The sequence below is a fragment of the Geotrypetes seraphini genome, chromosome 10 (assembly GCF_902459505.1).
Source record: "Geotrypetes seraphini chromosome 10, aGeoSer1.1, whole genome shotgun sequence".
NCBI classification, from domain to species: Eukaryota; Metazoa; Chordata; class Amphibia; order Gymnophiona; family Dermophiidae; genus Geotrypetes; species Geotrypetes seraphini.
Genome location: NC_047093.1, coordinates 99,231,753 through 100,385,185, shown reverse-complemented (window position 1 = coordinate 100,385,185; position 1,153,433 = coordinate 99,231,753). Strand labels below are relative to the sequence as shown.

Here is a 1,153,433-nt window from a genome sequence, read left to right as displayed (position 1 = left end):
CTTAAACTTCCCGAGAAAACACAATGATCTTCTGACCACTATCTTAGATTCAGAAACTTTTAAAAGCATTTCTCTACCAAGACAGAGAGCCAACCCTGAAATAACTGAAATGGAAATGGTAAAAGCCATTTCTAAACTGTCTAATGCAACTCCAGGGACTTATCGATGAGCCAATGATGACTTACTTGAACTTGTAACTATGTTTTTGTAACTATGACCTAATTGACCTGATCTATCTGTTCTAGCAACTCCATTGAATGTCTGTGTCAAACTGTCCATTGTAACTTCCTGACTCAACCTCTTGTAATATAATCCAGTCTTGAACTGAATAGGTAAAGGCGGAATAGAAAACCTGGTTAACATAACCCTCAATCATTATGAAAAGATTTTTTTTCTCAGACACAAACCACGTTGCATTTGTTCTGGTCAGCCAGGAACAGCAAGAGGTCTTAGTGGTTTGGTGAGGTTACCCTTAAACCCGGAGGCCGGGACTCCCCTGTCCCTGTGCCTTTAGGCATGCAATGGATAAATCTGTCCCTGACTCTCACTATATGGGTTAACTCTGCCAAATGAAAATAAAATGCACATCTTTCCATATCAGCCACCAATGCGTGAGTGCCACAGGAGCACACAGAGGTGAGAAGGTGAGTGGAGTGAGCCGGGGAGACTGAAGGAGAAAGGGGAAAGAAGGCCTAATGGGGACCTCTAGAGTATCATACATTTTCAGAATACTCACGTGGCCGCACGCATCTCTCGATCTTGTCTCTGACAAAAAAAGAACAATGAAGCAATTAGTATCTGGAGAATTTATTCTTCAAACTTGAAGCAAAAAAGACAATTTGGCAAATGTTTAAAGTTACTTTTCCTACTGCATTTCTCTAATTATATAAAATTGAAAAATGAGCAAACTGATAATTATGTGGTCACATCTCATCCTGCTACAAATATCCACCCACTTATTCAATAGTGCTTAAGTGGTGCAGACTTTGCCAACTAGTCTCCAATCAGATAACCAGGAGCTCACAAACTCACTCCTTCTGACACATTCATATGGAACTCTTTTAACCCAGTAACACAAGAGGGCCTTGACAAAATCCCAAGACCTGCTCCCTCCATCCCTGGCAGAATCCCATATAGGAGGGAAAAATACATATAAGGGCTTTAATAGAAGTAAACATGAGCACTTTTCCACATAGTCCTCAGGCAAGATGACGCATTTGTTGTATCGTTCAATTAGCTTCAGGATTCCTGCAGAGAAGTTTTTTTGGCTGCTCCCGAAGCCATGTGAGCACCGCTTCCTTTACTTCATCGTGCTTTGTCTTTTGATGTCCGGGTCGCCGGTGACAATTCTCTCCAGAATACTCGGATCTTCTTCATACCGTCTCAGGAACTGGGTCGCCAACTCCACACCCTGTTGCTAAGCTGTTTGGGAACCCATCTTGCACAGACTTTCCTATATCCCAAGTCATCACGCATTATGGCACAGGTAGATCCATAGCTGATATCCCAATTTGCAGCCATCTGAGACACCATTATCTGTCGGTCTTCTCTAATCAAGGCATCAGCCCTGTCAATGTGCTCTTGTGTGTTGATGGGCTGCCAGAATGACCTTCATGGGTTACACATGTTCTTCCCGCTTTAAACCTTTTCTCCCACTCATAAATCTTTTCTTGATTCATGGTATTCTCTAGATACTGAGTCAATATCTGAAGGTGGCTTTCCACAGATTTCACTCCCTCTGCCAAAAGAGAGAGCACCACTGCACGTTGTTCTTCGATGGTGCAATCTTCCAATGGAGCGTCCATGTTTCTGACCTTGTGGCTGCTACATGACTAAATGCCGAGCGCTGCACTATGTGTGGACAAACTATCCAACAGGGAATCTATGAGTACATATGTTGCATTTTGCTAGCTCTGTTCTGGTTATTGTGTAATTTAAGAATTGCCTTTAATGTTTGATTTACCCTCGTAGTAAATTACCATTCAGTTCATAGAGGAAAAGTTCATAGTCTGCTACTATCTATTACGGACTTTTCCTCCAGGAAGTTGCCCAAATCTTTTTTGGACCTGATACACTAACCACTGTTATCACATTACCAGAGGATGCGTTCCAGAGCTTAACAATTCATTGAGTGAAAAAAATAGAAAATGGAGAGCAGAGAGGGGAAGACATAAGAACATAAGAATAGCCTTACTGGGTCAGACCAACGGTCCATCAAGCCCACTAGCCTGTTCTCACAGTGGCCAATCCAGATCCCTAGTACCTGGCAAAACATTCCATGCTACCGATCCAGGGCAAGCAGTGGCTTCCCCTTGTCTTTCTCAATAACAGACTATGGACTTTTCCTCCAGGAACTGATCCAAACCTTTCTTAAAACTTGCTACGCTATCCGCACATCACTACCCCCATGTAACCTAATCTATCTCTATTAATTCTAAACATAGTAACTTTCATGTGAACTTAGATATTTCATTATTATTTGATGTATATTACATGAAGCTAAACTGTAAACTTTGAGCAGGATCAAAACAGCCCAACAGTTCTGGAGTCTGAAAAGAAATGGTGGATCTTTCATTCACACTACGAGGGAGTCGTGATGGAAGGATGTCAAGAGATCAGCCAAGAGTGTATTGTATTGTATTGTTCAAAAAACCCACTTTCTTGATGGATATGCTGTCTCTGAGACTTACCTGACAAGCTGAACTGTTTATAATGTACTCAGAGGATGGCCCACCATCAACTTCGTGGCGACGGAAGCATTTATGGCAGATGTTAAGTCCCAAGTTGAGCATAATAAAAGATGCCTCTAAAATAAAACAATGCTTTAATAAGCAAAATATTCCTAACAATATTATTATTTACAACTTAATATACTAGAACTGAAAGTTAAAGGTGGAATAGAAGTCAATAAATGTAATGTAATGTGAATTTACGCCTCCTAGGTATTTATCTCCCCCTTCCGCCTTTCCTCTAAAGTGTACAGATTGAGATCTTAAAGTCTCTCCCCATACGCCTTATGATGAAGACCCAAGTCTATGGGACTCCCACGGGGAACCCCCCCCCCCCCCCAGTCTCCCACAGGGATGGAACCAGGATTCCCGAGGCCTGGGAAGAGAATTAGTAGAAGATAGACATAAGCAGAAACTGGGACCAAGATGACGGAAAAACAAAATGTCCCACCAGCTACAGCAAGGGAGATGTTCATTTTGGGTGGGAGGGGGGCTCCCCTCTCTTGGTTATGCCACCAATTGTGTTTAGTCCAAAATGAAGAACTTGCTGAGTTTATTTTGGGGCTTCCAGTACAGTTTAGGCCCATTTTTCTTAAGCAACCCTTGTCCTGAAAAGTGCTTGAAATGATTTTGATGCTGTATTGTATGATTCTTTACTCGTTGCTGCATTAAAAACTATTTGTGGATCTTGGAAGGACCTCTCACAAGTTACCTGTGTCAGATGGTGGAACCAGATTTCTTTGCTCTACAGATATGAGCTTTATATTGCCCAAAAATCCAACTCTTTGAACAAGAAATGGTCGACCCTACAGTCACATGACCTAATGTCTATTCTAATTATTTATATTGTATTTTATTGTTGGTTTAAATAAACTAAGACTTTAAAACCAAATCAGAACTGTCAGAAGTAATTGCTGCTTTTTATGGGGACAGGTAACTTTTAGGGGGGGATGGGAGTTTGGTTTTCGCTTAATAGTGAAGTTACCTCCAGCGCCACATTCAGCGCATCCTTTAGGGGACTGTTTATAGACCATCCACTGAAATCGATGCTCCACTAGATATCTATTGGTTTTGAGCATGTTCCAGATGAAACGATGGCACTTGTCCATCGCTTTCAGCCATCTAAAAGAAAAAAGAAAGAAAGAGTGTAAAACTTTCTAGTTTATAATATAAGCTAAAAGCCAAAACAATGTGGAACAGTCGCTCCTGGAAGCAGCAGATAAAGGAACGAAGTCTTTTAGAGAACGTGTGCCTTACGCCTCGTTATGCTCCGTGCTGGCATCGATGGTGTAGGATTTTTCAGCTGCAGGAGACAGAAAATAGAAATCAGTCAGCAAAAAGTCCCCGCTATGAATGCTGGCCTTACTAAATATAATCTGGCATCTTTTGGGTATTTTTTTCAACCTCAGCAGAAACTTACGAGTAAAGATTAAGATGATGTGCTCATCATCCGTTTCCTCCAGCCGGCAATTCAAAGCATATTCCTTATTAGGAGGGTCTTCTCCCTAATTACAGCAAAAAAAAGAGACAAGAATCAGTATAAAGAAACCCCAGCTTCTTGACCAATCACAGTCTATTCCCGAACTAGTGGGTTATGCATCCCATTTCGCAAGATCTCTTGTATGAAGCCTCCTTTACATATTTTTGATCCTCCCCTCTTACCTCAGGACTGCCCTCTGACTTCCAGACTTCCACGCTTAACTGCAATCCTGACTGACTGACCCCCCCCACACCCATGGCAGAATGGAAGGAGGGTGCCTACCGTCTCCTGCTATGAAGGACCTCCCACGCCAATGGCCCCCCAACCCTCCCCCTGGGGCAGGCTAGTGATTCTGCATATTAAAAGATAAGTATTAAACAACAGTATATATTGAGAAAGACATCAAGGAGGAGGTGAAAATGAGATTCAAAGACGAATATCATTGCCCACTGAAACATGTATTTGCAATTAAGTGGATTTCACCATATTTGACACTCGGAAGGGGGGTTATCATTTAATAAAAGCCCTAAAAGCAGTGACTGGAGGCTCCTTCCCTGTCACTGCTGTGAAGGCTCTGCGCATGTATCAATCGCTCACTGAGTGAATGATGAGTTGTTCAAATCATTTGCATGCAAACGATCGCTGCTGGAGGATCGGCCAGAGAATCAACCAAATGCGATCGAGTCGCTATCTCTAGTGCATCGAGACCTTTGAGGACAGGAGGCATTTCTATAATTAAGTGCCTCTGTTTAGGTAATGCAAGAGCATTCAGTAGATGTCTATTCTATTCCAGAATCAAGGTCCATATTACCATAACTTGGGATTAACAGGCCAAAAACATTTATCCCCACCCCCACCCGCCTTTACTAAGCCCGATATAAATACTGGCATATTACTTACTAAATATATTGTGAAATATGTCTTGAACAGATCGAGTCTGATTGGCCTCCAGTCACTAAAAGTATAAAAATAAATAACATTAAAAATTTCATAGACTAATAAAGTTCAAATCAATCACATACAGTAATCATTTCATTTATTAAATTTGCATTCCATTCAATGTACAAATCTTTAATTTTATATTTATAATGAAAATCTACTTACTTTCCCGTGGTCCTCATGACTTCAGACCTCTAAAAAATGATAAAGAATGCATTAGAAATTATGCCTATCAGCAAATAAACTGCACCATGTTTATTTCCTAGAAAGCTATTGTAGTTTAGGGAAAGGGATCGGGACTTGTATACTGCCTTTTTGTAGTTCTACGACCACACTCAATGTGGTTGACAGATATACAGGAGGAGAGAGACCGGACTGCAGGGAGAAGATACAGGAACATAGGAAGATTTGCCAAAGAAGAAGAGGGAAAAAGATAATGGATCCCTGGGTTAGGGAGGCTGATATTTGAGAGGAAACAGGGGATGGTGACAGGTGCCAGAAATGTAGGCCAGGGTTTTACAGGTCGACATTTCCACTTCCCAGGGTCCTTCCTGAATCGCGGCCAGTGGCAGAAATCTGGCATCGCCTCTAACCATGCCTACTTCTGGGCTTCGGCGTCACTAGGTACCAGTAGCCACCAGTGACCCAGGTGCTGGTCCTGGAGGCCACATAGCCATGGCTATTTATTTTTTTTAACAAGGGTTTAATTGTTTTTTAATAGTGCCACTAATTATTCCACCGCGAAAGCCCAATTACACCAATTAAGTTAGGTAGAGGTAGGGTGGCTACCACTGCCTAAACCTTCTGCGGCTTTTGTAGAATCTGAATCTATCCTGTAACTATGACAAATTGTAATCGGTTGACTGTGTATTATGTATGTCAAGCTGTAACTGGTTCTGAGCTTTTTGGGGAGAACGAGAGAGGAAACAAATTAATTCAATAAATAAATATCACTAACCAACTAATTGACAATGAGGCAGGCTTCAGAGCATGTGTGGCACCTACCAATAACATGGGGTCCATGAAGTTCCGCTTCTCTGTCCTCTTCGCCATTCTGTGGATGAAAAGATAAATGAGAAATTAAATAAAATAAGCAATTAACCCTCCCCTGTCCCTCCTTTCCTCTAGGGACTACATAGTCATGGCTTCCAGTCTTCCTTCATACGTCTTCTGGCACAAACCTCCTACCGTTTTCATCGCCTTCCTCTTTTTATATCCTATGGTATCATCCGCAAAAAGGCAAACTTTTCCTTCTAACCCTTCAGCAATGTCACAACGAGTGGCACACCGTGTCAGGAATCTCCCGCCTTCCTCTGCCACTGCTGCTTTCCTGAACCAGCAACAGCGACAGTAACCTTTATATTCAGTCATTGCGGGATCTTCCTGAACTTCCATATGGCTGCCGGTCCACTCCCTCCGACACCACTTCCTTGTTCCAGAGCAGAGCCAGCAGCCAGGGAGGTGCAGCAAAGTCCCACAATGACTTCATTTAAAAGTTTTACAGCCGCTGCTGCTGTTTTGAGAAGGATACAGTAGAGGTGGGGAGGTGAGGGGGAAGATACTGGATGGTATTGGGGTGAAGAAGAGAGAAAGGGTTTGAAGGTCTGAAGAGAGGTTTGAAAGGGAGGTGGAGGGAGAGAAAGGGGTCAGATGCTGATGGAACTGGAGTGAAGAATGCAGTAAAAGATCAATGCACTTGTACCCTTTCTACACCACTCAGGATTTTGTAGACTTCAATCATCTACCCTCAGCCATCTCTTTTCCAAGCTGAAGAGCCCTAACCTCATTAGTCTTTCCTCATACCAGAGGAGTTCCATCCCCTTTATCATCTTGGTCGCTCTTCTTTGATCCTTTTATAGTGAGTCTCACATTCTAGTGAGTCTCACATCCTTTTCAAGATGAGTCTCACATTCTCAGTCTTGTTTACCATCCCTTTTCTAATAATTCCACCGCAGGGGTTCCCTGCCCCCCTTCACCCCACACCTTTAAATTCAAGGATGGCAGGAGAGAAACATAGAAACCTGATGGCAGATAAAGGCCAAATGGCCCATCTAGTCTCTCTGAGAGGACTAGACTATGGTTACTGTGGATGGGCAGACTTAATGGGCCATTTGGCCTTTATCTGCCATCAGGTTTCTATGGAGACTAGCTAGATTATAGTATGCTCTTAAGATCTAAACTGCTAATATAATGGAACCTACAAATTAACATTTTCTCCCCAAACTTATCAAAGCTCAGATCAAAATAATGTATACTTACCCAGCGATATAGACTCTCTTCCTCTCCTCTCAGAAAGATGGTTCCTCCTGGAAGGAAAATGTCCTCTTCCTTCTTTACCCTCAAGTTTCAAGTTTATTATGGTAAAATATATAATCGCAGTATCCAAATCCAAAATTTTACAAAATTTTTACAAAATTAAAAGAAGGTAAAATAAAAAAATAAAAAATTTTCAACAAACAGGGAATAAAAGACAATTATGACATAAAAACACTAAAGAAAATGAGGGAAGGAAAAAAAATGGATTAAATATTATATAAAAATAAATGAAAGGGTGGGTAAGGAAACAGAAGGTTAGGAGAAAATACCTCAGAAAATGATGGAAAAATGGTGAGGGCTACAGCCTCAGCACCCTGAGGTTGTGACCAAAGTCACTCAATCCTCTACTGCCCTGGGTCCACTAGATGGATTGTGAGCCCACTGGGACAGACAGAGAAACTGCTTGTCTGGATGGAAAAAGACAAAAGGCAGTAAACAAACTCCTTTCTCAAAATCACGGTGATCACAGCAAAAACACACCCAACTCCCAACACTCTGATCACTAATATGAGCTGCTGGTCAGTGCTTACTCTTTCTGACATTCAGCTATGACATCACGGGTCCCATCTCACAATACTCTCTGACTGACATCATTGCTCAAGGTTTTAGCTAGCCATCCTCAAACATCCACATGTAACCACAAGCCTCTCTCCAGAGCAAGCTGGAGGGCTACAAAATTTAGCTAATCTCCAGCTATACTACAGCTAAAATGCAAAAAATAAAAATGTAAATACCCAAATATAAGCTCCAATTAAATTTAAATATCAAGAAATAAACACCAAACCAGTGCCGTTTATAATTAAAAGCAATGTTCACATGCATCTCCTTCCATCCTACTACTGGGGAGGGACCTCTTTTATAAAACCGCACGAAGCCCATAGGCACTGAATGAGCTTTGGTGCACTTCCACGGCTCTCGGTATAAGGGGTCTTCTATTAAAATGTTCATGCTGCCAAGCTAGCCTTTACGTATTCACAGTGGCTTACAAATTGAGTAATATAAAATAACAATCATACCAGCTATCATCAAAATTCCTAGCTCACCCTCACTATAAGGTCACTTAAGAATGAACCACTAGACCCAGGTAGAAGCTGATTCTGGGAGACCGTAGTGTCTCATAAGTTCAATAGACCCTGCTTAGTTAACTTCCCCCCCAATACACTAATAAAACTGATTATCTCTTCACTTCTTTAATCATTGCAATCGCAAGCCAAAGATCTTTTTGCTCCAATGCAATGATTATTGGTATGAGCTGCAGGTCAAAATTGACTCCCCTCAACCCCCCCGGGCCTCAGCCATGACATGAACCATGAATAGGGTTACCAGATTTTAGTACACTAAAATCCAGACTCATAGCCACGCCCCCAGGCCCACCACCATTATTTATTTATTTAGATTTCTATCCTGTTCTCCCGAGAGCTCAGAACAGGTAACAATTGACATTCGCAGGAAAGTTACAGGACAAAAAAATTATAGGCATTCGAAGAAGAGGCAAGTGAGGGGACGTAGAGAGAGAAGGGTAGGGGGAGCAAGCCCCCAGTACTGGCCCCACCCCCTCAAACTGGGAGGGAGGGCATCTGCGCATGTGTGGTGCCCTCCTGCCACGGTCCCAAAGTTGCAGCACTGGATTTTTAAAATATGTTTTAAATAGTTCTCTTTTTAAGTACTCCTCTCAGATTTTGACATCTGCTGTTCTCTTTCTTATTTTCACTATAACATTATTTTTTTTTTTTTCCTTTTTGTCTCTTTATAGATTTTTATAAGACAGCCAAGGTATGTCCTCAGTGAAAACCCCTTAAGCCTAGGGGAAGAAGAGGGAACCAATAGGCAACCAGTAACAGAGAGACCTATCAGAGCAAAGGTGGTAGAGGAGACCAGGAAGTACAGCAGTGAGACCAAGGACTCAAGCTTAGGTGAGAGGAAAAGGGAGGCGGTCTTAGGAGAAAGACCACTAGAAACAAAGCTGGAGTGGCTGCAGTATGGATTAGACTACATTTCACATAATGCTTTGCTCACACACTATGTCAGGAAATGAGGGCCCAAAAGAGAGCAGAGCAGTCCAAGGAAATTTTATTGATATCCAAATAGGTTAAAACTATCAAGACATGGCACGGGCCATGTTTTAGGAATCCTAAAGTCTTATTTTACTAATATATGGACAAATATAAAGAAAACAAAATTAAAAACACATGAATAAATCAAATTCAATCACAGATAAACAAACGCATACCTTACAATGCTAGAAATCACCTATGAGGCCTAGATAAGCCAGCAGAGGAATATTCATGCCAGAAATATTAGTACATCAAATCCCCCTTCCTCCTCCGTCTAGCCCTTCTGTTTGGATCTGGGAGGAAATCCAGATCGCTGCCCCTCCCTTGTGAGGTTCCTTTTTCTTGGAAGCACAGATGATTCTGTAGTAATCTTTCTGCTGTCAGCCCTTCTCCTGAGATTAGTGTCCTGCACATAGAAGTACAGGGAGATGAGGACTGCAGGCTCCTCTTCCACCCTCTCGATGGGGAACCAGCACCTCTCTGCCCCGCCACACCACGCTCGTACCATCCCTACCCTCCCCCACCTTATACCCCTGTAGATCTTCACCAGCATAAGCAACTTTTCCTGCCTGTTGCTCGCGCCAGCATGGTTCCCCTCTGAATCGCTTACGGGTCGTAGGGCCAGGAAACCCAACACTGGTGTGAGGACATGCTGGAGAAGCCAATTTACTAGCGAAGATTTACAGAGATACGTGGGGGGAAGGAAGAGCGCAAGTGTAGAGTAGGGGGTGTGGAAGGAGTGGTGGGGGAGTGGTGTGTGCTGGGGGGGGAGAGGACCACCGCCCTGGGCACCTCTTACCCTTTCTATGCCACTGATTGAGAGTACAGCCCTTTTACACTGAAACTAACAATTTTAAAATGCAGCCTCCCTAGAAAGTGAACAAAGAATATTATCTCAACTCAGTTAATATAGTTCCAAGAAATCAACAATCAATTATCACCACAATACAATCACAGTAAAGTACCTCCCAACACTCCCTCACCCTTCCACCTCAAACCTACCCAATTCCAAAATATTACTAATAAATAGTGCTTCACTTTCTGATTACAAATGTAATGAGTTCACTACAAAACTGCCTGCTCTGACTGATAATTGCTGTATAAAAGGTTCCCAGGTCATCCAAAATTTACTGTTTTTTATAAGATGGGGAGGTCGCCCTATCTACCATAATCATAAGAGCGTGAAATGCTGCCCTCCAAGGCCAAAATGAGGGTAGACTTTCTTCCAACCAATGTGTTAAAATACATTTTTGACCTATAATAAAGGATTTACGAAATAATTCCCTAACCCCTTTCTTAAAAATCCTGTCCCATTGAAGAAATAATACCATCTGGGGGAAGGAACCACAATTCTAGAAATAATTGATCCAAGAATAACACAAAAACATTCCAAAAATTCCAAATTTTGGGACATAACCAAAAAGCATGACCCAATGTATTATCCTTTTTTAAATTACATTTTAGGCATATTCTTCTCTCAACACAACCAAAATGTAAAGCCTGAACCTGAGAAACATAAAATCTTTCATAACCATTCAATATAGACTCTCTCTATAATAAATGCTGGAAATTGATGAACTGTCTAATTGAAGAGCCTTTTCTATTATTACCTCACTAATTTCTACTCCAAATCCCTCAGTCCACTTATCTGCAATCCGTTTATAGCTCATATGTGGATATACAAAATCAAGGGTCTTTTTAAAGTATGAAATTCAGGTTAGAGCTTCCAGATGTTCAAACAAAGTTCCTAGGCTATATCCCACACGAAATGTCAAATCTTCATTTTTCAGTGTGGTAATATAATGAACTAATTGCGCATAAGCATATGTCTGTGTGCCTCACTCCCAAATTAGTCAATAATACGTCCAATGAAAGTATATTGTTGTCTTCTCCTACAAAAGAAAATATATGTTCCAAGAAAGAATCTGCCCATCTGCGAATAGGACTCTGTTCCATACCAGGAGGAAAGGTGGAATTCCCCACTATTGGAAGAGAGTCAGTATGCGTTCCCTTAATTTTCCAAACCGTCATCAAAGCAGTCCATATCATCCTCATACATTTCAATATTGGATGATCCCTATAATCGATGGGTCAATTACAAAAAGGTGTTTGTAGAAGAAAATGAAGGTTCAAAGGCCGAAAAAAAGAGCGTTCCATCTCACACCATGTATATTCCCAAGTTCCTAGAAACCAATCTCTAAGATGTCGAAGGCCACAAGCCAAATTATACAAATAAAGAGTGGGCACCCCCATCCCCCTTCTTTTCCAACTCCCCATCATATAATCCAATCTCAATTTAGGTTTCTTCCCCTTCCCAATGTTGTAAAAAAGAAGCCAAAGCAACTAGTCACTCCCATGGGCCAATCAGAGCCTTAGTCCCCTCCCTGAATACACCAGGAAGGGGATGGCCCATCATTTTGGTTTGGAGAGCCTGCCAGCTGGAGGGAGAAAGCATCCCTCAGAGGATGTTTCTCAGAGGTAAGGGGAGTGTCAGGGTAGATTGATCTTAGGTGTCTGGCCAGAGTTTTAAGCCACTCCCAGTGAATCCAGAATGTACTAGGAAGGAGATCAAAAACTCATAATGCACCAGGAAGGGGAAGGCTTGTTTTGGAGTGGCTGGCTGCTGGCCTGAGGATGTAAGCCTCCCTCTGACTGGATTTTCTTCTCAGAGGTAAGGAGGGGATAGGTGGTCAGGCTAGATGTAAGGATGCAGGGTGGGGGGTCTCCAGATTTAGGGGGTTATTGTGGGTGTGCAGGTTTGCAGAATGTCAGTGGTTCCGGGAGGTGTTGGAGGATCTGGGGAGGGCTTAGAATGAGGGTGTGGATAGCCCTCTTGCTGGTCTTCAATAGTGGGGTTTGGGGACAGGTGGTAGTGGGCATCCCTCCTGCCCGGCTGCTTCTGGAGGGCAAGGGTTTGTAGATAGGAGGGAGTGGGCACCCCTCCTGCCAATTTTGACGGGACTTGTGATGGGGCCCTGCCACATCAGCTCAGCTGATCACAACAGGGATATTCCTTTGCCACGATCAGCTCAGCAGCCGCATCTGTTTGAAATGTAGTCAGTTTGCTGGCCTATATTTCAGGTGTCCTTTGCGGCCCTAAATGCCATCTAGTGGCATTTCCAGAAACTGCTGTTCTATCAAATTCTTTATCTTGATTTGATACCTTTAGAGACCAGTAGAGCATTCTGGGATCTGCAGTCCTATTTCTACCCCAAAATTCCAAATTTCAGAGGCTCAGATTAAAAATCTCCCTGCTCTTCCCTTTCACATTACTGGCTTAAATTTTTAAAAAGACCAGAGGTCCATCTAAGTCCAACCAACTACTGATATCATGGAAACAGTTCTTTTCTACAAGAACAGACATGTAGGGTACAGAGACATTCTTACTAAGGAGCTTATCACCCCTCCCCCACTGTTGCCCTGCCACCAAGTGGCCGCTTTAAGTTCGCCTACCGCTGCCTACAATCTCGATGCTCATTTGTAGAATAAATCCCTTAGTCCAGCGAGATTCCAGTTTTTTTATATCGTTGGAAAAATAGCTTACAAAAGAAACCTGGAAACTCGTTGGACTCATTCATTCAATTTTCTATACCGTTCCCCCAGAAGAGCTCAGAACGGTTTAAATGTATTTATTCAGGTACTCAACCATTTTTCCCTGTCTATCCCAGCAGGCTCACAATCTATCTAACGTACCTTAGGCAATGAGAGGGATTAAGTGACTTGCCCAGGATCATAAGGAGCAGCGTGGGTTTGAACCCACAACCCCAGGGTGCTGAGGTTGTAGTTTTAACCACTGCGTATCACTCTGTCTCTTTCCCTGTCAACTATGTGTATAACACTCGATGGAGACTATGTTGTTTAACTTGCTTTTTTACCAAACTTTTCAAACCACCCTCATATATTTAACCACATTACAAGCCAATATTGAACTCTTTTGTGCTTGTTTGAAACTCTACATGTACCTTTCAGGTACACATATGTGAAATCCCCTGCCCCCAAGAGTGCCTCAGCTGTAGAGAGGGTGGGAGATTCTTTAGGGAGTCATTGATTACGTATGTAGATAGAAAAACTGTGTGGCACGAGTTAGAAGGCCCTGACCTGTTTAGTTGGAGGGAAGAACAAATAAAAGGCAGGACAGGAGAAGAAGCAGGGTTTCTGGTTATCCTGCCCTCCTGCAAGAGCCCCCAGTACTGAGGGAGACTCTTGGAAGTGCGATCAGCTCATGTGATGAAAGTCCGAGTGAGTTTGCCAGTGAGCAAAAGGTTGTTTCAGCTTGGCGAGGAAAAAAGGGTGGCCTTGTGCTGAGGGCAGAGAATGAGATTGGGTGGTTTACTGAGCATTAATGCAAAGGGACCCTTCACATGAGGGTTGATACCAAGAGGGGACAAAGATTGTTAGTGTGAATACCCACCTCTGTGGGACGGGTATAGGACTTTGCTTATGGTGGAGCCCCAGTGGAGTGTTACAGCTTGGCAGGAAGAGGGTGAGACCCAGAACAGTTCACCGCGAAAATTGAAAGAATTGGTGCGAAAAGGTTGGGAAACACAATGAAGACACGATAGATTTGACTGTATCATGAACGCTTTTACCAATTTACGTATTCTAGAACCAAGATGTAAATAGTTACCAGTTGGACGTACAAGTCACCTATTCAGTAAAGGTGTTTCAGCTGTTTTACCTGTTTCAGCTTGAATTATTCCATTTGAATTATTCCATTTGAGTGACAGTGTTGGCTTACAGGTGATTTTGTGGGGAGTGTGTGGCGCAGTGTTTAAAGCTACAGCCTCAACACCCTGGTGTTGTGGGGTCAAACCCACATGCTCCTTGTGACCCTGGGCAAGCCACTTAATCCCCCCATTGCCCCAGGTACATTATAGAATGTGATCCCACCAGGACAGACAGGGAAAAGTACTTGAGAACCTTTGGGAGAACGGTTTAGAAAATTGAATAATATAAATACATTTTTGATGTTCTAGCCTCTCCTGCTGCTTTGAAGACCACCTCAGGTGTTTTTGGACCTTCCAGTCTATCTTCCTGTTATGATGGCACTGTTCCAATGCTTTTGGCCTTGCAAAGCCAGTCAAGCTTCTGTATTGGCACTCTTCAGATCTGATCGGATGATTTTGGTACTTCAAGTTTGTCTTCCATTTGTGCTGGCTCTTCAAAGTTATTTGTCAAATTTCCACTAGCGTACGTGTTGACAAGCAGTTTCCTACCACTATTACAAACCTTTTCTTTAGGTGTTTGGCTTTACCTATTGGAATTCACATGATCTACTTGGCATAAATTCATACAAGCAGTGTTCTCCCCAGGGCCTTTTAGCCGGGCACACCGCCCAGCTAATTTAGATGACCGCCCGGCGAATCCTTCAGCAGCTGCCGATGCTCCTTCCAGGGCTGACTCTCCGTTGAAAATTTTGTTTGACACGTGTCTTTTTTTTTTTTTGCCAGCATGCTTTTACTTGCTTCGTTGCTGGGTCCTGCCTACTTTGTTTCCGCGAAGGCAGGACCCGGCTGCGAGGAAGGCCGGAAGGAAGTAAACGCAGTAAGTTGTAAGCTTCCCTCCGGGACTCTATCGTGTGCATGCCGGCTTCCCTTCTCTTCCCTACCCCCTCCCCCACGGGACGCAACTTCCGGTTTCAGAGAGAAGAGAAGGGAAGCCGGCACGCACCTGATAGACCCCCAGAGGGAAGCTTACAACTTACTGCTTTTATTTCCTTTGGGCCTTCCTCGCTGCCGGTTCCTGCCTTCGTGGAAACAAAGTAGGCAGGACCCGGCAACGAAGAAGGCCCGAAGCAAGTAAAAGCAGCAAGTTATAAGCTTCCCTCCGTCGCTGACCTATGAAAGATAGGTCAGCGATGGAGGGAAGCTTACAACTTCCCTAGCAACTCTACCGACGGACTCACTAGACTTCACCTCTGACGTCAATTCTGACGTCGGAGAGGTAGTTCTGGGCCAGCCAATCGCTGCCTGGCTGGCCTGGAACTTCCTCTCCGACGTTAGTATTCACATCAGAGGTGAAGTTTTGTGAGTCCCGCGCTTGTACATGCCTGGCCTAGCTCAGGGAAGCAGCAGGGAGAAATCGGCGCGATGGCTTGGAGGGACAGGGGGAGAGAGAAACAGGCAGTCAGGGGGAGAGAGAAAGAAAGAGAGAAAGAAAAGGGAAGTGGCAGAAAAAAGAAATATTGGATTTAGTCAGAAGAAGGAAGTGCAACCAGAGACTCATGAAATAACCAGACAAAAAGGTACGCGACTGGAAAAAATTTCTGGGGAGAACACTGCATATGAGGCAAGTCTTTTTCAATTCGTTATAAGGCATATGGGGACAGACTTAAAGATCTCAATCTGTATACTTTGGAGGAAAGACGGGAGAGGGGAGATATGATAGAGATGTTTAAATACCTATGTGGCATAAATGCGCATGAGTTGAGTCTTTTTCAATTGAAAGGAATTCTAGAAAGAGAGGGCATAGAATGTCTGTCATGTTAATTATGAGTGTTTCTTTGCAACTCGCTCAGAACTGTAGAATGTAAGACATTTTAAAAAATAATGAAATATGAGGTGATAGGCTCAGGAGTAATCTAAGGAAATACTTTTTTACAGAAAGGGCAGTAGATGCAAGGAAAAGTCTCCCAGAAGGGGTGATGGAGACAGAGACTATGTCTGAATTCAAGAAGCTGTGGGGTAGGCACATGGTATCTCTTAGAGGAAGAGATAATGGTTACTGCAGATGGGCAGAGTGGATGGGCCATTTAGTCTTTATCTGTCATCATGTTTCTATAACCATAAAACACTATGACCTCACAATACAGGTGTATAGAGCCTTAGCCCATAGGAAGAGGAGATGAATATGTTAAGAGCCTTAGCCAAGAGGGAGAGGAGGAGAAAGTGGATGCTGTGGATGGGCAGAGTGGATGAGCCATTTGGACTTTATCTATCATCATGTTTCTAAAAGGAAACTCCAGAGGAAGAGGGCATAGCATATAATGTTCTACCGCTCCAAGTACCCCTCCTGTGGTATAATGTATAGCCTCCACGACTATGCATGTTCCCACCATACTATATATAACTATAGCCTGGAGTTGGCAGTAGAGGAGAAGGGTCCAAATAGGAGAGACTTTCCCGATGAATTGAGTTCCCGGCAAGTATAGGAAGAGAGGAGAGGAGTTGCAGATTGAATGCACTTGTAGGTCCATAAAAGGAATTTAAACTGTTTGTGGAACTATATATTGAGCCAATGAAGTTACTTGAGGAGGGTAGTGTGAGCATAGCAACTCTGGTGGAATATAATTGTGCAAATTTTGAACAGATTAAATCGGAGAGAGATGGTTACGCGGAAGAGCTGTGAGAAGCAAGTTGCAGTAGTCCAGGTGAGAGGTGATAAGGGTCTTGTTGGTGTGCTCATAGAGGAAGGGTAAGATGTTGGTGATAGTTTTGAGATAGAAATGGCAGGTTTTGGTGGTCATTGGATTTGTGTAAAGAGAGAGAGAGAGTCAGTCAAAGATGACCCTGAGGTTGTCAGCTGACCAGAGAAGGAGGATGAGTGTTACCCACTGAGATCGAAAGTAGTGGGACAAGAGAGGTAGGTTTAGATATATATACTGTATATATTTTTAAGTTCAATATTTTTATTGATATTTGATAAACAACTAATAAAACAGTCAACATGTAACATTCTGGAAAAGTCAACATAATCAGACCTAACAATCAGGAAAATGATACATCAAGAGGAAAACTTATTTTTATTAGTATCAAATTCAAAGAAGTTCGAAAAGAATGTGCAACATACAGCAAGAAAAAATACAGTATTACTACTCCTATTTATTATTTCTATAGTGCTACCAAATGCATGCAGCACTATACATCAAATACACAAGAGGCAGTCCCTGCTCAAAAGAGCTTACAATCTAACTATGAAAGACACATTGGATAAAAATAGTGCTCCTCATGGTACTCATGTTCTGTTCTTTTTTCCCTGAGGTATTGTTTTTGATTGAAGCGTTTGTCATATTCAAAATATTTATATGTTTTTCTTCAGTTTGGGTTGATTTTTTCTTTTTTTAAAAAATCTTTAGCATTCTCATATGCAATGTATACAAAAACTTTAGATTGCATACCTCACAATTACAGAAGAAAATATATGGATTCATGAATTTTGACGTATTTATTTTTCCTGAGGTACTGTTTTTGATTGAAGCATTTGGCATATTCAGAATATTTTTTAAGCTTTTTCTTCAATGTGGATTCATTTTTTTAATTTTTTTGTAAACAATCTTTATAAGCATTCTCTTGTGCAACATATACAAATATCAGATTCCATACCTCACAATGACATAAGAAAATATATGAATTGTTTTATGAATTTTGAAGAATTCTGTGGTTTTTTCCTTGAGGTATTGTTTTTGATTGAAGCATTTGTCATATTCAAAATATTTATATGTTTTTTTCCAGTTTGGATTCTTTTTTTTTTTTTTTTTTAATAACCTTTATTAGCATTCTCAAGTACCACATATACAAAAATATCAGGTTCCATACCTCACAATGACAGAAGAATTTTGACGAATTGTTTTTTTTCCCTGAAGTATTTTTTTTGATTGAAGCGTTTATCATATTCCAAAATATTTATGTTTTTTTCCAGTTTGGATTCATTTTTTTTTTTAATAATCTTTATTAGCATTCTCATGTGCAGTATATACAAAATCTTCAGATTCCATACCTCACAATGACAGAAGAAAATATATGGATTTTTTTAATGAATTTTGATGTATTGTTGCTTTTTTTTCCTGAGGTATTGTTTTTGATTAAAGTGTTTGTCATATTCAGAATATTTTAAAGCTTTTTCTCCAGGTTGGATTGTTTTTTGTTTTTTTTGGAAACAATCTTTATTAGCATTCTCAAGTACCACATATACAAAAATATCAGATTCCATACCTCACAATGACAGAAGAATTTTGACGAATTGTTGGGTTTTTTTCCTGAAGTATTGTTTTTGATTGTAGCATTTGTCATATTCAGAATATTTCTATGTTTTTCTCCAGTTTGGATTCTTTTTTTTTTTTTAATAACCTTTATTAGCATTCTCAAGTGCAATATATACAAAACTTTCATATTTCATACCTCACAATGTCAGAAGAAAATAAATGGATTCTTTTATGAATTTTGATGATTTTTTTTTTTTTCTGAGGTATTGTTTTTGATTGAAGCGTTTGTAACATTCAGAATATTTTAAAGCTTTTTTCCAAGTTGGATTGTTGTTTTTTTTTTTGGAAACAATCTGTATTAGCATTGTCAAGTACCAAATATACAAAAATATCAGGTTCCATACCTCACAATGACAGAAGAATTTTGACGAATTGTGTTTTTTTTCCTGAAGTATTGTTTTTGTTTGAAGCGTTTATCATATTCCAAAATATTTATATGTTTTTCTCCAGTTTGGATTCCTTTTTTTAAAAATAATCTTTATTAGCATTCTCATGTGCAGTATATATAAAAACTTCAGATTGCATACCTCACAATGACAGAATATATGGATTTTTTTTAATGAATTTTGACGTATTGTTGCTTTTTTTTCCTGAGGTATTGTTTTTGATTGAAGTGTTTGTCATATTCCGAATATTTCTGTTTTTCTCCAGTTTGGATTCTTTTTTTTATTTTTTAATCTTTATTTGCATTCTCATGTGCAATATATACAAAAACTTCAGATTGCATACCTCATGACAGAAGAAAATATATGGATTCTTTTATGGATTTTTTTATGTATTTTTTTTTTCCTGAATGAAGCGTTTCTCACATTTAGAATATTTTTAAGCTTTTTTCCAGTTTGGATTCATTTTTTTTTGTAAACAATCTTTATTTGCATTCTCAAGTGCAATATATACCTTACAATGACAGAAGAAAATATATGGTTTCTTTTATGAATTTTGAAGTATAGTTTATTTTTTTCCTGAGGTATTAATTTTGATTGAAGCACTTGTCATATTCATAATATTTATGTTTTTCTCCAGTTTAGATTCCTTTTAAATAATCTTTATTAGCATTCTCAAGTGCAGCATACAGTATACAAAAACATCAGATTCCATACTTCAGAAGGGCAGAAGAAAATATATGGATTCTTTCATGAATTTTGACATATTGGGGTTTTTTCCTGAGATATTGTTTTTGATTGAAGCGTTTGTCACATTCAGAATATTCCTGATTTTCTCCAGTTTGGATTCTTTTCTTTTTTAAACAATCTTTATTAGCATTGCCAAGTGCAATATATAGAAAAACTGCAGATTGCATAACTCACAATGACGAAAGAAAATATATGGATTCTTTTATGAACTTTGTCGTATTGTTTTTTTTTTCCTGAGGTATTGTTTTTGATTGAAGCTTTTGTCACATTTAAAACATACGATTTCTCTACAGTGTAGATTCTTTCATGGAGTCTAAGGTTTTCCTTTTGGCAAAGCAGTCTCAACTTTAAAGTGTGCTGTTCTGGGGTTTCTTCTTTTTCCACCTGTTGTATATGAAAGAATAACAGCATTGTCATATACAAACAAATATGCTATCCTAGTTGTCTCTTTCACCTTCCTCCACTGTTTTTCATGCCTTTATCAGAGTGAATCTTATGCTACCTAAATCTCACAGCAGAGGAAAGGGAATGGGGTCTTGTATACTGCCTTTTTGTGGCTTTGGCATGCAAAGCTGAAATTCAAAGCAGTGGGCACTGGAGGATTAAGTGACTTGCCCAGGGTCACAAGGAGCAGCACTGGGATTTGATCTCACAACCTCTACCTGCAGAAGCAGCATTTCTACTTGTTAGCCACACCTTCCCCAACTTAGTCATATCAGAGTTCTTCCTCCACCCTAGAAACATCTCCACTAAATTTAGCCCCTTCAGAAGAGTGAGAGATCGCAATCTAAGGTTTCAAATTTTAGCTTCCTAGATTTAAGAATGATCAAACATGATCACCTTATCTCTCTGTACTTCAGTACTAATCCCAACTCTGCCTGCCACTCTCTGATTGACCCTGAGTAGGTTATTTTAGCTCTATGCCTCAGTACTCACCGTGGAGAAGAACATAGTGTAGATGTAGACAGATGCCACCAGAACCCCCTCAAGCTCCCCTGGACCCCAAAGTACCTCATTGTAAGTTGGCTGACCAGACGGATGCTTTCTCTGTCCGTCCGGCAAGCCTACCTTCACTGAATGGTAGTCCTAGTCCTTAGGCCTTTTTGTCCCAAGCACCTAAGGCCCCTCACATAGGAGGGGCATTAGGTGCCTGGGCCAAACGGAATCTTAGGCCTGTCTCACAGTGCATTCTGGGATGCACTGGGAGTGGCCTAATATTTTTTTGGCGGTGGCCTAAGGGATCGGGCCAGTCGGAATCTTAAGCTACTCCCACCGCATCTCTGAATGCACTGTGAGACAGGTCTAAGATTCCGGTTGGCCCAAGGTGCCTAATTTTTGGTGAGGTGTTCCAGTAGGAGGAATTGGGCATTTCTCCTCCCTACAATCTTTCCCCCTTGCACCAACTGGGAGATATCCTAGCTGCGATCAGCTCAACAGCAACACAATCCAGCACTTATACCAATCCAGCACAAAGTCACAAGGTACAAGTTCTGTCCAGGCAACCTTGTAAAACTTTTGGTTATCACTGTAGGACAAATAAGTCCAGTTCAGTCCACATCCTGCTCACCTCCCGCCCTAACCACTCCTCCAAAACCACCCCTTTGAGCTATGGGCGCACAGAAGAATTCAGAGGCCTAAAAAGTCTCTGAATACATCCAAAAACCCGTTTTGATTATCGGTACTTGGACGACCTGTCTTTTAGGTCATCCAAGTACTGACTTAGGCTGGTTTGGGGATGTATTTTTGTTTTGATTATGAGCCTCACAGCCTTTGCCAGGAGGGAGGATTGACCCTGGGAATATTATTTTATCTCGATGCCTCAATACTCATCGTGGAGAAGAACATTGTGTAGATGTAGACAGATGTAGACAGATGCCGCCAGGAGGTAGTGGCAGCGGATGGCTTTGGCGAACAGAGGCATGACCATAAAGTTCATGAGGGTTTGCAGCAGAGTGGAGCACAGATGATATCCATAGGAGCAGGCCTCGGAGTTATAAGTGAAGCCTGGCTGTTCCAGTCTGTGTGAGGAGACAGAGCTGGATAGATAGATAGATTATAGATTGAGTGAAAAATATTTTCTCTAGTTTGTTGTAAAATTGCATATTACTAACTTTGTGGTGTGTCCCCTCATCTTTGTACTTCTTGAAAGACAAGTAAGTCCTTGAACTTTGCCCATTCCATTCCACCACTGCACTAAATTTAGCCCCTTCAGAAGAGTGGCAGATCGAAATCTAAGGGTTCAAAGTTTAGCTTCCTAGATTTAAGCATGATCAAACGTTGTCACCTTATCTGCTTGTGCCTCAACACTAATCCCTCTATTTCCATTATTCGCTGTGTGACCCCGAGTGATCTTCTCCAATCAGTTGGCCTCCAACTCTGCCTGTCACTCTCTGATTGACCCTGGGTAGGTTATTTTGTCTCTATGCCTCAGTACTCACTGTGGAGAAGAAAATGAAGAAGATGTAGACAGATGCCGCCAAGACGTAATGGCAGCGGATAGCTACAGTGACAGGAGGCGTGAACATAAGGTTGCCGAGGGAAACAGCAGATGGAGAGCATCTGCAAGCTATAAAAAGGCCTCAGTGTTGTCAGTGAAGCCTCAACCGTTCCTGCCTGTGTGATGAGATAGAGCCGGGATTAGAACTCAATGAGATATACACAAATAGAGAAACCCATGCACATATTCATAAACACAGCTCAGGCAAGAAAAGAGTTGGATCAGAACCAGAGGAGACAGATACCTATATACCCACCCATATAAACGACCCAGGAAGAGAGAGCCCGGATCAGAACCAGAAACACACTCAGGGCCTCTCACCCACTCCAATACCTGCAACCTGTGTGATGATAGCGTTGGATCGGGGCAAAGGAGCACCAGTCCTTGAAACTTTGTCAGAAATACTTTGAATGACGACAAGGATGATGCTGAGCCAGATTTCCCCCCCTGTCCCAGTGACCTATGTATAAGGTTGATGGATGCCTACATTGTCCAATGAGATTCTGCTGCAGGATTACCGTATTCAGTTCTCATTGCAGATTCTTGATATTCAAAGTCTCTTTATCAGCTGAGTTATGTGTTTCGGTATTTCCATTTGCATTAGAGTTCTTCATAGTTTATCATGATCCACAGTCAAAAGCTTTAGTTATGAATCAACCCTTGTATATATTTTAGTTTTTCCAAAACAGTTTGTGAAGTTTTTCTTTTAGGAGCTTGTCCAACCCATTTTTAAACCATTCCAAGCTAACTGCTTTACCACTTTCTCTGGTAACAAATTCAAGAGCTTAATTACAAGCTGAGTGAATAAATCTTCTCTGAATTGTTTTAAATTTATTGCATAGTAGCTTCATTGCGTGCCCCCTATTCCTTGTATTTTTGGAAAGAGTAAACAAGTGATTCACATCTACTTGTGTATTACTAATTTTGTAGTGTGTTCCCTTATCTTTGTACTTCTTGAAAGACAAGTCCTTGAACTTTGCCCATTCCATTCCACCACTCCACTAAATTTAGCCCCTTCAGAAGAATGGCAGATTGAAATCTAGGGGTTCAAAGTTTAGCTTTCTAGATTTAAGAATGATCAAACGTGATCTCCTTATCCCCCTGTACCTCAGTACTAATTCCAACTCTGCCTGTCACTCTCTCAGTGACCCTCAAGTAGGATTTTTTAAAATCTCTATGCCTGAGTACTCACCGTGAAAAAGAACATGAAGAAGATGTAGACGGATTCCGCCAGGAAGTAGTGGCAGTGGATGGCTATGGTGACAGGAGGCACATAAGGTTACTGAGGGAAAGCCGCAGATTGGAGTGCAGCTGGAAACCATAAATTTGCCTCAGTGTTGTCAGTGAAGCCCCAGCCGTTCCTGCTGTGAAGAGACAGAGCTGGAATTAGAACTCGAGGAGATGCACACAAATACAGAAACCGATGCACATATTCATATACACAGCTCATGCAATAAAAGAGTTGGATCAGAACCCGATAGAAACGACCCAGAAATAGATAGCTCGGATTTGAACCAGAGGAGACACACTCACATGGACACCGAACTGACACCAGCACACATCCATACAATATTCTATAAGCAATGACAGTCAGATCAGAACCACAAATCACTCACAACCTTAGACATACAGCCTGTGCAAGCCTTCCATGCTTGAGGCAGGTAAATTTCCATTGAAAGAGGGGCATATAACATGTGACATGTCTCAAGGTTATTCTTGCACAGTTGTGGCTCAGTGTGAATCTAACATTCCAAGAGACAGGATGTCAAAAGAGTCCTCATGCGCACAGTTCAGTGATAAAATTTCTCACAAAAGGAGGGAAAAAGTCAAAGGAGATCCATGAATGCATGATTGCAGTTTTTGGTGAGTCTGCTCCATTTTCAATAAAGTAATATTTTGAAGCAAGCAATTTAAGTGCGGGTAGAGAACCCATTGAAGATGGCCCTCACACTGGACGGCCTGTTGGAGCAACTTCCACAGAAGTATGCAAGAAAATCGATGATTTAATTTTGTTTGACAGATGAGTTAAGATTTTCCAAATAGCTGAAGAAGTGGGCATCTTGGCATGTATAGTTTAGAAAATAATTCATGAAAAGTTGGGCATGTCCAAGGTTAATGCAAGATGCGTTCCAAGAATGCTGACGCCATGTCATAAGGCCTAGAGGCTCCAGTGCTGTCAAGAGAGCTTGGAGGTGCTCTGTGAAGACCAAGTTAATTTTTTTCATTATTTGGTGATCCTGAGTCCAAAATGAAGTCAATGCAGTGGGAGCACAAGTCTTCCCCCACCCCCAAAATGTTCAAGACAGAAAAATCTGCAGGCAAAGTCATGGCAACTGTCTTCTGGGATGATGGATTTTTGATTCTGGAGTTCATGCCACACAAGATAACCATAACTGGGGAGAGTTACGCCAACACAATGGTCACGTTATAAAAGTCAATCAAGGAGAAAAGATGAGTAAATCTCACAGCAGGTGTGCTGCTTCTTCACGACAATGCGCCAGTGAACATGCTGCCATCTGAGAATGTGGGTTTCAGCAGCTGAGCCATCCACCCTACAGTCCTGACCTGGCTCCCTCGGATTATTTCCTGTTCCGTGTTTTGAAGAAATCTCTCCATGAACAGCGGTTTTCAAGTGATGAAGACTTCAAGGAAGCTGTAATGTCCTGGTTGGAAGGGGTTAAAGTCATTGCAGGAAAAGTGGATGGAGTATATGGAGCTATTTATTGAAAACTCTTTCCTTTCCTACTGAAGAAGATAAATTATTGAACGCCCTTTGTATTTGTTAAAAATCTTACCTTTCACTGACATGTAAAACAGGCGCTCATATTCCACCACATTCTTTTCAGTCTGAATATAATAAAGCAGATAACAAAACAGATTATTTTAAGTATAATAGGCAAAATAAATTATAATCAAATATAGCCCAAGAAAGTTATCAGTCAAAATGAAGTTCCATCTAGTCTGTCCAGTACTTTGCCTGTTCACCCTATTTGCACCGAGACCTCAAATAAATCCTTTCCTTAAGGGTATTTTGTTTTTCAGTTCTCCAGAATCATTATGAGGTCACTATTCAGAGTCTCCTGCCCACTTAGGCCCACTGAGCAGACCAGCTGCTGGAATTCTGCTCTTAACTACAAGCTCAGACTACACAGCCAATATACGGAAAGGCCATATTCTGGGTTGGTGCCCACATAGCTAAGTTGCCAGACAGAACATCACAAAACGTTAGCCTACCTTTCTGTGCTTAACTAGGTGGGTGTCTGCTACCTGAATATTGATCAGCACCTACACAGCTTCAGGGTCACTAATCTGTTTCCCTTCCCTGATCTACCCGTTCCCCCACTTGGTTCCTACAAACCCCTGGTTCCAGAAACAATCCCATCAGTTGACTCCCCAATCCAATCCAATCTGTAATTTAAGTTCTGGAATTCGATTGAAAATGATCCTAAAGAAAAGTCCATAAACCGTCCTTAAAATGGACTTGGGAAAATCCACTGATTATTTCTGGGATCAGCAGCATAAAATAATAGAATCTGTTTTACTCTTTGGGGTCTTTCCAGGTACTTGTGACCTGATTTGTCAACGTTTGGTTGAAACAGGATATAGGGCTTGATAGACCTTCAGTTTGCCCAATATAGTGAATCATTTTATAATTACACCTCTCCTCCTGCTCCCCAATTCCTTGGCCCCCTGGATCTCCATCCACCCCTAGAACTTATCCCAAGATGATCCTAGGTTGCTAGTGGGCCCTGTCTAGCACAGGGTTCCAAAAGGGCAGTGATAACTCATAGTAGTAGTCTCACAGTACTACCACTAGGGGTCAGCCTTTTATACAAGGGCAAAAGTATTTAAAAAAAAACAAAAACCCTCCTTTATCAATATTTAAAAAAAATTGACTATAATTACCCATTCCTTATTCTCCTCATTCTCCCGTGTCTCCTGGAAAGAAAAGAGTGGAAACTAATTTAGGATTTTTCTATACTGTCTTTCTGTGGTCACAATAAAAACAGTTTTTATATTATATACTCTGATTAATTTATTTACATATTTATCAATGAGTTTTAATGGGGTCTTGTTAGATCCTTGTGGAGTTCATCAAGGATCCCCTCTTTCCTCAGTATTTTTCAATATTTATCTTGCCTTCTTGGGTTCAAGATGATCAAATTTTGATATCAATTTTTTTAGTTATGCAGAAGACATAACTTTAGTAATTCCTAGGTTTTCTAATCTTTCATCAGCTTCTCGGTTAATTTCGAAGGTTTTTCAGACTGTAGATTATTGGATGAGGGATTTTAAATGAAAGCTTAACCCAGATAAAACTACATTTTGCTTTGCATCTCCTACCAAACGTACAGAGGAACATTTGACTCTGAATGGAGTGTCGTACCCTATTACCCAAACAATCAGGATTTTAGGTGTATACATTGATTTAAAAAAATCTATCCATGAGTGATCAATCACATTGATGTTCTAGTTCGAAAAAGCTTCTTTACATCATGGAAGCTACGAACAATTAGATCATACTTCAATGTTACTCCACTCAGGTTATTGGTACAATCATCAGTGTTGAGTATTTTGGACTATTGCAATATACTACATCTGGCAGGTTATCGTAAACATTTTCAAAGATTACGTATTATTCAAAATACTGTCATGCATTTAATGTTTAATTTGGGAAAACCCCCCAGATCATATTACACCTTCACTGGTGGCCAGTAGAGGCTAGGGTGTTTTTCAAGTTTGGAACCATGTGTTATTAGGCCTTGCATGGTTACATATACCCAATTATCCAGTTGATCAGTTAACGTTCACTTATTGTGAGCAACTGCAATGCTTGTTTTCCCTTCTGCTCGTGGTTGTGCATAGAAGAGATTTTTGGAAAAGATTGCTGTCTTACCATGCAGCTAGTTGGGATGCAGAGTTTCACGGACTGTTATCTCTTTCTTCCTCTTGTATGGAGAATTGACTTGTTAATCACTGAGATTGTTCAGTCTTCTTAGTTTTTAAACCGCACAGAACTGAAAGGTTTTGCGATATACGTATGATTTTATATTATGCAAACCATATCAAAATGGTTTTTGTTGTATCTTCCACAGAACTCGGTCGATTCTTATGAAATTTAGTGTGTCGTGTTCTGAATGAAGTTGATTTAAAATGTAACTATTTACTACCACAGCACAATACTGCCTTGTGAAAATGAATTGTGAACTGAATAAAAACACATCAAAAAGTTTTATGCTGTATTTTGCAGAAAAATATAACGTCAAAAAGAGGGAGAGTGTGGCTCAGTGGTTAAAGCTACAGCCTCAGCACCCTGAGGTTGTGGGTTCAAACCCACACTGCTCCTTGTGATCCTGGGCAAGTCACTTAATCTCCCCCATTTCCCTAGGTACGTTAGTTTGTAGGCCGCTGGGACAGATTGGGAAAAACTGCTTGAGTACCTGAATAAATGCATGTAAACCGTTCTGAGCTCCCCTGCGAGAACGGTATAGAAAATTGAATGAATAAATAAATAAAAAAGTAATGTTTCAGTTAACTCCCTTTCCTCAAAGGCACACATTCAGCCTTGGCCGCCACTGATTTATGGACTTGTCAATGACGCCCTGCTTCAGCTCAGCCCAAACAGAGATGAGACGTTGTTAGACGTAAGATATCGCTGTCTGGTAGTTGCGTTCCTCTATCAGCCCCCAGATCCGGTAGACAACTAGACTTAGATTTGATGAATTCGCAGGCCAGAGGTCTGGACCAATGAAGTCTGAGGTCTCCCGAAGTAGCAGTTCTAAGGTGTTCTTTGCCCGATTTACTGGGGCATTGTCCTGTTTGAAGCTGTGACATGCGACGGATCGCTGGCAACTGCTTCTGCATTAAGAGGATGTCCCAGTAGTATGCGTCGTTGATCTTAATTCCAGGATCAATGAAGAAGAAATCTGTAAATCTGAGTTTCGAGATTGCGACCGAGATCATGACTGATTGGCTGGAGGTCGGGCAGGTTCGTAGTAGGAAATTGGCATTAACCTCATGCTTCAGTGTTGTTGGGGGCACGCATAGGCAATCATTCTGTGTGTTAACCGGTAAATATCTTTTCATCTGTATACCAGATGAAGTTGACACTCTGCTCTGTGTACTTGGTCAAAAGCTGCTTGCACCAATTTAGTCATGTGTCTTTGTTCTGGACACGACACATTTTAAGACACTTTAATTTCAGATCATCATGAATTATTCCAACCACAGTTGACTGGCTTATTCCAATTTCTCTTGCTATTTGGCGAATTCTTCGGTGTGTTTGCAGCGCATCCTACTGGCTCAGTACAAGATCGCGTACAACTTCAATGTACTCTTGTGTGCGAACCGAGCACAATCGTCCGCTACCTTACGATCCACAGTGCTGGTTGCTCGGATCTTGCATAGCAGCACACCAAGGCCGTTTTTGTTCCAACCCTTTTGTGGGAACGATTTCAACATTCGTTGACTGCTGTAACTTTTGAGCTCTTACAGCTAACCCCACCCCAAGGTAAAAACACCACTAAAATTATTTCTGTGATATCTCAGAATCGTACCTCAGGTCACTCTGGACTCCTTGCTCTCTGAATTGGAAAAAGAGAGAATATATTTCAGATTTAAAAACTTAGAGTACACAAACCAGTATTATCTACACATAATTGGATAAAGTGAAGTTACTCATCTGTAGCAGGAGTTCTCCCAGGACAGCAGGACACAAATTCTCACACATGGGTGATATCATCCGATGGAGACCTAGTGCAAACGCCACTCTGCGTTCTAGAGTTTTCCGAAGCTTTTGGCAGCATCCACTGCACATGTAACCAGTGCCTTCCCACTCAGCATGGGACCAGCAGTACATGGGCTAGATTCACTAAAGTCAGGTTTAGCGACATTCGATCCTACTGATCCTAAAACCTGGTCTGCCTGGGTTTAAAATAAATTTTTTCACACAAAATATCTGTCCCATAAAAATTTTTTTTTTAAACACCACCTCCCCTTTCCCAATGACCCCCAACAAATGCGGCATCCCACCCAAACCTAAAACAAATGGCAAGAGGGATGCCCACTCGCTCCTGCCATGAAGGACCTCCCCCTCTCCTCCCTCCCCAAAAAAGGCAGGAGGGATGCCGAGTCCCTCCTGCCACCGGAGGCCCCTCTTCCCCTCCAGGCCCCAATCAGGGACTTCCTTAGGCTCCTTCCTAAGAAAGTCCCTGATTGGCGCAGATGCTTCAGGCCCCTCGAAAGGAGCCCAAGGTATTAGAGCCAAAAGGGCCTTAGGCCTTTTCCTGTTCATCGTATGATGCACCAGGGAGGGGCCTAAGGCCCAGTGTCGTCAGCGAGAGAGGAGGAGCAGGTGCTTTCAGTACCTCCTGCTCCCAACTTTTAAGGTAGGGGGCTTGGGGGCCTGGAGGTAGAGATCACCTTTCTGGCAGGAGAGAGTGGGCATCCCTCCCTCCGTTTTGCCACGGGGGTGGTGAGTCAGTTGGGATGGCAGGAGGGAGTGAGCATCCTTCCTGCCATCTTTTTGGGGTTTGGAGGGCATGATGGCTTTGGGGTACTAGCGTGTGGGGGCCTTTTTTCTAATGAGAAAAATGGAACATGTTTAACACATATACAACATCTGGGCCATTAAAAAAAACCCAAAAGCCCTTAAAGCAGTGACAGGAGGCTGCTTCCTCTGTCACTACTGTTAGGGCTCTGTATTGTGTCAATCACTCACTGAGCGACTGAGTCGGTGGATTTGCATGCAGACTTGAGAGTGAATCAATCGCTGTTGGAGAATCGGTCAACAGCGATTGAGTCGCCATCTTTACTGAATCTAGCCCAATATGAAAGCAAAAGAACACAATTCCTAGGAAGGCGGGAGGGGATGTGAGAATTTGTATCCTGCTGTCCTCAGAGAACACCTGCTAAGGGTGAGTAACTTTGATTGCTCAGAGGACAAGCAGGGCAATGATTCTGATGCATGGCAATCCCTCCATGTCCAACTGAAATGGAATGGATGCAGCCAAAATAGGAGAAAGAGGATGGGATTTGATATTCCCCTTTCCTGTGGTTACAAGCAAGGCAGTTGACATATTATATACAAGTGCTCAGTTTGTACCTGGGAGTGTTAAGGGACTTGGCCAGAACTACAAGCAGCCGCAGTGGGAATCGAACCCAGTTCCCCAGGAGGTGAGGAATGGCTTTGTGGTAGAACTGTTGCCTCTGCACCCTGATGTTGTGGGATTGAATCCCAGCACTGCTCCTTGTGACACTGGCCAAGTCATTTAATCCTCCATTGCCCCAGGTACAAAATAAGTCTCTGTTAAATGTAAACTGCTTTGAATGTGCAACCGCAAAAGAGCATAGATAAGTCCCTATCCTTTCTCAGATTGCTCTCCTGTGGTGGGAGGAATCTAAGGCTAGGCCTAAAGATAGGGTTACCAGATTTCCTCCTTGAAAAAAAGACACCTGGCCTCACTCCATTCCGCCTCAGCCATGCCCTGTTCTGCCCCCTGCCCCACCCCCAGAAACCTCATCTCTTTTCCGCATCTGGAGGGTCTGTGAGCATGCATGGATGCAATGTGATGATGTCACACACATGCATGTGATGTCATCACATCGCATCCACTCATGCTCGGAGGCCCTTCAGATGCAGCCCTGAGCTCAGGGCTCTCCAAATACCCAGTTTTGGAAGTCCATCCGGACGCTTTTATGTTTAAATCTTTTTTATTAGTTTGAAATAAGAAACAGAAAACAGTAACAAGCGATCCATAAATCAATACACCAGAAATCTTCCTATCCCCAACCCCAACCTACCCCCCATCCGCCCACCCACCCTCCCATGGGAACAGCCCTTTTGATAAGTAACATATCAATTCAACAATCTACTGCGTACAGTTGGTGTTAGTGTAGCACAAAAAGGTAACCAACAGCGTAAATAAAAAAATATCATACTTAGAGTTCATATCTACAATGGCCAAGCGTTCATACCCCGCCAACTGGATCATCTGTGTCCACCAGTCCGGACGCTTTTAATTAGTTTGGCCACTGAACTCATGCCATTTTGTTTTGTTTTGATAAACTTATACTTCCCAAGAAAACACAATGATCTTTCTGACCACTATCTTAGATTCAGAAAACTTTTAAAAGCATTTTTCTACCAAGACAGAGAGCCAACCCTGAAGTAACTGAAATGGAAATTGTAAAAGCCCATTTCTAAACTGTCTAATGCAACTCCTGGGACATATCGATGAGCCAATCATGACTTACTTGAACTTGTAACTATGTTTTTGTAACTATGACCTAATTGACCTGATCTATCAGTTCTAGCAACTCCATTGAATGTCTGTGTCAAACTGTCCATTGTAACTTCCTGACTCAACCTCTTGTAATATAATCCAGTCTTGAACTGAATAGGTAAAGGCGGAATAGAAAACCTGGTTAACATAACCCTCAATCATTATGAAAATATTTTTTTTCTCAGACACAAACCACGTTGCATTTGTTCTGGTCAGCCAGGAACAGCAAGAGGTGGTAGTGGTTTGGTGAGGTTACCCTTAAACCCGCAGGCCGGAACTCCCCTGTCCCTTTAGGCATGCAATGGATAAATCTGTCCCTGACTCTCACTATATGGGTTAACTCTGCCAAATGAAAATAAAATGCACATCTTTCCATATCGGCCACCAATGCGTGAGTGCCACAGGAGCACACAGAGGTGAGAAGGTGAGTGGAGTGAGCCGGGGAGACTGAAGGAGAAAGGGGAAAGAAGGCCTAATGGGGACCTCTAGAGTATCGTACATTTTCAGAATACTCACGTGGCCGCACGCATCTCTCGATCTTGTCTCTGACAAAAAAAGAACAATGAAGCGATCAGTATCTGGAGAATTTATTTTTCAAACTTGAAGCAAAAAAGACAATTTGGCAAATGTTTAAAGTTACTTTTCCTACTGCATTTCTCAGATTATATAAAATTGAAAAATGAGCAAACTGATAATTATGTGGCCACATCTCATTCTGCTACAAATCTAAAACATTTAGCACATATCCACCCACTTATTCAGACTTTGCCAACTAGTCTCCAATCAGATAACCAGGAGCTCACAAACTCACCCCTCCTGACACATTCATATGGAACTCTTTTAACCCAGTAACACAAGAGGGCCTTGACAAAATCCCAAGACCTGCTCCCTCCATTCCTTGCAGAATCCCATATAGGAGGGAAAAATACATATAAGGGCTTTAATAGAAGTAAATATGAGCACTTTTCCACATAGTCCTCATGCAATATGACGCTTTTATTGTATCGTTCAACTAGCTTCAGGATTCTTACAGAGAAGTTTTTTGGCTGCTCCCGAAGCCAGGTGAGCACTGTCAGCCTAGAGGCCTATGGGAAATTATATCAATCTGACTCTGGCATGGGAAGGCAGATAGACCCTTAGTGCAGGGAAACTGTGTTAAGTTTCCCTGATATGGTTTTAAGTTTCCCTGATTGAATCATGACTAGCTAAAAGGTGTTAATGTCTGATTAAGAGGGTGCTTAGGACAATGGCCTGCTTGAATGGGACAAAGAAGCCAGAGGCTAATCCCATCACCATGCTTGCAGATATCACACCCTCCTTAGCAATTAAATTAACCATTGTTTCAAACAGTTTACAAATTCTAAACAGAAAGATACTGGGAGATACAATATTTTCTCTATTCAGAATAAGATTCCAAGGTATAAAAGCCTGCTCTCTGCTCTATCAATCTATCTCTTTTTCTATCAAGCTATCAGGAGAGGGGTCTTGGCCCTCTATCTCTCTTTCTATCTAGCTATCTCTTGGCTCTTTGCTTGGCACTCTGGTTCTGTCTTGACTCTCCCTCTCTCTATCTATCCTTCCCTTTATCTATGGAACACGAAGCTTAGACCATCCCCCTTTTCTCTCTCTCTCTGGCTCTTCCTAGAACTGCAAGCTTCTATGTCCCTCTTTGCCTTTGAACTCTGTAAGGCAGGGAAACTGCTATGCTCTCTATTTAATTGTAATGCTTAATTGTAATGATTATAAATACTGCTTTTCTGTAAGACTATTTCTATAATATATTCTTTATGCAAACACCTCTGGCTATGCCTTCTTTATTCTACTTTCTGGTGAGTCATCTGTGAGGGAACTGAACCTGGGACCTGGCATCTGTCAGTGCGCATTTCACTTAACCCCTACCACCATACATTGGTGGGGGCCACTAACCGAAACTGACAAACACCGCTTCCTTTACTTCATCGTGCTTTGTCTTTTGATCTCCGGGTCGCAGTGAGGCACCCATGTCTTGTCGCCAGTGACAATTCTCTCCAGAATACTCGGATCTTCTTCATACCGTCTCAGGAACTGGGTCGCAAACTCCACACCCTGTTGCTAAGCTGTTTGGGAACCCATCGTGCACAGGCTTTCCTATATCCCAAGTCATCACGCATTATGGCACAGGCAGATCCATAGCTGATATCCCAATTTGCAGCCATCTGAGACACCATTATCTGTCGGTCTTCTCTAATCAAGTCATCAGCCCTGTCAATGTGCTCTTGTGTGTTGATGGGCTGCCAGAATGACCTTCATGGGTTACACATGTTCTTCCCGCTTTAAACCTTTTCTCCCACTCATAAACCTTTTCTTGATTCATGGTATTCTCTAGATACTGAGTCAATATCTGAAGGTGGCTTTCCACAGATTTCACTCCCTCTGCCAAAAGAGAGAGCACCACTGCACGTTGTTCTTCGATGGTGCAATCTTCCAATGGAGCGTCCATGTTTCTGACCTTCTGGCTGCCACACGACTAAATGCCGAGCACTGCACTATGTGTGGACAAACTATCCAACAGGGAATCTATGAGTACTTATGTTGCATTTTGCTAGCTCTGTTCTGGTTATTGTATAATTTAAGAATTGCCTTTAATGTTTGATTTACCCTCGTCGTAAATTACCATTCAGTTCATAGAGGAAAAGTTCATAGTCTGCTACTATCTATTACGGACTTTTCCTCCAGGAAGTTGCCCAAATCTTTTTTGGACCTGATACACTAACCACTGTTACCACATTACCAGAGGATGCATTCCAGAGCTTAACAATTAATTGAGTGAAAAAAATAGAAAATGGGGAGCAGACAGGGGAAGACATAAGAACATAAGAATAGCCTTACTGGGTCAGACCAACGGTCCATCAAGCCCACTAGCCTGTTCTCACAGTGGCCAATCCAGGTCCCTAGTACCTGGTAAAACATTCCATGCTACCGATCCAGGGCAAGCAGTGGCTTCCCCTTGTCTTTCTCAATAACAGACTATGGACTTTTCCTCCAGGAACTTGTCCAAACCTTTCTTAAAACTTGCTACGCTATCCGCACATCACTACCCCCATGTAACCTAATCTATCTCTATTAATTCTAAACATAGTAACTTTCATGTGAACTTAGATATTTCATTATTATTTGACTAGTCTTATAGCCCGTTACATTAACGGGTGCTAGAATATATGTGTGTGTGTGTCTCTCTTTATTTCTTTCTCTCTCTCTCTCTCCTTAGCCGCTTTCTTTCTTTCTGTCTTTCTTTTTCCTTGGCTGTCCATCACCATCCCTTGCCTGCTCCCCCTGTCCATTCCCCATTCCTTTTACCTCCCCTGTGTCCACCACCACCCCTTCACAGCTCTCCTTATGCAGCAGCAGCCCTTCTCCCTTTATTTTACCTCCCCCTGTCCTCCGTTCCTTTTTCTTCACCCCCCCTGTCCATCAGCACCTCTTTCCTTCTCCCCCTGTCCAGCAGTAGGCGTCCCTTCCTTTTTCTCCCCCCCTCCTCCTTCTTATCCCTATGATACACTTACCTTGCTCTGCCCCTGATCAGAGGCTCCCGACAGCCGCCCAGTTCCCTCTGCGGCATCCCGCACCCCTCCTGACGCGACTCCCGCTGTCTTTCTTTCTGTCTGTCTCTGTCTCTAGCCCCCTTTGTCTGTTTGTCTTTCTGTATATCTCCCTGCCCCTGTGTCTTTCTTCTTTTCTTTCTGTCTCCCTTCCTCCCTCTGTCTGTCTGTCCGAAGCAGCATTCCTTCCCCCTCGATTTCCCTCCCCCCACACCAGTTCCCTGTGCATCTGCCCTATGCCTTTTTTCTTGTCTTTCTGTCTCCCTTCCTCCCTCTGTCTGTCCAAAGCAGCATACCCTCCCCCTCCATTTCCCTCCCCCCACACCAGTTCCCTGTGCACATGCCCGTGTCTTTCTTCTTGTCTTTCTGTCTCCCTTCCTCCCTCTGTATGTCTGTGCAAAGCAGCATTCCCTCCCCCTTCCATTTCCCTCTCCCCACACCAGTTCCCTGTGCAGCAGCATTAGCGTTTCCTCTATCCCCTTTCCCTTCCCACAGTTGCGACTACAAACGCGGGCCCGAGTCCTTTGCCGCCCCCCCCTTCCCTTCCTGCGGGCCCGACTACACATGGCGATTCAAGCAGCGTGTGCAGCAGTCTTCACACGCTGCTTCGGGTCCATCTAGTGCCTTGATTTACTCTGGCACGTCCGGAGCAAATCAGGGCAGTAGAAGGGCCCGAAGCAGCGTGTGAAGACTGCTGCACACGCTGCTTAAATCGCCAGTCTGGCCCGCGGTAAGGGAAGAGGGGGGGCGGCAAATGACTCGGGTCCCAGGCAGAGGAAAGTTGCTGGGCTCCTCGGTGGGGGTGCTGAGTGGCCGCGATCCCTCTCCTACCAGACACCCCCCCCCCCGGAGGAACGGAGATCGGCGGCTACAGCCGATGGCTTCTGCGTCTTCTATCCACTGCAACCCTAGCAGAAACAGGAAGTAGTCAGAGAGGGCGGGCCGCAGTGGACAGAAGACGGCAAAGCCAGCGTTAGCGGTGCAGCGCTTTTCTTTTCATTTAAAAGCGGGTGAGCCGGCGAGAAGGAGGAGGTGGTGGTTTTGGCAGTGAGTGAGGGCGGGAGGGGGCAGTGAGTGAGGGCGGGAGGGGGGGAGTCGCCAGCTGTGCTGTGCTTTCCCGATCTGTCCGCCGCATACGCACTCTGGCCACGGACCTACGGATCACAGATCAGGGATTACAGATCACGCAGGTCTGAGTGCGCATGCGCGGCTAGCGTTTTATTATATAGGATGTATATTACATGAAGCTAAACTGTAAACTTTGAGCAGGATCAAAACAGCCCAACAGTTCTGGAGTCTGAAAAGAAATGGTGGATCTTTCATTCACACTACGAGGGAGTCGTGAGGGAAGGATGTCAAGAGATCAGCCAAGAGTGTATTGTTCAAAAAACCCACTTTCTTGATGGATATGCCATCTCTGAGACTTACCTGACAAGCTGAACTGTTTATAATGTACTCAGAGGATGGCCCACCATCAACTTCGTGGCGACGGAAGCATTTATGGCAGATGTTAAGTCCCAAGTTGAGCATAATAAAAGATGCCTCTAAAATAAAACAATGCTTTAATAAGCAAAATATTCCTAACAATATTATTATCAACAACTTAATATATTAGAACTGAAAGTTAAAGGTGGAATAGAAGTCAATAAATGTAATGTAATGTGAATTTACGCCTCCTAGGTATTTAAATGTCTCTATCATATCTCCCCCTTCTGCCTTTCCTCTAAAGTGTAAAGATTGAGATCTTAAAGTCTGTCCCCATACGCCTTATGATGAAGACTCAGGTCTATGGGACTCCCACGGAGAACCCCCCCCCTCCCCAGGCTCACGGGACTCCCACAGGGATGGAACCAGGATTCCCGAGGCCTGGAAAGAGAATTAGTAGAAGATAGACAAAAGCAGAAACTGGGACCAAGATGATGGAAAAACAAAATGTCCCACCAGCTACTACAGCAAGGGAGATGTTCATTTTGAGGGGAGGGAGGGCTCCCCTCTCTTAGTTATGCCACCAATTGTGTTTAGTCCAAAATGAAGAACTTGCTGAGTTTGTTTTGGGGCTTTCAGTACAGTTTAGGCCCATTTTTCTTAGGCAACCCTTGTCCTGAAAAGTGTTGAAATGATTGTGATGCTGTATTGTTTGATTCTTTACTCCTTGCTGCATTAAAAACCATTTGTGGATCTTGGAAGGACCTCTCACAAGTTACCTGTGCCAGATGGTGGAACCAGATTTCTTTGATCTACAGATGAGCTTTATATTGCCCAAAAATCCAACTCTTTGAACAAGAAATGGTCGACCCTACAGTCACATGACCTAATGTCTATTCTAATTCTTTCCGGTGATGTATACATCTCTTATTTCTTTATATTGTATTTTATTGTTGGTTTAAATAAACTAAGACTTTAAACCCAAATCAGAACTGTCAGAAGTATTTGCTGCTTTTTATGGGGACAGGAGTTTGGTTTTCGCTTAATAGTGAAGTTACCTCCAGCGCCACATTCAGCGCATCCTTTGGGGGACTGTTTATAGACCATCCACTAGAATCGATGCTCCACTAAATATTTGTTGGTTTTGAGCATGTGCCAGATGAAACGATGGCACTTGTCCATCGCTTTTAGCCATCTAAAAGAAAGAAAGAGTGTAAAACTTTCTAGTTTATAATATAAGCTAAAAGGCAAAACAAAGTGGAACAGTCGCTCCTGGAAGCAGCAGATAAAGGAACAAAGTCTTTTAGAGAACGTGTGCCTTACGCCTCGTTATGCTCTGTGCTGGCATCGATGGTGTAGGATTTTTCAGCTGCAGGAGACAGAAAATAGAAATCAGTCAGCAAAAAGTCCCCGCTATGAATGCTGGCATCTTTTGGGTACTTTTTTTCAACCTAAGCCAAAATCACCTCTGTGATAGCACCTTAGTGAAAAAATAACTATACGAAGACAAGCCTCAGAGACCTTAAATTCAAGCAGTATGCTGCTAGATATGGCCATCTTGAGAGAAACATTTTGAGCCAAGGGAAAGTTTTGTTCCGCACTGTTTCAGTATATCACCTGATGAAGCTGGTAAAGGTGAAACGGCGGCCCCGTCTTTCAACTGCAGTGCTGTTGAATACAGCTAACAAGATAATTGCTGTTTTGATTTGTTGATATATTTAAAATAATTTATAAAATTTTAAATAATTTAAAAACTACAAATATTCACGAAGTATGAGCCAATGATCGAGATTCTGACCTGTTAACACATCTAGCAGCATACTGCTTGAATTTAAGGTCTCTGAGGCTTGTCTTCGTATAGTTATTTATTCACTAAGGTGCTATCACAGAGGTGATTTTTGGCTTAGACTGATTATTTGTACCTCTTTTGTATTTGTTTTTCTACTTTTTTTCAACCACAGCAGAAACTTACGAGTAAAGATTAAGATGACGTGCTCATCATCCGTCTCCTCCAGCCGGCAATTCAGAGCATATTCCTTATTAGGAGGGTCTTCTCCCTAATCAAAGCAAAAAAAAGAGACAAGAATCAGTATAAAGAAACCCCAGGTTTTTGAACAATCCCAGTCTATTCCCGAACTAGTGGGTTATGCATCCCATTTTGCAAGATCTCTTGTAGGAAGCCTCATTTACATATTTTTGATCCTCCCCTCTTACCTGAGGACTGGCCTCTGACTTCCAGACTTCCACGCTTTCCTGCAATCTCAACTGACCCCCCACCCATCACAGAATGGAAGGAGGGATGCCTACCGTCTCCTGCCATGAAGGATCTCCCATGCCAATGGCCCCCCAACCCTCCCCCTGGGGCAGGCTAGTGATTCTGCATATTAAAAGATAAGTATTAAACAACAGTATGTATTGAGAAAGACATCAAGGAGGAGGTGAAAATAAGATTCAAAGACGAATATCATTGCCCAGTGAAACATGTATTTGCAATTAAGTGGATTTCTCTATATTTGACACTCATTTAATAAAAGCCCTAACAGCAGTGACAGGAGGCTCCTTCCCTGTCACTGCTGTGAAGGCTCTGCGCATGTGTCAATTGCTCACTGAGTGAATGATGAGTTGTGCAAATCATTTGCATGCAAACGATCGCTGCTGGAGAATCGGCCAGAGAATCAACCAACAGCGATCGAGCCCTTTGAGGACAGGAGGCATTTCTATAATTAAGTGCCTCTGTTTAGGTAATGCAAGAGCATTCAGTAGATGTCTATTCTATTCCAGAACCAAGGTCCATATTACCATAACTTGGGATTAACAGGCCAAAAACATTTTCCCCACCCTCATCTGCTTTTTTACTAAGCCCGACATAAATACTGGCATATTACTTACTAAATATATTGTGAAATATATCTTGAACAGATCGAGTCTGATTGGCCTCCAGTCACTAAAAGTATAAAAATAAATAACATTAAAAATTTCATAGACTAATAAAGTTCAAATCAATCACATACAGTAATCATTTCATTTATTAAATTTACATTCTATTCAATGTACAAATCTTTAATTTTATATTTATAATGAAAATCTACTTACTTTCCCGTGGTCCTCATGACTTCAGACCTCTAAAAAATGATAAAGAATGCATTAAAATTATGCCTGATATCAGCAAATAAACTGCACCATGTTTATTTCCTAGAAAGCTATTGTAGTTTAGGGAAAGGGATCGGGACTTGTATACTGCCTTTTTGTAGTTCTACGACCACACTCAAAGTGGTTGACAGATATACAGGAGGAGAGAGACCGGACTGCAGGGAGAAGATACAGGAACATAGGAAGATTTGCCAAAGAAGAAGAGGGAAAAAGATAATGGATCCCTGGGTTAGGGAGGCTGATATTTGAGAGGAAACAGGGGATGGTGCCAGGTGCCAGAAATGTAGGCCAGGGTTTTACAGGTCGACATTTCCACTGCCCAGGGTCCTTCCTGAATTGCGGCCAGTGGCAGAAGTCCGGCATCGCCTCTAACCATGCCTACTTTTGGGATTCGGCATCATTAGGTGCCAGTAGCCACCAGGGAACCAGGTGTTGGTCTTGGAGGCCACATAGTGGCGAGTATTTATTTTTTTAACAAGATTTAATTGGTTTTTAATGGTGCCACTAATTATTCCACCGCTGAAGCCCAATTACACCAATTAAGTTAGGTGGAGGTAGGGTGGCTACCACTGCTTAACCTTCAGCGGCTTTTGTAGAATCTGAATCTATCCTGTAACTATGTAAATTGTAATCGGTTGACTGTGTATTATGTATGTCTAGCTGTAACCCGTTCTGAGCTCTTTTAGGAGAGGAAACAAATTAATTCAATAAATAAATATCACTAACCAAGTTAAACCAACTAATTAACAATGAGGCAAGCTTCAGAGCATGTGTGGCACCTACCAGGAACATGGGGTCCACGAAGTTCCGCTTCTCAGTCCTTTTCGCCATTCTGTGGATGAAAAGATAAATGAGAAATTAAATAAAATAAGGAATTAACCCTCCCCTGTCCCTCCTTTCCTCTAGGGTCTACATATTCAGGGCTTCCAGTCTCTCCTCATACGTCTTGTGGCACAAACCTCCTACCGTTTTTGTCACCTTCCTCTAGACCACTTCAAATCTTTTTATGTCCTATGGTATCATCCGCAAAAAGACAAACTTTTCCTTCTAACCCTTCAGTAATGTCACAACGGGTGGCACACCGTGTCACGAATCTCCCGCCTTCCTCTGCCACTGCTGCTTTCCTGAACCAGCGACAGTAACCTTTATATTCAGTCATTGCGGGATCTTCCTGAACTTCCATGTGGCTGCCGGTCCACTCCCTCTGACACCACTTCCTTGTTCCAGAGCAGAGTCATCAGCCAGGAAGGTGCAGCAAAGTCCCAAAATGACTTCTTTTAAAAGTTTTACAGCCACTGCTGCTGTTTTGAGAAGCATACAGTAGAGGTGGGGAGGTGAGGGGGAAGATACTGGATGGCATTGGGGTGAAAGGAGTAGGATACTGATTTGAAAGGGAGGTGGAAGGAGAAAAAGGGGTCAGATGCTGATGGAATTGGAGTGAAGAATACAGTAAAAAGATCAATGCACTTGTACCCTTTTCTACACCACTCAGGATTTTGTAGACTTCAATCATCTACCCTCAGCCATCTCTTTTCCAAGCTGAAGAGCCCTAACCTCTTTAGTCTTTCCTCATACTAGAGGAGTTCTATCCCCATTATCATCTTGGTTACTCTTCTTTGATCCTTTTCTAGTGCTTCTATATCTCTTTTGAGATAAGGAGACCAGAACTGAACGCAATACTCAAGATGAGTCTCACATTCTCAGTCTTGTTTACCATCCCTTTTCTAGTAATTCCACCGCAGGGGTTCCCTGCCCCCCTTCACTCCACACCTTTAAATTCAAGGATGGCAGGAGAGAAACATAGAAACCTGATGGCAGATAAAGGCAATGGATGCTCCGGATGGGCAGACTGGATGGGCCATTTGGCCTTTATCTGCCATCAGGTTTCTATGGAGACTAGCTTGATTAAAGTTTGCTCTTTTAAGATCTAAACTGCCAATATAATGAAACCTACAAATTAACTTTTCTCCCCAAACTTATCAAAGCTCAGATCAAAATAATGTATACTTACCCAGCGATATAGACTCTCTTCCTCTCCTCTCAGAAAGATGGTTCCTCCTGGAAGGAAAATGTCCTCTTCCTTCTTTGCCCTCAAGTTTCAAGTTTATTATGGTATAATATATAATCGCAGTATCCAAATCCAAAATTTTACAAAATTTTTACAAAATTAAAAGTAGGTAAAATAAATTAAAAAATAAAAATTTTTACAAAATTATATTTACAAAATTATTACAAAAATAAAAGGTAAAATAAAAAATAAAAATTTTTCAACAAACAGGGGATAAAAGACAATTATGACATAAAAACACTAAAGAAAATGAGGGAAGGAAAAAAAATGGATTAAATACAATATAAAAATAAATGAAAGGGTGAGTAAGGAAACAGAAGGTTAGGAGAAAATACCTCAGAAAATGATGGAAAAATGGTGAGGGCTACAGCCTCAGTACCCTGAGGTTGTGACCAAAGTCACTCAATCCTCTACTGCCCTGGGTCCACTAGATGGATTGTGAGCCCACTGGGACAGACAGAGAAACTGCTTGTCTGGATGGAAAAAGACAAAAGGCAGTAAACAAACTCCTTTCTCAAAATCACGGTGATCACAGCAAAAACACACCCAACTCCCAACACTCTGATCACTAATATGAGCTGCTGGTCAGTGCTTACTCTTTCTGACATTCAGCTATGACATCACGGGTCCCATGTCACAATACTCTCTGACTGACATCATTGCTCAAGGTTTTAGCTAGCCATCCTCAAACATCCACATGTAACCACAAGCCTCTCTCCACAACAAGCTGGAGGGCTACAAAAATTTAGAAATCTCTAGCTATACTACAGCTAAAATGCAAAAAAAGTGATCAGTTTCTACTTCTTCATTAAAAAATGTAAATACCCAAATATAAACTCCAATTAAATTTAAATATCAAGAAATAGACACCAAACCAGAACCATTTATAATTAAAACAATGTTTATACAAGAACATAATAACATAAGAATTTGCCTCCGCTGGGTCAGACCAAAAGTCCATCGGAACCACCGGTCCGCTCCCGCGGCGGCCCATCAGGTCTATGACCTGTAGAGTCTAACCCATTGATTCCTACTTCCTTATATTCTGAAAAAACCCTTTTTTTCCCTTTTATCTAAGCCCCTTTTTGCTCCTGTGTCCTCCTTTATCTGTAGCCTTCAATCCCCTTATCCTTCAGGAATTTATCTAGTCCCTTATGAAACCCCTTAATGTAGTCTGTCCTATTACATCATGCGGAAGTGCATTCCAGGTATCCACCACCCTCTGGGTGAAGAAGAACTTTCTAGCATTGGTTCTAAACCTGTCCCCTTTCAATTTCTCCGAGTGCCCTCTTGTTTTTGTTGTTCCTAGTATGCTGAAGAACCTGTCCTTTTCCACCCTCTCTATGCCTTTCATAATCTTGTAAGTCTCTATCATGTCACCTCTGAGTCTCCGCTTTTCCAGGGGGAAGAGCCCCAGTTTCTCTAACCTTTCAGCGTATGAAAGATTCTCCATACCCTTAATCATTCGTGTCGCTCTCCTCTGGACCCTCTCCTTCCATCCTATTTCTGGACCCTTTTTATAAAACCACGATAGTGATGCCACACAAAGCCCATAGGAACTGAACGAGCTTTGGCGCATTTACCATGACAGCATGGCTACCACGGCTCTCGGTAAAAGGGGTCTTCTATTAAAATGTTCATGCTGCCAAGCTAGCCTTTATTTATTCACAGTGGCTTACAAATTCAGTAATATAAAATAACATTCATACCAGCTAACATAAAAATTCCTAGCACACCCTCACTATAAGGTCACTTAATAATGAACCACTAGACCCAGGTAGAATTTGATTCAGGGAGACCGTAATGTCTCATACGTTAACTAGATCCTGCATAGTTAACTTTCCTCCCCCCCCATACACTGATTATCTCTTCACTTGTTTAATCATTGTGATCGCAAGCCTAAGACCTCCTTTCTCCAATGCAATGATTATTGGTATGAGCTGCAGGTCAAAATTGACTCCCCCCGGGGCCTCAGCCATGACAACATGAGTTGACACATGTACGTGACATTATCGTGTTTCATCTGCACATGTGTGGATGCCCTCCTGACGCGGTCCCAAAGAAGAAGTGCTGTGTTTTGAAAAGCCTTCCGGACACCCAGACATGCCCTCTAATAAGGGGACATGTCTGGGTAAATCCGGACGTCTGGGAACCCTGTTTGGATTTTGGGTCTAAATTAGTGAATGCAAATCCTGGCACTTTTGGGCATCCGTTTTCATGACTTTCTTTTGAATATGTTCGATTCCCAGCAACATTCAGATCGCATTGGGTGGTATTTAGTTTTCTGAACATGTTCCTTAAGATTGTTCTTAGGTTAAAACGCAGTGTGCTATGAATTTCCATTTATAAGTACAGTACTCCCCTGAAATTCGCGGTGGTTCCGTTCCAGCGGGTGCTTAAATTGTACTTACAAAACCGGGCACATTATCCGACCCTCTCTTCCTGGTACTAAAGTCATGGTTACACCAATGAGGAGCTGCTTTGATACGCCAGACAGCGTGTCAAAGCAGCTATTGATTGATGTAACCATGACATTAGTTCCAGGAAGAGGCAGTCGGAAAATACTACAAATTACTTAGTCCATGATTTGAGAACCGCAAATTCGCAGAGGTTTACTGTATATTGTACTCGCACTGGTTCAATTTTCTATAGGTTTTAGGTACTTTTTATTCCTTCTTTTGGGATGTTACATTGCCTTCTCTTTTCTCATATTCATATTATAGATTGTCACATAATGTGCACAGTTGCAGCACTGGATTTTGAAAATATGTTTTAAAAAGTTTTCTTTTTAAGTACTCTTCTCACATTTTGACATCTGCTGTTGTCTTTCTTATTTTCAGTATAACATTATTATTTTTTTTCCTTTTTGTCTCTTTATAGATTTTTATAAGACAGCCAAGGTATGTCCTCAGTGAAAACCTCTTAAGCCTAGGGGAAGAAGAGGGAACCAATAGGAACAAAGTTTGGCAACCGGCAACAGAGAGACCTATCAGAGCAAAGGTGGTAGAGGTGACCAGGAAGTACAACAGTGAGACCAAGGACTCAAGCTTAGGTGAGAGGAAAAGGGAGGCGGTCTTAGGAGAAAGACCACTAGAAACAAAGCAGGAGTGGCTGCAGTATGGATTAGATTACATTTCACATAATGCTTTGCTCACACACTATGGCAGGAAATGAGGGCCCAAAAGAGAGCAGAGCAGTCCAAGGGAATTTTATTGATATCCAAATAGGTTAAAACTATCAAGACATGGCATGGGCCATGTTTCAGGAGTCCTAAAGTCTTATTTTACTAATATATGGACAAATATAAAGAAAACAAAATTAAAAACACATGAATAAATCAAATTCAATCACAGATAACCAAACACATACCTTACAATGCTAGAAATCACCTATGAGGCCTAGTTAAGTCAGCAGAGGAATATTCATGCCAGAAATATTAGTACATCAAATTACCCCTCCCCACCTCCCCATATTTTCCTTTTTATCTCTAGCCCTTCTGCTTGGATCTGGGAGGAAATCCAGATCGCTGCCCCTCCCTTGTGAGGTTCCTTTTTCTTGGAAGCACAGATGATTCTGGACTAATGTTTGTGCTGTCACCCCTTCTCCTGAGATTAGTGTCCTGCACATAGAAGTACAGGGAGATGAGGACTACAGGCTCCTCTACCACCCTCTTGATGGGGAAGCCAGCACTTCTCTGCCCCGCCACACCACGCTCGTGCCATCCCTCCCCTCCCCACCTCATACTTCTGTAGATCTTCACCAGCATAAGAAACTTTTCCTGCCTGTTGCTCGCGCCAGCCTGGTTCCCCTCTGAATCGCTTCCGGGTTGCGGGGCCAGGAAGTGACATCAGAGGCTAACCCAACAATGGTGTGAGGATCTGCTGGAGAAGCCAATGTACTAGCGAAGATTTACAGAGATACGTGGGGGGAAGGGAGAGCGCAAGTGTGGAGTAGGGGTGTGGGGAAAGAGTGGTGGGGGAAAGGTGTGTGCAGGGAGGGGGGGGGGGAACCACCGCCTGGGCACCTCCTACCCTTGCTATGCACTGATAGAGAGTACAGCCCTTTTACATTGAAACTAACAATTTTAAAATGCAGCTCCCTAGAAAGTGAACAAAGAACATTATCTCAACTCAGTTAATACAATTCCAAGAAATCAACAATCAATTATCACCACAATACAATCACAGTAAAGTATCTCCCGACACTCCCTCCCCCCTTCCTCCCTCCATCCACCCCATTTCCAAATATTACTATTAAATAGTACTTCACTTTCTGATCATGTAATGAGTTCACTACAAAACTGCGTGCTCTGACTGATAATTGCTGTATAAAAGGTTCCCAGGTCATCCAAAATTTACTGTTTTTTATAAGATGGGGAGGTCGCCCTATCTTCCATAATCATAAGAGCGTGAAATGCTGCCCTCCAATGCCAAAATTAGGCTGGACTTTCTTCCAATCAATTTGTAAAATACATTTTTGACCTATAATAAACGATTTACAAAATAATTCCCTAACCCCTTTCTTAAAAATCCTGTCCCATTGTAGAAATAATACCATCTGGGGTGAAGGAACCACAATTCTAGAAATAATTGATCCAAGAAAAACACAAATAAGATTCCAAAAATTCCAAATTCTGGGACATAATCAAAAAGCATGACCCAATGTATTATCCTTTTTTTAATTACATTTTAGGCATATTCTTGTCTCAACATAACCAAAATGTAAAGCCTGAAATTGAGAAACATAAAAGATTTCATAACCATTCGAAATAGACTCTCTGTATAATAAATGCTAGAAATTGATGAAATGCCTAATTGAAGAGTCTTTTCTATTATTACCTCACTAATTTCTACACCCAATTTCTCAGTCCACTTATCTGCAATCCGTTTATAGCTCATTTTTGGATATACAAAATCAAGGGTCTTTTTAAAGAATGAAATTGAGAGTAGAGCTTCCAGATGTTCAACCAAAGTTCCTAGGCTATATCCCACTCGAAATATCAAACCTTCATTTTTCAGTGTGGTAACATAATGAACTAATTGCGCATAAGCATATATGTCTGTGTGCCTCACTCCCAAATTAGTCAATAATACGTCCAATGAAAGTATATTGTTGTCTTCTCCTGCAAAAGAAATTATATGTTCCAAGAAAGAATCTGCCCATCTGCGAATAGGGCCCTGTTCCATACCAGGAGGAAAGGTGGAATTCCCCACTATTGGAAGAGAGTCAGTATGCGGTCCCTTAATTTTCCAAACCGTCATCAAAGCAGTCCATATCATCCTCATACATTTCAATATCGGATGATCCCTATAATCAATGGGTCAATTACAAAGAGATGTTTGTAGAAGAAAATGAAGGTTCAAAGGCTGAAAAAGAGAGCGTTCCATCTCACACCATGTATATTCCCAAGTTCCTAGAAACCAATCTCTAAGAAGTCGAAGGCCACAAGCCAAAATATACAAATAAAGATTGGGCACCTCCATCCCACCTTTACCAACTCCCCATTATATAATCCAATCTCAATTTAGGTTTCTTCCCTTTCCAAAAAAAATATTGTAAAAAAGAAGCCAAAGCAACAAGTCACTCCCATGGGCCAATCAGAGCCTTAGCCCCTCCCTGAATGCACCAGGAAGGAGATGTCCCATCATTTTGGTATGGAGAGCCTGCCAGCTGGAGGGAGTACGCATCCCTCAGAGGATGTTTCTCAGAGGTAAGGGGAGTGTCAGGGTAAATTGATCTTAGGTATGTGGCCAGAGTCTTAAGCTATTCCCAGTATAAACAGAATGCACCAGGAAGGAGGTCAAAGACTCATAATACACCAGGAAGGGGAAGGCCTGCCGTTTTGGACTGGCTGGCCTGCATGCCTGAGGTTGTAAGCATCCCTCTGACTGGACTTTCTTCTCAGAGGTAAGGAGGGAGAAGGGGGTCAGGCTAGATTTAAAGATGCAGGGTGAGAGGTCTCCAGATTTAGGGGGTGTTGTGGGTGTACAGGTTTGCGGGGTGTCAGTGGTTCCGGGAGGTGTTGGAGATTCTGGGGAGGGGTTAGCATGAGGGTGTGGATATCCCTCTTCCTGGTCTTCAATGGTGGGGTTTGGCGGGCAGGAGGGAGTAGGCATCCCTCCTGCCTGGCTGCTTCAGGGGGGCAAGGGTTTGTAAATAGGAGGGAGTGGGAACCCCTCCTGCCAATTTCGACAGGACTTATGAAGGGGCCCTGCCACAGCAGCTCAGCTGATGACAACAGGGATATTCCCTTGCCACGATCAGCTCAGCAGCCGCATCTGTTTGAAATGTATTAAGTTTGCTTGACTATATTTCAGGTGTCTGTTGCAGCCCTAAATGCCATCTAGTGGCATTTCCAGAAACTGCTGTTCTATCAAATTCTTTATCTTGATTTGGTACCTATAGAGACCAGTAGAGCATTCTGGGATCTGCAGTCCTATTTCTCCCACAGAATCCCAAATTTCAGAGGCTCAGATTAAAAATCTCCATGCTCTTCCCTTTCATAGTATTGGCTTAAATTTTTAAAAAGACCAGAGGTCCTTCTAAGTCCAACCAACTTCTGATATCATGGAAACAGTTCTTTTCTGCAAGAACTGACATGTAGGGTACAGAGACATTCTTACTAAGGAGCTTATCGCCCCTCCCCCACTATTGCCCTTCCAAGTGGCCGCTTAAGCTCGCCTACGGCTGCCTACAAACTGGACGCCCATTTGTAGAATAAGCTGCTTAGTCCAACAAGTTTTCAGTTTGTTTGTATCGTAGGAAAAATAGATTATAAAAGAAAACTGGAAACTCGCTGGACTCATTCATTCATTCAATTTTCTATACCGTTCTCCCTGAAGAGCTCAGACAGGTTTAAATAAATTTATTCAGGTACTCAAGCATTTCTCCCTGTCTGTCCCAGCAGGCTCACAATCTATCTAACGTACCTGAGGCAATGAGGGGTGTAAGAAGATTTATGGTACACTCAGCAGTTACGTAAATAATTACGTCTCTGATAATGTTGTCTAGGGAAAACCATAAACTCTTGATCCAGGTTCAGCTTTATTGCCTGTTTACACGACACACAACCCAGGCTAATGAGAAATATCTTTATTATGAAAATAGAAAAATATAATTCACAAGCCAGCTGCAATATTTAAAAATATCTGATTACACAAATGAAACTCAGTACATAATTATCACAATCTAATTGTTAGACAATTAAGTAATTCTACTTGTTACATACACACTAAACAATTCCTAATAATAATCCCTGATTAGCAAATGATTATCTTATCACCAATGGAGCTTTACAACCCTTGTCCTATCACAATTGGATCCTTATATACCGCGCACACCCGTATACCGCGCATGCTGCCCGACTCTCCAGTCGCCCGCCCCGACTCTCCTCTCCCCCTTGAAGTCCTGTCCCCACCCTGAAAGCCTAATGCCCCCCCCCCGACGTCCGATTCATCCCCCCCCCCGCAGGACCGCTCGCACCCCCACCCCGAAGGACCGCTCGCACGCACCCCCACCCTGAAGGACCGCTCGCACCCCCACAGCCTCCCGACCCCCCCCATCATGTAGAAGCTCCTACCGGTGTCCTGCTGCTTCCCCTCTTGCCCCGCCGACTCCCCAACATGATCGGGGCAAGAGGGAGCTCAAGCCCTCTTGCCCCAGCCAACCGCGGCACCCCCGACACGATCGGGGCAAGAGGGAGCTCAAGCCCTCTTGCCCCAGCCAACCGCAGCACCCCCGACACGATCGGGGCAAGAAGGAGCTCAAGCCCTCTTGCCCCCCCGACTCCCCGACACGATCGGGGCAAAAGGGAGCCCAAGCCCTCTTGCCCCGCCGACTCCCCAACTCCCCGACAATATCGGGCCAGGAGGGAGCCCAAGTCCTCCTGGCCCTGGCGACCCCCCCCCTAGTTGTTCGGGCCAGGAGGGAGCCAAACCCTCCTGGCCACGGCGACCCCCTACCCCCACTACATTACGGGCAGGAGGGATCCCAGGCCCTCCTGCCCTCGACGCAAACCCCCCTCCCCCCAACGACCTCCGACCGCCCCCCCAGCCGACCCGCGACCCCCCTGGCCGACCCCCACGACACCCCCATCCCCCAGCCAGAATTCCTTTCTACCAAACTCTGTAGTATGCAGCACCATCTTTGAGTCACTGACAACTACACGTGTGGAGTGCCAACATCGGAGGTTCAGGGACATTGAAGAAAACTGGCAGCCAGCAATATACAGTGGAGATCAGTACCTAAGGAGCTGATTTAACTGGATTTTCAGATCTTCTGACCGCTTCACCTTCCTGTCACCACAGATCATGACCACCAGGATCCCTCAGGGGAATTACGAAAGACACGCGGTCTAGTTCTGATCCTACCACCACAGAACCGCAGCAGCCAGTGCTCTACCCATTTGCGGATGAACCAGGAGAGAGATGGCTCCCGATCCTGGAGACCCGATCCAATCTGCAGGCTGTCTGGAGGGCTTACTGCAGTTCAAGATACAGATCACCCTCCAGAAGTAGACAATCTTTAAGGAAAAGTCTGCGATCTCCCGCTGAAGGAACACTCTCAGAGTGAATCCGCAGCACTTGGGCAATACCCGCGGCACCAAAAAAAATAAAAGACTAGTAACTGGGAAATAAAATCATGAGCAAAAGAAACTAGAAGTTCTCAGCAAGGCTGCAGATACAAACTGAACTTCAAGGGGAGTGTCCGTACAGGTGACATCACAGAGGGATTCAAGACAAAGTTAGACAAGTTCCTGCTGAACCAGAACGTACACAGGTAAGGCTAGACTCAATTAGGGCACTGGTCTTTGACCTAAGGGCCGCCGCGGGAGTGGACTGCTGGGCACGATGGACCAATGGTCTGACCCAGCAGCGGCAATTCTTATGTTCTTATGTTCTTATCTAACCCAAGCTAATAAGACAGTAAATTCCGTATCCTCACCTTTTGATCAGCCTCTCAGGCGAAATTAGGTGGAAGGGAAACCTTCTTGTTAGCTTTGGAAGACGTCAGAAATCCTGTTGTTAAAGGTGAGGCTATAAATCATCAGCAAACAAGTCCCGTTTAGTGCTTAAAAAGTCTAAATTTATCTCTCTTAGGCAGAGATTCACACGAGGTAACTTTCAGGTCTAATTATTAAAAGAGAAAAATTACGTGCAGACACCTGTGTGAAGATGTGAGCTACCCCGCACCTCAACACAGACTAACTAATTAATTAGCACCTTCTTTCTTGGATCTCATCAGATGACCTCCTCGGACCAATCCAGAAACAGAACTTGGATGAATAGCCTTTCTGTGTAAAGTATCATATAGGCTGGTAGACCCAGGGCCGTTAGACAGATAAGAACAGCAAAATTTCTCCAAGACTTACACAGTCCCATTATGAAGGCACAGATAGATGTCCTTGCATAGTAACATTCTGGTACATACCCATAATGTATCAGGCAGAAACAGCAAAGCTGGGTACTTCTTTCTTCTTGCAATTCATGCTGGAAAAATCTCTTGTTCAGCAGAAAAATTTATTGATAATGGTTCAGGCTTTGATGACATCAGAGAGGCCTAACCTTCAGGTGTGAATACAGAAATACCCCTACAGTCTCTTGAAGGAGAAATAACTTCAATGGAGTCTATTTCACTTTCAACCTAACTAATTAGGAAAGGATCGTCAAGACCCAAAGTGATACAAAAATGCATAAACTTGCTTTTTTACCAAACTTTTCAAACCACTCTCGTATATTTAACCACATTACAAGCCAATATTGAACTCTTTTGTGCTTGTTTGAAACTCTATATATACTTTTCAGGTACACATATGTGAAATCCCCTGTCCCCAAGAGTGCTCAGCTGTAGAGAAGGTGGGAGATTCTTTAGGGAGTCATTGACTACGTATGTAGATAGAAGAGCTGTGTGGCACGAGTTAGAAGGACCTGACCTGTTTAGTTGGAAGGAAGAGCAAATAAAAGGTAGGACAAGAGAAGAAGCAGGGTTTCTGGTTATCCTGCCCTCCCACAAGACCCCCCAGTACTGAGGGAAACTCTTGGAAGTGTGATCAGTCCGAGTGAATTTGCCAGTGAGCAGAAGGCTGTTTCAGCTTGGCGAGGAAAAAAGGGTGGCCTTGTGCTGAGGGCAGAGAATGAGATTGAGTTGCTTACTGAGCATTAATGCAAAGGGACTCTTCACCTGAGGGTTGATACCAGGAGGGGACAAAGACTGGTAGTGTGGATACCCACCTCTGTGGGGCGAATAAAGGACTATGCTTATGGTGGAGCCCCAGTGGAGTGTTACAGCTTGGCAGGAAGAGGGTGAGACCCAGAATAGTTCACCGTGAAAATTGAAAGAATTGGTGTGAAAAGGTTGTGAAACGCAATGAAGACATGATAGATTTGACTGTATCATGAAAGCTTTTACCAATTTCCGTATTCTAGAACCAAGATGTAAATAGTTACCAGTTGGACCTACAAGTCACCTATTCAGTAAAGGTGTTTCAGCTGTTTCACTTGTTTTAGCTTGAATTATTCCATTTGAGTGACAGACTGGTGGGAATGATTGAACCTAAAGGAAAGCATGCTGTAACTGTCACCACCACCTCCCCCATACACACTCAGGCCTTTCTCTTTCCTTGCCTTCCTGCATCACTTCCCTCCTGAATCCTGACCACCATAAATCATACAGGTATTCTGTGAGCCTGTCAGTGCCACCTCAGCCCTCTTCAGCGATGCCACAGTGACAATTTGACTCAATGACATGATGGAGCCTGTAAGTCAGCATTCATGCTCACAGAGCCTGTGGGGGACACATATCTTCCTGCTGCATGAGAGGTAAGGCTGCCACAAGGCCTATGCGCTTGTACACTCACTCACAGGCCTCACACTGATTTTTACTCAAGTTATTGCTGCAGCTGGTGGCAGCAGGCCTAGAAGAGAGTGGAAATGCTCCAGCATCTATCAAAATTTGTCACTAGGGGTGATTGTCTATGTTTCCTGGGCCCGCTATCTATTTACCAAGTTTGGTTTTCTACAGAAAAGAACAAAGTAATGCTTTATATACAGTAGATAGATAGATGGAATAGATCTTTTTCTGTCTAAAACTGCCATCTAGTGGCATTTCTATAAACTGCAGTTCTATCACATTCTTCATCTAGATTTGGTACTTGTAGAGACCACTAGAGCATTCTGGGATCTGCAGTCCTATTTCTCCTGCAGAATGCCACATTTCAGAGGCTCAGATTAAAAATTTCCATGCTCTTCCCTTTTTTAAAATTTGTAAATCAGTTTTGAAGAATAATAACTCCAACAAAAACTGAACCATGAACAATTCTTGAAGTATCTCTTCAAAGTTCTTTACAAAATTACATTACAGGACTTGTTGCCTTTTGCATTTTTTCTAGCCAATTTTTGGGGAAATTGAGGAAGAATCAGGAATAAGATCTGCATGAAAATGTAGGCAATGAGGAAAAATCAGGAATAAGACCTGCATGAATATGTAGGCGAAGACCTCTGAGACCCCAAAAATAAAGTTATACTTCTAAGAGAGACATAGTGCTTATGAATTCAAGCCACTGGACAATCATATTTTTGTCTGTCAGCAGGAGACAATATGCTCTATGAGAGATTCACATGTGCTCTAGTAATGGCAGAGATCTGCTGTGATGTCATGGGATAAACTCAAGCAACTGTAGAAGATAAAATGTCTTATCAAAAAATTGATCAGATCTATTGACAGAACTACAATGAAGGTCAGGACAGAGAAGGCTTGTCATCAGAAATTAGTGCCTTAGGATTAAAAATGCAGTGTCAGGGAAATAGAAAGGTCAGTTTTGACACTAGGTGATGTCATACTTCAATATGATAACTGTATATACCATATAGCCAATAGAAATGATGCATGTAACAAACCAATGGAAGGTGGGTATGTAATCTGTAACTAGGTGATACCCTAGGCTACTGAACTAAAGTATATAAGTGGCATACTAGCTGGCTTAGCCCGCGGGGGGAGAGAGGGAGAACGGATCCATGAACAGAAGCAGGACACTTTCTATGTATGTTTTCTTTTTAGCTCAATGTGCTGTACTTTTGTTGTTTCATGTAAGCTGCCTTTTGTTTATTGCTAATAAACCTGAATTATAACAGCAATTGGGTAGTTGCGAGGTCAGTTTATGAAAAAAAATACAGCCTATCTTTTCAGACTTCCAGTCAGTCTTGCTGCTGTGTTGGCTCTTTCTGGGTCTTTTTTGGCTCTTCAAAGCTCAGTTACTTTACTTCTTGACTATAAATCTCCTGCTTTGAGCCTTAAAACTCATTTTAGGGCCTTCAGCCAGTTTTCCTGCTTAGTTGGCACTCATCAATTGTTTTAGGGTCTTCTAGCCTTTCCTGGCACTGTGCTGGAATTCTTTTGGCATATTTTGGCCTTTCATCCTCTCTTGCTTCTATGTTGACAAGGCGCAGGTAGTTTAGTGTTTATCTAGACCCTGCAACAATGATAAAACAATTACAAACAGTACAAAACACAGCTCTGAGACTAAACTATTCACTAAGAAAACACCACCACATCACCGAGGCATACCTCGACTCAGACTGGCTCCCAATTCTACTGTCTATTAGTTAAATCCATAAATGGTGACAGCCCAGCCTACTTGAACAACCAACTACCACAACCAGACACAGGAGAATCCAAGCATCCCCTCCAATCAGAGACATCAAACTGAAAAAACTGTACGATGGCCTTCTAGCCACACAGGCAGCAAAACTAGACCACCAACTCTCCAATCGCGACCCCAGACTACAAAACTTTCAGAAAAGAAATAAAAACCCTGCTATTCAAGAAATCCATGAAGACTAACCAACACCGTATGAAACATTTCAATCCTCTGAAGCAACCCGTTCTACTCTGTAACACCTCTGGACATGTCCAGAAATCCTCTGCTGTAATCTGCCTTGAACCACAAGGTAATGGCAGAACAAAAGTCACTAATGTAATGTAATGTAATGTATATCGCAAACTGTGTGGCGCGGCAAATTAGGCCATTTTGTAATTGCTTGGTTTTAATTATTTTAAAGTATAGGTTTAAAGTTGTCTACTGTATGCTGTTATTTTATAATGATCTGCCATGTTCTGTTTGTTGATGTCATGTTTTGTTTTTGTTTTAATTATGTACGTATTGTTATCTGCATAGATATATGCGGGCTATAAGTGTAATAAATAAAACCAGTACTCGACATCGCAGAAAAATACCAAATCAAAATCCACTCGGATGCAGACGACATACAGCTTTACCTCCCCCTAGGTCAACGTTGAGATGCACAAAGAAAAAAACTTCTCTGCTGCCTAACAGAAATAAAAAACTAGATGACTGCAAATAAAGTACAGCTCAACGCATCAAAAACAGCTTCTCTGGAAACACAAGGACGCCTGCGCATACCACCCGCCCATCTCTTTCTTGGGGATATGACACCCTCACGGCCAAAGACAACGTCCGCAGCCTAGGAATGAATGTCAACTCAAACCTGTCACTCTCAGATCATGTATCAAAATTAGTGTCTTCATCCTTCTATTACCTTCGCCAACTAAAGTGCAGCCGCGCCTATTTTTCAGAAGGCGGTTTTGCCCAGTTACAATATGTGTTTGTATTATCCCGCCTAGATTACTGTAATGCTGTATTAGTGGGCCTACCAGCTGAGATGGATAGCCTGGACATACAGATGGATCAACTGAACATACTGGCCTCACTTGTGTATGCTGGACACTACAGGCCTATATTTTCCCATAGCCAGGCCCAGCCTGTACCTTTCTGTCTGTGAACACATGTATCCTTTGCAATGCTAACCCAGCTGACCTCTGCTACAAAGTTTTTGTCTCCATTCCCTGCTGGAAAGATATTTCTCTAAGGCTCTGCTGAGCTGTTATCAGTGCTGTATGACTTCACAGATGCAAGGCACCCTGGAAAGCCATAAACCATTTATAATAAGCAACATCCTCTGCAGAAGACGTAGGTGACTGATACCAAGACAGAACTTTTAAAAACAACATGCTGGACATTTGCCTATGGGAACCAGGTGCAGCTGGGCTGCTGGAAGGTCACCCTTGCATCTTTGTTTCAACTTTCTGCATAAGATTGTCTGCAAGGACATCATGAAGAATTTCTCTGTTTCTGCAAGGCCCCCCCCAACTGGGGGGAGGGGGGTGGAAGGGAGAGAGGCGTGGACTGAGAGGAAGAATAGTTAGGTATACATTTTTTTTTATGTACCAATAGGGAGTCACATAACAGAATTTGGTGATGGACTTTTTGGAACAAAGGAAGAATTGCTCTGTATAAAAAAACATGTGCATCACAGATAGGGCCAGAGAGATTCACTTACTTATGCTACGGGGAACTGCTAGCCCCCTGCTAAGCATATGGGTGCAAGTTCTTCTCTCCATTGCATATTCTGAACTGACAATATATTTTTCTGCTATGCCTTTGCTGCTGTACTTTTGTGAGTTTTTATACTAACAATAAAAAAATATTGTCTGTTTTGCAAGATACAATGCCGTCTCGTAGTTATTCCAATGAGGTAAACAAAGCAGCCTTTACTTCAGTGGTGACTGCCCGACGTGATCATGCTTGGTTTTCACGCGCTTGCGTGATTTACGGATTTTATTTTTTAAGGTGTTCCGGTGAACTCCAAAGAGAAACACGTTCAGGGGGCGGGGTATTCCACCTTGGCGCTGGACGGATGGTGCTCTTGTGTGAAGGGGGATTTTTGGGGGGGGCAGTTATGGCAGGGACTGGGGGCCACATCATGGTCCACTTTTTGTGCCGTAATTGGACTCCAAAACTCCACAAAATATATTTCTAGTCATACAGAGACCGCACGGAATTAATACTGTACAAACTGTAAGTACAATCTTTTATTTTAATTTTTATATATTAGACATCAGGCTAGTGATAGGGAAAGACAGTTGACATTGTACATTTGTATATATACTGTATATATTGTGACCGGGCCCGTCCCTGAGTAGGTGGGAAACCAGGCTCAGACCACAGGTAGATTTATTAATGCGCCTTTTATATGGCTGGATGAACAAAAACCCGGTAGACGGATTTCTTAGGAACTGGATCCAAGTTTATTGAAGTTTTCAAAAAACAAAAACAAAAGAAAAACATGTTGGAACATCTAGTACGTTCTTCACACTTTCCTCCACCAAGCATAACATGGGCTTCAGTCCTGGTGCCCTGCCTGGAGCTTCCAGGTCCATAAAATAAAGCAGGTTAACATCCCAAACCTCCCAACAGAAATAAAGCAAAGGTTCAGCTTTCAAATTCTCCCACACAAAATGTGTCCCAGGTTACTGAACTTTGCCAAGCCCAACCTGGGCTAACTTTCAGGAGCTTCTTACCCCTCCAAGTCCTCCTGAGGTAATATAATCAAACAGTTCTTTCAATTACTTTTCAATTGGGCAGAATTGCCCTCCTTGCTTCAAACACTGCTAATGTCCAGGGCTTCAATTAGCCTAGACTGGATTATTGAGAAAAGGGGCAAGACCTCTCATATTTCATACTCCCCTAAGTCCATGTCTTCCCCGGAATGACTATCCACAGGAATACTATTCATCTCCCAGTCATTAGACTCCCAGCCCAGGTTGCTTCTCCACCCCTTTTCCCCCGGTGGTTCCTCCCAACCCCCTCCTTGCCTGCATGTAAGCTCCTTGCTAACCTGTCCTCTCCAAGGCCAGTCTTTTGGTCCACCCTCCCCGGGTTTGTCTGGCAAGGCAAGATCACAACCAGGGCTTTCAATTTCCCACCTGCTGGGCTGTCTCCTGGATAGCAAACATGGCTGGGGAACAGGAACTCCTTGGAAGCTGCACTCCCTGCTGGTGGCTGGCTGATTGTGATTAGCCCCACCTGAGCTCCTCAACTGATCTCTCCTTGTTGGTATTTGAGCTTTCCTGACCTGCACACCTCGAGTGTTAACCCCACCCCCTCCTGGGTTGGGTTTAGGTTTCAGAGAAGGAGGAAAGGAGTAATAGGGGGAAGAATTCTGTTCAAGTGCCCTCCCCCTCTGGCTCTTAGGCTGTGTTATGACCGGGTCTTTCTCTTCCCTTCCTGGCTGTGCCGGCTCCATGACAGGTTTTCTCGGGCTCAGGGCAGGGTGCATGCTGGGTTTCGTAGTTCTTTTGGCTGGGACAGGAGCTTCCCTGTCACAATATATATATTAGGGGAAAGAATAGGGTTGAGTCCAGATCTGGATTGAGATTTTTCTGTGAGCGCCCTGCAAACGAAGCGAGAGAGAGTCCTTATTTGCATTTTCATTGTCCTGTGAAGGGCAAGGCCAGAGACGGACAAAGCAAAAGATTTCTGTTGAATGCGGGTGGCTCAAGGGGACAGACTGGGGGGTAAAGCAGAAGTAAGAGACCTCCCCAGACAGCAATCCTCTGGAAAAGCCCTTAGAGAAGATCCTGCAGTGATAATGACAGTGTGTTCAGTATTAAGAGAAAAGTTTAGTATGGAAAAAGAAAAAAAAAAACACAACAATTGGCTATGTCAAATTTTGAAATTAGTGGGAGAACTGCATGCAGAACTAAGGAAACTAGAAATGTTTTCCTGTTGAAAAACAAAGGGCATTGCAAAGAGGTGAAAATTCTGCCCATGAGACCCCTTAAAGTATTTAGGTTAGGAAAAAATAATTTAAGACGATGCCTTAAACAGAGATGGGAGGTGGCATGGAGGCTAAACTTGTAGCTTAGGAGTGTTCTGTACAGTAAAGATTGTCCCATACAGTGAAGGTACATTTTATGGAAGGTGTGGCCAGCCGACTGCAAATGTACATTCTATAATCTGTTTTTGTTTGCTGCCTGTATATATCTATATTTGCTTAGCAAGAGTTATGACGCTACAGCATTAGGGAACGTGCCGCTGTGTATATGTATAATTAAGCCAAGATACTGAGGAGTACAGGGAGTTACTTCACAGATCATTACAGGCTTCCTATACTGAAAAGCAACCGTAGTTTGTATACTTTGGAAAATTGTGGAGCAATAGGAGTTAGGGAAAATTGTTTTCTTTCCAGTGTATTTTTCATTAAGCTGCCCGTTCGCCTTATATTGTATACTGCTTAGAAACCTGATTAAGCGGTTTAAAAAGTCTTTTAATTAACTTGATTAATGGGTTTTAGAGAGTTTGTATGAGCCCATATTCCAGATGTGTTACTGTGGAAATAGCTGTTTGAACTAAGGGCATGGAGATCTTTGTAATACGGTGCTTTAATGAGTAACACAGGGTTCAACGTAATTAGCAACCATACTTCACTGTTTTTGTATGTGTAATCTATTTGCCTATGTCATAAATCCTTAGGTGTCTTATCTTGCTTCCCGCTTTATGCTAGAGAATGCGGGAAAGAGTGGGGAAAAGAGGAAAAAGTTTACTTATGCCCTAGTATTTAATTTATGCTTGAATTGAGGTGCCAAGCACATTGTAGAGGCAGAGGGATTGCACTGGATAGTTTTAAGTAGGTAACTATAACTATGATAGAATATCCCTCGTCTATAAATGACATAGTATTTTAAATTCTGTTTTTTATGGATTTACAGTTACACTGTAAATCGATGCCTTTATCTTGCTTTCCATAAGAGGGGACAATTGTTGTATTACGTTGGAAAAAAAATTGAAAACAGTGGTATACATTATTTTAAACAGAATGGGTCTAGAGATAATAAGGAAAGTGTTTTTCAAACAAATGACAGATTATGTAGTCTGCATATATATTGTTTTAAATGCCTCTGATTAGACTTGTAGTGCTGCGCTGTAGCCTGGCAGAGCTTTGCGTGTTTGAGTGATCCTTGCTGTGTTGAGAACCATTTGGAAGTCCTTCTCTTAACACTTTAGAGGAACTGTTCTTATGTTCCTTTATTCTAACTGTGGTATGCATACCGTGTTTGTAGGGGATTTTCTGTTTCTCCTCTACCCCTATGGCCAGCATTTATTTATTTTATTTTTTTTGGCTGTCCCTCTTTTTCTTCTTACAAGAGGGGGGAATAAATAGCGTACATAGTCCTGCTTTTAATCATGAGATGTAACATCTCAACCCTGCCAGTTATGGCAGGCTTGCAGAAGATGATACAATACAATGCAATCTTTATTTGGGTAATTATGGAGAATCAATGTTAACTGAGTTTGAATACTAATAAAACCAAACACTTAGCTAGATAGACCTGTGGTTGTGGGAGCCAAGAACTAGTTTTCTGATCTACATAAACAATTTCTGACTTACTAGTTTTAGGATATCTTTTGGCTTTAGGAGACATTATAATTCGTTTATAACAACAAACGCTAATCTTATGGTTTAGCGACATTTAGATATATTCAAAGCAACAAAACAAAAAACAAACATTTTCCCTTTGCCCTATTGTTTTTCTTCCATCTATGTTCTCTTTCCTTTCCTCCTTGAAGTTCTTCTTTCTCTCCTTGTTTCTTATATGTTTAATTCTGGGTTTGTAGGGTTTTTTTTGTAATTTTGTAATTCTTTATTGTTTTCTTCACCCTTATTTTTATTGTTGTCAGAGGCTTAGTATTTGGAATTTAATCAACTTTCTGCCATACTTGCCAAATTGATAAAAGAACAAACTATCTGGGGAAACCAGACAAGATACAGAGAACGAGAAATTGGTGATGTTGAGAAATTACCCGGGGAGATGGACAAAGCATTTAGGTTGGAAACCTGGGAAAGGTTGCAGATTTATGTGGATTTGGTAAAGCAAGACAGCATGATTGTTGCCGAACATTGCAGACAGGATAGCGTAAGTTGATAAACAGGGTAAAATGCATGTGGGTCTAGACAGAATTCAGAATGTGAGTTTCGCCCAGATGACCGAGAATAAGGAATGTGATTTTAGACATATAATTTTGTCAAGCTCGAAGGAATTAGGGTTTGATCCTGAGTGAAGTGGATTTGTTACAGGAAGTGAGTAATTTAAAGAGAGTTGAGCCAGATAGTTTACGTGTTTTCGCAGTTGTAAAAGTGTGTCTGCTCCATCAGTTTGTCAGACATGTGGGGTTTGTGTTTGGCAAATCCCTGCCTTTGTATCCCAGTGTTAGCGAATTTAAAGTACAAGACTATCAATGATAGCAGTTAAGTATTTATATTTTTCTGAAAATTGACATATTTGATACACAAGGGCTTGATAGCATTGATAACGGATGGATTGAGAATAATTATTTTGTGCTAACAGTCTCCCTTGCTTTCCCGTATTGTGTCTTTATACTGGTGTTCTTTATGAATTTTTTGTTCCCATGCACTTTTGTAGGAAGTGTTATTATCAATCAGATTCTAAATACAATTGGAAACAGAAATACATTTAAAATAAACTTGGTAGTTCAAACTCCAGAGGACGGGGATAGTTATTATATAAGGACAGTGCAGACTGAAGAAGCCACATCTAGCCTGCCCCTAACGTCTGCATAGCAGTGCCCACTTCTCAGAGTGCAGCGGGACCCAGGTGGCAGACAAGGGTTCCAGGTCTGCCTGAAGGGAACATGGCTAAGTGACCTCAGGGGTGGTGTCAAGTTAAAATGTCTCTTCTTTGTCTTCGCATTCATATATACAAAGCTGTTCTGGACCTGTTACAAAGAACCTTTTTCTGACCCAGAGGAGGAAAATGTTATGCTTTCAGTAACCTTGCAATGACCTTGCACTTAACATTTAACATGCTTCTTTTTCCCCTTAGAATTGACATTGCAATACTTCAGAATACCTCTATATTTAACATTGTACACTGTATCTTACTTTACCTAATAAGTTTTGCTTATTTTTAAAGATTGAAGCACAATCTGTCTACATTATCTCTCCTATCCTATGAATGACATAGGCAGGGCACCGAGTCAGAGTGATCAAATTCTTACATTTTCTCTTTCAGAAGTTCCAGTAACCATTTAGATGCCTTTCATGATTCTGTGATTATTATGCCATGTGTTATATAGCAATTTACTTTGTCAATGTGTGCACACAATTATGATTTGTGCTATGATGGATGTTTATTTTTGTATAACTGTGCATTTATCTGCAGATCTAAGTTCAGCTCTGAATCCTTGACAGATGGAAGAACAGTTCCAAGCCTGAAACTTTGTGTTTTCTATGTTTGTTTGTGCCCTGTAATCTTTGTGTTGTCTATCTGTTTGGTTTGTGGGGTACCCCGGGGAAACCAACTTTACCATTGGCTTTTTTATGGGGAGATTTTTCTCCCCATTTTTGCATTTTTGGTTTTTCCTATCTCAATTGTGCAATAATTTTTATTTTTTGCTTTCATGGCCTGAGCGCTGCTTAGTTAGGGGGTTCACTTATTTAGAGAAAAGGTTCTATAGACTTAATGGTATTTTTCTGTGCACTCCACTGAGTTTAAACCATGTAGCATGTCCTCTTATGAATATTGTGTACTTGAATCTTGTATCTCTCTTGCTGTACTTATGACCAGTACATGCATTATTTTTGTCACTTGTTGCCGCTCTCAGTACAGGCAAGATGTTCTCTCTCTCTTTCTTTTCTTTAGATCTCTTCTCTGGATTTCGGCTGCTGGATGATGATACCTGGACTTCTTTCAAGATGGTGTGTCCTTCCCTGTATGTGCAAACACCTTTCATTCTGAGTATGCACCTTACCAGTTTAAAGTGACTGCGAGTCTTGAAAGCCGCATCCTGAACTTTTAATTTCTTGGACACTTTCTCTCCCATGTTTTGTTTATGCCCGTTCTGCCATTTTGCTGGACTTTATATTTTCTTCAGTTTTGGCTCGGGACATTATTTTCATGAAGGACTCATTATTTTATCCTGTATTTTATTTTTAAGTTACCCCGTTATTCATTCCTGCCATGTCATTATTTTTTTTTTAATGCTTTCTTTTGATTGCTTGCCTTTTGTATTTCCACCTGAATGTACCACATTTCCAATATGTATTTATTGCTTTCCTAGATTTTCATTTGCAATGACCCATGTGTTGTTTTTTCTACACTTGTGCCATCCCAATTTTCATGCTGTGTACGATGCCTCAAAGTTCTAAGTTCTCTGCCTGTTATGTACTGTGCATCTGCATTTGCCCTCTGTTTTTTGTTTTTTATTGTTCAACTATTTGCCTTTTGTGCCTACATCCTCTAGTTCTTTCATGTACTGTTGTTCAATTTCGATAGATAGTTGGGAGGGCTGCCCCTCCTCCACGCCTTTGATTCTTCCTCTCTCTTTGCCACCCTTTGTTTGGCGGCCCTCAGTTGCAGTTGTTCAACTTGCAGTACTTCAGCCTGCCAAGAGGGGACTGAGATGGATAACCTGGACATACAGATGGATCAACTGAACATACTGGCCTCACTTGTGTATGCTGGGCACTACAGACCTATATTTTCCCATAGCCAGGCCCAGCCTGTACCTTTCTGTCTGTGAACACATGTATCCTTTGCAATGCTAACCCAGCTGACCTCTGCTACAAAGTTTTTGTCTCCATTCCCTGCTGGAAGGATACTTCTCAAAGGCTCTGCTGAGCTGTTATCAGTACTGTATGACTTCACAGATGCAAGGCACCCTGGAAAGCCATAAACCATTTATAATGAGCAACATCCTCTGCAGAAGACGTAGGCGACTGATACCAAGACAGAACTTTTAAAAACAACATGCTGGACATTTGCCTATGGGAACCAGGTGCAGCTGGGCTGCTGGAAGGTCACTAAAGCAGCAATGGAGGAGAAGAAGGGACGTGAGGTAAAAGGATAAGTCCCAGCAGAAACTAGACCTCATTCGTCGGAGATAAATCTTCCAAAATTCCTGTTGATAATTTTCCTCTTATTTAGAAATCCAGACAGACAATTTAAGTGGTTCTTAATCTGTATCTTTATTGGATGAGTATTGCTTGCCCCAACATAAATGCTCGACGGGACCCATTTCGCCTGAAGAAGGCTTTTTCAAGGGTTCCAGGGGGGGTACTCTTTATCAGTCCTCACAGTCCCAGGGCAGGAGCGGCTCCAATAAAGATACAGATTAAGAACCACTTAATTGTCTGTCTGGATTTCTAAATAAGAAGAAAATTATCAACAGGAATTTTGGAAGATTTATCTCTGACGAATAAGGTCTAGTTTCTGCTGGAAGGTCACCCTTGCATCTTTGTTTCAACTTTCTGCATAAGATTGTCTGCAAGGACATCATGAAGAATTTCTCTGTTTCTGCAAGGCCCCCCCCCACACTGGAGGGGGTGGAAGTGAGAGAGGCGTGGACTGAGAGGAGGAATAGTTAGGTATACATTTTTTTTATGTACCAATAGGGAGTCACATGACCAGAATTCGGGGATGGACTTTTTGGAACAAAGGAAGAATCGCTCTGTATAAAAAAACATGTGCATCACAGATAGGGCCAGAGAGATTCACTTACTTATGCTACGGGGAACTGCTAGCCCCCTGCTAAGCATATGGGTGCAAGTTCTTCTCTCCATTGCATATTCTGAACTGACAATACATTTTTCTGCTATGCCTTTGCTGCTGTACTTTTTTAAGTTTTTATACTAACAATAAACAAATATTGTCTGTTTTGGAAGATACAATGCCGTCTCGGAGTTATTCCAATGAGGTAAACAAAGCAGCCTTTACTTCACAACAAAAACACTCTCCCGACTCCAAGGGGTGCAAAACGCCACAATCTGATTCCTAAAAAACCTGGGCTTCCACGACCAATTCACCCCTGTACTAATTTCCATGCCTATCCAAAAATGATGCACTTTTAAAGCCTCGGTGTTAGCCTTCAAGACTTTCCACAAGATGACACCAAACTACATTGCATCAAAACTACAAATAAGAACATAAGCAATGCCTCCGCTGGGTCAGACCTGAAGTCCATCGTACCCAGCAGTCCGCTCACGTGGGATCTCTCATGGAGAAGAGGAGCTAGTCGATGCTGCAGATGGACAGACTGGATGGACCGTTTGGCCTTTATTTGCCATCATGTTTTTCTCTCCCTCTTTTATGAAGCCGTATTAGCGTTTTTTATCACTGGCCACAGCTGTAAGAGCTCCAATGCTCATAGAATTCCTATGAGAATCAGAACTTTCACCATCACAGTTGGCAATTAAAAAAAAATGCTAATGTGGCTTCATAAAAGGGGGGGGGGGGGAAAATTATTTTAAGAACAGGGATCATCCAGTTTTTACAGCATCTTGCAGTAATATCTGTTAATAATAGTAATATATTTTTTAATAAAAGTATATTTAGTATTTCCAGGCTGATGGTACAATTTTCTGTGCAGTAATCCTCTATGTATATTCTTCTATCCCCTTTTCCAGCAGGAAATTATCCAATCCTTTCTTGAACAACAGTATCGTACTCTGCCCTATTACGCCCTCTGAAAGCGCATCACAGGTGTCCACCACACGCTGGGTAAAGAAGAACTTCCTAGCATTCGTTTTGAATCTGTCCCCTTTCAGCTTTTCCGAATGCCCTCTTGTTCTTTTATTCTTTGAAAGTTTGAAGAATCTATCCCTCTCTACTCTCTCTATGCCCTTCATGATCTTGTAAGTCTCTATCATATCCCCTTCTAAGTCTCTTTTCCAGGGAAAAGAGACCCGGTTTCTCCAATCTCTCAGCGTATGAAAGGTTTTCAAACCTTTTATCAGACGTGTCGCTCTCCTCTGAACCCTCTCGAGTATCGCCATATCCTTCTTAACGTACGGCGACCAATAATGGACGCAGTACTCCAGATCACTGAGATCCCAAAAGGAAAAACGGCTGATCCTGCCACCTGAAACAGCCAGAAGACGCTCTTATTCTCATTACTTATCTAAATTATGACACACCATCCCCCCATTCATTAGATCTCTTGTCAAGACAGTCTATTAAAGCCGTGAAAACCTTTCTCTTTACAAACCCAGCTCCTTAACGACACACGTCCACATCTCTGACGGGATTGCAAAGACACCACCAAATACACCAAACAGAATCTCACTAAAACTCGCTTACCACCGCAAATATAACCATAATTAGTACCACATTTTCAAACAATCAAAGATTCACCCACCTGCTAAGAAAAGCTACTTTACCTCCATGTCCACTAAGTCTGTATTTTAAGTCTGTAAATGCTGACATCTAAGACCCTTTGTCTATACTGTAAATGCTGTAAACTCTGTATTTCTCACTAAAGTGTGTCCTACCCATACTATGAATATACTCTTGTAACCCATTCTGGGCTCCTTTGGGAGGAAGAACTAAATAAATAAATAAATATCAGTGTGCCTTCTGAGATTTCAGGTGTGTCACGAGTCACTGGGGAGGAGGAGTGGCATCGGTACTGGCCGACCGCCTATAGGACGTGCTGCTTATGGCAAGAGGCACGTCCTGCAGGCAATCAGCTGGTGCCAGCGCCTCTCCTTCTCTCTGGCCCTCTTCCCTGCTGGCAACCCCCCAGTGGCGGCTCAGGGCCCATCTGGCGGGGTTTTGCGCATGTGCGGATGTTGACATGAAGACTCCAGGTACCGCGAGCTGCGGTCACTACGTTTAGTGTGCTGCGGCTCGAGATAATTTGCGGGACGCTGATCTAGACAATCTTACTACCTTGTTTTGACATGTTCAGGACCTTTCAGTCTTGTGGTGCTGTTGGCTCACGGGTGATTTTGTGGGGAGTGGGTGGCGCAGTGGTTAAAGCTACAGCCTGAACACCCTGGTGTTGTGGGCTCAAACCCACATGCTCCTTGTGACCCTGGGCAAGTCACTTAATCCCCCCATTGCCCCAGATACATTATAGAATGTGATCCCACCAGGACAGACAGGGAAAAAAGTGCTTGAGTACCTGAATAAATTCATGTAAACCGTTCTGGGCTCCTTTGGGAGAACGGTTTAGAAAATTGAATAAAATAAATACATTTTTGATGCTCTAGCCTCTCATGCTGCTTTGAAGACCACCTCAGGTGTTTTTGGACCTTCCAGTCTATTTTCCTGCTATGATGGCACTGTTCCAATGCTTTTGGCCTTGCAAGGCCAGTCAAGCTCCTGTATTGGCACTCTTCAGACCTGACTGGATGATTTTGGTCCTTCAAGTCTGCCTTCCAGTTGTACTGGCTCTCTTCAAAGTTATTTGTCAAATTTCCATTAGCGTACGTGTTGACAAGCAGTCTCCTACCACTATTACAAACCTTTTCTTTAGGTGCTTGGCTTTACCTACTAGAATTCACATGATCTACTTGGCATAAATACACATGAGGCAAGTCTTTTACAATTCGTTATAAGGCGTATGGGGACAGACTTAAAGATCTCAATCTGAATACTTTGGAGGAAAGACGGGAGAGGGGAGATATGATAGAGATGTTTAAATACCTATGTAGCATAAATGCGTATGAGTTGAGTCTTTTTCAATTGAAAGGAACTTTGGAATGAGAGGGAATAGGATGTCTGTTATGTTAATTATGAGTGTTTCTTTGTAACTTGCTCAAAACTGTAGGATGTCAGCGAGTAAGAAATTTTTTAAAAATAAATAAGCTGTGATAGGCTCAGGAGTAATCTAAGGAAATACTTTTTTACAGAAAGGGTGGTAGATGCATGGAACAGTCTCCCAGAAGAGGTGATGGAGACAGGGACTGTGTCTGAATTCAAGAAGCTGTGGGGTTGGCACGTGGTATCTCTTAGAGGAAGAGATAATGGTTACTGCAGATGGGCAGTGGATGGGCCATTTAGTCTTTATCTGTCATCATGTTTCTATAACCATAAAGCTCTATGACCTCACAATAGAGGTGTAAAGAGCCTTAGCCTATAGAAAGAGGAGAAAGTGGGTTTATGGACGGGCAGAGTGGATGGGCCATTTGGCCTTTATCTATCATCATGTTTCTAAAAGGAAATTACAGAGGAAGAGGGTATAGCATATAACATTCTACAGCTCCAAGTACTCCTCCTGTAGTATAATGTATAGCTTCCACGACTATGCATGTTCCCACCATACTATGTCTGACTGTAGCCTGGAGTTGGCAGCAGAGGAGAAGGGTCCAAATAGGAGAGATTTTCCCGATGAATTGAGTTCCCGGCAAGGAGTATAGGAAGAGATGAGAGGAGTTGCAGATTGAATGCACTTGTAGGTCCATAAGAGGAATTTCAACTGTTTGTGGAACTGTATATTGAACCAATATACTTTAGGAGAAGGGTAGTGTGAGCATAGCAACTCTGGTGGAATATAAATTGTGCAAATTTTGAACAGATAAAATGGGAGAGAGATGGTTACGCGGAAGAGCTGTGAGAAGCAAGTTGCAGTAGTCCAGGTGAGAGGTGATAAGGGTCTTGTTGGTGTGCTCATAGAGGAAGGGTAAGATGTTGGTGATAGTTTTCAGATAGAAATGGCAGGTTTTGGTGGTCTTTGGATTTGTACAAAGAAAGTCAATATAATCAGACAGATAAGTTATATTTTATTAGCATCAAATTCAAAGCAGTTCGAAAAGAATGTGCAACATACAGCAAGATAAAATATAGTATTACTAGTATTTATTATTTCTATAGTGCTACCGAATGCATGCAGCACTATACATCAAATACACAAGAGACAGTCCCTGTCCAAAAGAGCTTACAATCTAACTATGAAAGACAGATTGGACAAAAATAGTGAATCAATATATGCTACTCATGTTGTTGTGGTGGTTATTTTTTCCTGAGGTATTGTTTTTCATTGAAGCGTTTGTCACATTCAGAATATTTTTAAGCTTTTTCTCCACTTCTCAAGTGCAACATATACAAAAATATCAGATTCCATACCTCTCAATGACAAAAGAAAATATATGGATTCCTTTCTGAATTTTGATGAATTATTGGGTTTTTTTTTTCCTGAGGTGTTTTTGATTGAATCGTTTGTCATGTTCAGAATTTAAGTTTTTTCTCCAGTTTAGATTCTTTTCTTTTGTAAACATTCTTTATTAGCATTTTCAAGTGCAATACATACAAAAATTTCAGATTCCATACCTCACAATGGCAGAAGAAAATATATGGATTCTTTTATGAATTTTGCTGAATTGTTGGGTTTTTTTTTCTGAGGTGTTGATTTTGATTGAAGCATTTCTCATATTCAGAATATTTATGGTTTTTTCTCCAGTTTGGATTCTTTGTTTTGTTTTTTTTAAATAATCTTTATTAGCATTCTGAAGTGCAATATATACAAAAATAACAGATTTCATACCTCACAATGGCAGAAGAAAATATATAGATTTTTTTTAATGAATTTTGACATATTACTGCTTTTTTCTTTTCTGAGGTGTTTTTGATTGAAGCATTTGTCATATTCAGAATATTTTTAAGCTGTTTCTCCAGTTTGGTTACTTTTTTTTTTTGTAAACAAGGTTTATTAGCATTCTCAAGTGCAATATATACAAAAATAAGATTCCATACCTCACAATGGCAGAAGAAAATATATGGATTCTTTTATGAATTTTGCTGAATTGTTAGTGTTTTTTTCTGAGGTGTTGATTTTGATTGAAGCATTTGTCATATTCAGAATATTTATGTTTTTCTCCAGTTTGGATTCTTTTTTTTTTCTTTTTTTAATAATCTTTATTAGCATTCTCAAGTTCAAAATACAATATATAAACATTAGATTCCATACCTCACAATGAATGACAGAAGAAAATATATGGATTCTTTTATGAATTTTGACTTATTGTTGCTTTTTTTCTTTTCTGAGGTGTTGTTTTTTATTTAATAGCATTCTCAAGTGCAATATATACAAAAATAACAGATTCCATACCTCACAATGGCAGAAGAAAATATATGGATTCTTTTAAGAATTTTGCTGATTTGTTGGTGTGTTTTTTTCTGAGGTGTTGATTTTGATTGAAGTGATTGTCATATTCAGAATATTTATGTTTTTCTCCAGTTTGGATTCTTTTTTTTTTTTGTAATCAAGGTTTATTAGCATTCTCAAGTGCAATATATACAAAAATAAGATTCCATACCTCACAATGGCAGAAGAAAATATATGGATTCTTTTATGAATTTTGCTGATTTGTTGGTGTGTTTTTTTCTGAGGTGTTGATTTTGATTGAAGTGTTTGTCATATTCAGAATATTTATGTTTTTCTCCAGTTTGGATTATTATTTTTTTTTTTATAATCTTTATTAACATTCTGAAGTGCAATATATACAAAAATAACAGATTTCATACCTCACAATGGCAGAAGAAAATATATAGATTTTTTTTAATGAATTTTGACATATTGCTGCTTTTTTCTTTTCTGAGGTGTTTTTGATTGAAGCATTTGTCATATTCAGAATATTTTAAAGCTTTTTCTCCAGTTTGGATTCTTTTTTTTTTTTTTTGTAAACAAGGTTTATTAGCATTCTCAAGTGCAATATATACAAAAATAAGATTCCATACCTCACAATGGCAGAAGAAAATATATGGATTCTTTTATGAATTTTGCTGAATTGTTTTGTTTTTTTCCTGAGGTATTGTTTTTCATTAAAGCTGTTGTCACATTTAAAACTTGATTTTTCTACAGTGTAGATTCTCTCATGGAGTCTTTTGGCACAGCAGTCTCAGCTTTAAAGAGTGCTGTTCTGGGATTTCTTCTTTTTCCATGCTGAACTCGCCACCTGTTGTATATGAAAGAGTAATAGCATTGTCAGATACAAACAAATATGCTACCCTAGTTGTCTCTTTCACCTACTTCAACTGTTTTTCATGCCTTTATCAGAGTGAATCTTCTGCTATCTAAATCCCACAGCTGAAATTCAAAGCAGTGGGCACTGGAAGATTAAGTGACTTGCCCAGGGTCACAAGGAGCAGCACTGGGATTTGATCTCACAAACTATTTGCAGAAGCAGCATCTCTACCAGTCCCCAACTTAGTCATATCAGATTTTTTCCTGCACCCTAGAAATATCTTCCTATTCCATTTCAACATTCCACTCCACTAAATTTAGCCCCTTCAGAAGAACAGCAGATTGAAATCTAGGGTTCAAAGTTTAGCTTTCTAGATTTAAGCATGATCACTTTATCTGCTTGTACCTCAGTACTAATCCCAACTGTTTGTCACTCTCTGATTGACCCTGGGTAGGTTATTTTATCTCTATGCCTCAGTACTCACCGTGGAGAAGAATATCGTGTAGATGTAGACAGATACCGCCAGGAGGTAGTGGCAGCGGATGGCTATGATGGCAGGAGGCATGAAAATAAGGTTACTGAAAGCCGCAGAGTGGAAAATAGCTGGAAACCATAAAAAGGCCTGTGTTGTCAGTGAAGCCCCAGCCATTCCTGCCTGTGTAAAGAGACAGGGCTGGGATTAGAACTCAAGGAGATTACAAAAAATTACAAGAATCTTAATTATACATTCTGGTGGAATTCGTTATGCCATATTTTTAAGATGGAAAGAGCAATAGCGGTACAAAAAGGGTCATATAATAACTTTGCAAAGATATCACTGAGCTCTGGATCAACCTTACCTCCCCTCTTCGGAACTTGAGCTCTCTACAAGTTTTCCGCAAACATCTGAAAATCTGGCTTTTCTCAAAAAATGTAAGTCTCCCTCCAACTTAGGAATTAAGGAAACTCTTATATATTGGCATCCCAAGTCCTTTAAATTTTCTTCACACTTCTACCTCTAACCCTATGTTGTAGTTTCTTCCTATTTCTCCTACTGTAAACCGCGTTGAGCTCTACGAACGTGGAGATGATGCAGTATACAAACCTAAGGATTAGATTAGATGAATAGGCATCAATTCTTTTCTTTTCCTTTTCTTTTCATTCTTAGTTCTATTTAGCACATTCAAGGGGGAGGATGGATTTGGTGTGTAATTCAATAAGATATGTTATAATATGTTGAATAAAATAGTATATTTTATTTTGTTGAGAATGTGATGAAGGGTGGGTGGATGGGGATATTACACTATTAGTTTTTATGTGTTAGAGATTACAGTGCTATATTGGAATTACTTTTTGATATATTTTTGTGCACTTGTTGATTTGATTTAAAAATGAATAAAGATTTATATATATAAAAAAAAGAACTCGAAGAGATGCACACAAATACAGAAACCGATGCACATATTCATATACACAGCTCATGCCACAAAAGAGTTAGATCAGAACCAGATGAGACAGAAACCTATACACCCACCCATACAAACGACCCAGGAAGAGAGAGCCCGGATTAGAACCAGAGGAAACATGCTCACAAAGAAACTGAAATGACACACCAGCACACATCCATACAATATTCTATAAGCAAAGACAGCCAGATGAGAACCACAAATTACTCAAAACCTTAGACACACAGAGGGGCAAAAAAAAGTCTAAGTCCCCTTTTGGCCTAAGGCCCTAAACGTTGAAAGTAGAAGCAGGGAAAATGTCCATTATCAAAAAAACATCCAAAAGGAGGGTTCTTTTAATAATGGCCTCCCTCTACATTCAGCTGTTTAAACGCCCAGACCACCACTATGTGTAAACTTACACCATATAATCAACCTAATAAAAGCCTAAGTCCCAAACGTCCAAAACAAGGGCTTTTAGGTGAAGAAGAAGCCAGTCCTTCGCCAAAAAGCTGGATTCTGTAACTGGTGTCTGTCAAAAAGAACACCGGTTATAGAATCCACCCACCCTACTAAGATCAGGGCAGGAGGGAGCCCAAGCCATCCTGTCTCAGGCAACCTCCACCCCACCGAACCCTCGACCCCCCCCCCCACTCTCCTCTCCTTATCTGGGTTGGGCCAATGTGCCTAAGGCCCTGCCCACAAGAGGGGCCTAAGGCTACTGGGCTGATTCTGGTTGGCCTGAGCGCCTCAAGCCCCACCTGTGGGTGGGGTTTGAGGTGCTTGGGCCAATCAGGCCCTAAGGTCCGCCATTTGGTGATTCCAATTGGCCAGATTCCTTAGGCCACCCCCAAAGAATCTTAGGCTTGTCTCACAGTGCATTCTGGGATGCACTGGGAGTGGCCTAATATTCTTTGGGGGTGGCCTAAGGGATCTAGCCAATCGGAATCTTAGGCTACTCCAGGCATATCCCTGAATGCACTGTGAGACAGGTCTAAGATTCCTTTGCGGGGATGGGTTCTGATAGGAGGTACAGGGCATCCTTCTTGCCGAGGGTCATTGTGGAGGGTTTTGGCAGGAGGGACTGGGTATTCCTCCTGCTTATGATCTTTGCGGGGTTGGGGGAGGTTCCGGCAGGTTCCTGTCGGGGGATGTCTTGGGGGTAACAGCAGAAAGAATTAGCCACTCCAAAGAATTAACCACTCCTCTTGCCACAGACATTTGGGGGTGGGGGGGCAGCTTCATGGGTTCCATATTCTTTACGGGGGTGACAGGTTCCCTGCTGCGGCCATAAAACTGATCGCGCCAGGTAGATTTCCTAGCTGCGATCAGCTCGGCGGCAACCCAATCCAGCACTTAAACCTATTTTAACTTCATATAAGTCACAAGGTATAAGTTCTGTCCAGGCCTCGATGTTACAAGTGAAGCCTGGCTGTTCCAGCCTGTGAGAGGAGACAGAGCTGGATAGATAGAGTAAAAAATATTTTCTCTAGTTTGTTGTAAAATAGTGTATTTCTAACTTTGTGGTGTGTCACCTCATCTTTGTACTTCTTGAAAGACTAGTAAGTCCTTCAGCTTTGCCCATTCCATTCCACCACTCCACTGCAGTAAATTTAGCCCCTTCAGAAGAGGGTTCAAAGATTAGCTCCCTAGATTTAAGCATGATCAAACGTGATCACCTTATCTGCCTGTGCCTCAACAATAATCCCTCTCTTTCCATTTTTCGTTGTGTGACCCCGAGTTTATAACTTTATTTCACGGTACCTCAGTGATATTCTCCAATCAGTTGGCCTTCCAACCATGTCTTTCACTCTCTGATTGACCCTGAGCAGGTTATTTTAGCTCTTCACCTTGGAGAAGAACATGAAGAAGATGTAGACAGATGCTGCCAGGAGGTAGTGGCAGCGGATGGCTATGGTGACAGGAGGCATGAACATAAGGTTACTGAGGGAAAGCCGCAGAGTGGAGAGCAGCTGAAAACTATAAAAAGGCCTCAGTGTTGTCAGTGAAGCAACAGCCGTTCCTGCCTGTGTGAAGAGACAGAGCTGGGATTAGAACTCGAGGAGATGCACACAAATATAGAAACCAATGCACATATTCATATACACAGCTCAGGCAAGGAAAGAGTTGGATCAGAATCAGAGGAGACAGATACCTATACACCCACCGATATAAACGAAGAGAGAGTTCAGATTTGAACCAGAGGAGACACGCTCACATGGACACAGAAATGACACACCAGCACACATCCATGCAATATTCTATAAGCAAAGACAGCCAGATCAGAACCACAAATTACTCACAACCTTAGACACACAGCCTGTGCAAGCCTTGCATGCTTGAGGCAGGTGAATTTCCATTGAAAGAGGGGTATATAACATGTGACGTCTCAAGGTTATTCATGCACAGTTGTGGCTCAGTGCAAGTCTAACATTCCAAGAGATAGGACGTCAGGAGAGTCCTCATGCGCACAGTTCAGTGATAAAATTTCTCACAAAAGAAGGGAAAAAGCCAAAGGAGATCCAGTTTATGGTGAGTCTGCCCCATTATCAAACAAAGTAATATTTTGGAGTCTGTGGGAGCAACATCCACAGAAGTGTGCAAGAAAGTCGAGGATTTAATTTTGTCTGATAGACGAGTTACGGTTTCCCGAATAGCTGAAGAAATGGGCATCTTGGCAGGTACATTTTGGAAAATAATTCATAAAAAGTTGGGCATGTCAAAGGTTAATGCAAGATGGGTTCCAAGAATGCTGACACTATGTCAGAAGGCCACGTGGTTCCAGTGCTGTCAGGAGAACTTGGAGATGTTCCATGAAGACCAAGTTAATTTTTTTTCATTATTTCCTAACTGGAGATGAGACTTGGGTCTATCACAGAGATCCTGAGTCCAAAATGGAGTCAATGCAATAGATGCACAAATCATCCCCCACCCCAAAAAAGTTCAAGACAGAAAAATCAACAGGCAAAGTCATGGCAACTGTCTTCTAGGATGATGAAGGATTTTTGGTTCTGGAGTTCATGCCACATAAGACAACCATAACCAGGGAGAGCTAAGCCAACACAATGATTGCTTTGTGGGAGTCAGTCAAGGAGAAAAGATGAGGAAATCTCACAGCAGGTGTGCTGCTTCTTCACGACAATATGCCAGTGCACATGTCACGATAATCAAATGCTGCCATCTGAGAATGTAGGTTTCAGCAGCTGAACAATCCACTCTACGGTCCTGACCTGGCTCCATAAGATTATTTCCTGTTCCGTGTTTTGAAGAAATCTCTGTGAACAGCGGTTTTCAAATGATGAAGACGTCATGGAAGCACCTTTTCTACTGAGGTAGATAAATTATTCAACACCCCTCGTATTTGTTAGAAATCTTACCTTTCACTGACATGTAAAACAGGCTCGCATATTCCGCCACATTCTTTTCAGTCTGTATATAATAAAGCAGATAATAAAACAGATTATTTTAAGTATAATAGGCAAAATAAATTATAATCAAATATTGCCCAAGAAATATCCCAGTCACCAATGGCTCTAATAAATCCTTTCCTTAAGGGCATTTTGGTTTTCAGTTCTCCAGAATCCACTGTACTGGACACTGGAAGAATCACCATGAGGTCTCTATTCAGTGTCTCCTGCCCTTAGGCCCACTGAGCGGACCAGCTGCTGAAATTCTGCTCTTAACTACAAGCTGAGACTACATAGGCCATATACGGAAAGGAGTTGGCACTTATGCAGGCATAGGCCATATTCTGGGTTGGTGCCCACATAGCTAAGTGGCCAGACAGAATTGCATAAAACGTTAGCCTATCTTTCTGTGCTTAACTAGGTGGATGTCTGCTACCTGAATATTGACCAGCACCTGCACAGCTTCAGGGTCACTAATCTGTTTCCCTCCCCTGAATTCCCCATTCCCCCACTTGGTTCTTACAACCCCCTGGGTTCCAGAAACAATCCCCCCGATGTCCTCGGTTCTTATCTCTTTTGACTCCCCAATCCAATCCAATCTACAATTTAAGTTCTGGAATTTGTTGCCAGAAAATGTGGTAAAAGCTCTTAGTGTATGTAGCGGGGTTTAAAAAAGGTTTGAAAATGATCCTAAAGAAAAGTCCATACCCCATCCTTAAGATGGACTTGGGAAAATCAACTGCTTATTTCTGGGTTCAGCAGCATGAAATAGAATCTGTTTTACTCTTTGGGGTCTTACTAGGTACTTGTGACCTGGATTTGTCACTGTTTGAAACAGGATATAGGGGCTTGATAGACCTTCAGTTTGCCCAATATAGTGAATCATTTTATAATTACACCCCCCCGCTGCTCCCCAATCCCTTAGCTCCCCTGGATCTCCATCCACCTCTAGAACTTTTCCCAAGGTGATCCTAGGTTGCTAGTAGGCCCCGTCTAGTATGGGGTTCTAAAAGAGCAGTGATAACTCATAGTAATAGTCTCACAGTACTACCACTAGGGGTCAACCTTTTATACAAGGGCAAAAGTATTTATAAAAAAAAAACCTCCAACTTTATCAGTATTTTAAAAAATTGACTATAATTACCCATTCCTTATTCTCCTCATTCTCCCATGTCTCCTGGAAACAAAAGAGTGGAAACTAATTAAAGATTTTTCTATACTGTCTTTCTGTGGTTACAATAAAAACAGTTTTCATATTATATACACTCAGATTTATTTATTTACATACTTATCAAGTCTGTTTTAATGGGGTCTTGTCAGATACTTGGAGTAATCCTTGTGGAGTTCATCAAGGATCCCCTCTTTCCCCAGTATTTTTTCAATATTTATCTTGCCTCCTTGAGTTCAAGATGATCAAATTTTGATATAAATTTTTTTAGTTATGCAGAAGACATAACTTTAGTAATTCCTATGTTTTCTAATCTTTCATCAGCTTCTCAGTTAATTTTGAAGCTTTTTCAGACTGTAGATTATTGGATGAGGGATTTTAAATGAAAGCTTAACCAGATAAAACTACATTTTGCTTTGCATCTCCTACCAAACGTACAGAAGAACATTTGACTCTGAATGGAGTGTCCTACCCTATTACCCCAACAATCAGGATTTTAGGTGTATACTTTGATTTTAAAAAATCTATCCATGAGTGATCAATCACATTGATGTTCTAGTTCGAAAAAGCTTCTTTACATCATGGAAACTACGAACAATTAAATCATACTTCAACATTACTCCATTCAGGTTATTGGTACAATCTTTAGTGTTGAGTATTTTGGACTATTGCAATATACTACATCTGGCAGGTTATCGTAAACATTTTCAAAGATTACGTATTGTATAAAATACTGCCATGCATTTAATGTTTAATTTGGGAAAAACCCCCAGATCATATTACACCTTCACTGGTTGCCGGTAGAGGCTAGGGTGTTTTTCAAGTTTGGAACCATGTGTTATTAGACCTTGCATGGTTACATATACCCAATTATCCAGTTGATCAGTTAACGTTCACTCATTGCGGGCCACTGCAATGCTTGTTTTCCCTTCTGCTCGTAGTTGTACATAGAAGAGATTTTTGACAAAGATTGCTGTCTTACCAAGCAGCTAGTTGGGATGCCGAGTTTCACGGACTGTTATCTCTTTCTTCCTCTTCTATGGAGAATTGACTTGTTAATCACTGAGATTGTTCAGTCTTCTAGGTTTTTAAACCGCACAGAATTGAAAGGTTTTGCGATATACATATGTGATTTTATATTATGCTATGAACTGAAAAAACCACACCAAAATGGTTTTTGTTGTATCTTCTACAGATCTCGGCCGATTCTTATGAAATTTAGTGTGTCGTGTTCTGAATGAAGTTGATTTAAAATGTAACTATTTACTACCACACCACAATATTGACTTGTGAAAATGAATTGTGAACTGAATAAAAACACATCAAAAAGTTTTATGCTATATTTTGCAGAAAAATGTAAAGTCAAAAAGAGGGAGAGTGTGGCGCAGTGGTTAAAGCTACAGCCTCAGCACCCTGAGGTTGTGGGTTCAAACCACACTGCTCCTTGTGATCCTGGGCAAGTCACTTAATCCCCCCCATTGCCCCCGGTACGTTAGTTTGTGAGCCCGCTGGCACAGAGAAGGAAAAACTGCTTGAGTACCTCAATAAATGCATGTAAACCGTTCTGGGAGAACGGTATAGAAAATTGAATAATTAAATAAAAAAGTAATGTTTCAGTTAACTCCCTTTCCACAAAGGCATGACATCAGCCTTGGACGCCACTGATCTATAGACTTGTCAATGACGCCCTGCTTCAGCTCAAGCCAAACAGAGATGAGACGTTGTTAGATGTAAGATATCGCTGTCTGGTAGTTGCGTTCCTCTATCAGCCCCCAGATCCGATAGTCAACAGGACTTAGATGAATTTACAGGCCAGAGGTCTGGACCAATGAAGTCTGGGGTCTCCCGAAGTAGCAGTTCTAAGGTGTTCTTTGCCCAATTTACTGGGGCATTGTCCTGTTTGAAGCTATGACATGCGACGGATCGCTGGCAACAGCTTCTGCATCAAGAGGATGTCCCAGTAGTGTGCGCCATTGATCTTAACCCCAGGATCGATGAACAAATCTGTGAATCTGAGTTTCGAGATTGCGACCGAGATCATGACTGATTGGCTGGAGGTCGGGCAGGTTCGTAGTAGGAAATTGGCATTAACCTCACGCTTCAGTGTTGTTGAAGGCACGCATAGGCAATCATTCTGTGTGTTAACCGGTAGAGCTACTGTAAATATCTTTTCATCTGTAAACCAGATGAAGCTGACACTGTGCTCTGTGTACTTGGTCAAAAGCTGCTTGCAGCATTTTAGTCATGTGTTTTTGTTCTGGACACGACACATTTTAAGACGCTTTAATTTCAGATCATCATAAATTATTCCAACCACAGTTGACTGGCTTATTCCAGTTTCTCTTGCTATTTGGCGTGTTGTTCAGTGTGTTTGCAGCGCATCCTACTGACTCAGTACAAGATCGCGTACAACTTCAATGTACTCTTGTGTGCGAACCGAGCACAATCGTCCGCTACCTTACGATCCACAGTGCTGGTTGCTCGGATCTTGCATAACAGCACACCAAGGCCGTTTTTGTTCCAACCCTTCTGTGGGAACGCTTTCAACATTCATTGACTGCTGTAACTTTTGAGCTCTTACAGCTACCCCCACCCCAAGGTAAAAACACCACTAAAATTATTTCTGTGACATTTCAGAATCGTACCTCAGGTCACTCTGGACATCTTGCTCTCTGAATTGGAAAAAGAGAGAATATATTTCAGATTTAAAAACTTAGAGTACGCAAACCAGAATTATGTACACATAATTGGATAAAGTGAAGTTACTCATCTGTAGCAGGAGTTCTCCCAGGACAGCAGGACACAAATTCTCACACATGGGTGATATCATCCGATGGAGACCCAGTGCAGACGCCACTCTGCGTTCTAGAGTTTTCTGAAGCTTTTTGCAGCATCCACTGCACGTGTAACCAGTGCCTTCCCACCCAGCATGGGACCAGCATTACATGGGCTAGATTCACTAATGTCAGGCTTAGCGACAATCCTTCCTGCCATCTTTTTGGGGTTTGGGGGAGATGGTAGCTCACGCGTTGGGGGCTTTTTTTCTAATGGGACAGGGTATATGAAGTTACAGAGACAGGAGGCTGCTTACCTGTCACTACTGCTAGGGATCTGGATTGTGTCAATCACTCAATGAGGGATAGAGTCGGTGGATTTGCATGCAAACTTGAGAGTGAATCAATCGCTGTTGGAGAATTGGCCAACAGCGATTGAGTCGCTATCTTTAGTGAATCTAGCCCAATATGAAAGCAAAAGAACACAACTCCTAGGGAAGGCGGGAAGGGAAGTGAGAATTTGTATCCTGCTGTCCTCAGAAAATACCTGCTAAGGGTGAGTAACTTTGATTGCTCAGAGGACAAGCAGGGCAATGATTCTGATGCATGGCAATCCCTCCATGTCCAACTGAAATGGAATGGAAGCAGCCAAAATAGGAGAAAGAGGATGGGATTTGATATTCCCCTTTCCTGTGGTTACAAGCAAGGCAGTTGACATATTATATACAAGTGCTCAGTTTGTACCTGGGAGTGTTAAGTGACTTGGCCAGAACTACAAGCAGCCGCAGTGGGAATCGAACCCAGTTCCCCAGGAGGTGAAGAATGGCTTAGTGGTAGAACTGTTGCCTCAGCACCCTGAGGTTGTGGGATTGAATTCCAGCACTGCTCCTTATGACCCTGGGCAAGTCATTTAATCCTCCATTGCCCCAGGTACAAAATAAGTCTCTGTATATATGTAAACTGCTTTGAATGTGCAACTGCAAAAGAGCATATACAAGTCCCTTTCCTTTCTCAGATTTCCCTCCTGTGGTGGGAGGAATCTAAGGCTAAGCCTAAAGATAGGGTTACCAGATTTCCTCTTTGAAAAAAAGACACCTGGCCTCACCCCATTCCGCCTCAGCCATGCCCTGTTCAGGCCCCTGCCCCAGCCCCAGAAACCTCATCTCTTTTTCCGCATCTGAAGGGTCTGTGAGCATGCATGGATGCAATGTGATGATGTCACACACATGCATGTGATGTCATCACATTGCATCCACTCATGCTCGGAGGCTCTTCAGATGCTGCCCTGAGCTCAGGGCTCTCCAAATACCCAGTTTTGGAAGTCCATCCGGGCGCTTTTAATTAGTTTGGCCACTGAACTCATGCCATTTTGTTTTGTTTTGATAAACTTAAACTTCCCGAGAAAACACAATGATCTTCTGACCACTATCTTAGATTCAGAAACTTTTAAAAGCATTTCTCTACCAAGACAGAGAGCCAACCCTGAAATAACTGAAATGGAAATGGTAAAAGCCATTTCTAAACTGTCTAATGCAACTCCAGGGACATATCGATGAGCCAATGATGACTTACTTGAACTTGTAACTATGTTTTTGTAACTATGACCTAATTGACCTGATCTATCTGTTCTAGCAACTCCATTGAATGTCTGTGTCAAACTGTCCATTGTAACTTCCTGACTCAACCTCTTGTAATATAATCCAGTCTTGAACTGAATAGGTAAAGGCGGAATAGAAAACCTGGTTAACATAACCCTCAATCATTATGAAAAGATTTTTTTTCTCAGACACAAACCACGTTGCATTTGTTCTGGTCAGCCAGGAACAGCAAGAGGTGGTAGTGGTTTGGTGAGGTTACCCTTAAACCCGGAGGCCGGGACTCCCCTGTCCCTGTGCCTTTAGGCATGCAATGGATAAATCTGTCCCTGACTCTCACTATATGGGTTAACTCTGCCAAATGAAAATAAAATGCACATCTTTCCATATCAGCCACCAATGCGTGAGTGCCACAGGAGCACACAGAGGTGAGAAGGTGAGTGGAGTGAGCCGGGGAGACTGAAGGAGAAAGGGGAAAGAAGGCCTAATGGGGACCTCTAGAGTATCGTACATTTTCAGAATACTCACGTGGCCGCACGCATCTCTCGATCTTGTCTCTGACAAAAAAAGAACAATGAAGCAATTAGTATCTGGAGAATTTATTCTTCAAACTTGAAGCAAAAAAGACAATTTGGCAAATGTTTAAAGTTACTTTTCCTACTGCATTTCTCTAATTATATAAAATTGAAAAATGAGCAAACTGATAATTATGTGGTCACATCTCATCCTGCTACAAATATCCACCCACTTATTCAATAGTGCTTAAGTGGTGCAGACTTTGCCAACTAGTCTCCAATCAGATAACCAGGAGCTCACAAACTCACTCCTTCTGACACATTCATATGGAACTCTTTTAACCCAGTAACACAAGAGGGCCTTGACAAAATCCCAAGACCTGCTCCCTCCATCCCTGGCAGAATCCCATATAGGAGGGAAAAATACATATAAGGGCTTTAATAGAAGTAAACATGAGCACTTTTCCACATAGTCCTCAGGCAAGATGACGCATTTGTTGTATCGTTCAATTAGCTTCAGGATTCCTGCAGAGAAGTTTTTTTGGCTGCTCCCGAAGCCATATGAGCACCGCTTCCTTTACTTCATCGTGCTTTGTCTTTTGATGTCCGGGTCGCCAGTGACAATTCTCTCCAGAATACTCGGATCTTCTTCATACCGTCTCAGGAACTGGGTCGCCAACTCCACACCCTGTTGCTAAGCTGTTTGGGAACCCATCGTGCACAGACTTTCCTATATCCCAAGTCATCACGCATTATGGCACAGGTAGATCCATAGCTGATATCCCAATTTGCAGCCATCTGAGACACCATTATCTGTCGGTCTTCTCTAATCAAGGCATCAGCCCTGTCAATGTGCTCTTGTGTGTTGATGGGCTGCCGGAATGACCTTCATGGGTTACACATGTTCTTCCCGCTTTAAACCTTTTCTCCCACTCATAAATCTTTTCTTGATTCATGGTATTCTTTAGATACTGAGTCAATATCTGAAGGTGGCTTTCCACAGATTTCACTCCCTCTGCCAAAAGAGAGAGCACCACTGCACGTTGTTCTTCGATGGTGCAATCTTCCAATGGAGCGTCCATGTTTCTGACCTTGTGGCTGCTACATGACTAAATGCCGAGTGCTGCACTATGTGTGGACAAACTATCCAACAGGGAATCTTTGAGTACATATGTTGCATTTTGCTAGCTCTGTTCTGGTTATTGTGTAATTTAAGAATTGCCTTTAATGTTTGATTTACCCTCGTAGTAAATTACCATTCAGTTCATAGAGGAAAAGTTCATAGTCTGCTACTATCTATTACGGACTTTTCCTCCAGGAAGTTGCCCAAATCTTTTTTGGACCTGATACACTAACCACTGTTATCACATTACCAGAGGATGCGTTCCAGAGCTTAACAATTCATTGAGTAAAAAAAATAGAAAATGGAGAGCAGAGAGGGGAAGACATAAGAACATAAGAATAGCCTTACTGGGTCAGACCAACGGTCCATCAAGCCCACTAGCCTGTTCTCACAGTGGCCAATCCAGATCCCTAGTACCTGGCAAAACATTCCATGCTACCGATCCAGGGCAAGCAGTGGCTTCCCCTTGTCTTTCTCAATAACAGACTATGGACTTTTCCTCCAGGAACTGATCCAAACCTTTCTTAAAACTTGCTACGCTATCCGCACATCACTACCCCCATGTAACCTAATCTATCTCTATTAATTCTAAACATAGTAACTTTCATGTGAACTTAGATATTTCATTATTATTTGATGTATATTACATGAAGCTAAACTGTAAACTTTGAGCAGGATCAAAACAGCCCCACAGTTCTGGAGTCTGAAAAGAAATGGTGGATCTTTCATTCACACTACGAGGGAGTCGTGAGGGAAGGATGTCAAGAGATCAGCCAAGAGTGTATTGTATTGTATTGTTCAAAAAACCCACTTTCTTGATGGATATGCTGTCTCTGAGACTTACCTGACAAGCTGAACTGTTTATAATGTACTCAGAGGATGGCCCACCATCAACTTCGTGGCGACGGAAGCATTTATGGCAGATGTTAAGTCCCAAGTTGAGCATAATAAAAGATGCCTCTAAAATAAAACAATGCTTTAATAAGCAAAATATTCCTAACAATATTATTATTTACAACTTAATATACTAGAACTGAAAGTTAAAGGTGGAATAGAAGTCAATAAATGTAATGTAATGTGAATTTACGCCTCCTAGGTATTTATCTCCCCCTTCTGCCTTTCCTCTAAAGTGTACAGATTGAGATCTTAAAGTCTGTCCCCATACGCCTTATGATGAAGACCCAAGTCTATGGGACTCCCACGGGGAACCCCCCCCCCCCCCCCCAGTCTCCCACAGGGATGGAACCAGGATTCCCGAGGCCTGGGAAGAGAATTAGTAGAAGATAGACAAAAGCAGAAACTGGGACCAAGATGACGGAAAAACAAAATGTCCCACCAGCTACAGCAAGGGAGATGTTCATTTTGGGTGGGAGGGGGGCTCCCCTCTCTTGGTTATGCCACCAATTGTGTTTAGTCCAAAATGAAGAACTTGCTGAGTTTATTTTGGGGCTTCCAGTACAGTTTAGGCCCATTTTTCTTAAGCAACCCTTGTCCTGAAAAGTGCTTGAAATGATTTTGATGCTGTATTGTATGATTCTTTACTCGTTGCTGCATTAAAAACCATTTGTGGATCTTGGAAGGACCTCTCACAAGTTACCTGTGTCAGATGGTGGAACCAGATTTCTTTGCTCTACAGATATGAGCTTTATATTGCCCAAAAATCCAACTCTTTGAACAAGAAATGGTCGACCCTACAGTCACATGACCTAATGTCTATTCTAATTATTTATATTGTATTTTATTGTTGGTTTAAATAAACTAAGACTTTAAAACCAAATCAGAACTGTCAGAAGTAATTGCTGCTTTTTATGGGGACAGGTAACTTTTAGGGGGGGATGGGAGGGAGGAGTTTGGTTTTCGCTTAATAGTGAAGTTACCTCCAGTGCCACATTCAGCGCATCCTTTAGGGGACTGTTTATAGACCATCCACTGAAATCGATGCTCCACTAGATATCTATTGGTTTTGAGCATGTTCCAGATGAAACGATGGCACTTGTCCATCGCTTTCAGCCATCTAAAAGAAAAAAGAAAGAAAGAGTGTAAAACTTTCTAGTTTATAATATAAGCTAAAAGCCAAAACAATGTGGAACAGTCGCTCCTGGAAGCAGCAGATAAAGGAACAAAGTCTTTTAGAGAACGTGTGCCTTACGCCTCGTTATGCTCCATGCTGGCATCGATGGTGTAGGATTTTTCAGCTGCAGGAGACAGAAAATAGAAATCAGTCAGCAAAAAGTCCCCGCTATGAATGCTGGCCTTACTAAATATAATCTGGCATCTTTTGGGTATTTTTTTCAACCTCAGCAGAAACTTACGAGTAAAGATTAAGATGATGTGCTCATCATCCGTTTCCTCCAGCCGGCAATTCAAAGCATATTCCTTATTAGGAGGGTCTTCTCCCTAATTACAGCAAAAAAAAGAGACAAGAATCAGTATAAAGAAACCCCAGCTTCTTGACCAATCACAGTCTATTCCCGAACTAGTGGGTTATGCATCCCATTTCGCAAGATCTCTTGTATGAAGCCTCCTTTACATATTTTTGATCCTCCCCTCTTACCTCAGGACTGCCCTCTGACTTCCAGACTTCCACGCTTAACTGCAATCCTGACTGACTGACCCCCCCCCCCCACCCATGGCAGAATGGAAGGAGGGTGCCTACCGTCTCCTGCTATGAAGGACCTCCCATGCCAATGGCCCCCCAACCCTCCCCCTGGGGCAGGCTAGTGATTCTGCATATTAAAAGATAAGTATTAAACAACAGTATGTATTGAGAAAGACATCAAGGAGGAGGTGAAAATGAGATTCAAAGATGAATATCATTGCCCACTGAAACATGTATTTGCAATTAAGTGGATTTCACCATATTTGACACTCGGAAGGGGGGTTGTCATTTAATAAAAGCCCTAAAAGCAGTGACTGGAGGCTCCTTCCATGTCACTGCTGTGAAGGCTCTGCGCATGTATCAATCGCTCACTGAGTGAATGATGAGTTGTTCAAATCATTTGCATGCAAACGATCGCTGCTGGAGGATCGGCCAGAGAATCAACCAAATGCGATCGAGTCGCTATCTCTAGTGCATCGAGACCTTTGAGGACAGGAGGCATTTCTATAATTAAGTGCCTCTGTTTAGGTAATGCAAGAGCATTCAGTAGATGTCTATTCTATTCCAGAACCAAGGTCCATATTACCATAACTTGGGATTAACAGGCCAAAAACATTTATCCCCACCCCCACCCGCCTTTACTAAGCCCGATATAAATACTGGCATATTACTTACTAAATATATTGTGAAATATGTCTTGAACAGATCGAGTCTGATTGGCCTCCAGTCACTAAAAGTATAAAAATAAATAACATTAAAAATTTCATAGACTAATAAAGTTCAAATCAATCACATACAGTAATCATTTCATTTATTAAATTTGCATTCCATTCAATGTACAAATCTTTAATTTTATATTTATAATGAAAATCTACTTACTTTCCCGTGGTCCTCATGACTTCAGACCTCTAAAAAATGATAAAGAATGCATTAAAATTATGCCTGAAATCAGCAAATAAACTGTACCATGTTTATTTCCTAGAAAGCTATTGTAGTTTAGGGAAAGGGATCGGGACTTGTATACTGCCTTTTTGTAGTTCTACGACCACACTCAAAGTGGTTGACAGATATACAGGAGGAAAGAGACCGGACTGCAGGGAGAAGATACAGGAACATAGGAAGATTTGCCAAAGAAGAAGAGGGAAAAAGATAATGGATCCCTGGGTTAGGGAGGCTGATATTTGAGAGGAAACAGGGGATGGTGCCAGGTGCCAGAAATGTAGGCCAGGGTTTTACAGGTCGACATTTCCACTGTCCAGGGTCCTTCCTGAATCGCGGCCAGTGGCAGAAGTCTGGCATCGCCTCTAACCATGCCTACTTCTGGGCTTCGGCGTCACTAGGTACCAGTAGCCACCAGTGACCCAGGTGCTGGTCCTGGAGGCCACATAGCCATGGCTATTTATTTTTTTTAACAAGGGTTTAATTGTTTTTTAATAGTGCCACTAATTATTCCACCGCGAAAGCCCAATTACACCAATTAAGTTAGGTAGAGGTAGGGTGGCTACCACTGCCTAAACCTTCTGCGGCTTTTGTAGAATCTGAATCTATCCTGTAACTATGACAAATTGTAATCGGTTGACTGTGTATTATGTATGTCAAGCTGTAACTGGTTCTGAGCTTTTTGGGGAGAACGAGAGAGGAAACAAATTAATTCAATAAATAAATATCACTAACCAACTAATTGACAATGAGGCAGGCTTCAGAGCATGTGTGGCACCTACCAATAACATGGGGTCCACGAAGTTCCGCTTCTCTGTTCTCTTCGCCATTCTGTGGATGAAAAGATAAATGAGAAATTAAATAAAATAAGCAATTAACCCTCCCCTGTCCCTCCTTTCCTCTAGGGTCTACATAGTCATGGCTTCCAGTCTTCCTTCATACATCTTCTGGCACAAACCTCCTACCGTTTTCATCGCCTTCCTCTTTTTATGTCCTATGGTATCATCCGCAAAAAGGCAAACTTTTCCTTCTAACCCTTCAGCAATGTCACAACGAGTGGCACACCGTGTCAGGAATCTCCCGCCTTCCTCTGCCACTGCTGCTTTCCTGAACCAGCAACAGCGACAGTAACCTTTATATTCAGTCATTGCGGGATCTTCCTGAACTTCCATGTGGCTGCCGGTCCACTCCCTCCGACACCACTTCCTTGTTCCAGAGCAGAGCCAGCAGCCAGGGAGGTGCAGCAAAGTCCCACAATGACTTCATTTAAAAGTTTTACAGCCGCTGCTGCTGTTTTGAGAAGGATACAGTAGAGGTGGGGAGGTGAGGGGGAAGATACTGGATGGCATTGGGGTGAAGAAGAGAGAAAGGGTTTGAAGGTCTGAAGAGAGGTTTGAAAGGGAGGTGGAGGGAGAGAAAGGGGTCAGATGCTGATGGAACTGAAGTGAAGAATGCAGTAAAAGATCAATGCACTTGTACCCTTTCTACACCACTCAGGATTTTGTAGACTTCAATCATCTACCCTCAGCCATCTCTTTTCCAAGCTGAAGAGCCCTAACCTCGTTAGTCTTTCCTCATACCAGAGGAGTTCCATCCCCTTTATCATCTTGGTCGCTCTTCTTTGATCCTTTTCTAGTGCTGCTATATCTTTTTTGAGATAAGGAGACCAGAACTGAATGCAATACTCAAGATGAGTCTCACATTCTCAGTCTTGTTTACCATCCCTTTTCTAATAATTCCACCGCAGGGGTTCCCTGCCCCCCTTCACCCCACACCTTTAAATTCAAGGATGGCAGGAGAGAAACATAGAAACCTGATGGCAGATAAAGGCCAAATGGCCCATCTAGTCTCTCTGAGAGGACTAGACTATGGTTACTGCGGATGGGCAGACTGGATGGGCCATTTGGCCTTTATCTGCCATCAGGTTTCTATGGAGACTAGCTAGATTAAAGTTTGCTCTTAAGATCTAAACTGCCAATATAATGGAACCTACAAATTAACTTTTCTCCCCAAACTTATCAAAGCTCAGATCAAAATAATGTATACTTACCCAGCGATATAGACTCTCTTCCTCTCCTCTCAGAAAGATGGTTCCTCCTGGAAGGAAAATGTCTTCTTCCTTCTTTGCCCTCAAGTTTCAAGTTTATTATGGTATAATATATAATCGCAGTATCCAAATCCAAAATTTTACAAAATTTTTACAAAATTAAAAGTAGGTAAAATAAATTAAAAAATAAAAATTTTTACAAAATTAAATTTACAAAATTTTTACAAAAATAAAAGGTAAAATAAAAAATAAAAATTTTTCAACAAACAGGGGATAAAAGACAATTATGACATAAAAACACTAAAGAAAATGAGGGAAGGAAAAAAAATGGATTAAATACAATATAAAAATAAATGAAAGGGTGGGTAAGGAAACAGAAGGTTAGGAGAAAATACCTCAGAAAATGATGGAAAAATGATGAGGGCTACAGCCTCAGCACCCTGAGGTTGTGACCAGTCACTCAATCCTCTACTGCCCTGGGTCCACTAGATGGATTGTGAGCCCACTGGGACAGACAGAGAAACTGCTTGTCTGGATGGAAAAAGACAAAAGGCAGTAAACAAACTCCTTTCTCAAAATCACGGTGATCACAGCAAAAACACACCCAACTCCCAACACTCTGATCACTAATATGAGCTGCTGGTCAGTGCTTACTCTTTCTGACATTCAGCTATGACATCACGGGTCCCGTGTCACAATATTCTGACTGACATCATTGCTCAAGGTTTTAGCTAGCCATCCTCAAACATCCACATGTAACCACAAGCCTCTCTCCACAGCAAGCTGGAGGGCTACAAAATTTAGGTAATCTCCAGCTATACTACAGCTAAAATGCAAAAAATAAAAATGTAAATATCCAATTATAAGCTCCAATTAAATTTAAATATCAAGAAATAAACACCAAACCAGTGCCGTTTATAATTAAAAACAATGTTCACATGCATCTCCTTCCATCCTACTACTGGGGACTAGAGAGCTGCATGGGAACGGGGATGACGGGAATCTCGCAGGTTCCCCCTTTGGGTCACGGGGATCCCGTGGGGATGCCCCCTAGGGTCACGGGGATCCCGTGGGGACGCCCCCTAGGGTCGCGGGGATCCCGTGGGGACGCCTCCGAGGGTCACGGGGTTCCTGCGGGGTTGGATCGCAGTGCACTCGAGCCACGAGGGTAGTCTCCTCCTCCTTACCTGCTCTGTCGCAGCACACAGCCGAATGGAAGTCTTCCCGATGTCAGCGCTGACGTCGGAGGGAGGGCTTAAGCAAAGCCCTCCCTTCCTCCGACGTCAGCGCTGACATCAGGAAGACTTCCGGTCGGCTGTGTGCGGCAGGGCAGGTAGGAAGAAGGCAATGGCGTACGAAAGAGGGGGGAGGGGGCGGTTCACCCCGGAGAATGTGCACAGACGGTCAGGTCCCCCGATCGACCGACAACAGGCCCGGCCGACAAATCTCCCTGCCCTGTAGCCGCGAATCTAAATTACCTCTTACAGCAGCTTCACTACTCCAGCTGCTGTAAGAAGGTAATTTAGATTCACGGCTACAGGACAGGGAGATTTGTCCGACCAGGCCTGTTCTGTTGTCGGTGGGGTGCGGAAGTGCCACAAAGGTAAGGGGCAGGGAGGGAGGAAAGGTGGAGTGGAGAAGAAAAGACGCTTAAGGGGGGAGAAGGCCGCTGAAAGCACTGGGGAAGACAAAGGGGTGGAGAAGGACGCTGAAAGGACATGGGATAAATGGGAGATGGGGGGGGGAAGGATGCTGAAAGCACATGGGGAAGAAAGAGGGGGTAGAAGGACCCTGAAAGCACTGGGGAAGACAAAGGGGTGGAGAATGACACTGAAAGGACATGGGGAAAACAGGGGGGAGAAGGCCGCTGAAAGGACATGGGGAAAACAGGGGGGAGAAGGCCGCTGAAAGGACATGAGGAAGACAGAGGGGGGGAAAGGCCGCTGAAAGGACATGGGGAAGGCAGAGGGGGGTGAAGGATGCTGCCTTACAGGACATGGGGAAGATGGTGGGGGAGAAGGACACTGAAAGGAAATGGGGAAGAGGGAATGGGGAGAAGACGCTGGCAGGGAAGAAGACAGAGGTGCCAGACTATGGGGGGAGCGGACGGAAAAAGATGGGTGCCAGACCAATTTGGGAGGGGGGAGAAAGGGAGAGGCACAGTAACAGAGCAAATGGAAGACACAGAGAGAAGAGAGGCAGTGGATGGAAGGAATTGAATGAGAACATGAAAAAAGAAGAAACCAGGCAACAAAGGTAGGAAAAAAATTCTTTTTTTGCTTAAGGATAAAGTAGTATATTAGTTGTGTTGATAAAAATTTATAAACATTAGAGGCTTTGGTAGAAACCCGTTTACAAAGTATGTATTCTTCCCAATTAATATTTCCCAATTAATAAAGTCTTTTTGCTTATTTTTAAATGGGTTTCTACCAGAGCCTTTAATTCAGTAGCATAATTAAATGAAATAACTATTTCTATAGTTTATAGGGACGGGCGGGGATGTATGGGATTCCTCGCGGGGACGGGTGGGGACGGAGGGGGTTCCTCACGGGGACGGGTGGGAACGGAGAGATTCCTCGCGGGATCGGGTGGGAGTCCTCACGGGGACGGGTGGGACTTTGGCGGGGACGGGTGGGGACAGGTGGGATTTCTGACCCCGCGCAACTCTCTACTGGGGACTTCTTTTATAAAACCGCACAAAGCCCATAGGCACTGAATGAGCTTTGGTGCATTTCCACGGCTCTCGGTATAAGGGGTCTTCTATTAAAATGTTCATGCTGCCAAGCTAGCCTTTACGTATTCACAGTGGCTTACAAATTGAATAATATAAAATAACAATCATACCAGCTAACATCAAAATTCCTAGCTCACCCTCACTATAAGGTCACTTAAGAATAAACCACTAGACCCAGGTAGAAGCTGATTCTGGGAGACCGTAATGTCTCATAAGTTCAATAGACCCTGCATAGTTAACTTCCCCCCCCCCCCCAATACACTAATAAAACTGATTATCTCTTCACTTCTTTAATCATTGCAATCGCAAGCCAAAGATCTTTTTGCTCCAATGCAATGATTATTGGTATGAGATGCAAGTCAAAATTGACTCCCCTCAACCCCACCGGGCCTCAGCCATGACATGAACCATGAATATGGTTACCAGATTTTAGTACACTAAAATCCAGACTCATAGCCACGCCCCCAGGCCCACCCCCATTATTTATTTATTTAGATTTCTATCCTGTTCTCCCGAGAGCTCAGAACAGGTAACAATTGACATTCGCAGGAAAGTTACAGGACAAAAAAATTATAGGCATTCGAAGAAGAGGCAAGTGAGGGGACGTAGAGAGAGAAGGGTAGGGGGAGCAAGCCCCCAGTACTGGCCCCACCCCCTCAAACTGGGAGGGAGGGCATCTGCGCATGTGTGGTGCCCTCCTGCCACGGTCCCAAAGTAAAGATTTTTAAAATATGTTTTAAATAGTTCTCTTTTTAAGTACGCCTCTCAGATTTTGACATCTGCTGTTCTCTTTCTTATTTTCACTATAACATTATTATTTTTTTTTCCTTTTTGTCTCTTTATAGATTTGTATAAGACAGCCAAGGTATGTCCTCAGTGAAAACCCCGTAAGCCTAGGGGAAGAAGAGGGAACCAATAGGCAACCAGTAACAGAGAGACCTATCAGAGCAAAGGTGGTAGAGGTGACCAGGAAGTACAGCAGTGAGACCAAGGACTCAAGCTTAGGTGAGAGGAAAAGGGAGGCGGTCTTAGGAGAAAGACCACTAGAAACAAAGCTGGAGTGGCTGCAGTATGGATTAGACTACATTTCCCATAATGCTTTGCTCACACACTATGTCAGGAAATGAGGGCCCAAAAGAGAGCAGGGCAGTCCAAGGAAATTTTATTGATATCCAAATAGGTTAAAACTATCAAGACATGGCACGGGCCATGTTTCAGGAATCCTAAAGTCTTATTTTACTAATATATGGACAAATATAAAGAAAACAAAATTAAAAACACATGAATAAATCAAATTCAATCACAGATAACCAAACGCATACCTTACAATGCTAGAAATCACCTATGAGGCCTAGTTAAGTCAGCAGAGGAATATTCATGCCAGAAATATTAGTACATCAAATCCCCCTTCCTCCTCCGTCTAGCCCTTCTGTTTGGATCTGGGAGGAAATCCAGATCGCTGCCCCTCCCTTGTGAGGTTCCTTTTTCTTGGAAGCACAGATGATTCTGTAGTAATCTTTCTGCTGTCAGCCCTTCTCCTGAGATTAGTGTCCTGCACATAGAAGTACAGGGAGATGAGGACTACAGGCTCCTCTTCCACCCTCTCGATGGGGAACCAGCACCTCTCTGCCCTGCCACACCACGCTCGTACCATCCCTACCCTCCCCCACCTTATACCTCTGTAGATCTTCACCAGCATGAGCAACTTTTCCTACCTGTTGCTCGCGCCAGCATGGTTCCCCTCTGAATCGCTTACGGGTCGTAGGGCCAGGAAGTGACGTCAGAGGGAAACCCAACACTGGTGTGAGGACATGCTGGAGAAGCCAATTTACTAGCAAAGATTTACAGATATACGTGGGGGGAAGGAAGAGCGCAAGTGTAGAGTAGGGAGTGTGGCAGGAGTGGTGGGGGAGTGGTGTGTGCTGGGGGGGAGAGGACCACCGCCCTGGGCACCTCTTACCCTTTCTATGCCACTGATTGAGAGTACAGCCCTTTTACACTGAAACTAACAATTTTAAAATGCAGCCTCCCTAGAAAGTGAACAAAGAATATTATCTCAACTCAGTTAATACAATTCCAAGAAATCAACAATCAATTATCACCACAATACAATCATAGTAAAGTACCTCCCAACACTCCCTCACCCTTCCACCTCCACCCTACCCAATTCCAAAATATTACTAATAAATAGTGCTTCACTTTCTGATTACAAATGTAATGAGTTCACTACAAAACTGCCTGCTCTGACTGATAATTGCTGTATAAAAGGTTCCCAGGTCATCCAAAATTTACTGTTTTTTATAAGATGGGGAGGTCGCCCTATCTTCCATAATCATACGAGCGTGAAATGCTGCCCTCCAAGGCCAAAATGAGGGTAGACTTTCTTCCAACTAATGTGTTAAAATACATTTTTGACCTATAATAAAGGATTTACGAAATAATTCCCTAACCCCTTTCTTAAAAATCCTGTCCCATTGAAGAAATAATACCATCTGGGGGAAGGAACCACAATTCTAGAAATAATTGATCCAAGAATAACACAAAAACATTCCAAAAATTCCAAATTTTGGGACATAACCAAAAAGCATGACCCAATGTATTATCCTTTTTTAAATTACATTTTAGGCATATTCTTCTCTCAACACAACCAAAATGTAAAGCCTGAACCTGAGAAACATAAAATCTTTCATAACCATTCAATATAGACTCTCTCTATAATAAATGCTGGAAATTGATGAACTGTCTAATTGAAGAGCCTTTTCTATTATTACCTCACTAATTTCTACTCCAAATCCCTCAGTCCACTTATCTGCAATCCGTTTATAGCTCATATGTGGATATACAAAATCAAGGGTCTTTTTAAAGTATGAAATTCAGGTTAGAGCTTCCAGATGTTCAAACAAAGTTCCTAGGCTATATCCCACACGAAATGTCAAATCTTCATTTTTCAGTGTGGTAATATAATGAACTAATTGCGCATAAGCATATGTCTGTGTACCTCACTCCCAAATTAGTCAATAATACGTCCAATGAAAGTATATTGTTGTCTTCTCCTACAAAAGAAAATATATGTTCCAAGAAAGAATCTGCCCATCTGCCCTGTTCCATACCAGGAGGAAAGGTGGAATTCCCCACTATTGGAAGCGAGTCAGTATGCGTTCCCTTAATTTTCCAAACCGTCATCAAAGCAGTCCATATCATCCTCATACATTTCAATATTGGATGATCCCTATAATCGATGGGTCAATTACAAAAAGGTGTTTGTAGAAGAAAATGAAGGTTCAAAGGCTGAAAAAAAGAGCGTTCCATCTCACACCATGTATATTCCCAAGTTCCTAGAAACCAATCTCTAAGATGTTGAAGGCCACAAGCCAAATTATACAAATAAAGAGTGGGCACCCCCATCCCCCTTCTTTTCCAACTCCCCATCATATAATCCAATCTCAATTTAGGTTTCTTCCCCTTCCCAATGTTGTAAAAAAGAAGCCAAAGCAACAAGTCACTCCCATGGGCCAATCAGAGCCTTAGCCCCTCCCTGAATACACCAGGAAGGGGATGGCCCATCATTTTGGTTTGGAGAGCCTGCCAGCTGGAGGGAGAAAGCATCAAGGTAGATTGATCTTAGGTGTCTGGCCAGAGTTTTAAGCCACTCCCAGTGTATCCAGAATGCACTAGGAGATCAAAAACTCATAATGCACCAGGAAGGGGAAGGCTTGTTTTGGAGTGGCTGGCTGCTGGCCTGAGGATGTAAGCATCCCTGTGACTGGATTTTCTTCTCAGAGGTAAGGAGGGGATAGGTGGTCAGGCTAGATGAAAGGATGCAGGGTGGGGGGTCTCCAGATTTAGGGGGTTATTGTGGGTGTGCAGGTTTGCAGAGTGTCAGTGGTTCCGGGAGGTGTTGGAGGATCTGGGGAGGGCTTAGCATGAGGGTGTGGATAGCTCTCTTGCTGGTCTTCAATAGTGGGGTATGGGGACAGGTGGTAGTGGGCATCCCTCCTGCCCGGCTGCTTCTGGAGGGCAAGGGTTTGTAGATAGGAGGGAGTGGGCACCCCTCCTGCCAATTTTGGCGGGACTTGTGGTGGGGCCCTGCCACATCAGCTCAGCTGATCACAACAGGGATATTCCCTTGCCACGATCAGCTCAGCAGCCACATCTGTTTGAAATGTAGTCAGTTTGCTGGCCTATATTTCAGGTGTCCTTTGCGGCCATAAATGCCATCTAGTGGCATTTCCAGAAACTGCTGTTCTATCAAATTCTTTATCTTGATTTGATACCTTTAGAGACCAGTAGAGCATTCTGGGATCTGCAGTCCTATTTCTACCCCAAAATTCCAAATTTCAGAGGCTCAGATTAAAAATCTCCCTGCTCTTCCCTTTCACATTACTGGCTTAAATTTTTAAAAAGACCAGAGGTCCATCTAAGTCCAACCAACTACTGATATCATGGAAACAGTTCTTTTCTACAAGAACAGACATATAGGGTACAGAGACATTCTTACTAAGGAGCTTATCACCCCTCCCCCACTGTTGCCCTTCCACCAAGTGGCCGCTTTAAGTTCGCCTACCGCTGCCTACAATCTCGATGCCCATTTGTAGAATAAATCCCTTAGTCCAGCGAGTTTCTAGTTATTTTGTATCGTAGGAAAAATAGCTTACAAAAGAAACCTGGAAACTCGTTGGACTCATTCATTCATTCAATTTTCTATACCGTTCCCCCAGAAGAGCTCAGAACGGTTTAAATTAATTTATTCAGGTACTCAACCATTTTTCCCTGTCTATCCCAGCAGGCTCACAATCTATCTAACGTACCTGAGGCAATGAGAGGGATTAAGTGACTTGCCCAGGATCATAAGGAGCAGCGTGGGTTTGAACCCACAACCCCAGGGTGCTGAGGTTGTAGCTTTAACCACTGCGTAACACTCTGTCTCTTTCCCTGTCAATTAAGTGTATAACCCTCGATGGAGACTATGTTGTTTAACTTGCTTTTTTACCAAACTTTTCAAACCACCCTCGTATATATAACCACATTACAAGCCAATATTGAACTCTTTTGTGCTTGTTTGAAACTCTACATGTACCTTTCAGGTACACATATGTGAAATCCCCTGCCCCCAAGAGTGCCTCAGCTGTAGAGAGGGTGGGAGATTCTTTAGGGAGTCATTGATTACGTATGTAGATAGAAAAACTGTGTGGCACGAGTTAGAAGGCCCTGACCTGTTTAGTTGGAGGGAAGAGCAAATAAAAGGCAGGACCGGAGAAGAAGCAGGGTTTCTGGTTATCCTGCCCTCCCGCAAGAGCCCCCAGTACTGAGGGAGACTCTTGGAAGTGTGATCAGCTCATGTGATGAAAGTCCGAGTGAGTTGCCAGTGAGCAGAAGGCTGTTTCAGCTTGGCGAGGAAAAAAGGGTGGCCTTGTGCTGAGGGCAGAGAATGAGATTGGGTGGTTTACTGAGCATTAATGCAAAGGGACCCTTCACATGAGGGTTGATACCAAGAGGGGACAAAGATTGTTAGTGTGAATACCCACCTCTGTGGGACAGGTAAAGGACTTTGCTTATGGTGGAGTCCCAGTGGAGTGTTACAGCTTGGCAGGAAGAGGGTGAGACCCAGAACAGTTCACCGCGAAAATTGAAAGAATTGGTGTGAAAAGGTTGGGAAACACAATGAAGACACGATAGATTTGACTGTATCATGAAAGCTTTTACCAATTTACGTATTCTAGAACAAAGATGTAAATAGTTACCAGTTGGACGTACAAGTCACCTATTCAGTAAAGGTGTTTCAGCTGTTTCACCTGTTTCAGCTTGAATTATTCCATTTGAGTGACAGACTGTGTTGGCTTACAGGTGATTTTGTGGGGAGTGGGTGGCGCAGTGGTTAAAGCTACAGCCTCAACACCCTGGTGTTGTGGGCTCAAACCCACATGCTCCTTGTGACCCTGGGTAAGTCACTTAATACCCCCATTGCCCCAGGTACATTATAGAATGTGATCCCACCAGGACAGGGAAAAGTACTTGAGTACCTTTGGGAGAACGGTTTAGAAAATTGAATAAAATAAATACATTTTTGATGTTCTAACCTCTCCTGCTGCTTTGAAGACCACCTCAGGTGTTTTTGGACCTTCCAGTCTATCTTCCTGCTATGATGGCACTGTTCCAATGCTTTTGGCCTTGCAAGGCCAGTCAAGCTCCTGTATTGGCACTCTTCAGATCTGATCGGATGATTTTGGTACTTCAAGTTTGTCTTCCATTTGTGCTGGCTCTTCAAAGTTATTTGTCAAATTTCCACTAGCGTACGTGTTGACAAGCAGTTTCCTACCACTATTACAAACCTTTTCTTTAGGTGTTTGGCTTTACCTACTGGAATTCACATGATCTACTTGGCATAAATTCATACGAGCAGTGTTCTCCCCAGGGCCTTTTAGCCGGGCACACCGCCCAGCTAATTTAGATGACCGCCCGGCGAATCCTTCAGCAGCTGCCGATGCTCCTTCCAGGGCTGACTCTCCGTTGAAAATTTTGTTTGACACGTGTCTTTTTTTTTTTTTGCCAGCATGCTTTTACTTGCTTCGTTGCTGGGTCCTGCCTACTTTGTTTCCACGAAGGCAGGACCCGGCTGCGAGGAAGGCCGGAAGGACGTAAACGCAGTAAGTTGTAAGCTTCCCTCCGGGGCTCTATCGTGTGCATGCTGGCTTCCCTTCTCTTCCCTACCCCCCCCCCCCCACGGGACACAACTTCCGGTTTCGGAGAGAACAGAAGGGAAGCCGGCACGCACCTGATAGAGCCCCGGAGGGAAGCTTACAACTTACTGCTTTTATTTCCTTCGGGCCTTCCTCGCTGCCGGTTCCTGCCTTCGCGGAAACAAAGTAGGCAGGACCCGGCAACGAAGAAGGCCCGAAGCAAGTAAAAGCAGCAAGTTGTAAGCTTCCCTCCGTCGCTGACCTATGAAAGATAGGTCAGCGATGGAGGGAAGCTTACAACTTCCCTAGCAACTCTACCGACGGGTTTGAGCTGGGAGGGATGGGAAGAGAAATGCTGCTGCTGTACTGAATAGGGGAGGAGAGGGCAAAGAGAAATATTCTGCTGCTGCACCCATTTTGAGGGGAAGAGAAGAGAAATGTTGCTGCTGCACCCAATTTTTTGGGGGGAGGGGGAAGCAAAAAGCTGTAGCACCCAATGGGGGAGGGGAAGAGAAAAGCTGCTGCTGCACCCAATTGGGGAGGGGGAAGGGGAAGAGAAATGCTGCAGCAGCACCGAAATGGGAAGGGGGAGGCGAAGAGAAGTGCTGCAGCAGCACCCAATTGGAGAGGGGGAGGGGGGATGAGAAGTGCTGCTGCAGAAGCGCCCAATTGGGGACAGAGAGGGGAGAAGGAAGACCAGGGAAGGGAGAGCAGAGGCAAGAGACACCAAGACTATGGGAGGGAGGGAAAGGAAAGGAACTACCAGACCATGGAGTGGGAGAGAGATATCAGCGCATATGGGGGGAGGAGGGAGATGCCAGGGCATTGGGGAAGAGAAGGGAAGGAGATAGAGATGCCAGACCATGGGGTGAAGTGGGAAGGAAGGAAAGAAAGGAGAAGAGAGAGATGCCAGAGCATAGGGGAGGGGGTGAAGCTGAAATGAATCATGTACAAAGGAGAGAAAGGGCACAGGATATACAGTTTATTGAAGGGACATAGAAAAAGAGAAGATGCCATATGGAACAGAGAAAGGGCGGACACTGGATGGAAAGGGCACAGGGTGGACAGTGGATGCAAGAGGCAGAGAGAGGGTGGACAGTAAATGGAAGGGGTAGAGAGAGAGAGGGCAAAGGCTGGGTGGCAAAGAGAGGACAGATGTTGCATGGAAGGGAGCGAGGACAAACGCTGAATAGAAAGAAGAGAGCGAAGAGAAGATAATTAAAGCAGAAACGACAAAAGGTAGAAAAAAAAATTTGTTGCTTTATATAGAATCAAGTAGTATTGTAACTGTATTAATTGAAGTTTATAAATAGGAAATTGAAATAAGGCACTTTCTTTGTGACTAAACCCCTTTCCTGAGGTCAGGACAGGATACCTTAACAGCAGGGTTGCCCAAATGGTCGATCACGATCAACCAGTAGATCGCAAAGGCAATGTGAGTGGATTGCGTTGCCTTTGCAATCTTTTTCTTCCTGCCTCCCTGAGCCAAGCCAGGCACGTACAAGTGCCAGACTCACTAGACTTCACCTCTGATGTCAATTCTGACGTCGGAGAGGTAGTTCTGGGTCAGCCAATCGCTGCCTGGCTGGCCTGGAACTTCCTCTCCGACGTTAGTATTCACATCAGAGGTGAAGTTTTGTGAGTCCCGTGCTTGTACATGCCTGGCCTAGCTCAGGGAAGCAGCAGGGAGAAATTGGCGCGATGGCTTGGAGGGACAGGGGGAGAGAGAAACAGGCAGTCAGGGGGAGAGAGAAAGAAAGAGAGAAAGAAAAGGGAAGTGGCAGAAAAAATAAATATTGAATTTACAGTCAGAAGAAGGAAGTGCAACCAGAGACTCATGAAATAACCAGACAAAAAGGTACGCAACTGGAAAAAATTTCTGGGGAGAACACTGCATACGAGGCAAGTCTTTTTCAATTCGTTATAAGGCATATGGGGACAGACTTAAAGATCTCAATCTGTATACTTTGGAGGAAAGACGGGAGAGGGGAGATATGATAGAGATGTTTAAATACCTATGTGGCATAAATGCGCATGAGTTGAGTCTTTTTCAATTGAAAGGAATTCTAGAAAGAGAGGGCATAGAATGTCTGTCATGTTAATTATGAGTGTTTCTTTGTAACTCGCTCAGAACTGTAGAATGTCAGTAAGACATTTTAAAAATAATGAAATATGAGGTGATAGGCTCAGGAGTAATCTAAGGAAATACTTTTTTACAGAAAGGGCAGTAGATGCAAGGAAAAGTCTCCCAGAAGGGGTGATGGAGACAGAAACTATGTCTGAATTCAAGAAGCTGTGGGGTAGGCACGTGGTATCTCTTAGAGGAAGAGATAATGGTTACTGCAGATGGGCAGAGTGGATGGGCCATTTAGTCTTTATCTGTCATCATGTTTCTATAACCATAAAACGCTATGACCTCACAATACAGGTGTATAGATCCTTAGCCCATAGGAAGAGGAGATGAATATGTTAAGAGCCTTAGCCAATAGGGAGAGGAGGAGAAAGTGGATGCTGTGGATGGGCAGAGTGGATGAGCCATTTGGACTTTATCTATCATCATGTTTCTAAAAGGAAACTCCAGAGGAAGAGGGCATAGCATATAATGTTCTACCGCTCCAAGTACCCCTCCTGTGGTATAATGTATAGCCTCCACGACTATGCATGTTCCCACCATACTATGTCTGACTATAGCCTGGAGTTGGCAGCAGAGGAGAAGAGTCCAAATAGGAGAGACTTTCCTGATGAATTGAGTTCCTGGCAAGTATAGGAAGAGAGGAGAGGAGTTGCAGATTGAATGCACTTGTAGGTCCATAAAAGGATTTAAACTGTTTGTGGAACTATATATTGAGCCAATGAAGTTACTTGAGGAGGAGGGTAGTGTGAGCATAGCAACTCTGGTGGAATATAAATTGTGCGAGTTTTGAACAGATTAAATGGGGGAGAGATGGTTACGCGGAAGAGCTGTGAGAAGCAAGTTGCAGTAGTCCAGGTGAGAGGTGATAAGGGTCTTGTTGGTGTGCTCATAGAGGAAGGGTAAGATGTTGGTGATAGTTTTGAGATAGAAATGGCAGGTTTTGGTGGTCATTGGATTTGTGTAAAGAGAGAGAGAGAGAGTCAGTCAAAGATGACCCTGAGGTTGTCAGCTGACCAGAGAAGGAGGATGAGTGTTACCCACTGAGATCGAAAGTAGTGGGACAAGAGAGGTAGGTTTAGATATATATACTGTATATATTTTTAAGTTCAATATTTTTATTGCTATTTGATAAACAACTAATAAAACAGTCAACATGTAACATTCAGGAAAAGTCAACATATTCATACCTAACAATCAGGAAAATGATACATCAAGAGGAAAACTTATTTTTATTAGTATTAAATTCAAAGAAGTTTGAAAAGAATGTGCAACATACAGCAAGAAAAAATACAGTATTACTACTCCTATTTATTATTTCTATAGTGCTACCAAATGCATGCAGCACTATACATCAAATACACAAGAGGCAGTCCCTGCTCAAAAGAGCTTACAATCTAACTATGAAGGACACATTGGATAAAAATAGTGCTCCTCATGGTACTCATGTTGTGTTCTTTTTTCCCTGATTGAAGCGTTTGTCATATTCAAAATATTTATATGTTTTTCTTCAGTTTGGATTCTTTTTTTCTTTAAAAAAAAAATCTTTATTAGCATTCTCATATGCAATATATATAAACACTTTAGATTGCATACCTCACAATTACAGAAGAAAATATATGGATTCATGAATTTTAACGTATTTTTTTTTCCTGAGGTACTGTTTTTGATTTAAGCGTTTGGCATATTCAGAATATTTATGTTTTTCTCCAGTTTGGTTTTTTTTTTGCTTTTTTTTGCAATCATTAGCATTCTCAAGTGCAACACAAAAACATCAGATTTCATACATCACAATGACAGAAGAAAATATATAGATTCTTTCATGAATTTTTACATATTGGTTTTGATGATTTTTTTTTTCCTGAGGTATAGTTTTTGATTGAAGCATTTGTCACATTCAGAATATTTTTTAAGCTTTTTCTTCAATGTGGATTCTTTTTTTTAATTTTTTTGTAAACAATCTTTATAAGCATTCTCAAGTGCAACATATACAAAAATATCAGATTCCATACCTCACAATGACATAAGAAAATATATGAATTGTTTTATGAATTTTGAAGAATTCTGTGTTTTTTTCCTTGAGGTATTGTTTTTGATTGAAGCATTTGTCATATTCAAAATATTTACATGTTTTTTTCCAGTTTGGATTCATTTTTTTTTTTTTAATAACCTTTATTAGCATTCTCAAGTACCACATATACAAAAATATCAGGTTCCATACCTCACAATGACAGAAGAATTTTGACGAATTGTTTTTTTTCCTGAAGTATTTTTTTTGATTGAAGCATTTATCATATTCCAAAATATTTATATGTTTTTTTCCAGTTTGGATTCCTTTTTTTTTTTTTTAATAATCTTTATTAGCATTCTCATGTGCAGTATATACAAAAACTTCAGATTCCATACCTCACAATGACAGAAAAAAATATATGGATTTTTTAAATGAATTTTGACGTATTGTTGCTTTTTTCCCCTGAGGTATTGTTTTTGATTGAAGTGTTTGTTATATTCAGAATATTTTAAAGCTTTTTTTCCAGGTTGGATTGTTTTTTTTTGTTTTTTTTTTTGGGAAACAATCTTTATTAGCATTCTCAAGTACCACATATACAAAAATATCAGATTCCATACCTCACTATGACAGAAGAATTTTGACGAATTGTTGTTTTTTTTTTCCTGAAGTATTGTTTTTGATTGTAGCATTTGTCATATTCAGAATATTTCTATGTTTTTCTCCAGTTTGGATTCTTTTTTTTTTTTTTAAATAACCTTTATTAGCATTCTCAAGTGCAATATATACAAAACTTTCAGATTTCATACCTCACAATGTCAGAAGAAAATAAATGGATTCTTTTATGAATTTTGATGATTTTTTTTTTTTTTTCTGAGGTATTGTTTTTGATTGAAACGTTTGTCACATTCAGAATATTTTAAAGCTTTTTTTTCCAGGTTGGATTGTTGGGGTTTTTTTTGGAAACAATCTGTATTAGCATTGTCAAGTACCACATATACAAAAATATCAGGTTCCCTACCTCACAATGACAGAAGAATTTTGACGAATTGTGTTTTTTTTTCCTGAAGTATTGTTTTTGATTGAAGCGTTTATCATTTCCAAAATATTTATATGTTTTTCTCCAGTTTGGATTCCTTTTTTTAAAAAAATAATCTTTATTAGCATTCTCATGTGCAGTATATACAAAAACTTCAGATTGCATACCTCACAATGACAGAATATATGCATTTTTTTAATGAATTTTGACGTATTGTTGCTTTTTTTTCCTGAGGTATTGTTTTTGATTGAAGTGTTTATCATATTCAGAATATTTTAAAGCTTTTTTTCAAGGTTGGATTGTTTTTTGGTTTTTTTTTTAAACAATCTTTATTAGCATTCTCAAGTACCACATATACAAAAATATCAGATTCCATACCTCACAATGACAGAAGAATTTTGACGAATTGTTGGGTTTTTTTTTCCTGAGGTATTGTTTTTGATTGAAGTGTTTGTCATATTCAGAATATTTCTGTTTTTCTCCAGTTTGGATTCTTTTTATTTTTTAATCTTTATTTGCATTCTCATGTGCAATATATACAAAAACTTCAGATTGCATACCTCATGGCAGAAGAAAATATATGGATTCTTTTATGAATTTTGACGTATTTTTTTTTTTCCTGAGGTATTGTTTTTGAATGAAGTGTTTGTCACATTTAAAATATTTTTAAGCTTTTTTCCAGTTTGGATTCATTTTTTTTTTGTAAACAATCTTTATTTGCATTCTCAAGTGCAATATATACCTTACAATGACAGAAGAAAATATATGGTTTCTTTTATGAATTTTGAAGTATAGTTTATTTTTTTCCTGAGGTATTAATTTTGATTGAAGCATTTGTCATATTCATAATATTTATGTTTTTCTCCAGTGTAGATTCCTTTTAAATAATCTTTATTAGCATTCTCAAGTGCAGCATATAGTATACAAAAACATCAGATTCCATACTTCAGAAGGGCAGAAGAAAATATATGGATTCTTTCATGAATTTTGACATATTGGGGTTTTTTCCTGAGATATTGTTTTTGATTGAAGCGTTTGTCACATTCAGATACCCGATTTTCAAAGTTCCTTGAAAACTGGATCATCAGTCCATTCTCTGGGATGTTTCTTCAGGAATATTTTTGCTTTTGTTGATCCTCCTTCAATCAAGAGATCAGGAAATGACTGTGTTCTCTGTTACAAGATTTTCAGAAGTCCCAGGTTCCATTTCATCTGTATGCATGAGACATCATGGAATGTCTGGCAAAGGTGAACGCTGTCAGTTTTGCACTATTTGTAGCTTTGTTTCTGGTGCGATTCTGTCATCAAAAAAGGTAAATGCTGCTAGGTGATCGGACTGAAACCATAGATATCTAGTCTAGTAAAACCACAAAAGAAAAGTGCTGTGCAGGATCTGTCTCTGGCCTACAAAAACAGGGTGCTTCCTTGCACTCTCTCTCCTACCCTTCCCCCAAAATAGGGCTTCCCAGAAGTTTCAAGTTTATTTCAAACCGTCTTGGCGGTGTACAAAAATGCCTTAAGAATATATCAATTAAAATATAATTTAGTCTAAAACAAGGAAAAAAAACGATTTAAGGACAAAACCAGATTAATTTGAGTATTAAAAAAAACAATATCCTGGTTTCCATTTGCCCTGATTAGCTATTTTTCACCTCATATAGGAGTTATGCCTCATGTGGATTTTGACCGACAGTGAGGAGGTCCATCCCATTTGTCCCACGGAATCCTCCCTCCTCTTATCCCACTGTCTTTCAACTCCTCCAGTCCCGACTCCTCCAGAACTGCCCAAAGGCATAAACTAGCCTTCCCCTCTCCACGCGGCATCCACTATGCAGGCAAACTGGGAAAATCCCTTCTCTTCAAAATCACAGGTCTTTGGAATGACCTCACCACTCCGTTGCGGAACCTGAGCTCCCTTCAGTTATTCCGCAAACAACTGAAAACCTGGCTTTTCAGCAAATTGTAACTCTATCCTTCCCCCCTTTCTCTCCCCCCTTCTACACATAAGTTCATGTAATCCTTTTTCTTCTTCTCTACCCACTATTTTAAGTTCTTGTAAACCGTGTCAAGCTCCATACTCATGGAGATGATGCGGTATATAAACTTAAGGTTTAGATTAGATTAGATTAGATTAGAATATTCCTGATTTTCTCCAGTTTGGATTCTTTTCTTTTTTAAACAATCTTTATTAGCATTGCCAAGTGCAATATATAGAAAAACTGCAGATTGCATAACTCACAATGACAAAAGAAAATATATGGATTCTTTTATGAACTTTGTCGTATTGTTTTTGATTGAAGCGTTTGTCACATTTAAAACATACGATTTCTCTACAGTGTAGATTCTTTCATGGAGTCTAAGGTTTTCCTTTTGGCAAAGCAGTCTCAACTTTAAAGAGTGCTGTTCTGGGGTTTCTTCTTTTTCCACCTGTTGTATATGAAAGAATAACAGCATTGTCATATACAAACAAATATGCTATCCTAGTTGTCTCTTTCACCTTCCTCCACTGTTTTTCATGCCTTTATCTAAATCCCACAGCAAAGGAAAGGGAATGGGGTCTTGTATACTGCCTTTTTGTGGCTTTGGCATGCAAAGCTGAAATTCAAAGCAGTGGGCACTGGAGGATTGAGTGACTTGTCCAGGGTCACAAGGAGCAGCACTGGGATTTGATCTCACAACCTCTATCTGCAGAAGCAGCATCTCTACTTGTTAGCCACACCTACCCCAACTTAGTCATATCAGAGTTCTTCCTCCACCCTAGAAACATCTCCACTAAATTTAGCCCCTTCAGAAGAGTGAGAGATCGCAATCTAAGGTTTCAAAGTTTAGCTTCTTAGATTTAAGAATGATCAAACATGATCACCTTATCTCCCTGTACCTCAGTACTAATCCCAACTCTGCCTGCCACTCTCTGATTGACCCTGGATAGGTTATTTTAGCTCTATGCCTCAGTACTCACCATGGAGAAGAACATAGTGTAGATGTAAACAGATGCCACCAGAACCCCCTCAAGCCCACCTGGACCCCAAAGTACCTCATTGTAAGTTGGCTGACCAGACGGATGCTTTCTCTGTCCGTCCGGTAAGCCCACCTTCATTGAATGGTGGTCCTAGTCCTTAGGCCCTTTTGTCCCAAGCACCTAAGGCCCCTCACATAGGAGGGGCATTAGGTGCCTGGGCCAAACAGAATCTTAGGCCTGTCTCACAGTGCATTCTGGGATGCACTGGGAGTGGCCTAAGATTTTTTTGGCGGTGGCCTAAGGGATCGGGCCAGTCGGAACCTTAAGCTACTCCCAGCACATCTCTGAATGCACTGTGAGACAGGTCTAAGATTCCGGTTGGCCCAAGGTGCCTAATTTTTGGTGAGGTGATCCAGTAGGAGGAATTGGGCATATCTCCTCCCTACAATCTTTCCCCCTCGCACCAACTGGGAGATATCCTAGCTGCGATCAGCTCAACAGCAACCCAATCCAGCACTTATACCAATCCAGCACTAAGTCACAAGGTACAAGTTCTGTCCAGGCAACCTTGTAAAACTTTTGGTTATCACTGTAGGACAACTAAGTCCAATTCAGTCCACATCCTGCTCACCTCCCGCCCTAACCACTCCTCCAAAACCACCCCTTTGAGCTATGGGCGCACAGAAGAATTCAGAGGCCTAAAAAGTCTCTGAATACATCCAAAAACCCGTTTTCATTATCGGTACTTGGACGACCTGTCTTTTAGGTCATCCAAGTACTGACTTAGGCTGGTTTGGGGATGTATTTTTGTTTTGATTATGAGCCTCACAGCCTTTGCCAGGAGGGAGGATTGACCCTGGGAATATTATTTTATCTCGATGCCTCAATACTCATTGTGGAGAAGAACATTGTGTAGATGTAGACAGATGCAGCCAGGAGGTAGTGGCAGCGGATGGCTTTGGCGAACAGAGGCATGACCATAAAGTTCATGAGGGTTTGCAGCAGAGTGGAGCACAGATGATATCCATAGGAGCAGGCCTCGGAGTTATAAGTGAAGCCTGGCTGTTCCAGTCTGTGTGAGGAGACAGAGCTGGATAGATAGATAGATTATAGATTGAGTTAAAAATATTTTCTCTAGTTTGTTGTAAAATTGCATATTATTAACTTTGTGATGTGTCCCCTCATCTTTGTACTTCTTGAAAGACAAGTAAGTCCTTGAACTTTGCCCATTCCATTCCACCACTGCACTAAATTTAGCCCCTTCAGAAGAGTGGCAGATCGAAATCTAAGGGTTCAAAGTTTAGCTTCCTAGATTTAAGCATGATCAAACGTTGTCACCTTATCTGCTTGTGCCTCAACACTAATCCCTCTATTTCCATTATTTGCTGTGTGACCCCGAGTGATCTTCTCCAATCAGTTGGCCTCCAACTCTGCCTGTCACTCTCTGATTGACCCTGGGTAGGTTATTTTATCTCTATGCCTCAGTACTCACTGTGGAGAAGAAAATGAAGAAGATGTAGACAGATGCCGCCAAGACGTAATGGCAGCGGATAGCTACAGTGACAGGAGGCGTGAACATAAGGTTGCCGAGGGAAACAGCAGATGGAGAGCATCTGCAAGTTATAAAAAGGCCTCAGTGTTGTCAGTGAAGCCTCAATCGTTCCTGCCTGTTTGAGGAGATAGAGCCGGGATTAGAACTCAATGAGATATACACAAATAGAGAAACACAGCTCAGGCAAGAAAAGAGTTGGATCAGAACCAGAGGAGACAGATACCTATACACCCACCCATATAAACGACCCAGGAAGAGAGAGCCCGGATCAGAACCAGAAACACACTCAGGGCCTCTCACCCACTCCAATACCTGCAACCTGTGTGATGATAGCGTTGGATCGGGGCAAAGGAGCACCAGTCCTTGAAACTTTGTCAGAAATACTTTGAATGACAACAAGGATGATGCTGAGCCAGATTTCCCCCCCCCTGTCCCAGTGACCTATGTATAAGGTTGATGGATGCCTACATTATCCAATGAGATTCTGCTGCAGGATTACCGTATTCAGTTCTCATTGCAGATTCTTGATATTCAGAGTCTCTTTATCAGCTGAGTTATGTGTTTCGGTATTTCTATTTGCATTAGAGTTCTTCATAGTTTATCATGATCCACAGTCAAAAGCTTTAGTTATGAATCAACCCTTGTATATATTTTGGTTTTTCCAAAACAGTTTGTGAAGTTTTTCTTTTAGGAGCTTGTCCAACCCATTTTTAAACCATTCCAAGCTAACTGCTTTACCACTTTCTCTGATAACGAATTCAAGAGCTTAATTACAAGCTGAGTGAATAAATCTTCTCTGAATTGTTTTAAATTTATTGCATAGTAGCTTCATTGCGTGCCCCCCATTCCTTGTATTTTTGGAAAGAGTAAACAAGTGATTCACATCTACTTGTTGTGACACACTTATCCCTTGCTCTAACCAGCAGAGGGATTAGGTGTGTTGAGTTCTGGCCTGTCGGCGTGGCCTCCTCAGGTTGGAGGAAGGCTTTTCAGGTTATAACAGACCTAGGCGCCTGCCTAGTCTGCCAGGCCACACTGAGAGTAGCTTGTAAAGAGAAGACCACACAGGTAAGTCTTGTTACAAAAGAATGTTCTTGTACTTTATTGAACCCGTGTATCTGAATACCATCAGCCACCCGCATGTCATGGCAAAAAATATAAAATACAAAATAGCTTGCAGTTGTCAGAATGGCTTGCTACAAATGCTCACAAAAGTTAAATATAAGCAAAAATCAAAATCAATATCAAAATAACAAAACAATATACTTCCAGTGAATGTGAAAAGTCCCGATGTGGGGTGTCAGATATGACCAATAAAAGCAAGACGCTTCAACGGTCTGTCAATTCTTCATTCATCCCCAATAGTTATGACATCGTGATATATTTATATATTTTTAAAAAAACTTTTCTTTATGCTTTTTATGCTCTTTATATGTTTTTCAGTGCATCTATCTTAGAAATAAGTTAAATATTAAGAACTTATCTTCGTTCCATTGTGGGTGATAATTATAATTATCTTATGTTCCAGCGTTCAAATCAACGCTCCCCTCTGCCAGATAAAAAGATTATAGATTGAGTGGTATATTTGGACTTCAGCAAAGCATTTGATAGCGTCCCTCATCGAAGATTACTGAACAAGCTAAAATCGATAGGATTAGGAGACATTCTAACTACATGAATTGGGGATTGGCTGAGCGGCAGACTTCAGAAGGTGGTGGTGAACGGTACCCCATCTGAAGCGTTGGACGTGATCAGTGGAGTGCCACAGGGATCGGTCCTGGGCCCGATTCTATTCAACTTATTCATAAGAGATATGACGCAAGGACTTAGAGGAAGGGTATCACTGTTCGCCGATGCCGCCAAACTTTGCAACATAGTAGGCAAAAGCTTATTACCTGATAATATGACACACGACCTACTGCTGCTGGAACAATGGTCAAATACTTGGCAGCTAGGCTTCAATGCTAAAAAATGCAAGATAATGCACTTGGGCAAGAGAAACCCGCGTAGAACTTATGTACTAAATGGTGAGACCTTGGTTAGGACCACGGAGGAACGCAATCTAGGAGTGATCATTAGCGAAGACATGAAAGTTGCCAATCAAGTGGAGAAGGCTTCCTCCAGGGCAAGACAAATATTGGGGTGTATCCGCAGAAGTTTCGTCAGCAGGAGACCTGAAGTTATGATGCCGTTGTACAGAGCCATGATGAGGCCACACTTGGAGTACTGTGTTCAATTTTGGAGACCACACTACCGAAAGGACGTGCTGAGGATCGAGTCGGTTCAGCGAACGGCCACCAGGATGGTCATGGGGCTCAAGGATCTCCCGTATGAAGAAAGACTAAAGAAGTTGCGACTGTACTCACTCGAGGAAAGAAGAGAACGGGGAGATATGATTGAAACGTATAAATACATCACGGGATACATCGAGTCAGAAGATGATATCTTCTGGCTCATGGGACCCTCGACCACCAGAGGGCATCCGCTGAAAATCAGGGGAGGGAAGTTTCATGGCGACTCCAGGAAGTACTTCTTCACCGAAAGAGTGGTGGATCATTGGAACAGACTCCCACTCCAAGTGATAAAGGCCAGCAGCGTGACGGATTTTAAGAAAAAATGGGATACTCTTGTGGGATCTTTAAGGGAGTAAATTCAGGGGGGGGATACTTGGAATGGGCAGACTTGGTGGGCTATATCCCTTTTCTGCCGCTTTTTCTATGTTTTCTATGAAAAATATTTTCTCTAGTTTGTTGTATAATTGCGTATTACTAACTTTGTGGTGTGTCCCCTCATCTTTGTACTTCTTAAAAGACAAGTAAATCCCTCAACGTTGCCCATTCTATTCCACCACTACACTGCACTAAATTTAGCCCCTTCAGAAGAGTGGCAGATCGAAATCTAAGGGTTCAAAGTTTAGCTTCCTAGATTTAAGCATGATCAAACGTGATCACTTTATCTGCCTGTGCCTAAGTACTAATCCATCTCTTTCCATTATTCGCTGTGTGACCCCCGAGTGAATAACTTTATCTCCCTGTACCTCAGCGATCTTCTCCAATCAGTTGGCCTTCCAACTCTGCCTGTCATTCTCTCAGTGACCTCTCAAAGTAGGATTTTTAAAAAATCTCTATGCCTTAGTACTCACCATGGAGAAGAACATGAAGAAGATATAGACAGATGCCGCCAGGAGGTAGTGGCAGTGGATGGCTATGGTGACAGGAGGCACTTAAGGTTACTGAGGGAAAGCCGCATATTGGAGTACAGCTGGAAACCATAAAAAGGCCTCAGTGTTGTCAGTGAAGCCCCAGCCGTTCCTGCCTGTGTGAAGAGACAGAGCTGGGATTAGAACTCGAGGAGATGCACACAAATACAGAAACCGATGCACATATTCATATACACATCTCAGGCAAGAACAGAGTTGGATCAGAACCAGAGGAGACAGATACCTATACACCCACCGATACAAACGAACAGGGCCCCCATCAGGGCAGTACTACCAGTCCTGCATTCAGGGGCCCGGGCTCCCCCAGGGTCCTAGGCCACAGTTCTTCAACCGCCGGTCCGCAGACCGGTGGCGGTCCGCAGGAAATTTTTGCCGGTCCGCACAGGGCCGGCAAGATTGACTCCCTTCAATTTCCTGCCGGTCCGCGCAGGGCCAGCAAGATCAACAGCTGAAGTCTGCGCTGGGCCAGAGAGATCTTGGGGAGCCTCCGACAGTGGCTTTCTCCCCTCTCTGCAGCTCTCCTTTACTTCCCAGCGCAGCGATTCACGAAGGCAGCCTCGGGGCTTTTGCTGAGTCGCGGCTGCCTCTGATGATGCAACTTCCTCTTTCCTCAGAGGCGGTGCGACCCAACAAAGGACCCGAGACTGCCTTCCTGAATCGCTGCGCTGGGAAGTAAGGAGAGCTGCTGGGAGGGGAGAAAGCCACTATTGGAGTCTGGGAAGCTGCTGAGCAAGGGGAAACAGGGACAGCTGCTACTGGAGAGGGAGAAGGAAAGATGCTGCTGGGAGGGGAGGAGGGAAAGGAGTCTGGGAAGCTGCTAGGCAAGGGAAAAAAAGGGACAGCTGCTACTGGACCTGGAGGGAAGCTTGTGGGCAAGGAAAAAAAAAGGGACAGCTGCTACTGGAGAGGGAGAAGGAGAGATGCTGCTGGGAGGGGAGGAAGGGAAGAGAGTTACTGCTGGACAGGAGGAGGAGGGAAGGGAGAATGAAAAAAGGAAGGAAACAGCTGGCAGAGAGATTAGAGGAGGGGAAGGGGAGACCACAGGCATGAGAAAGTAGAGAGATTGATGATAGGAAGGGGTCAGCAGAAAAATAAGCAGAGAGGGACAACGATGATAGATTTGGTGTAGGAGAGATAAAAATGAAGAGAGCAGTGAAGCTGGAATGAATCATGTAAAAAGGAGAGAGGGGGCACAAGCTGGATGGAAAGGGGAGAGGGGCATAGAAAGAAGACAGATACTATATGGAAGGGGGAGAGAACAGACAGTGGATGGAAGGGGCAGATGCTGGATTGAAGAGACGGAGAGGGCAGGCACTGGAAGGAAGAGAGTGAAAAGAAGATTGAAAGCAGAAACCAGAGACGACAAAAGGTAGAAAAAAATAATTTTATTTCTATTTTGTGATTAGAATATATCAGATTTGAAATATATATCCTGCTAGAGCTGGTGTTAGACATAACTGGGGACTGCAAAACCCAGGCAGAGCTTCTTTAGCTTCCAGCTGGCTTAGGGCGCTCTCTGACCAGGGGGCAGTTACCCTAGTTGCACTCCCCTAAAACTATTCCTGCAGTATTCTGTTAGCATGATATTTCTGTGTAGCATTCTGTAATAATTTGGCTTGTTCAGTTTTCTTGATAGTAGAGGGGATATATGTGAAGAGGGGAGACAGGGGTTTTGTTGATCCTTGCTCTGAATTATTTGTATTTATAAAATGACAATTGTACAGAATATTGTTTCTTTTTATTTTATACTTTAATAAAATACATTCAATATAAAATCATAACTGAGGCTTGTGTGGAAGGGATCAGATGATTTGTGGGGACTGAGCTCACAGAGATGGGGCGGAAATGGGTTTTTTAAATTTTAGTCCTAGTAATTTGCTGGTCCATAAGAACATAAGAACATAAGTAATGCCTCCACTGGGTCAGACCCGAGGTCCATCGCGCCCAGCAGTCCGCTCACGCGGCGGCCCAACAGGTCCAGGACCTGTGCAGTAGCCCTCTAACTATACCCCTCTATCCCTTTTTCCAGCAGGAAATTGTCCAATCCTTTCTTGAACTCCAGTACCGTACTCTGTCCTATTACGTCCTCTGGAAGCGCATTCCAGGTGTCCACCACACGCTGGGTAAAGAAAAACTTCCTAGCATTCGTTTTGAATCTGTCTCCTTCCAACTTTTCCGAATGCCCTCTTGTTCTTTTATGTTTTGAAAGTTTGAAAAATCTGTCCCTCTCTACTCTCTCTATGCCCTTCATGATCTTGTAGGTCTCTATCATGTCTCCTCTGAGTCTCCGCTTTTCCAGGGAGAAGAGCCCCAATCTCTCCAATCTTTCAGTGTATGAAAGGTTTTCCATGCCCTTAATCATTCGTGTCGCTCTCCTCTGGACCCTCTCAAGTATTGCCATATCCTTCTTAAGGTACGGTGACCAATACTGAACACAGTACTCCAGGTGCGGGCACACCATTGCCCGATACAACAGCAGAATGACTTCTCTCGTTCTGGTCGTAATACCCTTCTTAATAATACCCAACATTCTGTTTGCCTTCTTCGCAGCTGCTGCACATTGTGCTGTTGACTTCATTGTTGTGTCCACCAGTACACCCAAATCTCTTTCAAGGTTACTTCCCTCTAATACTAATCCCCCCATTTGGTAGCTGAACATCGGGTTCTTTCTCCCTATATACATGACCTTGCATTTCCCTACATTGAAGTCCATCTGCCATTTATTCGCCCACTCCTCCAGTTTGTTTAGGTCCCTTTGTAGGTCCTCACACTCTTCCGCATTTCTAACCCTTCTACAGAGTTTAGTGTCATCCGCAAATTTGATAACTTCACACTTCGTCCCCGTTTCCAGGTCATTTATAAATACATTGAACAGCAGCGGTCCGAGTACAGACCCCTGCGGAACTCCGCTCATGACTTTCTTCCAGCCTGAGTAGTGACCCTTCACTCCAACCCTCTGTCTTCTGCCTGCCAACCAGTGTTTGACCCATCTGTGCACGTCCCCTTCCACCCCGTGGTTCCACAGCTTCCTAAGTAGCCGCTCATGGAGTACCTTGTCAAAGGCCTTTTTGAAGTCGAGGTAAATGATGTCTATGGGTTCCCCTTTGTCCAACTGACTGTTTACCCCCTCAAAGAAGTGCAGTAAGTTTGTTTGGCACGATCTTCCCTTGCAGAAGCCATGTTGGCTCGCTTTCATCAGCCCATTTTTTTCGATGTGCTCACAGATGCTGTACTTTATCAGTGCTTCTACCATCTTGCCCGTAACCGATGTCAAACTTACCGGCCTATAGTTTCCCGGGTCTCCTCTTGACCCCTTTTTAAAGATAGGTGTAACATTTGCTATCTTCCAGTCCTCCGGGATCTCTCCAGTTTTCAAGGATAGGTTGCAAACTCGTTGGAGTATTTCCGCTATCTCATTTCTTAGTTCTTTTAGTACCCTAGGGTGGATGCCATCCGGGTCTGGCGATTTGTCGCTTTTCAATCTATCTATCTGTTGGAGGACATCCTCATGGCTCACTTCTATTGTTGACAGTTTTTCTTCTTGGTCTCCATGGAAGATCACGTCAGGTTCTGGTACACCGGATGTGTCCTCGCTTGTGAAGACTGACGAGAAAAATTTGTTTAACCTGTTGGCTACCTCTTTTTCCTCTTTTATCACTCCCTTTCTGTCTCCATCATCCAAAGGTCCTACTTCCTCCCTTGCCGGTTGCTTCCCTTTAACATATCTGAAGAACGATTTGAAGTTTTTTGCCTCCCTGGCCAGCCTCTCTTCGTATTCTCTTTTCGCTCTCCTAACCACTTGATGACACTCTTTTTGGCTCTTCCTGTGTTCTTTCCAGTTCTCCTAGTTTGGTCCTTTTTCCATTTCCAGAATGATTTTTTCTTGTCTCCTATCGCTTTCTTCACCTCATTGTTTATCCATGCGGGATCTTTTGCTCGGTTTTTTTTGCACCCTTTTCTAAATCTGGGGATGTACATATGTTGCGCTTCTTGCACTGTGCACTTAGGCTTGCTCTACGGTTTCTGCTTTTCTTGAGCTTTTTCTGAGTTTTTTTCTTACCATTTCTCTCATAGCATCATAGTTCCCCTTTTTGAAGTTGAACGTTGTCGCAGTGGTTCTTTTCCCTTTTGCTGTACCTACTTCTAATTTGTACTGGATCATGTTGTGATCGCTGTTTCCTAGTGGTCCTACTATTTCCACTTCCTTTGCTGGTCCCCCTAGTCCGTTGAGGATTAGGTCAAGAGTGGCATTCCCTCTTGTTGGTTCCTTGACAAGCTGATCCATAAAGCAGTCCCTCACAGCCTCTAAGAATTCTGTTTCCCTTGCACAGTTGGAGTTTCCAATACTCCAGTTTATCCCGGGGTAGTTAAAATCCCCCATTACTGTCACGTTCCTGTTGTTGCCTTCCCGCCTCAATTCTGCTGCCAGATCTTTGTCGTTTGCTTCCGTTTGTCCAGGTGGACGATAGTATAGACCCAATCTTATGTCAAGGCCATTTTTTCCCGGTAATTTAACCCATGACTCCAATCCTTCCGCCTTTGGTTCTATATCCACTGCGGATAAGGGAATGGTGTCTTTTATGTATAGTGCTATTCCTCCACCCTTCTTGTGAGTCCTGTCTCTTCTATAGAGTTTGTACCCTGGCAGTACTACGTCCCATTGGTTATCCTCGTTCCACCATGTTTCCGTTATTCCAATGATGTCTAGGTCCTCTTTTTTGGCTTTGACTTCTAACTCTCCCATTTTGTACTTTAGGTTCCTTGCATTTGCGTACAAACAATTTAAGTCCGGGTCTTTTCTTTTCTCTGCTTGTTTTTTATGTGTTTTGCTCCTTTTGCCATCCCCTATTTTGGCCGCCAGTCCCTGATTTCTGTTCTTTTCTTCCTCGTTTTTTGATACATCCTTTTCGTCCGCAACCTGATTTTCCGATTTCTCCTGTTCCTCTAATTTTATCTGTTTGCCCCTCTTGTTGGTCAACAGTTTCTGTTGTTCGTCTCTTGTTTGTTCCAAGCATTTTTCCTGCTCAGTATCTCCTTTGGATACTCTTGTCCGAACCGTCGACGTCAGATCGAATGTCGGCTTTCCCCTTCTTCTCAGTTTAAAGCCTGTTCAATTCCTTTCTTGACGTTGTTTGCTAGCAGCCTCGTTCCTGCCGTGCTCAGGTGTAGTCCGTCCCTCCTGAAGAGCTTGTTCTTCCCCAAAAAAGTTGTCCAGTTCCTCACAAAAAGGAATCCTTCTTCTTTGCACCATCTCCTCAACCATGCGTTTATTGCTTGTAGCTCAGTCTGCCTCTTCACGTCTGCCCTCGGTACTGGCAGAATCTCTGAGAATGCTATCTTCTGTGTCCTCAGCTTCAGTTTCCTTCCTAGGTTCTTGAACTGTTCAGTTAGCGTAGTCCTGCTGTAATTTCTCCTGTTGACATCATTTGTTCCCACGTGGATTATCACTGCTGTCTCTTCTGTTTCTGCTCCGTCCAGGATCCTCTCGATTCTGTCAGTGATGTCCTTCGTTCTTGCTCCTGGGAGACAGGTCACTAGCCGATCTTCTTTTTTTTTTTTTTTTTTTTTCAGTTCAATAGTTTTAATTAAGTATTTTAAAGGATACAAGAATCATTTAAAGTACATAGAAACAAAATAAAGCTTTCTGTATATAAAATATATAAATTTATGTTTAACTGTATAGGAGCAAAGGCTCCAATTATTAAAAATGTATGTAAGGGATATATAAGATAAAGATAAGAGAGAGCAGTAAAGAAAAAAGGAAAGAAAAATGAAAGAGAGAAGAGAGGAGAAGAAAAGGATAACAGGAGTGTCTAAGAAGATGAGCGTACATAGGAATCTAAGAATGACCATGGAGATTTGTTGTATTTCAAGTTCATGCAGGTTCGGAATGTAACTCTCTTCTCATATGCGTAGGATTCAAATCTATGATACATACTCAGAGTTCCACCAATAGGTATAATCTAATAGCGAGGGTGATTTCCAATTTTTTAGAATGTGCATGAGGGCAGTCACCAACATGGTATCAATGAGTTTAGGTGGACAATTTGATTGTGTGAAACATGGGTGTTGAGAGCGAAGGATTATAATGTCTATAGAGATTTCTTCTGAGCAGTTAGTAATAGATTGTATGGTGTTCCAGACGTAGGTCCAAAAAGAGCGGACTAGAGTACAATGAAATAACATATGATCAAGAGTTCCTTCCTCTTTCACTAGCCGATCTTCTCTCCCTCCTGCTATGTGACTGTCCACGTCTCTCAGGATTGAGTCTCCAAATATGACTGCAGATTTCCCCTTCTTCAGGTTCCTCCCTGGTCTCAAGTCTGTATCCTCTGTGTGGTTCAGTACTTCTCTTTCAGGGTACCGGCGACTCTTCGTGCCCTCTGCTTGCTCGATTCTTCCATGAGGTCCTTCATCCTTGGTGTCTGTTGGTTCCTGTCTTCCGTCTGTTGGTCCCTGTCCTCCATCTCGTGTGGGCGTAGCTTCCTCGCTCCAGCGCTGCTGCTGATCCTGCTCTTCTACCTGCCTGTAGGCCTCCTCGATGAATCTTTCAAGCTCCCTTACTTGATCCTCGATGTGGCTCTCTCCTGCGGGGTCTTCAGTTGTCTTGAACGGTGCTTCCGAGATGTGGAGGCCCTCCAGCTCTTGAACCCTGCACTGCAGTCGACCAACTTCTTTCTTCAGGCTTTCCAGTTCCTGACACCGACTGCATACGTATGCCTGCCTTCCCGAGGGAAGGTAGTCATACATATGACACTCCGTGCAGTACACTGGGAAGCTCCTCCGGGTTCCTGCTGCTTCCATTTCTCCTTCTTCGCAGTCCACTAGATGCTCTCTCCCCTGTCTTATGTCTTTATGCGGGCGGGCGCTGTACTCTCTCCTGTGCTTGGCTCTTTCCTGTCTACTTCTTCTGTCGCTTTTTGTCTTGGTGGATCTGTTATCCTCCCTTGGGCCTCTTTCTTGTCCCCGGAGCCTGCTGCTTCTTTATCCTTTCCTGTTTTGTGTGAGTCTTATTGTGTGTTTTCTACTTGTGTGTGCTCGCTTCTTCCTTACCTGGTATTCTGGAGTCCTTGGCTGTCCTTTCTCGGCCCTTCTCAAGGCCCTTCGCAAAGGCGCTCTCGCTAAGGCGAGCGCCTTTGCCGCTCGCCTTCGCCGTGTGCCGAATGGCCGCGCGCCTTTGGCCCCCTTTCTCTTAAGGGGGAGCCCGGGTGCTGACTCAGGTGGTGACGCGGCTGGTGACGCGGGTGGGCGGAGCTAACTTTCACCGCTGCCCGCTCCTCACCGCTGCCGCTGACCTCCTCCTCTCCCGGCTACCTCAGCTCTCTCCTCTCCAAGGCCGCTGCCGCTTCCCTCTCCTTGCACGGGGCTGCTTTCTGCTCTCTTCGCGCCGCGGCCCCCCTTCTCTTAAGGGGGAGCCCGGGTGCTGACTCAGGCGGTGACGCGGCCGGTGACACGGGTGGGCGGAGCTAACTCTCGCCGTTGCCCACTCCTCGCCGCTGACCTCCTCCTCTCCCGGCTACCTCAGCTCTCTCCTCTCCAAGGCCACTGCCGCTTCCCTCTCCTTGCACGCGGCTGCTTTCTGCTCTCCAGAAAATAATTCTTTTTTTTCTGCCGGTCCACGAGTGTAAAAAGGTTGAAGAACACTGTCCTAGGCCACCATAGCACAAATTCCTGTATTATGCTTCTGCTGTGCACAACAATAAACAATAAAACTGCTGTCATACTTTTTTTTGTCCCCTGCCGATTTCCTGATAGCACCCCCCCGGACAAAAGTGGATCCGTCTACCTGGCCCACGGCCGCAGTCGGCGATATACTAGGTGCGTGCCTCTCGTCTCCTGACTCCTTCACCAAGGCCCACCCTGTCTCCACTCCGATTGGCTTGGGCTTAGGGTGCCTAGCCATTCAGGAGACACATCACTTGCCTGCCACTGAATCTGCGAGAGCAGGTCGGCCGGATGACGTCACCACGTCTCTAGGAGGACAGGACGAGAGGAGCAGCACGAGGAGCTGCAGAACTAGTAAGGCAGTGATCAATTTAAACATGCACCTTTCTTCCTCCATCCCATGCACCTTTCTTCCTCCATCCCATAACACACACAGCCTGGTGGTGATGATTATCAGATTGATTCATGAATATATAATGATGTTATGAGTGTGCACCTCTTCCTTCCCATCCTCCTTAGCATGTCACATACAGCATGTTACATTACACAAAGTCTATGTAATGTAACATGCTGTATGTGACATGCTGAGGAGGATGGGAAGGAAGAGGTGCACACTCATAACATCATTATATATTCATCCATAGCTGCATGTTAATGATGTGCTCATATGCACTTATTTATCATCATAACATATACATCATCATTAACATGCAGCTGTGGATGTGTAAGGACAGGCTGAGGAGGATGGATGGGAAGAAGGAAGGTGCACATATCAACATATCGTACATTTTTAACATGCATGATGCCGCTATAGGCAAGCTGAGGAGGATGGGATCATACAGATGTGTATGTTCAGATATGCGCTCAGATGTGTAGTTTTTTCAGATATATTTATTAAGCTTACAGTATTTATAAAAACACATTTAATACTTGTTACAAAAAATATTATGCAATTGTGATCTACTTCTGGCCTACAAAGGTCAAAAGAAATCCTTAACTGAGATTTTACATTCAAAAGTGAATTATAGCTACTAGCACTATTATTTATTAGTTATTTATTATACAGATGTTTGTTAGTTTGTTATTAGTTCAGTATTAGACATATGTTAGTTTAGAATAGATAGGTATAGATTAGTTTAGGTTAGGTTAGGGCCCTGCTGAAAGAGTCTACCTTGACGTGGTTGCAGGCTTACAAATCTTTTGGTCAAAGAGTGCGGCGACAGAGAAAAGTATGTGTATATTTGGCCCATGGAAGAAGGGGGGGTCGGGGAAGGGGGAAGGGGTGCGTGGGGGGCCCAATAGGATTGCTCAGTAAGGGGCCCAGAAATTTCTGATGGCGGCCCTGCAAACGAAGAGAGAGTTCAGATTTGAACAAGAGGAGACACACTCACATGGACACCGAAATGACACACCAGCACACATCCATATAATATTCTATAAGCAAAGACAGTCATATCAGAACCACAAATCACTCACAACCTTAGACATACAGCCTGTGCAAGCCTTCCATGCTTGAGGCAGGTAAATTTCCATTGAAAGAGGGGCATATAACATGTGACATGTCTCAAGGTTATTCATGCACAGTTGTGTCTCAGTGTGAGTCTAACATTCCAAGAGACAGGATGTCAAAAGAGTCCTCATGCACACAGTTCAGTGATAAAATTTCTCACAAAAGGAGGGAAAAAGCCAAAGGAGATCCATGAACGCATGACTGCAGTTTTTGGTGAGTCTGATCCATTTTCAATAAAGTAATATTTTGGAGCAAGCAATGTAAGTGCGGGTAGAGAACCCATTGAAGATGGCCCTCACACTGGACGCCTGTTGGAGCAACTTCCACAGAAGTATGCAAGAAAATTGAGGATTTAATTTTGTTTGACAGACGAGTTAAGATTTCCCAAATAGCTGAAGAAGTGGGCATCTTGGCAGGTACAGTTTAGAAAATAATTCATGAAAAGTTGGACATGTCCAAGGTTAATGCAAGATGCGTTCCAAGAATGATGACGCCATGACAGAAGGCTTAGAGGCTCCAATGCTGTCAAGAGAACTTGGATGTGCTCTGTGAAGACCAAGTGAATTTTTTTCCAATGCAGTGGAAGCACAAGTCATCCCCCACCCCCAAAATGTTCAAAACAGAGAAATCTGCAGGCAAAGTCATGGCAACTGTCTTCTGGGATGATGGATTTTTGATTCTGGAGTTCATGCCACACAAGATAACCATAACTGGGGAGAGTTACGCCAACACAATGGTCACTTTATAAAAGTCAATCAAGGAGAAAAGATGAGTAAATCTCACAGCAGGTGTGCTGCTTCTTAACGACAATGCGCCAGTGTACATGCTGCCATCTGAGAATGTGGGTTTCAGCAGCTGAGCCATCCACCCTACAGTCCTGACCTGGCTCCCTCGGATTATTTCCTGTTCCGTGTTTTGAAGAAATCTCTCCATGAACAGCGGTTTTCAAGTGATGAAGACGTCAAGGAAGCTGTAATGTCCTGGTTGGAAGGGGTTAAAGTCATTGCAGGAAAAGTCGATGGAGCTATTTTTGAAAACTCTTTCCTTTCCTACTGAGGTAGATAAATTATTGAACGCCCTTTCACTGACATGTAAAACAGGCACGCATATTCCGCCACATTCTTTTCAGTCTGAATATAATAAAGCAGATAACAAAACAGATTATTTTAAGTATAATAGGCAAAATAAATTATAATCAAATATAGCCCAAGAAAGATATCAGTCAAAATTAAAGGCCCATCTAGTCTGCCCAGTACTTTGCCTGTTTACCTTATTTGCACCGAAGCTTCAAATATCCCAGTCACCAATGATTCTATTAAATCCTTTTCTTAAGGGCATTTTGTTTTTCAGTTCTCCAGAATCCACTGTACTGGACACTGGAAGAATCACTATGAAGTCACTATTCAGAGTCTCCTGCCCACTTAGGCCCACTGAGCGGACCAGCTGCTGAAATTCTGCTCTTAACTACAAGCTCAGACTACACAGGCCATATACGGAAAAGAGCTGGCACTTATGCAGGCAAAGGCCATATTCTGGGTTGGTGCCCACATAGCTAAGTGGCCAGACAAAACTGCACAAACGTTAGCCTATCTTTCTGTGCTTAACTAGGTGGGTGTCTGCTACCTGAATACTGACCAGCACCTGCACAGCTTCAGGGTCACTGAATCTGTTTCCCTCCCCTGATCTCTCCATTCCCCCACTTGGTTCCTACAAACCACTGGGTTCCAGAAACAATCCCATCAGATAGTCTCGATCCCCTGATGCCCTCGATTCTTATCTCTTTTGACTCCCCAATCCAATCCAATCTGTAATTTAAGTTCTGGAATTCGATTGAAAATGATCCTAAAGAAAAGTCCATAAACTGTCCTTAAGATGTACTTGGGAAAATCCACTGATTATTTCTGGGATCAGCAGCATAAAATAATAGAATCTGTTTTACTCTTTGGGTCTTTCCAGGTACTTGTGACCTGATTTGTCAACGTTTATTTGAAACAGGATATAGGGCTTGATAGAGCTTCAGTTTGCCCAATATAGTGAATCATTTTATAATTACACCCCTCCCCCTGCTCCTCAATCCTGTGGCCCCCTGGCTCTCCATCCACCCCTAGAACTTATCCCAAGATGATCCTAGGTTGCTAGTGGGCCCCGTCTAGCACAGGGTTCCAAAAGGGCAGTGATAACTCATAGTAGTAGTCTCACAGTACTACCACTAGGGGTCAGACTTTTATTCAAGGGCAAAAGTATTTATAAAAAAAACCCTCCAACTTTATCAGTATTTAAAAAAATTGACTATAATTACTCATTCCTTATTCTCCTCATTCTCCCGTGTCTCCTGGAAAGAAAAGAGTGGAAACTAATTTAGGATTTTTCTATGCTGTCTTTCTGTGGTTACAATAAAAACAGTTTTCATATTATATACACTCTGATTTATTTATTTACATACTTATCAAGTCAGTTTTAATGGGGTCTTGTCAGATACTTGGAGTAATCCTTGTGGAGTTCATCAAGGATCCCCTCTTTCCCCAGTATTTTTTCAATATTTATCTTGCCTGCTTGAGTTCAAGATGATCAAATTTTGATATCAATTTTTTTAGTTATGCAGAAGACATAACTTTAGTAATTCCTATGTTTTCTAATCTTTCATCAGCTTCTCAGTTAATTTCAAAGGTTTTTCAGACTGTAGATTATTGGATGAGGGATTTTAAATGAAAGCTTAACCAGATAAAACTACATTTTGCTTTGCATCTCCTACCAAACGTACAGAAGAACATTCGACTCTGAATGGAGTGTCGTACCCTATTACCCAAACAATCAGGATTTTAGGTGTATATTTTGATTTAAAAAAATCTATCCATGAGTGATCAATCACATTGATGTTCTAGTTCAAAAAAGCTTCTTTACATCATGGAAACTACAAACAATTAGATCATACTTCAATGTTACTCCATTCAGGTTATTGGTACAATCATCAGTGTTGAGTATTTTGGACTATTGCAATATACTACATTTGGCAGATTATCGTAAACATTTTCAAAGATTACGTATTGTACAAAATACTGCCATGCATTTAATGTTTAATTTGGGAAAACCCCAGATCATATTACACCTTCATTGGTTGCCGGTAGAGGCTAGGGTGTTTTTCAAGTTTGGAACCATGTGTTATTAGGCCTTGCATGGTTACATATACCCAATTATCCAGTTGATCAGTTAACGTTCACTTATTGTGAGCAACTGCAATGCTTGTTTTCCCTTCTGCTCGTAGTTGTACATAGAAGAGATTTTTGACAAAGATTGCAGTCTTACCAAGCAGCTAGTTGGGATGCCGAGTTTCACAAGATTTTCAAGCACAGCTGCAAAATCTCATGAAAAGCAGACCACTCAGTAAATACTTACAGGGCAGTTCTATAAAGGGCACCGACATGCAGTGGCGTACCTAGGGTATGTGGCACCCGGGGCCCATAATTTTTTGACACCCCCCCCCCATGTAAAAAAATATTTTTTGTAATAACCATGAAACTGAATAAATGGTCATAATAGAAACAGGTAGTGAAAATTTTCTTTTATTGAACCTCATATATGTAACCATTATTCCAAACATACCATAACATAACATAAATTATGTCTGAATTGTCATGACATCAGAAGTACATATGGAGTAGTTGCAGGTGATGCTTGGGACAGTTCTGATTGTGTTAGTTCGGTTTTATGTGTTTTTTGAATAGAAGGGTTTTTATTTCTTTTTTGAAAGTTTTGTAGTTTGCGGTCGAGGTCAATAGGTTGTAGAATTGGGGGTCGAGTGTTGCAGCTCGAATGGCTAGGAGATTGTCGAACTGTTTTTTTCTTTTGACGTTTTTGGTTGGAGGGTGTGTGAATGGTGCGTGAGTTCTCCTATGTCTGGTTGAGGTGGATTGAATTATTTAGCTGAAGAAATTAGTTACCCCCCCCCCATTCCACACACATTAATTCTCTTCCATTTTTGTTCCCATTATAAAAAACACTGATAAGTTCTCAGAAAAAAAATACATTAAAATAAGAAGTGAAAACAAAGGCCCCTACAGATGAGAACATAACATAAGAATAGCCTAACTGGGTCAGACCAATGGTCCATCATGCCCAGTAACCCATTCTCATGGAAGCCAATCCAGGTCATTAGTACCTGGTCAAAACCCAAAGAGTAGCAACATTCCATGCTACCGATCCAGGGCAAGCAGATGTTTCCCCCATGTCTTAATAACAGACTATGGACTTTTCCTCCAGGAATTTGTCCAAACCTTTCTTAAAACCAGCTACGCTATCTGCTTTTACCATAACTTCTGGCCACTTCATTTTTAAGCTGAGATCTTTCCTTCCAAACAGAGACTTTGCTAGATGTCAAATACAGCACAAGGTAACTTCACACGGACTTAGCTGTGCAGGAAATGTGAATCTCCTCATACACCCACCATATAGTGCAAAAATGTACAAAGGTCTGGTTTTTTCTTTCAATCACTACATAGACTAATGCCACACAAGCAGCGCTGTTACAAACATATTCTGTAGGTCAGTGCTAAGGTTAATAAAGTTTCCTTCCTTGGACCAGAAGGAGATGCTGACAAACCACTGGAAGAGATCCCAAAACAACACCCAGGAACAACACCCAAAGACCCACTCAGTGTGTGAACCAGTTGAATGGAGTGGACTAACTGGGGGGTGGAAATGGGCCCGGAGTTTACTCAGCAGAATTTCCCATATCACCTCTTCCTCTCAACACATTGACACGCTGCTGCCACCACCACCACTAGGAACACCTCACCGGGTAGGCCAGCAATGCTATAAACTTTATAAAACACATTATTATAAAGCACATATTTTAACTGAACTCTCTGACATTTTCAGCCTTTCCATTCACAAAAATAGAAGGAAGAAAAGTTCCCATTTCCTGCTGTCTCATGTCCCCGGCCTATACAATATTTTTCTTCTGCAGAGTGCAGACCCTTCAAAAATCTGACCAAATCCTCATTTCACTTGCATTATAAAGTACTGAGGATGCCATCTCTCCCCAATCCCAGGTCCTAAAGTCTAAAACAGTAGCACAAACTGGTGCTGCCAGATTCAGGAAAAAAAATTTCGATTCAATTCAGCCTATTGAATTGGTTTATCGATTCGATTTTCCTGCCCAATTGGGTGTTTTTTTCAAACATCCTGGTGAGTTTATTTTATAACTTTTTCACCCCCCTTTGGCTTCTCCTAACCACACTGGCGCTGTGGTGTAAATAAAATAAAGAAACAAAAAGGACTTTTCCTCTCTCTGTTAAATCCTAGCTCAAGTTTGCAGTCTAACACCAGCTCTGGCAGGATACACATTTCAAATCTGACATATTGTAATCACAAAACAGAAAATAAAATTAGTTTTTCTACCTTTTTGTTGTCTGGTTATTTTTCAAATCTTGTTGGTCCAAGGCTCTGGTTGTCTTCTGATAACTTGCTTGCCAGGGTCTCCTTCTTTCTTCTTTCTCCGTGCTAACCATCCATCTGCCATCTCTGTCCTCCCCTTCCGTTTCCCTTCTCTCCCCCGGATGTCTGGCATCTTTTCTTTTTTTGTCTCCCTGCACAGATCCACCTTTTCTTAACTACCCTTTCATCCAGCAGCTCTCCCTCCTTCCCCACCACCCCAGGGTCCACCATCTCTCCTTTTCTTTTCCCAACTACCCTCCTAACCAGCATCTCTATCCCCCCTCCACACCATCCCTTGTGTCCAACTTCTCTCCCTTTCTGTTCCTTCCCTCCCTAAAACCCATGTCCATCATCTCTTTCTCTCTCTCCTCTATTTTCAGACCCATTATTTCTTCCCACCCAAAGTCCGGCATATGCACATCTCTTTGAACTCCTCCCCCTTCCCTCCGTGTACTTCTACACCAGGGCCCCCACTCCCCTGAAGGCCTGTCCCCCCCCTCGAAGGCCTGTCCCCCCCTTGAAGGCCTGCCTGCCTGTTCCACTTGAAGGCTTGCCCCCCCTGAAGGCCTGTCCCCCACCCCTTGAAGACCTGCACCCCCCGAAGGCCTGCATCCCCCGAAGGCCTATACCCCCCTCGAAAGCCTGCCCCCCCTTGAAGACCTGCACCACCCCCGAAGGCCTGCACCCCCCTGAAGGCCTACACCCCCCTCTAGAAGGCCTGTGCCCTCCCTTGAAGTTCTGTCCCCCCCGAAGGCCTGCACCCCCCCCCCCAACGGCCTGTCACTCCCCCCCGAAGGCCTGCCTGTCCCCCTTGAAGGCCTGTTTCCCCCCCTCAACAAGGTCTGTCTGCCCGCCCCACCCTGAAGTCCTGCTGCCCCCCCCACTACCTCGAAGGACCGCTCGGCCCCACCACCACCACTACGAAGCACTGCTCATTCCCCCGGCCTCCACGCTTCATTTTCCTGAAACAGCCTGCAGCAAGATCGCATGATGCCAGCGATCTTTGCTTGCTTCGGCTGTTTCCTCCGCCGCGGTCCGGCCCCTCCTCTGACGTCAGGGGGGGGGGAAACCGGACCGGACCGGAAGCACCCCCTCAGGGCTTGGCACCTGGGGCGGACCGCCCCCACGCCCCCCCTTGGTACGCCACTGCCGACATGTAGGGTCTAAGCAGGTAACTATTTGGAGGACATTCTATAAAGGAAAGTAGGCATTTACTTTCTTTTAGAGAATATTTGCTTAATAGGGCATATATATATGTTTATTTGAAACCGCTGTGACTCCAGACGGTATATTAAGTTTTTAAATAAATAAATGCATATTTTAGATGTGACTACTTACACCAGCTATAGAGCCAATGGCATAAGTATGGGTGGGCCTGAGTGGGTACAAGACGACCTATTCTTGACTCAGACCCACAGAGTGTTATGGCTAATCAGGCCTCCAAAACATTTCAGTAGTGGCTGCCTCTCTCCTTTCTTCCTGGACCTAGAGTTACCAGATGCTTGGAAATCCAACTGTGGGTTGCCTCAGGGCTCTCCGCTGTCATCAGTCTTGTTTAATGTATATATAACTTCTCTGAAAAATTTTTGCCTTTCATTAGCAGAGACTATATATACCTATGCAGATGATATTTTCATTAATTAGAAGTTGATCCTGATCTTAACATCCTGGTCCCTAGTATAGACTGCTGTATTTCTAAACTTCAACTGTGGGCTTTGTCTATTCAAATGAAACTGAACGCTGCCAAAACCAAATTGCTTTGGATTGGGCCAAAATTAGAAAACCTCCCTTCCTCTGTTACATTAAAAACAGGTATCGCATTTCATATAGATTTTTCATCTAAAATCCTGGGTGTCATCTTGGACTCATCACTTACATTTCATGAACAGATAAATTCCTTGACAAAAAAGTGTTTTTTTAGTCTGCACATATTGAGGAAGGTCAGATCACTATTCCATCAAGAACATTTCTCAGTATTGGTACAATCCACTATGCTTTCTCAGCTAAATTATTGTAACTCAGTTTATCTGGGCATTAAGCAGAGCAGTCTAAAACGACTTCAGTTAATACAGAATACTGCAGCTAAGCTCATTTTTGGGAAACAAAAGTATGATCATGTATCCCCATTGTTGATAAAGCTTCACTGGCTCCCAGTTTGCTTTAGGATCCAGTTTAATGCGCATGCATAATCTTCATGCTTCTCTGAAATATTTGATCCTTTTGTCCCCTTATGTTGAAATACCCTTAGACTTTGCCATTTGAGAAACAGACAAAGATATAAGTTAGCCTTCCCTTCCTTTAAGGGAATTAAATCTGCTGGGAAGCTCAGTCGATCTTTTGTTTTCAAGTTTGTAGAGATCTGGAATGAACTTCCCTACTCCATTAGGCTTTTAGGCCAGCTGCAATTATTTAGTAAATTCCTGAAAACTTTGTTGTTCTCGCAATTTTAAAATGGTTTAACTACAGACTCAACGAAATGATAATATTATAGTTATTTTTCTTATGCTTTCCTTATGTAGTTTAGTTTTTAATTAGTACTTCCTTCTCCTATGTTTTCTGCTATGTAGTCTAGTCTTAATTATATGTGAACCGAGTCGAGCTCCACTGGGAGATGACCCGGTATATAAACCAAAGATTAGATTAGACTGATGTTCTTTATAAACTTTCTGTTGATAAACATTTATAAACAAAGCCCTGCCAGCTGAAGATCTCTAGTTCAGCAGCCAGAACTTTGATTTATAAAATACAATTGTACAGAATATTGTTTCTTTTTATACTTTAATAAAATAAGTTCAGTATAAAACTATTTGAGGCTTGTGTGGATAGGATCAGATGGTTTGCGGAGACGGGGACTGAACTCGTGGAGATGGGACGGGGACCAAGCTCGCAGGGACCGAGCTCACGGGGATGGGGATGGGGACAAATTTCTTCCCCCGTGTTATTCTCTGTCAGGAAGCTTGCTGCGAGTGGGTACCAGAGGGGGGGGGGGGGAGGGAGGGAGGCTAACATGACCACTTATTTTTTTCCTCAGAATGGGACAGGACCTCCCCCCCAACCTTTTTTTAATCCCGGCGGCTACCTCCTGTCCTGATGTCTTCCGGCAATGGCAGAGTGGCGTACAAGGCAGGCATGAGCTTTTCGTGTGCCAGCCTGGTTCCACGTCACTCACTGAATGGCTGCCGTCAGTTCTCACAGGACTCACGAGAACTGATGGCAGCCATTCAGTGAGCGGCATGGGACCAGGCAGGCGTGCTGCTCTGCTACTGTCGGAAGACATCAGGATAGGAGGCAGCCACCGGGATTTAAAATAAAAGGTACGGTGGTACGGGGGGAGGGGGGGGCGGGCGCTGTATTTGCTACAGTACAGTACTTGTTTTTTCAGCAGGTCCCTGAAAATGGGACATCTTGGCATCCCAAAGCTGTGCTTGGGGATAAAAGGCTGTTGGGGGGGGGGGGGGCTTTTTTTTTTTTTTTTATAGGCGTACATACTCAGTGCCTACAGCAGGAGGGAGTGGGCATCCCTCTTGCTAATCTTCCACATGGGATGGGGGCATCAGCAGGGGGCAGCAATGGCAGAGGCTTTATTTTTGGGCTACACGTATGAGGAAGCGGGGCTGATGCTGGGTCTGAGAGTTGCTTTATTTTCCTGTAAGTGCCTGAACCAATCTGCTCAGGCACTGACAGGAGTGTAAGGCTATTTCAGCCCCGATTTAAATTGTGGGGGTTTTCCTTTTTGAGAATTACCTGGAGAGGTCATTTTAATATTAATAACTTCATTATACTACAGTTTTATTATTAATTACCTCATTGTACTACATTTCCATAGTACAAGTGGAGGCTGCTAAAAGCACGGAAAAGACCACTGTGAACCGTTTTAATAATTGGGCGGTAATTTGCATTTAACGAATGGTTTAGCGCCTTGGTTAAATGCAGGGTGACTTTAGAGATTCCGGCTTCTAGTCTGACAACAAATTAGCAAGCTGAAGATTCAAAAGTATCTCAAGACCGAAAGACAAAGCGCAGTCTCAAAAGCACACAATTATGCTGCTCTCTGAAGCAGGGTTTTTGGGTGATATGCTCTGGGAAGATTCGTTTTTTGCAGAAAGGTGTGACTTCCGCTGTTTCCTGGCCTCCCGCCGGCTGGAGATACTAGAGAACGACAGTAATCTGCGCCTTTTCCTGAAGTCGGAAGTGACGTTGGTCTTTCGGCGCTCTTCTGACGTAAGAAGGGAACTGAGGCAGAAGAGAGCAGCAAAAGGTAATTAGCGTGGTTTGTCTTAAGTTTGGGAAGAGAAAAAGCGAAGGTGGTGCTAATGTGGAGAAAAGCGGGGGTTATTGTTTTTATGTGAAGGGGATGGGTAAGAAAGAAATATGGTGCTGATTGGGGGCAGGGGGTGAAGACGGGACTAATGTGGAGAAGGGGGAGGGAGAGAAGACGGGGCTGATGTGAGGAAGGAGTAAAGAAGGTGCTGGTGCCAGGAATTGTTGAGGAAGAAAGGGAAGGTATGCATTTTGGGGTGACCTTTGGAGAGGACAGGTGATGGTATGTCAGCAGAAAAGTGATGTAAAAATCACTGGAAATTCCTACAAACAATTTTATGTAACATTGTGTTGAGCCAAGTTATTGATACGATCGGTATAAAGAAGGAAAACTGCTTATCGACTGACAGTGCAAGTCTCCTGCTTAGGGCGATTCTTGTAAAGTTATGCTACGCCTCGCACTTGCTTCTTTTTGCTAGTAACTTGATAGAGTAGGAAAGAAATATAGAAAAGGAAGGCAAATAAAGACTATATGGTCTGTCTAGTCTTATATGGAGATAATAATAACTTTATTCTTTTATACCGCCATAACCAAAAGTTCTAGGCGGTTTACACTAAAAAGAGCTGGACAATCAGCGAAATACACTAATACAGTAAAAAGTACAAATATTTGTAAAATAGAATTTTAATAATAAAACTCACTAACTAATAAACTTATCAAACAAAGTGGTCTTAATTAATTTCCAAAAACTGCAATAGGATGACTTATATTTATTTTTTTATTATTTATTTAGTTATTATTTAGATAATTTACAAGCAATACTACTTATTATATTTAAATAAAAAAATTGGAATCTATTCAATTTTCTATACCTTTCTCCCAGGAGAGCTCATAACTGTTTGCATGAATTTATTCAGGGACTGAAGCATTTTTCCTTGTCTGTCCCGGTGGGCTCACAGTCTATCTAATGTACCTGGGGCAATCTACAGTGCAGACATTTTTATTGCAAAGTATTTAGAGCCTCATCCTCCCTCCCCTTTACAAACTGTAACATGGTTTTTAGTGCCGGCTGTGGCAGTAACAGTTCCGATGCTCATAAGAGGGAGTGGGTAATGGTGAGAAACAAGAAGGCAGTGCGCTTCTTCAGCTGCAGATATGTGCAAGGAAGCACCGGGATTGGTGCATTGGTTCAGCCTTGGCCAGTTGATGAGCTCCTGTATGTGTTCCCTCCCTGGCCCATTGTGGGGAGAATCCTGAGACAGGTGGCCAGGCATCAGGGACGAGTTATCCTGGCCCTGGTGCCTATGGTATGCAGATCTGGTGCGTCTTCAAATCGGTTCCTCTCTGAGGCTTCAGCCACTCCAGGGATGACTCTCTCAAGGTCATTCCTGCAAGATCTGGAGAGTTTGCCAATTTTTCACCCTTTGGAGTCTGAGAAAAAGGATAATGTGTTGTATTTTCTGGACTTCAAGTGAGTGTTTCTCTGGTATCTCAGTTACCAATGAGTTTTGCATATCTAATTACCTTTTTGTCTTGACCTGTCATGCTAAGAAAAGGTGGCCAGTGTCTAAGGTCTCAATTTCCAAATGAATTAAAATGGTCATTACCTCCATGTGTGTGAGCTACAGTAAGCAGCCGCAGATTGCATTGAAAACGCATTCCACTAGAGGAGTTGCTATCTCAAAGGCAGAGACTCTGGCGGTTTCGCTCGAGGACATCTGTAGAGCAGCTACATGGTCTACCCTTCATTCCTTTACCAGTTTCTATATACTTGAATATAAACTAAAATTTCTGTGCCAAAAAAATGGTCCAAAAATGGGGGGGTCTCAGTTTCATATTTGAGCCTCCCCACCCAATGACCAACCATGCTATCTTCTACACCCCCCACTCTTTTCGATGCCTATCACTGCTTTCCTCTACCCTCCCCTGATGTCCGGCACTGCTATACTTCCTCCCCCCCCAGATGACTGGCACTGCTATCCTCCACTACCTAATCCCCCCCCCCCGCCCAAGACCAACATTGCACTTACAGATCTAGGCTCAGGAAGCCGACACTAACGCTCTGTGCTGGGCTGAAAAGGGGCCTTGGGTATCTGTGCATGCTCAAGACCTGCTGGCTCCCGCCCTCTGGGATTCTTGAAGGGAGTCTAGCAAGCCTTGAGCATGCGCAGATGCTCAAAGCCCTGCATCAACTCTACACAGTGCATTGATGTCCACTTCCTGAACACCAGAACTGAGGCAGGGGAAGCAGGTAGTGGAGGATAGAAGTGCCTAAGCCAGTGTTCTTCATTGGAAAACCCATGAGCCAGTGGTGGTCTGCGGGGACTTCTTGTGTGACTCGCAACTCCCCACTGGTTTTCAAAGCCCCCTCACCTCATAAACTACAAGGAGGGCACCGGCACAGAAGCGTTAGTGGGCACCGACACAGAAGGAGGTGGCCTCCTCTGTACTGTTTTGCCACCTCCCTCTGAGCAACTTCCTGTTTCCGCTTGAGCAGACCTCAGCAAAGGAACTATACAGAGGAGGCTGCGGGCAGCGCAAGAGGATCACTGCTGCACTGGCAACCTCCTTGTAGTTTTTGTGGTGAGGGAGGCTTCAGAATTGGGATAACATTTGGTGGAACCGGGGGGAGGGAGGGAGGAAGAAGGGAGATATTCTGAATAGGAGGGGAGGAGAGGAGAGGAACTTTGGGACACATGGATGGAAGGGAGAAGGTGGCACTTGGATGAGGGGGAAGGCAAGAAGAAAGGGAAAGGAGATGGTGCACATGGACTGAGGGAAGTTAGATTTGAGATGGAGGCAGAAAAGCAGAAGAAAACTGAATATGAAAATCAGTACCAAAGATGGATATAGTGCAAAAAGTGAAGGAGAGGAAAGAAACAGCAAATACATAAGGATCAGAAAAATAAAATTGCTGGGCAAAAATGTTTTTATTTTCAATTTAGTGATTGAAATGTGTCAATTTTGAAAATTTACATCTGTTGTTTTTATATTTTGGACTGTTCAGAAAGAAATGTATTTCTTTCTATTTCTCTTGTGTACTGTGTGCAGAGTCAGGCATACTAGGGATTTGTTTATGTACAATAGTGCTTTTAGTTTGTGGGTTTGTATTTGAAGAGAGATTTTTCTGTTTTCTACATGTATGAGTGAGGCCAGGTGTTCTGGTGGGGATAGAAGTCCAGAAACTTTGTTTGGTGTCATGGCTGCAAGTAGATATTTGTCGGCTCTCCTTCAACTTTTTTGGACTTGAAAATACCCCAACTTAAAAATTAATGATTATTTATGGCATGATCCCTGACAAACGACACTCAGCATGTAAAGGTGAGCCGGTTGATATAGTGTATCTAGATTTTCAGAAAGCTTTTGATAAAGTTCTTCACGAGACGCTCCTGAGAAAATTAAAGAGTCATGGTGGAAAAGTTCAGTTGTGGATTAGGAATTGGTTATCAGATAGAAAACAGGGTAGGGTTAAATGGCCATTTTTCTCAATTGAGGGGAGTAAACAGTGGAGTGCCACAGAGGTCTGTACTAGGTCTGGTGCTATTTAATTTATTTATAAATGATCTGGAAATTGGAACGACGAGTGAGGTGATTAAATTTGCAGATGACACTAAACTGTTCAAAGTTGATAAAATGCATGCGGATTGTGAAAAATTGCAGGTGGACCTTAGGAAATTGGAAGACTGGGTGTCCAAGTGGTAGATGAAATTTAATGTGGACAAATTCAAAGCACATTAGGAAGAATAAGCTGAATCACAGTTACCGGATGCTAGGGTTCACTTGGGGGTTACACCCAAGAAAAGAATCTGGCAAATCAAAATTCTTTCTAGCTAGTCCTAATGAAAAAATTACTGAAACAATTTTACTTTTAAACAGTCACTCTTATTCGATATCTCCTATGCTGAAAATTTTAGGGGTTATTTTAGATCGGTCCTTATCTTTTAAGGCCCATACAGATTATCTGGTTAAGAGATGTTTTATTGTCCTCTGGAAACTGCATACTATTAGGAAATATTTTGATTGTATATCATTTAAAATCCTGGTTCAATCTTCAATCCTTTTAATATTGGATTATTGTAATTTATTTATCTGGGATCGTGTAAAATAACTACTAGCCAACTAAAAAACATACAAAATGGGAAGCTGATACTTACGAGGGATCAACTAGAGGTGACTTGTTTGCTGGCCCGTGCCTCTCGCAGCAGCGGCAGCTGTTTCTTCAGCAGCCCATTGGGCAGGCATAGGAAGACATGGACCTCTGACGTCATTGGGTCCGTCTCCACCAACATCCTAAAATTGAAGCCGCTGCTGCGGTTTTTCGAGAGCTGATACTTACTAGGGATCAACTAGAGGTGACTTGTTTGCTGCCCCGTGCCTCTCGCAGCAGCGGCAGCTGTTTCTTCGGCGTCCCATCGGGCAGGCACAGGAAGAGACAGATCCCTGACATCATTGAGTCTGTCTCCACCAATATCCTAAAATTGAAGCGGCTGCCGCGGTTTTTCGGGAGCTGATACTTATGAGGGATCAACTAGAGGTGACTTGTTTGCTGGCCCGTGCCTCGTCACAACTGAAATTAATTTGACAGAATTTCTGGAAGGTAGCCAAGATATGATCCAGTCGGTCTACTCTGGTGATAACATGCATGAGTGAGATAGATAAAATGTTAATAATGAAACTTTATTTTAAAAATAGGTTAACAAAATTTTGTGGGGGATTTGGTTAGAATTTTTCCAGATGTCTCTAGAGCAACACAATTAAGAAAGAAAGAATTTCTGAAATTAAAAGTTAGATTTTTAGCTCTAGAGGCATCTTTCTACCTAAAATTTCCATGTAAATGTCTTGTTAAGTTACAAGACATTGAATATGTTTTTTGGGATCCCATTCAATTGCAACAATTTTTAATTGCTCGAGAACAGAAATGAATTATATTTAAGAGGTTTAAGTTTCACTACTGAGGAATAAGAGGGCTAAATCAAGAATCCCTATTAGAGTAAGGAATGATTTAGGATTCGCGTGAACGAATCGTGAATTATTTCCTTTTTTTTCTTTCCTTATAATTTCTTTATGTGGAATTGTCATATCTTCCCATTATTATGGGCTTAGAAAGGAATTTTGTATAAATAACTAATATTGTTAATATCTAAGGAAGATCCTTTTACCAGAGCACGGGCCTTTGGCAATTTGGAGTTTCGTCTTTTCGATTCTGTTTGCTTTGGGGGATGGGGGTGGGGGGTTTGTGCGGGTGGATCTGGCTGTTTGGGAGGGGGGGGAGTTAGGGGCTGGGGGGGTTGTTTCTTCTGTTTTACCTCTACTAGAGAATGACACGGGGAAAAAATCTGTCCCCATCACTGCACCGTCCCCGGCCCACCATCCTCTGCACCGCCCCGTCACCGCCGTTCCCTTCACCGTCCCGTCACCGCCACTGCCATCCCATTCACTGCCCCGTCACCGTCCCCGTCTAGCACCCATCTTCTTCCCTCCGCTCCCCCATAGTCTGGCATCTGTCTTCTTCCCTTCCAGCGTCTTCTCCCCACTCTGCCTTCCACATTTCCTTTCAGGGTCTGTTCCTCTCTACCCTCTTTCAATGTCTGTTCTATTCCTTTCCACCACCACCCTTCCCTCTCTCCTTTACCATCTGTTCCTTTCTACCACCCTTCTTTCATATCTTCTATCAGTCCCCCCACCATCACTAGCAGTCTCTCTTCTCCCTTACCATGAGCAAATAGAACTTCTGAAAATTGTATTGCTGAGGCATTATTTCTAGTACGCCTTTTTTTCCAGATGGATAATGACATCAATTTTATAATTCTTACTGTCTGCTCTGATTTCATTCACAATTTGGTTTGTGTTTTGTACCTGAGGATTCCATGAGGCATTTAACCTTTTCTGTGATTTCAAGTTGATTCCTTCAATAATGGAGTCTCAAGGCAGTAGCAGTTTTCTATTTTGGGCTCTTTTGACATTGTTTAAGGGATTTCTTGTACATTTGGTGCTGGTCTTCTTTGATGAGGTCACTTCAGAATCTATTTCCAAGGAAGAGAAACGTTTTCCTTTTCACCCCCTCCTTCCTTGTGTGAGCCGGAACACACGGTCCCCGCAAGCAAGTAATTTTATATCATTTTCATTCTATTCATTCATAGAAATTAAAGTCTAGATAATGCCAGTCACATAACAAAACATGATTTTACAAAAATAATTCCCTGCACAGTCAAGCCTGCAAGGATTACTAGATGTCTTTCAGCAGCTCCCCTCCCTCCCTCCCCCTTACCTTTGTGGCCAAGTCAAAATGATCTACCAAGAATAAAATTTTAAAAACACAAAGCACGCTGTACGCAGAGAAAATGTTAATTATCATTTATATTCCGCGGGTTTTCAAAGAGGTCAAGGCAGATGACTTTATGCAATGTCACCTCAGTAACAACTATACAAAAATAGACAAATATTCCCCCTCCCTTTTTACTAAACTGCGATAGCGGTTTTTAGCGCAGGGAGCTGCGCTGAATGCCCCACGCTGCTCTCGACGCTCATAGGCTCCCTGCGCTAAAAACCGCTATTGCGTTTTAGTAAAAGGGGGCCATAGTGCAAAATATAGACAGCAGATATAAATTCTCAAAACGGACACATTTTGATCACTAAGTTGAAAATAAAATCATTTTTCCTACCTTTTTGTCTGGTGATTTCATGAGTCTCTGGTCCTTCTTCTTTCTTCTCCTCCCCCCCTCTTTCTTTCTCTCTCCCCCTGGCTCCCCTCTTTATTTCTGCCTTTCTTTCTCTCTTCCCCTGGCCCCCCTCTTTATTTCTGCCTTTCTTTCTCTCTCCCCCTAGCCCCCACAAAGCCATCGTGCCAATTTCTCCACTTCCACGATTCTTTCCCTACCCTCACCCCCAAGCCAGCAGCCGATTTCTCCCTGCTCCTTCCCCGATGTCCTGAACTTCATCGGGTAGCAGCAGCATTCACAATTCACTGCTGTTGCCCGCTTCAGGCCTTCCTCTCTGTCGGATCCTGTCTTCATGAAAACAGGAAGTAGGCAGGACCCGGCAGAGAACAAGGCCTGAAGCCGGCAACAGCAGCGAATTGTAAACGCTGCTGCTGCCCGAAGAAGGTAATGGAGCACGAGACAGACCGCTTCTCCCCCCCTCCCAGTGATGCGGCAGAGGGAGGAGAAAGCCGACGCTACTGGAGGGAGGTTTGCTGCTTTCACTGGGAGGGTCGGAAAGGTTCACTGGGGGGGGAGAGATAGGAGGGTCAGCGGGGTTTCGGCTGGGAGAGGTGAGAAGCGGTCTGCCTCGATGCTCCAAGGCCTGGCGCCATTACCTTTTTCGCCCCTCCCGCCCCCCCCTTGATACGCTACTGCTCTCCAGCTCTCCTTAGTTTGCCGGTTTTCTTTTTCGGCGACCGGCACGCTTTCAAAGAGCCGCGCACGCTAAGTCTGAGCAAATCTGTTTTCATACTTTAGACTTGTATAAGAAGCTAAGCATAGCTGTTGTAGCTAGCAACATAACAGTTAAGGAGAATGTTTCAAACTGGAGTAAAATCGCTTTGAACACTGCAATGATTGGGTGGTGAGACAGAACATATTGCCTTCATGTCTCTGAGCAGAGTTCTATTAGCTATAAAAAATTGACAACTGCTGAATATTTATGAATATTATTCAATGTGCAGCGGTGGCTAAAAAGCAAACAGGATACTGGGAATTATTAAAAAAGGGATGGTTAACAAGACTAAGGGCTCCTTTTACTAAGCTGTGCTGACGCCTCCATAGAGCTGGCGTTAGTATTTTTGTGTAGCGCGGGGTTAGCCCGCGCTAAAAAATCTAGCGCAGCTTAGTAAAAGGAGCCCTAAGAATGTCATAATGCCCCTGTATCACTCCATGGTGCGACCTCATTTGGAGTATTGCATTCAGTTCTGGTCTCCTTATCTCAAGAAAGACATAGTGGCGCTAGAAAAGGTTCAAAGAAGAGCGACCAAGATATTAAAGGGGATGGAACTCCTCTCGTATGAGGAAAGACAAACGGTTAGGGCTCTTCAGCTTGGAAAAGAGACAGCTGAGGGGAGATATGATTGAAGTCTACAAAATCCTGAATGGAGTAGAACAGGTACAAGTGGATCGATTTTTCGCTCCATCAAAAATTACAAAGACTGGGGGACACTCGATGAAGTCACACGGAAATACTTTTAAAACCAATAGGAGGAATTTTTTTTCCACCCAGAGAATAGTTAAGCTCTGGAATGTGTTGCCAGAGGATGTGGTAAGAGCGGATAGTGTAGCTGATTTTAAGAAAGGTTTAGACAAGTTCCTGGAAGAAAAGTCCATAGTCTGTTATTGAGAATGACATGGGGGAAGCCACTGCTTGCCCTGTATTGTTAGCATGGCATATTGCTACACCTTGGGTTTTGGCCAGGTACTAGTGACCTGGATTGGCCACCGTGAGAACAGGCTACTGGGCTTGATGAACCATTGGTCTGACCCAGTAAGGCTATTCTTATGTTCTTATGTTAACCAAGATTAGAAATTTGGGTGTGTTAAGAACATAAGAATAGCCTTACTAGGTCAGACCAATGGTCCCATCAAGCCCAGTAGCCCATTCTCATGGTGGCCAATCCAGGTCACTAGTACTTGGCCAAAACCCAAAGAGAAGCAACATTCCATGCTACCGATCAGGGCAAGAAGAGGTTTCCCCAATGTCTTAATAGCAGATTATGGAATTTTCCTCCAGGAATTTGTCCAAACCTTTCTTAAAACCAGCTACGTTATTCACTTTTACCACAACCTCTGGCAATGCTTTCAAGAGCTTAACTATTCTCTGAGTGAAAAAATATTTCCTCCTATTGGTTTTAAAAGTATTTCCTGCAGTTTCATTGAGTGTCCCTTAGACTTTGTAATTTTTGAAGGAGTGAAAAATTGATCCACTTGTACCCATTCTACTTGACTCAGGATTTTCTAAACTTCAGTCATATGTCCCCTCAGCCTTCTCTTTCCAAGTTTGCCCTGGATCGATAGCATGAAATATTGCTACTCCTTGGGTTTTGGCCAGGTACTAGTGACCTGGATTAGCCACCGTGAGAACGGGCTACTGGGCTTGATGGACCATTGCTCTGACCCAGTTAGGCTATTCTTATGTTCTTAACCATTTAGTTTTTCCTCATATGAGAGGAGTTCCATCCCCTTTATCATCTTGGTCGCTCTTCTTTGAACCTTTTCTAATGCCGCTATATCTTTCTTGAGATAAGGAGACAAGAATTGAATGCAATACTCCAGGTGAGGTTGCATCATGGAGCAATACAGAGGCATTATGATATATTTAGTCTTGTTAACCATCCCTTTTTTTAATAATGTCTAGCATCTTGTTTGCTTTTTTGGCCGCCGCTACACATTGGGTGGAAGGTTTCATCGTACTGTCTACAATGACACCCAGATCCCTTTCTTGGGGGTTAACCTCCAAGGTAGACCCAAGCATCCGGTAACTGTGATTCAGGTTATTCTTCCCAATATGCATCACTTTTCTTTCTCCTTTTTTTTTTTTTTTTGGGGGGGGGAGGAGGTTACCTTGGTTTACATTTGGATTGGTTTATATTTGAGTACATACGGTAGTATTCGCAGGTTCAGAACTTGCGACTTTGGTTCCACTTGCTTACTTTTTAAAATCTGGTGGTCTAGCAGTGAAGCAGGGCAGAAGCAATCTTCCTACACTCCTACCTGTGCAGAACTGGGAATAAAAATGGCTGCAATGAGTTCCTGTGGTCTCGATACGCAGCCTTTTGGTACCTGGCTTTGCACGGGGCAGGAGCATAGAAAGATTGCTCCTGCCCCGCTTCACCGCAAGATCACCAGGCTTTAAAATGTAAGTACAGTGGAGAGGTCCGGGAGGCGGGGGGTGAGTCAGAGTCGGCCCTAAGGTTATTCACGATTTTTTGGTATTTGCAGGCAGGCTTTGCCCCTAATCCCCACGAATATGGAGGGGAATGTGTAGATGTAGCAGCCAGGAAAGATGCCACTTTCAAGTCCTCCATTTTGAAGGCAGGTTCAGTGAGCCCACCTTAGACTTGGGACTGCTTTGGTACATCTCTAACATTCAGGACTACTAGGCACATTGCACTGAAAAGAAAGATTAGGTTCTTAGTTACCTCAATAATCTTCTTACTTTTAACTGTGTCTAGTTAGTAGATCTGAAACCCCCTTGCAAGTGAGCTTTGCCTGCCTTCTGCTTTGGGATCAGTCTGGATTTGGAGACTTCTCTGTCTCTCAGATAAGCTGAAAGAAAAACAAGCAAGAAAGTAAAGTCTGTTCTAAGTCTTTGCGAGTAGCTATGAGCTCTGTATAATATTAGTGCTGGTTGCACATAGTTTTGGTATCTTTTTGATCAGTTACTTGAATGTTATAATGTTAATTGATTTGTTTGTTACAGAGCAGAATTGTAGTGTTAGGGATTTTTCACTGTTTCCCTTCTATTTATGTCTATAATTACAGTGCTTCTTGATTATTTTTGTACAAATTGAGGTGGCAAGAGTAGCTTCCTGGGAAGGAGGCGGAATTCAAAGATGATTGACAGCATTCTGCAAGCAACTTGCGGGTTCAGATGCATAACCTTAGCATTCAGGACTATTAGACACATTTACAAGAAAGATTATTATTATCTAGGTAAGAACCTAATCTTTTTCAGATTCATCTGAAACAGGAGGGGATAGGATTTAACCAAATATTCTCCCTATTGATTGGAAAATATTCAATTACAGTCGACTCCACCTAAGTGCAGGTTGGTTAAGCGCATGCTTTGGTTAACCGCAGCCTACCACCATGGTCTCATTTTTTTTACATTAAAGTCAATGGACATAAACTCCGGATAATTGCAATTCGGATAAGCACACAATCCGCTTATGCGCACTGATGTCGTAGGTCCCACCTGTATTCTTTCACGTAAAGTTCACTCCGGTTAAAAGCAATCACATAGATGAACTGCGTGTTTTGGAACAGCAGTCTAGGCCTGGCCATGTGTTCGAACTTTTGGAACTGCACCGTGGCATTGCATGGACAGAAATCATTGTCTTTGGCTGAGCGTGTCCACTCTGCTGATGTCAGACGCCGCTTTGGTGTTATTACAGTACTTGTACATAAATTGGAAGGGCCTATCCCCTGAGAGTGTTGCACTCCATGTCCTTCACATATGGTCTTCCAATTAAAGCGATAGATACCTATACACTGCTTTCAAACGTAGCGAAGCTGTTGGCTTCAAGGTGCCTGCCTGTTGAATATGAAAGCAACAAAAAGGGATAATTGCAAACTTCAAACGTGATTACAAGTCATTCGTCCTAAGGTAAGTGATGGCAGTGATCGATGCAAGCACAGAATCATGCCCTTGAGCTGTTGATCTCACGAGAAAAATGATGGTGCTTGACTCTGTTCACATGGTGCTCCGTTTAAGCGCATGTGGCAAACCGGTCTGAAGGGCTTGCACTTAAGCAGAGTCGACTGTAGTTATTTCTGAAATATTTGAAATTGGATTGTATACTAGATTCTTGCCCACCTTTTTGTGACATATGCTCCACCTAAATTCCTGGTTCTTTTATACAATTGGATACAGCACTTCTTTTAGAGTCTTTTTCAAGTTACATGGGAGAAATTATTACACCTATTTTGAAGGACTTAAAATAAAATCTATTCAATATGTTTCAAACTAGAGACCAGTTGCGTCTATTCCTTTATTAGCAAAATTAATAGAAAGTGTGTGATCTTTGTTTAGTTAAATGAATATCTAGATAAACATAATTCAGGTCCTCATACAGCATAGAGCTGGTAATATCTCTTCTAGACAAAGCTCTTATTTTACAGTTTGACTTATATTCTGCTTTTGATCTGGTAGACCATGACATCTTGCTAGTGGAATTAAACAAAAAAGGAATTTTTGACAAAGTTTTAAATTGGTTGTAAGGGCTTCTGTTTACTAGATCGTATAGAGTGACGCATAATGGGCAGGACAAGCAGGCAGGTATTCTCACTAGAGGGTGATGTCATCCGACAGAGCCCCGATACGGACATCTCACAAGCATATTTTGCTTGAAGAAACTCAGAAGTTTCGAGATGCCCGCACCGCGCATGCACCATTGCCTTCCCGCCCGATGCTCCGGGTGTGTCTCCTCAGTTCTTTTCTTTCCGCTGAGCTGAGAAGTTTTACTTCAATTCTGCGCTGACTGAATTCCCGTTTTTTTTGCCTTCTATTGCTGCGGTTTTGAGTTATTTTACTCTTTATCGTGTGTTTTACTTTCTTTGGTTTCTTTTTCAAAAAAAAAAATAAATAAATTTCTTCCGGCGATTCGGCCACGTGGCTCAGGCCCCGCTCCTTCGATCTTGCGGCGGAGCTTTTTCGGCCTATGTCCCGGCCAATTACCGGTTTTAAAAAGTGTAGCAAGTGCCAGTGCGTGATTTCGTTGACGAACCCGCATCGACGCTGCCTGCAGTGTCTTGGTCCAGAACATTTCCCGAAATAGTGCCGGCCTTGTTCCACTCTCACGGCGCGTGCGTTTAAGCGTCGCTGTTTTTTGTGGGAGTCGATGTTCAAGATGGAAGCTGCGAAGGAACCCTCAGCTTCGACTTCGGCTGGCGCTTCGCCTGCATCTGCGAAGCCCTCCACCACTCCTGCTACGCCGGGTCTCCTGAAGCCGGCTTCGTTTGTTCCGGTTTCGGTTCCGCCTTCGGCTCCGGTGCCACCTTCCGTCTCCTCGGATCAGGTGCCGCCTCCTCCCATTCCACCTGTGGTTCTCAAAGTGCCGAAGGCTTTCAAGCAAAAGCACTCGACCACGAAGGAGCGCGAAGACCGTGCAGGAGGTCCCACTTTAGGTGCGGCTCCCTCCGTGTCGGCTTCGTTGCAGTCCCTTTTGGAGGCTCAGTTTGTCGAGCTCATGACCACCATGGGACCCAAATTGATCGCCACGATCCAGGGTGACCTCCCGGTTCAGACTCCGGGGGGCGGACCGCCCCCTCCTCCTCGCCGGTCGCTCTCGCTGCTTGGCGAGGAGGAGCGGCTATTGGCGGCCGGTCCCTCGAGGTGGGCCTCCTTTAGTGACATGCCCCCTTTAGAGCCCATTACGCCTTCGGACGAAGAGGTGTGGAATCCCTCTTCGGGTAATCGAAGCCCTGGGCATCGCAAATCACAGGAAGAGTTCTTCCGCACTCCTTACCAAGCCTGGGCTGCATCTCGAGAGGTGTCGAATCTCCGGCTTCTGCGCTCCACGGCCTCCAGTCCCATCTACTCGTTGGAGGCGTCTGGGGACCATTCTAAACATCGTCGCTCTAGATCCCCCTCCCGGCACCGAGAGGGGCATCGATCCAGGCATTCTTCACGGCACTCCTCACGGCATTCTACAGTATCGCCGCAGAAGAAGCTGCCGCGGATGGGGTATTCCTCGTCGGATGTGTCTCCTCCGCCGGGGCCAGAGTTTGAGGAGCCCTGTGTCTCTTATTCACCCTGTCGATCACAGACCTCTATGGATCCCGAGGCCTCGACTTTGTCCAGTCCTTCTCGTAGGCCTGTGCTGGCGGACCAGTTGTCCTTTTCCTCTTTCCTCAGGCAGATGGTGGATGACCTGGACATTACCTTGGACTCCGGTTCTCGGTACTCCAAGGAATACATTGACACCATGCATTTGCCTCATCCTCCTGCGGAGTCTTTTCGTCTGCCTCTTCACAAACTTCTCGACCAAACGTTCATGAGATGTTTTGAAACGCCATACTCTATTCCTGCGGTTCCTGGCAAGTTGGATGCCCGGTACCGCACGGTTCATCACAAGGGGTTCGAGGGCTCTCAACTCTCTCACCAAACCCTGCTGGTCGAATCCTCCCTCAAACGATCTCATCCGTCCCAGGTGTACGCCTCGGTGCCTCCGGGTCGCGAAGGTAGGACCATGGATAAGTTTGGGAGGAGGGTATACCAGAACTCGATGATAGCTTCCAGAGTTCTCAATTATACTTTTCATTTTGGAATTTATTTGGAGTTCTTCCTGCCTGTGCTTCGGAAGTTTACACCCTACATCGAGTCTCAGGCTTGCTTTGAATTTGAGGAGGTGGTGGCCTCGCTGTCCCAGCTTCACCTACAGTTGATGCAATCCTCCTACGATGCCTTCGAGCTTTCGGCACGAGCTGCCGCCTGTTCTGTGGCTATGCATCGCTTGGCATGGCTTCGGACCATTGACATGGACCCGAACCTACAAGACAGACTTGCCAACGTTCCTTGTACAGGAGCGGATTTGTTTGACGAGTCTATCGAGATCATGACGAAGAAACTGTCTGACCATGAAAAATCTTTTCAATCCATTCTTCGGCCCAAGCCTAAGCCACAACAGTCTCGACCTTCTAGGCCGCCCTTGATCTATCAGCGGCGTTATACTCCGAGGCAGGCTCCGGCTGCGAGACAATCAGCAAAGAGACAGCCTCCTCAGAAGGCTCAACAAAAGCCTCAACCTTCTACTGTCCCCAAGGCTCCTCAGCCTTTTTGACTCTCTCTTAGGGAGCATAACCAACCTCGTTCTGCCTTCCCCTGCTTTTCCCATTGGGGGTCGCCTACATCATTTCTATCATCGATGGGAGGCTATCACCACCGACCTCTGGGTCCTTACCATCGTCCGGGAAGGGTACTCTCTTCAATTTCATCGGGTTCCTCCGGACCACCCTCCAAGAGAGTATCCTTCCAACTTGACACAGACCGCCTTTCTTCTTCAGGAAGCTCAGGCTTTGCTCCGGCTCCGGGCCATCGAGCTGGTCCCTGTGGACCAACACAACCGGGGGTTTTACTCCCGGTACTTCCTTGTTCCGAAGAAGATGGGCGACCTGCGGCCTATTCTGGACCTCAGGGTCCTCAACAAGTTCCTAGTCAAAGAGCGGTTTCGCATGCTGACCCTTGCTTCTCTCTACCCCCTCCTCGATCAGAACGACTGGTTATGCTCTCTGGATCTCAAGGAGGCCTACACTCACATTCCCATTCATCCGGCCTCTCGCAAGTTCCTCAGATTTCGGGTGGGACATCTACATCTGCGGTATTGAGTGCTTCCATTCAGCCTGTCCTCGTCTCCCAGAGTCTTCACGAAGTGTCTGGTGGTGGTGGCTGCGGTGCTCCGGATCCAGGGTCTTCAGGTATTTCCCTACCTCGACGACTGGCTCATCAAGGCCCCCTTGGCCCCGGGGGTCATCTCGGTGACCCTGTCCACGATTCGGTTCCTGCAGAGTTTGGGCTTCGAGATCAACTTCCCCAAATCTCTACAGCCTACCCAGTCTCTCCCCTTCATCAGGACGGTTCTGGATACCATTCAGCTCAGAGCATTCCTTCCTCCTCAGCGTCTGGATGCTCTTCTTCACCTCTGCCAGTCATTGTCTTCTCGCTTGTCCATCTCAGCGAGACACATGATGGTTTTCCTGGGCCACATGGCCTCTACAGTTCATGTGACTCCTTTTGCCAGACTTCACCTCAGAATTCCTCAGTGGACCCTGGCTTCTCAATGGACACAGGTGTCAGATCCTTTGACTTGTCACGTCATTGTCACTCCTGCTCTTCGGCAGTCTCTACTTTGGTGGATGACCTCTTCGAATCTCTCCAGAGGTTTGCTGTTTCACACTCCTCCCCATCAGAAGGTTCTCACAACTGATTCTTCGACCTATGCATGGGGAGCTCATCTGGATGGTCTTTGCACTCAGGGATTCTGGACCAGTGCGGATCGACTCCATCAAATCAATCTTCTGGAGCTCAGAGCCATCTTCAATGCTCTTCAAGCTTTTCAACATCTGCTTCACGACATGGTGGTCCTCATTTGCACAGACAATCAGGTCGCCATGTATTATGTCAACAAGCAGGGGGACACGGGCTCGGCCTCCCTCTGCCAGGAAGCTCTCAGAGTCTGGGATTGGGCGGTTCGCCACAACGCCTTCCTCAAAGCTGTCTACATTCAGGGGAAAGACAATGTCTTGGCAGACAACTTAAGTCGTCTCCTCCAGCCTCACGAATGGACCCTCCATTCCAGGCCACTCCATCAGATCTTTTCTCAGTGGGGAACGCCTCAGGTAGACCTCATTGCTGCTCCCCACAACTTCAAACTGCTTCAATTTTGCTCCAGGATCTACACTCCTCATCGTCTCGAGGCAGATGCCTTTCTGCTGGATTGGGGGAATCGCTTTCTGTATGCGTTTCCTCCATTTCCACTCATTCAAAAGACTCTGGTCAAGCTGAATTCCGACCATGCCACCATGATTCTGATAGCTCCTCAGTGGCCCAGACAACCTTGGTACTCCCTCCTACTTCAACTCAGCAGCAGGGAGCCATTCCTTCTTCCAGTGTTTCCATCACTGCTTACTCAGCAACAGGGATCTCTTCTCCATCCCAACCTGCAGTCTCTCCACCTGACAGCTTGGTTCCTCTCAACGTAACTCCTCACCAGTTTTCCCAGGCGGTGAGGGACGTTTTGGAGGCTTCCCGAAAGCCTGCTACTCGACAATGCTACTCCCAAAAGTGGACTAGATTTTCTTCATGGTGTGTTTCTAATTCTAAGGAGCCTCAGCGAGCCTCCCTCTCTTCTGTATTGGATTATCTTCTACACCTGTCTCAGTCTGGCCTCAAGTCTACATCTATTCGAGTCCACCTGAGTGCTATTGCGGCTTTCCATCAGCCTCTACAAGGGAAACCTCTCTCTGCTCATCCTGTGGTTTCCAAATTTATGAAGGGACTTTTTCATGTCAATCCTCCTCTCAAACCTCCTCCAGTGGTTTGGGATCTTAATGTGGTCCTTTCTCAACTTCTGAAACCTCCTTTTGAGCCTCTCAACAAGGCTCCACTAAAGTTTCTCACTTGGAAAGTGGTTTTTCTGGTGGCCCTTACGTCTGCTCGCAGGGTCAGTGAGCTTCAGGCCTTAGTGGCGGATCCACCTTTCACAGTGTTCCATCATGACAAGGTTGTCCTCCGCACTCAACCGAAATTCCGGCCTAAAGTGGTCTCTGAATTTCATCTAAATCAATCAATTGTACTTCCAGTGTTTTTTCCAAAGCCTCATTCTCATCCTGGAGAATCAGCTCTTCACACTCTGGACTGTAAACGTGCTTTGGCTTTCTACCTGGATCGCACCAAACCACACAGAACTGCTCCTCAACTTTTTATCTCCTTTGATCCGAACAAGTTGGGACGCCCTGTCTCGAAGCGTACCATCTCCAACTGGATGGCGGCTTGTATCTCTTTCTGCTATGCCCAGGCTGGATTACCCCTTCCCTGTAAGGTCACAGCCCATAAGGTCAGAGCAATGGCAGCCTCTGTAGCCTTCCTCAGATCGACACCGATTGAGGAGATTTGTAAGGCTGCCACTTGGTCCTCGGTTCATACTTTTACTTCTCATTATTGTCTGGATACTTTCTCCAGAAGGGATGGACAGTTTGGGCAAACAGTGTTACAAAATTTATTCTCTTAAGTTGCCAACTCTCCCACCATCCCATTGAGGTTAGCTTGGAGGTCACCCACTAGTGAGAATACCTGCCTGCTTGTCCTGGGATAAAGCAATATTACTTACCGTAACAGTTGTTATCCAGGGACAGCAGGCAGCTATTCTCATGTCCCACCCACCTCCCCTGGGTTGGCTTCTCTGCTAGCTACCTGAACTGAGGAGACACGCCCGGAGCATCGGGCGGGAAGGCACTGGCGCATGCGCGGTGTGGGCATCTCGAAACTTCTGAGTTTCTTCAAGCAAAATATGCTTGTGAGACGTCCGTATTAGAGAATGACACGGTGAAAAAATTGGTCCCCGTCACCGCCCCGTCCCCGTCTCACCATCCCCGTCACCGCCCCGTCCCCGTCTCACCATCCCCGTCACCGCCCCGTCCCTGTCTCACCATCCTCTTCACCGCCCCGTCCCCGCCACTGCCATCCCATTCACCGCCCCGTCACCGTCACTGCTGCATACATAAAAGCCTCAAACGGGTACGATTTTATATACTTTTCTAATATCTCCCCTATGTATCTGCCATTGCCCCCCCCTGTGTCCATATTCCATCCACATGGCATGTCCCCTTTTTGTCTCTGTCCCTATGCCCCAATGCACATAATTTCCCCTCTTTCTGTTACCTTCCTGTGTCCAGATTTCCCCTATCTTCCTCTTCCATACTAGTGTGTCTCTTCTTTTCAACCCCATCTAGCTTTTTTCCCTCTTTCTTCCCCCCCCCCCCCCTGCTTCTAGCATCTGGCTCACCTGCCTGTCCTTCCCTTTCTTTCCTGCTGTGGGTTTTTCTTTCCGTTTTCATCACCTTGGCCCAGAATCCTTTTCCCTTTCACTCCCTCCTTACAGTCTGAGCCGGGAACACTAGCGATCGCACGGTCCTCGCAGCCCCCACCCGCCTGCCCAATCGATCCTAGTGTTTAGCCAGCTCTCTCCCTTCTCCTCACCTTAATTTGCAGGCTTTCTTTTTCAGCGACCTGCACGCTTTCCCAAAGAGCCGCACACGCGCGGCTGCTCAGTGTTCAATCTTCTGCTCTGCTGCAACTTCCTGTTTCCGGTTGCGTCAGAGCAGAAGATCGAAACTGAGCAGCAGCGGGTGCGCGGCTCTCTGATAGCGTGCGGGTCGCCGAAAAAGAAAATCTACAAACTAAGGTGAGGAGAAGGGAGAGAGCTGGCTAAACACTAGAATCAATTGGGCAGGCGGGTGTGAGCTGCGGGGACCGCGCGATCCTTCATGCCTCACTGCGGGGACAAGACCCATTCACCGCCCCGCGGGCGGTGAATGGCCTTGTCCCCGTCGCCGCAGCGACTGCTAGTTTTCTTCCCCGTTTTCGGCGGTGACCCGCGGCTAAAATGCGGTGGCCGCGGGTAAACCGCCACCGTGTCATTCTCTAGTCCGTATCGAGGCTCTGTCGGATGACATCACCCACTAGTGAGAATAGCTACCTGCTGTCCCTGGATAACAACTGTTACGGTAAGTAACATTGCTTTATCTGCCACTGTCACCCATTTTGTTCAATGTTTTCTTGCGTACTTTAGGATTGGAATTGGTTAATGAGGGCTTTTTTACGCTCAGCTGTGCAAATGATATTACAGTTATGATTCTTATTTATACTTCCTTGGAACAAGTTAAAAGCATAGTTCAAAATATTATTATACTAGGTCTTTGATGACAAAATACAAATTAACACTAAATATAGCCAAAACAAAATTCCTCTTTTTAGATAATAAACCAGATCCACTAGTTGATCATATATTAATAGATCAATAGATCAAGTTTTTATTAAAATTTGATAAATAGCTTATCAATACCTACACGATATACAAAAATAGGGAAATATCATGTAATGAAAATTCACAAACTGCATTAATACAGATAAAAACAAATTGACATGAACCGAGAAGAAAGGAGAAGGAAATACATTATTATAATAGGGCAGGAAAACATTTAAGAACAAGAGGGCATTCGGAAAAACTGAAAGGGTCAGATTCAAAACAAATGCTAGGAAGTTCTTCTTTACCCAGCGTGTGGTGGACACCTGGAATGCGCTTCCAGAGGACGTAATAGGGCAGAGTACGGTATTGGGGTTTAAGAAAGGATTGGACAATTTCCTGCTGGAAAGGGTGATAGAAGGGTATAAATAGAGGATCACTGCACAGGTCCTGGACCTGTTGGGGCCGCCGCGTGAGCGGGTTGCTGGGCACGATGGACCTCAGGTCTGACCCAGCAGAGGCATTGCTTATGTTCTTAAAAGAGAGAAGAATTTGAAGGAGAAGTGACCAAACTTCTCTTATTAATTAGTGTAAATTGAAAGCATCATTTGCGTGTCAGTCTTTCTTTCTTTCTTTCTGTCTCTCTCTTTCTCTCTCCTTGGCCGCTGTATATCTGTCTGTCTTTTTTTGCTGTCTGTCTCCTTGGCTGCTGTATGTCTGTCTGTCTTTGTTTTGGTGTCTGTCTGTTTTAATCTGTCTCTGTAGCCCCCTGTCCTTCTGTGTGTGTCTTTTTTTTCTGTTTGTCTCTCTCTCCTTGTCCAAAGTTTTTTTCTTTAAATCTGTCTCTTTAGACCCCTGTTCTTCTGTGTGGTTTTCTGACTGTCACCTTCTGTCTATCTTTTTGGCTGCTGTCTGTATTTCTTACTTTTGATCTCTCTGTCTGTGTTTGTTTTGGTGTTTGTCTCTTTGGCTGCTGTATGTGGGGTTTTTTTTTTCTGTCTCCTATTATTAACCAGCATTCCCTCTCCCTCCATTTCCCTCCCCCCACACTACTTCCCTGTGCAGCAGCAGTGTTTCCCCTACCCCCCCCCCTTTCCCTTCCCACGGTCTGGCCGGCTCCCTTAGTCCCTTTCCGCCCCCCTTCCCTTCCCGCGGTCCCAACAAACCTGCGACTCCAGCAGCGTCTGCAGCACTGTACACATGCTGCTTCGGGGAATTTGACTGCCCTGATTTGCTCTGCCGCGTCTCTGATGATGTCATCAGGGATGTGCCAGAGTAAATCAGGGCAGTAGAAGGCCCCAAAGCAGCGTCTGTACAGTGCTGCTGGAGTCGGCAGATTTGGAGCCGGGACTGCGGGAAGGGACTAAGTGAGCCAGTTGGATCGTGGGAAGGGAAGGGGGTAGGGCAGCAAGGGAGTAAGTAAGCCGGTTGGATCGCGGGAAGGGAAGGGGGGGCGGCAAGGGATTAAGTGAGCCTGAAGCCGCGAGTGTAGGGCCGTTTCTGCAGCTGCACAAGGTGGAGAGCAGGGAGGCTTGTCTGGCACGCATGCGCACTCTTACCGCCATAGCCCGACAGATTAGATCTCAGGGAACACAGGGTAAGAGTGCACATGGGCGCTTAGCATTTTATTATATATATAAATACAGTGGTACCTTGGATTACGAGCATAATCCGTTCCAGGAGCTTGCTAGTAATCCAAAATGCTTGTTTATCAAAGCAAGTTTCCCCATAGGAAATAATGGAAACTCGCTTTGATAGGTTCCCACCCTCTACCTCCCCCCTGAGGCCAGCAGCACTGCTCCCCCCACGAGAACCGGCATTGCTCCCCCCCGAAGGCCCTCCCCCGTGAACCGGCACCCTCCCCCCGTGATCCGGCACCCCCCGCTGCCATCGGGCACCCCCCCCGCCGCGACCTGAGGTCCCCCAATCCACCCGAACCCTCTTCTTACTTCAGTGTAGCCTCCGCACCGGCACCAGCACCAGCATGTCCTGCCAGTGCCCAAAGATCTGCTTCCTATGCTGGGCCTTGAGCGTTCTCCCCAGAAAGTTTTTCCAGCCAGGTGGCATGAAAAAGTAGCCCGGCGGGACGGGGAAATTTGGTGGAGGGGAAAATTAAAAGTATACTATTTTTATTAGTTAATTATTATTATTTTCCAATGCTCAATATGACTTCCTTTTTTAAGATTTGACACTTGTGACAGAATATTTTTACTAAATTTAAGAAGTATCCAATTCTAGGAATGAATAATTAGATATTCATCCTCTTTCAAATGGTATAGATGTTTAAAAAAGGGAAATGCGTTAATGAAGTCATTAGGTTCAATCTAGCCATTTATTTCTGCAGGAATTTAAACAACTAAAAAAAAAAAATGATAAATATAGCTCATCCAGTCATACAAGAAATGGCTGTACAACACCTCTAATAATGTTTTGATCACTAGGTTTCTTCCTGAGGTCTCACTGAGTATATGAAATAGATGCAATCCCCACTTCCAGACCTCTTCCACATAATTTATGAAGAGGTGTTACTGAGTCTTGAAGGACACCTTTGTGATTGATCTTTATCTGCTTCTTTTTTATTTTGCTATAGTGCAAAGTAAGAACTAAGGGCAAAACAGTATAGGTAAAGATGCAGGTAATAATTAGCAATGTATTAAAAATATTTTATTTTTATTTGCTTATAATGTCATTTGAAAGCTGCTTGATGATAATACAACTTTAATTTAATGTTTTATAATGTGTGTGTCTGTGTGTTGGGGGGTGGGGACAACACCTACATCAACAGTAAAGTTAGAATAGGGTCATTAAATCCAGTGGTGTACCTAGTATAAATGACAGCCAGTGCTGATAATTTTTTAACAACCCCCTCCTCTATATAAAAAAATATATTTTTAGTAATAATCCATGAGTCACACAATAAGGGTGCATCTAGGAAAAGGCAGCATCTTAAACACTGCAGTGAGCACTAGAACACCAACACACGCATTGTAAAACTAAACAAACCAGATCCTACACAGTCATGCTAACAGAAAGCCATGTCCTTTTCATACACACAGAACACAGATACACCCTCGCCCAATATGGAATAATCACAAACTAAAAATAGAAATATGTAGACAAAAGTTAAACTGAACCAAGAAACCAGACTCTGCATACAATGCAACACCACAGAAACAGTGACACGTCCCCTAATACTGTGCAAAATATAAAGACAGTCGATGTAAATTTGAAAAAAACTTCTACATTACAATCACCACTTTACAAATTAACAAATAGAAATGAAACAAATAATAAGAAATATGAAAATACCATTTTATTGGACTAATCCATTTTTCAATTAGCTTTCAGAGGCCAAATCTTTCTTCAAGACAGTACAGTATACAGCTGTTATGGTATCCTGTCCTGACCTGAGGAAAGGGGTTTAGTCCCCCCAAAATTACCTTATTTCCATTTCCTATTGATAAATTTTAATCATTACAGTTACAATAGTACTTGATTTTACGTAAAGCAACAAAAATATTTTTTCTACCTTTTGTCGTTTCTGCTTTAGTCATCTCTTCACTTCTTTCTATTCAGCATTTGTCCTCGCTCCCTTCCATGCAACATCTGTCCTCTCTCTTTGCCCCTTCCACCCAGCCTCTGCCCTCTCTCTATCCCTTCCATCTACTGTTCACCCTTTCTGCCTTTTCCATCCAGTCTCCGCCCTCTCTCTGTTCCATCTTCCCTCTTTCTGTGTCCCTTCAATAAACTCTATATCCTGTGCCCTTTCTCTCCTTTGTACATGATTTATTTCAGCTTCACCCCCTCTCCATTTTTTGTCTCCCCCCCTCCCCTATAATCTGGCATCTCTCTCTTCTCCTTTCCTACCTTCCTTCCTTCCTACACCACCTCATGGTCTGATATCTCTATCTCCTTCCCTTCTCTCCCCCCTCTCCAGTATCTGCCTCCTGTCTTTCCCCTTTGGTCCAGGCCTCTCTCTTTCTCTCCGTCTTGAACACTGAATAATTATTCCACATTCTCCATATCACTGTACTGTAGTCTGGTCCAGCAGACTGCTTTGGCACTATTACATGGGTAATAATAAATTCATTATGCATCAGCTTTCCACACAGAATGCCACAAGTCTCTAATTCTTGTGCTGTGTTTTCATATTCACATTGTCTTCCCAATCCTTCTATCCTTGGAAGTATTGTCTTCTGGAATTTCCCATTCTTGTCAAGAGCCTGCTGCGAGGCACAGGATCACGTATGTGACAGCAGAATAGCTTTGCCTCGAGCCGTTTCTAGGCAAACTGGGACGTTTCTGCTCCTGGGCCTTCCTGCCTCAGTGAAGAGAAAAAGGAAACGTGTATTTTCACAGCTGGACTTCCCTCAACACCCCTTTCCCCTTTTCAAGTCGAGGTCTATTCTTGAGAAGCACGCGCGAGAATGATGCTTCCAGCTGGTGGTTCCTGTTAGTGGGAGAAGCTGGAACGGTCTGAACCCCAACGAGCAGGAGAGCGGAGTGAGAGCCATATTGGGCGCGGGCCATAGTGAGATCTGTTTTGGGCCGCATGTTGTGCAGGGCTGGACTAGGGCAAGTTGTAAGCTTCCTTCCATCGCTGACCTATCTTCCATAGGTTAGCGACGGAGGGAAGCTTACAACTCATTGCTCTTGCTTGCTTCGGGCCTTCCTCATTGCCGGGTCCTGCCTTCACGGAAACAGAAAGTAGGCAGGACCCAGCAGCGAGGAAAGCCCGAAACAAGCAAGAGCAAGTTGTAAGCTGACCTGTCTCCTGTAGCGAACCCATGCTCCGGGGCTCTAACTTGTGCGTGCCGACTTCCCTTCTCTTTCCCCCCCCCCAGGGGATGTGACTTCCGGTTTCGGAGGGAAGAGAAGGGAAGCCGGCACGCACATGTTAGAGCCCCGGAGTATGGGTTCAAGTTGTTTGCTGGCGTTAAAAAGTAAAAAAAAAAGTCAGGCTCCTGCGATTCAGGCTGTGCCGAGTCAGCCCGGTAAATCTCCAAGCCGGTGAGGTTTTTTTTTAATGTTGAGCAGCGGCGGCAGCAGCAGCAGCAGGATTGCAATCGAGATTACAGCCGGGCGGTCATCTAAATTAGCTGGGCGGAGCGCCTGGCTGAAAGGCCCTAGGGCAGGGGTGTCCAATGTCGGTCCTCGAGGGCCGCAATCCAGTCGGGTTTTCAGGATTTCCCCAATGAATATGCATGAGATCTATTAGCATACAATGAAAGCAGTGCATGCAAATAGACATCATGTATATTCATTGGGGAAATCCTGAAAATCCGACTGGACTGCGGCCCTCGAGGACCAACATTGGACACCCCTGCCCTAGGGAGAACACTGTATATGTGTGTGTGTGTGTGTATATATATATATATATATATATATATATATATATATATATATATATCCAATGGGAAAAATTGGGTGTATTATATTCTGGTTTTCTTTCAAAGTTTATGCTTTGTACTTAATTTGAAAATTATAAAAAACAAACTACTTGCCTTCTAGCACCAAAAATTTTGAAGAGTCTTTCTCCTTGTTTTTCAGATTTAAAAAAGAACATAAGAATAGCCTTACTGGGTCAGACCAATGGTCCATCAAGCCCAGTAGCCCGTTCTCACAGTGGCCAGTCCAAGTCCCTAGTACCTGGTCAAAACCCAAGGAATAGCAACATTCCATGCTACCGATCCAGGGCAAGCAGTGGCTTCCCCCATGTCTTTCTCAATAACAGACTATAGGCTTTTCCTCAAGGAAATTGTCCAAACCTTTCTTAAAACCAGCTGTGCTATCTGCTCTTACCACAACCCCTGGCAACAAGTTCCAAAGCTTAACTATTCTCTGAGTGAAAAAGTATTTCCCTGTAACTTCATCAATCTACTTGTACCCATTCTACTCCACTCAGGAGTTTGTAGATTTCAATCATATCTCCCCTCTGTCATCTCTTTTCCAAGCTGAAGAACCCTAACCTTTTTAGTCTCTTCTCTTTTTAGGAGGAATTTAAAGATTCTTATTTAAGAGATTCATTCAGTGTTGAAATTATTATTGTAATTTAAAGGGCTAATTTTTGTACTTCTCAAGAGATTGCCTTGGTTTCTTCTGATATTGTAAACTGTTTGAACTTAACGATACTAGCCATATAAAAGTAAACTATAACTATTCTGCGATTCCCTTTGAACATTATGGACAGGAATAACAGATTGGATAGGAATGTAGTTTTTTTCCTGCTCTCCTTTACCGTTATTATATTGATATGAGAACCCCTTAAAATATTTCTCTTTCTGAGCCTCCGGACTATTAATGCAGGCCGGCCACACAGGAATCATGTAAAGCATGTACCTGCGGGCTACAGACCTCTGCCCTGAGAGTCTGTATCTTCTCGCAGCCAGAGATGTCTTGGGGATATCGCGAGCCTCTGCAGCACCAAAACCCTCGCTTATAGGAGAAAAATAACAAAAATAAAATAACTGCGAGTAAAACAGTGAAGCTCCTACAACTTTGCTGTAGAGAGTAAGACAGGAAATCTAGCACAGCCCAGAGTGAGAGGAGGAGGAGCTGAAGAATGTATAAATTAGACCAGGGGTGCACACACTTTTTGGGCTTGTGAGCTACTTTTAAAATGACCAAGTCAAAATGATCTACCAACAATAAAATAAAATAAAAAACACAAAGCACACTGTACACAGAGAAAATGTTAATTATCATTTGTATTCAGGGTTTTTTCAGAGAGGTCAAGGCAGATGACTCTATGCAATGTCACCTCAGTAACAACTATACTAAAATAGACAAATATACCCCTTCCCTTTTTACTAAACCAAGATAGCAGTTTTTAGTGTAGGGAGCTGCACTGAATGCCCTGCGCTGCTCTCGATGCTCATAGGCTCCCTGCGCTAAAAACCGCTATTGTGGTTTAGTAAAAGGGAGCCATAGTGCAAAATATAGACAGCAGATATAAATTCTCAAAACGGACACATTTTGATCACTAAATTGAAAATAAAATCGTTTTTCCTACCTTTGTTGTCTGGTGATTTCATGAGTCTGGTTGCACTTTCTTCTTCTGACTGTGCATCCAATATTTCTTCCCTTCTTTCAGCCTCCTGTATACTTCCTCTCCTCCAGACCTCATTCCCTCCCCCAACTTTTTCTTCCACTCTCCCTGCCCTCCCTTCTTTCTTTCTCTCCATCTTTATTTCTGTCTCCCTGCCCCCCTTTATTTCTGTCTGTCTGTCTGTTTTTCTCTCTCCATGACCCCTTTCTTTCTTTCTGTCTCCCTGTCTTTCTCTCTCCATGCCCTTTCTGTCTATCTCCCTGTCTGTCTTGCTGTCTCCCTGCCTCCCCCAAGCCACCTTCATCAGGGAACAGGCCGCCACCGTAAAGAGGACACTGAAGCATCGAGCTGACCAACCTTCCCCACCCAATGTCAATTCTAACGTCGGAGAGGAAGTTCCGAGCCAACCAGGCAGCGTCATTTTTACAGGGTCGGGAAGCAGGTAGAACTGGAATGCAATGCGAATCTATCACCGAGCCCAGGATGGGCTCCACGATCGACTCACGTTGCCTTCGCGATCTACTGGTCGATTGCGATCGACCTTTTGCCATCCCTGAATTAGACTCTTTACAGTAGTGCTGTCCGATTTTCGATTTGAATCGATTCACCAATTCGAATCAGGTGAATCGATTTGATTTTTTAAAAAATCGTCCTCCCGATTCGATGTCTGACCCTCTCCCCATTCTTTCATAAAGCAGGAGCGGCAGCGCTGCCTCTTGCTGGCCATCCGCTGCTGCTCCTTTTTGAGGGGAGAGGGTCAGTCAGAAAGGCCTGCATGTTCCCCCAGCTTCCTCGCTCTTACCTTAAGCTAATACGGCAGCCTGTAGGATTGCTGGTGGTGCAGTGATCCTTTGCAGCTGCCCATCGTCCTCAGTGGCATGTTCTCTCTGCTACGGTCCCGCCCATCCTCTGACGTCAGGGGCAGGATCGTGGCAGAGGGAACATGCTGCTGAGGACGACGGCAGCTGCAGGAATCGCTATATCACCGGCGATCTTACAGGCTGCCATATTAGCTTAAGGTAAAAGCGGGGAAGCTGGGTAAACATGCAGGCTTGCGGGGGGAGCAGGCCTTTGCGGCGAGGGGCAGACTTTCGTGTGGGGAGCAGGCCATCGCGTGGGGGGGGGGGGGCAGTATAACACATTTGCTATACTCATATGTTGAAGATTGAGAGATGCCTGCCATGCCTGTGCAGAGGGAGGAGGCGGAAGGGGTAAGAGAGGAGAAGGGAGATGTCAGACCTGGGGTGAAGTGAAGGGAAGAGAGAGACCAAACCAAAAAGAGGAAAGCAGAGGACAGGTGCTAGACTAATGGAGAGAGAAATGCAAGACCACAGAGGGAAGGGGAAGGATACAAGAGGGGCAGATATTGCTCCAAAGTAGGTGGGCAGGGTGCTGGATGGCAGGAGAGATAGTAGGAGAAAGCCTGTACCTGGTGAAGGGGATACAGGAGGTAAGGAAGAAGCTGGATATGGGGAGAGACATGAAACGGAGAAAATATGCTGGGCATGGAGGGCCAGGGACACAGAAGAAAGAGGCTGGATATGATAGATAAGGGATTCAGAGGGAGGATGGATTGTGGACAGGGGAAGCTGGGGGAACATGCAGGCCTTGGGGGGGGGCAGGCCTTCGGGGGGGGGGGCCCTGATGTACTAATACATGGAGGGAGGGAAGGGGTGTTCAAAGAGACATGCATATACTGGACTGGGGGAGGGAGGGGAAAGAAATAATGGGTCTAAAAACAGGAGAGAGATGGACAATGGGATTTAGGGAGGGAAGGAACAGAAAGGGAGAGAAGTTGGACACAAGGGATGGTGTGGAGGGGGTGGGGATAGAGATACTGGATAGGAGGGTAGTTGGGAAAAGAAAGGGAGAGCTGGTGGACTCTGGGGTGGTGGGGAACGAGGAAGAGATGCTGGATGTAAGTATAGTTGAGAAAAGGAGATATGGTGGATCTGGGGATGGTGGGGTCCATCACTGCAGCTGCAGGGAGATGGAGATGAAAAAAAGGAAAGATACCAGACCTACGGGGGAGGGAAGGGAAACAGAAGGGAAGGACAGAGATGGAAGATGGATGGTTACACCGAGAAAGAAGAAAGAAGGAGACCCTGGCAAGCGAGTTATCAGAAGACAACCAGAGCCTGGGACCAACATGATTTGGAAAATGACCAGACAACAAAAGGTAGAAAACTAAATTTTATTTTCTGTTTTGTGATTACAATATGTCAGATTTGAAATATGTATCCTGTTGGAGCTGGTGTTAGACTGCGAACATGAGCTAGGATTTAACAGAGAGAGGAAAAGTATTTTTTGTTTATTTTGTTTACACCCCAGGACCATTGTGGGTAGGAGAGGGCAAAGGAGGTGAAGAGGCTATAAAATAAACCCACCAGGATGTTTGAAATAAACCACCCAATTGGGCAGGAAAATCGAATGGAAAAATTGATTCAATAAGCTGAATCAAATCAAAATTTTTTTTCCTGAATTGGGCAGCAATACTATACAGACTTTACAGTAAAGGAGGGCATTGGTCAAGACTGATTATTCCTGTTTAAAAGAAAGAATATTAGCAAAGGTAAGAACCTAATCTTCCATTATATGCCAACTATCGATGGAAATTGTCCAAGAGTTTTTACATTCAGGTATTCAAGCATTTTTCCCTATCTGTTCTGGCAGGCTCACAATCTACATAACGTACCTGGGGCAATGGAGGGTTAAGTGACTTGGATCTAATTGTGTATTTTCCACAGTGTTGGTGACAGAATGACACGATGGATGCTGGGGGTTATCCCCTCCTCCCTGACAGCATTCTCTATCAGATTTTCCTGAGCCTCGACCATGAAGACTTGTTTTCTGTGGGGCTGGTGTGTCGGCAGTGGCATGCAGTGGCCCGGGATGAGTTTTTGTGGAAAAAGCTTTTTTACCAATATTACAGAGTTGACCAAAATGTGCCACGACACCCAGGTGAGAATTTTCATATTATAAATTCAACCACTGATAATTTATGAGAACAATAATAAATCTCTAGTATGAAAAGTAGAGAGAAATGGCCTTTCATTTCTCATAAGCATGAGAGGGGTTTGCAATAGATTCTCTTTTTCTGCAGCCCTTGTATTTATCCTAATTCAGGGCTGCTCGCAAGCAGTAAGTAGTATGAGCCCAATACATAATCCCTAGTTTTCCATCTCATTAAACCGTTAAACTGTGCTTTGCTTGAGAAGGAACACTAACAGCTCCCAGAAAGGAAGGATGCAGCATTGAGCTTCACTTTATAATGGGTGCAAGCCAATTCATTTAAATCAATGTTTCAATGTATATAATAAGCTGAAATATTCTTGTTTGGAGAATAATATAGCTCTTGAGTAAATTGTAGTTTGGCTGGGAGTGTGCTGTGGTTTCTATTTTATCCCTAGTTTAGTTTAAATCTTTTTTTTATTAAGTAACACTTCTTTTTGTTATATTTATTAATTTTCAAATTAAGTCACCAAGAATATTAAGCAACGCTACTAACATTGCATCAACATTAACATAATTTGATTGTGGCTCAGAATATCACCTACGCTGTATTCTATCATTTATAATTTAAAGATTCACCTCCCCCAAACACATTTCCCCACCCCTTACAACCACCATTACTCAAATGACTAGAGAATTCACTGACCAACTACACGTTCGCAGTGACAGACTTCAGAAAAGAGTCCTAGTCTTTTTAAAACTTCCTTTGCTTTTCTGCTTGTAGTGCTAACATCTCTCCATTCACAGCAGTTCATGCATCTGATTTCTCCACAACATAAGATCTGGAGGGGACATATCCACCCACTCAGTCAGAATACACTTCTCCCTCCGTATTTGCGGGAGATGTGGGTGGACCACAGACACGAATACTGAAAAACCGCAAATAATTTTTTATATGTTATTCGCGGTTTTGTGTAAACGCCATTGTTTTTACTAACGAAACTGCTAACTTTTCAACTATTATTTGTGGTTTGGAGCAGTGATTCCTAGCGATTTTAGGGCTTGGAGCAGGACATAGACAATTTCAAAAAGAGAAGTTAGAAGACAAGAAGCGGGAGGAGGTAGACAGGCAAGACAAAGATACCAAACAGGAAAGAAGAGGAAGGGGGTTCACATGTGAACTATTGAGCGTCTGCTTCTTCTGGTTTGACTGAGAACATAAAAGTTGCAATACTGGGAGAGACTGAAGGGGCCCTGTATATTGTTTCCAACATTGACTAACCCAGGTCACCGCACCTTTAACACTGCTAGTCCCCGTGTTGGAGTTGTTCGGAAACTGTCTCTTGGCAGTATTTCCTAGCTTGGCAGGCCTTTCCCACCCAGTCCCCACTCTCACCATGCTGCGACAGTCAATAGCTCTCCCCTGGCCAGGGAATTAGTAGAGTTCTTGGTCGGAAAAGCGAACAACACTGCATGGAAGCAGTGATTTTCAGACTGGTAAGCGATAAACTTTTTTTCGGTACAGTAAAAGAAAAAGGAACTTTAATGATGAAGTAGGTTTTTTTGGGGGGGTGGAGTCAGCAGCCGAAAAATCGTGAATAAGTGAATCCACAGATAGGGAAACCGCAGATATGGAAGGAGAAGTGTACTTGGATTGGTGATCAGACATGCCTTCTTACTGAACTGGATAGCCACATTGAGCTCGGTGTATTCTTTTCCATCATGTCCAGCAAACACACCTTGCTTTAAAAAAAAAAAAAAATTCAGTCTGAGCAGCCATCATCCTAGTAAAATGATTTTACATGTCCTTCCAGTTTATCCCAAATTTGTCTCTTAACTGGGGCTTAATGCGGGGGGAGGGGGGCTGTCTAGGATGCAGTTCCACTACATCTTTTCAAACTCCAGAGCATCAAAAGTGTTCTTCTCCAGCCCCTCCCTTCCACATAATCTTTAAGGAAAAAGTGTAGAGGGATAAACTTGGAGCAAAGCAGAGAATAATCACTCTGGTCTATAAATACAGCCCCTCGTCGCCTGTTGCTCCTGGTCTGCCTGCTCCCTCTCCAGCTCCACAGTTCAAATTCACTTTTGTCTATAAATTAAGCCAGTCAGATTTTCATTCTTTCCACATTGAATATGCTTGAAAGAGATATGCATGCCTACTACTTTGGATATCCTTAAACTTGTCTGACTGGTGGCCTCCTAGGACAGGTTTGAGGACCACTGGTATAAGATAGCTGGTTTAGGTTATATGAAGCATAATCATCTGTTTTTAAGAAGAATGTTCTGATACCTAAGTCTCTAGCCTTTTGTTGCCGTGATTTGTTTAGATTCAGAATTTTTACTTCCAGTACAATAGGTGTGTTATTCTAGACAAGTGGGTTATCTCCCCATGGCCACAAGCCATCTGCAGACAGAATGTACTGCGGATTTTTTCTGTGTCTCTCCAACTTCACTGTGAGCTCTGCTGCCACCTGCAGTTTTTTTCTTTCTGCAGACGAGCCAGAAGGTGTGTTTCTGTTCTGCTCTCTTATTATTTTATTCAGTATTTTTTTCAGTTTTCAGTGCTCAAAGCTTTCACCTTCAGCTCTGCCGGCATAGAGAAGAAGCAAACTGTGGTCTACAGCTGACAGGCTAATCCCTTTGGGTACCTGTTAGCCAGCCTGCACTAGTATCTTTGGAGCTTAGGGCCGCCTCCGCATTTAATCCTCACCTACTGTTTTGCAGGGGTTTGAGAGCAGGCTGTTTAAGCTTCCTTAGGAGGCTCAGCAGTATCTAGCTGCGTGTTTGCTTCCCCCCCTCTTCTGTAATTGTGTCCATCAGTCCACAGGGGTGGGGATTCGGTCAGGCTCCATGTCTGACTGGCAGCCAATGATAGGCATAAAAGAAGCATTTCCACCTTGAGGCAGTGATTCTTCTCATTTCCAGCTACAGTAAAGGGACAAAGCAGACTGCAGTACATGTCACAGAGTAAGGCTGTTATAGCCAGTGAGGTGAATTGGGGGAGGTCTGAAATACAGGCTTTTGGGAGTTTCTGAATGCTTCCTTATGCCTCCCCACCTGAAAAATTCTAATTGCACCTTTTTTTATTTTTAGTAAGTGTGTTTTATTAGCGTTTTTAGGTGCAAATTTATTAATGGCGGTCATCTTGGTTTTTAGTGATCTTTTCAAAAGTTCCCTGCACTTCCAAAACTGTAATTTTTGCCTCAAAACTGGTTGGGATGGAGTCTTTGGGCTCGTCTAATCCAAATTCATTCCAGAATTGCACACAAATTACGCCTCAGGAGCATCCTTGCGCCACGTGCCGTGCAGCAAGAAACTGAGAGACCAGCTTAGCCTCTCCTCTGATTAAGCAAGTGGCTAAAAGTGTAGCTAGCCTGTAGGGGTAGCCTTTTCTGTTTTCAGGGCCTGATAATCCTGACCATTCCGCACACAAGCTAAAGTCATCAAAGCGGTGACTCCATGTTTTAGGGTTCAAAGGACTTCTCTGCCTTTATAAAATTTCTATGGAAAGCCTTTCATGAGAGCCATGCTTCTCCTGCGCAGTCCTGCTACCCCTCGGGCCTGTCTCCTCGTGGCATTGTCTAGCAAGGCACCTTTTCTTCACAGTCTGCCGCTGTTCAGGACATGGGAGACCTCTCCAGGAGATACTGATGATGACCATTTTGCAGATCCCTTATTTTTGGTCCACATGGCTGTGGACCCGGGAACATACACCAGCTTGTAGATCCTGCTTTGGCTTTAGAACCAGAGGATGATTCCACAGTTCTATGTTTATTAAGTCTGCTGCCTTGCCAGATCTTATTTTGGAGTCTACATGAGTTGAATTTAGTCACTCGGCCAACTCCTTCTACTTCCTCCTTGCTTCTGTATGGAGTGAGAGTTCAGTCCTTGGCTCTTTCCTGGCATCCAGATATTAATATCCTGATTTTGGAGCAGTGGAATTCTCTGGAAGGAGCTCTCAAAGTAGTGAGAGCCATGTCCCAGCTGCAACTTATGGCACAGGAATGTCGGCAGCTTTTTAGTCAGCCTAACGTGGATTCCTTAGCTGCTCAGGTTATTAAGCGCACCTTCCTTTCGAGTGAAGGGGGCATGGTGCTCAAGGACATGCAGGACTGCCAAGTGGATGTTGTTCTTTTTGAGGCAGTGGCTTTGGGAGTCAAAGCTGCCTCAGCAGCATCCTTTGTCATGTGCTCTTCTCTTTCCAGGCTGCGCACTTTGGATAGTGAAGGTGTCAAGCTACCTCCTCAACATTTTATCTGGTGTTGACTATGTGGATGATGCCTTGTATGCCATTTTTCATGTTCTGGGTAACGCGTTAGCTTATTTCTGCTCATAGAATGGATCAGACAATGGGCTTGCGATTCCACATATAAAGCTATTCTTGCTAGACTCCCTTTCAAAGAGCAATTATTATTTGGCAAAGGCCTGGCTGATCTCATGAATTCTGTGGTAGACTGTCATCCTAAGACCCTGCCTGATCCCAGAACCTCTAGAGCAGGGGTCTTCAAAGTCCCTCCTTGAGGGCCGCAATCCAGTCGGGTTTTAAGGATTTCCCTAATGAATATGCATTGAAAGCAGTGCATGCACATAGATCTCATGCATATTCATTGGGGAAATCCTGAAAACCCAACTGGATTGTGGCCCTCAAGGAGGGACTTTGAAAACCCCTGCTCTAGAGACTCAGGGCATTCTAATTTTCCTGGCTCCAGGCTCTCGCAACTGTATTTCAGTTCCACATTGCAGAGATTCTACTAAAGCTACAGGCAGAGGTTCTCTGGATCCAGACATACCCAGTCCTCCGCTTTCTGGGCTGCTCCCTCTGCCAAGGCACAATGATGCCAGGCCAGGAGGTGCCCCTTTGCATATAGGGGGCAGGCTCTTAGTGTTTCTGCAGGCCTGAGTTCAGATTTTGTCCAACTGGTGGGTTCTGGATATCATTAAGTCCGGATACAAGCCAGACTTTGGCCGGCCTCTGATGGATTGGTTTGTAGACACTCTCGTAGGGCACCCAGAAAAGGCAGCCAAGGTTCAGGCCATAGAGCCAGTGCTGCCCGAACACTCAGACTCAGGCCATATACTTTTATCATGCTGAAGAAAGACTCCGACAGTTGGAGACCCATACTGGACCATGTATAAATGCAGTGCTCAGTTACATACTTTCACATGGCGATAGTTCGATCTGTTATAGTGGCGGTAGCCCCTGGAGAGTTCCTAGCCTCTCTAGATCTGACAGAGGCCTGCTTACAGATTCTTATTTTCCTGGACCACAGGACATTCTCAGATTTCGTGTCCTGGAAAATCATTATCAATTTTCAGCTCTACCCTTTGGCCTGGCGACTGCACCTCATACCTTCACCAAGGTGATGGTTGTAGTAGAAGCTCACCTACTCAAAATAGGTCTGCAGGTGCACCCCTACTTGGATGACTGGCTGATCATAGCCCCCTCATTCTCCGAGGAGCAGCACACAATGGATCAGGTGATCAAGTTCCTGGAAGACCTAGGTTGTCGTTTCAAGCTGCATTATGGGACAATGATCTGAATTCTTTAATAGTGACCTCTATTTCATATCAGCACTTTAGTAGACAATTGAAAACATATCTGTTTACAAGATTTTTAGGAAATTAATGTACTGTATTCAATTGTTTATGTACAGGCTATAGACATTTCCCCTTGTTATCCCAAGTGTATTTTCCTATATATGTTTCTTTTGTATAATTATTATAATTCTACCCCAGTCCCTTTTGTATCAGGTTAGTCCTTGTCTGATTCTGTCCATATTTTAACCTGCAATATAATGGCCTTGTTTTTTTATTATGTACATCGCTTAGAAGTTTTATAAGCAATGTTATCAAATTTTAAATAAACCTGAAACCTAAACCACATAGAACTTAACGGTATTGTGGTATAGAAATAAATTTTTATGTTATGTTTTTTTTTGTTGGATTATGAATTATCGCAAGAGTAATTTGACACTGACTCAATCCCTAGAGTACCTGGGGATATTGTTCGACATGCCGTCTGGATGCGTCTGTCTGTCAGATGCACACAGACAGAAGTTGTGCTCTCAGATTTCTTGTCTCCTGGGCAAGTCAGCTCCATGAGTGTGGGACTATCTTCAGATCCTGGGATCCATGGCAGCCACAACAGACATGGTGCCTTGGGCAGGAGCCCACATGCATCCTCTCCAGCATGCGTTACTCTCATGCTGATCTCCACAGACGGAAGCATTACAGAAATATCTACCATGGACACTAGAGGCTTGAGCCAGTATGGATTGGTGGCTCCATCCTCTGTCCCTCTCAAAGGGCATGCCTCTGCTGATTGCTTACTGGGTGGTTGTAATGACAGTTGCCAGCCTTCAGGGCTGAAGACCCCATTGCAGTCACCATTCAATTCAAGGACTCTTACGCTCTTGCAGAATAAATTTTTGATCAACAACCTAGAACACCGGGCCATTCGTTTGGCTCTGGTGTGGTTGCAGAAGACTCTGGAAGGTCAGGTGGTCAGAGTCTTCTCTGACAGTGCTACAGCAGTGGTATGGCATATGTCATTCACCAGGGAGGCACCAAGAGTGCATCGCTAGGTCTGGAGGCCTGCCTGCTCTTCCATTGGGTGGAGCGTCATCTCCAGGCGCTCTCGATGGCGCATGTATTGGGAATTTTCAAGCAGACTTCCTCAGCAAACAGACCTTAGATCCAGGCGAATGGACACTGTCTCCAGCAGCGTTTCAAGCCATTGTTCAATGCTGAGGTTGTCCCCACTTAAACCTCATGGCAACAGCAAAGAACAAGAAAGCAGACCGATTCTTCAGTCAAAGATTCGAGCCCGGAAGTGACGGCCTCGAAGCTCTATTCCAGCCGTGGCCTTGGGAAGTCTTGTTGTATGTTTTTCCTGCCTGGCTCATGATAGGCCGAATCCTTCAACAGATTGCAGTTCATCAGGGAAGAGTCATTCTGGTGGCTCCAGATTGGCCTCGCGGGCCGTAATCTGATGCGACTTTGATCAAGCCACAGCCTCAAGTTGCAGGTGCATCCAGATCTATTTTCACAGGATCCAGTATGCATGGAAGATCCGGATCGCTTTGCTCTTACGGCATGGTTATTGAACACAAAGCTTTAGAGCGTAAAAGCTATTCAGAAGTGGTCATTGTCACCCTTCTGAAGTCTAAGAAATAGACTACAGTTTCTGCCTACTCTAAGGCATGGAGGGCTTTCCAGGATTGGTCACCCAAGACCGTGTGGAAAGTATTGGTGGTATTGGCTTTCTTACAAGCAGGCCTTGATAAGGGCATTTTGCTCAAGTTAGGGGTGTGAGAAGAGCACTTCTGCACTATATAGGGGGTCACCAATGAGTTTCGGCTCTCTGACCATCTATTTGTGTTAACACATTCATATAAGCAAGGTGCGCCCACTTCCAAGGCTGCAACCTAGATGGATCCGGAAAGCTATTTCACAATATACATTGTCTGTGGGAAACAATCTCCTGTTTATGTTAAGGCGCATTCGACCAGAAGTGTAGCTTTGTTGTGGGCCAAGACAAGAGTAGTCTCTCCAGGGGAGATTTGCAGAGCATTGACTGTCCATGCTACACACTTTTGCAAAGTTTTACAGGGTGGACGAGGACTCTGCCTTTGGTTTCTCCCTGTTACGGGCCAGTGCAGTCAGCCCGCCCTAGATTCATGGGACTGCTTTTATACGTCCCACTTATCTAGAATGACACATCTATTGCACTGGTAAAAGAGATTACCTTGATAATATCTTTTCCAGTAGATAGGTGTGTCATTCTAGACTCCCGTCCTGCCCTTTTTCCGCCTGCCTACTGTCTCATTCTCTTTATGCTTCTCCAAGTTGCTTCTTGGATGCCAATCAGCCCTTTGGTCCCTGAAGAATACTGTAAAATATGTTTTAGCATTTACAGGGGTACTTCCTGAGCTCTTTTGATGCTTCTGTTGGCTGTTGCTAGTTCATTGAGTTTTCGAGTGTTCAAACAGAATAGTTAATTTGTTTCGTAATGTCCCATTTCTTGTCCTTACTCACATAATTGGATGGAGCTCTTACATGTTTGGGTACTAACTGCAAGTGGAAGCAGAGTTCAAAGTGAAGTAGGAGGGGCTCAGAACAATCCGGAGTGGATTCCTTCTGCAGATGGCTTGTGGCTATGGGGAGATAACCTGCTTGACTAGAATGACACACCTATCTACTGGAAAAGATATTTTCAAGGTAAAGACATAATCTCTTTTTTCTGACTCTTAGAAGCAGTATCCTGGTATGAGGAGTTCAAACGTCTTTATGATACTATTCCCTGCATCAAGGTGCAAACACTGACAGAACACACTGACCAGGTCTTGCACCTCAGCTTTTCCCACAATGGATACCTGTTCGCATCCTGCTCAAAGGACTGCACTGTGAAGGTAAAGCTGGGGAGAGGAGAGAGAGAGAATGTGGCATGCTTGTATTAGAACATCTTCAGCATCGAGGGTCCTTAAGCTGTTTTTAGTTTAGAAAACTCAACCGGTAGCAGTTTTCTCCCAGGACAAGCAGGGACAGTATTCTCACTTGTGGGTGACATCATTCATGGAACCCGGTATAGACACTTTAAATTTTAAGGCAGGGCTAATACCGTGCGAATGCAGATGCCTTCCCGTCTGATATCAGCTTGCGGGACTTGCAGTTTTTTGTTTTCTATGGAGCGCTCCTCCTCAGTGCATCAAACATTTTTGATTTTCGGTACCCTCCTTTTGGTTTTATATTATTATTTTATCAAAATTCTTTCCTTTTTATCATGTTTTATTCATTTTTACCAACTTTGCTCCTACTTCATGCGTCCGCTCGCTGTGCTTGCCAAGCTCCGCCCCTGACTATATAATTCTTCCATATGAAAAAAGTTCCTTTTACATAAAGTAATGAAAGATGCTTTATTTAAAAAGTACAATTAGCTCCAAGAAAAATAGACATTATGTATAGGATACAAATATATCCAGGATTTGACCAGCCTCAGCCAACACCATTCTCTGGTTGTGGAGTCTGTTCTAAAGTGTGCACATAATTCCTGTTCTTATGCTTCTGCTCCCCCATGAAGAGAGGCCAGAATGTTGGACTCCTATGGTAACCACACCTTTCAGTCTACAACTCATAAATAGAATCGTGGATTATCAGTTTTACATGCCCATATATCTTTATTCATAAGAACCTAAAAATAGCCTTACTGGATCAGACCAGTATCCCATCTTCACGGAGGCCAATTCAGGTCACAAGTACCTGGTAAAAACTCAAATAGTAGCAACATTCCATGCCACTGATCCAGGGCAAGCAGTGGCTTCTCCCATGTCTGTCTCAACAATTATCTCAAACAATTGTCTAATCATCAATATCTCCCATGAGGTCAACTCAAACAATTCCAACTTGTTTACTACTAGAAAGTCAGTGGCCTGAGCAACTTTTGATGCTTTTGATGTTTCTTCCCAGAGCATCTGTAGCTATTGCCATATGCAGAATGGCCTGGCTTCGAGCCTCTTTATGGGCTGATTATCAGGCAGTCCCACCCAAAGAGATTTGTAGATCAGCAACCTGGTCCTCCTTTCATACCTTAACCAAATTCTACAGGGCGGTCGTGGCAGCACAAGAGGATGTCGCTTTCAGGTCCTCAGTACTACAAGCAGGCTTATCTATCCCACCATAGAGTTTGGGGACTGCTTAGGTACACCCCTATGGTTCAGCATAACATCCCTATTGCACTGGAAAAAGAGATTAGGTTCTTACCTTGATAATATATTTTCAAGTAGATAGGGATGGTATGCTGAAGCCCCCTCCCTCCAGCAAGTTATCTGATGCACCTGCTTTCTGTCTCAAGCTTCATAGTTAGCACCATAGCTAGGATTTCACTATCTGTCAGAATATAGGGCTATGAAGAGCCAGTATATAGAATTACAAGAGTGGAATGGTTGAGCTCCATAAATGTTCAGGCTATTATGTTTCTTGCTTGACTTATATTTTATTGAATTCTTTGTTCCTTTCAGAAGCTTGCTAATATGTTTACTACACTCCTGTTTCCTCACTGATTGTTTTAATTTCATCTGAGCAGGTCAGAGCCCTATTTTCAGGGAGTTCCCCGTATCCCTTCTTCTGTAGGACTTTCTCCAGCTTTGGTGTCAATTGAAAGGGGCAGCAGAACCCAAGGAGGAGGAGTTGAAAAGCTATGATTGACATCTTCTGCAGTAAGCTTGTGAGCACAGATGGATTACCCTATGGTTTAGCATACCATCCCTATCTACAGATATTATCAAGGCAAGGACCTAATCTTTTTGACAATTCTTTTAAAAGTACAGTCTTCCACATTTTCCTGCAGATATTCTACCACTTCCAGACATACCTTGTATACAATCCCAGGTGTTGCTACAATCAGCCTTCCTCTTCATCAGCCACCCAAAGATCTCAATCTAGACAACAAAAGTCATGGAAGGACTTTTTTTATTGTATGTCTAAGTGATTTGGATGATCTGAGAGTGTTGTCCAAAATTCTGATGCCGAAAATGTCCATTTTAGAACCTGCTAGATGTACATAATCACCTATTTAGATGTCTTGGCCAATTCAAAACGTCCAAACCCAGGCTTTTTGATGTAGGAGGTGCCACCATGTTTACTACATAGGCCATGCCAGCAGAGCAGTGGGGCATTTTAAACAGCACTGCTGTGAACTTCACATAAAGGGTATTGGGTACACATTTCATCTTAACTTCTTTTTTCATTGTGATAGAGATGTTATGCTGTACTGTAGATAATCAATCTGATTCTGCCAACATGTTAAGAAGGTGCTATTCAAATTCTTTTAGACCCTCCTCTATGCTCTTGCACTCTGCTGCCGTCTCCAGTTCTTCCTTCTGCATGCCAGCTAGAAGATGTTAGTTTAATCTGCTCTGCCTGACTTATTATTTTGTGGGTTTCTGTGGTTGTTTTATGTTCTTTTTGCAGGGTTTTCTCAGTTCTACAGAATTCCTGTTCTCAATGGACCTCTGCCTGCTCGGAGTAGATGCAGATGTGAGTTCTGCAGCTGGCAGGTTAATACCTTGGGAACCTATTTAAGCTAGCCTGCTGAGGATTTCTGGAGCTTGGGATTCCATGCCCCCAGCACTTTGCTCACATCCTTGACTTGGTCAGGAGCTTGAGTGTAGAATATTAGGCACCAGTGGCGTTCCTTCCAAGTTTCCAAGTTTATTAGTTTTTAATATCCCGACCATCAAACAAATGTCTGGCCGGTTAACAATAAAATATAAAAGGGAAATTAAAAATAGTAGAAAGTGTATAAAAATATCTAAGTTGAACATAAATGACAAAGACTAGACAAACTAGAAAGTGAGGTTTATAGGGGAGGAGGGGGAAAAGTTACATTATTTAGATGAAAAGGAGAAAGTGGGGTGGGGATAGAACGTAGGGTTTAAGGGCACGTTGAACTAGCAAATACTTGCTGAAGAAAGAAGGAAATAATAAAAGATAAAGAAAGGAAGAAAGAGAGAAAAAGAGAGAGAGAAAAAAAAAAATAGAAAAAGGAAGAAAGATGAGGATCTAGGTTAGGTTGAATGCGTCCTGAAATAAGAAAGTCTTTAGATTAGTATTGAATTTGGCTAATTGTTGTTCGTCGTGGAGGAACTGTGGCAGAGAGTTCCATAATGTAGGGGCGGTTACTGCAAAATTTGTTTTACGGGTATAGTAGAAGTCTTTTAGGGAAGGGATGAAGAGAAGTTTTTGAACAGATGATCTTAAAATTCGAGGGGAACATTGTGGTATAAGGAGTTTGTCAAGAAATGAAGGTTGATGAGAAAGTTTGATTTTAAAAGAAAGTAAGATGATTTTATAGGTGATGCGGTGGGTGATAGGGAGCCAATGAGCTTCTTTTAGAAGCGGAGTGACATGGTCGAATCTACCTTTTTTGTAAATAAGTTTTATTGCAGTATTTTGTATTAATTGTAGACGTCGTAGTTCTTTTTGGGGGAGGCCGTTGAGAAGAGAGTTACAATAATCTAAATGGGAAATTACTAAAGAATGGATCAGAATGTTAATTGAGTCGGTGTCAAGGATAGAAATTAGTGATCGAATGATTCGGAGTTTAAAGAAGCAGACTTTTACGACTGAACTAATATGATCATGGAAAGCAAGATCTCTATCAAAGATGTCACCTAGTAGTTTAATTTTAGTTTCCATGTGTAGTGGAATAGATTTAATAGAGATTGTTCCCAATAAAGATTCAGATGTTTTGATTGGAAGTAGGAGCCCACGGGATTTATCAATATTGAGTGAGAGTTTGTTTAAGTAGAGCCAGTCATTTATGTTGTCCAATTTATTGTTTATGTCTTTTATGTCTGAGATGTTGGAAGTATTGATTGGGTGGAGGAGTTGTATATCGTCTGCATAGGCAAAGATTGTAAATCCTATAGATTGTGCTAATGTAAGAAGAGGAGAGAGGAATATATTAAATAGTAGTGGAGATAGAATTGAACCTTGTGGGACTCCGAAGGTTTGTGATATGGTTGAAGAAGTTTCATTTTTTACAGGGCCGAGAGTACTGACTGCATTTCGCCTCCCTCCTTCCATGCGGTCGTGGTTTGTGGGAGTTGAGGATCAATCAGACTAGCAGCCTGAAGATGTCTTGGAGGAGACTGGCCAGCAAATTGAGGCACTAATCTTTTCCTGGTTCAGCTACACTTCAGGGAACTGAAAGCAGGCTGCAGCTTTCCCCTTGGCATATATCTATGAGTAAGGCTGTGACAGCCTTTAGGAAAAATCGGAGGGAGAGGGGGTGATTGAGAATTGTGTATTTTGAGGGTTTGGGCTGTTAGGGCCTTGGCCCTCCTCCTTTAAAATCCTAAATTTGCTGGGTTTGGGTCCCCCTGACTGTTTTCTGGCTGTTTTTTTTAGCGCCAAAATGCTAGTAGCAGCCATCTTGGATTTTTTTCCTAATTCTAGTTCTAAGTCCTCATACTTATCCAAATCACCTCATTTTTTTTGTTGAGGCTGCTTGGGATGGAGTCCTTAGACTCAATTACACATGCCAGATTTGTGCAAGTTGGCGGGTAGAAGAGCGCTCTTGCACCGCATGCCACAGAACATGCAAGGGAGGGGCAGGAGCTTCAAGATTCACCCTTCAGTAGTCTTCTAAAGTGGGTGAATGGCCGGCAGAGTGAAAATCCTGCCCAGAAAGGTGGCTCCTGGCAGGTCCCAAAAGAAGGCTGTTGGATCATCACCAGCTCATGATTTTATCCTGGATTTTGTAAATATACTCTAGGAAGCCTATTCGGAATGCAGAATTTCATCTGGCAGTCCACTAAAGGTACAGGGAGTACACAAGGCAGCTTGTCTTTTTCCAGTTCATCTCTTCCAAGAGAGGAGCATCATTTGAAGTCAGAAGAGTACTTTTGACGAGGACTGAGAGGACTTGGGGGTCAGATGCTGTTGGTGTCTCAGAGCGATGCTTTCATCATGGATGAGACACCAATGTAGGCGGATACCAGGAGGCAGTGTTAACTCTGGACCAAGGGGATGATCCACAGTCTGTAGACTGTCTTCGACTTTGCTGAAAGTCATTATGAATTCCCTACGTAAGCTGAATATTTCTGTTCCTCAGACCTTGGCATCTCGGTGCTCCCTTCTTAGAGGGGTTCAAGCTCAGTCCATGTCCCTTGGCACCTGAACATGAGTCTTTTAGTTACAGAGCACTTGGGACAATCTGGAGGGTTCACTTAAGGTGACCAGAACCATAGGAAACTTGTATCCCATGGCCCAGAGATTTCAGCAAATGTTCTCGCAGCCAAAGGTAGATTCCCTGGTTGCTCAAGTAACCAAGAAGACTTCATTCCTGCATGAGGGAGGCATAGACCAGAGGGATACGCAGGACCACCGAATGGATGTAGTACTAAGGAGGCTGTTTGAGGTCTCAGCCTTAGGAATTAAGAATGCAATAGTGTCCTCCTTTGTGGCCTGTGCCTGTCATCTAAGTTACTCCAGCAGGATCTGGAGGAGCCTCCCCTGAAGCTTATCCTGGCGAGGGGGGTTATATATTGAATGCTCCATATAACATCAGGGTTTTGAGTACGATTTCGGCTTACTCCATTTCCAACTGCAGAATGCTCTGGATTAGGCAGTGGGCAAGCGACTACCTCTAAGGCTCCCCTTCAAAGGTCAGCTGCTCTTTGGAAAAGGACTGGACAATCTTATGGCTTGTGTGGTGGATCTGTGTCAAGTTGCTTCTGGACAGTAAGCCATGAGCTCCTACGGGCTCAAAGTGTGCCCATCAGTACTCAGGTGGAGCCTTCAGCCAGAGGTTCTGTCAAGGCAAAGGCCTTCGAGGAGACGTAGAATCCAAGGCTCTGGTTCCCGCTGCTTCGCACCTCCTAAAAAGCAGCAATGATGCCAGGCCCGAGGCCGCTCCTCAGAGGATCGGAGGGCAGCTTTTGCAGTTCTAGAGGCCTGGTCTCATATCTTCAGACCGTTTGGTCCTAGATGTCATCCGATAGGGCTGCAAGCTGGAGTTCAAACATCTCCACTCGGACTGGTTTGTGGATTCTCCAGTGGGTTGATCAGAGAAGACAGCCAGGGAGTTGGCCACAGTACAAAGGCTACTGGACATCTAAGCTATAGAACCTGTATCTCCTGAAGACTTAGGCTCAGGCAGATACTCCGTATACTTCATCTTGCCCAAAAGAAGGTCAGAAGATTGGAGACCCATTCTGGATTTTAAACATATCGATGCAGTGCTGAAGATACTCTGTTTCTAATGTAGACCAGAGGAGTTCCTAGCCTCCCTAGATCTTACGGAAGCATATCTCCATATTCTAATCTTTCCAGATCACAGAAGGTTCCCGTGGTTCCATATCCTGGAAAACCATTACCAATTCTCGATGCTTCCCTTTGGCCTGGCAACAATGCCATGTACTTTTTACCAAGATCATGGTGGTGATTGCAGCCCATCTGCATAGAGTGGGTTGGCAGGTCCACCCATATCTCGATCACTGGTTGATCAACGCTCCATTTCTTCAGGAATGCCACAGTAGTGGTGGAAGTGGTATGTGTGCCAGATAGTGAATTTTCATAAATGTCATCTGGAGTACCAGGGAGTATTGTTCCACACAGCGGAAGACTGGGTCTGTCTTCCAGAGGTATACAAACAGAAGCTACACTCCCTGCTTGAAAGGGAGCTCCCATGACATGGCATGACCTTCAGGTCCTTGGCTCTATGGTGGTGACCATAGTGGTGGTCCCCTGGGCGAAAGCCCACATGCGGCCTCTCCGGGACTCTTTACTGACCCAGTGATCTCCACTTCGAGACCCCTTCCAGGTTCTGCTCCTCTATACCATGGCCATCAGAAGCAGCATGAAATGGTGGCTTTAGTCACACAGTTCCTTGCAAAGGATAGGCCCCTCAGGATCGACTCCTGGATCATCCTGACAACATATGCCAGGCTTGTATAACTGGGGAGATCATTGCCAAGGTCTCCCTGTCCGGGATAAATGGGACCCCCTCTCAGCAGAAGTGGTCCATCAATAGGCTGGAACTGAGCTATTCGTCTAGCCCTACAATGATAGGAAGCGTTACTGAAGGGCAAAGCAGTATGAGTCTTCTCAGACAACATCACTGCAGTGGCCTAAATCAATTAACAGGGAGACACCAAGAGTGCCCCGCTTCAGTGGGAGGCCCAGTTCTTATTGTGCTGGGCAGAGATCCATATTCAGGCGATCTCAGTGGCACATATAGTGGGCAAAGAAAATGTTCAAGCAGATTATCTCTGCAGGCAAATGCTGGATCCAGGAGAGTGGTCATTTTCCTCGAGCATTCCAGTCAATTGTGAAGTAAGGTTGTCAGTCGACCTCATTGCAATAGCAAGGAATAAGAAGGCAGACACATTCTTCAACCACAGATATGAACCTGGAAGCACAGAATTAGATGCCTTGGTCTAGCCGTAGCCAGAGACCAAGCTGTTATATGTATTTCCTCGTATCCAGTCAAAAGCGTGCAGACAAACCCGCCCAGACAATTGCATGCAGAATGTTGGCGCACTGGATTTCAACACTATTTTAAAGTGCTCCGAGGGGGGCTGTGGTGGGGGAACCCCCTCCCAGTTTACTTAGAAATGGTGCTCCTGTTGGGGGGTGGGGTGGGGGGGGGGTGGAACCCCCATTACAGAGGAAACATTACTTTTTTCTGAAAATATGAAAAAAGGCTGTTTCCTATCCTATCCGCTCTTACCACATCCTCTGGCAACACATTCCAGCTTAACTATTCTCTGAGTGAAAAATAATTTCCTCCTATTGGTTTTAAAAGTATTTCCCTGTAACTTCATCGATTGTCCCCCTAGTCTTTGTAATTTTTGATGGAGTGAAAAATTGATTCACTACTACCCGTTCTACACTATTCAGGATTTTGTAGACTTCAGTCATATCTCCCCTCAGCTGTCTCTTTTCCAAGCTGAAGAGCCCTAACCGTTTTAGTCTTTCCTCATACGAGAGGAGTTCCATCCCCTTTACCATCTTGATCGCTTTTCTTTTAATGTTTTCAAGCGCCACTATACCTTTCTTGAGATAAAGAGCTTCAGGAAGGATCCAGCGATGTTAAACTTTATGCCAGTCCCACTCCACATGCAAGCTGCAGACGTCCCTCTCCAGAATCCAACAGGAAGCTTGTCAAAGCTGTGTCAGGGGTCTTACCAACAGAATAGCGCTGCTGCGAATCTATTATCGTACAAATCACTCCGAATGTGAAAAAATGGCGTCGTGATTCAATGACGCTCAGGCAGGGTTTAAACTGACTCATCACTGCTCCCACTTCAGTGACGCAATGCCGAGGAGGAAGCACAATCCAAATTAGTCCACTCCCCTCTGCTCCTATTACTCTAGCACTGTTCTAGTCTGGACATTTTTCACTCTGATGGTTCTTTATACCAGTTAGATGTGGATAAGTGTCTAGCACAGGGGTGGGCAACTCCGGTCCTCAAGGGCCTGAATCCAATTGGATTTTCAGGATTTCCCCAATGAATATGCATGAGATCTATTTGCATGCACTGCTTTCAAAGCATATTCATTGGGGAAATCCTTAAAACTCGACTAGATTCCGGCCCTTGAGGACCAGTTGTCCACCCCTGGTCTAGCGCATGTTTTTGAGATATGTAATTAAAATCACCCATTATTACAGTGTTGCCCATTTCTCCAGCTTTCCTAATCTCTGAAAACATTTCTTCATCTGTCTTCTCATTTTGTCCCGGGGGACGATAGCATAACCCTACCTTTATATTTCTTCGCTTCACACATGGAATTTCTATCCATAAGGATTCCACATTGCTATCTATGTCATGCAGAATGTTTATTTGATTTGATTCAATTCCCTCTTTAACATATAGCGCAACCCTCCCTCCAATTTGATCTACTCTATCCTTGCGATATAATTTGTACCCAGGTAACACAGTGTCCCATTGATTGTCCTCCTTCTACCAGGTCTCCAAGATGCTTATCCTAAGATCTCATCATAAGAAGGAGAAAGCCAACAGTCGACCAAGAGTCGATGGTTCAGGAAACGGTATAGCCAGAGGATACCATGCAAGAAGATTGAAGGGAAGATTCACCAGATCATAGGCAAGATAGAAATCCCAACGGAATGAAAGGGACGGAAGTGAGGGAGACAGAAGGGAGAAGGAAATGCAAGAAAGTAACAGACTGCAAAATTAAGTGTATGTACACAAACACAAGAAGCCTAAGGAATAAAATGGGGGAATTGGAAGCTGTGGCACAAAAAGATAACCTAGAAATCATTGGTATCATGGAAACATGGTGGAATGAGAACAACATCTGGGAAATTGTGATACCGGGATACATGCTATACTGCAGAGACAGAGTAGGACAAAAAGGTGGGGGTATTGCCCTATTCATAAAAGAGAGAATTGAGTCTACCAGAGAGAACACGCCGGAAACGAACAACAAGGTAGAGTCTCTATGGGTCAAAATCACGGAAACAAATAGAACAGATACGAAGTTCGGCATCTACTACCAACCTCCAGGGCTGTCTGAAGAGACTAATGGAGAAATGACGGATGAGCTTAAACATGAATGCAAGGGAGGCAACACAGTTATCATGGGCGACTTCAATTATCCGGGGATAGATTGGAACATAGGCAAATCCAGCTGCAGTAGGGAGATCAAGTTCCTGGATGCTGTAGGCGATTGCTTCCTGGAACAACTTGTCAAGGAAAATACGAGAGGAAATGCAATTCTGGACTTAATTCTAAATGGACTACAAAGACTGGCGCAAGGTATAGAAGTAGAAGGGACGCTGGGAAACATTGATCACAATATGATCCACTTCAACCTGGACACAAGAACAACACATCGATCCAGAATGACGGCCATGGCACGGAAATTCCGAAAAGGGAACTACGAAGGGATGAGAGTCATGGTGGGGAAGAAGATTAGGAAGAGGATAAGCACTGTAAATTCGCTAGAGCAAGCATGGTCACTTTTCAAGGACACAGTCACCAAGGTGCAAAATCTATATATACCGCTTATCAACAAGGGTTCCAAGAGGAAAAAGAACAAAGAACCGGCGTGGCTCACTGTAGCAGTGAAGGAAGCGATCAGAGACAAAAAGACTTTGTTTAAGGAATGGAAAAGGTCAAAAATGGACGAAAACTGGAAAAAGCACAAACATCAGAGCAAGTGCCATAAAGCGGTAAGAGAGGGCAAAAGAAGACTACGAGGAAAAAATAGCTAAGGAGGCAAAAAACTTCAAGCCGTTCTTTCGATATATTAAGGGGAACGACCCGCGAAAGAAGTGGTGGGGCTGTTGAATGACCATGGAATAAAGGGAGTGCTAAAGGAGGACAAAGCCATCACCAACAAACTGAACACATTTTTTACGTCTGTATTTACCGAAGAGGATATACACATTATACTGGAAGCCGACAGGCTATACGCAAGAAACGAAGATGGGAAACTGACTGGGTTGACACTCAGTCTAGAAGAGGTATGCTTGCAGATTGATAGGCTTAAACACGATAAATCCCCGGGACCAGATGGCATCCATCCGAGGGGTAATCAATGAACTGAAAGGGGCTATAGCTGAACTGCTTCAACTAATAGCCAATCTGTTGATCAAATCAGGAAGGATTCCGGAAGACTGGAAAGTGGCAAATGTTACGTCGATCTTCAAGAAAGATTTGAGGGGAGATCCGGGAAACTACAGACCGTTGAGTCTGACCTCGGTACTGGGAAAGATGTTAGAGGCGCTGATAAAGGACCGCATCAATGATAACCTTGGACACAATCTGATGAGGACCAGCCAGCACGGCTTCAGCAAAGGAAGATCTTGCTTGACGAACTTGCTGCACTTCTTCAAGGGAGTAAACAGGCAGATAGACAAGGGTGACCCGGTCGACATTGTGTATCTGAATTTTCAGAAGGTGTTTGACAAGGTCCCGCATGAACGACTACTTCGAAAAATTGCGAGCCATGGAATCGGTGAAATACTCATGTGGATTAAAAAATGGGTGGTGGATAGGAAACAGAGAGTGGGGGTAAATGGACAATACTTGGACTGGAAAAGCGTCACCAGTGGAGTGCCGCAGGGTTCGGTGCTTGAACCTGTGATCTTCAACATATTTATAAATGATCTGGAAATTGGTACGACAAGCAAGGTGATTAAATTTCCAGACGATACGAAGTTATTCAGAGTAGTGAAGACGCAGAAGGATTGTGATGACCTGCAACGTAACATAAACACGCTCGAGAAATGGGCTGCGACATGGCAAATGAGGTTTAATATGGATAAGTGTAAGGTGATGCATGTCAGTAGCAAAAATCTTATACACAAATACAGAATGTCCGGTGCAGTACTTGGAGAGAGACTTGGGAGTACTGGTCGACAAGGCAATGAAGCCATCTGCATAATGTGTGGCAGCCGCGAAAAGGGCGAACAGAATGCTGGGAATGATAAAGAAGGGGATCACGAATAGATTAGAGAAGGTTATCATGCTGTTGTACCGGGCCATGGTACGCCTTCACCTGGAATACTACATCCTGCATTGGTCGCCGTACATGAAGAAGAACACAGTACTTAAGAACATAAGCAATGCCTCTGCTGGGTCAGACCTGAGGTCCATCGTGCCCAGCAGTCCGCTCAAGCGGCGGCCCAACATGTCCAGAACCTGTGCAGTAATCCTCTATCTATACCCCTCTATCCCCTTTTCCAGCAGGAAATTGTCCAATCCTTTCTTGAACCCCAGTACCGTACTCTGCCCTATTACGCTCTCTGGAAGCGCATTCCAGGTGTCCACCACATGTTGGGTACTACTCGAAAGGGTCCAGAGAAGAGCAACTAAAATGGTTAAGACGATGGAGGAGTTGCCGTACAGTGAGAGATTAGAGAAACTGGGCCTCTTCTCCTTTGAAAAGAGGAGACTGAGAGGGGACATGATTGAAACATTCAAGATAATGACGGGAATAGACTTAGTAGATAAAGACAGTTTGTTCACCCTCTCTGAGGTAGAGAAAACGAGAGGGCACCCTCTAAAGTTAAAAGGGGATAGATTCAGTACAAATGTAAGGACGTTCTTCACCCAGAGAGTATTAGAAAACTGGACTGATCTTCTGTTATAGGGGAAAACACCCTCCAGGGATTCTAGACAAACTTAGACAAGTTCCTGCTGAACCAGAACATACGCCGATAAGGCTAGTCTCAGTTAGGGTACTGGACTTTGACCTAAGGGCTGCTGCGGGAATGGACTGCTGGGCATGATGGACCACTGGTCTGACCCAGCAGTGTCAATTCTTATGTTCTTATACTCATCCTCTTGTGTCCAGGTTCATGAAAGGACTTTTCAATGTCAAACTACTTCTCAAGCCACCTCCAGTTGTTTGGGATTTCAATGTGGTCCTTGCTAAACTGATGAAGCCTCCTTTTGAACCAAAGTGTACAGCTCATCTTAAGTACCTTATGTGGAATGTGGTTTTTCTCATCTCCTTCTCTTCAGATCGACAAGTCAATGAGCTTCAAGTGCTGGTGGTGGATCCCCTTTTCACAGTATTCCACCATGACAAAGTGGTGCTTTGCACCCATCCCAAGTTTTTTCCAAAGGACGTCACTGAATTCTACCTTAATCAATGTATTGTACTTCCAGTATTCTTTCCTAAGCCTCATTCTCACCCTGGGAAAACAGCTCTTCACACTCTGGACTGCAAACAAGCAGAAAAATCAACCTCATAGAACAGTGTTCTTCAACCTTTTTACACCTATGGACCAGTGGAAATAAAATAATTATTTTGTGGACTGGCAAACTGCTAAGACTGAAATTTAAAAAAAAACGTTTCTGCCCCGTCCCAGTGAGCTCAGTCCCCGCAAACCATCTGATCCCATCCACACAAGCCTGAAATAGTTATGATTTTATATTGAATGTATTTTATTAAAGTATAAAAAGAAACAATATTCTGTACAATTGTCATTTTATAAATACAAATAATACAGAGCAAGGATCAACAAAACCCTTGTCTCCCCTCCTCTTCACATATATACCCTCTACTATGAAGAAAACTGAATAAGCTAAATTATTACAGAATGCTATACAGAAATATGCTAACGGAATACCACGGTAACACATGACAGGAATAGTGTTAGGGGAGTGCAACTAGGGCAACTGCCTCCTGGTCAGAGAGAGCCCTAAGCCAGCTGGAAGCACTGCCTGGGCTTTGTAGTTCCCAGATATGTCTTACACCAGCTCTAACAGGATATATATTTCAAATCTGATATATTCTTATCACAAAACAGAAATAAAATTATTTTTTCTACTTTTTGTTGTCTCTGGTTTTTGCTTTCATCTTCTTTTCACTCTCTTCCTTCCAGCGTCTGCCCTCTCTGTCTCTTCAATCCAGCATCTGCCCCTTCCATCCACTGTTTGCCCTCTCCCGCTTCCATATGGTATCTGCCTTCTTTCTATTCCCCTCTCCCCTTTCCATCCAACCTGCGCCCCCTCTCTCCTTTTCACATTATTTATTCCAGCTTCACTGCTCTCTTCATTTTTATCTCTCCTACACTATATCTAGCATCTTTGTCCCTCTCTCCATATTTCTCTGCTGACCCCCTTCCCAGCATCAGTCTCTCTTCTTTCTCATTCCTCTGTCTCCCCCTTCCCTCATCTGATCTCTCCATTCCACCCTGGCTCCTTCCCTCCCTCTAATTTCCCTGATGTTTCATTCCTTTTTTCCTCTTCCCCTTATCCAACAGTAACTTTCTTCCCTTTCCCTCCTCCCCTCCCATCAGCATCTCTCCTTCTCTCTCCCTTCAGGTCCAGTAGCAGCTATCCCTTTATTTTCCTTTGTCCAACAGTTTCCCAGCCTCCAACAGTGGCTTCCTCCGCTCCCCTCCTGGCAGCTGTCAATACTTGCCTACAGCAGCGCAGCAATTCACTTAGGCAGCCTTGGGTCCTTTGATGGGTCGTGCCGGCCTCTGAGGAAAGAGGAAGTTGCATCATCAGAGGCGGGCTGCGACTTGGCAAAAACCCCAAGGCTGCCTAAGTGAATCGTTGCGCTACTGCAGGCAAGTACTGAATTGGGCCCCCTTGATCTCGCCGGCCCTGCATGGACCGGCAGGAAATTTCTGCGGACTGGCAGATGAAGAATGGCATAGAACATCTCCTCAACTTTTTGTCTCCTTTGATCCTAACAAGTTGAGTCGTCCAGTATCCAAAAGAACGGTTTCCATACGGTTGACTTGTATCTCCTTCTGTTATGCTCAACTGGAGAGTTGTCACAAAGTCAGAGCTATGGCAGCTTCAATTGCTTTCCTTCGCTCGACTCCTGCTGATGAAATCTGTAAAGCTGCTACTTGGTCCTCAGTTCATACATTCACATTACACTACTATCTGGAATCTTATTCCAGGCAGGATTGTCACAGCCAAGCAGTATTGCAAAATTTATTTTCTTAATGGCCAACTCTCCCTCCATCCCATCATGGTAAGCTAGGGAATCCCACATGTGAAAATATGCTGCCTGCTTGTCCTGGGATAAAGCACAGTTACTTACCATAACAGGTGTTATCCAGGGGCAGCAGGCAGATATTCTCATAACCCACCCACCTCCCTTGGTTGTCTTCTTAGCTTGCTTACCGAACTGAGGAGCCGTGAGCGGCGTTGGGTGGGAGGGCACTCGCACATGTGTGGTGCGGGCAGTTTGCAAACTTTCTCAAGTTCTTCAAGTGGCGATGTACTTTTAAAGCTGTCGGTGCCAGGGCTCTGTGGTTGACGTCTCCCACATGTGAGAATATCTACCTGCTGTCTCTGGATAACACCTGTTATGGTAAGTAACTGTACATTTTGAGAATGACTCACTTTTTTAAACTGCTGCTATAATGGCTGCGACAGCAGCCCGTTGATTTTTAATGCAAATTTTTTGAAAATCTAGCTCTGAGTTAGGATTAGTCAACTGCATATTCCAAAAGCAGTTCAGCTTTATTCTTCTCTGGACATTATCTATGTATCCTTAGAACTCGTAGTACTGGGCTCAGTTAGGTGTTGTATCTGAACACCAAGCTTGAGGAATTTCAGTAGTAAATGGGGCTCCTGGAGCCTGCTTTGTGTTTTCTCTCTCTTCACATGTCATGTCTTGCTCCCTTGCAGATTTGGAACAATGACCTGGTGATTTCGCTACTTCATAGTTTCAACATGAGGCCTTACAACTGGAGCTATACCCAATTCTCACAGTTTAATGCAGATGACTCCTTGCTGTTGGTGTCAGGGGTGTTTGTGGGACCACACAATTCTTCATCAGGAGAGATTGCTGTTATCAGTTTGGGTAAGGCAGCCATTTCATCCTTCTTTCTTTTTCACTTGCATTCTGTCCATATCCATATCAGAGGCAATTTCAACAAAGTGGGTTAATAAAAAGGAATTTGCATGTGAAAATTATTTATTTTCAGGTATATTGGTTATCTGGAAACTGATTTGTTTGCTAGGATCAGTTCTTGGTGCTTTTGAGATACAAATGACCTGAATTTGGCTCTGTGGGCAAATCTTTCCAAAGCAGCAAATGTGGTGGATTTTTAAAAAAAGTATTATTTATTTGGATTTATTAACCGAGTGCGTTCCCTTAAGATTAGAGTAGCAGACTTGGAGAAGCTGAGGAAGACAGAGAAGTACATAGAGGAGACCTACAGGGATGTTGTAGAGAAATCCCACCTTCAGTCTGGTAGTCCCTGTACTGCCTTGGAGGAGAGAGGTCTTCTAGAAGGAGAGCATCACCCTGGTGAAATAGGAAATAATCCTGTAGCTAGGACCCGCCCACCAGGGGATGCAATATCCTCTCGCACCGAGGATGTGTCTCCAGGGGCTTCTGCCCATGGGGGAAAAGTTAGGACAGAGGTTTTAGTTGGTGATCGATTATTAGGCATGTAGATAGCTGGGAGGCTGGTGGGTATGAGGATCGCCTGGTCACTTGCCTGCCTGGTGCGAAGGTGGTGGACCTCACTCATCACATGGATAGGATTTTAGATAGTGCTGGGGAGGAGCCAGCTGTCCTGGTACATGTAGATACCAATGACATAGGAAAATGTGGGAGGGAGGTTCTGGAAGCCAAATTTAGGTTCTTAGGTAGAAAGTTGAAATCCAGATCCTCCAGGGTTGCATTTTCAGAGTAGCTTCCCAGTTCCACGCGCAGGACCCAAGAGGCAGGTAGAGCTCCAAAGTCTCAATGCAATTCTGACCATGTCTCCCCACTCCTAGCCAAACTTCACTGGCTCCCATTGATTTCCAGAATCCATTTCAAATGCTCTTGCCTGGCTTTTAAGATCATTCACGGCATCCTTCCTCCTTTAATCCCACTATCTTATAATTCCTCGAGTCCTGACTCTACCAGACCCGCCCAAAGGTATAAATTATCCTTCCCCTCTCTACACGGTATTCACTATGCAGGCAAACTTGGAAAATCCCTTCTCTTCAGAATCACAGATCTTTGGAACGACCTTACTACCCCGCTGCGGAACCTGGGCTCCCTCCAATTATTCCGCAAGTAAATGAAAACCTGGCTTTTCACTAAAATGTAATTCTATCCCCCCTTAATCTTCTCTTCTATATATAAGTTCATGTAAACCATTTTTTTCCTTCTCTTCCTATATTTTAAGTTCTTGTAAACCGTGCCGAGCTCCACAACATCCGTGGAGATGATGCGATATATAAACTTAAGGTTTAGTTTAGTTTAGATAGATATAATAGGCATCTCGGAGACCTGGTGGAAGGAGGACAATCAATGGGACACTGTGTTACCTGGGTACAATTTATATCGCAAGGATAGAGTGGATCAAATTGGAGAGGGGGGTGGTTGCGCTATATGTTAGAGAGAATTGAATCAAATCAAATAAACATTCTGCATGACATAGATAGCAGTGTGGAATCCTTATGGATAGAAATACCATGTGTGAAGGGAAGGAATATAAAGGTAGGGTTATACTACCATCCCCAGGACAAAATGAGCAGACAGATGAAGAAATGTTTTCAGAGATTAGGAAAGCTGGAGAAATGGGCAACATCATAATAATGGCTGATTTCAATCCCTCCGAGATGATATTTGGAAAGATCTTAAATGTGGTAAATAAGGATAAGAAACTTGGATTTGTAACAGATGCAGAATTTAAATTCCTGACAAATCAATATTACAAGGTTCCGGTGTTTTACCTTTTACCAAAGATTCATAATAATTTTTTTGTTTGTTTGTTTGAAATAATTTTTATTAAACAGAAAATAGGATGGACATACATGGCAGGCCAACACATAATAATTTGATAAAGCCATCTGGATGCCCTATAGTCTCAGCAAGAGACTCTATGCTTGAGAGAGTTTGTAAATATATAGACTACCACCTCCAGGCTTGACTGGGATCTGTTACTTCCTTATTGAGAGACATTTTCCTTATTGAAAGACACACTTTTTCTTCAAATGTTGCAAGATTGGAATGGATGTTTGCAAGAAATTTCATTTTTGGTTACAGTGGATGTAGCTTCATTGTACACCTCTATTCCCCAAAAAGAAGCCCTAGATATTTTGGCAATGAGTCTGGATCAGAGGCCACATCTCTATATAGTTCCTACTGAATTTTTGGTGGACCTAAGTGAGATAGCAATGACATTGAATTATTTCTTGTTTTGGGGGGCTTTTTTTCAGCAATTCTCCGGGGTGGCGATGGGGGCATCATTTACCCCTTCAGTAGCAAATTTATTTATGGGCAATTATGAACAGCAATGGGTTTGTCTACTTTTCAGCAATATATACCTCTATGGGTCTGGTTCATTGATGATATTTTTTTTCTATGGACAGGCCCATTGAATATTCTGGAGGATTTTGAAAGATACCTGAATGGGTGTCATCCTCAGATTAAATTAGAAATGAAATATGATACTCAGAAGGTGGTGTTTTTGGATGTGGAAGTAATAAAAATGGTGACTTAGTTTGATACCTCAGTACACATTAAAGCTACTGACTATAATTCTATCCTGAGATTTAATAGCATGTACCCATATCCTGTGAAAAATAACATACTGTATGCATAATTTTTAAGGTATGGATGGATTTGTAACACCCAAGAGAAATTTATGGAACAATCCAGTTTTTTGGAGGAGAAACTGATTGCCCGGGGTTACCCTGTAGCTATGGTTAGAAAAGCAAAGAAAAGAGTCCTCTACAACCATAGAGATGCTTGGTTACGATACTGTGAGAAAACACAGGATAAAGATTTGCTTCCTTAAATATTCAGCTTCATCTGTTCAGCTGCAAAGGGCAATTCATCCTCATTGTTCTATGTTTCGACTCCATTCATGCTTTAATTCTTCTACCTTCCTTTTTGCGTTCTAAAGGAACAGTAATCTAGGAGACACCCTGAGTCCAAATAGTCTTCCAGTGATTGTAGATGATGTCTCCAGTAACCCTAGAGAACATTTGAAATGCGGGAACTGCTCTATGTGTATCTACATTAGAGGTGTCATAGTCCCTCCTCGAGGGCCGCAATCCAGTCGGGTTTTCAGGATTTCCCCCAATGAATATGCATGAGATCTATTTGCTTGCACTGCTTTCATTGTATGCTAATAGATCTCATGCATATTCATTGGGGAAATCCTGAAAACCCGACTGGATTGCGGCCCTCGAGGAGGGACTTTGACACCCCTGACCTACATGATGGAAGGGAATATCTTTGAACATCCCGAAACACATATGAAATATGAACTGAAATTTGATTCGACGTGTGCCCTTGTTCATTGCTATACATTGGACAGACATCTAAAGTCCTGAAGACCAAATTGCAAGAACATAAATCATGTATACAAACTGATATGTTTGAGGAACCTTTGGTAATTGCAAACAAGCTAGACATGATTTTAGTACGCTAAAATGCATTGTTTTGGGAAAATGTATATCTTCCATAAGAGGAGGCAATTGGAGGAGATTCCTGCGCCAGCGTGAACAGCGCTGGATCTATAATCTAAATACCATCATCCCATAAGGATTAAACAACAGGGTTGAATGGTCAGCTTTTTTTTAAATTCGAGCCTGATATCTGTTTTATTTTTTTCCAGCTATGTGTTTGACACATTCTATCATGATGTCACCTTCCGACATGAGTTGTGATTGTTCACACTGCTATAAAGGGGAGGTATTTTTTGTTCAGAAAAGAGAGCATTTGTGAGGATCCAATTGTCTCTTTATGCCATTGTTTTCCTGAAAGCTGATTGGAAGTACTCTCAAAGAGGGAGGAATTCATTGCCCTGATTTGAGGCTCTGCCTGAGCATCTGTTTGTACCAGCGCCATTTTTCCTGAAACCCGTGTGGATTAGCCCAAGTTTGTTGCAGTGTATGAGAGCGCTGTAACTGGAGCATGGTCATTTATCCCCTGATGCAGCCTTGACCGGCGAAACGGGGACTCTCTATCGGGATATTGGTGTTTAAAGCAAGCGGAAGCGGTGTGACAGATAAGGTTTTTTTTGCTTAGTTTTGATAGTGCTTGGTGTTTCTACACAATAGTGTTTGCTTTTTGATTTGATGCTGACTGATCCTGTGGACTAAATACATGGACAAAGTGATTGATTTGCAGAATATTTCTCTGTGGAGTTTTTTGAGCCCATAAAGCGTTAACTGAGGCTTTTTTCTCCACAAACATGTGGAGGGGCATAATCAAAAGAAACGTGTAAGTCCATTTTCGCCTAAGTCGCAAGTCGTCCAAAGTCAGTCATAGGTAAAGGCACATTTTTCGAAAAAAACATCCAAAAATTTTTTTTGGGAAAATCGTCTAACTATACGTCCAGCCGTCTGATTGTCCAGGCTGCTAAATCGTCCATCTTTATACCACATTTTCATCAAAAGTTTCATCCAAATCAAAAACGCCTAGGAAAAGACCTTTTGGATGTGGGAGGGGTCAGCAAAGTGATGGACTGGACACCCAGACATGGCACCTGAATAGTGGGGTACATTATAGGGCACTGCTGTGAACTTCACAAAAAGGGTGCCCCATAAACATCTCACTACAGCTCCCTTATAGGTCATGGTGAGCCCCCCCAAAACACCCCCAGAATCTACTACACCCACCTACCTACCACCCCAATAGCCCTTATGACTGCAGGATCCACTTATATGGCAGTACAAAAGGGTTTGGGGGTATTTTAGGGAGTGCATATGTTTCACCATGAATGCAGTGATTAGAGTAGCTTATGGGCCTGGGTCCTCCTCTCCAAGGTTCATTAACCCACTCCCAAGACCACTTAAGCCATCTCTGTGCAGCTCTACTAGGCTTTCCTATGCCAGGCTGCTAGGTGCTGATGTTCTGGAGGCAGATATTTAAAGTTGTGATTATGATTTTTATGGGGGTGGGGGGGTGTCAGTGATCACTGGGGTAGTGTGTGGGGGTCTGTACTTTGTGTCTGCCGTGCTTATCTGTTCACTTTGGATTGCTTTTTGTGACCTAGACCATGTTTTAAATGGCTCTCCAGGTGTCCTGGTCCTTGAGTGCGACAGATCATTTTGCTTATAGACAGCTTTCCCATTATGTAGCCTCTTTACCCATGGAATCCTTGACTCAGTCTTTTGCTGTTACATTGCAGGATTTCTTTTTTGATGCTCAGTGGGACTGGCTTTCAGTTACTCAATACCATCGTAGACTGGTGGCCTTGCAGCCGGGGAGGGATTACCATTGGCTCTTGACCTTATGGGCCCGGGACCTGGGTTGTCGCCCGCGGGTGGCATCCTTGGCTCCCTTGGTGCGGCAGATTCCCAGGGTGGTGCAGAGTGCTGAACTCCAGGAATGTCAATTTCGGGTTCTCCATCGGGGTTATATCTCCCTATGTTCCTCTACCTCTACTTGCCTGAAATGTCACCGGGTTGATAATTCTTTGGCACATGGTCTGTGGTCTTGTGCTACTATCTCCGCCTTTTGGCTGGAAGTCCGGTGTTATTTGGAATCTTTGGTGGGTTATGCACTCCCCTCGACGGTGGAGGGGATTCTTTTTCTGGCCGCAGGTCATCTGGGAGGGCTTTTTGCAGGCGACTGTTTGCTTATTCGTAAGGGTTATATTGTGGGGAAGAAATGCATTCTTAATCACTGGCTTCAGGACTCCCCACCAACCATTTGGTATTGGCGTAATAAATTCCATCTCTTAATGGTATGGGAATCTATGTCCACTCGGTTTTCTCGTTCCCGGAGTAAGCTTTTTTTGTCAGTTTGGGCCTCCTATTTGGATACTTTGCCCCCAATGATAAAAAGTCAGGTGGTCAATAGATTGCAGAAGCCAGTAGTTCCTTCCTTGCCAGTGGGTTGAGGGTAGGGTTTGGGGGGTGGTGGTGGTAGGGGGTTATTTTGGTTGGGGGAGGGTGGGCGGGGTTCCTTTTGGGGTGTGGAATTGCTGGGTCCAGGCTATCAGAACACAGGCCTGGACTCTACTTGTTTTCATGGTTCTTTTGTTGATTGTTTGGTACTTGTTCTGTATTGGAAAATGTGATTTCTGCTTCTTGTGCATATTTTGTCTTTTGAATAAACAGTTTTACCAAAAAAAAAAAAAAATGGCCTAAGTCACAACATCTAAGTTCCGTCTAGGCCAGACATGGGCAACTCCTCGAGGGCCAGAATCCAATCAGGTTTTCAGGATTTCCTCAATGAATATGCATGAGATCTATTTGTATGCACTGCGTTCAATGCATATTCATTGGGGAAATTCTGAAAAACCTGATTGGATTCCGGCCCTCGAGGACCGGAGTTGCCCAAGTCTGGCCTAGGCTGTGTTGTAAAACCTTTGGTTATACATGCAGTACGACTAAGTCTAGGACGGCCCATGTCCCGCCCAAATCCCGCCCCCGACACTCCTCTTGAAATGCCCCGTTTAGCTCTGGTTGTTCAGCAGCACTGGGAAGGCCTAAGTTGTTTTTAGATACGGTCAAAACCCGGTTCGATTATTGGCACTTGGACATCTTTCATTGATAATCGTCCAAGTGCCGATTTAGGCCGGTTTTTGGACTTATTTATCTTTCGATTGAGCCCCATAGGCTTTGTTTAGCCGAGTGACTTATACTTCAATTTCCCTATATTCTATATTGTAGCATACAGGGGTCAGTGGAGTGATCATATCTGTGTCAAGCATAATTTTTTTTGTTTTTTCTTTGATTTTAATTACCCTAACATTGACTGATTAAATGTTACATCGGGGAGTGCTAGGGAGGTAAAATTCCTAGATTTCATAAATGACTGCTTCTTGGAGCACATTAGTAGTATTGTTAAATCAACATTTTTCAGACTTCGTCAAATCCGTCCAGTTTCGATATTTTTATGCCCAAATTCACTTAACATTTTAATTCATTTCTTGGTAATTTCTAAAATTGATTATTGGCATGCTCTATTCAAGGGAATAGCCCAAAATGAAATCAGACGTTCACAGTTTATTCAAAATGCTTCTATTAAACTTATAACGAAAGCTAAGAAATTTGATCATGTGACACCTCTCCTTAAGAAAGCGCATTGGTTCCCAGTAGCTCACCATATAATGTATAAACTAAGTCTGCTTACTTTCAAATCTTTGCTATACAAAACTCCTGCTTTTATTTATAAATTACTGATTCCTTACACCTCAAATAGATTAGTGGGGTCAAACAATCAACATTTATTAATAATTCCCTCACTTAAAATTATTAATACACGGTGGCAATTCATTTTTTTCTGTCACAGCCTCCCAAACATAGAACTCACTCCCTATCTATTTAAGGGAAAAACGCAACTTGGACAGATTCAAGAGCAAATTAAAAAGCTTTCTTTTTAAGTATGCATTTGATAATTAGAAAGCCTGACTAGTAGCCTTATTTCAATTGCATTTCTTTACTTCTCTAAAGTACATGATCTCTCCCTTCCCAGTGTTGTTTCCCATATATGTCTTATTTACTATCAAACAACTTGTATTACTCTTCCCTTTCTTTCCTTTTGTTTTAATATGTTTGTAATATTAGTTTTTAATATGTCTTACAAGATTTAGTTTGTCGTCTGCTTTGTTGTCCCCTAAATTTTGTAATTTTATCGATTTGTACATTACTTAGAATTTTGAATAAGCGATCAAAAAGTACAATAAGTTAGGCACGATCTCCCCCTGCAGAAACCATGTTGGCTTGTTTTCAGAAGTTCGTTTCTTTCCAAATGTTCATCGATGTTTTCTTTTATCAGTGCTTCCGCCATTTTCCCCCGGAACTACAGACTGGTGAGTCTCACCTTGGTTCCGGGGAAAATGGCGGAAGCACTGATAAAAGAAAACATCAATGAACATTTGGAAAGAAACGAACTTCTGAAAACAAGCCAACATGGTTTCTGCAGGGGGAGATCATGCCTAACTAACTTATTGCACTTCTTCGAAGGAATTAACAAACAGATGGACAGAGGAGACCCCATAGACATCATATATGTGGATTTCCAAAAAGCCTTTGACAAGGTGCCACACGAGCGTCTACTCCGGAAACTGAAGAACCATGGGGTGGCGGAGACGTACATAGATGGATCAGAAACTGGTTGGCGGGTAGGAAACAGAGGGTAGGGGTGAACGGAGAAACTTTAACTAGGACTTCAGCAGAACTAGATTTAGGAGTAATCAGTGCAGACATGAAAACTGCCAATCAAGTGGAGAAAGCTTCATCTAAGGCAAGGCAGATATTGGGTTGTATCAATAGAAGTTTCGTTAGCCGAAAGCCTGAAGTCATGATGCCGTTGTATAGGGCCATGGTGAGACCTCATCTGGAGTACTGTGTGCAATTCTGGAGGCCACATTACAGTAAAGATGTGTGCAGAATTGAATCGGTTCAGCGGACGGCCACCAGGATGATCTCGGGGCTCAAGGGTCTCTCGTATGATGAGAGACTGAACAAATTGCAGCTCTACACTCTCGAGGAACGTAGGGAGAGGGGAGACATGATCGAAACATTTAAGTACCTCATGGGACGTGTCGAAGTGGAAGATGATATTTTCTTTCTCAAGGGACCCTTGGCCACAAGAGGGCACCCGCTCAAACTCAGGGGCGGAAAATTTCATGGCGACACCAGAAGGTATTTCTTCACAGAGAGAGTGGTTGATCATTGGAACAAGCTTCCAGTGCAGGTGATCGAGGCAGACAGCGTGCCAGACTTTAAGAATAAATGGGATACCCATGTGGGATTCCTACGAGGGTCAAGATAAGGAAATTGGGTCATTAGGGCATAGATAGGGGATGGGTAAGCAGAGTGGGCAGACTTGATGGGCTGTAGCCCTTTTCTGCCGTCATCTTCTATGTTTCTATGGCCACTACTCGGAATGGAGGAGGGTCACGAGTGGTGTTCCGCAGGGCTCGGTGCTCGGGCCGCTGCTATTTAATATATTCATAAATGATCTAGAAACAGGGACGAAGTGTGAGATAATAAAATTTGCGGACGACACCAAACTATTTAGTGGAGCTCGGACTAAAGAGGACTGCGAAGAATTGCAAAGGGACTTGAGCAAACTAGGGGAATGGGCAACGAGATGGCAGATGAAGTTCAACATTGATAAATGTAAAGTATTGCATCTGGGAAGCAGAAACCCGAGGTACAACTATACAATGGGAGGGATGTTAGTGAACGAGAGTACCCAAGAAAGGGACTTGGGGGTAATGGTGGACATGACAATGAAACCGACAGCACAGTGCGCAGCGGCCACTAAGAGAGCTAGGTATTATCAAGAAGGGTATTACAACCAGGACGAAAGAAGTTATCCTGCCGCTGTGTCGGGCGATGGTGTGCCCGCATCTGGAATACTGCGTCCAATATTGGTCGCCGTACCTTAAGAAGGATATGGCATTACTCGAGAGGATTCAGAGGAGAGCGACACATCTGATAAAAGGGATGGAAAACCTTTCATATGCTGAGAGATTGGAGAAACTGGGTCTCTTTTCCCTGGAGAAGAGGAGACTTAGAGGGGATATGATAGAGACTTATAAGATCATAAAGGGCATAGAGAGAGTAGAGAGGGACAGATTCTTCAAACTTTCAAAAAATAAAAGAACAAGAGGGCATTTGGAAAAGTTGAAAGGGGACAGATTCAAAACAAATGCTAGGAAGTTCTTCTTTACCCAACGTGTGGTGGACACCTGGAATGCGCTTCCAGAGGACGTAATAGGGCAGAGTACGGTATTGGGGTTTAAGAAAGGATTGGACAATTTCCTACTGGAAAAAGGGATAGAGGGGTATAGATAGAGGGCTACTGCACAGGTCCTAGACCTGTTGGGCCACCGCGTGGGCAGACTGCTGGGCACGATGGACCTCTGGTCTGACCCAGTGGAGGCATTTCTTATGTTCTTATGTCCAATCAGTCTACCCAACCCTACATGCTCCATAAAAATCAATCATTTAATTCAAATTGTCCTTTTCTTTAGATATTTCTGTGCCAGAGACCCAGGGCCCCATTTGAAATTAGTGCTATTTGAAATTGAAATGAGAAATTAGTGCTCTTTGAAATTGTTAAAGCTTCTATCAAATATTTTTGCTTATTGTGTACTTTTCATAAATGTTCATATATAAAATAGAGATCTTTCCTCAGAGGCGGGCGTGACACATCAAAGGACCAAAAGCTGCCTAACTGAATCACTGCAGTGACTACTGACGCTGCTGTAGGCAAGTACTGAGAGGAGAGAAGGAAGCCATTGTTGAAGGGTGGGAAGCTGCTGGACAAAGGAAAATAAAGGGAGGGCTGCTACTGGACTGGGAGGGAGGGAGAAGCAGAGATGCTGCTGAAAGGGCAGTAAGATGAGGATACTTGGGGTGAGCGGGAACCATGAGGTCCACAAGAGTTAAAACAATGCTTTTCTGCAGTAATTGACACAGGATGTGGGTAGTGTACTTTTAATAACGCATATATTATTTATTTAGGTCTACGTTTGGGTGGATGCTGCAGTGGGAAAGCAAAATGGAAATAAAGAAAACCAAACAGCAAAACCTTTTAGCCTTTTTTAATAGAGGCCAAGACAATAGTCAAGAGAAAAGTAGTGATACTTCTGAAAATGTGCCAAGTACTAGTACTTCAAATTCAGAACAAATGAAGAAAAATAAATCTGTTGATACTTCAGAATGTGCAATACCAACCAAAAAAAACAAAAGGAAACTTTGTTAGATATTACAATAAGGAGTATTTAAAGCTTGGTTTCATATTAGCACCTGGCAGTGAACTATCGCCACGGCCTTTGTGTGTAGTGTGTTCCAAAATTCTATCAAATGATGCATTGAAACCTTCCAAACTTGCTCGTCATTTTCATTTGAAGCATAGAGATTTTATTGATAAGCCACTGGGGAGGAAGTGACATCATCGTCGCGGATGGGAGCTTGATCTGAGAGCTCCGTTCGGGCCCGGCGTTCTAACTATCTATTGCTGTGTAAAAAGCACAATTTTTCTGCCCCCGGGTGCTGGTGAGGTGTGCGAAGGTTTGGTGAACCCCATGGCAACGCGCAAAAAAGTGCTCGGCGATAAACCCGGCCAGCGCACGATGGAGCAGGTGCTGGGTCGGGCTGCACGTGGTGGGGCAGGCCCGGAGACCAGCAGTGGGGAGGCGGCGAGATTGAGTGGCGCCATCGCAGCGGTGGCCGATATGGTGGCAGAACCCATGCAGGAGGATGCCCCACCGGAACTGCTTACGAAAGCGGATATGCAACGCTGGATCATGGAAGTAAAATCTGAAATCTCGGCTGTGGCTGTGCAAGTCCGGGAAGCGGTGCAAGAGTTGCGCACTGACCTGGTGGAGGTGGGCACGAGGGTGGAAGTGGTGGAGATGCGGCTGGATAGTTGCGAGGACAATGTGATTGGTGTGCAAAGATCCCTGGAATCTGCATCTGCTGATTACCAACTCCTCCTGGATAAAGTCGAGGACCTGGAGAACCGCACCCGGTGCGGGGCCTACCGGATCTACCGGAGTATAAAGATGTTCGGGCTACTACTATTAAGCTGCTCCGTTGGCTTCTACAGGACGACTCTCTGGAGCCGGGTCTGGAGCGGGCACATCGAGCTCTGGGACCCCGGACCTCAGATTTACCTAAAGACATTGTGATCTGCTTTCAGAGCTTTGTGCTTAAAGAACAGATCTTCCGCAGAGCCCGGGAGCTGGGCACAGTCACCTGGGAGGGGCATCGATTGGAGTTCTATCAGGACTTGGCTGCGGGCACGCTTCAGAAACGCAGGGCATTCAGGGAAGTGACTAAAGCTCTGCAGCGCAGCAATTTGCGCTACCGCTGGACTTACCCCTTTGGGGTGGTTATTACTATCAACGGAGTACACACCAAAGTTACCACTGTGCGGGAGGCCCGTGGCTTGCTGCAACAAGCAGGTATTGAAGTACCGGAGGAGGTTGTTCCTCCGGGGGGAGCGGCGCCCAACCGAGCGGGGAATCCCGCCCCCTCCCGATGGCAGCGTGTGGAGAGTGGATCCAGGAGCGGGAGGGGAGGCCGGGGGGGCGGACCCTCTCTTCGAGCTACTGCTTCTACCTCGAATGGCCCCCCCTGAAAATTGACTGGTTGTGTTTGTTTCATTACTATTTTCCTTCTTCCCCTCAGAGTGGGAGAAGTGTTTTTGGTCACTCTCCCTGAGGATGAATGTTTGGGTTTTGGGTCTTGGGGGAGGGTTGTGTGGGGGATGTTCATGGACTGTTCTTGGGATGTGGGGGAATTTATCTGTGATGGGTGGGGGTATAGTGCTGGGTGGGGAAGGGGGGATTGAGTATTATTGTGTGGAGGGCTGCTGGTTGGGAGAGTTGGCTATGGGGATTGTTGTGGGGGATGTTTTGATAGTTAGTACTTGGATGTGGGGACTGAGAAATGGGTCGTGGGGATGGTTCACTTTCTTGCAAGTTGGTGGGAGATCTGTGGACTCTCACTTTGGGAGCGGGAGAGGGAGGGGTGGGAGGGAGGGGGAGAGGGGGGTATGGGGATGAATATGGAGAGGTTGGGTCTGCATCGTCCTTTGCTTTACTTAGACTATGGAGGGGTTTAGGTTGGTTTCTTATAATATTAGGGGTCTTAATTCCCCCAATAAGAGACGGGCTTTCTATAGAGAGCTGCTTCGTTTGAAGGCTGATGTTTGCTTTGTCCAGGAGACTCATCTACTTCAGTCCCATGAATCCCTGGTCAAGGACACTAGGTTTCCTCTGGCCTTTTGGGCTTCCCGAGTAGGTACTTCCAAGAGGGGAGGGGTGGGCATTCTTATTCGTAAGGGGGTTCGCTGTGAGGTACATAGGGTGGTGCGGGATCCCCAGGGTAGATATATAATGCTGGAGGCTCTGATTGAGGGGGTCTTGTACTCCCTGGTTAATATCTATGCCCCTAACGAGGGTCAGGGGGCCTATTTCCTAGAATTGGTGCCTCGAATCCTCCGGTTCAAGGGGGGTGCCCTGGTTTTGGGTGGGGATTTCAATCTTACCATGACCCCTCATTTGGATAACTCTGGGCGGGCGGATCGGTATGGGAGAAAGGATCGTAAATTGTTACGCAAGGCTTTGACTACCCTTAATTTGGTGGATGGTTGGCGGTGGTTACATCCAACGGTTAGGGACTATACTTATTTTTCGGGGATACACTCCTCTTATTCTAGAATTGATTATGTATTCATAGAGCGGGGATTGCTTCGTCGGGTGGAGTCCGCGGGGATTGAATCATTCACGTGGTCGGATCATGCACCGGTTTGGGTGAGGCTCTTGGGGGAGGGGGGTGGGTCGGGACAGAAATTTTGGCGTTTCAATGATAGCCTTCTTGATGACCTGGAGGTGGGAGCGCAGATAGAGGGGTGGCTGCAGGAATATCTGTATGTGAATGAGGAGTGTGGAGCATCGTTGGAAGCGGTTTGGGAGGGATTAAAGGCTACCCTTCGAGGCAGATTGATTGCTTTGGCTTTAGCCAGGCAGCGTAAACGGCGGGCAGACGCGGCGGAACTGCTGATTCTGATAGGTCGGTTAGAGCACTTACACAAGCGCAACCCTTGGGATACTGAGTTACGTGGGAGGTTGTTTCAGGCGCGCCGCGACCTCCAGGCTTTAGACTTGGAGCGCCTGCATCTTAATTTGCAGCTTCTCCAACAGAGATATTTTGAGTTTTCTAATAAAGCTAGTCGGCTGGTTGCCCACCGTCTGAAGGTGCGACAGACGCGTAATCAGATTCTCTCGATCAGGGCGGCCTCTGGGGAGCTATTGCAGAAAGAGGATGCTATTCGGGCTCGTTTCGCGGAGTTTTACTCCCATCTTTATACTCCAGAGGCTTCCGGGTCCTCGCAGGATCTGGACGCCTATCTAAATTCGGCGGCACTGCCCAAGATTGCTGGTGAAGATGTGGTACGATTGGACCATCCTCTCACGCTGATTGAGGCTCGTGGAGCGCTGCACTCGATGAAACTGGGTAAATCGCCCGGGCTGGATGGATTCACTGTTCGGTACTATAAACGATTTCAGGATCTTTTGCTGCCTCCTTTGTTACGCTTTCTTAATTCTCTGCAAGAGGATAGTGTTCTCCCCTACTTCATGCGCTTGGCGGGGGTTATGGTGCTGGCTAAAGAGGGAAAGGACCCCCTTCAATGTGCTTCCTATAGACCGATCTCGCTGCTGGGGGTTGACACTAAGATCTTCACGCGAATTTTGGCGGATAGACTAATGAGTTGGGTTCCCCGGTTGATCCATCCTGATCAGTCGGGGTTTGTAGTGGGAAGACAGGTGGGCGATAACACTCGTCGGGTCTATAACTTGTTTGAACGGGCCAGGAGGGGTGCACGGGACACGGTGTTTCTATCTGTTGATGCTGAGAAGGCTTTCGATAGGGTCTCCTGGCCTTTTTTGTTTCGGGTCTTAGATTCTGTGGGTTTGGGTCCGCGCATGCGAGATTGGATTCGGGTCCTCTATACTTGCCCTCTTAATTGTGTTAAGGTTAATGGGGGGTATTTGGAGACTTTTTCTTTAGCCCGGGGAACTCGACAGGGATGTCCTCTCTCCCCGCTTCTTTTTGCCCTGACGGTAGAACCCTTGGCTCAGCGGGTGCGGATGAACCGGGATATCAAAGGGGTTACGGTGCCGGGAGGGGATTATAAGTTGACCCTGTTCGCGGATGACCTTCTGTTTACGGTGGAGGAGCCTGAGAGTTCTCTGCCTGCAATATTGCGGGAGTTGGAAGATTTTGGTCAGGTGTCGGGGTTTCGTGTTAATGTGGGTAAATCGGAGCTTCTCAATATTAACTTGACTGGAGAGCGAGTGTCTTATCTCAGAGACCGATTTCCGTTTCGGTGGGTTCAGCATTCTCTACGTTATCTGGGGGTTTATTTTGGACCGCCGGGAGTGGCACTTTATGATCTTAATTTCCCTCCGCTCTTTCGGCGCATTCGCCAGGATTTGCTTGGCTGGAAAGATCAGTACTTTTCTTGGTTGGGCAGGGTGGCTGTTGTGAAGATGATGATCTTACCCCGTCTCTTGTTTTTGTTTCAGGTGTTGCCGCTATGGGTGAGCAGGAGGGCGTTGGAGGGGGTTCAAAGGCATCTTTTTGATTTCATATGGGCGGGCAGGAGACCCAGGGTAAGCAGGAAGGTCTTATATTTGGGGCGGAGTGATGGGGGACTGGGGGTACCCAACGTGGTGAAATACTACCAGGCTGCTCAGTTGCGTGCCCTTCTAGAGTGGCAGACGCAAGTACCGAAACCGTGGGTGGAGATAGAGCAAAGTTTAAATGATGGAGTGCCCTTGATGCATCGGCCATGGCTGCCGGGCAGGGTGCGACTAGTGGGTGAGGTGCCTTCAATTGGAACTTCTCTGAGGTTTGGAATCAGACCAGAGGGGGCTTATTGCAGGGCAGGCGCCATTCCTGGTATACCCCGTTGAGACATAATCCAGATTTTATACCGGGCATGGATGGGGGAGTGTTTGCTGCTTGGGAAGCTACTGGTTTGGTATGTGTGGGACTACTATGGGATCCGATTTTGGGCCGTATTCGACCCTTTGCAGAGCTCCGGGGTAGGTTTGGCTGGGGGGTCCGGGATCTGTTTCCTTACCTCCAAGTTATTCACTATATTCGGACTTCGGGTCTCCTGGGGGATTTGAGGGGGGGCAAGACCCCCTTCGAGTTGTTGTTGGGTCCAGTACTCCGGAAGGGAGTTCTGGCTGTTATCTATAGGTGTCTTAATCATAGGGAGGCCCCACATCCCTACATGAGGGCTTGGGAAGGTGATTGGGGGGCTCCTATTTCGTGGGACACTTGGGGGAATATCTGGACAGAAGTTTCCTCGGCAGGTATATCTGCTCTGCTGATTGAGAATGGTTATAAAGTCCTCTTTCGCTGGTACTATACTCCTCAGGCTGTGGCACGTTGGCAGGGGGGTGCGAGTGCACTATGTTGGCGGGGTTGTGGGGAGGTGGGCACCTACCTTCATATGTGGTGGCAGTGTGGGCGGGTGCGCGGGTTCTGGAAGGAGGTTTTTTCTAGGGTGTCCCAGATCCTTGATATCCAGATCCCGGAGAGTTGGCGACATGCCCTATTGTATTGGCATCAATTAGATCTGGCCTGGGGAGATTCTATGTTTTGTAAGCTGGCATTCACTGCTGCCAGGTTGGCTTTGGCCTCCTTGTGGAATCAAGCGCTCTCTCCCACCTGGGATATGGTGGAGCAGCGCTTGCTTTCATGGCAACTTCTTTATCACTTAACTGCTTTGAGGCATGGCAAACAACATGGCTATGCTCGCATTTGGCGTAGATTTCGGGCTTCTGTGGAGGTTGGAGGTAGGGGCGGACCGGGGATTTGAGCTATATTTGGGGCTGAACTGGGTAGGCGGGGATGTGGGGGATTTCATATTCCTATTCCTCTTCTATTTTCTGCTGTGTATGGGCTTTGATGGTTCTCAACCTTTTTTAAATGTTGTGGGTATTGTGTTTTGTCCCTGGGGGGAGGGTGGGGGGGGGGGTGGGGGCTATAGTGGTGTGTTGTTGCTTGATCATAGGGATTGCACATGTTATTTGGTTTGCAGCTCTTTGAGTGTTTTCCAGAATGTTGCACATTGTGCCTTGTTTTATTTCTTGCTGCTGCATCTACTATGTATATTTTATGTTGTGTGTATATCTCAATAAAAGCTTTATTAAAAAAAAAAAAAGATAAGCCACTGGACTTTTTTGAAAGATTACGTGATCAAATGACAAAGCAGAAAAGTGTAATGAAAATGATGACAACTACTGACAAATCACTGCTTCAACATCTTATTTAGTTGCTCTCTGAATAGCTAAAACGAAAAAGTCATTTACAATTAGTGAGGGCTTAGTAAAATCCTGCATCTTAGATGTTGTACAAGAGATTTTGGGACTTCAAGCCACTAAAAAGCTACAGGCCATACCTATGTCGGACACCACAATTCAGAGGAGAATTGATGATATGGCCATGGATATTGAAATGCAAATTGTAGAGGGGATAAAGAAATTGAGATATTTCTCAATTCAACTTGATGAGTCTACTGACGTGAGTAGCCATGCTATCCTACTGTGCTTTGTTAGGTATAGGGGAGAGGAAGACTTTCAGGAAGAACTTCTTTGTTGCCTTGACTTACTGGGACGGACTACTAGTTCAGAGATATTTAATGCTCTTGATAAGTATGTTCAAGCACAAGGCTTAGACTGGAGGAAATGCGTCGGAGTATGTACGGATGGTGCTGCGAGTATGATTGGACTTCGCTCAGGAGTAGTTGCGAAAATAAAGTAAATCGCACACCCAGAAACCTTGTCAACTCACTGCATAATCCACTGGGAACATCTAGCTGCAAAGAAGCTTTCTGCTGAACTGAACACTGTGATGAATGACGTAGTAAAGATCGTTAATGAAATTCGTAGTCGACCTATGAATTCCAGGCTGTTCACAATATTGTGTGAGAGTATGGACTCACAGCACCAACATCTCCTCCTCCATGCAGAAGTGAGGTGGTTATCATGAGGAATGGTTCTTGCACGCCTTTTCGAATTAAGAGAGGAGGTAAAGCAGTTTCTACGAGAGCGAAAATCTAATTTAGCAGAACCTTTGTTTAATGAGGAATGGATGGCTAAGCTTGCATATATGGCGGACATCTTTAACTTTCTTAATGAACTTAATATTTCCCTTCAGGGTTCATGTACAAATATTTTTAATTGAGAAATAAAATGGATGCATTCAAAAAGAAGTTGGCTCTTTGGGACAGTCGAGTAAATGAGAAAGATGTAGAAATGTTTCCACTTTTGACAGAATTTTTGATTGCAGCTGATGTCAACCAGAAAGTCATATTCAAAATAATAAATGAACATTTAAGGGCATTAGTTGAAAACTTTAATAATTATTTCCCTGAAAATGAGGATCCTTGTAAGGGTAACCTTTGGATTAATAATCCCTTCTTAGATTTAGAAGATATAAAGTCATGTGCACTTGATTCTCGTGATAAAGAAAAGATCATCGAATTATCTACTGATATCACTCTGGTATCGAGACATAAAATGATGTCATTGCCTCAATTTTGGATCTCATTAGAAAAAGAATATCCAACATTGAGTGATAAAGCAATTAAATTGTTGATTGATTTTCGACTTCCTATTTGTGCGAGACTTTTTCAGCCATGTCAATAATAAAAACCAAACAGAGAAATCGAATGGATGTTAAAGCAGCACTTCGTCTCTCAGAAACAAAACTGCAGCCATGTATATCTAATTTGCTAACACAGACGCAACAGCAGAAGTCACACTAAATAATGTCAATTACTATAAATTTACATTGTTCTTTGTGGTCACCATTAAAATCTCATATAAATTCATCCTTCTCTAAAAATTGTTGGTCTTGTAATGAACAATTTGGTACTCTTAAATTTATTTTATTTGAATGCAAATGTATGAGGGATGTTCAAAAAGTATCCGACCTTTTTTCATAAAAAATGCTCATATTCAGATTCAACAATTTTATACTAATCTCCTTCAAAATAGTCCCCTTGGGCCACCACACACTTTTTCCAATGGTTCTGCCACTGTCAAAAGTAGTGTTGGCATGCCTCTTTTGAGATTGCTCACATTCTGCATGATGTCTTCTCTTGACTGAAATCGGGTCCCTTTCAGGGGCATTTTCAGCTTGGGGAAAAGCCAGAAGTCACACGTAGCCATGTCGGGAGAGTAGGGAGCCTGAGGAATCACAGGTGTGTTGTGTTTGGTCAGCAAACTCATATCAGATATGAAGAATGGGCATGTTCGTTAGCAGCTTTGGCACAAACTTTGCTGAAATTCTCCTGAAGCCCAAATCTTCAGTCAAAATGGAATGAACGGATCCAACGCTGATGCTCACCTCGCCTACAAGTTTTCTGATCATGATTCGACGATCCTGCATCACCAGGGTCCTCACTTGGTCAATGACGATCTCATTTCTGAATGTTGAGGGCCTACCAGAATGTGCTTCACTCTCCACTGATGTGCGGTCATCTCTGAAGTGGTTGTACCACTCCTTTATCTGTGTGATGCACATTGCTTCGTCCCGAAGGTCTGTTGAATATTGCGGATCGTTTCCACTTGGGAATCGCCAAGTTTTACACAAAATTTAATGCAGTAGCTTTCAACTTTTTTTGTCATTTTATCAAAAATGAAAATCCAACGGCGCTCACAAACATTTCTTCACTCATCAACGGTGTGCCGGTAACTGACAGCTTCTATACATGGGAAAAAATTCAAGCATGCACATTAGGGTCGCCTACATACGTGCACCAAACCACACCTCCATAGCTTTATTTGTTTTTGCAAGAAAAATTAGGGTCTGATACTTTTTGAACAGCCCTAGTATCACTACTTTTGGCAACAGATATGGACGACAATTTGTAATATCTTTTATTTACATACTCCTATAAGTTTTAAATGTTTAATCTTAAAGTCTTTGTGTTTGTAAGATTCACTTTCAAAAAATGATTTTGTTTGATACTTTAATAACTATAGGAGTTAGGGCTGTTTTATGCTCTTGGAAAGAATTATAGTTAATTACTTACTTAAAGTGGTGGAATATTTTATGCTCCACATATAGATCAGAGTTGTATTTAGCAAAGAAAAAAAAGTTATATTTATGGTATGTTTCAAAATGGTCTTCTCTTACAAAATACCTTTATATATGAAAAAATTTATGTCAACTTTTCTTAAAAGTTATTTTATTTATTTTATTTGCTATGTGAGGAAAAGGGGTTGGGGTATTGTTTGTTTCTTAATGTGTTTTTTTTTTCTGTATGTATGTAAAATACTAATAAAATTTTCTTGACTTAAAATTTACATTATTTTAATTAATAAATAAAAATACTATCTACATTGGTTTTTATTTCAGTCTTACCCCCTCTTTTACTAAGGTGCGCTAATGACTAACCGATTAGTGCGCACTAATTGAATTAGCAGATGCTAAATACTAACGTGTCCATAGACTAACATGCATGCATTAGCGTTTAGCTCACACTAATCAGTTAGCACACCTTAGTAAAAGAGGGCCTTAGTAGTATGCCGGTTCACAAAATAATTCTTTTATTTCTGCCGGTCCATAGGTGTAAAAAGGTTGAAGAATACTGTTATAATGTATTTAGATCCGTATCACAGACATTCTTTTAGGAAATAACATAGTACTGCTAAGACAACAATTAATAACGGTGACATTTAATCCAGACACAAATCGTTCAACAAATTCGCTTCTAAAAATGCAACCAGTGCAGATGGTTCAGTAAAATCCTTGGTCTGATTATTTATTGTGATCCTAAACGTTACAGGGTATAACATGCCAAATCTCGCATTTACTCTTTGAGACGTGGTCTGTAAGCTAATAATTGCTTCCGAGCACTTGCAGTACCCTTACTGAGGTCAGGTACATTAAGAATATTGTGTCCTTCATATTTTAATGGTGGTTTTATTTTAGCATGGAGCATTAACTCAGTTAGTTGTTTAAATCTTAGGAAGATCAAACAAAAGCAAAAAAATGATCCAACTAGTCTGCAGTAAAACACAAAACAGCAACGAACAAAAAAGAACTGCAGACGAGAGTACAAGATAAAGGCTAAGTTTATTAAAACAATGATATATTGTGGTTAATATCACCATCTTTTTATAAACCAGGGGACCTAACACAGTCCGTGTGTTGGTTAACACACCTTCATCAGGGATCCCTAATCTGTAAAGGTATCAAGTCAAATCGCAAAAAGAATAAACTTAAGCTTGTGTGGTTTGATAAAAGTCGCCGAACAAGTGTCTCTATATAAGCATTGTGAAAAAGCAATGGGAGGTGCACAATTATCGGTCTGGGGTACTTTCCATTGGTGACACGCTGTGATGGTATACATTGGGCTGACTCATCTCAAAATGCTCTTCAAATTTTATATCCAGAAATGCCGGTAAAAATGATGTAAAGAACTTCATGCCCCTCTGATAAACCAAGTAACCGAAAGGGAAAAGGACCTAAGGATACAACACAGGGGCCCAGGGCCATGGACATAGAGCAAGGACATTGTAAAAAAAGGATTTGGACTGGGAGGGAACTTTTGGAAAAAGAACCTAAGGATGCAATGCAGGGGACCCGGTCCAAAGATATTGAGCAAGGACACTGTAAAAGAGGGCTCAGGTCTGAGTGGGAATTTTTTGAAAATGGACCTAAGGGAGAATTGCAGGGGTCTAGTGCACGAATAAAACTGGCAAGCAGCACTAATAGAGAACAACGGAATCCAGAGGGACAACCAAAAACATGGGAACAGGCTGAAGACGAAACAGACACACCACAGGAGGAGGATGACCGAGACGAGGCTTGGGGTCTAGCAACTCACGAGGGGGCCAGGAGCGCCAAACCACGAGGACATACAGCAAAAAAGGCGAACAAACGGGACTTACTTTGCCTATACACTAATGCTAGGAGCCTAAGGGCTAAAATGGGAGAGCTGGAAATCCTAGCCAGCAAAAAGGGCATAGACATAATTGGAGTCACAGAAACGTGGTGGACTAATGACAATGAATGGGATGTGGCTTTACCAGGATTCAAACTCTACAGGAGAGATAGGTCACACAAAAAGGGTGGAGGAATAGCACTATATATAAAAGATTCCATACCTTCAACCAGGATGGAAACAACAGTAAGTGCGGACGACTTGGAATCACTATGGGTTAAGCTACCAGGAGGAACTGGAGCAGACATAAAATTGGGTCAGTACTATCGCCCACCTGGACAAACGGAAGAAATCGACCAGGATCTGGAGGCTGAACTGAGGCAGGTATGCAAAAGCGGAAGTGTGGTGGTGATGGGAGACTTCAACTACCCGGGAATAAACTGGAGTATTGGGCACTCAAACTGCATGAGGGAGACCAAATTCCTGGAGGTCACGAGGGATTGTTTCATTGAACAGCTGGTCACGGAACCAACACGGGGAGATGCCACCCTCGACCTGATCCTCAACGGACTAGGGGGACCCGTTAAGGAGGTGGCGGTACTATCCCCGCTAGGAAACAGCGATCACAACACGATCCAGTACAGGCTAGAAATTGGATCATCAAAGGTGAAAAGAACTACAACGACTGCACTTAACTTCAAAAAAGGGAATTATGATGCCATGAGGAAAATGGTGGGAAAGAAACTCAACGACAGCGCAAGGAAGATGGAGTCCGTAGAAAATGCCTGGACCATACTCAAGGGCACAGTGCACGAAGCACAGAACCTGTGCATCCCCAAGTACAGGAAAGGGTGCAAAAAAAATAGAACAAAAAACCCAGTCTGGATAACAAATGCAGTGAAAAAGGCGATAAGTGACAAGAAAGCATCATTCAAAAAATGGAAAAAGGACAAAACAGAGGAGAACCAAAAGGAACACAAAAAACACCAAAAGGAGTGTCATCGAGTGGTTAGGAAAGCAAAGAAAGAATATGAAGAGAGACTGGCAGGGGAAGCAACAAACTTCAAATCATTCTTCAGGTACGTTAAGGGGAAGCAACCAGCAAGGGAGGAAGTGGGACCCTTGGATGATGGGGACAGAAAGGGAGTGGTAAAAGAGGAAAAGGAGATAGCTGACAGGCTAAATAAGTTCTTCACGTCAGTTTTCACGAGGGAGGACACAACCAACATTCCGGAGCCCAAGGAGATCGTAAAAGGAGAGCAGGATGAAAATCTGGTCCAGCTAGAGGTGAGCAAGGTGGATGTCCTCAGGCAGATAGACAGGCTAAAGAGCGACAAATCGCCAGGTTCGGATGGCATTCACCCAAGGGTACTCAAGGAACTAAGGAACGAAATAGCTGAGCCACTTCGACAAATATGCAACCTATCCCTAAAGACTGGAGAGATTCCGGAAGACTGGAAAATAGCAAATGTCACACCCATCTTCAAGAAAGGCTCAAGGGGAGACCCAGGAAACTACAGGCCAGTGAGCTTGACCTCGGTCCCGGGAAAGATGATGGAAGCGCTGATTAAAGACAGCATCTGGGAACACATCGACAACTATGGGCAGCTAAAGTCGAGACAGCATGGCTTCTGCAAGGGTAGGTCATGCCTCACGAACTTATTGTACTTCTTTGAGGGGGTAACCAGCCAGGTGGATAAAGGGGATTCCATAGATATCATTTACCTTGACTTCCAAAAAGCCTTCGACAAGGTGCCACATGAAAGACTACTAAGGAAGCTATGGAACCATGGGGTGCAAGGGGAGGTCCACCGATGGATCAAAAACTGGCTGGCGGACAGGAAACAGAGGGTTGGAGTAAAGGGACATTACTCAGACTGGCAATGCGTCACAAGTGGAGTTCCATAGGGGTCGGTGCTGGGACCGCTCCTATTCAATATATTCATTAACGACCTGGAGGCAGGAACAAAGTGTGAGGTTATTAAATTTGCGGATGATACCAAACTATATCGCAAGGTCAATAACATGGAGGACTGCGAAGATCTCCAAAAAGATCTGACAACACTGGAAAAATGGGCCAAAAAGTGGCAAATGAGTTTCAACATAGGGAAATGCAAGGTCATGCATATAGGGGAAAAAAACCCGATGTGCACTTACAAAATGGGGGGATCAGCGCTAGGGGTGAGCGACCTTGAAAGAGACCTGGGAGTGATGGTAGACACAACATTGAAGGCGTCGGCGCAGTGTGCCACGGCCTCAAGGAAAGCAAACAGAATGTTGGGTATCATTAAGAAGGGTATTACGACCAGGACAAAGGAAGTCATCCTGCCACTGTATCGTGCTATAGTGTGCCTGCACCTGGAGTACTGTGTTCAGTTCTGGTCGCCGTACCTCAAGAAGGACATGGAGGTACTTGAGAGAGTCCAAAGAAGAGCAACTAAACTAATAAAGGGCATGGAGGACCTCTCATATACTGACAGACTGAAAAAGCTAGGGCTTTTCTCCCTGGAAAAGCGGAGACTAAGAGGAGACTTGATAGAAACCTTCAAGATCATGAAGGGCATAGAAAAAATAGACAGGGACAGATTTTTCAAATTAAGGGGATCAACAAGTACAAGGGGGCATTCAGAGAAACTGAAAGGGGAGAGGTTTAGAACAAACGCCAGGAAGTTCTTTTTTACACAGAGGGTGGTAGATACATGGAACGCGCTACCAGAGGATGTGATAAACAGGAGCACGCTACAGGGTTTCAAAGAAGCTTTGGATAGGTACTTCGAAGACAAAGGGATTGAGGGGTACAGATAAGAGTAGAGGTAGATTATAGGGATGGGATTAGAGGTAAGTTACAAAATTAATCAGGGACCACTGTTCAGGCACTAGGCCTGATGGGCCGCCGTGGGAGCGGACCGCTGAGCAGGATGGACCTCTGGTCTGACTCAGCGGGAGCAACTTCTTATGTTCTTATGTTCTTAAGTTGTTTCTTCTGGCTGTATTATTTGCTTCCTTTAGTTTTTTTTCTAAAATTGCCACTTGATTTAAATGGCCCCACATATCTTTCAGTGTCTCAGTAGTTGTTGTTTGCCTGCTTTACAGTATAGCCACATGTTGCTGGCAGTGCTGTAACTCCGTTTTCATAGTCTTCATTTCCTGTTTAAAATCCTCTATATCCTCCTTCGTCTCCAGTAGCAGATCCTTAACTGCTCTTATCTCATCTAGGATCAACTGTGATTGATCATCAGTTTTAGCAGCTGACAGTTTGGCAGGAGATGACAGATCAGCTTTGGGATGCTTATTTCCTTTCCCAGACGTCATCCTGATGCCAATTTAAACTGCATATTAAGGCTCAGCAACCTCTTTCCAATATCCAATATCTCTAAATTTCATTCCTTGACACAAATTAATCGCTGTTATAATTGATTCTTGTCTGTGTCTATTGGAGCTAACTGTTCAAGCAGCCATCTTGTCAGGCTGTAGAACTGGAATTTTCATGATCTCCAGTTTTTAACGACGGGGGTAGATTATGTAGCTGATGCTCTGGACGATCTTTTCATAGTAGTAAGATGTCCACTTACTCCGTTTCCGCCCACAGGATGCTCTGGATCAGACAGATTCCTCCTCCAAGGTGACTGAATAAATTGTCATTTCAGGGACAGTTACTTTTTGGCTAGCTTGCAGGACTGTAAACCAAAATCCTCGCTAGGTATCAGGCCTCAGACCCCAAGGGGGTCTGGTTGGAGTAATTTTTGGAACTCCAGGCGTTACCACCAGTACTTTGGATGGCCTTTGGGCAAGAGGACGTTTCCAGCTTCTAGGCAAAGAGTTAGCGGAGCCAGGCACCCTTATTCCTCAGGTTCCTGCTCTGCCCCAGCTCCAAAGAAACAGTTATGATGCCAAGCCTCTTCGCTTAGGAGGGAAGTTATTGGCCTATTTGGGGGCATGGGTGGAGATCACCACAGATTGCTGGGTACTAGAAATAATTCAGGAAGGTACAAGTTTGAATTCTTTCTAATCTAATCTTCCATTTCAAGTTTCAAGTTTATTAGGATTTTATATACCGCCTATCAAGGTTATAAGAACATAAGAACATAAGAAGTTGCCTCCACTGGGTCAGACCGAGGTCCATCTCGCCCAGCGGTCCGCTCCCGCGGCGGCCCATCAGGTCTGCGACCTGTGAAGTGGTTTCTGACCACTTTTATAACCTACCTCAAGTTCTATCTGTACCCCTCTATCCCTTTATCCTCCAGGAACCTATCCAAACCCTTCTTGAACCCCTGTACAGAGTTTTGGCCTATCACTTCCTCCGGAAGCGCGTTCCATGTGTCCACCACCCTCTGCGTAAAAAAGAATTTTCTAGCATTTGTTCTAAACCTGTCCCCTTTCAATTTCTCCGAGTGACCCCTAGTGCTTGTGGCTCCCCTCAGTTTGAAGAATCTGTCCTTATTTACTCTCTCTATGCCCTTAAGGATTTTGAAGGTTTCTATCATGTCCCCTCTAAGTCTCCTCTTCTCCAGGGAGAACAGCCCCAGCATTTTTAACCTGTCAGCGTATGAAAAATTTTCCATACCATTTATTAGTTTAGTCGCCCTCCTCTGCACTCCCTCGAGTACCGCCATGTCCTTCTTGAGGTACGGTGACCAGTATTGAACACAGTACTCCAGGTGCGGGCGCACCATTGCGCGATACAGCGGCATGATGACTTCCTTCGTCCTGGTTGTAATACCTTTTTTGATGATGCCCAGCATTCTGTTTGCTTTCTTTGAGGCTGTCGCACATTGCGCCGATGGTTTCAGTGATGTGTCGACCATCACCCCCAGGTCCCTTTCAAGGTTACTCACCCCTAGCAGTGTTCCCCCCATTTTGTAGCTGAACATCGGGTTCTTTTTCCCTACATGCATGACCTTGCATTTTTCTACGTTAAAACTCATTTGCCACTTTTTTGCCCAGTCTTCCAGTTTCGTTAGGTCCCTTTGCAGGTCTTCACAGTCTTCCGTGTTTCTAACCCTGCTGCAGAGTTTGGTGTCGTCAGCAAATTTGATAACCTCACATTTTGTCCCTGCCTCCAGATCGTTAATAAATATATTGAACAGTAGAGGTCCCAGCACTGACCCCTGAGGAACTCCGCTCGTGACCCATTGCCAGTCTGAGTATTGGCCTTTTACTCCAACCCTCTGCTTCCTGCCCGCCAACCAGTGTTTGATCCATCGGTAGATATCCCCTTGTACCCCGTGGTACCACAGCTTTTTAAGTAGCCGTTCGTGAGGTACCTTGTCGAAGGCTTTTTGGAAGTCAAGGTAAATGATGTCTATGGATTCCCCCTTATCCATCTGGCTGTTTATTCCCTCAAAGAAGTACAGCAAGTTCGTGAGGCATGACCTTCCCTTGCAGAAGCCATGTTGGCTCGCCTTCAGTTGTCCATTGTTTTCTATGTATTCGCATATTGCGTCCTTTACCATTGCTTCCATCATCTTCCCTGGAACCGAGGTCAAGCTCACAGGCCTGTAGTTTCCCGGGTTACCCCTTGATCCCTTCTTAAAGATAGGCGTGACATTCGCTATTTTCCAGTCCTCTGGGATCTCCCCTGTTTTTAGGGAGAGGTTACATATTTGGTGAAGTGTCTCTGCTATTTCATTTCTCAGTTCTTTTAGTACCCTTGGGTGGATGCCGTCCGGGCCTGGTGATTTGTCGCTCTTTAGTCTGTCTATCTGCCTGAGGACTTCCTCTTTGCTCACCTCTAGTTTTACCAGCCTTTCATCTTGTTCTCCGTTTATAATCTCCTCGGGTTCTGGAATATTGGTTGTGTCCTCTCTGGTGAAGACTGACGAGAAGAATTTGTTTAACCTGTCAGCTATCTCTTTTTCCTCCTTTATCGCTCCTTTCCTATCTCCGTCATCCAGTGGTCCCACTTCCTCTCTGGCTGGTTGTTTCCCTTTCACATACCTGAAGAAGGGTTTGAAGTTTCTTGCTTCTCCTGCCAGTCTTTCCTCATATTCTCTCTTTGCTTTCCTGACCTCTCGATGACATTCTTTCTGGTGTCTTTTGTGTTCTTCCTGGTTTTCCTTTGTTGGTTCCTTTTTCCATTTCTTGTAGGATGATTTCTTGTCGCTTATCGTCTTTTTAACTGCAGATGTTATCCATGCTGGGTTTTTAGTTCGATTTTTTTTGCACCCTTTCCTAAACCTTGGGACGTACAGGTCTTGTGCCTCGAGCACTGTGCATTTAAGCAGTGTCCAGGCTTCCTTTACGGTCTTCACCTTTCCTGAGCTGCTGCTGAGCTTTTTTCCTACCATTTTCCTCATGTCCTTGTAGTTTCCTTTTCTGAAGTTGAGTGCTGTCGTTGTGGTTCTTTTCACCTTGGTTGTTCCCATGTTTAATTTGTATTGGATCATGTTGTGATCGCTGTTCCCTAACGGTGCTAGTACCTCCACTTCCTTTGCGGGTCCCTCTAGCCCATTGAGGATTAGGTCTAGAGTGGCATCCCCTCTCGTTGGTTCTGTGACCAGCTGCTCCATGAAACAGTCCCTTATTGCCTCTATGAATTTAGTTTCTCGCGTGCACTTTGAGTGCCCAATGTCCCAGTCTATTCCCGGATAGTTGAAGTCCCCCATAACCACCACCTTTTCTGTTTTGCACACCTGTCTCAGTTCGGCCTCCAGGTCTAGGTCGTTTGTTTCTGGCTGTCCTAAGCGGTTTTACAATCAGGTACTCAAGCATTTTCCCTATCTGTCCTGGTGGGCTCACAATTTATCTAACATACCTGGGGCTATGGAGGATTAAGTGACTTGCCCAGGGTCACAAGGAGCAGCGTGGGATTTGAACCCCAGGGTGTGGAGGCTGTAGCTTCAACCACTGTGCCACACACTCCTATACAAGCTCAAGGCGACAGATCAAAAAGGAAAAAGGAGTAGGGAAGGGGGCTCGGAGAAGCAAGGGGAGGGGCCTAGGAGGAGGGGGTGATATACGGAAGCTAAAACAGTTAATTGTCAAAGAGGTGAGTCTAAAGGTTTTTCCTGAATGCGGACCTTTTTATAGATTCTCCAGTGGAGAAGCCAGAAAAGGTGGCCAAAGACAGCGACAGTGCAAAAATTGCTAGATCTGAAAGCCATGGAGCCTGTCCCAGAGGAAAACTCGGGATCTGGCAGATACTTTAAAGACTGGAGGCTGATCCTAGATCTCAAGGCAGTGAATGTGGCCCTCAAGATATCATGTTTCCGCATGGAGACGGTGAGGTCGGTGATTGCATCAGTGGTACCAGGGGAATTCCTGCCTCCCTGGAATTGACAAGCCTATCTGCCCATTCCCACTTTTCTGGACCACAGGAAGTATTTACAGTTCCATGTGCTGGAGCAACACTTACAGTTTGCAGACTTGCCCTTCAGGCTGGCCAGGTGCTACAAGCCTTCACCAGGGTGATGGTGGTGGTCGTGGCTCACTTACGCAGGATGGGCATACAGGTCCATCAGTACCTGGACGATTAGCTGATCAGACTAATGACTTGCTGCAATTGCTGCAGAATCTTGAGTGGGTGGTCAACTTCTGGAAGAGCCACTTAGAACTGATTCAGAGCCTGAAATATCTGGGAGTCTGGTTTGAATTGGAAGCAAACAAAGTGTTTCTCCCGGAAGCCCGCAAGGAAAAGCTTCTGCATCAGAAATGGGAGTTTCAGAGCATTCCTGTCCCAACACCCTTGCAGGTTCTGGGGGGTCAATGATTGCAACTATGGACCCCTGGCAAGGACGCACTTATACCCACTCCAGGAGGATCTTCTTTCCCAATGGTGCCCTCAAAGGGATCTACTGCACCAACAGCTTCCTTGGACAGAGGAAGCCCATCGCAGTCTAGTCTGGTGGTGAATCCTCTCTCTCACCAGAGGAGTTCCCCTCCACATTTCGTCATGTGTGATTTTAATGATGGGCGTCAGCCTTTACAGTTGGAGGGCACATTGCAACGGTCATCCAGTTCAAGGACGTTGGTCTCTTTTCCAGAGGAAGTGATTGATCAACACTTGGGAATTTCGAGCCATTCATCTTGTTTTCCTGGAGTTGGAGAACAGAACAGGGCAGTTCGCGTTTTCTCAAAAAATACTACAGCAGTAGCCTATGTCAGTCGCCGGGGGGAGGCACAAAGAGTACTCCTCTGTTCCTGGAAGCTCAAATGCTATTTTGATGGGCGGAGACCCATCTGCAGGCGCGCTCTGCAGTGCATGTTGCAGGAGTTGACAATGTGTAAGCAGATTTCCTCAGCTGTGAGACTCTAGATACCAGGGAATAGTCACCATCCCAGGAAGTCTCCTGCATAGTGAATCAGTGGTGGTGTCTGACATTCAACCTGATGACGTCTGCTGCCAACAAGAAGGTGGACCGGTTCTTCAGTCAAAGATTCGAGCCGGAAAGCAAAGGTCTGGATGCCGTGCTTCAATCCTGGCCAAAGGCAGGTCTTATTAATTCCCTCCTTGGCCCACGATAAGACAAATTCTGCATAGGATCATGATGCACTAGGGAAGAGTCATTCTAATAGTGTCGGACTGGCCAAGGCGCCCATAGTTTGCAAGTCTAGTATGACTGCAGCAGGATCAAAGTCTCAAACTTCCCTGTCATTCCCGGCTTATCACACAGGTTCCCTCTTTCCTGCCGAAAGTGATTTCCACCTTTCACATCAACCAGGAAGCATGTTTGTCTGCCTTCGCACCCTCAGGGTTGAGAAAACAGGATTTAGTGTTAAGATCATTGGATGTGCTCAGATTCCTTCAGTATCTAAAAGTTCCCAACAAATTTAGGTTGTGAGATCATCTCTTTGTGCTGTTGGGTGCAGCCCATAAGGTTTCTCAGCATCGAAAGGTGGATTCGTATGGCCATCTGTTTCTTTGAAAGTGCATTCCATGAGATGTGTTGCTTCCTCATGGACAGAATCTTCAGCAGTTTCCCCAGAAGTGATCTGTAGAGCTGCCACTTGGTCTTCTCTGCATTCATTCACAAAGTTTTACAAAGTAGATGTGGCGGTCAAGCAGGATTCTACATTCGGATCCTCGATTCTGATGGTATTTTTATTTAATTGTTTTATATTCTGCATATCCAACAATTCTATGCGGATTACAAATTATTCAGGTAGGCTAATCTGTCCCATCCTAATCTTTAAGGGACTGCTCTTTTAGATCCTGAAGGTTCAGGAATGGAGTGTCTGTCATACTAAAAGGAAAAATTAGGTTCTTACCTGAATTATCTTCTTTGTAGTAGACATATACTCCATTCCAGAAGCCCGCCCTGTCAGTGAAGAATTCACCTGCTCCCTACCTCAGTGAGACATGAAATTTGAATATCTTGGGTCGGGTATAGCCTCGAGAAGAATAGAGATATTAGTAACAGAGTTGAAGTATCCATGCAGTTTCTATGCATTGTTCCCATACTCTTGGTGCCAGATTGTGCTCAAGTTGGTGGCTTGTTTGTTTTTCACCCTGTTATGTATTGCAAATGTTTGAATTTGATTATCTGTTATATATTTGCTGATATGTTTCATGCTATAAGCAGAACAGACATGTTTCTTGGGGGAGTCCCTGTACCCCTCCCTCTTATATTTTCCTATACAGGGCAGACTGACTGAGGAGTTGATGAAAGGCTCAGAGGTAGGAGAGGAGGAGCAGCAAAATAGTATGCAAATGAAGCTCCCTACAAGAGTTCTTGTGAGAAGGGATTGATTACCCTAAGGTTCAGGAATGTCTACTAGAAAGAAAATTATCGAGGTACGAACCTAATCTTTCCTTGATGAGGTTAATGAGGTAGCACAGTACAGGGGCTCCCATATCCGCAGTAATAGATTCCGAGACCTACTGTGGATAATAGTGAACACTATTATCAGCAGTTTACAGTGACCTGGGCACCGAGCACTCCCCACGCACTCTACCCCACCATGCCACAGCCCCCCCCAACGTACCTCTTCAAATCTTTACCGGCAGTGAGCAGCATCTCCTGCTTGAGTTCCCTCCTTTTTGAAGTCATATCAGGAGGAGGAAGCTCAAGCCAATGCAAGCATTGGGCAGGTATTCTGCTTGCTGCCAATGATGATTTGAGGAGGTACTTGAAGGGGGGGGCTGTGGGCATGGTGGGGTAGAGTACAGGAGGAAACCACAGAATCTGAAACCACAGAATCTGAAACCACAGAATCTGCGGATATAGGGGGCCACTCTGTAGTTGTTGATTCACCCAGTCATTGCAGACCCAGCATGATCTTGGGTATCTCTATTGCCTTTAGCAGCGCACTCTGAATCTGTCCCAAGCAAGTTTTGCATTTCACCACCGTTTGATTGGTATCACTTGTGTTGATAGGCAATTTCAGGCACTTCCTGAGTTGTATTTCTTCCTTCCAACTTCATTTTGTGACTCTTTTCCATGATGGAGAATATTGGGCCCCTTTTACAAAGCCACAATAGCAAGTTCTGGCACAACAAATGTGACACAGCCCATAGAAATTGAATGGGCGGGAATCACTACTGTGGCTTTGTAAAAGGGTCCCATTGTATTTTCTTCATTGACTACTGCTGGGATGTTATTGCTACAGCTTTCTGATTTTTAATTTGCCACCTTTGACCAGACTAATAGATGACACTTATTAAGCTGGATTCTGTTTTTGTTTGCTGTCTTTATTTCTTCTTTTTCTTTTGTGCTCTCACTTCATAGTGTGGATGTGGTTGGGGTGTTTAGTTTCCTTTATATTTTCTGTTAATGTACTCTTATTTTCCTTTTAATCTCTGCATGAATGTTAAATTTTAAAATGTCTTAACTAAAAGAAATTAAAGTCAAAAATGTTAAAAACTTAACATTTTGCAAAGTGCTTGTGATTTCTGATGATAGTAAAAGTGATACATAAGACAGACTTTTGGTGATTTTAGTAGGACTTTGGCTGGAATTCTGAACTTTTTCCAGGGCTGGGAAGATGAATAGCTCAGTTCACTAGAAAAATAGTAGATGTCTGTGTGAGCGGACTGCTGGGCATGATGGACCACTGGTCTGAACCAGCAGCGGCAATTCTTATGTTCTTACATATCTCTGGCTTACTTGGCTTTGTGTATAACCATTACTGTCCTGTTTTACCCCATCTTTTAGAGAATTTCACACTCCTGTCACGGGTGAGAAACAAGCCATATGATGTATTTGGGTGCTGGCTGAATGAAACCAACCTTATCTCTGGGAATTTACATCGCATTGGTCGCATCACCTCATGCTCTGTGCTGTGGTTAAACAACGCCTTCCAGGTGAGCTGATTGTAGGCCCTAAGCCAGGCTTCAGGCTGTGAAAAGTGAGGCTCAGGAATTGTCAGCTTGTAATTTTTGATTTGCTTACTTGAGTACTGTTGAATATTCTTACAAACTACTTCAGCACTATCCAGATAGTGTCAAGATGGTCTGTGGATGGAACAGAGGCAGAGCAGAGAATTAACCTGGATAGCGGCAATATTTAGTACTGCCATCCAGATAGCTATCTATATAACCCTTGCCCTGTCTCCCTTCTTCCGTTCCTATCCAAGATACTCAAGCATGCTATTCTCCGTCGCTGCCTGGACTTCCTTTCAACTTGACAGATTCTCGATCCTCTACAATCTGGTTTTCGTCCCCAACACTCCACAGAGACTGCCCTCATTAAGGCCTGCAGTGACCTGTTCATGGCCAGATCTAAGGGCCTTATCCTTCTTGATCTGTCTGCTGCCTTTGATACTGTAAATCACAGCTTACTCCTTGATATGCTGTACTCGTTTGGATTCTGTGATTCTGTCTTCTCCTGGTTTGCCTCCTACCTTTCCCAATGCACCTTTAGTGTATGTATTGGTGGGTCCTCTTCTGCTGCTACCCCGTTAGTGGTTGGTGTACCCCAGGGTTCTGTCTTAGGACTTCTTCTCTTCTCTCTCTACATCTCTTTCCTTAGTGCCCTGATCTCCTCCCATGGCTGATGACTCCCAGCTCTACCTCTCTACACCTGAAATTTCACCTAATGTCCAAGAAAAAGTCTCTGCTTGTTTGGCTGACATTGCTGCCTGGAAGTCCTGGCGCCATCTGAAACTAAATATGTCCAAGACTGAGCTGCTCGTCTTTCTTCCTAAACCCTCTGCTCCTCCTCCTCCTTTCTCCATCTCTGTAAATAATGCTGTCATTGTTTCAGTCTCCTCTGCTCATAACCTTGGAGGCTTAGTGCTCCGGAACTTGGAGGCTTAGTGGATGGCTGCCTAGCAGTTGAGCTCCCTCCTCTGAACATCAATTATTAGACTTAAAGGTTTCACTAATGGCCAGATCGGGAGCCCTTTCCAGCTGGGCACCTAACATCATCTACACCCCTCCCCCGTTCCAGCAGGGGAGAGAACTACATGAGGAGCAGTGCTGACGGTGCTCGGTACCAACTGCCAGTTTCACTAGTGGTCAGATCGGGAGCCCTTTCCAGCAGGGCACCTAGCATCATCTACACCCCTCCCCCATTCCAGCAGGGGAGAGAACTACAAAAGGAGCAGCGCTGACGGTACTCGGTACCAATTGCCAGTTTCACTAGTGGCCAGATCGGGAGCCCTTTCCAGCAGGGCACTTAGCATCATCTACTCCCCTCCCCCGTTCCAGCAGGGGAGAGAACTACAAAAGGAGCAGCGCTGACGGTGCTCGGTACCAATTGCCAGTTTCACTAGTGGCCAGATCGGGAGCCCTTTCCAGCAGGGCACTTAGCATCATCTACTCCCCTCCCCCGTTCCAGCAGGGGAGAGAACTACAAGAGGAGCAGCGCTGACGGTGCTCGGTACCAACTGCTAGTTTCACTAGTGGCCAGATCAGGAGCTTGTTCCAGCAGGGCACCTAGCATCATCTACACCCCTCCCCCGTTCCAGCAGGGGAGAGAATTACAAGAGGAGCAGCGCTGACGGTGCTCGGCACCAACTGCCAGTTTCACTAGTGGTCAGATCGGGAGCCCTTTCCAGCAGGGCATCTAGCATCATCTACACCCCTCCCCCGTTCCAGCAGGGAAGAGCCGACAGTTGAGAGCTGCAGTCTGACGCTCAAACCAACGGGGCTCCTTTCTGACTAACTCACCGCCCTCCACCTCCTTGGCTTATCGAGATCCACTGGGGGCCAAATTTTATTACTGTCTATACTCTTGTTTTAGCTCCATATTTTTTATTATTGTCCATGGTCTTGTTTTAGTTGCTTAAGTTTATTACTGTCTGAGCTTTTGTTCAGTGCCAAATTGTATTACTGCTAAAGGTTTTGCCTTTCTTCCCTACTCTTGATTATGCAGTCAGTCAGCCTAATTAAGTCCCCTGCCCCTTCCTTAGCTAACACTAACCCCCCCTGCTGCACCCCTGCTTCACACACCAATCATCCGGCCCTAACCCCACCATGAATCCTTTCTTCTGGTTCCTTCTCCTCCTATTCTGCTCACCTCTCTACTCTTCCCTCTGTCTGATACCCCCCTCCCCCAACCTACTCGACCCACCAAACACCAATAATATTTGCCCTGGCCTCAGAATCCCCACGCTGATACGCACCAGAATTCCCCCTTTCAAGAAAAATCTCTGAAAAGTCAACCTAAACTCACTAAAGCCCCTGCCCCCAGCCAATCTTCCCAATGCTGTCTCTGACTCTCTCATCCCAGTCCCGACTCTTTATTGCAATGCCAGATCAGCATGCAATAAGACCCAAATCTTGAAGGACCTTCTAGATGAGTTTGACCCTGGATTCCTGTGCATCACGGAATCATGGATCGCCAAAGATGATCTTTTCACACAAAACGAACTCCTCCCCCATGGTTATCAAGGTCTCTTCTCCCCCAGATCTAACTGAAAAAGAGGCGGACTGGCACTGCTCTACAAAGCTCTCTTTGACGTCCAGCTCCTAGAGAAGGGCACTCACGCCTCTCTAGAATATATGCTTGTCTCTGTCAATGATGAACTCCGCACTCACCCATTGGGCATCTTATTACTATACCGCCCACCCACCCACCCCTTGGAACAACTCCTCCAATCTCGTCTTTGAGGCTATAACAAACGCCTTTCTTAAATTTCAAAGACTACTGAATGTTGGTGATATTAATCTCCACCTTGATGACACCAACAGCAAGGACACGATCGAATTTAACAACTTCCTTACCTCTCTAGATTTTCCCTCACCTACCTCTTCTCCAACCCACGAAAAAGGACATACACTAGACTTCACCACTTTCCTTGACCTTACTGCCTTCAAAACTTCAACCGATGATACCCGTTGGGAACAAGTCCCTTGGTCTGACCACTTCTTAGGGGCTACTTGCCTTCCCATTTTCATGTCACACCTTGAATCCCCATCCCATTCCTCCCATTCAATAACCTTCCGCAAGAAAATTTCGAGTAATCTTTTCTGGTCCAAATTTCTCAACCAACTCTCCTCCAATCCTAAGCCTACAGACTCTGAATCCTGCTGGTGCAATTGGATCTCCCTCTCCGAATCCATCTATCACTCCCTCGCTCCAATATCCACAAAAACCATCTCCTACCCCCGAAAGGCCCCTTGGTATCTACCGCTCCATAGAGAGCTGAAACAGAAATGTCGCACTTTGGAGTGCAAATGGAAAAAATCTAAATCCCCCCTCAGATAGACAGACCTGGAGGGTCAATATTAAACTTTACAATTCATTACTAAAAAAAGCCAGGAAGAATTTCTTCGGAGATAAAATCTCCAGATCCAAAAACCAGATCAGTGCGTTGTTTAACATTTGGCGCTCCTTAACTACAAAAAAGGGCCCATCCTTGCTCCCTTCGTCTCTATCAGCAGATGCCCTTGCAAAATTCTTCAATGAATAGGTTATCACCCTAAGATGCTCCTTCCCGCCTACAGTCTCCTACAACTCCCTAATCTCTATTGACCTCAACCCTTCCCTACCTGTCTCCAATCCCATTCCAGCCGACAGATCCTGGACCGTTTTTGAGCTTGTTTCCGAATTGCAAGTCTCCAAACTCTGCCTCAAACTAAAAACTTGCAAATGTACCTTGGATCCTTTCCCCTCCTACCTATTCGAGAATATCTCTACACAGGCCATTGCTTCCCTCACCAAACTTATAAACGATGCTCTAACATCGGGCCTTTTCTCCTCCGAAATGGGACATATTGCACTAACCCCTCTACTGAAAAAGACCGACCTTGACCCCTCTATTCCCTCCAATTACCGTCCAATAGCAAATATCCCTCTCCTAACCAAGATGTTAGAATCCATCATATCCACTCAACTCTCATCCTACCTAGAAAGATTCTCTATTCTCCTACCCCACCAATTCGGCTTCAGACCCAAATTCAGCACCGAATCCCTATTAGCCTCACTAATCTATAAGGTACAACAACTTCATTCTCGCAACAAATTTGCTGTACTTCTACAATTCGAGCTCTCCGCAGCTTTCAACGTCGTCCATCATGATATCCTAATCTTCCAACTCTCTGAAATAGGCATAAGTTCCACAGTCCTAGACTGGTTCTCGAAATTCCTACGCTTACGCTCCTACACCGTTAACATAAACGGTACCTCATCCCCTCCCTGGAAGCCGATATGTGGAGTCCAGCAAGGCTCACCCCTCTCTCCTATCCTTTTCAATATTTACATGTCCTCTTTGAAACTCCTTCATCTATCCCCCCTGGAAACTCGCTACACCTATGCTGACAATATCCTCATCCTCCTTGAGACCGACTCGAACCTTACTAACCTCGCTGAGAACATATCCGCATGTATAATGAACCTTCAATCTTGGGCACATTCTGTACAAATGAAATTGAACGAGTCCAAAACAAAACTACTTTGGCTCGGCCTAATATTAGGTCATTTACCCACCTCCATCCCATTATTTTCCGGTTCCACTCTTCAGCTTGAGTTTTCAAGCAAAGTCCTTGGCATCATCATAGACTCCTCTCTCTCCTTCAATGACCACCTCAACTTCTTGGTAAAAAATGCTTCTTTAGTCTTTATATGCTGAGGAAAGTGAGATCGTACTGTCATCATTCTCACTTCGTCGTCCTTGTTCAGTCCACCATCCTCGCTAGACTGGATTATTGCAACTCCATCTATTTAAGCCTAACTAAAAAAAAACTCCATAGACTTCAGCTAATCCAGAATGCCGCGGCCAAGCTTATTTTCGTTAAAGGCAAGTTCGACCACGTCGCCCCACTCCTGTCCAAACTTCACTGGCTCCCAGTTCACTCCAGAGTCCTCTTTAAATGTGCCTGTTTAGCTTTCAAGATCCTACATGGCATCCTCACTCCTGTTATCCCACTCTTCTGGAACTCCTCTAACCCTAATTCCACTAGATCCTCCCAAAAACTGAAACTATCATTCCCCTCTGCAAAAGGTATATCCTGCATAGGAAAACTAGGAACATCCCTCCCCTTTAGAACCACAGAACTCTGGAACAACCTTACATCCCATCTCAGAATTTGAAGCCCCCTCCAATCCTTCCGCAAACACCTGAAAACTTGGCTCTTTTCAAAAATCTAACACCTCTCACTCTTTGGTACCCTGTCCCTCTTTATCTTCCTAGCTCCTTTCCTATAATCCTTCATTGTAGCTCCTTTTCAACCTAACCCTGTAAACCATGCCGAGCTCTACGCTTGTGGAGATGGTGCGATATACAAACCTAAGGTTTAGTTTAGTGTCCAACGGTACCTCCTTCTGCATCTATTCCTTTCTCTCCTCTCTTCTATCTTCCAAATTACTTAGTTCAATACAGTCTTGTTAGAATATTTATTTGTTTATTTTTCCTCTATCTCTACTTTTCACTTCTTTATTACTCTCTAGGTACTTTAGTTAGATTGTGAGCCTTCGGGACAGTAAGGGAATTTCTAAGTACCTTTCTTTCTTATAATCTTAATGTATATTTTCTGTAAACCGCTTAGAACTTAACGGATGTAGCGATATATAAGAAATAAATTACATTACATTTAGTTTAGTCTTTGATTCTGACCTCTCATTTTCTACGTATATTCAACAATGCTGCTAAGACCTGTCGCTTCTGTCTCTTCAATAACCAAAATTCACCCCTTCCTCTCTGAGCACACTACCTGGCCCTTGTCCAAGCTCTCGTAACCTCACACTTAGATTACTGCAGTCTACTAACTGATATCCCTCAGTGTCGCTTCTCCCTCTTGCAATCTGTGCAAAACTCTTCTGCTCGACTCATCTTCTACCAACCTTGCTACGCTCATGTTACCCCTCTCCTTAAGCCTCTTCACTGGCTCCCTATCTGCAATCGCATACAGTTCAAGATCTTATTGCTGATGTACAAGTGTGTTCATTCTGTTGCCCCTCACCTCTCTCTCCTTATATACCTCCTAGAGAACTCCATTCCTCAGATAAGTCACTCTTAACGTTACCCTTCTCCTCTGCCAATTCCAGACTTCGTTCCTTTCATCTAGCTGACCCCTGTGCCTGGAATAAATTACCTGAGTTTGTCCATCAAGCCCCTTCCCTTGTTTAAAAGCAGACTGAAAACCCACCTTTTTGATATAGCTTTCAATTTTTAACCCTTCTCTTTTGCCCTCCAACCCAGCCAGCTGATTAAACCGTTCCCCTTAACTGTATCCATGACATCTTGTTTGTTTTTCTTGCCTATTTAGATTGTAAACTCTTTCGAGCAGGGACTGTTTTCTTACTCTTTGTGACTCTGTACAGCGCTGCGTGCGTCTGGTAGCATTATAGAAATAATTAATAGTAGTAGTATAACAGGACATCAAAAAGATTGTCCTAAGCTTTCTGAATAGCTATCCAAATAGTGAGAATACTGACTGCAGTATAAGGACTTAAGAGTTGCATATAGGGACAGAGCGATGGTCCATCAAACTCAGTATCCTGTTTCCAACAGTGGCCAACCCAAGTCACAAGTACTTGGCAGGATCCCAAAGAGTAAAAAAAGATTTTATGCTGCTTATCCTAGGAATAAGCGTAGATTTTCCCAAGTCCATCTTAATGGCTTTTGGACTTTTATTTTATCCCTGCCGTGATAAGTTTAGCAGCCAGCTGCTCCCCCACGAACATCACGTAGCAGGAGGGATGTCCAGTGTCTCCTGCCGGAAACCCCCCCCCCCCGAACATCGCAGGCATCCTCCCCGCCGGACCCCCCTCTACCTTAAAATGTTGGCCAGCTGGAGCCATTCCTGTTTCCAGGCAGCTGGCCCGCCTTCTCATGAATGGCGGGGATGCACTGGAGAGGGTACAAAACATTATCTGGCTATTTAAATAAAAAACCAAAAACTGTACTTAGGTATATGTAGAGCATTGAGATTAAGTGTCAAATTAACGCATCTCAATGGTCTTGGAGGATGAGATGTACAAGGTCAGCGTCTATGAGGCAGACATGGTTTTTCCTGTTACATAGAGCTCTCTGGACCCCTGTTCGTTTACAAAAATTGGATTGCTCTAAGTCTAATAGATGCTGGCATTGTCATCTCGAGCCTGGAACTCTAGATCATTTATTATTTTATTGCCCTTTTATTAATTGTTTTTGGAAATTGATCTGGAGTCAAATAAATTGTATGTTGGAAAATCATGTAGCCCTGTCCTATGACACAATTTTATTTGGGGTGTCTATGAGGGCTAAGTGTCAGTTATCCTCTAATAATAACAAGCTTTTAATGATTTTAACAGGAGTTGCCATTCAACAAATAACATACAATTGGAAGGATTATAGAGGGTTAAATTACTGCTTTTTGTGGAGTTTGGTGTGTCATATGTATGAAATGGAAAAAACATTGGCAATTAAAAAAGGATATTTTAATAAATTTAAAGATGTTTGGGGGCCATTAATAGATTATTATAGTAAATAGATTATTATAATAAATAAATTGTATTTAACCCCATTTATTATGTATGGGTGGGGGGTGGTTTTTTTTTTAAAGTGTTGGATATTTATAAAGATATATGTATGGGGTTGAGGGAGATAATTCTTGTGGTGTGAAATTTGTAATAATTTCAAGTGGAAATGTATATTATGAAGTGATTTATTGTACACTTGTTTGAAAATTTATAATGAATAAAGAAATTAAAAAAAAAAGAAAAAAGAAAACCATGTCTTTCGAACACACAGAACACAGAAAACACCTTCACCTAGTATGGAATATGTCATCACAAACTAACCCCTCACCCTTTTACAAAACTGTAGTGTGGATTTTAGCCACAGTGGTAACAGCCCTGACGCTCATAGAATTCTGAGCATCAGAGCTGCTACCACCACGCTAAAAAACGCTCCACAGTTTTGTAAAAGGGGGGATAAAATAGAAATACACAGTTTCAACGCTCTAACTCAGAGATGCCCAAACTTTTTGGGCTTGCGAGCTACTTTAAAATGACCAAGTCAAAATGATCTACCAACAATAAAATTAAAAAACAGAAAGCACACTATACGCTGAGAAAATGATAATTATCATTCCTATTCTGGGTTTTTTTCAAAGAGGTCAAAGCAGATGACTCTATGCATTGTCACCTCAGTAACAACCATACAAAAATAGACAAATATACCCCCCTTCCTTTTTATTAAACCACAATAGCAGTTTTTAGCGCAGGGAACTGCGTTAAATGCCCAGCGCTGCTCCCGACGCTCCTAGGCTCCCTGCGCTAAAAAACACTATTGGGTTATTCCATGTCAAGTGATCAAGGGCTCCCTGCATGACCATCACGGATTTTGATAAAACTTTATGCACAAAGTCCCACATGTATCAAATGAACTTTGGTAAAGTTTTAGTTTCGCCTGTGGAATATTCGTGGAGATATAGCCATTTGTTTGACCCCATACTGCAATGACATACAGTACGACAGTGACATTCTGACAACTTTGAGACACAATATCTCACGAGCTATGTTTCCAAAAAAACTGAAACTTAGCTACCCTGCACAACTTTTGGAGCTCTATTCAGTGCTACCAATAATAATTTTTGTCGAGCACTGAGTGAATGGCTGAATTACAGTAAACTTGGCCGAAAAAATTAGTGCTCCAAAAAAAGTCAAAGTTTGACATTACTTAGCTCCCACAATAATTGAGTAATAAATGCGAAATTTGGCGCATAATGTCTCAGTACAACGTTGTTTTCAAAAGTACAATTTCAACCTCCAAGCTCTTTCCATTAGTTTACAAATTAAGTGTAAAGTTGCTAATTTGTGTAAAAAGGCCAAAAATAGGGTATTTTCAGCCTGCTTTTACAGAAAAATACCTTTCAGAAACTCTTTCAAATCAGTCTCATTAGAAAGAGCATATTTCAAACCCCCTAGAAAAGTGGGCTTCATTTTTCAACGCAGGTTATCAATGCCCGAAAAAGGGGGACAATTATGTCACTTTTCACACTGTTTTTCCCTGTTTATTTTTACTCAAGCTTTGGGTACAATTATAGTGTTCTTAATTAATGATTATTCCTAAGTAGAAATTGAGGTGATAATTTTGTTGCATGCAGATCACAAATTACAACTTGTTTTCTTTTTCAGATCCACATTATTATTAATTCAGTTTAAAATGGATGCCAACGAATCGACTAATAATAATCCTTTTCTGCCAGACTGTGCCATTGGGCAAAAATTGTTGTCAAAGTGTCATGACGGCACATTTTATTCTAAAAAATGTGGGCTCATTTTTTTACATAATTTGTCAACCGATGAAAAATTGCTTATCACTCGGCGCTCTGAAGTTGAACTGATGGATAAAGACCAAATCTGCCTCCACCAGAAAGCAAAGTATCTCGACAAATACGAATTAAAGGAAACATCGTGTTGTAATCCATTTGAAAAGAAAAATCACATTGTTCAAAGTGGATTGTTAAAAGTCGATCTTGCCATGTCTAATGATTTTAGAAAAGTGGCAAAAATAAATATCAAGCCAGGTCAGAAACTTTGCAGTAGTTTCAATGAGTGAAGCTACTGCAGCATCTTCATCTTCAGACGATTTTGATATCAGCATCTCCGATGCAGTTGATCAAAGCTTGGCTGCTTTAGGAACCTCTCCATTGAAAATTCGAAGGTTAGCTAGTAGAGATAAAGCCGGCTATATGATACGAAAAATTGAACGTGTGCAGAATATGATAGCCAAGAAGATTACATCTGCTGCTGGAGTTTCAGCTGAAGAAGTTGGACCGTCTCGTCAGTCTGTAGAATTCAAGTTATGTGAAGATTACACTGACCTCATTGAAGAAATGGAAACGAAAATTGCAATATCCAACAGGTCAATGAAAGTTCAATTATTGACGATGGCCCCAAAAAGTTGGTCAATAAAGGAAACAGCAATGAAGTTTGGCGTTTCAGAGCGCTTGGTCAGAACAGCCCAAAAAGTAAAGAAAGAGAAAGGCATTTGTTCTATACCTGATGCAAAAATTGGCAAGTCCCTTCCAAAAGAAATTGCAAATAGAGTTCAAGATTTTTACGAAGACGATGAATTCAGCAGAATATGTCCTGGCAAAAAAGATTGCATTTCAGTCCGCCTCAATGGTTTAAAAGTACAAAAGCAAAAGCGGCTGCTGTTGTGTAATTTAAAAGAGCTGTACGTGGCGTACTGTAACAAATACAGAACTGAAATTGTTTTTTCCAAATTCTGTGAGCTCAGGCCAAAGTGATGTGTAACCGTTGGTGCATCAGGTGCACACTCCGTGTGTGTCTGCACGATACATCAAAATGTAAAGCTCATGCTACAAGGCGCCAATGTCAAAGAGAACTACAAAGTTCTTATGGAAAAAACTGTGTGCGACCTAAATGTCAAGGACTGTATGCTACAACGATGTCAAAACTGCCCTGGTGAAGAAGCACTAACAGCATACCTGGAAGAAATATTCAAGGATTTAGATCCAGAAGAATCAATAGAATTTAAGCAATGGGTTCACGCTGACCGTGAAACATTAGAAACAAGTGTACTAACCATGGACAACTTTATTGAAAGACTTGCAAGCAAGATTTGGAAGTTGACAAGACACCATTTCATTTCAAAACATCAAAGTGAAAATTTGAAGATGTTGAAGACAGGCTTAAAAGAAACGGAAATGATCGTTTTGATGGATTTCGCTGAAAATTACTCATTTGTTGTACAGGATGCCGCCCAAGGCTTTCACTGGGAAAATTCACAAGCTACGGTACATCCTTTTGTTGCATATTACCTCAATGAAGTGGGCACATTGCAAGTTGTAAACTGTTGTATTATTTCTGATCATATGCAACATGATACGATATCTGTACACGTGTTTATTCAAAAGTTGATCGAATTTTTGGTAACTCAAACAAACATTACCAAAATATACTACTTCAGTGACGGCTCAGCTGCACAATATAAAAACTACAAGAACTTTGTGAATTTGTGCAATCACAGAAATGATTTCAACATTGAGGCTGAATGGAATTTTTTTGGAACTAGCCACGGAAAATCACCCTGCGATGGAGTTGGTGGAACAACTAAACGACTGGCTGCCCGGGCTAGCCTCCAAAGACCATCAACGGATCAAATATTGATGCCAAAGGATCTATTTAACTTTTGTGACCAAAATATACACGGAGTTAAATACATTTATGTTCCAAAAGAAGAAATTGAAGAAAGCAAAAAGTTTCAAGAAGAAAGATGGCATGAAAGCAGCACAGTAGCCGGTACCAGAGAGCACCACCAATTTGTACCAGTCGACTCAAACTCGGTTCGTGTCAGCAAAGTTTCAAATGACACAATAAATTTTGTTGCCAAAATTTCTGATACTGCCATTCCAAATTTGAAAGTGTCCGAAATCTTTCCTGGTTGCTACGTTGCCTGTACTTACGATAATCAATGGTGGATAGGCAACGTTGTTGAAGTCTCAATTGAACAAAATGATGCATTGATAAAATTTATGCATCCTCACGGTCCAGCTCATTCGTTTTATTGGCCAGAAAGGCAAGACGTTTGTTGGGTTCCAGAGCAACACCTCATCTGCATGCTTTGTGCCCCTTCAGTTACATCATCCGGCCACCAATATCAATTTCCAGAAACTGCATTGAAGAAAGTGGCTCAAAAATTTAACAGAATGTTATAAAGATTGCTGGCAGTTAAAATCAAAGTGGACTTCACTTCTGCTTGGGAACCATATAAGATACCCAATTTAGGCTTGGGAACCTAGGATAAGACACCCTAATCATTGGCTTTGGAACCAGAAAGATACCAACAAAAGGCTTTGGAACCTTGACAAAGAAACCAAATGCGAGGCTTGGGAACCTGGACGAAGTGGCCCACCCGTGGCTGGTATTGCACAGCTATCGGGTGTGACCCCTATGGCGATGGGGTTGCCAGTTCAAACTCTTGTCACCATGGACCAACGCAATAGAGTAGTAGTAATACTACGTCAATACAAAACTGTAACTTTAAAAATGACAGAACTATGTTAAAATAGAGGTTGTTGCCGTGGCAACGTCTCCCAACTTTGTCCCCCTTTTTTAGCCATTGTTAACCTGCGTTGAAAAATGAAGTCCACTTTTCTAGGGGGTTTGAAATATGCTCTTTCTAATGAGACTGATTTGAAAGAGTTTCTAAAAGGTATTTTTCTGTAAAAGCAGGCTGAAAATACCCTATTTTGGGCCTTTTTACACAAATTAGAAACTTTACACTTAATTTGTAAACTAATGGAAAGAGCTTGGAGGTTGAAATTGTACTTTTGAAAACAACGTTGTACTGAGACATGCGCCAAATTTCGCATTTATTACTCAATTATTGTGGGAGCTAAGTAATGTCAAACTTTGACTTTTTTTGGAGCACTAATTTTTTCGGCCAAGTTTACTGTAATTCAGGCATTCAATCAGTGCTCGGCAAAAATTGTTATTGGTAGCAATGAACAGAGCTCAAAAAGTTGTGCAGGGTAGCTAAGTTTCAGTTTTTTTGGAAACACAGCTCGGGAGATATTGTGTCTCAAAGTTGTCAGAATGTCATTGTCGTACTGTATTTCATTGTGGTATGGGGGTCAAACAAATGGCTATATCTCCACAAATATTCCACAGGCGAAATTAAAACTTTACCAAAGTTCGTTTGAGACATGGTGGACTCTGCATATGAAGTTTCATCAAAATCCGTGATGGTCATGCAGGGCACTTTCCAAGAATCTGATCACTTGACATGGAATGACCCTATTGCGATTTAGTAAAAGGGGGCCATAGTACAAAATATAGACAGCATATATAAATTCACTAAATTTAAAATAAAATCATTTTTCCTACCTTGTCTGGTGATTTCATGAGTCTCTGGTTGCACTTTCATCTTCTAACTGTGCATCCAATCTTTCTTCCCTTCTTTCAGTCTGTATGCATCCTATCCTCCAGACCTCATTCCCTCCCCTAACTTTTTCTTCCTCTCTCCCTGCCCTTTCTTTCTTTTTTCTCTCTTGATGCCCCCTTTCTTTTTTTCTGTTTCCCTTCTGTCTCCCTGCCTGCCCCCTTTCTTTCTCCCTACCCTCCACAAAGACACCGCCGCAACCATCGGGGGAAACAGGTCCCAAAACCACCGCCGCAACCATCGGGGGAAACAGGCCCCAAAGCCACCACCGCGGCTGCCCCAAGCTCTCTCTGCTTCCCACCGGGCCAACCAGCATTACCCCGACGTCAATTCTGCCGTCAGAGAGGAAGTTCCGCCCAGCCAGGCAGCGATTGGCTGGCCCGAACTTCCTCTCCGACTGCAGCCTTAGGGCGGGTGCACAGCCGGGGCGGACCGCCCCCCCCTTGGTAGGACACTGAAGACCGTGGCAGCGGCTCCTCTCACGAATCCCCACCTGCATCGGAACCGATGCAGTCGGGGATCTTGAGAGGAGCCGCCGCTGCATCTTTTAACTTTTAAAATACAGGCTGCCGCCACCGCCACTTCCTCTCACCTCCTCTCGCCCTCGAGTGAGCGACAGGGGAAAGCGTATGAGCGACGCCACTGAAAATAGTGAGCGATCGCTCATGCGCTCACCTTAGAGGGAACACTGGCCGCACCACCATTATCAACACAAAGTAATACCCTTTGGCCTTGCATACTCTCCCAGAGTATTCCAAGTGCCTGGTTGTAGCAGCATTATGGTTGCGGGGCCGTCAAGTCTTTACTTACCTGTACAACTGGCTGATCAAGGACCCTACCTCACAAGGGTTTAGCAGTAGTTTCAAGTTTATTTAAATCTTGATATACCGCTTTTATACTCAAAGCATCTTCCATGACAATTCTCTTCCTTCAACAGTTGGGTTTCAAACTCAATTTTCCCAAATCAACCATCTCGGACTTTACAATTCATAGGAGCTCTGCTCGACACCATTCATCTCAGGGTGTTTCTGCCACAGAAAAGACAAGACAGTTTGATTCAGCTTTGCTCTCAGACTTATCATCTACCATCAATCTCAGCCAGACGAATGATGGTACTACTGGACCACATAGACTTAATCTCAGGATTCCTCAATGACCTCTCACATCTCAGTAGGCTCAAGCACTCGACCCATTCTCTCAACACGTTACAGTCATTCCTTCGCTTCGACAGTCGCTGCTGTGGTTGATGAACTCTTCCAATTTGTCCAGAGGATTTTTGTTCCACACACCTCCTCATCAGTAAGTGCTGACCATGGATTTGTCCACTTATGCTTGGGGAGCTCATCTGGATGGTCTTCGCACACAAGGTCACTGGGCTGCCCAGGACTGCCTTTGTCATATAAATCTGTTGGAACTCAAAGCGATCTACAATGCTCTTAAAGCTTATCAGCGCATTGTGACCAATACTGTCCTTATCCACACAATCAGGTCGCAATGTATTACATAAATAAGGAGGCACGGGGTCTCTCCATCTTTGTTGGGAGGCCCAGAAGATTTGGTCCTGGGCTATTACTCACAATATATTCCCAAGTTTGTCAAGTTTATTAAAAATTTGATATACTGCCTATCATACTTCTAGGGAGTTTTACATTATAAAATAATTTAAACAGGTAAATCTTTAAAAAGGATGGTAACAAACATGAGACTAACAAGATTAACTGGAACAATAGAAATGAAGGTAAGAAATCCATCTTAGAAAAGTAAAGTAATCCAAAGAAGGGAAAATACAAGGGGGAGGTGTAATCTCACCTAAAAACTGGAGCAAGGAGGAGTCAGAATGCTGAAAAAGAAAAGATTCCTGAAAGCAATATACATTCAAGGGGAACAGAATTCTCTTGCAGACAGACTCAGCAGGTTTCTTCAACCACACGAGTGAATACTTGGTTCTGCAGTTCTGCGTCCCTTAATTTCTCAATGGGAGAATCCTCAGATAGACTTGTTTTGCATCCCCCCACAATCACAAGCTGCCCCAGTTTTACTCCAAGCAGTACTCTCCTCATTATCTGGAAGCAGATGCTTTTTTACTGGATTGGACTCACAAGTTTCTTTATGCCTTTCATCTAATCCCCCTCGTCCTCAAGATGCTTGTCAAGCTCAAGCGGGAATCGGCCACCATTATTCTCATAGCTTCTCAGTAGCCCAGACAACCCTGGATTTCCTTTCTACTTCAACTCAGTATCAAGGAACCAATACCTCTTCAAGTTTTCCCACCTCTTCCTCACACAAAATCACGGATCTCTTCTTCATCCGAATCTTTCAGCGTTGGTCCAGAGGAAGGCTATTGAAATAGTGTGTGGTCTTCGTGATAAGGCATATGGGGACAGACTTAAATATCTCGATCTGTATACTTTGGAGGAAAGGCGGGAGAGACATTTAAATACCTACGTAATATAAATGTGCATGAGTCGAGTCTCTTTTATTTGAAAGGAAACTGCAATGAGAGGGCATAGGATGAAGTTAAGAGGTGATAGGCTCCAGAGTAATCTGAAGAAATACTTTTTTACAGAAAAGGTGATGGATTCGTGGAACAGTCTCCCGGAAGAGGTGGTGTAAACAGAGACTGTGTCTGAATTCAAGAGGGCCTGGGATAGGCACGTGTGATCTCTCAGAGAGAGAAAGAGATAATGGTTACTGCGGATGGGCAGATTAGATGGACCATTTGGCCTTTATCTGCTGTCATGCTTCTGTGCTGCTATACCTGACAGCTTGGTACCTCTCGGCCTAACATCGGCTGATCTTCATCTTTCTCGGCCTGTCAGATTAATCTTGGTAGCATCCAGAAAACCGTCTATGCAACAGTGCTACCACAAAAATGGACACAGTTTTCCACCTGTGTGCTCTTCATCATCATGAGCCTAAATCCACCTCTGTATCTTCAGTATTGAAGTATCTTCTATATTTATCCAATTGTGGTCTCAAGTAGAGAGTTGCGCAGGGACAGAAATCAAGCCCGTCCCTGCCCGTCCCCGCTAGGAGTCAAACCCATCCCCACCCATCTCACTGGAACCAAATCCGTCCCTGCCTGTCCCCATAAACTTCAGAAGTAGTTATTTCATTTAATTATGGTACTGAATTAAAGGTTCTGGTAGAGACCTATTTACAAATAAGCAAAGACACTATTAATTTAGAAATATTAATTGGGAAGAATACATATTTTGTAAATGGGTTTCTACCAAAGCCTCTAATGTAAATATAAAATATAAATACTCAGCTGATGAGAACCCCCAAGCTTTCAGATGAGGACTTCCTCTGCTGTTGGCCGGGGATCCCTTTTGCCAAGTTTGGCAGGCAGCAGTAGCATCCTTGAGTCACAGATGCTGGCACCTCAGTGGCTTATGAATGTTACCAGCTTGGTGGAGGGGAGTTCTGGCTGTCTATAGAGGAGGTCCTCTGCTAGCGATGCTTGGGGATCCCCACCAGCCACAGGGTCAGCAAGTACTTCAGCACTGGAGAAATAAAACCAGAAATGCATTTCCTTTTCTTTTAAACACAATGCAAAGACATCTGCTATATACATTACCCAAAGCTAACATATTTTAGTCAATAAATTCTGTCTTTTACCTTTGTTGTTTGGAGACTTATTTTTTCCATCAGATTGGTCCCAGTTGTGGTTTTTTTTTTCTGCTTTCCCATCTTCTGTAAATTCTTCTGTTGTTGTCCATTGGTTCCTCCTACCAGGGTCCAGCATTTATCCCTCTCTCATGTCTCATCCCCCAGATCATGTGCAGCATCTTTTGCCCCTGCCCACCAGCCCCATGCCCAACATTTCTCTTTCTATCACCCCTCTCCAGCACCAAGCCGCATCTCTCCTTCCATTCCCTTCACCACTATGTTCAACATTCCTCCCTCTTGCATCCCTTTCAATCTGTCCCACTGTTCCCTTTCCAACATTTCTCCTTCTCATCTTTATCCCAGGACAAGCAGGCAGCATATTCTTAACGCATGGGTGACGTCACCGACGGAGCCCTGGTACGGACATTTTAACTAGAAAGTTCTAGTTGGCCGCACCGCGCATGCGCGAGTGCCTTCCCGCCCGACGGAGGAGTGCGTGGTCCCCAGTTTCTTCGTTTCCGCGGAGCGAAGAAGACGCATGTGTTTTCAACGGCCGTTGAAAAACTATTTTTTGCCTTCCCGCTCGCGTATTTTTTTCTTGTTCTTTGATTCTTTTTTTCCTTTCGGATTCCTGCACCTGCTGTGCGACTCTTAAAAAGCGCACATTAAAAAATAAGCAGATCCAGCAAAATCTTTTCTTCGGCACCGGACCTGCCATGGAACCTGCCGCGACGTCGACAGCATCTCAAAAGTCGGCACCGACTACTTCGACACCGCCAGATCCTTCTTCGGAGTCGCTGGCCTCAGGTAAGCCGGCTAAGAAGCCTTCCACTTCCCTTGAGCGCCCTCCTGCCACAGTTGCGACGCCGGTCCTCCCGGCACCGCATCGACCCCGCAAACGCTCCGCTCCGATATCGGTGAGTGCCTCATCATCGGCCTCCTCATCGCCGGAGCATAGAGCGGTACCTATGGTACCGAAAATGAAAAAAGCGGTACCGGTGCCTCCCCTGGACGACCGCATCGCGGCCATACTCCAGACCCAGTTACAGGAGCAGCTGCAGCACCAACTCCAACAACTGTTGCCGGCACTGCTGGCCTCACACCTTCCGGTGCAAGACCGGTCCGAGCCTCACACGATCCCATCGGTGAAGACCCCCTCGGTACCGCTTAACACCTCCATGCCGGTGCTCTCGGCTGAACCGCACCGTTCCCAACCTGCGGTACAGGCCCATTCCGATGCCGACCCTGCCCGGTACCAAGAACAGCACCGGTCTTCCTCTCCCGGTACCACCTCGGTCCGCTCCGGCAAGTCTCTCTCCAAGACCCGCCGTGCCGAACCCTCCACACCGATGACCCGCCGTGCACACCCCGACATCAGGGACCCTGACTTATGGGAAGAATCCCCGCACGGTACCGAGGAAGACGCTTCCTCGACGGACGAGGAACCCTCCACGATTGACACCGGTTCAAAGCCCGAACAGTCCTCTTTTACCAAGTTCCTGAGGGAGATGTCGGCTGCTCTTTCCATTCCTTTAGAGTCCGACTCTAAAAAGTCCCAGGCTTTTCTCGATGCCCTAGACTTTTGAGCAACCTCCCAAGGAATTTCTTAAGTTACCCGTCCATGACATCCTACGGGAAACTTTTAACAAAAATTGGGAGAACCCCCTCACTGTCCCCGGGGCCCCTCGCAAACTGGATAGCTTATACCGGGTCATTCCAATCCCAGGGTTTGACAAGCCTCAATTGCCCCATGAATCTCTCCTGGTAGAGTCCACCTTAAAGAAAACTCAGGGCTCCAGTGTCTATGCCTCCACCCCTCCTGGCAGAGAGGGCAGAACGATGGATAAATTTGGCAAGCGCCTGTTCCAGAATGCAATGCTGGCCAACAGGGCAAATAATTATACCTTTCACTTCTCCTTCTATATGAAGCATCTGGTGCAACATCTCTCCTCCTTGCAAAAATATATTCTTGAACGTAAGGTCCCTCTTTTTCAACAGCAAATTTCCAGTCTGCTCCAACTTCGGAAATTCATGGTACGCTCCATTTATGACTCATTTGAGCTGACCTCTAGAGCATCTGCCATGGCTGTTGCCATGCGGCGTCTGGCCTGGCTGAGAGTTTCTGACCTCGACATTAACCACCAAGACTGCCTGGCTAACGCACCTTGTCTTGGTGACAAACTCTTCGGGGAATCCCTGGACTCAACCACCCAGAAACTCTCAGCACACGAGACTAGGTGGGACACTCTGGTCAAACCCAAAAAGAAGACTCCGTCCGCCTGCTCGCCTCTACAGACAGCAGTCCTCCTACCAACGCAGGTTCTCGGCCAGACCTCTCAACCCGCCTCAGCAACAACCTCGCCGTCCTCGTCACCAGCATCAACCTCAGGCTCGTTCCCAGTCTCATCAGCCTGCCAAACCTCTCCCTCCGTCAAAACCATCTCAACCCTTTTGACTCCTTTCTCCAGGGCATAGCCAGTCTCCCACCATCATTGCCTCTTCCCTCAGCCTATCGGAACTCCAACTCTTCCTCAGCCGTTGGGAGGTCATCACATCCGACCAATGGGTCCTCAACATCATTCGCCACGGCTACTCTCTCAACTTCCAGACTCTTCCACCAGACAATCCTCCCATAGAGTCTGCCTCTCACTCCTCCCAATCCCTCCTCCTCCTGAGGGAGGTTCAATCCCTCCTTCTTCTCAATGCCATTGAAGAGGTACCCTCAGACCAAAGGGGTCAGGGATTCTACTCCCGCTACTTCCTGGTTCCCAAGAAGACAGGAGACCTCCGTCCCATCCTCGATCTCCGGGACCTCAACAAGTGTCTGGTCAAGGAAAAATTCAGAATGCTCTCCCTTGCCACGCTTTACCCTCTTCTCTCTCAACACGACTGGCTATGTTCCCTAGACCTCAAAGAGGCCTACACTCACATTCCAATCAATCCGACTTCACGTCGCTACCTCCGGTTTCAGATACAGCACCATCACTACCAGTACAAAGTGCTACCCTTTGGCCTCGCATCATCGCCCAGGGTGTTCACCAAGTGCCTTATTGTGGTGGCGGCCTTCCTCAGGTCTCACAACCTCCAGGTGTTCCCCTACTTGGACGATTGGTTGGTGAAAGCACCTACGTCTCCGCTTGTGCTACAAGCCACTCAACACACCATCTCTTTCCTCCATATCCTGGGGTTCGAGATCAACTACCCCAAGTCGCACCTGCTTCCCACACATCGACTTCAGTTCTCGACACCACTCTGATGAGGACGTTTCTCCCCTCCGACCGACAACGGACCCTGCTCCACCTCTGTCGTCAGGTGCTCCTTCATCACTCCGTCCCAGCTCGGCAGATGATGGTCCTCCTGGGCCACATGGCCTCGACGGTCCATGTGCTTCCTCTGGCGCGACTCCACCTCAGGACACCTCAATGGACTCTAGCCAACCAATGGTCGCAGACCACGGATCCTTTTTCTCATCCCATCTCTGTGACATCGTCTCTTCAGCAATCTCTTCAATGGTGGTTGAACTCCTCCAATCTTTCCAGGGGTCTACTCTTTCATCTACCCCCTCACTCCATGATCATAACCACAGATGCCTCCCCCTATGCGTGGGGAGCTCACCTGGGAGATCTTCGCACCCAGGGACTCTGGACCCCTCAAGAGCGTCAACATCACATCAATTTCCTGGAACTCAGGGCCATGTTCTATGCCCTCAAGGCCTTCCAGCACCTTCTCTACCCTCAGGTTCTTCTCCTGTGCACAGACAACCAAGTCGCCATGTACTACATAAACAAGCAAGGCGGCACCGGATCTCCCCTCCTCTGTCAGGAGGCCATCCGCATCTGGACCTGGGCCACGGCCCACAGTCTCTTCCTCAAGGCTGTCTACATCCAGGGCGAACAGAACTCCCTGGCCGACAATCTCAGCCGCATCCTTCAACCTCACGAGTGGACTCTGGATCCTCCCACACTCCGCTCCATCTTTGCTCGGTGGGGCACTCCTCAAGTGGACCTCTTTGCAGCTCCTCACAACCATCAGCTGCCCCTTTTCTGTTCCAGACTCTTCTCTCCTCATCGTCTGGCCCCGGATGCATTCCTGCTCAACTGGACGGATCGGTTCCTCTATGCCTTTCCTCCACTACCTCTGATGTTGCGGACGTTATTCAAACTCCGCAGGGACAGAGCCACCATGATTCTCATCGCCCCTCGGTGGCCCCGCCAACACTGGTTCTCCCTCCTGCTCCAGCTAAGCTCCAGAGAACCCATTCCTCTTCCTGTGTTTCCTACTCTACTTACACAGCAGCATCAGTCTCTACTGCATCCCAATCTGTCCTCGCTCCACCTGACAGCTTGGTTTCTCTCGGGCTGACCTCTCCAGAGAATCTGTCTCAGCCTGTCCGTCGTATTTTGGATGCCTCCAGGAAACCAGCCACCCTCCAATGTTACCATCAGAAGTGGATCCGGTTCTCCTCTTGGTTTCTACTACATCACCACGATCCCACCTCATTGGCGGTGGAAACTGTACTGGACTATTTGCTCTCTCTATCTGACGCTGGCCTCAAGTCTACCTCAATCAGAGTCCACCTCAGTGCCATCACTGCGCTTCATGAGCCTATCCTCGGAAAACCTCTCACGGCTCATCCCCTGGTTTCCCGGTTCATGAGGGGCCTCTTCAATGTCAAACCACCTCTGAAGCCTCCTCCAGTCGTCTGGGACCTGAATGTGGTTTTATCTGCCCTCATGAAACCTCCTTTTGAGCCTCTTGCCACAACTTCGCTCATATTTCTTACCTGGAAGGTGCTTTTCCTCATTGCCATCACCTCTGCCAGGAGGGTTAGTGAGCTGCATGCACTGGTTGCCGACCCACCTTTCACTGTTTTTCACCATGACAAGGTGGTTCTGCGTACCCATCCTAAATTCCTTCCCAAGGTGGTCTCGGAATTTCACCTCAACCAGTCCATTGTGTTACCTGTCTTTTTCCCTAAGCCCCATTCTCATCCTGGGGAACAGGCGTTACACACGCTGGACTGTAAGTGTGCCCTTGCATACTACCTTGACCGTACCAGGGCCCACCGCTCGTTCCCTCAGCTTTTTTTGTCCTTCGACCCTAACCGCCTAGGTCGTCCTGTCTCTAAACGGACACTTGCCAACTGGCTTGCTGCCTCCATTGTGTTCTGTTATGCTCGGGCCGGTCTCCCACTGGAAGGTCTGTCACGGCCCACAGGGTCAGAGCTATGGCTGCTTCTGTGGCTTTCCTCCGTTCCACGCCCATCGAGGAAATCTGCAAGGCTGCCACTTGGTCCTCAGTTCACACGTTTACTACTCACTACTGTTTGGATACCTTCTCCAGACGGGATGGACACTTCGGCCAATCTGTGTTACACAATTTATTTTCCTAATGGCCAACCATCCCTCCTCCCTCTCTGTTAGCTTGGAGGTCACCCATGCGTTAAGAATATGCTGCCTGCTTATCCTGGGATAAAGCACAGTTACTTACCGTAACAGGTGTTATCCAGGGACAGCAGGCAGATATTCTTACGTCCCACCCTCCTCCCCGGGTTGGCTTCTTAGCTGGCTTATCTTAACTGGGGACCACGCACTCCTCCGTCGGGCGGGAAGGCACTCGCGCATGCGCGGTGCGGCCAACTAGCACTTTCTAGTTAAAATGTCCGTACCGGGGCTCCGTCGGTGACGTCACCCATGCGTTAAGAATATCTGCCTGCTGTCCCTGGATAACACCTGTTACGGTAAGTAACTGTGCTTTCTCTTCCCTATCATCTGTACCTCACTCCCTCCCTATGACCAAAAATTCTCCTTTCTTCCATTCCCCATGTACATGACCATCTCTCTTTCCCTCTCACTGACACACCCACACCCAATTCTCACATTCTATTACCTCCCCCACCTCAGCATCTCCTTCCCTCCATCCATCCTCTCTCTCAAGTTCATGCCTTCTGTGTCCAAAAACACACAACCTCCCCACCTTCTGTGTCCTGCGTTTGCCTCCCATGTTCGCGTCCCTCCAGATAACAGCATGGGTTGGAGGCAGCAGTAATAAATTAGGAGCTTCTGTACCAAAGAAAATGTGCACATTTATTGGAAGTCATTCAATCTCCTGTGAGCCAAAATGTTTTGTTAGCTAAACATATAAGGTAAAAACTTCATACACACTGCAAATACACTGGCAGTGCAATTAAAGTTTAAAATTTCAAGCTTTTCAGCTAAACATGGGCAAGAAAAAAAAGCACTGAAAAAACAAAGCTTACTGGGTAGGTCAGGATGCTGACAGTGAAAGTTCAGTAAAACAGCCTCTCCTTTGACCCAGTCTTGAAATAACACGGTAGCATTGTAAGGACTGTGAATAATCCAGGGAAAAGGTAGGCACTTACCCTAAGAAGGTAATGTATTTGGGATCTGAAGCTAGACTGGCATCAATTGTTAGAGAGAGGAACTGCAGGTTCAGCTGGGCTCTTGCCTCCTGGAGTTTGACATAGTTTCAAATCCACAGCAGCCCATTGAGAAGCAATGCGAGCCTGCCTGCACTGCAGCACGCACACCGTAGCTGACTGGAAGTGTTCCTTCGACATCAAAGCAGACGTTGGAGGGAAGGCTTTGCGTCAATCACGTGCAGCATGTACATGACTGACGCGAAGCTTCCCCTCCGACGTCGGCTCTGACATCGGGGAACACTTCCGGTCGGCTGTGTGTGTGCTGCAGTGCAGGAAAAGAAGACGAGCCTCTTGGCTCGAGCTGCTTCCAACCCCGCGGGATCCCCAAGACTAAGAGGGGCGTCCCCATGGGATCCCCGTGACCCTAGGTGGCATCCCCACGGGATTCCCGTGACTCTAGAGTCGTTATAGCTTAGTCTATATTTGACCCCCACTGCTGTTGACCCAGAGTCAAGCCCAGTAATGTCTCCCATTTATTTTCTTAGGACCGGGGCAAGGGGTGGCTATACAATAATGCTTTATATAGTCAAGATATCAAGCTCACCTCCATACAAAATACAGTCAAACCTCGGTTTGCAAGTAACAATTTGTGAGTGTTTTGCAAGATGAGCAAAACACTCCAGCAAACTTTGACTCGCAAGACGAGCGCCGTCCCGATAAACAAGCGCATATGCATTTATCACGTGTAAGCAAGCACAATGTCGGAATGGCGCTCGGCTACGTGAGCTCAGGGTTATCAATCTGTGGCCATTTGTTGATTTTTTTTTTTTAAGTGATATAGCATTATTTTCAGAACAACAATACAGGTGTAGGAAAGGGTAAGCAGCCCAAAAATATAGGTATAGGACAAATGTGCATTCTGATGTCATTGAGCACTTATATGCTTTTGTGTTGTTTGTTTTAATGTTTCAGGGTGTGGAGTCGGAGAATGTTAATGTTGTGAAGAGACTGTTCAAGATCCAGAACCTAAATGCTAGCACCATCAGAACAGTGATGGTAGCAGATTGCAGCCGACACGATTCTCCAGACCTACTACTGGATTACAAAGAGCAGGTGCCTGCTGTGACTTCTACCCACCAGACCTGTGATACTGGCAGCAAAGGAGAGCATGAGGAGGGAAAGGCTCCAAGGAGCCTCGAGTCAGAGCAGCTCGTGGAGGAAGAAGGGGAACAGCAAGTGGATGAGGGCTCAAGCCCCAGCAGTGGGCTAAAGCAGCTCCTGGATGATATCATGGGAGGCCGTGTTGGGTCTACTCTGACTGAGAGTGAGCTGGAGACAAAGGTGGCTGCTCTTTTTGCAGCTTACAGGACTAAACCACCTGATGGAAATCTGAAATTCACAGAAGATGGCTACAAAAAGAAGTATTTAATCTTCACTACTGGGTGCCTCACCTACTCTCCCCACCAGATAGGTACTGCTGCATTGCAATAAGATGTAGACCCATTCAGTCCATAGAGTAGAACTCCATCTCTTTCTTGCATTTATTTATCTACTGCAGTATCTTTCATTCGTAAAATGTTAAGTTTGCAATAGGGAACAGATATGTATGCGTGTTTCTGAGGCAGTACCTTCCATCATGGAGCATATAGGCAGTTCACATTTGCTAAGTAAAATCATTGGGGAAACCAAGTTGCCTGTTAACTTGAAAGGAACAATTTTATTATTTTCCATTATTTTTGGTTTGCTTTGATCAATTGTATTTTTTTAGCTTTCTTTTCCACTGTTGTCCTTCAGTAGCTGAAGTACAGTTTTCTTTTTTTCAGGAGAACAATGCTAAATAGAGCAGCCACGGCTAGTTGGAGATTAGTCACCAATTCCCATGGCTGATTATAAAGCCCATTGCGAATATTAGGCCACCATCATTCCATATGTGGCCTAATGAGGTTTACTTGATGTAGATCTTCATAGTAGTGTGTTAGCTGATAACAGTGTTTTACTTTGCAAGTTAGGGTTATAGTGTCACTTTTTAATTTATTTATTTAATTATCTATACCATTCTCCCAAGGGAGCTCAGAACAGTGTACATGAATTTATTTTGGTTGTTCCTAGGCTAACAGAGTTTTGGTTTTACTTTACTGCATTGATATGCTGATAATCCTTTCATTTCTTGCAGTGTTTTCATACTCTGGATTAGTTAACCTGGCTTCATTCCTTTTTCTCTTACTGGACAACTGCATTAGGATTAAGAGCAAGAGTTTTATGATTGCATAAACTGACTCCAAAATTCCACTTGCAAACATTTAATCCAGTACTAATTTCTTTATATATATATATATATATCTAATATAATAAAACGCTAGGCCGCGCATGCGCACTCCCATCTGCGTGCGTCGATTTTCTGTGAGCTGTAGGGCACCGCAGATAGGAGTGTGCATGAGCGCGAAGCTCTCTCTTTCCCTCCCCCCAAGGTGGATGTCGGCTGCGGCGGCTGTTGGCGGCCCGAGGCGGATGTTGGCCGCCGCGGCTGCTGGCCGCCCAAAGCTCGCTCTCTCTCTTCCTCCCCCCCGAGTCGGATGTCGGCTGCGGCGGCTGTTGGCGGCTGCTGGCCGCGGCAGCCAAACCCGGAAAGAATTTTAAACATAAGTAGCGCATGGAGTTTCAGGAGGAAGGTATGGGGGGGAGGAAAATACTGCACAGGGAAGTAGGGTGGGAGGGAAATGCTGCAACACACGGAAATGGAGGGGCAGAAAAGGGGTTGATGGACAGGGGAAAGAGGTGCTGATGAACAGGGAGGGGGGGCAGAAAAATGAAGGGCAGGGCGTACTGCTGGACAGGGGGAGCAGGAAGGAGGTGATGATGGACAGGGGGGAGGTAAAACAAAGGGAGAAGGGCTTCTGCTGGATAAGGTGAGCAGTGATGGGGTGGTGGAGGACACAGGGGAGGTAAAAGGAAGGGAGAATGGACAGGGGGAGCAGGCAAGGGGTGGTAGTGGACAGCCAAGAAAAAAAAAAAAATAGACAGACAGAAATACAGAAAGCGGCTAAGGAGAGAGAAAAAAAAATAGACAGACACACACACATATATTCTAGCACCCGTTAATGTAACGGGCTATAAGATTAGTATATATATATATATATATATCTTTATTCAATTTAAAGCCAAAAATAAGTGCAACATATTCTACAGACATTTTACACTTTAACATCACTTAAATTCTATCAAATATTATTTATGACACATACATATATCATCCCCCCCTTTATACATATCCAACAATTGCACTCTAATTAAAAGTATCTCCCCACCCACCCTGGACGTGTATGATCAAATGGCAAAATCAACAATCACTCCTTACAGAATTCTGTCAATGGCTCCCAAACATCCATAAATTTCTTTTAATGGCCTGTTGTATGGCCATCATACGCTCCATTTTAAAAATGTGGTGTAGAGATTCCCACCAGAAAGTACAATTTAACCGATCCCAGTTTTTCCAATTTCTCAAAATAAGTTGTATGGCAACAATACAGAGAAGTTTATTATTATGGGGAGATATTTGGGTTTTGGCCCTCATTAACATGCCAAATAGCACGGTATTGTGTTTGACAAACTTGCTGCACTTCTTTGAGGGAGTAAACAGACAGATAGACAAGGGTGATCCGGGCGACATTGTATATCTAGATTTTCAGAAGGCATTCAACAAGGTTCCGGATGAACGACTACTTCGGAAAATTGCGAGCCATGAAATTGAGGGTGAAATATTCACGTGGATTAAAAAACTAGCTGGAGCATAGGAAACAGAGAGTGGGGGTAAATGGACAATACTTGGACTGGAAGAGCGTCACCAGTGGGATGCCGCTGGGCTCGGTGCTTGGACCCGTGCTCTTTAACATCTTTATAAATGATATGGACATAGGTACGACGAGCGAGGTGATTAAATTTGCGGATGATACGAAGTTATTCAGAGTAGTAAAGACGCAGGGGGATTGCGAAGATCTGCAACGTGATATAATCAAGCTCGAGGAATGGGCATCGATATGGCAGATGAGGTTCAACGTGGATAAGTGTAAAGTGATGCATGTCGGTAACAAAAATCTCATGCACAAATACAGGATGTCTGGGGCGGTACTTGGAGAGACCTCCTAGGAAAAGGACTTGGGAGTTCTGATCGACAAGTCAATGAAGCCGTCCACACAATGTGCAGCGGCAGCAAAAAGGGCAAACAGAATGCTAGGAATGATAAAGAAGGGGATCACGAACAGATCAGAGAAGGTTATCATGCCGCTGTACCGGCTGGCAACAGCACCCCTGACTTTCTCCAAAGTGATGGTGACGGCCCATCTGCGCTTCATGGGTGTCCTGGTTCACCTGTATCTAGATGACTGGTTGATCAGAATGCCCTCTCTGTCTGAGGGGCATCAGGCTGTCCATCAGATGCTACAATTGCTGCAGGTTGGGTGATCAACTTCAGAAAAAGTCACCTCGAGCCCACCCAGGATTTGGAATACTTGGGCGTTCGGTTTCACATGAGTCAGAGCAAAGTGTTTCTGCCCATGTCCCATCAAGAGAAGCTACAGCGGGTTATCAGGGACCTTCTGGCCATTCTGGTTCCGACGGCTTGGCAATATCTCCAGGTTTGGGGATCATGGTGGCATCGATCAATGTGGTTCTTTGGGCCAGAGCCCACCTGTGTTCGCTGCAGGAAGCCCTGCTTTTGTGCTGGAATCCATAATGGGACCTGTTACATGCACCCCGGCCTTGGACGACTGTGGTGTGCAACATTCTAGCATGGTGGTTTCATCTCTTATTGTCCCAGGATCTTCTGCTCTGGGTCTCAGGATGGGTAATCTTGTCTACAGATGCAAGTCTCAAAGGATGGAGAGCATTGCACATGTCTGTCGGTGGGCGCCCTCAGAGCGCAAGTGGTCAATCAATCGCCTGGAACTGCGTGCGATTCGGCTGGCCCTTCTCCTCTTCGAGATTCGTCTCTTTGATCCAGCCATCCATGTACTCTTGGACAATGTCATGATGGTGGCTTACGTTAATCGTCAGTGGGGCACGTGGAGGCTCTGAGCGTGGAGGCTCAGCTTCTCTTTAGGTGGGTGGAGAGATGCCTCTTGGCACTGTCTGCGGCGCACATGGCAGGAGTGGAGAAACATCCAAGCAGACTTTCTCAATCATCAGACACAGAACCCTGGGGAATGGTCACTCTCGAAGAGCATTCATTTGCATAGTGGATCATTGGGGATGTCTCATGTTCAACCTCATGGTGATGGCAGCCAACAAGAAAGCCGATCGTTTCTTCAGTCGTCGGCGAGAGGACAGAAGTGAAGGCCTGGACACATTGGTTCAGCCCTGGCCTCAGGAGGGTCTTTTTTATGTCTTCTCTCTGTGGTCCATGATAGGGCATCTGTTGAGGTGCATATCAACCCACGAGGGTCTGGTGATTCTTGTAGCACCCGATTAGCCAAGGCAGTTGTAGTATGCCAACTTGGTTTGGCTCCAACAGGTTCGGGGACTCAGGCTCCCTTGTAATTCTTGCTTTCTCACATAGGGTCCGATTGGGATGCAAGATCTAGACCGCTTTGGTCTTACAGCATGGCTCTTGAGTGTGTGGCCTTGACTAGTGAGAGCTATTCTTCAGCGGTGATCGTCACGTTGCTTCACAGCAAGCGGACGTCCACAGTGACAGCCTATGTGAGGGCTTGGAGGTGTTACCATGCCTGGTGTGCCCTGAGGCCAGTGGACCCTTATTTTCGACCGATTCCTCAGATCCTGGAGTTTCTGTAAGTTGGCCTGAAGGAAAGGTCTAGCAGTAGCTTTGCTCTGGGTACAGATTGCTAGGTCTGATTGGCAGTCCATCCAGATGTGGTTCGTTTTCTGTGGGGAGCGTTGCAGCTCAGGCCTCCCTTGCGCTTTCCCTGTCCAACCCGGAACCTTAATCTGGTTCTTTGCTCTCTTGCTCGCTCTCTGTGCCTCTAGAGCTCAAGATGGTCTTCCTGGTGGCTGTTACCTCAGCCCGCAGGTTTCAGAATTGCAGGCCCTTTGGCAGGGTGCCTTTTCTGCGGATTACGGATTCTGCGGTGATGCTGCATACTTCCAAAAGTGGTTTCTGCTTTCCATGTGAATCATGAAGTCTGGCTTCCTGCTTTTGCTTCCTCTAGTTCACAGGAGCAGGACCGGGTGTTGCGGTCCTTGGACGTGCGTAGAAGTTTATTGCGGTACCTGGAGGTTATCAATGAGTTTCACCTCTCTGATCACCTGTTTGTCTTGGCGGGTCTTGCCCACAGAGAAGCCAGCTTCTACAGCTACCATTTCCAGTGGATTCGCATGGTCATTTCATCAGCTTATGTTGCAGTCTGAAAGAGGCTCCCCCTCGGGGTCTGGGCTCCTTCAACCAGAAGGGTTTTCCTCCTCTTGGGCAGAGTCGTCGGCTATTTCTCTGGATGAGATTTTCAGGGCCGCTATCTGGTCCTCCTTGCATACATTCACCAAGTTTTACAGGATCGATGTTACAGCCAAGCAGGATACTGCTTTTGGTGCCTCTGAATTGACAGCGGGCTCATCAGTCCCACCCTGAATTTTTGGGACTGCTCTGTTATGTCCCCCTGGTCCCGGAATAAAGTGGGATTATACAAAAACAAAAGATTAGATTCTTATCTCTGCTAATCTTCTTTCTTGTAAATCCACACTTTATTCTGGGAACCCGCCCTATATTTGCTGATTCACCGATTGTCTGCCTTTACAAATACTGGTAAGCTGCATTTCTCTCCAGTTTTTATTAGAGTGCCATCAGAATGGGGTTAGCACTCAGTTTGGGGAGTCCCCAGTTAGGGCACCCTCTTCTTCAGTGCATTTTGTTTCTACTTCTAGCAATGTTGTTGTCATTCAGGTCACTGATGTTTGTTATCCTGATTTGATTATGTTCCCTTGTTGCTGTTTTGCATTTATAATTGTGAGCAGAATATACTTACTTGTCAGGGAGTGTCCCCGTACCCCTCTCTCTCTTGTTCTTCTCTACAGATATTCCTGGCTGCTTTCAGACTGACTGGTGAGCATGCTTAGAGAGGAGGTATGTAAGAGAGGGGGGGGGGAAAGCCTCTGAAGTTTTGAGGCTTCCTACAGATCCTGGTGGGTGGAGGGAAATAACCCACTGGTCCTGGAATAAAGTGTAGATTGACAAGAAAGAAGATTAGCAGAGGTAAGAACCTAATCTTTCGTTATACCATGCTTTGGACACAGATGGAATAGCACGTAGCTAAAGAAATTATGACCAGATTAGAAACTAGGATAAGATCAGCACTGGAGAATCCAAACTTACAGGATTTGCATGTGGTACAATAAAGCTAAGAATAGACTAGCCTTTATGGGGAAAAAAACATCAGTAGCCCAAAAGTGAATGTTTAGTTGTGGTACCAAGGTCTTGTAATTTACCTTTGTACAGTGGTTTCTTTGAGGATATGCAGAACACAATAATTCCATGTATGGGTGAAATCATCTGATGGAGCCCAGTGCAGACACACTCTGTAGCTTTAGGGAAATGGTACCACACAAGTGCATGCATTCAAATCTGTAAATGTCATGAGGAGATAAGGCAGTATGCGTTTTTCAGGATAAAAGGGTAGTAGGTCCTGCGCAGCACTTACAAAAAAGAAATACACAGGAGAGATGGCAGGAAGGCCAACAAAAATCTGAAAAACTGGGCACACTGAAGAGCAAAGCTGAAGTAAATTCAGTTTAGCTCCACAATGTGCCCAGTTTTTTCAGATTTTGGTTGGCCTTCCTGCCATCTCTCCTGTGTATTTCTTTTTTGTAAGTGCTGCGCAGGACTTACTACCCTTTTGCCCTTTAGTCTCCTAGTTTGGTTTTTTTGACACTTCCCCCCCCTCCACACACCCCCCCCATTGTCCATTCCATCGTCACATTAGGCCTGGACATTCTGGCTGGGATTTCTTTTCCTATTTTTTCAAAATTGAGTTATTTGATTTTGCTGAGACTGTGCTTCTGGACATTGTGTCAGAAAACTCCCAGTAGTTTTAAATGTACCAAGTGCTGCAAGATCATGTCACTTACTGACTCTCATAATTGGTGCTTGGTAAGACTTGACCATGATGATGACAGAACTTTCAAGAGTTGAGAACAGCACAAAATAATTTTTGGCACACAGAAGTTCAGTTCATAGAGTTCAGCAATGGTCCCTATGGCATTGAGAGTTGCACCGGACACTAAGACCCTAATTCTGCAAAGCGTGTCTAAAGTTAGACGCAATTTGGACATCCAAGATAGGCGTCCTTTGTAGAATCATGCTCAATGATGCTCAGCACTGTTTAGATATCAAATTTTGAGACGTCCTTTAGAGAATCGGGTTTTAGGCAAGAATTAGACGTCCAAACAATGTCCTTAATGTTATAATATTTTATTATTATGACGTTATTAGAATGGCGATTTTATTGTGTTTTTCATTATAATTGTGATATTGGGAGTTGGATCTGTTTAATGCTTTTATTTATTTCTATTCCATCAGAGAGAATGACTGGGATTTGAACCAGCAACATTAGGGTAGAAGGCTGTAGGTTTAACCAGTGTGCTACATCAGTGTTTCTCAACCTTTTCAAGCCAAGTACCCCCTAAGCCTAACAAATACCAAATGAATACCGCCCTAGACCCACCCAAACTCCACCCCCATAATAATAGTACTAATTGTAATGCCATTTCTTCTGTTTATTTTTATAAACAACCAATCTCAGCCAAAGTCTTGGTTTCTTATAAACTACTTCCATTTATTTTTAATATACAAACAATACTGTATAACCTTATTAACAGAAGCAGAGGAACTTTCTTTTAGCACAAAATGATCCACTGAAATTCTTTATTTTAAAAAAAAAAAAAGGGGGGGGGGAGGGGGCGGAGCCTGACAGCCGCGGGAAGCAGACGCATGGGGTGATCGCTCCTCCACACTGATAATATACTTCGAATATTGTGGCTAATTCAGGTACTTTTACTTCTTCCTTCGGGCATATCCTGTCTGCTCATCACCTTCGGCATGTCTCCCCCTAAACCCAGCAAAACTGATCCTGCCTCGCCGGCCCCATCGAGTGGAAAGCGGCCTAAAACGGATCTGAGCTCCCCAAGTAAAATGGCGCCGCAGCATGAGGATTCACAACTAGATATCCTCATTGCAGAAATGCGCTCCGTTAAGCATATGCAGGAGCAAGTCGAAGAGACTAAGCTTCTGAGGGTTGAAATAGAGGCGCTTAATTCTCAGTTTGTTGATGCCAGACACCGACTTGATGTTCTTGAAAAGCAAACTACAAACCTGCAAACGAAATTCTCCCTGATTGATAAGCATGATAAGCTCATTATATCTTTACAGCGGGACTTGGAGGACCTTTCGAATCGTTCTCGGCGTAGCAACATTAGAATCATTGGCTTACCTGAGTCATCTGAGGGATCGGATGTGGCTGCGTTTCTATCTGATTTTCTTCCAAAGGCCCTGGGCCTCACCTTCTCTCCCCCGCTGGAAATAGAACGCGCGCACCGCGTGCCTTCCAAACCGTCTCCTCATCTCACCACAGCACGGCCCATTGTGGCCAAACTTCTGCGTTTTCAGCACGCACTACAAATCATCACTGCAGCGAAATCACGATCCCAGCTGTTACATCAGGGAAGGAAATACTTCATCGTTCCGGATTTGGCTATATCCACAGCGATTAAAAGGAAAGCTTTTCTCTCTCACCGGCAAGCTCTGAAAAACATCGGCGCAAAATATGGACTCATGTACCCTGCCCGTATGAAGGTGACTTATAATAACCGTACAACTTCTTATACTGATCCTGAGGAACTCGCCTCCTTCCTTGACTCTTTGCACATGCAATGAACTGTTTTCACTGGACATCTCTATGCTCAGTAATGTTTACTGTTTCATACACCTGAATAGCCTTGTATTTTATTTGCTAATATAGGTGTGGAGCTGTTTGCTTGATCGCTCCTTGTGTCTCCCCCCGTTCCTGTTGGAACACCCATAAACTGTTTAGCTGTTCTGCACATTTGCCTGGCTTTCTCCTTTTTAACCAGGCTTGTGCTGCTGTGTTTGCTATGTTTCTTTCCTCACTAGGTTTCATCTTCACTTATTTCTCCTACAGGAGTGACTTCTTACATGCTGCTCATTTCACTGTACTTATGTGGTTTTCTTTGCTTGATTGCCTTATAATGACACTGACATTTTTGGATCATGGCTGATTTACATATTTTTCTTACAATGTAAATGGGCTAAATCATCCAATTAAGCGCACTAAGATAGCTCATTATATTCACACCAAACATCCGGATGTAGTTTTCCTTCAGGAAACCCATCTACCTCGGGCGGCTGCGTCCAGGCTGGCATTTCATGGCTATACATCCCATCTTTTCTCTCCTGCTACACCTCGTAAGAAAAATGGGGTCTCCATTTTGTTTCGTGACAACTTACAAATTTCAGTTTTATCCCATAAAACTGATACTGAGGGGAGGTGGTGCCTAGCTCATGTTGGGTTGCACTCAGCTGAATTTCTTTTCTTGAATATCTACGCACCGGTTCTTGATCATCCTGAATTCTTTAGAGAACTACAAACTGTCCTTTTAGAGTATAGTTCTTGCCCCTTGATCATTGGAGGTGATTTTAACCAATTATAAGATCTTTATCTTGATAGATCTTCCTCCTGTAAACCTTCTAAATCTCATTCCTTCTTAGAACTTCAGGCTCTCAAAGATAATTTTGCTCTTACTGATCCCTGGCGACTTCTTAACCCGAAAGAAAAGGAATATTCTCATTTTTCTCCTCCTCATAATACTTATTCAAGAATCGATTTCTTCCTTATTTCTCCTTCTTTAACTTCTACCTTGTCTGACTCTATCATTCATCCGATAGCCCTCACGGATCATGCGGCCATCTCCCTACATCTTGTCATCTCACCCACTCTCATTACTACTTCCCCTACATGGAGACTTAATAACCGTCTTCTCCTTGATGAGGAGATCTCAGAAAAAATTATAATCTTCTCCACTTAATTTTTTGCTCTTAACTCCACTGATCCTGAAGTTTGTCCTTCTATTGTCTGGGAGGCTTATAAAGCCTCTCTTAGAGGTGAATTGATCAAACTTTCTTCTTGGAAAAAGAAACTAGTTCTCCAGAGAGAAAAAGAGCTGGAACAATCTATTAAACATTTGGAATTGTCTCACATGTCTGACCATAAATCCAATCCAAATACTTATCATCAATTATTGAAACTTAAATATGAATACAACTCACTTCTTTCTTATAAAGCTAGACAAGATCTTTTCTTGCACTCTTCTGGTCATTATATGGGAGACAATACCATGGGCAAACCACTAGCCAGATATCTTAAAGCAAAATCCAAGAAACTACACGTTTCCTCCATTCAAACCTCTTCTGGACAAACTGTCACTTCCTCAAAACTGATCTCCTCTCAATTTGAACAATTCTACTCTAACCTTTATAAATCTGACTTTTCTTCTTCGCTCACCGACGTTGACTCCTTTTTGGATCAAATTGATCACCCTCAACTCTCTGACTCTTCTAAATCTGAACTGGACGCTCCCCTTACCATTTCCGAAATTGAGACTGCCATTTCCTCGCTGGCCAGCAACAAAGCACCCGGACCTGATGGCTATACCAACGAATTTTACAAAAAATTTCACGCGTTTCTTGCCCCACACCTTCTTAACTATTATAATTTTCTTCATCTATCCCCTGACAAACAATATAATTTTACTGATGCCACTATTGTGGTCTTCCCAAAGCCTGATAAGGACCCTACCATTGTCAAAAACTTTAGACCCATCTCCCTATTGAATCTTGACTACAAAATTTTGGCCAAAATCCTCTCCCTGTGTCTGAATAAAGTGATCTCATCTCTCATTCATAAAGATCAAGTAGGCTTTATCAAGAATCGCTATATTGGTGATAATTTACGTCTCTTTCATCATATCAATGCTCACGTGAAATCCATTCAAGACCCTGTAGTGGGATTGGCCATTGACACTGAAAAGGCATTCGACCGAGTTGAATGGTCTTTCCTGCTGCGGGTCCTTCACTGGTTCAACTTCGGTCCCTACTTTACATCCTGGATCAAAACCCTCTACTGGCAACCCTCTTCCCGTATCTTAATCAATAATTCTCTCTCTAACCGTTTTACTCTACATCGGGGCACACGTCAAGGATGCCCTCTTTCCCCTTTGTTGTTTAACTTGGCCCTCGAACCTCTTCTGGCCTCTATTCGTCAATGTGATTCTATTCAGGGTATCATCTCTTCTCGGCAAATCAAACTCGCAGCTTATGCGGATGATATTCTTTTGTTTATTCGGAATCCTGTTTCATCCATACCATTTCTTATTGATCTGATTAAAGATTACTCCTTGCTTTCGGGTTATTCTGTAAACTGGGACAAATCGGAAATTTTTCCTCTTAATGATCTCATTACTCTCTCTGAGCTGTCCCATCTTCCTTTTCAATGGTCACATGAGCCTGTTAAATACTTAGGTATATTAATCCACAAATGTCCCTCCCTTGTTTTGGACCTCAATATTTCTAAACTAAAACTTTTGATAACTCATTCCACGTCCAAATGGTCTCCTCTATACCTATCATGGTGGGGTAGAATTGCTTCTATCAAGATGACACTGGCTCCCCAAATCACCTATATTCTGTCTATGCTCCCTTCTCTTTGTAAGAAATCTCTTTTTCACTGGATTGATTCCAAACTGTCACAGTTTATTTGGAATAATAAAAAGCCTCGTATAGCCTTTTCAAAATTAAAAGCATCCAAACTTTGTGGAGGCCTAAACCTCCTGGACTTTCATCTTTACCATCTCGCCTCCCTTGCCAAGTATAGTGCTTTCTGGCTCTCAAAGTCTCCCCCACGTGATGTTCCTTCTTGGCTTGAACTGGAACACTTCATCTGTTCTCCTTTCTCTCTCTCTCTGTTAGCTACTATGAATCTTCCTAGGAATCTCCGCACCTACACCTTGCTGAGTGCGACCCAACAAGCATTGCGCAGTCTGGATGCAGCGGCCGATGTCTCTTTCTACGCTAGTCCTGATATGTCTATTTGGAACAATTCGAAATTCAAGTCCAATGGCAAAACCTTTTGCTGGAAAAAATGGCAAAATGCTGGCTTATGGTGTGTAAACCAATTACTCACTTCCAATTCGATTATTTCTTTCCCATCATTGTGTGCTCGGTTCCCGTCCTTACATAACTGTTATCCCCAATGGTTACTCCTGTCTGCAACTTTATCCAGGACTCCCTTACATTTTGATGACCAAGCTTCTTTGAATTCCGTTGCCAAGTGGTGCAGGGTGGCTTTATCAGGGGCTAGAGCTATTTCTTTATTTTACATTACATTACATTAGTGATTTCTATTCCGCTTGTGCCTTGCGGTTCTAAGCGGATTACAAGTTAGAAGATTGGACATTTCCAGTAGCATTGCAGTACATATAATCAAGAATGCGTTAAGTTACAATTGTTATTCTGGACTTTTCCAGGATAGATTGGTAGTAGATAGTAGATAGTGATAGGTTGTTTAGACGAATAGAGATAATATTGTCCGGATTCTGTTGTTTAGACGAATAGAGCTAATACTGTCCGGATTCGAGGTGTTGCTGGTGGTGGTGTTAGGGTAGTCATGAGAGCATTTTCTAATACTTTTGTGAGGTTATGATGATGGGAAGTGTTTTTTGAAGAGATGAGTTTTGATTTCTTTTCGGAATGCTTTAATGTCTATTGATTTGGTCAGTAGATTGGTGATGGTAGTATCGATCTTTGCTGCCTGTGTCGCTAAAAGGCTGTCATATAGTTTCTTTCGTCGTGTTCCTTTGAGAGGGGGGTGAATGAATAGGCTCTGAGTTCTCCTTAATCTGTGTGAGAGGTTACGGTGTAGTCTGTTGTTTAGGTAGCTGGGTGCTGTTCCATGTATTACTTTGTATAGTAGACAATAGAATTTGAACTGGGATCTTGCTTTTATTGGTAGCCAGTGTGAGTCTAGGTATGCTTTGGTGATGTGGTCATATTTGCCTAGTGAGTAGATGATTCTGAGGGCTGTGTTTTGAACTGTCTGTAATTGTTTTATCATGTAATTTGGGCATGATTCTACGTGATCATTGTTTCATCTTTTCTCCCCAGTCTATGAAACAATGAGAAAATATGCTCACTATACCACTTCGAGATGTTGACTGGGAGCTCCTATGATCTAAAACTAATCGCCCGTTGTTTTCATCCAGGGTTTCCCAATCTATGTTTTTTGTAATGTGGCAAGCTGTCTGGACTCCTTCTCGTATGTGGAAGGCCAAACTCAAATTGGACCCTCATTGTTGGCACTGTCTTGAAGCAGAGGGTACCATTGATCACATGTTATTTCATTGCAAAATGATTTATCCTTTCTGGACTCGTATCTGGAAGACTATCAAAGACATCACATCCTGCACTTCCGATTTGTCTTTTGATATCATTATTATTCGCTCTCAACATGCATGTTTTGCCATTTCTGACTGTCCTTCCAAACTGATTGATGCTATGTTTGTAACTGCCATTATGCATATTTTAAAAAATTGGAAATCAGCCTCTCTCCTTGATTACACTTTCTGGTGGAATTCTCTATGTCTATATCACAAATATGAATCCTATGCTTTTGAAAAACGATGTATTTCTGCATTATCAACACGTTCTTCTGTTCCTCTCTCTCCATGGAAATTTCTTGATAAATATATGCAATCTCGCTAGCCAGTCACTCCTGCTACTTTTCTGACTCTTTCCTTGTTGCTCCTTCTTTTCCTTTCCTCCTTTTTTTCCATTTAGATTCTAGTGTTATTTATATGATCCAGGTAGTCTGGTTTATTTTTTCTGATTCCACATTTGGGCAATGTTACCTGCATCAGTTGTACGATTATTTTATTCTTTCTGGATTGTATATTTTCTACTTGTTGTTCTCCCCAATTTTTCAATAAAAATTTTGAACTGAAAAAAAAAAAAAAAAGGGGGGGAGAATGTTTTTGTTTATTAAAAACTTTATATACCGTGTATATAGCCAAAAAGGATCCAAGCGGTTTACAATATATAATTCCAAAGAACTCCATTCAAAAATAGAAAAGGGAAAAAAAAGATTAAAAAAAAAAAATAATTGTATAATATTCTATAACAATCAAATTATCAATAATAAAAATTAACTAATTACAAACTACAAAAAAAATACAGATTTCAGTCCCAGACTAGTTTCTTCAATTTCAAAAAGCCAGTTGAAAGAGATATACTTTTAATCAATTTTAAAAAAAACCCTGAAAATGGATAAATACAGGTTGCAGTTCTAAACTCGTTTATTCAATTTTTAAAAAAGCTAGTTTAAAATTGATATATGGTACCATTTCCCTAAAGCTGCAGAGTGTGTCTGCACTGAGGAGTGTGTGGCGCAGTGGTTGGAGCTACAGCCTCAGCATCCTGGCGTTGTGGGTTCAAACCCCGTGCTGCTCCCTATGAGCCAGGGCTAGTCACTTAATCCTCCATAGCCCCAGGTACGTTAGATAGATTGTGAGCCCACCGGGACAGATAGGGAAAATGCTTGAGTACCTGATTATAAAAAACCGCTTAGATAACCTTGATAGGTGGTATATAAAAACCTAATAAACTAGAAACTTGAAACTTCTCAATTCTATAGGCAAATTGTTCTATAACTGTGAAACTAAATAAAAGAATGCACAATCTCTAGTTGAGGCAAGATGAGCCTTCGAGATATGGGGGAACGGCTACCCTGTTATCATTCAAAGATCGTGATAAACGTCTAATTAACGCTAATTAAACTTTTCATACAACATTAGATACATAAAAAGTACTTGTACTGATTAGTCACTATGGGCTAGATTCACTAAAGATAGCGATTCACTATCTAGTTTGCAGTGAAATGGAAATCAGAAGACTCTGTATCTGGCTATTTTAAAATGGAATTGACACCCCAAATAATATTTCAAGTGAGCAGGTTTAAAATTATTTCATTAGTCTCTACAGGTTTAATGAGAAGATCTAAATACTCATCCTGGCAAGTTCACTGCTAGATACTGCCCAAGCTGTTGCTAGTGCCTCACCTCAGGCCTGGGCAGAGTATCAGAACAGGAAGGCAGTATTGGGACAGGGAGACCCCTTTTTCCCCCACTATGGTACTTAAAGGGAGAGGGAGTTCAGATCACTGACGGACCCCCGCTCCCCAACCACTTCCCCCCTCCCTATATCTCAAAAATTTGGGAGCACGAGGGGTGCTCAATCCCTCCTGCTCCATAGGCCTCCTGCGCTGCAATGAGGGCCTTAGGACCCGCCCCAGTGCACCATGTGATGCATGGGGAGGGTCCTAAGACCCTCATTGACTCAGACGCCTTGGGCTCCTCCCTTGGGAGGGGCCAGAGGCGCCTGAGCCAATCAAGGACTTCCTTAGGGAATAGCGTAAGGAAGTTTCTGATTGGCCAAAGCAACTGAGGACATTACCCTCCAAAACTAAATCAGACAATAGTTGAACAAGAATATCATGGTTCACATCAAAGACTGCTGAAAGATCGAATTGCAATAAAATTGCAAAACGATTCTGTGAAAGTAAACTGAATTTTAGAGATCAAGGATAACAGTAAAGTTTCTGTACTGTAGTTGTAATAAAAGGCATATTGAAATGGAAAACTTGTCTAAATAACTTGATGATTGTTTAGAGATTATGGACTTAATTTGGTTAATAAAGGTATAGTTTGTCAGAACAGATTGATCTATGGACGGACCTTTCAATAAAGGGGTAAGAACTATATGACCCATCGATGTAGAAAAATAGTCAAAATCTAGAAAACAATTTATCAATGAAGTTAACCAAGAAATTGCCTGGCTTGGAATATCTTGAAAAATATAAGATGGAGATGGATCCAGGGAGCAATTACTCTGACTTAGTCTATTGCATAAGGTCCTAACCTGGTCTTCTATTGTATATGCAAATTCTTTCCAATATCTGTCCACCGAGATAGCATTTGTTATTTCCAAACTGGGAAATAAAACCTCATATTCTACTTTAGGGAAAAGGGCTCTGATGTTTTTTAATTTTATCATAAAAAAAACTTTGCAAGTTCCTCTTGCACTATTCTCATGGTTATTCTTAGTGCTAAGAGATCCCAAAGTTTGAATAAGACTTTGCTTTGGTCTTTAGGTCTTCCAATTTTATTTCCATAGTAAGTGTTTTAAGATCTATTTAATTCTAGTTTGTAGATTGAGATATTTCTTCTCCAAGTCAATTTTTCTGTCTCCAACTTATTTTTTTTTTCATTTTTCTACATACACACTTAAGCTCACAGTGATAAATAGTATACCAAGGTGCCTTTCAGACATAATGAACTGATTTAGTGGTTAAAGCAGCCAAATAATCCAACATTTTAGTTGATTCCTCCTTCCACAGGTGTAAAATCTCATCAGTTCTGTAATCTAAAGGAGAATAAGGAAGAACAGATAACAACTTTACCCAAAACTCCTCGACATTAACCCTCCTCCTTGTACTTAGTAGTCTACCCAGTCTTTTTATGTATTTTTTACATAAAAATGGATAAATTAAAATTACATAACAGGTGATCTGACCAAGGTACCATCTGCCATTCACAATTACGGTAGATACTTGGAAAAAATGGTTACCAAGGTCTGAATAACTAATGAGATCTAATATTGTGTACAGTTCTGGAGGCCACACCTTCAAAAAGATATAAAAAGGATGGAGTCGGTCCAGAGGAAGGCTACTACAATGGTATGTGGTCTTCATTTTAAGGCATATGGGGACAGACTTAAAGATCTCAATCTGTATACTTTGGAGGAAAGGTAGGAGAAGGGAGCTATGATAGAGATGTTTAAATACCTATGTAATGTAAATGCACATTAGTTGAGTATCTTTAATTTGAAAAGAAACTGCAATAAGAGGGCATAGGATGAACTTAAGAGGTGATAAGCTCCGGAGTAATCTAAGGAAATTCTTTTTTACAGAAAGGGTGGTAGATGCATGGAACAGTCTCCCAGAAGAGGTGGTGGAGACAGAGACTGTGTCTGAATACAAAAGGGCCTGGGATACATTACATTAGTGATTTTTATTCACCAATTACCTTGCGGTTCAAGGCGGATTAAAGAAGAGGATTTCTGGACATGTCCAGAGGTGTTGCAGAGTAGAGCGAGGTTGCTTCAGAGGATTGAAATGTTTCATACGGTGTTAGTTAATCTTCGTGGATTTTTTGAATAGCAGGTTTTATTTCTTTTCTGAAAGTTTTGTAGTCTGGGGTCGCGATTAGTAGATTGGAGAGTTGGTGGATCTAGTTTTGCTGCCTGTGTGGCTAGTAGGCCATTGTACAGTTTTTTTCCGTTTGATGTCTCTGATTGGAGGGTATATGTAATGGTGTCTGGGTTCTCCTGTGTCTGGTTTTGGTAGTTTGGATTAGGCGGTTGTTCAAGTAGGGTGGGCTGTCACCATTTTATGAATTTAAATAATAGACGGTAGAATTAAATAGTATTCTTGCTTGAATGGGAGCCAGTGTGAGTCGAGGTATGCCTCGGTGATGTGGTTGTGTTTTTCTTAGTGAATAGATTAGTCTCAGGGCTGTGTTTTGTACTGTTTGTAGTTTTATCATTGTTGTGGGGCAGGGGAGATATAGGATGTTGCAGTTGTCAAGGAGACCTAGGACTAGGGACTGGACCATGAGCTGGCACGTGGGATCTCTCGGAGAGAGAAAGAGATAATGGTTACTCTGGATGGGCAAACTAGATGGGCCATTTGGCCTTTATCTGCCAACATGTTTCTATGTTTGTAACGTATGGCCCTTTTCATGTGTCATACTAAGCTGGGGAATGTTCATCGATTATAATGACATAAAATTTGAAAAGAACAACATCTTTGTTTTAATCATACCTCTACATGTAAGTTGAGATCACCAATTAACAGTAATCTGGAAAATTTCGTAGACAGACTAGTTATGAGTTCAGTAAGTAAAGTAGCAGATTTAGACCAAGGAAAAGGACGATAAATACCCAGTGGACTGTTTTCTAATTCATCTCTGTCCGAAACTGCCATGTAAGAACATAAGAATTGCCGCTGCTGGGTCAGACAAGTGGTCCATCGTGCCCAGCAGTCCGCTCATGCAGACCAGCACCTTAACTGAGACTAGCCCTACATGTATATGTTCCGGTTCAGCAGGAGCTTGTCTAACTTTGTCTTGAATCCCTGGAAGGTGTTTTCTCCTATAACAGCCTCTGGAAGAGCATTCCAGTTTTCTACCACTCTGTTGGTGAAGAAGAACTTCCTTACATTCATACGGAATCTATCCCTTTTCATCTTTAGATAGTGCCCTCTCGTTCTCCCCACCTTGGAGAGGATGAGCAACCTGTTCTTATCTACTAAGTCTATACCCTTCAGTACCTTGAATGTTTTGATCATGTCCCCTCTCAATCTCCTCTGCTCAAGGGAGAAGAGGCCCAGTTTCTCTAGTCTTTCGCTGTACGGCAACTCCTCCAGCCCCTTAACCATCTTAGTTGCTCTTCTTTGGACCCTTTCCAATAGTACCGTGTCCTTTTTCATGTACAGTGACCAGTGCTGAACACAGTACTCCAGGTGAGGACGCACCATGGCCCAGTACAGCGGCATGATAACCTTTTCTGATCAGTTCATGATCCCCTTTTTTATCATTCCTAGCATTCTATTCTTCCTTTTCACTGCCACACATTGCGTGGATGGCTTCATCTACTTATTGATCATAACTCCCAAGTCTCTTTCCTGGGAGGTCTGTCCAAGTACCGCCCCGGATATCCTGTATTTGTGCATGAGATTTTTGTTACCGACATGCATCACTTTACACTTATCCACGTTGAACCTCATCTGCCATGTTGATGCTCATTCCTCGAGCCTGATTATATCATGTTGCAGATATTCGCAATCACCATGCGTCTTCACTACTCTGAATAACTTCGGATCGTCTGCAAATTTAATCACCTCGCTCATCGTACCTATGTCCAGATCATTTATAAAGATGTTAAAGAGCACAGGTCCAAGCACCGAGCCCTGCGGCACCCCACTGGTGACGCTCTTCCAGTCTGAGTAATGTCCATTTATCCCCACTCTTTGTTTCCTATGCTCCAGCCAGTTTTTTATCCACGTGAGTATTTCACCCTTGATTCCAATGACTAGCAATTTTCCGAAGTAGTTGTTCATGCGGAACCTTGTCAAATGCCTTCTGGAAATCCAAATATAGAATGTCGACTGGGTCGCCCTTGTTTATCTGCTTGTTTACTCCCTCGAAGAAATGCAGCAAGTTTGTCAAACAAGATCTGCCTTTGCTGAAACCGTGCTGGCTGACCCTCATCAGACCGTGTCCATCAAGGTGATCAATGATGCGGTCCTTTATCAGCGCCTCTACCATTTTTCCCGGTACCGATGCCAGACTCACCGATCTGTAGTTTCACGGGTCTCCCCTTAAACCTTTTCTTGAAGATCTGCGTAGCATTTGCCACCTTCTAGTCCTCTGGAATCTTTCCCAATTTGATCGACAGATTGGCTATTAGTTGAAGCAGTTCAGCTATAGTCCCTTTCAGTTCCTTGATGACCCTCAGATGGTTACCATCTGGTCCCGGGGATTTATCACTCTTAAGCCTATTAATCTTCTTGCATACCTCTTCTAGACTGACTGTTAACCCTGTCAGTTTCCCATTTTCGCTTCCAGCATATAGCCTGATGGGTTCCGGTATGTTGTGTATATTCTCTTCAGTAAATACAGACGCAAAAAATGTGTTCAGTCTGTTGGTGATTGCTTTGTCCTCATTTAGCACTCCCTTTATTCCTTGGTCATCCAACGATCCCACTGCTTCCTTCGCAGGTCATTTCCCTTTAATATATCGAAAGAACGGCTTGAAGTTTTTCGCCTCCTTGGCTATTTTTTCCTCATTTCTTTTGGCCCCTTTTACTGCTTTATGGCACCTGCATTGATGTTTGTGCTTATTCCAGTTTTCGTCAGTTTTTGACCTTTTCCATTCCTTAAACAAAGTTGTTTTTTTTTTTTCTCTAATCGCTTCCATTTACCTCTACAGTGAGCCACGCCGGTTCTTTGTTCTTTTTTGATCTCTTGTTGATACGCGGTATATAAAGATTTTGTGCCTCGGTGATCGTATCCTTAAAAAGGGATCAAGCTTGCTCTAGCGTTTTTATAATGTTCATCCTCTTCTTAATCTTCTTCCCCACCATTCGTGTCATCCCTTTGTAATTCCCTTTAAGGAAGTTTAGTGCCGTTGCCATGGTGCTGGACCGATGTTTCGCCCTTGCGTCCAGGTTGAAGCAGATCATATTGTGATCGCTGTTTCCCAGCGTCCCTTCTTCTTATTTTTTTGTCATAGATCTGAATTTCAAAGAAAGATTGGTAAATAATGGCTAATCCCCCTCCTCTTTTGATTATTCTTGAGGAAAACCAACCTTAAAATTATCTTGATCCGTCAGCCATATTTCTGTAATAAAAACCAGCCCAGCATTGGAATCTTCTATCAAGGTCCAGATTATGTGTAACTCATTACAAAAGAGAGTGAGCATTGAAATATAAAGAGGGATTTGAAATGAGAGATCATTAAGAATCTGATTAGCTTTTCTATTACCAACTATAATTGATATTCTGTGAATAACATTGTTCTTTCTTTATTTAAAATATTTGATTAAACCTTATCCAGTGGTACAAAGCGTTGAACAAAATTTAAAAATTACAGAAAGACAGACGTATCTGCAATATAAAACATATATGTATTAAATTATTGGACAAACCAGGACTAAACAGACAAACACTAATCTTTGAAACAATAGAAGAAGGGGCGGAAATACAATTTTATAGAAAGAATATATAAAAGGAAAATACAATAGGAGAAGGGAATTAAAATCATGAAAATGAATTAGAAAATTAGTGGCGTGAAATAAAAAACATTTGGATTTGTTAAGGTAGGTAGCTAACTCATTAGCAATTATATGCATCCTTGAAGAGAAAACACTTTAAACCACTCTTAAATTTCTGCAAATTACCATATTTTCTCGCAAATAACGCGCGCGTTATATGTGGTTTTTATATACCGCGCATATACGCGTTATACGCGTGAGCGCGTTGTACAAAATTTTTTTTACATAGTCCACACCCCCCCCCCCCCCGGACGCCCGATTCATCACCCGGAAGGAGCGCTCGCACTCCCACCCCGAAGAACCGCTCGCACCCCCACAGCCTCCCCCTCCCCCATGGAGAAGCTGTCTACCTTGTTTCCGGATGCCAGCCCAGCTGCTTCCTCTGCCGGCAGTCCTGCCCCTTCTCAGAGCCCTGTGCTGCTTCCTCTTCAGGCGGTCCCGCCCTTTCTCTGACGTCAGAGAAAGGGCGGGACCGCCATAAGAGGAAGCAGCGCAGCAGGGCTCAGAGAAGGGGCGGGACCGCTGGCAGAGGAAACAGCTGGGCTCGCTGGCATCCGGAAACAAGGTAGACAGCTTCTCCATGGGGGAGGGGGGGGGAGGTTGTGGGAGTGCGAGCGGTCCTTCGGGTGGGGGTGCGAGCAGTCCTTCGGGGTGATGAATCGGGCATCAGGGGGGGGGCATCAGGCTTTCAGGATGGGGACAGGACTTCAAGGGGGACAGGCAGACCTTCAAGGGGGGACAGGACTTCAAGGGGGGCAGGACTTCAAGGAGGACAGACAGACCTTCAAGGGGGGACAGGACTTCAAGGGGGACAGGCAGACCTTCAAGGGGGGACAGGACTTCAAGAGGGGACAGAACTTCAAGGGGGGACAGGACTTCAAGGGGGACAGGCAGACCGAAGGGGGTGAAAAAGCTATAAAATAAACCCACTAGCGTGTCAATGTGTTGAGAGGAAGAGGTGGTCTGGGAAATTCTGCTGAGAAAACTCCGGGTCCATTTCCACCCCCCAGTTACCCTAGTCCACTCCTCTCAACTGGTTCACACACTGAGTGGGTCTTTGGGTGTTGTTCCTGGGATCTCTTTCAGTGGTTTGTCAGTATCTCCTTGTGGTCCAAGGAAGGAAACTTTGTTAACCTTAGCATTGACCTTCAGAATATATTTGTAACAGCGCTGCTTGTGTGGCATTACCGTAGGCTATGTAGTGATGGAAAAAAAAAAAAACAGACCTTTGCACATTTTTGCACTAGGTATATGGTATAGGTATATAGGTATAGGTATTCCTGCACAGCTAAGTCCTTGTGAAGTTACGGTACCTTGTTCTTTCTGTATTTGACATTTAGCAAGGTCTCTGTTTGGAAGGAAAGATTTAAGTTATGGTAAAAGCAGATAGCGTTGCTGGTTTTAAAAAGGTTTGGACAAATTCCTGGAGGAAAGTCCATAGTTGTTATTAAGACATGGGGGAAGCGTCTGCTTGCCCTGGATCGGTAGCATGGAATGTTGTTATTCTTTGGTTTTGACCAGGTATTTAGTGACCTGGATTGGCTACCATGAGAATGGGCCTACTGGGCATGATGGACCATTGGACTGACCCCAGTTTAGGCTATTCTTATGTTCTCATCTGTAGGGGCCTTTGTTTTCACTTCTTATTTTAATGTATCTTTTTCTGGGAACTTATCAGTGTTTTTTTATAATGGGAACAAAAATGGACATAGGAGATACTCATGCACCATTCACACACCCTCCAACCAAAAACGTCAAAAGAAAAAAACTGTTCATTCTTATAAACAACCGTATAACTTTTAATCTAGAGTTAGTGAGTATGAATTCAGCAAAAGAACAGAAATCACATGTTCATTCTTATAAACTATAACATTAACCAGTAGATCAAATGAAGTATCGAGGACAAAATAATCTAAATACAGTTACCGTAGTTTACGGTAATGTTGTACGGTAATAAACAAAGTTTACAGGTTTATTCAGTCATCATCAATCATCACAGTCATCTGAATCCTTGAATCCATCAAAATCTGAATTGTCATCATCATCATTAATAAAGTGAGCACGGCCTGCAGACGATCCTCGTTATTTCTGAAGTGATATCGTCATCGTCGTCGTCATCATCGCTGATATCCGTGTTGTTGCCTCCTTCCACTGCACTGGTTAGTAGCCGTAGTGTCATTGGTTTTATAAACAATGCCCGCTTTTTTTAAATCCGTTTCGAATGGTATCTGGTGTTATTTCTGTCCCATGCTGAAGCCATCCACTTGCCCGCTTCAGCCGCCCCGCGGGTGTGTACTCGTGCGTTGCCGCTCTGCATCCACTGCTCCCACTCCTTTCTAATAAAAGTCTTGAATGGATGATTCACTGCGATGTCAAGTGGCTGCAGCTTACACGTTCAGGCCTCCAGGTATTCACAGCGATGTGGGCACGAGTAGAATTAATGTAGGCCTGAACATTTTTTTCTTTGTGGGCAGCCATGGCATCAAAATTAACAAGGATTTTTTTGCAAAGAATCTACCCTGTCTTGCCCTAAAGCATTTATCTATCCATAATCTCATTATTGTCGCAGTCAATACCATCCTTCTTGTTGCAGTGCACAACCACACTGGTGGGCAGCTTTTCACGGGGCATAGTGACCCTTTTGAAAATGAGCATGGGCTTTAACTTAACCCCGCTAGCTGAGCAACCAAGAACTACTGTAAAACACGTTCTTTCATGCCCAGTTGTGGTGATGGCAACAGATTTAGTACCTGTGGGGGCTACGGTTCTTGTCGGTGGAATGTCGAATGCCATTGGAATTTCATCCATGTTGATGACGTCCTTTGCAGTGATGCCAAGTTCAGATATTTCTTTGGCGACAAAGTCACGGAAATCAATCAATTTTTGCTGCCAGTCATCCGGAAGTCGCTGGCCAACAGTTGTTCTCATTCTAACTGATAACATAGTAGATGACGGCAGATAAAGACCCGAATGGTCCATCCAGTCTGCCCAACCTGATTCAATTTAAATTTTTTTTTTTTTTCTTCTTAGCTATTTCTGGGCGAGAATCCAAAGCTTTACCCGGTACTGTGCTTGGGTTCCAACTGCCGAAATCTCTGTTAAGACTTACTCCAGCCCCATCTACACCCTCCCAGCCATTGAAGCCCTCCCTGCCCATCCTCCTCCAAACGGCCATACATAGACGCAGACCGTACAAGTCTGCCCAGTAACTGGCCTAGTTCAATCTTAATATTATTTTCTGATTCTAAATCTTCTGTGTTCATCCCACGCTTCTTTGAACTCAGTCACAGTTTTACTCTCCACCACCTCTCTCGGGAGCACATTCCAGGCATTCACCACCCTCTCCGTAAAGTAGAATTTCCTAACATTGCCCCTGAATCTACCACCCCTCAACCTCAAATTATGTCCTCTGGTTTTACCATTTTCCTTTCTCTGGAAAAGATTTTGTTCTATGTTAATACCCTTTAAGTATTTGAACGTCTGAATCATATCTCCCCTGTCTCTCCTTTCCTCTAGGGTATACATATTCAGGGCTTCCAGTCTCTCCTCATACGTCTTCTGGCGCAAGCCTCCTATCATTTTCGTCGCCCTCCTCTGGACCGCCTCAAGTCTTCTTACGTCTTTCGCCAGATACGGTCTCCAAAACTGAACACAATACTCCAAGTGGGGCCTCACCAATGACCTGTACAGGGGCATCAACACCTTCTTCCTTCTACTGACTACGCCTCTCTTTATACAGCCCAGAACCCTTCTGGCAGCAGCCACTGCCTTGTCACACTGTTTTTTCGCCTTTAGATCTTCGGACACTATAGCCCCAAGGTCCCTCTCCCTGTCCATGCATATCAGCTTCTCTCCTCCCAGCATATACGGTTCCTTCCTATTATTAATCCCCAAATGCATTACTCTGCATTTCTTTGCATTGAATTTTAGTTGCCAGGCATTAGACCATTCCTCTAACTTTTGCAGATCCTTTTTCATATTTTCCACTCCCTCTTCGGTGTCTACTCTGTTACAAATCTTGGTATCATCTGCAAAAAGGCACACTTTTCCTTCTAACCCTTCAGCAATGTCACTTACATACATATTGAACAGGATTGGCCCCAGCACCGAACCCTGAGGGACTCCACTAGTCACCTTTCCTTCCTTCGAGCGACTTCAATTAACCACCACCCTCTGGCGTCTGTGGTTAATGGAAGTCGCTCGAAGGAAGGAAAGGTAACTAGTGGAGTGATAGTCCGTTCCTTTTCATAAATTTTGAGATCCATGTGAAGCCAGCTTTGAAGTCGGGCAATTCCTCTTCCATTGGCAAGTAGTTTTTGCCCTTCATCTGAATCGCAACAGTAGAGACTGATTCATTTTGCTCCCTTCTCTCCAGAATCCACTGCTTCAAGTCATCCTCCAGCTGAGGCCATTTTGGTTTGGCCCCACGACGTGCCCGTTTGTGCGGATTGCATTTCTCCAGTTCCTTCTTATCTTTTCTCCATTCACGCACCGATGTTTCTCCACACATCGAACTCTCTCGCTGCGGCCCCGGTTGCCTATTTCCTCAGCTTTCGCAACGACTTTAAGCTTAAAGTCCGCTGTATATGACTTTCCTCTCATTCCTTCCATTATTGGCGGTAATTTTAATTTAATTGATAAACTCTACTACCGGGTAGATAAATGCAGAATACCAATCTGAAGAGATCAAATTACTGAAATGTGGGCTCTACATGCAGCATTAATCTTTTATAGGCTTACCCAAAGGCTGAGATGCTGTTGTAAAGGCAAAATGGTATTTACTGGGCAAATTACAAGGCCAGATAGAGTGGGGACAAAGCCACATGGTCAAAAGCACACCGTGACAAAGGCCCGCCTTGGTGACAGATCAAAAGCGCGCCCCGACAACCCGGCGCAGAAAACTGAGCGGCAAGCATGCTCAGACCATCTTCTTTGTCTGTAGATGGTCTGCGCATGCTTACAGAGCGCAAGCAGGACAGGGTGGCGAAACGAGCAGGCGGGACCAGAGGAGAAATTGGGGCAGGGCTGGAAACGAGCAGGCGGGACCAGAGGAGACTTGGGGCAGGGCTGGAAACGAGCAGGCGGGATCAGAGGAGAATCGGGGCAGGGCTGGAAACGAGCAGGCGGGACCAGAGGAGACTCGGGGCAGGGCTGGAAACGAAGCAGGCGGGACCAGAGGAGAATCGGGGCAGGGCTGGAAACGAGCAGGCGGGACCAGAGGAGACTCGGGGCAGGGCTGGAAACGAGCAGTCGGGACCAGAGGAGACTCGGGGCAGGGCTGGAAACGAGCAGGCGGGCCCCAGAGGAGAATCGGGGCAGGGCTGGAAACGAGCAGGCGGGACCAGAGGAGAATCGGGGCAGGGCTTAGAAACGAGCAGGCGGGACCAGAGGAGATTCGGGGCAGGGCTGGAAACGAGCAGGCGGGGACCAGAGGAGAATCGGGGCAGGGCTGGAAACGAGCAGTCGGGTCCAGAGGAGACTCGGGGCAGGGCTGGAAACGAACAGGCGGGACCAGAGGAGACTCGGGACAGGGCTGGAAACGAGCAGGTCGGGACCAGAGGAGACTCGGGGCGGGTGAAAGGAGAGTCGGGCGGCGACGGGAGAGTCGGGGCGGCATGCGCGGTATATGGGTATGCGCGGTATATAAAAATTTCTGTACATAAATTTGTGTTTTTCGCGCGCTATACCTGTGTGCGCGTTTTACACGGGTGCACGTTATCTATGTGAAAATACGGTACATTCTGCTCGTAGATATAAAGGCAGAGAGTTCCAGGTCAAACAGGCAGTTACTGAAAAAATAAGGGTGCGACGAGTGCCAATTATCTTCAGAGATGGGACGTTGAGGGTATGCTGGGATGCTGATCTTAAGGCTTTAGTATTAGAAGAAATAGCTGAAGAAAGATTTGTAGTAGAACATATACGATTAAATAAACCATAAATAAAAAACAGCTTGATGAAATGAGCTTCATGGTGGATTTGACTATAAAGGGCTCATAAGGAGTCACTCAATATTATTATCAATTCAAGCATATGTTAACAAAAACTGTGTGCAAACAATTATAAAATGGTCCCTAGATTAAAAACACTGCAAATCTAAGAAGATGAAGGACTGCACTTAGCCAGAGGCAGGACCCAAACCCCAAGCTTCTGACTAGCTCCATGAGAACATAGCCACAATAAAATTAACTGTCCCAGACAGCTTGCCAGTAGGATGGAGGCTTTGTTTTAGGGGGTTTTCCAGGCAAGGGTGGTATCCTCAGACCAATGGATTCTCCAAATAATCCAGGCAGATTACATTCTATTTGTGGAATCTTCTTCCAGATTGTTCATCGAGAGCATCAAAATTAAGCTCTTAGCTCTGGGAACTACTCATGAAGGAACTCTCTTCCTTTTTACAGACCCAGTGAGGTCAAACCTGTCCCATCACAGGAAAAAAAGGAAGAGATTTTACTTCAAATATTTCCTGGTCTCCAGGAAAACAGGAGGATTTAGTTCCATTCTAGATCTGAGGGCGCTGAACAAATATCTGGCAAAGGAAAAGTTCAGGCTGGTTTCTATGGGTATCTTAATTCCCATGATTCAGGAGTGCTGTCTGGTCTTAGAGGATGCTTTCACCTATTTCCAGATACATCTCAGAAGGTATCTCAGATTTTGAATTGGGGAACAACATTACCAGTACTGCGTTGCCTTTTGACCTCGTATCAGCTCCCAGATTCTTTACAAAATGCCTTGCAGTGGTTGCAACATCGCTATGCAGACTGTGAATGCACATGTTCCCCTACATGGACAATTGGCTGGTAAAGAGCGCATCAAAGGAAGGGACTCAGTAATGAATATGAAGAACTATTTGGTACTGAAGCTACTAGGATTTGTGATCTGCCAGCTAGAGTCCCTTGCAATGTCACCCCAGTGCAAAGATTGGAATTAATAGGAGCCCTGGTAGGCATAGTTCATACCCCAGCCTTTCTCCCAGACCAACACAGACACATTAGTCAGCATTGTACTGCAGGTATAGCATAGCCAGCAGGTCACAGCCTGGAAGATGTTGAGATTACTAGACCACGTGGCCTCCACAATACAGTCACACCCATGGCATGTCTCCATTTGAGAGTAGCTCAATAGACCCTAGTGGTCCCCAGTGGTCCCCAATGGAAAGAAACCTAGTAGATGTGATCAGTGTCATTCTATCTCTCGTGGATTTGTGGTGGCCTATTTGATCTGATTTAACAAAGGAACTCCCATTCCAAATTCTTATGCCACATGAGTCACTAACAGCTGCATCCAGTCTGGGTTGAGGGAATCATGGATGGGCTCCACATGGTGTTTCTCCAGTAGAAATAACTTCACATCAACCTCCTGGAACTTCAGGCAATATGGAAAGCTCTAAAGGCTTTCAGCGATTAGCAAATAACCAAATTATCCTAATTCATATGTTCAGTGAGGTTACTATGTACAATATCAGCAAGCAGGGAGGAGCAGGATTGTTCTTTGTTGAGAAGCAGTTGAGATTGTGGCATTGGGTTGTTCAACTGTAGCATAGTGCCTAGAGCAATGTACCTGACATGGAAGAACAACAGTTTGAGTAGGGTTGTGCAACTGCACAAATGATCTCTACAGATCTCTTTGTCATTCATCTAAACAAGTCCATCAGTAGTGTGACAGACTGGAATCATATAACAAACTAGCCTCGGATGCTTTCCTCGTGCATTTGGGGGGTAGGGGGTAGGATCTTCTATACATATTTTCCTATATATCACTGATAGGGAAGACTTTATTGAAACTCATGCAGGATAGAGGGACCATAATCCTCATTATGCCTTACTAGCTGAAACAGATATAGTTCCCTTAACTTCTGGACGTAGTTGTCAAAGGTCCATGGAGATTGGAGTGCTTTCCATCTCTTAGAACAAAAGATCTCTCCTTTGTCAAGAAAGGAATGGAAAACAAATATGAGAATGTTATAATTCCCTTGTATCGCTCCATGGTGCAGCTGCACCTCAAATACTTTGCATTTCTGGTCATCGCATCTCAAAAAAAGACAGCAGAATTAGAAAAGGGCAACAAAAATGATAAAAGGGATGGGACAACTTTCCAATCAGAAAAGGTTAAAGTGGCTAGTGCTCTTCAACCTGAAGAAGAGACAGCTCAAGGGTGATATGATAAGAGGTCTATAAAATACGGTGGAGTGGAATGGATAGATATGAATTGTTTGTTTATTTTTTCAAAAAATACTAGGACTACCAGGGCATGTGATGAAGCTAGTAAGTAATAGTAGATTTAAAACAAACTGGAGAAAATATTTCTTTACTCAATATGTTATTAAACTCTGGAATTAGTTGCCACAGAATGTGATGAAAGCAGTTAGCAGGATTTTTAAAAAAGTTTGGATAATTTCTTAAAAGACCAGGAAATCCAGTGCTTACTCTAAGATAAGCAACATAAAATCTGTTTTACTTTTTGAGATCTTGCCGGGTATTTGTGACCTGGATTGGCCACTGTTGAAAATAGGATATTTGGCTTGATGGATCTTTGGCCTGTCCCAGTATGGCAACTCTTATGTTCTTATCCCAACCACCAGCCCTAGCCCTCATGGCCTGAATATTGAAAGGTTAGAATTTGACTCCCTTCACCTGATTGAGAGTGTAATCAAGTTCCTGCTTGCCTCCAGGAAAGATTCCACTAAGAGGTCCTATGGTTTCAAGTGAAGGAAGATTTCTGTGTGGTGTGAGGGCAAAGTCCTAGATTTTTTCTCCTGTCCTACACAGAAACTGCTTGAATACCTTCTACATCTTTCTGAGTCTAGTCTTAAACCCAACTCTGTAAAGGCTCCCCTCAGTGCTGCTGGCATTATGTGGAGGGTAAACCCATCTCCATATAGCTGTTAGTCATTTGTTTCATGAGTGGTTTGCTTTTGCTGAAGCCACCAGTCATACCTCCCTTAGTGTTACGGGATCTCATTGTCATTCTCAACCAGCTGATAACTCCTTTTGAGTAGCTTGATATTTGCCATATGAAGTACCTGACTTGGAAGGTCTTCACTTCAGCACACAGGGTCAGCAAGCTTCAGGCTCTAATAGCTGGCCCACCTTACACTAAATTTCATCATAACAGAGTAATTCTTCGAATGCATTTAAAGTTCCTTTCTAAGATAGTGCCAGAATTCCACCTTAACCAGTCGGTCGTTCTGTCATTATTTCCCAAACCTTATTTCCATCTCGGTGAAAGCACACTGTACTCTTTGAACTGCAAAACAGACTTACATTTGGAGTGGATTAAAGCCCTTAGATAGTCCTTCCAGATTTTTGTTCTTTGTCCCAGACAGGAAGGGAGCGGCTCTTGGGCAACACAATTTATCCATTCGTATAACAGATTGCAATTCCTTCATTTAAATGCCCAAGCTGGGCTGACTCTGAAGGGCCATGTTATGGCCCATAACATCAGAACCATAGCCTTGTCTGTAGCCTAACTGAGATCAGCCTTTGTTGAGATCTGCAGACTGTATCATGGTCTTCAGTCCACACATTCACATATCACTACTGCCTTGAGCAAGATTCCTGAAGCAACAGCTGATTTGGCCAGTCTTTCCTAGAGAATTTATTCAGGATCTGAATCTAACTCTACCCCTCTAGGCCCATTTTTGTTTCTGTTCCAGACTGTATAAAAAAAAAAATTATCAGTACCATATTTTTGTTCTTGCTGCAGGCCTTAATACAATTTCTCTTTTTATTTCAGTTAGCCTGGTAGGTAGGAATTCCCATATGTGGAATTATTGTGTCTTGCTTGTCTTCAGAGGAAGCAGTTATTCACCAGTAGTAGGTGTTCTTGGACGACTGCAGGACACATAACTGCCCTCCTCCACTAGGAGTTGCATTCTCTTGGATATTGTACTAGATTATGTTGGTCCCACACAGTACTTTCAGGCAGGAAGATGTATGCATGTGTGGTGTTGCTTCAAAAGGTTTCTGGAATTAGAAACTGGAGAGTGCGTCCTCACCAGGCTCCGTCAAATGGTGTCACCAATATATAGAAACATGTTTCTCTATCTTGAAGAACACCTATTACAGATGAGCATCTTTGTTTTATTAAATCAGGAGAGCTCTTCATGGCTGCAAAAATTGGCCAAAAAATGTCACACTATTTTATTGCCTTCAGATACTTGGACACTATTACCCCAAGGTCCCTCTCCCTGTCCGTGCATATCAGCCTCTCAACTCCTAGCACATATGGCAAATGGCACCCTCATATTTCTACTCTCCAAGTGCATTATTCTGCACTTCGCATTGAATTTTATTTGCTAAACAGATCATTCTCTTAACTTTTGTAGGACATCTAGTCTTTGTAGAGTGGCTCACCATGTTGACCCAAATTTCTAACTTCGGGTATATTTGAGTCAACCTTCCCCACTCTCCCCTTTTTGGGGGGAGGAGGAAAGGTTACACTGGTTTATATTCAGAATATATATGGTACATCTGAAATCATTTAAAAACAAACAAACCCAAAACCTACAACATTCCTTCCACAATTCCAGCATCATTTAGGGCTCCTGTTACAAAGTCACAGGAGAATCACTATTGTGGCTTTGTAAAACTGTTCTTTAGAGCAGCTTGCTCTTTCCCACAACTCCTTTGCTAAGAAGTGGCTAGAAAAATTAGTTTTATAAAAAAAAGTAAGTAAAACAAATGTAATTATTACATTGGCATCCAGTCTCTGGTGCTTTGTTTCCAGTGGCCAAAACAGTTTAACTTGTGTGTGTGCGCGCAAGCCCTTCTCACAGACTCACTTTCTCTGGTGTTTCATGTTCTCTGTCTCTGAGGTTTCTTCTAAAAACAAAAGAGGTTGAGAAGGAGTGAGAAGTTTTAGAATCATACGGTAGTATGTGCAAACCTTATACCCCCTGGAGCCTTGTTTTGTTCTTTGACTGAGTATTCTTCAACATGGTCATGGAGAGCTTGCTGATGTATCTTCTTGTTCTTTCATCTAGGAATCAAAAGGATCCTCCCTCATCAGATGACCACAGTAGGGCCTGTGCTGGGAGAGGAGAGGCGTTCAGATGAGTTCTTTGATTCCTTAGACCACATCATTGATGTTCATGGGCACATCATTGGGATGGCACTGTCTCCTGATCACAGGTGGGTGGGATTTGGATCAGTACTTTTCCCACATGAAGGATAAAAGTGGTTGATTATAAATGGACCTTAGGGAACAAAAAGTTTGGAAAACTTGGACACCAGGACTTTTAGAATGCAGGATAACAAATCTCTTTGTAGGTTTTAAAGAAAAAAATTATTTTATTTATTTTTGTTATTGTTGTATATTTTTTTTTGTCTTGGTGTCTTTATCTATATACCTTACTTTTTTTTTTTTTTTTTTTTGTAGCTTTGTTTTACCCTGAGCATTAATCTCCCTCCCCACCCCTCACACACACCTTCACTGGTGGCTAGTCTGCAGCAACTGCTCCCTTTATTAGGGCAGGATTAAGGCATTTACAAACTAGGGATATGTCTAGGGTACAAAGTATAGAAGAGATTCAAATGGGTTAATTATCCTAGGAAAAGCAGGCAGCATATTCTCATATGAGGGTGACGCCATCTATGGAGCCTGATACAGACAGTGGTAAAAGTGTATTGCCATTTAAAAAATTAAAAAAAAAAGTTTGCAACTGCCCTCACCATGCATGCGTGAGTGCCTTCCCACTGATGCCAGCTCACAGTACCTCAATTCTTCATTTTCCACGGAGCAAAGAAGTGCTTTTTTATTTATTTATTTAATTCAATTTCTATCCCATCCTCCCAGGATCTCAGAAGCTAACATTCACATTTTTCTGGACTCTGTCCATCGCGCATTGCCTTCTGTCAGCATACTTCTTTTGGCTTTTTAGCCACTTATTATTTTCTTAATATATTTTTCCCAGTCTTTTTCAATCTGTAAACATTAAAAAAAATCTCTTTTTATATCTCTTTTTTCTTTGTACTTCAGTCGGGCCTTCAGCCCTTCCTTTTTCTGCCTTAGTGGGATTTTTTTCTCCTCCTGTCCCCATTGAGTTTAACCATGCCACCAAGATTTTTCTGTCTATGTTGAAACCATCTAGTGGTTTTAAGAAGTGCTGTCTGTGTCGGCATCTTATCTCAATCACTAACCCCCATAGTTAGTATTTGCAATGTTTAAGAACATAAGAATTGCTGCTGCTGGGTCAGACCACAGTGGTCCATCGCGCCCAGTAGTCCGCTCAAGCGGCGGCCCCAGGTCAAAGACCAGTGCCCTAACTGAGACCAGTTCATTCTGATTCATCAGGAACTTGTCCAACCTTGTCTTGAATCCCTGGAGGGTGTCTTCCCCTACAACAGCCTCCGGAAGAGCATTCCAGTTCTCTACCACTCTCTGAATGAAGGAGAACTTCCTTACATTTGTACGAAATTTATCCCCTTTTAACTTTAGACAGTGCCCTCTCGTTCTCTCTACCTTGGAGAGGGTGAGCAACCTGTATTTATCTACTAAGTCTATTCTCTTCATTATTCAAGGGATAATAGGCCCAGCTTCTCTAATCTCTAACTGTACGGCAACTCCTCCAACCCCTTAACCATTTTAGTCGCTCTTCTCTGGACCCTTTCGAGTAGTATCGTGTCCTTCTTCATGTACCAGTGCTGGACGCAGTATTCCAGGTGAGGGCGTACCATGGCCCGGTACAGTGGCATGATAACCTTCTCCGATCTGTTCGTGATCCCCTTAATCATTCCTAGGATTCTGTTCGCCCTTTTTGCCGCCGCCGCACATTGTGCAGATGGCTTCATTGACTTGTCGACCAGTACTCCCAAGTCTCTTTTCTGGGGGGTCTCTCCAAGTACCGCCCCAGACATCTTGTATTCGTGTACGGGATTTTTGATACCAACATGCATTATCTTACACTTATCCACGTTTAACCTCATTTGCCATGTCGCGGCCCATTTCTCGAGTGTGGTTATATTGCGTTACAGATCTTCACAATTCCCCTGCGTCTTTACTACTCTAAATAACTTCGTATCATCTGCAAATTTAATCACCTCACTCATTTCCTGATCGTTTATGAATATGTTGAAGAGCATTGGTCCAAGCACCGAGCTCTGTGGCACCCCACTGGTGATGTTCTTCCAGTCCGAATATTGTCCATTTACCCCCATTCACTGTTTCCTATCCGTTAGCCAGTTTTTAATTCACTTGAGTATTTCACCCTCTATTCCATGGCTCTCAATTTTACTAAGAAGTCGTTCATGCGGAACCTTGTTGAATGCCTTCTGAAAATTCAGATAAACAATGTTGACCAGGTCACCCTTGTCTATCTGCCTGTTTACTCCCTCGAAGAAGTGCAGCAAGTTTGTCAAGCAAGATTGTCCTTTGCTGAAGCCGTGCAGACTGGTCCTCATCAGATTGTGTCCGTCAAGGTTATCAATGATGGGGTCTTTTATCAGCGCCTCTACCATCTTTCCCAGTACTGAGGTCAGACTCATCGGTCTGTAGTTTCCTGGATCTCCCTTCGAACCTTTTTTGAAGATCGGCGTAACATTTGCCACCTTCCAGTCTTCCAGAATCTTTCCCGATTTGATCGACAGATTGGCTATTAGTTGAAGCAGTTCAGCTATAGTCCCCTTCAGTTCCTTAATGACCCTCGGATGGATGCCATCCGGTCCCGGGGATTTGCCGCTCTTAACCTTTTCCTATCGTGCGTCTCGGCTGACGGGACATTCCAAAAATGTCGTTGCCATCGTATGTCCCATGGCATGGGACATACAGTACACGACAGGAACACAAAATATTTGAATTTACAGACTTATGACTTATTTACATTATGTTTACAATAGCCGTAAATGATAATGGTAAATGATGCAAAAAATGTGTTCAGATCGGCGATGGCTTTGTCCTCCTTTAGCAATCCCTTCATTCCAGGATCATCCAGCAGTCCACTCATCAGGTAGACACCTGTACTTGTTCCACGCTACAAAAAATTCTCATTAAAGGCTTGCCACATCCAGCAAGAGAAGCTATTTGGCTCGACATTTGACTCTGGGGTTAGATCTGAGCCTTCAGTACCAGCGACATCGACATCGGATCTCATTCCTGCATTGGGGAAGCCTGCTAAGAAGCCATTCTCTTCCCAACAAGCGTCGCAGACCTTTACAGCATTCAGTTCCTCGATACAGGTCAAGCGTTGATGCCAATGCTCTCCTTCAGTACAGGCTATGTCTCCTTCAGGGCGTTAATCCTCTTCGAGGTCACCTACCCCTTAACACCCTACATCACCAATGGTACTGGCTATTGAACAAAGGGTAACAGTGTAAATCTTCAGGGAACAATTAAATTAGTTTTTACGAAGGGAGATCTGTAACATATTCAGATTGTACTCGGCAGTGGTGCTTACATCGATACTCTTAATATTGTCCCAGTCTAAGCATAGCACTTCAAGGTCACAGGGTACCGATTCCAGGTCTACATCAACACACCAGTCTACTTCTTACCGGCGCTCTTCAAGGCATCGCTCCTCTTCCTCCAAGCATTGATAAGGTTCAAGGTTTATTAACATTTGATTTATTGCTAAATCTGTTTACAAAGCAATGTACAATATAGAACATAAAATATAGGTATACAATATTAAAACTCTATAACATTAGTTTAAGACAGGACAAACTTGAGGTGGAGAGAAAGAAAGTTTATATACCACATCCTCTCCATAAAGTTAGAACTCGGCATGGTTTACAGGTACTTTAATAAATGAGGGAAGAACATAATAAAAATTAGTGATTATAAAGTGGGTGGTGAGCTTTACATTTTTGAGAAAAGCCAGGTTTTCAGATGCTTACGAAATAATTGGAAGGAGCCCAGATTCCATAGCAGGGCAGGAAGGTTTTTCCAAACCTCAGTGAATTTGAAGAAAAGAGATTTCACTAATTTTCCTGCATAGATGTTGCCTTTTAGGCAGGTACATTTAAAGTGAACCCAAGAAATCACTGGAAGCCAGTAAAGTTTTGACAGAAGTGGGGAAACATGATAGAATTTACTTTTTGCAAAGATCAACCTAGCCTGCATCCACTGAAGTCTTTGGAGACTTTTCTTGGTTAGACTTAGATAGAGTTACAATAGTCTAGTCTGGAAAGAATGATTGATTGTACAAGGACGGCAAAGTGTTGTTGACGGAAGCAGGATCTCACTTTTCTCAACATGTGAAGACTAAAAAAACATTTTTTTACCAGAGAGTTGAGATGGTCATTAAAGGAAAGTGTAGAGTCAATAATGATGCCTAAAACTTTGCATGACAATTCAATCTGCAGTGTGGGACCAGAAGGTAGTGAAATGAGTGTGGGTAGCTGATCTAATTTTGGGCTTAGCCAAAGTAGTTTTGTTTGGACTCATTCAGCTTCATTTGAACAGTATGGGTCCAGGATTGGAGTTTTGTTATGCAAGCCATTATTTTCTCGGTGAGGTTAGTGAGGTTCGAATCTATCTCAAGAAGGACATGCATATAGTGTTTCGAAGGGAGATAGATGGAAGAGTTTCAAAGAAGACATATAGATGTTGAAAAGAATAGGGAACAGATGTAAACCCTGCAGGATACCACATAATGGTCTCCAAGGAGAATACATGGTGCCATTCATGTTAACAGTGTAAGAGCAGGATCGTAAAAATTTTGAGAACCAGTCTAAGACTGTGGAATCAATGCCTATCTCAGAAAGTTGGTAAATTAGGATATCGTGGTGGACATCATCAAAGGCCGCAGATAAATCGAATTGTAGTAGGATAGCAAACTTATTACAAGATTGAAGTTGTTGAATCTTTGAGATTAATGAGGCTAGTAGGGATTTGGTGCTGAAATTGGGTCTGAAGCCATATTGGCAAGGTAACAGAATGGAGAATCTCTAAGTAAGATGAGAGCTGAGTGGATATAATGGCCTCAGGTATTTTAGTCAGGAGAGGAATATTTGCTATAGGACGATAGCTAGAAGGGGAGGATGGGTCTAGATCAGCTTTTTTCAGTAATGGGGTCAGGGCAATGTGTCCCCTTTCATTCGGAAAATAGGCCTGATAGTAAGGCAGAGTTGATAAGTCTGGTGAGAGATGAAATAGCCTGTGTGGGAATTTTCTCATTTAGGTAAGAAGGAAACGGGTCCAGGGCTCATTTGCAGGATCTTGCCTCACGAACTTACTATACTTCTTTGAGGGGGTAACCAGCCAGGTGGATAAAGGGGAATCCATAGATATCATTTACCTTGACTTCCAAAAAGCCTTCGACAAGGTGCCACATGAAAGACTACTAAGGAAGCTATGGAACCACGGGGTGCAAGGGGAGGTCTACCGATGGATCAAAAACTGGTTGGCAGACAGGAAACAGAGGGTTGGAGTAAAGGGCCATTACTCAGACTGGCAATGGGTCACGAGTGGAGTTCCACAGGGGTCGGTGCTGGGACCGCTACTTTTCAACATATTCATTAACGACCTGGAGGCAGGAACAAAATGTGAGGTTATTAAATTTGCGGATGACACCAAACTATATCGCAAGGTAAATAACATGGAGGACTGCGAAGATCTCCAAAAAGATCTGACAACACTGGAAGAATGGGCCAAAAAATGGCAAATGAGTTTCAACTTAGGGAAGTGCAAAGTCGTACATATATGGAAAAAAACCCCGATGTTCACTTACAAAATGGGGGGATCAGCGTTAGGGGTGAACGACCTTGAAAGAGACCTGGGAGTGATGGTAGACACAACATTGAAGGCGTCAGCGCAGTGTGCAACAGCCTCAAGGAAAGCAAACAAAATGTTGGGTATCATTAAGAAGGGTATCACGACCAGGAAGAAGGAAGTCATCCTGACACTGTATCGTGCTATGGTACGCCTGGAGTACTGTGTTCAATTCTGGTCGCCGTACCTCAAGAAGGACATGGAGGTACTTGAGAGAGTCCAAAGAAGAGCAACTAAGCTAATAAAGGGCATGGAGGACCTCTCATATACTGACAGACTGAAAAGGCTAGGGCTTTTCTCCCTGGAAAAGCGGAGACTTAGAGGAGACATGATAGAAACCTTCAAGATCATGAAGGGCATAGAAAAAAATAGACAGGGACAGATTTTTCAAATTAAGGGGATCAACAAGTACAAGGGGGCACTCAGAGAAATTGAAAGGGGAGAAGTTTAGAACAAACGCTAGGAAGTTCTTTTTCACACAGAGGGTGGTAGATACATGGAAGCGCTACCGGAGGATGTGATAAACAGGAGCACGCTACAGGAGTTCAAAGAAGCTTTGGATAGATACTTGGAAGACAAAGGGATTGAGGGGTACAGATAAGAGTAGAGGTAGATTATAGGGATGGGATTAGAGGTAAAATTATAAAATTAATCAGGGATCACTGTTCAGGCACTAGGCCTGATGGGCCGCCGCGGGAGCGGACCGCTGAGCAAGATGGACCTCTGGTCTGACTCAGCGGGGGCAACTTCTTATGTTCTTATCTTAATTTGTGGCACAGTTTAGAGACCTGGGCTTCGGATACATGCTCAGAGACTATCCAGGATCTGTCTACTGGGTTAGGGTTAGTGTTGCTGGGCACCAGAGAATTGTAAGTGACTGCTGATGGAAAAGAGCTTCTTATATTAGCAACCTTTTCATTGAAGAATTTTGTTAGGTTGTCCACTGCTGGAGAGGAGGGGAGAATAGAGGAGTCATTTTTAGAGGTTAAGGAGCGCCAGATGTTAAACAATGTACTGCTCTGGTTATTGAATTTGGTGATTTTATCACCGTAGAAATTCTTCCTTGCTTTTTTTAGTACTGTATTATAGAACTTAATACTGTTCCTCCAAGACTGTCTATCTGCGGAAGGATTTAGATTTTTTACCATTTGTGCTCCAGTACTTGGCATTTCTGCTTCAGTTCCATGTGGTACGAAAGACACCAGGGGCCTTGCGGGAGTAGGAGACCGTTTTAGTAGATAGAGGAACGAGAGAGCAGGTAGTCTCAGAGAGGTTTATCAGGTTTAGAACAGAAGGAAAACTGGTTGAGAAATTGGGTCCAGAACTGTTCACTCACAATTTTTTTGCGGAAGGTAACAGATTTTGTGGCACAGGGTTGAACCTCAAGGTGAGACATGAAAATGAGGAGACAGAAAGTACCTAAAAAATGGTTGGACCAAGGAACATGTACCCAACGAGCACCTTCGGCTAGAGTTTTGTAGTCCGTAAGGTCAAGGAAACTAATGATGTCTAGAGTGTGCCCTTTTTCATGGGTTGGAGAGGGAAAGCCCAGAGAGGTGAGAAAGTTGTTGAATTCAATCGCATCCTTGCTGGCGTTTATCGTCAAGGTGGAGATTTATATAACCAATAATTAGTAATCTTTGAAATTTTAGGAAAGCGCTTGTTATGGTCTCGAAGACAAGTTCGGAGGATTTATTCCAAGGGATTGGTGGACAATATAGTAGCAAAATGCCCAATGAGTGATAATGGAGCTCATTACTGACAGAAGCTAGCATATATTCTAGTGGTGTGTCGCTACCCTTTTCAAGGAGCTGAAAGTCAAAGAATGATTTGTAGAGAAGTGCCAGGCCTCCTCCTTTCTGGCTATTTCTGGAAGAGAAGAGGCTTTGATAGCCATGGGAACAGAGTTTGTTTTGTGTAAATAAATAATCTTTTGCGATCCATGATTCCGTAATGCACAAGAATCCAGGATCAGAATCTCCTAGTAAATCATTTAATATTTGAGTCTTGATGCATGCTGATCTGGCATTGCAATACAGTGTCAGAACTGGAGTGAGAGAGTCAGAGGCAAGGCTGGACAAGTTTGCAGTAGGTAAAGGCTTTAAAGAAGCATAGTTAACACCTCAAGGTTTTTTTTAAAGGGGTAATTTCTGGTGCATACCTGCACGGGGATTCTGAGGCCAAGGCAGATCTCACTAATATTAGTGAAATCAAATATATTCGGGGAGAGAGGTTTCGTGCAGTGAGTGGTATTGAGAAATGAGCAGAGTAAGACAAGGAACCAAGGAGGTGGCTTCATGATGAAAATTAGTGGAGACCACAGGGGCTGATCTGAGGCTGCTAGGTAGCAGAAATAATAAGGCAAAGTAAATAGACCAGTAAGAAGTGAGATAAGGGTGCCGGCTAAGAAGCCGATTGGGAGTGAGCCTCTTTTTTTTTTTTTTCTTAAATTTGGGGGGCAGTCTGGTCCGCTGAGCCCTTAGGGGGGCTGGAAGGTGAGCTGGGAGAAGAAGGGGGGTGGCTTGGTCCGCTGAGCTCTTAAGAGGGCTGGAAGGCAGACCAGGTGAAGAAACGGCTGCTGGGGGCAGGGCTAACCGCCGAAGACGATCTGCCCTCCAGTTCAGTGAAGGGGGATGACTTGATCTCCCTTCCCCTTTACTATGCTGTATCTGGGGATGGCCTGGTCTGCTGAGCCCTTAAGAGGGCTGGAAGGCAGACCAGGTGAAGAAACGGCTGCTCGGGGCTCTCCATCGAAACACCAACATTCTTCATCGAAGCGTCTACACACTTCATGAAAGTATAGACTGTCTATATCAAAGCATTGTCATTCTCAGTCATATTGATCCTATGCTTCCAGATACAAAAGATCTTCATGTCCTTCCTCATCAGATTAGTACTGACAACATCGAGGAAGTTCTTTCCCGCAGATTCCATCGGTCGCCTGGGGCTTATGACTCTGATCTCTCTCATGGCCACACTGATTCCTGAGTCATATGGTATTCCTTCAGATCCATCTCCTCATTAGATAGTTGGGAAAGGTCTCCCTGTCAAATTAGAGGCTGACACTGAACCCAGAGCAGTCTTTTTGATGTGCTTCTAGAGAGCATGTCAAAATTCCTCCTTCTAGGTCTCTTCCTTAACCCATTGGAGGTCGACTGAAATTGTTTAATCGGCGCTGGACTCTCATCATGTTGGACTGTTGGGTCCTCAAAGTCATCAAGGAGGGTTACTCTCTTCATTTTATTACTATTCCCCCAAACCACCCTCTAACATCTCAGCAGACATCTCTTATTCTTCTAGAAATCCAGCTTTGCTTCAACTAAATGCTGTAAAAATGGTTCCCTCTTCTCAGAAAAATCAGGGATTCTACTTCAGATATGTCAGGGGCGTGGCTTGGACGCGGATGATGACGGTCAGGTGAAGGAGAAGCTCCGTATAAACAAGCATATTTAACAGAAATTACTACAAAAAAAAAATAATTTCCTACAAACTTGAGAGAGAGAACTTAAAATCTAACTCATTAAATGAGACGTAGAAACGTTTTAAATATAAAAAAGTGGAAGTAAAAGTCCCGTTTTTATATCTGAGAAGAAAGATGTAAAAGGCTGGAGATTAACGGAACTTGAAAACTGCCGGTGAGCTATTTAAAGATAAAATCTTCCTCTTTAACTAATATGTAGGATAGCTGCTTCCTGACATACTATAGAGATTGGCTGTTTTATCTGCCAGAGATAAAGCGAAGTATCCTGTGAAAACCTACTTAGCAACGGTTTTATTATTTCCTCAGCAGGCAGCTTTGAACAGGAGCCTTGCTGCCAATTTTACGAGGAAAACGGCGGTTGAAATAATATAATATAAATATAATATAGATACTGATCTCCACTGTTGAAATTGAAAGAAACCTATGATATAGGAGATTGTCGGTTTTTTTTTCAGCGCTTGGGCAGAATAAAGGTTTAACGGTTTTTTTTACCTTAAGAAATGAGAGGTGCAGAAAACTGAAAAATATATACATCAGTAAAAAAGAAAATATACTGAATGAAATAGTGCTCTCCTCAATAGAAGCTGCGATTGGGCTTATAAGAGGAGAGCAAAAAAAAAAAAAAAAAAAAAAAAAAAAAAAATACTTGAAGAAAAGTAACATCGAGATAATTAAGAAACGCTGAAAACTGAAAATTTACATCAAAAATACTAAAAATATACTGGATGGAATATTGTTCTCCTTGATAAGAGCTGCGATTGGGCTAATAAAAGGAGAGGAAAAAAAAATACTGATTTTTAGCGCTGAAGAAAAGTATCAACAAAAAATGACTAATGGATTTATTAAAATAAATCTGTAAAAAGATTGAACAGCTATATCTAAAAATCTAAGGAAAGAAAGACTGCTAATTTGAATATTAAAGCCTTCATAGAGGCTGAGATAAGGCTTGAAGGTAAAGAACAAAGAGAAGGACTACCAAAAATTTTTGTATTCACAGCAATAGAACTTGAGTCAAATAACTCACAGTTGCTCTAAGAATATTATAAAAATTTTTAAATCTGATCTAAATATAAGATTGGGACAAAAAAAAAAATTTTTTTGATATAGCAAATAGTAAAAACATAAATTGAAGATTCAAAAGAAAAGAGATAAGAGACAAAATATTGAAACTGATACAAAGAGACAGTGAAGAAAAGCAAAGATAAAGAGAAGAGAAAAATAACAGAAGATGACATCTAAAAAACAAAACAAATGTGATTCAGAAGCAAGTGGTTCAGGTATTGGTAGCAGCAATAAAAGATCAAAACCAGAGCCAAATAACACACCCTCAAAAGTTCCATTGCCATCAGATGAAAGCCCCGACGTCATGGAAGAATTGAGACAAATTAAAGAAATAGTATTAGACAGCAATAAAAAACTAAAAAAAGCAATTGAAGATGCCGCACTACTCACCAAAAGAGTGGATATAGTTGAAGATAAAATAAATGATCTAGAAAACAATACAGAACAACTGAATACAGACATGAGAAAATCTAAAATAATATGGAAAGAAGATGAAGAAATTAAAAGAGACTTGGAAGATAGCAGAAATAGAGAAAGAAGAAATAATTTAAGGATCATCGGGATTCCAGAAGGGGTAGAAAAAAATGACCCTATAACATTCCTGGAACAATTTCTACCTAAAATACTACCTTTAAAATTCAAAGCTCCATTAGAAATAGAAAGAGCACACAGAATTCCAACACAGAATAAAAATCTTCAATCAAGACCAAGAACATTAATATTTAAACTTTTGAGACACCAACAAGCAGTAGAAATCTGCCAACTTGCAAAAGAAAATAAAAACCTCAAATGTCAGGATGCAAGAATCCACATTGTCCCTGACTTTGCAAAAGAAACTGCATCACGAAGAAAACAATTCCTAGACATGAGACCCCAACTACGAGCTCTAGGGGCAAGATTCGGCCTTCTTTATCCAGCAGTAATGAAAATCACCATAGCCAACAAAACTCAAAACTTTTCAGATCCTACAAAACTTCAAGATTTCCTCGATCAACATGAACAGCCAATGACATCTTAAACAAGAACTTATTATCGAATGCTATATATGTATTAATATTTAAATTTATATTTAATTTAATAAAACATAGAGATTTAATATGAAACACAAATATAGAGTTCGATATAAAGGCGGAACTTTCAACTTTAATTGAAAAGAATTAGAAGAACATATAATTATAATTTAAAATGCAAAAACATTCTAAACGGACTGGGGAAATATATACTAATCCTTTATGAATGTCTTTAAACATATACCTAAGCCTTAAAAATATAAGACATAATATTTCAATTATAATTAATTATCACTTTGAACTTATATCTGATTGAACTTGAGATTGGCATTGATGTCATATGCAATAATTCCTTAAAAAATAAAGAAATAAAATAAAATAAAAATAATTCATACATAATATTTAAAATAAGAAAACAATTTTTAATACCATTTAAACTTAAAATAGAATAAAATTAAAACATCTATAAAAGGGAAAATTTAATAAATAAATAAAAATGGTAGTAAATATAGTTATACATTGAAATAGCTTGTAGGAGTTATATACACCTAACCTCAATATACGTATCCAAGTGGTCATATTAAAATGGGAAGGGAGGGGAGGGAAGGGAGGGAAGGGAAAATGGGGAAACAATAGAAAATGGAGTAAAGAAAAAAAAAGAGTTATTCTAAAAAATATTTTAAATATTGGGGAAAAAAAAAATTTTAAGAAAACAATTCATATAATTTTAAAGAAAATATATCAAAAATACATAAATGGATCTTAAAATAATATCCTTAAACGTTAATGGTCTAAATCATATGATAAAAAAGAAAAAAGCACTATTATTTTTAAAAAGGCAAGAGGCGGATATATGCTTTATACAAGAGACCCACCTCTCAAATATTGAATCTAGTAAACTACAAGGAGGATGGGTCAAACATTGTTTTTTCTCACCAGCTACAAAGAAAAAAGCAGGTGTTGCTATTCTAGTAAATAAAAAATGTAATGCTACATTCAAATTAAAGGCAACAGACATTAATGGAAGATGGATAATTGTGGAAATGAATATGGGAAATACTACCATGACGATGATTAATATATACGCCCCTAATTCGAACCAAAATGAATTTTTCAAAACTCTTCAACAATTGATCTTACCACTGGCTACTTCAAATCTAATAGTAGCGGGGGATTTCAATGCTGTTATGGATCCTATATTGGATAAAAACCCAAGTAGATATATAAAATCAATGGGCCTAGATAATTTAATACAAACTTGTGATTTAATAGATATTTGGCGTATACTTCATTTTAATGGACGGGAATTTTCATTTTGTTCTCATGTTCACAATTCTTTTTCAAGAATAGATTATATTTTTATATCAAAACATCTAGCACATCAAGTAACAAAAGCTGCCATTGATCCAATAATTTTATCTGATCATGGTGGGGTATGGATTGAAATTAAAAACACAGATCATAATACAAATAGACCAATATGGAAGTTTGATAATACATTGCTTGCTGATCCAAAATTCTGTGAAAATTTTCAAATAAAAATGAAAGAATTTTTTCAAATAAATGATAAAGATGAGATTTCTAGAGAAATATTATGGGATGCATTTAAAGCATCAATAAGAGGACAAATTATTTCATATTCGGCTTATCTTAATAAACAAAATAAAAAACAATATATTAACTTAGAAAAAGAAATAAAAAATTTAGAATTAAAACTTGTAGAAAAATGGAATTATTCCACACAACAAGAACTATTAAAACTTAAAGGTAAATACAATGAAATATCATCAAAAATGATAAGAAAAGATTTGTTTTCTCAGCAGGCACTGTATTATGGGAACTCAAATAAGTCGGGAAGAATACTAGCAAATTACCTAAAAGCGAAAAAAAAGAAAACAAAAATAATTGCTATAAAAGATGAAAAAGGTGATACATTAACAAAAATTGAACCAATCTTAAAACAATTCCTAAAATTTTATAAATCTCTTTATTCTTCCGAGACTTATTTAAATAAAGAAAAAGAAGGTTTAGAATTCTTGAAATTATTAAAGGGTCCAAAGGTTCCTGAACATATAAAACGAAGTTTAGAAGAACAAATATCACTAAAAGAATTAGGAACAGCTTTGAAATCCCTTAGAGTTGGATCCGCTCCAGGTGGTGATGGTTATACAGTGGAATTTTATAAACATTTTCAAAATTTTTTATTACCCTATTTATTAAATCTTTTTCAATATCAACTAAATCAAGGTTGTACTAAAGGCACTATGGCAGAATCATTAACAATAGTTTTACCAAAGCCAAATAAAGATCCCACTTTGGTATCAGACTACAGACCTATTTCTTTAATAAATGTAGATGGAAAATTATTAGCAAAAATACTTGCATTAAGATTAGCTAAAGCTCTTCCCCATATTATAAGTATGTCTCAAACAGGATTTGTTGCTCAAAGACATTCATCTCATAATACTAGATTAGCTTTCCATATGTTATACTTAACAAAGAAAATGAACGAACCTACCTTTGCTATTTCTTTAGATGCAGAAAAGGCTTTTGATAGAATAGAATGGACATTTATGTATCAGACATTGAATTGGTTTGGAATAGGTCCTGGATTCACACAAATGATACAAACACTATATAACTCCCCTTCTGCTAGATTATACATCAATAATACGTTTTCAGAAAAATTTAATCTACAAAGAGGAGTTAGACAAGGATGTCCTTTGTCTCCTTTGCTGTTTGATATTGTTTTAGAACCCTTAATATTAGCAATCCAACAAGCAGGGGAGATACAAGGTATACCTCATTCAGATAAAGAATATAAAATATCGGCTTATGCTGACGACTTATTATTATATTTGAGGAACCCAGAATCTACCATTCCACATTTACTTGAACTGATTGAAAAATTTGGTAAATTTTCAGGATATAAGATAAATTGGAACAAATCAGAAGTACTCCCATTAAATATACATTGCACAAAAGGTTTATTTAAATCATTCTCTTTTGTTTGGAAAGAAGATGCTATTAAATATCTAGGAATTTGGATTACAAAAAATTTAGATGACACAATGAAAATTAATGAAAAAAATTTATTACAAAAAGTAACAGAGATGTGTGAGCAATGGAACCCTTTACACTTATCTTGGTGGGGAAGAATACAAACTGTTAAAATGATGATATTACCTGTAGTCTGTTACCAAATGGGAATGATACCAGTTTTCTTCCAAAATTCTTTTTATAAAAAATTAAATAAAATATTGACAAAGTTTATTTGGCTTGGGAAAAATCCCAGAGTTGCTTTAGTGTCACTACAAAGACCAATTGCGGAGGGAGGGGTAAATTTTCCCAACTTCTATAGGTATCATCAAGCCTATATTTTACGTCAAGGTATGTATTGGATCCTCCCAGAGCCCACTGTAAATATCCCAGATTGGTTTTGGCTAGAATGGAGACTTATGTTTCCATTACGTCTTAGTCATGTAGTTAGTATCAAAATGCCAAGGCTATACAAAGAACATAAAATATTCATGGATACATGGAAAACTTTAAGATATATAAGTAATCTAACTCCTATTCCAATTAGTAAATCAACAACTCAAACAATTTGGTTAAACCCCAAGATCAAAATAGGCGGTTTCAAAATAATCTGGAAAAACTGGATGACAGCAGGTATTCGTATTCTAGACGACATAATAAAAAATGGTAAAATGCTGGAGTTTTCACAATTGCAACATAAATTTGATCTTAATAAAACACAATATTTTAGATGGTTGCAATTGAAGCAATCCATTCAGGTAGGGTTCCCTGAATGGAAAAATCTTACTAATTATCACAGCTTGGAATTCTTGTGTTTCCAGATAAACTCAATAGGACATGAAGCCGCACAGTGGTATAAATTAATATCCGGATATATAAATAAAAAACCAAAAAATGGTCTTAGAGACATTTGGAGCATTGAGATAAAGCACCAAATTAGTGCATCTCAATGGCCACGACTTTGGTCTTGGAGGTTAAAATGTACAGTGTCAGCATCTATGAGACAAACTTGGTTTTTTCTTTTACATAGAGCTTTATGGACCCCTACACGTTTACATAGAATTGATAGCTCTAAATCTAATAGATGCTGGCACTGTCATGTTGAAATTGGGACATTAGACCATCTTTTATTCTTTTGTCCACTCATCTTAAAATTCTGGAAATCAATTTGGCCTCAAATTAATAGGATGTTAGAAAACCCAATAGCATTGACATATGATACTATATTATTTGGAACAACAATGAGAAAAAAAAGTCAAATATCATCAAATAATAACAAACTATTGTTTATTTTAACTGGAATAGCAATACAACAAATTACATTTAATTGGAAAAGACATGACAGATTAAATTACACTTTCTGGTGGAATTCTGTTTGTCATATATATAAAATGGAACTTACCATAGCAACACAAAAAGGATATATTAATAAATTTCAAAAGATATGGAGACCATTAACAGATTTTTGTAATGAATAATTAACTTTTCCCAAGATAAAAATTTGATTAGAAGGGAATGGGGTGGGATTTTATTTTTGGTTTTTACACACTATATCAATGTTGAATGAATTTACAATAAAGTTGTTTTTAAATATTATTGATTGAACGGGAGGGAGGGAAGGGGGATTAATACATTTAAAAGAAATGATAAAAATTTAGAATTACTGCATAATATTATAAATTTTGTATAAAATCAATTTTCTAAAAAATGTTAAACTTGATAATAATAAGTGTGTTTATCAAGTGTACATGTTTAAATTTCTAATAAGTATATTTGAAACACTTGTTGTAACAAAAGAAAATGAATAAAGATTATTAAACAAAAACTACTTCAGATATGTTCTAATTCCTAAGAAGATGGGAGGTCTTCATCCAATTCTTGACCTCTGGAAATTAAATAAATATTTAATCAAAGAGAAGTTTTGCATTTTATCTTTAGGGACACTATATCCTGTTCTAGAACGAAACAACTGGCTATGCTCTCTAGACCTCAAAGAGGTCTACACACACATATCCATACATCCAAATTACAGAAAATTTCTGTGCTTTCAGATAGCTCAACAACACGTCCAATACAAAGTACTGCCATTTGGCCTAGCTTCTTCTCCAGGAGTATTCACCAATTGCATAGTAGTCGGTGGCAGCAACCCTATGTACTCACGGATTTTGAGGGTTTTCATATCTAGACAACTTCCCAAAGTTGCAGCTTCACCCCTCTCAACTGCTACCATTCATCTCTGGGTGTTTCTTCCTCAACAAAGACAAGACACTTTGCTTCAAGTCTCCACTCTCCAAACTATTTCAGCAAGACAGATGATGCGATTCATAAGTCAAGTGGCATCCACAGTTCATGATACCCCTTTTGCAAGACTTCATCTCAGATCAGCTCAGTGGACTCTAGCTTCTCAATGCTCTCAAGCTCTTGATTCCCTATGTTGAAGGATCTCAAGTCACCTAACCTCTTCATAAATCCCTTCAGTGGTGGATGGATCAGTCAAATCTCTCCAGAGGTCTGCTGTTCCACGTTCCTCCACAACAGACAGTACTTTGGATAATTTGAAGCCTTCGTATTTCTTTTTGTGAGATGCCCTTATACAACGAGTTACAGTAATCTAGTTTGAAAATTTTTTGCATATATATGGAAACATAAGCCTCCTAGGGTTAACAGAGCATTATTATGTCAACATCGATGAAGGGGTGGTATGTGTGTTCTTCACTTTGCTACATATCACTTAGTGGCCCAGATTCAAATTTTGGTTACCTGGATGGCCAGCTCCTCACCTTGGGTTCGTATTGAACAACATTATATCCCTTCGATACCGTTATGGGTGCTGTTATGGCTGCCCCTAAATAGATTACGTCAACTTCTATCTGAACTTCCTCTTTTGATGTGGAAGCCTTTACAAGCTTGGATTGTTTTGCGCTCTCTCCTCTTCCCAGAGCGAAAATATTTTCATATCTCCCCAATATCATTTTTACCCGACTTCCTCCTGAATCAAACTTACAAGATTTTTCTACATTGGGCCAAGCAGTCCTTGCGCACTTTGGGACAGGTGTGGAAGGATTGGAGCATGATTTAATTTCAAGAATTAGTAGAGGAATATGGCCTTCCATATCGAGACCTCTTTCACTATCACCGGTTGTGAGCTTTCTTAGTATGAGCTGATAAAGGGGAATTATTGCTAGATGAGACTTATTTTGAACAGGCTCTACACAAGGCCTCATATGGGGGGACTGGGTAAATTATACCGATCCCTTTTACTTCGAAAAGATCCTGCAGTCACCTGTTCGAGCCGGTGGGAGAATCAATTAAATCGTTCTTTCTCTTCATCTCACTGGGCCCAGATTTATAAAGCTTGTTTCAGGTATCGGTGGCTGCCTCTCTGGGGAAAACAGATATAAAATATTTTATCAATGGTATCTTACACCTGAGCGTTTACATAAAATATTTCCAAATGTACAGGATACTTGCTGGAGAGATTGTGGTCAGAAGGGCACGTTTTCCCATATTTAGTGACAATGTCCATTACTCACTCCAATCATTCTGGTCTAATATAATGCATTTATTGGGAGAAGTGTTGGGCATCGTCTATCCTAAAACACAGGAATGTTGTTTATTGCATAGTAAAGCCCCTGGGGTTACCACACAAGCTCATAAATTTGCTATGGCGCTGTTTGTAGCTGCTAAATTGACATTGGCTCAATCATGGACGCAAACTGATTCCTGTTATTGAGAAAGTACTACACAAATTAGATTATATATGTCTTATGTCCAAATTGACAGTATACAAATATGGTAGAGTGGTACCTTTTCACAAAGTTTGGATATTTATCTTGAATGGAGAGATGAGGTGCATTGATTTTTGGTTGAGATAAAATACTTGCCTTATATTAAACTTCAGCTAGGCTGGTTGCATGGGGATAATTGGTGAAAAGGTTTTGGAGTTTTGTTGGTTTATAATTTCTCTTTGTTTTTTTCCTGGAACATCACGTGTTTTTTCTCTATCTGATGATTTGTTACATTAGCTTGTTTTCCCCCTCTTTTTTGGGGGGTCGGGGGGACTTGTTCACTCTTTGTGATGTATAGCTTATAGTTTTATATTTGAAAATAATAAAAGAAAACAATTTTAAAAAAAAAGAATCTTGGAGTCCTTGGCTCAGTATGCAGGGATGGTCAAAAAAAGCAAATACAGTTATTACAAATTATTTGGAAAGGAATACAGAATATCATAATGCCTCTATTTAGATCTAAGGTGCACCCATACCTTGAATATATTATATATTTTGGTCACCCTCATCTCTAAAAATGAAGAAAAGTCGAAAAGCTATAGATAATGGCAACAAAAATGATAAAGGTGATGAAAAGACCCTTCAGGTTGAAAGGAATACTGAAAATCTATGATAGAATTTTTTTTTAAATCTTGAAAGGGGTGGAATAGGTAAAGCCAAGTGTAAGCAGATTTAAAATAAACTGGAGATTACTACCTTTAATTTCTAAAAATGAGCAGTAGGGAATGGATCTCCCAAGTGAACAGGATTGATCAATGTCAGAGATGGGATGATGAGCTTAATGGATCTTTGGTTTGACTAAGCATGCTGCTACTTTTGCTCCACAGGTACCTGTATGTGAACAGCCGTGCTTGGCCTAGCAACTGTGTGATATCCAATCCCATGCAGCCACCTCCTATTGCAGAAGAGATAGACCTCCATGTCTTTGACTTGAAGACCATGACAGAAGTGAAGCATGTGCTCCGTGCACACCGTGCCTACACACCCAATGACGAATGCTTCTTCATCTTTCTAGATGTTAGCAAGGATTTTGTAGCCAGGTACCTTGTGGCAGTATACAAAATGGATCAGAAAAACCAGGAACAAACTCCACAATCCAAACAGAATCAAACAAATCACAGTGGAGTGCAACTTTATTCCTTAATGATTGAAATCTACACATGATATATTGACGTTGGAGCGCAGGACAAAAGTGCTCCGACAATTGCGCGCCACCGCCTGAAGCTGGTCTGACTGTTCCTGTTTGCGGTCTGAGAGGTGTGGGGGAGAACCCCTCCAGTACACTGAGAAATCCTTGTGCTCACATTGAAGGGGGATTGGGGGAGGTTCCCACACACACCACCTCTCAGAGCGGAAGAACCGGTGTTCGGGAGGAGAGCAGGACTTTTTGTGAGCATGAGGATTTTTCAGTGTAGTGGGGAGGGGGGTGTTTCACAAACACACATACCCTCAGTGCACAAAGGAATGGTCAGAGTGGTTTCATTCATCCCTGCGGTCAATTGTCGGCATGGCTTTGTCGGTGCGCCAATGTCCAGCATGCTTTTGATGGGTCACCCTGCACACACAGATAAAGTTCAGTATCGTCCTCTCTAATTGCAAGAGTGAGCAAAAAGAGAGGATGATACCAAACTTTGTGTGTGTGTAGTGTGCACTATATGGATTCTTCATAAGCTAACCTAGAGCTCAGATGAGGCTTCCCATTTGTTTTTAGCTACACCACACAAAAGACATTAACATTTATAACAAGACTCCTGAGGCTGGCCATATTGGCCAAAACACGTGCGTGTCAAGCCATCACACAGATTTCAGTCATTAAAGAATAAAGTTGCACAGGAACATCACCTATTATTCCACTGTGGTTTGTTTGATTCAGTATACAAAATGGGTCAACATTGCAGGACAGTTTTCAGCCCAGCCACAAAGCAGAGAGAGGAGGAGCTGGATGCAAGTATGCCTGTCAGCACCATGTAGTTTTTCAAGTTTGATTATAGGTAGCTGAGAGTAGGCCAGTCGATGTGTGCAGTAAGGAGAGTAAGTTACCAGACATTTTGCTTTGTTGGGTCATGTATAATATCAGTACAGTATTGCAATTCTGTAGATGTACTTGAATTTGCCATGGGAACTCTGAATTCTATTTAGTGGTCGGCAAACAACTAGTAAAGGAACAAGCTACTTTAGATACCTTTTTAAACGAGTAAAGGTGCTCAGAATCCAAGATGGAGAAAAAAACCTAAATTTGAGGTACAAACCCCTAAAAGGCGTTTTTTATAGAATCAATCATTGCACCATTTTGAGTAAAAAGGTAATAGAGAGTGCTTGTTGAAAAACACTCTAGAATTAAATGTCCAATAAAGTGAATATTCTCCAACTGCTATATAAATTCAAAGAGTTTAAGTTCAAAAAAATAATAAGAACTTATCTAAGTGGGTTCAGATAGCGTTGACCCGGCGAGGTTCTCCAACATTAAATGTCCTTAAATGTCCAATAAAGTGAATATTCTCCAACTGCTATATAAATTCAAAGAGTTTAAGTTCAAAAAAATAATAAGAACTTATCTAAGTGGGTTCAGATAGCGTTGACTCGCCGGGTCAATGCTATCTGAACCCACTTAGATAAGTTCTTATTATTTTTTTGAACTTAAACTCTTTGAATTTATATAGCAGTTGGAGAATATTCACTTTATTGGACATTTAAGGACATTTAATTCTAGAGTGTTTTTCAACAAGCACTCTCTATTACCTTTTTACTCAAAATGGTGCAATGATTGATTCTATAAAAAACGCCTTTTAGGGGTTTGTACCCCAAATTGAAGTTTTTTTCTCCATCTTGGATTCTGAGCACCTTTACTCGTTTAAAAAGGTATCTAAAGTAGCTTGTTCCTTTACTAGTTGTTTGCCTATCCAGAGTTTTTGGGAACAACCATTTTTCTGAAATTCTCCCCAGTTGTGTATATTGGACATCCAGGACTTCTATTTAGTGGTGCCACAAACCTCAGCCCATTTTCAGAAAATGCCCATCAAAAAACAGATAGCTTATAAATGTCACTTTTTTACCAATAGCAATTTTCATCAACTGATTATCACTTTATTTTATTTGGGTGTAGTGGTGCAGAAGATCGTCATGGCTACATCTGGGACCGGCACTACAACATCTGCCTGGCAAAGGTGCAGCATGAAGATGTAGTGAATTCAGTGGTATTCAGTCCTGTGGAGCAGGAGTTGCTGCTGACTGCTAGTGATGACTGTACCATCAAAGCATGGCGTTCACCACGTACCATTCGCATCCTACAGCCCAAAAAGCCCACTCCCAGAAAGCTGATGTTTTCCTGGCTCATGAATCGGAAAAGCTGAAACCTAGAACCATAATCAGTTTTCTTTGATTTCTTTTGGGAACTCCATCCATTAATGTATTTAATTTATTTTTATTGTTACCTGGGGAGAAGGGCAGTTTGTTGTGGAACAGGACACTTCATGCACATTCAAAAGAATTTATTCTGCTTTGTCCTTTTATGGCTGATAGTAAATATACCCTGGCTCACAGAAGGCTTCTTAGGTTGTTGAGCTGCACTTGTGTTTTTTAGGACCAGTAATTAAATAGCATGCCAAACTGGAAAGCAAGCAGTGTCTGCCTTTTTGTGTAGAGGAAAATTTCTGTATCCCTCAGGGTGGACCAAAATAAATAAGATCTAGGCCTTCAGTTTTTTATGTAGCTGCTCTTTGAACATCCAAGTAAAATTCACATCTGCTTGTGTTAAGAATTCCATCTTTACACAAGCACATGAAAATGTGTGGTGGTCCACATGGGGGTTTTTTTGTTGCTGCTGTGGAAAATGGAGATACTACACTGGTAGTATCTAATGATTTGTAATTACCTAGAGCTGTACCAAGTAGCATATTTTACTACTTGGCCAAACATGAATAATGGGCATTGAACTTTAACATAAGAAGTAATAAAAGAAGCAAAGTGAAATCAGAGCTCAAGTGTTTGTTTCAGTAGGATTTTGCACAGTACAGCCCTGGATTATTTAATTATATATTTGGGTCTGAATCAAATTAACTATAAATATTTGGTACAGCGCTAGAATCAGCTGAGGAGGGATGCACAGTGATCTTTATCTGTTACTTTTGAATGTAGCATCTTTATCAAGCACTGTTTTAAACAGATTGTCACACTAGCTACAGCCTCACACTTGTTTCTTAGGGTGGAGCTCTTCGTGGTTTGGCTAGTTGAAATTTTAATTCTTTTTTATTTCCACTGTTAATTGTCTGTAACAGTTTGAACAATATTTTGCAAAAGCTTTTGTTTGCAGTGATTTTAAATTACAGATATGCTAAAGCCCGTTCTATTGTGTGTCATTCTGGAAGATGTCCCATCAGTGTCACAGCTACAGTGCTTCTACTGTGTCTCAGGCTTCAGTGCTGGTTTAGCAAGGCGAATAAGGTACAGAAATGTGCTGAAAAGTGACACACAAACCTACCTCTTGATCAATATGTGTGTTAGTAGGCAGAGCTCATTGGACAGTCAGGAATACTACCCTTATTCTTTAAGTGCCAGGGTTCAATTCATAGTCCTTGCTCTTGAGTGCTGCATAATGTGTCATTTGGTGGGGGAGGGGAAATAGTGACTTGTATATCGCCTTTCTGTAGTTACACAACCACATTCAAAGTGGTTTACATAGAGGCATTCAAACATTTTCCCTATCTGTCCCGATGGGCTCACAATCTATCTAATGTACTTGTCAGTTCAATAGGGATGGTATGCTGAACCATAGGGTATCCATTCTCATGAGCATACTGCAGAAAGATGTCAATCACAGCTTTTGAACACCACCACTTCCCCAGTCACTGCTGCCCCCTTTAGTTTCTCTTTGTGCAGGCAAGCTTGAAGGTGTCTTCTGATCTGCATGGGTTATTTCTTTATTTTGCAATAGTTTTGCGGTTTTTCACTCTAGGTACTGCCTTTTAGTGAAGTAGAGATCCCTTTTTCTTAAGGGTCTACTCTGCCTGTGAGGCGAGGAGCAGATTTTAAGTCTGAAGCGGGCAGGTGTAGCCTTCGTGCACCTGTTTCAACCAGCCTGCTGAAGATTCGTGGAGCTCAGCGTCTGTTCCCCTTGTTGTTTGCTCACCCCTTTGACTTGTTCAGGGGCTGAAGTGCAGGCTGTTGTAGGCACCAATAGCGTTCCTTTGGGGTGCTAAAGATGCCAGCTTTGTTTCGTCACATAAACACCCCTTCTCATTCAGAGGTCTGATGGGGGTTGAGGTTTGGTCTGTGGAAGTCCAACTGGCAGCCTGAAATTCCCGGTGAAGTGACTGAATGTCTGGAAGCAAAGGGCTTCTCTTAGAACAGCTACACACGAGAAGAGCTGAAGCAGGCAGCAGCATTTTTCCAGCTCATGGTCTGAGTAAGGTTGTGACAGTTTGTGGGAAAAATTGAGGGGGGGTGGGGAAATCTTCAAAAGCTGTTTTTTAATTTGCTACAGCTAGGGCCTTGGTCTTCCTTCCCTAAAATCCTATTTTTTTTAAAGATTTTGGTCAGGCCTAAGCTGTTTTTTTAGCACTAAAATTCACTTGCAGTGGCCATCTTAGATTTTCCCAATATTATTTTTTTTTTCTAAGTTAGATAAGTTCTCAAACTTCTCTGAAACAACTCTTTTTTGCTTCCAAATTGCCAGGGATGGAATCCTCTGACTCTTAATACTCCCATATCATGCTTTGTTTACAAAGGATGGGTGGCTGAAGAGCACCCTTGTGCCTTGTGCCACACTGAGCAAAGCGAGGAGGCGGGAATGTTGAGTTTAGCTCTCACGTGGCCTCTGGGGCATGGCACATGGCTATTGAGCCTGTTTAGGGAACGAAAAGCAGCTTGGTGTGCTGAATTGGCGCAAAGGCCAACATTGAGCTCAACATTGATCCACCTCAGCCCCAGTCATCCCAGTGTTCTCTTCTAAGTGGGGTCTGGTCTCAGACCATGTCTTTTCTGTGGCACCTAGATATGAAACTCCTGGTTACAGAGCCATGTGAGGTCTCTGTTAAAACTCTTGATCCATAGGATACAACCTAGTCATGGCTTTCAGCCCTTTGAGGGAACCTTCAAATGTTTGCTATGCCAAAAGTAGAATCTCTGGTAGCCCAGGTGATTAAATGTACCTCCCTACCCAGTGAGGGAGAAGTAGCACTGAAGGATACACAGGACTGCAGAGTGGATATGGTCCTGAAGAGACAGTTTGAGGCCCTGGCTCTAGGAGTTAAGGCAGTGTCAGCAGCTTCTTTCGTACAACGCACATACCCTTCGCAGCTGTGAACTCTGAATGTGACAACAACTGAATCATTACCTCAGCTGGTGCCGGATGCACTCTGTGATCTAATCAGTGTCATGGCAAGAGTCTCTGCATAGTCCATCTCTGCCCTATGTATGCTGTAGATCAGGCAATAGGTGGACAATATGACCTCCAAGGTGACGCTTAGCAGGCTCCCCTGTAAGGGACATATGCTTTTTGGCAAAGGTCTGGATGATGTTATGCCTGGTAGGCAAGATCATCCTAAGTCCTTACCAGACAGCAGACCTCAAGCAGCTAGGAGCCAGATTCGGAGATCCTTTTGCAGATTACAATATACTCGCCAGTACGCCTCAGGAGGATCGTCACAGAAAACCTATCAAGATTCCTATCATGATAAGAATATAAGAATTGCTGCTGTTGGGTCAGACCAGCACCCTAACTGAGACTAGCCCTACCTGCATACATTCTGGTTTAGCAGGAAATTGTCTAACTTTGTCTTGAATCCCTGGAGGGTGTTTTCCCCTACGACAGACTCCGGCAGAGCGTTCCAGTTTTCTACCCCTCTCTGAGTGAAGAACTTCTTTACATTCGTACGGAATCTATCCCCTTTCAATTTTAGAGTGCCCTCTCATTCTCCCTACCTTAGAGAGGGCAAACAACCAGTCCTTATCTACTAAGTCTATTCCCTTCACTACCTTGAATGTTTCGATCATGTCCCCTCTCAATCTCCTCTGTTTGAGGGAGAAAAGGCCCAGTTTCTCTAATCTTTCACTGTTGCTCTTTGGACCCTTTCGAGTAGTACCGTGTCCTTCATGTACGGCGACCAGTGCTGGACGCAGTACTCCAGGTGAGGGCACACCATGGCCCAGTACAGCGGCATGATAACTTTCTACGATCTATTTGTGATCCCCTTCTTTATCATTCCTAGCATTCTGTTCGCTGCCACTGTTCATTGCATGGACGGCTTCATCGACTTGTCGATCATAACTCCCAAGTCTCTTTTCTGGGTGGTCTCTCCCAAGTACTGCCCCGGACATCCTGTATTTATGCATGAGATTTTTGTTACCTACATGCATTACTTTACACTTATCCACGTTGAACCTCATCTGCCATGTTGATGCCCATTCCTCGAGCTTGATTATGTCACTTAGTAGATCTTCGCAATCCCCCTCTGTCTTCACTACTCTGAATAACTTAGTATCGTCCGCAAATTTAATCACCTCACTCGTCGTACCAATAGCTAGATAATTTATAAAATGTCGAAGAGCACGGGTCCAAGCACCGAGCCCTCCGGCACCCCACTGGTGATGCTCTTCCAGTCCGAGTATTGTCCATTTACCCCCACTCTCTGTTTCCTATGATCCAGCCAGTTTTTAATCCACATGATTATTTCACCCTCGATTCCATGGCTTGCAATTTTCCGAAGTAGTCTTTCATGCGGAACCTTGTCAAACACCTTCTGAAAATCTAGATATATAATGTTGACCGGATCGCCCTTGTCTATCTGTCTGTTTACTCCCTCAAAGAAGTGCAGCAAGTTCATCAAACACGATCTGTCTATGCTAAAACCGTGCTGACTGGTCCTCATCAGCCTGTGTCCGTCAAGATGATCAATGATGCGTCCCTTTATCAGCGTCTCTACCATCTCTCCTGGTACCGAGATCAGACTCACCAGTCTGTAGTTTCCCGGATCTCCCCTTGAACCTTTTTTGAAGATCGGAGTAACATTTTCAGGTTCGCGGACCACAATAGCAACCAAGAAGCCACAGTGAGGCCAGGCCTCCAGCCGCTCCACAGAAAATTGGAGGCGGCTTTTGAACTTTCTGAAGGCCTGTGAACAAATAACGACAGATCTTTGGGTTTTGCATATTATTAGAGAGGGCTACAAGATAGTTTGCATACCCTTTGTCCAACTGGTTTGTGGATTCTCCAACAGGCCGACCAAACTGGGCGTCCATGTACAGGCAATGCTAAACAGGTTGCTGGGCATTCAAGCCATAGAACCAATTTCAGGAAAACACTTGGGCTTCACATACTTTGTCCTGTGCAAGAAGGGAGCTGAAGACTGGAGGCCCATCTTGGATCTCAGGTACATCAATGTGGCCCTGAGGGTGCTGTGTTGCTGGATAGGCTGGGAATGCCTGTAGCTCTGCAACATGGCATTTGCATATGGTCTGGAACACTGTGAGTGACAAGAACCCCTGGTGGGTCTGGGTCTATTATCATGCAGAGTCTTAGGGCAATGGTCCATCACAGAATCCATAAGGTCATCCAGACCTTTGCCAAACAATAACTGCCCCTTTAAAGGCAGCCTAGCCAATGTAACCTTGGAACTGGAATCATCAGTCCATTGTCGAACCCAGAGAATTTGACAGGAAGAGATGGCATATGCTAACACCTTTGCTAAAACTGTCATGAGGTCATACAATGCATCTGCCATATAATCTGTCTAAGCCATCAGAAATTGAGGAGAGGGATCCACTGCCTCATTCTCTAGGATGTGCAGTTAAGAGACAGGTGCATGTCACAAAAGATGTCACCGAAGCAGCCTTGATACCTAAAGTAGCTACATCAGAAAGTGTCCTGAGGACCCAGCGGTCCTGCATGTTTTTTAACACAACAATAATAATAATAACTTTATTCTTTTATACTGCCATAACCAAAAGTTCTAGGCAATTTACACTAAAAAAAAGCTGGACAATCAGCGAAATACAATAATACAGTAAAAAATACAAGTATTTGTAAAATAGAATTTCAATAATAAAACTTACTAAGTAATAAACTTATCGAACAAAGTGGTCTTAATTAATTTCCAAAAACTGCAATAGGATAACATAGCTTGCTGAATATATTTACCTAACCAAGATTGTTGCCTACCAGATTGAAATGCTAGTCCTATCTAAGAAGGTCTTATATCTACACCCATTAATTTTTGGATAAGCAAATAAGTAGACGCTTCTAGTTTCTCCTGATGGTTTGTGCAACACAAAATGAGGAAAAAGGTAAGCTGGAGACAATCTCGATATCAGCTTAAAGCAGATACAGGAAAATTTGAATAATACTCTTGCCTCCAAAGGTAGCCAATTAAGTAAACGTTAATAAGGGCTAATATGGTTGTTCTTTTTTAAACCAAAAATCAATCAAACTGAATTATCCTTAATTTCCTTAGAATTTTTTTAGGTGCTGCTAAAGAGATGATGGTAATAGTCTAAAATAGATAAAACTAATGCCTGACTGAACGATAAAGGATCAAAATATTTTTTTATGGTTTTTAATTTCCACAATGTAAAAAAGCATTTTTGTACCACTAAGTTCATGTGTTCTGCTAGTGTTAAATGTCGGTCTAGTATGACTCCCAGAATTTTGATAGATTTAATATCGGGTAGTCATGACCATTAAGATTGAAGCAATGAGTTTGTTATTTTGTTGTTAGGACTAGCCAAGAAAAGTTTGGTCTTTTCCGTATTGAGTTTCAGTTTGAAATTAATTGTCCACCACTATCACTGGAGAGAGGTGCGATTAGTCACCTGTGCCATCAAAGAATCCACCCTTGGCCCCAAAAGCTGCTGACATTCCTGTGTTACAGGATACGTGGGACATAGCTCTAGCAATTTTCAGAGAACCCTCCAGAAAGTCAAACTGCTCCAAGACCAGAACACTCATATTGGGGTGCCTGGGAAAGGTAGTTGACTGCAAGTGCACACCACATAGCCAGGAGGAAGAAGTGGACAGAGCCGGCTGAGTGACAAAATTCAATTCCTGCAACAACTCAGAAATAAGGTCCAGTAGAACGGCAAACTTAAATAAAGGCAGGACAGTAGGATCATCCACAGGATCCAAGACCCCAGAGGGATCCACAGATCCAGCACACAGTCCCCTGATCTCCTGCTCTGGGAAGCGCTGTATCTGCTAACAAGGGATCAGTAAGAGAAACAGCAGCCTGAGGTGAGAACGTGTCCAAACGCACCACACCACTAAGAGACGCCACAGAGGTATATTGCGATTGTTCATGGGGAGAATACTTGTTCTGAAACTCAAACCACAAAAATTTCATAAATTTAGAAAAAGTGTCTGGCTCCTGGGGCGTAAAGTCATCCTTAGATGACTTGCACTTGTGTTTCTTAGGCTGCAGAGGGGCCCCAACCTAGCTGACTGAAGTACCAGCCATGCCGAGTCCCCAAAGCAACAATGGCCGCCCCGCTGGCTTCAGCAGGGGAGAAGTTAAGTTGGACCCCCCCCCAGCTGCGCCACATGGCATGTACACTCTAAAAGTACTAAATTTGTGCAATCCTGGCAAAAAGCCATATGAGGAGAACTTAAGGACTCCATCCCATCAGGTTTCCAGGCAAAATGTGCAGTTTTGAAGAAGAAGGGAACTTTAGAAAAATAAAATTCTAAAAATACAATATAGCCACTGTCAAAAAATTTACACCAAAATCATGATATTTTTCAGAAGAACATCCAGAAACAATACCCCACTTTTTGAACCTCCCCCAATGTCTCTCAAGTCAGCCTGTGTACTCATTGTGACCTGACAGCATCTGTGCTGCAACCTGCTTTCAGCTCTCTCACAGTATCTGGATGAAAAAATTCACTTCCACAATGGTGGGAATGTTTCTACAAAGCTGATCTTCAGGTTACCAGTCAGACTTCTTTGTCTGACTATACCTCTACCCCTGCGGACTAACGGATGCGCACCAGGACAGGTGGAGGCACGACAACAGAGCTGGCACCCTGTGAGACACCGCTGAGACTCCTAAGCGCACCTAACAGCCTGCACTTGACCCCTGATTAACAGCAGGTGAGACTACCCTAGGGATGGCCCTGAGCTCCAGAGAAACTGCAGGCTGGCTAGCAGGTACCCAGTGGGATCAGCCTATCAGCTACAGACCGAAGTCTGAATTCTAAAGCAGGCAGAGCTTCAAATTTGCTCCAAGCACTAAAATACCTGAAAAGGGGGACAAAATGACATCAAGTTAAAAATAATAAAATAGGGAGAGCAGAACAAACACTTCTGCAGGTGTGCATGCAGAAGGAAAGAACTGAAGGTGGAGCTAGAGAGCCCAGAAAAATACAACAGAGGCAGAATGAAAAATCCAGAGTGGATTCCTTCTGCAGCAGCACGAGGCTATGGGGAAATAACCCTACTGACTAGAATGTCTCAGACTATTGCACAGACTGGATGCCAGGAAAGGATAGCATTTTTATTTTTTTTAGGGGTTGGGAATAGTGCTGCCAGATTTCCAATTCACTGATTCAAATTGGGCGAATCGATTCGAATTGATTTGTATTTAGAAAAAATCAGCCTCACCAATTCGGAACCCAACCCTCCTCCCCGTGTCTTCAGTCTCCTACAGCAAGAGCGGCAGCGCTGCCTATTGCTGGCTGTTCACTGCCGTTGCCACTCCTGCTTGAGGGGTGAGGGTCAGGCAGGAAGTGCTGGTGTCCTCTGGTTTCCCCCCTGGCCTCCCGCTCTTACTTTCACTGAATTACAACACTGGAACAGCCTGTACAGAGGATCGCCGGTGCTTTAGCAATCCTTGTAGGCTGCCGTCATCTTTAGGCCCCTGTTCATTCTGTTGCAATCCTGCCCATGATGTCAGAGGAGAAGTGGGACCACAGCAGAGTAAACGTGCTCCTAAAGATGACAGCAGCCTGCAGGAATCGCTAAAGCACTGGCAATCCTCTGTGCAAGCTGCTCCGGTACTGTAATTCAGTGAAGGTAAAAGCAGAAGGCCGGGGAGAGGAGGGCTCTGGTGTAGAAGAGGGAGATGGTGGACAATGGGTTTTAGGGAAGGAAAGAACAGGAGGATAGATACTGGATAGGAGGGTAGTTGGAAAGAGAATGGGAGAGATGGTGACCCTGGATGGTGGGGATAGAGGGAGAAATGCTGGATGAAAGGGTAGTAAAGAAAAGGAGAGATGTGGATCTGGGGATGGTGGGGTCCATCGCTGCAGCTGCGGGGATGGAGACAAAAAAAAAAAGGAAATATGCCAGACCTCTGGGGGAGAGAAGGGAAATGGAAGGGGAGGACAGAGATGGAAGGTTAGCACTGAGAAAGAATAAAACAACAAATGGGCAGGAAACCCTGGCAAGCAAGTTATCAGAAGACAACCAGAGCGTAGGACCAACGTTATTTAAATTATGACCAGACAACAAAAGGTAGAAAAATAAATTTATTTTCTGTTTTGTGATTACAATATGTCAGATTTGAAAGTGTATTCTGCTAGAGCTGGTGTTAGACCGTGAACATGAACTAAGATTTAACAGAGAGGAAAAGTATTTTTTATTTTCACCACAGCACCAGTGTGGGTAGGAGAGGGCAAAGGGGGTTATATGCAGGATTTCTCCCTATCCCTCCTATGCTCCAGCTTTCCCTATCCCAAGATACCACCCGCCTGCCCCCCCCTCCCCCATGAGATCTGACATAGGCCCCCCCAAAAGCAGCAGCACTTAAAGCAGGCTGCTAGAAGGAAGGGCTCCAGCAGAGAGACAGGTCAGAGCGGGCCTAGGCAGAATAGATCAGCATTGAGGCGGCTTGTGCAACTGCTGATGAATTGGTGAGTTTGGTTTTTCCTGGAAATGAATCGATTTGAATCAGGAATTGGGCAGTTCTAAATGAACACCTCTCCTCCCTACTACCACCTGTCATTCCATTTCTTCAGGAGCATGGTTATACAGTAAAACTTTGGTTTGCGAGCATAATTCTTTCCAAAAACATGATTGTAATCCAAAACACTTATATATCAAATAATGGAAACTCAGATGATTCATTCCACAACCCAAAAACTTTAATATAAAATGCTTATGTACTTGTATTGCAAGACCTCGCTCATTTAGAACAGACACTACACTCCTGCAGAGTCAGAAAGAGAAAAACCATCGGCTCAGTTATAGTGGTGTGTGTATACTCTATGTACTTATATAGCAAGACCTCACTTGTTTATCAAGTTAAAATTTAATAAAATGTTTTGCTTGTCTTGCAAAACAATTACATACTAAGCATTCCCTTTCATGTGCACAAAGTTGACTTTTCATATCAGGTTTTTACTATATCACTAAAGCCTTTTCACATCTTCAGAAATAATACAATTGTGATACATCACAATTATGGAATTTATAATTAACAATCCTAATAATATTATTTTCCACAACTATAGTTCTTGAACTAGAAAACATATTTAAAACTATATCAGGGGTGTCCAATCTGCAGCCATGTGAAGTATTTTGTGCGGCCCTGGTCGAGGGCGATGCAGTGTTTTCCTCTACTGCCCCTGGGTATTTACCGTCTTGCCGGCTCCCTCCTCTGTCTTGCTGTAGCGTTTGTGCGGCCCCAGAAAATTTTTTTTCAGCCAATGCAGCCCAGGGAAGCCAAAAGGTTGGACATCCCTGCTTTATATTAAAAACACATACTGAAGAAGTGGAGGGCTAAAATAACTCAAAATACTCTTCTTCTCCACTAAGGCTCTGATTCTGCAAAGTGCATCCCCATTTTAGGCAGCTGTAGGCGTCCTACAGCTGTCTAATCAGCCAATCGGGATGCACGTTTTTTTAAAAAATGCTCCCCAGGCAAGCCGCCTATATTGAAAGTGCCTCCGGAAGATCGCCTAAGGGTCTTAGGCGAACCAAGGCAACCCTACGCATCTCCCTAGTAGAGGAAGAGACGCTTACAATATAGGCCAGCAAAATGCTGGTCTACATTGTAAGGAGACGCAGCAGCTATATTTATCGCGGCAAGGGATCTCCCTGCCGCAATAAGTATAGCAGCCACCTGTCCAATCGCCGGCAGGAGGGTGCCCAACCCCTCCTGCCAGAAAGTTTCACTCCCGCCAGACCCCCCCTCCCCATTCTAAGCCCCTCCCCGACAACCCTCTAACCTCCCAACTAACCTCTATATTGTTAGCCTGCCGACTGGGCCTTGCTTCTGTCCAGCTGGCAGGCCCACCTCGTCGAAATGAGGCGGGTCCGCCCCTTCCAGGCCCATCCCCGCTAAGCCTAAGGCATGATTGGCCCAGGCCTTAGGCTTAGCGGGGGTGGGCCTGGAAGGTGCAGGCCTGCCTCATTTTGACGAGGCAGGCCTACCGGCTGGACGGCAGCAAGACCCGTCTGTCCGGCCAACAGTTTAGAGGCTGGGGGGCAGTAGTGTGGGGGATCCGGCTTTCCAGCAGGAGGGGTTGGGCACCCTCCTGCCAGCAATCGGGAGTGTTGGGGGGCAGCCTTCTGGCAGGAGGGATTCGGCACCCTCCTGCCGGCGATCGGACAGGCGGCCGCTACACTTATCGCAGCAGGGAGATCCCTTGCCGCGATAAGTGTAGCGGCCGCGTCTACTCTAACCGGCATCTGTAACATGGATGCCGGTTACAGAATCAGGGTTAGTGTAGGCCCGATTCTGTATAGGATGCCCCTCCCGGGCGTCCTATAAATGTATACTGAGTGCAAATATACCAAAAATTCCACAAACTATAACAATGAAGGAGAAAGCCTCAGTAACTTTGTGAGCTCTCTTCATGCTTTAACCTTCTAAACATCGGCAGCATAAAAAGAATCCTTCATTATAGATGACTAAGCAAAATAACATTTCAGCTTTATTTTAACAACTTTCACAGTACCACCAGTGGCCAGCATTTCATGGTTTCCACCATTTCCTCAGGGGATAGGGACAGTCCCTCAGCAGTGTTATTCTTGAAATATACATACCTATAGTGGAGAACATAAGAATTGCCGCTGCTGGGTCAGACCAGTGGTCCATCATGCCCAGCAGTCCGCTCATGCGGCAGCTCTCTGGTCAAAGACCAGCACCTAACCGAGACTAGCCCTACCAGCGTCCGTTCTTGTTTAGCAGGAACTTGTCTAACTTTGTCTTGAATCCCTGGAGGTATTTTCCCCTATGGCAGCCTCTGGGAGAGCATTCCATTTTTCCACCACTCTCTGGGTGAAGAAGAATTTCCTTACGTTTGTACTGAATCTATCCCCTTTCAACTTTAGAGAGTGCCCTCTTGTTCTCCCTACCTTGGAGAGGGTGAACAACCTGTCCTTATCTACTAAGTCTATCCCCTTCAGAACCTTGAATGTTTTGATCATGTCTCCTCTCAATCTCCCCTGTTCGGCAGCTCTTCCAACCCCTTAACCATCTTAGTCGCTCTTCTCGACCCTTTCGAGTAGTACCGTGTCCTTCATGTACGGTGACCAGTGCTGGACGCAGTATTCCATGTGAGGGTGCATCATGGCCCGGTACAGCAGCATGATAATCTTCTCTGATCTATTTGTGATCCCTTTCTTTATCATTCCTAGCATTCTGTTTGCCCTTTTTGCCATCGCCGCACATTGCGTATACGGCTTCTACTTGTCGATCAGAACTTCCAAGTCTCTTTCCTGGGAGGTATCTCCAAGTACCGCCCCGGACATCCTGTATTTGTGCATGAGATTTTTGTTACCGACGTGCAACACATTACACTTATCCACGTTGAACCTCATCTGCCTTGTCGATGCCCATTCCTCGAGCCTGATTATGTCACATTGCAGATCTTCGCAATCCTCTTTGTGTCTTCAGAACTCTGAATAACTTCGTATCGTCCACGAATTTAATCACCTCGCTCATCTTATCTATGTCCAGATCGTTTATAAAGATGTTAAAGAGAATGGGTCCAAGCACCGAGCCCTGCGGCACCCCACTGGTGATGCTCTTCCAGTCTGAGTATTGTCCATTTACCCCCACTCTCTGTTTCCTATGCTCCAGCCAGTTTTTAATCCACGTATTTCACACTTGATTCCATGCAATTTTACAAAGTAGTCGTTCATGCGGAACCTTGTCGAACGCATTCTGAAAATCTGGATATACAATGTTGACTGGGTCGCCCTTGTCTATCCGCCTGTTTACTCCCTCGAAGTGCGGCAAGTTTGTTAGGCAAGATCTGCCTTTGCTGAAACCGTGCTGGCTGGTCCTCATTAAACCGTGTCTATCAAGGTGATCAATGATGCTGTCCTTTATCAGCGCCTCTCCCATCTTTCCCGGTACTGAGGTCAGACTCACCGGTCTGTAGTTTCCCGAAGCTCCCCTCAAACCTTTTTTGAAGATTGGCATAACATTCGCCACCTTCCAGTCATCTGGAATCTTTCCCGATTTGATCGACAGATTGGCTCAGTTGAAGCAGTTTAGCTATAGTCCCTTTCAGTTCCTTGATGACCCTTGGATGGATGCCATCCGGTCCCGGGGATATATCACTCTTAAGCCTATCAATCTGCCTGCATACCTCTTCTAGACTGACCGTCAACCCTGTCAGTTTCTCGTCTTCGTTTCCAGCATACTTTCTGGTGTCGCCATGAAATTTTCCTCACCCGCTCAAACTCAGGGACACCAGAAAGTATTTCTTCACAGAGAGAATGGTTGATCATTGGAACAAGCTTCCAGTGCAGGTGATCGAGGCAGACAGCGTGCCAGACTTTAAGAATAAATGAGATACCCATGTGGGATCCCTACGAGGGTCAAGATAAGGAAATTGGGTCATTAGGGCATAGACAGGGGGTGGGTAAGCAGAGTGGTCAGACTTGATGGGCTGTAGCCCTTTTTTGCCGTCATCTGCTATGTTTCTATATGTTTCTATGATGATACAGGAATTGCTTCTGTCCCTTACTAGCCACCAGAGAGTATTAAGGAAATTAGTTTTAGCTTCAATAGCAGTGGCAAGTTACTTCCTGATAGAATAGATCAGAGCTTCCAGAACTGTGGGTCAGGACCCAAAATGAGGTTATGACCCTGCTTACTATAAGTTCAACATTATTCTGCACCTCCAAAGGGGGGGGGGGGGGGACACACAATTTTATTTGGCTGCAACCATGAAAAAGCTAGAAAAAGATTTGAAAACATTGGTGTATATCCACTTAGTAGTTAAAGCTGCTTTTATTTGTAATGCCAACAATGCATAATATCTTACAATATGGTTAATGCATGGTACTTTCTATGCTCATAAACCCTACCCAATCCCTAATTCCATCTACTAGAAGCACTTAATGCATGAATTACTACATGTTGTGTCATCCATGCAGTGAATGTTCTCATGCATTAAATTTACATGGATATGCCCTTTACACATGAAATACAAGCAACAATTATGCAAATTTCCCTTTAGCCATCAATTTCTAGCCAGCACCAACACATTTTGAGGAATAGTTCAAGATAACACATGAGAACTACAAGCAATTTTGGAAGAGACAACATACCAATGAAAGCGGGAAATTTTAAAAAGTCTGTTTAACACACCCCTGATCTCATCTGCACAGGCAAATCTGAAATTGCAAATTGCTATGCAATAGCAATAGTCCCTGCTGATCCTAGTAGATCAAGGTCAGCATTAAAGAGCTACACTATCTGAAAATACTACAATAGTATATATGATTGTGATAGAATCAATCGTCAAACCTTAGACCTCTCCCTCAAAATGAACAGTTAAGAGACTCTAAAGGTTAATTAGAGCCCAAATTCCCAGCTTATTGCACAGCAAACTATGATGGCTTTTGGGCTAGAATGTAACCTTATAGCCCTACCATGTTAAAAAGAGATTAGATTCTTACCATGTTAATATCTTTTTTTAGTAGATAGATGTCATTCTGGATAGACGGTTAATCTCCCCATTCCAGTTTTTCAACATCTCCTGCTTCACCACATGGCTCTGCTGCCTTCAGTTTGTACCAAAGCAGGCAATAGTCCCATATAGAAACACATATATAGGAGGGGTATGGGGTAGTTCCCTGAACTATAACTCTGTTCTGCTCTGAAAATATAACATGTTAAAACATCGCCATAGAACAATTGAAATAATCATACCAAACAAAAATTTATGAAGCTCAAACATTACCCTGTCTTATATTATTCTTCATAGCCTTAAGGTCTGATATCCAAATTTCAGTTTGGACTTGAACTTTTTAATTGAGACAGCAGACAGGTGCAGGAGATAACTGACAGAATAATACACCTATCTACTAGAAAAGATTATTAGCAAGGTAAGAACCTAATCTTTTTCTACTGCAATAGGTGTCATTCTGGATAAATGGGATGTACAAAAGCAGTCTCAGAAATTTAGAGCAGAATCTCTGTGCTGACTCAGAGCATTGAGGAACCAAAGGCTGATTCTTCCCTTACCACTACATTCACTCTGTAAAACTTGGGAAATGTATGTAGAGTAGACCAGGTCACTGCCCTACAAATCTCCTTGGGGGAGACCACCCCGAGCTTCTGCCCACGAAGAAGCCATGTTTCTAGTGGAATGCACGTTTACAAAGATTGGTGACTGTTTTCCACAGGCAATATATGCTGACAAAATGACCGTGCGGATCCATCTGGAAATTTTGGCTTTGAACGCCGGTGTGCCGCATCGAGTTTGACTGATGAGCACAAAAGATGGTCAGATAGCCTGAAATCAATGGTAACCTAAAGATATTATAGAAGGACTCTGCTTGAGTACCTGATTGTAAAACTGTTTAGATAACCTTGATAGGCGGTATACAAAATCCTAATAAACTTGAAACATTCAACTTTTTCAGAATCTTGTTCTTTTTCTTAGATCCTCTTGATTTGACATGAAAAACAAAAACAACCTTCAGCATAAAAGGATGGAACTGTGTGCAGAAAAACTCCTTCCTCCATGATCTTGAGGAATGGCTCTCTGCAGGAAAGAGCCTGTAGCTCTGAGATTCTTCTTACTGAGGTAATAGCCACAAGAAAAAAAAACATCTTGAACTTAAGATCCATCAAGGATGCTTCTTTCAGAAGTTCATATAGAGTGTGTCTGAAGCCTTGCAAAACCACATTAAGGTTCCATAATGGAAATAGGTGTTTCACTGAAGGCCTGAACTGCAGCACCCCTTTTAGGAACCTGGCTATATTAGGATGAGACATTAAGGAAGCTTTGTGCTATCAAGCCCTGTAACACTTGGCAGAGACATCTTTTAGGTTAGCCCAAGCCCCTTTGCACGCCTTCTGGTGCGCTGCCAGACTTCCCATGGGGATTTCATCCATCCAGATAAGCTCTCCACATCAGATTCACAAATTCCAGACAAAATGCTGTTTTAGGCAGTATGGAGTCTCCTTTAGATAATTCTAGCTTGTCTCTTGAGTTCCTTGGCCCCCAGAATCCTGCGCTTACTAGGGGACCAGACCCCAAGCTTGACGTTTCTAAAAGCTGGCTAATAGGTACCACAGAGGGATTGGCATATCAGCTGCATACCTTTGTCTGCTTTTCCACACAGGAAGAGCTGGACCCTTAAAGTGGGGAGCTCGAGCATCAAAAGCTACAAAAACCACGAAAAAGACGGAAAAAAAAATTAAGAACTACACACAGATTTCCTTCTGGCTTGTGTACAGCAGCAGGAAAAACTGAAGGGCAGCAGAACCCTCTGGTGAAGGAGGTGTTGATAAACTGGAATGAATTCCTTGTGCACAGCTCACGAGCATGGGGAGATTACTTGTCCATCCAGACACTCCTATTGCACTAGAAATAGGTTTATCATATAGACTTAGAAGCACATGCAAACCACACTCATGCATATGCAGCACCCAGCATGAGGGTATTCACTAGCTTCTATCAGCCTCAAAAAACCCCAAATGTATTGAAAAGTATATTACATCTCCTTCACTGGTGTACTCAGGGCCAGCTTTAGGGAAGGGCAAACAGAACAGCTGCCCTGGGACCGTGATCCGGACATCTCTTCTCCTTGTTGGGCCTTCGTGGTCGCTTTTCAAAATCAAAAAACTTTTTCTCTCTCAGAGAGGCCATAACGCAGCAGTCGTTCTCACAAAGTTGCATGTGACTGCCCTCAAAGCTTCTCCCCTGATGTAACTTCCTGTTTCTGCATGGGTGGATCACGTCAAAGGAGATGCTTCGGGGTAGCCATATGCAACCTGTGAGAAAGGCTGCTGCATCATGGTCCTCTGAGAAAACTTTGATTTTGAAGCGCTCGCGAAGGTGAAGGGAGGGAGGTGGCTCAACAAGGGGAAGATGTTTCCAGCATGAATTTGTTACAGGAACCTGTTTACAGTATCTATAATCGGGTCCCCTGAAGCAGGGATCGAAACGGGGCTGCGTTGGGGCCCCCTCAATCCTGCCTACAAGCTAAGTAAATTTTTTTAATTTGCTACAGGTGCAGTGACGTTTGCAATTTTAAAGGCAGTACCTCGTTTGGACATTTTTTTGAAGTTTTTAGAGATGAATCTTTCATATATACCTTTGAAGGAAGTGATCAAAGATTTTTCATAAAAGGACTATGACTGGAAGGTAAACTCTTTCTCCAAGGGAGGTCTCATAACCTTCCCTTCAGAGTTTCGTATCTCTGAGCTTTTTTATAAATTTGTTTGATCACCCTTCATAGGTTAGTTATCTATACAGGCCAGTTCTCTTCGGTGTTTAGCTGGAAAACCTTGGCATATCAACTCCTTCCATCAGAGCCATGACATTTCATTTTAATTTGATATAGGGTGGTGTACTAAAAGCCATATTAGACTTGAAGAAAAACGTCTTCATAGGTTTGACATTGACCTATATTAAGGAACAAGAATGGAGGGAAAGGATATACTGGAATTGTGGAATCATGTTAGAGAGACTGAGAGGAGATGCACTGGGAAGGGTCCTAAGGCTCTGATTGGCCCGGACGCCTAAGGACCCTATGGGGTGTCCAGGCTAATCAGAGCCTCAAGCCCCTCCTTGGTGCATCTCAGGGGAGGTCGTTGGAGGCAGGGGGGTGTTGTACTGCCGCAGGAGAGAATTGGGGTGGAGGGGTAGCTCTCTATCCAAGCGACTGAAATGCAAGGGACCTGGGGAGAGGAAGAAGTGATATGGATCGCTCTGAAAAGAGAAGATGGAACTTCTATCTATGTGGGTGTAGTCTTCAGCCCTCCAACTCAATCGCAACAAATTGATAAAGATCTGATTGTGGATATCCAAAAGTTTGGAAAGAAAGAGGAGGTGCTGTTGTTTGGAGATTTCAACCTGCCCGATGCGGACTGGAAAGTTCCGTCTGCGGAATCGGAAAGAAGCAGGGAGATTGTGGATGCCTTATAAGAGGCTCTGCTCAGACAAATGGTAACGGAACCCATGAGAGAAAAAGCAATATTGGATCTGGTCCTCACAAATGAGGAAAGTATCTCTAATGTTCGAATGGGTGCTTACCTGGGAAGTAGCGATCATCAACGGTTTGGTTTGATATAACGGCTAAAGTGGAGAGCGGCCGCACAATACTTAAAATCCTAGATGTCAAATGTACAGACTTTAATAAAATGGAAGAGAACCTGATGAAATAGATGTTAGAATGGGAGGACATAAGAGAAGTGGAAAAACAGTAGTCTAAGCTGAAAGGAGCAATAAAAATGGCTAAGGAACTTTATGTGAAGAAAATCAATAAAAACAAGAGAAAAATAAACCGATATGGTTCTCCAAACTAGTGGCAAAGAAAATAAAGGCAAAAGAGTTGGTGTTCCTGAAATATTAAAAAAACCCAAGAAGAGGAGTACAGAAAGGACTACCGGATGAAACAGAAAGAAGCCAAGAGAGAGAGATATGTCTGGCGAAAGCACAGGCGGAAGAGCAAATGGCTAAAAATGTTTTTTAAAAAAAGGGAAACAAAATTTTTTTCAGATATATTAGTGAAAGGAAGATGAAAAAGGGAATTGTGAAACTAAAAGATGCTAGGAACCGATAGGTAGATAATGATGAGGAAAAAGCAAACATGCTAAATAAATACTTCTGTTCTGTGTTCATGAATAAAATCCTGGAGAAGGACCGAGATTGTCTGGCAAAATTACACAAGAAAATGGAGTAGATTCTGCGCCGTTCATGGAGGAAAGTGTTTATGAACAACTGAAACGATGGGACTGGATCCATTCCAGGATACTGAGGGAGGTCAGAGAGGTTCTGGCGAGTCCTATTAAAGATTTGTTCAACAAATCTATGGAGATGGGATTGGTTCCTGGGGATTGGAGATGAGCGGATGTGGTCCCTGTTCATAAAAGTGGTCACAGAGATGAAGCGGGAAACTACAGCCGGTAAGCCTCACTTTGGTTGTTGGAAAAATAATGGAAGTGTTGCTGAAAGAAAGGATAGTGAACTTCCTAGAATCTAATGGGTTACAGGATCCGAGACAACATGGCTTTACTAAAGGTAAATAGTGCCAAACCTGATTGAATTTTTTGATTTGGGTGACCAGAGAACTGGATCAAAGACATATGCTAGATGTAATTTACTTAGATTTCTGCAAAGCCTTTGACACAGTTCCTCATAGGAGGCTCTTGAACAAACTTGAAGGGCTGAAGTTAGGACCCAAAGTGGTGAACTGGATTAGAAACTGGTTGTCGGACAGACGCTAGAGAGTGGAGGTTAATGGAAGTTGCTCGGAAGGAAAGGTGAGTAGTGGAGTCCTACAAGGTTTGGTGCTGGGGCTGATCCTGTTCAATATGTTTGTGAGTGACATTGCTGAAGGGTTAGAAGGAAAGGTTTGCCTTTTTGCTGATGATACCAAGATTTGTACAGTAATAGAGTTGACACTGAGGAGGGAGTGGAAAACATGAAAAAGGATCTACAAAAGTTAAAGGATTGGTCTATCTGACAACTAAAATTCAATGTAAAGAAATGTAGAGTAATGCATTTGGGGATTAATAACCGGAAGGAACCATATAGGCTGGGAGGTGAGAGGCTGAAATGCACAGATTGGGAGAGAGACCTTGGGGTGATAGTGTCTGAAGATCTAAAGGTGAAAAAACAGTATGACAAGGTGGTAGCTGCTGCTAGAAGGATGCTGGGCTGTATGTAGGGAAGTTCCAAGTACCTAATTTTATTTTTATTTTATTGTAACCCATTCTAGACTCCTGGGGAGGATGGGCTATAAAAATGAACAAATAAATAAATATAAAGAGAGGTGTACCCAGTAGAAGAAAGAAGGTGTTAATGCCCCTGTACAGGTCGTTGGTGAGGCCCCATTTGGAGTATTGTGTTCAGTTTTGGAGACCATATCTGGCGAGGGACTTAAAGTGGTCCAGAGGAGGGCAATGAAAATAATAGGAGGTTTGCGCCAAAAGACGTATGAGGAGAGACTGGAAGTCCTGAATATGTACACCCTAGAGGAAAGTAGGGACAAGGGAGATATGATTCAAACATTCAAATACTTGAAAGGTATTAACATAGAATATATTTTCCAGAGAAAGGAAAAAGGTAAAACCAGAGGACATAATTTTAGGTTGAGGGGTGGTAGACTCAAGAGCAATGTAAGGAAATTCTTCTTTACGGAGAGGGTGGTAGATGCCTGGAATGTGCTCCCAGAGAGGTGGTGGAGAGGAAAACGGTGACAGAGTTCAAAAAAAGCATGAACACAGAGGATCTAGAATCAGAAAATAATAGCAAATATTGAAGTACTAAGGCCAGTATTGGGCAGACTTGCATGGTCTGTGTCTGTATATGGCCGTTTGACTGAGGATGGGCTGGGAAGGACTTCAATGGTTGGCATGGTGTAGATGGGCTAGAGTGAGCTTTGACGGAGACTTCAGTAATTGGAACCTAATCACAGTACCGGGCAGAGCTTTGGATTCCTGCCCAGAAATAGCTAAGGAGAAGAAACTTTTTTTAATTGAATCAGGCTGGGCAGACTGAATGGACCATTTGGGTCTTTATCTGCCGTCATCTACTATGTTACTGTATCTGTCCTTCATGAGCTAAGAGTGGTATTAAGAATCACTGGATACATTTCTGACATTGATTGGGAGCTTTTCTGGTCATCAACAAATCGCCCGCTTTTATCTTCTAGAGTATCACAATCAATGTACTTTCTTATGTGGCAGGCAATATGGACCCCACTTCGCATGTGGAAAGCTAACTTAAAGCAAGACTCTGTTTGCTGGAACTGTTTGAAAGAGGAAGGAACTCTTGATCATATGTTATTTCATTGTACTCTAGTCCGCTCTTTTTGGACCTATGTCTGGAACACCATACAATCTATTACTAACTGCTCAGAAGAAATCTCTATAGACATTGTAATCCTTCGCTCTCAACACCCATGTTTCACACAATCAAATTGTCCACCTAAACTCATTGATACCATGTTGGTGACTGCTCTCATGCACATTCTAAAAAATTGGAAATCACCCTCGCTATTAGATTATACCTTTTGGTGGAACTCTCTGAGTATGTATCATAGATTTGAATCCTATGCATATGAGAAGAGAGTTACATTCCGAACCTGCATGAACTTGAAATACAACAAATCTCCATGGTCATTCTTAGACTCCTATGTACGCTCATCTTCTTAGACACTCCTGTTATCCTTTTCTTCTCCTCTCTTCTCTCTTTCATTTTTCTTTCCTTTTTCTTTACTGATCTCTCTCATCTTTATCTTATATATCCCTTACATACATTTTTAATAATTGGAGCCTTTGCTCCTATACAGTTAAACATAGATTTATATATTTTATATACAGAAAGCTTTATTTTGTTTCTATGTACTTTAAATGATTCTTGTATCCTTTAAAATACTTAATAAAAATTATTGAACTGAAAAAAAAAAAAAATCACTGGATACAATGTAACTGTCAATGCATGTGCTACATACAACAAAGCACTTCTCATCCAAAACACAACACACTAAGATTTTCACTTAGATATGCAGTAAATCCAAATCAAATATATAAAGCATTGTCATCTTAACTACCATACGATTTCTACAGATGTCAGGGGAAGAGGGCACACCTTTACTTACCCTCACATGTACAATTTTATTTATTGATTTAAAATAGTTATAAACCACCTACCCACAGTACTAAGTGTAATAAAAAGCAACATAAATAGCATTATATATATATATATATCAAACCCCCCCACCCCAAAAAAATTTGTTCCTCTTTTAAAGCGCAGATCTCAACTTCTTGCCGTAGGAGGCCAGGCTATTTGGTTTCTGGAGGGGGGGGGGGAGGAGGGGGGAGAGCAGAGGCTTGGGGTGGGGAGAATAATTCCATACTTGGTTTATGCACACACTCAGCATAGATTCCTATGCTGACTCTGCTAGCCTAACACTCAGGCCCTGGCTCCTTTTCTTTGGGTTCACAGGCACATTCTTTCAAAAACCTCCCAGCATTAAAAAAATATGTATATCAGTATTTACAAATATAAATAATTAGAAGAAAGACTTTCTTCCACCCCTAAAATCCCCCCCTAGTAAATAGCAGTGCTAGTAGTAGTACTGAGGTGCCACAATTAAACATTGCTATAGTGCTATACAATGTATGCTGTGCTGTACAAGTAATCAAAACAAAAATAGAGGAACCGGAGCACGTTAAACACAAAACTATCAAGAACTCCAGTTATAAATATGCTGGATACTATATGCCAAGCATATGCCTTGACTTGAAATACTAGTGAAATAACCTCCAAAGTTTTATTTATTTATTCAATTTTCTATACTGTTCTTCCAGAGGAGCTCAGAACGGTTTACATTAATTTATTCAGGTACTCAAGCATTTTCCCTGTTTGTCCTGACAGGCTCACAATCTATCTAATGTACCTGGGGCAATGGGGGGATTAAGGCCTAGATTCACTAAACTCACCTTTTCGATCCGTGGGCGATCCTGTGGCCAAGTCTTCCTGGGCGACTGATTCACTACGAGTCATCATGCAAATTCATTCAATCGGAGGCACGCCCCAGTGTCCCCACGGATCACTGCAGAGTGATCCTGAGGCATGCACAGACCATCTTTCTCCGCACAAGCAAGATCAAAGGGGGGGGGGGGGGGCGCGGGCTTTAATGCAACAGAACACGCTGCAGCCAGGAGCAGAACATGCTTTTAATCTGTGGGTTAAAACCACGGGCTCGCACTACAGGGAAGGGCAGTAGAGTTGGCAGGGACAGGGTGGCAGAGAGCAGGAGAGTCTCTGAATTGGTTTGGTTAAGAATTCCTTATGCAATCCAGTTTTTAAAAATCCATGTGCATTTTGCTTTCCCCAAGCCTTTTTAAACACATGCACACTTACTCAACACTCGGTGCCTTCTGCAGCTGCCCTACGATCCTCTGAGCAAGTATTTTCCTCTCCTCTTTTCCCAAAGAGCTTGCCTTTGTGTTTTTTGCACAAGGGAGATGGGATTTCAGGACTGCAAGGTTGGGATTTCAGGGTGGCAGAGAGCAGGACAGTTGGCAAAGACGTGAGCGACTAGTCCTCGGCAGTCACTCATGTTTGGATCGGCCAGCCCAATCGGTATGTTTAGTAAATCGCTGCCTTCCTACTTTACATGCCATTTCCCTTCATTTGCATGTGCGGATCGGATCGGGCAGAAGGTTAGTGAATCGGGTCATGGTCACAAACTGGTTGGGACACGATCGGTAAGCTTAGTGAATCTAGCTCTAAGTGACTTGCCCAGGGTCATAGGGAGCAGCGTGGGTTTGAACCCACAACCTCAGAGTGCTGAGGCTGTAGCTTTAATCACTGCACCACACTCTCCCCTGAACTTTAACCTTTTCCTATCGTAATAAATTTTACGTTATGCTGGTTCCAATCGTAATTATTTTAGCACAGTTTTGTATTATTCACCGTCATCATTTACGGCAGGGTGTCCAACCTTTTGTCTTCACTGGGCCGCATTGGCCGAAAAAAATGTTTCTGGGGCCACACAAACACGCAAACGCTGCAGCAAGACAGAGGAGGGAGCCGGCAAGACAGTAAACATCCGGGGGCAGCAGAGAAAAACACTGCATCGCCCTCAACCGGGGCCGCATGTGGCCCTCGGGCCACAGGTTGGACACCCCTGATTTACGGCTATTGTAAACATAATGTAAATAAGTCATAAGTCTGTAAATTCAAATATTTTGTGTTCCTGTCGTGTACTTTATGTCCCATACCATGGGACATACAATGGCAATGACATTTTTGTAATGTCCCGTCAGCCGGGACACACGATAGGAAAAGGTTAAGATTTTCTGCTACTTTAGTGGTTTTTTGGCCAATGATAGAAGCATGGAAGGGCTTTGCTCTCTCTCATAGCCCCGTGACTTCTGAGGCCTTTTCCCTCTTTAAATAAGTTCTCTTAATAACTTTGGAGGTTATTTCACTGGTATTTCAAGTCAAGGCATACCCAGCATATACCCGGTATATAACTGGAGTTCTTGATAGTTTTGTGCTGTACAAGTACCCATAAAGAAACAATTCTTGTTGCTTTTTTATACATAGGATTCCAAGCAATTTGATCAATATCACCTCAGCAGTTCTTCAGGGTCGCAGTCTGCAAACCACATATAGAGTGATAGTTGCAGTGATAATAGGGGAGCGCAAGTCAGCAGTATCACATATTTCTAAAGTTAGCCATATAATCTTAATAACTAGTTATATTTTAACAAGATACATCACTCAGTAAGTTCATGCTGCTGAACTTTGTTTCTTTAGTTACGTTTAGATTTCACATTTTTTCTCTCCTACCTCCCTGGACCATAGTTGCTTCTTGTCTTGCCTCTCTAGTCATTCCTCCAAGCTTGGGCCAATGCCAGCATCACCTCAGCATTACATCTTATCTTGTTGAAGTGAAGCATATATTCATGAACTGATAAATCATGCCTGCTAGTTTTATGGTCTTTCCATCTCAGTCAAAGCTTCTTTAAATACTAGAAGCAAACCCAAAAAACTCTTCAAATTAAATCTGGGAAAAGAATTCAAGACAAAGTAGGATACACTGGATACACTTCACTTTTAGGGACCTCCGATTTTCAGAAATACCAAGCAAACTCAGAACGGAACCCAACTTTTCCTATTTTATACAACATAAGGAATATCAGTTTATAATAAGATACAAACATTTCCTAGGGCATAATTTTCCTTGTCTCTTCACCATCGGAAGTTTTCTTTTGATTCAAATATCAAATGTGTTGTGTGCATGTAAAACATGTTGCGATCTTGTTCAAAAGAAGAGGTGCTATATAATAAAAGCTTATTCTTGGGAGATGCAATGTCACAGGATCACAGGATTTATTTAAAGATAATAAACTATCTGCACTGCCCACTTTCCAGTGATACAAGTTTACATACACAAATCCCTAAGCAGGCTTCTTTATTGACTATATAATTCTTTGGTTCAATGGGCCTTGAGCTGTGAAACCTAACCTTACATTTATGTTCTCCTTTGGTCCTACATTTTTCTTCTCCCTTTTCAACACCACCAAGCTTATCTTAAAGAGCTGTTCATTAGGTATGAAAAACGAAATCAAGAGAGCAACATCTCACATCACATAGCCTGCACCATATTCTAATATTGTTTTAATATGCCTTCTAGGGGGGTGATCCATTATCCTTGAAACATCACTGCATTACTTGTGTAAGAGATTTCACACTTACTTACACTAACTAACCTCTTGCAAACTTTAGACTTCAAGTCCAAGACTCTACCACAGAGCCATGGCAGACAACCTATCAACTTTAGCCTGGCTGCTTATTTCTTTCTCTCGGTAACTTAATCTAAACACTATCTGAGAGAAAAAAAAAAAGACTACATCCGCTGATGTCCTTTTGACTTTTCCCCCAAAGTGGCAGTACAACTGTTGAACAGAAGACCCACATTAACATAAAACTTAGTTTATCTTGGAAGGCACCCCCTTCCTAAGCTTTCTAGAGAAAGCTCAAGGAACCCTTCTATTCCTCTAAATGTTGCTTAAGACTTCTCATACAGGAGGACCTAAAAAAATAAATCTATACAAAAAGATGTGAGAGCAACTAACCAAAGCCCTTTAAAAAATTCTTGACATACAAGAATAGGACTGTGCTTTCTCCTCCGCGGATCATTCCACAGCAAATACGATGAAAAGAGAAAACTATAACTAGTGATCACATGGCTCCTAGGGTAAAGATGATCCACTTACCTCTATTACCTATAAGTCATTGATCACAGAAGCTCAAGCACAGTATGTTCAGAATCCAGCCCAATAAAGAGCAATTAGAAGTAGCCAAGTGCTCACACGTGGCACTATGGCAGCATCATGCCTGTCCTCCAGGCAAAGGAGAATACTGTAAGGGTAATAAAGGTGATGTGTTTAGATAATAGAGGTGCTCTGTGCACTAGGAATCCTGCTGAAATTATTATATAAGATGTTAAAGCTGGCAGAAAAAGCTCTCCAGAGAGATATGAAAAGGGAAGGCAAGTTGCAAAAAGACTATTCTAAAATTTACCAGTGATCACCACATGTACATTTTATAATGACTTTTTAGCCTCTAAGAAAAAAAGTTTGATGTGCCACTTTCTCCATGAAAATGTATACACACATATAGATCTGTATGAATTCTCTATATACCCTAGACTGTATACAGAAAAAGTCAGTGAAAGGTCAAATGGGGTGAAAAAGCAGTAAATATCAGCAATAAAAAAGAAGAAAAAAAGCAATGGCCTGGATATGTACCATGGCAAACCTCTTACTAAGTTTCTGCATGGTGATGCAAATGGTAGTCTAGGACTATCTATATTAATAGCTGGATGGAATTACAATTCGTTGACTGAACGAGGCTTGTAAAAGATGAGGAAAATAGTTATTACATCCAGCGTACCCTAATGGCTGTGGAACTGATTGATATGCCAGATACAAATACCTGAACTTGCCACCATAAGAATTTTACAACAATCCTTTTCCCTAATTTCAACAGTCTCATAATTCTACTCTTGATTTTCTACATTAAAACTCAGAATCTAAATATACTGCTTCTATTGGTATGATATTCAATTGGTGTGCAAAATGGACGGAGAGAATAATCAGTTAAACATATGAAAATGTAGTAATCCATAAAACAAACTCAAAACCACCAAAAATGACAGTTTCTGGTTCAAAATCAAATATTGCAGACTTCTAGGTCTTAGCCTTCTTGCTTTAAATACATTACCTATACTAATTAAGGGACCCTTTTACAAAGCCATGATAGCAATTCACCTGCAAGTAAATGCACCAAAAGCCCATTCAGTTCCTATGAGCTTCAGTGCATTTGCCACGGGATAATCGCTTCTGTGGCTTTGTAAAAGGGGCCCTAAGTGAAGCGTTTAAAGTAACAATGAGTTTCAAGAAACAGAACTCTCTTATGAGCATCTTAAGTGTACTGCTCAGACTTTAGAGCCAGCACATCTTTTTGGTTGGAGGAATCATACAAACCAATTTCTACCCTCAAGTTTTCTAACTGCCAACACCGTATTCAAAACTATTTATTGGTCGGTCCATGGCCTCAGTAGTCTACCCATTCCTCTATCTACGATATACCTAGAAAAATAACAATAGCTTCTTGGCTTTTTCAATAAAAATCTAGGAGAAAACAATTATCCACTAGAACTTATAGTGCTATATATGCAATAATAGGAGGCAAAGTCCTCTCTCAAGAGATCAAGTTAATACTTTAGGAACAAGCTTGCTTGACTGATTTCTGGTCTAAATCAGGGGTCTCCAAAGTACGGCCCGTGGGCCACATTCAGCACACGATATGATTTTATCCGGCTTGTGGAAGAATTGTGCGGAAATGCACCAATTGGACTAATTTTCCAATGAGAATCTTCAAAAAAAACATGGGGTGTTGATAGATTTCAAATGCATTAATTAAAATTGTGTTCAAAATATATTGATATTCCATATTATATTACTATTAATATTATTCACAACTTTATTTAATAATGAATCATAATTGTATACTTCGTGATATTTCTTCGTACTTGTTCAGCCTTGATCAACAGTTTAAATTTGCAGCGTTGTAGATAGCTCTGGCACTGTGACTAATCTTTAAACTGAATCTGGAAGTTCATTACTAGTCGTTATGGTTAATTGTCCATAAGAATACTTGCAGTGGTGCAGTGTAGTACTCAATTTGTAATTGCATAAATTTATATTTAAAAGGTCCGTATTCACTTATTCACATATTTGCTTGTACGGAGTTCTCGCGATTTTAATAATTTCATTAATTATTTATAAATTTATTCTCTTTTACAGTTTTAACATGGATGGGGAAAAGAAAAGAAAAAGTTGATCATGAATGTCATGTGTTTAATGAAGAATGGGGCGTAAAATACATCTTCATACAATCGAAGTCAAAGGATAAAGTTGTAGGTCTCATTTGTAAAGACACTGTTTCTGTGTTGAAAGAATACAATATACGCCACCACTATGAAACAAAACATGCATCAACGTTTTCTCAATTTAAAGAAAAGGAGTGTTCAGATAAATATGAATCATTATGTCATTGTCTGCGTACTCAGCAAGACTTATTGACGAAAGCAAACTCAAAAAATTAAGCCTTAACCTTGGTATGCTAAAAGATTGCTTAAGTGTTGGCTAAAAGAAGAAAATCATTTATCGATGGCAATATCAAAGAATGTATGATGGAAGCAGTGGCTGAGTTATTTTAAAAAGATTAACTTTTTCTGGGCATAAGTCTTGCGCCAAATACTATTGCTCGTCGGGTTGAAAATATGGAAAATAGCATTATCCAGCACGTTGTAGGCAAAGCATAATGTTTTAGTCGGTATTCTCTTGAGCTGGATGAATCAACTAATGTTTGTAATACCTCACAACTCGTATTTTTTCATGGCATCGACATTGAACTTAATGTTACACAGGAATTAGTGTCACTTCACAGTATGCATGGCACTACAACAGGAGAGGATATTGTCAAAGAAATTTAAAAACACACTAAGAATATAATTTGGACTGGAATCATCTGAAGTGTGACAGTTGATGGAGGAAAATACATGTCTGGTATAAAGATGGGTTTGGTTCGACAAATCACAAAAGCTTATGAGGATGCAGGAATATTAAAGCCAATGTTTCTTTACTGTGTTATCCACCAACAATCATTTTGTGGAAAATACATTGATATGAGCTGTGTCTTGAAACCTGTTATTTCTATGGTAAATTTCATTTGCTCTCATGAACTTAATCATTGCCAGTATCGTTCTTTTCTCAAGGAACATTATTCCATGTATGTTGACTTAACATATATACTGCAGTTCGATGGCTTAGCTGTGGAAAGGTTCTTTCACGCTTCTTTCATCTCAGGAATGAAATTGACATATTTCTTACTGAGAAAAACCATTATGAACCACTTTTATCAGATACCGAGTGGCTTTGGAAATTGGCATTTTTTGCAGATCTGGTGAACCACATGAACAATTTGAATTTAAAGTTGCAAGGTGCAAATAACTTAAGTTTGTGATTTATTAACTCATATCAGGCATTCAGAGCAAAGTTGATACTTCTGGAAGGCCAGATGAAAGATTATAACTTTGCTCATATGCGATACTGTGCAGAATTGCAAAAAAAATAAAAAAAAATAAAAAAAAGGGTGAAGCAGAATGTCCTCTTTCATTCGCAAATTTAGGGCCTGTTTTACAAAGTCGCACTAGTGTTCGTCATCATTAATATACAATAATTTAATCTCACATACTCTGTAATTAGTTTATAAAATTTTCTGTTTTCAATATAACTCATATCTAGAGTTATTTATTTATTTTTTTACTATGGCCCACTGAAAAGTGCTGAAGTACCAAATGTGGTCCTCGTGGCGAAAGTTTGGAGACCCCTGGTCTAAATGAACCTCATGTGGTTTTAAAGAAATTGACAGGATTAATTTCTTCATCCCATACTCAACAGCCTAAATATATCACTTTCATCTATTGAAGGCCAATCCAACCACACAACCCTCCCTCCAGGTAGCATGAAGTATACATCTTTCTTTATATCAGGAGGAATGCACACCAGCTGTAGAACAACCACTGATGACTAGAGCTGCCATAAGTATCTCGCTAATTAAAATTTACAGCATAGACACAACACAATGCAGAGAAGCATGAGCCGATGGAATGCAAAAATGATTATTAGATGCAAACCTATTTTAAGTATTAAGTTCTATTTCTATTAAGCCTTTCATTCAGAGAAGGGAACTGTTTCACCAGTTCTAATGTCCTTGCTATGCATTCACTGTGGGTTTTGCTGCTGTTCCTGCTGCTTTTCTGGTTTTCTGTTCTATCCTCAATGTAGGTCATGTCCTTTTTACAGGAAATTGTATTCAGTACTGTCATTAGGAGTAATAAGCTGGTGGTCAATCCATGAGGAAGATGAGGTGGCATGATAATGTCATTGATATGCACTTGAAATACCTTTATTTTTGTTTAATCTTGGAATCCACATCTATCAGTTATCTGACAAATCCAATAAAATTGCGGTCACTCCATTTTTGCTCAAGGAAGTAGAACACACCAGTTCTGTGACTTTTCCCAAGCTGAAAATAATGCCAGGGTGAGTAGCTTTTCTCTTCCTGCTCCCTTAGTCCACCTACCAGGAACACAGGTTCTTTCTGATACTTTTTCAGGTCATATAAAGCAGTTCAAAACATTTTTGAAGCATCAAAATAGAGAATGAGAAAGATGGGTGTGAAGTTTTTAGGCTACAAGCCTGTTAGATCAACAATGGCTTTGATAAAGATGGTATCGTCACGTACATAAGAATTCTTAGACTCCAGCTTAGTAATTGGGCAGAAAAGTGGACAACCACTGGCAATATTCATGTCAGTCATCGGCCGCTGGAAAGAGGAAGACGTGATGTCTGGTCTGAAGGCATCGATTACGTGTTCTCGGTTGTTCTGATCCAGCAACATTAAGGTCACCTGTGAAGGGAGATGGAAAACAAAGGGCAATTGAAGAAGTCCTAGAAAACAAGCATACAAGCCTAGGATCCTGGTTACAAAAATTACATGATGTAAAGCTTCAAGATTATACTGTACTGAAAAAAGGCATGGGCTAAACTCAAAATAATTTGCACACTTTCCAGACCATATGTTTGTTTTAATAGTTACAATTACAAGGCACATTAAGTTGAGTGGCACTAGCTGGTTTCTACATGGAACCCATTTAGCTCTGCCTTAAAATTTTTCATGTGTGTTTCTTGATGCCAAAATTGTTTTGACCAAGTCAAGTGGACCTGCCCAATGATTTTTGAGAAGGGATGGTTTGGGTTTTGTATATAGATCCTAAAGATTGGATCAGGGTGAATGAACAATTTTCTCCTCCTTTTCCTTCATAAAGTATTAGACAGGTGGCTCCTCTTTCTCCATGATTATTTGTTCTATTTATAAATCCATTTGCCAACCAACTAAAATACTTGTAATTCAGTAGGTAAGAATAAAGAGAATAACCTGTTATTTGCAGATCACATTAATGCTTCAAATAGCTTTATACCCTTCTGTTTAGTGTATCTTGCAATCCTGGGGAACTGTGTACAAAAACTAAATGTATTTTGCACAGTATTTTAAAATCCTGCAGACTTTTTCTTGTATTTCGAAAATACCACAATATCAGTTTGTGATAATCAAGTGACACTGTAGTACAGAGAGGTTATGAGTCAACGATACATAATCCTTAATAATTTTGTGCATAATTTCCCAGGCATATATTACAAGGAGGAATCATGTCCCTCTTCCATCCTCTTTCCCTCTTTTTGACTGCCCACTGACCTCAGTCAAAATTCTGCATAAAATACTATAATGCTCCATAGTAACGGTGATGGGACAAAAGCGCACGAGACAATCGAGCGCTGACAATATGGAGCAGACAATTGCACAGGGACATCAGCGCGCCGGACTTAAACTTAATTTTAAAGTGCTCTGAGGGCAAGTGTGTGGGGGGGAACCCCCCCCCCCACTTAAGTTAGTACTGTTGCCGCTGTCGTTGGGTGTGGGTGGGGAACCCTCCCACATTAGAGGAAATTGACGTTTTTTCCCCTAAAAAAAGGGAAAACGCCTCTTCCCTCTATAATGGGGGGGTTCCCTCTCCCAACGGTAGTGCAAACAGTACTAACTTAACTGCGGGGATTCCCTCCCCAAGCCCCCACTGATGTAAGAAAAATTTAAAGAAATGCCAAATATTTCAAATATGCCAAAAAATTTCCTGCGTTCAATATTAGAGGGAGTGATATTGCACACAGCTTGTGGCATAAGGAACAAAGGTGGATCTATACTCTCAACACACTTTTTCCGTATGGCCTCAATAACGAAATTGAATATTTGGCATTTCTTTACATTTTTCTTACATCAGGAAGAGTGTTCGTTTTATGTATTTTGCCTACAGCCCCAGAATTTACAAGCATGCTCTGCTAATAGCTTTTTGCATTTAACAACATTGTGCTCTTGTGATGTCAGCACGTAAGCACCCACGTTAGGGGAGCCTCTTTTTCGGCTCATGTTTAAATCAGCATTGTAATTGCTCGGCGTTCTTTCGTCAGTTACAAGCTTTAGTCAGCTCAGTAGTGGTATGTATTCATGTCTTAGTTTTTTGTTTTGTTTTTCCATTTTCCATGTACAGCCAGTGAGTTTTGTTACATTGTCTCACATTGTGGGTATAACAATTTTCCTGCAGTGCGTGCTAAAACATTTTGAGTTTTATTTAGATTAAAACAGCATAGTCGGCATGGATATCTAACAGCCATACGAAGCACAAGCAATTTTTGAATACAATCTCTTTTGAAGTATCCTGTCGGGTCTCCTGAAGCAGATATCGAAATGGGGCCGCGTTGGGTCCCCCACAATTAAGCTAAGTGCCTTTATTTACATTCATCTACTTTTGGACAATGTATCCTATGTATACTATGATTATTGGAAGCAATTGAAGCCTTTCTAAAGACACTGCCTATTGAAACTGTTGCAACTTATTTATTGAAACATTTGATACAATATTTCCATCTAGTCTCAGAGAGTGATTTTTTGTAAACCTCGCAATGACTGGAAGGTGAACTCTTTTTGCAAGGGTGGCTTTTTAGCCTTCCTTTTTGAGTTTCATATCTCTGAGCGGAGTATATAAGATTTGACCACTCTCTGTAGATAGTTTTCTATTTTTGGAATCAGTCTAATTGCGTATAAAGATGTATGTATGTCAGAAAGTGAAGGAGAGAAAAATAGCAAATGGATAAGGTGGCCCTTGATACACAGTTAAGAGTACAGACAGAAGGAAGTGCAATCAAACTAGGAAAAGAAGGTTTGGAGAACAAAAAATAAAATAAATTTTTTTTTTTAAATCACAAGACAACAAAGGTAGGGGAAATGATTTTACTTTCAATTTAGTGATTGAATTGTGCCAATTTTGAGAATTTACATCTGCTGTCTATATTTTGCATTGTTCAGAAAGAAATGCATTTGTTTCTATTTCTCTGGGGTTGTGCTGTATAGCACAGTTACTTACCGTAAAAGGTGTTATCCAGGGACAGCAGGCATATATTCTCACATGTGGGTGGCGTCATCTACGGAGCCCCGATGCGGACAGCATTTCAAGCAAACTTGATTGAAGACTCAAGCTTGCTGTGCTGCATCACGCATGCGTGCCTCCTGCTCCACTAGAGGGCGCATCCCCTCCTCGTGGTCTCCAGTTCACATATCCAGCAAAGAAGCCAACCCCGGGGAGGTGGGCGGGTTGTGAGAATATATGCCTGCTGTCCCTGGATAACACCTGTTAAGGTAAGTAACTGTGCTTTATCCCAGGACAAGCAGGCATGATATTCTCACATGTGGGTGACCTCCAAGCTAATGAAAAGGGGCGGAGGGAAGTTGGCAATTCAAGAAAAGAGATTACGTAAAACCGATTGGCCAAACCGGCCATCGCTCCTGGACAGTGTATCCAGGCAGTAGTGGGAGGTGAAAGTATGAACCAAAGACCATGTGGCAACCTTGCAGATATCCTCGATAGGCGTGGACCTGAGGAAAGCTACCGAAGCTGCCATCGCTCGAACTTTATGCCCCGTAACTCGACCATGCAGCGCGAGACCAGCCTGAGCGTAGCAGAAAGAAATACAAGCAGCCAACCAGTTGGAGCGCTTGGAAACTGGGCACCCCAACCTGTTAGGGTCAAAGGACAAAAACAATTGGGGAACCGTCCGATGAGACTGAGTGCGTTGAAGGTAAAAGGCCAACGCCCTCTTGCAGTCAAGAGTGTGGAGCGCCACCTCTCCAGGGTGAGAGTGGGGCTTGGGAAAGAACACAGGCAGAACAATAGACTGGTTGAGATGAAAATCAGACACCACCTTAGGTAAAAACTTAGGGTGAGTGCGGAGAACCACCTTGTCATGATGGAATACAGTGAAAGGTGGGTCTGCCACCAAAGCCTGCAGCTCACTAACTCTTCGAGCAGACGTGAGTGCGAGTAGGAAGATCACTTTCCAAGTGAGAAACTTAAGATGACACTTATCCATAAGCTCAAATGGGGGTTTCATTAGTTGAGCCAGAACCACATTAAGATCCCAAACCACCGGAGGAGGTTTGAGGGGAGGATGAACATTCAAAAGACCCTTCATGAAACGAGAAACCAAGGGATGGAGTGAGAGAGCTTTCCCTTCCAGGGGCTGATGAAAGGCAGCAATCACACTAAGATGTACTCGAATAGAATTGGTCTTCAGGCCAGAGTGAGATAAATGAAGCAAATACTCCAGAACCAAAGACACAGGGACCGACACCGGGTCCTGGCGGTGAGAGGAGCACCAGGACGAGAATCTAGTCCACTTCTGGGAATAGTAGAGTCTAGTCGAGACTTTCCGAGAGGCCTCCAACACCTCCCTGACCGACTGAGATACCGGGAGAGAAGTCAGAGGGAAAGAAACCAAGCAGTCAGATGAAGAGACTGAAGATTGGGATGTAACAGTGAGCCCCGACTCTGAGATAGCAGAGAGGGAAAGACAGGCAGAAGTAGAGGCTCCCTGACACTGAGTTGAAGTAGTAGGGAAAACCAAGGTTGGCGGGGCCACCGAGGAGCAATCAAGATCAGAGTGGCCCTCACCGATTTCAAATGAACCAGCGTCCTCAGAATCAGAGGAAAAGGCGGGAACGCATAGAGGAACTTCCCCTCCCAATCGAGGAGGAAGGCATCGGCCTTGAGACGGTCCGGGAGTATATCCTTGAACAGAAGAGAGGCAGTTTTTGATTGTCGGAGGAGGCGAACAGATCTATCTGGGGAATCCCCCACGTGTCGAACACCTGTCGCAGGACCTGAGAATGCAGGGACCACTCGTGTGGCTGGAGGAGGCGGCTGAGCCTGTCCGCCAGACAGTTGTGCTCTCCCTGTATGTAAACCGCTCGAAGGAGGATGTTTTGGGAGACCGCCCATTCCCAGAGACGCAAAACCTCTTGGCAGAGGGACCATGACCCCGTCCCTCCCTGCTTGTTTATGTAGTACATCGCCACCTGGTTGTCTGTGCGGACGAGAACCACCCGGTCGTGAAGCAGGTGTTGAAAAGTCACCGCGGCGAGGTAAATGGCCCGAAGCTCCAGCACATTGATGTGGCAGCGACGATCCTCTGTTGACCACAGACCTTGAGTGCGGAGACCGTCCACATGAGCCCCCCAAGCATACTCCGAGGGGCGAGAAAGAGCAAACCCTTGGAAAGATTCGAAGAGTCGGCCCACCAACGGAGCGATTTTTGCAAAGAAGGAGTCACTGTCACGGGGCGGTTGATCGGGTCCCAATCCTGATGCCATTGTGAGGCCAAAGTCCACTGTGGTAACCGCAGATGAAGACGGGTAAGCGAAGTGACGTGGATGGTAGAGGCCATATGGCCGAGGAGCGTCATCATTTGTCGCGCCGACAGAGGTTGACCTCGAGATCTGTTGGCTCAGATTTACCAGCGCCTCCAGACGCTGAGGAGGGAGGAAGGAACGAAGACGGACCGTGTCCAGCACGGCCCCGATGAATTGTAAGGACTGAGAGGGGCACAGCTGGGATTTTGGAAAGTTTACCTCGAACCCCAGACTCTGAAGAGAAGTAATAGTCTGTCAGGTCGCTGAGATAACCCCCTCCCTGGTCGGGGCTTTGATCAGCCAATCGTCCAGGTAGGGGAATACTTGCAGACCCTGGGAGCGCAAGGCAGCCGCGACCACTACGAGGCACTTCGTGAAGACCCGGGGGGACGAGGACAGGCCATAGGGGAGGACCCGATATTGCAGATGGAGGTCTCCCACCTGAAAGCGCAGGTACCTGCGACAAGCAGGGTGCACCGGAACATGGGTGTAGGTCTCCTTCAGATCGAGGGAGCAGAGCCAATCGTCCTCGTTGATCAAGGGGTAAAGAATCGGAAGGGAAAGCATCCAAAATTTTTCCCGTACTAGAAACTTGTTCAGGCGCCTTAAGTCCAGAATCGGGCGCAGGTCTCCCGTCTTCTTCGATACCAGGAAGTAACGGGAGTAAAACCCCTGGCCCCTCTGTTTTTGGGGGACCGGTTCCACCGTCCGCAGGCGAAGGAGATCCTGTGCCTCGGAGAGGAGGAGGGACAACTGCGCTCGATTGGGGGGACACGCACTTGGTGGGCTGTCGGGAGGAACCTCTCGAAAGTTGAGTGAGTACCCTGATGAGATCACGCCAAGGACCTATGAGTCTGACGTTATGGCTTCCCAGCGGGGGTAATAGGCTCATAGGCGGCCCCCCCGATGGGAAGGAGGCAAGGCAGAGGCGCGGAGGGGGCCAGCCCCCGTACGCTCATCCCGTCAAAAGGACGGAGACGGCTTCGTAGGCGCAGTAGGTTGCGATTTTGGTAAAGCCCTAGAATGAGTCTGTGGGCGCCGAGGCGGCGGAGTGGAAAAGGCCGGAGTGGACTTCTGGGGGTAGCGGCGAGGCAATCCCCGAAAAGGTCGAGAGACCGGTGGTTTAGGCTTTTGCCGGACGAGTGAAGCAAAGGAACGTTCATGTTCCGATAGCCGCTTCGTTGCTGCCTCGATAGTGTCATCAAACAGTTCTCCTTACCGACCCAAGGAAGGTTAGCTAACCGATCCTGGAGGTTAGGGTCCATATCGACCAGCCGCAGCCACGCCAGCCGGCGCATGGCCACAGTGAAGGCTGCGACCCTGGATGAAAGTTCGAAGCCGTCATAAGCGGCGTGGAACAGGTGCAGTCGGAGGTTTGAAAAATCCTCAAGGAGGAGGCCAAACGCTGCCTGGCGGGGGGCAGGTAAATCCACCGAGAAGGCGCTCAGCAGCCCAATGAGGTGTTTCAGATAAGAGGAAAAGGTGAATGTATAGTTCAGGACTCTGGAGGCCATCATAGAGTTCTGATACAAACGGCGGCCAAATTTGTCTAGTGTCCTGCCTTCGCGTCCTGGAGGGACCGCCGAGGATACCCTAGAGGGGTGAGCTTTCTTCAAAGAAGACTCCACCAGTAAAGATTGGTGGGACAACTGTGGTTGCTCGAATCCCGGGCAGGGCACCGTACGGTACTTAGACTCCATTTTAGATGGGACGGCCGTCACCATGTAAGGAGTCTCGAGGTTCCTGATGAGGGTCTGCCAGAGCACCGGGTTCAGTGGCAGCCGGAGGGACTCTCGGGGTGGAGAAGGCATATCCAGCTCCGCCAGGTATTCCTTGGAGTACCTCGAGTCAGATTGTAAGTCTAAGTCAAGGGCACGTCCCATATCCTGGATGAACCTCGTAAAGGAAGGCCGGTGTGATCCCGTGGCCCCTTGCGGGGACAGTGAACGAGACCTCCATTTCGCTGAGAAGGAAGGAGAAGCCTCCCTCGAATAGCGAGGTTCTCGCTCGGACCCTCAATCCGACTCCGGGGACGCGCTATGGAAACTCTCCGGGGTCGAGGACCTTTGTCGCCTTGAGGAGCCCCTCGGGGACGCCGCCGGGGTAAGAAGCACCGACCGATGTCGGGTCGGAGACCTCTCCCCGAACTCCCTCAGCGAAAGCCTAGAGCCTCGGACCGGAGCCCCGGACTGAGGGGGAATCAGCAACAGCTTGGAGTTAGCGAGAGACAGCTCGGTAACCCATAGCGGTCCCCCCGATTGAGTCGAGGGCGAGCGGCCTCGGGTCGGTGGTGAACTCCGGGCCTTTTTGGAAAGTCGGCGGCCTGAGGAGTCGAGAGGCTTCGATCTACGTTTCGCTCCGCGCAGCTCCGCCGGGGACGAACGCCTCGAGTGCCTCGGAGAGAAATCTGAGGAAGAAGAGAGGCGGCGGAAACGGCGCACTTTGCCCCGAGGAGTCTCGACACGGGGCTCAGGCTGGTCCGGCGCACGCGAGGTCGGGGCCAGGTGAAGGTGAGCCAAGGCAGCCGATAGCTCCATCGTGGTCATTGCCCGGAGCATATCCTGGAACACCGGCACAGACAGCATCGATGGCATGTCCGAGGCCGCGGTGTACTCCACCGAGGGTGATCTCGATTTTGAGCATTCCCAAGTGGTGGAGGCACGCCGCCCAGAGGACTTCGAGGGCTTCGCCGGGACCATGGGTAAGGAACTCCCCCTTTGCCCGGCCATTATCCCCGAGGTTGGCTTCTTCGAAGGCATGGAACCTGAGGAAGGAAGAGGGGACTTACCCGGAGCCGAAGACTTTTGAGAACTCAGGGTCTTCGAGGTCGAGTCCCGAGGCCGAGGTCAAGGCCGGGGCTGAAGCCGGGGCCAACCTTGAGGCCGAGGGTTGGTCGGCAGCAAACAGGTCCGCCATGCGGGCCCGTCGGCGGCGGAGCGCCCGGTGTTGGAAGGTTGCGCACCGGGGGCAAGTTTTGGTCGGGTGATCGGCCCCCAGGCAAAGGATGCACCAGCGATGCGGGTCTGTGATCGATAATAGACGCTCGCACCTGGTGCACTTTTTAAAGCCGGTAACAGGCCGGGACATAGAAAAAAATCAGGCGACCGCGGCCTACCAGGCCATGCGGCTGCGACGACCCGGGAGCCCCCGGTTCGTGAACGAAAGCGCATTAAACGCGATGAGCAGGAAAAAGAAGTAACCACAATAACTATACGCACAGCGACTTTTAAACTAGAAAAAACAATAAATCGCGGTGCAAAGAAGGCACTTGGGGCAGAGCTAGGAAAAAACAAGTCTTCTTAGCACTGCGGAAAAAAATGAACTGGAGACCACGAGGAGGGGATGTTCCCTCTAGTGGAGCAGGAGGCACGCATGCGTGATGCAGCACAGCAAGCTTGAGTCTTCAATCAAGTTTGCTTGAAATGCTGTCCGCATCGGGGCTCCGTAGATGACGTCACCCACATGTGAGAATATCATGCCTGCTTGTCCTGGGATAAGCAGAGTCTTGAATTAAAAAAAAAAAAAAAATAAAAATCACAAGACAACAAAGGTAGGTGAAATGATTTTATTTTCAATTTAGTGACTGAATTGTGCCAATTTTGAGAATTTACATCTGCTGTCTATATTTTGCATTGTTCAGAAAGAAATGTATTTGTTTCTATTTCTTTGGGGTTGTGCTGTATGCAGAGTATTGAATTTCATTTCTATATATTAGTACTTTTAGTTTTTGGTCCTGTATTTGCATAGGGGTTATCTGTGTTGTGGTAGGAATAAATATTGAGAAGCATACAGGGTGCTTTGTATAGTTTAATTATGTGTTAAGATTATATTGTGTGTATATATATGAAAAATGAATGGAAAAAATTGTGTTACAATTAATACTATTATGGGGTGTCTGGGGCAGAGATTGGGCGGGGTGTAGCCTGCAACTTAGCCTGTGTTTTAGATTTCAGCCCCTTAATGTGATTGAGTTTGACACCCCTGATTTAGATCCTTGATAAGATTTCTGGGTACTGAAGGGGATAGACTTAGTAGTTAAGGACAGGTTGTTCACCCACTCCAAGGTAGGGAGAACGAGAGGGCACTAAGTTAAAAGGGGATAGATTCCGTATGAACGTAAGGAAGTTCTTCTTCACCCAGAGAGTGGTGGAAAACTGGAACGCTCTTCCGGAGCCCGTCATAGGGGAAAACACCCTCCAGGGATTCAAGACAAGGTTAGACAAGTTCCTGCTGAACAACGACGTACGCTGGTATGGCTGATCTCAGTTAGGGCACTGGTCTTTGACCAGAGGGCCGTCGTGTGAACGGACTGCTGGGCAGGATGGACCACTGGTCTGACCCAGCAGCGGCAATTCTTATGTTCTTAATGACAAAATCGCTGAAAACCTAGAAAATTAGCTCGACTTGACCCTCTAGGGGCTCAAGCTTAAAGACGACGATCTGCCACTCTAATCCCTTGCCCAACAGCATCTGTTCCTTGAAAGGGAGTCTGCTTAGAGTTGCTTTTAAAAGCCATATCTCCTGTCCACTGCCTGATCCTGAGCATTCTGGAAGCGGAGATGGCATAAGCAGAAACCTTGCTCATGACTCCGATATCATACAGAGCATCTGCTACATAGTTAACCCCAGCCATCACTAGCTGGGGGTAAACATCATCCGCTAAAGGAGTCAGACACAATCTGGTATGACAAGCCTGTGGCATGAAAGAGGCCATCACTGCCACATTGATTCCCATGGCTAATACCTTGAGCTGTTTTTTTGAGAACAGCAGCTACCCTGCAATGTAGGGAAGTATGCTTGGTAACTGAAATTCAGGAGCAATGGGATACAGCTTTGACATTGTCCTCACAACCAGCAAGGAGCTCCCTGGGGTCTGCCAATACTCTATGACTAGTAAAGTAATGTCAGGCTGCAAGAGAAAAAATGCAATCTGAGTCTTACAGACGCTCATAACAGAGAACTGTGAAGCCAAGGACTACCGAACTTCCAGATTTAATTCCCGCAGGGAATCCATAACTTCCAGCAATGCTGTCGGTTTGAAGAGGCAGCATACTAATGGGTCTCTCCCCCTTGATAAAGGGTCACCACTGTCTCCTGACAAGCAGCCTCTGCTTGAGACCCTGAATTTCCTAAAACTGAAGATTCACTCTGGGGTAGTAAAGACATCGACTGACTCCTAGCCTCCACAGTCCTTCTCTGACTGGTTATCTGGTTCCAAACTGGAAACCTTTGGGGAGTGGTGCGCTATGGAAGGTCAGACCCTCTTGCGTAGCCACAGGTTTGTCTTCCATGAGTGCAGACAAACTCCAACAACTTATATCTTTCTACACAAGACTCACAAAATCTTGGGCAAAGCCCCGAGTAGAAAGCCAGAGGACCCTTTCAGGTACTCATTTTGTTGACTCTTGGGCTCTCCAGTGCTCACACATTTGCATTTCACCAAATCGCTCTTTAAGGGCTTCAGGAAGGATTTCCTCCCTAACAAATGAGCCCCCTGCGATTCCTTAGCACTAGAGATGATTCCAGAGGGGGCTAAGCCCAAGGTCTCTGCCCTCCCTCACATGTATCATGGCATGTGGGACATGGATTCTCCTCAGCCATCATTCAGCACAAACTGGCATAATACAAGGGTAGAAAGGTCCAAGGAGTCCATAATAAATGATTAAGTAAAATTGGGGTGTTTGGAGGCAGATAGAGGCTTTTTAATCCAAATTAGGAAAGCCAAGATGACTGACATGGAAGTGTTTTGGTGCCAAAAATTGGCCTGGGAAAGCCACAGCAAGTTACAAAACATTCAGGGAAGGAGATTTTGGAACTGGAATTCTATATCTAGCCCACAAAAACACCAAAACTGCCTTTTGGAGACCCTCCCCCAGTTTTCTCATAGGCTATAATGGCTTTACTTACTGCACTGTGCTGTTCTAGTGCTATAGCCTGCCTCAGCTCTCACTGCAGCTGGATAGTGGAGAAGACCTTTGTCTCAAACAAACAAATCCTCGTTGCAGGTTTCTGGGTCTCGCTGCGAAAACCTGCAACAAGCACAATGCCAACTGCAGATGCCTTGAGAGAACAAGTAAATCCTCAGTCCAAACCCTTCAATTTTCAGGTTGTCAGTCAGACTAACACCAGATTGAGACATCAGACCTCCCCCCTCCCAGATCTGTATGCCGCTATGAGGGGAGGAAAAATGCATCTGGCACTCGTCAAAGCCCTCCTGGACCACTCTGGGATCAAACAGCCTGCACTCAAGCATCAGATAAAACAGGAGTGAGCCTTGCTCCCAGGGGAACAATCCCCAAGCTCCTTAACTATTAGTGCAGGCAGGCTAGACAGGTTCCTTTACAGTTGCCCTGTCAGCAGCAGACAGAGCTATCCCAGGGCCACTGGGAACCTCTTGAACTCTAAAAACATCAAAACTGAAAATAATAAAAACTTCTCCGATCAGATTAGAAAGATACCTTCTAGCTTGCTTGCAGAAGGAAAAACTGAAGAGAGGCAGTACAGCCCACTGAGAAAGGAGGCAAAAATAAAGAAATTGATTCCTTCTGCAACAGCTCATGATTGGAGGAAGTAACCCACTTGTCCGGACTCATATGTCTTGTGTGACAGAAAAGGGAGATATGTCTTGTCATACACTGCTGCGCTAGATTCACAAAACAATGGAGGAGGGAAGGAGAGATATGATGTGAGGGGAGCAGCAACAAATCTGTCACAAATACAGATTTCCAGAATAAATAACTCTCTGCAAAAGAAAAAAAAAAATCATCTGGCCCCTTCATTTTATTTCAGAAAGTTCTGAAAACTGTCTTGTTTACTAAACACTTTGGAAACTAAGTCATTCTAGATTACATTCTTCTTCTATATTTATGTACTGTACTTAAAAAAAAAAATTACTGAAAAAAAAATACAATTAAAAATATCTAGACTTATATAGTTGTATACAAAACAATACATTGATTCATTATATATCTTATTTCATGGAAAGTACTAAAAATTTTAAATTATCTACGATGTCTAATATCTCAACCCTAATTTATGTACTATACTTACATTATTGTAAACTGAATCGAGCACCTTTTTGGTTGAAGACCCAGTCTATAAAATTAAGTTTTAGTTTAGAAATAATCTTCCTGTTTCATCCTATCCCACCTTTCTGAGAGGAGTGAAGACATATGTCACGGTACATGAAGGACACGGTACTACTCGAAAGGGTCTAGAGAAGAGCAACTAAGATGGTTAAGGGGCTGGAGGAGTTGCCATACAGCGAAAGATTAGAGAAAATGGGCCTCTTCTCTCAATCTTCTCTGCTCGAGGGAGGAGACATGATCGAAACGTTCAAGATACTAAAGGGAATGTTAGGCATGATAAAGAAGGGAATCACGAGTAGATCAAGGGAGGTCATAATGCCGCTTTATAGAGCAATGGTCAGACCACACTTGGAATACTGTGTCCAACACTGGTCTCCATACCTGAAGAAGGATATAACACTGCTGGAGAAGGTGCCGAGGCGAGCGACGAAGCTAGTAGAAGGTATGGAGAACTTGAGCTACAAGGATCGCCTCAGAAAACTGGGATTATTCACCCTTGAGAAGAGAAGACTGAGAGGGGATCTGATAGAGACTTTTAAATTGCTAAAAGGAATCGACAAAATGAAGCAAGCTCACTCACCAGCAGGGGGAAAGGATGGAGAGCAAGAAATAGCTTTATTCACATTGGCAAATGTAACCCAGACTCGGACCAGAGGTCATGGCCTGAAGCTGAGAGGGGACACGGCCAGGACAAATGTCAGAAAGTTCTGCTTCACACAGCGAGTGGTGAACGCCTGGAACTCTCTCCCAAAAGAGATGGTGGAGGAAACTACCATTCTAGGATTTAAGGGAAAATTGGACGCACATCTTCTTGCAGGACACATTGAGGGATATGAGTGACTAATGTATGCACCAGGGTACGCCTGGCTGAGCCTCCGCGTGTGTGGATCACCGGACTGGATGGACCCCAGGTCTGATCTGGTGCAGGCATTTCTTATGTTCTTATGAATAGACTTAGTAGATAAGAGCAGGTTGTTCACCCTCTCCAAGTTAGGGAGAACGAGAAGGCACTCTCTAAAACTGAAAGGGGATAGATTCCGTACGAACATGAGGAAGTTCTTCTTCACCCAGAAAGTGGTAGAAAACTGGAATGCTCTTCCAGAGTCTGTCATAGGGGAAAACACCTTCCAGGGATTCAAAACAAAGTTAGACAAGTTCCTGCTGAACCAGAACATACGCAGGTATGACTAGTCTCAGTTAGGGTGCTGGTCTTTGACCAGAGGGCCGTCGCGTGAGGGGACTGCTGGGACTGGGACTGGGACTGGGGACTGCTGGGCACGATGGACCACCGCTGACCCAGCAGCGGCAATTCTTATATTCTTAAAACATCTACTTCAGCACTTCAAGTTGTGGATGTTATATTGACTTATCTATACTAGTAAAGTCTACATCAGTAACATTGTGTTCCACAGTCTTTTTACTCAAAGCCTATGGCACTGATTTGGGTGTGTCGCTCCTGGCAGGGCAACTTAAGCATTATATCCATATGATGTCACATCTGAATTTGCCAGTTTCCCTATTGGAAATTAGTTATAAGATGGCCTTGCGACTACATATCTCATCTGCTTGAGTTTGTCAAGATTCCATTTATCTGAAATGTAACCACAAAGCTGCTACTTTTGGTCACATGTTTTATTCCTGCACTATTATAAAGCGTTTTTGGAAGAGGATTTTACAACACGTTTCTGAACTCTGGGAAGTGCGATGTATACTAACTCCATTGATATTATTTTCTAGGTGTACAATTGTAGCTCCAGTACCTAAAGATCTACGAGACTTTTTTTAAATCTCTCTTCTTTTGGGAGTAAATTCTATCTTGCTACATTGGTTAACCTCCAAGTATCTGTCACTGGCTCAGTGGAGGGCCCTACTTATTCAACATCTACAGATGGAAAGACAAAGGATTCCTCATTTGGATACTCCTAAAGGGCACAAATTGCAGTATATGTGGGAGCTATTTTTGAACTCACTGACACAGGAGATGTAGTATGCCTCAAAGGAAAGGGAGGGAGGAGTTGATAAGGCTTGATTATATCTATACTAGAGGTCTGCATGGAAACGGGATTTGCGGGGTCCTGCGGGGATGGAACCGGGATTCCTGAGGCCTGGAAAGAGAATTAGTAGAAGGATGTAACCGGGATTCCTGTGGCCTGGAAAAAGAATTAGTAGAAGATAGACAAAAGCAGAAACTGGGACCAAGATGATGGAAAAACAAAATGTCCCAACAGCTACAGCAAGGGAAATGTTTATATATACCTAAGTGGTTTATATATAGCCTAAGTGGTTTACATTCAGGTACTCAAGCATTTTTCCCTTTCTGTCCCGGTGGGCTCCTACTCTAATGTACCTGGGGTAATGGGGATTAAGTGACTTGCCCGGGGTCACAAGGAGCATTGCAGGATTCAAACCCACAACCTCAGGGTGCACAGGCTGCAGCTCTAACCACTGCATCACACACTCCCGCATGTTCATTTTGAGGGGAGCTAAGCTCAAAGTGGGAGGCCCAGCCCCCTCTCATGGTTATGCCACCAATTGTGTTTAGTACAAAATGAAGTACAGTGGTACCTCGGTTTGCAAGTGTTTTGCAAGACGACCAAAACATTTGTAAAATCGGCGCCTCGGAACTCGCAGGCCTTGAGCATGCGCAGATGCTCAAGGCCCAGCAAGAAGAGGAGGCCGATCTTCGGGCACCAGCACCAACGCACAGGACATGCCGGTGCCAGTGCCCAGATGACAGTAAGCAGCAGCGGGGGGGGGGGGGTGCCCAATCGCGGCAGGGAGGGGTGCCGGATCGCAGGGGGGCCTTCGGGGGGAGCAATGCCGGTTCTCGGGGGGGGGATAGAGCAGCACCGCTGGCCTCGGGGGGTGGGAACTTATCAAAGCGAGTTTCCATTATTTCCTATGGGGAAACTCGCTTTGATAAACGAGCATTTTGGATTACGAGCATGCTCCTGGAACGGATTATGCTCGTAATCCAAGGTACTTGCTGAGTTTCAAGTTAATTCAAGATTTCATATACCGCCCAATCAGCCTTCTAGGCGGTGTACAATGTTTGTTTTGGGGTTTCCAGTTCAGTTTTGGCACATTTTTCTTATGCAACCATTGTCCTGAAAAGTGCCCCTCCCAATTCTGCTTTAAATGATTTTGATGCTGTATCGTTTGATTCTTTACTCACTGCTGCATTAAAAACCATCTGTGGATCTTGGAAGGACCTCTCACAAGTTACCTATGCCAGATCGTGGAACCAGATTTGTTTGCTCTACAGATATGAGCTTTATATTGCCAAAAAATCCAACTCATTTCTTTTAACAAGAAATGATTGACCCTACAGTCACATGACCTAATGTCTATTCTAATTCTTTACGGTGACGTATGCATCTCTTATTTCTGTTCACTATTATTTGTTTATATTGTATTTTATTGTTGGTTTAAATAAACTAAGACTTTAAAAAAAAAAAAATCAAAACTGTCAGAAGTAATTGCTGCTTTTTATGAGGACAGGTAACTTTTAGGGGGGCATAGGTGGGGACAGAGAAGATGCCTCACATGGATGGAGGGGAACCTGCACTTGAGTGCGAGGTGTGAGCAAGCAGCAGAGCCTTGGTGCGCAGTCTTTGAGAGAGCATTAGAGTTGGCAACGACAGTTGCGACTGGTCCTCAGTATTTTGGATCAGCAAGCCCAATCGATGTCCCTTCTTCTGTTTAGTGAATCGCTGTCTTCCTACCTATGCATGGGCGGATCAGGTCGGGTCGGATGGCAGGAGGAAGGGAGACATACAGCACCAGCACTGCATAGACACAACAGTAGAAGGAAGTTGGGAGACATAAAGTGCCAGCATCACATATCCCCCTCCAAGCAGCTCACATACCCCTGGTCTACAACAATAGCTCTCAATTGACAATAAGTACCTGTCTAAGAACAGGCAGCTGGAGCCATTCTTTGTCTGGTATCCTCCTGGCACTCTGTCAAGGTTCATAGTTAATTTCAAGTACTGGTACTTTAGAAGTCATTTAGGGTTAGATTCTCAAAACTTCGTGTTAAAAACTGATGGGCCGCTGTCACAGCCATTATTGTAGCGATTTCAAAAAGGCGAGTCATTCTTCAAAAAACATGCAGGCAAATATGGTTAACAGAGAGTAGGTAGGGATGAAGAAGAGAACCGTGAAAAACTGGTAGAAGTAGTGGCTCCCTGCTGCTGAGTTGAAGTAGAAGGGAGAACCAAGGTTGTCTGGGCCATCGAGGAGCGATCAAGAATCATGGTGGCATGTTCGTGTTTCATTTTGACAAGTGTCCTGAGAATGAGAGGGAATGGAGGGAACGCATAGAGGAATTTGTTCGTTCATTTCAGAAGAAAAGCATCTGCCTCCAGGCGGTGAGGAGAGTACATTTTGGAGCAAAACTTGGACAGCTTGTTGTTGTGGGGAAATGCAAAAAGATCTATCTGTGGAGTCCCCCACTGAGAAAAAAATGTGATGGAGAGAAGGAGAATTGAGTGTCCATTCGTGAGGTTGTAGGAGACGACTCAATTTGTCCGTCAGTGAATTTTTCTCTCCTTGAATGTAGACAGCTCTGAGAAAAATGTGAAGAGTTGCCCAATTACAAACCTTCTGAGCTTCCTTGCAATGGGGAAGAGATCCTGTTCCTCCCTGCTTGTTCACATAGTACATGGCTACTTGATTGTCTGTATGAATGAGCACTACTTGATCATGAAGAAGATGCTGAAAAGCTTTGAGAGCATTGAAGATTGCTCAGAGTTCCAATAGATTTATGTGATTTTGATGGTCTGTGGTAGACCAATACCCTTGAGTACATAGACCATCGAGATGAGCCCCCCAAGTGTAGGTCGAGGAATCTGTTGCGAGAACCTTCTGATGAGGGGGCGTCTGGAATAGCAAACCTCTGGAAAGATTGGACAAGAACATCCATCATTTAAGAGATTGCCGTAAAGAAGTAGTCACTGTAATGTGCTGAGAAAGTGGGTCAAAAGCCTGCAACCATTGAGAAGCCAGGGTCCACTTAGGAATTCTGAGGTGAAGTCTGGCAAAAGGAGTCACGTGAACAGTAGAGGCCATATGACCTAGGAAAACCATCATGTGTCTCGCTGAGAGTGAAGTGAGGGTAGACACTTTTTGGCAAATTTGAATGAGTGCATCCTATCATTGCTGAGGAAGGAATGCTCTGAGTTGCAGTATCCAGTATAGCTCCAATGAACTGCAGAGAATGGGAGGGCTGTAGTTGGGATTTGGGAAAATTGATCTCGAATACTAAATTTTGCAGGAACCAAATAGTCTGTTGTGTTGCTACAGTAACCCCCTGAGATGTAAGGTCTTTTATGAGTCAGTTGTCCAGATATGGGAAAACCTGGAGTCCATAACTTCGTAAGGCTGCTGCTACCACCACCAAGCACTTGGTGAAAACTCTGGGAGATGATGCTAGGCCAAAAGGTAGCACACTGTACGATAATGTTGATTTCCCACCTGAAATCTGAGGAACTAGCGAGGCTGGATGAATGGAATGTGAGTGTAAGCCTCCTTGAGATCCAGAGAGCATAACCAATTGTTGAGATCCAGAAGGGTATACAAGGATGCCAGAGACAGCATCCAAAACTTTTCTTTGATGAGAAATTTGTTGAGAGCTCCGAGATCCAATATTGGTCGAAGACGTCTCTTCTTCTTCGGAACACGGAAGTAACAGGAGTAAAAACCCATGTTCTACTGTTCCAGAGGAACTCTCTAGATCTGGGGTAGGGAACTCCAGTCTTTGAGAATCGTATTCCAGTCAGGTTTTCAGGATTTCCCCAATGAATATGAATGAGATCTATTTGCATGCCCTGCTTTCAATGCATATTCATTGGGGAAATCCTGAAAACCCAACTGGAATACGGTTCTCGAGGACCGGAGTTCCCTACCCCTGCTCTAGATGGCATTGAGAGCTAGAAGAACTTGTACTTCCTGGAGAAGAAGGGAGAGGGGGGTCTGCGATGAATTGGAAGGAAACTCTCCTGGAGGGTGATCTGATGGAATCTGAAGGAAATGAAGAGAATAACCCTCCTTAATGATGGAGAGCACCCAGAGGACGAAATTGATCATTATTGTTATTTCAGCAAAACTTACCTATTGTTTTTATTTTAAGTCCTTAATTTGTCTTGTCAATATGTCCTTGTAAGTCTTCCCCTTGTTTTTAATATTGTAAAACGCTTAGAATTCAAGATAGGCGTTTCAACAAATTTTAATAAAACTTGGAACTTGGAATTCCCAACGTTGTATTTGGAGTTGTGCGAGAGTACGATGCATATGTTTAAACTCAGATATATGAGAAGGCAAATATTCGAAATATGAAAGCATGGTTTTAATCCAAAATTTTAAATACGAGGTGAAAACAAAATTATAATTCAGAATTCTATTTGTCATCATGGAATTCTGATACAATCTATGACCAAATTTGACCATTGTTCTACTTTAACGTCCATGGGGAACTGCAGTATACACCTTAGAAGGGTTGTATTTCTTTAAAGAAGATTCAGCCACCAAAGACTGGTGTGAAAATTGAGGTTTTTCAAACCCTTTACACTGAATTACCCTGTAACGAGAATCCAGCTTGGCTGGCACTGCTGGAACTGAGTAGGGAGTATCCAGATTTTGCTTAAAACTATGTTTGAGTATACCATTCATGGGCATCCTAAGAGAGGATGAAACAGTTCCAACTCGTCCAAGTACTCCATAGTGTATTTAGAATCGGATTCCAGAACAATTTGAAGATCCTTACTAATTTGATGGAGAAATTTGGTGAAAGACACCGGTTCAGATGGTGAAGCTTCTCTGAGGAGGAGATGAACGAGAACCTGCCTGTAGAGAATCTTCTGGCAGAGTAAGATGGGGAAGCCGCAGAAGCATACTGAAAATGAATATCTGAGTCCTCAGGCAAAGAAGAAAAAGAATAGCAAACCCTGGAACGTTGTGGTGTAGAAGGGACAGGAGATGCAGAATTCTTCCTCTTGACAGAGCGTGTTGGTGAAGAATGTTTTGATTTAGAAATATACTTCCCTGACCGAGGAGTCGGGGATGAAAGATTGGATTCATGCCTCAATTGTTGAAGATGCTCTGAAGAACGATGCCTCGATGAGCATCAAGAAGAGGAGGACTGTTGCCTCGAAGATCGATTCTTGGGAGAGGATGACCTCAGCCCCGAAGATCAAATGCGAGACAATCTGTGTCTCAATGTTCGCTGCTTAGGCAAAAGAGATTTTTGCCTCAAGAAACAATGCTTAGAAGAGCGCAAATCTGACCTCAATGATCAATGTCAAGGCAATGTCGATTTCTACTCTGAACCTCGATGTTGCTTCGATGGAGGTGTAGAACATCCCATTGAAGATCGATGCTGAAGCCTTGGTGACTTCGATCAATGTTGTGAAGCATGACTTGAGGAGGAAGAACAACGTCGAGACAGCCTCAAGGATTTGACACCATCCAATAAAGCAGAGCGATACTCAGGCTGGTCTGCAGACAGAGGTGTCAATGCAGGATTAAATTTGGCCATCATGTTACCAAACTCCCTGCAAAAGATATCCTTGAGCATATCTTTCAAATCAGGCACCGATAACGATGGTTTAGACAGTATCCCGGTGCTGCGGTATATTCTGGCGAGGGTGACATCGATGATGATGTACCTCGGGATTTGGAGGCAAGCCGCCTAAGTGGTCTCTGAACAGCCGGCTCAACTACACTCGATGCCTGTATGGCCTGAGACTCCAACTGGGAAGCTGGTGGCTTCTTAGCTAGCTTACCCCGAGTTGGTGACATCGATGTAGACATCGATACATTGGGTGATGACGATGTCTTTGATGTCGAAGCCTTCCCCAAGGACGATGACTTGGTCGAGAAAAGCTTCATCGATATCGAAGCAGAGGCCGATGGTTTATCAAGAGTATGACCCATGCTCCCGAAGATTTTTTCCTGTTGAATTCGACGGTTTCTTCAGGGATCGTTTCTGTAACGTGGCGCAGCACACACAAGATCTGGGACAGTGATCTGGGCCCAGACATGTATATACCAGTTATGCGGGTCTATGATCGAAATTGCGCACTGACACTGGGTACACTTTTTGAATTTGGTTATCGGACAGGAAATGGGGGGGGGAAGACGGCCTAAGCCAAATTGAAGCCCGAAGGCTGAGGCTGCAGAGTAAGCCCTGCTGTTAAAACGCAAACAAAAAGAAAGAAAAAAATATATACACAGTCAAACCTCGGTTTGTGAGTAACGCGGATTGTATTTTGCAAGACGAGCAAAACATTTTCGCAAATTGTGACTCGCAAACCGAGCGTTGACTCAATTTGAGAGCACCGCCCCTCCCCCCCTGCATGAACCGGCATCGCACCCCCCCCCTGCCTGCATCCCTGAGAACTGGCATCGCACCCTTGTGCTGGAAGCAGCATCCCCTTCCTGTCCAAACAAGCCCCTTACCCCATCTGGCACCGGCATGCAGCACCAACCCACAGGATGTGCTGGTGCCAGTGAAGGAAGATCCCGCCTCTTGCCTGGGCTGGGCTTTGAGCCACGCTGAAAGGCACTAATTAAACATACCGAGCTTCAAAGTAGGGACTTCTCAGCACCTTAGAAAAATTAGAACTGAGGAGACGCGCGCCCTACGTTGGGCGGCAAGGCACTCACGCTTGCGCGGTGCGGCAGTCACAAACTTTCTGAAGTTCTTCATGCAAGATTGCTTGTGAGGCTGTCTACATCGGGGCTCCGTGGATGACGTCACCCATACGTGAGAATATGCTGCCTGCTTGTCCTGGGATAAAAACTACTATGCAAGATCATACTGAATTACACGCAATCACATTACACACCGAATAAAAGAATACAGAAAGTAGCTCTCTCCCCCCTCCATCCAAAGACTACCTTACAATCCCTTCTGGTGTAGTCATGGCAGGAGTAATCCCCAATTACTCTTGTCCAGGTCAGCTGTACTGTCAAATTGGCTGCTGTGACCTCTTGTAGCATTTTTGTAAGATTGGCTACCATAATCTCTAGTGGCATTTTGAGAGCCCGAGGGGGGACACTTACAGGTGAGCAAGGGGGTGGGGAGGCAACTCTTGTTCAAGGGGAATGGGAAGGGAGACAAACAGGACAAAGCACAAATTTTTGGCTCACTGAAAACACACTCTGTTTCAGTTGAAATTGAAACCATGGCCATAGCTTTCTGGCCAAAACCGAAACCAAACAGAAAAGGGATTTGGGGCCAATTTTGGCACCATTAACTGAAACCGAAATTTGGTCGACCTCTAGAATACTGTAAGTTATGTGCTAAGGACTACACTTAGGCACACACACTTATGCTTGCTATTGATATGGTGTAAGTAGGTGCATGCTTAATATACTGCATTTTAGCACCTGTTTGATGCCGTTTATATGATTTTCCCCTTAGTGATCATGAAATCAATTTGCACACCAAATAGGCAGTGTATGCAACACTCTCTCAAGCATTTTCACTGAAGATATCTTGAAAACCTTACTGGCTGAGGTTACTCCACAAGAGGTTTGGGAACCCCTGCTGAGCAACACACACACACACACGTTTAATATTTAAAAAGCATGTTAGGGGAGGAGGAGCAAATTAAGGATTTGAAAGTTAATTCAGCAGGGGGAGATGTAAATCACAACGCTGAAGGTTTGGCCTAATGTGCTTTATAGCAGCCCTGCTTTCAGGTAATATAGAGTATGTCTGACTGCTCACAAGATATTAGACAACAAAACCTGTCCTGGATTTCTCCTTGGTATTCCTCTATCTTCAAATGGAGCAAGATCAATTATTTCATTCCTAGATACACTCCAGCCTTCACATGTCTAGTCACAAAGCTTTTGCTTAAAACATGTGATCTCTGAAGTCTCCCATGTAACCTGCCAGATAGATCTAGCTCCCTGAGTGAATCTATCCCATGCCTTGGTGCAGTGGTTCTCGACCATGCCTTATCAATCCCCATGGATGACTCTTATAACAAAGGGGAAATGGCCATGCCCTGCTTACCTTTTGGTTGAAGGGCCATCGCAAAAGGGCATCATTTGGTCCTTTTATCACAACAAAAAAGAGAGAAATGTGTGTTCCACGGCCAGTGCCATCTCCATTCAAGTAGATTCGGAGACGTAGCTTGTAGCCATACTTGCTTGTGTAAAAGGCTAAAATGTAAAATTTGTAGAGTGAATAACTGCAGTACGACATCAAAAAGGGATTTCTGGACAGATTTGTTTCAACTGAACTAAAATAATAATTTAATAATCTAACATACGCCCACTTTTATCCATCAAAGCACAATGAAAGATTAGGTTTTTACCTAAATAATAATCTTTCTGTTAATCTACTATGCATCTGGGACATATGGTGTTCAAACCAAACCCGCGAACTGGGTCTTGCAGAAGTGACACTCACAGCTTTCAGTACCTCCCATATTGGTAGTGTTGTATAGTGCACCCTTCAGTTTTGTCCCAAAGAAATCAATCACCACTGGAATAAAACACAAAGGGGTACATCATGCAACTTATAAGAGAACAAACAATTAGCAATAAACATGAAAACATTCAAGAAACATAGCAGCAATAATAACCAACCTGCTGTGTGCAACAAGCACAAATAGCAAAGGAGTCAGAGACTAAATAATGAACTTCCATATACAGGACAATCTTATACAGGGCCATCTGGCTGGCAGGATAAGAATTTCAGGCCTGGAAATGAGAAATATCCAAGGCAGAAAAGCAGACGATATAGACAGAACGGTGGGCCTTATGGAATCCGTAGTAGATTAACAGAATGAAGATTATCCAGGTAAGAATCTAATTTTTCATTCTGCTACATCTACTCCAGATTCCATACATATAATGATGTACCAGACCAACGGCAATGTGTCGGGTGGCACAGAAGAGTCTGACCGCAAAACTGAGGCCCCAAAGGCAGCATCCTCTTCAGCTGCCACATCCACTCTGTAAAACCTTGTAAAAGTATGAAGAGAAAACAACGAGCTGCCCTACAAATTTCAGGTGGAGGGACTGGCTGCAACTCAGCCATGAAGCTGCAACATTCCTGGTTGAGTGTGCCTTGAGAGAAACTGGTAGTGCTTTCCACAGATGCTGTATGTCAACGAAATGGTCATGCAAATCCATCTGGCTAGAGAGGCCTTGGATGCTGGGCTTACCATGCCTAGACTGACTAGTTAGTACAAACAAATGGTCAGATGAAAATGAAAATCATTGGTTCTTTATAAGCAGCGAATTACAACTCTTCGTACATCTAGTTTCTGTAATATCTTATCCTGCTTATCTGACTTCGTGGGTTGAAAACCAGGCAGATGAACCTTCTGGTTGAAGCGGAAATCAGAAAAAATTTTTTGGAAGGAAATAAGGAACAGCACGGAGAGTTACTTCTGCTTCTGTGATCCTGAGAAAGGGCTTTCTATAAGAGAGCTTGCAGCTCTGAAATGTACCTTGCCGAGACAATCACCACTAGGAATAATGCCTTGACTGTAAGGTCCAAAAGGGATGAGTCTTTGAGGGGCTCAAAGAGGGCTTTAATAAGGCCCTTCAAAACAATGTTAAGATTCCACATGGTAGCCTCAAACGGAAAGTACCTCTGAGAAATGGCCCATTATCAATGTGGGCGTTGCTTTATGTGTCAACTGATGCTGGAAGGAATGACTTGAACATCCAGTCACACACTGAGTAGTGGCTCGTGGCCAGCAGGGGGTGCTGGTTATGGGACGGAAATGGGAATGGATGTTAGGACATGATAAGTGCAGTATTTTTTGTGGAGTTTTTTTCTACAAAAGGCCAGTTTTTCGTATGATTCTGGGTAATTCTAGTTAGATACAAACATCTGTGTTAGTTAAGGACCACGCCCAAATAGAAGCGTATGGAAAAACAGGTGAATAAAAATTTGAATATAATGAAGCTAAGGCCAGAGAAAAACACACTAAGGATTAATATAAGGGAAAGCATAATAATATCTGTGTATGTACTTTGCTGTTGAGCCAAATCATGGTGGAAATCATGATTACATGGAATCCAGTTTGGGTTCTTTGTGTGTACTATATCTGTCCTGTCTTCGGCCACCATCTTGGGCCAGTGAATAATATTCTGTCTTTGTCCTCTCTGAGTTTTCCCACTCCCAGCCTCGTGGTGTTAATTAATACCACATGGGCTTGCTTTAGACTGGTAAAGAAGGATAACGTGTCTCAAACTGAATTGGATGTAGTTTTGAATGAAAATTATGATTTATTGAATGGAAAAGCTTGGCCAAGCAAAGAGTGAATGAAGCAAAGTATAAATGAAGTGTATGACTGTGTTGCTTTGAAAAAACATATTTTATATATTTTAAACCTGAAGAAACACTAAGGAAAATCCTGAGGCAACATCTGGGAGTAATTAGAGTCAGAGACTGTTGCTTCAGTCTCCAGCATAGGAAGGGGGGGGGGCATTGGAAGCCCATGCTTATCACTGTGTGCAACATGAAGCTGTCAGCTTTCCTCTTCCAGACTAAAGTTACTGTCAATTTAGGGAGAGGTTGAGAATTTTTCAGCACCATGTTAATAATTGTAGATTCTCTTGAATAATAATGTTAATTCAGAAATCAAATGTACTGTTCTAAACTTTTAAACATGGAAACATGGAGGGATTTATTTTTTCCTTTGTCTAAACTTTTAAGACCACCCATAAAATTGTTATTGGCTATTATGATGATGATGTCACGAAAAGCCAACAGCATATAATAGGAAATTTGGAGCTAGTAAAACGAGACCGTTGTGAGAAGGCCAGTATTTGGCACCTCTGACGATCTCCCATTAGCGCAACCGTAAGCATTAATTATGCTGGATTATTTTGATCTAATAATGGAAAAATAGAAACAATAATTCAATAAATCTTGGTTATAATTTTTAAAACCTTGCGCTGGTGTCATTTTGCATGTATAATTATTTTCAAACCTGAAGCTTTCACAAATGGCGTCAATGACCCTTGCTCAACACATGTAGTATGAATTGCGAGGGTCAACCACATGCAGGTCAAGTGTGGTAATATACCGTTTGAAAAGCCCCTGTGCTAGGTCAGACATCGAGAAGTTTAAAATTGCAACTTCAGGAGCATAAGTCCTGCTTAAATACGAATAGAATGGAAGAACCGTTAGTGGCCCATTGCAAACAATATCAGCATGAATTCAACTCCTTGAGATGTACCATATTAGAGCAATGTAAACTGGATACACGGAAGAGTAATTGGAGAGTGGATGGAAAGAGACAGGATGAACTACGAGCGATCAACGCCTGGATGAGACGATGGTGCGAAGAGGAGGGTTTCAACTTCGTGCACAACTGGACGGCATTCTGGGGAAGAAGCAGATACTTCAGAAAGGACGGGCTACACCTCACCAAGCAAGGAGCGAGAGTATTGGCAGAAAACATGAAGAAGACCATTGAGAAGGTTTTAAACTAAGGATCAGGGGAGAGCCGACAGTCAACAACCAGTTGATGGCCCGGACGTCAGGAGGCCCTAGAGAAGGAACTACAAGCAACTGCTCAGATAAAAAGGAAAAGCATGTTGAATCTGCAAGAGGCAAGAAAAGAGTGCAAATAAATACAAAAAGAGATGTGAAGACTAAGGAGTCCAGAGAGGGAACTACAAACAACTGCTCAGATAAAAGGGAAGAGCATGTTGAAATTGCAAGAGGCAAGGAAAGAGTACAAATAGATACAAAAAGGAATGTGAAGACTATAAAGTCCAAGAAAGTAGCACAAAGGGAGCTCAAATGTATGTACACAAATGCCAGAAGCTTAAGAAACAAAATGGGGGAACTGGAAGCACTAGCAAGAAGGGAAGAGCTGGATATCATTGGAATAACAGAAACATGGTGGAACGAAGAAAATGAATGGGACACGGTACTGCAGGGATACAAACTATACAGAAGAGATAGAACAGGGCAAAAAGGGGGAGGTATTGCCCTGTATGTCAAAGAAGAAATAGAGACTATCAGGGAAGGGGAGACGGAAGGAAAAGATAAACTGGAGTCCCTCTGGATAAAGATTCCTAGACAAAATGAAGCAGACTCAAGGATTGGCCTCTATTACCGATCCCCAGGACAGACAGAGGAAACAGACACAGAAATGATAGAGGAAATCAACCATGGTTGTAGAACAGGAAATGTAACGATCATGGGGGACTTCAACTTTCCGGGGATAAACTGGAATCTGGGAATCTCAAACTGCGGTAGGGAAACAAAGTTCCTGGAAATGATAGGGGACTGCTTCCTAGAACAAATAGTGGGTGAACCGACAAGAGGGACCGCAACCCTGGACTTGGTCCTAAATGGCATAACTGGAAGGACAACAGATGTAGAAGTCAAGGCCCCGCTGGGGGCGAGCGATCACAACATGATCACTTTCAAAATTAGCATCGGGAAGGGGAAACCAACCAAGATCTCAACCACAACCTTTAACTTCAGAAAAGGGAATTATGACAGCATGAGAGCCATGGTTAAAAAACGGCTCAAGAAAAGGACAGCCGAAATCCAAACGGTCGATCAAGCATGGTCCCTACTAAAAAATACCATCACCAAAGCACAGAATCTCTACATTCCGCAGATATCCAAAGGAAGGAGAAACAAAAACAATGGAGAACCAGCTTGGCTATCTACAGAGGTGAAGGATGCAGTGAGGGAAAAGAGGAACTCGTTCAAAAAATGGAAACGTGAAAAAACAACGGAGGCCTGGAACTGTCACAAGGTCGACCAGAAAAAGTGTCACAAGACGGTAAGAGACACCAAAAAGGTCTACGAGGAAAAAATAGCACGAGAAGCCAAAAACTTCAAGCCCTTTTTTAGATATATAAAAGGGAAAAAACCAGCAAGAGAGGCAGTAGGCCCTCTCGATGACCAAGGAAGAAAAGGGTGCATCAAGGAAGACAAACAGATTTCAGATAGGCTAAATTCATTCTTTGCCTTGGTCTTTACCAATGAGGACACTGCAACAATGCCCGAAACAGGAAGGGTATTCGAGGGAAAAATAGAGGAATGCCTCACCACAGTGAACGTGGATTTGGACCAAATATACTACCAAATTGACAAGCTAAAAAGTGACAAATCTCCTGGGCCAGATGGAATTCACCCGAGAGTGCTAAAGGAGCTTAAGGTCGAACTTGGAGAACTATTGCAAACCCTAGCTAACATGTCAATTAGAACCGGGAAAATACCAGACGATTGGAAGATAGCGAATGTCATCCCAATCTTCAAAAAAGGATCGAGGGGAGAACCGGGCAACTATAGACCTGCGAGTCTTACGTCGGTTCCTGGGAAGATGGTTGAAGCACTAATCAAGGACAGCATAGTACAGCACCTGGAAAATAATGACCTGATGAGAGCCAGTCAACACGGCTTCAGGAAGGGGAAGTCATGTTTGATGAATTTACTTCAATTTTTTGAGAAGGTGAACAAACAAATCGATAGCGGAGACCCGGTGGATATAATATACTTGGACTTCCAGAAAGCGTTCGACAAGGTTCTGCACGCAAGGCTTCTGAGGAAACTACAAAGCCATGGAATAGAAGGGGACATAATAAGATGGATAGGCAAATGGCTGGAGAACAGATTGCAGAGGATCAGCGTAAATGGGAAGTTCTCGGACTGGGAGATGGTGACAAGAGGTGTGCCCCAGGGCTCGGTTCTCGGGCCCATCTTATTCAATATCTTGATAAATGACCTGGAAGAGGGAACAACAAGCAATATTATCAAGTTTGCAGATGACACAAAACTAGGTCGGGCAGTTGGGACACAAAAGGACAGCGAAGAACTGCAGAAAGATTTGACCCAGCTGGAAAAATGGGCGAAAATGTGGCAGATGAAGTTTAATATAGAAAAATGCAAAGTAATGCACCTGGGCAGGAAAAACAAGGAGCATGAATATAAAATGTTAGGTGTAACTTTGGGCAAGAGCGAACAAGAAAGAGACCTGGGGGTACTGATAGACAGGACCCTGAAGCCGTCGGCTCAATGCGCAGCGGCGGCAAAAAAAGCAAACAGGATGTTGGGCATGATAAAGAAGGGGATCACGAGCAGATCGGTGGACGTCATATGCCGCTTTATAGAGCGATGGTCAGACCACACTTGGAATACTGTATCCAACACTGGTCTCCCTATCTAAAAAAGGATATAACCCTACTGGAGAGGGTACAGAGGAGGGCCACGAAACTAGTAAAAGGTATGGAGAATCTGAGCTACAAGGAACGACTCGGAAAACTGGGTTTGTTCACCCTCGAAAAGTGAAGACTGCGAGGGGATATGATAGAGACTTTTAAAATACTAAAAGGATTCGACAAAATAGAGCAAGAAACATCGTTATTCACATTGTCAAATGTGACACGGACAAGAGATCATGGACTGAAACTGAGGGGCATCAGGCCCAGGATAAATGTCAGGAAGTTCTGTTTCACACAGCGAGTGGTGGATGCTTGGAATGCTCTCCCGGAGGAGGTTGTGACGGAGATCACCATTCTGGGATTCAAAGGTAAATTGGATGCACACCTTCTTGCAAATCACATTGAGGGATACGGGTAAACAAGGTCTTCATCAGGGAACACCTAGCTTAGCCTCCGCGTGTGCGGGTTGCCGGTCTAGATGGACCTAAGGTCTGATTTGGTGAAGGCATTTCTTATGTTCTTATGAGGGTGTTTCTCTGCCAGAGAGAGTGGAGATGGATTTTTAATCTAAATACGGTGAACCTGAATGGTCTTAACAACGGAATAGAATGGGCAGCATTTTTTTTAAATCTAACTGTGTCCAAGCCGTTTGAAGTTTCCGGGTCTTTTCTCCTCCCCCAATTATGTGCAAGGAGGTGATTGTGCTGTGAAGTGTCTACAGGAAGGATTCCCCTCCATGGGACAGCGTATCATGAGGGGAGGTGACCAAACCAGCAAAGTTAGTCATATGTTTGAAACTCCCGGGCTATTAGTCCCTACCGTTGATGATGTGGAAGGACATGATTGGCCCGTGGTGCTATCGTATTAAGTCCCCCGGGATTGGGGAGTGGCTGAAGATAGTTTAATTTCCTGCCTGGGCATTCGAGACTCCAAGCACCATCTTTGATCTACTGATGGATATGTGCAGGTCGATTTTTTTTGCAACAGTGCTGGTGAATGTTTTCTTATCTTTACCCCAGACGCAGCTTTGAGGAATTCCTTCGGGTTCAGAGGAAAAATGGCCCCTACGACACCGAAGGAGAATAACAAGCGGCGATATAATCAAAGCTGGAGTGTGACGCTAAGTTATCTCCTCTTTCCTATTTTTTGAAATAAGCAGTGCTGATGTTTTGATCTGTTCTGAATGTACACCTTGCTAATGAATTCAGTCTGCTGGGAGCAGACCCTAATAGAAATGAACTGAGTTAAAATTGATATTGTGGAATTATATTATAGCACTTTATTGGAGTTTTTCTGGGGTACTCATGAAGCCTTATTAACTGAGGCCCCTTTTTTCTCCATTAACTTTTTTTGGTGCTCCTCCTTTTTTCAATATCAGGTCTTTGTAGCCTGGGTAGTCTGCCTTCTGGAATTTGCATTTTTAAAAAAATATGATTGTATGTATATATATACATATATATATATATATATATATATATATATATATATACTCCTTTAATTGAATATAGTAATTGAAATCGCCCATTATTATAGTGTTGCCCATTTCTCCAGCTTTCCTAATCTCTGAAAACATTTCTTCATCTGTCTGCTCATTTTGTTCTGGGGGACGGTAGTATAACCCTACCTTTATATTCCTTCCCTTCACACATGCAATTTCTATCCATAAGGATTCCACACTACCATCTATGTCATACAGAATATTTATTTGATTTGATTCAATTTCTTCTTTAACATAGCGCAATCCCCCTCCAATTTGATCTATTCTAACCTTGCGATATAATTTGTACCCAAGTAACAGTGTCCCACTGATTGTCCTCCTTCTGTAAAAGTTTGTCATTATAAGGGGGTTTTGGAAAAGACGTTTGACTTTCAGTCAGGAAAAATGAAATGATCTGGAAATTGGAATGACAAGTGAGGCGATTAAATTTGCAGATGACATTAAACAGTTCAAAGTTGTTAAAACGCCTGCAGATTGTAAAAAATTGCAGATGGACCTTAGGAAATTGGAAGACTGGGCGTCCAAAAAGCTGATGAAATTTAATGTGGACAAATGCAAATTGGGAAGAATAACCTATATCACAGGTGCTAGGGTCCACCTTGGGGATTAGCACCCAAGAAAAAGATCTGGGTATCATCGTAGACAATACGATGAAACCTTCCACCCAATGTACGACGGCGGCCAAAAAAGCAAACAGGATGCTAAGAATTATTAAAAAAGGGACAGTTAACAAGATTAAGAATGTTATAATGCCCCTGTATCGCTCCAGGTTGCAACCTCATCTGGAGTATTGTGTTCAATTCTGGTCTCCTTCTCTCAAGAAAGATATAGTGGCGCTAGAAAAGGTTCAAAGAAGAGTGACCAAGATGGTAAAGGGAAAGGAATTCCTCTCGTATGAGGAAAGACCAAAACGGTTAGAGCTCTTCAGCTTAGAAGGCTGAGGGAAGATATGATTGAAGTCTACAAAATTCTGAGTGGAGTAGAATGGGTACAAGTGGATTGATTTTTCACTCCGTTAAAAATTACAAAGACTAGGGGACACTCAATGAAGTTACAGGAAAATATTTTTAAAACCAATGAGGAAATTTTTTTTCACTCAGAGAATAGTTAAGCTCTGGAATGCATTGCCAGAGGATGTGGTAAGAGCGGATAGCATAGCTGGTTTTAAGAAAGATTTGGACAGGTTCCTGGAGGAAAAGTCCATAGTCACTTATTGAGAAAGACAAAGGGGAAGCCACTGCTTATCCTGTATCGGTAGGATGGAATATTGCTACTCCTTGGGTTTTGGCCAGGTACTAGTGACCTGGTTTGGCCAACGTGAGAATGAGCTACTGGTGGACTATTGCTCTGACCCAGTAAGGCTAGTCTTATGTTCTTATGATATATGAACATACAATTTTATCGGGTATTTTTGTTAGATTTATGTAGCTTAAATTGGAAGGAAAGGTATCCTGGAGCCAGAATTCTTGCCTCAAATGGCAGCCAATGAAGCCATTGATAAAATGGACTCACATGATCATATTTTTTCAACCCAAAAATCAAACCACAGTATTTTGTATTACTCATTCTATTTTAAAAAAATGTTATGAGATGGCAAGTAATTAATATTACAATAGTCAAGGGAGCTGCACTTGTTTTCTTACTGGGACGCAGGAGGAGATCCCAAACGCTGCCCTGTGCACCCGCAGCAACGGCTGGGCCCAGAGGAAGAATCGGGCAGGCATCGAGGAAGACGGACCCTTGACGTCATTGGGTCCGTCTTTCCTGCTTCTGAATTGCTTTACATTGAGAACCTCTGCCGCAGTCTTTTGGGAGCTGCACTTGTTTTCTTACTGGGACGCAGGAGGAGATCCCAAACGCTGCCCCGTGCACCCGCAGCAGCGGCTGGGCCCAGAGTAGGAATCGGGCAGGCATCGAGGAAGACAGACCCTTGATGTCATTGGGTCCGTCTTTCCTGCTTCTGAATTGCTTTGAGAACCGCTGCTGCGGTCTTTTGGGAGCTGCACTTGTTTTCTTACTGGGCTGCAGGAGGAGATCCCGAACGCTGTCCCCTGCACCTGCAGCAGCGGCTGGGCCCGGAGGAGGAATCGGGCAGGCATTGAGGAAAACGGACCCTTGACGTCATTGGGTCCGTCTTTCCTGCTTCTGAATTGCTTTAAATTGAGAACAGCGGCCGCAGGGCGTGGCCAAAGGGGCGTGCCCTAAGGGGCAGGTTTTGCCCCTTGGAGCAACGAGGAGCCTGGGAGTGGGAGCTCAGGTAATGTAACTTTTTCCTTTTACCCATAGTGACAGATTAATCAAGCCTAAGAGCTCAACCCCTGCTGTTTCTGGCCCAATGGATAGACACTTGACATTTTCTACAGAAATTTCATCACGATCTTTACCGGATATGAATTCCCCCATATCAGGAGCATCGTTGAGTCCCCTTGAAAGGACACCCCCCCTTCATCCAGTACCTTGTGGTAGCAGGAATACTATCCCCGCTATATCTACTGAATTAGTGGTATCATCTACTCAGTCATGTAAACTAGACTTTACTGAAATACCTAAACCACTTGAATTTTCAGGTGTAGTAGAGGATCAACCACTAGCAGTGGAAAAACAAAATATTACCCTCAAAGATTTATGGTTATATCTAGAGTTGAAGGGTTTCTCAGAGAGTCAATGAAACAAACAGTGGATTATTCAAATTCAGTGTCTCAAAAGTTTGAGAATGTGGATTCTAACTTAAGTTCTTTAGACAAAAGACTAATTGTGGTTGAAACTCAAAGTAATACATTGCAAGCTGTCTCAGTATCTGCTGTTAAGGATTCTACAGTGTTACATTTGAAAATAGAAATGTTGGAAAATATGCATAGAGTGAGGAATCTACGCTTGGTTAATTTCCCAGTAACTCACTTATTATCCCCTGAAATTTTGTTAAGGAAGTTTTTAAAAGAAATACTGGGATTACCCAATCCGTAGAATTTCCCAATCAATAATTGTTATTATATTCCGCAAAAGAAAATACAATCCAACCAGGAGGTGGACCATCTGGTAACAAGTGAAATAAACCTGACATAATTTTTTGAAGATACTTAGGATGTTATTCAGAGTAGGTCCACTATGGTAATAACATGCATGAGTGAAACAGATAAAATGCTAATAATGAAACTTTATTTCAAAAATAGATTGGCAAAATTTTGTGGAGACTTGGTTAGAATTTTTCCTGATGTCTCAAGAGCTACGCAACTAAGAAGGAAATAATTTTTGAAATTAAGAACAAGAGTTCTAGCTCTTGAGGCATCTTTTTATCTAAAATTTCCATGTAAATGTCTTGTTAAATTACAAAATGTAGACTTCGGCACTGTATTCAAATCAATTTGAATGAAAAGTAAGGCTAATGTACAAATATACTTCAACAGGGAGAAATTATCTCACTGCATTAATTACCTTCATTCAGTTTTATATTCATTAATAATTCATGGTACCTCAGCGGGCCACCACATACTCAATTACTCTCATAGTACGTGGCTTTATGCTCACCCTCCTCATTGGAACCAATATGTTTTTTAGTTTTATACTTATTTGCAATTTTATAGGTGTGTAATTCACTACTAAGGATACTTAGCTTTAAGCTGTTGGCTTGTTTAGCAAGACGCTGTGCATGGGAGTTTTTACGTAAAAACTCCCATGCACAGCGTCTTGCTAAACAAGCCAACAGCTTAAAGCTAAGTATCCTTAGTAGTGAATTACACACCTATAAAATTGCAAATAAGTATAAAACTAAAAAACATATTGGTTCCAATGAGGAGGGCCACGTACTATGAGAGTAATTGAGTATGTGGTGGCCCGCTGAGGTACCATGAATTATTAATGAATATAAAACTGAATGAAGGTAATTAATGCAGTGAGATAATTTCTCCCTGTTGAAGTATATTTGTTAAATTACAAGACATTGAATATGTATTTTGGGATCCTATTCAATTGCAACAATTTCTAATAGCTCGAGAACAGAAATGATTTTTTCTATTGTTTTAATGATTCATTACTGAGAATTGGTGGATGTAAGATTCCCAATGGTATTGAATGGTTAAGATTCATCATGAATCAAGAACCAATTCTTGTTTTCCTTATTTTTGTTAGTTGGAAAGTTGCATGTCTCCCCATCTTTTGTGGGCTTGAAAAGGAATGTTTGTGTTGTTAAAATACTGTTAAAACTTGCTGTAAGAAACCTTTATCCTTGATATTTTTTGATATTGTTAATCATTAAATTTATAAATAAAAAAAAACAAAAAACAATAGTCAAGGGCAGATAGGATTGAAGACTGAACCAATAACCTAAAGGATGCTAGGTCAAAATATTTTTTAATGGTTTGAAGTTTCCAAAGGATCACAAAGCATTTTTTAATCATTAAATCTGTATGATCTTCTAGAGTTAGATAATGATCTAATGTTACACCCAATATCTTAATAGAAGTTGCTATAGCAAAATTCTGACCATTTATTTGAAGTATTCTATCTGTAATCTTGTCGTTCGGACTGGCAAGAAAAAACTTAGTTTTTTCTGAATTAAGCTTAAGTTTAAATTTGATCATCCAATGTTCTATTTGGGCCAGGAGAGATGCAATCTTATCTTTTAAATCCGCTGTAAATGCTGTCATTGGAATAAGTATGGTAATACTGTCTGCGTAAATGTCGAATTTAGTTTTCAAGTCGTGCAATAGATTTGCCAAAGAAACAAGATAGGGGGGTCACGTGATGCTAGAGAACTGAAAGGATGTGCCTCTCTACAGCTCTGGGCCGCTCCATTTTAGAAACTCTTTTTGAATCCCATAATTGTTCCCGTTGCCACCCTATTTTACCTCCTTGAGTAGAGCATGGTGCGGAGCATCGGTCCGAGCAAATTCGTGGGCCATTTCGCCTGGTATGTCTGCCAAACCTCAGCGCAGAGTCAAAGAAAAGCAGCAGGTGACGGATCCTGAAATGGCGGAACCACACGAGGTGCCCATGTTTACTCTACAGGAGGCGGTGGTGCAGGAACTTATGCATTCACTGACTTTAGTTATGGAGGACAAATTAACTAAAATCCAGTCCTTTATGGAGGACATTAAAGAAAGTCTGGATTCCCAGGTGGGCCATTTGCAGCATGTGGAAGACCGATTAGCCCAGCAGGAGGAACAGACAGACAACTTCGAAGAACAGATAAGGACCCTCGAAACTGCTGCAGGAATGTGTTGTCGATCATGAGAATAGGGGACGAAGGAATAACTTACGTTTCATTGGGATTCCTAATTCTATCAGAGATGTGGATCTTCGTTCGCTGTTGGAAAGTTGGCTTCCCACCGCTTTGGATCTCCAGGCCCCTATGTCCCCGGTGATTATGGAAAGGGCGCATCGGGTGGGCAATGCCCACACCAAGTACTGGTGAGGTTCCTCAATTACACTGTAAAAGAACGGATCCTTTTTCTATATTGTAAATGGAAGGAATTAAGTTTTGAGGGACATAAAATACTGATTTTTCAAGATTTCTCTCCACAAGTAGCATATAAAAGGCGCGCTATGGCTCTGCATTGCAACGAGCTTTTTAAACGCAATATTCTCATAGCACTGCTGTATCCCATACGTGCCCACACGTACATCAATAAGGTTTCCTACTTGGATACTTCACAAGCTATGAAGCAGTTTATTAAGAAGCTTCCTCCCCTACTGGAACCTAACAGAGATGTGGTGTGAGTTATGGGTTGCTGTTTCTCTGACTGTGATGGCAGGGACCTAAACACGTGGAGTAGTTATCTACTGGGGTGTACTGCATATTTGACTTGTGGTTCCCTTAGACCTACTGTTTTGAGCTAGTACCGTCATTCCTTTTCATTTTATCTTTCCTTTTGCTAGCGCAGCATGTGGCCTTTATTCTCTGGACATAGCTGCTATGGCTTTGGCGGGACATTGGGAGTCCATACTACTGCTGTTTTTGCTAGGCATTGGATTTGTGGAATGCACACACTGCCTGCATGTCCCCAATGACGCAAGGATTTTTGTTTTTTGTTTGACCAGTGTGCTTTTGTCTCCATATGTATTTTGGGTGCCATATACATTTGTTTGGAGCTCTCACTCTGCTTTCTTTGTTTGTAATACACAAGACACCCCTAACTGGCACATGTTGCTAAATCTTGTTTATTTCCTTTTAATTTTTGCTCTTCTGTGCCTGGTTCTTTAACCACCCGCTGCTGAATACCTATGAGTCTTTATTGTTTGGTTGTGGCTGCTCCGATCATGGCGGGCATAGTTGGCTCACAAAGCATTTTTGTTCTATCCTTTGCAACTATATATTATCATTATGTGGGGTTCTATGTTACTCTGCGTTTTAATTTTTTGCTCTGCTAGATGATATTTCTCTTCTGATATTGCAGCTTTTGCTGATTTGATGTAGATATACTTGATTGTACTGCTATACTGCTGAGGGGGTTCATTGCATCTCCTTATTCATTTGTTTTACTTAATGATATTGGGGTGGCCTGGAGCTGCTGTATCTGAGCTATCATAACCAGACAGGGTACACTGTATAGTCTGAGGGGAGGGCTAGGAGGGAGGGGGGAAGTAGTGGGAAGGAAGTGGGATGGATGATTATGGGGATATGCATGGGGTGTTTGAATGTATATGCTATGCTATGCTTGGGATGCTGCTGTACTGGTGGGGGGTGACTGTACGGATTCGGTGGTTGACAGGAGAGTCAGAAGGACAGGGGATTTAGCTGGGACATCCCCTCTTTCCTAGTTTCTCTTGTACTTCAACATTTTTTGGGGATTTTATTTTCTTCACATATCCTTATGGCTAATTTGAATGTAAGATCTATCAATGTTAATGGCATCCACTCCTCCATAAAATGAACTAAAATGCTGGCCTACTTGAAGAAGGAGAGAAGTGATATACTGTTTCTTCAAGAAACTCACTTGAACACCACAGAACATCTCAAGCTTAGGAGGGAATGGGTGGGACAGGTGAGTTTTGCAGCTTATTCTCCCAGGAAGAGAGGGGTAGTCATTTTTATCCATAAAAATTTAGAGGACAATTATCAAGTCTGCAGTTTGACTTTGCATACCTCGTGAATAACTTACAAAAAAGTTGCCAATCTGGGGAATTAAATTGTTTACAATTCGTATCTGCCCTTGAACCCTCAGCCATTTGTGATCTAAATACACTTGGATCATTTTTTAGTCAATGGGCAAAAATTTGATCTTAAATGAGTAATTCAAAAACTCGGCAAGAGCATCTGAAGATGGAATGTGTTCCATGTTCGAACACTTTTTAGATTCAATTTCAAATAAGTTATTAACTAATTTAAACAATTCTTTACTATTGGTGTTTACTGCTCCAATCTTTTGGGCATAATATTTGCTTCGTTTTTCCGTAATTAGAGTTTTGTATTCTTACAATTTTTGCCTCCAGTTAGCCCTGTCTTCCTTTTTTCCCCCGATTTTAACCAAATTTTTTCCATCTTCCGTAATCCCCTTTTATGTTCTAGTAGTTCCACATCATACCACATGTTTACAGAGCTTTCTTTCTTTGTATATGTTTTTAATGGTACAATAGTATCTAAAATCTGATTACTAAAATTTTTCCAATCAGTTAAAAAAATTTTCATCTGAATCAAACCCGGTTTTTAATTTATAATGGGACCAAAATTTGACCTGATCAATAATCCCTCTACTAACATTGGTGGTCCTTTTTTCAAGATTTTTCTTAATCCCCAATTTTGCTAACTTTTCCTGCCATCTTATATCCAGATCACACAAACAGTGGTCCGACCAAGTAGAGCATAAAAGAAAGGACCACTGGAATTAGAGCACGTAACGCCTCCACCTGATACCTGTCACACCACTGTTGAAAGCCTTCCAAACTGTGGCAGAGGCTGCCATAGTAGAGGGCTTTTTCGCCTGCAAGAAAGTAGAAGTGACTATGTCGGAGTAGCCTCTTTAAATTAGGGACTTGCGCTCAAGAGCCATGCCATAAGAACAAAGTGCTGGGGATTCTCCATGGAAACTAGTCTCTGATTGAGAAGACTACGATGAAGAGGAGAAGCTTGAGGCTTTCGTCTCGCTGAAGATGAACAACATCTGCATACCACGGACGGTGAGGCCAGTTTGGATCACTAAAATCATGAGACCTGGATAAGTCGCAATCCTGTGGATGATTCGGCTCACCACAGGCCAAGGTGGGAGGATATAAAGGTGATCCTGACTTGGCCAGGGCAGAACTAATGCAACTAGCTCTACGCTTCCTGGCTCTGCTCTTCGACTGAAGTGTGTGACTTTCGAGTTCTTGTTAAAAGCCATCCAGTCCATTGCTGGTCTGCCCTAATGACGTACAATGATCATTCCAGCCTTTTGTGAGAGGAACCATTCTCCTGGATCCAAGACTTGTCAACTGAGAAAGTCTGCTTGAACATTTTCTACTCTGGCCATGAGTGCAGCGGAGTCTGAAGGTGCACTTCCGCCCACCAGAAGAGCATCTGTACTTCCAGATGCAATGGAGCACTTCTGGTGCCCTCCTACTGCTATTGCATTGTCAGAAAAAAAACTTATAAGGCTTTTCCCTCTAGAGTCTTATCCAGAGTTTGTAATGATAGCCTGAGGCTCAAAGCTCCAGATGGATTATGGACCACCCCTTTTTATGGCGAGTCCACTGGCCTTGGATGAAGCAGTCTCCACAATGGGCTCCACAGCCAAAAAGGCTGACATCGGTCATGAAAGTCACCACAGAATTGATCTGAACAGGCATGCCTTCAACAAGGAAGCTCCTTAAAACTATCAGAGTAAGCCGCTCCTTGCTGTCTCCATTCATCGAAACTGCATCTGAAAAAAATGTCGCTGAGGGGACCACCAAGACAGGAGAGACTCCTGTAGGGACCGCATGTGTGCCATGACCCAGGAAACAACCCAGTGAGGCTGCCATGGAACCCAACACCTGAAGGTATTTAAGAGCAGCTGAAATGCTCCTTGGACCCTAGCCTCTTTTTCCAGCTGGAGAATCTAGAAACAAATCTGGAGAGGGATGAAAGAATTCTATCTTGTGTCCCTCTCGTATGATGTCCAGAACCTATTGGTCCGAGGAAATCAGTTCCTATTCCCTCCAAAATGCTGACAACTTTCCCTCCCCCCTCAATGTGTGGAGGTGTGGTTCTAAGCCTGGCATCACTAGGACATTTTGTAGAAAGGGTTGGACATGAGACCCAGAGGTCTGCTGGCATCTGGGATTGCTATAGCATTGTCTGTACCCTTGGAAGGATATCTGGGGGGAGGAGCTCAAGTTATTTTGGTGGGAGGGACAAAAATTACTTTGAGTCCCTCCAAGGGGATGTGAGGTCTGCTGTCTGGCAGTGACTTATGCCAGCAGTCTGCTACACTGGCTATGGGTTCATCAAGGCCCTTGCCAAAAAGCATCTAATCTTTGAAGGGCAGTCTCCTTAAGGTTGCTTTAGAAGCAGAGTCACCAGCCCATTGTCTGATCCAGAGCATCCTGTGAGCAGAAACGGCATATGCTGAGAGTTTGCAAAGAACCTTAATGAAATCATACAAGGCATCCACTTAATCTACCCCTTCCAGCACCAGCTGGGGGCAGGTGTCCTCCTCCACCAATGGCACCCATCACAGTCTCGTATGACAGACCCATGCAACAAATGAGTCCAAAGATAACACCTCAAACTGCTTCTTTAAGACTGTGTCCAACCGGTGATCCTGAAAATTCTTTAGCACCATTCTTCCTTCGCTAGGGAGGGCTGTGTGCTTGGTGATTTGAGCCACTGCAGGGTCCACCTTTGGCTGGTCGAACAGATGTTGAAATTCTGGAGTCATAGGATAAAGTTTGGATGTAGTTTTCACCACCTTTAAAGAGCCTTCAGGGGTCTCTCACTGCTCTGTAACCACTGGAAAAAAAAAAAAAAAGGTCAGAGTATTGTAGCGGTTCATGACTGTACATTGAGAAGGGGGAAGGCTGTACTTCAAGTTTCAGTTCCTCGATTGCATCCGTAATAAAATGGTGGACCGAGAATGAATTAAACAGCCAGCATATAGAGGGATCATTACCCTGATCAGGGGTCACAGGGGCATCCTGCTTGATGAAACTAAAATGGATTTGGAATCATCCATGATGGACTCAGTACCTTGAGATAAAAGAGGCATGGAATCTGATTTCCAACTCAGCCAGTCTAGGTCTGAGTGATCATTGGCACTGGGAACTTAATCACCGATCTCTGGAAGAGAAGATGCTCCCTGGAAACACTGTCATGCCCTCCCCATCTGCGGAGCGCAGCCTGGATTCATTAAAAACAAACATTCTCCACATGATATGGACAAATTCCAGGGAGAATCCTTGCACAGGGACAATGGCCAACCCCTGATGGACCACTGGCGAGGCTTTCATGGGATCCACAGGCCCCATGCACCAGCGCTTCACGCCCTCACCAGATTCGGCTACCGGGCAGGATATTTTCCCCATCTCCCAGACCCAAGCCAGTACCCCAGTCCTGGAAGACAAAGATGGGGCTAAGCTTGAATCTCCCGCCCCCTCCTCGCACATGCCATGGCACGCAGTACATGGGCACTCGGTAATCCGGTGCAACTAATTGAATTCATGTTAGCACATGTTGAGGAGTCCATCCCTATCAATTTTTGTAAAAATCAAAGGGTTTTGAGGCAGAAAAAGGCTTTAGAAAAAAAGATAGTTTAAAATCCAAGATGGCTACTGCTAGAAAAATCACACTAAAAACAGCTTGTGGAGACTTAGTAAAAACTTGAAAACAGGGGTTTTAGAAATGAGAGCCCTGAACCCTACCATTGTAAACCTGCAAAAATGACTTTCCCATAGGAAATAATGGGGTTATACCCGCAGTTCTGTGCAGTGCCTGCCTGTCAGCTTTTTTCTACAACTAAAGTGAAGGGAAAGGACTTTCTGCCTCAGCAACTTGTCCAAATTATTCCAGTCCTTGAAATTTTTGGGCTGCCAGTCAAACCAACCTCGATCAAGACCTCTACCCCCATTGACTTTCAAAGCATGATAGGGACAGGAAATATGCAGTTGACCCCTGATACTCTGAGGTAGAGAATGACACGATGACAAAATTCATCACCGTTCCCGTCCCCGCGGATAACCACGGGAAATAATCCCATGTCATTTTCTAGTGTCTATTTCAACCTCGGTCCTTCTACACCAGCATTCTTCAAAGCAAAGCTTGCGGGTCAGTGGTTGTGCCCAATTATACTCTGATTCTTCCCTTTCTCCTTAAAGAATGACATAAAAATGATTTCCCGCGGTTATCCGCGGGGACGGGAACGGTGATGAATTTTGTCACCATGTCATTCGCTACTCTGAGGGTGCCCTAAGCCTGCGCTTAAGCCTCTGAAAAATTCAGAAGGCAAGCTGGCTTCTAGGGGAATGGACCCCAAGCTCTGAAGTGGCACACAACAGGCTGGCCCCACAGGTCCACCCGAAGGTTTGCCCTGTGAAACTACAGTCTGGCTTTGCAGAACCTGTGTCCTTTCCCAGGCAGAGATACCCTATATAAGGGGTCTTGGGACACCCAAACCACTGAAAAGAGACTAACTTTTGATGAAAAAAAGAAAAATGAAGCACAGCAGATCAGAAACGCCTCTGCACAGTTCGTGTGCAGAAGGAAAAAACTGAAGGGGGAAACTATACTTTACTGCCAATATGGGAGGTGCTGAAAGCTGGAGTGTCACTTCTGCAAGACCTGGTGCGCAGGTTTGGATTGAACACCATACGTATGAAATCTGGAGTAGATGTAGCAGAAAATATTAAAACAATGAAATATTACACATGAATAAAATATCAAAATCCTATGAAATATAAGCTATAAGACAATAGTCATCACCCTATTCTACATGCAGTTCAACATAAATACATCCGCTATAATAATTCCCTTAACGCGCATGCGCACTTCAAACTTGGTGGCTCCGTGTGTCCTTAGCTGGCAGAGAAATTGTATCGTAAGAGGAAGAGAAGTTGGTAAAGCGTGCGGCGTGTGCGTTCGATTTGCTGCGAGTGGTGGTTTACTTTACTCAGAAGCAGTTATTCTGTGCTGGTTGCCGTTTGGCGCTTGATTTAATTTTTAAAAAAAATTTTTTTATAGGTAGGTGGGAGAAGGGGCACAATAATTGACATCCCTCCTAACATCACCAATATTCCCCTGACATCCCGGACCTTCCCTGACATCTCCACACACACAGAAGGACAGGGGGCCAAACAGACGGGACATTGACAGACTGACAGAAAAGGTGGCAGTGAAAGACACACAGCAGGGCAGTAGGCCAGGGAGAGAGATTGAAAGGAAAAAACCAGATAGTGGACAAGGAGAGAGATACACAGAAAAAAAAAAGGACATACAGCGGCCAAGGAGACAGACAGACAAAAAGCGGCCAAGGAGAGAGAGAGAGAGAGAGAGAGTGTGTGAAACAGAAAGAAACAAAAAGTGGCCAAGGAGAGAGAGAGAGAGAGTGAGACAGAAAGAAAGAAAGATAGGCAAAAAGTGGCCAAGGAGAGAGAGAGAGAGAGTGAGACAGAAAGAAAGAAAGATAGACAGACAAAAAGCGGCCAAGGAGGGAGAGAGAGAGAGAGAGAGAGAGAGAGAGAGAGAGACAGAAAGAAAGAAAGATAGACAGACAAAAAGCGGCCAAGGAGAGAGAGAGAGAGAGAGACAGACAGACAGACAGAAAGATAGACAGACAAAAAGCGGCCAAAGAGAGAGAGAGAGAGAGAGAGAGAGAGAGAGTGAGACAGAAAGAAAGAAAGATAGACAGACAAAAAGCGGCCAAGGAGAGAGAGAGAGAGAGAGAGAAAGACAGACACACACATCTATTCTAGCACCCGTTAATGTAACGGGCTTAAAGACTAGTAATATATAATAATGTTGCAAATCAACAAGTACTACAAATCAACATTCCTCCTTCCCCCCGAGATTATTTCAGCAATAAGCAGGCTTATTCTTATACTTATTTCCTCATTTTATAAGGCACCTTTTGCCACCAGTAGAAGTGATCATTCAACATGCAAAGCTCCTTATAAATTGTGTTCTAAAGCTAAAAAGAGCCAGAGCTCTTCTGCGCATGGAAACTAATCTGCCTTTTAGCATTTTTAAAGGAATATGCAAATATTACATTTATAGATAGTTTCAAGGTTTATTAGGATTTGTTATCCCACATATCAAAGCATATCTATGTGGCTTACAGTATGTCTAAACAAAAAGGGAAGAACAGCAGCACGTGGCTTTATTTTTTTGTATTTACACTCCAGGAGTCACTTCAGCTTCATCAACATCCCAAGAACCTCAAATTGCAATTTATGTAGACCTGTTAAATACTATGGTTCTGATGACTGTAGTTGGTGATGAAGCTCTATAATTAGAATCCTAACCTGGGGAGAACATGGCAGGACAACGCCCCGCAATGGCTTCTTGACGTTTTCTAGCAAAGTCTGCAATCTTCCAGATGAAAATTCCATCATAACTGGTAACTTCTGCATCGCTAATTCTCTGTTCCATTTCAGCAATGACCAGATCTTTCAAACCAATAGTCCTCTCCAACTGACGTACCTGGTAAAGGGGAAAAACAATTGTTGGGGGAGGTGTAGTCAAAGAGGGGTAAGGAAAGATTAGGTTCTTACCTCAATAATCTTCTTTCTGGTAGAAAGGTACATCAGTTTTAACCAGTGGGTTATTCTCCTCTAATCATGAGTTGTGTAGAAGACATCTATCTTTTTCAGCTCTGTCTCCTCCTTGGCTATGCTATAGCTCCTCAGTTTGTCTCACTATAAGAGGAGAAATAAGGAGGGGTATGGGGAACCTCCCACCTATCACTTCTGTTTTGCTCTGCAACAACTATTGTTAAACAATGTCAATAAAAGTGGTATGGAAAACAAGGAGGAAAGAACAAGTCACCTACCTGAGTGAAACCAGCACTAACACCTATGGAGCTCTCATACTCTCACTTGCCTCTTAATAGAGGTGTCTTTTTACTCTTCAGATGTCTGACTGGAGAAGATCCCAACCTTTGGAAACATATACCTGTCTAAGACAGTAAGCAGGCAAAATCAGTAAATGACAAGGTGGACCATCAAGACTGACATGCTTTTCTATCAGAAAGAAGATTATCAAGGTAAGAACCTAATCTTTACTTCTGGTGCAAAAGGCACATCAGTCCTGACCAGTGGGATGTACCAAAGCAGTCCCAAGTCTAAGGTAGGGAAGATGACCCTGCTGTGAGCACCAAGGACCCAAATACGGCTTCCCTTTGTGCTGCTACATCACTCTGTAAAACTTAATAAAAGTATGGAAAGTGGACCTATAAATCTCCTCGGGCAGTACTACCTGGGACTCTGCTCATGAAGCAGCCACACTTCTAGTGGGATGCGCCCTCAAAGAAATTGGCGGCTGTTTACCACAGCCAATGTATGCAGACAATAAATTAAGGCTCTGTGCGCAGAGATCCTCCTGCCTCTGTAAATTTGAGGACTGGCTTTCTGCATGAGAGTGCCTACAACTCCAAAACTCTTCTCACTGAGGTGATAGCCACCAGAAAAACTGGTCTTAACAGTAAGATCCATTAGACACGCCTCCTGCATAGCCTTGTATGGAGCCTTACTGAGGCCCTGCAAAACAATGTTAAGGTTCCACGACGGATAGGGCTGGAGGATGCAGCCTGAGTGCACCTTTCAAAAATCTGTCTATATCTGGATTAGAAGCTATTGAACATTTCTCCCCTCAAAACCTAAAGCATGCGAGGGCTGCTACTTGCACATTGAGGGAGCCCACTGCCAGATGTTTCTCGAGTTCAGCTTGGAGAAACACTAGGATCACTGACATCAGAAATCTTAAAGGCTCCACATTCTGATTAGCACGCCAACGCTGAAATATTTTCCAAGCCTTAGCAAAGGCTGTAACAGTCGCTGGTTTCTTAGACCCAAGAAGAATAGTTATGACCACTTCCCAAGTAGCCCTTCTGCACTTACACAGAAACATGATGGCAAATAAAGGCCAAATAGCCCATCCAGCCTACCCATCTGCAGCATCCACTATCTCCTCCTCCTTGCTAAGAGATCCCACATGCCTTTCTTAAATTCAGACACACAGTCTGTCTCCACCACTTCTATTGGGAGACTATTCCATACATCTGCCACCCTTTCTATAAAAAAGTATTTCCTTAGATTACTGCTGAGCCTATAACTTCATCCTATGCCCTCTCATTCTGGAGCTCTCTTTCAATTGAAAGAGACTTTCCTTATGCACATTTATGCCATGTAGGTATTTAAATGTTTCGATCATATCTCCCCTCTCCCACCTTTTCTCCAAAGTATACATATTGAGATCTTTAAGTCTGTACCCAAATGATTTATGATGAAGACCACTGACCATTTGAGTACACTTCCTCTAGACTAACTATATCCTGTTTATATCTTTTTGAAGGTGTAGTTAGAATTGTACACAATATTAAACTAAACTAAAGCTTAACTTTCTATACCGGGTCGTCAACCTAAGGAAGCTCGACTCAGTTTACAACATTTAGATAAAAACTAAAGAAAGTAATAGCAAAAGTTTCAAAGAGATTAGTTTTCAAAATGTTTGGCAAAAAGAAAAGTTTACAGGGGCATCAATACCACCTTTTTCCTACTGGCCATACCTCTCCCTAGGCACCCTAGCACCTTCTAGCTTCACTGATATATTTAAAAAAATGTATTGTCCTCCCCATTTTACCATGTTGGCTATTTTTCTTCCATTTGCATCTTTGCTTTCCTGATTACTCAACCAACCACGCCAATCAAGAGAACCTGCCTTTATTGACAAATTACTCATTCCTCATGCTCCCTCTAGAAATCTTAGATCTTCTGCTCAAAATTTATTTTGTCTCCTCTCTTAAGACATTCTGCTCTCGCCGTACAACCTCTTTTGCAGTAACTGCCCCACTTATCTGGAATTCTCTGCCTTCATATCTTAGAGAAGAACCCCACCCGTATAAATTTAAAGGAACTCTAAAATCCTTCTTATTTAGAGATGCTTTTGAGCACAGGCACAGGTATAGGCAGTTCTAACCTATTTTTCTACCCATCCTTCTGTTTGATCTTTCCCTTCTTCCATGATTTTATTGTAGCCCTCCCTGTTTCCCCTCGTTTCTTGTTTGTCTGTTTTGTTATTACAATATAAGACTGTTATTGGTTTATTATATTTTTAACTCCTCTGGTTTTATTATTGTAATTGCCTAGAACAATGATAGGTGATCAATTAAATTCTCATTAAACTTGAAACTTGAACCTCTCAACTATTCCATATATTTTTGTCTGTGCTCCTCTTTCTGTGATCTTTTGTAGTTAATGAAAGCTACTGTATATACTCGAATATAAGTCGAGACCCCTCTTTTCCCCCCCAAAAGGAGGAAAAATGGTTGACTTGAATATAAGTCGGACGGCTTAATAGTCAAGTTCCCTGCCCGGCTCTGTACCCAGCCCCCTTCCTGCCAAGCTCTGCCCACAGCCCCCTTCCCTCCCTCCCCTGTCAGACTTTGCACCCTTTCCTCCATGCCCTAGCCTCATACCTCTACTGCCAATCCCTGGTAGAGGTGCAACAGACAGGAGCGAACTTTCCGAGTTCCTGCCCCGCTGCTAACTGGCAGCCATGAGTTTCTTCAGCCGCTGTGTGGCAAGAGCAGGCGCATGATTTGATGCTGCTGCTCGGTGCTGAGTGGCTTCCTTACTGGCTCCCAGCGAATTCTCTCAAGTCTGTAAGGAAGCTGCTCAGCACTGAGCAGGAGTGCCAAATCGCACACCTGCTCGTGCTGCTTAGTGGCCGAAGAAACTCGTGGCCGCCGGTTAGCAGCAGGGCAGGAACTCGCAAAGTTTGCTCCTGCCCACTGCACCTCCACTGGGGATCGGCAGTAGAGGTATGAAGTTAGTGCAGGGGGGGGGTATCCGGCAATAATTTTGGAAGGTGGTATTGTTAGCTTGAATATAAACCAGGACCCCCATTTTTGGGCCAAAAATCCCAGTTTATATTCGAGTATATACGGTAACTCTTTTTCCTTATTACTTTCCTTACAAAATGGTTTGCTGTTCTTATAATAACTCCTTTCAGCTTTGCCCATTGCTTTCCTACTTCTTCTAGATGTTCCCATCCAGACATGGACATCCAGGATGTCCAGTGCAGTACTTGGAGAGACCCCCGCGGAAAGAGACTTGGGAGTACTGGTCGACAAGTCAATGAAGCTGTCTGTGCAATGAGCGGAGGTGGCAAAAGGGCGAACAGAAAGGGATCACAAACAGATCGGAGAAGGTTATCATGCTGCTATACTGGGCCATGGTACGCCCCCACCTGGAATACTGCATCCAGCACTGGTTGCCGTACATGAAGGACACGGTACTACTTGAGAGGGTCCAGAGAAGAGTGACTAAAATGGTTAAGGGCCTAGAGGAGTTGCCATACAGTGAGAGATTAGAGAAACTGTGCCTCTTCTCCCTTAAAAAGAGGAGACAGAGGGGACATGATCAAAACATTCAAGATAATGAAGGGAATAGACTTAGTAGATAAAGACAGGTTGTTCACCATCTCCAAGGTAGAGAGAACAAGAGGGCACTCTCTAAAGTTAAAAGGGGACAGATTCCGTACAAACGTAAGGAAGTTCTTCTTCACCTAGAGAGTGGTAAAAACTGAAACGCTCTTCTGGAGGCTGTTATAGGGGAAAACACCCTCCAGGGATTCAAGACAAAGTTAGACAAGTTCCTGCTTAAATAGAACATACGCAGGTAAGGCTAGATTCAGGGTACTGGTCTTTGACCTAAGGGCCGCCATGTGAGCGGACTGCTGGGCACAATGGACCACTGGTCTGACACAGCAGCGGCAATTCTTATGTTCTTATGTACAGTTCCTTGACATAATCCCCATCTGAATAAAGTTAGTTTCTTTAGTCTAGAACAGGGGTGTCCAACCTTTTGGCTTCCTTGGACCGCATTGACCGAAAAATTTTTTTCTGGGGTCGCGCAAACGCTGCAGCAAGACAGAGGAGGGAGCTGGCAAGACGGTAAACACCCGGCGGCAGCAGAGGAAAACACTGTATCGCCCTTGAGCAGGGCTGCACAAAATACTTCACGGGGCCGCAGGTTGGACACCCCTGGTCTAGAACATGGGTAGGCAATTCTTGTCCTTGAGAGCAACAGGCAGGCCAGGTTTTCAGGATATCCACAATGAATATGTATGAGATGAATTTACATGCACTGCCTCCTTGAGATGCAAATCTCTCATGAGTCACATGTATGATTTTCTCCCAGTGGGCAAGAAGTTGTATTTGCTGCAAGGAGCTCCTAGCTCTCAGAGAACAAGTAAGATCCCTTGAAGCTAGAGTGACAGACTTGGAGGAGCTCAGGGAGACAGAGAAGTACACAGATGAGACCTACAGGGATATTGTAGAGAAGTCCCACCTCCAGTCTGATAGCCCCTGTGCTGCCTTGGAGGAGAGAGGTCTCTTAAAAGGAGAGCATCACTCCGGTAAAGTAGGAAATAATCCTGTAGCTAGGACCTGCTCACCAGGAGATGCAATATCCTCTTGCATCAACGATGTGTCTCCAGGGGCTTCTGCCCAGGAGGGAAAAGTTAGGACAGAGGTTGTAGTTGGTGATTTGATTATTAGGCATGTAGATAGCTGGGTGGTTGATGGGTATGAGGATCACCTGGTCACTTGCCTGCCTGGTGCGAAGGTGGAGGACCTCATGCATCACATGGATAGGATTTTAGATAGTGCTGGGGAGGAGCCAGCTGTCCTGGTACATGTAGGTACCAATGACATTGTAAAATGTGGGAGGGAGGTTCTGGAAGCCAAATTTAGGTTGTTAGTTAGAAAGTTGAAATCCAGATCCAATAATGATGAAAGAAAGCCAAGAGGGTTTAAGAGGAAGGCAGAGTAAAAGACTCAAATTTTCCCTGTCTTCTCAGCAGCCTGTAGTTGCAAGGAAAAAACACATTTTGAAGTGTCTGTATGCAAATGCTAGAAGTCTAAAAAATAAAATAGGAGTGTTAGAGTATATAGCTCTGAATTTTGAGATAGATATAATAGGCATCTCGGAGACCTGGTGGAAGGAGGACAATCAATGGGACACTATGTTACCTGGGTACAAATTATATCACAAGGATAGAGTAGATCAAATTGGAGGGGGGGGGGGCGGTGCGCTATATGTTAAAGAGGGAATTGAATCAAATCAAATAAACATTCTGCATGACATAGATAGCAGTGTGGAATCCTTATGGATAGAAATACCATGTGTGAAGGTAAGGAATATAAAGGTAGGGTTATACTACCGTCCCCGGGACAAAATGAGTAGAGAGATGAAGAAATGTTTTCAGAGATTAGGAAAGTTGGAAAATTGGGCAACAGTATTATAATGGGTAATTTCAATTACTAAGCCCTCCTCAGGAAAGGGACATATACAGTTAAAAAACCTACCTCAATTTATGCCCTATATGGAAAAACCAGGTGTCTTTGGGACACTGCAAAGCCTTCCCATCCACCACACACACTATACTCACTCACACAGAGAGAAAGAAGAGAAAAGAAAAAGAAGTGGAGAAAAAGTCTCAGTTCAGCTTCATATGGCAAAAAAACTCCACTTCTGTTCAAGCAAGCAGGCCAACTGAAACTACTTGCACATGTGTGTTAAATCAAATACAGTGGAAAAAACAAGGCACTGTAGACAGCCCCCTAAAAAACCACCTTCACAAAAGGCACACCACAAAATCACAAATTCAAAGTGTGGATCAATCTGCACAGAAGTGAAACAGTCATCAATCTTGCAATAGGAGCAGAAAAAGCAAAAAAGACTTAGCTGCCAGTGAAGTCCCTGCTGTCTCCAAAGTGCACTCAAATCGTGCACCAATGCCCGGACTCCATAGCCAATCAACTCGACAGGGAAATCTCCATTTTGCTCTGCTGCGTCAGAGATATAAACCTTCCTGAATCACAGGCAATGATTCAGGATCCTTCGTACAGAACTCACACAGTCCACACACGATGTATTACTGGGGCAAAGAGACAAGTAGTTATCAGCTCTTCAACCAATCCAAACTCCACCCCTTAAACCAGTAAGCCAATCCTCACTCAGCTTCAACCAAAGAATGCCGCCCATTCAATACGGGCATTCAATCCAATTGGCTGGACTGATTGCAGTAGAACTATTTAGCGTTGTTCTCTCTGTCTCAGCTGACGCCTCCAATCCCCACGTCCAGCTGTATAAGGGAGGTATTCAATCACAGTGCAACGCAAAGAACTGAATTCATGATGAGCCTCAAAGCAATGTGCAACCATAGGCTCTTACATACGTCGGGTATTTAAACACGATCTGTGCTCAAGTGATCTAGTCTTCAACCAGCGAGAAGTATGACCCACATATAGCATAGAACAAGGGCACAAGATGATATATATGATCCCTTCGTTCATATTCTGGAGATTGCAAACCTGACCCGATACAGGATGAGTAAACACATAAGACTCAATCATCAAAGAAAATACTGAGCAAATGCCACAGCTATGATGTCCAAGGGCAATCTACACAGCCTGCTCTGTCTAAGGACACGGGCTCAAAATGTCACATAAATTCTAATTGTGACCATAGGAAAATAGTACCCGTGTATGTTGAAAGCAAGGGTGTACCCGTAAAATATTAATGTGTCTAAGCAAAACTTGCTCTGTTCTAGACATCTGGTTAAATAAAGACACAAACGGGGATCACATCTTGCTGAGGCTCACGATATTCCAACAAACCATCCCTATGTTGTAAAAGGCCCTTTTTGCAGCCCTTGACACAACCAATACCGGATACCCTCTTTGATCAAATTTTTCTTGTAGCAAAGTGGATTGGCTGCAAAATTCAGGGTTGGTACTACAGATATGTCTGTATCAGAGAAACTGAGCAAATGGTATACTTGTTTTCATAGGATAAGGGTGCATGCTGTTAAATTGTAAAAGGGAATTGCAATCTGTATCCTTAACGTGGACAGTAGTGTTAAACTGCCCCTGCACTAGTTCCAAGCTTACAAGGAGAACCTCTGCCTCAACAAGCCTGGAATCCAGACTGCCTCTCGGGCCCAAAGAAACAGCCGGAGACCTTAACCCCCACTAGACCTTATGCACGCACATGGGCTAGGACTCTTCAGCTTAGAGAAGAGATAGCTCAGGGTGATGTAATAGAGGTCCATAAAATACTGAATGGCGTGGAAAGAGTAGATGTGAATCACTTGTTCACTCTTTCCAAAAATACAAGATTAGGGGACGTGTGATTAAGTTACTAAGTAGTAGGTTTTAAACAGACCAGAGAAAACATTTCTTCACATAACATGTAATTAAACTCTGGAATTCGTTAACCAAAGAATGTGGTGAAATCAGTTAGCTTAGCAGGGTTTAAAAAAGGTATGGATAATTTCCTAAAAGAGAAGTCCATAGGCCATTATTAAGATGGCTTGGGGAAATCCACTGCTTATTCCTAGTAAGTAGCATAAAATCTGTTTTACTATTTAGGATCTAGCTAGGTACTTGAGACCTGGGTTGACCACTGTTGGAAACAGGATGCTGGGCTTGATGGATCCTTTGGCCTGTTCCAGCACGACAATTCTTATGTAAGTAGTTGGCCTCGATCCTGGAAAAGCTGTCACGGATCCACTCAGCCTGAACTTAAGCCCATGAGATGCACCTGGGGTGAGCTTTGCTCTCAAAGGAACGGTCCCTGAGCTCCCAAACTGTTAGTTTTTTCCCCTGTTCCAGCACAGTGAAGGGGAAGGGAGATCGAGTCGTCCCCCTTCACTGCACCGGAGGAGCAACGCGTTCGGCGGTTTGCCCCGCCCCCAGCAGCCACTTCGGCACCTGGCCTGCTTTTCCAGCCCTCTTAAGGGCTTTGCAGACCGGGCCTTTTTCCCTGTTCCAGCACAGTGAAGGGGAAGGGAGATCGAGTCGTCCCCCTTCACTGCACCGGAGGAGCAACGCGTTCGGCGGTTTGCCCCGCCCCCAGCAGCCACTTCGGCATCTGGCCTGCCTTTCCAGCCCTCTCAAGGGCTCAGCCGCCAAAGACCGACACCTAACTCAGTGTCACTAACTCCCGAGGGCCACGTACTATATTCCTTGACTCTCACTTGCGGCCTCCCTGATCTGATCATCTTCTCTCAAGTTCACAGATTTATTCTTTGTATCTACCCACGACTCCTACTTCATACCTGTTACAGATTTTTACCTTTAATTCCATCTTATGACCTATTCATAGTCATAGATTTACCTTCTCCACAATCTCTCCAGTTTACATGCCCTGAATTTATATTCATTCATAAGCCTCCCCTCTGCACTCTAGTTTACATACCCCGTGTTTGTATCCGCCCTTAGCCTACCCATCTTACCCTTTATTCTCTTCTCTCTTCCCTTCCCAGGCCTGCTGCTTCCACCTAGCTGCCCCTCACCAAGCCTCTCCCCTAGCCCTCCTCTTCCCCCAACACCCCTCAATCTCCCCCTTGCGAACCCAGCTTTGGCCTCCCCTTCACACTAGCCTCACAGATTGCCCCCCCCTCTGAATCTTCCTCCCCCCTCCCGACCAGACCAACATGACCAGCATCACTCATAATCTCCCCGCCTTTCTCCTCCTCTATCTGCTTAGCACAAGAGGCTGGATTACAAATGTTCTAGCATTTGAACCTATTTCAACCTACACCACTTGGACTAGAATCCCCGGTCCTGACAAATTCCTCCGCCCTCATCGACTTATACACGATTGCACAGAAGCAGGTCCTTTCCCAATTCCTGTGATCAACACCACCCGCCACCCTCCTAGACCAACTCCTAAAAGAAAACGATCTCTAAAATATCTGCAATATACGATACCCTCCTGCCCCACACAACAATCCATTCTTCCTTGTGCCTACTTGAACATCCGCTCAGCTAGAAATAAGGCCCAGCTCATCAAAGACTGGCTGGATGAAACTCGCTTAGACATTGTCCTCCTAACCGAAACATGGCTCATTTCCGACCAGGACCCCATCATAGGGGACATTCTCCCTCCACACTACAAAATTATCACTCTCTCAAGAAACTCAAAAAGAGGAGGTGGCCTCGCTATCATTCTCCATAATCACCTTCACTTCCATGTCCTAGACTCTAAATCAACCAAGGACCTGGAAATCCTCACCTGCAAAATTTCCAAAACAGACTGTATAGATAACCTAATCGTCACGCTATTCTATATACCCCCTAATAAATGGAATCAAGCAAAAGACGATTTCTACGAGCACCTTCTTGCGAACTCGTCAGCAGGCACCTACAATCTCTTAGCAGGAGACATCAACCTACACCTAGAACAGAAATTGAACTCAAATGTCGCAGACCTTCTCTCCTTCCTCACGTCACTAGGCTTCTCCAATCCCCCCCAAACCACAACCCATAACAAAGGTCACCACCTCGACCTCATCACCTTTCTCTCCAATACCAACACCACTCCCAACATAAGTCTCTTAGACCAAACCTGGTCAAATACCCCCTGGTCTGACCACCTCCTGTGCAATTTTGAACTAGCCTGGCACAAAAAACAACCTAACAAAAAGCCTAACCCCATCCATACAAAGCAATTCATCTGGACAAGAGAACATCTTAATCCAGCAGACTTCTGGTCACACTACACTCTCATCTCTGACTCCGACGTAGACCCCAACTTCCACCTAAATTGGGAAAAATTTAGCGACCAGGTTCTTAACACCACTGTCCCTCTTAAACTTCGCTCGAAAACTCTTCGCCCCTCAAACAGCTGGTTTGACGCGGACCTCCTGACCATAAAACGAGAAGTCCGGAAACTTGAAAGAATCTGGCGTAAATCAGGGACTGATTTAGACAGACTTACCTGGCGACTGAAAGTCAAAGAATACAAAAAACAGATCATCGATAAGCGCAGTAAACACTACTCCCAACTAATAAACTCCCCTTCTCTAAACAGCAAAGCACTTTTCAGACTAGTTAACTTCCTATTTGACATAGACTCTCACAAACGCCCCACCTCCGACCTCCCTCCGTCCGCAATCACTCTAGCCGACCACTTCGCGAACAAAATCCACACTCTAAAACTGTCTCTTGCAGCTCACAGCCCTGAACCCCCACTCAACCTATACGCAGCAGATATAGAAGGTTCAATAGCTGACATGTCCTGGACCTCCTTTGAAAATCCTGATTGGAATCTATTCCTCGAACTTTACTCTAAATACGCCAATTCCAACTGCCTATTAGACACTTGTCCTCCCACCATCATGAAATGCGCCCCCCCATCATTCAAAGCAGAACTCTTCAATTGGGTATCCCTATGCCTGTCCACTGGACACTTCCCGTCCGAAATTGGCCACATCCTCATTTCCCCTATCCCTAAACAACCCAAGGAGCCAATCTCTTCCATCACCAACTACAGACCCATCGCCAACATACCACTCTTCCAAAAACTCATGGAAGGTCTTGTCAACAACAACCTTACGAATTACCTCGACAAGTTCAATATTCTTCATGACTCCCAGTCCAGTTTCCGCCCAAACCACAGCACCAAAACCGTCCTAGCTGCTCTGACAAATTACCTCCTCCACCTGTTCTCGCTGGGTAAAAGCGCCTTGATACTTCAATTCGATCTGAGCAGCGCCTTCGACCTGGTCGACCACGACATTATGCTCAACTGCCTTGACTCCATCGGCATCTCCGGACAGGTAATAGATTGGTTCACAGGCTTCCTAACCAACCGTACCTACCAGGTCCACAGTACTGGAGCCTTCTCCCACCACTGGCGTAACCCTTGTGGAGTCCCACAAGGCTCTCCCCTATCCCCCTCCCTATTCAATATTTACTTGACCCCTCTGGCACGAAGCCTAGCAAACTCAAACCTAAAATCGTTCATATATGCAGATGACATCACCATCATTGTTCCCATTACCTCACTCACTCTAGAAACGGAAAAACTCATCGCATCTATCCTCACCAAGTTAGAACTGTGAACCTCAAAACTCAAATTAAAGTTGAACTCTGAAAAAACCAAAATCTTCCTAGCGAGTCCCAACCATAAATTAACAAACACTTCCCTCAGACTGAATGGGCTAGATGACCCTATCCTACCCACCATAAAAATCCTTGGAGTCATCCTGGACCGTACTCTAACCTTCGATGACCATACCAGTGCCCAGGTGAAAAAATGTTTCTGTACCCTCTGGAAACTGCGCACCATCAAACGTTACTTCGACCACCAAGTCTTTCGTCTACTCGTTCAATCTCTGGTATTAAGCATATTAGACTACTGCAACATTATTTACCTGGGATCCTATAAAAATACCATCAAACGTCTTAGAACAGTCCAAAATGCGGCCGTCCGCCTCATCTATGATCTCAAAAAATACGACCATGTTAGCCCCTACTACACCAAACTCCATTGGCTTCCAGTAGAGGCAAGGATCATCTTTAAGTTCGTCTGCCTCTGTTTCAAAACTCTAACAGGATCTTCCCCAATCTACTTGTCTGAGCACCTTGAAATAGCAGGCCCCTCTCGCACACGAAACGCCCACCTATTCACCTTTCCCTCCCTAAAAGGCTGCCTCTACAAGAGATTCATTGGTAGAACCCTAGCATTCCAAGCAGGCAAATGGAACAATTGCCTTACTGCCCTCATTTCCAACTCCCCGCCCTACCACCTGTTCAGGAAGTCACTAAAAACCTACCTCTTCGACAAATTCCGCTAACGCTGCCTTCCCCCCTTCCCTGCACCCTCCTGACCTCGATATGCCTCCATGCCCTCTGACTACGCCCCCCTCCCAAGCCACTATGGCCTCTCTTACTCAATCTCTGTTTTATCTAATTGCCCTGCCTTATCATTGCCTCACATTTAACATCACCGTAAATGTATCACCGCTATAACATGTAACATCGCTGTATACGCACAGCCTCCTCTTTAGTATATGCCTTTTTATTACTGCTATTTATGTAACATCTCTGTAAATGTAACAACACTATAATATGTATCATCGCTGTAAATGTACAGTCTCTTCTATTGTTAACCGCATTGAACTTCCATGGTATTGCGGTATACAAGAATAAAGTTATTATTATTATTAGTGCAGGCTGTCTGAGTGGGTGTCTGAGTGGGTGCATCCATCCGAGGGTCATCAAGGAACTGAAAGGGACTATAGCTGAACTGCTTCAACTAGTAGCCAACCTGTCGATCAAATCGGGAAAGATTCCGGAGAACTGGAAGGTGGCGAATGTTACGTCGATCTTCAAAAAAGGTTTTAGGGGAGACCTGCGAAACTACAGACTGCCGAGTCTGAACTTGGTACCGGGAAAGATGGTAGAGGCGCTGGTGAAGGACCGCATCATTGATCACCTTGACTGACATGGGCTGATGAGGACTAGTCAGCACAGTTTCAAAGGCAGATCTTGTATGATGAACTTGCTGCTCTTCTTCGAGGGAGTAAACAGGCAGATAGACAAGGGCGACCCGGTCAACATTGTATATCTGGATTTTCAGAAGACATTCAACAAGGTTCCACATGAACGACTACTTCAGAAGATTGCGAGCCATGGAATCGAGGGTGAAATACTCACGTGCATTAAAAACTGGCTGGAGCATAAGAAACAGAGAGTGGGGGTAAATGGACAATACTCGGACTGGAAAAGCGTCACCAGTGGTCGGTGCTTGGACCCGTGCTCTTCAACATCTTTATAAACGATTTGGACATTAGTATGACGAGTGAGGTGACTAAATTTGTGGACGATACAAATTTATTCAGAGTAGTGAAGACAGGGGGATTGCGAAGATCTGTAGCGTGACATAATCAGACTCAAGAAATGGGCATCGACATGGCAGATGAGGTTCAACGTTGATAAGTGTAAAGTGATGCATATCGGTAACAAAAATCTCATGCACGGATACAGGATGTCCAGGGTGGTACTTGGAGACACCTCCCAGAAAAGAGACTTTAGAGTTCTGATCGACAAGTCGATGAAGCCGTCTGCGCAATGTGCGGTGGCGGCGAAAAGGGCAAACAGAATGCTAGGAATGATAACGAAGGGGATCACAAACAGATTGGAGAAGGTTATAATGCCACTGTACCGGGGCATGGTGCACTCTCACCTGGAGTACTGCGTCCAGCACTGGTCACCATACATGAAGAAGGACACAGTACTACTTGAAAGGGTCCAGAGAAGAGCAACTAAAATGGTTAAGGGGCTGGAGAAGTTGCCGTACAGTGAGAGATTAGAGAAACTGGGCCTCTTCTCCCTCGAAAGAGGAGATTGAGAAGTGACATGATCGAAACATTCAAGATACTGAAGGGGATAGACTTAGTAGATAAAGACAGGTTGTTCACCCTATCCAAGGAAGGGAGAACGAGAGGGCACTCTCTAAAGTTGAAAGGGGATAGATTCCGTACGAACGTAAGGAAGCTCTTCTTCACCCAGAGAATGGTAGAAAACTGGAACGCTCTTCCGGAATCTGTCATAGGGGAAAACACCCTCCAGGGATTCAAGACAAAGTTGGACAAGTTCCTGATCAACTGGAAAGTACGCAGGTGAGGCTGGGCTCATTAGAGCACTGGTCTTTGACCTGGGGGGCCATTGCGGAAGCGGACTCCTGGGCATGATGGACCACTGGTCTGACCCAGCAGTGGCAATTCTTATGTTCTTATGTCCCTTGGAAGCAGATCCTCAACCTCAGAGTCTACACTTTCCTGCAGCCAGAGCTGTGCCAAGAGCGAGATCCTCTGCAACACTGAAAAGCCTTGCATACGGTTATGAAAACAAGACTAAATTTGCTGGAAAATAGCACAAATAGAGAAGGCAGGTTCCTACCATCTTGCTTGTAGAGAGACAATTGAGAAATTGGAGGACAACCCAGAGGGATGGGATGCAAAGCAAAAGATTGCTAATGAGGTTCCCTTCAAGAACTCTCACGAGAAGGGATGAACTACCCACAAGTTCAGGAACAGAGTGCCTATCGCACTAGAACTCAGCTTGACCTACAAAATTAAAAATTTATTTAATTTCATTTTCTATCCTGTTTTCCCCAGGGAGCTCGGAATGGTTTACAGATTAAACATACATAAAATACAGTTAACAAGTTACAATATGACAGTTACAGAACAATTTTATGATTCAAGGTTGTGTCCTAATTCTATACATACTAGGAGTCTAATACCAATAAACATAAAATAGAGTTCAGAGGTTAAAGTTTGCCATAGTTATCCTCAACAGTGTAAGTTTTTCAATACAAGCTTTTATCCTAACTAGACACACATTAGGGTTCTAATACCAATATACATAATGTATAGTTACAGGTTAAATTTGCCATAGTTACAGTGGAAGATGTTTCAATACCAGTTTTTTTTCTAACGTGATGTAGAACCAATATACATTTCTTTGTAAAACATCGGTCATGGACAGGGGAGTTAGATGAAGAGGTATGTTTTTATTGCTTTCCTAAAGCTGAGGAGTCCTTCAAGGGATCTTGGTATGAAGTGGGAGTAGTAACGTCGTTTGGCAGTTTGCAGTTAAAGGGCATGTCAATGAGGCATTTTGAGGCATATTTCATCCTGGGAGTGGAGGGACCTGTTCGGCACGTACGAAGGAAGCTTTGCCATCATGTAGTCCAGCACCATGTCGTGCAAAGATTTGAACGCTAGCATCAAGCCCTTAAAGACACAACGTTGGGCCACTGGCAGCCAGTGAGCCGATAGAGCCTGGGAGACAGGGTCACAGGCACAGAGGGTTTTTTTTTAGAAGTCTTGATTGCTAAATCCAATTACAATAAAAATACCACCCTTTCTCTCACACAAAAGACGACAAAATGAAATGAAAAATCTTCTTTCTTCACACTTTTCTTTAAAACATACCAAAATAGCTCAGGTGGCAAGTGCTATGCACTGCCATACGAAGGTTTCCAGTCTGGTCCCTGAGTTATCTTCCCACCCCCTAAGTACTTGGGAGCTAGCAACACTAAAGAGTTTGAAAGGAACACTGGCCAGATTCTTGGCCTACAATAACCGGATTCCAGAAGGAACTCTGGTATATGTCCTTCAGCCCACAAAATACATAAACATTTAACACTCTAAAGAAAATATCTGTCTAGTCCAGATGCTCTTTACTAGCAATGTGTGACATTTGTTGGCCAGAATTAGAGAATTGCAATCTGTGGCCCTTGGTCAAGGATTGTATAAAAAGGTGTTTTTTTTTTTATACAAGCATAATGAAGGTTCATGACACCACAGCCCAGCCAATAAAAGAGTATTAAAGTCTATTAAAGGTAGGTATATGCTAATTGTTGCATAATTGATTAGAAGCAAATGCATGTGAGCCCACATAGCACCAGCAAGTTAGGCACACACCCACACCCCTACTTTATTTTATAGAACATGCACCTATATATAATTATTATAGAACTATCCCCATAAGAGTCATTTTCACAGATCTAGTAACCCAAAAAGAGGAGGAAACTAATAGGCTAAGAAAAAAAAATTTACAATTTATAATTGGCACAAGGTAAATACTAGAGGAATAGCCTAATGGTTAGAGAACTGGACTGACAATCTGGGAAGTCTTGGTTCAAATCCCACTGTTTCTCATTCTGATCTTGGGCGAGTCACTTAACACTCCATAGACTCAAGTTAAAAATTAGATTCTCTATGAGCTAGCTCCAATTACCAAATGTCTTTTTAAACTTCATACACTGTATGACTGGAATGTATGCAACATACAGTGAGAAAAAAAAATACACAGATTTACATAGGAATATATTAAAAAATCCCACTACCAACCTTCATACTGAGGGACTCAATTTTTTCCTGGTCCATTCGATGCTGCCGATTGTATGCTTCAATCATTATCGATATTCTTTCCACTTCACGATTCAGTACACAAACAATATTCTCAAAAGTCACCGTTTTCTGGTCAAGGGTCTCAATTTTCTTTAAGAACTCGGAGAGGTCAGGTACATTGAGCACAGAGTTGTTGGCTGGGACGTGCACCAAGGAGTAGCCCAGCTGATGCTCAAGCTCTCTATTCTCCTTCATACAGCAAATAAAGTCCAGCAGCTTGCCAAGGTGTTCACTCACATATTTTGTTTCATGCTCCAGTGATTTCTCATTTTCAACCTGTGTGGAAAAATAATTAGAGTTTCTGCTTTTTTCATTCTTTAGACCTTGTTTGACTTCATTCCCCAACCCAGCATCAGCCTTTGTTCAGTTCATTTAAGAGGGTGCCAGCAATTATCAAACCTTATACCACCGCATCATTGACTCTTTAACAAGGTTTTATTAGTTTCTCTACCGTAACAAGTAAGTGATCAGACAAATTATGCGCCTTTTCTGCTTTTAAATGGGGAGAGTCTAGTGATTACAGGGCTGGAAAGTTCATCAACAGTTCTAAAAGACAATGCAGGTTTTTTTTAGATGTCCAAACCATGACTTCAAGGTCTAACTATAGTGTGATTATGGAAAAAAGAGTCAAGTAGTTCAACAATTCAAAAATGAGAACTTGTGACCTCTTCTATATGATAACGAAAGAAGCAGGATGTTCCTGAGAACACAATCACAACACAAACTGTACAGCTGAGTTCCTCTTTTTCTGCAATAAAGTCACATGCCTGTGATTGTGCACAAGTGTTGAAAACTACCTTGCTTTTCAGCAGACCCAATAATTACAATGAAATGGAGGATCGTGCCTCCAGTATTTCAAATCAGCTTGACTCTTCCTGATTAAATGTAAAGCCATGCAACAACAATTGATGAATTCTGCTGCGAGGTTGACTATTGGTATACCTAGAACAGCTCATATTACTTCAGTGTTGAAACAACTACACTTGCTCCCTTTGCAACAGTGAATCTATTATAAAGCGCTCTCTACTAAAGCAAGATCCTCAGAAACAAGTTTCCATGGATTTAGAAAATATTTCAGCAATTTTAGAGGAAACTGCTTCTATTATAGAAGACAGAGCAACTCTGCTTATTTCATTTATTTTTCAGCAGGACTTAAATGCTGTCATGAAAAATTATTTTCATAATGTTCAAACACTTTTCCTAGGACACCAGCTGTGGATTTTTCCTGATGTTAATAAGGAGACACTGGCAAGAAACCAAAGATTTAGGAGCAACTTTCCTATCCCTGTTGCAGTCTGTGCTTGAGGGGAAGGCATGGTGGGGCTTGCTGTTTTGTGCCTGAAACTTTTCTCTCCTTCCTTTCAGCTATATCGGGGAGTGGTTGGTTGTCTTCCATTCCTGCCCTTGCATTTTTTTATATTGTTAGGCTTACATATTTGTTATATTTCATGGGAGCATTTCTGTTGGTTTTTGGCTGCTGGTTAACATGTGGGTCTTTTTCTAGGCCTGGGAGGGGGGTGGAGGTGGGGGTGGGAGCGGGCATTCTCTTCTCTTTTTTTTATTTATTTATAACTTTCAAATAAATTTTACAAGAATACCTCTTGCTACATGAAACACAGAGAAAGGAAAACAAATTAAGAAATTAAGAGAAAAAACAATCTTACAATATAACCAAATCTTAAACCCCGACCACTATAATGGTGGTGGGGGCAGTCAATGAATATAATAGGAGAAATTAAATGTATATTATTCTAAAGAAAGGCTTAATGTGATTTAAACGACTGCATTGTTTGAAAAATCCCTCTTTACTCAGTCCTTAATGATCTTCTTGACATCAAAAACTGCTTCAAATGATTTGGAGGGAAAAAAAAAAAAGTGTACTTAACTCCCAAATACCTGACCAGGCATTTACAGGGATATGCAAGAAGAAAAAAAGCACATAGGTTAATTGCTCTTCTTTTTTTATTAATAATTATAACAACAGTTTATATACCGCAGGACCGTGAAGTTCTATGCGGTTTACAAAGATTAAAAGATGGTACAAATAGATTGAACTTAACATGGTGGAAGCTAGTGATTAACAGCTCAAGGGATCAGTTATTGAGAGAAAGAGTTGTATGGGTCAGCTGCCTATTAATTTCAGGAACAGATATGTTTTTAGGCGTTTCCTGAATTGCCCATAAGTAGTAGGCGTAAGCAATTGTTCTAGATCTTTATGCCATAATGCTGCCTGATGAGAGAAAAGGTGTTGATGGTGTCTTTTGAGTTTACATCCTCTAACTGGAGGGGAAACGAAGTTCAAATGTGAGCTTTTCTTATGTCTGTTGGCTGAGAAGGAGAAAAGGTCAGTTATGTATTTAGGGGCTAGACCATATAGTACTTTAAAGCAGAAACAGGCGAACTTAAGTTTTACGCGTGCCTCCATCGGCAGCCAATGCAGCTGTCGGTAGTAAGGTGTCACATGATCAAACTTCTTCAGCCCAAAAATCAGTTTAACTGCTGCATTTTGCACCAATTGTAATCGTCGCATATTCTTTTGGGAAATTGCTAAATAGGCGATGTTACAGTAATCAAGTTGACTCAGTACGAGGGATTGTACCAGGATTCTAAATGCTGACATTTCAAAATATGCTCTAATGGATCGAAGTTTCCAGAGAGTGAAAAAACCCTTTCTGATTAAGGAGTCTACCTGGTCCTTCATGGTTAAGCACTGGTCTAATGTTATACCCAATACATTCATAGTAGATTGAATAGGATAACTAAGGTTATTGATGCATAATGGTGTTTTGGTGTCAAGCGGGTGTGGCGAAGCTACAAAAAATTTTGTGTTTTCTGAATTAAGTTTCAGTTTGAATTCAGTCATCCATTGTTCCATCAAATTTAATGCTTCTGATGCCTTGGGAGTAATTTACAAGAGAGAGTTAGTGAATGGAATGATGATCATAAAGTCATCTGCGTAACTGAATAATTTTATCCCCAGCTGGGTCAATTGCACACTTAGTGAGGACATGCAGACATTGAAAAGCAATGGGGATAGTGATGATCCTTGCGGTACGCCAGATGGATTGCTCCAGGTATCGGAGAGATCATAATTGAAACGTACTTGATAGGTACGGGACATAAGGAAGCCTCGAAGCCAATCTAACACCTCTTCCCTAATACCAATTGCATCTAGACATTGTAGCATTTTCCCATGGTCCACTAAGTCAAAGGCAGAGCTCATATCAAATTGCATGATCAGGGCATTAAGGCCCTTACTAAACAAGAGATGCAGATTATCTAAGATAGCCGCAATTACCGTCTCAGTACTGAACAGAGGTCTAAAACCAGATTGAGTTTCATGCAGGAGAGAGAACTGATCAAGATATTCCATCCTTCCATGATTTTTACAATAAATGGAATGGATGCTACTGGTCTATAGTTGGTTACCAGTGCTGATGATTCTTTGCTAGTTTTTGGAATTGGGGTTATTATTATGTGACCATTATTAGTGAGGAACTTTCCATTTTTTAGGTTATGGGCTAAGTAATTCAGCAAAGAGAGTTTAAATTCTAAAGGAGCCGCTTTCATAATTTCTGGGGGACATGAGTCCAGACTACAGTATGATTTAGAGTATTTGTTATATAGTTTGATATAATTATTCCATTCTAAATCTTGAAAGGAACTCCAGATCATGTCTGCTGGTATTTCATTTCCTTGTATGTTAGCTATTTGATGACCATTGGTGTCATTTGTCGAACAGTTGTTTCTTAGGTTTTTAATTTTTGAATCGAAATGCTGTGCTAAATCATTTGCTGAAGGTCGTTTAATATTGTGCACGAGTCGAGTGTGGCGTGTGGTGTCAAATAAATTTGTAACCAAGTTGAACAGCTCTTTTGTATTGATTCCTTTTGAGCTATTGCTAGATAAGTTGATTTTAGAAGAGGAGAATGTTTTACGTTTGTCTTTTATCAGTTGTTTGTAGATTTTTATGTTAGATCTCCAGTTGTTACGGTCTGACAATTCTCCTGTTTTTTTCCAAATTCTTTCCAGTCGTCTTACTAGTTGTTTCATTTTTAGAAGTTCTGTGTCAAACCATTTGTTATATTTATTTGCGCCGCTTTTGCTATTTCGTTTAGGGGCAATTTTATCTAAAATGGATGTGCTAGGTTTCATCCAGTGATCCCAGAAATCGACTCCTTCTCCTATTTCTGCTTGTAGTTCATATTGTGACCAATATTCTTCTGGATTGATATAGCCCCTTGAGTGATGTTCTCTTTTTATCCTTGGATGTGTTTTAGATTTTAAATGAGTCCAGATTAATTTGAAATAATAAGTAAAATGGTCAGACCAGATACCAGGTGCCATTAGGTAGAGAGATGGCAGGGTCTAAAATTTCCATTCTGGACATAGCTACCACATCTAAGTGATGACCTTTTTCATGTGTTTGTGTGGGTAAAGGGAGATTGTAATGAGTAGAAATAGAAAGTTTTTAAAGTCTTTCGTATATGGATTGTCCTCTTCATCTAGGTGTATGTTTATGGCACTTGTGATGATATTGTAAGAAGGAATAATTGAATTATGTAGAACAAATTCATAAAAGTCCTCTTTGGCTTTTGGCCAGCTTTTCAGTGGGACATAGAATAATATGCAAGATAGGGATTCTTCTAGTTCCTTATTGCTAATTTTACAGGCTAAAATTTCTAACTGATTGGTCATTTTGGAATCCAATAGTTCAAACTCAAATCCTTCCTTAAGAATAATTGCTAATCCTCCCCCTTTTCTTCCCTCACGGTTTAGCATAAGGATTTTAAAATTATCTGGTAGAAGATCAATTATTATTGGATCTTCTTCAGACAATAGCCATGTTTCGGTTAGAAAAAGATAGGCTATTTGCTTACTGATGATCCAATCTTTAATTAGGAAAGCTTTATTCCTGACAGATCTAGTGTTTAAGATATGCACAGGGAACAGAGATGGATGTGATAGGCTTGATAGGAGTAATGGTTTTGATAGGTTTTACTTTCCTTATTTTTTTTTAGGGGTTCGTTGATGTCTTCCTTTATTTGAGATTATGTCAATATGATTTACCCTGTCTTCTTGTGGGTTAATTATGCGCTTGATTGATAGATCAGGGTAGTGGACTGAACGTAATTGTGGATAGAGTTAACATATTTGATGCTACCGTTTATTAGATAGATCAGTAAAATCAATAGGAAATTCATGTTTGCAGGGTATCCTGTCGCAATAGCTATATTGGTTTCCCTAACACTCCCAATTTCTAGTTTGTTTAGTTGATAGCAAACAGATTGATTTAGCTCTTAAGATGTAGCCAGTAACTGATAGTAGTGGTTGTGTTGGGTGAGTTAGTTCTCCCAACCTAAGTCATACATGCATCTAATATATACGTGTAACAATCACTCATGCATTTAACATATGTGTCAAATACATGCTTCTAATATATGCATCCCATGCATCTGATAAATGCGATTGGCAATCACATATGCGTCTAACATATGCATCTATCACTTACACATGCATCTTACAATGCAGCAAGTAAAGGGCGGAGAACAAAAAACTTTAGCAAAAAATCTTAACAGAAGAACCTTAGCAAAGAGGGAGGGAAGATGGAGGATCCTTTCCTCTCTGTTCTGTCGGTTTGAAATTGACAGTGGCACCCTCGTTGGCCCTTTTCCAAGGGCTGAAGCAGGCAGGTCAGTCCTTGGGGGCGGCTGATCGGGTCGGCAGGGCAGGAAGGGAAGAGGGAGGATCTCTTCCTCTCTGTTCTAGGAACCTCTTGTAGACACAACCCTCATTTAAAGGTCTGGTTTGCGAGGTCCACTCCCGAAGTGAAGAGCAGATTATTGCAATAGATGTCAGTGCTCTAGGTGTGATTTTTGGGCCTTCTGAATGCTTCACCCAGTCGCTTCACAAAGGCGCGCACTAAGGCGCACGCGCCTTTGCCGTGCGCCTTAGCTGGCGCACTGAACTTCCGCACGCCGTTAGACTGCTGCAGATTTAAGAGGGTTCCCAGCCGCTTCTGGGGGGCGGAGCTCGCTCACACGACCAGCCCAGAATGAGAGGTGGCCTGGGAGCCCTGGAGGTGTTGGTTGCGGCGCGATTCACCGGTATCGGTGGGAGCAGGCAGGAAGGCAGGAGCAGGCGATTGGCTCAACTGCCGCAGTTCAAGAGGGTTCCCGGACGCTTCTGGGGGGCGGAGCTCACTCACACGCCCAGCCCAGAAGGACGAGAGGTGGCCTGGGAGCCCTGGAGGTGTCGGTTGCGGTGCGATTCGCCGGCATCGGTGGGAGCAGGCAGGAAGGCAGGAGCAGGCGATTGGCTCAACTGCCGCAGTTCAAGAGGATTGGGGTTGGGGGTTGTCAGGGGAGCTGGGGGGTGAGTGGGAGTTTGCCTAGTGAACGGGGAAAATGCTTCTGTGATGGATTATGAATGCAGTGGGGGTCCCCTCTCAGTCTCCTCTTTTCAAGGGAGAAGAGGCCCAGTTTCTCTAATCTCTCACTGTACGGCAACTCCTCCAGCTCCTTAACCATTTTAGTCACTCTTCTGTGTACCCTTTCAAGTAGTACTGTGTCCTTCTTCATGTACGGCGACCAGTGCTGGACGCAGTATTCCAGATGGGGGCGTACCATGGCCTAGTACAGCGGCATGATAACCTTCTCCAATCTGTTCGTGATCCCCTTCTTAATCATTCCTAGCATTCTGTTTGCCCTTTTCGCCGCCGCCGCACAAAAGGAAAGGTTTGTCTTTTTACTGATGATTCCAAGATTTGTAACAGAGTAGACACCGAGGAGGGAGTGGAAAACATGAAAAAGATCTACAAAAGTTAGAAGAATGGTCTAATATCTGGCAACTAAAATTAAATGCAAAGAAATGAAGAGTAATGCATTTGGGGATTAATAATTGGAAGGAGCCACATATGCTGGGAGGTGAAAGGCTGATATGCACGGATGTGGAGAGCAGGGCCGCCATCAGAAATTTCTGGGCCCCTTACTGAGCAATCCTATTGGGCCCCCCACGCACCCCTCCCCCCCTTCTTCCATGGGCCGAATACACACATACTTTTCTGCTAATGCTCCACCTAAGCCAGTCCCGTAAAGTCTTCTCACGTCCATTGGGTGATTTGGCATAGAGGAGATATTCATAAAAAGAATGTCCGTCAAGATCTTTACTCATAGACTGCCATTTGCTTTAAATCATCTTCCATCATTAATCCAAATTGCACAATTCTTTCTCTGTCTTTATCCTGAATGGCATCTGGCCACATTGCTGGATCCTTCCAGTCAACAAATTTATGAGCAGGCGCGGAGAACGCATTTTTAAACAAATGTAGTTTATCCTTGTACTCCTTATGTAATTTTAATCATCTATGGATATGTTTGTATGTTTATTGTTCAAACTAGTGTTTAAGCCCGTTAGATTAACGGGTGCTAGAATAGATGTGTGTGTCTGTTTTTCTTTCTTTCTCTCTCTTCCCTTGACCGCTGTCTGTCTGTCTATGTTTATTTGTTTTTCTCTCCTTGGACACTGGCTGTCTCTCCTTGGACGCTGCCTGAATGTCTTCCTTTCTGTTTGTCTCACTGGCCCCCTGTGTGTCATTCTTTGTGTCTGTGTCCTTGTATCATTGCCCCACCCCCCCAGAGCAAAGTTGTCTGCCCCCAGCATACCCCTTCCCCTCTCCCTGACTGTCTCTGCATGGCCCTCTTCTGTCTTCCCCTTCCCCCCTCCGAGCAAAGCTGTCTAGCCCCCAGCAAACCTCTCCAACAAAAGCATCCCCCTGTACCTGCAGCATCGGCACGACACCCTTCAGCCAATCGTGAGTGCTCAGAGCGCGAGAGGGAGCGGGGCCTGCAATTTTTTAAGCGTCGGTGAGGAAGGAGAGGTTGGCCCAACTCAGGGGCTTTGTGGACAGTCTTCTGCAGCTCGAAGCCCTCCTCCCAGCAGCCACTTCCAGCAGCACTCCGTACTCCCTTCCTCCCGCCGCCCAGAGTAGATGTCTGTATGTTTTTTTGTTTTTTTTTTAATTTGTCTCTCTCTCCTTGGACGCTGTCTGTCTGTCATTCTTTGTGTCTGTGTGTCTCCCTGGTCCTCTGTCTGTCCGTCTTTCTTTCTGTCTGTCTCCCTGGCCCCCCTGCTTGTCAAAACAGCCCTCTTTCCCTCTCCCCCTGTTCTGCAATGCCTACCTGCTCCGTGGCCCCCTTCTGTTCCTCCCCCACCTGATTGCTGTCTGCCCCCAGCACACCCTTCCCCCCAAAGCAGCCCCTTTCCCTCTCCCCCTATTCTGCAATGCTTACCTGCTCCATGGTCCCTTTCTGTTCCCCCCCCATGATTGCTGTCTGCACTCATCACAACCCTCCCACCAAAACAGCCCCCTTTCCTGTCTGCTCCATGCCCTTCTTTTTCCTCTTCCCCTCCCTGCAACCATGGTTTCTGCCACCGCTATCACTCCTATTTAAAGCGGCCTGCTGAGGTTCGCAGCCGGCTGTAGCAAACCTCGCAGGCCGCTGTCCACCTAAGCCCGTTACATTAACGGGTGCTAGAATACTGTTCACCCTCTATGTTGCCCCTTCCATTCACTGCCCTCTTCTCTTTCCATCTCTCTCTCTCTCTCTCCATCTCCTCCTTCCTTTTGCCTTGGTCTGGCATACCTTCCTCCTTCCCTCCAAGCCATTCTCTCCCCCTCTGCTCCCTTTCCTCATTTAACTACTTCATTGGGCAGCAGCAGCATTCACAATTCATTGCTGTTGCTGGCTTCAGGTCTTTCTCTCTGGCCGGTCCTGTCTTCATGAAAACAAGAAGTAGGCAGGACCGGCCAGAGAGGAAGGCCTGAAGCCGGCAACAGCAGTGAATTGTAAACGCTGCTGCCTGAAGCACATGAGGCAGACGCTTCTCTCCCCTCCCCGCTGACTCTGCGACCCTCCCAGCAAGATGACTAAGATCAAACCTCCCTCCAGCATTGGCAACCGCAGAACGCTAAACAGGATGCTTTGGCTTTCTTCTGCCGTTGAGTCTATCTGTTGCGTCATTGATGACGTCATCGGTGACGCGGCAGAGGGACTCAACTGCAGAAGAAAGCCTGAAGCAGCCTGTTTAACGTGCAGCGACTGCCAACACTGGAGGGATGTTTGTACCGGTGCAGAAGCAATATGTCTCTCCCCCTCCAGTACCTGAGCAGCACTTTGCTGCGGCGCATCCTCCCATGGGGGGGGGTTTGCACAGTGGGAGCCGGGTGAGAGCGGCGATCTCCAGTTGGGGGGGGGGGGTTTGCACAGTGGGAGCCGGGTGAGAGCGGCGATCTCCAGTTGGGGGGGGGGGTTTGCACAGCGGGAGCCGGGTGAGAGCGGTGATCTCCAGTTGGGGGGGGTTTCACAGTGGGAGCCGGGTGAGAGCGGCGATCTCAAGTTGGGGGGGGGGGTTTGCACAGTGGGAGCCGGGTGAGGGCGGTGATCTCAAGTTGGGGGGGGGTTTCACAGTGGGAGCCGGGTGAGAGCGGCGATCTCAAGTTGGGGGGGGGTTGCACAGTGGGAGCCGGGTGAGAGCGGTGATCTCCAGTTGGGGGGGGGTTTCACAGTGGGAGCCGGGTGAGAGCGGCGATCTCAAGTTGGGGGGGTAGCACAGTGGGAGCCGGGTGAGAGCGGCGATCTCCAGTTGGGGGGGGTTTGCACAGCGGGAGCCGGGTGAGAGCGGCGAGCTCCAGTTGGGGGGGGTTTGCACAGTGGGAGCCGGGTGAGAGCGGTGATCTCCAGTTGGGGGGGTAGCACAGTGGGAGCCGGGTGAGAGCGGCGATCTCCAGTTGGGGGGGGTTTGCACAGCAGGAGCCGGGTGAGAGCGGCGATCTCCAGTTGGGGGGGGTTTCACAGTGGGAGCCGGGTGAGAGCGGCGATCTCAAGTTGGGGGGGGGAGTTTGCACAGTGGGAGCTAAACCTCGCAGGCCGCTGTCCACCTCAGTAGAATGTTCCCTCTGACGCGATCGCGTCAGAGGGAACGTGCTACCATGTGGAGAGCGGCCTGAGAGGTTCGCTACAGCCGGCCGCGAACCTCAGCAGGCCGCTTTGAACATGAGCGGTAGCGGCTGTTGCGGGAGGATGGGGGGAGGGGAGTCGTTGACGTGCAGGCCGCTGTGAACAGGAGCAGCGGCAGGACCATGAGGCGGGAGTGAGCTGTTCGGCTTCCCCTATCTGGGGAAACCGCCGTGCCGAGGAGAGCCGGGAGTGAGTTTGTCGACTTCCCCTATTTGGGGAAACCGCCGTGCCGAACTCAGCTGCGCGTCGGGAGTGAGTTGTTCGACTTCCCCTATCTGGGGAAACCGCCGTGCCGAACTCAGCTGCGCATGGGGCCGTAGTAAGCGCAGGGCATGCTGGACTCTTGGCGGCCACGGACATACGGATCATGGAAGCACGCCGATAAGAATGCGCATGCGCCGCCTACGGTTTTATTATATAGATGGTTTTATTTCCCCAAATTTATTTTTGTTATACGCATTGAAAATATTTGATATTGCGTTTAAATCAAAATCTCAATAAACTTGAAACGAGTGCCCGTGAGATTGTGGGAGGGTTAAATACTCAAAACTTAGAAGAATAACAATTTACTTAAAGTTTTTGCTACGCCACTGTATGTATCTTTACATACAGTGGCATACGTAGCATATGTAACACCCAGGGCCCATCATTTTTTGGCACCCCCCCCCCACCCCCCATCTGTAAGAAAAACATGATTTTTAGTAACAAACCACACGTCACACATGAGTACCTAGGAAAAGGCAGCATCTTACATATTGCAGTGAGCAGTACATCAATACACCCATTGTAAAACTAAACAAGCCAGACCAGCACAGATAAATCCTACACCGTCAATCCTAACAGAAAACCATGTCTTTCGAACACACAGAACACAGAAAACACCTTCGCCTAGTATGGAATATGTCATCACAAACTAACCCCTCACCCTTTTACAAAACTGTAGTGTGGATTTTAGCCACGGTGGTAACAGCTCTGACGCTCATAGAATTCTGAGCATCAGAGCTGCTACCACCACGGCTGGCGCTAAAAAACGCTCCATAGTTTTGTAAAAGGGGGGATAAAATAGAAATACACAGTTTCAACGCTCTAGCTCAGAGGTGCCCAAACTTTTTGAGCTTGTGAGCTACTTTAAAATGACCAAGTCAAAATGATCTACCAACAATAAAATTAAAAAACACAAAGCACACTATACGCTGAGAAAATGTTAATTATCATTCCTATTCTGGTTTTTTTTCAAAGAGGTCAAGGCAGATGATTCTATGCATTGTCACCTCAGTAACAACCATACAAAAATAGACAAATATACCCCCCATCCTTTTTATTAAACCACAATAGCAGTTTTTAGCGCAGGGAGCTGCACTGAATGCCCAGCGCTGCTCCTGACGCTCATAGGCTCCCTGCGCTAAAAACCACTATTGCGGTTTAGTAAAAGGGGACCATATTGTAAAATATAGACAGCAGATATAAATTCAGAACTGTGCATAGTAAGTGAAGGGAAGTTTTCATCTCTGGGAATTTACCCAGTTAACTAATAAGTTATTTGGGCAAATTCCTTTGAAAACTGGTAATACTGCCTCCACTTTGCTAAATTTAAAATAAAATCATTTTTCCTACCTTGTCTGGTGATTTCATGCGTCTCTGGTTGCACTTTCTTCTTCTGACTGTGCATCCAATCTTTCTTCCCTTCTATCAGCCTGTATGCTTCCTCTCCTCCACACCTCATTCCCTCCCCCAACTTTTTCTTCCTCTCTTCATGCCCCCTTTCTTTTTTTCTGTTTCTCTTCTTTCCTTCTGTTTCCCTGCCTGCCCCCTTTCTTTCTTTCTCCCTGCCGTTCCCCAAGCCACAGCCACTGCCACTGCCATCGGGGAACAGGACCCACCAATGGATAACAGGCCCCAAAGCCGACGCATGCTCTCCCTGCTTCGGGCCGATCAGTCTTCCTCTCCCCGACGTCAATTCTGCCGTCGGAGAGGAAGTTCCGCCCAGCCAGGCAGCGATTGGCTGGCCCGAACTTCCTCTGACGGCAGAATTGACATCGGGGAGAGGAAGACTGATCAGCCCGATAGATTAGATCACCAAGACAAAGTGAGTCCTGGGTAATCGACTCACTTTGCCTTGGCGAGCTATTGGCGCCCCTGCCTTAGAACACTGCCTAGGACCCTGGGGGAGCCCGGGCCCCTGAATGCAGGACTGGTAGTACTGCCCTGATGGCGGCCCTGGGGGAGAGGGACCTTGGGATGATAGTATCCGAAGATCTTAAGATGAAAAAAATGCAACAAGGCAGTTGGCTGCTGCCAGAAGGATGCTGGGCTGTATAAAGAGAGGCGTAACCAATAGAAGAATGAAGGTGTTGATGAGGCCACACTTTGAGTATTGTGGTCAGTTTTGAAGACCGTATCTGGCAAATGGCACAAGAAGACATGAAGCGGTCCAGAGGAGGGCGACGAAAATGATAGGTTTGCGCCAAAAGATGTATGAGAGACTGGAAGCCCTGAATATGTATACCTTAGAGGAAAGGAGGGACAGGGGAGATATGATTCAGACATTCAAATACTTGAAAGGCATTAACGTAGAACAAAATCTTTTCCAGAGAAAGGAAAATGGTAAAACCAGAGGACATAATTTGAGGTTGAGGGGTGGTAGACTCAGGAGCAATGTAAGGAAATTCTTCTTTACGGAGAGGGTGGTGGATGCCTGGAATGCGTTCCCGAGAGAGGTAGTGAAGATGAAAACGGTGACGGAGTTCAAAAAAGCGTGGTATGAAGAGAGGATCTAGAATCAGAAAAGAATAGTAAATATTGAAGAACTAAGTCCAGTACTGGGCAGACTTGCACTGTCTCTCTCTGTATATGGCTGTTTGGTTGAGGATGGGCTAGAGAGGGCTTCAATGGCTGGGATAGTGTAGATGGGCTGGAGTGAGCTTTGACGTTGGAACCTAAGAACAGTACCAGGCAGAGCTTTGGATTCTTGCCCAGAAATAGCTAAGAAAAAAAAACAAACAATCCCAACAAATTTTTAGATAGAATCAGGTTGGGCAGACTGGATGGACCATTTGGGTCTTTATCTACCATCATCTACTATGTTACTATGCATGCTTTAGAGTTACTCTACCTTCACTATGCTTCATGACATATTTTGTAATGTGAGCTATCAGTGACTACACCTTAGATGGTATAAATAACTACTGAACCACAGAAACCATCAGAAACAATGTTGTCATGGCTCTGGTAACCCCCAAAAGGCCCTTTTGTGCCTCCTAATGCTCTGTCAGCAGCATGATGATCTCTAGATACGAAGGAAAAAATGTGGACTGGCTCTTAGAATTGCTCATAAGAGAAATTTGAGCAGTGGCAGCCGAGTCAGTTCCTAATTTAACTCCCTCTAGAGATACTGTAATGAGTTCCATTAAGTCCTCCAGTTTAAAAAGTCTGCACACTGTCAGGTCCTCTCCCTGGTCCAGGGCTGCCACACACTCTTGGCTGGTAGCACCTACTTGTGACCTGGAGTCCTCTAAACCTAAAGATTCACTTTGCAGGAGTAAAGGAATCGATCCTGAGCCCCAGTAATCCCAGTCCTTTTCCGACTTGATCTCTGGATCCTGCGGAATACTTTTCCATGATGGATCAATGTTCTGTAGGGGGAAACCCCACTGGACAGCCACTGGCTGTACTTCCAGGGTGTGCAGACGATCCTTATATTTCAATAAGCTTCAAACATTAAACTCGCATAGAGTCAAGTCCCTGAATTGGATCTCCTCAGGACCTCTGCAGGGACATTTATTGTCTCCTCATGAGTTCCTAGGCATCTGCACATTTGCATTTCGCCAACACCACCGAGTCATATTTTGAGCGCATTAGGAGGGATTTTTGCCCCAATGTTTGAGCTTCCTGTGACTCCAAGCCCTGGAGGAACTAAGGGGTGGGGGGGCTAAGCCCAGTGCTCCTGCCTCTCTCTTATATGTCCCACAGCACAAGCTCATTCCTCAGCCAGCTATGCAGCATAAACTGGCCTGTACAGGAGTAGAAAGGCCTGTGGAGTCCACATAAATTGATTATTAGTAAAACAGAGGTGTTTTGAGGCAGATAGAGGCTTTTAAATTAAAATCGGGAAGTACAAGATGGCCACCATGGCAAGGTTTTTGCACCAAAGAACAGCCAGAGAAAGCTGAAAAAAAAGTTGGAAAAAATTCAGGAAAGGGGATTTTGGAAGTGGGAGACCCTAAAGGCAGCCCCAAAACTACTGTTTTGGAATCACCCCGAAGTTCCCCATAGACAGTAAGATGCTACTCATAGAAATGCCTGATGTTGTGCCTGCATCAGCACACACTGTAGCTGGACAAAGGAGAAGATTCCTGCTTCAGATAAGCATATAAAATCCTCCAAAAGCTTGCCTCTTTGGGCTGCCTTGACCCCTACTAGCTCTTCACGTGTCTTCAGAAAGGGGGACCCAGCCAGCACCCATTACAGCCCTTTGGACCAAGACAATGCCACTCAGCCTTTGTATTTCAAGATGCCACACATGAAATGGAAGGGACTAGCCAAGACTGTTCCCTCCTTCAGTGGAGACATCCCTTGGTTCACAGCAGTCAATTTTGAGGTACACCACCACAGCGACTCCCTTCTCGGCATCTGGAGAGGTTCCTATTGTTTCTTTGGCTGGAGGAGAGTCCAAAGCCTTGGGATTGGATGTTACTCTTTCACCTCCAGATTCCAACCCCCCACTGCGTTCCACAGACTATGCATCCCTGCTGGGCTTTCAGGTGACGTTGTTGCTGCTCCAGAAACCGTGTATCGAGAGGCAAGGGCGGTAGTTCCGGCGGAAAGAACAGAAGAACAAGGAGTCTCAGCCATGAGAGTCTTGCAGGTCAAGAAGCCATTGGTGGTGACTCTGGAGAGCATATGGTTAGCTCTCCAGAAGCTGGATTCATCTGTCACAAGACTGTTGATTCCCTTGGTAAAAAGGTTGAAAGTTTTAACCAAGAATACACCTCTGAATTGACCTCAATTAAGCAAGACATTAAGTCATTACAAGATAAAATTCAACTAAATAGGATGGAACAGATAGAGAACTCACTCAGAGGGTGGTGGATACCTGGAATGTGTTCCCGGAAGATGTAATAGGACAGACTACATTAAGGGGTTTCAAAGAGGCACTAGATAAATTCCTGAAAGATAAGGGGATTGAGGGCTACAGATAAAGGAGGACACAGGAGCAAAAAGGGCAAAGATAAGAGGGAAGAAGAGGGTTTTCAGGATATAAGGAAGTAGGAATCCAAGGGTTAGACAAAAGATCACTTACAGGTCATGGACCTGATGAGCCGCTGCGGGAGCGGACCACTGCGCTCGATGGACCCTTGGTCTGACCCAGCGGAGGCAAATTCTTATGTTCTTAACTACAATCAGAGATTGAACTTACATCTATTGAATTTTCCTAAAATTTATCTGGATATATCTCCCATGAATGGCTTTAAGCATTACTTAACAGAGATTTTGAAATTTTCCTCAGAACATTGTCCTCCATTTAATTATTTATATTACATTTCAAAGAAATTAATGGGTGAAAGTTCAGAGATGAAGAATATCAATACACTAGGCAAGATATTTTAAATGTTTCTAATATTATTAGAGACCTCTCTCTTTCTGAGACATCTGAACGAGCTACTTTAATAGTATCACTGGTATTTCAACAAGATGTAAATGTTATAATAAGACTTTCGGCCTCTTTTACAAAGCCTCGCTAGTGGCTGTGCTGCGCTAATGGCCCTGAAGCCCATAGAGATTTAAAGGGCTTCGGGGCCGTTGCCACGTGGCTTTGTAAAAGAGGCAGTTTATTTTCAGAATGCTCAGGCTTTATTTTTTGGAAAAAGGATTTGGATATTTCCAGATGTTACTAGACAAACAAGAAAGAAGAAAACTTTTTCTTGCTATGAGATCTGAAATTTTAACTTTAGGTGCTTCATTTTTTCTTGCATATCTGAGTTTCCAAGTTTTCCAAGTTTTATTTTAAGTTTGATAAATCGCTTATCTATAATTTTCTAAGCGAATTACAATAAAATATAAAATAAACATAATAATCAACATACAATTTAAAATTTAGTTAAAATGGGTTAGACGAACAGACATACCGACAGAACTGAATATGAGGGGAGTGAAGGGGTAAAGTTACAAAATTAATACTTTTGGAGAAAGAAAAGAGCCATAGAGGGAAAAAAACATAAGGAAGGGTAAAAATATTTTTCTTTTGTTTTTTATTTTTTTAGTAGGATGTCTACTGCACTATATATATATTCCATTTAAAGGTTAAAAGCATCTTTAAAAAGAAAGGTTTTAAGTTATTTTTAAAATGGCTAATGTCTTTTTCATCTCATATATTGTGGCAAGGAATTCCAGACTTGGGGGGCCACTATTGAAAACATGTCATGACGTCTAGTGCCAATAACTTTTAAGGAAGGAACTGCCAGAAGCCCTTGAGCTGTAGATCGAAGAGAGTGGGATGTGTTATACGGAATGAGCATTCTATTTATAAATTGCAGTTCACTAGTGGATAGAGTTTTAAATACTAGGAGCAAAATTTTAAAGGTAATGCAATGGTTAATGGGAAGCCAATGCGAATCAACCAAAAAAGGAGTTACATGATCATATTTTTTACCATTGTGAATAAGTTTGACAGCAATGTTTTGAATTATCTGTAGACGTTTCTTTTCTTTTTGAGTAATGTTTATTAGTAACGCATTACAGTAGTCAAGCTTAGCAATGACAAGTGAGTGTATAAGAATATTTAGAGATTTAGGTTCCATAAACTTGGAGATAGAACGAATCATACGTAATCGATAGAAGCAAAATTTAATAGTATTACCTACGTATTCATGGTAAGAGAAATTGTTATCGATAACCCCAAGTATTTTTAATGATGAAACTAAGTCTATATGGATATTGTTAATGATAAAGGGAGTGCTCAGCTTTATCCCTTGTTTCCTTGGGAAGAGTAGGGCTTTTGTCTTTTGAATATTTAGTGCTAATCTGTTTGAGGTAAGCTAATTTTTGATTATCTCTAGTTTTTTGTTAATCTGATATATTTCTTCTGGATTTAAAGGATGAGACAGTTGAATATCGTCTGCATAAGTATAAGTAGTAAAGCCTATAGATTGGCATAGACTTAATAAGGGTGAAAGAAAAATATTGAACAGTAATGGAGACAGTATAGAACCTTGGGGAATACCGTAGTTAAGAGTAAAAGATTTTGAAATTGTGTTGTTGAAGTGTACCGTGAATTGTCGATCAGACAAAAAAAAGAGGTAAACCACTCTAAGATTTGGTCGCAGACACCAATAGATTTTAACCTGTCTAGGAGTAGAGTGTGATCGATAGTGTCCTGGACCTGTTGGGCCGTCGCGTGAGCGGACTGCTGGGCAAGATGGACCTCAGGTCTGACCCAGCAGAGGCATTGCTTAGGTTCTTATGTTCTTAAATGCTGCCGATAGATCCAAAGAAAAAAGAATAACGGAATTGTGATGATCTAAATCAGGGGTGTCCAACCTGTGGCCCGAGGGCCGCATGCGGCCCCGTGAAGTATTTTGTGCAGCCCTGGTCGGGGGCAATGCAGTGTTTTCCTCTGCTGCCCCCGTGTGTTTACCGTCTTGCTGCAGCATTTGTGTGTTTGTGCGGCCACAGGAACATTTTTTTCAGCCAATGAGGCCCAGGGAAGCCAAAAGGTTGGACACCCCTGGTCAAAATGCTAAATTATGTTTGTAGTTAGCCCAATCAATGAGTATTCTGTGTTATGGTTTTTTCTGAACCCTGTCTGGTTGGTTGATTTAACAAAATCAGACAGTTGGTCGAATACTACTCTTTCTGTTAATTTCGCCAAGAAAGGAATGTTTGTGATAGGACGGTAATTCGAGGCTTCCTCAGGACTAGTTTTACGATCTTTTATTATAGGAAAGATTACTGCCGATTTCCAAGATGATGGCACAAAGCCTGTGCTGAGGCTTTTTAATATAAAGGAATGTATGAAAGGGCCAAACCAGGAGAAAAATTTTTTTAGGATTATTGGAGGAATAATCTCTAAACGGGATCCTTTTATGTTGACTCTATGAAAAAGGCGTTCAATGTTCGCTAAAGATGGAAGGTTAAAAGTGGAACATTTAGCGAGAGGGAGATAGCTATTATTTGAGCTATCAGTGGAATCATCTGGCAAGATATGGTCAAAGTTTTTACGTATGTCACTGATTTTTTTACAGAAGTAGTTGGCAAGGTCTTGAGCTGTTAAATTATTTTTATTGTCTTCCTTTTGCAAATTGGGAATAATGGATTTTAAGATGGAATAAAAGAATGGAAAGATTTTTGCTTTTAGGATTTTTTTAGAATAGTAGTTTCTTTTGGCGTGGTTAATTTTAATCTTATAAAGAGATACATGTTCTTTATAAAATTTCAGATTGTCAGCAGATTTATTTTTGCGCCATTTCCTTTCAAGGGACCTCAGTTGAAAGGATGTTAGTAAATGTATAATTAAGTATTTGGGGGTGAAATATGTTTCTTATATACCAGAACAACTTAAACCTTTTTTGAAAATGAAGATTTTGTTATCGGTGACCAGCTAAACTAAGTTGGATAAAAAAGATATTATGAAGGGATATCCTGCTATCCTCCTTTTTTGAATATCCTCATTTTTCGGTATCACTCCTTGCTAAATTGTGGTCCAAGGAAGATAAGTGATTGCTTTATTTGGTTTTTCTGTATTTCTATTGCAAAAGTCTTCTTGTAAAGTATGTAAAGTTAATAAATAAATACATTTTAAAAAAATCCCTGAAAATACATCAACTGCAGAGCACAAGTAAAAAAAAAAAAAGAGACCTTTTCAACTCATTTTCAGAAGAAAAAACTGAGGAGATGGTGATTACCCACTAACACAAGGAGGCAGAGCTGAAAAGCTGTAGATGATTTCTTCTGCAAAAACTCATGGGTAGAGATGAATAACCCACTGGTCAAGACTCATATTCTTTTTACACTGGAATGCATGTTTCAGTTTTCTGGGTCTTGCTGCATCTGGGCAGGCAGAACCTGCCATAATGAAGCCACCATGTTGTGGCTCTCTATATAGCTTGTCTTAATATATAGTGGGTTCTCAAACCTGATTTGCTAGAGCTTGAAACGATTGAGGCAGGAAAGTCCTTTGGCCACAAATATGAATTTATTTCATGAATAAATGTTTATGATACCAGCACTAACACGTTAAAGTGCTAGCAGGGCACTTAAGGGCTATTCTGCAAATACCTGTATATATGTGAGAGAGGCATACACAATGGATGAGCATGGGTGGGGCTTAAGTAGAGCTCCCACTTATGCAATTAACTACAGAATACTCTAAATTATGCTTGTCCCTGCTGCATTTATATGCCCATATTTATGTCAGCTCATATGGGTTTCACTAGAATTCTATAATAGAAGGCATCTAGGTTCCATTTTCTTAAGGTGCCTAAATGGAAGTGTCCACTTATATAATTTCCTCCTAAGTACAAAGAACTGAAGCCGGAAGAAAATGGGCATGAATTGTGCCTTACAGTTAATATACAATACATTCACCTTTACTGCAGCAGACAACACAGATTACTTAACTCCACATCAATAGGTGGTGTTACATGAGTGACAGACATAGAACATAGAAACATGATGGCAGATAAATCCAAATGGCCCATCCGGTATGCCCTCCGCATAAACCATTTTGTCCCCCATGCCAAACTGTCATTTTCCAACTATTTAATTTTCATACCATAAGTATCCTTCTGTTATCTAGGTTATATCAAGCTTCACCTTATGCAATACATTTGGTGTCATATACTTATTCAGTCTGTCTACATTGCATATATATTACTTGTCCTGTGCTACTTGCTTTAACCTGATGGTATAGGTTCTCTCTATTTTTGTTTTAAAGAGTCAACCTGCTGTCTTTATTTTATTCTGATTGACAGTGTGTTGTGCATTACTTCTTGCTCTTCAGTTTTCTTATTAGGAGTGCTTACCTGTGATTTATAAAAAAAATTTAGATTGATAATGTCTAGTGCATATTCTGCCCTCTATTTCTTGTGTTCAATGTGCCAACCTGATGTCCTAAATTTATTCAAGTTAGCAAGGTCTTTCCCATATTTTACTGTTGGCCTCTGTGTTATTGCATGTCCTAATACTGTCTTCCCTGTGTCCACCTGATGTCTCTAGTTTATTCAGATGGGCAGTATTCAGTGTATAGTTTCTTTTCTACTTTCCGTCTGCCCTGTGTCAACCTGCTGTCTCTAGTTTATTCAGATTGACAATGTCCAGTGTATAGTTTGCTTTCTACTTTCCGTCTACTCAAATATAAACCAATCCGAATATAAACAGAGGTAATCTTTTTCTCCCAAAAAAAGGAGGAAAAAAGATTGACTTGAATATAAACCAAAGTTAGAAATTTGAGTGAGTGGCTTTTGTCATCTCCACCAGAACACCTAACCTCATTCACATTTGCAGAAAAACAAAACAAAAAAACCCTTTTAAAATACAAAACCACAAACTAAAAGTACCATTGTACACGAACGAAACCCTAATATGCCAGACTCTGCACACAGTACAAAACAAGAGAAATAGAAAAAAATGCATTTCTTCCTAAACAGTCCAAAATATAAAAACAGCAGATGTAAATTTTCAATCACTAAACAGAAAATAAAATCCAATTTTAACTACCTTTGTTATCTGGTGATTTTATTTTCTGTCATATACGTAATCAATCCCCTCCATATATCATTTTAAACTCAATATGTTATATGTAAACTAACTTCGGAAGTGCTCAGAACCCGCAGGTAGAGAACCCGCAAATGGAGACATGCCCCAAAATCTGGACCCCCACCCCTTGGTCTATCATTGCACTTCCTCCTACACTAATAAAACTGTTTAATTAATATTATATTACTTTATTATGACTTTCTTCTTTTGTGTAAAGTGCTTAGTGCTCGAGTTTCATGCTTGAGATTTCAATCATTTCATATAAATGCTAAAAAAGTCCATAGCCTGGTAAAGTCAATGAAGCTAATGATGGTACTATCGGGTTCTGACATATTTCCCCCCCTTGCGGGAACCCACCACTTCATGTGACAACCAAGAGGACTGCTGCTTCTCCTGTAGACCAACAGGGGTCCGCATTCTGGGGCGTGTCCCCATTTGCGGGTTCTCTACCTGCAGGTTCTGAGCACTTCCGAAGTTAGTTTAAAATGATATATGGAGGGGTTCAGTTATATATATGACTGAATTGTTCACCATTTGGATCCACCAAGTATTAGATTATATTCCCTGTGTTTGATTTTGGATTTTATTTTCTGATCATCTTGTTCCTTGTGCTCTTAACTCTGTTCCTTATGCATTTTGTTTCTTTCCTCTCGTTCACTTTTTGGACTACATCCTTCTTTGGCACCGATTTTCCTATTCCGTTTTCTTCCATTTTTCTGCCTCTATCTCACCCATCTCTTCCCTTTCCCATCGTCCACATGCACCACCCCTCCTTTTCCCTCCATCTATGTGTTCCATCTCTTCCCCTTCCCTCTTTCCATGTGCCACCATCTCCTTTCTCTTGCTGCCCGCAGACTCCTCTGCACCGTTTCTTTGCTGCGGTCCACCCAAGCAAAAACAGGAAGCTGCTTCAGAGGGTGGTGGACCACAGCAAAAGAAAAAAGTAGAGAGGAGGCCACCATCTTAGGAACTCCTATCCTCCGCTACCCGCTCCTCTCTACCCCGACTGACATCGCACTTACAGTCCCGATGCTCTGGAAACCAACGCTGATGCCGACACTCTGTGCCGGGCTGAAGGGCCTTGAGCGTCTGCACATGCTCAAGGCTTGTTGGACTCCCTTTGAGAATCCCGGCACTGTTTCTTGATTGACATATGATCAGCAGCTGCTTTTAAGGTGGCTGCGACAACAGTGCCATTTATAGAATCTGGGCCTTAGTGCTTACACCCAGGACCTGCAACTAAATTCAGGCACAATCATTTATACCAACTGAACTCCACCCAACCCCTTTATTCTATAACTGCACCTGTAAATTTGAGGAATGCTTCTGATCCATCCATGACTCTCCCCAGCCTGCAACCCCCCCCCCCCTTTGGAGCAGTGCTTAAATTTGTGTGTGTAAATTTCAGTTAAATCCAATTAGCCCCAATAACTGCTTGTTAAGGAGCCAATCATCAGTAATTATTGGCTCACACAACTCAAAACGCCATATATAGGATCTGGGGGGATAATGGCTATGTCCACTTATGTAGCTAGTTCTTAAATAATTTTTCAACTTAGGAATATTTGAAGTTTCCATATGTTTTATTGTAGTCTGTCCTTCATAATTTGTTGGAGTTTCACATTTAGAAAAGCAAACGGACATAAAGCCATAAGTAGTTATCTTAAGCAGATACAGCATTTGGAGACTCAGGCCCTTTTAGGTGGTATAACAGGCAGGGAGGTTAGTGGGCTTGGCTAAGCACTTCTACAATGTCATGTTAAGTACAGTAGGAGAGGATACCATTCAAGCATTGGGCATCTTTAGAAACAAACATTCTTACCATTTCAGTGCAACCTATTATATAGAATTTGCAAGGCGCTTTACATTTGCCACAAGACTTTACGTGATCCTGAAACTAAAGAAAAAAAAATTTACATATTATTTATACATAAATGTATAATGTAATTTAAATTCCTACTCAATACCCAAAATACAAGAGCTAGGTGGTTTACAAAAAATGTCTCCCTCTCTATGGTGGCATCTTATAGAGCAGTGTTTTTCAACCACTGGTCCATGGACCAGTGCCGGTCCACAGAAATTTCCTGCCGGTCCACAGGGCCGGCATGTGCATCAGGCCCAAAACAGTGTTCTTCAATTGCCGTTTCGCGGTGCGACTGATGCGGCATTATCTTCAGGCCGGCTCCCTCTTCCTCACTGACTCAGTGCACAAAGCCACGGGCAGCAGCTCCTATGCATGTCCTGCGCCTGAACTGGAAACCTTCTCTCTGATGTCGCAACATCAGAGGGAAGGCTTCCAGATGGCCTACGACTTAGCTCAGTGTTCTTCAATCGCCAGTCTGCAGACCGATGCAAGTCCACAAAATAATTATTTTATTTCTGCCGGTCCATAGGTGTAAAAAGTTTGAAGAAAACTGTTATAGAGCAATTTACCGAAGTAGAAGCTTTTGAGGTGAAGAAGCCACTTTATCAGACACAAGTAGTATAACTCACATTCGAGTATGTTTACCCACCTCCTGGAGCAGATGCGGAAAGGGAAGAATGATAAAGAACATAAAGGTGATACTGGTACACAACAGAAGGTCCCTTTTCAAAGACCATTAAATTCCTATGGGCTTTGATGCATTTACTGTGGCAGGCTTGCTACTGTGGTTTTGTAAAAGGGGCCCAGATTAAGGAAAAGATGATAATGGCAACCTAATTAAACTAAACTAAAACTTGGATTTGTATACCAGGTCATCACCAAAAGAGGATCTCGACTTGGTTAACAATAATTAAAAAGAAAAACATAAGGCAATAAAACAAACAAACAAAAAAAAAACACCCAACAATTAAACTACCAACAGTTTTATATCAAAGTTTTAAGTATGTGTGTGCTAGACAAGATTAATAAAAAAAAAACAAAAACAACAAACCCCACCACCTTAACTTATCTGATGATACAACTTACCAGCAAGCTCAAAGCAAGTTACAGCATAAATGGCTCATTCAGTAAACTGCCTAACACAGCCACATAAATCTATCATATTATAGGTACAGTCAAACCTCGGTTTACGAGTAACCCGGTTTCGAGTGTTTTGCAAGATGAGCAAAACGTTCTCGCTAAACTTGTCTCGCAAACAGAGTGTTGACTCGATTTGCGAGCCCTCCCCCCCCAACTGGCATCGCTCCCCCTCGCTCGCAAAGGCCCCCCCCGCTCGAACCGGCACACCCTTCCTGTGTGAACCGGCACCCCCCGCCCGAATCTCAGCAAGAGGAAGAATTAGGCGGCCTTGAGCATGCGCAGATGCATGCTCAAGGCCCAGCAGAGGCAGGAAGTTCTTCAAGCGGCACTGGCACGTCCTGTGGGCTGCGTGCCGGTGCCAGACTGGGGGGGTGGTAAGTTTCAAGTTGTTCGGGCAGGGGGATGCCGGTTTTTGCGGGGGGGGGGGGCAGCACCGCTGGCCTCGGGGGGAGGGTGGGAACATATCAAGCGAGTTTCCATTATTTCCTATGGGGAAACTCGCTTTGATATACGAGTATTTTGGTTTACGAGCATGCTGCTGGAACGAATTATGCTCGTAAATCAAGGTTCCATTGTATTTGTACTCTAAATTTTGAAAGCCCGATTATTTTTTTTATACTTAATACAAATGTACACCCTCTTCATGTGACACAATCTGTTAGAAACTGATCTTACTTAGCATAAAGCTGAGCATATGTTGTATGTGTGAATACTCATACAGTTATCTTAAAAATTTGAAGCATTTATTCCTGCATTTTCTCCATACTATATTAGGATTTATTTACTACTTTTTTTGAAGAAATTCACCTGGAAGTGTACAGCAATTATAAACAATTCATCTAGTATTTGATTTCTCAAGGTAAGAATGTGCATTCAGCACTTTTTCTTTCTTTCAACTTTTCCTTAACATTTAGCACATTCCAGGTGAGTTGAAAATAAATCTCTTTGTGGTGGTTATCTCCTGACAAAAGAGAGCATCACCTTGTTGCTTTCTCAGACTGTGCAGAATGAAAGATTAGGTTTCTTACCTCTGCTAATCTTGTAAATCTCCGCTGGAGGCTGAACTTGTGGGATTCTGCATCCTTTTAGCCTTGGCTGCAGGGCTAATAAAACTTGTTCCCTCCCCTCTAGGCTATCTGCCTGGTAGCTTTCTGTCATGCTCAGTTTAGTCAAAAAGCCAGTGATATCTAGTGCAAACAGGAAACAGAAAAAGAGAAGAGGATGCGGGAACTCCCGCTACTAGTCAATTCTGCTCATGAGTATATCAAGCACAAGGAACCATAGCCAAAAAAGGGCAACTTAAAAAATATATATATATATATATATATATATATATATATGTTTTGCAATTTGTACATGTTCAAATTTCTATTTCTTATATATATATAACAGATAAATCCACATATATATATATATAAGTGGATTTATCTGTTATATATATAAGAAATAGAAATTTGAACATGTACAAATTGCAAAACAGATAAATCCACTTAATGTAGACACAACCTGAATTCATATGGGGCCCCACTCAGGAACCCCGGCAACCTTTGAACCCAACCTAAGGGAACATGTATGGAATTCTTAATGAGTGTGGTCAAAGACAGTAATCCAGCTTACCAGTAACTGAAGAGGCGATCTGTGAATCATACAAAACAAATGGGCGGGAGTTCAGATTCCAGAGGATATTTGCAAGAAGGAAGATTAGCAAAGGTAAGAAACCTAATCTTTCATTCTTGTACAATCCCTCTGGAGGCTGAACTTGTGGGACTTATCAAAGCAGTCCCAATTCTCAGGGGGGGCCCGATGAAATTGCCACCAGGACGGAAGCACCAAAAGTCGCATCACCCCTAGCTGCCAAATCAAGCCAGTAAAACCCGGTAAAGGCATAAATCGAAGACCACATGGCTGCCATACAAATCTCCTCAGAGACTCCGCCATGGAGGAAGCCAAGCCTTTGGAAGAGCGAGCCTTCAACCCAAGGGGAGGCTTCTTCCCCGCTGAAACGCAGGCAGTGGAAATGGCCACTCGTATCCAACGTGAGATGGTAGCCTTAGCAGAAATAAAAACAGACTGTGGATGTGGATGTTCTAAAAAATGATTTTTATTTGCTCTTCACAATAAAAATATAAATAGAAGTCTAGAACAAAGAGATGATCTGACAGATGGAAAGCATTAGTGGCCTCCAGGTATCTCAAAAGGAGATGCACATTCAGAGACTGCAAAATATGTTCTTTAGACTTGGAAACCGAAGTAACCACGCTGGCAGCTGAACTTCCTGGTTGATATGGAAAGAGGAAATCACTTTCGGAAGAAAGGAAGACACAGCTCTCAAAATCACTACCAACACAGTGATGCAAAGAAAAGGATCTCTGCACTACAGAGCCTGAAGCTCCGACTCTCTCCGTGCCGAAGTGACTGCCACAAGAAAAACAGTTGTAATGGCAAGTTCTTTCAGAGAGATGCCATCCAGGGGTGCATAGGGTGAACGAATCAGGGAGCATAGGACCAAATTCAGGTGCCACATTGGACATGGCAGCCATAGCCTCCCAGCTCCCCTCAAGAACTGGACAACGTCCAGGTGAGATGCCAGAGAACCCCTGAACGAAGAGGAACCTAAACAGGAAAGTCCCATAATCTGGACACGGAGTGAAGAGACCGCCAAATCCTTCCTGAGGCCAGCCTTCAGGAAAGTCCAGAACATGAGCCACTAACAGTACCAAGGGTTCACCTGAACCCCCGCACACCAAGCCTGAAAGTACCTCCAGGCTTTTGTGTAGGCCGATACAGTTGATTTCCACTTGCTCTGAAGGAGTGCAGTAAAAACCGCAGAGGAATAACCCCTGGCCTTCATGGCCACTCGCTCAAGCACCAGGCCATATGACCAAAGCAGGCCGGATCTTGAAGTGCAATCGGGCCCTTCTTGAGTAACCTCCGATGGCAAGAAAGACGCAGACTCCTCTCCGAGCTCAACCTCACAAAGTCTGCGTACCAAGGTCTTCTGGGCCAGACAGGAGCTACAAGGATCACCGGACCCCTGTGAGAAGACACCTGGTGCAGCACACACCTATTATGGGCCATGGGGGAAAGACGTATAGAAGTTCCCCTTCAGGCCCAAGACTGAACCAGAGCATTGATTCCTTCGCTGCCGAACTCCCATCAGCAACTGAAGAACCTGTCCGCCTTCCTGTGCTTTGAAGACGCCATCAGATCGAATGGTAGCTCGGACAGGAACCATTCTCCCTGGTCCAGAGTTTGATGCCTAAGAAAGTCTGCCTGAACATTGCCTACGCCGGCCACAAGAGTTGCGGACAAAGCCAACAGATGACACTCCACCCAAGCAAAGAACATCCGCTCCTCCAAGCCCAGCAGGGGACTCCTCGTGCCTCCTTGACAGGTGACATAGGAAACAGCTGTTGCATTGTCCAAGAACAGACAGCCTTCTGGTGAGACTCCTTTGAAATCTCAGCAGCGCTAACCAGATCGCTCGCAGCTCCAGTCAATTACTTGACCATCTGCTCTCCCTCGCCATCCAGGTGCCCTGGACTGGTACAGACTTGCAAATAGCTCCCCAGTCGGAGAGGCTCATGTTCATAGTCAGGGTCACCCAGTCCAAGACCCGCAGAGGGAGCCCTTTGTTCAGAGTGACTGGGTTTAACCACCACAGCATACTGCTGCACGCTGAAGCCAACCAAGGCAGCTTCACCCCCGGCACATCTCTCTGGGGATTCCACCGCATCAGAAGGGATAACTGAATAGGACATAGGTGAGCTTTCGCTTACAGAATCACATCTATGGTCTCCACCAAGAGACCAAACACTTGCAGATACTGCCAGGCTGTTGGTGCTGGGACTGCAAACATGTCCCAAATTGCACTTCTGAGTTTGAGTTTTCTGGATTCTGGAAGAAATACCCAGTCCATTCCTGTGTGGAACCGGACTCCCAGGTACTCCAAGTCCTACGTCGGCTCGAGACGACTCTTCTTCAGATTGATCACCCATCTGGAGACTTTCCAGCAAAGACACCACTTGGCGAACTGCCAAGTGGCACTGCACCCTCGAGGGAGCTCTGATTAGCCAGTCGTCGAGGTATGGATGTACAAGCACACCCAGTGATCACCGAAGAGCAGCCATCACTACCATGACTTTGGTGAATGATCTGGGCGCCAATGCCAAACTGAAAGGTAGCACCGCGAACTGGAAATGCCTCCTGAGAACATGAAACCTCAGGAACCTCCAATGATCCGGAAATATCGGGATGTGGAGGTATGCTTCCGTGAGATTCAAGGAAGCTAAAAACACCCCGGGTGCTACTGCTGCCATTACAGAACGCACCATTTCCACCTGAAACGCAGAACTTGCAAGAATGCGTTTACTGCTTTCAGGTCCAGAATCGGTCTGCAATCTTCGGAGTATTTCTTTGGCATGATGACGTAAATCGAGTATCTCCCAGAGCCCAAGTCTTCCCTTGGGACTGGCTCTATGGCCAGATCTAAATACCAGCGCACCATAGTGCACAACTTGCCAGCTCTGTCCGGTTTTTCTCAGGAGGACAGGAAGAAGTCCGCTGGCGGCCAGAAGAACTGTAGTCGAAGGCCCTCCCTGAGTACCTCTAGGACCCATTGGTCCGAGATTATCTTTAGCCATTCTGGAATGACTGTGAAAGCTTTCCCCCGATCTGGGGGGGGGGCTTTACCAGAGATCTGGCATCATAATTTTCTCTTGGGAGGGATAGAAGTTCGGGAGTTGAAAGACTGTTGGCATGCTGCACCTGCAAAGCGAGGTCTGGAGGATGCTCCAAAGTACACTGTCCTACCACAGGGGGTCCGGCATACTGTGAGGTTTGCCAGAAGGGATGAAAATTCAGTCGCCCCATCCCTCTGGTCGGGCAAGGTAGAGCCAGGAAGCACCTTAGGCTTATGGTCCTACACTGGCCATAAGGTCATCCAAACCCTAGCCAAACAAAAGCAAACCTTTAAAAGGCAACTTGCTCAGCATAGCCTTAGATGAAGAATCACCCGACCATTGGCGAATCCAGAACATACTCCTTGCAGAAACTGAAGAAGCTCCCAGCTTAGCAAAAACTTTCAAGATATCATAACATGTGTCTTCCAAAAAAATTCATCCAGAAACCAGGAAGTCGAGGTCTCGAAGGACAACCTCCTCAGGATCCTGACGGAGTGTGGTATGACATGCCCGGGACACAAAGGAAGTGTCCACTGCAGCCCATACTCCCGCCGCAGCGGAATCAAAAAGATGCTTCATGACAAAATCCACATGTCTGTTCTGGACATCCTTCAGGACAACCCGTCCATCCGAGGGCAAAGAGGTACATTTAGTGACCTGAGCCACCACTGAATCCACCTTTGGCGGGACTAAGCGCTGGGAAAATTCTGATGCCATGGGATACAACTTAGCCATGGCCCTAGCGCACTTCAAGGGACCCTTCAGGACCTCCCAAACCTTTCCGTCAAGTCCGCGTGGTCAAGTCCGCGTGGTCTGGAAATGCAGCGGAAAGTGGGAGCTTATAAGTGATGATGGTACACTGCCTGAACCGCTGAGCCTGAATCAAGTTTCAATGTTCGCAGGGACTCCTAGATAAGATAGGGAGGCGGCTGGACTTGCTTGCGCACCGTCTGATCTTCTCCCAGATCATGGAAATCAGTGTTCTGGGACTCCCCTGGATCCGCTAAGTTAGCTACATCAGCTGATCCTGTAGAAGAGCCATTCAATAGCAATGGCATAGAAATTGACGCAGGTACTGAGGCAATGGCAGAGAGCTACTGCTTGCTTTCAGGTGGACCAGCAAGGAAGCAAATGGACATGCTGGAATCCAAATGCTGAACAAACTGCTGCACTGGAGTCTGAGAGGGAGAGACAGGCAAAGCCCTTTTTCCTCCCGAAAGCCTGATACATTGATACATCATATCTACAAATTCCAGTGGAAATTAGTCACTGGCAGCAAGAGCTGATCTGTAGGACTCAAATTTGGAATGTCTCAGAAGTCTTCTAAACTTTTCCCTGGAACTGTGCTTGCGTTTTGCCAAAACGCCCTCCTCGCCTAAGTTTGGTGTCCTGGACACTGGACTCGCATCTCCGGTGGAATCAGATGAAAACAGGGCCTCTCCAGAGGAAGATAGTGTGGAATCCACGAATGGTTCACGCCCCTCGCGGATTGTGGCACACAATACACGGCTGCGAATCTGCGAGCCATCCGCCACATTTACAGCATGAATCCATGCCATCTTATCCTGAGGTGGCCATCTGTGTTTAGAGCAAAAACAAAGTTTCTAAGTCCAAAAATATACTTTTGAAAACTTTAAAGAAAATCCAAGATGGCCACCGCAGGTGCCGATTTTGCATTAAAACTGCCCAGGAAAAACGCAGGGAACTGCGAAGAACAACGATTTTGCAGGTAGAAGGGACCAAGGCATTCAGGGAAACCACCCAAATCCCCAATCTCAGCACCCCCCAAAATCACCAAATCTGTGGACTCAGACACCACAGAGACCTGTACTGCAAAGAAAGTCTATGGCAACCTGCAATACACAGCACAAGCAAGGAGATGAGTACCTCAGGAGCTGATTAAACTGGATTTTTCAGGTCTTCTGACCGCCTCACCTTCCCTGTCACCATAGATCATGACCACCAGGATCCCTCAGGGAAATTAGAGAAGACACGCGGTCCGGTTCTGATCCCGGCATACCTCCACGGAACCACAGCAGCCTGCGCTTTACCCCATTGCAGACAAACCAGGGGAGAGATGGCCCCCAATCCCAGAGACCCAATCCAATCTGCAGGCTGTCCAGAGGGCTTACTGCAGTTTAAGCTTATAGAGCACCCTCCAGAGCAAACAAAATTTAAAATGTCTGCGATCTCCTGCTGAAGGATCATTTGCACAGAGTTGATCCACAGCACGTGGACAAACCCGTGACATAAATAAAAAAAGACTAGGAATTGAAAACAAATCACAAGCAGAAGAGACTGAGTTCAACCATGCAGAACTGCAGAACTGAGCATGATAGAAAACTCCCGGGCAGGTAGCCCAAAGGGGAGGGATCAAGTTTTAGTAGCCCTGCAGCAGAAGCTGCCAGACATACAAGAACCCTCGAGTTCAGCCTCCAGAGGGATTGTACAAGAATGAGAGAACTTGCTCACCCAGAACATATTCAACAATACTAGAAGCAGAGTTTGAGCTTCATGATGCTTGGCAATAACATGAAAAGCCCAATGTTTAAATATGGATATTGTGCAAATACCTGCTGAAATCCCTCAAGCAAAAATGCTACAGGCAACAAGACTTCTGCCATCATAACCACGTTACAGCAAAAATCCCAAAATTCTCCATTTACCTTTTCTCTCGGAATTCTTTTCCTTCCACAACCTTCACAAGTGAGTGGAAACTTGGGGCAGATTTCATCATGGGCCTTTACAAAAGAAGACAAGAAATCAGAGGTGTCTGATAAGGTATCTCTAGAAGGTCATTCAGTGCATGAAATCTTAGCAACAAAGGGGAAAAAAAAATTATTTATTTATATACACTGTAATCCATGAGACCAATATTCAGAAAAAGAGCTCCTAAATTTAGGAACAGAGATAATTTGGTACCTAAATTCAGAAGTCTGGGTTTTCAGCTAAAATTCACCTACATTTAAAAGCTTAAAACTTTGCTCCTAAAATTTAGACCTGCTATTCATTTGACCTAGTTTTAAGAACCTAATTTACCCCCCCAACCTCCTTTATAAAGCACTTTTACCCCCTCTTCTACAAAGCCGCGCAAGCAGCTGTCGTGCCGCAAGAGCCCCAAAGCCCTTTAAATCTCTATGGGCTTCGGGGTCGTTACCGTGCAGCAGCCGCTAGTGCAGCTTTAGAAGAGAGTTATACTTTATCACTGGCCATGGCAGTAAAAGCTCCGATGCTCATAGATGCCTTAGGTAGCTAGTGCTGAAAACCTGTGCTAAGCTATTTGCTATTTTTATACTCTAACCTGCCTAATGCCTAAAGTTAGGGGCTTTGCAAAACTAGAACCATAATATTATGAACTTGGCCCAAGTAAATTTTCAGACAGGACAATATAGGAACATCACTCTTTTGAACACTGGTTTTAATGGGGGAGGGATGGTAATTCTATAACTGGGCATGGGAGCTTATTGTATAAAGCAGGGTTTAACGCGCATTACCTTGGGGGTACACGAGCCGTTTGTTGGGGGTATGTGCCATTGCGGATATTGCCTGCTCGTCCGCTTCTGCCTAAACCGCTGCTGCCAGGGATCCCTCCTTCTTGCCTGCCTGCCTCCACCCAACCTTAGCCCCCATTCCTGGGTCTATAAACCAAGCCTCTTCCCTAAAGAAGTCCTTTCTTTGGGAACCTCCAAATCTTACTTGCTCCACTTCATCACCGAAGTTGAAACAATGGATTGAAAATAATGTTTTATTTTTTCCAGTTTATGAATTATTTTTAATCTTATTCATTGTTTTGCCACTTGTTTTTGTTTTGTTCTATTTCTATTATTTAAAATTCACCAGAATTCTGTACTTAGTTCAAAATAGTCTTGTTAGAAAGTTTACTTGATTAATTTTCCTCTATATCTACTTCTCACTTCTCTATTACTCTTTAGGTACTTTAGTTAGATTGTGAGCCTTCGGGACAGTAAGGGAAATTTCTAAGTACCTTTCTTTCTTATAATTTTAATGTATATTTTCTGTAAACCGCTTAGAACTTAACGGATGTAGCGGTATATAAGAAATAAATTACATTACATTACATTCCTCTCAGCTGGATCCAACTTCTTCCCAGTTCCAGATTCCCCCACCTACTAGCTCCCCACAGCTGTATTTTAAAAACTTTGAGCAGTCAGCAGCGCAACAAAGCCAGCCTCCCGCTGTCTGCCTGCCTGCCCCGGAAGTGTTATTTCTGCAGCCTACGCAGAACACTGCAGAAAGAACACATCCAGGGTAAGCAGGCAGACGGCGGGAGGCAGGTTTCATTCCTGATTCCCCACCTATCAGCTCCCTGTCGCTTTATTTTAAAATCTTCAGGCAGCTGGAAGCAAAATGAAGCCAGCCTCCTGCCTCATTAGTGTTCTTTCTGCAAAGTTCTACCTACGTAGAAGGAAGGCAGGAAGGCAGGCAGATGGCGGGAGGCTGCTTTGTTGTGCCTCTGGCTGCCTGAAGATTTTAAAATACAGTGGCAGGGAATTGGTAGGTGGGGGAATCAGGAACTGGGGAGAGGTCAGATCCAGCTGAAAGGAATGGGGGCTGGAGTTGGGAATAAGGGAAGGACAGATGCTACAGGAGGGGTGGGGCTTGGGAAGGACAGATGCTGCATGGGCTGGGGGTTAGGAAGGGAGGGAAAGAGATGCTGCCGGTAGGTGAGGGAACAGGAAAAGAGAATGGTTGGATATAGGTGTGGAATGAGAGGGAAAAATGGTGCACATGGGGAAAGGAAGACAGAGGAAAATTGGGCATAAGAGAGGAGAGAGGTAGAGATGCATGGGGGAGAGAAGAATGAAAGGGAGAAATGTTAGATATGGTGGTGGAAAGGGAACAGAGGAACAGATTGAAGGGGATGCAAGGTGGAGGAATATTGGACATAGTGATAGAGGGGGAGATGTGGCATGGTGCTGGAGAGGGGTGATAGAAGGCGAAATGGGCATAGGGCTGATGGGCAGTGGTGAAAAATGCTGCACATGTTCAAGGGAATGAGAGAGGGAGAAATGTTGGATATGGCAGCAGAGGGGGTGGGAGAGATGTTTGGATCTCTCAAGACAATGCGTTCCAGAGCTTAAATATTCTGAGTGAAAAAAATTCCTCCCATTGGTTTTAAAAGTATTTCCCTGTAACTTCATCGAGTGTCCTCTAGTCTTTGTAATTTTTGACAATGTGGATAGATTTTTCACTCCGTCAACAATTACAAAGACACTCGATGAAGTTACAAGGAAATACTTTTAAAATCAATAGGAGGAAATTTTTTTCAGAGAACAGTTAAGCTCTGGAACGCATTGCCAGAGGTTTTGGTAGAAGCGGATAGCTTAGCTGGTTTTAAGAAAGGGTGGACAAATTCCTGGAGGAAAAGTCCATAGTCTGTTATTGAGAGAGACATGGGGAAAGCCACTGCTTGGAATAATGCTACTCCTTGGGTTTTGGCCAGGTATTAGTGACCTGGATTGGCCACCGTGAGAATGGGCTACTGGGCTTAATGGACCATTGGTCCGACCCAGTAAGGCTATTCTTATGCTCCTATGAGAGAGAGGGAGACATGTTGCCAATAGGGGTGGAGGAGAGAGGAAGAAAAGTTGGACTCATGGAGGAACAGACAGAAATGTTGGTTGGGAAAGGAATGAGGTCCGGAGGAGACAAAGCATGTAGGAGGCAGAAAGAAAGAAATATTGGATGCACAGTCAGAAGGAAGTGTAGCCAGAGGCTCATGAAATCATCAGACAACAAAGGTAGGAAAAGTTATTTTACTTTTCAATTTAGTGATCGAAGTGTTTTCGTTTTGAGAATTTATATCTGCTGTCTATATTTTGCACTATATTTGTATATTTTTTTATAGTTGTTACTGAGGTGACATTGAATATTTTAAAGTCATATGCCTTGACCTCTTTGGGAAAAACCTCCCAAATATAAATATTTAAAATTTTCTCTGCATACCGTGTGCTTTGTGTTTTTTAAATTTTGTGGTTCCCATTATGTATTAATAAGATTATATTGTGTGTATATGAAAAACAGATGGAAGAAGTTGCACTACAATTAGTACTATTATTATGGGGGTGGGGTCATGGGTGAAGCATGGGCGGGTCTGGGGAGGAACTTGGCTGGGGAGTACTCAATTGATATTTGTTAGACTTAGGGGATACTTGGCTTAAAGAAGTTGAAAAACACTGCTGTAAAGGAATGTAGGCACCCACTTTCCTTTATAGAATACTAGCATAACAGCAAAAATATGTGTCTACAACAGCCATAGAACTAGCATATGCACACTTAAGTGCCTCAGATACATGTGAAACATACAATATTAAATGAGTTGCACATGAGAATACTACAGAAAAAATAAAGTTATTATTATTATTATTACCTAGACTCTGCCTATGAGTATGCCTAATAGAGATGCAGTTTAAAACGTGCATATTTGCAGAATAGCATTTAGGTGGAATTTTAGTATTTTTCGCTCCTTAAGACACACCTGACCATAAGACACACCCTAGATTTAGAGGTGAAAAAAACCATTCTTACAGAAATTCTCCCTGCCAGGCTCTGGACCAAGCTCTGTACTCTGTCCCCCCTCCCTGCTAGGCTCTGTTCCTTGTTTCCCCCTCTGGTGGTCTAGTGGTAGGCTGGGACAGGGCAGACAGGCAGGCAGGCAGGGGCACGCCCCTGCCCCCCCCCCCCAATACCTTTTTTTTAATCCCAGAAGATGTGTCAAGATTGAATACTGCGAGGCATTCACAGTGCCTGTAGGCCTCCCTTACAGTTACCTTGCAGAAGAAGGAGTCTCAGGCTATTGTTGTCCATACACTGGTTTCAGACAAACCGGTAAGGGAGGTGTCTTGTTAGCTAGTGCTGCCCAATTCACGAATCGGTTCATCGATTCACTTCAGGTGAATCAATTCGAATAAATTTAAAACAACAACAAAAAAATTAGCCTCACGATTCGGTAACTGGCCCCCCCACCTCAAGTAGGAGACCAGCACTGCCTCTTGCTAGCCGGCCGCAGTCACACCTGCTTTAGAGGGTGAGGGGGGAGGGTCAGTCGGAAGTGCTGGTGTCCGGTTTCCCCTCTGGCCACCTGCTGGTGTCCAGGTTCCCCCACCCTGGCATCCCACTGGTGTCCAGCTTCCCCCCTGGCCTCCCACGCACCATTTACCTAATATCAGCAGCCTGCAGAGAAATTGGCCGGTGCTAGTGATCTTTGCAAGCCGCCATAGATCTTCAGAGCCATTTCCTCTGCCGCACTCCCGCCCCTCCTCTGACGTCAGAGGCAGGATCGCGGCAGAGGAAACAGCTCCAAAGACCTATGGCAGCTTGCAAAGATCGCTAGCACTGGCGATCTTCTCTGCAGACTACTGATATTAGGTAAATGGTGCATGGGAGGCCAGGGGGAACATGCAGGCCTTTCGGGGGGGGGGGGGCTTCGCAGTCCTTTGGGGGGGGTGGTACAGGCCTTCAGGGGGGACAGGCAGGCCTTCAGGGGTGGGATGCAGGGATTTGGGGGTGTGCAGACCTTCAGGGGAGGGGGGCCCTGGTTTAGAAGTACACAGAGGGAGAGAAGGGGGTTCAAAAAGATGTGCATATGCCGGACTTTGGGGATGGAAGAAATAATGGGTCTAAAAACAGAGGAGAGGGAGAGAGATGGTGGACAATGGGATTTAGGGAGGGAAGGAACAGAAAGGGAGAGAAGTTTGACACAAGGGATGGTGTGGAGGGGGGATAGAGATACTGGGTAGGAGGGTAGTTGGGAAAAGAATGGGAGATATGGTGGACCCTGGGGTAGTGGGGAAGGAGGGAGAGATGCTAGATGAAAGGGTAGTTGAGAAAAGGTGGAACTGTGGATGGAGATGAGAAAAAAGGAAAGATGCCAGACCTCCGCGGGAGGGAAGGGAAACGGAAGGGGAGGACAGAGATAGAAGATGGATGGTTAGCAAGAAAAAAGAAGGAGACCCTGGCAAGAAAGTTATCAGAAGACAACCAGAGCCGGGGACCAACAAGATTTGAATAATGACCAGACAACAAAAGGCAGAAAAAATAATTTTATTTTCTGTTTTGTGATTACAATATGTCAGATTTGAAATGTGTATCCTGCCAGAGCTGGTGTTATACCGCAAACGTGAGCTAGGATTTAACAGAGAGAGGAAAAGTCTTATGTTTGTTTATTTTGTTTACACCACAGCGCCAGTGTGGGTAGGAGAGAGCAAAGGGGGTGAAGAGCTATAAAATAAACCCGCCAGGATGTTTGAGAAAAACAAACAAACAAACCCCAAAAACACAAAAAAAAAACACCCCCCAATTGGGCAGGAAAATCGAATCGAAAAATTGATTCGATAGACTGAATCTAATCAGAATTTTTTTTTCCAGAATCAGGCTCCTAGAGCCGTTTAACATTGGTCGCAGTTGTCAACATCCTTCTCTCAGTCAGTTGCGGCATCGAAGGGCTGCCCTACCCCAATGGTACTTAGTATGGGACCTGAGGGGAAGGGGCCGTTGGAGAAGAGTGCAGCGTCAGGGATTTGTTAGCCTCCAGAGCCGCTTGTTTTCACAGTACTTTGGCTGTGTTTGCTGGCTTCTTTTCCTGTCAGTCAGCTGCGGAGGCGAAGGGTTACCCTCTCCCGGTGGTACCTAGTGTGGGCCCTGAGGAGGAGGGCCTGTTGGTTTAAGAGTTGAAGCGAAGGTCTTCCCTCCCCTGGCAGTACCTAGAATGGGCCCTGAGGGGGATGAGGTATAGAGGACGTGAGCGGTCTTGGCGCGCTCATAACACTTATAGTGCAAAGCGAAGTGCAGCCGGAATCAAGCTGCCGTCCATGGAGACTCGCAAGAACTGGGCAGCCATTCAGAAAGCAGCGTGCCCACGCAGGAGTGCAGAGAGCTCGCTCCTGATGGCCGAAACACCACTGGACCACCAGGCTATTAGCTGAATTTTAAAAGGTATGGCGGGTGGGAGGGCAGACGGGGGATTCATTTTAAAAAATGGTTTAGAACGGTACGGTGAATCCATGGATCTGTTTTAAAAAGCTAAGACGGGTGGAAGTTTAAAAAAAGGTACAGGGGGTGTCAAAATTTGTATCTTCGTTCCAAAAGACGCACCGACACTTCCACCCACTTTTGGGGGGAAAAAAGTGCATCTTATGGAGCGAAAAATATGGTATATTTTATTTTTGTAATCACTTACGAGGTCTGACAATTAAGTTCGCAAAACTTGCTTTGGTGCGCTTATGTTGGCAGCACTACACAAACTCCTCGATAAGGTTTCCTCACAACTGTGTTCATGTCGACGTGTGGCGATGTCTTGCCGAGTTGCTTCATTATTGATGTTGCTTGTCTTTGTGTGCCATTGCAACAATGTTGGAGCTTGAATTAAAGCAACAAAACATTAAATTTCTTGTTAAACTTGGCAAGAGTAGAAGTGAAATCAGGGATATGTTAGTCCAAGTTTATGGGGATAATGCCATGAAGAAAATGTCAGTATACAAATAAATTAAATGTTTTTCTGAGGGGAGAGAAAACTTCACTGATGAAGAACGATCAGGGTGACCAGTATCAAATAGAACTGATGAACATATTACAAAAATTTCTCAATTGTGCATCAAAATTGTCAGCTAACTATGAGAAGCATAACAGACCAAGAAAACATCAATTGAGAAACACTTAGGAAAATCTTAACTGAAAATCTTGGCATGAGAAAGGTGTGTGCAAAAATGGTCCTGAAGTAGCTCACTGATGAACAAAAGCAAAGGAGTGTCGAAATTTGCCAAGACCTTTTGGAGAAGCAAGATGATTTTTTGGGCCATTTTATCACTGGTGATAAAACATGTATCAATATGATCCTAAAACAAAGTGTCAGAGTGCACAATGGAAGCCAGACAATTCTCATAGAAACATAAACATGATGGCAGATAAAGGCCAAATGGCCCATCCGCAGTAACCATAAATTATCTCTTCCTCTCTCTAAGAGATCTCAACTGCCTATTCCATGCCTTCTTGTATTCAGACAAAATCTCTGTCTCCTGAACTTCATCCTGGAGACTGTTCCACACATCTACAATCCTTTCTGTAAAAAGGTTTTCCTTAGATTACTCCTGAGCCATCACCTCTTAACTTCATCCTATGGCCTCTCATTCCAGAGCTCCCTTTCGAATAAGAGACCCGATTCATGCGCATTTACACCATGTATGTATTTAAACGTGTCTATGATATCTCCCCTCTCCCGCTTTTCCTCCAAAGTATACATATTGAGCTCTTTAAATCTGTGCCCATATGCCTTATGACGAAGACCAAGCACCATTTTAGTAGCCTTCCTCTGGACCGACTCCATCCTTTCTATATCTTTTTGAAGGTGCAGTCTCCAGAATTGTACATAATATTCTAAATGAGATGTCACCTAAGTCTTATACAGGAGCATCAATACCTCCTTTTTCCTACTAGACATACCTCTTCCTATGCACCCTAGCATCTTCAACCAGATCACGCTTATACAAATGGGGGGAGAAAAGCAGTCAAACCAATCCTAGAAAAACCACCACAGAGCTATTCAGCCTGTGCTCAATCCCACTGCGGACAAACTTCAAAGGGAACAGTCCCTGAGCCCCTGAACCCTGTTAGTGCAGGCTGTCCAGGTGGGTGCACTGAAAAGTAACCTGCCCCTTGGAAGCAGACCCTTAGAGAGATTGTGCTCTCCCCCAGCTGCAGCTGTTTCAAGAGTGGGATCCTCTGCAACACCGAAATGCCTCGTAATGGTTAGCAAAACAGACAATTTAATTGAAAAGAAACACAATCAGAAAAGATAGAGTCCTACCATCTCCAAGTTTATTAGTATCTTGATATACCGTCTATCACTAAAGAATATCTAGGCGGTTTACAATTTAAAAATATAAAATTTAAAACTAAATGTTAAAAACAAGGGGGAAAAGAAAAACCCATCACCGAATTTAGTGAAGGGGGGATTACATAATTTAAGACTAACATCACGGGGAAGGTAAGTACATGAGGTTGCAAAAAAAATACATCGAGAAAAATAAATAAATAAATGCAAGGTAGAACAAGAAGGGTTGGTTCGCCTCTAAGGAGGTGTTTGGATTTAAAAATCTGCAGAGAGAATCATTCCAGGGAAAGCAAACGGGATTATAGATTAGGTATCATAGGCTTCATTGAAGAGAAACATTTTGAGTTTGGTCTTAAATATAGGGAGACAGGACTCTTGTTTTATATGTAGAGGCAGGGTGTTCCAAAGAGAGGGCGCCATGAGTGAGAAGATGGAATTACGGGTTGTATCATAGATTTCTCGGATGGATGGAATAACAAGAAGATCTTGATAGCTTGAACGGAGTGTACGACTAGAGGCGTAAGGGATTAAATATTTTAACAGTAACTGTGGAGATATGATATTGTTCGATTTTGTAGGCGAGTAATAGAATTTTGTATGTGATGCAATGGGGGATAGGGAGCCAGTGTGCATCATGTAGAAGCGGGGTGACATGATCAAATTTTTTAGCATGGTAGATAAGTTTAACGGCAATATTTTGAAGAATTTGTATTCTGCGAATCTCTTTTTGGTTTATACCTTGATAAAGTGTATTACAATAATCAATGTTTTAGATAAGGGAATGGATAAGAATATTTAGGGAAGAAGGATCCATGAAGAAAGATTTTTTTAGGAAATTGGGACATGAAAGGGTAGAAAAAAAAAAAAGGCAGCTAAAATTTATGGAGTTAAAAAATAAAAAGGGACAAATTTATATTAACATAGACTTGGAAAAGACAGGTCAATATTCTTATAACATTAGAAAGTATGCTCATTAGAAAACTCAACAACATGGAAATGTGAAAATATCAATTTTATTAAATTTGACAGCGACAGTTAAACAGTCAGTTACTAGTATTATATTAGCCAGGTGAGAGAATGACTTTTGAGAATGTTGACCTAGGCTGGAGATGGGGATACTGTAGAGCAGTGGTCTCAAACTCACGGCCCAGGGGCCACATGCGGCCTGCCAGGTACTATTTTGAGGCTCTCGGTATGTTTATCATAATCACAAAAGTAAAATAAAACAGTGTCTTCATTATGTCTCTAGCTATAAATTACAATATTATTAAGACTTAGCCAAAAGAAAAGATTTATAAACTATAAAGAGTTTTGCCTCATGCAAATCTGTCATTTCTTTAATAAGACATTAACTATTTTTTTCTGAGGTCCTCCAAGTACCTACAAATCCAAATGTGGCCCTGCAAACATAGAAACAGAGTATGACGGCAGAAAAGGGTCGACGGCCCAACAAGTCTGCCACTGGAATAACCCACCCCCCTAAGAACTTCCTCAAAGTGAACCCACATGTTTATCCCATTTATTCTTAAAATCGAGCATGTTGCTGGCCTCTACAACCTGAAGTAGAAGATTATTCCAATGATCAACCACCCTTTCGGTGAAGAAATACTTCCTAATGTCCCCATGAAATATCCCACCCTGAGTTTTAGCGGATGCCCTCTTGTCACCGTAGGTCCTGTAAGGAAAAAGATGTCTTCTTCCATCTCCATACAGCCAGTAACATATTTGAACGTCTCTGTTTGAATTTGAGACCATTGCTGTAGAGCATCCAAAAGGGGAAGGAGCAGTTAATATTACTGCTCCGTGAATGATGGCAAGGAGGGATGGCTGCTTGGGAAAATAATGAATGTATGTAATTTGCTTGATGCACCGTACCTTTATTTCAGGGAAGTAAAAGGCCCCTTTGCAATATTTGCAGTTCAACTTTCTCTCTGGACACTCTCGTTCGTTATGGCGTTCCATATCATTCAATTTGATCATACTTTTACAGGATGGGCACTGTATCAGCATGAATGGGCATCTCCCCTCATGGGTGCCCTGTAACAAATACAAGAGCATCAAATCACTACATGAAAAATTGTAACCAAAAATTTTGTGTGGGGAACGAGAAAGAGGAGAGGAGGTACAGTGCTAAGCATATGGATAATGTGCTTACATGTCACATATATTTAGATACAGTAGTTAGTTGACTGGTCCATCTGTATTCCCCTGTCAGGAGATACCTTTGCTCTAGCTCCAATACCGACTTCTTCTATATCATGGATGCTTCAGTTCCAGGAGCATGTAGCTCAGGTGTTGCTAACCAGTACTCAGGACACATATCCACAATCAATATACATGAGAAGTTTGCACTGCTTCCTTGGGTTCCTTAAATAACTAGTTTTAGCAGTTATATAATATGGCCAGAAAGAGTATGGTATGTGTAGGACTAGAAGTAATCCTAATGCATCTACACCGGGGTTCTCAACCCAGTCTGGTTGACACACACCAGGTCAGTCAGATTTTGAGAATGTCCACAATGAATATGCATTCAACAACAACAACAACAAAAAAAAACTACATAACCCACACAAGTCCACTCCTGATTCAAAATAATATCTTGAAAAAAAATTTTTTTTAAGATATTATTTTGAATGAAGAATGGACTTATGTGGATTTTTGTGGAAAGTTTCTACACATAAGCAGTGATTTTCTAATGTACTCCTAGTATGAATGACAATGAATATGCATGAGATAAATTTGAACAGAATGAAAAGTACTGCATGCAAATTTCTCTTGTGTTTATGTTTATTAAAACTTGATAACCCGCTGAATGTAAAAAGTCACAGCAGCTTCCACAACCATCATGTATATTCATTGTGGGCATCCACAAAATATGACTGACCAGGTATGTCCTGATGACTGGGTTGAGAACCCCTAATGTAGATAAATTAGGACTGCTTCTATTCATACATATTACACTCTATCTGACCATATTACATAACTGCTACAACTAGCTATTTAAGGGACCCAAGGGAGCAGTATCAGGCATACATAAGCTTAACTAGGAGTTCTACACACAGTAACATTACAGCAGAAACTTGCATGGTCCATCCAGTCTGCCTAAAAATGTGGACAGAGCCATGTCTTCCACTCTGTGTGGGCCCCAGTCACCCATGCATAAATGCTGGTGGTCAAGTCTCCATCATTTCAACCACAGAGGAAGCCAAACATGATGTAGTCTTGGCTATAAATACACATCATCCCCAAGTACTGCCGACAGTATTCAACTTTCCCGTCAAGATCCACCCCCCCAATCCAAAGTTGCATAGCACCTCCACTCGCAGCACGTGACAAAGCAATCTACAACTCTGTAGAGTTGCCGAGTCTTTTTTCAGCCTTTTGCTAGCACAGACCACTATTACTATTTATTATTTCTATAGCACTAAAAGGCATACACAGCTCTGTATATTTTAACATACAATAGACAGCCTCTGCCTCTGTCAGGTCCAAAGCTGCCAGAACTCCCTGGCTGTAAACAGAGGGGTCCTCACCCTTGTCCACAGCAGCACTTACTCCCTGATCTACCTTGCACAGAACTGCAGCGTCCTTGACTGAGGCTTCACTCTGGGAAAGAAGAAAAGTGTCCAAATCATCCTCCTTAGTGATCCCATCCAACCGTCGGAGTCTGAGGGTGATGCAAGTCTTCTTAGAGGAACAGATGCGGGACCATGTGAAGGCTGCACAGCCGGTCGCTCTCCAACTAACCTAGAAGATGTGCTAGCGCCGGCGACATAGGCTTGTCAGAGCAAGTTCACAAAGTCAGGCGTACAGAACACAGAAGACCAATAACCCCCTTCAAGAGGAGGGTTAGAGCACTTTCTTTTTGATTTGGGGCATCAACACTCTTACCAGGTACTGGCGCTGCACTGTGGGACTCTGGAATGACTAAGATCATTTCCACCGTCCCAAAATTCTCTTGGCAGTCAGACAGTCAGAGGCTAAACCAAAGGTTCCCGCCTCCCCATCTTGCACGGCAGAACATGCGGCAAAAGGGCATTCTTCCAGTGCCCAACCGGAGTAAACTTCACATGAATTCATGATATTGGAGCCTGAGGACTCCATCCCTGGAGGTTAGAATCAAAAATGAGGCTTTAAGGAAGTTTGAGAATTTAAAATTCAAATTGGGAAAAATCCAAGATGGCCACTACCAGGATTTCCTGCTGAAAAAATGGCTGTAACTCCAATGATTTTAGGATTTTTGGGGTGGGGCCGGTTTAGTATTTTGGAACTTGAAGGAGAGAATAGCTATTTAATATATAATTTGGTGTGGGATTGGAAGCCAGTGCGCACTTTAACAGGGGAGTGACACGGTCAAATTTCTTTGTTTGTGGTAATTTTTATGGCAGTATTTTGTATCAATTGTAGGTGACTAATATCTTTTTGGCAAATACCCTTATATAATGCATTACAGTAGTCAAGCTTGGATATGAGGGAGTGAATTAAAATGTTGAGAGAATGTTTGCGAGAGATCTAATCATCCTAAGTCTAACGAAACAATTCTTTACTACAGTAAAACCTTGGTTTGCGAGCATAATTTGTTCCAGAAGCATTATTGTAATCCAAAGCACTCGTATATCAAAGCGAATTTCCCCATAGGAAATAATGGAAACTCGCATGATTCGTTCCACATCCCAAAATCTTTCATTCAAATACAGCGGAACCTTGGTTTGCGAGCATAATTCGTTCCAGAAGCATGCTCGTAAACCAAAGTTCTCGAATATAAAAGCGAGTTTCTCCATAGTAAGTAAGGGAAACTCGCACGATTCGTTCCACATCCCAAAAAGACACTCCCCCAACACCTGAGGCCACTGGCACGCTTCACCCCACCCCACCACATCCCAAAAAGACCCCCACCCCCACACCACTAGCATGCTTGCACCCCACTCCCAAGAAACGGCATCATCCCCCTGCGAACCTGCATCGCTTCCCTGCCCGCCCAAACCCAAACCTTTACCACGATCGAGCACCGGCACCAACCCATAGGACGTGCCAGTGCCCAAAGAGCCTGCCACTTGCCACCGATTCTGCTGGGCCTTGAGGATCTGCGCAAGCTCAAGGCCTTCTGGCTCCCATTCTCTCCAAGATTCTAATGAGATTCTCGGAGAGAGCAGGAGCCAGAAGGCCTTGAGCATGCACAGATGCTCAAGGCCCAGCAGAATCAATGGCAAGTGGTAAGCTTTTTGGGCACCGGCACGTTCTATGGGTTGGTGCCGGTGCCTAATCACAGTAAGGGTTTGGGCGGGTGGGCGATGCCGGTTAATTGGGGGGGGGGGTCGGTTCTCAGGGGAGATGCCTCGCATATCGAGTCAACGCTCGGTTTGCGAGAATGTTTTGCTCGTCTTGCAAAAGACTCGCAAACCACGTTACTCGCAAACCGAGGTTTGATTGTACTTGTATTACAAGACTTCATTCATTTAGAGCAGTCACTACACTCTTCAAGTGTCAGAGAGAGAAGAATCATCGGCTCAGTTGTGATGTGTGTACACTGTATGTACTTGTATTGCAAGACATTGCTTGTATATCAAGTTAAAATTTTATAAAATGTTACGCTTGTCTTGCAAAACACTTGCAAACCAAGTTACTTACAATCCAAGGTTTTACTGTATTTCCTACAATAGACATGCAGGAGTGGATTAAGACCCTTGGTTCAGCATACCATCCTATTGCACTGGTAAAATATTTACTTTGTCTGAAAGCATTTATTTTTTATTTTATTTAAAAAATTTCTACACCAACTAAAACCTAAGCGGTTTACAAAGAAAACATACATGTACTTTTTTTTTTAACTACTACTGAAAAAAACATAAGAGCTAAATTAAAAATTCACACAACCCAACATGCCCCCCCCTCGCCCCCCCCCCAAGATCCATCCTAGACCCATATCTAAAGAACATGGTACCCCAAGGTTCTAGCATGTTTCTTTTGTGTTTGTTGTACCATAGTTGGAACAGTATTATTGAAAATAAATTTATATAAATAGAATCAGAAAATAATATTAAATATTGAACTAAGGCCAGTACTGGGCAGACTTGCACGGTCTGTGTCTATATATGGCCGTTTGGTGGAGGAAGGGCAGGGGAGGGCTTCAATGGCTGGGAGGGTGTAGATGGGCTGGAGTAAGTCTTAACAGAGATTTCGGCAGTTGGAACCCAAGCACAGTACAGGGTAAAGCTTTGGAATCTTGCCCAGAAATAGCTAAGAAGAAAAAATTAAAAATTTAAATTGAATCAGGTTGGGCAGACTGGATGGACCATTCGGGTCTTTATCTGCCGTCATCTACTATGTTACTATGTGCTATAATGAAGATTCCTTTATGTGGGAACAGAAGAAAACCAAACACAGAGAAAAAGCATGAGCTATTAAACCCCCCCCCCCCCCCCCCAACGAAGTAAAAAAAGAAAAAAAAACTGCTGGAAAATAATGGGCTTGCCTGTAGCAAAGAAGTCTCAGATTTTACAACTGCTACCCTACTGCTCCCTCCCCATAAAAATTGCTCCCCTTATAAACTGATAAGGTCTTGGACCTCACATTCTCCCGTGACTTACAGTATTTTCCTTCTTTCTTTTTTTTTTTGGTAAAGCTTTTCATTACGTGTACACAAAATTGCAGGCAAACAAATCAGGAAAGTACCTAAAAGGACAGAGTTGCTGTTGTAAACCAAAGTTTAGGGACTTTCCAAACAAGCATGTGATATGCATGGTGTTTGTTACACTATAATAGTTAATACTGGCAACTGTGCAGATTAACTCTCATCTGGCATCCCAAAAGGACATTTTTATGAACTTCACAAGCATGATGGCTATTCTAAAACAGATATCAAAAGTTCTGTCTCTTATTTGCATTACCACTATATAGGTAGATGAGCTGGCTTATTGGTTTAGTGATACCTTTCCACAACCATACAGAACCAATGCGTTCAGTCCTGGGCTGGCAGGGATTTATCATGCTGTTAATCACTGATCCCCGGAAAGGAAAAAGGAAACTCAAACATTATGTAACAGTAGGAATGTCTAGAAAAAATAGTTGGTCGAGACTGTGAATTAAAGTTTTTCCCATGAATTAGATTGTGCTTGATTAGAAAATTAAAAAATAATAATTTAAAAGCCCATCCTGGGGTCGCTCATAGCCACTTATTATATAAACTGTTTTTCTTAAAATTTGCTATTATTTTTGTTAATAGAGCAAATTTCTTGGTATTATAGCTATAACCTTTATGTTTTCACACTCGGCAATGATACCTTGATAAAGACATTTTATGCAAAAATATCTAGCAGAATTTTATTAAATGAACCTTCAATATCTGCACTTTATTGTGGAACAAAAATTTAACACACTTCGCTAATAGCTAAACATGTGTAGTCATCTACCAATGGCATTCCAAACACTTAAGCATTTAGGCCCTGATTCTCTAAAGTGCATCCCAATTTTGGGCGTCCTACAGCTGTCTAATCAGCCAATCGGGATGCACGTTTTTTTAAAAAAAATGCTCCCCAGGCAAGTCTGAAGGCACCTCCGGGAGCCTAGGGAGACCCGCAAGATGCCTAAGCTCGTCTAAGGGCCTTAGGCGGGCCTTAGGCTGAACCTAGGCGGCCCTACGCGTCTCCCTAGTAGAGGAGAAGCTTAAAATGTAGGCCAGCAAAATGCTGGCCTACATTGTAAGTAGACGCAGCCGCTATACTTATCGCGGCAAGGGATCTCTCTGCCGCTATAAGTATAGCGGGCCGCGGCCCCCTGACCATGAGGGTGCCCAAATCCGATGCCCAAAGACGCACCCCCCCCCCCGACATTACCGATCCCCCCCCCCCCGACAATATCGATAGCTGGCAGGAGGGTGCCCAATCCCTCCTGCCCGAAGACGCACCCCCCCCGGCGCTAACCCCCCCCAAACCTCCACTCCACCAAACCTGTTCTTAGAAGGGTCTTGCACGTCTTGAGCCGGCAGGCACGCCTCGTCGAAATGAAGCGGGCCCGCCCCTTCCCGCCGAAGCCTAAGGCCTGATTGGCCCAGGCTCTAGAAGCCTGGACCAATCAGGCCTTAGGCATAGCGGGTCCGCCCATCCCCACTTAATCTAAGGCCTGATTGGCCAATCAGACCTTAGACTTAGTGGGGATGGGGCGGACCCGCTATGCCTAAGGCCTAATTGGTCCAGGCTTCTAGAGCCTGGGCCAATCAGGCCTTAGGCGTCGGCGGGATGGGCCGGGAAGGGGCGGGCCCGCTTCATTTCGACGAGGCGTGCCTGCCGGCTCAAGACGTGCAAGACCCTTCTAAGAACAGGTTTGGTGGAGTGGAGGTTTGGGGGGGGTTAGCGCCGGGGGGGGTGCGTCTTCGGGCAGGAGGGATTGGGCACCATCCTGCCAGCTATCGATATTGTCGGGGGGGGAGGGTGGGATCGGTAATGTCAGGGGGGGGCGGTCGGTAGTGTCGGGGGAGGGTGCATCTCCGGGCAGAGGGTTTGGGCACCCTCCTGGTCAGGGGGCCGCGGCCCGCTATACTTATAGCGGCAGAGAGATCCCTTGCCGCGATAAGTGTAGCGGGTTGTTTCTAATCTAACCCGTTTCTCTAACCCGCGTCTGTAACATGGACGCCGGTTACAGAATCGGGGTTTAGTTTAGGCCGATTCTGAATAGGACGCCTCTCCCGGGCGTCCTATTCAGAATCAGGGCCTAGGTGTCTTGCGGGCCTCGCCTTCAATATAGGCGGCCTGCCTGGGGAGCATTTTTTTTTAAAACGTGCATCCCGATTGGCCGATTAGACAGCTGTAGGACGCCTACAGCTGCCTAAAATCGGGACGCACTTTTAGAGAATCAGGCCCCTAATGTCTTTGAGATATAATAGTAATAATAAAATTTTATTCTTATATACCACCACACTTTTTAGTTCTAGGCAGTTCACATCAAGAAAAACTGTACAATCAGCGAATCATATACATACACATCTTGGAAAATACAACAATGGCATTCAATTCACAAATTTATCATACACATAAGTTTTCAATAATTTTCTAAAAGAATAATAAGACTGGGCTTGGGGAATAAGAGTACTCCACCAGATATTCATTATACTAGCCTGAAATGCAAAAGTGTTTCCTAAGAATCTCTTATAGTGACATGATTTTGGCGTTGGAAATGTGAACCAATAAGCTTTGCGTGTATTCTTGTTAGACTAGCAAAATTCAAAATTAAAAGCAAGATAAGCTGGGGTCAAACCAAATATTGCTTTAAAACAAATACAGCCAAATTTAAACAAAAAACTCTTGCCTCAACTGGCAACCAATGGAGCTGTAAATAGTAGGATCCGACATGGTCATATTTTTTTAAGACCAAAGATCAAGCGGACTGCTGTATTTTGTATTAGTCTCAATCTGTAAATATTTTTTAATGGTGCATATAGTTTCCAGAGAACGGAAAAGCATTTTTTAATCATTAGGTCCTCTAAAGTCAGTTAGCGATATAAAGTAACGCCCAATATTTTTATAGTAGTAGCTATTGAAAAATTCTGTCCATTAAGATGAAGTTCTCTATCATTGATTTTGTCATTAGGACTAGCAAGAAAAAAAACAAACAAACTTTGTTTTATCACCGAGTTTAAATTTAATAGTACATTGCTCTATTTGTGCCAGAGTAAATTAAATCTGATTTTTAACATCTGCCGTAAATGATGTCATTGGAATAAGTATAGTTATATCATCTGCATAGATGTAAAATTTAACTTAGACAATAAGTTACCCAATGCCACAATGTAAATACAATAAAACTTTGTTTGCGAACATAATTAGTTCCAGAAGCATGCTTGTAATCCAAAGCACTTGTATATCAAAGCAAACTTCCCCATAGGAAATAATGGAAACTCAAGACGATTTGTTCCACAACCCAAAAACTTTACAAAATACTATATGCACTTGTATTGCAAGACCTTGCACGTTTAGAACAGTCACTACACTCCCTCAGCGTTAGAGAGAGAAGAACCATTGGCTCAGTTATGATGATGTGACGCGTGTATACTGTATGTACTCATTAAAGAAACATGATCACATTACAGAAGCATATCTCCAATCGCACTGGCTTCCGATCCCAGCAAGAATACAATTTAAATTCTACTGCCTACTATTTAAGACTTTATATGGAGACAGTCCAAACTACCTGAATAACCGCCTCATCCACAACACCGCAACCAGACATAGGAAAACTCACACCCCATTCTCATACCCCCCAATTAAGGAGGTCAAACGGAAAAAATTATATAATGGCCTCCTGGCCACTCAAGCAGCCAAACTAGACAACCAAATCGCCAATCTACTGACGGCATCCCTCGACTACAAGACTTTTAGAAAAGAAATAGACCATAATCTTCAAGAAAACTCTGAAAAAAGAAATAATACCGCAAGTCTCAAACTCCACCTCTCACTAAAGCCAACTACCCCAAACAAATAACCTTACCCATTTCTTACTCTTTTTGAAAATTACCAATTTTTTTTTTTTTTTGGTAAGTTCTTGTTGTAATACATCTTGGATAATTCTTTTGTAATCCGCCTTGAACTGCAAGGTAATGGCGGAATAGAAAGCCCTAATGTAATGTAATGTACTCATATTGCAAGACTTTGCTTGTTTAGAACAGTCACTACACTCTTGCAGTGTCAGAGAGAGAAGAACCATCGGCTCAGTTGTGATGTGTATGTACTTGTATTGCAAGACATTGCTTGTATATCAAGTTAAAATTTAATCAAATGTTTCGCTTCTCTTGCAAAACACTTACAAACCAAGTTACTTGCAAACCAAGATTTTACTGTATTAAACAATGTTGGCGACAATGGCGAGCCCTGTGGGACTCTACATGGATTGCTACACGAGAAAGAATATTTGTCAGCGCTATATACTTGATAAGATCTATTTTTCAGAAAACCCTGGAACCATTTCCAAATGTTTCAGGAAATTCCAATTGAATCTAGGCAGTTCATCAAGATCTCATGATCTACCAAGTCAAAAGTGCTACTTAGATCCATCTGAAGTATCAGTGTACTAGTTCCCACACTAAACAGACCATGAAGGTGGTCAATCAGTGAAGCCAGTACAGTTTTTGTGCTAAATCCTGAATGAAATCTTGTTTGAAAGTCAGGATAAAGCTTGTAACGCTGTTCAATTCTTTTCAACAATGCCTCATACTGCACTGGGTCTGTGGTGATGCCTGTGGCAATTAGTGCTACTCGATTTCCAATTTGAATCGATTCATCAATTCACTTTGGGAGAATCAATTTGTTTTTTAAAAAAAATGAACTTATCGATTCAAGTCGGCCACCTTGCTAGAGACCCATTTGGGCTTTCCCTCTGCCACCAGAGTCTTTTCATCTAATGTAACTTCCGGTTTTGCGAAACCGGAAGTTATATCAGAAGAAAGGACTTCAGAAAAGGGAGTGCCGAGCGGACCTCTGTGTGCAGATCGGCGGCAGCAAGGTAACTTATATTGGTTGGCTGGCTCTCTCCTTCCCAGCCGCATCTACCTTTCTATTCCAGGCATGGAATTCAAGGTATTTTCATTCATAATTTTGCGTTTCCTTTTTCATCTTTGCTTCTCCCTTCCTCTCTCTTTAACTCTGTCCTTGATAAGACAGTGGGACGAGGACTGACGGGACCGGGGCTCCGGAGTCAAGCAGCCTTCCCTCAGAGGTGCTAACTTCAGCTCTCCATTCTCCTCGGTGCTCTCTATGGTTACCCTGTGTCGTCTCTTCTCCTTAGGTTTCTTGAGTTTAGATGGGTAGAAAGGCTGTTGTGGAAGCTCTCGCTGCTGAAGGACCACTTAAAGAGATGCGGCGGGGGCGATGATGCAGCCACCAGCCCAGAGGGCAAAGCTCCATGTAGCAGCGGTGCCAGAACTCTGCTGCTGCCACCTGCTGTTCCCGCTGCCGTTTCCCTTTCAGTCCCTTTTCGTCAGTTTTCAGATCATGGAGAGGGGAGATTTGGGGGGGCAGGATGGAAGAAATAATGGATCTAATAACAGAGGAGAGGGAGAGAGATGGGGGAAGAGGGAGAGATGAACTTGGGGGAGATCATGGAAAGGGGAGACGGGGTAAGGGGAGATGGAAGAAATAATGAATCTAATAACAGAGGAGAGGAAGAGAGATGGTGCGCAATGGGATTTAGGGAGGGAAGGAACAAAAAGGGATAGAAGTTGGACACAAGGGATGGTGTGGGGGGATAAAGATACTACATAGGAGAGTAGTTGTGAAGAGAAAGGGAGAGCTGGTGGACCCTGAGGTGCTGGGGAGGGAGAGATGCTGAATGAAAGGGTAGTTAAGAAAAGGAGAGATGTGGATCTTGGGGGTGGTGGGGGTCTATCGCTGCAGCTGCGGGGATGGAGACAAAAAAAAGGAAAGATGCCAGACCTCTGGGGGAGGGAAGGGAAACGGAAGGGGAGGACCGAGATGAAAGATGGATGGTTAGCACGGAGAAAGAAGAAAACGACAAATGGGCAAGAGACTCTGGCAAGCAAGTTATAAGAAGACAACAGAGCATGGGACCAACATTATTTGAATAATGACCAGACAACAAAAGGTAGAAAAATAAATTTTATTGTACGTTTTGTGACTACTATGTGTCAAATCTGAAATGTGTATCCTGCCAGAGATGTATTAGACCACGAACGTGAGCTAAGATTTAATAGAGAGAAGAAAGTCTTCTTTGTTTATTTTGTTTACACCATAGCGCCAGTGTGGGTAGGAGAAGGCAAAGGTGAAGTGGCTATAAAATAAACCCACCAGGATATTTGAAAAAATAAAAAAATAAAAAAATAAAAACACACCAAAAAAACAAAACAAACCAACCAAAACAAAATACCCAACTGGGCAGGAAAATCAAATTGAAAAATCGATTCAGTACATAAGAACATAAGAACTGCCATCTCTGGATCAGACCCATGGTCCATCGAGTCCGGCGATCCGCACACGCGGAGGCCCAGTCAGGTATACACCTGATGTAGTTTTAATCACCCATATCCCTCTATGCCTCTCGTAAGGAGATGTGCATCTAATTTGCCTTTGAATCCTAGCACAGTGGATTCCTTAATAACCTCCTTTGGGAGAGCATTCCAGGCGTCTACCACTTGCTGCGTAAAGCAGAACTTCCTGACATTTGTCCTGGACTTGTCCCCCCCTTAGCTTCAAACCATGTCCTCTTGTCCGTGTCGCGTTGGACAGTGTAAATAATTTATTTTCCTGCTCTATTTTATCGATGCCTTTCAGCATTTTGAACGTCTCGATCATGTCCCCTCGCAGCCTCCTCTTCTCAAGGGAGAACAGTCCCAGTTTCTTGAGTCGTTCCTCATATTCCAAGTTCTCCATACCTCTTATTAGCTTCGTTGCTCGTCTCTGCAGTAGGCTGAATTGAATTAAAAAATTTTTTCCTGAATTAGGCAGCACTAGTGGCAATGTTAGTTATCAGTTTAATACATCACTCGGCTGTGTTAACCACTTTCACTGTGTTGACAAATTGTTCAGCAGTATGTAAGTTTGTATCTTGTCCACTGGCTTTGTCAATTATTCATCGGTAACACCAGGAGAATGGAACAGGAAATGTGATCCAGATCCAACCAAGTCTCTCAATGACATGCTTCAGTTTACGTGCTTGAAAACCAGGCAGTGGTTGGGCACTGATGTATTCAACAGCTTTGAAGCAATGTCCTGTTTGATACTGTCAGTGATTAAAGCATATTTGCTGAAAAGTGTGAACGGTACAACTTCTGTCAGGTACCATCGATGGTTAGATAAGCAACATGATGTCAGCGACTACATGATCGATTGATATGTAGTCATGCATGTCACAGAAAAAATTGTAGATCAAAAATGGGTGCTTCTTGTGATCTGCACATTCTCATATGTGTGTTTTCGTTGCTCTACCATCGATCTCAAATTAACTAAAATTCATGATTGGCTAAATGTGAATATGCTTTCAATAAGCATTTCTAAAACAAGTACCGTGCTTTTTATATGGAAAGAAAGTTTAGAGTTAATTACTCCAGTTTCCATCGACAATGTCCCTTTAAAATCAACTCCAACAACCAAAATATTAGGTGTTCTTATTGATAATAAACTTTCATTCTGTCCTCAAATCAGTGCGCTGGTCAAAAACTGTTTCTACAAACTTAGGATGATTAGATCTTTGGTCCCCCTCCTTGATGCAAAGTCTCTTAATATTTTAATTCATTCTCTCGTAATATCTAAAATTGATTATTGTAACTCATTATATAAAGGGTTGTGTCAAAGATATAAAACGTCTTCAATTTATACAAAACACAGCTATTAAAATTAATTTTGGGTTCTAAAAAAAATTTGATCACGTCACCCCTCCTCCTTGTTACAAAAAGCTCACTGATTTCAAATAATTTTTGCAACACCAATTTGGGAATTTTTTTCAGGATAATCATTCCAATGAGATCTCTCAGACCACGTATTGGGTGGTGGGGGTAGGCTGTTAAGAGGGTTCAAATCCTGGCATTCAGTGCTAAGATGTGGAAAGAGCAGATCGAGAGCTTGTAACACTTGGCACTCGGCATGCAGTGATCAGAGGACATCTAGTGTCCAATCACACTGACCAGACTACAACTGAGTATTCGGACATGGAAAAGCAGATTAATTAGCTGCTAAGCATAGAAACATAGAATACGACAGCACAAAAGGGCCGACAAGTCTGCCCAATCATGATCCCTTCCACCCTAGAGAAACTATCCTCTATCATACCTCTGTAGCGACCCCACATGTTTGTCCCATCGTCTCTTGAAGTCGAGCGTGCTACTAGCCTCGACTACCTGACGTAGAAGACCATTCCATCCATCACCCTCTCGGTAAAGAAGTATTTCCTGGTGTCCCCATGAAATCTTCCTCCCCTAAGTTTTAGCGGATGTCCTCTTGTCACCGTGGGACCCGTAAGAATAAAGATATCTTCCTCCTCCTCGATGCGGCCCGTTATGTACTTGAAAGTTTATCATGTCCCCCCTTTCTCTGCGCTCCTCGAATGAGTATAAGCACAGACTGCTCAGATGATCTTCATATGAAAGATCTTTAAGTCCTGAGACCATCCTTGTGGCCATTCTCTGAACTGACTCAATTCTCTTCACAACCTTTTGGTAATGTGGCCTCCAAAACTGGACGCAGTACTCCAGGTGCGGTCTCACCATGGATCTGTATAATGGCATTATAACTTCGGGCTTTCGGCAGATAAAGCTTCTTCTGATGCAGCCAAGCATTTGTCTAGCCTTTGCTGAGGCTTTCTCCACCTGATTTGCAGCCTTCATGTCTTCACGGATGATTACTCCCAAGTCCCTTTCTACTTCAGTTTTTGTTAAGTTTTCTCCATTTAGGGTGTATGTAGTCAAGGATTCCCGCTGCCAAGATGCATCACCTTACATTTTTTGGCATTAAAGTTTAGTTGCCAAGTACTGGACCATTGTTCTAGCAAAAGTAAGTCTTGTTCCATAGTGTTTTGCGCAGTTGCGCTGTTAGGTTCTGTTGCCCTTCCCACAATGTTGCACAGTTTAGCATAGTTGGCAAATAACGCAATTTTGCCTCAAAGTCCTTGAGTCAGATCCCTTACAAAAATATTAAATAGCATTGGGCCCAAGACCGAGCCCTGTGGCACTCCACTGGTCACTTTTGATGTTGTTGAGAGAGTACCATTTACCATCACCCTTTGAAATCTGCAGCTAAGCCAGTCTTCTACCCATGCAGTCAGCGTTCCTCCTAGTCCCATCGTGTTCATCTTGTTCAATAACTTGAGGTGTGGAACACTATCAAAAGCTTTACTAAAGTCCAAGTACACGATGTCAAGGGCCTCCCCCTCCATCCAGCTTTTTTGTTACCCAATCAAAGAAGCTTATCAGGTTGGATTGACAAGACCTTCCCTTCGTAAAACCATATATCTGCTAAAACTTTATACCCACCACATGAAAGTTATCTATTTATACCTCTGCAATACAGGCTCAGACTCAAGTTTTATTAAAAATTTGATATTCTGCCTATCTAATTTCTAAGCGGAGTACAAGTAAATTTGCCTTTTACAGTATACCTTCCCTCTGGAATGCGCTCCCTAGGGGCTACTGTATGGAACAGTGTTCCCAAATTTAAAGCAGTCTTGAAAACAACTTTTCTACTTAGCTTATGCTAGCCAATTTAACTGTTGATAGCCCACGGAAGTATGATCTTCAGGTCTCCCCTTCCCCCACCTTTTCTATTGCCTACCAAGCCAAGTCCTAAAGTTTCTTATATTTCCCTTATTCTATCTCTTTCCTATTTTTTCATTCCTTTCTTTTCCTCAAAGTGGTATATCAAGCCTCAAATGAAAACTGATGGCAGCAGTTCTATATTATACCCAGAGCAATCCTCTATCTAGTGAGTAGTGGCTCGTGGCCAGCAGGGGGTGCTGGTTATGGGACGGAAATGGGAATGGATGTTAGGATAAGTGCAGTATTTTTTGTGGAGTTTTTTTTCTACAAAAGGCCAGTTTTCGTATGATTCTGGGTAATTCTAGTTAGACAAACATCTGTGTCAGTTAAGGACCACGCCCAAATAGAAGCGTACGGAAAAACAGGTGAATAAAAATTTTAATATAATGTAGCTAAGGCCAGAGAAAAACACACTAAGGATTAATATAAGGAAAAGCATAATAATATCTGTGTATGTACTTTGCTGTTGAGCCAAATCATGGTGGAAATCAGGATTACATGGAATCCATTTTGGGTTCTTTGTGTTTACCAGTGACTAGTTTCTGTCTTCTTTGTCCTCTCTGAGTTTTTCCCGCTCCCAGCAGCGTGGGGTTAAGTAATACCACATGTACTGTAGACTGGCTAGGAAGATCACGTGTCCTAAACTAAGAGATAAAATGCATTAAGTATGAATGTGTGCAAGGGGCCCCGAATGAACGAAGGAATGATTGATATATGAGAGATATATGAAAGAATGGTGTGTACTTAATTTCTAATATTTTATATATTTTAAACCTGAATGTGATATGTGGTGATATAAATGGTTTATAAAAAGAACACTAAGGAAGAAATCCTACAGCAGCATCTGGAAGTAATTAGAGTCAGTCTCCAGCATAGGAAGGGGGGGCATTGGAAGCCCATGCTTATCACTGTGTGTAACATGAAGCTGTCAGCTTTCCTCTTCCAGACTAAAGTTACTGTCAATTTAGGGAGAGGTTGAGAATTTCTCAGCACCCTGTTAATAATTGTAGAATTCTTTTGAATATGTTAAGGTTAATTCAGAAATCAAAAGTAATTTTCTGAAACTTTGTCTAACTTTTAAATGTGGAGGAATGTTTCTTTGTCCAACTTTAAGACCACCCATAGGATTGTTATTGGTTGATTATGATGATGATGTCACGAAAAGCCAACAGCATATAATAGGAAATTTGGAGCTAGTAAAACGAGACCGTTGTGAGAAGGCCAGTATTTGGCACCTCTGACGATCTCCCATTAGCGCAACGTAAGCATTAATTATGCTGATGCTTTTGATCTAATAATGGAAAAATAGAAACAATAATTCAATAAATCTTGGTTATAATTTTTAAAACCTTGCACTGGTGTCATTTTGCATGTATAATTATTTTCAAACCTGAAGCTTTCACAAATGGCGTCAATGACCCTTGCTCAATAGCCACCTGGTAGACTTGCTAACTTTAGATCAAATCATTGCTAATTCTAATAATTGGAGTGCATTTCCTCAAAAGGAGGCTCCATAATTGGTGACTCTTATCACTGGCAGAGATCAAGAGAATCATCACTGGCTGGCTCCATAACATTTTTATGACAAGTTCCAAAAGGAACTATGGTCCCAAGGCCATCAGTTAGAAAATCACTGCTCTCATCAATTCAAAGCTAGAGATGACAATCTCCTTGGTTGTCTTGAACAAAGACCTATGCTAGCTTAGTTAGGGCCCTCTTCCCATCATGAATGTCAGATCCTTACTGATAAAGGCTCTGCAGAATCAGAATTAGAGGCAGCAATCTCAACCCAACCCTAGTTCTACTCAGGTCATGCAATGCGACATTTCTTTACCTCAAAGTCTTTAATTGTGCCTTTCCATACACAACCATTATTTGGACAGACAGCTGGGAGACTTTCGACTTCTCGACGGGCAGCATTATCTGGAAAAGCCTTAAAGGGAAAAACAGCAAATTTTTCCATTAATATGCTTGTAGCACCACCTTAACACAATAATGCAACTCCTTTTCTACTAAATAGAAAAGTATTCCCCTGTTGCAATACCAATGGTTCTAAAATTGGGTTCATCCTGACAAATAAGAAGCAACCTCTTCTTTTATTTATAATATTTAATACCAGTCCTGATTTCTTGTGTTCTCTAGTATAAAACTAAAGAACACAATATCAATTTTAAAGATCAAATTAATATCACATGTGTTTAAATATAACACCACATGGGATCCTTTTGTCTTTCCTTTTAATGGGGTCATCACTTTATAAGATTTATTTTTAAAATAGTTACCCACTTTGGCTCCTCTTACCTCCGGCTTTATGGGATAACTGGCACAGGAATTAGCCCTGGCTTTATGGAAGTATTAACACAGGAGATTAAGAGAACTCTTTACAAGGCTAAGTTTGATGGTTCAGCGCTGCTCTATAGGATATTCAGATTCAATTCCAAGGATGGGCTTTTGTTCTTTTGGCCAGTTAGGGCTAGAGTTAGTGAGCAAGGAGCATTCCTAGCCCTCTAAGGGAGAGAGCATCCCAGCCTTCATGTAAACATGACAATTACTGATTTGCCCACGAGTCTACTTCTGTCAGGTTCCAAAGGAGACTATTATCCATCTCGCAGGCAGAAGGACTGCCAACACAATGTACTGTCAAATGTATCTTTATTGTAAACCGCTTCGAACTTCACGGTATAGCGGTATATAAGAAATAAATTATTATTATGAAGTGTAACAGAAACTGTATAAGCTTTTATAGTATCATGAGTCTTTACCCCAGTTCCAATTAAGAATGAAAGTCCAAATAATGAGGAGAGAAGCCAGTAAGCAAAACATCCATTCTTCAAGAAATTCCTGAAACAGCCCTAACTTCAAACTTACCGTCCTTCCCCCCCCTCCCTCTTCCCGCCACACAGAAACTACATAACCTACTCTTTACCTCTCTAGAAAGGACAAATGTTCTTCCATTGTAACCCTCCGTTTTTTATCTCTTTTGTAATCCGCCTTGAACCGCAAGGTAATGGCGGAATAGAAATCTCTAATGTAATGTAATGTTTATCCTCATGCAAAACTAGAAATTGAATTAAGATAAAGATTTACCTCTGCTTTAAGATCAGGAAAACAAAGGATTTATCTTTACTTACGGAGCTGATTTCTAAAATAGAAATTCCTTCTTCATATATCTCTTCCTGGAGACATGCAGCACACTTCTGGGGACCAGAGCTTGAGAGGGAGAAAAAAAAAAGGGACATATCAGGAGGGTAAGCTATGTTCTCTTAATACCATTCCAACACCTTCTAAACTGTCCTCCAGAGCCAAAGCATCAAAATTAGAAATGTAGGTAGAACTACCAAAGTTATGTGTTATACCAAGACAAGTCTGTCACATTTTATTCATACAATACAACCTTTAAATGCATTTGGTTAAACCAAACAAGATGTGCTTCTCTATTTAAAAAAGTCGGCATGCCAAGAAACCATTTTACAGAATTGATTTCCTATGATTATATCAATGCAAGTGTCATACATTCCATGACACAGGTTCTGCAAAGTAAAAATGTGCAATGATTTTTAAGTATATATGCCAAATCCTAAAGCTCAGTTTGTATCAAATATACCAGCCTGGTAGCTTAACACTACTAGTTTACAAGCTAGACAAGACAATGAGTGTTTGGGTTAAAATTAATGGAAGAAAACTAGATCTTAAAACATAAACATGGAACTTATTGTGGGAGAAAATAGTAAAAGCAGTTAACATGGCTGGATGTAAAATTAAAAAATTAAAAAAAAAAAATTTGGACAAATTCCTGGAGGAAAAGTCTATAAGTCATTATTAAAATAACCCCAGTAATAAAAACATAAAGAGTTGCCATACTGGATCAGACTAAAGATCCATCAAGCCCAGTATCCTGTTTCCAACAGTAGCCAACCCAGGTCATAAGCACCTAGCAAGACTCCAAGGAGAAAACCAGACTGTATGCAACTTATTCTATAAATAAGCAATGGATTTCTCTAAGCCATCTTAATAATGACTTACAGTCTTCTCTTTTAGGAAACTGTTTTTAAACCCTGCTAAGCTAACCACTTTTACTACATTTTCCAGCAATTCCAGAGTTTAAATTACCCGTTGAGTGAAGAAATATTTTCTCTGGTTCATTTTAAATCTACAACTTATTGTTTTATCGCATGCCACCTAGTCCTAGTATTTTGGAAAGCGTAAACAAGCAATTCAGAACTACTCATTCTACTCAATGACTTTTTCTGGGTCTAAGTACTATGAATCACAAGAATTCACAGGAGCCAGTCAAAAAGTCACTCTGCGCCAAGCAGGAGTGCCGCCAAGGCACGCTTGTGCTCGTTGCCGCTGAACAGCAAAAGGAAACGCATTCCGTGGCTGCAGCCACCCACTAGGCTAGCAGCAAAGTAGGAGGGCAGGGAAGGAGGCTGGGTGCAGAGTCTGACAGGGGGGAGGGAAGAGGACTGGATGCAGAGCCTGACAGGGGGGAGGGAAGAGGACTGGATGCAGAGCCTGACAGGGGAGGGGAGGGGAGGGGAGGGGAGGAGGGGGCTGGGTGCACAGCCTGACATGGGGGAGGGAAGGAAAGGGGCTGGGTGCACAGCCTGGCAGGGAGAGGCTGGGTGCAGGGGGTAAGGAGTTGGGAAGGCAGGGAGGACAAATGCTCAGGGGGTTGGGAAGACACATACGGCACATACTGGGAGAGGGTTGGGAAGAACAAATGCACGGACGGGGTGGGGGGGGGTTAGGAAAGGAGGAAAAAAAAAAAAGAAGAGATGCTGCACAGGTGGAGTAGTGGGAAGGGAGAGAAAAAAATCCTGCCATGGGGAAGGGAAAAGGAACGGAGAATTGATGGACATAGGTGTGTGACATGAGAGGGAAAGAGAGATGATGTATATGGGGAAATGAAGAAAGAGGAAGAATTGTTTTCAGAGATTAGGAAAGCTGGAGAAATGGGCAACACTATAATAATAGTTGATTTTAAGTACCCCAACATTGACTGGTTAAATGTTACATCGGGGAGTGCTAGGGAGGTAAAATTCCTAGATGTCACAAATGACTGCTTCTTGGAGCAACTGGTCTAGGAACCGACATGAGGGTATTGCTAGTTTAGATTTGGTCCTTAGTGGAATGCAAGACATAGTACAGGAGTTAACTGTGTTGGGTCTGCTGGGAAACAGTGATCATAACATGATCAAATTTGAGCTGATACCAGGAGTGACATCACAAAAGAAATATACTGTAGGGGCATTTAATTTTCAAAATGATAAAATGAAGAAAATGATTAAAAAGAAGCTAAAAGGATCAGTTGCAAAGATTAGGACTGTAAACCAGCATAGATGTTATTTAAAAATACCATTGTGGAAGCCCAGACCAGATGCATTCCATGTATCAGCAAAGGTGGAAAGAAGAGGAAACGAGAACCAGCGTGGTTAAAAGGTGAAGTGAAAGAGGCTATTAGAGCCAAAAAAATCATCCTTTAAAGAATGGAAAAAAGAAGATCTGAATGAAGAAAATAGGAAGAAACAAGAGCACTGGCAAGTTAGATGCAAAGCATTGATAAAGACAGCTAAGAAATATGAAGAGCTGTGAGAATATGCTGCCTGCTTGTCCTGAGATAACTTAATGATCCTCGGGCACAAGAAATACTGTGAACATGGCAAAATGTCAAATATCTTTTCAATTGTATTCAATCCACATTTTAGTGGATGTTCCCGTGCCAAAATGATCTCTTTACTTAGAGGAGAACCCACTAACTTCTCTCAGTCCAGTGCTGACTCATACCAGGGCTATGCCATCAAGCTAGACTATATAGTAATAGACATCTGGGAAATCCCCACTCTTCTTTCTGTGGGATTTTTAGATCCACAAATTCCTTCTTTGTTATTCAGAAAGCTCATGCTCCCTTTTCTTTTGTTGATGAGGGACAATGAGTTTCTGATTCCTAAGCAGTGATGATAACACCCTGGAAAATTTTCACATTCTCACTGTGCTTACTCCAGCATGCATTAACATGATAGCCTAGTTAAATGTTCAAAGAAACCAAAACAGACAGCTGGTGATAGGTTTAGACTCAAAGCCTGTTTAAAAGTGTAGGTTATGTTAAGAAGCTCTCTCAAATCAAATTCCTTTTAAACATATATCTCTAAAATATTTACTAAACAAGTTTCCTTGATAAATGGCATCTCAAACCTGCTTACTAAATACAATTGATATTCAGGGAAATGTATGCAGAATGGAATACAGGAGTACCAGCCATTTACCCAACAGAACCAGATTACAGTCCAAAACATACAATTATCTTACAAAGAAAGAGAGCAAGCAGCAATATCAGGAGGCAGAACATAATCAATCACTCGGACCACAGTGTTGCTGTGCTTTAGGTCCTCTGGTAATAGTAGGTGCAGGAGGTCTAAACATTCTGCAGAAGGGATAGACTCGGAGATAATTACCTTATGATTGTCTTTAAGCAATATGAGCAATACCGATGGCCACACTGAGCTTGAAATGGTCGCCTTAGTATATTCTTGCAGTGGGAGCAAAGATATTTCCCTTCGAGTTTTGCTCCCAGGATATCTTTTGGAAAGCCAGGCTGATTTGTCTCCAAAGACCCAGGCAGAGGACAGACCGTTGCGGCCATGTGAACCAAGACCCTTGCAAAAAAAAAAAAAAAAAAAGGAGCTTAAGTTAAATCATATCAGGCTAGGGCTGCTTTACCACAGTCCAGAAACAGATGTAACCACACTAATCTAGTGTATCACGCCTAGGTCATGCTGCCTTAAGTCCTATAATGCACTGTACATCATGTTTTAGCAGCAATTCTATTAATTCACTCACCAAAGTCAGAGGTCAGACTAACCAGTCTCCAAATCCAGTCTCCTCACTGTCTTCCATGAAGAGGAAAACTAGAGGCTTGATGATCAAACAGTCAACAAATGCCTCTTCTGAAAAACTTGTTATTATTATGAATCAGTCTTAAAGAACAAAAAAAAGTCCAATTGATATATTTTGTACAGAACACTGGATACCAACTATGTGTGTGATCCTCTCTTAAGCCCTGATGCTCAAAAGCTTTCCGTGTCAGTTAAAGACTCGTTAAAGCACTATTACTGGTATGGAAACAAAGTTTGATGCACAAAAGTGTTCTCTGTGGCTGCTACTGATCCTCATAGCAGCTACCAAGAACCCTATCCAAATGCATTAGAAGGAGCTCATTAGTATTCTAAAGAGCTTTCCTTATGATGCACTAAGGGAACACCCCCGCCTTTTAAGGGGAAATTTTCCAACAGATCTGGAGCTGAAGGTAGCTGTTGCCCATGTATTGTGCGTTCACACAACAAACGCATATGTTCCTCTAAAAAAGGAAATAAAACTGCCTGCAGCCAGCCACCCTTCTCCTTCTCTCTTCCCAGCTGCTGGCTCAGCTGATTCGCAGGTTCTCCTGCCAGCGCCAGGGCCCTGATCAGCCAATTGCAGCCCTCAGAGCCGGTAAGGAAAGCCACAAATCAGCTGAGCAAGCAGCCACCGCTTTCCCCTCTGCTGGCTCTCAGCTGATGGCAGCTCTGGAGCCACCATCAGCTGGGCAGAGGGAAGGAGAATGGTAGCTGCAGGCAGGCAGGCAGGAGGAACTGTGCATAGCGATTGCCCTGCCAGGCACAGTTCCTCCCCTCTTTAACCGGCTACTCTGCACAAATAGCATGCATATGATTTGCATGCTATTTGTGCAAGCATAGCCCAGTAAAAATAAATTGCTCCAAACTGGTATTTTTTACTAGGTTGGTGGAGCTTTGTGCATCCTGCCCTTAGTGTCTAACAGACTAGGACAGTTTCTCAACACGCAATACACATACCCTTAGGGATACGTGCCACCAAGGATATTGCCTGCCTGCCCGCCTCACATGCCTCTGGGGATCCCTCCTTCCTACCCACCCCCCTCCATCAAAGCCAACCCAACTCCAGCCCCCACTCCTCTCAGCTGGAGCCAACCTCTCCCCAGTTCCCGATTCCCCCACCTACCAGCTTCTCGCCACTGTATTTTTATAACTTCGGGCAGCCACCAGTGCAACAAAACTAGCCTCCCGCCGTCTGTCTGCCTGCCCTGGAAGTGTTCTTTCTGCAGCCTACGCAGAATACTGCAGAAAGAACACTTCTGGGGAACTGGAAGACGGCGGGAGGCATGCTTCGTTCCGTTCCAGATTCCCCCACCTACCAGCTCCCCACCGCTGTATTTTAAAATCTTTCGGCAGCCGGGAGTTGCAACGAAGCCAGCCACCCACCGTATGCCTGCCTCGAAGTATTCTTTCTGCAGCAGGTAGGTAGGCAGGCAGACGGCAGGAGGCTGGCTTTGTTGCGCCTCCGGCTGCCCTAAGATTTTAAAATACAGCAGTCGGGAGACGATAGGTGGGGGAATCTTGAACTGGGGAGAGGTAAGATTCAGTTGAGAGGAGTGGGGGCTGGAGTTGGAGGGAAGGACAGATACTGCACGGGCTGTGGATTAGGAAGGGAGGGAAAGAGATGCTGCTGGTGGGTGAGGGAATAGGAAAAGAGAATTGTTGGATATAGGTGTGGAGTGATAGGGAAAGACATGGTGCACATGGGGAAAGGAAGAAAGAGGAAAATTGGGCACAGAGAGGAGAAAGGTAGAGATGCATGGGGGAGAGAAGGATGAAAGGGAGAAATGTTGGATATATTGTGGAGAGGGAACAGAAGGACAGATTGAAGGGGATTTAAGGTGGAGAAATATTGGACATAGTGATAGAGGGAGAGATGTGGCATGGTGCTGGAGAGGGGTGATAGAAGGAGAAATGGGCACGGGGCTGAGGCTGTTGGGCATGGTGAAAAATGCTGCACATTCTCCAGGGAATGAGAGAGGGAGAAAGGTTGGATGTGGCAGTAGAGGAGTGGGAGAGATGCTTGGATCTCTCAAGACAGATACAGTGAGAAAGAGGAAGACATGTTGCCAATAGGGGTGGAGAATAGAGGAAGAAAAGTTGGATTCATGGAGGGACAGAGAGAGATGTTGATTGGGGAACAGAATTAGGTCCAGAGGAGATGAAGCATGCAGGAGGCAGAAAGAAAGAAAGAAATATTGGATGCACAGTCAGAAGGAAGTATAATCGGAGGCTCATGAAATCATCAGACAACAAAGGTAGGAAAACCAATAGGAGGAAATTTTTTTTCACTCAGAGAATAGTTAAGCTCTTTAACACGTTGCCAGAAGATGTGGTAAGAGCAGATAGAATAGCTGGTTTTAAGAAAGGTTTGGACAAGTTCCCGGAGGAAAAGTCCATAGTTTGTTATTAAAAAGACATGGGAGAAGCCATTGCTTGCCTTATATTGGTAGCATGGAATATTGCTACACCTTGGGTTTTGGCCAGGTACTAATGACCTGGATTGGCCACCGTGAGACCGGGCTACTGGGCTTGATGGACCATTGGTCTGACCCAGTAAGGTTATTCTTATGTGTCTGTTTTGAGACTTTATATCTGCTGTCTATATTTTGCACTACATTTGTCTATTTTTCTATAGTTGTTACTGAGGTGACATTGCATATTTTAAAATCATCTGCCTTGACCTCTTTGACCCCCCCCAAATATAAATGATAATTAACATTTTCTCTGCGTACCGTGTGCTTTGTGGGTTTTTTTAAATTTTGTGGTTACCATTATATATTAAGATTATGGATGGAAGAAATTGCATTACAATTAGTACTATTATTATGGGGGTGGGGTCTTGGCAGAGCCTGGGCGACGGTACTCGTTTGATATTTGTTAGACTTAATGGGTACTTGGCTTGAACAAGTAGAGAAACACTGTGCTAGGAGAGAGGATCTCACACACAGTTGGTATCCAATGTTCTTTAGTGTCAAAACAATTTTTATTTGCATTGAAGAAGTGCCATACACAATGACAAAGCTGAAACAAAAACAATCCTCCCAAACCCCAACCCCCCCCCCCCAACAGCCCCCCCTCTCAACAACAATCTACAAAGAAAGAAAGAAGGGCCCGCAGGCCAATCACAACCAACAACTAGAAAAGTGCCCGGGAATCTGGACTCTGATAATCCCCGGGCCTCATAAACTGCACCCCCCCCATAGGCTCCTAGAGCCGAAAATAACCCCTCCCAACCCCCCGGTTCCTCCCCCCACCAACATCCACTTCCAGAAGAGGAGAAATAAAATTTAAAAAAAAAAAAAAGAAGAATAAATATACCACCCAACATCAACAACAAACCCGAAGAGCTACGAACAGCGTAACTCATTCAAGAGCAGACTGCGCCCCCTGGGATGGAGGAGCTGAAGATAGGGATCCCAGAGCCGCAAATATCTCTGCCCCCCTTCCTAGAACCCTTTGCATCTCTGGCTTCCCAACAGGCCAATTGATGCACATCACCCCTCCAAAGCCAAAACCCTGGAGGCTCAGGAGAAATCCAAAATTTCAAAATACCCTTCCGAGCCACCAAGGCTAGCTTCCAGCATAACAATTTACGCATTCCACCCATCGACCCATAAGCCCCAGCTAAATCCAACACCAGCTGATCCGGCGTGCCCTCCAATGCTAAACCCAGCCCAGTACGCATAAACTGTAAAATCTCCCACCAATAGGATTGTATGACCGGGCACCACCAGAACATATGGCCAAAGGTCCCGTCTCCCAACCCACATTTAGTACACAGCTTAGACCCAGCACCCCCACAATAATAATACTGCTGAGGCGTAAGATAAGCCCTAAAAACCACCCGATAGTAGCATTCCTGCAGGGGCCCAATGTTCTTTATAAAACAGGGGATGACAATTTAAAAGGTATTGCTCCCATGTAAATGTATTGGGGGTCCATCTCTCTTCCTTCACCCCCCCCCCCAAGGAATTTCACTTCTATAGCGCAGCAACAAATTACAGACCAAAACACAATTATCTTACTACAATAGAAAATTAACAAATGGCAACATTTCCTATTTGGAGGATCAGATCAGATCATCTCCTCCCTTCCTGACAGCTCCCAGTTTGTGCTTCGCCCCACCCTCCACTGCCAGCCCACTAGCTGGATCCTACCTATGAGCTAGTTAGGTGGAAGAGAGCAGGACAGACTCACTCATAGAAGGAAAGAGGCTGCAGATAGAGATTTTAAACTAAAAAAAAGCAAAGTGTCCAGATGTATTATCCATCTTTCTACCTTCTGGACATAAATATACAATTCTGTTGACTTCTGAAAAAACGGACAGTTAGCAATCCTAATAGAGTCCTGAGCACATCTTACTGGGGGCCCAGAGTATGTGCAAAGTCTGACAATAGCTTAATCTGGCCCTGCAGTGTCTATGACAAAACACAATTACTTACCGTAACAGGTGTTATCCAGGGACAGCAGGCATATATTCTCACATGTGGGTGGCGTCATCCACAGAGTCCTGGTAAAGACAGCTTTAAAAATGCATCACCACGTTAACTTGAGAAAGTTCGCAAACTGCCCACACAGCTCAAGTGCAAGTGACTTCCCGCCCTACGTAGGCGCATGGCTCCTCAGTTCAGTAAGCCAGCTAAAAAGCCAACCAGGGTAGATGGGTGGGTTGTGAGAATATCCTCCTGCTGTCCCTGGATAACACCTGTTATGGTAAGTAACTGTGCTTTATCCCAGGAGAAGCAGGTAGCATATTCTCACATGTGGGTGACTGCCAAGCTAACCAGAATAGTATGGTGGGAGTATTGGCTTTGCTTTAGGAAAATAAAATTTTGTAATACTGTTTGGCCAAAGTGCCCATCCCATCTGGAAAACGTTTCCAGACAATAATGAGAGGTGAATGTATGAACCGAGGACCAAGTAGCAGCTCTGCATATTTAATCAATAGGAGTACAGCAGAGAAAAGCTACTGAAGCTGCCATAGCTTGAACCTCATAGGCTGTGACCCGACTCTCCAGTTGTAGCCTAGCCTGAGCATAACAGAACGAGATGCAATTGAAAAGAGACAAAAAGCTGGGAGGAGATGATCTATGTGATTTAGTCCTTTGCAAATAGAAAGCCAATGTTCGTTTGCAGTCCAGAGTATGAAGAGCTGTTTCTCCAGGATGAGAATGAAGCTTGAGAAAAAATACTGGAAGCACAATTGATTGAGATGAAATTCAGTTAAGACCTTTGGATGAGTGAAGAGAATCCTTGTCATGGTGGAACACTGTAAATGGTGGATCTGCCACTAATGCTTGAAGTTCACTCACTCTTCTGGCAGAATTAAGAGAGATGAGAAAAACAACTTTCCAGTTAAGATACTTGAGATGAATCTAGACATTGGTTCAAATGGAGGCTTCATTAACCTGGCAAGAACCACATTGAGATCCCAGATCACTGGAGGTGGCTTGAGAGGTGAGTTGACATTGAAGAAAAAATGCTTGAGTACCTGAATAAATTCATGTAAAACCGTTCTGAGTTCACCTAGGAGAACGGTATAGAAAATTGAATAAATAAATAAAATAAAAGTCCTTTCATGAACTGAGAGATCAGAGGATGAGCAGTGAGAGGTTTACCATACACTGGCTGATGAAAGGCAGTGATAGCACTGGGATGGACTCTAACAGATGTGGATTTGAGTTCAGAGTCATACAAATGAAGAGATAATCCAAAATTAAGGAAACAGAGACAGATCTCGGATCCTGGTAATGAAGCAAATACCAAGTAGAAAAACATGTCCACTTTTGCTGATAACACTGCTGAGTGGCTAGTTTTCTGGAAGCTTCTAGGATAAGTCTGACAGGTTGAGAGAGGTGAAGATCAGCCCAGGAGATACCAAGATGTCAGGTGTAAAGACTGAAGGTTGGGATGTAGAAGAGAACCGTGGCTCTGTGTAAGAAAAGATCGGCAGAGGTATTGGCTCCTCGATACTGAGTTGAAGTAGAAGGGAGAACCATGTTTGTCTGGGCCACCGAGGAGCTATCAGAATCATGGTGGCAGACTCCTGCTTGAGCTTGACAAGCATCTTGAAAACAAGAGGAATGGGTGAAAATGCATTTTAAAAAACTTGTTTGTCCAATCTAGGAAAAAAGCGTCCGCCTCCAGGCGTTGAGACTATAGCCTGGAACAAAAGTGGGGTAACTTGCAATTGTGAGGAGATGCAAACAGATCTACTTGAGGAGTCCCCCATTGAGAAAAAATGGGATGGAGAGCTGCTGAGCTCAGTGTCCATTCGTGAGGTTGAAGAATGCAGCACAGATTGTCTGCCAGAGGATGTTTAATGTCCATAGTCTCCAAGTATTCAGGAGTATATTTTGAGTCTACCTCTAGCTTAAGAGACATATCTTTACCCAATTGCCTATTAAAGTAGGTAAAGTAAAGTGTCTCTGTAGATGACAACTCTCTAGGAGGAGACCATGGAGATTGTGGTTCAGGAGAGTCATAGGCCTCTGTAGTTGATGGAGAAGCCTCAATATGGTGTCTTGACAAACTGGACCGATGACTGGAGGCACGATGCTTCAATGCATGTCTGGACAATAACCGATGCCAGGAACCATGCATTGATGATACAGTGCTGGTACCAGCATCTCTGGTGGTGTTACGCTCAGGCTGGGCCAGTACTGGCGGAGTCAATGTTGGGTTAAATATTTTAAATATATCCCCATACTCCGCATGAAAGAAAGCATCAAACTGCTCTCTTAAAGATGGCACTGGTACCTGCCATCTTTTATTCTGAAAAGGATGACTTAGACGACAATGCACCTCTGGATTTGGAAATGAGTCATATAAGGGGTTTTCACTTGGCCGGCATGACTGGACTCAATTCCTTAGTGGCCTGCGACCCTGGGAAGCTGGTGACTTCTTCGCTGGCTTACCAGAAGAAGCAAGAGGCTGCAACGCCGGGGTCGATTGGGTGCATTGGAGGATGTCAGTGCCTTCGATGCCAATGACTTGGATGTTGAGGGATGCAAAGATTCCTCTTCCATGCCAGCACAGAACAATTGCTGTTGTTGAAGGCGGCAGCCTTTTATGGTGTATTTCTTAAGAGTAGAACAATGCGCACAAGTGTCAATACAATATTCTGGCCCGAGGCACTGGATGCAGCAGCTGTGAGAGTCGGTGGCGGAAATTGTCCTCTGGCACCTGCCTCACTTTTTAAACCCTCTTAACAAATGGGACATCAACGAAAAAACTGCCTCAGGCAAATCAAAAGTGAAAGACAGAAGCGAGAATGGAGGCCCCAACGTCTAAGCACCCGAAGGCAAAAAAGAGAAAAAAAATTTAAAACACAATATTTTTTTTTTTATTGGACGAAGCAGGTATATATAAAAAAAAAAAAGAAGTATTAAATGAAAGTGCGAGCGAGAAGGCAAGGCAAAAAAAAAAAAAAACTTTCAAAAATGTGATTTCTTAGCTCCACGGAAAACTAAGAACCGAGGAGCCGCACACCTACGTCAGGCAGGAAGGCACTCGCACATGCGCAGTGAGGGCAGTTTGCGAACTTTCTCAAGTTCTTAAAGTGGTGATGCACTTTTAAAGCTGTCCATACCGGGGCTACGTGGATGACGTCACCCACATGTGAGAATATGCTGCCTGCTGGTCCTGGGATAATAGATATTACTTGGCAACGCACATAGCAACCAATAAAACTTCATTGTAAAACGCTTGGATCCTTTTTGGCTATATACGCGGTATATAAAATTTTTTTGTTGTTTTTTTTTAATTCTTTATTCATTTTCAATAAGTGCAATACAAATTAAATACATTTTATATTTAAGACATCACTTAATACTCTTTCAATAAACAAATCAATCTATATCCCTCCCCCCACCCTATCCCATAACTATTATAAATTCTTTATTTAATAATCAAATCTTCAAAAAGCTCATCATGATATACATTTCATATCCATAAGAGATAATAAGCACTAATAAATAAACCAATACATTAATTTTACAAGAATTCAGAGAATCATTTAAAAATAAATCCACCTTCCCCCTGGATGTGCACATAATATATCAATAAAAATCAAATCTACAATAGCTCAACAAAAGATGTCAATGGACCCCATATTAGCTTGAAAATTTTTATATTCCCTAACGATTCTGCAATCATTTTTTTATATCTGTATATCAAGCATAAATTTGCCCACCAGAATGTAAAGTTAAGACAGTCCCAATTTTTTCAGTTACGCATGATCAACTGTACAGCAGTACCTGTCATAATTAGGAACAGTCGACCTTTATATTTATCTAACGGATCCCTGATATGCAACACAGTTCCACAAATAACTACTTCATAAGATAAAGGGATTTTAGATTCTAAGATATTAATATGTCAACAAATCGACTTCCAAAAAATCAGTATCCTAGGACAATAAAATAGTAAATGATCCAAACAAACAATAAAATTAACAATAAAAAATGAAGTAAAGTGTCCTATGCTGTCTGTGAGAACATAGGAACCAACTTTTGAAAATGATTGGGATCCTTAAGAAAACCATAAAACAACTGAGAATTATTCAGAATGCTGCAGTCTCAAGAAATCGGATCATGTAAGCCTGTATTACAAAAAACTACACTGGCTGCCCCTGGAAGCAAGGGTTATTTTTAAGTTCGCTTGCCTTTGCTTCAAAACCATAACAGGTCCATCCCCAATCTATCCCATCATTTTGAATTTCCAGGCACAACTTGTACACATATGTCCAGATTCTGTAAACTGCGTCCCGATTGTAGGCAGCTGTAGGCCTCCTACAGTTGTCTAATCAGCCAATCGGGATGCACGTTTTTTGCTTTTTTTTTTATGCTCCCCAGGCAGGCTGCCTATATTTAAGGCGTCTCTGGGAGCCTAGGAGACCCACAAGCCTACCTAACGCTAGGAGGTAGCTTTGGGCAAACCTAGGCGGCCCTACACATCTCCCTAGTAGAGCGGGAGATGCTTACAATGTAGGCCAAAAAAATGCTGGCCTCCATTTTAAGTAGACGCAGCCGCTATTCTTATTGCAGCAAGGGATCTCCCTGATGCGATTAGTATAGCGGCCGCAGCCGACAGTTTCTGCCCGTCCTGAACGATTGCTGGCAGAAGGTTTCTCAACCCCTCCTACAGGACACACATCCCCATGATGATTGCTGGCAAGAGGGTGTTCAACCCCTCCTGCCGGACACATACACCCCCAATGATTTCCGGCAAGAGGGTGCTCAATCCCTCCTGTCGGACACATACACCCCCGATGATTGCCGGCAAGATGGTGCTCAACCCCTCCTGCCGGACACATACACCCCCGATGATTGCCGGCAAGAGGGTGCTCAACCTCTCCTGCCGGACCCACCCCCCATGATTGCCGGCAGGAGAGTGCTCAACCCCTCCTGCCAGACCCACCCCCCGATGATTGACGGCAGGAGGGTGCTCAACCCCTCCTGCCAGACCCACCCCCCTGATGACTGCTGGCAGGAGAGTGCTCAACCCCTCTGCTGGACCCCCCACCACCCAATGATTGCTGGTTGAGCACCCTCCTGCCGGACCCCCACTCCCCGATGATTGGTGGCAGAAGGGTGCTCAATCCCTCCCTCCACTCCCCGATCACTGGAAGGAGGGTGCTTAACACCTCATGCCGGACCTCTCATGATCCGCCAGAAAAAGAGAGCCCAACTCCTCCTGCCTGACCCCCCAACTCCCCTCCCCCCGGGTTTATCTTGAAAGGTGGTTGGACGTACGAGTACTCCCACCGTCTGTCCGGCAAGCCCGCCTCAGTCCAAATGAGGCAGGCCCGCCCTTCTCCAGCCCATCACACACTATCCTAAGGCCTGATTGGCGAAGGCACCTAAGGTCCCATAGGCAGGGCCTTAGGCACCTGGGCCAATCAAGCCTTAGGATGGTGTGAGATGGGCCGGAGAGAAGCAGGCCCGCCTTATTTGGACAGAGGTGGGCCTGCCTGCCGGTGGGAAAACCCGTCCGTCCAGCCACCTTTCAAGGTAAACCTGGGGGGAGGTGGGTTGGGGGTTTCTGGGGAGGGGTCCAGCAGGAGAGGTTGGGCACCCACCTGCCAGCGATCATCAGTGGGGGGTCCTGCAGAAGGGGTTGAGCACCCTCCTTCCAGCGATCATCAGGGGGGTCCAGCAGGAGAGGTTGAGCACCCTCCTGCCGGCGATCATCGGGGGGCGGGTGGGGGGCCTACTGCCAGGAAGGGTTGGGCACCCTCCTGCCGGCGATCGGAAGGGGGGGGCCTACCGGTAGAAGGGATTGGGCATCTCTCCTGCCTCGTCTCTTCAGGGGGAGGGAGGGGAAGACTGGCAGCTGCAGCCGCTATAATAATTGCGGCAGGGAGATCCCTGCTGACATTGCAATAAAAGAGAGCGTTGTGCATATTTTGCTCTTAAATATGCTTGATAGACCACAGATTTAGGATAACCTCTCCGATAGAATCTTTGTTTCATCATACGGGCCTGGTTTTTATATTCATCAAAAGAATAGCAAATTCTACGTAGCCTTAAAAATTGGCTTTTGGTAAACTGGCTTTTAACTTATGAGGATGGAACTATGATACCTAAGCAGGCTATTTCTATCTGTTGGCTTTTGATAGATAGTAGTAAACAATTGGCACAGCACTCTCTTTATTGCAATATCAGCAAAAGATAGCAACAGAACAAACTACCGCATTTGTACAACAATACTCCCTCTTAGCCACTAACATCAGCCAGGCCATTCGAAAACACTGGCATGTAGTGAAATTGATAAATGAATCAATAGTGGAGGCCCCTATTTTTTTCCTATAAATGATCTAGGAATTTAGGGGAATTTTTGAATTCCAGCTATAATAAATGTCAAGGAAGACTAGATCATGGCTCACACAATATTTGTGGGGCTTTCCAATGGCGTCCCTAAGCCATGGTAGGTGACAGTTGGATTCATCCTGGTACGGGCAAGGTATATCAAGCAAAAGGATATAACCGATTGTAGATCTAATGTAATTTATGTCATACAGTGTCCTCGCCCTAAGCTATATGTAAGTTGCACCGATAGATCTATTAAAATTAGACTTACAGAACATAAATCCAGGGTTCATACCCAAAATGAGACGGCCCCCCCCTAGTCCTTCACTGAAAACTATTAAAGCAAACGATCCAGACTTAAAATGGAGAGTGATAGACTGTTAAAATTGGGTGGGAGGGAGGAAATTACCAACGGACGTTAAATTTAAAAGTGTTGCGTTGGATGTTTGAATTAAATAGTATGCAACCTAATGGTTTGAATGAGACGAGTGATTGGATGGTATTGGCTGAATAAATTAATACTTTCTCTTTTGAAAAATTTTCCTTTAATATTAAGTTTTGGTCCTGGCTTATGTGATTGGTTCTGCTGTGGCTGATGCCAGTGGGTGTATATCAGGGTTGCAAGCAATGCCGTGGCCTTTTTCGACTTTGAGATGATTGCTGGATAAGCAGAACTACAGAGCTCATGTTGTTGGTAAGATTTTATCTATTTATTGTGGTGGTAAAAGCATTAGGTTATTCATTTCCTAAGAGAGTTTTTTGTGCTTGTCGTTTGTTGTAGTTGTGACACTACTCCCGTCCTGATGAAGAGTCGAAACGCGTTGGTGGGGAGCAGTGCAACAACATATTAAGCTAAATTCTAAAGTATAAGTACTTTGGTGGCTCCTTTTACTAAGGTGCGCTAGGGCTTTAACGCATGGAATAGCACGCGTTATATTGCCGCGTGCGCTAGACCTTAATGCCAGCATTGAGCTGGCGTTAGTTATAGAAGCGTAGCGCACGGTAATATCCTGCGTGCGCTAAAAATGCTAGCGCACCTTAGTAAAAGGAGTCCTAGGCGTAAAGGACATGATAAATTAAAACAAAAGTGATTCTAAATAATAAGTGAAGATATATGCGACGATGAATTTAAAGCACAGTTACTTACCGTAACAGGTGTTATCCAGGGACAGCAGGCATATATTATCACATGTGGGTGACGTCATCTACGGAGCCCCAGCGCGGACAGCTTTTCAAGCAAACTTGATTGAAGTTTCAAGTTTGCTATGCTGCAACACGCATGTACATGCCTTCTTGCCCACTAGAGGGCGCATCCCCACCTCGTGGTCCTCAGTTCTGTTTCTTCCGCGGAGCCAGAAGCCCTGTGTGTTTTTTCGTTCTGTGCTAGTGCCTTCTGTCACCGCGGCTGGGGTTGTTTTTCCTTAGTCGCTGTGTTTTCTTTATTTTCCCTTCTTTACGATCGTGATATTCTAAAGACTTAAAGTGGCGATTCATTTTTACAAGTCCATACCGAGGCTCCGTCGGTGATGTTACCCATGTATGAAAATATGTTGCCTGCTTGTCCTGGGATAACAGCTTTACTCACTGTGACCTGTGCTCAAAATATGCTGCAGTCTGCTTCAGATCTCTTACAGTAGCTGAAATCAGAATCACTGCCTCATGCTGGGAACGCTTCTTCAAATACTGATCTTCAGGCTGCCAGCCAGACATGGGGGTCTGACTGCACCCCCACCCCCGCAGACCGATGGACACGCTAAGGAAAGGATGGAGGCAAAAACTACAACCAGCACCCTGCGAGATACCGCTGAACCTCCTAAGGGCGTCTAACAGCCTGTGCTCGAACCCCTGCTAAAGAGTGGGTGAGGAAAATGTGGAGACAGCCTTAAGCTCCAAGAAACAAATGCAGGCTGGCTAACAGGTATCAACAGGGATCAGCCTGTCAGCTGCAGACTCTAATGGAGTCTGCTTCTTCTCTTTGCAGGCAGAGATGTAGAAAAAACTCCAAGCACAAAGGAAACCCAGAACGGTGTTTGACCCCTAAGAAAATAAATAAAAGGGGAAAGCAGAACAGAAACACTCCTTCAGGCTTGCATGCTTAAGGGGAAAAACTACAGGTGGCAGTAGAGCTCCCAGTGAAGTAGAGGAGGGACAGAGAAAAAAAAATCCAGAATGTAATCCTTCTGCAGATGGCTCGTGGCCATTGGAAGATACCCCACTTGTCTTGAATGACTCACCTATTGCACTGGAAAGGCATTTGCAAATCATAACAAATTAACATAAGAATAATGAAAACAAACAATTTCAAACTAAGACCTAATTCAAAGCTCCAAGGTGGTTTATAAAGAACAAGAAAACCAGATTTAGAAACACATGCTTAGTAATTGACAACACTGACTCTTGTCCTATGTAGATCAGGCAATGAAATGTCATTGTGGAGAAAAAAAAAAAGATTATCTCTAGTATTAAGATCAGTTCCAGCAGACAGAACCTGGTCCGACTTCAACACAATACAATGGTCCGACCTAAAGACTCTACAAAGAATACAGGCACGTAGCCTGCGACCTCAATCATTGCCCTCCATACCTGTTAAAAGCCTCCAGCCCAAAATTCCGCACTCTCCTCTTACAATGGATTCAATCCTTGCACACAGAAGGCCTTTTCCCACAAGACCTCAGTGAAATCATCATCATCACCCCGATCATAAAAGACCCATAAGTAGCAATAGATCTACCTTCCAACTACAGACCCATTGCCTCAATACCATTATATGTCAAGCTAATGAAAGGCCTCGTAGCCAAACACCTCACAAACAACATAGAAAACCACAACTTACTCCACCCTACACAGTCTGGTTTCAGAACCAACTATAGCACAGACACACTACTTGGATCCCTCCTGGACACAGCTAGACAACACCTCAGCACAGGCAAAAAACCAACAACAAAAAACTGCTGGTTATACACAAGGTGAACATACATCCCATTTTCAACGGAACCGTCCCATTATCCCGACCCACCGGTTCGGGACACCGATATGTCCCGTTTTCAGGGACAGCATCCCAAAGCTGTGCGCGGGGACAATGGGACAGGCGATCGCTTCCCCTCCCTCCAGCACCGATTCAAACCCCCATCCACCTGCCGCCACATCTTCTTCTTGCCGCCCAGAAGCCTTCTTCCCGACGTCAGAGAGGAAGTTCCGGGCCAGCCAGGCAGTGATTGGCTGGCCTGGAACTTCCTCTCCAAAATCAGAATTGATGTCAGGAAAAAGGCTTCTGGACGGCAAGAAGGTGCAGAGACGGCGGGCAGACGGGGGTTTGAATCGGCGCTGGAGGGAGGGAATGAGGGAGGCTGGCTGGCAGCAGCGGCGGTGGACTGGGAGGGCTTTGAAACGGGCACGGGAGGGAAGGAGGTAGTCAGGCAGGCTTTGACGTGACAGGGAGGGAGGAAGGTAGGCATGCAGGCAGGCTTCGGGGAGGGGGGTGGAACAAAGGCTGGAAGAAAATAAGGGGGACATAGGAAGGAAGCACTGAGGACACTAAGGATATAGGAAAGAGTACCAAGGACATAGTAAGGAGGCACTGAGGGCACTAATGACACAGGAGGGGGCACTAAGGACATAGGAAGGAGGCACTGAGGGCACTAAGGACACAGGAGGGGGCACTAAGGACATAGGAAGGAAGCACTGAGGGCACTAAGGACACAGGAGGGGGCACTAAGGACATAGGAAGGAGGTACTGAGGGCACTAAGGACACAAGAAGGGGCACTAAGGACACAGGAAGGGGCACTAAGATCATAGGAAGCGGCACTATGGTCATAGGAAGGAGGCACTGAGGGCACAGGAAGGGGCACTAAGGACACAGAAGGAGGTACTGAGGGCACTAAGGATATAGGAAGGAGGCACTGGGGGCACTAACCATATAGGAAGGGGCACCAAGGACATGGGAAGGAGGCACTGGGGGCACCAAGGACATGAGAAGGAGGCACTGGGGGCACTAAGAACATGGGAAGGAAGGAGGGTGGGCATAGAAAAGGACAATTGTTGGGCCTGAGTGCAGAAAGAAAGAAAGGATGCACAATCAGAAGGAAACGCAACCAGAGACTCATGAAATCACCAGACAGCAAAGGTAGGAAAAATGATTTTATTTTCAATTTAGTGATCAAAATGTGTCAGTTTTAAGAATTTATATCTTCTGTCTATATTTTTCACTATATTTGTCTATTTTTCTATAGTTACTGAGGTGACATTGCATATTTTAAAGTCAGCTGCCTTGACATCTTTGAAACCCCCCCAAATATAAATGATAATTAACATTGTTTCTGCGTATAGTGTTTTGTGGGGATTTTAATTTTATGGTTACCATTATGAATTAATAAGATATTATGTGTGCATGAAAAATGAATGGAATAAATTGGGGGGTGGGACTGGGGGCGGGACTGACAAATAGATGTCCTGTTTTGATGAAAAAAATAAATGGTCACATTAGTTATACAACTAGATCTCACCGCAGCATTTGACCTGGTATAGACCATGGCATTCTACTACAAATATGATTCAGACGTTCAAATACTTGAAGGGTATTAACGCAGAACAAAATCTTTTCCAGAGAAAGGAAAATGGTAAAATCAGAGGACATGATTTGAGGTTGAGGGGTGGTAGATTCAAAGGCAATTTTAGGAAATTCTACTTTATGGAGAGGGTGGTGGATGCCTGGAATGCGCTCCCGAGAGAGGTGTTGGAGAGTAAACTGTGACTGAGTTCAAAGAAGCGTGGGATGAACACAGAGGATCTAGAATCAGAAAATAATATTAAAAATTGAACTAAGGCCAGTACTGGGCAGATTTGCACAGTCTATGTCTGTATATGGCCATTTGGTGGAGGATGGGCTGGGGAGGGCTATTAACGTAGAACATAATCTTTTCCAGAGAAAGGAAAATGGTAAAACCAGAGGACATAATTTGAGGTTGAGGGGTGGTAGATTCAGGGGCAATGATGGGAGGTTCTGCTTTGCGGGGAGGGTGATGGATGCCTGGAATGCGCTCCCGAGAGAGGTAGTGTAAAACTGTGACTGATTTCAAAGAAGCGTGGGATGAACACAGAGGATCTAGAATCAGAAAATAATATTAAAAATTGAATTAAGGCCAGTACTGGGCAGACGTGCACGGTCTGTGTCTGTATATGGCCATTTGGTGGAGGATGGGCTGGGGAGGGTTTCAGTGGCTGGGAGGGTGTAGATGGGCTGGAGTAGGTTTTAACAGAAATTTCAGCAGTAGGAACCCAAGCACAGTACCGGGTAGAGCTTTGGATTCTTGCCCAGAAATAGCTAAGAAGAAAAAATTAAAAAATTTAAATTGAATCAGGTTGGGCAGACTGGATGGACCATTCGGGTCTTTATCTGCCATCATCTACTATGTTACTATATTAAATACTAGAAATAGGAATCATAGGAAAGGTACACACTTGGTTTCAAGGATTCCTACAAACTAGGACCTACAGAGTAAAGACAAACAAAGTAAAATCAGAGCCATGGTCCAAACCCTGCGGCATACCCCAAGGGTCGCCTTTATCCCCCAACTCTTCAATCTCTACATTGCACCCTTCGGCACCTGCCTAGACAAATTAGGCTTAACTTCTTATAGCTATGCAGACAGACAACATCACCATCCTCCTCCCTTTTGATCAACCAACACACTCCATGACAGACAAACTACATAGGACACTAGAAACAGTGGCTACATGGATGAAAGAACATAGACTAAAACTGAACCCAGACAAAACAAAATTTATACTTCTTAAAATTAAACCCCAACCACAACAAACTTAATAATAAACTCAATCACATACCCCATTCAACCCACGCTAAGACTTCTGGGAGTCATGATAGATAGAAGCTGTACCATGCAACCACAAATCAACAAAACAACACAGAAATCATTCACCGTCATGCGAAACTTAAGGCAAATCCAAAAATTCGACAGAAAACAATTCCAGCTCGTGGTCCAATCCTAGGACTTCTAGACTACTGCAACATCTTCTATCTCCCCTGCCCCACAGTCATGCTAAAACAACTACAAACAGTACAAAACACAGCCCTGAGACTTATCTATTCGATGAAGAAATACAACTACATCACCGCCGCATACATCGACTCACACTGGCTCCCAATACAAGCAAGAATACAATTCAAATTCTACTGTCTACTATTTAAAGCAATGAATGGAGACAGCCCAACCGCCTTATCCAACCTGCCACAACCAGGCTAAGGAGAACCCAGACACCATTCACTTTTCCCCCAGAGGCGTCAAATATATATTAAAAAAATGTACAATGTCCTACTGGCCACGCAGGCAGTGAAACTTGACCACCAACTATCCAATCTACTGATCACAACATCAGACTACAAAACTTTCAGAAAAGAAATAAAAACCCTGCTATTCAAGAAATCAATCAAGATAAACTAACTCCGCAGGAAGCAGTTCAATCCCCCAAATTAACCCGCTCAACTATTTAACTCTTCTGGAATTGTCCAGATAACCTATTATGTAATCCACCTTGAACCACAAGGTAATGGCGGAATAAAAGTCCTTGAACCACAAGGTAATGGCGGAATAAAAGTCATTAATGTAATGTAACCCAGTTGCATGGAGGAAAACAACACCCCATAGCATACTACAGCACCCCTTTGGACATTTTGTGAGCCCCTTGCATAACAGTATAGAGGTGTAATTTACAGGTAACATAGAAACATAGAAATAGACGGCAGATAAGGGCCACGGCCCATCTAGTCTGCCCACCCTAATGACCCTTAATGGTACTTAATCCTGCAACTCTACTTCCCCTACCTGGAGAAGGGGAGCCACACGAGTAAGATTAGTAGAAACTTTAACTAAGCCCTGAGAAGATTTGACATAGTAACATAGTAACATAGTAACATAGTAGATGACGGCAGATAAAGACCCGAATGGTCCATCCAGTCTGCCCAACCTGATTCAATTAACAAAATTTTTTTTTTTTTTTTTTTTCTTCTTAGCTATTTCTGGGCGAGAATCCAAAGCTTTACCCGGTACTGTGCTTGGGTTCCAACTGCCGAAATTTCTGTTAAGACTTACTCCAGCCCATCTACACCCTCCCAGCCATTGAAGCCCTCCCCTGCCCATCCTCCTCCAAACGGCCATACACAGACACAGACCGTACAAGTCTGCCCAGTAACTGGCCTAGTTCAATCTTTAATATTATTTTCTGATTCTAAATCTTCTGTGTTCATCCCACGCTTCTTTGAACTCAGTCACAGTTTTACTCTCCACCACCTCTCCCGGGAGCGCATTCCAGGCATCCACCACCCTCTCCGTAAAGTAGAATTTCCTAACATTGCCCCTGAATCTACCACCCCTCAACCTCAAATTATGTCCTCTGGTTTTACCATTTTCCTTTCTCTGGAAAAGATTTTGTTCTACGTTAATACCCTTTAAGTATTTGAACGTCTGAATCATATCTCCCCTGTCTCTCCTTTCCTCTAGGGTATACATATTCAGGGCTTCCAGTCTCTCCTCATATGTCTTCTGGTGCAAGCTTCCCATCATTTTCGTCGCCCTCCTCTGGACCGCCTCAAGTCTTCTTACGTCTTTCGCCAGATACGGTCTCCAAAACTGAACACAATACTCCAAGTGGGGCCTCACCAATGACCTGTACAGGGGCATCAACACCTTCTTTCTTCTACTGACTACGCCTCTCTTTATACAGCCCAGAATCCTTCTGGCAGCAGCCACTGCCTTGTCACACTGTTTTTTCGCCTTTAGATCTTCGGACACTATCACCCCGAGGTCCCTCTCCCCGTCCGTGCATATCAGCTTCTCTCCTCCCAGCATATACGGTTCCTTCCTATTATTAATCCCCAAATGCATTACTCTGCATTTCTTTGCATTGAATTTTAGTTGCCAGGCATTAGACCATTCCTCTAACTTTTGCAGATCCTTTTTCATATTTTCCACTCCCTCTTCGGTGTCTACTCTGTTACAAATCTTGGTATCATCTGCAAAAAGGCACACTTTTCCTTCTAACCCTTCAGCAATGTCACTTACATACATATTGACACCAGCAGTCTTTTTCTTTAAACAAAAAAGTAATTCTATAAATTTAGCAGGAAAGCTTAAGAGTGTGCAAGGTACTGAGATCAATGGGGATGTCACAGCTCCCGGGTAAACAACGTTCTTAGGGAGAGAATCAGTAGGAAAATTCGAACTACAACACCCTACATGCACTAGGGCAACAGAGTTCAAATGCGTATAAAATTGAAGGAAGTAGAAACCAGGAGACCCCCCCTTGCAGGAAGCAAATGTCCTTTTCTAGAACCAAAGTGTTATATTTCTGTCATTCCAACACCATCCAGCAGCGTATATACCAAGTGGCATAAGTTTGTGTTTGGTTGGGGGTTTTTCCCCCCAGTTAGACACAGAGATAAAGAGAGACGGAACGAGGGTCACCTACTACAGCACCGCCAACGAGGCTCTGGAAATCCCCGGCCAACCGCCAGCCTGTCCGTCAATAGCAGGCTACACAAGCAGAGCGCGGATAATCCAACCCTGGAAAACAAAAGGCCCAAGGGCCCAGTTCAGTCCGACCCGACCCAGGTCCGCATAGCACCGGAGTGATCAGCATATTACCCCCCTCCCCTTACTTACCCCCTACAACCACGAGTCTCTCGGCTCAATCGCTGCCTAGACGGGAACGTCACTCAGGTTAAAAAACACACTAACCCCGCCCAGACACTATTAGAAACGCGATCTAGATGGGGCAGGCCTTCTAGACTTCCTCCTCTCTTAACAATCGAAGGGGAGGATCTTTTTCAACAAACTACCCTTTAAAGATCTAAAGGCGGGCTTCGTGGGTGTGCAGCTGTTTGGATTGAGAGTGGGATTTTGTGCTTGAGCTTCATGTTCTTTCAGCTAGGTACTGGAAATTATTATTATTATTAATGACTTGTGATTGGGGGGGGGGGGGGGGAGAGTTCTCTAGCACTTAGATCTGTTTTCCCTGCTGGGCTGACCTTCGCAAGCAACCCAGCTAAGCTGAAATCAACACTGTCCAATCAGCAGGGGTATTTTATGCACGAGGCAAATTTCTTTCTTTGGAAAGGAAGCTGTAGAATGAGAGTGCATAGGATTGTCCAGTTTGTCTGTCATGACCTGTATGGGTAGCATTGAATATTGCTACACCTTGGGTTTTGGCCAGGTACTAGTGATCTGGATTGGCCACCATGAGAACTGGCTACTGGGCTTGATGGACCATTGGTATGACCCAGTAAGGCGGGTCTGGGTAAAACCAGGATTTCCACAATTCTCAGGATCTAGGGCAGACCACCTTAAGAATGAAATGCTCTTCTTTTATGATAGCAGCAGGCTGTCTTTCAGTGGGGAATCCCCAAAGTGCTCTTTCACCCTTCTCTGTAAAGTCCCGCCCCCTGTGATGCAGTACTTTTCTTCTGTGGGTGGGATTGGCAGAGAAGGACAAATGATTTTAGCAAAAGTGGAGGAGACTTCCTGCAGAATGACAGAAAATCCTTCAAAACAGTTGGTGAAACTAGCAGAGCTAAATGGTAGACAAGATAATGGAAGCTGCTCCAGGGAATGATTGTGTGGGGACTGAAAGAGGCATAAAATACAATCAATATGTTCCAGAAAGGAGCAAACTAGTAGACAAAGTGAAGTGAAGGGGGGGGGGGGGGACAGTGAAAGGAAACATCCATATTCTGTACTCCTTCCCCCATCAAAAGCACTGGATCTGCCAGTATCCAACAGGATCTCCCAGGATCCAACAATTCTGACTCCAAAAAGGGCTGTATACACCTGTATTCTTTCACAAGCTATAAGTGAGGAAACATCCATTCCCTGCACTCCTTCCCCATCAGAAGCACAGGATCCTGCAATTCTGACCCCAGGAAGGGCTGTATCCTCCTGGATTCAGCACCTTTCACCTCCTATATGGCAGGAAACATCCATTCCCTGCACTCCTTCCCCATCAAAAGCACAGGACCTGCTAGGATCTGCAGAATATGCAAGGATATGCCAGGATCCTGCAATTCTGACCCCAAGAAGGGCTATATCTATCTGGATTCTGTATCTTTCACAACCTATAAGTGAGGAAACATCCATTCCTTGAACTCCTTAAGAATATAAGATTTGCCGCTGCTAAGTCAGACCAGTGGTCCATTGTGCCCAGCAGTCCATTCACGCGGCGGCCTTAGATCAAAAAGCAGTGCCCTATTAGAGTCTAGCCTTACTTGTATATGGTCTGTTCCAGTAGGAACTTATCCAACCTTGTCTTAAATCCCTGAAGGGTGTTTTCCCCTATAACAGCCTCCAGAAGAGCATTCCAGATTTCTACAACTCTCTGGGTGAAGAAGAACTTCATTACATTTGTACAGAATCTTTTCCTTTTAACTTTAGCGAGTGCCCTCTTGTTCTCTTCACCTTGGAGAGGGTGAACAATTTCTCTTTCTCTACTAAGTCAATTCCCTTCAATATCTTGAATGCTTCGATCATGTCCCCTCTCAGTCTTCTCTTTTCAAGGGAGAAGAGGCCCACTTTCTCTAGCCTCTCATTGTACGGCAACTCCCCCAGTCCCTTAACCATTTTTGTCGTTCTTCTCTGGACCCTTTTGAGTAGTACTATGCCCTTTTTCATATACAGCGACCAATGTTGGGCGCAGTATTCCAGGTAGGGGCAAATCATGGCCCAGTATAATGGCATGATAACCTTTTCAGATCTGTTTGTGATCCCCTTCTTAATCATTCCTAACATTCTGTTTGCCCTTTTCGATGACGCCACGCATTGCCGGTCAGTTTCATTGACTTGTCTATAAGTACTTTCAAGTCTCTTTCCTGGGGGCTCTCTCTGAGTATAGCACTGGACATCCTGTATTCATGCATATGATTTTTGTTACCGACATGCATCACTTTAAACTTATCCACGTTGAACCTTATTTGCCATTTCGTAGCCCATTCCTCGAGCATATTTATGTCTCTTTGTAGGCCTTCACAATCCTTCTGTGTCCTCACTACTCTGAATAACTTTGTATCGTCTGCAAATTTAATCACCTCACTCGTCATGCCAATTTCTTGGTTGTTTATAAATATGTTGAAGAGCACAGGCCCGAGCACCGAACCCTGCGACACTCCACTTGTGACGCTTTTCTAGTCTGAGTACTGTCCATTCACTCCCACTCTATGTTTCTTATCCGCCAACCAGTTTTTAATCCACATGAGTATATCATTCTCGAGTTCATGGCTCGCAATTTTTCAAAGTAGACATTCATGTGGAACCTTGTCGAACGCCTTCTGAAAATCTAGATATACGATGTCGACTGGGTCACCCTTGTCTATCTGCCTGTTTACTCTCTCAAAGAAGTGCAGCACGTTTGTTAAGCAAGATCTTCCTTTGCTGAAGCCGTGCTGGCTGGTCCTCATCAGTTTGTGTCCATCAAGGTCATCAGTGGTCCTTTATCAGCACCTCTACCATCTTTCCAGGTACCGAAGTCAGACTCACTGGTCTGTAGTTTCTCAGATCTCCCTTCGAACCTTTCTTGAAGATCGGCGTAACATTCGCCACTTTCCAGTCTTCCGGAATCTTTCCTGATTTGATCAACAGATTGGCTATTAGTTGGAGCAGTTCAGCTATAACCCCTTTCAGTTCCTTGATTACCCTCAGGTGCATTCCGTCCGGCCCCGGGGATTTATCGTTTTTAAGCCTATCAATCTGTCTGCATACCTCTTCTAGACTGACTGTCGTCCCTGTCAGTTTCCCATCTTCTTTTCCTGTGTATAACCTGTTGGCTTCTGGTATATTGGATATATCCTCTTCGGTAAATACAGACACAAAAAATGTGTTGTTTGTCGGCGATGGCTTTGTCCTCCTTTAGTACTTCCTTTATTCCCTGGTCATCTAACGGCCCCACCGCTTCCTTCGCAGGTCGTTTCCCCTTAATATATCGAAAGAATGGCTTGAAGTTTTTCGCCTTCTTGGCTATTTTTTCTTCATAGTCTCTTTTGGCCCCTCTTACCGCCTTATGGCACTTGCTTTGATGTTTGTGCTTTTTCCAATTTTCTTCCGTTTTTGTCCTTTTCCATTCCTTAAATGAAGTCGTCTTGTCTCACTTCCTTCACTGCTACAGTGAGCCACGCTGGTTCCTTGTTCTTCTTCCTCTTGGAACCCTTGTTGATACGCGGTATATATAAATTTTGCGCCTCTGTGACTGTGTCCTTAAAAAGAGACCATGCTTGCTCTAGCATATTTACAGTGCTTATTCTTTTCCTAATCTTCTTCCTCACCATCACTCTCATCCCTTAGTAGATTCCTTTTCGGAAGTTCAGTGCCCTGTATCTAGTTGAAGTGGATCATGTGATCACTGTTTCCAAGCGTCCCTTCTACTTCTCTACCTTGTGCCAGACTTCGTAGTCCATTTAGAATTAAGCCTAGAGAAGCAGAGGGGAGAAGGCAGGAGACAGTGAGAGGCAGCGGCGAGAGATAGCTCCGCCCACCCTTCCGTCATCACCACAGAGCAGACCCGGAGCTCCTCCTTAAAAGGGGAGGGGCCAATGTGCCCAGCCATTTGGCACGCGTCAAAGGTGAGCGTTAAAGGTGCTCGCTTTAGCAAGAGCGCCTTTGCAAAGGACCTTGAGAAGGGACAAGCCACCGCTGAAGGAGACCACAGCAGGCACAGAGGACATACAGCAGATACAGAGGACACACAACCAGGCAGACACAGAGGATACAGCAGGCGCAGAGGACACACAACCAGGCAGACACAGAAGATACAGCAGGCGCAGCGGACTCGCAACAGATACAGAAGACACACAACCAGGCAGACACAGAGGACACCCACAACAGACGTAGAGGACAGCAATGGAAGAAGCAGACAGAAGTAGGAAGTTGAGCTACCCAGTGTTTTGCACCATCTGCCATATGTATGACTACCTCCCCTCTGAGAGGTGGTCTTACGTTTGCGCTCGATGCAGAGAACTAGAGATCCTGAAGAAACAAGTCATACTCCTGGAGGGCAGAATACTGGAACTGGAGGCACTTCAAGCAGTGGAGGATTAGGAGGACAAGGATGCAGAGAAAATCATGCCAGAGAAAACCATTGAAGAAGAGGTCCGAGACCTGGAGAAATTAATAGAGGAGGCATACAGGGAGACCGTGGAAAATCACCAGCAATAGTGGAACTGCCGGGACACATCTACAGAGGGTGAAGACCGCCAGCAGGACAACACATCAGCGGGATCTGGAGGCAGTGGAGGGGACCCACAAGAAAACAAGTCCGGTGTGAGCCAACACCAGGATGAGGGAAGATGGGTGTACATGGAGGACACAGACCTACAGATGGAGAGATGGACATACACCGAGGACACAGACCTGCGACTGGAGAAGCAAGAGAAGATAGAGGGGACAGCAATCGTCGTGGGGGACTCCATTATCAGACAAGTTGACAGCCACATAGCGGAAGAAAAACAGGATCAGCTGGTGACCTGCCTACCGGGAGCCAAGGTAGAAGGCATAGTGAGCCGCATTGATAGGATTATCGACAGCGTGGAACAAGAAGATATGGTGATCCATGTGGGGATGAACAACATGAGCAACAGGAACTACAACAGAGAAGTACTGAAGGACCAGTTCTGGGCGCTAGGAAGGAAGCTGAAGACCAGAACGCAGAGGATAGCATTCTCAGAGATCTTGCCAGTATCCAGGGCAGATGAGAAGAGACAGATAGAGCTGCAAGCAGTCAACGCGTGGATGCGGTGCTGGTGTTAGGAAGAAGGATTCCACTTTGTGCGCAACTGGACAACATTCTGGGGGAAGAGCAAGCTATACAGGAAGGATGGACTCCACCTCAGCAGAGACGGAACGAGGCTACTTGCAAGCAATATCAAGAGAGAAGTTGAGAAGCTTTTAAACTAGGAAGAAGGGGAAAGCCGACAGTCGACCGAGAGAGAGAGTCGATGATTCAGGAACCGGTATACCTGGAGGATACCGTGCAGGAAGAAGGAGGGGAAGACTTGCCAGATCACAGACAAGACAGACCGAAAGGGACACAAGAGGGAAGGACACGCAAGAAGGGAACAGGCTGCAAACTCAAGTGTATGTACATAAATGCAAGGAGCCTTAAAAATAAGATGGGTGAATTAGAAGCTGTGGCACAAAAGGATAACGTTGACATCATCGGCATCATGGAAACATGGTGGACTGATGAAAATGTCTGGGACATGGTGCTACAGGGATACAAACTATACTGCAGAGACAGAGTGACTCAAAAAGGAGGAGGCATTGCCATATAGGTCAAACAGGGAATTGAATCTACTGGAGAGAACCAGTACTGGAGAGAAACCAGTACTGGAGAGAACCAGTACTGGAGAGAAACAGACAGATAAGTTAGAGTCTTTATGGGTCAAAATTCCAGGAACAAATGGACCGGAAACGAGGATAGGCATCTACTACTGACCCCCAGGGCAGTTGGAAGAAATTGCTGAAGAAATGACAGATGAGATTAAACGCAACTGCAAAGGAGGCAACGCAGTTATCATGGGCGACTTCAACTATCCAGGGATAGAATGGAACCTCGGCACCTCTGGTTGTGTTAGAGAGACCAAGTTCCTGGAAACTGTAGGCGATTGCTTCCTGGAACAACTTGTCAAGGAGAGGAAATGCAATTCTGGACTTCATTCTAAATGGGCTGCAAGGACTGGCACAGGATGTAGAAGTAGAAGGGACGCTGGGAAACAGCGATCACAATATGATCCACTTCAACCTGGAAACAGGGACAAAAATCGGTCCAGAACAATGGCCACAGTGCTAAACTTCCAAAAAGGGAATTATGAAGGGATGAGACGCATGGTGGGGAAGAAGATAAACACTGCAAAGTCACTAGAATAAGCTTGGTCTCTTTTTAAGGATACAATAACCGAGGCACAAAATCTATATATACCACATATCAACAAGGGATCAAAGAGAAAAAAGAAAAAAGAACCGGCGTGGCTCACGGAAGAGGTTAAGGAAGCGATCAGAGACAAAAAAACCTCGTTTAAGGAATGGAAAAGATAAAAAATGGACGAAAACTGGAATAAGCACAAACAACATCAACGCAGGTGCCATAAGGCAGTGAAAGGGGCCAAAAGAGACTATGAGGAAATAATAGGCAAGGAGGTGAAAAACTTCAAGGCGTTTTTTCGATATATTAAAGGGAAACGACCTGCGAAGGAAGCGATGGGACCGTTGGATGACAAAGGAATAAAGGGAGCGATAAAGGAGGACAAGGTAATCTCCAATAGATTGAACACGTTTTTTGTCTGTATTTACCGAAGAGGATATACACAGCATATCAGAACCCATCAGGCTATATGCTGGAAGTGAAAACGGGAAACTGACAGGGTTGACGGTCAGTTTAGAAGAGGTGTGCAGGCAGATTGATAGGCTCCAGAGCGATAAATCCCCGGGACCAGATGGCATCCATCCGAGGGTCATCAAGGAACTGAAAGGGACCATAGCTGAACTGCTTCAACTAATAGCCAACCTGTCAATCAAAACGGGAAAGATTCCTGAGGACTGGAAGGTGGCAAATATTACACCGATCTTCAAAAAAGGTTTGAGGGGAGACCCGGGAAACTATAGACCGGTGAGTCTGACCTCGGTACCGGGAAAGATGATAGAGGCGCTGATAAAGGACCACATCATTGACCACCTTGACGGACACAATCTGATGAGGACCAGGCAGATCTTGTTTGACAAACTTGCTGCACTTCTTCAAGGGAGTAAACAGACAGATAGACAAGGTGACATTTGTGACAAACCCAAGTCCGTTTCAGATTTTGTCTAAGACAAACCCAAGTCCGATCCAGGTTTTGTTCCAGAGATAGGGAAGAAATACACTATACCCCTATGCAAGAGAACTGACCAAGTAGAATTACAGACTACAGAACTAGCTGACTACTGCTGGGACAGATAATTGGCATCAGATGAGGGATGGCAGGAAAAGGAGAGGCAGAAAGCTGCACACAGTTTAAACCTGTCCTTAAGCCTGCTAGGAGATTGCTACCTTTCTAGCAGCCTATCCATGTAAGAGTCAAGGCTGGAAAGGAACCTGCACTTAGCCAGATGGAACATCCCCCATCTAGGGTAAGGGGGAGAGTCTCTCCACAGCTTAAAACGAGGCAATGCAGAACACTAGGTGGGCAAGCAGAGTGGCAACAAGCAGGAGAGAACCTGGCTGAGCTGTGGAAAACTGAAGCTGGCAGGAGCCTGAGAGAAAGTGAGATTTTCTCTCCCCAGCCTAAGGAGGCTAGGGAAACTTACTACCAGATGGTAGATGCAGAGGAGCTTGCTTCTGCCTCTGAGAGTTGGGAAGAAAACCCAGAGGAAGCCATGGACACGCAGAAGAGTCTGGTAGGACCTGAGGCTTTTCCCATGGATATAGAAATGCAGTGAGAGATATGTACTGTGTCTTTGCCTACAATCTCTGAGCCTCCAGAGAAAACAGTGTTTGCTTTTGAAGGGGATTGGTATTTCTCTCCTTTTATATTGAACATTAAGTTTGTGCCTGAGAGCTTTAATTTTGAGCCTAACAAATGTTGGGAGGTATTTTCCTGTTAGCTGCTAGGCTGAGCCAGGTACGTTCACAGTAACGTCTTAGCAGGGAAACGTTCTGAGAGCCCTGCACGTTCCCAGAACCAAGGCTATCCGAAAGAAAACTTCTCCACAGACTTGGTTGTGCTAAGTTTTCCTTATAAAATCTGTGCATGTGAGTGTTATGCCTACTAAAGAAAGAAACGGGAATAAAAACACCACCACAGACACAAATATGCAGAAACCAGAGTGGAATTGTCCAGATAAGACTGATGTGCACAAAAACAGTATCCTCCAATACGTCTGGTAATATGAAGATCTTTATTGTTCCAACATCAAAATGACATTTTCACCAACTCAATGAGTCATTTTGATGTTGGAACAATAAAGATCTTCATATTACCAGACGTATTGGAGGATACTGTTTTTGTGCACATCAGTTTTATCTGGACAATTCCACTCTGGTTTCTGCAGTGTTATGCCTACTTACAGAACAACAGTTTGGGGAAACGTTGAGCTGAAGGTAAACCATGTGACATGCTTGCCTGTTTTGTTGCTCAGTTTTGTTTGGAATTTGGTTTTTTTTCTTTTCTGGGCTTTACATGCCCATGAACTGGCACAGCTGCTGGAGCATAGGCAGCTTAGTAAATGTGCTAAACTTATATTCTTAAAACTAACTGCCCTGATGAAGGGGGCTGTGTATCAGGGAGTCAGGTCAAAAGCACGCCGGGACAAAGGCGCCCAGACAATTGAGCGCAGTGCGGAGGTGTGCGCCGCTCAAAATTACTTAATAGACATCGCGCCGCGTTGTGGGGGCGTTGAGGGGGGGTTTGGGGGGTTGTAGCCCCCCACATTTTACTGAAAACTTCACTTTTTCCCTGTTTTTAGGGAAACAGTTAAGTTTACAGTAAAATGTGGAGGGTTACAACCCCCCAAATCCCCCATAACGCCGGCGCGATGTCTATTAAGTAAAGTGGGGGGGTTCCCCAACAAAACCCCCCATCGGAGCCCCTAAAAACAGTAATTTTGAGCGGTGTGCGCCTCCGCGCTGCGCTCAATTGTCCAAGCGCGCCTTTGTCTTTCGCGCCGTTGTCTATGAACCGTGTATCAGAATACTGAGAAAGTCCAGAAGCAGGGGAATGAATTATGCTGTACTTATAAAACCTGGACACTGGATTTGAGGGTTTTGTCTCTGGATGAGAAGCTTATGTTTGCTAAAGGGGAATTGTTGTTTTTTTTTTTTTGAAACTGCTAAGGTGAAGTCTGCATTTTGGCTTTGTGAAACCAGCTAAGAGTTGATGCATTCTGACTTGGACTCTTCCCTTGCATATCCTTATTAGGCTGATAATAAGCCAGGCAAAGTCCTGAAGGGTCCCTTGGTGGTAAGGGACACACCAGGCCAGAGAACTTTGTCATGATCCCGGGGGCTCGCAACACAGCTCATGAGCGTGGGTGTGACACATTGTATATCTGGACTTTCAGAAGGCGTTCGACAAGGTTCCGCATGAATGACTTCTTCGGAAAATTGAGAGCCATGGAATCGAGGATGAAATACTCATGTGGATTAAAAACTGGCTGGAGCATAGGAAACAGAGAGTGGGGGACTGGAAGAGCGTCACCAGTGGGGTCCCGCAGGGCTCGGTGCTTGGACCCGTGCTCTTCAACATCTTTATAAACGATTTGGACATAGGTACGACGAACAAAGTGATTAAATTTGCAGACGATACGAAGTTATTCAGAGTAGTGAAGATGCAGGGTGATTGTGAAGATCTGCAACATGACATAATCAGGCTCGAGAAATGGGCATCGACATGGCAGATGAGGTTTAATGTGGACAAGTGTAAAGTGATGCATGTCGATAACAAAAATCTCATGTAGGAATACAGGATGTCCGGGGCGGTACTTGAGAGACCTCCCAGGAAAGGGACTTAGGAGTTCTGATCGACAAGTCGATGAAGCCATCCACACAATATGCGGTGGCAGCGAAAAGGGCAAACAGAATGCTAGGAATGATAAAGAAGGGGATCACGAACAGATCGGAGAAGGTTATCATGCCGCTGTAGAAGGATAAAATTCTGTTGGAGAGGGTACAGAGGCGAGCCACGAAACTAGTCAAAGGCATGGAGAATTTAAGCTACATGGAACGCCTCGGAAAACTGGGACTGTTCACCCTCGAAAAGAGAAGACTGCGTGGGGATCTAATAGAGACTTTTAAAATATTAAAGGGATTTGATCAAATTGACCAGGAAGCAGCATTACTGACATTTTCAGATGTGACACGGACAAGAGGTCATAGCCTAAAACTGAATGGCAGCAGGTTCAGGACAAATGTCAGGAAGTTCTGTTTCACACAAAGAGTGGTGGGCGCTTGGAATGCTCTCCCAGAGGAGGTGGTGGCAGAAAATACTGTGCTGGGTTTCAAACGCAAGTTGGATGCACATCTTCTTGCAGATCATATTGAGGGATACGGGAAATCCGGGTCTCCAAAAAGGAGCACCTAAATAGGCCTCCGCATGTGCGGATCGCTGGACTAGATGGACCTTGGTCTGATCCTGTGAAGGCGTTTCTTATGTTCTTATGTACCAGGCCATGGTGCGCCCTCACCTGGAGTACTGCATCCAGCACTGGTTGCCGTACATGAAGAAGGACACGCTACTACTTGAAAGGGTCCAGAGAAGAGCGACTAAGATGGTTAAGGGGTTGGAGGAGCTGCCGTACCGCAAAAGATTAGAGAAACTGGGCCTATTCTCCCTCGAACAGAGGAGATTGAGAAGGGACATGATCGAAACATTCAAAGTACTCAAGGGGATAGACTTAGTAGGTAAGGACAGGTTGTTCACCCTCTCCAAGGTGGAGAAAACGAGAGGGCACTCTCTAAAGTTGAAAGGGGATAGATTGCATACAAACATAAGGAAGTTCTTCTTCACCCAGAGAGTGGTAGAAAACTGGAATGCTCTTCCAGAGTCTGTCATAGGGGAAAACACCTTCCAGGGATTCAAGACAAAGTTAGACAAGTTCCTGCTGAACAAGGATGTACACTGATAGAGATAGTTTCAGTCAGGGCGCTGGTCTTTGACTAGACCGCCGCGTGAGTGGACTGCTGAGCATGATGACCACTGGTCTTACCCAGCAGCGGCAATTCTTATGTTCCAGGAAGCAATCGCCTACAGCAGGGGTGTCCAGCCTACGGGCTATATGCGGCCCAGCTTCTCCCTCCCTCCTTTCTGTGCCTCCCTCTGGCGGATAGTTTTTTGGCTGGCTCCCTTGCTGCAGTTGTCTGCGGACATCGTTGGCTCCTCCTGTGTGATCTGTGGCTGTGTCAGAAGTGTTCTATCTGATGTCAAAGAGAAAGCTTCCAAATCAGCCGTGAATCACACGCGAGGAGCGAATACTGCCCGCGGATGACTGCAGCAAGGGAGTCGGCCAGAAAATAAACACTCGCCGGGAGGCACAGAAGAAAGGGAACGCTTTCAGCACAGGTGCGGAACGCCGACAGCCATAAAATAATTGCTTCCAGCAGAGCCATGGACCACGCCCACAGCTTTCACCAAAAAATCAATTGCAGTATAGGAGCCAGCCAGAAGGAAGGGAGAAGGTCGAGACTTGAGAGGGAGGGAGCACAAACTTTGGACAAATGATGAAGGAAGGAGGGAGGGCGCATGAGCCATAGGATTGAAGAAGGGAGGGAGGGAGGGAACAGTAAGGGAGAACTGTGTGTCTGAGAGAAGGAAAGAGATGGTGCACATGGAAAGATGGAGAAAGAGGAGAACTGTTGGGCAGAGAGAGGAGGAATGGAGAGAGTGAGAATTATTGGACATGGTGGTGGGAGAGGAGTTAGGTAGAGATGCATGGGCGCGGAGAGGAGGGGGAGAACATGCTGGGAAAAGGGGGAGGGTATTAAAAGAAGTGCCAGATTGGGCTTGGGAGGACAGCTTATGAGGCCAGAAACAGAAGACAGAGAGAGAGATGGTGGGCAATGGTCTGAAGGGAGTGAAGTTGGACCTGGGGTGGTGTGGAGGAAGAGGGAAAGAGATACTTGAAGGGAGAACTGATGGGAAGAGAGAGGGAGAAATGGTGGACCTGGGGAAGGGAGGCAGGCATGCATGGGGAGAGATGGGATGGGGGCAGTTGGGAAGAGAAAGGGAGAGAAGTTGGATCTAGGGATGGAAGGGAGGTAGGAAGAAATTTTAGGCCTGTCATTGGAAGGCAGAGAGATGCAGCATCTCTCTTTTTTTCCCCCTCCATTTCATTGTTCAGCATCAAGGGGGGAGGGAAGAAGAAAAACAGAAAAGATAGGGAGCAAAATGTTGAACCATGGGGATAGAGGAGGAGAGATGTATCCATGGGAGGGCAGGAGGGATGAGATCTGGGATAAGAAAGGGAATGGAGAGAAAGGGACAGGGAGTTAAACCCTGACCACTGGAGATTCTGAAAGTGGTGAGCCATGTGGATGAGGTCAAAAGGGAGATGACAAGATGAGTGAGAGAGCAGCGAGTACAGTGGTAGAAATGTGGTATTGGGGAGTAGATAGAAATAGGAGGCTGGGAAAGGAGAGAGATGGGAAATGGGAGAGCTAGGAACAGAGAAGATGGAGAATTGAGAGGTAGCTGAACATTTAAAAAGAAGAAGGGTGAGAAAGAAGGCAAGATTTGAGTGGACAGAGGCAAAAAAGAAAAGAAAAAGTTAAGAAAGCTGAAAGGGAAAAATCAATATGTTGGAGACAGGCATAAGGAAGGAATGAAACAGTATTGAAAAGAGGAGAAAAACTGGACTGCAGACACTGGAAAGAGAATTGGTAGAACATAGACAAAAAGCAGAAAGAGAAACTGGGACCAAGATGATGGAAAAACAAAATATCCAGACAACTAGGTAGAAAAAATTGTTTATTTTGAATTTATTAACTGGAATATGTTAGCTTTGGGATATGTGCATCACAATTATTTTTGTATTTAGTGGCATAGTCATATACATCTGATTTGGGGGAGGGACTGGAGCCCATAATTAGTAGATGGGCACCAAAGTTTCTCCCCGCCTGAGTGCAATTTACAAATTCTTGAGCTATTGGGGATTCCCAAGCCCTGCCAACTGAAGACATCTTCTTCCAGTGTGGCAACCCAAAATCTCCAAGTTTTGCAGCCAATGGCAATATCCTCAAGTTGCAGTGAAGGAGAAGATGGGACGTGAGGTAAATGATGAAATCACAACACAAACAAGTCCTCATTCGTCAGTGATAAATCTTTCAAAACTTCTAATGAAAAGTTTCTTCTTATACAAACATCCAGACAACTTGAGTAATTCTTAATTTGTATCTTTATTGGATGAATAATAATTGCCCCAATATACGGTAAATGCCCGACGGGACCCGTTTCGCCTGGAGAAGGCTTTTTCAAGGGTTCCAAGGGGGGTACTGTATAATACAAATATAAAAACATCTTTTAATACACTTATATCATGTTTATCTTACAAAACCGTATTCTAACTTCTAATATTCAATCCTCAATCACCTATTCATTCTTAAACTACAAAAACTCATTCATTTTAATAAATACTCAATATTTATAAGGAAACATGTAATCTGTATAAAAAAAATATATATATAAGAATTATTGGCATATTTTATACATTAAAAATTAACCTAGTTAATTATAATAATCACTATATCTATAGCTCTATACAAATATATTTAATGTCCATAATTAATACAAAATATTTCAATCAAAATCTAGTGTATCTTTTAAAAAAGAGAGAAAATGAATTGATGGCATAAATTTAGGTATATTCTAATACAAAATATCTTTTAAAAAAGAATCAAAATAAATTGATATATTCTATATTTCTCAAAAGACTTATGATTAATAATTCATCTCATTCAATCTCAAAATTCACATATAAATTAATGTCATGCAAAGAAAAAGTGCCTATGTGGTAAAATGTGTGATTGATTCATTTACAATTTCACCTCAAATCTTTCAAAACAATTAATTATATATAAAAAACATATTACAAAAGTATATCAATAAAAAATTTTTACAAAAGTGTTTAAAATACCTGATATTAAACATTAAAGACAAATTAATAAAAAGAAGAGTGTCCAAATGTTCAAATATGTGATTAATTATTTTTCAAGTTTAATTATCAAGTGGTCAATAAGTATCTAAATAAATAATAAATCTTATACATGGCTGGCATTAAATAATAACTTGAAAACCATTGAAAAATAGACCCGCTTTAAAAACCATTGAAAAACAACATTGAAAAATGATAAACATGTCAGAGAAATTAACTAAAATACCTCAAATACCCATCAAACAATCATTCATACACAAGTGAAAAATCGTTCCCAACGGTTATCAATTAACAGCTTCCTGACGTAATACTATGGTTCACATAGGAACCTAAATAGAACACCTATATTAAATTAAAACAATAAATCATCTCGTATGTGTAGAACAACCTATATTAGTGTTACAAATACATACAAAAAGCTGGCCAATCAGTTAAAATCGCATGGAATCTTAAATACATAAAAAACAATTTAAAAACCGCTTGGTTTTATCAAAAAATCAATATAAATACTTTAAACAAAATAATCTTGTGAATATCAGAAATTCTAAACCAACATACACACAAAACTTTCTTAAAATGCTCACGATCTCAGGACCAAACAAACTACTACAACAAAGGCCCAGGCCGCGCCCTTTATATCTTACCGCGCATGTACCGAGCCCAACGTGAAAATGTGATGACGCTAATCTATCAATCATTGTGAGCACAAATGTATTATCTTTCATAAACGACCTGTCCTTAGGCTCACCAAAGAAACATTCAAAATAACCCTCCGGTTTAAGTTTAAGAACTTACAACGGATGAATTGTGTTTGCAAAAACAGATTGAAACCGCCTACCAAATTTTAAAACCATAGCCCCGAACAATAAAGAGCGCAATGCGCTTAACTAACATACAATCATACTCTTAAATCAAAATATACCGACCTTTTTGTAAGTTCTCATGATCCCAGGGCAAGAGCGGCTACTGAAATGAAGTGCTGAACCTGCATCATTTATATCTACCCACGCATGCGCAGTGTTCAGAATACTGACATTCCAGCGCTAACATGATGAAAAACTTTATTTTGCTCATGAACACAATTCTATCAATGCAAACTACTTGCAAATGGTCCCGAATCACTGAAAAACTTTATTGCTCATCAACAGAATTCTGTGAGTCCAAACTGCTTACAAATAGTCCCGATTCATTTAAACATAAAAATATTTTAGAATTTTTAGCATATATCTGCCATCAATATCCTATTCACTACAAAAATAAATAAACTATAGATATAGAGCGTATCAAATCAGCATACTTGAATACATAATATCCAATACCAACCACAAATAAGATCTATATTATATGAAGGGTTTCCAATTGATATATCCATTGAGACCATTAGGCTCCACTGTGTTCAGTAAAAATGTCCACTTTGTCTCCCTTTGTAACAAATTTTTCTTCCTATCACCCCCTCTTTTGTCAACCTCAACCTGATCAATTGCCCAACAACGCAGATCTTCAAAGTTATGCTGATGTGCAATACAGTGTTCTACTAAGGGTTCTGAAATTTTGGAACATTTGATATTGGACTTATGTTCCAACATTCTGATCCTGAACACTCTAGTTGTCATTCCTACATACAATTTATTACAGGGGCAGCAAATGACGTACACTACAAAGGTGGATTTACAATTCAAAAAACGAGTAATTTTGTATTCATTATTATTACTAGGATTTTTCCACAACTTAGTTTGTACGCATATGTTACAAATATTGCAAGAAAGGCATTTAAAGAAACCTACAGTGGCACATTTTTGTTTGAGCATACATCTATTTTCACCTGTTTTTCATATCTCTTTTAAATTTTTACCTCTAGAATATGCTATTCTGAGCTTCAGATTTTTCAGTGCTGGGTGAATGGTGATGATATCCCAATATTTGTGTAAAGAATTGGATATTAAACCACTAAATCTATTCTGTCTAATGACACATGTTACTGTGTCTTCTTCGATGGACTCTTTGTTGGTTTTCAATAATAACCAATCTCTATTGCAGTATCTAGCCCTCTTAAATGCCTTTCTTACTATTTTCTTTGGATAGCCCCTGACTAATAATTTATTTTCTAGAATCTTACCCTGTGCTTTGAATTTATGAATATCTGAACAATTTCTTCTCAGTCTGATGAACTGAGAATATGGGAGACTATTCTTTAACTTGACTGAATGATTGCTATCATAAGATAGCAACGTATTCTTTCAATCTCCTTGATGTAAACATTAGTATTAAACGTTGACTGATCTTGTTGAATTTCTAGATCTAAAAAGTTCAGTTTAGTTTCAGAATATGTCATAGTAAACACTAAATTCTCATCACATGAATTCAACCACAATGCAAAGTTCTGTAAAGCATCCACTGAACCCTTCCACAGCATAATCACATTGTCAATAAATCTACGCCACAAATAGATATATTGAGAAAAGGTTATCCAATCCTGCTCAAATTTAGTCATATAAAGATTGGCTATGGAGGGGGCAAAACTTGCTCCCATCGCTACTCCCTTTTTCTGAATATAATATTTATCATCAAACAAAAAATAATTTTCTTTCATGGCTATTGTAGCTAGTTTCATCAGAAACTCTGTGGGTATAAGATGAGGTCTTGCTCTATTGTCTAAAAATTCTTTTATGACCCCTAGTGCTTCGAGCTGTGGTATTGATGTGTAGAGTGAAGCTACATCAAAGGACACTAAAACAAAAGGAAAATCACTTTCTGGTATATCAGCTAACATATTGAGTACATGAGTGGTGTCCCTGATGTGTGAAGGACTCGTTTCAACCATGGGATTCAAAAAATAGTTCACAAAGTAGGACAGGGGTTCTAGAACAGAACGTTTAGAAGACATAATCGGACGTCCAGGAGGGTGCATTTTATTTTTATGTATTTTTGGCAGTGCGTAGAAAACAGGGGTGACCGGATTTTTATTTATTAGAAATTTCTTGTCTCTTTCTGTCAGAAAACCCTCATTAAATCCTTCTTCTACAATGATGTTTATCTTGTTCATCAGACGCTTGGTGGGGTCTAAGCTGGTGACGTGGTAGACATGTTTGTCTAATAACTGATTTTCAATTTTTTTTTTTTTTTTTTTTCTTTATTATAATCTACCCTATTCTGAACTACAATGGCTCCCCCTTTGTCCGCTTTGCGGATAATGATATTCTTATCCTGACACAAGTCTGACAACGCTGTCTTTTTTCTTTTTTTAAATTATGATGTTGAAACATATTTTTATTTTGGGGAGGAAGTGACGTCATCGTGGCTGATGGCAGCCTAGAGCGATAGCTCCGCGGACCCCCGTGCTGATTTCTGCTATCTTCGCGCGATTTTGCATGCCTGCACTTTTCACTTCCTTCAGCTTGTTTGTAAAGCTGATTTGCTGCATCTCGATGGCGACGCGAAAGAAGCAAACGGACATCAAGGCATTCTCCTCACCGCTCCCGAATGGGCCACCTAAAGCTGGTTCCAAAATGGCGCCCGATCCGACCGCGGCTGCGGAGGGTTCACTTGCTGATGCAGCGTTGCCGACTTTTCAGCTGGAGATGCGTGGCTGGTTCCAGGAACTGAAGTCTGAACTCTCTGCAGTTCGGGCTGATATCCATGCTGTTGTTGCTGAGTTAAAACGTGAGGTGGGTGAGATCGGGAGTCGAGTGGGGGAGACAGAGGTTGCAGTGGAGGCACATGGCTCTGAATTAACACAGTTGAGAGGCAGGATTGCAGCACTGGAGGAGAAAGCTGATGTGAGCACCCTAAAGCTGGAGGATCTGGAGAATCGTTCCAGACGATGCAACCTTCGCTTTCGGGGTGTGCCTGACACTGTTTCTGACTCTCGCTGTATGGAGGTGATTGATCATATATGTATTCAGGCACTAGAGACTGCTGGCTTACCTTTGGAAGTGGGGAAACCATTGCTTGATAGGGCCCATCGCATCCCTGGCCCTCGTGATGTTAATCGCCCCCATGATGTAGTGGCTTGTTTTCATTGCTATATGGATAAGGAACATGTGCTTAGAGCGGTGCGGCGATCTGGAGGAACGGTTAAATGGGAAGAAGTGGATATTGATGTTTATCCTGATGTGGCTCCAGCAACCTTGGCCCGCCGTCGTACATATCGAGACTGTACCCGTATACTGCAGGAGCGCAGTGTTCGGTATAGATGGATTTATCCTATTGGGCTGGCCTTTACTCATGCGGGCAAGAACTATTCTGCAATATCTGTGGCTGATGTTCAATCCCGAATGGTGGAAGCGGGGTTGATGACGGCCTCAGAAATGGCTCCACTACCTCAGAGGTCTCCTGTACCCAAACCAGGGAGGGGGCTCGGCTGGCAGAGAGTGGCTAGGTCGACTGATGCTCGTCGTCCCTTGGAAGTGGCTGCTTCTTCATCTCTTTGAACTTTTGCTTTTGGGGGACTTGTTCCTGAGTTATTGTACTGTATATGTTTATTTTTGCAGTGAGATCTATACTGCGAAGGTTGTTTTGTGGGTTTGTTCTGAGGGTCCCTGCGGGAGCTGTTTTTCTACACTTCCTGTACCGTGGTATCCAGGTGCTTTGGTAGCTGGACCATGTGGGGTGATGATGGGGGGTTGGGGGGAGGGGGGTGGGGTGTTGGGATGGGTGGTGACCGAGTGCAATTTAATGTGGTTGTATGGGAGTGTGTTTGTTTATTATTTCCATTTAGGGTGCGATTAATGGGGTTGGTCGATTTGGGTGCTTTGGACCATGGTAAGGGTTTGGCGTTCCAGTGCATTTATTTTTATTATTTGAATGGATAAATTTACTTTGCTGTCTTATAATGTTCATGGTTTGAATACTCCACAAAAGAGACGCTTGTTATTTAAGGAATTGAGTCGCCTGAATATTGCTGTTGGATTCATTCAGGAGACCCACTTTCAATCTCATTATGAGAAATTGCTTGTTCACAAGAGTTACCCTCATGTTTTTCTCTCCTCTAATAAGATTCGAAAAAAAACTCAGGGGGTGGGTATTTTAATCCATAAACGTGTCCAGGTGGTATTGAGAGAGGTTGTGCGGGATGTTGAGGGTCGCTATGTCCTGGTCAAGGCTGAGTTGGATGGCAATTTATATAGCCTACTGAATGTCTACGCTCCTAATGTTGGCCAAGGGGCTTTCTTTACTTTGTTAGAACGTGTGCTGTTGGATCATGTTGAGGGTACTCTCCTGGTGGGAGGGGACTTTAATCTTACCTGCTATCCTCAGGAGGATAATTCTAATTCTTCCATCCGTTATGCTAGAGGTGACAGAAGGGCTTTTTTGCGCTTTCTCCGTCGGCAGGATTTGATAGATGTGTGGCGCTATTTGCACCCTGGTGCTCGGGATTATACATTTTATTCATCGAAACATGATTCGTATACCAGGATTGATATGTGGATGCTGCCTCGTGTTGTTCTACCGCGTGTCTTAGCCTCAAGTATTGAACCCCGTGTGTGGTCTGATCATGCTCCCTTAACTCTGGAGTTACAGGTTGGACTGGTTAGAGGAGGTCGTCGATTGTGGCGTTTGAATGATTTTTTGTTGAAGGATCCCATTACCTTATCTTTGTTGGAGACGGATGTTAGGGAGTTTTTTGTTTTTAATGATGTGGCCGGTATTAATGTAGCGGTACTGTGGGAAAGTTTTAAAGCCACTCTTCGTGGTTGTTGTATTTCAAGAGGGGCGTATCGCAATCATTGTCGGGTTGCTCGCAGGTTGGAGTTGTTGACCCGCCTCCGACGCTTGGAGAATGCTCATAAGAGAGCCCCGTCGGTGGCTGGTGGTGTAGCTCTGGCGAAGTGTCGGAGGGATTTACAGGAGCTTGATTTAGAGGGAATGGCGTGGGCCCTACAACGGCGGAAGCAACGGTTTTTTGAATGGGGTGGTAGGGCGGGTCGTTTGTTAGCTACGCAGATTAGGCAAACGCAGGCACAGCATTCTATCACACGGATTCGTAATGAGTCGGGACAGCTTTGTGCTGATGATGCGGCTATTCATCAGGTTTTTTTGTCTTTCTATCAGACTTTGTATTCTCCGGAGATTGAAGCCACGGAGGGGGAGATTGATACTTTTCTTTCTGGAGTGACCTTGCCTTGTTTGGCGGAGGTTGATGCGGACTGGCTCTCTTCCCCTATTCAACCTGCTGAGGTGGTGGCTGCTATACGTCATTTAGCCGCTTCCAAGGCACCGGGTGTTGATGGCTTCTCGCCTTTATTTTATAAGAAAATGGAGACCTATATAGTTGATCCTCTTACTCGATTGTTTAATTCTTTTTTGGAGGGTGAATGTTTACCGTACTCATTTCGGCAGGCGGCGGTCTCTCTTCTTCTTAAACCCGGCAGAGATCCCCTCCTTTGTGGGTCCTACCGTCCTATCTCGTTGTTAGGAGTTGATTATAAGCTGTTTACCCGTATTTTGGCAGTCCGTTTGCAACGTTTTATGCCTTCCCTAGTTCATGGTGATCAATGTGGCTTTATTTCAGGGAGGCAACCTGGCGATAACATACGGAGAGTGTTAGATCTTATTGGAGTGGCCCATCAATATTCTGTTCCAGCTGTTTTATTATCAGTAGATGCTGAAAAAGCCTTTGATAGGGTCTACTGGCCATTTATGCTAGCAGTTTTGAAGCGGATGGGCATTTCGGGGGCTTTTTTGCATTGGGTGACTTTATTATATTCTGCTCCGGAGGCTTGCTTAAGGGTCAATGGGAGGTACACCGCCAACTTTTCGATCCGTCGAGGTACCAGGCAGGGGTGCCCTTTATCACCACTGATTTTTGCGTTGGTTTTGGAGCCTTTAGCAGCTGCTATACGTGAGCATGCGGATATCCAGGGGATTGTGGTGGGTGGCGAAGAGCATAAGATTCTACTATATGCTGATGATATCTTGTTTACACTGACTCGCCCACTTCAGTCTCTGACAGTGGTGCTTCGAGTTTTGGCTCGGTTTGGTGTAGTTGCCGGCTTTAAAATTAACATCGATAAATCTGAATTGCTTAATGTCTCGCTTCCAGAATCATTGGTAGCGGACTTGCGTGCTACATTCTCGTTTCGATGGGCGGCTAAGTCTCTTAAGTACCTTGGTGTGCGTATATCTCGAAGGCTCTCTCATCTTTTTGATTTGAATTACCCTCCGTTGTTACGGACTGTGTTTGCGGATCTGGACCGCTGGGAAGGTTTAAGGTTATCTTGGATGGGTAGGATTAGTGCTTTGCGTATGAATGTGTTACCTCGTTTTTTATATCTGTTTTCCTGCCTGCCTCTCTCAATTCCTAAACAGTTTTTACTTAGGCTGCAACGACGGGCCTTTGCCTATATTTGGACACATAAACCGCCCAGGGTACGGAGGGAACGTATGTATTGGGACAGGTTACATGGGGGAATGGGTGTCCCTGACTTTTTCACATATTATTATGCGTCCCAACTGCAAGTGTTATTCCATTGGGCTTATCCTTCCCAACGTTGGGTATCTTTAGAACAGGCTCTACAGCCGACTTACCCGTTGGCTGCACTGCCTTGGCTATCTTTTGAGATCCTTCGGGATTTACAGAAGGGGACCTCTCATGGGATGGCATGTACATTGCAGGCGTGGTGCCAGGTCCGACGGACTTGGTTTCCCCGTCAACGTTATTTTTATGCTACTCCCATTAGATTTGCCCCTGGTTTTTTGCCTGCCAGAGATACTGGGATTTTTCGACGTTGGGAAATGGAGGGTCTTCGGGTGCTAGGCCAATTGGTATCGGGTGGAAATTTGGTCCCATTTGATGCCTTGCAATCTTTATATGATCTACCAACAACGGATTTTTTTGCTTATGTTCAACTTCGGGACTTTTTGATGAAGAGGGTGATTCCTGAGTGGGAAGGGGCGGATTCTGCCTTTCTTCAAGTTTTTAGGATGGGATCTGGAGTGGGCCTTATTTCACGTTTATATAAGGCTCTTTTATACACCAGACCTCAGGCTCGCACATACGAGCATCGGTGGGAAACCATGTTGGGTAAGACCTTTGATTTACAACAATGGGACCGCCTTTATGGTACATTACTAAGAGTTTCTTTAGCGTCCCCCTTAGTTGAACAGGGTTATAAAATGCTGTTTCAGTGGTACCTAACGCCGGAAAAGGTGCACCGTTTCTATCATTGTGGTGATGGACACTGCTGGCGTTCCTGTGGGGGTCTTGGCACTTTTGGGCATATATGGTGGGAATGTGCTAAAATTGTACCTTTTTGGAAGATGGTTCAACAACTGGTGATAGATGTGTTACACTTACCAATTTTATTGCGCATGGAAGTATTTTTACTTAATTTTCCTTTGGGAAGTTTGGATGTTGACCAGAATCATTTTGTGGCCCTAGTTGCTACGGCGGCTAGACTTACGGTGGCCACGTTTTGGAAACGTACCTATTTGCCTTCTCGTTCTGATCTTTTGAATAAGGTTGACCAAATTTATTTGATGTCTAAATTGACTGCTTTGAACAATGATTCCTGTGGTACGTTTCATCGTCAGTGGTCAAGATATGGCTCCTGGAGGGGTCTTTTCTGAGTTAATTTTCTTCTTCCTTTGTTTGGGACTTCTGCTTTATCACTCGGTAGGGGGTGGGGGGGTTGTGTTTTCTGTGGGGGACTGTACATTTGCTGTTGGCATTCAGCCTGTGTACTGTTTTTCATTTTGTTGAATAAAAATAAAAATTAAAAAAAAAAAAAAAAAAAAACATATTTTTATTTTTAAGTTTATATTGTTCAAGCTCTTTGAATACACAGTCTTTAAAGATCTTAATATTGTCATTCGAGTGTACTGGGAGATACCATTGGGAGCTCGGAGTAAGAATAGTATGGTCTAAATGTTCCTCTTTACCAAAGAAAAAGGATTTGAGGTAAAGTTTTCTGATAAACTTTTCCATATCTATGTTAAATTGAAAATCATTAAACATTTCAGTTGGAACAAAGGAGAGACCTTTCGAGAAGAGGGAGATTTCTGCTGATGTTAAGATCTTATTAGAAATATTTATCACCATCCCCCCTGTTTGGTTTGAGATCTCGTTGTGGGGCGGAATTGGTTCTGGCCTCTCCCCCTTCTCCCCCTGTTTCTGTTTTGCCATAAAAAAATTCCTATTTTTATTTGAAGAAAAACTGTCGGAGGATATTGAACTCAAACTACCCGAGTTGGACATGTTGGAAACTGAAACATTAATGTTCACAATCTGGTCTGAACTTTGTAGTTTCACTCTTTTATTGGACCAATTATATACGCTGTTATTAGTATAGTTCCATTCATCTCTTTTGAACTTCCTCACTTTATTTCTTTTAATAGAATCTCGGTGAGTATCAACCTTTAAATTGATTTCTCTCATCTGTAATTCAAATTGTTCTAAAGGCAGTGGCGTACCTAGGGTATGTGGTACCCGGGGCCCATCATTTTTTGACACCCCCCCCCCCACCCACCCTCCATGTAAAAAATATTTTTTGTAATAACCATGAAACGGTATAAATGGTCAGAATAGAAACAGGGAGTGAAAATATTCTTTTATTGAACCTCATATATGTAACCATTATTCCAAACATACCATAACAAATTATGTCTGAATTGTCATGTCATCAGAAGTACGTATGGAGTAGTTGCAGGTGATACTTGGGACAGTTCTGATTGTGTTAGTTCGGTTTTATGTGTTTTTTGAATAGAAGGGTTTTTATTTCTTTTTTGAAGGTTTTGTAGTCTGTGGTCGAGGTCAATAGGTTGTAGAGTTGGGGGTCGAGTGTTAGGAGGTTGTCGAACAGTTTTTTTCTTTTGATGTTTTTGGTTGGAGGGTGTGTGAATGGTGTGCGAGTTCTCCTATGTCTGGTTGAGGTGGATTTAATTATTTAGCTGAAGAAATTAGTTTACCCCCCCCCCCCCCGCCCCCATTCCACACACATTAATTCTCTTCCATTTTTGTTCCCATTATAAAAAACACTGATAAGTTCCCAGAAAAAAAATACATTAAAATAAGAAGTGAAAACAAAGGCCCCTACAGATGAGAACATAACATAAGAATAGCCTAACTGGGTCAGACCAATGGTCCATCATGCCCAGTAGCCCATTCTCATGGTAGCCAATCCAGGTCACTAGTACCTGGTCAAAACCCAAAGAGTAGCAACATTCCATGCTACCGATCCAGGGCAAGCAGACACTTCCCCATGTCTTAATAACAGACTATGGACTTTTCCTCCAGGAATTTGTCCAAATCTTTCTTAAAACCAGCTAAGCTATCTGCTTTTACCATAACTTCTGGCCACTTCATTTTGAAGCTTAGATCTTTCCTTCCAAACAGAGGCCTTGCTAGATGTCAAATACAACACAAGGGAACTTCACACGGACTTAGCTGTGCAGGAAATGTGAATCTCCTCATACACCCACCTATAGTGCAAAAATGTGTAAAAGTCTGTTTTTTTTCTTTCGATCACTAGATAGCCTAATGCCACACAAGCAGCACTGTTACAAAAGGTCAATGCTAAGGTTAACAAAGTTTCCTTCCTTGGACCACAAGGAGATACTGACAAACCACTGGAAGAGATCCCAAAACAACTACATAGGCACAATACCCAAAGACCCACTCAGTGTGTGAACCAGTTGAATGGAGTGGACTAACTGGGGGGTGGAAATGGGCCCAGAGTTTGCTCAAGAGAATTTCCCAGACCACCTCTTCCTCTCAACACATTGACATACTGCCACCACCACCACCACCACCACTAGGAACACCTCACCGGGTAGGCCAGCAATGTTATAAACTTTATAAAACACATTATTATATTTTTTTTATAAAGCACATATTTTAACTGAACTCTCTGACATCCTCAGCCTTTCCATTCACAAAAATAGAAGGAAGAAAAGTTCCCATTTCCTGCTGTCTCATGTCCCCGGCCTATACAATATTTTTCTTCTGCAGACCCTTCAAAAGTCTGACCAAATCCTCATTTCACTTGCATTATAAAGTACTGAGGATGCCTCTCTCCCCAATCCCAGGTCCTAAAGTCTGAGACAGTAGCGCAAACTGCCCGATTCAGGAAGAAAAATTTCGATTCAGCCTATTTAATTGGTTTTTCAATTTGATTTTCCTGCCCAGTTGGGTGATTTTTTTCAAAAATCCTGGTGGGTTTTATAGCTTTTTCACCCCTTTTGGCTTCTCCTAACCACACTGGCGCTGTGGTGTAAATAAAATAAAGAAACAAAAAGGACTTTTCCTCTCTCTGTTAAATCCTAGCTCACGTTTGCGGTCTAACACCAGCTCTGGCAGGATACACATTTCAAATCTGACATATTGTAATCACAAAACAGAAAATAAAATTAATTTTTCTACCTTTTGTTGTCTGGTTATTTTTCAAATCTTGTTGGTCCCAGGCTCTGGTTGTCTTCTGATAACTTGCTTGCCAGGGTCTCCTTCTTTCTTCATGCTAACCATCCATCTGCCATCTCTGTCCTCCCTTTCCATTTCCCTTCCCCTTCCCTCCCCAGGAAGTCTGGTATCTTTCCTTTTTTTCATCTCCCTCCACAGATCCACCTTTTCTTAACTACCCTTTCATCTAGCATCTCTCCCTCCTTCCCCACCACCCCAGGGCCCATCATCTCTCCCTTTCTTTTCCCAATTACCCTCCTATCCAGTATCTCTATCCCTCCTCCAAACCGTCCCTTGTGTCCAATTTCTCTCCCTTTCCGTTCCTGCCCTCCCTAAATCCCATGGTCCATCATCTCTCTCCCTCTCCTCTATTTTCAGACCCATTATTTCTTACCCCAAAGTCTGGCATATGCACATCTCTTTGAACATCCCCTTCCCTCTGTGTACTTCTACACCAGGGTCCCCCCCAAAGGCCTGCCCCCCCTTGAAGGCCTGCACCCCCCTTGAAGGCCTGTCCCACCCCCTTGTAGGCCTGTCCCACCCCCTTGTAGGCCTGTCCCACCCCTTGTAGGCCTGTCCCCCCCCTTGAAGGCCTGTCCCACCCCCTGTCCCCCCCCTTAAAGGCCTGCCTGCCTGTCCCCCCCTTGAAGGCCGGCCTGCCTGCCTGTCCCCCCCAAAAGCCTGTCTCCCCCCATGAAGGCTTGTCCCCCCCCCTTTAAGGCCTGCATCTCCCCCTGAAGGCCTGCCTGCCCGCCCTACCCCGAAGGACCGCTCGCCCCCCTCCCACCCCCCATCCAGACATCCGGTTCTTCCCCTCTGGCCTCCCCGCACCATTTAGAGTAGAAGCAGCCTGCAGCAAGATCGCAATGTCAGCGATCTTGAGCTGCTTGTGCTGTCCTCCGCCGTGGACCTCCCCCCCCCTTGGTACGCCACTGTCTAAAGGTAAAGAGTCTTTAAAGGCCTTAATCAGGAGATCTAGTTTTATTTTCTGATCATTTATAACTGAACAACTTTTCTCAATGATCAGAACCATCAAGTCCAAAGAACACTTGAGAATCTTTTTCCATTTTTCAACAAAGTCATCATCATCTTTGAAGATCTGGGGTTCTTTCAAAATTCTCAGTCCTTGAGGTATTCTTTCTACTTTACAGTACTCAGCCAGAATTGAACTATTTAGTTCCAAATTGGTCACATTCTTCATCAATCTGAAGATATTATTGCTTACGTCCATGTTGAAGTTGACAGTGGATAAAGAATCAAATTGTGTTGGAATAGTTAGAATGTTTCCAAGTAAATCACTGGAGAAGCTAAAACCGGTTTTCCACCCATTGGCAACATCCTCAAGTTGCCACTGCTTTCATGCATGCAAGCATGAAAGCCAAGGTGGGGGGGGTAGGGAGGAAGGAAGGCAGCAGCTCTGCAATATTGCTGCCAGCTGCAGAACTTGGAAAGTTGGAGGGGAGAAGGTGGCCATCAGTTGGTGAGCCTTGGGAATTCCTACTAGCTACAGCATGGGAAATGTTCATTGTGAGGGAGCCTAAACTCAAAGTGGGAGGCCCAAAAGAGCAATGGGAGGCCTAAAAAAGCAGTGAATGAACGATCCTCCACGTGCACCGCTGACAACTGATTCAGCATCCCCACTCTGATGAGGCTCACCTCTGAAGAGGCTCACCGTAGCTGTAATAGAAGTAAATGGGAAAACCAGAAGCATACATTTCTGCTCATCAGAGTGGTGATGCGGAAGCCTGTGGCTGCTCCCACTGTCAGTGGTGCACGTGGAGGATCACTCAGTCAGGGCTTTACTGCTTTTTTGGGTTCCTCTCCACAGTGTCCCTTTAATGAAGGTTTATTATTAGATACGTACATCTTCTATATTAGTGATTGTAAATTTGGGACCTGCTCAGCCTTTTTTTGCTCATCAGCTAGTGTTAGTGTTTGTGAGGCCTCAGAAAAAAAAAAAAAATTTGTCCAATGCGGCCCAGGGAAGCCAAAAGATTGAACACCCCTTCTCTAGCCCTTTATAACTCCATGGAATCACAGCCCTCTTCATTCATGCCTTCAGCTTCTGAGTCCAGTTCCACTTCATTCATTTCAAAACAAGAGGATAAGCAATGTAAAAATGCTAGAGCACGCATGGTCCTTTTTTAAGGACATAGTCACCGAGGTGCAAAATCTATATATGCTGCGTATCAACAAGGGATCCAAGAGGAAAAAGAACAAAAAAATGGTGTGGCTCACTGTAGCGGTGAAGGAAGCGATCAGCGACAAGAAGACTTCGTTTAAGGAATGGAAAAGGTCAAAAACAGACGAAAACTGGAAAGAGCACAAACAGCATCAACGCAGGTGCCATAAGGTGATAAAAGGGGGCCAAAAGAGACTGCGAGGAAAAAATAGCAAAGAGGCGGAAAACTTCAAGCTGTTCTTTCGATATATTAAGGGGAAACGACCCGCGAAGGAAGCCATGGAATAAAGGGAGTGCTAAAGGAGGACAAAGCCATCGGCAACAAACTGAACACATTTTTTGCATCTGTATTTACTGAAGATGATATACACAGCATACAGGCTGTACGCTGGAAACGAAGATGGGAAACTGACAGGTTTGACGGTCAGTCTAGAAGAGGTATGCAGGCAGATTGATAAGCTTAAGAGCGATAAATCCCCAGGACTGGATGGCATCCATCCAAGGGTCTTCAAGGAACTGAAAGGGACTATAGCTGAACTGCTTCAACTAATAGCCAATCTGTCAATCAAATCAGGAAAGATTCGAAGACTGAAAGGTGGCGAATGTTACACCAAGGAGATCTGGGAAACTATAGACCGGCGAGTCGGACCTCGGTACTGGGAAAGATGGTAGAGGTGTTGATAAATGACCGCATCATTGATCATCTTGACGGACACAATCTAATGAGGACCAGCCAGCACGGCTTCAGCAAAGGAAGATCTTGCTTGACAAACTTGCTGTACTTTTTCGAGGGAGTAAACAGGCGGATAGACAAGGGTGACCCAGTCGACATTGTATATCTGGATTTTCAGAAGGCGTTCAACAAGGTTCCACATGAACGACTACTTTGGAAAATTGCGAGCCATGGAATCGAGGGTGAAATACTCACGTGGATTAAAAACTGGCTGTGATAGGAAACAGAGAGTGGGGGTAAATGGACAATACTCGGACTGGAAGAGCGTCACAGGTGGGGTACCGCAGGGCTTGGTGCTTAGACCCGTCGATGAAACCGTCCGCGCAATGTGCGGCAGTGGCGAAAAGGGCAAACAAAATGCTAGGAATGATTAAGAAGGTGATTACGAACAGATCAGAGAAGGTTATGCCGCTGTACCGGGCCATGGTATGCCCTCACCTGGAGTACTGCGTCCAGCACTGGTTGCCGTACATGAAGAAGGACACGATACTACTCAAAAGGGTCCATAGAAGAGTGACTGAAATGGTTAAGGGTCTGGAGGAGTTGCCGTACAGTGAGAGATTAGAGAAACTGGGCCTCTTCTCCCTTGAAAAGAAATGACTGAGAAGGGACATGATCGAAACATTCAAGATAATGAAGGGAATAGACTTAGTAGATAGAGACAGGTTGTTCACCCTCTCCAAGGTAGAAAGAATAAGAGGGCACTTTCTAAAGTTAAAAGGAGATAGATTCCGTACAAACGTAAGGAAGTTCTTCTTCACCCAGAGTGGTAGAAAACTGGAATGCTCTCCCAGAGTCTGTTGTAGGGAAAACACCCTCCAGGGATTCAAGACAAAGTTAGACAAGTTCCTGCTGAACTGGAACGTATGCAGGTGAGGCTGGACTCATTTAGAGCACTGGTCTTTGACCTAGGGGGCCGCCGCGTGAGCAGACTGCTGGACACGATGGACCACTGGTCTTACCCAGCAGCAGCAATTCTTATGTTCATTTACTGACTCTGAACAAGGAATTTCAAGATCTGTTTATTACCTGTGCTGTGGCAGATACTAGTCATCTTTCCTGCTTTGAATCCAGCAGGGCTTACACTGTGGCTGTTTTCCTTGCTTGCTTCTGCTGGGAACTGGTGGCCTGCTTGGAATCCTTCCTCCTTCTTCCTCCTAGTCCTCCCTTTTGTCTAGTGGAGCTGGGATATTTATGCTCAGCTCCAGGTGCCTGCCTGTCTCTGATTGGAGCAGTACTAGGAGGTGTGTTCATCTGACCTTTCAGAGTTTCTTGCCTAGGATTTGGATTCCCTTTGTGCACTAAATAATCTGATTGCATTTCTCCCTTCTGTTTTACACTTGGGGACTTAATTTTCCTGCCTGTTTTGCCTCTGGAGAAAGATATAAATAGGGAGTGTTAACTTCTGGTTTCCTTTTTATCACATGTCTAGGCTTTACAACATGAGTTGTGCCTCTGGCATGTGGTACTTATGAACACTGCTCAAGATTCACAAGGGCTTCCTTGTGACAATATAAAAAAGCTGAGCATATTTGTTATGCGATTGAGAAAAATAATGAAGTAAAGGGATGAAAAGGAATCTAGAAATTGAGAAACGAAATGTGCATATCCTTTTAGAAAATAACATTTGTATATCACTTATAAAACATAAGAAATGCATCTCTTTTAAAAATTTGGTATTTGAGATTTGTTAATCCATACTTCCATAAAACAAAATTATACACCTGTGAAATCAAATAAATGAAGTTAATTGAACTTATGTTTATTGAAAGGATAATATAATATATCAACCATTGGAAAACTGCTTGTCTGCTCAACCCCCATTGAATAATTGGTCATCTAAATAAACTATATAGGTTTATAAAAAAACAGTATAATCTATTTCTGTATATAAATCATTTCTAATTAAAAAATGGCTTTTTATTCTTCCTGTAATAAAATCACAGTATCTCCCCCTCTGAATCTGGGATAAATTACTTTAAATACGAAAAGTTGTAGGTCTGATGTTTTAGGTCCTAGAGTATTCCAATGTTCAACCAACGGGGCTGATACTATATTTCTATTAATACAGCTCCTATGTTCTATGATTTGCATATGAATCATACGTTTGATCTTGCCCACAGGGACATATAATGATTTATATAATTGATTGTGTTACAGTCAGAATGGTGTTGAAGAGTGTATTCCTTCTTGGTTTTAGGGTGAATGAATTTAGAGATTTGCATTGCATTTGCCACACTGAAAACGACCTTTTTCAATGGCTGTATTAGATGTAGATGATGAAGGAATTGGAGGTAATGCAGAAGGATCCAATTTCTCCTTCAAGTTCTTGTGTCTGGAGTAGGCAATGGTTAATTACAAGTATTTATCTTTGAAACAGGCATGATTTTCCAAAATATGCCAATGGCATTTCATAATCTTCTTTAGAAAAGGGCGAACAGAATGCTAGGAATGATTAAGAAGGGGATCATGAGCAGATCGGAGAAGGTTATCATGCTGCTGTTACGGGCCATGATACGCCCTCACCTGGAATACTGCGTCCAGCACTGGTCGCCGTACATGAAGAAGGATACAGTACTACTTGAAAGGATTCAGAGAAGAGCGACTAAAATGGTTAAGGGGCTGGAGGAGTTGCTGTACAGTGAGAGATTAGAGAAACGGCCTCTTCTCCCTTGAAAAGAGGAGACTGAGAGGGGACATGATAAAAACATTCAAGATAATGAAGGGAATAGACTTAGTAGATAAAGATAGGTTGTTCACCCTCTCCAAGGTAGAAAGATCGAGAGGGCACTCTCTAAAATTAAAAGGGGATAGATTCCTTACAAACATAAGGAAGTTCTTCTTCACCCAGAGAGTGGTAGAAAACTGGAATGCTCTTCCGGAGACTGTTATATGAGAAAACACCCTCCAGGGATTCAAGACGGTTAGACAAGTTCCTGCTGAACCAGAACATACACAGGTAAGGCTAGTCTCAGTTAGGGCACTGGTCTTTGACCTAAGGGCCACCGCATGAGGGACTGCTGGGCACAGTGGACCACTGGTCTGACCCAGCAGCGGCAACTGGTTCTTATGTACCAGACAGATGAGAGAATTGTAGAGTACAGACAAGATCTGGTGACAGTTTGCAATTTCTTTTCTGTAAAAGTTGTTCTTTGTTTTTGCATAATGCCATATGGTAGCTTTCATTAATGCAAGTTTCCAAGTTTATTTTGTACATGATATACTATCTATCAAAGTGTACGGTTTACAATACTACAATTTAAAAGAAAATATGGATAAAATAAAGAAAAAGGGGAACATTTCATAATAGAAATATGTATAACAGATGAGACGTACATATTGATACAAGGGGATCTGGGGTTAGGAAGGTGCAAAGTACATCTAGATAAAAAATAAAGTAAAAAGGGAAGTAAGAGGGCATGGAGAGAACAGAGGGGGGATGACACTTCTTAAAAGTGGTTCTTATTTATTACTGTGCTTGAGCGTGTAGACTAAGTATATGGTCCTTTCTCAAGTGAGGTATGCTCTTGAATTTATCCTGGGATTCTACAAGTCTGATGCCCAATGGGAGAGTGTTCTATAGGGTAAGAGTTCTGACGGAGAATGTAGTGTTGTAGAATAGCTCCCTTATGGATGGAATAGTTAGTAAATTCTGGTTATTATATTATAATGCTCGCGGTGAAACATAAGGGATAAGACACTTGTCTAGAAAGGCTGGGGAGTGGGTATGTTTGATCTTGAAGGCAAGTGGAAGTATTTTATATGTTGTTTGATGTGATATGGATAGCTAATGGACTTCGTGGAGTAAAGGGGTGATGTGATTGTATTTCCATGCCTTGTGCATGAGTTTAATGGCCATATTTTGAATGAGTTGAAGTCTGCAAGTTTCTTTTTGTGTTATGACATGATATAAAGAATTGCAGTAGTCAGTATGGGAGATGATGAGTGAGTGAATCAGAATCTGAACAGAGGAGGGGTTAAGGAGAGATGTTATTGAACATATTAATCTGAGTTTGTAGAAACATCGTTGGGTTACTGCACTTTTTGATCATGGTAGTTGAGGTCTTTGTCAAGGATGACCCCCAGGAGTTTGATTTTGGTTTCGATCTGTATGGGGCAAGAATCTATGCATATTGCTCCGCTTAGGTTTTCTTTATTGGAGGCCGGAAATAGAATACCTCTTGATTTCGCTATGTTCAGTGATAGTTTATTGTGGTTTAGCCAAGTACTGATTTTGTCCAATTTGGTGTTTATTTCCTGGATTTCATCTGCGATTGTATGGTTAATGGGGTGGAGTAGTTGGACATTATATGCATATGCGTAAACGGTGAAGCCAGTAGAGTGCGCCAGGGTTAGTAGAGGGGCTAGGAAAATGTTGAAGAGCAGGGGGGACAGTATAGAACCCTGTGGGACTCTGTATTTTTGTGAGATTGGAACCAAAGTTGAATTGTTAAAATTTACTTTAAAGTTTCAATCAGTGAGATAGGAAGAGAACCAATGTAGTACACTGCCAGAGACGGTTAAGGAGAATGGCATGGTCAATCGTGTCAAAGGCTGCTGTGAGGTAAGGGACATCAAGAGGACTGATTTGCAATGGTCACGATAATAATGGATAGTTGTAGTGAGGTCATTTAGAGGTAGTTCGGTAGAATGGTTTGCGCAAAAGCCCATTTGGTTTGGATGGAAAGTATTGGTTTCATCTAGAAAATTAGAAAGTTGTTTAAATACAATTTTTCCCGTTAGTGTGGTAATGAAAGGGAGGTTTGCAATTAGTCGGTAGCTGGTGCATTGATCTTCTGGTAGGTTTGTGGTTTTTAGTTTAGGAGAAACTAATGCAGATTTCCATGTTTTGGGGATGTTACTTATAGAGAGACTTTTATTTGTCATTTCAAGAAGGAATGGTCCAAGTGTAGGGAAATGTTACTTGAGGGTGGAGGGTGGGATTGTCTGTTATATTCATGGTCTGTATGATTTTATGAATGTCGTCTATGAATGAGTGCAGAGAGTCAGAATTCAGAGAGGGAGCTGAAGGAGAGGTGGTTTTCTGGGCTGGGAGAATCTGGAGGTCTAGGGAGTGGTGTGATTCCAAAATTTGCTTGAACAGTTTTAATTTTATTATTACTACTACTACTGCTGCTATTAATTATTTCTATAGTGCTATCAGACACACATAGCGCTGCACAGAGTCACAAAGAAGAAGAAAACAGCCCCTGATTGAAAGAGCTTACAATCTAAACAGCCAAAACAGACAAACAGGATGTCATGGATACAGTTAAGGGGAATAGTTAATCAACTGGCTGGGTTGGAGGGCAGAGGAATAGGGTTAAGGATTGAAGGCTATATCAAAAAGGTAGGTTTTCAGTCTGCTTTTAAACAAGGGAAGGGGCTTGTTGGACAAACTTGGTTAATTTATTCCAGGCATAGGGGGCAGCTAGATCAGTGGTTCTCAACCCTGTTCTGGAGGACCACCAGCCAGTCAGGTTTTCAGGATAACCCTAATGAATATGCATGGCACAGATTTGCATGCCTGCCTCTTCCATGATATGCAAATCTCTCTTATGCATATTTATTAGGGCTATTCTGAAAACCTGACTGGCTGGTGGTCCTTCAGGACAGGGTTGGGAACTGATAGGGAGCCATTGAAGTGACATAAGGAGAGGGCTGACATGAGTGTAGTGAGGTTGCTAGAAGATGAGTTGTAAAGCAGAGTTTTGCACAGATTGCAAGGAGGATAGGCGACACTGCAGGATACCAGTTAGAAGTAGATTGTAGTAATCTAAGTGTCAAAGTAATTTAGATCTGACGCCGATAGTTTGATTGAGGAAGTTGTGGTTTTTATCGAATATGGTGAGAGGGAGCGGACGATAGTGTAAAGGGCAGAGGAATTGCGGGCATTAGTTAATTGCTTTGAGTAATAATTTTTCTTAGTTGTTTGAATCACAAGTTTATAGTGAGTGGCTTGTTCTTTGTACTGAAGAAGAGTATAGGAAGAATGGTGATGTCACCATTTACGTTCAGAGGATTGGAGTTGGCATCGTAGGAGAGCTAGGTTTGGTGAATACCATGGTTTCTTTTTTGGTTATAATGATGAGATCTTTTGTTGGAGAGGAGCTAAGATGTCTGAGTGTTTGTGTGATGACGTCCCATAATTTTGACTGCTCTTCCACTTCAAGGTTCGTGAAATATTCAAGATCCATGGTTAGGGAATTTCTTGATTGTAGATGATGTGATTTTGCTGTAGTCCCTGAAGTTATAGGTAAGCGTGGGAGGTTGGATAGAATTGTCAAGCAGTAGAAGATGGAGGGTAAGTAATAAGCGGTCGGTCCAGGGAAGAGGTAACTTCTAGATGTGAAACATTGTGACATCTCAGATGCTTGATATTGAAAATCTCTTTTAAGCCATAAAAATTGACTATAGGGAAGGATATTTTTCAAGGATGCATTATGGAAGCTTGTATAATGTAGGAAGGTATTTTTTATCAGTAGGATTGCAGTATATAGCAGTGATTAGATGTTATTTGTCTTTTTTAATCATGAGAACTAAAAAATTAATTTGATTTTCATGAAATGAAATCTTGAATTTGAGATTTGTATCTCGTGTATTAATCCATTCAAAAAAATATTTATGGTTGTAATATCTCTTGCCACACCAAAGAATTAAAATATCATCAATATATCTTTTAGACAAGCAAATATGATATTTAAAGGGGTGTTCTATGAGATATATCTTTTCAAAGTTGGCGACACATACTACCAGTAAGTCACCCCATCAGTGACGTGATGGCTAGTATCACTGTTCCAATAGGAGAGCAGCATATGTTATACTCAAATTTTATGGAGACTCTCCTCTAACAGAAGTAGAGGCATAAATAGGGTTGTTATGTCCCACTGCTATATGAAGAATGTCATACACTTAGCACTCATCCTGCCCATCCCTCTCTCATCTTTTTCTCCATCAGATGGAAGATCTGAGGAAACGAGGCTAACTCTTGCACCAGTAGGAACAAGAATTCCTCCAGGGGGTATGGGAGAAACTGTGCCGAGGCCAGCGAGTAATGAGTCTATCTCATAGAACCTCCTCTATGCCAGCTACTAGGTGTAAATGTCAATAATGTACCTTGTAGGAAGTTTGTTTTCTATTTTCTCCCATTAATGTAGTCTATAGTGGAGTCCTGGATAAGTGCCTTTCTATGTACCTGGTTGTATTAACATTTTAATAAAAAAGAGCAGCAAAGAGTATGTCATGGTCAAAAGTGTAGTTGATATTACCTGATTGTAACCTACTTTCATGTTTCTCTCTGGTCTAGCTCAGGTAGCATTGGAAGCACCCCCTGGAGCGGGCACAAGGGCTGGTCCCATACAGCAAGAGGAAGAGGAGGATGAGGAAGAAGAGATCCAGGAGGTGATCGAGGAGAAGGAGGAGGAAACCACTGCCCCTACCAAAAACCCTTTCACCTTCCGTCCCTCCTGTCACTGCCCTTGCCCCCACCCAACCCCTTTCCCTCTCTGCCCCCCTCAGAAGCAGCCTGACCAGCTTCGGGAGGGGCCTTTGTCATCTGGGCTCTGATGGTTCCAGAGACAGGTGCAACTGCTGCTATAGATACATCCTGGATTCCAGGGCCAGTGTACATTGGAGAGAAAGGGTGCCATGCAGGAGGTCATGGCCAGGCAAATGAGAGAATTGTAGAGTACGGACAAGATCTGGTGACAGTTTGCAATTTCTTTTCTGTAAAAGTTATTCTCTGTTTTTGCATAATGCCTTACGGTAGCTTTCATTAATGTACTTCTCTGGGTAACCTCTAGATGTGAAGCTTTGGGCCATCTCAGATGCTTGATATTGAAAATCAGAAAAATCTGAACAGAGAAGCAGGATGGCCCCGGTGGAGTCAGGACGCTTACAACTCGTCCTCTTGCCGAAAATTTTTCTTTCTTCTGCTTGTATTGGGTTTCTTTTTGGAAAATTGCTCATCCCAATTTCAAATTGGACTGCCTCCAACAATCATCGGGTGACAAAAGCTTTCCTCAGTATGTATTCAACAATACTTCGCTCATAGACAAATGTAAAGTGATGCGCATTGTAGAGAATAACCCAAATTACAGTTACCAGATGCTAGGGTCCACCTTGGGGCTTAGCACCCAAAAAAAGGATCTGGTGTCATTGTAGACAATACAATGAAACCTTCCACCAATGTGTGATGGTGGCCAAAATAACAAACAAGATGGTAGGAATTATTAAAAAGAAAGGGATGGTTAACAAGACTAAGAATGTTATAATGCCTCTGTATCACTCCATAGTGCGACCTCATCTGCAGTATTGTGTTCAGTTCTGGTTTTCTTATCTCATAAAACAGGGGTGTCCAATGTCGGTTCTCGAGGGCCGCAATCCAGTCGGGTTTTCAGGATTTCCCCAATGAATATGCATGAGATCTATGTGCATGCACTGCTTTCAATGCATATTCATTGGGGAAATCCTGAAAACCCGACTGGACTGCGGCCCTCGAGGACCGACATTGGACACCCCTGTCATAAAAGATATAGTGGCACTAGAAAAGGCTCAAAGAAGAGCAACCAAGATGATAAAGGGGATGGAACTCCTCTCGTTTGTGGAAGTGGCTCCCCATCCACTTCCACAAACAGTTCAAACTCTTCTTATTGACTTACAATTGTATTAACTCTTTAACTCCTCAATCACGCTCCTCTCTTATCTCTCCCTACACTCCTTCCCAGGAGTTCTGTTTATCAGACAAATCTATCATCTGTACTCTTCTCTTCTACTGCCAACTCCAGACTGTGCTCTCTCTCTCTTGCTACACTTTACACCTGGAACAAACTGCCTGAGTCAGTATGTCAAGCTCCGTCCCTGAAAAAGAAAGACAAATGAGATGTCTAGATCAACCAATGGGTCTTTTATTGACATAATCAATAAAGGGGAATTTCCATATCTTGGCATTTCAATAAATGACCCATTGGTTGATTTAGACTCTCTTTTGTTGTTTTGTCTCTTGAAGCTCTGTCCCTGGAAATATTCAAACCAAGAGTAAAAGCTCCCCTCTTAGAGAATGCATTTAACTCATAATCCCCTCACCCTAAGCACCCTGAGAAACTCCCTAAGCCCCTACTTGTCCTCTTGTCTGTTGATTTAGATTGTAAGCTCTTCCGAGCAGCACGTTTATTGCATTGGTTAGCGTTAGAAGCAAGAGTACTATTCAAATTTTTTTGTATCTGCTTTAAATTGATATCAGGATTGTCTTCAGTTTTTCTTTCCCTTCATTTTGATTTATATAGACCATCAAGGAATACAAGAAGTTTTCACTTATTTACCTTTCCTAAGCAAAATGATGTCCATTATAAGACCTTTTTTGACAGGTAAACGGCAATCGGCTTGGGGAATGTATTCATCAAGCCACGTCCTATTGTTCTTTTCGAAAATTAGTCGTCTTCTCTGTTTGACAAATTTATTACTTAATTGGGCATTCTTAAGATTGTAACCATATTTTTAACTTTTATTGTATGATTTTATTCTTATGGTATGAATGTAATTTTCTGACTATCCAGTTTCTTTTGGTGTAAACCTCTCTCTCTCTCTCTTTCCCTCCCTCCTTACCCACCCATCCCCAGTTCCAATTCTCTCTCTCTCTCTCCCCTACCTACTTGCCCATCCATCCCCAGGTCTAATTCCCTCTGTTCCTCCCTCCTAGATCCAACTCTCTTCCTCCCCTCTAGCCCTCAGGTCTACCTATCTCCTTCACCTTCAAACCCCATGTCTCTCCCTATTTCCTCCTCTCTAGCCCCCAGGTCCAGGCCTGTTTTACAAAGCCACACTAGCGGCTGCCACGCAGCAATGGTCCCGAAGCCCTTTAAATCTCTATGGGCTTTGGGGCCGTTACCGCGTTGCAGCTGCTAGCGCGGCTTTCTAAAACAGGCCCTATATCTCTCTACCCCAGCCCCAAGTTCATCTCTTCCCTATCTCTCTCCCTTCCAGATCCAGTTGGAATTGCAGTTGGAATTGCACCGAGCTGGTGTGCTTAAGATTTCTATAACTGTACTGTATTACTATTTATACTAATGGAAAGTTCTAGAAAGTTCTTAAAGTTACTCTGGTCAGAAAAGCAAACGTTTGAGATCGCCATTTTCTATACTTTGTGGCATAGGCAATTAATAAAGAACACTTATTATCTAGCAACAAAATAAAATAACATTTTGTTACAAAGTATTATCAGTATTGTAGTAGTATTAGGAGCTATAATTGGGGGAAGATGCAGGATCTCTGTGCGTCAGTGTCTGTTCAAAAGCATGACACCACTGGAAATGAAACGCAGCTCTCTTTTAAAATTCGCTTGAACACAACTCTATTTAAAACCAGAGCTTATTAATATCACTTTAGATATAGTTAAAGTGCCTTTTCATATTCATATGGAGATCACCAAATAACTGTCCTTTACTTAATCTCTCTTCCAAATTCTCACAGTAGTTACACAGCTTTTTACCCCAACGATTCTTTAAAATACTAGAGTTGTAATTTAAAATCAGCAATGTGTTTAAATTTCTTAGCAAGAATCAAAGAATTCTTCACTTTCACGAGCACTCAGTAAGCCCTCTCAAAACAGGCACATACATTCAATTTAAAAGGCTTCTAACCATTATCCCCCTTTTGTTCATTCTTATTTGTCAAATTTTTCTCACCAAATTCTCTATAAATTTCTCTATCATTTAATCACATGCTTCTTATTAGTCTGTCCTTCACCAGCATAAAGGAAGTGTTATTAACCAGGTACTCCATCATAGTGATTACAAAAAATATAGCAATCATGTTCTTAAGAAAGAGAAAACCAATATACAGTATACAGCCTAAATTTCAGAAGCTTTGATGAACTATAAACAGTGGCAAAGCCTGAGGAATATGAGAATCTTGGCAAGCTGTATGTCCTGGACAAGAATTACTGCTGTTCTCAGAATCTGCTAGTCATAAAGACCATGATGAAGTAATAAGAACCTTGGGATAGATATAAGCTATTGCACAAAAGAAAGCCTTCATCTATTTACGGAGGCTATCTCTAGAGAATCCAAGAGTTATTTCCTACATAAAGGTGACATACAGAAAGCAATTCAAATTGCCAAGATGAAGGTCCAGGATACTTGGAACATCAATGACCACATCAAGGAATTGCATTCTATCTTCCTTATACAGGGTAAAAATAATATTCTTATTGATTTTTTTGACTTAAAGAAAATTATTGAAGGGGACTTTTGGGGTTAGTGAAGGAGAAGTTATAGGAACCTAGCTAGGGTCAAAGCCTGGGGCTTCCAATTTATATCCTATATAACTCTTGAACACAGTTATATAACTATTACTCCTTATTATTGGTATATGGATGAAACTAACATTTTCTCAGATTGGGAAGGTCAAATATAACGAACAGTTAAAAACCACACAAAGCTGGCAAGGACAGTTTGCTAGCACAAGTTTGAAACTTTGATTTCACAAGTTTTATAATTTCATGTTCTTCACTCCCAGTCTTCAAGAGCTACCAACATATCAGATTTTCAGAGTACCACTAATGAATATGCATGAAAGAGATCTACATACAGAAGAGATAATATTTTCACAGGAAGAAAATGTGCCAGACAAAACTAGCTCGAGAAGCATTGTGGGAGTTAGTCTCCATTCTTTTATATTTAGCCCTTATTGGTATATGTCAACCTGCATCAGGCAGTGAAAGTGGCCTAGTTTCAGTCCAAAGAGTGATTACCAATGATTTAAAAATATATATATTTTTGCATTGAATTTCATATATTGAATCTAACTGCCTGGCTGTATTCACAAGCTGTAACAGCAGAAGGGACAGCAGTAGTCACTGGCACTGTGGATCAATTTGGAAAGAGGGAATGTGAATATATTTACATTGGTGTGATATACAGGCCTCCTTCACAGATGCAAGAAGTAGATAAAGATTTAATAATAGGCATTCAGAATATCTCTAAAAAAGGGGAAGTCTTACTAATAGGTGATTTTAACATGCCGGATATTGATTGGGGTATCCCTATTACGGGGTCTTCTAGAAGTAGGGAGATCCTGGATTCTTTACAAGGAGAACTGTTCCAGCAGTTGGTAATGAAACCCATACAGGTTGGGGTCATACTGGGCTTAGTGCTTACAAACGGGGAAAGTGTTTATGATGTTACAGTGGGTGATCTTCTGGCATCCAGTGATCACTACATGGTACAGTTTAATATTAAGATGGGTATAGAGGGCTCATTCAGACTTTTAAAAAAACTAACCTTGTTAGAATGGGGGTTTACGTCAAGGAATTGTTGTTGTCTGGATGGGAATGTCTGGAAGGAGTGGAAATGCGGAGGGCAAAGCTGAAAGGAGCGATTGTAAGGGCAACAAACCTTTTTGTGAGGCAAGTAAGTAAAAGTAATTGGAAAAGAAGGCCACTTTGGTTCTCAAAAGTAATAGCTGAGAAGGTAAGGAATAAGAGGTTAGCTTTCATAAACTACAAAAGATCGCAGAAAGAGGCAAAAATGTCAGGTAGTCAGGAAAGCAAAGATGCAAATGGAAGAAAAAATAGCTGACACGGTAAAATGGGGAGATAAGATATTTTTTTTTAGATATATTAGTGATATGAAGTGCAAAAGTGGCATTGTGAGACTCAAAGGTGAAGGGGAGGAATATGGAGAAGCTGATAAAGAAAAAGCCGAATTGCTTAATAAATATTTCTGTTCTGTGTTCATGGCTGAAGCGCCGGGAGCAGGACCACAGAAGACAAATGTGAATAGGGATGGAGGAGTAATAGACCCTGATCGATTTTCAGAGGGTTGTGTTTGTGAGGAGCTAGCTAAAATAAAGGTAGACAAAGCGATGGAGCCGGATGGTGTACATTCAAGAATGCTGAAGGAACTCAGGGAAGTTCTGGTAGTTCCACTGATTGACCTTTTCAACGAGTTTCTAGAATCGGGAGTGGTACTGGAGGACTAGAGAAGGGCGGATGTGGTCCCTCTCCACAAAAGTGGAAGTAAGGAAGAGGTAGGGAATTACAGGCCGGTAAGTCTGACTTCTGTGGTAAGCAAATTAATGGAAATGCTTTTAAAACAGAGAATGGTCAAGTTTCTAGAATGGAGGCAACATTGATTCACTACTGATCAATTCTTTGACTGGGTGACAAGAGAATTGGATGGAGGATGTGTGGTAGATGTGGTGTATTTAGATTTTAGCAAAGCCTTTGACAGTGTTCCACACAGACGTCTAATAAATAAACTGAGTGCTCTCGGGATGGGTCCCAAAGTGACAGGCTGGGTCAAGAACTGGTTGAGTGGAAGGTGACAGATGGTAATGATCAATGGAGATCGCTCTGAGGAAAGGAATGTTACCAGTGGTGTGCCTCAAGGTTCTGTTCATGGGCCTGTTCTTTTTAACATTTTTATAAGCGATATTGCTGAAGGGTTGTTGGGTAAGATTTGCCTCTTTGTGGATGATACAAAAATCTGCAATAGAATAGACATGCCAGATGGTGTGAATATCATGAAGAAAGATCTGACGAAGCTTGAAGAATGGTATGAAATTTGGCAGCTAAAATTTAATGTTAAGAAATGCAAGGTCATGCATTTGGGCTGCATAAACCTGAGGGAACGGTACAAATTAGGGGATGAAGAGCTTATGTGTATGACAGAAAAGCTGGACTTGGATGTGATTGCATGTGATGATCTTAAAGTGACCAAATGGTTGAAAGGTGACAGCGAAAGCTAGAAGGATGCTAGGTTGCATAGGGAGAGGTATGGCTAATAGGAAAAAGGAGGTATTGATGCTTCAATATAAGACTGGTGAGACCTCATTTAGAATATTGTGTACAATTCTTGAGGCCGCACCTTCAAAAAGATATAAAAAGGATGGAGTTGGTCCAGTGGAAGGCTACTAAAATGGTGTGTGGTCTTCATGATAAGGCGTATGGGGACAGACTTAAAGATCTCAATCTGTATATTTTGGAGGAAAGGCGGGAGAGGGGAGATAATAGTCGTTTAAATACCTATGTAATATAAATGTGCATGAGTCGAGTCTCTTTCATTTGAAAAGAATCTCTGCAATGAGAGGGCATAGGATAAAGTTAAGAGGTGATAGGCTCCGGAGTAATCTGAGGAAATACTTTCTTACAGAAAGGGTGGTAGATGCATGGGACAGTCTCCCGGAAGAAGCGGTGGAAACAGAGACTGTGTCTGAATTCAAGAGGGCCTGGGATAGGCACGTGGAATCTCTCAAAGAGAGAAAGAGATAATGGTTACTGTGGATGGGCAGACTAGATGGGCCATTTGGCTTTTATCTACTCTATGTTTCCATGTTCTACGAGGGTCATTTCATAAATAATGCACACTATTTTTTTAAATTTTCATGTTTTATTTATTTTTTTTCAAGTATTTCTTTACAATCCTTCAATATACTGTAGTCTCCCTGTTTTGGAATGACCGAGTCCCAATGTCTGGGAAGCTTCATTATTCCATCCAAGACACCATTTTGTACAGTTGCCAAATGGCTCGGGTACCGGCGGAAGAAAGCTCTTCCAGAGATGGAAAATGATGTCCATAGCACTTGTGAGAGCTATTGGATGCTGGAATCAAAGAGTCCCAAAGTCCATATGCCTCACCATAGTGATGGCTAGGAAGAGGAATGGCTCCATACACATGTATATAGACTACTGAACATTGAACAAAAGAACCAGAACAGACCAGTACACATTACCAAGAATAAATTATATGTTGGATTGTCTAATGGGTAGCAAGTGGTTCTCAGTTTTGGACGAGGAGTGGGTATTACCAGATGCCTATGAAGGAGAGTGATAAAGAGAAGCCAGCTTTCATCTGCTCACTGGGGTTTTACCAATTTGAACAGTTGCCCCATGGGATTACAAAATCTCTGCGTGCCTTCCAAAGACTCATAAAGACATGAATCTCTTGGAAGTATTGGTTTACTTTGATGACCTCATTGTGTTTGGAAGAATACTAGAAGAACAAGGTGAGACTATGAAAACCCTTGACAGTCTGGAGGCACAGGGGTTCAAGCTGTCATTAGATAAATGCCAGTCCTGCCTACCTCAAGTGAAGTACCATATATATTCGAATACAAGTCAATCCGAATATAAGTTGAGACCCCCATTTTCCCCCCAAAAGGAGGAAAAATGGTTGACTAGAATATAAGTCGGGCAGCTTAATATTCAACTGCCCTGCCCTGTCAGGCTCTGCACCTATCCCCCCTTCCCTCCTTCCTCTGTGAGGCTCTGCACCCAGCCCCCTTATTTCCTTCCTTCCTTCCCTCCACTATCAGGCTTTGCACCCAACCCCCCTCCCTCCCCTGTCCATCATATCTTTTCTGCCGATAGCTGGTGGTGAAGAGGTGCAGCGGGCAGGAGTGAGCTTTCTGCACTCCTGCCCCACTGCTAACCCGGTCGGTTGGTGGCTGCTGCGAATTCTGGTTTCTTCAGCCACTGAGCGGTACTGAAGAGGAGCGCGCTATGTCACTGAGTGGCTTCCTGACTGGCTCCCATGAATTCTGCCTCTACTATAACAAAAGGATTGATTGGATCCACACTGGTAATCTCTGTGAAAGTAGAAGGTCACTATTAGACCAGTGAAAGCACTATTAGACAATGGGTCACAGATCACAGATCTGCAAGTACCAGAAGATGGTGTCAGAATCTTATGCCAGCCCCCTAGTGAGGGAGAAGCTAGGCTACCTGTGGATGTATGTTTTGGGGTCACACCAGATGGCCGCTCATCAGGAAACCATCTCAAATACATTCAGAATCTCAGCAGAGGAGGTACGACAGACAGGGCAGGGAGGGGGGCAGGCTACAGAGCTGGCGGTGGCCTGCAATAAGTCTGGGAGAGTGCACTGGCTCAAATATAAACTGGGACCCCATTTTTGGGCCTCAAAATCCCGGTTTATATTCGAGTATATACAGTATGTGGGACACATTATGTCTGCAAGAGGTATTGCTACAGATCCAGAAAAGATTGCAGCAATTGCCACATGGGTCAGACCTACTGATTTGAAAACATTAAGATCATTTCTAGGATTTTGTGGCTACTATAGAAGGTTCATACAAAATTATTCAGCGATATTACGTCTGCTGACTGAGCTCACGAAAGGTTACCCACCTAAAAAGAAAGGAGGAGGCAATACCCAAAAGTCATACTTCAAACCATCAGAGCCTTTTGGATCCAGATGGACACAGGAGTGTAAAGAGGTGCTCAATAATATTATCCACTGTTGATGAATGCTAGCTAGGAAGGGTTAGGTGCAATATTGTATCAGGAGTATCCAGAGGGTATGAGGCCTATTGCTTTTGCCAGTCGAAAATTATCTGAACCTGAAAAGTATCCAACTCACCAGCTGGAATTCCTGACATATTTGTTGTTGGCTATAGTAGAGAAAATCCATGACTATCTATATGGAGCCAAATTCACAGTATGCACTGACAACAATCCACTTGCATGTGCTGACTACGGCTAAGCTCAATGCTACTGGTCATAGGTGGCTTGCTACACTAACTACACATGACTTCAGTTTGAAATACCGCCCAGTGTGACAAACCTGTGGTCAGCTTTGTCCCTGTAAGGGATAAAAGCAGAACACGGTCCCTGGTCAGAAGGGCTGACCAGGTTAAAAGTAAAGGTTTGGAATTGGCTGACTACCCCTCAGACAGTGAGGTAGAGCAGGAGAGGCATGAGCATAGGAATATCCAGCAGAGAGCGCCATCTCAGTACAGATACTCCAGAAAGCCTGATAGGACTCTTATTGAGAAGTGGAGTCCCAATGCTGGAAGGTATGCTCATTACCAGCCTAGGAGAAACCTGAATTATTTCCCTAGGGATTTCCTGCCCACCACAGCTGTTCCTAGGAGAGAGGGGTGGGGCTTTAACTCACATAAAAACAGAGCATGGGATCACAGTAAGGAGAGCAGGGCGGAGCTAGAGCTAACAAGATCAGGCAGCAGCAGGAGAAGCAGCAATGCTTTGATGCAGATGAGGGAAGAAGTCTCTCTCCTCCAACCCACAGCGATGAGGACGTAGAGATGACCGAGGACTGCCTCAGCTTAACCCCAGTTGCTGCTGAGTAGGGAGAGGCGATGGATGTCTCTGAACCATTGCTGGAAGCTGGCTACTTTCCTACTGACATGGAGGTTAGTTCCCAAGGAGAGTAAAGCAAGGCTGTCATTACGTGCTGGCTCTCTGTAACCTGAGACCAGCTAGTCTTGATTAGAGAGGCAGGGGAATCTCTCCATTTCATTGTGGGACTGCCCGGAGGGCAGTGTTTGTTCAATGAACTTTATCTATGCTTGTGTGTGTGAAAGCCTAAGTAAAGTTTACAGCTTATCTAATGCCCTGCTGTGTTCCATCGGCTAGGAAGCCCAGCTGATATTAATGAGTTTTGAAGCCTGCTCTGCAAAGCATACCCTGACTCAGCTAGGTGAGCTGAAACGTTTGTGGAATCCAATTGCCAAGTTGTAACTACAATTGCTCTGCCTGTTTCCACAATATATTTGCAAAGTTTTGAAAGTTTATTTTCATGGTATTTCATTTACTTTAAACCCTGGTGAAGAGGACTGTATTTGGACTAGCAAAGTCCAGGGGATTGAGACTGTATGTCACATTTGTAGCTCAAGCCATTCTGACAACTACAAGCCATTTTTGTGTTTATGTTTTTTTCACTCCATGCAGGTGGCTGATGGTATTCAGACCCCCGGGTTTAATAAAGTCCAAGAACATTCTTTTGAACAGACTTACCTGTGTTGTCTCCTCTTTTACAAACTACTCTCAGTGTGGCCTGGCAGATTAGGCCGGAGCCTAGGTCTGTTTTAACCTGAAAAGCCTTCCTCCTACCTGAGGAGGCCACGCCGACAAGCCAGAACTCAACACAACTAATCCATCTGCTGGTTAGAGCAAGGGATAAGTATGTCACACCAGGAAAAGTAAACATTGATGCTGATGCATTATCAAGGAGAACATACAACTGTAATTCTTCTGACCCATGGGGTGCAAGTACCAGAAGTTGGGGGTCAGAGTCTTATGCCAGCTCCCTAGTGAGGGTGAAGCAGTTTCCTCAGTGGGAGTGTCTGCCACCATCCTTCCTGTGGCTTATACCAATGTCACCAGCCTAAGTGATGATGGTTTACCTTCTTTAAGTAAATTTGACCTGCAGAAAGCCCAGAGAAATGATCCATGTTTAGAGCCAGTATGGAATGCAAAGAAGTACCGCAAACCTATTGAGTTTATAATGTCAAATCTCCCAGAAGTACCTCTTCTACTTCGTGAATGGGACCATCTGGTTAGGTCAGATGATTTGTTATATCGAACCACCCAAGATGCCAACAGCTGCCCCCAAAAACAGTTGGTGCTGCCACAGAAATTTCATGGGTCTGTATCGAGAAGTTTATATGATAAGACTGGCCATATGGGTGTGGATCGTACCACTGAGCTGATCAAGGCTAGGTTCTTCTGGCCCAGATTGTGTGTTGACATTGAACAGTATGTTAAGACATGTATGATAAAGACATTACCTACTTGAGCTGCACCTCTAATGCACATTACTAGCAATGAACCACTAGACCTAGTGTGTATTGATTTTCTGTGTCTGGAAAATGACAGCCGAAACATTGATAATATTTTGGTGGTCACTGATCATTTTACCCGGTATGCACAAGCCTATCCTACTAAAAATCAAAGAGCAGACACAGTTGCAAAAATCTTATGGGAGAAATATTTTATGCATTATATTACATTACAGGTAGAGATTGTGAAAGCCAGTTAATGAAAGAAATGTGCAAAGTTTGAGGCATCAAAAAGTCACATACTACACCTTATCACCCGCAGGGAGATCCACAACCAGAGAGATTCAATAGAACTTTGTTAAACATGTTGGGTACTTTAGACTCAAAACAACAATGGAGTCAACATGTCAGCAGATTGGTACATGTATACAACTGACCAAAGAATGAAGCCACAGGCTATTCCCCTTGTCTTATGTTTAGCCGAGAAGCTAAACTACCTGTGGATGTATGTTTTGGGGTCACACCAGATGGCCGTTCATCAGGAAACCATCTCAAATACATTCAGAATCTCAAGCAACAACTCAATGCTGCTTATCAAGCAGCTCAGGAGACAGCTGACAAACAAAATACAGGCAATAAACTCCGCTGTGATGCCCAAGTCAAAAACCAAAAGCTACAAGCTGGGAACAGAGTACTGATCAGTGCTCTAGTGATCCCAGGTACACACAGCTATCAAACCACTGGTGCAAAGAGCCCTATGTGATAGTGATTCAGTTGCCAAACCTGCCAGTGTACAAGCTGACACCAGAAAGTGGTAAAGGTCCCGAGAACTCTGCACAGAAATTACCTACTCCCCATAGGTCAATCAATCCAATTGCCACAAACTGAAAATTCTACAACATCCAGGCCAATAGCAAAATACAAATGAAAGTTAAGACATTAAACTTCCTCACAGAATGAGCAAGAAAGCTATGATTCTGACCACTCTGCAGCATTTTCAGTCTTGAGGATTCCACATTTCAGATGGAATGCTGTGTGGACCCACTTGCATCATAAGGCCTAGATCCAATTGCGTTAGTGAGACGATTCACAAATGGATCACTAACTAAAACAGTAACTGAAAGAAATTCTAGAAGTGCATAGGATCTTAGTGAACCCCTCTCTCATACAACATACACATGACACACCTCATGTATTTCCTATACATAGGCCAGAATTAATGCCAAATTTATTTGAATCAACCAGTGAATCTGAACCTCTACCTGGACTTAGTAGTTCCACAGTTGATAACAGTCCTTACAAGGGAATATTGGCAGACATTAATGTTCCTGTACCTTTAACTGGTGTGACTGAGGAAAATGTAGCTGATGGTGAAAGTATGCCTGCTGTTTCAGACGACTCATCCGGTCAGCATGCAGATGATACTGTAGTGGTACACAGGTCAAACAGGACCTATAAGCCTGTCACAAAACTTGTTTATGATAAATTGGGTACCCCTTCTTTTTTTTTTTTGAACATCCTTTTTATTAATGAGTCAACAAGAGAAACAAGCAGGTTACAATAATGCAATAGGAAATATGCAAACAATGGCATCCAGTACATGGGCGCAATAGCCATCAACAAAAGTACAGAATATACCAAGAAAACACAGGACTGTCCAAGAGCAAGTCAGCCTGTCACTCTTATCGGCCTCATAAAAATTTTGTTAATAGGTTCACCCTTCCCCAAGAATCCCCTACGCAAGGGACAGCACACATACCAGGCAACACAAAGCGGTCAAACAATCAGACATACCCCATTCATACTACCCAGTCAATCCCCCCCTTCCTACCCCCCCCAAGCTGGGAGACCAGAGGTAACCGCAGAAACACCCTCCAAAGGGCCAAGTAGGCCAACACCTCAGGGTTGGTGGTGCGTTAGTGATAGCAGAGTTCAAACCTCGCCAGCTCAATCATCTGAGCAAGTCAACTGTCCAGGGGAATAGACACCGCCTGGATCCAGTATTGTAAGATTGTTCGTTTAACCGTCAACAAAGTCAGGTAGATGAAGCGCCGCTGAGGTACCGTGAGGCCCCCCCAAATTTTACTGAAAACTTCACTTTTTCCCTGTTTTTAGGGAAAAAGTTAAGTTTACAGTAAAATATGGGGGGTTACAACCCCCCAAGCCCCCCCCAACACCGGCGCAATTTGTAGTAAGTAAACTGGGGGTGCTCCCCAACAAAACCCCCCGGAGCCCCTAAAAACAGTAATTTTCTTCGGCGCGCACCTCTATCTTGCGCTCAGTTGTCGGCACGCGCCTTTGTCTTCCGCGTTGTCTATGAACCAAAGAGCTCCAGAAAAGTAGCTGGGGTGTGTAGCAAGATCCTGGTTCCACCTCTCCCGCAGAGTGGCCAGGTGTCCCTGGGAGGAGGAGGATCGAACTACGCGATACTAGACCGATAAGGAGCTCTGGGAGGCCGGTACACAAAGTAAATACTCATCAAGAGGGCTGTATGTCCATTCTACACCATACTGTTGATGAAGACTCTGAAAATAATGCTGAGCTTGTAAATAGGGTGATATGAGCTAAATTACTCCTGAGGCTCGCAGCCGAGATGGAGAGAAAGTTGAAAAAGTTCCCCAAAGGCTGGGCAAGAAGATCTGGCAAAAGTTTATAGTATTCAGGGCCAAAACCATCAGGTCCTGGGGCCTTGGTAAGCTTCAGTTTCTTAATCCCCAAACGAATTTCCTCTAGAGATATGGGAACACTCAGCTTCTTTACCTGTGCCACGGAGAGTCGCGGAAGGCAAATATCCCGGAAAAAGTGATCTCAATCCACCTCAGTAAAGTCCTGCCACACATAGAGAGTGCTATAGAACTCCACGAATTGCTCCCGAATATGGGCCTCCTAAGTAAAGCTATCTCCTCGAGTATTCTTCACCTGCCGAATGATTTGTTTTTTCCTATAAGGCCGAACTAAGTTTGCAAGAAGTTTGCCCGCCTTACCTTCCCACTGATAGAGATGAAATTTCTGATAGTAAATATCCTGGTGAGCGCGGTGATCCAAGATCTTGTTAATCTGAAGACAAAGAGATTTAATGTGCTGTCCGTCCGACCCCGTCAAACTCATCCGGTGATGCTTGCGCACCGACGCCAACTGTTTCAAAAGAGTGAGAAGTTTCTCCCCCTGTTGTTTCCATATAGTGGTAACATATTGTATAATATGGCCCCGCAATACCGCTTTAGAAGCGTCCCAGAACACCTCAGGATCTACATCAGGAGTGTTTTATGCTCATCATATTCCATCCAACGGGCCCGCAAGTACACCTGAAAATCCCTATCATAATATAAAGCAGCGGGAAACCGCCAGGTTCAGTCCCCCTGCTGATCCATGACCCCCAAAGTAGGCACTATTGCTGAATGATCTGAGAGTGAGGTATCTTCAATGGTAACTTTATCCACCCGGGGAAAAAGAGTAATCGACACCAGAACATAGTCCAGGCCTGAGTACATAGAATGAGGATTAGAATAGAACGTGTACTCCCTGTCAAACGGATGAAGAGTTCTCCATGTGTCCACCACTGCCAGATGGTCATATAAAAAATTCACCCCCATGCAAGCGGAACTCCAGGGTTGCGGCTTGGCAGGAGAGCAATCCAAAGTGGGATCAGCTGTTATGTTAAAATCCACCCCCATAATCAATTGATAAGTAGGGTATTGCGCTATGATACCTAACAGCTCAGAGTAAAAGCTATGACTATATACTTTCGGGGCATAGAGGTTACAAAAGAGGAGCTGTGATTTCCAGAGCTCCCCCAAGACAAGAATGTAATGGCCGTCTTTGTCCTTAATGGTCTTATGAATGTGGAGTGGTAGGTGTTTGTGCACCAGAATAGCCACCCCTCGTTGTTTACCATTATATGCAGAGTAGCTCACATCTCCTACCCAGTCTCTACATAGCTTCTCATGCTTAGTACCAGTCAGATGGGTTTCCATTCAAACAGCAGACTATATATCCCCTCAGAACATATAGTCAAATCATAGAGTCACCCTTAAGTAAACTGCGCTAACCATATGCAGTGGGTAATCCCAATGCTGGTTGGATCATACAGACACCAAAAACCACACCACAATCACATCACTAAACCAAACCCAAATAACCTAATAAAAATTTCAACCACTTACACTTGCCTCAAACCCATGTGGATATATTAATACGAGATCATTGGTGAAAGTATGAAAGATCTGCTTGATGAATTACAACCTGGCTTTCTATTCCTAACTGAAACATGAAAGTAGTATAATGGGTTCACCTCATGTCAAAATGATTGACAGCTGTCAAGATAAGGATTGACCAATCAGCGTTCACTTCTGGGTTAAGCCCAGTCCACTCTCCGTCCACACCATGCCCACTTTCAACCAAACCCCACCCATGCCCTGCCCACACACCCACTTTTACCCAAGCCCCGCCCATGCCCCACCCACACCACACCCCTCCCATAGGAATGAATGATGGTAACTCTGCCCATGCCCTACCCCCTGCCTATGTCACCAGAAATACACTTTCTGATGATGGCACCGGAAATGGTGTGTCTGACCCTGGAAATGCGCTGTCTGATGACGTCAGTAGAAATAGGTGTGACTGACATATCGGAAATGAACATTCTGATGATGTCGGTGGAAACAGGGTAAATGAAGCGCCGGAAATGCACTTTTCTGATGAGATGGAATTGCATTTTCTGATGTGGTCAGAAGAAAAAATGTGTCTTATTTTAGTTAAGACAGAAGTTTTAAAGCCTAATTGTTAGAGCAGTGCACTCACAGCACACAAAAGAGAAAAGACAAGCAGTTACAGATGCTTTTTTCTTTCCATTTTTTTAAAGAGGCACTTCAGAAGGGGCCATGGCTAAACCTTGGTTAATGTTTGTGTGATGGTAACACCCCTATTGTCTTAGTGACTTCTGATAAACTGATTAATCATAAAGGTTCTTGCAGCCCCTGATGATGCCAAGGGGGAGGTGTGTTTAAACATGAAAAAACCCTAAACAAACCTGCCTGAACATGTCCTTGCCTACTGATGTATGCATTAGCTCTTTATCAAACAGAAATAAAAGTTCTCACACTGAACCCCCCCCCCCACACACACACACACCCCTGTCCCTAACTATTCATGTTGAAAGGCAGAGTTTTAAGACATATTTTTTTTTTATTTAGAGCAAGGTTAACAGCTGACTGGAACAGGGTACAGATGAAGGAATCTTTACTGAAGCATATTTATTATGATCAAAAAGCAGCAGGCCGGTATACAAGCATTAACCCTCTACTTCAAGCTGCTAAAAAGCACGATAAAACAATCGGCAGAAAAGAAGTGGTCAATTGGGTTGCTAGTCAAAACACATACAATTTACCTGCTAGAATCCAACCTGCCAAACACCAGCACGTTGCCATGTTTTCCAGTCAATTGTGAAATTCTGTATCCTTATGGAGTCGTTCCTCCAAAGAGGAGTATGTAATGTAGATAGCCATGGAGTATCCAGTAAACTCTCCAGTTCTTCAAATGCTTTTTTCATTGATGCAAGTATGTGATCTTTTCCCACAGCACTTTTAGGCAATGACATGAAAGGAAGGTACTGCAAGGGAATTAATCCGTATTGCTCTGCCTTAAACTCAAGTCAAATACAGTCTGGTCTCAACATTACATCATGTAGTAACCAACGAGCACCTTGGCATAAGAGAAACACACAATGATAATCAAAGAAGTCTGGAAAGTTTACCCCACCTTCTTTCTTGGCAGCTTTCAATTTCTTCAGGGCAATCCAAGGGACACTTTTGTTCCAAAGATATTGAGATAAACCAGTATCTATTTTTTTCTAGCAAGAGAGATGCAATAGAAATGGGAGCATACTCAACGTATAATTGACCTTGAGGGTAATGATCATCTTGATGGATTCCATCCTACCCCACCATGAAAGTTTAAGTGGGGACCAGCACAGAACTAGATTTTGGATATACTGTAGAATGTGATTTGTTCTGTATTCCATAGTCAGGTCAATGGTGTTACCAAAATTTAAACCCAAATATTTTAACTTATTAGCAGACCATTGAAAATTGCGATCATCAACATCAGATTTTGGGGGGAGGGGCACTAGAGGGCGCAGTGAGAGATGGCAGCATAGTTGCAGCACTCTGGTAAAATCAAGAAATAATCGTATTTTCATCAGTGTTTACTAATTCTTTTTGCTTTCTTCAACTATTACTGAAGAAGAGTGAAGAATGGCCAGCACCAAGTGTCAAGATGACATAAACCAGAACCTGTCTCTCCTAAAAAAAACAGCAGAGAATACTGAAGAGGCTGAATCCATTCAAACGATCCTCACAGAGATTTACGCCATGAAGGAAATTTTAGCTGAGACCAAATATATTTCTGAAATGAAGACGATCGGATTTCTCACAAATTAAATTGAGAATAGATGTCTTAGAAGTAAAACAAACGGGTGCTCAAGCCACCATTTCTACTCTGCAACATCAAATTAAGCACTTGGCTTACCTTGAAAGGGAACTGGAAGATGCCAATCTACGATCCAGGCAAAACAACCTACGATTCCTGGGGATCCCCGAAGGACATGAGGGGGCAGATACAGTCAAATTCATGGAATCCTTTCTGCCAAATCTCTTGGAGATAAAGTTCACTAGAAATTTTGAGCTTGACAGAGCCCATCATGTCGCCTTTTTCAGGCCTGCCAACACACGATTTCCTAGGCCCATTATTGTACGCTTCCTGCGGAAGTGTCAACTAACAGAGGTCATGCAAAAAGCAAAAGTTAAGTCACCGCTAAAGTTTGACACTCATATCTTAATAGTACCCGACCTTGGGGGCGCTAGTGAGCACCACTGTAAATGGCAGCGTAGTGGATTTGCTCCGCAGCTCGGATCACTATAAAGAATTGATATCCTTTCCCCTCGGTGGTGATAATCACACGAACCGCTGGATTACCTGTCTAAAGATGTCAGCTACCAAGACAGGCAAGAGAAAGAAAGTAGAACCCATCTCGCCGCAAAAAAATCTGTCTACAAAAGACGAGGCAGACTCTCTACAAACTGTCATGGCGGAACTCCGCTCCATGCGTGAACTGCTGACCACCATGAATCAAAATACAGAAGACATTAAAACGGAGCTAGCCTCACTGACGATCAAAATGGCAGTTTGCTGTTTAAGAATCGACACACCCGAACAAAAAATCAAGATAAATGAAAATAATATCAAAACGCTGCAACGTCAGTTTAAAAAAATCGCCATCTTGGAACAAGAGCTCGAGGACGCTCAGAACTGCTCACGTAGAAACAATCTGCGTGTTCTGGGGATCCCGGAGGCGAGGGAGGGAAGGCAGAGACACCATTGCCTTTCTGCAAACAACTTTACCGAAGCTACTGAATATTGAATTTAAATTCGACTTGGAAATCGACAGAGCTCACCGCTCACCGACGCACGTGCTAGATGTGCAGGCGAAATACCCGAGGCCCATCATCGCCCGGCTACTACGATACTCCCAGGTCATGGAGATTATGCGACAAGCAAAACTGCATCATCCTCTTAAATTTGAGGGCCACACCGTTCTTATTGTTCCTGATCTTTCTAAACAAACTGCTAAACACAGAAAACAACTCTTGGAATATAGACCGAAACTGAAAAGTATGGGCGCTAAATACGGCATGCTCTATCCAGCCACTCTCTGTGTTATGATCAACAATACTACAAAGAATTTTCAACATCCCCATGAATTGGCGGATTTCCTGGAGCTGCAAGCGCCGAGCAATATAGATGCCACATGAACCTCCTGGCCAAATGAGGTCTCCTTGCTGTGCTATATGAGACTATTACTAACTAGTCTCTCATATTTCTGAATGCCTTTTTGACATGAATGTTATGTTGACCGCATGTATTTTTGATTCGGCGTGCCTGCTGCTTAATTGTTAGGTTGCTGTGTTATATGCAGAAATTTTTCATGTTTTCCCGAGGGAACACTTATGTGTTTTTTGAGCTGCGTTGAGCTCTCTGCTATCTGCCTATGTGGCCTTACTATACCTAAGTTTTCTCAGGTACCTATGTCCGTTCTTTTTATTTTTTTCTTCTTCAGTGTGCATTTAAAGACAGCCTTTTCAGAGTTTTTTTCTTACATTGGTATAACAACTAAATTTCTTTTGCTTTATTCTCCTCTGCTCTCTACTGATTGCATTAACCTCTTTAATTCAATGTATGGTCTTCAACTCAGTTACCTGTTAATTATATGCCTCAGATGGATAACTATTTATAGTGGGTGCTCCATTTTCTCTGTAACAAAAGTACTATCTCAGGAGTCCTGTCATAGTTTCCACAGTATTATTTATGTGGTGCTATGAGTATATCCAAATTGGGTTATCTACCTTTATTGCCAGTCACTTTAATCAGACACTGGAGTACTATACCTGTTCTTTACCTCTGGTATGCTCGGATCATATTTGCTTTACTCTATTTTCTCCTTCTTAAACTTGTGTCATATATTCATGACTCGGTTTCATTGTGCTTTTTGGGCATTATTACACTTGATTTGCTATGTCACTTAAATTTTGTGCCTTGAATGTGAAAGGGCTAAACAATCCTGTTAAACAACAAAAAATCAGGGAGTATGTGTCAAGGCTTCAGCCTGATGTAGTATTCCTTCAAGAAACTCACTTAAATACTAATGACTCTGCTAAATTTCAATTTCCTTGGGCTTTACCACCCTTGTTTTCCTCAGCTGTAGATAAAAAAAATGGTGTTCTGATGTTTATTAAGCGTAGACAGGATTTACAATTGATTTCCCATTCCTCTGATATTGCAGGAAGATGGATAGTTGCACACTTAGATATATGCGGTCTTCTCATAATGTACCTCAATATCTACGCTCCTAATGGTGATTCACCCACATTTTTTGATGACAATGCTGAACAACTTACACTTTCTTCTGAAGAATTTTTTATTTTAGGTGGGGATTTCAACCTTATATTAGATCCCGTTAGAGACCGTCAGTCCACTGCCCAACACAAACCATCTCGTTCTTGGCATAAATTACAGGGTCTAATTTCACAATTCAACTTAACTGACCCCTGGCGGGTAACACACCCTGAAGATAGGAAGTTCACTTTTTACTCCTCACCACACTCAACATATTCACGCATTGATTTTTTCTTAATTAGTACAGCCCTATCCACTTATCTCTCTTCTGCAGACATTAGAGAAATTGCTGTTTCAGATCATGCTGCTATTCTACTACACTTTCACAATATCTCTTGGCCCATTCTGTGTAAACAATGGAGATTCAATAATTCACTACTTCAGGAACCAGATTTTTTGGAAACAAGTTTCCCTAGCAATAAATGACTTCTTCTCTATTAATAGTCCTTCATCCACTAATTGGATTAATCTATGGGATTCCTTTAAGGCTTTTATTAGAGGGGTCATAATATCAAAGGCGGCATTCCTGAAGCGTGAGAGATTGAAACTAGTTGCAGATCTACAATGCCAAATCAAAACAACTGAAGAATTGCATGTGCATCACCCGCATGATTTTGGAACCTTATCTCACCTCAGGGCCTTAAAGGTGGAATACAATCTTCTCCTTAGCAAAACGGCCTCGCATACATTATTACTTAAAAATGCTTCGTACTACTCTGAAAATAATCGTAGTGGGCACCAACTAGCTCTGTACCTCAATGGTAGAAGCTCCAAAACTTATGTTGCTGCTATTACTGATGAGAACAATCGCTCTCTGACTAATTCTGCAGATATTCTCTCCTGCTTTCATAAATTCTACTCTTCTCTATACACATCCGAAGCCTGCGATTTACCTACTATAAATAAATTTTTAGACACTTTGCAACACACACCGATCCCTTCTTCATGTCAACAAGATCTTTCCTCTCCCATATCCAAAATTGATATTGAATTGGCTATTACCCAACTTGCTAAAGGTAAAGCCCCTGGTCCGGACGGACTCACAGCAGAATTCTACAGGACGTTTCTTTCTCAATTGATAGATCCCATTCTCTCTTTCTTTACATTCATTATTCAATCAGGCAAAATATCTGGTACCTTTGCAGAAGCAACCATAATAATACTTCCCAAACCGGGCAAATCCCCTCTGTCAGTAGCCAATTATAGACCACTTTCATTGATCAATACTGATGCTAAGATCTTCGCCAAAATTATTGCTAATAAACTTCTCCCTAGTATGTCGAATATAATTTCACCGAACCAAACAGGATTCTTACCAGGTCGCCTTTCTAGTGATAATACTAGGATATTAACTGATGTTATATGTTCAGCTGAAGCTGTTCCAGACCCCTTGCTTCTTATGGGATTAGACGCTGAAAAAGCGTTCAGTCGCATTGAATGGAACTATATGTTTCAGGTATTGCAATGGTATGGCTTCCCTTCCTATTTCCTCTCCTTGGTCAAACTTTTGTACTCAGCACCTACTACTAAATTATATATCAATGATTTGTATTCGGCCCCATTCCACCCTTCCAGGGGAACTAGACAAGGTTGTCCACTATCCCCTTTACTGTTTAACATTGCCCTTGAACCCCTTCTGACAGCGATTCGCACGAATTCAAATATTAGAGGTCTAATAACTCCAAATGCCCACGTCAAATTGTCAGCTTATGCTGATGACGTACTATTGTATGCAAATCCATCTTCTATACCTCATATTCTTGCATTGATCGCTTCATATTAGACTGTCTCTGGTTATAAACTTAACCAAACCAAAACTGAAATCATGCCGATCAACTGTCCTGATGTCAAAGAAGACATTGTTAAGTATGGTTTCTTGTGATCCCCTAATAAACTTAAGTATTTGGGCGTCTTTTTTGGTCCAACTATAGATGACACTCTGCCATATAATATGGAATACTTAACTTCTAAACTTAAAATGCTCATTTCCCGATGGTCTCCCTTGAAGCTCACATGGTGGGGAAGATTAGACACTATTAAAATGATGCTTATCCCAATCGTCAACTATACCATGTCTATGCTCCCTTGCCTAATGCCGACTCAAAACTATAAAAAATTAGAGCGTATGTTAGTATCCTTTTTATTGAACGATAAAACACCTAGAATTAGTATTCGAAAACTCAAATGTACTAAACAACAAGGTGGAGTTAATTTCCCTAGTATATATGATTACCAATTAGCGTTCCTTCTGAGACAAAGTAAGAGATGGATGGAATTTCCTCCTCCTACTCCTGTACCCCTGTGGGTATCCTTGGAATCACCTAGCAACCCTTTATTTCTAACATATGCTCCTGCTATGCGTGGAGTCACTTCACTAGAAAATCATCCTGTGGTTCACTCCACACTCACTTCAATTAGAAATTACGATGCTCACACTGACAATAAATGGGCCACATCTCTAACGGCGCCACTATGGAATAACCCTAATATTAAAATTCAGAACAAAATGGTATCGTGGAGACTGTGGCAGGATCATGGGCTATGGTGCATTTCACACATATATGATGGAAAAACTTGGTTCTCCTTTGAAACCATCTGCAGAACACATGATTTACCACCTTTTCAATTCTTTAGATGGTTGCAACTGACACACTGCATCAAAAAACTACTTTCTACCACAGTATATACTGCCGCTTTGCCTTACTATATGGTGACTTGTGCTTCCATTGCAGCTTCGGGTAAAGAGGCCTCTAGATGATACAAGTCAATCCGTCTTCTCATAGATTCTCCTCTCCTATCTACTAGAAATATTTGGCATGCAGAGCTTTCCACTACCTTAATGGATGATGACTGGTCGAATATATGGCTGTCGACTAGCAAAGCACTACACTCCGCTTCTATGCTCCAATCGGCCTACTTTCTGTTACATAGAGCATACTGGACCCCTTGTAGATTGGCTAAAATTGACACCTCTAAGTCTAAACTATGTTGGTCTTGTAACCTACAAGAAGGCACACTACGGCACATGATTTTTGACTGCCCTATGTTACAATCTTTCTGGAAGCTAGTTTGGGGGGGATATAGTCAGGATGCTTAATGTAAAAGAAAACTTATCCTACACTCTGCTCATTCTTGGCACTACATCCTCTCGATATTCCCCTACTGTTCCTGGGAGTTTATCGTTACGAGCACTACTTTTAATAGCACTTAGGATCATATTCTCTAACTGGAAGAATTTAACTGACGTATCTCATGCAGAATGGTGGTCTCACTTAAATATCATTGTCAAATATGAATCTATTTTTGCTCAGAGAATGGGTTCCCTACAACAATTTCATGCTATATGGGACCCTATTATACAATATTGCTCACAAGAATCTGCTAGAGGCTGATTTGGTTATTTACTTATAATTGCTTTATTATTGACTGTATGTTTTATCTGTATGTTTGTTTTGCTTGAGGTTTCTTCTAGACTGATTATTCATTATATTTGCAATTTTAACTGATTTACTTTTCATTTTACTATATGCGGTTGTTCACCTTATGTATAATACAATCTGTATCTTTGTTTTGTCTCTTACTCTTCTTTCTTATATACGGACATTGGACTATGGTTTCACATTTATCCTGTTGATATTCCTTATTTTTCTGTTTGTATTGCTTTATACCTAAAATCAATAAAAATTTATTGAACTTAAAAAAAAAAAATAGTGCCCGACCCGAGTAAGAATACGGCACTTCAATGTAAGCAGCTACTTGCGTTCCGTCCTTGTGTGCGAGTTCTTAAAGCGCAATTTGGCATGATGTATTCTGCCACTATGAGAGTTACCTTCAATAATCCCACCAAGAACTTCACTGATCCTAAACAACTGGCCTACTTCTGGAAGAACATCAGCTGACTAGTATTGACCTGGCTTGAACAATTAAATATCTGTTCTTTTTGATCTTTTTCAGTCACTGTATCCCATTAACAATTCCTTTTCTCTTGAGGTGAGCTTTCCTCATGAGCTTCACCAGCTCAGTCATTCACTTGTTCTCCCTTCCACATGGGAGAACATGGCTTTGTAAGAAGAGTCCATTTAGTCTCATTATCAAGCATTACCTTCTATAAGCAAACTGTAGTTTCCCGGGTCACTACAGGCCAGTGAGCTTGACCTCAGTCCCGGGAAAGATGATGGAACATAGTAACATAGTAACATAGTAGATGACAGCAGATAAAAACCCGAATGGTCCATCCAGCCTGCCCAACCTGATTCTATTTAAATTTTTAAATTTTTTCTTCTTAGCTTTACCCAGTACTGTGCTTGGGTTCCAACAGCCGAAATCTCTGTTAAGACTTACTCCTTCCCATCTACACCCTCCCAGCCATTGAAGCCCTCCCAAGCCCATCCTCCACCAAACGGCCATATACAGACACAGACCGTGCAAGTCTGCCCAGTACTGCCTTAGTTCAATATTTAATCTTATTTTCTGATTCTAGATCCTTTGTGTTCATCCCACGCTTCTTTGAACTCAGTCACAGTTTACTCTCCAACACCTCTCTCGGGAGCGCATTACAGGCATCCACCACCCTCTCCGTAAAGTAGAATTTCCTAACATTGCCTTTGAATCTACCACCCCTCAACCTCAAATTATGTCCTCTGGATTTACCATTTTCCTTTCTCTGAAAAAGATTTTGTTCTACGTTAATACCCTTCAAGTATTTGAACGTCTGAATCATATCTCCCATGTCTCTCCTTTCTTCTAGGGTATACATATTCAGGGCTTCCAGTCTCTCCTCATACGTCTTCTGGTGCAAGCCTCCTATCATTTTCGTCACTCTCCTCTGGACCGCCTCAAGTCTTCTTACGTCCTTCGCCAGATACGGTCTCCAAAATTGAACACAATACTCCAAGTGGGGCCTTACCAATGACATCAACACCTTCTTCCTTCTACTGACTACGCCTCTCTTTATACAGCCCAGCATCCTTCTGGCAGCAGCCACTGCCTTGTCACACTGTTTATTCACCTTTAGATCTTCGGACACTATCACCCCAAGGTCCCTCTCCCCGTCCGTGCATATCAGCTTCTCTCCTCCCAGCATATACGGTTCCTTCCTATTATTAATCCCCAAATGCATTACTCTGCATTTCTTTGCATTGAATTTTAATTGCCAGGCATTAGACCATTCGTCTAACTTTTGCAGATCCTTTTTCATATTTTCCACTCCCTCTTCGGTATCTACTCTGTTACAAATCTTAGTATCATCTGCAAAAAGGCACACTTTTCCTTCTAACCCTTCAGCAATGTCACTCAAACATATTGAACAGGATTGGCCCCAGCACTGATCCCTGAGGGACTCCACTACTCACCTTTCCTTCCTTCAAGCGACTTCCATTAACCACCACCCTCTGGCATCTGTCCGACAGCCAGTTTCTGACCCAGTTCACCACTTTGGGTCCTAACTTCAGCCCTTCAAGTTTGTTCAACAGCCTCCTATGAGGAACTGTATCAAAGGCTTTGCTGAAATCCAAGTAAATTACATCTAGCATATGTCCTCGATCCAGCTCTCTGGTCACCCAATCAAAAAATTCAATCAGGTTCGTTTGGCACGATTTACCTTTTGTAAAGCCATGTTGCCTCGGATCCTGTAACCCATTAGATTCAAGGAAGTACACTATCCTTTCTTTCAGCAAAACTTCCATTATTTTTACAACAACTGAAGTGAGGCTCACCGGCCTGTAGTTTCCTGCTTCATCCCTGTGACCTCTTTTATGAATAGGGACCACATCCACTCTCTGCCAATCCCCAGAAATCACTCCCGTCTCCAGAGATTTGTTGAACAAGTCTTTAATAGGACTCACCAGAACCTCTCTGAGCTCTCTTAGTATCCTGGGATGGATCCCGTCTGGTCCCATCGCTTTGTCCACCTTCAGTTTTTCAAGTTGCTCATAAATACCCTCCTCCGTGATTGGCGCAGAATCTAAGTTGGGGGAGGGTACGGGCACAAATTACCTAATTGTCAATACTTTTTTGAGGCTGAGATAAGTAGTTTACATACTTTCGAGTCTAGGGAATGTTCACATTATAATTCTGGGTCACATTGTAATTCTGAATCTAGGAGGAGTACACATTCCAATTCTGGGTCGGGGGAGTGTACACATTGTAATTCCGGGACTAAGGGCAGTACACATTGTAATCCTGGGTCCAGCGGGGGTACACACATTGCAAATTGTGTGAAAGGAGCTCAAGTAGCCCATGCGGGAACTCCCCCACAGGATACACACATTTCGGTATTTGGGATAGGTACACACTGTAGCTCTGGGTCTGGGGAGTCCGGGTCAGGCACAAGATATAGCTCTGGGTCTAGGGAGAATACAAAATATGCAAATAATGCTAAGTGTCCAAGTAACTCAAACAGGAATATCCCCACTAAGACGTAATAAAAACACAACATGGAAGGCTATGTATGTTAACGCACACAGCTTGGGAAACAAGATACTGGATCTGGAAACAGAAATAAGGAATGCCGACCTGGATGTGGCGGCAATATCTGAGACCTGGCTCATAGACTCCCACAGGTGGGACATGGTCATACCAGGTTACAACCTGCTTCGCCGGGACAGGGAGGGCAGATTGGGAGGAGGTGTAGCATTATATACAAAGGATGACATTAAGGTCACAAGAATCACAGATGTCCAATACACTGGGGAATCTCTTTGGGTTAATTTGGCCAGAGGGAAGGACAAATGCCTGTATCTTGGCGTTATTTACAGACCCCCAAGACAACAGGATGACCTGGATATGGAATTGATTGGAGATAGAGAATATCACCTTGCGTGGGGACACAGTATTGTTAGGTGACTTCAACATGCCTGATGTGGATTGGGGCACACTTACCGCTGCTTCCGGCAGCATCAGGAGGCTATTAAACTCTTTGAAGGGAGCACGTCTCAAGCAACTGGTGTTGGACCCAGCAAGAGATCAGGCAATACTGGACCTGTTGCTTACCAATGGTGAAAGTGTCACAGAGGTCTCGGTGGGAGACACATTGGCCTCCAGCGACCACAACATGATATGGTTCAATCTTGGGAAAGGCTTCACTAAATCTGCCACACTGACCAAGGTCCTCAAATTCAAGGACACAAACTTCCAAGAGATGGGTGACTTTGTTCACCAGATGCTACAAAGCCAAGCAGAAACCGATAGTGTGGAAGAAATGTGGTCGACTTTGAAAGCCACCATACAGGAAGCGACAAACCGTTATGTTAAGCTAGTAAGTAAACACCGTAGAAACAATAAACCACAGTGGTTCACTGCGGAGATCTCAGACCTCATCAAAGAAAAGAAAAAAGCATTCATCTCTTACAAACAATCAAGGGAACAGGACTCCAGAGCAGAATACCTGACCAAGTCAAAAGCCGTCAAAACAGCAGTCAGGGAGGCTAAATTCAACATGGAGGAATCTCTAGCAAAGAACATCCAGAAAGGAGATAAATCATTCTTCAGATATATCAGTGACAGAAGAAAAAACTCAGGGGGAATAGTACGTCTTAGGAAACCAGACTATGTGGAAAAGGACTCAGAAAAAGCCCAACTGTTAAATGAATACTTCTGCTCTGTCTTCACCCGAGAAGCACCGGGGCATGGCCCTCAGCTACAGATAAGGGCTGACTCAGTTGACCCATTTAGCAATTTCAAATTTATGCCCAGCAGTGTCTACATTGAGCTGTCAAAGCTCAAGGTTTACAAGGCAATGGGACCGGACAACCTGCATCCCAGGGTGCTCAGGGAGTTGAGTGATGTCTTGGGGGAGCCGCTGTCAGCGCTCTTCAACCTCTCCCTTAGTTAAGGAAGCATCCCATTGGACTGGAAGAAGGCTAACGTCATTCCACTCCACAAGAAAGGCTCCAAGACAGAAGTGGCAAACTACAGACCAGTGAGTCTCACATCAATAGTGAGCAAACTAATGGAAACTCTTATCAAACACCAATTAGATACGATCCTGAATGAAGAGAACCTAAGGGATCCCCATCAACATGGATTTACTAAGGGGAGTTCCTGCCAATCCAACCTGATCAGCTTCTTTGACTGGGTGACGGGGAAGCTAGATGTTGGAGAGTCCCTGGACATCGTATACCTGGACTTTAGCAAAGCATTCGATAGCGTACCTCATCGCAGGTTGCTAAGCAAGATGAGTTCCATAGGATTGGGCGACACATTGACGAAGTGGGTTGGGAACTGGCTTAGAGGTAGTGTTCAAAGGGTAATGGTGAACGGCACCCCCTCTGAAATGACGGAGGTGATCAGTGGAGTGCCCCAGGGCTCTGTTTTGGGCCTGATACTATTCAATATCTTTATAAGGGACTTGGCAGAAGGGCTCCGAGGTAAGATAACATTATTTGCCGATGACGCCAAACTAAGCAATGTAGTGGGCAAAAGCACAATGGATAAAAATTCAATGCTCGACAATATGATGCACGATCTATTCTTACTAGAGAACTGGTCTAAGACATAGCAGCTCAGCTTCAATGCCAAAAAATGCAAAGTTATGCACCTGGGTACCCAAAATCCATGCAGGACTTATACCCTTAATGGCGAGATCCTAACAAGAACGGTAGCTGAACGAGACTTAGGGGTGATCGTCAGTGAGGACATGAAGGCTGCCAATCAAGTGGAGCAAGCTTCTTCCAAGGCAAGACAAATCATAGGTTGCATACGCAGGGGTTTCGTCAGCCGTAAGCCTGAAGTCATTATGCCTTTGTATAGATCCATGGTGAGACCCCACCTGGAATACTGTGTGCAATTCTGGAGGCCGCAAGGATGTGCTGAGGCTGGAATCGGTCCAGAGAATGGCCACCCGGATGGTCTCGGGACTGAAGGATCTCCCGTACGAAGAACGGTTAGATAAATTATAGCTATACTCGCTCGAGGAGCGCAGAGAGAGGGGAGACATGATCGAAACGTTCAAGTATCTCACGGGCCGCATCGATGCAAAGAGGATATCTTCTTTTTCAAGGGTCCCACGGCAACAAGAGGACATCCGTGGAAAATCAGAGGCGGGAAACTGCGCAGTGACACCAGGAAATTCTTTTTCACCGAAAGGGTGGTTGATTGCTGGAATGGTCTTCCACTTCAGATGATTGAGGCCAGCAGCGTGCCTGATTTTAAGGCCAAATGGGATCGACACGTGGGATCTATTTGCAGGGTAAAAGCAGGGGAGGGTCATTAGGGTGGGCAGACTGGATGGGCCGTGGCCCTTATCTGCCGTCAATTTCTATGTTTCTATTTTCTCGTGTAACTTTGCTAGACAATCTCGGTCCTTCTCCAGGATTTTCTTCTGTGAACACAGAATAGAAGTATTTGTTTAGCACATTCGCTTTCTCCTCATCACTTTCCACATATTGGTTCCCAGCATCTTTTAGCCTAGCAATTCCATTTTTCATCTTCCTCCTTTCACTAATATATCTGAAAAAATTTTTGTCTCCCTTTTTTACATTTTTAGCCATTTGTTCTTCTGCCTGTGCTTTCGCCAGACATATCTCTCTCTTGGCTTCTTTCAGTTTCACCCTGTAGTCCTTTCTGCTCTCCTCTTCTTGGGGTTTTTTATATTTCACGAATGGAAGCACTGGTTAAGGACACAATCTGCGAACACATAGAAAACAATGGACAACTGAAGGCGAGCCAGCACGGCTTTTGCAAGGGAAGGTCGTGCCTCATTAACCTACTGTTCTTCTTTGAGGGAATAAACAGCCAGATGGATAAAGGGGAATCCATAGACATCATTTACCTTGACTTCCAAAAAGCCTTTGACAAAGTACCTGACGAACGACTGCTCAAGAAGCTTTGGAACCACGGGGTGCAAGGGGATGTCCACCGTTGGATCAAACACTGGCTGGCAGGCAGGAAACATAGGGTCGGAGTAAAGGGCCATTACTCAGACTGGCAATGGGTCACGAGTGGAGTTCCACAGGGATTGGTGCTGGGACCACTCCTATTCAATATATTTATTAACAACCTGGAGACGAGGATGAAATGAGGTTATTACATTTGCTGATGACACCAAACTCTGTGGCACGGTTAGAACCACAGAAGACTGCAAAGACCTACAAAGGGACCTAACGAGACTGGAAGAGTGGGCAAAAAAGTGGCAAATGAGTTTTAACATAGAGAAATGCAAGGTCATGCATGTAGGGAAAAAGAACCCAATGTTCAGCTACAAAATGGGGGGATCATTGCTAGGGGTGAGCAACCTTGAAAGAGACCTGGGGGTGATAGTGGACACAACATTGAAAGCATCGGCACAGTGTGCGATAGCCTCAAAGAAAGCAAACAGAACGTTGGGTATCATTAAAAAGGGTATCACAACCAGGACGAAGGAAGTCATCATGCCGCTGTATCGTGCAATGGTGCGCCCGCACCTGGAATACTGTGTCCAGTACTGGTCGCCATACCTCAAGAAGGACATGGCAGTACTTGAGGGGGTCCAGAGAAGAGCGACTAAACTGATAAATGTATGGAAAACTTTTCATACACTGACAGGTTGAAAATGCTGGGGCTGTTCTCCCTACTAACTTCTCAGACATAAAAGATATAAACAATAAATTGGATAATATAAATGACTGGCTCTACTCAAACAAACTCACTCAATATTGATAAATCCCGTGGACTCCTATTCCCAATCAAAACATCCGAATCTCTATTAAATCTATTCCACTACTCATGGAAACTAAAATTAAACTACTAGGTGTCATCTTTGATCGAGATCTTACTTTTCATGATCATATTAGTTCAGTCGTAAAGGTCTGCTTCTATAAACTCCGCATCATTCGATCATTAATTTCTATTCTGGATACTGACTCAATTACCATTCTGATCCATTCTTTAGTAATCTCTCACTTAGACTATTGCAACTCTCTTCAACGGCCTCCCCCAAAAAGAACTACGATGTCTACAATTAATACAAAATACCGCAATAAAACTTATTCATAAAAAAAGTAGATTCGACCATGTTACTCCACTCCTAAAAGAAGCTCATTGGCTTCCTATCTCCCACCGCATCACCTATAAAATCATTTTACTTTCTTTCAAAATCAAACTCTCTCACCAACCTTTATTTCTTGGTAAACTCCTTATACCACAAAGTTCTCCTCGCACATTAAGATCATCTGACCAAAAACTTCTATTCATACCGTCCCTAAAAGATTTCTATTATACACGCAAAACAAACTTTGCAGTAACAGCCCCTACATTATGGAACTCTGCCACAATTCCTCCGCGACGAACTACAATTAGCCAAATTCAAGAATAACCTAAAGACTTTTTTATTTCGGGACGCATTCAACCAAACCTAGATTCTTTTCTTTCATCCTCTCCATGTTTCATTTCTTTTTTTTTTTTTTTCTCTTTCTCATATTTCTTTCTTGTTTCTTCAAGCAAGTATATATAACCACAACATGCCCTCACCCTTACGTTTTATCCCCTCCCCACTTTCTCCATTTCATCTAAACAATGTAACTTTTTCCCATTCCTCCCCCACTACCCTCACTTTCTAGTTTGTCTAGTCTTTGTCATTTATGTTCAATTCAGATATTCCTACGCACTTTCTACAATCTTTAATCTCTCATTACTATTTTTAATCTCTTGTTTAATTTTATTGTTAACCGGCCAGATATTTGTTTGATGGTCGGGATATTAAAAACTAATAAACTTGAAACTAGAGAAGAGGAGACATGATAGAAACCTTCAAAATCCTGAAGGGCATAGAGAAGGTAGACAGTGACAGATTCTTCAGACTGTGGGGAACCACAAGTACTAGGGGTCACTCGGAGAAATTGAAAGGGGACAGGTTTAGAACAAATGCTAGGAAGTTATTTTTTGCCCAGAGGGTGGTGGACACATGGAACACACTTCCAGAGGTTGTGATAGGCCAGAGCACAGTACAGGGGTTCAAGGAAGGTTTAGATAGGTTCCTAAAGGATAAGGGGTACAGATAGAAGCAGAGGTAGGTTATAGAAATGGTCAGAAACCACTTCACAGGTCATGGACCTGATGGGCCGCCGCAGGAGCAGACCGCTGGGCACGATGGACCTCTGGTCTGACCCAGTGGAGGCAACTTCTTATGTTCTTAATTATATGCCTCCTCACCCTGGATGACACCACTACTTTTCATTCCACTGCTTTTCAATGTCATCCTCCATTCCTGGCTTATAATTAAAAGGAAAAACTGTTGGGCTCTTAAAACTTCTCAGCATTCCTGCATTAACCATTGTGGCAGACACACTGCACATGCTGATGAAACCTTGCCAGTGCTCAAGCCAGCTCTTATGTTAGGAGCTAAACCAGCTTAAATTCCTTGGTTTGAGAAGCCTGCCAGTGTCCTGAGCCCCAATAGGAACAAGGTTGGGGGAAGGGATAGAAAAGAAAGAAACTATGCTGAACCAAAGCCCCAGAGTAAGACTTTTCCTGACTCAGGAGAATTTAGGTGGGGGAGGGAAAGGGGGAATTCCTGAAATACCTGACATCTGGTGGCCAAAGAAGGTTGGGTGAGTCAGGGCACACCCTTAGAAGCCAGGAATTACATTACATTAGGGATTTCTATTCCGCCATTACCTTGCGGTTCAAGGCGGCTTACAAAAGATTAATAAAACAGGGGTTACAATGGGAGAACTATTGATTGGCTGGAGAGGTAAGTAGTGAATCTTTTTACATTTCACGGGTTGTTAAGGGTAAGGCGGCTTGCAAAAGAATTGAAAGGGGGTAACAGTGGAAGCACTGTTGTTACTAGTGAAGTAAAAGTATATCACTTGTCAGTTTTAAAGTTATTAATAGTACTTGATGTTATGGCTGCTTCAGGAATTTCTTGAAAAGTATAGTTTTTATTTCTTTTCTGAATGTCTTGTAGTCTGGGGTGGTCGTCAGAAGGATGGAGATCTGGTTGTCCAGTCTTGCGGCTTGAGTGGCTAGGAGGCCGTCGTGTAGTTTTGATCGTTTTACTTCCCTGATTGGGGGAGGTATGAATGGGGAGTGCGTTTTTCTGTGTCTAGTAGTGGATGCTAGGATGAGGCAGTTGTTCAGGTAGGATGGGCTATCTCCATTTAGGGTTTTAAATAACATGCAGTAGAATTTAAATTGTATTCTTTCTTGGATTGGTAGCCAATGTGAGTTGATGTAGGCTTCTGTGATATGGTCATGTTTTCTCAATGAGTAGATGAGTCTCAAGGCTGTGTTTTGGATATAAATTCAACTCAGAGTATTCAGAGGGGGAGGAGTTAGCCAGCCCACCTGCCTCCAATAGCTATCCTGATGTAGCAATGGAAGAGCTACCAGAGGAAACTGCCAGTTTCTGACCTGAACTTCCAAGTGGATCCAATGCAGCAGGAACCCAGGGAGTGGAAGGCTGAAATGGGCCAGAACTCATGGAATGGGTCTGAGCAATGCAGGCTGCAGCTCAAAGGCAAAAATGAAACTTAAATTGTGTTTTCTTCTGGTATTTTTTTTCCTTCTCCACCATGCTGGCTGGACTACAGAGAGTATTAGACTACTGGAAGCCTCACCCTGTTTGAAGAAAAATTTTTCTTTTGGAACTGTGATGTTTGTTATTGAGAAAAGTGTGCATAACAAAATTAAATTGAATTTACTAATGAACTGTACAAGTGCCTAAACCAAGGAAGGTAAATGAAGGGCATTGTGGTTTGGACTAATTACTGGAATGTTTTTTTTTCCTTTTTGAATTTAAATGAAGCATGTTTTTGGAGTTGAAAAAATCTAGTGTAAAAATGGGAGAAATCTTGATGTGCAATGTTGATTGACTGACGGTGCATTCTGACAATAATAAGAACAATAAAACTTTGATGAACTCTTGACCTATCTCTACTCAAGTTTTTGGAAAAAACAACTGCCTGCTGGTGAGCTCATGAGGACACACTGGCAGTAGCCACACCATGCAATCCATCTAACAAAACAGTGCTGGGTTAGTACCTTGTCCAGTACTACTCTACTTATAATACAAATAGATAGAACATAAGAACATAAGATTTGCCGCTGCTGGATCAGACTAGAGGTCCATTGTGCCAAGCAGTCCGCTCATGCAGTGGCCCTTAGGTCATAGACCAGTGCCCTATTTTAGTCTAGCCTTACCAGCAGGAACTTATCTAACCTTTTCTTGAATCCCTGAAGGATGCTTTCCCCTATAACAGCCTCTGGAAGAGTATTCCAAATTTCTACCACTCTCTGGGTGAAATAGAACTTCCTTACGTTTGTACGGAATCTATTCCCTTTTAACTTTAGTGAGTGCCCTCTGGTTCTTTTCACCTCAGAGAGAGTGAACAATCTCTCTTTCTCTACAAAGTCAATTCCTTTCAATATCTTGAAAGTTTCGATCATGTCCCCTCTCAGTCTCCTCTTTTCAAGGGAGAAGAGGCCCAGTTTCTCTAACCTCTCATTGTACGGCAACTCTTCCTGTCCCTTAACCATTTTTGTCGCTCTCCTCTGGACCCTTTTGAGTAGTGCTATGTCCTTTTTCATGTACGGCGACCAGTGTTGGAATCAGTATTCCAAGTGCGGGCGTACCATGGCCCGGTATAACGGCATGATAACCTTTTCATATCTGTTTGTGATCCCCTTCTTAATCATTCCTAGCATTCTGTTTGCCCTTTTTGCCGCCACTGCACATTGCGCAGATGGTTTCATTGACTTGTCTACAAGTACTCCCAAGCCTCTTTCATGGGGGCTCTCTCTGTGTATAGCACCAAACATCCTGTATTTGTGTATAAGATTTTAGTTACTGACATGCATCACCTTACACTTATCCATGTTAAACCTCATTTGCCATGTCGCGGCCCATTTCTTGAATGTGTTTATGTCACATTGCAGGTCTTTGCAATCCTTCTGTGTCTTCACAACTCTGAATAACTTTGTATCGTCTGCAAATTTAATTACCTCACTTGTCATACCAATTTCTAGGTCATTTATAAATATGTTGAAGAGCACAGGCCTGAACACCGAACCCTGAGGCACTCCCAACATGACGCTTTTCCAGTCCGAGAATTCCCATTTATCCCCACTCTCTGTTTCCTATCCTCCAACCAGTTTTTAATCCACGTGAGTATATCACCCTCGATTCCTTGGCTCACAATTTTTCGATGTTCATGTTGTACCTTGTCGAACGCCTTCTGAAAATCTAGATATACACTGTCGACTGGGTCGCCTTTGTCTATCTGTCCATTTACTCCCTCAAAGAAGTGCAGTAAGTTTGTCAAGCAAGATCTTCCTTTGCTGAAGCCATGCTGGCTGGTCCTCATCAGTACCTTTACTTTCTGTCTTCATTGACCTTTCCCTCTGTGAGCAGCCCTCTGGTAACTCTGTCCATTCTCATTATCCAGTCTCACTCAGGGATTGTAGAACCATCTTTCTCCCATAACCTCCTTCCAATGTCAGGCCAGGCACCTCCCCTTTCATCAAGTCCATTTGCTTTTATTCAGGGCTTGGATGGTTCTGGAGTAGCTGCATTCAGGAACTCACCCCTGGCTGACTCAGGGTGCTTCTGGAGACTGCTGGAAGGCTCTATCTCCTTTCCCCTTTCTTCTCCAGAAGATTCCAGTCCAGGTTTTCACCCTACTCCCTCAAAGAACCAACTCTTGGCCCCTATGCCTCACTATGTCTAGTTTTCCTCCTGGAAACATTACAGACAGAGCTCTCCCCAGTGGCCTCTGGACATAGACCACCCTTGTATCAGCCATCTCTGGTCAATGAGCTTCCTCCTGTGGCCACTGCCTTACATGACAGGCCCCTTGCCTGTCACAATACATAAAGTTAGGATACCAAAAAGACTGTCCTAACTTTGTGCCGAGTTACCAGGCACCAGTCTAAATATTGTCCAGTGCCCGGTTAACTTCCAGGTCAGTGTTCATGGCTAGATATTTAATGTTGGGAGCTGCACATGTCCAGACATTGAATATCCAGGATGAGATCAGCCCATGGATATGAGCAGCTTACATGCCACTTACTGCCGCAAGCTGAATATTATCTCCTATGCTTATAAATTTAGGCATACTATTCATTTGCCTAGATTTACTAGCCTAGTACTAAAAGATTTAGGCTAAACTTATAGGGCCTAATATTCAGCTCCATTTAGCTGGCTGGGAATTGCTCCTGGTTGGCTAATAGCACATAGCCGACATTCAGCAGGAGATCGCCAACTATCTATCCCTGAATATCCTGTTCGGCATATAGCCCGGTAACTAGTTATGTTGTGGAACATAGACAGTTATTGCCAATATTCAGTGGCTTGCCAGCTAAGTTCATGGCCAGATAAACCCACAAAAAAAGCAAGTCTATCTTTGGCTGCTTGGACTTAGCTGGCCAGCCAATGAATGTTGGTTTAGCTGGCAATGTCTCAGCCAGCCAAATCTAAGCTGGGAGAGTGTGGCGCAATGGTTAAAGCTATAGTCTCAGCACAATGAGGTTGTAGGTTCAAACCAACGCTGCTCCTTGTGACTCTGGGCAAGTCATTTAATCCCTCCATTGCCCCAAGTACATTAGATAGATTGTGAGCCCGCTAGGACAGACAGGGAAAAATGCTTGAGTACCTGAATAAATTCATGTAAACCGTTCTGAGCTTCCTTAGGAGAACAGTATAGAAAATTGAATAAATAAATTTAATATCAGTTGTCGGATATGGCACCAGCATTGAATTTCTACTTTTGCCGCAGGCTGCAGGAGACAGTGAGCTATCTCCTGTGGTCTGAATATCAGCGAATAATTTTTTTTCCCCTAAATTTTATGGTCCTAAATTTAGGAGTTTACAAGTCAATATCCAAAGCGATCTAACCAGCAAGAAATATTTCCTAGCCAGTTAAATCGCCTGTTTAGGGCTAACCAGTCATTTTCAGTGGCACTTAACTGGTTAGCACTGCTCAAAATATCTAGTTAGTACCTATGTCAAAATTAGCTATTTTAGGGGTGCTCTGGGGCAGTGTCAGTACTTAACTAGTAATTACAGGGGTAACTGCAGAAATAGGACCACATAAAAATCAGTCCTATATGTATGCAGTGCCCAATAGACAGTTGTGCTGAATATCACACTTAACTGGCTGTGCCTTACCTGGCTCTGCAAACCTGGAAATTCAATGCTGAAGCCCATATATGGCCCAGCATTGAATTTCCAGGCATAATGCTGGTGGTGGTCAGCAAAACAATGAGTGCTGCTGGCTGAATATTGACTGGAATGTTTCCGTATAAACTTATGCACTCAGCTCTAGTAAATTTTGAAAGAAGATATTAGGAACACAAATCCTTTGAATATCAGGTGCTAGGGGCTGCTTAGTGCCAGAGGGTACTTGGAGATCTTTTGCAAGCACCCTCGTGGCCGGCTGCAATCACTGTTGCTAAGAGGTGAGGACTTTTCTGGCTTCATAAAAAAGCTGTAAGTTGCGGAACATGGCCTGTGGACGTGAGTCTGAAGGGGCATGGCCAAAGGGGCAGGACATGCCCCTTCAGAGCTGGGAACAGGGAATTATTGGTGTTTAACAACATGGGGAAAAGAAAAGTGAAGATTGTGCCATCATCTTCTTCTATTACGGGACATATGCACCGTCATCTTCAACCAATGTTATCACCGCTGCTGGATGATAAGGTAATCTTATCCTCTCAATATACTTCCTTGTCCTCAGAACATAAGAAGTGCCATCTCTGGAACAGACCTTAGGTCCATCAAGTCCAGCGATCCGCACATGCGGAGGCCCCGCCAGGTGTACCCTGGCATAGTATTAGTCACCACACCACTCTAAGCTTCTCATAAGAGATGCGCATCTAGCTTACCCTTACCTATGTCACCTTAAGCCACTCATAAGGAGGTGTACATTGTCACACCCCCGATACCGGCTGGTCAGAATAGCTGCCGGGTGGTGTGCACAAACCTCAATCCGGGCGTGCCTTTCCACAAGATCAGGAAACAACAAAAGCAGGTCAATTGAGTTAAAAAAAAAAGTATTGCTTTATTTAACAACAGTCTTGTAGTCCACAATGTATCCACAGTTCTAAAGTCCCAAATCAAAAGAAAAAGGATCAAACAAAACACAGCTCAGACGGTGCAGCTACTAGGTTAGCCTAGGTCTGAGCAGCCCTTTCTCAGCAGTCCTGAACAGTTTCCACAGGTTCTTAATCACCAAGAGGCAAAATGATAATTGGTAATCCAAATCCATTTACTTTAGCTAGCACACTGTAATAGCCTGAGATTAAACAGGCTTTCTCCTGCCAGAACAGGTAAGCTGGCAGGGGTGGGGAGTTGTTGAATTCACTTAAAAAAAACAAAACCTGCCAAAGAATGGCCCCACAATCCCAGCCCAGGATCTTTTGTGAATTCAGACCCCACAACTCCCACTGAAAACACTCATCAGCTAAACTTTCTTCATTATAAAAGAAAAATCCCCAAATTCAAAACATAGTTTACAGTCTTTCAAAATACAGGAGGATTCTTCTAGAGTGAGCTTTAGGAAAGCTCATACCCACACAGCCATCAGAAGTCCCACACCAAACACAATGCAGTTTGAAATAGAAAAAAAAACATAAGGAAAAACTTAACTTTCCTACATGGAGACCTCCTCAGGCTCCCAGGTAATGTCCATTGGTTCCTCAGTCTGTAGTTCATCAAGCAGGCTTGGCAGAGAGGAATCATCCAGGTCTCTCATCTCTATTTCATTTCCGGGTTTGAACATGGGAGCACCTAGCCACAAGTCTCCTTCCAGAGCTGGATCCAGACTGCCTTTGCTCAGTTTGCTCTGCTCTATTTGACCAGCCCTCAGAGAGCCACGCCCTACTCTGAAGGGGAGAAGGGCAGCCTTGTGCTGAGCTTTCTACTGCTTTTCAATTAATTTGAGCAAGTGAATGCTGGATTGGTTAGGGGTTTGTCTCCTAGTGTGCACTTTGTCAGGAGCTACACTAGGCTTAGAGAACTTCATTAACTCCTCCTGTTTCCCCTCCTCCCAGGGCTCCTGCTCTTGGGTACTCTTGCTAGGGCCTGAGGTTTGTGATCTGCTTGCAGGAGAGTTGCTGCATTGATCTGCTCTCCTAACAGGAAGGGGCTTTTGTCCTTTCCCTGGAACAAACCTACTTATAGTGCCGGATTTGTGACAACATCTAACTTACCCTTAAACCCTAGAACGGTGGATTCCGCAATTACCTCTTCTGGGAGAGCATTCCAGGTTTCCACCACTCGTAGCGTGAAGCAGAACTTCCTGATATTTGTCCTGAACCTGTCCCCCCTTAGTTTTAGTCCATGTCCTCTTGTTCTTGTCACATTGGACATTGTAAATAGTTTTTTATCCTGCTCTATTTGGTCGATTCCTTTCAGTATTTTGAAAGTCTCGATCATATCCCCTCGCAGTCTCCTCTTCTCAAGGGAGAACAATCCCAGTCTCTTAAGTTGTTCCTCATATTCCAAGTTCTCCATGCCCTTTATTAGCTTCATTGCTCCTCTCTGCACCCTCTCAAGTACTTTTAAATCTTTCTTTAGGTATGGAGACCAGTGGCGTACCTAGCATATGTGACACCCGGGGCCCATCATTTTTTGACATTCCCCCCCATCTGTACAAAAAAACATGATTTTTAGTAACAAGCCACATGTCACACATGAGTACCTAGGAAAATGCGGCATCTTACATACTGCAGTGAGCAGTACAACATCAATACACCCATTGTAAAACTAAACAAGCCAGATTAGTACAGATCAATCCTAACAAAAAACCATGTCTTTCGAACACACAGAACACAGAAAACACCTTCGCCTAGTATGGAATATGTAATCACAAACTAACCCCTCCCTCTTTTACAAAACTGTAGTGTGGATTTTAGTCATGGTGATAACAGCTCTGACGCTCATAGAATTCTGAACATCAGAGCTGCTACCACCATGGCTGGTGCTAAAAAACGCTCCACAGTTTTGTAAAAGGGGGGGGGGATAAAATAGAAATACATAGACAAAGGTTAAATTGAACCAGTAAGAAGCTGGACTCTGCATACAGTGCACCACAGAAACAGTGACACATGTCTCCTAAAGCAATAAATAGAAAATTTTTTTCTACCTTTGTCTTCTGTGGTTTCTGCTTTCCTCATCTTCTTGTAACTCTCTTCCTTCCATCCACTGTCTGCCTTCTCTCTTCCCTTATATGGCATCTTATCTCCTTCTATGCCCCTTCCAGAAACTGTATGCCTCCCCCTTCCATCTCTCCTTTCACCCCCATTGGTCTGGCATCTCTCTCCTCTCCTTCCCTCTCCCACACCTCTCCTCTCCAAAATACAGCCATCAAGATAATTTTGAGCGCAAAGAAATTTGACCATGTTACCCAACTGCTACAAAAAGCCCACTGGTTGCCTGTAACACATAGGATAACTTATAAAATTGCTCTCCTGACTTTTAAAACATTACAGAACAACACCGCAGCATTTATAGACAGACTCTTGATCCCATACATAGAAACATAGAAAATGACGGTAGAAAAGGGCTATAGCCCACCAAGTCTGCCCATTCCAAATACCTGCCCCCCTGACTTTACTCCCTTAGAGATCCCATGTGAATATCCCATTTTCTCTTAAAATCCGACACACTGCTGGCCTCAATCACCTGCAGTGGGAGTTTGTTCCAATGATCAACCACTCTTTCAGTGAAGAAGTACTTTCTGGAGTCGCCATGAAACTTCCCTCCCCTGATTTTCAGCGGATGTCCTCTGGTGGTCGAGGGTCCTATGAGACAGAAGATACCTTCTTCCGACTCGATACGGCCTGTGACGTACTTAAACGTTTCAATCATGTCTCCCCTCTCTCTTCATTCCTCAAGTGAGTACAGCTGTAATTTATTCAGCCTTTCTTCATACGTGAGATCCTTGAGCCCCAAGCCCATCCTGGTGGCCATTCGCTGAACTGACTCTATTCTCAGCACATCCTTCCGGTAGTGTGGTCTCCAGAATTGAACACAATACTCCAAATGAGGTCTCACCATGGATCTGTATAGCGGCATTATGACTTCAGCTCTCCTGCTGACAAAATCTCTACGGATACAACCCAACATTTGCCTTGCCCTAGTGGAAGCCTTCTCCACTTAATTGGCAACCTTCATGTCATCACTAATGATTACCCCTAGATCATGTTCCGTCGTGGTCCTGGCCAAGATCTCACCATTTAATATGTAAGTTCTGTGCGGGTTTCTCTTACCCAGGTGCATTACCTTATACTTTTTAGCATTGAAGTTTAGCTGCCAAGTTGATGACCACCGTTCCAGCAGTAGTAGGTCCTGCGTCATATTATCTAATCTAATCTAATCCTTAGGTTTGTATACCGCATCATCTCCACATTCGTAGAGCTCGACGCGGTTTACAGTAGGAGAAATAGGAAGGAACTACAACAGAGGGTTAGAGGTAGAAGCTTTTACCTACTATGTTGCAAAGTTTGGCATCGTCGGCGAACAGTGATACCTTTCCTCTAAGCCTTTGGGTCATATCTCTTATGAATAAGTTGAATAGAATCGGGCCCAAGACCGAGCCCTGCGGCACTCCACTGGTCACATCTGACGTTTTGGATGGGGTACCGTTTACCACTACCCTCTGGAGTCTACTGCTCAGCCAATCCCCAACCCATGTAGTTAGAGTGTCCCCTAATCCCATTGATTTCAGCTTGTTCAATAACCTGCGGTGTGGGACGCTATCAAAAGCTTTGCTGAAGTCCAAATATACTACGTCCAGTGACTCACCAGCATCCAGTTGTCTAGTAACCCAGTCAAAAAAGTTAATTAGATTAGATTGGCAGGATCTGCCCTTGGTGAAACCGTGTTGGTGGTGATCACGTAGGTTTTCCTCGTCTAGGATTGTGTCAAGTTTCTGTTTGATCAGTGTTTCCATGATCTTGCTCACTATAGACGTGAGGCTCACTGGTCTGTAGTTTGCTGTCTCTGTCCTGCAGCCCTTTTTGTGGATTGGGATAACGTTAGTAGTTTTCCAGTCCAAGGGGACTCTTCCTGTGCATAGGGAAAGATTGAAAAGCACAGATAATGGCTCCGCCAGGACTTCACTCAACTCTCTGAGCACCCTGGGGTGTAGGTTGTCCGGTCCCATGGCTTTGTTTACTTTGAGTCTTGTTAGTTCATAGTAAACGCTACTGGGCGTAAACTCAAAATCTTGAAACGGGTCTTTTTGGCTAGCTCCCGTCCGAAGCTGTGGACCGGCTCCCGGCGCTTCGCAGGTGAAGACTGAGCAGAAGTATTCGTTTAGTAGTTCTGCCTTAGCAGAATCTGATTCTTCAAAGTTTCCGTCCGATTTCTTCAGGCATTCTATCCCATCTTTGTTTCTTTTCCTGTCCCTAATGTAACTAAAGAAAGATTTATCCCCTTTCTTGATGTTCCGTGCTAGATCCTCTTCTATTCGGAGTTTGGCCTCTCTGACTGCCTTTTTGACAGCTTTAGATCTGTCCAGATAGTCTTCTTTCGTCTCCCGTTTTCCTAAATGTTTGTAGGTGATAAATGCTTCTTTTTCCTTTTTAATGAGGTCGGAAATTTCTGTACTGAACCACTGGGGTCTATTGTTTCTCCTGCGTTTGCTTACTGTTTTTATGTAGTGGTTTGTTGTTTCATGTAGGGTGGATTTCAGAGTTGATCACATATCCTCCACATTGTCAGTTTTTGCTTGGTTATGTAGCTCTTGATGGACAAAATCTCCCATGCGGTCGAAGTCTGTGCCTCTAAAGTTGAGGACCCTCGTCACTGTGTTTGATCTAGAGAAACCTTTCTTGAGGTTAAGCCATACCATGTTATGGTCGCTGGAGGCCAGTGTATCTCCTACTGAGACTTCCGAGACGCTGTCTCCGTTGGTGAGTACCAGGTCTAGTATCGCCTGGTCCCTAGTGGGCTCTGATACCAGTTGCTTGAGTCGTGCACCTTTTATGGAGGTTAAAATTCTTTTGCTGCCACATGTAGTCGCGGAGAGTGAGTTCCAATCTGCATCGGGCATGTTGAAGTCCCCTAATATTACTGTGTCCCCGCACAGAGTGATGTTCTCTATGTCCTCAATTAATTCCATGTCTTTGTCTTCCTGTTGTCTGGGAGGTCTGTATATCACACCACGGTATAGGCATTTTTCATTCCCTCTGGCCAGGTTCACCCAGAGGGATTCCCCGGTGTATCTAACATCTGTGATTCTAGTAGTTTTGATGTTTTCCTTAGTGTATACTGTTACCCCTCCTCCTAACTTATCCTCTCTGTCACGACGAAGTAGGTTGTAGCCTGGTATAACCATATCACACCCATGCGAGTCCGTGAACCAGGTTTCGGATATTGCTACCACGTCTAGGTCGGCGTTTATTATCTCAGTCTCCAATTCCAGAATTTTGTTGCCCAAGCTGTGTGCATTAACATACATAGCCCTCCATACCTGTGAGGAGACTCCCTTTTGAGTTGGTGTGGCTCCTAAATTATCGTTGATAATTCTCCCTAAATTATCGTGGATAGTATGGGTACTTACCTTGAAGGGAAAATGCTTGAGTACCTGATTGTAAAACCGCTTAGATAACCTTGATAGGCGGTATATAAAAAAAATCCTAATAATAATAATAATAACTCAGAAGTGTGGGTGCGACTCGCCTCCTCAGGGTGGTTTCTTATTGCTCTGGAACGTAAGTATGTACCCTCCCCCAACTTACCTAGTTTAAAGCCCTGCGGAGTAGACGGGCCAGTCGATGTCCGAATATGTTCTTTCCTCTCCTGGTTAGGTGGAGTCCGTCTGGTCCCTGTAGTCCCTGGAGCGTCTCACCATGGTCTAGGAATCCAAAGTTCATCTCTATGTGCCATTTGTTAGTCCGTTGGATACGCTCTTCTCTAGCTCTGCCTTTGCTTCTTACTGGGAGAATTGATGAGAAAACCACCTGTGCTTCTATCTGCTTCAGCTTCTTTCCCAGGGCTCCAAAGTCTTTGGGAATGTTCTCCGTAGTACTCCTGGCAGTGTCGTTTATACTACATGGATGAGAAACATGGGAAAATGATCATCGGGCTTTAGAAGTTTGTCTAGACAGGTGGTGACATTCTGGATCCTGGCTCCAGGGAGACAGCAGACCTCTCTTGACTGCAAATTTGGCCTACAAATTGGTCCCTCGGTGCCCCTTAGCATGGAGACCCCAATGACCACCACTCTACGTTCCTTCCGGGGGGGCCGATCAGCGAGCCCTGGATTCGAAGTTATGTGCTGGGTATCCTCCTGAGCCCCATTCGCTATTTCCTCGGCGGTTCCTTCTTGTAAGATCTGAAATCTATTCCTCAGAGTGAGTTGTGGGGTTGTTGCAGAACTACCCTGTTGGAGAGAAAAAGAAGAAGAAGAAAGTGAGAATGAGGTGGGTTTTCTTTGCTTGCCCGTAGAGGAGGTTACCAGTTGCCAGGGACCGGCATCTCTAATCATTTCCTGTACTCCAATCGTTGAATTTAGGGCTGTAGGTTTGGGCGTGTCGAGGATGGACTTGTCATGGGTTCGCTCTGTGATATGTGACAGTTCCAGGATGGCATCGTCGATGAAGGCCTTGTCATCCCTGATGCTCCTCAGGCGCTTCACCTCCTCCCTAAGGCTCTGCAGTTCCTGCAAGATATCCTCATCTACGTTTACCTGTCCCAGCTCCTCTGTCTGCGTAGAAACAGTAGCGTACCTTAGGAGGGGGATGGTCTCGGTCTGCACAGAGACCTCTGCCCTCCCCTGGGTCCCTCCAGACGCTGGAGTGTTGATCTCGATAGTAGCCTTGGTACTCCGTGTCCTCCCTGCCATTTCCAAGTTTGAGAGATTTAGGGCCTGATTCTCCAAAGTGCGTCCCGATTTTAGGCAGCTGTAGGCGTCCTACAGCTGTCTAATCAGCCAATCGGGATGCACGTTTTTTAAAAAAATGCTCCCCAGGCAGGCCGCCTATATTGAAGGCGAGGCCCTTATTCTGTATAGGACGCCCGGGAGAGGTGTCCTATTCAGAATCGGCCTACACTAAACCCCGATTCTGTAACCGGCGTCCATGTTACAGACGCTGGTTAGAGAATTGGGTTAGATTAGACACGCTCAATAGCTAAATTAGGCAAAGTCTTCTTTACCAAAAACAAGCACAACAGTCAAAACTGAAGACTAACATAAAGAGGAGTTCTTGCTCTTGTCACAATACCGCTCTCAGAGACCTGTGATGGTTAAACACAGCTGTGTTTTAAAACCACTTTGACAGGTGATTGGTATCATTCATTGAGCCGGTATGTATATATTGTATATTTTTTTGTGCACACTACTGCAAACAACTATAAAGCTCTTATAAAGTGCAAAATGTAATAAATATTTAAAACGTATATCAAAAATGTGTATCAAAAAATTACTTGGAAATTGCACTTATCTTATAAAAGCTGGTTCGTAGTTAACAAATGGCTAAACGCCCCACGGGACCCGTTTCACCATATGTATTGGCTTCTTCAGGGGTCATATCATTGAAAAAGTGCGACGTAGATTTCGTCTGCACATGAAAAAATGGCGCCATTTTTTCATGTGCAGACGAAATCTACGTCGCACTTTTTCAATGATATGACCCCTGAAGAAGCCAATACATATGGTGAAACGGGTCCCGTGGGGCGTTTAGCCATTTGTTAACTACGAACCAGCTTTTATAAGATAAGTGCAATTTCCAAGTAATTTTTTGATACACATTTTTGATATACGTTTTAAATATTTATTACATTTTGCACTTTATAAGAGCTTTATAGTTGTTTGCAGTAGTGTGCACAAAAAAATATACAATATATACATACCGGCTCAATGAATGATACCAATCACCTGTCAAAGTGGTTTTAAAACACAGCTGTGTTTAACCATCACAGGTCTCTGAGAGCGGTATTGTGACAAGAGCAAGAACTCCTCTTTATGTTAGTCTTCAGTTTTGACTGTTGTGCTTAGATTAGACACGGCCCGCTACACTTATCGCGGCAAGGGATCTCTCTGCCGCTATAAGTATAGCGGGCCGCGGCCCCCTATCCGATCGCTGGCAGGAGGGTGCCCAAACCCTCCTGCCAGAAGATGCCCCCCCCCCAACACTACCGACCGCCCCCCCCCCAACACTACCAACCGCCCCCCCTCCGACATTACTGATCTCCCTCCCACCCTGACACTACCGATCGCTGGCAGGAGGGTGCCCAATCCCTCCTGCCCGAAGACGCACTCTCCCCCCCCGACAATATCGATCGCTGGCAGGAGGGTGCCTAATCCCTCCTGCCCGAAGACGCACCCTCCCCCCCCCTGCGCTAACAACCCCCAAACCTTGCTGGCCAACATTTTAAGTGTTTCTTCCTCTACTAGGGAGACGCGTAGGGCCACCTAGGTTCGCCTAAGGCCCTTAGGCTGCTTAGGCGTCTTGCGGGTCTCCTTAGGCTCCTGGAGGCGCCTTCAGGCCTGCCTGGGGAGCATTTAAAAAAAAACAAAAAACGTGCATCCCGATTGGCTGATTAGACAGCTGTAGGACGCCTACAGCTGCCTAAAATCAGGACGCACTTTGGAGAATCAGGCCCTTAGTGCTGTAAAGAGAAAGATTGAGATATTAGAGTCTGTAAAGAGAAAGATTGAGATTGAGATATTAGAGAGTTTGAGAGATTAGAGAGTTTGTGAGTCTGTAAAGAGAAAGATTGAGATTGAGATATTAGAGAGTTTGAGAGATTAGAGAGTTTAAGAGGCTCAAGGGAAGAGGTTCAAGGGAAGACTCTAACTGTCTGATTGAGAGTGAGTAAGAAAAGTGTATGGATGCAAGAAGAAAAGGGAAGAGTGTGCCTGATTGAGTGTGAGAGTTTAGAGTTTAGGTTTGGCCTTGTTTAAGGCCCTTCTCAAGGCCCTTCGCAAAGGCGCTCTCGCTAAGGCGAGCACCTTTGCCGCTTGCCTTCGTCGTGCGCCGAACGGCTGCGCGCCATTGGCCCGCCTCCTTTTATGGAGGAGCCCGGGCACCTACCGCTGATGCGGTGGGGGTGGGTGGAATTACTCTCGCCGCTACCCCAATGTGAAGAAGAGCTTTGCCGCCCGCCTCGCGCTCTCCCTGCTCACACGCTGAGACTCCTCCCAGAGCTCTAAGATTTATTTCCCAGTATTCTCTTAATGTTCCATCTTTAAAAACAATTGATACACGCCGTACCTTAATTTTTTTCTGTGACCGCTCCTATGACTTGGAATTCTCTTCCTTTATATTTAAGAATCGAAAAAAACTTACAAAAATTTAAAAGCAACCTAAAGTGCTTTCTTTTTAAAGATGCCTTTAGCTGACCACATGATTCTTAATAATGTTGAATGGCTACATTCACCTCCGGGGAAAGTGTCCATAATTTGTTTCTTTTTGTTTCTCATTTTTATCTTCCCATCTCCCTTTTGTATTTACCTTATTTCTTTTCTTTTCTTTCTATAATGATTGTATTTCTCCCCCCCCCCCCCCTCCCTATTTGTTTCTAGGGACTCTACAGTTCCACCTATCCAGTATGTACTTGTTATTGGTCACGTACGTTTTACTTGTCTAATCACTAGCAGATTTGTTATCATGGCCAAGTATGTTCAGTTTGTCAAATATTTATTTGTTTATATGTTATTTTTTTAAATATTTTGTAAATTGCTTTGCATTTTGAACAAGCGTTTAATCAAAAACTGGAATAAACTTGAAACTCTGCAATCCCTTTCCCTTTTTTCCCTCATTTTCTTTTTCAATTTATTTTCTGCATCTGTCTAGATTACGTTCTTACTACCCTCTCATCAATGTCTTTTTTTACTGTCTATCTAAAGCTTGCCACCTCTTTCCCTCACCCCTCCAGTGTTTCCCTAACTCAATCCTTTTCTCCCCATCATGTGCCCTCCTTTTATTTATCCCCTCCTTCCATCATGTACCCTCTTTCTCCAACCCTTCCATCTAGTACCTTCTCTCTCTGTCCACTTCCATCCAGCGTCTGCTCCCCTCTTTCTCTCCTCCCATTTCCTTCCTGCATTTGCTCCCTTATCTCTCCCATCTGCACTTCCATCCAGCAAAGGCTCCCCACTACCATCCAATGTCTGCCCTTTCTCTCGCCATCCACCCCTCTTCAATCAGCATCTGCCCCCTTTCTTTCCCTCCAATATCCTTCCCCCTTATGTCTCTCCCCTTTCTCTGTACATCAATTCTATCAGCACCACCCTTCCATACCACCCTGCCCCCATTCTTTCCCTCCACCACTCTTCCATTCCAGCAATCTTGCTTCTTTCTCTCCCTTCATTCAGCAAGGTCCCAGAATGACTGTAGCTGCCGGCTGTCAGTCCACCCCACTCCGATGTACTTGCTCTGGAGTGGACTCAGCAGCCACATGCTGAAAGGTCCCACGATGACTCGTCTGCTGACTCTGCTCTGGAAGAAGTAAGTTACGTAGGAAGGGGTGGACCCGACAGACGCAGGGAGTTGTGGCAAAGTCCCACAATGACTGCGTCTGCCGGGTCCACCCCTTCCGATGTAACTTACTTCTTCCAGAGCAGAGCCGGCAGATGAGTCATCACGGGACCTTCCTGCACTTCAGCGTAGCTGCCGACTCTGCTGCAGAAAAAGTAAGTCAGAGGTAACGTGATAATTTATTTTTTTCATCAAAAGGGGACATCTATTAATTGACTGTGTATCCTTTCTTTCATTTCTTTCTTTCTGCACTCAGGCCCAACAATTGTCCCTTTCTATTCCCTCCCTCCTTCCTTCCCATGTCCTTAGTGCCCCCAGTGCCTCCTTCCTGTGTCCATAGTGCCCCCAGTGCCTCCTTCCTGTGTCCATGGTGCCCCCAGTGTCTCCTTCCCGTGTCCTTAGTGCCCTCAGTGCCTCCTTCCTGTGTCCATAGTGCCCCCAGTTCCTCCTTCCTGTGTCCATGGTGCCCCCAGTGTCTCCTACCCGTGTCCTTAGTGCCCCCAGTGCTCCTTCCTGTGTCCACAGTGCCCCATCATGTTTCCTTAGTGCCCCCAGTGCCTCTTTCCCTTGTCCATAGTGCCCCCAGTGCCTCCTTCCTGTGTCCATGGTGTCCCTAGTGCCTCCTTCCTGTATCCATGGTGCCCCCAGTGCCTCCTTCCCGTGTTCTTAGTGCCCCAATGCCTCCTTATGTCGCCCCCCCCCCCACTGCCTTCCAGATTTTTCTCCACCCCCAAAGCCAGCCTGCCTGTCTGCCTACCTATCTCCCTCCCTTCCTGCTGCGCTAAAGCCAGCCAGCTTGCCTGCCTACATCCTGCACTACCTACCGTGGAAAAAAAAAAAGCGCCTCTCCCCTTACTTTCTCCCAGTCCGTGCCTGCAATCTTACCTCCACTAGCCAACAAGAAGTCTTTCCGACGTCATTTCTGACGTCGGAGAGGACGTTCCGGGCCAGCCAATCACTGCCTGGCTGGCCCGGAACGTCCTCTCCGACGTCTGAATTGACGTCGGAAAGACTTCTTGTCGGCGGTGGAGGTAGGATTGTAGCAGTGCAGCCGGGGGAAAGGAAGGGCTGGAGGATCTGGCCGGCTGTGCACCCCCCCAAGCTGTGCACCCAGGGCGGACCTCCCCCCCCTTGGTACGCCACTGATGGAGACCAATGTTGGACGCAGTATTCCAAGTGTGGTCTGACTATCGCTCTATAAAGCGGTAGTATTACTTTCTCCAATCTACTTGTGATTCCCTTCTTTATCATGCCTAGCATTCTATTTGCTTTTTTCGCTGCCCTTGCGCATTGCGACAACGGCTTCAGGGTCCTATCGATTATTAATACGCCCAGGTCCCTTTCCTGTTCGGTTTTTCCCAGAGTTGCACCTGACATGCTGTACTTGTGTTCCTTATTTTTTCTGCCTAAATGCCATTTATCTGCCCAATTTTCCAATCGGCTCAAGTCGCTCTGGAATTCCTCGCTGTCCTTCTGCGATTTGATTGCCCGAACTTGATGATCTCACTAGATATTCCATCCTCCAGGTCATTTATGAAGATATTAAATAAGATGGGCCCAAGTACCGAGTCCTGGGGCACACTGCTAGTCATAGTCTCCCAGTCTGTGAATTTCCCATTTATGCCCACTCTCTGCCTTCTGTTCTCCAGCCATTTGCCTATCCATCTTAGTATGTTTCCTTCTATTCCATGGCCTTGCAGTTTCCTGAGGAGTCTTACATGTTGAACGCTTTTTGAAAATCTAAGTATACAATATCCACCGGTTCTCTGCTATCAATTTGTCTGTTCACTGTCTCAAAAAATTAAAGTAGGTTCGTCAAACATGACTTCCTCTTCCTGAATCCATGCTGGTTGGCTCTCATCAGGTCGTGTGTGCCTAAGTGCTGGCTTATGCTATCCTTGATCAGCGCCTCAACCATCTTCCCAGGGACCGACGTGAGACTCACAGGTCTATAGTTGCCCGGTACTCCTCTTGATCCTTTTTTAAATATCGGCATGACGTTCGCTATCTTCCAGTCGTCCGGTATCTGTCCTGTTTGATTGACAGGTTGGCAAGTTTTTGCAATAGTTCATCGATTTCCACTTTTAGCTCTTTCAAGACTCTTGGATGAATTCCATCCGGTCCAGGAGATTTGTCACTTTTGAGTTTGTTGATCTGGCGGTAAATCTGGTCCAAGTCCACTTCTACTGTGGTAAGGCTATCTTCTGTTGCTCCTTTGAACACTTTCACTGCTTCTGTAATTGTTGCCTCTTCAACCAGTTTTAAATCCTACAGGAAGGAATGATTTGCTCTCTGATGATAGGAGAGAATCTTCTCCCTCACAACTATTTGGTTTGGACCCAAATATAGAACTTCCTAAGCAGTGCAGACAAACATCAAGTGCACAATGTTTGACTCCAGTTCAAATGCTAACGGAGTTAAATATGAACTCTTTTCCTAAGTATAAAACCATTACCTTAGCTTGTGATGAATCAAACTGAAACCTCATTACAGGGCACTGTTTCTAAACTTTGTCAATTCTCATTGGAGATTACTTTAAAAGTAACTGATCATGAAACTCGATTGGTTGTACTTGGAAGTAAAGTGGATAAATTAGATTCCTCAGTAGCAACATTGCAAAAGTCAGCTGTATCAAATATTAAAAATAGTATCTTATTAGAGAAAATGGAAAATTTTATGAGGGTTAAAAATCTTAGATTCTTGAATTTTCCTATCTCCCATTATCTTGCACAGTTGGAGCTCCTGAGGCTGTATATGAAAGATATTCTTCAATATCCATATCCTCAGGCCCTTTTACCCCTATATCTTGCCATGTTTGTGCTGGATGGCTAGAAGGATCAATATTTTTACGACAACATTAAATAAAATTATTTTGGGTCCTGGAGAATGGCTTTGTTTAAATGCAGATTATGTTTTCCTTTTGATTCCTATTGATTTGAATCTGGATAATCTTTCTGACAAGTTGTCAAATGCGATAGCAAGAGTTAGAAACATAGAAGATGACGGCAGAAAAGGGCCATAGCCCAACAAGTCTGCCTACTCTAATGACCTACCCCCCTTGATTTTACCTCCCTAGAGAACCCACGTGTGTATCCCATTTCCTTTTAAAATCTGGCACGCTGCTGGCCTCAATCACCTGTTTACATTTGATAATATTTATTACATCCCCAGGAACTTCAGGGATATTGCTGAAGGAGAAATGGATCAGTTAGTATCTCCTGATAGTTTGAATATCTCAGTTTTTAGAATCATCTATAGATATTATTGCTATGCGAGCCATTTAAGACAGAATTAGAAAAGCAAGCTATTCTTAAATTGCATTTTGCTAAGAAAACAGGCCCTATTCTGTGGGCAGCAATTGAGTTTTTTTCTGATGTTGCCAGACAGACGCAATTTTGGAGAAGGCAGTTCCTACAGCTTAAACCTAAGGTTTTGGCAGTGGGAGCTACTTTCTCATAGGAAAAATTGTGTTTTTGTGTATTTCCTTTATGTAATAGTGTGATTTGCCTATATTTGGTTATGTATGTAACAAATGGAAAAAAAAAGAATATCAAGTGCTATGTGTTATTTATTTATTTAGACCTGACAGATTTCCTTCTGCTCCTAAGGTTTCTAAACTAATTGGTATTGGTCTCTCCTGGGCTACAATACCATGAGCAATCATTGTCAGTCACCTGGTATTTTTAACCCCTTTATGACACTTATCCAATTATGCCACCATCAGTCCTGGCTTAGGGGCAACAGACTAACAATCCCTTCCAGAACTTGCTGTGTATGTGCAATGAAATTTTATTCTTTGATGGCTGAGATTCCATCTTTACCTGCTCCAACAGTGCTGTGAACAAAATATCTTTGCCTTTTCCAGAGAAAGGAAGTCAGTCATTTGGGGATGCATCACGGGCCACCATGACCAATAACAAAGAAGCTATTGCAAATCTGAAAACAAAGCTAGAGGATGATCTCCAGGAGTTAAGGAAAGCAAGAAAGGTATTTCAGGCTGGAGGCCTATTTTTATTTACAAGTAAAATGGGTTCACTACCTCCGTGTCATGAGGAACATTCAGTGAGTCCTATCCAGCTTCTCCATGTTCCAGACTGTTTGGAGAAAAGAGAATTTGAAAATACCAAGGCTGACTCAGTGTTCTTTGTAGCTTGGAGTTAATAGTTAGTTGTGTTCTTAGTGTTGTTTACTACCTTTCTGCTTCTGCATTCTTTATTCTCAATTTCTTATCAAAGCCTGACACTTCCACATATGCTGATGCGCTACCTCAGCATGCTTTGAGTGGACAACTTAGGTGAACTTTTCCCTAAGGCAGCTTTGTGAAACACAGATTCCCTGTTGGGTAATTTGATTTGAAGCTAATTTCATTAGGTTTTTGAGTCCTTACCTTTTAAAATAAGAGCAATTTGGCAATTTCATTCAATATGTATACTGGTTATGGTGTTTAAAATGATAATTCAGTGAAGTACAATGTAATTAAAATGTGCCAAATTATACCGTAATTAGAGAAGACTTTCCTCTTTTCCTATCTTTGAGTGGAGTTTTTCCTGACCTATGATTAAACAATTCTAATCTTAATGTATTGTTGCTTTGGTTAAAAAATGTCTAGTGAGGTCTTTTTATCCACTTTATTAAATTTTTGTTATGCTTTTTGAAAAATAATTATTGGGAAAAGAAATATCCTTCCTTAATTTGAGTGGCATTTTTTATGAGTTTCTGAATTTCTACACATTCTCCCTGTTTATCTAGTCTTGTGGTATAACAAATCACAATAAACTTGGACACTTATAGGCCCATTTACAAAACTATGGCAAAAAGTGATCTTAGCACACACTCGCACACTAAGAACATTTCTACTGCAGCTAGAAAATGGCCAACTTTTCCATTTGCTGATTTAATGGCCATACACTAATGTTGCCATTAGCAAGTGAGCTAAGTTCTGCTATGAGTAGAAAGAACAGAATAACAAGATAAGTGCTGTTGCAGTACCGATGCATTATAATTGAGGCATTAAAATGGCTTGAATATTTTGGTACAGTTACAATAGAATATATAATGGTAAGACCAAATTCCTGGAAACTACAAGGGACTGTTTCATGGAACAGCTGGTCACAGAACCAACACGGGGGGATGCCACTCTTGACCTAATCCTCAACGGGCTAGGGGGACCTGCAAAGAAGGTGGCGGTGCTAGGACCCCTAGGAAACAGCGATCACAACATGATCCAGTGCAAGCTGGAAATTGGATCATCAAAGGTGAAAAGAACCACAGCGACAGCACTCAACTTCAAAAAAAGGGAATTATGATGGCATGAGGAAAATGGTGGGAAAGAAACTCAACGGCAGCGCAAGGAAGATGGAGTCTGTAGAAAAAGCCTGGTCCCTACTCAAGGGCATGGTGCAAGAGGCACAGAACCTGTACATCCCCAGATTCAGGAAGGGGTACAAAAAAAACCGAACCAAAAAACCAGCGTGGATAACAACTGCAGTGAAAAAGGCGATAAGTGACAAGAAAGCATTGTTAAAAAAATGGAAAAAGGACCAAACAAAGGACAACCAAAAGGAGCACAAAGAACACCAAAGGGAGTATCACCGTGTGGTTAGGAAAGCTAAAAGAGAATATGAGGAGAGACTGGCGGGGGAAGCAAGAAACTTCAAATCGTTCTTCAGATATGTGAAGGGGAAGCAATCGGCAAGGGAAGAAGTGGGGCCATTGGATGATGGAGACAAAAAAGGAGTGGTAAAGGAGGAAAAAGAGATAGCTGACAGGTTAAATAAGTTCTTCACGTCAGTCTTCACGAGGGAGGACACATCCAATATTCCGGAACCTGAGGACATCGTAAATGGGGATCGGGATGAAAAGCTGGTCCAACTAGAGGTAAGCCAAGAGGATGTCCTCAGGCAGATAGACAGACTAAAGAGCGACAAATCGCCAGGTCCGGACGGCATTCACCCAAGGGTACTCAAGGAACTAAGGAACGAAATAGCAGAGCCACTTCGCCAAATATGTAACCTATCCTTAAAAACTGGAGAGATCCCGGAGGATTGGAAAATTGCAAATGTCACGCCCATCTTCAAGAAGGGTTCAAGGGGGGACCCTGGAAACTACAGGCCGGTGAACTTGACCTCGGTCCTGGGAAAGATGATGGAAGCACTGATTAAGGACAGTATCTGTGAACACATAGAAAACAATGGACAGCTAAAGTCGAGCCAGCACGGCTTCTGCAAGGGTAGGTCATGCCTCACAAACTTATTGTACTTCTTTGAGGGGGTAAACAGCCAGGTGGATAAAGGGGAATCCATTGACATCATTTACCTTAACTTTCAAAAAGCCTTCGACAAGGTACCGCACAAAAGACTGCTTAAAAAGCTGTGGAAACACAGGGTGCAAAGGAAGGTCCACCGATGGATCAAAAACTGGCTGGCAGACAGGAAACAGAGGGTTGGAGTAAAGGGCCATTACTCAGACTGGCATTGGGTCACGAGCAGAGTTCCGCAGGGGTCGGTGCTGGGACCGCTCCTGTTCAATATATTTATTAATGACCTGGAGGCGGGAACAAATTGCGAAGTTATTAAATTTGCGGATGACACCAAACTCTACCGCAGGGTTGAAACCATGGAAGACTGCGAAGATCTGCAAAGGGACCTAACGACGCCAAAAGAATGGGCCAAGAAATGGCAAATGAACTTTAACGTAGGGAAATGCAAGGTCATGCATGTAGGGAAAAAGAACCCGATGTTCAGGTACAAAATGGGGGGATCACTGCTAGTGGTAAGTAACCTTGAAAGAGACCTGGGAGTGATGGTAGACACATCTTTGAAGGCGTAGGCATAGTGCGCCACAGCCTCAAGAAAAGCAAACAAAATGTTGGGTATCATTAAGAAGGGTATCACGACCAGTACAAAGGAGGTCATCCTGCCACTGTATCGTGCAATGGTGCGACCGCATCTGGAGTACTGTGTCCAGTACTGGTCGCCGTACCTCAAGAAGGACATGGCAGTACTTGAGGGAGTCCAGAGAAGAGCAACTAAACTGATAAGGGGTATGGAAAACCTCTCATATACTGACAGACTGAAAAAGCTGGGGCTGTTCTCCCTGGAAAAGCGGAGACTTAGAGGAGACATGATAGAAACCTTCAAGATCCTGAAGGGTATAGAAAAGGTAGACAGGGACAGATTTTTCAGATTATGGGGAACCACAAGTACAAGGGGACACTCGGAGAAATTAAAAGGGGACAGATTTAGAACAAATGCCAGAAAGTTCTTTTTCACCCAGAGGGTGGTGGATACATGGAACGCGCTTCCGGAGGCTGTGATAGGCCAGAGCACGTTACAAGGCTTCAAAGAAGGTTTGGATAGGTTCCTAGAGGATAAAGGAATTGAGGGGTACAGATAGGAGTAGCGGTAGGTTATAGGGATAGTCTGGGACCATTGCTCAGGCAATGGGCCTGATGGGCCACCGTAGGAGCGGACCGCTGGGCGAGATGGACCTCTGGTCTGCCTCAGTGGAGGCAACTTTTTATGTTCTTAAGAGACAAAGGATGTAATATATTTGGTGGTGAGGTGGCTTATGTTAGGTTCACCATTGGAGCCTAACCAGCCAAAGAAATTTGGGCTAAAACATTACTTAAGTCTTGACCTTATATACCTTTTGATATTGATGAATGTGACTTACCCGTTGAACATTGTGACTAATAACAGAGGAGGAAGTGACGTCACCTCGCTGAATGGCAGCGTGAAGCAGAAGCTCCGTTGGGCTTTTGTGAAAATTTGCGAGTGGCGCTTCCACAGCGTTGTTTCTTTGCCACTATTTTCGGCTGCCGGGGTCCCCTTGCTAATGGCGACTCGTAAACGACTGGACAAATTTAAATTTTTCGGCGACCCGCCGGAAAAATCGGGCCCGGAGGTGGTGAGTGGCATGGGCGAGAAAAAAAAGATGGCAGCCGGGCCGGCGATTCAGTCTGAGTCGGAAGACGAAGGCATCTCCGATCAGCGGGGGGAGGCTGGAGAGGCACCGAAAAAATCAATGGCTGCCTGGTTTACGGAGCTGAAAGCTGAAATAATTGGAGTGAGGGGAGATGTGCGGGCGGCGATTGTAGAGCTCCGTACAGAGGTCAGCAAGCTGGGAGCTCGTGTTTCAGCTTCTGAGGACCACGTGGCTGCTCTTAATACCACAGTATCCACTACCTCCGATGTTACGGGTCGCCTATCGACTGAGCTCCGGGAACTACAGGCACAAGTTGAAGACTTGGAGAACCGCTCTCGGAGATGCAACCTGCGGTTTAAAGGCATCCCTGAAACGGAAGCTTTCCGGGACAGTAAAGAGGTGGTAAGAGCCTTTTGTGCACATCTACTGAGGGCTGATGGAGCTGAAGTCCCTGAGTCTATCGTTTTGGTGCGGGCCCACCGCAGTCTGGGAGCTCCCAGGGCACACGAGATATAATAGCCTGCTTTGGGGAGTTTACACTGAAGAAACGTATTTTATTAGCTGGCCGCAGACAAGCAGCTCTCCGATGGAAAGATCTGGCCGTGGGAGTTTTCCAGGATTTGGCGTGGTCTACTTTGCAGAAGCGCAGAGCGTTTAAAGATGTCACGCAAGTGCTGCGCTCTGGAGGCCATAAATATCGGTGGCTATTCCCCTTTGGCATATGGATGACCATTAATGGAACATCTCGGCGAGTGACCACAGTGTCGGAAGCTTGGGCGGAGATGAGAGCTCTGGGCTGCGGGACTCCGATGGAAGGGGACAGACCTCCGGCAGTAGCATCCACTTCTGCGCAAAGTGAGTCTTGGAGTACAGCGTTGCGCTCTGGCAAGAAATCTGCGAAATCCCAGACCTGAACGTGTTTGGACACTGGTAAAACTATTTTGATCTGCCTCGCTGCTGGGCTTTGACTGGGCCTGTTGAGCGCAGGCCCTTGGAACTGCCTGGGAGACTTGGAGACATTGGTTTGAAACTGCTCCCTTTGAATGGGGCTTTTTGGTTTATTATGTACTGTTCTCATGGTGTAAGTTTGAGGTTGTATGGTTCTCTGGTTGTTGGGGTTTGGGATCTGGTGGGTTCAGTGTTTGCAAGTATGGGGTGTGAGGGGTTGGGGGAGTGCTTGGAAGATGAGTGCAGGATAGAGAGGGGTGGAATGGCATATTGTGACTGTGGGGGAATTCATTTGTTGGAAGTTTCATTGACTTTATGGATGAGTGATGATTGCCTTTGGGGGAGGATTGCACTTTCTACACGCTGGCGAATCCTGAGGCTCGGGATTCGAAACAGTGCAGGAGAAGGGGGAGGGGGGTGGGATCTGGGGGGGTTAGGGTGGGGGGCAGGACAGGGAAGGAGGGGGATAAGCTCTTCATTATAGGTTCGTGGAATGTTAATGGACTTAATAGTCCGGGTAAGCGCAGTATTGTAATTAAAGAGTTGGTACGCTTGCAATGGGATGTTTGTTTACTCCAGGAACTTGGAGGCGAGGAGGATGGCAGTTTGAATGCAGAGCTCCTCTCCCTGGAAAATCTGCCTGCTTTTAAATATCAGCAGCAGTGGGAGATCAATTGCTTTTACACCTAAGTAGCAACGGGACCAACCCACCAAAAACCCACAGTCCCGGTCCTGCAAAAATATGAGCTCCACCCTCCCTGCAGTTCGCTAGGAAAATCAACTGCTTTTACACCTAAGCAGCAGCAGGACCAGCCACCACTACCAAGAGCCCTTTGCCCCGATCCAGCCAGGCATGTGAGCTCCTCCCTCTGCAGTCCATTGGAGAGATCAATCTACCTGCTTTTAAATATCAGCAACAGTGGGAAATCAACTGCTTTTACACCTCAGCAGCAGCGGAACTATCCACAACTACCAAGAGCACACAGACCCGATCCAGCCAAGAGTGTGAGCTCCACCTCCCCCTGCAGTCCACTAGGAAGATCAACTGTTTTTTACACCTAAGCAGCAACAGGACCAGCCACCACTACCGAGAGCCCTTTGCCCTGATCCAGCCAAACAAGTAAGCTCTTCCCCCAGCATTCCGTTGGAAAAATCAATATGCTTGCTTTTAAATATTATCAGAAGTAGGAGATCAACTGCTTTTACACCTAAGCAGCCTATAATAGGAGCCCTTGCCCCGATCCAACCAGGCATGTGAGCTCCTCCCCCTGTATCCCGTTTAAGAGATCAATCTACCTGCTTTAAATATCAGCAGCAGTAGAAAAACAACTGCTTTTACATACAAGCAGCAGCGAGACCTACCGCAACCACCAAGAGCCCACAGACCTGATCCTGCCGGGAGTGTGAACTCCTCCCCCTGCAGTCCATTGGAGAGATCAATCTGCCTGCTTTTAAATATCAGCAGCAGTGGAGATCAACTGCTTTTACACCTAAGCAGCAACGAGACCAGCCACAACCACCGAGAGCACACAGACCCGATCCTACCAAGAGTGTGAACTCTTCCCCCCATGCAATCCGCTAAGAAGATCGACTGTCGGCTCCGGGCGGCTTTCCCGCAGAGGAGAGAATCCTGCATTCACCGTGGGCCTCATCTGGGGCAGCCTCCTTGGAGCGGCTGGGGCACGGGCAGTGTGTCTGGGAGGGAATGCATGGATGGGAGAACATCGCAGGAGAAGAGACATAGGCATCCTGGGACTGTCTGCCAAGTCTCTTCCCTGAAGAAGCCCTTTCTGGAAACGTAAATCGCTCCTCCTAAACTTACTTGCTCCACTTCATCACTGACGCTGAAACCGTGGATTGAAGACAAAGTTTTATTTTATTTTTCTTTCCAGCTTATGATTTATCTTTAATCTTATCTATTGTTTTACCTTTTGTCTTTGTTTTGTTCTATTTCTATCATTTAAATTTCTCCAGAATTCTACTGTTCAACGGCTCCCCCTTCTGCTTCTATTCCTTTCTCTCCTCTCTTCTACCTTCCAAAGTATTTAGATCAATGCTGTCTTGTTAAAATGTTTATTTTATTTTTATTTTTCCTCTAACTCTACTTTTCACTTCTCTATTACCCTCCAGGTACTTTAGTTAGATTGTGAGCCTTCGGGACAGTAAGGGAATTTTTCAAGTACCTTTCTTATTTCTAATTTTAATGTATATTTTCTGTAAACCGCTTAGAACCTAACGGATGTAGCGGTATATAAGAAATAAATTACATTACATTACATTACATTTAAGGCCTCGAGATGTAGCAGTCCTACAATCTCCCTATTTTGATCAAATCTGGACCCACCAGGGGTCGGTGCCGGGGAAGAGGGTGGGAGGGGTGGCCATATTGGTTAGAAAAGGACTGGGTCTAGTGGTTCAACAAGTCTTTCGGGATGGGGCAGGGAGATGTTTGGCTATAGTGGCTACCTTACAGGGCCGTCCCATCACTATTATAAATCTGTATGGTCCCAACACTGGTCAAGCAAAATATTTTGGGTCCCTTAGAACTGAATTGGTGGGTTTTGTGAAAGGCTCTGTTTATCTGGGTGGAGATTTTAATGTTACCCCGGATGTTCATCTGGATCACTCTGTGGGAGGGACTCGTTCTCCGACTAGGGCCGCTAGAAAGGCTCTTCTTTCTTTGTTTTCTTCTCTGGGCTTGGTAGACAGTTGGAGGTTGTCTCATCCAGTGCAGCGCTCTTACACTCACTACTCTCATGCACATAGATCGTATGCGCGAATTGATGGGGTATGGGTTCATCGTAATTCCTGGGGCGGGATTCGACAGGCCGAAATTGGTGCTATCCAAATTTCTGACCACACGCCAGTGTGGGTAGCCTGTGCAGGTTATTGGGAGGGGGTGGGACGTCGTTTTTGGAGACTTAATGAGTCTTTATTAAAAGATCCAGCTGTAATTTGAGAGGTGGGTACGACCGTGGCTCAGTTCCTTCAACATAATGATAACAATACGGTCACTGATGCGACTCTGTGGGATGCACTGAAGGTGGTGGTACGGGGCGTTTTTATTAAATGGGGTGCTCGCCGAAAACATTTGCGGGCGCAGCGTTCTTTAGCACTTCATGAACAACTGGAGCAATTGACGAAGTTGCATCAGAGACATCAGGGCCCCTTAGTATATGAACATCTTGTTAAGGTTCGTGCGGAACTCTCCTTACTACAGATGGAGGAGTATGAGTTCTTGCGGTTGCGCCTACGCCAAACTGTTTATGAGTATAATAACACACCTGGATCTCGCTTAGCTCGACTTATAAAGCTGAAGCAGGTGAGAGCGACTATTACAAAGATTCGGGATACTGCGGGCACTGTGCATTGTACCGATTCGACTATTAGCTCCGTTTTCTTCGATTTTTATTCAGACTTGTATCGGCCATCGGTGGGGCAAGATTCCACTGCCATTGAGGGGTACCTTTCTGCGTTGCGGCTGCCGCAGCTTTCGGACACTGATAGAGATTTGCTTAATGAGCCTATTGAATTAGGGGAAGTGCTGGGAGTCATTGCTAATTTGAAGTTGGGTAAATCGCCTGGGCTAGATGGGTATACTAATCAATTTTATAAACTTTTTCGTGAGATTCTGGCTCCATTATTGGTCCGCGTAGCGAATGGAGTACGGGGAGGTTCCCCGTTGCCCAATTCAATGGGGGAGGCAGGGATTTCGGTCTTGCTTAAGCCGGGCAGAGATCCTATTGGGTGTGGGTCGTATAGACCGATTTCGTTGTTGAATACTGATGCAAAAATTCTAGCGAAAGTTTTGGCTCTTCGTTTGGGAAAGGTACTGCCCTCTCTGGTACATTTGGATCAATCTGGTTTTATTCAAAAGCGGCAGGTTTGTGATAATATTAGACGAACGTTGCATCTTTTGTGGGCTGCACAGCGGACTTCTGCAAAAGTTGCCTTTTTGGCGATTGATGCAGAGAAGGCTTTCGATCAAGTGGCATGGGAATTTTTATGGCAGGTGATGCATCGGATGGGGCTGGGCTCTTTCTTTTTGGCTTGGGTGCAAGCCTTTTATAGGGCTCCTAAGGCTACTGTGCGTATTAATGGGATTTATAGCGAATTTTTTTCCATAGGGAGAGGCACTCGACAGGGCTGTCCTTTATCTCCCTTGTTGTTTGCTCTCTCTATGGAACCCTTAGCCATTCGTATTCGGGAACATGAGGATTTATTGGGGGTGAAGGTGGGAGATTTTGAACATCATTTAGCACTGTTCGCCGATGATGTGTTGTTGTATGTTCGGGACCCGGAGGTTTCATTGCCGATTCTTGTTGACCTTTTTTTGGAGTATGGGAGGGTTTCGGGATTTACGGTGAATATGGATAAATCTGAACTGTTGAGTGTTACCTTGGGAGACGAAGACCAACGTCGTTTGGCTGTCCGGTTTCCTTTCCGTTGGGCGCCTGGGGTTATCCGTTACTTGGGGATTCGTTTACCTGCAGACTTATCCCAATTGTTTACTGTTAACTATGCACGGCTTATTCAACAGATCAGGAATGATATTCAACGCTGGAATGGGTTTTGTGACTAAATAACATACCGAGTGAATGTTCAGTGATTGCTATTAGCATAAGAACATAAGAATTGCTGCTGCTGGGTCAGACCAGTGGTCCATCGTGCCCAGCAATCCGCTCCCACGGCAGCCATTAGGTCATAGACCAGTGCCCTAACTGAGACTAGCCTTACCTGCATACGTTCTGGTTTAGCAGGAACTTGTCTAACTTAGTCTTGAATCCTTGGAGGGTGTTTTTCCCTATAACAGCCTCCAGAAGAGCGTTCCAGTTTTTCACCACTCTCTGGGTGAAGAAGAACTTTCTTACGTTTGTACGGAATCTATCTCCTAACATTTGTGCACTTTGTAGGCAGTAAGGCCCGGATTCTGTATAGGATGCCTGGGAGGGACGTCCTATACAGAATCGGGCCTACACTAACTCTGATTCTGTAACCGACGTCCATGTTACAGACGCTGGTTACAGAATCGGGTTAGAGTAGATGCGGCCACTACACTTATCACGGCAAGGGATCTCCCTGCCGCGATAAGTATAATGGCAATAGGTATAGTGGCCACAGCCTCCTGTCCTGCCTCTGATGATTGCGAGCAGGTAGGTGCCCAACTCCTCCTACTGGAGGATGCCCCAATGGCCCCCGATCGCCAGCAGGAGGGTGCCCAACCCCTCCTGCCGGAAGGCCGCCCCCCCACGGACCCCCACCCAACCTCCGCCCCCACTAACCTTTAATTGTTGGCCGGACAGGTCTTGCTACCGTCCAGCCGGTAGGCCCACCTCGTTGAAATGAGGCGGGCCCGCCCCTTTCCGGCCCATCCCCGCTAAGCCTAAGGCCTGATTGGCCCAGACTCTAGGATTATCGGGTCCTCCCATCCCCACCCAGATGAGGACAGAGCTTGCAGGAATGGGGCAGGGACAGGAAAATAACTCACGGGGACAGGACAGGAAAAAGAGTTCCCACAGGGACAGGGAAAAATTTGTCCCCATGTCATTCTCTAGTTGTACCTGCCATGCAGTGCAGGTTTCTTTCCAAATGCTTTTGATTTTTTTTTTTTTGGGGGGGGGGGGGAGGAGGATATCCACAATGAACATGCATGAGAGAGATTTGCATACCAAGAAGGCAGTGCAGGCAAATCTCTCTCGTGCATATTCATTTTGGATATCCTGAAAACCTGGCCTGCCACTAGATCTCGAGGACTGTACTTGGGCAGCCCTGCTTTAAAGGAAATGCTGCAGCACTCAGAAAGTGTGGATAAAGATATGGGCAAGACTCTGAGGAGTGAAACAACTGTCCCTAAAAATAGGCCCAGAGCACTGCAGTTTAAACATCATCCTTTAAATACTAGTTCTATAACTGTCAAACTCCTAAGACCTGTTCAGATTTTCAAAGGAAATTGACATTAGGGAAAGGCAAGGAGCTACAAGTCCCAGTATGCCCCGGGGTGGGAAGTATACAAACCAGGGATGGGATTGTTAAGACAACCAGCCCAAGTGGGAAAGGCTGTAATCAGCTGAGAACAACCCAGTATGTTGCTAACATGAGGCAGTGTAGCTCAGCTGGTGTGAGTTCTAATCATAACCGAGTGGGAGAAAAGGGAATGGCTGCTAGGGAACAGGGGAAGCCCACACCATCTCCCAAAACAAGGCTGTCTGATGCAGAGAGGAGTTTACTCTAGCTCAGGGCTGGAAAGCAACAAGCCGCCCACTCTCTAAATTCCCAGGTAAAAGCCTCTAAGCTGAATTTGCTAATGATGTTGGGGACATTGAAATGAAGCAAGATTCTATGGAGGAAGAAATAAATGCCTGGGAAATGGAGTCTGTGGAGTGTGGGGTTGGATAAGGTGACCATACGTCCCATTTTGAACAGGACCGTACCGTTTTTGGATCCCCTGTCTCGTTGTCCCCACACACAGCTTTGGGATGCTGAAATGTCCCGCTTTCACAAAGAGCGTCCTGATGTTGTGTGTTGGGACAATGGGACAGGGGATCTGAAGCAGTGTTCAACCGCCGGTCCACAAAAATGTCCTGCTGGTCCGTGGAGATCAGGGAGCCCTATAAACTTGCCTGCAGCAGTGGCAGTAGCTTCAGCGCAGCGATTCAATTAGGCAGCCTTGGGGCTTTTGCTGAGTCGTGGCCTGCTTCTGATGATGCAACTTCCTCTTTCCTCAGAGGTGGGCATAACCCATCAAAGGACCCAAGGTTGCCTATTTGAATCGATGTAATGATGATACTGAGAGCTGCTGGTAGGGGAAGGGAAGGGAGGCGAGGAGGGTGGAGGGGAGGAGAGGAGGGACAGACGGTCAGATGCATCCCCGCTTCCCAGTACCAGCTCTGCTCTTGCAAACCCACTTGTTCCCCTTTTCTGGCAGCGGTGGGCAACTTGGCCTGGGACCCGAGTCTTGTACATTGCACGCTGGAGCATGAAGTCAGCCTGCACTTTTCCCTGGGAGGGCTGCAATTGCCCACAAATGACAGCAAATAGGGTCAGCCTCCAGTAAGATATTTGAACAGGAGTACAACCTGCAGACGCACACTAAATCTCACCCTTTACTCCCCACCTCCCGCCTCATCCCCACCCCCCCCTGGTTAGAGCTTCTTTCAGATCGCTGGTCTTTAGCTGAGCTCACATCCAATAAGATCAGTGAGAAAGTGGTGAGCAGAACGCGAGGTGCTAAAAATGTAATTTGTTTGAACTGGAACTTCTCTCTTTTGCACTAGGGTCATTGCAGTGATTGACCCAGACCACAAGTCACATAACTTGGCTCCTTTTGGAACACTACAACAACCAAGACCCCTGATTGTGGTCATCTAGCCAGAACTTCCATAGAATGACCACAAGTACACATACCTAGATCTGTACTCCATTAATTTGAGGACCAGGCATTCTGACCCAGAAATTGTAACTGAAGACTTGCAGTTGTCATTTGATCAAGTGGCTAAACAGCCTTCATCTGCCAGTGTCAATGTATCATGTCCCCAGTGGGAATGTGTACTGGGGAGTTAACTCTGCCCTCTAAAGCAGTGTTCTTCAACCACCAATCCCCGGACCAGTGCCGGTCCACAAAATAATTCTTTTATTTCCACCAGTCCATAGGTGTAAAAAGATTGAAGAACACTGATCTAAAAGTAACGCTTCTCCCTGCTTCGCCAACGCAGCAATAGATCAGATGAGTGCAGCAGCGACTGCACAAGCCTCCCCCTGATGTCAATTCTGACGTTGGAGAGGAAGGACTGGCTGGCCTGGAACTTCCTCTCCAATGAAAGTATTGACATTGGGAGGGGGGAGGCTTGTGGAATCGCTGCACGCACCTGGCCTGTTGCTGCAGCGACGGCTTGGGAAGTGAACATCATACAAGCTCCGTTTTGCACTTCTGTCCTCTGCCAGATGCAATTGTCTAGGACGGTCCATAATGCCAGTTCCTGGAGCGCTTCTGCTTTCTTCTGAGCACTTGTATTGCCAGTGCCAAAGAGGGCCAGGGCCAGTCCTTGTCCATAGCAGATCTTTAAGCCACTATTTCCCGCCACAGCTTGATAGCTCCACCTCCTCTCTGTCCATCCTACAATCTGTAGGGGAATTTTCTGTGATGCTTTGGTGATGTCACACAACTAGAAGAGCCAGAGAAAAAGGGCAAAGAGCAAGTCAGGCATTCCTGTGTGGCAGCTGCCATGTTATGTGTATTATACTTGGGGAGGGGAGGGGAGAGAGAAAAAAAGAAAGGATGCCCAGTCAGAAGGAAGTGCAACCAGAGACTCATGAAATCACCAGACAAGAAAGGTAGGAAAAATGATTTTATTTTCAATTTAATTATCAAAATGTGTGTCTATATTTTGCACTATTTTTTTCTGTATTTCTGTAGTTGTTACTGAGGTACATTGCATATTTTAAAGTCATCTGCCTTGACATCTTTGAAAAAACCTAAAATATAAATGATAATTAACATTTTCTCTGCGTATAGTATGTTTTATAATTTTCTAATTTTGTGGTTACCATTATGTATTAATAAGATTATATTGTGTGTATATGAAAAATAGATGGAAGAAATTGCATTACAATCAGTAATATTATTATGGGGTGGAGTCAGGGGGTGGAGTTTGGGCAGGTCAGGGGCAGAGTTTGGGTGGGATTAGGGTGGGGCTAGGGCAGGAATGGGGGCGGGACTGAAAATTAGTAGATGTCCCGTTTTGAGGGAAAAAAATAAATGGTCACGTTAGGGATGGGCTAATGAAGAGGGCATGGAGCTGAGTTACACAGTAGGAGCTTTTATGCAGTAAATGTGCTTGCTGATAACCAAGAGGAAAAGATTGTAGTTTAAAGCCAGTGTGGACTGCACCTTGAATTACCAAGGGTGAGCTGCAGGAAGAAGGGTTTGAGGAGCAAGGCAGCTGGACTGTTCAAGACCTTGCCAGAACCCAGAGACCAATAAGATATTTTGTCATGATTTGGTTGTTCCACCTTCTGCTGAAGTAGTATGTTAAGGCCCGGTTATATCGAATTGGGTTCCTTGTTTCCTTTGCCTTGTCTAAGAAACCTTTGATTTGATTTGATTTCTTATATACTGCTATACCGTGAGGTTCAAAGCAGTTTACAATGAAGCTATAGATTAAAGATACATTAAAATAAAATAAATAAAAATGGTACTTTGGATTTCCCTAGCTGTCCCGAAGGCTCACAATCTAGCTAAAGTACCTGAGAAAACAATAAATAAAAATAAAATAAATGAAATGAAATAAATTCCAATCAGACAATAGGATCTGATGTTAGAAGTTCATAAAGACGATATGCCAAGGAGCGAAAGCTGGTATGCTCCTTAAGCCCTGACGTATGCAGCCTAGCCAACACACAATATTTCAGCCATGAGGTTTCCCAGGAAGTAGTAATGAGTGCCAAAATACAGGTTAGTCATTTAGATCAGAGTCAATGCAATGCTAAAATGCAGGCATGTCATTTGGATCAGATGACCTCTGCAACAGCCAGACAACCGCCACTATCATCTCGGTGCATCAGCTGCATTAAACGGTCAACTACCACCATTCTCAGCTCCGATATCTAGTATTTTATAGAACCCTGCTGGATCGGGGGAGGGGCGGAGCTGTGCTTTGGAGGCTGACAGTTTTATTTATTTATCAATCAATCACTCATTTATTCATTTTCCAACAAAAAAATTATTGAACAAGTCAAGAGCCCAATCTCATTATAAAATGAAACATATCTAAACAATTCAGCAATCATTACAATAAAATAATAATTTTTAAGACTCTTCCATAGCCCACATTCGAGAGAGACAATCACACATATCAGAAGGGGTGATATTTAAACAAAACTATAATAAACATTTCCAAATTTGTTAATAGTGGCTCCTCCCCATTCATTTAAATGGACTAGCGCAATATGATTCACATGGTCCCCCTACATTATTACCCCCTTTCCTTCTAAGAAAAATTGTAATTGGGAGGGTTCATAAAAACCATAAGAATTTTGATCCAAATAAATCATACATTTACAAGGGAAATGTAATTGAAATTTTGCCCCCAATGCTTTCACATTTTCTTTCATCTCCAGGAATCTTTTCCTTCTTGTTTGCGTAGATCTTGAAACATCTGGAAAAAATTAGATTTTTCCATTCAGAAAGGAGGCTTCTTTATGCCTAAAAAAAGGTGAAGTGCTTCCTTATCCTGTTGGAATACAATTGTTACCAAAAGTGTAGCGCAATACAACTTCCTCCTGAGAATTTTCCAGTATATTAGAAAGGTCTAATGGACTTGAAGAAATTACAGAAGGCAAATCTGGTTCAGAGGAGGAGGGTTTTTTTTAGGAGAAAATAGCAAAAAATGTATCTTATGCAAAGGAGGAAGACCTTTCTCAGGGTATTTGAGAACTTCCTTCAGAAATATTTCTTTAGGTGACACAGTAATAATTTTAGGAAAGTTCAGTAGTCTTAAATTCAGTTGTTTAATATAATTTTCTATCTTCCTCAATAAGACTAATTTGTCCTGAACAACTGTTCCACAAGTTGCTTGAACAACTTGTACTAATTTCTCTAAACTGCTGATTTTCTCCCCTTGGGTCTTCAATTCCTCTTCACATTTTTGTACCTTTAAAGTTTGCTCTTGAACAAGAGGAAAGATTCCCAGGCATACCTTATAGAGCAGTGGTCTAAAACTTGCGGCCCGGGGGCCACATGTGGCCCTCCAGGTATTATCTTGAGGCCCTCGGTATGTTTATCATAATGACAAAAGTAAAATAAAACTGTTTCTTGATCATATGTCTCTTTAGCTATAAATTACAATATTATTATTAAGACTTAGCCAAAAGGAAAGATTTATAAACTATAAAGAGCTTTACCTCATACAAAATTGTCATTTCTTTAATAAGACATTAACTATTTTTTTTGAGACTCTCCAAGTACCTACAAATCCAAAATGTGGCCCTGCAAAGGATTTGAGTTTGAGACCACTGTTATAGAGGGAATCTAGTGCAGTCCAAATCGAATCGAGGGTAATCTTGGTGGGTCTAACGAGGGGCTGAATAGATGGCATTTCCCCTCTCTGCACTGAGATTCCAATATCCTCCGCCACTGAAGATCCTCTGGCTGCAGTTTACTGAGGGGCCAGCCAGCATGAAAGCACCATAGACAGTGTTGATTCTGCTGCCACCATCGCTGCAGGCACTCCCCTCTCTCTCTGCTGCAAGGGAGGCGCTGGTTTTGCGGGGCTAAGTGAAATCTCGCTTCCCATTGCTGACACCTCCTTCACATCTGGCTCAGCAGGAGTGCCCCGAGAGGAGAGGAAGCCCGTGAGAACTCCTTGCTGCATTAGGGCAGGTTCCAGTTGTCAGGCTGAAACTACCACCCTGCCCCTTCTCTTTGGCATAGCAAACAATGCTTTCAAACACAGCAACAAAAGGTAATCTTTCCCTAACTGGCAGGAGCTCTACAAAGGACGTCCCTCCACTATGACACCATCTGGTCTCTCTGCTGCCAGTTTATTTTGTGGATTTTTGTGGGAAGGGAACCTGAAGATTTAGTTCCTTTTCTGGGAGGTGAAATCCCAAAGCTTGGGGAAGTAATATTCCTTGTTTTCCCCCAAGCACCGGCTTTCAAACTAAACTAAACTAAACCTTAGGTTTGTATACCGCATCATCTCAACATTCACAGAGCTCGACACGGTTAACAAGAATTAGGGTGGAAAGGAACTCCAGTGGAGGGAAAGATGAAGAGGAAATTTAGAGGACTAGAGTAAACAGAGAAGGAGGAAGAGTTACATTTTTGAGAATAACCAGGTTTTCAGATTTTACGGAAGAGTTGGAGGGAGCTCAGATTCCTAAGTGGGGAGGAAAGGTTGTTCCAGAGCTCAGTGATTCTAAAAGGAAGGGAGGAACCTAGTTTTCCTACAAGGGAGACGCCTTTTAGAGAGGGAAAGGAAAGTTTCAGTTTTTGGGTGGATCTGGTGGAATTGGGGTGAGAGGAGTTCCAAGAAGGAGGAATAAAGAGGGGGACGATACCATGTAGGACCTTGAAAGTAAGGCAGGTACATTTGAAGTGGACTCTGGAGATTATCGGAAGCCAGTAGAGTTTGGACAAAAGCGGTGAGACGTGGTCAAATTTGCTATCAAGTACTGGGTGAAGATCTTGTGTTGCAAACAACTTGTGGTTTTTTTGTTGTTGTTTGTTTGACTTACCTGGTTGATATGTTTGACCAAACTGGAAGCAGTGGAAGAGAAGGTGAAGCTTGAACTGAGTATGATGTGTTTTCTTTGTTTTGCACCATGGATGGAACTACTGTGAAGCTATACAGTGTTGAACTGACTTTGTGCAATAAAGTACATTTCTTTTCCAATTTAAAACCTGTTTGTGTTTTACTGCTTTCTCTACTCTACTCTCCAATCCTCATCTAACTGCTCAGTTGAGGTCTGTGTGCTCCGGGCAAGGCCCCTAGCTAGCTCGGCCATGCCCGGTCACAATATTCATTAGGGCTATCCTGAAAACCCGATTAGTCTGGGAACCACTGATTTAAATTAAGATTATAAATAAAGGAAATGAGCTAGGGATGGGAGGGAATGCAGACTAAACCAGACCCCTACCTGCCAGAGATTATCTCTAGCAGAAAATTCAAGTTTAAAAACTATAGCAGAGTTTTACTCTATGGAAACTAGCTAAGTAAAGCTTGCTCTTTTAAAATCTAAAACTATCTTTATAAAGGAACCTACAGTTTAGATTTTATCCCCAAATTAGCAAAACTCAGAGCAAAATAATATATACTTACCCAGAGAAATATCCTGTCATCCCCACATGTGCAACCGCTCTACCCTTATACCTATTCCTCTCCTTCAGTCTTCCTCTCTCCCTTTCTCATGTGCCCTGTGGAATGCTCATTCTGCCTCCAACAAAATGTCCTACATTCATGACCTCTTTATCTCCCAGTCCCTCTACCTGCTTGCTCTAACTGAAATATGGATTTGCCCTGAGGACTCCACTGCAGCTGCTGCCCTCTCCCATGGTGGCTACCACTCATTCCCATACTTCTCGAAGGCAGAGGTGTTGGGCTTCTTCTCTCTCCTTCTTGCAGATTCCAACCTCTTGTCCCTCCTCTATACCATAGCCTTTCCTCATTTGAAGTACTCTGTCCACCTATTCACTCCTCTCTACCTCTGTGAATAGCAGTAATTTATCATCCCCCCCAAGTCCCCTTCCTGCTTTCTCACTGAATTTGACTCCTGGCTTTCGGGCTTTCTTGATTCATCTTCTCCCTCCCTCACTTTGGGGGATTTTATTTTTTTTTTTAATAATATTTTTTTATTTAGAAATGGTTGAACACAAAACAAAACCACAACATTCAGAAACAGAGCCCAAATAGAAAACAAGTGATAAGAAAGTCTATCGCATTGTTCTTTGCGCAGACCGTAAAGACTTCAAAACAGACCTCAACTATCCCCCCCACCCTCTCCCAACCCACCCCCAGCACTACAGTGTCAAAAGTTCAGGAGAGCATTTTGGGCTCTATGGGATAAATTGTCCCAAACTGGCGCCCAAATAATTTTGGGGATTTTAACTTTCACCCTGATGATCCCACTGACATGTATGCTTCTATGTTTCTTGCCTTAACCTCCTCATTTGACCTCCAGCTTTCCTCTACTACCCCCAGGATTGCCACTGCCTTGATCTTACCTTTTTCTCCAAATGCTCTCTAACTTCTCTATCTCACTGCTGTCCAACTCTGATTATCATCTGATAACTTTTGCAATTACTCACCCTCACAGTACCCAGTCATCTCCAACAGGTTTCAAAATCTTCAAGCCCTCGATCCTTCCTTGTTCTCAACCACAGTTTCACCTCTCCTTGTCTCCACTATGTTATCCAAATCTGCCTACAAGGCTGTCTCATCATACAACTCTATTCTCTCCTCTGATCTGAACACCCCTTCTCCCCCTGTTCCTCGTTCTATCAGGCGTCAAACCTCAACCTTGGCTCACTCCCAGTATCTGTTACTTAGTTCCTATACCTGCTGTGCTTGCGCCTTTGGCTCAAATCACGACTTTCTTCACTGTAAATTTATGCTGACCCCCTTTAATTCTGAACTTACATGGGTCAAGCAAGACTACTATATCCCACTAACCAACTCCCTTTCTTCCAACCCTTGTCATCTCTTTGCCATGTTGAACTCCCTCCTCAAAGTGCCCCCACCTCTGACTCCTCCTTCTCTCTCTCCCCAGACTATGGCTGATTACTTCCATAACAAGGTATGTAAGATCACACTTGAATTCACTACAAAGTCACATCCTTCTCCCCTACCCACCATCCACTCTCCTAAACTTCAACCTCTTCATCCTTCACCCAAACAACTCAGGAAGCTCCCCTTGCCTGGTCCCACCCTCTCGTCCTTCCATCAACTACCAATGACTTTGCTTCCTTCTCTGAAATCACAGAGGAAGAAACTACACAACTTCTGTCTTCAGCCATGCCTACTACATGCTCCTCAGACCCTATTCCCACCCCTTTACTTGACCCCATCTCACATACCATTATCCCTCCCATCTGCCATATTCTCAATCTATCCATTTCTACTGCAACTGTCCCTGCTACCTTCAAACATGGTTGTTAAGCTGCTTCTCAAATTAACCTGGCTGGATACCACCTGCCTGTCCAACTATCACCCTGTCTCCCTTCTTCCATTCCTATCCAAGCTACTTGAGCATTGTTGCCTGGACTTCTTTTCAACTTGACAGATTTTCTACAATCTGTATTCACCCCCCAACACTCCATAGAGACTGCCCTCACCAAAGTCTGCAGTGACTTGTTCATGGCAAGATCTAAAGGCCTTTACTTGATCCTCATCCTTCTTGACCTGTCTGTTGCCTTTGATACTGTTTAATCACAGCTTACTCCGTGTCCTTGCTTGGATTCCATGAATCTGTCCTCTCCTGGTTTGCCTCCTACCTCTTCCAACCTGTAGTGTATGTGTTGGTGGGTCCTCTTCTGCTGCTATCCCACTAGCAGTTGGCGTACCCCAGGGTTCTGTCTAAGGACCTCTTCTTTTCTCTCTCTACATCTCTTCCCTTGGTGCCCTGATCTCCTTCCATGACTTTTCAGAATCACCTACATGCTGATGACTACCAGATCTATCTCTCTACACCCCAAATTTCAACTAGAGTCCAAGAAAAAATCTCTGCCTGTTTGGCTGACATTGCTGTCTGGATGTCCTGCCATCATCTGAAACTAAACATGTCCAAGACTGAGCTGCTCCTCTCTCCTCCTCAACTCTCTGCTCCTCTTCCTCCTTTCTCCATCTTGGTAAATAATACTGTCATCAATACAGTCTCCTCTGCTTGCAACCTTGGAGTCATCTTTGATTCTGACCTCTCATTTTCTATGCACATCCAACAAACTGCTAAGGCCTGTCACTTCTATCTCTACAATATCACCAGAATTCATCCCTTCCTCTCTGAGCACACTACCCGGACCCTTTTCCACACTCTCATAATCCAACACTTAGATTACTGCAATCTACTTTTAACTGATCTCCCGCAGTGCCGCCTCTCCCCCTTGCAATCTGTGTAAAACTCTGCTGCATGATTCTCTTCTACCAACCTTGCTACACTCATGCCACCCCAAATCACTTCACTGGCTCCCTATCCGCCTTCATATACAGTTCAAGCTCCTATTGCTGACCTACAAGTGTGTTCATTCTGCTGTGCCTCAATATCTCTCCTCCCTCCTCTCTCCTTATACACCTCCCAGAGAACTCCGTTCCTCAGATAAGCTGCTGTTAGCTGTACCCTTCTTATCCACTGCCAATTCCAGACTTTGTTCCTTTCATCTTGCTGCCCCTATGCCTGGAATAAATTACCCAAGTTTGTCTGCCAAGCCCCTTGTTGAAGATGTATATGGCGCCCCAGCATGCGTTTTGGGCAGGGATTGCACAGTCTGCATGCTGTCCAAAGTGTCAACATGATCCAGCCACCTTATACCATATGTTTTGGATTTGTGATCCAGTCCCGTGGTTTTGGAGGGCAGTGGTGGCTTATCTTTCTGGACTGGTACACAAACGTTTGCATTGTCATGCTGATTTGTACTGTTTTCTAATTGTATTTCTTTGGGTACACGTAATGTCAATAATTGTTTATTTGAGCATTTGTTCCTTTTGGCATGCAAATATATTTTAAGAAATTGGACGTTGCCTGGGGCCCCCTCAGTGACGGAATGGAAAAATGCAGTATATTATTTGCTCTGTATGGAGCGATTAGATGCTATAAGAGCATCGCCTGTGGCATGACGGCAATTTATTCAAACCTGGTCACATATCTGGGATAATCTGCCTCATACAGCCCGCAGTTATTTGTTGAACATTGTGACAAACCTGCTGTATCCTCGAGGTTAGTCACAGAGAAATATAGAAGGACATACAAACCCCGGTGCAGAAGGGCAGACCAAGTCAGGGCCCAGGGGAATGGATCAGCTGACTATCCTGTAGACAGCGAGGAAGAAAGGGAAGTAGAACAAAAAAGTTGTAACTTTCCTGAAGCAATCCTCAGGCCAGACAAGAAAGTTCTGCCTTGTTATTGTCCTGTGCCTATTAAGCAGAAGGCAGATCAGCAGGGTGCCCGGAAAGAAACGATACAAGCAGAGGGAAGGAAACTCTCCCCCCTGCAGCTACAGGGGAGTGGTTTCTCCCCTCTGCTTATCCCGAGACTCTGTAGAGAGCTAAGGAGGACGGGGACGGAGACAGGCTGGAGAGTGTTGGAGAGAGAAGCAGTGCAGAGACAGAGAGCCCAACGTGGGAATGACCTTCCTGAGGAACAGCCAGGACGGGGGTTGGAGTCTGATTGGGACATGACAGAAGAGCTAGTAGTGAACTCTGCTCTGGAACCCAGTGGTATTGAGCCCATGATGATGGAGGAAAGTAATGCTTCAGTGGAATACCAACATAAACCCATGGAGACAGCATAATTCCTGTAAGTGCAAAGGGAATGTTTTTTGCTTACCTTATTGCTCCTCTGTGACTTTCACTGAGGGTGTGAGTGCATGTTTATGACAGAGACTGTAATATAAAGAAGGGCAAAGTTTACTCTTAGATACCTGTCTGAGTAATGCACCAGGGCCGATATCAGTGCTTGAGTGTATCTCAGCTTAGCTGAACCAACGCTGGGCAGGAAGAACAGCTGAAGAACTGTGGTATCAGGTTACTAAACCTCCGTGCCTGTTCACAGCTGCAGTTTTGTGAAATGTAATTAAGTCTATCTGCCTTAGCAGTCCTGGGAAGAACACTGAGCTGAAGACTGCTCCGTTGTGCTGTGTGAACTCAGATCAGCCTTACTGAATAAGTTCAGTTAGCCAGTTGCACTGAACAGTAATAAAACAGAAGGACCGTGCCTCTGATAGCAAATGATTTGAGCCAGCATACAACTCTGGTGAAGAGGACTATTGAGACTGTGGTTTATAGTTTGACAAAGTCCAGAGCAAAGGGATTTATATTTGTGTTTTGGAGGAAGTTCTTTTATATTGTTTTGAATGTAAATTCATGCCACCAGGAGTACCTGATGGGCATGGGAGTACTGTGAGCAAGGCTTTAATAAAGCACATTAGTACACACTGGAACTTTCCTGACTGGTGGTTTTTTCAGAGGCTATGTTAAGGAACAGATTCCGGTATCCTGGTTGAAAGGTTTCCCTTTCTTCAAAGGGGGCTCACGCCAGTAGTTGAGCGTATGTTACTGCCTGGCTACCTAAACCGCTCGGCCAAAGCAGAGGTGTGTGTTTCAACTGTGGAGGGACACCGTGAAGAACAAACACGGGTGGCCCACTTAACCTTGTATTTTGTTGGATAATTAAAAATTCAATAAAGAAATTTAAAAATAAGATTAAGATTAGTAAGATCAGTTCATGATCTGCTTTTTCCAGAAGCTTTAACTATATTGGTACATTTACTTATTATTCAACAAAGACTAATGTAATGCCCTTTATGCAGACATACATCAAAAGAACATTTGAAGACTACAGAATATACAAAATACAGCCATTTAGCTAATATATAATATTTGCAAGTTTGAATACTTTTTTTAAGCTCATCCCTTAGATAATTTATTATCAAGACTGTCTGCCAGGGTTCATGTAATTTCATTAATGGCAGCATCCTGGAGTTGAACCACAGGCAGATGCAAATACACTATGTCAGAGGTTCTGGGCAGATGCCATTTTGTTGACAGACACACTCGTATGAGGCTTGTTGGGCCACGGAGTTTTCGCTGGCATGTCACTCCACCAGGACTGCAAGCCTGCCTGCAATCACACTCCAAGAAAGCAGGAAAAATCCTGTTGTCCGTCAGAGAACTCTGGACTGCAGAAACTAGCAGGTATGGGATAAAAAAATGCTGATTTAATAATAATAATAATAATAATAATTTTATTCTTATATACCGCCATACCCGGAGAGTTCTAGGCGGTTTACATCAGTTACAGTAGTATCTGTGTTGACACGCAGATTTACAAACAGTTTGAACAATTTTAAACAAGTTATCAGCAGTATACAATTTATCAGGTAGAAACAAATGTAAGAGCGGGGTTTACAGCATTTTATCATGTAAAGACAATTTATCCGATGTAAATAGTTTATCGGATATAAGCAGTGTTAATCGAACTTAACAGAGGATGACTGGCGGAGGGGAGAAGGGGGAGAGGGGAGCAATTAAGGGGGGAAGAGCGGGGGTGGGTGGGGGGGTGTAGTAATGTAAGCGGGGGGGGGGGGTTGTTAGGGGTCTTGTTTGCCGAATAGGTAGGTTTTGAGTGATTTTCTGAAGCCGAGGTAAGTGGGGGCCTCGAGTATCATTTGTGCAAGCCATGGGTTGAGCTTAGCTGCTTGGAAGGCGAAGGTTTTGTCTAGGAATCTTTTAAGGTGGCAGAGTTTTAGAGACGGGAAGGCGAACAGCTGAATTCTACGGGATTTCTTGTTTGTGTTGTAGAGGTTAAAGTGAGAATTGATGTAACTTGGTGCTGAACCATTTATCGATTTGTAGCAGAAGCATGCGAATTTAAAGAGGACTCTAGATTCAAATGGCAGCCAGTGAAGTTGGTGGTAGAAGGGGGGAAGCCAATGCAGGGGTAGAAGCCGATGCAGGGGAGAAGTGGTTACAGGCATCCGTTCAGGTCGCTGCCATCACGTGACCCTTATTAGAGCAATTTTAAAGCATTTTTTGACTAGCTTTAAGAGACCAAAACCCCCTTCCTCAGGTCAGGTACTGATACTGTAACAGCAATATACGGCACTGACCTGAGAGAGAAGATTTTGGCCTCTGTAAGCTAATTGCAAAATGGATGTGTCCAATAACATGGCATCTTATTTTCCATTTTTGTTTTATTTCTGTGTGGTGATTGGTATTTCAGTCTTTTCAGATTTACATCTGCTGTCTTTATATTTTGCACATTACTAGGAAACATGCATCATTGTTTATCTACTAATTTACTCGTTCAATTTTCTATATCGTTCTCCCAAAGGAACTCAGAATGGTTTACATGAATTTATTCAGGTATGCATGCATTTTTTCCCTGTCTTTCCCAGTGGGCTCACAATCTAATGTACCTGGGGCAATGGGGGAGGGATTAAGTGACTTGCCCAGGGTCACAAAGAATAGCTGTAGTGCTGCATTCTATGCGGAATCTGGCTTCTTAGGGTGCAGCCCCTGATGCTTTGGTTCTGTTACAGCTGGAGGCTTGTTTAATGTTGTTTCCACATGGTTATCAACCCAAGGGTTGGTCTACTCCACTCAGTATTTTATAGACTCACAACTGAAAGTCTGATATAAGTAGTATAACGGGAACACCTCATGTCAAGATAAGGATCAACCAATCAGCGTTCACTTCCGGGTTAAGCCATGCCCATACTCCGCCCACACCATGTCCACGCCCACTCCAGCCCATGCCCCACCTCCTGCCTGCGTCACTAGAAATGCACTTTCTGATGATGTCACTAGAAATGGGTGTGTCTGACTCCAGAAATGTGCTTTCTGATAAAGTCAGTGGAAATGGTTGTGACTGACATACCGGAAACAAAGAAAATGACGGCAGAAAAGAGCCACGGCCCATCTAGTCTGCCCATTCTGATGACCCACCTCCTAACTTCCTCCATGAAGAGAACCCACATGCCTATCCCATTTTTTCTTAAAATCTGGCACGCTGTTGGCCTCAATTACCTGTAGTGGAAGATTATTCCAGCGATCAACCACCCTTTCGGTGAAGAAATATTTCTGGTGTCACCATGAAATTTCCCCCCCCTGATTTTCAACGGATGCCCTCTTGTTGCTGTGGGCCCTTTAAGAAAAAAGATATCTTCTTCCACCTCGATACGGCCCGTGACATATTTGAACGTCTCGATCATGTCTCCCCTCTCTCTGCGTTCCTCGAGTGAGTATAGCTGCAACTTACCCAGCCGTTCCTCATATGAGAGATCCTTGAGTCCCGAGACCATCCTGGTGGCCTTTCGCTGAACTGACTCAACTCTCAGCACATCTTTTTGGTAATGCAGCCTCCAGAATTGTACACTTTATTTCAGATGGGGTCTTACCATGGATCAGTACAACGGCATTATGACCTCGGGCTTACGGCTGACGAAGCTTCTATGGATACAACCCATGATTTGTCTAGCCTTGGATGAAGCTTTCTCCACTTGGTTGGCAGTCTTCATGTCTTCACTAATGATCACTCCCAAGTCTCGTTCTGCTACAGTCCTTGCTAGGGTCTCACCATTTAGGGTGTAAATACTGCATGGATTTTTGCTGCCAAGGTGCATGACCTTACATTTCTTGGCATTGAAACTTAGTTGCCAAGTCTTTGACCAATTCTCCAGTAGAAGTACGTCCTGCGTTATACTGTCGGGCACTGTGCTTTTGTCTACTATGTTGCATAGTATGGCGTCATCGGTGAATAATGTAATTTTACCACGAAGCCCCTCTGCCAAGTCTCTTACGAAGATGTTAAACAGGATTGGGCCCAAGACTGAGCCCTGCTGCACTCCGCTGATCACCTCTGTCATTTCGGAGATGGTATCGTTTACCACTACCCTCTGAAGTCTACCTCTAAGCCAGTCCTTAACCCATGCAGTTAATGTTTCACCTAATCCCATCGAACTCACCTTACTCAATAACCTGCAGTGTGGGACATAAGAACATAAGAAATGCCTCTGCTGGGTCAGACCCGAGGTCCATCGTGCCCAGCAGTCCGCTCACGCGGCGGCCCAACAGGTCCAGGACCTGTGCAGTAATCTTCTATCTATACCCCTCTATCCCCATTTCCAGTAGGAATTTGTCCAATCCTTTCTTGAACCCCAGTACCGTACTCTGCCTTATAACGTCCTCTGGAAGCGCATTCCAGGTGTCCACCACACGTTGGGTAAAGAAGAACTTCCTAGCATTTGTTTTGAATCTGTCCCCTTTCAACTTTTTCCGAATGCCCTCTTGTTCTCTTATTTTTCGAAAGTTCGAAGAATCTGTCCCTCTCTACTCTCTCTATGCCCTTCATGATCTTGTAAGTCTCTATCATATCCCCTCTAAGTCTCCTCTTCTCCAGGGAAAAGAGACCCAGCTTCTCCAATCTCTCAGAATATGACAGGTTTTCCATACCTATTATCAGACGTGTTGCTCTCCTTTGAACCCTCTCGACTAACGCCATATCCTTCTTAAGATACGGCGACCAATATTGGACGCAGTACTCCAAATGCGGGCGCACCATCGCCCGATACAACGGCAGGATAACTTCTTTCGTGCTGGCTGTAATACCCTTTTTGATTATACCAAGCATTCTATTCGCTCTCTTAGCGGCCGCTGCACACTGTGCCGACGGCTTCATTGTCATGTCCACCATTACCCCCAAGTCCCTTTCCTGGGTACTCTTATTCAATAACATCCCTCCCATTGTATAGTTGTACCTCGAGTTTCTGCTCCCCACATGTAATACTTTACATTTTTCAATGTTGAACTTCATCTGCCATTTCACCGCCCATTCTTCTAATTTGTTCAAGTCCCTTTGCAACTTTTCGCAGTCCTCTGTAGTCCGAGCTCCATTAAATAGTTTGGTGTCGTCCGCAAATTTTATTATCTCGCACTTCGTTCCTGTTTCTAGATCATTTATGAAGATATTAAATAGCAGCGGCCCGAGCACCGAGCCCTGCGGGACACCACTCATGATCCTCCTCCAGTCGGAGTAGTGACCCTTCACTCCTACCCTTTGTTTTCTACCCTCCAACCAGTTTCTGATCCATCTATGTACGTCTCCTTCCACCCCATGGTTCTTCAGTTTCTGGAGTAGACGTTCATGGGGCACCTTGTCAAAGGCTTTTTGGAAATCTAGATATATGATGTCTATGGGGTCTCCTTTGTCCATCCGTTTGTTGATCCCTTCGAAGAAGTGCAATAAGTTCGTTAGGCACGATCTTCACTTGCAGAAACCATGCTGGCTGGTTATCAGAAGTTCATGTTTTTCAAAATGTTGATCGATGTTTTCTTTTATCAGTGCTTCTGCCATTTTCCCCGGAACCGAAGTCAGGCTCACCGGCCTGTAGTTTCCCGGGTCACCTCTTGATCCCTTTTTAAAGATGGGCGTAACGTTGGCTATCTTCCAATCTTCCGGGATCTCGCCTGTTTTCAGGGATAAGTTGCAAATTTGCTGCAGTAGTTCCGCTATCTTCTCCTTTAATTCCTTCAGTCGCCTAACAATACTGTGTCTCCACGCAAAGTGATATTCTCTATGTCTTCGATTAATTCTATATCCATGTCATCCTGTTGTCTTGGATGTTTATATACTACGCCAAGATACAGGCATTTGTCCCTCCCCCTAGCCAAATTTACCCAGAGGGATTCCCCGGTGTATTTGACATTTGCGATTTTGGTAACTTTAATGTCCTCTTTAGTGTATAGTGCTACCCCTCCTCCTATTTTGTCCTCTCTGTCTCAAAGTGCACATTCTGATGATGTCAGTGGAAATAGGTGTGACTGACATACCGGAAGTGCACATTCTGATGACATCAGTAGAAACAGGGTAAATGAAGCACCGGAAATGCACTTTTCTGTTGAGACAGACATGCATTTTCTGATGTTAGCGGAAACAGATTTAGTCGAACCCCTGGAAATGATGTGGCCAGAAAAAAAAGTGTCTTTATTGTAACAGCCTTTTAGTTAAAAGACAGGTTTTAAGATCTAATTTTTAGAGCAGTAGATGCATTGCTAAGATTTTAGGGGGATTTTCAGCACACAGAAATGTCAACCGGTTACAGATGCCTTTTTTTTTCTTTTCTGGGTTGGGTTTTGGTTTTTTTTTTTTTTTTTTTAAAGAAGCACTTCAGAAGGAAACCTTGGTTAATGTTTATGGAAGGGTAATACCCCGATTGTCATGGTGACAACTGATAAGCTGGTTAATCATAAAGGTTCATGCAGCCCTTGATAAAGCCAAGGGGGGAGGTGTGTTTAAACCTGTCTGAGCATATCCCTGCCTACTGGTGTCATAGTGACGTATGCCTTAGCTCTTTAACAAGCAGAAATAAAAGTTCTCATGCTGAAACCACCCCTCTCCCCCATTGTCCCTAACTATCCATGTTAAAAGACAGAGTTTTAAGACATATTTTTTTATTTAGAGCGAGATTAACAGAGCTGACTGGAACAGGGTACAAATGAGGGAATCTTTATTGAAGCATATTTATTATGATCCAAAAGCAGCAGGCAGCTATGGCGGCATTAAGAACATAAGAATAGCCTTACTGGGTCAGACCAATGGTCCATTAAGCCTAGTAGCCCATTCTCATTGTGGCCAATCCAGGTCACTAGTACCTGGCCAAAACCCATGGTGTAGCAATATTCCATGCTACCAATACAGGGCAAGCAGTGGCTTCCCCCATATCTTTTTCAATAACAGATTATGGACTTTTCCTCCAGGAACTTGTCCAAACTTTTCTTAAAACCACTTACGCTATCTGCTCTTACCACATCCTCTAACAACACGTTCCAAAGCTTCATAAGAACATAAGAATTGCCGCTGCTGGGTCAGACCAGTAGTCCATCGTGCCCAGCAGTCCGCTCACACGGCGGCCCTTAGGTCAAAGACCAGTGCTCTAAATGAGCCCAGCCTCACCTGCATACTTTCCAGTTGAGCAGGAACTTGTCCAACTTTGTCTTGAATCCCTGGAGGGTGTTTTCCCCTACGAAGAGCGTTCCAGTTTTCTACCACTCTCTGGGTGAAGAAGAACTTCCTTACGTTTGTACGGAATCTATCCCCCTTTCAACTTTAGAGAGTGCCCTCTTGTTCTCCCTTCCTTGGAGAGGGTGAGCAACTTGTTTTTATCTACTAATCCCTTCAGTATCTTGAATGTTTTGATCATGTCCCCTGTCGATCTCCTCTTTTTGAGGGAGAAGAGGACCAGTTTCTCTAATCTCTTGCTGTATGGCAACTCCTCCAGCCCCTTATCCATTTTAGTTGTTCTTCTCTGGACCCTTTTAAGCAGTACCGTGCCCTTCTTCATGTACGGTGACCAGTGCTGGATGCAGTACTCCAGGTGAGGGCGCACCATGGCCCGGTACAGCAGCATGATAACCTTTTCCGATCTGTTCGTGATCCCCTTCTTTATCATTCCTAGCATTCTGTTTGCCCTTTTCACTGCCACTGCGCATTGCGTGGACGGCTTCATCGACTTGTCGATCAGAACTCCTAAGTCTCTTTCCTGGGAGGTCTCTCCAAGTACCGCCCCGGACACCCTGTATCCGTGCATGAGATTTTTGTTACCGACATGCATCACTTTACACTGATGCATGTTGAACCTCATTTGCCATGTCGATGCCTATTTCTCGAGCCTGATTATGTCACGTTGCAGATCTTCGCAATCCCCCTGTGTCTTCACTACTCTGAATAACTTCATATCGTCCGCAAATTTAATCACCTCACTCATCTTACCAATGTCCAGATCATTTATAAAGATGTTGAAGAGCATGGGTCCAAGCACCGAGCCCTGCGGCACCCAACTGGTGTTACTCTTCCAGTCTGAGTATTGTCCATTTACCCCCACTCTCTGTTTCCTATGCTCCAGCCAGTTTTTAAACCACATGAGTATTTCACCTTTGATTCCATGGCTTGCAATTTTCGGAAGTAGTCGTTCATGTGGAACCTTGTCGAACGCCTTCTGAAAATCCAGATATACAATGTCGACCGAGTCACCCTTGTCTATCTGCCTGTTTACTCCCTCGAAGAAGTGCAGCAAGTTCATCAAACAAGATTTGCCTTTGCTGTAACTGTGCTGGCTGGTCCTCATCAGCCCATTTGTCAAGCTGCTAAAATGCATGATAAAACAGTCCGCAGAAAAGAAGTAGTCGACTGGGTTGCCAGTCAAAATGCATACAATTTACACAGACCTGCTAGAATCCATTTTAAAAGAAATAAAACAATTGTGGCAGAAGTTGACAGCCAGTGGCAAAGCGACTTAGTGGACATGTTGGCCTTGGCCCATTATAACAATGGTTACAAATACATCTTAACGGTAATAGATATCTTGTCAAAAAATGCATGGGCCGTGAGTTTAAAAACAAAAACCGGTTATGAAGTTACCAAAGTCTTTGAAACAATATTTAATTTAGGGCGTACACCTGAAAAACTACAAATAGACAAAGGTAAAGAATTTTTAAATAAGTCTCTGAAGAATTTATTAAAAGAAAAAGGTGTTCTCCATTTTGTGACCCATAACGCTTTAAATCAGCTGTAGTAGAAAGGTTTAACAGGACTTTAAAATCCAAAATATGGCGCTATTTAACGACCCATAACACCTTTACTTATCAAGACGTGCTACAGGCTATCGTGCACAGCTATAATTATAGTTTTCACAGAACGATACAGGCAAGGCCTGTAGATGTGACACCCTCAAACTCTTTGCAGATTTGGAAAACAGTCTACGGCAGTAACATCAAAAGCAGCCCCATCAAGGGTCTTTTAAAGAAAGGAGACCATGTGAGGCTGTAAAAAACTAAAGGAAAATTTGAGAAAGGTTATGAGCAAACGTGGAGGGATGAGATATTTATAATAAAAGATGTTTTAAACAGGGGTCAGAGAAACAACATACAAGATACAGGATTATGATCACGAAGCTATACAAGGTTATTTTTATCCTGCCTGCCTGCACAACAGTTGGATTCTGGAGAAGGTTTTCTGCCTCAGATATACATGCAGATGTTCCAGATGCTTGACTCTTCAGGCTGCCTTTCAGTCAGGCTGCAAGAGCCTGAAACCCACTTGCTCTAGATGCATTTTCGGGGTGGGGTGAGGGGATGCAGAATGCATCTGAAAATTCCACAGGATCAGTACAGGTGCCAGTCTGCCTGTGCTCAAGCATCTGACTAAGCAGGGATGAGCCACACTCCCAGTGGACTGAGCCCCGAGCTGTCCAGAATATTAGTGCAGGCTGGCCTGCCCAGTGTTTTAAAAGAAGAGTTGCCTTCCCAGCTACAGATATTTGATTACAGAATCTGTATCTTCTCCCAGGCAGAGATGCCCTCCCGGAATACTGGGGATGTTTTGGGCACCAGAAAGCCTCCCAAAATCAGATTTTAAAAATCCGAAAATAAAAATCTGATACATAGCAGAAGAAAAGACACCTTCACAACCCACTTGCAAAAGTAAGAACTGAGGGAGAAAGGCACTGCTCAATGGCACAAGGAGGCAGAGCTGAAGAATCTGTTTGATGCCTTCTCCAAGTTTTCCACAATTAGGGGGATAACACCTATAGTCCAACCTACTGTACCCATTGCACTGGAACAGATATTTTAAAAACAATAGTAATTTCTCAGCTTTTTTAAGCCATGATGCTCTATGCTTGGATTTCATCATTTTGCTCTTTAGGGATCCACTATACATATCCCACACCTTTTTTTTTTTTTAATCCCACGACCGTTATTGTCTCCATCTAGAGGTGTAAAAGGGGGGAGGGGGGGGCAGACTCAACTGGGTGCTATCTTGGTGGGAGTGCTGGCACTTCTTCTCCACCCCCTCCCCCGCTGCGTGCATGCCTTCCCTTCCCCCATGCCTCTAACTCTTCGCTAGTACTAACAGCAGCTTCAACCTGCTGCTCCTGCCAGCCTCGTAACTCACTCTGAAGTCACTTCTTGGTCGTGGGACCAGAAAGTGACATCAGAGGGAGAGCTGAGGTTGGCGGAGGAAGCAGGTTGGAGATGCTGCTTGTGCCGGTAAAGTTAGAAGAATGGGGGAAGGAAGGCGCATGCACGTGGAGCAGGGAGCAGGGAAGGGGGTGCCATCATCCCATCTGTCCGCTCTCTCTATGCTACTGTCTCCTTTGGAAGGGCATACCATGCATCTACCACTCTTTAAAGAAATATATTCCTTATAACACACGTAATTTAGTCAGTTCCATAGAGTTTCAAGTTTTCAAGTTTATTTGGGCCTTGATATACCGCTTTTGTAAGCAAAACGGTTTCTAATTTATACAAAGTATTAAAAAGTTTTAAAAATATAAAATAAAGGGAACAAATTCATAGTTATGATACAGACATAACATGATACATAAGGGCAAATGGGGAGGATACATTTGGTTTTTCTTTTGATGTTGTTTGGACAACATTAAGGTCAGATAAGCAGACTTGAGGAGACATATTACGTAGTATGTTGAGTTTCAATTACACCCTGGTCATAGGCATAACATAGGTGGAAACGGGGGTTATGTAAAATCCCTCTAATGACCATAGAACTTGTGTATTATAAGAACTCATTCAACGAATTTCTGGTCCTTCAAGAACTTGAATTTGAATTCGAACAGGTGTTTTCTCAGGACTGAACTGATTGGTTTCAAGTTCTTTTCAACTTTATTCTATGAACTCCTAGTCCTTTAAGGCATTTGACTTTGAATACTTGGACTCATTTTAAAATCATTTTCTCTTTTTTCTTTTGGGCGTTTTTATTTCTTTTTTCGTTTGTATCACTCATGTGCAATTATTGTTTGATAAATTTTTAAAAGTAGCACAGGCACTTTTTTATGCTATGGACACTTTATTCTAGCACAGGCACTTTTTGCCATTGACACTTTATTTAATAAGGCTTGGGAGTTTATGCGCTGCATCACAGGGGCAAATGGTTGAAAGGAATTGTTTATTGACTCACTTTTACACATTTGAGGTTTTCTCTTATACCATGGACAACATGATGTATGAGGCAGCAACTTTTATCTAGACTTTGTCTAGGTGATGCTAGTCATCGTAAAGTCACTGCCTGAGTCTTTAAATAACTATTGGGTGCCTTTCAAATGGCTCATACTGATGTCCACTGGAGTAATAACATTTAGGTTAGAGGTTTGTTTTACAAACCCATTAAAATTGAGTTTCATTATTATTGAAACTGTTCCTTTCAATCTTTTTCTCTTGGAAAATTTTGATTGTGGGCCAATTCCTTCCCCCTTTTTTAGAATAATAGTTTACATGTATCACTACAACCCTAGGCAGTGTAATAGAAGGGATAATACTCATCACTAAGCATTATCTAAACAGATATATATATCATTAGTATAAAAGAAACCCTAAGACAATGTAGTTTGGTTTAGGTCTGAATAAGGAGAGTTAGCAAATACCAATAGAGGTGCCCACATCTTCTCAAATTTTTTCAAAGTATGCAATCTTTCAGCCGCAATTTGCTCATATTTGGCAGTCAGGCATACCAAATTCCACCACGTATTATGTTCCACAGCATCTAGTGATTTCCAGTTTGATAGTATCACTGTTATCGCTATTAATATGAGTATATGCATGAGATTATCCGTGGATTTATCTACCAAGTATGAAGACCTGTAGGTACCAACAATGATAGAAGAATACGACCATGGAAAGTTCATATTGAGTATAGAGCAAATGTCAGCCCAGACCTTTGACCAAAATAGTTGAAGCAGTGGGCAGTCAAAAATCATGTGACGAAGTGTGCCTCGAAAGAACCACAGGACCAACAATTGTCATTCTTATTGGAGTTGAGTTTAGATAATTTACTAGGGGTCCAATATGCTCTATGGAGAAGGAAAAATGAAGTTTGAAGAAAGGAGGCTGCTTTGCACACTGAGGATGTACGAACCCACAATGCTTGCCAATCTTCTTCTGTACGATCAGTTTGTAATTTAACATTCCAGCATGTCTTCACTTCCTGAGGCCTCATAGATTTTTGGTAAGTCCATTGCTTTTGCAAGGAAAGAAGCATCCCAATGGTATAAGATGTTGAGAAAGAAAAAATCTATGAGGCCTGCATGCTGTGTTAAGCTTGCTTGACATTTATTATCTTCCAGTAGTGCTACCCGATTCAGGAAAAAAAATTTTGATTCGATTCAGCCTATTGAATCGATTTGATTCGATTTTCCTGTCCAATTGGGTGTTTTTTTCAAACATCCTGGTGGGTTTATGTTATAGCCTCTTCACTCCCTTTGCCTTGTCCTAACCACACTGGTGTTGTGGTGCAAACAAAATAAACAAACAAAAAAGACTTTTCCTCGCTCTGTTAAATCCTAGCTCACATTTGCAGTTTAACACCAGCTCTGGCAGGATACACATTTCAAATCTGACATATTGAAATCACAAAACAGAAAATAGAATTATTTTTTCTACCTTTTTTTGTCTGGTCATTATTCAAATCTTGTTGGTCCCTGACTCTGGTTGCCTTCTGATAACTTGCTTGCCAGGGTTTCCTTCTTTCTCCGTGCTAACCATCCATCTTCTATCTCTGTTTTCCCCTTCCGTTTCCCTTCCCTCCCCCGGAGCTCTGGCGTCTTTCCTTTTTTTCATCTCCATCCACTGATCCACCTTTTCTCAACTACCCTTTCATCCAGCATCTCTCCCTCCTTCCCCAACACCCCAGGGTCCACCATATCTCCCTTTCTTTTCCCAACTACCCTCCTATTCAGTATCTCTATCCCCCCTCTACGCCATCCCTTATGCCCAACTGCTTTCCCTTTCTGTTCCTTCCCTCCCTAAATCCCATTTTCCACCATCTCTCTCCCCCCCAAAGTCCGGCATATGGACGTCTCTTTGAACCCCACCTTCCCTCCCTCCCTCCGTGTACCTCTATAGCTGCCCACCCCCGAAGGTCTGTCCCCCCGAAGGCCTGCACTTCCCCCTGAAGGCCTGTACTCCCCGGTAGGCCTGCGTGTTTCCCCTGGCCTCACATGCACAATTTACCTAATATCAGCAGCCTGCAGAGAAGATTGTGATGCTAGCGATCTTTGCAAGCTGCCATAGGTCTTTGGAGCTGTTTCCTCTGCTGCAATCCTGCCTCTGATGTCAGAGTTTCTGGGTGGTTTCCCTGCATGCCATAACCCCCCCCCCAAAAAAAAAGTAAAATTGCAATTTTCCAGCATTTCCTGTTTCCCCAGGCTGTTGTAGGGCAAAATCAGCACCCGCAGTGGCCATCTTGGATTTTCTTCAAACTTTTTAAAAGTGTACTTGTTACACTTAGAGCTTCATTTTCACTTCAAACTTCACATAGCCTCCTCAGGAATTGATGGCATGGATTCATGCCTCATTTGCGATGGTTGGCTGTCAGATTCGCAGCCATGTTTCATGGCAGCCACGGCCTGCGAGGGGGGAGAGGTAAGTGCGGATTTCGTGCCCTCCACCACCTCTGGAGAGGTCCCTCTTGGGCCTACTGCTACAGTGACATGAAATTCACGACTGGTGACCCTAAAAATGGCGCAGACGCTGTTTCAGCAAAATGCACTCACAGTTCCGAGAAGAAGTCTCTTAAACCTTTCAAGTGCTCTACCTGGATGCGTATAGAGCGGCCCTTGCCACAGGAAAATTTTATTCCCCTGGAATGGGGAATATGATGTATCAGGCATATTTGGTAAAAATTAAAAAAAATTTCCATGCCTGTGGCTTCCCCTAAGAATCCAGTCTAGCAGGTAGGCTCTATTCCTCCACTGGATTCCAGCTTGTCTCTTTGCTAGTTGACGGGGACACCAAAAAAGAGGCGGGCAATGCCTGTCTTCGCGTCCGCATCTCTTTCCATACCTCTGTTGCCTTAGGGCTCCTCAGCAGTGTCAGCTGATGTGACTGTCTAGCTGATTTTCATGCTCAAGACACATGTGGTACCCGGGACCTGGCGGAGGACCCGTCGGTATGCATACTGTCAAGTCAAACTGGTCTTTAGGATATCATTTCGGAATCCCTCTGGGGATTATTTCTGCAGTTGGAGCAACCTGCCTGTGCGGAATGTCCACTGATGAGTGACCAAAGACTATTCTCCACCTCCTTTCTGGATAATCCGGATCTGGTCTGGATCCTATCAGAAGTCTGGAATAGTCCGGAGGGTCTCATGAAATATGCCAGTGCCTTGGCAAGACTGTACCCCATGGCACCAGAGTTTTCTAAACATTTTTCTTTACTGAGGGAAGTTGCGGCTGTGGCTCAGGTCACTCAGCGCATTTCTCTACTCTCTGCTACAGGGGTGGCTTTGGATTATATCGTAAAATGAAAAAAGTCCCTTGATTCAGCGGCGGCCGGAGCCAGGACGACAGCGTCTAAGTCCATTGTGTCACCCGAGTGTGGTATTCCAGGTTCTGCCATGATCCTGATGGCTATCTGGTAGACATACGCCTTATATGGCATTTGAAGACCTTTGCCAAACTGGAGCTTATTTTGTGTCTGCCAGCAGACTGCTGTGGATATGACAGTGGTCTGAGGACTTTGCCTCTAGACAACTCTGTTCAGATTTCCATGTAATGGGCTCTCCTGGTTTGGCCAGGGGCTGGATGGCATTATGGCCAGTGTGCAGGACCATCAGCCTAAGGTCCTTCGGGCGACCAGCCTCGCCCGCAAGGGGTTCAGAGTGTACTAATGTTCATTTCTTCGGATGGCCCTACCAATACGCTGGTTCCCAGGCATCGGGAAACAAATTCACTTATTCGTCCAGACCCAGGTCTAGGGGCCCTTCCTGTCAGCAGTTCTCACATGGACGTCCTTCTACTCCCACGAAAAAGCAGAACTATCACCAGGCCTCTGGCTCCTCTCAGCTGTATTGGAGGGTGTCCCTTGGCTTCCTGGCGGAGTGGGAGACAGCGATCTTGGACTGTTGGGTCCCAGAGGTCCTACATGACAGTTTCAATCTGGAGTTTCTCCATTCTCGGTCGAATTTCATTCTGGGTTTGCCTGCAGGGGGACCTGCGTTAGCACTGCAGGAGCAGCCCATGGTTCGCAGCCTGCTGCATATTGCAGCTGTTGAACCCGTGTTAAGGTTGACTTATGTCACAGGGAGATACTCAATATTCATCTTTTCAAAGAAAGTTTCTGGAGCTTGGAGGCCAATTCTGGTTCTGACTGTGGTCAATGCACTCCAGACAGTCCTGTGCTTCTGATGGGAGACTGTAAGTTAGGTCACAGCGGCAGTGGTGCCAGGGGAGCTTTTTACCTCCCTGGATCTCATGGAGGCATATTTTCATATCCCCATCTTGCCGGGGTACAGGACGTTTCTGAGACGCCATGTATTGGGCCAGCACACTCTTCCGTTTGGCCTAGCATACTGGGTTTTTTGTGATGGTTGCTGCCCACCTCCACTCCCAGGGTATCCTGGGCCTTCCGTACTGGAAAGCTGGCTTATCAGAGGTCCCTCGCTAGAGGAGGGGCAACGGGCAATGCAGCAGGTACCCCTTTTGCTGCAGCACCTGGGTTAGGTAATTATCCTAAGCAAGAGCCACCTCGATCAGACGCAGGTCTTGGAGTATCTGGGGGGTTTGGTTTTTCTGACCAGGAACCAGGTGGTCAGTCTGGAGTCTTGGCAAATGTAGTTCCTATAAGCTATTCTGATCTAGTCCGGTTCTGACATGGTCAGAGGTATCGGCTCTGCCATTCCCTAATCTTCTCTCTTGGGGTCCTATTCATGGCATGCGGAAATCCACTGTTGCTGGCCATGCAAAAGGCCAGAGGTGTTTCCAGGCTTAGTTTCCAATTCCTGGGTGGATCCCTTGAGTTCCTAAGTTGCTCAAGTTCTGGTTTCCCTACAGACTGGCTCTCTGGTTGCAGTCACGTCTGCCCGTACGGTCTCAGAGCATCAGGTGCTCTTGTGCCAGGTTCCTTTTCTGCAGTTTACGAATTCTATGGTCCTCTTGCAAAAGGTGCCATCTTTCCTTCGATGGTGCTCTCTGTTTTTCCAGTAAATTAGGATTTCCGTCTTCTGGTGTTTGTTTCACCGGGGGTCATGTTCAAGAACTGAAGCTTGTGGTTCCTGGACGTTCGTTGTCTTCTAAGTTGTTCAGATGTCTCCAATGATTTTGTCTTCTGGACCCTCTTTCAGTGTTTCGGGTCCTGCCTATGAAGCTTCCATTTCCAGATGGATTCGTGCTACCATTTCTGCTGCCTATGTAGCGGCGGGGGGGAAAGAGTCCTCCCTTGGGGTGAGGGCTAAGTCATCTAGAGGAATTTCTTCCTGGGCTGCAACCAATGCAGTTTTACCTGAGCATATTGGCAGGACAGCTACCTGGTTCTCTCTGTGCTCAATTACCAAGTTTGACCGGATTGTGGTGGCGGCCAAGCTCCTGGGGCTTCGATTCTGGCGGTGGGCTCATCAGGCCCCCCTGATGTTTTAGGACTGCTCTGGTTCATCCCATCAGCCCAGAATAAAGAGGGATTGTACAAGAACGAAAGATTAGGTTCTTACCTCTGCTAATCTTCTTTCTTGTAAATCTCCTCTTTATTCTGGACACCCACCCGGTTCTTATCCGATTCGCAGATCGCCTGACCAGTTACAGGTAAGTTGGATTTCAGTCTCTGGCAAAGCCTCGCTGAGAATGTCATCTTTTCCTTGTGATGTAAGGCTAGAGGGATTCCTGAGTGGTTTCTTCCTTATGTCTGTATAGACTGTGTCTCGTTTTATGGTCTTAGAACATTTTATAAAGTTTTATAGCTCAGATTTCAATGTCTATACTGTTTTACATTTTCAATGATGAACGTTTTGAATTTTGTTAACATAAACAGAAGTGATTGTTTGACGGGGAATTCCCCATTTCCCCTCTCTCTCTCTTTTGTTTCTTATTTCTTCTGTAGGCCTTCCTCGCTTGGTGACTGACTGGATTCCAGGAGGTGTACTCAGTAGGAGGGGCAGTTCTTTGTTTAGTAAATATCCTACATTCAATAGCTTCCCAGGGTAAATAACCCATCAGTCCATCTAGGAAAAAAAAAAAAACAAAGAACACAAGTATAAGATGTTGGGGGTGACATTAGCAAAATGTGAACAAGAAAGGGATTTGGGGGTACTGATTGACAGAACCCTAAAGCCTTCAGCACAATGCGCGGCAGCGGCGAAGAAAGCAAACAGGATGTTGGGCATGATTAAGAAGGGGATCATGAGTAGATCGGAAGATGTAATAATGCCACTTTATAGAGCAATGGTCAGACCGCAATTGGAATACTGTGTCCAACACTGGTCTCCAAACCTCAAGAAAGATATAATTCTGCTGGAAAGGGTACAGAGGAGAGCCACGAAACTTGTCAAGGGATTGGAGAATTTGAGCTACAGAGAGCGCCTTAGGAAATTGGGACTGTTTACCCTCGAGCAGAGAAGACTGAGAGGGGATTTAATAGAGACTTTTAAATTAATAAAGGGATTTGATAAAATAGACCAAGAAGAAGCATTACTAACTTTTTCGGAGGTGACACGGACAAGAGGTCATAGACTGAAACTGAGTGGCAGCAGGTTCAGGACGGATATCAGGAAGTACTTTTTCACACAGCGCGTGGTGGGAATTTGGAATGCTCTCCCGGAGGATGTTGTGACAGAGATTACTGTTCTGGGATTCAAGCGCAAGTTGGATGCACACCTTCTTGCAAATTGTATTGAGGGCTATGATATATCTGGGTCTCCAATCAGGAGTACTTAAATGGGCCGCCGCGTGTGCGGATCACCGGACTGGATGGACCTCGGTCTGATCCGGTGAGGGCTTTTCTTATGTTCTTATGTCCATAATAAAGAGGAGATTTTCAAGAAAGAAGATTAACAGAGGTAAGAATCTAATCTTTCGTTGAAGGCATTATCAAGTGCTAACATAGTACCATACTTTTGTGAATCTAGCCTTATCTGTACTAAAAGGGGCTTTAGTATCATGAGGGCTATTGGGAAAGTGCCCGCAAAAAATATAATTTTGGTTATGCTTCTAGCAGACATATATTGGAGACAGTAGCTTGTAGGGTTGTGCATTCATGAGTATTGTTTGGGTGTTTATAAATTTACAATGTGTGAAAGTTACTTTTATGACAATCTATATATGAATTATTACATGCACAAAAATATTCTTGATCATACAGATGTGCAGAAAAATGAATATGTGAAAAAGCACCTTAAAGCCTACACAGAAATCATAAAACTTCATTTAAAATGAATACTAGCAGCTTTTGGTGCTTTACACCCCTAGTAGCTTGTACAGTGGTTTGTGAATTTCAATGCTCCCAAGCGAAGGTTTTCATGTACCTTTTATACATAAGATGATTGAACATCCTTGTCTGCTGTGTTAATTCAAATCTGAGAAGTCTTGAAAATAGGTCACATATACCTTCCTATGTGTATCTCCATACAGTACAATGAGACTGCCATATCAGAGGCATGCACAGGCAAAACCCGAAGAAAGTTGGAGTTAATGAGAGGCACTGTAGAGGTAAGAAAAAAAAACATTAAACATACAGTTAATATACTATATATAGCCTAACACTATGGAGACGGTATTGTGAATAGCTTCAGTGCTCAACGACAACCAGAATATTCAGAAAGAATATATATTAAATGAAAACTCGTATACACTACCTTCATATTTAATGCATATTCACTAGGGATGTCCTGAAAGCTTGATTGATTGGTGGCCCTCCAAGATCAGTGCTCTCCATCTCTTGTATACCAAATCATTACAGCTTGACAGTATAGAAACTGTATATACAAACTGAATTCTATAGAAACAGTTTATAAAACCATTATATATACCATGACCCAAGAGAGATGGTATACAAAATCATTACATATAGCCTGTTACTCTATAGATAGTATACAAAACTATGGGTGCAGTTTGATAATATAGAGATAGTATATACAGCATTAGCTAAAGTTTGATATCACACAGATTGTGACAGCAAGTGAGTCCTCACAAAAAATGGGAAGTATATTGATACTTTATAGTAATAGGGCAGCAAGAGATGTTTTACAAGGAACGTCATCTTACATCACTAGGCTCATCTCTCTGCACTGATCATGTAAAGCCTGCAAAGCTCCTTGACTCTATCAATTTTCTTTACCTACTGTACTGACATAGACCCTATTGATCTTGTCCTTTACCCTTGCTTCTCTCATGCTTAGGACACTCTGTGTTTGTTCTGTGCTTTCTTGAATTTTATATTATCTTGGCCTCCACCACTAGAGCTGCAAGGCTGTTCCATTTATTCACCATAGTTTCTATCAAATACTGCTTCCCTGTCTTACATTTGTTTGTCCTTTTCAGATGCATATTTTAAGATGTCCTTCCATAAGGAAATATGGCTTGCCTCTGGTGCATGATTTAAAACTTTTAAGATATTTAAATATCTATATATCCATCTTCATGTCCCTCTTTTCCTGCAGGATAAACATATTTGATCCTTAAATCTCACACCTCTTAGCTTTTATGGTACACACGTCTGTGGCCCTTCCCTCTATTGTCTCTACAAATGCCTGATCTTGGTGGCAATAGTGGTGATGATGTTGGGGGCTGTGATAGGGGAGGGCTTAAAATTTTTGCCCCAACAGTTTCGTCTTCATTCTTGTAGGATACCAACTCAATCAAAGCAGCTCCCTACCGAGGCTATGGTGCCATGATTATCTGGAGTAACCTCCATTTTCTGTCTAAACCAGAGCTCTTTCTGGAACACAGTACTCGTGCACATTGAATGTGCCAGTAGGTATCACCTTTGGGCAATGGATGGGACTCCCTCTTGCTCAGCTTGAAAACTGAACTTGAATCTTCTTCTGACCATGCAGAATGCTGCAACTGAGCCAAGGGATGACTTTTTGAGGGTTTTTTGCTTTACAGTGAGCCCTTCTCAAACCCTTACTTGTACTATCCCCTTTCTAGGAAGCAAAGGAGAAATTGGAAAAAGAAATATTTGATCATATGAATATACATAACCAGCTACAGTATGAAGTGATAAAAAAGGAGAAGCTTCTGGAGGACATGAAGATTGAACTAGAAAAATTGAAACACAATATTCATCTAGATAAGAGTGAAAATGAATTAGCACAGGTAAACTAAATGTTTTTCTCCAAGAAAAATTCCCAACTCTTAACATGGAGGATCTTATTAACACGGAGGGTAGATGGAGAGGCTAGGACAGTGGCTAATTCTCCAATGACTGTTGGGATTTTTTTTTCTCTTTTTTGTCTCCATCCTGCTGCATGTTTTATGGGCAAAGAGGAAAGTGTGACTATTTTATGCACATTAATCAATTCCATTTATAAGTACAGGAGGTGAGGTCTGCACTCAATTACATTTTGCATTTCTCATACTTAGAGACACTTGCATTTGCACCAGAATTAAGGGGCACTGGTACTAAAATGCATTAAGCACTTAAATGCAGTTAATGCCACATTAGCTGCTAGCGCAGAGCTGTGTAAAGGAGCTTTGTGGTATTTTTGTGGTTAATGCGTAGTAAACCAAATATTAAGTGCTTTTAGTATCAGGGGGTGTGGCTTGGTTAGAAAGTAGCTCAAATGATGAATCAATTGTTAATTGATCCACCCATGGCTCGTCTTCATTAGTTCGTTGTGAAACATGTTGGCTAAGCTATCCCAGTTTTGAAGACCATGTTCAAGATAAGTCATATTATTAACTTCATTAAAACTATTTATAGCTATTAAATTAAATTATCATTAAAATACTGAGGAGTTTACACATAATGCTTGGGACCATGAATTAACAGGAGTCCAAGGTGTTTCTCAGGATCATGTTACTGACTGATAAACTAATGAAGACGAGCCACGGGTGGATCAATTAACAATTGCTTCATCATTTGAGCTATTTAGATTAAGGCTCTTACAAGTGCAATCACTGAAGATAAGTGCTAAAGATAAATTGGTTAGAAAGTAGGCATGGCTGGTATTTGGCAATTAAATAGGAGGTGGTAAGTTACTCCTGTGTTAACTCTCAGCAGATGGGTAATTCCATGTCAACTGGTCCAATTTCAAGGAGGATCCCCAGTCAACATTTTCCACGGATACAAAATAGTTGAGATCATGCCTCAAAACTTTGGATATCCCTTCAAAAAATTTCATCAATTTCTGAGATGGTTGAGTGGGGAGCTCTGGACATGGAATGACCCAGATACATAAACATAAGAATAGCCTTACAGTCAGATCAATGGTCCATCTAGCCCAGTATCCCATCTTCACAGAGGACAATCCAGGTCATAAGTATTTGGCAAAAACCCAAATAGTAGCGACATGCATGGATGGCAACAAGAAAATAATGGGAACACCTAGAAAAGGTGTTGTATAATGTTTATCGTTACCATTTATTAAAATCCAGCATTAAGCAGAAGTATTTTTTGTAGATTGAAGCAACACCCCCCCCTTCAGCTTCCTAAACAATGGTGATTTGGAAAATTGTGCAAAAAAATATTCACAAATACACCAGAAATCATTTAGTTTATGCAGTTTTGAAATGATACCTGAAATAAGCATTTTGCCATTCTCTACCTCTAACGTATTCATAAGAAAATCACGTTGGACATCATTACTATGGGACTTCACAGATGACCATTTAGCAGATGGCAGGACAGCTTCTATACTGGGCTCAACAAGAAACAAGCTAGAATCCTGGGTTTCTAAAATTACAAATGAATTCCTGCTGTTATTCATTTTTTGATTTAAAGCATGAACTGTTGAAATGGTAGGGATGGGAAGAGGGGTAATGGTACACTGGACCACTGCAACTGCCATTTTATCATATGTGCAGATTTAGAAACTTGTTTTGAGACTCCAGATCATTTTAACAATCAGCAGTGTACTTACCTTTGAACTTTGTCCACTTATATTCAGTATAAGAAAGGGTCATGTTGATTCTTCTGTGCTTGCTATGTTACTGGTGCCTTATGGAATTGTCTAAAATCCTCTAAAACAGAGGTGTCCAACCTGCGGCCCAAGGGCCGCAAGTGGCCCAGTGAAATATTTTGTGCGGCCCCGGTTGAGGGCGATGCAGTGTTTTCCCCTGCTGCCCCCGGGTGGTTTACCGTCTTGCTGGCTCCTTCTTTTGTCTTGCTGCAGTGTTTGCACGGCCCCAGAAACATTTTTTTCGGCTAATGCGGCCCAGCGAAGCCAAAAGGTTGAATACCCTGCTCTAAAAGCTCTTTCTTAAAATGATTGTGTGACACAGAACAGGAAAAAAAAAAGTACTTTAGTCCTGACTCACATCTCTTACAGGACTGTGAGCGAGCCAAACAGAAGGGCAGCAAGCCATGTTTGACTTTTTGATACATGATTTTCCTTAGTTGCATGAACTACTTATACCCATATGTGATCAGCTAGCCACAAACTATGGCCTACCATGGTACAGTGCTGGAGCTGCTGGTCTGGAATACTACAGGCTTTTCATATAATCACATCTTTTTCTCACAGAGGATCCGTCAGCTGGAGAACAACATCTCAAAGATGGAAACCAAGTGGATGGCTGCCAAGTCTCTCCATCGGACATATTTGAGCATACTGGACTGCCTTAAGTTTGTGAGCTCCTCTTGTAACTGCTATGAATGGGATGGCAACTCTTTCCACACTGACTTGCCATGCAGCCCTTAACTCAAAAGGAAGCCCCTCATTTTAGGGCAATCTCAGCCCTCTTTTCTGGGGTTCATATGAAATTCTGTTGGTATGTAAGTAGGATGGGATGATACCCAGGACAGTGAATAGACCTCAAAGAGTTTTTAATTTCATTCCCTTCACCTCAGAATGATGTATGCTAATGTCACTTAGAGCAGTGGTCCTTAACCCTATCCTGGGGGGGTCGGATTTTCAGGATATCCCTAATGAGTATCCATGAGAGATTTGCATATAATGGAGGAGACATGCATGCAAATATGTCTCATACATATTCATTACCCTACTTTAATGAAGCTATATTGTTGTCAACAACTGTCATATAAATAATTTTACATGTAATAATACAGTAATAATAATTCAGTATAACAGTTCAAAAATTATTAAATTCAAAATTTACTATAAATCTAATTGTCAAATTTAATAAGAATTACAATATTTTACTTTTTTATATTGCAATTGTTGCACTATAATTCATATCACATTCCTCAGACATACTCATTAAAACTTATTACAATTTGTTTTAGTCCAACTCGACAGACACAAAAAGCTAATCCTCACAAATAATTACCATAGTATAGTGAATCCAAATACAGGGAAAAGTTTTACTTGAGAACTTGCACAGATTGCTCTAACAAACAGGTAGTTTATGTAATAAAATGCCCAAGTTAATTATTCTGTATTGGTCATACCATTAGACCAGTTAAGTTTAGTCCAACATTTGTGTAATATTAGACTTGGAAGGGAAGAATTGGGCAGGCATGGGACGGTTTTGCACCATACAGTGGATGTTTTACAGTTTACAGTTTTGTAGCGAATGGATTTGTTGAGAGGGAGGTTATATTTCTGCAATATTATTATGATTTATTTATTTAAATCATTTTTATTAACTTTGCAAAAATAAAGTTACATTCCAACAAAATAAGAATGCAAAGAATAAAAAACCAGTCAAGGAAACAAATCTCAGAATCAACACAATTGGATAAAACAATTATACAATAAAGAATCCCACCCAACCAAAACCCCCCTCCCATCCCACTCATCTCAGGACTGTAATACAAAAGAATAATCAAGAAATATATTAGGAATGACAAAAGAATACATGACTACGGGTATGGGGAGTTAAAGTGTCCAAAAAGGGCTGCCAAATTGTAAGCAGCAACCTGCCTTGTTTAGTTCCCACTCAGACAATTGCATGCTTTCCACAGTAAATAAATGAATCATACTCAAGCGCCAGTGATCATACTCGGTACTCAAGGGTCCTATCCAAAGAAATAGTATAACCTTCAGGCCCACCAAAATTGCTCAGCAAAGGAAGCCTTTAAGGCCTCGAGGTATAGGATGAGGAAGATCAAAGAGCCAAAATAGGCTCTAACTATTGCAGTACCAGGTGGTGTTCCACATTCTACTGACCCTAGGAAAAAACTGACCAAAAATAGCACACCCTAGGACAAATCCATAACATATGGACCAGGGTAGCCTTAGGATGACCACACTTTAGGCAAGAGCCAACAGGGACGAGTGTTGTCCTATAGGCACGCCAAGGTGCTATATACAGGCGGCAAATACATTATAACCCATTTCAAAATAAGTAATATCAGGTAGCAAACCATGGATAACTCGGAGAAAAGTGTTTAATATGGAGTCCTTGTAGATTAACATGTAATTCAGTATTCCAGGCCCCTAAAACAGGGGAAAAAGCCAACATGGAATGATGAAAATATTTAAGAGGCACCATGAGTTGAGCTTCCAACCAATAAACATTCAATAGATATTCAGAAACTGTAGGGAGTAGAGAAGTTACATAATGTTTAAGTTGAAGATAAGAGAATATATCTAAATTAGTCCAGCCTTTATCTGTCCTTAACTTAGAATAAGACAGCAAAGTATCATCAACAGTGAGTAGTTGATACAAATAAGATTTCTCTTCTCTTCCAGTCTAAAATTAGCAGAGGTCATTCCTGGTACAAAAAAAGAGCAATTCCCATTAATAAGTAAAAGAGGTGTGGCCAAAAGTCAAGATGTATCTGGGCACAAACTTGATGGCAAGTCGAGCGCAGAGGAGCAAGGAAAAAATAATAAGGGTTCCCCAGGACAGCAGCCATAACTCGAGGGGTGTGCAAAAGATAACTAAAGTGATGAGGCTTTCAGAATTGTAACTCTACAGAAAGTCCAAAAGAAATGAGACGAGGAAAGAAGCCAATCATGGATATAACACATACGACATGCCTCAACAAAGCACCGCAGAGGCAATAAACCCAAGCCTCCCCTGTCAACCGTCAAGGCTACCTGATGTAAAGGAAGACGAGGATGACTCTCCACCCAGAGTAATTCGCGCAGCAGGCAGTCAAGCTGACGTTCCACCGTTTGGGAGAGTGGAAGGTGAGATATGATTGGAGTCTACAAAATCCTGAATGGAGTAGAACGGGTACAAGTGGATCGATTTTTCACTCCGTCCAAAATTACAAAGACTAGGGGACACTCGATGAAATTACAGGAAAATACTTTTATAACCAATAGGAAGAAAAAAATTTCACCCAGAGAATAGTTAAGCTCTGGAACGCATTGCCAGAGGATGTGGTAAGAGCGGATAGCGTAGCTGGTTTTAAGAAAGGTTTGGACAAGTTCCTGGAGGAAAAGTCCATAGTCTGTTACCCAACCAAGTTTTAATTTCAGATGGTCTGCATCAGTCAGTTTGGTTTCTTGGAGACATGCAATGTCCACCTCTTGGTGGTGCAAATAGGAGAGTAATTTGGCCCTGGTTTTGCAATCGTTGGAAGGTTTAGTGAAGCTAGCCCTTAGAGCCTGATTCTGTATAGCAGTGTTTCTCGACTTCTTCAAGCCAAGTACCCCCTACGTCTAACAAATATCAATCAAGCACCCCCGCCCAAGCTCCTTCCCTGATTCCACCCCAATAATAAATAGTACTAATTGTAATGCAATTTCTTCCATTCATTTTTCATATACACACAATATAATTTTATTAGTACATAATGGTAACCACAAAATTAGAAAAACACAAAGCACACTACACAGAGAAAATGTTAATTATCATTTATATTCGGTTTCTTCAAAGAGGTTTAAAGTACAGTAAAATATGCAATGTCACCTCAGTAACTATTAAAAAAATAGACAAATATAGTAAAAAATATAGACAGCAGATATGAATTCTCAAAAATGGCACATTTCAATCACTAAATTGAAAATAAAATCATTTTCCTACTTTTGTTGTCTGGTGATTTTATGAGTCTCTGGTTGAACTTCCTTCTGACTATGCATCCAATATTTCTTTCTTTCTGCCTCCTGCTTTCTCTGTCTCCTGCCTTTCTGCCTCTGCTTTCTCTCCTCCGAACCTCATTCCCTTTCCCAACCAACATCTCTTTCTGTTCCTCCGTGAATCCAACTTTTCTTCCTCTTTCCTCCACCCCCCATTGGCAACATGTCTCCCTCTCTCTCTCACTGTCCATCTTATTCCTGCCCTTACTGCAAAGAGAGTGGGTAAAGAAAGAGAGAGATCTCTGGTGCACATCTCCCACCCCCTCTACTGCCACATTCAACATTTCTCCCTTTCTCATCCCCCAGATCTTGTGCAGCATTTTTCATCACTGCCCACCAGTCGCATGCCCATTTTTGCCTTCTCTCACCCCTCTCCAGTGCCATGCCACAACTCTCCCTCCATCAATACGTCCAGCATTCCTCCCCCTTGCATCCCCTTCAATTTGTCCCTCTGTTCCATCTCCACCACCATAGCCAACATTTCTCCCTCGTCCTTCTCTTCCCCATGCATCTCTACCTCAATCCTCTCTCTCTATACCCAACAATTTTCCTTTTTCTTCCTTTTTCCATGTGCACCATCGCTTTCCCTCTCACTCAACAATTCTCCCAAGTTAGTGCTACATTCTGTGTCCTGAGTTTGTGCCCCCTCCCTTCCTTCTGTATCCCAAATTTGTGCCACCCTCCCTTCCTTTGTCCCACGATCATGTCCTCTCTCTCCCTTACTTGCTACAATGTACTTGCTCCCTTCAGGGCTGTCCAGTTGGGCTGCTCCTTCCTGCCTTCAGCAGCACAGGGATGCGTCACAGGCTGTGGCTCTTACATACTACACGTAGCTGAACCACAAGCCTCCTATCAATTTTCCTAATGTTTTATGTTGGTCAAGTATTGTTCCAAGGATATTTATTTCTTTATTGTCTCCCCCTTTTTAATACAAATTGTAAAACACTTAGAAGCCTTGATTTGCGTTTTATCAAAATTTTAATAAACTTGAAACTTGAGAAGGTTTCCGGGTTAGCCCTGAATAGGAGGTAACTGGGATCTCCTGCTGACCCAGAAGGCTTCCCTCTGATATTCGCTCTGATATCGGAGGGAAACCTTTTCGAGTCAGCTTCAACGGAGAGAGAAATGCAGGAAGGAGAGCATGGGATCCATGGCAGCGGTGCTTCAGTGGGGGAAGACGGGCAAGGAGGGCATGGGATTCCTGGCAGCGATGATTAAGGAGAAGGGGGCAGGAGACCCGCATAGTGCTATGTACCCGCAACAAGTGGCTTGCGTACCCCTAAGGGTACACGTACCGCATGTTGAGAAACTCTTCTGTATAGGATGCCTGGTCTCAGCAGCCACCTTAGTGGCTTTTGAGAATCGCATATGGGCATCCTATATCGAATCACATTTGTCCTGATGAACACCTAACCACCCCAATTCTCTAACCAGCATTCATGTCACAGGTGCCGGTTCCAAGTTTCCAAGTTTCCAAGTTTATTAGGTATTTTTGATTTATCGCCTATTCAAAATTCAAGGCGATGTACAAATAAAATAGTTGGTAACACACTTGCAATTATTAAATTAAACAAACGATTATCTAAAATACAAATACACATATAACATTACATTTAAAGGGTATTTAAATAGATTATAATGAAACATAAGGAAAAATTATTTAATGGTTACATTCAATAATACAATCATTAATTCAAATTTAAAATATTTAATTAAATTCAGGGGAAAAACAATAGGAAGGGGGACAAAGACAATTGACCTTTTAAGTTATGGATGCGGAAAGAAAAAAAGAAGAATTAGTTATTAAAGGCGTCAATATATAGAAAACTTTTAAGTTCTGACTTAAATTTTGTTAAGTTTTTTTCCTGTCTTAGGTACAATGGAAGATTGTTCCAAGATTGAGGGGCTGTTATGGAAAAGATAGTGTTACGCCTTGTGTTGATAACTTTTAGTGAGGGAATTGCTAAAAATTGCTGGTCTTGAGATCTAAGAGATCTAGAGGTAGTATAGGGTATTAAAAGTCTAAATATAAAGGCTGGAGTTTTGTGTTCTAAAGCTTTAAAAATGAGTAAACATTGTTTAAATACTATTCTATGTGCTACTGGGAGCCAGTGGGCTTTCTTAAGTAGGGGTGTGACATGATCGAATTTTTTAGCCTTATAGATTAATTTAACAGCGGCATTCTGGATTATTTGTAATCGTTTAATTTCTTTCTGTGACAAGCCTGTAAATAGTGCATTACAGTAGTCTAATTTAGAGACTACAAGTGAATGAATTAAGATATTCAATGATTTTGAACATAAAAATTTAGATATCGATCGAATCTGATGAAGAGAATCATGTTGCTGCTGAGCTGATCGTGGCAATGGATCAGTTGAGTGGCCATGGCAGGAAACCCCTCAGCCATGAAGTCAGTCAGAAGGAGAGATGCCCAGTCCCTCCTGTTGGCATGCCCCCTGAAGATCACCAGCAGGAGGGATGCTCACTCTCTCCTGCCAGGGGATGCCTTGGGGGGGGCTATCAGCAGGAGGAATTGGGCACTCCTCCTACTGCAGAATATGTCGGGAGAGTTCACCGTTACGTCAGGAGGAATTGGGCACTTCTCCTGCTGTGGACATTTGGGTGGGGGCTTTGTGGGTTCTGGCAGGAGGAAGTGAGCATCCCTCCTGCTGGGAATGCCTCGAAGTGTAGCGGCAAGTAATTTGGCACTTCTTCTGCCAGACTTTGTTAGGAGGGTTTGCCGTTGCGGCAGGAGAAATTGGGCACACCTCCAGCCATGGACATTCATGTGGGGGGGGGGGACTTCAGGGGTTCTGGCAGGAGGGAATGGGCAACCCTCCTGCTGGCTGTGTTTGTGTGTGGGGGGGAGGGGGACATTCCCTGCTGTGGCCACTAAACTGATTGGTTGCATCTATTTGAAATGTAGATCAGAATTTTGCTGGCCTACATGTCAGGTGCTTATTGTGGCCCTAGGAAATCTCCTAGGGCCGCCTAAGCTTGCCTACGACCACTTCTGGGTAAAAACACGCCTAGCCTTGGGCGAGTTTGGCAGCCCTTTGAATCTCTCTAGGCTCATGAAAACGCCTATAGTGTAGGTGACCTGCTTTGGGGTGGTGTGGTTTTTTTTTTTAAACGTACATCCTGATTGGCTGGTTAGACAGTGGTAGGACACCTACTGTGCCTACAATCGGGATGCCATGTATAGAATTTGTCTCTTTTTGTCCATTTAGTCAGCACAATAGGTGATTTTGACATGCCAGATGTTGATTGGGGTATCCCTATTGTGAGGTCTTCTTGAAGTAGGGAGATTCTGGATTCTCTACAAGAACTGTTCCAGCAGTTGGTAATGGAATCCACACAGAATGGGGTCATAGTGGACTTAGTGTACCATGCAGTGATCATCTGACATCCAGTGATCACTGCATGGTACGGTTTAATATTAAGATGGGTATAAAGAGGGCTTATTCAAAAACAAAGGTTCTAGACTTTTAAAAAAACTAGTTTGGATGGGAGTTTACGTCAAGGAATTAATGTCTGAATGAGTGGAAGGAGTGGAAATGCAGTGTACAAAACTGAAAGGAGCGATTATAAAGGCAACAAACCTTTTTGTGAGGCAAGTAAATAAGAGGAAAAGAAGACCGCTTTGGTTCTCAAAAGTAGCAGTTGAGAAGGAAAGGAATAAGAGGTTAGCTTTCATAAAGTACAAAAGATCGCAGAAAGAACAAGACAGGCAAAAATATCTGGATAAGTTATGAGAGGTTGGTTGTGTAGTCAAGATAGCAAAAATGCAAATGGAAGAAAAAATAGCTGATATGCTAAAATGGGAAGGGAAAACAAGAAGGAGTACAGAAATGACTACGGGGCGAAGCTGAAAGAAGCCAAGAGAGAGATACGTCTGGCAAAAGAGCAAATGGCTAGAAATGTAAAAAAGAGACAAAAATTTTTTCAGATATTAGTGAAAGGAAGAAGATGAAAAATAGAATTGCAAGACTAAAAGATGATATGTATCGATATGTGGAGAGTGATGAGGAAAAAGCAAACATGTTAAACAAATATTTCTCTTCTGTGTTCACAGAAGATCCTGGAGAAAGACCAAAATTGTCTGGCAAAGTTACACATGAGAATGGAGTAGATACCATGCCGTTCACTGAACAACTTGAAAAATTGAAGGTGGACGAAGCAATGGGACCGGACGGGATCCATCCCAGGATATTGAGGGAGCTCAGAGAGGTTCTGGTGGTTCATAGTAAAGATTTGTTCAACAAATCTTTGGAGATGGGAATGGTTCCTGGGGAATGGAGAAGAGCAGATGTAGTGTCGATTCACAAAAGTGGGCGCAGAGATGAAGCAGGAAACTACACTTCAGTTATTGGAAAAATAATGGAAGCTCTGCTGAAAGAAAGGATAGTGAAATTCCTAGAATCAAATGGGTTAAAGGATCCAAGGCAACATGGTTTTACTAAAGGTAAGTTGTGCCAAACAAATCTGATTTAATTTTTTGATTGGGTGACAGGAGAATTGGATCAAGGGCATATGCTAGATGTTATTTACTTAGATTTCAGCAAAGCCTTTGACACAGTTCCTCATAGAAAGCTCTTGAACAAACTTGATGGGCTGGTTAGGACCCAAAGTGATGAACTGGATTAGAAACTGGTTGACGGACAGACACCAGAGGGTGGTGGTTAATGGAATTCGCTCAGAGGAGGGAAAGGTGAGTAGTGGAGTCCCTCGGGATCGGTGCTGGGGCCGATTGTGTTCAATATGTTTGTGAGTGATATTGCCAAAGAGTTAGAAGGAAAGGTTTGCCTTTTGCAGATGATACCAAGATTTGTAGACACTGAGGAGGGAGCTGCAAAAGTTAGAGCAATGGTCCAATATCAGGCAACTAAAATTCAGCACAAAGAAGTGCAAAGTAATGCATTTGGGGTTTAGAATCAGAAGGAGCTGTATATGCTGGGAGGTGATGATGGAGACAGAAAGGGAGTGGTAAAAGAGGAGAAGGAGATAGCTGACAGGCTAAATGAGTTCTTCACTTCAGTCTTCACGAGGGAGGACACAACCAACATTCCGGAACCTGAGGAGATCGTAAAAGGAGATCAGGATGAAAATCTGGTCCAACTAGAGGTAAGCAAAGTGGATGTCCTCAGGCAGATAGACAGGCTAAAGAACGACAAATCGCCAGGTCCGGACGGCATTCACCCAAGGGTACTCAAGGAACTAAGGAATGAAATAGCTGAGCCACTTAGACAAATATGCAACCTATCCTTAAAAACTGGAGAGATTCCGGAAGACTGGAAAATAGCAAATGTCACGCCCATCTTCAAGAAAGGCTCAAGGGGAGACCCAGGAAACTACAGGCCGGTGAGTTTGACCTCGGTCCCAGGAAAGATGATGGAAGCTGATTAAAGACTGCATCTGGGAGCACATCGAAAACACTGGGCAGCTAAAGCCGAGCCAGCATGGCTTCTGCAAGGGCAGGTCATGCCTCACTAACTTATTATACTTCTTTGAGGAGGTAAACAGCCAGGTGGATAAAGGGGAATCTATAGACATCATTTACCTTGACTTCCTAAAAGCCTTCGACAAGGTACCACATGAAAGACTACTAAGGAAGCTATGGAACCACGGGGTGCAAGGGGAGGTCCACCGATGGATCAAAAACTGGCTGGCGGACAGGAAACAGAGGGTTGGAATAAAGGGCCATTACTCAGACTGGCAATGGGTCACGAGCGGAGTTCCGCAGGGGTCGGTGCTGGGACCACTCCTGTTCAATATATTCATTAACGACCTGAAAGCAGGAACAAAATGTGAGGTTATTAAATTTGCGGATGACCCCAAATTATACAGCAGGGTTGAAAGCAAGGAGGACTGCAAAAATCTCCAAAAAGATCTGACAGTGCTGGAAGTGTGGGCCAAAAAGTGGCAAATGAGCTTCAACATAGGGAAATGCAAGGTCATGCATGTAGGGAAAAAGAACCCGATGTTCACTTACAAAATGGGGGGGATCACCGCTAGGGGTGAGTAACCTTGAAAGAGACCTGGGAGTGATGGTAGACACATCATTGAAGGCGGCGTCGCAGTGCGCCACAGCCTCAAGGAAGGCAAACAGAATGTTGGGCATCATTAAGAAGGGTATCACAACCAGGACGAAGGAAGTCATCCTGCCACTGTATCGTGCAATGGTGCGCCCGCACCTGGAGTACTGTGTCCAGTACTGGTCGCCGTACCTCAAGAAGGACATGGCGGTACTTGAGAGAGTCCAGAGAAGAGCAACTAAGCTAATAAAGGGTATTGAAGACCTCTCATATAATGACAGACTGAAGAAGCTGGGGCTTTTCTCCCTGGAAAAGCGGAGACTTAGAGGAGACATGATAGAAACCTTCAAGATCATGAAGGGCATAGAAAGAGTAGACAGGGACAGATTTTTCAAATTACGGGGAACCACAAGTACAAGGGGGCACTCACAGAAATTGAAAGGGGAAAGGTTTAGAACAAACGCCAGGAGGTTCTTCTTCACTCAGAGGGTGGTGGATACATGGAATGCGCTACCGGAGGATGTGATAAGCAGGAGCACGCTACAGGGCTTCAAAGAGGGTCTGGACAGGTACCTGGAGGACAAAGGGATTGAGGAGTACAGATAGAAGTAGAGGTAGGTATTAGGGATAGGATTAGAGGCAGTTACAAAATTAGTCAGGGACACTGTTCAGGCAATTAGGCCTGATGGGCCGCCGCGAGAGCGGACCGCTGGGCAGGATGGACCTCTGGTCTGCCCCAGCGGAGGCAACTTCTTGTGTTCTTGTGTAAGAGGCTGATGTGCACGGATGGGAAGAGGGACCTTGGGGTGATAATGTCCGAAGATCTAAAGGCAAAAAAACAGTGTGACAAGGCAATGGCTATTGCCAGAAGTATGCTAGGCTGTATAGAGAGTGGCGTGACCAGTAGAAGAAAGAAGGTGTTGATGCCCCTTGTGACCGAACTAGTACCTGTATTTCAATGAGGACCGGTCCATGTCCACCTTAGAGCAATCCCTGCGTGCTTCCCTTAAAGGAAGGAAGTCCTGCTGTCTGACATTCACTCATAAGGCATGAAATGAAAAGGCAAAAAGAAAAGAAAAGAGTCAATTCACCTATTCATGCGTTGACCACTTTATTCTGTGGTATGATGCTGGGAGTAACCATACAGTCAGTCCAAACTCCAAGCAGCGAAAAATAATCATACAAACAAAAGTAGAGCTGACCAAAAGGGTTCTGTTTTCAGCTCTCATCTACATGCAGCTGATTCAGGTAAGAAAAATAAAACACAAAAAGTGTTGCTGTCTTAATATTCAGACCAAGGCTCAACACTACTGTTAACACTTCTAATAGTTCTGTGCACAAGCCTTTAGGTTATAACGGCTTGACCCCAACCAGCTCAAGTGGAGTTGGTGGGGAAAGGGGAGTAAGCGAATCCACCAATTACTTTTCTGAATCACAGAATGCCACTAATGGCCCCACTAACCCAACCTGAATAGACAGTGGATTCTCCCCAACAATTACTCCCCTGATTCACAAAAGCACAGTAGAAAACAAAGCCAGCTTAACAATGCTGGATCCTGAGAGTTCCAACAAAAAAAAAAAACGTTGTTTTTTTTTTTCCTTTGCTGCACATAAGCAGGGCAGCACAAATCACTTTAAACTTTTGTTACCTAAAGAAGCATTCCTTAGCAATAGACAGTCAGGTAGAGTATGTTATAACTCCCAAACTACCCAGCCCTGCCACTTAACTTTCCTCCATCAGGATGTCTTCAGGCAGACCGGGAGTTTCCAGATATTCCATAGGTTCTGGTTGTGCTGGCTGGCTGGCAACAGGGTCAGTGTCAGGGTCAGACCTGCATTTCAACGTCTTGAGCTCCAGGAGAACAGCCGGGAGAGCCCTCTCCCTGGGCTGTTCCAGGGTGAACTGCCTTTCCCCTCCTCAGAGCAGCCTCTAAAGTATTCAGGCGAACACACCCTGCTCTCTGAGGGGGAGGAGCTGCCTGCAAAGTTTGCTTAGTTTTTCTCGGCTTCCTCATTATCTCCTTCAGCTGGGAGTTTGTAGAGGGAGGGAGATCCCTTCGAGGCTGTTCAAGGCTATTCTCCTCCCACTCCTCTACTCCCTGGAGATCAGCTACCTGCGATCTAAAGGGGAATATATCTTCTTCCCTATTCTTTACCTCAGGCTTGTCGCATTGATTAGCCCTTCTTATGGCTGGGCAGGTTTTAGTCAAACCCCAGCCTGGCACAAACCGAGCTCTAAGGCTAGGGATGTGACATACCCCCACCCTTGGATTTTGCCCGTCCCCAAGCTGAGGAGGGCTTACCTCATCTTCCTGAATTCTGGATAAACTATCTACGTTACTATTAAGTTTACCTGGGCGATGCACTACCCGGAATCGGAATGTCTGCAGGGCCAAGTACCACCGCGTCAACCTGGCTTTATTATTTCTCATTGTGTTCAGCCATTTAAGTGCCGCGTGGTCGGTGACCAGGGTGAATTCTTGCTCCTGCAAATAATGTTCTAAGGTCTGCATCGCCCATTTGGCAGCCAAGCACTCTAGTTCCACTGTCGCATAATTCTTTTCATTGGAATGCAGTTTGCGACTGAGGAACAGAATAGGGTGCTTCACCCCCCTTAACTTCTTGGCTCAGTATTGCCCCCAACCCCGTCCCCGAGGCGTCTGTTTGTAGCACCAAAGGTTTCGTGAAATCAATTGCTGCTAGGACAGGGTTGGTACACAATGCCTCTTTAAGGTCCACTATAGCCTGTCTTCCCTCATCCTCCCACCGAAGTTTATCGGGTTGGTTCTTCCTCAGCATATCGGTCAGGATCGCGGCTCTTGTAGAAAAGCTCGGTATGAACCGCCGGTAATAACCCAGCAGTCCCAAAAATCCTCTTAATTGTTTTTTTGAGGTCGGCAAGGGGTATTCTTTCACACACCGCACTTTATCTACTATGGGCCGGATCTGCCCTTTCCCTTTCCCTACTACATATCCCAGGTACTTGACCTCGTGCTGTCCTAGATAACACTTCTTGGGATTGATAGTGAACCCTGCCTTCCTAAGGGATTCTAGTACAGTCCTTACGTGCTCCAGGTGCTGCGCCCAGTCAGTGGAGAAAATCACAATGTCATCTAAGTAAGCTTCAGCGTACTTATGATGCCCCCTTAACACCTCGTTGATTCCTGTTTGACAATTGGCGGCAGCACCATGAAGTCCGAAGGGCATACGTCTGAACTGGTACAACCCGTGGGGTGTGCTAAAGGCAGTTTTAGGTCTGGCACTTGGAGCAAGAGGAATTTGCCAGTACCCTTTTGTTAAATCTAGGGTGGAAAGGAATTGTGCTTGGCCTAATTGGTCGAGGAGCTCATCTACCCGAGGCATGGGGAAGGCGTCAAACTGGGAGACTTCGTTAAGTTGGCGAAAATCGATACAGAACCTGGGAGTACCATCGGCCTTAGGTACTATGACAATAGGGCTGCACCAGGGGCTTTGTGATGGTTCAATCACCCCTAGTGCTAGCATTTCGTCAACCAGGCTCTGTACCAATTCTTTCTTGCCCTCAGTAAGTCTATAGGGTTTGACCCGGACTACCTTCCCCGGAGTGGTCACAATTTTGTGGGTAATCACCTCCGTCCGACCCGGTATCGTTGAAAACACGTCCGTGAAGGCCTGTACTAGTGTATCCACCTGGCCTGCCTGTTCATCGGTCAATTCAACCCCTATGTTGACCCCTTCAACCTGACCCATCTCCGCTATCTGCGGACCTAAATCATCATCATCGTTTTGTTCCGCCATTAAGGCTAGAGTTTCCCTATCACGCCATGGCTTTAGTAAGTTGACATGATAGGTTTGGACCCGATTTTTCTCATCCCTAATCCTATAGTCCACTTGGTTCAATTTTTCTACAATTGTAGCAGGGCCCTTCCATTCCGCCAAGAATTTATGAGGGTCAGTGGGTACCAATATAAGAACTCTATCTCCCACTTTTAACTGGCGTGCCTGGGTTCCTCTATCATAATACCTCTTCTGTCTTTTCCGACCCCACTCTAGGTTATGCTTGCCTATTTGCGCCACCTGTTCCAGCCTCCTTCGCAACTGAGACAAGTATGATAGTACGTTTGTCTCCTCTCTTTCCTGGGTGCCCCATTGGTCTTTGACTACATCCAAAATTCCTCTAGGGACCCTTCCAAACAACATTTCAAAGGGGCTTACCCCTAAGGAATCTTGGACTTTTTCACGAGCTGCAAATAGTACCAAAGGGATGAAAAGGTCCCAGTCACGCTTCTCCTCAATTCCCACCTTCTTTATCATCTGCTTTAACGTTTGATTGAAACATTCTACCAACCCATTGGCTTGGGGATGGTAGGCCGATGTTTTAAGGTGGCGGATCCCAAATCCCTGCCAGAAACTTTCCATGTCTCTGGAGAGGAAATTGCTACCTTGGTCGGTCAAGACCTCCCGAGGGAAACCTACTAAACAAAAAAGGCCCATTATTTCCTTCATCAAGGCCGCCGAGGTTGTTTTGCGTAGCGGGAAGGCCCACGGATATCGAGTTGCTACATCCAAGATTACTAATATGAAGCTATACCCCCTGGGTGTTTTCTCTAAAGGACCCACTATATCCATAGCCAACCGGGCCAACAGTTCTCCCACCCTTGGAACTGAAATAAGAGGGACCCTCGCAGGTTTGTTTAGGGAAAGCTTCTGACATGTAGGACAGGACTTGCAAAAATCCGTCACGTCCTGCGTTACCCCCGGCCAAAAAAACCTACGAGATATTTGAACAGTCGTAGCTTCAGCCCCTTTATGTGCCGAAAGAGGATGGTCATGGGCCACTTGTAGAATAATCATAGAAACATAGAAATAGACGGCAGATAAGGGCCCACGGCCCATCCAGTCTGCCCACCTTAATGTCCCTCCCCTACCTTTGCCCTGTGAATAGATCCCATGTGCCGATCCCATTTTGCCTTAAAATCAGGCACACTGCTGGCCTCAATCACCTGTAGTGGAAGACTATTCCAGCGATCAACCACTCTTTCAGTGAAAAAGAATTTCCTGGTGTCACCTCGTAGTTTCCCGCCCCTGATTTTCAACGGATGCCCTCTTGTTGTCGTGGGACCCTTGAAAAAGAAGATATCTTCCTCCGCCTCGATGCGGCCTGTAAGATACTTGAACGTCTCGATCATGTCCCCCCTCTCTCTGCGCTCCTCGAGCAAGTATAGCTGCAATTTGTCAAGCTGTTTTTCGTATGGTAGATCCTTGAGTCCCGAGACCATCCGGGTGGCCATTCTTTGCACCGACTCCAGTCTCAGCACATCCTTGCGATAATGCGGCCTCCAGAATTGCACACAGTATTCCAGGTGGGGCCTCACCATGGATCTATACAATGGCATAATGACTTCCGCTTTACGACTGACGAAACCCCTTCGTATGCAGCCCATGATTTGTCTTGCCTTGGACGAAGCCTGCTCCACTTGATTGGCAGACTTCATGTCCTCACTGACGATTACCCCCAAGTCTCGTTCTGCTACCGTTTTTGCTAGGATCTCGCCATTAAGGGTATAAGACTTGCATGGATTCTGGCTGCCCAGGTGCATAACTTTGCATTTTTTGGCATTGAAGTTGAGTTGCCATGTCCTAGACCATCGCTCCAGTAGGAGTAGGTCGTGCATCATGTTGTCGGGCACTGAATCTTCGTCTGTTGTGCATTTGCCCACTACATTACTCAGTTTGGCGTCATCGGCGAATAATGTTATTTTACCTCGAAGCCCTTCTGCCAAGTCTCTTATAAAGATGTTGAATAGGATTGGGCCCAAGACTGAGCCCTGTGGTACTCCACTAATCACCTCCGTCATTTCGGAGGGGGTGCCATTCACCACCACCCTTTGGAGCCTACCTCCAAGCCAGCTCCCAACCCATTTCGTCAATGTGTTACCTAATCCTATAGAACTCATCTTGCTCAGTAACCTGCGGTGCGGTACGCTATCGAATGCTTTGCTAAAGTCCAGGTACACGATGTCCAGGGACTCCCCAATATCCAGCTTCCCCGTCACCCAGTCAAAGAAGCTGATCAGGTTGGATTGGCAGGATCTCTCCTTAGTAAATCCATGTTGTCGGGGATCCCGTAGATTCTCCTCATCCAGGATCTTATCTAATTGGTGTTTGATTAGAGTTTCCATTAGTTTGCTCACTATCGATGTTAGACTCACTGGTCTGTAGTTTGCTGTCTCCATCTTGGAGCCTTTCTTGTGGAGTGGAATGACGTTAGCCGTCCTCCAGTCCAACGGGACGCTGCCTGTACTAAGGGAGAGGTTGAAGAGCGCGGACAGTGGCTCCGGCAAGACATCACTCAGCTCCCTAAGCACCCTGGGGTGCAAGTTGTCCGGCCCCATTGCTTTGTTAACCTTGAGCTTTGACAGCTCACCGTAGACACTTGGGGAATGACCAGTTGTTCCCTGCTATCCTGGGGCCTTTTCCCTGCAGTGCATCTATACAACAAACCCTGTCTTACTTTAAAAGTGACAGGCTTGCCCGAGGGAAGAGCTGCTTGTTTCCAGGCTTCCTGTAAGGACGCATCAGCCTTCTGTTCGGCTGGGAAGGTAGGGAATGCCTGTATCAACTCCCTAGGTAGCCAGGGTATCTTGTTAGTCGAGCTAACTTGTCTAAGCGCCCGACTCCTCTGTTGTTTCTGCTTTTTGTTCTGGGAATGGGGCTGGCGATTGGGCCTCAGAGAACCCTTTTGTACTACGTCTCCCGAAAAGGGAAATATAGTCTCCAGTTCTCCCTCTTTAATGGGGTCGGCTGATCCCTGCGAGCGTGTCCCAATCAGAGCCTGCCTGGGGTAGAGGCAGCCTTCTAAGCCTTTCTAGTCCCATCCCAATATGAGCTCATAGGGAGCACCGGGTACTACCGCTATTTTTATTAAATAGACTCTATCTTTATATAGGACGGTCGTGGGTCTAAGAGGGTACCTTATTCTGTCTCCATGTACACACTTGATGGAAACTGATTCTCCCTTCTCCCTTATCACTTCCGTAGGGAACAGGCGTCTAAAGCACTGTATGGACATCATGGACTGGTCGGCCCCAGTATCCACCAGGGCTGCGACCTCCTTCCCAGCAACCGAGACTAACACCCGGTACTCTTCAGGGATCTTAGTACTTATTCCCTGGGTGACCATAAGGTCCTTACGAACTTTACAAAACCTTTGGGTATGCCCAGCCTTCCCACACCGAAAACAGGTGATGGCCTTTTCTGCAGCAGGTTCCTTATGCCTGGCATACCCCCAGGTTTTCCCTGTCTGCCCCTGGCCTATGGTTACCCTGGGTTTTCCCAGACTCTGGGTAGAGGTTACTTGCTCGCCTTCGGCCGCCACCTGGGCATCTAAATATGCCTCCGCAACCTCCAGAGTGTGGGCCAAGGTTTTACAGCCTTGCCTTCTGACCCAACCCCTCAAATTTTTAGGGCTTGATTCTAGGAACTGTTCCCTAATAATCTCCAGGACCAAAGCCCTGGGGTTTCCAAGCCAAGGGTATAACCATCGCTCGGCCAGCTTGGACAGTTTTTGCACCAGAGCCTTAGGTCTTTCTTTCTCCTGCATTATAGTCGTTCTAAAACGCTGCCTATAATGTTCAGAAGTGTATCCTAAGTACTCTAATATATGATTCTTAACAGCCTGATAATCGTTGGCTAGCTCAGGAGATAAAGTTTGAAAAGCTGCCAGTGTTTCTCCTGCTAGGCAGGGCAGCAGCCTTACAGCCCACTGACCCTGAGGCCAACCAGCAGCAGTAGCCACCCTCTCAAACGCGGACAAGAACTCGTCCGGCGCATCTGCCGGTGTGATTTTACACAGGTTAAGCATGGTGAGAGGGTTAGCTGCTCCTGAGGTTTGCGGTATGCCACTGAGTCCTTGCTCGCTGCCTGCGACTGGCAGGGGTCTCTGCAAAATTTGTGACAGTACCTTAGTCTGCTCCCCCATGGCTAGTACCATTTCATCATGCTGCCTTCGGGACAGCTCCTGGGACCTGTACCACAGTTCTTGATTGGTTTTCAATACAGCTTGTAAGTCCTCACTCTGTTTTTGCCTTTCGGCTGTCAGAAACGCCACCAGCTGCTGTTGATCCATCGTAACCCGCAGTCTGAAAGGAAACAAACAGAGAGACCAACCCAAGTGTGGCACAGAAACAATCGGTTAGCCTATCTCCCTCACCAACCCCTTAGCTCAGGTACCTTACCGGAGCGATTGGTGAGTCTGCGCCTTTGGTTTTTGGGCCTCCTTGACCCCCAGTCGCTTGTCTGCGTTTTTGTCCTCTTATATCAGCTTTGGTGCGCTCCTTCGAATCAGGTCCACCACTGGTAAAGCTGGATCCTTCTGGTCGCGTGTTCCCTCTGTACACACTGGAGGAGTACTCTGTGAACTGGACACGCCCGGACAGGAACCAACAAAATAAACTAAAACAACAAGCTAAAGAAAAAAATCCAAACAGTCAACAACAAAAAAAAAAATAAATTTTTTTTCCCACAGTTTCTAGAATGTCCACCAGGAGGCGCTCTATCCCACTCCTGATACCATTTGTGACCGAACCGGTACCTGTGTTTCAATGAGGACCGGTCCACGTCCACCTTAGAGCAATCCCTGCGTGCTTCCCTTAAAGGAAGGAAGTCCTGCTGTCTGACATTCACTCATAAGGCATGAAATGAAAAGGCAAAAAGAAAAGAGTCAATTCACCTATTCATGCGTTGACCACTTTATTCTGTGGTATGATGCTGGGAGTAACCATACAGTCAGTCCAAACTCCAAGCAGCGAAAAATAATCATACAAACAAAAGTAGAGCTGACCAAAAGGGTTCTGTTTTCAGCTCTCATCTACATGCAGCTGATTCAGGTAAGAAAAATAAAACACAAAAAGTGTTGCTGTCTTAATATTCAGACCAAGGCTCAACACTACTGTTAACACTTCTAATAGTTCTGTGCACAAGCCTTTAGGTTATAACGGCTTGACCCCAACCAGCTCAAGTGGAGTTGGTGGGGAAAGGGGAGTAAGCGAATCCACCAATTACTTTTCTGAATCACAGAATGCCACTAATGGCCCCACTAACCCAACCTGAATAGACAGTGGATTCTCCCCAACAATTACTCCCCTGATTCACAAAAGCACAGTAGAAAACAAAGCCAGTTTTACAATGCTGGATCCTGAGAGTTCCAACAAAAAAAAAAAACGTTGTTTTTTTTTTTTTTCCTTTGCTGCACATAAGCAGGGCAGCACAAGTCACTTTAAACTTTTGTTACCTAAAGAAGCATTCCTTAGCAATAGACAGTCAGGTAGAGTATGTTATAACTCCCAAACTACCCAGCCCTGCCACTTAACTTTCCTCCATCAGGATGTCTTCAGGCAGACCGGGAGTTTCCAGATATTCCATAGGTTCTGGTTGTGCTGGCTGGCTGGCAACAGGGTCAGTGTCTGTCTCCTGCATTTCAATATCTTGAGCTCCAGGAGAACAGCCGGGAGAGCCCTCTCCCTGGGCTGTTCCAGGGTGAACTGCATTTCCCCTCCTCAGAGCAGCCTCTAAAGTATTCAGGCGAACACACCCTGCTCTCTGAGGGGGAGGAGCTGCCTGCAAAGTTTGCTTAGTTTTTCTCGGCTTCCTCATTATCTCCTTCAGCTGGGAGTTTGTAGAGGGAGGGAGATCCCTTCGAGGCTGTTCAAGGCTATTCTCCTCCCACTCCTCTACTCCCTGGAGATCAGCTACCTGCGATCTAAAGGGGAATATATCTTCTTCCCTATTCTTTATCTCAGGCTTGTCGCATTGGTTAGCCCTTCTTATGGCTGGGCAGGTTTTAGTCAAACCCCAGCCTGGCACAAACCGAGCTCTAAGGCTAGGGATGTGACACCCTGTACAAGTTGATGGTGAGGCCCCACTTGGATTATTGTGTTCAATTTTAGAGACTGTATCTGCAAAGGACATAAAAAGACTTGAAGAGATCAAGAAGAAGGCAACGAAAATGGTAGGTTTGTGCTAGAAAACATATGAGGAGAGACTGGAAGCCCTGAATATGTATAACCTAGAGGAAAGGAGGGATAAGGGAGATATGATTCAGATGTTCAAATACTTGGAAGGTATTAACGTAGAACAAAATCTATTCCGGAGGAAGGAAAATGGTAAAACCAGAGGGTATAATTTGAGGTTGAAGGGTGGTAGATTCAAAAGTAATGTTAGGAAATTCTTCTTTATGGAGAGGGTGGTTGATCTGTGGAATGCGCTCCTGAGGGAGGTGGTGGTGAAGAAAACGGTGACAGAGTTCAAACGAGTGTGGGATGAATACAGAAGATCTCAAATAAGAAAATAATGGGTATACTGTATATTGAAGGAACTAGGGTTGGTACTAGGCAGTCTAGTATGGTATGTATCCCATATGTGGACATTCAGTTGAGAACGGGCTGGGGAGGGCTTTGATGGCTGAAATGGTTAAGATGGGATGGGGTGAACTTTGATGGAAACTACAGTAGATAGAACCTAAGCACACTACCAGGCAGGGCTCTGGCCCAGAAATATATAAGAAAAAGGACAATTTTAATTAAATGATTGATTTTTATGGAGCATCTTCATGAAAGGTTCGAGGGGAGATCCAGGAAACTAAAGACCAGTAAGTCTGACTTCAGTACTGGGAAATATGGTAGAGGCGCTGATCAAGGACTGCATCATTGATCACCTTGATGGACACAATCTAATGAGGACCAGCCAACACAGCTTCAGCAAGGGAAGATTTTGCTTGACAAACTTACTGCACTTCTTTAAGGGAGTAAACAGATAGATAGACAAGGGTGACACGGTCGACATTGTATATCTGGATTTTCAGAAGGTGTCGACAAGGTCCCCTAATGAACGACTACTTCAAAAAATTGAGAGCCTTGGAATTGAGGGTGATATACTCATGTGGATTAAAAACTGGTTGGCGGATAGGAAACAGAGTGGGGATAAATGGACAATACTCGGACTGGAAAAGCATCACGAGTGGAGTGCCACTGGGTTCAGTGCTCGGACCCGTGCTCTTCAACATATTTATAAACGACTTGGAAACTGGTACGACAAGCGAGGTGATTAAATCTGCGGATGATTCAAAGTTATTCAGAGTAGTGAGGACACAGAAGGATTCCGAAGACCTACAATGAGACATAAACACACCCGAGGAATGGGCCGCGAAATGACAAATGAGGTTCAACGTGGATAAGTGCAAGGTGATGCATGTCGGTAACAAAAATCTTATACACGAATACAGGATGTCCGGTGCAGTACTTGGAGAGACCCCCCCAGGAAAGAGACTTGGGAGTACTTGTAGACAAGTCAATGAAGCAGTCCGCGCAATGTGCAGCGGTAGCGAAAAGGGTGAACAGAATGCTAGGAATGATTAAGAAGGGGATCACAAGCACATCGGAGAAGGTTATCATTCTGCAGTACCGGGCCATGGTATGCCCCCACCTGGAACACTGCGTTCAACACTGGTTGCTGTACATGAAAAAAGACATAGTACTACTCGAAAGGGTCCAGAGAAGAGCAACAAAAATGATTAAGGGACTGGAGAAGTTGCTGTACAATGAAAGGCTAGAGAAACTAGGCCTCTTCTCCCTTGAAAAGTGGAGACTGAGAGGGGCCATGATCGAAATATTCAAGATAATGAAGGGAATTGACTTAGTAGAGAAAGAGAGATTGTTCACCATCTCCAAGGGGATAGATTCCGCACAAACTTAAGGAAGTTCTTCTTCACCTAGAGAGTGGTAGAAATCTGGAACACTTTTCCAGAGGCTATTATAGGGGAAGCACCCTCCAGGGATTCAAGACAAGGTTAGACAAGTTCCTCATGGACCAGAACATACGCAGGTAAGGCTAGATACAAATAGGGCACTGGTCTTTGCCCTAAGGGCCGCCGCGCGAACAGACTGCTGGGCACGATAGACCACTGGTCTGACCCAGCAGCGGCAATTCTTATGTTCTTATGTAGGGTTGGGCAGACTGGATGGACCATTCGGGTCTTTATCTGCTATCATTTACTATGTTTTTATGTTACTAAGATATTTTTTAGATATATTAGTGATAGGAAGAAGTGCAAAAGTGGCATTGTGAGACTCAAAGATGAAGGGGAGGTCTATGTAGAAGCTAGTAAAGAAAAGGCCAAATTGCTTAACAAATATTTCTGTTTTGTGTTCACAGCTGAAGCGCTGGGAGTTGGACCGCAGAAAAGAAATGGGGATGGAGGAGTAATAGACCTAATCAATTTTCAGAGAGTTGTGTTCATGAGGAGCTAGCTAAAATAAAGGTAGACAAAGTGATGAGGCCAGATGGTGTACATCCGAGGGTGCTAAAGGAACTTGGGGAAGTTCTGGTAGCTCCACTGATTGATCTTTTCAATGAGTTTCTAGAGTCAGGGGTTGTACCGGAGGACTGGAGAAAGGCGAATGTGGTCGTTCTCCACAAAAGTGGAAGTAAGGAAGAAGTAGGCAATTACAGAGCCGGTAAGTCTGACTTCTGTGGTAAGAAAATTAATGGAAACACTTTTAAAACAGAAAATGGTGAAGTTTTTGGACTCCTATGGATTACAGGACCGGAGGCATCATGGATTCACTAGAGTTTTGTCAGACAAATCTGATCAATTTCTTTGACTGGGTGACCAGAGAATTGGATAGAGGATGTGCGCTAGATGTGGTGTATTTAGATTTTAGCAAAGCCTTTGACAGTATTCCACACAGATGTCTAATAAATAAACGGAATGCCCTCGGGATGGGTCAAGAACTGGTTTAGTGGAAGGTGACAGAGGGTAGTGATCAATGGAGATTGGTCTGAGGAAAGGGATGTTATCAGTTGTGTAGAAACATAGAAAATGATGGCAGAAAAGGGCCACGACCCATCAAATCTGCCCACTCTAATGACCCACCCCCCTAACTTCTTCCCCTAAGAGATCCCACATGGCTATCCCATTTTCTCTTAAAATCTGGCACGCTGCTGTCCTCAATTACCTGCAGTGGAAGATCATTCCAATGATCAACCACCCTTTCGGTGAAGAAATACTTCCTGGTGTCGCCATGAAATTTCCCGCCCCTGATTTTCAGCGGATGCCCTCTTGTGGCCGTGGGTCCTTTAAGAAAAAAGATATCATCTTCCACCTCGATACGGCCCGTGATGTATTTGAACGTCTCAATCATGTCTCCCCTCTCTAAGTTCCTCGAGTGAGTATAGCTGCAATTTACTCAGCCTTTCCTCATACGGGAGATCCTTGAGTCCTGAGACCATCCTGGTGGTCATTCGCTGAATCGATTCAGCTCTCAGCACATCTTTTTGGTAATGTGGCCTCCAGAATTGTACACAATATTCCAGATGAGGTCTCACCATGGATCTGTACAACGACATTATGACTTTGGGCTTCCGGCTGACGAAACTTCTACAGATACAACCCATCATTTGTCTAGCCTTGGATGAAGCTTTCTCCACTTGATTGGCAGTTTTCATGTCTTCACTGATGATCACTCCTAAGCCTCATTCTGCTGCAGTCCTAGCTAAAGTCTCACCATTTAGGGTGTAAGTTCTGCACGGATTTCTGCTGCCTAGGTGCATGACCTTACACTTTTTGGCATTGAAGCTTAGTTGCCAAGTCGAGGACCAATATTCCAGTAAGAGTAGGTCCTGCGTCATACTGTCAGGCAATGTGCTTTTGCCTACTATGTTGCATAATTTGGTGTCATCGGCGAATAATGTTATTTTACCTTGAAGCCCCTGAGCCCTCGCTGTCTCGACGAAGTAAGTTGTAACCCGGTATAGTCATATTCCACCCATGTGAATCCGTGAACCAAGTCTTGGATATCGCCACCATGTCTAGGTCAGCGTTCCTTATTTCCGTCTCCAATTCCAGAAGTTTATTGCCTAAACTGTTTGCATTAACGTACATAGCCCTCCATACCTTATGTTTGCTAAGCCTCTGTGGAGAATTTCTCGCCTGAGTTAGTGTGACTCCTATAGTTTTGTTTTCAATGTGTATACTTACCTCGGACTCAGAAATGGAGTTGCAACTTATCTCACCAGGATGGTTCCTTACCGTGCCTGTACGTGAGTGGGTACCCTCCCCCAACTTACCTAGTTTAAAGCCCTATGAAGCAGGTGGGCTAGTCGGTGTCCAAAGACGTTCTTACCCCTTCTGGTCAGGTGGAGTCCGTCTGGTCCCTGAAGTCCCTGCAATGCCTCTCCATGATTTAGGAATCCGAAGTTCATCTCCTTGCACCATCCATGTAGCCACTCGTTTGTCCTCTGGATACGTTCTTCCCTGGCTCTTCCCTTACCTCTTACTGGGAGGATCGAGGAGAAGACCACCTGCGCTCCCATCCACCTCAGCTTCTCACCCAGGGCTCCAAAGTCTTTAGGTATATTCTCCGGGATGTTCCTGGCAGTGTCGTTCATTCCTACATGGATGAGAAGCATGGGGAAGTGGTCTTAGGGCTTGATAAGTCTATCTAGGCAGGCAGTGACATCTCGGATCCTGGCTCCTGGTAGACAGCAAACTTCTCTTGATTGCATATCCGATCTGCAAATTGGTCTCTCGGTGCCCCTCAGCATGGAGTCCCCAATGACTCAATGTTCTGTTCTTGGGCCTGTTCTTTTTAACATTTTTATAAACGATATTGCTGAAGGGTTGTCGGGTAAGATTTGCCTCTTTGCGGATGATACCAAAATTTGCAATAAAGTGGACACACTAGATGGTGTGAATAACATGAAGAAAGACCTGACGAAGCTTGAAGAATGGTCTGAAATTTGGCAGCTAAAATTTGCTAAGAAATGCAAGGTCATGCATTTGGGCTGCAAAAATCAGAGGGAACAGTACAGTTTAGTGGGTGAAGAACTCAACAGAAGAGTGGGACTTGGGTGTGACTGTATATGATAACCTGGACAAGCTGGAAGACTGGGCAAACAAATGGCAAATGCGCTTTAACGTGGAAAAATGCAAGGTCATGCATATAGGGAAAAAGAACCCGTTGTTCAACTACAAATTGGGGGGGGATTGCTGGGAGACAGCAGTCTAGAGAGAGACTTGGGTGTGCTGGTGGATGCATCACTGAAGCCATCTGCGCAGTGCGCAGCAGCCTCGAAAAAAGCCAACAGGATGCTGGGCATCATAAAGAGGGGCATAACAAACAGGACGCGGGAAGTCATCATGCCATTGTATCGAGCGATGGTGCGTCCACATCTGGAATACTGCGTTCAATATTGGTCGCCGTACCTCAAGAAGGACATGGCGGTACTTGAGAGAGTACAAAGGAGAGCAACGAAACTGGTAAGAGGGCTGGAACACTGCCCATACGCTGAGAGGTTGGATAGGCTGGGGCTCTTCTCTCTGGAAAAGAGGAGGCTCAGGGGAGATATGATAGAGACCTTCAGGATCATGAGGGGCATAGAGAGGGTGGATAGGGAAAGATTCTTCAGGCTGAAAGGGACAACAGGTACGAGGGGGCATTCGGAGAAACTGAAGGGAGATAGGTTCAAAACAAATGCAAGGAAGTTTTTTTTCACCCAGAGGGTCGTAGACACCTGGAATGCGCTACCGGAGGAAGTGATCAGGCAGAGTACGGTACAGGGATTCAAACAGGGATTGGACGGATTCCTGAAGGATAAAGGGATCGTGGGATACTGAGAGAGGTGCTGGGATGTAACATAGGTATAGAAAGCTAACCAGGTAATAAGTATAGAAACCCAACCAGCTCGTGCATGTGCAAGACCGAAGGGTTAGGACTTCGATGGGAAGATAGGACTCAATGGGAAACCAAGGTGGCAAGGGGGCCCCTTCTAGTGATTCAGACAGGTCGTGACCTGTTTGGGCCGCCGCGGGAGCGGACTGCTGGGCAGGATGGACCTATGGTCTGACCCGGCGGAGGCACTGCTTATGTTCTTATGTTCTTAATGTGGCCAACCATGTTGAAAAGGTGCCGACGAAAGCTAGAAGCATGCTAGGTTGCATAGGGAGAGGTATGGCCAGTAGGGAAAAGGAGGTATGATGCCCCTGTATAAGACTTTGGTGAAACTTCATTTAGAATATTATGTACAATTCTGGAAGCCACACCTTCAAAAAGATATAAAAAAGATGGAGTCGGTCCAAAGGAAGGCTACTAAAATGGTATATGGTCTTAATCATAAGAAGTATGGGGACAGACTTAAAGATCTCAATCTGTGTACTTTGGAGGAAAGGCGGGAGAGGGGAGATATGATAGAGATGTTTAAGTACGTATGTAATGTAAATGTACATGAGTCGAGTCTTTCATTTGAAAGGAAACTCTGCAATGAGAGGGCTTAGGAAGAAGTCAAGAGGTGATAGGCTCCGGATTAATCTAAGGAAATGCTTTTTTACAGAAAGGGTGGTAGATGCATGAAACAGTCTCCCAGAAGAGGTGGTGGAGACAGAGACTGTGTCTGAATTCAAAAGGCACGTGGGATCTCTCAGAGAGAGAAAGAGATATTGGTTACTGCAGATGGGCCGACTAGATGGGCCATTTGGCCTTTATCTGCTATCATGTTTCTATGGCAGTTATGTGTGAGGATTAGGCTTTTGAGTTGAGCTAGGCTAAAACAAATTGTAATAAGTTTTAATGAGCATATCTGGGGAATGTGATGTGAATGTGATATGTAATTATAGTGCTGCAATTGCAATATAAAAAAGTAAAATAATGTGATGGCTATGCTGCCATCCTATGTTTTGTCATACAATGGTTGTCATAATATGTCACACCATACCATGTTTGTCATGTTATATTTTAACCATGCTTTGTTATGTATACCAACTTGTAACCCATTCTGAGCTCTCCTGGGAGGATGGGATATGAAACCAAATAAATAATAACTTTTGAACTGTTACTATGAATTATTATTATTATTACATGTTTAAAGTACAGTAAAATTATTTATATGACAGCTGTTGCCAACAATTTAGCTTCATTAAAGTAGGGTAAGAATACGAACTGAAGTTATTTAGGAGGTTTCTTACCATATTGTATTAAATGCATATTCATTATGGGTATCCTGAAAACCCAACTGGCTGGAGGTCTCCCAGGCAGGATTGAGAATTGGCCTAGTGCAGGGGTTCTCAACACAATTCTTGGTTTTCAAGATATTCGCAATGAATATATACGAGATAAATTTGCATGTAGTACTTCAACTGTATGCACATATATCTCATGCAAATACATTGTGGGTATCCTGAAAACCTGACTGGCTTGACATGTTCAAGGCTGGGTTGTGAACCTCTGGCCTAGTGGTAAATTCTAAGCCCAGCCCAGATAAGGTCTTCTAACACTTGCACTTTTACTTTAGTGAAGTTGGCAAGAATATTGAAGAAAGAAAACCAAGAAACAGAATTTGTGCTGTAGGCATATGCATTGGGCTAGGGCAGACATGGGTAACTCTGATCCTCGAGGGCCAGAATCCAATCGGGTTTTCAGGATTTCCCCAATGAATATATATGAAATCTATTTGCATGCACTGCTTTCAATGCATATTCACTGGGGATATCCTGAAAACCCAATTGGATTCCGGCCCTTAAGGACTGGAGTTGCCCATGTCTGGGTTAGGGTTACCAGACGTCCAGATTTCCCCAGACATGTCCTCCTTCTGAGGACATGTCCAGGGGTCCAGACGGCTTTTGAAAACCCAGCACTTTGTCCGAGTTTTGAAAAGCTTTCAACAAATTGCCATTGGGCAGGAGCACATGTGTGGATGCCATCCTCCTACCTGATGAGAGCAGGGAATGGGGCTGGGATTAGGGGTGGGGGCAGGCCTGGGGGCATGTCCAGGGGGGGGGTCCGGATTTTCTATTTAGAAAATCTGGTAACCCTACATTAGGCAGGTTGATAGAAGAGCTGGAAGAAAAACAGGCTTGAGCAACAGAAATGTAGAAGAAGGAGATCAACTACAGTTGGGGGGAAGGGGGGACTCTGGCATGTAGTCTTCCAAAAAGAATACTGGCCCTCTGCTTTTCTGTCTATGAGTATATATTCCCAGTAAACTAAGAGCTAGAAGTCAACAGATGCCATAAGTCAAAAGCCAGACTGGATTAATCTTATCAGAGTTGACTGAGCATGTGGTAATCTTAACCACAGGTGATATACAAGAGGGCATTAATATGCACTTCTTTATTGAATGTTTGAGGAAATGTTGAGAATTTTTACTGTTTTGATGTTGTACCTAAATGACATCCGCTCATATTATGGTACTCTGCAGAGTAGCCAATTTATATTCTGTGATTATCACATGTGGCCTAGAGAGAAATACAGATGAGACATCTAGAGAAGACAGGTGTAGTCCAGACGAGCTACCAATATTACCTAATGGTAAAATCGTTTTTTTTAACTTACCTAGTATTCAGCTGCAAAACTCCATCAGATATTGCTTTCTTTTTTTTCAGCATACTATGGATATAACTTTTTGGTTGAGCAAATAGATTTTCTTTAGCCCACTAACTGAATGCAAAGAACCTACTACCCAAGACAATCCTTCAAAACCTAAACCTAATTATAGATCCTTCCTTTATCTCTTGGTTTGAGTTTCTGTCCTTCTAGTGATAACTTTTGTGTTGTGTGGATACATTTTAGGAAAGGCTACATTTTCCAAGGAAAGTGACTGTGGTTGAAGATGCAATGCATTCCTATCAGAATGAACTGGTTACCATGACCCAGATGGCTAATAAGGCCATAAACACCAAAAAGGCTGTGCAGGTAAGATGTGCATCTCCTGACATTCTTGACACCTGTAGGTTAGAACTCAAGAAATAGAAGTAATGATGAAGATCACAATGAGTTCCAAGAGTTCCCAGTCATATTTATGGGAATGGTAGAAAAATGAATACAATTACATTACATTAGTGATTTCTATTCCGCTTGTACCTTGCGGTTCAAAGCGGATTACATTGGAAGAGAGCTGGACATTTCCAGGAAGTTGCATTACATTGGAAAATTGCTGGTACAGGTTACAAATTGAGGATTCGTATTGGAAAAATTTCAGGTTACATTACAAAGATAGTTCAGATTAGCATTACATTGGAAACAATTTCAGGTTGCGTTACATTGATGAATATCCGGCTTCCTTATATTGGTAGATATCTGGAGATATTAGGATACTGGTTGATTACTTGGGTATCCGGTACTTTTTGGGACGTTGAAGAAAAAAAATAAAATAAAATAAAATAAAGATGGGATGAGAATGAGGGGGAGATTAAGTTGATTGAATATACTTTTTGAATAGAAGTGTTTTGATTTCTTTTCGGAATGCTTTTAGGTCAGATGTAGTGGTTAATAGTTTGGAGATGGAGGGATCAAGTTTTGCTGCTTTCGTTGCTAGGAGAGAGATACCATCAAACATAAGGATGTGTCAGTCAATCAATGCTCATTTCAGGGTTAAGCCTCACTCAATGTTTATTCTTCTCATAGAAATCAATGACCCTTCTTACCCCAACATTACCTTTACCCACTCCAAATTAAGCCCTTCTGACCATGCCAAACTACGCCCCCTATAATATAATCAAGAAATGAACTTGTGTCAATTTAAATAACCTCACAATAAATGGTGCACAGTCACTTTTGATGATATCACTTGATATGAACTTCCTGACCACAGATATCCGAGTTATTGCTACCTGGTGACATTTGACATAGGGAGAGCATTTTTCTTCCCATTCTCTGCTTGTCAAGAATCAAGTGACAAGGAGAAATCCCTTCCATCTCCATTCTCTGTTCCATGAAAATGTGCATCCATATCTAGCCTGCCTGTTAAGTATCAGAGTAGAGTCTGAGCATCTAATATAATAAAACGCTAGGCCGCGCATGCGCATTTCCTATGTGTGTGCCGGTTTTCCGTGAGCTGTAGCGACACATAGGAAGTGCGCATGTGCGTGAAACTATCTCTCCCTCCCCCGAGGCGGATGACACCGAACCAGTTCTGACACCGCGCTGGAGGGGGGGAGGCTAAATATTTATTCCGCTGGCCCTCTCAGCTTTTACCGCGTCTGCCAGACAGTTGGGATAGAGGACTTCAGCACGGGACCGCAGCCACCCACTGATCACCTCCAGAAGCCCGCTCCGCTCCTGCAACAGCGGAAGGCCCCGAACCCGAGTCAGCTTGCGCCGCCTTCAAAATTAAAAATAAATGGCCCCACACCGCCTCCCTGCTCGCGCAGACCTCCATCAAGCAAAAACAGCACTACTGGCCAAAGTTTATTTTAAAGTTTAAAGCCACTGCGGTGGCTCCTCTCATGAGGCTTCCGACGCAGGCAGTGATAGTGCGAGGAGCTGCCGCAGTGGCTTTAAACTTTAAAATAAACTTTGGCCAGTAGTGCTGTTTTTGCTTGATGGAGGTCTGCGCGCTCCTACGGCAGTACGCCTAGCGTGAGGGCGCCTACAGAGTAGGGGCGGCCTCATCTTAAGATCACATTCTTGGGAGTGAAAACCTGGAATGACCTCACCGAGCTAGGTAAGAAGGAAGGCTCAGGGCTGGTGTGTGCAATGGATACCAGTCAGATCCCACCCAAATGCTGCAACACACGGAAATGGAGGGCAGAAAAGGGGTTGATGGACTGGGGAAGAGGTGCTGATGAACAGGGAGGGGGGGCAGAAAAATAAAGACAGGCCTACTGCTGGACAGGGGGAGCAGGAAGGAGGTGATGATGGACAGGGGGAGGTAAAACAAAGGGAGAAGGGCTTCTGCTGGATAAAGTGAGCAGTGATGGGGTGGTGGAGGACACAGGGGAGGTAAAAGGAAGGGAGAATTGACAGGGGGAGCAGGCAAGGGGTGGTAGTGGACAGCCAAGGAAAAAAAAAAAAAAAGACAGACATAAATACAGAAAGCGACTAAGGAGAGAGAAAAAAAATAAAAACAGACATACACATATATATTCTAGCACCCGTTAATGTAACGGACTACAAGACTAGTAGCTAATATACCCCCCCCCCCTTTTTATAAAACCATAGCGTGGCTTTTAGCACCGGCCATGGCGGTAATAGCGCTGATGCTAATAGAATTCCTATGAGCATCTGAGCTGTAACTGCTGCGGCTAGCACTAAAAACTGTGCTACTGTTTTATAAAAGGGGGGGGTGGGGGGATAACAAACAAAAGAAATGAAAATGCGAAGAAATGCAGAGTAATGCATTTGGGGATTAATAATCGGAAGGAACCGTATATACTGGGAGGTGAGAGGCTGATATGCACGGACAGGGAGAGGGACCTTGGGGTGAATAGGGTCTGAAGATCTAAAGGTAAAAAAACAGTGTGACACGAAAGGATGCTGGGCTGTATAAAGAGAGGCGTAGCCAGTAGAAGGAAGAAGATGTTGATGCCCCTGTACAAGTCGTTGGTGAGGCCCCACTTGGAGTTTTGGAGACCGTATCTGGCGAAGGATGAAAGAAGACTTGAAACGATCCAGAGGAGGGCGATGAAAATGATAGGAGGCATGCGCCAGAAGACGTATGAGGAGAGACTGGAAGCCCTGAATATGTATACCCTAGAAGAAAGGAGGGACAGGGGAGATATGATTCAGACGTTCAAATACTTGAAGGGTATTAACTTAGAACAAAATATTTTCCAGAGAAAGGAAAATGGTAAAACCAGAGGACATAATTTGAGGTTGATGGATGGTGATTCAAGAGCAATGTTAGGAAATTCTACTTTACGGAGAGGGTAGTGGATGCCTGACATGCGCTCCCAAGAGAAGTGGTGGAGAGGAAAACAGTGACGGAGTTCAAAGAAATGTAGGATCAACACAGATGATCTAGAATCAGAAAATAATAGTAAATATTGAACTAAGGCCAGTACTGGGCAGACTTGCACGGTCTGTGTCTGTATAGCTTTTTGGTTGAGAATGGGCTGGGGAGGGCTTCAATGGCTAGGAGGGTGTAGATGGGCTGGAGTGAGATTTGACGGAGACTTCGGCAGTTGGAATCCAAGCACAGTACCGTGTAGAGCTTTGGATTCTTGCCCATAAATAGCTAAGAAGAAAAAAAATTAAATTTAAAAATTTTTTAAATTGAATCAGGTTGGGTAGACTGGATGGACCATTCGGGTCTTTATCTGCCATCATCTACTATATTACTATGTCCTTGAAAATGTAAAATGATTAGTAACAGAAGATAGAAATAGCCAAGAAACTTAAAAATTACATAGCAATCATGTTTGAAGAGTTTTAAAATAAAAGTTATGATGAACTGTGGCACTATGGAGTTTTGGTAGGATCCAGTGGTGATCCTCTTGGTCCTGCCTCCTCAAGCTGACATGTATAATGTATAATAAAGGTCTTGTATTAAAATTGTTAGCATGTTTTTAAAAAAAATAATCCTGGAAGATTAATTGACTGACAAGATTTCAACCGAACTAGGCTCCTCACTACCCCATGACAACTCATTCCCTGCCAAAGTCCCTCCTCCTGCTACAATGAAGCAGTAGTTAAAAGGTATAGCTCCATTCATTCATTCTGTTTTGGTGGGGATTATATTGAACTAATATACACATCTTGTCTCTCTTTGATAATACTGCTCTTTGAACTCTTTCTGGTAGTAATGGTGTACTTTGAAATATATATGAAAATCTCTTACATGCTTGTCTATAACTTCTAATTCACAATCTCTTGCTGGTAGTAATGCTGTACTTTGAAATCTCTTACATGTTTTTCTGTAACTCCTATTTTACAATCATGGCTTCTCTGCTAATTGTATAATCCAAGACCTGCCCTGTTTCCCCAGATTAATTAACTGACAAGATTTCTACCAAACCAGGCTCCTCACTACCTCATGACAACTTATTCCATGCCAAAGTCCCTCTTCCGGCCACAATGAAGCAGTAATTAAAAGGTCAATTTTAGCTCCATTCACTCATTCTGTTTTGGTGGGGATTGTTTGCGCCATAGGCAACAAACATAATTTTTTTTCCATTTTTAACCCTACCATCCTGTGGCACTTGTAAGGCCCTGCCCTTTATGCTGACGTGAAATTTATCTGAGTTTACTTTACCAATTTACTCTACTTTCCATCTTATGAGACTTGCCACCACTATTTTACAGACCTCACTGATCTGCCGTTGTACCATCATATCTACGACAATACTCACTGTTCAATTAAAAGGCACTTCTCATTCCTTCCCCTCCCCAATGACCACCGTATACCAATTCCTCTTGCTTCTACTGACCTTCCCCATCACCTCTCTTCATCTCAAACCACTTAACCCCATACCACCACACCACTCACTTTATCACCACCACACCCTCCCTCTTGTCCCCCACTCTTTTCATAGACCCTTAACTACTACACTTTCTTCCTGTCATTCAGATATCCTCACTCTACCTCTATACACCTCGACCACTGCATAACCCCCATGCCTCTCCCACACTCACTCTTGTTCTCCTACTCCTTCTCATGCTCTCTGCCAGGGACATCAGTCCTAATCCCAGTCTTTCCAATCAGCCCTCAGAATACTCATGGGGATCACACTGCAATGTAACCAATCTTATTTATGTTCCTCTTCTCCACCCCTTCTTCAATGCCCTTCTCATGAGCCCTGTGGAATGCCCTCGCTATCTCCAACAAATTTACCTTCATCCATGATCTCTTTATCTCTAGAAAAGCTACACCTGCTAGCTCTAACTGAAACCTGGATCTTCCCTGAAGACGCTACTTCAGCTGCCGCCCTGTGTCATGGAGGGTAAATTTTCTCACACACACAAATCACCCAGATAGTCATGAAAGCGGTGCTGGATTCTTATTCTCACCATCTTGTAAATATCAACCCCTTCTGCCTCAATCTCACTGTTTTCCTTCCTTTGAAGTTCACTCAATCCGTTTATTCGCACCTTTACCTCTCAGAGTAGCAGTCATTTACCGACCCCCTAATAAGTCCTTCTGCTCCTTCCTCACTGACTTCGACTCCTGGCTCTCCTTCTTTCTTGAACCTTCATCTCCCTACCTTATCCTCATTGACTTCAACTTCCATTCCACTTACCCCTCTGACTCCTATATATCCAGGTTTCTTGTTCTAACATCCTCATACAATCTTCAGTGGATGTAGTATACAGACCTCTGACTCAATCGCAACAAATTGATAAGGATCTGATTGTGGATATCCAAAAGTTTGGATGGAAAGAGGAGGTTCTGCTGTTGGGAGATTTCAACCTGCCGGATGCGGACTGGAATGTTCCGTCTGCAGAATCGGAAAGAAGTAGAGAGATTGTGGATGCCTTTCAAGAGGCTCTGCTCAGACAAATGGTGATGGAACCCACGAAGGAAAAAGCAATATTGGATCTGGTCCTCACAAATGGAGAGAGTATCTCTAATGTTCGAGTGGGTGCTCACCTGGGAAGTAGTGATCATCAAACGGTTTGGTTTGATATAACGGCTAAAGTGGAGAGCGGCCGCACGATACTTAAAGTCCTAAATTTCAAACGTATGGACTTTAATGCAATGGGAGAGTACCTGAAGAAAGAGCTGTTAGGATGGGAGGACATAAGAGAAGTGGAAAGACAGTGGTCTAAGATGAAAGGAGCGATAAAAATGGCTACGGACCTTTATGTGAAGAAAATAAATAAAAACAAGAGAAAAAGGAAGCCGATATGGTTCTCCAAACTAGTGGCGGAGAAAATAAAGGCCAAAGAGTTGGCGTTCATGAAATATAAAAAAAACCAAGAGGCGTGCTGAAAGGATTACATGGTGAAACTGAAAGAAGCCAAGAGACAGATACGTCTGGCGAAAGCACAAGCGGAAGAACAAATGGCTAAAAATGTAAAAAAAGGGAGAAAATTTTTTTTTCAGATATATTAGTGAAAGGAGGAAGATGAAAAATGGAATTGCTAAACTAAAAGATGTTGGGAACTGATATATGGAGAGTGATGAGGAAAAAGTAAATGTGCTAAACAAATACTTCTGTTCCGTGTTCACAGAAGAAAATCCATGGAGAAGGACCGAGATTGTCTGGCAAAGTTACACGAGAAAATGGAGTAGATTTTGCGCTGTTCATGGAGGAAAGTGTTTATGAGCAACTTGATAAACTGAAGGTGGACAAAGCGATGGGACCAGACGGGATCCATCCCAGGATACTAAGGGAGCTAAGAGAGGTTCTGGCGAGTCCTATTAAAGACTTGTTCAACAAATCTCTGGAGACGGGAGTAGTTCCTGGGGATTGGAGGAGAGTGGATATGGTCCCTATTCATAAAAGTGGTCACAGGGATGAAGCAGGAAACTACAGGCCGGTGAGCCTTACTTCAGTTGTTGGAAAAATAATGGAAGTGTTGCTGAAAGAAAGGATGGTGTACTTCCTTGAATCTAATGGGTTACAGGATCCGAGGCAACATGGCTTTACAAAAGGTAAATCGTGCCAAACAAACCTGATTGAATTTTATGATTGGGTGACCAGAGAGCTGGATCGAGGACATATACTAAATGTAATTTACTTAGATTTCAGCAAAGCCTTTGATACAGTTCCTCATAGGAGGCTGTTAAACAAACTTGAAGGGCTGAAGTTAGGACCCAAAGTGGTGAACTGGGTTAGAAACTGGCTGTCGGATAGACGCCAGAGGGTGTTGGTTAATGGAAGTCACTCAGAGGAAGGAAAGGTGAGTAGTGGAGTCCCTCAGGGTTCGGTGCTGGGGCCGATCCTGTTCAATATGTTTGTGAGTGACATTGCTGAAGGGTTAGAAGGAAAAGTGTGCCTTTTTGCAGATGATACCAAGATTTGTAACAGAGTAGACACCGAAGAGGGAGTAGAAAATATGAAAAAGGATCTGCAAAAGCTAGAGGAATGGTCTGATGCCTGGCATCTAAAATTCAATGCAAAGAAATGCAGAGTAATGCATTTGGGGATTAATAATCGGAAGGAACTGTATATACTGGGAGGTGAGAAGTTGATATGCATGGACGGGGAGAGGGGCCTTGGGGTGATAGTGTCCAAAGATATAAAGGCGAAAAAACAGTGTGACAAGGCAGTGGCTGCTGCCAGAAGGATGCTGGGCTATATAAAGAGAGACTTAGCCAGTAGAAGGAAGAAGGTGTTGATGCCTCTGTACAGGTCATTGGTAAGGCCCCACTTGGAGTATTGTGTTCAGTTTTGGAGACCGTATCTGGCAAAGGACGTAAGAAGACTTGAAGCGGTATAGAGGAGGGTGACGAAAATGATAGGAGGCTTGCGACAGAAGATGTATGAGGAGAGACTGGAAGCCCTGAGTATGTATACCCTAGTCAGCATGTGTGTGAGATTTGAGTCAAAGACATTCAGCAGCTGGGGCACAAGAGCGTAGGTAACGGATGTTGGGGGTCAACCAGTGTGGGGTTTGGCACGTCTTACAGGATGGGAAATGGGAGGGGTGAGAGTATCAATAGAATAAGGGAGAATAGAGCTATAGGAGAAGACAGTTTCATTGACAGACTTGTGTGACATAGTTGTTGAAAGTAAGGATGAGACTGAGGTGGAGAGCATGTCAGGATCAATAGCCTGAAGGTTCCTAAATGTATGGGTAGTGATTGGCTGGGTTTGAGAGGGGGGATGGTGATGAGTTGTGAAGGTTAGCAGCTGATGGTCAGAGATGGGAAGAGTTGAGGATTTGGTGATAGAGAATTTGGAGGAGAGGATGAGGTTGAGGCAGTGGCCTTTCAGGTGCTTAGGGGTGGTAGAGCACCTGAAATATGATATGATTCAGACGTTCAAATACTTGAAGGGTATTAACATAGAACAAAATCTTTTCCAGAGAAAGGAAAATGGTAAAACCAGAGGACATAATTTGAGGTTGAGGGGTGGTAGATTCAAAGCCAATGTTAGGAAATTCTACTTTAAGGAGAGTGTGGTGGATGCCTGGAATGTGCTCCCAAGAGAGGTGGTGGAGAGTAAAACTGTGACTGAGTTCAAAGAAGTGTGGGATGACACAGAGGATCTAGAATCAGAAAATAATATTAAAAATTGAACTAAGGCTAGTACTGGGCAGATTTGCACGGTCTGTGTCTGTATATGGCCGTTTGGTGGAGGATGGGCTGGGGAGGGCTTCAGTGGCTGAGAGGGTGCAGATGGGCTGGAGTAGGTTTTAACGGAGATTTTGGCAGTTGGAACCCAAGCACAGTACCGGGTAGAGCTTTGGATTCTTGCCCAGAAATAGCTAAGAAAAAATTTTTTAAAAATTTAAATTGAATCATGTTGGGTAGACTGGATGCACCATTCGGGTCTTTATCTGCCGTCATCTACTATGTTACTATGTTACTATGTAGCTGTGCTCTACCACCCCTAAGCACCTGAAAGGCCACTGCCTCAACCTCATCCTCTCCTCCAAATTCTCTATCACCGAATCCTCAACTCTTCCCATCTCTGACCATCAGCTGCTAACCTTCACAACTCATCACCATCCCCCCTCTCAAACCCAGCCAATCACTATCCATACATTTAGGAACCTTCAGGCTATTGATCCTGACATGCTCTCCACCTCGGTCTCATCCTTACTTTCAACAACTATGTCACACAAGTCTGTCAATGAAACTGTCTTCTCCTATAGCTCTATTCTCTCTTATTCTATTGATACTCTCACCCCTCCCATTTCCCATCCTGTAAGACGTGCCAAACCCCACACTGGTTGACCCCCAACATCCGTTACCTAAGCTCTTGTGCCCCAGCTGCTGAATGTTTTTGACTCAAATCTCACACACATGCTGACTTCATACACTTCAAATTCAATCTGCCCTCTCATTTGCCAAAGAAGAATATTACAATCACTAGTCTTTAAGCCCGTTACATTAACGGGTGCTAGAATAGATGTGTCTGTCTGTTTCTGTTTCTTTATCTCTCTCTCCTTGGCCGCTGTCTGTATTCTTCTGTCTCCCCCTCCCCCCCGAGCAAAGCTGTCTGCCCCCAGCACACCTCCCCCAAAGTAGCCCTCTTTCCCTATCTCTCCATGGCCCCTTCTGTCTCCCCCCAGCACACCCCTCCCCCCAAAGCAGCCCCCTTTCCCTCTCCCAGTCTCTCCATGGCCCCTTCTGTCTTCCCCCCCAGAGCAAAGCTGTTTGCCCCAAGCACACCCCTCCCCCCAAAGCAGCCCCCTTTCCCTCTCCCGCTGACTCTCTCTCTGGCCCCTTTCTCTGTCTGTCTTTCTGTCCCTCTCCCTGCCCCTGTGTCTTTCTTTCTTTCTGTCTCCCTCCCTCCCGCTGTCTGTCTGTCATTTTTCCCCATTTCCCTGTGCAGCAGCATTTCTATCCCACTTCCCTATGCAGCAGCAACAGCATTTCCCTCCTATCCCCCCCTTTCCTGTGTAGAAGCAGTAGCAGCATTTTCCCCCACTCCCCCTTTCCCTTCTCTTCTCTTCTCTTCCCTGCTCCATTCGGCCCCTCCCCCTTCTTTTACTGCCGTTGTCGATCCGGCCTGCTCTTGACCCTCCCACCGCCGACAAACCTCGGGGCTCCAGCCGCGTAGGCAGCATTTTAAACACACTGCTTCGCAGCCTTCTACTGGCGATTTCCTCTGTTGCGTCTGTCTCCGATGATGTCATCAGAGACGTGGCAGAGTAAATCGACAGAGAAGGGTGCGAAGCAGCGTGTTTATAGTGATGCCTACGTCGCTGGAGCCGGGAGATGACGGAGAGGGCAGGGGGTGCTAGCGGCTGGCAGGCGCCGCTCCGCAGGTGGAGAGCAGGGAAGGGCGCACATGCGCACTTCTCTTGCCTCGCGTGAGGCCAGACCGTAAGCCATGCATGCGCACTTCCTATGGGTCGCTACAGCTCACGGAAAACGGACGCACGCATATGAAGTGCGCATGCGCGGCTTACCATTTTATTATATTAGATTTAACTAAATCTCTTAGTACTAGCCCTCGCCATCTATTTGCTACACTCAGCTCTCTACTCCTATCCCCTCTTCACTTTCATTAATTGACCTAGAGTTCGTAAACCTTGTCTCCCCCATGAATAAAAGACCTTATCTATTTTACCAGGAGTAAAGAAGAGAGCTTATATTATTGCTGTCTCATGGAAATAATTCTGAGATTCCATCAGCTGAGATCGGAATTTGATCCACATTATCAATCTATGTTGTATAATAGGATTACCACAAAAAACATGGAGGAATGGAAGGAAGTATAATACAAAAATTCAAAAATATCAGTATAAAACAAAAGCACCATACAAGCCAAGAAAGCTAGCTTATTACTTAAGGGAAAGAAAAGCCTCAGACAAACAGAGAGGTGTACCCACACTCTTCTACCAAAGCATCATAGGCAAAAAAAACTTTCACACAAGTTTAAAGTTAGCAGGTGGGAGCAAAAAAACAGCCAAGAATGATTAATGGTAAAACCCACTGAATACAAACAGACCAGGTCAACGAATGTTTCATGGCCGGTAACCACTGCTTCAGGGCCTTAGCGCCAAATCCAGGCTATCCTATAACACAAAACATAAACCCAAAAGGGAAATGGAAATGCTCACCTGCTGAAAGTTGAAAAAGAGCAAAAGCTCATTCAACTACTTACAGTACGCAGATCCTAACTGCTGCTGGTTCGCGTTCAGCTGACCAGTCACGTGATTTTTCTCCTGTCAGGGCTGGACGTGGTTATAAGCCCCACAACAATGCTTTGAAAGATGTGGTTTTAAGGGGTAGCTCCGGTGGATGACGTTGGGGATAGGGGGTGGGCAGAATTACCTCTTGCCGCTGCCTTCTGCTCCTTGCTCCCCTCTTCTCTCCTCTCCTGTTCGCCTTCTTTCCTCTCCTTTTGTCTCCTCTCCTGCCTCATAGAAACATAGAAATAGACGGCAGATAAGGGCCAAGGCCCATCTAGTCTGCCCACCTTAATGTCCCTCCCCTACCTTCGCCCTATGAATAGATCCCTCCCCTACCTTCGCCCTATGAATAGATCCCATGTGACGATCCCATTTGGCCTTAAAATCAGGCACGCTGCTGGCCTCGATCACATGCATTGGAAGACTATTCCAGCGATCAACTACCCTTTCTATGAAAAAGAATTTCCTGGTGTCAGCTCGTAGTTTCCCTCCCCTAATTTTCCACGGATGCCCTCTTGTTGTCGTGGGACCCTTGAAAAGGAAGATATCTTCCTCCGTCTCTATGCGGCCTGAGAGATACTTGAACGTCTCGATCATGTCCCCCCTCTCTCTGCGCTCCTCGAGTGAGTATAGCTGCAATTTGTTTAGCCGTTCCTCATATGGGAGATCCTTGAGTCCCGAGACCATCCGGGTGGCCATTCTCTGAACCGACTCCAGTCTCAGCACATCCTTGCGATAATGCGGCCTCCAGAATTGCACACAGTATTCCAGATGGGGCCTCACCATGGATCTATACAGCGGCATAATGACTTCCGGCTTTCGGCTGACGAAACCCCTGCGTATGCAACCTATGACTTGTCTTGCTTTGGATGAAGCTTGCTCCACTTAATTGGCAGCCTTCATGTCCTCACTGACGATCACCCCTAGGTCACGTTCTGCTTCAGTTCTTGTTAGGATCTCTCCATTTAGGGTGTAAGTCTTGCATGGATTTTGGTTGCCCAGGTGCATAACTTTGCATTTTTTGGCATTGAAGTTGAGTTGCCAGGACCTAGACCAGCGCTCCAGTAGGAGTAGGTCGTGCATCATGTTGTCGGGTATTGAAACATCATCTATTGTGCATTTGCCCACTACATTACTTAGTTTGGTGTCATCGGCGAATAATGTTATTTTACCCCGAAGCCCTTCTGCCAAGTCCCTTATAAAGATGTTGAATAGGATTGGGCCCAAGACCGAGCCCTGCGGCACTCCACTGATCACCTCCATCATTTCAGAGGGTGTGCCGTTCACCACCATCCTTTGAAGTCTACCTCCAAGCCAGTTCCCAACCCATTTCGTCAATGTGTCACCTAATCCTATAGAACTCATCTTGCTCAGCAACCTGCGGTGTGGTACGCTATCGAATGCTTTGCTAAAGTCCAGGTACACGATGTCCAGGGACTCCCCAATATCTAGCTTCCCCGTCACCCAGTCAAAGAAGCTGATCAGGTTGGATTGGCACGATCTCCCTTTTGTAAATCCATGTTGACGGGGATCCCGTAGATTCTCCTCATCCAGGATCTTATCCAATTGGTGTTTTATTAGAGTTTCCATTAGTTTGCTCACTATCGATGTTAGACTCACCGGTCTGTAATTTGCTGTTTCCATCTTGGAGCCTTTCTTGTGGAGTGGAATGACGTTAGCCGTACTCCAGTCCGACGGGACGCTGCCTTTCCTAAGGGAGAGGTTGAAGAGCTTGGACAGTGGCTCTGCCAGGACATCACACAGCTCCCTTAGCACCCTGGGGTGTAGGTTGTCAGGCCCCATTGCCTTGTTAACCTTGAGCCTTGATAACTCACTGTAGACACTGCTGGGCGTAAACTCGAAGTTACTAAACGGGTCAACTGAGTCAACCCTTGTCTGTAGCTGAGGGCCAAGTCCCGGCGCTTCTCGGGTGAAGACTGAGCTGAAGTATTCATTTAATAGTTGGGCTTTTTCTGAATCCTTTTCCACATAGTCTCCATCTGGTTTCCTAAGACGTACAATCCCGCCTGAGTTTTTACTTCTGTCACTGATATACCTAAAGAAGGATTTATCTCCCTTCTTGATGTTTTTTGCCAGAGACTCCTCCATGTGAAACTTAGCCTCCCTGACTGCCGTTTTGACGGCTTTTGATTTGGTCAAGTAGTCTGCTCTAGAGACCTGTTTCCCTGATTGTTTGTAAGAAATGAATGCTTTTTTCTTCTCCTTGATAAGGGCTGAGATCTCCGCAGTGAACCACTTCGGCTTATTGTTCCTTCGCCGTTTACTTACTAATTTAACATAGCGGTTTGTCGTTTCCTGTATGGTGGTTTTCAAAGTCGACCACATTTCTTCCACACTATCGGTTTCTGCTTGTCCTTGTAGCGCCTGGTGAACGAAGTCTCCCATTTCTTTGAAGTTTGTATCCTTGAATTGGAGGACCTTGGTCAGTGTGGTAGATTTAGTGAAACCTTTCCTAAGATTGAACCATACCATGTTGTGGTCACTGGAGGCCAATGTGTCGCCCACCGAGACCTCTGTGACACTTTCTCCATTGGTAAGTAGTAGGTCCAGTATTGACTGATCCCTTGTTGGGTCCAACACCAGTTGCTTGAGACCAGCTCCTTTCATAGAGTTTAATAGCCTCCTGCTGCTGCCGGAAGCAGAGGTAAGTGTATCCCAATCCACATCAGGCATGTTGAAGTCACCTAACACTACTGTGTCCCCACGCAAGGTGATATTTTCTATATCACTAATTATTTCCATATCCAGGTCATCATGTTGTCTTGGGGGTCTGTAAATTACGCCAAGATACAAGCATTTGTCCTTCCCTCTGGCCAAATTAACCCAAAGGGATTCCCCAGTGTACTGGACATCTGAGATTCTTGTGACCATAATGTCATCTTTAGTATATAATGCTACACCTCCCCCTATTCTGCCCTCCCTGTCCCGGCGAAGCAAGTTGTAACCCGGTAAGACCATGTCCCACCCGTGGGAGTCTGTGAGCCAGGTCTCAGATATTGCCATCACATCCAGGTCGGCATTCCTTATTTCCATTTCTAATTCCAGGATCTTGTTTCCCAAACTGTGTGCATTGACGTACATAGCCCTCCATGTTGTATTTTTGTTACGTCTCAGTGGGGATGTTCCTGCTTGAGCTACTTGAACATCTTTAGCATTGTTTGTATTCTCCCTAGACTCATAACTACAATGTGTACTTGTATTCTCCCTAGACTCATAACTACAATGTGTACTCCCCTTGGACCCAGAATTACAATGTGTGCTCCCTCTAGACTCAAAATTACAATGTGACCCATAATTGTCATATGAACATACCCCCGATTCGAAAGTTTTCGTACTCGCCCCTGACCCAGAATTACGGTGACTACTTTCCTCAGTCCTAAAAAAATATTGGCAGTTTAGTTCGCCAGGTATGTTGTATGTGCCTGTACCCTCCCCCGACTTACCTAGTTTAAAGCCCTGTGAAGAAGGCAGGCTAGACGGTGAGCTCCCTTGGAAGTATAAAAAATTGAATAAATATTAAACCAGAATTCCTCTGTATCTCTCAAGAGATGGGGGGAGAGTCAGGCAAGATGCAAGACTCGGGCACTTAAACCTTGGGCCCCTGGCAACATCACCAAAAGGGGTGTGGTTAGAGATAGTCTAGCCCAAATTCACGCTGCGATGCAGGGCAAGTTACTGAAATGCTGGCATTTAACCAGATCTCAGGTGGTAACAATCTGTCTGGTCTCCCAGCATTTATCCATGGAATAAAAAGAAAGACAAAGAACTGCATTACAATTCATCTCAAGGGCAAAAATTCACCACAAGCATTGTTCTCTGGGTAAAAGTAGGATTTAAAAAATTCTGTTATGTTCATCTCAGAAGTAGGGTCTGGTTGCTGATTCCTATCTCAAGATTTGCCTTTCAGGGACAAATTCTGGGATCTCACAACTGGGAGTGATTCTTCTGGCATTTTCAATATCTCACACAAAAATTTGTGCAACATGTCAACTGGAGTTATTAAAGGTGATCTTGGAAAATTGAAAAACCTTAATGGATTTCTTCTCACTTAGTTTCCAGAAATTCCATCCTCCTATACAGATAAACATTGTCTTTTACTATCGTCTCAGCTACCTTCTGTAGCTCTGATATCTTAGTTTTAATCATCTGAAGCTCAGTGCTGCTCCAATACCTGAGCATGAGTATTTACATTCTGAACTCCATGGGAAAACTTCAAGAAGTAGTTCTTAAGTACCTGCATGGCTTTCCAGAGGGTAGCCATAGTCACCTTGATCGGCTTTTGCAGCATAGTTGTTCTATCTTCAGAAGCAGGTACTTCACCATTAGGTATTGTGATATCTTCAATATACTGCTTCAAAAGATTTTCACCAACACCAATGTTAGTCTCTTGTGGTGAACAAGCAGCCTTTAAATTCTCCTCAAATAGCATAGCAGAAAGGGAATTCTTCTCTTGTACACCCTTGCGTGTTACTATGATGCTCACACTTCATAGTTGGGATAGTGCTGACCTCGCCACAGGGTTCAGAGAAACCATCAAAGAGAAAATCCTACAATTGGGCCAAAGAAGAGCTCAAGCTGGACCCAGAGAAAAAACGGTAAAGCCTCCAAGGTTGCCTGCTGTAGAATTGGGGCCTTCACTAGCCTTGAGGGTAGCCAGTATGGGCCTCTTCTTCTTCCCCACAATGAGGCCCAGATCTGAGGCTCTGAAAGTAGAAACTGCAGAGATAAAGCAAAGCGCCTAACAGAATGTCAATTCAAGTCACCATATTGGCTCTGGTAATTTTATTCTTTACAAAAGTTTCTATCATTTTGTTTGGCACTGACATCAGGCTTACTAGTCTATAATTTCCCAGATCACTCTGGAACCCTTTAAAAAAATTGGCATTGCATTGGCCACCTTCCAATCTTCAGGTACCACAGACAATTTTAATGGCAGGTTACAGATCACTAACAATAAATCAGCAATTAATTTTTAAGTTCTTTCAGTAACTTGTGGTGTATATGATCTGGTTCAGATGATTTATTGCTCTTTAATTTGTTAATTTTGCTCATTGCATCTTCTAGGTTCACTGAGATTTCTTTCAGTTCCTCCGTATCATCACCCATGAATACAGTTTCTGGTATAGACAGATCTTGTACATCATCCTCAGTAAAGGCTGAAGCAAATAATTTGTTTCGTCTTTCTAACTTGGGCTTGCCTCCTTGAGTTTCCTTTTTACTTCTAGATGATCTAACAGTCCCACTGACTCCCTCATAGGCTTTCTGCTAACTCACTTCCCTGCTTTGATTGTATCCTTCAAAAATACTTCACTCAGAATCATGCATTTCTGAGTGATTGACAACTTTCCCTTTCCCCCAGTCTAGTTCAAAAGCTGCTCTATCTTCCTTTTTAAATGTTAGCACCAGCAACATGATTACATCCCAGTTAATGTAATAATAATAACAGTTTATATACTGCAGGACCGTGAAGTTCTATGCGGTTTACAATGACTAAAAATAGTACAAATTGAGTGGAATTGACAAGTTAATACTAGTGATTCGTGGCTCTAGGGATCAGTTAAGTGGGAAAGATTGTACAAATCAGTTGCCGAAGTAGTTCAGGAACAGATATGTTTTTAGGTGTTTCCTAAATTCCTCATAAGTATTACCTAGCATAAATAATTGTTCCAGGTCTTTACCCCATAATGCTGCTTGATATGAGAGAAGATGTTGGTGGTGACTTTTGATTTTACATCCTTTAGCCGGTAGCGATACAAAATTCAAGTGTGAGCTTCTCTTATGTTTGTTGGTTGGGAAGGAGAAAAGGTCAGTTATGTATCTTTTCTGAATAGGCTCCTCTTTCCCAGAATATTGCCCAGTTCCTATCAAATCTAAATTATTCATCCCAGCACCATAGTCTGAACCACACATCAAATGCCTGTCTTGTCGATCCTGCTTGTGAATGTTGAGCTATTATTAGTAATATGTAATTTATCTTAAAAATCAAGTGTAGTACTGGAAGATTGGAAGGTGGCCAATGTAATGGCAGTTGACCTGGGAAATTATAAATTGGTTAACATGAATTGATACTGGGCAAAATGGTAGAGACTATTATGAAGAACAAAATTATTGAACATACTGTATTTATAGGCATGAAATAATGAGACAAAGCCAATATGGCTTTAGACAAGGGACATCTTTGCCTCACCAATCTACATTTCTTTGAAGACATAAATAAACATTTGGACTAAGGTGAGCCAGTTGATATTTAAGGGCATTTTCAAAACTCTAAGATGTCCAAAAAACAGCATAAGTGAGCACTTGGATGTCTTTATAAATGAGCACTTGAAAGTACCTTATAAATGACATCTGGGAAAATTAGAAGTCATGGAAGCAATGTCCTATTGTGGATTAAGAGCTGATTAAAAGATAGGCAACAGAGAATGTTAAATGGTCAATATTCTTAATGATAAAGGGTAAATAACTTATTTATAAATGTTCTGGAAATGGGAATAATGAGGGAGGTGATAAAATTTGTTGATGAAATAGCGTTATTCAAAGTATTAAATCACAAGAGGATTGTGAAAAATTGCAAGAGGTCCTTATGAGACTGGAGAGTGGGCATCCAAATGGCAGAAGAAACTTAATGTGAGAAAGTGCAAAGTGATGCATGTGAGAAACAGGAACCCAAATTATAGCTACATAATAATAATAATAATAATAATAATAATTTTATTCTTGTATACCGCCATACCAAAAAAGTTCTAGGCGGTTCACATTCATTAAATAAGGTCCGAGGTGACACACGGATTTACAAAATTTTAACAAAATTACAGTCAATGAAGAGGGGGGCGTGGGGAACTCTATAATGCAAGGTTCCAGGAATGCACCGTCCAGGAAAAGGATTTAGGTATCGTCATTGGTGATACTTTGAAACCCTATGCTCAGTGTACAACAGCAGCTAAGAGAGTAAATAGTCTCCCTCTTTTATTAAGCCATGGTAGAGGTTTCTACTGCAGTCAGAATGCTAAATGCTCCAACGCTACTCCAACACTCATAGGAATTCTATGAGCGTCGGAGCATTTAGCACTCCGAGCTGCAGTAGTAACCTCTACCGTGGCCTAGTAAAAGAAGGCCAGTATATTAGGAATTATTAGGAAAGGAATGGAGGACAAACCAAAGAATATTATAATACCTTTGTATTGCTCCATGGTTTGAGCACACCTTGAATATTGTGTGCAATTTTGGTCACTGTATCTCAAGAAAATAGCAGAATTAGAAAAGAAAAAGAGGAGGACAACAAAAATGATAACTTCCCTATGAGTAAATAATTGACTTCCCTATGAGTAAAGAGACTAGAACTTTTCATTATGGACAAGAGATGGCTGATAGAAGATGTGATAGAGGTTTATGAAATACCCAGTGGAATGGAACAGGTAGCTGTGAATACAAGGACTAGGGGGCATACAATGAAGCTACTAAGGAGTGAATTTCAAACATATCAGAGAAAATATTTCTTCATTCAACGTGTAATTATTAATCTTTAGAATTCATTGCCAGAGAATCTGGAAAAAGCAGCTAGTTAGCAGTGTTTAAAAAGGTTTGGACAAATTCCTGCATGAAAAGTCCATAAGCCAATATTAAGATTGGCGTGGGAAAATCTATTGCTTATTCATGGAATAATCTGTTTTTACTGTCTTGGGATCTTACCAGGTACTTGTGTCCTGGATTGGCCAATGTTGGAAACAGAATACTGGACTTGATGGACCTTCAGTCTGAACCAGTATGGCAATGCTTATGTTCTGAAAATATTATTCTGGAAGGTCTGCATTTCAAATTTCTACTTAAGAACTTGAATTTGGCTTCCAGAGCCTCCCTCCCATATTTTCTTATGTCATTGGTACCTTCATGTACCAAGACAGCCAGCTTATTCCCAGCACTGTCTAAAATCTTAGCTAGGTGATGCATGAGATCTACCCATTTGCATCAGGCAGGCAAATGGCCATGTGATCCTCATGTCCACCAGCCACCCAGCTATCTACATGCCTAATGATCAAATCACCAACTAAAATGGTCATCCTAATCTTTGCCTCCTGGGCAGAAACCCCTGAAAACATTTCTTCTATACAAGCAGATATTGCATTCCCTGTAGGGTAGATCTTGGCTATAGGATTGCTTCCTATTTCATCTGAGGGATATTGACTTTTTAAGTGACATCCCTCCTCCAAGACCATGCAAGGGCTGCTAGACTAGAGGAGGGACTTCTCTACTTTGTCCCTGTAGGTCTTCTCTATATACCTCTGTCTGCTTAGATCCTCCAAACACTTTTCCGATTAAGCTGAGTGGGATTCTTCCATCTACAGTCCTTCCAGTGTGTGTATGTGTGGGGGGGGAGGGGGGGGGAAATGCTGTTTCACTACCACATTTTCAATAGTGAGGAACAGGTAAGCTCTGCAGGATTTCAGAGAATCAGCCTGTCCCTAGTGATTGAAAACACACTATTAAAGCACCATCCCTCACTGGCAGCAATATAGTTGGAGGACTCCCGCTCAGCTTATTGGGAACAGTGTCTCCAAATCTGCTACTCTAGCTTCAAGAGATTGGACTTGTTCTCTGAGAACTAGGAGCTCTTTGCACCAAGCGCATGCATATAACTTCATACTAAATGGGAGATAATCATGTGGCATTGAAAAAGACTGGATTGCATTTCTCTTGCTGCTGGACTGGGTGAATTGTTTATTTAAAACTTGTTCTGCACAGAGAGGCAGGTATGGCTCTAGCCACCTTGCCTTGCAGGCCAAATATCCCAAGCTAGTCTTTATTTGCCATATGTTACTATGTTAAGAGGGATAATGTTTCCCACTGGGTATAGCAACTTCGATTTCCAGGGTCAGGAAGCACATTTTTACTGATGTTAGCAAAATATGATCAAGTCCCATTTCTTATAGTGTCATCAAAAGCAACAGGGTCCATTTCTGATTATGCTACAGCAGGTGTGCTTTCAGGAAATCAGGGACACATGATTTTGTAATAAGTGGAAACATGGTTGGGCTAGGGAGAGGAAGGTGTGTGAGTAGAGATGTACCCCATTCATATCTGTGAGATGGATGGAACTTGGGCAGGGGTTTGGTAGGGCTTGAGCATGGTTTAAACCAGATGTGAATGCTGATAGGCTGATATGATCTATCAACTATACCCATCATGTTATTGGGAGCATGTTTCTGTTGTGAGCTGCTAAAAGTTTTAAGTTCTTATACCCAAAGCATGTTTTAAAATGGAATAGAGTAAACACATCACAGACCTGTTAACTTCACCTCTTTTCAGCAAAATTATGAGCAGGAGTACCAAGTAACAGAATGAAAGAAAGCTTGTGATTGCTGACAAGTAAGATTATCTTGAATTCTTAGGACTGTAACACAATTCACATTTAGCAGGCTGAATGGGCCTTATGGTCCTTCTCTGTCATAGGGATGCCAACTGGATCCAGATTTGCCAGACAAGATTAATCCAGGCCTCATGCAGGGTCATGTATTCTTGCTGTCCATAGGGAATACAAAGGGGTAAACCCATAACTGGATCAACCCTTTTGGACCTGCCATCAATGCTTCCATTATCTTCAATGTCATTTCTGTGGCACATAGCTAAATAGCTACCTCTTCTGACTTGATATCTTCTTTGCGATATGAAAAAAGTACCGGTAATTGCCACAGACTCGTTATCTCCAGTCTCTGTGACACAAGAGTACATTTAATAAGTCAGACAGAAGCATGGTTTGCAATCTGGAGGCTTGCAAAGCTTACACAGACAAACCACAGTGGAGAAATTTAGTAATGGCGGTGTGCAACTTTATTCTGCAATCATGGAAATCTGTGCGATGGCTCGACACGCACGTGTTATGGCCAATATGGCTTGCCTCATACAAGCGTACGACACACAAAAAAAGTTAAAAACATAATATTACACAATCATAAAATGGATGTTAGTCAATACACATAAATAAAAATCAAAATAAGATAATGCATGACTAATTGTCACAACATTGCTAACAAATGGCATCCTCTACCATAGCATAATTGATAAGTGTTAAGCAATTGCTTTGATTCATAAAAAAGCCATTACAAGTGGATAAATAAAGACACATAACAATACATTCGTCACACTAGGATGCGCTGACGTGAATACAAAAGTTAATCTCCTTTATATGAGCAAACTGGACACATACAAACTGCATGGAGCCAGTTTTCATTGATGAGCTCCATGCAGTTTGCATGTTTTTTAGTACGTTTTTTTAATATGTCTAAAATGTCCTTTCATAAGTATTTGATCATATCTTTTATATGGATGAAGGTTTTCATTGTCATGTGTTATCTCATTTATTATTATTTTTAATCTCTCTTTTTATGCATTCAATTAGTCTTTTATTTAACTAGCATCATTATATTTTGAATGGGTAATTAGATATTTATGTATTTTATATGTGTTTTTTATGTCTAATACTAATTGATAAGTTTTTAAGAAGCCTTGTCGCACTGTATACACGAACGTTTAAATTATCCTTGTTATATATTATTTTTACATGTGTTTGTATGTGTCCAGTTTGCACATATAATGGAGTTTAACTTTTGTATTCACGTCAGCGTATCCTAGTAACGAATGTATTGTTATGTGTCTTTATTTATCCACTTGTAATGGCTTTTTTATGAATCAAAGCAATTGCTTAACACTTTTCAATTATGCTATGGTAGAGGATGCCGTTAATTGTATGTGGTAAAGTGGAATAGAAAAGCAAGATGTCATCAGCATAAATGTGAAAACTAATCTCACATTATTGAATCAAAAGTGCTAAGGGACTTAAAAAATATTAAAAAGAGATGGGGATAATATCAAACCTTCTGGAATCCAATGCTTCAGATGATGGTTTACTCATTCTATCTACTTGGAAAGATCTTGAAGAAAAGAACTTAAACCAATTCAAGACTTGTCCAGTTATACCAATATCTTGTAAACCAGACAATAGAAAAATACCCTATGTTTGGTTTTTTCCCCTTCCTTCTTAATAGTGTGCACTATTAACAACATCAACCCCATATGAAAATGTTAAAAACCTACAAAATAAAAAAATCTCACAAACTAAGCAAAATGCCCACCCTAAAATGTGCACAAAGCTATTCCTGCTTCAGAGCAAGATAAGTGTAACTTTGTGCAGGAACTTTCTGGGCAGCAATATGATAAAGGTACGCTGTTCATATTTTGCCTTTTATCAGACAGGTACAATATACCTCTATGTTTTGACTGTCTTCCTTATGATAACTTCTTAGTCTGCACTCATGTCAGGTAGGCATTCCCTCAGTATATACAAGACAAAGGAAGGGATCGTGTGAAAAAGACAGAAATGAGCCTCGGCTGATGAATCGGCAACACTACTCTGCTCTGCTCTGCAAAAGACATGATCCAACTAGGGATGTCAGGAAGGTCCTAGATACTGCACAAGAGTGATACCACTTGCCATTTCCAGTTCATGACCCTTTAACAAGCGACTCTCACTGCGATGATTGGGAGAAATGGAAAAAGTTTAAAACTCCGGGAAGTTGTGAATGAAGGCTCAGAGCACATAGCCCCAAATAAGCCCAAATCTATTTGATCTGGAACCCAAAGAAATAGAGCAGTATTGCCAGCCCCCTTTCCCCCTCCCCAAAAAAGTGAAAATACAGGGGCGTGTGACAAAGATTCCTCACATGGTTGTTTTGACCATTATGTACAAAAAATAGCATAGGCAGACCATTAATATTGAACCTTCATTAGAGGGTCTGGTACCACACTCATCCCCGGGTTGAATTCTACTTTTCTGTGTAATTGTTCCCAACAGAGGGAATTGAACAGCCTGGAGAACCTCTATGTCATAGAGAAGAAAGAAAGAGATTCCGTGCTCAGCTCTGAAAGAAAACGCATCAAGGATCTCATTGAGAAGCAGCCCTACAAACGGGTGAGTACAGAACACAAGGGGAAGGAGGGCATGAGGGCAGTCCATGATGGATCAATGCAAAGGACAGAAAAGTATAACTATTGTGGGAAGAAATGATCTCAGAAGGTGAGGGGTGGTGCTCGGGAAGCAGCGTAATGACAAATAAGTGCAAATCTTAAAAAAGAAGGGGAAGCTGAGAACAGATCCTGAGGAAGGAGGGCAGAGAGGCAGGTAAGTTCTAACATTAAGAAAAAAGAATGTGAGGGCAGGTTCTATTGGAGTAAAATATGATATGGATAAGTGCAAGTCTTAAGGGATAAAAGGAGCAGATTCTGTGGGAACAGGGTGGGGAAAATGGAGCACAAAATTAGGACTAATAATTGATTCCATGTCATAGACAGAAGTCCCCAAATTATGAAATCTAGCTAGTCTCCTAGAAAAGTTCCAAAGGTAAGTTTCTTACGGGAAGATTCTCAAATCTTTGCAAAAGAGGAATTATTCTAAAAAAACCCGCACATGCAAATGAGGTTTGCAGAGAGTTGTGGAAGGACGCTATATTTGCATGTGACGAGTCGCTGGTGAGAGCGATCGGCACACGCGCAGAATATATCTGCACATTAAAAAAAAATTCCTGAATTAAAGGATGGCAGGAGGGATGCCCATTCCCTCCTGCTGCTGGGGTCTCCTTCCTCCTGACACCCCCCAACAGGAGGGATGCCCATTGCTTCCTGCTGACAGTGATTGCCACCCCCCTGATACCCCTATATCTCTCAGTTCAAGTCCAGCCGGAGGGATGCCTACTTCCTCTGGCCACACTATAACTCCAAAAAAATATATACTGCAAAAGGTACTACATAGATGCCACAAAAAGCAGTGAGTAGTCTAATAGACTTTCAGAGCGACCCACTCTGTCTCAAGCACCAAATCTTCAATACAAAATATAATATGTGAAAGGAGGGATCCTCAGTGTGGAAGGTAAGCGAAGGGAGAGAATTCTCCAGCGCTTTACACACACTGGTGAAGATCCAATGACCTCCACCTGCACACCATCACTGGAACCCTCCGGTGTGTTCAAATCAAATCACAATAATAAATAAGCAGTGTAATCCAAGTGATATAAATTAATCACAAATGCTAAAATGCTAAAGTGAAGACAGGGCAGGACGCTCTGAAAGTCCCTCAGCCAGCTCCTAGGTAAACAACATCAGACTTAGCTTGAAGGCATGGACCGTAGGACTGGAATCAACAGCGGGGCAGGAAACCACCTCCAGGATCAGGATCTACCATGCCCGGTCTCGGAGACTCTGGGTCCCTTCCTCAGGAATCTGTTACCAATGGATGAACAGCAACAATTTAGCCATAAGCGGCACAGAGAAGCCAGCCGGCCGGAGGGAAGAGAATTCTAGTCCTACGGACCATGCCTTCAAGCTAAGTCTGATGTTGTTTACCTAGGAGCTGGCTGGGGAACTTTCAGAGCGCCTGCCCTGTCTTCACTTTAGCACTTTAGCATTTGTGATTAATTTATATCACTTGGATTACACTGCTTATTTATTATTGTCATTTGATTTGAGCACACCGGAGGGTTCCAGTGATGGTGTGCAGGTGGAGGTCATTGGATCTTCACCAGTGTATGTAAAGCGCTGGAGAATTCTCTCCCTTCGCTTACCTTCCACACCGAGGATCCCTCCTTTCACATATTATATTTTGTATTGAAGATTTGGTGCTTGAGACAGAGTGGGTCGCTCTGAAAGTTTATTAGACTACTCAGTGCTTTTTGTGGCATCTATTTACTTCCTCTGGCCGGCAAACCCGCCTCTTCAAAATGGCAGGTTTTCCCCTCCCCAGTGCATCCTGAGATGCGCCAAGGAGGGGGCCTAAGGCTCTGATTGGCCCAGGCACTTAAGGTCCCTCCTGTGGGGACTGGGCATCCCTCCTGCCGAGGTGGTTGTGAGGGGAGGGGGGTAGGATCACCAGCAGCAGGAGGAAGTGGGCTTCCCTCTTGCTGGGGGAGGTTGTCGGAGGGTGTCAGGGAGTGGGAATCACCGACGGCAGGAGGGAGTGGGCATCCATCCTGATGGGGGTGTTGGGGATTGTTGGGGGGATGGGGCAAAATTTTCCATCAGATCTGAGCTTTCAAAAGCCTTACTTTCCTGTCAATGCCTGAGCCAATCAGCACTCAGGCACTGACCAGAAATTAAGGCTTAGACCTGCTGGAAAATGTTGCCTGCAAATGTAGGAAAGTGAGGTTAGGGAATCACCTGGCGATAATATTGAATGCCCAGAGTGCTCGTTTAAATATTTATGACCTCATTGTGATACAGTTGCATGGCAGAGTCAGAGTCGAGCCCTTTTGAGAATTGGCTGGTAGAATACTTCCACACTAAACTGGCTGGAACCTGTTTAGCTACCATCATTAAAGACATAGTGGGTTTTGAGAATCTTCCTCTTAGTTGCTTAGAGATTGCAGCTTTAGAATACCTCCCAGCTGCTGATAGTACTGAGGGGCATTATTAGGACTGGAAGGTGGACACCAAGGACCAATGTTCTCTTAATTTTTTTCTTGGCATTTGTGGATACACTACTGTTGTGCTCATGAGTTTTGTAAATAAGCAAGGGAGTGGGATTTTTATTCATATTCCCCATTCTATGATGCTTGTGCCATCAACTTCTCAACCTCTCCTCCAACTGAGTTATTTCTCTCTTAATGTCACCACTTACTTCTACTGCCAGCAGGGACATCCATCTTTCTCCCTGGTCTAGTGGCCACAATCGTAGACTGAGAACTAAGGGCACTAAACCCAAATCCAACTTCCCTCGTGAAACTCCTCATGACTCTGGCAAGTCAAGCAACTCTGTAGTCTGCATTGCCTCAGCTATAAAACTACAAAGTATCTAAATTCACTCCTTCTTAGCTTTCTCACATCTTTCAGTTCCCTCACCTGTCTCTATTTATATTTTACTTACCTTTCCAATTTTTTCTTTGTCTTCCATCCCCTTCTCCTCTTTTTCCTATTCTTCAGTCTATATATCATCAATTTACTTCCTTTCCCATCCCTTCTCATTTCTTACCCCTTGCTTCCACTAGTCCTCCATTTGTTTCTTCCCCAGAATTTCTGGCCTGCGTTTTCTTTCTTCCTCCCCACTCCCTCATTTCTCTATTGCATAGTCTTCTCTCTTCCCTATTGCAACATTTCTTCCTTGTCTTATCTATCTCTTTATCTCACCAGCTTTTCTCCTGGTCTTCCTCCACATACCTCCAGTATTTCTCCCCTCTCTTCTTCCACTTTTGCTCACCAGTATTTCTCCCTGCTTTCCTTCAAGCACCACCCAGCTTTTCACTCCATCTCCCTCTTTCTTTCCCAGTATATTTCCTGTTTTTCCCTCTTTTTATTCCAGCACTTCCCCATTTCTCTTCTCTTCCTTTCCCTTACTAGTGTATCTTATTGCTTTCCTCCACTCCCAAACCAGAATTTCTTTATCCTTGTTCGCTTTCTTCCCAATATCTCCCTGCTCCATTCAGTATTTCTTCATCTTGCTTTCTTTTTCTCTCACCATTGTTCTTCCCTGCCTTCTCCGCATCCCACCCAGCATTTGTCCTTTCTCTTTTTTCTCTTCCTTCCAGAATTTTTCCATGACTTCCTCCATGCTGAAGCTAGAGTTTCTTCTTGTGGCTTCTCCCCTTTCCTCTGCGTTTCTGCCCTTCCCATTGTTTCTCCTTGTCTCTTCTGTTCCTTTCACTCACCAGTGTTCTCTCTGCCTTCCTCCATACCCCTTCTATCATATCTCCTTGAACCTTCTTCCCCTTTCCTTCCAAGCATCTTTCCCTCTACCCACTATCCCACCCAACGCTTCTCTTTGTCTCTTCCCCTCCCTCCCAGCAGTTCACCCTGACTCCCTCCATGCTGAACCTAGAGTTTCTCCTTGTCACATATCTCCTTTTTTCCCAGCATTTCCCAGCCTTCTCTATCCTCCCTATTGTTTCTCTGCATCTTTTCCCCCTTTATCAGCATTTCTTCTTGCCTTTCTTTACCCCACCCAGCATTTTTCCATACTTATTCTCCCCCGTTCCCTTTCACTATTTCTCCTCATCTGTTCTCTCCCTTTCTCTCAACAGTATTTTTCCCTACATTCTCTGAACCCACTCAACATTTCTCCCTATCCAAGTAGAAAAGAATGTTCCATTTGCACTGCAAATTTAAATCTCTTCCTTGAATACTTTGCCTATGCCTGTGATGTTTAGGTCACACTAAGGGCTGGTTGTGTATATAATTGTCCTCTTCCCACACATTTTCTTCTAGCAGCCCAGATGACTCCAAACAAAACAGTCATTGGATCTGAAGACTGCCATTTTGCTCCAGACATGTTTAGTAGAGTTGATCCAGTTTTGGATTTACCCCACTGCATGAAGGGACTTGTGACTTCCCAGTTGTGGTCCTTCAGAAAAAGACTACAAATCCCTGGATCAACCCTTTTGGATAACACTGTCACTGGAGAAAATAGTACCCTGGACAAGGGTGGCTTTTGATATACCTTTGCCCTTTCACGATTCACATACCTTTTTTTTGGGGGTGGGGGGTGGGGGGCTGGTGTGATGCCAAGGATGACTGTTCCTCTTGGTCAGCCTTGCGTGGTTCCAGCCTGGTCTTGAAGACTTCTCTGGACAAGGGTACTATCTTTTCCTCCTATCATAAAATAAAAGAAAATGCATCATTATTATTATTATTATTTTTTTTTAATATCACTGCTGCACTGAATGAATCATTGGTAAATAAATGCCTTTGAAAATGTAAGCGTGGTGCATCGATACTGGCGGTTGTGGGAGGACCCTTGAAACAGCAATGTGCGAAACATGTCGGGTCTTATCCCCCTGAACCGAGTTACTGACCAAACTAAAGAATAATGAATGCTTAGAGATGAATTGAATTCAAAATTTGCTTGAAAACTAAGTTAAAAAAAACAACTTTATCTATTATTAATTTATTTCTAATTTATCTATGAATTGTGGTAAATATGAAATGAAAAAGCACTATATACTTTAATAGAACAATTAAGCTAAATGTAGCATGAAGCACAGAGCACTTTATAAATTAATTGAAGTGAAAAGATTTAGATTGAAAGAAAAGAGCCAATGAGGATATTACCACATAAAGCTCCTGCTATGAAAGATATTTGATGCGGTGGAGTGGTGAGGCTGAGGCGCATAAGTTTCTTTAAATGAAAAATATTTGGGGGTTGCTTGGAGTGTATAATAATAATTAAACTGATTTGTGGTAATTGAAAGCCACTTTCAAAGTCACTAGTATACTGCATGCCCCTTTAGCACAACCTTTGATACAATGCTACTGTATTGTTATTTCAGTGGTAATACTGTATATTGCAATTTTAGATTGTTTGATACTACGTAAGATACTATGTAAGAAGCAACATATATTACAGAGCCCTTAAATGATTCATTATATTTGGTAATAAACACTACAGTTACACTGAAAGCAGAATTCCTCTGTGGTTTCTACTGCAGTAACACTGGGAGGATTCCATTTGCTGGGCCCAATACAGTAGCATCATGTGAGGGATCCCCCTGTAGGGCACACACTACAATAACTGAACAAAGACTTCCACTGTGGCTTCTACTTCAATAACACTGAGTGATGACTCCCCCTACAGTATACATTGTATACTGCATTCACTGTATACATTGAGTGAGGATTCTCATTCTCTGTACTGTAATAACATTTCATGCAGTATCACTGAGTGATGACTCTCTCTGAAGTATATCTCACAGTAACACTGATTAGTGATTTCTCTGTTCTGTCTACTTCAAAAGATCATCAGATCAACAACTATAACTTCATTTATGATGTGCCGGAGTGATGCTTAAATGCAGCCCCTGCAGTGGAAAAGTGAAGCGGATGCCAGATGGGCTTCTACGATCTTTGTCCCTTATATTTATAAATAATAATAACTTTATTCTTTTATACCGCCATAACCAAAAGTTCTAAGCGGTTTACACTAAAAAGAGCTGGACAATCAGCGAAATACAATAATACAGTAAAAAAATACAAATATTTGTAAAATAGAATTTTAACAATAAAACTCACTAAGTAATAAACTTATCAAACAAAGTGGTCTTAATTAATTTCCGAAAACTGCAATAGGATAACATAGCTTGCTGAATATATTTACCTAACCAAGATTGTTGCCTACCAGCTTGAACTGCTAGGGTCCTATCTAAGAAGGTCTTATATCTACACCCATTAATTTTTGGATAAGCAAATAAGTAGAAGTTTCTAGTTTCTCTTGATGGTCTGTGCAACACAAAATGAGGAAAAAGGTAAGCTGGAGACAATCTCGATATCAGCTTAAAGCAGATTCAGGAAAATCTGAATAATACTCTTGCCTCCAAAGGCAGCCAATGAAGTAAACGATAATATGGACTAATACGGTCGTTCTTTTTTTAAACCAAAAATCAATCAAACAGCTGGAGTTAACTTTGACAGCAACACTGGGGCAATGTGGTCAATGCCAGATGGACTTCTGTGGTCTGTGCCCTGTATATGGCATGACAGATCAGGAGCAAGGATGCTTATTTTATACCACATTCATATCATCTGAGTACAGGTCTTGCTTATCATGGGGAGGGAGGAGGGGTGGATATCTTATTAAAGAAAGTAACAAGTAAAATGAATAATTACTAGATGATGAGTATGAGAGTGTTGGGCAGATTAGATGGACCACACAGGTCTTTATCTACTGTCAGTTACTATGGGATTATTCATCCTTGAAATACATCTCCTCTTGTGGAACTCTCTCTCTTCATATCTTAGAACAGAGTCTTCCTTTTGTGAATTTAAAATTGTACATAAGAGTTATTTCTTTGGTTTGGCTTTTGGAGGTCTTGCCAATAGACCCCCTTTTACCAGTTGCTACTTTTTTAAAGCCTCAATTGGGATTGTTACTGTGCTTGAATCATGCAATATGTTATCTTTTTTTATTGTAATTTGATTGTGCTTTATCTTGTCTGAATGGTAATCTTCCTATATGCAATGGTGTTCTTTACTTTGTTTTGTTGTTTTGTTTTATCGTACCCTGCTTTGGCTTGCTATAGTGATGAAAGCATTTTTAGCAAGTTTTAATAAATGATAAATGAATACCTGAAAAGCTACTTACATCCTTTTTCTCTAGTGAAAACTCTGCTCTGATGTCTATCTTCTTCCTTAAGGACATGACCAAGAAGGAGTTAAGCAAGGAGATTCGAACACTGATGCAGCGTGAAATGCTGACAGCAGGTAAAGATGCACTTATCACCTTGGAAACCTCCAGGTATCTTCTCCAGTCTGCCTGCTGTGCTAGTCTTTTTGTTCAGGAACTGGTTCCTTCACCGGAAAACTGGTGTTTATATACGAGGAGGCATAGCCCCTGACGAAACCAAGAGCATAAAGATAAGTGCCTTCCTTTTACAGCACTTCAAGCACTTTATAATCTTATAGAGCCTGTTAAAAATAAATTTAAAAAAATTAATTTGCACACGTCACTTTACCAAGACCAATGATGAACACATCACCCCAGCAAGGGCATGAAAAAATTAAAAAGTAGTACCTTGGGTGTTTGAGGTCTGGTAATGAAATTCACTTGATATGAGTTTGTTCTCTATTACTTTTGGACCTAGCCATCAAACATGTCGAAAGAGGTGGTCCCAAAGAGGTGGGTTAAGGTCTGGGGAATTCGGAGGCCAGGGAAGTAGTTGTAAATCTTGGTCGTGCTCTGCAAACAACTCATAAACAATTCTTGTGGTATGACATGTCACATTGTCCTGTTGAAAGATCCCATCAAACAAATATCTTGGGGATAATGTTACTAAATAGGCACTCTCAAAATCTTAACAATAACAAAAACAGAATGCCTCTGTATATTTAAAATATATTATCAATCACTGTAAATCTATCAGGTAAGCTAATGTATTAGTGCTTAAAGAATGTGCTCAGTACCTCCCCACACACCAGTCATTTGAACTAAGACCAATGGAATGGAGAACCATCATGGCAACATTCTGTTCTCCATCACCATGAATATATATTCTGGGTCACTATTTGATAAGCTGATGTGTGATCATACCTCAACCTATATTGCTCCCTCATGCATAAGGGTGCAAGTTAACACAAGCAAATTAGCAGGTGATCATAATTCAAAAAGGAGGAACAAATCAAAAGAAAAATCACTTATCTGTATGGTGATGAAACTTATGCTGTTATTGATTTCTTATGGTGTAATAGTCCCATATATTGCATTTACTTCTGCCCAGATGTCCAGTCAGTGTGTCCCAAACACCAATCGTGTCAGCTACCAACAGTTATGAAACAAATAAAAAAAAAATTATAACCATCCGTCATGGATTCCCAATCCAACCAGAGTCCTTGTGCTCCAAACAAATATATAGGAACCCAACTGTGCTCAAACAATACTGTATATGAAGAATCTGGGTTCGTTGGGTTGGGTCACACCAACTGGACATTTGGACAGAAGTAACCGCAATATATGGAACTATTACAACATAAGAAGTCAACAACAGCATAAGTTTCCTGAAGTAGAAACACCACTGTCTCCAATGCACTTTTGCACTCTTGACAAGATAGAGCCCAGACCAACCAGTTGTCCAAGAAAGGATGAACCTAGACCACCTGTCAGTGGAGAAAGTCTGCCACAACTACAATTACTTTGGTGAAAGTGCAGGACACTGTCGCAAAACCAAAGGGCAGAGCTGCGAACTGGAAATGCTGCTGCAGAACATGGAAAACACAGAAATCTGTGATGCTCTAGGTCGGGGGTCGGCAACCCGCGGCTCCAGAGCCGCATGCGGCTCTTTTCCACCTTTGCTGCGGCTCCGGTAGTGTGTCACGCAGGCATGCAGCTTACAAGTCCGGCGTCGCGGCGGGAAATAGCCATGCTAAGCAGTGAGCTCAGCACATACACAGATGAAAGCCTTGCTTGCTGATTGGTCCGGCGGCCCCGCCCCACCATGCCGCCGGACCAATCAGCAAGCAAGGCTTTCATCTGTGTAGTGCTGAGCTCACTGCTCAGCATGGCTATTTCCCGCCGCGACGCTGGACTTGTAAGGTGCACGCCTGAAAAAGAAATCATCCTGGCCGGGATCGGTGTCATGCTCCGGAGATCTACAGCCTTCCTATCTCCCTCTCCCTTCTACCTGCTTCCGGCCACATCCCCTGCTCCGCGGCTCTCTTCGGCAACTCAGCAGCAGCGATCGACACAAGCTTCTGACGTCGGGGCCTACCCTCTGCGAGTCCCGCTTGTTTCAACTTCCTTTTTCCACAAAGGCGGGACTCGTAGAGGGAAGGCCTCGATGTCGGCAGCTTGTCTTGATCACTGCTGCTGACGAGTTGCTGAAGAGAGCCGCGGAGCAGGGGGGTGTTGCCAGGTGCAGGTAGAAGGGAGAGGGCCAGATGCAGGACTCGTGGGTGAGGGAGGAGAAGAGAGAGAGAAAGAGAGAGGGGAGGGAAACAAAAGGAAATATTTCATACTGGGCTGGGCCGGAGTGGAGGGAGGGTGGAAAGATTCTAGCTACAGGGTGCAGTAACAAAGGAAAAGGGGGGAAAGCTGAAAATGGAGATAGTGACACAAAGAAGAGAAAGAGTAAGCAGGACCTACTGAATAAGGATAGAGATACAGAGGGAACATGAAGAGGAGGTGAAATAGAGACATAGAAGTAATACTGAAAAAGTGTGTGTGGGGGGGGGGAGATAAAGACATTGAAAGGGCAAATGGTGAACATGGGGTAAAGACAAGGACAGAGACAAATGAAGATTCTGAAAAAATGGTGAGATAGGGATATAGGTGAGATGGACACAAAGAAGGGTGATGCTGGAAAATAGGTGGAATGGTAATTCTGACAGACACAGAAGGGAAATGCTGGATCAAGGAGAGATGGGGCTCAGGCTGGATGGAATGAGGAGAAATGCCTTGTTGGCCCGGAACTTCCTCTCCTACGTCAGAATTGACGTCAGGGAGCGGAATGCTGGTCAGCGCAACACTTCTGCAGGGAAAGCTTGGGACGGCGGTGGCTTGGGGGCTGTTCCCCGATTGCGGTGGCAGCAAACCGAGTGGCTTGGGGGAGGGCACGGAGACAGAAAGAAGGGGGAACAGGGAGACAGAAAGAAAAAGTTGGGGGAGAGAATGAGGTCTGGAGGAGAGGAAACATACAGGAGGCTGAAAGAAAGGAAGAAAGATTGGATGCACAGTCAGAAGAAGAAAGTGCAACCAGAGACTCATGAAATCACCAAATAGCAAAGGTAGGAAAAATGATTTTATTTTCAATTTAGTGATCCTGTATATAGCATTAAGATAAGAAACAATATATGCAGTGTTAGATTTGTTTTATAATGGTTTTGCGGCTCCAAGTTTTTTTTTCTTTTCGAAAACGGGTCCAAGTGGCTCTTTATGTCTTAAAGGTTGCAGACCCCTGCTCTAGGTAGATTAAAATATGGAGGTAAGATTTTGTGAAATCCAAGGACATTCGAAACTTTCCTAGAGAAACATCATTGAAAATCCAAGATAGCCACCGCCAGCATATTCCTGCCAAAAACGGCAAAAATAAACTAAACCCAAAAATAAAAAATAGTGATTTGGGGTCTGGGGAGGTGGGGGACCTAAACCATACCCTCAGAAACTGAAAATGACTTTAAAAGCATTCAGCAACCTACCCCCGAAGTTTCTATAGGAAATAATGTAGGTTTACTCACAGTTCTGCAGTGCTATGCTTGTCAGCAGTTTAAACATCAGCTGAATGCAGGAAAAGGATTTTCTGCCTCAGAAACTTCTCCAAACGACCAGAGTTGAAGATCTTCAGATTGCCAGTCAGTTGGACACCGACTATGACCTCCACCCCCACAATCCTCACCACACAGTCGAGGGCGGGAAAAGCAGCCTACACCTTGAAGCCCAGGTGAATTTCACTCCAGACACATACAGCCTGTGCTTGACACCCATGACAAGGTCAGCAGGCAAGCAAACTCCCAGGGAAAGGGACCCTGAGTTTACTAAGGATGGCACACAGCAGAGTTTCTCTGTGAAGCAGCAGTCTGGCACTGCAGGACTGGGTCCTTTCTCCTGACAGGGGACCACCTGGAAGGGGGTCTCAAGGCACTGAAGCCACCAAGAAAGTGAACTTTAAGTGAAAAACAAGAAAAAGAAGCAGAGCAACTACAAAAGACTTCTGCTTGGATTGCTTGCAGAAATTGTAACTGGATATGTTTCTAGCTTTTCTAGCTCTCAGTCTAAGGGGGAGGAGCATGTGCTCAGAAAAGTGTTGGAATTCTGCAACTCCCGGATTGCGGATTGGGATTGAATACCTAGTGTATAGAATCTGGATGGGATGTTACAGAAGAGCCATTGTTTCAGACAGAGGCTAGGTATCACAGAGAGATGCTGGAAAATAACAGAAACTCAAATCTATGAGAGATAGTTTCTCTCTTTTCTCCTTCAGTCTTTCACACCTCACACACCTTGCCTTACCAATGTAACAATAGATGCTATTTTTAGAACAAGTCTCAAACTTATATATGTGGGTATTTTTAGAATTAGTCTCAAACTTATAAATGTAGTAGGTTAAAATCCTTAACTCTCTCTCTCTGGAGCCTTGTTCTCCCCCCCCCCCCCTCTCTCTCTCTGGGCTTTTCTCTCTTTCTTTCTTTAGAGAGTTGCGCAGGGACAGAAATCCCACCCGTCCCCGCCAAAATCTCACCCGTCCCCACCCATCCCCATGAGTAATCCCTCCATCTCCACCCGTCCCCATGAGGAATCCCCTCCGTCCCCGCCCGTCCCTGCCCATCACCCCCTAAAAGTTATCTGTCCCCATAAAAAGCAGAAATTACTTCAGAAAGTTTTGATTTTTTTAAGCCTTAGTTTATTTAAACCAACAATAAAATACAATCATTTTTGAATACCCCCTCCTTTTTTTAATACCCCCTCCTCTCTATAAAAAAAATATTTTTAGTAATAATCTATGAGTTTCAAGTTCAAGTTTTTATTCGTATTTAATGAATCGCTTATTTAATTTACTAAGCGATATACAATATAATAATTAAAAAAAAAAAAAATACAAATAAATATCGGGTGCTTACGTACAAAGTGACATTGACAGTATAGGGTAAAACTAACGTGAGTCATGAGGGAAAAAGGGGGGAAAAGTTACAATGCTGATCAAGTAAGAAAGAAAAACATTAATGGAATGAACAAAAGGGAGGGTAATTTTGGAGCCAAATTGGCTTCATATATTATTAGATGAAAAAAAAGATTATTGAATGGAAAATAAAAGATCGAATGCATCATTGAAAAGGTAAGTTTTTAAGGTTTTTTTAAACGATGATAAGTCTTTTAGTTCTCTAATATGTTGAGGTAAAAGGTTCCATAGTTGAGGGGCCATAACCGAAAACATGTCGTGCCTTCTGATGCCTATGATTTTCAGAGAGGGAATGGAAAGAAGATTATGGGAAGTCGAACAGAGAGATCGTGGGGAATTATATGGTATTAACATCCTGGTCACGAATTGAGGCTCATTATAACTCAAAGTTTTAAAAACTGAGAATAGTATTTTAAAAGTGATGCGATGGCTGACTGGGAGCCAATGGGATTTAATCAACAGGGGAGTAACATGATCATATTTCTTCGCATCGTGGATCAGTTTAACGGCCGTATTTTGAATTAGTTGGAGCCTAGGGTGTACCTAGGAAAAGGGAGCATCATAAACACTGCAGTGAGAATTAGAACATTAATATACCCATTGTTAAACTGAAGCCAGATTAATACAGATCAATCCTGCACAGTCAACGCTAAAAGAAAAGTCATTTTCATACATACAAAACACAACCTCCCTACTCCTCATACTGGCCCACTTGCTTCCTTGTCACCATCACCACACTCTTCCTACCCCTGATCCTGTCACCATCATATCTGTACCCGCTTATGCCAGATTCTCTCCCTTCCCCTTCACCCCATCAAGCCTGCCACTTCACTCTCCCTATATCTCTGCCCAAGGTGAAGGCTATCACCTTGGATGGCCTGTTTGCCACCTTATTTTCTAGCTACCTGTCATCCCATGCTCTATGTCTCCATTCCCTCATTCTCCCTACCCCTCATGATGTTCGTCACCTTTTCCTTTTTGCTAGTTCTCATATTAGCCATACTGCCTGCTAACTTGTCTTTGCTAGCTTGTGCCCCCCCCCCTCTCCCTGTCACCTCATTCTCTCCCATCATGCTAGCTCTCACTCTTTCTTTTCCTTACCCTGGCCTGCCTGTAACTTCCCTCTCCCTTCCCCCTTGCTGTCCCCCACAATCTCAAGACCACCCCTGCAGCTGAACCAATGTGTACCTGTGCTGAGCTTTCTGCCTAAGTGATGAGCTCCATGCCTACGTGACATGCAGCTGAGGACTTCCTCTGCAGTTGCCATGATCAGCAGACAGCAGTAGCATCCAAGTAACAGATGCTGACACCTCAGCGGCTCATGGATGCTGCCAGCAACTGCTGCACTTGGTGGAGAGGAGTTCTGGCCATCTCTAGAGGAGGTCCTCTGCTGGCGGTGCTTGGGGATAACCACCAGCCACAGCAAGGGTCAGCAAGTACTTCAACACTGTAGAAATAAAACCAGAAATGCTTTTCCTTTTCTTATGAACACAATACAAAGGCATCTGCTATATACATTTCCCAAACCTAACATATTTTAGTCAATAAATTCCGTTTTTTTACCTTTGTTGTCTGGAGACTTATTTTTCCATCAAGTTAGTCCCAGTTTCTTTTCTCCGGTTTTCCGTCTTCTGCAAATTCTTCTGTTTCTGTCCATTGGTTCCTCCTACAATGGTCCAGCATTTATCCCTCTCTCATCCCCCGAACCATGTGCAGCATCTTTCGCCCCTGCCCACCAGCCCCATGCCCAACATTTCTCCTATCACTCCTCTCCAGCACCATGCCACATCTTTCCCTCCATTCCCTTCACCACTATGTCCAATATTTCTCCCTCTTGCATCCCTTTCATTCTGTCCCACTGTTCCCTTTCCACCACATTTCTCCCTCTCATCTTTCTCTTCCCTCTCATTTGTACTTCACTCCCTCCCTATGATCAAAAATTCTCCGCTTTCTTCCATTCCCCGTGTACATCATCTCTTTCCCTCTCACTAACACACCCACACCCAATTCTCCCTTTCTATTCCCTTCCCTCTGCCACCTCAACATCTCTTTCCCTCCCTTCCTCCATCCTCTCTCAGTCTCAAGTTTATGCCTTCTGTGTTCAAAAATGCACTCCCTCCTCCCTTCTATATCCTGCATTTGGGCCCCTCCCATGTCCCAATGCACTTCCTCTTTGCTGTAACGCATGCATGCTCTCGCTCCCTCCCTCTTTTCTGCCCCTCACCTCCACCCCAAGGTCCACCAGCTCTCCCTTTCTCTTCCCAACTACCCTCCTATCCAGTATCTCTATTCCCCTCATCCCTTGTGTCCAACTTCTCTCCCTTTCTGTTCCTTCCCTCCCTCCCTGTCCACCATCTCTCTCCCTCTCGTGTTTTCAGTCATTATTTCTCCCCCCCAAACATATGCACATGGACTCCCTCCCCCCCTCCCCGTCCTCTTTGCAGCATCCTCTGGTTTCCCCCCTGGCCTCCTAGTCTCACCTTCAGCTAATTAGAGCAGCCTAGATCCTTTTCCTGGGCGGTGTCTCCTCTGAAGGGAACTTTTTCTCTTATGCCCGATTTATGTGGATTTTTGGATCAGATGAGATCTCTGCCCTCTCTATTTCTCTCAGAAGTCCTGGACATAGCTCTCAAGGTGAAGTCCGACCCTTATTCCCCCTTTGCCAGACTTCTAAGCACTGGCCACTCCCCTATCATGCTGGTCCTTCATTTCTGTGTACCTCAAAGGCAACACTCAGCTCTTTTGCACCTGAACTCCGATCTTTATTAGCTTAGAATCAGCACAATGACTGGCAGTGAGAGTTTAGGTGCACCAGCGATCTTTTTGCAGGCTACCTTAATTACCGTAGCTGCTGAAGGGCAGCACTATTTCCAGCTGCACTTCTTTGCAGGGCAGTGGGCCCTGCATGCTGAACGTAGCTGACGCGAAGACTTCCCTCCGACGTCAGCTCTGTTGTCGGGGAAGACTTCTGGGTCAGCTACTGGAGGCATGCTGAGAGCACTGCACGCTGCAAAGAAGACTACAATGTGGAGAGCAGTTAAAGGTGCATATCAACCAAGCTCTCCAACCCCGTGGGATCCCTGCAACCATGTGGGGTGTCCCCACAGGATCCCCGTGACCCAAGGTGGCGACCCCACAGGATCCCCATGACCTGGAGGAAGAACCCATGGGATCCCCGTGGGTCCTGCGGGATTCCCGCTATCCCCGTTCCCGTGCAGCTCTCTACTCTGGATTCTTTCTTTCTTGATTCTTGGCCCTTGGCTCTCTCTGCCTCTCTTCCTCCTCTCAGCCCCTCAAACCTCCACCTCTCACCTATTCAGAGACACACATTCATGCAGGTAAACTGTCCTTTCTCTCTCATTTACACACAGAAGCAGCCTCTACATCTAACTGTATACTCTGTACTTGTAAAAGTCTATTTCTATCTCTATAGTAGAATATTTTTCTGTACTTTAGTACCAAGCTTATATATAATAAATCTTTCTTCTAAGCATTGCATCACTGTTATATTAAGCCTATTTCTATACAATGTATTTTGTGCAAGTGCTCTTGGCTGTCATTGTCATTAATTTCACTTCCCTCTGAACCTCTCTGAGGGTATTGAACCCAGGACCTATGATGCATTGTGGGAGCACATTCTTACATACACATTTCTGAAACCAAACTGATTTAAATATTAAGGTACTCGTAATGCAATGTCATTATACATTTCAGACATAGGACAGAATCTGCCATTCCCATCCTTCTGCTTCAGTCAGGGGAAAAAGATGTCAGGGATGATTAACAATATTTATATTAAACTAATTCTGCAGCATTTAATCATAGTTATAATCACCTACCCTCAATATATAAATGCAACCTCACAGACAAATTAGAAATAGTAACAGCAGCCAGGAGTCATTATCACCCCAATCACCTCTGAGAGAAAGCTGCATGGAAAAGCCCTATGCTAAAACCTGCAGGGTACAGGCTCTTCCCAACAGGCCAAGTGAAGCAAATTCATTTGTATGTTGAGTCAAGATCTCACCCCGAGAGAAATAGGAGCTTGCAGACAAGGTCTGGAGCCTAGAAATACGAGAGGGAGCGTTCCTGGCAACAGGAACTCCTAAGAGTGACCCTTGGGGGGGATGCATGTTGACTCCCGTCTAAACCAGGTAAGTTCAAACTTGAATTGACCAGTAACCAGTGGATCCGCATGGACCAAGGTACCAGGCGACCCAAGTGACTGGAAGTGACAAAGAGACCTGAGTGAACAGAAGTGACCGGTGGTGACCTGAACAGACCCAAGTAACAGTAGTGACTGGAAGAGACTAGAGAAAAAGAGAGAGTAAGTTATATCTAAAGGAGGGCCTCAGCAGCAAGAAGATTCCCAGAGCAGTACTGCATGCAGGAAACTTCCAACTGACTGGTAGGCCTGTCCCGGGAGGCGGGAAGAGGCTGACCCAGGAAAGTCATGGGTTTCTATACTTTTTTATCTTTTTGTTGCTGCCGGCAATCGGGCAAAGCGAGGGAGGGTGTGAGGGCTGTTGGAAACGTGAGAAGGAGGGAGAGGGCTTCTGGATTTGTGAAAGGGGCTGCTTCTGTACCCATGGAGGAGAAAAGGGTTTGGGAGGGGTTTGCTTGGACTGCTGAAGGGAAGGGTGACAGTTACTGGATCTGGTTTTGGGCTGGGAGAAATTTAATGGATCTGGTCTGGAGCTGATGTGACAGTTACTGGATCTAGTCTGGGGATTGGGGAGAGAAAGGAAAAAGATGCTGGGCCCATGTGGTGGCTGGACTGGAGCTGGAGGGAAGGGATAGTTGCCAGACCTACACCTGGGTACTGATGGGAGGGGATAGATATTTTAGGTCCATGGGAAGGGGGCTAGAGGGAAGGGAGAGAGGTGCAGGACCTGCAGGGAGGAAGAGAGAGAGAAGAAAAGGGAAAGAGAAATGAAGGAAGAATGAGTGAAATATTGAACACTGTGGAGGAAGGGAGGAAAGAGAGTTTGAGAGACATATCAGTGTAAGGGAGTAATGAAGGGGAGAAGCTGGACACAGGGAGAAATATAAAAAGAGGGGAGATGATGGGCATGGATGGGAGCATAGGAACAGTGACAAAAAGGGGAATGCTGCATGGGGGTGGTATATGGACATAGAGGGGTAATGCTAGACATGGGAGGGTATATAGACACAGACTATGGCTAGACATGGGGGAGAATAAGAACGCAGAAGGAAGATGCTGGACAGGGGGATATAGAGGAATGATACTGTACACAGGGGAGGGGGGGTCATAGAATAGACATGATGAAGGCAGGGAGATGGGCACTGAGGAAATACTAGAAAGGGACATATAGGAGACATAGAGAAGGGAAACGCTGAAAATGGAGAACAATACATACACAGATAAAAGATGGGATGGTGAACATGGAGAAAAAAAGTGTCAAATGGTCAGGAGACCCTGGCAAGTGAGTTAAGAGAAGACAAAACCCCCCCAGAATCCAGTGCCTGAGGCCAACAAGAATAAAATGACGAGACAATAAAAGGTAGAAAAATAATTTTATTTTCTGTTTTGTGATTAGAATAAATCAGATTTGAAATATGTATTTTGCTAGAGCTGGTGTTAAACATAACTGGGGGCTTCAAAGCCCAAACCTAGCTTCCAGCTAGCTTAGGGCTCTCTCTGACCAGGGGGTAGTTGCCCTAGTTGCACTCCCCTAACACTATTCCTGCCATGTGTGACTGAAGTATTCTGTTAGCCTGATTTTTCTATGTAGCATTCTGTAGTAATTTGATTTCAGTTTTTTCGATAGTGGAGGGGATATTTGTGAGGGGAGACAGAGGTTTTGTTGATCCTTGCTCTGTGATTTATAAAATGACAATTGTACAGAATATTGATTCTTTTTATATTTTAATAACATAAGTTCAGAATAAAATCATAACTATTCGAGGCTTGTGCAAATGGGATCAGATGGTTTATGAGGATGGAACAGGAACCGAGCTGGCGGGAAAAGGGCAGGGACGGGGCCGAGCTTGTGGGGACGGGGACAAATTTTTTCCCTGCGTCATTCTCTACTACTACAGAAAGCTATCATTATCTCTTTTGAAAGAGTCAGAGTATTTTTTTTTAGCTTGATAAACAGTGTACAGAGGGCTCCAAAAAGCAGTTGGAGTTACAAGGGGAAGGGAGTAGGGAGAAACAGTTTGTCGCTCTCTGATTAATAGCTTTGTGGAAGCTGGCAGAGAATTTCTATAAGCAGCAGGTTACCTGTATGCATATAACGCAGGGGATCAGCGTCTCAGAACCCTGAATATTCTGGTAAATGGGGGAATTTCTAGTGATACTATTTACTCTCCTTTTACCTGATCTTGTACTTCTAGCCTGCTTCCTATGCGCATAAGTCATCTTGTAATTAATGTAATGTAATGTAATTTATTTCTTATATACCGCTACATCCGTTAGGTTCTAAGCGGTTTACAGAAAATATACATTAAGATTAGAAATAAGAAAGGTACTTGAAAAATTCCCTTACTGTCCCGAAGGCTCACAATCTAACTAAAGTACCTGGAGGGTAATAGAGAAGTGAAAAGTAGAGTTAGAGGAAAAATAAAAATAAAATAAACATTTTAACAAGACAGCATTGATCTAAATACTTTGGAAGGTAGAAGAGAGGAGAGAAAGGAATAGAAGCAGAAGGGGGAGCCGTTGAACAGTAGAATTCTGGAGAAATTTAAATGATAGAAATAGAACAAAACAAAGACAAAAGGCAAAACAATAGATAAGATTAAAGATAAATCATAAGCTGTAATTACTACTTTTTATTTGTAAAATCACACAAGACCACAAGCACTTCAATCACTAGGTCAGCAATTCATTACTTAGAGGTCCAAAGGGTTATCAGATTGCTCCCCAAGCAGCATAGCTTAAGAGGGTTACTTCCTCATATCACCCGAAGGCACCTCTGCAAATATTCTAGTTGAGTTTTGGTGTCTATTTTTATATTATTATTATTATTCGTTCACTATTTCATTCACTTTCAGTAGTGTACTTAAATGTACTTAGCTTTCAGCCATTATGAAAGATCCCCTCAGCCGCCAACGCGTTTCGGTCTCTTTTTCAAGGCGAGTGGGGAAGCTGAAAACCAAAGCAAAGCCATTATAATATTGAAATAGCGAATAAAATCAATTACTGTAGAAGGGAAGCATTTCTTACCCCTTACCTATTCATAAACCAGCTCTTACCTATTTAATCAGTTTACACATTATCCTGCCATCGGCTTTCACGAAAAATGGCTGCGGCGTGCTGACAAAGGACAGAAATACTCCTACCCCCATGATGTCACTTCCGGCCACCTGGGAGATTCAAAAAAAGCTCATAAAGAGCAATTTAAAGGGAAAGCCCGCTAGAGGACCACCTCGCTAGAAGGTCAATAACAAAACTAAACATAAAAATAAAGGATATAAAACCTACAAGTCTACCTGCGCTAACCAATCAGAGGATTCATTCAGACCTCTCGGGGACATTGAATCTAATTTGAACATCCATCTGAGTTCACATAGGTTTAACCTACGTTCAGTATTACCTCCCTCCCACCCTACATTAATTTGATCTAGAACCTGCCATTTTAGATCTTGAAGGGTATGCCCACACCTCTTCCAGTGGCGGACTAGAGATGATTCATTCTGGGTATACACCCTTGATTTATGCTCAGTTAAACGAATGCATATCGGGTGGGTAGTGCGGCCCATATAAAGCTTTGGGCACAGGCACTGGACCACATAAATCACATGGTCAGAATTACAGGTAGTATTATATCTGGTTGAAAATACCTCTCCTGTGCCCGGGTGGGTCCACATTTCCCTCGATAAGGTGTAAGCACGCCTTTGGCATTGACCACATGATGAATGATACCCCCGACTCATGGGGGCATATTCTTGCAATTTATTGTGATTAATATATTCACCTATATTTTTCTTCCGTCTATAGGAGAATATTGGACAATCTTTTAAAGTTGGATTAGCTAATCTCACAATATGCCAATGCTTTAGGATGATTTGAGTAATATTGTAGGCATGGGTGGAGTAATCCATGCATGGGTGGAGCTTGGGGGGCTGACCTAGTGATTGAAGTGCTTGTGGTCTTGTCCTATGCACATAACCAGCCACAGGGTACTACACATACATGGCTAGTTAGTGCAAACATGTGATACTGATTAGTAATATAGCACTTGCTAATCTTGTTAACTGCCCATCACTATTGAGTAATATCCTCTGGCATCATCTATTCAGGGAGAGAGAAAATATTCCTAGGTGCCCTTAGCACCAGCATTATCTGGCACAGTAAATCACTGGGTTCAGCATAAACATATGCTCAGTACTGTCTGTTTCTGTTACAGACCTCCCCCCCCCCTTCTGTATGTTTGCAATAGCCTTCAATGAGAAACACTGAATGCTGGCCTCTGTACTCCCCCCACATTCCTTGTTTGTAACACTGACTATCTGCGACTGTACATTTCATAACAGCAGAAAACATAGGTTTATACAGTAATTTCCTTCAATACCCAGCTGCAAAGGTTTCAGCTGGTCAATCACTTGGGTCAGTTTGGCTTTTTTAGTGCATTATGCCATGAAGAGGGTATGGGGAAGCTGCTTATCAATACAAATAATTTTGGAAGTAATGATCCTCTGCTCAGCAGATTACACTGAATGTCCCTGAGTAAAGGAGTTAATGTCAGATCTAACTGATACATGTTGCTGTACTGTACCTTCCCCCCTTCCCAGTACAGATCGCTCTGTGCACATTGCTGTCCTGGGCTATGTGTTGTCTTACAGGACTGAAGAAAATTAGTTGAATGAGGTTCTCAGGTGATTAAGCACTTGTCCCACTATGATTGGCTCTAGGAATTTTCATTTATAAGACCATCACTCCCTTTCTCTTTTCCTTTTGCTCCTGATTCTTTTCCTTTTCTTCTCCCTCTCCACCAAATGTGCAGATAGAAGCCCTGAGATGATTACTATGCAAGAGCAACAGGAGCAGAAGCTGACCTCCGACATAGATCGTCTAAAGAATGCAGTGCAGTGCACGCATATCTGGGTAAGGTGACACATTCTGAAGACAAATTGCTGTGGGCTCTATGGTTGAGTACTGTGTGGTTTCACAATGCAGTTATGTTTACCCATTATAAATATAGATATTTCTAGGGGCATAGTTTGATCAGTGTTGAAGGTAGGGCCCGCATGTTAATCAGGCAAACTAGGTAGTGATTTAAAGGTTGGACATTGTAGGGATGGCAAGAAGGCAGCAAGCAGGCTTTTAAAATTTACCAGTGGTTATGAGGCCAGCAGTAGGAAGAGCACTTAAGAGCGCATCAGTTTCCTCTGACTCCATGCTTCAAAAGAAACAGACATAATCTTATGTCTTTCCTCATGCCAGCATCAGGAGCTCAGCTGGTAAAGTATACTGTGTTACCAACAGATGGAGTTGTTTTGGCGACACCAGGTGGTTAGAAGGCACGGGATAAGATTAATATTAGAGGGAAGGGATTGATGCAAAAGATTGTGGATTTGCCTAAAGCACAAGATATCCTCGCACTGGCCCTAGTGAAGGAAAAATAATATTTTACTTTATTTTAATTACAAAATGTTTACACAACATTTCACTGCTTAACATAGAGCATTCAAGATGGCTAACATTAAAAAATATTATCACAAAACAACAAACAACAAATTTTATCACCTCGCTCATCGTACCAATTTCCAGGTGGTTTATAAATATGTTGAAGAGCACGGGTCCAAGCACCGAACCCTGCGGTACTCCACTTGTGATGCTTTTCCAGTCCAAGTATAGTCCATTTACCCCCATTCTCTGTTTCCTATTCGCCAACCAGTTTTTAATCCACGTGAGTATTTCACCCTCAATTCCATGGCTCGCAATTTTTCGAAGTAGTCATTCATGTAGGACCTTGTCGAACGCCTTCTGTAGATCATTGAAATGGCATTGCAGAAGTCTAGGCTGGTGGGCCAGATACGAAATTGTTGTGAAAAGGGCAGGTTTAGAAAACTACTTAAGACGCAGTTATTTGTAGATGCCTTTTATTAGCTATTCTGGTAAAGTTGATTTATCCATGATTTTTATTTTCTAAACTAAGGTATCTTTCTGAGGATTGTTTGCATATTTATTTTATCATACGTCTATTTTACTATGTACTTGTTTTATCATGTCTATTTTAAATACTATGGGCAGGGATTGAGCTGCCTGGGCTGATCAGGCCCTAAGACCAGCCATTTGAGGGATGGCTGGCCTGCCGGATGGACGGGCTTGGGACCCGTTTGTCTGGCCAATGTTTCTCAGGTACAGGGGGATGTCGAGGGTGGGGCCACGGGGTCGGCGGGGGGGTCTCACGGGTCGGTGGGTGGGGGGAGGTTTTCAGCGGGCCAATCAGGGGTTTGGGGGAGCGGTCATTGGGGGGTTGCATCAGGGCAGGAGGGTCTGGGATCTCTCCTGCCCAGATCTTAGTGGGGGTAGGGGGTCACCTGGCCAGGAGGGCTTGGGGTCCCTCCTGGCCTGATGTTGGCGGGGAAGGTCGCGGCTGGCAGGGCAAGAGATCTTAGGCTCCCTCTTGCCCCAATGTTATTAGGAAGGGGTGCGGCTGGCAGGGCAAGAGGGCTTGGGCTACCTCTTGCCCTGATGTTGTCGGGGGAGGGGTGGATTCAGTAACCGGTGTTGTTTTTTATTTTTAGGCGAAAGAATGGCTCCTCCTTCGCCTAAAAGCTCTTGTTTTGGGCGTTTGGGAGTTAGGCTTTTTTTAGGATGATTATATGTTGTTAGTGTAGATCACAGGTGTCGAAGTCGGTCCTCGAGGGCCAGAATCCAGTCGGGTTTTCAGAATTTCCCCAATGAATATGCATTGAAAGCAGTGCATGCAAATAGATCTCATGCATATTCATTGGGGAAATCTTGAAAACCCGACTGGATTGCGGCCCTCGAGGATCGACTTTGACACCCCTGGTGTAGATGTAGTGGTGGTCTGGGCGTTTAAACAGCTGAATGTGGAGGCAGGCCATTATTTTTAAAAAAAACCTCCTTTTGGACGTTTTTTTTTTATAATGGACATTTTCCCTGCTTCTACTTTCAACATTTAAGGCCTTGGGCGAAAAGGAGACTTAGACGGGTTTTTTTAAAATTATGCCCCTCCACGTATGTAAATTATGTAAACCGTTTAGTTTTAAACGGTATATAAATTTTTTAAATAAATAAATAATCATTAAGGAATAAAACAGGATTTGAAGGGCATACTTAGTAAGGAGGTAGCGGATGGAATATATCATTTTTAGCTTATAGAAAAGAATGTTATCGACGTTAGAGATGTATGGCTTAAAGCTCAAGGAATGATCTAATGTTATTCCTAGGATCTTTACAGATGGTTGGAAAGGAATTTGGGTTTTTGAAATCAAAACAGGCGCAAGGAGGGAGGTCATATGATTTACTAGAGTTGAGTTGGATTTTGTGGTCTTCAAGCCATTCTATTATTTCTCAAGTTTGTTAATTAAAGTATGAATTTCTTGTGTATTTCCACTATTTAGATTGGCAAGGATTTGAATATCATCTACTTAGATATAGGAGATTAGATCAAGTGATTGGATGAGTATTAACAGAGGGGACAGAAAATTACTGGAGTGTTGAGGCTAGAAAAGAGCTTTGAGGTACTCCGCAATTGAATGTGTATGGATCTGACTGAAGATTTTGCCATGTGACTATGTTTGCTCTATCAGTAAGGTATGAGTGAAACTAGTACACAGCAGTATTGGAAAGACCAATCTACAACAGTGTCTCTCAAACTTTTTTTTAGCTCCGGCACACTAAATGGAGCAAATGTTTTTTGCAGAACATTATAATGGAAATTACAAAATTGCAAAACCAACAAAAAATTAAATTTGAGAATTATTTATTTAAAGTTCTTTAAGCTATGTATGGGTAAATGTAACAACGGTGAAACTAAAGCAGATAGAATAGAATTGCTAATCAATGCGATGGATGTGCTTGTTTTTGAGTGCAAATTAACTCAAAATGTGGCTCAACAGTCGACAAGCAAACACGCATTTCATCATCCACCATCTGCAGTCGTTCTCTTTTTTTTCGATTTAATTTCTGTCACAGCTGAAAATCCAAGTTTGCAAAGGTAAGAAGATCCAAATGGTAACAAAACCTTGATTGCTTTGTTGCTCAAGTTAGAATAACTACTACATGAAAAATAAAAATAAAATCAATTTCCATTAGTTTTCAAGGACCAATAGCGTCAAAGAATGATGCTTGTCTGAGCAATTGTATTCTTACACACTGATGCTCATAACATTGACAAAATCTTGCATACCATTAGTTAATGTCTTTTTGTGTTTGTCTTGTTGAAACATGTTTAGAATTTCTTAAATATGTATGCATGTAATTTTGTAAACCGTATAGTTTTTATGCAGTATATAAATTTTTAAATAAATATTCTGGTGCAGTGTTCTTCAACTACTAGTCCGCAGACCGGTGCCGGTCCACAGGAATTTCCTGCCGGTCTACAGGGCTGGCATGTGCATAGAGCCCAAGACAGAGTTCTTCAGTCCATGGTGTGATCAATGCGGCGTAATCTTCAGGCCGGCTCCCTCTTGCTCACTGCTGCAGTGCATAAAGCCACGGGCAGCGTGTCCTGTGCCTGAACCCTTCTCTCTGACGGCGCAACGTCAGAGGGAAGGTTTCCGGATGAGATGTGGGAAGCGGCTTTGTGCACTACAGCAGTGAGGACGAGGGAGCTGGCCTGAAGATAACGCCGGGGGTAGCATAAAACGGCCAGGCGGGAGCAGGCCAGAAGGTAAGGCACAACATGGAGGGAGGGAGACAACAAAGGTAGGAGGAATGATTTTATTTTTAAATTTAGTGATTGAATTGTGTCAATTTTGAGAATTTATATCTGCTGTCTGTAGTTTGCACTGTTCTGGAAGAAATGCATTTGTTTCTTTTTCTCTGGGGTTGTACTGCATGCAGTCTTGCATCTTAGGGTTTGTTTGTATATATTAGATTTTGGTCCCGTATACATTAGTTTTTGGTCCCGTATTTGCATGGGATTATCTGTTTTCGGGTAGGAATGAATGTTGAGAAGCATAGAGTGTGCTTTGTGTAGTTTAATTTTGTGGTTAACCATTATGTGTTGTTAATTAGATTGTGTGTGTGCATGTATATATGAAAAATGAATAGAAAAAATGGTGTTACAATTAGTACTATTATGGAATGGGGTCTGGAGTGGAGATTGGGCAGAGATGGGCGGGGTATGGCCCATGACGTAGCCCAGTGTTCTTCAACCGCCGTTCCATGGATCGGTGCCTGTCCACAAAATCATTTTATTTCCGCCAGTCCATAGGTGTCAGAAGGTTGAAGAACATTGTTCTAGTGTATACTTATGGCGGGAATTTTAAAAAATAAAGAAAAAATCTGGAATCTCTTATGGCACATCTGGAATCTCTTTGGGGCACACCATTGTGCCAGGGCACATAGTTTGAGAGACACTGGTCTACAAAAAAACAAGAATGTTATAATTGAGACTGAAAGCTGTGAGAGAACTAATATTAGTAGAATAGTTGTTTTGTCCTGACCTAGATTATGGAGTATGGATGTTGTAATACCAATAAGAACAGTCTGTACTATGGAAGTTTTGAAAACATGTCTGGTTTAGGTGTAGGACACTGTTTTTATCCAAGTAGTTTTCCAGTTCATAAAGAACTATTTGTTCTATAAATTTGGAGACAAAAGGAATTTGGGTGATTGGGCAACATTTTGTATTGAGAAAATAACTAAAGTAAGGTAAACACATGCAGATTTTGAAAAGAATTGCACAAAGCCTTGAGCCTAAGCTGGTTGTGACCATAGAATGAAGATAGAGTATGAGAATATAATTAAGCTGCTTAAGCAAACCAGTGGGTTGGAAAGAGTAACAAGAACTGTTTTGCCAATTAGTGCTAATGAATTATATTAGCAATATATTAATATTATTTTTATACTTTTATGTATTTTGAATGCATTGATTTGTATTTTATTTGAATGTTTTTTTATTGGCATTATGCATTTTCCCTACTGTAAACAATATTGGATAGTCATTTGCTAAACCAGAAAACAAGTATATACTGTATGAGTAAAACACAGATTAGATTAGTTTAGAGGGCCTTCAGAAACTGACCAAATATGTTATATTTAGTAAAATAAACAACAAAAGTCCAACAGGACAAAGAACCCACGGGTTCAAAATCACCCAAAAAAAGTGGGAACGGACAATGAACATTCCACGGAAGGTCATTGATGTAAGAAGGTCTTGTTTATTTCAAATAAAGGGCACACACAAACTGTTTTTGAAATAAACAAGACCTTCTCACATCAGTGACCCTCCGTGGAGTGTTCATTGTCCGATCCCACTGTTTTTTGTGTGATATTTAGTAAAATGCCTGGCTGTATGTATGTACAATCCTTAATACATCACACCAGGAGGGGCATTTGTGTTCATAAGTAGTGCAATTCCAGTTCTCAGGAGCCACAGATAGATCTCATTTTTAGGATCTCCAACACGAATATTCATTAATATACTTTTTTAGATAAACTTAGAAATCAGAATTGGTATATCCAGGTCAGAATGTGTACAGTTCTGGTAATATTTTAGAAAAGGTTTTGCCAACATAGAGCTTTTTCTAAAGTACATGCAGGAATGCATATGTATATTGAGGCGGCATGCCGCAGGAGTAGCCACTTTACAATTGCCAATGTGGAAAAACAACCGGAGAACTTGGCAACTTATAAATGGAAGGACCATAACACATATAAAAGGGTGTTTCAGAGCTTATATGTGTAAGTACCAACACATATGTATGTCTGCCTTTTGAGAATCCTACATGTGTAAATGCTCCTAATTAGGCACAGAAGCTGCAGTGTTTCTGGACTTTCAGTTTTGAAGGAGGAAAAATAATGGGCAATTAAGGAGACCTCCCTTAGCCATTCTATAAAAGGCTGCCCAAGATGAGCCCTATATGTACCCATTAACATCTGTAAAACCTGGCAGTGATAAATTAAAACATCCACATGCATTTCCTAACTGAAATGGGGAATACACATGTAGATGTTAGTACCACCTTCTTGCCATCTGCATGTAATAGAACTTTACCTACAGTCTGTAAATACTAGCTTTCTAAAATCAGTTTTTCTCTGTATACAGTAGTTGTGATACACATATAAACACATGTGTAAATCATGAATAGGGCTTCTACAGTAACTACCTAAGTGTATTTGTATACAGTTGATCTAATTTGCATAGATGGGTTACTCTGAAAATTAGAACTGTTTGCATCCCTTGAGGACCAGAATTAGAGACCTGACTGTCTGCCCTCTGTTAGTCTTTATTCACATTTATGGCAACTGTACAGGATAAGAACAAAGGCAATTAGAGAGGTTTGTTTGTTATTGACAGTCCCTTCCATTCTGCTTCCTTCTTCCCCAGCCTGTGCGCAGGATCCAGATTGTAGTGAAATAAAGGGGTTATATGTTCAATTAAAGATGAGTCTCTGGGAGGATTCGACTAATCTTGAAAGTCACAAAGAAGTCCATTAAAGAGCCTAATATCTCCATGCACAGTCTACACTGGGCTTTTATAGAAGAAGCATTTACATAAACAAATGAGATAAGAAATGCTGAGGATCTTCCAGGATTTGACTTGGATGCTTTGTATCTCCTTTCCTTGGATAGGAGATAGTGGGGAGGTTCATGGCACAGCAGAAGACTGGGGAGCGGTTGCAGATGCAGATAGAACAGCGCACGAAGGAGCGAGATGACTTCAAGATCCACTTGAATGACCTGGAACTGGAGCATGCCCAGCTGAAATTCCACCGCACCAAAGGGGAAAACAGGTGGGCACAGTTCAAGATTCTTAGAATTAGTCTGAAACAGCTTTGTGATACCACTGAATTCACAAGAAGAGACCCTGCAGTATCACTACACTTAGGATAACGAATAGAGTGCATATTTATAGTGGGCACCACAGGCCTGATTGAAAAGAATCTCTAAGTGCACCTTAATATGTTGCCTGCTTAGGAGCCAACTTTTCAAAATAATTGGGAGTGTTCAATAGCCCCGCCCCCAAATAATAGTTCTAATTGTAATGCCATTTTATCCATTCATTTTTCATATATATATTCGTACACACAATATAATCTTATTAACAATACATAATGGTTAACCTCAAAATTAAATTACACTGTATGCTTCTCAACATTTATTCATACCAGAATACCTAGTCTTGGTCACAAATGCAGAACACAGATAATCCTGTACAAATACAGGGTCACAAACTAAGGCCCCCTTTTATGAAGCTGCATTAAGCTTTTTTATTGCCGGCTGCGGTAGTATTAGCTCCATTGCTCATAGGAACTTTTATCGCCATGATCGGTGATAAAAAAGCCTAACTTGGCTTCATAAAAAGGGGGGAGGGGGTAAAAGTATTAATATACACAAATGAAACTCTAAGATGGCAGATTCTACATGCAGTACAATACCATAGAAATAGAAAGATATTCATTTCTTCCTGAACAGTGCAAAATATATACAGCAGATATAAAAATTCTCAAAACTGACACATTTCAAACACCAAATTGAAAATAAAATCATATTCCCTACCTTTGTTGTCTGGTGATTTTATTTTTCTAATCATCTTTTCCCAGTCTTTGGTCGAACTTCCTTCTGTCTTTGCTCTTAACTATGTTTCCAGGGCCTTCTTATCCATCTGCTGTTTTTCTCTCCTTCTTCACTTTCTGCCCTATATCCATCTTTGGCATTAACTTTTAACATTCAACTTTCAGCCATTTTTCTGCTTTCTCAAAAACAATCTACTTTTTCATATCTCCCTAACCCCTCCATCCCTGTGCACCATCTCCTCCCTTTCTGCCCCTTCCCCTCCATCCCTGTGCACCCTCTCCCATGGTCTGACATCTTTCTCTCCTTCCCTCCCCCCTGTGTTTCCCCCTGCTCTCATCCCTCACCGCCCCCACCCCTGGGCTAACTTAAAACAGCTCCAGGGAGCCCTGCAGTCTGGGCATCTGTTCCCTTTCTGTCCCTCTCCCTCTCTTCCCTTCCCCTCACCTCCCTGGTCTCCTTTCAATCTTTTTTTTTCAGAGGGGTCCCAGCACAGCAGCCATTCTCACAAGCTGCCAGCACTGTCCCAAAGCTTTCCCTCTGCCATGATCTACCTCCTGCCCTCTGATTCAACTTCCTATTTCTACCTGGGTAGATCGTGGCAGAGGGAAAGCTTCAGGGCAGCACCGGCAGCTTTTGAGAATGTCTGCTGTGCCAAGGCACCTCAGAAAAACAAGATTGAAAGGAGACCGGGAAGGTGAGGGGAAGTGAAGGGAGGGGAACAGATACCCAGACCGCAAGCCAGCCCTGGTCATATGAGGACCCCAAAATATTGTGGGTGCTCAAGCACCCACAGAGCTGGCCTCTGTGGTTGCCTGTACATATTACACCTTATGAACTCTACAAAGACGCTTTCTTTGACATACTGCAAGTGTTGAGATTAGCATTAGCAGTGACAGAAAGACTGAGATCATCTCCAATATACCCTGGCTTAGGAGTGAGATCCATTCTTGTGCTGGTGTATGCAAAACTAGCCCATTTGTAGACATTACGCTGTAAAAGTTATTGATTAACACACTGTAGTGATACTACTAAAAATATGTCACACTTCATTGATAACATTATGGTATAATTTCGATCCATTCTTCCACTACATTTCAGGTTTATTTATTTTTATTGGGGGATTTATTTACTGCCTTTTCATGAAGAGAATCACCTAAAGTGGTTTACAATACATAGTAATCATATACTCTTAAGTATTTTTCTATATGTCCAGCAGGCTCTCACAATCTAACTGTGGTATGTAGTTGTGATCTGAAGATCTATGCTGGGATATATCTTTGAGGGATAGATGCACCTTTTTTTTGTTTTTTCCTATGGTATGCTCACTCTTACTGACCTGTAAAACAGCATGTGGTACTGTAGTCAGAAGAATATTCATACAACCAATGAAGCTTGAAGCATGTTCCAACAATTAGAAACTAAGATTCAGTGCTAAAACATGCAAGGTCATTCACTTGAGCTATAAAAATCCAAGGGAGTATAGTATATGGGGTGAAGTACTTCTGTGTTTGAAAGAAAAGTGGGACTTAGGGGTGATCATATCTGATAATCTTAAAGGTAGTTGAAAAAGTGACAGCCGAAGCCAGAAGGATGCTCAGGGGCATAGGAAAAGGAATGGCCAGCAGAACAAAAGAAGTGATAGTGCTTTTGTATAAGTCTCTAGTGAAGCCCTGTTTAGAATACTGTGCGGGAGAGAAGGGGATATGATAAACATTTAAATATCTCCATGGCATTAATGTACAGGAGACGAGTCTATTTCAATTGAAATAAAACTCCAGAATGAGAGTTAAAAGGTTGTAGGCCCAGGAGTAAATACTTTTATAAAGAAAGGGTGGTGGATACATTGATGGTGTAGGTGATGGAGGCAAAGACTATTTGAATTTAACAAAATGTAGTATAAGCACATGGGATCTCTTAGGGAGAGGAGGAGATAGTGGATGGGCAGACTGGATGGACCTTTATTTGCCATCATGTTTGTAAGCTATCATGTTTGATAAAGGATTGTGTATGTTTTTTGGAAACTGCCTAGGTTTTAAGTGGGGTATAATTTTTTAAATAAATAAATATGTTTCTTTTTAACTCTAATCTTTTTTTGAAATATGTTTGAGTGCTTTGTGAATGCCTCTGTTTTAAATTTGGGAAGATCTGAAAAGCTGGCAGATGGGATGGACAGAACTGTCGAGGAAGAAGAAGGTAAACTGGAAATAATTAGAAGCAAACTAGCCGACAAAAAGAAGATTCATCTAGCTGTTCAAAACGGAATTGATAACCTCTTCATGAAACTGTATGGGGTCTCAGTTCCTACTGAGGTACAGAACTTCTTTATCTTTCATTTAGTTACATTATTCGGGGAGGAAGTTATCAAGCTGTGTTAAGGCTTTTAATTTTATTTGCCCCTTAATGTCATTTAAAGAGCCCAAACACATCACTCTTCTTATCATGACAATATTTAATTTGCTGTGAGTTATATAGTAATGAGATGCAAAACATGCAAATGCATGTATAGCAGTTTATTACTATATAAATACCAGAATGTGACATGGGATTCACCAGGTGCACCCCACAAGTTGCATTATGGGCAGAAGATCATAGTAGATAGCATGACCTCTAATGGTAGTAGTGCAAGACCACTGCTAGGGATATCATTTTGGAGATGATGCCAGCCAGAACAGAAGTGACTGGAAATCTCTCCAGCCTGATGATCAATGTACCATCCATTAAAATAATGTAGACCTTTTTGGAATGGGAGGACCTTTGGGGTGGGAAGTTTTGATCAGGGATGGGGGGCCATGACTGGAGGGAATAAAGAGCTTTGGTCGGGTGTGGAAGGCTTTGATCGGGGAGGGGTTGGTAATGTGATTGGGAAAGTGGGCATTTGGATCGGGAAGGTGGGGGTTTGAATTGGGAGTAGATGCTTGATTAGGGGAAACTCTGATGACCCGCTGTAAAATGTGACCTGGGGACATTGGGCCACAACTTGGAAACCCAAAGCTCCTGGGCTACTGGAATAAAGCCACTTGCAAGGTGGCTCACAAGTAGCATTTATTCATTTACCAATGGTTAGCAACCTATGGGACTGTTATACTACTGGTTGCTGACTCCCTTGAATAGTCAAGGTTCAGTAAAAGCTCACCTTTACTGCATCTTGATAACTCCCCCCCCCTTTGTGTTGTAAATCTAACATCATATCATTGAGATTGAAAGCCTAGATTTGTTTTTTTTAACTCATATAAGTGAGTGACAAGACCACAGTCTCATGCTGAAACAGAGTTTATCCCAGGACAAGCAGGCAGCATATTCTTGACTGATGGGTGACGGCACCGACGGAGCCCCGGTACGGACAATTTTAGAGTGATTGCATTCTAAGAACTTGGAAAGTTCTAGTAGGCCGCACTGCGCATGCGTGAGTGCCTTCCCGCCCGACGGAGGCGCGCGGTCCCCAGTTTCTTAGTTTCCGCGGAGCTAAGAAGACGCTGTTGAAAAGATTTTTTTCTATCGCCTTCCCGCTCGCGAAAGCCCTTCAGGAAATATTATTTCCTTTTTTTCTTTTATTCTTTCTTGTTTAAAAAAAAAAAAAAAAAAAAACTTAACTTTTTTCGGTTCGCCCCGGTGGGGCCTGTTGCCACCATCGAGGCCTCGGCCTTCGATTTGGCAGAAGCCGTTTTTACGTTCATGCCCCCCCAACCCGGGTTTAAGAAGTGCCAGCGGTGTGCATGGCCCATTTCTCTCACTGACCCGCACAACTGGTGCTTACAGTGTCTGGGTCCAGACCATCGGGCTTCCACCTGCACCCGCTGTGCCACATTAAAAAAACGGACTTTGAAAAACCGTCAGATTCAGCAATGGTTGCTGTTTGGTGCCGATATGTCTGACCCTACGGCACTGACACTGACATCGGCCCCATCTCAGTCGGCACCCACCTCGTCGACACCGCAACCATCAGGTAAGCTGGCTAAGAAGCCTTCCCCGCTGGAGCGTCCTCCGATCTCCGTAGCAGCGAGCCCAGTCCTGCCGACCTCGAGGCGCCCGCGGAAGCGCTCCGCCCCTATTGAGGTGAGCCCCTCAACCTCGGGTTCCTCATCCTCGGGGCGTCGAGCGGCACCACAGGTACCGCAGAAGAAAAAAGTGGTACCGGTGCCTTCGCTGGATGAGCAAATTGCTGCCGTCCTACAGGTGCAACTTAAAGAGCAGTTGCAACAGCTCCTTCCTGCTCTATTGGCACCGAACCTTCCAGTCCCGGTCCGGTCTGAGCCGCCGGTACCGACAGTGGAGCAGCCTCTATTGTCCGCATCCACTTTGTCGGTACCGGTACATTCTGCTTCCTCGGTCTCCATGCCAGTTCTGGCACCGGAACCGAGAGCTCTACATCAGGCTGTCCAAACTTCGGCTTCGATACAGCCTTTAACATCTCCCGGTACCGCTTCTTTGAGGTCGGGCAAGTCGGTGCACAAAACCCGGCACCTTGAACCCTCCACACCGGAGTCTCGGGATCGCAGTTCCCAAATTAGGGATCCCGATCTGTGGGGTGACTCCAAAGAACCTCTTCTCTCTGAGGGTGAGTGTTCGTCTGGTGAAGAGGATCTGTCTGTCGCAGATCCCTCCTCTAAACCGGATTCTACTTCTTTTACCTCTTTCTTAAAAGAGATGTGTGAATCTCTTTCTATTCCCTTGGAGGCTGAGTCCAAAAAATCCAAAGCATTCCTTGATGCACTGGACTTTGACCAGCCTCCAAGGGAATTTCTCAAACTGCCCCTCCATGATATCTTGAGGGAGACTTTTTATAAAAATCTGGAGACGCCTCTGACTATCCCAGGAGCTCCTCGCAAATTGGACTCCTTGTACAAAGTCATCCCCATTCCTGGCTTCGACAAACCTCAACTTCCACACGAGCCTCTTTTGGTGGAATCCACACTTAAGAAGTCTGCAGGAGCTAGTGTATACACTTCAGTCCCTCCTGGCAGAGAAGGAAAGGCCATGGATAAATTTGGCAAAAGATTATACCAAAATGCCATGTTGGCTAACAGATCAGGGAATTATGCTTTTCATTTTTCCTTTTACTTAAAGCATCTCATTCAAGATCTCTCTGCTTTTGAGAAGTACCTCCCTGACCGCAAGAGATCTGCTTTTCGCCAATGTTCTTCCTCTCTTCTCCAGCTTAGGAAGTTCCTGGTCCGTTCGATCTACGATACATTCGAATTGACCTCCAGAGCCACAGCCATGTCTGTTGCCATGCGTCGTCTGGCATGGCTCAGAGTATCAGAGCTTGATGTTAACCATCAGGATCGCCTGGCTAATGCTCCATGCCTAGGCGATGAGGTTTTTGGAGATACACTTCTAAAAACCAAAAAGAAGACTCCACCTACCCAGCCTTTTCGGCAGCAATCGGCCTACCAATGCCGCTTCGTGGCTCGTCCTTTGCCACCGGCTCCCCAACAGCAACGGCAGCGCCAACAGCAATGGCAAACTCCTAGGCCAGCACAGCAGCAACAGGTGAAGCCTCCTCCACCGCAGAAGTCTACCCAACCCTTTTGACTTCATTCTCCAGGGCATAGCCAGTGTTCTACCATCTGCCCACCTTCCCCAACCCATAGGAGGCCATCTTACTTTCTTCATCAGCCATTGGGAAATTATCACCTCGGATCAGTGGGTCCTCAACATCATCTGCCACGGCTACTCTCTCAACTTTCAGACGCTTCCCGCCCAAAGTCTGCTAAGAGAGTCTGCTTTGAACACTCCTCAGTCTTCCCGCCTTCTTCAGGAGGTTCAATCCCTCCTCCTTCTGAACGCCATAGAGGAAGTTCCTGTAGATCAAAAGGGGCAGGGATTCTACTCCCGTTACTTTCTGGTCCCCAAAAAAACAGGAGATCTCAGACCCATTTTAGATCTTCGCGATCTCAACAAATGCTTGGTCAAAGAAAAATTCAGAATGCTTTCTCTGGCCACTCTTTTTCTCTTCTCAATCAAGGCGACTGGCTATGCTCCCTCAATATCAAAGAGGCATACACCCACATTCCGGTCAATCTGACCTCCAGAAAATACCTCCGCTTCATGATCAATCACTGTACCAATACAAGGTGCTACCCTTCGGTCTTGCCTCCTCTCCAAGAGTGTTCACCAAATGTCTGATTGTGGTGGCTGCTTTTCTCCGCTCTCACCACCTGCAGGTTTTTCCTTACCTGGACGATTGGTTGATCAAGGCCGCTGCCTCTCAAACAGTGCTACGAGCCACCAACCACACCATCCTTTTTCTACAACTCCTGGGGTTCGAGATCAATCTACCCAAATCCCATCTCATCCCCACTCAGAGACTTCAATTCATAGGAGCGGTCCTGGACACAGTCCTCATGAGAGCGTTCCTGCCGTCCAACCGCCTTCAGACTCTTCAATCTCTATGTCAGCAGGTGCTTCCACAACGTTCCATCTCTGCCAAGCAAATGATGATACTCTTGGGTCACATGGCCTCGACAGTTCATGTCACCCCCTTCGCACGTCTTCACCTGCGCACTCTTCAATGGACCTTAGCTACCCAGTGGTCCCAAGCGACGGATCCTTGCTCACGGCACATATTTGTGACATCATCTCTTCGTCAGTCTCTTCAATGGTGGTTGCTATCCTCCAATCTCTCCAGAGGTCCTCTGTTCCATCTACCTCCTCATCAACTAGTCATCACCACCGACTCCTCCCCTTATGCATGGGGAGCTCATTTGAACGAGTTCCAAACTCAAGGCCTTTGGATAGCCCAGGAAAAGAAGCATCACATCAATTTCCTGGAACTCAGAGCGATGTTTTATGCCCTCAAGGTTTTCCAACATCTTCTCTTTCCTCAAGTTCTACTACTGTGCACAGACAATCAAGTTGCGATGTACTACATCAACAAACAGGGTGGGACAGGCTCTCGCCTTTTATGTCAGGAAGCCCAGAGGATTTGGTCTTGGGCCACAGATCACCAATTATTCCTGAAAGCTATCTACATTCAGGGAGAGCAGAATTCCGTAGCGGACAATCTCAGCAGAATTCTCCAACCTCATGAGTGGACTCTCGATCCTTTGACTCTACAGTCCATTTTTACTCAATGGGGCACTCCTCAGATAGACCTCTTTGCAGCTCCTCACAATCATCAGCTGCCCCTCTTCTGCTCCAGACTATACTCCCCTCACTGTCTGGCAGCGGATGCATTTCTTCTAGATTGGTCCAATCTCTTCCTGTATGCTTTCCCTCCTCTGCCTCTCATGTTACGAACCTTGTTCAAGCTCAAGAGGGAACAAGCCACCATGATTCTCATCGCTCCACGGTGGCCCAGGCAACATTGGTTCTCCCTTAGAAACATAGAAACATAGAAATTGACGGCAGAAAAGGGCTATAGCCCATCGAGTCTGCCCATACCAATGACCCACTCCCTGATTCTTACTCTCCTAGAGATCCCACATGAATATCCCATTTTCTCTTGAAATCTAACACGCTGCTGGCCTCAGTTACCCTCTGAGGCAGCTCGTTCCAATGATCTACCACCCTTTCAGTGAAGAAGTACTTCCTCGCATCACCCTGAAATTTCCCTCCCCTGATTTTCAGCAAGTGTCCTCTGGTTACTGAGGGCCCTGTAAGACTGAAGATATCATCTTTCACCTCTATACGCCCAGTAATATACTTAAAGGTCTCAATCATGTCCCCTCTCTCTCTTTGCTCCTCCAGTGAGTACATCCTCAGTTTTTTTAACCTTTCTTCATACGTGAGTTCCCTGAGCCCCAAAACCATCCTGGTAGCCATTCGCTGAACCGACTCAATTCTCAACACATCTTTTCAGTAGTGTGGTCTCCAGTATTGAACACAATACTCGAGATGAGGTCTCACCATGGATCTGTACAGCGGCATTATGACTTCAGGTTTTCTGCTGACAAAACCCCTACGGATACAGCCCATCATTTGTCTTGCCTTGGACGATGCCTTCTCTACTTGATTGGCAGCCTTCATATCGTCGCTAATGATCACTCCTAAATCACGTTCCACCGTGGTCCTGGACAAGGTTTCACCATTTAGTGTGTAAGTTCTGTGTGGATTTTTTTTGCCTAGGTGCATTACTTTACATTTTTTAGCATTGAAGCCCAGCTGCCAAGTTGATGACCACTGTTCAAGCTGTCTTAGGTCCTGCGTCATCTCAGTTCCAGGGAGCCTATTCTTCTTCCACTGTTTCCTTCTCTGCTTACACAGCATCAGGAGACACTTCTGCATCCCAACCTCCAGTCTCTGCACCTGACAGCTTGGTATCTCTCGGGTTGAATTCAGCTGATCCTCTTCTGTCTCAGCCCGTTCGTTCTATTCTGGATGCTTCCAGGAAACCGGCCACTCTGCAATGTTACCATCAGAAGTGGACACGGTTCTTCCTGGTGTCTTCTTCATCATCATGATCCCACTTCCCTTGCAGTGGAGACCTTGTTAGATTATCTTCTTTCTTTGTCTGACTCTGGTCTCAAGTCTACTTCCATCAGAGTCCACCTCAGTGCTATTGCTGCTTTTCATGAGCCAGTTCATGGGAAACTTCTCTCAGCTCATCCCTTGGTTTCCAGATTCATGAGGGGTCTTTTCAATGTGAAACCACCTCTTAAGGCTCCTCCTGTAGTCTGGGATCTCAATGTGGTTCTCTCCGCCTTAATGAAGCCTCCGTTTGAACCTTTGGCTACAGCTCCTTTCAAGTTCCTTACTTGGAAGGTGCTCTTCCTTATTGCTCTTACCTCTGCCAGGAGGGTCAGTGAGCTACATGCACTAGTTGTGGATCCACCTTTTACAGTCTTTCATCATGACAAGGTGGTTCTGCGTACACATCCAAAGTTTCTCCCTAAGGTTGTCTCTGAATTCCATCTCAACCAATCCATTGTTCTGCCTGTCTTTTTTCCGAAACCTCACTCTCATTCTGGAGAACAGGCTCTGCATACTTTGGACTGTAAGCGGGCTTTAGCTTACTATTTAGACCGTACTAAGCCCCACAGATCATCTCCCCAACTCTTTCTGTCCTTTGATCCGAATAAATTGGGACGTCCTGTTTCTAAACGTACGTTGTCAAATTGGCTTGCAGCGTACATTTCATTCTGTTATGCTCAGTCCGGACTGACACTGGAAGGTTCTGTCACGGCCCATAGAGTTCGAGCTATGGCAGCATCTGTGGCTTTCCTCCGTTCCACTCCTATTGAGGAAATCTGCAAGGCTGCTACTTGGTCCTCAGTTCATACTTTTACATCTCATTATTGTCTGGATGCATTCTTCAGACGGGATGGACACTTCGGCCAATCTGTTTTGCAAAATTTGTTTTCCTAATGGCCAACCTTCCCTCCATCCCTCTTTTTGTTAGCTTGGAGGTCACCCATCAATCAAGAATATGCTGCCTGCTTGTCCTGGGATAAAGCACAGTTACTTACCGTAACAGGTGTTATCCAGGGACAGCAGGCAGATATTCTTGTGTCCCACCCACCTCCCCGGGTTGGCTTCTTAGCTGGCTTATCTTAACTGGGGACCGCGCGCCTCCGTCAGGCGGGAAGGCACTCGCGCGTGCGCGGTGCGGCCTACTAGAACTTTCCAAGTTCTTAGAGTGCAATCACTCTAAAATTGTCCGTACCGGGGCTCCGTCGGTGCCGTCACCCATCAGTCAAGAATATCTGCCTGCTGTCCCTGGATAACACCTGTTACTGTAAGTAACTGTGCTTTATGGACAGCAATGATATCATCCAGAAATGATGCATTCTACTTTGGTTTCCTATGATGGCACAGAGGTACGACTTAACTCACCCTTAAGGGTAACAAGGGTGAAGAGGGTAGTCAGAGGATGTCCATCTGCCTTCTTGGTCTGTCAGAAGTGAAAGGTTAGTTCTGTGTAACATTCCCAAAAATCATTTGGAAATTCCAGTTACCTTCCCTCTTTCCCATAGAGAAAATGGAACACTTCGCCAGTGGTATAACCCTGGGGGGCTTGGAGGACATAAGTCCCCTCCCCCTCCCACACTGGGTGATCAGGGTTCCCCATAATTTCAGCACCCTTGGCTGCTATAGCTGGCTGAAATCTCCAAGCCCCCTAGCAGAATAGATTCTCCAGCAGTGAGTGGCCTGTTAGCTGGTGGTCCATTCCATGAGACACTGCTGCACTGGTCTAGCCCCCTGTGCTATTCATGCTCAGGGAAGACCTGTTCTGCTAGCAGGTCTTAGGGTTTCCCTCCAGTTTATGTATTTTTAGGTCATGGAGAGGGGTGGAGACTGGAGAGCAGGGGATGGGGCAACATTTTGTACTCCCCTCTCACTTTGGGCTCAGACCCCACCAAAAAAAAAAAGTTTTTGATGATCAGGCTATGCGTATATTTTGAACACCCTATTTTCTGCAAGGCTGAAATAACAAGGCTGACAAAAGACCCTTACAACCTCTTTCCTTCACATACAATATGAGGTTATAGACTAAGACTACCTACCTCTTTCCTCTTTTAAGCATGATAAGTTACAGACTGCCTCTTTTCTTATCTAGGAAATTACAGAATATCCTTTCTGTTACAGACACCATGAAATTACACTTTTCCTCCTTTTACAGTCAGTGAGAAGTTGAATTCTCCTGTTTACTACCATAGACAATAAGAAATTTAACTTTCCTTCTTCACACTGACAATGGTGAATTTAAGACAAAATCTCTTTTCCCTCAGTGAGTTGGGGAAAACTACAGAAAGTCCCATCATCCCCTACAGAAAGAAACAAAATCTGGAACTTGTCAATTGTCTTTTCTGAGAAGATACAAAAAAAAAAGTGCTTGTTGCACCTTGCTCTTGCACCTTGATTTTCAGATCATGTAGAGTTTCAAACTAATGCTAGCATAATGCAGTGAGATTCTGTCAGGTACTTGTGACATGGATTGGTCACTGTTGGAAGCAGGATACTGGTCTCGATGGACCCAGTATGGCTATTCTTATGTTTTTATGTAAGACTGTAGAGCACAGGTTATCCCTTCTTTAACAACAGTGGTGGGAGTTTCTTGTAAGAAAACAGGAAGCTCAGATTGAAATTAGATGGTCTCTTCTCTTCCAGACTACTGATCTTACAGCTTCCAAAGACACATATGACAAGCTGAAGGCCTGTGAAATAAAGCTGGCATATCTAATGAATGTACATGCCAACCTGTTAAAATCTCCCTGGATCAAAGATGAACTTATTGAGGTACTGTCTGTAAATAAGGCTGCCAACTGGCTCTATGTTCTCAGAAAATTTAAGCGACTCCTGGTTTTACCTCACTCTATGCATGCACTTGTCATCTTGCATTTCTTGGTAAATAGTAGCAAATGACCAGTGACATAGATAGGGGGAGATGAGGGGTGTGGTGCACCCCGGGCATCATGTTGGTAGGGGCGCCAACACCACTCTTCCTCTCTGCCACACCTCTTCCTGTTCCTCCCCTCCACAAGCATACCACCTTCCCTTCCCCCATACCTCTAGTTGAAGTTGTTCATGGCGGTCAACAACATGCTGTTCTCAACCCCGTCAGCTCTCCCACTGACATCACTTCTGGGTGCTATACACAGGAAGTGACGTCAAAGGGAGAGCCAATGGTGTAGCAAGGAGCACGTTGTTGACCACCACAAACAACTTCAACTAGAAGTATGGGGGAAGGGACGGGGGCAGGGCATGCACAGCAGGCAGGAGCGGCAGGTGCAGCACTCCAGCAGCCCCCCTTCCACAGATGCAGCACCTCTCCCCCTTCCCTTCAGTTCCAGCCCTCCTCTCCATAGGTCAAACACCTCTCTCTCCCTTACCTTCAGCTCCAGCCTCCTTCTGCACCCTTATTTCCTGCCCATCTGCTTTGCCTTGCATTCCCTCCTTCTCTTCCTCAGCCCCGACTGCTCCAGCTCCCCCTTCTTCACGGGTCTGTTGGGTTTGGCCCCTCTCACTCGGGGAAGGGGCACCTCTCACCCTTGCTATGCCACTAAGAATGACACTGGGAAAATTTGTCCCTGTCCCTACAAACTCGGTCTCCGTCTCTGTCCCGTCCCCCTCCGACCCCGCAAACTCAGTCTGATCCTGTCCGCACAAGCCTTGAATAGTTATGATTTTATATTGAAATCATTTTATTCAAGTATAAAAAGAAACAATATTCTGTACAAATGTCATTTTATAAATCACAAATACAGAAAGAGGATCAACAAAACCCATCCTCCCTCACAATATCCCCTCCACTATCAGGAAAACTGAATGCTACATAGAAAATTCATCCTAACAGAATACCTCAGTCACACACACAGAGCACAAATGTCAAATACATAATAGCTGACCATAAACATAAATTAAACCAAAATCCCCAAAAGTCACACCTTTCATGAAGTACAACACCAAAGAAATAAAAAGATCCATTTCCTCCTATACTGTGCAAAATATAAAGATTACACTTGCCAGGGATGGTGTTAGGCCAAGGAGTGCAATTAGGGCAACTGCCCCCGGGCTAGAGAAAGCACAGGCTATTAGTGGGCTTTGGGATCCCCTTCCAAATTTTTGCCCTGGGCCCAACCCATATCTAACACCAGCACTGGCAGGATAATCATTTCAGTTCTCATATATTCTAATCACAAAATAGAAAATAAAATTAGTTTTCTACCTTTTGTTGTCTGGTCATTTTATTTTTCATGTCATGTTGGCCCCAGACTCTGGTTTCTATTTCCCTCTGCCATCTCTTAACTCACTCGCCAGGGTCTCCTGCACATTTTACATTTCTTCTCTGTGCTCACCGTCCATCTTCCATCTTTGTGTACTTACCTTTCCCTTCTCTATGTCCCCTATACTTCCCTATTCAGCATCTCCCCTGTGTCCATCTCCATGTATTTATCATCACTACTCTACATCCTGGATTACTCATCTCACTTGTGTTCCTATTCTCTTCCACATCTAGCACTTTCCCTCTGTGTTCATATACCCCCTCCCACATCTGGCATTGCCCCTCTCTGTCCATGTACCATTTCCATGCAGCATCTCCCTTTATATCCCTGTCCCTATTCTCCTCTCCATGCCCATTATTTCTCTCCCTGTGTCTTTCCCTCTCTCTGCTGTGTTCAGTATTTCATTCCCTCTTTCTTCATCCGCTTAGTATGACATCTCTTTTCTCTTCTCTTCCCTTCAGCCTCTCTCCCAACAGGTCAAGCATCTCTCCTCCTTCCCTCCAGCAGCCCCCCTTCCAAATGTGCAGCACCTCTACTTACCTTCCCTTCCTCCTGCAGGTCCTGTAGCTCTCTCCCACCCCTTCAGTTCCAGCCCTCCACTCCATAGGTCAAACACCTCTCTCTCCCTTTCCTTCAGCCCCAGCCCCCTTCTATGCCCTTACTTCCTGCCCATATGTTTTGCCTTGCATTCCCTCCCTCTCTTCCTTGGGGCTGACAAATCCAGTTCCCCCCTCCCTCATGGGTCTGTTGGGTCTGATCCCCTTTCACTCAAAGATCTGGCAGGTGCAGCCTGCCTCACTCCCTCCTGCTTACATGAGCTGATCTCTGCACACACGCCTGGTCTTTCCTCTGCTGGGTTCCTCCTTATTAACGCAACTTCCTCTCTTTGTAAAAGAGGAAGCGTCATATGGAGAGGCCCAGCAGAGGGAAGGCTGTGAGCACCGTCGAGCAGATGTGTGTAGAGATCAGTTCGCTCTTCAAGGTGTGTGCCAGCAGCAGGGAGGGAGGGAAGCCGGCTAGAGCCGCTGGACCCACAAGCGAGGGGAATGGGCTGGAGCAGCTGAACCCACGAGAACAGAAGGCCTGGAGCCGGCGGACTTGTGAGGGGGTAGAGATGACTAGAACCACGAGGGGGGCTGTGATTTTGGGTCAAAAATTTTTACTGCTCCTATGGAGCGGTTAAAAGCTTTGTTCCCACACTTGTGGTAAACAGTACAAAAGTTTATCTGTTCCTGTGGTTTGCCATGGTTTACCACGGGAATGGGTCACCATGTCATTCTCTAGTAAATAGGAAAAGGAGAAATACAAATCCATGAGTAAAACCCCCTAGTGATGATGTGATACAATAACATTACAATTAAATGTATGAGATGTTTCTTTTTTTTATATCTTTATTCATTTTTAAATTAAAATCAGTGCATACAAATATTCATACAATTTACATGAAAAACAACACTTATCATCTTTCAATAATATTCATGAAAAACATTTTCACCCCCTTCCCCCCACCAATCTCAATGTAATAAGAAAATCATACAGTATTATGTCTATATATATATATATATATATATATAATTTAAAAAAAACAATCCCAATATACAACCCCCCCCTCTCCCTGGATGTGCAACTGATAACCAGAAATAAGGGAATAATGAACTATTCAAGTAGAATCAATGAAATTAGTCAATGGGCCCCATGTCAGATTGAACCACTTATTATTGCCTTTTTGATCAGACAATGTCTTCTCATATTGGTAACATAAGCATAACAAATTCCACCAGAAGGTGAAATTCAGTCAGCCTTAATTTTTCCAATTTTTTCTAATCATTTTGATGGCTACCCGGCATTATGCCCAATAATTGAGGACATAGAGAACATCACGCTGCGCGGAGACTCAGTAATGCTAGGAGACTTCAACATGCCAGATGCAGATTGGAACACACTCTCCGCGACTACGGGTAGCAGCAAAAGAATATTAAACTCCATAAAGGGTGCACGTCTCAAGCAATTAGTGTTGGAGCCCACCAGGGATCAGGCATTACTAGACCTGGTCCTCACAAACGGAGATAGCGTCACGGAAGTCTCAGTAGGGGACACACTGGCCTCCAGCGACCATAATATGGTATGGCTCAACCTTAAGAAAGGTTTCCCTAAGACAAACACATCAACAAGGGTTCTCAACTTTAGAGGTACAGACTTCAACCGCATGGGAGATTTTGTCCATCGGGAGCTACATAAACAAGCAAAATCTGACAATGTGGAGGATATGTGGACGTCTCTGAAATCCATACTACACGAAGCAACAGACCGATACATAAAGACAGTAAGTAAACGCAGGAGAAACAAAAGACCCCAATGGTTCAGTAAAGAAATTTCAGACCTAGTTAAAAAGAAAAAAGACGCATTTATCACCTACAAACATCTAGGCAGAGAGGGGGCAAAAGAGTACTATCTAGACAGATCTAAAGCTGTCAAAACAGCAGTCAGGGAGTCCAAACTCCAAATGGAGGAAGAGTTAGCACGGAAAATTAAGAAAGGGGATAAATCTTTCTTCAGCTATATTAGTGACAGGAAAAGAAACAAAGATGGGATAGTACGCCTGAAGCAATCGGACGGTAACTTTGCGGAATCAGATTCTGAGAAGGCAAAACTACTAAACCAATACTTCTGTTCAGTATTCACCCGAGAAGCGCCGGGAGTTGGTCCACAGCTGCAGACAGGAGATAACCAGAAAGACCCGTTTCAAGATTTTGAATTTACGCCCAGTAGCGTCTACGACGAACTATCAAGACTCAAAGTAAACAAAGCCATGGGACCAGATAACCTACATCCCAGAATGCTCATGGAATTAAGGGAAGTCCTGGCAGAACCATTATCTGTTCTTTTCAATCTTTCCCTAAGCACAGGAAGGGTCCCCTTGGACTGGAAAACCGCCAACGTAATCCCACTCCACAAAAAGGGCTGCAGGACAGAGACAGCAAACTACAGACCAGTGAGTCTCACGTCTATAGTGTGTAAACTCATGGAAACACTGATCAAACAGAATATTGACACAATCCTAGACGAAAAAAAACTGCGTGATCCACACCAACACGGGTTCACCCAGGGTAGATCCTGCCAATCTAATCTGATTAGCTTTTTTAACTGGGTTACTAGACAACTGGATGCTGGAGAGTCACTGGACGTAGTGTATGTGGACTTCAGTAAAGCATTTGATAGCGTCCCTCATCGAAGATTACTGAACAAGCTAAAATCAATAGGATTAGGAGACACTCTAACTACATGGGTTGGGGATTGGCTGAGCGGCAGACATCAGAGGGTGGTGGTGAACGGTACCCCATCTGAAGCATCGGACGTGATAAGTGAAGTGCCGCAGGGCTCGGTCCTGGGTCCGATTCTATTCAACTTATTCATAAGAGATATGACGCAAGGACTTAGGGGAAAGGTATCGCTGTTCGCTGACGACGCCAAACTTTGCAACATAGTAGGCAGAAACTTATTACCTGATAATATGACACAAGATCTACTGCTGCTGGAACAATGGTCAACTACTTGGCAGCTTGGCTTCAATGCTAAAAAATGCAAGGTAATGCACCTGGGAAAGAGAAACCCGCATAGAACTTATGTACTAAATGGTGAGACCTTGGTTAGGACCACAGCAGAACGCGATCTAGGAGTGATCATTAGCGAGGACATGAAGGTTGCCAATCAAGTGGAGAAGGCTGCAGAGGCGCTTCGTGGAGTGTTGTTTTTTTTGTTCTCTTTTCTTTAGTTTCAGGCAGGGAGGAGAGGTGAGCCGGGGACGCTGAAGGAAGGACTAAGGAGGCAGGCAGATCGGGGTCGCGGCGAGAGTTAGCTCCGCCCACCCCCGCGCGTCACAGGTCGCATCGGCCCGGGCTCCCCTTTAAGAGGAAGGGAGCCAACGGCACCCAGCCGTTCGGCGCACGGCGAAGGCGAGCGGCAAAGGCGCTCGCCTTAGCGAGAGCGCCTTTGCGAGGGAGCCTTGAGAAGGAGCCCAGGCAGCCCAGCAGCAACCTAACTTTAAACTAATTAAAAAAAAAAAAAAAATTTTTTTTCTTCTCTCCACTTTCTTCTTCTCTACCCTTTCAGCTTCTCACTCTTCTCTCTCTCTCTCTACTCTTTCAACTAGCTGCACGCCGAAAGCCACTCTCAACCACCGAGGGACCGCAGGAGCAAAGAGAAGGATATGGAGGCTACAGGAACCCAGCAGAGCTACCCAGTTTACTGCGTCGAGTGTCATATGTATGACTACCTCCCCTCCGGGAGGCGGGCATACATATGCGGTCGGTGTCAGGAACTGGAAAGCCTGAGGATGGAGGTCGGCAGATTGAGGGTCAAGGTCCAGGAACTGGAGGGACTGGAGGGACTGCGCGACACAGAGGAGACGAGCTGGTCAACCAAGGACACAGACGGAGCTGGCCTCATTGTGGACCAGGTGAGGGACCTCGAGAGATTCATCGAGGAGGCCTATAGGAAGGCGGGAGGACAGGACCAGCAGCTGCACAGACGGATGTCGGCAGACGAGACCCAGGATCCACAAGGCGACACCGAGGAAGGACCTAGCGGAGGAACCACGCAAGAGGAGGAGACCGTGACTCACCGAGACCCCGAGGGTGAGACACCACACTACACCGAGGACACGGACCTGAGACAGAGGAGGTTGCTGAGGAAAGGGAAGTCTGCTATTGTGGTGGGAGACTCGATCTTGAGAGAGGTAGATAGTCACGTAGCTGGAGGAAGGGAGGACCGGCTAGTGACTTGTCTCCCAGGGGCCAAGACACGAGACGTCACTGATAGGATCGAGAGGATCCTGGACGGAGCAGAGGCAGAGGAGACTGTGGTGATAATCCACGTCGGAACAAATGATGTGAGCCGGAGGAACTTCAGCATGGCCACGCTGACTGACCAGTTCAGGGTCCTGGGACGAAAACTGAAGCGGAGTACCCGGAGGATAGCGTTCTCAGAGATCCTGCCTGTACCGAGAGCAGATGCAAAGAGGCAGGCAGACATCCAGGCTGTGAATGCATGGTTGAGGAGATGGTGCCAGGAGGAGGGCTTCCACTTTGTGAGGAACTGGACGTCCTTCTGGGGAAAGAGTAAGCTCTACCGGCGGGACGGCCTGCACCTGAGCACAGAGGGAACTAGACTACTGGCTGCCAATGTGAAGAAGGAGATCGAGAGGGCTTTAAACTGAGGAGAGGGGGAAAGCCGACAGCTGATCTGATGTTGACGCTTCGGACAACAGTATCCAGAACAGATGCTGAACGGGCTGACTGCACGGAGGAAGTAGAGAGACCAGTGGATCTTATGATCAGACAGCGAGGGAAACAACAGGTAAAGGGAGCTTGCTGGGAAGAGACTAAAGGGCAGGGAGACACAGGGGGACTGGGTGGCGCGAGGGCGAAAGCTGAGGGTATCATAGGGGCTACACAAGGCGAGGGGGATCGAACAGAGGCAGGGGCCCAGGAGGGGGCAAGAAAACCCAGAGGAAAAGCGGGGAAGTGGGGTGGCGGAAATGTGGGGAAGCTGAAAGCTACGAGGGTAAAGGCTGAGGGCAAAGCAGAAGTACAGGGAACAGGAGAGGAGGCCCAGGTGAATGCAGAGGTGGAGAAAAAACAACGGGACCTGCGGTGCTTATACGCAAATGCAAGAAGCCTCATGGCCAAGATGGGTGAACTAGAGGTCGTGGCCAAGGGGGAAGACCTAGATATAATTGGAATTACAGAAACATGGTGGACAGAGCAGAATCAATGGGATGTGGCGCTACCGGGGTACAAGCTCTACAGGAGAGACAGGACCCACAAGAAGGGGGGAGGCATAGCACTATATATAAAAGACTCTATCTACTCGGTCGGGATGGATATGGCAACAAAGGCAGAAGGGCTGGAATCGCTATGGGTCAAATTGCCGGGAAACAAGGGTGCAGACATAAAACTGGGGCTGTATTATCGCCCACCTGGTGCGCCGGAAGGAGTCGGACACGACTTGGAAGCTGAACTGAGACAGGAGTGCAGGACTGGAAGTGTAACAGTGATGGGGGACTTCAACTACCCGGGGATAGACTGGAGTACGGGTCACTCCAACTGCACTAGGGAAACAGGATTTGTAGAAGCTGTGAGGGACTGCTTTATGGAGCAACTGATCAGGGAACCGACGCGGGGGAGTGCTACTCTTGACCTCATCCTGAACGGATTAGGAGGGCCTGCAAGAGGGGTAGAAGTGGGAGGACCACTAGGCAACAGTGACCACAATGCGATCAGATTCACTTTAGAAAGGGGGACACCCATAGTAAGGAGGACCGCAACAACTGCGCTCAACTTCAAGAAGGGGAACTATGTTGCTATGAGGGAAATGGTGGGGAGGAAGCTCAGAAACATCTTTAGGATGGAGACTGTGGAAAGCGCCTGGACCCTATTCAGGGACACCCTGCAGGAAGCACAAAAAAAGTACGTCCCCAGTTTCAGGAAAGGCTGCAAGAACAAGCGGTCAAAGGACCCGATTTGGATCTCAGCAGAAGTAAAGAGGGCAATAAACGACAAAAAAGTATCCTTCCGGAGATGGAAAAAGGATCCAACGGAGGAAAATCACCAGGCGCACAGGAAATGCCAAAAAGAATGCCACCGAGAGGTTAGAAAAGCAAAAGGGAAATACGAAGAGGGGCTGGCCAGGGAGGCGAAAAACTTCAAGGCATTCTTCAGTTACGTAAAGGGGAAACGACCAGCGAGAGAGGAGGTGGGGCCGTTGGACGATGGGGATAGGAGGGGAGTGATTAAAGAGGATAAAGAGGTAGCTGAGAGGCTGAACACGTTCTTCTCGTCGGTTTTCACGAGAGAAGACACATCTAATATACCGGACTCAGAGGAGCTCATGAGTGGGGAACAGGCTGAGAAATTGGAGCATATAGAGGTAAGTAAGGAGGATGTCCTCAAACAGATAGACAGGTTAAAATGCGGCAAATCACCGGGTCCGGACGGGATCCACCCGAGGGTTCTGAAGGAGCTAAGACAAGAAATAGCGGGCAAAATCCAGCATGTTTGTAACCTATCCTTGAAAACTGGAGAGGTACTGGAGGACTGGAAATTGGCGAATGTCACACCTATCTTCAAAAAGGGATCGAGGGGTGACCCCGGGAACTACAGGCCGGTGAGCCTGACTTCAATTATAGGGAAGATGGTGGAAGCTATGAAAAAGGACGGCATTTGCGAGCACATTGAGAGAAATGGCCTACTGAGAACAAGCCAGCACGGATTCTGTAAGGGAAGGTCATGCTTAACGAACCTTCTGTACTTCTTTGAGGGAATAAGCAGTCGGGTGGACAATGGGGAACCCATCGACATCATTTACCTCGATTTTAAAAAGGCTTTCGACAAGGTGCCACATGAAAGGCTGCTTAGGAAGCTGTGGAACCACGGGGTGGGAGGGGATGTGCTCCGATGGATAGAGCACTGGTTGTCGGGTAGACTGCAGAGGGTCGGAGTGAAGGGCCAATATTCTGACTGGCGGGGAGTCACGAGCGGTGTGCCGCAGGGATCGGTGCTGGGGCCGTTACTCTTCAACATATTTATCAATGATCTGGAAAAGGAGGCAAAGTGCGAGGTCATAAAATTTGCAGACGATACCAAACTGTGCGGCAGGGTTAGCTCCAGGGAGGAGTGTGAGGACCTGCAAAGGGACCTAAACAAGCTGGAAGACTGGGCGAACAAATGGCAAATGCGCTTTAACGTGGAAAAATGCAAGGTCATGCATATAGGGAAAAAAAACCCGTTGTTCAACTACAAATTGGGGGGGGCATTGTTGGGAGAAAGCAGTCTTGAGAGAGACTTGGGAGTGCTGGTGGATGCATCACTGAAGCCATCTGCACAGTGCGCAGCGGCCTCAAAAAAAGCCAACAGGATGCTGGGCATCATAAAAAGGGGCATAACAACCAGGACGAGGGAAGTCATCTTGCCACTGTATCGAGCGATGGTGCGTCCGCATCTGGAATATTGCGTTCAATATTGGTCGCCGTACCTCAAGAAGGACATGGCGGTACTCGAGAGAGTCCAAAGGAGAGCAACGAAACTGGTAAGAGGGCTGGAACACTGCCCATATGCCGAGAGGTTGGATAGGCTGGGGCTCTTCTCTCTGGAAAAAAGGAGTGATATGATAGAGACCTTCAAGATCATGAGGGGCATAGAGAGGGTGGATAGGGACAGATTCTTCAGGCTGAAGGGGACAACAGGTACGAGGGGGCATTCGGAGAAACTGAAGGGAGATAGGTTCAAAACGAATGCAAGGAAGTTTTTTTTCACCCAAAGGGTCGTGGACACTTGGAATGCGCTACCGGAGGACGTGATTGGGCAGAGTACGGTACAAGGATTCAAACAGAGACTGGACGGATTCCTGAGGGATAAAGGGATCGTGGGATACTGAGAAAGCTAACCAGAAAATAAGTATAGAAACCCGACCAGGTCGTGCATGTGCAAGACCGGAGGGCTAGGACTTTGATGGGAAGATAGGACGCAATAGGAAACCAAGGTGGCATGGGGGCCCCTTCTGGTGATTTGGACAGGTCGTGACCTGTTTGGGCCGCCGCGGGAGCGGACTGCTGGGCAGGATGGACCTATGGTCTGACCCGGCGGAGGCACTGCTTATGTTCTTATGTTCTTATGTTCCTCCAGGGCAAGACAAATGATGGGCTGTATCCGCAGAGGTTTCGTCAGCAGGAGACCTGAAGTTATGATGCCGTTGTACAGAGCCATGGTGAGGCCTCACTTAGAGTACTGCGTTCAGTTTTGGAGACCTCACTACCGAAAGGACGTGCTGAGAATCAAGTCGGTACAGCGAACGGACACCAGGATGGTCTTGGGGCTCAAGGATCTCACGTATGAAGAAAGACTAAAGAAATTGCGGATGTACTCACTTGAGGAAAGAAGAGAACGGGGAGATATGATTGAAACGTATAAGTATATCACGGGGCACATCGAGTCAGAAGATGATATCTTCCGGCTCATGGGACCCTCGACCACCAGAGGGCATCCGCTGAAAATCAGGGGAGGGAAGTTTCATGGCGACTTCAGGAAGTATTTCTTCACCGAGAGAGTTGTGGATCATTGGAACAGACTCCCACTCCAGGTGATAAAGGCCAGCAGCGTGACGGATTTTAAGAGAAAATGGGATACTCACGTGGGATCTTTAAGGGAGTAAACTCAGGGGGGGGGGATACTTGGAATGGGCAGACTTGGTGGGCTATAGCCCTTTTCTGCCGCTTTTTTCTATGTTTCTATGTTTCTATAATCTGTTTTTATGCCTGTCCACTAGAGATTTAGGAAATAACAGAGTCCCACATAACGCCACTTCATATGATAACGGAACCATAGTCTCTAGAATCAGATTAATATGTCCCCAAATAGATCTCCAGAAGTTAAGTATCAAAGGATAATAGAATAATAAATGATCCATTGGTCTTATATCCAGATGAAAGTGCCAGCATCTATTAGATTTTGAACTATCTAATTTCGGTAAACGAACAGGGATCCAAAAACTTCTATGCAACAAAAAAAAAAACCAAGTTTGTCTCATAGATGCTGACACTGTACACCTCATCCTCCAAGACCAAATCCATGGCCATTGAGATGCAGAAATCTGCTGCTTAATCTCAATGCTCCAAATATCTCTCAAACTTGTTTTTGGTTTCTTATTCATATAACCAGATATTAGTTTATACCACTGGGCAGCCTGATGCCCTAGGAAATCTGTCTGGAAGCATAGGACCGGCAAGCTATACTGATTTTTTTAGATTTTGCCAACCAGGGAACCCCTTCTGAATGGCTTGCTTCAACTGCAACCATTTATAAATTTGAGATTTTGAAATACCGAATGATTGTTGCAGTCATGAAAAATCAAGCATGTTCCCATTAGATATCACATCATCTAACGTATGTATACCTGCCTGCAACCAATGCTTCCAGAGGATCTTAGACTCGCCAATTTGAATCTTGGAGTTCAACCATAATGATTGATACGTGGACTTTTTTACTGGAATAACTATTAAGTTGTTAATAAATTTTAAAGTGCTGCATGTGGCAAATAATATACTATCCTCTATAATAATCCTCTAAGCACGCATGCGCACTTAGGAGGCTATGCTACCTGATTTGTGCTGTGTCTCTCCGTGGTGTATTCAATGGCTTGATGAGACACGCTCGATGGCTTGAGGCGCACTCGATGGCTTGAGGCACACAGTAGCTTGAGGCGTGCGGGGCAGCTTACAATGGCTGGTGGCGCGCGGCGGCTTGAGGCACATGTGCCAGCTTGGATGGCTGTCGGCGCGTGGAGGAATTTCAGTGGCGGTTTAGGAATGGCTGGAGGGTGTCGTGCCGGTGCTGCAGGTGAATGAGGGCTGCTTTGGGGGGAGGGGTGTGCTGGGAGGCAGATAGCTTTGCTCTGGTGGGGGGGAAAGACAGAAGGGGGCCACAGAGAGACAGTCAGGGAGAGGGAAGGGGGGCTGCTTTGAGGGGAGGGGTGTGCTGAGGGGCATACAGCTTTGGTTTGGGGGGAAAGACCGAAGGGGGCCACGGAAAGACAGTCAGGGATGGCACAACAGAAAAATATAAACAGGCAGGGGGCCAGAGAGAGAGACAGAGAGATATACAGAAAGAAAGACAGGGGGGCAAGGAGAAAGACAGATAGAAAGAAAGATAGACAGCGTCCAAGGAGAGAGAGAAAAAGAAAAAAATACCAGACAGACAGCAGCCAAGGAGAGAGAGAGAGAGAGAGAAAGAAAGAATGACCGACAGACCGGGGGCCAGGCAGACAGACAGATAGACAGCAAGTATCCAAGGAGAAAGAAAAAAACCAAAACAGACGAACAGCGGCCAAGGAGAGAGAGAGAGAGAGAGAGAGAGAAAGAAAGAAAGAATGACAGACAGAAAGAACAGACAGGTGGCCAGGGAGAGACACAGACAGAAAGAATGACAGACAGACAAACAGCGTCCAAGGAGAGAGAAAGACAAAGAAAAAAACCCCAGACAGACAGACATCTACTCTGGCACCCGTTAATGTAACAGGCTTAAACACTAGTTGTCCTTATAAATTCTGGGTAATTTGATACTCACCATATGACATAATCTTAATGGGATCTTTGCAATAGCACAACACACACTTTTCACAAGGGACTCAAATCAATGGCTTATTCTTCCAGAGATAGCAAACCTTCTACTACCTTGGTATACCCTCATGCATACATATTCATATAGGTAGAGTGGTCGGGTTGCTGGCGATTGAATATCTGGGGAAGTTCCTTGATAAAGCTAATATATAGCGAAACATGTCGGGGAAGTTCCTTGATAAAGCTAATATATAGCGAAACATGTCGGTATGACAATCCCTGGGCCAGAGACCACAAGTTAAAGAGCTAAGTATTGCTTTTTGAAAAATAGAATTAATTAAATTAATACAAAAACTTTAACAAAAGTAAAAAATGACATACAAAAATGATACAATTAAGCTAAGATAGGACCCGATGAAGATTTGACACGTAAAGCTTAGGGCAATGAGATTGAATTGAGCCCTAAGTGGTGCCGCTGAGGATCCTTAAGAACGTTATATGAATATGTATGCATGAGGGTATACCAAGGTAGTAGAAGGTTTGCTATCTCTGGAAGAATAAGGCATAATCTTAATGGGGACACAAGTTGCCATTCTAGAAATAACCAATCGGGGAGATGTTCCATAAGCTTAGGAAGGATCCAATACATACCCTGACACACTATATAGGCCTGATGGTACCTATAAAAATTTGGGAAATTTACCCCACCCACCGCAATTGGTTTTTGTAGAGATACTAAAGCTATTCTAGCAGTTTTACCCAGCCAAATAAATTTAGTGAGAATTCTATTTAATTTTTTATAAAGGGACCCCTGAAAATACCCATTTGGTAGCAAACTACAGGCAAAATCATCATCTTAACTGTTTGGACTCTCCCCCACCAAGAAAGATGTAAGGGGCTCCATTGCTCACACATTTCTGTGATCTTCAGCAATAAAGATTTTTCATTTACTTTCATTGTACCTTCCAGTGTTGTTTGAATCCAAATACCCAAATATTTTATACCATTTTCCTTCCAAAGGAAAGGGAATGAATCAAATAATCCTTTTGTACAATGTACATTTAGTGGAAGAACCTCAGATTTACTCCAATTTATTTTATATCCAGAAAATTTTCCAAATCGGTCAATCAGATTTAGTAAATGCGGAATGGTGGATTCAGAATTCTTCAAATGAAGCAAGATATCATCTGCATAAGCAGATACCTTATATTCCTGATCTGCATAAGGAATACCCTGAGTCTCCTTTGCCTGTTGAATAGAGCAATATCGACAAGCAAAGGAGATAATGGACACCCTTATCTAACTCCCCTCTCCAGATGAAACCGTTCTGAATAAGTATTATTAATGTATAATCTGGCAGAAGGGGAACTATACAAGGTTTGGATCATTTGAATAAAACTGGATCCTATACCAAACCCATCCATTGCTTGATACATGAAGGTCCATTACACAGGACCAAAGGCCTTCTCTGCATCCAAGGATACAGAGAAAGCCGGCTCTTCCATGGCTTTTGTTAAATTTAACATATGGAAAGCCAGTCTGGTGCTATTGGAAGTCTTTGAGCAACGAATCCCGTTTGGTGCATACCAATTATATAAGGGACAGCCTTGGCCAAGCGTAAAGCCAGTAACTTAGCCAGAAGTTTTCCATCTTCATTAATCAAAGAAATAGGCCTGTAATTTGAAACCAATATGGTGGGATCTTTATTTGGCTTCGGCAAAACAATGGTTAAAGATTCTGCCATAGTACCTGAAATACAATCTTTAATTAGTTGTGATTGATATAAATTTAAAAGATGAGGTAATAATGTAGTTTGGAATGATTTGTATAATTCCACAGTAAATCTATCACCACCTGGAGCGGATCCAACTCTAATAATAACAATAATAATAATTTTATTTCTTATATACCGCCAAAGCCATAGTAGTTCGAGGCGGTTTACAACAAAGAAGGGCTGGACAATCAGCGAAAATGGTACAATGTTACAGTCAGAGAAAATTAGGTGGCAGAGAAAAAAATGGTACAACAGAGAGAAAAAATGGTACAAACAGAAAGAAAGATGGGTACAATTATGGCAATGAAATGGTACAGGGAAGAAGGTCAAGACAATCTGCGTAAAGGACATAGAGAGATAGAAGGGGCCAGGGTGAGCATAGGGTCTTAGGGTATGAATAGGGTGAAAAGATTAATTTTTAGTAGCTTCCTGAAGTTTAAGTAGGATGAAGTGCGTGCGATGATGTGGGCCAGCCAGTTATTGTGATGACCTGCTTGGAAGGCAAGAGTTCTATTTAGATATCTTTTGTAACGGCAGGTCCTTAGGGTAGGGTAGCTAAATAGGTGGGTTCTACGTGTGAGTTTGTATGGGCGGTCTAGGATAAAATGGGGTACTAAGTAAAGGGGGGCCGAGCCAAGGATGGATTTGTAGCAGAAACAGGCGAACTTGAATAGCACTCTTGCTTTTAGGGGTAGCCAGTGAAGTTTGTGGTAGTAGGGAGTTATGTGTTCCCATTTTTTTAGTCCGAAGATCAGTCGGATTGCCATGTTTTGAATAATTCGCAATCTTTGTGTGGTTTTTTTGAAAGATCTCAGGTAGATGATGTTGTAGTAGTCGACTAGACTTAAGATGAAGGATTGCACAAGTAGGCGGAATGAGGGGGCGTCAAAGTATTTTCTGATGGATCTTTGCTTCCATAAGGTGGCGAAGCCTTTTTTGACCAGAAGGTCGGTGTGAGCTTCGAAGGTAAGGTTGTGGTCGAGAGTCACTCCGAGTATTTTTAAGGAGTTTGTTAAGGGAAAGACTTGGCCATTCAGAGATTGAGGTATCTTTGATTTTGTCGTTTGGGCTTGCCAGGAAGAACTTGGTTTTATCTGAGTTGAGTCTCAGTTTGAAGACGGTCATCCATAGTTCGATTTGCGTTAGGATTGAAGCTAGGAGGTTGTTTATCTCGGGGGTTATGTTGGAGATGGGGAAGACTAAGATGATGTCGTCAGCATAGATGTAGAATTTGATCTTCAAGTTTAGCAGTAGATTCCCTAGGGCGACCAGGTAGATATTGAACAGCGTGGGGGACAGGGGGGAGCCCTGTGGAACTCCGCAGGTGTTGGCCCAGCTGGCGGAATGGGAGTTGTCGCTGTAGACTTGGTAGGAGCGTTGACCTAGGAAACCATGGAATCAATGCTGTTTGAAGCTCTTTAAGTGATTTAGGTGCTTCAAGACTTCCTTTCAAATGATCGGGAACCTTTGGCCCCGTAATTAACTTTAAAAACTCTATTCCCTCAAGTTCTTTATTTGAATAAAGTTCAGAAGAATATAAAGCTTTATAATATTTCAAAAATTGTTTTAAAATATTTCCAATTTGAGTGAGCCTCACCCCTCATCTTGAATAGCCACAATCTTTACTTTTCTTTTTTTTAGCTTTAAGATATTTAGCCAATAATCTTCCCACTTTATTCGAGTTTCCATAATACAGAGCCTGTTGAGAAAACAAATCTTTCCTAGCCAATGTGAGGAAATCACATTGTATTTATATTTAGCTTTCAAGAGAGACTGTAAAGTAATTTGTTCCCTTTTCGAGGCCAATTGTGACTTAATATTTTGTTCCAAATTTGAAAATTACATTTTTAATAATTTCTTAATATGTGCCAAATACGAAATGATTTGCCCTCTCCTGGTAGCTTTGAAAACATCCCACAATGTTTCTAAAGAGATTTCCTCTGAGGTATTGAGTTGAAAATATTCATTCATTTTTAGTTGAAATTCCTCAAGAAAGTTTGAATCTGCAAACAATGTATTATCAAACCTCCAAACAGGTCTAATACAAACTTGCTCAGCAAATTGAAATTCAATCCAAACTCCAGCATGATCTAATAAAACAATTGGGTCTATGCTGGCTTTTGTAACCTACTGAATAATTGATCTGAAACAAAAATGTAATCTATTCTTGAAAATGATTTATGTACATGGGAGCAGTGGCGTACCAAGGGGGGGGAGATCTGACCCAGGTGCACGCCCCAAGGGGGTGCACAACTGGTCATCCACTGGGGAATAGGCTGCCACTGCCACCATCGGAAACAAGCTGGCGACGAGTGCTCCCTCCCTGCTTTTCTTCCCCGCGGGGCCGACCAACTCTCACCACCGGACGAGAGGACATTCTGGGCCAGCCAATCGCTGTCTGGCTGGCCCAGACCGTCCTCTCTGACGTTAGAATTGACGTCAGGCAGCGAGAGTTGGTCGGCCCAGCGGATAAGAAAAGCAGGGAGGGAGAACACGGCACCGGCTTGTTCCTGACGGCGGCAGTGGCAATCTTTCCCCGGCGGCGGTGGCAGCAGTATGTTTCCCAACGGCGGTGGCATGGGGAGGGCAGGGAGAAAGAAAGAAAGAAAGGGGGCAGGGTGAAACAAAGAAAGAAAGAAAAAATGGGGCACGGAGAGAAAGACAGACAGAGAAAGAAAGGGGGCATGGAGAGAGAAAGAAAGAAGGGGCAGGGTGAAAGAAAGAAATGGAGCACGGAGAGAAAAAGACAGACATACAGAAAGAAAGGGGGCATGGAGAGAGAAAGAAAGAAGGGGGCAGCATGAAAGAAAGAAATGGGGCACAGAGAGAGAGAGAGAAAGACAGACATACAGAAAGAAAGGGGGCATGGAGAGAGAAAGAAAGAAGGGGGCAAGGTGAAAGACAGAAAGAAAAAAATGGGGCATGGAGAGAGAGAACGACAGAGAAAGGGGGCATGGAGAGAGAAAGAAAGAAGGGGGCAGGGTGAAAGAAAGAAATGGGGCACAGAGAGAGAGAGAGAAAAAGACAGACAGACAGAAAGAAAGGGGGCATGGAGAGAGAAAAAAAGAAGGGGGCAGGTTGAAACAAAGAAAAAGTTGGGGGAGGGAATGAGGTCTGGAGGAGAGGAAGCATACAGGAAGCTGAAAGAAGGGAAGAAATATTGGATGCACATTCAGAAGAATAAAGTGCAACCAGAGACTGATGAAATTGCCAAACAAAGGTAGGAAAAATGATTTTATTTTCAATTTAGTGATCAAAATGTGTCCGTTTTGAGAATTTATATATGCTGTCTATATTTTGCACTATGGCCCCCTTTTACTAAACCGCAATAGCGGTTTTTAGCGCAGGGAGCCTATGAGCATCGAGAGCAGCGTGGGGCATTCAGCGCAGCTCCCTGCGCTAAAAAACACTATCGTGGTTTAGTAAAAAGGGAGGGGATATATTTGTCTATTTTTCTATAGTTGTTACTGAGATGACATTGCATAAAGTCATCTGCCTTGACCTCTTTGAAAACCCGCGGAATATAAATGATAATTAACATTTTCTCTGCGTACAGTGTGCTTTGTGTTTTTTAAATTTTATTGTTGGTAGATCATTTTAACTTGGCCACAGAGGTAAGGGGGAGGGAGGCTTGACTGCGCAGGGAATTATTTTTGTAAAATCATGTTTTGTTATTTGACTGGCATTATTTAGACTTTAATTTCTATGAATGAATATGATATAAAATTACTTGCTTGTTTTTATGTGCATGCACTGAAGGAAAGTGGAGAGAGAGTGGGCTGAGGACGCTGAAGGGAAATGGGGAAGAGAGAGTGGGGAGAAGACGCTGATTTATAAATTGACAATTGTACAGAATATTGTTTCTTTTTATACTTTAATATAGTAAGTTCAATATAAAACAATTCAAGGTTTGCGGGGATGGGGACCGAGCTTAAGGGGATTAGTCCAATAAAATGATATTTTCTTATTTCTCATTATTTGTTGTTTTTTTTATTTGTTAATCTGTAAAGTGGTGATTGTTATGTATCAGTTTTTTCAAATTTACATCTACTGTCTTTATATTTGCACAGTATTGCACAGGACATGTGTTACTGTTTTTGTGGTGTTGTGGTGTTGCATTGTATGCAGAGTCTGGTTTCTTGGCGGTTTAGTTTAACTTTTGTCTACATATTTCTATTTTTAGTTTGTGATTATTCTATATTGGGCAAGGGTGTATCTCTGTTTATGAAAAGAATATAGTTTTCAGTTGGCATTGACTGCAGGATCAATTGACTGTGCAGGATCAATTGACTGTGCGGGATCTGGCTTGTTTAGTTTTACAATGTATGTGTTGGTGTTCTAGTGCTCACTGCAGTGTTTAAGATGCTGCATTTTCCTAGGTACACTCTTGTTGTGTGATATGTGGATTGTTACTAAAAATCATATTTTTCATATAGATGGGGGGGGGTCAAAAAATGATGGGCCCTGGGGGTCACATATGCTAGGTACGCCACTTCATGGGAGCAGAAAGAAAATTCCCGAGCATTAAAAATGAAGAATCCGCCATATATCTTTCAAGCCACAGAACTGTACTAAATTATCTAAACCCATTGATTTTAGTATCTTACTGGGTTGTTTATCCAACAATGGATCCATAACAGCATTAAAGTCCCTTGCTACTATTAAATTATAAGTAGCCAGTGGCATGATAATCTGCTGAAGAGTTTTGAAAAATTCTGCCTGATTTACATTAGGAGCATACATTTTAAGCGTCAGAATATCTTTTCCTGAGCTCATGTCCACTTGAATTCATCTTCCCATAGGGTCTGCTGTAACTGCCCCAAATGCAGCTGAGCATTTTCTATGTATTAGGATAGCCATCCCAGCCTCTTACCCCATAGCAGGAGCGAAAAAACTATGCTTAACCCCCCCCCCTTCTAACTTGGCCGCTTCAATAGCAGATAAGTGAGTTTCCTGAATGAAATATATGTCTGCCTCCTGCTGTTTTGAAAAGTTGAGTGTTTTTTTTCCTCTTAATAGGATGGTTAAGTCCATTGACATTCAACGAGAATATTTTTTAAGCCATTTTAAGTGATTGTACCATTCAACCAAATATTTTCTTGATTTCCCTTTGAACACATAAGTAGATATAATTTCCCTCCAGATCCAGGACCCAACCCCCAATATCCCCCCCCAACCCATCCCAACTTATAACACAACAGCTTGTAAGCACACCTCTAGGTCAGGAGACCACCCACCTCCCCATGCACCTTACTTCTACCCAAAATTAATCCTCTAAATATCAATTAATAAATATACAATTTGCATATTAATATTTAGGATATCAGGAAACAATCAATTCCCTATAACAGTCATTTTGAACTATATAATTAATTCCTATCTAAGATTACCCAAGAAATCATAATATGAACCAATCCACACATACATATATAAAGATATATACTAGTTAATAAAACCTATAAAATCTTATAATTAATAAAATTCATTACTTATCAATACATATTATTCAAAATGGTTAACTAAAACCAGAGCAAAAGCTGCACATACACATTCAATCTGATCCACAAAATTAATTCCTATCTAATACTTTAAAATTTAATAAATCAGGACACACTCATTCATTCATAAATTTGTTCATTCATTCATTCCTACTGAATCACAGCAAAATAACAAAATAACAACCACAACACATCACAACTGGATCCCGACAGCTATTCACCACATTTCCTGTAAATTTTCATTATGCTAAGTACAGTTCATTAAAACTGATTAAAAGAAGTTATAATCCATTGTCTAAAAACCCAAATAATACTAAATCACAGCATTGATTCCCAACAAAAATTTCACAACATTCAAAATATAACATTCCAAAGTTGTATATAAAACAAAATAACCACAACAAATCATAACTGGATACAGACAGCTACCTACCACATTTCATTAAAAATTTCATCACTCTAAGTACAGTTCATTAAAACTGATAAAAAAAGAAAAAAAAACCCTATAATTCATTTTCTAAAAACTCAAATAATAACAATAGTAAATCCCTTCCTTTCCATCAGTATATATAATTAGAAAGTGCCTCGACCAAGGTTGCAACCTAATTATGTAAGCCCATGGAGAATTATTAGAATTTACTATAACTTTAAAGACCCTTTGCTAAGTTTTTTTTAAACTACAGTACTCATTTCCAAATTCATTCGTTCAATCATACAGTCAAACCTACCTTCATTCATACTAAACCATATTCGTAAGTAAAACAAAATACTAATCATAACAAATCATAGCTTGATTCCAACATTCATTCCTTCGAGTACTTGGAATCATCCCATGACCTGTCTCCAGGGCCTGTACGGGTGTTGGGATTGGAAGTCTTCATTCGCACACAGGTATCGCTCTCCAATCTGTTATAGCTCTAGCACCATCATACTACTTTTAGTTGCTTGAGATAGTCTATCGGTAGTCATAGAAGACCAGAAGATTTACAAACTTAACTCCAATGACAAGTGCACAATATACCTGCTCGTATCCCATTTAACTAGTAAATCTGACCCATCTGGGCTGAAAGTCACATATGAGGCTCCTAGGGCACACAGACCATTGTTATAGTCAGGTAATTATATAGGAAGGAGTCCTACTACATAGTACAGTGCCGCTCCATCTGGGATAGGTTTCTGTCTGTCACAAAAAGTGGACTCCAGGCAAAAGACTCTGCATTAGGTTTTTCCTGCGGTTATGAATTATGCAGGTGTCATAGATCCAAATGAAGGGCCCACTGGCTCCCACTGCTAGGTAGTTATTGCCTTGGGGATTTACCAGCTGCCCACTGTACTCTGATCAGTTAGCACTTCAGAGCGCTTGTTTACTGCTTTATCGGAGGTCATACTGCCTGATCATTGCGTCTTCTGCTGCACTCCAGAAAGTGTTAAGCCACATCGGTGCTGTGGATTGATTCTTTAGCAGTCAGATCTTGTACATGTACTTTGGAGTCGGCCGCTCCTGTGATTCAGATTCTATCACCAGCATGTGGCAGAAATTTGACTGAGAAGATGATTGCTGCATGGTCAGTATGATGATAGCGGAGCAGCAACTTGAGGGCTAAGGACTGCTGAAAAAGAGCAAAGACACCTTCCTTGATGGCAGGGGGTGTGAGCACAGTGCTAATGGTCTTCCCCTCAAAGTGTTTATAGTGTTTCCACTTCATAGACTCTGTCGGCAATCAATATAGTCCGACGAGGCTGAGCAGCAAAACAAAACAAAACAAAAAAAATCCTCTTGTTTCCTGTCATGTGGTAATTATATTATCCATGTTCTGCCCCAAATGAGACAAGCTCTTTTCCCGCTGGTTGAAAAACGGACCTCATTCAAAGCAGTTCCTTTACTTATAAAAATAAAATAAAATCATTAAACCAGAAAATTAGTTTGTAAATCTCTTTAACTCGTTTAATCCATTGAATCCAAGTGATCGGTGAGAAATCCTTCCAACTCTGCAGGCTCTTTATAATGTATACAAATATTAAAGACCATTTGTAAAGGATCAAAAATAAGTACTGATTTTAAATTCCCTGTAAAAAATTTTTACATTTTCATTAAATTTTCATATATTTATTAGTTGAACTATTAATCTTTTTTCATTAAATTGAATTAGACTTAATCTAATACTAATAGGGGCAAGCCTCAGACTTAGGAGTATATGTTTCCCAAATTTGGGATTACTCCAAGAGAGAAATAAATTACTCTCCTGCCTCCTTATAACATCACCGGCTATTGCCCCACCTCCCTACCAGTATAGATTAGTTAAATCAATATTTAATTATCTTCTTATAAGACCTAAACTCCATTATATTTTTACTTACAAATAAATATTTAAAAACCCTATTCCTACTCTTTTATTAATTTAAATCCTTAAAACCTTATTACATTAAACTACAAAATTCTATTTTGGTATTGAGTACACAGACACAAACTCTAAACAAATCAGCATGCCATTTTTGAAATTCAGAACCAACTCATGCCAGATCTTGTGCATTTATCTAATCCCACTCAATCAAAATTATCTCCTCCAAAATCCTTTTCCATTTCATTTCCTCATGTTCCAATTGCATTCCGTTTCATTTACTCAGTTTATATACTTTTCCATATTTCTTATTTTATCAACAAATAAAATAAGAAATATGGAAAAGTATATAAACTGAGTAAATGAAATGGAATGAAATTGGAACATGAGGTGCAGCCTCCAGAATTGTGCACAATATTCTAAATGAGATCTCACCAAAGTCTTATACAGAAGCATCAATACCTTCTTTTTCCTACTGGCCATACCTCTCCCTATGCACTCTAACATCCTTCTAGCTTTCGCCATCACCTTTTCAACCTGTTTGGCCACCTTAAATCATCACATACAATCATACTCAAGTCCCATTCTTCTGTCGAGCACATAAGTTTTTCATCCCCTAAACTATACTGTTCTCTTGGGTTTTTGCAGCCTAAATGCATGACATTGCATTTCTTAACATTAAATTTTAGCTGCCAAATTTCAGACCATTCTTCAAGCTTCGCCAGGTCTTTTTTCATGTTATTCACACCATCCAGGGTGTCTACTCTACTGCAGATTTTGGTATCATTCTCAAAGAGGCAAATCTTACCTGACAGCCCTTCAGCAATATCGCTTACAAAAATGTTAAAAAGAAGAAGCCCAAGAACAGAACTTTGAGGCACACCACTGGTAACATCCCATTCCAAAGAGCGATCTCGAATGACCACTACCCTCTGTCGCCTTCCACTCAACCAGTTCTTGACCCAGCCCATCACTTTGGGATCCAGCCCGAGGGCACTCAGTTTATTTATTATGTGTGGAACACTGTCAAAGGCTTTGCTAAAATCTAAATACACCACATCTAGCGCACACCCTCTATCCAATTCTCTGGTCACCCAGTCAAAGAAATTGATTATATTTGTCTGACAAGACCTACCTCTAGTGAATCCATGTTGCTTCTGGTCCTGTAATCCACAGGATTCCAGAAACTTCATCATTCTCTGTTTTAAAAGCGTTTCCATTAATTTGCTTACCACAGAAGTCAGACTTACCGGCCGGTAATTCCCTACTTCTTCCTTACTTCCACTTTGGTGGAGAGGGACCACATCTGACCTTCTCCAGTCCTCCGGTACCACTCCTGACTCTGGAGATTCATTAAAAAGGTCAGTTAGCAGAGTCACCAGAACTTCACTAATTTTCATCAGCACTCTTGGATGTACACCACCCGGCTCCATCACTTTGTCTATCTTTATTTTAGCTAGCTCCTCACAAACACAACCCTCTGATTATCGATCACTGTCTAGTACTCCTCCATTCCTATCCACATTTGTCTTTTGCAGTCCTGCTCCCAGCACTTCAGCAGTGAACACAGAACAGAAATATTTGTTAAGCAATTCAGCCTTTTTTTATCAGCTTCTACATATTTTCCCCCTTCATCTTTGAGTCTCACAATGCGACTTGTGCACTTCTTCCTATCGCTAATACACTGTATTTTTCACATTATAAGATGCACCTAGGTTTAGAGGAGGAAACAAGAAAAAAATAATCTGAGCCAAATGGTGTACTAATATATTTCATAAAATATACCAGGCTTTGCACCCAGCCCCCCTCATTCCTTGCCAGGCTCTGTACCCAACCCCACACTCCTTGCCAGGCTCTGTACCCTGTTCCACCACCCTGCCCTGTACCCTATCCGCCTCTGGTGGTGTAGTGGTAGGCTTAGACAGGAGTTATCTGTCCCAGCCGACTAACAATTTTTTACACCCCCCACTGTACCTTTTGAAATCCCCTTAAATCCTAGTAGTCCAGCGGTATATCAGCAGGAGCGAGCTTTCCGCGCTCCTGCCCCTCCCTCACTAGATGGCTGCCTCATTATGTCAGAGCCAGCGGCGCACAAGGCACAAGCCTGAATGTGAGAAAAAACCCTATTGCTATCCCTGACAGCAGCCATTCAGGGAGCGGCGCAGGCCCAGGCTAGAGCGCGAAAAGCTTGCTCTTGCCTTGTGTGCAGTTGGCCCCAATATAATGAGGCAGCCGTCCAGTGAGGGAGGAGCTGTAGCGTAGAAAGCTCGCTCCTGCTGATACACCGCTGGACTACCTGGATTTAAGGGGGATTTCAAAAGATATGATGGGGAGGGGTAAAAAATTGTTACATTCGCTACATAAGAGGCACAGATATTTCCACCCCCTTTTTTGGGGGAAAAAGTGCGTCTTATGGAGCAAAAAATACAGTATCTAAAAAATGTCTTGTCTCCCTGTTTTACCATGTCAGCTATTTTTTCTACCATTTGCATCTTTGCTTTCCTACATGACCAGCCTCTCTTAACTTTTCCAGATATTTTTGCCTGTCTTCCTCTTTCTGCGGTCTTTTGTAGAGTATGAAAGCTATTCCTCATATTCCTTACCTTCTCAGCTACTAATTTAGAGAACCAAAGCGGCCTTCTTTTCCTCTTACTTCCAGACAGATGAAGATCACATGCGAGAGAGGCGTATCGAGGAACAGGTCAGGGAGCTCGAGAAGTTCATTGAAGATGCCTACAGGAGAGTGGAAGAGCAGGACTACGAGAAACGCAGTAGCGAGGAGGACATACGGAGCAGAAGACAAGAAACAACTGACACCAAGTTAGAAGATACCCACGGGGGAATTTTGCTGCAGGAAGAGGAGAAACACGCTCAGTGCCTAGAGCGAGAAGAAACGAAGAACACCAGGGACACAGACCTGCGACCGCAACGGAGGCTAAAAAAGGGGAAATCTGCAATCTTGGTGGGAGACTCAATCCTAAGGCAAGTAGACAGGAGGGGGAGAGGATCGGCTAGTGACCTGTTTCCCAGGAGCAAGAACGAAGGATTTCGTTGACAGAATTGAAAGAATCCTGGACGGAGCAGAGACGGAAGAGACAGCAGTGATAGTCCATGTCGGGACGAACGACGTCACCAGGAGAGACTACAGCAAGAATGCACTGACCGAACAGTTCAAGATCCTAGGAAGGAAACTGAAGATGAGGACCCAGAGGATAGCCTTCTCAGAGATCCTGCCAGTACCGAGGGCAGAAACGAAGAGGCAGACGGAACTACAATCAATAAATGCGTGGATGAGGAGATGGTGTGAGGAAGAGGGATTTCTCTTCGTGAGGAACTGGACAGCGTTCTGGGGAAAGAACAAGCTCTACAAGAATGATGGTCTACACCTGAGCACAGTGGGAACTAGACAACTAGCAAATAACATCGGAAGAGCGATAGAGCAAACTTTAAACTAAGCAGAAGGGGAAAGCCGACAGTCGATCTGATATCGACGGTTCGGGAGACAGTACCCAGTGAAGGTACTGAGGGGGAAAAATGCTGGGCAGACACATGTGGACAGCATCAGGTTATGAAAAAACAAGGGGGAGAGAAGAAGAGAGAGGAGGACATGATAAACATACTACAAGGGAAAGTCAAAAAGGAACGGGAAGATGGGAAGGCACAGGAAAAAGAAAATACGAACACACCACATGGGCAAGGCAATAGAAACATACCACAAAGGTTGGACAAAGGAGAAAATATTCAGGAGTTGGCTGGCCAGGAAGAGGACAGAAAGAAGACTGAAGCACATGGGAAAACAGCAAGGAAGACTAAATGCCAGGACTTGAACTGCATGTACACTAATGCAAGGAGTCTAAGGAATAAAATGGGGGTATTGGAAGTCATGGCCAAAAATGAGAACCTAGACATCATAGGGATCACGGAAACATGGTGGAACGAGGAAAACAAATGGGACATAGTACTGCCAGGGTATAAACTCTACTGAAAAGATAGGACTTATCAGAAAGGAGGAGGAATAGCACTATACATAAGGGAAACCATTCACTCAACTAGTGTGGATACAGCAGCTGCAAAGGGTCGACTGGAGTCATTGTGGGTTAAAATACCAGGAAAAAACGGATCCGAGATAAAGATGGGACTGATCTACCGTCCACCTGGGCAATCGGAAGCAGAGGATACAGAAATGGTAGCTGAGCTGAAGAGGGAATGCGAGAACGCTAACACTATAGTTATGGGAGATTTCAACTATCCCGGGATAGACTGGCGTCTTGGAAATTCAAAATGCACGAAGGAAACGGAGTTCCTGGAAGCAGTCCAAGATTGTTTCATGGAACAACTTGTCCAGACTCCAACGAGAGGGGCAGCGATCCTGGATCTGATCCTCAACGGGCTAAAAGGACCTGCAAAGGGAGTGGAAGTAATGGGACCGCTAGGAAACAGTGACCACAACTTGATACTGTTCCAAGTGGAAGTAGGATTACCAAAGGGGAAGAGAACAAAGGGAACAGCGTTTAACTTCAAGAAAGGGAACTATGATGCCATGAGACAAATGGTGAAGAAGAAGCTCAGAAACAGCTCCAAGAAAGCTCGGTCTGTGGAGCAAGCCTGGTCCCTACTCAAGGACACGGTAAGCGAGGCACAAAACCTATATGTACCCAGATTTAGGAAAGGATGCAATAAGAATCAGACTAAAGACCCAGCATGGATAAACAATGAAGTAAAGACAGTGATAGGAGACAAGAAAACATCATTTCGGAAGTGGAAAAAGGACAAAACTGAAGGAAATTGGAAAGAGCACAGGAAGCATCAGAAAGAATGTCACCGAGTGGTCAGAAAAGCCAAGAAAGAATACGAGGAGAGACTAGCCAAGGAAGCAAGAAATTTTAAACCATTTTTCAGATATGTAAAAGGGAAACAGCCAGCGAGGGAGGAGGTGGGACCTCTGGATGAGGGAGACAGGAAAGGAGTGGTGAAGGAGGAAAAAGAGGTGGCTGATAGACTAAACAAGTTCTTCGCATCGGTCTTTACAAAAGAAGACACATCCAAAGTGCCGGAACCGGAAAAAATCTTCAATGGGAATCAAGAGGGAATATTATCATGCATGGAGGTAAGCCTCGAAGACGTTCTCAGGCAGATAGATAGATTAAAAATTGACAAATCTCCTGGCCCAGATTGGATCCACCCGAGAATACTGAAAGAGCTCAGAGACGAAATAGCGGAGTTACTCAGGCATATTTGCAACCTATCCTTGAGAACAGGGATAATCCCGGAAGACTGGAGGATAGCAAATGTTACACCAATCTTCAAAAAAGGATCTAGAGGCGACCCGGGGAACTATAGACCGGTGAGCTTGACTTCAGTTCCGGGGAAGATGGTCGAATCAATGATCAGGGAAGGTATCAATGAGCATATAGAAAAAAACAAACTGATGAGAACAAGCCAGCACGGTTTCTGTAAAGGACGATCGTGCCAAACGAATCTACTGCATTTCTTTGAGGGGATAAGCAAACATTTGGACCAAGGTAACCCCATTGACATAGTATATCTGGATTTCCAAAAAGCCTTTGACAAGGTACCCCATGAGCGCCTGCTGAAGAAACTGTGGAACCACAGGGTGGAAGGGGACGTCCACAGATGGATCCAAAATTGGCTGGCGGATAGGAAGCAGAGGGTAGTAGTAAAAGGACACTACTCTGACTGGAAAGGGGTCACGAGTGGTGTCCCACAGGGGTCTGTGCTGGGACCGCTGCTGTTCAATATATTCATTAACGATCTGGAAACGGGCACGAAGTGTGAAGTTATCAAGTTCGCGGACGATACAAAACTCTCCAACAGAGTAGAAACTGTTGAGGAATGCAAAGAATTACAGAGCGACCTGAACAAACTGTGTGAATGGGCAAAAAGATGGCAGATGAGCTTCAACATGGAGAAATGTAAGGTCTTGCACATGGGGAAAGGGAACCCCACGTACAGCTATACGATGGGAGGAAGGGTGCTGGGGAAAGGCACCCTAGAAAAAGACCTGGGGGTATTGGTGGATACAACAATGAAACCAGTGGCGCAATGTGCAGCGGCCTCAAAGAAAGCAAACAGAATGCTGGGCATTATCAAAAAAGGTATCACTACCAGAACGAAGGAAGTTATCCTGCCATTGTATCGAGCAATGGTGCAACCACATCTGGAATACTGTGTCCAATACTGGTCACCATACCTTAAGAAAGACATGGCGATGCTTGAGAGGGTCCAGAGGAGAGCAACTAGGATGATAAAAGGAATGGAGAACCTTTCATATTCCGAAAGGTTAGACAAACTGGGGTTCTTTACCCTGGAAAAGCGGAGACTGAGAGGAGACATGATACAGATGTATAAAATCATGAAAGGCATAGAGAAGGTGGATAGGGGCAGATTCTTCAGACTAGCGGGGACATCAAAAACAAGAGGTCATTCAGAAAAACTGAGAGGGGACAGATTCAAAACGAATGCAAGGAAGTTTTTCTTCACTCAGAGGGTGGTGGACACCTGGAACACGCTTCCAAATGAGGTAATAGGACAGAGTACAATACTGGGTTTCAAAATGGGGCTGGATGACTTCCTGGAAGCGAAGGGGATTACAGGGTATAGATAGAAGCAGTGCTCCCTCTAAGCGGGCGGGTGTTGTGGGCAAAATTTTTTTCGCTGTGCGCTACAAATATCGGGCGCCAGCGCCAACTCGCCCGATTCTCCTCTCGCCGCCCTGCCATCTCCGTACGCCGTGCGCTGTGACGTAAACTTGTGCACTGCGATGCAATATTTTGTGCGCCAGCGCACACCAGCGCAGCTTAGAGGGAACACTGGATAGAAGGTTACTCTACAGGTCATAAGCGAAAAGCGTATGACAGTTTTAGGGTATGAGCACTATCAGGTCTTGGACCTGAGGGGCCGACGCGTGAGCGGACTGCCGGGCACGATGGACCTCCGGTCTGACCCGACAGGGGCAATTCTTATGTTCTTATGTACTTTTACTTGCTTCACAAAAGGTTTGTCACCCTTAGAATTGCTTTCAGTTTTGCCCTCCGCATTTGCACTCCTTCCAGACGTTCCCATCCAGACAATGATTTCTTGACGTAATCTTACATCTGAACAAAGTTCGTTTTTTTTAAAGTCTAGAACCTTTAATTTTGAATGAGTCCTCTCTATTCCCATCTTAATATTAAACCGTACCATGCAGTGATCACTGGATGCCAGATGATCACCCACTGTAACATCAGAAAAACTTTCGCCGTTTGTAAGCACTAAGTCCAGTATGACCCCATCCCACATGGGTTGCATTACCAACTGCTGGAATAGTTCTCCTTGTAAAGAATCCAGGATCTCCCTACTTCTAGAAGACCCCACAATAGGGATACACCAATCAACATCTGGCATGTTAAAATTACCTATTAGTAAGACTTCCCCTTTTTTAGATATATTCTGAATGTCTGCTATTAAATCTCTATCTATCTACTTCTTCCATCTGTGAAGGAGGTCTGTATATAAGAACATAAGAATTGCCGCTGCTGGTCCATCATGTTCAGCAGTCCACTCCCGTGGCAGACCCTAGGTCAAAGACCAGTGCCCTAACTGAGACCAGCCCTACTTGCATACGTTCCGGTTCAGCAGGAACTTGTCTAACTTTGTCTTGAATCCTTGGAGGGTGTTTTCCCCTATAACAACCTCCGGAAGAGCGTTCCAGTTTTCCACCACTCTCTGGGTGAAGAAGAACTTCCTTACGTTTGTACGGAATCTATCCCCTTTTAACTTTAGAGAGTGCCTTCTCGTTCTCCCTATCTTGGAGAGGGTGAACAACCTGTCTTTATCTACTAAGTCTATTCCCTTCAGTATCTTGAATGTTTCTGTCATGTCTCCTCTCAGTCTCCTCCTTTCAAGGGAGAAGAGGCCCAGCTTCTCTAATCTCTCGCTGTATGGCAACTCCTCCAGCCCCTTAACTATTTTAGTCGCTCTTCTTTGGACCCTTTCGAGTAGTACTGTGTCCTTCTTCATGTACAGTGACCAGTGCTGAATGCAGTATTCCAGATGAGGGCGTACCATGGCTCGGTACAGCGGCATGATGACCTTCTCTGATCTGTTCGTAATCCCCTTCTTAATCATTCCTAGCATTCGGTTCGCCCTTTTCGCTGCCGCCGTGCATTGCGCCGACGGCTTCATTGACTTGTCGACCAGTACTCCCAAGTCTCTTTCCTGGGGGGGGGGTGTCTCTCCAAGTACCGTCCCGTCCATCTTGTATTCGTGTATAAGATTTTTGTTACCGACATGCATCATTTTACACTTATCCACGTTGAACCTCATTTGCCATGTCACGGCCCATTTCTCGAGCGTGTTTATGTCACGTTGCAGGTCTTCGCAATCCTCCTGCATCTTCACTACTCTGAGTAACTTCGTATTGTCTACAAATTTAATCACCTCATTTGTCGGACCAATTTCCAGATCGTTTATAAATATGTTGAAGAGCACGGGTCCAAGCACCGAACCCTACAGCACTCCACTGATGACGCTTTTCCAGTCCGAGTATATTCCATTTACCCCCACTCTCTGTTTTCTATCCGCCAGCCAGTTTTTAATCCACGTGAGTATTTCACCCTCGATTCAATGGCTCGCAATTTTTCAAAGTAGTCGTTCATGCAGAACCTTTTCGAACGCTTTCTGCAAATCCAGATATACAATGTCGACTGGGTCACCCTTGTCTATCCACCTGTATACTCCCTCGAAGAAGTGCAGCAAGATCGTCAAGCAAGATCTTCCTTTGCTGAAGCCATGCTGGCTGGTCCTCATCAGATCGTGTCCGTCAAGGTACTCAATGATGCGGTCCTTTATCAACGCCTCTACCATCTTTCCTGGTACCGAGGTCAGACTCACCGGTCTCTAGTTTCCTGGCTCACCCTTTGAACCTTTCTTGAAGATCGACATAACATTCGCCACCTTCCAGTCTTCTGAAATCCTTCCCGATTGGCTATCAGTTGAAGCAGTTCTGCTATAGTCCCTTTGAGTTCCTTGATTACCTTCAGATGGATGCCATCCGATCCCAGGTATTTATCATTTTTAAGCCTATCAAATCTGCCTGCATACCCCACAGGGATCACCTCTATCTCCCATTCTCTTCAACATCTATATATCTTCCCTTAAACTCTTCCACATATCCCCCCATGAAGCTCTCTATACATATGCTGATGACATCCTTGTCCTTCTCGAGACAGACTCAAACCTTACCAACCTGTCTGAGAACATGACATCATGCATAATGAAACTCCAATCCTGGCCCCTCACAGTACAAATGAAACTGAACGAGTCTAAAACGAAACTACTCTGGATCGGCCCAAAATTAGAACAGCTACCCACCCTCATTTCACTGCCTTCTGGTGCCACACTGCAGCTTGAGCTCTCAAGCAAAGTTCTAGGCATCATTAAAGACTCTTCTCTTTCCTTCAATGACCATCTTAACTCCTTGCTAAAGTCATGCTTTTTTAGCCTCCACAAGCTCAGGAAAGTGAGATCCTGCTTCCATCAACAACATTTTGCCATCCTAGTACAATCTATCATCCTCTCCAGACTAGACTACTGTAACTCCATCTATTCAAGTCTAACCAAAAAAAGTCTTCAAAGACTTCAGCTAATTCAGAACACTGCGGCCAAACTGATCTTCGTAAAAAGCAAATTTGATCATGTTTCCCCACTTCTGTCCAAGCTTCACTGGCTTCCAGTAATTTCCAGGGTTCATTTTAAATGCGCCTGCCTAGCTTTTAAGATCCTATATGGCATCCTCTCTCCCCTAATACCACTATGCACAGAAATTAGAGTATTTAAAAAAAATGTTTTCACTGGTATCGTTGCTTTCTTGTGTTGGGTAATACTGAGTTGTTGTCCTGTCACCTGTCTGCAACCAGCAGCTCCTCTGAAGATCCAGATGTTTGCTACTATCCTATCTGTAAAATGTTCAAGTAGGCTGGAGACTTGAACATTGAGGCCAAAAGAATTGCCAGAATGGATTCTCTTTCCCACACGATTGGGCTAGAGACTCCGTTCTGTGAATTCAAATAACGGACGAGGAAAAGCCATGTAAAAACGAATATGTTTATTGACAAAGCTCCCATAGCCTGGGAAGAGCAGGCCCTCAGAATTTCAGTGCTCTTCAAAGAGAGAAAACAAGGCAAACAGATTTATACCCTATGTGACATCATTTGTAATAATTATCATGCTTTAGAATACAATGGCACAGTGATCACATGACTTCCTTTCTAAAAATGCCTTACGTCAATGTTAACATTAAAAGTCCATTCTGTTAAGTTTTTTTAAACCCAGCAGGTGGCAGTGTTTCACTTTTCTTCCTAAATCACCCTTGATCTTTGACCTCTCCATATTATCAATCATGTCAGTAAAAGCCCTACTTCCTGCAGACACATCTTAACTTCTGTATGACCTTCAAATTAGTATTATAGTTTCTAATCTATAAGATACAGATTGTCTGTAAAACACTCAAATTTCTTGTTCCTCTGAGAACCTTATCCCCATGGATCCATGTAAAGAATAGTACATAAATCTATGTCTCTTAAGAGTCACAAAATCAACTTTCTGAACTTCCTAGCATTAGCTGCAATGTAGAATCCGCAATTTAGACAGGGAATGCCAATCTGTGAGCTTAATCTCTTTATTATAAGGCCTCAAGGCTGAATTTCCAATGCAATGGCAGAAAATGTATTTTAATTTATTCACGTAATTTTGATTCATTCACAATCTCAGTTTTCATATCATCGGTGACAACTGTCAGACCTGTAAATTCCAGAAATCGTCAACAAAACAAATGAAAGGAAGCAAAACTCTATCCTCCCTGCAGTGTCTCCTCAGGCTAAGGTCATGTATTTGCAACTAAATGTGCAAAAGAACAGACAATTCTTTTATCCCTGGAATACTGTGTCTAGCACTGGTCACCGTACATGAAGAAGGACATGGTACTACTCGAAAGGGTCCAGAGAAGAGCAACTAAAATGGCTAAGGGGCTGGAGGAGTTGCCGTACAGTGAGAGATTAGAGAAACTGGGCCTCTTCTCCCTTGATAAGAGGAGACTGAGAGGGGACATGATCGAAACATTCAAGATAATGAAGGGAATAAACTTAGAAGATAAAGACAGGTTGTTCACTCTCTCCAAGATAGAGAGAACGAGAGGACACTCTCTAAAGTTAAAAGGGGATAGATTCCATACAAACGTAAGGAAGTTCTTCTTCACCCCGAGAGTAGTGGAAAGCTGGAATGCTCTTCCTGAGGCTGTTATAGGGGAAAATACCCTCCAGGGATTCAAGGCAAAGTTAGACAAGTTCCTGCTAAACCGGAACATACGCAGGCAGGGCTGGTTTCAGTTAGAGCACTGGTCTTTGACCTAAGGGCCGCTGCATGAGCGGACTGCTGGGCACAATGGACCGCTGGTCTGACCCAGCAGCGGCAATTCTTATGTTCTTATGTTCCTAAGCTGACCCCCCTCAGGACCCTCCCCCCCAAAAAACCTCTTCTGATATGAAATCAGCTCACAGAGTTTCAACACACATATTCACACAATATCTGAGCAACCTAAGCTTTATCTCTATATCCAAGTATCTTTGGTTTAGAAATAATGAAACTCCTCAGTAATTATCTCACAGTCTGGTCACATAGAACCTGCTAGTATATATCAGGAAAACTGACTGGAAACATCTCTGCACTACAGAATTTCTTAGAATTCTAAAAGAAGAGATTACTCATATGGCTTTAAACCTTCAGTTCTCAAAAGAATATATGATTTCAAAAATAGTTTCAGATTCTCCAAGTTTGACACAACTGTGAATACTGGTTAGGGGACACAGCAGATTAGTAATCAGAAAAAACATAGTAATGAACTGCAGCAGAAAAACTGCAGAATACTAAATTAAATACAAAACATTTGCTTTAAACACCAATAATATTAGGCAATCTGTGTTGAATCACAGTGAAGGGATTAAAATTCTCTATTTCCTAGTACTTAATACTTCTTTTTAGCAACAGGAGTCACAAAAATCCAATTTAAATTCTGAAACTCACTTTAAAAGTTCTTATCAATTTTCCTTTGAAATAAAATTCCAAACTTAATTTAGAAATCTCAATAAATCATGAGAACCAGCAGGTATCAAATAAGTTCTTTACCTATAACTAACGTGACCATTTATTTTTTTCATTAAAAGGGGACATCTATTAATTGTCAGTCCTGCCCCAATCCCACCCTAGCCCCGCCCCCAGTCCCGCCCCCAGTTTCTTCCATTCATTTTTCATGTACACATAATATCTTATTAATTCATAATGGTAACCATAAAATTTTTAAAAAACTACTAAGCACACTATACGCAAAGAAAATATTAATTATCATTTATATTTGGGGGGGTTTCAAAGATGTCAAGGCAGATGACTTTAAAATATGCAATGTCACCTCAGTAACTATAGAAAAATAGACAAATAGTGCAAAATATAGACAGCAGATATAAATCCTCAAAACTGACACATTTTGATCACTAAATTGAAAATAAAATAATTTTTCCTACCTTTGCTGTCTGGTGATTTCATGAGTCTCTGGTTGCGTTTCCTTCTGACTGTGTATCCTTTCATATATTTCTTTCTTTCTGCACTCAGGCCCAACAATTGTCCCTTTCTATTCCCTCCTTCCTTCCTATGTCCTTAGTGCCCCTTCCTATGTCCTTAGTGCCCTCAGTGCCTCCATCCTATGTCCTTAGTGCCCTCAGTGCCTCCTTCCTATTTCCTTAGTGCCCCTTCCTATATCCTTAGTGTCCCCAGTGCCTCCTTCCTATGTCCTCCTCACTGCCTTCCAGACTTTGTCTCCCCCCCCCAAAGCAGTATCTGTCTATCCTTCCCATGGCTCCCTGAAGCAGAACTCGAGCAGCATATTTCTTCCCCCCCTTGAAGCAGAACCTTTGCACGGCATTTTTCTATCCCTCCCATCCCCCCGTACAGTAGAACCCGACATTTTTCTAACCCTCTCTCCCTCCCATCCCCCTGTGCAGTAGAATCCTTGAGCAGCATCTTTCCATTCCCCCCCCGCCACCACCACTGCCACCACTACCGCCGCCGTGCAGGCGAACCCCACTGACCGTCCCATCCGACCTTCCTACTGCGAGACGATTGACAAACATCCCGGCTCCAGCAACATCACGGCCTTTTACTGCCCGTGATTCCCTCTGCCACATCACTGATGATGTCATCAGTGATGCAGCAGAGGAAATCAGGAAGGTAGAAGGCTGCGAAGCAGCGTATATAGAGTGCTGTGTCTGCCGATGCTGCTGGAGCTGGGAGGTTTGTGGTCGTCTCGCGATGGGAGGGATAGATGGGAGGGTCAATGGGGGTTCGGCTGCACCGGGGGTGGGGAGAGACAAACATGACGCTGCTGCCAGCAAATCTAGCGAGGGTGGGGAGAAATGCGAAGACCCAAACAGCCCTAAAGCACCACACTGGCGTTTTTTTGCACGGCAGGGAGGGAAAGGAAGAGATCGCCTGTCCCATTGTCCCTGCGCACAGCTTCAGGACGCTGTCCCTGAAAACGGGACATTTCGGCGTCCCAAAGCTGTGTGTGTGGACAACAGGACAGGGGATCTAAAAACGGGACAGTTCCGTTCAAAACGGGACGTATGGTCACCTTACCTATAACTCACACAAACTCAGCTGTATCCTCCTTCACAGCCTTCTCATTACACATCTCAGCACAACCCATAAGTAGGTTTAATTTGCAGCATTTCTCATGAAACCAAACATTTGCAGGAAATATTATATCAAAAATATTCACTCTTTCCACACACACACACAAATCCCAGAGCTGACATAAAAAGTTTTACTCAGCAGCTACACATCATTTTCTCAGCAACTACTTGTGCTGCCTTAATCCTTCTGCTCTCCTGTACCTCACAAGTGCAGTTTCCCCCAAGCTTCCTGTTTAGACTCTCTGTCTCTTTTTGATCTTTCTGTAGCTCTCAGGTTCTGTGCATGGGCCTAGCCTCTGAGCAGCTCTCAGGATTTCACTCCTGCCTCTCCCCTGTAAGTGCTTTAAATTTATAATTTGTTTTCTTCTTGTTGCACTGCATTCAGTGAGTGAAAACAGGGCTGTCTCAACCTATCCTGAAAACACACGGAATCAATAGGCAGCCATCTTAGCAAAGTCTCTTGGCTCTGGTATTCTGTGCTCCTCTGTCTGATTTTCTTATCTAACCTCTATCCTGCATGTAGCCCTTTCTGCAGGTTCGAGAGCTTCTCGAGGAATCCACGGCGATGAATGCCCAAAACCAGAAAGTGATGGTTGAAAACCAGATTTCTAGAGGTAAGTAAAGAAAACCAGAGAGGGAGATAGAGAAGAAATACCAAAACTCAGAGCCTCTATTTGTGTTCTGCCTCCAGGTAACAGCTGATTTTCATGTAATTTTTCAGTGGTTATAGTGGGAAATCTCCAATAATTCAGAACTTTTAAGTAATTCTATAAGAAGCTGCTTAAACTTATGCAGTATGTGCATAAATGCTAGTATTCTTGTTATTTATGCCTAAAAATAACAGTAATCTGACTCCACCCTATTCTGTAAGTATGTGCATAGTGCATGCTTTGCCAATGGGTGTTCACACGGGCAAAGCATGAGTAGTTCACACACTTATCACACATTACATATAGAATACTACAGATTTATGCATGTACCTTCTGAAATTAGATGCAAACATTTACACCAGGTCTATGGCTGACATAAGTGCTCATGCTTAAAAATACATGTGTGTATTGTCACAACCCGGGGTCTTTGATGAGCGCAGCAGACCACCTGGGCTGCGACATAATACTGGCCCGGCGTGTCCCCTTTAGCTTGGGGTACCCTTCAGGCTTGGCAATGGCTATGCTGTGATTAAACCCCAGTGTTTTGAGTAAGGATTTCCCTTTCCAGCAAAAAGAAGGAAACTTCCACCAAAGGTTCAAGTTCTCAAAAGATTTATTATTCTTGGCCACTGGTCAGACTTTGTGTTTGGGTTCAAAGCACTGTTTCTCTCAGAACAATTCAACAGTTTCAAAAATAACAAAAGCAAAGAATTTCAGCAGTAAACAAAAATACAGCTTTTTTCTCTGGCAACTGGCCAAAAGCCACCTCAGCTGTTGCAGTTAGGCAAACTTCCAACAATCTTAATCTCTTTGCCAGTGCTATGCCAGGTAAAGACACTGGCTACAGAAAGGTACAGTCTAGCAATACTTTCAGGCAGGTTCTTAAAGTAGTTAATAGCAATTCTTAATTTTATCAAGGTATCTTGCCCCTTTATACAGGCTGAGCAGGTTCTTTGCATTCAGGCAGGTTTTGCCCAAAGAGTTCTTAAATAACTCTCTCTGGTTATAAGTGAAGCAAAAGAGTCAAATATAAGCTTCACCTCCTTTACAGTCCACAAACTAGCAGTTGTAAAAAAAAGGGCAGTTCTTACACAGGCTGGCTTAACATTCAGAACGACTTCTAGGCACAGCTGCTGCACTGAACTGCTGCTAATTAGCTGCCTCTGTTCACGCGTGCCTCAGTGTCAAAACCCAGCAAAACAAAAATAGAAAAAACCCCATACATTTTCTCCGAGCTATTTTTGGAAAAAGACACAAACCCAATAGCTCAGAAATTTCATAGTTCATAAGCAGGAAAAACTTCTGCTAGCACAAGCCACTTTCTTCTAGGCAAAACGTTCAAAACAAAAAAAAAACGCAGTTCATGGGAATGTCCTCCTCAGAGAGAGTTAATGGCACAACTTGGCACACTCCCTTTTTCAGCAGTTGATTTCCATCAGTTCATTCCCTGCTGTTTGCAAATCCATAGCTTCCACGTTACTCAGCTGTTCCAGGACTGGAGCAGAATCAACTTCCTGCATCTCCCAGTCTTCCAGCCTCACACGGTTGGGCACTCCTCCCTGACTCTCTCACCGCTTCCATTTAGGGGGCTCAAAACTACGCCCCTCTCTCCCAAGCTGGGGGGAGGCGAATCAGTTTAGCAAACTACTTACATCTGCCAGAGGTCAGATTCCCTGCTCCTTTCTTAAAGGAACAGCAAGCATTTCAGGTGAAAATCTCCTGCCAGAATTTAAAGGCTCTATGCAAGAGTGCAAGCTTTCCTGCAAGACTTTTCCTGTCTCAGACTGGCTATTCCAGGCATAGTCATCGCCTACATGTTCCAGTGCACTGACCCGGTCAGCTCTTCTGCACTGGGGCTGTCTAACCTTAACACTTTTCCTAGGAACAAAACCACTGCCAGCAGTGGGTTTCTTACAGTTACACTAGTATTTTATAATAAATTCCTATATTCCGAATAGGGTCCAAATAGGCCCCTAAATAAAGGCTTCCATTTATAGAATTACTGTCCATGTGCTACCATTCTTTTGAAAGTAAAAATCTGCCTCCCCATTGGTGTTTTAAAACAGGAATAGAATTCAAGCTGCCCTTTCCTTCTTTGTACATATTACTCACATCATCTTCTCTCCTTCTCAGTTTTATATCATTTCTAAAAATAAATAAATAAATAAAAGGGTAAAGTTTTAGAGCAAGTTCAGACCTCAAGGGCCATGAACGGGCCAGATTATTGAGATATCCCTAATAAACATGCATCCCAAATTTGCAATAAAGCTGTTTTATACCTAATACTTTCAAACATTAATTCAAGTATTTTTCTTCCTTCACATAAATCTATAACATGATAAAATACAAAATACAGTGGAACCTTGGTTTACGAGCATAATTCGTTCCAGAAGCATGCTCGTAAACCGAATTACTCGTATAACAAAGCGAGTTTCCCCATAGGAAGTAAGGGAAACTCGCTTGATTGGTTCCACATCCTCTCCCCTCCTGCCCCGCCACCGGCGCTGCTCCACCCTACCCCACCACATCCACAAAATACCCCCCACCCCCAAGGCCACTGGTGCGCTTCCACATCCCCCCCCATGAACCAGCATCGACCCCCCCCCCTCTTGCAAACACCACCACCTGCGAACTGGCATCGCACCCCTCACGAACGCCCACCCAAACTGAATCCTTACCCCCATCTGGCACCAGCATACAGCACCAACCCACAGAAGGTGCCGGTGCCCGAAGATCGTGCTGCTTGCCGGACTAGGCCTCTGAGATTCTCAGAGAGAACGAGAGCCAGAAGGCCTTGAGCATGCGCAGATGCTCAAGGCCCAGTCTGGTAAGAAGCATGATCTTCGGGCACCGGCACCTCCTGGGGGTAAAGCTTCAGTTTGGGTAGGCGGGCATTCGCGAGGGGGGGGGCGATGTTCGCAGACAGGGGGAGATGCCAGTTCCTGGGTGGGGGGACTCGCAAATCGAGTCAACGCTCGGTGTGTGAATCATGATTTGCGAAAATGTTTAGCTCGTCTTACAAAACACTCGCAAACCACGTTACTTGCAAACTGAGGTTTGACTTTATTAATAATCACCTTACAATAAATTTATTACAATTGCCTTCATAGCATGTACTGTACTAGCACCTAAATTTAAAAATTAAGTGTTTGTAACAGATTAAAGGGTTTTCCTTCCCCCATACAAATATTATACTCCCAGGCAAAACTACAATCCCAGCATGCACTGGACTATGGACCTCAGTGTTGAGTCACAGGAGTGGGACTCACAGGAGAGAGGCATTTTTACCCAGGCTGAGTTTATTCTAGAGAGGTCCCTGAGAATGAGAAGAGGAACTCTCAAGTTTTCCCTAGACATGGGCAGAGGCAGGCCTTGGTAAAACAGACTGATGCCTGTAGGAGTTTGGCTGAGGTAAGCCAAATTCATTTTATTTTGTGTGAGACAAATGATAACAAATAAAATTCTCTATATGCAATTGTGTCTTAGGTGTATATGTGCTGATTTCTCTGGGCAAGCTCAGCTAGCCAGCCAAACCAGGCTAGTCTCCCACAGTGTTGCATTGCTAATTTTAAATCATACAGACAACCTTTACCACAACCATGTTTCTTAAGATTTGCAATAGAAAAACTAAGGGGGTCTTTTACTAAGTATTAGCACGCACTAAATGCTAATGCATCCATGGAATATAATGGATGCGTTAGCATTTAGCATGCGCCAAATTGGCTAGCACGCCTTAGTAAAAGACCCCCTATATTTTTTAATTCACCATGTGGTAGCTGTCCACTCAGGCTGAAATGTTTTTTCAATTCATCCAAGCTAAGGTTCTCTTTCTTAATCTGTCAACTTTGTATTGTGGCAGGATCGTGGGTGCCCGAGGGTCAACCATGGTGTCACACGCTTAGGATCCACACCTCTTTAGAGTGCCAGTGATAGTGAGGCTCTGGCCCCAAGGAAAAAGGTCCCAGGCAATATTATTTCTCAGAAAACATTTATATTCTTTCTTGAAAACAAAATTATTCCCTCACTCAGAGGCAGTTCCTCTTAGGTAGCCCTTGGCTTTATTCTGTACAAGGTCCATATCAGGAACTTCCGAATAATCAAAATAAACTTTTCAGTTACACTGTTCTTTGAATTCAACAGCTGCCTCTCCCTTTTCCCAAGGGTGGGTTAAGGGAAACCCTAACCTCCGGGCTGGGATACAGCTTTCTCTCCCTTGCTCTCCACTACATAGAAAGAAGGGGTTTTTACTTTCTTCTCTTTTAATTTCCCTTCATGCTACAGCCTAGCTTACTGTAATGCTTCTCTCAACACTTTTGCTCTGCTTGGGCAATGGCACTGCTGACCCATTTACTTATGGCCAGAGTGCTGGGGACACTCCTCCCTGTATAACAGTTGAAATCATGCCCTCCCGGCCCTCTTATAAGTGGAACAAGATAAAACCAAGATTTCCAGGACCTCCAGGATCCTCATTACTTCTATTGAGATCCTGGTAAAAAAAAAAAAGCAGGATTTGTAGGATTTTCCAGGATCCTCAGGATGGGGCGGGATGGGTGGAACTGCGCGGGTCTAGGGGTCTGGATTTTCCAAATGGAAAATCTGGTAACTCTACCTGAGTGCCCCCCACCCCCTCATTCTGGCTCTAGCAGTGCCACCTGGCCTCCTTTATATAGGATCAAGAATTGGTTGACAGAACTCCCTGGGAGTAAGAGCAGACTGGCCTCCTAAACATAGAGGGCTAGGGCAGGGTGCATAATGCTCCAACAGCATGGTAATAAATACCGTGTTGTGAGTGATTTCAATTGATAGGGTGATGCTCAGCACAATAGCATGCAAATTATGTTCAAATCTATTTTATTAAGCAATAGTAAATACAACAGCAATATAAACCATGGTATACAGTTTCATCAAACAACCGCGGAGGACTGGACTCTGATGTCCTCCCCGGTCCCACCGCACCCCCACCCCACAGAAAGAAATCCCCAACCCCCCACCCTCCCCTCCCCATCCCCCCAAAGATACATACAACTCTTGTGCAGGGATCAGCAAGGGCAAATAGAAGCACAGATTCAGAGGCGGAGTCTATTCAAAACACGGCTACGACTCTTAGGAGTCAAAATGTTCAAGTACGGAGTCCAAATGTGAACAAAGTCTCTGCTCTGGCGACGAGAAGAACAAGCCAAACGGGCCTCCCAACCCATAACTTCATGAAGGCGATTCCTCCAATGCCAAAAGGAAGGGGGCTCAGGAGACAGCCAGCAACATAAAATACATTTCTTCCCCAAAATAAAACATTTACTAAGAAATAATTTTTCAGAAGAAGTGTACATATACAAGAAAGAGAAGTGGGCAAACAACATGGAAAGCACTGAGACTGGCACAGGTGTCTGCAACAAGCCCTGTAAAAAGAAGGCCAGCGCCTTCCAAAAGACCTGAATCCCCTTACAGCTCCAAATACCATGAAAATAAGAATTTACCTCCACCGAACAGCGGATGCATAACTGAGTGTCAATACAACCCATATAGTAAGCCTGACTCTGGGAAGCATATGCCCGCAGGACAGTGCGAAAATGACATTCACGTAATTCAGCACTATGCACCAAGCCCGCAGTACGTTTCAGGTTGTTAACAAAAAATTGTCCCCCAAGTCCCTACCCAAGTCCCGCTGCCAAGCCTCCAAAATACCAGGGAAAACCCTAGGCTGGCGAAGAGCCATGACCCAGCCATGTAGAACAGAGATAGAGACCCTAGTATCAGGATCTGCAGTCAAAAAAGTACAGAGCCGGGTCCCAAAATCCCCTCGCAAGGAACTCCTCCGAAGGGAAGCCACATAGTGGCTAAGTTGACAATAAGCAAAAGGAAGGCCAATCTCAGGGACCCCCCTTCCCACTAACTCAGCACAAGGTAGGAGAGACCCATCATCCAGCAGAACATGCCGCAATTGTCCCACCCCTCGAGCCCTCCAACGACCAAACACGGAGGGTCCAATCCCCGGAGGGAAAGCTAAGTTCCCCACCAACGGTAGAAGAGCACTAGTATGGGAATCCTGATCCCACAACCGAAGGGTCTGATGCCATACTATCCACAAGGACCGAAACAAGAGGCTACGCTTACAGAGTCTCAGCAGTTTAGATAACGGGGCATGAAGGAGATACAAAAGATGAAGAGGATAGAAATGATCCCGCTCCAGAGAAAGATCCGTATAGAAAGAGGTACCCAACACCCAATCACTAACATGGCGAAGCAAACAGGCCTGATTATAAACCCTGATGTCGGGCACCCCCAAACCACCCCCGCAGGCAGGCCCCACCAACAAGGACCATTTCAATTTAGGTCTCCGTCCACCCCAACAAAACCGGGTCAGTTGGGAGGTGAGGGAACGAACATCCCTCTGCAACAAAGAAAGGGGAAGAGTCTGGAGAACGTAAAGCCACCTCGGGAAAACAACCATACGAAACAAATGAATTCTACCCAACAAAGATAGCGGCAACGCCTGCCATTTGTCTAGCAACAGTTTAGTGTCCGCAAGGAGTTTATCGATGTTAAGACGATACAGTCGGGCTACATCCATAGTCAGCCTGATCCCCAGATATCTAAAAGAGGAGTCAGCCCAGCGCAACGGGAAACGATCCCCCCAAGACTGCTGAAGATCAGCCGAGGAAGCCAGAGCCTCAGATTTCGCGAAGTTCAAGGCAAAGCCAGAGAAATCTCCATATTCCCGAAGGCTCTCCAACAACACGGGCAAGGAACGCTGCGGGTCCGTTAAAAAAACCAATAGATCATCCGCAAATGCCGCCAGTTTAAAATGTGAATCTCCCAATACCATTCCCCGAATATCCGCATTTGTCTGAAGCTCCCGAAGTAGAGGGTCTAAAGAAAGCACAAACAGGAGCGGCGACAGGGGGCAGCCCTGGCGAGTCCCTCGGCAAATAGAAAAATAACCAGAGCAGGTCCCATTAACCAAAATCCGCGCCTCCGGATCACTATACAGTGCCTGGATTGCTCCAAAAAAGAAGGGGCCCAAACTGTACGTCCTCAGCACCGCAAAAAGGTAACCCCACCGCACCTTATCAAACGCCTTCTCGGCATCAAAACTAATAAGCAGGGAGGGGCTACCTTCCTGTCCCACCCGTTCCAAAGCTAACAAGATTCGCCGGATATTCTTAGCTACAGGCCGATCCCGCACAAACCCCACCTGAGAGTCCGAGATCACCGAAGGCAAGATGCGCGCCAGGCGGTTAGCCAAAAGTTTTGCCAAAAGCTTCGCCTCATAATTCAACAGTGAAATAGGACGGTACGATTCAGGCAAAAGAGGGTCCTTACCGGGCTTCGGAAGAACTATAATAGACGCTAAATTTACGTAACGAGGAAGAAAGCCCTTAGCAACACTCAGATTATAAACTTCAGCCAGCACCGGCGCTATGTCCGTCACCAACAATTTATAGAACTCACTCCGAAACCCATCCGGGCCCGGCGCCTTTCCTAACGGACTGACCCCTATCGCCCCCTCCACCTCCTCCGCGGTAAAGGGAAGATCCAAAACGGCAGCATCCCGTTGAGATAAACAAGGTATATCTAGGCTGTCAAGATAAAGTTGCCCATCCAAAATCTTGGGGCCTGGATCTGTATACACCTCAGCAAAAAACTCCCGCAACAGCTCACAGATCTCCTCCGGTCGATGATGCAGCACCCCAGAAGCGCCCCGAAGAGCAGAAATGCTCTCAGGTCCACCCCGCGGATGCGCCATACGGGCCAACAATCTACTGCTCTTATTCGCAAACCGAAACAGATGAAACTTAAAGTACTCCCTCGTCCGCAGAGCCCGGAGATGCAATAATTCATTCAGTTCCTGCTGGACCTCCAAAAGCTGCGTACGAAGCAGGAATGAGGGTGCCCTGCTGTATTGACGTCGCAACACAGTTGCCTTCCGCTCCAAAGCCAGAACCTTCCTATACTTCAGCTTCGACTCCCGGGCCACATAAGCAATGACATCCCCCCGTAAAACAGCCTTAGCCGTCTCCCAATAGAGAATGGGATCATCGCGATGCTGCTGATTATTATGTTGAAAATCACGCCAGCGCTGTATCAAAAACTCTTGAAAATGAGGATCCCTATACAGATAACACGGAAACCACCATGACCCTCTAGGGAGCGGAGAATCTCCCCAAGTCCACCGAAATCCCACCCAAGCGTGGTCAGATATTTCAATGGGGCCCATATCAACCCCCAATACCCGGGGAAGCAGTTCACGAAAGAGGAGGATAAAATCAATTTGGGAAAGCGTCCCGTGCGCCCTGGATAAGTGGGAGTAATCCCTCTCCAAAGGGTGTAGCACCCGCCACACATCCAGCAACCCCAAGGATAGCATGCAAATTATATGCATACCATTTATGCGGAGCAGCTCTGATAAAAGGGGGAAGAACTGAGCCTGCCACTTGCACTTGCTCAGAAGAACAAAAATAGGCACAGCTCTATCCCCTTCTCTGCCCACTAAAAAAAAACCCCTTCTCTTCTCCACTCCCTGTGATCAGCTGGCAATCACCTGTGCCACGATCAGCTAAGCCGGCAGGGAGAAAAGAAGAATCTCTAACAGCTGAGCTGAGCTGAGCAGACACTGTAGACACAATCAGCTGATTTTGGCATTGTGCCAGCACAGCTGAGAGTGGCTTTTCTCTTTTGCCCTATCAGCTCAGATGGTTGCGGCTCCAGTGCCACTCACGTTAAAACAGGCAGTGGAAAAACAGTTTAGGAGAGTTTTTTGGTTGTTTTTTTTTAAAGTTTAAAAATGGACAATAGAAGCTTCGTAAGCCGTAAACCTGAAGTCATAATGCCACTGTACAGAACCATGGTGAGACCTCATCTGGAGTACTGTGTGCAATTCTGGAGGCCACATTACCGTAAAGATGTACTTCGAGCTGAGTCAGTCCAGCGAATGGCCACTAGGATGGTCTCCGGACTCAAGAGTCTCTCATACGAGGAAAGACTGGGCAAGTTGCAGCTCTACTCTCTAGAGGAGCGCAGGGAGAGGGGTGACATGATTGAGACATTTAAGTACGTCACAGGTCGTGTCGAGGTGGAAAACAACATATTCTTTCCTAAGGGACCTTCAGTCACAAGGGGGCACCCGCTCAAACTCAGAGGAGGGAGATTTGGTGGTGACACCAGGAAGTATTTCTTTACAGAAAGGGTGGTGGATCACTGGAACAAACTACCGGTGCAAGTGATCAAGGCCACTAGCGTGCTCAACTTTAAGAATAAATGGGACATCCACGTGGGATCTCTACGTGGTTCGAGCAGCACTCTGACTTAATGGAGTGGGACAGTAGAGTGGGTAGACTTGATGGGCTTTAGCCTTTTTCTGCCGTCATCTTTCTATGTTTCTATGATATGCCAGGATCTACTAGTAGCTGCCAGAATCCTTGCAATTCTGACCCCAGGAAGGGCTGTATACACCTGGATTCTGCATCTTTCACATCCATTCCATGCACTCCATTCCCTGCATCTTTCATATCCATTCCCTGCACTCCTTCCCCATCAAAAGCACAGGACCTGCCAGGATGTGTCAGGATCCTGCAATTCTGACCCAGGAAGGGCTGTATCCCCTTGGATTCAGCACCCTTCACCACCTATAAGGCAGGAAATATCTATTTCCTGCACTTCTTCCCCATCAAAAGCACAGGACCTGCCAGGATGCTGCAGGATATGTTAGGATCCTGCAAATCTGACCTAGGAAGGGCTGTATCCCCCTGGATTCAGCACACTTCACCACCTCTACGGCAGGAAACATCCAATCTTTCACAACCTATAAGTGAGGAAACATCCATTCCCTGCACTCCTTCCCCATCAGAAACACAAGACCTGCAGAATGCAAGGATATACCAGGATTCTGCAATTCTGACCCCAGGAAGTGCTGGATCTATCTGGATTCTATACCCTTCACTACCTATAAGGCAGGATTCATCCATTCCCTGCACTCCTAAATGCCACCTTAGGTTTTTTTTCTTTTTTCAACAAAATCTAGATAAGAGCGAATACAATCTATGAACATCCCAATTCAACAACCAAAGCGGTAATAGTTGCAGAGTGTAAAGCCATTTTGGAAACAACACCATGGCAAAGAGATGAATACTCTGTGGGAAGCCAGCACCTCCTAAAATAAAGATTTTTCCACCAGCAGGAATCCATATAGGGAGGGCTCCTAAAACACAATCTAGCCTCTATTCCTCCTTTCTCTGCTCTAGGGAGAAACAGAGAATCAACACAGAGTAGGGTGGGATTTGCCTCAGGTCTCTGCAGTCACATAAGAAATTTCCTATACAATGGAAATTTCCTCACCAACAATGGTCATATTATAATAACCCCAATCCCAAAAAATTGTAGAGAACCAGCAACATCAATAACCAACTCTGTAGCATCTATTCCATTTATGGTAAAAATCATGGAAGGATTGGTACACACCCAACTAATGGAATACTTTGACCAATTCTCCCTCCTGCACGAAAATCAATTGGTTTTAGGCCTCTATTTAGCACTGAAACAGTAATTGCGGCCATTCTGGACAATTTGCGCTACTTGTTCAGTAAGGGCCTCAACGCCCTAATCATGCAATTTGACATGAGTTCCGCCTTTGACTTGGTGGACCATGGAAAACTGTTACAATGCCTAGACGCAATCGGAATCAGAGGAAAAGTACTGAACTGGTTTCGAGGTTTCCTTATATCACGCACATACCAAGTCTGTTTCAATCACGATCTCTCAGACACATGGAGCAATCCATCTGGCGTGCCACAAGGATCACTGCTATCCCCTTTGCTCTTCAATGTTTACATGTCCTCATTGGGTGCACAACTATCCCAGCTGGGGATAAAACTATTTAGCTACGCTGACGACTTCACGATAATTATCCCAATACTAGACCAAGGCCTAACCATGAAAGACCACATAGACTCCTTAATTAAAAGAGGGTTCTTCACTCTCTGGAAACTTAAGTCCATCAAGGCGTACTTCCACACTACAGCTTTCAAAATGCTAGTACAATCCCTAATACTAAACCACCTGGATTACTGCAACATCACCCATCTGACAATCCCTCAGAAGCAAATGCAAAGACTACAACTGATACAAAATGCAGCAGTCAGGATGATTTTCGGGCTGAAGAAGTCCGATCACATAACCCCTTCCTACCGACTCCTACACTGGTTGCCGATGGAGGCACGCACAAAGTTCAAGCTAGGATGTCTCTGCTTCAAAGTATTAAATGGTCTAGCCCCAAAATACATTACAGATCTCTTCTCATTCCCAACCAACAGACACGAAAGAAAAACACACATGAAATTTGTCTCCCCACCGGCTAGAGGGTGAAAATATAAGAGACACCATCAACAACTGCTATCATATCAAGCAGGCATATGGGGTAAAGACCTAGAAAAACTAATTGCACAAACAAACAACTATGAAGAATTCAGGAAACACCTAAAAACCCACCTATTCTTGAAATACCTAGGCAACGAACCGGAACATCAACCCCCCCCGTAACACCATCACATACCTGATCATACCTGATCATGCGAACTGTCAGACCCAACCCCTAACCACTAACTATGAACACTGTATTCAATTTACGGAACATTTCTACTTCTGTGCAAATAGCTGGGCACTTCCTAGCCTTGCAACACACAAACTGTTGCCAACATTATTAATATTATCAAATGTATAATACCATACTCTTTAATCCATTGCATGAGATGTATACCGCTATACTCTTTAATCCAATGTACGTAAAGTTTCCCTTTATTGTATTGAGATATACACTGCTATACTCTTTAATTCATTGTACGTAAAGTTTCTCTTTATTGTATTTACATTTTCTTTCATTGTATTCACAGATTCTTTATTGTAAACCGCCTAGAAGTCGCAAGATAGCTGGCGGTATATAAAAATAAAGTTATTATTATTATTATTATTCACCAACTCTGTCTCAGAAGTCACCCCCAAAGCAACAGAAGTATTAAATCGGATGGAGCAATGGATGACCGAATTCAGACTAAAACTAAACTCAGAGAAAACAAAATTTTTCATAGCAGCGCCATACCCACTCGACACTAAAGCACCAATGTGCATCAACAACCTTAGTTATCCAATTCAACCCACTATGAAGATATTGGGTGTAACACTGGACCAGAACCTGACCATGAAAGACCAGGTAGACTCCTTGATCAGAAAAATCTTTCACACCACACCCTCTGGAAACTTCGTTCCATCAGAGCTTACTTCGATGCCTCATCATTTCGAATTCTAGTACAATCCCTTATTCTGAGTCAACTCGATTATTGTAACATCGCCTACTTGGCACTCCCCCAGAAGTACATGCGGCGATTGCAACTAGTTCAAAATACAGTGGTTAGACTACTTTGAGGACTGAAGAAGTTTGATCATGTGACACCTTCTTATCAACTTTTACACTGGCTACCGAAGGAGGCACGCGTGAAATTCAAGTTTGGTTGGTTTTGCTTCAAGGTACTCTATGGCTTAGCCCCTAAATACATAACACACCTTTTCTCTTTCTCAACCAACAGACACAAGCGAAGCTCACACCTGAACTTCGTTTCTCCACCGGTTAGAGGTTGTAAATTTAAAAGTCATCATCAACATCTTCTCACACATCAAGCAGCATTATGGGGTAAAGACCTTGAACAACTGCTTGTGCCTACTACATATGGAGAATTCAGGAAACGCCTGAAAACACATCTATTCCTGAAATACTTAGGAAACCAACTTATTCAATCTTAGTCCTTAATAACCGAGGGCAAGAACCACTTGTCGCTAAATCTGTACTTAGTTTATTCATTCAATCTGTAACTTTGTTTATTCACTCAATCTGTAACATTTCTAATCATTGTAAACCGCATAGAACTTCACGGTCCTGCGGTATATAAACTGTTATTATTATTATTATTATAAGCCTCAAGCAGGAGAATAAATTAGCCCCAGCTGACTCTAACAAGGGGAAGAAGAGCAAGGAACAAGGACACAAACTCCACAACTTCCCCAAGTACGAGGGCATGTGAATTTTCACTAGGCAGGCAAGAAAAGCGAGAGATCCAGCAGCCAGCTAAGTACTGTGCCTTCCCGTTTGAGACTTTGAAGGGCTAGAATATCTCTCAGAGGGACAAGGAGAAACCTGCCAGGAAAGAACCTCAAATACCCAGAGAGGGGGATGGGAAGTAGAGAGTGAAGTGGAGGAATCTATGGAAATGGATGAATGTAAACGACAGCCAGCAGACCTAGACATTCAGGAACCAGTGTTCCTAAAAAGAGAACATAAACTGAGAAGTAATATTTTGATTTTGATTATTGAATAGTAGCAAGGACTGCCCAGTCCATGAACTTTGTGCCATATGATAGAAGCCTGGATTATATGAACTGAACTATGTGAAAATGGATGTGGAATGCAGGTTTCTTTTGTGTTTTTCTTTGAAAATAAACTCAGTGTCTTTTTGCTGAACTGGATCCAGAGTCCGGGTTTTTTTTTCTACTAATCATATAAAAATTGTATCTACGCAAAAATCTTATCTGCAGTCCGAGCTGGGTTTTTCCATTTGCTTGGGGCCAGGCCTGGCCACAGGAAGTGTCAGGAGTGGGATGTAGCGCCGCCCACAGGTTGGTGTGTTTGTTTTGGATTTTGGGTAAGAATTGTGGTTTGGAAATTGTGGGAAACATGGCTTAAATACAGTGGTGCCTCACACAACGAACTTAATCCGTTCCAGGAGCAAGTTTGTTATGTGAAACGTTCGTTGTGTGAAACGCGTTTTCCCATAAGAATACATTTAAAACACAATAATTCGTTCTGCAGCCCTGTTTTCCCATAAGAATACATTTAAAACACAATAATTCGTTCTGCAGCCCTACATTTCCCTCCCTCCACCTCACCTTGTATGCGGAGTCTGCCGGCCCTCTCCCTCACCCAGCCGCACGCTTCCAGAAAGCTGTGCACGCGCAGCTGCTGGAGTTGGTCAATGTTCTACTCTCCTGCAACTTCCGGTTTCCGGTTGCGTCAGAGGAGAAGATTGAGCAACAGAGCATGCGCGCGTGCGCTGCTCCCTGAAAGCGTGCGGCTGGCCGAGAAAGAGGGCCGGAGAACTCGGCATCCAGGGTAAGGTGGAGGGAGATGATGGAACAGTATTTCATGGTACAGTATTACTATTTGTTAAAAAGGAAATAATCTTTTGATGTTTTCTGGATTTTTTTTCGTTAGCTTAAACATGGCTTAACTTGCTGTAAATGGGTCAGGTCTCGTAAGATAGGACCAGAGAATCGGGTCTGGGTAAAACCAGGATTTGCAGGATCTCCAGGATCCTCATGGACTTGTATTGAGATCCTGGTAATATTGCAGGATTTCACGAATTTTCCAGGACCCTGGTCCACCTTAACAGCAGACCTCCTCTTTTTTTGATTGCCACAGCTGCTGCTCTGCATTTAGTGGAGTCCCCTACACGCCGTCTTCTCCTTCTCTGCATGGGTGCTGCTGTTCCCGGCTTCGGCGAGAGTAGTTCCACCCCCCCCCCCCGGGCCCCTCGGGCGACTTCGTTGTGTGAAACGAAGTTCGTTGTGGGGAGCACGACAAAAAGTTCGTTGTGCGCAGCGTTCGCTGTGCGAGGCGTCCGTTATGCGAGGCACCACTGTACTGTGTTAAGACTGACAATACCCAGAGTTTTGGACCCCAAGTGAATTTTGGGAGCAATTTATGAGGGGTGGGGGGGTTTCCATCTGGTGACAAATACTGATGTGGAATGTGGGGATTTATCATCTTGGAGAACAGTAGCTTGGAGTTGCTAATTGAAGCCCAAATCACTTTGTGGATTACAAATTGCCAAGCAGGAAAAGGAAGTCCAGCACCAGGAGGATGTGGTCCATGACTGGGAGATAACATAACATAACTATTTTTCTATACCGCCTTAATCAGAAGAATTCTAGGCGGTGTCCACAAAAGAGAAAAACTGGACAATCAGTGAAATACAAAATAATAAGACGGAATACAACCTGTTATATTAAAAAAGACATTAAAAATTTAAAATTAATGAAGTAAAATTAATTATGTTAAAGATAAAAGCACAAATTAAAAGATAAATTTGTCAAATAATACTGTCTTAATTTCTTTTCTAAAAGTTCCATAGGACAGCATGGCTCCGCTGATATAATTACCCAACCAGGACTGTTTGCTTGCTTGAAAAGCAAGTATCCTGTCTAAATAAGACCTAAGTTTGCAGCCTAAAATCTTTGGGTAAGCAAATAGGTTACAATTCCTGGTTATGGACATAAACCCAAGGATACAGTACAGGGACCCGAGAGGCAAGTAGAGCTAAAGAGCAAGACATGGAGGACACAGCCAGAACCAGAGGACTATCAAAGATCAAAGAAGCGGGCGGAGGACGGGATAGACACACCACAGGAGGTAGCCCGTGAGGAGACCAGCAGGAGCATCAAATCAAGAGTAGACCCAAAAGAAAAGGTAACTAACTGGGACTTAAATTGCCTATATACAAACGCTAGGAGCCTAGGGACTAAAATGGGGGAGCTAGAAGTTATAGCCAGAAATAAGGACCTAGACATAATAGGAATCACAGAGACATGGTGGTCAGAGGACAACAAATGGGATGTGGCCCTGCCAGGGTATAAACTCTACAGGAGGGACAGGGCACACAAGAAGGGGGGAGGAATAGCGCTGTATATAAAGGACTACATTCCTTCATCCAGATCAGAAACAACAATAAGGGCAGACAGGCTGGAGTCACTATGGGTTAAGCTAACAGGAGGGGAAGGAGCTGACATCAAATTGGGACTTTACTATCGCCCACCAGGACAGCCAGAAGCAAACGACCTGGACCTGGAGGCCGAACTGAGGCAGATGTGCAAAAGTGGAAGGGTGGTGGTTATGGGGGATTTCAACTATCCGGGAATAGATTGGGACACTGGGCACTCAAATTGCACGAGAGAAACTAAATTCATAGAGGTGATAAGAGACTGTTTCATGGAGCAGCTGGTCACAGAACCAACACGAGGGGATGCCACTCTAGACCTAATCCTCAACGGGCTAGAAGGACCCGCAAAGGAAGTGGTGGTACTAGCACCGTTAGGGAACAGCGATCACAACATGATCCAGTACAAATTAAACATGGGAACATCAAAGGTGAAAAGAACCACAACGACAGCACTCAACTTCAGAAAAGGAAACTACAATGACATGAGGAAAATGGTAGGAAAAAAGCTCAGCTACAGCTCAGGGAAGATGAAAACCGTAAAGGAAACCTGGACACTGCTTAAAGGCACAGTGCTCGAGGCGCAGGACCTGTGCGTCCCAAGGTTCAGGAAAGGGTGCAAAAAAAATCGAACTAGAAACCCAGCATGGATAACAACTGCAGTTAATAAGGCGATAAGCAACAAGAAATCATCCTTCAAGAAATGGAAAAAAGAACCAACAAAGGAGAACCAGGAAGAGCACAAAAGGCACCAGAAAGAATGTCATCGAGAGGTCAGGAAAGCAAAGAGAGAATATGAGGAAAGACTTGCAGGAGAAGCAAGAAACTTCAAACCCTTCTTCAAGTATGTCAAAGGGAAACAACCAGCCAGAGAGGAAGTGGGACCACTGGACGACGGAGACAGGAAAGGAGCGATAAAGGAGGAAAAAGAGATAGCTGACAGGTTAAACAAATTCTTCTCGTCAGTCTTCACCAGAGAGGACACATCCAATATCCCAGAACCCGAGATGATTATAAACGGGGAACACGACGAAAAACTGGTACAACTAGAGGTAAGCAAAGAGGATGTCCTCAGACAGATAGATAGACTGAAGAGCGACAAATCACCAGGCCCGGACGGCATCCACCCAAGGGTACTAAAAGAACTGAAAAACGAAATAGCAGAGACACTCCGCCAAATATGTAACCTCTCCCTAAAAACTGGAGAGATCCCAGAAGACTGGAAAATAGCAAATGTCACGCCCATCTTTAAGAAGGGATCAAGGGGTGACCCGGGAAACTAAAGGCCTGTGAGCTTGACCTCGGTTCCGGGAAAGATGATGGAAGCAATGATAAAGGACACAATCTGCGAACACATAGAAAAAAATGGACAACTGAAGGCGAGCCAGCATGGCTTCTGCAAGGGAAGGTCGTGCCTCACAAACTTGCTTTACTTCTTCGAGGGAATAAACAACCAGATAGATAAGGGGGAATCCATAGACATCATTTACCTTGACTTCCAAAAAGCCTTCGACAAGGTACCTCACGAACGGCTATTAAAAAAGCTGTGGAACCACGGGGTGCAAGGAGATATCTACCGATGGATCAAACACTGGTTGGCAGGCAGGAAACAGAGGGTTGGAATAAAGGGCCAATATTCAGACTGGCAATGGGTCACGAGCGGAGTTCCACAGGGGTCGGTGCTGGGACCTCTATTGTTTAATATATTTATTGACGATCTGGAGACCGGGACAAAATGTGAGGTTATCAAATTTGCTGATGACACCAAACTCTGCAGCAGGGTTAGGAACACAGAAGACTGTGAAAACCTGCAAAGGGACCTAACGAGACTGGTAGACTGGGCAAATAAGTGGCAAATGAGTTTTAACGTAGAGAAATGCAAAGTCATGCATGTAGGGAAAAAGAACCCGATGTTCAGCTACAAAATGGGGGGAACACGGCTAGGGGTGAGTAACCTTGAAAGGGATCTGGGAGTTATGGTTGACACATCACTGAAACCATCGGCACAGTGTGCGACAGCCTCAAAGAAAGCAAATAGAATGCTGGGCATCATCAAAAAAGGTATCACAACCAGGACAAAGGAAGTCATCATGCCGCTGTATCGCGCAATGGTGCGCCCGCACCTGGAGTACTGTGTTCAATACTGGTCGCCGTACCTCAAAAAGGATATGGCGGTACTCGAGGGAGTGCAGAGGAGGGCGACTAAACTGATAAAAGGTATGGAAAATTTCTCATACGCTGACAGGTTAAAAAAGCTGGGGCTGTTCTCCCTGGAGAAGAGGAGACTTAGAGGGGACATGATAGAAACTTTCAAAATCCTAAAGGGCATAGAGAAAGTGAATAAGAACAGATTCTTCAAACTGTGGGGAGCCACAAGCACTAGGGGTCACTCGGAGAAATTGAAAGGGGACAGGTTTAGAACAAATGCTAGGAAGTTCTTTTTTACCCAGAGGGTGGTGGACACATGGAACAAGCTTCCAGAGGAGGTGATAAGCCAGAACTCTGTACAGGGGTTCAAGAAAGGTTTGGATAGGTTCCTGGAGGATAAGGGGATAGAGGGGTACAGATAGAACTTGAGGTAGGTTATTGAATTGGTCAGTAACCACTTCACAGGTCGCGGACCTGATGGGCCGCCGCGGGAGCGGACCGCTGGGCAGGATGGACCTCGGTCTGACCCAGTGGAGGCAACTTCTTATGTTCTTATGTTCTTATGTTCTGGTTATCCTCATGGGGTTATATAAGGAGCGACATTGAGGTGCCAAAGAGAAGAAGTCTGCTGTGCAGAGGAGAGGAACCAGGGCATGTGAGAAGTAGTTCCAGAGATCCTGATCATTGGAGTGGCTGGGGAGGCCCTGAAATCCAAAGGCGGAGACACATCAGTCCCCAAGGTAATAGTACTTAGGGGGTGGCTGGTGTGGATTGGAGAGTAAGGGGACCAGAGAACTCTGGAAAAGAGGGGGCAAGCCCTGAGTAAAAAAGCCGCACTTGAGTTTCCTTTCTCTCTTGTTTGATTTACAGATTGAGGCGTCCAAGTTCCTAGCCAGATTTGAGTCTGAGATGCATAAGCTTCAGGAGCAGTTCCAGGATACCCTGAAGGCACAATCAGACTTGTGGCAGGTAGACCCTCAAGCACAGCAAATGCACCATACTGAACTGCTACAGCAGCTGGGAGCCTAAATCCAGACAATCAACAATTTGGCACAGCAGCCTACACTTCCAGTAGCTGGCAATGCAGGAGCTGCAGGCGATCTGGTAGGCGCTCCTTTTGGGGAGCCAATAAGACTTAAAAAGTTGACTGCTGAGTATGATATCCAAGATTATCTTCTAGGATTTGAATGGGTTGCTGTTGCCTCTCCCTGGCTAGTTGACCAGTAGTCTGTAAGACTTATTCCTTGTCTGGGTGGGAGAGCTTTAGAGGCATACCAGACATTGAGTGGGGATCATGCTGCAGACTATCAGACTTTGAAACAAACATTACTGGATTACTTGGGCCACTCAACAGAACATTACAGAGGGCAGTTTTGGGTGGCATGTATGGCACCAAGAGAATGCCCTAAGGCTCTGATACAGAGGCTTAATCAGTTGTGTGAGAGATGGTTGCAACCCCAGATAAAGGGAGTGCAGGAGATCATGGAAAAAATAGTCTGGGAGCAGTTGCTAGAGGCTATTCCTCCAGGGGCTAAATTGTGGCTAATAAGGAAGGGATCCCAATCTCTGACCGGGTGAGTCAGGTTCTGGAGTGCTATATGGGGGCAGAGGAAGTCAGGACCTCCCTGGGGTTCCAAGGCACCAAACAGGCCCCATTTGAAAGGAAAAGTGTGATGATAATTACTAAGGTAGGGTCGTCCCCTGAGCCAACCATCTCGGTGGAGGGTGTGCAGATACCTGCCTTAGTGGATTTGGGTGCTGACCAATCACTGATTGCCAGATCCACCTGGGCCAACATTGTAAAAGAGACAGGCCCTAGATGTGTGCGTCCGGCAGGAGAAGTGAAATTGAACTGCATGCATGGGGTCTCCATGCCATATCCCTTAAGAAAGATTAGCATCTAGTATGAAGGCCAGGAGAGCTGGGTGAAGCTAGTCCTGGTACCCAAACCCCCAGTACCCCTGATTTTAGGAAGTGATTGGTCTGGGTTTGAGCAATATTGGAGGGAGGGAATAGTTATGGCAAACAAAAAGGGGGTGATGGGCCCTCATAGGTAGGTCACAGGAAGGAATAGGGATGGTATACCTTTTCGACCCTGGATCCCTAAGGAAGTGCTGGAGAAATTTCCTGCCTTTCCCCAGGAACAGAGGAATGATGAGGTCTTGAAACATGCATGGGAACATGCGCAGAACCCCTCAACCCTGTACCTGAGATTTAGGGAGGAGGGTAACCTTCCATATAGAGGAACCCTGAGGAAAGGGGGGGAAGGCCATGGAATCAGTTTGTGGTACCCCGGTTTCAGACAAATAATTCTGAAGTTAGCACATGAGCACCCCTTGGGTGGCCATTGGAGCAGGGACAATACTTTGGATCAGATCATGGCCAGGTTTTATTTGCCAGGAATCCACCAGGAGGTGAGAGAATTTTGTGATACCTGTCCCTCATGTCAAAAGTTGATGGGATGTCATCCCCCAAAAGCCCCTTTAGTGCCTTTGCCCAGGGTTGAAGAGTCCCTAGCTCGTATAGGGGTGGATATAGTGGGACCTCTTGATAAAAGTCGGATGGGTCATGAATGTATCTTGGTGATAGTAGATTACGTGACACATTTCCCCTGGGGAATCCCCCTTAGGTCCACCTCCGCCCCAATTCTAGTACAGGAATTAATTAAGATCTTCTGCCAAGTTGGGTTTCCTCGAGAGGTATTGACGGATAGGGGTTCCAATTTCCAATCAGGGGTGTTTGAATCCTTCCTAGCAGCTTTTGGCATTCACCATCTGAACGTCCTAGCCTACCACCCCCGTGCTAACAGATTAGTTGAACGTTTTAACCAGACCATGAAGAGGATAATAAGGAAGAGGGCAGCCTCAGATATTAGAGATTGGGATTTGTATGCTTTGCCTGTATGCTGCAAGGGAAAACATACAGGGGTCACTAAGAGTGTCTCTGTTTGAGCTTCTCTATGGGAGATTCCCACACAACCTCCTGAATGTAATCAAGGAGAATTGGGAACCCCAGAAAGAACAAGACCTGAACATTTTGTCATATTTGCAGGGTATGAGGGTAGAATTGAGGGAGATAACTAAATTAAGTCAGCAAGCCCTCCAGAGAAGTCAGGCTAAACAAAAGACCTATTATGAACCTCCATTGTACTTTGTACTTTTAATTATGTGTACTTTTAATATTGGTTATACACTGCCTTGAATTTTGATTTGATGGTATAACAAGATTTTAATAAACTTGAAACCCACATGAGGGACCTGTCAGTGGGAGACAGGGTCTTGGTCTTGATTCCTGATGGTTCACACAAGTTTGCTGCCCGATGGAGTGGTCTTGGAGAAATTGTGGAGAGATTGAATGATGTGGATTACTGAGTGAAGGATGATAAGGGGCAAGAGCAGACCTTCCATATCAATTTGCTGAAGCCATGGAAGGAGAGGGCGGTGTTGTGTACCCAGAGCTTAGACGAACAAGGGGAGGATTTGGGACCTTAGGTGGCAGAGATAGGGCAGGCTGCACAGCCCAGGGTGGGAGATACCCTGACAGAGGCCCAGAAGCACCAGATGGAAGCAGTGTTGTGGCAATTCTCCAGTTTTATCCCCCTAAGTCCGGGTTGGGGGACCATGAAATCGTTACAACCTCAAGGAGGATAGTGCGCTGTCGACCCTACAGGCTGCCCTAAAGTAGGCGTGAGTAGAGGTGAGGCAGCTGGTTCAAGAAATGTTGGAGCTGGGGGTGATTGAGGAGTCCCATAGCCCGTGGAACAGCCCTATTGTGCTAATGCCCAAAGCAGATGGGACGACAAAATTCTGTATAGACTTTCGGGCAGTGAATTCCATATCTGAATTTGATGCATACCCCATGCCCCGGATTGAACATTTGTTGGACAAGGTGGGGGAAAGCCTATTATTTATCTACAGTGGACCTGTGCAAAGGTTACTGGTAGATCCCCTTAGCCAAAAGGTCTAGACCAAAAACGGCATTTCAGACCCCTCAAAGCCTCTTCCAGTTCCACCAAATGCCTTTTGGTCTTCATGGGGCATCTACATTTTGCCGACACATCATGAACAAGGGGAGGGGCATGAAGATTACTCAGCCGCCTATATGGACAATATTATCATTTTCACCCAGGAGCACCTGGAGGCCGTGAAAGCAGTCCTGGCAGCCTTAGGAAAGGCTAGTCTCACAGTTAATCCCAAGAAGTGCTGGTTCTGACAAACCCAAGTTAAATATTTGGGGTATCAGGTAGTGCAGGGGCAGATCAGGCCTTTGCTGGATAAGATTGGCTGAATCAAGGAGTATCCCCATCCCACTAACAAGAGACAATTAAGAGACTTTCTAGGGCTAGTGGGGTACTATCGGAGGTTTATGCATCATTTTTCTGATAATGGCAGCACCTCTCACGGATGTGCTAAGGAAAAATTTGCCCAACCAGTTGGCCTGGTCAGACCAGGAAAATAAACGATTTGAACAGTTCAGGAACTGCCTATACCAGGATCTGGTATTGAAGGGGGTGGACTTTGATAAACTATTCCTGTTAGAAACATAGAAACAAACAAATGGCCTATCTAGTCTGCCCATCCGCAGTAACCATTATCTATTTCTCTCTCTGAGAGATCCCACGTGCCTATCCCAGGTCTTTTTGATAGAAATATGATGGCAGATAAAGGCCAAATGGCCCATCTAGTCTGTTGCAAAATGATGCTTCCCAGGAGGAGCTTGGGGCAATCTTATCCCAGCTACATCAGGATAGGGAGCACCCCACCATGTACCTGAGAAGGAAGTTGCTGCCCCAGGAAAGAGCTTATTCCACAGTAGAAAAAGAATGCCTGGCCATTAAATGGACCATTGCCACCTTCACTCTAGTTACTGACCATGTGACTTCAGCTTGGTTGGAGAAGATGAAAGACAGTAATACTAGATTAACTAGATGGTATTTAGCTCTCCAACCATACATCTTTAAGGTAGTACACAGGCCTGGGGCCCTCCATAAAAATGCAGACGTCCTGTCAAGGTTAGGGGAAACACAACCAGAAGAACACCCTAAGAATAAGACAAATAGCGTCTTGAGTAAGGGGGTATGTGACAGGCAGGCTCTTTTCACATCTAGAAACCAGGCTGGGATGCCAGCACCTCATAAAATAAAGATTTTTCCACCAGAAGGAATCCATGTGGGAAGGGCTCCTAAAACACAATCTAGCCTCTATTCCTCTTTTCCCTGCTCTAGGGAGAAACAGAGAATCAACACAGGGGGTTTGCCTCAGGTCTCTGCAGTCACGTAAGCCTCAAGCAGCCAGGCTTCAGGTGAATAAATTAGCCCCAGCTGACTCTAACAAGGGGAAGCAGAGCATGGAACAAGGATACAAGCTCTACAACTTTCTCAAGCCTGAGGGAATATGGATTTTTACCAGGCATGCAAGAAAAGCTAGGGACCCAGCAGCCAGCTAAGTACTGTGCCTTCCCATTTGAGACTTTGTCTGAAGGGCTAGAATATTTCTCAGAGGGAGAAGGAGAAACCTGCCAAGAAAGTACCTCAAATACCCAGAGAGGTGGATGGGAAGTAGAGAGTGAAGTAGGGGAATCCATGGAGATGGATGAATGTGAATAGGCAGCCAGCAGACCTAGAGATTCAGGAACCAGTGTTCCTAAAAAGAGAACATAAACTGAGAAGTAATATTTTGATTACTGAATAGTGGCAAGGACTAGTCCAGTCCATGAACTTTGTGCCATATGATAGAAGGCTGGATTATATGAACTGAACTATGTGAAAATGGCTATGGAATGCAGGTTTCTTTTCTTGTGTTTTTCTTTGAAAATAAACCCTGTGTCTTTTTGCTGAACTGGATCCAGAGTCCGGGTTTTCCTTCCTACCAACCATATAAAGGTTGCAAAAATCTTATTTGCGGTCCGTGCCAGGTTTTTCCACTTGCTTGGGGCCAGGCCCAGCCACAACACCCATGAAGCGATAAGGGCAATACTACAACTATTTATTATTTCTTTAGCACTGAAAGGTGTATGCAGCACTGTAAATTCTAATACACAATAGACAATCCCTGCTCAGAGGAGCTTACAATCTAATTTAGACAGGATATTTCAAGGTTGAGGAGATTATAGTGGGTATAGGTATCTGACAGCAGTGAGTGGGAGTTAAGAGTTGGAAGCAGTTTCATAAAAGTGGGCCTTTAGCTTGGATTTGAACACTGCCAGGGATGGAGCACAACGTATTGATTCAGGAAGCCTGTTCCAGGCATACGTTGCTGCAAGAAAAAAGGAATGGAGTCTGGAGTTGGCAGTGGAATAGAAAGGTTCAGATAAGAGGGGCTTGCCCGACAAGCGGAGATCATGGGGGGGGGAGCATAGGGGGAGATAAGCGAGGAGAGATATCAGGGAGCTTCAGAGCGAATGCACTTGTAAGTCAGCAAGAGGAGTTTAAACTGTATTCCATGAAGTGGAAAGGGACCCACCCAAATGAACTTTACCTGCGGTGTAGTAGCTAATGCCAAAAATTTATTGAAATTCAAGTGAAATCCAGAATAATTTCCATATTCCCGAAAGGTCTCCATGAGACAAGCCAAAGAAGCAACCAGATCACGAATATGTACTAATAAATTATCTGGGTCCATTGACCCAAACCACAGCTTGAGGATTCTGATATAGCACCCAGATCGCTGATTGATAAAACCCAGTAATGCCATACTGATCCAAAACAGAAAATCCCAAAAGACTGTTGAAAGCTTTCTCCACGTCAAAGATTATAAGTAAAGAGGTGATCTCATATCTTTCTATGAATTCCAAGGATGCCAATATCAAATGAAGATTCTTGCTGGCATGACGCTGTCAGCCCTGCCTTAACTTGCTGGCCTTACCAATATCAGCAAAGGCCTATGGTAGATCATATCATTCATGTCTGACCTTAGGGAATGTCATTGAAAACAGCCTTAGCCAGCCTAAATTAAATCAGTGCTTAGAGGACCTGGCAGTAAAGAGGTGCGAAGAGGTGTTAAGATGTGCTAAGATGTGTTAATGTCTGATGCTTAGGATTGACAGCTTAGGATGTACAATGAGTCCAAGTGCACAGATAGTTAAGGTAATCAGAAATCAGTGTCAGAGGCATACTGGAAATTACATTTAACTCCAGTCTGATCTTCTCCAGTCTCGCACACCTCATTCACCTTCCTTATCAATGAAACTAACCATTGTTTCAAACAGTTTACAAAAGATAGGGATACTTTACTTCAATAGATTCTATTGAAGTTCAATAGATTCTATTTTTTAGAACAAGCCTCAAACGTAGAAATATAGATTAGAACTCCCCCTGACTCACTCTCTCTGCAACATCTCTTGCTCTCCCTGGAACATCACGCTACTCTGTCTCTTTTTTCCTCTGGACTCTGTAAGGCAGGGAAACTGCCTTACTCTCTCTCCTTAATTGTAATGCTTAATTGTAATCTTTATGAATCTTGCATTCTGTAATGTTAAGCCTATTTCTATATTATATTCTTTATGCAAGCACTCTTAGCTGTCTTTGTCAGTAATTGTACTTCCCAATGAATCTTCTGTGAGGGTATTGAACCTGGGACCTGGCAGATTGTAAGGCTGCCTCCCATTACCCCGCCAAACCTTATATTTGGGGGGGTCAAAGCTTACATTTGGGGGGCTAGTCTCGGTTTTTCCTAAATAATTTCATCTGGGTAAGTCGAATTCAATTTTTTTTCTTGTGTGCAATAGGTAGGATTATTGGCTGCATAAAACAAGGTGAGAGATGGTATTTTACACTCAAAAGTCCTTGTGCAGTTTCGATTGATTTTGGGTTTTATAGACAGAGTGAGATGAGATAGAAATCGAAAGACCTTCTGGAACCCTTAAATTGTTTTAGACTGGATGACACATTTGTGAAAAGTTCCAGTAATATTTTGGGTTCTATATTTGGTGAGATTTTACTATCAAAAGTCTTTGTAGTTTTACCTGTGCCAGTTTGCATTTTATGATTTGCTATTATAGGCTTGCTAGAGTGTGTTGCATGTAAGAATATTTGAGCTGCTCTGAAGAAAAGCATGGTCCGAAGTTAAAATAGTCACTCAATTAAGGCACGCCACATCTGTACTAACAACTTTTATTTTATTTTTTTTTTACTTTGTGCTTCTAATTCTATTTCTTGTCAGTCTCTGCCCTGGTGAAAGGCCCAGTGCAGACTGGACTGGAACTGGCAGCTGGCATCTCTGCTCTTCTAACAAACTTCTTATATTATTTCCTGCTAAACTTCTGCCTGTAAATTTCAGGTAGTAATCTTTGCATTTAAAGTGTGGGCAAGTGTGGACATAAGTGTATTCTTTATGCCTGTGACTCTTGCTTAACATGCTTTACCTCATTTTTTCTACCTATTACTAAAGTCTCCCTCCTTCATAAGTGGGAGCATTTCAATCTCAAAGGCTACCACAGGCAGGGACATTTAGAAGGCCATATAAATAAATGAGCAAGGCCCACAAACCAAGGCAGACTTCTGCAGTCTCAAATATGGATGTTTTTTATTTTCAAGAACTCACAGATAATGTACAGAAATATTTTGACAGGAAGGGTGGCCCATATGAAGGTGATTTTCCAAAACACACATGGTACGATATTCAGAAACAAATGGTTAATCATTCTCAGGAGTTTAGAAAGAAAACAAATAAACGAAAGTGCCTTTTCATTCAAGGCCTATGTAAGGGAATTATTAGTATCAGAGAAGAAAATACTGACTTGAACACTCAGTGCCATCAGTTGTCCAAAGACTTAGATGAGGCGCAAATTCATATATCCATGCTGCGAACCCAAATTGTTCAAGCTACAAATTCCTTTTTAGCTGTAAATGAACAATTAGTAGAGGCTAAGGCAGTATTAAAGTATTTAAAGTCAAAAGGTGCCTCAGAGGGACAGATTAATACTGTCTCCTCACAGATTTTGCCTTCGGCACCGATGCCACCTTCACCATATAATCCATGTAGTCAATTTATAGAGAAACAGAACACAGTTTTTGTAGCAGGCCAGCGAAAAGGTAAACTAGCTATAGATGCAGAACAGGAGGAAGAACCAACAAACAAAGATGAGGACAATTAATTACCATGTCAGAGCAATACCAATAGTGCCCCTATAAGTGACCCAGCACCAGTAACAGTAGTGCTGCAGGACCATATGAAAGACAGTGACATTGAAAGAATAGTGGAGAAAGTGGGCCCTATTCCTTTTAACATAAATGAATGGTGCAAATGGGCTACTGACATACGGATCACTGGGGTCTAGGGATATACAAAAGGAACAATGCAGATTTTGATAAGCTTATGTACCTAGCCCTGGGTCCACATTATTATAAATTTGGATCTCTTGTTTATCCATACCAGTTTGTATAGATGGGCATCGAACAACTATTTTGATGCACATCCTTACAAGTACTTAGAACTCTTAGATACACTAGAGCAGTTTGCTTATAGGGTGTGGGTAATAAACGCTGTACTTAAAGAGCATGAACACTGGCCCAGTGCTGCAGATTATGGTCAGAGAGAGCATAAAGAATTTCTATTAGAATTATTATCCCCCAAGATTACTAAACACCTTCTGTTATTTTCGGAGGACCCTAAAGCTACCCTATTTGACACTTTACTGCTCAGGATTGGGTCTGTATGGAAGACCCAACCAGCTCACATTATTTCAGTATCAGAAGCTAGGAGGTGGCATGCTGAAGGATCGCCCCAATAGAAAGAAACCACACACACAGGAAATAGAGGGCATAGCAGAGGTACTTACAGAAATTCCTCCACTTACATTCCTTTCCATGAACTCGGAGACCAAAAGGAAAGATTAGAAAAAGAGAAAATTAAATGGGAACAGGATAAACATACAATGCAGTTAGAATTGGACAAAGTAAAGAGTGATTTGACTGCCAGGAAAAAAAATGTTAGTGCATAGGGCTGTCCTGAATCTCTGTGTCCAAATACCAAGGTGACTCAAGCCTTCACAGCCTTGCCGGACTCTTCACTTACCTGTGGACTCACTTCTTGAGACGCAGGAGAAGGGAAAGAAGTCAGACTCAAAATTTAGCTTGAGGTATGTGGCACCTTTGATATTGGACACTTGCGGCCGCCCCAATGTTTAATACTACCATAGAGGGTCAGGATAAATTAGCTTTGATTGATACAGGGGCTGGAATCAGTTTTACAAATAGAGTGCCTCCTACTGGAAATCAGAAAAATGTGGGAATTTGTGAAATTCAGGGTATAAATGACACAGCTTCAAAGTGTGTGTCTATCCCTGTAGAAAAAGAACAAATGAAAGACAGTGTAGAAACCACTGCCAGGATGAGTGAGAATATGCCAGGGTATCAGAATTTCAAATGCTTCTAAAACTTTGGTTCATGAGGTTATTCCTGTGCAGTTTGCCACACAGTGTAGCAGCCAGAGCAGCAGCATGGCTTTAGTGTTACTTACTCAAGAGGCTGCAGATATTCCTGTTTGGGCACAGAAGTTAGATTGTGTGAAAATGTACACTGAAATTTTGTTAGAGGGCAAAGGTCCACAAACACAGCACCCAGTACTTCCTCCAGCAATAGAACTGGTGCCTAAGATGGAGGAGAGTGGTTTGAGTGGACCTACCTCTTCAGCATGTGGCTCTCCAGCTTGGTCCTTTGCTAAATCAGGGGGCTCCAGTAGGCTCACTATAGACTCTCGGGCCCTAAATAAAGTTTCAAAGTCTGTGATACCAGTGGCAGCCTCTTACTCTGAAATTACTGTGAAATTTAACCCTAAATGTGTATTTTTCTCTGTCCTAGACATGTCTAATGATTTTTGGAATCTGCCCCTTTCCTCTGAATTCCAGGACATGACAGTGCACACAAAAGAAGACACATCTAGCCTGCACCTGACTTTTGCACAGCAGTGCCCACTCCTCAGAGTATAGTGGGACCCAGGTGGCAGACATGTGGTCCAGGTCGGCCTGAATGGAACATGGACGAAGTTTGCTCTAAGTGACCTTGAGGATGCTGCTAATTTAAAATGTTTTTTTTCTTTTTCTTAGCAGTATTTCATCTATATACATAGCCATCCCAGACCAGTTTTGGCAAAGAGATATTTTAATGTATTCCAAGGATCCTCTTTATCACTGCAGAGATAAAGATGCTCCAAAGAGACATTAGCTTTATGCCTTTTCTGAATATGAGATGGTTATACTATGCATTATTTGGATATATACTTTACTCATGTGTTCATCGTTGTTTTGTTTTTCTATAACAATGTGTTTATTTGCAGAGTTAAGTTCAGCCCTAAACACTTGACAAATGGAAGAATAGTATCAAGCCTAAAACTTTGTGTTTTCTGTTTTGTCTGTGCCATGTGTTCTGTGTTTTGTCTTTTTGTTTTAGTTTAGGGGGTACCTCAGGAAAATATAACACTAGCCATTTCTAGAGCTCATTTCCTACTTTTTACTAGCCCATTGCACAATGTTCTTTTTTTTTTATCAATAAATGTTTATTGAAAGTTTTGTAGTGTAATAATATACAAACCAGAATATAAATATCAGAGACTACAAATGTGAAGCAAGCTTCTAATAAACACCCCAATACACAGAATGCTCCCCCATCAGTACAAATATCAAAAATGACTCCCAACATTAATAACAAGCCCCCAATATTTATCAGTAACCAGGACTCCACAGTACCCCCCCCCCTCCAGCATCAGCACCCTGCAGGAGGGACCCCCTGTTTGCACAATGTTCTTTTAAGTTATAGCTTTCATTTCCTAAATGTAGCTTAGTTAGGGGTTATATTTTTAAGAAAAGGTTTTATACAGTGTTTATTCTAGGGTGCTCACTAGATTCAGTACACATTTCTGACATCATTTTGTTAAAAATACAATCAGTACAGAATTATGGTCTCTCTGAAGTACCATAATAGTTGTATGCAGTACACAAAAACATATATTTTTGGAATGTCTGATTAAGAACCTTAAGTGCCTGAATATTGTCTCTCTCATGCCATACCGATATCAAGTAAATGCATTAATATTGTCACATGTTGCCACATTCAATACTGGCAACTTGGTCTCTCTCTCTTTTTCTATCTCTTATTGAGATCACACTGGGGTCAACCACTGAATATCTGGACTCATTTCAAGCTGGTGTATCCCTCCCTGTATACACAGTCATCATTTCATCCCAAAGGTGAACTTTACCAGTTTAAAGAGACTGACAGATCCTGTGCCCAAGTATGCATCTCATCAGTTTTAAAGAGACTGTCAGCTCCTACTGCACTAATTAATCTTCCTGCTCCCTGACAGCAACGCTTTCTTACTTCTCTACTTCTTCACACATGTTGTACTACCTAACTTATGTTTCTAACATAAGACTTGCTGCTGCTGGGTCAGACCAGTGGTCCATCGTGTCAGGCAGTCCGCTCACGCGGCGGACCTCTGGTCAAAGACCAGTGCCGTAACTGAGACTAGCCTTACCTATGTACATTCTGGTTCAGCAGGAACTTGTCTAACTTCATCTTGAATCCCTGGAGGGTGTTTTCCTTTATGACTGTCTCCGGAAGAGCGTTCCAGTTTTCTACCACTCTCTGGGTGAAGAAGAACTTCCTTACGTTCGTACAGAATCTATCCCCTCTCAACTTAGAGAGTGCCCTCTCGTTCTCCCTATCTTGGAGAGGGTGAACAACCTGTCCTTATCTACTAAGTCCCACTGCAGGTTGTTGAAGCCAGCAGCGTGAAGGATTTTAAGAGTAAATGGGATGCTCACGTGGGATCTTTAAGGGAGTAAATTTGGGAGCGAATACTTTGGAATGGGCAGACTTGGTGGGCTATAGCCCTTTTCTGCCACCATGTTTCTATGTTTCTACCTCAGAGCTGGCCATTTTTTTTCACCTCTTCTTTCCACAAAATGTTTCCTGATTGTTGGATCCCTGGATTCATGACAGCCACCTTCCTAAGAACGCTTTGCTGTACAGTTCAACCTATTTACTGAACAATACCTTGTGTAGTCATTCACCTCTGACCTCCATCAGCATTAATGGGACAACCTATTCCACACCTCTGGTAACTAATGATTCTATGGACATTCCTGATTTTATTTCATATGCTGTGCATCCACTACCTCTTGGTACGGGGAACGAGACATTTCACAAGCTGCCTACATTGAACAACTTAAGAAAACCTCCAAAGAATTGAATCATACCGTCACTTTTGAAAATGGACAGATTGCACAAACTGTTGAAAATTTGCTACAAGACGCTCATGTCTCAGTTTGGGAACTTTTCTTTGGGTATTCACCCACTGCAAATCATTTCTTTGATGTTTTAATTCACCCTATCGCTATCTTATGTATTGTTATGATTTTCCTTTGCTGTAAAATAAAACACATGTACATTTCTTTACAACGCAAATCCCACAAATTTCCTCCTAGCTTTTAAGACAGTTATACATGAATTTCCAGTATCTTCTCTGTTACTTGCTAATTTGGCTGATTTGGTTCTAATTTGGTTGATTTGGCATGGCCTATTGTATTGCATCAGTAACAAAGACTTGCAATAGGATAGGTTATAAGTATTGATTTGAACCCTCAGATACCTGTGCTGTTAAATCAACCAGTGATTTTATAACAGTTTGTTACAGGTGTATGGATATCATTCATCGGGTACAATTTTTCATCGTGTTCATACTACGTGCACTATAAATAGAATAAATATAAAGTGCTAGAGTAAGAAATACAAATAAAAGACAGCACTTATCTTTAAACGGCTGTCTTTGCCCAACGGGACCTGTTTCGCCGAAAATTCGGCTTCTTCAGGGGTCGTGTATAAACTGCAAACATTAAAAGTCAAAATTATAAACGTGAAAGTGATAACTAATTGTAACTTAACCACAAAAATCCATAAAATATGTTTTAAAACAGATGTGACTTACTGGGCAGCTCTGCTCTTACTTCTTAGGCAGAAAATGGCGCTAGCACAGCAAGTACGCCGCGCATGCGTTTTAAAGATGTAGCTCATTAATTATTCATATTGTGCCGAGACTACTCTTTCAGATAACTTGCTACTTTATATCTATATTTATTAGTATGCAATTGTTTTGATGTATTGGGGCCTAGAATGTTGCAATGATGTTAAAGCTTTAATCTTTTACAATTAGGAGTTTTGTTAAAAAAACACACTCCATTCTACTGTAGTGTTTAAATCATCCGGTTTCATAGAGCCTAGTCTATGGATCCAGCGTGCTTCTTTTTGTAAAAGTAATCTTCTCCGATCACCACCTCTACTATTCATCGCGATCTTGTCAAAACAGAAACACTTTAAGTCTATAAATTTGTGTTGAAACTGGTTGCAGTGCTCAACAAGAGGGGCTGTCAGTCTCCCGCATTTTAAGTTGGATTTGTGCTCGCTCATGCGTGTTTTAAATGGCCTGGTTGACATTCCTACGTACCATTTCTGGCAGGGACAGATTATAGCATATATAATGTAATCTGTGGAGCATGTTAAAAAATGTTTAATTTTGAATACTTTTCCGTCTTTAGGATTTATGAAGTCTTTCTGTTGTATGGTATTCTGGCAGATGTTACATTTACCACACTTGAAAAATCCCTTCGGTAAAAGTGTTTTAGCTGGGCTTGGAGCACATACGGCTGGGGAAAGTATTTCTTTTAAGTTTTTATCTCTGGAAAAGGCAATCTGTATTTCTGTATTCTCAAAAATCGGACTTGTATGGTGACCAGTGCTGGACGCAGTATTCCAGGTGGGGACATACTATGGCCCGGTAAAGCGGCATAATAGCCTTCTCCGATCTGTTTGTGATCCCCTTCTTAATCATTCCCAGCATTCTGTTCACCCTTTTCACAGGCGCCACACATTGTGCCGACGGCTTCATCAACTTCTCGACCAGTACTCCCAAGTTTTTCCTGGGGGGGGTCTCTCCAAGTACCGCACCAGACATCCTGTATTCGTGTGTAAGATTTTTGTTACCGACATGCATCACCTTACACTTATCCACCTTAAACCTCATTTGCCATGTCGTGGACAATTTCTCGAGCGAGTCCTGAAAACAAAGAGTAGGCTTGTTTTCATATGTAAGAGGCCCTCTCGTACGGATGGCTCTGAGAATGTCCGGTTTATGAGCATAATTACGCAATTTCAAAATAACCACTCAGAGTTTACTCGCCTGTTGGCATTTTGGGCCCAACTGATGTGCTCTCTCAATACAGAATGGCCCTGCTGTTGATTGTAGAACCAAAGATTCAGTCAGCCATGTCTCTAGGAGCTCTTGCAGCTCAGACTCGGAGTGTTTCCGGAAGCCCCACTAGTCACAAGTTTCCTCTCTGGGAATGATTTTTTATGACATTCACTTTCTCTTCCAGACTTTTTATCTGTGCGTTGAGCTCCTGGTTTTGAGTGGTAAGTCACTGTACATTATCCTCGACATCAGAAACACATTGACAGCACGTCGTAAACTCTCCCTTAAGAGACTCCAGCCTGCCATTCATAATTTCAAGCTTGTCTAAAATATCCTGTAGGCTATTATCAAGGGATGAAAGAATAGCACTCTTCACTTCCAAAATGATCTCAGACGCCCAGGTAGAACATATGCTAGCCTCTGCATTGTCAGTGGCCGCCATCTTTATTTCTGCCTGCTTTGGTCGCTCTTTCTCTTTGCATGGGGCTCGAGCCGACATATTAAATAGCGCAAACTTCCTCAGCAGATTCGGCAGGCGATATAGAAGAAATAAGATGGGTTTAAAAGGTGGTGGATGCTAATTTTCTGGCTAAATTATACTATATCAGTGCATGGGGTTCAGAGCAGAAAGCATGCACATCTTACCGTTAGCACCACATCATGTGACCCCCCCTGGGTTGGGATATAAAAAAAAAGAATGTTTAGGGGCAATAGGCATCCTACCGCTGTCTAACCAGCCAATCGGGAGGCGTGTTTTCTATTTTTTAAAAACCCCTAGGCAGGCTGACTACACTATAGACATCTGTTGTGTGTGCAGGGAGGCACCTAGGGATGCGTAAGCTCGCCCAAGGCTGAGTGTTGCAAGGTTTCGCCCGGAAGTGGTCTTGGATGAACTTAAGTGAACCTTGGCATCTCCCTAAGGTCACAATAGGTGCCTGACCTTAACTAGAACTGTTGCAGAACGGGACCTGGGAGTAATCATTAGTGAATATATGAAGATAGCCAATCAAGTGGAGAAAGCCTCATCCAAGGCTAGACAGATGCTGGGTTGCATCCGGAGAAGTTTTATCAGCCGAAAGCCTGAAGTGGTAATGCCGCTATACAGGTCCATGGTGAGATCACATCTGGAATACTGTGTACAATTTTGGAGGCCACATTATCAGAAAGACGTGCTGAGAATAGAATCGGTCCAAAGGTTGGCCACCCAGGATGGTCTCAGGACTCAAGGATATCCCATATGAAGAACGTCTAGGTAAGTTGCAGCTATACTCTCTCGAGGAACACAGAGAGAGGGGTGACATGATAGAGACGTTCAAATACGTTACTGGCCGCATTGAGGTGGAAGAAGACATCTTTTTCCTTACAGGACCTACAGCGACAAGAGGGTACCCGCTAAAAATCAGGGGCGGGAGATTTCATGGTGACATTAGGAAGTACTTCTTCACCGAAAGGGTGGTTGACCGTTGGAATGATCTTCCACTTCAGATAGTTGAGGCCAATAACGTAACTGACTTTAAGAACAAATGGGATCAATATGTGGGTTCACTTCAAAGAAGTACCTGGGGGGAGGGTTCTTTGAGTGGACAGACTTGTTGGGCCGAAGGCCCTTTTTCTGCTGTCATATTCTATGTTTCTATGAAATGTAGGTCAACAAAAAGCTGGTCTACATTTAAAATACAACCAAACAGAAATTGACCCTGGTACTCCACAAAATCAAAGAGCAACCAAAAACAAAAACACTATGGAGCATTACTCTATCGCGCTCTCGAGTAGGACTGTTCTCAGCCTTTGATCCACATTCTTTGACTTAAGACTCTTAGGGACCCTTGAAGAAGACAGGATCATCGAAACACAGACCGAGTTGGGTCCACAGTTCCTATCTTATGGGTCCTAGACATTTTATTATATGGATTTTATGACTGTATCTTCAATAAAGCCTGCATCTTGGACATCTCCATAGTGTTTTTGGCTACATTTCAAATAGACACAGTTGCTGAGCTGATCGCCACAATACAATCTCCCTGCTGCAATCAGCTGAGTGGCCGCAGCAGGGAACCCGCCCCCCCCCCAAAGTCAGCCGGCAGGAAGGATGCTCACTCCCTATTGCTACCACCCCTGAACCCCACCCGACACTGTCCATGGCAGGAGGGATCCACACTCCCTTCTGCCACCATCTCCGAACCCCCAACACTGTCCACGGCCGACCCCATCAATCCCCTGAAACCCTGACACTCCCAACACCCCCCTCCCACATCCATTTGGCAGTAGGGATGCCCACTTCCTCCTGCCGCCAGCAATTCTCCAAACACCAGACACTCCCCAACCCTCACCCAACATTCCCCAACATACCCCAAGAAACTCACCTGACATTCCCCAACACCCACCTGACTCTCCCCAAAACTCACCCAACACTCAACATTCCTCAACACTCCCCAACACATCCCTAAATTCCCCAACACCCATCAACACTCACCAACACAACACTCCCCAACACACCGTGACACCCCCGACATTCCCCAATGCCCACCTGACACTTCCCAATATCCACCCGACACTCCCCCAACACCTCCCGAACACTCACCTGACATTCCCCAACATCTCCCTCATACCTCCCAAACCCCTTCCCGTACCTTTAGGAGATGGCTGGCAAGAGGGATGCTCATTTCCTCCTGCCTGCAGGTCTGCCTCTTCTAGAATAGTGGGCCTTCACCTTCCTAGTGCATTCTGGGATGCACCGTGGAGGGTCCTAAGGCTCAGACTGGCCCAGGCGCCTAAGGCCCCTCCCATAGGATGTACTGGGAGTGGCCTAAGACACCGATTGGCCAGATACCAAAGGCTACTCTCATTGGAAGGGCCTTTGGTATCTGGCCAATCAGAGTCTTTGGTCACTCCCAGTGCATCCCAGAATGCACTGGGAAGAGGCCTAAGACTCTGGTTAGCCCAGGTGCCTAAGACTGTTCCCCGGTGCAACCCAGAATGCACCGGGAAGGGAAAGGTCCACCATTATGCAGTGGCGGTCCTGTCGGCCGGAGGGTATATGCCTCCCTCTGGCCAGACCTTCATTTTAAAAGGTGGGGAGTCTTCCTGTTAGGGGATGCCTGATGGGGTCTCTGGGTGTGGTCTCCAGGTGGGTGGGAGTCCTTGGAAGGGCGGGTCACTGGGTGGCCAGGGAAAGTTTTGGGGGCAGGAGGAATTGGGCACTCCTCCTGCCGAGGGAGTGATGCTTTGGGAGAGGGTGGTGGCAGGAGGAATTGGACACTCCTCCTGCCACGAACAGTCAGTGGGGGAGGTTCTGGGTTTCAGCAGGAGAAAGTGGGCATTGCTCCTGCCAGCCAACTTGCAATGGGTTTGGGGGTTCTCTGCCCCTGCAGCTCAACTGATTGCAGCAGGGAGATTCCCTTGTAGTGATCAGCTCAGCAGCAATGCGATTTTCTATTTGCCACCTTTGACATGGACGCCAGTTAAGAATTGAAGTGGTTATGCGAGGTTAGGCGCAATTCTGCATAGGACGCCTGTGTGCGATTCTTAAAAGTCGCTTAGGCAGCTGGTGAGGCCGGGCATTCTATACAGAAGTGTTTCTCGACATGCGGTACGCTTACCCTCAGGGGTATGCAAGCCGCTTGTTGGGGGTACTTGGCACTGACCACTTCTGAGGATATTGATTGCCCGTCCATGCACTGAAGCTGCCACCGGAGATCCCTCCTTCCTGCCTGCCCATCAGCTGAAGCCACCCCCAGGGATCCCTCCTTCCTGCCCACCCATTTGCTGAAGCCTCCGCCGTGAATCCCTTTTCCCTGCCTGCCCATCCACCGAAGCTGCCGCCGGGGATCCCTCCTTCCTGCCCATCAAAGGAAAGTCTTCTGGGTCAGTGGGGGAGGTTCCCAGTTACCTCCTTCTGGGGGGGACATGCAGGCAGTAGATGACATGGAAACCTTCTCTCTGATGTCAGAGCTGACATCAGAGGGAAAGCTTGTGGATCAGCCATATGCAGTATGTGACCACTGCTTCCGTGTTCCCCCCAACAAGTTTCACTGAAGGTAGAAGGAGTGAGTGTGGCTTGAACAAGTAAGGGGACATCTGGGACAAAGGGAGAAAAGGGGGGGAAGGCAGGGCCGGTTTAACAGATAGGCCCAGAACTGTCAGAGGGGCCCATTAAAGGAGGGAAAACAGATGAGGCAACGGCGATGCCCCTCCCTGACATTGATGGCAGCTTGGGTCCAGGCTCCCTCCCTCCCCTGGCATTGATGCTCCCCTACAGATTCCCTCCCCCCCCCTGGGTGCTCAGCCCATAGCTTGCCTTTGAAGGCGGAAGTAACAAGTTGCTTCCAACTGGAAGGGAGCTAGCTACCCAACCCCCTGCTGCTGCAACTGCTGCAGAGTGGAGGAGAAGGAAGCGGATTGGGTTTCTGAGAGGCTGAACCGGCAGGTTTCGTGCCTGATAGCTGTCTTTCGCCAGGGCTTGCATCTCATTCGTGTCTCTGTGTTTGGGGCTCCCTGGCGAATCTTTTCTTGTCCAGTTGACCTGGTGCGAGTCTGAGAAAGGGCATAAACCTACAAAGCGTCTCGCGGAGCCTTGCGTGACACTGTATGCGCCTGTAAATGGGCCACTGTCTGTGTGCCTTGAAACTTTAGTTTACTGTTGTGATTTGGAGGGATAAGGCTTTCCTTTTTTTGTTTCCATTTAATTTTATTGATTTTTAATAAGAGACAGGGTCAGCCTGGAGCAAGCAGCCTTGGTTCTGTGCGGCAGAGGAGGTGGGGGGCATAGAAAGCAGCCATGGCAGAGGACAGAGAAAGCGGCCACAGCAGAGGAAACAGAACCGGCCAGAGGCAACAGCCAGCAGGCAGAGAGCTGCAATCCTGCGCAGCTTTGCTTATAATTAATACTGGCAAGCAGAGATAGCAATGGGATGAGGAAAGGACAAAGAACAGCTGCATGCTGGTTGGGGGTTTGGGGAAGGGAAACTAGATAGACAGGAGCAGGGCCACCATCAGAAATTTCTGGGCCCCTTACTGAGCAATCCTATTGGGCCCCCCCATGCACCCCTTCCCCCCCATTTTTGTCCGGGGGGGTGCTATCAGGAAATCGGCAGGGGACAAAAAAAAGTATGACAGCAGTGTTTATTGTTTATTGTTGTACAACAGAAGCATAATACAGGAATTTGTGCTATGGTGGCCTAGGACCAATGTTCCCTCTAAGGATTGATGAGGTGTGTGCAAAAAAAAATATGCATGAGCGACTAGTTACATACTTCACAAATTTATGAGCAGGCGCGGAGGACGTATTTTTAAACAAATGTAGTTTATCCTTGTACTCCTTATGTAATTTTAATCATCTATGGATATGTTTGTATGTTTATTGTTCAAATGGTTTTATTTATTTCCCCAAATTTACTTTTGTTATACGCATTGAAAATATTTGATATTGCGTTTAAATCAAAATCTCAATAAACTTGAAACGAGTGCCCGTGAGATTGTGGGAGGGTTAAATACTCAAAGCTTAGAAGAATAACAATTTACTTAAAGTTTTTGCTACGCCAGCTTTCTGATATCTTTACATACAGTGGCGTACCTAGCATATGTAACACCCGGGGCCCATCATTTTTTGGCCTCCCCCCCATCTGTAAGAAAAACATGATTTTTAGTAACAAACCACACGTCACACTTGAGTACCTAGGAAAAGGCAGCATCTTACATATTGCAGTGAGCAGTACATCAATACACCCATTGTAAAACTAAACAAGCCAGACCAGCACAGATCAATCCTACACCGTCAATCCTAACAGAAAACCATGTCTTTCGAACACACAGAACACAGAAAACACCTTCGCCTAGTATGGAATATGTCATCACAAACTAACCCCTCACCCTTTTACAAAACTGTAGTGTGGATTTTAGCCACAGTGGTAACAGCCCTGACGCTCATAGAATTCTGAGCATCAGAGCTGCTACCACCATGGCTGGCGCTAAAACACGCTCCACAGTTTTGTAAAAGGGGGGATAAAATAGAAATACACAGCTTCAACGCTCTAGCTCAGAGGTGCCCAAACTTCTTGGGCTTGCGAGCTACTTTAAAATGACCAAGTCAAAATGATCTACCAACGATAAAATTAAAAAACACAAAGCACACTATACGCTGAGAAAATGTTAATTATCATTCCTATTCTGGGTTTTTTTTCAAAGAGGTCAAGGCAGATGACTCTATGCATTGTCACCTCAATAACAACCATACAAAAATAGACAAATATACCCCACTTCCGTTTTATTAAACCACAATAGCAGTTTTTAGCGCAGGGAACTGTGCTAAATGCCCAGAGCTGCTCTCGACGCTCATAGGTTCCCTGCGCTAAAAAACACTATTGCAGTTTAGTAAAAGGGGGCCATAGTGCAAAATATAGACAGCATATATAAATTCAGACACATTTTGATCACTAAATTTAAAATAAAATCATTTTTCCTACCTTGTCTGGTGATTTCATGAGTCTCTGGTTGCACTTTCATCTTCTGACTGTGTATCCAATCTTTCTTCCCTTCTTTCAGCCTGTATGGTTCCTCTCCTCCAGACCTCATTCCCTCTCCTAACTTTTTCTTCCTCTCTCCCTGCCCTTTCTTTCTTTTTTCTCTCTTGATGCCCCCTTTCTTTTTTTCTGTTTCCCTTCTGTCTCCCTGCCTGCCCCCTTTCTTTCTCCCTACCCTCCACAAAGCCACTGCTGCTACCATCGGGGGAAACAGGCCCCAAAGCCACCGCCGCGGCTGCCCCAAGCTCTCTCTGCTTCCCACCCGGCCAACCAGCATTCCCCCGATGTCAATTCTGCCGTCGGAAAGGAAGTTCCGCCCAGCCAGGCAGCGATTGGCTGGCCCGAACTTCCTCTCCGACTGCAGCCTTAGGGCGGGTGCACAGCCGGGGCGGACCCCCCCCCCCCTTGGTAGGACACTGAAGACGTGGCAGCGGCTCCTTTTCACGAATCCCCACCTGTGTCGGAAGTCCGATGCAGTCGGGGATCTTGAGAGGAGCCGCCGCTGCATTTTTTAACTTTAAAATACAGTCCACTACCGCCGCCGCTTCCTCTCACCTCCTCTCGCCCTCGAGTGAGCGACAGAGGAAAGCGTATGAGTGACGCCACTGAAAATAGTGAGCGATCGATCATGCGCTCACCTTAGAAAGAACACTGCCTAGGACCCTGGGGGAGCCCGGGCCCCCTGTCAGCTCTGGGCCCCTGAATGCAGGACTGGTAGTACTGCCCTGATGGCGGCCCTGGACAGGAGTAAGGGAGGGCAGAAAGAGAAACAGAAGCAAGAGGGTCAGGGAGAGAGACACGAGCAAAGGAGGGCAGGGAAACAGGAGCAGTTCCCTCAGGGCAGGAAAAGACATAGACCTAGTGGCATAGCCATAGACCCATCCAGCAGCCGAACATCTCTGATCTAGCTGGATAGGATCCCCAGGCCCTGCTAGCTAAAAACTCCAAAAACCTCTCCTTCCTGCATATTTTTTAAAGTTCAGATCTTCACCAGCAGCAAGCAGCATGACTGATACACTGTTCGAACCAGCCCCACAGCTTTCCATCAGACACAACTTCCTGTCTGCATAGATTGTCAGAAACACTATATTGGTCACGCTGGTTGCTGACAATGATGATATGAATCCTAAAAGGTACACGGTCATGGTGGTAAAAGAGGAGTTGAGAGACCAGATCACCCAGGTGGGAGAGGAAGAGACTAGATTGCCTGTGGGTGGAGTTCTTATGCCCACCCACTTGGATTTCTGGCTACCCAAAATTGGATGTTGGGGAGAGGGTGGAAGAGAGATGGGGAAGATACTATGTGGGGTAAAGAGAGAGAAATGGGGAGAAGGGGGAAATTATGCATTTGGATAGGAGGACAGGGAGAGGGGAAATGCACAGGAAGGAAGGGAGAAAATCTGCATATAGAAGGGGGAGGAGAGAGAGGGAGCAAGGAAGAGGGGATATGTACTGCACATGAAGGAAAGGGAAGAAGGAAAGGTAAACAGATTTGAGAAGGAGGCAGAAAAATTGAAGAAAGCTGAAGGTGAAAGATCCATTCCCATCTTTTTATCTGTCTGTTTGGCACTGAACAAGAAATGAGGTGAGAAAAGAAATAGCAGATGGGAAGGTGGCCTGGGGGAAGAGAGATGCCAAGATCATGGGAGGGAGGGAAAGAAAGGAGATACCAGGCCATGGAGAGGGAGGCAGAGATAGAAGAGAAGGAGAGGAGAGAGCATGGGGGAGGGAAGGAAAGGAGATAAAGATGCCAGACCAGAACAATGGAGATGGAGTGAAGCTGAGATAAATCATGTACAAAGGAGAAAAGGGGCACAGGATAGACAATTTATTGAAGGGAAATAGAAAGAGGGGAGAGAGCAGACACTGGATGGAGAGGGCAGACAATGGATGGAAGGAAGAGAATGATGAGAAGATGAGGAAAGCAGAAACCAGACGACAAAGGTAGAAAAAATTTCTATTTGTTTTATTTATTTATTTTTGCTTTAGGATAAAGTATTATTGTAGCTGTGTTGATAATTGTTTATTAATAGAAAATAGAAATAAGATGATACTGTTTATTGTACTAATTTTAATACATTTTTTACTAATTCAGAGACCATAACTCCTTTCCTCAGGTCAGGACAGGGATACTGTAACAGCAGTATAGTTTACTGACCTGAAGAAAGCGGTTTTAACCTCTGAAAGCTAATTGAGAAATGTATTAGTCCAATAAAATGGTAGGCACTAAATTTTATTCCCGCCTGCCCCTTGCCTCCTACCCAAATGCAAAATATAAATTGACAGGCTTCCCAAAGCCTTCCAGCTGAAGATCTCTTCCTCTACGAAGGAAGGGGGAATTTGGTCAGAGATGTTTGAGGTTGCATAGAAGAAAAACTGTACCAGTAAATAAGAAATTGGGTAAATAAATGGGGACGGGGCAGGGGTGTGGAAGGGGGTGGGGCATAGTGAGGTGGGGCGGGGCAGGGGTGTGGAAGGGGGTGGGGCATAGTGAGGTGGGGCGGGGCAGGGGGGCCCAGTGGACTTGTGTGCCTAGAGGCCCTCGACAAATTAATCCTGTCCTGGGGGGAGGAGTGCGTTGGGACATGGGAGGGGCTCGATTTTGGGACAAAGGCTGAAAGGCAGGGAGGGAAGGGGGCATGAACTCAACACAGAAGAAAGGAACATGGGACACAGAAGGGAGAGAGGAAGGGGGCACTAACTTGGGGCATAGGAGAGAGGGAATAGAAAGGGAGAATTATTGGGCATGAGTGTGAGGGAAAGAGATGATGCACATGGGAAAAGGAAGAAAGAAGAAAATTGGGCATATAGAGAGAGAGGTGTGAGGAAGAGATGAATGGGGAATAGAAGGATGAGAGGGAGAAATGTTGGATATGGTAGTGGAGAGGGAACAGAGGGACAGTGTTGTGAATAAGTCTGCCCTGTGAACTTCTAAAAGCTAAGTTACTCAGCATTTCATATTCTGCTCTTTTCACTGATTTTCAGCATTATATCTGCTTAATTTCTCTTCTCCTCCTCCTTGTTTCTTACTTTAAATAAGCACAAAAAATAAACCGTTCTCTTTCCTCTGTTAAATCTTATTTCCTCTTCATAAGAATAAGAATAAGGGTAGGACTTATATTGACTCTAATTAATGGCACAGGTAACTAAAGTAGGGAAAATCCTGTTATAAATCCTGTGTTTAGGGTAGCCACTGATTTGGTATAGAACCTGTTTAAAATCCTATGTTTTAGAGTGGTATAGAGCCTGCATTTATGTTTAAAATCCTGTGTTTTGGGGTAGCCACAGTTCTGGTATAGAGCCTGCATTTTTGTTTAAAATCCTGTTTTAGGGTGGTATAGAGCCTGTATTTCTGACTTACTAGTTTTCAACCATTGTGTCTGCTGATTAGGTGGAGAAGGGAGGGGCTCTGATTTGCTACTAAGGTTAACTGCATTATCTTTGGGACAGTGCTGTGAACAAGTCTGCCCTGTGAACTTCTAAAAGCTAAGTTACTCAGCATTATATCTGCTTAATTTCTCTTCTCCTCCTCCCTGTTTCTTACTTAAAAACCAAAAAATAAACCCTTCTCTTTCCTTTGTTAAATCTTATTTCCTCTTTCTCTTCATAGGAATAAGGGTAAAACTTAAAGTCCCACCCACGGCAGGGATCACTGCTCATATATAGAGACCCAAATAATCAGGACTACTCAAATCAGGTCACTTCACAACCAATGAAGATGACCTTTATTCTATGCAATCACTGTGGTGCTTTAATTCCAAGACACACTATTTGGAGGCTTAAGGCTTGCCCCATCTGTCTTCAACTTGCTAGTATTAAGGAGGAGCTCTGCAAACTTAAACAGGAATTGAATACAATTAAAGCAGCTTCCATCACTCCACAAAATCATACCAACTTACCACCTCTACCTCAAAGAATAAAACAGCCCAGGAATAAATGGGTCACAGTAGGCTCAGGAAGACTGCGACATGTAACACAGAAACATCCACCTTCACTAATATTACCTCTACATAGTGGCGTACCAAGGGGGAGGAGGGGGGGCGGTCCCCCCGGGTGCAGCCTTAGGGGGGGTGCACAGCTGGACAGGTCCGGAAAATTCCTGGGCTGCGACAGCACTCAGCAGCATCGGCGCCCCCCCCTGCCCCACGACAGCACTCAAGTTCAGCCTCCTTCTCCCGGCATCAGCAGAACTTCAGATCGGCAACAGGTGCTCAGTCAAAAGCTTCCCCTGACTTAGCTTCCTGTTTCCGCCCAGGCAGTTCAGTCAGGGGAAGCTTTTGACTGAGCACCTGTTGCCGATCTGAAGTTCTGCTGATGCCAGGAGAAGGAGGCCGAACTTGAGTGCTGTCGCGGGGCAGGGGGTGCGCCGATGCCGCTGAGTGCCGTCGCAGAGGGGGGGGGCGCCGATGCCACTGAGTGCCGTTGCAGAGGGGGGGCGCTGATGCTGCTCAGTGCCATCGCGGGGGGGGGGGGGCTTGCCGATCTTGTTGCCAAAATCGGAAAGGTGAAGGAGAAAGATGGGCCTATGGTAGATGGAGAGATTGAGAGAAGGGGACAGATGATGAAAGTGGGGGAAAAAGTGAGAAGGGGCAGATGATAGAAGTGAAGAGAAGGAGAGAGAAGAGGGCAGATGATGTAAGTGGGGGGAAGGAGAGAGAAGAGGCAGATGATGGAATTGGGGAGAAGGGGCAGATGATGGAACTGGGGAGAGAGAAGAGGGCAGATGATGGAAGGAGGGGGAAAGAGAGAGAAGGGGCAGATGATGGAAATGGAGAGAAGGGGGAGAGAGAAGAGTGCAGATGATGGAAGTGGGGGGGAAAGAGAGAGAAGGGGCAGATGATGGAAGTGGGGAGAAGGGGTAGAGAGAAGAGGGCAGATGATGGAAGGAGGGAATAAATAAAAGGAGGGCACATGATGGGGAAAAGGATTGAGTTAGGGAAATACTGGAGGGGGTGTAGGAAAGAGGTGGCGAGCTGTAGGTAGACAGTAAAAAAGGAAATTGATGAGAGGGTAGTAAGAACGTAATCTAGATGGATGCAGAAAATAAATTGAAAAGGAAAATGAGGGAAGAAAGGGATTGCAGAAGAGAGGTGTGGGAGAGGGAAGGAGAGGAGAGAGATGCCAGACCAATGGGGGTGAAAGAAGAGATGGAAGGGGGAGGCATACAGTTTCTGGAAGGGGCATAGAAGGAGAGAAGATGCCATATAGGGGCAGAGAGATGGCAGACAGTGGATGGAAGGAAGACAGTAACAAGAAGATGAGGAAAGCAGAAACCAGAGAAGACAAAGGTAGAACAAAATTTTTTTATTTATTTATTGCTTTAGGAGACATGTGTCACTGTTTCTGTGGTGTTACATTGTATGCAGAGTCCAGCTTCTTGTTGGTTCAATTTAACCTTTGTCTATGTATTTCTATTTTATCCCCCCTTTTACAAAACTGTGGAGCGTTTTTTAGCGCCAGCCGTGGTGGTAGCAGCTCTGATGCTCAGAATTTTATGAGCGTCAGAGCTGTTACCACCGTAGCTAAAATCCACACTACAGTTTTGTAAAAGAGGGAGGGGTTAGTTTGTGATGACATATTCCATACTAGGCGATGGTATTTTCCGTGTTCTGTGTGTTCGAAAGACATGGTTTTCTGTTAGGATTGAAGGTGTAGGATTGATCTGTACTAGTCTGGCTTGTTTAGTTTTACAATGGGTGTATTGATGTTCTGCTCACTGCATATGTAAGATGCTGCCTTTTCCTAGGTACTCATGTGTGAAGTGTGGCTTGTTACTGAATATCATGTTTTTTGTACAGATGGAGGGGGGGGAAATGATGGGCCCCTGGTGTCACATATGCTAGGTACGCCACTGCCTCTACAGAATTCCTTCGCTCCACTAGTGCACTGCGATACTCAAGAAAACAGAAGGGAGTTGGGACTGGAACTAATGAAGGTAACTCAAGAGAACAAGTACACCCTAAGAACAAATAAAAAAGCCAAAAACAGAAAACTATTACTGTTGGGGGATTCCATCATCAGAGGCATTAACCTTGGAACACAAGGCGAGGAGACCAGAATAGTGAAATGTCTTCCAGGATCCTCAGCTACCAGGAGTTCCAGGCAAATACAGACTATAATTAAGGAAGAAACTAAGGATTTTAACACTGATGTTGTTATCCATCTGGGAACAAATGACCTGGCCAACAACTCCACACTTGCAGCACAGAAAGCTTTTCGGGAGCTTGGTGAGGGTTTGAAACCTTTTGTAAAGACTTTAGCTTTTTCTGAAATACTGCCTGCATATGGAAAGGGAGAGCAAAGAGTGAAAAACTCAGAGGACTTTAATAGATGGCTCAAAGCCTGGTGTCATCAAGAAGGCTTCAGGTACATAGGAGGATGGGGAAATACATGGAAGGACAAGAAGCTATATTGCACTGATGGGCTACATATTACTACAGCAGAAAAAGAAACCTTGCAGAGAAATTTAGACAATATGTTTCTAGACATTTAAACTAGAAGGTGGGGGTGGTGTATGTATGAAGGACAGTTATAGAGACCACCTCAGGCAAAAGAAAAGATGTGATAGTAGTAAAGATTGCAACATAAACAATATCAGCAATTCATTTCTTAGTATGGCAATGGAAAGTGAAAGGAAATAAAAATCCATACAAAAAAGGAGATTACCGCTGAATATTAGCTGGAAAGCGATGACCACAAATGCTCGCAGTCTAAGCAACAAAGTTCATGATCTGCAAGCCCTAATGTTAGAGGCAGATCTAGATATTGTCGCTATCACAGAGACATGGTTCAGTGAATCACATGGATGGGATGCAAACATACCGGGATATAATCTTTTTAGGAAGGACAGAGATGGTCAAAAAGGTGGAGGAGTAGCTCTCTATGTAAAGATCAATATCCAAGCGACCAAAATGCCTGGGGAGAGGAAGAAGCGAAATGGATCGCTCTGAAAAGAGAAGATGGAACTTCGACTCAATCGCAGCAAATTGATAAGGATCTGATTGTGGATATCCAAAAGTTTGGAAGGAAATAGAAGGTTCTGCTGTTGGGAGATTTCAACCTGCCGGATGCGGACTAGAATGTTCCATCTGCAGAATCGGAAAGAAGTAGGGAGATTGTGGATGCCTTTCAAGAGGCTCTGCTCAGAGATATGGTGATGGAACCCAAAAGGGAAAAAGCGATATTGGATCTGGTCCTCACAAATGGAGAGAGTATCTCTAATGTTCGAGTGGGTACTCACCTGGGAAGTAACAATCATCAAATGGTTTGGTTTGATATAACAGCTAAAGTGGAGAGCGGCCGCACGTTACTTAAAGTCTTAGATTTCAAACATAAGGACTTTAATGCAATGGGAGAGTACCTGAAGAAAGAGCTGTTAGGATGGGAGGACATAAGAGAAGTGGAAAGACAATGGTCTAAGCTGAAAGGAGCGATAAAAATGGCTACGGACCTTTATATGAAGAAAATCAATTATAAAAGAGAAAAAGGAAGCCGATATGGTTCTCCAAACTAGTGGCGGAGAAAATAAAGGCAAAAGAGTTGGCGTTCGTGAAATATAAAAAACCCCAAGAAGAGGAGTGCAGAAAGGTCTACAGGGTGAAGCTGAAAGAAGCCAAGAGAGAGATACGTCTGGCAAAAGCACAGGCGGAAGGGTATTAACGTAGAACAAAATCTTTTCCAGAGAAAAGAAAATGGTAAAACCAGAGGACATAATTTGAGGTTGAGGGGTGGTAGATTCAAAGGCAATGTTAGAAAATTCTACTTTACGGAGTGGTGGATGCCTGGAATGCGCTCCCGAGAGAGGTGGTGGAGAGTAAAACTGTGACTGAGTTCAAAGAAACGTGGGATGAACACAGAGGATCTAGAATCAGAAAATAATATTAAAAATTGAACTAAGGCCAGTACTGGGCAGACTTGCACGGTCTGTGTCTGTATATGGCCATTTGGTGGAGGATGGGCTGGGGAGGGCTTCAATGGCTGGGAGGGTGTAGATGGGCTGGAGTAGGTTTTAACGGATATTTCAGCAGTAGGAACCCAAAGACAGTACCGGATAGAGCTTTGGATTCTTGCCCAGAAATAGCTAAGAAGAAAAATTTAAAAAAAAAAAATTTAATTGAATCAGGTTGGGCAGACTGGATGGACCACTCGGGTCTTTATCTGCCATCATCTACTATGTATGTTACTATGTATGTAGATTGAAGGGGATGGAGAAAGAGATGTGGCATTGTGCTGGGTCCTGGGGGACAGTGGTAAAAAAAATGCATATGATCTAGGGGATGAGAGAGGAAGAAATGTTGGATGTGGGAGAGATGCCTGGATCTCTCAAGACAAATGAACAGTGAGAGAGAGAGAGAGGAGACATGCTGCCAATAGGGGTGGAGGAGAGAGGAAGAAAAGTTGGACTCATAGAGGGATAGAGAGAGATGTTGGTTGGGGAAGGGAATGAGGTCCAGAGGAGAGGAAGCATGCAGGAGGCAGAAAGAAAGAAATATTGGATGCACAATCGAAAGAAAATGCAACCAGAGACTCATGAAATCACTAGGCAACAAAGGTAGGAAAATGATTTTATTTTCAATTTAGTGATCGAAATGTGTCAGTTTTGAGAATTTATATCTGCTGTCTATATTTTGCACTATATTTGTCTATTTTTGTTACTGAGTGATATTGCATATTTTAAAGTGATCTGCCTTGATCTCTTTGAAAAAAACCCCAAATATAAATGATAATTAACATTTTATGTGCGAGCAGTGTGCTTTGTTTTCTTTTAATTTTGTTGTTACCATTATGTATTAATAAGATTATATTGTGTGTATATGAAAAATGAATGGAAGAAATTGAATTACAATTAGTACTATTATTATGGGAGTGGGGTCGGGAGCGGAGCCTGTGCAGGTCAGGGGCAGAGCCTGGGTGGGTCTGGGCTAGAGCTTGAGTGGGGGCACTCAGTCAATATTTTTGTTAGACTTAGGGGGTACTTGACTTGAAGATGTTGAGAAACACTGCTATACAGAATCAGGCCCTTAATGTTTAAAAGCATAGGAATCAGTTTTGTTTGTATTATAACGGTTTCTGTGGAGCAGATAGTGCCACCCGATTCAGGAAAAAAAAATTCAATTTGATTCAGCCCATTGAATCAATTATTCGGTTTGATTTTTCTTCCCAATTGGGTGTTTGATGTTTTTTTCAAACATCCTGGTGGGTTTATTTTATAGCCTCTTCACCTACCACCCTTTGCCCTCTCCTACCCATAATGGTGCTGTGATGTAAACAAATTAAACTAACAAAAAATACTTTTCCTCTCTCTGTTAAATGCTAGCTCTCGTTCACGGTCTAATACCAGCTCTGGCAGGATACACATTTCAAATCTGATACATTGTAATCACAAAACAGAAAATAAAATTATTTTTTCTACCTTTTGTTGTCTGGTCATTATTCAAATCAGATATCTCGCTTGCAAGGGTCTCCTGCCCATTTGTCGTTTTCTTCTTTCTCCGTGCTAACCATCCATCTTCCATTTCTGTCCTCCCCTTCCATTTCCCTTCCCTCCCCCGGAGGTCTGGCATCTTTCCTTTTTTTCATCTCTATCCCTGCAGCTGCAGCGATGGACCCCACCATCCCCAGATCCACCATCTTTCCTTTTCTCAACTACCCTTTCATCCAGCATCTCTCCCTCCTTCCCCATCACCCCAGGGTCCACCAGCTCTCCTTTTCTCTTCCCAACTACCTCCTATCCAGTATGTCTATCCCACACACATACACACACACACACACACACACCATCCCTTGTGCCCAACTTCTCTTCTTTTCTGTTCCTTCCCTCCCTAAATCCCATTGTCCATCTCTCTCCCTCTCCTCTGTTTTTAGATCCATTATTTCTTCCCTCCCCCCATCTGGCATATGCATGTCTCTTTGAAAATCCCCCCCCCCTTCTCTCTCTTCCTCCATGTATTTCTACACCAGGTCCCCCTACCCTCAAAGGCCTGCATGTTCCCCTCTTCTTTGTGGCATCCTCTGGCTTCCCCCCTGGCCTACAGTCTCATGCACTACAAATTTCTTGCATGTATTTGGAAAGCTGCTGTATTCTGCACACTGAAAAACTCCAGAGGAGCTGGTTTGAAACCACGAGCATAAGGTGTGGACTGGAAAACTCATTGTATGGTCACTCTATCATTGTCTAGAAGTGAGGCGATCCCAAATACAATGAATACCTTGGTCAAAACTTGAAGGGGAACAAGAAGTAGCCTTCCTTACGTTTCGCAAAACCAGAAAAGGAAGCCAGGAAAGATCAACCTCATGCAATCCACAAGAGCAACTAAAGAAAGCACGGCTTGCTTTTTGCACGATCCTACAACTTTGATTAAATCAGCGCATCAATGTAATTCCACTCTGGCTCTTGCAACCCACCTTTGTTTCCCAGCTGCTAGGGAATGAGGTTTGAACGGACTCTCCAGCACACACACACATTCTCCCTCTCGAGAAAAATTTTACCCCCTCTCCATTACGTGTCTTCTACCCCCTTTCTCCATAAAGCAACACTGTCAGAGTGTTCTGATTCCTTCTGAGGACGAACTGTTGGTTCAGCAAAGGGAGGGAAGGGAAGTTTACACATTGCTTTGTAGCCTTTTCTCTACCCCACCCCTTCGAACCTAAAGTTTGGCTCGATCTGATCTGAAACTACTCGCACAGAATCTGTGTGAGTAGTTTCAGATCAGATTGAGCCAAACTGTAGGTTCGAAAAGGGGTGTGTGTGGAGAAAAGGGCTATAAAGCAATGTGTAAACTTCCCCTCCCTTCGCTGAACCATCAACTCATCCTCAGAAGGAATCTCAGTTTTTTTGTTTTGGAGAAGCAGCTGTCACAAGGTGAATGGCTTCATTTCAACAGCGAAACTGGCGAGGGAGTAAGCAGGGAGGTAGGGCTTGGGAAGAGTGCACCAGGTGCCAGGACAAAGCGGTAAAGGTGCGGCATTCCCATTAGCATGAGTGTGTGTGGCCCTTGGCTGATGGAGGGGGAGGGTACTACATTACTTTCTCCTCACTTGCGCTCCATGAGAGGCCTCTGCTGACTTTCGTGCTGGCTCATGTTCATCCCTAGAGTTCACCAAAAGTGCTGCCCTTTATTGAAGTTTAGAAGCTGTGTATTAAAACTAAACCTGAAGGCATGGGGAGGAAGGTTGGGCCCCAAATTATCGAGGCCTATTTTTAAAAAACACGAATCGATTCAATTCACCCAAAGTGAATCGGTGAGTCAATTTGAATTGGGAATCAGGCAGCACTAGAGCAGAGTGTTTGAAGCCCTTAATAGCCATGTACTTTGTTTCAAGGTTTATATCCAACTCTTGAGAAAGTTTCAATGAAACACTGATATGTTTGGAGTTGGTGGACAGTACTATATGTGTGAATTGATTTTTGACAGTGCAAGGACTGTTTGAACAAAATACAAAGTGGACAGATTAAGAAAAAGAACTAGATAAATTTAAAAAAACATTTCAGCCTCAATGGACAGCCACCACTTGATGGATTAAAAACCTCAAATTTTCTATTGCAAATCTTAAGAGATATGTGCTTGTGGTAAAGGTTTAACACCCCCTCCCCTCCCTTTTATGAAGCCGCATTAGGCTTTTTTTTGCTAGCCATGGAGATATTATCTCTGAAGCTCATGGAACTCCTTTGAGTATTGGAGCTAATACTGCCGTGACTGGCAATAAAAAAAATCTAACATGGCTTCATAAAAGGGGAGAAAGTTTGCAATATAACACTTAATTTTTAAATTTAGCTGCTATGAAAGCAACTGTAATAAGCTTATTGTAAGGCAATTATTAATATTTTGCATTTTATCATGTTATAGATTTATGTGAAAGATGAGAAATACTTAAATTGATGTTTGAAAATATTAGGTATAATTCAGGCAGTAATTGTGGAAGCTGCATCATAAACTCTCATGCTTTGCATGTATTATGCTAATAAACATGCATAAGAGAAATTTGTATGCCCATTACTTCCATTATATGCAAATATCTCTCATGGATGTTCATTAGGGATATTTTGAAAATCTGGCCTGTTTGCGGCTATTGAAGATTGAACTTGAAGAAGCCTGTGTTAGAAAGTGGCTCAGTGGTTCAGTAAATTGGGGCAGAGGAGAGAGGGTGCTGCTGTGCTGAACCTCATCAGGAACTGAGAAGAGAGGGGTACTGCTGTGCTGAACCTCATCAGAATTCCCATATGGGTATCAACTACAATAATAACCAAAGATCAGGTCCGCAGCCTTGGTGTGATACCGGACTGCCACCTTTCTCTATCCACATCTCCCAAGCCGTCTCCACTTCATTGTTTTCTCTGTGATTCTATTTGTATTTGTATTTAAAAACAAAAAAAAATTCAATAAATAAGCTTTGACTAAAAAAAAGACTTTTCCTCTCTTTTAGGTCCTAGTTCACACTTGCTATCTAACACCAGCTCTGACAGGGTACACATTTCAAATATAACATATTGTAATCACAAAATTAAAAATAAAATTATTTTTTCTACCTTTTGTTGTCTGGTCATTATTCAAATTATATTGGTCCCAGGCTCTGGTTGCACTTTGTCTTCTGATAACTCGCTTGCCAGGGTCTTCTGCCCATTTGTCATTTTCTTCTTTCTTTGTGCTAACCATCCATCTTCCATCTCTGTCCTCCCCTCCCATTTCCCTTCCCTCCCCCAGAGGTCTGGCATCTTTCCTTTTTTCATCTCCATCCCCACAGCTGCAGCGATGGACCCCCCACCATCCCCAGATCCACCATCTCTCCTTTTCTCAACTACCCTTTCATCCAGCATCTCTCCCTCCTTCCCCAGCACCTCAGTGTCCACTATCTCTCCCTTTCTCTTCCCAACTACCCTCATATCCAGTATCTCTATCTCCCCCTTCTACACCATCCCTTGTGTCCAACTTTTCTCCCTTTCTGTTCCTTCCCTCCCTCCATCCCATTGTCCACCATCTCTCTCCCTCTCTTCTGTTTTTAGACCCATTATTTCTTCTCCTCCCCTCTACCCTCAGTCTGGTATATGCACGTCTCTTTGGACTCCCCCCCTTCCCTCCCTCCATATACTTCTACACCCCCATGTACATACACACACCCCCCGAAGGCCTGCATGTTTCCCCCCTTCTTTCTAGCATCCTCCGGCTTCCAAGTGTCACCTTCAAAGCAGCCTGCAGAGGATCACTGGTCGGCTGTAGCGATCCTAGCAGGCTGCTGTCAGCCTCCACAGCATGTTCCCTCCCGCGGTCCCGCCCCTCTTCTGACATACAGGACTGCGGCAGAGGTAACGAGCTGCAGAGACCTAGTAGCCTACTAGGATCACTACAGCCGACCGGCGATCCTCTGCAGGCTGCTTTGAAGGTGAGACTGGGAAGCCGGGAGAGAGATGGTGGACAATGGGAGGGAGGGAGGGAGGGAAGGAACAGAAAGGGTATTTTCTCACGGGCCAAATCTAATTACACTGCTGGCCAGATTTGGCCCATAGGCCTCAGTTTGACACCCTTGATCTACAGCGATTACAGAATGTGGCAATTCGTCTCTTAAAAAGTCTTGGCTTCCATGACCCTGCCTTACGTACACTACGCAGAGGGCACTGGCTACCTATCAACATATTAGCCCACAAAAACCTCCATCACAAAGCACTCTACTACATAGTTCCCAAATTACATCCCTACAGGCAGTAGTTAGCATTGGATTCAGATAGAGAATAGTTATTGAAAATGTTCTTTAAACATCAGGATAAGGGGAGGAAAATCCAAGTTGGCATCTTAACTGATCAGACGCTGTAGGGCTCCGAGTTTGGAAACTTTTACTAAAGCGGAATCTCTATTGAAATTGCGGTCACGATGGGTAAGAGGAAAGTTAGGACTTACCCTTCTGATTCCTCTCCAAATCCCCTTTCCTCCATCGAATGATTTCTAATCCCCACGGTGTCGTTCCACGGAACGGGTGCTGAAGAGGAGGTGGCCCTACCCATGCTGGATATCACGCTAAACCCTGGAGAATGACTTCTGCCCATGGATCCAGGCATGGAGATGAACGCTGAGCAGTTGATGAGCCCGCAGGGAGAGAGAAGTGTTATGGAAAACTTGTCACCAGGAGGGAGGCTCCAGAGCGTAAGTGGAGACGCTGGTATGCAGGAGACAAGTATGGGAGCTGAGTCTGAAGGAGGTATGAGAGGTTCATGGCCCCGAGGAAGTGTGTAGAAGAAACAAGCAGCAGCGTTGTACCTGAATGAAAATACAGATAAGTTTTTCCTGCTGCTGACTGATCCTGTGAATGAAACACTATATGGACATTGTGATAGAACTGCAGTAAACACTGCTGTGGAGTTTTTTTGAGCCCATGAACCATTAACTGAGGCTTTTTTCCTCCACATATTTATATGCTGTGTTTAGCTTAGTACAAAATACTGCATTTCTCTCTCACCCTATATTGTTACATAGTGGTCAGTGGAGTGATCATTACTGTGTCAAGCATAATTTTTGCTTTTTCTTTGATTTCAATTACCCCAACATTGACTGGTTAAATGTTACATTGGGGAGTGCTAGGGAGGTAAAATTCCTAGATGTCATAAATGACTGCTTCATGGAGCCACTGGTCTGGGAACCGACAAGAGGGGATGCTATTTTAGATTTGGTCCTCAGTGGAATGCAAGACATGGTACAGGAGTTAACTGTGTTTGGGCAGCTGGGAAGCAGTGATCATAACATGATCAAATTTGAGCTGATACTGGGAGTAACATCGCAAAAGAAATCTACTGTAGAGGCATTTAATTTTCGAAAGGGTGACTATGATAATATGAGGAAAATGGTTAAAAAGAATCTAAAAGGATCAGTTGCAAAGGTTAGGACTGTAAACCAGGCGTGGATGTTATTTAAAAATACCATCATGGAAGCCCAGACCAGATGTATTCCATGTATCAGCAAAGGTGGAAAGAAGAGGAAATGAGAGCTGGCGTGGTTAAAACGAGAAGTGAAAGAGGCTATCAAAGCCAAAAATACATCCTTTAAAGAATGGAAAAAAGATCCAAATGAAGAAAATAAGAAGAAACACAAGCACTGGCAAGTTAGATGCAAAGCATTGATAAAGACAGCTAAGAAAGAATATGAAGATTAACTTGCAAAAGAGGCAAAAACTCATAGCAATTTTGTTAGGTACATCAGAAGCAGAAAACCTGTGAGGGAATCTGTGGGACTGTTGGATGTACAAGGAGCGAAAGAGGTGCTCAGGGAGGATAAGGCCATAGTGGAAAGACTGAATGAATTATTTGCTTCGGTCTGTACGGAAGAAGATATAAGAGATCTCTGTGAACCGGAAATGGTTTTCAAGGGTGATGATGCAGAGGAACAGAAAGAAATCTCGGTGAATCTGGAAGATGTACTGAGCCAAATCGACAAGTTAAAAAGTGATAAATTGCTAGGACCAGATGGTATATATCCCAGGGTATTAAAAGAACTCAAAAATAAAATTGCTGACCTGCTGTTAGTGATCTATAACCTGTCGCTAAAATCGTCTGTAGTTCCTGAAGATTGGAAGGCAGCCAATGTTACACCGATTTTTAAAAAGGGCTCCAGGGGAGATCCGGGAAATTACAGCCTGGTAAGCCTTACTTCAGTGCCGGGTAAAATGGTAGTAACAATTATAAAAAATAAAATTGTGGAACAGGTAGACAAGCATGATTTATTGCGATGGAATCAGCATGGGTTCAGCCGAAGGAGATCTTGCTTCACAAATTTGCTTGATTTCTTTGAAGGTGTTAATAAACATGTGGATAAAGGTGAGCCAGTTGATATAGTGTATCTAGATTTTCAGAAAGCTTTTGATAAAGTATCTCATGAGAGGCTACTGAGAAAATGAAAGTGTCATTGGGATAGGTGGCAAAGTTCAGTTGTGGATTAGGAATTGATTATCGGATAGAAAACAGAGGGTAGAGTTAAATGGTCATTTTTCTCAATGGAGGAGAAATGGTCATTTTTCTCAATTGCCTTGTTGACCTTGATTTTTGACAGCTCGCAATAGACGCTGCTGGGTGTAAACTTGAAATTACTAAACGGGTCAACTGATTTAACCCTTGTCTGTGGCCGGGAATCGGCCCTCAGCCACAGACAAGGGTTAAATCAGTTGACCCGTTTAGTAATTTCAAGTTTACACCCAGCAGCGTCTATTGCGAGCTGTCAAAAATCAAGGTCAACAAGGCAATGGGGCCTGACAACCTACACCCTAGGGTGCTCAGGGAGTTGGGTGATGTCCTAGCGGAACCGCTATCCGCGCTCTTCAATCTCTCCCTTAGTACAGGTAACGTCCCGATGGACTGGAAGACAGCTAACGTCATCCCACTCCACAAGAAAGGCTCCAAGATGGAGATGGCAAATTACAGACCAGTGAGTCTCACATCGATAGTGAGCAAACTAATGGAAACCCTAATCAAACACCAATTGGATAGAATCATGGACGAGGAGAAACTAAGGGATCCCCGCCAACATGGATTTACTAAGGGGAGATCCTGCCAATCCAACCTGATCAGCTTCTCTGACTGGGTGACGAGGAAGCTGGATGCTGGTGAGTCCCTGGACATTGTCTACCTAGATTTCAGCAAAGCATTTGATAGCGTACCACACCGCAGGTTGCTAAGCAAGATGAGTTCTTTAGGTTTGGGCGACACATTGACAAATTGGGTTGGGAACTGGCTTGGAGGCAGGCTTCAGAGGGTAGTGGTGAATGGCACCCCCTCCGAAATGTCAGAGGTGATAAGTGGAGTGCCACAGGGCTCCGTCCTGGGCCCGATCTTGTTCAACATCTACATAAGAGACTTGACAGAAGGGCTCCGAGGAAGAATAACTTTATTCGCCGATGATGCCAAGCTAAGCAATGTAGTGAACAAGAGCACAACAGACAATAATTCAATGGCAGATGATATGATGCATGACCTACTTCTACTGGAGCACTGGTCTAGGTCCTAGCAACTCAGTTTCAATGCCAAAAAATGCAAAGTCATGCACCTGGGAAGCCGAAATCCATGCAAACTTTACACCCTAAATGGCGAGATCTTGACAAAAAGTGAAGCAGAAAGAGACTTAGGGGTGATTGTCAGGGAAGACATGAAGTCTGCAAATCAAGCTGAGCAAGCTTCATCCAAAGCAAGGCAAATCATAGGTTGCATACGCAGGAGTTTCGTCAGCCGTAAACCTGAAGTCATTATGCCACTGTATAGATCCATGGTGAGACCGCACCTGGAGTACTGTGTGCAATTTTGGAAGCCACATTACCGCAAGGATGTACTGAGACTGGAATCGGTCCAGAGAATGGCCACCAGGATGGTCTCAGGACTCAAGGAGCTCCCGTACGAGGAGCGGTTAGGGAAGTTGCAGCTCTACTCACTCGAGGAACGTAGAGAGAGGGGAGATATGATCGAGACATTCAAGTACCTCACGGGTCGCATCGAAGTGGAAGAGGATATCTTCTTTTTCAAGGGTCCCGCGGCAACAAGGGGACATCAGTGGAAAATCAAGGGCGGGAAACTGCACGGTGACACTAGGAAGTTCTTCTTCACTGAAAGGGTGGTTGATCGCTGGAATAGTCTTCCACTTCAGGTTATTGAGGCCAGAAGCGTGCCAGATTTTAAGGCCAAATGGGACAAACATGTGGGATCTATCCGCAAAGATAGATAGGGAGGGTCATTGGAGTGGGCAGACTTGATGGGCCGTGGCCCTTATCTGCCGTCTATTTCTATGTTTCTATGTTTCTATGAGGAGAGTAAACAGTGGAGTGCTGCAGGGGTATGTACTGGGACCAGTGCTATATAACTTATTTATAAATGATCTGGAAATTGGAATGACGAGTGAGGTGATTAAATTTGCAGATGACACTAAACTGTTCAAAGTTGTTAAAATGCACGCAGATTGTGAAAAATTGCAGGCGGACCTTAGAAAATTGGAAGACTGGGTGTCCAAATGGCAGATGAAACTTAATGTGGACAAATGCAAAGTGATACACATTCAGAAGAATAACCTGAATCACAGTTACCGGTTGCTAGGGTCCACCTTGGGGATTAGTGCCCAAGGAAAGGATCTGGGTGTCATCATAGACAGTACGATGAAATCTTCCACCCAATGTGCGGCGGCGGCCAAAAAGCAAATAGGATGCTAGGAATTATTTAAAAAGGGATGGTTAACAAGACTAAGAATGTTATAATGCCCCTGTATCGCTCCATGGTGCGACCTCATCTGGAGTATTGCGTTCAATTCTGGTTTCCTTATCTCAAGAAAGATATAGTATCGCTAGAAAAGGTTCAAAGAAAAGCAATCAAGATGGTAAAGGGGATAGAACTCCTCTCGTTGAGGAAAGACTAAAACGGTTAGGGCTCTTCAGCTTGGAAAAGAGACGGCTGAGGGAAGATATGATTGAAGTCTACAAAATCCTGAGTGGAGTAGAACGGGTACAAGTGGATCGATTTTTCACTCTGTCAAAAATTACAAAGACTAGGGGACACTCAATGAAGTTACAGGGAAATTGTTTTAAAAGCAATAAAAGAAATTTTTTTTTCACTTAGAGAATAAATAAGCTCTGGAACGCGTGGCCAGAAGATATGGTAAGAGTGGATAGCGTAGCTGGTTTTAAGAAAGCTTTGGACAAGTTCCTGGAGGAAAAGTCCTTAGTCTGTTATTGAGAAATACACAGGGGAAGTTAGGTATAAAATAAAAATATCAAATAGAATTTATTAAAATAATTTTTGTATTAATTATCCTTTATACCCCCTTTCTTTTTTGATTGAGCGCAACTATGTCCGACATTATGAAACAAGACCTGCTTTTACTGGAACAATGGTCCAGAACTTGGCAAATGAATTTTAATGCCAAAAAATATAAGGTGATGCACCTTGGTAGCGGAAATCCATGCAGAACATACACCCTGAATGGTGAAAACTTAACAAGAACTGTAGCAGAATGGGACTTGGGAGTAATCATCCGGGAAGACATGAAAGCTGCCAATCAGGTGGAGAAAGCTTCAGCAAAGGCTAGACAAATGCTGGGTTGCATCAGAAGGAGCTTTATCAGCCGAAAGCCTGAAGTTATAATACCGTTATACAGATCCATGGTGAGATCTCACCTGGAGTACTGTGTTCAGTTTTGGAGGCCACATTATCTAAAGGACGTGAAGAGAATGGCCACTAGGATGGTCTCAGGACTTAAAGATCTCCCATATGAAGAACGTCTGAGCAGGCTGTGCTTATATTCTCTCGAAGAGCACAGAGAAAGGGGGGACATGATAGAAACATTCAAATACATCATGGGCCGCATTGAGGTGGAGGAAGAAATCTTTTTTCTTACCGGTCCCATGGCGACAAGAGGACATCCGCTAAAGCTCAGAGGGGGAAGATTTCATGGGGACATCAGGAAATACTTCTTCACCAAAAGTGTAATTGATCGATGGAATGGTCTTCCACGGCAGATATTCGAGGTCAGCAACACGCTCGACTTCAAGGGATGATGGGACAGACAGGTGGGGTCGCTCCAGAGGAATGCTTAATAGATGAGAGGGAGGGAGGGTTCTTGGGTGGGCAGACTTGTTGAGCCGTCAGCCCTTTTCTGCCGTCATACTCTATGTTTCTATGTTTCACCTTGGATTTTGGCCAGGTACTGATAACCTGGATTGCCACCGTGAGAACGGGCTACTGGGCTTGATGGGCAACCCATGCAAGAGAAGAGAGATGCAGTGAGTCACCCGGTATCTACAGCAGGAGGGCCACAAATATGGATGACATCATCTGTTTGCATTGGCATTGTCTGTAGGAGGAATAACAAAGCGTGTCACTAAATCTAAAGATTCAGATATAAATGATGTATTTTTAAACAATCCTCTACTTGGGAAAAATAATCTAACACATTGTTCTTCAACCTTTTTATTTACACCTATGGACTGGCGGAAATAAAATAATTATTTAATGGACCGGCAAACTACTAAGACTGAAATTTTTTTTAAACCCCATCGCCACCCCTTCCTCGCGAGCTCGGTCCCGCAAACCATCTGATCTCATCTGCATAAGCCTCAAATAGTTATGATTTTATATTGAACATATTTTATTAAAGTATAAAAAGAAACAATATTCTGTACAATTGTCAATTTATAAATATAAATAATACAGGGCAAGGATCAACAAAACTCCCAGCTCTCCTCCCCTTCACATATATCACCTCTACTATCAAGAAAACCGAATAAGCCAAATTATTACAGAATGCTATACAAATATCATGCCAACAGAATACCGCAGTCACACATGGCAGGAATGGTGTTAGGGGAAATGCAACTAGGGCAACTGCCCCCTGGTCAGAGAGAGCCCTAAGCCAGCTAGAAGCTAAAGATGCACTGCCTGGGCTTTGCATTCCCCAGTTATGTCTAACATCAGCTCTAGCTTGATACATATTTCAAAGTATTTTTATTGAGAATGGCAAAAGGTCCGGACAAGCGACCACAATCTGAGCATGAACATACACAATGTCACAATATCACAGAAGATAAGAGGAACAGCAACAACAAGCATGAACCAGCCTCTCGCGACTGAACACTGCCAACAAACACAAGGCAAAGCGCAGGAAGAGGCCAAAACTAAGAACACACAAACCCCTTCCCAGAACCCACAACGATGAGAAGCCCGTCTAGACCCTCAGCCATAAAATTTTTGTGAATATTCCCCACAGGCATCAACACCCAAACCGGTCAGCAAGCACACCAGTCCCCACAACAGACACTCACAAGACACCCATTCACCACACAAACTGTACTTTCAGACACACCTACCCCCCCACACCCAAACCCAACCCCCCCCCCCCCGCCCCGGAGAGAGTGCAAACACGAAGTGAACCGTGAAGAAGACAACAGCAGAAATAGAAGAATTCCAGACAAGTAGGATGGCCAATGAAAGCCCTCAGTTAGAAGAGATCAAGATGAAAGAAGCTCCAGCAAGTGCTCCCACAGAGCGACATAGTGTTTCAGCTCTAACTTACTTGATTTACTGTAGGCGCGGATCTCAAATTGCGCCATCTCTCTCAGCTTGGTCCGCCAGTGGGCCTGGGGGGGTGCGTCCTCGGATACCCAGTAGGTCAGAATCATCTTCTTCCCCACTAGAATGGCATTGTAAAGGAATCGTCGTTGCGGAAGTGAGAAACCCTGGTCACGTAGTGGCCCCTGTAAGCCCAGAAGGAGAGTGCCATAGTCCCACTCAATAGTGCTGTGAGTAACCACGTCAAGAAGGCCCAGCAGCCCCGTCCAGAGAGTGAGTTTTGTGCATTCAAGAAAAGAGTGAAGGTACGTGCCAGGCTGGGATTTACATTTACTGCAGGAGTCGCTTTCCCAAAGTCCTATCTGAGCCCCCCGTTGTTTGGTAATGTAGACTCTGTGCAAGATTTTATACTGTAGTTCCTGGTAGTCTGCCGATTTAGAGAAGAGATAAAGAGACTGGAAGCAGTCCAAAAATTGGGGCTCGGAAATACTCAAACCCAGATCCCCCTCCCACCTCTCCCGTAGGGCACTCATCCCAGGAACCTGGGCCGAGAGACGGAGAACACTATACCAGTGAGACAGCCGGTTGAACACCGGCGGGGTCGCTTCGAAGAAACGATCTAGTGGCCCCGCGTCCCAACCCCGCGCATGAGTCTGCCGGGTGGCCTCCCAATAGTGACGGAGTTGAAGAAATGAAAACAAGTACCAGGAGGGGAAATCCCATTTTGTCTGGATCTGTTGAAACGAGGGGAAAGTGCCCCCCGAAACAGCCATAACATCGGAGATGGTGCGACATCCACTGCGTGCCCAAGCCCTGAATATCGTCCGTCCCCAACCGGGGAGAAAACTCGCATTACCCTCAAGGAATAGAAAGGGCGAAACCGCAACCGGCAGATCCTGCCTACGCCACCACCACTGCCAGGCCCTCCTAAATGGAGTCAACAGGGCTGAGCGACCCCCTGAGCGAGACATATGGTCCGGTTGAGAATGAAGCAGATTGAAGAACTGAAAAGGTAGACTCCAAGATTCAACCCAGCCCCGCGGAAAGTAACGCGCTACTCCGGTGTGTCCCTCGTGAATCCACCGCAGCAGGGCCGCTACATTGTACAGGCGTAAGTCAGGGACATTCAGCCCTCCCCTTCCTCTAGCCAACATTAACTTTGTCAGAGCAACACGAGGAGCCTTAGAGCGCCAAAGAAACCGAGAAATCAAAGAGTGAAAGCGGAGGACATCCGGGCGGCGAAGCCAGATCGGCATTGTCTGGAGCGGGTAAAGCAGTTTGGGAAGCATGACCATCTTTACCAATGCCACTCGACCCAGCAAACCTAAAGGGAGATCCTGCCACTGAAGGCACAGTTTCCCAATGGCGTCTAGATGACGAATAACATTCATAGAGTAAAACGTGGCCGGGTTGGTGCTGAGGTAAATACCCAGATAACGGACCGGATGAAGCGACGGCGGGATGGGTAGTAAGGCATGCCACGGTTCCACGGGGCCGCCGGCCAGCAGCAAGAGTTCGGATTTACTACAATTAACCAGCAAGCCAGATAGGGCCCCAAATTCCCGAACAATAGTCAAAGCCGCCTCCAGGTGTATGGGAGCCCGATCCAGATATAGTAAAATGTCATCCGCAAACATGCTTATTCTGCACTCCTGTCCCCCCACTAGGATGCCACGAACCGCCGGAGCCTGACGTATTTTGATAGCTAGGGGTTCTATGGCTAACAAAAACAACAGAGGAGATAACGGGCACCCTTGCCTTGTTCCCCGCTGCAATTCAAACGCCTCCGTCAAACTCCCATTGATAAGTATACGGGCCCGAGGTTTAGTATATAAAGCTTTAATCCAATCCAAAAAACTCCCCGTAAAGCCGAAGCCCTCCAATATCTGAAATAAGTATTCCCAGGAGACACTATCAAACGCTTTCTCCATGTCTAATCCCGCCACTGCCGATTGCCCTCCCCTACCCCTATGCTCGTGAATGGCCCCTAACACTTTCAACAGATTCATGGAGGCATACCGACCCGGTACGAAACCCACTTGATCCGGGTGTATCAAGTGCGGTAGATAACAATTAAGCCGCCATGCCAGCGTCATAGCCAACACCTTGATATCCTGGTCCAGGAGAGAGATCGGACGAAAAGAACTCACCAGGTCAGGGTCCTTCCCCGGCTTGGGCAACAATACTATATGGGCCATGTTGTCGGAAAAGGGGTCGAACCCTCTCGCCACCGCATTACACATCCTACTGAGCGGAGGAGCCACCAGGTCCCCCAAAATCCGGTAGAATTCCGGGCCCAGGCCATCCGGTCCCGGAGCCTTAGCCAAAGTGAGCGAGCCGATCGTAGTAGAGATCTCCTCCGCCGTAATAGGCTCATTGAGAGATGCGGCTTGGCTCGCCGACAACTGGGGTAACTTCAAGTCGGCGAAGAACTGTGACATAGCGTCGGCATCCAATAATCGGCGGCCGTAAAGGGCCTGATAGTATTGAACAAATTGGGAGGCAATGTGACTCTCCCCCTCGTGACGAACCCCCCTAGAGTCCTTAATAGAAGTGATGACCTGTCTCTTTTTGTGCGGGCGGATCAAATTGGACAGGAGTTTCCCCGTTTTACTTCCCCACCTATACAGCTGGTATCTTTGATAGTACAAGGAGTTCTCCGTTCGCTTATTGAGGAGTTCCTCCAGCTGACCCCGAACCATCCGCATCTCCTCCCGATCCGAATCCGATAATGTGGTGATATGGGATTGGCGGAGGGCGTGCAACCGAGTAGATAGTCTCAAGAGCTCCCCCTCCTTCTGTTTGCGTTTGCCAGCGATATAAGCGATAATGTGCCCACGGAGCACTGCTTTTGAAGCATACCAGAATGTAACGGGGCCTACATCCGACGTGTCGTTTGTAAGTTGGTAATCTAACCAACGCGCCCTCAAGAAAATGCGGAATTCTGGATCCTGGTACAAAGAAGAGGGCAACCGCCAAGAGGAAGTCCTTCCCGCCGGCGCCACACATAAACGGAGTCCCACCGGTGCATGGTCAGATAGTGTGCTCTCATAAATTTCAGAGTGAGTGGCCCTAGAGAAAAGGCGTTTATCAAGGAGGAGGTAATCCAGCCTGGCATACACCTTGTGGGCATGTGAGTAAAAAGTGAAGTCAGTGTCATAAGGGTGTAAAGTACGCCAAACATCAACCAGCTCTAAGTGTTGAGTGAGAAAGCCTACCCCACGTGTGTCGTGGTCCCGGGTCCGTGCCCGAGGCGGCTTACAATCCACACCAGGATTTGCAGTGATATTGAGATCCCCGCCCACAACTAAATTGTAATCAGAGTGCTGTGAAATATGTGCCAATACAGTGGAGAAGAACTTATGACAGTAGACATTGGGTGCATACAGGTTGCACAACAGTAACTTAAGACCCCAGAGCTCTCCCAGTACCAGAACGAAACGGCCCTCCGGGTCCTGAATTTGTTTGTGAAGGTGAAAAGGAAGGTGTTTATGAAGGAGAATGGCCACTCCCCTCTGACGGCCCGTAAAGGCCGAGGAGAACACATCCCCCACCCATCCCTGCGTAATTTGGTGTGTTCCAGCCGAGAGAGATGCGTTTCCTGTAGGAATGCTATATCCGCGCCCAACTTGCGGAGGCATGACAGCACTCGCGATCGCTTAATAGGAGACTTGATACCATCCACATTAAATGTGAGTATCTTAAGGTCAGCCAGGATCAATTCTAGGTGGACTGGAGCCGAGCAGAGAAACGATAGAAAAAGCCGCTCCTGGGTCTCCCAGCTGGACCCAGCAGCCAGACATCAGATACCACATAAGTCTGCACCCCCCCGAGACCTCCCTCCCATTCCATCCAAACCACAATCCTAACACAAGCACACCAACATACAAAACCCCATGCGTACACCCCAACAACCTTCCCTAACCCCCCACACACCCCTCCCACCCTCCCCCACCCCTCCCCATTCGTGTAACCCATACACCTTCCCCAACAAACCCACTGCCTACCCAAAGCAGAACCCTCCCCCCTCCCGCAAACTAACCACCCCAACGTGACCCTCACAATGAACAAAAAAGAAACATGTAGGATATAATAAGTCCAAATCAAGCCGAAATAGTCTCAAGAGCAGTGCCATGCCCCAACAACTGAGGGCTAGTGTCCAGGGGTGGTCTAAAATGGCATGATAGAAAGCAGCCAACCTCGGACCCTCGGGCCACACGAGAATCCGGCCGATGCACCAGCAGGAACCAGCAGAACACAAACAGCAACAGTCAGCGCGGCAATTGTCCGCCCCAAGTCAGCATCCGGGGCACCCAGAGCACATTATATGCCCGGCGGTCGAGAATCAAGGAGGAGGGTGAGCTGCCAGATTGCCCACATAGGTGCGGGCCTCCTCCACAGTGGTTAGGGTCTCAGTGGCACCATTCCTCCAGACCCGCAGCTTGGCAGGGAAAACCAGGGCAAACTGGATCCCCCTCTTATGAAGCTCAGTGCAGAAAGGTGACATTATCATGCGTTGGGCAGCAATGCGCACCGAATAGTCATTAAAGACCAGTACCTTCACCCCCTCGTACTCCAGGGCTCCAGCCTTGCGGTATGCCCTAAGCAGAGCTTCCTTGCCTCTCCAATTGCAGAAACGTGCAATAGCTGTGCGTGCTCTTTTGCCATCCCCCGATTTGGGGCCAATACGGTGGGCTCTCTCACAGTCAAATTGCAGGCCGGAGCCCGACAGGCCCAGGGTCTCCGGCAGCCACTTGGTGAAGATCCGGTACAGGTCAGCATCTCCGACAGATTCTGGTAGACCAACCAGCCGCAGATTATTACGGCGGCTGCGATTTTCCAATTCCTCAATGTGCTCCTGCATATCAGTGTTGGATTTGCGGAGCGCCGACATTTGAGCCTCCAAGGACGCACACGTGTCTTCCTGGCCTGAGACCCGTTGCTCCACTTCAGTGAGGCGCCGCTGCTGGGAGTCGAATTTTTCATGCACCTCATCAACTGCCGATTGCAGTTTGTTGAGGCGGTCCGCCAGGGCAGCCGAAACCGATCGGGTAATTTCCTGAATCCAGTCTCCCGCAGGGATGGTGAAAGACGCTGGCTCCGCTGCCATTTTTACAGCGGGAGACTGAGGCCGATCCCGAGAGGTCTTGGCAGCGCGAATTGGCATGCCCGACGACAGCGCACCCCCGAACTTCGGAGTTAACAGCACAAGGCTCCCAGCACTGCTCCCGAGGATCTCGCGGTTCAGAACGGGTGGAAAAGCGCTGAAAAATAGCCGATTTTGGCGGGATCAGGACGGAGCTCTCCGCTCCCACAACCGGTCAGGTAGGCTGCATCACGTGACCCCCCTTGATACATATTTCAAATCTGATGTATTCGAATTTCAAGATAGAAATAAAATTATTTTTTTCTATCTTGTCGTCTCTGGTTTCTGCTTTTCATGTCTTTTCACTCTCTTCCATCCAGTGTCTGCCCTCTGTCTCTTCAATCCAACATCTTCCCCTTCCATATGGTATCTGCCTTCTTTCTATGCCCCTTCCCCTTTCCATCCAGCCTGTGTCCCCTCTCTCCTTTTTACATGATTCATTCTGCTCTCATTTTTATCTCTCCTACACCAGATTTAGCATCTTTGTCCCTCTCTCCTTATTTATCATCTGACCCCCTTCCCAGCATCAATCTATCTCTACTTTCTCATTCCTCATCTGATCTCTTCATTCCATTCTGACTCCTTCCCCTCCTCTAATCTTCCTGCCAGCTGTTTCCTTCCTATTTTCCTCCTCCCCTGTCCAACAGTACCCCTTCTCCCTTTCCTCCTCCCCTTATCCAACAGTAACTCTCTTCCCTTTCCTTCTCGCCTGTCCAGCAGTACCCCTTCCCCTCCCTTGTCCAGGAGTACCCCTTCTCCCTTCCCTCCTTCCCTCTCCAGCAAATGTTTCCTCTCATTAGGATAGCGGCAGCTCTGTGTGCTTTTAATTTCGGCACACAGCTGCCCCTAAGCAGTAATTTAGCCACAGTTTCTTGAGGCAGCCTCGGGGCCTTTGGTAGGCCGGCCCATATCACATCATCGAAGGCCCCAAGGAATCCCGGCATAAGCAGTGGAAGGCAGAAGTCCCGGCATAGCGACAGCAACAGGAAGTTGCAAGTCAGCTGACGCCGGCACTTTTATTGTGGCGGGGACCCGAATCCTTCACGGACTGGCAAGATTTTTTTGCGGGCCAGCACTGGTCCATGGACCAGCGGTTGAAGAACACTGATCTAACACATCCTCACCACTTCCCATGTATAACCCGTTCTTCAAACACAACTTTGTCAGAGCTTTTTTTCAGGCCTCAGTACCACCACTCCATCGCTGTCAAAATTTCTTTAGAAGGAAGAATTACGTGAGAGATCCTCACTAGCCCATATTATTCATTTAAATATTTTCACTATTTGTAATACTTTAACTTTCTTTCATAAATATAAGTAACCTTCAAAACTTCATGCATCATTCACCATATACTTTACGGAAACTCCGCAGCTCCTCTCATCCAGCTCTTCTCCAAGGCATGGTCTACTTCCCGCAGAACCCTCAACAGAATACTTCTAAATCTCCCACAAAAAAGTCTACAATACAAGCGTGTTTTCCACTCCATGTTCACCTTTCTAGGCGTAAAAACTTGGAATAACCTTACTGAAATGACCAGTACGGAACCTAACCACATCAAATTCTGGAAGAAACTGAAAACTCATCTATTTGACATCTAATCATTTGTATCCTCTTCTCCTCCTGTATCTTCCTGCCCTCCATTGTCTTCCCTACCCTCTTCTAACCCCTTCCTCTATCTATATCTATACAAGCCAAGAGCTTGTATAGATATGTGTGACGCACAAATGGAAGAAATAAATAAATAAAGTACAAAGTGCTTTATTATTTCATAACTTATCTTTTTAGTTGCTTTTTATATTCAGACCTGGGAGAGACAGACCTGACATGTTTCGCATCAGAATGCTGTTTCAAGGGTATCCCTACAATACAAAATAAGAGCATTAAGAATAACATTTTACATTCAAAATGCTCCTCCCTTATACCAACTCATAACCTACACTTACCGCAGCCGATTTTGTCATCTGACTCCCACTGATTTCAAAGAGCAAGATGGTAGTGGCCTCTTTCTCCTCCATTAAATCCTTTCCTCCGGTCATTACAGCTGATTTCCCCTGCCCTTCATTGGTCAGGAGCTAGCCAATCAGAGACGCCCATTCCACCTCACTGTTCAACCCCCCTTGGCTCTACAGTATGAAGCTGATATATCCAGTGCTGTTCTTTTTCATTTAAAGCCTTCTCTAGATTCCCACCCTTGTTCAAAACAATCAAAGACACGCCACCTCAAATCCCCTACCATATGTCCTTTAGCCACCCAGTGCTGTACCATGGGGGCTTGAAGGTTTTCATTCGTTAAGCGTGATTTGTGCTCATTAAGCCTCAATTTTACTGGTCTGCTTGTGTGACCTATATATACTAAGTCACATGGGCACAAGATCGTATACACCACATAACTGCTATTGCAGTCAGTGATCCCTCTAAACCTTAGTGTGACATTTTTCAGCTGTGATGATTGGAGGGGAGGATTTAAGGGAGGAAAAAGAGGCCGCCGCCATCTTGCTCTTTCAAATCAGTAGGAGTCGGATGACAAAATTGGCCACTGTAAGTGTAGGTTATGAGTTGGTATAAGGGAGGATCATTTTTAATGTAATATGTTATTGTTAATGCTCTCATTTTGTATTGCAGGGAGACCCTTGAAACAGCATTCTGATGCGACACATGTCGGGTCTGTCTCTCCCGGGTCTGAATATAAAAAGCAACTAAAAAGATAAGTTATGAAATAATAAAGCACTTTGCACTTTATATTTATGAAAGAAAGTTAAAGTATTACAAATAGTGAAAATATTTAAATGAATAATATGGGTCAGTGAGTATCTCTCACGTAATTCTTCCCGCTAAAGAAATTTTGACAGCGGTGGAGCAGTGGTACTGAGGCCCCAAAAAAAGCTCTGACAAAGTTGTGTTTGAAGAACAGGTTATAATACATCTAAAGAAGCATGTGCAACACTGCAGGCTCTGAATGCCGGTAACCTTCCAGCTGAAACCAATGAAGAGCCAGGATCTGGAGAAACGAAGAAGAACTTGATGCAGTGGAAGCGGCAGCAGAAAAAATGCAGGGAGCAGCGGCCATGTATTGTGAAGGAGCAACCACACCCTACCTGAGTCTTGCTTCCGGCTAGAGTTTAGGACAGTTTCACAGCCAGTGTTTCATTGGACATTCAGTTCCGTCTGATTTCCAGGCCTAGTGTGGATGAGAGTGTGTTATGGTGATGTGAGTATGGAGTGCTTATTGCATAAAGCTATGATTAAGTATGTGATTGAAGGAGGAGAAATAATTTTGGGGGTTGTACCTGTAGTGGAGATGAGGAGGAGAAGGGCCCCGAGGATCTGGGCCAGGTGGTGGACCTTTCTCTGTTTGGGACCTCTGATCATCTATTGTTGGAAGGAGTGTTGCACAGGGGGGAGGGGTTTGAAGGATGGGAGGTTTGGGGGAGGTGGAGGTGGATGGTGGGGAGGGAGAAGAGTGGGAGGGTTTTCAACTAGGATTGAGAAGGACCCTTATGGAAGATGACAGCAAGAGGCTATTAGCCTCCATACGAGGAGCATGCCTCAAACAAATGGTACTAGAACCCACCAGGGATCAGGCGATACTGCACCTGCTGCTCACCAACGGGGACAGTGTCACAGAGGTGTCATTAGGAGAAGCTTTGGCCTCCAGCGACCACAACATGGTGTGGTTCCACCTGAAGAAGGGAATCACTAGGTCAAATACATCAATTAAGGTCCTAAATTTTAAAGGTAATAACTTTCAGCGCATGGAGGACTATGTCTACAAAGCGCTGCAAAATCAGAGCACGACGGACAGTGTGGAGATACTACGGTTAGCTCTGAAATCAACCCTGCAAGAAGCAACCAACATATACATAAAAACTGTGAGCAAACGGTGCAGAAAAAACAGACCGCAGTGGTTCTCAACGGTGATCTCAGAACTAGTAAAGCAAAAGAAAAAAGCATTCGTAACCTACAAACAATTGCAACAACCAGAAGCTAAAGATATCTATCTGGCGAAACCTAGAAATGTTAAAACGGCAGTCAGGGAAGCCAAACTCCAGATGGAAGAAAATTTAGCAAGACAGGTTAAAAAGGGGGATAAATCCTTTTTAAAGTACGTTAGCAACAGGAAGAAGAACTCAAGCGGTATTGTGCACCTAAAGAAGCCTGATGGCAACTTCATAGACTCAGACACGAACAAAGCAGAACTACTCAATAGCTACTTCTGCTCAGTCTTCACCTGCAAAGCGTCAGGATCCAGACCTCAGCCACAGACAAAGTGGTGCTCTGAGGACCCATTCCGGGACTTTGCAATTACCGCGGGCAATGTCTACCACAAACTATCAAAGCTAAAGGTGAACAAAGCCATGGGCCCGGATAATCTACCAGTGTTCCCTCTAAGGTGAGCGCATGAGCGATCGCTCACTATTTTCAGTGGTGTCGCTCATACGCTTTCCCCTGTTGCTCACTCGAGGGGAGGTGAGAGGAAGCGGCCTGTATTTTCCAAAGTTGAAAGATGCAGCGGCGGCTCCTCGAGATCCCCGACTGCATCGGACTTCGTGAGAGGAGCCGCTGCCACGTCTTCAGTGGCTACCAAGGGGGGGGGGGGGGGCTGTCCGCTCCGGCTGTGCACATCCCCTAAGGCTGCAGTCGGAGAGGAAATTCGGGCCAGCCAATCGCTGCCTTGCTGGGCGGAACTTCCTCTCCGACGGCAGAATTGAAGTCGGGGGAAGCAGAGAGAGCTTGGGGCAGCCGTGGCGGTGGCTTTGGGACCTGTTTCCCCCCGATGGTTGCGGCGGAGGCTTTGGGGCCTGTTTCCCCCGATGGTTGCGGCGGTGGTTTTGGAGCCTGTTTCCCCCCGATGGTTGCGGCGGTGGTTTTGGGGCCTGTTTCCCCCGATGGTTGCGGCGGAGGCTTTGGGGCCTGTTTTCCCCGATGGTGGCAGCAGTGGCTTTGTAGAGGGTAGGGAGCAAGAAAGGGGGCAGGCAAGGAGACAGAAGGGAAACAGAAAAAAAGAAAGGGGGCATCAAGAGGAAAAAAAAGAAAGAAAGGGCAAGGAGAGAGGAAGAAAAAGTTGGGGGAGGGAATGAGGTCTGGAGGAAAGGAAGCATACAGGCTGAAAGAAGGGAAGAAAGATTGGATGCACAGTCAGAAGATGAAAGTGCAACCAGAAACTCATGAAATCACCAGACAAGGTAGGAAAAATTATTTTATTTTAAATTTAGTGATCAAAATGTGGCTGAATTTATATATGCTGTCTATATTTTGCACTATGGCTCCCTTTTACTAAACTGCAATAGTGTTTTTTAGCGCAGGGAGCCTCTGAGCGTCGAGAGCAGCGCTGGGCATTTAGCGCAGTTCCCTGCGCTAAAAACTGCTATTGTGGTTTAATAAAAAGGAAGGGGGGTATATTTGTCTATTTTTGTATGGTTGTTACTGAGGTGACAATGCATAGAGTCATCTGCTTTGACCTCTTTGAAAAAAACCCAGAATAGGAATGATAATTAACATTTTCTCAGCGTATAGTGTGCTTTGTGTTTTTTAATTTTATCGTTGGTAGATCATTTTGACTTGGTCATTTTAAAGTAGCTCGCAAGCCCAAAAAGTTTGGGCACCCCTGAGCTAGAGCGTTGAAGCTGTGTATTTCTATTTTATCCCCCCTTTTACAAAACTGTGGAGCGTTTTTTAGCGCCAGCCATGGTGGTAGCAGCTCTGATGCTCAGAATTCTATGAGCGTCAGAGCTGTTACCACCGTGGCTAAAATCCACACTACAGTTTTGTAAAAGGGGGAGGGGTTAGTTTGTGATGACATATTCCATACTAGGCGAAGGTGTTTTCTGTGTTCTGTGTGTTCGAAAGATATGGTTTTCTGTTAGGATTGATGGTGTAGGATTGATCTGTACTGGTCTGGCTTGTTTAGTTTTACAATGGGTGTATTGATGTACTGCTCACTGCAATATGTAAAATGCTGCCTTTTCCTAGGTACTCATGTGTGACGTGGCTTGTTACTAAAAATCATGTTTTTCGTACAGATGGGGGGGGGGTGCCAAAAAATGATGGGCCCCGGGTATTACATATGCTAGGTATGCCACTGTATGTAAAGATACCAGAAAGCTGGCGAAGCAAAAACTTTAAGTAAATTGTTATTCTTCTAAGTTTTGAGTATTTAACCCTCCCACAATCTCACGGGCACTCGTTTCAAGTTTCAAGTTTATTGAGATTTTGATTTAAACGCAATATCAAATATTTTCAATGCGTATAACAAAAATAAATTTGGGGAAATAAATAAAACCATTTGAACAATAAACATACAAACATATCCATAGATGATTAAAAATACATAAGGAGTACAAGGATAAACTATATTTGTTTAAAAATGCGTCCTCCGCACCTGCTCATAAATTTGTGGAGTATGTAATTTGTCGCTCATACATATATTTTTTTGCACACACCTCATCAATCCTTAGAGGGAACATTGATCTACACCCCAGAGTACTTCGGTAATTGAGAGATGTTCTGGCAGAACCGTTAGCTGAGCTTTTTATAGTCAAATATATTTATTGAGCTCAAGATAAACAACAATCATGAAGACAATGTTAACAGCAGATATGCTCACATTTTGGCATAAACATTTCAATAACCCCCCCCCCCCAACTGAAGCACCCCACCCAACTTCCCCCCCCCAACCACCCAAACCCCCCCCTCCTTTGGTGGGTCCTCCTTCAAATGGTACAATAATAAACAGATAAGAAACCAAGAGAACAGGCATATCAGGTACATGAAGCAGTGCAAAGACAAAAGTCAGCAATTAAGCAGACGGCTGCGAGCCACTGAAGTCATAGTAGTCCAAAATGGTTCCCAGACATATTGGAAAGTACGGCCTGAGAGGGAGGAAAAGTCCTGCACATCACGCCTCTCCCACATCAAGAGAGTAATCATCCTGCAGCGCCAAATAGAATAATTAGGTGCGTCCCCCTCAAGCCATTTCAGTAGAACACACTTTAGGGCAACAAGGACAGTCCATTTAATAAAGGTAGCAGCCCCCCTCGGGTGAGGGCAATAATGAGGAATAGCTCCAAACAACTGTAAAGGCAAGCATTGAATCGAAATGTTCCAAATACGCTCCACAAATGTAAAAACAGCATGCCAAAAGGTCTGTATGTGGGAACAAGTCCAGAACATGTGACCCAGGCCTGCATCAGGAGTGTGGCAGCGGGGGCAGGCAGCAGTGTCACGAAAGCCTGAGAGATATGCCCTCCTAGGAGAAACGTACAAGCGAAAAATCAGCTTATAATGTTGCTCCCAAAAGGTAGTATATTTTCAAAAGGCAGGTAATCTACGGACTGCCTGGTGAATCACATCATCAGGCAAAGCAATTGCAAGGTCACTTGCCCAAGCTTCCTGTGGGCCGGTGAAATCAAACATGGGGGACTCATCTTTCAAGTGGCGATGATGGAATTTAAGGGGAACAGAAAGTTGGGAACTAATGGTAAATGCCGTGGATAATAACTCATGGCAAGAGGCCTGTAAAAATAAGAACATAAGAACATAAGAACATAAGCAGTGCCTCCGCCGGGTCAGACCATAGGTCCATCCTGCCCAGCAGTCCGCTCCCCGCGGCGGCCCAAACAGGTCACGACCCATCTGAATCACCAGAAGGGGCTCCCTTGCCACCTTGGTTTCTCATTGAAGTCCTATCTTCCCATCGAAGTCCTAACCCTCCGGTCTTGCACATGCACGACCTGGTTGGGTTTCTATACTTATTACCTGGTTAGCTTTCTATACTTGTGTTACATCCCAGCTCCTCCCTCAGTATCCCACGATCCCTTTATCCCTCAGGAATCCGTCCAATCCCTGTTTGAATCCCTGTACCATACTCTGCCTGATCACTTCTTCCGGTAGCGCATTCCAAGTGTCCACGACCCTTTGGGTGAAAAAAAACTTCCTTGCATTTGTTTTGAACCTATCTCCCTTCAATTTCTCCGAATGTCCCCTCATACTTGTTGTCCCCTTCAGTCTGAAGAATCTGTCCCTATCCACCCTCTCTATGCCCCTCATGATCTTGAAGGTCTCTATCAAATCTCCCCTGAGCCTCCTTTTTTCCAGAGAGAAGAGCCCCAGCCTATCCAACATCTCGGCGTATGGGCAGTGTTCCAGCCCTTTTACCAGTTTCGTTGCTCTCCTTTGGACTCTCTCAAGTACCGCCATGTCCTTCTTGAGGTGTGGCGACCAATACTGAATGCAGTATTCCAGATGTGGACGCACCATCGCTCGATACAATGGCATGATGACTTCCCGCTTCCTGGTTGTTATGCCCCTCTTTATGATGCCCAGCATCCTGTTGGCTTTTTTCGAGGCTGCTGCGCACTGTGCAGATTGCTTCAGTGATGCATCCACCAGCACACCCAAGTCTCTCTCAAGTCTGCTGTCTCCCAACAATACCCCCCCCAATTTGTAGTTGAACAACGGGTTCTTTTTCCCTATATGCATGACCTTGCATTTTTCCACGTTAAAGCGCATTTGCCATTTGTTTGCCCAGTCTTCCAGCTTATCCAGGTCCCTTTGTAGGTCCTCACACTCCTTCCTGGTCCTAACTCTGCCGCACAGTTTGGTATCGTCTGCAAATTTTATAACCTCGCACTTTGCCTCCTTTTCCAGGTCATTGATAAATATGTTAAAGAGTAACGGCCCCAGCACCGATCCCTATGGCACACCACTTGTGACTCCCCGCCAGTCAGAATATTGACCCTTTACTCCGACCCTCTGCAGTCTACCCGACAACCAGTGCTTGATCCATCTGTGCACATCCCCTCCCACGCCGTGGTTCCACAGCTTCCTAAGCAGCCTTTCATGTGGCACCTTATCGAAAGCCTTTTGAAAATTGAGGTAAATGATGTCTATGGGTTCCCCATTGTCCACCCGACTGCTTATTCCCTCAAAGAAGTACAGAAGGTTCGTTAGGCACGACCCTTCCCTTACAGAATCCGTGCTGGCTTGTTCTCAGTAGGCCATTCCTCTCGATGTGCTCACAAATGCCGTCCTTGATCATAGCTTCCACCATCTTCCCTATAATTGAAGTCAGGCTCACCGGCCTGTAGTTCCCGGGATCACCCCTCGATCCCTTCATGAAGATAGGTGTGACATTTGCCAATTTCCAGTCCTCTGGTACCTCACCAGTTTTCAAGGATAGGTTGCAAACGTGCTGGATTGTGCCCACTATTTCCTGTCTTAGTTCCTTCAGAACCCTTGGGTGGATCCCGTCCGGCCCCGGTGATTTGCCGCATTTTAACCTGTCTATCTGTTTGAGGACATCCTCCTTACTTACCTCTATGTGCTCCAATTTTTCAGCCTGTTCCCCACTCATGAGATCCTCCGAGTCCGGTATATTAGATGTGTCTTCGCTCGTGAAAACCGACGAGAAGAATGTGTTCAACCTCTCAGCTACCTCTTTATCCTCCTTGATCACTCCCTTCCTATCCCCATCGTCCAACGGCCCCACCTCCTCTCTTGCTGGTCGCTTCCCCTTTACGTAACTGAAGAATGCCTTGAAGTTTTTTGCCTCCCTGGCCAGCCCCTCTTCGTATTCCCCCTTTGCTGTTCTAACCTCCCGGTGGCATTCCTTTTGGCATTTCCTGTGCGCCTGGTGATTTTCCTCCGTTGGGTCCTTTTTCCATCTCCGGAAGGATATTTTTTTGTCATTTATTGCCCTCTTTACTTCTGTTGATATCCAAACCGGGTCCTTTGATCGCTTGTTCTTGCAGCCTTTTCTGAAACTGGGGACGTACATTCTCTGTGCTTCCTGCAGGGTGTCCCTGAATAGGGTCCAGGCGCTTCCCACAGTCTCCATCCTAAAGATGTTTCTGAGCTTCATCCCCACCATTTCCCTCATAGCAACATAATTCCCTTTCTTGAAGTTGAGCGCAGTTGTTGCGGTCCTCCTTACTATGGGTGTCCCCCTTTCTAATGTGAATCTGATCGCATTGTGATCACTGTTGCCTAGTGGTCCTCCCACTTCTACTCCTCTTGCAGGCCCCCCTAATCAGTTTAGGATGAGGTCAAGAGTAGCACCCCCTCGCGTCGGTTCTTTGACTAGTTGCTCCATGAAGCAGTCCTTCACAGCTTCTACAAATTCTGTTTCCCTAGTGCAGTTGGAGTGACCCGTACTCCAGTCTATTCCCGGGTAGTTGAAGTCCCCCATCACTGTTACACTTCCAGTCCTGCATTCCTGTCTCAGTTCCGCTTCCAAGTCGTATCCGACTCCTTCTGGTGTACCAGGTGGTCGATAGTACAGCCCCAGTTTTATGCCCGCACCCTTATTTCCCGGTAGTTTGACCCCTAGCGATTCCAGTCCCTCTGCCTTCATTGCCATATCCATCCCAACCGAGTGGATAGAGTCTTTTATATATAGTGCTATGCCTCCCCCCTTCTTGTGGGTCCTGTCCCTCCTGTAGAGCTTGTACCCCGGCAGCGCCACATCCCATTGATTTTCCTCTGTCCACCAGGTTTCTGCAATTCCAATTATATCCAGGGCAAATCTAAAAGGCAAAGAAGAAAGGTAATGATGAACCTGCATATAAGCAAAGTAATCAGTGGGCGGGAGACCAAATTCCTCGCTCAAATTAGCGAAGGATTTAATTTTACCATCATCATCAACCAGGTGAAATACATAATGAATGCCCTTTGTTTCCCACCGAGCAAAGCTCATCTCATCAATCCCTGGTAAAAAGGAAGGGTTAAAACGTATAGGTAGAAAGGAAGTGACAGAGGCAGAAAGAGAGTGAAACTTACAGACCCAGCGCCAAACCTTCCGCAAGGGACGATGCAGCACCTTTGTTGAAAGAGATTCAGGCTCAGTTGAGGGAAGCGAGTGGAAATAAGCACTAAAATGAGTAGAGCGAAAACAATAAAGTTCCAAGTGGGTAGCAGTGAAAATAGAAGTCCCTCTGAAAAAATCATTGATGTGGCGCATTCCACAACCAATGGTGAGATAGCGAAGATTCAGTAAACCCAATCCGCCCTTGTACCATGGTATTGCTGCCCATTTATAAGGGAGACGGGGCCTCTTCCCTCGCCAAAGAAAGCGTTGGACTAGGCGTTCTAAGCGGCGTTCATCCCGAGATGTCAAGAACAAAGGAAGAACCTGGAAAACATAGAGCCAACATGGAACAATAAGCATATTGTACAAATACACACGGCCCAAAAGAGAAAAGGGTATATTTCCCCAAAGCTGCAACTTATTTTGAAGAGCCAGAAATAAAGGCTCTACGTTCAATCGATATAAAGTGGACAAATCCAAAGGAAGGAGCACTCCCAAACACTTCAAAGAAGAATCAGCCCATCGAAGGGGGAACACCCCCCTCCAAGAGCTACGAAGGTCGGGAGAAGAGGGCAAAGCGAAGGACTTATCCAAATTAAGTGTAAGACCAGAATAAAAACCAAACTCAGAAAGAAGATCTAACGCAGTAGGCAGAGAAACCTCAGGTCGAGTGAGGATTAAGAATAAATCATCGGCAAAAGCAAGAGTCTTCAACTCGATCCCCCCAACTTGGAGGCCCTGAACCGCAGCAAATCCCCTAAGTTTCCAAGTTTATTAAAAAGTTTGTTATACCGCTTATATAAATTTCTAGGCGTTGTACAATAATAGTAAAAAATGGGGAAAGACCACTGAAGTCAAAAAGTGAACTCCATACAAAAGGGAAAAAGGGAAGAACTACAATATTTAAAATAAGATAAAGTACATTTAGAAGGGAAAAAAACAATAGGAAGGGAAAGACTGACAATTGTTTAGTCTTAAAAAGGACAGTTTTATTCAAAAGCATCCTCAAACAAAAAAGTTTTGAGGTTAGCTTTAAATTGTTTAATAGAAGGTTCCATCCGCAAATAGGAAGGCAATGAGTTCCAAAGGGTAGGAGCAATAACAGCGAAATTATTGGATCTCAAGGTGTTGATCGATTTGAGTGATGGGACAACTAAAAGATTCTGCGATGTGGAACGAAGAGATCTAGTTGGGAGATAAGGAGTAAGAAGTTGGTCGATAAATGCTGGTTGATTGAATGATTTGGTAGTAAAAGTTAATAGTAAGATTTTATAATTAATTCGATGTTCAACCGGTAACCAGTGAGCATCAATCAGAAGAGGTGAAACATGGTCATATTTTCTAGCAATGAATGTGAATCAAAAAATGTTTAACATATATCTTGAATTATTATAAAATAATTTATAGAGTGCTCAGTGTGAAATCTTATTCAAAACCAACAGGTTAATAGAATGAAGATGTAATGACATTCCATCATTGCACTCACCTACCTACCAGCCCTGTCTGATTGATTGTTTGTAAATTATTCAAGCTGAATAATAATGATGAAGAAATAAAAATAAATACTTAGCTGAATATTGTTGATATATATGTATCTCCACCATAAGGTATGTTCTTAGATTCAGCTCATTAATGCTGGAGGTGGTGTAATGTAGTCTTTTTTATATATATAACTCGCTGGTTTAGTAGAAAATGTGAAAAAAGTGAGTCTCCAATCCACCGTTAAAAATAGTACATTTCAGCATAAAGCTAAAACTCCTTGTAGTGAAAGCAATCCAACATTTCCTCATAACTGAAAAAATAAAAATATATAACAGTTCTCAAAAACTTAAACTATTCAATAAATTTAACTTCAAAACTTAAAAAATGAAATACCTTCGGACCACACAATGGAGAGAATACGCCGACAGGAGATTCCAACTGAAAGGTTATATCAGCGTGTGACGTCTGACGTCAAAACGTAACAACGTTTTTATAAACCATTTAAGGATCACATGATAACTAAATACGTAGTGATGTGATATCATAATTGAATGGTGTAATAAAAAACATATTACATTTATTCATTCTTCCAGCGAATCTTCAGATGATGGGAAAAAATCAACTGTTTCAAGATCAGATTCTATACCACTCATTCCGGATTCTTTTTTGCGGTTAACAACTACAACAGAGAAACAAACAGATTCAGGAATCCAGAACAAACTCAAATCACGCAAACCCAACAAGATTCGTTAAGATTGGTATTCAATATTTCATCTAGAATATTAACATCTACAGAAATCACTGTATTACAACTAGGCCTGTCATTTGTTCCATTTTCCTATTATGACTCATATGATACTCATGCCTGGTTGCACAGATTTTTTAGATCATTAAAATTAAAATTATTTTTTGGTCAAACCACAATTCAATCTCAAGATGTACCTTCTTTCACCGATTCTCATCATGTTCCTTCTTCTTGGGTCCCTCCGGGCCCCACTGACAATATGATTGCAGCCTTTGAAAAACTAGTACTGAGAGATGTGGCATTAATGGAGACTGTTAATCAGAAACAATATCATAATTTAACTCGAACTCAAAGGACAGCTTTGAACACTTTATCACATGACAGATCCATAAAGATTCTACGGGCTGATAAAGGAGGAGGAGTTGTAATTATGGACACGGAAACTTATGAAATAGAAGCTAGACGTCAACTTTCTGACGTTACAGTTTATCAACTTTTGGAACATGACCCTACCAATGACCTTCAACAGATCATATATTCTAAATTAAGTCAAGCTAATACTGAGGGATTGATATCTTCTAAAGAATTCAAATATTTGTATTGTAAACATCCTTCCATTCCAATGATTAAATTTCTTCCTAAGATACATAAATCACACATTAATCCACCAGGAAGACCTATAGTATCATGCTGTGGATCGGTCTTAGAACCTTTATCACAATATATTGATTTTTATTTACAACCATTTATGTTAACCATCCGTTCTTATATAAGAGATTCTATGGACCTCTTATTACAAATTCAAGATTTAGATCTTTCATCTTTCAATGCAGAAGATTTAATGTTAGTCACTCTGGACATAACATCGTTATATACTAGTATACCCCAGCATGTTGCATTACAAGTTATAGAACTATATTTGACAAAGTCTTCTCAAACAGGTAATAAATTGAATCTTTTGATGTTCATGGCTCAATTAGTGGTTAACAATAACTACTTCCTATATAATGATCAATATTACTTACAACGCAAAGGTGTTGCCATGGGAGCAACGGTTGCTCCAGCTGTGGCATGTTTATTTATGGCCCAATTTGAAGACAAATTTATATACAATTCTTTGTCTTTCAATAAAATATTATTTTATAAAAGATTTATTGATGATATTATTTTCATCTGGAAAGGGACAATAGAAGAAGTGAACCAATTTGTAACGCAGCTAAACGAATGTGATCATAATATCAAGTTTAGTGCCAATATAGATAAATCTAGCATCAACTTCTTGGATATTCAAATCTCTCTATCAGCGTGTCAATTTCAATCAACTATATACAGGAAAAATACTGATAGGAACTCTATTCTTCATTATAAAAGTTTTCACCCGAAACAACTTAAAAACAGTATTCCTAACAGTCAGTTTCTCAGATTGAAACGATTATGTTCTTCTCCAATTGAATATCATCATCAAGCTGGGATTATGAAACAACGATTTCGTGATAGGGGCTATCCTGAACAATGTATCAAAGTTGCTTACAAGAGAGCCAAGAATGCCAATCGGGATTGGTTATTATTACCTAAAAATAACTGTGATCAAGGTAATTTAAGAATGACTTGTGTTTTACCATTTTCTTGTAAGACTTCATCTATACAAAAAATTATATACAAACATTGGAACATATTAAAATTTCATTCTATATTTTCTGAAACTCCCATGTTTGCTCATAAAAGGAGTAAAAATTTAGGTGAATATTTTAACAACAATCTAATTGATGAAACTGCTGTTGAATCAACAGGACATACCAGCTGTGGAAGATGCAAATACTGTTGCTATTCTTTGATTACTAATCAAATCAAAATACCTAACACAAACAAGATTCATCATCTACGGGGACATTCGGATTGTAACACCTCTCAAGTAATATATGGGATTTTTTGTCCTTGCAATAAGATGTATATAGGTCAAACTAAAAGAGTTATTAAGTTAAGAATAGCAGAACATCTGAGCAGTATTCGTACTAACAAATTAGAGGCTCCTTTGACTGATCACTGGCATTCAGCTGGTCATTCTCTTAATGACCTTAAATTCTGTGTAATCAGGCAATTTAAATTCAATAGACAGGGTGATATCTCTCATATACTCCTCTATCATGAACAACGTCTAATTTATATTTGGAACACAGTGATTCCAAATGGTCTCAACAAAGAAATAGAGTGGACCACTAGATGATAGGTGTACACCATTCAATTATGATATCACATCACTACGTATTTAGTTATCATGTGATCCTTAAATGGTTTATAAAAACGTTGTTACGTTTTGACGTCAGACGTCACACGCTGATATAACCTTTCAGTTGGAATCTCCTGTCGGCGTATTCTCTCCATTGTGTGGTCCGAAGGTATTTCATTTTTTAAGTTTTGAAGTTAAATTTATTGAATAGTTTAAGTTTTTGAGAACTGTTATATATTTTTATTTTTTCAGTTATGAGGAAATGTTGGATTGCTTTCACTACAAGGAGTTTTAGCTTTATGCTGAAATGTACTATTTTTAACGGTGGATTGGAGACTCACTTTTTTCACATTTTCTACTAAACCAGCGAGTTATATATATAAAAAAGACTACATTACACCACCTCCAGCATTAATGAGCTGAATCTAAGAACATACCTTATGGTGGAGATACATATATATCAACAATATTCAGCTAAGTATTTATCTTTATTTCTTCATCATTATTATTCAGCTTGAATAATTTACAAACAATCAATCAGACAGGGCTGGTAGGTAGGTGAGTGCAATGATGGAATGTCATTACATCTTCATTCTATTAACCTGTTGGTTTTGAATAAGATTTCACACTGAGCACTCTATAAATTATTTTATAATAATTCAAGATATATGTTAAACATTTTTTGATTCACATTCATTGTTATATTATTTACTAGGTGAATTATAAAAGATTTTTTCTCCAATTGATTTAATTTTTCATATTTTCTAGCACCATAAATAATTTTAACAGCAGTGTTTTGTATTATCTGTAAGCGTCGTATTTCCTTTCTGGTGATACCCTTATAGAGGGAGTTACAGTAATCTATACAGGTGATAACTAAAGAATGGATTAGTGTATTTAATGAGGAAAGGTCTAAGAGTTTGGAAAGAGAGCGAATCATTCTGAGACGGTGGAAACATTTCTGAACCACCGTACTGATGTGATCGTGGAAAGAAAATTTAGAGTCAAAGGTTACTCCTAAGAGTTTCAGAGTGGGAACCATGTTAATTGGAAAAGATTCGAATTTCAAAGGGGCCTGGAGAGTTAGCTCTTCTTTAAGAGGGAAAATCATTAATTTGGATTTATCAATGTTAAGTGATAACATATTTGCGTCGAGCCATGATTTGATTTTGTCGAGTTTTTGATTGATTGAGGCGACTTCCTCAAGCGAAAGTGGTGAAGCCAATGGATTGGCCCACCGTCAGAAGAGGAGACAAAAAGATATTGAAAAGAAGAGGGGACAGGATAGATCCTTGAGGTATCCCATATCCAGTGGAAGAGGGTACCGAGGAAGAGTTGTTAAAGATGACCTTAGATGATCTGTGCGAAAAGTAAGAAGTAAACCATTCCAGAGCAAGTCCTGTTATACCTATTTCGTGGAGCCTGGAAAGTAATAAACTGTGATCGATAGTGTCGAAGGCAGAAGAGAGATCTAGAGAGATAAGCAAGAATGATTGACGGTGATCTAAGTAATAAAGTATTTTAGTAGTTAACCCCAACAAGGAGAGTTCTGTGGAATGTTGAGGGTGAAAACCAGTTTGGTTGGGATGTAGTACTTTAGTTTTTTCAATAAAATCTGAAAGCTGATGAAACACAATTTTTTCAGTAAGCTTGGCCATAAATGGAACATTAGCTATTGGGCGATAGTTGGACAATTCCTGAGTACTGGATTTGTGATCCTTAACAGTTGGAAAGATGATTGTTTGTTTCCAAGCTTTAGGTATACAGCCTGAAGATAAGCTAGAATTGACCAAGTCTTTAATATATGGACCAAAAAAGGAGTAGAAACGTTTCAGAAGAAACGGAGGAATAACTTCAAAGGTAGTTCCTTTTATATTAAGAGAGTTGAGGTATGTTTGAATTTTCTGTAAGTTTGGAAGAACAAAGCTAGAAAATTTTGAGAAGGGTAAATTAGGATTTGCTGAGACAGAAAGGTCAGGAGCATAGATAGAGTTTGATGATTGAGAAAAATTTTCCCGTATTCTTTTAACTTTGTCGGTAAAGTATGAAGCAAGAGTACAAAGTCGGTAAAATATGAAGCAAGAGTACAAAGCAACGATTCCAGAGCATTCAGAAAAAGAAGGGGGGAAAGGGGGCAGCCCTGCCGAGTACCCCGAAAAATAGGAAAGGAATCAGTCCTGGTTCCATTAATCAAAAGGGAAGCCCTCGGGTTACAATAAAGTGATCTAATCGCATCAAGATAAAAGCCACCCAAACCTATATGTTCTAGAGAACGAAACAGAAATGACCAGACGACACTATCAAAAGCTTTGGACGCATCAAGACTGACAAACAAGGCCGGAATACTATGGGAACTACAATGGGCGATAGCAAAGAGAACCTTGCGGACATTACAGACCGATTGACGGCCCCGGACAAACCCAACCTGGTCTTCGTGGATAAGATTGGGAGATGAGGAGCCAAGCGATCAGCCAACATGCGGGAAAGAAGCTTAAGGTCCACGTTGATCAATGAGATCGGACGATAGGAACCGGGGTCATCAGCCGCTTTACCAGGTTTCAGTAATAATGTAATGAGAGCTTCATTTGCGTAACGTGGAAACGAACCCTGAGCAATAGCGGCATTGAAATAGGCCAGTAAGGGACCACAAACTTGGGAAGAAAGAAGGCGATAAAATTCGCCTGAGAAGCCATCCAGACCTGGGGCTTTACCCGAGCGAAGAGTCTTAATCGCGGTGTCCCGTTCCGCCGCACGAAACGGTCTATTGAGTGATGACACGACCGCCTCCGGCAAAACTGGAAGGCCTGAGGATTGAAGGTTGTCAGTCAACAAATCTGGAGAAACAGTAGCTGGCACATCATACAATTGACGGAAAAAGTCTAAAAGAACAGTAGAGACATCTGCCTGACTAGTCACCATACCCCCTCCCGGAGCCCGAAGTGACAAAATCGGCTTCTTGCAGGTGGTAGCCTTCACCAATCGCGCCATAAGGCGCCCAGGCTTATTCCCAAAGTGCTGAAAATGATGTATATAATAAGCCGCCCATTTTTGAGATCTAGAATGAAGCAGTGAATTGAGAGCTGCCTGAGTGGACAGATAACGTTCTCTAGTCTGCATGGATGGGCGAGATTGAAAGGACCGCTTAGCAACACGTAATGCCCGTTCCAGATTAATGATACCACCATTGATACGTTTAATGCGAGCGCTCAAAAAGGAGATAATATGTCCTCGAATTACAGTCTTGGCAGCTTCCCAAAATAAAACCGGATCATCCAGATGGGGAGCATTATTAGTAACATAGTCTTCCCATTGTGCCGACAAAAAGGTTTGAAATTCTTTATCGTGAGCAAGGTAGGACGGGAAACGCCAGTGAGGCGCCCTCAAATACGTAACGTCTAGATGAACATCCACCCAAATCGGCGCGTGATCAGAGATATTCAAGGGACCAATCTCAGCGGACAGAACTGAAGAAAATAAAGTAGTAGAGAGAAAAATATAATCTATCCGGGACCAGGTATTATGGGCCCGAGAAAGGTGAGTATAATCCCTAACTTCGGGATGAAAAAGGCGCCAAGGATCAAGCATCGAAAAAGTATCACAAAAATCGGAGAGAAGATGCCCCTTAGCTCCCAAAGATGCAGAGGGGAGCCAGATTTATCCAAAGTAGGATCCAGAACCAAATTAAAGTCTCCCACTATAAGAAAGGGATCTCCAGAAAAACGAGAACAGAGACAGGTCAACCGTTGGAGAAAGTCTGATTCCGATGAATTAGGGCCATAAACCACGAGTAAGAGATAGGAACGATCTCCCAAGGTCAAACGCAAAAGCAAGTATCTACCATCAACATCTTTGTCAAGAAGCTGCACCCCAAGTGGAGAGGATTTACGAATCAGTACCGCTACACCACAATGACGTCCTGAAGATGAGGCAAAATAAACCTCCCCCACCCAGGAACGGGCTAACTTAAGATGTTCCGCATCCGTCAACCTAGTTTCCTGCAAACAAGCAATATCCGAATGATAGCATTGTAAGGCGGCCAAATTTTAGATCGCTTAACTAGGCGAGGTAATGCCCCCAACATTCAAGAGACAAGCCTAAAAGGTGTACTCAGGTCAGGAAGTCAGGAAAAATACAGAAAAAGGAAAGAAAAAGTGTGAAACCGCCCCAGGAGCCCAGCCCCACCCAGAGCAGCATGATCCAATATACTGAGTAGCCTGTAAGTATTAACATAGGTCAAACAAGTATCCAGAAAACCAAACCCCCATACCAAAGGAGGACTCCCCACCCCCAAGCAGACAACCCACCCCCCTATCCCAACAAACCCCATCCCCAACCCTCCCCCCAACCCGCCAATCCCAATCTCTCCCCAACCCCCCCACAGTCCCACACTCCATCCCACTAAAGCAGGAAGAAGAAGGAGTCACGCAAGGATGTGAACAGGGCCCCAAGGCCCCCCAGCCCCAATCCCACCCTCCTCATAGCTCACTCACCAAGTATTCAAACTGCTCTTAAAAGCCCATATGCATTTCACACCAGACCAGCCCGCTCCACTCTCATCCATCCAGCCACTAGAACTAAGACCTAGCACGCACAAAACCACAAGTGTGGGAGAGTCTCAGGCAAAGCAGCGCCACCAGGCACCCAGAAACTTGAGAGATCTCCCCTTAACACAAAGGAAATTTGGTTGTAGAGGCCCATATAGCCAGCCACTGAAGCACTCATACCCACGCCACAACCGCTCACACAAAATCAGCTCCCTAGGAGAATAGCCCTCAGAAACCTGACAAGAAACTCCCCCCCCCTGAAATCATACCTACCAATAACAATCACACAAGAACTACTAACCGATACAAACCCCAAACACACAAACACACTACCCCATCCATACCCCAAACACACAAAACAAAACACACCCATACAAAGCAGAACTGGAGGTGTGCAAGTAGTCCAAAATGAGTCCAATCGTGCAAAAGGTGTAAGAGTGCAGAAGGCTGCAAGATGGTCACTAGCCAGGCACTGCAGCACCACATGGAGACCCTCGCAAGACATAGGCAGCAACAGTCATATCCAAAGCGACACAGTCCTGGCCTCTAGCTAAATGACAAATGTTCAGATGCAAACAGAGAGGATCAGGCCATCGATGAACACTGCTGATATCCAACGAGCTGCTGAGGCCAACAGGGCAGGAACCCCGGCTCTGGAACCATAACTCTGAACTCCGTCAAAGCCAACAGGTAGGGCTCCAAAAGAAACAAAAAGGCCCACTAGTTGTAACAGGCAACAAGCCAACAAACAAGCTGTAACAAGGATACTGAGACCAAGGGTGAGAGGTAATACAGCATCGAGCAGTGGCCCTCAGGTCTACCAGAATAAGGTTAGAAACAACAACATCAACATCTGTGTAGCCCAAGCTCCGCACTCATGCAGCGCCAGGTCCAATCACCACTGAAACAGCATTCACCAGCAGAGAGAGGAATGCCTCAGGTGGCTGAGGAGGGCCCTGCCTCCCCCGGCAGAGAATCTAAATATGTCTGAGCATCCTCCGCTGAGGTGTAACTTTTCCACCCCGCAGCGGTCCAGATCCGCAATTGTGCTGGATAAAGTAGCTGAAAACGGTGCTGGCGGTCAAAGAGCGCGGAGCATACCCTGGAAAAAACGCCGTCTGCGCTCCTGCAGCGCCGGAGAGTAGTCCTGGAATAGACGAACTTGGGCGCCCTCAAACATAAGGAGATTACGCTTTTGGCGGTATTGTTTCATGAGTTCCACTTTGTAAGCGGAGTTGTGCACCTTGAAGATGGTGACCCGGGCTCTTGTGTGATCATCAGTACGCCTCCCAAGACGGTGGGCTCTGTCCAGCCGCAAAGGCCCCATTCCATCGGGCAGGGGCAAGGCAGTACGCAGCCAAGACTCCAGGGTGGCATGCAGCCGAGACTCAGATACTGTCTCTGGTAGGCCAATTAGGCGGAGGTTATCCCGTCTCGAGCGATTCTCGAGATCTTCGATCTTGTCCGCCTGCCGCGCCAGTTGTTCTTTAAGGGAGGTCAGATCCACCGCCGATGCCGAGTGGGCCTTCTCCACGTGCGCCACTCGGGACTCCAATTCCCCGGTCCGTCTCATTGTCTCAGAGACGAGGGACTCAAGGGACATCAGTTGGCCCGATAGTTGGTTGAAGCGAGTGTCCAAGGCTCGCATGACCGAGGCAGAAAGCGCCACAATGGTGCCACAGACAACGGGAGTTCAGACCTTGAGTCCAACACCCCCGCCGCCATCTTAGCGTCTGGACGCGACATGCGCGTCTCCTGGTCTCTCGTCCCTCGGTTCACTTTGCCGCTCTTTACCGGGCTGGCTGTTGGAGCAATGCGGTCCATAAACAGATCGAGCGAAGAGGGAATCGATCAACGCTGAAAGGTACTTGCAGCTAGGCACAGGACTCGGGGCCCCGGAGCTCGAGCAGAGCACGTCCTGCTCGGCTCAGCACATCATGTGACTCATCTAGCTGAGCTTTTTAATCTTTCCCTAACCAAAGGAAAAGTTCCCTTGGACTGGAAAACTGCCAACGTTATTCCGCTCCACAAAAAGGGATGCAGGTCAGAGGCCGAAAATTTACAGGCCAGTGAGTCTCACATCAATAGTATGTAAACTTATGGAAATGTTGATCAAAAACAGATTGGACATGATTCTGGATGACGAAGGACTAAGGCAGGGGTGTCCAATGTCGGTCCTCGAGGGCTGCAGTCCAGTCAGGTTTTCAGGATTTCCCCAATGAATATGCATGAGATCTATTTGCATGCACTGCTTTCAATGCATATTCATTGGGGAAATCCTGAAAACCCGACTGGATTGCGGCCCTCGAGGACTGACATTGGACACCCCTGGACTAAGGGATCCCCACCAGCATGGCTTTACAAAGAGTAGGTCTTGTCAATCCAATCAGATAAACTTCTTTGACTGGGTAACAAAGAAACTGGATAAGGGAGAGTCCCTGGACTTTAGTAAGGCTTTTGATAGTGTCCCACACCGTAGGTTATTGAACAAGATGAACGCGATGGGCCTAGGAGAAACACTGACTGCATGGGTAGAAGACTGGCTTAGCGGTAGACTTCAAAGGGTAATGGTAAACGGTACTCTTTCAAAAACGTCGGAAGTAACCAGTGGAGTACCGCAGGGCTTGGTCTTGGGCCCAATACTATTCAATATCTTTGTAAGGGACCTGCCTCAGGGACTTTGAGGTAAAATTACATCATTCGTTAATGACGCTAAACTATGCAATGTTGTGGGCAGCGCAGCAGAACCTGATAGCGCAACCATGCTTGGCACTATGGAACAGGACCTACTTTTACTAGAACAATTGTCCAGTACTTGGCAACTAAATTTTAATGCCAAAAAATGTAAGGTAATGCACCTTGGTAGCAGAAATCCATGCAGGACATACACCCTGAATGGTGAAAACCTAATCAGAACTGTAGCAGAATGGGACTTGGGAGTAATCATCCGGGAAGATATGAAAGCTGCCAATTAGGTGAAGAAAGCTTCAGCAAAAGCTAGACAAATGCTGGGCTGCATCAGAAGGAGCTTTATCAGCCGAAAGCCTGAAGTTATACTGCCGTTGTACAAATCCATGGTGAGACCTCACCTGGAGTACTGTGTTCAGTTTTGGAGGCCACATTATCAAAAGGATGTGAAAAGAATGGAGTCAATTCAGTGAATGGCCACTAGGATGGTCTCAGGACTTAAAAATCTCCCATATGAAGAATGTTTGAGCAAGCTGCACTTATATTCTCTCAAAGAGTGCAGAGAAAGGGGGGACACGATAGAAACATTCAAATACATCATGGGCCGCATTGAGGTGGAGGAAGAAATCTTTTGTCTTACGGGTTCCACGGCGACAAGAGGGCATCCACTAAAACTCAGGGGGGTGGGAGAGATTTCATGGGGACACCAGGAAATATTTCTTCACCAAAAGGGTAATTGATCGATGGAATGGTCTTCCACGTCAGGTAGTCAAGGCCAGTACCACGCTCGACTTCAAGGGACGATGGGACAGACAGGTGGGATCACTCCAGAGGAATGCTTAAAAGATGGATTCTCGAAGGAGGGAGGGTTCTTGAATGGGCAGACTTGTTGGGCCATCGGCTCTTTTCTGCCGTCATACTCTATGTTTCTATGTTTATGACAGGGCAGAGTGAACAGTTCAGGGTGAGTGGAGGGCGGATTGGTGGCTGGGACAGACTTCCCTCTTGTTGGATACCTGGGTGCTAAGGGGAGGTTTATCTTCAAGCATACTCATAAAGTAGTTACTTGGAATGTGGGAGGTATCCATTCCCCTATTAAGAGGGCTAAGATCTTACAGCACCTTCAGCACCATAGAGTTGATATTACACTTCTACAGGAAACGTACTTGGATGTTAAGGAGCATGCTAAACTGAAAAGATGGTGGATAGGAGAATGCATGGAGGCAGCAGCGACTGCATGTAGGAAATGTGGAGTGGTTATTTTGTTTTGTAACGGGGTGGTAGAGGGGCTATGAACATTAGCAGCTGATAAGGAGGGCAGATATATGCTTTGTAGGGGGTATATAAAGGGGCAGGAAACTTATTTTTTTTAAATCTGTATGCCCCTAATGTACAGTATATGATAAATATTTTTGTAAATAGGTGATGAATATCTTGTTAGCTTATGGTTCCTCCCCAATTATTGTGGGTGGGGATTTTAATGTCATCTGGGACCCTGACCTGGCTAGTACTGGAACAGCTGGTAAGGGGAGACTAGTAGGAGTGCAGAGGTTGTATAACTTTTGTGACACATATGCTTGCAAGAAACAACAACGAAGGAGACCAGTTGGTGCTCAGTCCTTTTTATTTGTAACAGACTCAACATGATCATGTTTTGGCCCTAAAGGCCTGCTTCAGGAGTCTAGAATGAAACATGTATTAAAAACACATGATTATACAAACAACCTCCAAAATAAAAAAACAAAAAACATACATAAAATTAAATGTACAAAGGATTAATGTGCAGAGGATATCTAATGTGTTCATCCCACGCTTGTTTGAACTCTGTCACCATTTTCTTTTCCACCACCTCCCTCAGGAGCATATTCCATGCATCAACTACCCTCTCCATAAAGAAGCATTTCCTAACATTACTCTTGAGTCTACCACCCTCAACCTCAATTATTGCCCTCTGGTTTTACCATTTTCTGGAATAGATTTTGTTCCATGTTAATACCTTTCAAGTATTTGAATGTCTGAATCATATCTCCCCTGTCCTTCCTTTCCTCTAGGCCAGGGTATACATATTCAGGGCTTCCAGTCTCTCCTCATACGCCTTCTGGTGCAAACCTCCTACCATTTTTGCTGCCTTCCTCTGGACCACTTCAAGTCTTTTTATGTCCTTTGCCAGATACAGTCTCCAAAATTGAACACAATACTCCAAGTGGGGCCTTACCATCAACCTGTACAGGGGCATCAACACCTTCTTTCTTCTATTGGTTACACCTCTCTCTATTTAGCCTAGCATCCTTCTGGCAGCAACCACTAGATCTTCAGACACTATCACCCCAAGGTCCCTCTCCCCTCTGTGCTTATCAGCCTCTCACCTCCCAGCACATACAGCTCCTTCCAATTTCTAATCCCCAAATGCGTTACTCTGCACTTCTTTGCATTGAATTTTAGTTGCCAGATATTAGACCATTCCTCTAATTTTTACAGATCCTTTTTCATGTTTTCCACTCCCTCCTCTGTGTCTACTCTGTTAGAAATCTTGGTATCATCCGCAAAAAGGCAAACTTTCCCTTCTAACCCTTCGGCAATGTTGCTCACAAGCATTGAACAGGATCAAACCCAGCACCAATCCCTGAGGGATTCCACTACTCACCTTTCCTCCTCTGAGCAAATTCCATTAATCACCACCCTCTGGCGTCTGTCCATCAACCAGTTTCTAATCCAGTTCACCACTTTGGGTCCTAAATTCAGCCCTTCAAGTTTGTTCAAGAGCTTTCTATGAGGAACCGTGTCAAAGGCTTTGCTGAAATCTAAGTAAATGTACATCTAGCATATGCCCTTGATCAATTCTCCGGTCACCCAATCAAAAAATTGTACCGGTAGTTTGAAAATTTAATAAAGATTAAAAAAAAAAAAAAATTCAATCAGATTTGTTTGGCACGATTTATCTTTAGTAAAACCATGTTGCCTTGGATCCTGTAATCCTTTTGAGTCTAGGAATTTCACTATCCTTTCTTTCAGCAACGCTTCCATTATTTTTCCAATAACCGACATGAGGCTTACCCGCTTCATCTCTGCAACCATTTTTGTAAATAGGGACCACATCCGCTCTTCTCCAATCCCCTTGAACCACTCCCATCTCCAAAGATTTGTTGAACAAATCTTTAATAGAACCTGCCAGAACCTCTCTGAGCTTCCTCAATATCCTAGGATGGATCCCATCCGGTCCCATCACTTTGTCCACCTTCAATTTTTCAAGTTGTTCATAAACACTTTCTTCCGTGAACAGCACGGTATCTACTCCATTTTCATGTGTAACTTTGCCAGACCATCTCGATCCTTCTCCAGGATCTTCTTCCGTGAACACAGAACAGAAGTATTTGTTTAACATGTTTGCTTTTTCCTCAACACTCTCCACATATCGATACATATCATCTTTTAGGTTTGCAATTCCATTTTTCATCTTCTTCCTTTCACTAATATATCAGAAAAAAATTTAGTCTCCCTTTTTTACATTCCTAGCCATTTGCGCTTCTGCTTGCGCTTTCGCCAGATGCATCTCTCTCTTGGCTTCTTTGAGTTTCACCTGGTAGCCCTTTCTATACTCCTCTTCTTGGGTATTTTTATATTTCACGAATGCCATCTCTTTTGCCTTTATTTTCTCCGCCACAAGTTTAGAGAACCATTTTGGTTTCCTTTTTCTCTTGTTTTTATTTATTTTCTTCACATAAAGGCCAGTAGCCATTTTTATTGCTCCTTTCATCTTAGACCACTATTTTTCCACTTCCCTTATGTCCTCCCATCCTAACAGATCTTTCTTCAGATACGCTCCCATTTTACTAAAGTCTATACGTTTGAAATCTAGGACCTTGAGTTTTGTGTGGCCGCCCTCCACTTTAGCTATTATATCAAACCAAACCATTTGATGATTGCTATTTCTCAGCTGGGCACCCACTCGAACATTAGAGATACTCTCCCCATTTGTGTGGAACAGATCTAGTAACGCTTTTACCCTCGTGAGTTCCATCACCATTTGTCTGAGCAGAGCCTCTTGAAAGGCATCCACAAATCTCCCTACTTTTTTCCGATTCCGCAGATGGAACATTCCAGTCTGCATCTGGCAGATTGAAGTCACCCAACAGCAGCATCTCCTCTTTCTTTCAAAACTTTTGGATATCCGCAATCAGATCTCTATCAATTTACTGCAATTGAGTCGTAGACTACACCTATGTAGACAGAAGTTTCATCTTTTTCTTTTCAAAGCGATCCATATTGCTTCTTCCTCTTTCCAAGTCCCCTGCATTTCAGTCGCTTGGATATTGATCTTTGTCCGTTCTAAAAAGATTATATCTCTACTTTTCTTTCTTTTTCTGCAAACTTCTGGTGATCATCTTTCTTCTCTCCACTCCATCCAGCATCTCCCCTTCTTGTCACTCTCTTCTCTGGGTATGCCCCTTCCTCTCTTAGCTTTTTCATGGCTTCCTTTTTCATCAGTGACAGCATTAAAAAGAAAAGTAGCGCTGCAGAATCTCTGCTCAAGTGTGCTTCCAGTCTCTGCAGGGTCCTGCCCTTATTGAAGCACACTTCTTGATGGCATGTGGGCAGGACTAAGCAGAGTGGCAGTAGGCATGTGGGGGCTCTGTGGTGCAGTTCCTCTTAATGTTGACGTGGATTAAACCAGGAAACCATGAAATAAGTTATTTGAGGAGGAAGCAGACCCAGGGGATGGAGGAAATACTGGATCATGGGAGAACTTGCAGGAAAGTGGGAGGGAGGCACATTTCTGCAGCATTTGAGGGGGCAGGGAGGCAATATTACACTGATGCTGAACTTTTACATGGCATCTCTGTTCTCGTTATTAGAATTGGGGACAAAGTTGTCAAAGAGGCAGTCAGAGTCTGAAAGCGGGGACAATCCTTGAAAATTGAGAATGTCTGGTAATCTTAGCTTCATAAACCATTGGTCTGTCCCAGTATGGCATCTCTTGAATTCTTATGCTGTGGTAAGGAAAAGGTGGGTCCATCCATCCCTTTCTTCTTTGTGCTGATTTACCAAAATACATCGGGGTCACAACTGAGAAACCACTGCTTAACTCCTCTGTGATTTTCCCTCTAAGGGTAATGACCAGAACGCTCAGTGATTAGCCAAACGAATCACTCGGTTTATTAGCAAAAAATCAGAAATGAATCAGTTAGCATATATGTATAAAAAGGTAAATTAGCAAATCAGAGCAATAAGTATGGCTAAACAATAGAGAGAGAGATACAGATTGTCAGCAGTTCTGTATGTATGCTAAAGTGTCTCTGACCACACCTATACACATGTTTTTTGGTTCTGCTAGACCCTCCCCTGGCTCTGTTTATATATAATCCCTAAAAGAGCAAAAATGCTGTCTATATAACCCACCCTAATCCACACTTCCGTTCTTCCCTGGGGGGCCTGGACAGTAATGGCTTCTTGAACTTTCTTCTTCTCGAATCTTCCGTTCTTCTCACGGGTACACTCAGTACATCAATTAGCCCTCAGCCTGGCAAGAGGGCTAGTTCTTAGGTTCCCGGATGGAGTGTCCTACTGACTTGCATTTCCTTTCAGTACTGATAGCTCATTGTCTTTTCAGCACTGTTTTGTGTCCTTGAGAACAGTCTGTTTTACACACTCACATAGCCACACAGTAGCATCTGTACTAAAAGTCTGTTCATGCCCGTTATTTTAGCAATTTGAGCAAAATGCAGAAACTAGGTCTTCCAACTCCAATAGTTTCCCATCAGCAAAATTCAGGAAATTAGGTCTTCCATCTTCAAATGTATCCTATCTGCTCAATGCTCAATACCAGAACTCAGGACAGACTTGGTGGAGCAGAAAAATTATTTTTTTAAATTTGCTCTTGCAAGAGGGTGTCCCCCCCACACAAGCAGAGTAGGCACATAGAGCTTAGTGCAATCATCCATTTTACAGTTAGTTCATACATTTTCTTAATCCCTCCTGCCTGCCTGCTCATTGGTTAGAGCAGGGGTAGGGAACTCCGGTCCTCGAGAGCCGTATTCCAGTCGGGTTTTCAGGATTTCCCCAATGAATATGCATGAGATCTATTTGCATGCACTGCTTTCAATGCATATTCATTGGGGAAATCCTGAAAACCCAACTGGAATACGGCTCTCGAGGACCGGAGTTCCCTACCCCTCGGTTAGAGCAACAGCAGTTCACAACATATCAAATGTCTCCCTCAATACTTCTGTTTTCCATGCTTATGTTTACTTCTCCAATCACCCTTATTTCTTGAAACACCAGCTCTATTTTCTATTTCCTATATATGGTTATCCGATCCTCCTATCACATGCTCTTTCTTCATGCTACGTGCTGCCCAGCCAAGTTAATACTTTAACATCCTCCCTTTAGCGGTTTTCCTGGAGGAATGTTCCCAGGATTCTTACAATTCCTATTTTCACTTCTGCTAGCTTTTACTTCCCATTCTGTCCTCTGAGACATCTCAAGCATGCAGTATGCTCCCTATTCACTCCATTTGTCTCTGGCCATGCTTCTCTCAGAATAAGCGGAAACGCAGATTAGAACGCCATACTTGCTCCATACCTGGGGCACATCTCACTCACACACTTGCAAGGTGCTCACTACCAGAACTCGGGACAGACTCATTGGAACTGGTTGGTGCATTCCTTGGTTCTCCATGTCCCAACCCAAGGGGAAAGGTACTATCTGAGCCACTGGCCGCTCAGAAACAAATGCATATTCTTGTGCAAACTTGTCATGATGAATTAAACCCATTTAACCCAGGCATTTGTATCTTCATAACCTGTCTCTATTTCTATGGTCTGTTTTAAATCTTTTATTTCCAGAACCTTAACTACTTTTGGATCATTTAAAGGTTTGAAAGGTGTGTATATTGAGACAAAAGAGGATAATTGTCTGTGTGGCCTGCTGTCTTATCTTTCTCCACTTTAATGTTAAAGCAACAGGCTACTGGATCCCTCCCTGAGACTAGAACCCCCATCCCAAATAAAGTGTGATCTATACTATTTTCCTGATTCTGTCCCTCAATGTGTTTTATCTGTTTAATTGTCATATAAATAATGTTGCATTGCTTATTTTACATCTAGGATTAGGGGGTGCCTTTACAATGGAAATGAACTCCTTGATCCTAGAGTGAAATCTGGGCTGTCCACTCTGATACTTGAGTGGTCCACCATACATGAGCCCAGGCAGGAGAATAAGAGCCAAATTCTATAAACGGTGTCCCGATTGAAGGCGGCCAACTGCTGCCTAACCAGCCAATTGGGACACATGTTTTAAAAAACAAAAAAACAAACCGAGGCAGGCTACCTACATTGGAGGCACCTCCAGAATCATAGGGAGGTGCATAAACCTGCTTAAGCTCACCCAAGTCTAGGCGTGGGCATGAATTGGCCTGGAAGTAGCCTTAGGCCAGGGCTGCCCAAGTCCGGTCCTTGAGATCTAATGGCAGGCCAGGTTTTCAGGATATCCACAATGAATATGCATGATAAAGATGTGCCTGCATGCCTTCTTGGTATGCAAATCTCTCTCATGCATATTCATTGTGGATATCCTGAAAACCTGGCCTGCCAGTAGATCTCGAGGACCGGACTTGGGCAGACCTATGCTGCTGTATGTGCCTCCCTAGGCCTGTGGTAGATGATTATAATATAAGCCAGCAAAATGCTGGCCTACATTGTACTATAATCTTTATGTATATAGAGAGGAAAGCCCCACACTTCTTTACAAAAACTCAAACCAAAACGGACAAAACAATACAATAGTGCTGAATGTGTCATCAATATTGAACTACAGGCGGCTGGGCATAATAGGAGAAACTAAGCTGTAGTGTTCAGTTCCCCCGACCTTGAGAAAGCTAGACGAAACGCGTCGGGAAGGGGAATGGACTATTAACAAAAGCTAAGTTATACTATTTATATATTTATCAACTAGTATTTTAGCCCGTTACATTAACGGGTGCTAGAATATATGTCTGTGTGTCTTTATTTCTGTCTCTCCCTCCCGCTGTCTGTCTCTCTCCCTGGCCCCTTTTGTCTGTCTGTCTTTCTGTGTCTCTCCCTGCCCCTGTGTCTTTCTATCTATCTGTCTCTCTCCCTGCCTCCTATGCAGCAGCATTTCTCTCCCACCACTTCCCTGTGCAGCAGCCACAGCAGCATTCCCTCCCTCTCTATTTCCCTCCCCCCACACGTGAAGCACCTAACATAGTCATTGTTCTACATTTATTTATTATTTTCTGTATATTACATTTGCATTTGGCAAACACATTCACTCTTCGTTTGGAGTTAAAGATTATGCACTGCATAGACATATTCCTCATAAAGCTCCTCAGCCACAGAATCCATAACCAGCATCCATTAATCTTCTACTCCCTTATAACTGTGCATAAATTGCAAATAACCCTTTTCTTTTTTTTTAAATAATTCATTCCATTCACAATTATTATTTTATAAAGCCCTTTATCTGAATCCATTAGTCATCTTTAATAATCAGTGCAATGCTTATTATTTCCCCTCCCCATCCAACTTCTTTTTTTTTTAATTGTGCAGACCGCCGCCATGGGCCATCCTCCTCGTGGCCACCCATGCCCGCACAGCGTCTCAAGCGCCTTCGCCTCCCTCCCTCCCTTCATTATGCTTTACCTGACTGGTGCTTCTACTTGCTGGCTGATACTCAAGCTGCTCTCCAAGCCAAAGCGCCACTCTCTCCCACAATCACTGCCCAGGAGGGCGCTCCCCCACCCAATCACTGCTTGCTTCCTGCTCCTCAGCAACACCACACGATACCTCTGCACACCCGCACGTCTGAGACACACCAACCAAATACCGCACCCTCCGGCCACGGCCGCACACTGCCGACTGTCTCGCCTCACTCCGCCGCTGCTACTTTCACCGCCGCTGCCTTGGGGCGTGAGTAGTCTATCTAGACAGGCGGTAACATCTCGGATCCTGGCTCCAGGCAGACAGCATACCTCCCTTGACTGTATATCTGGTCTACAGATTGGTCCCTCGGTGCCCCTCAGCATGGAGTCCCCAATGACCACAATTCTGCATACAACTGACCACAACTCTACATACAATAAGTACATGCAGTAAGTGCATGTCATAGGTACATGCAACAATAAGTATATGCAACATTAAATGCATGCAACAAATACAAATACATGCAATACTTACAATAAGTACACACACCGTAAGGAGGGCGCAACAATCTTAGAAGAGTGAGAGGGGATGGTGGTGGAAAGCGTTAAGGATTTGGGCTGTTGAATAGCTGGGTTTTAATCTGCTTTCTAAAATTGAGATAAGACAGGGCTTCAAGTATAATATGGGCAAGCCATGAATTTAGTTTAGCCACTTGAAAGGAGAAGGTTCTTTCAAAGAATCTTTTAAGGTGACACGATTTTGGTGAGGGAAAAGCGAACAGATTTATTCTGCGGGAGCTCTTGTTGCTGTGGCTCAGGTTGAAGTGAGGGTAAAGATATTTCGGCGACATACCAAATATTGTTTTGTAGCAGATGCGTGAGAACTTAAATAGGACTCTGGATTCGAACGGCAGCCAGTGCAACTTGTGGTAGAAAGGGGTTATGTGTTCCCATTTCTTCTAGCCAAAGATGAGATAAGTGGGAACTTTTTTCCCTCCTTTTCTTTTGCCACTGAAAATAATTTTTACTTTCTGAATAGCACATATTAGCACTTTCTTCAAAAATTCCATACACAGTGATGGGGCGGTGAGTTCAGCTATAGGAGCTTCGGCTTTTGGCTGAATTACACAATTCTGAGTGTATGTGAAGAAAAAAAGCATAAGTTTTTTTTATATACAATCTATTTAATATCTTCCTTTTAGGAGTTCCATACAGCATTGATACTACATTGTAAGCAGACACGGCCGCTGAGCTTATCGCAGAAAGGGTTATTCCTGGTGCAATAAGTTTAGCAGCCACCTGTCACCCATGTCGCCAGCAGGAGGGATGCCCAGTCCCTTTTGCCAGTACACCCCTCCCACCCTCCCCATACATTGCCGGAAGAAGGGATGCCTAGTCCCTCCTGCCAGAACCCCAGTATATTGCCAGCAGGAGGGATGCCTTGTCCCTCCTGTCAGAACACCCCCCATCCCTCCGTACATCGCCGGAAGGAGGGATACCCAGTCCCTCCTGCTGGAACATCCCCACCCACCCCCGAATATAGCAGGTATCCCCCCTACCTTAAATTGTTGGCCAGCCTGAGGTATCCTTCCAGCCTCCAGCCAGCTAGCCCACCTTCTCAAGAATGGTGGGCCTGCCTGATTGGCTCAGGCTTTTAAGGCCTCTCCCATAGCAGAAGCCTTAGGCATCTGGGCCAACCAGAATCTTAGGCCCAATTCACAGTACATTCTGGGATGCACTGGGAGTGGTCTAAGATTCCAATTGGCCAGATCCATTAGGCCACCAGAGTACAGGGGAGTGAGGGGTGTTCTGGCGATGTACTGGGGGTTCCAGCAGGAAGGACTGGGCATCCCTCCTGCCAGCAATGTACAGGGAGGGTGGGGGGGGGTGTTCCAGCAGGAGGGACTGGGCATCCCTCCTGCCAGTGATATATGGGGGATGGGGGGGGGGAATGGGTGGCCGCTAAACTTATCGCGGCAGGGAGATTCCTTGCTATGATAAGTTAAGCGGCAACCCGACTCTCTAACCGGCGCCTGTTAGAGAATTGGATTATTAGGCGGGTTTAGGCGTGATTCTCTATAGGATGCCCGTGTGCGATTCTCAAAAACTGCTTAGGCAGTTTCTGAGACTAGGCATCCTATACAGCATCTGGGCCTAAGTGCCCAGTCACATGTATTTCTCCTCAGCACTGTATCTCCTTTGATTTTGTATATCCCACAGTCTATCAAGCTGTACACATCAAATTGTACCACCTGTGGATTGTCAGTTTCTTTTACCTTAATTGTTAACTGAGTAGGTCCAGTAAACTCAAGGATACTCACACACACACACCCTCCACACGGGGTTGGTAAAGTTTTGACTCCATTTAAACATTAAACACAACCAAGTCAATATTAATCATTTTCTTTCTCAAGTCTGACATGCTCCCTTGGTTTCCCACAAAATTTCTCTCTCAAAGAAAGCAAAGTATTATAATTAACCCTAACCCTACTAAAATGAATAAGATTATTCCAATGTGTGTGATTTCTTTTCCCCAAATCCCCAAGTCCTATATATATAAGTGTGTGAGGAATTGTGAATGAACAAAAGGTGTCAAAAGGCAAATATCAAGAAAGCTCAAGGCAGTATTTGAAATGTCAAAGTTCAGATCCTAAAGGATAGATGAGTGAGTAATGAACCATTATTATAGTTTCACTGTCTTTTCAGTGTTAAGCGCAGGGGGTCCTCCGATTGATGCACACGCCACTCGGCAGGAGCCTCAACTGGTCCCTTGATCCTGGTGTAGTAGGTCCACCCTCTTTCGTCCGCACTGCAGTCTCCGTGGTGAGTAAGATCTGGAATGGTCCCTCCCACTCAGGCTGTAGCTTGGTTTCTCTCCAGGATCTGTCAACTCCAAGGGTGGTGTTTGAGCCAGGAGCCCCGCATTCCTGAGGAAAGACAAAGATGAAGGCTGGTCCCTGTCTCAAACAATGGGAGCCTCCCTCCCACCCTAAATGGCCCATAAAACATTTCATGGGGGGGCACCCCTAGTTTTTTCCTTGGTGCAGTACTTATTCTCAGGAGTGCAGGAAGCAAGCACTTAGTCCAAGGCAATTTAGTTTCTAGAATCAATTTGGCTAATTGTTTCTTTATTGTCCGATTCATTCACTCCACCCATCTTGAAGAGGGTGGATGCCAAGGATTGTGAAATTCCCAGAATATTTCCAATCCAGTTATAATACCTTGGAGCACTTTAGAAATACAGTGAGTTCTCTGATCTGAGTTTATGTTCTCCACTAACCCATATCTTGGAGTAATTTGTTCCAACACAATTTTAGTCACACCTGTTGCTATGGCTGTGGCCATGGGGTAAGCTTCAACCCACCCGGTTAAATGGTTTACCAGTACTAAAATATATCTGAACCTATCTACTGGGGGTAGTTCAGTACAATCTAACTAGATGCTCTGAAAGGCCATAGTCCTGGCTGCCTGCCTCCCAAACGTTGCCTCTGCAACACTTTCCTATTTACCTTTTTGCAAATTACACAGTGATCACAAATTAGTTTTACCACCATGTAAATCCCTAAGCATCCATATTCTCTTAGGACTAAATCACATAAAGCCTGAATGCCCCAGTGCCTCCCCTGATGTAGTACTGATAATACTTTCAGCATAAGTTGTTTGTTCAACATTTGTCTCCCATCTGGTAACACCTATTCCCTTCATCTATTTTAATAGCTCCTAACTTGGTCAATTCTTCCTCTTCTTTACTTGTAAATGTAGGGGTGATTGTACAATCTGGTACTCTATGGGTTAAAGTACACATTGTCACCACCTCTGATTCCAAGGCAGCTTCTTTTGCTGCTTCATCAGTTAACCTATTTCCCCTTGTGTGCTTTTAGGTGTCCATTCACATGGACCACTGTTATTTCTTTAGGAAGGAGAAGATTCTCTTAGTACTTGTTTCAATAATTTTCTCCATGTATTAACTATTTCCCTTTGCCATTAATTAATCCCCTCTCCTCCCATATTCTCCCAAAGGTTTGCACTAACCCAAAAGCATATTTAGAATCAGGATTGGTTGAAGGCACATAACTCACAGGTTTGGGCTGACCAAGTGTTCAGTAATTGCCCTATTTCTTTCACAGATTGCCCTTCCCCATCCACAATGGCATAGCCATTATGTCTTTTTCCTCCCACTACTCTTGAGGAACCATCAATAAACAATCAACGGCTGCTAGGTAATGGTGTGTCTCTCAAGTCTGGACATATTTTAGTCTGATACTCAATAATATCAAGACAATTATGCTCAAGTTGTCCCCCATCCACAAGAAGGTAACTGGACTGAGACAAGTATCTGTAGTTAGCACTACGTCATCCTTTTCCATGAGGATGCCTTCATATTTCAATTTTCTGGACTCAGTTAGCCATCTCTCAGCTCTCTGATTCAGAATAGTTCTACCCTGATGTGGGGTGCTCACTAAAAGAGCTCCCCCAAAAGTCAATTTTCTGCTCTCTTCCACCAGGAGGACAATAGCTGCAACAGCTTGCACATATTAGGCCATCCTCATGAAACAGGATCTATTAATTTACATAGTAACATAGTAGATGACGGCAGATAAAGACCCGAATGGTCCATCCAGTCTGCCCAACCTGATTCAATTTAAATTTTTTTTTTTTTTTCTTCTTAGCTATTTCTGGGCGAGAATCCAAAGCTTTACCCGGTACTGTGCTTCCAACTGCCGAAATCTCTGTTAAGACTTACTCCAGCCCATCTACACCCTCCCAGCCATTGAAGCCCTCCCCTGCCCATCCTCCTCCAAACGGCCATACACAGACACAGACCGTACAAGTCTGCCCAGTAACTGGCCTAGTTCAATCTTTAATATTTTCTGATTCTAAATCTTCTGTGTTCATCCCACACTTCTTTGAACTCAGTCACAGTTTTACTCTCCACCACTTCTCTCGGGAGCGCATTCCAGGCATCCACCACCCTCTCCGTAAAGTAGAATTTCCTAACATTGCCCCTGAATCTACCACCCCTCAACCTCAAATTATGTCCTCTGGTTTTACCATTTTCCTTTCTCTGGAAAAGATTTTGTTCTACGTTAATACCCTTTAAGTATTTGAACGTCTGAATCATATCTCCCCTGTCTCTCCTTTCCTCTAGGGTATACATATTCAGGGCTTCCAGTCTCTCCTCATATGTCTTCTGGCGCAAGCCTCCTATCATTTTCATCGCCCTCCTCTGGACCGCCTCAAGTCTTCTTACGTCTTTCGCCAGATACGGTCCCCAAAACTGAACACAATACTCCAAGTGGGGCCTCACCAATGACCTGTACAGGGGCATCAACACCTTCTTCCTTCTACTGACTATGCCTCTCTTTATACAGCCCAGAATCCTTCTGGCAGCAGCCACTGCCTTGTCACACTGTTTTTTCGCCTTTAGATCTTCGGACACTATCACCCCAAGGTCCCTCTCCCCGTCCGTGCATATCAACTTCTCTCCTCCCAGCATATACGGTTCCTTCCTATTATTAATCCCCAAATGCATTACTCTGCATTTCTTTGCATTGAATTTTAGTTGCCAGGCATTAGACCATTCCTCTAACTTTTGCAGATCCTTTTTCATATTTTCCACTCCCTCTTCGGTGTCTACTCTGTTACAAATCTTGGTATCATCTGCAAAAAGGCACACTTTTCCTTCTAACCCTTCAGCAATGTCACTTACATACATATTGAACAGGATTGGCCCCAGCACCGAACCCTGAGGGACTCCGCTAGTCACCTTTCCTTCCTTCGAGCGACTTCCATTAACCACCACCCTCTGGCGTCTGTCCGACAGCCAGTTTCTGACCCAGTTCACCACTTTGGGTCCTAACTTCAGCCCTTCAAGTTTGTTCAACAGCCTCCTATGAGGAACTGTATCAAAGGCTTTGCTGAAATCCAAGTAAATTACATCTAGCATATGTCCTCGATCCAGCTCTCTGGTCACCCAATCAAAAAATTCAATCAGGTTCGTTTGGCACGATTTACCTTTTGTAAAGCCATGTTGCCTCGGATCCTGTAACCCATTAGATTCAAGGAAATACACTATCCTTTCTTTCAGCAACACTTCCATTATTTTCCAACAACTGAAGTGAGGCTCACCGGCCTGTAGTTTCCTGCTTCATCCCTGTGACCACTTTTATGAATAGGGACCACATCCGCTTTCCTCCAATCCCCAGGAATCACTCCCGTCTCCAGAGATTTGTTGAACAAGTCTTTAATAGGACTCGCCAGAACCTCTCTGAGCTCCCTTAGTATCCTGGGATGGATCCCGTCTGGTCCCATCGCTTTGTCCACCTTCAGTTTTTCAAGTTGCTCATAAACACCCTCCTCCGTGAACGGTGCAGAATCTACTCCATTTTCTCGTGTAACTTTGCCAGACAATCTCGGTCCTTCTCCAGGATTTTCTTCTGTGAACACAGAACAGAAGTATTTGTTTAGCACATTTGCTTTCTCCTCATCACTCTCCACATATTTGTTCCCAGCATCTTTTAGCCTAGCAATTCCATTTTTTATCTTCCTCCTTTCACTAATATATCTGAAAAAATTTTTATCTCCCTTTTTTACATTTTTAGCCATTTGTTCTTCCGCCTGTGCCTTCGCCAAACGTATCTCTCTCTTGGCTTCTTTCAGTTTCACCCTGTAGTCCTTTCTGCTCTCCTCTTCTTGGGTTTTTTTATATTTCATGAACGCCAACTCTTTCGCCTTTATTTTCTCAGCCACTAGGTTGGAGAACCATATCGGCTTCCTTTTTCTCTTGTTTTTATTGATTTTCTTCACATAAAGGTCCGTAGCCATTTTTATCGCTCCTTTCAGCTTAGACCACTGTCTTTCCACTTCTCTTATGTCCTCCCATCCTAACAGCTCTTTCTTCAGGTACTTTCCCATTGCATTAAAGTACGTACGTTTGAAATCTAGGACTTTAAGTATCGTGCGGCCGCTCTCCACTTTAGCCGTTATATCAAACCAAACCGTTTGATGATCGCTACTACCCAGGTGAGCACCCACTCGAACATTAGAGATACTCTCTCCATTTGTGAGGACCAGATCCAATATCGCTTTTTCCCTTGTGGGTTCCGTCACCATTTGTCTGAGCAGAGCCTCTTGAAAGGCATCCACAATCTCCCTACTTCTTTCCGATTCCGCAGACGGAACATTCCAGTCCGCATCCGGCAGGTTGAAATCTCCCAACAGCAGAACCTCCTCTTTCCTTCCAAACTTTTGGATATCCACAATCAGATCCTTATCAATTTGCTGCGATTGAGTTGGAGGTCTGTAGACTACACCCACGTAGATAGAAGTTCCATCTTCTCTTTTCAGAGCAATCCATATCGCTTCTTCCTCTCCCCAGGTCCCTTGCATTTCGGTCGCTTGGATATTGATCTTTACATAGAGAGCTACTCCTCCACCTTTATGACCACCTCTGTCCTTCCTAAAAAGATTATATCCCGGTATGTTTGCATCCCATCCATGTGATTCACTGACTATGTCTCTGTGATAGCAACAATATCTAGATCTGCCTCTAATATCAGGGCTTGCAGATCATGAACTTTGTTGCTTAGACTGCGAGCATTTGTGATCATCGCTTTCCAGCTATTTTTCAGCGATAATCTCCTTTTTCGTATGGATTTTTGTGTCGTTTCACTTTTCGTTGCAATTCTAAGAAATGAGTTCCTGATATTGCTTATGTTGCAGCCTTTACTACTATCACATCTTTTCTTTTGCCAGGGGTGGTCTCTATAATTGTCCTTCGTACATACACCACCCCCACCTTCTAGTTTAAATGCCTAGAAAAATTTTGTCTAAATTTCTCTGCAATGTTTCTTTTTCCTGCTGTAGTAATATGTAGCCCATCAGTACAATATAGCTTCTTGTCCTTCCATGTATTTCCCCATCCTCCTATGTACCTGAAGCCTTCTTGATGACACCAGGCTCTGAGCCATCTATTAAAGTCCTCTGTGTTTTTCACTCTTTGCTCTCCTTTTCCATATGCAGGCAGTATTTCAGAAAAAGCTAAAGTCTTTACAAAAGGTTTCACGCCCTCACCAAGCTCCTGAAAAGCTTTCTGTGCTGCAAGTGTGGAGTTGTTGGCCAGGTCATTTGTTCCCAGATGGATAACAACATCAGTGTTAAACTCCTTAGTTTCTTCCTTAATTATAGTCAGTATTTGCCTGGAACTCCTGGTAGCTGAGGATCCTGGAAGACATTTCACTATTTTGGTCTCCTCGCCCTGTGTTCCAAGGTTAATGCCTCTGATGATGGAATCCCCCAACAGTAATAGTTTTCTGTTTTTGGCTTTTTTATTTGTACTTAGGGTGCTCTTGTTCTCTTGAGTTTCCTTCATTGGTTCCAGTCCCACCTCCCTTCTGTCTTCCTGAGTATCGCAGTGCACTAGTAGAGCGAAGGAATTCTGTAGAGGTAATATTAGTGAAGGTGGATGTTTCTGTGTTACATGTCGCAGTCTTCCTGAGCCTACTGTGACCCATTTATTCCTGGGCTGTTTTATTCTTTGAGGTAGAGGTGGTAAGTTGGTATGATTTTGTGGAGTAATGGAAGTTGCTTTAATTGTATTCAATTCCTGTTTAAGTTTGCAGAGCTCCTCCTTAATACTGGCAAGTTGAAGACAGATGGGGCAAGCCTTAAGCCTCCAAATAGTATGTCTTGGAATTAAAGCACCACAGTGATTGCATAGAATAAAGGTCATCTTGATTGGTTGTGAAGTGACTTGATTGGTTGTGAAGTGACCAGAAATATAGGCTCTATACCACCTAAAACACAGTATTTTAAACAAAACTGCAGGTTCTATCAGTGCTACCCTAAAACACAGGATTTATAACAGGATTTTCCCTACTTTAGTCACCCTGAGCCACAGGCACTAGAAATATAGGCTCTATACCACCTAAAACACAGTATTTTAAACAAAAATGCAGGTTCTATCAGTGCTACCCTAAAACACAGGATTTATAACAGGATTTTCCCTACTTTAGTCACCCTGAGCCACAGGCACCAGAAATATAGGCTCTATACCACTTAAAACACAGTATTTTAAACAAAAATGCAGGAAGAGGAAATAAGATTTAACAGAGGAAAGAGAAGGATTTATTTTTTTGTGCTTTTTTATATTTTTTTTAGTAAGAAACAGGGAGGAGAAGAGAAATTAAGCAGATATAATGCTGAAAACCAGTGAAAAGAGCAGAATATTAAATGCTGAGTAACTTAGCTTTTAGAAGTTCACAGGGCAGCCTTGTTTCAGCAATGTCCCAAAGATAATGCAATTAACCTTAGAAGTAAAACAGAGCCCCTCCCTTCTCCACCTAATCAGACACAATGGCTAAAAACTAGTAAGTCAGAAATATAGGCTCTATACCACCTAAAACACAGTATTTTAAACAAAAATGCAGGTTCTATCAGTGCTACCCTAAAACACAGGATTTATAACAGGATTTTCCCTATTTTAGTCACCCTGAGCCACAGGCACCAGAAATATAGGCTCTATACCACCTAAAACACAGTATTTTAAACAAAACTGCAGGTTCTATCAGTGCTACCCTAAAACACAGGATTTATAACAGGATTTTCCCTACTTTAGTCACCCTGAGCCACAGGCACCAGAAATATAGGCTCTATACCACCTAAAACACAGTATTTTAAACAAAACTGCAGGTTCTATCAGTGCTACCCTAAAACACAGGATTTATAACAGGATTTTCCCTACTTTAGTCACCCTGAGCCACAGGCACCAGAAATATAGGCTCTATACCACCTAAAACACAGTATTTTAAACAAAAATGCAGGAAGAGGAAATAAGATTTAACAGAGGAAAGAGAAGGATTTATTTTTTTGTGCTTTTTTATATTTTTTTTTAGTAAGAAACAGGGAGGAGAAGAGAAATTAAGCAGATATAATGCTGAAAACCAGTGAAAAGAGCAGAATATGAAATGCTGAGTAACTTAGCTTTTAGAAGTTCACAGGGCAGTCTTGTTTCAGCAATGTCCCAAAGATAATAAAATTAACCTTAGAAGTAAAACAGAGCCCCTCCCTTCTCCACCTAATCAGACACAATGGCTAAAAACTAGTGAGTCAGAAATATAGGCTCTATACCACCTAAAACACAGTATTTTAAACAAAAATGCAGGTTCTATCAGTGCTACCCTAAAACACAGGATTTATAACAGGATTTTCCCTACTTTAGTCACCCTGAGCCACAGGCACCAGAAATATAGGCTCTATACCACCTAAAACACAGTATTTTAAACAAAAATGCAGGAAGAGGAAATAAGATTTAACAGAGGAAAGAGAAGGATTTATTTTTTTGTGCTTTTTTATATTTTTTTTTAGTAAGAAACAGGGAGAAGAAGAGAAATTAAGCAGATATAATGCTGAAAACCAGTGAAAAGAGCAGAATATGAAATGCTGAGTAACTTAGCTTTTAGAAGTTCACAGGGCAGCCTTGTTTCAGCAATGTCCCAAAGATAATGCAATTAACCTTAGAAGGCTACCAGCTGCCATTTCCCTCCCCAATTCTGGGTCAGTACTTCCAATGCTGCCCCCTTGTCTATTGTAGCAAACAAATGGAAGGGCTTGTCCAAAGAGGGCAGTGCTAATACTGGGGCTGTGATCACACTTTCTTTCACGTCTGCCACCAATTTCTCCTCTTCCCCAGTCCCCTTCAGGATGTTTGGTTCATCCATAAGGAGTTTAAAATATAACCCCTTTATCTTCTGGGCATATGAATCAATCCATAATCTGCAATAGCCTGATAAATCCAGAAATTTTCTCAGTTCTTTTTTAGTTTTTGGAAGGGAAAGTTCCACAATCCCTTTGATCCTTTCTAGGTTGATTCTTCTCTTTTCCTCACTTATCAAATGTCCCAAATATTTCACTTCTTTTTCTACATACTGCAATGTAGTTTTACTTACAAAGAGACCCTATTGTCCCAGGAAATTCAATAAGGCGTTAGTGACCTCTGCCACCGCTCCTTTAGCCTGACATTAGAAGATTATCCAAACATTGCAGTAAGGTCACACACACACACAACCACCGGAGGTACCTTGAATTTCTCCTGGACTTGATCTAAAACTTGTCTAAATAGATAGGGATTCCTTAAATCCCTGAGGAAGCACAGCTAAATTGCTGCTTTCGCTCTGTGAGGGAGGAGTTTTTCCATTGTAACTAGGCAGCTCTACTGATTGTCTCCTGTTATTCCCCACCAAATAAAATGTTCAGAATAAAATTATTTCCTGCCAGGTATAGAAATTAGATCCCAGGAATTAATCCAATTGCTCAGCTAGCCCACTAGGGTCTTCTATTAAGGATTTTAATCTCCCATTTCTTTTTTTTTATTTCTTACTTCAATGCTGATTAAGGGGGATCTCACATATCCCACTCCTTTCCCTTCTCCCCCTCCTGTCGGAACTTTTCTCAGCAGAAGAATCCTTTCATCTCCTTTCTTTGTTTGAGGCACTGTACAAAGGAGGAATTACTGATTCCTGAAATAGCTTTCGTACACCCTCTATACCTGGCTCTGGGACATCTAAAACATGGGGAATATTACAGGTTGGGGGCAAATTCTTAAGAGAATCCTAGGGAGGAAAGACGGGAAAACGGACATATGATAGAGATGTTGAAATACCTACATGATGTAAATGTGCATGAGTCGAGTCTCTTTCATTTGAAAGGAAGCACTGAAATTAGAGGGTTATAGGATGAAGTTAAGAGGTGACACGCTCAGGTGTAATCTAAGGAAATACTTTTTTACAGAAAGGGTGGTAGATGCATGGAACAATCTCCCAGAAGAGGTGGTGTCTGAATTCAAGAAAGCGTGGGATAAGCAAGTGGGATCTCTTAGAGAGAGGAAGAGAGAATAGTTACTGTGAATGGGCAAACTAGATGGGCCATTTGGCCATGTTTCTATGTTTCTTTGCTGCTGCATTTTTAGAGGAAATAATTTTACCTCAATCCCTGACCAGCAGGCAGCATACTCTAATTCCTCTTCTATTTACATCGAAATTCATTGTCTCACATTACCAAGCCTCATCCACTACTCCGTACTTTGACCAGAACACAGCTGAGGGGGTCTAATACTTTCCCTTGTCCAGATGAAGCTTTGCTTTAGTATATGACATGTCTTTTCAATACTTTAACATCTTCCCTTTAGGGGTTTTCCTGGAGGAATGTTCCCAGGATTCTTACAATTCCTATTTTCACTTCTGCTAGCTTTTACTTCCCATTCTGTCCTGATGTAGGCAGCTGTCCAGGCCTACCTCGGTAATGAGACCTCGAACGCTATATACTGGTTTCAATAAGTATATATTTATTTAGTCAATCAGTAACAGCTTACAGGAATAAATCATTTAGCATATAGCGTAACAGAAGGTGATCTCCAGGCCTGGAGATCCTCAGGAGTCTGTTCTGCCCTCTTCCTTCTAAAGGCCTGGTTTTTATACATTTCTTAGTGGCCAACACCACGTTGGCCTAAATCACCTGATACATCCTTATTGGCTATTTACTTATGCATTACTGCCTAACTACATTCATTTATTGGCTATTCTCACCTGCGTCATGTTATATGTTCGCCCTGTTTTCCGTAAGACCTACCTTTTTCCCCGAAATGCCTGTTTCCCCACCATATTAGCACTTCTGAGCACAAGACCCCCTCCCAACTGTAAATATCTCTGATACTTTCTATTAGATGATATTTTTTGTGAATTCTCTCTTTTGAGAATTCTGTCTTCTGACCATGGTCTGTTTATCTCTTCATGGTATCTGGCTGGGCGGGCATTGGTGTAAACCCACAGCCTCAGGACCTGTTGCTTTTCCTCTAGTTTTACTGCTACAGTAGCTAATTTAACTTATAAACCAGCGCATTTCCCCATCTTTGCATGCTCTTTAGTCAATGGTGAAATATCTTTCCACCATTAATCTACTGTTTCTATCATCTGCAGAGATAGATAAGGTAGATGTCAGTTGCAGGGGGTAAGGGCAGTTTTTTCTGTAAGGAGAAAAATGATCTTTGTCTTTTTCCCTATCCCTGGATTTCAGCAAAGCCTTTGATACAGTTCCTCATAGGAGGCTGTTGAACAAACTTGAAGGGCTGAAGTTAGGACCCAAAGTGGTGAACTGGGTCAGAAACTGGCTGTCGGACAGACGCCAGAGGGTGGTGGTTAATGGAAGTCGCTCGAAGGAAGGAAAGGTGACTAGTGGAGTCCCTCAGGGTTCGGTGCTGGGGCCAATCCTGTTCAATATGTATGTGAGTGACATTGCTGAAGGGTTAGAAGGAAAAGTGTGCCTTTTTGCAAATGATACCAAGATTTGTAACAGAGTAGACACCGAAGAGGGAGTGGAAAATATGAAAAAGGATCTGCAAAAGTTAGAGGAATGGTCTAATGCCTGGCAACTAAAATTCAAAGCAAAGAAATGCAGAGTAATGCATTTGGGGGATTAATAATAGGAAGGAACCATATATGCTGGGAGGAGAGAAGCTGATATGCACGGACGGGGAGAGGGACCTTGGGGTGATAGTGTCCGAAGATCTAAAGGCGAAAAAACAGTGTGACAAGGCAGTGGCTGCTGCCAGAAGGATGCTGGGCTGTATAAAGAGAGGCTTAGTCAGTAGGAGGAAGAAGGTGTTGATGCCCCTGTACAGGTCATTGGTGAGGCCCCACTTGGAGTATTGTGTTCAGTTTTGGAGACCGTATCTGGCGAAAGACGTAAGAAGACTTGAGGCGGTCCAGAGGAGGGCGACGAAAATGATAGGAGGCTTGCGCCAGAAGACGTATGAGGAGAGACTGGAAGCCCTGAATATGTATACCCTAGAGGAAAGGAGAGACAGGGGAGATATGATTCAGACGTTCAAATACTTGAAGGGTATTAACGTAGAACAAAATATTTTCCAGAGAAAGGAAAATGGTAAAACCAGAGGACATAATTTGAGGTTGAGGGGTGGTAGATTCAGGGGCAATGTTAGGAAATTCTGCTTTACGGAGAGGGTAGTGGATGCTTGGAATGCGCTCCCGAGAGAGGTGGTGGAGAGTAAAACTGTGACTGAGTTCAAAGAAGCGTGGGATGAACACAGAAGATTTAGAATCAGAAAATAATATTAAATATTGAACTAGGCCAGTTACTGGGCAGACTTGTACGGTCTGTGTCTGTGTATGGCCATTTGGTGGAGGATGGGCAGGGGAGGGCTTCAATGGCTGGGAGGGTGTAGATGGGCTGGAGTAAATCTTAACAGAGATTTTGGCAGTTGGAACCCAAGCACAGTATCAGGTAAAGCTTTGGATTCTTGCCCAGAAATAGCTAAGAAGAAAAATAAAAAAAAATAAAAAATTTAAATTGAATCAGGTTGGGCAGACTGATTGGACCATTTTGGTCTTTATCTGCCGTCATCTACTATGTATGTTACTATGTTACTATCCCACTTCACCTGGTTTAATAATGTCAGGACTTACAGGGATTTATCCCACTTTACCTGGTTTACTAATGTCAGGACTTACAGGGATTCTTCTAGAGCAGGGGTGTCCAATGTCGGTCCTTGAGGGCCGCAATCCAGTCGGGTTTTTAGGATTTCCCCAATGAATATGCATTGAAAGCAGTGCATGTATATAGATCTCATGCATATTTGTTGGGGAAATCCTGAAAACCCGACTGGATTGCGGCCCTCGAGGACCGACATTGGACACCCCTGTTCTAGAGCTTCCATGCTTTATCTTCCTCCTTCTCTCATCCCCTCTTCAAAGCCCCTCCAGGTGGCTTTGACCCCTGTTCATTCGGTGAGGAGTTAGATTGTGTCAGAAACTGAACATTATGGGCCCAGGGTTATGTGCTAGGAATTGCATATGGTAAATGAAAGAGACAAGTGCCCACCCTTACTACGCAGTATAACATGTCGCAGTGTACTTATTGCTTATAATACTAGGCTAATACTAGGCTAAGCAGTCATCGATTCAGATTTTTGTGCAAAGCAGAAGTCATGTAGGCATTTGAATGCAGCATAAAAACTTATACCTGCCGGGCTGTGATAGAAACATCAGCATAAATTGCTGATATTGGGGGAGGAGGAGGTGGAGGTAACGGCTCATGGGAAAGAACCTCGGGTGATGTGGTTTTAGAGGGAGGGGCGTCACTATCAGCTAAGTCACACTCGTTAAAACGAGCACAGTCGTTAAAACGATTGTGTATGGGTAACATAGTCAGGTATTCGCCCTCAGCTGTGAGAGGGTTGAGAGGACAGTATATCTGTGCGGCTAGCATTTGTCGGGACACCGATGTGGTAGTTCTACGTACAAGGCTGATACAGCAGGGGACGCAGCAAGGTACGAGCAGGAAAATGAGACACAGGATACCTAAGAAGATCAAAATAGGGCGTAAGGCACCAATGTTAGGGAACCAGGAAGTGAACCAATCAGGTGCAACTCCACTCCAAGATTGTACAGGGACATGTGCGACCTCCTTCATACTATCAGTAATATCCTTCACAACCTGACCTATTTCATCAATGTGCAAACAGCAATTAGACAAATTAAATTTACCACATACACCGCCCTCTGCGGCCAGTAAATAATCCAGAGCTAAGCGATTTTGGTAAATGGCATTTCTGAGTTGATCATCATGGGCTGCCAGAAGATTTAGGGCAAGGGAGGTGGCATTTGTAATGGTTTCTACCACTGCCTGGAGTCGAATAAGCCTATTCAACATGTAAATAGGGGTACGATATCCCCATATGCCATCAGCTGCCCACGTGGCAGGCCCATAGTAACTGATAATGCGAGCAGGGGGCCATTCTTTATCTGTCCAGGCACCAATTTGCAAGTTATTACTAATATCTACAGCCCGCTTGGATCGGCTGAGGGATTGGTACACTTGGAACCTTAGGTGGTCTACATGTGCAAGAGGGAGTAGAAAGAAGCTGGGGTGGATTATACCTAAGGTACATGATCCTTCCCAATTCTTGGGTAACCAAATATACACTTTGTTCTCACATATCCAATAAAACCATCTGGAGCTGGCCAATTAACTAACGCAGAGGGGCCTTTCTGGAGCTTAGAATAACGGGAATGGTGTAATAGCTGAAAGAAAGTATCTGCGAAGGGTTGTGCGTCAGTGGGCCAGGTGACCCATCGAGAATGATTCCAGGTATAGGTGTGGGTGCAGGCAGACCATCCTGCTTGGAAAGCCCCAGCAGTCTGGGAGGTCTGGGGTCTTACCAGGCAATACCGGGGGACAAAAAGGGATTTCAGAACCCAAGGGGAGCCTATTGTTGTCGGGGGAGGCCTGGTGAGATTCACTATAAATGACGATGTTTTAGTAAGGTCAATTTCCTGTGCTTCCCACTGCCAGTGTTCCCCCATATGGGTACCACCACAAACATAGCAGTTAGTAATATTTAAGCTGCTTGCTATAGTTTCAGCTAAGGTGAGGAACAGGTTGTTTGCGGAGGTGCCATACTCAATTGAATGTTCTATATCCTCAATATGATGGGTCTTATGGAAGGAGACTGGCTGGGTGAGTCTAAGGCCTATTTCCATGAACCCATAGGGGGCTCTTCCTCCCATCTCAATAGCTATCTGATATCGTTGAGGGGTCAAGAAAGCTTTAGGGTTCTGGATATGAAAATAGATTAAGGAACAATTGTTGTGGCGAACGCATTGTTTAGCTGGGAGTGTGGAACTTTGTGTTATTTTTACTAAAGGATCTCCTCCAAAAGCAGGGTTTTGGGTGTCTGCTATCACCAGGGACCAGGAGCTACACCAATAATACCCGTCGTTAGTATCATAGGTGTACCAGTCCTGTTGTGGACAGAGATATTTCCTAAGGGGGAAATATTTAAAGGGATTAAGTTTGTCACAGTTATGATGTGAAAACTTCTGGTAGTTGATGACAATGCAAACATCCATGGAGAAACCTATAGGTGTGTTGAGGGAAGGGATTTTTAAATAGCTGCTCTTTGTATTCCAGCAGCGAAACCCCCCCGTGCGTCTATGGTTATCACAGGAACGCATGTACAGCTGATAGGAGGGTCGGGCTTGAGGATCGAAACAAATATGAGTGGAGGTATTGTCCCCCCCCCCCCCCCCCCCCGGGGACTTGCACACATATGATAGGTATAGCCTTTATGTGCACATTCTGTGATAGTGGTATTACAGGCAAAATGTTTGTAATAGATTAACGTATTAGTGATGTGGGTGCCTGTTCGTGTCTGATGTACACAAGGGGTGCAAGCCAGCAGAGGGGGAGGTGTCCCAGTCCAGGATTCCCCCGGGGGGGTTGTAAGAACTCTTGCGCAGAGCCAGAAAAAGATAACCAACCTTAGGAGTAGGCTGTTCAGTTTATGGCCCATAAACCGGGAGAAGGGGAGTCTCCCTGGATGAGGATCAGGGAAGAGGCTACATGGAGCTCCCATTTTAGATTACTGGGTCACACGGTCAGAGAATCGGAAGAAGGGGGCCGGGTTTGGGCTAACGGGGGAAACAAGCGGGAGAATGTGCAACAAACCCACCCGGGGAGTTGGTAACCCCAGAACCAGACGAGGGCTTGCAGCGCAGAAAAGAAACCCCACAAGGAAACGAACAGGACAAGGGCGGCGGATGAATATGCTAAGGTCTTAACTATGCCAACATATATGTCCTTGTTGATACTCATGAAAGGTAAAGGGGATGTGTGCGTTATCATTTAAGAAAGTGTACATGAAACCCAAAGTCTATAGTTGTTCTACACTTCTTAGAACATAATACTAATAGAACATATCCTAACAACCAAGAAATACTGAATATATATAGAAAACAATTAAAGTCAGAAGACAGTAATCTAGTCCACCAGCTCATAAGCTGGATTACTTATTTGCGCTGTGAGTTTCAGTCAGGGTTGACACTGCAGTAGGAGCCGGCTTGAGATCTTTATGGTGCACCAATGTAACCTGTCCTTGCAGCTTGACCGCGAATGGGTACGCTTCCTCGATGGTATACGGTCCGTGGAAGGCCAGCTGTTTCCAGTTCTGTTTCTGGTAGTTACGCTTGTACACCTGTTGTTCCTTGTGGTATTTGTAGACCCACGGCGTTGGGGCCCTTGCTGAGGATTGTCTCTTGTCGTCCAGTAATTGCAGTGCTGTCTGCAAAGAAAACACATAATCAGATATAACCTGTGGCAAGGCCCTCTGGCCAGGCTGTTGGAAGGGCGGAAAGTATGGTAGCCTTCCAGTGCACAACTGGAATGGACTGGTTACCAGATCCTTACGTTGTAGGGTCCGATTCCGGACGGCATAGAGTGCTGCCAATAAGTACTTCAGCCAATTTTTAGACTCTAAAGGCATTAGTTTCTTTAAGGCTACTTTAATGAGATCATTGGCCTTTTCAACTAATCCATTAGCTTGTGGTCTGTAGACAGTGACAAATTTTTGTTCAATGCCTAACGAGCCACATAATTCTTTTAGGAGGTCATTTCGGAAATGACTTCCATTATCTGAAATAATGGCTTCCGGTACCCCATGTCTACTTACGATTTCAGTACAAATTTTTTGAGCTGCATCTTTCCCCATTTCGGAGGCGCATGGATAGGCTTCGATCCACTGTGAAAAAGGGCAGATACATACCAGGAGGTATCGTTTCCCTTGGTTCTCAAATATCATATCTGTGTAATCAATGTACCACTTCCTGCAAGGCCCTTCTGGAATGGGTATAACCCCTAGAGGGGTGGGAGTGCCCCTAGGATTCGTTTTATTGCAGGTGGGACATGATCGGAGTATTTCTTTTAAGATGGCATCTAGTTTGGGATGCCAGACTAACGGCTTGAGTCGAGCACTGAGGTATGAGAAAGGGGCATGTGTTTTCACATGGTAATCTTGGGCATACAGCCATAACGAAGCTGTCGATACATATGTTCTCATATCTTGTGTTCTCCAGACGCCTTTTACTTGTTTACACCCCATTTCCTGCCATCTTTGTAATTCTTCTATCGTGGCTCCCTCAGCAAAGGAGGCTGCAAGCTCAGTAGAGCGAGCCCTTGTGTTTATATACAAAGGAGCGGGCTGTGAATATGTGGTGGCTTCTTTGGCCAAAGAGTCAACATGCTGATGTGCCTTTTGAGGGAAGGACCTGTCTGTGTTGTCGTGGGCTTTGATTTTTACAATTGCTGCAGGGGTGCTCCTGTTCTTTATGGCTGTCATAAGACGTTCCAGAAGAGCGATGTGTTCTAGTGGTTTACCCGTACTATCAATGAACCCTCTCACCTGCCATTTGTCATGATTTTCTGTAATGCATTTAATAGCGTAGACAGAGTCAGAATAGATTGTCAAATTTTGATCAGGATAGGTTTCAAGGGCGTGTAACAGAACCGCCAGCTCTGCTGCTTGTGCTGTAAGGGATGTGGGCATGATGCTCCAACCGCTTTCCCAAATTTGCTCTTTAATATTGTAAACAAACCAAGCAAAGGCCGTGCCTGCACTTGTTTGTGAGCCATCGACAAAAATGTGAAAAACCATCTTTGTATGGTTTTATAACTGGGCTAGTAGGTAGTTCTTGGGGGCAGCCATGTAAGGCTGTGGCCTCGGGACCGAAGAAAGCAAGGAATGGCTGCACTTTATCCTTCAGGACATCATCCTTAGAGACAGGCCGAATATCAATATTCCCTGTGAGGAGAACCGCTAGGTAAGTAGCCAGTCTCCGTGTATTGAAAGTGACGGTGGGAAGGGATGGAATTTTTGACAGTGTATGAGTAGAATGTAAAGTAATACAGGCGTATGGTAGGAACTGGTAAATTTTTAGGACGGCGCTGACGGCTGCAACTACCCCCTGTTCACACTGGTTGAAGCATGCTTCGACCGGTGTGAAAGAGCCTGACAAGTAACAAATGGTGTGATCATCCTGGCAGGCCACAGCAGCCCACCCCTCTGGGTGGTTAATGACATATAAGTGAACCGGGAGCGAGTGAAAGGGTAACATGAATTGCGGAGCCATTGTAGGGATGTAGGGATTGTGACATGTAGGGCATTGTAGGGATGTGATAATGGCGACATCTGAAGGGGAGAGATGAATGGCATGCTTCCCCTCTGGGTTCCCTTTTAAATGGGTGCAGAGAGACAGAACTCGGGTGCTTAAACAGGGAATATAGTCCTGGCAATAGTTAAGTAAACCCAGTAGGGCATGGAGATCATGGACCGTGTGGGGGATGGAAAGAGTGTGGATTTCATTGAGTAGAGTAGGGCAGAGAAACTTACTATCAGCCCGTATGGTGTGGCCCAAAAAGGTGACCTCCTGTTGGCAATATTGTAATTTGTCAGAGTTAATGGCATACCCTTTTGAAATCAGATAGTCCAGGAGATCATCAGTGAGACGTTGACAGAGCGACTCAGTGTCAGCGGACAAGAGAAGATCATCAACGTAAGCAAAAAGGGAGGCTTGGGAATCAGGGGGCATGGTGTCGCGGAACCCTTGTAGGTCATGGGCAATGACACGAGAGAATATACCTGGACTTTCGTGGAGGCCTTGGGGAAGGCGCTGCCACATGTACCGGTCAGTGCCTACGGTAAAGGCCGTGAGGGGGCGGGAATCAGGGTGCAAGAGGATGGAATAAAAAGCATTTTTGAGATCAATGACAGAGAACCAGGCATGTAAGGTGGATGAGGTCAGCAATGTGACGGGATTAGGGACAACGGGAAATTCCTGTTGCAAGAGGCGATTTAGGCCACGCAGATCGTGTACCAGGCGCCAGGTTTTGCCATCCGCTTTGCGAATGGGAAAGAGGGGGGTGTTCCAGGGAGATTCAGTGGGCTCAATGATATTATTGTTCAAGAGTTCTTGGATTAAGGCGCGGATACCGTGCAAAGCATCCGGCTTCAAGGGGTATTGCGGGATGGTAGGACCAGTGGCGGGGTCTTTGAAGAGAAGCTTGACACCAGCAACACTGGTCACACACCCGTAGCGAGTGGCAGGGTCTAATGTGGGAGCAGAACGATGAAAGCCAACAAATGTGATGACGGCCTTAATTTTAGAAAGCACATCACGGCCCAGGAGGTTGACTGGACAGGAAGAAACGTATAGAATATCAGACAGTACGACCTGGCCATCGATGATTAACAACACATAAGGGATGATGTGGTGTTGTTGGGCTGCCCCTTCAATACCAATTGTCGGGACAGTCCGGGTGGAAACGGGGTAGTGAGGAAGAATGAAATTAATAGAGGTTAATGTGGCGCCGGTATCAACAATAAAGGGGATGTCAATTTGGTCGCCGATCTGTACCAGCTTAATAGGCTCAGCGTGACTAGAAACCGAAATGTGAACATAGTGGGAAAGGTGAGGTAGTCATAGGGAGTCTGGGGAAGGTTGGGGCTCAGAAGGTTCGGTGGGGTCGTGCCAGGGTTGTGGAGGAGCATAAGGGTATGGAAAGGAGAAAGGGTGATGAGAGGTGGGGTCAGGAGGAATGGTAGGGGGAGCAGGCCGACCCCAACCACGGGCCCTTTCCATGGCGGCTCGGGTAAAGGGGTTCTGCAGGCATTCAGTAGACATATGACCATGTCTATTACAGGTCCAACACTGGACCTGGGATCGGTCGCGCGGTTGAAAGAGACCGTTACGCCCCATGCGGCGCAGACCCCGAGGGGCAGAGATGGGAGGTGGTGAGGGCTGCCAGGGTCTCCAGGGGAAGGGAGGCTGGGCCCATTGAATGTGAGCAAGCTGAACAGCCTCTTGCTGAGCAAGGCGGACAGCTTGTTTCATCTGGGAGAGAGCATCAGGTACTGCCGGGGCAGGGGGCTGAGGAGGAGTAGGTGCAGGTAGAGGTTGAGAGTGGGACTGAATTTGAGAAGTTAAAGCCTTCTTTTGGAATTGGAGCAATTCTTTCTGCTCTTTGGTGTCTGCATCGGATAAGAGTTGGGAGTAATGAATAATATGTGTAATGATTTCAGACCAAGGTTTACCAGCCATGCCCACAACCCCATCCAATTTGGTTTGTATGGCCTTAGGCATAGTGCCACGCAACGTTTGAAAGGCCAAGCCTTTAATCTTTTCCTTGGAACAAGGATCACCAATTTGTAGGTCCCATATGTCCTCAAAATCATGAATGAAGGAGTAAATGTCAGAGCCAACTTTATACTGCATGGAGGTAAGTTGGGACATATCCTTCTCATAGGGATAGTGGGCACGAAGGGCTTTCCAGACAGAGGACCTATAATTATTAAAGCGGTCCCCGTCAAAATTTTTGACATCAATGGTATAATTGGCAATACCTGCATCAGCAAAAATATCTGTAGTTACTTTGCCAACGCATTCGACCAGTAGAGAGCGGACATCCCCCAGGGCAAGTTCCCATTGGGAGGTAATTTGCTCGAATTTAGAAATCTACGGGGACGCACCCTTCAACAGGGGGGGGAGTTGAGCTTTGATAGAAAGTTTATCGGCAAAGCTCCAAGCATCATATTCAGTTTTGGTGGAGCCAGCATGGGTTTGTTTAGTAATGAGGGGGGCCTGCAAAGTGGGGGTAGACGTAGTTGAAGTGGCAGTAGAAGTGGCGGGAGTGGCGTTGGTAGGGGAAGTAGGAAAAGTGACCGTAGGAGTGGAGTTAGTAGGCGAAGAATCGGAGAAGGAAAGTTGCCTGGTAGGGGATTCAGCAGGCTGGCCAAAGAATCTCCGCTCATATTTTTCCCAAATTTTAAGACCATCTTTCATGTATTGCAAATCCCACCCAGAATCCTGGAAGCCCTGGCGGATGCACAAATGGGCTGTATTCATATGTTTGGTTTCGAAAGAGCCCTCTCGGGGGAAGGGGATAAGTTGGGGAGCACAAGACTCTGTCCAACCGGCAAGATTGTCAAGCCACGGGTGGACATAATGAGTAGAGTGCTCATGCTGAGCGATTATCTGCTTAGGGGTAAGGCAAGATTTGTAGTAGGTCCCTGCGAAGTCAGTAGTCAATGGACCAAGGGGAACAGGAGGGACATATTCAGAAAACAGTAGCGGTCGGAGGGGTGCTGGAAAGGGTCGTGAGCGCCCCGTAGATAAACTAATATGAGGGGGAAGATGAATACAGGCTCCATAGGATGTACAGTCTTGGGGGTTCGGGCAGGACGGAAGGCCTAAACACACCCAGCAATACTGACACTGACAGTTGAAAGCCTTATGACGCTGGGCGTAGCTGACGTGAAAGGATCGGCCACCGCAGCCAGCATTAAGGGCACAATCAGCAGGGGCTAGGCAAGATGTAAGCTTCCAGTCGGGAGTAAAGGGAGTGGTAGGGCGATCGGCATGAGAGGAGGATGGTGGGGTAAGAGATGGTACAGAGGGAGAATGAAGGGGATGTGGTGTGAGGGTAGGAGGTAGCGGAGTAGACATGGAGGGAGAGGCATGTTTGGGAGTGTCTGACATAGGGTCACCCAGGGACGGAGAGGCTTGGGGGGTCAAGATGGTGATGGGGACAGACTGTTCAAGAGGAAGAGATTTATACCAGGTTTCAGAAGTTTCTGCCAGATCAATATAGACAGAATTGTTATCTGTCAAATCGATATAGACAGTTTTTTTTTTGGGTTTGGTGTGCGAGTGAGTAAGCACGGGGGAACCTGGAAGGGCCAGGGATGCCCGGGGTGTGGGTTCCGGCCTGGGGCCCCTGGGTGTGGCCGCGGGGGCAGGTGTTGCTGCAGGGGCAGGACGATCAATGATAGGTGTGTGTGAAGGGGGCGACGTTGCCGTGGAGCGCTCCCTCCGAGGCGTGCCGAAGGAGCCTCCCTGAGGGACTTCGTGGGCGGCCGGAACTGTACAGGTGGCGTTATCCAGGGTGGGCTGCTTAGGAGCCCAAGGATGGACAAGGCCATCCGAAATATTCTTATGAGCTGCTGTGATAGTACAGGCCCCAAAGGCAGTACAATCTTGTGGGACAGGACAAGAGGGCAAATGACGACAGACACGACAACCAAGTTGCTCGTATTGGCAATAGGAATCGTCATGTCTCTGAGCAAAACTAACATGATCAGTGAGGCCATGGCATTCTGAAAAAGGCAGTCAGTAGGTTAGGGCAGCGGGATGTCGGGGAAGATAAGGTAGCCAATTCTCGGGTGAAAGCACTTTGAGTGTGAGCACCTGTACCCTGAAGGATACGGGTGGTACAGAAGTCAAGATCAATTTTAAACTTGGATAAATCCTCATCTTGCCAATGTACCTGGGCGTTTTTGGATTGAGGTTCAAGGGAACGGGGTTTGGAAGAAGGGGCGGGTAAAGATGAGGTGTCAGGGGGAAATAGGGCATCGGGGGGTATGGGAGACAGATCCACAAAGCCATTTATCTGATAAGAGGGTGCAGTGCAGGGGGCAAGGGGGGCAGCTTTCGCCTGACTGAGAGTGTGTGCATTTTCTGGGGGTACATAGGGGGCCTGGTCATATCCGCAAGCCGGGGGTTGCAGGGAAGGATATATGCCAGATGATGGTATGGGCGACCTAGGAGTGGTAGGAGCCTTGGTATATGGGGGTGGGGAGGCACCCTTATGGGGACCAAACTCGGTCGTCGAATCTGGGGCTGAAGGGTTAATATTAGTCATGAGTGGTGTAGGTGGAAGGGGTGGGTCCACACATTGAGCTCACCACAGTTTCCACATTTCTAAGTGTTTATCTCTTGACTTGCCTTGTTTGTCATTGAGAATAGTGGTACGGAGGGAAAGTAAATCATTGTAAAAGAGGGACCCCTATGGGGGCCATGTCCATTCAAGCGAATTTGGGGGATGTTTCTTAGAAGTATGTTTAACCCATTTGTCATGGAAATGGTGTAGGAGCTTATGTAATTCAGGGTGTATGACACTTTTTAGCAGGGCTAAAGGGAGCATAGTACCTCAACTAATTTCAGCAATCATATAAGAAACCAAAACCCATATATTTACCTGGAAGTGAAGCGTCTTCAAAACTGAACCTAAGAAGAGAATAGGGTGGTAGAATGGAGGGCCAGGCGTTGGCCGCGTAGAGGAAAAAGCTCAACCAGCAATCGACTCAGAGTCTGCACAAAAAAAAGAAAATTTTTAAAGGAGAGTATAAAGAAGGTACATAAGAGGAAGTGTTAGTGGGTGACAATACAGCCGCGCTGAGACTGACTACCCAATCCGCCAGTCAGACTGACTACCCAACCCGCCAGTCATAAACATATATATATGTATTCGGACTCATAAACTATTAATGATAAACCATAAACCATAGACCATAGACTGACTATCCAACCCGCCAGTCTATACAGGATCCGTAGGACAGCTAAGGATGGTAGCCCGATCCCGGGCGAATTGACGTGAAATCCTGCACCAGGGTCTGGGATCGTCCAAAGTTGACGCCACTGGGCCTGTGTAACGACAAACAAACAGGATTAGTAAGAAAAGAGAAACTAGAGTCTTAGGGCAGACTACATTCCATTGCCGGCCAGGAGGACAAAAAAGCGGTGTAAAAGGGCAAGCAAGATACGAAGGATAAGCTAACAAATCTGCAAGAAAAGAATGAAGTTTAGATATAAACAATGTATAAGTAACCCATAAAGAAAACCCAGGAGCGAACTTTTGGCCAAAAGTAATATGGAGAGGCAACCTGACGAGCAGAGTATAGGTCTTCAATCCAGTGAGGTCTCTAAAAGGGGGGGTGTCCCCTCTTTCAACGTCGAAGGGTCACCACTGATGTAGGCAGCTGTCCAGGCCTACCTCGGTAATGAGACCTCGAACGCTATATACTGGTTTCAATAAGTATATATTTATTTAGTCAATCATTAACAGCTTACAGGTATAAATCATTTAGCATATAGCGTAACAGAAGGTGATCTCCAGGCCTGGAGATCCTCAGGAGTCTGTTCTGCCCTCTCCCTTCTAAAGGCCTGGTTTTTATACATTTCTTAGTGGCCAACACCACGTTGGCCTAAATCACCTGATGCATCCTTATTGGCTATTTACTTATGCATTACTGCCTAACTACATTCATTTATTGGCTATTCTCACCTGCGTCATGTTATATGTTCGCCCTGTTTTCCGTAAGACCTACCTTTTTCCCCGAAATGCCTGTTTCCCCACCATATTAGCACTTCCGAGCACAAGACCCCCTCCCAACTGTAAATATCTCTGATACTTTCTATTAGATGATATTTCTTGTGAATTCTCTCTTCTGAGAATTCTGTGTTCTGACCATAGTCTGTTTATCTCTTCATGGTATCTGGCTGAGCGGGCATTGGTGTAAACCCACAGCCTCAGGACCTGTTGCTTTTCCTCTAGTTTTACTGCTACAGTAGCTAATTTAACTTATAAACCAGCACATTTCCCCATCTTTGCATGCTCTTTAGTCAATGGTGAAATATCTTTCCACCGTTAATCTACTGTTTCTATCATCTGCAGAGATAGATAAGGTAGATGTCAGTTGCAGGGGGTAAGGGCAGTTTTTTCTGTAAGGAGAAAAGTGATCTTTGTCTTTTTCCCTATCCCACTTCACCTGGTTTAATAATGTCAGGACTTACAGGGATTTATCCCACTTCACCTGGTTTACTAATGTCAGGACTTACAGGGATTCTTCTACAGCTTCCATGCTTTATCTTCCTCCTTCTCTCAGTCCTCTGAGACACCTCAAGCATGCAGTATGCCCCCTTTTCACTCCGTTTGTCTCTGGCCATGCTCCTCTCAGAACAAGCGAAAATGCAGATCAGAACGCCACACTCACTCCATACCTGGGGCACCTCTCACTCACACACTTGCAAGGTGCTCACTACCAGAACTCAGGACAGACTCATTAGAATCGAGAAATAATTTTATTTGCTCTTGCAAGAAGGTGTCCACATTTTCTTAGTCCCTCCTGCCTGCTCATTGGTTAGAGCAACAGCAGTTCACAACCTATCAAATGTCTCCCTCCACACTTCCGTTTTCCATGCCTCTTTTTACTTCTCCCATCACCCTTATTTCTTGGACCACCAACTCCATTTTCTATATCCCATATATGGTTATCCTATCCTCCTATCACATGCTCATTCTTCGTGCTACGTGCTGCGTCCTTTGATTTGTTACTTAAACAAAGCCCCCCAGTTAATATTGCTGAGACATCATAGAGGCATTGTGTTCACACAGTTACAGAAAATATCCCAGGAATGTCTCATCCCCCCTCCCTTACTGTCTTTTGCACACCTTGGCAAAAAGTTATTAGTATCAGTGTCCCCCTACTGTTTCTATGTATTATTACACTCTGCAATAATTAACATTATTTATTTGTTAGCAAAATATGGGAGTCTTTTATTAAGGCACGCTAAATGCTAATCATTATAATACTTTGTTAATGACTCCCAAATATCTTGAAATTTCCTTAAACAACCCTGTTGTATTGCAATAAGTCTCTCCATTTTATAAATATGACATAAGGAGTTCCACCAAAAATTATAATTTAATCTATTCCAATTATATGTAATTTGTTGAATGGCAACCCCAGTCATTATAAGTAATAATTTGTTATTATTTGTAGATATCTGACTTTTTGCTCTCATTGCCATACCAAACAGCACAGTATCATATGATAATGCCACAGGGTTATCTAATAAACAGTTAATTTGGTCCCAAATTGATTTCCAAAAATTCATAATGAATGGACAATAGAATAATAAATGATCTAAAGTCCCTGATTTGAATTTACAAGTTCAATTATGGGGTGGGAGGGAGGGTATTTTTATTGTTACATGTTGTATAAGTATTGATTATATGATAGATAAGGGTGGGGATGGGGGAGATAAGAAAATATTATATGTATCATTGTTGATTATTAAGTGATATATTTATGGTTATTTGTATGGATATGTTATCACACTTGTAAGTTTAAAAATGAATAAATATTAAAAAAAAAAGGCACGCTAAATGCTAATGCACCCATTATATTCTATGGACGCGTTAGCATTTAACATGTGCTAAATCCACTAGTGTGCCTTAGTTAACGACCCCCATATTAGTAATTCACTTTATATTATATCATATCATACAGTTATTTCTTATTTCATTTCTCACAAACCTGTTATTTTCTCTGTTCCAGACATATTTGAATTTGAAGCCCAAGACTCAGACAGTATCACTACCAGAGATGACATTAAAAGACAAAGTCAATTCATTGTTGAAAGCAGCAGTAAAGTGAAGAAACCCTCCAAATAGATTTTCAGCAGGACATAGATACTTCAAACACTCACAGAATAATTTTTCAAAATAAAAATTTTAAAAACCTAAGTATTGGTGTCTGGTTTCTTTTCCTTACTGAAATTTTGAAAAAGGTAATGTCAGAATAGAAATCCCTAATGTAATGTAATGTAAAATCAGAGCTCATCATCACTTTTCCAGCCAAGGAGGTCATTTACTGTGCTATGAGATGCTTTACTGTCTCACATTTTTCTAGTGGCTTAAAAGTTTACCTATTGCTGTTGCTATTTACTGAGAGATAATGCTATCAAGTGCTAAATATTAGTAAATAGGAGGGAATTCCTCTGTTTGCTGAATCTTATATAGGTTTCAAGGTACAGGGACTAGTTGCTATTGCCTCTGAAGTTATGGTAAAAGGGAGACTGTCATGCACACTGTGTGGACTCTTCCCACTGCCAGGAGCAGAGCCAATATTAGCTCTCTGCTCTTGGCAGTGGGAGAACACCACCAAGTGTGGATGACAGAATCTCCATCGCCATGACTTCAGAGGCAATAGCAGCTCCCTGCTCATTTGTATAACCCCCTGGCCTCCTATGAGGATTCCCTGTAGCCAGTTTTGTAAACAGGAGGCAGACCAGAAGACATGATCAAGTAAAGGAGAGTAAAAAGGACAAACTGAAATTTCCCCTTTACCATGTTTATTCAGGGTTCTGGAACATTGATCCCCAGAGCTATATGTAGAGAGCTTAGCCAGCAACTTAGAGAAATTTTCTGCCAGATCGCACCAAACTATTAACCAGAAAGAGACAAGCTACTCTAAATTCCTCACTTCCCCTTCTCACACACACTGTTCTCTGCCTTTTGTTTTTCTAGTAATATTCTGAAACAGGGATAATATCAGCACACTGATATTATGAGGCCCTGTGAAAGAATTATGAATTATTCCCATTCCCTCTCCCCTCTTGCCACATAGCCATTCTAAAGCAAGGGAAAATGTTAGCACCTTGTGACAGAATTCTGAGGCATTCCCCCCTCCCCTCTTGTCACAAGATCCCTGTCACACATTAACCCTTATCTTATTTAAGCTGTCCTTATTTGGAAAGGACATCAGCTGACAGGCATTGCATTGCATACTGCAAAGATTCAGGTTCTGTCCACGTGTTAATCAGGCCCTTGTCTACGTGCTGAGTTGGAGGGTGGTCATGAGGTAAAGCACAAGGCAAAGGGAGGGTGATCATGATGTAAAAGCATGCACTTATATTTCCACCAATGTAAAAGCATGTACCTTTGTATCCACCAATCATTGGATATGTAAACGAGAGAGTTACTATAATGTCATTAGATTAGAGGCATAATAAAAGGGACTCTGAGCTAGCCACTGGCAGTGCCTCCATCCCGACTCGTATCCTGCGTGTGTGTGTTTGCTGTGTTCCATCCCTACATGTTTTCACTGTTCTCAGGCTGAAAAAAAATCTCTGAATCTTTCAAAAGAGCCAATAGTAGCTCTCTGCAATGGGAGGAGTACACACCCTCCCACCCTCACTATGCTACTGGTGCTATCACTGAATAATTTTGTTTGAATCTTCTATAGTAGAACAAAATCCTAGGAATGATCTGAGGGCCTTCAAATCAGTAGGTCTGACCTAAGTAGCAACTGCTACAATCTTGTCTGGATCCATAGAAATACCTCTTTCAGACACAATGTGTGCCACATACTTCAGTTGAGGCAGGCAGAACTGGCATTTGTCTGACAGCTTGAGCCCCTGTGCCTCCAGCCTGTCAAGGGTCTTCATCAGTCTCACCTCATATTCTTCCAAACACAATGTCATCAAGGTAAACCAACACTTCCAAGTTTCAAGGTTCTTTATTTTTGATATACCGTTTATCATACAGGTATCTAAACGGTTTACAATAAAATGAAATGTATATTAAAAAATTTTTTTAAAAACTTACCTAAATTAAGAAAATGGGGAACATTTACGCATAGATGTACATGATACATAAGGAGAGAATGGGATGGAGAGGTTAATAAATTGTAACTACTGGGGTCCCAAAGTTAGCCAGCTCAAAAACACAAACATTCACAGCAGTGTATTCAGGAATGCCTGATAGCCAAACCTATATCCATCAGTTCTGGCTCCTGAAACAGCTCTGGTGGAATCAACATTTCCTGGATTCCATTTCCTGGGCTGGAGCTGAAACTTTAGTAGAGGAACCCGCCTCCTCTACTTCCATAGGGTCTGGCTGATTACCCTGGCTTAGTCTGGGAAGCTGCTCCTCGGGGAGAGGCCTATTCCTCTTCCCTATCCTCTCCAACAGCCTAGTCCACTCTGCAGTATTCTCAGGAGTGGAGCCACGCCCTAACCTGCTTGCTCTAGCCTGGGGCTCTCTTGGGCTGCCCCGGTGGCTGTTAGGGAGAATGCCTGACTTCCTATAAGCAGGACTAGATTTAAAACCTATGGGGCTCAAAAAAGCCTAATAAGCCTAATCGTCCAAGTACCCATAATCAAAGCTGGTTTTAGACGTATCTAAAACCAGCTTAGGCCTTTCCCCTGCCTCTAAATGCATAGAGCGAAAAGAGGCATTTTTAGAGGAGGGGAAAGGGCGGGCGGTGAGCAGGAGGTGGGCCGACCTACACCTAGGTGTACAGCAGTTATAACCAAAAGTTTAGGCAGGTTGGCTAGTCGGCACTTATACATTTTGACTTAGACCAAGTCAAAACAGGTATAAGGGCTGAAAAAGGGGCCGCTGAGCTTATCGCTGCAGCTCAGCAGCCCCAGCAACCTGCCTACCACCTACTGAAACTATCGCTGCAGGAGAGATGGCTCATCTCTCCTGCCGTGATGGTGATCGCCCACCCCCATTCCGAACTGCGGCACTTCGGGGTGAGTATCGCGGCAGGGCATCTCCCTCACCCCGAAGTGCCGCGGTTTTAAGGGGGGTGGCTGATCACCATCACAGTAGGAGAGATGAGCCATCTCTCCTGCAGCGATCAGCCCTCCCCTGTGACTCAATCCGGGCAAGAGGGAGCCCAAGCCCTCTTGCCATGCAGCACCCTCACCCGCCGATTACGATAGGGCAAGAGAGAGCCCAAGCCCTCTTGCCCCGTGGCACCCGGAACCCCCCTGTTGATTACAATTGGGCAAGAGGGAGCCCAAGCCCTCCTGCCCAGGCAAACCCCCTTATCCCCACCCCCACTAAGATATGGGCAGGAGCGATCCCAGGCCCTCCTGCCCTCGACGCACCCCCTCCCCCAAATGCCCCCCCCCTGAACCCCCAATTGGTCCCCCCCAATCCCACTCCCCGTACCTTAAAATTGTTGGACGGATGGACAGGTGCCAAGCCCGTCCGTCCGGCAGGCCAACCATCCCAGGAATGGCTGGCCTTAGGGCCTGATTGGCCCAGGCGGCTCAAACCCCACCCACAGGTGGGGCCTGAGGTGCCTGGGCCAACCGGAATCGGTCCAGTAGCCTTAGGCCCCTCCTGTGAGCAGGGATTTAGGCTCACCAGACTACAAAACCTTCTGAAGGGAAATAAAAACTATACTGTTCAGAAAATTTGTCAGGACAACTTAACACAGAACTGAAATTTATCACTATGCCTGTAATTAGCACAACTTAACACAGCTAGTCTCAGTTAGGGCGCTGGTCTTTGACCTGAGGGCCGCCGCGTGAGCGGACTGCTGGGCATGATGGACCACTGGTCTAACCCAGCAGCAGCAATTCTTATGTTCAGCATTGCACTTTTCTCTGTTCTGTAACTTGTACCTCCTCTGGTATTGTCCAGTTTACATCTTTTGTAATCCGCCTAGAACTGCAAGGTTAGGCGGAATATAAATCACTAATGTAATGTAATAGGATATCAAAATCATCCAAAATTTTGATAACTGATCGGACATGAGAAATTCAATTAATTTTGCAATCAGAGGAATACTTGCAATCAGTTCAAATTACAAGTTTTTGATAAATCTGGAACAAGAGCTTTAGGAAACAGGAAGTAGATGGGATAGCAGAGAGGAAAGCCCAACACCTGCAGTGCCGTTCCTCCTCCTACCTATGGCACCTCCATTCCTCAAATACATTAGCAGCACTGTCAGTCATTCAATCACCAACTGCAAATTAACTCAAGTATCTCTGCCGCATCCCATAATCTCCCCGACTTTCATTCAACTACCGACCCAGGCAGCTAGCAGCTTTCCTCTCTCTCTCTCCCTCCCACTCTCCATGGTCCAATGATGCTACCATGTCTCAATCGCTACTAGCAGAAACAGTTGCCCTGGGGTCTCTGTCTTCTCTGTGACGTGTCCTGCCCATGCAGAACAGAAAGTTTAATCAGAGGAAGCAGGACACGTCGCAGGAAGATGGAAGTCCCGGGGCAGCTCCTTTCAATCGCTACAGTGTCCCCAGTGGTGTAGTAAGGGTGAGCGGCGCCTGGGGCGGTGGTGCCCCTCCCCCTGCCGCATGTGTATCCCCTTCACTTTACCTTTTAAAGTTCGGCGTGAGAAGCATGCTGCCCACATCGGTGTTGGCTTCTTCTGTTGTCACTTCTTAGGTGCGAGTCTTGGAAGTGATATCAGAGAGTGCACCAAAAAGGTAAGGGGAAGGCAAGGGGCAAACACGGCAAGGAGAGGAGCAGAGAACGAGCAAGCGGGTGGGGAGCAGAGAGGAGGACGGGTGCTGTCACGCTCTTATGAAGACCACACCCAGAGTGGACCTGAAAGAGGCTACTATCTTTCACTGTCTGGTAATGACAACGCAACAACACATATGCTGTATCAAAGAAATCTTTATAAGTAACAAATCAATAGTTTAGCTTACATGATTAGCATAAAACATGATTATTCAGCAATGTGCCGAGAGAAGGAATCAAAAATGTAGACTGACCTCTCATTCAGACAGGTAACCCAAACATGGATTGTGGCCAACAAATTATGAGTCACTCAGAGACGTGAAACTCTACAAGGAGGGAACGCACTTTACCTTCCAGTCATTGCAACTGTTTCAATGCTGGTCACGCTCCATGTTGGATTCCAGAGTGAATAAATAAATAAATAAAGGTTACAATCTTGCAGTCTTCTGTGTGAATATACTTTCTTGCTATTTTCTTATTTCACAAACATCAAGAGCTATAAGGGTTTTGAAACTTAGCTCAGCTTGGCTTTTGGCAAGTGGAGGGGTCTCAACTTGCAGTGGTAATCAATGGTTCAAAACTTATATGCTTTTAAACTCCGTGATGAAACTGTATCTAAAAAACAAATTGTAACAACAAGCCGATGGTGAGGTGAAATGTCACTATCCACCCCACGGCAATACTAAAACATGCTTTTACAGGCTGCTACATGAAGGGGGGTTAATACATACCGCTGGAGAGACGCTGTCAGTGTACACAAAAATTTCTTAACTGCCAGAAAGAAGCACAGCGGCACCTACCCTTTTGAATGGAAAAAGTGGGAGGAGCTTCCTAAACGTCAGAGATGTAACTGACGTCATGATCCGTAGCAGATTGATCTTATTCAAAATGTATCAAAATACTGTCAAAGATGAAAAATGGCATAAAAAACTGAGGTATGAATTAAAAAGCTGAAAGAACTGGAAGGATGAAACTTTCCTGATAAAAAGATGTTTACAAAAAGGCGATCCATTCCATTTCACTATTCAATCCGTTGGGGTGCAATGTGTTCAGAGTGAAAATCCATTTCTGCTCCTGTTTCCAAAGTATGTGAGACACATCTCCCCCTCTAGTTAAATCGATGACATTGAGTATAGAAAACATAAGATCTGTAGTTTCATGTTGGTGTTCTATCCAGTGCTGAACTAGAGGAGCCTCTTTGACCCGGGTGCGAATCCTACTCATATGTTCTCCTATTCGGGTCTTAATGCTACGTGTGGTGCATCCCACATATAGTAAATGACATGGGCATTGAATGACATACACCACTTGTTTGGAGTCACAATCTGTTGGTGGGCACTGAATCTTGCTCAGTCCGTTGCAATGCATGGCCATTTGCTGTAATGTAACACTGTGCTTACACATCTTGCAGTGCCCACATGGGGTATGCTGCCCTAATATTCTTGCCGGTGGATGTTTAATAAATTGAGAGTGGACCAACTGCTGCTTAAGATTGCGTTGTTTGGAAAATGCAAACCTGGGTATATGTTGAAATTCCTGATGGTATTGCATAATGCCCCAGTGCTTTTTGATGATTCTCTTAATGTCAAATGCCCGAACAGAGTAAGGGAGGACACATACTAGAGTATCCTCTTCTTGTGTGGGAGATGGATTCAGAAGCAACGATCTATTTGCATAGAGTCCCCTCTTATATGCTTTTTTAACCACTGAAGGAGGGTACCCTCTTTGTATGAAACGTATTTTCATATCCTGAGCTTTAGAGACATAATCCTGAACAGTGGTGCAAAGTCTCCGAAGGCGTAAAAACTGCCCCACCGGAATGTTGTTTCTCAAATGCCTAGGATGAAAACTACTGTACTCCAATAGGTTATTCCTGTCAGTGGATTTTCGAAAGATAGTAGTGGAAAACCTTCCTTGGTGTAAACTTATCTGGATGTCTAAAAATGACACCTGCCTCGAGTCTGTACACATGATGAATTGTAAGTTACTGTCACAAGAATTTAACCACTCCAAAAACTTAGGAAGATCAGTGGGTGGTCCTGTCCATACTGCCAGAACATCATCTATGTAGCGTTTCCAAAAAAGAAAATCCTTCCAATACGTAGATGTGTATAGAAAAGTGTTTTCAAATTTAGACACAAATAAACACGCCACAGACATTTTAGCCCCCATGGCTGTGTCTTTAATCTGTTTGTAGTATCTCGTGTCAAACTGAAAGTAATTCATGCTCAATGCTATATGTGCCAATTGAGATAAAAATTCTATCCTATTTTGTGATAAATCCATTGTTAATAATTCATCTTTAATAATTGTTACTGCTGCATCTTGTGGAACATTGGTATAAAGAGCTGATATATCTAAGGTAAGAAGTGTGGCATGTGAAGGTATATCTTGATACTCAGCTAGAATGTTAATCATGTTGGCTGAATCCTGTACATATGAAGGGGCTAAAGAGACCCTATCCTTGAGATACATGTCAAGTATGGTGGATAAAGGTCAGGACAAAACAAAGCAAGACTCAACCCTAACATCTAATGTATTTAACCTGTCCCACAGAACATTAAATGTGGCGGAGTTGTCTGTGTTGAACAAAGGATTGTCTTTTGTGCCTACTAATTCATATCACAAATTTGACACTAGGGTTTCCATGTTTAAATTCATAAGGAAATGTAAATTGAAACATTTCTTTTTTAAGGAAGATCCTTTGGAGATAGCATCACCTGCCAGTGATAATACTTTAAAGATTAAATCGACATGGTGCCCTCCCGGAACAGTGGATTCACACATCCAAACATTTGAAAATTTGGTATTAAGAGACATTTGTACCCTAGAACAAGATTTTCTTAAAACACAATACAATTTATCTAGGGCACAATATGATGCTCTGCAATCTCTTACTAATGATCATAGCATAGTTATCAGACCAGCGGACAAAGGAGGTGGGGTGGTACTTCTGGACACGGATCTTTATGTGACAGAAGCAGAACGGCAACTATTAGACCAGAATTACTATACCCCTTTACAGGAAGACCCCACTCCTCATATACGGGATGTAATTTCCCAACTTTTAGTCAGTGCGGTTGAGTCAGGGATTATTACAGACAAAGAATTTAAATTTCTTTCATGCAAAAATCCACGTATCCCTGTGATATACTTTGTCCTAATAATCCATAAATCTCTCCAAAACCCTCCAGGTAGACCTATTGTTTCGGGTATAGGTTCCATCTTGGAACCTTTATCCACCATACTTGACATGTATCTCAAGGATAGGGTCTCTTTAGCCCCTTCATATGTACAGGATTCAGCCAACATGATTAACATTCTAGCTGAGTATCAAGATATACCTTCACATGCCACACTTCTTACCTTAGATATATCAGCTCTTTATACCAATGTTCCACAAGATGCAGCAGTAACAATTATTAAAGATGAATTATCAACAATGGATTTATCACAAAATAGAATAGAATTTTTATCTCAATTGGCACATATAGCATTGAGCATGAATTACTTTCAGTTTGACACGAGATACTACAAACAGATTAAAGGCACAGCCATGGGGGCTAAAATGGCCCCGTCTGTGGCGTGTTTATATGTGTCTAAATTTGAAAACACTTTTCTATACACATCTATGTATTGGAAGGATTTTCTTTTTTGGAAACGCTACATAGATGATGTTCTGGCAGTATGGACAGGACCACCCACTGATCTTCCTAAGTTTTTGGAGTGGTTAAATTCTTGTGACAGTAACTTACAATTCATCATGTGTACAGACTCGAGACAGGTGTCATTTTTAGACATCCAGATAAGTTTACACCAAGGAAGGTTTTCCACTACTATCTTTCGAAAATCCACTGACAGGAATAACCTATTGGAGTACAGTAGTTTTCATCCTAGGCATTTGAGAAACAACAATCCGGTGGGTTAATTTTTACGTCTTCGGAGACTTTGCACCACTGTTCAGGATTATGTCTCTAAAGCTCAGGATATGAAAATACGTTTCATACAAAGAGGGTACCCTCCTTCAGTGGTTAAAAAAGCATATAAGAGGGGACTCTATGCAAATAGATCGTTGCTTCTGAATCCATCTCCCACACAAGAAGAGGATACTCTAGTATGTGTCCTCCCTTACTCTGTTCGGGCATTTGACATTAAGAGAATCATCAAAAAGCACTGGGGCATTATGCAATACCATCAGGAATTTCAACATATACCCAGGTTTGCATTTTCCAAACAACGCAATCTTAAGCAGCAGTTGGTCCACTCTCAATTTATTAAACATCCACCGGCAAGAATATTAGGGCAGCATACCCCATGTGGGCACTGCAAGATGTGTAAGCACAGTGTTACATTACAGCAAATGGCCATGCATTGCAACGGACTGAGCAAGATTCAGTGCCCACCAACAGATTGTGACTCCAAACAAGTGGTGTATGTCATTCAATGCCCATGTCATTTACTATATGTGGGATGCACCACACGTAGCATTAAGACCCGAATAGGAGAACATATGAGTAGGATTCGCACCCGGGTCAAAGAGGCTCCTCTAGTTCAGCACTGGATAGAACACCAACATGAAACTACAGATCTTATGTTTTCTATACTCAATGTCATCGATTTAACTAGAGGGGGGAGATGTGTCTCACATACTTTGGAAACAGGAGCAGAAATGGATTTTCACTCTGAACACATTGCACCCCAACGGATTGAATAGTGAAATGGAATGGATCGCCTTTCTGTAAACATCTTTTTATCAGGAAAGTTTCATCCTTCCAGTTCTTTCAGTTTTTTAATTCATACCTCAGTTTTTTATGCCATTTTTCATCTTTAACAGTATTTTGATACATTTTGAATAAGATTAATCTGCTACGGATTATGACGTCAGTTACATCTCTGACGTTTAGGAAGCTCCTCCCACTTTTTCCATTCAAAAGGGTAGGTGTCGCTGTGCTTCTTTCTGGCAGTTAAGAAATTTTTGTGTACACTGACAGCGGTATGTATTAACCCCCCTTCATGTAGCAGCCTGTAAAAGCATGTTTCAGTATTGCCGTGGGGTGGATAGTGACATTTCACCTCACCATCGACTTGTTGTTACACTTTGTTTTTTAGATACAGTTTCATCACGGAGTTTAAAAGCATATAAGTTTTGAACCATTGATTACCACTGCAAGTTGAGACCCCTCCACTTGTCAAAAGCCAAGCTGAGCTAAGTTTCAAAACCCTTATAGCTCTTGATGTTTGTGAAATAAGAAATAAGAAAATAACAAGAAAGTATATTCACACAGAAGACTGCAAGATTGTAACCTTTATTTATTTATTTATTTATTTATTCACTCTGGAATCCAACATGGAGCGTGACCAGCATTGAAACAGTTGCAATGACTAGAAGGTAAACTCTGGTATATCTTCAGGGGGGAGCGTTCCCTCCTTGTAGAGTTTCACGTCTCTGAGTGACTCATAATTTGTTGGCCACAATCCATGTTTGGGTTACCTGTCTGAATGAGAGGTCAGTCTACATTTTTGGATCTAAGCACTTTTCTGGCTTCTATTGTATCTTACCTAATAATACCCCTGAGATTTCTGAAGGAGAGAGAAGGAATCAGCCAGAGACTAGTAGTCTGAGCAATTTCAGTTCTCTCCGAGTCTGGTTCTTCATCCTTGGCCTTTTATCCCTAAACCTGGAATGTTACTTCGCAATTCTGATTGGTTGTTATATTGTCATTCTGATTGGTTGTTTTAAATGTTTGTTTGTGTCACTACAAGGCTTGGGTGTTGTTGGAAAAACAACTTCCTTATCTCCCATGACAGTTTGTCCTTGGTGCCAATTTCCAGTCCCTCAGAACATGGACCCCTGTCCTCCTTTGTGGTCCCCTCCTTCTGCTTCTTGGGTGTTGCTATTATCAGAACTTACAGCATGTTGTATATTCAGCGCATATGGGTTCCGCCTTGTGACTATCTTTCTATTCCTCATCATGTTGTCCTGTTTTAGTCACTATCTTTACCAACACTTCTGCTTGGGATTTTCCCCAGTAGCTGTTTGAATGCTGCCAGCATATGGGTCAGAGGTGAAGCTTTATAGAATCCATTTTGTTGTTGGCCTGCTTTTATTGTAGACCTTGTCCTTCAGTCGTTTGCCTCAGAGTTTCCTCTGATGGTTCTGCTCTCATTCCTCTGAAGGTTCCACCGGAGGAGGCATCGCAAGGATCTGGAACTGGGGTAAGTGCTGGTAAGGCCATAGGCCTTGCAGAAGAAAAAAGGGATCCAGACTATAGTCAAAGAGCCTAGCTCAGCAAACTAAGGAGGTGTCCTGTCACACCAATCCCATCTAGCAATGTCCCAGTCTTTTAGTGACCACACATATTGTTTCCATCTTAGTTTCATAATAAAAGCAGACAGAATATAGTACATTAATGTAAGAATTATATAGATGAATTCACATACTCAGGGTCAGTAGCGAAGAGGACTAGGTAGTCTGGGTCACTGATGGGGGAAATGTGTGTGTAATGTGCATGGGAAAGCATCAACTGAAACAGCAAGGGAGTAATAGAAATAAGAGACAAATTAAGGCTAAAAAGGTGAGAATGTGGTGGAGGGAACCAATGTTTGGAAACCAGGAATTAAACCATCCTGAGTCATTGATGCCATTCCAAGTTTGTTCAGGTACACGGACAACTTTCCTCATGCGGTTTGTAATGGCTTTTACAACTTTGCCGATTTCGTCTATGTATAGACAGCAAATAGATAGGTTAAATTTTCCAGACTCCTCCTTCGGATGCAAGGAGATAATCAAGGGGAAGCCAGTTCTGGTAGATGGTGTTTCGGAGCTGCTTGTTCTACCTTGCTAATATGTTAAGATCTAAAGTAATCTCATTAGTGATTGTTTCTACTACAGCTTGTCATCTGATTATTCTATTTAACATGTATATAGGGGTGCGGTATCCCCACATGCCATCCTTGGCCAAAGTAGCCGGGCTATAATATTGGATGATTCATTCAGGTGGCCATTCATTATCTTTCCAATCCCCAATCTTAATTCCTTGTCCAATAGTTATTTATCTGATACCGTCTGGGGGGTGTTAAAGGACACACGGTATTGAATATAGATTTGGACTGGATAGCAATAATTTGGGCGGCACTGAGACTTAGGTAAATCCCGTGTAATAATTATTTTTGGGTTACCAAGGAATCTAAGATCCCAAGTAGCAGATGAAACATGGGACCAATTGGGACACCAATAATCACTTTTCCCCTCAGGGCAAATGTATTTATCGTCATTAGAATAACTAGAATTGGTTTCACATTTGACACCTTCCCCCCAGACAATGAGGTGACAGGCATCAATTGTGACATGTTGAAGTGGCTTCCCTGCACTATCAATGAACCCTCTTTGTTGCAATTTATTACAGTTTATCTTCAATGCATTTGGATTGCATAAGTGGAATCAGAGTAGATAGTGAGCTTTTGATCTGGATATTTAATTCAGCGGCCTGAGCGGCAAGGGGTGTCTAACACTTATTGGTTATGGGGTCCTCTTTATATCCTGCTTAATACAATTAGCACCATCAGCCTCTCTCATTTGATTCCAGGTAGGAATCACACATTTGCCCCTACGTATGTCAGAAGGGGTACAGTACCCTATATAATCATCCCTACAACATCTAACTATATTTGTTTGGGTAAAATAATTCCTTATTCAAAACATCCTATCCACATAAAGCACAGTTACTTACCATAACAGTTGTTATCCAGGGACAGCAGGCAGCTATTCTCACTAATGGGTGACGTGATCCAACGGAGCCCGATGCGGACGCCTCACAAGCAGTCTTGCTTGATGAAACTCGAAGTTTCGAGTCGCCTGCACCGCGCATGCGCGAGTGCCTTCCCGCCCAGCACATGGCGCATCTCCTCAGTTCAGATAGCTAGCAGAGAAGCCAACCCAGGGGAGGTGGGTGGGACGTGACAATAGCTGCCTGCTGTCCCTGGATAATAACTGGTATGGTAAGTAATTGTGCTTTATCCCAGGACAAGCTAACCAGAATGGGAAGGTGGGAATGTTGGCAACTTAGGAGAATAAATTTTGCAATACTGTTTGGCCAAACTGTCCACCCCGTCTGGAGAAAGCATCCAGACAATAATGAGAGGTGAAGGTATGAACCGAGGACCAAGTGGCAGCTTTACAAATATCCTCAATTGGTGTTGATCTGAGGAAAGCTACAGAAGCTGCCATTGCTCTGACCTTATGGGCTGTGACTTTACTGTGAAAGGTAATCCAGCCTGGGCATAGCAGAAAGAGATACAAGCCGCCATCCAGTTGGAGATGGTACGCTTAGAGATAGGATGTCCCAACTTGTTCGGATCAAAAGAGATAAAAAGTTGAGGAGCAGTTCTGTGCTGTTTGGTGCGTTCCAGATAGAAAGCCAAAGCACGCTTACAGTCCAGAGTATGAAGAGCTGATTCTCCAGGATGAGAATGAGGCTTTGGAAAAAACACTGGAAGAACAATGGATTGATTGAGATGAAATTCCGAGACAACTTTAGGAAGGAATTTTGGATGAGTGTGAAGAACCACCTTGTTATGATGGAACACTGTAAAAGGTGGATCCGCAACCAATGCTTGAAGCTCACTAATTCGACGAGCAGAAGTGAGGCCAATGAGAAACACAACTTTCCAAGTGAGATACTTCAGATGAGCCTTGTCAATAGGTTCAAATGGAGGTTTCATAAGCTGAGAAAGAACAATATTGAGGTCCCAAACCACTGGAGGCGGTTTGAGAGGAGGATTGACATGGAAAAGTCCTTTCATGAATCTGGAAACCACAGGATGAGCAGAGAGAGCTTTCCCTTGAAACGGCTGATGGAAAGCAGCAATTGCACTAAGATGGACTCGTATCGAATGAGAAAGGTGCAAAAGATAGTCCAAAACAGAAGATAAGGAGGAATGTTGAGGCTCCTGATGATGAGAAAAACATCAAGTAGAAAATCTAGTCCATTTTTGGGTATAGCATTGTCTAGTAGCAGGCTTCCTTGAAGCTTCCAAAACATCCCTCGCAGCTTGCGAAAACTGGAGAGGAGTTACGTTGAGAGGAACCAAGCTGTCAAGTGTAGAGACTGTAGGTTGGGATGAAGCAGAGATCCCTGATGCTGTGTAAGCAGCGATGGAAACACTGGTAGAAGGAAGGGCTTCCTGCTGCTGAGTTGAAGTAGAAGGGAGTACCAAGGTTGTCTGTGCCACTGAGGAGCAATCAGAATCATGATGGCATGGTCGGACTTCAGCTTGACTAGAGTCTTTTGAATGAGAGGAAATGGAGGAAACGCATATAGAAAAAGATTTGTCCAGTCCAGAAGAAAGGCATCTGCCTCAAGGAGATGAGGAGTGTAGATCCTGGAGCAGAACTGAGGCAGTTTGAAGTTGTGGGGGGCTGCAAAGAGGTCTATCTGAGGCGTTCTCCACAGAGAGAAAATATGATGAAGGGGCGTGGAATGGAGAGTCCACTCGTGAGGCTGCAGAAGACGACTCAAGTTGGCGGCTAAGGCATTGTCCGCCCCCTGAATGTAGACAGCTTTGAGGAAGTTGTTGTGGCGAATTGCCCAATCCCAAACTTTCAGAGCTTCCTGACAGAGGGAGGCTGATCCCATGCCTCCCTGCTTGTTGACATAATACATGGCGACTTGGTTGTCCGTGCGAATGAGGATTACACTGTCATGAAGCAGATGTTGAAAAGCATTGAGAGCACTGAAAATCGCCCTGAGTTCCAGGAGATTGATGTGGCACTGGCGGTCTGTACTGGTCCAATAGCCTTGAGTGCAGAGACCATCCAGATGAGCCCCCAAGCGTAAGTCGAAGAGTCGGTCGTGAGAACCTTCTGATGGGGGGACGTGTGGAACAGTAAGCCTCTGGATAGATTGGAAAAGAGCATCCACCAGCAAAGAGACTGTGTCAGAGCAGGAGTGACCTGGATGTGGCGAGTCAGAGGGTCGGAAACCTGCGTCCATTGAGATGCCAGGATCCACTGAGGAATTCTGAGGTGAAGTCTGGCAAAAGGAGTCACGTGTACTGTAGAGGCCATGTGCCCAGAAGAACTATCATGTGTCTCGCCGAGATGGATGGGCGAGAGGACACTGAATGACAAAGATGGAGTAGAGCTTCCAGACGTTGTGGAGGGAGGAACGCTCTGAGTTGGATGGTATCCAGAACATTTCTGATGAAGGGGAGAGTCTGGGAAGGTTGCAGATGTGATTTTGGAAATTTGATCTCGAACCCCAGACTCTGCAGGACCCAGATAGTGCGCTGAGTCGCCAGGACGACTCCCTGAGATGTGGAATTCTTTATGAGCCATTTGTCCAGGTAGGGAAACACCTGAAGACCATGGCTCCTGAGTGCTGCAGCCACCACAACCAGACACTTGGTGAAGACTCGGGGTGACGATGCCAGGCCGAAAGGGAGCACTCGGTATTGAAGATGAAGATGTTCCACCCGAAATCTAAAGAATTGACGAGAGGCCGGATGAATGGGAATGTGAGTGTAGGCCTCCTTGAGATCCAGAGAGCCTAACTAGTCGTTCTGCTCGAGGAGGGGATACAGAGATGCCAGGATCAACATGCAAAACTTTTCTTTGACCAGATATTTGTCGAGCACCCTGAGATCCAAAATAGGACGCAGATCGCCCGTCTTCTTCAGAACAAGGAAGTACCGGGAGTAAAAACCCTTGATCTGTTGAGCCAAAGAAACCGGCTTGACAGCCCAGAGCTGGAGCAAAGCCTGAGCTTCCTGAAGAAGAAGAGCGGTCTGGGCAGAGGAGGAAGGATACTCTCTTGGAGGATGTTCCAGAGGAACTTGATGGAACTAAAGAGAGTATCCCTCCCTTACGATGGAAAGGACCCAGAGGTCGGTGGTAATAGTCGTCCATCGATGGAAAAAATGATGGAGACGACCTTCAATAGGGGGAAAAACGGGGAAAGGCAGAACGACTGATGTTATGCTTTGAAAGAGACAGTCAAAAAGGCTGAGGAGCCTTAGGGACAGATGGCTGAGGCTTTTGCTGCTGTTTCTGTGGATGCTGCCTCTTAACAGGCTGACGGATGGTAGGAGCCTGTTTAGGTGGGAAACGCCGCTGGTAGATCAAAGGCGAGCGTGAGGGACGAGAAGGGGCTGGCTTAGGCTTTGGACAGAGAATCAATTGAAAAGACTTCTCATGGTCCGACAGCTTTTTGGTCGCCGCCTCGATGGACTCGTCAAAGAGGTCAGTACCCGCACACGGGACATTAGCCAGCCTGTCCTGCAGATTGGGGTCCATGTCGATGGTCCGGAGCCAAGCAAGCCGTCGCATGGCTACAGAGCATGCGGTAGCCCGAGCAGATAACTCAAAGGCATCGTAGGAGGACTGCATCAACTGCAAACGGAGTTGGGAAAACGAAGCCAGGACTTCTTGGAACTCAAAGTGGGCCCGAGGATCCAAATAGGCCATGAACTTAGGAAGGACGGACAGGAAAAACTCAAAATATGTAATAAAATGGAAATTGTAGTTGAGAACTCTGGATGTCATCATAGAGTTCTGGTAAATTCGCCTGCCAAACCTGTCCATCTTCTTGCCCTCCCTGCCAGGTGGAACAGTGGCATATACCTGGGAGGGGTGAGACCGCTTCAATGAAGACTCCACCAACAGGGATTGATGAGAGAGCTGGGCACCGTCAAACCCCTTATGATGAACCGTACGGTACCTGGCATCCAATTTGCCCGGAACAGTGGGGATGGAATAGGGAGTCTCCAGACAGCGAACAAAGGTCTGATCTAGCAGCTTATGAAGAGGAAGCTTGAGGGATTCAGCAGGAGGTTGAGGGAGATGCATTGTCTCGAGATACTCCATTGAGAATTTGGACCCTGTGTCCAGTTGGATATCCAAATCAGCTGCCATTTGACGGAGAAAAGAAGAGAACGACAGCTGGTCAGCCAAAGCAGGGCCTCGAGATGAGCTCGAGGACGTCGAGGACTCCTGATCCAATGATGGGGATCTAGGTGAGGAAAAAGATCCCATCGTGTCCTCGAGGAGGAGGTGAAGCAGCCGGTGGTGAATACTGAAGAAAAGGCTGCTTCCGATGAGGCGAGGCATTAGAGAATGACACGGTGAAAAAATTGGTCCCCGTCCCCGTCTCACCATCCTCTGCACCGCCCCGTCACCGCCATTCCCTTCACCGCCCCATCACCGCCACTGCCACCCCATTCACCGCCCCGTCACCGCCACTGCAACTCCATTCACCGCCCCGTCACCGTCACCGCTGCATATATAAAAGCCTCAAACGGGTACGATTTTAAATACTTTTCTTTATTTACATATAAAGGAAACATTCTTTAAAACTTTAAAACTTAGTTAAATATTAGTTAATAACTATACAAAAACAAACACGATATGTACTTTTAATGCTTACAATGTTAGCCTACATGGTAAGTAGACGCGGCCGCTGTACCTAATCGCGGCAAATCGTGTACCTAATCGTGTACCAAATCGTGTACCTAATCGCGGTCACTATGCTAATCGTGATTAGCATAGTGACCGCGGCTACGGCTGCAAGTCTCCCCTCCCCCCAGCGATCACGGCAGGAGGGCACCCAACCCCTCCTGTAGACCCCCCCCAACGGCCCTCCCGACAATCGCAGCAGAAGGGTACCCAACCCCTCCTGCCGGTCCTCCCAATGGCCTCCCCTAAGATCGCCGGCAAGAGGGTACCCAACCCCTCCTGCTGGACCCCTCCCCCAACGAGCCCTCCCACCCCGGAACCCCCTTAGTCTTACTTTCCAAGTTGGACCGGACGGCTCCTCACACGTATGGCCAGCAGGCTTGCCTTCATCCAAATGAGGCGGGCCCGCCCCTACCCTGCCCAACCCACAGGATCCTAGGGCCTGATTGGTCTAGGCACCTAAAGCCACTCCCGCTATAGGAGGGGCCTTAGGTGCTTGGGCCAATCAGGCCCTAGGATCCTGTGGGTTAGGCAGGGGAGGGGAGGGGCGGGCCCGCCTCATTTGGACGGAGGCAGGCCTGCTGGCCAGACGAGCGAGGAGCTGTCCGGTCCAACTTGGAAAGTAAGACTAAGGGTGGTGTTTCGGGATGGTGGGGTTTGTTGGGGGAGGGTCCGGCAGGAGGGGTTGGGCACCCTCCTATTGGCGATATAGGGGGCCGTTGGGGGGGCCAGCAGGAGGGGTTGGGCACCCTCCTACCAGTGATCATAGGGGGGCTGTTGGGGAGCTGGCAGGAGGGGTTGGATATCCTCCTGCTGCGATCGTCGGGAGGGCCGTTGGGGGGGGGGGTTGGGGTAGGCAGGAGGGGATGGGTACCCTCCTGCCGCGATCGTTGGGGAGGGCTGGTTCTGTCGGCATGAAGGGCTGAGCACCTTCCTGCCGGCGATCGTCGGAGGGGGGGGGGCGGGTTCTATTGGCAGGAAGGGTTGATCTGACAAATGAGGAGCCAGTATATTGGGGGGCGGAGTCAATGCGGCAACGTGCAGGTGAAACACAGGTAAATAGCGGTTCCTAGAAGGGGGGACATTGGCCTGCGGGGACAAATCTATTCACCGTTTTTGCGGGCGGTGAAAGGATTTGTCCCCGCGTCTGCGGCGATTTGCTAATGAGGTCACCATAACCCGCAGTCAAACCGCAGCCACGCAGCGGTTCGCTGCGGGGATCGCTCCCCGTGTCATTCTCTACGAGGCATGCCTGGATGAATGCCTCGAAGAATGCCTCGATCGATGGTGCGAGCTATGCCTGGAAGCAGGCCTCGATAGACGAGGCGAGTGTGTCTTCGCTGAGGCCCCCAGAGAGTGGATGAGGCTGGAAGCGGTGGATCGAAGCAGAGGAGGATGGCTGGAAGCACCTCGAGGTACTCGTAAAGACTCGAGCCCTTGCATCGAGTGGATAGGTTCCAATGGAGGCACTCGCAAAGAATCTACTCCTTGCATCGAGTGAATCGGTTCAAATGGAGGCATGGGCAAAGACTCTGCTCCTTGCAGAGAGTGTGTATACTGCTGAGGCACCGGAGGCGGCTCGACCTCGCGGGAGACCTCCGCGTGCCCAGGCTGGATTTGAGAAAGAAGCTTCGGCCCCATTGTGGTAAAAAGCTGAATGAATTGCTTCTCAAGCAAGGTCTGGAACGAAGCTGGCAAGGATAGATCCGCGTCTCCAACGGGACCACCTGCACGGGCTTCATGCTCCCTCGAGGCAGTGTGAGAGTGCTTGGACTTAGAAGCCTTGGGCACTTTGAGCACTACCGGGGGAATGGGCTGCTGTGCAATCTGACCTGAGGAGACAGAGGAAGGCACCCGCAGCCTGCATCGAAGACTGAGCCGGGACAAATGAAGCAGGTTTGATGAGGCTCGGAGTAGAAGATGTGGAAGCCTTGGGAGCCTCAGGAGAGGCTGATGGTGAAGGGCCCTTCGATGACGAAAGCTCCCTTGAAGACTCCATGCTGAACAGCGACTCCCACAAGATGCAACGACGCTTGAAAGCACGGGCTGTAAGTGTTGAGCAAGGCCGGCACGATTTCGGGAGGTGTTGAGGCCCGAGACACTGAAGACAGCGTCGATGAGGGTCCGTCAGTGAATTGGCGCGCTGGCACTTGGAACACTTTTTAAAACCGGTAGCAGGCCGGGACATAGGCCAGAAAAGCTCCGCCGCGAGATCGAAGCCGCGGGGCTGCGGCCACGTGGCCTGCCTGGCCGAAGGGATGGAAGAAAATTTATTTTTTTTTTTTGTAAAACAACAAAACACAATGAAAATCAGCGATTATGAGAAAATGAACCCAAAACCGCAGACTTAGAAGGCACAAGTGAAGAAAACTTCGCGCAGAGAGTCCATGACGGACTTCTCGGCTCCGCGGAAAAGTAAGAACTGAGGAGACGCGCCCTGTGCTGGGCGGGAAGGCACTCGCACATGCGCGGTGCGGGAGACTTGTAACTTCGAGTTTCATCAAGCAAGACAGCTTGTGAGGCGTCCGTATTGGGGCTCCGTTGGATCACGTCAATAATTAGTGAGAATACCTGCCTGCTTGTCCTGGGATAAACATTGTTTTTATACTTTTAAATATACTTTATGGCTTCATCCTGTCATGAACTTACTGTACCTAAAGAAATAAATTAACGAAACTCTTCACTTCAAGTTAATTGTTTCCATGCCCTCCCAAGAAAGCTGTGATCAGTGCAGACTTGGTTACTCTAGATATTTCAGGTCATGCTCACAGGTCGAGGAGTTGAAGTCTGGGTGACCACACTAAATTCTCTTACACTCTCATGTTCTGCATTGCACTCTTCAATCCAGAAACCTCCACCTCATGATCAGAAAAGTGGTTGGGTTTAAGTCATGAGGCAGTATCCTTCACAGCATCCAAAAACTCCCCATATTTACTTTATGCCTAAAATTCACAAAACGTTGCAAAATCCTCCTGGATCATCCAATAGTGTCGGGAAGGGCTTCTATTTTAGAGCCATTATCTCAATATTTAGATTTTATGTACAAGGTTTTGTGTTTGTAGTTCAATCTTATATATGCGACTCTCAACATGATATTGATATCTTACAACAAATAAATATTCCGGATTCCACTAATATTATTCTTGGCACAATGGATGTCATATCCTTATATACAAATATCCCCAGGGGGAAGTTTTGAATGTGATCAGCAAATATTTGATAAAGCTTCCAATTTCAGCAGAAAAAATAAAGTTATTGAAGTATATGGCTCATAGTGTAGTTAGAAGTTTCAAGTTTATTTTGTATTTGATAAAATCGCTTTTTTCAAAGATTACAAAGCGATGAACAATAAATAATTTTTAAATGAGGGAGACATACAATATAGGGACAGATGTACACTTTGTGGGGAAATCAGGGAAGAACTACAATTTGATATAGGAAAGAGAACAAATAAGGATAAAACAATAGGAGTTATGTTATATTGGATCAGTACTTGCCTACTTAAATTGGGAATAGTAACTTGGTTTAAGAGGATAACTAATTAATTAAAAGCATCTCTATACAAGAAACTTTTGAGTTTTGATTTAAATTTTTTGAGGTTCTTTTCTTCTCTTACCTGAGTTGGTAGTAGGTTCCACGTTTGGGGAACAGTGACAGAGAAGAGTGTGGTACTTCTAGTATTTATGATTTGTAGGGATGGAATGGTAAGTAGATTTTTGTCCTCAGATTGTAAGGAGCGGAAAGGAGAATATGGATTAATGACTCAGTCTAGGAATAGTAGCGTGTTGAATTGTAAAACTTTGAATGTGATGAGCACCTGTTTATAAGTTATTCTGTGGTTGATAGGAAGCCAATGTGCGTTCTTTAGTAATGGTGTGACATGGTCAAATTTTCTTTTACCTGTGATGATTTTTATTGCAGTATTTTGTATCAGTTGTAGTCTTCTTATTTCCTTTTTGTGATTCCTTTATAAAGTAAATTACAGTAATCCAGTTTTGAAATGATTAATAAGTGAATTAAAATGTTTAGCGAGGGAGCATCCAGAAAGCTAAGGACTAATCATATGCAGCCTATGGAAACAACTTTTAACAATAGAATTAATTTGATCATGATAGTTTAGTTTATTATAATAAATGATGGCAGATAAAGACCTGAATGGTCCATCCAGTTTGCCCAACCATACATGCTCCATAAATTAATTTAATTTAAATGGTCCTTTTTCTTTGATATTTCTGGGCCAGAAAACCAGAGCCCTGCCCGATAATTTGTTTAGGTTCTATCTACTGGAGTCTCCATCAAAGCTCACTCTAGTCCATTTTAACTATCCCAGCCATTGAAGAACTCCCCATGCCATCCTCAACTGAATGTCCATATAGAGGACACAGACCATGGAAGCCTGTCTAGTACTGGCCTTAGTTCCTTCAATGTATACCCATTATTTTCTGATTAGAGATCCTCTGTGTTCATCCCACACTTGTTTGAACTCCGCCACTGTTTTCTTCTTCACCACCTCCCTCGGGAGCGCATTCCATGCATCAACCACCCTCTCCGTAAAGAAGAATTTCTTAATATTACTCTTGAGTCTACCACCCCTGAACCTCAAATTAAGCCCTCTGGTTTTACCATTTTCCTTTCTTTGGATAGATTTTCTTCTACGTTAATACCTTTCAAGTATTTGAATATCTGAATCATATCTCCCCTGTCCCTCCTTTCCTCTAGGGCAGTGATTCCCAACCCTGTCCTGGAGGAACACCAGGCCAATCGGGTTTTCAGGCTAGCCCTAATGAATATGCATGAGAGAGATTTGCATATGATGGAAGTGATAGGCATGCAAATTTGCTTCATGCATATTCATTAGGGCTAGCCTGAAAACCCAATTGGCCTGGTGTTCCTCCAGGACAGGGTTGGGAATCACTGCTCTAGGGTATATATATTCAGGGCTTTCAGTCTCTCCTCATATGTCTCCTGGCGCAAACCTCATACCATTTTTGTCGCCTTCCGCTGAACCGCTTCAAGTTCTTTTATGTCCTTTGCCAGATACGATTTCCAAAATTGAACACAATACTCCAAGTGGAGCCTCACCATCGACCAAACACTTAGCTTGCTCTGGCTCCAGTTTGTCCTCCTTTGGTCATTCACAAGCTGTTTTCTGCAGTGTCTCAAACTGCTGCCAAACTCATCATGCAAAAGTAAAGCAGAGATTCAATTATCCCAACATTGACTGGTTAAATGTTACATTGGAGAATGCTAGGGAGGTAAAATTCCTAGTCATCATAAATGGTTGCTTCTTGGAACAACTGGTCCGTGATCTGACAAGAGGTAGGCACTATTTTAGATTTGGTCCTTAGTGGAATGTAAGGCATAGTACAGAGTTAACTGTATTGGGTCCACTGGGAAACAGTGATCATAATGTGATCAAATGTGAACTGATACTGGGAGTGACGTCGCAAAAGAAATCTATTGTAGTGGCGTTTAACTTTCAATAGGGCGACTATGATAAAATGAGGGAAATGGTTAAAAAGAAGCTAAAAGGATCAGTTGTAAAGGTTAGGACTGTAAACCAGGCATGGATGCTATTTAAAAATACCATTGTGGAAGCCCAGACCGGATGTATTCCATGTATCAGCAAAGGCAGAAAGAGGAAACGAGAGCCGGCATGGTTATTAGAGCTATTAGAGCCTAAAAAGCATCCTTTAAAGAATGGAAAAATGAACTGAATGAAGAAAATAAGAAGAGACACAAGCACTGGTAAGTTAGATGTAAAGCTTGACAGCTAAGAAAACCTTGCAAATGAGGCAAAAACTCATAACAAATTTTTTAGGTACATCAGAAGCAGAAAACCTGTGAGGGAATCCGTGGGATCGTTGGATGATCAAAGAGCAAAAGGGGTGCTCAGGGAGGATAAGGCTATAGCGGAGAGACTGAATGAATTATTTGCTAATATTTAGCACATGCTAAATTGGCTGCGTGCCTTAGTAAAAAGACCCTAGTATTTGTTTTGTTTATACATGACAGCGCCGGTGTGGGGGTCAGAGAGGGCAAAAAGAAATGGGGTGGGTGAAGAGGCTGCAAAATAAACCCGCCAGCTAATTTTAAATCTATATCATAGCAAATCGAACTGTATCAAATCAAAATATTGATTCAATTAGTAAAATCGAAACAACAGAGTCCAATATAAAGTGCTCTCGATTGTACAACAGGTTTTATATCATACATGAATGAATGTAGTATTTTGTCCTATTTTTAATGGCGTTCTATTTCAATTGATGCATTTTACTGTAAACCACTTTGAACTGTGCTGCAACTAAGGCGGTATATCAAGTTTAATAAATGATACAGCCCCTGTTGGAGTTGTATTGTCCAAGAAGGGAATTAAGATGTGCACAGGATATGAGATTGTCATTGATGAAAGAGAGAAATGTGATACATACCAGGGTTGGGAATTCTATGAGGTACATAATAATAATTTAAAAAAAGTCTAAAAATCTGCCTAAATCGGCACTTGGACGATCAAAAAGTCAGGTCGTCCATGTACCGATCGAACAGGGTTTTAGATGTATTTAAAACCAGCTTAGCCTTTTCACTGCCTCGGTATGCCCAAAGCGAAAAGGGGCATTTTTTGAGGACTGGGTAGGGCAGGAGGTGGGCGGGATGTGGGCCAACCTAGACTTAGTTGTCCAGCAGCCATAATTGAAAAGTTTAACAGGTTGCCTGGACAGAACTTATACGTTTTGACTTAGATCAAGTCAAAATGGGTATAAATTCTGGATTAGGCCGCTGAGCTCAGCAACCCGTTTCCCCCCCCCCCCCGCCCTGCAATGAATGCGGCAGGAGAGATGCCCAATCTCTCCTGCCGACACCCTCAACTCCCCCCACCCCCAATCTTCACCGGTAGGAGAGATGGCAAGTTTCTCCTGCTGACACCCGCTGCAACACCCCCCCCCCCGAATGATCGCAGCAGGAGATATGCCCAGTCCTTCCTGCCCTGCACCCGTGAACCCCCCACCCCAAAAGCATCGTTGCAGGAGGGATGCCCAGTCTATCTTGCCGACACCCCACCCATTCCTTCAAAGGTTGCCCACCCGGACCACACACAATAGCTGGCACAATACACACTTTGCAAACAAGCTTCAAATTGACCAGTTTTAAACAGTGCTGAGAGGTTTGTAATCTCAGACCAAAACAGGTTTTAAATGTCTGTGTCTGGACTCTCAATCATTGCACTTGTTTGTATTGCAAAATGCCCACTTATTTTTAAAATGGTAAAACAACCACTTATCTGGCATTTGTAGAAAAAATCATTTTACTCTTCTTTGGGTTCCGACACGTTTTGCAGCTGCTGCTTCAGAAAACCCGTAGCAGGAAGTACAATTTTGAGATTCCAAACCTCTGAGCACTGTTTAAAACTGGTCAATTTGAAGCTTGTATTACATTACATTAGTGATTTTCATTCCGCCATTACCTTGCGGTTCAAGGCGGATTACAAAAGAGGATTTCTGGACATGTCCAGAGGTGTTACAGAGTAGAGCGGGTTGCTTCAGATGATTGAAATGTTTCATACAGTGTTAGTCTTCATGCATTTCTTGAAACAATGGCTGGGGTGGGGGGGGGGAGTGCTGATTATATAAACGGCGCCTAAATAAATCTGGCCACAGAAATCAAACCCGTCCCTGCCCATCCCCGATAGAATCAAACCCACCCTGCTAAGAGTCAAACCTGTACCTGCCCATCCCTGCTGGAATCAAATCCGTCACCGCCCATCCCTATAAACTTCAGAAGTAGTTATTTCATTTAATTATGCTCCTGAATTTTAAATGCTGTGGTAGAGACCCATTTACAAATAAGCAAAGACATTTTATTAATTTTGGAAAAAATTGGGAAGAATACATACTTTGTAAACTGGTTTCTACCAGAGCCTCTAATGTAAATATAAATACTTAGCTGATGAGGACCCCCAAGCTGTCAGCTGAGGACTTCCTCTGCAGTTGACTGGGGGGTCCCTTTTGGCAAGCTTGGCAGGCAGCAGTAGCGGCTCTGAATCACAGATGCTGGCACCTCATTGGCTCATGGATGCTGCCAGCGACTGCTGCACTTGGTGGATGGGAGTTCTGGCCATCTCTAGAGGAGGTCCTCTGCTGGCGGTGCTTGGGGATAACCACCAGCCACAGCAAGGGTCAGCAAGTACTTCAACACTGTAGAAATAAAACCAGAAATGCATTTCCTTTTCTTTTGAACACAATACAAAGACATCTGCTATATACATTTCTCATAGCTAACATATTTTAGTCAATAAATTCCATTTTTTACCTTTGTTGTCTGGAGACTTATTTTTCCATCAAGTTGGTCCCAGTTTCTTTTTTCCACTTTCCCATCTTCTGTAAATTCTTCTGTTGATGTCCATTGGTTCCTCCTACCATGGTCCAGCATTTATTTATCTCAGCCCCCAGACCATGTGCAGCATCTTTTGCCCCTGCCTAACAGCTCTATGCCCAACATTTCTCCTTCTATCACCCCTCTCCAGGACCATGCCACATCTTTCCCTCCATTCCCTTCACCACTATGTCCAACATTCCTCCCTCTTGCATCCCTTTCAATCTGTCCCACTGTTCCCTTTCCACCACATTTCTCTCTCTCATCTTTCTCTTCCCTATCATCTGTATCTCACTCACTCCCTATGACCAAAAATTCTCCTTTCTTCCATTCCCCGTGTACACAACCATCTCTTTTTCCCTCTTACTGACACACCCATGCCCTATTCTCCATTTCTATTCTCTCCCCCCATCTCAGCATCTTTCCCTCCCTTCCTCCATCCTCTCTCCCAAGTTCATGCCTTGTGTCTAAAATCACACCCTCCTCCTTCCCCCCTTCTGTGTCCCATGTTTGCCTCCCACGTTCGACCTTTTCTGTGTCCCGTGTTTGCCTCCCACGTTCGAGTCCATATAACAGCAGGGATTGGAGGCAGTTCAAGCTGAGAGGCTTCTTTTCTTTTCCTGCCAGAAGCACACATATATAGCCGACTGGAAGTCTTCCCCCGATGTCAGAGTTGACTTCGGATGGAAGGCTTCGCGTCAGTCACATGCAACATGAAGGTGCACGCTGCACGTGACTGACGCGAAGCCTTCCCTCCAACGTTGGGGGAAGACTTCCTGTCAGCTACGTGTGCGTGCTGCAGGCAGGAAAAGATGACGAGCCTCTTGGCTCGAACTGCCTCCAATCCCGTGGGATTCCCACAACCCGAAGGGGGAACCCGTGGGTCCTGCGGGATTTCCATCATCCTTGTTCCCGTGCAGCTCTCTAGTGCAAGGCAGGGAAGAAAAGACTTGGACCTAGGGAGGGAGAGAGATGTTGGACATGGGTAGGGATACCAGATGTCCGGATGGCTTTTCAAAACTCAGCACTTTGTTTGGGTTTCGAAAAGCTTCCACCTCGGGACTGCTGTAGGGAAGGCATCTGCGCATGCAATGTGGTAATGTGACATCATCGTGTTGCATCAACGCATGCACATATGCCTTCTTGACGTCCTGAGGATGAGAACAGGTTGAGGGGGTGGGGCTGGGGGGGGGGCAAGGCTGGGACAGAATGAGATGCGATTTGGGCAGAGTGGGGTATGTATTGGGTGGAATGGGGCGGCACTGGGCAAGCCAGGGGAGGGGGGGGGCTATGGGTCCAGATTTTACAGGAGTAAAATCTGGTAACCCTAGACATGGAATGGGGTGTAAGAGGGAGAGATTAGAGAATGACAGGGTGAGCAAACCCCGTGTGAAGCCGCAGGGGGCCATAGTTTGCCCACGGGCCACAGAGACGATACATCCCAAATTGCTGCAGATACGGGAACAAAGCTTTTCACCGCCCGCAAGAACAGCGAAAAGCTTTGTCCCTGCGGGTAAATGCACCCCCCTCCTTCGTTCCCATAATTTATTGTGGTGTCGACTGGTCTTCAAGTTCCGGCGGCCATGTTTTCTTTTGTCTTCTTCATCGCCGACTCGCGCCTTTCTGCTGTTGACTCTGCCCCCTTTAGTGTGCTGCCCCGTTTAGTGGGTCTTCTCCTTCCGCTCAAGAAGTGAGGGGACCAATCGCTACTGCCACACATGATCTTGAAAACCCCATTTAATCGTAGTAGTGCAGCAGTAGTGACTCAGACGGATTTCGGAGCCGCGAACTGGAGCTGGAAGTGGAACTTCAGAGCTGGAACAGTGAGCCGCAAACAGGAGCTGGAACAGTGAGCTGCAAACAGGAGCTGGAACAGTGAGCCGCAAACAGGAGCTGGAACTTGAAAACTTTGGAGCTGCAACTTGGAAGGGAAGCAAAAGTCCTAACTTAAAGTAAGGTGGGCCCTGTCCCCACACTTTCCTTTTGCTTGTCAGCTGATCGCAAGGGAATCCACAATCAACTGAGCCGGCAAGACTTTGCGAAGCTGCAGGTTAAGCTGTTTGGGGCTTCCCTTGTGATCAGCTCAACTGGACTCGAGCAAAGGGAAGCCCCAAACAGCTGAACCTTCAGCTCTGTGAAGTCTTGCCAGCTCAGCTGATCATGGATTCCCTTGCAATCAGCTAAACTGGACTCCAGAGCAAAGAATCCAGTTGAGTATGCAGTTCTTTCTCCTGTATATCCATTAGGGATACCCTCAAAAGCTGTACCTGTTTGCAGTCCTGAAAGACAGAATGTGCACCTCTGCTATAAGTGTAATTATTAAGATAAAGAAAACAGGCTCCATGTAGTTATTAGCTTATTTTTCTGTCTCTCTGGGCTGTGCCTGTGCTAAGTAAAATCATATTTCAAAGAAGGAATAAGCTAAATATTGTAGTACTTACTGTTTGGTCTGAACAGTTTCAGAAGGCTCTCTTTTATTGCTGTTCACTGCATTCCTTGATCACTGCTATAACTCATCCAGTTATCTGATAGCTATTGCATGGGTCTCAATGAAAATTATTTTTTCTAAATGGGTCTTTTGCACCGTCTTATTGTCAGTTCGTTGAGAAAAAAAATATATATATCTGACTCCAATTCAGGCTTGCTCTTGGGCTTTTCCTCTGTCGTGGAGAATGGAAGAAAGAGGAAGAGAATAGAGATGCCAGACCCTGGGGAGGGAGAAGACAGAGTGAGAGAGAGAGACAGAAAAGACCCCTGGAACAAAGGTGGGAGAAACCGTCCAGAAACAAAGGGGAGGCAGAAGAGTGGAGGGCAGATGTTGAACTTGGGGGGTGTCTAGAGGGAAGAGAATAGAGAGATGAGGAAAGATTCTGGACCAAGGAGGGAGGAAGGAAGGAGAGAGAGAGGCAGAGAAAGGAGAGCAAATGCTGGACATAATGGGGGGGGGGGGAGGGGGAGAGATTCTGAGGAAGATCATAACAGAGGAGGGAGAGAGGGGGAGACCTGGAACAAAGGTGGTGGTAGTTAGTACCTACTAGGTACAAAGGGGAAATGACACTGGATCTGGGGAAAAATGATTTTATTTTCAATTTAGTGATCGAAATGTGTCGGTCTTTTGAGAATTTATATCTGTTGTCTATATTTTGCACTAACATAGTAACATAGTAACATAGTAGATGACGGCAGATAAAGACCCGAATGGTCCATCCAGTCTGCCCAACCTGATTCAATTTAAAAATTTTTTTTTTTTTTTTTTTTTTTCTTCTTAGCTATTTCTGGGCGAGAATCCAAAGCTTTACCCGGTACTGTGCTTGGGTTCCAACTGCCGAAATCTCTGTTAAGACTTACTCCAGCCCATCTACACCCTCCCAGCCATTGAAGCCCTCCCCTGCCCATCCTCCTCCAAACGGCCATACACAGACACAGACCGTACAAGTCTGTGTCTGTGTCGTATATTTGTCTATTTTTCTATAGTTGTTACTGAAGTGACATTGCCTATTTTAAAGTCATCTGCCTTGACCTCTTTGAAAAATAAAACAAATATAAATGATAATTAACATTTTCTCTGCATACAGTGTGCTTTGTGTTTCTTTTAATTTTGTGGTTACCATAATGAATTAATATGATTATGTGTGTATATGAAATATGAATGTATGAAATTGCATTACAATTAGTACTATTATGATGGGGATGGGGTCAGGGGCGGAGATTGGGCTGGGGTACTCGGTTGGTACTTGGCTCAAAGTTGAGAAACACTGGTCTAGGTGACTTTATGGAGTTCGCTCAGTAAAGGCCCCTTTTACAAAGTCCATTTGCTGTGGCAGAATTGCACGTCCTTAAAAACCAGATTTCATGTGCTGCAGGACTGCATTTTACCCACTCTTTCCACCAAAAGGATGTCAGCTCAATGTACAGGGGAGAGGTGAGCAACAGCACCCATGGACCTACGGACATGTACAAAGAAGGAAGAGAGCAATAGAAAGAGGGGGTAAAATAGGGACCTGCCGACATGAAATCAGATTTTAAGGATGTGCAATTGAGGCGAGCTCTGTTAGTAGAGTTTCCACTTTGTAATCCAGGTTTTGCAAATGTGTGACTTGTTTTATTTTCTTGAATACTTTCCTTTTTTTTCATTTTCCACCTTCCATTTTCAGTGCTCCTTTTTCAAAGGGCATGTTTGGGTGGTTTATTTACTTGATGATGCTTTCAAAATCCGTAAGTGCAGTTTTATTAGAGCAATGATGACGTTTTATGGTTGGTGTTTTCTCTATAAATAGTACATATTGATTATCATATGGTTTGTTTGTTTTTGTGTTTATATATTTTTATTATTATTTTTTTTTTTTTTGCTGCCAGGTTTATCTACTGTATATGCTTTCTAAATGATAAAGAAATTTAAATGTCCTGGTAAAGCTTTTTATGACTTTGTGTGTATTTACTGTCTCATACCCATACTTCCTTTTTTCGTGTTGGTCCTAGAAAATATTTGCTTGGTAAAAGAGAATTTTGGCTGTTCTACTAAAGCTCATTATCATTGAAAGAGATACTGTCATTCGGCAAAGGTGAATATTTATATTTAAGACAGTGATACTGAGGCAAACTGTTACAATGAATTTAATCCATTGCAGTAATTTGTAGTTTACTGCTATTTTTTGGTATTGTTGTTTTGGGGGTCTGTTTGGTCACTCACACAGTGTTTTTTGGTTTTTTTCTAGGCTATTATGGATAAATCTACCATGCAGAACCTCATTACAAAAAGTGAGCGATTGTCTGATTGAAAATAATGGAGCTAGTCCAGTGTGGAAGTTCTTTGCCGTCGTCTACATGGATGGTCAATGCAGCGATTTCGCCATGTGAAAGACTTGCAAGACAGCGCTGAGGTAGAGATCACGTGATGGTACCAAGTGGACTGAAATCACATGCAGGAAGCTGTGGTGGGCAAAAGTATACTGCGACGAGAAGCATCAAAAACTTCTTACATAAAGCAAATCAGAAGGAAGAATACAGAACCTTGCCTACAGCAGTGAAAGGAGAAGTTACTGATACAGTTGCTTCGATTAGCACCATGGACATCGGACCTTTTTCTACAGTCAAGGGAATTGGATTCACTTGCCTTGCTGACTTGTTGATTTCAATTGGTGCGAAATATGGCCAAGTTTCTGCTGATCAGGTACTCCCCTCTGCCAGAACAGTGTCCAGACATATTTCTGCTATTGCTGAAAAAGAAAAGGCTGCATTATCTGATGTGCTGGGTCAGCAAAATAAATTTGCCATTACAACTGATCTGTGGACTGAAGATGGAACTGGTATGCCATACATTACAGTGACTGCACATTTTGTAGATGACAATTTTCAGCTTCACGCAAGAATTCTCGCCTCCAGAACTCTGCTTGATAAGCACAATGCAGCTAATATTCGATCTACTGTCAAGGAAATCTTGGAAGAGTTTGGGTCCTATCGTCAGAACAATGTCTGTATTGACAATGGAGCTAATGTTAAGGCTGCGTTCAAAGATCAACAGTGGCTATCATGCACAGGCCACAATTTAAATCTTGCGTTGGTTCATGGATTGAAGCACAATGACAACTTTGATGCTCCAGTTGCCGATGTGTGCTGATAAATCTTGCAAAAGACACTGTCGCATTCAAGAATGCATCACAAGCTAGAGACTAGCCTTAAACATGCTGTTCCAGTAAGATGGAACCAGTATCTCAAAACCTACCATATCTTAAAGAACTGGCTAATGAGTATAGGGAAAAAAACTGCAAAGGCTGCTTTTGGATTTGAATGAAGCACTATTAAATGACAATTTGCGTCCTGCAGAACTTTGATGCAGCAACAACTGCATTGTCTGCTGACATGAAACCTACCCTCTGCAATGTCCTTCCAACACGTGCTCAGTAGTTCAAACATCTGATTGTTACTGCAACAGATTCATCAATTATTGCTGTCAGAAAGAAGTTTTATGAACAGTTAATCAACACTTATTTCCCGGTTTATCCATCACACAGCATTGCTTCCCTGTTACACCCATGTCTGAAAAATAATCCAGTTATCTTCCTGGAAGATGCAAAAACACAGGCAATCATATCTTTAAAGAGGTTGTACCAAGACTTCAGATCTGGACCAACATTCCACATTTCCAGAGATCACTATTGTGGAAAAACTCCCAGGACCATGTCCCTCCAAAAGAAGGAAAATGGATGTAACCGTTGGTTTCCTGAGTGACTTTTTTGAAACATTGTCACCTCAGAAGGCTGCTGTTAATGAGGTGGATAGCTATCTATGTTCAACTTAAGTCGATGCTGATGTTTTGAGATTTTGGAGAAATAAGTAAGAAAGCTGGCCAAAATTAACAAAAATTGCACGGGGGATACTGTGCATTCCAGCTACCAGCACATCTTCGGAGAAGACATTCTCTATTGTGGGAAGGACTGTGGAAGAAAGAAGAGCTAGACTGAATCTAGAGATTGTAGATGATTTGTTGTTCATCTATGGGTTAAAAAATAAGGACAATTAAAAGTACAGGTTGTGTTTTATTTCTGTATAGGCTGGGATAGTTAAGTTGTAAAGAATGTTGTTTCCTTTATACGCTAATAAAAACAAGTATATAAAGTATGTGTTTGAGGCTTGTATGGATGCTGCGGGGGATGGTGGTTATGGGGCCGGGGCGGTGACGGAGCTGGTGGTCATGGGGACTAGGGACATATTTTTTCCCCGTGTCAATCTCTAGGAAGGATAGATACACAGCAGATGGTGATATGAGAAAGAAGAAAATGCATCCTGGAGCAAAAGAGAGTGATGGGTAGGCCGGGACAGAAAACTTTGTGCCTACCCACTTGGCCTTAGGCCCACCCAAAATTGGCTGTCTGTTTAAGCCACTGGTTGAGAGAGAGCATAGAGATCATATTACAAAGGGGAAGAGGGCTTCAATGCAAACATTTGTACAGGGCACCACAATCACTTGAGATAGCCTTGCACATCAGTTTTGAAAAGTATTCTATTGCATGTTGAATGGGAGCTCTCTGAGCCGCTTTGCACTGACAGCGTTGGGCGAGAGATATCAAGTTTGTCCCTTCCATATTGCCCTAGCAGTAACGCTGCATGTCTCCAGTAGCGGGGATGGAACTAGGGAGATGAGAAAGGGAGAGGGAAAAAGATGGCAGCAGGGTAGTGGTGTTTGGGGTTCTGTCAGCCGGCTCGGAGGGATCGAGGGTGAATCAAACACCCCCTGAGGTTGAGGTAGGCAGCACTTCGCGTTGAGCTGGGGACGGGGGCCTCATAAACTGAAGTGGCATTCGTCGATAGTTCTCGTCTCACCTCCATTTGGAAGAAAGCATAGGAATATTTCACTTTCTTCACAGCAGAATCGAGTTAGGAAGATATATAAATAATAATAATAAATCTTCAGCAGTACATCAAAATAGATTATTGTGATCGTGGTTCCCATCTACCCAGAGTTCATAGAAACATTGGTTGATGCCGCCGATTGAGCTCTTTAAAAAATTTCTTATAGAAATTTGAAGTTTCTGGCTGACCAGATACTACCAATAAATAAATTGTTCTATTTGCCTGCCTCAAGGAAAAACTTTGAGACAAATGAATTACCTGCAATTGGATTACCTGTGTCAGATAGTTTACCTGTTGCCACTAATTTACAGAAATTAACAGCATTTTTGGAAAGCTCGTATTCTGATATTAAAGAGAGATACACTGATTGTTAGTTTTATGGTCAAATGTATTTTATTGAGCAAAAAAAAAAGCACCAACAGAAGAACAATCATAGTGCAGACAAGTTCAACATTTTCAAATTACAAAACCCAACCCCACAGATCTGCCCCCCAAGCAACCCCACCCCACCCACAAACCAACCCCCCCAAAAGTCCCCATCCCCCCCAGGTCCTCCTTTCAGGTATAAGATTACCAATGAAAACACAAAAATAGACAGGCATGCCAAGTGCAACAAAATGGAATAGAAACAAAGATTCAACAGTTAAGCAAATGGCTGCGAGCCAGTGGAGTCATGGTTGTCCAAAATGGTTCCCAAGTGCGCTGAAAAATGCGGCCTGTGAGAGAAGAAGATTGTTAGTTTTATATTTGAACAAGATCTTAATTCTATAATGAGATTATTTTTCAAAAGCTCTGTTTCACAATTTTGTGGTCAAAAAATTTGGCTATATAATGATGTAACAAAATTAACCCAAGAAAGGCGCAAGTTATTTCTTGCAATGAGAGATGAGACAAAGAAATTGGCTGCTACCTTTATGTTAACCTACCCCTGCAAGTGTATTATTAAATATATGGGTTTGAAATAAGCACAGTTACTTACCGTAACAGGTGTTATCCAGGGACAGCAGGCATATATTCTCACATGTGGGTGACGTCATCTACGGAGCCCCGATGCGGAAGCATTTTCAAGCAAACTTGATTGAAGATTTAAGTTTGCTCTGCTGCTCCACGCATGCGTGCCTTCCTGCTCCACTAGGGGGTGCATCCCCTCGTGGTCTCCAGTTCACTTAACTAGCCAAGAAGCCAACCTCGGGGAGGTGGGTGGGTTGTGAGAATATATGCCTGCTGTCCCTGGATAACACCTGTTACGGTAAGTAACTGTGCTTTATCCCAGGACAAGCAGGCATGATATTCTCACATGTGGGTGACCTCCAAGCTTACTGCAGAGGGATGGAGGGAAGTTGGCAATTTAAGCAAATAGATTTCGCAACACCGATTGGCCGAATCGGCCATCGCTTCTGGACAGGGAGTCCAGACAGTAGTGGGAGGTGAAGGTATGAACCGAAGACCATGTGGCAGCCTTGCAGATTTCCTCAATAGGTGTTGACCTGAGGAAGGCTACGGAGGCTGCCATCGCTCGGACTTTGTGTCCCGTTACTCGACCATTCAGCGCGAGACCAGCCTGAGCGTAGCAAAAGGAGATGCAATCGGCCAACCAGTTGGACAAGGTGCGTTTGGAAACTGGGTGACCTAACCGGTTTGGGTCGAAGGACAAAAACAGTTGTGGGACTTTGCGGTGTGGCTGAGTGCGTTGGAGGTAAAAGGCCAACGCTCTTTTGCAGTCAAGAGTGTGGAGCGCCACTTCTCCGGGGTGAGAGTGGGGCTTGGGGAAAAACACAGGTAAGACAATGGACTGATTTAGGTGGAAATCAGACACTACTTTAGGTAGGAACTTTGGATGGGTGCGGAGTACCACCTTGTCGTGATGGAATACCGTGAAGGGTGGGTCCGCTACCAGGGCTTGTAGCTCACTAACCCGCCGTGCGGACGTGAGTGCAAGTAGGAAAATTACCTTCCAAGTGAGGAATTTTGGATGGCATTTGTCTAGGGGCTCAAATGGAGGTTTCATTAGTTGAGCCAGAACCACGTTAAGGTCCCAAACCACCGGGGGAGGTTTGAGAGGGGGGTGGAAGTTCAGCAGGCCCTTCATGAAGCGAGTGACTAAGGGATGAAGCGAGAGGGCTTTCCCTTCTAGGGGCTGATGAAAGGCCGCAATCGCACTGAGGTGTACTCGAATGGAGTTGGTCTTTAGGCCGGAATGAGATAGTTGAAGTAGATAGTCGAGGACCAGGTGGACGGGGACCGACACCGGGTCCTGGCTGTGGGAGGAGCAACAGGTTGAGAATCTGGTCCACTTTTGGGAGTAGCAGGTTCTCGTTGAGGTTTTTCTAGAGGCCTCCAATATCTCCTTGACTGATTGAGACACGGGGAGAGCAGTCAGGGGGAGAGAAACCAAGCATTCAGATGAAGAGATTGAAGATTGGGATGTAACAGTGAACCCTGACCCTGTGACAGTAGAGAGGGAAACAGAGGCAGAGGCAGTGGATCTCTGACACTGAGTCGAAGTAGAAGGGAAAACCACGGCTGGCGTGGCCAGCGAGGGGCAATCAGGATCAGGGTGGCTTGTACCGTTTTCAGGTGGATAAGCGTCCGCAGTATCAGAGGGAACGGCGGGAACGCGTACAGGAACCTTCCCTCCCAATCGAGGAGGAAGGCGTCGGCCTCGAGCCGGTCCGGGGAGTATATCCGGGAGCAGAAGAGAGGCAGCTTGTGGTTGTGAGGGGACGCGAACAGGTCAATTTGAGGCGTCCCCCACCGTTCGAACACTCCTCGTAGGGCCTGAGAGTGTAGTGACCACTCGTGTGGCTGGAGGAGGCGGCTGAGTCTGTCCGCCAGGCAGTTTTGTTCTCCTTGTATGTACACTGCCCGAAGGAAGGTGTTGTTGGAGATTGCCCATTTCCAGAGGCGCAGGGCTTCCCGGCAAAGGGGCCAAGATCCTGTGCCCCCTTGTTTGTTTACGTAGTACATCGCTACTTGATTGTCGGTTCGGATGAGAACCACTCGGTCGCGGAGCAGATGTTGGAAGGCTACTGCTGCGAGGTAGATGGCCCGAAGCTCTAGCACGTTGATGTGGCAGCGTCGGTCTTGTGCTGACCACATTCCTTGGGTGCGCAGGCCGTCCAGATGGGCTCCCCAAGCGTACTCCGACGAGTCCGTGGTGAGTACCTTGCTGTGGGGTGGGGTGAGGAAGAGCAAACCTTTGGAAAGATTTGAAGAGTCGGCCCACCAACGGAGCGATCGTTGCAATGAAGTAGTCACTGTCACTGAGTGGTCGATCGGGTCCCGGTCTTGACGCCATTGAGACGCCAGGGTCCACTGAGGGATTCTCAGATGGAGGCGGGCGAAGGGTGTGACATGGACGGTGGAGGCCATGTGGCCCAGGAGGATCATCATCTGTCGGGCTGATACTGAGTTCAGCCGAGAGATCCTTCGGCTCAGACTTACTAACGCCTCCAGGCGCGGAGGGGGGAGGAAGGAACGGAGGCGAACTGTGTCCAGCGTGGCCCCGATGAATTGTAGGGATTGTGAGGGGCGTAGTTGAGATTTTGGGAAGTTTATTTCGAACCCCAGACTTTGTAGATAGGTAATAGTCTGTTGGGTCGCTGAGATAGCCCCTTCTTTGGACGGGGCTTTGATTAGCCAGTCGTCCAGGTAGGGGAATACCTGGAGGCCCTGGGAGCGTAAGGTTGCTGCTACCACCACGAGGCACTTGGTGAAGACCCGAGGTGATGATGCTAGTCCGAAGGGGAGGACTCGGTATTGTAGGTGCCAGTCCCCTACTTGGAAACGCAAAAACTTGCGGTGAGCGGGGTGCACTGGGACATGTGTGTACGCCTCCTTGAGATCGAGGGAGCAGAGCCAGTCGCCCTCGTCCTCGTCGATCAGGGGGTAGAGTGTTGGTAGTGAGAGCATCCGAAACTTTTCTCGTACCAGGAATTTGTTGAGGCGTCTCAAGTCTAGTATTGGGCGTAGGTCTCCCGTTTTTTTCGGTACCAGAAAGTAACGGGAGTAGAAGCCCTTCCCCCGTTGGTCGGGGGGGACCTTCTCCACTGCTCTCAGGCGAAGCAGATCTCGAGCTTCGGAGGGGAGTAGAGGTAGCTGAGTCCTGTTGGGAGGGCAATTCGCTGGGGGGTTGTCCGGGGGAATGGCCCGAAAGTTGAGAGAGTACCCTGATGAGATCACGCCAAGGACCCATGCGTCCGTCGTGAGTTGTTCCCAGCGAGGGTAAAAGGCTTTGAGTCGACCTCCGATGGGAAGGTGGTCTGGGACTATGGCGGAGGGGGCCCGCCCCCTTCCGCGTGTCCCGTCAAAAGGACGGGGATGGTTTGGTGGTCGCGGGCGGTTGGGACTTGGGCATGGCCCTGTGATGGGCTTGCGGACGTCTGGGTGGGGGCCGCGAGAAAGCAGGGGTGGACTTTTGTGGGTAGCGGCGCGGAGGGGCCCTGTATGGCCTGGGCGCTGGCGGTTTGGGCTTTTGCCGGACAAGGGAGGCAAATGAGCGTTCATGTTCGGAGAGGCGTTTTGTCGCCGCCTCGATAGTGTCATCGAACAATTCCTTTCCCACGCAGGGGAGGTTTGCTAACCGGTCCTGTAAGTTGGGGTCCATGTCGACCAGGCGCAGCCAAGCTAGTCGGCGCATGGCGATAGCGAAGGCAGCTTCTCTGGAGGAGAGTTCGAAGCCATCGTAGGCCGCGTGGAATAGATGAAGGCGCAGGTTGGAGAGGGACTCTAAAAGCAGGCCGAACGTTTCCTGTCGGGAGGCCGGTAGGTCAGTCTCAAAGGCTCTCAATAGTCCAATGAGGTGTTTGAGGTATGATGTGAAGGTGAAAGTGTAGCTTTGCACCCTAGAGGCCATCATTGCGTTTTGGTATAGTCTCCTGCCGAACTTGTCCAGGGTTCGGCCTTCCCGGCCTGGGGGTACTGCTGCTGAGACACGGGACGGGTGAGCCTTTTTCAAGGAGGATTCCACCAGCAGCGATTGGTGGGAGAGCTGTGGTTGCTCGAATCCCGGATAAGGTACTGTGCGGTACTTGGCCTCCATTTTGGAGGGTACGGCTGTGACCATGTAGGGGGTCTCCAGGTTCCTGAAGAAGGCCTGTTGGAGTACCGGGTTAGGTGGTAAGCGGAGGGACTCTCTGGGCAGTGATGGCATATCCAGCTCCGCCAGGTACTCTTTAGAGTATCTGGAGTCGGACTGGAGATCTAAGTCCAATGCTTGGCCCATGTCTTGGACAAAGCGAGTGAAGGATGGGCGAGATGTCCCCGGAGCCCCGTGCGGGGTCAGGGAACGAGACCTTCGCCGGGTGGAGAAGGATAGGGAGGCTTCCCTCGAGTATCGAGGTTCATGCTCTGATCCATGTTCCGAGGTTGGGGAAGCACTGTGAGAGTGTTCCGGGGTTGTCGATCTTCGGCGTCTCGAGGAGCCCCTCGGAGACGATGCCGGGGTTAGGGGTACCGATCGATGTCGGGTTGGTGACCTCGATCCGGACTCCCTCGGAGAATGCGTCCGAGGGGGAGTTCGGAGGATACGCGGGTTGGAGAGTGATAACTCAGCCACCCTTAGTGGTCCTGTACGAGGTGTGGGGGAACGGCCTCGTAGGGTTGGTGAACCTCGGGCCTTCTTGGAGGTACGGCGGTTCGAGGTTTCTGTTGTTCTAGCCCGACGTTTTGCCCCTCGGCGGTCCGCAGAGGGGGAATGTCTCGGGCGTCTCGGCGAGGAGTCCGAGGAGGATGGGATGCGGCGAGGATTGCGCACCTTTCCTCGAGGTTGTTCGGTGCGAGGCTCAGGTTGGTCTGGCGCATTCGAGGTCGAGGCCGATTGAAACTGGGCTATTGCAGCGGACAGCTCCGACGTGATCATCGCTCGGAGTAGGTCCTGGAAGACGGGCACGGACAGCATCGAAGGCATGTCCCCTGCCTCTGTGCGCTCCACCGGGGGCGACCTCGTATCAGAGTATTCCCGTGTGGTGGAGGCGCGGCCCGAAGGCTTGGAGGGCTTAGACGGGGCTGTAAGCATGGGGCTTCCGCCATGCGTCGCCGTTGTCCCCGAGGCTGGCTTCTTCGCTGTTACAGAACCTGAAGAGGGAAGAGGGGACTTACCCGGAGCCGAGGCTTTCTGTTGTCCCGAGGACTTCGGGGTCGAGTCTCGAGGCGATGCCGAGGTTTCCGGGGCCGAGGTCAAGGCCGGGGCCGAGGCCAGGGCCGACCTCGAGGCCGAAGTGGGGGGTTGGTCCGGGGTGAAGAGATCCGCCATGCGGGCTTTTCTTCCTCGGAGGGCCCGGTTTTGAAAAATAGCGCACTGGGGGCAGGAGTCGGTTGGATGAGTCGCCCCCAGACAAAGGATGCACCGGCGATGCGGGTCTGTGAGAGAAAGAAGCCGCTCGCACCGGGTGCACTTTTTAAAGCCGGTCAAAGGCCGGGACATTAAATCGAAAGTAGCCGCGGCTCGATTAGCCACGCGGCCACGGGGACCCGGAAGCCTCCGGGTCGTTGAAAACGAAGCAGGAATCAAGTAAAAAGGTAAGGAATTCGCGCACAGCGACTTAATCGTGAAAAAACAAGAAAAAAATCGCGGTGCTAGAAGGCAGTTGGGGCAGAGCCTGAAAAACACGTCTTCTAGGCTCGCGGAAAATTTTGAACTGGAGACCACGAGGGGATGCACCCCCTAGTGGAGCAGGAAGGCACGCATGTGTGGAGCAGCAGAGCAAACTTAAATCTTCAATCAAGTTTGCTTGAAAATGCTTCCGCATCGGGGCTCCGTAGATGACGTCACCCACATGTGAGAATATCATGCCTGCTTGTCCTGGGATAATATATTTTATGCACCCGATCAGCTAAGATCCTTTTTGGACCTCAAGGGGTTTATCAGATATGGAGTGTCTGGTTCAAATAATTAGTACCTGAGGGGTTTGACGTATTAAGCCTTTTCCTAAATAGTTTCCTGTAACTTATCTCTCAGTAATTTTGATTCCTCCTTTCCTTCTGTTTGTGGTCTAAGAAAGCTATTTCCATAAGATTGTTATTACTTCTTAGTTTGTACTTAGATTTGTTTTCATGCTGGATTATGGCTCTGTATTTAAAACAAGTTGTTACACTTGTGAAAAAGTTATAGTTAATAAAAATAATTTTTTTTTTTTAAAGAAACATTGGTTGGCTTGTTTGACGCTTTCCCGTTTTCAGTCAAAAACATGTTCAAGTGAAGTTATACTAGCTAGAACAGTGTTCTTCAACCACCAGTCCACAGACTGGTGCCAGTCCACAGGAATTTCTTGCTGGTCCACAGGGCCGGCACGTGCATCGAGCCCAAGACAGTATTCTTCAGCCGCCAGTCCATGGTGTGATCATTGCGACGTAATCTTCGGGCTGGCTCCCTCTTGCTAACTGCTGCAGTGCACAAAGCCGCAGGCAGCGCGTCCTATGCCTGAACCTTTCTTTCTGACATTGCAACGTCAGAGGGAAGGTTTCCGGATGAGGTGCGGGATGTGGCTTTGAGCACTGTGGCAGTGAGGAAGAGGGAGCCGGCCCGAAGATAACGCCAGGGGGCGGCATAAAACGGCCAGGCAGGAGCAGGCCAGAAGGTAACCACAGCATGGAGGGAGGGAGACAACAAAGGTAGGGGGAATGATTTTATTTTTAAATTTAGTGATTGAATTGTGTCAATTTTGAGAATTTACATCTGCTGTCTGTAGTTTGCACTGTTCTGGAAGAAATGCATTTGTTCTTTTTCTCTGGGGTTGTACTACATGCAGAGTCTTGCATCTTAGGGTTTGTTTATATATATTTGTTTTTGATCCCGTATTTTCATGGGGTTATCTGTTTTCTGCTTTGAGTAGTTTAATTTTGTGGTTAACCATTATGTGTTGTTAATAAGATTATATTGAATGGAAAAAATGGTGTTACAATTAGTACTATTATGGGGCGGGGTCTAGGGTGGAGAGGGGCGGGGTCTGGCCCACAACTTAGCCCAGTGTTCTTCAACTGCCATTCCATGGACCAGTGCCGGTCCACAAAATAATTATTTTATTTCCGGCGGTCCATAGGTGTCAAAAGGTTGAAGAACATTGAGCTAGAAGGCTCTGAGAGAAAAGACAGAAGGAAAAGCTCTTCTTTTTTTTTTTTTCCCCCTAAACTAGACTTGGAAGAACCACCTGAATGAACATTGCCGTGTTAGCTTTATCTTGGCCAGCCATTCTTTTAGCCATGTAAATGCTCTAACTTGGAGCCCAGTAATCATATTGAATTCACAAGAGCGAAGTGAATCGTCTTTGGTACTGGATACATAACGTGAACATTTATATTTTTCCTCAAAACGGGACATCTACTAATTTTCAGTCCCAATCCCGTCCCAGCCCTACCCCCCTGCTGTTTGCTCTAGTCGGGCAGGGAGGCTCCATAGTGCAAAATATAGATAACAGATATAAATTCTCAAAACGGGCACATTTTGATCACTAAATTGAAAATAAAATCAATTTTCCTACCTTTATTGTCTGGTGATTTCATGAGTCTCTGGTTGCAATTCCTTCTGACCGTGCATCCAATATTTCTTCCCTTTTTTCTGCATCCTGCTTGCTTCCTCTCCTCCAGACCTCATTCCCCCCCCCAGCCACCCTGCTTCCCCGACGCAGCCTGTCCCCCCCCCTCCTCTCTCTCTCTCTCTCTCTCTCTGCTTCCCAGATGCAGCAACACCAAAACGAATGCAGCAACTATACTATACAAACACCGGGCTCATAAGCCTTCCCCCCCAACCCGACGTCAATTCTGACGTGAGAGGAAGTTCCGGGCCAGCCAATCGCTACCTAGCTGGCCGGAATTGACGTCGGGGAGGGGGGGGGGGGCAAGGCTTGTGGGCCCGGCGATTGTGCAGTGCAGTCGCCTGGCCTGTTGCTTCGTCGGGGAAGCAGCGAGAAATCCTGGGCTCCGAAAACGGGGCATTTCGGCATCCCGAAGGTAATTAAAAACGGGATGTATGGTCACGTTGGATACAGCCGAAGATTGGTTGGTTTTTTGTTTTTTTTTTCATTTTCTGATGTCGATACAATTTTTGTAAGACTGCATCACTAGTTTGTGAATTGAAAAGAAAATATTATACCCAGTTAGGTGGAGTGCACTAGGATAAAAAGCTTGGAGAGAGATGGATCATTAAAGACTGCACTTTAACATGGCTTCTTATGCTCGCCTCGAACTTTTTTTTCCCCCATTTTCTGTTCACTCCTAGTGCGGCTTGGATTGTGATATGAAATCCAGTGGGCTGGCTGGTTATCCGTTTTTGAGAGTTTGTATATTTTGAGAGCTTGTATTTTTTTTTTTTTAAATTTCATTTTATAAAATTAGAGAAGATGTTTTCAGCTTTAAAGAAATTGGTGGGCTCTGACCAGAGTCCTCTCAGAGATAAGAACATCCCTGCGGGACTGCAGTCTATGAACCAAGCACTGCAGAGGAGATTTGCCAAGGGAGTTCAGTATAACAGTGAGTATGGCTCTTGTTTATTTTTTATTTTTTGCAGGCCTTGGAGTAAAATGGTTATGGATATTTTTTTTTTTATATATACCGCCTTTCCTCCATGGCTATCAAAGCGGTTTAAAATACAGTTTCCCTGTCTGTCCCGAAAGATTCACAGTGGCATAAAAATCTTGAGACTTGTTTACCTCCTCTTTTAAGGCAAGTAGCGGACCTTTATAGAATGGAAAAACTGTAAGCAATTAACTATTTATTGTATTCTTAATGTCATTTACTTTAGTGCTCCAGTAGTTGGGATGTAAGGTCTGTGCCTGGTGGATTTATGCAGTCTGTCCTGAAAATGAAAAAGACCAGGATCAAGTACAGTATATATATTTTATCCCAATTTGATCGTTAATTGTTAATAAATGTGACAGTTGGACAGACTGGATGGACCTTTAAGGTTTTAGTGTACCTTCATCTACTATGTTAGAGTGTATGTTGCACTGAGCTTCTAATTTGAACATAGGGACCTGGAAGTTACAAGGTTGGTTTTCAAGAGATAAACAGAGCTTATGTTTTGGGCTTAATCTGTATATGTTTGTTTTCCTGCTTTTTTTTCACTCGGATATGAATGGAGGAATAGTCATATCTTCATCATATCCTGTATATGTCAACCACTCATGGGAGATTTTACAGGAGCATAATGAATACATAAAAATCTTAATATCTACCACTGTTTTCAGCAGCTAGCAGTATAACTGAGTTTAATGACAGATTGTGTCAGAATCTTCCCACTTTGCTATGAGAATTGCTTTATATTGAACGTTTTCAACCAGGATAGAAAGCACTATGATAGTGATTCAGTTCTTCTGCTTGTTTTGTGAAACCATAACATCTGTAAAGGATAATTGTTTAAGTTGAGGTTGTTTTTTTAATAGATTCTAATATGAAAAGCACTAGAAAACTATGCATAAGCATTGTTTTCACTTATTTTAGTATGTAATCATGTTTTATTCTAAATATAGTTGGGTATTTATGTTCTGCTATAGATATAATCATAACAGTAAGAGTAAGTGCACATTCAAACATATGAAAACCAGAACAGAGACCTACTGTCATGTATTATACTGCAACTTTTATTTACCAAATGGCAACAGAGCGGCCTTCCCTACATTTGACCGTAAAATGTATATTCCCTATAAGAATATTCATTTATTCTTGAAATGCCTTTGTTACAGTAGTTGAATATGCTATCTTGTATCAAGTACAGTGGGGATATGTAAAGCCAGTCTTTTTACTGAGGCTGCTATTTTGATATAAGTTCTTGCTGTTTTAAATATATATTTTCAAAATACATGTATCAGTAAACATCTTGGTGAAGAAAGCAAAAAGTGGAACCAAGACCTGAACTTTCAGGAGTTAAAATATCGTTTATTGGTGTTTAAAAAGTATAATATCATAAAAATCTGACAGATGCCAACAGTTATAGGACTAAACGTACCCTACATACACGGTCCATGTTTCGGCAATGAATTGCCTTCCTCAGGGGTCCTAAATAAGAGTACAGAGCAAATATAAATGGGAAAAGAAAAAAGGAAAACCATTAACAAAAACAGTTACAATGTGAACACAGTATAGCCTAACTATAAATTGCAGACACTTAAATAGGGCCATATAATAATATTAAAATTAAAATGCAATTCATAACATCAACAGAAATTGCAAGTACAACAGAATACAATTTAACCCATAATTGACATCAGGAACATGCTTTACAAACATAAATAATGTACTACACTGACCTTAGCACAGTAGGCTGGAGGTAAAGCAGCCAATTGCATCATGGGATGTACCTACAAGTATTACTTTAAAACTGATCATGTGTTGCATCACCGGATAATAATGGTACCTGTGCAGACCCTCAAAGGAAAGGAGGGAAAAAACATATACATGTTCTTTAAGGGGCTAAGAAAGTCGTATTCCAGGGCAGGCTTCCCATCTTGAATATATTGACACACCAAGGGAAAAAAATCTATGAATGTGTGCTGCAAAGTTGAAAAACTCACTTTGTAGATTTAAACAATATTGCCACGCCAAGAATGGAAAAGTGTATAAATAATTAGGTGCTCAAAGTTCAAATGCAGGCCTTCAATGTATTGCCACGCCAGGGAGGGGAGAAACTTACTTTGCAGATTTAAATAATATTGCCACGCCAAGGAAGAGAAGTCTGTGAATGTGTGCAACAAAAATTAGGTGCTCGTCTTTAAAAGAACTTCCCGCTGCAGAATGCGGCCTGACTTCACTCTCTATATTTTTCCCTAGATGTGAATGGTTAACGGCTTTCACCGCTTCCAGGGGCAACATGCTAAACACAAAATAATACAAATAATCCTAACCTTCCTATTCCTATCTATATATACAAGTCTTAAAAATAATACAATCACACAATCCTCCTTAACTAAACCTGTCCTTAATATGCTTCTAATTATCTTTTGTAGTTATATATAAAAATAAGAAAACAACTATTTACATTCTGTACGGTCATTACACGGTTATTATATTACCTTATCCCAGGACAAGCAGGCAGCCTATTCTCACATATGGGTGACGTTATCAGCAGAGCCCAGATGCGGAAGCTCGCAAGCAGACTTGCTTGAAGAAACTCAAAGTTTCGAGTCGACCGCACTGCGCATACGTGAGGTCTTCCCACCCAGCGTAAGGTGCGTCTCCTCAGTTCTCAGTTTTCTTCGGAGCCAAGAAGTCCGTCTTTGACTCTCTGCGTTTAACTTCGTTACTTTGTGCCTTCTCTGAACTGCAGTTTATATTTTTTTCTTCACGAATCGCTGTTCTTACTTTATTTCTTTTATTTCTAGTTTAAAAAACAAATCAAAAAAATTTTCAATCTTCCGTCCGCTTGCCAGGCAGGCCGCTCGGCCGCAGCCCAAAGGCTTCAATCTTGCGGCGGCTATTTTTCCTCCTATGTCCTGGCCTGTAACGGGCTTCAAGAAGTGTAGCCAGTGCCAGCGTGCGATTTCCCTTACGGACCCACACCGTCGGTGCCTCAATTGCCTTGGGCCGGAACATTATCCGAAGTCGTGCGAGCGCTGTGCTACTCTTCAACATCGAGCCCTTAAACGTCGTCACCTTTTGGTGGAGAAGCTGTTCGGGATGGATTCTTCTTCTGATCCCTCGACATCGAAGGCACTCTCGGTCTCACCTTCGATCGAAACTCCTCCTGCTTCTACTGCTTCCACCTCAAGCCTCATCAGACCTTCGTCGTTTGCAGCGGCTCTGTCTTCAACAACACCTGCTGTATCTTCCCCTGTTTCCTCAGCAGAAGGTTCCAGCGGTGGTGCTTAAAGTGCCTAAGACTTCCAAGTCGAAGCACATTTACATTGCTTTGGTGGAGCCTCCAACCAAAGCGGATCCATCTTTGCCGGCTTCTTTCCAGACCATTTTGGAGAAGCAATTCATTCAGTTCCTTATTAATATGGGACTGAAGCTTCTTTCTCTTATCCGGCATGGGCATTCAGCAGACTCCCGTGAGGTCGAGCCGCTTTCTTTGCCTCAGTCTGAACTTACACACTCTTTGCAGGGAACAGAGTCTCTGCGAGTGTCTGGTCTGGTATCCAAGCACGTGAAGCAAGGAGCAGAATCTTTGCAAGTGCCTCGGCAGAAATCCTCACACTCTATCCAAGGAGCAGAGTCTTTGGGAGTGCTTCGAGGTTCCTCCATCAAGCCTCTGGAGCTTCGCTCTACAGCCTCCAGTCCTATCCATTCTTTGGTGGCTTCGGCTGCTTCTGTCTCCGAGACAAAGTCTCCTTGATCTTCGAGATCTGTTTCCAAGCATCGTTCTCACCGACGATCGAGGCCTTCATCGAGGCATACTTCCAGGCATAGTTCTTCTTCTAAAGAACGTCCCTCTTCAACTAAGTCTCACTCTGCTCCTACTTTGACTAGACTGCCGACTCCTCGCTCGAGGTCTCCACTTTCGAACCTCGAAGATGCAGCGGTTTGGATTGCTTCGTCCAAGTCTCCATATTCTTTTGATGCCTTTTTTCCTGCCGAAGCTTCATCTTCGACCCAGGCTGCCTCGACGTCCTCGAGTCCTTCTCAAAGCAAAGCATTGGCAGATCAGCTATCTTTCTCATCTTTTCTTCGTCAGATGGTTGTTGACTTGGATCTTCAATTAGATGCTGATTCCAAATACTCTTAAGGAGTGCCTTGAAGTCATGCATCTTCCTCAACCTCTGGCAGAGTCTCTTAAGCTTCCTCTTCACAAGCTTTTGTCTCAGACTTTTGGTCGATGCCTGGAGACTCCTTATACCATACCGACTATTCCAGGCAAATTGGACTCTAGGTATAAAACTGTACATCGCAAAGGGTTTGACAACTCACAGTTATCTCATCAGTCCCTGCTAGTCGAGTCCTCCTTGAAGAGGTCTCATCCTTCCAAGGTTTATGCTATCGTTCCTCCTGGAAGGGAAGGGAAAACGATAGATAAATTCGGACGTTGCATCTATCAAAATGCCATGATGTCCTCTAAAGTCCTCAATTATAATTTTCATTTTATTACTTATTTTGAGTTCCTCATTTCTCTATTACCAAAATTCTTGACTTATTTGGATACTCAAAAGCACTTGAATTTCAAGAAGTCCTTGCTTCTTTATCACAACTCTGATTACATCTCCTCCAGTCATATTACGATGCCTTTGAGTTATCTGCCCGGGCAGGTGCTTGCTCTGTAGCCATGTGTCGCCTTGCCTGGCTTCGTACTATTGACATGGACCCTAATCTTCAGGATCGCTTAGCTAATATTCCTTGGGCGGGCAATGACCTCTTTGATAAGTCTATTGAGGCAGCCACCAAGAAATTGTCTGAACATGAAAAATCCTTTGCTCCTATTGTCAGACCTAAGCCAAAGCCAGCTCCTGCCAAACCTACACGCCCTGCTCCTATCTATCAACTCCGAGTATGGCTCCTTACAATCGCCCTCCTCTTAAAAAACAGCAGCCTCAGAAGCAACAAAAACCTCAATCTTCTGCTGCACCTAAGGCTACTCAGCCTTTTTGACTGTTTAAAACAGAGCATAACCTCTACCGTTCTGACTCTGACTTCTCTTCCCCCTATAGGAGGTCGTCTCTATCATTTTTACCACTGATGGATGACTATTACATCTGACCTCTGGGTGTTCACCATCATCAGGAAAGGATACTCTCTTCATTTCACTCAGGTTCCACCAGAGCTTCCTCCAAGAGAGTATCCTTCCAGTCCTTCCCAGACCACCCTTCTTCTTCAGGAAGCTCAAGCTCTGATTTGTCTCCATGCCATCGAACCAGTTCCTTTGGAACAGCAGAACAGGGGGTTTTACTTCCATTACTTCCTTGTTCCGAAGAAGACGGGCAATCTGCGGCCCATTCTAGATCTTAGGGCTCTCAACAAATTTTTGGTCAAAGAAAAATTTTGGATGTTGTCCCTGGCATCCCTTTATCCCACTTCTCGAGCAGAACGACTGGTTATGCTCTCTGGATCTCAAGGAGGCTTACACTCATATCCCCATTCATCCTGCCTCCCGTCCATATCTCAGATTTTGGGTGGGGAATCTGCATGATCAATACAGAGTGCTGCCCTTCGGCCTGGCTTCATCTCCCAGAGTGTTCACCAAGTGCCTGGTAGTGGTAGCAGCAGCTCTATGGAACCATGGTCTTCAGGTATTTCCCTACTTTGTCGACTGGCTCATCAAAGATTCAACATCTCAAGGGGTTATTGTAGCGACCCAACGGACTACCTGGTTCCTACAAAGTTTGGGATTCTAAATCTACTTTCCCAAATCCCAGCTTCAGTCCTCACAGAATCTACAATTCATTGGAGCTGTCCTGGACACTGTCCAACTCAGAGCATTCCTCCTACAACAACGTCTGGAAGCTCTTCTTCAACTCTGTCATACAGTGTTTTCCCGGTCATGAGACACATGATGGTACTCCTAGGTCACATGACCTCCACAGTACACTTGACTCCTTTTGCCAGACTTCACCTCAGAATTCCTCAGTGGACCCTTGCATTTCAATGGACGCAGGTTTGCGACCCACTTTCTTAACACATCTCAGTCACTCCTTCATTGAAGCAGCCTCTCCGTTGGTGGATGCTCTCTTCCAATCTCTCCAGAGGCTTGCTTTGTCAAACGCCCATCCATCAGAAGGTCCTCATGACAGATTCCTCGACCTACGCTTGGGGCGCTCATCTCGATGGTCTCCGTACACAAGGCCACTGGACCAGTACGGATCGTCAGTGTCACATCAATCTGTTGGAACTCAGAGCAATCCTCAAGGCTCTCGACGCTTTTCAACATCTTTTTCACGACCAGGTAGTCCTCATTCGGACGGACAACCAAGTCGCCATGTATTATATCAACAAACAGGGAGGGATGGGTTCTGCCTCCCTTTGTCAAGAAGCTCTGAAGGTTTGGGACTGAGCAATCCGCCACAACACCTTCCTCAAAGCTGTCTATATCCAAGGGGTGAAGAATTGCTTGGTAGACAACTTGAGTCGTCTTCTGCAACCTCATGAATGGACACTCCATTCCTTGCCTCTTCATCACATTATTTCACAGTGGGGAACACTTTAGATAGGCCTCTTTGCAGCTTCCCACAACTACAAACTGCCTCAGTTCTGCTCCAGGATATACTCTCCCCATCGCCTCGAGGCAGATGCTTTTCTTCTGGAATGGATAAATCTTTTCCTATATGCATTCCCTCCATTCCCTCTCATTCTCAAGACTCTGGTCAAGTTGAAGAACGATCATGCCACCATGATTCTGATTGCTACTTGGTGGCCGAGACAACCTTGGTACTCCCTTCTGCTTCAACTCAGCAGCAGAGAGCCATACCTTCTATCAGTTTTTCCTTCTCTGCTTACACAGAGTCGTGGATCTCTGCTTCATCCCAATCTGCAGTCTCTACACCTGACAGCTTGGTACCTCTCAACATAACTCCTCTTCAGTTTTCTCAATCTGTAAGAGACATTTTAGAGGTTCTAGGAAGCCTACCACTAGACAATGCTATCACCAAAAATGGACTAGATTTTCTACATGGTGTTTTTCTCATGTTAAGGAGCCTCAGCATTCCTCCTTATCTTCTGTTTTGGATTACCATTTGCACTTATCCATTTCTGGCCTTAAGTCTACATCGATCCGAGTCCATCTCAGTGCAATTGCGGCTTTCCATCTGCCTATTGAAGGGAAACCCCTCTCTGCTTATCTGGTTTCCAGATTCATGAAAGGACTTTTCAATGTCAAACCTCCTGTCAAATTGCCTCCTGTGGTTTGGGACCTCAATATTGTCCTTGCTCAACTGATTAAGCCTCCGTTTGAACCAATTGACAAGGCTCATTTGAAGTTTCTCACTTGGAAAGTGGTGTTTCTCATTGCCCTCACTTCTGCTCGACGAGTCAGTGAGCTGCAAGCCTTAGTTGCTGATCCACCTTTCATGATGTTTCATCATGATAAGGTGGTCCTACGTACTCATCCAAAATTCCTCCCTAAAGTGGTATTGGAATTTCATCTCAATCAATCTATTGTTCTTCCAGTGTTCTTCCCGAAGCCTCATTCTCATCCTGGAGAAGTAGCTCTTCACACTCTGGACTGTAAACGTGCTTTGGCCTTCTATTTGGAACGCACCAAACCACACAGAACTGCTCCTCAACTTTTTGTCTCCTTTGATCCCAATAAGTTGGGACATCCTATCTCTAAGCGTACCATCTCCAACTGGATGGCTGCTTGTATCTCATTCTGCTATGCCCAGGCTGGATTCCCCTACACAGTAGAGTCACAGCCCATAAAGTTAGAGCAATGGCAGCTTCAGTAGCTTTCCTCAGATCTACACCTATTGAGGAAAGTTGCAAGGCTGCTACTTGGTCCTTGGTTCATATTTTCACTTCTCACTATTGTCTGGATACTTTCTCCAGACGGGATGGACAGTTTGGCCAAACAGTATTACAAAATTTATTCTCTTAAATTGCCAACACTCCCACCATCCTATTTTGGTTAGCTTGGAGGTCACCCATATGTGAGAATAAGCTGCCTGCTTGACCTGGGATAAAACACAGTTACTTACCGTAATAGGTGTTATCCAGGGACAGCAGGCAGCTATTCTCACAACCCATCTTCCCTGGTTGGCTTCTCTGCTAGCTATCTGAACTGAGGAGACATGCCTTATGCTGGGCGGGAAGCCACTTCCGCATGCGTAGTGCGGTTGACTCGAAACTTCGAGTTTCTTCAAGCAAGTCTGCTTGCGAGCTTCTGCATCCGGGCTCCACTGATGACGTCACCCATATGTGAGAATAGCTGCCTGCTGTGCCTGGATAACACCTGTTACGGTAAGTAACTGTACTTTCTCTTAGAAGTTCCGTTTGGTCCTGGTGTGCCACCACTCAGGCGAGGTTTTCCTTTAGGCACCGGATTGTAGATAGCGCTTACGACGCACTATCCCCTCGGGCGAGGTTTTGTGTCTTAAATTCTGAAAAATAAAAATCACATTGGGCTAAGAGTCACCAATGAAAAGCCGCTGCCAAACTCCTCACTAGCAGACTCCAAGAACCAGGCAGATGTGCAATGTATTATCCAAAATCAGACAATATTTTATTTACGCAGGGTATAAAAATGTAATAGCACAAAATGTATTAAGCAAAATATATTGTCTCAATTAGTATACATTTGAGGGATTAGTACAGGTAGAGATGCCAAGGCAAAACATATCTAGCTGTAACTAATCATCCCTAGCTTACACAAAGGCCTGCATCGATTTTTTTTTTTTTTTTTTATAACCTTCTCTCATGGTTACACCTTCCAGTCTTGTGCCAATCAAGGCTCATCTTATCAAATTGCAAATTTGCTCCTATCTGCCATATCTTATCATTTCCCGGTTACCATGGTTGCTCTTATCTATAAATGATCAATCCTTACATACTTTCATAGTTTCTTCCTGTAGTTCTGTCTTTCCTTATTTGGCAAGTTGTGGGCAGAATGGGTTTCTATTTTTCTGTGCTAGCCTGTGTCTGGTCCGCCCTAGTTAGAAAATTCAATACAGTCCTGAGACCTGACACCTGTATCTTTACATACAGTCTTGTTTTCTGTGCTTCTCTGTACCAGGAATCATATATTTTCTTGCTCACATGATCCAAGTTCAAATACAAATCGTGGCCTTAGAATTACAGGGTTCTAAGTGACAATTTCAGTATTTAACTCCGATGACTTCCGGGTTCTATCTGGCATCTCACGAGGATTTATTGCAACTTAACCGTTCCTTCATTTCATAAGAAATTACATGGTTCTATGTACAGAAATTAGTCTATGCATGGGATTATAAGGTTCTAACTGTGAGAATGACTTTCGGTACAGTTAGAACCATGTAATTCTAAGGTCTTGACATGACAGACCTGTATTCTTCCAGCAAAGCCTTGTTCCCCAGCAAGACCTACATAAAACGTAAGCAGGCTGAGAGTCCAAATTGAAATACAGGTCAAGCCTGCTTATAAGGTCTTGACATCAATGGTAAATAAGAGTTTTATTTCATGGGGGACAGAGGGCCCTTCCTCACCCCCGACTCTCTCCTCTAAAAGCAGGTTACGCAGCACAGCAGCCATGGAAGGGGGCGGGACAGCAGGAGGGTGAGATGCGCGCCATGCACAGGTCTGCACCTCGCGACTCAATTGAGTTTGCGCCTTGAGCTGTGTTCACCCCGTCTCTGTGTTGCCATTTGCGGGTTCAGGAAGATGCTCAAGTTCCCTGGGGGAATTGATATCCCTCGCTCCCCTTACACCAGAAAGGAGATGTGCGATTCCTTGCCCTTACCTTGAGGGTATGTAACTCACTGTTTCTTCCTCGACATCCACACTTAGGCTTTCCTGCAAATGCAGAAAGTCTAGCTCCAAGCTTCCCTCGGTAGTCTTTCCAGCCTCTGGTGCAAGGAGAGTTCCTACTTCTGGAAGCTCTTCTGCCCACGGGTAACTAGTAGTCCGAGGTACAGGAGGTGGCGCCCTAGTGTCGGGACTAAGGGTGGTCTCAAGGCCCAAGGTGATTGCCTCCGCGTCGTTCACATGGAGTGTCCCCAGCGGGGAAGTCCCGACTTGCCGTGAAGCTCCCTGCATCTGCCGCAGGAGCTCCTCAATATTACCCAAAGTGGCCGCTCCAGAGTTCTGCGAGGTTGAAGTAGAACTCTTTCCTCTCCGTTTGGGCATTTTAACTAAGGTAAGAGGTAATAAAACCGTGTAAGGAGGTACTCCAAATTGTGACGTACAACCGAACTAGTCAGCAGCCATCTTGGATAGTTTTTTAAGCAATAATCTTATTGGCTTACAATTGCCTATATCATGCATATTCATTGTGCGCATCTTGAAAACCAGACTGGCTGGGTATGACCTTGGATTGGATTGAGAACCCCTGCCCCTAAGAGAAATAGGGGTGATATGATGCAGATATTTAAATACTAAGTTAGAGCTGTACCAAATAGCATATTTTACTATTTGGCTGAATACAAGTAATGAAAAATATTATTTATCTGAATATGAATAATAGACATGAGCTTAAACATAACAAATAGTAAAAGAAGCAATGTGAAATCAGAGATCAAGTCCCAGATACACTAAAGCCAGTGATTGTTGCTAAACTTGTTTAGAAACGGTCGCATTTGCCGACCCGATGCAGAAAACAGCTCACTGCCTGGTTTTCTGCACAATCGCTTATTCCCTGATCCGACCATGAAATTAGCCAATTAATATTAAATTGCCATGTAAACTAGTAGAGTGATTGATGCTTTGACATGGCTTTCTGATGCACTAAAAAAGTGCATCGCTTTTAGCGATCCAAAGAAAAGCAACTGTTCAATAACAGTCGCTTACCTGTCTAACCTTTTTTTTTTTTTATATTGGGCACAGTTGCTGTGCATGTTACACATGCACAATATCTGCCCCATAAGAAAAAAATTACCCCCTGTCAATGATGGCCCTCCCCAAAGAACTGGTACCCCCCGTTCCATCGAAAAGGCAGGAGGAATGCCCACTTACTCCTGTCACACTGACCCCATCTCCCCCGCAGGAGAAAAAATGGCAGAATGGATGCCCATTCCCTCCTGTTATGGTGACTCCCTCCCCCCCTGCAGCAGCAAAACATTAGGAGGGGTGCTCACTCTCTCCTGCCACCGAAGGCCCACTCCCGCACCAGTTGCTCCCCTCAAATCCCCTACTCTCCCCCCCTTTCCCTCCAAAATAAAAAGCAGGAGGGATGCCCACTCCCTCCTGCCAGTGGAGGTCCCCTGAGGGTGGAGTCAAAGGCCCTGATTGACTCTGTATCCCAGGATATAGAGGAAGGAGCCTAATGCCCCTCCCCTGATTCAATCATGGCTTTAAGCCCCTCCCTGTGCATCACATGATGCACTGGGGAGGGAAAAGCCCGCCAATTTGATCTGTTGGAACAGACTGAGCTTCCCTCCTGCTCCAACTTCTCTAAAAAGGTCCGGGGGGGGGGGGGGAGGGTTCAGGGGACCTCTGCTGGCAGGAGGTCCTCTCCTGCCTTTTTTTTATCAGAGGGAAAGGGGGAGGGTAGGGGATGTTTGGGGGGGTGCCTGACACCGGCATGAGCTATCAGTTGGAGGACCAGGCAGGAAGCGTAGAGGTTGCGCTCCTGTGTCGCTCTACTAGCTAAAGACAAAGGCAGCCATCCCGGAGACTGTGCTGGACCACCACTACAAAAGGTACCGGGTGGGGCTGCGGGCGGCTTCTGGATTCGGGCAGCTTCAGGTGATTGCGGGCTTTGGGTGGCTGCAGGCAGCTTCGGGCTTTGGGCAGCTGCGGGCTTCCCAGCACCAGACCCCCAGAGACACCTACATGTAGAGGAGGAAAAACCAAGAAGAAAAAAATTCTGAACCAAATTTTTTTTTCATGGTTTTTCCTCCTCTACAGGTGGGTGCGTCTTATGGTCTGAAAAATACGGTACTTGAAAGCAACATCAGGAAATATTTTTATACGTGGAATCTCTTAAGGAGAGTAAGAGATAGTGAATGCTATGGATGGGCAGGCTGGATGGGCCATTTGGCCTTTATCTGCCATCATGTTTCTATAATGGGGGTAAAAACATTGATGAAATTTAAACAAAAGCATGGGCTAAACAAACAGAATTTCTATTTAGCAAGAGGATGGGATCAAACCAAAACAGTTGACTTTCATACTTAAGACATACAGATGTAACCTGCACCAAAGCACAGGTACAATCCTAAACAAAGCCATAGAATAGTAACTTACACATTCTGGACAGAGTAGCAGATAAGATTTTAGCCACCTTGCTGGGCATACTAGCTGGATATACTACACTTCTCCCTCCGTATTCGCGGTTTCAGCAATCGCGGTTTCAATTATTCACGTTTTTTAGCTTGCTGGCTCCTCCCCCCAAATTACATCAGCTTGCATACAGAAATTACCGATTCCAAGCATTTACAGAGAAAATTGCCTATTCCCAGCACTTTCTTCACTGTGTTTTGCCTCTCCTTCAGGAACAGGCCAGGTCTCCCTACATATTATTTACAGTTTCACCATATTCACAATGGTTTTTAATAGAAAACAGTGAACAACATATGAAAACGTTATTCGAGGTTATTCTGTATTTGCGGTTCTGTTAATCCCCTATCACAGCGAATATGGAGGGAGAAGTGTAGATGGACCATACTAGTCTTTATCTGCTATCTTTTACTATGTTATGTATGTATGTAAGTGCTGGTATTAAGTGCATTTTTACAAACTATCAAGTAACATGTGTTTTCCATGTCCTTGTAAGTATTTTACAAAGGCTTTGTGTTCATCAAACCTTTTGTAAAATACTTCACACATTTTGGATGTTCTTTCTGTGACCTAGACAAAATTAAGCTTAAAATATTGTTCATGGTATCCTCTCAGTTGCACTGCACACATCTTTTCACTTACGAATACCTTTGAAATGAAAAGAACTGTGAGGAATCCGAAACACTGAAAATTATTGTTTTAAGATCTGTGCACTTTATTGCTTCATAAAAATTTTGATCATTTTTCAGGGTAGAATAATGAATATAAACTGACTTTGCTTGAAAAATGCTGTTAAGATAGATCATAATAGCAGTAATGTAAAGCCATCTGAGTTGATTCATACTGTCTGTGTTATATAGGGCCTTTGCAAGATAGTTTTTAACACATGATAAAATGTTAACTTATTCTTAACCTTGTTTGTTTTTCACTCCTTTCAGTGAAAATTGTGATCCGAGGGGATAGAAACACAGGAAAAACTACATTATGGCATCGACTACAAGGGAAGAAATTTATAGAAGAGTATATTCCCACGCAGGAGATCCAAGTCACCAGTATTCACTGGAATTATAAAAGTAAGTATAGGAGTAAGATCAGAGGAAGAAACTGTGCTGTTACCGATGTAGCATAAGTATGAGATTTGTAATATGAAGTTGAGCACAGATGTATTCCTAAATAGCTTTCATTACAGCTTTGAATCACAAAACAGGTGGTCATATTACCTGTGAGATACTTGTCATAGTTCATTAAAGATGAGTGTAAAATTCAGAAAACTGAACTACCGTATTTTCACGCATATAACGCGCGCATTATACGTGATTTTACAAACCGTGCATAGCCTTGCGCGGTATACGCGTGAGCGCGCTATATAAATTTTTTTTTACATAGTTCCCCCCCCACGCACCCCCACCCTGAAGGACCGCTCGCACCCCCACAGCCTCCCGACCCCCCCCCATCATATAGAAGCTCCTACCGGTGTCCTGCTGCTTCCTCTTCCGGCGGTTTGCCCTTTCTCTAACGTCAAGCCCTCTTGCTCCGCCGACTCCCCGACACGATTGGGGCAAGAGGGAGCTCAAGCTCTCTTGCCCCAGTCAACCGCGGCACCCCCGACACGATCGGGGCAAGAGGGAGCTCAAGCCCTCTTGCCCCCCGACACGATCGGGGCAAAAGGGAGCTCAAGCCCTCTTGCCCCGCCGACTCCCCAACTCCCCGACAATATCGGGCCAGGAGGGAGCCTAAACCCTCCTGGCCACGGCGACCCCCTACCCCCACCCCGCACTACATTATGGGCAGGAAGGATCCCAGGCCCTCCTGCCCTCGATGCAAACCCCCCTCCCCCCAACGACCGCCCCCCCCCCAAAGAACCTCCGACCGCACCCCCCAGCCGACCCGCGACCCCCCTGGACGACCCCCACGACACCCCCACCCCCCTTCCCCGTACCTTTGTGTAGTTGGCCGGACAGACGAGAGCCAAACCCGCCTGTCCGGCAGGCAGCCAACGACGGAATGAGGCCGGATTGGCCCATCCGTCCCAAAGCTCCGCCTACTGGTGGAGCCTAAGGCGCCTGGGCCAATCAGAATAGGCCCGGGAGCCTTAGGTCCCTCCTGGGGGGCGGGGCCTTGGGCACATGGTCGGGTTGGGCCCATGGGCCTCAGGCCCCGCCCCCAGGAGGGACCTAAGGCTCCCTGGCCTATTCTGATTTGCCCAGGCGCCTTAGGCCCCACCAATAGGCGGAGCTTTGGGACGGATGGGCCAATCTGGCCTCATTCCGTCGTTGGCTGCCTGCCGGACAGGCGGGTTTGGCTCCTGTCTGTCCGGCCAACTACACAAAGGTACGGGGAAGGGGGTGGGGGTGTCATGGGGGTCGGCCAGGGGGGTCGCGGGTCGGCTGGGGGGGGCGGTCGGAGGTTATTTGGGGGGGGCGGTCGTTGGGGGGAGGGGGGTTTGCGTCGAGGGCAGGAGGGCCTGGGATCCCTCCTGCCGTAATGTAGTGCGGGGTGGGGGTAGGGGTCGCCGTGGCCAGGAAGGTTTGGGCTCCCTCCTGGCCCGATATTGTCGGGGAGTTGGGGAGTCGGTGGGGCAAGAGGGCTTGGGCTCCCTTTTGCCCCGATCGTGTCGGGGGTGCCGCGGTTGGCTGGGGCAAGAGATCTTGAGCTCCCTCTTGCCCCGATTGTGTCGGGGGTGCCGCGGTTGGCTGGGGCAAGAGGGCTTGAGCTCCCTCTTGCCCCGATCGTGTCGGGGAGTTGGGGAGTCGGCGGGGCAAGAGGGCTTGGACTTCCTTTTGCCCCGATCGTGTCGGGGGGCAAGAGGGCTTGAGCTCCCTCTTGCCCCGATCGTGTCGGGGGTGCCGCGGTTGGCTGGGGCAAGAGGGCTTGAGCTCCCTCTTGCCCCGATCGTGTCGGGGAGTTGGGGAGTCGGCGGGGCAAGAGGGCTTGGACTTCCTTTTGCCCCGATCGTGTCGGGGGGCAAGAGGGCTTGAGCTCCCTCTTGCCCCGATCGTGTCGGGGGTGCCGCGGTTGGCTGGGGCAAGAGGGCTTGAGCTCCCTCTTGCCCCGATCGTGTCGGGGAGTCGGGGAGTCGGCGGGGCAAGAGGGATTGACGTTAGAGAAAGGGCGAACCGCTGGAAGAGGAAGCAGTGCAGGCGCAGGGCTCACGGAAGGGCCGGGACCGCCAAGAGAAAGCAGCAGGACACCGGTAGGAGCTTCTACATGATGGGGGGGGGTCGGGAGGCTGTGGGGGTGCGAGCGGTCCTTCAGGGTGGGGGTACGGGTGCGGGTGGGAGTGCGTGTGAGCGGTCCTTCGGGGTGGGAGTGCGAGCGGTCCAGCGGGGGGTGAATCGGACGTGGGGGGGGCATCAGGCTTTCAGGGTGGGGACAGGATTTCAAGGGGGAGAGGAGAGTCGGGGCGGGCGAAAGGAGAGTTGGGGTGGCCAGAGGAGAGTCGGGGCGGGCGAAAGGAGAGTCGGCCAGCATGCGCGGTATACGGGTGTGTGCGGGATATAAAAATTTCTGTACATAAATTTGTGTTTTCCTCGCGCTATACCCATGTGCGCGTTTTACACGGGTGCGCGTTATCTACGTGAAAATATGGTACCTCAGTTACTAATGTTTTAGTTTTTTTAATGTTTCAAGCTTTTTTTTTGGTGATCATAAGCATAATACAACAAAATAGGTCAACATTCACAAGAACAATGAACGAACAGTCTGCAGAACCAATACCATGTGTGCCATCACTATTTTGCATAGTAAAGCAACCACATTTTCCCATTTGTTGCTTCCTCCCCCTCTTCTGTAACCTAACCCCTCTAAATGCCAGAATAATAGCAAAAATTGGGCAGAGAATGTCTAGTAAAAAGGAAGTCCGAATCAAATTTTATATTGTATCTAGGGAGTTTTGATTCTTACAACTTCCTAGTCCAAAGAAACTAGCAATCCGCTACAAATAATCTCTTAAACATACCCTACCCCACCCTCCAAGTCTTCCCTGTGATATTCCAATATGGGAAAGAAATACTATAGATAACAATTGTTTAATAATTCATGTAGTTTGAAGGAAAAACACATTTTGCAATATGAGAGGAAAACCCACCCAATTGGTTAAGAATATGACTTCTCAACTTCAGAGTCAAAGAAGGAAGGTATGCCCCCCCAACAGAGTAAACTTCTCATGCTTAAATGCAAAACACAACTCATGAAGTTCCATTAAAAACAAGTTGTGTAACCTATTATGCCAATGCCAGTGGGAAGGAACATTTTCTTGTGTCCAAAATTGTAGTATACTCTCTTTCCCCTATATACAAGCTTTCATCACCCAAATTCGACAACCCTTATACCCTAGTCCTAATGTAGCATAGATAAAATAAAATTTGCTTTGGCTTGCCCACTGCTGCATGTTTGACATCTTTTCCTCTTGATTCTTGTGTTTGGATTGTGTATTAAGGATACAGAAATGAAGTCCTTCTGATGTCATATCGAACAGCTCTTGAAATGTAATATTCACATCATTACTCAAAGCTTGAATATAATGAGATAACTGCTGTAAAACAAATCTATCTGCCAGGCCAGAATTCATAAGAACATAAGAAGTTGCCTCCGCTGAGGCAGACCAGAGGTCCATCTCGCCCAGCGGTCCGCTCCCGCGGCGGCCCATCAGGGCCATTGCCTGAGCAGTGGTCCCTGACTATTTCTATAACCTACCTCTTCTCCTATCCCTATAACCTACCTCTACTCCTAATAAAATTGAGGAATCTTGCATTTTTCCATTGGGTAGAAAAACTTGTTTTAGCAGTGACATTCTACCTTAATATCTTTTTGATTGAACTATAAAAGTAATGTTAGAAAAAAAAAATACAGTCGCTAAGGGAACTATATTGACCAAACTAATTCTCCCCATTAATGGAAGAGGAAGTGCAGCCCACTGTCGTAGCAGCTCAGTTAAATTTTGCAATTTGATGAAGGGCATTTTCGATATATCATCCAAATCTGAGTTTGGACGTTTTGTGGAACATGCACAAAAATCCAATAGCTAACATGACCATTTTTGAAACGGAAAAAGTCTTAGTAACATAGTAGATGATGGCAGATAAAGACCCGAATGGTCCATCCAGTCTGCCTAACCTGATTCAATTTAAATTTTTAAATTTTTTCTTCTTAGCTATTTCTGGGCAAGAATCCAAAGCTTTACCCTGTACTGTGCTTGGGTTCCAACTGCCGAAATCTCTGTTAAGACTTACTCCAGCCCATCTACACCCTTCCAGCCATTGAAGCCCTCCCCAGCCCATCCTCCACTAAATGGCCATTTCTCAGATATGCTTGTCCTCGGTGCATGTCTTTTTGAACAATTTTCAAAAAGAATGCCTCCAAAAGAAAAAGTTGCAAAACAAGCTATCAGGATGTTGGAGGGGCTAGCATTTTTGTAGACTGTCCACAGACATCCCAACAGAGCAATGGGGCACCATAGGGGGCACTGCAGTGAACTTCATATAAAAAGGCTTAGGTACACACCTCACCATAATCCCCTTATAGTATATAGCGAGCCCTTCAAAACCTACTGGACTAACTGTACACCACACCAATAGCTCTTATGCCTGTAGGTGTCACCTATATGTAGATACAGCAGGATTTCGGTGTGTTTTGGAAGGCTCACATAATCCATCATAAGTGTAGTAGTTAAGAGTGGGATATGAGTCTGAGTCCCCATCTCTTTTGACTCTAATACCCACTAGGCCAGACATGTCAGACTCTGGCCTGTGGGCCAAATCTGGCCCGTAGTGTAGTAAAATTTGGCCCGCCGAACAATTCCACATTTTCACTTAAGCTGGCCCGCTGACAGGTACAAGCGCCAACTTCCTTAGCAACAGCAGCAGATGAATCCAGAGACCAATGGGATAGCCCACATCTACCAGCAGGCAGAGATAGAGAAACTGATTAACAGGTGGTCCTATTGGCTGGCACTCCTCCTGTTTATCCAGTATTCTCTATCTCCCAGCAGGAAAAAGTCGCTATTCAACTAGCTCCTGAATTCTGGCTGTGGCTGGAACTTTATTTTCTCCTGTTGAGGTTTCTCTTCAGTGAGACTGCCATTCTGTTTCTCCTGTTGAGGTTTCTCTTCAATGAGCTGGCAATGCTATTTCTCCTGTTGAGATTTTCTCTTCAGTGAGACAGGGGTGTCCGGCTGAACGGTGCCGGCTTTAGGGGTTACACCTGGGCCCCCCCAGGTCCCTGTCTCACCCTCCCTCCAGTGATAGAGGGTCTGACTGGGTCTCAATATTTTTCTTCTTTCCCTTCTCTGTAAAAAAAAAAAAAAAAAAAAAAAAAAAAGAGACCACTGTTCCTCCATTCTGCCTGGTTACTGCTGATCAACCAGATTTAACTGGCTTCAACCGGCCCTAACAACAAGTTTGTGAGTATGTCTGGCTTTTACGGTTGTTTGAACTTCAGGTTCTGTTTGGGAGTCTTAGTAATGTGGGTTTGGTCAACGTATGTTTAAAAAGGCATGGATACTTTATTGAGGCTAAGTTTTATGATTAGAAATCCGTGGAGGGAGCCGGGACTTTCCGCCCTTTGCATGCACGCGCTTGGTTTCCTTGTTGGTTACAGCGCGGCAGTAGCAGTGCAATTTTATGCTCGCACTTGTTCTCATTGTTGGGTTTCAGTGCAGCAATAGTAGTCCTGTTTATTCTGAGGCTCTCTTTCATCGGTGTTTGTCACGGCCATGTGCAGCTGATTGTGCAGGTGCCGGTTTATAGCAGCATGAGATGGGACATGTTTTTTCCGGCGCTGTGGGCCGTTCTTCTGGTTATTCCCTGAGTCTTATTTCTATGCAAGTCGCGCGGCAGGGTAAATTTTGCAGAGCTTGAATCCGACTATGTTTCTAGGAGCGTTGATGCAGCGGCCACGCGTCGGTGAGAATCAGGCGTGCGCTTGGGTCTCTGGCGATGGCGGGAGAGCTGCAGCGTTCCAGTAGTTTATTTCCAGCTGACTTTGGTCAGGGTATGCCGGGGCTTCTCTCCTTTCCGGTTCAGACAAGTTGTATGTGTTTCACCAGCTTTGGGACAAGCTTGGGCAGCTTTATATGTCTGTCTGTGTTCCTGCTGTACTCCCTTGAAGGAAGCTGCTTGTTTAATCGGACTCTGGGGTTAACACTCAAGGGGTTTACCAGAGAGACTCTGACCTGTGCTAAGTCACCCAGTCTCGGTTTGTCTCCGGAGTGGGGCGACATACGGCAACTCACGGCACGGTGAGATCAGCAGTAAGATAGTGCCCTGTATTTCACACAGGTATCTCATTGTCTCTCTTGGGGTCCCTGCAGATTGAGCCTTTGTCTGTTGGTAACTGTCCTTATTTGGGCCTCTGTGCTGAGCTGCATGTGTCTAGTAGTGGCACAGGATATATATATGCCTAAAGGTAGTACAAACAGTTTCCAAGTTCGGGCTAGCTCTATGAGCATAATAACACTGCGCATCTTCCTGCGGCCAGGACTCTCTTTCTCTATTTCTGAGGGGCCCTGGACTTCAGATTTCCATGCTTATCACGCTAGTTTCTCCTGTCACCATTTTCTCATGGCACATGCTAGACGGGCCCCCCGACCAGACAGGAAGGGCTGTACAGCTCCTTTTAACTAGGAGCCAGTTACCTATTCTATCAAACCCGCGGAGGATCACGCGCTATGTGGCTGTTAGCCTCATCCCTGAAGCTCTCATTAGCGATGTGAGCTTTGTCTGATACCTGTAAGGATGCTGTTGTTTTCCACAGGGCGGTAGATGCAACATCTTGATTGAGTCTAGTACGTGTTCATTTTAAAGGACATACGTATTTCGCTCATGTTGCATGGGGTTAGTACTGTTTTCATGGTTCCAGTATATTCCTCTTTACGTTGTGAAACTTGATTTTTCCAAGGAGAATCTTCTTGCAGATCCTACAGTCTCATCCTGCCATTCCCTGACCTTCTGCACTTCATTCTGAGGGATTTTGACTTCTTCCAATGACTCGTCAGGCTTTCTCATGAGGGAGAAGACGCTATAATGTCAGGTCAGGGGGCTGTGAAGATTTTTCAGGATGCTTGCATCTTTGCATCCTCCTCAGGTTTCCAGTTCGTTCTTGGAGTCTCTATGTTTTGTGTTTCCCTTTTCAGTGTTATTGGTCCTCAGGACAGTTCTTGTAGTTCTTCGGGAACTAAGGGACGTTGTTCCACTTACTGCATGGTGCCCGAGACGGGGGCATTGGGCAGGCTGGATCCCATTCTGCTGAATTAGTTTCTCGGGGTTCCACATTTCTGCAGACAACCTGGGAGTATATTTACATTTTCTCTATGGACTCCGAATCGGCACTTGGTTTGCCTGCCTCTCTTGGAGCGGCGCTTTCGGTTTTGGCACATGTCATTTCGCCTACCCAAGGCTTCACGAACGTTTTAGGTGATGTGGACGGTGGTACCGTTTTGGCGCTACCAGGCGATTCATCTAATTTCTTCTTGACTGCCTGCTTGATTCGGACGACTTCCAGTCGCGCCGTTTGACTGACACGAAAAGGGTAATAATCTTTTCCTCAGTTCTTTACACGTGCATCTTCGAATTTGCACAGCGCTCTTTTCTCCTGTACTATTTATAGGTATATCGGGGTGATGTTTTTATTCATATAGGAGAGACATGTGTTTCTTTCCGGAGACTTGGGCGTGGGGTCTCGGTCTCAGATTGGTATTCTTCTTCGCTTATCATGACCAAGAATATGGGATTCTGTACAGTTTCTGGGATCCATATTGCTGACTCCACTGGGGACTTCGGCTTGCTTTCCCCTTCTTACGCTACAGCAGTTGCTTTTGTTCCGGTGGTTCCCGGTTTCTCAGGGCTCCAATTATTTGGTATGCTCCTCCTGCATCGCTCTGTATGATTTGGTGGCTCCGCGCGATTTCTCTTTTCAAGGCATGCCTCGGTCTTTGCTGGACTATCTCATGACCACCGACCATCCCGGGCTGTCGGGTTGGGGGGCTCAGTGGCTTCCATCCTCAGCTCCAGGAGTCTGGTCTTCAGAGGCGACTCAGTACTTGTTCATTCTTCTACTCTTGAGCAGGGTCAGGCTACCTTTCTGGAGCTTCAGATCATTCTTCCGGATTGCCGCTGAGGGTCCTTTTGGTCAGTATTATGATGGGGGTATTTCTCTACAGCTTGGGCAGTAGGTGTTGTACTCATTTGCAGGTGAAGTTGTTCTGCTTCAATGGGTGGACTCTCATCTTTGTCTTCTGTTGGCAGATCCTTTTATGGATCAGGATAAGAGTTTGGATAGACTTTCTCTCCGCGGAATCTGAGCATGGCCCATTTCTTGCATGTTACAGTGTACAGCGCTGTGTTCACTCTGGAAAGTGTGCATGTTAGTAATAGTGTAATCTTCTGCATCCTGGATATTGAGATTTGTGGCTCAGGCGTTCTAGCTCTTTTTATGAACGTGAGATCTCCTTGACCTAGACCTCATGGCCTCGTCTCTCAATTCTAAGCTTCCTAGCTTCTTCGGCGGGCCCAGGGAGTGGGAGTTAGAGGGGGTAGCTGAATGGCTTCTTTCTTGCTTCTGCCTTCTCTTTTTCAGTGTTTTCCGCTGGCTGATGATGGCTTGGATTTGCCATCTCGAGCTCGCTTTCCGGGCACAGAATTTCTGGATTGGCGGCGCCATCCTTACTTTGCGGATTTGATGAGTCTTTCGACAGCCGGACTAAGAAGTTTCCTGGTTTCTCCAGCTTTGCTCGCCTAGGTGTCCGATCAACATGGATATTTGTACTACTTTAGTATTATGACCTAGTTTTTTGAAAAATCTTGGCTGATGTGTAAGGGTTATGCGAAGCAGGTTGTTTCTTCTCTTATCCAGGTGCTATGGACGTCTTCTCCTGTGGCTTCTGCTTCCTTTTGGAGGTTTTTCCTTTCTTGGGTGCTTCTTAACGTTTGAACCACTCCAGAGTTCCTTTTTGGCACAGGTGTATTGCCGAGGGCTTAGCGTTCAATTCTCTTCAGCTTCTAGTGCCATTCTTGGCTTGTTACAAGGGCTAGGTATATTGCTCTTCGCTTACTTCTCAGCTTCATGTATTTCAGTTCCTAAACAGAGTGCGGTATATTCATGCGCCTCTTAGAAAGCCCGGTTTGGAGTACAATCTTCACGTACTTCTTCTCAGTTTACCGAAGGCTTCATTTCATCCTTGTCTTTTGGGACTCTAAAGGGCTGTGCCGTTGAACATGGGGTTTCTTGTGGCCATGGCTTCAGCTCTGCAGTTTTCTATGTTGCAGGCCTTGTTCAACGGGGATTCCTATTTCTGATTTCCGAAATATGGGGTATCAGTTCGGATGGAATCACTATTTCTTTCTAGGGGGGTGTCATCCTTTCTTTTATGTCATGCTCGCTTTTCCTTCCTTCTTCCTGGGAGGAGAAATTGGGAGCAGTGCTTTTATTCACTGCATTTTTTGATACGTACGTAGCGTTCTCCGTGAGCTCGGTTTCTAACGACTTTTAGTTGTTTATATCTCCTTTTTGTATTCTTCAAGGGACGCCTCAAACGTATGGCGGCGTCTGAAGCCTCCATCGCTCGATGGGTCCAGGAGGACATTCTTTATGCTTGCTTGCTGGCAGGGAAGCGGTTGGCGAAAGAACTTCATGATCATTCCGCTGGAGCGATGGCTACTTCTTGGGCTCGGCCCAGTGGTTTTTTCCTTGGAGGAGATTTGTCTGGCGGCTAATTGGTCTTCCGAGAGTGCTTTCTCTCCGCATTTCTGCTTGGATGTGGGGGTGCATGCGGTAGGGGCGTTTTGTGCTTCGGTTGTTGCGGAGGTGGCGTTTGCTTCCCACCCAGATTGAGGATTGCTTTGCTACATCCCATTGGTCTCTGGATTCATCTGCTGCTGTTGCTAGGGAAGGAAAAATTATGTTCTTACCTGTTAATTTTCTTTCCCTTAGACGCAGCAGATGAATCCAGAGCCCCACCCTTTCTGGATATTGTCTCTCGGTTTTTTCTTTTGCAACTTTCGCAGTTTGTTATTATGGTAGGTTGTTTTCTGTATTATTGCATTTTGAGATTTGTTATGGGAAAGAAGTTTTTTACATGCTCTGCCTATTGATGATTACGGATGCTTGGGCAAGGAGCTATACTGGATAAACAGGAGGAGTGCCAGCCAATAGGACCACCTGTTAATCAGTTTCTCTATCTCCGCCTGCTGGTAGATGTGGGCTATCCCATTGGTCTCTGGATTCATCTGCTGCGTCTAAGGGAAAGAAAATTAACAGGTAAGAACATAATTTTACCATCTTGCTCATATCATTTAGGAAAAGATCGTGGGGTGGGGGGATACCGGATGGCGGGGGGGGTGGGTATGGAGCAGTGGCTGTGGCCTCGAGGGAGGGGAATGGAGCAGCGCCGGTGGACTCGGGGGGGGGGGGGGAACATATCAAGTGAGTTTCCATTCATTCCTATGGGGAAACTCGCTTTGATATACGAGCAATTTGGTTTACGAGCATACTTCTGGAACGAATTATGGTTGTAAACCAAGGTTCCACTGTACTTCTACTAAGGGGTCCTTTTATTAAGGTGCGCATTTAGCGCACGCTAAATCGGTTAGCGTGCCTTAATAAAAGAATCCCTTAAGTATCTTAATAAAAAATTTGGCCCATGACTTAGCCTATATTTTGGATTTCGGCCCCTTATGTGATTGAGTTTGACACCCCTGGTTTAAAGGAAAGAAAATTAACACGTAAGGCATCACTTTTCCTCTTCTGATCTGGCCATGCAAATTAGCTAAAACCCCATACAAAGTAGCCAAACGACTGATGCACTAACATCATTTGGCTATGTTAAAAAAAACCAACAACCCAGGGGTTTTAACTATTGGAAAAAAATGACAGGTTTGCCTGTTTTTTTCTTTTTTTCCAATGGCACATATATTTTGCGTGTGTTACACATGCAAAATATCTGTCCCATAAAAAAAAAGAAAAAAATTCCCCCATCGATGATGACAGCCCTCCACAATGACCCTGACAAACGCAGTATGGGGAATCCGCCCATCCCCCATAAGAGAAAATTGGCAGGAGGTGATGCTCATTCCCTCCTGCCAACGGAAGCCCCCCCAACCATACCCTCCACTCCTGAAAAAAAAAAGGAGGGATGCCAATTCCTCCTGCCACCGGATGCTCCCCTGAACTCCCCCCCTCGAACCTTTGGTAGATGTTGGGAGCAGCATCTCTCCTTCTCCCTAGGTCCAGTAGCAGCTGTAACTTTTTTTCCCTTGCCCAGCAGCTTCCCAGACTCCTTTCCCTCCCAGCAGCATTTCTTCTTCTCCCTCTCCAGGTCCAGTAGCAGCTGTCCCTTTTTTTCCCTTGTCCAGCAGCATCTCTCCTTATCCCTCTCCAGGTCCAGTAGCAGCTGTCCCTTTTTTTTCCCTTGCCCAGCAGCTTCCCAGACTCCTTTCCCTCCTCCCCTCCCAACAGCATCTCTCCTCCTTCCCTCCAGGTCCAGTAGCAGCTGTCCCTTTATTCCCTTGCCCAGCAGCTTCCCAGACTCCTTTCCCTCCTTCCCTCCCAGCAGCATATCTCCTTATCCCTCTCCAGGTCCAGTAGCAGCTGCCCCTTTTTTTCCCTTACCCAGCAGCTTCCCAAACTCCTTTCTCTCCTCCCCTCCCAGCAGCATCTCTCCTTATCCCTCTCCAGGTCCAGTAGCAGCTGTCCCTTTTTCCCTTGCCCAGCAGCTTCCCAGACTCCTTTTCCTCCTCCCCTCCCAGCAGCATCTCCCCTTATCCCTCTTCAGGTCCAGTAGCAGCTGTCCCTTTTATTTTTTTTACTATGCCCAGCAGCTTCCCAGCCTCTAACAGTGGCTTTCTCCCCTCTCAGCAACTCTCCTTACTTGCCAGCATAGCGATTCAGGAAGGCAGCCTCGAGTCATTTGTTGGGTCCCACCGCCTCTGAGGAAAACGGAAGTTGCATCATCAAAGGCGGCAGCAACTCAGCAAAAGCCCCAAGGCTGCCTTCCTGAATCGCTGCACTGGTAAGTAAGGAGAGCCGCTGGTAGGGGAGAAAGCACACTGTTGGGGGCTCCCCATGATCTCTCTGGCCATGCGCAGACTACAGCTCGTCGATCTTGCCGGTCCTGCGCGAACTGGCAGGAAATTGGAGATGTTGATCTTGCCAGTCCTGCGTGGACTGGTAGGAATTTTCTGCGGACCGGCACCGGTCCGTGGACCGGCAATTGAAGAATGGTGCCTTAGAGTATTCTGTCCTTTCTTGCGAGCATACTGCAGAAAGATGTAAATTGCAGCTTTTGAAACCTCCTCCTCTCAGGAGTCTGCTGTCCCCTCAAGTTTCTCTTTTTGCAGGCGAGCATGAAAAGTGTCTTCTGATCTGCTTGGTTTATTTCTTTTCTATTTTGCGATAGTTTTGCTATTTTTTACTCAGGTCGTAGTCTTTTTTTGTGAAATTGGAGATCCCTTTTGAATAGGGGTCTACTCTGCCTGTGTGAAGAGGAGCAGATTTTAAATCTGCAACTTGCAAGTTTATCCTATGGGGACCTGTTTTACCCAGCCTGCTGAAGATGTGGAGCTGAGTCCGTTCCCGGAGCAAGGCTATTTGGATATTAATAACATTCCTTCGGGGTGGTCATGGTGTCAGCTGCATTTCATCCGCCCCTCTTTTTTCATGATTTTTCCTTTTGGTCTTTGAGTTCATGGAAAGGAATGTAAGTGGAGGAATTTCTGTAAGTACCTCTGCCATGCCCTCTATTTCCTGTGTGTGGTGTTTTCTTATATTGGGGTGCTCCTTCAGCATGCCACCTCCTAGCTTCTGATACTGAAATAATTTGAGCTGGCTGGGTCTTCCACACAGACCCAATCCTGAGCAGTAAAGTATCAAAAGGGGTAGCTTTAGAGTCCTCTGAAAATAACAGGTGTTTAGTAATCTCGGGGGATAATAATTCTAATAGAAATTCTTTATGTTCTCTCTGACCATAATCTGCCGAAGTAGGCTAGTGTTCATGTTCGTTAAGTACCGCGTTGATTACTCACACCCTATATGCAAACTACTCTAGTGTATTGTTTGGCGGGGTGAAAGAGTTCTAAGTACTTGTAAGGAGGTGCAGCAAAATAGTTGTTCGATGCCCATCTTTACAAATTGGTATGGATGAACTAGAGATCCAAATTTATAATAATGTGGACCCAGGGCTAGGTGCATAAGCTTATCAAAATATGCATTGTTCCTTTTGTATTTCCCTAGACCCCAGTGAAACAGTATGTCAGTAGCCCATTTGCACCATTCATTTATGTTAAAAGGCATAGGGCCCACTTTTTTCACTATTCTTTCAATGTCACTGTCTTTCATATGTCCCTTCAGCACTACTGTTACTGGTGCTGGGTCACTTATAGGGGCACTATTGGTATTGCTCTGGCCTGGCAGTGAATTTTCCTCACCTTCGTTTGTCTGTTCTTCCTCCTGCTCTACTTCTGTAGCTAGTTTACCTTTTTGTTGGCCTGCTACAAAAACTGTGTTCTGTTTCTCTATAAACTGACTACAGGGATTATAGGGGGGGAGGTGGCACTAGTGCAGACGGCAGAATCTGTGAGGAGACAGCATTAACCTGTCCCTGTGAGGCACATTTTGACTTTAAATACATTAATTCTGCCTTAGCCTCTTCTAATTGTTCATTTACAGCTAAAAAGGAATTTGTAGCTTGAACAATTTGGGTTCTTAGCATGGATATATTAATTTGTGCCTCATCTAAGTCTTTGGACAACTAATGGCACTGAGTGTTCAAGTCAGTATTTTCTTGTCTGATACTAATAATTCCCCTACAGAGGCCTTGAATGAAAAGGCACTTCAGGCCTTCCTCTCTGGCGGGTCCTGCCTACTTTCTGTTTTCATGAAGACCCGACCCGACAGAGAGGAAGACCTGAAGCCGGAAACAGCAATGAATTGTGAATGCTGCTGCTGCCCAATGAAGTTCAAGGAGGAAAGGAAGCAGAGGGGGAGAGAATGGCTTGGAGGGAAGAAGAGATGGCAGGGCATGGAGGGAAGGAGGAAAGTATGCCAGACCAGGGGGAAAGGAAGGAGTACATGCCATATGGAACAGAGGAGAGAGGGCGGACACTGGATGGAAAGAGAAGAGAGGGCAGTGAATGGAAGGGGCAAGACAGAGGGGAATAGTAGATGGAAGGGGTAGAAAGAGGGAGACAGACACTGAATGGAAGTGTGGGTGAGAGGAGGGACAGCCACTGAATGGAAGTCTGAGGGATAGGGGGAGCAGACGTTGGAAGGAAGTGGGGAGGAGAAAGAAAAAAGGGCACATGCAAGATTGAGGGAAGAAGATAGAGTTAGAAATAAAGATAGACAGACAGGGGGCCAGGGAGAGACAGACAGAAAGAATGACAGACAGACAGCATCCAAGGAGAGAGAGATAAATTAAAAAAAAAAATCCCAGACAGACAGACATGTACTCTAGCACCTGTTAATGTAACGGGCTTAAACTCTAATGCAACCAATAATTAATAACCTATTGCACAGTGTATACAAGAAAAAATCCTGCCTATTCCATACAAGAAAAATAAAAATTGAATTCTACTTACCCAGATAAAATCGTTAGGAAGGACCGAGACGAGCCCCCAAAATGTAAGGATGATGGGCTGACAATATGTTCACTTCAGGATGTGCTGTTGTCTCTTTGGTCTACCCAGAAGAAACTCCTTAAGGTCCTTCTACCCTGGACGGAAGAGCTTGCAGCAGCATGAGCTGGTGGCTCCACCCACAGTTTCTAGCAAAAGGGATTCCACTTCAGATCGATTCCTGGGTCACTCTGACAATGAATGCCACCCTGTTTGCTGGGGGGTGGGTGGTGGGTACACTGCAGTGATCGCCTGAAGGAAAATGGACACTAAGAGCGGTCCACCTGGCTCTGCGAAGCCAAAGTTGGTGTTGGAAGGCAGAGCTGTAAGTATTCTCAATGTCTGAGGCCTATGTCATCTGGCAGGGGGCACCAGAAGCACATCGCTCCAACTAGATGCAAAACTACTGTTTGCTTGAGCAGAAAAGCATTTGTTGGCCATCACTCTGGCACATGTAGCCAGAGTAAACAATGTGCAAGCGGACTACCTCAGCAGACAGACTTTGGACCCAGAAGCGTGGTCGTTGGCCCTGTGGGCATTCCCCAAGACATAGTAGGACATTGGGAGCATCTGACATTTGATCTGATAGCAACAGCATGCAACAAGAAAGGTCCTCTATTTTTCAGCTGAAGATATGAGACTGGAAATGCAGGGCTGGATGCCCTGATGCAACAATGGCCGAAGTCTGGATTACTATATGTGTTTCCTCCATGGCCCCTTATAGGCTGGGTGGTCTGTTGCATAGCATCTCACCCAGGGAGGGTGATCCTTGTAGCCCGGACTGACCCAAACGTCCTAGTACACCTACAAGTAGACGAATGTCTCTGGCTTCAGATGTATCCAGACTTGCTCACACAGAGGCCAATTGTTCTAGAAGATCTAGGTTGCTTCGGTCTTATGGCATGACTCTTGCGCGCGGTGCTAGCCAAGAAAGGATATTCAGAAGTTGTCATTACCATCCTACTGATGGCCAAGAAGCCATCCACTCTTTTGGAATACGCCAAAGCATGTGATACTTTTCAGGGCTGGTGCAATAAGAAGAATCTGGAGCCCAACAAAGCCCCAGTATCATTAGTACTGGCATTCCTTCAAGAGGGCCTGGACAAGGGACTATCAGTGACGTTCCTTAAGGTGCAGATGACAGGCCTGACTTGCTTTAGAGGCCAAGATAAGCGAGTCTCCCTGGCTGCTCACCTAGACATTATTTGATTCTTCAAAGGAGCTCTAAAGCTCAGGCTGCTGATCCAAGATCCCTTCCCTTCCTGGAATCTCAACATCATGTTAGAGGGTCTTTGGAGGATCCTATTTGAGACTTTGGAGGAAGCTTCTCTCATGGACCTTATGATCAAAGTGGTGTTCCTAATTGCAGTTACCGCGACCAGAAGAATCTCAGAATTGCATGCTTTGTCGTTCAGGGAACCGTTTCTGAAGTTAATGGAAACAGGAGTGACCTTGCGTGTACAGTACCTTCTTTTTTTGTCAAAGGTTGTTTCAGTATGTCACATCAACCAGGAAGTCAGGCTACCAGCATTTCAATCTGCGGGTTCTAAAAAGAAAAACAAGACTTAAAGCTGCTGGACATCCGCAGAGTCCTCTTGCATTGTCTGGAAGTGACTAATGAGTTTTGTCTATCAGACCATCTCTTTGTCCTAACCAAAGAGTCAACTTGAGGCAGACCAACCTCCATGGCCACCATTTCCTGGTGGATTCAAACAGCGATTTCCTCCACCTACATTGTCTGTGGCAAACAACTGCAAGTGTTGTTGAAAACACATTCGACCAGAGCAGAATCAAGGGTGATACCTCCGGAGGAGATATGTAGATCTGCGACATGGTCTTCTTTACATACTTTCATTAAATTCTATAGGGTAGATGTGGCAGTAAAGGAAGATTCCGCTTTTGGATCCTCAGTACTGAAAAAAGGCTTATCTTTCCCTCCTGGGACTTTGGGGACTGCTTAGGTAGGTTTCTAAGGTTCTGCATACCATATATTTTTTTTTTTTAATTATTATTTATTTATAAATTTTCACATTATTTAACAAGCATACCATCTTGTACAGAAAGTGTAATTAAGATAACATAATATTTAAATTACTTTCCATCCAGAAAATAAATCAAACTATAATAGGAAAATATCTCTCTACTTAATCACACACTAGTCCTCAAAATTAAGATCAAAGATTAGAGAATAGGAGTGATTAAAATACAAAATAATAAGCAAGAAAACACATTATCTGATGCTGAAATAGATATTTCTCCATTTTCAAGGCGCTTCATGGAGAGGAAAGCCATCAAATGAGCCGGTTCAAAGAACACATATTTTAAAGTACAATACCTCACTACACATTTACAAGGGTATCTAAGGAAAAATAAACCCCCAATCTGAGTCACACCTGGTTTCAATATTAGGAATTCCCTTCTTCTCTTTTGAGTCTCCTTAGAGACATCAGGAAAAATTTGAATATGGAAACCCGGGAAGTCTCTAGATCTATTTTTAAAGAAAAGTTTAAGGATCCAATCTTTGTCTGGAGCCAAAGCCACAGACAGTAAGAGAGTGGCTGAAATAGCCACTTCTCTATCTGATTGTTCCAATAAAGCGGAAACGTCTAGAGAACTTTCCTGAGGTTTTCCAAGATCTTCTTTCTTCTGAGAATCCTGAGTCTTTGTAGGTAAATAATACACTCTTGTCAATGGTGGTAAAGAATTCTCAGGAATTTTAAGTATTTCCAGAAAGTAACGCTTTATCATTTCTCTTGGGGAAATTGATGAAATCTTTGGAAAGTTAATTAAGCGTAAATTATTAATAAGACTATTGTTTTCAAGTGCTTCCAATTTTCTCCTTGTAATCAAGTTGTCTTTTACAAGTAAATCATGATGGCTTTAAATCATTTTTACATCCTTTTTTTCTTCTTGCATATCAGATTTCAATGATGTAATATCCTCTTTCAAAATGTTAATTTCTTCTTTCTGGTCTTTCAATTCTTTATCTAAATTTTTAATTTGAGGATTCAGGAATTCCCCAAAGCCAAAACTAATTCCCAAAGCGAGTCTAATGTGACTTCTGGGGGTTTAACTGGAGCAAAGGAGACTATTGGTGTAGTATGAGATAGCTTAGATGGTTGGTTTACCTCCCCGATGCCTTGCTCCTCCTTGGCTGAAGATGTCCCGGTCACTGGTTTCTCCAAAAGGAGCAAATCCTTCTGGGCTGTTTCCTGCGGTGAACCCTCCAATGCACTGGCCTCTCGAGAGGAGAATACTGCCTCTCCTCTCGCAGTGAGCTAGCTCCCAGCGGCAGCGGCTGAAGGGGAGGCGTCCTGACATCGGGGCTCAGAGTGACGTCTAGCCCATGGGTTTTTGCCGAAGCACTCCGCTCAACGGGCGACTCCCCGAAGAAGTTTGCTCAATTTGCAGGCGTCTGAAGATGTCCTCAACTGTAGGAGTCATGGGCACCAAGCGCTGGGAGGCAACACCAACGCTTCTGCCCCTTCTTTTCGGAAAGGTAGGAAAAAGACACTCTCTGGCGTCCTGTCAGCATTCAGATAGCGGCAGCCATCTTGGATCTCTGCATACCATTCTTATTGCACTGGAAAATGAGATTAGTTTCTTACCTTGATAATATCTTTTCCAGTAGATAAGAATGATATGCTGAACCCCCACCTAATAAATTCTGATGCGCCTATTTCTGCCTTATTCTTCATGGTCCTCTCCATAGCCAAGACTTCTCTGCAATTTGGACTGTGGGTTCAGAATCAGTTTGTAAATAGAAACTCAAGAGATAGTTGAGTTCCACTGATATCAAACTGTTTATTTATTTGATGTATTTTACTGTTTAGTGGTAATGTTTGTTCACGTATACATTACAGTTTCATTATTGACTGTTACAATGTTATATGAGCAGATCAGAACCTTGGTTTGGGGAGTTCCCCATGTCCCTCCTGCTCCTGTCTTTTACTCTAGAGCTCTTGCATGCTTTAGAATGAACTGAAGAGGGCAGCAGTCTCCTGGGAGAAGGAGGAGGTTTCAAAAACTGTGACATCTTTTTCTAGTATGCTTGCAAGAATGGACAGAGAACCCTAAGGTTCAGCATAACATTCCTATCTACTGGAAAAGATATTATCAAGGTAAGAACCTAATCTCTTTTTTATGCTATGTATGCTTTATATGGAAACAATCTAGATATAGAGAGTATATAAATTTTAAAAATAAATTTTATGGATTGGATTGCCCAGAAATTTTAGGGCTTGATAATTAACTCTTCTGCTGTAGGTATTAGCAAGACATGTGTCCTGGAGGGTGTCCTTTTCTTTCTAAAGATTGCCTGTCTGGGTCACAAACTATTAGTGCTTTATTCACTAGTGTACAGAGGACCCCTCCTTTTGTGGCTGGGTGGTGATAAGTTAGTATGGAAGGGTTTTCTTGATTTCAACCTTCTAGCAGAGGACACATTCACATAGCTCCCCAACAGCCCATACCGGAAAATTCACAGAGAAATAACAAGCCGGATAAACAATGCTGCTTCATCGAGCTAGAGATAAAACCCAGCTTGAAGTGAGATAACCACCTGCCCCTTAGACAAAGCATGGTAACTACTCATTCAAAAGAAATATAGTGCAAAAAGGACTGGGGCTGAGGAGAATCACCTTCCTCCCTCTCAAAGTTTTAGAATATGACCTCAGAAAATTCTCCTCCCCATCTCCAGTCACAACTGTCCCAATTAATTTCCAGCCTCTTTCCCACCAGAATCTAAAGCTGTGACCAACTGACTTTCCCACCAAAATTCAAATTTGTGATAAGTGAACTTTCCTGCCTCAGTCACTCATGTCCATCAAATCAGATTTGAGGATTCACTATATATAATGACAAACGACAGACCTCAGAGCACACCCTGAAGAAAGCCACAGCAATGTCGATTCTACCTATCCAGGCATGGCAGGACCCAGATAACTGCAACAATCATGGCGCCAGCCACAGATGCCTAAAAGAACAAATGGCCCTCAATATTTAGATACAGATTAGCTGTTCATTGGGTTGGGTTTGCAGTTCTAAAACATTAATTAACCTTCTATATTCAATTTTCATTCTGTAGCCACTTAGGATATTGTGAAGGTTGAAGTCTGGGATGTAGTTGTTAACCTTCCATATTCAATTCTCATTCTGTAGCCACTGATGATATTGTGAAGGTTGAAGTCTGGGATGCAGTTGTTAACCTTCCATATTCAATTCTCATTCTGTAGCCACTGATGATATTGTGAAGGTTGAAGTCTGGGATGTAGTTGACAAAGGTAAGTTATTTGTTCCTTTACATATTATCCTTTAATCTCTTTTATAGTAATTTGTAGCTCTTAAAACTTTTGATCACTGCGCTCTGAATAGTGCATTAAATATTTTTTATGGCAAGTAGTAAATCTTTTCTAATAGCTTCCTTGGTTGTCATTTCTTAGGCATGTTAGCATCTCATTAATTCATATTATTGTACAACAGGACTGGTAATCTTGACCAACGAGTAAAACCCTTCACAACCGTGAGGGTTGTTGTTTTCATGCTCAAACCTCCCATCACTCTGGGATAAGCTCCACCCCATCAGTCTTACTGTCTACAAGTGGGGAGTAGGGAGCCGGTCTGTTCTGCTTGAGTTTAATTTTTATTATTTTGAGGTTTTTATTATCTGATCACAGGCTTTCAGTATTGCAGAGGTCTTCTGGGGGCATTTCTGGCTGCAAGAAAATACAGTCTCGGGGCTGAGGTTTGTAGCTCACAGGCACATGCCTCACATGATTCCTGTGTGGCCAGTCTGTACCAGTAGTTCTTAGAGCTCAGGCTCCCTATGGAGCAATCTCTTCCTGGGTTAGTCCGCAGTGGCCTTGAGTGACTTGAGCGGTTCCTGTGGCGGTTTTATCCGGGATCAGGGCTGACTGCGTTCCTCCCTCCACGATGTTGCACTGTTCTGGCAGAGATCTGGGAGTCCAGTTCCACATCGGGGAATGAATGGCAGTCCGAAGAAACAAGCCAAATGTTGGACTCCAGGCTTGTCTGAGACAGAAATTTTCTTTCACTTCTAATCAGAGGTTTCCCTATGTGTGTTCTCTTAGGCTTCCATAGCTGGCGTCATGATTGTTGATGTTGTCTAGATCTCATCATGTCTGGGTAGGTATAACCAACATTTCAGCCATGATGACTGAAACATCGGTTCTACCTACCCAGACACGGCGAGACCCAGACAACAGCAAGAATCATTTCCCTTTGCTGCTCCAGCACAGAAGCATGGCACAGTGACTAAGTCTATTGCAATCTATAGGGAAAATTGAGAGTTCCTTAAAAAACAACATTTTTAAAAGTTTCTGAGGTTAGGGATCAGGTCCCCCACCTCCGCAAATCCCTTTCCTGCATTTCTTAAGTTTATATTTTTTCTCCATGGGCTGTTTTAGGCGGCAGAATTGCTATCTTGGATGTCCAGATTTTATTTTAAAAGCCTCCATCTGCCTCAATACCTCCCTATTTTTGACAGAAAACAGTATAGATAAACTCCTCAGGTGTAAATACTCCAGATTTATGGTGGATGCTTATCTGAAGGGAGTCCTTGTTCCACATGCCGCCTGGTGCATGAGGGGGGTGAGAATTTTAGGCTTCGCCTCCCCTTATGCTTCTGGTAATTTAGGTGCTCAGTTGGAGCATTTTCTGGGCTAGAAATTTCATCAGGAGCCACGTGCTGGTGGACAAACACCAGAAGCCAGTATGGGAGACCCTGCCAGGACCTTCTGGGCAACCTGGAGAGTGGTTCGCTTCTGAATTCGTACACATGATGAATGAAGCCTTTTTAAGTTTCAAAAGCAGGCCTAACCCCTTTGGGAACTCGGCAGAGGTAGTGCCAGAGTTTTCAGTGAAAGTGGCAGGGTCCACTCCAAGGAGCCATTCAGATGTTACATGGACCCAAGCTCTGATAGACTCAGAGGATGAAGGGTCAGAGTACATGTTTTTAATTTCTCATTTAGGGTCCTCAGCTACAGGAATTAAAGTTGGAGTTGCCTCAAGCCTCTATGGTTCAGTGTTCACTCATGAGCAGCACCAAGGAACCTGTTTTCCCTCGCATCCAGAGATCACTAAGATGTTAAAGGATCACTTGAATATTCCCGAGGGACCCTTAGGGGTAGCTAAGTCTATGGCTAAGCTCTACCTGATGGATGCTGAGTTTCAGCATGGTTTACTACACCTAAAGTGGATTCGCTGGTGGCACAGGTTAAAAAGCGATCTTCACTCCCTAGTGAAGGGGACATAGTCCTCAAGGACACACAGGATTACAGGATAGATTTTGTCATCAAAAGACAATTTGAGGCTGCTGCACTGGGAATGGCAGTGGCATCATCTTATATTATCCGGGCATGCCAGTCTCAGCTAAGCCATGCTCTTGATCCGGACAGCAAGTTTCCAAGTTTTTTTAAAATCAAGCTAATCAAGCTTCTAGGCGGTGTACATTACAATAAAATACTTAAATAATAGTTAAAATTGACAAAAGTGGACAGAACAGGGAGTTTATTAATACCATTTAGGACGTACATAACATAAGGATACACTTCTCCCTCAATATTCGCAGGGGTTAGGGGCAGAGCCATTCTGTGAAAATTTGTGAATAACATTTGGGCCGGCTCTGACCCACCCCCCGGCATCCCGGACCTTATCTGATGGTCTAGCGGGCTTTCGGGGCAGGAGCAATCTTCCTACGCTCCTGCCCCTTGCAGATCACTCATACAAAATGGCTGCGGGGACGGGGAGTTCCTGTTGCAGTTTCGAGAGAATACGAGAACTCATAGCAGCCATTTTGTATGCGTGATCTGCACAGTGCAGGAGCTTAGGAAGCTGTTAGACAACCAGGTAAGGTCCGGGGAGTTCCAGGATGGAGCGTTTCTTTTCTTTTCCCCACAAAAAATCGTGAATAACCGAATCCGCGGATACTGAAACCGTGGATTCGGAGGGAGAAGTGTAAAAGGAGAGAACTACAATTATAAGAGAGAAAGAACGTAAAAGGGAAAAAGGAAGAGGAGAAAGTATCAGGTCTTCCAATTGTCCTGAAAAGGACATTCATGTTCCAAATGTGTCGCTAAACAGAAAGGTTTTTAGTTTGGACTTAAAATGAATTAAGTTAGATTCTTCTCATAAATAACTTGGTAGGGAATTCCAGAGAGAGGGGGCTATAACTGAATAGATATTGGAACATAAAGTGTTAATATGCGTTAAGGATGGAATAACAAGAAGGTTCTGACTGATGGAGCAAAGTGACCTGAGGGGATAGTAAGAAATTAGATGTCTATTAATAAATTCTGGTAAGTTACTAGATCGTGTTTTGAATACTAATAAAATAATTTTGTATGTAATTCTATGTTCTATTAACAACCAGTGAGATTTTTTCAGTAACGGAGAAACATGATCAATTTTTTTTTTGCTTTATAGATTATTTTAACTGTGGTGTTCTGTATTATTTGTAAACGTCTGATTTCTTTTTGTGTTATACCCTTATAAAGGACATTGCAATAGTCAAGACAGGAAATTACAAGAGAATGAATTAATATGTTTATGGAAGGTATGTCGAGGACTTTAGAAAGAGAACGAATCATGCGCAGACGATAGAAGCATTTTTTTACGACAGAACTGATTTGATTGTGGCAAGAGAATTTACTATCAAGATTACGCCAAGCAGTTTAAGTGAAGGAACAATTTGTATTGTGGAGGATTCAGATTTGATGGAGCTAAACAGTGATAGTCCATTTTTAGTAGGAAAGATCACTAGTTTAGTTTTATTAATGTTTAAGGATAACTTCTTATTGTTCAACCAAGCCCTGATTTTTTCCAATTTCTGATTTATGGTAATGATTTCTTCTGGCTTATTGAGATCAATAGGATGTATTAGCTGTATGTCATCTGTGTAAGCAAATATGGTGAATCCGATAAACTGTCCTAAGGTTAGAAGGGGGGCCAGAAAAATATTGAATAGTAATGGGGATAAGATTGACCCTTGTGGGATGCCATAGTTATTAGGAAAAGTGTTTGAGGAGTTAGAGTTGAAAACCACTTTTGAACAGTGGTCAGAAAAATAAGAGTTAAACCATTGTAGGACTGGTCCAGAAATACCGATATCACTGAGACGTTGTAATAAAAGTCAGGTGATGTTTAGATTTTAAGGACCTGGAATTAATTAACATATTTAATAGTGTTGGTTGCACAATTTTACGGTTAATGATATTATCAGAGTTTAAGTCAATGAGGTGAGATGTTTGATAGAAAGTAGATTTGTAAGTAGTGGCTGGGCGATGGTCCCAAAATACTGGAATCTGAGAGTTGGTCATTGTGATGTGTGCTAACAGAACTAGGGGAAATGAAAAAGATTGGTGAGTGCGAACTGAGTAGGAGAAGTTTTTAAAGACAGGGACTCACGGTGGCATGCACCATAAACAGGGAAAATAAATACAGCATGTACTGGCTAATTGCTAAAGTGGGCGGGGGTTGATTATATTGCGGATGCTCTGTATGATCTTTTCAGGGTCCTGAGCAAGGTCTCAGTTTACACCATCTCTGCCCGCAGAATGCTCTGGATTAGGCAGTGGGCAGGAGACTTGGCCTCCATGACAACCCTGAGCAAGCTCCCCTTTCAAGACCAGTTGTTGTTTGGCAAGGGCCTGGATGATCTAATGGCTAATGCCACTATAAGCTGAAATCCTTAACAGATAACAAACCCCAGAATGCAAAGGGATCCGATAGAGGAAATTTTAATGGCTCATGGAGCTTCTTCCAGTCAGCGGACATTCTAGGGCCAAAGACAAAGGTTTGGAAGCACCAGGTGTCCCCAAGCGTCCGGATCTGGGTCTTTTGCGACTTTCTAGAAACAGCAGTGTCGCCAGGGCAGCAACATTCCCCTGAGGGTGGGGGAAGGCTGGCAGAGTACTGGCAGACTTGGGCACAGATCTTTTCAGATCGGTGGGTGCTGGAGGTCATTTGGGAGAGATACAAGCTAGAATTCTATCGGCTCTTCCTGAACCTTTTTCTCACTTCTCCATCAGGGGAGCCGGAAAATGCAGCCCAGGTGCAGGCGACAGTTCAGAGGCTCATTGTTCTAGGAGCCGTAGAGCCTGTACTTTAAGGAGAATGTATACTCCATATACTTCATCATGCTCAAAAGAGACTCAGAAGACTGGAGACTGATTCTGGATATAAAGTCAGTCAATGCAGCCTTCAAGATTCCCTGCTTCTTCGTGGAAATACAATAATTTCCCCAGGTTGCGCCAGGGGTAATACCTTGCCTCTCTGAATCTAACAGAGGCATACTTGCATATTCACATCTTTCTGGCTCACAGAATGTTCTTGAGGTTCCATATGGAGAATGACATGGGGGAAAAATTTGTCTGTGTCCGCAAGCTTTGGCCCGTCCCCACGAGCTGGGCCCCATCTCCGCCCTGTCCCAGCAAACCATCTGATCCCTTCCGCACAAGCCTCGAATATCCCAGGATATTGAGGGAGCTCCAAAAGATTCTGGCAGGTCCTCTTAAAGATTTGTTCAATAAACCTTTAGAGACAGGAGAGGTTCCGCAGGACTGGAGAAGATCGGATGTGGTCCATATTCACAAAAGTGATTGTAGAGATGAAGCGGGAAACTAGAGGCTGGTAAGCCTCACTTCAGTTATTGGAAAAATAATGGAAACGTTGCTGAAGGAAAGGATAGTGAAATTCTTAGAATCTAATAGATTACAAGATCCGAGGCAACATGGGTTTACTAAAAGTAAATCGTGCCAAACGAATCTGATTGAATTCTTTGACTGGGTGACCAGAGAATTGGATCAAGGACGTGCGCTAGATGTAATTTACTTAGATTTCAGCAAAGCCTTTCACATGGTTCCTCATAGGAGGCTCTTAAACAAACTCCGTGGGCTAACAGGGCTCAATGTGGTGAAGTGGACTAGAAACTGGTTGACGGACAGAAGCCAGAGGGTAGTGGTAAATGGAATTCGCTCAGAGGAGGGGCAGGTGAGTAGTGTGCCTCAAGGCTCAGTGCTGGGGCCAATTCTGTTCAATATGTTTGTGAGTGACATTGCTGAAAGGTTAGAATGTAAAGTTAACCTTTTTGTGGATGATACCAAGATTTGTAACAGAGTGGACACCCCAGATAGAATGGAAAACATGAAAAAGGATCTAGATCTGCAAAAGTTAGAAGAATGGTCTAACGTCTGCCAACTAAAATTCAATACAAAGAAGTGCAGAGTGATGTATTTGGGGAGTAGAAATATGAGGTAACTGTATGTGCTGGGAGGTGAGAGCTGATAAGCACAGGTTGGAAAAGGGACCTTGAGGTGATTGTTTCTGAGGATCTAAAGGCATCTAAACAGTGTGATAAGGCAGTTGCTGTAGCCAGAAGGATGCTAGGCTGCATAGGAAGAGGAATAACCAGCAGAAGAAGGGAGGTGTTGATGCCCCTGTATAGGTCGTTGGTGAGGCTGCACTTGGAAGTATTGTGTTAAGTTTTGAAGGCCATATCTGGCGAAGATATAAAAAAAAAAATAACACATCCCTTAAATATAACAGACTCTCTTGAAATAAAGCTTTACATATAGTAGGATTAGCTCAGAGACACAAAGGGGTAATCAATGGGGAAAATCCCCAACCACCTCTCCACCCAATCATTACTGTTATCCTCCATACATTTTAGCTTTTTTAATTTCAAATTATGAAAGTCTGTGAATTTCAAATCACTTCAATAAAGTTTAATTGTGAAAACAGCACTTAGCTGTAACATAGTTGCTTGATTCCAACATGTACATGTTTAGTTTACTGCTTCAGGAAACCAAAACTATTGTTATCGGCATCAAAAAGAGGTGAATATCTAAAATAATACAAAACCAAAAATCAGTGATCAAAGAAAATCTAATCGATCGCCTACACCGTAACCTTCCACCCAGAATAAGAAGAACACTGACACCATTCTCATACCCACCACTCAACGGCACTCATCATAAAAAGCTTTACGATAACCTCATAGCAACGCATGCAGCAAAACTCGAACCCTCCATAACCAGATTGTTAACCTCAACATCTGACTTCAAAGCATTCCGCAAAGAGCTCAAAACGCTACTTTTCAAAAAGCATATTCAAAACACCTAATCTCCTTTTCCACATACACCGACCAGGTTACCCACTCCCTGACACCATATCCTCAACCGACCAAAAAAAAAACAAAAAACCTAATTCATCCTATCGATTCATATTACCTACCAACGCCTGGAAAAAGATTTGATATGTAATGTAATATAACTGCTTCATCCAATGTTACCAAATCTATACTCATTCTGTAACTATGTCTTACCCTAAATGTCACGTACCCTCCTGGAAATGTCCAGCTTCTTCTTATGTAATCCGCTTTGAACCGCAAGGTACAAGCGGAATAGAAATCACTAATGTAATGTAATGTAAAAACTTAAATTGCCAGAGAAAAAAAAGACTGAAATGTGAACATAAAAAGACGATACAAAAGACATGTAACGCTAAGTATCTGATAAGTATGACTTCTCTTGAATTCAAATGAACTCCAAATCGCTGCTTAACAGCAGGAAAACGCTGACTTCAAAAAATTTAAAGGGGCACCACGTCATAATGTGTCCTAGTGGAGCTAAGGTTTGCAACTTAAAAATCCAACACTGCTCTTTATTCCATAACAACTGAGCCAAATTACCACTGCGAGACAAAAAAAGAACTTCCAACACTGAAAATTGAAAGGCTGTCACCGAATGTCCTGAATCAGTGCAATGTTGGACCAATGGAGCTGTCATAACTTGTGTTTTGATTTTACTAAGATGCTCACAAACCCTTAGTCGTATACTTCTAGTGGTGTGCCCTATATAAAGTTTCTGACATGGGCATTGTATCACGTAGATATCTCCACTAGTACTGCAATCAGAAAAGGACTTATTGTTTAATGCCCACTTAGGTAAGGCTATTATTCTAATTTGTATTTTATCTGTATCCCATGTATTAGCTCACCTTGTTGTGAACCGCCTAGAACTTTTTCGGTATGGCGGTATATAAGAATAAAATTATTATTATTAATAAAAACTGTAAAGGGAACTATACACACAATATTTATTTACACTGTCCACATACAACATGCCCCTGATTTGACAGTGGGAGTTCAATACTTGCAGATTTGAATTGAGATCGCATTAATTTATGTCTCAAATTGTTGCCCTTTGAAAATGCAGGATTTGAACACCAAGTTTGATAACTTTAAGGCAGAGCTCAAACAAACCAAAATCAAAAAACTACTTAGATACAAAATGGATTGCATCAAAGGATTTGTTTGTTTGAATGGACAAAACTCGTCTTAGAGCTATTAAACGGCCTACATGTCCAGTGAATCTTCAAAGGATGACACATGTATAACCAGTAAATTCTTCTCCATTATAAATATTCTCCAGCATGTCTCGCACCTCATTCAACATACAGTATTATGATTTTCCCCTGTTCATTCATTCAACTTTAGTGACACTACTTAAAGCTCAAGCTATCATTGCTTTAAGCTTCACATTTTCAATTATCTTTGGGTCCAATTAATTCTTATTCATTATCTTATAAATATTCTATATCTTTTAAATAAAGTACAGTGATACCTCGGTTTACGAGTGCACCGGTTTGCGAGTGTTTTGCAAGACGAGCAAAACATTTGCAAAATCGGTGCCTCAGAAACCGAGCTTGCCTCTATGTATGAGCGCCTCCCCCCGCAATCCGGCAAACACCCCCCCCCCCCCGCGATCTGGCATCCCCCCCCGCTTGTGCCCCCCCTGCCGCGGTCCGGCATCTCCACGCACCCATCCACCCACCCGAACACATTGCTTACCCCCATCTGGCACCCGGCACCAACGCACAGAACATGTCGGTGCGCCCGAAGATCTGCCGTCCTTTTTGCTGGGCCTTGAGCATCTGTGCATGCTCAAGGCCTTCGAGTTCCTGCTCTCTCTGTGGCAATGGCAGTTATAATGAGAGTTCATCTGTGACCATCAGTTCTCCAAACTCTGAGCACTGTATAGCTAGTCCCAACAGTGGTTCCTCTTCAGCCATTTCACAATCCTACCCATTTCATGGTTCCTGAGGGAAATGCTTCCCTTCAGCTTCCTGTGGCTCCTCCTGTCCTGACTCCCTTGTTGCTTCAAAGCTTTCTCCTTAAGTAATTCATAGCCACACCCTCTTCTCCTAGGAAGAGTGATGGGCAGTAGCTCCCTTGAAAGCTGAGCATGGCTCAACTTGGGCTCCCTGCACTGACCTCTCCTAAGGTTTAAAGGAACAGGCTCCATTTTAACAACTGGAACTTTAGCTGGTTTAGTACAAGTTTTACTCTGACAAGAGACATCATGCCTAGTGATACTAGTTTCAGAAGTGTCTTTCTCTGCCCCACTTTTATAGAGTTAGTCAGCCACTTCCAAATATATGCTTCTAACCTGATCAGCTCTTCTGATCATGGGCCGTGTTTTATTTCTGCTCTTCTCTGACACAGAGTAGGGCTGGCCATGGGTTTGTCACACCATGTCCACCCAGCGTGCTCTGCACCTATCAGGGGCGATGATGACATATAGAGGAGGAGTCTTTCACCATAACCCAGCTGTTCACTAAATCAACAAGCTTCCCGGGATTCAAAATAGTAACAAATCAGTTGCATAAGTGCCTATAAAAAAAGAAGCTATAAAAAAGCAGACCGTTCATTACGGACATTAAGACCATGTGGGGCTATCAAGTTCATATACCCAACTCTGTTCCCTCTGTTGAAGGTAACGACGCCACTCCTTACAGGCTTCCGGCACTGCTCTAGAATAGTGCACTTCAAATCCTGGAACTCGTGAAATTGCTGCCAATGCACTACCAGGGGCCCCTCTGTCCTACCTGTGTACAAGCATGATTTGTACTCTAGCAATCTAGTTTTAAACATTCTCGATGTTTGCCCTACATAAATAAGTGGACAGGAGCACGTAATCACATAAACGACTGCCTCAGTTAAACAAGTAGTGAACTCTTTAAGATGATAAACTTTATGAGATATAGGATCTACAAACACATGAGACTCAATCATTAATGGGCACATTTTTGATGCCCACCCACAGTAGCCACCACAGAGCTCTTGTTCTGTCTTAAGAGCATCGGGATTCAAAATATCACACAAATTGATGTTTCGATGATAAAAAAAAATCAAATTAGACTTTTCAAATCATGAATGAACTCTTAGCATTGAAAATGCAGGCAAATTACTTTCTGAAGCTGAGGAGATAAAGTAGAATATTTAATCACAAAGGGTAACACTTCCTTCTCTTGTTTCCATTCTTTATACTTTATCAACTCCTCCCGTGGATTATATAGCACTCTTTTCTGTGCTTTCTTCACTATAGCAGAAGCATCCCCTCTGGATGTCAGCTTATCTCACAAGCTGGATGATTGTTCTATATATTCCTGGTTAGTGCCACATAACCTTCTGTATCGTAAAAACTGCACAAAAGGAATGTTAGCACACATTGGAAAAGGTGCATGCTAGAGAATGAAAGCAAAGAATTTCTATCAGTCAACTTTGAATACACTGTCGTATCAAATTGTGCATCCCTGATCTCTATTTACACATCCAAAAATACAATTTTAGTGGTATTATACTGACTGTCAAATTTAATTGTTTGATGGCAAGAGTTGAGGTATTGTGCAAAATATTCAGAGATCCCATCCATGGACAGAAGACATTGTCAATGAATCGTACCCAGCAGAGAAGATGATGCATATAGCAAGAGCTATAAATCCACTGTTCCTCAAAGGACCCCATAAACAAATTGGCGATGGTGGGGGCAAAAGAGGTCCCCATAACCACCTCAGAGCATTGCTAGAAAAACTTATTCTCAAAAATAAAGTAATGGCAATCTCACTCAACTGAATCAAAAACTATGGGTACCACATGTGGGCGTGCTCTTTCATCCAATGACTTCCAATGCTGTTTCTTGGGGGATGGAAATATAAAGTGATAGTGCATTGATCGCTGTTTGAAAATCGGCCAACAGCGATCGAGTCGCTATCTTTAGTGCATCTAGCCCTAGCAGATGTTCTCTGGGGACAGCAGAGGACACATCACATCCACTTCCCTCTCACCTCCCCTAGGAGTTGAATTGTCTGTGCTTTTTATCTAACTGTGGGTCCTGCATGCATTCTGCAAGCCAGAAGATATGCATGTATGTGTGGTTGGGCCTGCTAAAAGCATCTAGAAGATAGGGAATTCTGGCAGCATCTATATTGAGGCTCCATAGATGATGATGATAATAATAACTTTATTTTATACCGCCATAACCAAAAGTTCTAGGTGGTTTACACTAAAAAGAGTTGGACAATCAGCAAAATACAATAATACAGTAAAAAATACAAATATTTGTAAAATAGAATTTCAATAATAAAACTCACTAAATAAACGTATCGAACAAAGTGTCTTAATTAATTTCCGAAAACTGCAAAAGAATAACATAGCTTGTTGAATACATTTATCTAACCAAGATTGTTGTCTACCAGCTTGAACTGCTAGGGTCCTATCTAAGAAGGTTTTATATCTACACCCATTAATTTTTGGATAAGCAAATAAGTAGAAGTTTCTAGTTTCTCTTGATGGTCTATGCAACACAAAATGAGGAAAAAGGTAAGCTGGAGACAATCCCGATATCAGCTTAAAGCAGATACAGGTAGCTACTTTTTTGCTATTTGCACACACAAATTTCAGATGTTTCCAGTGAAAATACAAAAACAACAGGTAAAATTTCAGTGTGTATTTAAAAATACTATGATTTCTGTTTTCTCAGATGAAAAGAACTACAGAGGCTTTCTGTGCTATTCTTAAAAGATGCCTAGCAGCCCTTGCCCTTCTCTAATGTTATGTTGCTGCTAATATAAGAATAAATTTATTTGCAGTTAAACTCCAAGATGGATTCAGATCTTTATTTGGACACTAGTAGCTCACAAGTAAAGATGATAACTGTTGCAGGAGTTGATGGTTCATTCAGTTATTTATGGTGAGTGCAGGCATATACATGTTCCCAAACAGTGAGAAAATGGGATAACTATTAGTGCTATTATTGTTCAAGTTAAGCAGGATTCATAGCATGTTCCTTGCTGTCAGTCAACTGATGCTTAGTAGTACTGCCTGATTTCCGAATTGAATTGATTTGTATTTAGAAAAAATTGGCCTCGCTGGCAGCGCTGCCTCTTGCTGGCCATCCATTGCCACTCCTGCTTTAGGGGGCGAGGGGGGAGGGTCAGTCGGGAAGTGCTGGTGTCCTCCGGCATCCCCCCTGGCCTCCCACTCTTACCTTCACTGAATTAGCAGCGGAGCAGCCTGCACGGAGGATCGTTGGTGCTTTAGCGATCCTTGAAGGCTGCCGTCGTCTTGCCACTCCTCTGACGTCATGGATAGGATTGGGCCAGAGTGAATGTGCTCCTGAAGACAATGGCAGCCTGCAAGGATCGCTAAAGCACCGGCGATCCTCTGTTTAGGCTGCTTCACTGCTGTAATTCAGTGAAGGTAAGAGTGGAAGGCTTTCGGGGGAGGGAGGGTGCAGGCCTTTAAGGGGGTACAGGCCTTCATGGGGGGGGGAAAGCCTTTGGGGGGGACAGGCCTTCAGATGGGTGCAGGCCTTAAGGTGGTTGCAAGCCTTCTGGGGGGGGGACAGGCCTTTGGGAGAGGAAGGCCCTGGTGTAGAAGTACACAGAGGGACGGAGGGAAGGGAGGGTTCAAATAGGAGTTCATATGCTAGACTTGGGGGGGAGGGGGGAAGAAATAATGGGTTTAAAAACAGAGGAGAGGGAGAGAGATGGTGAACAACGGGATTTAGGGAGGAAAGGAACAGAAAGGGAGAGAAGTTAGACACAAGGAATGGTATAGAGGGGGGAGGATAGAGATACTGGATAAGGAGGATAGTTTAGAAGAGAATGGGAGAGATGGTGAACCCTGGGGTGCTGGGGAAGGAGAGAGAGATGCTGGATGAAAGGGTAGTTAAGAAAAAGAGAGATGGTGGATCTGGAGATGGTAGGGTCCATAGCTGCAGCTGCGGGATGGAGACAAAAAAAAGGAAAGATGCCAGACCTCCGGGGGAGGGAAGGGAAATGGAAGGGAGGACAGAGATGGAAGATGGATGGTTAGCACCGAGAAAACGACAAATGGGCAGGAAACCCTGGCAAGCGAGTTATCAGAAGACAAACAGAGCGTGGGAGCAACATTATTTGAATAATGACCAGCCAACAAAAGGTAGAAAAAATAAATTTATTTTCTGTTTTGTGATTACAATATGTCAGATTTGAAATGTGTATCCTGCCAGAGCTGGTGTTAGACTGCAAACGTGAGCTATGATTTAACAGAGAGAGGAAAAGTCTCTTGTTTGTTTATTTTGTTTACACCACAGTGCCAATGTGGGTAGAAGAGGGCAAAGAGGTGAAGAGGCTATAAAATAAACTCATCAGGATGTTTGAAAAAAAATAAAAACAGCCAATTGGGCAGGAAAATTGAATTGAAAAATCGATTCAATAAGCTGAATCGAATCAAAATTTTTTTTCCTGAATCGGGCAGCACTAATGTTTAGTGCTAAAATGCAAAATCCAGCTGCACTGTATAGTATCCCTAAGAAGAGCAAGAGCAAGGTGCTTAGGGATTCTGTGTTTGTTTACAAAAGATGATCTTGTGTTTCTTTAATTTATTTAAGGTAAATGCAAAAAACGAGGAGATGGTTTGAAACTCGAAAATGAACCTCAAGAGGTAAGTTTGATTTTAATATAGTATATATATATTTTTTTTGTTAAATGCTTTCTCTCTCTTTAAATATTGTATCCTTTTAACAAAATTGAAGGGTTTGCTTTATTTTAACACCTTTGACATCTCATCCTATTTTATGGTCTTTTCTCCTGTTTTAATGTTTGCCCTCATATACTGCTGCTTTTGAGCTGTCTGTCCTACATCCTGTTATCCAGTATTAATGGTTTTAAGAATTCCTTGAAGCCAGAATGATATTCTTGATTGTTACATTAAATAACTTGGGATTGAAATATTTTTCATTGTCAGGCGGAATCTGAGATGGCTTTGGATGCTGAGTTCTTGGATGTCTACAAAAACTGCAACGGAGTAGTGATGATGTTTGATATCACTAAGCAGTGGTAAGAGAGGATTTTGCACTACTATGTCTGGAATAAATCTGCTTTTTTCATACTTTTGTTTTATTTATTTTTTGCCCTCTAGTAATAATACGTATAGTTACACCGGAATTTGGTTACCAGTACCAAGCAATGGCAGGTGTTTAAGGTAATCCTAAAGGATATAATTCACCTTTTGCAAATCCCTAAAAAGAGTTTATATAATCATCATCTACTTACACAATTAATAGCAAAATGAATATGAGCAATTTCTCTGCACAATGGCAACAGTAATGTACACACTTTGGTAAAGGATGAGCACAGATCATTATTACAGAGTAATTTTCCCAAGTAAGTTCAAAATGTGCTCTCATTGCAGGCAATCTATCATTTTCAGATGTGGAATCATTTCCTCCTTTGTACCTAACAAACTATAATTAAACTAACCAGTTGTTTTGATGTCCAACTTTTCTTGGGTATTGCAAATGTGTCATCTTCTGCCTGGATGTCACTGATCATATTTTTGTGAATCAGCCTGTCATATATGGATTTAAAGACTTCCTTTTGTCTTTTTTGTACTCTTTAATAACTTGTTATGCAGAGGCAGACCAAGTTGTGGTTTCAGATTTAGTGCCAAAACCGACCTAAAATCTGGATTCAGGTTTTGATTGAACTTGCATATGCATGTTCATTGGAAACCTGAAACTATAGCCCCCTCCTCTCCCCCCCCCCCCTGTTGGCCTTCTACCTTGTAAAGGCCCCGGTGATCTAGTAGTGTCTTCAGGGCAGGGGAATCCTGAGTTGCTCCTGCCCACATCAGCTCTTCTGCAAAAATGGTGGCTGTAAGTTCCTGCGAGATTGCCATGGGAAGTTACTATCGTCATTTTGGAAACGGGAATGGCTTGAAGAGTAACAAGCTGCTACTTATAGACCATTCCCAGTTCCAAAATGGAGGCTAAGGGAAGTCACAACTGCCATTATTACAACACAGCTAATGGGAACTGGAGCAACTTGGGATGCTTCTGCCCTGAGGACACCACTAAACCACCAGGGCCTTTACAAGGTATGCCTGGGGAGGGTACTGGTAGTAGTGGTAGGGATGTTATCTGTTGGGTGAATGGGGAAGGCTGACTTGCAGTGGTGATGTTGTGGAGGCAGGGCCTGTTCGCAACTTAGTTTCAGCCAGAATTTTGGCCACAGATTCGGTTTCAGTCAGCCTCCACCGTTATGCCAGTTGCGCATAGAGGAAAAGAAGGCAAGAAGACTTATAACCTTCGTTCCAACAGGACTGTGTTCTAACGGACCACTGCTATTTTACACATAGAGCCTTTTTCTAGAGACTGATTACACTGATGCCTATTTATTGAAATAAATTACAAAGTTGTACAGCCATCTTTCTTGCCTTTACTTTGTTTTTCACATATTCCAAGGCAAGAATCATCTTCCTTTTCTCAAGGCCAGATATACTAAACACTTTTCCAGTACAGACAAAATGGGAAAATTCCTTTAATATAACTAACACATTGTGTCATGTCTTGTATGAAGGTCTGCTATAAATAGAACCAACCAAGAAGTTGACCCTGTAGATCCACAGATGAAATTCCAAATCCAAAACAAACGACTGTGGAGACTGATGTTACTGATGTAGACTTTATTGGAATAAAGTAGTCAATAAAACATCCACAACTTGATATATAGAATGCTACACGGACCGTGTTTTGACATAAAAGTCTTCCTCAGGGGTTCTCAGGGGTCCTATGGGTATAAATGGATAATGATTAACTATAAGAGATGCAAAGATTGTTAGAAATAGGTGATGTGAGTGATCAGAATAGAAAAAGAAAGAAAAAACACTATTGTGTTTAAGGTTGTTGCATTCCGTGAAAGTGCCAATAAGAGGTCCGAAGACCACAGTAAAAATATAGGCTGGAGCTTGCATTGTGCTCTGTGTACCGGAAAAAAAACAAAGTACCTAATCTGGTATATGATGGGAACTTTCTTTATCACTCCATTGTTTTTGATGAAATCAGACCATATATCATATTAGGCACCTTGTTAATTTATTTTTGGTACACAATGCACAATGTAGGCCTTTTAGCCTGCATTTAACTATGGTCTTCAGACCTCCTATTGGCACTTTTTATGGAATGCAATATTCTTAAACATATCATATACCAGATTAGGTTTGTTTCCGATACTATTTTACAAATCAAACTGCTACATCCACAACTGTTGTTTCTTCCTTTTGTGTGTGGCTTAGGACGTTTAACTACATATTGAAAGAGCTCCCAAAAGTGCCAACCCACGTACCAGTATGTGTTCTAGGGAATCACAGAGACATGGGAGAGCACCGTGTCATCCTGCCTGATGATGTGCGAGAGTGCATTCAGAACCTGAACAGGTGAGCTAAAGATGAAACAGGGCTTTCTGGTGTTTAAAATGAGCCCTTCTTCTAGTTCCATAGAAAACACCGATCTTTACTTAGTGCATATGGATACTTGTAAAGCAATGGAGCTCTGATCCCAAGCTAAGGGCTAGCAAGGCTGGATTGAAATGACAGTAGATGAGCACTGCACACGCCTTTCAGCGCTATAGAAATGATAAATAATAGTAGTATGAGAGAGTCATTGAATATTGTCTTCATGGTTTGGGAATGGAACTAATTTTATGTAGTCAAATTTATATTTTAATTTTATTCAAATTGATATACTATATTCTTCACTTCATAAGATGCACCTGACCATAAGACGCACCCTAGATTTAGAGGAGGAAACCAAGAAAAAAACCCCCATTCTGAACAAAATTCTCCCTGCCAGGCTCTACGGCCAACCGCACACTCATTGCCAGGCTCTGCACCCTGTCCCCCCTCCCTGCCAGGCTCTGCACCCTGTCTCCCCTCTGGTGGTCTAGTGGTAGGCTGGGACAGGGCACAGATGTCGAGGCAGATGACTTTTTAAAAAATATAAACTAACCAAAGTGGTGTATATAATCAAATCATATGATAGAAAAAATCCTTCTCCCACTTATCTAGAGAAGTGCATTCACTATGTGACTTAATTTTATACGGGAAAAGGCCTCAAGAGATGCCAAAGCGGCTGGCGTTTCACGGAGATGAACTGTTGACAGAACAGCACAGTGAAAAATCTGGAATGCTAATGAATCCGGCCCTGAAGCAGCGGATTAGAGTACATCTCCGTGAAACGCCGGCCACATTGGCTTCTCTTGAGAGGCATTTTTGAGACCAAACACTGTGTTAAGCTAAGTAACATTCCAGTCACTTTTTCAGTTTAAATGGAGTTGTGCATGAAATGAGTGAGGAATTATAAAGCAAATTAAAAGTAGAATGGGATAATAAAAGAAAGAAAAAAACCGATAAAAAGTATTTTTAATAACTTAATAATAAGTTAACATAAGGTTAAAACATTTTATGGTACAATAAGATATAAACATATAAAGTTAAAGGGTTTTTTGTGGCCGATGACTGGAGCAAGGAGCATAGCAACTATGCCGATCAACCCAGTCTATGACTGTGCGTAGGCTCCATTTCTGAGGCCTTTTCCCGTATAAAATTAAGTCACATAGTGAATGCACTTCTCTAGATAAGTGGGAGAAGGATTTTTTCTATCATATGATGTTTTTTTTTTAAAATATGCAATATCACTTCAGTAACAACTATAGAAAAATAGACAAATATAGGGCAAAATATAGACTGCAGATATAAATTCTACAAACTGCCACATTTTTCTTTCTTTCTTTCTTTCTTTCTTTCTTTCTTTCTTTCTTTCTTTCTTTCTTTCTTTCTTTCTTTCTTTCTTTCTTTCTTTCTTTCTTTCTTTCTTCCTTTCTTTCTTTCTTCCTTTCTTCCTTTCTTCCTTCCTTCCCTCACTGCCTTCCTTCCCCTCACTGCCTTCCTTCCCCTCACTGCCTTCCTTCCTTCCCCTCACTGCCTTCCTTCCCCTCACTGCCTTCCTTCCCCTCACTGCCTTCCTTCCTGCCTTCCTTCCTTCCTTCCCCTCTCTGCCTTCCTTCCTTCCCCTCACTGCCTTCCTTCCTTCCCCTCACTGCCTTTGTCCTCTTCCCCCCACCCCAACTCAGGCCAAACAATTGTCCATTCCACCCTCCCTATGTTCCCCTCACTGCTTTCCAGCCTGTCCTCTTCTGCCCCCCCCCCAAGCCTGCCCGCCCACTGGTTTAAATTGTCACCGGCTGCTGCCGCTGTGAGAACACGTCCATGAAGCAGCAGGGGGGTCCCTGGCTAAAGCAGTGGGTCGAACTCTTAAGCGTGGCATCGAGAGCAAGGGATGAGTGGGACCCAATGGTGCTTCACCCCCCTACAGCAGCTTTTCACCCCCAACGAACGAAACCAATTGCTGGGAAGGGCCAGGCGTGTGCAGCGATTGCACACTGCCTGCCCAGAAGCCTTATCCCCGACATCAATTCTGATGTCGGAGAGAAGGTCCAGCGTCAGAATTGACATCGGGGGTAAGGCTTCTGGGCTGGCAGCGTGCAATTGCTGCACCTGCCTGGTCCTTCCCTTCCTCTACTTGCAGCGTGTTATCAGTAGCTGCAGCGGGCGAGGGGTGGGTGCCGATCTAAATAAGGTAATGGGCTGGGGAGGGGTTGGGTATTCGCTCCATAGGATGCACCCTTTTTTTCAACCCACTTTTGGGTGGGGAAAAAAGTGTGTCTTATGGAGTGAAGAATACGATACCACATGCTGAGCTAGGCAGTTCAATGGTTTACAAAGTATAGCTTCCATAAGCAGTTACAAATACTTTAAAAAGTAGAAACATCTTTAACACATCAAATTGTGAGCCGCTTTGGTAACACCTCTACAGAAGCTCATGTATTGTAACACCTTTTACAGAAGTTCATACAAACTGCTTTGAATTGACTCCTCAGTCATTAGTAGTGGTATAGAAGCTTACAATAAATAATAAATAAATAAAATATATATTAACATATTGTGAGTTACAACCAGCTCAACTAAATGCTTGAGTACAAAGATGTAGCCCAGAAATCACTAGCCTTCTAAAAATAGAGTATGTGTTTGTTTTCATTACTCTTTTGCTCAGGCGTCCAGGTTCTTCTTATATACGTTATGCCGAATCTTCTATGAAGAACAGCTTTGGCCTAAAGTACTTGCACAAATTCTTCAATATCCCATTCTTGCAACTTCAGGTAAGGGTACTTGATTTTACTCTGTGGGAAAAATGATCTATTATCAATTTTGCACTGAATTTCCTTTGTGTTTCTTTGCTATAGCTTAAAACAGTGGTTCTCAACCTTTTTTCAGTCAGAACACACCTGAGAGATGATGCTCGCATATGTGACCCTCATGGACATTTGGTCTGACACAGTATAACAGCTTTTTATTAGTTAAGGGTTTTGTGGTTTCTGAGCTTATGTTTACATTTATTTATCTCCCTCCCCCATCTCATGTTATCTGATTAGTAGCAATATAAATCTCTCCATTACCAAGATTATTAAGTACAGTTCAACAAATCCCTGTCCCCCTATCCCCTATCTCCTATGATGCAACAGCTTTGTATCCCCTACCCCAGTGGTCCAACAGTTCCCCTCTTTCTTTCTCTTATGTCCCCTCTCCCCTCCATCCCTATAGTCTAGCTGCTACATGTCCCTGTTCTCCATCTCCTATAGACCAGCAGCAGCTCCATGTTATTTCCCACATCCCTATCCAGCAGCTTCATGACCCTTCTCCTATAGACCAAAAGCAGCTCCATGTTACCTCCCCATCCCTATAGTACAGCAGCTTCATGGCCCCTCTCCCTTACAGTTCTGCAGCTTCTTGTCCCCTCATAGTTCAGCAGCTCTGTGTCACCTTATCCCCCTCCCCTATCACCCCTACAGTCTAATAACTCCGTGTCCCATATCCCTAATGATATAGCAGTTCTGTATCCCTTCTTCCCCTCCTCCAAATTGTCCATAAGAACATAAGCAATGCCTCCACTGGGTCAGACCCGAGGTCCATCATGCCCAGCAGTCCGCTCACGCAGCGGCCCAACAGGTCCAGGACCTGTGCAGTAGCTCCCTATCTATACCCCTCTATCCCTTTTTCCAGCAGGAATTTGTCCAATCCTTTCTTGAAATCCAGAACCGTACTCTGTCCTATTACGTCCTCTGGAAGTGCATTCCAGGTGTCCACCACACGTTGGGTAAAGAAAAATTTCCTAGCATTTGTTTTGAATCTGTCCCCTTCCAATTTTTTTGAATGCCCTCTTGTTCTTATATGTTTTGAAAGTTTGAAGAATCTGTCCCTCTCTACTTTCTCTATGCCCTTCATGATCTTGTAGGTCTCTATCATATCTCCTCTGAGTCTCCGCTTTTCCAGGGAGAAGAGCCCCAGTCTCCAATCTTTCAGTGTATGAGAGGTTTTCCATGCCCTTAATCATTCGTGTCGCTCTCCTCTGGACCCTCTCGAGTGTTGCCATATCCTTCTTAAGGTACGGTGACCAATACTGAACACAGTACTCCAGGTGCGGGCGCACCATTGCCCGATACAACGGCAGGATGACTTCTTTTGTTCTGGCCATAATACCCTTCTTAATAATACCCAACATTCTGTTTGCCTTCTTCGCGGCTGCTGCACATTGTGCCATTGACTTCATTGTTGTATCCACCAGTACACCCAAATCTCTTTCAAGGTTACTTCCCTCTAATACTAATCCCCCCATTTGGTAGCTGAACATCGGGTTCTTTCTCCCTATATGCATGACCTTACATTTCCCTACATTGAAGTTCATCTGCCATTTATTCGCCCACTCCTCCAGTTTGTTTAGGTCCCTTTGTAGGTCCTCACACTCTATCGTAGTTCTAACCCTTCTACAGAGTTTAGTGTCATCCGCAAATTTTATAACTTCACATTTCGTCCCCGTTTCCAGGTCATTAATAAATACATTAAACAGCAGCGGTCCCAGTACAGACCCTTGTGGAACTCCGCTCGTGTCCAACATATTCCCTCTCTCCTTATGATCCAGTGTCCTTTCTCATTCCCCGTAGTTCAGCAGCTCTGTATCCCTCCCTTCCCCACCATAGTCCAGCAACTCCCCTCTCCCATTCCCTTATGATCCAACAACTCTTTCTCCTCTCCCTCCATATGGTCTAACAGCCCTGTGTTCCCTCTATCCTCTTTCCCATGATCGAGCAACTCCATGTTCCCTCTACCCTCTTTCTCATGGTCCAGCAGCTCCCCCCCCCCCCCCAAGAAGTACAGCCTCAGTCCTGAGGTCAGTGGTTGGGAAGGGAGAGTATAGGCATCAGGAGACAGCCTGATGGAGAAAGTGTAGTTACATTAACCTTGACACCATGCTCCTTCCTGGACTTTGCAAGCAGCAAACTGCAATTAAGAGGATTTTCATTGAAGTGGAAGCCTGCAAGTGCAGTTTGCTACCTTTCACAGTCCAGTAAGGAGCACGGTGACAGGGTTAGTGTATCTGTGTCTCTTTTACTGGACTGTTTCCTGCTGCATGAGCTCTCCCCTCCCAACTGCCGATGTTTTCTGCTGGCCAGTGTCATGACACACTGGTTGAAAATCGCAGGTTTAGAATGATTAGATATGCTTACTTGGTTAATTTGAAATACTTTGTCAAAACATTTTTGGTGTTGATTTGGCTACAGATGTGGGAACAAAAGAATCAAAAAATAGGATAAAAAATCGCCTTCCTGTGCTAGAAATTTTTAAAAAATCATCAGATTAAAGACTATTGCATAATCAAATGAATTTCAACAATTCATGTTTGAGAGCATGAAGGGGACCATAAGAAGTTAATAAAATAAAAAGAATGGATTACAGATAGTTGTTAATTTCAACTGTTCAACTTTACAACCGGACCCGACTGCAGCAACCACTCTCTCTCTCTTTCGGGAACCAGGGTAGTCCATATCATACCATTTTACTGCCTCCCCCTGGACCTACCTTAGATTCTGGCACTGCAGCAGGGTGAGTTAGGACAGGAGTGAACCTCTTACGCTCCTGCCCATGCAGTCTTGCTGAAGAAATTGGCTGCTGTTAGTTCCCATGGCAGTCTTGTGAGGTTACTGTGGGAACTCATGGTAGCCATTTTTCAACTTAAAACCAAATTTGGTTATGACCAGGTGGTCGTAAGTCAGCGACTACCTGTATTTAAAATTGTCATAAATCTAAAGTTATTAATGTGATTTTATTATTCAGTTTTGCATGGGTTAATAAATTGAAGGACAATTAAGTAAGATCAAAAGTATTAAGTGGGAATTCATGGGAAAACATGCAATAGGATAATGAGTGAAATGAACTAAACCAGCAAGAATCCTCAGATGGAAAATTAACAGGTTTATGGTTTATTGATATTAATAGCCACCTTTCATTGAGCAACATCAAAATGAATGATCTGTTTGCAATGGGTTATTATATCAGAGAGCATTTTATACTTGAGATTATTGTGGACAGGGTGAGACTTGGATATCACCAAACTAGATGGCGGGTTGAGGAGAGAGCTCTGACTTCCTATAGCTCTATACCCCCTTCTGTGTGAAGCTTAGAGCCAAAAAAAATAGAAGAATCACACCCAAAAAGTATTTGGAGATATGGGCAGTGTCTAGATACCGGCGAAAAAAAAGATTTGAGGAAAGCCGCGTATAGGACAGAGGGCAGGAGAAAAGCAGCCTTTGGCGTGGGCCTGGAACCTCCCGTAGGATGGTGCGTGAGGCAGGAGAGAGTGTGTCAGAGGAGGACTCAGATCAAATTGCTTCACCTTGGACCAGGCGTAGAGACCTGGCAGTTTTGGCCATAAAGGAGGATATTCAACAGTGGGCCTTGGAGATAAAGAGTGAAGTGGCTGGGGTAAAGGGGAAAATTAAGGACGCAGTGAAAGAAATAAGGCAAAAGATCTGGCGGACTTGCTGGGCCAAGTAGAAGGAATGGAGAGTTGGCGAACAAGAAATCATGATGAAAGCAGTGAGTGATCAGGTAGGAGATACCCAAAAGGAATTGCAGGAATGTATGACCCATATAGAGGATCTAGAGAACAGATCCCGGCGGCAAAATGTGTGGATATGAGGGGTCCCTGACACTGATGAGTATAAGGACCTGTACGAGTGGTGCAAGAAATATATACTTTTCTCTTAGCCCCTGGTAATGGAGAAGTAACCTCTCCATCCATTTTGAAAGTTGATAGGGCGCGTAGAACACTGGGCCTTCAATTGAGCAAATGGTCCCTTGATATAATTGCATGCTTGCATAACTTTGTTGATGAGGATCGCCTGATACGTAAGGCCAGCAAAATGGGTGTTATAAAATGGCAGACCCATATTATTGAGATATTTCAGGACTTATCAGCTATTACGCTACAGAAGAGGAGGGAATTCCGCCCAATTCTTACAGTATTGAAGCAGAAGAATTTGCGTTATAGATGGTTGTTTCCATTTGGACTTTTGATAACAATTAATGATATTCATAAGAGAGTTACAACTGTGCTAGAGGCTGAGGAACATTTGTGCAAAGAGGGCCTGATGGAAGCAACTGGAGTGGCCTTAGGAAAATCGGTGGCACAAAAATTGGAGAAATACCATTGGCAGGAGACAACCTCGAGAACTAGGAGAAAGTATCAAGTGGAACAGAGAACGGAGTTGGTGCAGGGGTCTACGGATGTTTTGGCCCCTACATGAAAGAGAGACTGCAGAACAGTGACTATATTATAAATAAGCTAGCTCTAGCTTGCTAAAATAATAATTGGTTTTTGATTTAGGTGAAATGTACGGATGTATGTGTGTGGGTAGGAGGGAGAATGTTTATGGGATGTGTGAAAGTGTTGTGAGGAAGGAGGGGGCAGTTTGATGTTGCACTTCGAGGTCTGATGAAAGTTACACAAAGTCCTGGAGGAGGGGAGGAAGTTGGGGGGAGTGGAGAGAGGAGTGGATGGATGGGAAAATGGGTGGGGAGGGGAGGGATAGGGGAGCTATGGAGAACCTGGAAAGAAAAATTTCAGATTTGGAAGGGTGAGGGAAGTAGAGTGGAAGTAAAATTGGTGAAATGAGAAGGCTGAAAAAAAACTTAGATAAATTCAAAGGTGGACTAAAGTGTTTCCTTTTCAAAGACACCTTTTGAGTAATAACCTCTTCCTTTTTCTACACTCCACTTCCAGCCTCTTTTTTCAAAGATGACCTTCTCTTTATCAAAGATGACCTCCTCCCTCCCCCTCCTCGTGTTTCTTCCCTTTTTATGTCCAATTTTCCTGTAAATATTGTATTTCACCAAAACTTACCTATTGTTTTTACTTTAAATCCTTAATTTGTCAAGGGGGTGTCACGTGACTGCTTACAAGATGGTTGCTTAGTGTTTTCTCTCCTCTCCAGCACACGCAATAAATTTCTTTTTCAGCCCCTTACCGAGATAATTCAGGTCAGTGCTATACTTTGCTGTTACCAGTAATGGTTTCTAAGTCGCCCAAAACTGCAGAATCTCCTCAAATTGCCACTACGCCGTCACATAACGCATCGAAGAGATCCAAGCACGAGCCCCCGTCTCCAGACAAGGCCAGCTCTTCTAAAGATCATGAAGACCATCTCGGCAGATTTATAAATACTGAGAGGCCTCATGCAAGAAAACCTGGTAGCTACCACCAACATCAAATCAGAAATAAATAATATTATGCTACAGCTGAAGCAGCATAGTGCGCGCATTGATCTCACTGAAGAAAGGCTGTCAGCACATGACACCCAGTTTCTAGATGTTCAGCGGGGCCTAAACAAAATGTCTATTTTGCAGCGCGATATCGAAGACCTATCGAACAGAATGCGCCGCAATAATGTGCGCATAATCGGGCTCTGTGAGGGGGTTGAGGGGGAAAGATATTATCTCATACCTGCACACTTTTATACTGGAGTTTCTGAAAATAAAATTCAGCCCCCCCCCCTTGGAAATTGAGTGTGCGCACAGAGTACCCTTTGGCCCTCCATCCCCGTCAAGACCGCGAAGACAATCGTTCTAAAAGTCCTGAGGTACCCACAAGCATTACAAATTCTACAATCTGCCAAATCCCCAATCCTTATTACTTTTGGATGGTAAGAGGGTACTATTTGTTCCTGACCTCTCTAAATCCTCTGCACAAAAAAGAAAAGCTTTCCTCTCCATGCGCCCTCAATTAAAAAGCATCGGCGCACAATATGGCTTGTTCTACCCAGCCAGAATGCGGATTACATATCGCAATATCACGAAGAACTTTGATGAATCAGTTGATTTGCAGAAATACCTAGAGGACAACGCCAATGAAATGACCTGAAACACCAGATTCTGTGCTCTTGCATTCCATTTCTTTTTCAGGGGCTCGAGTCTCTTGCTCGTTCCAATGGGCTGGAGGGGGTTTTGCTGAGCACATCTTGTCAGCATGCGACCCCATGTTTGGTTCATTGTTTTTTGCTCAGTGTTCTTTCATATCAGCATGAATACCTCATTTTTTAAACTTTTTATTCCTTTTTCTTTTCAAGTTTGTACCCATAAACTATGGAGCTCTATCTACTCTTTTGCATATCTTTTCCTGCACAACTGTGACTGACGCTGCTGTCTCTTCTGCTGTGGATACAGTAAAAAATCATGGCTTTGCTGACTTACTTCTTGCCTATTTCCTTTAAATGATTAATATAAACATTGTCTCCCTTAATGTTAAAGGCATTTAACCCCATCAAAAGGAAGAAAATACTACATTACTTCAAACATCTTAGAGCAGATATCTGCCTCATACAAGAATCTCATCTCAATGTGGAGGAGGCGCAGAAACTAGCTGGCGGATGGGTCCAACACTGTTTTGCTGCCCCGGCACTTGGAAAAAAGAATGGTGTCATCACGTTGATAGTAAAATCACTCAACTTCCAACTCTCCTCACACAAATTTGACCCTAACGGCCGATGGTCGTTTCTTGAGGGATCCATTGAAGGGAGACCACTGAATATCTTCAATATCTATGCTCCATATGCAGATGACCCATCCTTCTTCCAATTTTTTCACACTATCTGCAAATCCCCCCTATCTTCAAATACCATTATTGCAGGAGATCTCAACTTTCCACTGGATCCGTTTCTGGATAGATCCTCCACCTGTAAACCAGCAAAACTTAGAATATGTGCTTCTTTGACCAAATTAATGAATACCTATGGATGGTCAGATATTTGGAGGATTCTGAACCCTACCGTGAAAGACTTTACTTTTTTCTCCGCACCCCATCAAACATTCTCCAGAATTGATTACAAACTGGGTTCCAAAGACATCATGCCCTCCATCACCTCTGTTAAAATCCATGACATTACCATCTCAGACCATGCGGCCATATCTTGTTCCATGCATTGGTCCGTCGTAACTACTCCTAAAACCTGGAGATTGAATACTATTCTTCTTCATGATGTTGAGTTTATTTCACATATCAACACTGAATCTAAGGCTTTCTTCTCCGCTAATCTAAACTCTGTCTCCAGCTACGCCACCCTTTGGGAGTCGTATAAATCATGGCTTAGAGGCAAATCAATCAGTTATTCGGCCTTTCGCCTCAAACAGAAGAAGCAAACTCTCCTACAACTGGAATCCGACATCCATACGCTGGAAACCCAACTGTATCACCATTATGACTCTTCTTCATATAAAAATCTACAACGTCTTAAATTTCAATATAATGAAATTTTCAGCAATCTGGCTTCCGTTTCACCGCTCTGCCACATATTATGCTTCCTCCAATACATCTGGTCATCAGCTGGCTATGTACCTTAAAGGGAAGCGGACAAAACATCGTGTGACTCATTAAATTGACTTCAGGGAAAATTAATACCTCCACCAAAGATATCTTGGAAGAATTTCGTACCTTCTACGAGTCCCTCTACACGTCTGAATCATCAGCCTCAACTCAACATATTATGGACTTTCTCCACTCCATAGACCTACCTTCTATATCTAAACACCAAACTCAGGTTTTGCAACAACCCATCTGAAATTTCTAAAGCCGTTTTGTCCATGGCACCAGCAAAAGCACCTGGACCTGACGGCCTACCATCAGAATTCTACAAATCATTCTCATCCTTCCTATCACGACACCTCCTGAACTACTATCAAGATCTCATTGTATCTCCCAATAACTTACACCGATTTCATGAAGCTAACATTATTGTTCTCACAAAACCGAATAGAGGCATTCAATTAGTTAAAAATTATTCCCCAATCTCCCTACTGAACTTGGATTATAAAATTTTTGCTAAGCTTCTGGTTTTCAGGCTAGATCATATTATGCCTTCTCTTATCCACAGAGATCAAGTGGGCTTTTTGAAAGGGAGATATGGTGCTGATAATACCAGATTATTATGTCATGTTCTCCACTCTGCCCTGTCTAATGATAATCCTCTACTGGTTGCCTCCCTAGATGCTGAAAAGGCTTTTGACAGGGTAGAGTGGAGATATCTATTCTGTGTACTGTCTCGCTTTGGTCTTCCGGAAACTTTTACTCACATGATCTCCCTTCTTTACAATAACCCTATTGCTAGCATAATAGTTAACGATGAGTTCTCTGCCCCATTTACCCTTCATAGAGGTACTAGGCAGGGTTGCCCAATGTCCCCACTGTTATTTAATCTAGCTTTAGAACAGCGGTCTCAAACACGCGGCCCACGGGCCAAATGCGACTCTCCAGGTCTATTTTGCGGCCCGCGGTCTGGACGCGATCAAGACAGCATTTCTCTTCCCCCTTCCCTTCTTTTTGGAGCAGCAGCGTGTCTGGCCGGCTCAGTCCATCATTCCGTTCAAAGACGCAGGTTGGCGGCTCCTCGCGCTATCCACTCCTGCATCGGAAGCCTCTCTGACGTCACAACATCAGAGAGGCTTCAGATGCAGGCAGGGATCTTGCGAGGAGCCGCCACCTGCGACTTTGAATGGAAAGATCAACTGAGCCGGCCAGGCACGCTGCTGTTTCACAAGGAAGGGAACGGAAGGGGAAAGAGAAATGCTTCTGCTGCAAAGGAAAGGGGGATCCTAGGGAAATGCTGCTGCTGCTGCTGTACAGGGAAAGGGATAGGGAGGGAAAGAGGAAGAGAAATGCCTCTCCTGCACAGGAAAGGGGGAAGGGAAATGCTGCTTCTGTTGCTGCTGCACCCAATTGGGAAAGAGAGGGAAGGAAGGAGAAGGGGGAGGAGAGGAACAAGAGAAGCCAGGTTCATGGGAGGGAGGGAAGGAAAGGACATATCAGACCATGGAGGGGGAGGGAGAGATGCCAGGGCATGGGGGAAGGGAAGGAGACAGATGCCAGACCAGGGGAAAGGAAGGAAGGAGGGATGGAGAGAAAGGAAGGAAAGAGATGCCAGACCATGGAAATAGGACGGAAGAAGAGAGAGATAGGAAGGGAAGGTAAGACATGGAAATGTAGATTTTGAGAAGAAAGCAGAATTGAACATTAAGTTAATGCCAAAGATGGATGCAAGGTAGAACGTGAAGACGGAGAGAAAAACAGTCAAAGGACAAGAAGGCCCTGGAAACATAATTGAAAGTGCAGAAAAATAAAGTCACCAGACAACAAAGTTAGGGAAAATGATTTTATTTTCAATATAGTGATTGAAATGTGTCAGTTTTGAGAAAGAAAAGATATTAAACTTTAAATGTGAGGGCTGCAGAAAAAATAGAGTACTTGGAGGGCCGTAGAAAAAATAGTTAATGTCTTATTAAAGAAATGACAATTTTGCATAAGGTAAAACTTTATAGTTTATATATCTTTCCTTGTAATTGTTAAAGGAAAGTTTTATAAGCTATAAAGAGTTTTACCTCATGCAAAATTGTCATTTCTTTAATAAGACATTAACTATTTTTTCTGCGACCCTCCAAGTACCTACAAATCCAAAATGTGGCCCCACAAAGGGTTTGAGTTTGAGACCACTGCTTTAGAACCTCTGTTATTAGCCATCAGGCAATCTCCTAATATCAAGGGCATAACGATGGCTACAATGGAATTTGTTATACCTCTCTGAACCTGAATCTTCCCTAATGTCCCTAGTGCAGTTAATATCCTCTTTCTCCAACCTATCTGGCTATAAAGTCAACTGGGACAAAACCAAAATCATACCTCTAAATGCAGCCTGTTCCCCATTCACCATTACTTCTTATCCTTTTACCTGGGTTAAATTGGGCATTAAATATCCCTTTGACAGAGACCTTAAATTGACATCTCAATTGATTATGTCTAAGCTACTCTCCCAGATTAAAGATTTACTTGCTTCCTGGACCCCTCTGCATCTATCATGGTGGGGTAGACTTGACACTATAAAAATGATTGTGGCTCCCAAAATTACATACACATTAAATATGTTTCCCATTTTATTTCCACCCACTTTTATAAACATTTGGAAAAGTTGTTGCTCACCTTCCTTTGGAATGATAAACCACATAGAATTTCATTGCAAAAACTAAAGGCCCCAAAACTCATGGGTGGAGTTAATTTTCCTGACCTTATTCATTATCACAAAGCATTCATTTTACGTCAGGGTACAGAATGACTTTTGTCCAATGACTCCCTTGATATACCCAACTGGTTACTCTTCGAGAAAGCTTATTGCTATCTTATTCCTCTCATCCGACTAATAGGTACCTCTCACACTCGTCGATTCCCTCATAATCCTCTTATCCACACCACAAACAAGATCCTTCATGAACTGGACAAAATCCTGGATCATTCTTGGCTGAAGTCCAACTTATGCCCCTTATGGTGTAACAGTCAGTTTATGATTGACAAGAAACCAATATTGTGGCCTCAATGGTATAAGAAACAATTATTGGATGTCGCCTCCCTCTGTCACACTGATGGGCTCCTGGCTTTCCTTCCATGATATGATGGTCAAATAAGTTTTAAGTTTCAAGTTTTATTAGGATTTTATATACCGCCTATCAAGGTTATCTAAGCGGTTTTACAATCAGGTACTCAAGCATTTTCCCTCTCTGTCCCGGTGGGCTCACAATCTAGCTAATGTACTCACTCACCGATTCACAATTTTACCAATGGTTACAATTAAGATCCTCCATCAAAAAGTCAGGTTTTAACCCTGCTTCCTCAAATTTTGAACCCACTCTCCTTACTTTGTCTAAACAATATTTAGCATTAGGACATACCGCCTCTAAATTTTATAAACTCCTCAAATCTACCCTCCCCTTTAAAACAATCCTGGGAAGCTGATCTTAATTCCTCTATTTCAGACACTGCTTGGTCTCATATTTTACGATCTACTTTTCATACCTCTAGATCAGCCTCAGTTATGCATAGCATGTTCTTCCTTCTTCATAGGGCTCAATGGACCCCTCTCAAATCCCATAGGATTAATCCATCTTTCCCAAAATCCTGTTGGACCTGCTCCTCTGAGACCGGAACTTTACAACACCTGTTTTCTTGCTCCTCCATACATAAATTATTGGGATTCCGTTTGGGATACTATTTGTATGATTTTTCATATTAATGTCTCCTTGAATTATCAGATGTTATTGCTGAAATCCTCTGCATTTGAGAATGAACTATCTTCAGATGATGCTTTTCTTATGGATATTTTGTTAACTTTAGCTCTGAAGACTCTTCTTGGCTCTTGGAAAAATTTAACTAAAGCATCACACTCTCAATGGTGGCAATTAGTGTGTATGACTTATAGATTTGAAGCATACTTAGCCAAATCTTGCAACCGCTCTCTCCAATTCCAAAATACTTGGAACTCTCTTAAGATGTACCTATGAAGCTCCATATCTTAAATTTGTTTTCTTTTATTTATTTATTTTCTCCTTTCTAGCCAACTCTTATTTCTACTGTATTATACTGATCTCTATTATATTTCTATTATGTTATATTTGGATATATGTTATCCCTTCCACTTTGTTTCCATATATCTTTGGATTCATGCTGCTTTATATCTAGCCGACTTGGCACACCTTTCATGAGTTATACTCTTCTTGTCTTATCCTTAATTGTTCATATGCTATTTCTCATGTTGCCATATGTATTGGTTATATACCTTATACTATATGAGTATACCTTTCGATTTCTAGTTCCTATGTTTGTATATTTGCTATAATTGAAAAATTTTCAATAAAAATACATTGACTTTAAAATCCTTAATTTGTCTTGTCGATATGTCCTTATAAGTCTCCCCCTTGGATTCTGGAATGTCAGTGCAATAGAATGGCTGGCTGATTGAAGAGCTCCTCATACTCAGCAGTTATTTTTGAATATATTATTAGTTTATTTTAAAAAAAAATTTAAAGAAAGTGCTGAAATGGCTTCATTAAAACAAACAAAACTAGAAAATTCTTTTTCTACCGGAGTTAAAGCAAAGAGATTGAAGTCTGAGTCGGTAATAGCTGCTCAAGTTCCCTTACCGAAAGAGAGTGCAGATCCTGTTTCGGTGGATATTCTGGAGGAACTTCGGGTGATTAAATCAATGTTAAAAGATAACGCAGAAAATATGGCAGCTATGAGAGAGGAGATTTCTACTGTTACTAAGCAGCTGGAGATATCTAATCGAAGGGTGGATCAGTTAGAGTCCCGCATTGAGAAAATGGAAGTGGACCAGAGGCAGTGCAAAAAAGATCACGCTGAGCTTAAGGACCTGCAAAAACGTATGGAAGCTTATGAGAATTACTCTCGTAGATGTAATGTTAGGATCCTTGGGATGGCTGAAGGATCGGAAGGAAAAGACTGTCATCTTTTTAGAAAATTTGCTGCCAAATTTATTTTCAATTTCAACAAAGTTTCCGTTTGAAATAGAACGTGCACACAGAATTCCTGTGAGGCAGTTAAATGGGCAGCCTAGACCAAGACCTATAATATTAAAACTTCTCAGATTTCAGCATGCAATTGAAATTTTGCGGCTTGCCAAAGAAAAAAAGAAAATAGAATATAAAAATTCAGCTCTTATGTTTCTTCCTGATTTTGCCCCAAAAACAGCTGAAAAAAGAAAACAGTTTTTATTATTGAGACCGCAATTACAGCAATTAGGGGCAAGATATGGTCTCTTTTATCCTGCTTACATGAGGGTAACTCATGATAATCATACTATAAAATATGATGATCCTGTTAAACTTCAACAATATATTGAAGGCTGTGAAAATCGTATGGAATAGGATACTATCCAAGATTTAAACAAAAACTGCTATGATTTGTTACTAACTTCTTCAATTTGTTTGAATCCAAACTAGTTCAATCCAAACTAGTTTGTAGCAGAAATGTTTTAACTGCTATTACAACTTCATCATATAATACAAGACTTTTAATTTGCCTGAATTGTAATTTCATTGAAGTATTTTAACATTCAAAGGAAGAGTCCTGAAGAAAGACTTTTTACAAAGTTCTATTAATTTTTTGAGCATTTTTTCTGTTGTCTTTCCTGTGGTTTTAACAAGACTGACTTTCCTGGGGATATAACAAGGCATTTTAACATTCAAAGGAAGAGTCCTGAAGAAAGACTTTTTTTTACAAAGTTCTATTAATTTTTTGAGCATTTTTTCTGTTGTCTTTCCTGTGGTTTTAACAAGACTGACTTTCCTGGGGATATAACAAGTCTTTGAGGTCGACTGGTTCTGTGGTTTTGCAACTTCTTATGAAACCTAATATTGATTTGACAAGCTTGTCCTGGAAATTTTGTTCTGGTCATCAATTTTTTGAAATCTAATTCTATTTTTTCTGATGTTATGGATTAACAGATGATAGATGTTTATTTGATTTATTAATTATAATTTATATATCTTTTTTAATATTATGGCAGATACTTCCATAATAACATAAATAATATAGAGATATGAGTTTTATTTTTATTTTATTTTTTTTATCCTCTAGCTGTAACAGTGTTTTGTAAAGATGATTTGAATCTTTTATAAGTTGAGAAATGGATTACTTTTATCTTTAGATATGATTTTCTTCTAGTGTGACAAGTATTTAGTATTTATATATATTTATTCTTATATGTTCTTTGTTTGCTGATTTTAGGTTTTTATTTTATTATAAAATTTATAATGAGGGAATGAATGGATATGAATTTTAAAGGTTGGGAAGATTTGGAATTTTTATTATTTTAATGTTCATTTATATTCTGGATATCTAGTAATAATCATTTTATTTAATCATTTAGTCTTCATTTTTAATATTTATTAATTTTTCTAAATTTGTTACATGTTTTGGTTGAATAGGATGATAATTTTATATAATAATTTCTACTGTCTCTAATTTTAGATAATATAAATTATATAATTTAATATATTAATTTTAACATTTCATATTTCAATATTTATTATTTTAATATTTATTGGGTATCTATTAATCATAAACATTAATTTATTTATTCATTTAGTTTTTTATATTTGGTATTTATTAATTTTTGTGATTTTTGTTTTGTTTGGATAAGTTGGAAATTTTATATAATAAGTTTTAATGTCTATAATGAAAAATGATATTAGTTATATAATATAATTTATTATTTTCAAGATTTCATTTTATGGTAATTTTCAGTAATGATTTTAATTTAATTCATTATTTTAAGATTTTATTATAGTATGAATTGATAGTTTGCTGGTTGGGGATTTCTTTCGATTTCCTGGTCTTTATGTGTGCTGTCATTCACTTATATTTGTTATGGGGGATGGGTGTGGGAGGGTATATAGGGGTTTTAAGGGAGGGTAATTGGATGTGTAATTGGGATAATTTATATATAAGAATTAAAATCTTTTCAGGTCATTTTCTTTGGTTCCTTAAAATAAATATAAATATAAATGTATTTTAAAATGTATTCGTTGAATGTTAATGGACTCAATCACCCTATAAAGAAAAAGGAAGCCTTATCTTTTCTTAAAAGACAGGGGGCAGATATTTATTTCCTGCAAGAAACTCATTTATCTGCATTAGAATCAAGTAAGCTGGAAGGGGGTTGGGTTAAACAGTGTTTTTTTGCCCCTGCTGTAGGCAAAAAAGCTGGTGTGGCTATCTTGATACATAAAAAATGTATGGCTACTTTTACTATGTTATCTATGGATCCTTTTGGAAGATGGGTCCAAGTAAAAATGAGCTCAGGGAAAGATACTTTGATACTGTTCAATATCTATGCACCTAATTTGAATCAATCTGAGTTTTTTAAAAACCTTCAACAAATAATTTTACCATCATCTTCCTCCAATTTAATTTTGGCAGGGGACTTTAATGCAGTAATGGACCCTATTTTAGATAAAAAGCCTAGTAAAATTTTAAAATCTTTAGGATTAGATAATTTGATAAATTCTTGTGGTTTAAAAGATATTTGGAGGATTTTTCATTTCAATGATCAGGAATTTTCATTTTATTCCCATGTTCACAAATCATTTTCTAGAATTGATTATTTTTTCGTTTCAGATAATTTAGTACAGAAGGTTAAGAAGGCGAATATAGATTCAATTATACTTTCAGATCATGGGGGTATTTGGATTGATTTTGAGATAGATGAACAAGAAAATAATAGACCTGTTTGGAGGTTTAATAATACATTGCTAGCAGATTCCAATTTTATAGAAAAATTTAAGTTAAAAATAAGTGAATTTTTTCAGTTTAATGAATCAGAAGAAATGTCACAGGAAATTTTATGGGATGCCTTTAAAGCTACCTTGAGAGGACACATAATTTCATACTCAGCATATGTTAGAAAACAACTAAATAAAGATTTTTTAATTTTAGAACAAAATATTAGAGAATTGGAAATTAAATTAAAGGAAAAATGGGAACAAAGTATTTATCAGAATTTGCTAAAAGTAAAATTTAGATACAATGAGATATCATCACAATTGGCTAGAAAGGAGTTTGTGTCCTATAAGGCATTGTATTATGGAACCTCAAATAAGGCAGGAAGATTACTAGCTAACTATTTAAAAGCAAAAAAAAGGAAAGCTAATATAATGGCTATTTCAGATGATAATGGTAATTCATTCTCAAATTAAAAATATTTTACAACAATTTTTGAAATTTTATGAAAGCTTGTATTCTTCTGAGCATTATTTTAATAAAGAGAAAGATGGTTTTGAATTTTTAAAGTTGATTAATGGGCCTAAAGTTCCTGATCATATGAAAGAAAATCTCGAAGCACCTATAACACAAAAAGAAATTCAGAGGGCTTTAAAGTCCCTTAGAGTTGGATCCGCTCCAGGAAGTGATGGATATACGGTAGAATTTTTTAACTCTTTTCAAACTATTTTGTTACCCCATCTTTTCAAATTATATCAGTTTCAACTAAATAAAGGTTGTATTTCAGGTACTATGGCAGAAGCTTTAACAATAGTTTTGTCTAAGCCAAACAGAGATCCCATGTTGGTTTCAAACTATAGGCCTATTTCTTTGATTAATGTTGATGGGAAATTGTTAGCTAAAATATTGGCTTTGCGTTTGAATAAGGCTCTCCCTTATATTATTGGTATGCATCAAACAGGTTTTGTTGCTCAAAGACATTCTTCAAATAACACCAGATTAGCTTTTCATATTTTATATTTAACAAAGGATATGAAAGATCTGGCTTTCTCTGTTTCTTTAGATGCAGAGAAAGCATTTGATCGGGTAGAATGGACTTTTATGTATCAAGCAATGGATTGGTTTGGTATTGGTTCTCGATTTATACAAATGATTCAATCCCTGTATAGCTTCCCATCTGCTAGATTATATATAAATAATACTTTTTCAGAAAGGTTCATTTTAGAAAGGGGAGTTAGACAGGGTTGTCCATTATCTCCTTTGTTATTTGATATTGTTTTGGAACCTCTACTTTTAGCTATTCAACAATCAAAGGAGATAGATAGAAGGTATTCCTTATGCAGGTCGGGAATATAAAATTTCTGCTTATGCAGATGATATTTTGATTCATTTGAGAAATCCGGAGTCAACCATTCCACATTTATTGGATTTGATTGATAAATTTGGAAAATTTTCAGGTTATAAAATAAATTGGAATAAATCAGAAATTCTTCCACTAAATGTACATTGTATAAAAGGCTTATTTGATTCGTTTCAGTTTAGTTGGAAGAAAGATGGAATAAAATATTTAGGAATTTGGATAAAAAGTACATTGGAAGAAACAATGAAGGTAAATGAAAAATCCTTATTACTAAAAGTTACAGAATTGTGTGAGCAATGGAATCCTTTGCATATTTCTTGGTGGGGGAGAGTGCAAACAGTAAAGATGATGATTTTGCCTATAGTTTGTTACCAAATGAGTATGTTACCAGTTTATTTTCAAGAGTCCTTTTACAAAAAATTAAATAATATTTTGACAAAATTTGTTTGGCTTGGGAAAAAACCAAGAATTGCTTTAGTATCATTGCAAAAATCAATTGTGGAGGGTGGGGTAAATTTTCCAAACTTTTATAGGTACCATCAAGCCTATATATTGCGTCAAGGTATGTATTGGATGGGATCCGGAAGGTTCGCCCCCCACATTTCGCCCCCAGCAATTCGCCCCTCACATTTCGCCCCCCACATTTCGCCCCCAGACACATTTCGCCCCCACACATTTCGCCCCCACACATTTCGCCCCCCGGATGTTTCGCCCCCACACATTTCGCCCCCACATTTCGCCCCCACACATTTCGCCCCCGTCTCGGAGCGCAAATCCTTACCTCGGAGCGCAAATCAGTCCAGCTACTGTTGTGAGCGCGAGAGAAGCCAAGGGGGATCGAGGCTTGGCCAAAGCGAGACAGCGTCCCGCGAGAGCTGTGCGCGAGTGAAGCCAAGGGGGGGAGGGAGTTGTGAGCGCGAGAGAAGCCAAGGGGGATCGAGGCTTGGCCAAAGCGAGACAGCGTCCCGCGAGAGCTGTGCGCGAGCGAAGCCAAGGGGGGGAGGGAGTCGAAGGCCAGAGCGAGACAGCGGAAAGGGATGAAGGGGGATCGGGGCTTGGGCCAGAGCGAGACAGCGGAAAGGGAACATGAGCTGTGCGCGAGCGAAGCCAAGGGGGGGTAGGGAGTCGAAGCCTGGGGATGAAGGGGGATCGGGGCTTGGGCCGAAAGGGAACATGAGCTGTGCGCGAGCGAAGCCAAGGGGGGGTAGGGAGTCGAAGCCTGGGGATGAAGGGGGATCGGGCCCAAGGCCAGAGCGAGACAGCGGAAAGGGATGAAGGGGGATCGGGGCTTGGGCCGAAAGGGAACATGAGCTGTGCGCGAGCGAAGCCAAGGGGGGGTAGGGAGTCGAAGCCTGGGGATGAAGGGGGATCGGGCCCAAGGCCAGAGCGAGACAGCGGAAAGGGATGAAGGGGGATCGGGGCTTGGGCCGAAAGGGAACATGAGCTGTGCGCGAGCGAAGCCAAGGGGGGGTAGGGAGTCGAAGTCTGGGGATGAAGGGGGATCGGGCCCAAGGCCAGAGCGAGACAGCGGAAAGGGATGAAGGGGGATCGGGGCTTGGGCCGAAAGGGAACATGAGCTGTGCGCGAGCGAAGCCAAGGGGGGGTAGGGAGTCGAAGCCTGGGGATGAAGGGGGATCGGGGCTTGGGCCAGAGCGAGACAGCGTCCCGCGAGCGTACGCCGCGCGCCTCCGACGAGCCGCAGGTCCGCCGAAAGGGAACATGAGCTTATCCCGCTGGAGCGCACACAATGTTTAACGTTCCATGTGTGCATGACACACATAGCACGGAGCTCTGGCCCAAGCCCCGATCCCCCTTCATCCCCAAACTTCGACTCCCTACCCCCCCTTGGCTTCTCTCGCGCTCACAACAGTAGCTGGACTGACCTACCCCCCCTTGGCTTCGCTCGCGCACAGCTCATGTTCCCTTTCGGCCCAAGCCCCGATCCCCCTTCATCCCCAGACTTCGACTCCCTACCCCCCCTTGGCTTCTCTCGCGCTCACAACAGTAGCTGGACTGACCTACCCCCCCTTGGCTTCGCTCGCGCACAGCTCATGTTCCCTTTCGGCCCAAGCCCCGATCCCCCTTCATCCCCAGACTTCGACTCCCTACCCCCCCTTGGCTTCTCTCGCGCTCACAACAGTAGCTGGACTGACCTACCCCCCCTAGGCTTCGCTCGCGCACAGCTCTCGCGGGACGCTGTCTCGCTTTGGCCAGGTGCTCCTGCTTGGATAATCACTGGCGTGTATGGGGGGAGGGGAAAGTAGCCGTGTTCAGCACACACATCCCACCCTTCTCTAATACAGCTGTCTAATGCTGCAGTTGATTGCATCTCTCCAGAAGCCTCGATCCCCCTTGGCTTCTCTCGCGCTCACAACAGTAGCTGGACTGATTTGCGCTCCGAGGTAAGGATTTGCGCTCCGAGACGGGGGCGAAATGTGTGGGGGCGAAATGTGGGGGCGAAATGTGGGGGGGCGAAATGTGGGGGCGAAATGTGTGGGGGCGAAATGTGTGGGGGCGAAACATCCGGGGGGCGAAATGTGTGGGGGCGAAACATCCGGGGGGCGAAATGTGCGGGGGCGAAATGTGAGGGGCGAATTGCTGGGGGCGAAATGTGGGGGGCGAAACTTCCGTGAACCGTATTGGATCCTCCCTGAGCTTATTGATCATCAACCAGATTGGTTATATTTGGAACAGAATTTGGTGTCCCCTATGAGACTTCCACATGTATTAAGTATCAGATTTCATAAATATGCTAAGGACAATATAATTTTATTGGATACTTGGAAAACTATTAAATCTATTGATAAATTAACAGAGGTACCAATAATGAAATCTACTTTACAGTCCTTATGGTTAAACTCCAAGATTCAAATAGGCGGTGCTGGAATCGCTTGGAAGAATTGGATGCAGGCAAATATTAGGACATTAGATGATCTTATTTCTAATGGTAATCTGCTTGAGTTTTCACAACTGCAGCATTCATTTGGTATTTCAAACACTCAACAATATAGGTGCTTGCAGTTGAAGCAGGCTATTCAGATGGGGTTCCCTGAATGGAAAAATTTGAAAACTTATTTTAGCTTGCAAATCCTTTGCTACCAAACAGATTTAATAGGACATCAGGCTGCCCAGTGGTATAAATTGATTTCTGGATTTTTAAATAAAAAACCAAAAAATAGTCTTAGAGATATTTGGAGTATCGAGTTAAAACAGCATATTTCTGTTTCTCGTTGGCCACGAATCTGGACTTGGAGATTAAGATGTACAATGTCAGCATCTATGAGACAAACATGGTTGTTTTTATTACATAGAATTTTTTGGACTCCAGTTCGGTTGAATAAAGTAGATAGTTCTAAATCTAATAGATGTTGGCATTGTCATATTGATATTGGGACTTTGGATCATCTTTTATTTTTTTGTCCATTGATACTTGGCTTTTGGAAGTCGATTTGGGGGCAAATTAATAATATTCTTCAATCCTCTATTCCTTTGACATATGAAGCAATAATTTTTGGAACGATTCTGCATGATAAACCCACTTTGGATAGAAATAATAGTCGCCTTTTCATGATCTTATCAGGAATAGGGGTTCAAATGATCACATCTAATTGGAAAAATCATGATAGGATTAATTTTAGTTTTTGGTGGGCAACTGTATGTGCAACATATAAATATGAAAAGATTATGGCAGAGCGTTTAGGGTTTGTTAAATCCTTTAAGGGGATTTGGGGTCCATTAACTAATTTTGTCACATTATAATTAAAGTGATTCCTTTTTCTTTATGTTAGATTCCTTTGCACATCCAGGGTGGGTGGGGGGTGTATTATTTATTTAGAGGTATAAATTTCATAATATTCTATAATATTGATGAGTATAATATAATATCATTACTGTTATAGGTTAAGAAGGGATTTAAAATTTTTATTGTAATATTTCTGATGTTAATAGTGTATTTTCATATAGTTTTTTTTTTCGATTTTCAAATGTATACATTGTCAAGTTCAAAATATCAATAAAGAAATTTTAAAAAAACATTAAAAACAAAACAAAACATTGTAAAACACCTAGAATTCATGATAGGCGTTTCAACAAATTTTAATAAAACTTGGAGTAAATTAAGAGTGAGAAGTTTGAATATGAATGGGCTTAAAATACCACGTAAACGTCAATTATTATTGAAAGAAATGAAAAGACTGAGCTTTGATATATGTTATGTTCAAGAGGCACACTTACAAAGATCTGGAGAAAAGTTTTTTCAATATCAGGATTATCTTACACTCTCTCATATATGTCGTGTTTTAGTTAGCTTGTAACTCTGCCCCCCTCAAAGGCTAAAAACTAAGATGGTCAAATATGGGAGTAAACCAATCCTGGGTGGTTTACTCCCATATTTGACCATCTTAGTTTTTAGCTTTTGATCCATGAGTTTTTGCATTAGGACTTTCAGGGACCCCTGAGGAAGACAAGGTTGTCAAAACACGGACCATGTTGGGTCCATAGTCCCCAATCATTTGGGTCCTAGACATTTCGTCATGTGGATTAATTGACTGTATTTTCAATAAAGCCTGCATCTTGGACATCATCTTCTCCACAGTGTTTTGTTTTCGGTTGCGAACCAGAATCGACAAACAGTAAGTATAAGTAAATATTTTCTACAGTGTGATATCTAATACATGGAAAGATTAGGTTTTTACCATGCTAATCTTCTTTCTTGTAAACAGGAATGGTAGTCTTGACCAGTGGGTAAAATCCTCATTAGCCATGAGGGTTGTAGAGAGCCTACTATTTCGTTATCATGCTATACCTCCCATCACTCTGGGATGAGCTCCACTCCCTCAGTCGATACCAAAGCATTTAGTGAGTCCTAGAGTGCAAACCCTAAGAAAAAGGTGCAGAGAAACTCCCCGAAATCCCATAAGTCTATTCTGCTCCAAATACAAACATTAAACAAAAATGCTTTTAAATCACTACTAACTGAAACAAACAAAGTGGAACAAAAGGGGCCACCTACCTGTGTGGCACCTGCATCAATAATTCTATTGCTCAGTATTTAAAATGAGCCTCTTATGAATGAATTCTTCTTCATTCCTGACCTTACCGGACAGGAGACAGACATGAAACAGAAATCAGGCTAGAATACATCTGTTAGGGCAGGTGTCAAGACTATCATTCCTGTTTACAAGAAAGATTAGCAAGGTAAGAACCTAATCTTTCCTTTTTGTGCAACAGGACTGGTAATCTTGACCAGAGGGATGTTATCACAGCAGTCCCAGGATCCTAAGGTGGGACAGATGAGCCTAATGCCAGCAAGGAGGACCCAAAGGTGATGTCCAGCCCGGCTGTGACATCCACCCAGTAAAACGTGTGAAGTGAAACCAAGTGATCACCCTGCAAATTTCTGCAGGACAGACTGCTCTAGACTCTGCCCAGGATGACGCAATGCTGCAAGTGAAATGCGCCTTCAGCGCTACTGGAAACTGCTCTCTGATTCCAATATAGGCAGAAGATAGGCCATCCTAATCCATCTGGATATAGTTGCTTTAGAAACATAGAAAAAGACGGCAGAAAAGGGCTATAGCCCACCAAGTCTGCCCATTCCAATTATCCGCCCCCCAGAGTTCACTCCCCTAGAGATCCCACGTGAATATCCCATTTCTTCTTAAAATCCGTCACGCTGCTGGCCTTAATCACCTGCAATGGGAGTCTATTCCAATGATCCACCACTCTCTCGGTGAAGAAGTACTTTCTGGAGTCGCTACAAAATTTCCCTCCCCTGATTTTCATCGGATGCCCTCTGGTGTTTGAGGGTCCCATGAGACAGAAGAGATCATCTTCCAACTCGATGCGTCCCGTGATGTACTTATACGTTTCAATCATGTCTCCCCGTTCTCTTCTTTCCTCAAGTGAGTACAGCCGCAACTTTTTTAGTCTTTCTTCATACGTGAGATCCTTGAGCCCCAAGACCATCCTTGTCGCCATTCGTTGAACCGACTCGATTCTTAGTATGTCTTTACGGTAGTGTGGTCTCCAGAACTGAACACAGTACTCTAAGTGAGGCCTCACCATGGATCTGTATAACGGCATCATTACTTCAGGTCTCCTGCTGACAAAACCTCTGCGGATGCAACCCATCATCTGTCTTGCCCTGGAGGAAGCCTTCTCCACTTGATTGGCAGCCTTCATATCCTCACTAATAATCACCCCTAGATCGCGTTCTGTGGTGGTCTTAACCAATGTTTCCCCATTCAGTACATAAGTTCTACGCGGATTACTCTTGCCCAGGTGCATTATCTTGCATTTTTTAGCATTGAAGCCTAGCTGCCAAGTAGTTGACCATCTTTCCAGCAGTAGTAGATCATGTGTCATATTGTCAGGTAATACGCTTTTGCCTACTATGTTGCAAAGTTTGGCGTCGTCAGCAAACAGTGCAACCCTTCCTTTAAGTCCTTGCATTATATCTCTTATGAATAAATTGAATAAAATCGGGCCCAGGACTGAGCCCTGCGGCACCCCACTGATCACATCCGACGCCTTGGATGGGATACCGTTTACCACCACCCTTTGAAGTCTACCGCTCAGCCAATCCCCAACCCAAGTAGTTAGAGTGTCTCCCAACCCCATCGTTTTCAACTTGTTCAATAGCCTTCTGTGTGGGATGCTATCAAATGCTTTACTGAAATCCAAATATACCACATCCAGTGATTCTCCGGCATCCAGTTGTCTAGTAACCCAGTCTAAAAAGTTAATCAGATTAGATTGGCATGATCTACCCTGGGTGAACCCGTGTTGGTGGGGGTCACGTTGGTTATCCTCGTTTAAGATTGTGTCAAGATTCTGTTTAATCAGAGTTTCCATGAGTTTACACACTACAGATGTGAGACTCACTGGTCTGTAGTTTGCCGTCTCTGTCCTGCAGCCCTTTTTGTGGAGTGGAACTACGTTAGCTGTTTTCCAGTCCAAGGGGACTCTTCCTGTGCGTAAGGAAAGATTGAAAAGCACAGATAATGGTTCCGCCAGGACTTCGCTCAATTCCCTGAGTACCCTGGGTTGTAGGTTGTCCGGTCTCATGGCCTTGTTTACTTTGAGTCTTGATAGTTCGTTGTAGACGCTACTTGGCGTAAACTCGAAATCCTGAAATGGGTCTTTCTGGTTATCTCCCGTCTGAAGTTGTGGACCAGCCACATTCATAAGGATGAAGAGCTAATCAGATAGCCGGAACTTGTTGGTTACCTTCAGATAAAGTCTTTTGTATATCCAGAAATTTCAACACTCTATCTACCTTCTTCACTCTTGTAGGTGTGAAGGCTGGGTGGGGAACTTCTTGATTTACATGAAAACCGGACACATACCTTCAAGAAGGAATCATTTGAATCGAGAAACTAGCCTCTGAAATTCGAAGAAAGAGCTCAGAAACTGCAGCCTGCAGCTCCGAAACTCTTCTCACTGACATTACAGCCACTAAAAAAACTGTCTAAACAATCAGATCTAGCAGGGACACCTCTTCCAAAGGCTCATACGGGGCCTTCACAAGAGCCCTCAGAACCAGATTTTTTTTTTTTATTCTTTATTCATTTTTAAACTTTCATCAAGTGTACAAAATTCATAATAAACACTATTAATTAGACCACTTGATATACAAAATTCATAATAAACACTATTAATTAGACCACTTTAATTAGACCACCAGATTAAGATTCTAAGTCAGAAAAGGCTAGTTTAATGGAATAAGCTGACGCTGTATCCAGGACACAAAGAAAGTCATACAGGGTATCAGCTACACAGACTACATCAGATAAAATGAGCTGAGGAGGAGGTTCAACACCCTCACACTCCAAAGCATGCAGTCTGGAAAGACAAGCATGCATGCCAAAGGACACCACCGAGGCAGCTATGAGCCCAAGGCTACTGCCTCAAAAAGTCTCCGGAGAGCTATATCCACCCGGCAGTCCTGTATATCTTTGAGCACCACTTCGTCTTCACTCAGAAGGGATGTGTGCTTAGTGACCTGATCAACAGAGGAATCCATTCTAGGCTGACTAAATGTTGCTGACTCCTGTGCCATAGAATACAGACAGGACATGGCTTTTGCTACTTTGAGAGTCTCCTCCGGAGAATTCCACTGCTTTGAAATCAGGATGTTAATAGTAGGTTGCTAGGGAAAGACAGAGGGGTTATTCCATGTCAAGTGATCAAGGGCTCCCTGCATGACCATCACGGATTTTGATAAAACTTTATGCACAAAGTCCCACATGTATCAAACGAACTTTGGTAAAGTTTTAGTTTCGCCTGTGGAATATTCGTGGAGATATAGCCATTTGTTTGACCCCATACTGCAATGACATACAGTACGACAGTGACATTCTGACAACTTTGAGACACAATATCTCACGAGCTATGTTTCCAAAAAAACTGAAACTTAGCTATCCTGCACAACTTTTTGAACTCTATTCAGTGCTACCAATAATAATTTTTGTCGAGCACTGAGTGAATGGCTGAATTACAGTAAACTTGGCCGAAAAAATTAGTGCTCCAAAAAAATTCAAAGTTTGACATTACTTAGCTCCCACAATAATTGAGTAATAAATGCGAAATTTGGCGCATAATGTCTCAGTACAACGTTGTTTTCAAAAGTACAATTTCAACCTCCAAGCTCTTTCCATTAGTTTACAAATTAAGTGTAAAGTTGCTAATTTGTGTAAAAAGGCCAAAAATAGGGTATTTTCAGCCTGCTTTTACAGAGAAATACCTTTCAGAAACTCTTTCAAATCAGTCTCATTAGAAAGAGCATATTTCAAACCCCCTAGAAAAGTGGGCTTCATTTTTCAATGCAGGTTAACAATGCCCGAAAAAGGGGGACAAAGTTGGGAGATGTCACCATGGCAACGGCCTACGTTTCAATTTACAATTATGTCACTTTTCACACTGTTTTTCCCTGTTTATTTTTACTCAAGCTTTGGGTACAATTATAGTGTTCTTAATTAATGATTATTCCTAACTAGAAATTGAGGTGATAATTTTGTTGCATGCAGATCACAAATTACAACTTGTTTTCTTTTTCAGATCCACATTATTATTAATTCAGTTTAAAATGGATGCCAACGAATCGACTAATAATAATCCTTTTCTGCCAGACTGTGCCATTGGGCAAAAATTGTTGTCAAAGTGTCATGACGGCACATTTTATTCTAAAAAATGTGGGCTCATTTTTTTACATAATTTGTCAACCGATGAAAAATTGCTTATCACTCGGCGCTCTGAAGTTGAACTGATGGATAAAGACCATCTGCCTCCACCACAAAGCAAAGTATCTCGACAAATACGAATTAAAGCAACATCGTGTTGTAATCCATTTGAAAAGAAAAATCACATTGTTCAAAGTGGATTGTTAAAAGTCGATCTTGCCATGTCTAATGATTTTAGAAAAGTGGCAAAAATAAATATCAAGCCAGGTCAGAAACTTTGCAGTAGGTGCAAAGCCCAATACGTTTCAATGAGTGAAGCTACTACAGCATCTTCATCTTCAGACGATTTTGATATCAGCATCTCCGATGCAGTTGATCAAAGCTTGACTGCTTTAGGAACCTCTCCATTGAAAATTCGAAGGTTAGCTAGTAGAGATAAAGCCGGCTATGTGATACGAAAAATTGAACGTGTGCAGAATGTGATAGCCAAGAAGATTACATCTGCTGCTGGAGTTTCAGCTGAAGAAGTTGGGCTGTCTCGTCAGTCTGTAGAATGCAAGTTATGTGAAGATTACACTGACCTCATTGAAGAAATGAAAACGAAAATTGCAATATCCAACAGGTCAATAAAAGTTCAATTATTGACGATGGCCCCAAAAAGTTGGTCAATAAAGGAAACAGCAATGAAGTTTGGCGTTTCAGAGCGCATGGTCAGAACAGCCCAAAAAGTAAAGAAAGAGAAAGGCATTTGTTCTATACCTGATGCAAAAATTGGCAAGTCCCTTCCAAAAGAAATTGCAAATAGAGTTCAAGATTTTTATGAAGACGATGAATTCAGCAGAATATGTCCTGGCAAAAAAGATTGCATTTCAGTCCGCCTCAATGGTTTAAAAGTACAAAAGCAAAAGCGGCTGCTGTTGTGTAATTTAAAAGAGCTGTACGTGGCGTACTGTAACAAATACGGAACTGAAATTGGTTTTTCCAAATTATGTGAGCTCAGGCCAAAGTGGTGTGTAACCGTTGGTGCATCAGGTGCACACTCCGTGTGTGTCTGCACGATACATCAAAATGTAAAGCTCATGCTACAAGGCGCCAATGTCAAAGAGAACTACAAAGTTATTATGGAAAAAACTGTGTGCGACCTAAATGTCAAGGACTGTATGCTACAACGATGTCAAAACTGCCCTGGTGAAGAAGCACTAACAGCATACCTGGAAGAAATATTCAAGGATTTAGATCCAGAAGAATCAATAGAATTTAAGCAATGGGTTCACGCTGACCGTAAAACATTAGAAACAAGCGTACTAACCATGGACAACTTTATTGAAAGACTTGCAAGCAAGATTTGAAAGTTGACAAGCCACCATTTCATTTCAAATCATCAAAGTGAATATTTGAAGATGTTGAAGACAGGCTTAAAAGAAACGGAAATGATCGTTTTGATGGATTTCGCTGAAAATTACTCATTTGTTGTACAGGATGCCGCCCAAGGCTTTCACTGGGAAAATTCACAAGCTACGGTACATCCTTTTGTTGCATATTACCTCAATGAAGTGGGCACATTGCAAGTTGTAAACTGTTGCATTATTTCTGATCATATGCAACATGATACGATATCTGTACACGTGTTTATTCAAAAGTTGATCGAATTTTTGGTAACTCAAACAAACATTACCAAAATATACTACTTCAGTGACGGCTCAGCTGCACAATATAAAAACTACAAGAACTTTGTGAATTTGTGCAATCACAGAAATGATTTCAACATTGAGGCTGAATGGAATTTTTTTGGAACTAGCCACGGAAAATCACCCTGCGATGGAGTTGGTGGAACAACTAAACGACTGGCTGCCCGGGCTAGCCTCCAAAGACCATCAACGGATCAAATATTGACACCAAAGGATCTATTTAACTTTTGTGACCAAAATATACACGGAGTTAAATACATTTATGTTCCAAAAGAAGAAATTGAAGAAAGCAAAAAGTTTCAAGAAGAAAGATGGCATGAAAGCAGCAAAGTAGCCGGTACCAGAGAGCACCACCAATTTGTACCAGTCGATTCAAACTCGGTTCATGTCAGCAAAGTTTCAAATGACACAATAAATTTTGTTGCCAAAATTTCTGATACTGCCATTCCAAATTTGAAAGTGTCCGAAATCTTTCCTGGTTGCTACGTTGTCTGTACTTACGATAATCAATGGTGGATAGGCAACGTTGTTGAAGTCTCAATTGAACAAAATGATGCATTGATAAAATTTATGCATCCTCACGGTCCAGCTCATTCGTTTTATTGGCCAGAAAGAAGGCAAGACGTTTGTTGGGTTCCAGAGCAACACCTCATCTGCATGCTTTGTGCCCCTTTAGTTACATCATCCAGCCGCCAATATCAATTTCCAGAAACTGCATTGAAGAAAGTGGCTCAAAAATTTAACAGAATGTTATAAAGATTGCTGGCAGTTAAAATCAAAGTGGACTTCACTTCGGCTTGGGAACCATATAAGATACCCAATTTAGGCTTGGGAACCTAGGATAAGACACCCTAATCATTGGCTTTGGAACCAGAAAGATACCAACAAAAGGCTTTGGAACCTTGACAAAGAAACCAAATGCGAGGCTTGGGAACCTGGACGAAGTGGCCCACCTGTGGCTGGTATTGCACAGCTATCGGGCATGACCCCTATGGCAATGGAGTTGCCAGTTCAAACTCTTGAACTGGTAGTGACAATGTCACCATGGACCAACGCAATAGAGTAGTAGTAATACTACGTCAATATAAAACTGTAACTTTAAAAATGACAGAACTATGTTGAAATAGAGGTTGTTGCCATGGCAACGTCTCCCAACTTTGTCCCCCTTTTTCAGCCATTGTTAACCTGCGTTGAAAAATGAAGTCCACTTTTCTAGGGGGTTTGAAATATGCTCTTTCTAATGAGACTGATTTGAAAGAGTTTCTAAAAGGTATTTTTCTGTAAAAGCAGGCTGAAAATACCCTATTTTTGACCTTTTTACACAAATTAGCAACTTTACACTTAATTTGTAATTGAAAGAGCTTGGAGGTTGAAATTGTACTTTTGAAAACAACGTTGTACTGAGACGTGCGCCAAATTTCGCATTTATTACTCAATTATTGTGGAAGCTAAGTAATGTCAAACTTTGACTTTTTTTGGAGCACTAATTTTTTGGGCCAAGTTTACTGTAATTCAGGCATTCAATCAGTGCTCGGCAAAAATTGTTATTGGTAGCAATGAACAGAGCTCAAAAAGTTGTGCAGGGTAGCTAAGTTTCAGTTTTTTTGGAAACACAGCTCGGGAGATATTGTGTCTCAAAGTTGTCAGAATGTCATTGTCGTACTGTATTTCATTGTGGTATGGGGTCAAACAAATGGCTATATCTCCACAAATATTCCCCAGGCGAAACTAAAACTTTACCAAAGTTCGTTTGAGACATGGTGGACTCTGCATATGAAGTTTCATCAAAATCTGTGATGGTCATGCAGGGCACTTTCCAAGAATCTGATCACTTGACATGGAATGACCCAGAGGACTGAGAGGCTCACTCCACACATAATAGAGGAGGAAGTAAAGGAGCTGACTGAGAGACTAAACTCAACTCGTGCAGAGACTCTAAAATAAGATAACATAATGCAACGGACTGAAATAAGTGCAGAACCATGGGATCACCTCCTGGCTCTAAAGCCCAGGCAGGCTCAACACAGCTGGTATACGATCCTGGGTCCCCAGCCACAGGAAGAGCATCCCCCATAAATAAGGGATCTGTATCTCCTGGAGAGAGATCCCTTAAGACCTGAACAGCAGCAGACTTTGCAGATGAAGTGCCCTGTGAAGCAACACCGCAAGGAGACAAGTCAGAGGCACCGGGAGATTGCACAGAAGCACGGTTTTCATGAAAGACTTACACAAACGTTTTCAAAAAGTTCAAGAAGTCCTCTGGACTGTGGAGCATGGAGTAACCCTCAGATGACTTTAGCTTGTATTTCTCAGGCTGCGGGGCGTCCACGTCCTAACATGTGGAATGGAACAGATTTCTAAGTCCCAAAAATAGAAAATCCACCCCAACAGCTGTCTGATCAGAGGAGAGGCAAAGATGGTTGTTCCCACCTCTCCGGTCCGCAAGTCTGCTCCTGAGGTTCCAAATTTGCACAATCCTAGCAAGGATTTGTAATAGAAGAGTCCAAGGACTCCATCCCAACTAGTTTTGAGGCAAAAATTGCAGTTTTGGAATTGCAGGGAGTTTTTTGAAAAAAAAAAAAAAAAAAAAAAAGGCTGCTAAAAATCTAAAATGGGTACAATTAAAAAATCTGTGCTTAAAAACGCTAATACACAGTAACTAAATCAAAAAACCAGCAAAATTAGGATTTTCTAGGTGGGGGACACAGGGAAACATGCAGAAAAACCTGAAATTCAGACCTCCCCGATTAACAAACTTACTCACCGTGACCTATGCTGAACATGTGCAGCACCCACCTCAGTTCTTTACAGTAGCTGGAAAGGAGATGAATCACTGCCTCAAATTGGGAATGCCTCTTCAACGCTGATCTTCGAGCTGCTAGCCAAGTACAGAGCCTGACCATATTCTCACACCCATGGACTGATGAACGTACATATAGGAGAAGAAGCGAAAAATGCAACTGGACACCTTGTGAGACACTGCTGAGCCTCCTAAAGGTGCCCCATAGGCTTCACTCGAACCCCTGCAAGGCACTAGGTGAGCAATAAATGCCGGGATGGCCCCGAGCTCCATAAATACTAGTGCAGGTTGGCTAACAGGTTACACCAGGGACTGGTATGTCAGCTACAGGCTGGAGTCTGCTTCTTCTCTATACAGGCAGAACTTAAACCAAGGGGAAAGCTCCAAGCACTGAAAACACCGTATAAAGGTCAAAAACACCAAATAAAATAAGAAAAAAAGAGAGCAAAACAAAAACACTCCTTCTAACTTGCATGCAAGGGAAAAACTGCAGGTGGCAATAGAGATCACAGTGAAGTAGAAGGGACACACAAAAAAAATCCAGAGTGGATTCCTTATACAGATGGCTCACAACCAAGGGGAGATAATCTGCTTGTCTAAAATGACACACCTATTGCACTAGAAATACGCTTGTGTAAAATGATATACTTGCTTTGGGTACACCATAAGCCTGTTACATTAACGGGTGCTAGAATATATGTGTGTGTGTCTGTCTTTATTTCTTTGTCTCTCTGTCTCCTTAGCCACTTTCTGTATTTTTGTCTTTCTTTTTTTTGGCTGTCCACCATCACCCCTTCACTGCTCCCCTTATCCAGCAGCAGCCCTTCTCCCTTTGTTTTACCTCCCCCCTGTCCATCAGCACCTCTTCCTGCTCCCCCTATCCATCAGTGGGCTTCCCTTCCTTTTTTGTTTTACTTCCCCCCCTGTCCATCAGCACCTCTTCCTGCTCCCCCTGTCCAGCAGGCCTCCCTTCCTTTTTTCCCCCTCTCTTCCTGCTCCCCCTGTCCAGCATAACGCCCTTTCCCTCTCTCACAATACCTAAACAGTTTACAATACTTTTACAATGAAAAAAACAAAGCCAATGCTTAAAAGAAACAAAAAAGTAATATTGAATAAAATAAATTATAATTAAAATGATTGGGGGTTGACAAATTGAAAAGTACTAACTGGAACAGTGGGAGAAGGGGGGACAGGGGAGTGAAAAATACATTGAGATTGAAAATTTAAAAAAGTGGGAGTGGGGAAAGAGAATATAGTAGGATGGCTTCTAAGGAAGTGTTTGCCATTCTCTGCTGGTTAGGTCTCATCTCAAGCGTTGTAAGCATCCTTAAAGAAGGTGGGTTTTACTTTTAAATTGTTTGGCCCCTTGCAGCCGCGTGGCGGCTCCTCCCGCACGGAGAGGGGAGGAGGGCTCTCCCTTCCTCAGCCCTGCGCGCCTTCAGCTGGCCACGGCTTCACACCAGCGAGAGCTCATTTTTCCAGCGCAGGAAAAAGAAACTTTTTTGGAAGCAGGCTCCGCTGACAGCCGTAGCGGCCGACATCCGCCTCGGGGGAGGGGAGGGGGGCAAATCAGGGCAGTAGCAGGCCATGAAGCAGCCTGTTTAGAGTGCTGCAGCTCTTGCTAGAGTAAGGACGTTTGTCGGGGCGGCAAGGAACTAAGGGAGCCGAAGGGAGGGTCGGATGGGAGGCTGAACGGGGGTTCGGGTGTGCTGGGGAGAGGTGCCGGGGAGAGGAGCGAAGAAGACGCCGACGACCAGCCAGAGAGATTCGCGCGCATGCGTACTCCTTCTCGAGGTGCCCTACATCTCACGGAAAACGGATGCACGCAGTGGGAGTGCGCATGCGCGGCTTACCGTTTTATTATATTAGATTAATCACCCTCAGGAATACTCCAGCTGATACTGAAAAGTGAAACTCATCATTAATTGAGGCTCTTAGTACCAAACCTTTTATCCAGAGACCATCATCAATTCACCCTTTCCATATAGAAATGTTATTGTGATCATGCCATCCAGCAATTTCCTTTGGTGATTTAGGCAGCCCTGATTTTTTGAGAGGTATGGAGAAGGTGCAGAAGGTGTCTTCAATAACACAGATAGTAATCTTGATTTTGAAAGAGGGTGTGCTCCCAAAGGAGTTAAAAATTGCAACAATTCAACCTGTAATTAAGGATTATAAATTGAGGTTGCTCAGATTGCCAATTTTAGACCAATATCAACTTTGCCAACTTTATCGAAGGTAATGGAAAAGGTTGTGGAAAAGGGATCATAGTACCGAGTCATTGTTAGTGGCAACATTGGATGAGTTACTACTGTGGTTTTGATCGAGGGAAGAGATTTTTTTTTTCATTCTTTATTTTAGTTTTGTTATATACATAACAAAATTTTCAGGTACATTATAATAGGAAATTTTAACCAAAGAAAATAAATAAAAATAAAATAGTTACTGATCTAGTCCACATCATTAGGGCTATCTGATACAATTAACTCAACAAAGAAAGAAACAAATCATTAGAGCGTCACAGGCTACTATTGGCTCTCATTTTAAATGTCACTTATTTTCATCAACCATAGGTACAGTTACTGAAATTTTCTCAGGTAATAAAATTCTCCAACTGAGTTGGATCTACAAAAATGTATTTATCATTTTCATAAGAAATCAAGCATTTACACGGGAATTTAAGGAAGAAACCCGCTCCTATTGTCAAAGCTTGAGGCTTTAAGTTTTAGAAACTGTTTCATAAGAACATAAGAACATAAGAAGTTGCCTCCGCTGAGGCAGACCAGAGGTCCATCTCGCCCAGCGGTCCGCTCCCGCGGCGGCCCATCAGGCCCATTGCCTGAGCAATGGTCCCAGACTATCCCTATAACCTACCGCTACTCTTATCTGTACCCCTCAATTCCTTTATCCTCTAGGAACCTATCCAAACCTTCTTTGAAGCCTTGTAACGTGCTCCGGCCTATCACAGCCTCCGGAAGCGCGTTCCATGTGTCCACCACTCTCTGGGTAAAAAAGAACTTTCTGGCATTTGTTTTAAACCTGTCTCCTTTTAATTTTTCCGAGTGCCCCCTTGTACTTGTGGTTCCCCATAATCTGAAAAATCTGTCCCTGTCTACTTTTTCTATACCCTTCAGGATCTTGAAGGTTTCTATCATGTCTCCTCTAAGTCTCCGCTTTTCCAGGGAGAACAGCCCCAGCTTTTTCAGTCTGTCAGTATATGAGAGGTTTTCCATACCTCTTATCAGTTTAGTTGCTCTTCTCTGGACTCCCTCAAGTACCGCCATGTCCTTTTTGAGGTACGGCGACCAATATTGGACACAGTACTCCAGATGCGGTCGCACCATTGCACGATACAGTGGCAGGATGACCTCCTTCGTCCTGGTCATGATACCCTTCTTAATGATACCCAACATTTTGTTTGCTTTTCTTGAGGCTGTGGCGCACTGTGCCGACGCCTTCAAAGACGTGTCCACCATCACTCCCAGGTCTCTTTCAAGGTTACTTACCCCTAGCAGTGATCCTCCCATTTTGTAGCTGAACATCGGGTTCTTTTTCCCTACATGCATGACCTTGCATTTCCCTACATTAAAGTTCATTTGCCATTTTTTGGCCCATTCTTCTAGCGTCGTTAGGTCCCTTTGCAGATCTTCGCAGTCTTCCATGGTATCAACCCTGCGGTAGAGTTTGGTGTCATCCGCAAATTTAATAACTTCGCAATTTGTTCCTGCCTCCAGGTCATTAATAAATATATTGAACAGGAGCGGTCCCAGCACCGACCCCTGCGGAACTCCGCTCGTGACCCCATGCCAGTCCGAGTAATGGCCCTTCACTCCAACCCTCTGTTTCCTGTCCACCAGCCAGTTTTTGATCCATCGGTGGACCTCCCCTTGCACCCCGTGTCTCCACAGCTTTTTAAGCAGTCTTTCGTGCGGTACCTTGTCAAAGGCTTTTTGAAAGTCAAGGTAAATGATGTCAATGGATTCCCCTTTATCCACCTGTCTGTTTACCCCCTCAAAGAAGTACAATAAATTTGTGAGGCATGACCTACCCTTGCAGAAGCCGTGCTGGCTCGACTTTAGCTGTCCCTTGTTTTCTATGTGTTCACAGATACTGTCCTTAATCAGTGCTTCCATCATTTTTCCCGGGACCGAGGTCAAGGTCACCGGCCTGTAGTTCCCCGGGTCCCCCCTTGAACCCTTCTTGAAGATGGGTGTGACATTCGCAATTTTCCAATCCTCCGGGATCTCTCCAGTTTTTAAGGATAGGTTACATATTTGGCGAAGTGGCTCTGCTATTACGTTCCTTAGTTCCTTGAGTACCCTTGGGTGAATGCCGTCCGGACCTGGCGATTTGTTGCTCTTTAGTCTGTCTATCTGCCTGAGGACATCCTCTTGGCTTACCTCTAGTTGGACCAGCTTTTCATCCTGATCCCCATTTACAATGTCCTCCGGTTCCGGAATATTGGATGTGTCCTCCCTCGTGAAGACTGACGTGAAGAACTTATTTAACCTGTCTGCTATCTCTTTTTCCTCTTTTACCACTCCTTTTTTGTCTCCATCATCCAATGGCCCCACTTCTTCCCTTGCCGGTTGCATTGGCTCCCTGCATTGCGTCCTTGTGTCCTTTTCCCAAAAGTACCCTCTCAGTCCCGAGCCCTCTTTTACAAATTTCTGGTTCAGTATCCTTGTTTGATACTTTGGTCCGATGTGTCGAGGTCAGGTCGACTGTCGGCTTTCCCCTTCTCCTCAGTTTAAAGCCAAGTCAATGCTGCTCTGGACGTTGCGTGCCAGCAACCTCGTTCAAGCCGTGCTCAGGTGCAGTCCGTCCCTCCTGTAGAGCTTGTTCTTCCCCCAAAAAGTTGTCCAGTTCCGTACAAAGTGGAAACCCTCCTCTTCGCACCATCTCCTCAGCCAACCGTTTACTGCTTGCAGCTCGGTCTGTCTCTTAGCATCTGCCCTCGGTACTGGCAGGATCTCCGAGAAGGCTATCCTCCTTGTCCTCAGCTTCAGTTTCCTCCCCAGGATCCTGAACTGCTCAGTTAGTGTAGTCCTGTTGTAGTTCCTCCTGCTGATGTCGTTGGATTCCAACGTGGATTATCCTCTGAAATTGCGTCTGCCTAGCACAGGGGTGTCCAATGTCAGTCCTCGAGGGCCGCAGTCCAGTCGGGTTTTCAGGATTTCCCCAATGAATAAGCATTGAAAGCAGTGCATGCACATAGATCTCATGCATATTCATTGGGGAAATCCTGAAAACCCGACTGGATTGCAGCCCTCGAGGACCGACATTGGACACCCCTGGCCTAGCAACATCGGTAGAATTCAATGCTATACAATACAATAAAATACAACATGATACAATGTAGAGTGGTACAAAGCAAAGTCATCGCATAAATTTACCAAACAGATAGGTTTTCAGTGATTTTATAAATTCATAGTAAGTTTGGGAGTGGGCAATCAGAGAACACATTCAAGAGTTTATTCTTCCCGCTTGAAAGGCTAGAGTTTTGTCTAAAAAACTTTTAAAACGGCAGGCTTTCAGAGTAGGGTACATGAACATGCCTGAGTTTCTTGTGTTCTTGCTTGATGTGAATACATTTAATTGGGAAGATAAGTATGATGGTAGTAATCCAAAGAGTGCTTTATAGCTTCAAAAGGGAGCCAATGGAGTTGTATGTAAAAAGGGCTTGCCTTATATGGTCAAACTTTTTCAGTCCAAAGATCAAACATACAGCAGCATTTTGAACCAGGTGAAGTCTTTGCAGTGTTTTCTTGGTTGACCCTAGATATGTGATATTACAAGCTTTACAGCTTCCTGAGGCATTTTATTTATTTACTAGTCTTTAAGCCCGTTACATTAACGGGTGCTAGAATAGATGTGTCTGTCTGTCTGTGTTTCTTTATCTCTCTCTCTCCTTGGCCGCTGTCTGTATCCTTCTGTCTCCCTCCCCCCCCCCCCCGAGCAAAGCTGTCTGCCCCCAGGACACACCTCCCCCCCAAAGTAGGCCCCTTTCCCTCTCCCTAACTGTCTCTCCATGGCCCTCTTCTGTCTCCTCCCCCCCAGCAAAGCTGTCTGTCCCCAGCACACCTCCCCCCAAAGCAGCCCCCTTTCCCTCTCCCTATCTCTCCATGGCCCCTTCTGTCTCCTCCCCAGCATATCCCTCCCCAAAGCAGCCCCCTTTCTCTCTCCTTATCCATGGCCCCTTCTGTCTCCCCCCAGCACACCCCTCCCCCCAAAGCAGCCCCTTTTCCCTTTCCCCCTGGCTCCCGGTATTGATTCCCTTCTTACCCTCCCAACATCCAGGCGTCTTCTGGCCTGCTCTTCTTCACCAAAGCAGCCTGCGATCGTGGTGGCCGGCTTTAGCGAACCTCGCAGGCTGCTCTCCAACTCGGTAGCACGTTCCCTCTGACGCGATCCCGTGCGTCAGAGGGAGCGTGCTACTGAAGCTGGAGAGCGGCCTGCGAAGTTCTTTAAAGCCGGCCACGATCGCAGGCTGCTCTGAAGAAGAGGATCAGCGGCGGCGAGTGAGGGCGGGAGGTGACACGGCGACACCTTCTGCACGGAGGTGGAGAGCGGCTTGCGAGGTTCGCTACAGCGGCTGGCAAACCTCAGCAGGCCGCTTTGAAGAGGAGCGGGAGTGAGGAGTCGCTGGTGTCTTCTGCACAGTCACGCGCAGGCGCCGTGAGGACTGGTACAGAAGCACACCTCACGGCACCACCGCTCACGAATTTTCAAGAGCGCATGCGCCTCTAGCATTTTATTATTATTGATTCAATTTTCTATACTGTTCTCCCAAGGGTGCTCAGAACAGTTTACATTAATTTATTCCCTGTCTGTCCCAGCAGGCTCACAATCTAGCTAATGTACCTGGGGCAAATGGAGGGATTAAGTGAGCAGCATGGGTTTGAACCCACAACCTCAGGGTGCTGAGGCTGTAGCTTTAACCACTGCGCCACACTCTCCCATTTGATCTCCCTACATGCTTCTCCAGCATTGCCTTAATTTCTCCTTTAAGCACTATGGAACAGTGAGTAAACAGCCTGTTTTGGCAATTTTGGGGGGGTCTTAAAAAGTGGATTTTGGGTGTGGCGAGATCGACACAACTCAAACGAAAGGCCTTTTTGGCTCTTAAGTCTAGGGTTGTGGAATCTGGAGCCACTTTCTTTCTGAAATATCCATATAAATGTTTAGTAACAGCTCAAAATAAGGATTATGTGTTTTTCGATCCGCTTCAATTGGAACATTTCCTTGAAAATTGATTCTTTCTTTTGTTATGATGCTTGAATTGAAAGTTGTCAAAGATATGCACTGTATATTCTTAAAGGTGGCTAAACTATTCAAACTCACAGTTAAGCCAGAAATAATTTCTCCAGCTAATCTAGCAACCTTTATCCAGTCTTATCAGGCTCTCAGCGCCACCACTCAGAACTCAAACTTCTCATAGTTCTAAGATTTACGTGCCAGCTCATCACTGGGTCTGTTATTTCATTTTCTCTAATCAAGAGCTTAATAATTTACTATATTTCTTTTGCTCTATTTATTCATTTAGTTTAGTAAGCTGATACTTAGCTTATGCTAAAGATGTCAGTGCCGTTGGGAATGTCAAAGGCAACATGTTTCGCGTGAACCGCTTTATCAAGGCTCCATCCCTCATCCCTGCCGACAACCACTGATTCTCTAGAGAATTTGAATTGAAAGTTGTGACATTTCACTGAAAATAGGAGTTCATAAATGCTAAAACCTTTCTTAAAGTAGAGGGTGTACATACCCTTTTTTTATTTCCTTACTATTTTATTAAGATTTTTCTCTTCCCAAATGTGGGCTTGGTGGGATTTCTTTGTTGATTATTCATGATTTATGTTGTATACATAAGTTTTTTTTTTTTATTCCCTATCTGTGTACATTTACTTGGTTGATGTAAATTGATAAATCTGCAAATAAAAAAAGGGGTATTTTGGGTGGTTTCCGTGCATGCCCTAACTCTTCCACCTCTAAAATCCTAAAATTGCTGTTTTCTGGGGATTCCTGTTCCTTTCCTGGTCGATTTTATTGTAAAATTGGCACCCGGCGGCCATCTTGGATTTTATCAACTTGAATAAAACAATATTTTTTATAGTTAGGTGCTTCGTTTTTGCTCCTAGGTTGGGATGTATTAATTCATGTTTCATTTGCAGCGGATGGCTGTCGGTTGCGCAGCCGCTTTCCGCGTTTGCTGCAGCCTGCGAGGGGGGCTAAATTGGGTGCTAAATTTGCACAGAAGCAGTTCCTTTTGCCTCGGGGGAGACCCTTATTGAGCCTTCGACCCCAGTTTTCATGAAAATCGCGTTTGGGTGCTCTTGTGTGAACGCTGGTGGTGTTTTGGCATAATGCAAGAATGTTTTCAGAGAAAAACTTTATAAGTCCTTCAAGTACTCTGTGTGAGGAGCACAGGGCGGCTTTTGCCGCAGGAATCCTCCTTTTCCCCGGGAATTGTGTGTAGGCTCTTTTGGGCATAACTTGTACAGAAGTCCATGCCTGTGATCATTCCACCGACGTCTAGGCTGTCCGTGGAGACGTTCCTGCCGCTTGGCCTGAATCCTTCGCTTGGTTCCCTAGTAAAAGGGCGATGCTCGCGATGGCATTGGGCACTCTCCCAGTGAAGTTCAGCGGCAGCCGCTGAAGTGGAATGTTTGGTGGCGATCAGGTTCCGTGTGGGTCTTAGGACCTGGCTGACGATCCCACAGCACGCAGGTTCCTAAAACCTGATCATCTGGAGGACCACATCACAGAAGTGCTGCAGGAATGGTTACTGCAGCAGGCTCAGCCAGTCCTGCAGGAATGTTCTCTCATGAGTGATCAAGAGGCTGCTATCTGCCTCCTTCTCTTGATTACTCCAATGCAGGTTATATCCTGTTGGACCATGGCAAGGATTTTTCTCATGGCGAGCGATTTTACCAAGTGCTTTGCTTCTCCAGAAGTGGCTGTAGCTATGACTTTGGTCACCATACACACTTCTTTCCCTCCTGACGGAGGAGTGGTCCTGAAGGATGTTCAGGACAGGTGGATGGATTTCATTCTTACACACCCTTTTTCATTTGGCTACGGCTGGGGTCGACACAGTGCCAGCCTTGTCCTTCATTGCACGTGCATGCCTCTCCGCACTGCACCATGCCCCGTCACTGTGGTGCTCATGATTTGGAATTTCTCATCTCTAGGGTGGATTACGCTGTCTGCAGTGCACATGACTGGACTGGGCAGTGTTCGGGCAGTCTTTCTCAGTTGTAAGACACTAGACCCTAGAGAGTGTTTCTTTCTAGGAGAGCGTTAGAGTGTATATTGTACCTCATGGCAACTGCAGCGAGGCCGGCAATGATGGCCTGGATGCTCTGGTGCAGTCCTGGCGACAGGAGGGTCATCTTTATGCCTTTCTTCCGTGGCCCATGTTAGGGTGTCTGATGTGTCTCATATTGGAGCGCCCAGGAACCGTGATCTTGGTGGTTCCCGATTGCTGACCTGATGCGGCTGCGGGAAGGGTGGGGTCCTGAGTTTACCCTGTTACCCTCGGCCCCTCTCTCAGGAGCCGATCACTTTGGGCTTGCATCTGGCCTTTTGAGAGCGCGGACTTGTCAACCCAGGGCTGTCTATTGCAGTGATAGCTGTGCTGCTTCTCAGCACGTGGAAGGCCAAAGTGGCGATCTACGTGCTATCAGGTTTGATGCACTAGCCATCAAGAGGATTATTATTCTCCCTCACTTCTTGGGGTACTGGAGTCTCGGCAGGATGGCCTGGGAAAGGGCCTTGCAGTGGCTTCCCTAAAGGGACACATTGCAGGTATCACCTGCCTGTTCCCTATTGCCTTGGCGGTTCTCCGAACGTGGTCCATTTTCTACGGGACACGGTTCATCTGAGCACCTCCCTTGTCAGGCATGCAATCTGCATCTGGTCTCCGCTCCCTGGCTCACCTGCCTTGTGAGCCTTTGGAGAAGGCATCTGTGATGGATCTCTCTCTCAAGCCAGTATTCCTCTTCACTGTCATGTCAGCTTGGACAGTTTTGGAGCTTTCAGCTCTTTTTTGTTGGGATCCTTATTGTGTATTGCAGCTACCGGAGTGCTCTTGAGTACGGTTTCTTCCTTCTTCCAAAAGTGGTTTCTGTTTTATATGTGAATCGGGCAGTTCACCTTACGGCGTTTGTTCCTTCTGATTCAGGCCCAGGGCCGAGATCTGCAGTCTCTGGACGACCACAAGCTTTTGCAGTGGGCTTTGGAGATAACCAACAAGTTCTGGGTCTCAGACCACCTGTTTGTCTGGTGAGTCCTAACCGCAGGGGCTAGCCTGCCTCTGGTGCTACCATTTTAAGATGGATTTGAGTGGCAGTTTCTACAGCTTATGTAGTGGCAGGAGAGAAGCTCCCCTCGGGGTGTGGGCTTATTCTACCAGGGGGTTTCCTCCTCCTGGGCCAAGTCATTGGTGGTGCCTCCGGATGAGATTTGCAGGGCTACTACATGGTTCTTGAATAAAGTGGGGTTGTACAAGAATGAAAGATTAGGTTCTTACCTCTGCTAATCTTCTTTCTTGTAAACCCACACTTTATTCTGTATGTATGTCTGGTTCGGTGTTTACTTGCCTGGAAATACTGGTAAGCTGGATTTATGTTTTGGACCAGTCTTTATAAGAGTACCATCTGACCAGGTGTAACAGTATACAGTGTTCTCTCCAGAAATGTTTTCCAGCCAGGTGGCATGAAATAGTAGCCGGGTGGGGCAGGATGGGGAAAATTAAATGTGCATTATTTTTATTAGTTAATTATTATTAATTGTTTTCCAATGCTCAATATGACTTCCTAAGGTTTGACACTTGTGCCAGAAGTATTGTCGCTTTCGGGAAGAAAAGTGAAAACAATGAAAAAAAAGTATGGGAAACCTAATGAAGAAAAATAAAAAAAATATTATTTAAAGCCAAGGTGCAGAAGGTGTCTTCAGTTAAATATTTATTCTTCTTTTATTCCTAGATGTCCAGTTGTTTGTAGCTTTCTTATAATCAAAGTCCCCAAATCTGGGCCCTCCAAGGAGATCAGCATGGGATTATTTAGTGTGCTTTGATTCATGCTATTTCTCAAACATGTCTTGATCCTTTTAAGGGCAGAAAACCCCCTTTCACATTCAGCTGTGCTCACTGGGATCACTAGCCCAATATGAGCTAGTTTGACTAAATTTAGAAACGACTCTGAACTCTGATGTTGCCATTTTTAGTAAAATCTGTTTTGGACTGAAGTCTTTGTATGTTTGTCTTCTGATCATTTTTGACGCAACTGTCCATTCTTGCCTGCTACTTTCATATTGTAAAATTGGAGGACTACCATTTTTGGAGTAATGATCGAAAAGAATTTCAGCAGACTCGCTTGAATTTTGAGTTTCTCCATTGAAAACCTTTGAAAAGCTGGAAATTGACATGTCAGAGAATCTTGCATTTAGGTGCTTGACAACTGTCTCTAGGTATTTATCATATATTGCAGTTTTGAATGTCATTACATCACTCTGTGTATAAACAGTGCGGAGATCTGACCATTTTTTTGCCAGACAATGATGAAGGCTTTGAAAATATCTCCCAGGATTTTCTTTCAACTCCATGATGTACAATTTTGTGGCGAGAAAAATTAGCTCAATTTCGGTACAATTTTGTGGCGAGAAAAATTAGCTCAATTTCGGTAAAATTGACATCTTGCCTTTGCTAAGCCTTAGATAAATTGGACAACAAAGGTAATATGTCTGAAAGCATCATCCGAAAGGAAACAAAATTGTACGTTTTAATACATCTGCTTAATCCTTCAGCTGTGATGTAATTTCGTTCAGTGACCTCTCTTCCCAGCGCAGCTATGACACTCATCATACACTGTCATAATGAGTGTACTGCAGAGTCATGAGACAGCCATCTAGTGTCACTGGCCATTTTCAGCTTAATCTGGGGAATGTTCAGAATATTTTGGATTTCCATTAAACCAGCCATCCTAACTGAAGAATTTTGGAAGAAATAGAACAGCTGCCTTAAGATGTCATTCAGTTTTGTTAAATAAGGTACAGCAGCTGCTGCTTGGGCACTTGCAAGGGCCAATCGGTGGTTTACACAGTTGCAGTTGACCAAGAGTCCAGATGTTTTATCTTTAAGCAGTTTCTGTTTCCCAATCATAACATCTGATCCTAGTTCAACCAGATTAGCAGTTTTCAAGCCTCGAGTGTCCATAGTCTCACTCAGTGCGTTGGTTATAGTCTCCGCTTTGCCATCTATCATATTGCAGGTTGATACAAAGCTAATTTTTGACCTCTTTAGTGACCTGGCAAATATATTTAATATAGTTAATTGTTTTATAACTGAGATGTTTGTGGTTTCATCACACAGACTACTGAAAAAAATTTCAGCATGTGTATTTTTCAGTATGTTAGACTTTATTTCTGATGCTAAGACATCCAGCCGCTCTTGCATTATTCTTTCAGATGTGTAATGTGCATTTTTACCAACATTGAGATGTTGTAAAAAGGAACAACCCATTTCTTTACAGTGTTCCAACAGCTTTTCAAACAACGTTGTATGTGACAACTCTTTTTTTGTCAACCCAATACATGGATCTTAAAGCTCCTACAAAGGCATCTCTCTGTAAGTTATTTAACACAGATACAGACCTTTCAATTTGACCGATTCCAGTTTGCTCTAGTACACACTTTCCTAAAAAGTCAGCAAAAGACTCAATATGCATTTTACTTTTTTCATGGTCCAGCAAGCTTTCTTTTCGAATTCTTGTGCATGGCACGTTTTCCCAAAGTAACTCCCTCCTTGGAGGGGTGTTTGTTTGAATATTTCATGCACAATGAGCACCACATACCTTTTTCTTTGACCATTAGCCAATCAAAATCTTTAAACCATTGTTTGTTTATGCTGGATAAGCGGTGCTTAGATTTATCACTTGGCAGAGTATGCTGAAGAGATTTCTCCTGATGGACCACTGCAATGTCTTTGTCTTAAATTACCACATCAAGAGTTGATGCTTCACCTTCATTAGTCTGTGGCGTCTCTTTTCTGAAATAACTGAGCAGTGTTGTTTTCTGAACACTTTTTTTTATTCATGTTGGTAAAACGTTTGGAAAAAATTAAAAATACCTATAAATAAGGCTTTTGAGTAGGAAAGTGGAGCCTGTTGGATATTCAATGCACACTTGCACTACAGCAGGGCAAGATATGAACAAAAAAAGGAATGACAGATGGGTCACTTTAACAAAACCTTGAGCAATTCATTGACAAAACTTTTGCTCAGGACACAATGTGTGCTGCAAGGATTTCTGCACACTTTTTGCAATATGGATGCAGGTCCAAATATGAGCAAATATAAGAGCGGCAAATGGGGTCATTTTAACAAAACTCTCAGTATGAGTAAATATAAAAACGGCAGAAGGAGTCACTTTAACAGGAACCACAGTGAGTGCTACAAGGATTTTTTTGCACACAGAATGCACCTAATGCTTAACTGTATAATTGGTTTGCTATGTACTGCGAGATGATAGTCGGACTCACCTAAATTAGCTGGGCGACGTTCCTGGATAAAAGACACTAGAGAGAATACTGCTATATTTTGGAGGTCCCTGGGATAGCGCCCCCTTCTGACAGTGCAGGCTGTGTCTCCCTATAGCACTGTTTTGTAGTTCAGTTTTCATTGTTGCTGTTTTGCATATATTATTATGAGCAGAATTAATTATTTGGTGGACAGTTCCCCATTCCCTCTCTCTCATGTTTATTATTTCTGTAGATGTTCCTGGCTGCTTGAAGACTGACTGGATTCTACTGTGCATGCTCCAGGATATGCTAGCAGAGGGGAGGGGCTATGGCTTCAATCATTTGAAGCTTTCTACAGTGCTGGCGGTCAGAAATGCATAAAATCCACTGGTCCCGGAATAAAGTGTGGATTTACAAGAAAGAAGATTAGCAGAGGTAAGAACTTAATCTTTCTTTGACGAGCCATGGTTATGGGTTGATACGCTTACAAAAATTGCAAAGCCTAACTATTCTTTTGCTGATGGCCTCAAGTCTTTCCGAATGATACCTAGAATGAAATAGGAAAAATAAAAGTGTGTAGTGACTTTTGGGACACCCTGTATATAGAAAGAAAGAGAGAAGCTACTGTATACGCAGTCAAAAAGACCATATGTAGAAGATATGTAAATACACCATACCCTGAAGCCTAAATGCACCAGAACCACCAGTGAGTACCATCACAGAAACACTTTAATCCTGTATTGCAACATTATTACTGAATCTCATGCATGAAAACTTCACAGAAACACTCAAACTCTGTATTGTAACACCACTACAGAGGCCAATGCATTGTAACACCATTATAGAATCTCAAGTAAACCACTCTGAATTGATCTCCCAGTCATTAGTAGAGGTATAGAAGCTTTAAATAAATAATAAACAATATTTAACAAATACCCTGTATGATTTGGTGAGGGCATCGCCTAAGAACTTGGACCTTTCAGTAGCTGCTCATCTCTCTTTGGCTCTTTAATTGTTCTGATATCTCTTTAACTGTTAAAAGAAAGATTTATAAACTATAGAGTTTTACCTCATACAAAATTGTAATTTCTTTAATAAGACATTAACAATTTTTTCTGCGGCCCTCCAAGTACCCTATTTTTTCTGCAGCCCTCACAGTTAAAAGTTTAAAATCTTTCCTTTAACATCTTCCTTTTCCTTTGAATTAACAAAAGATTATAACAGGCGTCCGCTACTGCCTTCAGCTCTCACCTCCTCCAGCACCAGACACATGCACAAGCTGCACTGCCTCCAACCATTGCTCCATGCTGCACTGCCTTCAAGCATTGTTCCAGTGGTTACCTTACACTCCAGAACCTCACGCAAGCGCTTTCCTGCATCTGCACGTGATTGGACTCCACTTCACAATCACGTACAGATGCAGGAAAGAGCTTGTGTGAGGTTACAGAGACCGCCAGACACTTGTGGAGTGGACAATCGCGTCCAGACCAAGAGCCTCAAGTATCTAGCAGGCCGCGAGTTTGAGACTGCTGCTCTATGGGGCATTTTGGGGATGCTAGTCATTTTAGGCCAGACAGATTGAGTAGCACTCAAGTGTATAGCAGGTTTCTGTTTCAAGCAGTCCTTTCAAGGTGACCAAGGAGGGGGTAGAGACTTCTTGGTGGGAGCTGTCGGTACCCCTAAATCTTCATAATGAAAGTTTGTGGGCCTGTCCTCTCATTCCAGTGGTAAAGAACATTTAAAGTTGTTTTACCTGGGGTGAGCTCAGTTGCATGGGCTCTTGAGATGGTGTGGGATAGCTATGTTCTGGAATTTGCACATCCCCTTCCCAATGTCTTTTTAGTTTCTCCTTGTCATTCTCAAATCAAGGTAGCAGCTGTAGGACAAACCTTGCTTCAGTTAATTGAGTGGTAGTGCCAGTTCAACTGCAGGAAGAGAGGACTGGACACTATTCAGCTTATTCAGCTTCTCGGAGATCCTGCCAGTACCGAGAGCGGACACAAGGAGGCAGAGTGAACTACAAGCAATAAATGGTTGGCTCAGGAGATGGTGCGAAGAGGAGGGTTTCCTTTTTATTCGGAACTGGACAACTTTCTTGGGAAAGAATAAGTTCTACAGGAGAGACGGACTGCATCTGAGCACGACTGGGACGAGGATGCTGGCACGCAACGTCCAGAGCGTCATAGATTTGGCTTTAAACTGAGGAAGAGGGGAAAGCCGACAGTCGATCTGACACATCAGACAAAAGTATCAAATAAAGATACTGAGCAAGGACATTGTAAAAGAGGGCTCGGAATTGAGTGGGAATTTTTTGAAGAAGGACCTAAGGATACAATACAGGGGGCCAAGGACACTGGGCAAAGAGATTGTAAAAAAGGGATCAGGACTGAGTGGGAATTTTTGGGAAAAGGACCTAAGGATGCAATGCAGAGCACCAGGGCCAAGGATGTTGAGCCAAAAATGGGGAAACGGGCTGAGGACAAAACAGACACCCCACAGGAGGAGGCTGTCCGGGACGAGGCTTGGGGACTGGCAACTCATGAGGGGGTCACCAGGAGTGCCAAACCACAAGGAAAACCAGCAAGAAAGGCGAACAACCAGGACTTACACTGCCTATACACTAATGCTAGGAGCCTAAGGGCTAAAATGGGAGAGCTGGAAGTCTTAGCCAGCAAAAAGGGCCTAGACATAATTGGAGTCACAGAAACATGGTGGACAGATGAGAATGAATGGGATGTGGCTTTGCCAGGGTTCAAACTCTACAGGAGAGATAGGCCACACAAAAAGGGTGGAGGAATAGCGCTATATATAAAGGATTCCATACCTTCAACCAGGATGGAAACAGCAGTAAGGGCGGATGACTTGGAATCACTATGGGTTAAGCTATCCGGAGGTTCTGGAGCAGACATAAAATTAGGTCTGTACTATCGCCCACCTGGACAAACGGAAGAAACCGACCAGGATCTGGAGGCTGAAATGAGGCAAGTATGCAAAAGCGGAAGTGTGGTGGTGATGGGGGACTTCAACTACCCGGGAATAGACTGGAGTATCGGGCACTCAAACTGCAAGAGGGAGATCGCATTCCTGGAGGTCACAAGGGACTGTTTTATGGAACAGCTGGTCACAGAACCAAGACGGGGGGGATGCAACTCTTGACCTAATCTTCAACGGACTAGGGGGACCCGCCAAGGAGGTGGCGGTACTAGCCCCACTAGGAAACAGCGACCACAACACGATCCAGTACAGGCTAGAAATTGGATCTACAAAGGTGAATAGAACTACAACGACAGCACTCAACTTCAAAAAAGGGAATTATGATGCCATGAGGAAAATGGTGGGAAAGAAACTCAACAACACCGCAAGGAAGATGGAGTCTGTAGAAAAAGCCTGGACCCTACTTAAGGACACGGTGCACGAAGCACAGACCCTGTGCGTCCCAAGTTCAGGAAAGGGTGCAAGAAGAATAGAACTAAAAACCTAGTGTGGATAACAAATGCAGTGAAAAAGGCGATAAATGACAAGAAGGCATCTTTCAAGAAATGGAAAAAGAATCGATCAGAGGACAACCAAAAGGAACATAAAAAACACCAAAAGGAGTGTCACCGAGTGGTTAGGAAAGCAAAAAGAGAATATGAAGAGAGACTGGCGGGGGAATCATTCTTCAGGTACGTCAAGGGGAAGCAACCGGCAAGAGAGGAAGTGGAACCCTTGGATGATGGAGACAGAAAGGGAGAGGTAAAAGAGGAAAAAGAGATAGCTGACAGGTTAAACGAGTTCTTCACGTCAGTCTTCACGAGAGAGGACACAACCAACATTCCGGAACCCGAGGAGATCGTAAAAGCAGATCAGGATGAAAATCTGGTCCAACTGGAGGTGAGCAAAGTGGATGTCCTTAGACAGATAGACAGGCTAAAGAGGGACAAATCGCCAGGTCCGGACGGCATTCACCCAAGGGTACTCAAGGAACTAAGGAACGAAATAGCTGAGCCACTTCGACAAATATGCAACCTATCCTTAAAAACTGGAGAGATTCCGGAAGACTGAAAAATAGCAAATGTCACGCCCATCTTCAAGAAAGGCTCAAGGGGAGACCCAGGAAACTACAGGCCGGTGAGCTTGACCTCGGTCCCGGGAAAGATGATGGAAGCGCTGATTAAAGACTGCATCTAGGAACACTTCGAAAACACTGGGCAACTAAAGCCGAGCCAGCATGGCTTCTGCAAGGGCAGGTCATGCCTCACTAACTTATTATACTTCTTTGAGGGGGTAAGCAGCCAGGTGGATAAAGGGGAATCTATAGACATCATTTACCTTGACTTCCAAAAAGCCTTCGACAAGGTACCACATGAAAGACTGCTAAGGAAGCTATGGAACCACGGGGTGCAAGGGGAGGTCCACCGATGGATCAAAAACTGGCTGGCGGACAGGAAACAGAGGATTGGAATAAAAGGCCATTACTCACACTGGCAATGGGTCACGAGCGGAGTTCCGCAGGGGTCGGTGCTGGGACCGCTCCTGTTCAATATATTTATCAACGACCTGGAGGCGGGAACAAAATGTGAGGTTATTAAATTTGCGGATGACACCAAACTATACAGCAGGGTCAAAACCATGGAGGACTGTGAAGACCTCCAAAAAGATCTGACAACGCTGGAAGAGTGGGCCGAAAAGTGGCAAATGAGCTTCAACATAGGAAAATACAAGGTCATGCATGTAGGGAAAAAGAACCCGAAGTTCACTTACAAAATGGGGGGATTACCGCTAGGGGTGAGTAATCTTGAAAGAGACCTGGGAGTGATGGTAGACACATCATTGAAGGCGTCAGCACAGTGCGCCACAGCCCTAAGGAAGGCGAACAGAATGTTGGGCATCATTAAGAAGGGTATCACGACCAGGCGAAGGAAGTAATCCTGCCACTATATCGTGCAATGGTGCGCCCACACCTGGAGTACTGTGCCCAGTACTGGTCGCCGTACCTCAAGAAGGACATGGCGGTACTTGAGAGAGTCCAGAGAAGAGCAACTAAGCTAATAAAGGGTATGGAAGACCTCTCATATACTGACAGACTGAAGAAGTTGGGGCTTTTCTCCCTGGAAAAGCGGAGACTTAAAGGAGACATGATAGAAACCTTCAAGATCATGAAGGGCATAGAAAGAGTGGACATGGACAGATTTTTCAAATTACGGGGAACCACAAGCACAAGGGGGCACTCGGAGAAACTGAAAGGGGAAAAGTTTAGAACAAATGCCAGGAAGTTCTTTTTCACTCAGAGGGTGTTGGATACATGGAACGCGCTACTGGATGATGTGATAAGCAGAAGCACACTACAGGGCTTCAAAGAGGATCTGGACAGGTACCTGGAGGACAAAGGGATTGAGGGGTACAGGTAGGAGTAGAGGTAGGTAATAGGGATAGAATTAGAGGATCAGAGGCAGTTACAAAATTAGTCATGGACACTGTTCAGGCAATTAGGCCTGATGGGCCGCCACGGGAGCGGACCGCTGGGCAGGATGGACCTCTGGTCTGACTCAGCGGAGGGAACTTCTTATGTTCTTATGTTTTGTAGACCCCCAAGAAAGAATCCTTTTGATTTATTTTAGATCTCTAGACAGTGACTCAATTTCTCAAAAGTTCCAAGCTTTTGTATGGAGACACTCGGATTGTTTATTATAGCAGTTCAGACAGGAGAGTTTAACATGCCTCTAGATCTCACAGAAGCATATCTTCATATCCCTATTATAGAAGCTCATCAGCGATTTCTGTGGTTTGTAGTATTAGGTCAGCATTTCCAATTTTATGCGCTCCCTTTCTGTGTTCTCCAAAGTTATGGTAGTAAATTCAGTGACATTGTGCAAAGAACATGTTTTGGTTCATCTTTATTTAGATGACTGGCTAATAAGAGCAATCTTATAAGGAAGGTGTAATTGGCACAGTATGGATAATACGGTTATTGTAGGACTTAGGATGAGTGATCAAACTATCCAAAAGCAACCTTTCTCCAGTATAAGCATCGGTATACTTAGGAGTCAAGTTAGACACTCACCTAGGGAAAATGTTTCTCCCAAGGGAGAGAGTGATGATGTTACAGAGCCAGATTTATAACCTGCTTTCTCTTTCTCAAAGGACTACTTGTAAGTTTTAGCTTCTATGGTAGCAACTTTGGAGTTAGTTCCATGGTCCAGAATGTACATGAGGTCTCTTCAGAGATCCTTTCTCTCTGTCTCCACAGTATCAAGAGCTAGATGTGAAGCTTCCTTCTCCTTAGGAGGGGGGAAAACATGGAATGGTGGATGCAGTCTGCTTAGAAGAAAGAAATTGAATCCTCCAGACTGAGATTTAGTAACAATGGATGCCAATCTAATTGGCAGGGTGCTCACTTACTAGGCTGTTGGACACAGAGCCAGTGGCTATCATCAGAAGTTTGGTGTTCAATCGGTTGTCTGGAGGCATGGGCAATTCAACTGGCACTATTGGATTTTTTTCCCCTTGCATCAACACAAGGCAGTTTCTGGTAAGTCCCTTCAGGATTCTATACTTGAGGTGTTCAATCCGTAGCCAAGATCCAGTGTTTGCAGAAATCCGACACTTTTCTCACCATGTGCTCCTCCTACTACTGAGAGAGAGAGACAGAACCATCTACACTTTCCATTTCTGCAAGCGATCCATGAGGAAGTCTATCTGATTTGATCTGTTCTGCTTCTTTTTCTTCTTTTTTGCAATTTTAAGTTCGTTTTCGGTAGTTTTGGTGCCGTATGACCCCTTTTGATGGCCTTTTGCTGGAGGAAAGGAAGCAGTTCTGCAGAGCTGGACTGTTGCTTCACAGAGAAATTTTGTTAGATCTGTGGAGCCAGCCTGCTTGTGCCACCCTGTTCAGACTTGGGAGCTAGCTTGCCTTCTGACTGTGTCAGGGGTTAAACGCAGGCTGGGTGCATCCTGAGTAACAGCCCTTAGGGGATCAGGGCATGCAGGCTTCATTTCTCATGTGGAGAGGTTCCGAGGAAGTGGAGATCTCAGTCGGGGTCCGTCCAACTGTCAGACTGAAGATCTTGAAGATTGGTCCTTTTGAATCAGCACAGTAGTATGCATTTTCTCACACAATGCTACAGTGGTAACGTATGTCAACAGACAGGGAGGAACAAAAAGCATTCAAATAGCAGAAGTAGATTCCTTTTTAATGGTCCGGGTGGAAGCACATTTCTAAACATGACAGCGACTCATGTAGCTAGAATCCTGAATATCCATGCAGATTTTTTCAATAGGAATCTCTTGGATTCTGGAGAGTGGAGTCTCTCAAAGGAAGCCTTTGCAGTCATTTTTGAGACTTTTGAGGATTCCCAATCATGGGTCTGATGGCAACAGCGCAGACGGGAAATGTTCCTCTTGTCTTCAGTCAGTGAATGCAGAACAGATCAGCAGGATGTCTTAGTTCAGCCTTGCCCTCAATCAGGTTTGCTGCATGTTTTCCCCCCTTGGTTTTTGATAAGTAGGGTTGTACAAAGGATAGAGAGATATTTGGTCCTGGTAATGTTAATATTTTCAGAGAGGTTGCGACCACCATGGTATGGAGATCTGATTAGACTTGAGAAGAGTCCTTCCTTCACCCTGGGGTTTCAAGAATGGCTGGGTGGGGATTCATTTGTCTTATGGTTTGGCTCTTGAAAGAGCATGATTAATAAGAAGAGAGTATTCTCAAAGAGTTGTGATGCATTGTTACACCCTAGGAGGTCATCTACTTTGGCATACGCCAGAGTTTGGTGGGTCTTGGAGGATTAATGTCACAGTAGAAAGATTCTTTCCCTTCAGTTCTGTAGATTTTGGACTGTTTTGCAGGATGGGTTAGAGAAGGATTTAGTCCTTGTAGCCTTGAAGGTGCAGTTGGCCATCCTAAAAGTCTTGTGAGGGGGCCACCTTTGTGTTTTAATCTTGATATTTCTTCCTTAGAGAAGTTAAGCTTATTAATCCTCCTTGTGGGGTGATTGTTCCTCCTTGGGATTTGAGTTTGAAACTTTCTGCCTTAGTTCAGGCTTCCTTTGAACCTCTAGACTCTGCTACTTTCAGGGTTGTTTCTCTTAAGACAGTATATCTGTTGTGTAGTTGTTCATTGCATAGGATTTTGGAACTTCAACCCCTTACCTGTTTTTGGGAACACTAAACATATCAAAGACTCAAGACATCTTCATTGTTTAGATCTAGATCAGACTTATCCAGCCTATGGCCTGCGGATCAGAATCCAGCCCACCAAGTGCTTTTTTTCTGGCTCTCAGAAGCTTGGCAGCTCTGGATGTTTGGATTGGTAATACGATTTCAAGTCTCATGAGACTTGAAACTGCAAGACCAACCCAGACTTCTGGCACCATGCAGCTCAGTCCTGCAGAGAACTATGTCGCGGTGGGGGAAGCGGAAATCCCACTCTTTCTTCTGCAGCTGAAGGCATGTGAGGGGAATGGGTGAAGATTGGGGGGGTACATGAGAGAGAGACTGGGTGGAGATAGGGGTACATGAGAAAGAGAGGGACTGGTTGAAGGCCATAGGGACAATGCATTGTTGTATTTTGCCACTATTTGACTAAACATGGATCAAAATATGACGATTTGAATGGTAGAAAATATAAAATATGTCCCCTGATAAAAAGGTTGGACAAGTGTGATATAGATCATGTGCTTCAGATATATACTTCGATCACACTCAAGAGATCAGAAAGTCTGACCATTTATTTGTTCTCTTTGAGGGACTTCATAAAGGTGACTTATGCCTGCATACATTTTGAAAGGCTGTAGGTTTTTTGCTAGAAGTCAGTCTTCATCTTGGGCAGAGCATTCTCTGATTCCACATGTGGAGATTTGCAAAGTAAAAACTTAAGCATTTTTCTACAAAACAATACCATTTTGATGTTTAGGCTATGGAATATGCAACTTGGGGAGTCAGAATTTTGGTAGCTGGGCTGTCATCATGCCACCCTACTTAATTACTGCTTTTGTATATCCTAAGTGTCTGGACTGATCTGATTAGACACTAAGGAAGGATAAATTAGGACTTACCTGCTAATTTTCTTTTCTTCAGTCTTTCCAAACCAGTCTAGAACCCTCTCTTGTTGTGTGTATATATACTCTGTTCTTCCCTTTATGTTATAAGAATCTAGTAGACTCTTGCTCAGTTTCTGTTTTATTAATAAGTTATGGATAAATACAGTCATTCGTTAATTCTAAGAGTCGTGTGTTATTTGTTGAAGAGTTTTCTTAGTTTTTGAGAATGATTTTGTGATATTTCTTTTGCTTTGTTATGAAAAATACTGACTAATCGCGGGCTGCACAGTGTTCTGAACTGATGACAACTTAGCTCATTACTTTTCAGTCCTCACCTACTGGGAAAGGAGCATATCCCAAGCATCTAGACTAGTCTAGAGGAACCCAGGGAAAGAAAATTAGCAGGTAAGACCTAATTTATCCTCCTTAGATGTATTCCATAACAGGCTATGCATTGACAGATTCTATTCTAAAGCATTACTGGCACTCGACATGTCCTGATTGAATGTCTCAGTGTCACATCTAAAATGTGCCTCCACAGGAAGCACCATAGTAGATGACAGTAGATAGATGAAAGTTTAGTTAAGGGTTTATTCCAATTGCCAACCTTCCTCTTAGATTCTCTGTCATTCTTGGCAGATGAGCAATATGTTTGTATAGTGCTATTGGTATGGGACTGAGATCTGATCAGATTTGAGATGGGTCCTTCCTTCACCCTGGGATTTCAGTAATGGCTATTGGTGCATAATCCGATCATCATTCAATACTACCATACAACACTATGCAACTGATGTTATATAGTCCCTGGGAAAGGGCCTTTGTCATGGTTTTCAAACACTTTTGTGTCCTGTTGATGTTTTTGTTTAAAACATTTTGCAGTGTCTGTAGACACCCCCCCAAACAATAAACCAAAAAAAAAATAGCAAGTTCCAGGTAGGAGAAAAACATTGTGTAATTCCCTGTGAACATGCATAAGATAAAGTTGATGATTTGTTTTGAAGGGATAATGTATTTAATCTGGATAAATACTGTGGAGCTCTGTATAATGACAACTTGTGAAGAAAATGGTTGAAAGCTCTATCAATGAATTTAACGCTTGGTTGTTATACCTGAGCTTTTCGCTTATGTAACCTTGGAGAGATAAGGACCTTGCTGTTGTATAATTCATTAAGCTTTAGAGAAGAGAGGTGCCACTTGCTCTGTTACAGAATCTTGCAGTGCTGAGATCTGTTACATTGATTCTTCCCACTCAGACATCCCTGTTTGTTTCTCATTCCTGCAGCGGGAAACGTTGCTACGGCAGCTGGAGACAAATCAGCTGGATATTGACGCAACACTGGAGGAGCTCTCTGTGCAGCAAGAGACTGAGGACCAAAACTACGAACTGTACGTCATTAATTCGTCAGTCTTAATCTGTTATTGCTGGCCTGCTGTACTAGTGCCTGGGTTTCATCTCTTGAGGTCTGATGTGCTAAGCCACTTTCCCTTAGGCACAAAATGGCAAAATCTTAGTACGCCCTTTAAGGATGAGAATAATTGCCCAATTTAGACTATCAAAACAACTTCCCTTGTTTTCACAACTCATTCCTCTCCCAGTGGAATTTTCTTTACGAATAACTAATAAAAGATTTAATTAAGGCAGAGATGGAACAAAGTATGAAAATGAATTAACTGCTACATTTATTAATAGAGCTGATGAAGGAGAATTTCAGGTTAATTGTGTATTTTCTGTAGTATATGCGACCATCTCTGGAGAAAAGGTGACTCAAATCACCAGAAATAAACAAAAATAAAAGTTTTAATAATTTCTGTTAGAGGAAACAAATTTGTATTGTAAAGTCTAAATCTGTCTTTTTATGTGAAAACATAAAAAGTTAAGCTCAAATATGTTACTTTTGTAGATTACTTTTGGATTCATGACTTGAAAAATTGGCCATTGTCAAAATTTTAGACCCATTACTTTAGTCAATTTTCCCAGAGGTATCTCTCATATTAAAGGCAGTCCTTGAGAATGAAAATTTGCTAGACTAGCTTCTATTTTTTTTTTGCTTATCTTCATTTTTTATTGACTTTTTTTTTTTTTTTAGCAAATACATCATACATGGCTTTACTCTTTCTTAAATAAATAGATTTTACCACATCTTATTTTGAGCTAATTGGCTGAAAGAGATTGTAATGTGTTTACTAATTAGAAAAAAACCCCATGGGAGTTTCATTGCGGGTCTTTGAAATGACTAATGCTTAGTTAGGATTCTTTTAAGAATTGTGAGATGATACTAGCTGATTAACAATGTGTACACTTAGGATGTTATGCAGTTAAAGAAGGGTCCTTAAAAAGTTGCTTTGCTTTGCTTCATGTTGCAATGTCAGTGCCACAGATGATTATGCATTAGTGCTGCCCGATTCACGATTCGAATCGGTTCACCGATTCACTTCGGGTGAATCGATTAAAAAAAAAATTGGTTTCCTGATTTGGCTGACCCTCGCCCCCCTAAAGCAGGAGTGGCAGCGCTGCTCTTGCTGGCCGACCGCTGCCACACCTGCTTTAGAGGGTGAGGGGGGAGGGTCAGTCAGGAAGTGCTGGTGTCCGGCTTCCCCCCTGGTGTCCCGCTTCCCCCCGGCCTCCCCGCATCGTTTACCTTATAGGAGCAACCTGCAGAGAAGATCACGGTGCTAGCGATCTTTGCAAACTGCTTCAGAGCTGTTTTCTGCGCCGCAATCCTCCCTCTGATGTCAGAAGAGGGGCGGGAGGAGCAACCTGCAGAGAAGATCACGGTGCTAGCGATCTTTGCAAACTGCTTCAGAGCTGTTTTCTCCGCCGCAATCCTCCCTGTGATGTCAGAGGAGGACTGCGGCAGAGGAAACAGCTCCGAAGCAGTTTGCAAAGATCGCTAGCACCGCAATCTTCTCTGCAGGCTGCTCTTATAAGGTAAACGGTGCAGGTAGGCCAGGGGGGAAGCCAGACACCAGTGGGAGGCCAGGGGGAACACGCAGGCCTTCTGGGAGGGGGGGGGGACAGGCCTTCAGGGGGGACAAGCAGGCAGGCCTTCAAGGAGGGGGACAGGCCTTCAGGAATGGTGGCACAGGCCTTCAGGGGGGATAGGCAGGCCTTCAGGGGTGGGGTGCAGGTCTTCAGGGGAGGGACAGACCTTCAGGGGAGGGGGGGCCCTGGTGCAGAAGTACATGGAGGAAGGGAGGGAAGGAGGGGTTCAAAAAGACTTGGGGGGGAAGAAATAATGGGTCTAAAAATAGAGGAGAGGGAGAGAGATGATGGACAATGGGATTTAGGGAGGGAAGGAACAGAAAGGGAGAGAAGTTGGATACAAGGGATGGTGGGGAAGGAGGGAGAAATGCTGGGATTAAAGGGTAGTTAAGGAAAGGTGGATCTGTGGAGGGAGACAAAAAAAAGGAAAGATGCCAGACCTCCTGGTGAGGGAAGGGAAACGGAAGGGAAGGACAGAGATGGCAGATGGATGGTTAGCACAGAGAAAGAAGGAGACCCTGGTTAACAAGTTATCAGAAGACAACCAGAGCCTGGGGCCAACAAGATTTGAATAATGACCAGACAACAAAAGGTAGAAAAAACTAATTTTATTTTCTGTTTTGTTATTACAATATGTCAGATTTGAAACGTGTATCCTGCCAGAGCTGATGTTAGACCGCAAACATGAGCTAGGATTTAACAGAGAGAGGAAAAGTCTTTTTTGTTTGTTTATTTTGTTTACACCATAGCACCAGTGTGGTTAGGAGAAGGCAAAGGGGGTGAAGAGGCTATAAAATAAACCCACCAGGATGTTTGAAAAGAACACCCAATTGAGCAGAAAAATCGAATCGAAAAACCAATTCAATAGGCTGAATCGAATCAAATTTTTTTCCCCTGAATCGGGCAGCACTATTATGCATAGCTGTACAGATAGAAAGTCCATACTATTGTGAAAGATGTTCCATGTGTTTGCTCTCACTAAAAAATTTTATCTTTGTCTTAATTTTGAAGTTTGGGTTCAAGTATACTAGTATAGTAGAACTGCACTTGGGTCTTCTATGTGGTGATGGTGGTGGTTTGTTGGTTTGTTTGTTTTTTTAATATATAGTGAATAGTAAGTGAGATCTATCAAATGTGATAGGTCAGTTTAAAATGTCTTCTATTATTACAGTTCATGTAATATTCTGGAGGTACTAGTTTATATGGTCTGTTATAAAAGTATGTTTAATGGTGCTTTACCTAGTTCATGTGAAACAGGTTAGAGAGATATACCAACTGGTGGCAACATCTAGCTCATATATCTGTCACAGTATTCTTGCTGTTTATGAGATGGTGATTAACATTTAATAGCACTGCACAAACACCATGAATAATGCTAGCACTACTCAAGTAGAAACTCTGCAACTTAATCAGATGGGGAAGCCAGACTCTGTAGAGAAGATTGTGATTATGGAGGGAGAAGAAAATGGTTCCTTTTTTGGTGAACAGTTTTTTTGGGGGGGTTTTGTTCATTTGAATGATATAGATAAATAAACTTGAACTATATATTTGGGCCCGGATTCTATAAACGGTGTCCCAATTGTAGGCGGCCAACTGCTGCCTAACCAGCCTATCGGGACACACGTTTTCTAAAAATAAAAAAAACCCTCCCAAGACAGTCCGCCTACATTGGAGGTGCCTCCGGGAGCCTAGGGAGGTGTGCAAGCCCGCCTAAATTCGTAGCCTTAACCTTAGGCAGCCATACGTGTCTCCCTAGGCCAGCGGGAGACGTGTACAATGTAGGGTAGCAAAATACTGGCCTACATTGTAAGCAGAGTGACCGCTGAGCTTATTGCGGCAAGGGATCTCCCTGCCATGATAAGTTTAGCGGCTGCAACCATGGCCACCTCCCCCCCACCAATACATCGCTGGCAGGAGGGATCCCCAATCCTTCCTGCTGGAACCCCCACAAATGATTGCGGCAGGAAGGATGCTCAGTCCCTCCTGCCGTGGAACCTCCCCCGGCAAGATCACAGCAAGAGCATTGCCCAGTCCCTCCTGTCGACACCCCTAAACCCACCCCAATGTTCCCCAGCAGGAGAGATGCCAAATCTCTCTTGTCAGAACCCCCCCCCATACCGATCGCGGGGGATGCCTAATTTTTCCTGCCGGAACACCCCCCTACCTCCCTGAACAATCGTGGCAGGAGAATTTCCCAGTCCCTCCTACCCGGCTCCCCCGAACCCACCCCAATGTTCCCCTGCAAGAGGGATGCCCAGTCCTTCCTGCTCACATCCCCCTGAAAGGTCATCTCCACCCCCAGCCAGACCCCCCTGAACCCCCCTCTAATCTTTTCATTGGCCAGCCATCTAGCTGGCTGGCCTGCCTTCGAAGGAATAGTGGGCATGCCCCTTCCTGGTATATCTTGGGATGCACTGGGAGTGGTCTAAGATTCCAATTGGCCAGATCCCTTAGGCCACCCCCATGGGGATTAAGATTAAAAAAAAGATGAAAAATGTGGGATACAATTAAAATACAGTACTTATAGCAGACTGTCCCCTTTTGTGCACGCGGGCAGAAAAGGATGTCGAGGTCTACAGCTGGGACTTCAGGCACAAGAGGCAGTCAGAAGATGCAAGCAGTCCAATTTCCAGGCTTGTTGAGGTATAGTAAGTAACAGGCTGACAGCCTGAAAGAATGATTTTTGGGGGGGTCTCCAAAATCGCATTTTGGAGAGGTTTCAGGGTTAGTCCTAGGTTTCCTGACCTGAAAAATCCTAAAATTGCCATTTATCATTTGGGGGAGGAGACTTTCCCAGGCTATTTTAGAGCAAAAATTGCTGCCATGGCAGCAATCTTGAATTTCACGATTTCAATTTAAAAGATTTTCTTCCTTATTTATGTTCAAAACTAGGTGGGTTGGACTCCTCAAGGAAAAATGCTTCAGATTCTTGCCATTTATGGTGGATGGAAATTGGAGGAGCATCTGTATTCCATGTGCTGCATGGCACTTGGGAGGGTCCATGAGCCACTACCTTGCCCCTCCCCCTTGGTGGGTTCTGGGTCCCAGTCCATCCATGGACTGTCCAAAAAGTCATAATTTGAACCAGGGGGCTGCTAAAGTGTGTTCCCAGTGAAGTGCAGCCATGATTCAGTGACAAAATCTCACAAAAGTACAAATCAGGGCCCTCTGGGGCAGGGATTCCCTCCTGAATTTATTACGATGATGATTCAGGTCTATCTGATTAACCAGGACTCCATGAATCCATCTGATATTGCGGCCCAGCTTGCGCCAGGCGTTTCTCTTCCCCCCCCCAAAAAAAAAAAAAAGAATGAATGTGTAAGTTCCCAGCAATAATGCCATACACTGACTGGGGATACTCTGCCTGCAGACAACTCGGATGGTCCAGATTCCATGTTTATGTCCTTGCTTTCCCTGACTGAAGCTTCTACAGTAGGTGATGATTGCAGCCATAGAGCTTCAGGACCCTGATCTGGGGGATACTTTAGTGGGGAGGACCCCACTGTGTGCAGGTTGTCAGGCCATCAGCGCTAATAGGGTTGATTTAGGAATCCCTCCAGGAGTTAGACTTCCCAAGCCTCTGAAGAGCAGTGCTGGCTTTCGAGTAGCTCTAATCCACAGTTTTCTAGAGCATCCAGATATTAAGAGGATGCGTATGGATCACTGGGAAGCACCTGAAGGGTCCCTGTGAGCATAGGCATGGGCTATGAATAAGCTTTATCCAATGGCTGCTACATTTAACCAATTTTTTGTTTCCCCAAAGGTGGATTCTTTGTTGGCACAGGTTACCAAACGCATATCTCTTCCCAGCGAGAACAGCATGGTGTTGAAGGACACCCAAGACCTCAGAATGGATTTAAGTTCAAACGGCTTTCGTCTCCGCTGCCTCTGGTTTGAAAATGGCCATGGCGGCTTCCTTGGTCGCTAGAGCCTGCAACTCTTAAGTTGCAACATGATTTGGATGCTTGTGGACAGAGATATGCTATTTTTGATTACTGGAGTGGATTACATGGTCTGGCTTCCCTGTATGATCTTTTCAGAGTTGTGAGCAAGCTGTCAGCTTACTTTGTCTTTGCAGAATACTGTGGATACATTGGTCAGGTGATTGTTCTTCCAAGGTGACTCTAAATAAGTTACCTTTTGGTAAGGACCTAAACGACATTATGGCTAGTGTATAGGACCGCAAACCAAAATTTTTACCTAGCAGCAACTCCTGGTCCTCTAAGGGATCGAGGCATGGTACCTTTTGTGCTTCCAGGTGATATCAATATTGTGGGGCTTCCTCAGGCAAGATACCATTTCAGAATGCTAGGCAAACGTTTGGAGGGTCTAGGTGTCCATTATCATCGGGAGCTCGCTCTACCTCCACCTCAAGGAAGCCGGTATTTATTTATTCAGTTTCCTATACTGTTCTCCCAGGGGAGCTCAGAATGGTTTACTTGAATTCATTCAGGTACTCTAGCATTTTTTCCTTTCTTTTCCAGTGGGTTCACAATTTATGTAATGTACCTGGGGCAATGGGGGGATTACGTGACTTGCCCAGGGTTACAGTAGAAGTATGGGTTTGAACCTACCACTTCAGGATGTTGAGGCTGTAGCTTTAACCACTGCGCCTCACTCTAGATACCAGGCCAGCTGCCAACCCTTCACACATTGGAGGGAGGCTTTTGGCATTTTTAGAGGAATGGTCGAAGATCACCATGGATCACTGGGTGCTAGACATTCTCTGGAAGGGGTACAAACTTGGGTTCTGCATCCCATTCTGGATCTTTTCCTGGACTCCCCTGCGGAAAAACCAGACAAAGTGGCAAAGGTCAGAGTGACAGTCCAGAGATTGCTGGCTATAGAAGCCATAGTGTCCATTCCAAAGTCAGACTTGGGCTCCAGGAGATAATCAATATACTTTCTTGTACAATAATCTCTGGAAGCTTTACCATAGGGTCTTGCATCTATTCTAGCCTTTGCTGCAGAACTTACAAATAAATCCAAACCCTCTCCGAGGTCACCTCCCTGTACACTCCCCTCTAAGCCCAGCTTGTTTCTGCAGCCTTGTTGATGACTTCTAGTTTTTTCTGCTCATGAACTTTTTTCTCAATTTCTAGTCTTTTATTTTGTTCTGTGCCGTGATTATTGTCCAAGTGCTGCAGATTCACTCTGGGAGAGTGATCCTTCGTCAGGAGATCGCAGACTTTTAGTTAAAGATTGTCTGCTTCTGGTGGTGCCCTGTTAGCATAACCTGCATTAAGCCCTCCAGACAGCCTGCAGATCAGATCGTGTCTCCAGATCGAGAGCCATCTCACCCCGGTTCGTCCACTAAGGGGTAGAGCACAGGCTGCTGCGGTTCCGTGGAGGTACACCAGGATCGGAACCGGACCGTTTATCTTCCCTAAATCCCCTGAGGGTTCCTGGTGGGCATGATCTGAGGTAACGGGGGAGGTGAAACAGTCAGAAGACCTGAAAATCCAGTTTTATCAGCTCCTGAGGTACTGATCTCCCTTGCTTACACAGTGTGTTGCTGGCTGCCATTGAAATGCATTGCAGCACATGTCTCTGAGGTGCCTGTGTGCCTCGAGTTTGGCGATTCTGGGGGGTTCTGAAATTGGGGTTTTGGATGGTTTCTCTGCATGCCCTGGTCCCCAACTGTAAAATTGTAAAATCACTGTTTTTCTGAGGCTATTTTAAAGCAAAATCGACACCCGCGGCGGCCATCTTGGATTTTCATTAAAGTTTTTAAAAGTGTGTTTTTTTGGACTTAAAAGCTTCGTTTTTGCTCCAGACTTCACATATGGCCTCCTCAGGACAGGATGACATGGATTCATCCCGTAAATGCAGCGGATTTGCAGGCGTGTATCATGTGCGCTTTGGCTTGCGAGAGGTGTGAACTGTGCGTGAATTCCACACTACCCTCTTCTGGAGAGGCCCAACTAAACCAAACCTTAGGCTTTATATAATGCATCTTCTCTATAAAGATAGAGCTCAGCACGGTTTACAGAAAATTAAAAAGAATACAATAGGGATAAAGATAATATAGAGGGAAGTAAAGATCACAATTTTAAAAAAAGCCAAGTTTTCAGATGTTTTCGGAATAATTAGAGATCACGCAACTGGACAGGAAAATTATTCTAGAGCTCAGTAATTTTGAAAAGAAGAAACTTCCCTAATTTTCAAGTTAAATGATGTCTTTCAGCGTAGGAAAAGATAATGAAAGTTTTTGAGTATGTCTGGTAATCTCAGATCTTGTAGAATTCCAAAATAGAGGAAGTAAGGAAGGAAAAATGCCATGCAAGATCTTAAATGTAAAGCGGGCACATTTGAAATAGACTTTAGAAATAATTGGGAGCCAATGAAGTTTTAGCAAAAGCGGAGAAGCATGATTGAATTTACTTTTTGCAAAAATCAGCCTAGCCGCAGTATTCTGGATCAACTGAAGTTTTTGAAGACTTTTCTTAGTCAGGCTTAAGAAGACCGCGTTACAATAATCCATCCTCGAAAGAGTCATTGATTGTACAAGAACAGAAAAATGTTGTTGATGGAAGCAGGATCTCACTTTCCTCAACATATGGAGACTAAAAAAAACATTTTTTTCAGCAGAAAATTAAGATGGTCATTGAAAGAAAGTGTTGAATTTATAATGACACCCAGAACTTTTCTTGAGAATTCAATCGGTAGTGAAGATCCTAAAGGCAATAGAATAGACAAAGGTAGCTGATCTATTTTTGGGCCTAGCCAGAATAATTTTGTTTTAGACTCATTCAACTTTATTTGTACAGTAAGGCCCACGACTGAAGTTTCGTTATACATTCTATTATATTCCCAGCGAGGTTAGTGAGGTTTGAATCTGTTTCAAGGAGAACAAAGATGTCATCTGCATACATATACAGTGTTTCAAAGGGAGAAAGATGGAAAAGCTTCAGAGTGGTCATGTAAGATGTCATCTGAATACATATACAGTGTTTCAAAGGGAGAAAGATGGAAAAACTTTAGAGTGGTCATGTAAATGTTGAAGACAATAGGAGAGAAAGGTAATCTTTGCGGAACTCCGCATAACGGCTTCCAAGAAGTGATATTAATATTAACACTGTATGTGCGAGATGGTAAGAATTTCGAGAACCAGTCTAGGGTTATAGAATCAATACCTAACTCAGAAAGTTGTAAATCAAACTATCATGGTGAATGACATCAAAGGCTGCAGATAGATCAAATTGAAGCAAAATTGCAAATTTGTTACACGAATGAAGTTGCTGGACCTTTGAAATTAGTGAGACTAGTAAAGATTCGGTACTGAAATTAGGTCTAAATCCAAATTGGCAAGGTAAAAGAATGGAGAATCTCTCCAAATATGATGAAAGCTGAGCTGATATAATAGACTGTAACATTTTGGTCAGTAGAGGAATATTCGCTAAAGGTCGGTAACTAGATGGAGAGGATGGGTCTAGGCCTGCTTTTTTTCAGTAATGGGGTCAAATCAATATGACCCATCTCTACAGAGAATAGACCTGAGCATAAAGCCGAATTTATAAGTTTGGTAAGAGATGAGATAGCCTGGGTAGGAATTTTCTCATATAAGTATGAAGGAAACAGATCTAAGACACATTTGCAAGATCTTAATTTGTGACACAATTTTGAAATCTGGGCCTCAGATACATACTCGAAAGCTGTCCAGATTCTATCTGTTGGAGTTGCAATAGAATTAGTGTCACTAGACACCAGGGAATTATAAGAGACTGATGAAGGAAAAGAGTCTCTTATAGCAGCAACCTTTTCATTAAAAAATTTTGGTAAGTCATCCGCTGCTAGGGGATAAGAGTGAATTGACAAATCATCCAGTGGTTGGATCTACAGCCTCAGCACCCTGGGGTTGTGGGTTCAAACCCCGCGCTGCTCCTTGTGACCCTGGGCAAGTCACTTAATCCTCCATAGCCCCAGGTACATTAGATAGATTGTGAGCCCACCGGGACAGAGAGGGAAAATGCTTGAGTACCTGATTGTAAAAACCGCTTAGATAACCTTGATAGGCGGTATATAAAATCCTAATAAACTTGAAACTTGAAACTTGATTAGAAGTTAGAGAGCGCCAGATGTTAAATAGAGTACTACTTTGGTTGTTGGATCTAATAATTTTGTCGCTATAAAAATTTTTCCTAGCTTTTTTAGTACTGCATTATAGAACCTGATACTATCCCTTCATGACTGTTTATCAGCAGAAGATATAGATTTTTTCCACTTATGCTCTAATACCCGGCATTTCTGCTTCAATTCTCTATAATAAGGAAGGTACCAGGGAACCTTACGGGAGGGAGTAAGAAACAGTCTTAGTAGATAGAGGAGCAAGAGCACTGTAAGTTGTCTCGGAGAGATTTATCCAATTATGCCAGTTAACTTCTGGAGGAGCATCAAGCGTGAAACGGGACACAAACTGATTAAGAAATTGGGTCCTGAATTGCTCACTTGTGATTTTCTTTTTCTTTCTTTCTTTTTTTTTTTTTTTTTTTTTTAAATCTTTATTGATTTTTAATCTAAAACAGTGTCATACAAATGAACAAATAGTAGGTATTACATACATTACACTAATATCTGTACAGGTAACATATATATCATTCAAGATTTTCAGTTTTCCTAAATATAACAATAAGATAATATAACATAATATATAGTATAAATGAAGATTTTAAAGCACAAGATTGATCACCAAGATGAGACATGAAAACAGGGAGACAAAAAACACCCAGAAAGTGATCAGACCATGGAACTTGTTCCCAACAAACATCCTCAACTAAAGTTTTGTGATCTGTAAGATCAAGGAAATTAATGATATCAAGAGAGTGCCCTTTTTCATGGGTTGGAGAGGTCTTGAGAGAAGGGAAACACAACGAATTAAGAAAGCTGCTGAATTCAATCATATCCTTACTAGTATTATCATCTAGATGGAGATTAATATAATCGATGATCAATAATCTTTGGAATTAAAAAAAAAAGCCCTTGTTATAATCTTGAAAACAAGTTCAGAAGATTTATTCGAAGAAATTGGATGACGATACAATAACAAAATACCTAATGGGTGGCGTGAAAGTTCATCATTAACAGTAGCTAGCATATATTCTAATGATGGATCACTGCCTTTTTTAAGAAGCTGTACAACAAAAAATGATTTATAGTGAAGTGCCAAGCCTCCTCCTTTCTGGCAATTTCTAGAAGAGAAAAAGACCTTGGTAACTATGAGAGCAGAGCTGATTTTGCAATCCAAGATTCAGTAATGCACAAGAAACCAGGATCAAAATCCCCTAGCAGGTCATTTAAAATTCGAATCTTGTTGCATGCTGATCTGGCATTGCAATAAAATATCAGTACTGGAGTCAGAGAGTCAGTAGCAGGACTGGGCAAGTTGGTGATTAATACAGGCTTTAAAGATGCATAGTTAACATCCCGAGGAGATTTTTTAAAAGGGCAATTTCTAGTATGCACGGGATTCTAAGACCAGGACAGATCTCACTGTTACTGTTCAAACCAGATACATTGGGAGAAAACGATTTCGCACAATGCATGGTATTGAAGAATAGAAGAAATAAAAAAAAAAAAGGAGCCAGAAAGGTGGCTTCATGGTGTAGATTAACAAGAGTCACAAAGGCCAATCTATAAACTAATAACTAATAAAGTTATCAAAGAAAATAATAAAAACTGAACTAACCAGTTCAGTCACAGTAAAACAACACTGCAGATAAAAACAGGATAAAAAGGTACCAAAAAGTAGAACAGGGCGGAGCAGCTCTCACACTGATGTAAAACGAAGTGTCAGCAAGTATGGAATCAGCTGAAGGATGGTGAAGCAGCCTCTCACACCCGGGACACACACAGCTGGCAGTCTTGAGCAGGAAGATGAAAAAGTATTCCCACACTGTGCTTTAAACTTGCACAGTGTCTGACGTTAGCAGCAGGGGGTGGCACAGACTCTCACACCCGCAACACACACCTGGCAGTCTCAAGCAGGAAGATGAAAAAAGTGTTCCCGAGCTGTACTTTAAACTTGCACAGTGTCTGACATTAGCAGCAAGGGGTGGAGCAGACTCTCACACCCGGGACGCCTAAATTGGGCGCGGAGGGCACTTCTGCAAAACGCAAGTTCAGTTCCGGAGAAAAATCTCAAACCTAAGCATTCCAGATCTGAATCCCACAGAGCGGCTCTTGCTGCTGGAATTTGTGGATATGATGTAGTTTCAAGTTTATTATTTTTCTTGATTAATCGCTTAATCAAATTCTAAGCGATGAACATATTAAAATATAGTCAAATGGAGACAAAACATTACAGACTTTAAATAATAACATTGGGTAGATAACTAATACATTATACACTATACTCATTACATAAGGTAAGATAAGGGTTTGAAATACAATTAATAAAGAAAAGCAAAACAAAGGAAAAAAACAATAGGGAAATAAATAACCACAGAGCATAATACAATAAAATAAAATCGCTGGTTTAAGAACTGTTTAATTAAATATTAAAAGCATCTTAAAAGCATCAGGCTTTTATGAGAAAAAGGGCTCCCCACTCAAACTCCAGTGCAGCAGTCTGTTTCATCTTTACAGTCCAGCATGTCAATTTGTTCCTTTGCTGGGGCACCAGAAAACCGGTGCCCGCCATTGCTTCTGTTTCGGTACCTTTGCTGTCTCATGTTTCCTCGGCGGACTCCACGGACATGACAAACTTAGCGGATCTTGGGGATACCCAGAACAGTGGGTTCTGGGACCTGGGGGATGACCAGACAGTGCGCAGGCTTTTCAAGTCTAGCCGCCTGCCCGACCTTATTTCAGAGTCGCTGCAGAACTGAAACTTGATTCAGACCAAGCAGTTCAGGCAGAATTTCAGTCATGAGCTCTAAGCCCCCGCTATCCGCTGCATTTCCGGACAATGTGGATTTGGTGGAAATCCTTTTGGAGGTCTGGGAGTCCCCGGAGGATCCCCTGAAGTGTGCTAGGGCCGTGGCAAAGTTGTATCCCATGGCATTGGAGTTCACCAAGTGCTTAGTCTCTCCAAAGGTGGCTCAAGTCACTATGCGTACCTCTTTACCCTTGGATGGAGGGATTGTCCTGAAAGATGTTCAGGACAGGAGAGTGGATTTTGTTGTCAAGCGTCTTTTTGATTCCGCTGGTTGTCCTTTGGGACCTCGACTTCCTGGTATCCGGAGTGAATTATTTGGCAGACGTTTTTGCTAAGCTGGGAGCTTATTTTGTGTCCGCCTGGCAAATGCTCTGGATTTGCCAGTGGTCAGGTGATTCCTCATCTAAGGCTACGCTGAGCAGGTTACCGTTTAAAGGTTCTCTCTTGTTTGGCCAAGGTCTGGATGACCTTATGGCCAGTGTTCAGGATTGTAAGCCTAAAATGCTCCCTGGCTCTAATCCTCGCCCAGCCAGGGGTACGGGACGGCCAAATTTTCTTCCTTACCGGTACACTTCACAGTACACCGGGCCCCCGGTGACGGGATAGCGTTACAGAGCTACCTCAAGACCTTATTTTGGAGGTGCAGCATGCCATCAGTCTTTCAAATCCCGTTCTTCTGCCCCTCCCAAGAGAAAATTATGATGCCAGGTCTCTGGCGGTTCCCCCCCAGATCGGGGGGTGGCTTTCGGCCTTCTTTCCGAAATGGCAGAAGATAACTTTGGACCAGTGGGTCCTCAAGGTAATCATGGGGGGCCTTCGACTGCAGTTTTTATATCTTCTGCCAGACTTCTTCCTGTCTTCGTCGGTGGGAAACCTGGATAGTGTCAGCAAGGTGCAAGCTATGGTGTACAGGTTGCTGGATCTGGCGGTCTTAGAGCCCATCCCAAGTGGAGACTTGGGCTCTGGGAGATACTCGGTATACTTCATCGTGCCAAAAAAGTCTCCGAAAATTGCAGGCCTATTCTGGAGCAGAAGGCAGTGAACGCCTTCCTGTGGGTTCTGCGTTTCCAGATGGAAATGGTGCATTCCGTTGTGGCAGCGGTGGTGCCAGGGGAGTTTTTGTCTTCCTTGGATCTCACGGAAGCGTATCTCCACATCCTGATTTTTCTGGACCACAGGAGGTTCCTGAGATTTCACATTCTAGGGAGGCACTTCCAGTTCACGGCGCTGCCCTTCGGGCTGGTGTCGGCGCCCAGATCCTTCACCAAAGTCATGGTGATGGTAGCTGGCCATCTGTGTTCCCTGGGGTTGCTAGTTCATCCGTACCTAGATGATTGGCTGATCAGAGCTCCCTCGCTGGAAGAATGCCACAAAATGGTTCTCCAGGTGATGCAATTACTGGAAAGTCTCGGCTGGGTGATCAATCTCAAGAAGAGTCATCTTGAGCCAACGCAGGACTTGGAATACCTGGGATATTGGTTCCACACAAGCAGGACAGGGTGTTCCTGCTGGAACCCAGGAAGCTCAAGCTTTGGAATGTCATTCGGTACATGTTAGTGGTTTCAACCCCGACAGCCTGACAGTATCTGCAGGTTTTGGGTCTCATGGTAGCGGCCATAGATGTGATTCTGTGGGCAAGAGCTCATCCAAATCCTCTCCAATTGTCCCTTCTTATTTGGTGGAATCCTCAGTGGGATGCACTAGGAGTGAAGTTGCCTTGGTTTGCGGGTGGCGCGCAGCAGTATTCTGTGGTGGTTGAACCCAGTTACTCTGAACAGAGGCCTCCCTCTGTGAGTCTTGGACTGGGTGACCCTGACAACGGACGGGAGTCTCTCCGGTTGGGGAGCAGTTTGCAGGTCTCTGCTGGTCCAGGGCCGGTGGACTGCGCTGGAGAGCAGATGGTCAATCAATTGACTGAAGCTGCGAGCGATCCGTCTGTGTGTTCTCTGACAATGCGATAGCTGTGGCCTATGTCAACCGTCAAGGAGACATGAGGAGCGCCCTGCTGAGCCTGGAGGCTCAGTTGTTCTTTGCCTGGACGGAGAAGCATCTGTTAGCCTTGTTCATGGCTCATATGGCCGGAGTAGACAACGTGCAGGCAGACTTCCTAATTTGTCAGATTCTGGACCCGGAAGAATGGTCCCTGTCCAGGCTAGCGTTCAAGGTCATAGTTCGGTGGTGGGGTCGTCCCACCTTCGATATGATGGCATCCTTGGGGAACCGGAAGGCGGACAGGTTCTTCAGCTGCTGACGGGAGGTCAGCAGCGAAGGGCTCGACGCTCTGGTTCAACCTTGGCTTGAAGGGGAACTTCTGTATGTCTTTTCCCCATGGCCTATGATAGGGCGCGTTCTGCGCCAGGTGGCATCTCACGAGGGTCTGGTAATCCTAGTGACCCCGGACTGGCCCAGAAGACCTTGGTAAGCAGACCTGGTGCGGTTGAGCTCAGAGAGGGGTCTGCGTCTTCTTTGCCATCAGAGGTTACCCACACAGGGCCTGAGAGCACTTCAAGATCCGGACCGCTTTGGTCTTACGGCCTTGAGCTTGAACGTGTGGCCTTGAAGGCTAGGGGCTACTCTTCTGCGGTCATCACTACGCTAATTCAAAGCAAGAGGAAATCAACTGTGTCGGCCTATGCAAAAGCCTGGAGGTGCTTTCAGGCTTGGTGTGCGGGGGTTCAAGTTGACCCTTTGGCCCCGTCGGTGGCACATGTTCTGGACCTCCTGCAGGCTGGCCTCAGGAAGGGTCTGGCAGTTTCTTCTCTCCGTGTCCAGATTACGAGACTGTCGTGTTTGGGTCCCTCGTCTCTCGGGTTCTCTGGCGTCTCACCCAGACATTGTTCGCTTCTTGCGGGGGGCGGGGAGGCTGAGGCCTCCCTTGAGTCTGTCTTATCCTATATGGAATCTGAATCTGGTTCTCCACTCACTGGCTCGTCCGCCCTATGAATCCCTGGATGGGATTTCTCTGAAAGATCATACCATCAAGACCGTTTTCCTCGTTGCGGTCACTTCTGCACATAGAGTATCAGAGCTTCAGGTTCTATCGTGCAGAGATCCTTTTCTCCAGATCACGGAGTCTGTGGATATTTTGAGAACAGTGCCTTCTTTTCTTCCGAAAGTAGTTTCTGCATTCTACATCAACCAGGAAGTTTGACTTCCCACCTTTGTTCAGTCTAAGTGTTTTGCGGTCTCTGGATGTGCGGTATCTACTTTTGAGATACCTGGAAGCCACGGGTGACTTTCGTCTTTCAGACCATCTGTTTGTTTTGGCGAGCCCCACGCATCGGGGTCGGCCTGCTTCCAAGGCTTCCATCTCTCGATGGATACATGCTACCATTTCCGCTGCGTATGTGTCGGCGGGGGAAGATGCCTCCCCTTGGAGTGAAGGCTCACTCTTCCAGAGGCATGGCTTCCTTGTGGGCTGAATCCCATGCAGTCTCGCCTGAAGAGATTTGTAGGGCGGCCACTTGGGCCTCTCTTCATACGTTTACCAAGTTTTACCAATTGGCTGTGTTAGGTGCGCATGATGCGGCTTTTGGGGCTTCAGTCCTGGCGGCATCGCCCTCCCCCCCCTCCCCAAGGTGTTGGGACTGCTTTGATACGTCCCTATGGTGAAGCTTCCAGAGATCATTGTACAAGAATGAAAGATTAGGTTACTCACCTTTGCTAATCTTTTTTTCTTGTAAATAGCCTCTGGAAGCTTCACACCCGCCCATCTATTCTGTTTGATTTGCAGGTCACCTGCAAGTAACTGGTAAGCTGCATTTCTGTCTTTGAGCAGCCTCACTAAGAATTCCATGAGTGTCCTTTTATGTAAGGTTAAGGGGTTAGAGGGGTCTCGGGGTGGTGCCCTTTCTGATCTTCAGGCTGTGTCTCCTTTAGCGAAAAGTTATTCAGTTTTGCAGTTTATACATGTTCAGATTTCTTCTTAAGCTAAATTTGGCCTTTTTGGCATTCATTCCGAAAATCAATTAAAACCGCTCTATTTGACAAATTCCTTGCTTAATCAGATGTCCTCGCTCAGGTATTCTTTCCCCTTTCTACCCCAATGTATTATGTAACATCTTTCTTCTCTCATATATTTATGCTTCTCCAATTTACTATGTAACATCCTTCTTCTTGCATTTTGCAATTCGCTGATTGTCCAGCCTTCTTTCTATGTGAACCGCCTAGAAGTCAGTTTGACTATGGCGGTATAGAAAAATAAAGTTATTATTATATATTATTAATTATGTATTTGGTTATTATGAGCAGAATTGACTTGTAGCGGGGAATCCCCGCACCCCCTCCCTCTCTTTTTTTGTGTTTCCTGTTTCCTGTTTGTGCTAGATCTTCCTGGCTTTGTTACCTACTGAGCTTAGAGGGGAGTGTCCAGGGAGGTGACCTCGGAGAGGGGGGGATGGATTTATTTGTAAGTTCTGCAGCCATGGCTAGAATAGATGCAAGACCCTATGGTGAAGCTTCCAGAGGCTATTTACAAAAAAAAAAAAAAAAAAAGATTAGCAGAGGTGAGTAACCTAATCTTTCGTTATAGTACCTAAAAGGGAGTCTCCAAGGATTGGAGACCAATCCTGGATCGCAGGCAATCAATGCAGCCCTCAAAATCTTGCGCAAACAGATAAAACCGGTGAAGTCAGTGAGATCAGTGATCTCATCAACTGGAGAGTGTCTGGGGCAACTGGGGAATGTCTAGCCTGTCTGGATTTAACAGAGGACTATCTGCATATCCCCATATTCTCAGAGCAAAGTAGTATTTGAGGTTCCATGTTTTAGAGCAGCACATTCCATATATGGCTCTGTCCTTTTTGCTTGCTCCTCAACTTGGACCTTCACCAAAGTGATGGTGGTAGTTGCAGCTCATCTGCCCAGACTTGGCATTCAAGTCCGTCCGTATCTGGACAAGTGGTTCATCAGTGCCCAAATCGAATCAGAGGGATACCAAGCAGTTCACCAGGATGTCCAGTTGCTGCAGAAGCTAGTTCCCTCATTCCGATACAAGAGTTGTATTGAGGGGTCCGTTTCACCACAGGAGTGAACAGAATATTTCTTCCAGAGGCACTCAAGGAGAAGCTTTTCCAACAAAGCCAAGCTCTTCTACTCACGCCTGCTTCCACAGCCTGGCAATACTTGCAGGTGCCATATGTATGACGTCCCCTGGGCAAGAGCCCAATTCTATTACATCCACTCTGGATTCTGTACAATAGGTGCTCAATCTGAACCCGTGAACTGGATCTTGCAGAAGTTTCACTTAATCTTTCAGTACCTTCCACATTGCTAATAACTATTGTAAGATTTGGTGGTATTCCAAATTTTAATAAATATAAACATATAGTGCCCCCTTCAGTTTTTCCCCTTCTGCAAACGAACTGTGCAGAAGTGTTTCTGATCTGCTGTGCTCTATTTTTATTATTTTTCCTCTTTTCAAGAAAGTTTGACTTTTTCATGCTTTAAGACCCCTTATTCAGGCAATCTCTGCCTGGGAAAGGAAGCAGATCCCACGGAGCCAGACTGCAGCTTCACAGGACAAGCCCTCAGGTGGACCTGTGTGGCCAGTCTGCTGTATGCCACCTCAGGCCTCAGCCTGCAGCGTGATCGTCGGGCTAGGGAGCGCTCGAGCAGGAGGTATCTGTGCCACCATCTTTGCAGGGGTGGAAAGGCCTCTCAGGAGCTTAGCTAGCTTGGAGGCTCGAGCCGGCATACCTTGGGGAACGATCCAAAAAAAGATAGGAGCCTATGGCCCACCAAATGCCCCAGCAGATGATGCTAAGTAGAGAATGACACGGGGAAAAAATCTGTCCCCGTCACTGCCCCTCCCCGGCCCACCATCCTCTGCACCGCCCCGTCACCGCCGTTCCCTTCACCGCCCCGTCACCGCCACTGCCATCCCATTCACCGCCCCGTCACTGTCCCCGCAGCATCCATATAAGCCTTAGTACTGTAATATTTAGCTTATTCCTTTCTTATAAATCAAAGTTCTTGCTGCTGAACTAGAGAAAGAGTTGTTCAGCTGGCAGGGCTTTGTTTATAAATTTTTATCAACACAACTAATATACTACTTTATCCTAAAGCAAAAAATAAATAAATAAATAGATTTTTTTTTTGTCTACCTTTGTTGTCTGGTTTCTGCTTTCCACATCTCATTCAATTCCTTCCATCCACTGTGTGTCTTCTCTCTGCGTCTTCCATTTGCTGTTACTGTGCCTCACCCTTCACCCCCCCCCCCCAATTGGTCTAGCACCCAGCAACAATAATGAGAAAATCTCTTTGAATACTCTGCCATGTAAGTAAAAACATTTTTTACATTTGACTCCACATTTATTTTAAAAACTTATAGCCTGTTACATCCTCCAGTTTTGTGCAGGGTACAATTACAGTAAACATTCATAGTAATACACTAACCCACCCACCTTTTTACCAAGCTACAGTAGCGGATGCAACGTAGCAAATGGTTCAACACTCATTAAATTCCTATGGGCGTTGGAGCGATTACTGTAGCAGCAGTTGCTACCATGGCTTTGTAAAAGGAGCTCTAAATTACATGACAAGACCTAATTAAAAAAAGAAAAAAAATAACACTGGTTTTTACTAAATGGCAGTGGAGTTTCTTACTGTGGGCCAGCAAATGTGCTCCTCCAACACTCATAGGAATTGAATGAGCATCGAAGCATTTACATTACTAGCCAATGGTAAAAAGCTCCAACATGGTTTAGTACCAGGAGCCCTAAATAAATACAGATTCCAGATGTAAAATCACTGATAGCTACATTCAAACAGAACTGTTTTCAAGAGTTTTCTAAATTGCAAAACCCCAGAAAGATAGCCATCATCCATTGGCAAAGCATTCCACAAACATACGTCTTGGATTAAGAACATTACGGTAATCATTGATTTAGCAAAAGTTTTAGTGCAAAAGCTGTACCTATCAAATTTTTTGCTTATCAATCAATTTCCTTAATTTTTTAAGATAAAAATTAAATCTATATCAGGTTAGTTTTATAATTTCCTTTTGTGATTTCTTTTTGTTGTTATTTTTAGTCTATTTAAAATGCTCTCTCAGACTGTTTAATTTGAACGCCCCATTAAACTGCAGTTCTTTTAGAATTTGTGTAATGGATTCTTTAATAAATTTATAGTGACCTCCTATGCCTCCCTCCCCCCCACCTCCCTTGGAGATATGCAGCTTTTGGCGAGATTTGTACTATTTATTTTAAACCAGGCAGTTGTGCTCAGAACTTGATTTAAGGAGTTTTATATAGTTCCTTAGTCCACATATACAGGACACCTCTTCATTTAAACTAGCCTTCGCTGGGTCCAGCAGCCCCCACCCACCGATTGCAGCGTTTATCCAGCTTCCTCTCTCCACCTCACCTTAATTTGCAGGCTTTCTTTTTTGGCGACCTGCACGCTTTCAAAGAGCCGCACACATGCGGCTACTCAGTGTTCAATCTTCTGTTCTGCTGCAACTTCCTGTTTCCGGTTGCGTCAGAGCAGAAGATTGAATACTGAGCAGCCGCATGTGCACGGCTCTTTGAAAGCGTGCAGGTCGCCGAAAAAGAAAGCCTGCAAACTAAGGTGAGGTGGAGAGAAGAAGCTGGATAAACGATTGATCGGGCGGGTGGGAACTGCGGGAACCGCGCATCCTTGATACCTCACTGCGGAGACAAGACCATTCACCGCCCCACGGGGCGGTGAATGGCCTTGTCCCCGCAGCGACTGCTATTTTTCTTTCCCCGTTTCGGCAGGTTACCCACGGCTAAACGCAGCTAGCCGCGGGTAACCGCCACCGTGTCATTCTCTAATGCTAAGTTCTAACTCCCAAGACAAAGGCAGGGCCTTTAAATGCCGATATTCTAGCACTGGGGTCGGGAGAGGTATCCAAGCACGTCTGCCTAGTTTGAGTGCATCATGTGACCCCCCCCCCTCGGTGACCTTTTTAAATTAATCATTGAGTTTAATCTAGCTGAACAAGTTTTCCCCATGTCGAAGCCTATGACAGGGTTTAAGAAGTGCTGCCGGTGTCAAAGACCTATTTCCATCACAGACCCATATAGCTGATGCCTTCAGTGTTTGGGGCCTGATCATTGGATCGAGTCTGGTATCAGGTGTTCTACTCTTCAAAAGTGCTCTCTTAAGGCCCGTTGAATTCAGCAGGAAAAGCTGTTTGGTTCTCCTATGGACATCCAGCCGTCTTCGGAGACAGTGCCGATGAAAACATTGGCATTGATGCTAGGATCTCTTCCAGCATTGGGAAAGTCAGCTATCATCTCATTTCCCCAATGGACTTGCAGGTTGTCTCTCTCTATCTAGATGTGCATCCTCATCGAGGTCACCCTCACCTAGGCAACCTACGGTGCCGATAGTACCAGCCGATATGCCTACAGAACTGTTCAGCACATGTCGCAGGCCTTGAGAGCATCGAGTCTCTCGATGCAGGCCACAAAACGACATCATTGATCTGCAGATCTCCAACCTGTCTCTTTCATGTGGGTTGCATCCTCTCCCAAGTCACCCACATCGAGGCAGTCTGTGGCACCATCGGTACCAGCTGGTGCATCATCGGTACTGGTGCAATTCTTTCGAGGGACGCTGGTTGATTTTTTTTCTCCCAAAGGGAGATTGCCAATGTGCTTAAGTCACACTTCATGCCTGTCCTTCAGTCGACTCCCTTGGTACTGGCTCAACTTGATCTCACTTCTTTGAAGTCTCATGGTACTTCTGTGACTGATCCATCGAAGCATCAGGCGTCTACTATGGGATCTCCTGCTAGAGGACATCGTACTAGCTCTCCACATCGAGCTAATGCTTTTAAAAAACAGTCATTTTCAGTGCAGCATTCAATGCCTCAGCATCGGAGTTTTTCATCACGTCTATCTCCTCTTTTGAAATGACAACCTGCTTCCCCTCTATCCTCTTCACCTTCATCAAATCTGTACTGGAAGTGTCACAGGTCTTCTCATAGACATTTTTTTCCAGAAGTATTTTCTGACTCAAGGATCTAATGCAGACTGTGTTTCTTTTCTTTTTCAGAACATGAGCCTTTTGAGACATCTTTTCCCAATAGACGGTCTTCACCTGAAGATTTTGCCTTGCCTCATACATTAATCAGCTAGACAAGGACTTATCTCTTCCAATGGAGGCTAATTCATCTTCAATTGTAGAGTTTTCAAACATATTTAATTTTACTGAATCTCCCAGAGAATTTCTCAACTTGCCATTACATGACATGTTTAAACAACTCTCTTTAAAAATTGGGAAAAACCTTTGTCTGTCAAAGCTGTTCCTGCTAACCTGGATTCTATGTATAAAATCTTTCCTACTCCAGGTTTTGACAGTCATCAACTTCCACATCATTCTCTATTAGTAGAATCAACTCTGAAGAAATACTTTGATACCAAAGTCCATGTTTCTTTGCCTCCAAGTCATGAGGGCCGCACTATGGACAGATTTGGCCGTTGCCTTTACCAAAACTCTAAGCTGTTGAGTAGAATCCGCAATTATTCTTTCTACATTTCTCTGTATTTACAGCAACATGTACATTGGTTATTCGATTTCCAACAATATATTCCTTCAGAACACCTTTTGGAATACCAACGCTCTATACATACTCTCTCTCAAACTACAACATATATTCCATGCTCACACTCTGATGCTTTTCAAATGTCCTGTAGAGCATCTATTATGTCACTAGCAATGAGATGCTTAGCTTGGTTCAGACTCTCGGACATTGACATTAGAGAATGACACGGTGGCGGTTTACCCGCGGGTCACCCGCCGAAAACGGGGAAGAAAACTAGCAGTCGCTGCGGCGATGGGGACAAGGCCATTCACCGCCCGCGGGGCGGTGAATGGTCTTGTCCCCCGCAGTGAGGCATGAAGGATCGCGCGGTCCCCGCAGCTCACACCCGCCCGCCCAATCGATTCCAGTGTCCAGCCAGCTCTCTCCCCTCTCCTCACCCCAGTCCGCAGATCCTCCTCCTCGGTGACCCGCACACTACCAGAGAGCCGCGCACACCCGCCGCTGCTCAGCCTCGATCTTCTGCTCTGACGCAACCGGAAACAGGAAGTTGCAGCAGAGCAGAAGATCGAACACTGAGCAGCCGCGCGTTTGCGGCTCCCTGGGAAAGCGCGCAGGTTGCCGAAAAAGAAAACCCACAAACCAAGGTGAGGAGAAGGGAGAGAGCTGGCCAAACACCAGGATCGACCGGGCAGGCAGGTAGTGGCCGCGGGGACCGTGCGATCGCTAGTGTTCCCGGCTCAAATTGGAAGGAGGGAGTGAAAGCGGGGACGGTGACGGGGCGGTGAATGGGATGGCAGTGGCGGTGACGGGGCGGTGAAAGGGATGGCGGTGACGGTGACGGGGCGGTGAAGGGATCGGCGGTGACGGGGCGGTGCAGAGGATGGTGGGCCGGTGACGGGGCGGTGACGGGGACAGATTTTTTCCCCGTGTCATTCTCTAATTGACATCAGTCTCCAAACTAGGCTGGCCAATGTTTCATATTTGGGGAAGGAGCTGTTTGGTGAGTCTATAGGGATGGCAGCACAAGAGCTAGCTCAGCATGAACAGACATGGAATACTTTGAACAAGAAAAAGTCTAAGTCTCATTCTCAGAAATCTTCTGTGAAACACAGATGTTGCTCACAAACCATCTTCTCCTACACCGTCTGTTTCTGGGTAGTCACAAAAATAGAATTAACTCTATCTTGGATTTCAGCCTACTTCTATGGCACTTCTCATCACTTGGTTCAAGACCTTCGTACTGTTCTACAGCAGTAGGTCTGTTACCATCCCTTATTTTCATGGGGGAGGGTACCCACTGTTTTTACTTTTACCATATTATCAGTGGGGCCTCGGAAATTACTCGACCTTTGTATTATTACAGTTCCTCAGGAAGATTACCCTCTTCATTTCTTTCATATCTTTGAGCTGTTCGTAATGGTTTTCATCTACAGCTCTTTGATTCCCAACAGTATTTCTCCATGGTCTATACTGCCCAATTTTCCATTCTTGGAAACTTTATCAAGAAGTTGAATTTTTTTATGGTGGTTTGTTCCCTCTTGTTTCAAAGATAGAAACATAGAAAATGATGGCAGAAAAGGGCCACGGCCCATATAGTCTGCCCACTCTGACGACCCACCCCCTAACTACCTCCATGAATAGATCCCACATGCCAATCCCATCTTTTCTTAAAATCTGGCATGCTGCTGGCCTCAATTACCTGTTGTGGAAGATTATTCCAGTGATCAACCACCCTTCCGGTGAAGAAGTATTTTCTGGTGTCGCCATGAAATTTCCCACCCCTGATTTTCAACGGATGCCCTCTTGTTGCCGTGGGACCTTTAAGAAAAAAGAGATCTTCTTCCACCTCGATACGGCCTGTGACGTATTTGAACGTCTTAATCATGTCTCTGCATTCCTCGAGTGAGTATAGCTGCAACTTACCCAGCCGTTTCTCATACGGGAGATCCTTGAGTCCTGAGACCATCCTGGTGGCCATTCGCTGAACCGACTCAACCATCTGCATATCTTTTTGATAATGCGGCTTCCAGAATTGTACATAGTATTCCAGATGGGGCCTCACCATGATCTGTACAATGACATTATGACCTCGGGCTTACGGCTGACGAAACTTCTGCAGATACAGCCCATGATTTGTCTAGCCTTGGTTGAAGCTTTCTCCACTTGATTGGCAGTCTTCATGTCTTCGCTAATGATCACCCCTAAGTAACGTTCTGCTACAGTCCTTGCTAGGATCTCACCATTTAGGGCAGTGGTCTCAAACTCAAGTCCTTTGCAGAGCCACATTTCGGATTTGTAGGTACTTGGAGGGCCTCAGAAAAAAATAATTAATGAATTAATGTCTTATCAAAAAAATGACAATTTTTGCATAAGGTAAAACTCCTTATAGTTTATAAATCTTTCCTTTTGGCTAAGTCTTAATAATAATATTATAATTTATAGCTAAAGAGACATATGATCAAGAAACTGTTTTATTTTACTTTTATGATTATGATAAACATACCGAGGGCCTCAAAATAGTACCTGGCGTGGTCCCTGGGCATGTGGTCCCTGGGCTGCAGGTTTGAGACCACTGATTTAGGGTGTAAGTCCTGCATGGAATTTTGCCACCAAGGTGTATGACCTTACATTTTTTGGCATTGAAACTTAGTTGCCAAGTCTTCGACCAATGCTCCAGCAGGAGTAGGTTCTGCGTCATACTGTCGGGCATTGAGCTTTTGTCGGGCACTGTGCTTTCATCTGTTGTGCTTTTGCCTAAAATGTTGCATAGTTTGGCGTCATCCGCGAATAATGTAATTTTACCTCGAAGCCCCTCTGCCAAGTCTCCTATGAAGATGTTAAATAGGATCGGGCCCAAGACCGAACCCTGCGGCACTCTGCTGCTCACCTCTGTCATATCGTAGAGGGTACCATTTACCACGACACTCTGAAGTCTGCCTCTAAGCCAGTCCCTAACCCATGCGGTTAATGTTTCACCCAGTCTCATCGAACCCATCTTGTTCAATAACCTTTGGTGTGGGACGCTATCAAACGCTTTGCTGAAGTCCAAGTACACGACGTTCAGGGACTCCCCTACATCCAGCTTTCTTGTTACCCAGTCAAAGAAGCTGATCAGATTTGATTGGCAGGACCTTCCTTTTGTAAAACCATGTTGATGGGGATCACGTAGACTCTCCTCGTCCAGGATCGTATCCAGTTGGCGTTTGATTAGTATTTCCATAAGTTTACTCACTATCGATGTGAGACTCACCGGTCTGTAATTCGCAGCCTCCGTCCTGCATCCCTTTTTGTGGAGTGGAATGACATTAGCCGTCTTCCAATCCAACGGGACTCTTCCTGTACTTAGGGAAAGATTAAAGAGTGCGGATAATGGTTCCGCCAGGACGTCACTCAACTCCCTGAGCACCCTGGGGTGTAGCTTGTCCGGTCCTATAGCCTTGTTCACCTTGAGTCTTGATAGCTCATCGTAGACACTGCTGGGCGTAAACACAAAATTTAAAAATGGGTCTTCCAAGCTTTCCCTGGTCAGCAGCTGAGGGTCGGATCCCGGCACCTCGCAAGTGAAAACCGAGCAGAAGTATTCATTTAAAAGTTTGGCTTTATCGGAGTCCAATTCTGCATAGTTCCCGTTGGGTTTCCTAAGGCGTACTATTCCATCTGTGTTTCTTTTTCTGTCACTAATGTACCTTTAGAAGGATTTATTGCCTTTCTTGATGCTTTTTGCAAGGTTCTCCTCCAGTCGGAGCTTGGCCTCCCTGGCACCCGTTTTGACTGCTTTGACTTGGCCAGATAGTCTTCCTTGGATTCTTGCTTCCCTGATTGTTTGTAGAAGATGAACGCTCTTTTCTTTTTTATGAGGTCTGAGATCTCCGAAGAAAACCACTGTGGTCTATTGTTTCTTCGCCGTTTACTTACTGATTTGACGTAGCACTTGGTTGCTTCATGTATGGTTGATTTCAGAATTGTCCACATTACTTCTACATTATCTGTTTCGGTTTGGTTTTGCAGCGCCCGATGGACGAAATCTCCCATGCTTTCGAAGTTTGTGCCCTTAAAGTTGAGGACCTTGGTTGATGTGCTTGACTTAGTGAATCCTCTCCTGAGGTTGAACCGTATCATGTTGTGATCACTGGAGGCCAACTTGTCGCCTACTGAGACCTCTGTGACACTTTCTCCGTTGGTGAGTATTAGGTCTAGTATCGCTCGATCCCTAGTGAGCTCTGATACCAATTGTCTGAGTCTTGCTCCCTTTATAGAGGTTAATAGCCTCCTGCTGCCGCTGGTTGTAGCGGAAAGTTTGTTCCAATCCACATCTGGCATATTGAAGTCTCCTAACAATACTGTGTCCCCACGCAAGGAGATATTCTCAATGTCTTTGACTAATTCTATATCCATGTCCTCCTGTTGTCTTGGAGGTCTGTATACGATGCCAAGTTACAGGCATTTGTCCTTCCCCCTAGCCAAATTCACCCAGAGGGATTCCCCGGTGTACTTGACATCTGCGATTTTGGTAACTTTGATATCCTCTTTAGTGTGCAGTGCTACCCCTCCTCCCAATTTGCCCTCTCTGTCCCGCCGAAGCAAGTTGTATCCCGGTATAGCCATATTCCACCCATAGGAGTCCGTGAACCAAGTCTCGGATATCGCCACCACATCTAGGTCGGCGCTCCTCATTTCTGTTTCTAATTCCAAAATCTTATTGCCCAAACTGTGGGCATTAACGTACATAGCTCTCCATACCTTATGTTTGCTATGTCTATGTGTAGATATTCCTGCTTGAGCTGTAGTGCTGTTTACAATGTGTGTACCTGCCTCTAACTCGGAAGTGCAGTGTGTACTTACCTCAGAAGTGGATTGGCAACTTACCTCGCCAGGTTGAGTACATGCGCTAGGTTGAGTACATGCGCCAGTACATGAGTGGGTACCCTCCCCCAACTTACCTAGTTTAAAGCCCTACGAAGTAGGCGGGCTAGTCGATGTCCAAAGACGTTCTTTCCCCTTCTGGTCAGGTGGAGTCAGTCTGGTCCCTGTAGTCCTTGCAGCGCCTCTCCATGGTTCAGGAATCCAAAGTTCATCTCCCTACACCATCCGTGCAGTCAGTCGTTTGTCCTCTTGATACGGTCCTCCCTAGCACTTCCCTTGTCCCTCACTGGGAGGATCGAGGAGAAGACCACCTGTGCTTCCATCCTCTTCAGCTTCTCACCCAGGGCTCCAAAGTCTTCAGCCATTTTCTATGGGGTGTTCCTGGCAGTGTCGTTCGTTCCAACGTGGATGAGAAGCAAGGGGAAGGATTCCAAAATTTTTCTTTTTCTTGACGATTGGCTAATAAGCAATGCCTTCCCTCAAGGGATGCTCTCAACAACACAGTCAACAATCCTGTTTCTTCAGCAGTTGGGATTTGAAGTCAACTTCAACCTTCTCAAACTCTTCAATTCATGAAGGCCCAGCTTGATATTATTCAGCTCAGGGCATTCCTACCTCAGCAAAGACAATTTGATTCAACTTGCAACCAGGCTTATCACCTGCTATCCATCCCAGCAGGCGGATGATGATATTATTGGGTCACATGGTGCCCACAGTCCATGTTACTCCATTTGCGAGACTCCATCTCAGGACATCTCAGTGGTCCCTGGCCTCCTGATGATTTCAAGCTCTAAATCCACTCTCACAAGAGATTTCAGTCACATTATCATTTCTCAAGCTCTAAATCCACTCTCAAGAGATTTCAGTCACATCTTCATTTCTCAATCTCTGTAGTGGTGGATGATTTCCTCAAATCTTTCCAAAAGGTTGCTGTTTCAAATCCCTCCGCAACAGAAAGTTCTGACCACAGACTTGTCCAAATATGCTTTTCATCTGGACAGACTTCCTACACAAGGTCAATGGTCCACCTAAGAACAGAAATACTACATCAGTCTCTTGATACTCAGGGTCATTCACACTGCTCTCAAAACTTTTCAGCAGCATGATATCGAATACGCACAGTCAAGTCGCAATGTATTACAGAAACAAACAAGGAGCAGGTTCTATCATTTGTTGTCAAGAGGCCCAGAAGATTTGGAACTGGGCTATTGCTCACAACATATTCCTCAAAAAGGTCTATATTCAAGGAGACAACAATTTTCTCACCAACAAACTCAACAGAATTCTCCAATCACACGAGTCGATATTCAACTTCATGGTCTTGCATCAGATTTTCTCTTGGGGAGGGGGGAACTCTCAGATAGACCTGTTTCTATCCTCCCACAATCACAAGCTGCCTCAATTCTGTTCCAGATAATACTCTCTGCAACGTCTAGGGGCAGATGCTTTTCTCCTGGAGTGGGCGCATAAATTAATCTCATTCTCAAGATGCTAGTCAAGCTAAGCGTGAATTGGCCATCATAATCCTGATAGCCCCTCGGTGGCCCAGACAACCCTGATTCTCCCTTCTACTTCAGTTCGATGTCAAGGAATCAATACCACTGAAGATCTTTCCATATCTTCTCACACAGAGTCAAGGATTTCTTTTAAATCCCAGTCTACAATTTTTGCACCTGGCAGCTTGGTACCTCTCGGGATGACCTCCGCTGGTGTGGATCTTTCGGATCATGTCCATCTCATTTTGGATGCATTTAGAAAACCTTCATAGTAATGCTACCAACAGAAGTGGACAAGGTTTTCTATGTGGTGTACTCTTCATCATTATCATCAAGATGCTTCATCCTCCTTTACTGATTCAGACAAATGGTGACGGAACCCACAAGGGAAAAAGCGATATTGGATCTGGAGAGAGTATCTCTAATGTTCGAGTGGGTGCTCACCTGGGTAGTAGCGATCATCAAACGGTTTGGTTTGATATAATGGCTAAAGTGGAGAGCGGCCGCACGATACTTAAAGTCCTAGATTTCAAACGTACGGACTTTAATGCAATGGGAAAGTACCTGAAGAAAGAGCTGTTAGGATGGGAGGACATAAGAGAAGTGGAAAGACAGTGGTCTAAGCTGAAAGGAGCGATAAAAATGGCTACGGACCTTTATGTGAAGAAAATCAATAAAAACAAGAGAAAAAGGAAGCCGATATGGTTCTCCAACCTAGTGGCTGAGAAAATAAAGGCGAAAGAGTTGGCGTTCATGAAATATAAAAAAAACCCAAGAAGAGAAGAGCAGAAAGGACTACAGGGTGAAACTGAAAGAAGCCAAGAGAGAGATACGTTTGGCGAAGGCACAGGCGGAAGAACAAATGGCTAAAAATGTAAAAAAGGGAGATAAAAATTTTTTCAGATATATTAGTGAAAGGAGGAAGATAAAAAATGGAATTGCTAGGCTAAAAGATGCTGGGAACAAATATGTGGAGAGTGATGAGGAGAAAGCAAATGTGCTAAACAAATACTTCTGTTCTGTGTTCACAGAAGAAAATCCTGGAGAAGGACCGAGATTGTCTGGCAAAGTTACACGAGAAAATGGAGTAGATTCTGCGCCATTCATGGAGGAGGGTGTTTATGAGCAACTTGAAAAACTGAAGGTGGACAAAGCAATGGGACCAGACGGGATCCATCCCAGGATACTAAGGGAGCTCAGAGAGGTTCTGGCGAGTCCTATTAAAGACATGTTCAACAAATCTCTGGAGACGGGAGTGATTCCTGGGGATTGGAGGAGAGTGGATGTGGTCCCTATTCATAAAAGTGGTCACAGGGATGAAGCAGGAAACTACAGGCCGGTGAGCCTCACTTCAGTTATTGGAAAAATAATGGAAGTGTTGCTGAAAGAAAGGATAGTGTACTTCCTTGAATCTAATGGGTTACAGGATCCGAGGCAACATGGCTTTACAAAAGGTAAATCGTGCCAAACGAACCTGATAGAATTTTTTGATTGGGTGACCAGAGAGCTGGATCGAGGACATATGCTAGATGTAATTTACTTGGATTTCAGCAAAGCCTTTGATTCAGTTCCTCATAGGAGGCTGTTGAACAAACTTGAAGGGCTGAAGTTAGGACCCAAAGTGGTGAACTGGGTCAGAAACTGGCTGTCGGACAGACGCCAGAGGGTGGTGATTAATGGAAGTCGCTCGAAGGAAGGAAAGGTGACTAGTGGAGTCCCTCAGGGTTCGGTGCTGGGGCCAATCCTGTTTAATATGTATGTGAGTGACATTGCTGAAGGGTTAGAAGGAAAAGTGTGCCTTTTTGCAGATGATACCAAGATTTGTAACAGAGTAGACACCGAAGAGGGAGTGGAAAATATGAAAAAGGATCTGCAAAAGTTAGAGGAATGGTCTAATGCCTGGCAACTAAAATTCAATGCAAAGAAATGCAGAGTAATGCATTTGGGGATTAATAATAGGAAGGAACCGTATATGCTGGGAGGAGAGAAGCTGATATGCACGGACGGAGAGAGGGACCTTGGGGTGATAGTGTCCGAAGATACAAAGGCGAAAAAACAGTGTGACAAGGCAGTGGCTGCTGCCAGAAGGATGCTGGGCTGTATAAAGAGAGGCGTGGTCAGTAGAAGGAACAAGGTGTTGATGCCCCTGTACAGGTCATCGGTGAGGCCCCACTTGGAGTATTGTGTTCAGTTTTGGAGACCGTATCTGGCGAAAGACGTAAGAAGACTTGAGGCGGTCCAGAGGAGGGCGACGAAAATGATAGGAGGTTTGCGCCAGAAGACGTATGAGGAGAGACTGGAAGCCCTGAATATGTATACCCTAGAGGAAAGGAGAGACAGGGGAGATATGATTCAGACGTTCAAATACTTGAAGGGTATTAACGTAGAACAAAATCTTTTCCAGAGAAAGGAAAATGGTAAAACCAGAGGACATAATTTGAGGTTGAGGGGTGGTAGATTCAGGGGCAATGTTAGGAAATTCTACTTTACGGAGAGGGTAGTGGATGCCTGGAATGCGCTCCCGAGAGAGGTGGTGGAGAGTAAAACTGTGACTGAGTTCAAAGAAGCGTGGGATGAACACATAAGATTTAGAATCAGAAAATAATATTATTATTTTTTTTTTTCAGGCAGGGTTCCCTGAATGGAAAAATCTTAATACTCAATATAGTCTGCAGGTTTTATGTTTCCAGGCGGATTTCTTGGGTCACCAAGCCGCAAAATGGTACAAATTGATATATGGATTTTTAAATAAAAAAAAGAAAACTGGTCTTAGGGATATTTGGAGTATTGAGATTGGACAGACAATTTCTGCATCTCAATGGCCACGATTTTGGTCCTGGAGATTAAGATCTACAAAGTCAGCATCTATGAGTCAAACATGGATGTTTTTATTACATAGAGTATTATGGACCCCTACGCGCCTGCAAAAGATAGATAATACTAGATCCAATAGATGCTGGCATTGTAAAATAGAAATAGGGACGTTAGATCATTTAATTTTTTTTTGTCCCTGTATAAATGCCTTTTGGAATCTGATTTGGCCCCAAATTAACAAATTACTAGAAAATCATGTAGGACTCTCATATGATACCATACTATTTGGCACTGCAATGAGAACTCAGAGTCCGATCTCAGCAAATAATAACAAGCTGCTATTAATATTGACAGGAGTCGCCATACAACAAATCACTCAAAATTGGAAAGATTATACCAAATTAAATTTTATGTTCTGGTGGAACTCTGTCTGTCATATCTATAAAATGGAAAAAGTAATAGCATTACAACATGGGAATCTTCATAATTTCATGAAAATTTGGCAACCATTGACTAATTATTCTAATGATTAGACTTCTTAGCACAATCACAGTACTTATATAGGAATGGGGAGGGTTATGCATAATTTTTGGAATCATTAATTGTAAAAATAGGGAGGGATTTAAAACTTTTGAATATATATAATTTATAATATATACTTTATATAAATTAATGTTGTATTAATGATAGATACAATGATATATAATAATTAATTATATTACTTGAAACTCTATTATTGTAATAATTGAAAAATTAATAAATAAAAATTAAAAAAAAAAAAAAATAATAATATTAAATATTGAACTAGGCCAGTTACTGGGCAGACTTGCACGGTCTGTGTCTGTGTATGGCCGTTTGGTGGAGGATGGGCATGGGAGGGCTTCAATGGCTGGGAGGGTGTAGATGGGCTGGAGTAAGTCTTAACAGAGATTTTGGCAGTTGGAACCCAAGCACAGTACCGGGTAAAGCTTTGGATTCTTGCCCAGAAATAGCTAAGAAGAAAAAAAAAAAAAAATATTAAAAAAAAAAAAAATTTAAATTGAATCAGGTTGGGCAGACTGGATGGACCATTCGGGTCTTTATCTGCCGTCATCTACTATGTATGTTACTATGTAGTATTGGATTATCTTCTTCATTATCCAACTCAGGTCTTACAGCCTCTTCAGTCAGATTTCATCTTAATGCTATCAATGCTTTTCATGGACCAGTCAACGGTAAATCTTTGACTGCTCATCCTCTTGTTTCCAGATTAATGAAAAAACTTTTCAATATCAAACCACCTGTCACACCACCTCCAGTGGGTTGGAGCCTTGATGTTGTTTTCTCTCATCTGATGAGGCCTTCTTGTCTACTAATGTCTTCGGCTCTTCTCAAATATCTCACTTGAAAAGTGGTATTTCTATTCTCCATTACTTCCGCTCATCAAGTAAAGCGACCTCCAAGCGCTGGCAGTGGACCCGCCTTGCCTCCGCCACCACCGCACATTGGGCGGAAGGTTTCATCGTATTGTCTACAATGACACCTAGATCCCTTTCTTGGGTGCTAACCCCCAAGGTGGACCCTAGCATCCAATAACTGTGATTTGGGTTATTCTTCCCAATATGCATCACTTTGCATTTGTCCACATTAAGTTTCATCTGCCATTTGGATGCCCAGTCTTCCAATTTTCTAAGGTCCGCCTGCAATTTTTCACAATCTGTATGCATTTTAACAACTTTGAACAGTTTAGTGTCATCTGCAAATTTAATCACCTCACTCGTCGTTCCAATTTCCAGATCATTTATAAATAAGTTATATAGCACTGGTCCCAGTACAGACCCCTGCGGCACTCCACTGTTTACTCTCCTCCATTGAGAAAAATGACCATTTCTCCTCCATTGAGAAAAATGACCATTTAACTCTACCCTCTGTTTTCTTTTTTTTTTTTTAAGTTCACTTTGTTTATTGAATAATAAGGAAAAGGAAAAAATATACATCATGAATCAATAAACAGTGTACAGAAATTGGCAGAGAACAACATAATAGCATAGGTTATTTATCCTCTAAAGATGTGGAAACGAAAAAATAATAATCACATAATTAAAGAGATTGTAAGTAATCGTCAATGGGAGTCCAAATATCACTTAGTGAAGATAAGAAATTGGTCTTTTTCTTGTCATTAGCATGTTGTTCGAATTTTTTATATAAACATATAGAGTTCCACCAAAAGTGAAATTTAAAAGAGAAGCGGATTTCCAGTTTTGCAAAATATGTTGTATACCAACAGATATCAGTATATCAATCAATTTTGGATCGCAGGTACAAAATTTAAAGCAAGAGTGGAGAGATCTCATAATAATAATGGCAAAGGATAATTCAGCAGTATAGTTGGTTATTAATCTAATTAAGGACCAAATTTGTGTCCAAAAAGATAAAATTTTAGGACAGCTATATAACATATGTGCTAGGGTACCAGGGCACTTTTGACAATGCCAACAGAGATCATCATTTTTTAAATGTGCTAATTTCATTCTATGTGGTGTCCATATCGCTCTTCTCATTAGGAAATATAAGGATTGTGTCATGCTAGCTGAGAGAAGAGGTCTATTTACTTTCGTCCAAAATCTAATCCATTCTTTGTCTGAGATTTGTGTATTCAGATCTTGCAACCATTTACGCTGAATGTCTATATTGGATAAGGGTTGTCCTCCTTGTAGAATTTTGTAGAAGTATGATATTGCTTTTCATTGTGTCTCAAGTAAAGAGGCCCATGTACTAATGCATGAAGTAGATGAGTATTGTATGGAAGAGAGAATAGTGGTAAGTAACAGCCATTGTGCATGTTTGTCAGAAAGGTTTGGGTAGGACGCAATAAGATCAGCGAAAGAATGCAGAGTGTTGTTGTGTTAGAGCTGTTGGACCTGCCATATACCCAATTTACTCCAGGACGTCCACTGAAAAATCCTTTTGTTGTGTTTAATGGCTGGATTGTTCCAGAGGGCCATATTTCTTTGAGCGAAAATCGAGTGAGAAGCCTTGTGGTCTAGTATACGAAGTGCGGCAGTTGTGGCTATGAACAGAGAGAAGGATTTGAGTCTTGAAGGAATAGACAGAGTAGGCACTATATTGATGGGGATTGGGTTGCATATTGAAACCTCGAGCTCTAGCCAGGTGGGTAGTAAAGAAGCAGATTGGGAGTGAGAGCATATGATCCATTGTGATCCATATTTAGCTAGTGATGCTATTTGATAATTGCGAAAATCAGGAATGTTTACTCCTCCATACATCCTGGGTGCTTTTAGTAAGTTTAAAGCTATCCTGGGTTTCATAAAGTGTAGCATGTAATAAGCACCATCTTCCTTCCAGATCAGTTTTTTGAGAGTGTATAACTATAGGTAAAGAGGATCTAATATAAATGGAGACACCATTTTTTTTTTTCTGTGAAGGAGAGAAAATAGGAGCATTATAACCTGACAGGGTGGTTCTTAGATTGTCAGCATGGGAAAGATGGGTTTCTTGAAAGAGGACAATATCAGGATTCAATGATCTTACATAATTCGACACTTTTTTCCGCTTAATACAATGATTAAGTCCATTGACATTAAAAGATAGTATATGCAAATTAGTCATAAAAAGGAAACATTACCATTATTATGCTGGTTTTGGAATAAAATCATGTATGTGTGTTAGCAAACAGAGACATGGATAATTTCAAAGAGGAAAACCAATTCTGAACCTGTATATAACAACAAAATGTCATACCTAGAAAAGGCAAACAGTGCCAGAGGAATGACAAGTTAAAGAAGAAAGCTAAGAACGGGTGGGCTTGAAACCTCATGAGCAACCAGAGGCAGAAAGGCTGTCACTTCATCACAGTGCAAGAGTGAAAAAGGCTGATATCATTAGCACACTAGGACTGTGAGAAAATAATACATTTAAGTTTTGAAACACTTGTGAGATACTAGGGAGACATAGGATTAGTGCATCTTAATAGATTAGATATACATCTGAAGATCAGCAGGATTCATGTACGTTACAGTTTTGTTATTATGGGTTACAAGCATTTTCGCCAGGTAAAGCAATCCGAAGCGGGCTCCGATGCCTTTAGATCTTGTCGCAATTGTAGGAAAAGCTTTCTCTTGGCCGCGGTGGTTTTGGCCAGATCCGGAACGAAAAGAATCTTCTTGCCCTGGCACAGAATCTGTTTTTTTTCCTTAGCTGAGGTTACAATCTTTAAGGCATGTTGGTAGCGCAGCAGCTTGGCTACGATAGGTCGAGGTGTCTTCTGGTTCGGAGCAGGCCTGGATGGAACCCTGTGTGCGCGTTCCAGCGGCGGGTCGAAGGTTATATCTAGCAGAGATGGAATTAAGGTTTGCAGAAAAGCGATGGTGTCCGATCCTTCGGACGACTCAGGAATTCCAAGGATGCGTACATTGCATCAGCGGCTTTTATTCGACAGATCTTCCAGATCCGACTGCAACGCGGCAATGTCTTTACAGTGCTGCGGTATGAGGGAGATGTTTACAGCGTGTTGTTGTTTGAAATCCTCTAGGGCGTCTATTCTGTGGCGTGCATCGGTGAACTGTGCGTTTAAAGCTTCTATTTCAGCTTTAATAAGCTGAGATTCTTCCACTTGCTGGGACATGAGATTTTTAAATGCCCACATCTCTGTTAAGATGAGCTCGAGTTGCGATTCCACTGAGATTGGTGGCAGCTTTACGGGAGAGGCGACCTCGTGTTTAGGCCTCTTACCGCTAGTGGGTCCAGATCCGGATTGCTCCGTCTTAGATGGTTTGTTAGAAGACATGGCAAATAGCTACGTCGAAGTAGATTGCTCCGGTTCGGGATTGTAGCGTTTCAGTATATTTAGTGAGCTAGATAGTTCTTATTTAGTCGCACCGTGGCGAGGAGAGCTCAGTCGGCACGTCCGGAGGCCATGATCGTCAGGCCACGCCCCCTCTACCCTCTGTTTTCAATCCGATAACCAATTCCTAATCCACAAATGAACTTTGCCTCCTATCCCATGACTCTTTAATTTTCTCAAGAGCCTCTCATGAGGATATTTGTCAACAGCTTTCTGAAAATCTAGATACACTATATCAACCGGCTCACCTTTATCCACATGTTTATTAACACGTTCAAAGAAGTCAAGCAAATTGGTGAGGCAAGATCTCCCTCGGCTGAACCCATGCTGACTCATATTTGTCTACGTGTTCCACAATTTTATTTTTTATAATTGTTTCCCAAGAAAGAGTGTAGGTGCTTGAAGAGCTGGGACATATATTTCTTTATTTCAGAAGAAAGAGACCCGACACTGTCAGTGTTTCGGCTTTTAGCCTGCCTCAGGGGTCTTTTGTGCAATCATACAATTTTCCCAAAAGTTTGAATAGAGAAAGAGAACAAGATTTGCTTCTGTGAATTGCTGAAAATAGTTAAATCAAAAATTGGGACCAAATAAAAATAAAAATTGTATGATTGCTCAAAAGACAATGTCGGGTCTCTTTCTTCTGGAATAAAGAAATATATGTCCCAGCTCTTCAAGCATCTATACTCTTTATTGGGTGATATTTGGTTTGTTTCCTTTTTGTGTGTGTGTTTATAATTGTTTCCACCATTTTGCCCAGTTCTGAAGTTTGGCTTACTGGTCTGTAATTTCCCGGATCTTCCCTGGAACCCTTTTAAAAAATAGGCGTAATATTGACCACCCTCCAATCTTCAGGTATTACAGACAATTTTAGTGATGGGTTACAGATCACTAATAGCAGGTCAGCAATTTCATGTTTGAGATGGTATGAAGAAGTTCTGATCTGGAGAGATTTGTCAATGGCGACGAGACATGGGTGCATTACTGCGACCCAGAGAGCAAAAGACAAAACATGATGAAGTAAAGGAAGTGGTGCTCACCTAGCTTCAGGCACAGCCCAAAAACTGCTCTGCAGGAATGCAGTAGCTAGTTGAATGATAACAAATGCGTTGTCTTGCATGAGGACTATGTGAAAAAGTGATATGTTCAGTTGCTCACAGTTACTTCTATCAAAGCCATTAAATGTATACTTACCTCGGATAGGAACTATTTTTTAGCCCACTAACTGGGCACCTGGATAAAGTTAGGGCACTCTTTTTGCTGAGCTAACTTCTGGGGGCCTGGATATTCACTAATGTCTGGTTTAGGCCTGGCTGTGAATATTTTGGTTAATTTCTGCCTGTGACAGTCCGGACCTTGGTAACTGCCACTTCCTGTGGACTCAATAGCTTGGCCTCGTAATGTTCTGCAGCAAGATGGAGGGGGGGGGGGGAGAAATTCCAAAAAGGATGTCTGTACTGCTCAGATGTGGCCTCCTGAACAATGAAAAGAGAAAGCAAGTCAGATGTAGCCATTTAACTAATCCCACCCCCTTTTACAAAGCCGTGACAGCAGCTGCCACGCGACAAACGCTCAAATCTCTATAGGCGTCGGAGCGATTACCACAGCAGCAGCCGCCGCTGTCGTGGCTTTGTTAAGAGTCCTAAGTTATTTTTTTTTCTATTTCATAAAATTTATATTCTGTTGTAAATGAATTCAAAATAATCTGTAGCTGTTGTTAAAACATGATATCAAATTCCATAAAACAATTTAATAAAATTGTATCTATTGTAATCGTCTTTGAATATGTGTCAGTTTTAAATTAAAATTCATTATACCAAAAAAAAATGTATTTTACCTTTGCTTTTTGATTTACCCTCATAGAATAGTGCATAGTGTGTATACATGCTTAAGTGTTAGATTAATCAGGTTTCATATTCCGCTTTTACCTATTCAGTTCAAGGTCGGATTAAATTACAAGAGGTTGGGTTAGTTACCCAGAAAGTTACAATGGACGGATTGATAAGGACATTCAATAGGGTTGCTAGTACAGGTAGATCAGTATAACTACCAACACAGGTCATAGTTCCAAATATACTGTATAGTTACAAGTACAAATAGGTCATTGTTGGTTCTTTGTTTTGTCCCAGAAGTTTTATTAGGCAGTTTAGAAATGGGCTTTTACAACTACTTTTTCAGTTACTTCAGGGTTGGCTCCCTGTCTTAGTACAGAAATGTTTTTAGAATTTTTCTGAACCTGAGGTAGTGGTCACAAGATCATAGTATAAATGGTAGTTGGTTCTAGCATTTTGCTAATTGATATTGGATGGATAAGGTAATTTGCCTGGTAGACTCTATATTGTTTCATGCTGGGAATATTAATTGGAAAAGATTTCTGTTGGAGGCACCCTGGAGTAGGATGACCAACTCTGTTAGGTAGTCGGGGTGGGGGGGGGGCATTCCCTGTCAGGATCTTAAAGGCAGTGATGCCTGATTTAAATTTGATCCTTGCAGTTATCAGCAGCCAATGTAGTTTCATATAGTAGGGCTGTAGGTATTCCGATTTCCATAGTTCGTATATGAGTCTTACTGCTGCATTTTGAGTTAGTTGTAGATGCGATAGCAAAGAACTAGAGTTATAACTGTTACAGTAGTCTAGTCGAGATAGGATTAGGGATTGCACTAAAATTCAGTATTTTCTGATGGATCTTAGCTTTCTTATCACAACAAAAAATTGTTTTCTTATTGATTGTACATGGCTTTTCATGGATATGTGGTTATCAATTTCTACTCCTAAGATTTGGGATTGTAGTTCTAATGGAAAACCTATGTCGTCTACTGTGATCCTTAGAGTGTAGCGTGGGTCAGTCGAGGGTCCTAGCCAAAGGAATTTGTTTTTTTTCTTATTTAGTTTGAGGCGGTGGGTTGAGGTCCAATTTTCTTTGATGTGAATACATTTTGACAGTGGTGAAGATATTGACTAATGCAGCTGTTAAACAGGTAGTATGATCATTATAATAATAATAATAACTTTATTTTTATATACCGCAATACCACAAACAGTTAAGAGTGGTTTACAGAGGAAAAGACTGTATACAGACAGTGAAATTGCAAAAAACTTTCAAAATTACATTAACATGGTAAGATTAATTATGTCATCTGCATAGGTGAAATGTTTTATTTGTGCGAGATCTAGGTTGGCTCCCAAGGATTGCAGCAGGAGGTTGAACACTGATGGTGAAAGTGGGGTTCCTTGGGGGACCCTGCTGGGAGGGAGCCAGCTATTAGAATATTCTCCGTTCTTACCTACTGCATAGTTCTGAGTGGTTAAGAAGCCTTGGAACCAGGAAAGGGCTGGGTTGATGAATCCAATATTGTTGAAGATCTCGGTCATTTGATTGAAATCCACTAGGTCAAATGCACTGCTTAGGTTAAATTGGATTAAGACCCTTGCTTAGTATTTTTTTTCCGTAAGTTACTAGTGCCAATTATTTCAACATTTACGTAGATATAACACTTAATTACTCATGTGTAGTTATAGAATTGCCCTTAAAATGTTTGTGCTGAATAAAAATTCCATATTATACTTGGCTTTGATAATCTAGAATTCTAAACTTTATTGAAGTTTTTATTTTTACCAGCTTTTAATATTTTTTACAATTGGCAAAAGAGTATCAGCAGATATTTAGATTTTGGGAAGAGTATAAGTTCAGTGTCTATTTCTATCTGTTTGTGGAAAGTTATCACTGGATCATGGTGGTAACAAGATGGTAGTGTAATATCTGCCCTGAAAGTTGAAGCTGTGAGTTTTCTAGTACCTCTTAGCCAGTCTGATTTTCAGGATGCACATTCATTGCTGATATCCTGAAAAACAAATTTGCTGAATGGTTTTTTAGACTGGCTAGAGAAATGCTGTTCTAGATCTTCCTGCTTCTGAAGCATTGTACCCATAAAGGGTCAAGTGAAACAGTTCCCACCAAGTTAGAGCACTAGGTCAGTAGTGATTCAGGGGGAATACTCTGTCAGTATATAAAAATAATTTTATATTGCAAATCCTCAGGATAAGAGAGAAAAGGATGCTCTAAATTCATCTGGACATTGATTTGCCAGGCCAGATTCCAAGGCATGATCTTTAAGGACAGTTTTGAAATAGCTCAAGATCTGCATTTGAGAGTTAGGCACCTAAATTAGCCCCTTTGAAAAATAATGTAACTAAATATGAAGGTTTATAAAGTGGGCAGCTACAAGTCCAGAATTAGGAGAGGAAAGAAATGTGTTTAGGTATTTAATACTAGGACTCAGTACCAATTTAGGCATTTAATTTAGAAAAATGAATGACTGGTCTAAATTTATGGGCTTAAGGAACTAAGCAGTTTTGTGAAAACTAACCACCTAATTTATTCTATTAACAAATTTACATGTTTTGTGTTATGCTATTTTTTATTCTAAAATATATTTATACCTTACAGTTTCCTTGAAATGATGGAATGTCGTAATCGAGGACTTGCTTCCCCAGTAGCAACCAATGGACAGAGCCCTTCTTCAGGCTCCCAATCCCCCATCATTCCTCCTAGCTCTGCATCAACTGAGAGTTCCAGTCCTGGGACACCTCAGCAGCCTCCTCAACAAGTTACAGCTGGCATAACAGCAGGCCCTTTGTCTCCATTCTCTGTATCACCAGGACCTATAGCAGAAGTACCTCCTTTGCTTGTATCACCCATGCAAGCATCCTCGCCACCGCTTCCTGCTACAGCTCCTCAACAGAAGCGCAGCATTATCTCACGACTTTTTGGCTCTTCTATTCCTGAGACATCCCCTCCTAAACCAGGTATCAAGAATGTTTGCGTTTTTTTATAATTAAATATGTCAGGGAAAATATATAAAATATTCAGAGTAAGCTTTTCAGTACCCAGAATCCTGGATTCAAATGAAGTTTTTGGTTTATACTCAATTTTGTCCTTATTCTGTTTTTAATATAAGTACAGATAACAGTTCTTTTTACAGAGTTTCAGTACTGAAAATATTGGTGGATGCTATTGATCGGATTTGAAATGCATAGTGTAAGTGTGCCCCACTACTGTTATAACAGGGGGTTTGAGAGAACCAGACTCGTGCATTAGCAGACCATTATATGGGGGTCTCATTGATGTGAATAACATGTAGTGGTGGTCAGTGCTGCATGATAGGACCTAGGTCTTTTAGAGTTATGGATGGAGTCCCAGAATTGTAATAGCAAATACCTATGGTATGTTGTTGGGAACTATATATAGATCCAATGTTAATATTGGGCAGAGCTGCAGGAAAGGGTTCAAGATGTATTAGTAAAGTGATCTGTGGTTCCCTAAAGTTCATTTGAGGGTGCTGTAAGTCAGGTCTGAATTGCATAGCAGTACTTTATAAGGGCTTCTAGTACCACATTATCTGGGGATGTATTTGCATAATTGTTCTAAAGAACAGACATAGAGCAGCACAGAATATTACAGTTGCAGACATATACATTTTCCATAAGTTTATATGTTCTTTTTTTGTATAACATAATGACTTAATTAGTGGTGATCTTATGAGCATTAACTTGTTTTGAATAATTTGATCTTTTTTTTTTATTGTGTGATTATGTATTTTGGAGAGGTTTAAGAATTGTATGTTAGTATTTTAATATCCAAGTATGTTTGTTCACCTGTTTGTGTTTTATTTTGTAATCCACATAGATTTTTAGTCTGCAGGATATGAATGTTTTAAATAATTAATTAATGGCTCTGGTATTTTAGATAGATTGTGAGTCCACTGGGACAGATAAGGGTAATGCTTGAGTACTTAATTTTGATAGGCGGTATGTAAATATCTAAAATAAATAAACTTCTAGTTTTTAAAAAATAGATGAAAATATATGTTATATTCTATAATCTGCAATCTTGAGGGTCTTATTATGGTAAATAACCTTGCAGCCTATATGAAGCAAATCAAAGACCATATACAAAAGGGTTTATATATATATATATATATATATATACACACACACACACACACAAACGCATGCACATATAGACATATATGTCTTAGAGAATGACACGGGGAAAAAATCTCCCTGTCACTGCACCGTCCCCGGCCCATCATCCTCTGCACCGCCCCGTCACCGCCGTTTCCTTCACCGCCCCGTCACCGTCATCGCTATCCCTTTCACCACCCCGTCACCGCCACTGCCAACCCATTCACCACCCCGTCACCGTCCCCGCAGCATCCATATAAGCCTCAGTACTGCGAAACACCATGAAGACAGAAGAGAGTCCTGCCACTACTACTACTGCACTGAGAATCTGTTTCAGTGCCTCTGCCCTGTAGTAAAAACAGAACATAAAATAAATCAATTGGACTTGTCCTCCCTTGCAATGACATGTCCCCCATGTTCACCTATAGCTCGAATCAGGTCAATTGTGCACACTAAAAATGCCCACATGAGCACATAGTCAAGCAGATGCTGCAGTACAATGAGCAACAGGAGGATCTGGAACGTGAACGCAGGCAGGCAATGATACAAAAACAGCAGACACCCGACCGATTGCAGCGTTCTGCCATCTCCCTCCCTCCACCTCACCTTAGATGTAGACTGGCACACATCGCTAGGATTCTGCTCCCCTCTCCCATTTCCTTGAAATTCTGCCTATGAAATGTAGCCTTTGCCCCTATCTCAGATTATCCATGCAGAAATTTGCCTGAATCAAGTGCCAAGAGAAAGTACAAAACTGGCCAGAATAAAACAGATTAGGACATGTAGTAGATAGGCCAGGTAGCAAGTTGCCTGACACGAGTGTAAGGATGATTTGGCTACGACCACCACCTAATGGCAAAAGGAGTAAGGATCAGCCTTCAGCTGCAGTGGTAACAGAAAACCAGGCAAAGGGTGGTCACGTAGTCTGCTGCTACCAACTGTTATAACAGAAAGGAAAACAAACTTCCTGGTCTCTCAAAAGATAATATGAAGGCTCATTTTCAAAGCACAGAAACCTATGCCTGGCCACATAAGGATTAGGCTAGTGAGTGGTAGGGAGGCATATTACCAAAAGACAGAGTGGGGGTCAAGTACACCACCTGCACAATAATGTTTAATTGAACCCGATATACCACATGATCCAAACCAGCTCAAGGTGGTTTGCAGAGCCAAAACAAACTGACAAGGCAACGCTCCCTGTCTGAAAGAAAAGCAGTTTTGTACAATATGAGCAGTCCTACTGCATTGCTAGATATGGACCATCCACACCTCCTCTGAAGAGAATGAGTTCCAAAAGGCTGTTCTGCACCTAAGGCCCAACTCACTTGTTACTCATCAGGAGCACCTCCAGCTCCCTGACATTGTGCACCAGAAACTTGCGGAATCCCGAGGGCAACATGTGCTTGGTTTTTTTGTTGCTCCCATAACCAATGTTTGGCATCAGGATCTGGCCCTTGAACCTCCTACGAACTCTATTATTAATACCTCTGGGTTTACGCCAATTTCGCTAGAAGGAAGGAAAGAAAGTTTAGAAGCTTTTGAATATAGAAACATAGAAATAGATGGCAGATAAGGGCCACGGCCCATCTAGTCTGCCCACCCCAATGACCCTCCCCTACCTTTCTCTGTGAATAGATCCCACGTGTCTATCCCATTTGGCCTTAAAATCAGGCACGCTGCTGGCCTCAATAACCTGAAGTGGAAGACTATTCCAGCGATCAACCACCCTTTCAGTGAAAAAGAATTTCCTGGTGTCCCCGTGCAGTTTCCCGCCCCTGATTTTCCACGGATGCCCCCTTGTTGTCGCGGAACCCTTGAAAAAGAAGATATCTTCTTCCACCTCGATGCGGCCCGTGAGATACTTGAATGTCTCGATCATGTCACCCCTCTCTCTGCGTTCCTCGAGTGAGTACAGCTGCAACTTATCCAGCCGTTCCTCACACGGGAGATCCTTGAGTCCCGAGACCATCCGGGTGGCCATTCTCTGGACCGACTCCAGTCTCAGCACATCTTTATGGTAATGCGGCCTCCAGAATTGCACACAGTATTCCAGGTGGGGCCTCACCATGGATCTATACAAAGGCATAATGACTTCAGGCTTACGGCTGATGAAACTCCTGCATATGCAACCTATGATTTGCCTTGCCTTGGATGAAGCTTGCTCCACTTGATTGGCAGTCTTCATGTTCTCACTGACGATCACCCCAAAGTCTCGTTCTGCTTCAGTTCTTGTTAGGATCTTGCCATTAAGGGTGTAAGTCTTGCATGGATTTTGGCTGCCCAAGTGCTAAAGCCACACTAAGGACCCAATTCTGCAAATGCGCACGTGCGGCTGCTCGAGTTCAATCTTCTCCTCAGCTGCAACTTCCTGTTTCCTGTTGCGTCAGAGGAGAAGATTGAACTTGAGTAGCCGCGCGTGCGCAGCTATTTGAAAGCGTGCCGGTCGCCGAAAAAGAAAGCCTGCAAACTAAGGTGAGGTGGAGGGAGGGAGCTGGCTAAATGCTACGGCTACAATCGATCGGGTGGGCGGGCGGGTGGGGGCTGCGGGGACCACACGATCCTTGATGCCTCACTGCGGTGACAAGACCATTCACTGCTCCATGGGGCGGTGAATGGCCTTGTCCCCGTAGCGACTGCTATTTTTCTTTCCCCGTTTCGGCGGGTTACCCGCGGCTAAACGCAGCTAGCCGCAGTTAACCGCCACCGTGTCATTCTCTAATATATATTGCATAAAATTGAAAGTATGCCTATATAATAAATGTCATTATCCTAAAAGCCCTAGTTATGGAATCATGCTATCATACCAAGGCTTACACTTCAAAAATAAGTGAGTTCACTCTTAACAATTTATTTTGTAGGAAAATTACACTTTATTAAAATTTACTCACCTGACAGAATGCTCAAAGCAATATACATAACATATAGAACATTAAATTGTAATATAAATCAAAGTATATCAAAATAGGAAATTGAATACTTCAATAAGAATAAAATTGTACAATATACAGTCAAACCTTAGTTTGCGAGTAACGCGGTTTGCGAGTGTTTTGCAAGACATTCCCGCAAACCTTAACTCGCAAAATGAGTGTTGACTCGCTAAACGAGCTCTCAGCTGTGGTGGCCCAGAGGTAGGTACCTACCTATTGGTGCTGCAGCCCTTTCAGCATAGTGGCTTCCTTCCCTCGTGGTCCCCGTGCGGCTTCACTCCCGCTTCGGCCGATGCCTCTGCCGTCCACTAGTGCCTCCCGGCTTCCGATTCAAGCCGGCCGCCACTCCAACACATGCACACCACGTACAAGCACGCATGACGTCCTGCGTGCTTGTACATGCTGCGCGTGTTGTCGGGGTGGTGGCCAGCTTGACTCGGGAGTTGAGAGGTCCTGCGCCGGCCGCCACTCCAACACATGCACACCACGTACAAGCACGCATGACATCCTGCGTGCTTGTACATGCTGCGCGTGTTGTCAGGATGGCGGCCGGCTTGAATCGGAAGCTGGGAGGCGCTGGTGGACGGCAGAGGCATCGGCTGAATCAGGAGGGCAGCCGCATGGGGACCCCAAGGGAAGGAAGCCACCACGCTGAAAGGGCTGCAGCACCTACAGGCAGGTACCCACCCGTGGGCCACCATAGCTGAGAGCTCATTTTGCGAGTTAAGGTTTGCGGATTATGGCCTATGGGGAACTTTGCTTTGATATACGAGTGCTTAGGCTTACGAGCATGCTTCTGGAATGAATTTAAAACCTCAACACCTCCCCCCACGGACTGGGAGCACTTGGGGCAGAGCGGGAGCAGAGTAAGGCACACTCTGGGCTTGGGAGCGAACGCCACCCCTCCCCTCCCGACGTTGCACCGCTGAGCCAGTTGGAAGGCTCAGCGGGATCTCCCCAACAGTTTAAAAGTTTGTTTTTGCCGGTTTCAGTTTCTTTTACCTCTCGACGGACCTTAACACCTCCCCCCACGGACCGGGAGCACTTGGGGCAGAGCGGGAACAGAGTAAGGCACACTCTGGGCGTGGGAGCGAACTCCGCCCCCTCCCCTCCCGACGGTGCACCACAGAGCCAGTTGGAAGGCTCAGCGGGATCTCCCCAACAGTTTAAAAGTTTGATTTTGCCGGTTTTAGTTTCTTTTACCTTCTCGCTGGTCCTCAACACCTCCCTCCACAACCCACTCTCCTACCCAGACACTTAACACAGCCAACAACCTAACCACTGGAAACTACACTGCCTCTACCAGCAGCCCCACCTCCATAATGAAGCTAATTCCACAAACAAACACCCAGATTATCCTATTAATAATCCTTCTCATATCCAGCTGTAAGGTAGAAGCAAACAACCTACCCAACATTCCCACTAGCTCAATTGCAATCAAAACCCTTCACCCTAACAGGAGAGTTCCAATAGATAGAAACTCCAACCACTAAACAAGCGTTCAACACCCCATAACACCAGCATGGGGAAGAAGAGCAACACAACCCAAGACCAAACCGCACCATAACCCAAATTTACTCATCTACCCTAAAACGATTCACAGAAACCACCACCCTTAACTGTGCCTACTTAAACGTCAGAGACCTAGGTCCAAAAACAGAACTTATAAAAACCTGGATAAAAAACGAAAACCTAGACTGCCTCTTCCTCACAGAAACCTGGCTAACATCGGACACAGACCCAAGAATTACAGAAGTCTGCCCTCAAGGATACAAAATTATAGTGACCTGCAGAGAGAAAAAAAGAGGAGGTGGATTAGCGATCTTACTCAAAGACTCCCTAACCTTAAACATATTGGAAAAAACTTCCACCCCTTCCATGGACCTTTTAGCATGTCAAATCTCTTCCACCGCACTGAAAAACTCACTAAACTGCATGCTCTGTTATATAACACCGGGAAACTGGGCCATGGTTAGATCCGAATTTGAAAACTTCATATACCAAAACTCACTTACAGCAGCACACAATCTTATCCTAGGAGACCTAAACCTTCATCTTGAAGACCATTCATCCAAGCCAGTAGACAATCTACTTTCTTTCCTCAATGCCCTATCCTTCCAAATTTTAAACCCACAAACTACTCATGAGAAAGGACACCAACTGGACATTGCAGCCTTCATGACCCATCAAACATCTACTTCAGAAATTTAAACGTCTAATGGAACCTGGTCCCCATCCCTCTGGTCAGACCACTACACTTACACCTTCAACATCATCTGGACCAAAAACAAATCCAAACCAATATCCAAAATAGTAACCTACACATCACGCAAACGCATCGAGCCCACCATTTTGGTCAAAAGTAGACGAAACAATCCAAGAAGATAACCCCAAAGACTTCATTTCACACTGGGGCTATTTGAGCAACAACATCCTTGATGAACAGGCCCCACTTCGAACCAAAACCAGAACATGCAGACGATCAGACCAATGGTTCGACGAAGAATTACTCCTACTCAAGAGACAATGTAGACTTCTGGAAAGAAAATGGAGAAAAACCAACCAAGATCACACGAAAACCGCCTGGAAAAAAATTAACAAACAATACAAACTTCTATTAAAAGAAAAGAGAAAAAAACATTACACCAATCTAATAGGCACGGAAACCCAAGACACCAAAAAACTATTCCAAATATTAAAAGATCTAACTAACACCATACCCTATTTGACCACTAACAATAACTCCTCCCCTTCAGCCTCCCTCCTAGCTGAACACTTCAAGAATAAAATTACAAACACCAGAGCTACTCTCATTAGTAACCCAACCCACCTACTCGAAGTCACAATACTCCCCACAGAAAATGAATCTTGTGCTGCAGACAGATCTTGGTCCCAATTCCCTTAGATACATTGGACCGAATTCAACAAACTCTACAATAAGTACAGCCACGCATCATGTGAACTCAACCACTGCCCCCCATATCTCCTGTCATTAGCGAGCACTAAGTTCCGTACCTTACTCCTACACTGGATACAAACCATGCTCATAGATGGCATTTTCCTGAATGACCTCAGCGAAATCATAATCACCCCTATCTTAAAAGACCCAAAAGGACCAACAGACCTCTCATCCAACTACAGACCAATAGCCTCAATACCTCTATATATCAAACTAACAGAAGGATTAGTAGCCAAATTCCTCACCAACTATCTCGAGGACCATAACTTACTCCATCCCACGCAATCCGGCTTCAGAACTAACTTCAGCACAGAGACACTACTAGACTCCCTTATCGACACAGCAAGACAACACCTCAGCATTGGAAAAAAAAATGCTGCTCATACAGTTGGACCTGACGGCGGCATTTGACCTGGTAGACCATAACATCCTACTGCAAATCTTGGACTCAATAGGCATCTCAGATAAAGTATACTCATGGTTTGAAGGTTTCTTAAAATCCAGAACATACAAAGTAAAATCAGACAAAGAAAAATCCAAACCTTGGTCCAACCCCTGCGGCGTTCCACAAGGGTCCCCACTGTCCCCTACTCTCTTTAGCCTATATACGGCCTCTCTTGGCATTTACCTGAACAAACAAGGCCTATCCTCTTATAGCTATGCTGATGACATCACCATCCTCATTCCTTTTGACCAACCAATGCTCTTAATGTCAGACACACTACACAGAACTCTAGCTACAGTTACGACTTAGATGGAAGACCACAAACTGAAACTCAACCCAGACAAAACTAAATTCATCCTCCTAGAAAATAACAAGATCCCAATCATAACCAACTTAGAAATTAACTCTATCAACTACCCTTTGCAAACCACCCTAAAACTTCTAGGTTATGACTATTGACAGAGGCTGCACCATGCAACCATAAATTAACAAAACAATACAGAAATCTTTCGCAGTTATGAGAAACCTTAGACAAGTCCGAAAATTCTTCGAAAAAACACAATTTCAGCTCCTAGTACAATCTCTAATCCTAAGTATCCTAGACTATTGCAACATCCTCTACCTCCCCTGCCCTGCAATAATGATTAAACAACTACAGACAATTCAGAATACAGCTCTGAGACTCGTCTATTCATTGAAAAAACATGATCACATTACTGAGGCATTCATCAATTCTCATTGGCTTCCAATCCAGGAAAGAATACAATTAAAATTCTACTGTATACTATTTAAAGCTATAAATGGAGACAGCCCAACCTACCTAAACGACCGCCTCATCCAAACCACTTCTACCAAGCATAGAAAAAAAACACATTCACTTACCCCCCAATCAAAGAAGTAAAACGCAAAAACTATACAACGGACTACTGGCCACTTAGGCAGCGAAGATAGACAACCAAGTCTCCAACCTATTGACAACAACCCCAGACTACAAGATGTTCAGAAAGGAAATAAAAACTATATACTCTTCAAGAAATCCCTTAATAAAGCTTAATACCATGATAAAGCTTAACCCCCCTCTTACCATCCCCTCCCTAACCCCAGATCCTACTTTTTCCTCTCTTGGAAAGCTTCTCTGATCTAACTGTGTAACCCTTCTTCCATAACTCTTTTTGTAATCCGCTTTGAACCGAAAGGTAATGGCGGAATAGAAATCTGTAATGTAATGTAATTATGCTCGTAAGTCAAAGTATCACTGTACATACAAAACTAAAAGTAGCATAAATACAAACCAAAAACAAATCATAAGCATTGGTATACACAATAGAACTGTTTTCATGGTACAAATTGAATCAGAGCGGAACTCAATGCAATAAACTAGCAAAAGCCTAAGTAAAGAAGTCTGCTTTTAAGAGTTCATTAATCTTAAGTAGTTCTCTACATACAACTTCTGTGGAGGAGAGCTCCATAATAAAGGCACAATACACATTGGGAAGAATAATCTCAATAATTCTCAAATACTGAGAACTTCAATAGGTGGCTCAAAGCCTGGTGTCATCAAAAAGACTTTAGGTACATAGGAAGATGGGGTATTACATGGAAAAACAAGAGATTGTATTGTAATGATGGGCTACACCTTACCATGGCAGGAAAAATGAATCCTAGCTGAGAAATTCGGGCAATATGTTTCTAGGCATTTAAACTAGAAGGTGGGGGGTGGCATATGTATGGAGGTTACTTCCAGTGGCCACCCCCAGGGAGACCATGGATACCTTTCAAGGGGCTTTGCTCAGACAAATGGTAATGGAACCTACAAGGGAAAAAGTGATACTGGATCTGGTGCTCACAAATGGTGAAAATGTCTCTAATGTCCAAGTGGGGGCTCACCTGGGAAGTAGCGATCATCATACGGTTTGATTCGAAATAGCAGCCAAAGTGGAGGATGGCCATACAAAACTCAAAGTCCTTAATTTCTAGGGTAAGGACTTTAGTAGCATGGGAGAGTACCTGAAGAAAGAGCTGAATGGATGGAAAGACATAAGAGAAGTAGAAAAACAGTGGTCCAAGTTGAAAGGTGCAATAGCTAGAGCTACTGACCTTTATGTGAAGAAAATAAATAAAAATAAGAGAAAAAGGAAACCGATATGGTCTTCCAAACTAGTGGCGGAAAAAAATAAAGGCAAAAGAATTGGCGTTCGTGAAATATTTAAAAACTTAAGAAGAGGAGTGCAGAAAGGAATATCGGATGAAACTGAAATGAGTCAAGACGTCTGGTGAAAGCAGAAGAGCAAATGGCTATAAATATAAAAAAGGGAGCCCAAAATTTTTTCAGGTATATTAGTGAAAGGAGAAAGACAAAAAATGGAATTACAACACTAAAAGAAGGTATGAACCACTATGTGGAGAGTGATGAGAGCAAAGCAAATGTGCTAAACAAATACTTCTGTTCGGTATTCACAGAAGAAAAACATGGCGAAAGACCGCTATTGGAAAGCAAAGTCACATCTGAGAATGGAGTGGATACTGCACCGTTCATAGAAAAAAGTGTTTATGAACAACTTCAAAAACTGAAGGTGGACAAAGCTATGGGACTGGACGGGATCCATTCCAGGATATTGAGGGATCTCCGAGAGGTTCTGGCTGGTCCTCTTAAAGATTTGTTCAATAAATCTTTAGAGATGGGAGAGGTTCCGTGGGACTGGAGAAGAGCAGATGTGGTCCCTCTTCACAAAAGTGGTTGTAGAGATGAAGCAGGAAATTACAGGTCAGAAAGCCTCACTTCGGTTATTGGAAAAATAATGGAAACGTTGCTGAAGGAAATGATAGAGAAATTCTTAGAATCTAATGAATTACAAGATCCGAGACAACATGGATTTACTAAAGGTGAATCGTGCCAAACAAATCTGATTGAATTCTTTGACTGGGTGACCAGATAATTGGATCAAGGATATACACTAGATATAATTTACTTAGATTTCAGCAAGCCTTTGACACTGTTCCTCATAGGAGGCTCTTAAACAGATTTCATGGGCTGAAGTTAGGACCCAAATTGGTGAACTGGATTAGAAGCTGGTTGATGGATAGACACAGAGAGTGGTGGTTAATGGAATTCGCTCGGAAGAGGGACAGATGGAGTGCCTCAGGAATCGGTGCTGGGACCAATTCTGTTTAATATGTTCCTGAGTGACATTGCTGAAGGGTTAGAAGGTAAGGTTAGCCATTTTGTAGATGATACCAAGATGTGTAACAGAGTGGACACCCCGGAGGGAGTGGAAAATATGGAAAAGGATCTGTAAAAGTTAGAAGAATGGTCCAATGTCTGGCAACTAAAATTCAATGCGAAAAAGTGCAGAGTGATACATTTGGGGGATAGAAATCTGAGGGAACCATATGTGTTGGGAGGTGAGAGGCTGATAAGCACTGACGGAGAGAGGGACCTTGGGCTGATTGTGTCTGAGGATCTAAAGGCATCTAAATAGTGTGATAAGGCGGTGGCTGTAGCCAGAAGGATGCTAGGCTGTATAGAAAGAGGAATAATCAGCAGAAGAAGGCAGGTGTTGATGCCCCTGTATAAGTCGTTGGTGAGGCCACACTTGGAGTATTCTGTTTAGTTTTGAAGGCCGTATCAGATGAAGGATATAAAAAGACTTGAAGTTTTCCAGAGGAAGGCAACGAAAATGGTAAGGGGTTTGAACCAAAATGTATTAGAAGTGACTGGAAGACCTAAATATGTATACTCTGGAGGAGGAGAGTCAGAGGAGATATGATACAGATGTTTAAATACTTGAAATGTATTACCATAGAATCAAATCTTTTCTAGAGAAGAGAAAATGGTAAAACTAGAGGACAATGTTAGGAAATTCATTTTCATGGAGAGGGTGGAGATGCCTGGAATGCCCTCCAAAGGGAAGTGTTGGAGAGGAAATACAGTGAAGGAATTTTAAAAAAGCATGGGATAAACATAAAGGATCTCTAATTAGAAAATGAAGGATGTAAATTAAAGAAGGATGTATATTAAGGAACTAAGGCCGGTACTGAACAGACTTGCACGGTTTGTGTCCCATATGTGGTGATTTGGTGTAGAATGTGCTGAGGGAAGGCATCAATGGAAACTCCACTAACTTGGATCATGAGGATGTTACTGGCCAGACTTATGGTAGATATCCTGCAAACAGGATGTTTGGATGGCAACTTTAGCATTTGGAACCTAGGACAATACTAGGTGGATTTTACAGTCTATTTTCCAGAAATATAAAAGAAGAGACAAGTTAATTTAATTAGTAATTTTTAATGAGTATAACTAATCGGCAGACTGGATGGACCGTTCAGGTCTTTATCTGCCGTCATTTACTATGTTACTATATAATCCAAATCATAGTTACCAGATGCTAATATCCACTTTTAGGGGTCAGCAGCACCCAACAAAAAGATCTAGGTGTCATCATAGCCAATATGCTGAAATTTTCCATCCAGTGTGCATTGGCGGCCAAAAAAAGCAAACAGGATGCTAGGAATTATTAAGAAAGGGATGGTAAATCAGTCCAAGAATATTATAATGCTAAGAAGCAGCTAAAATTTAATGCTAAGAAATGCAAGGTCATACATTTGGGCTGCAAAAACCCAAAGAAATGGTATAGTTTAGAGGGTGAACTTATGTGCATGACAGAAGAACAGGTGGCCAAACAGGTTGAAAAGGTGACGGTGAAAGCTAGAAGGATGGTAGGGTGCATAGGAAGAGGTATGGCCAGTAGGAAAAAGGAGATATTGATGCTCCTGTATAAGACTGGTGAGACCTCATTTAGAATATTGTGTACAATTCTGGAGGCTGCATTTTCAAAAAGATATAAAAAAGATGGAGACGGTCCAGAGGAAGGCTACTAAATTGGTGTGTGGTCTTCATCATAAGGTGTATAGGGACAGACTTAAAGATCTCAATCTGTATACTTTAGAGCAGATTTTCTCAACTTCTTCAAGCCAAGTACCCCCTAAGTCTAATAAATATCAATGGAGTACCCCCACCCAAGCTCTGCCCCAGACCTGCCCAGGTTCCACCCCTGACTCCACCCCCATAACATTATTCCACCTCCATTAAATTATTTCATAGATATTTGATACAATAATTTATATAGTAGTACTTTTACTTAGCTTTTGTAGTCAGTTTTGGGATTAGCACTATGTCAACTTGTTTCACTGTAGCGTTTTTTCAAGACAGCAAATTCCCTTTATTAAACCGCCATAACTATCGACCATTCTTCTTCGAGAGAAAAATCAAATATCTATGAAATAATTTAATATTTAAGGGTATTGTACCCATGAGAAGCAATTAATTTAAACTATTTAAAAAATAATACAGGATTCTGTGACGAAGTGACATGTCAATCACTAGGGAGATGACTGATTTGAACCTAGTGTGTTGTCTCTGAGGATCGGGAACTATTGTTTGAGATTGGGTCCTTAGGGATGGTGATTTAATGTACACCATTTAGATACCAGTACTGTCAAAATGTATCTTTATTGTAAACCGCTTCGAACTTCACGGTATAGCGGTATATAAGAAATAAATTATTATTATTATTACCAGTGTATATTCTGGACCCTTATTAACAAGTTGATGCATACCTGACTAAACTGATTTGAATAACATATTACCAAACCACACACTCTATGAACAAATCACACTACACAACTTTTTTTTTTTTTTTTTTTTTTTATAAAATAGCTCAATGGGAATACCCCATTGGGCCAGAAAACCTGGACTGGAACAAAGCCTTTTCTTTTTCAGTTCCTTTCAAAACCACATTGTCCCGTATTTAAAATTATCACATGTTCTCTTGCTGTATTACAAATTGTTACACAATCTCATGTTGCTCAACCACAATGATTATAGTTTGTGCTTTCTGGTTTCACCATTGTATTCTACAATCATGTTGCTCAGTCGGCCCAACACAGGGCTGTGTTTCGCTGGATCAGCATCTTCAGGAGCCGCAACTGCTTCAGATTTTCACTGAGTTATTTCACCTCTGCAATAAATTTCAATTTACTTGTTTGGTTCCATCTACTTATTATTTTGATACTTTACATTTTAACTTATACACAACTATGTCAACATATATGCATCAGATTTACCTTATAGTTCATTTTATCATATAACAAAGCAGCAGAGTGAGGTTAAAAACCTCCGTAGCAACTCTCTCCTCCTCCAAACTAAAGACAAACTACACCTTCCCAACATGCATTGCCTTATATAGACTCACCACCATTTACCTAAATTATTACCACCTGTCACTTTCCTCCTCATAACACATGGCACTCCACCTCCTTGTTTAATCCTGCTGTTCTTATGTAATAACACGTCAGTCACATTCCCTCCCCTATTCAAATTCACATGAATCAGTACTACAAACCTGACATCACTCACTTGATGGCCTGCCTCAACTCAGTGGCTAACCAATGCAATATCAACCTTACCAAGCCTTAGATTACTCAAGTGCTGAGCAATTCTGAGTTTAATTTTCCTTCTAGTTTGGCCCACATACCACTTGCCACAAGGGCATTTAATGTCATATACTACCTGTTGGGTATTACAATCAGTATAGGCTCGCAACTGAAATTGCTTGCCGAAAGAGGGTACCATCACTTGATCACATTCCATGGCATAATCACAATACACACAAGCATTACACTTGAAGTGTCCTGTAAGAGTCTCTCTATTCTGATAGCTCCCCCTCCCGGTAATCAATAATTCTGACAAATTCCTCCCCCGGGTGAATGCAAACCGAGGGGGTCCCTGCAATGGAGAAAGTAAACTCAGAATGGGCCAGCACCGGCGAATTACTCTACGAATCTGTTGGACTTGACGTGAGTGAGGCAACACACAGATAATACTTGTGTCCCGCTGACGTTTAGACTAGAGGTCTGCACGGGAACGGGGATCGCGGGGGTCCCGCGGGGATCCCGCGGGTTCCCCCCCTGGCCCACGGGACTCCCACGGGGACGCCCCCTGGCCCAAGGGACTCCCACGGGGATGCCCCCCTGACCCACGGGACTCCCACGGGGACGCCCCCTTGCCCACGGGACTCCCACGGGGATGAAAACAACCTACCTAAATTCTGGCGATGCAAGCATGCAGCTTACAAGTCTGGCGTCGCGTCGGGAAATAGCCATGTTGAGCAGTGAGCTCAGCACGTACACAGATGAAAGCCTTGCTTGCTGATTGGTCCGGCGGCCCCACCCCACCGTGCCGCCGGACCAATCAGCAAGCAAGGCTTTCATCTGTGTACGTGCTGAGCTCACTGCTCAGCATGGCTATTTCCCGACGCGGGCATTAGGCTGTTTTTTGTCATTTCGGGTGGGGGATGGCAGCAGCAGCCTGAAAAAGAAATCATCCTGGCCGGGTTCGGTGTCATGCTCCGGAGCTTCTACAGCCTTCCTATCTCCCTCTCCCTTCTACCTGCGGCTCTCTTCGGCAACTCAGCAGCAACGATCGACACAAGCTTCTGGCGTCGGGGCCTACCCTCTGCGAGTCCCGCTTGTTTCAACTTCCTTTTTCCACAAAGGTGGGACTCGTAGAGGGAAGGCCTCGATGTCGGCAGCTTGTCTTGATCACCGCTGCTGACGAGTTGCTTAAGAGAGCCGCGGAGCAGGGGGGTGTTGCCAGGTGCAGGTAGAAGGGAGAGGGCCAGATGCAGGACTCGTGGGTGAGGGAGGAGAAGAGAGAGGGGAGAGAAACAAAAGGAAATATTTCATACTGGGCTGGGCCGGAGTGGAGAGAGGGTGGAAAGATTCTGGCTACAGGGTGCAGTAACAAAGGAAAAGGGGGGAAAGCTGAAAATGGAGATAGTGACACAAAGAAGAGAAAGGGTAAGCAGGACCTTCTGAATAAGGATAGAGATACAGAGGGGACATGAAGAGGAGGTGAAATAGAGACATAGAAGTAATGCTGAAAAAGTGTGTGTGTGGGGGGGGGGAGATAAAGACATTGAAAGGGCAAATGGTGAATATGGGGTAAAGACAAGGACAGAGACAAATGAAGATTCTGAAAAAGTGGTGAGATAGGGATATAGGTGAGATGGACACAAAGAAGGGTGATGCTGGAAAATAGGTGGAATGGTAATTCTGACAGACACAGAAGGGAAATGCTGGATCAAGGAGAGATGGGGCTCAGGCTGGATGGAATGAGGAGAAATGCCTTGTTGGCCCGGAACTTCCTCTCCTACGTCAGAATTGACGTCAGGGAGCGGAATGCTGGTCAGCGCGACGCTTCTGCAGGGAAAGCTTGGGACAGCGGTGGCTTGGGGACTATTCCCCGATGGCGGTGGCAGCAAACCGAGTGGCTTGGGGGAGGGCACGGAGAAAGAAAGAAAGGGGGCAGACAGAGAGACAGAAAGAAGGGGGAACAGGGAGACAGAAAGAAAAAGTTGGGGGAGAGAATGAGGTCTGGAGGAGAGGAAACATACAGGAGGCTGAAAGAAAGGAAGAAAGATTGGATGCACAGTCAGAAGAAGAAAGTACAACCAGAGACTCATGAAATCACCAAACAGCAAAGATAGGAAAAATGATTTTATTTTCAATTTAGTGATCAAAATGTGTCTGTTTTGAGAATTTATATCTGCTGTCTATATTTTGCACTATGGCTCCCTTTTACTAAACCGCAATATTGTTTTTTAGCGCAGGGAGCCTATGAGCATTGAGAGCAGCGCGAGGCATTCAGCGTAACTCCCTGTGCTAAAACCTACTATTGTGGTTTAGTAAAAAGGGAGGGGGTGTATTTGTCTATTTTTGTATTTTGTTACCGAGGTGACATTGCATAGAGTCATCTGCCTTGGGAAATGTATATGGCAGATATCTTTGTTTTGTGTTCAAAAGAAAAGGAAATGCATTTCTGGTTTTATTTCTACAGTGTTGAAGTACTTGTTGGCCCTTGCTGTGACTGGTGGGGATCCCCAAGCACCGCCAGCAGAGGACCTCCTCTAGAGATGGTCAGAACTCCCCTCCACCAAGCGCAGCAGTCGCTGGCAGCATCCATGAGCCACTGAGGTGCCAGCATCTGTGACTCAGGGACGCTACTGCTGCCTGCCAAGCTTGGCAAAAGGGACCCCAGGCCAACTGCAAAGGAAGTCCTCAGCTGACAGTTTGTGGGTTCTCATCAGCTGAGTATTTATATTTTATATTTACATTAGAGGTTCTGGTAGAAACCCATTTACAAAGTATGTATTCTTCCCAATTAATATTTCCAAATTAATAGTCTCTTTGCTTATTTGTAAATGGGTCTCTACCAGAGCCTTTAATTCAGTAGCATAATTAAATAAAATAACTATTTCTGAAGTTTATAGGGAAGGATGGTGACGGAGGGGATTCCTCGCGGGGATGGGTGGGGACGGAGGGGATTCCTCGCGGGGACGGGTGGGGACGGAGGGGATTCCTCGCGGGGACGGGTGGGGACGGAGGGATTCCTCACGGGGACGGGTGGGGACGGAGGGATTCCTCACGGGGACGGGTGGGGATGGGTGGGATTTTGGCGGGGACGGGTGGGGACGGGTGGGATTTCTGTCCCCGCGCAACTCTCTAGTTTAGACCTCATCAATAACCACTTCCTCTGAGTATATTTTGCCCTCTTATATAGGCCTTTCTAATAACCCAATGGGGATACCCCCGTTGCTGAAACCTATGACTCATAGCATCTGCCTAGCGACAGAACTCCTGTGGGCTAGAGCACAACCGCTTCAGTCGCAGAAACTGCCTCACAGGGACTCTATCCTTCAAGTTTAAAGGGTGATGACTGGTATAGTGGAGGACTGTATTATGGTCAGTTGTTTTCCTATAGGTAGAAGTCGCCAGTTGGTGTCCTACTCTGGAAATCTGAAGATCCAAAAACTGAATATGAGATGTGGAAATTGTGGATTGAAAGGAAATATTCGCATCACAGCTCTCTAAATACCCTAGAAATCCTTGTAAGGCATCCATTGAATCTGACCACAACAACAGAACGTCATCAGTGAATCGTTTCCAGATGACTATATTTTCCATGAACATGGACCCCCATATATATAACTGCTCAAACCTTGCCATGTAAAGGCATGCAATCGCGGGGGCCACTGTGGCCCCCATTGCAACACCCTTAGTTTGCAAATAATATTTGCTATTAAACTCAAAGTAATTACAATTCACTATTAGTTCACCAATACAATATAATCTTAATACATAATGGCAACCACAAAATTAAAAAAACACAAAGCACACTACGAAGAGAAAATGTTAATTATTTATATTTGGGGGGTTTTCAAAGATGTCAAGGCAGATGACTTTAAAATATGCAATGTCACCTCAGTAACAACTATAGAAAAATAGACAAATAGTGCAAAATATAGACAGCAGATATAATTCTCAAAACTGACACATTTTGCTCACTAAATTGAAAATAAAATCATTTTTCCTATCTTTGCTGTCTGGTGATTTCATGTGTCTCTGGTTGCACTTCCTTCTGACTGTGCATCCAATATTTCTTTCTTTCTGCCTCCTGCATGTGTCCCCTCCTCCAGACCTCATTACATCTCTCTCTGTCCCTCCATGAGTCCAATTTTTCTTCCTCTCGCCTCCACCCCTATTGGCAACATGTCTCCCTCCCCTGCTGCAAAGGGAGTGGAGAAAGAGAGATCCAGGATGCATCTCTCCCACTGCCACATCCAACGTTTCTCCCTCCTTTCCACCAGTCCAACATCTCATTCTCTCTGCCTCCTGCACACTTTCTCTCTGCCAGTTTCATTCCCTCCCCCAACCAACATCTCTCTCTCTCTCTCTCCCTCCATGAGCTCAACTTTTTACTCTATGCCCTCTCCCCCTTCCCCTGAGTGTGACATTTCTCCTTCCCTCCCCATCCATATCTCACTCTCTCTCCATGAGTCAAACACTTTCTGCCTCCTACATGCTTCTTCTCCTCTGGACCTCATTCCCTTACCCAACCAACATCTCTCTCTGTCCCTCCATGAGTCCAACTTTTCTTCCTCTCTCCTCCACTCCTATTGGCAACAAGTCTCTCTCTCTGTCCATCTGTCTTGAGAAATCCAGGCATCTATCTCACCCCCTCTACTGCCACATCCAGCATTTCTCCCTCTCGTCCCCTGGATCATGTGCAGCATTTTTCACCACTGCCCATTAGCCCCATGCCCATTTCTTCTTCTATCGCCCCTCTCAAGCACAATGCCACATCTCTCCTCCATCAGTACGTCTAACATTCCTCCCCCTTGCAATCCCCTTCAATCTGTCCTTCTGTTCCCTCTCCACCATCATATCCAACATTTCTCCCTTTCATCCTTCTCTCCCCCATGCATCTCCCTCTCCTCTCTCTATGACCAATTGTTTCTTTCTTCCTTTCCCCATGTGCCAACATCTCTCCCTCTCACTCACACACTCATACCCAACAATTCTCCCTTAATATTCCCTCCCTCCTATGTCCCAAGTTAGTGCCCCCTTCCTCCTTCTCTTCTGTGTCCCATGTTCATGCCCCCTCCCTTCCATTTGTGTCGAGATTGTGCCCCCTCCCATTTCCTGCACGTATATTGCCTGTCCGTATAAGCCACCCCTGCTTCCGGGGATCCCGCCTTCCTGCCTGCCCCCTGCTGCAGCTGGGGATCCCTCCCGAAGCTGACCCAGTTCTTATTTGAGCTTCACTTGCTCCTTCTGTCTGGAGTGGGGACAGCACAAATAGCAATTCACATGCTGCATGTGGCTGACCCACAAGCTTTCCCTCCAATGTCAACTCTGATGTTGGAGAGAAGGTTTCTGGGTCAACTACTTACGTACAGCATGTGAATCACTGCACGTGCTGTCCATGCAAGCAGTGCTGCTGAAGACTAAAGGAGTGAGTGCGGCTCGAAGAAGGTGGTAAACTGCTTTGAGGGCTGGTAGGACGGGTGGGGGGTGTAGGCAGAGATCGCTGGAAGTGGCTTCAGTGGCAGGGGGGGGTAGGAACACGGAATCTCCGATGGTGGCCGCCTCTATGGACGGGCAGGAATTGGCAGCCAGGCCGCGTACCCCTAAAGGTACGCATACCACATATTGAGAAACACTGCTTTAGAGGAAAAACAGGAGAGGGGAGATATGATAGATGTTTAAATACCTACATAAATGCACATGAGTCGATGTGTTTCATTTGAAAGGAAGCTCTAGAATGAGAGGGCATAGGATGAAGTTAAGAAGTGATAGGCTCATGAGTAATCTTAAGGAAATTCTTTTTTACAGAAAGAGTGGTAGATGCGTAGAACAGTTTCCCAAAGGAAGTGGTGGAGACAGAGACTGTGTCTGAATTCAAGAAGGCATAGGATAGGCACATGGGATCTCTTAGAGAGAGAAAGAGATAATAGTTACTGTGGATGGACAGACTAGATGGGCTATTTGGCCTTTATCTGGTATCATGTTTCTATGGTGTGACCTCACCTTGAGTATTGCATTCAATTGTGGTTGCCGTATCTCAAACAAGATACAGTGGAATTTGAAAAGGTACAAAGAAGAGCGACCAAAATCCATAAAGGAGAAGGAACTGAAGAGGTTCGTGTTCTGCTTGAAAAATAAACTGCTGAGAAGGATATGAAGTTACTTGGAAATGCTGTTTATTGAAAGCTTCTATACCGCTACTAATGACTCTTCAAACAAATAGGAGAAAATATTTTTCATTCAACAAATAGTTAAGCTCTGGATCTCGTTGCCAGAGGATGTAGTAACAGTGGGAAGTGTAGCTGGGTCTAAAAAAGGCTTGGACAAGTTCCTGGAGGAAAAGTCCACAGACATGAGGGAAGCCACTGCTTGCCCTGGGATTGGTAGCATGGAATGTCGCTACAGTATAATCTCGTTATAATGGACTTCAAGGGACCTGGAAAAACAGTCCGTTATATCCAGAGTTGCATTTTTTTAAAAACTTTATTTAGGTCAACTTGAAACAACCTTAACCTATCTACTGGAAAAGATATTAGCAAGGTAATAACCTAATCTCTTTTCTTATGCTAGCCTTTTAAAAATTGACTTCAAACTATTTACTAAAGTTCTAGCCAATAGGATCTTAAAAATACAGCCACGATTAATTCATTTAGACCAAGTGGACTGTTTGGCGGCAGACAATATCTGAAGAGTTTTAAATCTTATCCTTCATTTCAAACTCCCTGCGGTGCTTCTCTGTTGTTACCAAGAGCGCATTTGATAGATTGTATTGACTATATATGTTTCGATTTGTAGAAAAATATGGCTTGAGTGCTAGGAAGAGGCACTGGATTAGAGAAATTTATTGGGATCGCTTACAATCTTAGCAAGTGAATGGGTGCTACTCCGAGATCGTTATGCTAAAATGGGGAGCACACACCAAGGACATTCATTATCCTCTGTATTATTTCTTTTGGCCCTAGAGCCGCTTGTACAGATAGATAAAAGGATAAAGGCACTGGAAAGGGAGTACAAATTATCCTTGCTAGTCGGTCAGAGAAAACAAAACATCAGTATGGTATAAGGCACTTTTACTGATGAAATAATTCTTAATGCTTGCCTGCATCAGGAGTATGACAATGTCTGTAAAAAATATAAATCTTAAACAATAATAAAAAAACGACCAAGATGTTTGATAATTGTAATGAATGTAAAAGAAACTATACTGGTTTGTGACAAAATAGAGCAATGCTCACTAACCCCCCCCCCCCCCTTTACAAACCATAGTGCGGATTTTAGTGCTAGCCGCAGCGGTAACAGTTCTGACGCTCATAGGAATTCTGTGAGCATGGGAGCTGTTACCACTGCAGCAGGCACTAAAAAACGTGCTACGATTTTGTAAAAATATAAAAAAAAGGGGGGGGTGTTAATCCTCACCAGTCCAAAATGTTATCCACCGGTGACAATTCAAGAACTGAAAAACTTTGGGCAAGCCTTAGGATTTAAATCTGACATAGGATGCATGGGCATGGACCAAATAAAGGTTATATAAAGACCAACCCGTCCTGGTTTTAGGCAGGGAATATTGTACAGCTAAACTCTTGAAGGCCTCTATCTGTATGCTTCTCTCCATTGTCATTTTTGGGTGATAATATAGCTTCGTGGTATGCTTCCGCTGTTATTTTTTATATACTCTGCTTTGAACAATAAATGTATTATCTCCTGTGAAATACACTGCACATCTGTGTAGTCATTCGCTTAGGGAGACAGTGATTAGGTAGCAGCGCCTCTTCACTACTAATGTAGTTTCATGTTGACTTTCCCTTATACATACTTTGCTAGATAGGCTCTTTGTGCCCTTGTTCTCAATTTTTCCCTGTTCATGGTTTTTGCATGTAGCTGTATGCTTGTAACCAACAAAATATAGAACTTGTAAACACAATTGTCTGCAATATGTGTGTGATTCTCCAGCAAAAACGCTCTCAGACACCTGCGCTGATCGCTCACAGAGGTTTAAATCAGCTTTTGGCATAAAATATACAGTTTCAGGTTAAATTTGCCATGGTTACATTTCAAGATGTTTCAATACAAGTTTTATCTTAATGTGACACATACTGAAGATCTAGTACCAATATACATTTCTTTTTGCTCCATAGGTTGTGGTGGGACAGTTAGGTGAAGAGGTATGTTTTTATTGCTTTCCTAAAGTTGAGGAGTCCTTCAAGGGATCTGATCTGCGGGGGCAGTTGATTCCAGTGGCTTGGTATGAAGTGGGAATAAAAGCATTGTTTGGCAGTTGAAGGACTTGACTGGGGGCATTTTGAGGCGTATTTCATCCTGGGAGCAGAGGGACCTGTTCGGCTCATACTGAGGAAGGTTGGCTGTCATGTAGCCTGGCATCATGTCATGCAAGGATTTGAACGCTAGCATCAGGCCCTTGAAGTCACAAGATTTTACTCTGGGCAGCCAGTGAGCTGACAATAAAGCCTGGGAGACAGGGTCGCGGGCATGGAGGTATTTTAGTAGTCTGCCACATTTTGTACACGTTGGAGATGTCTTACATTCTTCGCCATGAGACCTTTGAATAGCACATTGCAGTAGTCCATGTGGGAGAGGACTAAGGCTTAGATTAGTTGGATGAATCGGATTCAGAAAAGTCGTTCCTTATTTTACGGAGTTGTCTCGGGTAATAAAAATGAGGAGGATACCATCTGGGAGATATGGTTGGAAAGTGATAGGTTGGAGCACTTAGGAGCATTCCTAGGCTGCGCGCTTGGTCTTTTGCAGTTATGATAGTCGAGTCCCAGCATAGCACATCTATTTCAGTATTTGAAATATTTTTTTTTATCTAAGTGTGCAGTGAAGAACCTCAGTGCTTCACAAGTTATACTGTTTTATAAACAATTTTAAGAAATGTAGAACATTACAGCTAGGGATTTGTAAACCCTGTATGTTTGTGTATGTCTGTTGTGTGGTCTGTGTTGCTCTGTTGGGATGGACACCCAATAAATTTTCATGTTTTTCCCCAGATTTTATTTCATTCTGTAACAAATATCATTAAGAGCGTATAGTCTTTGCAAAGGAGGGATCATTTTTATTAGAGTGCACACAACTTTCCCATCAGTGCGAGTACGCATGATTGTTTATGCTTGCTCACGCATGTCTTTACACATGGTGCTCATTGTTTAAGAGGAGTGTACATGAATTATCAGTGAATGACATTTCATCATAAATTACACTGGAAAGAATTAAACACATAGAGGTGAGAATGTCTGTCTCCTTTGTCTGTGTCCCCATTCCCAAACCAACATTTGCAAAAACTCCTCATCCAAAACCTATCCCACTAACTACTCTCACCTTGGAAAGAATAAAAAACCAAAATGCTTTTTTCAGCATGGATGGAGCTCCTGAGGATGTTCTCCGGTTTCTCAGGATTTTACATGTTCACTGTTTATGCTATAGTGGCCTAAAACTTGTTACTGCCTCTGCAGGCAAAATGTAAAAGATAAATTGAGATAATTAAACAGTACTGCCCAAACCAGGCTTCTGTTTGGATGTTCAACCTGATGGAAGTTTCAATTGTATTTCATTCATTGTGGTTAGTAGTTAAGTCGCAGTGTAACTACCTGTTCCTCAGAAAACTGTGAAATCATTGTCCTTAGTTTTAAAAATAACAATAACACAATAGAATTCCAGCTTACAAAAATGAAAACAATTGTGGAATTGGTCTGAGTATATGAAAACCACCACGCAGTACTGAATTGTGATATTTCTTATGATGGATCTTTGAACTTCCTGCATTGTTCATCCTCTGTAGAAGCTGTTATTCGCAACGACACCTTGGTTAATGTACAGAGCGTGGAGGATTTTGTTCCAGATGATAGCCTGGACAGTAGTTTTCTGGAGGATCCGAACCCTCAGAAAGGCAAGAAGAAAGCTGAATGCCAAGAACGGCCAGGCAGTGATAGGTAAGGTGATGTCCAAACATGTTCAGAGTTAATCTACTGCTAAATAGTTTAGCCATCTTGTAACTTTCCAGATGTTTGTTTTTCTTTCCCTTGTCCTAAAAGTCAATTTCCTTTCTCTTAGGAGAATTTTCCATCATTTCTTGTTCAGTGGTTTTTACCTTGTGTACCCTTTTACCAGTCTGGATTTCAAGATATTTACTTTGAATATACATGAGAGATATCTGCATACAGCTGAGGCATTGCGTGCATATTTCTCATGCATATTCATTGTGGTTATCCTAAATGTTTGACTAGCAAAAAGGGGTACTTGGGATCCAAGTTGAAAACACTTGTGGTTTATGTATTGTAAAGAGATGTTAACTAAGACACTATGACTTATGATTCATGATTCCTTTTTCTTGAGTGAATCAAGGATGTGGATGTTGTAGAGGAGAGGTTCTGAACCCTCGGTACACGTACCATTGTCAGGGGGTACACAGCACCACATGTCTCCTGCCTTCCTTATGCTACTGCTGCCACTGTCGTCTTCTCTCCTCAGCGACTAGCAGCGGCAGCTGTGTGCGTGTTAGTTAACAATTCCATCAGGCAGCCTCAGAGCCTTTGCTAGTTTAAGCCACCTCCGTGGAAAGAAGTAATTGCATCATCGGAAGTGGGCCTGGCCTAGCAAAGGCCCTAAGGCTGCCTGATGGATTCACTAAACTAACGCTACTGGCAGCTGTGTGCTGAGATGAAAGTGAGTGAGAAAGGGTGGTGAGATGTTGCTGGGCCTGGAGGGAAAGGATAGGGAGGTGCTGCTGGGCTTGGGGGGGGGGAGGAGAAGGGAAGGTGCTGCTGGGCTTAGAGGAAAAGGGAAGGGAGAGATACTACTGGACCTGGAGAGGAAGGGAAGGAAAGGAGAGGAGGTGCTACATTTTTTTTCAGCATATTTCTCTGCCATATTTGGTTGAGACAATGGTCCTTAATTGATAAGGAAGATGTGTTACTCTTACAGGAATGGTAGATGTGATCAGTCTGACATCTTTTGTTCCATTCAATTAGCATATCTTCTTGATAAATCTAGGCTGGCTAGATAATTAAGGTATGTGTATTCTGGGCAGGGGCTTTTAGGGTCTATCTGCATTAATATTCCAGAGTCAGAATGTTTATTATAATGTCCCAGAGACCTTTGCTGACCCTCTGGCTAGGGTAGGCCATCTCACATGCTGACAAGCAGCATTCAGTAATGTAAGACTGACATTTCCCACACTTTTTAAATTTTTTTTTTTTTAATTCTTTATTCATTTTAATCTTACATCAAGTGTACAAATAATAAAACATTTGAAATTAAATACATCACTTGAATTTCTTTCTAATATAACATCAAATATATAAATTTATTCCCTTCCCACCCCCCTTTCCTTTAACATTTAATCAAAAATATATAATATAAATATTCTTTTTCTTTTGATTAAACCCACAGTAAACTATAAACCACCCTCCTCCCCCCCATTTGCAAATATACTTTCACTAGAAAATGGTGTCTATTCATTACAATAAATTGTCAATGGCCCCCAGATATTTTTAAATTTATTAAAATACCCTTTTTGAGTAACAATTATGTTTTCCATTTTATAAATGTGACACAACGAATTCCACCAGAAGGTATAATTTAATCTATTGCAGTTTTTCCAATTACTTGTGATATTTTGAATGGCGACCCCTGTCATAATCAATAAAAGTTTATTGTTGTTTGATGAAATCTGACTCCTTGTTCTCATTGATGTACAAAATAGAATCATATCATATGATAATGCTACATGATTCTCTAATAAACAATTAATTTGGGACCAAATTGATTTCCAAAAGGCCATGATAAAGGGACAATAGAATAATAAATGATCTAGAGTGCCTACTTCAAGTTTACAATGCCAGCATCTATTAGACTTAGAGCTGTCTAACTTTTGTAATCTAACTGGGGTCCAAAATGCTCTAAGCAACAAAAAGAACCAAGTTTGTCTCATAGATGCAGACACTGTACACCTCATCCTCCAAGACCAAATTCGTGGCCATGGAGAAGCAGAAATTTGATGCTTAATCTCAATGCTCCAAATGTCTCTGAGGCCAGTCTTTGGTTTTTTATTTATAAATCCTGTTCAGTGTTCGCCCCAGAAATTTTTTCCAGCCGGGTGGCATGAAAAAGTAGCAGGGTGGGGCGGGATGGGGAAATTTGGTGGTGGGGAAAATTAACCCCCTCTTTTACTAAGGTGCGCTAGCATTTTTAGCGCGCGCAAACCCCTGCGCTACGTGGGAAAACTATCGCCAACTCAATGCTGGCGTTAGCATCTAGTGCGCATGGCAATTCCTCCGCGCGCTAAGCGCACACTAAAACCACTATCGTAACTTGGTAAAAGGAGCCCTAAATGTATACTATTTTTATTAGTTAATTATTATTTTCCAATGCTCAGTATGACTTCCTTTTTTAAGGTTTGTCACTTGTGCCAGAATATTTTTACTAAATTTAAGAAGTATTTGCCCTCTTTTAAATGGTATAGAGGTTTAAAAAGGGGAAAGGCATTAATGAAGTCATTAGGTTCAATCTAGCCATTTATTTCTGCATGAATTTAAACAACTAAAAAAAAAAGATAAATATAGCTCATCCAGTCATACAAGAAATGGCTCTACAGCAGGGGTGCCCACACTTTTTAGGCTTGCGAGCTACTTTTAAAATGAACAAGTCAAAATGATCTACCAACAATAAAATTTTTTTAAAAACACAAAGCACACTGTACGCAGAGAAAATGTTAATTATCATTTATATTCTGCGGGTTTTCAAAGAGGTCAAGGTAGACGATTCTATGCAATGTCACCTGAGGAACAACTATACAAAAATAGACAAATATACCCCCTCCCTTTTTACTAAATCACAATACTGGTTTTTAGAGCAGGGAGATGCACTGAATGCCCTGCGCTGCTCTCGATGCTCATAGGCTCCCTGCACTAAAAACCGCTATTACGGTTTAGTAAAAGGGGGCCATAGTGCAAAATATAGACAGCAGATATAAATTCTTAAAACAGACACATTTTGATCACTAACTGAAAATAAAATAATTTTTCCTATCTTTTTGTCTGGTGATTTCATGAGTCTCTGTTTGCACTTCCTTCTTCTGACTATAAATCCAATATTTTTTTCTTTCTGCCCCTCCCCTTTTCTTTCTGTCTCTCTTTCTTTCTCTCTCCCCCTGCCCCCTCAAGCCATCGCGCCAATTTCTCCACTTCCCCGATTCTTTCCCTACCCCCTAAGCCATCATGCCGATTTCTCCCTGCTTCCACGAGCCAGACCAGGAATGTAAAAGTGCCGGACTCACAAGGCTTCACCTCTGATGTCAATTCTTACGTCGGAGAGGAAGTTCCAGGCCAGCCAGGCAGTGATTGGCTGGCCCAGAACTTCCTCTCTGATGTCAGAATTGACGTCGGAGGTGAAGTCTTGTGAGTCCGGCGCTTGTACGCATCTGGCCTGGCTCAGGGAGGCAGGAAGAAAAAGATTACCAAGGCAACGCGATCGACTCACATTGCCTTTGCGATCTACTGGTCGATCGCGCTCGACCATTTGGACACCCCTGCTGTTATGGTATCCTGTCCTGACCTGAGGAAAGGGGTTTAGTCCCCAAAAAACTGCCTTATTTCCATTTCCTATTTATAAACTTTAATCAATAGATACAATACTACTTGATTCTACGTAAAGCAACAAAAAAATTTTTTTATACCTTTTGTCGTTTCTGCTTTAATCATCTTGTCTTCACTCTTCTTTCTAGCCAGCATCTGTCCGCTCTGTCTTCCATGCAGCATCAGCCCCTTCCATCCACTGTCCGCCCTCTCCCCGTTCCATATGGCATCTTCCCTCTTTTTATGCTCCTTTAATAAACTGTCTATCCTATGCCCCTTCTCTTCTCCTTTGTACATGATTGATTTCAGCTCTGCCACCTCTCCATTTTTCTCTCTGTCAACACCCCGTCCCCTATGCTCTGGCAATTCTCTCTTCTCCTTTCTTTCCTTCACACCCCACAGTCTGGTATCTTTCCTTCCCTGATTCTCTGGCATCTCACTTCTTTCCTTTTCTTCCATCTCTCCCTCCCCCTCCATGCTCTGACATCTTCTCCTTCCTTTCCCCCTTCCTTTTCCCTTGGTCTGGCATACTTTCCTCCTTCCCTCCAATTCCTGGCATCTCGTTTCATTCCCTCCCTCATCTTCTTTCTTCCTCCAGTTGGGTGCAGCAAGTCTCTCCCCCTCTGCTCCCTTTGCTCCTTCTGTTACCCAAGGCCTGGCGTCATGAACTTCTTCAGGCAGCAGCATTCACAATTCGATGCTGTTGCCAGCTTCGGGCCTTCTTCTCTGTCGGGTCCTGCCTTCATAGAAACAGAAGTAGGCAGGACCCGGCAGAGAGGAAGGCCTGAAGCTGGCAACAGCAGTGAATTGTAAATACTGTTGCTAGTCGAAGAAGTTCATGACGCCAGGCCGAGCACCCGGGGCACTGCTACTCTCCCCCCCAACCCTCCTATCTCTCCCTCCCTCCCATCATGAGACTTTAAACAGCACTGCTCTACTCTAAGCAGGCTGCTTCAGGGCTTCCTCCTGCCGTGATTCCCTCTGGCATGTCACTGATGAGGGAAGGAGGGAGAGATAGGAGGGTCGGATTGGGTTTGGGGGTGGACATGGGATGATGATGAGGCTGCTGCTAGCGAATCCAGCAAGGGTGAGGCCCCAAAGCACAGCATTGACGGGCCCCCCTGACCATTTCAGGCCCTAGGCCTGTGCCCATCCTTTAATCTGGCCCTGCTCCCTCCCCATGTTATGGTATCTCCTTTCCCTCCCTCCCATGGTATTTGCATCTCTTTCCTCCTTTTCCTGATCTTCCTTCTTCCTCCTTCCCTCTCTTTCCCCAATTGGGTGCAGCAGCATTTCTCTTCCCCTCCCCCCATTGGGTACAGCAGTATCATCAGCATTTCTCTTTCCTCCCCCCAATTTGGTACAGCAGAAGCAGCATTTCTCTTCACCCTCCCCCCCTAATTGGGTGCAGCAGCATGACTCTTCCCCCTCACCCTATTGGGTATAGCAGCAGCATCATCAGCATTTCTCTTAACCCCCCCCCCAATTGGGTACAGCAGAAGCATCAGCATTTCTCTTCCCCGTCTCCTCTAATTGGGTACAGCAGCATTTCTCCTCCCATTCACCCTCCCCCCGTCTCACACACCCGGCAGATTCGCTACAGACAAAGGCAAGTTGCAAGTTTCCCTTCGTCACTGACCTATCTCCCAAAGGTCAGCAACAGAGGGAAGCTTACAACTTGCTGCTCTTGCTTACTTCGGGCCTTTCTCGTTGCTGGGTCCTGCCTTCGCGGAAACAGAAAGTAGGCAGGACCCGGCAGCGAGAAAGGCCCGAAGTAAGCAAGAGCAAGTAAGCTTCCCTCCATGGCTGGCCTATCTCCCGCATGCTCTGGGGCTCCAATGGTCCGTGCCGGCTTCTCTCCCCTACCCCCCCCCTCCCGACGTAACTTCCGGTTTCGGAGGGAAGCCGGGTTTGAGTCGCTTGCTGGGTTTTGTTTTGTTTAAAGTCAGGCAGGAGTCTTTCGCCGGCTCTTCAGGCTGCTCGTTAAGCAGTGGTGGCAGCAGGATTCGGCAGATGACAGCCGGGTGGTAATGTAAATTTGCTGGGCGGAGCGCCCGGCTGAAAAGCGCTGGGGAGAACACTGCTGTTATCAATTTATACCACTGTGCGGCTTGGTGTCCCAAGAAGTCCGTCTGAAAGCATAAGAATTCCAGACTATATTGATTATTAAGATTCTTCCATTCAGGGAACCCCTCCTGAGTAGCCTACTTCAGTTGCAACTACTTAAAAATTTTGTGTTTTATTAAGACCATATTTTTGCTGCAACTGTGAGAAATCAAGCAGTTTACCATTTAAAATAACATCATCTAAAACCCGTATACCTGCAATAATCCAAAGCTTCCAGACGACTTTAAATCTGCCAATTTGAATCTTGGAGTTAAGCCATATAGATTGATTTGTTGATTTTTGTATTGGGTTAGGTGTTAAATTACTGACATAACGTAATGTTTTCCACGTATCCATTAATATTCTATTATCTTTATATTTTCTAGGCATCTTAATACTGAGAACATGACATAAATGTAAATGGAACATGAGTCGCCATTCCAAATATAACCAATCTGAGATATTTTTCATTAGCTCTGGGAGGACCCAATACATACCCAGGAGTAAAATATAGGCTTGATGATACCTATAAAAATTTGAGAAATTTACCCCACCCTCCCTAATTGATTTTTGTAGAGATACTAAAGCGATTCTTTTACCCAGCCAAATAAATTTTGTAAGAATATCATCTGGAGAAATTCAAAAGTAATTTAAAAACTTTTCTCTTTAGAGATGCCTTTAGTAATTAACTAAACAGTTCATAGGTCAAATTATTTTTATTGTATCATATTATAATTTTTGTTTCCCTTTTTGTACTTTTCCTTTTTTGATCTACTTTCCTATATTGATTTTGTATTTCACCTCCCTTCTTTCCTTGTGTTTATGAGTTTAAGTTACCGTATTTTCACTCATATAACGCGCATACGTGTATAACAGCTTCCATCCCCAGCCCCCCAGACTCACCAGCCCCCCTGCCGATTCCCATCTTCCATCCCCAGCCCCCCAGACTCACCAGCCCCCCTGCCGATTCCCAGCTTCCATCCCCAGCCCCCCAGACTCGCCAGCCCCCCTTCCAATTCCCAGCTTCCATCCCCAGCCCCCAAGACTCACCAGCCCCCCTTCTGATTCCCAGCTTCCATCCCCAGCCCCCAAGAATCACCAGCCCCCCTGCTGATTCTCAGCTTCCATCCCCAGCCCCCCTGCCGATTCCCAGCTTCCATCCCCAGACTCACCAGCCCCCCTTCCAATTCCCAGCTTCCATCCCCAGCCCCCAAGACTCACCAGCCCCCCTTCTGATTCCCAGCTTCCATCCCCAGCCCCCAAGAATCACCAGCCCCCCTGCTGATTCTCAGCTTCCATCCCCAACCCCCCTGCCGATTTCAGCTTCCATCCCCAGCCCCCCAGACTCACCAGACCCCCTGCCAATTCTCAGCTTCCATCCCCAGCCCCCCAGACTCACCAGCCGATGTAACTTCCGGTTTCGCAAAACCGGAAGTAAGTTAGATGGGTAGAGTCCGGCGGCCGGTGGCGTGAAATATCCCGAACTCGTCTTGCAGCTGAATCGGTAAGTCCAGTTTTTAACAAAAACGAACCAATTCGAATCGTGAATCGGGCAGCACTAGTCCAGAGGAAGGCTACTAAATTGGTGTGTGGTCTTTATCATAAAGCGTATAGGGACAGACTTAAAGATCTCAATATGTATACTTTGGAGGAAAGGCGGGAGAGGGGAGATATGATGGAGACATTTAAATACCTATGTAATGTAAATATGCATGAGTCGAGTCTCTTTCATTTGAAAGGAAACTCTGCAATGAGAGGGTATAGGATGAAGTTAAGAGGTGATAGGCTCTGGAGTAATCTAAAGAAATACTATTTTACATGAAGGGTGGTAAATGCATGGAACAGTCTCCCGGAAGAGGTGGTGGAGACAGGCTGTTTCTGAATTGAAGAGGGCCTGGGATAGGCATGTGGGATCTCTCAGAGAGAGATAGAGATAATGGTTACTGCAGATGGGCTAACTAGATGGGCCATTTGGCCTTTATCTGCTATCATGTTTCTTTGCCCCATTCCTGCAAGCTCTGTACTCATCTGCATGAGCCTTGAATGCTTATGCTTGACCTTTTACTGTCAAACAAATCTAAAGAGTGATGAATACCCAGAAGGTTACCACAGTGTCCAACGATGTCCTCGAAAGGAGAGAGTGATTGTTAGCTATCTATGGTTAAAAAAAGTTTTACCAAATGACAGATGTCAGTAATTATATAAGTGTTAGTACGAGTTGCTCTTAGGTAGATGGCTTGTTGGGTTCCACCTTGTTTTTTATGTTCCTATTGGCATTGGTTTTCTTTAATTGTAATTAATTAAGAGCAGAGCAAATTTGACTCTGTCGGGGAGTTCCCTGTGCCCCTCGTCTTTCTTTTCTTATTATAGTGGCTGTCAACTGCTTTGGTATGAACTGAGGAGCAGAACACAGTGAAGGGGTAGGGGAAGTGGAGCCAAAAAAATCTTATATGCAGTGGCATAGCAAGCGAAGTTGGTGTCTGGGGCAGTGGCACCTGACATTGCCAAATCATGTGTCCCCCCTACTCTTTCCCACTGCGCTGTGTGCTTCCCACCCCCCAACCACACATACCTCTTGAAATGTTTACCGACGTGAGTACCATCTTTTACCTGCTGCACACGCTGGTCTTGGCTCCCTTCTGACATTACGTCCTGATCCTGTAAGGAGGAGAGGCACTGGTGCCCCCACCAAAGGCGGTGGCTAGTGTGGTTTGCCACCCCACCACCACCCTCCCTTACTATGCCACTGATCATATGCTTTTTCACTAGAAAGAAGATTATCGAGGTAAGAACCTTATCTTCCCTTAGATTGTCTCAGTAGTAAAGCATGTCAAAATGTTATAATTTTAATTTTCAGAGTAGCACTGACTTTACAGTAATAGCTTTAAAGTCAGTGTAAGAATGAATGCAATATATTATAATGCACAAAACCCTGTGAAAAAACCATCTAGCAACATATGTCTACTGTTCCCTGAGAGCACAGTGTATGAGAAAATCATCATGAATTCCTGGCATGTAATGAAGGCTGAGTCCCTTGTTCTTCATTTGCGTGCAACTTACACTTCCTAACAAAGAAACTATTTAGTGTGCCAGTAGGTGCATACTCATCTAACTTGATACATTGAACCCCGGGCTATAAAATGAGGTTATGTACCAGAATGATTCAACTAAGCTCCAATTTGATCATCATAAAGATATTGAATCATTTTTATGCTCATTAAAGCTAACTTGCATTATATATCACAGGAATGTGCTATGCTACTAAATGGAGAGAACATATGAGATGTATTTATTTCTGCTGGATGAGTGGCATCTCTTTATTTTTTTGTCCAGTGATGGGGAGACATTGGCAGGAAACCCTATGGTTGCTGGTTTTCAGGATGACCTAGACCTGGATGACAAGGCAGCAGGTTCATCTTCATTGTTAACCGTGCATGTAACAAGCAAAGACATTATGCTGTCCAGTGAGGAAGAAGAGGACTCTAAGATCGTTGTCATAACAGATGGAAGTATTGATTCAGAGCAACAAAAAAAATGGTATGCTGGATGCAAATGCATTAGACATGCTACTTTCTAAGAGGAGAAGTTTTGTATAGCATTTTCTATATAAACTGTACTCCCCCCTCCCCCCCCTATTTTCCCATAAATTATTGCTTATTCCCTGAAATTTTGCTTAGGAAGTAACATAAGAATTGTCGTTTCCATACTGGGACAGACCGGAGGTCCATCAAGCCCGGTATCCTGTTTCCAACAGTGGCCAACCCAGATCCCAAGTACCTAGCTAGATCCCAAGTAATAAAACAGATTCTATGCTGCTTATCCTAGGAATAAGCAGTGGATTTTCCCAAGCCATCTCAATAATGGCCTATGGACTTCTCTTTTAGGAAATTATCCAAATCTTTTTTAAACCCCACTCAGCTAACTGATTTCACCACATTCTCCAGCAATGAATTTCAGAGTTTAATTACACGTTGTGTGAAGAAATAATTTCTCCAGTTTGTTTTAAATCTACTACTTAGTAACTTCTTTGCATGTCCCCTAGTCCTAGTATTTTTGGAAAGAATGAACAAGAGATAGACCTCTATCATATCACCCTTGAATCATCTCTTCTCCAAGGAGAAGAGCCCTAGCTGCTTTAGCCTCTCTTCATAGGGAAGTTGACCCATTCCTTTTATCTTCTGATACATCAGAGGAAAGATTCTACCAGGGCTGGCCACAAGCAGCTTGTTTTTGAGGCTGCCTCCTGCTGATCGGCTGCACTTCAGGTAAGATAGGTGAGATTCTACTGTAGTAGATAATGATATATTAGCACAATTATTTTATAGGATGGTATCCTTTATTCCCTTTAATTATTTTTATTTTCTTTATGTTATTGGAAATGTTTTGTACCTTTTTTTTCCTTTTGTTATATTCCATGTATTTTTCTATTTCACTAAAATAGTGTTAAACAAATAATATAGTTCAATTAAAAAAAACAATTGCACCCCAAGACAGGAGATGCCAAAGTTGTACAGACTGGTAGTTAAAATACTCTATGATGTATATGAAAGAACTGAAATGCTACAAAAGAAAAATTTACAAAATGTTTTTGCCTTTATAGGTCTTCCAGAAATTCTTTGAAACCCCAGCAGGAAGTGATTTCCACCAAAACCTCATATCAGAAGCCTCCAACTAGTTTACATTCCCCTTCTAGGCCTGATAATAATGGCGTCTCACAGCTCCCTGCTTCCTTACTTGATGGTTCAAGCCCTGCTTCTGTTTTATCTGCCTCTTCACCTGCTGGGCAGATTCAGAAGGCCCAAGCCTCAAATAAACAATGTACTTTCAAACAGAAAGAAAAAGCAAAAGGCAAGGAAGACTCAGATAGTGACCAAGAAGGGCCAATTGCCAGCCAAATGCTCTCATTTGTGATGGATGATCCAGACTTTGAGAGTGAGGACTCAGACAGTGCTACTAAGAAAGTGGTATGTAGAATGTGTCAAAATGATTATCAGAGCTTTTTGAAAAGCTGTATGACACTGAAGGTTCAAAGCAAAGGCAGGGTAGAGAGCCAGAATTTCTTTTCTATTTACTAATATTCCTTTCTTACCTTAAATTTTACAGTACAGTAGAATCTCAGTTATCCAGCACCCATGGGGATTGATGGATGCTGGATAACTATAGTTCTTTAGCACTCTCCAGACCAGTAGAGGTTAACTTTACGAATGGGTATATATCTAATCATGACCAGCAGGTGGAGACTGAAAACAAAACTTTGGGACAGTATATACTATCCTCCCTTCTCTATTTCCCTCAGTCTTCTTTCAGTCTCCAGCAGGTGTTGAGTGATCTGTACCCATCTCTCTTGGTAGGGCTGTTGGAATTTGTTTAGGGGTTTATTGTCCCTGTTTTTGGCCGGACGGAGCTTGGTCGGGCCCTGTTTGGGGGTTCGTCCGACCTCGGGGGTGTCAAACCCGGCGGGTCACGAGCGGGGTCCCTCCCCCCACTTCCTCCACCTCCCCACATTTTTTTAGAGGAGCCTCAGCAGTAAGCCTTGCCCCCTAAGTCAAGCAAGGCATATTGCTTCGAGAGCCTGTGGAGTCTGTTCTGTAAAAAAAAAAAAAAAAAAAAAAAATCCTGAGGTAGTGCTGGTCTGGAGGGTTGTTTCCCTTTAAGAAAACTGTATTTTACTGTATTTTTTCATGTAACCAGCACTTTTTTATAGCTAGGTCGCGTATGGAGCAATTGTGCCCTTCTCCGGGGGAGTAGGCCACAATTTTAGTCCAGCCGCGAGGCACTCGCGGCCGGCCTGAACTCGGCGGTTTGGGTCGGTGAGGTGGTGGAGCTCCGTCGGCAGCGGCTGCAGGCGCCCAGAGCTCCCCGCCGATGGTGCCTCGCGAGTCGGCTTGGAGCAGTGGGGAAGCCCGGTCTTCCACAACCGCCCACGGAGGGATTCCCCGAAGGATTCCCTCTCAGCTGATTTTTTGACAGCTGATGCCGACTTGCCTGTTTTAGCGGCTGAGACTGTTCAGTCTTCTCAGCCGCTACAGGCCATGGAGGGAGCATTTTTGGCGGGAACTTCGCCATTTTCTTTGTCTGGCCCCTCCATTTTGTCTGCAACCTCAGGTGACCTTCCCCCTGTATGGCGAACACAGGGGCAGGTTTCAGCATGGACCCCTGCTGGGGCAGGGAGTCCCTGGGGACCCCCAGGGGTTTTTTTGCCCCCAATTTATTTTCTTTCTTTGTGCGGACTTTTGGGGGTCCCACGTGCGCCTGGGGGGTTTCGGGGGGGGGTTTCCCTCCGCGCCCCCTATGGCTTTGCCTCCCTCTTTTCGTTTGGCGTCCCCTCTTCCTCCTCCCTCATCCAAGCGCCCGCGGGGGGGCTTGGATTGCGAATTGGTGGGCGGAGGAGCGTGTTGGCCTGGTTGAGGACCTGGCTGCTTTGGCGGGCTTCCAGGATCCTCTAGAGGGGACGCCTGTTGGCAGCGGGGCGGCGGGTTTCCCGTCTTCCAGAGCAGATGCGTCCGTGGTGCGCTTTTTATTCAGAGGGATGAGCTTTTAGACCTGTGTAGCAGGTCTCCTTGGTGCGGCATTTTTGCAGTGTCGCCGCCGGAGACCCCGCGTATGGGGGCCCCTCTGCTTCAGGGGGTCTGTCCTGTTTCCCGCTTTTTTCCTGTGCGTCAGGATTTGCGGGATTTTGTGTTGGCGCAGTGGCCTATGGGCGCAGTTTCGTTTGGTGTGCGCCTTGGCTCTTGGGTATCCCGTCCCGGAGGGAGGTGGGGCTACCTTAATTTCGCCAATGGGGAACGCGGTGGTCTCGGCACTTCCTAAGCGGCATACCGTGCCTGTTATGGACGGTTCTGCTCTTAGGGTCTCGGAGGAGCGTGCGTTAGAGACACTTCTTAAGTATGATTTTGATGTTTCTGCCTTTGGGGTCCAGGCGGCTATTTGTGGGGAGCTAGTCGCTCGCGCCGTGTTTCGGTGGGCTGAGCGTGTCCTGGATCGAGAGTCTGATGACTGGTCTCTAGTGGATCAGGAGGTAGCGAAGATTGCGATGGCTGCCTCGTTCCTCTCAGCTGCTCTTTATGACTTGGTGCGGATTTCGGCTAAGTCTATGGCGTGGCCGCGCGGCGTGTTTTGTGGCTGCGCGCTTGGGCGGCGGATTCTGCGTCCAAAGCTAAGTTTACTAAAGTTCCCTTTAGGGGGTCTTTTTGTTTGGAGAGGAATTAGATGAGTTGATTCAGACTCTGACGGACTCGAAGGTGCCCCGTCTGCCTGAGGACCGTGCCCGCCCTGCGTCTGGGTGTGGGGCTGCCCGGGGGCGTTTGCGGGAATTTCGCAAGTAACGCCCGGGGCGTGGGGCTGCTTCTTTCCCGGCTCAGGGTTTTTCCCGGGGTCGGTTCTTCCAGCGCATGCAGCCCTTTCGGGGGGCCCGTCGGGGGGCAGGGAATCCCTCCGCCGGTTCCCCCGCTTCCCGTCCTGCGCAATGACTCCTTGCCGGCGCCCCCTTTGGTTCCGGTGGGGGCCCGGCTGCGCAATTTTTTCCCCAAATGGGCCGAGATCGCGTCCGATCAGTGGGTCCTTGAGGTGGTGCGGGACGGTTACGCTCTGGAGTTTACCCGCTCTCTGCCGGACCTTTTCCTCGCTTCTCCATGTCAGACTCCATGGAAGACGCAGGTTTTTCGTCAGACCCTTCAGCGTTTGCTAGATCTCGAGGCAGTGGTGCCGGTGCCCCCTACGGAGTGGGGCACCGGCAGGTACTCCATTTATTTTGTGGTGGCCATAAAGGAGGGGACCTTTCGGCCCATCCTGGATTTGAAAGGGGTCAACAGAGCTCTCAAGATTCCGTCTTTCCGCATGGAAACGCTGCGGTCGGTCTTTCTGGCGGTTCAGCCGGGGGAGTTTCTTACGTCTCTCGATCTGACGGAGGCCTACTTGCAGGTTCCAATTCGGGCCTCTCATCAGCGATTCCTTCGCTTTGCGATCTTGGGGCGGCACTTTCAGTTCTGTGCGCTTCCCTTTGGTCTGGCCACGGCTCCTCGGACGCTCACCACGGTAATGGTGGTCGTCGCGGCAGCCTTGCGGTCGGTGGGCATCCTGGTTCACCCCTACCTGGACGACTGGTTGATTCGGGCAAAGTCGTTGCAGGAGAGCTCCCGGGTTACGGCTCGGGTGGTGGTGTTTCTCCGGTCGCTGGGCTGGGTGGTCAACCTTTCCAAGAGTCGGTTGGTCCCGGCTCAGCGTCTGGAGTGCCTTGGGGTTATGTTCGACACCTCCTTGGGGAAGGTCTTCCTTCCAGAGGCCCGGGTGAGCAAATTGCAATCTCAGATTCGCCTGCTTTTGGCGTCCCGGGGTTCTCGGGCGCGAGATTTCCTCCAAGTCCTGGGGTCAATGGCGGCGTCCCTGGACGTGGTGAGGTGGGCGCGGGCCCACATGCGTCCTCTTCAGTATGCTCTGCTCCGGAGGTGGTCTCCCCGGAGGCAAGATTTGGATGTTCCGGTTCCCCTGCGAGGCTTGGCGCGCTGCAGTCTGCGCTGGTGGCTCCGGACCCCTCACCTGGTTCAGGGGGTGGGTCTGGATCTCCCGCAGTGGACGGTGCTCCTTACGGGTGCGAGTCTCCTCGGTTGGGGGGCTCAGTTTATGGGCCACTCAGCTCGGGGCACCTGGTCCGCGGAGGAGGCCTCCTGGTCGATCAACGTGTTGGAGACCAGAGCGGTCAGGCTGGCGCTGTTAGCTTTCCACTCCCTTTTGCTGGGCAAGTTGGTCAGAGTCCTGTCGGACATTGCCACGGCGGTGGCTTATGTCAATCGTCAGGGGGGCACCAAGAGCACTCCTGGGGCGCAGGAGGCGGCTCGGCTCATGGGTTGGGCGGAGTCCCATCTTCTGGACCTCTCGGCTTCTCATATAGCCGGGGTAGAAAATGTTCAGGCAGACTTCCTCAGTCGTCACTTCCTGGATCCAGGAGAGTGGTTTCTCGGCGCCGGAGCGTTTCGGTTGATAGTGCAAGCTTGGGGGCAGCCCCTGATGGACCTGATGGCCACGAGTGGCAACGCCAAAGTGCCCCGCTTCTTCAGTCGTCGCAGGGACGGGCTGGCCGAGGGTCTGGATGCTCTGGTCCAGCCTTGGCCAACGGAGGGGCTGTTGTATGTGTTCCCTCCTTGGCCGCTGGTGGGCAGAGTGCTTCTTCGCATTGTTCACCATCCGGGTTTGGTGGTGCTGGTGGCTCCGGATTGGCCTCGACGTCCGTGGTATGCGGATCTGGGGAGGCACCTGGTGGCGGTTCCTCTTCCTCTGCCTCTCTCGGACGACCTTCTGATGCAGGGTCCCATTCCCATGTTCGACCCGTCTCTCTTCTGTCTTACGGCATGGCTCTTGAAAGGGGTCGCCTTAGCAAGAAGGGATATTCAGACAAGGTGATCTCTACACTTTTGGGGTCCCGGAGGCTTTCTACCTCTCGGGCTTATGTGCGGGTTTGGTGTCTCTTTGAGGAATGGTGTCGGGCGCGGGGAGTGACCTCTTTTCGCGCTTCTCTGCCTAACATTCTAGAGTTCTTGCAGGATGGCCTGGATAGAGGCCTGGCTTGGTCTTCTCTCCGGGTTCATCTTGCGGCCCTGTCGGCCTTTCGAGGGTTGGTGTCAGGTCAGCGTTTATCGGCTCTTCCTGATGTGATTCGGTTTCTGCGGGCGGCCAAGTTGCTTAGGCCTCCCCTACGGCCCTCGGTTCCCTCTTGGGATCTTAATCGGGTTCTCTCTGTTTTGGTGCGCCCGCCTTTCGAGCCCTTGGACGACTGTTCTTTGAAGGACCTTACTTTGAAGGCGGTCTTTTTGGTGGCCATTACTTCTGCTAGGCGTGTTTCTGAGCTGCAGGCTTTCTCTTGTAGGGCTTCCTTCTTGGAGTTTTCTAGGGAGCGGGTCGTCTTGCGGCCTGTTCCTTCCTTTCTGCCGAAGGTTGTTTCTCCTTTTCATGTCAATCAATCGGTGATTCTCCCGGTCTTGGGTGGTCGGGAGGGCTCTTCTGAGCAACGACAGCTGCGCAAGTTGGATGTCGGTCGGGTCCTTCGCTCTTATGTGCAGCGGACCCAGGAATTCCGGAAGTCCGATCATCTCTTTGTCCTCCTGGCTGGTCCTCGTCGGGGAGCTGGCGCTTCTAAGGCTACTATTGCGCGCTGGATCAAGGAGACGATTGCTTCCGCTTATCTTCTGAAACAGCAGCCTGTTCCAGAGTTTCTCAAGGCTCATTCCACTCGGGGTCAGGCGGCTTCTTGGGCTGAGTCGTCGCTCGTGCCTCCGGTGGATATTTGTAAGGCTGCGGTTTGGTCCTCCTTGCATTCATTTGTTAGACATTATCGGGTAGATGTTCAGGCGCGTCGGGACGCGGTGTTCGGTGAGCGTGTTCTGGTATCGGCCCTTCGGGGGTCCCGCCCTTGAGAGGGACTGCTTTGGTACGTCCCATTCGTAAAGTTAACCTCTACTGGTCTGGAGAGTGCTAAAGAAGGAGAAATTAGGTTCTTACCTGCTAATTTACTTTCTTTTAGCTTCTCCAGACCAGTAGAGGTCCCCACCCTGTCTGTTGTTGTTGTTGTTGGGGCTGTTTTCGCGGGCAGTTTTTGTTTTTTGCTGCGGGTTCTAGTATTTTTCTAGGGCCGGGGAGAATTAAAGAACAGCGGCTGTGGCTCGGCTGGCTTAGCTGGCGAGCTGTGGGGACATTTTCCTTCGGGTATTTCTCCTCTGCATTTTCCAACAGCATTTGGGTATGTTATTTGTTACTCCTGTTCGGAGTATTGTTTTCTTCCTGTTTTCCAGTTCTTGGTTCTGCTTGGCTATTCGGCAGACTGAGGGAAATAGAGAAGGGAGGATAGTATATACTGTCCCAAAGTTTTGTTTTCAGTCTCCACCTGCTGGTCATGATTAGATATATACCCATTCGTAAAGTTAACCTCTACTGGTCTGGAGAAGCTAAAAGAAAGTAAATTAGCAGGTAAGAACCTAATTTCTCCTTTCTGTTTATTTGAGAGTTAGTGTAAAAATAGCTTTGTCTGCCTTCCCATCTCACTCTATCATCCCCCACTTGTAGGTCCAACATCTTCTTCCCTTCTTTCTTGGTCATTTTTTCTCCCCCTCTACTCCCCCACTTTCTCTTTCCCCTTCTCCCCCATTTTCTCTTTCCCCTTCTCCCTCTACTTCCTCCCTCCCTTATCTGAAGTATTAGAGCTGATCCTGACAACCCCCTCCCTCCCTATGTTCCCAAACCTCACTCTCCCCTATTCACTCACCCGACACTGTAGCAGCAATCAGCGAGCAGAGGAAGTGCCGGAAGTGACACGGCAGAAGAAAGACCCTGCCTAGGCTAGCCAGAAGCTGCCTCTTTACCAGCACTTCCTCTTCTCGCCAGATGCCACTACATCATCGTGTGAATGAGGGAGGAGTTGTCAGGACTGGCTCTGCTGCTTTGAGGAGGGAGGGAGGGAAGAGGTTGTTAGGACTGGCACTACTGCTTCGGAGGGAGGAAGGGAAATTGGTGGCTGCCGCAATGCTTCATAAGCAGGAGAGAGATTGGTGGCTGCCTTGATGCTTCAGGAGTGGGAGGAAGGGAGATTGGTGGATTCTGCTGATGCCTCTGGAGCTGGAGGGAAGGGAAGTTTTTGGGTCAGGAGCACCACTTTGTATGTTATCTTAGGAGCACAGGAGACAATTTTTTTGAGTTTTTTTGTCACAATTTTTTTGCCAATTGGTTGAGAATGCCAGTTAATTGAATGCTGGTTACCTGAGGTTCTACTGTACTTGTTATTGTTTATACCTTATAAGTTTAACATGATATGCACACCTGTGCTCTAAAATCAAGTCTAAAAGAAATAGATGAACATGATTTGTATTTCGCATAACAGGCACAACTGAAATGGATAATATCAAGTCTGATCATTTATCATCACTAAACTAGTTTTGACTGGCTTAGCAACGATCGCCTTTACTGACCCAGTGCAGAAAATGGCCCACCGTGTGGTTTTTTTGCACAATCGCTTTCTCTCATCCGACCATGTAAATAAGCTCATTAATATTGAAATGCCATATAAACTAGCAGAGCGATTGATGCTCTAACATGGCTTCCTGATGCACTAAAAAAAGTGATCGCTTTTAGCAATCCAAAAAAGACGACTGGTCAAGACCAGTCACTTACCTGTCTAACCATAATTTAGCCAATTTTTTTTAATGGGCACAGATTCTGTGCATGTTACAACTGCTCAATATCTGCCCTATTAAAGAAAAAAAGCAACTTATCCCCTGCCTGACTGATAAAGGCCCTCCCCAACTTCCCCCCCCAATGCACCAGGAACTACCCCCCTCCCCCACGACAGCAAAAATGGCAGGAGAGATGCCCCCTCTCTCTTGCCAAATTTCTTTATTATTTGATATACCATTTATCAAACAGGTACCTAAACGGTTTACAATGGAAACAGTCTTTAAAAAAGTTTAAAATTAAAAGTAAAATTGTAAAATTAAAATAAAAGTAAGAAAAATAATAGAGGAAGCACGACAGGCTTACATACTGGAAACAAGACAGGAGGAGAGGCTTGGTAAATTAATAAATACAGTGAGATCTGAAAATAAAAATAAAGGGGTGGAACGTAGTAGGGAGAAAAATACACAATGGTAGGGCTCGCTCCAAAAGAAGTGTTTCAGCGAAATCCATCAAGGAACTATGGACTAGATCAGGGGTAGGGAACTCTGGTCCTCGAGAGCCGTATTCCATTCGGGTTTTCAGGATTTCCCCAATGAATATGTATTGAAAGCAGTGCATGCACATAGATCTCATGCATATTCATTGGGGAAATCCTGAAAACCCAAATGGAATACGGCTCTCGAGGACCGGAGTTCCCTACCCCTGGGCTAGATTCACTAACCCCCAAGTCTGTCACCAATGATTGCATGCAGGCCGACGAATTCACAAAAGGCCTGCATGCAAATGGGGACGATCGCTGACATGCGCCCCCACCCATGGCCAGGATCGCTAGAGCGATCCTGGAGCATGCGCAGACCCTGACAGTAGTGACAGGAGAAGCAGCTGGAAAAGTGGGCCGAAAAATGGCAAATGAGCTTCAACATAGGGAAATGCAAGGTCATGCACGTGGGGAAAAAGAACCCGATGTTCACTTACAAAATGGGGGGAACACCACTAGGGGTCAGTAACCTGGAGAGAGACCTGGGAGTGATGGTAGACGCAACACTGAAGGCATCGGCGCAGTGCGCCATGGCCTCAAGAAAGCAAACAGAATGTTGGGTATCATTAATAAGGGTATCACGACCAGGACGAGGGAAGTCATCATGCCGCTGTATCGTGCAATGGTGAGGCCGCATCTGGAGTACTGTGTCCAGTACTGGTCGCCGTACCTCAAGAAGGACATGGCGGTACTTGAGGGAGTACAGAGAAGAGCAACTAAACTGATAAAGGGAATGGAAAATCTCCCATATACCGACAGATTAAAGCAGCTAGGACTTTTCTCCCTGGAAAAGCGGAGACTTAGAGGAGACATGATAGAGACCTTCAAGATCCTGAAGGGCATAGAAAAAGTTGACAGGAACAGATTTTTCAAATTATGGGGCAACACAAGTACAAGAGGGCACTCGGAAAAATTGAAAGGGGTCAGGTTTAAAACAAACGCTAGGAAGTTCTTTTTCACTCAGAGGGTGGTGGATACATGGAACGCGCTTCCAGAGGCTGTGGTAGACAGGAACACTTTAAATGGTTTCAAAGAGGGTTTGGATAGGTTCCTAGAAGAAAAAGGGATTGAGGGGTATAGATAGATATAGACCACTACTCAGGAAATGGGCTTGATGGGCCACCGCGGGAGCGGACCGCTGAGCAGGATGGACCTATGGTCTGCCTCAGCGGAGGCAACTTCTTATGTTCTTAAGCAGCCTCCTGTCACTGCTGTCAGGGCTTCTGCTGGTTTTTTTTTTTTTTTTTTTTTTTAAATAGGCTGCAAAATATCAGACCTATTTTAAAAAAATGAAAAAGGGCCTCCCTATCGGCACGTCACCCACTCCCCCCGGCACACCCCGAACTGACATCCCCAAACTAAAGTTGGGAGCAGGAGGGGTGCTCAGTCCCTCCTGCTCTGCAGGCCTCCCACCCGCATCCCGGAACCCCTGTACCTCTACGTTGGTGCCAGGGGTGGGCTGTGCCGGTCGGGGGTGTCAGTTGGTGGCAGGAGGGAGAGTTGGCATTCCACCTGCCATATTCGCGCAGGTGGGGAGGGCAGCCTTGGGTGGGGGCAGGAGGGAGTGGTCATCCCTCCTGCTATTTGTGAGTCGCGGGGGGGGGGGGAATAGCATTTGTCGGGATTTTTTTTTTAATGGGGCAGATATTTTGCGTGTGCAAGCCTATCAAAAACCTGCAGACCTGTCGGTAACTCAGTTACCGACAGGTCTGCAGCAGTCGGGTTTGCCAGTAGTAAAACCTGATTCAAAATATCCAAGCAATTGTTAGTGAATCAATTGCTTGGCTATTTTTCATGGGGTTTTACTAATTTGCATGGGAGGATCAGGATTGGATCGCTACAGGCGTTAGTGAATGTGGTTGGAGGGAAATTTGGTCGCAAAGGGCTCGCAAACCGATCGGTACACGATCGGTTTACTTTGTGAATCTAGCCCTATGTGGATTCTATTTGAAAGAAGGTCAGTCAGAGGTTGTAGAAATCTTTAAAAAGAAAAGTCTTAAGTTTTGGTTTGAATTTTTCAAGAGTTTTCTAAGCAGAGGTCCAATGGGAGGGCATTCCACAGAGAGGGGGCAGTAACCGAGAAAATTGATTTAAGGGTTGTGTTATAGAATAGTTCACGTATAGAAGGGAGAGTAAGCAGATTTAGACTGTTGGAGTGAAGAATCCTAGAGGGAGCATAAGGGGTCAGAAGTTTATCCATAAAAGCTGGTGAGTTGGAATGTTTAGTTTTGAATGTTAGTAGAAGTATTTTGTAGGATAGACGATGAGTAATGGGTAGCCAGTGTGCTTTACGAAGAAGGGGGGTGACATGGTCATATTTCTTTACTCGAGAGAAAATTGGCAGAAGGGATGCCCACTCCCTCCTGCCAGCGGAGGCCCCTCCGAACCATCCCCTACCCTCCCCCTTCCCCCAAAAAGGCAGGAGTGATGCCCACTCCCTCTTGCCAATGAGGGAGGGGCCTTAGGCATCTGAGCCAATCAGGTCCTTGCATCACTATGCTTCCCTCCTGCTTCCATCTTCAGAAAAAGGTACTGGGATCACAGAGTTAGGAGATTCCCTAAGTACAGTTCCTTCCTTTCTTCTTAAAGTAGTTTCAGAATTCCATGTCAACCAGGAAGTTCATCTGCCGCCTTTTTGTTCCACTGGGTTTGACGAGAAGGATAAGATCTTGCGGAAACTAGGTGTTTGAAGAATCTTGCTTTACTACTTAGAGAGAACCAATGACTTTCATCTTTCTGACCATCTGTTTGTCCTGACTAGCTAATCCAGGCAGGGCAGGCCATTGTCTAAGGCCTCTATTGCCAGATGTATCCGCATGGTTATTTCGTCAACTTACATTGCCTGTGGCAGGAAACCACCAGTTTCTCTTAAAGCTCATTTCACAAGAGGTGTCACCACTTTATGGGCAGAGTCTCGAGAAATTAATCTGGCCAAAATTTGTAGAGCAGCCATTTGGTCGTCTCTTCATACCTGTACCAGATTTTACAGAGTGGATGTGGCCTTGAGGGGCCTCGGTGTTACGGGCAGACTCTTCTGTCCCATCCTAGACATTGCCATTGCTTTGGTATATCACCTTGCGTACAGAATCCAGAGGGGATGTAATAGAATGCAAGATTAGGTTCTTACCTTTGGTAATCTTCTTTCTATTAGTCCCTGATGGATTTTGTACAGCCCTCCCTCTCTCTACTCTGTCTATTGTATATTTCTGCCTCGGATGTTTCTCCTTTCGAGCCTCAGTACCTTCCAGCCAGCAGACCAGCCCAGTGAGAAGTCCTTCTGTATATGTGGTTACATATTTTTGATGAAGACGTGTTTCCAGTTTGTGCTTGTTGTACATGACAGGTTGGCTTTATTTTGTTACCATGTATATTGCAAAGCAGAACAGAATGCTGTTATGTACTAGGGAGATTCTCCCTGCCCCCTTTGTTTATATGTTTTGTTCCAGTATTGTTTGGTTGCTTTTGGACATAACTGCAGGGGGCTCTGCTTTCCTCAGCCATGTGGGAGGCGCAGAGGTAAAAAGTATGTTGTCTGTAAGACCCAGTTTGTGGGTTGAGGTGAAACACCTTGAGTATAGAATCTGTCAGGGACTAACAGAAAGATGAGTACCAAAGGTAAGAACCTAATTGTAAGGATAAGGCCCCTGGGTTCAGTACCCTTAAAGAGGTTCAGTAGGAAGTGAAATTAATGACAATGATAGCCAACAGTGGTTGCATAAAAAATATATAGTGTAGAAATAGGCTTAATATTACAGAAATGCAAGGCTTAGAAGAAAGATTCACTAAACACATGCTTGTTACTAATGTACAGAAACATATTCTGTTCTGAAGCTGCTTGAGAGAGAGAAAAGACAGGTTTTCTTTTGTGTCTCCGAATAGGTGAGGTATGGAGGTATTATGTGGGGGAAGAGAGAGGACAAAGAGAAATAAGCAAGAGTTCAGAGAGAGGGAGTAAACAACTCTTATGTTATACTGTGAGATGCAGCACAAGCTAACAAATTTTTATCCTGAGCAAAAACTTATTATAAAACATGAGGCATGATGGCCCATTATTTCAAGTCCAGGGTTTACCAGTTCCCTGAGCAAACAGTGACTAATATAACTGTTTTTCCCTAAAGACAAATGGGACAACAATTACCACATGATATGGATGTTAACTAGCATTCTTTTTGGCAGCCCCAACCATGCATGAGTGTGTACTTTTCCGCTTCCCTCAGTTGAATTGGACCAGGCAAAAGTTGTTAGAGTTTTTTCCTTGGAGCTGAGAGGACCTGGTTCAGTGTGCTCTTTATAGGGGGTTTTTTTCACTTGTTAGTCTGAGTAATATGGAACCATCCCTTTCCCCCCTTTTCTTTTATCCTGTTTTCTTGGTAGTTTTGGTCTTTTTAAGTTTTCTTTAATTTATTCACACTTAGGCCTGAATGCCTTGGTAGGTAGTGAGGAGTAACCTAGTGGTATAACTGCTGCCTCTGCACTCAGAGGTTGTGGGATTGAATCCCAGGGCTGCTCCTTGTGACCTTGGGCAAATCACTTACTCCTCCATTGCCCCCAGGTACAAAATAAATACCTGTATATATGTAAACTGCTTTGAGTGTGGTTGTATAACTACAAAAAGGCAGTATACAAGTCCTAATCCCTTTTCCTTTAGTAGGGACTGGGTTTTCCCCTTTTTGAAAAAAATAGAAGTTTACAAACATCTTGATGCTATTTTAGTCAAATTTTAGTGGCAATTGAAAATTCTCAGAATATCATTGAATAAGCTAAAGCACTCCAAAGAAGTGAGAGATCTTAGGTTTATGGATTTTGCTAAATATGGCACTGTGTCACTTCTTTACAGTGCCTGTTGGTAGATCTTGAACTACCTAGCAGACTATATTCCTATATGGCTTGCACTTAGAAAGAAAGATGGTTCATCTGTTAAATCTAAGTAATTTGATTGGCATGAATAATTTTTCTTGTATTAGGAAATGGCTTGTTCTTAAAGAAACAATGAGAGACATTTCTGATTTTGATGTATCTGTATCACATTCTATTTATAAAAACATACAGCAACACCCCTTTGGGGCAACATAGCTCTTTAGATTGGAAAAACTACTTTTTACTGTGATTGGGCACACAAATGGATCTTAAGAGTAAGTGATATCCTGACCAACTAGAAAGTCCTGCCTTTGGGAGTTGCCTAAGGGATCTAGCCAATCGGAGTCTTAGGCTACTCCCAGAGCATCCCAAAATGCACCGGGCGAGAGGACTTAAAGCGTCTGGACCAATCAGGGCCTTAGGCCCCTCCTTGGTGCATCCCATGATGCACCGGAAAGGGGCAGGCCCACCATTAAGTGGAGGTGGGCCTGCCGGCCGGAAGGAAAAAGGAAGCATACCTCCAGCCAGCCAACTTAAAAAAGGTACTGCGGGTCCAGTGGGCTTGGGGGAGAGGTCATGGGGCATGCCCTTCGGAGGGGGATTCCAGCAGGAGAGAGTGGGCATCCCTTCTGCCAGGGGTTGTCTTCAGGGTGGTGGCAGGAGGGATTGGGCACTCCTGCCACGGACATTTGGGGGTTCCGGCAGGAGGGACTGGGAATTCCTCCTTCTGGTAGTCTTCGCAGGTGGACAGTCACAGCCACTAAACTGATTGCTGCAGGGAGATTTCCTTGCCGCGATCAGCTCAACAGCAACCCAATTCTCTAACCGGCGCCTGTGACATGGACACCAGTTAGAGAATTGTGGTGTTAGGCACTCTATTTAGGACGCCCGTGTGCGATTCTGAAAAGCCACTTAGGCAGCTTCTGAGACCAGGCGTCCTATACAGAATCCGGCCCTCTGTCTCTGGAGCAGGTCGCTGGATTCCGCCAAGTATTAGCCAAGCAGAAGAAATACTGAAAGCACTTAGCTTGGGCAACTTATGATGCTTTTGATGTAACGTCCAGAGTATTGGTATGTGCAGACTCACTTCGCTGTGTGTTTCAGATCTTGAACTAGTGGTTCATGAGAAACTAGCAGACGTCTCTTACTGAGATGGTAATCTATTTTGGTGACATGTTGGAAAAGGTCACCGACTTCATCATGAAACATACTGATACTGTCAAGTTGTTGTTTCAGTCCACTCCTTCTGTGATCTCTTTCTCAGTATAGCCGCCATAAAAGCTACCATCCCAGAAGGGAAGCTGAATTTTTTTCAAGCAAGCAAGATGATCTGTTATAAATTCAGACCAGTGAGTTCTAGAAATAGTGTGTGGGGGGGGGGGGGGGTAGAGAACTCCTACCAAGAGCAACAAAGTACAGCTTTCGGCATCAGGGCTCTCAGAGGAACTCTTTTCTTCTACAGTTCTATAAGGTAGAGCCTGTACCACTAGGGGAAGAAGGGAAAGGATTTTACGCCAAGTACTTCCTCATACCCAAGAAGATATTTAGGAGGGGGGGGGGATTACGCCTCATCATAGATATAAGAGCCCTGAACAAATACTTGGTCAAAGAAAAGTTGAGGATGGTTTCTTTAGTTACCCAAAAACAAAAGAAACTGTGGAGAGGATGTTTTTGATGCAGACGGTTATTCAATCAATAAGTCAATTCAGTATGCAAATCCATATATTCATGAGGTGAAATAGACCCAGCACAGTCTGTGTTTCGACAACACGTCTTCTTCAGGGGTCCTACAAATATGAATGTGTGTATGAGTGTGAATAGGTGTAAGATGAATAAGTAAGTGAAAGATGATAAAACAAGTTGTGAAAGACTAACACTTAAGACATGATCAATAAAATTGCTATGATAAAAAAATGCTTTTTATCACAGCAATTTTACTGATAACCCTTTATTGATCACTTTTTTAAATGGATGTTAGCAGTTTTATGAGCAACTTTTATGGAACAACGCCTCCTTTGAAGGCTATTAATAAATTGGACTGTTTATGTTCGAGTGATGCAGAAGTCAATGTTTTGAATTTTGGGGAAAAATAAGCAAAAGTGTTGGGCAAAACTTGAATGGGGGATCCTGTGCATTCCTGCTACTAGCAAATCTTCGGAGAAGACTGTTTGTTTGGGTTTTTTTCACTTTCTTTTTTAGTTTATGATATTTTATTTTTAAATCTCATTCATTGTTTTGCCACTTGGTTTGTTTCCTACTTTATTATTTAAATTTCATTTAAATTTCCCAAGAATTCTATAGTTTCAACGGTTCTCCCTTCTGCTTCTATTTCCTATCTCCCCTCTTTTTTCAACCTTTCAAAGTCCTTTAGACCATTGTAGTCTTATTAGAATGTTTATTTTCTTTTCTTTTTTTTTTCTCATCTATCTCTATTTTATTTTTTCATTACTCTACTACCGTATTTTCACGCATATAACGCGCGCGTTATACGCGTTTTTACCTACCGCGCATACCCCTCGCGCGTTATATGCGTGAGCGCGGTATACAAAAGTTTTAAAACATAGTTCCCACCCCGCCCGACTCACCCTCCCAGCAGGACCACTCGCACCCCCACCCCGAACGACCACTCGCACGCGCTCCCACCCGCACCCGCATCCACGATCGGAGCAAGAGGGAGCCCAAGCCCTCTTGCCCGGCCGACTCCCCGACGTCCGATACATCCCCCCCCCCCCGGCAGGACCACTCGCACCCCCACCCCGAACGACCGCTCGCACGCGCTCCCACCCGCACCCGCATCCACGATCGGAGCAAGAGGGAGCCCAAGCCCTCCTGCCCGGCCGACTCCCCGCCGTCCGATACATCCCCCCCCCCCCCCCGGCAGGACCACTCGCACCCCCACCCCGAACGACCGCTCGCACGCGCTCCCACCCGCACCCGCATCCACGATCGGAGCAAGAGGGAGCCCAAGCCCTCTTGCCCGGCCGACTCCCCGACGTCCGATACATCCCCCCCCCCCCCGGCAGGACCACTCGCACCCCCACCCCGAAGGACCGCCGACTTCCCGACAATATCGGGCCAGAAGGGAGCCCAAACCCTCCTGGCCACGGCGACCCCCTAACCCCACCCCGCACTACATTACGGGCAGGAGGGATCCCAGGCCCTCCTGCCCTCGACGCAAACCCCCCTCCCCCCCAACGACCGTCCCCCCCCAAGAACCTCCGACCGCCCCCCAGCCGACCCGCGATCCCCCTGGCGACCCCCACGACCTCCCACCCCCCTTCCCCGTACCTTTGGTAGTTGGCCGGACAGACGGGAGCCAAACCCGCCTGTCCGGCAGGCAGCCAACGAAGGAATGAGGCCGGATTGGCCCATCCATCCTAAAGCTCCGCCTACTGGTGGGGCCTAAGGCGCGTGGGCCAATCAGAATAGGCCCTGGAGACTTAGGTCCCACCTGGGGGCGCGGCCTGAGGCACATGGGCCCAACCCGACCATGTGCCTCAGGCCGCGCCCCCAGGTGGGACCTAAGGCTCCAGGGCCTATTCTGATTGGCCCACGCGCCTTAGGCCCCACCAGTAGGCGGAGCTTTAGGATGGATGGGCCAATCCGGCCTCATTCCTTCGTTGGCTGCCTGCCGGACAGGCGGGTTTGGCTCCCGTCTGTCCGGCCAACTACCAAAGGTACGGGGAAGGGGGGTGGGGGGGTCGTGGGGGTCGCCAGGGGGGTCGCGGGTCGGCTGGGGGGGCGGTCGGAGGTTCTTGGGGGGGGCGGTCGTTGGGGGGGAGGGGGGTTTGCGTCGAGGGCAGGAGGGCCTGGGATCCCTCCTGCCCGTAATGTAGTGCGGGGTGGGGTTAGGGGGTCGCCGTGGCCAGGAGGGTTTGGGCTCCCTTCTGGCCCAACTACCAAAGGTACGGGGAAGGGGGGTGGGGGGGTCGTGGGGGTCGCCAGGGTGGTCGCGGGTCGGCTGGGGGGGCGGTCATTGGGGGGAGGGGGGTTTGCGTCGAGGGCAGGAGGGCCTGGGATCCCTCCTGCCCGTAATGTAGTGCGGGGTGGGGTTAGGGGGTCGCCGTGGCCAGGAGGATTTGGGCTCCCTCCTGGCCCGATATTGTTGGGGAATCGGCGGTCCTTCGGGGGGAGGGATGTATCGGACGTCGGGGGGGGGGCATCAGGCTTTCAGGATGGGGACAGACCTTCAAGGGGGGACAGTGCACGGAAGTCAGGGGGGGGTGAACGGAGAGTCGGGACAGCGCACGGAAAGTCGGGGCAGTGCACGGAAGTCAGGGGGGGGTGAACGGAGAGTCGGGACAGCGCACGGAAAGTCGGGGCAGTGCACGGAAGTCAGGGGGGGTGAACGGAGAGTCGGGACAGCGCACGGAGAGGCGGGGCAGTGCACGGAAGTCAGGGGGGTGAACGGAGAGTCGGGCAGCATGCGCGGTATAATCGTGAGCGCGTTATACCAAAGTTTTTGTGCTTATCATCGTGATTTCTGCGCGCTATACACGTGTGCGCGTTTTATACGGGTGCGTGTTATTTGCGTGAAAATACGGTAATTGTCATTTTTCTAGGTACTTTAGTTAGATTGTGAGCCTTCGGGACAGTAAGGGAATATCTAAGTACCTATTTTACTTATATTTTACTTACAATTTTAATGCACCCTTATTGTCTGTTTTTTTCTGTAAACCGCTTAGAATCCTAACGGAGTTTAGCGGTATATAAGAAATAAATTACAATTACAAATTACAATTTCCTATTACAGGAAGGACTTTGGAAGATAGGAGAGCTAGACTGAATCCTGAGATTGTTGATGACATACTATTCATCCACAGATTTAAAAATTGTAACAATGCTTCATAGAGCATCTTTCTCTCCCACTAAGGCACACAGAGCAGATTGTATTTTGTTCCCCTGGATATTTTAACAGGGTGGATTAGGGTTCCTTGGATATTGGGGTTGGAAGGGAAAGGGAGGAAAGTTGCTCATTGTTATTTTCTATTTGTGATTTTATAAACAGTTGTACATAATAATGTTCCGTTCTATACTTTAATAAAAAGATTTAAATATAAAATCATGAAATATTTGAGGCTTCAGCAGATGAGTCCCTGGGGACAAGGAAAAACTTTGTCCCCATGTCAATTTCTTAGATGATTATAGACGTTGCAGAATACAGCTTTGAAGAAAATTCGAGCATATCACTTCCCTTGTTTTTTTATAATATCATTAGCTGCCCATCTCTTATAGAGTTATGGTTAAGACTCTTAACATTGACACACAAAACATTTTGCTGTATTCTCAATCACCAGGCTACATACTTTTACAATCCCTTATACACCAATTAGAACATTAAGATTTTAGATTAATCGTCCCTTCATTAAAGAGGACCAGATGGGAATTCACCAGGGCCAAAGCTTTTTGTTATTGTTGGGTTTTTAAAATAATTCTATGGAATCAGCTTCTTAAATCCTTATGCATAGAAGAAACTTTCAAGAGTCTTCTAAAAACTTTTTTTTCCCAACAAGCTATTGTTAAATTTTATCCTAAGCCAATCGGATGGTTTATTCTCACATGTGGGTGCCATCATCCATGGAACCCAGTACGTACAGTGTTAGAGTACTGTCACTTTAAAACATATTCTAATCTTGAGACTGCCCCTACTGTGTTTGCGCCGGTGTCTTCCTGCCTGACATTGGCTCATAGGACCATCTGTTCTTAGTTCTCTGCGGAGCTAAGAAGCTGTGTTTCTTGGAATCTCTCCAAGTACATTGATACATTGATTTATTTTTTTTCTATTTTGCCTTGCTGTTTCAGTTTATCCTCATTATTTTCATTTTTTTAAATATTTTCTTTCATTCTAGTTAATTTGATTTCTTTTTCAAATTTTTTCATTTTGGGCATTTTAGCCCCATGCTGCTTGTTTTCAGGCGGAGAGCATCGAGCCTTTCTCAGATTCATTTTCACTTGACCTCCTATTGAGTCCTTCGATCTAGCTGCGGCAATGTTTCCCTCCATGTCCAAGGCTCTTAGTGGATTTAAGCGGTGCACTGAACCATTTCTGTCACTGATCCACACGATTTATATCTTCAGTACCTTAGTCGCCAAACACCAGCTGAATTCTTGCACACGCTGTTCTACCTTATAGAAATGGTCCCTCAGAGCTCGCCAACTCCAGTTTGATAACCTTTTCGGTTTGACTTCGGGAACACCAGCTATGTCTGTTTATTCAGACACCGGTGTGTAACTCCAGTCCTCAGCATTGGCTCTGATATCGACAATGTCTACTCCTCGCAGAACATCCTCATCGCCACAGCTTTCATCAGGAGAGGTACATAAAAAAGCTAAGAAGGGGAGGAAGTGACATCATCATCCAAGAAGGACATTTGAATATTCAGCTCTGATTATTAGAGTTTACTTCTCCTACCCCTTAAATAGTTTTGCTTCTTTCCCATTGTAGCTTTGGCTGGGGGAAATGAACAGAGTTATCTCCTAACTCTGCCCTTAGATCAGGGGTGTCAAACTTAATCACATAAGGGGCCGAAATCTGAAAAAAAAAAAAAAGGTTGTTGCGGGCCAAATTTTAAAATAAGATCAGTGGCGTACTAAGGGGGGGCGGGAGGGGCGGTCCGCCCCGGGTGCCAGCCATGAGGGGGTGTTCCCGGCCTTGCCGTTCATTCCCCCCCCCACCACCCCGAAGGACCGCTTGCCCCACTGACCTTCCTGCACCACCTGTGAAGCAGCCCGCAGCAGGATCGCAACTTCAGCGATACCTGAGCTGCTTGGGCGCTGCTTCCTGCGCCGCGGTCCCGCCCCTCTTCTGACGTCAGAGGAGGGGCGGGAACGTGGCGCAGGAAGCAGCGCCTAAGCAGCGCAGAGATCGCTGACGTCGGGATCCTGCTGCGGCTGCTTCATTGGTGGTGCAGGAAGGTCAGTAGGGCGAGCGGTCCTTCGGGGGTGGTGGTGGTGGGGGACTGAACGGCAAGGCCGGGAGCATAGGTAGTGCTGCTTCATAGTGGTGTGGGGAGGCCAGGGGGCGAGCGGGCAGGCAGGCAGGCTTTCAAGGAGGAGGGGGGTGACAGACAGGCAGGAAGGCCTTCAAGGGGGGACAGGCCTTTGGGGGTGTGTGCAGACCTTCAAGGGGGAGGGACAGGCCTTCAAGGGGGGGCAGGCAGGCCTTCAAGGGGGGGACAGGCCTACAAGGGGGTGGGACAGGCCTACAAGGGGGTGGGACAGGCCTTCAAGGGGGGAACAGGCCTTGGGGGGTGCAGGCCTTTGGGGGGGTGCAGGCCTTCAAGGGGGGGACAGGCCTACAAGGGGGTGGGACAGGCCTTCGGGGGGGTTCAGGCCTTCGGGGGGGTGCAGACCTTCAAGGGGGGACAGGCCTTCAGGGGGGTGCAGGCCTTTGGTGGGGTGCAGACCTTCAAGGGGGGGGACAGGCCTTCAAGGAGGGGACAGGAAGGCAGGCCTACAAGGGGGGGGACAGGCCTACAAGGGGGGGAGGACAGGCCTTCGGGGGTGCAGGCCTTCGGGGGGGTGCAAACCTTCAAGGGGGGGACAGGCAGGCAGGCCTTCAAGGGGGGGACAGGCCTTCAAGGAGGTGGGACAGGCCTTCAAGGGGGGACAGGCAGACCTTTAAGGGGGGACAGGCCTTTGGGGTGGACCCTGGTTTAGAAGTACACGGAGGGAAGGGGGTGTTCAAAGAGACGTGCATATGCCAAACTTTGGGGGGGAGGAAGAAATAATGGGTCTGAAAATAGAGGAGAGGGAGAGAGATGATGGACCATGGATTTAGGGAGGGAAGGAACAGAAAGGGAGAGAAATTGGACACAAGGGATGGTGTGGAGGAGGGATAGAGATACTGGATAGGAGGGTAATTGGGAAAAGAAAGGGAGAGATGGTGGACTCGGGTGGTGGGGAAGGAGGGAGAGATGCCGGATGAAAGGGTAGTTAAGAAAAGGTGGATCTGTGGAGGGAGATGAAAAAAAGGAAAGATACCAGACTTCCTGGGGAGGGAAGGGAAATGGAAAGGGAGGACAGAGTTGGCAGATGGATGGTTAGCATGCAGAAAGAAGAAAGAAGGAGACCCCAAGTTATCAGAAGAAAACCAGAGCCTTGGACCAACAAGATTTGAAATATAACCAGACAACAAAAGGTAGAAAAATTAATTTTATTTTCTGTTTTGTGATTATAATATGTCAGATTTGAAATGTGTATCCTGCCAGAGCTGGTGTTGGACTGCAAACGTGAGCTAGGATTTAACAGAGAGAGGAAAAGTTCTTTTTGTTTCTTTATTTTATTTACACCACAGCGCCAGTGTGATTAGGAGAAACCAAAGGGGGTGAAAAAGCTATAAAACCCACCAGGAGTTTTGAAAAAAATCACCCAACTGGGCAGGAAAATCGAATTGAAAAACCAATTCAATAGGCTGAATCGAATCAAAATTTTTTTTCCTGAATCTGGCAGCATTAGTTTGCGCTACTGTCTTAGACTTTAGGACCTGGGATTGGGGAGAGATGGCATCCTCAGTACTTTATAATGCAAGTGAAACGAGGATTTGGTCAGACTTTTGAAGGGTCTGCAGAAAAAAAATATTGTATAGGCCGGGGACATGAGACAGCAGGAAATGGGAACTTTTCTTCCTTCTATTTTTGTGAATGGAAAGGCTGAGGATGTCAGAGAGTTCAGTTAAAATATGTGCTTTATAAGAAAATATAATAATGTGTTTTATAAAGTTTATAGCATAGCTGGCCTACCCAGTGAGGTGTTCCTAGTGGTGGTGGTGGCAGCGTGTCAATGTGTTGAGAGGAAGAGGTGGTCTGGGAAATTCTGCTGAGCAAACTCCGGGCCCATTTCCACCCCCCAGTTAGTCCACTCCACTCAACTGGTTCACACACTGAGTGGGTCTTTGGGTGTTGTTTTGGGATCTCTTCCAGTGGTTTATCAGTATCTCCTTCTGGTCCAAGGAAGGAAACTTTGTTATCCTTAGCATTGACCTACAGAATATGTTTGTAACAGCGCTGCTTGTGTGGCATTAGGCTATGTAGTGATCGAAAGAAAAAAACAGACCTTTGCACATTTTTGCACTATATGGTGGGTGTATGAGGAGATTCACATTTCCTGCACAGCTAAGTCCATGTGAAGTTACCTTGTGATGTATTTGACATCTAGCAAGGTCTCTGTTTGAAAGGAAAGATCTAAACTTAAAAATGAAGTGGCCAGAAGTTATGGTAAAAGCAGATAGTGTAGCTGGTTTTAAGAAAGATTTGGACAAATTCCTGGAGGAAAAGTCCATAATCTGTTATTAAGACATGGGGGAAGTGTCTGCTTGCCCTGGATCGGTAGCATGGAATGTTGCTACTCTTTGGGTTTTGACCAGGTATTAGTGTCCTGGATTGGCTACCATGAGAATGGGCTACTGGGCATGATGGACCATTGGTCTGACCCAGTTAGGCTATTCTTATGTTATGTTCTCATCTGTAGGGGCCTTTGTTTTCACTTCTTATTTTAATGTATTTTTTTTCTGGGAACTTATCAGTGTTTTTTATAATGGGAACAAAAATGGAAGAGAATTAATGTGTGTGGGATGAGGGGGTAACTAATTTCTTCAGCTAAATAATTAAATCCACCTCAACCAGACATAGGAGAACTCACGCACCATTCACACACCCTCCAACCAAAAACGTCAAAAGAAAAAAACTGTTCGACAACCTCCTAGCCATTCGAGCTGCAACACTCGACCCCCAACTCTACAACCAATTGACATCGACCACAGACTGCAAAACCTTCAAAAAGAAATAAAAACCCTTCTATTCAAAAAACACATAAAACCGAACTAACACAATCAGAACTGTCCCAAGCATCACCTGCAACTACTCCATATGTACTTCTGATGTCATGACAATTCAGACATAATTTATGTTATGTTATGTTTGGAATTTAAGAAAATTTTCACTGCCTGTTTCTATTCTGACCATTTATTCCGTTTCATGGTCATTACAAAAAAATATTTTTTTACATGGGGGGGGGGGGGTGTCAAAAAATGATGGGCCCCGGGTGCCACATACCCTAGGTACGCCACTGAATAAGATACTTAGGGGTCCTTTTATTAAGGTATGCTAACCAATTTAGCGTACGCTAAATGTGCACCTTAATAAAAGGACCCCTAAGTGACTAAGGCTTAGTCTTAGTAGAAGTATAGGGTTACAATATCTCCAACCCCACACCGGCTCTGTGGTGTAAACAGAATAAATAAAAAAGACTTTTCCTCTCTCTGTTAGGTTCTAGTTCACGCTCGCTGTCTAACACCAGCTCTGGCAGGATACACATTTCAAATCTGACATACTGTAATCACAAAACAGAAAATAAAATTAGTGTTTTCTACCTTTTGTTGGTCCCAGGCTCGCTTGCCAGGGTCTCCTGCCCATTTGTCATGTCCTTCTTTCTCCATGCTAACTATCCATCTTCCAACTTGTGCTGTTTACTTACGAGATCTCATCAACATCGCGTAAGCAAACAGCACAAGTTGTGTGAAGAAGTGAGGTGTCAGTAAGCCCTGAAGAAGCGGTAGTGGACCGTAAAACGTTGGCTTTTAAGAGATACCACATTTATTTTTCTACACATTTGGCAACTTTGCTATTGAAGCGATTTTTGTCCCACATTTAACATTAATGTAGCAGCAAAAGTAGAGTCTATACGGAAGTTTTTTTGGCCAATGATGTGGGTGGAGGAGGCTTGAGCATTTATGCCCTGCCTTTGCAAACCTGAGGTTTTTTCTTCCGTTAAAGGCATTACTCTCAGCAGATAGAGTGGAGCAGTTTTGTGCGTGTAGTAATTATTGATTTTTCTCCACTTCACTGTAGTTGATTTAGTAATATTTTTTTTTCCTGAAATTCAACCAGCAAAATGTTTTTCCTCATGATCTATTTTAAATAGGCTATTACTAGAGTATTTCATAACTATTCTTTCCTTATCCTCTTATCCTAAGGATGTGTTTCCAGTGAGAGAAGATATCTCAGATGTCTCGGAGGATGATGTGGCCCCCATAAAGCTCCCAGAGATTCTGAAACCCACAGTTCACCCTTTCAAATCCAAGAATGACTTGGATTTATTTGGCATGGACTTTGAAGAGAAAATGCCTGCTGAGAACAGCGATGAAGGTAAGAGTTAATCTACTTGAACTGAAAGGTATGACGGGATATAAATAAAGCTATTATTATTATTATTACTTTATAAGAACATAAGAGTTGCCATACTGAGACAGACCGAAAGTCCATCAAGCCCATCCTGTTTCTAACAGTGGCCAATCCAGGTCACAAATATCTGGCAAGATCCCAAAGAGTAAAACATACTTCATGCTGCTTCTCCTAGGAATAAGCATTGGATTCTCCCAAGTCCAGTGACACAGTAGTTAGAGCTACAGCCTAAACACCCTGAGGTGGTAGGTTCAAATCTCATGCTGCTCCTTGTGACCCTGGGCAAGTCACTTAATCCTCCCTTTGCCCCAAGTACACTAGGTAGAGTGTGAGCCTGCTGGGACAGATGGGGAAAAATATTTAAGTTACCTGAATGTAAACCACTTAGTATTCAAGGTACAGCTGACCAAGGCTGACAAAGGCATTATAGTATTCTCATTTTTTGTTTCCATTCCTTTCCTGATAATTCCTAACATTCTCTTTGCTTTCTTAGCCGCCGCCACTGCAACAAACTGCACAGAGAGTTTCAACATCATATCAACAATAACACCTAGATTCTTTTCCTAATGTGGAACCCTACATCACATAGTAATAGTTCAGGTTCCTCTTTCCCACGTACATCACTTTGCACTTGCTCACATTAGACAACATCTACTATTTTGATGACCAGTCTCAAGGCCCTCTTGCAATTTTTCACAATCCTCTTACAATATAACAATACTCCAGATGAGGTTGCACCATGGAACGATGCAGGGACATTATAACATTCTTAGTCTTGTTAACCATCCCTTTTTTAATAATTCCTAGCATCCTGTTTGATTTTTTTTAGCCGCCGCCACACATTGGGCGGAAGGTTTCATCGTATTGTCTACGATGACACCCAGATCCTTTTCTTGGGCGCTAATCATCAAGGTGGATCCTGTCATCTGGTGACTGTGATTTGGGTTATTCTTCCCAATGTGCATCATTTTGCATTTGTCCACGTTAAATTTTATCTGCCACTTGGACTTCCAGACTTCCAATTTCCTAAGGTCTGCTTGCAATTTTTCACAATCCGCATGCATTTTAACAACTTTGAACAGTTTAGTGTCATCTCATCGTTCCAGATCATTTATAAATAAGTTAAATAGCACCGGTCCTAGTACAGACCTCTGCGGCACTCCACTGTTTACACTCCTCCATTGAGAAAAATGACCATTTAACCCTACCCTCTATTTTCTATCTGTTAACTAATTCCTAATCCAGAACTGAACTTTGCCACCTATTTCATGACTCTTTAATTTTCTCAGGTGCTTCTCATGAGGAAATTGGTCAAAAGCTTTCTGAAAATCTAGATACACTACATCAACCAGCTCACTTTTATCCACATGTTTACTCACACCTTCAAAAAAGTCAAGCAAATTGGTGAGGCAAGATCTCCCTCAGTTGAACCCATGCCAACTCCATCTCATTAAATCATGTTTGCCTACGTGTTCCACAGTTTTATTTTTTTATAATTGTTTCCACCATTTTGCCCGGCACTGAAGTGAGGCTTACTGGTCTGTAATTTCCCAAATCTCTCCTGGAGCTCTTTTAAAAAATCGATGTAACATTGGCCACCCTCCAATCTTCAGGTACTACAGACAATTTTAGTGACAGGTTACAGATCACTAACAGCAGGTCAGCAAGTTCATTTTTGAGTTCTTTTAGTACCCTGTGATGTATATCATCCGGTTCAGGTGATTTATCACTTTTTAACTTGTCAATTTGGCTTAGTACATCTTCCAGATTCACTGAGATTTCTTTCAGCTCCTCCCCATCATCACCTTTGAAAATCATTTCCAGTTCAGATAGATCTCTTACATCTTCTTCCGTGAAGACTGAAGCAAAGAATTCATTCAGTCTCTCTGCTATGGTCTTATCCTCCCTGAGCACCCCTTTTCGCTCTTTGCCCTGGATTGATAGCATGGAATATTGCTACTCCTTAGGTTTTGACCAGGTGCTGGTATCCTGGGTTGGCCACTGGTCTTGATGGACCATTGATCTGACCCAGTAAAGCTGTTTTCATATTCTTATGTTCAGTAACCTGGGATGTATACCATCTGGTCCAGGTGATTTATCACTCTTTAACTTGTCAATTTGGCTTGCTACGTCTTCCAGATTCACAGCGATTCCTTTCAATTCCTCCTCATCACCCTTGAAAACTATTTTCAGTTCTGGAAGATTTCTTATATCTTCTTCCATAAAGACTTAAGCAAAGAATTCATTCGATCTCTCCATTAGGACCTTATCCTCCCTGAGCGCACCTTTTACTTATTGATCATCTAACAGTCCCAAGGATTCCCTCACAGATTTTCTGCTTTTGATGTACCTAATAAAATTGTTACTGTGAGTTTTTGCCTCTTTGGCAAGTTGTTCTTCATATTCTTGTTTAGTTTTCTTTATCAATGTTTTGCATCTAGCTTGCCAGTGCTTATGTGTCTCCTTATTTTCTTCATTGGGATCCTATTTCCATTCTTTAAAGGATGTTTACTATTACCTCATCTTTTTAAATTATACCAATCACAACTGACGAAGGGTCAGATATCGGGTACTATGGCAGAAGCTTTAACAATTGTTTTGCCAAAGCCAAATAGAGATCCCTTGTTGATTTCAAACTACAGGCCTATTTATTTAATTAATGTGGATGGAAGAATACTGGCTAAATTATTGGCTCTAAGATTAGCCAAGGCTCTCCCTTATATGATTGGTATGCACCAAACGGGTTTTGTTGTTCAAAGACATTGTGCAAATAACACCAGATTGGCACTTCATGTGCTAAATTTAGAAAAAATAATGGATGATCCGGTCTTCTCTGTCTCTTTGGATGTAGAGAAAGCCTTTGATCGTGTAGAATGGACTTTTATGTACCAAGCAATGGAGTGGTTTGGAATAGGTTCCAGATTTATTCAAATGATTCATTCCTTGTATAGTTCACCTTCAGCCAGATTATATGTTGTTAATACATTCTCTGAGCGTTTTTGTCTGAAGAGGGGAGTTAGACAAGAATGTCCCTTATCTCCTTTACTTTTTGATATTGTTTTGGAACCCTTGTTGTTAGCCATTCAGCAGGCAAAGGAAATACAGGGAATTCCATATGCAGGTCGAGATTATAAAGTTTTGGCTTATGCAGATGATACTTTGCTTCATTTGAAGAATCCTGAATCAACTATGCCTCATTTACTGGAATTGATTGATCGATTTGGCAAATTTTCTGGATACAAAATAAATTGGAGTAAATCAGAGGTTCTTCCATTGAATGTACACTGTGTAAAAGCTTTATTTGATTCATTCCCATTCCTTTGGAAGGAAGAGGGAATAAAATATTTGGGTATAATGATTCAAAAAACACTGGAAGACACAATGACAGTAAATGAAAAATCCATATTATTGAAAGTCAGAGAAATGTGTGAGCATCTTTCTTGGTGGGGGAGAGTCCAAACCATCAAAATGTTGATTTTGTCTGTGGTTTGTTACCAAATGAGTATGTTCCCAGTTTATTTTCAAAGTTCCTTTTATAAAAAATTAAATGGGATTCTTATAAAAATTTATTTGGTTAGGTAAAACTATTAGAATAGCCTTAGTATCTTTGCAAAAATCACAATAGTTCAAAGTCTAATAGATGTCATCTTGAAGTAGGGACACTGGATCACTTGTTGTTTTATTGCCCCCTGATACTCAACTTTTGGAAGTTTATTTGGGGAAAAATTAATAGGATATTGAAAGTTTCTATCCCACTGTTGTACAACATTGTTTTATTTGGGACTATTGCATCCTAAGAGTCCAATTGATGCAAAAAACAACAGACTTATTATTACGACGGGAGTAGCTATGCAGTTAATAACAAGAAATTGGAAGAACTGGGCCAGATAGCACAGTTACTTACCGTAACAGGTGTTATCCAGGGACAGCAGGCAGCTATTCTCACGTATGGGTGACGTCATCGATGGAGCCCATATGCGGATGCCTCACAAGCAGACTTGCTTGAAGAAACTCGAAGTTTCGAGTTGCCCGCACCGCGCATGCGCGAGTGCCTTCCCGCCCAGCGTAGGGCGCTTCTCCTCATTCAGATAGCTAGCAGAGAAGCCAACCAGGGGAGGTGCTTTATCCCAGGACAAGCAGGCAGGTATTCTCACATATGAGTGACCTCCAAGCTAACCAGAATGGGATGGTGGGAGTGTTGGCAATTTAGGAGAATAAATTTTGTAATACTGTTTGACCAAACTGTCCATCCCGTCTGGAGAAAGTATCCAAACAATAGTGAGAAGTAAAGGTATGAACTGAGGACCAAGTAGCAGCTCTACAAATTTCCTCAATAGGTGTAGATCTGAGGAAAGCTACTGAAGCTGCCATAGCTCTGACTTTATGGGCTGTGACTTTACTGTGAAGGGGTAATCCAGCCTGGGCATAGTAGAATGAGATACAAACCGCCATCCAGTTGGAGATGATACGCTTAGAAATAGGATGTCCCAACTTATTTGGATCAAATGAGACAAAAAGTTGAGGAGCAGTTCTGTGTGGTTTGGTGCGTTCCAAATAGAAGGCCAAAGCACATTTACAGTCCAGAGTATGAAGAGCAACTTCTCCAGGATGAGAATGAGGTTTTGGAAAAAACACTGGAAGAACAATGGATTGATTGAGATGAAATTCTGAGACCACTTTAGGGAGGAATTTAGGATGAGTACGAAGAACCACCTTGTCATGATGGAACACTGTAAATGGTGGGTCAGCAACTACAGCTTGCAGCTCACTGACTCTTCAAGCAGAAGTGAGGGCTATGAGAAACACCATATGTATGACTACCTCCCCTTTGGGAGGCGGGCATACATATGCAATCGATGCCAGGAACTGGATAGCCTGAAGAGGGAGGTCGGAAGGCTGCAGGTTAGAGTCCAGGAGCTGGAGGGACTCTGCTCAATAGAGGAACAGTGTGGGGAAACGGAGGAGACTACCAGAGAGAGCCACATCTCAGAACAAGTCAGAGAGCTCGAGAAGTACATAGAGGAGGCCTGGCAGATGGCAGAGGCACAGGACCACCAGCGTATCAGACGGGAACCGGCAGCTGGAGGTCAGGAACCAACAAACACCAGGGGAGTGGGACCAAGCGTAGGGTCTGAAAATGCAGATGATGGTACCCAACAGGACCTGGCGGAAGGACCAGCGGAGATCCAGCAGAGCCCGGAGGACACGGACCTGAGACCAGAGAGACATCTGAGGAAGGGGAAATCTGCTGTTGTAGTAGGAGACTCAATCCTGCGAGAAGTGGACAGTCACATTGCCGGAGGAAGGGAGGACCGACTAGTGACATGTCTCCCGGGGGCAAGAACAACGGACGTCATCAGCAGAATTGATAGAATCCTGGAGGGAGCCGAGACAGAGGAGACGGCAGTTGTAATCCACATTGGAACCAACGACGTCAGCAGGAAAAATTTCAACCGGACTACACTGACTGAGCAGTTCAGGATCCTGGGGCGGAAACTGAAGCTGAGATCAAATAGGATAGCCTTCTCGGAGATCCTACCAGTACCGAGAGCAGACGCAAGAAGACAGAGCGAACTACAAGTAATGAACGGACGGCTGAGGAGATGGTGCGAGGAGGAGGGATTCCACTTTGTTCGAAACTGGACGACCTTCTTGGGGAAGAACAAGCTCTACAGGAGAGATGGACTGCACCTGAGCACAGCTGGGACGAGGCAGCTGGCAAGAAACATCCAAAACGCCATAGACCTAGCTTTAAACTGAAGAGAAGGGGAAAGCCGGAAGTCGATCTGGCCTCGACACACCGGACATTGGTATCAAAAAATGATACCGAACAAGGACATTGCAAAAGAGAGCTTGGGACCGAGTGGGATCTTTTGGACAAAGGGACTGAGAGAAAATTCTTGGGCAAAGGGACTATGAGAGGCTTCTTGGATAAAGGGACTGAGGGGACACTTTTGGGCAAAGGGACCGAGTGGGAACTCTTGGACAAAGGGGCTGAGAGGGACTTTTTGTACAAAGGGACTGAGGAGACACTTTTGGACAAAGGGACCGAGTGGGAACTCTTGGACAAAGGGGCTGAGAGGGACTTTTTGGACAAAGGGACTGGGAGGGAACTTTTAAACAAAAGGGTTGAGTGGAAATCTTCAGAAAAAAGGCCCACAGATGCAATGCAGGGGCCCAGTGCACAAACGAGCCTAACAGGCATGGTTGAAAGAGAACAATGGGAGCAAGAAGACCATCCAAAAAAGGAGATACTGGATGGGGGCAAAACGGACACGCCACAGGAGGTGGATGACCGAGTAAAGGCAAGCCAGGTGGGAGCGCCGAGCCATGGAAAGAAAACAGCAGGGCGGGCGACAAATCAGGACCTATATTGCCTCTACACAAATGCGAGGAGCCTCAGGGCCAAAATGGGAGAGCTGGAAATTATAGCCAGTCAAAAAGCCCTGGACATAATTGGAATCACAGAAACGTGGTGGGCTGATGATAATAAATGGGATGTGGTCATACCAGGGTACAAACTTTACAGGAGAGACAGGACACACAAGAAGGGTGGAGGAATAGCGCTATACATAAAAGACTCCATACCCTCAACCAAAATGGAAACAGCAGTAAGGTCGGAAGGCTTGGAATCAATATGGGTTAAGCTACCAGGAGGATCTGGAGCAGACATCAAATTGGGTCTATACTATCGTCCGCCTGGCCAATCGGAAGAAATCGACCGGGACCTGGAGACGGAACTGCGGCAGGTATGCAAGAATGGAAGTGTGGTGGTGATGGGAGACTTCAACTACCCTGGGATAGACTGGAGTATCGGGCACTCAAGTTGCGAGAGAGAGACCAAATTCCTGGAAGCCACGAGGGACTGCTTCCTGGAACAGCTGGTCATGGAACCTACACGAGGAGAAGCTACTCTTGATCTAATCTTCAGTGGACTGGGGGGACCTGCAAAGGAAGTAGCGGTATTAGACCCACTGGGAAACAGCGATCACAACATGATCCAGTGCAGACTAGAACTGGGATCATCCAGGGTGAAAAGAACCACAACAACAGCGCTCAACTTCAGAAAAGGGAATTATGATGCAATGAGGAAAATGGTGGGGAAGAAACTCAACGGCAGCACAAGGAAGGTAGAGTCCGTAGAAAGCGCCTGGACCCTGCTCAAGCGTACGGTGCACGAAGCACAGAACCTGTACGTCCCCAGGTTCAGAAAAGAGTGCAAGAAAAATCGAATAAAGAACCCAGCATGGATAACGGCAGCTGTAAAAAAGGCGATCAGTAACAAGAAAGCATCGTTCAAAAAATGGAAACAGGATCAAACGCAGGCCAACCAAAAGGAACACAAGGAAAGCCAGAAGGAGTGCCACCGAGTGGTTAGGAGAGCAAAGAGGGAATATGAAGAGAGACTAGCGGGAGAGGCAAAAAATTTCAAATCATTCTTCAGGTACGTAAAGGGGAAGCAACCAGCGAGGGAGGAAGTGGGGCCCTTGGATGATGGGGATAGAAAGGGAGTAGTGAGGGAGGAAAAAGAAATAGCTGACAAGTTAAATGACTTCTTTACGTCGGTCTTCACGAGGGAGGACACATCCAACATTCCGGAACCAGAGGAAATAGAAAATGGAGATCAAGATAACAAGCTGGTCAAATTAGAGGTGAGCCAGGAGGATGTCCTCAGGCAGATAGACAAGCTAAAGAGCGACAAGTCGCCAGGTCCGGATAGCATTCACCCAAGGGTGCTCAAGGAATTAAGGAATGAAATAGCAGAGACACTTCAGCAAATATGCAACCTATCCCTAAAAACTGGAGAGATCCCGGAGGACTGGAAAATAGCTAATGTCACGCCCATCTTCAAGAAGGGTTTGAGGGGCGACCCAGGAAACTATAGGCCGGTAAGCCTCACATCGGTCCCGGGAAAGATGATGGAGGCACTGATTAAGGACAGCATCTGTGACCATATCGAAAAAAATGGACAGCTAAGGTCGAGCCAGCATGGGTTCTGCAAGGGTAGGTCGTGCCTCACAAACTTGTTGTACTTCTTTGAGGGGGTAAACAACCAGGTGGACAAAGGAGAACCCATAGACATAATTTACCTAGACTTCCAGAAAGCTTTCGATAAGGTACCACATGAGCGGTTGCTCAGGAAGCTATGGAACCATGGGGTGCACGGGGAGGTCCACTGATGGATCAAAAACTGGCTGGCAGACAGGAAGCAGAGGGTTGGTGTAAAGGGCCATTACTCGGACTGGCAAGGGGTCACGAGCGGGGTTCCTCAAGGATCGGTGCTGGGACCGCTCCTGTTTAACATATTCATTGACGACCTGGAGGCGGGAACAAAATGCGAGGTCATCAAATTTGCAGATGACACCAAACTATTCAGCAAGGTTGAAACCACGGTTGACTGCGAGAATCTCCAAAGGGATCTTACGACATTGGAAGAATGGGCGAAAAAGTGGCAAATGAGCTTCAATGTAGGGAAATGCAAGGTCATGCATATAGGGAGAAGGAACCCGATGTTCACTTACAAAATGGGGGGATCAATGCTAGGGGTCAGTAATCTGGAAAGAGACTTGGGAGTGATGGTAGACACGACATTGAAGGCGTCGGCACAATGCGCCACAGCCTCGAGGAAAGCAAACCAAATGTTAGGTATCATTAAGAAGGGTATCTCGACCAGAACGAAGGAAGTCATCCTGCCACTGTACCGGGCTATGGTGCACCCGCATCTGGAATACTGTGTACAGTACTGGTCACCGTACCTCAAAAAGGACATGGCAATGCTTGAGGGAGTCCAGAGAAGAGCAACTAAACTGATTAAGGGTATGGAAAACCTTACATACACTGACAGACTGAAGAAGCTGGGGCTGTTCTCCCTGGAAAAGCGGAGACTCAGAGGAGATATGATAGAGACCTTCAAGATCCTGAGGGGCATCGAAAAGGTTGACAAAGACAGATTTTTCAATTTGAAAGAAACCACAAGAACAAGGGGTCACTCGATGAAATTGAAGGGGGACAGGTTTAAAACAAACGCAAGGAAGTACTTTTTCACACAGAGGGTGGTGGACACATGGAACACCCTTCCGGAGGCCGTGATAAGAAATAGCACAGTACAGGGTTTCAAGGATGACCTGGATAGGTTCCTGGAAGACAAAGGGATTGAGGGGTACAGATAAGAGCAGTGGAAGGTTTAGAGATAACTGTAGAGGTAGGCAATAAAATTAGTCAGGGACCGCTGACCAGGCAATATGCCTGATGGGCCGCCGCGTGAGCGGACCGCTGGGCTGGATGGACCTCTGGTCTGCCCCGGCGGAGGCGACTACTTATGTACTTATGTACTTATGTACCACTTTCCAAGTGAGATACTTCAGATGAGCCTTATCAATTGGTTCAAATGGAGGCTTAATCAGTTGAGCAAGGACAACATTGAGGTCCCAAACCACAGGAGGCAGTTTGAGAGGAGGTTTGACATTGAAAACTCCTTTCATGAATCTGGAAACCACCGGATGAGCAGAGAGGGGTTTCCCTTCAATAGGCTGATGGAAAGCCGCAATTGCAATGAGATGGACTCGGATAAATGTAGACTTGAGGCTAGAATTGGATAAGTGCAAAAGATAGTCCAAAACAGAAGATAAGGAGGAATGTTGAGGCTCCTTATGATGAGAAAAACACAACGTAGAAAATCTACTCCACTTTTGGTGATAGTATTGCCTAGTGGTAGGCTTCCTGGAAGCTTCTAAAACATCTCTTACAGATTGAGAAAACTGAAAAGGGGTTATGTTGAGAGGTACCAAGCTGTCAGGTGTAGAGACTGCAGGTTGGTATGAAGTAGAGATCCTTGACTCTGTGTAAGTAGATAAGGAAAAACTGGTAGAAGGTATGGCTCCCTGTTGCTGAGGTGAAGTAGAAGGGAGTACCAAGGTTGTCTCGGCCACCGAGGAGCAATTAGAATCATGGTGGCATGATCGTTATTCAACTTGACCAGAGTCTTGAGAATGAGAGGGAATGGAGGGAACGCATAGAGGAAGAGATTCGTCCATTCCAGAAGACAAGCATCTGCCTCGAGGCGATGAGGAGAGTATATCCTGGCGCAGCATCGAGGCAGTTTGTAGTTGGGGGGGAGCTGCAAAAAGGTCTATCTGAGGCGTTCCCCACTGTGAAAAAAATGTGATGAAGAGGTGAGGAATGGAGTGTCCATTCGTGAAGTTGCAGAAAATGACTCAAGTTGTCCGCCAAGCAATTCTTTGCCCCTTGAATGTAGACAGCTTTGAGGAAGGTGTTGTGGCAGATTGGCCAGTCCCAAACCTTTAGAGCTTCTTGACAAAGGGAGGCAGACCCCGTCCCTCCTTGTTTGTTGACATAATACATGGCGACTTGGTTGTCCGTCCAAATGAGCACTACTTGGTTGTGAAGCAGATGTTGAACAGCATTGAGAGCTTTGAGGATAGCTCTGAGTTCCAACAGATTGATATGACACTGACGATCCATACTGGTCCATAGGCCTTGAGTACGGAGACCATCGAGATGAGCGCCCCAAGCGTAGATCGAAGAGTCTGTCATAAGGACCTTCTGATGGGGGGGGGGGGGCGTTTGAAAAAGCAAGCCTCTGGAAAGATTGGAAGAGAGCATCTATCAACGGAGAGACTTCTTCAATGAAGGAGTGACTGAGATGTGTTGAAAAGGAGGGTCGCAAACTTGCGTCCATTGATATGCCAGGGTCCACTGAGGAATTCTGAGGTGAAGTCCGGCAAAATGAGTCACGTGTATTGTGGAGGCCATGTGACCTAGAAGTACCATCATGTGTTTCGCTGAGATGGAAGAGCGGGAAGACACTGTATGACAGAGTTGAAGAAGAGCTTCCAGACGTTGTTGTGGAAGGAATGCTCTGAGTTGGACAGTGTCCAGAACAGCTCCAATGAACTGTAGATTCTGTGAGGGCTGAAGTTGAGATTTGGGAAAGTTGATTTCGAATGCTAGACTTTGTAGGAACCAGGTAATCTGTTAGGTCGCTACAATAACCCCTTGAGATGTGGAATCTTTGATGAGCCAGTCATCTAGGTAGGGAAATACCTGAAGACCATGATTTCTTAGAGCTGCTGCTACCACTACCAGGTACTTGGTGAACACTCTGGGAGATGAGGCCAGGCCGAAGGGTAGTACTCTGTATTGAAAATGCAGATTCCCCACCCGAAATCTGAGGTACTGATGGGAGGCCGGATGAATGGGGATATGAGTGTAGGCCTCCTTGAGATCCAGTCGTTCTGCTTGAGAAGGGGATAAAGGGATGCCAGAGACAACATGCAAATCTTTTCTTTGATTAGAAATTTGTTGAGAGCCCTGAGATCTAGAATAGGTCGCAGATCACCCATCTTCTTCGGAACAAGGAAGTAACGGGAGTAAAACCCCCTGTTCTGCTGTTCCAAGGGAACTGGTTCGATGGCAAGGAGACGAAACAGAGCTTGAGCTTCCTGAAAAAGAAGGGCGGTCTGGGATGGATTGGAAGGATACTCTCTTGGAGGAAGCTCTGGTGAAATCTGAGAGAAATGAAGAGAGTATCCTTCCCTGATGATGGAAAGTACCCAGAGGTCGGATGTAATTATCGTCCATCGGTGGTAAAAATGATGGCGACGACCTCCTTTAGGGGGAAAATGAGACGGAGTCAGAATGGTGGAGGGTTATGCTCTGTTTTAAACAGTAAAAAAGGCTGAGTAGCCTTAGGTGCAGCAGAAGATTGAGGTTTCTGTTGTTTTTGAGGCTGCTGTTTCTTTAGAGGAGGGCGATTATAAGGAGCCGTCCTCGGAGTAAAACGCCGCTGATAGATAGGAGCAAGGGCGTGCAGGTTTTGCAGGAGCTGGCTTCGGCTTGGGTCTTACAATAGAAGCAAAGGATTTCTCATGGTCAGACAATTTCTTGGTGGCTGCCTCGATGGATTCATCAAAGAGGTCATTGCCGTCACAAGGGATATTAGCCAAGCGGTCTTGAAGATTAGGGTCCATGTCAATGGTACGAAGCCAAGCAAGACAACGCATAGCCACAGAACAAGCAGCTGCCCGGGCAGACAACTCGAAGGCATCGTAAGATGACTGCAGGAGATGCAATATGAGTTGGGATAAAGAAGCCAGGACTTCTTGAAATTCAAAATGCTTTTGAGCATCCAGATAAGTCAAAAACTTTGGCAATAGAGAAATAAGGAATTAAAAATTATAATTGAGTTCTTTAGAGGACATCATAGCATTTTGATAGATGTGACGTCCGAATTTGTCCATAATTTTCCCTTCCCTTCCAGGAGGAACGGTGGCATAAACCTTGGAAGGATGGGACCTCTTTAAGGAGGACTAGACAAGCAGGGATTGATGAGATAACTGTGAGTTGTCAAACCCTTTGCGATGCACAGTTTTATACTTAGAGTCCAATTTTCCTGGAACAGCTGGTATGGAAAAAAGTGTTTCCATGCATCGACCAAAAGTTTGATTCAAAAGCTTATGAAGTGGAAGCTTAAGAGACTCTGCCGGAGGTTGAGGAAGATGCATGACTTCGAGATACTCCTTAGAGCAGGGCTGCCCAAGTACGGTCCTTGAGATCTACTGGCAGGCCAGGTTTTCAGGATATCCACAATAAATATGCATGAGAGAGATTTGCCTGCACTGCCTTCTTGGTATGCAGATCTCTCTCTCATGCATATTCATTGTGGATATCCTGAAAACCTGGCCTGCCAGTAGATCTCGAGGACCGGACTTGGGCAGCCCTGCCTTAGAGTATTTGGAGCCAGTATCTAATTGAAGGTCCAAGTCCACAGCCATCTGACGAAGAAAAGATGAGAAAGATAGCTGATCTGCTAATGCTTTGCCTTGAGAAGGACTCAAGGACGTCGAGGCAGCCTGGGTCGAAGATGAAGCTTCGGCAGGAAGAAAGGCATCAAAAGAATATGGTGACTTGGACGAGGCAATCGAAACCGGGACATCCTCGAGGTCCGGCATTGGAGACCTCGAACGAGGAGTCGGTCTAGTCGAGGTTGGAGTAGATCGAGGCTTAGTGGAAGAAGGTACTAAATGGTTAGGACCTTGGTTAGGACCTTGGTTAGGAACGCGATCTAGGAGTAATCATTAGCGAGGACATGAAAGTTGCCACTCAAGTGGAGAAGGCTTCCTCCAGGGCAAGACAAATGATGGGGTGTATCCGCAGAAGTTTCGTCAGCAGGAGACCTGAAGTTATGATGCCATTGTACAGAGCCATGGTGAGGCCTCACTTAGAGTACTGTGTTCAGTTTTGGAGACCACACTACCGAAAGGACGTGCTGAGGATCGAGTCGGTTCAGAGAACTGCCACCAGGATGGTAATGGGGCTCAAGGATCTCACGTATGAAGAAAGACTAAAGAAATTGCGGCTGTACTCACTTGAGGAAAGAAGAGAACGGGGAGATATGATTGAAATGTATAAGTACATCAGGGATGCATCGAGTCAGAAGATGATATCTTCGGGCTGGTGGGACCCTCGACCACCAGAGGGCATCCGCTGAAAATCAGGGGAGGGAAGTTTCATGGCGACTCCAGGAAGTACTTCTTCACCGAAAGAGTGGTGAATCACTGGAACAGACTCCCACTCCAGGTGATAAAGGCCAGCAGCGTGACGGATTTTAAGAAAAAATAGGATACTCACGTGGGATCTTTAAGGGAGTAAATTCAGGGGGGGGATACCTGGAATGGGCAGACTTGGTGGGCTATAGCCCTTTTCTGCCGCTTTTTTTCTATGTTTCTATGTTTCTAAGGTCTTTCTTTAGAAGAAGAACTATGCCTGGAAGGATGCCTCGATCATCGATGAGAACTATGCCTGGAAGCAGATCTCGAAGATCGAGGAGACTTCTCCTCGGAGATGGAAGCAGCCGATGGTATCAACAAATGTATGGGACTGGAGGCTGTAGATCGAAGCTCCAGAGGCTTAGTGGAGGAACCTCGAAGCACTCCCAAAGACTCTGCTCCTTGTATAGAGTGTGAGGATTCCTTCCGAGGCACTCGCAAAGAATCTGCTCCTTGCTGTACGTGCACTGATGCCAGACCAGACACTTGCAGAGACTCTGCTCCCTGCAAAGAGTGTGGCAGGTCAGCCTGAGGCAGTGGAAGCGGCTCGACCTCGCTAGAGACTGCTGAATGCCCAGGCTGGATAAGAGGAAGAAGCTTCGGTCCCATATTAGGAGGGAATAGGTAACCCTTCTGCCTGTTTGGAAGATATATGTGGGGTCGGGAAGTGTGGAGGCCCCAGCCCAGTCACCATTAAGGAATTATTTTTGTAGGGGAAAGAAGCAGGAAGGATTCGATAGGCCACCAGAAATTTTTTAAGCATTGGGAGGTGGGGGGGACAGGGGAAAAAAAGTTTGGTGGTGCGATTCCCTGACTTTCCTACTACTCATTCCTGGTGGAATCCTGTGGAATGCAGAATTCCCCAGGCACGCAGAAATACTTGTGTTTTGCACAGAATTACTCCCTCTCTGGTCCAGAATCGCTGCTGGCAACATCTTCAGGAGCCTGCACGGGCTCTGCATTAGGGGTGTCAAACTCAGGCCCGTGGGCCAAATGTGGCCCAGAAGTGATAATTAAATTTGGCTCACCGTTCCTTCCCTCCCTCCATCCCAGTTTTCCGGTCTCATCTTTAAAGCAGTCTGCGGAGCATCAACGGTCAGCTGTAATGAACCTTGCAGGCTGCCGTCGATCGCAGTACGTTCCCTCTGCCGCGATCCTGTATGTCAGAGGAGGGGCAGGACCGCAGCAAAGGGAATATGCTGTGGAGGCTGAGGCAGCCTGCAAGGTTTGCTACAGCCGACCGTTGATGCTCTGCAGACTGCTTTAAAGATGAGACCGGGAAGCTGGGATGGAGGGAGGGAAGGAACATCGGGCCAAATCTCAAAGATGAGACCGGGAAGAAGGGGGAAAACATGCAGGCCTTCAGGGCGGGGGTGGGCCCTGGTGTATAAGTATATGGAGGGAGGGAAGGAGGGATCCAAAGAGACGTGTATATGCAGGGCAGGATTAATTCTTCGAGGGCCCCCTAGGCACACAAATACACTGGGCCCCCCAGGGCCTGCCCCGCCCACACTTAACTGGGTGCCCAGAACATGGTGAGAAAGAGCTGCCAAAAAAGAAAGGAAATTATAAATTAACATGGCGTCGGAGATTAAGTTACGTCCGGAGAACGCTGCCGTTTACCTACCTGTTCTTGTAATGGGGAAGCAGAAAGGATTGTCTCGGGTTGTACCTCCAGCGGCCGCAACTCTTCGGCGGCTAGTCCAGACAACCTTGCAAGGATTGACTCAGCACGGAGAGCAGGAGACACAGCCAATTACAAAAGCGACCCTGAAGCAAGCGGAGGAACTTAGCACGGAAGGAGCTTCGTTAAGCCCTGATCAACATCAGGCCCCTCTCCAGCCCGGATTGGTCAGTCCCATGCTGCAAGCTGTGGTCGGGTCTCCTGGAAGAAAGAGTGAAACGCCAAGTCCTGGAGGAACGTCTGGGTGACCATTTTTGAAACAGATAAATGTCGTTGGGTAGGGGCCCGTTGCCGTGGGGGGGGCGTTGTTTTCATCGGGTGGGGGCCCGTTGCCGTGCAGGGAGGGAAGAGGTGGGGGCCTTTGTCTTCTGAAAAAAAATGGCATGGTAAGTCGTCCTTCAGAGGGCCCCCCTGACTATTTTGGGCCCTAGGCAAATGCCTACTGGGCCTATTGGTTAATCCGGCGCTGTGCATATGCCAGACTGAGGGTGGGGGGGAGGGGAAGAAATGGGTCTAAAAACAGGGGAGAGCTGGTGGACAATGGGATGGAGGGAGGGAAGGAACAGAAAGAGAGAGAAGTTGGACACAAGTGATGGTGTGGAGAGGGGGTTAGAGATGGTGGACCCTGAGGTGGTAGGGAAAGAGGGAGAGATGCTGGATGAAAGGGTAGTTGAGAAAAGGAGAGATGGTGGATCTGGTGGTGGTGAGGGTCCATCGCTGCAGCTGCAGAAATGGAGACGAAAAAGGGAAAAGATGCCAGACCTCCGGGGGAGGGAAGGGAAGCGGAAGGGGAGGACAGATATGGAAGATGGATGGTTAGCACGGAGAATGAAGAAAAACGGCAAATGGGCAGGAGACCCTGGCAAGCAAGTTTTCATAAGACAACCAGAGCCTGGGACCAACATGATTTTAATAATGAGCAGACAATAAAAAGTAGACAAAATAATTTTATTTTCTGTTTTATGATTACAATATGTCAGATTTGAAATATGTATCCTGCCAGAGCTGGTATTAACAGCAAGCGTGAACTATGACCTAAAAGAGAGGAAAAGTCTTTTTTATTTATTTTGTTTACATCACAGAGCCGGCGTGGGGTTGGAGAGGTAACCCTATATTTCTACTAAGACTAAGGGGTCCTTTTATTAAGGTGCACATTTAACACGCACTAAATCGGTTAGCGTACCTTAATAAAATGACCCGTAAGTATCTTAATAAAAACTTCGGCCTGCGACTTAGCCTATCTTTTAGATTTCAGCCCCTTATGTGATTGAGTTTGACACCCATGTTAAACATTATTCCCACCTACATCATTCCTCTTTTTTCAAGCACGACTATGGTAGAAGAAAGCATACAGAGCAGGTTGCCTTAGGAATCAGCATTGCTGGATTGGTTAAATGTGGACAATGAAAAGAGAGTCAGAAGTGCTGGCTGGGGAGGATAGGGGTGAGAAAGGTGCTGACTGGGGGGTGGCAGGGGTGAGAGATGTGATGGCTGGAGGGGCAGGAGTTAGAGAGAGTGAGAGATGCTGGCTGGGAAGAGAAATGCTGACTTGGGGATTGGGGGGAGATAGCTTGAGATGCTGGCTGGGAGTGTTGGGGAGTGAAAGATTCTGGCTTGGGAGGGGATAGGAGATAGAGAGAAATGCAGACTTGAGGGAGTAGGGGGCTGAGGCTGGCTCAGAGGTAGAAGATCCAGCACAGAAACATAAAGAAGAGATCCTAGATGGAGACTTAGCGTAGAGGTGGGGCACCAAAGTAAAGCTGGGCTCGAAGAGGGACAGACATGCTGAGGGATGCAAAAACTACCGATCGTGTCCCAATTGTCTCTAAACCAGTTTGACTGGTTTAGCGATCAATTGGATTCCCCAGTGCACAAATCAGCCCACTGCGTGTCCCCCCCTCCCCCTGATTGCCTATTTAACGATCCTATCCGATCTGACCTATTAAAAATTAATAAAACCCCATGCAAAATAGCCAAGCGAATGATGCACAAGCATCGCTTGGCTATTTAGCATCAGGCTTTACCAATCATAAAACCCGATTGCTGTAGACCTGTTGGTAAATGTGTTACCAACTGGTCTGCCTGGGTGGGAGGGGGGTTCATTTTTTTTCTCAATGGCACAGATATTTTGCATATATTACACATGCAAAATATCTGTCCCATTAAAAACAAAAGTGAAAAAAATTCCCCACCGCCACCTACAGCCTTCCCCGACAATTCCCCCCACCCCCGACAAACACAGCGACCTCCACAAACCTAAAACAAACAGTAGAAGGGATGCCCACTCCCTCCTGCCATGAAGGCATCCACTCCCCCTCCAGGCCCCCCTGCCCCAACCCTTAAAAGTTGAGAGCAGGAGGTACTGAAAACTCGATGACTACACAGGGCCTTTGGCCCCTCCCCGGTGCATCATGTGATGCCCGGGGAGGGGCTCAGGTTGCTGGTAGTTCGGGATGCCGGCACAGGTTGAAAGGGCATGACACGGGGGCTTTTTTTTTTCATAGAACAGGTTGTGTTTAACACAATACATCTGTGCCAACCCCCCCCCCACGCCCCCCCAGAAGCCGTAACAGCAGTGACAGGAGGCTACTTTCCTGTCGCTGCTGCTAGGGCTTTGCGCATGTGTCAATCGCTCACTGAGCGATTGAATCGGTCGTTTTTGTATGCAAATGATTTGCACTTTGCTGTTGGGGAATTGGCTAGCAAATCGGCCAACAGCGATCCAGTCAGTAATACCGACTGACTTTTGTGCATCTCAGCCATGGAGAAGAATGCTTGATGGGGAGAAAGCATTGAGACAGACATTGCTTGAAAAGGGGCGATTCTGACAGATGGATGATGAATGAAAGGAAATTGTGAGGGACGCAGAGGGAGACGCTCAGGATAGAGACAGGGGGACAGATGTTGGACAGATAGAGACAAAATGGACAGGCGATCCTTGGAAGACAGTTATGAAAAAACAAAGAAAAACAGGAAAAGGACACTGGGAACCTAAGTGATTGGAAAAGTAAACTGCTCAGACAACAAATTATAGAAAAAAGTTTTTTTGTTCTATTTAAATGTCAGCTTTCAGAAATGTTTTTCAACAACATAAAGGGAAAGTGAAGTACTATGAAAACAAACCAGCCAAACTTTACTAAAGTAGACTTTTACAAATGTGTGCTGCCAGAAGAAAGTCATTAAGCAAGAAAATATTTGAAAGCTCTGTTTTCTCTAGTATAATTTAATGAAAATACTGAATTGTACTGAAATTCTGGATAATATAAGGGGGTGCAAATTTTGAGCATTATTTTGCCACTATAAGCTGAAAAGAGTGTTATTTTATTTTGCAACGTGCCAATTTGCAGAATCATATCTGCAAATGAACTCATTTTCATACTTTATCTTTATTGGGAGCTTCTATACCACTACTAATGACTAGGGAGTCAATTCAGAGCGGTTTTCAAAGATGGATTTTAAATACAGATTTATATGGATTCCACTGTGATTTTTGTCAGCCTCCTAACTTCTTGGCTAGGGTATCATGTTTGCATTTGCTATTGTAACAAAGTGTAGAAATTCTGAAAGAGAGTGCACACGTGGAAATTCTGAAAGAGTGCATGTAGTATTCTCAACAGTTTTGAAGAGTCAGAGATATAGACAGGATTTGAGGGAGAAAGGACCTGTTTTATGTGAGTGGAGTCAAAAGGGGAGTTCTTTTGACTAATGTTTGGTTTTTTAGAGTAACTGAATCTAGTGAAATTGATAGATGTGAAGTGATGGAAGGTAGTCTATTAGAGAGACTGTAAAGCAATTTCTGAGTTTTTAGAAAAACATTTTGATGAAGACTAATGGAGAAAACTATAAAGGTGAGTGAAGAGTTAGAAAACTACTCTAAATTAGATTCAGTAGGAATTTGACTAATTTAAATGGGGTTTTTTTTTTTGTTGTTTTTTTAATGCCTGTTCAAGTTCCAGTGAGAGAATTAAATTTGAACTGGAAGCCTTATTATTTGAAAGTTAAATAGACTATTGAGAAATATAGAAACATTAAAATAAATTGATTTTCTTGGACTGATGACTGAAGGGTCATTTGTTAAGTTTTAAAGAGTAACATATTGGATTTCAACTGTCATAGAATTTTGACTAGCGCTGCAGTGACTTATGTCGCACTGCTTCCTGAGAGAGGTTTATTTAACTGAACATTGTGAGGAAGGGAAGATTTCTGAAGAGTAATTAAAGAATAGATTTTCTGAAAAATAATTGTTTTTCACAAGATATTGAAGTGAATTGACTTAGTAGAGAAAGAGAGATTGTTCACCCTCTCCAAGGTGAAAAGAACGAGAGGACACTTGCTAAATTTAGAAGGGAAAAGATTTGGTACAAACGTAAGGAAGTTCTTCTTTACTCAGAGAGTGGTAGAAATCTGGAACGTTCTTCCGGAGGCTGTTATAGGGGAAAGCACCCTTCAGGGATTCAAGACAAGGTTGGATAAGTTCCTACTGGAACAAGACATACACAAGTAAGGCTTGACTCAAATAGGGCACTGGTCTTTGACCTAAGGCTTCCACGTTAGCGGGACTGCTAAGCACGATGGACCGCTAGTCTGACCCAGCAGCGGCAAATCTTATGTTCTTAACATAATAGGAATCTGGAGAAGAAAAAAAAGGACATACGTAGTTGCACCACAGAGGGAGGCAAAATCTTTTTTTAAAAAATTTTTATATACTGTAGGTGCTCAGATTGCTGGTAGTTCGTGGTGCTGGCGCAGGTTGACACCTTGTTCTCCTTGAGATTGACTCGAACCTCAACTTCATTGGTAATATAATAGAATGTATAATGAAACTTCAGTCTTGGGCCCTTACTGTACAAATGAAACTGAATGAGTCCAAAATAAAGTTTACTTTGGCTTGGCCCAAAATTAGAGCAGCTATCTTCATCCATTCTGTTGCCTTTAGGATCCTCATTGCAGATTGAATTCTCAAGTAAAGTTCTGGGTGTCATTATAGATTCAACACTTTCATTCACCAACCATCTTAATTCTCTGGTTAAAAAAAAAAGTTTTTTTTGTCTCCATATGTTGAGGAAAGTGAGATCATGTTTCCATCATCAACACTTTGCTGTCCTTGTTCAATCAATCATTCTTTTGAGGCTGGATTATTATAATTCGGTCTATTTAAGCTTGACCAAGAAAAGCTTTCAAAGACACCAACTGATCCAGAATACTGCAGCTAGGCTGATCTTTGCAAAAAGTAAATTTGATCACGTCTCTCCGCTCCTGCAAAAACTTCATTGGCTTCCAATAATTTCCAGGGTTTATTTTAAATGTGCCTGCTTAACATTTAAGATCTTGTATGGCATCCTTCCTCCTTTAATTCCTCTTTCTTGGAATTCTGTAAGATCTGACATTACCAGATCTACTCAAAAATTTAAATTGTCCTTCTTATGCTGAAAGGTGTAACCTACATTTCTACTCTACTTTTCAAAATTACTGAGCTGTGGAATGATTTTCCTATTCAACTGTGCGATCTGGGCTCTTTCGAAAACATCTGAAAACTTGGCTATTTCAAAGTTGTAAATTCCGCTCTTCTCCATACTATTCCAAATCCATATTGTATCTGTTCTCCTTTCTAATTTCTTATAAATCATGCTGATTATATCTGTTCTCCTTTCTAATTTCTTGTAAACCATGCTGAGCTCTACTGTTACAGAGAAGATGCATTATAAAAGCCTAAGGTTTAGTTTAGTTTAAGGAACAAGCATTGAGTTGTCAGAAAGACTTTTTACTTATCCTGATTCTAGTGTATTCTGACTGGGTGGTGGCTTCCAGAGTTAAGACTACAGTCCAGTGTCAACTGTTCTTGTGCCATCTGCTTCAAGGGTCCAGTTTCCTGATAGAGTTCCTCCTCAACTAATGGTAGCCACCGCAAGAAAGCCTGAAAGCTGAAGGAAAGGTTTTCTTTTAACTTTATTTTCCTATATGCACACAGTAGGTTTAATTTTGTTTGCGACATTTACCTGAGAAGCTTCAGTAGGTTCCTGCACTGAAAAGAAACAATTATTAAAGTTTAATAAAGAAAAGACACAATGGAGAAAAGAATGAAGTAGACACAAAGAGGTAAAAGAAGAAAATTAAGGGGTACTTACCTGCAATACTCCTGAATGTTTACCTGTGAGAGAAAAAATAAAGTTTCAATGTTATAGAATTTAGAGATAAGTTAAATAAAGAGGTATAAGAAATTTTATAAGAGAATATTTACCTGAATAAATTTTATTTTATGCAATAAACTGTTAACGTATATCTGTTATTTAAACTGTCGGTCTCTTTCCTTGCTGGTATTTTACTGGAGACTATGTGTACCCTAAAGTTCCTAAAACCTCGGTAGCAAATCGGTGGAAGTGAGCCTTGTTATGGGGATTTCATCCCAGAATAAAAGACCATTATGATATATTTTCTAATTCTATGTGATAAGACAAGGGCTGCGCTGAAATTAAGGGGTGCTACACTATGGGCTCCTTTTACAAAGCCGCACTAGCGGTTCAATAGCTGGTCTCGCTAGCTGCTACCATCTGCTCTTGAGCAGGTGGTAGTTTTTCAGCCAGCGCATGGGTTAACGCGTGATGAAAAGTCACATGCGTTAAACCCGCTAGCGCAGCTTTGTAAAAGGAGCCCTATGTTTGCACATGGTTACAGTTAATCATTCTAAGTATGCTATATTTAAACCCTCCTAAATAGGTTAACGGTTACAACTAAGTAATCTATATTTACATGTATCCTAAATATCTCTAGCAATGTGTACCATATTTGTCCTATTTACTCTTCATCCTAGATAATTCTAGTTACACTCATCCTAATTTATTTTAGTTTTGTTTACTATATTCATCATACCAATGAGCTCATTAGCATGGGACTTTGGTCACTGCTTCTGTTCACAGCAAAGCAGTGTCTAAAAGCCTCTGTGCATTGGCTGCAGAATAATGTTTCTTATCCCAGGACAAGGCAGCATATTCTCACATGTGGGGTGATGTCATCCACAGAGCTCCAGTACAGACAGCTGCTAAAGTGCATGTGCACTTCAAGAACTTAGCATAGAAACATGATGACAGATAAAGGCCAAATTTGCCCTTCTAGTCTGCCCATCTGCAGTACCCATTATCTCTTTCTCTCTCCGAGAGATCTCGCATGCCTATCCCAGACCATTTTGAATTCAGACACAGTCTCTGTCTCCACCACCTCTTCTGGGAGACTGTTCTATGCATCTACCACCCTTTCTGTAAAAAAGTATTTCCTTAGATTACTCTGGAGCCTATCACCTCATAACTTCATCCTTTGCCCTCTCATTGCAGAGTTTCCTTTCAAATGAAAGAGACTCGACTCATGCGCATTTACATTACGTAGGTATTTAAACGTCTCTATCATATCTCCCCTCTCCCGCCTTTCCTCCAAAGTATACAGATTGAGATCTTTAAGTCTGTCCCCATACGCCTTATGATGAAGACCACATACTATTTTAGTAGCCTTCCTCTGGACTGACTCAATCCTTTTATATCTTTTTGAAGGTACGGCCTCCAGAATTGTACACAATAGTCTAAATGAGGTCTCACCAAAGTCTTATACAGGAGCATTAATACCTCCTTTTTCTACTAGCCATACCTCTCCCTAAGCAACCCTAGCATCCCTCTAGCTTTCGTTGTCACTTTTTCAATCACACCCAAGTCCCGCTCTTCACTCCCTAATCTGTACCGTTCCCTTGGGTTTTTGCAACCCAAATGTATTCCCTTGCATTTATTAGCATTAAATTTTAGCTGCCAAATTTCAGACTATTATTCAAGCTTCGCCAGGTCTTTCTTCATGTTATTCACACCATCCGGCGTTTCTACTCTATTGCTGATTTTCGTATCATCCGCAGAGACAAATCTTACCCGACAACCCTTCAGCAATATCGTTTATAAAAATGTTAAAAAGAACAGAATCTTGAGGCACACCACTGGTAACATCCCTTTTCTCAGAGCAATCTCCATTTAGAAAGTTCACTTCTGACTGCACTGCTCATGCGCGAGTGCCTTCCCACCTCTTGTATCGCAATGATTGGCTATTCTCTATGGATCTCAGGGAAGCTTACACTCATATTCCAATTCATCTAGCATCCCGGAAGTTCCTCAGATTTCAAGTGGTGCACCACCACTATCAATGCAAGGTTCTACCTTTCGGCCTGGCATCTTCTCCCAGAGTTTTTACCAAATGCCTGGTGGTAATGGCAGCGACTGTGAGGTCCCAGGGACTTCAAGATTTCCCCTATCTGGACGACTGGCTCATTAAGAATCCTTCGTCTCAAGGGGTACTCCTTGTAACACATCAGACCATTCTTTTTCTTCAGAATTTAGGGTTCGATATCAACTTCCCCAAATCACAACTTCAACCAATTCAGAGGCTCAAGTTTATAAGAGCTGTGCTCGACACAATCCAACTCCGATCATTTTTGGCACAAGAGTATCAAGATGCTCTCATTCAACTTTGTCATCAGGTGGTTTAACTTCCATCGCTCTCAGCAAGACGCGTGATGATTCTTCTGGGACACATGGCATCTACTGTTCACATGACTCCTTTTGCCAGGTTTTACCTATGGATCCTTCAGTGGTCTCTGGTTCTCGACCCACTTTCCCAGCACATTACAGTCACATCTTCTCTACCACAATCTCTTCAGTGGTGGATGCTCTCTTCCAATCTTTCCAGAGGATTGCTGTTCCACATGCCCCCTCATCAGAAGGTTCTCACAACGGATTCGTCAACCTATGCTTGGGGAGTTCATCTGGATGGTCTACACACCACCAGGGATCGTCATCATCATGTAAATCTGTTGGAACTCAGAATGATTTTCAATGCCCTCAAGGCTTTTTAGCATCATCTGCAAGATCAAGTTCTGCTTGTCCATACGGACAATCAAGTAGCCATGTACTTTGTAAACAAGCAAGGAGGAATAGCGTCTCTTCTTCTATCAAGAAGCTCAAAAGATTTGGAAAATGGCAATTCTTCACATCTTCCTGAAAGCTGTTTACATTCAGGTGGTATATATCAAGATACCAGCATATTATTTCAATAAATCATCACCACACTAAATACATTTTAATTAATTAAATAGTGAAAAGTGCTCAGTGCCCTTTGTCTCCTGCAAGTATGGTGCCGCTAGGAGAGCAAATTTGGGACCATCATGCCACTTATCACTGCATCATGCTATATCACTGTATTACCTGCTGTATCTCTGACATATTTCCAGTTATACCTAACCTCCTTCGGCTCCCTAATGTAATTGAAATTTGTTACCAATGTATTTGACAATATTCTCTGTAACATCACTGTATATGTACAGTCTCTTCCTCTCTAAACCGCTCTGAACTGCTTGTGGTATTGCAGTATACAAATAAAAGTTGTTATTATTATTATTATTTTCAGTCCCACCACAGTTAGTTGCTGCTTTAATTACTTCAATATGTATCGCTACTACCTTAGTTGGTACAGGTGTAATATAGTGGCACTTATCTTTCTGTTTGAAGTAGCTGACCAAGTTGCAGCAATATAACTATGTAGAGGCCCAGCAGGATATTTCTTTTTTCTCTTTGCTTCATTGTGGTTCGTGCTCAAAAGTTTGACTGCTACTCTACTTAGACCCAGGTTTCACCCAAACCAGGCTTCCTCAGGAGGAGATAATACTTAAAGGAAAACAAAAATAAAATTGTATGAAAAACAAACAAAATGAACCATAATCTACATAGTGATACAAAATTTCCTTTGTGCTATAGACTATCACACCTCCCCACTACCTCTAAAATGTATATTTAAACCCCTCTGCAAGAGTTCAATATTACTCAACAATTATTAAAATCTACAATTATTAGAATTGGCTACATGTTCAGGGCAGAAACCCATAGGAAACCTGAACCAAAAGGAACTATGAAAAATTTAAACCATTTATATTACTTACTGGAACCGAAGCAGACAGACCAATCCAAGCCCAGTGAATTGCTCGTGCACTGGGAAAATATAAGCTAACTGCCCAAGGACGCCGAGGCTAGGTTAAAAAATTCCCATGCCTGCGTATTACCAAGCTCATTACCTCCAATAAAGGAGGAGATCTCGAGGAGGGGCGGGCTAACCAGCCACAGTTATAAGTTAAAGGGCCATGTTAAAACAACAATTGCACCCTCCCCTCCCCCCATATGTGCCTATACAGCAAAGTAGAATATATCACACATTACACAAAGCCCACTCCCTCCCCTCTCCCTCACTAACGCTGATGATAGGAAAGCCACTATTTGATGATACGAAACTGGACCATCACTAATCTGAAGGAGCTAGATACAATAACCTAATCCAGCTCCCTGAAACCAGAGTAATTTATATGCATTGTGCAAAGTTAATTCAGAGTTGGAAAGGAAATTTTTCCCTCTTCTCAAGAGAGGATCCCCAGCACAAGAAAGCCTGAAATTAGCACTGCAACTATATCCATTGTAATTCTGTATTCAACCCACCCGGCTCCACCGTACCCCACTGGAAGATCATCCTCTGTTCCTTCTGTTGAAGGCTGAAATACACTTTCCCTCCCCTATGAGCCTGAAGATGGAGAGCCAAATATTTCAAGTCCCCCTCAGAGTGATTCCTAGCTATCCAATGTTCTACTATTGGTGCTTAAACATGTCTGTCTGATACAACTAAGATGTTCTGATATACGTATCTTGATGGAATGCTTCGTTTGTCCTATGTAATATAAATTACATGGACAAATGATGCAATAGACAACATTGGTAGAGTTATAATTTGTAGAATGTTGAAAATGGAAATGCCTTTCAGTGTTAGGAATCGATACTTTTTCTGCCTGTATCACATTAAGGCAAAATTTACAATGGCCACAACAATGGTGGCCAGGGTTTGAGGTATCTGTATCCTCCTTTTATTTTTGAATAATTCCTCCAGGTTGTTTCCCCTGGTATATGCAAACTTTGGATATGTATGAACATAAGAACATAAACATAAGAACATAAGAAGTGCCATCTCCGGAACAGACCCTAGGTCCATCAAGTCCGGCGATCCGTACAACCGGAGGCCCCGCCAGGTGTACCCTGGCATAGTATTAGTCCCCATATCACTCTAAGCTTCTCATAAGAGATGCGCATCTAGCTTACCCTTACCTATGTCACCTTAAGCCACGCATAAGGAGGTGTACATCTAACTTACCCTTAAACCCTAGAACAGTGAATTCCGCAATTACCTCTTCTGGGAGAGCATTCCAGGTTTCCACCACTCGTTGCGTGAAGCAGAACTTCCTGATATTTGTCCTGAACCTGTCCCTCCTTAGCTTTAGTCCATGTCCTCTTGTCCTTGTCACATTGGACATTGTAAATAATTTTTTATCCTGCTCTATTTGGTCGATTCCTTTCAGTATTTTGAAAGTCTCGATCATATCCCCTCGCCGTCTCCTCTTCTCAAGGGAGAACAATCCCAGTCTCTTAAGTCGTTCCTCATATTCCAAGTTCTCCATGCCCTTTATTAGCTTCATTGCTCGCCTCTGCACCCTCTCGAGTACTTTTAAATCCTTCTTTAGGTATGGAGACCAATGTTGGACACAGTATTCCAAGTGTGGTCTGACCATCGCTCTATAAAGCGATAGTATTACTTTCTCCGATCTACTCGTGATTCCCTTCTTTATCATGCCTAGCATTCTATTCGTTTTCTTTGCCACCGCCGCACATTGCGCCAACGGCTTCAGGGTCCTATCGATTAATACGCCCAGGTCCCTTTCCTGTTCGGTTTTCCCCAGAGTTGCACCTGACATACTGTACTTGTGTTCCTTATTTTTTCTGCCTAAGTGCATGACTTTGCATTTTTCCACATTAAACTTCATCTGCCATTTATCTGCCCAATTTTCCAATCGGCTCAAGTCGCTCTGGAGTTCCTCGCTGTCCTTCTACGATTTGATTGCCCGGCATAGCTTTGTGTCATCTGCGAACTTGATGATCTCACTAGATGTTCCATCCTCCAGGTCATTTATGAAGATATTAAATAAGATGTACTCACAGGATTGGCCAATGTTTAGAAATTATATTTCTAATAGTACGGGATTCCCTGGAATGAGGTAGTATACATAGTGTAAATATTTCAGAATTTCTATGTTGAGGATTTGAAGCCATTCCAGGTGACAGTTTAACTGCCCTTTTATAGGCCATTTTAATTATTTTGACTGGATATCCCCACTGTTTGAAATGATCCGCCATACCCTGGGCTTGGATTCTAAACCCACTTTTACTAGAGCACAAGCATCACAATCTTAAAAATTGTCTCGTAGGGATGCTATTACGCAGAGGTTTTGGATGGTAACTCTGGTAATGTAAAAGTTATTCCTATCTGAACTCTTTCTGAATACTGATGTCTCTAACTTCTGTTCTAAAAATGAAATGCTCTGATGTTCAATATTATACATAAATTTTAAGTTAGGATCGTAGTGATTAAGGTCAGACAGGAATTCTCGCAGCAAAATCTCTGTGCCAGACCACAGCATGATTATGTCATCTATGAATCATTTCCACATGAGGATATGTTGATGATAATTGGAAGTGTATATAAACTGTTATTCAAACAGTGTCATAAAGACACGCTATTGATGGGGCCACTGTGGCCCTCATCGCCACTCCCTTGGTCTGCAAGTATATTTTATCCTCAAATTTAAAGTAGTTATATATCACCTTCTCAACCATAGTAACTAGCAACCTTTGCTTGTCTACAAATTGGTACCCTATGACAGGAAATGGGCTACCACCCCATAAGCTTCTCTTTGGGGTATGTTGGTATAAAGTGCAGTTACATCAGTGGTGACTAATAAAGCTTCAGAAAACTGATCACCCTGTACATTGTGAATCATTTGAATGAAATGAGTTGAATCCCTCACAAGGATTTAGCATTCCCAACACTTGGTTTCAAATAAAGTCCACATATTGGGACAGTGGTTCCAGCAGTGAACTCTTCCTTAGACTATAGGACGTCCCAGAGGGTTAATAAAGGTCTTATGAATTTTTGGTATAAAGTATATATACGGTAAAACCGGGAACTGCTGGAACAGATATTTGTACTCTCATGCAGATATTAAACCCTCATGGTTTGGCCTTAGCCAAAAGATCTTCAATCTCTTGTTGCAGAACACTGGTAGGATCTCTATCCAACTCTCTGTAAAATTCTTTAGTGGACAAACTAAGCCTCATTCTTCAACCTCATGAATGGACACTGAACTCAGCAGATCTCCATCATATCTTCTCTCAATGGGGGACGCCTCAATTAGACCTGTTTATGTCTCCCCACAACCACAAGGTACCCCGCTTTTGCTCTAGACTATATTCGGCTCATCGCCTAGAAGTGGATGCTTTTCTCCTGGATTTGACACACAAGTTCCTTTATACGTTTCCACTCTTTCCTATTCTCAAAATGTTTGTCAAGCTCAAACAGGAGTCTACCACAATGATCCTCAATGGCCCAGACAACCACGGTTCTCCCTTCAACTCAGCATCAAGGAGCCAATATCACTGCCAATTTTTCCATCTCTTCTTACGCAGAGTCATGGTTCTCTTCTACATCCCAACCTGCAGTCTTTGCACCTGACAGCTTAGTATCTCTTTGGCTGACTTCAACTGACCTACAATTTTCTCAGCCTGTCAGAGACATCTTGGATGCTTCCAGAAAATCAACCACATGACAGTGTTATACTAAAAAATAGAAACATAGAAATAGACGGCAGATAAGGGCCACAGCCCTTCTAGTCTGCCCACCCCAATGACCCTCCCCTACCTTTCTCTGTGAATAGATCCCACGTGTCTATCCCATTTGGCCTTAAAATCAGGCACGCGGCTGGCCTCAATAACCTGAAGTGGAAGACTATTCCAGCGATCAACCACCCTTTCAGTGAAAAAGAATTTCCTGGTGTCCCCGTGCAGTTTCCCGCCCCTGATTTTCCACGGATGCCCCCTTGTTGCCGCGGGACCCTTAAAAAAGAAGATATCTTCTTCCACCTCGATGCGGTCTGTGGGATACTTGAATGTCTCGATCATGTCACCCCTCTCTCTGCGTTCCTCGAGTGAGTGAGCAACTTATCCAGCCGTTCCTCATACGGGAGATCCTTGAGTCCCGAGACCATCCGGGTGGCCATTCTCTGGACCGACTCCAGTCTCAGCACATCCTTACGGTAATGTGGCCTCCAGAATTGCACACAGTATTCCAGGTGGGGCCTCACCATGGATCTATACAATGGCATAATGACTTCAGGCTTACGGCTGACGAAACTCCTGCATATGCAACCTTTGATTTGCCTTGCCTTGGATGAAGCTTGCTCCACTTGATTGGCAGTTTTCATGTTCTCACTGACGATCACCCCTAAGTCTCGTTCTGCTTCAGTTCTTGTCAGGATCTCGCCATTAAGGGTGTAAGTCTTGCATGGATTTTGGCTGCCCAGGTGCATGACTTTGCATTTTTTGGCATTGAAGCTGAGTTGCCAGGACCTAGACCAGCGCTCCAGTAGGAGTAGGTCGTGCATCATGTTGTCGGACATTGAATTTATGTCTGTTGTGCTTTTGCCCACTACATTGCTTAGTTTGGCGTCATCGGCGAATAATGTTATTTTACCTCGCAGCCCTTCTGCCAAGTCTCTTATAAAGATGTTGAATAGGATCGGGCCCAGGACCGAGCCCTGCGGCACTCCACTGATTACCTCCGTCATTTCGGAGGGGGTGCCATTCACCACTACCCTCTGAAGCCTACCTCCAAGCCAGTTCCCAACCCATTTCGTCAATGTGTCACCCAATCCTATAGAACTCATCATGCTCAGCAACCTGCGGTGTGATACACTATTGAATGCTTTACTGAAGTCCAGGTATATGATGTCTAGGGACTCCCCAAAATCCAGCTTCCTCGTCACCCAGTCAAAGAAGCTGATCAGGTTGGATTGGCAGGATCTCCCCTTAGTAAATCCTTGTTGACGGGGATCCCGTAGATTTTCCTCGTTCAGGATCGTATCCAATTGGCTTTTGATTAGAGTTTCCATTAGTTTGCACACTATTGATGTGAGACTCACCGGTCTGTAGTTTGCTGTCTCCATCTTGGAGCTGTTCTTGTGGAGTGGAATGACGTTAGCCGTCTTCCAGTCCAACGGGACGTTACCCGTACTAAGGGAGAGATTGAAGAGCGCGGATAGCGGTTCCGCCAAGACATCACACAACTCCCTGAGCACCCTGGGGTGTAGGTTGTCAGGCCCCATTGCCTTGTTAACCTTAAGCTTTGACAGCTCGCAGTAGACACCGCTGGGTATAAATTCAAAATTACTAAACGGGTCATCTGCGTCAACCCTTGTCTGTAGCTGAGGGCCGAGTCCTGGCGCCTCGCGGGTGAAGACTGAGCAGAAGTATTCATTTAACAGTTGGGCTTTTTCCGAGTCCGCTTCTACATAGTCTCCGTCTGGTTTCCTAAGACGTACTATCCCGCCTGAGTTCTTATTTCTGTCACTGATATACCTGAAGAAGGATTTATTTCCTTTCTGGATGTTCTTCGCTAGAGACTCCTCCATGCGGAATTTGGCCTCCCTAACTGCTGTTTTGACGGCTTTTGACTTGGCCAGATAGACTTCCCTAGAGTCCTGTTTCCTTGATTGTTTGTAAGAGATGAATGCTTTTTTCTTCTCCTTGATGAGGTCCGAAATCTCCGCAGAGAACTACTGTGGCTTATTGTTCCTTTGCCGTTTACTTACTGATTTAACATAGCGGTTTGTTGCTTCTTGTATGGTGGCTTTCAAAGTCGACCACATTTCTTCCATGTTATCGGTTTCTGCTTGGCTTTGTAGCACCTGGTAAACGAAGTCTCCCATTTCTTTGAAGTTTGTGTCCTTGAATTTGAGAACCTTGGTCAGTGTGGTAGATTTAGTGAAACCTTTCCTGAGATTAAACCATACCATGTTGTGGTCACTGGAGGCCAATGTGTCGCCCACCGAGACCTCTGTGACACTTTCTCCATTGGTAAGTATCAGGTCCAGTATTGCCTGATCCCTTGTTGGTTCCAACACCAGTTGCCTGAGTTTTGCTCCCTTCATAGAGTTTAATAGCCTCCTGCTGCTGCCGGAAGCAGAGGAAAGCGTGTCCCAATCCACATCAGGAATGTTGAAGACACCTAACAATACTGTGTCCCCACGCAAGGTGATATTCTCTATATCGCCGATTAATTCCATATCTAGGTCATCCTGTTGTCTTGGGGGTCTGTATATTACGCCAAAATACAGGCATTTGTCCTTCCCTCTGGCCAAATTTACCCAAAGGGATTCCCCAGTGTAGTGGACATCTGTGATTCTGGTGACCTTAATGTCATCTTTAGTATATAATGCTACACTTCTTCCCATTTTGCCCTCCCTGTCCCGGCGAAGCAAGTTGTAACCCGGTATGACCATGTCCCACCCATGGGAATCCGTGAGCCAGGTCTCAGATATCGCCACCACATCCAGGTCGGCATTCCTCATTTCTGTTTCTATTTCCAGGATCTTGTTTCCCAGACTGTGGGCGTTTACGTACATAGCCCTCCATGTTGTATGTTTGTTATGTCTCAGTGGGGATGTTCCCGCTTGAGCTACTTGGACACCTTTAGCATTATTCGCATGTTTTGTACTTTCCCTATACCCAGAGTTACAACGTGCACCTATCCCGGACTCCCCAGACCCAGAACTACAGTGTGTTCCTATCCCAGACTCGGAAATGTGTGTACCCTGTGGGGGTATTCCCGCTTGGGCTACTTGAACTCCTTTAGTACAATTTGCAATGTGTGTTCTCTCGCTGGACCCAGAATTACAATGTGTACTCCCTCTAGACCCAGAATTACAATATGTACTCCCCTTAGACCCAGAATTACAATGTGTACTCCCCTTAGACACAGAATTATAATGTGACCCAGAATTATAATGTGAGCCAACCCCAGACTCGAAAGTGTGTATACTCTCCCCTGACCCAGATTGGTGTTTACTTACCTTAGTCTCAAAAAAGTATTGGCAGTTTAGCTTGCCAGGTAGGTTGTTTGTGCCCGTACCCTCCCCCAACTTACCTAGTTTAAAGCCCTGTGTAGTAGGCGGGCTAGACGGTGTCCAAGGACATTCTTCCCTCTTCTGGTCAGGTGTAACCCGTCTGGTCCCTGTAGTCCTTGCAATGCCTCTCCATGGTGCAAGAACCCAAAGTTCATCTCCTTGCACCATCCCTGCAGCCAGTTGTTTGCCCTCTGGATGCGATCCTCCCTGACACTGCCCTTGCCCCTTACTGGGAGGATCGAGGAGAAGACCACCTGCGCATCCATCCTCCTCAGCTTCTCACCCAGGGCTCTGAAGTCTTCAGGTATGCTCTCCGGGGTGCTCCTGGCGGTGTCGTTGGTTCCGACGTGGATGAGAATCATGGGGAATGGTCACGGGGCTTGATGAGTCTGTCCAGGCAAGCGGTTACATCCCGGATCCTGGCTCCTGGCAAACAGCAGATCTCTCTTGTTTGCAGGTCTGATCTACAAATTGGACCCTCGGTGCCCCTCAGCAGCTAATCCACGATGACCACCACTCTGCGTTTCTTAGGGGTGGGACGATCTGTTGACTCCGGAACTGGAACCGTCTGCTGAACAACTTCCTGTTCCTCGTTGTCAGGACCTTCCTGTAGCAGCTGATATCTGTTCCTCAGGGTGATTTGTGGTGTTGATGTAGAGCCGCCCTGTATGTGAGAGAAAGAGACAGAATAAGGTCTTCTGCGTTTTCCTATGGAGGAAGTCGCCAGCTGCCAGGAATCAGCGTCCCCAGCCACTTCCTGTATTCCGACGGTTGGTCTCAAGTTTGCAGGTTTGGATGCTTTGGGTGTCTCTAGGATGGTCTTGTCAGGTTCCTGTTCGGCGATCTGAGACAGCTCCTGGATGACTCCATCGATGAAGGTCTCGTCGTCTTGGATACATCTTAAGCGCTGAACCTCCTCTCTCAGGCTCCTCAGCTCTAGCAAAAGGCTTTCATCTGGCTGATCCATTCCTTCCGTCTGTGTGGAGACTGTAGACATCTTTGAGGGGATGGCCTCTGTCTGTACAGAGACCTCTGCCCTCCGTCCTGGCTTCCCTTCCATCTGTACAAAGACCGTAGCCATCCCCTGGGTACTTTCGGTGACTGGACTGCCTGTCTTGATAGAAGTCTTGCTGTTTCTAGTTCTACCTGCCATTTACAAAAGTTGTTTTTTTGGTTTGTTTTTTTTATATTTGTTAGGATGGGGGCTGTTAGGTGTTGTCAGAAAGTGTTGAGGTTGGAGGGATAGAGGTAGATAGTTAGTTCTTGGTCTGGGAGATAGAGTAGTTAGTTAATTGTCAGTTAAGGTTGCCTGCTTGTTAGTGTGCTAGAGAGGTCAGTCTGATTAAATGTTAGAGGATAGTGTGGTCTGCCTGTTAAAATGGTTTGGGGATAGAGTGATTGGTGTGGTCTGCCTGTTAAGTGTGAATGGTTTAGTTGCTTGTTGGTTAGGTTTTCTTCAGTTTTGGATTACCTCCTGCATTTGTCGCATTCTGGCCTCAAGTCCATTTCCATTAGAATCCATCTCAGTGCAATCGCTGCTTTTCATCAGCCAGTGGATGGAATACCTCGCTGCTCATCCGGTGGTTTCCAGATTCACGAAAGGTCTTTTCAATATCAAACCACCTCCAGTAGTTTGGGATCTTAATGTACTTGCTAGACTGATGAAGCCTCCATTTAAACCAATGTCTTTGGCTCATCTCAGATATCTTATTTGGAAAGTGGTTTTCCTCATTTCTCTAACCTCTGTTCGCAGAGTGAGTGAACTTCAAGCATTCCATCATGACAAGGTGGTGCTCTGCACTCATCCGAAGTTCTTACTGAAAGTTGTCACTGAGTTTCATCTCAATCGATTGTTCTGTCTCTATTTTTTCCCAAGCCTCATTCTCATCCTGGAGAAACAGCTCTTCATACTCTGGACTGCAAATGAGCATTGGCCTACTATTTCCAATGGAATAAATCACATAGATCATCTCCCCAGCTTTTTGTCTCCTTTGATCCTAACAAATTGGGGCATCCTGTTTCCAAAAGAACGATTTCCAATTGGTTGACTGTTTGCATCTCGTTTTGTTAGGCTCAGGCTGGGCTGCAGCTGGAGAGTCGTGTCACATTCCATAAGGTTCAAGCTTTGGCAGCTTCAATGGCTTTTCTCTGCTCTACCCGTATTGATGAAATCTGGTAAACTGCTACTTGGTCTTCGGTTCATACTTTCACCTATTATTACTGTCTGGAATCCTTTTCCAGATAGGATGGACACTTCGGCCAAGCGGTATTACAAACTTTATTTTCCTAAAAGGCCAACTCTCCCACCATCCCATTTTTGTTCTCTCTTATTTTGGTTAGCTTGGAAGTCTCACATGTGTGAGAATAAACTGCCTACTTGACCTGGGATAAAGCATAGTTGCTTACCATAGCACGCGTTATCCAGGGACATCAGGCAGATATTCTCACAACCTACCCACCTCCCCTAGTTGGCTTCTTAGCTGGCTTACTGAACTGAGGAGCTGCTTGCCTACATCGGGTAGGAAGGCATTCACGCATGTGCGGTGCAGTCAGTCGCGAACTTTCTAAACTTCTTGAAGTACCCGTGCACTTTAGCAGCTGTCCATACCGGGGCTCCGTGAATGACGTCACCCACATGCTATCCCTAGATAATATAGTAAGTAACTGTGCTATTTAGACTAGCTAAAACCAGTCTAAATGAAACCTCTGTACTAATAGGGTATGTGCATCTGCTCCTCCCCCCAGTAACCAGTAATATCCCCCATAGTTTCTCTTGCACAGTTGTGTCTTTATGGTTTTGCAGCTGTTTTTTTTTCCTACCATTTTCCATTCCTGCACATCTCATTTGTTTCCTGTTGTCTCATACAACAGGTACCACTCTGGCTGCTGTCTTTCTGTGGTCTTGCCTCTACCCTGCTTTTCAGTTCCTAACTATTGGTCTTCTATGATTTCATGTGGCCCTAAATCACCCTTTATCTTCCTCCTGCCCATCTTATCTAAACTTTTCATACTGGGGAAAAATGAATAACATGTTTAGTTTGGTTTAAAAGTTCCTTATTTCCTGCACTTTGTACTACCAGTTAAGACTATATCTGAGACTGATGGACCAAGTGTCATTTTGTCTTAACAGAGAAAGAGAGCAAACAACCTTCCAAGGAGAAAAAGAAAAAGAAAAAAAGCAAAGAGGTAAGAGTTCTTTCTGATAGAATCTGTGTCTTCTCAGTCACTTAGCTTTTTGGAAACCTAATAGGCCAATGCTCAAATGTTCATAGTAGAATCAAATTCTACTTCAAATCTAGTGCAAAAAATAACTGTGACATGCTCAGGATAGTGAGCATTCAAATTGATAGGGTGTTAATATTCCAGTATTATTTAGATGCTCAACATTCTGTGCTAATTTTCCTGTCAATGCATGAGTGTTGATTTGATCAGGCACTGACAGGGAAGTTGATATAAAAATATAAATAAATAAAAAAGCATGCCACTGTATTCTTTACCTCATCCCCTTCCCTATTAATTAAAAAAAGAAAAATAAATAAAAACTGGCCCTATCACTGTGCACCTCTCTTTCCCCCAAACGTTGTTGTTTCCCCACCACCACCTTTAAAAATAAATTTCCCTAGTGGTCTGGTGGACCCTTTCCAGCCCACTCAGAAAAGGCTCTGGTGGTCCAGTGGACCTCTCCCCCCTAAACTGGCCAGACCCCACCAGTCGACCCTGATGGCATAGTGGTAGCTTTGGACTACCCCATCCCTCTTGATCCTGACATACCTTATAGAGAGCGAGGGAGGAGGGACGGATGCCTATTCTTTCCAGGGCTGCATCATCAAAATGGCAGTGTCCTGCCAGGTGCATTCTGGGATGCACTGGCTGGGGCCTAACTATCAAATAAGGGAATTTTTCTATAAGGTATTTTAGGGGTGAGTGGGCTGGGCAAAATCCAAGGCTACCACTAGGGCAGCAGGGGCAGGAGGGAAACCAGGGGTCCCTCTGGACTAGAGAATGACATGGGGGAAAAATCTGTCCCCGTTACTGCTCCATCACCGGACCACCATCCCCTTCACCGCCCCGTCCCCTTCACTGGCCCGGCCCCGCTGTCCCTTCACTGCCCCGTCCCCGCCGTTCCCTTCACTGCCCTGTCCCCATAGCATCTACCCTTCCCTCTCGCCACCTCACTGCCCCTCGGCACCCCTCGCACGGTCCATGCATCTCCCTCCCTCCCCTTACCTTCACAGCACATTTTAAGGTTTGAGTAGCTTGTTGAAAGCCGCCGGAGTGTTCGTGCAGTCACGTGCGTGTGTGGGCGGAAGCTTCTCTGACGCAACCGGAAGTTGCGTCAGAGGAGAAGCTTCTGCCCACATACACACGTGACTGTACATACGCTCCGGTGGCTTTCAACAAGTCTCAAACCTTGAAACGCGCTGGGAAGATAAGGGGGAGGGAGAGAAATAGATAGGTAGATAGGAAGGAGGGAGGGGGCCGCGCACGATCAGTGACCGCGTACGTTCCCTTCCTTAGCTGTGGGGACAAGGCCATTCACCGCTCCAAGGGGTGGTGGATGGCTTTGTCCCCGTACCTGCGATGAGCACCTTTCACCGTTTTGGCAGGTTACCCGTGGTTATTTGCAGCTAGCCGCGGGTAACATCCACTGTGTCATTCTCGACACTGGACCACTAGGTCTTGTCCCCATTCCCGTGGGGCGGTGAAAGGTCTTGTCCCCATTCCTGCGGTAAACCAGTTGCAAATGTCCCCATTACTGCGGATTTACTACAGTGACCGCGGTTTACCGTGGTAAACAGTCCCCGTGTCTTTTTCTAGTTCTTACTTCTGTAATCTTCTTTCTAGTAGACAGATACTCCATTCCTGAAGTCTGCCCTGCCAGATGTTCATTTGTCTGCTTACTGCCTCAAAGTTGCCGGGGAATCCAGACATCTTGTTTCTTTCCTTTGTCCAACCTTGACAAGGATAGAAGATGTGACTGCCGCGTTGAAGAAGCTAGGAGATATCTATAAAATCTCCCCACACCATTAGTGCAAGTTACGCTCAAGTTGGTGACTTGTTTGTTTTTCACTTTATCTATTGCAAATAGTTAAGTTTTGATTATCTATTTCATGATGTGAGTAGAACAGACATGTTTCTCAGGGAGTGTCCCTATACGCCCACCTATTTTGTTTATGCTCCAGGGCTGACCATCTGCTTTGATACAAACTGAGGAATTGAAGGACAGCTCAGAATGATGTGAGGTGGAACAAAAGAATGCTAATGAAGCTCCTCACAAGAATTGTCATGAGAAGGGATTGACTACCCAAGGTTCAGGAGTGGAGTGTCTGTTTACTAGAAAGAAGATTACTGAGGTAAGAACCTAATCTTTCCATACAATCCTTAGCTGGAAAAACAGAAAAATTATAAAATATTTACAACTACTACTCCAAGAGGATGAATTACTGAATGAAATATTCCCAGCTCCACCTATGCTGGACTTCCGTCAGCCTACTAATCTGAAACAGGAAACAGGTGAAAAATAAACTCCCTACACAAACCCACAAATAAGAGAATGGCACAAATTCCTGCAATATAACAAGCTGCAAATTATGCCAACACATCTCACAGGAACTCACAATCACTCATAATGGAAAAATATTCAACATAAGGAGATCCTTTCCATGCTCATCTCCTAATGTGGGTTCAAACCCTGCGCTGCTCCTTGTGACCCTGGGCAAGTCACTCAGTCCTCCATAGCACCAGGTACGTTAGATAGATTGTGAGCCCACCGGGACAGATAGGGAAAATGCTTGAGTACCTGATTGTAAAACCGCTTAGATAACCTTGATAGGCGGTATATAAAAACCTAATAAACTTTAAACTTGAAACTATATCATCCAATGCAAAAAGTATAAAAAAGTGTGCCACACTGGTGAAACAAGCCAGATGCTAAAGACTAAGATCCATTTGCACAGATATCTTAGTAAAAATTGCAATGGCAACCAGGATGTCGCATCTCTCGAACAACACTTCAGAAAAACAACACTGCATCAATTATTTTATGGTGAGAATACTAAAAGGAAATTTTTAGTTAATCCAGGAATGTAAGACCTTTGAAATCAAAATGATAAAATATTTTGACACCCATCAGATAGGTCTTAACAAAGAGTTTGGTTTTCTTTTGAATTACAAACCACAAAGTTCAACTGCTTTGTCATCTTCCTATCTCTGTCTCCCTCCCACCCACCCATCCTGTCCTTGCCTACTGCTCCCTCTTCATGTGAGACTGTCATTAGAATATTTTCATGTTTCACCTGTACATTATTTACTGATATTTGTCAACATTTGCTTATTTCTGATCTGGAGAAGGATTACCTTTAAAAAAACTAATAAAAAAGTACATTGTTAGTCCAATTAAAAAAATAATAATAATAATAACTTTATTTCTTCTATACTGTCATAATCTTACGACTTCTAGGCGGTTCACAGTGAAGAGAGCTGGACAGTCAGCGAATTACAGAATACAAATGGCAAGGATGATACAGTACAGTCAGTGAATTACAGATTACAATTAATAAAATACAATACGATACAATACAGTTAGTACAGTATATGTATCACCTTTTTTTTTTAAACACTTATATACCACACCATCCACTTATGGTTTATAAGAAAACATACACAGTAGAGTAACCACAGACATAAGGTAGTATAATAATAAACTTAAAGAAAGATCCCAAGATGGGAGGTTTATTGATAGAAAATATAAAGAGGTGACATAGATAATACACAAAAGATAAAACATAGACTAGCCTTACTGAGTCAGACCAAAGGCTCATCAAGCCCAGTAGCCCATTCTCCCAGTGGCCAATCCAGGAAACTAGTACCTGGCCAAAGCCCAAAGAGAAGCAACATTCCATGCTACTGATACAGGGCAAGCAGTGGCTTCCCCCATGTCTTTCTCAATAACAGACTATGGACTTTTCCTCCAAGAAATTGTCCAAACATTTCTTAAAACCAGCTATGCTATTTGTTCTTTCCACAACCTCTGGCAATGCATTCCAGAACATAACTATTCTCTGAGTGAAAAAATATTTCCTTCTATTGGTTTTAAAAGTATTTCCCTGTAACTTCGAGTGTCCCCTACTCTTTGTAATTTTTGTCAGAGTGAAAAATCGATCCACTTGTACCCGTTCTACTCTGCTCAGGATTTTGTAGGCTTCAACCATATCTTCCCTCGGCTGTCTCTTTTCCAAGCTGAAGAGCCCTAACCTTTTTAGTCTTTCCTCATACTAGAGGAGTTCCATCCCCTTTATCATCTTGGTCGCTCTTCTTTGAACCTTTTCTAGTTCCGCTATAAATTGAGATAAGGAGACCAGAATTTAATGTACAGCACCAAAGAACCCAACAGATAGAGCCAGAAAGGTGAAAGTACAAACCAGCATTGCCTCCCAGTCCCAACAGAAGATAAAGCACTCAAGATGGATCGCACAGACAAGAAAACGGTCAGGATTAACTCTCAGGGGCCAGGGCGTGCTAGGGGATTAAATGAATGGGACAGGATAGGCATGTGGGGTATGAGGTGTGAGGGAGGTCGCTAAATCTGAAAGAACAGGAGAACAACAAAGTAAAACCTTAGTCTCTCTCCTTCCCCTCCCCAGCTTCTGGCTGCTACCACTTCCACTAATCCAGGTGGGGTGGGCCAGTCTCGACTTTTCCCATTGAAGCTGCCCCTTTTCATCCATTCCATTGACCAGAAAGGCTTGGTAACCTCAGCCTCCAATTTCCTCTCAAACAGCTGTAGGAAGCTGCCATTGCTGACAAAAAGGTCCATGCTAGAACCAGCAGCCTCCAACTCGATTTCCACACATCTCATCTCCACCATTCCCCGAACGCAGCGAAGTTGCCACCACATCACAGCATCCGTGCGGCCCACAGGAATCTCTGAGAACCATCTACAGCACCGACACCCTTCACCGACACCCTTCACGGGACTTCCACATCAACAGCAGCTTTCCTGGGAGAAGGGAGTAGGTGTTATCCCAGGACAAGCAGGCAGCATATTCTTAACACATGGGTGACGTCACCGACGGAGCCCTCGGTACGGACCTTTTAACTAGAAGTTTCTAGTTGGCCGCACCGCGCGTGCGCGAGTGCCTTCCCGCCCGACGGAGGAGTGCGTGGTCCCCAGTTTCTTCGTTTCCGCGGAGCGAAGAAGACGCGTGTATTTTTTCAACGGCCGTTGAAATCACTTTTTGCCTTCCCGCTCGCGCTTTTGTTCTCAATTTTTCTTCCTCTACCTTCGGGTTTCCTTTTTCTTTGAATTGCAAAAAAAAAAAAAAAAAAAAAAAAAAACTTTGATTTTTATTGTTTCTTTCGTTTTTGCCCCGGCGGGGCCTGTTGCCATTATACAGGCCTCGGACTTCGATTTTGCGGAGGCTATCTTCCCCTTCATGCCCCCGCAGGTCGGTTTTAAGAAGTGCCAGCGGTGTGCACGCCCGATCTCCGTTTCTGACCCACACAATTGGTGTTTGCAGTGCCTGGGTCCGGAGCATCGGGCAGATTCCTGCACCCGCTGTGCCACTTTACAAAAACGTACTCTTAAAAACCGAAGAATCCAGCAAACCCTGCTCTTCGGCTCCGAGTCGGCGATGGATTCATCACCTTCAACGGCGGTACCGCAGAAATCGGCACCGTCAAGCTCGACACCGACCGATCCCGCATCGGCGCCACTGGCGCCAGGTAAGCCGGCTAAGAAGCCTTCCTCTTCCCTCGAGCGCCCTCCAGCTACGGTGACGACACCGTCCATACCGGCATCGCACCGGTCCCGTAAACGCTCCGCCCCGATAACGGTGAGTGCCTCGTCATCGGCCTCCTCATCGCCGGGGCGTGGAGCGGCATCCAAGGAACCGAAGAAAAAGAAAGCGGTTCCGATGCCACCCCTAGATGACCGTATCTCGGCCATTCTACAAACTCAGCTTCAGGAGCAGTTGAAGAAACAGCTTGAACAACTGCTTCCCTCTATCCTGGCACCGCTCCTTCCGGTACCAGACCGGCCCGAGCCCCGCACCGAGCCCCCGGTGTCCACTCCTTCGGTACCGGTAAACACCTCGATGCCGATCCTTTCGGCCCAACAACTTCCTGATGATCCTGTGGTTCATTCTCAACCCACAGTGGATCCTACTCGGCACCAGGCGGTACGGCACTCTTCTCGGGACCGAGAACGACGCCGATCGTCCTCCCCTGGTACCGTTTCAGTGCGCTCTGGTAAATCTTTGTCCAAGACTCGCCACACCGCACCCTCCACCCCGGTGTCCCGACACGCACCAGAGGTCAGGGATCCTGATTTATGGGAGGAGACTCCTCTCGGTACCGAGGAGGATCCCTCCTCATCTGATGAGGAACCATCGGCACCTGATGCCACCTCTAAACCTGAGCAATCCTCTTTTTCTAAATTTCTGAGGGAAATGTCTGCTGCTCTGTCACTTCCCCTTGAATCTGACTCCAAAAAGTCCCAAGCCTTTTTAGAAGCCTTAGACTTTGAGCAACCTCCTAAAGAGTTCCTCAAACTTCCCGTACATGACATCTTACGGGAGACATTCTACAAAAACTTGGAAAATCCCCTCACGGTACCGGGAGCTCCCCGTAAACTGGACAACCTTTACCGTGTCATCCCTATTCCAGGATTCGACAAATCTCAATTGCCCCATGAGTCCCTTCTGGTGGAATCCACCTTAAAAAAGACTCAGGGCTCCAGTGTCTATGCCTCTACCCCTCCTGGCAGAGAAGGTAAGACCATGGACAAGTTTGGCAAGAGACTTTACCAAAATGCCATGCTTGCCAACAGGGCAAACAACTATTCCTTCCATTTTTCCTTTTATCTCAAACACTTGGTCCAACAGCTGTCTGCCCTCCAGAAGTACCTACCTGAGCGCAAGGTCCCGCTATTCCAGCAGCACATATCTGGCCTTCTCCAAATGCGCAAGTATATGGTCCGCTCGATATACGACTCCTTCGAGCTCACCTCTCGGGCCTCGGCCATGGCTGTAGCCATGCGTCGCTTGGCCTGGCTCAGAGTCTCCGACCTGGACATCAACCACCAGGACCGCCTGGCCAACGCCCCCTGTCTCGGGGATGAGCTTTTTGGAGAGTCACTGGATTCCACCACCCAGAAACTCTCTGCCCATGAGACCAGGTGGGACACCCTGATCAAGCCGAAAAAGAAGGCTCCGCCTGCTCGACCCTATCGGCCTCAATCATCTTACCAGCGGAGGTTCTCAGCCAGGCCACTCAATCCGCCTCCCCAACAATCTCGGCGACCCCGTCAACAGCAGCACCATGCCCAGGCTCGGTCTCAGGCCACTCAACCCTCCAAGCCTCCTCAGCCTGCTAAACAATCTCAGCCCTTTTGACTCTTCTCTCCAGGGCATAGCCAGTCATCCACCCTCGCTGCCTCTTCCACAGCCTATCGGGGGTCGTCTCACCATTTTCTCAAGCCGTTGGGAAGTCATCACGTCGGACCAGTGGGTCCTCAACATCATCCGCCACGGCTACTCTCTCAACTTCCAGACTCTGCCTCCGGACAACCTTCCCGTAGAGTCTGCTTCAAACTCATCTCAAACCCCCCTCCTCCTGAGGGAGGTTCAATCCCTCCTCCTTCTCAATGCCATCGAAGAAGTACCTCCAGATCAAAGGGGGCAGGGATTCTACTCCCGCTACTTCCTGGTACCCAAAAAGACGGGAGACCTCCGTCCCATTCTCGATCTCAGGGACCTCAACAAGTGTCTGGTCAAGGAGAAGTTCAGAATGCTCTCCCTTGCCACGCTCTACCCTCTTCTTTCTCAACACGACTGGCTATGTTCCCTGGACCTCAAAGAGGCCTACACTCACATCTCCATCAATCAACATTCTCGCCGCTACCTGCGGTTCCAGGTACTGCACCACCACTATCAGTACAAGGTGCTACCGTTCGGCCTCGCCTCCTCACCCAGGGTCTTCACCAAGTGCCTTATAGTGGTAGCGGCCTTCCTCAGGTCTCACAACCTCCAGGTGTTCCCCTATTTGGACGATTGGTTGGTGAAAGCACCTACGTCTCCACTTGTGCTACAGGCTACTCATCACACCATCTCTCTCCTCCACCTCCTGGGGTTCGAGATCAACTACCCCAAGTCGCATCTGCTTCCCACCCAGCGACTTCAATTCATTGGAGCAGTTCTGGACACCACGCTAATGAGGGCTTTTCTCCCCTCCGATCGCAAGCAGACCCTGCTCCATCTCTGCCATCAGGTACTCATGCATCCCTCCATTCCTGCTCGACAGATGATGGTCCTCCTGGGTCACATGGCCTCGACAGTGCATGTCCTTCCTCTGGCTCGTCTCCACCTTCGTACACCTCAGTGGACGCTCGCCAACCAGTGGTCACAGACTACGGATCTTCTTTCTCATCCCATCTCTGTGACATCATCTCTTCAGCAATCTCTCCAATGGTGGTTGAACTCCTCAAATCTTTCCAGGGGTCTTCTTTTCCATCTGCCCCCCCACTCTATGATCATCACCACAGATGCGTCCCCCTACGCGTGGGGAGCTCACCTGGGAGATCTACGCACCCAGGGACTTTGGACCCCTCAGGAGCGTCGTCATCACATCAATTTCCTGGAACTCAGAGCCATGTTCTACGCCCTCAAGGCTTTCCAACATCTTCTCTGTCCTCAAGTCCTCCTCCTATGCACAGACAATCAAGTCGCCATGTACTACATAAACAAGCAAGGCGGCACCGGGTCACGCCCCCTTTGTCTGGAGGCTCTGCGCATCTGGACCTGGGCCACGGACCGCAATCTCTTTCTCAGGGCGGTCTATATCCAGGGCGAACAGAACTCTCTGGCCGACAATCTCAGCCGCATCCTTCAACCTCACGAGTGGACGTTGGACCCTCCGACTCTACTCTCCATCTTTGCTCGATGGGGCACTCCGCAGGTGGACCTCTTTGCGGCACCTCACAACCATCAGCTGCCCCAATTCTGTTCCAGACTCTTCTCTCCTCACCGTCTGGCCCCGGATGCATTCCTGCTCAACTGGAGGGATCGGTTCCTCTATGCCTTTCCTCCACTTCCTTTGATGTTGCGGACCTTGTCCAAACTCCGCAAGGACAATGCCACCATGATCCTCATCGCCCCTCGGTGGCCTCGTCAACACTGGTTCTCCCTTCTGCTTCAACTCAGCTCCAGGGAGCCCATTCCTCTTCCTGTGTTTCCTACTCTACTTACACAGCAGAATCAATCTCTACTACATCCCAACCTGTCTTCCCTCCACCTGACAGCTTGGTTTCTCTCGGGCTGACCTCTCCGGAGAATCTATCTCAACCGGTCCGCCTCATTGTGGACGCCTCCAGGAAACCGGCCACTCTCCAATGTTACCATCAGAAGTGGACCAGATTCTCCTCGTGGTGTCTCCGGCATCATCAAGAACCCACCTCTTTGGCGGTGGAAACTGTCTTGGAATATTTGCTCTCGCTGTCCAACGCTGGCCTCAAAACCACCTCCATCAGAGTCCACCTCAGTGCCATCACTGCGTTTCACGAGCCTATTCTCGGAAAACCCCTCACGGCTCATCCTCTGGTTTCAAGATTTATGAGAGGGCTCTTCAACATCAAACCGCCTCTCAAGCCTCCTCCCGTCGTCTGGGACCTGAATGTGGTTCTCTCTGCTCTCATGAAACCTCCGTTTGAGCCTCTTGCCTCAGCTTCATTCAGGCTTCTTACCTGGAAGGTGCTTTTCCTAATTGCCATCACCTCTGCCAGGAGGGTTAGCGAACTGCATGCACTGGTTGCCGACCCACCGTTCACTGTTTTTCACCATGACAAGGTTGTTCTGCGTACCCACCCTAAATTCCTTCCCAAGGTGGTCTCAGCTTTTCACCTCAACCAGTCCATTGTGCTTCCCGTCTTCTTCCCTAAGCCTCACTCGCATCCTGGAGAACAGGCGTTGCACACGCTGGATTGTAAGCGTGCCCTTGCTTACTACCTTGATCGTACCAGAGCTCACCGAACATCCCCTCAGCTCTTTTTGTCTTTCGATCCCAACCGTTTGGGCCGTCCTGTCTCCAAACGGACACTTTCAAATTGGCTTGCTGCCTGTATTGCCTTCTGTTATGCTCGGGCCGGTCTCTCACTGGAAGGATCTGTCACGGCCCACAGAGTCCGAGCTATGGCTGCTTCTGTGGCTTTCCTCCGTTCCACGCCCATCGAGGAAATCTGCAAGGCAGCCACTTGGTCCTCAGTTCACACGTTCACTACTCACTACTGTCTGGATGCGTTCTCCAGACGGGATGGACACTTCGGCCAATCTGTGTTACAAAATTTATTTTCCTAATGGCCAACCATCCCTCCTCCCTCTTTGTTAGCTTGGAGGTCACCCATGTGTTAAGAATATGCTGCCTGCTTGTCCTGGGATAAAGCACAGTTACTTACCGTAACAGGTGTTATCCAGGGACAGCAGGCAGATATTCTTAAGTCCCACCCACCTCCCCGGGTTGGCTTCTTAGCTGGCTTATCCTAACTGGGGACCACGCACTCCTCCGTCGGGCGGGAAGGCACTCGCGCACGCGCGGTGCGGCCAACTAGAAACTTCTAGTTAAAAGGTCCGTACCGAGGGCTCCGTCGGTGACGTCACCCATGTGTTAAGAATATCTGCCTGCTGTCCCTGGATAACACCTGTTACGGTAAGTAACTGTGCTTTTTCACAGCGCTAGTGAATCCTAGGCCCGAAAGTCGTTAATCAGTTATTCTGTAATGGCAGAGACCAAAAAGTTAGCCAGTTGACAGAATAATTCTCTCTCTCCCCGAAAACATAGGTATGAAAGTAAAATAAAGATAAACTGAGTAAAGGAAAAAAACCAAGGGAAAAGTGCCAAAACAAAATAAAAACTAAGGGAATGCCCATGTCTTACTCTGGCACCATCTTGGCCATCTTCATGTTTTGTTTTATTTCTATATACTACCTTTATTTGGTTAGCAAGTTGCAAGCTTAACTTGAGGAGGATATTTTTGGGCCATATTGTCATAAGTGGTCCATCAAAAGTTTGCCACTGTTAAAGAGATTTACAAAGTTGAGTTGTAAATATATTGTCTGAACTGCCCATTGCATTTTTCATTGGGCTAGCAGGTTTGGATGATCCATTCTACATGGTCTTTTTACAGGGCTAGTTTTGATGATTTCCATTTCTTTACCATGATTAAATTTTCACAAATTTCTTTTTCTTGACAACTGGTTACCCTCCACCCACTTTCTTATTGAAAATTTTTCCCACCACAGAAAAAGTACACTTATTTACCTATAACAAATATTCTATGAAAACAGCAGTCCACCAGTCAAACAAACATATCCATGCCTCTTTGAGGTTACCTGTCCCACCCCCCAAGTAAGTGTAATTTATGCATACACGCAAAGGGGCATTTTCGATAAGACATCTAAGTCTGAGTTTGGACATCTTGGGAAAGATGTCCAGAAGTCCAGTAGAGAGAAAGTCCGTTCTTAAAATAGCAAGATACCTTTAAAAAAATAATAATTATTATTATTATTTTATTCTTATATACCGCCAAAGCCGTGGTAGTTCGAGGTGGTTTACAACAAAGAAGAGCTGGACAATCAGGAATACAGGTACATTGTAAGATCATCAAAATACAGGAGAGCATGATACAGAGGTGAGGCATGAGAGAACTTGGGAACAATTCGGTTGGAGATGGAGAGGTAGGGCTTAGGAGGACTTAGTTACAAATTGGTTGAACAAGTTTGTTTTTACAAGTTTTCTGAAACTATCTACCGTATTTTCACGCAAATAACGCGCACCCGTATAAAACGCGCACACGGGTATAGCGCGCAGAAATCACGATGATGTGTACAAAAACTTTGGTATACCGCGCTCACGGGTATACCGCGCATGCTGCCCGACGCTCCTTTCGCCCGCCTTGACTTTCCGTGCGCTGTCCCGACTCTCCGTTCACCCCCCCCCTGACTTCCATGCACTGTCCCCCCTTGAAGGTCTGTCCCCATCCTGAAAGCCTGATGCCCCCCCCCCCCGACGTCCGATACATCCCTCCCCCCGAAGGACCGCCGACTCCCCAACAATATCGGGCCAGGAGGGAGCCCAAATCCTCCTGGCCACGGCGACCCCCTAACCCCACCCCGCACTACATTACGGGCAGGAGGGATCCCAGGCCCTCCTGCCCTCGACGCAAACCCCCCTCCCCCCAACGACCGCCCCCCCCAAGAACCTCCGACAAAAGTTTTAAAACATAGTTCCCACCCCGCCCGACGCCCGATTCACCCCCCCAGCAGGACCGCTCGCACCCCCACCCCGAACGACCGCTCGCACCCGCTCCCACCCGCACCCGCATCCACGATCGGAGCAAGAGGGAGCCCAAGCCCTCTTGCCCGGCCGACTCCCCGACGTCCGATACATCCCCCCCCCGGCAGGACCACTCGCACCCCCACCACGAACGACCGCCGACTTCCCGACAATATCGGGCCAGAAGGGAGCCCAAACCCTCCTGGCCACGGCGACCCCCTAACCCCACCCCGCACTACATTACGGGCAGGAGGGATCCCAGGCCCTCCTGCCCTCGACGCAAACCCCCCTCCCCCCCAACGACCGCCCCCCCGCAAGAACCTCCGACCGCCCCCCAGCCGACCCGCGATCCCCCTGGCGACCCCCCCACCCCCCTTCCCCGTACCTTTGGTAGTTGGCCGGACAGACGGGAGCCAAACCCGCCTGTCCGGCAGGCAGCCAACGAAGGAATGAGGCCGGATTGGCCCATCCATCCTAAAGCTCCGCCTACTGGTGGGGCCTAAGGCGCGTGGGCCAATCAGAATAGGCCCTGGAGCCTTAGGTCCCACCTGGGGGCGCGGCCTGAGGCACATGGTCGGGTTGGGCCCATGTGCCTCAGGCCGCGCCCCCAGGTGGGACCTAAGGCTCCAGGGCCTATTCTGATTGGCCCACGCGCCTTAGGCCCCACCAGTAGGCGGAACTTTAGGATGGATGGGCCAATCCGGCCTCATTCCTTCGTTGGCTGCCTGCCGGACAGGCGGGTTTGGCTCCCGTCTGTCCGGCCAACTACCAAAGGTACGGGGAAGGGGGGTGGGGGGGTCGTGGGGGTCGCCAGGGGGATCGCGGGTCGGCTGGGGGGCGGTCGGAGGTTCTTGGGGGGGGGCGGTCTTTGGGGGGGGAGGGGGGTTTGCGTCGAGGGCAGGAGGGCCTGGGATCCCTCCTGCCCGTAATGTAGTGCGGGGTGGGGTTAGGGGGTCGCCGTGGCCAGGAGGGTTTGGGCTCCCTTCTGGCCCGATATTGTCGGGAAGTCGGCGGTCGTTCGTGGTGGGGGTGCGAGTGGTCCTGCCGGGGGGGGGGATGTATCGGACGTCGGGGAGTCGGCCGGGCAAGAGGGCTTGGGCTCCCTCTTGCTCCGATCGTGGATGCGGGTGCGGGTGGGAGCGCGTGCGAGGGGTCGTTCGGGGTGGGGGTGCGAGCGGTCCTGCTGGGGGGGTGAATCGGGCGTCGGGCGGGGTGGGAACTATGTTTTAAAACTTTTGTATAACGCGCTCACGCATATAACGCGCGAGGGGTATGCGCGGTAGGTAAAAACGCGTATAACGCGCGCGTTATATGCGTGAAAATACGGTAGTCATTTTGGGTCTTAGTACATCTATCTTTTTTGGTTATTCTTAATATAAAGATGTCTACATGAAAAACGCACAAAAGTTTTTCGGACATGCTAGCAGCCAGCATTCTTAGCAAACTGTTCACAGAGAACTGAGCACAGCAGAGGGGCACTGCTGTGAATGTCACATTTCAAAGTCCCAGGTACACATGTCACTATAACCTGCTTATATTGTATGGTGAACCTACCCAAAACTTACTGTACCCACCTGTACACCACAACAATAGCCCTTATGCCTACAGGTACCATCTTTATGTGGGTTATAGTGACATGTGTACCTGGGACTTTTAAATATAACATTCACTGCAGTACCTCCCTAAGAGTGCCTATCTGCTCGGCTCAGTTGTCTATGTCTGAAGCTGTAAGAGGGGGTGCTGAAAAGTTCTCAACCCAGCCAAGAAGAAAATGACATGGATATAGTTCAGTGATCTAAAACAATATGAAACCATAGAATTTCGTTTCTGCAAATTGGCATGTAATGAAATAAGATAACACTCTGCAGCTGCAGAGATAAAATAATGTTCGGTATTTAGGAAGTTGGTTGGTTGGAGTGAGAACTTTTCAACTCCCCCTCATAATGCACGCTAGAATGTACTGGGGGGTTCCACGTCTTTGGGTGATGAGAGTGGGTCAGTGACCACTGGTGCAGTAAGGGGGGTCATGTCTTAATCCCTCCAGTGGTCATCTGGTCAGTTTGAGCACCTTTTTAGCATTTAGATGCTTTTAAAACAAGTCTTTCTCCAGATGTCCCCCCCAAAAAGCCCTGGATGTTTTGTTAAAGGTTTGATTATGCCTGTAGAACATCCAAGTCCTAAGCCTGCCCAAAACACACCTCTAACACACCCCCTTAAGATTTAGACACACTGGAGACAAAACAACCAGAAAGTCTGTTTTGAGAATATCCATTTGGACGTTTTGACTAGTAAAACGTCCAAGTGTTGTCTTTTGGGCATCTGTCTTTTTTGAAAATGAGTCCCATAGCCTTTTGTGTTGTTTTATTGGCCTTTTAACCTCTGAATCGAGAACTTCAGAGAAGTTTTCAAGTTTAAGTTTTTTATTAATTTGTAGCTGCTACAGTATTATATAAGAAATAAAATAAGATTTATTTATAGCACAGATTTATTTTTATATTTATAGCACAGAGCTTTTTTGAAGAGCTCTAGAAATTGTACAAAAATCACACAGTCAACTTTTCTTTCTTGGGCTAGCCCTGTTCCCTGGGTTTTGAATTATTAGCAATCAACATTCCTATTATAGTCCTGTCTTCAGTGTTTAATCTCATTTTGCTGACTTGGACCTAACGCTCTTGAACCAGCATAACAACATAACTGGGGAATTTCTGAGAAAAGTTTATGAAATGTTTGCTGAAGCCTATCCTTGACCTGCCTGTGATGTACCTGCTAAATATAACTTTCTTTTTCTGCACAGTCCCAGGAAGAAGACAAATCGGGTAAAAAGAAGACCAAACACAAGAAGAGCAAGGACAAGGAGGACAGCAAAGATGACAAGCAGAAGAAGAAGAAAAAGAAAGACAAGGAGAAACTTGATGAGTTTGATGAACTAGAGGCCTTCTTGGGTGGCAGAGATGGGGCCAGCAAAGCCCGAGGGGGAGAGGACTACGAGGAATTATAGAATCTAAAAAAACTTCAGGATGATCATTAGATCTTCAAACCCGTCCTTTTTCTATCTTTGGCTGGGATACACTCACTAGCTCACCCCTCCTGCTTTCTGAGCTGCTAAAGACAAGTGTAAGAGGTGGTAGGACAAACCTAGGTGTCCTCCCTCTGTAAATGTCTAAATAAGGAAGCCTTACATTTTGTTTTGCTTTCATGACTTTCTGCCTTGAATGGAGAAATCTCAACACAAATGCTCCTGGTCAAGGTGATGGTTTGGGTTTATTGCCACTATGCCTTCCTTAATGTGCTTCCAGTGAATCTGAAGTCAATGGTTGTGGGCTTTTATTTTTTTTCTATTTGTTTCTTATTTCATTACAAGGAAGAAAAAGTGTGTGCTTACCAAATATTTGGGGGATATTGTGGGCCCCATCTACTTGCTTGTCATGCTGCGACATTTAATAAAGAAGAATAACAATGGAGAAGAGGCCACAATCTGCTCTGATGTTACCTAGAGGTCTTCTCACTCTTTTTCTTGTATTTCTTTCTGTGGCTTAAAATGAAATGTGCACACACCACTGCATGTTATTGAAGCTAAAGTGTACACACAGTCATTACTATTAAATGAATAGTCTCTGCATTAATGGGTTTGAATTAGGTATAAGCTGCCCAGTTCTATGTATTTATTTTAAAAGTAGAAAAATACAAATTCATCAGGTCTATTATTTATATAGAGGGGAGGAGTAGCCTAGTGGTTTGTGCAGTAGCTTGGAGAACTGTAAAATGTAACAATGAACAATTTAAAAATACATTATCCTAGGACAAGCAGGCAGCCTATTCTCACATGTGGGTGACTTCATCCACGGAGCCCGGATGCGGACAGTCTCGCAAGCAGACTTGCTTGTAGAAACGTAGAAGTTTTGAGTCAGCCGCACCACACAGGGCGAGATTCCTCAGTTCTCCGCGGAGCGAGATGTCTGTACTTTGACACTCTGCATTGAACTTTGCTCACTTCATGCCTTCTCTCACCACGGTTTGTGTTCTTTTTAGTTGCGAATTGCTGTGTTACTTTCTTTATTTTCCTTAAAAAAAAAAAAAAGACTTATTTTATTTTTCTTCATTGACTGACTGGCGGGCCAGGCCACGTGGCTGCAACCTGTAGGCTTTGACTTCACAGCGGCTATCTTTCCTCCTATGTCCAGGCTAGTCATGGGCTTCAAGAAGTGTAGCCAGTGCCAGCATGTGATTTCTCTCACGGACCCACACCACTGGTGCCTCAAGTGCCTTGGGCCTGACCATAATCCTAAGTCGTGCAAGTGCTGTGCTACTCTTCAACCTCGAGCCCTTAAACGTCATCAGGTTTTAATGGAGAAACTTCAGGATGGACTCTTCAGGGACACCCTCGACCTCGCGTGCTGCCTCGGTCCCACCTTCCAGCGAGGGTCCTCCTGCTTCCACTCCGACCTCGAGTTTCATCAGACCGTCCTTGTTTGGATTGTCTTTAGCCTCGAGTACACCTGCTTTATTATCCCCTGAGCTTCCCTCAGGTCAGATACCTAAGCAGAAGGCTCCTGCGGTGGTCCTCAAGCTTTCCAAGACCTCAAGTCCAAGTACATCTCCACTGCCACCTTGGGCCTTTAGCCTCTGCAAGTGATCCGGTTTCAGACATGGATCCACCTTTGCAGGATTCTCTCCAGACCATGTTGGAGCAACAATTTGTTCAGTTACGGAGCAGCAATTTGTTTAGTTACTGAGCAAATATGGTTCTGCCTCGACGCTGCCTCCTGTAATCCAGCTTGGGCAATCAGCAGTCTCTCGCAAGGTCGAGTCCCTGACTGTGCCTTGAGCTGAAACTTCGCACACTTTGCAAGGAACAGTCTTTACGAGTGTCTGGTCTGGCATCTACCCACTCTATGGAAGGAGTAGGTTCTTTGCGAGTGTCTCGACAGGAATCCTCACACTCCATACAAGGAGCAGTCTTTGGGAGTGCTTCGAGATTCCTCAATCCAAGCCACTGTGTTTTGATCTACAGCTTCTAGCCCTATCCATTCACCAGTAGCATTGCCTGTTTCCATACATAGGGCGAAGTCTCCTCGATCCTCAAGACCTGCTACCAGACAATACTCTCGTTGTCGATCAGGGCCTTCATCGAGACATCCATTGAGGCGCAGATCTTCCTCTAAAGAGCAGCCTTCTTCATCTAGGCCTCATTCCAGACCTTCCAGCTCTTTGAGGGCTCCAACTCCTCGTTCGAGGTCATCACTTCCAGACCCTGAAGAATCAGCTGCTTCCATTGCCTCCTCCAAGTCTCCATATTCTTTGGATTGCCACTTCTCCAGAAAGGCTTCACCTTCGTTCTCGAGGTCATCGAGTCCCTCTCGAGGCAGGGCCTTAGCGGATCAGCTGTCTTTCTTGTCCTTTCTTCGTCAGATGGCTGATGACATGGAAATTACTCTAAGGAATATCTTGAGGTCATGCAACTACCTCAACCTCCTGCAGAGTCACTTAAGCTTCCTCTTAACAAGCTTTTGTCTCAAACTTTCAAACGTTATCTGGAGGCTCCTTATGATATACCTGCTGTTCCAGGAAAATTGGACTCGAGGTATAGAACTCTGCATTGCAAAGCGTTTGAGAATTCGCAATTATCTCACCAATCCCTTCTTGTGGAATCCTCTTTGGAAAAAATCCATCCTTCCAGGGTTTGGACACTGTCTATATCAAACAGAGTTTGGACGCCGTCTATATCAAAATGCTATGATGTCCTCCAAAGTCCTCGATTACAACTTTGTCTTCGTTACTTATCTCAAGTTCCTCATTGATCTTCTCCCAGGTTTTCTGAAGAATCTGGAACAACATAGACATTTTGAGTTCCAAGAAGTCCACTGCTACTCTGTCACAACTCTGATTGCATCTTCTCCAGTCATTTTATGATGCCTTTAAGCTGTCAGCCAGGGCCACTGCTTTCTCTGTAGAAATGCGCCACTTGGCCTAGCTTCATACCATTGACATGGAGCCTAATCTTCAGGACCGTCTGGCTAACATTCCTTATCAGGGCAATGACCTCTTTGATGAATCCATAGAGGCTGCCACTAAGAAGTTGTCAGACCAAAGTCAAAGCCAGCTCCTGCAAAACCTTCACGCACTACTCCAGTTTTCCAGAGGCGTTATACTCCAAGGGCGGCTCCTTACACTCAAGCACCTCCCTAGAAACTGCAACAGCAGAAGCAACAGAAACCTCAGCCTTCTGCTGCATTTAAGGCTCTGCAGCCTTTTTGACTAAAACAGAGCATAACCTCCATCGTTATGCTTATGTCCTCCCTTCCCCCCATAGGAGTGGTCTCCATCTTTTTTTACCACCAATGGGAGACTATTACATCCGACCTGTAGGTGCTGTCAATAATCAGGGAAGGATACTCTCTTCATTTCACTCAGGTTCCACCAGAGCTTCCTCCAAGAGAATATCCTTCCAATCCATCCCAGACCGCCCTTTTTCTTCAGGAAGCTCAAGCTCTGCTTCGTCTCTGTGCCTTCAAAGAAGTTCCTTTGGAACAGCAGAGCAGGGGGTTTTACTCCCGTTACTTTCTAGTTCCGAAGAAGACGGGCGATCTGAGACCCATTTTGGATCTCAGGGCTCAACAAATTTTTAGTCAAATAAAAATTTTGCATGTTGTCCCTGGTGTCCCTTTATTCCCTTCTAGATCAGAATGATTGGTTATGTTCTCTGGATCTCAAGGAGGTCTATACTCACATCCCCATTCATCCGACCTCCCGTCAGTACCTCAGATTTCGGGTGGGGAATCTACATTATCAATACAGAGTGCTACCATTTGGCCTGGCTTCATCTCCCAGAGTGTTCACCAAGTGCCTGGTGGTGGTAGCAGCAGCTCTAAGAAATCATGGCCTTCAGGTGTTTCCCTACCTAGACGACTGGCTCATCAAAGATTCAACATCTCAGGGGGTTATTGTAGTGACCCAACGGACTACGTGGTTCCTACAAAGCTTGGGATTCAAAATCAACTTTCCCAACTTCAGCCCTCTCAGAATCTACAGTTCATCGGAACTGTTCTGGACACTATCCAACTAAGAGCATTCCATCCGCAACAACGTCTGGAGGCTCTTCTTCAACTCTGTCATGCAGTGTCTTCCCGCTCTTCAGCGAGACACATGATAGTACTACTAGGTCACATGGCCTCCACAGTAGACGTGACTCCTTGTGCCAGACTTCACCTCAGAATTCCTCAGTGGACCCTGGCATCTCAGTGGACGCAGGCTTGCGAACCACTCTCTCGACACATTAGAGTCACTCCTTCATTGAGACAATCTCTCCGCTGGTAGATGCTCTCTTCCAATCTCACGTATGAAGAAAGATTTATGTGTAAATATGTTTATTGAACAAGAATGGAAAAGCAGCATACAGTGAATCAAAACTTTTTCCTCCATACCATCACAGTTCCCAATCCCCCCCTCCCACCCCACCCAGGCAGCAGCAACTAGAACCAATATAAGAAATAAACAATAAGCATCTCAAGCATCCCAGAGTTGTCTACGAACATAGGAAGTAAAGGTCAAACTAAAAGAATACCAACATTGACGAAAAAGTCTGCCTGTCTTGGCTGACATGTCCACAATGTCTCTGCGCTCCAGCAACATTTGCTGCAGCATTAATGCTCTCCACTGTTGAATAGTCGGGGGTTGAGAAGACAGCCACTGCAACAGAACACACTTCCTCCCCAGCAGAATAGTCCTCTTGATAAAGGCCGAACAGCCCGACTTGGGCGGGTGGAAACGAATCTGTAGAGTAATGAGGAAACTCGGGTGGAGTCTCCAGGAGCACCCCCATAGCTGGGCCACAGCAGATACCAAGTGCAACCAAAAGGCAGACACCAATGGGCAGGTCCAAAACATATGTCCAAAAGATGCCATGGGTTGTTCGCATTTACTACAGCCGTGCTCCGCACTAATCCCCATCACATGAGCTCTCTTGGGGGGATAGAAAGCCCGCAAGAGAAATTTATAATTGCGTTCCCACTCCATGGAAGATAAGCGGAGGGCATTCCCCAAGCAAAGTCCCCTTCGAATCATGTCGGCTGTGATAGGCACCTGCAAATCCATCGTCCATTTCCTGGCCAAGGTCGGAAAATCAATATCTCCCAAGCAGTCCAGAAGCAACCCATGATACAATTTCAAGGGGATCAGGTCCTGTGCTGTCAGTCCAAGAACTTCATGTAGTTTAGTGTAGTTCTCCTCACACAGCACCGCCGGCGTCAGGTTCCGCAAATAATGCTGTAATTGTCTGTATGCAAACCAATCAGCTGCGGTGAAGTGGAACTGTGTGGTTAGGTCTGTGAAGGAGAGAGGAAGTCCCGTGTGTTGTATAGCCTGTGAGATGTACTGAAGTCCCACTAAAG

General features: G+C 43.9%; 4 protein-coding genes across 20 annotated transcripts; 3 read left to right on the top strand and 1 right to left on the bottom strand.

Moving 5' to 3' along the window:
• Positions 1-128,820: 128,820 nt before the first annotated feature.
• Positions 128,821-293,095, top strand: FBXW5 (F-box and WD repeat domain containing 5). Of its 5 annotated transcripts, none has more exons than XM_033960641.1 (9): positions 128,821-128,969; positions 157,936-158,149; positions 166,394-166,551; positions 181,780-181,954; positions 214,591-214,739; positions 238,683-239,181; positions 270,651-270,798; positions 289,581-289,793; positions 291,857-293,095. In XM_033960641.1, the coding sequence occupies exons 2-9, from the start codon at positions 157,957-157,959 to the stop codon at positions 292,101-292,103; spliced, it is 1,782 nt and encodes a 593-aa protein (XP_033816532.1). In that variant the 5' UTR covers positions 128,821-128,969; positions 157,936-157,956; the 3' UTR covers positions 292,104-293,095. The 5 variants fall into 5 exon arrangements, with proteins under 5 accessions (XP_033816532.1, XP_033816535.1, XP_033816533.1 ...); XM_033960644.1 differs by lacking the exon at positions 128,821-128,969 and adding an exon at positions 129,050-129,069; XM_033960642.1 differs by lacking the exon at positions 128,821-128,969 and adding an exon at positions 129,103-129,214.
• Positions 293,096-321,331: 28,236 nt separating this feature from the next.
• On the bottom strand, positions 321,332-538,578 carry TRAF2 (TNF receptor associated factor 2). 8 transcript variants are annotated; one of them, XM_033960748.1, is made up of 12 exons: positions 464,120-464,162; positions 463,922-464,020; positions 444,192-444,392; positions 440,868-440,946; positions 439,571-439,669; positions 423,363-423,524; positions 413,305-413,379; positions 404,775-404,849; positions 382,122-382,457; positions 365,708-365,885; positions 344,663-344,811; positions 321,332-322,660 (listed from the first exon to the last, which is right to left on the bottom strand). In XM_033960748.1, the coding sequence occupies exons 3-12, from the start codon at positions 444,377-444,379 to the stop codon at positions 322,442-322,444; spliced, it is 1,560 nt and encodes a 519-aa protein (XP_033816639.1). In that variant the 5' UTR covers positions 444,380-444,392; positions 463,922-464,020; positions 464,120-464,162; the 3' UTR covers positions 321,332-322,441. The 8 variants fall into 8 exon arrangements, with proteins under 8 accessions (XP_033816639.1, XP_033816636.1, XP_033816637.1 ...); XM_033960745.1 differs by lacking the exons at positions 463,922-464,020; positions 464,120-464,162 and adding an exon at positions 538,482-538,578; XM_033960746.1 differs by lacking the exon at positions 463,922-464,020 and having other exon boundaries at positions 464,120-464,270.
• CCDC183 (coiled-coil domain containing 183) lies at positions 508,295-849,544 on the top strand. The gene is made up of 14 exons (XM_033960753.1): positions 508,295-509,594; positions 552,181-552,302; positions 592,801-592,878; positions 594,319-594,486; positions 596,856-596,960; positions 624,961-625,083; positions 647,729-647,845; positions 655,044-655,110; positions 668,987-669,087; positions 675,757-675,917; positions 678,845-679,010; positions 687,751-687,879; positions 724,350-724,440; positions 849,406-849,544. The coding sequence occupies exons 2-14, from the start codon at positions 552,222-552,224 to the stop codon at positions 849,519-849,521; spliced, it is 1,503 nt and encodes a 500-aa protein (XP_033816644.1). The 5' UTR covers positions 508,295-509,594; positions 552,181-552,221; the 3' UTR covers positions 849,522-849,544.
• Positions 849,545-891,165: 41,621 nt separating this feature from the next.
• RABL6 (RAB, member RAS oncogene family like 6) lies at positions 891,166-1,148,551 on the top strand. Of its 6 annotated transcripts, none has more exons than XM_033960963.1 (16): positions 891,273-891,768; positions 905,004-905,138; positions 924,905-924,952; positions 938,402-938,454; positions 938,758-938,849; positions 941,086-941,226; positions 943,901-944,006; positions 998,145-998,248; positions 1,038,700-1,039,058; positions 1,062,773-1,062,923; positions 1,072,005-1,072,208; positions 1,073,272-1,073,635; positions 1,097,195-1,097,366; positions 1,132,853-1,132,908; positions 1,134,571-1,134,769; positions 1,147,841-1,147,979. In XM_033960963.1, the coding sequence occupies exons 1-15, from the start codon at positions 891,639-891,641 to the stop codon at positions 1,134,751-1,134,753; spliced, it is 2,298 nt and encodes a 765-aa protein (XP_033816854.1). In that variant the 5' UTR covers positions 891,273-891,638; the 3' UTR covers positions 1,134,754-1,134,769; positions 1,147,841-1,147,979. The 6 variants fall into 6 exon arrangements, with proteins under 6 accessions (XP_033816858.1, XP_033816854.1, XP_033816856.1 ...); XM_033960965.1 differs by lacking the exon at positions 1,134,571-1,134,769 and adding an exon at positions 1,144,303-1,144,358 and having other exon boundaries at positions 891,275-891,768; positions 1,147,841-1,147,972; XM_033960967.1 differs by lacking the exons at positions 891,273-891,768; positions 1,134,571-1,134,769 and adding an exon at positions 891,166-891,249 and having other exon boundaries at positions 924,831-924,952; positions 1,147,841-1,148,551.
• Positions 1,148,552-1,153,433: the final 4,882 nt, after the last annotated feature.

Bases quoted from the DNA above. Each gene is read 5' to 3' on its own strand.
- FBXW5 (XM_033960641.1), top strand. From the start codon at position 157,957: ATGGATGCTGGGGGTTATCCCCTCCTCCCTGACAGCATTCTCTATCAG. The intron at 166,552-181,779 runs GTAAAGCTGGGG...GCTCCCTTGCAG, and splicing joins CAAAGGACTGCACTGTGAAG to ATTTGGAACAATGACCTGGT. The intron at 289,794-291,856 runs GTACCTTGTGGC...ATTTGGGTGTAG, and splicing joins AGCAAGGATTTTGTAGCCAG to TGGTGCAGAAGATCGTCATG.
- TRAF2 (XM_033960745.1), bottom strand. From the start codon at position 538,516: ATGGACATTACCTGGGAGCCTGAGGAGGTCTCCAT. The intron at 423,525-439,570 runs GTAAAGAAATGT...TATTTGTTACAG, and splicing joins GCACAATTAAAGACTTTGAG to GGCACCCATGAGGGGAGATG. The intron at 322,661-344,662 runs GTAAGCAGGGCA...CTCCCTTCACAG, and splicing joins GATGGCCCTTCAACCAAAAG to GTGACCTTAATGTTGCTGGA.
- CCDC183 (XM_033960753.1), top strand. From the start codon at position 552,222: ATGACCAATAACAAAGAAGCTATTGCAAATCTGAAAACAAAGCTAGAG. The intron at 596,961-624,960 runs GTGAGCTCCTCT...GATACATTTTAG, and splicing joins TACTGGACTGCCTTAAGTTT to GAAAGGCTACATTTTCCAAG. The intron at 679,011-687,750 runs GTACAGAACTTC...CTTCTCTTCCAG, and splicing joins GGGTCTCAGTTCCTACTGAG to ACTACTGATCTTACAGCTTC.
- RABL6 (XM_033960962.1), top strand. From the start codon at position 891,639: ATGTTTTCAGCTTTAAAGAAATTGGTGGGCTCTGACCAGAGTCCTCTC. The intron at 924,953-938,401 runs GTAAGTTATTTG...AATTTATTTAAG, and splicing joins CTGGGATGTAGTTGACAAAG to GTAAATGCAAAAAACGAGGA. The intron at 944,007-998,144 runs GTAAGGGTACTT...TCATTCCTGCAG, and splicing joins TCCCATTCTTGCAACTTCAG to CGGGAAACGTTGCTACGGCA.